Consider the following 1153433-nt stretch of genomic DNA (forward strand, 5'->3'; position numbering starts at 1 on the left):
TTCTAAAATTTGGTATTCACTTCTTCCGGGTTCCCATAATTTCTACTTTAGCAACCAGTTCCTCCTTATTGGTAAGAATCAGGTCCAGAAAAGTGGTTTCCTTCATTGTTTTCTCTACTTTTTTGAAGAGTGAAGTTATTGTTAGAGCAACTCAAGAATTTATTAGATATTGTGCTTTTGTCTGGGAGCTCCAATAGATCAACCAATCAATCAATTCACTAATACTTATTAAGCATCTACCCTGTGCCATGTATTTTGCTAGGCAATAGAGAATGAAAACAAAAATAAATTAGTCCCTTCCCTCAAGGAACTTTATATTCTAGTGGGGAGACAACACACACACACACACACACACACACACACACACAAGTACATTTAAAATAGATATACTCAATGAGGGGGGAGGGAGAGAATTTGGAACTCAAAGTCTTAAAAAAGAAATGTTTAAATTTTAAAACATATAATTGGAAAAAATAAACTATATACAGGATAAATAGAAGGAAACTTTGGTGGGGGCAGCAGAGGAGAAGAGGACTAACAGCCTACTACCACTGAGGAGAAAGTCGTGTTTGAATAGTTATATAAGAAACACGGGATTATAAAAGGCAGAGATAAGGAGAAACACATTCTTGGTAGGGGGGGATTTCCATAAGGCATGGAGGTGAGAGATGTTGTGTGTGAGCTGTAGCAAGAAATTCAATTTGGTTGTAGCATAATGTGTGAGAAGGGGAGTAAAATGTAATGAGGTTGGGAAGGTAGGCTGGGGCCAGGTTGTGGGGGCTGTAAAAATAAAACAGAGAAGTTTGTATATAGTCCTAAATGTAATAGGGGCTGGGAGACTCCTTCCCTCCATCCCAATTCTTGCCTTCATAGTACAAGACTTCAGTATAGGTACTGATGCTTCTTCAAAAACCCCCAACTTTCCATCTACTCAGTTTCCACCATCTCCATTCCACCTCAGCTACATACAGAGATGATTATATAGTGATCTAGTCATCATTCACAAGTGTTTCACTTTCATGTTTATAAACTCTGATGTAATCTTTTATCATTTCAGTTTTTCCAGTGCCTTATGACCGCTTATTACTCCCGCTTTCCATCCTATTAGCTCATTCTCTCTGCCTCTCAGTTCTTTTCCTTTCACTGGTTACACTCTTCTCCCTCCCCTTTATTATTATTATTATTATTATTATTTTTTTTTTTAGTGAGGCAATTGGGGTTAAGTGACTTGCCCAGGGTCACACAGCTAGTAAGTGTTAAGTGTCTGAGGCTGGATTTGAATTCAGGTACTCCTGACTCCAGGGCCAGTGCTCTATCCACTGTGCCACCTAGCTGCCCCTCCCCTTTATTATTGACCTCTTGGTGAATCAATTCAACCCCATGCTATACTCTCAATCATTTGCTTTCTTGTCCTATCTCTGATCATGCCTTGCCAAACCCGGATCCTTTATTATTGCAACCATCTGCCTTACTCCTCTTCACATGCTACTGAATGGAGGAAATCATGAAATCATGCTGATTAGGTGCGCTACAGTTTATGTTATCTAATCTTAACTGAACCTTCCTGCTGCAAGGCAATCCTTACTCCTCCTTAATCAATTCACTATCTCACTCTCCACAGAGGCTGTTTTAAAACTTTTCATCTCTCCTTAAGCCTCCTATGACATATCTCCCCCTACTAACCCTGCTGAGAACCTCACTTCAGACTTCACTAAAAAAATATAATGAGGCCATTTGCAAGTTGTTGTTGTTCAGTCGTGTCCAACTCTTTATGACTCCATTTGGGATTTTCTCAGCAAAGACACTGGAGTGATTTGCCATTTCCTTCTCCAGCTCATTTTACAGATGAGGAAATTGATGCAGTTAAGTGACTTGCCCAGGGTCATGCAGCTAGTAAGTATCTGAGGCTGAATTTGAACTTGTCTTCTTGACTCCAAGCCTGGCACTCTAGCCACTGCACCACCAAACTCCTCATTTGCACAAGCTCCCTCTTTTTTTTTTCTTCCTCTACTCATCCCTCAGATCTCTTCCCCTTTTATTGCTTTCTTCACCTCTTCTCTTATGAAGAGGTGGCCCTTCTTGCTAAAGCCAGCATCTATACATGCATCCTTGATCCCATCGCCTCCTTTCTTCTCTAGTACATTGATACATATCATTACTGGATCTATATATTTGGATCTAATATTTCTCCTGAGCTCCAGTCCCTTATCACCCATAGATATCTCAAATTAGATGTCCCATAGGCTCAATCTCAACCTCAATCTGTCCAAAACAGAACTAATTTTCTAACCCAAACCCTTCCCTCTTCCAAACTTCCATATTACTATTGTAGGCACGACCATCCATTCTTCCAGTTAAACAGGCTGACATCTTGGTGCCATCTTGATTCCTCACCTCCCATATCCAATTCATCACGAAGTCTTGTTTGTATCTTCACACCTCTCATTTTTGTTCCCTTCTCTGTACTCATACATAGCTACCACCCTAATTCAAGTTTTCATCCTGTTACCTGGGCTATTGCAATAGCTTTCTTATATATATATGTATATATACACATATTTATAACACACATAAAATACATACATATGCATGTATGTATATACATGTATATGTATGTATATATATCCACTTATGTGTATGTGTATGTATATAATATTTTATTTTCCCCCAATTACATGTTAAAAATTTTTTTAACTTAGCCTTTTTATTTTTTAAGTTTTGAGTTCCAAATTCTATTTTTTCCTCACTCCCCTCCCCTCTTCCTGAGGCAGTAAGCAATTAAATATAGGTTATACATGTGCAATCATGTGAAACATTTCTATATTAGTCATTTTATACAAGAAGACTTGAATAAAAAAATAAAAGACAAAGTGAAAAATAGCATGTTTCAGTCTATATTCAGATGTGATATCAGTTCTTTCTCTGGAGACAAATAGTATGCTCCATCATTAATCCTTTGGGATTCTCTTGGATCATTGTATTGCTGAGAATTGCTAAGTCATTCACAGTTCTTCATTGTACAATATTGCTGTTACTTGTTACTGTGTACAACATTCTCCTGGTTCTACTCACTTCATTTAGCATCAGTTCATGTAAGTCTTTTCAGGTTTTACTGAAATCATCCTGCTTGTCATTTCTTATAGCACAATAATATTCTATTACAATCATATTCCACAGTTTGTTTAGCCATTTCCCAATTGATGGGTATTCCTTCGGTTTCCAATTCTTAGGCACCACAAAAAGAGCTATTATAAATATTTTTGTGCAAATAGGTCCTTTCCCTTTTTTTTGGATGTCTTCAGGATATAGGCCCACAAGTGGTATTTCTGTATTAAAGGGTGTGCAAAGTTTGATAGCCCTTTAGGTGTAGTTCCAAATGACTCTCCAGAATGGTTGGATCAGTTCACAATTCCATCAACAATGCATGAGTGTCCCATTTCCCCCATATCCTCTCCAAAATTTATCATTTTCCTTTTTTTGCCATATTAGCCAATCTAATATGTGTAAAATAGTACCTCAAAAAGTTTTAATTTGCATTTCTCTAATCCATAGTGATTTAGAGCATTTTTTTCATATAATTACAGAAAGTTTTGATTTGTAATTGCTTACTAACTGGATTTCCTGACTTGTGTCTTCTTTCCACACTCCAATCAATCCTCCATTTTCCTTTTCAAGTGATTTTCCAAAAGCACAGGTCTAACCATCTTATTTTGCTACTCAATAAACTCCAGTGGTTCCCTGTCACATCCAATATCTAACACAAAGTCCTTTATTTGGCACTTAAACCTCTCCATAGCTCAGCCTCCTCTTACCTTTCCAGTCTTTTCACATATTTATGCTCTCCTCCATATTATCTATGGCTCAGCTTCATTGGCCTGCTTGCCATTCCTATAACATGACATTCCATCATTTATCTCAGTGCTTTTGTACTGATTGTCCCCCTAGCTTGAGATGCTCTCCTTCCCCACCTCTGCCTCTTAGTTTCTTTGACTTCCTTCAAAGCTCACCTTAAACATCACTTTCTCTGAGAAGTCTCCCCAGGGTTGGATTTTCAAAACCTATCTGGATTATTGATTTACATTTTAGTCCAAGCCTTGGTCAAATCAAGCCAAGTCAGCAGGCATTTGTTAAGGGTCTAGGAACTAGGCTATGCAGTGGAGATACAAAAAAGGGAGCAAAAACCACCCCCTAATCTCAAGGAACTCACAGTTTAATGGGAGAGATCATATGAAAAAAGCTATGTACAGGGCAGCTAGGTGGCACAGTAGATAAAGCACTGGCCCTGGATTCAAGAGGACCTGAGTTCAAATATGGCCTCAGACACTTGACACTTACTAGGTGTGTGACCCTGGGCAAGTCACTTAACTCTCACTGCCCCAGGGGAAAAAGAAAGGGGACAGCTAGGTGGCACAGTAGATAAAGCACTGGCCCTGGATTCAGGAGGGCCCAAGTTCAAATCTGGCCTCAGATACTTGATACCTACTAACTGTGTGACCCTGGGCAAGTCACTTAACCTTTGTTGCCCTGCAAAAACAAACAAACAAACAAAAGATATGTACAAACAAGTTGCATACAAGATAAATGAGAGAGAATCAAAAGAGGAAATACCTTTAAAATTATAGAGATCTGAGAAAGGTTTATTTCAGAAGGGATTTTGGTTGTTATTTAAAGAAATACAGGGGGTAGAGGTGTAGGAGGCATGGGGACAGTCAGTTAAAATGCTCAGAGATGGGGGTGGCTAGGTGGCGCAGTAGATAAAGCACCGGCCCTGGATTCAGGAGTACCTGAGTTCAAATCCGGCCTCAGACACTTGATACTTACTAGCTGTGTGACCCTGGGCAAGTCACTTAACTCCCATTGCCCTGCAAAAAAAAAAAAATGCTCAGAGATGGAGTGGTGTGTATGAGGAAAAACAAAGAGACCAGTATCACTGAAATGAAGAGTATGTTGGTAGGAATAAAGAAGACTAGAAAGGTCGGATGGGGCCTGATTATTTAGGACTTTAGAGGCCAAACAGGTAATTTTATATTTGATTTTGGAAGCAATAGGGAGACAATGAAATTGATCGAGTGGGGGTGGAGTGACATGGTCAGACTTGTGTTCTAAGAAAATCAATTTGACAGCTTAGTAGCAGATGAACTGGAGTGGGGAGAGACTTGTGGTAGGCAGGTCAACCAACAGGCTATTGTCATAGCCCAAGTACGAGGTGAGGAAGGGCTGTGCCATCATGGTGGCAGTGTCAGAAAAGAAGGGAACATATATGAGAGATGTTATAAAGGTAGAAATCATAGGTTGTGACAACTTATTGGATTTGGGGGTGAGAGAGAGAGAGTAAGAAATTGAGGATAGTACTGAGGTTGTGAGCCTGGGTGACTGGGAGGATGGTGGTGCCCTCCATAGTACTATGGAAGTTAGGGAAAAAGTGGGAGATAAATGGGAGCAGAGTTCAAGTTTGTACATGTTGAGTTTAAAATGTCTATGGGACATCCAGTTTTAGAGGTTCAATAGGGAGTTGAAGATGCAAGATTGGAAGTTGGGAAAGAGGTTTGCAATGGATAAATATACCTGAGAATCATCTGCACAGAAATGATAGTTGAGTCCATGGGAGCTAATGAGATCATCAAGTGAAATGGTATAGAGGAAGAATAGAATATGGCCCAGGACAGAGCCCTGGGGGAGACTCACCATTAGTGAGAATGACCAGAATAAAGATCCAGGTTAGATATGTTATATTGTTGTTGTTCGGTCATTTCAGTTGTGAGCGTGATTCTTCATGACCCCCCCCCCATTTTGGGGTTTTCTTGGTAAAGGTACTGGAGTGGTTTGTCATTTCCTTCTCCAGTTCATTTTACAGATATGGAAACTGAGGGAAATAAGGTTAAGTAAGTAGTCTGAGTAAGTGTCTGAGACCAGATTTGAACTCAGGAAAATCAATCTTCTTGACTCCAGGCCTGGCCCCTCTATCCACTGTGCCACCTAGCTGCTCTGCAAATATGTTAGAACCTGGTTAGAAAGTAGTTAGAACCAGGAGGTTCATGAAAACCTTGAGAGAAAGAGTATCCAGAAGTGGGTGATCAACAGTGTCAAAGGTAGTCTGTATTCTCATCTTTAAAATAGATATTTTAATCCTTGTATTACCTACCCCACATGGCAATTGGGAGTAAACACTATGAAAATTTTTAATCACCACAAAAATTTTATCATTATTGTTATTTTCTCCTCACACCAGTTCACATCCAATGGGGGGAGGCAATGGAGGGGTAATAAGCACTTCCTAACACAAAGGGGGAAGGGGATAATGAAATGATGGTACAAAGATTTGCAAGTAGAATTTGTTGTTATTTTTTAAAAAGGAGATAATTTCATTTACAAACCACAGTACTAACAAGCTACCCTCAATGTCCCCTCTTGTCCCATATCTGAATTATTTTTTCAGAAGCATCCACAGACCTCTGTGCAATCAGATTCTCTTTAGAAGTAGGTGATCTTGGTTCTTTACCTACTCGGTCTGATTGTGCTATGTAAGCAGAGAATTTGGGATATGAAAACTTTACAGAGAGATTTAGTATATTTCCACTGAGGATACTGGATGTTAATAATGAAATAAACTGTCCTCTCATTTTTCTTCGTCTTTCTGTGGAAAAATATATCTCACAGACTGTCTCTGGGTTCATGCCACTAGACTGGGAGTTCCAGGAGGCCAGGAATGGTGTCTTACCTTAATTCAATTCAATATGCATTTACTGGGATGGGGCAGTGGCAGAAGTAGATAGGAATCTGGTTTCTGTTAGGAATCCCTGAGTTTGTGTCCCACCACTGACATATACAGGCTCTTGGATTTTGCACAAGGTACTTAACTTGTTAGTGCCCTACCAGTTCTCCAAGACAATAAATTTCAGGGCAGCCACTGATTTGCATTGAAAGATAGAGTTTCCTCCCTCCATGTCTCCTTTACCAGGGAAATTCCAAGCAAGGTTTAAAAAAACAACCACAAAACAATACATTTATGAATCATATACCATATACTGCACTACGAAAGAAAAAAACAAGCATTAATTAAGCACCTACTGTAGTCACTATGCTAAGTGCCTTACAGATCTTAAATTATTTAATCCTCTCAACAACTCTGGGAGGTAGGTACTATTATTATCCCAGTTTTATAGTTGAGGACAAAGGCAGAGGTTGTGACTTGCCTAGAGTTACACAGTATCTGAGGCTGAATTTGAACTCAGATCTTCCTAACTCTGGGTTCAGGGCCCTGTCCAACTACACCACCTAGCTGCCTCTGATAGGCTAGCATTACAAATACAAAACCAGAACAGTTCCTGTCCGCAAGGAGTTTACATTCTCTAAACTTTATATCTCTTCTATTGCAGGGCTTCTTAGACTTTTTCCATTAATGACCCCTTTTTGCCCCAGAAATTTTTACATGACTCTGGGTATATAGGTATATAAATAGGTATATATAACCTTTTACTATTGCCAAGTTTTTCATGGCTCCCACATTTAGTTACATGACACTATATGGGGTTGTGACACAATTTAAGAAGCTAGGCTCTAGTAGCAAGGATGAGACTATATGCACAGGAGATGCTCAATTAATGTTTATAGAATGACTGGTCTAATGCAGGACTTGGAATTTGCTGGATTTTATGTCATTTCTTTGAGAAGAGAACCTGCTCCTTTTTTAAGTTTTTGTTACCTTACTGAACATCACAGGGCATTGTAGATAGTAGGTGCTTAATAAATGTTTATTGACTTGAATTACTAGATAGTGTCATGTCCTTTCCCCCCACCACATAACTGTGGTCCTCTGAAATTACCCATTCTCATGGAGTTGGATTGGGATCAGTGATTCTAAAGGAGATTCCTTCCTGACCCAGTGAAGCTCCAAGGCTCAAGTGCAAGGAATGACAGGGTCATTCCACCTTTCAAAATTAGATATGCTCTGGTGTCCTCAGTATCATAAGTAGTATCTTCCATCCAGGCAGGACATGCTTTACCTTTTCTATTTTCCAAAGTGAAGTTCACTGTCCCACCAATGTTAAAGAGATAACTTAGGGAGAGTTAGGACTCAAAGAGCAGCATCTAGGTGATGCAGTAGATAGAGTGGCTAGAGTACCAGGCCTGGAGTCAAGAAGATTCATCTTCCTGAGTTCAAATTTGACCTCATATACTTCCTAGCTGCATGACCCTGGGCAAGTCACTTGACCCTGTTTGCTTCAGTTTCCTCATCTGTCAAATGAGCTAGAGAGGAAAACAATAAACCGCTCCTGTATCTTTGCCAAGAAAACCCCAAAAGGGATCATGAAGAGTCAGACATGATTGAAAAACAACTAAACTAAACAGGACTTAAAGAAAAGGGAGAAAGTGGAAGATCTAGTATGGTTGCATCATCACTGGAAGACCAGATGGAATTGAAACATTATTGAGTATAAAAGCTGGAAGTGGGGGGGGGGGGCAGCTAGGTGGCACATTGGATAAAGCACCAGCCCTGGATTCAGGAGGACCTGAGTTCAAATCCGGCCTCAGGCACTTGACACTTAACTAGCTGTGTGACCCTGGGCAAGTCACTTAACCCTCATTGCCCCACCAAAAAAAAAACAAAAAACAAAAAACAAAACCAAAGCTGGAAGTGGCCTAACAGATCATCCAACTCCTTCATTTTTCCAGAGGGGGAAAGTGAGGCTCAGAAATGAGAAGGGACCCACAAGGTCACAAAACTGGGGCCTGAAAGCAGGTCTTCTGCTTGGGCTTCCATTGCTCTGTCCTCTCCGCACATCACTGAGATCTGTTGCCTTCCCCACCCACATGCTATTATCTTGGAGACAGGCTCTTCTGACAGCTTGTCAAGGAAATGGCTTGTGGAATTATTTCAACCAGCAGAGAGAGCTCTGCAAGGTCATCTGTTCCATCCTACTGTGTCAGGGAGTGGTCCCACTATCCCTGAGCCTTCTCTAGAAACTCAGCAGCAGCCAGCGCACATTGTACACCTGTCATGAGATAATGCGTGATTCCTGCCAAGGTTTGCACTTGGGTTCCATTAACAGGGCGGAAGAGATCGTCCAGTGGAGTGCATTGATTTTTAACCCTTTATCAACTGGCCATCTACCTTTGGCAGAGAAATCTGCTTCCAGGCAAATCATCCCCAGGTCTCTTTTCATTAGTCTGTAGGGCAGGGTTTTGTTTTTTTTTTCCTTTTGGTTTGGAGGCAGGGAAGAAAGATGAAGGTGAATAGCATTAGACCCAAAGGAAAAAGTCTTCAGGACTCTTAAGCAAGTGAGAGTTAGCCCACTACCTCTATCCCCAAAGATTTTATTGGCAGAGATGATATAACGCTGCATAGAGACCCAAATCACATTAATGTCAAATGTTTCCTTCCCTACAGCTGCAGCCAGAGCAGAGCCCAGGAGTGAGTGGATGGGAGGCCAGCAGATCCCTTTGCTGGGAGCAGCAAAATAGCATTCATATCCGTTGTTGCTATGCAAAGAGAGTGAGAGCCAGCCAGCCAGCCAGACAGACAGACAGATGGAGAGACAGACAGAAGAGATAGAAACAAAGAAGAGATATAGAGACAGAGACAGAAAAATTACTTCTTGAACAAGTGGAATTTGTTTTATTTCTGCATCTCAGGATTATATTTTTAAATGTAAACACATTCACACACACTTAAATATAAACACTCACATTCACACATATATGCACATGCACATACACACACATACACATACACACCTCTTACCAAATCACACGAAGATTTGGAATGCACTTAAGTCTGGCCAATGCCAGAGTAAAGGAGTTGTGTTCAATTAAATTGTATAAATGCTGATGGATCTACAAATCATTCTACCCTTTAGAATCACAGACTATTTCAAAGTGCAAGAGAGACCGATGTTATCTAGTCCATTTGGTTTGTGTGAGCACAAGTTTGTCTGATCCAGAAGATTCCTGGGAGGGTAGGCAATTCCCTGGTAAATGAGCAGTGAGAACCCTGATGTAGTGTAGTCATGGGGTTAGAGTTGTGAAAAAGCCTGGGCTCATCTTCCACAGACTTTGTGTCAGTAAATCCAAAAATATTTGTTAAACACTTATTCTGTGCCAGGCACTGTGCTAACCGAAGGGATACCGAGAAAGGCAAACGATAGTCCCTGCCCTCAAGGAGCTTACAATCTAATAGGGGAGACAACATGCAAACAATTACAGATAAGCAAACTATATACAAGACAAATTTGAAATACGCTATAGCTAGAGGGTGCTAGAATTAAGAGGGATCAGGAGAGGCTTTCTGGAGAAGGTGGGGTTTCAGCTGGGACTCTAAGGAGGTCAGAAAAGCTAGGAGGGAGAACGTTCCATATGGGAGGGACAGTCAGGGGAAACACTCAGAGTAAGGAGATGGGGTGTCTTGCTTGAGGACATTGGTGTCCTTGGAGAGGTGGGAAGGTGATGGTGGTGCTGTAAGGTGTAAGAAGTCGGGGAGGACAGGTCATAAAGTTCTTTGAAAACCAACTCTAAACACAAGAGACTATCAGAGTAATGGAGTAGGGGGCTCTGTACCCTGATACTTCTGGGGAAATCTGTTTAAAGAGCCAGGATGCTGCAAAGTGAGGGTTGGAGTAGCTGGGAAGAGAGAAGTTTCAACCTGTAACTAAGAGCAAGGGAAGGATTTGGGATCTTGCTTTCCTAGGGAATGAGATCTAAAAATATCTCTGTTTTTGTGTGACAAAAGAATAAGGGATGGTGGGAAGAGTCTGGCCACAAGAGAAGCTACTGTGCCTAGAAGAGAAACAGAAATTTCCCTAAAGAGACTGAGCAGTGTTTTGAGCTGTAGCAAACCAAGATGAGTAAGATACCTTCAGCCAACCTCTCCAGGAAGTGTTTTGTAGACTGAGATTCTCTCACACCTAACGAAAATTGTAGAATGTGTATTTTGAAGTAGTTGAGACAAAAGGCAGTAAACCTAGTCTCAATTTTTTGGAGATGAACTTCTCTGTGCCTCAGTTTCCTCATCTGTAAAACAAAAAGGTTAAACTTAATGGTATCTAAAGTCCCTAGGTAGCGCAGTGGATTAGAATGTCAGGTCTAGAGTCGAGAAGACTCATCTTCCTGAGTTCAAACCCGGCCCCAGACACTTACTAGCTGTGTGACCCTGGGCAAGTCACTTTACCTTGTTGGCCTCAATTTCCTCATCTGTAAAATAAGCTGGAGAAGGAAATGGCAAACCCCTCCACTATCTCTGCCAAGAAAACCCCAAATAGAGTTACAGAGAATGGGACACAGCTGAAAATGACTGCACAACCACAAATAAGAGTAAGAAAAGAATGCTAATAAAACTACAGGGACCAGAAAAGGCTGACTATAAGAGGTAGTAATTGAGCTGAAACTTGAAAGAAACTAGGGATTCCAAGAGGCAGAGGTGAGGAGAGAGCAAATTCCAGGCACAGGGAGCATCCAGTGCACAGGGATAGAATAGAGGTGGTTGATTTTTGGAATGGTACATGCAGTCATATATGTTTACTTGTGTGGATCCACAAGTGTCTATGTATATATTTGTATACATGGCATCATATCAACCAACATCTAGGTTTTTCTCAGGTCACAAAATCCTAGGTTCCCTTTGTTTTAGCATATCCCACCTGAGGGTCATAGCTGTAGGGTGAGATGATATACAAGTCTCCACTCCTCCTTAGTTTGGTCCCATTAAATTAGAAAGAGAGACTCATTCTGTCTAAGCCTCTTAGCCAATGAGATCTCATTTGCCTGCACAACTTCCTTGTGAGTAGCTTGATAACAAGTGTTATTGTCCCATCTTACAAATGAAAGGCAATGAGCCCAATTCTTTCTGGGGATCTTTCCCTGGAGCTGGGCTTTCTGACTCTCTGCAACCTCTCTGAAATATCAAGAATGTTATCATAGAATGCAAATTAAAACAATGTGGTGGTACCACTTCACACCTATGAGATTGGCTAACATAAGAGAAAAGGAAAATTACAAATACAGGAGGGGATGTGGAAAAATAGGGAGGCTAATGCACTATTGATGGAGTTGTGAACTGGTCCAACCTTTCTGAAGAACAATTTGGAACTATGCCCAAAGCACAATAAAACTGTGTATATCCTTACACTACTAGGTCTATATCTCAAAGAGATAAAAGTGGAAAGGGTCTATATTTACAGAGATATTTATAGCAGTTCTTTTTGTGGTGGCAAAGAATTGGAAATTGAGGGGATGCCTATCAACTGGGGAATGGCTGAACAAGTTGTGGTATATGATTATGATGGAATACTATTGTGCTATAAGAAATGACAAGCAGCTGCAAAAACAAAACAAAACAAAAAATAAAATAAAAAGGGGCAGCTAGGTGGTGCAGTAGATAAAGCACTGGCCCTGGATTCAGGAGGACCTGAGTTCAAATTTGACCTCAGACACTTGACATGTACTAGCTGTGTGACCCTGGGCAAGTCACTTAACCCTCACTGCCCTGCAAAAAAACAAACAAAAAAAACCCACCAACAACAAAAAAAACAAACAAAAGAAATGACAAGCAGGATGATTTCAGAAAAACCTAGAAAGGCTTACATGAACTGATATATAGTGAAGTGAACAGAACCAGAAGAACATTGTACACAGTAACAGTAATATTGTAATGATGATCATTTGTGAAAGACTTGGTATTCTGATCAATAAAATAATGCAATTCCCTCCCTTGCCACCAAAAAAAGGAATGTTCTCAAAGAATCTTCAGGTTGAAAAAGACCTTAGGGATAATCCAATTCCACCTATTTTTGAATGCACAGATTCTTCCATAACCTCCTGGGCATATGGTCATCCAGCCTCTGCTTAGACATTTTCAATGATTATTTCTCCATTTGGATAGATGTTTTTTCAGCTTTGGCTTTTGCTTATTGGTGTACCTGACTTGGCCTGTGACCAAGAAAGAGTGTGGGTAGGAGATACACTTTTTGAAAAAGTCAGTAGTCAAGAAACATTTATTAAATATCTAATCTGTGCTAAACACTAAAATAATAATAATTTAAAAATTGTATTTGCTTAGCTCTTTGTAATTTTCAAAGGATTTTCACATTTGTGAAACCATTAGATGGATACCATCATTTCTTGGGGTGGTGTGGGATGGGGTGTGACTCAGACTACCACCTGGCTATCAGGTTGTTTGGCCCTTAAGGGAAGGAGGGTAGTATTAGAGGATTGTAGACTTAGGACTAGAAGTAATTTAATCCACCTCCATTTTTACAGATGAGGAAACTGAGGCCCAGAGAAGTTAAGTAATTTGCCAAAGGTATGAATAGCAATAGGAATATTTTTCATTCCAAGATTTAACAGATGACTAAATGGGAGAGATAAATGAGACATCATAATAGAAACTAAAATTTTTATATGTTTACTTTTTTTGTTTTTCCAATAAGGCAATTGGAGTTAAGTGACTTGTCCAGGGTCACACAGCTAGTAAGTGTTAAGTGTCTGAGGCGGGATTTGAACTCAGGTACTCCTGAATCCAGGGCTGGTGCTTTATCCACTGCGCCACCTAGCTGCCCCTATATGTTTACTTTTAACTCCCTTGATTTGGAGTTCTCGGGAAATCCTAAGAGATGACAGGAAGGAATGTTATGTTACAGGAAGCACTGTGTAGTGGGTAGAATTCTAGACTTGGGGTCAGGAAGACCTGAGTTTGAATCCTGCCTCTGGTACTTATTAGCAGTATGATCCTGGGTAAGTCACTCGAATTCTCTGAACCTCATCTATAAAATGGGGCTGATGATACCTCTAGTCTCTGCCTGATTTGGACTGCTGTAAGGCTCCAATGAGATGATGAAGACTTGGCAAACTTAAAGATTTTATAAAAATGGGGTGGGAGGTATGCTGGTAAATGTTTAACAACTGAGTCTCTAGGGAGAAAAAGTATGCACAATATATTTTTAATTTTAGTCTGTAATATTAACATTTTCTCTGCCACTTTCATAGGTCCAGACAGTCAACAAAACAATAAATCAAGCCGTGATTTGTATCTTTTGATGCTTTCTGAGGTGTAAATGCTCATGCTGTCTGTGAGACTTCCCTTGTGGGGACCAGGACAGGCACTCTGGTTAAAATGAAAATGTTGACCTCCAGACAAGGAGAATTGGCGGTTGCAGCAAAGCCCAATTATTTTAATTTGTTGGTTGCATTCTTGCCCAATCTTTGAGTGATGAAATAGGCCCGGGGACCCAAGGCACGTCCAAGCCAAAGGCATTCTAACATTCTGTTATGAATAACTTCTGACCCAACAGAGCAAGAGCTTGTCTTCTTTAGACTGTAAGGCTGATTGCAGAAATATTTTATTATAATGTGTGGAGATTTCTACATACAAATTATATAGAGGCAAGAAATTTATGGATGTAATTTTTTTTTTTGCACTGAATTTCCCTTGACTTTAAGAGGCAGTGTGGTATAGTGAAAAGAACCTTGGATTTGAAGTTAGTTGACTTGGGCTCAATCTGACTCTGCTACTGTGAGACTTTGGGCAAGTCATTTCATCTTTCTAGTTCTGTTTCTTCCTCTGTAAAGGGATGAGATATACTAAATGAACACATTTAATCCTCCTCTCAGATCTAGAGCCCATGCTCTCTATGCATTTATTGTTGCCTTTCTGACCAACCCCTTCCACCCTTGCTTCTCCTCCAATTCAGCCTCACTCCCCTTCTATCTCAGCTCTTTTAGTCAAGCAAGCTTCCTTTATGTGTGGTTTCCCCAGGTTTTACAATAAAGCTTTTGAGCAGCCTCCTGACATTGTAAATAGCAATGTTCCCCATGGCTCCAATTCACAAAAAAAGTTCCCTGAGGCCATTTCTCACTTTCCTGGGCATACAGCCTCCCCAGTCATTTCCCCTGAGCACTGCATTACTCTGGAACTAAATCTGCAACTTTCTGACCAGAATCCAATCATTTTGCTTTCCAGAATCAGAATATTTTGAGCTATAAGGAACCCTAAAGATCATCTAGTCCAACTTTTCCATTTTGTCAATGAGGCACAGAGAGGAAAGTATTTGGTCAAAGTCACCTAGATAGGTGACTGACCTCCCAGTTGGGTGTGTGTGTGTATACACATACATATGTATTGTATATGTGTGTATGTATGTGTACACATACATATATATTATGTATATGTGTGTATGTGTGTATCTATCTAAAACATGTATATATACATCTATGTGTGTGTGTGTGTGTGTGTGTGTGTGTGTGTGTGTGTGTGTGTGTATTTCTGCCTCTGTCCTTCTTGTCTCATAGCTCTAGGGTTTGTCAGATAGGCTACCTGGCATAATATACTCTCCCTCTTTTTTGCCTTTTTTTTTTTTTTTTGGTGGGACAATGAGGGCTAAGTGATGTAATGATTGGAATGACGCCACCTACTGGAGACTTGCTGTGGAGAGCTCCACCATGAGGAAAATGCCTCAGAGGCATTGTGGCTTTTCCTTGGCGTCAGGAAATGACGCTTGCTCATGGGTGCTGTCTATCAAGTCTACCAGCCAATCAACTGGAGGAGCCTCCTATGGTCTGGGAGGAGACAGGAAGGAGGAAAGGGAGCCTGCGCAGAGAGCGCGGGCCTTTTTGGCTTCCGGACTTGATGGTGGTGGCAGCAGAGGACTTCACAGGAGATTTGAGGAAAGATAGGAATGCCAGACTGTTAGAATTCTGTTCTCAATCTTTTTCTTTCTATTTTCCAATAAACCCTTAAAAACCTAAACTCGTTTTATCAGTGATTTTTAGTCAGTTTCCCCCAAACTGGGGGAACACATTAGAATCCACATTTAGAATCTTAAATTACACAGTTTGGCGAGGAATTATTGTATATATCACTAATATATTCTCAGTTATGCAGCATAGCACGCATTTTTACCATCATACTGTCTTTGGTGAAATTAATGAGATTTTGGAAGTATGGAAACTTATCATTTCAGAGACTAATTTGCTGTGAACTCTGATGCAGGCCCTGTAGAGAATATATGTGCAACAAAAGGAGAGACAGGTATATGTAAGTCCATGGTTTGCTTATGATGGTGACTATGTAGAGCACAATTACTAGGCACAGTCCAGTATTCATCCTCTCTCCCTCCTAATTTAACCTAATTTAACTGAACTTAATTATCTTTTTATCTCACTCAGTTGAACTCACCTGTGGCCTAGCACAATCACTGGCTGTCTCGGAACCATGAGATATGGTATGATAACCTTTCCATAACATTTTCAGGTGTCATGAACACATACTAAATTTGGCTTTGATCCAGACACATGGTGGTAAAAAGTGTTACACATTGCATAACTACCTCAACCCTCTATTACAAGTCTAACCATATAAAGGAAGGAATGTAATGGAATTTATTAATTTGATCATTGACAATGCTATGCTAAGGTTTAGTAAAAATACAGCAATTCAAACAGTTAAAGAAGAGAATCCAGCTTTCCAGACCAGAGTCCAGTTTCCTCCTGATGACATCTTACCACTTCAAGAAGACAAGAGAACTCAAAGACTTTATATGAACTGTTTTGCTTTGTTAGTTTTTACTATCTCCTTTCTGTTATAATATACATCATCTGTAACATGTACCCTCTGCAGAGGCCCTCCCTTTGCAAGACTAATGTCAAAGCGTCGGTTCATGAGGACAAAAAAAAAAAAAAAAAAAAATCGCCCCTCTGGACAAAACTTTTCTCTCTTCCTTTTCTATATTATTGTTCACATATTATTAGTTAGCAATAGTTATTATATTCTTTTTACTGTTCCGTCAAGGAAACATTTTGTTTCTTGAGGAACAACAGGGGGGACTGTAATGATTGGAATGACGCCACCTACTGGAGACTTGCTGTGGAGAGCTCCACCATGAGGAAAATGCCTCAGAGGCATTGTGGCTTTTCCTTGGCGTCAGGAAATGACGCTTGCTCATGGGTGCTGTCTATCAAGTCTACCAGCCAATCAACTGGAGGAGCCTCCTATGGTCTGGGAGGAGACAGGAAGGAGGAAAGGGAGCCTGCGCAGAGAGCGCGGGCCTTTTTGGCTTCCGGACTTGATGGTGGTGGCGGCAGAGGACTTCACAGGAGATTTGAGGAAAGATAGGAATGCCAGACTGTTAGAATTCTGTTCTCAATCTTTTTCTTTCTATTTTCCAATAAACCCTTAAAAACCTAAACTCGTTTTATCAGTGATTTTTAGTCAGTTTCCCCCAAACTGGGGGAACACATTAGAATCCACATTTAGAATCTTAAATTACACAGTTACTTGCGCAGAGTCACACAGCTAGTAAGTGTCAAGTGCCTGAGGCCAGATTTGAACTCAGGTCCTCCTGACTCCAGGGCCAGTGCTTTATCCATCTTGTTTTGTTTAGAATTTAATTTTATTTGTAAATGTTTATTCCTCCCTTTATTTTTTATATATCACCTTCATTAACTCTCATCACCTTCACATATCTCTCCCTGGCCTCCCCAGAGTCATCCTTTGTCTTTTTTTCTAATTTTTTTACCTTGTAAAATCAGCTACAATCACTCTCTCTCTCATCTCAGTTGCTTTCTTTTCAGGGTTGAGGGTGAGGACATTTGCAGAAAACATTTCTTCCGCCATCTTGCTGACCATGTGACCTTTGCACCAATCCTCTCGATACAAACCTTACTTCTGTACTTCAAGGAACTATGACTTCTTGGGTTTGGATTGTCCATACATTGATATAGATTGTAAGCCTTCCAAAGAATCAGAAGATCTTCAGGAGTTGTTATGGCCAGAGAATCCATCACCCTGGGGACATTCTGACAATGAGCCTTTCTAACACAGTCCAGTGTTGAGCTCATCCTAGAAGACTTTTGAGCTTGGTGTAGGACCTGCCAGAGCTTAATGGCCCCTTTGGGAAGCCAAGGGTCCCCTCACTGCATGATGGAATGCTGGAGAAGGACTTTAGCAGCATTTTAAAAAACTACCTCACCTTTATGTTCCCATTACTATTGCATTTCTTAGACAAAGCTCTGCTCAGAGGTACCTGTCTTAGTTCCAGAGGAGGGGGGGAGGCAGGGGCAATTCTCTAAACCCTGTTTTCTGGCCAGGAAAAGATGTTTTGCCATACTGAGTTTCTGTCAACAACATAAAGGGTTATATTTTAGAGGGAAAGTGGTTCTCCAGCTGTGCAGGGTGGACACTCTCATTCCTTTGTCCATTTTTCAACAAGGCTGGGGTGTATTTTTCCCCCCTGGGAGAAGATACAGATGGTCCATGGAGCTGACGCTGCTCACTTTTCCAGCTTCCTAGATGTGGGGGGAAGTGGGGAGGGAATCTCAAATCCCATCAATCAATCAATGGTCACTAGCAGGCACTTGAGCAGCCAATGTCACTATTCCTTGGTAGAAGTCTTTTCCCATTAGGGCTAGCCTTACAGATTATGTAGGTGGCTTCCTGTTGGTAAGATCTTCTCCAAAATTGGCACTCAAATCTTTGATTACTTAAGCTCCCTCATAAATGTGGCAGAGTAACTGGGAATTTGCCACTAATATGGGGGATAGGCTTGCTCTCCATAGTGATCTTCTAACCCCATTGATCCCTGAACCTTTCGTCCTTTGCTAATCTGCCCAGTCCCTACAACCTTGAATATTCCCAGGCCAATCTCCCAGAGGTCTATCATGGTGGTCCCTCTCTCCCAGGGCCTATACTCACTGCTACAAGCTCCTACCTGCTTACTCCCCCGCTCCCCCCCAAAGATTGGAAGGTTGGTATGCCTTAAGGGTGGGAAGCTGGACCAGCCACTCCTTTTTGTTTTGTTTTGTTTTTGTGGGGCAATGGGGGTTAAGTGACTTGCCCAGGGTCACACAGCTAGTAAGAGTCAAAGTGTCTAAGGCTGGATTTGAACTCAGGTCCTCCTGAATCCAGGGCCAGTGCTTTATCCACTGTGCCACCTAGCTGCCCCCTCATTTTTTTTAGAATAACAGTTCTCCGCTGGGTTGGGACTGTTTTTTTGTGTTGTGCCAGGTACTATGCTAAATGAATCACCAGTGGAAAGAGGGCTGGCTCTGGAGTCAGAGGATCAGGGTTCAAAACCTGTTTCTGATATTTACTAACTGTGTGATCTTGGGCAATTAATATCCCTTAACCTCAGTTTCCTCAGCTGTAAGATGAGGCCATGGAACTAGATGGGCCTTGTGGTACAGGGAAAAGAGTACTAGTTTTGGTGTCTGAGGAACTGGGTTTAAATCCCATCTCTTGTTTCTTTCTATGAGACTTTGGGCAGGTTACTTTTTGGGGGGGATCCTCAATTTCCTCATGGGGGGCAGTTAGGTGGCACTGTGGATAGAGCGCTGGGCCTGGAGTCAAGAAGACTCATCTTCCTGAGTTCAAATCTGGCCTCAGACACTTAGTAGCTATGTGACCCTGGGCAAGATGCTTAACCCTTTTTGCCTCAGTTTTCTCATCTGTAAAATGAGCTGGAAAGGGGAATAGCAAACCACTCCAGTATCTTTGCCAAGAAAACCCCAAAATAGGGTCACAAAGAGTTGAAGACAACTGAAAGTAACTGAAGAACAATAAGTCTTCATCAGTAAAATGAAAGGCTCTACAAGATGAACTCTAAGGCCCCTTCCAGGTCTCCATCAATGATCCTATGAAATCTTGGGGGGGGGGGCGGAGGTCTAGTAAGGTACAGACATATTGTTTTATCCCTTAAACTAGCTCAGTACCTCGCAACTCCCCAGTTAGTCATTTCATGGGTTGTCACCCTGCATTTCACTCTCAGCCTGTTTCCTTTAGCTAGTCCCCTATCCATGGAATCACATTTCAGAGGGAAAATGCTTTCTGCAGCTCCCCTAATCCCTAACATATAAATCTCAGGACTGTAGATCCAGGGCCGAAAGGGACGTCAGGGGCATTAAATCCAGTCTCTCATCTTACAGTCAAGAAAACTGAGTCCCAGAGAAAAGTGACTTGTCCAAGGTCACTTCCCGTACCTAGTTGAGGGTCAGGAGTGGGATATGCCACCATTCCACCCTGATCATTTTGTCTCTCTCGTTCCCAGGCATGGAGCTCCCCTGAGATTCTTCTTCCCTTATCCTGCTCTTGGAACTTTCAAGTTTTTCCTAATGGCTATTTCCTGTAGCCACTCATGTTGTTCCCTAATCCGATTTCTCTAAAACACATCTTCTATCTCTTCATATCTTCACCTTAATGGCTCCTGGTTGTTCTAAAAAGCTTCTCTATTTCCTTTTCTTCGTCTGCTAAATGATCTGCGAGGGCACTGCTAGATCTCAAGGTGGAAGGCTAGGATCCCTTCCAACCCCTTCTACCCAATCTGGAGAGATGATTTGTGCCTTCATTGGGCCACCTGCCTCTCCCAGGCCACACTCAGTCTAGCCCAGCTCACTCCAAATATTTGTATTATAAAGCCAAATTCAAATTACAATTACTCGTGTCCCACATACTGGAGAAGTCTCTTAAATCCACAAATATTTTAGTGAGGATGTTTTTGTTTTCAAACACAGAAAAAACAATATTACATCACCCTCTTCTGACATCTACGTTTTTAAGATGGCTCCTCAGGGAATAAAAAAGTCAGAGAGAAACTTGAGTTGATATTTTTCCCTTGTAGAGCTTAAGTCCTTAAAAACACTCTTTACTACCAACTAAAGATGAGATAGGTGGGCAACCAGGTGAAACAGTGAATAGAGTGCCCAGCCTGGAGTCAGACTGCAAAAAAAGACTCATCTTCCTGCTTCAAATCTGGCCTCTGACGTTTAACTAGCTGTGTGACCCTGGGCAAGTCACCTAACCCTATTTGCCTCAGTTTCCTTGCTTGTAAAAGGAGTCAAAGAAAGAAATGGCAAGCCATTCCAAGATCTTTGCCCAGAAAACCCCAAATGGCCTCATGGAGAGTTGGACATGATTGAAAGGACTGAACTAAAACAGCAAAGAGGGGATAATAGAGAGAGTGCTGGATTTGGCATCAGAGGAAACAAGTCAAACCCTGGCTCTGGTGTTATTACCTATATGACCTTGGGCAAATCATTCCACCTTTATGAGCCTTACTTTCCTCACAAGTAAAATAGGAGTGGTGGATTAGCTGATCTCTAAGGTGTACCTTAGCTCTAAATCCTATTAACGGTGTTTAAGGGGTAGATGGAGGTTTCTGAAAGAGAATTATAGAATCTCCAAGTTGGAACTGACAAGAATCATGTAAAGAATTAATTGTTATTTGAGGTTTTTATGCCTCGGCGTGCACTGGCCTGGGGCTCTGCAAACCACACGGTGCTCCACCCACTGGTTGTAGCAGTTGCCAGGGCTCTGGCACCTCACGTCATCACCACTAGCTGACGCCTACATGGGCCTGGCAAAATTATAATGATTGGAAGCCTAGTGAGGGCAGTCATGTGACTGTCAGAGCGGCCATCCCATTGGCTGGGGCTGTGTCGGGGTTTCTAGGTTTGAGGGAGGAGAACTGGGCATTCTAGGTGAAAGCTGGAAAGCAACAGGCGTTCTGCTGCATATTTTCAGCTGATTCCTGGGTGGTGGTATTTTTTCAGGTATTATAATTTCCCTTTCCCCATTTTATTTCCTTTCCCTTGATTCTACTGATCCTGTTTGTGTTTTTTTTTTAAGTTCGTTCTTGTTAAAATAAACCTTGTTCTGTTTTGAGGGAGGCTGCCGGTTTCCTTCCTTGCCCCAATATTGAGGCGAGCCGCTTAGCTAGCACTCCCCAATTAAAAATTGGTCCCCACAATCATCAATGCCAAAGTGAGAATGGGCAGGGACCACAGAAGTCATTGGACTGGACTTGTACCTGAGCTGTCCTCTCCGCAGCACACCTGACAAGAGGTCATCTAAATTTTGCTTGAAGGACTGTGGTGAGGGGGGACCCATCCTTACATCAAATCTAAATATCCTTCTTTGGAACTGCCATCCACTCCTGTTACCAGACAGACAAGCCTACTCCTTCTTCCAAAGGTAGGCCTTCAAAAACGTGGAGATCATTATTTATTCATTTCTTCAACAAGCATATATTAAGTGCCTATTATATGCTTGACTTTGGGCATCCAAAGATAAAAATAAAAACAGTCTCTACCTTCAAGGAGCATACTTTCTACTGGAAGAAAACAACATGTTCACAGATATATCACGTGTTGCCTAAGTTTTTTTTTTTTTCAAGTTGAACCAATTCTTGTATGATATTAACTCAAGGTCCTTCACTGTTTTTCCTCTTATTACTCTTCATATTATTAAGATCCTTTCTAAAATGTCACATAGAGAATCAAACACAATATCCCAGATGACAACTGATCAGATCTAATATAAATCACAACTGTCACTTCCCTAGCCCTAGGACACTAGGCCTTTCTTAAGATAGCTTAAGATTGCATTCATTCTTTGGCTTTCATACCACACTATTGTCTCATACTTAATAGAATAATAGTGGAATATTGGTCCACTAATATTCCCAGATTTTTTTCAAGCAAATGTTATCATATAAACACTATTATTTTTATTACTATTATTTATTGCCACACATCCCCTATCTTATATTTGTGAAGTTGCTTCTTTGGATCACAAGTTCAACAAGAGGTCATCCAGACCAACAATTACCTGATCCGGATTCTTGACAAGTGGTGACATATAGTCTCTACTTAAAGTATCCAATGATAGAGAATTCACGACATATAATAGGTGCTTAATAAAATACCTGCTGACTGACTGATTGACCTCCTGAGGAAGCCTAGTCTACTGTCGGACAACTCTAACTCTTAAGAAGTTCTCCCTTATATTGAAACAGAATCAGTATAATTTTAACTTCCTCCCTTTGGACCTAGAGTTGCCCTCAAGGGCCAAGAAGATCAAAGTGAATCCCTCTTCCACATGATAACTGTGATAGTTCCATATCCATCATATTTCTGCCTCACCATCTGCCTCCACTCTCCCACGTTTTGCTTTTTTTTTTTGGTGGGGCAATGGGGGTTAAGTGACTTGCCCAGGGTCACACAGCTAGTGTCAAGTGTCTGAGGCTGGATTTGAACTCAGGTCCTCCTGAATCCAGGGCCAGTGCTTTATCCACTGTGCCACCTAGCTGCCCCCCATATTTTTGATATTAACTATCTCCAGTACCTTCACACAGTCTTCATGTGATATGGCATCCACTCCCCTCACCATTGTAGTCATACTTCTCTGTATGGATTATAGGATTGACAGCCAAAAGGCCCAAATCCTCATTTTACAGATGAGTTTACTGAGCCACAAGGATATTAAATTATTTGCCTGAGGTGGTATAGGGAGGAGGTACCAGAGTCAGGATTTGAACCCAAGTCTCTGACTCTAAATCTAGTGTGCTTGCTGGCCAGCTTGTCTAGAGGTAGTCTCCTCGCCATCATATCCATTTGTCAGGACTCCCTACAAAAGAGACTCTGGATTGGTAATGGTGAGATTGATCTACTGACTGACCCAAGTGGTCCAAGGATAGAAAGTGTCTCTAAATACAATGTTGTGAATAAGGTAAATTTAAAGGTGTTGGGATTAAATAGATATAATTTCCATCAAAATACACTTGCCTTTGTAAAGAAGTAATTGTTATTTGAGGTTTTTATGCCTGTGGGTGCACTAGCCTGGGGCTCTGCAAACCTCACTGTGCTCCACCCGCTGGCACCTCAGGTCATCACCACTCCCTAAGTGGGCCTGGCAAAATTATAATGATTGGAAGCCTAGTGAGGACAGTCATGTGACTGTCAGAGTGGCCAGATGATTGGTTGGGGGCTGTGTGGGGTTTTGGGGAGAAGTCACCATTCTAGCTGGAAGCTGGAAGGTGACAGGAGCTCTGCTGTGTATTCTCAGCTGATTCCTGGACAGTGGTATTTCTTTAGGTTGTATAATTTCCCTTTCCCCATTTTATTTCCTTTCCCTTGATCCTACTGATCCTGTTTGTGTTTTTTTTTTAAAGTTCATTCTTGTTAAAATAAATCCTGTTCTGTTTTGAGGGAGGCTCTCCTTCCTTGCCCCAATATTGCAGCAAGCTGCTTAGCTAACACTCCCCACCTTTCAAATGTTAAATGAGAGAATGTTTGTAAGGCACTTAACACAGTGTCCTCCCCTCCCTGCCACCCCACCTGCACATACCAGGCCCTTAATAAATATTGTTTCCTTCTTTCCTTCTTTAAATCGTGAATTAAAAAGTAGTTTGGTGATTTCATCTTGACTATGAATGGCCTTAAGCATCTTCAGATTCCCTAAAGGATTAATCTGTAGAACAAGAATTGCCAGCTTTTCACTGGCTTGTGAAAGGCAAAGCTATTAAGCACCTATGTATGCACCTCAGTTTCCTCTTCTGAGAAATGGTGAAACTTTTCTGCAATCAGATAATGATGTCTCAGTCACATCTCAGGAATGAAATTTAATGGATAACATCTGTTCAGTGCTTTGTAGGAAAGTGTTTTATGGAACATGATAGGGAAATATTTCTTCCTGAACAAGTGAAAAGGCAGAATTTCAATCTTGGTGTGGCTTCCATAGCATTTTTATCTTTTGCCAAAAAACTACCAACCAATCACTTTTCAAAAATCAAAAGGGGAGACAGAGTGAGGTGTCTCACATAACAAGACTTCTTTTTGTCTAGGGCTTGGGTCATCATTAGCCCAGGTACCTTGGGACCCCATTCTTTCTCTTCCTTCTGAGGAGATCAGGAGCTGTGCTAAGCAAGAGGTATTGAGCCCAAATGAATCTCAGTTTCTGTCTGTCTGTCTCTCTCTCTGTGTCTCTGTCTCCCTCTCTTTCTGTCTGTGTGTGTGTGTGTTGTGTGTCTCTCTGTCTCTGTCTATCTGTCTCTCTGTCTCTGTCTCTCTCTGTCTCTGTGTGTGTATATGTGTCTCTGTATCCCTCTCTGTCTGTCTCTCTGTGTGAGTGTCTCTGTCTCTCTCTGTCTTTCTTGGTCTCTGTTTCTCTTTCTCTCTCTCCTCTCTCTCTGTCTCTCTCCTTTCCTCCCTTCTTCTCCCTCCCACTCCCTCTTTCCCTCTCTCATCTTGATATCTATCTTTCTCTGTGTCTCTGTGTGTGCACATGCACACATGTTTCTTATCTTGCTTGATCTAGGAATCAGACTCTATTCAGCTACTAAGTCATGGAAAATATATCTCTGCAACATCAAATTTGTCTTTCTCTATTCCTAATGTTATCCCCTAAGTCCAGGTCCTCATTACCTCTTGGTACAAGTGCAATAGTTTCTTGGATTATTGCAACAGACTCTTTTTTGTTTGGTTTGGTTTGGGGTTTTTTGTTTGTTTTTGGCAGGACAATGAGGGTTAAGTGACTTGCCCAGGGTCACACAGCTAGTAAGTGTCAAGTGTCTGAGGCCGGATTTGAACTCAGGTCCTCTTGAATCAAGGGCCTGTGCTTTATCCACTGTACCATCTAGTTTCCCCCTCAACAGACTCTTAATCATTTCCTTGCCTCTAGTCTCTATCCACTCCCCATCCCCAGCCATCCATCATAGCATTGCTAGACTTCCTCAGCATGCATATCTCTGATCTTGTCATTCCTCTGCTCAAAAACCATCCATGACTGCCCTTTGCCTAACAAATAAAGCTCAAACTCCTTAGCCTAGTATTTCAGATCTTCTGCGACTCGATCCTTCCCTGGCTTTCGAGCACAATAGTTATTATATAGTATTGTACAGGGTGTCCCAAAAGTCTGAGTGCAGTTTCAAGCTATTGAAGCTTAAATTTCAGGGTTTAAGCTACCGAAGCTTAAAACTGCACACATGGGGCACCTAGGTGGCGCAGTGGATAAAGCACCAACCCTGAATTCAGGAGTACCTGAGTTCAAATCTGGCCTTGGACACTTGACACTTACTAGCTGTGTGACCCTGGGCAAGTCACTTAACCCCTCATTGCCTTGCCAAAAAAAGAAAAGAAAAGAAAAAAAACTGCACACAGACTTTTGGGACAGCTTGTCTATTTGTATATGTGTAAAGCTTACAGGTTCCGTGAAGGCAGGAACCATGCCTTAATTATTTTTGCATGTCCCCAAACACTAAATCCAGAGCTTGGGATATAGTAGGCATAAGCAGTTGCTGAATAAATGAGTGAATGAATAACTGTAATAGGTAATAGAAATTACCCCATTAGGATTTAAAAGCTCACATGTTACGCAATGAAAGAAGCTCCCACAACAATGCTATGAAATAGGTAGCCCTGGTTTTATTATATTCATTTTCCAGAGAATGCAATTGAGACATGTAGAGGATCTGATGGAGTTTAAGTCTTGCTTGTGGCCACCCAGTTAGGAACTATCAAAGTGAGGATTGGAACTCAAGTTTCCTGAATCCAAGTCCAAGATTCTTTCTTGCCAATATGCTCTGCTTCCTCCTCAGTAGTAAATGCTTCGCTCTCTGCGTTTGGGACTCTTTTAGAACTTTTTTTTTCTTATTCCAGAATCCTACTCTGTTGTGCCGTGTTAGGACAAGTCCTAGACATTATGGAGTCAACCCATATGGAACCCATCTTCACAACATCTCCTTCTCTCCTTTACCTGGTTCAGTCCTTATTTCCTCACCCTTGGACCCCTAGACATGTTGGCTGACCTGCCTGCCACTAGTCTCTCCTCCAGTTCATTCTCTATTAAGCAGCCAAAGTGATTTTCCTAAAGTAGTGATCCAACTATGCCCTACTCCTACTCAAAAAACACCAGTGTCACCCTGGATCATCTCCAGGATCAACTATAAAATTCTTTGGTGTTCAAAGCCCTTCATAATTTAGTTTAAACCTCCACCCCCCCACACACCCCCCCCCGCCCATATACCTTTCCAATTGTCTTACACCTTACAATACCCCCCTACACACAGACACACAATCATCCATCCAATCACACTGGCCTCTTTATTGTTCCCCTCTCAACTCTCTGCATCTTCCCTAGCTGTCCCTTAGACCCAGAATGCTCTTCCTCCTCATCTCTGCCTCGTGGCTTCCTCAGATTTCCTCAAGTTCCAGCTAAACCCCACCTTCTGCCAGAAGTCTTTTCTAATCCCTCTTAATTTTAATGCCTTCCCTCTGTTGATATTTCCCATCTGTCCTGTCCATAGCTTGTTTTTACATAGCTGTTTACATGTTAGATTTGAACTTCTCAAAAACGGGGACTGCGTTTTGCCTTTCTTTGTATCCCTGGTCTTTAGCACAGTGTTGGTACATAGTAGGCGCTTAATAAGTGCTTCTTGACTGACTGACACAGTTCAGCATCATTAGGCTCCATAGCTCTATGAGGATCCCTAGTGGGCAGAACCATCCGGTTGCTTGCTTCCAAACACAGGACTGAGGGATCATTTCCTAAAGAGGCCAAGCTGTGTCCATTGAGGGCCTGGGATGCACCGCATCATCTTACCTCACAGGAAATAGGTTGTTGATTTTTTCAAAGCAGTGGAATTTTTAAAAATAGTTATAAGACGTTGCTTCCTCATGGCTCACTTCCTCCTTTAAGTTAAGTCAGCAGAGTTGAAACCATAGCATGACCATCATCCTGATTGTCCCTGGTGAACAATGAGTCCTCACTTATTTTTTCTTCTAGGAGGAAAACAGTCTTCCTCAGAAATATGTTTTGGGGCTAGTATGACATTTTGGGAGCCTTTACTCCCCTGTTTATTTTTCCAGCTGAAATGCCTACACAACCAGGGCAGGGCATTCATTTAGTTCTTCATGTAAAAGCTTTTGGTAATTTAAAAGGAATGGGAAAGGGGCAATGAAGATTTGGGGTGGGGGGATATTTTAAGGATGCTGACTAGAAGAGAGCTATGGAAAGAAGAGACTTTTTTTTTTTTTAGTGAGGCAATTGGGGTTAAGTGACTTGCCCAGGGTCACACAGCTAGTAAGTGTTAAGTGTCTAAGGCCGGATTTGAACTCAGGTACTCCTGACTCCAGGGCTGGTGCTCTATCCACTGTGCCACCTAGCTGCCCCGGAAGAGACATTTTTTGAGCCAGAGGGAGGATTGTAGAGGTGAGAGAGGGTCTTGAGTTCATGAAGGAATGACATAAGGAACCAAGAGGGAAAGGTTAGCCATAAATCTATTGGAAGAGTATAAAGAATCAGAGAAAAGTAGAAAATGACAAAGCCTTTCAGACAGTCAGTCAGTCAATCAAAAAGCATTTATTAAGCATTTACAGGCCAGGCAGTGAGTGCTTTATAAACATGAATAGTTGAAGGAGAGTCCTACAATTGTGAGATTGTCACTATCAGACAAGAGATAAAGTTCCCACAGTGTTAGACGCTAATATTGCTGTTGTTGTTTGTCCTTTATTCTCAAAGTGGACCACGACAGATGTCATGACTTGCAGTGAATTGGATTTAAGCGAGGCAGGGCTGTGCAAAGTTGCCAGTCTCACTTTCTCCTCTGCAGCCAGTGGCAAGATATATTATCTCTGGGTCTAGTGGTAAGATTTATTATCAGGATGACTGGAGATGGCCCTGGATGTTTTAAGGCAATTGAGGTTAAGTGACTTGCCCAGGGTTACACAGCTAGTAAGTGTCTCAGGTGAGATTTTAACTCAGGTCTTCCCAACTTCGGGGTCAGTGCTTTATCTACTGTGCCACCTAGTTTCCCTCTTAGACTTTAATAAGTGAGATATTAAGAAATTATATTCAATGAAGGAAGATATAAAAGACAATTTCAGAGAAAAGTTAAATTTGAATACTATATCCCATCCTCTATACAACTTCCAAGTTGATGCATTTTTGGGACATGACAGAATTACTTGAGAGAGGGACATCAAAGATATCCCCTATACACATGTCCCTCAAAGATAGTTGCATGGGTTGTTTCTGCCATTCCCTGCCTTCAAGCTCCTTGATCATAAAATCAGAATCATAGCTCTAGAGCTGTTAGGAATCTCAGAGGTCATCCAGTCCTACCTCTCACTTTACAGCTGAGGAAACTGAGGCATAGGGAGATTTAAGAGACTTCCCCAAGGTCACAAAAGAGGTGAGCTTCCCCAAATGACCCTCAATTCTCAATTTTGTATATATGTTTATATACATACATGCTGTCTTATCTTCCCTTATAGAATGAGTTCCTAAAAGGCAGGAGTTGCTTAATTTTTGTGTCTATCTCTCCAGAGCCTAGTCCAGTGTCCTATAGCAGGCATAACCGTCTGTTAGGCGAGCATTTATTAAGAACTTACTGTGTACAATAAGTCATGTATACAAAGAAATGAAGAAGAGCTTACATCCTAATGGACAGAAGAGGGAAGGGTACTTGGATGGAGAAGACTATTATAGTGGCCGCTATAACAAGAAAGGGAAAAACAGCAGTTTAGGATACTGACTGGTTGTTGAAATCAAGTTGAGGACAAAGAGAGATGGAAAGGACTGACTTGAGATGGTGGAGACCAGCTGGCTTACATTCAGAGGTCCAGAAACTGCTTGATCCTCCCAACCTTGGTGCCAGTTGCTTCAAAGTTATTTGCCATGTCTTCCTCATATTGGATGGTGAACTTGGAGTAAAGTCTTCTCCCATACACTGTTCACTTGGGAAAGAGATCCTAATCTCTGGAGTCTAGGTATCTTTCAGCTATTTCTTTGATAATTATATTAGTTCTGATTAAATGTTCTTCCCTTCATTGAAGAGGCAGGAGTAGGGCAGAGGTGGGGGGGGCGGTCTATGGGAGTGGAACATTGCATATATTATCAGACTCAGCTGATAGGTTAGTTAGTTTTGCTGAACTCATTTTCTCTTTCTTTTTTATTCTCTGTTATAAGAGATGATTTGCTAGTAGAGGATGAGGAGGGATTCATTTGGAAATTTAAAAACAAAAATATATCAATAAATAATTTAAAATAAGGTCCCAGAAGAACTTGGACAGGGCTGGAGTCAAATAAAGTATGCTTATCCAAACACCCCACGTCAAACCTAGCAATCAATGTAAATTCAGAGTTGAGTGGCACTGGAGTCACATAAGAATTTGTTGAGAGAAGCCTTATGTGTTACACATGTCATGGCTGAAGACCTAAGCCTGTTCTGTGTCTACATCAGGAAAGAATAATGAACCCATTCATTAATTGTATTTCTGCTTATGCTTCTATTCCCAAAGTTAATTGTTTAAGTAAGAGGTTCTGTCTGGCAGATAGCCATTAGTAAATGGAAGTGTGTTTTAATTTCCACAAGTATATTTAAATTTCCAAAGTCTTATATTTCATAACAGGAAAGTAGGCTCATCCTTACACAAACACCTCCAATCAAGGTACAAGGCCTTACTTGGGCAAATAATGATATATTAGTATAAAACTGTAAGCAGAACTCAGATTTATGAATTTCCACACCCTAGACATTAGCCTTTGTTTTGCTTTTAGCCAAGAACCTGTATACCATATGTAGCATACAATAGGGACTATGAATGTGAGAATTTAGCTAGTCCTCATGGGACAAGAAAATAGGAGTGCTAGTCTCCATATTTGTTTCCCAATGCAGATAGAGTTCCATGATTCTGGTACTAAGGAGTCTTCCTCATCAAATTATGCAAGAGGTGAGAAGAAGAGGAGAAGAAAGGGAGAGCTGATTTTTTTTTAATGTGGCTTTTCTTTCTTTTTTGGGGTGTGTGTGTGTGAGAGAGAGAGAGAGAGAGAGGCAATTGGGGTTAAGTGACTTGCCCAGGGTCACACAGCTAGTAAGTGTTAAGTGTCTGAGGCTGGATTTGAACTCAGGTCCTCCTGACTCCAGGGCCAGTGTTCTATCCACTGCACCACCTAGCTGCCCCAATGTGGCTTTTATTTCAAAAATTTAGTACCATAGAAATCACTGAAGGGTGGGCAGCCTTTCTAATAATATTATCTCCCAAGGTAAAAAAGTTTGCCTGTCTTTGAGATACTTTGCTGCTGCTCAGATCTGTTAATGTGACTTCATCTAGGAACAAGAAAAAAAAAACACCAAAAGTTTTAGCTTTTTAGAGGTCATGGGATCATGGATGAAGAGCTAGAAGGGACCTTTAAGGTCTAATTGCTTCATTTTACAAATGAGGAATCGGAAGGGCCACCCAAGGAGTAAGGGACAGAGATGGTATCTGTACCCAGGTCCTTTTACTGTAGTACTAGAGCTCCTTCTGCTACCCTTCCACTGATTTTTATTGTTGGCATTGCTATTGTTGTTGTTTATCCTTAGTCAAGATGATGAACAAATCTTATGATGTTGTTGTTGTTGTTGTTGAGTAGTTTCTCAGTCACGTCTGACTCTTTGTGACCCCATCTGGGGTTTTCTTGGCAGAGATACTTGGAGTGCTTTACCATTTCTTTCTCCAGCTCATTTTACAGATGAGGAAATTGAGGCCAACAAGGTAAAGTGACTTGCCCAGGGTCACACAGCTGTTAAGAGTCTGAAGCCAGATTTGAACTCACAAAGTTGAGTCTTCCTGACTTCAGGCCCAGCACTCTATCCACCTAGCTGCACAAAATGCTATAATGAGTCTCACATTTATCATTGGATCGAGAAAGGACCTCCAAAGGCATCTAGTCCAACCCCTTCATTTTATATATCAGGAAACCAAGGTGTAGAGAGCTAAAGTGACTTGTCTAAGGTCACACATGAGGCAGAACTCCCACTCTACATCTAAGGCTCTCTCAACTACATCAAATTGCCTTTTCTTGTGACTGCCTCTAAAATCCCAGTTTTCCTTTCGGTAACTCATATTTCTTACCGAGAACTTTCTGTAACTCATATTTCTTGCTGCCACTAACTGAATTTTTTTCCTGGCCAATCTGATCTCCCATCTGACCTTTCAACACCACTTAGCTTCCTCTATCAAACTGTTTTGTGGGCTTGCTTTTGCCATTCCCTGAATAGAGGAGGAAGCCTGTATTCCTGGTGACTTAATTTTACATCCCTATTTGTAAATGTTTTAAATGGAAAAAATATTTCCCTTGAATCAAAGTATTTTGTGTGCTTGCTCTGTTTATACTTGCTAACCTTCAGAAAAACATAAAAAGGCTCTTTTTTCTGTGCACGTTCTTCAGCTCTGAGTAGCAGACTTTTACTCTTGGTTTTGAGTTGGGGCACTTGTTAAAAAACCAGCCGCGGGCTGCAAATGATCTCTGGGGTTTCTCCCAATGAAAAGGCCAAACCCAGCTACTAGGCAGCAATTTTTCCCCCTACTTTTCTGCTTTTGTGCTGTTCATCTATGAGCCAAGGCTTGTGATTAGGAATAAATTTGTTTTGGGAGGCTTGCAATTTTATATGGGAATGTTATTGGGAAGAAGTCTAAACTCCGAGTTCTGGGTTATCCTTTTCCCCAAAGTACCTGAGGAATGTTTGCCTATTGACAAGGTTTTAGCAGAGTCCAGTGTCTAATTGGCATCCTCATTTAGTCATTTGTCTGCTTCCTTTCCTCTTGTAAAGTGATAGCCCCTACCTCTTCAGGGGACTGATAGAGATCCCCTGGGGAACGACTAAGGGGAGGGAGAGACAAAAATCCCAAGTGGATATTCACTTGAAAGTCTCTCTCTCTCTCTCTCTCTCTCTCTCTCTCTCTCTCTCTCTCTCTCTCTCTCTCTCTCTCTCTCTCTCTCTCTCTCTCTCCTTCTCTCTCTCTCTCTCTCTCTCTCTCTCTCTCTCTCTCTCTCTCTCTCTCTCTCTCTCTCTCTCCCCCTGTCTCCCTCTCTGTCTCTGTCTCCCTCTCTGTCTCTGTCTCTCTCACACACACATGCATTTTTTATTCCCTTTTACCCAGTTTCTTCTTTCCTCATTTTTTCCTATTTTTTTCATTCTTCATTTCTTTTTCTGTTTTCCCTTCATATTTTCCTTTCTCTTAGAAAAAGTGGTTCCTTTACTTTATGTTTGGTCTTCTATCTTTTTTCATTTGTTTCATTTTCTTTTTCTCTGGTCATTCTGTTTTCTTTCTTTTCTCCCTATCTTTGCCTCCCTCCACTCTCCCTCTTTCCTTCCTCTGTTCCTCCCTTCCTTCTTCCCTTCTTCCCTTTCTTCCTTCTTTCCCTCCTTCCCTTATTCCCTCTCTTCCTTCCTTCTCTTCTCTCCTTTCGTTTTTCCCTTCCTCCATCTCTTCTTTCATTTCTTCTTTCCTTCAATCACTCCTTCCCTTTCCTCTTTCTTTTCCTCCATACCTATCTCCTTTCTTCCTTTCTTTTTCTCCCATCCTTCTTTCTCTTCCCTTTTCCCTCTTTCCTTTGCTTCTTTTTTTCTTAGAATTTTATCTGGTTAAGCCCCTGCACAATACAGGAAATTGCACAGCATGTGTTAAGGTTAGCTTAACCATTTTTTTCTCTGAGGAGGAAAATAATTAAAAAATTACAGGCAGCACATTTTCTTTCTTCCTGGCACCCTCATTTTCTCAGATGCATGTGATTTGATTCCTTGGAACCCTAGGATAACTACATTTCTGGCTCCATTGAAAATGCAGATGTACCACTTGGAGTATAACCTTTGACCTGGAGACTGCTGTCTGGTTTCAATTAACAAGTCGTTTTTACTCTCCAGGTGGACCACTGATCATTCCAGAGCTAACTTTAGAGCAGAGCTCACTTGAATGCAGGAAGAGTCAGGGCGAATATCTCCGGCCCTGAAGTTTTGGGAGGCCTGCAGAGCTGTCTCCTCATTTCTCTTGGCTTCCTCTTCCAGATGGAGATTTGGCACAATCCTCAATAGCAGTGGGGGAGAGTCCTCCCTCCACCTTCTGGATTCAGCAACAAATTCAATGAAGCAAACTCAATTTATTGAAGTGCCAACAATGTGTAAGGTCCTGGAGACATAAAGGTAGATCCAACATGGATCCTGCTACCCTTAAGATAACTATCCTGAACCTTAGTTTCCTCAGCTGTAAAATGGAAATAATATTGTACTTCCCTCCTGGGGTTATTGTAAGGTTCAAAAGAGGTCATTCATGTATATAGATCTTTTTTTTTTTTTTGAGTGAGGCAATTGGGGTTAAGTGACTTGCCCAGGGTCACACAGCTAGTAACTGTTGTGTCTAAGGCCAGATTTGAACTCAGGTACTCCTGACTCCAGGGCCAGTGCTCTATCCACTGCGCCACCTAGCTGCCCCCATGTATATAGATCTTGAAGCATAAAATCTAACAGGGAGAAAAAGGCATGCAGACAAATCAGATTTTAGGGAGCACAAGTACAAAAGAGGGCTTCAGAGAAAGTACGTTGAAAAATCTGAGGGGGAAAACATCATTTTCACTTATGGTCTCAGGGAAGGCTCCTTGGAAAAGAGGACACCTGAGTCGGGCCTAAAAGGTCAGCAGCTGGATATGGGGAAAGGGGAAATCCCATTTCTCAGTTACCATTCATGGGGAATGCTGTGGTCAATGTCACAAAGACAGGAAAAGGCAAGACAAGACTAGGGGTTGGATAATATGGAAATATGTTTTACATGACTTCACATGTATAATCGTTATCAAATTGCTTGCCTTCTCAAGGAGGGGGGTGGGGCAAGAGGGAAAAAGAGAATTTGAAACTCAAAATGTTAAAAGATGATTGTTTAAAATTTACATGTAATTGGGGAATAGTTAGTGAAATAAAAATAATTTTTTTTAAAAAAAAAAGAACAGGGAGGCAGCTAGATGGCGCAGTGGCTAAAGCACGGGCCCTGGATTCGGGAGTACCTGAGTTCAAATCCGACCTCAGACACTTGACACTTACTAGCTGTGTGACCCTGGGCAAGTCACTTAACCCCCATTGCCTAAAAAAAAAAAAAAAAAAAAAGAACAGGGATTGGAGAATAGTCAGTCCAGTATGGCTGGATTCATTCTAGACCACATGAAGGAAAAGTAATTCTGGGGAAGACAACTTTATTATATATTTAAAAGGAATAGCAAGTTGTACATAATAGAGTTGCAGTTATAGTTTTTTTTTTAATTATCCTATGTCATGAAAATGCTTGTCTTATTCTAAAATTAAAAATTAAAAAATTAATTAAAAAATTTGGAATAGCAGTTTGGAGCCGAATTACAAGGGACTTTCAATGTTAGAATCAAGAACTTGGCCTTTATTTGGTGGCAATAGGGAGTCACTAAAGGCTCTTGAGTTGAGAATGACATAATCAGAAGGGTGTGGTAGGAAGGTTACTCTGGTAATGGTGATGAAGGATGATTTGTATTTTGCTCTCTTCCAGTCCCAGTAACTGATGCCCACTATTTTCCCTGGGCTTGTTATCTCCAATAAGCCAGGAAAGCCTCCATGAATGACCTGCTTCCAGGGTTCCCTCCCTTACCCCTGCTAAGATTTAAGGCCTTACTCAGGAGGGAAGGGGACAGCTGCCTTGCCCACCACATTTGCTCATTGTGTTCCTCCTGGTTATAATTTTCAAGCTGACATGGAGGAGGGAGAGGAATGGAATGCTTCTTTCCTTGACCGTTAAAGATGTGAGTCCTTGTATCACTCGGAACTACTCTAAACAAATGCTTTAAAATGGTCTTCATCGGAGATGATCCTGAAGAAACCAAAGAAAACACAGCCAGCTGCCAAACCCAGATTTCTGCTCGTGGTTTCGGAAGCATGGAAGATCAATTTTTGTTTAGCAAAATTGATTTCAAAGGTTTGGGGTTTAGGGTCTCTCTCTTTTTTTTTTTTTTTCACCATCGATGTTGGATTTTGGCTAATGAATGGAGGCTACATTTCCGCATAAATCTCGTAAAGTGCTTCTCCAGACCCACGGGTCGGGCTCTAAAAACCCAAGCAGCTAGAGTTTGAAAAGAAATGCAGCGTCCTGGCACTGGGGAGAGGCAGAGCTCATCCGACTGGAGGTGAAGCAGTTAGCCTATGGGCAATGGGCCATAGGGTACATTAGCACCAGAGAGCATTGCTGGTCATGATCGCCATAGCAACAGAGGACTGTGCCAGGAGATCTGGAGGAGGTATTAAAAAAAAAAAAAAAGGAAGGAAATTGCTGGTACTTTCAAAAAAAAAAATCAAATGCAGGTTCCTTGGGAATCAGTCATGTTTCTCTCTGACCTCCAGTGGAGTCAAGGTGACTGACCACAAGGATCATATCTTCAAGGGTCCCCCTACTTTTGCCCAGGGATGCTTTTCTGAGAAGCAATCCTCTCATGCCCAGATCACAGCTGCTAACCTTCCTGGTGGCCAGCCCAGGAATGAGGAACTCCACATCACTGGCAGCAGCCAGGGCCCATTGATAGCTGTGATGGTGGGGCTCTATCTTCCAGCTCATCCCACATCTGTTGGGCTCACCCCAATGGAACACGATGACCTGGAAACTTACACACTGCTCTGTTTCAGAATAAACTGTATAGAAAATAAACATGTGGGATAAATAAAGCCCAGGGCAGGAAGCAATGGTTTAAAAACGTTACCAGAAAAACCACGGGTGAGGTCAGAGTCAGAAAACCTACCACTCTCAGAGGCCATTAGTTCTGACATCACCCAAATTGCTCAACTCAGACCTCCAAGTGGAGCAGTTGCTTTTGGATTTGGTCCAGCTCTGTACCAGGCAGAAGAGCTGTGACCTACTTTCTTCTTCTTCTTCTTCTTTTTTTAAAGAAACTTTTGCTTCTTGCTGTGTGGCCATCAGTAGGTCTGGGAACTCTCTATAGTATTTTGTCGTTGTTGTTGCCTTTCTATACCAAATTGCCCAGACTCAAGAAAGACAACCTGATGTGGGGGTAAGACAGACTCCCAAATGGTCTGGGAGATGATGGGGCCAGAGTCAGAAAAAGAGAGCTAATCCTTTGGGTCATCTCCCTCATTCTGCCCTAGCTATTGGGACACCCCCCTTTCTGCTGCTTTCTCAGAATTCAATTGCAGTATTATTCTGAGTACAGGCTACTGCTTCTGCTTATGAAAGGAGAGGTCTTTGGAGTGTTGAGTCAACTTTCCAAAATGTCACCAGAAAATAGAAATACTGATAATCCCTGACTAAGATTATTTTCTCTTGGCCGACCCATTTGGACTGATTGGAATCTGGGAGGAATCTTTCTTTGTTTCCTTCAAAGCTTGTTCCTGGGGGACCTTGGGCTAGGTTTGTTCACCCAGTGGGAATTGTATAATGAGATCATCATTTGCTTATTTTCAGTTTGGAGGTTACATAAAGTTCCTTGAGGACAGTGCTTTTAAATGTTTCAACCAAGATTCAAAGAGATGGAATCTAGAACTAGACTGGACCCAGAGAAAACACCTAGCATTCAAAGGTCAGCATACACCAGTGCCAAGGGGTACAGGAAAGAGAACAAAGAGAGTGGTGGAGAGAGAAGGAAAACAAAGAGTAGGGGAGGATGAAGGGAAGGAAGAAAGAGGACTAGAAAGAAAAAAATGGATAGCACTTAGAATGGAGAGCAACGGTATCAAGGACCAAGCAGGATTCAGGGTTCTAGGTTGCCTTAATCTAACCAATTTTTCTCCCTAGAAGCAGGGCTACCCTAAACACAATGGTGAGTCCTCTCTTCTTAACAATTCACAGGGAGGTAAATTCTGTCAATAATATAATATTTGAAATTAAATTTGATTTGTTAAAATGAAAACTCTACCTTCTCTTCTTCCCACCTCTCCCCTCAATTTCCTCTTCCCCAATTGAAAATGAAAAAAAAAAAACTGCTGAAAAACGTGTGAAGGAAAGAAAAACAAGAAAAGTTTTCAAGAAAAACAAATTCCCTCATTTGCCATGTCCAAAAAAAATTATATGTATCAATTTGCCTTTTGAGTGGATAACCTCTCTGTCAGGCAATGGGTAGCCTGTTTTATCATGAATCCTCTGGAAGTGTGATTAGTCATTGCATTGATCAGAGTTCTTAAGTCAGTCGTTAAAAGTGGATTGTCTTTACAATATTGATCTTATTGAAAAATTTTTCCCCTGGTTCTCTTCACTTCACTCTGTATCAGTTCATAAAAATCTTTGCAGTTTCCTCTGAAACAAATCATCCCCTTGGTCATTTCTTAGAGCACAACAGTATTCTGTCACGTTCACATAGCACAATGTGTCTAGTCTTTCCCTGATTGATGGGCATGCCCTCAGTTTCTAGTTCTTTGTTGCCACTTCAAAAAGAGATGCTATAAACTATTTTTGAGGTTTGTTAATTTTATGGATCTGGGGGACGTCCCGTTCATGCCATTGTGACTTCATTAGACATCTTCCTTACCATTACTTTTTTTGTAGAAATATCTGATAGAGTTGCTCTTACTCTCCATGAGTATTTCAGCTAATGGAGTTATAGATAACTTTGTTTTGCCCTTTCTTGATTTTCTGGGATCTTTCTTCATTTGCTGGATGATCTGGTACTTTTCTCCCATTAGCTCCACCTAATAGAATGTAAGATCCATGAGGGTAGGAACTAGTTTCCCTTTGTGCTTGTATTCTTGCACAGTGCCTTCTGCATACCTTGAGAGTAGCCAGTTCTTATTGAATTTTTATATCCAATCTGTTTCATTATAGCTGTTTTTGTAAGCATAGATTTATTTGGTTTAAAATAAACACCATCAGATCTCTTTTCTCACACAAAAGTACCAGGTAGGAAGAAAGATTCCATACAATTAAATATAATTTGCATTTATTAAGCACTTACTGTGTTCAAGGCACTATCCACATGGCAACACTGAACATTTCTTTCCTGTACTAGTGAAAAATAATCATTGGGGGCAGCTAGATAGCACAGTGGATAGAGCACTGGCCCTGGATTCAGGAAGACCTGAGTTCAAATTTGGCCTCAGACACTTGACATTTACAAGCCGTGTGACCCTGGGCAAGTCACTTAACCCTCATTACCCTGCAAAAAAAATAAAAGCAAATAAAATTTAAATTTAAAAAAAAAGAAAAGAAAAATATTTGTCCTTCTAATTCCCAGAGTCAATCCCCTCAGGACAAGGAAGCAGCATCATGTAAAGGGAAGAATACTGGAAGGGGAGAGCTGAGGATTCATATCCTAACTTTGTCCTTTCCAGCCTTGGTGACCTGTCACAAGCCACTGTACTTCACAGTTTCCATATCTGTAAAATGAGGGGTTGGACGAGGTAATCTCTTTAGAAAGATTCTCCCAGAACCACAGGCCCAGAGCTGAAAGAGACCCCAGATGTCATCTCATCCAACTCCCTTATTTTACAGAGGAGGAAACTGAGGCATGGGGCAATGAAACAATTTGCCCAACGTCCTCTGACTCAGAAGCCAGTATGTTCTTTCACTTTACTCCAATACCCCTGACATTTCATTCTGAAGGATACCTCAAAGGGACTGATGGCTTAGGCTCTTATTCTTTCTTTCCATGTCACCAGGCCTTTCCTCTCGCATAAGAGATCTTGCTTATACTTGGAACATCTTTGTGGTTGACTTGGAAGAGGAAAGGTCAGAATATCTTCCAGTTCCTGAAGAGAGAGTTGCAATATTCATTTCTTCTGCAGCCAGGCTATTTGGCCATCTGCTGTACAGTCACCAGGGTCTCCATAAAATGCAGGGATGTAGGACAGTTGCTTGGCTCCAATGTCCCCCGAGAATGAACTAGAAATGGAGCCTTGTCCATCCTGTCCATCCTCTGTGTCTTCGGGCTGAAATGGAGCCAGGGACAGACAGGAAATTGGATTTTTCCTTCCCCATATTTTAGCTCCCTCGGGGAGACAGATCATAAAATGTTATTTATTTATTTTTTAAATCTATCTTTTGGGGCCCCCTCAATCCCTTCTACAAAAAGAAAAGAAAAAGAGGGGAAAGAATGCAAAGCTGTTGTGTCACTTGAAGTCACTTTGAACCTTATTAAGGAATTAATTAAGCATCAGATCAGTTGTTTGGATTTGTTTTATTTTGATTTTTGGTGTTCAGATCTGTGATTTCTTAAGTGAGGGAAATTCTTAGTGTGGAAATTCCCTCTACTTTTACAGCTCCCTCTGTTCATGCAGATCAGCAATTCTTTTGCAACTTATAGGATCATAGATTTAGACCTGGAAGGGACTTCAGAGGCCATCTAGGTCCAGTCCCTTATACAGGTGAGGAAACCGAGCCCTAGGCCAGTGAAGTGACTTGACCATATTCCTACAAGTAGCAAGTGGTAGGATTTGAACCCAAGTCTTCCAAAACTAAGTACAGAGCTTTTTTCCATGGGGACCACACTGCTTCCCTAAGATTGAGAAATCTTAAAGAGTTGCCTGAGAGCACTGTGAGACTAGATCATTTGGTCACTGTCACACAGTTAGGGCAGCAGCAAGATGGTACAGTGGATAAACCCCAGGCCTAGAGTCATCTTCCTGAGTTCAAATCCAACCTCAGATGCTTCCTAGCTGTGTGACCCTGGGCAAGTCACTTAACCCTGTTTGCCTCAGTTTCCTCATCCATAAAATGATTTTTTAAACAAAGCTATTCTAGCATCTTTGCCAAGAAAAACCCAAATGGGGTCACAAAGAGTTGGACAAGACTGAAAAATGACTGAGGACAGTTAAGGTCCAGACTGGAACATGGACAAGAAAGCCTTTCTGACCCACTATACACTTTGCACCAATGCCTCTCTAAGCCTTGATATAATTGTTCAATGTACCACAGGGAAGCCTCAGCAAATACTGGCTCTCCACTTGTGCTCTTAGATGGGCATGCATATTTAATGCTCTTATCTCCTCCCTACCCAATTTCACTCACATGGTACAAATTTACCACCGTTCACCTTGGCTGAAGACCTGGGAGAGCCCACATGACTCAGCAAACAGTTTTTGTTTAGTTCACCTATGCCTACCTCCTTCTGAATGGTGTTTTCCACGGCTTCTGTCAGCAGCCTCTTCCCAGGGGAGGGGATGGGTGGGCCTGTGGTCTCGGCACTGTCTTGAGCTCCCTAGACTCCCTGGCACCACAGGAATGATGCAGCCTTTCATGTTTCTGAGGCAGGAAGATTGAGTTTCTTATGCTTGTAGTGTGTTTGTGTGTGTAGGGGAGTATAGGGCGGGGGAGGGGGTGGTGGTGGCCCATGGATAAGATGCTGCTAACAAAGAATTGCCCGCTCATCGAGGACCGTTAAGGAGCCCTGGGAAGGAGCACAGGTGCTCCCTTCCTGGGACAGGATGTAGGAATGGATGAAGCCTCCGGGGACTCACCCCCACAGTATTTGCTTTGGGGCTCGTGTAAGAGAGATGCTGGTTCTCATTAGGGCCGGTTCCTTCCTATTGGAAGCTACCTCCGCCGAATTTGCTTGACGGCTTTCAACAGCTAGTGTGCTTTACAGACTGAGGCAAACCACTGGCAGCCTCCTAGTCTTCACCCTCCTGCATTTGCAGCCTGATGTCAGGTCCAAGAATGGAAACAAAGGGGAATCTTGCCGGATGAATGTGTACCAGGAGTAAGTGCCCCTGAATAGCATTTCTAGCAACCAAATGTTTTTGCTTCCGGCACTTTTCCTGTGATGGTGCTTGGAAAATTCCACCCTCCCCATTTTTGGGGGGTGGGGTAGGGTGGGGAGGACACGGGTCTTTTAATAGATTTCATGGTCAAACAAAACAAACCCAAAAAACCCCAAAACTTCCACTTGTTTTCTTGGTCCTAAGTATTATTTTTTGAGTCTTAGATAATTATGGCAGGGGGTGCACTGTGAGTCATTTGTGCACGAGTATGCGTCTCTTTTGGGAAGCCACTTGGTAGGAAAACCCAGGAGAAGGGAAAAAAATTTTAACAGGTGCATTCCTCTTTTCTTTCCCTTCCCCACCTCTGTCTCTCTCTGACTGTCTGTCTGTCTCTCCCACACACCCCCCACTTACTCTTGAGAAATGATTTGCTCCCTGTTTATATGGTGTTGACAACATTGAGTGCACATCCTCAGTCATATATAAAACAGAGCTGCACATTGCTCACCTCTTTTGGACTTTGTACATTGCTTGGACACCTGTTTGTGCAACTTAGTGAGCCTCTGGTGTCCAGAAGCATTTAGATGTATGGCTTTTTTCACACACGCGCGCACACACACACACACACACACACACACACACACAATGTAAATACTCAGTGGTGAGCTCAAGGCATGTTTACTTATATAGCCTTTGGACTTTATGGTTGATGTAAAAGTGGTTACAGTACATGTAACATCTATATGTGTATGACATAAAGGAGTATTCACACAGTGCAAGGATGGAAGTGGAGCACATCAGTGAAGCTTGCAAATGTGGATTGACCATCCATCAATGCAATGAACAATCATTTAGTAAGCCCCTACTATAGGCCAGGAACTAGGAATACAGACACAGAAATTAAACTGTTCCTGCCCTCAAGAAGCTTACATTCTGTTGGGAGAGATTTATATATGCATACATATGTATATACAAATTAAATACTAGGTGATTTCAGAGGGAAGGCCCTACCTAGCAGCTGGGGAGGTGTAATGGACTTAAGGAGTCAGGAAAAGACTTCATGTAGGGGATGGGGCAGATATATGTGTATCATGCACAATGAATAAGCTAAACATATGTAAAATGTAATAGAATTATTTCATACCTTTTTTTTTTTTTTGGTGAGGCAATTGGGGTTAAGTGACTTGCCCAGGGTCACACAGCTAGTAAGTGTCAAGTGTCTGAGGCCAGATTTGAACTCAGGTCCTCCTGAATCCAGGGCTGGTGCTCTATTCATGGCGCCACCTAGGTGCCCCTCATACCTTTTTATTAAACAAATTTGGATGGAGGAAACATGGCCTAGTGAAAACAGTTCTGTATTTAAAGTCAGAGAACATGTGTTTAAATCCTAACTCTGACCCTTAGTTCTCATCTTGGACAGATTACTTAAAGTTTCTATGTTTCATCATTTGATAAAACGGGAGGGCTTAGACTAGGTGACCTCTAAGGTCCTTCTTGCTCCAGATGTATGATGTTGTATCCCATGGGTTAAACCATATCCCTGAAACATAAAAATGACATTTTTAAAAAGTCTAATGCAATATGGAACAGAGGAACTAATGACATGGGTATTAGGTTCACCAATATTTTCTCAGAATTCCTCATTATATCACTCTGGATAAAGGAGAGGCCAAGAGACAGAGGAACCTACTGTATTCTAATGTGTCTAATAATAATAATTAGCATTTATATAGTATTTTCAAGTTTGCAAATCACTTTATCAATGTTGTCTCATTTGATACAAAAATCCCATTTTACAGATGAGGAAACCGAGTCTTAATTAAGTGACTTGCCTAGGGGCATACGGTTGGCAAATATCTAAGGTAGTATCAAAATTCAGGTCTTGCTGATTTCAACTCTAGCACTCTATCCACTGTTCCACCCAGCCAAGAATGCTGCCTCAGGCAAAGTATTAGTGTTGTTGTTGGGTAATTTTTCAGTCATGTCTGACTTTTTGTGACCCCTTTTGGGGATTTTCTTGGAAAAGATACTGTGAGTGGTTTGCCATTTCCTTCTTCAGCTCATTTTACAGATGACAAACTACAGTAAACAGGGTGAAGTGACTTACCCAGGGTCACACAGTTAGGAAGTGTCTGAGGCTGGATTTGAACTCATGAAGATGAATATTCCTGATTTCAAACCCAGTGCTCTATCCACTACCCCACGTTGCTGCCCCAAAATATTAGTAATATAGGCCAAATACAGCTACAATAAATACCACAACAATGAAAATCTCCATATAATAAGATGATTCTTAAGACCTAAGCAATGGTCTATCCTCAAACAGTACTCAATACGGCAAAAATAACAGTCTCTTGAAAGAAGGGAAAATGAGACTTGACAGGTCATCTCGATTTATAACACCCCAAAAAGGAACTACGAAATGAGATGGAACGTTATTGCATCAATGATCAGGGTTCAGAACAAACCCATTTCAACTTATTTTAGACAAAGAGTTTCCTGGATAGAATTTAATCCATTTCACAGAATCACAGAATTTTAAAGCTAGGAGGGACTGTAGTCACTATCTATAGTGACTATATGGGGGCAGCTAGGTGGCTCAGTGGATAAAGCACTGGCCTTGGATTCAGGAGGACCTGAGTTCAAATTCTGCCTCAGACACTTGACACTAGCTGTGTGACCTTGGTCAAGTCACTTGACCCTCATTTCCCCACAAAAAAATTTTTTTTAAGTATAGTGACTTTATTAGATAGATAGATAGATATGGGTATGGGTATGGGTATAGGTATAGGTATAGGTATAGGTATAGGTATAGGTATTGTTATAGGTATAGGTATAGGTATATTCCATGCCTGAAAAGGAATCCCTACTATGACATACCTGACAAATGGTATCCAGATTCTGCTTGAAGAGCAGCAATGAAGGAGAACTCATTGCCTCCACTCTTTTGTTGTTCAGTCATTTCAAGTCATGTCAGACTCTTCGTGACTCCCATTTGGGGTTTTCTTGGCAAAGATACTGGAGTGATTTGCCATTTCCTTCTCCAGCTCATTTTACTGATGAGGAAATTGAGACAAACAGGGTCACACAGCTCCTAAGTGTCTGAGGGTAGATTTGAAATCAGGAAGATGTCTAACCTCTCTGCCACCCAACTGCCCCATTCTACTCTTAGCTCTAATTGTTAGAAAAGCTTCCTTGACCTCAAACTTAAACTTGGCACTTTGAAACTTTTACCCATTGCTATAAATTCTGCCCTCTCAGAGCAAACAGAACTAGTCTAATCCCTCTTTTGTATAAGAGACTTTTAGTGGCAGCTAGGTGGCACAGTGAGTGGATAAAGCACCAGCCCTGGATTCAGGAGGACCTGAGTTCGAATCCGGCCTCAGACACTTGACACTATCTGTGTGACCCTGGGCAAGTCACTTAACCCTCATTGCCCTGCAAAAAAAAGAGACCTTTAAATATTTAAACACAGATACCATGCTCTCTGCCCTCCTTCCCCCCCACCCCCACCCCCCATATTCCCACCCAAACATTCCCAATTCCTTCAACTGATTCCTATTTGACATGGATTCAAGGCCCTTTGCCATCCTGGTAACCCTCTTCTGGATGCTCTATAGCTCATCTAGGTTTTGTTTAAATGGTGGTCAAATGTCTGTAGGTGTGGTCTGACCAGGGAAGAATATAGAGGGACAATTACCTTCTTATTCCAGGAAACTATGCTTCTCTCTCTCTCTCTCTCTCTCTCTCTCTCTCTCTTTTTGTGGGACAATGAGGGTTAAGTGACTTGCCCAGGGTCACACAGCTAGTAAGTGTCAAGTGTCTGAGGCTGGATTTGAACTCAGGTCCTCCTGAATCCAGGGCAGGTGCTCTATCCACTGCGCCACCTAGTTGCCTCGCTATGCTTCTCTTTTAACACAGATCATTATTAGTTGTTTTTTTTTTTTAATACTACAGCACACTTCTGATTCTTATTAAGTTTTCAGTACACTGAAATTTTCAAATAGCTTTTAGATAAATTGTTATCTACTCATGGTTCCTCCATCTTGGATTAGGAAGTTGACTTTTTGAACCAAACGTAAGACTTTCCATTTTTTTCCTATTGAATTTCATCTTCTTAGACTCAACTCAATACTGACTAACAGAAAAGGGCAGAGGGGCTTATTTCCCTTTTGTTTTCTTCACAAGGAATGACTTTTTCAATGGAAATGACAAAAACAAAAATGGCTAAGGAGAATTGAAACCCTGTCAAAGTATTTTTGGATCCATACTCTGCCATCTAATATGTCAGCTATTGTTTCCGGCTTTGTGTCATTTGCACATTTGGTGAGCATGCCATCTATGCTTTACTCAGCTCATTTAAACTCATGTTAAACAGCAATGGGCCAGTAGTTTTTGTTATATGTGATGGCTCTCTTAAGGAGTTTGGGGAGGGATGCTGGGAGAAATTTAATCATTGCAAAAACAAAAGATAGCAATAATTTTAAAAAAAGAAACTGTGCCATGCAATTTCCTGGGACACTCCATTTGAAATTTTCTGCCAACTTGACACTGAACCATTAATGACTACTTTTTGAAACCAGCTTTTCAATCAGTTACAAATCCAAATTGTATTATAGTTCAGTCCCTATCTCAACATTTTTTCCACAAGAATAACATGAGATACTTTATCAAAAACTTTGTTAGACTATAAATAAATTGATCTGCAGGTTTAGGACCCTTTTTTGCAGGCAATGAAGGTTAAGTGACTTGCCCAAGGTCACACAGCTAGCAAGTCTCAAGTGTCTGAGGTCAGATTTGAACTCAGGTCCTCCTGAATCCAGGGCTGGTGCTTTATCCACTGTGCCACCTAGCTGCCCCCAGGACCCTTTCAAAAAGAAGATAAAAGGGGGAGAAAGTTCAGAATAATATATATATGTATATGTATATGTATATATATGTATATATATATATATGTGTGTGTGTGTATATGTGTGTGTGTATATATTTGTATGTATATATATATATATGTGTGTGTGTGTGTGAAAGAAGGTTTGTTTGGTATGTACTATTCTTGATAAAGCCATGCAGCCTGTTTGTAATGAACATTTCCTTTTCTAGTTATTTACTAACCCTCTCTTTAAAGTTCTAGACCAGATTTTTTTTTCCTGGAATCAAAGTCAAGCTCAGCATCCTATAATTTGTTGATTCCATCTTCTTTCCCTTTTTTGAAAATTGGGACAACATTTGCCATTCCACAGCCGTTAGGTTTCTCTCTCACGGTCTTTCAACGATTGCTGATGATGATTCAGCAATCCTATCCATTAGTTCTTTCAGAATCTCAGGATGTAGCTCAGGATGTAGGCCAGGTGACTTGAATTCATCAAGGCAGTTAGGAACTAGCTTATTGTCTTCTGATGTATCTTGGCTTTCGATTCTCCTTAGCCATTTTTGCTTTTGTCATTTCCATTGCAAAAGTCATTCCTTGTGAAGAAAACAAAAGGGAAATATGCCCCTCTCCTTTTCTCTGTAGTCAGTCCCTTTCACTTTGCATCTACTGCTCTGCCTGGTTTTAACGCCACAAAACAAAATACCCCTCCCAGGATGAGCTCATCAATTCTAAACTCACCAGCATGCTGCTAACTCAGGCCTTTATTGACAACACCTCCCTCAACCTTCTCCCCCTCTGAGACCTGGAAGATGGAGTACAAAATTCCTCTCAATGCCTCCCTTAATAAAGGGCAGAGACTGGACTCTTAGCTCACTCCACTGCTACTCTGTCTAGTTTCAGCTTCATGGAACAAGATACTCTTGTGCCTGAGTACCTCTTGGTGTCTCCCATTTCTCCTCTTCTGCTTTCCTACCTTCTTTTGTGTGTTGTCTCTCCCTTTAGATGGTAAACTCCTTGAAGGCAGGGACTGTCTTTCTTTTTATTAACTGTATCCCCGGTGCTTGCCGGAGTAACTGGCACATAGTAGGTGCTTAATAAATGTTTATTGGACTGGTCAGTTACCTTATCTCATTCATTCCTTTCTTTAAATCTTTTCCCCCACAATATCGCTTTTTTGGGGGGAGAAGCAATGAGGGTTAAATGACTTGCTCAGGGTCACACAGCTAGTTAAGCTTCAAGTGTCTGAGGCTGGATTTGAACTCAGGTCCTCCTGAATCCAGGGCACATGCTTTATCCACTGCACCACCTAGCTGCCCCTCTGATATAGTTTTTTGGGGTTTTTTATTTGTTTGTTTGTTTTTGGTGAGGCAATTGGGGTTAAGTGACTTGCCCAGGGCCACACAGCTAATAAGTGTTAAGTGTTTGAGGCTGGATTTGAACTCGGGTCCTCCTTAATCCAGGAGGGCTGGTGCTCTATCCACCTAGCTGCCCCTGATAAAGCTTTTTTTTTTCTTCTTCTTCTTTTTTTTTTCCCAGTGAGGCAATTGGGGTTAAGTGACTTGCCCAGGGTCACACAGCTAGTAAGTGTTAAGTGTCTGAGGCCGGATTTGAACTCAGGTACTCCTGACTCCAGGGCCCGTGCTCTATCCACTGTGCCATCTAGCTGCCCCCCGATAAAGCTTTTTAAAAGCTTTTGTATGACCTTAACTTTACTTGCCAATCTCAAGTCATTGACAGACATAATGCTGCTGAGGCTAATTTTCCAAGACAATGCCACGCTCTTGTCTTTCTCCTCAATTACGAGACCTTCCTTCTGCCTTTCTATGTATTGTTTTAAAAGTCTAAGTTGGTTGCTGAGTTCCTTGTATACCCACACTAGTGTCTTCAGAAAGTTCCCCTTTTTCCCACCTCCCTATGGTTGTTTCACTTTGCCTCTTTTGAATTTTATCCTCGAATTTCCCATCCTTCCTGGGCTGCCTTTTGCTGTGGAATTTTAGTTGGAAGGACCCTGTCTCACCTTCCTCTGAATACTTTTGAAATCTGTTTCCCAGCATTTGTGACTTGGCCCTTTGAACAACAGCCAAGTTACCGAGTACTAAGATCTGAAAGGGACGTCAAAGATCATCTAGTCTAATGCTTTTTATTTTACAGCTGAGGAAACTGAGGATCAGATAAGTTAAGTGGCTTGTGGGAAGTCACCCTTCTAGAAGGTGGAAGAACTGGGATTGGAGCCCAGGTCTTTTGAGTTCAGCTGATTCCTCCCATCTTCCTGGCAATGCTCATCCACAGTCCTGAAGCCAGGGTGATAAGGGAATTTCCTAAATAGGATAAGGTTGACCATGCATGGAAATCAACAATTTGTTGCCTCCCTCTTTTTTACCATGAGATTTTTTTTTTCAGTTTTCATTCATTTTGGACTTAGTATTTCTGTGTTTCATCAGGAGCTGCAGAGACTCTGATATGTGCTGGGAATCGGATCTTAATGGAAAAATTGCATCTGAACTTAGTTCCCAGGAGTCCCTCCTTATTTAGAACTCTGCCACTGAGTCTCAAGTAGAGAAACATAAATGGCCTTTGGAAACCTTTGGTCAAGCTAGTTCTCCTTTTCGCCCCTTCAGTCTTATTTCCATTCATTCTTTCCATTTTTCCAGACAGTGTCAGCCACCACTATGGAGAAACAAGTATTTTAAACAAAGCAGACAAAAGAAACAAGCCCCAACTCTCTGCCTCAGATCCTAAATTTAAGAAAATAAATGAGGCCTGTGAAATTCTGGGCTTGTTTGACCTGGGAGCTAAAGTGAGACCAGTGAAGAGTCTGTATGACCTGACTCAGGATGGGGAGAAAAGACAACATGGAAAACATGCCTGACTTGGTGAACACAGGCAATTAATGACAGCCCAAGGGAAGCCCACTGCCATTAAGGCCAAACAAGCCTCCTGTGAGGTACTGTTTAGATAAAGCTGGTAGGAGACAAGGGAAGGAGGAGCAGGCCCAATCCTGAAGGAAATAACAATTGAAGCCAGGAGGAGGAAGGGAGTGGGAGGAAGGCCTGACCCAGGACAGCAATTTCCTCATGTATTTTTGCCACCTCTGAGGATCAGGTCCCCAAATTCATCATCAAAACCCTAATTTCCTCTCAGACAGAAATGGCTTTCCCCAAGACTTTGCAGTAGAGAAAAGATGAGTACAGGAATTGGGGCATCCACTTCTTCGTCAGCAATCAGGGCTGAGTGATGAGCTTTAGTCATTATTTATTTAATAGGAGAATAATTCAAAATTCTGCCTAATCTTTGTTTAGTAACCAGAAGATTGCATTGGAAGGAAAGTGAAGTACCTGGCACTTTTTGATCTATAGATGTCAAAGCCTTTTCCAAGCATGATTAAGTCATTTCTTTCCTCCCTCACAACCAACAATGAAATGAGAATGCTTAAGGTTATCTCCTGAACTGCATATGTGACCCTGTAGCACCTCAGCCGGACTGGATATTCCCTGAAGGCAACAAAAATGTCTCCTATGTAAATATGCAAATATATATACAGATATATAGTAGAGAAACCATTTACATGTTTTATAAATACATGTGATACAGATACACTTATAAGTATACATATACAGGTATACACAAATGAATTCTATGTGACTGCATATGAATATGTATATATACATACAAATATGCAATATACATACATATATGCATACACATATAGAAGCATGTCTATATGTGTGTAAATGAGTGTATACATATGTATGTGGGAAAGAATACATATATTTCTATAGTGAATAACATTGTTCTGGGCATGCACTGAATATTCAGTATGGTGGTTTTTTTTGACTGAGACTCCTATGAAACCCATTAATCCAAGGCAAAATACAGACTGAAAATAGATAAAACTTTTCAGTCTTCACCGAGACCTTCAATTCTCAAGAAGACTCTAGATAAAGCAAACTGTGTTTGATTCCCTCGTGAAATTAGGGGAATATAGAATTAGGAATGTTAATGCTATTAGGTTATTATCCTAGAGAATAGTCCTCATGTCTTACCATACCTTCTTTGTCATTATTTGCCAAGGACAGAACACTTGCATGTGCTGGACAGATCATTAGTCTAACCCATTGTGGTTTTTCTGTGTTCAGTTGTATGAATGACTCAAGGGAGGCTACTCTGTCGATCAGATTTAGAGACAGGAATAAAATTCAGTCCTATGCTCTGAGTTGTGTTAGCCTAGCCTTTGTCTAACCATAGAGTATCGGAATTGGAATGGATCTTCAGGATTATCAAATCTGACTCCCTCATTTTACCATGATGGAAAATGAAGTCCCAAGAAGGGAAGTGATTTGCTGATAAGTGGCAGAACCAGAACTAAATGCTAGACCTTTGGGATCCCAGTCTAGTGTACTTCCCACAGTGCTACCGAAATTACTTTTCATTTACCTACTATATATCTTATATATTTACATATGTGTAAATATCCTCCCCCTCAAAAATATATCTATAGATCTATATCTAAATAAGCTCTAGCTGGCTATTGGTTTTAAAAGATGGCAGGACACAAAGGGTTAACTGAATCACTACAGAAGAAAGAGTAATTTGGAGGGAGCTAATGCTGGGAACAAGTCTTTGAGAGAGCTGTGCCACAGGAGCCAGAATGAAAAGGGGGGTGAGAATGCCTTTTGGTGAAGGAGCCAAATGGTCAAGTTCTGAAACCTCGAATCCAGGTAGGGGGCTTAGACATTTATTTTGGTTAATAAGCAAGAAGAAAGATAAGCCAAATGCTCCCAACCCAAAGAGGTTTCAGCTTTTGAATAGTAAAACTGATCCACTTGGGTGATCTGATATTTAGCCCCAGCCACTGACCCCTATTCTCGGTGGGCAGGAAAGAGGCTAACTGGTATCCCTTGGTTTTCCCACCTTTCTGTCTCTCCCTTCTCCTCCCCCAGCTATCAGGTCTTTTGGCCTAAGCTCGAATATAACACATTCTTTCCAGCATGGACCTTGAAGCTTTACACCGGGCACCCTTTTATTTTCAAGACTAATAGAGAGAACCTTGTAGAACTTACAGAGAGCCAAATGGTTCTCACTACAGGGAAGAGGCGGTGGTATAATGGAAAGAGAATTGGTTTGGAGTCAGAGGATCTATGTTCAAATCCCAGATCTGCCCCCTTTCTGTCTGTATAGAGAAGGTTGGACCAGGTAGGTTATTTCTGAGCTTCCATCCAGCTCTAAATTCATGATCAAAGGACGCACAGGATTGTAGAGGGAGGTAGACAGTGGCATCCTTGTGAGGAAGGTTTTGCCAGGCTGAGTGAAGAGGAAGCAGGGACACAGAAAGTCTTCATTTTGTTCACTCCCAAGCACTAGTGGCTCTTTTTATTAGCAAGGGGGAACCTGGCCCTCACCCCAACTTTCAGAGCAGGGAGTGAAAATGGGAGTTCAATATGCAAAGTCCCACAGTTGGGAAATGAGCTGTAAGACCTCAACACCTGAAAAATATTGACTGTTTCTTTTTTTAAGCTAATATTCCAAATTTCTTATGAAAGTCAACTTTAGACATCCAGGACACAGGAAGCAAGGAAGAGATTGACTGCCAACAGCCTCTGAGGGCTCAAGACTTTTTTTTTTTAATAACAACCAGATGGATCCACAGAAATTGTTAGCATCTCAAAAAAAAAATCAGCTGCAGGAGAAATGAGATTCAAGTGGTTTAGGAAGGGCAGCCTGGAGGAGAAGTATATACTTGAGAATCCCAAGGGGTCTGAGACAAAGTCTGAAATATAAAACTTGGTGGTGATGGGGGGATTGCTGCCTAAGAAAAGCCTGAAAGAGAGATGGTGCCCTAGACAGAGGGCTTCTACTGGTAACCCTTCAAATGGTGAAGGCCTTTGAACCAAACTACAAACCTCAGTGGCTCGGTGGGGAGATGGATTTCTCTAACACTTCTCCCATTCCTTTCCCCTGGAAGAGGAAGCGCCTTGTCCCTGGAATGTAGCTGTTAGCATGCAAATCACTGATTGGAAGTCAAAAATAGGGGAGAGGAAAGGAGGACCCATAAGCTTGCCTTAACTCTATTCTTCTTCTCTCAGCTAGCTGCCTTATTGTTCCCACACAGCCTGTCCTTTCACTCCCAGAGATTCAGCCTCTCACCTGTGGTACTTCAAAGCTCATTAAGAGTCAGCCATCTGACAGTTACCCCTACGTAATAGGGTTCAGCTGCATTGTTCGCCTGTGACAACAAGGGATTAGAGGTCTAGGGAACGACTTGGGGGGTGGAGAGAATGGAGATAGTTTTCTTTTGGCGTAATCCTGTAGTTCTAAATCAGGAAACCTACAGGAGGAGGATATGAACAGCCAGAGGATTCATATCCTGGAACTGCCAGCATGTCATGCCTGGGGGCATTGGGTGAAAAATATATTTGTGTATCATTGCACATAACCTGCCTAATCTGGGAAGCAAAATTTACTGCAACAAACAACATTACCAGAGAAAGACCAGGAGTACCGGGAGCCAGGACTGGTTATGCAGCATTAGGCAGGTAAACCCATTACAAGGAGTCATCTCTTTCCTTTGGGATTATGCTGACATTTAAGCTCTGGTTTCCTGGTATTTCACTATAAGATTCTTCAGTGGAATGCAGTGCCTCAATGACAGACTGCTCCTTCCTTCCTCCCCCAAATGAAGGCTGCCTGGGCTATTGCAATACCAAATGAACATATAGTCCCGCCAAGTTAATAGTGAGTTAAAATGACATTGTGGGTTCCCACCACTAGGGATGTTAGAGACGAAATGCCTAGGGAATAAGAAAAATTCCCCTTGTGAATTCCAGTCCTTGCTATTTTTATTTTCAGGGCACTGGATTTTCATTCAGCTTTGTGTGCAGAGAATTCAGTGTGGGATTTCCACTAACAGTTCTAAAATGAGCATGTGGCTTCTTAGCACAGCCCTAAGGATCTAGGGAGGTAGTGAGAAGGAGAGGGGAAAGCAATCTGGGCTGTGAGTCAGGTTTGAGTCTCAGTTAGAGCACCTCTTCTCCATGTAACTTTAGATCAGTCATTTTTACCTCTCTAAACCCTCGGTTTCCCCATCTGGAAAATGAAGATTCCCACGATGTCTATTCTGCAATTTTTACATTTCATTTTATTTTTGAGTCTGGACCTAGGATGTCATCTCCATAGATAACTCCCAGTGTAAACATTTCTTTCAGCAATGCAGATGATAATTGGTCTGCAATTTGAGTCTTCCAGAACTGCCTGTGGGTCCTGAGAGAGTAAGTATCTTGCTTGTGGCTCCAGGACTCATATTTTTAGAATTTTCATAGAATCATAGACTGAGATCCAGAAGGGCCTCAGAGGGCTCCTGGTTCAACACCCTCATTTTAGAGAGGAGGAATGCGTCGGGGCCAGGACTTAAAGCTAGGTTTTCCTGACTCCTAGGCCAGCCCTCTACCCATTTGGCCACACTGCTACTTAGCACTATAAAAAATGTAAGTCCTTATTACCTACCCTTATTTAAAGTAAAATCTTATTTTTAGGAAATATATAAATCAGGCCACGGGGCAAGTACTGGTATAATGGTAATAGCTAGCATTTAATAGAGTTTTTGTAAGTTTGCTTATCCATCATATGTATATTTATGCATGCATAAAATATATATAAATATGCTTTATATATTTTATCTCATTTGATCCTCATAGTAACCCTGTGAGTTACTATGAGTTCACATATGTAAAATGCTTTGAAAAACTGAAAGCACTATATGAATGCTAACTCTTATCATCATTTTACAGATAAGGAAACTGAGGCTGGGAGGTTAAGTGATTTGCCCAGGAACATACATGTAGGAAATGTCTGAGGTCTATGTTTAAAGGTTTGGAGATTAGTTTCTATTTTGTCTAAAAAGTTTTCATGGAGGAGGTGAGATTTGGCTTTAAGAGAAGAGACAAATTTTGGTAAAATGGAGCAGGAAGAAAGATTGTTAGGGATAGGCAGGAGGGAGATATTATAGCAGGGGTCACTGGGCAACTATTGCTTTGAGGGAGGAAGGCAGGCAGAGGTGACATTTAGATTGCTGACCTGCTTTGGGCACCAGTCGCAGATGAAGGATGGTCCAAAAGAGGAAATTCACCATGAGCACGCCATCCTGAGTTTGTGGGCGTTTGCTTCTGAACATCAGCAGTGTAACCAGCCCAGGAAAACATTTGGTCCAGGCCCATTCAAGGGAGTCCCTCAACGATGGAGGCCAAGTGTGAGGTCACTTGGAGAGCTCTGCTGTCAGGCCCAGAGTCCCAGTGATCTCTGCCCAGATGCAAAGCAGTAAGACTGTGCCCTCATTTCAGCATTTTATGCTCAAGAAAAGTATCTCTCAATGAGTTAACAGGGAAATCTTCTTTCCTAGCAGAGTCTTTGAAATGCCCATGCTCTGAGCAACATAGAATTTGGTTATTTGGTCTATCTCGTTTGTCCATGTTTTTCATGAATGTTTTTATCTATATGCTTCCATACTGTTTTATTGAGGAAAGAGCCATAATTATGGCTATTTGTTTTTAACAAGAATTGGGATCCAGAAATGCTGGTTAACTTTGAGATTTGAATAGGGAGGGGAGTTTACTGTTAGCACTTTGGCTTTTCAGTTAGAAGACTTTTTTATAGGCATATGCACACAGTCTATATGTCTCCACCAAGGCCTATTTCCTAACAGCTCAAGGTATTTCCTAACAGCTCATATTAAAACAGCTAAATCTTGCAAGCACCTTACATTCATCTTCTCTCATTGGAACCTCATAGCAACCCTGAGAGGTAGGTGTGACCACCATCCCCATCTTACAGATGGAATAACTGAGGCTCAGGGAAATTTAGTGACTTGTCCAGGTCTCACACCTAGTAAGAGTCAGAGATGGGAGTCAAACCCAAATCTTCCTGACTGTGGGTTCAGTGTTCTATCCAATAGTCTACACTACCTCATCTTAATTAAGATGATCAAAGTCATTCAATAGAGTGGAAGCTCAGGCATAACATTCCAATTTGGGAAGAGAGTTCAGGCCCAGAAAAGGACCACCTGTCCTTGCTAGCTAAGGCTGTAGATGTTCATCATCAGGTTGACCACAGATGATGATTATTTTTCAGTCATGGCGGCTCAATTTTCTGCCAAGCCATAAAGGGAGTTGCAGTATGCATTAATGGAGAGAGTACTCACACTGAAGAAATCCTTGGCTCCTTTCAAGGCTTACCCACAAAACACCATTGGGCAGCTAAGTGGCACAGTGGACAGAGCATTGGCCCTTAAGTTGGGAGGACCTGAGTTCAAATCTCACCTCAGACACTTAATAGCTGTGTGACCCTGGGCAAGTCACTTAACCCCCATTGCCTTAAATATCCAGGGCCATCTCCAGTCATCCTGATATATATCTTGCCACTGGTCCCAGATGGCTCTGGAAGAGAGAGTGAGGTTGGTAACCTTGCATAGCCCTCCCTCACTTAAATCCAATTCACTGCAAGTCATAATATTAGCTCCCAATGTTATGGGAGGACCACCACCACCACCACCACCACCAACAACAACAATGATAACAGACCTTTACACATTCTCCTGTTATTAATAAACAGACCTTTCCATATTTGTCCATTATTAATACACTCCAAATTTCTTTGTATTTATTTTCTGCATATTGACTTAACTGTAGACACATTCTTCTCTCATCCATGTCCCAGGAGACTATAAATTCCTTGAGGGCAAGCATTGCCTCATTTTTGCCTTTGTATTCCTGGTGCCTAGCACTGTCCCTGGCACCTAGTAGGTGCTTAATCATAGGTCCTTCAAGTGCTGAAGTATGTGGGTGTATATATGTATTTATTTTAGTTTGTCATGCAAAACACATTCATAATGACATGCATATGTTTTCACATCCTCAGACCTATCATCCCAAGAATATGAGAACTTGACTGTGAAGGACAGGAGCAGCAGGGGTAGGCAGCTGGCTGGACAGAGATGCTCAAAGGACCCCCCAGATTTTGTTTACTTCATGTATAAATTGTATATAGATTGGCAGCAGGCACAAATGCCTGAAGCTCATGTTGGCTATCTTCCCATAAATAGGGGTTAGTCCTTCTTATGACTCAGAACCTCTAAGGCCAAAGTTCTTGGACCATCTTTGCTTTTTTTCTTCTGTGATCTTGTGTGTGTGTGTGTGTGTGTGCCTCTCTCTCTCTCTCTCTCTCTCACACACACACACACACACACACACACGCACACGCACACGCAATTGGGGTTAAGTAACTTGCCCAGGGTCACACAGCTAGTGTCAAGTGTCTGAGGTTGGATTTGAACTCAGGTCCCCCTGACTCCAGGGCCGGTGCTCTATCCACTGCACCACCTAGCTGCCCCTCTTCTGTGAGCTTCTATCTACCATACATCTGTGGCCAAACTCTTTTTTTCCTTGAACCTTTAGATCCAAAGTCCTGTACGCCCTTTCTATAATATAATATCCTATTCATCTCTACTGACGGAATATTATCTCCTTGCAGGAAATCCTCTCTGATTTATTTCACAGGTGGCTTCAGCTATATTTAATTGATATTCACTGAGGAGCCAAAGGCTCTGGTTATAAGGAAGATGATAGTCTTAGTTCCTGCCTCTCAAAGAGCTGATAGATCTCTCTGGGCCTCAATTTCCTCTTCTGTAAAATAATGGGATCAAGACAGATGACCTTGGGGCCCCTTTTTAGCTCTAAATCTATGATCCAATGATGCTATCCATTATACTGGGAGTATTGAAACTGGCAGGAGAAACTGGCAGGACGAAAGATAATGAAATGTCTGGCTCTCCTTTAGCTGCAAATGATTTAGCAGGAATAGGGTTCTTAGTGATCCTTTTCATCTCCCAAAGCACTTTGTTAGGCATGAAAGCTTGGCAAAACCCTTGACTTTTTTGTCCGTGCCAGAGGCAGCATGGCAGAGTAGAAAGAGCTGAATGGGAGTTGGAGGATCTGGGTTCAAATCCTGTCTCTGTCACTACTTGTGTGACCTGGGCAAGGCCCTTCCCCTCTGTCTGCCTCACTGTCTTTAAAATGAGAGGGTGGTACTACATGAATTGTAGGGTCCCTCACAGCTTTACTTCATCCTATAATTTGCTACAACGAAAGTATCTTTAAAAAAAAAAAAAGAGGAAAAAAAAGGTTAGGCCAAACTAACTTACATGCTGCTGTATTGTGAATCAGTAGTATTCTTTAGGGTGCCATTCTTGGCTGATATCAAGAATCACACCCTCCTTGCCCCCCCCCCCCCCACAAAAAAAATCACAGACCCAGTCTCTCCTGCCAACAGTGATTCATAAAAGCCTTTAGTCCCCGTAAACCAATTAAGTATAAAATACTAGGGAAGCCATTCTCTGTATTAGGTGATATGAGGCACTTTGCTTTCTACCTGAACACCAGACAACTAAAGGATTGGACGACTAATGAAATTTGCGTCCACCTGGCCCATCAGCCACTGGGGCCAGGCCTCAGCACGTTCTGCTGCCTTCAATTTTTCCATTTCTCTAATTTGAATTCTAGATATGGACTTTAGAATTGGAGTCATGTCCAACTGCCTGAAAAAAAAAAAAAAGATTTACCAGGAGGTAAACTCCCAAGTGCAAAACCCCACCAAATTAGTTCAGCAAAGCTTCTCGGTGCTGGTGAAAGAACTTGCCACTCTCTGGCTGATTTATAAATTCAGGTTTCCATCTGGGCCAGGATTTGAGAACAGATTTATTTCTCATTCACTTAGTTCTTTTTCATTTGGGAGTTGCTGCCCAGAGATGGCATGGCCTCTGATTTTTAAAACGACAAATTGGAAGCAGATACACAAAACAAGCGGCTACTTGTCTATATGATTATGCTATAATAAAAAACTTGGACTTTGTGTTCTTAATAGTGCATCTTTGAAAGATAGGTGCTATGGTATATCCCTGGGAAACACCCAAGAATTTTTCCATTTTCTAAGATGGGGAAAATAGAAACCCAGAGAAATAAGTGTTTTGCTAAGGGTCACACTGGGAGTCAGTGCTAAAACTCAGAAGAGAAGTCCCACAAGTTTTTACAGAGTTGAAAGGAGGAACTTTGGCTACTACTACAATGGTGCTAGAGGTGTGTTTAGAAACTGGTTGGTTTTTTTTCAGTCATGTTGGACTCTTTGTGACCCCATTTGGGGTTTTCTTGGCAAAGGTACTTGGAGTGGTTTGCCATTTCCTTCTCCTTTTCATTTTACAGATGAGGAAACTGAGGCAAACAAGGTTGAATGAGTTGCCTAGAGTCACACAGCTAGTATCTGATGTCAGATTTGAACTCAGATCTTCCTGACTCCAGGCTCTGCACTCTATCCACTGCACCACTTAGCTGTCCTTTAGAAACCAGGAGATTGTTCATGTGAGGGCTGAAAACGGTTCTTTCTCCAAATCCTTTTCTCTTTCCCATCCCTCCCTTTCATTCAGATATAGATATAGATATCAATGATATAGATATATACATATGTGTATATGCATACATATATACACACATATATGTATGCACACATACACATACATATATATTATATGTGTATGTATTTCATTGATTCACTTCTTGACTTTTTTTTACACTGCTAGTATTTCCCATTGACTCCTAAACCCTCCAGCAAAGAAAACCCTCCCTTGTCACAAAGTACAGTTAAGCAAAACAACTCAACACACTGACCTTGTCTGACAGTATATAATTTGTTCTGTACCTGTAGTGCACCACTTTTCTGCCAAGATAGGAGATATGCCTCACCATCAGACCTAGGAGGTCACAACTAGTTGCTGTGTCTGTGAGGATCCTGCTTTCTTTTACATTATTATGATCATTGTGTTGTCATCTTGATTCTGCTTACTTCATTCTTCATCAGTTCATACAAGTCTTCCCAAGTTTCTCCGAATTCTTCCTATTCATCTTTTTTTTTAAATCCACAGTAATGTTCCATTATATTTATTTGCCACCCATCCTTTTCCCGGGGCTACTCAGGACAATTTTGTGGCTGCCTAAACCAATCTCTATTTCAGTTCCCACACATGCTCTCAGAGTGCTCTATGTGAGTATTGGGAACCAGACAAATCTCCACTTGGGATCTAGCTCTGTCTGATTATATTTCCATGTTGCCTGAATCATTTTGTGACTGCTTAACTTTACCTGGCAGGCCGACTCTGTACAAGAGGGCCGTGGGTGAAGAGTGTTTCTTTCTGAGCTGGCATAAGGAGGATGAATGGGTTTTTGAAAAGGAAGCCGCCTCTTTATACTTGTCTCAGTCTCACTTCAAGTGTCAAGCCCGGCTGCGTACGCTGCTACCTCCTCTGAACTGCTGCTGTCTTGGAAGTAGGTAGCTCCCTCTTCTGGGCTAAGTCCAAAGGCCTTCTGCTTAGCCAGAAGGTAAACTGGGACAATACCAACAACAATCGCATCTTTCTCAGCTCTTCTGCCCTATCACTGCCCCCTCCTGGCTTACTGTTGGAATGCCACCCTGGAGCTGTCCCAGGCACGGATGGGGAGATGGGAGTCAAGCCTTGGGAAGTGTTTGCAAGCTTAGCACTGTATTTATTTGAGTACTCCCTGAGTGCAAACTGTGGGCTCTGGACATAGGGATACACAAAGAGGAGCAAAAGATTCTGCCCCTGAGGTGAGAGAGGGCAGTTATCTGTCAGTTGCTCCCTGGTTGCTAACAGAAACACAGAAAGCCATGAAACACACTGAAAACAACCACTGAGCAGACCCACAGAGGCCTGTTCTAAGTACTGGGTATTTATTAGAAGCTGAGCTGATGTATAAGGTCTGGAGGGTTGCAGTGTAAGGTAATGATGGGGAGAGGCATTCATGTTAACTATACACAGGAGAATAGATTTAGAATCATAAAGGATTTATGAAGCCATTTAGTTCAGCCCCCTAATTTTGCAGATCATGAAACTGATGCCAGGTGACTTGCATAAGGTCACACAGATAGCAGGTGACAAGGATTCAAACAATAGTCCTCTGACTAATGTGGGCAGCTAGGTGGTACAGTGGATAGAGCAGTGTTCAGGAAGTTCAGGATTCTTAGAGTTCAAATCTGGCCTCAGACATGTACTGGCTGTGTGACCTTGGGAAAGTCACTTAACCCTGTTTGCCTCAGTTCCTTTTCTGTAAAATGAGCTAGAGAAGGAAATGGCAAACTACTCCAGTACCTTGGCTAAGAAAACCCCAAAATGGGGTCATCAAGAGTCAGACACAACTAAAACACCTTAACAACTGGAAGTACTATTTCCCCTCTGACTCTAAACTTTGCACATTTTCCCATGAACCTTGCTGCTTTTCACTGAAAAAAAAATATTGATCAAATTTCAGGTCATAGGATTATGGTTTTATTTTTTAAGTCAGGATTATGGTTTTAAAGCCAGAGAGGCCTTTAAGGGTCATACAGTCCAAATTCCTTAGTTTACAAAGGAAGAAATTGAGACCCAGAGAGGTTAAGTGATTTGTCCAAGGTCACACAGGTAATGAGTAGCAGAGTCAAAATCCTAACTCAGGTCTGATAAGTACAAATCTAGCAGTCTTTCCACTATACCATGCAGCCTCCACTGGGACAGCAGTGGGGGAGAAGGACATTACCCCATAGCATGACTGCTGTTGATGACTCTGCAAGGAGAATAAGCATATCAAGGAACTGAAATCCATAGGATCTTTGCAGGCTAATCTAAAGTTCACCAAATACTGTTTAGCACAGACAGCACTTGAAATATTCTTGTTATTTTAAGGGCACACTATCTTCTTTATGTGGTTGTTTTATATTAATTTTTGTTGTTCAGTCATTTCAGTAATGCCCAACTCTTTGTGATTCCAGTTAGGGTTTTCTGGGCAAAGGTACTGGAGTGGTTTGCCATTTCCTTCTCCAGCTCATTTTATAGATGAGGAAACTGAGGCAAACAAAGTTAAGTGATTTGGTCAGGGTCACACAGCTAGCAAGCGTCTGATGCCAGATTTAAACTTGCAAAAATAAGTCTTCCTGAGTGACTTCATGACCAGCACTCTATCCACTGTGCCACCTAGTTGCCCCAGCCACCTAACTACCCATATTACTTTGCTTTTTAATAAAGGTTATAGGAAAAAAGCAGATTTGTGATTTTGATGGTTACTTCTCTCTTTCCTTCCTCTTTGTTTTTCTACCTTCCTTCCTTCTAAACAGATAAAAATTCTGAGCTGTGTACATTAATACTAGTATTATAGTACAAATATTGCTTAATTTAACTTATTAATCCAGCCCTTGGAACAGTCATATATATATATATATTAGTCCACATATATGAGCATAGATTTTAGAACTGTATGGATGCTCAGAGATCATCTAGTCTAATCTGATTTTGCTGAAGAGGTAACTGAGTTTACCCAAGGAAATTAAGGATTCATCCCAAGGTTACAAAAGTAACAGAGCCAAGATTCAAATCTAAATACTCATAGTCCAAATTCACTACTCTTTCCACTATACCATGTTGGCTCTGATATTGATTTCCTGTGCTATTCATTCCACATAATAAAATAGGCACCATGTCTTTAAAAAATTTTTTTTGTTCTTACATCACATTAAGCAGCAACATCTGTGCCATGTAGGTTAGGCTAGCTTTCCCCTAAAAAGGCAATGAACATTTTTTCAAGATTTAATTGGTCCAAGGGGCCAAGGCAAGAGCTCTTGACATGGCTTCTCAATGGGCTAAGGCAGGGTTTCTTAAGCATTTCCCACTCGCAACCCCTTTTTGCCTGAGAAATTTTTCACAACTTTGGTGTTGCCAAATTTTTCACAACCCCCACATTCAGTTACATGACCCCATATGGGGTCACAACCCACAGTTTAAGAAGCTTTGACCTAAGGCACAAAATCCCAACATAGAAGGAATCAAGCTTCCTCAAGCATGATTGGCATCCCATTGCTGTAAGAATCCACATCCTCTTCCAATTTGGTTTGTTACCATGGCAAATGTGTAGGTGAAGGAAGCTGTATCCAACCACACTAACACTATCATTATAAAATATCCTTTCCATGCTATTGATTAGAAAACTTTTTAAAGATACAAATTCTCCAAAGGTTGATACTGAACCCTGTCACCTGGCCTGAGTCAGGCCTGGCCCACATTCCTCTCTATTTCCCAGGAACTTCTTGGTGACATATTGGGGATCTCTATGAGATATTTTATTGGTTGACCAGCCTTGATCATAGACATTGCTCCAACATAAGCAAATTGCTCCTGAGCAGCCTCACTATCCATTAAATATCATTCCTCATGTCTTTTTAAAAATTTTACATTTTTAATGTTCAGTTCCAAGTTCTCTCCCTCCCTCTACCCCCCCCCCACATTGAGAAGGCAAGAAGTAATATACCCATTACACATATGAAGTCATGCAAAACATTTTCACATTAACCATGTTGTGGGTGGAAAAAAGCAAGAAAAATAAAGGGAAAAATGCTTCAATCTATACTCAGGGTCCATCAATTCTCTCTCTGGAAGTGGATAATATTTTTTATCATGAGTCCTATGGAATTGATATTGATTATTATATTGAACAGAGTAGCTAAAGATTTCATAGTTGAATATCATTACAATATTTCTGCTCACTTCACTCTGTATCAGTTCATATGTCTTCCCAAGTTTTTCTGAAACCACCCCTTTGTCATTTCTTACAACACAGTAGTATTCTATCACAATCATATACAACAGCTTAGTCAGCTGTTCCTCAATTGATGGGCATCCTGTCAGTTTCCAATTCTTTTCCACCACAAAAAGAGCTACTATAAATAATTTTCTACATATGGGTTCTTTTTCTTTTTAATTGATCTTTTTTGGGATACAGACCCTAGTAATGGCATTGCTGGGTTAAAGGATATGCACAGTTTTGTAGCCATTTGGGTATAGTTCCAAATTATTTTTTAGAATGGTTGGACAAGTTCCCAACTCCATTAGTGTCCTTAATTAGTGCATTAGTGTACCTATTTTTTCCACATTCCCTCCAGCCTTTGTCATTTTCCTTTTTTATCACATTAACCAAAAGGATGGGTATGAGGTTGTATCTCAGAGTTGTTTTAATTTTTATTTCTTTAATTAATAGTGATTTAGGTGAGTGATTTAGTCATTTTTATATGACTATTGATAGCTTTGATTTCTTCTTCTGAAAATTGCTTGTTTCAATCCTTTGACCATTTATCAACTGGGTAATAGCTCTTACTTTTTATAAATTTGGCTCAGTTCCCTATATATTTGAAAAATATCTGAAAAACTTGGTATAAATGTTTTTCCCCAGTTTTATGCTTTCCTTCTAATTTTGTCTGTAATGGGTTTTGTTTGTACAAAAACATTTCAATTCAATGTAATCAAAACCACCCATTTTACCTCTTGTGAGCCTCTATATCTCTTACTTGTTTATGAACTCTTCCCTTATACATACATACGATAGATAATTTTTCCATGTTCTTATGAAAACCATAATTTGCTTGTGATTTCATCCTTTAAGTCTAAATCATATATCCATTTTGAGCTTAACTTGGTATATGGTGTGAGATGTTCTATGCCTAGTTTCTATCAGTCTGCTTTCCCATTTTCTCAGAAGTTTTTTTTATTTTTTTATTTTTTTTAGTGAGGCAACTGGGGTTAAGTGACTTGCCCAGGGTCACACAGCTAGTAAGTGTTATGTGTCTGAGGCCGGATTTGAACTCAGGTACTCCTGACTCCAGAGCCGGTGCTCTATCCACTGCGCCACCTAGCTGCCCCTTTCTCAGAAGTTTTGGTCAAATAATGAGTTCTTGCCCCAATAGTTGAGATCTTTGGGTTTATCAAAAACTAGGTTATCTGGTCATTTATTTCTGTATTGTGTTCCTCATGTCTTTTTAAGGAACTGTGTGGTGTTGGGTGAGTTGCTTCTCTTCCTGGGCCTCAGCCTTCTTGTCTATAAGGTGAAAAAGATATACTAGCCTCTCAGGGGTATTCCAGTTCTTGAATTCTGTGATCTGTGAAATTTCTTTTTATCATTCTACATGTAATCTGGGCATGCCTCAAGTTATTCAAAGCAATGATGTTATTAACTGCTGTATTAGACTCAGAAGGGCTAAAGATGAATTCTTGCTTCACAGAATCAAGCTAAGAAGATTCAAGTCTTTTTGACATCTCAGAGGTAATTTACCAATGCTGGAATAGGGCTTGAGATCAAGGTTAGTCAACATCAACAAATTATCTCATGAAGATTTCCAGGATGTCACTTAGCATTTCCCAAGTATAGCAAGCTATTACAGTCTTCTTAGTCTACCTTGAAATGCACAGGAGGTACAGATTACTACAGAGTGATTCCTTCATGAGGAAATTCTCTTCCAATGCAGGTTATTACCTTCTCTGCAACTTTTTGTCTTAGAGGGTTACCCAGAGCATTGAGAAGTTAAATGTCTTGCCCAAGGTGACACATCCAATATGTGTCAATGGTGGGACTTGAACCCAGGGCTTGCTGGCTTCAGGATCAGCTCTCTAGCCACTAGAGTCATGCAGCCTCTCTGTTATCTGTAAAGCAAGATTAATAATACCTGTAACTCTTACCGCCAAAAGGTTATCAAGGATCAAGTAAGATAATGTATATATGGTGCTTTGTTTTTATTATTATTTAACACCTAGGTGGCACCGTGGATAGAGTGTTGAGCCTGGAGTGAGGAAGACCTGAGTTCAAATCTGGCCTTTGACACTTAACTAGCTGTGTGACCCTGGTTAAGTCATTTAACCCTGTTTGCCCTAGTTTCCTCATTTGTAAAAATGAGCTATAGAAGGAAATGACAAACCACTTCAGTATATTTGCCAAGAAAACCCCAACTGGGGTGACGGAGAGTTTGTCACAACTGAAATGACTGAACAACAACTATACAACACTTTGTTTTTATTACTATATAACTATTTACAAAAAAACCCCCACAGGGATTAATGTATGTATAACTCCCAGATTGTATGTATAGATATGGTTATCATAGTTATCAAATTTCAACAAAAATTCCAATTCAGCAAACATTTATTAAATGCCCTCTGTATGCAAGACTTTCAAGAAACCCTCCTCATCCATGGAAGTGACTCTCAGTTCTGGAAGACCATGGCAGCACAGTACACATTCTGGTAGCTTCTACCCAAAGTCAGTCAGTCAGCTTGCATTTATTAAGCACCTACTGTATGTCAGACACTGTGGTGCAATATGGTGGAATGGAAAGACCACTGGATTTGGTGTTGAAGAACAGTGTTCATTCAAATCCTTGTTTTTTCACTTACTACTTGTGTGGCTTTGGGGAATTCAGCTCAATAAACCTCTCTATTACAATATACATAGTACTGTAAGAGGCTTTGGGGATATGGATTATTGTTTGTCCTTCATTCCTGAAGAGAACCATGACATTGGGGTGATAGCATGATTTGCACTGAATTGGATTTAAGTGAGAGAGGGCTGTCCAAGGTCACCAACCTCACTCTTTCCTTCAGAGCCATCTGGGTCCAATTGCAAGATATATATCAGGATGACCGGTGATGACCCCGGGTGTTTTAAGGCAATCAGGGTTAAGTGACTTTCCCAGGGTCACACAGCTGGTAAGTATCTAAGATGAAATTTGAACTCAGGTCCTCCTGACTCCAGGGCCAGTGCTCTATCATCCATGCCACATAGCTGCCCCAGTGATATGGATAACTTAACCCCTCTTTGCTTCCATTTCTTGATTTGTAAAATGAAGAGCCTGAATCACTCACTAACATCCCATTCAACTCCAAATCTATAGATTTAAGCTCCTGGAGGACAGACTCTTTCATTTAGAATCTTTGTGATCCCAGTCTTTCAGGAAATGCTCATGCTAAGTGATTAATAAATGCTTGTTCATGGATTGCTTGGTCAATAATCCTCATTTTTGGTTTAAAATAAAGTCAATTTATATGGATAGGATGTGTATCTTATTTGCTTTTAGTGAGAAACCAGGGCCTGTGTTTGACCTCTCCTGGGATTTTTGCAATCAGGAAAGCTTAGAAAGGCTTACCAAGGTTTTCTTGATTTTTCCTGTATGGAAGAATAAACTTCTCAGCCTCAGATTAAACAAAAATCTCAGGGTAGGGAGTGGGGGAACTGCAGAAGTGCATCCAACATTAAATGGCGTTTCTTGTGGTTGGTTCCCTGCAACTCTAAGCAAACTGAGGGGGGAGGGATAAAGAAATATAAGCAGGAGGTCTGCCATTCCCAGGGTCCTTTTCACAGATTGACACACTCTTGTCAGATTGCTTTATGAGGGCAGCATCCTGCTTCTTTCCATATGGGACCATTCCCAAGGAAGCCATCTCTCCTTCCCCTTGCAGTTAATCGCTCCCTTCCTGTCCTCACCCCACACCCTCAGGCACAGGAGACTTCCCAAGTCACTACTGAATTGGTTTCAAGTGCTAGCACGGAGGGTGGCCTCCCAAGACTGAACTGACTGATTTAGTCAAGGAAGCTTCCAATATGTTTGATCTCTTTTCCCAGGAGGCTTCACCATGCCCACCCCCTCTTCCTCTTCCCTCCTGATTTCTCCTGTGAGATTAGGAAGGGGATAGGGACAAACCTTCCTAGAGAAGAACATCTTCCTTCCCTATGCTTTGGGATGGGTGCAGACCCTTAGGAATAGAGGCAGACAGGGTGGGGTCATAGTTGTTTTTTTTAAAAAAAACAAACATCATTATAGTTACTTTTTCTTCCAACACATCACATAAACCTCTAGTGTAGTCCCAATCCAATACTGGAAAATAGTTCTGTAAAACAATGTTAAAAAGTGATGACTTCTGATAGTCCAGGTGACTTTAGTACTTTCCCATTTATTGAAAGAAAGGCTGGCATATTCAACAGTTCAATTCAGCAAACATTTATTAAACACCTCTATAGGCCAAATATCGTACTACGCTCTGGGGACAAAGAAAATAGTAAGCGATGATGGTGATGGTGATGATATTTTTTTAAACTCTTGTCTCCGCCCTCTGGTAGCTTACACATGTTGTATAAGTTAATTACCTTGCTCCCATCATTGCAGCAGAGGAATAAAAGGGGGGGGGGCAAGGAACCATGGTTGTGGAATATTATATATACTATCAGAAGCCGCGAATATTTTAGTTGATTCTGCTGAATTTTTTCTTATCATTTTAATCTTTGTTACAAGGGAAGGATAAAAGATAAAGGAAAGGAAAGGAATTCATTCAGAAATAAATGTGATGCAAAGACAAAATATGTGAATTGAAAGTAAATTAAATCAAGTTGTAAGCATTAAAAGAAAAATATCATTGTTATTGGGAAAAATAAGTTAGTACCAATGTTATCCAACATTTTTTATTTGAATGTCGTTGCCTTTGAAAATTGTCTTAATTTACAAAGTTTCTGCCTTCTTCCCTCTTTATCACCTCATACAGTTCTTCCCACATTTCCTTGAATTCTTCATATTTGTCATTCCTTACATATAGCATAATTCATTCAGCCATTTCCCATTCATTAGATGCTCAGTTTGTTTCCAATGTTTTGCTGCTATAAATAACACTGCCATGAATATTTTCATTCAGATGGATCTTTTATTTTTGGCATTCACCTCCTGTAGATCCAAACTTGATTGCTGGGTAAAAGGTTAGGACTAATTTTGTACCTTCAGAAGTCCAAAATTATCTTCCAGAATGGCTAGACCAATTCACAGTGGGGCAATGTGTGACTCAGAGGCCTCCAGCAACTTCCCAGTGCTTCCAAAATGAAGTACATACTCCTCAGCAGGGTATTGAACCTTCAACCTACCTTTCCAGTCTTATCACTCATTCAGACTCAGTGTTGCAGCCAAACCAGAATACTGCTTTTTTCCTGCTTGTCCCAGTTTCCCAGCCTCCATGTTTTTGTTCACGCCGTAAATCCCATTTTTGGAAGTTTCCCCCACATCTTTACCTTTTGAAATTCTTCCCTTCCTTCAGGTCTAGCTCAGGTACCATCTCCTCTATGAAGCTTTCCTTGTCCCTCCTCGAATCTCTCATAACTGTTAGTTTGGACCTCTCCCAAGAATTTTTTGGGTTTTCTCTGCAAAAAGTCATGTCTGACTTTCCATGACCCTATTTTTGGGTTTCCTTGGAGTTGTTTGCCATTCCTTTCTCCAGTTCATTTTACAGATGAGGAAACTGAGGCAAACAGGGTGAAGTGACTTGCCCAGGGTCACACAACTAATAAGTGTCTGAGGCCAGATTTGAACTCATGAAGATGAGTCTTCCTGATTCCAAGGCCAGTGCTCTATCCATTGTACTACCTTGCTGCCCCTTCCCCCCCCCCCCCCCGAATTTACCATGTTACTTGTATAACAGAAGACTAGCTAGCTCAATGAGGACTTTATCCTGGAAGCATAGGCCCTGGGTAAGCTTACTCCCAAAGTGCCTGATGACAGAGCAGGGGTAGGGATTTTATGACTATTTCTGTTCTGTTAATCATGTAGGGAAGAAAAGCTCTTTTGATTAGGTATTGAACCAGAAGTAGGTGTGCATTCTAGGGCATTAAGCAGCAGAAGTAAATATCTTTCTTTGTTGCCTGTGGAATGGAGATTTGGGCACATGCCCAGATCATCTATGATGGAAGCACTCACTTTGTAGGATAGGTGCATGCATGGACATTCTGCGTTAGCTGGCTATATGGGTAGGGGCAGCCCCATTCCATTGGCTCCATAGCTGGAATTGTCTATGTCTTTATATCTATCTACCTGACAGTCTTTCTCTTTCCCAAGTGGTCCACTCTCTCGTTCTGGTGGTGTCCAGGAGTGAAGGATTTGTTTGTTCACAGCAAGAGCACCATGCAGAAAGCTATGGTGGGAAAGGCCACCTTCCCCTTCCCTTTAGGCTCTGTAGCCCTGAGAAATGGACTTGGATTTTTTGGTCTTTTTTTTTCCTTTTAAGTTCTAGGTACAGGGAGTAGAGTTCTGGAGCGATCATGTCATGAGTTTAAGAGCTCACTCAGGAAGTAGAGTTCTGGACCAGGAACTTCAACCATGGAGACCTTGGAGTCCAGGATTCTAGGCCAGATGATACCACCAGTCCAGCAGGGTGCTGAGAAGCTAGGGTCCAGGGAATCTTGGTAGCAGGTGCTTTGGATTTGGAACTTAGTGGCACTAACACTAAATAAGAACTGAGCTAGGCCATGAACTTAATCCATCTCCTCTCCCTAGGGAAAGTGATGTACAGGAACTAAGGGATTGGAGAGATTTGTATGTTTGCTTTTCTTTTACTTTTAAAGTAAACATTTCTCTGTAAAAGGTAATCTTACTGTTAAGTAGATAAGTGGAACTGAGGTGCTTGGACCCCTAAAATTGGGATAACATTATTGGTGGAGAAGGGGCAGCTAAGTAGCTCAGTGGAAGAGCACCTGCCCTGGATTCAGGAGGACGTGAGTTCAAATCTGGCCTCAGATTCTTGACACTTAACTAGCTGTGTGACCCTGGGCAAGTCACTTAACCCCTATTGCCTCACCAAAAAAAAAAATAAATAAATAAACAAACAAACAAATAAATGAATAAATAAATAAATAAATGAGTAAATGATTGAATAAATGAATAAATAAATAAATAAACATTATTGGTGGAGGTTTGAGACAATGGTAGAGACAAGAGACCTTCCAACCCCTAAGAATACTGGCTAACCCTAGGGGAAGGATGAAATCTGACACATTTAGTAGTCCTCAGGTGGGGGGGGGGGAGAGGGGCAGGAAGCAGGGTGGAGAATGAGAGAGACACAGAGAAAGATACAGAGAGAGACATGGAAACAGAGACAGAGATAGAGACAAAGAGGGACGGAGAGGGAGAGGGAGAGGGAGAGGGAGAGGGAGAGGGAGAGGGAGAGGGAGAGGGAGAGGGAGAGGGAGAGGGAGAGGGAGAGGGAGAGGGAGAGGGAGAGGGAGAGGGAGAGGGAGAGGGAGAGGGAGAGGGAGAGGGAGAGGGAGAGGGAGAGGGAGAGGGAGAGGGAGAGGGAGAGGGAGAGGGAGAGGGAGAGGGAGAGGGAGAGGGAGAGGGAGAGGAGAGGAGAGGAGAGGAGAGGAGAGGAGAGGAGAGGAGAGGAGAGGAGAGGAGAGGAGAACCAGCTAGCTCCTAACATTTTTAGTTATCTTCTTCCCACCTCAGGAATTTCTGAGTAACAATTCAGCGTGGGTGCTCTTTTCAAAAATAACAAATGATTCTCTTCATGATTGTTTTTCAAAGTATAGTGCAAAGTAAAATGATGAACATATCAAGTCTGGAATATCTTAGAAAATGCTGAAATTCCTCCCCCAGAGGGAAGTACAGTTGGATTTCTAGGAAGGGAGGAATCTCTGCACCAAGTGAACCATAAGGCAGGTGCTTTGAGCAAATCTCCAGGCTCCTGTCATCGCATTTTTGGGGGTCCATTTTAGAAATTTATTAGCCTGGCAAGCTCTCAGGGCCTGGAAAGACCAGGAAAAGAAGCTTCTTTCATTATATCCATTGTTTACAAGGATAATCTGCTGAGCTACTGACATTTGGGCCAGGGAAGTTGTTCAGAAATGCTGTCACAAGCCTATGGGTTAGATATGTGCTTAACACCTGCGAGTGGATATACAGTATGGACACTGTGTTTGTGCCTCTTGTAGGAAGAAATATTGATTCTGGAAAGTCCTTATCATATCATGTGCCCTCCTTTGTCTTTCTGGAACACATGCCTACCTTCCCAGGATATGTTTAGGGAAGAAGCATCACTAAACTTGGATAATGTGTGTTGGTAGAGACTGAAGTAGGGAAAGACAGAGAACCTGGAACTGTTAGGGGTCAGAAATGTACCTACCATGGGATGAATGGGGTTTTGCCACGGTCCTCCAAAATCCAGTCCGAGGAGTCTGTATCCTCCCTGGAGAAGTGTCTGCTTTTCTTTTGTCAACTTCTGTCCCTGTACCTCACTTCAAGATCCAGCAGTGCACAATCCAGCTGTCCCCAGACCAGCTTCCTCTGTTATCCCTGACTTATGTCATCCCTTCCCTCTCAACCCTTATGTGGATCCTTTAGGAAACAGACCATCCCTTCTCCTACTGTGACCACACCTTTAATTAGATTGTCCTCTATGCGCGCACCCGCACCCCTCTCCACCGACACACTCTCCTCTGTGCACAAGCATACTCTGAACTGATTTTTACTCAGGTGAAAAGAATTCCTAGCTACAGTACGGCTGGGGACTGGTATCTAGCTATCAGAAAGAGTGATCTATTTTTAGAATTGTGGAGGAGTCTCAATTCTTTATCTCTCTTCCATTTCTATTTAGTAAAAGAGTTCTCTCCCACCATCCCTGACCCTTCACAGTCTCCCTTCCCCCCAGCCCCTGAGGCAATTTCTCTTGCCAGGCCTCCCCTTTTGATCTTGGATAGAAAACAGGATTTGTCTCCAAATAAAGAAGAAAAGAGAAAGTCCAATTAAACAAATCCATACTGTTGGTACAGTAGTAGCCACTGGTGACTTGGATTTTTACCATTCATGGGCATGTTCAAACTGTCTCTGAAGGACATATAAGCCCATTGATTGCAGATTTACATTCTTTTCTAACAAATGGTTGAGCTTCTGAAAGTTTATTTAATATAAAGGGCAATTTTAAAATTAGGTGGGGGTGGGGAGGACCCTATAACTCTAGAGCTTCTGTAAGACTTCATGCCCCTCCATATGGAACAAAATAAATGGAAAGGGAATGGAGGTGGGGGAAAGGTTATTTTTGTTTTCTTCCACCATAAGTTGGCTCTTTGATGCTTTTGATGTTGTGGGGCAAAATTTCTATATAGAAAAAAAATTATCACTTTTTTTTTTTTGGTGAGGCAGTGGGGGTTAAGTGACTTGCCCAGGGTCACACAGCTAGTAAATGTTAAGTGTCTGAGACTGGATTTGAACTCAGGTCCTCCTGAATCCAGGGCCAGTGCTCTATCCACTATGCCACCTAGCTGCCCCTAAAATATTACTTTTTAACCTTTAGCAGGCATTCATATGGCTAGGTTATAGAATAACAGAACCTGCAGTTACCAGACTTTAGAAGAGGCCTTCAGGGCCTTCTGATCCAACCCCTTCATTTTATAGATGAGGAAACTGAGGCTCAAAGAGAGAAGTCATTGAAACCCAAGTCTTTTGACTCCAAGACTTGTGCCCCTTTCTATATTCTGTGCTGGCTCTCTGTCTTATTTGATTTTTAGGGGAAAACAAAATACTTCAACCTATTGTAGCTGTGCAACCCTGAGGCAGTTAACATCTCCGAGCTCCAGTGTACACATCTCTAAAATGGGAATGATAATAGCACTGATAATAGCAGCAGGGGACAGTGAAAAAAAGGGGTGGGTTCTGAAGTCATAGGATAGGACCTGGGCCTAAATACCCTCTTGGACACTACCTGTGTGGCCTGGGGTTTATCACTTAACCTCTATGAGGCTTCTGTTTCCTCAGTTGGCAAATGAGGGAATTGAATGGTTGCTAAAGTCCCTTCTAGAGCCACCACTATGATCCTATGAGCATATAAATGGGCATGATCACTGTCGGTTTCTGTTTGTATCTCTCTGTCTCTGTCTCTGTCTCTGTCTCTATGTGGCTTTGTGTCTCTGTCTCGGCCTCTGTCTTCCTCTCCCTCTCTCTCACACACACACACACACACACACACACACACACACACACACACACACACAGAAACAAAGCTTAGAGAAAACACTTCCCAGTTAAAGGAGAAAGAATGAAGTAAAATGCAAAGTGAACTGATAAAAATGGAAATAGCAATCAACAAGAATTGATTTATCACTTCTTATATCTACTAGGCAGTGTATCAGGTGCTGAGGTTACAAAGACAGAAATAAAATAATCTCTGCCATGAAGAAAGTTACATTTGATCAGAGGAAACAATATGGATACATGTGAGTATGTATAGAATAGGGATGGAATAACAAGGTCATTTTAGAGAGAGTTGTGAGCAGCTAGAGAGATCAGAAAGGGTCTTGGGTAGGTGATGATGGAGCCAAAGTTTGAAGGAAGGTAGGGATTCTAAGAGGATGAAGTAAAATTACATATATGAGGTCAGTTTATAGCTAACATTTATATAGCACTTTAATGATCACTAAGTATATATATGTATATATATATATATATATGTGTGTGTGTTTGTATATATGTATATATGCATACACACATCTACATACCTACCAGCTAGGTGGCACAGTGGATAGAATGTCAGGCCTGGAATCAGAAAGAACTGAATTCAAAGTTGGCCTGTATGACCCTGGGCAAGTCACTTAATCCTGTTTGTCTCAGTTTCCTCATCTGTAAAAAGAGCTGAAGAAGGAAATGACAAACCACTCCAGTATCTTTGCCAAGGAAACCCTAATGTGTGGTTACAGTCAGACACTACTGAAACCATTGACCAACAACATATGTGTATATGAGATAGAGAAGGGAGGAAGGAAGGAAAAAAAGAAAGAAAAAAGAAAAAAGAGAAAGAGAGAGAAAGAAAGAGAGAAGGAAGGAAGGAAATAAAGATTCAGTGTGAGTTTTACTAATGAATTTGGATTTCATGAAATTGAGGGGGGTCCAAAACTCTTCTATTGACCAAGGTCAATAGATTATAACAAATTATAACAAATAATACCAAACAATTTTAAGACCATGGAATCATAGATCTAGAAATAGAAGAGACCTCAGAAGCCACTTAATCCAGAGGTATCAAAAATGAAGCTACACTCCTGAGTGGGGTAGGAATCAGATTAAAATATAATTGGGGGGGGGCAGCTAGGCAGAGCAGTGGATAGAGCACTGGCCCTGGAGTCAGGAAGACCTGAGTTCAAATCCAGCCTCAGACACTTGACATTTATTAGCTGTGTAACCTTGGGCAAGTCACTTAACCCCAATTGCCTCACCAAAAAAAAATTTAATTGGGAAATATTTAACAAAATAAATAAACAAACAATAAAACAGATAATGTTACATTTTAAAATTAAGTCAAGTATGTGGCCACAAGATCCTAATGTATGGATTTGTTGTTCATTGTTCAGTCTTTTTCAGTCATGTCTAACTCTTCGTGACCCCATTTGGGATTTTCTTGACAAAGCTACTGAGGTGATTTGCCATTTCCTTCTCCAGCTCTTTTTACAGATTAGGAATCTGAGGCAAACAGGGTTAGTGACTTGCCCAGGGTCATACAGCTAGTAAGTATCTGAGGCCAGATTTGAACTCAGGAAGATGAGTCTTCCTGACTCCTGGCCCAGCACTCGATCTACTGTATCCTAATGTATTGATTATATATCATACTAATGTATTGATTTGTGGTCCCCATTTCTATTTGAATTTAACACCACTGGCCTCATTCTGTTGTTGTCTTTCAGTTGTTCAGTCATGTCCAACTCTTCATGATCCCATGGAGTTTTTTTGGTCAAAGATTGCTAGAGTAGTTTACCATTTCTTGCTCCAGTGGATTAAGGCAAACAGAAGTTAAGTGATCCATTTTACAGATGAAGAAACTAAGGCCAAGGGAGGCTAAGTGAGTTGTCAATGGTTGTTCAAGTAGTAAATATCAGAGCTGGACTTTGAACTCAGGTTCTGCAATGTCAGAGCTGGTGCTCCTCCCACTATACCATGACATGATGGGTCCTGAGTTGGGGAGCAATCCAGAATGATCCAGAAGATATAGAATGTACTCCAGAGTTCATGGGAAAATTCTCTGAATCAAAATGTGCTCTTTAGGAAAAGATGGGAACCTGAATAAAGATTGTTGAAATGGATGAGAGGCAGGAGGGTGCTGGAAAATATTTAACAACTGCATCTCAAAAAAAAAAAAAAAGTAGAGGCAGCTAGGTGGGGTAGTGGATAAAGCACCGGCCCTGGATTCAGGAGGACCTGAGTTCAAATTTGACCTCAAACACTTGACACTTACTAGCTGTGTGACCCTGGGTAAGTCACTTAACCCTCATTGCATAGCAAAAAATTAATTAATTGATTTTTTTTAATTTAAAAAATACTTAAAGTATGCATGACACACTTTTGAGTTTAATTTGCACAATTTGCATTTTCTCCATCACTGTCTTAAGTCTAGACAATCGATAAAACATTAAATCAAGCCCTGACTTGTAACATTTGCCAATTTTTGATGTGTAAATGCTCACACTGAAAATTTAACAGCTGTCTGACAGGCCCAAGCTTTCTTTAGTATTCACTTCTAATGGGAAGAGGATTTTAAGATGTTGTGAAAAGCAAGTTATCAGAAGGACAGGAAAACTGGTACCTGGAGATAATGTGGAGTTAAAGAGATAACGATCATTGTATGAGTGAAGGGCAAATGGTGTCAAAACTGAAAAAAATTGCTGTAAAATTTAGTTGCATGTGGTTAAAGGGAACCCATGATTACCAAAAAAAAAATAGTCTTTGGCTGAGAATATTTATTCCAATATAGGCCAAAACCACTCATAACAAATTGCACAGGACTGTCCAATTGATTGGGTTGTGCTGGAATTATGCGGTATTAAATATTGCTGGGATAATAAATGGCCACTGGTGGAACCTCAATGTTTTTGCTCTAATGACATTTTTTGTAACAGGATTTAAATGGTACAACCCCCAAGACACTGCCAACTAGTGCATGTTAAAACTCTTCTGTTTGTGAGCTGGTTTGCTGCTGTCATATTAGTTCTTTTTCAAAATAATTATGAGTCAGTTAATCCACGTTTTAGAGAATCCGAGAGATTAAGTGACTTGCATGAAATCATACAGCAAATTAGTAACAGGACCAGTACCAATCCCTCCAAACTTTCTATAAAATCTATGAATGAGTGCTTAGAGACAAATAGATTCAGCAGTAAATATCCAGCCAACATTTAAAAAACTTTTTATTGATATTTCTGTTTTCCTCTAATCTCCATTTCCAAACACATCCTTCTTCTCTCCCTTTTCCCAGGGAGTTATCCCCTGTAATAAAAAAGAAGAAAGAAGGGGTGGAGTGGGGGGAAGTGCAATAAAATTGATCAACACATTCTCTTTTCTATGGTGCTTAATGATCATCTAGTTACAGTTTCATATTATAGATGAGAAAATTGAAACCCAGAAAAGTCGGATGATTTGCCAAAGGTCACACAAATAGTGGTTACCAAAATCCCAAAGTCCAATGGTATGGGACTCTCTTTTTATTGGTGGAAATCAATGTCCCAAGCCTGAGTGAGTAGCAGGTAGAGATGGCCAAATCAGGAGAGTGGAGAACTCTTTGAGTTAAAGTCTCTTCCAACTCTGTGGTCACTTTGGGCACTTCTGGCTTCCAGATTTGAGAGAAAATATGGAAGACACCAGTCCCACTTCAGGTTGCTGAAGGAAAGGACTCTGGGAATAAGCCAAGATGAGAAGAGAAGACAGTCTCCACGTTGCCATCCACAGCTTGCTATACTAGAGACTTGGAGGGTCTCATTCCCCTTAAATGGGATCTCACACTCTCACTCTTGATTGAGCTCAGTTACCTCATTCTCAATGGGAGAACTTCACTTTGTATTGCCTGATATATTCTCACATGTATACTTTCTCTGATTTCTTCTTTTGCTACTGATTTGGATAAATGTGTTTCTTAGCTAATTGCTACACGTGTTTTCACTGTAGAACTGGTATTTTGTAGGAAAGGGATCAAGCCTTGGATATAAATCTTAGGATCCTGCTTCCCTTCCCAGTGATAAAATAGTAATCAGAAGTTAGATCGAACCTGAAAATCACATCCCCTAATACTATTTAAGGGATCAGATAGATAAAATTCCACCTTGGTACCCCCACTCATTGAGGAGAGCTTCCCGATTCCTGTTTCCCCTCCTAGCAGGAAATAGTCTTTCTTGGGAAAAGGGGGGGGGGGTTGGGGGGTGGAGAAGAGGCTAGAGATGTCTATTCTCCCTTGAAGTCACACAACATCCCCCAATCTGCATTTGGGAGGGGCACATTTCACTATTGCATGGCAGTGTAAATGGAGGAGCCAGTACAAATTCAGCACCCATTTCATTCAGTCAATAAAAGGGGTTGTCTTGTAGCCTGATGATAAGGATAGGGATAGGGATTCTACCTGTGATTGTACTGGTATAAGAAATTTCCTTTACTAATTCACCATCAGTACACTTATCTACAGATTATAATCTTAGAGAGTCCTGAACAGAGGTGCCAGACACTCAGTCCACTGGCCAACATTCTATAGCCACTTTGGTCCTAGTATCTCAGCTTCCCAGGATCATATGAATTTTGCTCATTGCCCAGCTCTTCTGGAAACTTGAATGAGTTGTTTACTTCTCCCTTCTTCTGTTTTCACATCTGCTTAGTTTGGTCAAATATTTTTTTCTCCTATCTATAATAGTGAAAAAATATTTCCTTTCTTGGGCAGCTAGGTGGCACAGTGGATGGAGTGATAGACCTGGAGTCAGGAAGACCTGAGTTCAAATCTTAATTCAGAGACTTCCTAACTGTGTGGCCCAAGGCAAGCCACTTAACCACTGTCTCCCTCAGTTTCCTTAACTATAAAATGGAGCTAATATTAGCACCTACCTTGCAGATGATTCTCAAATCTACCCCTTTCTCTGTACTGACCTCTAATTCCGCATCTCCAACTGTGTTGCAGAAATCTTGAACTAGATATCCAGTAGATATCTTTTTTTTTTTTTTTAGTGAGGCAATTGGGATTAAGTGACTTGCCCAGGGTCACACAGCTAGTAAGTGTTAAGTGTCTGAGGCCGGATTTGAACTCAGGTACTCCTGACTCCAGGGCCCGTGCTCTATCCACTGTGCCATCTAGCTGCCCCCTCCAGTAGATATCTTAAACTCAATATGCCCCAAAGAGAATTCATTATCTTTTCCCCTATACCCTCTCCCCCTCCCACCTTCTGTATTATAGTGGAGGACAACACCATCCTTCTAATCCCTCAGGCTTGCAACAGAGAGGTCCCAGATTCCTCTCTACCTTTCACCCCAAGCTGTTACCAAGGCCTGCCAATTTCGCTTTTGCAACATCTCTACAATACATCCCCTTCTCTCCTCTGATACGGTCATTACTCTAGAGCAGGCCCTCATCACCTCACGCACGGATAATTGCAATATCCTGCCAGTGGATTTGCTTGCTTTAAGTCTCTCCCCACTCCAATCCACTTTCCATTCAGCCACTACAGTTATTTTCCTAAAATGCAAGTATACTCAATAAACTCCAGTGGCTTCCTATTGAAAGTGATATGGTATTCAAAGCCCTTCATAACCTACTCCGTTTCTATCTTAGCAATCTTCTTACTCCTTACTCCCAATCTAGTGACATTGGCCTCCTGCCTATTCTACAAACAAGACACTCCATCTCTTATCCCTGGGCATTTTCTCTGGCTTGGAATGCTCTGTCTTCTCAACTTGGACTACTGGCTTTCCTGGCTTCCTTTAAGTCCCAACTAAAATCCTAGCTCCTCCAGGAAGTCTTCCCTGCTTCCCCCTTAATTCCAGTGCCTTCCCTCCATTAACTATCTTTCCTGTATATAGCTAGCTTTGCATATATTTGTTTACATGTTGTAAGCTCCTTGAAGGCAGGGACTGTCTTTTGCCTTTTTTCCCCCTATCCTCAGCACTTAACACCCTGCCTGACATATAGTAGCCGCTTAATAAATGCTTGTTGAATTTAATTGCATCAAACACTGTTCTCCTGCTTTGTTGTTGTTGTTGTTCAGTTGTTTCAGTTATGTCAACTCTTCATGACCCCATTTGGGGTTTAGCGGCAAAGATATTTCCTTCTCTAATTCATTTTACAGATGAGGAAACTGAGGTGAACAGGGTTAAGTGACTCACCCAGTGTCAAACAGCTAAGTAAGGGTCTGAGGCCAGATTTGAACTTAAGAAGATGAGTCTTCCTGGGGCAGCTAGGTGGCTCAGTGGATAGAGCACCGGCCCTGGAGTCAGGAGTATCTGAGTTCAAATCCGGCCTCAGACACTTAACACTTACTAGCTGTGTGACCCTGGGCAAGTCACTTAACCCCAATTGAGAAGAAGAGGAAGAGGAAGAAGAGGAAGAAGAAGGAGGAGGAGGAGGAGGAGGAGGAGGAGGAGGAAGAAGAGTCTTCCTGACTTTAGGCCTGGCACTCAATCCACTGCACCACCTAGCAGCCATCACTAAGTAAAGCTTGTTAACTGTTGAATAAATTGAGAGTTTCATTTTGTTCCACTATCCAACCTAACCACCAGGGGACTGACTGGTCTATGTCAGGCCCACCCCAGAGTACCATACAATTCTTCCATCAATTAAAGAAGCTTTAGTAATTCCCTATTGACTCTTGGACAAAGTACAAACTCCCTCTTGCCATTTAAAGCCCTTCACACTCACAAACTAGCTTTACTTTTGCTAACATAGGACATTCTACCTTCCAGCTCAAAGGCAGAGGCTATTGCATAGGCTATCCCTCCTAGACATTGGGATGCTTCCCATTCTCACTTCTACCTCATAGAATTCCCTGTTTTCTTCAAAGCTAAACTTGTGTCCCCTTCTGTATGAGGTCTTTTTTTATTTCCCCCAGCGAGATTCGCCTCCTTGCTCTTTCTCATACTAGATATTCCATCTCCCAATTCTCTGGTATTTCTCCAATGTAAAGAATTAATTGTTATTTGAGGTTTTTATGCCTCGGCGCGCACTGGCCTGGGGCTCCGCAAACCACACGGTGCTCCACCCACTGTTTGTAGCTGCTGCCAGGGTTCTGGCACCTCGCGTCATCACCACTCGCCACTGCCTACATGGGCCTGGCAAAATTATAATGATTGGAAGCCTAGTGAGGGCAGTCATGTGACTATCAGAGTGGCCATCCCATTGGCTGGGACTGTGTGGGGTGTTTCTAGGTTTGGGGGAGGAGAATTGGGCATTCTAGGTGGAAGCTGGAAAGCAACAGGCGTAGCTGATTCCTGGGCGGTGGTATTTTTTCAGGTATTATAATTTCCCTTTCCCCATTTTATTTCCTTTCCCTTGATCCTACTGATCCTGTTTGTGTTGGTTTTTTTTTTTAAGTTCGTTCTTGTTAAAAATAAATCTTGTTCTGTTTTGAGGGAGGCTGCCGGTTTCCTTCCTTGCCCCAATATTGAGGCGAGCCGCTTAGCTAGCACTCCCCAATTAAAAATTGGTCCCCACACCTGGTTGTCCTCCATGCTTGGAATTCTCTTCCTTCTCATTTCCATCTCCTGCCCTCCTTCACTTCCTTTTAGTTGGGACTTAAAGTCTACAAGAAGCTTTTCTCCAGTTCCCCTTAACACGGGGACCTTCCTTCTGTTGATCATTTCCAGATTGTCCTGATTATATATAATTGCATATTATCTCCCCCACTAGACTGTGAGAGTAAGGATTATTTTTTTTGCCTTTCTTTATATCCCCAACACTTAATATAGTGCCTAGCATATAGTAGGCAATTAATAAATGCTTGTTAACTGATTGCTAGTGCTTTTCCTCAAAAAGTTACTATATATTTACTTTATGTATTTTAATATACTTTCATAAAGGAGGCATTAAGGAATTTTTCTACAATCCCACAACAAGATCTGAAGAATGTGTATTAAGGTGTTAAAGAGTTTTCTTAGCGTCTTTTTCAAAGTATGAACAACTCATTAAATTAGATGGAAAAAACTTGATTGCCTTAGTCCCACTCCTGGATGCTTTGCATAGATAAACCTTTGGGGGGGGGGGGCGGCGCGTGAGAAGGGAGGGAAGAGGTCAGACAGAGACAGAGACAGAGACAGACAGGCAGACAGAGGAAACAATCCATCCAACAGTTCCAGAGTTCATCAATTGATGAAGAGTCCATTTTTCCAAGTCTAGCCTTGATTATAGCCCTTAGGTTTTCAATGGAGTTTAAACCAGGTAAGTTCCTATGCCATTGAAGTATATGTATCTTCATCTCTTAGATAAAGTTCTTAACTTTTAATTATGATTGTCTTTCCTCCCCCCTCAAAGTGCCCCCAAATCCAAAATTTCATCTTCTTTCTCTCCTCTCACAAAATTCTCACCCTCAAAAGGATATTGGATTATTTGAGTAAAGAAATTCACTCTCAAGTATGAATGATCAACAACCCAACCCTCTGGGGAGTCCTTATACTTTAAAAGAAGAGCAGATTAATCTAAGCGAATCTCTAATTGGTAGAAATCTGTGGGAGATAATTAATTTTCCACATAATTCTCTGATGTAGCAGTAGAAGCACTAAACATAGTTAGGGGAGACGGGTTTGAAACCTGATTCTAACAATGGGAAAGTTCCTCAACCTCTCTGGGCTTCAGATTGTTCACATACCAGATGGGGTGAATAATACCTGTAGCACCTATCTTACAGGATTGTTGGGAGGATAGAACTTTGTAAATATTAAAATGCTATAGAAACATAAGGAGCTGTTATTACTTGACGTGATTCTGACCCAATTGGAGACCAATTGAAGAACAAATATGAACTAGGAGATTATTACTCAGGCAGATTGGACTACCAGATATTCCCTGAACTCATCATGCTGTTTTCTACCTTCAAGCATTTGTACAAATCTTCCTCCTGCCTTGAGTGAACTCCCTCTTCATCTACTTTCCTTACAACCCTCAGCTGCCTAGTCTACTTTGAAAATGAAGGATGAACAACAACTTCAAAGCTTACCTGATCTCCCTGGCTGTCAGTGTTCTTTCCCTTGCCAAATGACTCCATATTTACATATCTGTATAACTGTTGCCCCACCCATCCATTATAGTGTAAACTTCATGAGGGCAAGAATTCTTTCATTTTTGTCCTTTATCTCTAGCCTAGCCCAATAACTGTAGCAGTGCCATATATTTTTATTAGATAAAATTCCCATATTCCTCCTCTCTGCATCTGCCCTTTCAGTAATGACCTTTCCCACGTCTGAACTTATATAGCACCTCTTTTACATACATACTTATATGTCACCTTGTATTCTAGTTATTTAAGTATGTGTCTTATGAGCCAACTAGATTATGTACTTCATGTGGGGAAATATTGTGTCTTATTTAATCTTTAATTCCCCTAGTAGAAAGAAGCATGTTTTACTGTGGGTTCTTCACATAATAAATATTCAATAAAGATTTGTCACAGTGAAGTAATGATTGTCCTATAGTCATAAAATATACCTTAAAGAGTGAGAGGCCTCTGTAGTCTTTTTTTTTTTACAGGGTAGTGAGGATTAAGTGTCTTACCCAGGGTCACAGAGCTAGTAAGTGTCAAGTGTCTGAGGCCGGATTTGAACTCAGGTCCTCCTGAATCCAGGGCCAGTATTTTATCCACTGTGCCATCTAGCTGCTCCCCTCTCCCCCCTGTAGTCATTTGAAGAGAAACCAGGTAAAACCATTGAGAGGTCAGGTTTCTGAGTCCCTTGCCCTTTCTAGGTGTCCCAGCAAAGGGTTCCTAGAAGTGTAGAATGTTAGAGCTAGATGGAACCTTGGAAGCCCTCCAGGCTTGTTGCATAATCCCTTCCTTCATTCACCTTCCAACTGGACAGAATAGCCTACTTGCCATTCCTTTCTTCCTTCCTTCCTTCCTTTCTTTCTTTCTTTCTTTCTTTCTTTCTTTCTTTCTTCCTTCCTTCCTTCCTTCCTTCCTTCCTTCCTTCCTTCCTTCCTTCCTTCCTTCCTTCCTTCCTTCCTTCCTTCCTTCCTTCCTTCCTTCCTTTCTTTCTTTCTTTCTTTCTTTCTTTCTTTCTTTCTTTCTTTCTTTCTTTCTTTCTTTCTTTCTTCTTTCTATTTTTTTTTGATGAGGCAATTGGGGTTAAGTGACTTCCCCAGGGTCACACAGCTAGTAAGTGTAAAGTGTCTGAGACTGGATTTGAATTCAGGTCCTCCTGACTCCAGGGCTGGTGCTCTATCCACTGCGCCACCTAGCTGCCCCCACTACTGGCCATTTCTTATAAGCAATGTTCCTTTTCCCTTCCTTGTGCTTTTGCCTAGGATTTTGCCTCTACCTCTCTTCACCTCCAGCCTTCAAAATCCCTAGTTTCCTTTAATGCTCAGATCAAGCACTGCCTCCTCAGAGGGAAGGAGGGAAAGAAGGGGAAGGGGTCAGAGAAAGAGGGAAGGAGGAAGAGGATAAGGGAGAAAGAGAGACTTAGGAGAGGAAAAGGGACAAGAACAGGGAAAAGGAGACAGAGACTGAGCCTGAGACAGAGTTGGAGATAGAGACAGAGAATTGAAGTTTCTTCTTATAGACCATAGAGATGGGAAGCTCCTCAGACAAGAATCAATCTCCTTGAGTGTCCACCTGGAAGTGGATTCCAGGTATGAAAATTCCTTGCCAGTGCAAAGGCTTGAAAATGAGAGAAGTGAGTGTTGTGTGTGAAGAGGAGAAAGAAGTCCAGTTTGGCTAGATAATGGAATGGGGAAAGGAAATATTATACAATGAAGCTAAAAGATGGGCTGAGGCCAGGTTGCAAACTAAAGTCAACAAGTACCTACTATGTGCCAGGCACTGTGAATACAGAGAAAGTTAAAAAATAGTCCCTGCCCTCCAGGACCTCATAATCTAATTGGGGGGCGGGGAGACATTAGGCAAAAATTATGTACAATCAAGATACAAACAGGATAGGGGGCAGCTAGGTGGTGCAGTGGATAAAACACCAACCCTGGATTCAGGAGGACCTGAGTTCAAAGCCAGCCTCAGACACTAGCTGTGTGACCCTGGGCAAGTCACTTAACCCCCATTGCCTCACCAAAAAAAAACCCAAAAAACAAACAAACAAAAAAGATATATACAGGATACTTTGGAGATAATCAACATAAGGAAGGTACTAGCATTAAGGGGGATTGGGAAAGACTTCTTGTAGATGATGGATCTTAGCTGAAACTTGAAGAAAGTCAGGGAAGCCAGGAGATCAAAATGAGGAGGGAGAGAACTCCAGGCAAGGAAAATAGTAGAGAAAAATGCTTGCAGTTAGGAGATAAGATATTATGTGTGAAGAACAGCACATAAGATAGTGCCACTCGATCACGGAGTATGTAGGGTGAGTAAGGTATAGGAAGATTGCAAAGACAAGAGGGGGCTGGGTTATAAAGAGCTTTGAATGCCAAACATAGGATTTTATATTTGATCTTGGAGATGATAAGGTGACACCGGAGTTGATTGAATAAGGGGTTGGGGAGCGAAATGATCACACTTACACTTTAGGAAGATCTATTTGATAACTGAGTCAGGGATGGACTGGAGTGGAGAGAGACTTGAGGCAGGGAGACCAACCAGCAGGCTCTTGCAATACTCCATGCATGAAGCAATGAAAACCTGTATTAAGGTGGCAATGTCAGAGAAGATAAGGAGGAATATACAAGAAATGTTATGAACTTAAACAGGACTTGGCAACTGATTGGATATGGGGCGTGTGAAAAAGTCAGAAATCAATGAAAGTGACTAGGAGAAAGATAGCACCTTTGAGAGTAATGAGCAAGTAAGGAAGAAGGGAGGATTGGTGGGGGTGAGGAATAATGAGTTCAATCTTGGACTTGTTGAGTTTAACATATCTATGGGGCAGTTAGAGATCTCCAATAGGAAGCTGGATGTGTAAGAAAAAAAAAAAGCTTGGGGCTACATAAAGAGATCTGAGAATCATCAGCATAGAGATGATTTTTGAGTCCTTGGGAGCAGATGAGATCATACTCTATCCCTATTACACCATAACTGGTCTTCCCAAGATAAATGGAAGTATTTGCTATTAAAACAAAATATTATGCTAGAATACTATATTACTTGAATCAGAGCAGAAAAGGACATATTAGCAAAATGGGTCTTGGTTGCACTTTCTGCTACTGGGGCTTCTTCTGCTGGCTTCCCATGTTTTGTAAGCAAATCCAAAAGAGGAGGTAGTATAATGGAAAGAAGCTGGCTTAAGAGCCAGAAAACCTGGGTTCAAATCTCCACCTTGCCACTTGTTACACTGGACAAGTCATTTTACTTTCTTGGTCTTCAGTTTCCTCATTTGCAAAATGAGGGGGCTGGACTACTTGACCTTCGAGTTCCTTTTCAGCGCTATTACCCAAGTTTATGAAGTTAACAGAGAAAAAGATTTAAGGGAGATTTGAAGTTAAGAAACAATGGTACATATTTTTTTCATTGTGAGCATTTATTTGGATCACAGTAGTAGCAGTAGAAGCAGTAATAGCAACAGCAATAGTGATGGTGGTGGAGGTGGTAGCAGTTGTAGTAGTAGTAGAAGTAACTTATGTTTATAAAGTAATAACAACTCTATGATGTAGTGGGAGTATTTTTATCCTCATTTTGCAGATACAGGAAATATGTCTGTCAGGATCTAGATTCAGAACCTCAAGGACAGTGCTGCCACCTGGACTGTCAACACTAGATTGATTCCTGTTGTCCTTGGTACCAGCACAACCTGGATTGACTTGACCTATGGATCTGACACAACATATCAAAGTGATGAGGAGGTGAAAAAAAAGAGTAAGAGGCCAGCCTGGTCCCATCCAAGTGTCTCCCTTGCCCGGCCCCTGGGCTTGAGGAGGCAGGAATCCCCTTCATCTCTCAAGGTGATGGAAGCATCTGTGTGAGTAATCATTCCTTGCCTGTAGGTCAGAGCAAGCAGAGGTAGCCCAGCATGGGGAGCCAGCATGTGCTGAAGCCCACAGTACTGCAGCTGTCTGAGTCAGGTGGAGAAGCCTCATGCCCAGCTGGTGCTTCCCCCCTGCTTTGGTGCCTGTAATCATCTCCTACGTGACTGGTCACCTGCTTCCTAAGCAAGTGTCCTAGGTGACTGTCAGCACCTCCTCCACTTATCCTTCCTTCTGGATGTCAAGAGGCAGGAAGTTTATATTAAGCAGGTGAAATTCCTCATTTCTTCCTCTGCAGTGCAGAAATTCAGAAGGGAGTGAGAAGGGAGTAAGGCTTGGGCGGAGAACAGTGGTATGGGTTGAGATTTGCTGCAGTTTCTGCTACTGCGGCTACTATGGCCAATTATGCCTTTGATTTTACTACTCAAATTAAATTGTCTATTTTACTATTAACTTGAAGTCTGAGTCAATTCTAATAGCCTGGAACTACTGGAAGGGGTAGTCAGTGTGGGCAAGAAAAGATAATGATTTAATAATGATAATAATAGTAATAACAATTATAATAATGCAGCTAGCATAGTGCTTCAAGGTTCACAAAGCATTTTACAAATATTATTCCTTTTTATCTTCTTTAAACTGTTTTTAATAGGGAACCTGGTGGGGGTTTTTTGTGTTTTGTAATAAACATTTTTATTTATAGTTTTGAGTTCCAATTTTTATCCCTCCTTTCCTCCCTCCCTTCCCCTCTTCCCTGAGGCTGTAGGCAATCAGATATGGGCTCTACATGTATGATTATGTAAAACATTACCATATTAGTAATTTTGTACAAGAAAACTTGAATAAAATTAAAAAATGAAAGAAAGTGAAAAATAGCATGCTTCAGTCTGTGTTCCATCAATATCAGTTCTTTCTTTGGAGGTGAATAGTATGTTTCATGTCCTTTGGGATTGTCTTGGATCATTGTATTGTTGAAAATAGTTGTCATTCACAGTTCTTCATCAAACAGTGTTGCTGTCCCTATGCACAATGCTCTCTTGGTTCTTCTCACTTCACTGTACATCAGTTCATACAAGTCTTTCCAGGCCTTTCTGAAATCAGCCTGCTTGTCATTTCTTATAGCACAATAATATTCCATTACAATTATATACCACAGCTTGTGTAGCCATTCCCCATTCAATAGGCATTCCTTTGATTTCTAATTCTTAGCCACCACAAAAAGAGCTGCTATAAATATTTTTGTACAAATATTTCTTTTTCTCTTTTTAGGAATGTCTTTGGTATATAAACCTAGCAGTGGTATTGCTGGTTCAAAGGATATAAAAATTGGGGGCATCTAGGTGGCACAGTGGACAAAACACCAGCCCTGGATTCAGGAGGACCTGAGTTCAAATCCGGTCTCAGACACTTGACACTTACTAGCTGTGAGACCCTGGGCAAGTCACTTAACCCTCATTGCCCCACAAAACAAAAACAAAAACAAGCAAAAAAACAACAACAACAACAAAAAACAAACAAAGGGATGCATAGTTCTATAGCCTTTTTGGCATAGTTCCAAATTGCTCTCCAGAATGGTCGGATCTTTTTACAAACCCACCAATGGATTATCGTCCTAGCTTTCCCACATCCTCTCCAATATCCAATATTTTCCATTTTTGTTATATTTGCCACTCTGACAAGTATGAGGTGATATCTCAGAGTTGTTTTAATTTGCATTTCTCTGATCAATAGTAATATAGAGCATTTTTTCATGATTATAGATAGCTTTGATTTCTTTGTCTGAAAACTGTTCATATCCTTTGACCCTTTATCAATTGGGGAATGACTTGTATTTTTATACATTTGACTCAGTTCTCCATATAACTGAGAAATGAGGCCTTTATCAGAGATATTTGTTTCAAAAATTCTTTTCCAGTTTTCTGCTTCCCTTGTAATCTTGGTTACATTAATTTTGTTTGTGCAAAACCTTTTAAATTTTATAAAATCAAAATTATCTATTTCACATTTTGTTTTACTCTCTATATATTTTTTGGTCCTAAATTCTTCCTCTGCCCATAAATCTGACAGTATCATTCCATTTTAAAGGACAATAAGGAGGTACAGTGGATAGAGTACTGGACCTAAAGTCTTTCTGAATTCAAATCTGTCCTCAGACACTTTCTAGCTAGATAACCCTAGGCAAGCCACTTCACCCTGTTTTCCTCAGTTTCCTTATCTGTAAAATGAGCTGGAGAAGTATATGGCAAATCACTTCAATATCTTTTCCAAAAAAATGGGGTCATGAAGAGTCAGACATTCTAAAATATCTGAATAACCACAATCTTATTTAATCCCTACAGCAGCTCTAGGAAATAGGTGCCATTATAAACTCTTTTTTACAGATGAAGAAACTGAGGCAGACAATAGTTAAATGACTTTCTCAGGGTCACACAGCCAATAAATATCTGAGGATAAATTTGCTAACTAAACCTAGGAATAATAAGGGAGGGGGGCAGAATTCTGGATGACATATAGTCTACATGCAGAGCACAGCCTTTCATCCACCTCATGTTCTCACCATAAGCAGAATATACCTGTTATTCAGATAAGGGATAAAATAAACTGTGGCTCCATTAGAATATGAACTTCTTAATGGCAGGGAATATTTTTCCTTTTTTTATCTCTAGCACTTAGCAAAGTGTCTTGGCACTTAAAAAGTGCTTAATAAATGCTTATTGAATAAAGTAACTTGTACAAAGTCATACCTCTAGGCTTTCTTACTCCAAATCTCATACTTTCCCCACTGTACATCTTAATAGTTTTATATATGTGTGTGTGTGTGTGTAGTTGTGTGCATTTGTATGTGTAGTACTTCATACTTTTTCTATCAGTCAGTAAGCATTTATTAAGCACTTATTAAGTGCCAGTTAGCCGATCAATAAACATTTATTAAGTGACTATGTTCCAGACACTATGCTAAACTAGAGATATTAAAAAATGGCAAAAGACAGTCCCTACTCTCAAATTCACAATCACTGTGAGCACTGTGCTGGGTTCTGAGGAAATAAAGTCAAAAGGGAAACAATTCCTGCCTTCAAGGAGATTACATTTTACCAAGAGAAATAATATGTATATACGAGGTAGGGAAATACAAAGTAGAATAAAAGAGATTTAGGGTTGGGAGGAGGACGCTAGGACTTGAGGAAATCAAGAAAAGCTTCATGTAAATGTGGCTATTGAGATGAGTCTTAAGTCTTGAAGGAGGCTTCAGATTCTAAGAGGAGAGAGTTTATCCCAGACATGGGAGGCAAAGGCACAGGGTTGGGAAATAAAGTGGCATGTGGGGGAATAATAGGAAATGGCCAAATTGCCTAGATTGTAGAGAGTAGTATGGGGAATGATGTGTAATAAGGCTGGAAATGTAGGTTCTGTTTCCATTTCTCAATACTCCATTTTAAAAAGAGATGGGGGGCAGCTAGGTGGCACAGTGGAAAAAGCACGGGCCCCGGATTCAGGAGTTACTGAGTTCAAATCTGGCCTCAGACACTTGACACTTACTAGCTATGTGACCCTGGACAATTCACTTAACCCCCATACCCCCACAAAAAAAAAGAAAGAAAGAAAAGAAAAGAAAAAAGAAGAGATAGGGAAACTCAAACATTCTGTTTTCTAAGGGCCCTACTAGTTTTAATGTTATGTGGGTCTATAAATCTTGGGTCATCCAAAACATTAACTTGTTAAGGCTGCAAAACTGAGGAAAATGTGGTCTCAGAACAGAGCACAGATGATTCAATTTTGATGCATAAGTACAATCAAGTAGCAAAATCTGTATTAAAGATATGTCTAGAATGCTTCAGAGGCTAAATGTGTCCTAAGTTGTGTCTGTACACTTGTATGCAAGACCTCTCTCCTCCAGTGCCCCTTTCTTTCAGTAGCATTTCCATAAGGCACATTAATACATAGTGCAAGGGTTATTGGAGGGAAGGGCTTGGGTCATAGTTTACTGCTAACTACCTATGTGACTTTGGGCAGGTCACTTACTTCTGTGATGTATGGAACCCAGATAGAGGTAGAGTGAATTGGCAAGGTCACACAGTCAGTTTCAAAGCCAGGACTAATAACCTAACCTTTTATCTCCATATACACAAATACATATAGAGAGACAAGCATATAAATATATACATATGTATATCTTACCACATGTAATCATATATGTTCATGCACATGAGTAGAAATAAATGTATATTTGTGATACATGAAGAAACAAAAAAAAGAGATAGGGAGGGCTAGAATTTTGACATGCTAGTTCACATTAAGTTGAAAGGGACCATGAATTAATAAGTAAATTAAATAATATAAGCAAAACAGCATGATTTTATAATTTTCCTTTAAAAATGAAAAAAAACCAGCTTATTAAACTGCTGGTGAAAAGTCAGGAGGGGATCTTTTACAAATGCTTTTGGAAACTCTTTCAATTGTTTCTGGACAATAGCCATTTTTGCAAATGAAATAGGTTTAAATAAGACAAATTCTTCACAATATGCTTATAGAATTGGCTAGTTCAACCACATGAGCATCTCTGTCTAGGTAGTAAAAAAAGAACAGTGTGGAAACCCAAGTGCCCATTGCTTCTTTAGTCTTTCAGAAGAGCAGAAAGTACTTTGTAAAGGTTAAAGTGCTATGTAAATATGGGCTATTAGAAGAGACCTCACCAGCCATCTCATCCATCACTTTCCTGGCTGAGCATCCCTTTTCCAGCATACTTGACAATCTAACCTCTGTTAGAGGCCTGTTGAGTTCAGGGACTGGTCTAATTTTTGTCATTGTTTCCCTAGCACCTAGCAAAGTGACTGGCATGTGGTATTAATAAATGCTTGTTGAACTGAATTGAATAGTATAACCAAAAAGAGCCCTAAGATGAAGCAAAGCATTGAGTAATTATAATGACCAATCTTGGCCCCAGGTAAGAGAAGAGGAGGTACCACTCCCCTCTTTTCAGTAGAAAGGTGGGGGACTCCAAGTATGGAATTTCATATTTACTGTTAGATGTAAAACACTGTCCAGTTGTCACTTTTTCTTTGTTACAAGGCAAGGTCCACTTGAGATGTATGGGGATATATCTAGAAAAACATCAATAAAACCTTTTTTTTTAAAAATGAAGGCACTTCCAGTTCCTGTCCAAATTATAGAGCTTCTAACATGCAGTAAAATCGATTCTTCCCTTTTTTCCCCTTCCAAATCTCCAGCTGAACAGCATGATTCTTCTTTCTGATTTGTTTTCAGCTGAGCATTCAGGCTCATTTCCCTACTGCCATATACTTTCTGTGTGTTTTAGCAGGAAGCATGTGGAATGAAATCTCAGACATCCAGGCACAGTGCTATAAACTTAAACTCAGGGCCTCCCAAGAAAAACTTTCAGTAAAGGAACTCTTGTTACCATTTATTTGTCCTCTCCCTTGAACTCCCCAGTCTTGTTCATACAAAAGGACATCTCCACTCATATAGACTGTTGTTAGAGCAAACTTAGCTCATTTAGAAACCAAACTCATCCTTTACTCTAAAATTCCTCTCAGCTTTCCTATTTTTGTCATTGGTATCAGTTGCCAAGGGTCAAAATCCTGGAGTCATTTTTTTTTTAAATTATTTCTCTTTCTTCATCCTTCCCTTTGTATAATTATTTGTCCAAACCAGTCAATTCAAAATAGCTTCCGTTACAAAGATTTGGTATAATATGGTGAAATGATCACTAGATGTGGAGTCATAGGAGTTAGGTATGAAAGCTCTACTATTTCCTAGTGGTGTGAACTTACCTCTCTATGTCTCAATTTCCTTCTGTGTCCAACTGGAAATAGATGATCTTTAAAGTCCTTTGTAGGTAGCCCTTCATTTAAGATTCTACAAAACCTGCACTCTTATTATATTGTATGCATGTGTTTGGTTTTTTTGATTGCTCATGTTCTTCTATTCTACTCTATGTTATAGCAATATGAATCTCTCTTTTCCTCTATTGGAACATAAGTACCTTGAGGGGAGAGATGACGCCTAAGATTATATATATTTAATAAATGTTGAATAAATGAGTGAATGAATATTTTGATATTCTAGTTGTATTCCAGTTAATTTATTCAAGAAAATATTGACTTGGTTTCATTTTGAATTGATTTAACAGAGCTCATCTTTCCTTTCCTTTCCTCTCCCCTTCCCAAATCAGTTTTCATTTTCTTTTTCTTCTTTCCAATTTAAGTTTAGATTAGAGTTCAGAAAACTCAGCTCAGCTTTTGGTTCACTGTTTGGGTTATGCCTCTGGTACTAACTTATAACTATCATTGTCATCATTGTCACCATCTCCTCCTCCTTCTTCTGTGTTTTATTTATTTACTTAAAATACATTTTATTGATAAATTTTTATATTATTGTTACTTTGCAATAAAATCTACCTCTTCATAGGACTCTTGTACAAAGAAGTATATAGATATAGATATAGATATATATTTGGTGAGGCAATTGGGGTTAAGTGACTTTCCCAGGGTCACACAGCTATTTAAGTGTCAAGTGTCTGAGGCCAGATTTGAACTCGGGTCCTCCTGACTCCAGGGCCGGTGCTCTATCCACTGCGCCACCTAGCTGCCCAGAAGTATATATTTTTAAAAAGAACATATTGTCTCTGTCTGAAAATATATGCCTCATTCCATACCTGTAACTCATGGCCTCTACCATGGGAAAGGGCGTATGCTTTTCTATCAGTTCTCTAAAGTCAGTATTTGCAACTGCATTAATTTCAGTTCCCTTATCTTTCAGTGTTGTTTCCTTTTATAATATTATGGTCATTATGTAAATTTTTCTACTGGTTCTGATTTATATTAGTTCATACAGGTTTTTTCAAATTTCTCTTAATTCTTCATATTTGTCATCTCTCATGAGACAATAATGTCATATGATACTCATAGCACAATTTATTAAGCCATTGCCCTATTTATAGACTCCCATGTTGCTTTCAGTTATTTGCTACCACAGAGATGCTGCTAAAAAATATTTTATATATAAGGGACTTTTCCATCTGTCTTTGACCCACTAGTGTCATCACCAGGTCAAAGGATTTAGTTATTTTTCTATTATGGTTCCAAATGATTTTACAGAATAGTTGAACCAAGTTATAACTCTACCCTTTGTATATTAGGGTGCCTCCATTTTTGTCTTTTGTCTTTTTTTTCCCAATCTGCTGGAACAAGACACAAAACCCAAGTTCTAATTGCCTTTTCTATGAAGAAATCTGAAACCTTCTTCTCTTCCATTATAAATACTTAGAGAACATGGACTGCCTATTACTTTTATGTTTTTCCTATCTATTTTCCTACTAAGGATAAAGACCTCTACATAGAATCAAGCCTAAAAGAACCTTCATATCTATTTGCCCCACTGCTCTACCCTGTTCAAAATCTGGAACAAGTCCTGTGGTTTCATTGAGGAATCATTTTTCAGGCAAAGTGTTACTGTTTTTCTCTTCTTGGGTATAAAGGATACATCTGAGGTGGTAATTCCCAAGTCTTATGCTCTGAGCAGAAGGCCAACCCAGAGGTTAATGAGGTGTTAGGAGACAGCAAATCTAACTCCAGTGTTGTACTTTCCAACTTTTTAATTGGGAATTCGAATGTGTCACTTGCTTATAAAACACACACACACACACACACACACACAAATGTATATGTATATTTCCTCTTGCTGAGTGATACTCCAGGCCAGGGAGGAATAGCAAACAAGTAACTGGTGAGATAGAGCAGGTCTGTCATTCCCTGTTGGTTTCACCCATGTGTGTCCCAGCTCACATCTACAGGTTTGTGACTGCCATAAATAACATCTCAGGGCTTTCCAGGGGCCAGGGCTGCCAGCACAGCATGTATTACCAAGGAAACCTGAGATGACTGGGATCTTTCTCCTACCATTTTTTCCCCTCCTGGAGCCTGTTGGTTCAGCTCCAAGGTTTCCCACAAATTTTCAGTGTGTTTATTAGATGGAGCACAGTTTTTGGCCTTTGTGAAGCTGGCTACCGCCAGGTGCTCCTGGTGTTTAAGCCCAAAGTGTTTTAGTGGCTATCCATCATTATTAAGCAATCTGAGTGCACCGTGCTGTGAGAGCTTCATTTCTGAGTGGATACAGTTCAAAGGTTGGAAGCTGGTGTCCCTGGGATGGAACCCAATAGTTACTCTTCACCACAACTCTTCAAGGAGTGTCCTTGTTGCTGTGGTGTGATGGGTGGGTGCCATAGTATTTTGAAGGTTTAATGTTAAGAAGTATGATCTCATTGATGCTTGAACAAGCATCTATTTTACTTCTTTTTTTAAAATTTTTTTTTAAAGTGAGGCAATTGGGGTTAAATGACTTGCCCAGCGTCACACAGCTAGTAAGTGTCAAGTGTCTGAGGCCAGATTTGAACTCAGGTCCTTCTGAATCCAGGGCCGGTGCTCTATCTACTGCGCCACCTAGCTGCCCGAACAAGGATCTATTTTAATTCCATGGACCTTGGTTGAACTAAATGATGGGGTTGGGCTAGACAGTCTCTAGGGTCCCCGTGTCTATGATCCTCCACATATATTTGTACTTCTCTGCCCCAAGTGAGTAGAGTATTAGCAAGGAAAGGAATCTGAGCTAGACAACCCAACAGGAGGATGATGTGAGCATGGCTGAGAAGCAGAACAATGTATGGCTTCTGGGAAGAGTCCAAGATGGCACCTTTTGATGCAGGTCTACAAAACAAGTTTCTGAAGATATGGTCTCTGGACCACCAGAAGAAACAAAGTAAACCTAGGAAAGATGACAGCTGGAGAGGGGAAGCCATTGTCGGAGATTACATGAGTGGTAGCAGTAGATAGTGCCATTATTTCCTCTGTCTATCCCCACTTTATTATTTATGAACTGAGCAGGGGTCAATGCTCCCTCTGAGAGTTCCTGAAATTTTTATTAATCAAAGGATACATCTTACTGAAAATGTGGAGTCTGCTTTTGATTTAGGCTATATTTAGGAAGGAAAGGTCACAAATTATAAAGGGTTTTGCCTTAATTTTCCTTTGTATTTAATAGTCCCAAAGGGGTTAACATTTTTTTTTCCTATTTTTTCCCACTAATCTCTATAATTTCCCATAGAGGAAAGGAGTGATTGCAATTCATTATAGGGTAAGAGAAGTCCATAGATTTGATCAGAACCTGTTGATCAGTCAAGCTATTCCCTATGTGTCAGGGAGGTAATTTCTAGGACAAATTAACTTTAAACATTTCTTATTCTGTAGGTTTTGTTTGTTTTTGGTGAGGCAATTGGGGTTAAGTGACTTGCCCAGGGTCCCACAGCTAGTAAGTGTTAAGTGTCTGAGGCCGGATTTGAACTCAGGTCCTCCTGACTCCAGGGCCGGTGCTCTATCCACTACGCCACCTAGCTGCCCCCATTTCTTGTAATCTTATTTTTACTGATACTTTTTGTTTTTGCATCACATTCATTTCTGAATTTATCCCTACCTAGGAAGCCACCACTTGAAGCAAATACTTTTTAAAAAAAAGAAAAGAAAAAAAACCAGGTTGGCAAACTAACCAATTCATTGATTATATGTGAGTTTATGCAATATTCATCTGTAGTCCTCTACCTCTTAAGAGAAAGGAGGATGGGCACACTAAATGTTACAGAACATAGCTGTGACAGTCTGTGCCTAGGAATTCCATTCACAGGAATGTAGGATCATAGATTTAGGAGCTAGAGGGACTTTAGAGATCATCAAGTACACTCTTCCCCACTCCTCACCCCATTTTACAGATGAGGAAACTATGTCCCAGGGAAGTTGTGACTTGTCTCATATCACCTAGCCTAGTAAGTGTCTGATTCAGGATTTGAACCCAGGTCCTTCTAACTCCAAGCCCCCTATTCACTTTGCCATTCTGTCTCACATTCAACAAGTGTTTAAAAGCACCCTTTGCTACAGTCAATCCAATCCAAACCAAGACAACACAAACAATCATTTCCACTTAGGTCCTGATTAGCACGAATAAGGAATCTTTTGAAGTGGTCACATTATTGGAATTTGAGCTGCATACTTCCGTTGGGTTGGAACTAATGATCATATTGTACATAATTATAACTTCAAACTTGGTGGATTCAAATCTATAAGGCCACTCCATGGGATTAATTTTTCGCACTAATAAAAATCTAGCTGTATTGTTATATTGTCATGTGTTTGGGTGGGAGGGAAGAGAGTTGGAAAGAGCACAAACAGCCCGTTCCTCAAAAATGTTTGCATTTCATCAGGGATATGTGCATAAATGTATGTATGTATGTGTGTATATATATATACATAAACATACACATATACACACATGTCTATATATACAGATGAATGGTTATAAATATATACATACATATGATCATAAGTACATATATGTTCCCTAAAGGGATTAGGAAAAAGTTGTCAGTAGGAGTTAGAATATTAACTGAGCTTTGAAGGATGTTAATGAGGAGGTGAGGTGAGAAGGAAGAATATTCCAGGCATGGCAGACAGCCTGAACAAAAGCACTGAGGTAGGAAATGGAGTGCCAAGTTTTACCAACAGCAAATAGACCAGTATGACTATGATATAGAGGGCATGAAAGGAGTGATAATAAAATAAGGTTGGGAAGGTAGTTATGGTTTAGGTATTATCAAGTTAGGTATATTTTATATTTAATGACCAGGTTGGGCTTGAGTCTAAAGTCCATACAATGCTTGTATTATGTTATATGTTATGTTAATATTAATGTACTCTCAATCTATCTTGTTTGATTTGTTAGACACACCAAAACTTTTGGGGCTCAGTGAATATTTCATCATTCCCCCTTTTGTTACTTTGATGGATCTGTGATCCTTTGAAGCAACTTCTCTTTCTGACAAAGCAGATCACAATCTAGACGTACTTTCTCATCTCATGTGATTCTTGGATATGTCCTCCTGTAAATACTCTGTGGGCATTCATGTGATGTCTTCCTCTGAATCTCTTGACATTTCTTGGAAGACAGTGAAACACATTATACCCCCATTACTTTGTAATAAGTGGGACTGGGGAGGATGTGTTGGGGAAGCAAGGGCAATCTCAAATAATTGTAGAAAATTCTGCTTTGTAGTTTTTGTTTTTTGTGGGGTTTTTTTGTTGTTGTTGTTTTTTTTTCGGTAAGGCAATTGGGGTTAAGTGACTTGCCCAGGGTCACACAGCTAGTAAGTGTTAAGTGTCTGAGGCCAGATTTGAATTCAGGTACTCCTGACTCCAGGGCCGGTGCTTTATCCACTGCGCCACCTAGCTGCCCCTGCTTTGTAGTTTTAAAGAAAATACCATTGAAATTGAGAGGCAGTGTGGTGCAGTTGGAGGGGGGGGGCAGCCAGGTGGCACAGTACATAGAGTGCCAGGCCTGGAGTCAGGAAGAGTCATTTTCTTGAGTTCAAATCTGGCCTCAGACATTTACTACCTGTGTGACCCTGGGCAAGTCACTTAACTCTGTTTGCCTCAGTTTCCTCATCTGTAAAATGAACTACAGAAGGAATGGGCAAACCACTCTGGTATCTTGGACAAGAAAACCTGAAATGGGGTCATAGAGATTGGGACATGACTGAAAAGACTGACCAACAATAAGATGCAGTGGCAAGACCTGCATTTACATCCTGTCTCTGGCATATACTAGCTATGTGACCATAGACAATTATAGATATTGCTATAAATTGTAGACCATAGCTCATGCAAATGAATTGCTGATCTGCATGAGTGAAGGAAGTTTCCACATTGGAGTTTATGATACCTTTGAAATCACAAATCTAGACCCAAAAAAACCCCTTTGAAATTAACAGTGAAGCGGCAGCTAGGTGGCATAGTGGATAGAGCACTGGCCCTGGATTCAGGAGGACCTGAGTTCAAATCCTACCTTAGACACTTGTTACTTACTAGCTGTGTGACCTTGGGTAAGTCACTTAACCCCAATTGCCTCACACACAAAAAAAAGAAATTAACAGTGAAGACACCTGATTTTAATATAATGCGTACATATATCTCATATGTAATTAAAAATAGTATTTGTATGCAAAATGGAGGTACTAAAGGACTTATAGTTTCTATTCATAGATATCCCCAGAAATGTTGTTTACATTATTCATTTATTCAGCAAATGTTACTTCAAAAGGTAAACTTCAGCCCAACTCCTCAATACTTGGCTTTCCATTTAGTAGAGTCCAAAACAAGAAAGGTTTCACATATAAGGAGAATTTGTGACTGCCTGTGTGGTTTGGTCTAAGATTGATGGAACAACATTTTGCCTCTAAAATATCTCTCCGATTTGTCTACCATACAGCTGAAAATTGTTCAAATAACTCCTTGGGGACCATAGTTTCCAGAAATATAAGGGTTAAAATGCATATATTATATCTTAAAGTACTACTCTATTAAGCCATTAGTTTTTCTTCTCACAGAGTACTCAGTTGAGTTTAGATGAGCTAAGGGAATTGGCTGTGTGTATTGGATTGTTGTTGTTTATCCTTTGTTCTCTAAGAGAACCCATGACTTCAGGAAGGTGATGTCTTTTTGGGGGGGTGGGGCAATGAGGGTTAAGTGACTTGCCCAGGGTCACACAGCTAGTAAGTGTCAAGTGTCTGAGGCCGGATTTGAACTCAGGTCCTCCTGAATCCAGGGCCAGTGGAGTTTTTTTGTTTGGTTGATTGTTTTTTTGGTGCCACCTAGCTGCCTTCTAGGAAGGTGATGTATTGACCTGCAAATGAATTCGATTTAAGTGAGGCAGGGCAGTGCAAAATCACCAGCTTCACTCTCTCTTCCAGAGTCTTCTGGGGTCATTGGCAAGATATAGATCAGGATGACTGGAGATGGCTTCAGATGCAGTAAGAGACCTTGACTTTTTTAAGCTAAGGTCTTTCCCAGGTCTCAGTTTGTCTGAGGCAACATCCATTTAGTGATTAAGGCTGGGTAAGAAGTGAGGCAAAAAATGGCCTTTTTTACCTACTCACAATAATAATAATAAATCTGGGAGCAGAAGACCCTCAGTGGGGCAGCTACTACTACTCACAGATTGTTGTTTATCCTTCATTTTTGAAGAGGACCAATGACATCAGGAAGGTGACATTTTGAATTGAAAGTGATTTGGGGGGCAGCTAGATGGCGCAGTGGATGGAGCATCAGCCCTGGAGTCAGGAAGACCTGAGTTCAAATTCAGCCTCAGACACTTAACACTTACTAACTGTGTGACCCTGGGCAAGTCACTTAACCCCCATTGCCTCACCAAAAAAAAAAAAAAAAAAGGTGATTTGGATTTTAAGTGAGTCAGGGTTGTGCAAAGTCACCAGCCTTACTCTCTCCTCCATGTATTGGATATTAACAGAAGGGAGTATTGACAAGAGAAAACATTGGAGTAGTGATATTGTGATTTTGTCCTTTGTTTTCAAAGAGGACCAATGACTGACATCACAGGGTGATTACTTGTACATGAATTGGATTAAAGTGAGGCAGAGCTGTACAAAGTTATTGAAGTCCAGTGGCAGGACGCAAGTCAGAATGACTGGTGATGACCCAGGATGCAGTGGATGCCCTTGGCATCTTCTACGTCTAACCAAGCTCTAATTGCTCTGCAGTGCCTCTTTCAACTGCCTTCACGGCCTTTAGAACAAATTGTTCTCTGCTTGTTTTGCCTGAGTAGACACTCCCCCCTAACTCACTGACAGGCTTGAGATCTGTCAGTTATACTCAACCTGGTCTAACCTATCTGCCAAGATGGTTTTACTGGAGTGTGGCTGCTGTGCATGCTACAGCTTCTTGGAGCTACAGGTGAGAGGTGGATGAACAGTCCTGAAGAGGGCTCAGCAAGCCCTCACACCAAAAGTGCTAGTTCTCCCTGAAGACCCCATACACCTTTATGGCCAATTATAATGAATACATAGGTATCCTGATTTCACTAATGCGTTCAGCTTCTTAAGAAGCAATACCTTGGGGCAGGTAGGTCGCTCAGTGGTTAGAGCACCAGCCCTGGATTCAGGAGGACCTGAGTTCAAATCCGGCCTTAGACACTTAACACTTACTAGCTGTGTGACCCTGGGCAAGTCACTTAACCCCAATTGCCTCACTTAAAAAAAAAAAAAAGAAGCAATACCTCAACTGTTCAATTAAAAAATCATGACATCTACCCTTAGCATTTTGCACAGTGCTGGCACATAGTAGATGCTTAATAAATGTTTACTGCATTGCATCACATTGAATTATTTCCCACATAATATGTTTTTCTTGGCTTTAATGGGGGCTTCCACCCCAAAGCAGCCAATACTCTCATGTTGTAGTCGTCCTGACTTTTATCTTGTCACTGGACTTCAATGGCTCAGGAAGAGAGAGTGAGGCTGATGACTTTGTGCAACTCTGCTTCACTTAAATCCAATCCATGCACAAGTAATCACCCCATGATGTCATTGGTCCTCTTTGAAAACAAAGGACAGTTAACAACAACATTCCTACTCCAATATTTTCTCTTGCCAATACCCAATACATGGAGGAGAGAGTGAGGCTGGTGACTTTGCCCAGCCCTGCACAATAATTGGTCACTATCTTACAAGGTCATCTCAGTTTTGTGTAACTGCTTCTTTTTCTTTTCTTTTCTTTTTTTTTTTTTAGGCAATGAGGGTTAAGTGACTTGCCCAGGGTCACACAGCTAGTAAGTGTCAAGTGTCTGAGGCCAGATTTGAACTCAGGTACTCCTGAATCCAGGGCTGGTGCTTTATCCACTGTGCCACCTAACTGCCCCCTTGTGTAGCTGCTTCTTTCAATTTTCTTTGCTGTAATGTTTGATGGTGCAGTGGATGGAGTATTGTGCCTGGAGTCTGGAAGACTTGAGTTCAAATATGACTTCAGATTCACACTAGCTGTATAACCCTGGACAAGTCGCTTAACCTTGTTTGCCTCCATTTCCTCCTCTGTAAAATGGGACCAAAAATAGCACCTCCTTCCCAGCATTGTTATGAGGATCAAAAGAGAAAATAATTGTAAAGAGTACTTAGCACAGTACCTAGCACATTGTAGGCATTACATAAATGCCCTTTTCCCCACTTGTCCAAGGTCAGACAGATGATAAATAGCAGAGCTGGGATTAAAATTTGGCTTCCAAATCCACTGTTCTCTTTACTACTCCACAAGCCAATTGTTCTTATTAGACTGCCAGGCTGGTAGATCTGAGGAATGCTGGGAGCATTGTAAGCCTGAAAATTTCAGCAAAGGCATTTGACCAATCCTTCCTGACATCCTGAGAACAAGGTGAAAAGTGAGTTAAATGATAGTCCAGTAAGGTGGATTGAGAACCAGGTTGAATGAATAGACCCCCCCAAAAGAAGTGATTTATGCATCCACAGCAAGCTGGAAAGATCTTTCTTGACATGCTCTGGGGACTTGTCCTTGGTCCTATGCTGTTTAATCTTTTTGTTAATGACTTGACACAAGGAAAGAGTCATACCAAATGGTACAAGGAAGGAGTCATATGCTAACAATGTGGAAACAGGATCCAAAAATATGTCATCAGCCTAGCAGGATGGGGTGAATCTGAGGTGAAATTTAATCAGTGTGAATCCTTCCATTTGGGTTCAAAAAATTCAGCCGCATATGTACAGACAGGTTGGGGGGAAGCATAAATGAATAGTAGTTCAGTACAGACAGTGAGGGGGTGACCTGGAATTAGAAAGATTTGAGATCAATGTGAGTTCAACTTTACTAGCTGTATGACCCTAGGCAAGTCACTTAAACTTTGTCTGCCTCAATTTCCTCAACTGTAAAAAGAGGATAATGTAAGGACCTACCTCCCAGGGTTGTTGTGAGGATCAAATGAGATAATTGTTTAAAGTGCTTTATGGGGGCAGCTATGTAGCACAGTGAATAAAGCACTGGCCCAGGGTTCAGGAGGACCTGAGTTCAAATTTGACACTAGCTGTGTGACCCTGGGCAAGTCACTTAACCCTCATTGCCCCGCAAAAACAAACAAAGATTAATCCTAGGCTAATCTAAAAACTAATCTAAGGCTACACTAAGAGATTACTAGGGATACAAGCTAGTTTGATAAGCTCTTTTGCTTAGAGGGGTAGGGGGCATATGTAGATAAAGACAGTTAATTGTTGTTATTATTGCTTAGTCATTTTCAATTTTGTCTGACTCTTTGTGACCTTTTTGGGGGTTTTCTTGGCCAAGATACTGGGGTGGTTTGCCATTTCCTTCTGTAGCTCATTTTACAGATGAGGAAACTGAGGCAAATAGGGTTAAGTGATTTGCCCAGGGTCACACAGGTAGTAAGTGTCTAAGGTCAGATTTTTAACTCAAGAAGATGAGTCTTCCTGACTCCAGGGTCTGGCCCTCTGTCTACTGTGCCACCTGGCTGCTCCTACTTCTGACACCTACTGGCTATTTAACCCAGAACAGGTCCCTTAACCTTTCTATGCCCCCAGAAACTACTAAGACTTTAAATTGAAGAACAGTTGCTGAGATGTACCAGAAAAGAGAGTTTCTTCATCAGTGCAATCATAGGTATGCTTTTCTTCCCCTTCAAATGGTGTGAAAAAAGTAGGGAATTCTCTTATAGAATATGGGGGACTAGAAGTAGTCTATTCCCTTCTTGAGTTTTTTCCCCCTTTATGGGCACTATTTGGAGAGAAAGTCTTATGCAGCACATTTCTCAAGGGCAATGTGGATGGGGGAGTTTCCTTTCTTAGGTATGTGTAAACATGTTCTCATCATCCATTTATATACCACTACTATTAACATGGTAAGCAACTGACCCTTCCCACCAATACTGCCCCCAAACCCAGAAACTGACATTAATCCTGAAGGTTTTATACCTTGCTTCCTTGTTTTTTCTGTTTTGTGAAAGACTTTTAAAAAATAATAATAAACAAATCCATGCATTTGTCTTGGGATTTGTTTTGCTATCAAAACTTAGAAGAAAACACCTGAATCAGAATTTCTGGACCTATAGCCATCAATAGCTTAATTATAACATATTTCCAACATTAATGAGACATAAAGACACAGTAGCTGTTCTACTTTTCTCTCCCCCTCACTTGACTGCTTTGGCAGTGTTGGGCTTTGGGGACTGGGGACTTTGTTGGGAATGAAAAGCATTTTCCTTTGCTCCACCTGCTGGACGAAATGGATAAAAGCCACTGGGAATAGTCCAAATATTAGCAAGTACAACCTTGGTCCCTAAAACTTCATGTCTGGAATGCATTTCTCAGAGCCTATGAGTTGAGCACGGGCCAGAAACGTGCACTTCAGTATTTATAATTTGTGTTCTTTGGCAGAATGTCTAGAGAAGTGTTATAATTCAGCTCTGTGTGTGAGTGTGTTTGTATGTGTGTAAGAAAGGGAGGGAAGGAGGGAAGAAGAAAGAAAAGATCTATGACCATATAAACTGATTCTCATATGATAGAGCCTCCAGATTTCTCCCCATTATCCTCTGAATATACCAGAGTTTACCAGTGCCCCTTCTTAAAAGGAATACCGAGAGTTAAATATTTTACTCTAGATGTGGTCTGAACAGTGGGACTATCACTTCCTTTGAGCAAGACATTATATTTGTGTTAATGTAATCATACATTATTAGCATCTTTTTAATAGCAATATCACACTGTTGTATCCATTACAATCAAAATGTTGGATTTTTAAAAAATTCACATTTGAGAACTGTAAAGTCATTTCATCTCACTTGTTTTTCCACTAAAAAGCAGCATGGTGTGGTTGATGGAAAGCTAGATTTGGGGTGAGGAAGATCTACCCGTCAAATCCTGCCTCCTTTGATTATGACCATGAGCAAGTCATTTAATCTCTCAGTGCCCTTGGGCAACTCTTGAGAAGTTAAATTACTGATTGTTTGTCCATCTGTATCAGAAGGAATTTTCACACCATGAGTTCTCCATAGTGATGCAGAACAACAACAACAAAATTCTCCTTTCAGGGCATATTACAAAGTTTCGGGTTGTTTTGGATTTTTTGTTTGCTTGTTTTTGTTTTTTGTATTTCAAAAGGTCCCTGATTTCAACAGTGCATCACCTGCAGTTTCCACCCATAGTGATGGTGGTTAGGCTGAATGACCTTGAACGTCCCTTCCAGCTCTGAATCTAGGACCAATACACTAACAAACATTTATTAAACACCTACTACATGCCAAGCACTGTGCTAGGCTCTGGATCCTACAATCTTATGAATTGATAAAGTGATTTTCTTCCAAGAAACTCAAAGCATCAAGAAAATATAGGGAGGGGTGATTAGGTAAAACAGTCTCAGTAGACTGTGATCTATTGTAAAGGCTTGGGCTATTATCCCTGCTTTGGAACGCCAGAAGGTACTGAGCCAAAACTCTCCTCTAATATTGATGGTATCTGGATATGTTACAATTCTAAATAAGAATAAAGCCAGGGGAAAGCTAGGTGGTATAGTGGATAAAGCAACGGCCCTGGATTCAGGAGGACCTGAGTTCAAATCCAGTCTCAGACATTTGAAACTCACTAGCAGTGTGACTCTGGGCAAGTCACTTAATCCTCACTGCCCCGAAAAAAGAAAAAAAAGAATAAAGCCAGCTCAGTTCCTCACCACTATTAAGAATAACATAACCTATCTTTATGACATAAAAGGTTTCCACTTATAGCAGAAGAGAAAATTTTCTTATCTTCCCTCTTGATATCACTGGGGTTACCATTTCCTCTTGTACTGTGGCAGAAATAGCCCCACCACTACAATTTCCCAGGACTAGTAATGTAATAGGGCCTTCTCATGCAGATGTTCCGCTGTGTGAATGCTTCAGGTTTTTCTGTTCATTTCCACTGGGAGTCCCTAAACTAAACACATTTAACTTTTCCAGGCTGTAACCATTCTTAGTCCTCTGTAACCCAGGCAAGGTTACATAAAACATATTTTGTGAACTAGTCTATTCTTGCATCTCAGGGAACAGAATCACAGTTTTGTTTCTAACTGTTTGGTTTATTGATGAAATCCAAACTACATGTGGTACATACAAACGAGAAGATTACAGTCACCCCAAATCTTATCTGTGTGTCCTGGTCTCTGAGAGGCAAAGCAGTACCTGTTCTAGTTCCAAGAAACTGGCTCTGCTCAGAATTGCAGGCTCGATCTGACTGGCCCCAGAAGTTAGGGTTAATACAGTTTTATAACAAAAAGGAATGGGAACCTTTAAAAAAAAAATACGGGTCTGGAATAAGCCGATGTTAGGTACTTTTTGACTACCCAGTCCTTCAGTGCCAAGTTCTGAATTTAATGAATTTCTCAGTCCTTCTAGCTATTTCTATCTAGATCTCTACCATCCTCCTCCCTCAGTGGGATTAGCTTGGGCCAATTGCCCTAGTCAGAAGCTATTCTATAAAATATTTTAGAGAATGAAGGATCTGAGTTGATGCATGCATATAGCAAAATCTACCCTCTATGGGTTTCTGAGCCAGTCATTAAAAATGAATGTCAAAGACAGGGAAAATATAAAATAGGGAGGGCTGCAGTGAAATATATATCTGTTAAGCCATGCACAACATGCCTGTCTCTGTCTTTATCACCAAACACTGTGGCAGAGTAAAGTAAACCCTTAAATTTAACATAGGTCCAAATAGGGTGTGCCCAACCCTTAATTAAGGTTGATATAAAAGACATCAAGGACATATTGAGGTTTCAAATGTTTATATAACAAGACAGACACCAAGTTTCAGCAGCTGAACATGTAAATTTAGCCTCTATGACAGATAGAGAGGAAGTAATTGGGGGAACAACTCCTCTCCACATTACAAACATTCTCGGCCCATTAGGAGACCAAAAAATAGGCCCAACAATGGAGTCATTTTATCAAGCAACCCAACTTTGTGGTTTTAGGCTATGATGTGATTTTTCTCTTTTAATTTTCTAACTGTGGCAGAAAACCAACAGGGTAGGATGTCCCAGTCGGTATTTCAGCCACAACGTGGCTACAAAGATACAAAGAGAGCCTAGAGTCAGTCTGCATATTTCTCGTGTAACCTGAGAAGATGTTGCCTGAATTATGAGAGGACAGGTGATGGCCTTGAAGGTCAAAGCCCCCTGAATAGATTCAGAAGAAGTGTGCTATGACCAGTGGCAGGAAGGAGTTTCCTCCACGTTATGTCAGAGACTAAGGCTTTTTCTGTGGGTGCTGGGCTGGGAACATGGGGGAGGGAAGGGAGGGAACTGCACTTTACATGGACTACTCAGTTAATGACTGTTGATCCAAATGATTAGAAGCAGGGTGATGCTGGAACTAGAATACTGGGATTGGAGTTTTGAGGACAGATTCAAATCCTGCCTCTCATTTATCTATTAATGGTATGATCTGGGCAAGTCATGGAATCTCTCTGAGCCTCAGGCATCTTCCTGGGCCACAGGGTGGGAGGGTGGAGTTCCCCAAGCAGGTGAAGTCACAGATCTGTAATCCTTGGAGATTTTCAAGTGAGAGACAGGAATGCCTGTTTGACCAGGCATTCCTAAACTGTTGATATTGCTTTTGGGAAATAAATCCGGATCACTATTGAGAAGGTTAAAAAAATTCTTATATATATATATATATATATATATATATATATATTCATACACACACACACATATAATGTTGGGGCAGCAAGGTGGAGCAGTGGATAGAGCACTAGGCCTAGAGTCAGAAAGACCTGAGTTCAAATCCAGCCTCAAACACTTACTATCTGATATGGGGCAAGTCACTTAAACTTGTTTGCCTCAGTTTCCTCATCTGTAAAATGAGCTGGAGAAGGAAATGACAAACCACTCCAATATCTCTGTCAAGAAAACCCCACGGGGGCAGCTAGGTGCCACAGTAGATAGAGCACCGGCCCTGGAGTCAGGAGTACCTGAGTTCAAATCCAGCCTCAGACACTTAACACTGACTAGATGTGTGACCCTGGGCATGTCACTTAACCCCAATTGCCTCACTTAAAAAAAAAAAAAAGAAAACCCCAAACTGGGTCATAAAATGTTGGACATGACTGAAAATGACTCAATAGCAACAACATCTATGTGTTGTTTGGTGATTATTTTCAAAAATGTTTGGCAAAGAGGATCATGGGGATAAGGTAAGGCTTATAAGATTACAAATTTAGAGCTGAAAAGGATTTCAAATACCATCCATTCTATTCTTCCTTTTACAGAAGGTAGAAACTACCAGGGAAGGGCCCAGGGAAGTTAAGTGACTTACCCTATGTCACACAGCTAATAATGCAGAATTTGAACCTGGCTCTTCCTGACTTCTAGTCCAGAATTCTATCCACCATACCATACTGCAGGAGGGAGTGGTTATAGGCAAGATAATGCCATCCAGAGTTATGACTAGCAATTTTATGCCTCGAGGCAATTAACATAGATGTACCCTCTAATAAACTTTGTAATTTATGATGTAAAAATAATATAAGAAATAATTAAGACAAATTCCATTGAAAGAGGTTACTAGTGGCTTATATAGGTGAGAGCATCTAGTAACTTCCTATTTTAACTAAGCTTGTTTTTACAAGGCTTCTACATGAACTTCTACAAATTCATAAGTTAAACTTTCATGTTCTTTAAGTGTTTCTGCCTTTGGACAAAACGCCTTTCATTCTTCCCTAGTCGTAGCTCTGATGGCACTGAGTTTCCTATCTGGAGCTCATCTATAAGGAGAATTTCGAGGATTATGGGAAAGAAATAAAGAGACCAGAAATTTTAAAATAAGCCTTCAGGCTTCCTGAGTACAGAATTCTGCTGAGTCCAAGACTGCTCTCAGTTGTGGTGACTTAAGGAATTTACATTATTACATTCATTTTACATTATTAGTAGCAGATCAGGGCGGCAGAATTCATTGGTTTGTGCTGCTACTGACTTTAGAACAGATGGTTCCTAGGAAAGTGGATGTCCCATCATCTTGTTTGTTCAGAAATAAATTGTGGCTTTGAAAACACTGCAATGCTGTGATGATACAGGATTGATCAGGCAAAGGAAGGTGGGGAGAGGACAGAGCCATTTCTGGTGGGGAAAGCCAATACTCTTGGCGGCTTGGAAAGCCCAAAGGAAAATGGGTTGTGATGTCTCATACATAGACAGCATGAATACATTCTACCTAACATTTGTCAGTAGTGCCTTTTTGACCTGTGTGGTGATGGTGGTGGTGGTGGTATTGCTGAGCCATTCAGTTGTGTCCAACTCTATATGATCCATGGACTTTTGTCCGTAGGATTTTCTTGGCAGAGATACTGGAGTGGTTTGCCATTTCCTTCTTCTTTGATCTGTGTACTTGGGTTCTACCACAACTTTGCCAGGCACTGATATACTGTTCCATGAAGATCTGGAAAGACTTGGGTACAAATTTGTTTACAGAGAGTTTTGCTTGCTTTGGCAACTTGGAAAGTTTGATAAGCAAAACATGAAACTCCTCTCCCCTGCTCCCCATATATATCATAATAGTCTTTCTACACATCTTTACCTATTAGAATTCCTAGCTTCCTTCAAAGCACAAGTTAGGTGCCACTTCCTGAGGTCTTTCCTGAGTTCCTCAATGATGAGTACTCTCCATCTTGAAATGACCTTTTAATGAATTAATAAATGACCTTTTCATTTATTTGTTTCCATTAGAGTATAGAACTAGAGCTGGGAGGCAGCTCAGAAGCCATCCAGTCCAACCCCCTTATTTTGTAAATGAAGAAATTGAGCCCTAGGGAGGTTAAGTGACTTATCTAAAGTCTCCAGACAATGAACTTGAGACTCAGAATTTGACCCCAAAGTCCTCAGGCTCTAGTGTTGTTCCCCCTCTCCCAAATCCCCCAAGAATGGAAACTCCTTGAGGGCAAGGAACATTTCATTTTTTGTCTTTATACCATCCCACACCCAGCATAGTACCTTGAATATGGTAGCTGTTTAATAATACATATTTGTTCAATTGAATTGTCTTGAAAGACAAAGACAAACTCGTACTGCCCTTTACTGAAACATGCTAGTTTAAAGGAAATCCTTTTGGTATTTTCAAGGCATATATCAGTTAGTTCCTTAGGAAACCAAGCTGGTCAGTCATAAAGACGCTAACCTATTTTGATAGGATTGATAATAGAAAGAAAGAGTGAAACCTGGCTTATAGGACTCCTTTCTTTGTGTGGAAAGAGGAAAGGGTCCCTGGGATATACTTCTTAGATCATTGTTCTTGTTGTTGTTGTTGAGTTGTTTCAGTTGTGTATGATTCTTTGGGGTCCCATTTGGGATTCTCTTAGCAGAAATACTTGGAGTGGTTTGCCATTTCCTTTTTTTTTTTTTTTTTTTTGCCATTTCCTTTTTCACCTCATTTAACAGATGAGAAACCTGAGACAAACAGGCTTAAGGGACTTGCCCACGATCATATAGGTAGTAAGTAAGTTGGATTTGAACTTAGGTCTTCCTGACTCTTGGCCCAATGCTCTATTCACTGTGTCACTTAGCTGCGCTATTTCACAGATCCCCAAAGCCACAAAGAGGGATTCTCAATTTTCAATATATGCATAAAAGTGAAAGAAAATGTGCCCCCCCCCAAAAAGAAAAGAAAATGCCCCAGAAGGCATTTTTATGTCAGTGATGCTGAGGGAGATCCCTTAGCGGAAAGCTAACTAGACATTACATATGGACACATCAAAAGTATTCTGAGAGAGGCAATTCCGTTATTGAACTTTTATTTATTTCTTTCATAAGATGCTGAGCCACACAAAATGGAGAACCACACAAGACCATGGCTAGGTTTCACTTGCAGCCCCTTAACTGGGTACCAGTTATGCTGCTAATAGAGCCCAGGTCCTGACTTCCATACCTTATTAGAACTGGTTAGTTTCCTATCATTCAAAGGAAAGTCTCTGCTTAAGCTTAGGCCTGCACCCCTAGCCCTGGTCAACTGTCTAGCACATGCTCACTGTTGGTCCCAAAGGAGCCACATCTGTCACCACTGCTGTGGGGGGTGGGGGAGGGTGCAGGGGGAAATAACAACACAAAATAATTGAAAACCTAAGTGCTTCTGACAAGGAAGTAGGACAGCAGTGTTAGACAATACATCGCTGGATGGGTTTACAAACAGGGGACACATTACAAAAAGGCCAGAGAGAAGGATACGCTTAAGGGAAATAAAACATAATGGGAGGGAATCCATCCTTAATAACAAACCAGAGAAAATTCCAAATGGAGCTGGGAAGGAAGAAGGCTAGCACAAGACCACTAGGTTTTGGCAAATTTTCTTTTTGGAATTTGAAAGCCATCTTCCTGGATTGCTGACACATTTGCACAGTTGATGTGGATGCTATGGTATACTTTGACACCCCCTTTGAAGATCTAGGGGGGCATTATATTAGGGGTTAACATGAGGCTTTTTCACTGATGGAAGTTGCTCGATCTTTAGAGAACGGGACATCTGGTACTCAATTTCATTTCTTCAGCCAACCGAGTAAAATGAATGAATCAGGCCACTGATTTTTACATAACAGAAAGGAATGGATCTGCAATATGTTTCTTATATAACAAGCATCATGCCCTGGGAGAACTTGTAATGGCAAAATTTGGTGTTAGTGCATGATGAGTCATTCCAGTCACAAACCAGCCAGGTCACATGACTTGGCAAACGGGTCCCAAATTGTTGTCACCCCATTTCCCCATAGGTTTCTGTTAGTCATGAAAGTAAACTGAATCAGTTTATGGAAAAAACTCTGCTTCTGGGCAGTGGCATCTCAGGTATTGGCAGGATGGTGCCATAGAAACAGAGACCCTGGATTCAAACCCCAGTTTTGATACTTCCTAACAATGTGACCCTTGACCCCTCTAATGTCACCTCTAGTTTTTAGTCTACAATCCTATGATTCTGCAGCTTCTTCTAGGTGTAGCCTTGGTGGCGCAGCAGTTACTGGATTAATGTCAGCATCACAATGGTTCTGTGACAACAAGGGTCCACCTATCCTATCAGTTAGCAACAGCGTTCATTGTTTCTTGGACTAAACTCAACAATAAATCATTACAGACTATTAGAAATCCCTTGAATTTCCTCTTTGTATAACTTTTATTCTGGCCGAGATATAATGGCAGAGGGATATTGTTCAGGATTGCACTGTCCCTAGCTCCTTCATGGGGTTTGTTAATAGCAACAAATGGGATAATTGATGTGAAAGGATAAGGGGAGATCACAGAAGGAAAAGGAGTGTAGAGTAGCATTATTAATTACAGTCTTAGCCCCTTGATTTGAATTATTCAGCAGCACTGTGACTTGAAACACCTTTTCTGGGAGCTGTAACTTTTCCTTCCAATCTCAATGTGACAGTTCTGTTGCTAAGGTGTTTTCTCACTTCACATTGGCTCAGCTCTCTCATAAAAACCTGTGATGGAAGCGTCAATCAGACTTTGTTCAAGGTCCATGAGACCTTGTTCAAAGTTATGGTGTTGTCTCCTCTGTCTTAGACAAGACATCTTTTCTTTTTTTTCTGATAGAGAATTCATAGCAGCACAAGAGGAAACCAAAGACAAAGAAGACAAAGAGATATCTTCTTTTGTGAGTAAATGTAATATGGGTTATAAAGAATTGACTGTCATATGATACGGCCATCATCCTTAATGAGTTGAATGTTAATGAGGTTTAACTGCAGGTGGTCTCTAGATAGTTTAAGTATATGATGAAAACATATGCTCTCAATAAATAATATGGAATAGTAAAGCTATTAACAAGATACCAGTATTATAAGTCAGAGATGAGCTATATTTCTACTAGCTTGCTAGCCATATGGTTTGGGTTTACTTCAAGTGAGAAGCATATTAATAATCATTGAAATCTTACTTTTCTTTTGGTAAGATAGTAGCTAGAGTTGTACCATTTGTGAAATGTGCCTTTGTAAGACCTCAAGATACTGTCCAAAAGGCATCTTTCTCACTATTAGTGGAGCACTTACAGTCAGTATTTTTTTTCTAGAGCAGAAACTAGGAATTTTTGTGCCTGGCAGAACTGTAATGAGCATGGGGTGACTAGGGTACCGTCATCTTGGAAGGGAGGCATTCTTCTTATTTGCGACAGACATCCACCAGACCTTTACTCATGGGTGTAATTCCCATCCCTGTTCCATCACTGCCTTGACCAATCCTACCCTAGTGGTCTTATCACTCTAGGCCATGCTCTCCCCCACTGTTGAACCAATATAATTCTAACTAGGCTGCATCGGGCCTAGGGACAATCAGGAAAAATTATATTGGTAGTGTACACTGCTTCCTACCTAAACACACACATATTTTACTTTCCAGGGTAATGGAATTTCTAGTTATATATTTGAAACTGTGCCAAATTTGCTGAGTTGGTGGTGGGTGAGGAAGGGGTGACAGCAAGAGTCTGCCCTGATCAGTGTAGAGATTCTAGAGCGCTTCTATGGCAGGGTATGGAAGTCTGGAAGGGGGAGCAGAGGAGGGTCAGAGTGGTGAATCGTGGAGGAGAAAATGGAAATGGGTTGCCATGGCAATGAGATCCTGAAAGGCACCATACTAGGGACAGACTGTCCACTGGATTGCTCCATGAAAGAAGAATGACCCATCCCTGGAGGTCAGTACCCTATGTCCCATGCTAGAATTGTTTTGTTATTTGACTTTTTAAAATATAGTTATAAGTATGATACAAGCAGTTCCTTGGAGTGTCTGGGGGTCCCCCTGAAAGGTGCATGACCAGGGCATTTTAAGGATGACTGGTTGAAAGTGAGAGGGTCTGTTTGCAAAGTTCCACTGGAATTTTAGAACTTGAGAATTATTCTGTAACTTCTTAGGTCTCTTCCATTCATTCATGGTCTCTTAGGGCTCCCAACATTTCTACATACTGAGGTCTACAAACTGTATGTAGTAGAAAGAACATTGAATTTGGAGTCAGGATCCTAGAGTCAAAACTTGCCTTTACTCCTTATTAGCTATGTAACCTTTGAAAATTAACTTAACTGATCTAGGCCTCAGTTTCCTCAGGAAGTTGTACTGAATGACCTCTAAAGTCTTCTCCAGCTCTATAATCTTGTGACCTCTGCTTATAAAGGGTGAAAGCCTCCACTATTTATATAGTTACTTTCTCCTTCCTTCTCTTTTTTCAACTCTTCCTACTTGAAGGCCACTGGACAATATAGTTTCCCTTTGTGACAACTGCCACTGAATTGATCAACTCTTGTTTTTCCTGCTCTTTCAAGTCATCCTCATCTTGTACCCAACCTAGAACCCTTTACTGGTACCTGCTGTTCTACCAACATTCTTCTCAAAACCTTAGAAGGTTAAAGAAGCATAAGGATTTCTCTCAGTTAATCCTCCTCCTCCTTCTCCTCTTCCTTTGTTCTTTCTACCTTGAGATTCTCTTCCACAGGGTCTCATCTGGCCTTTCCCATTTGCAGCCCTTGGTTCTGCATCCCTGATCCTTCTTTCTGTGGGTGGCCCTCCCCCTCCAACCTTATAATAAGTTACTCTGCTAATATTTGTGGGGTGTTAAAAGGAAGAGGGCTTTGAGCCAGGTGTTTGGGGAAAAGAGCAGATGGGGTTTGCTCCCTCAGAGAGGAATTGCATGAAGTTACTAATGACTCATTTGGCATGTCCCTTTACACACTTCATTTGGCCCCATGCATGCACCTTTGCATTGGAGAGGCCTGTCCTGCTGCTGAGATCCACATAACAACGGAAAATCAAAACACAGCCTGGGACAGCCTGGCCTGTTGGCCCTAGCAGCATTTTGGTCCATTTGTGCCGAGCTTTACTAGTGCAAACAGCTTTGCGTAAGAGGGACTAGGAATTTAAAAGCACATAGCTTGCAAATAGAGGTGGCTGTTGATCTCAGGATCAGGCTACCCAAGAGGCAAAGGGACGTTTAGGGATCCAGAGGAGAGGGAAGGAGGTGTTTGAGACTCCTGGGATTGCTCTGGAGTGGCCAACACCTCATTCAGATTTCCTTACTCAGAGGACACAGGGAGGGGAAGAAACAGTATGGCTTTCTGGCCATAGTGAGTCCTGGGACCTCGTTTGCAACTTCCATTCTTCTTGAGGCCCACAAACCAATTTTTCTCCGCATGCTTCTTCGATATGTAGGTGTTATAATGATTCTCCTCCAGTCTCTCCAGGAACAAGCATTCTTCACTGGGTGTCTGCTATTAAAAAAAACAAAACAAACAGAGAAATTAAACCCATTAGAAATGACTCTTTTTCCATCCCTAGGACAATTCAGACAAAACGTTTAGGGGAGGAGGAGAGTCTAGTCTATGCCATGTGTGGTATTCACTAAGTGCAAATTCAAAATCTTCTTTGGAAAGAAAATGGCCAAATGCTAACATTTCATCCTGTTGAATTTCACTGAGCAAGATCAGATACGTGTAGAACTTCAGGATTATTATTGTGAATATAAATTACCATTCTATATAAGACTGTAGACTTAGAAAAGGCAGGAAATCTGGCTGCATTTGATTCTAGCCCTTTAGCCCATACTCAGGAAGTTAATTTCTAAAAATAAACCCTTGACATAAAATCTATATCTCTAACCCTGACCTCTCTCCTGAGCTCAGAATTTCATTTCTAATGGTATGAGGAGTGTCACGACCTCTAAGGCCCTTCCCAATTCGGAGATTTGGGAATTCTACCTCCAGCTTGATATCCTACTAATTCTTTAAACTCAGCATGTCTGAAACCAAACCTTTTCTCTTTTCTACAAAATCTTCTCCCCCTCTTGACTTAAGTGATTTTTAATCCCAATCTAATACATTTCTAATTCCCTTCCCCATAACAGAACACAAAGGAAAACAGCCCAAACTGACTAACAAAAAACTAATATCCTGTACCCACAGTCACATACCTCTCTACAAGAAGACTTAAAATTGGTCACTGCAATTAATCTAAATTCAGCTGCCTTTTAAGATTGCTGTCATTTATATAACATGTTACTGTGTATATTTTTTTTACCTGGTTCTGTTTACTTGACTCTGCATTAGTTCATAGAAATTTTTCCTTTTATATCTCTGCATTCTTAATATTTGTCATTTCTTATAGCACACTAATATTCCATTACATTCATTAACCATGATTAGTTCAGCTATTCCTCAATTAATAAGCACCTATTTTCTCTCCACTTTTTTTTTTGCTACCACAAGAAAATGCTGCTATGAATATGTTCACATATGTGGGGTGTTTCTTGCTGTTTTGTTGTTTTTTACTTTGGGGGTGTATATATCCAATTATGGGATCTCTGGGTCAGAATATATGAATAATTTAATGACTTTTCTTGAAAAATTCCAGATTTTTTCCTCCTGATTTTTGAATTGTTATCAATTGTACCAATGTCAAACACACAGCCCGCAGGCACATGTGCCCTACAACACTCCTGAGTGCTGCCTGAACAAGATTAAAACATAGTTGCTATCTGATTTTAATGTGTTACTACATGAATAAAGAGAAATGTATAAATATGTGGTTTTCTAAGTCAATATGGAGTCCACAGGAATCCTTATATGCAATTTAGTGACCCCATTTCTATTTGAGTTTGATACCACTGCTACAGTCTTCTCTTCTCAGGTCACACACATGATATAATTAAGACTTGTCAAATCTTGTCAATATCGCTCCTTACCCATCCACATCCACCAGAATACAAACCATTATTGCCATCTCCATGGACAATTACAGTAGCATTCTTTTTTTTTTTTTAGTGAGGCAGTTGGGGTTAAGTGACTTGTCCAGGGTCACACAGCTAGTAAGTGTTAAGTGTCTGAGACCAGACTTGAACTCAGGTACTCCTGAATCCAGGGCCGGTGCTCTATCCACTGTGCCACCTAGCTGCCCCTACAGTAGCATTCTAACAAGTCTCCCTACTCCAGATGCTTCCTCCTTCCTCCATCCTTCAAACATTGGCCCAATTAATCTTCCTTATCATTAATTTGATCATAACAGGACTGTCTTCAGAACTCTGAAATGGGTCTCTGTGTCCTCCTAAGCAAGGCATCGTGGGACAGTGGGAAAAGTGTTGGATTTACAGACAGAGGACCTGAATTCTAATTGTAGTCCTTTCACTCCCTGTCTGTATAACCTCGGACCAATCATTTGTCCTGTCTGGACGTTAGTTTCTTTATTTATAAAATGGGGGAATTGGAATGGATGACCCCTAAGGTCCCTGCAGTGCAAAATCTATGATCCTAAGGAAAGTTCAAAAGTCACATTTTAGGAAAGACATTGATAAGCCAGAGTATCCTGAAGAGATCAAGCAGAATGTCAAATGACCTTGAGATTCTGTCATAGAAAGATTGACAAGTCCCTTAACCATGTTTGCCTTAGTTCTTCATCTGTAAAATGAGCTGGAGAAGGAAATAGCAACCCACTCCAGTATCTTTGCCAAGAAAACCTCAAAAGAGGTCACAAAGAGTTGGTTATTACTGAAAAGTCCAACCTTGTCAAAAGGATTAAAAAGTAGGGATGTTTAGACTGCTGTAGAGAAGATTTGGGGGACAGAAGGAGCAAGCTAGCTGCCTTTAGGTGTCTAGAAGCCTGCCATGGGGAAGTGACATTAGATTTGATCAACTTAGTCCCAAAGGGCAGAATTGGAAGTAATGAAAAGTTACAAAGATGCAAATTTAGGCTTGATTTAAGGAGAAACTTCCTAACAAAGATACAAAGTGGAATTGGCTGCCTTCAGAGGGATAGGGTTCCCCATCATGAGAACACAGGCTGGATGACCACTTGTCAAGTATGTTATGGAGGGAATTCTTGTGCAGGTTTGGGTTGAACTAGATGGCCCCTCCTCATTTTCACCTACTAGCTTTTCTGACTTTCTTTAAGTCCCAACTAAAATCCCATCTTCTTTGGGAGGCCTTTCCCAACTCTTACAGTACCTTCCTTTTCTTACTTATTTCCTACTTACCCTATATTATATTTTAATGTATATTATATGTTTGTACATATTTATTTGCTTCTCTCCCCCATTAGAATATGAGCTCCTTGCAGGCAAGGACTATCTTTTGGCTCTTTTTGTATCCCTAGTGCATAGTACAGTGTCTAGCATATAGTAGGTACTTAATAAATTTTTAGTGACTGACTAGGTGGTCAGTTAGCAATCACTACAGTGATTAAGCACCTACAGTGGGCCAGGCACTCTACTAAATGCACAGAGAATGGGAAAATCCATTAGATTGTGACCTCCTTGAGGGCAGGAACTGTCTTTTGCCTTTCTTTGTATCCCTAGTGTTTAGTACAGTGGCTGGCACACAGTAGGCACTTAATAAATATTTAATGACTAACTAAGAAAGGCAAGAGACACCCCTTGCTCTGAAGGATCTCACACTCTAATGAGGGATACAACATTCAGACTATGTATAAATGAGGCATAGAGGGGATACACCGAAAGCTAACCAATATATACAAGGATATACAAGAGAGAGAAGGCACTAGAATTAAGAGGTATTGGGGAAAGTTAGGTTTTATCTGAGACTTGAAGGAAATCAGGGAATCCAGAAAGTGAAAATGAGGAGGGAGAGAATTCCAAGGATGAGGGATAGCTAAAGGAAATGTCTAGAGTCTGGAGAGAGCGAGAGCAAGAAAGAGAGAGAGAGAGAGGGAAAAAAAAGTGCATGTTGGGTAGAGGAAAGGCAGTAAACTCTCAGAACTCAGGACATAATCACTCCAAAAAACCTCCAAATAATGTCCTAAGACAATTCCTGGAGCAACAGAACCCACAAAAGAATGTGCTGAGATAATTTTCCAGCCAAAGACAGCTTAGAAGGTCAGCAGGAGGGGGCTGCTGTGCTGAGACAGGAGTAGAGTCCAACCCCACAGTCGTACTGACACAGATCTAGTCCCAGCCAGACTGAGCCAGGTAAAGAGACCCCTGGAGCCTCTGAATCAGCTGCAGCACCAGCGTCATCTGGAACTAAGCTCACAGTCTGATAAGAGGGCTGAGCAGTTGGCAGGGGGCAGATTACAGGGGTCTCTGCTGGTGCTGAGGTGAATCTTGGGTTTTTCACCCCTGCTGCAAACCAGGAAGTAGACTTGAGTAGCAGTGGCCCAGGGCAGGGGGGGGGTAGGGGATCAGGCTCATAGGAGCTAACAACTACAACACACAAAGTTTTGCTGCCTGGTTAATTAGCAAGTTGGCCTGGGATTATCTACAGACCAGGGGACAGGCCAGGCAAGTGAAGAACCTGCCCCTCCTTAAATCATACCGCTTGGGACAGTGAAGCCTGGAAACAGTGCCCCACTTTAAGGAGCTAAAAGTCAAGTAAAAGACAGGTAAGATGAGCAGACAGAGAAAGGTGAAGACCATAGAAAGTTTTTTTAATGACAAGGAAGACTGAGGTGCACCCTCAGAAGAGGATAGCAACATTAGGGCTCCTATATCCAAAGCTTCCAAGAAAAATATGAATTGTTCTCAGGCCATTGAGGCTGTCAAAAAAGGACTTGAGAGAGAGAGAGAGAGAGAATCTTTTTTGAAGATAAGAGCAAGAAATAGTGTCACTGGATTGAAGAGCACATGGGGGCAAGTAAAGTGGAAGAAATTCAGGGGGGAGGTTGAGTTATAAATGGCTTTGAACACCAAATAGGAGGTTTTATATTTGATCCTAGAGGTGATATGGTACCACTAGAGCTGATTGAATAAGGAGGTGACAGGGTCAGACCTGTGCTTTAGAAAGGTCAGTTTGATAGCTGAAGACAAACTGAACTAGAGGTGAGAGAGACTTGAGACAGGTAAACCAACTGGAATATTTCATATGGTCTAGGCATGAAGCAATGGGGACTTAGACCAGGATGGTGGAAGTGATAGAGGAGAGAAAGGGTCACAGATGAGAGATCTGACAAAGGAAAAATCAACAGCCCTTTGCAACAGATCAGATATGGGGGGTAAAAGAAAGTGAGGAATTGAAGATGATACTTAAGTTGTGAGCCTGGGTGAGAATGATGGCACACTGGACCATAATAAGAAAGTTCAAAAGAGGGGAATGTTTGGGGAAGGGGGAGGAAGATATTGAGTTTAGTCTGGGACATGTTGAATTTAAGATGTCTATGATATATCCAGTTCAAGATGTCCAATAGGTAGTTGGAGATGCAAGTGCGGAGGTGAGAGAGTAGTCTGTTATCCCATGCGTTCACCATATGACTAACCCAACATTTCTTTCAATTGTACATTTCTTTGTTAAAACCTTATTAACATTTTCTGTTACTTCTTAAGTCTAGACAGTCAGCATGACAAGAAATCTAGTGCTAATTTGTAGTGTTTGTCAATTTCCATGGTGAAAATGTTCACACTGAAAATTGGCTCTTACAAGCTAGTTTCAGCTCATTCTAGTATAGTCTTGCCTAAAACAAAGTAGAATGTACAGGTGCAACAGCAGAAGTACCGATTGCTATGGGAGATTAGAGAAATGATAGATGATTTGCAGCTGAGGAGGCTAAGAAAAGGATCTCTAGAGGAGATAGAACTTAAGCTGGGCCTTCACTGAAAATAAGAAGATAAAAAGATCTAAAAAATGTTGTAGAATACTTTCTCTTTGTTGATATGTAACATGCATAGGCATTCTGTGTATCAAAGAACTACTACATCACCCACTGAATATTTTGGATGCACACTGAATGACAACAGGGATGATCCCAGGTTAGATACTAGAGGAAACTATCAAGGAATAACTCAAGATGACCTCCTTGTGTGAGAAGGAAGAAGATGTTATATTTAGGCAATTATCTGAAGGTTTTGCTGAGATGTAAATGAACCATTCTGAGCCCTTTGTACAAGTTATTTACACCATAATCCTACATTACCATCTAGAGAGATAGAGAAGGGCAGGAGATAGGAGAATCTGATGAATACCAGTCCTGAAATAGAGAAAGAAAAGAGTTGCAGGGGTGTGATTCTGGGTTGGAGATGAGTCAGTTCAGGGGGCTAAGAAATATCAGATCTAGTTCATATATATAGATATATTATAGATAATATAGATCATATTCCAATGAAGGACTGGGTTAAGTCACTATACCTACTTTAACACTTCCTGTGTCACTGATGATAGATATCACAACCCTTCCATGCCTTAGAAGATATGTTAAATGAGTAGCTATAGCCAAATAAAATCCATCCCTTGTGGCCAACCCCATGGTGAAGAGTCTCTCTGCATTCATCTGGCTTATCCTTCAGACAACAGGTATGACTTGCCACATGGCCATCCTGGATTGGTAAAATCTGCTGGAGGTTGTGCTTTCAAGAACACAGTGTTGTCTCCACACTATCATGAGGCAGCAAAGGATGACTTTAGTGATGTTGGCCCATTGTTTTTCTGTATGTGGATTTCATATAACTTTGTCATTTCCCCATGGTTTGCCATTTTTGTCCTGTGCTTGTACAGTTTCTAGCTGCAAAGTATTTGAAAGTCTCAAGAGTAGAGGTTCTTAAGACTTTTTATGTCATGGTCCCCTTTGTCAGTCTGGTGAAGCTGTAGTAGTAGTAGTAGTAGTAGTAGTAGTAGTAGTAGTAGTAGTAGTAGTGGTGGTGGTGGTGGTGGTGGTGGTGGTGGTGGTGGTGGTGGCAGCATTGGCAGCAGCAGCATTGGTAGCAGCAGTGGTAGTAATGGTAGTAGTGGTAGTAGTCATTTATATAGAGTTTTATGGTTTTCAAAGTGATTTACTCTTTCAACCACCCTGGGAGTTAGGTGAAATTATTATCTCCATTTTACAGATGCAGAAACTAAGGTAAAGAGAAGTTAAAAGACCTGCTAAGGGTCACATAGTTATGAAGTATAGGGATGTAACCTTGGATCTTCCTGACTCTAGCTCCAGGACTTTACCCTACTACACCACCTAGTAGCCAGGATAAGGAAAGGCTCCCTATAGGACATTTCACAGGAGCAGAACTTTCAATGAAATAAGGGAGGTTAGGCATAACTACAATCCATATTTGGGGGGACAGAGTGTCCTAGGGATTTGCCCTTTCCCCTTTACTGCTAAATATTTTTATCAATGAGTCGGAAGATATGTTTATCAAATTTATAGTTGATACTAAATTGGGAGGAATAATTAAAATATTGGATGATAGAATCAGGATCCAAAAAGATCCTAGCTAGAGACATAGTGGAAAATAATGGGATGAATCTATTTTGAACTATATAAAAGGAATGAGTTTAAGTCTTATGCTTGTGTTCAAAGAAATTAAATCTGAAAACATAGCATAACACCAGTGTATGTTCTGTACAATGTACAGTGTAATTTGGCTGTGTTAGAATGGGATCTAGTCATAAAATGGGCTATAAACACCCCAGGATGTAACACTTGGGACATCATACTTTCTGGCTACATGTGTTCAACACCCCTACTTCCCTGTGGGTTCTGCTTAATCCTCTAACCTGTTCTTAGACTAGCAAGTCTAAGTTCTTAAGAGCTAGACCATGACCACATGTTTACATTCAAAATTTCACATGGTTCTAGAGTAATCATACCGAGGGGAAATATACTTCTCCTACTCGACACTTGAGCTCCCATCCAATGTGGTTTTTGTCTCCACAGTCACTCACAAGGCAATGCATCCATACAACGCGTGATATTTATACAATGAGCCAAGCACAATAATGTCACCTTTACATCTCAAACAGCTATTTTCTTAACAATAAGGCAAAAGAAATAGCATTATAGATGCTAATATATTAAATCAAAGGTATAAATTTGTATATGTACATATGTGTATACATATACATATATGTATATATATACATGTATATAAACACACACATAAAATGGAGCTAGGTGGCACAGTGAATGGAGTGCCAGGCCTGGAGTCAGGAAGACTCATCTTCCTGGCTTAAAATCTGGTCTCAGATACTTACTGGCTGGACAAGTAATTTAACCCTGTTTGCCTCAGTTTCTTCATCTGTAAAATGAGCTGGAGAAGGAAATGGCAAACCCCTCCAGTAGCTCTGCCAAGAAAACTCCAAATGGGGTCATGGAGAGTTGGACACAACTAAAGAAGGACTGAACAACTGTAACAATTGGAATGACGCCACCTGCTGGAGACTTACTGTAGAAAAGCTCCGCCATGAAATGAAGGTCTCTGAGGGCAAGACCATGAGTCTTTTCTTTGGTGTCAGGAAGTGACATTTGCTTGTGGGAGGAAGAAGTGGGGAGCCTGGCACTCTGACTCGCTCTTTTTCTCAGAGACTCTGGCGGACAGCAGAGCTAGGAATGCTCTCTCCCTTTAATAGATAGATGAATGTAGGCCTTTCTTTCTCTCTTTACCAAATTCTTATTCTCCTTAATAAATGCTTAAAAGTCTAACTCTTGCTAAAGTTTATAATTTATTGGTGACCACTCATTAGATATTTTAGACAGGTTAGCTAGAATTTTAGCCCTTAACAGATGGTGACCACGAAGGGGAGTTTTAATGCTCTTATATCCAATTTTAAATCTCACACAACAATAATAATAAATTATACAAATAAGCCCAGATCAAACTCTTTCCAGTGTACTCAGTAGCTATGGTAAAGAGTGGATGGATACACATTTATAGAAACCTGACAGGAAAATACATGAGGAAGGAAAATTCATGTGTTTGGGGTAACTCACAACTCTAGTTTTCATGCTTCAGTGTTATTGGTCCATTAGGGAATATCTATGTCACAGCTGATCCTCACCACTCCTCAGCTGGAAAAATCCTCTTTTCTCTATTAGGACATAGTCTTTACAAGCTCATTCAATTAGCCATTACCCTTAAAGGGGCATTTAGAATGTGTTAGCTCTTAATATAAATAGTTTTCTTTAAGCAAGACAACTACCAGATTCATCAAACTATATCTCTGCTCTTTCCAAGCCAGCCCAGGCTTGTATTCATTCAACCAGATGCAGCGCTGTCCAATCAAAATGGTCTTTACAGCAAGACAATTTATCTTTGTTCTAAGCCACCTCACCAGGATAACAAGGGTTAAGTTCCCTCTACTTCTCCTCTAGCTAGAGGGGGCAGCAGAGAGCAACAAGCCCCATGAAAGCTTTATTTTGCTCCAACTCTAGGTGATAAGGAAGGTCACCAGCGGTCACTGGAACTTTTAGCCAATGAAATCAGTGCTCTCTGACCAATTGGGAATAATTCAGCTAAAACCTCTCAGCTGCCTCCTTCCAGGTGACATAGTTCCAACTGAATAGCTTTTCAGAACCAAACCCGGCCCCTTCTCTCACTCTACAACTAAGGTTCCTCTTGCCTTGTTGCTGAGGATGTCTTACTCTTCATTTTCTGTGCTCAGTGACATAGATGGAAATATTAGTGATTCAACTTTCACAAGTCACAACTCACACAATTTCTCTTATCAAATTAATAATCTTTAAAAATCATACTCCAGGCTCCAAATATTTATGATTTCTTGTTTTCTTAGTTTTATCCCTTTTAGTCACAAAAATTTGGAGAGAAAATATGTATGCAGAAATTAGGGAAATACCTATCATGCCTTAGTTCCAAAGTCTCTAACAAGGTAGTCGGGTTTTTTTGGTGCCCTTAAAACTGTTTCTTTACCCCCCAAAAAAATTTCTCTAGGTTTTAATAAACAAGAAATCTTTCTCTTCCTCTTTATAAATGCTCAAGGTATTGTAATGGATGGTGGATTGCTCAAGTTGAAGTCAGGAAGATATGCGTACAAATCCTGCCTCAGGTACATTCTAGCTTTGGGATCCTAGACAAATCACTTAAACTCTCTGTGCCTCAATTTTCCTACTCTGGAGGATTGGGGAAATAATTTTTAAAAAAATAGTGCTTTACAGGGGGCAGCTAGATGGCACAGTGGATAGAGCACCAGCCCTGGAGTCAGGAGTACCTGAGTTCAAATCCGGCCTCAGACACTTGACACGTACTAGCTGTGTGACCCTGGGCAAATCACTTATCCCCAATTGCCTCACTAAAAAAAAAAAATAGTGCTTTACAAACCATAAAAATACCATATAAATATTGGTTATTATTATGGAGTAGCTAGGTGGTATAGTAGATAGAATTGGATTTGGAGTCAAGAAGACCTGGATTTGAATCTTGCCTCAGGCACTTCGTAGCTGTGTTACCCTGGGCAAGTCATTTAACACTCTCAGTCTCAGTTTCCTCAACTGCAAAATGGGGATAATAATAGCACCTACCTCCCAGGGATGTTGTGAGGATTAAATGAGACAACATATACAAAGTGCTTTGCAAACATTAAAGAATTATGTAAATGCTAGCTATTAAACTATTCCCACCCAAGTGAGGCATCACTCCTCATTGTTAACAAAGAGATCCTCAACTCCATGCCACAGATAAATTTCCTTCCAAAATTGCCCAAAATCCCATCTGAAAGTTCTTCATACTCATATTTTAAAATAATACTCACAGTAGGTATCAAATGTCCATTCATAAGAGCAGCAATATCTTAACATCCTTTGATAATTAAAATAAATCTCTTCCTTTACACAAAATCACTTTTTCTGCCCTCTTCATCATTAACTACTCCTCATGAAAAGGCTCTAAAAGAGACAGAATGCTTCACAGCAACATGGAAAAGAATGGCTAGACATTGTGTGGAGAAAAATTGGAGGGGGGGGAGGTTAGATGAGTACAAGCTCAGTATGAGTCAGCAGTGTTACTTGGCATCCAAAAAAGCTAATGAGAGACAATGTGTCCTGAATGATCATCCCACAGTATGCTGCCCTAGTTAGACCACATCTGGAATATTATGTTCAATTTGCAAAGGTCAGTGACAAAATGGAGTGTGCCCAGAGGAGGGAAACCAAGATAGTGAGATTAGAGACGCCAACATCAGAGAATCAGTTAAAGCAGCCAGAACTGTTTAGCCAAAAGAGAAGATTTAGAGGAGATCAGATGCTGTCACTGCCTCAGGAACAGAACTAGGAACAATTGGTGGAAGTTGCTGGAGGGACAAATTTAATCTCATTGTAAAGAAAATCTTCCTGGCTATTAGGGCAGTCCAAAAGTGAAATGGGTTGCCTCAAGAGGTAGTGGGTTCCCCTTAATTGGAGATGTACAAACATAGAATGGATGTTCACTTGTCAGGGTTATTGTAAAGGGATTCAACTAGAGGACCCCAACATTCATTACCAATCTGAGATTCAGTGGTTCCAGTAACCCTGGCTCTAATATTTGCTAGCTAAGAGTCCATAGAAAAGTCATTGTTATTTCCCAGATGTAAGATTTTTTTCCCCCAAGTCTCCACAATTATTTAAGGATGGTTTGTTGAATGAGGGTTTCTAAATCTCTGATTATATAATAATATGATGATGGTGGTGGTGGTGGTGGTGGTGGTGGTGGTGGTGCTAATAAAGGAGTGTATCCTTGGGTGGACTACATGTTCCCATGATACTTGGGACCAAGAAAGAGCTTCATTTATTGGCTGAAAATTCTCAGAACTACACTTCCCAGAGGACTGTGTGAGCCATAGCACTGCAATATCACCTGGAATGTATTGAGTAGAATTTGTCCTAGTAAAGAAGGAGTTTAATAGAGAGGCTATGAGAACTTTCTGGCAGGACAGTAGGTAACCATAGGCTCCAGGTACAAGCAGGTCCAGTCTCTTTTCAAGACACAGGAAGAAATAACAACCACATCTGTATCCTCCCGGGGTGATAGCAAGGGAAAGGTTGGTGGGGAAAACAGAGACTTGGCCTAAATGTCCAGAACTTTAAATTCCCAAAAGGTCAATCCCCCAACTGCTATACTATGATTGAAAGGGAAGTTACTAAACAGAAACTGCCATAGAAACTAATCCCTAACACCCTGCCTTGAATGATATGTCATCACTCTCCTACTGTGTTGGGAAGACAGAGATTAATTTGGGAACATTTATGACCTGATTTAATTCCTTACTATTTACCTTGCATTTGGTCTTAATTAAAGGTCTTTTGCTCTGGTGTCATGAATTATTTGTCATGTTCTGGCAAAGAATAATTGATAAAAGTAATCGATAAAGACTTGGGTGGTGATTTAATAAATGCTGACCACACACACATCGAACCTTTGAAGAAACAAGGGGCCCAAGAGTTCTATGGGGAGATGAGAGTAAGAGGCCGCCTACTCCATGATAACTCAGATTTCTCTTTGAAGTTTATAAAGCATTTCCCCCCACAGCCACCCTGTGAATTAGGTCATTTATCTTATGAGGTGTGGATCTTTGGAGGCATTTCCCATAGAGGAGCCAGGCACAGTGGTACCTTGTTGAGACAATACAGGGAATTCCTGTGACTGGTTCCTAGTGACTGTTGGCTGCCACCTAATGACTGGCAACGGGGAAGAGGGTGAACTCTTATTGGAGGAGCCTCCTTTCGTGGTTCATATAAAATGCATTGGTGTAGCCTGGTCTCATTCTTTGGAACTTCTTTTTACCTTGCACCTTCTTTCAAAGTACAGCAAAGGTTGTCTAGGGGAACTTCTATCTTTGCTACCTCCATCAAGAGCAGTTGATGGCCACTTGCAGCAGAAGCAAATGAAAAGTGGTTTACATGCCTGAACATAGTCTGTGAGGAGAGATGCAAAGAGTGAGCTTTCCTAATATCATTCATGGAAGCAACTGGGGCACAGAGAGATTTCCTACAGAAACATGGCTGGAGCAGATATGCCCAAGCTTTGGGAATTACCTTGTTGGATCAAGCTCTTGAGTTTAAGAGTTTGAGACCCAGACCTTTAGAGAGAGAGATGTCCTGATGTCATGTACTCCTTGGAGAAAGAAGGAAAGAAGGACATAAGCATTTATTTAGCACCTACTACGTGCCAGGCACTGTGTCAAGCACTTTACAAACAGTACCTCATTTGTTACAACAACCCTGGAAGGTAGGTACTATTATCATCCCCATATTATAGTTGAGGAAACTAAAGTAGATAAATATTAAATAACTTGGCCATGGTCACACAGTTAGTGTCTGAAGCCATATTTGAACTCAGGTCTTCTTGACTCTGGGCACCACCAGTGTGCAAAAGCATAGTCCAAATAATACCTGTCCAGTGTCCAACTAGAAGAACAAAGCTAATGAGTTACTCAAACAATACTGTTCCAACAGAAAGGGGTTTACTTATTTGGTAGTTACACACACACACACACACACACACCCCTACCTTTCTCTTTCTCTCTCTCTCTCTCTCTCTCTCTCTCTCTCTCTCTCTCTCTCTCTCTCTATATATATATATATATATATATATATATATATATATATATATATATATACACACACACACACATATATATATACATACATACATATGTATGTGTGACCATATGCCTATACCTATACAATTTATTTATCTTAGGTAGGAAATAGAAATCACAGGAACTGTGAGACTAGAAGGGATTGAATATGACTCTAAGGGAGAGAAGATTTTGCCATGTTGTTGGAGGGTACTGCCTTGGAAGCAACCCAAACCCAAATTCAGTTCCCTTCTGGGACCTGAAGTGGGAAAAGAGCTGAAGGGTTACTTGAGGGCTTTTTGTATTTATGTCTCTTTATTTGGGGATTTCTATGAGTTGTTTTCAGGAGTTCACTAGCAAGTTTTTAAAAAATGGCTCTTCAGAAAAAAAAATGTACTCACAGCACACTTTTTTTTTTTGGTGAGACAATTGGGGTTAAGTGACTTGCCCAGGGTCACACAACTAGTAAGTGTTAAGTGTCTGAGGTCAGTTTTGAACTCAGGTCCTCCTGAATCCAGGGCCAATGCTTTATCCACTGTGCCACCTAGCTGCCCCTGAGATTCTTCTTATAGTTGTTGTGAAGTTACTCTCTTCATCTAGGTCTACCTCTTGGGCTTCTCTTAACCCATAATATATCTTCATTGCGTTTGGTGTTTTCTTTTGTCCACTCATATTGTCAGGCCAGTCCCCTCTGGCACTCCTGAATGGATTAAGTATAGGCCTTGTTTTTTCCTGCTCCTTTTGTAGGGTGTATGACCTGAATGGAGTAGCTGATACTTGCCCTCTGCCTCAATCTCTGGTTTCTGTTTTAGTCTCTTAGTGGTCCATTATAGGTGCTGATCTAGCTTTTCCTCTGTCTTTGTCTCCCTGCACTGTCCTCTAATTGGGAGTTGGTTTAATTCTCTCTTGTGACCCTGAAAGATCCTGCTGAAATATTGTAGGTCATACAGGTCTCCGGCCTCCTGAGCAGCAACCTTTGTGCTAGTGCTCAGGTACTGAGTTAATCCTGTCTCCTGCTATAGCTCCCAGTGTTCCAAAGCGTGCTCAGCCCAGTCTTGTCTCCCTGAGCAGTGAGCTAGGGAGGCTGCTTCTGTCCAGTGCTTCTATTTTGGCAGATCAGGACTGGAATATGGCTTCAGGTGCCCAATTATTAGAGCTCCCGCTGTCTTGTGACCTCCCTGTTCCGTGCACCAGCTGGCTTCAAGTCTGTTTGTGAGAGCTTGTGCTGCTGTTGCTGGCATAGCTCCTCTCCCCTCCTATACTGGCTTGAAGCTTCTTACCTGAGTGTCTTCTGGCTCCTCTGTCATGATCCCTCTCCCTGTTTGGGCTAGATTCTGATGGCTTTCTTGGTGTGACCCCCTCAACCCACTTCCACCGGCTTCTGGTTTTCCTTTTTTTGGAGTATTACAGTGGATAAAGGAACTTAATTATGTTTCTTTCTTTTTTTTCCAGAGCAACAGGGGTTAAGTGACTTACCCAGGGTCACACACCTAGTAAGTGTCAAGTGTCTGACGCTGAATTTGAACTCAGGTCTTCCTGAATCCAGGGCTGATGCTTTATCCACTGCCACTTAGCTGCCCCATATTTCCTTTTTTAAACTTTCATTTTCATTGGTCTTTCTAGGGCACTTTTCATATATTTGGGGGGAGTTCTGGGCCTCTCTTTCTTTTTCACTTTGCTATCTTAGCTGAAAGACTTCCCTCTACCCCCAATTTAAGCATTCTAAAATCTTAGCTTTTTAACTCTTGTTCTTCTCCTCCAGCCTGAACTCTTAGATGAATTGTGGTCTAAAATTCCTTTTCATTCCTACTATATCCCTGGGGCAATCTCTTCCCTCTCTGTTCTGTTACCCCATGCAAACCATGTCCCCAGTTTCCATCTTTAGGCATTCTTAGCATCTACTATGAAATGGTCTAGAGCTGCAACTCCTCTGCTCTGAATAAAGACCTTAATTTTGTTATAGATTGTTTTTTTGTTTGTTTTTTTGTTTTTTGTGGGGCAATTGGGGTTAAGTGACTTGCCCAGGGTCACACAGCTAGTAAGTGTTAAGTGTCTGTGGCCGGATTTGAACTCAGGTCCTCCTGAATCCAGGGCTGGTGCTCTATCCACTGCGCCACCTAGCTGCCCCATTATAGATTGTTTTATTAATTTTCAGGATGACAAATGATGGTATAATTAAGTAGATTAGGAATTTGTTGAGTCAATCAATAGGCATATACTAAGTACTTACTATGTGCCAAGAACTATGCTATAAGCACTGGGGATAAAAAGACAAAAGTAAAATAGTCTCTTCCCTCAAGGAATTTATAGTCTGTATAAAACAGTATTTACATAAATATATACAAAAATGAATAACAAGGTAGTTTAGTGATGGAGGGTATTAGCAGTTGGGGAGAATTAGGAAAGGCTTCATGTAGAAATTGGTCTGAGATGAATATTAAAGAAAACAAGGAATTTCCAGAGGCAGAGGAGAGGAGGGAGAATATTCAAGGCCTGGGGAGGCAGCCAATACAAAGTCATTGAGGTAGGAAATGGAATATTGTATGAAAAGATCAGCAAGTGAATCAATATGACCCAACCATAGATATGTGAAAGGGAGTAATGTATAAGAAGTCTGGAAAGGTAGGATAGGAACAGTTGTAAAGAGAGCTTTAAATGGCATGAAAGGGGATTTATATTTTTATCTCTGAGAGAATAAGAAGAGATTAGATAGACAGATAGAGAGATGGATGGATGATAGATAGATAAACAATAGAGACAGAGACAGATAGATAGATAGATGCGTTTATTAAGTGCTTACTATGTGCTAGGCCTGGTGCTCAATACTTGGAATACAAATACCAGCAAAAAGATAGTCCATACCCTCAAGGAACTTGCCTTCTAGTTGGGGAAGACAACACATAAAAGGGAGCTGAAAAGTGGAGGAGGGAGGGGAGCAGGTATAAAAGTCTGGAGAGTCAGGAGTGGATCCTGGACAGAAATGAGCATGGACAATCTCAGTATTTCCTCAAACAGAAGTTCCAGACAGGAACTCACTAATCAAACAAAGAATTATAGGGGTGGAAGCATCTCTGGGGTGAGAAGGCAGTTGGGATAGAGGAAGAAAATGGAGAATCAGGAAATTATCTGGGGGAAAAGTAAGCATGAGAAAGAAACCATTAAAGTTCATTGGTCAAGGATAGAGGTGACATGGTCATATCTGTGCCTAAGGAATATGAATTTAATAGCTAGATTAAAGATAAATACAAATACAAGAAAACCAATTAGACGATTACTGTAAATGTCTAGGCAAGAGGTGGTTAGGACCTGGCTTGTATGCTTATAATGGGGGGTGGGGGGAATAGATGTGAGTGATATTGAAAAGGTTGAAATTAATAAGACTTATCAATTGATTGAATAGGAGAGTAAGAATTAAAAGTTAAGAATATCCAGAATTGTGAATGGGGGTCACTGGAAGAACAATGTTGCCCTTGACAGAAATAGGAAGTAGGAAGGAAGAGTAAGTTTAGGGAGAAAGATAATGAGTCTAATTTCTTTTTTTTTTTTTTTTAGTGAGGCAATTGGGGTTAAGTGACTTGCCCGGGGTCACACAGCTAGTAAGTGTTAAGTGTCTGAGGTCGGATTTGAACTCAGGTACTCCTGACTCCAGGGCCAGTGCTCTATCCACTGAGCCACCTAGCTGCCCCCCGAGTCTAATTTTTAATATGCTGAGCTTGATAAGCCTATGCCACATCCAAGTAAAAAGGAATACTTAACACACTGTGCTCCCTGGCTGCTTAATGCAAGCTTAGTCTTTTTAAAGATAGAAATGGTGTCCAAAGCTAGGGAGGTCATAGTCCAGATGTATTCTGTTCCAGTTAGACACTACCTGGAATATCATGTTCAGTTTTAACAATCAAATTTTTCAGAAGGCTATTGATAAACCAGAAAAATATCCAAAAGAAGGCATTCAAGATGGTGAAAGGCTTTGATATTATTCTTATGAAGACTGGTTGAAAGAATTAGGAATGTTTAACCTAAAGAGATTTGGGTACAGGGCAGACAACTGTCCTTTAGTATGCTTCCATAATTAGACTTGTTTTGCTTGGCCTCAAGGGGTAGAATTAGAAACAATGGGCACAATTTTCTTAACATGAGAGCTATCCAAAAGTGGAATGTATTCTCGCAAGAGCTATTCTCCCTCATTGAAGATTTTCTTTTCTTTTCTTCTTTTTTCGGGGCAATGAGGGTTAAGTGACTTGCCCAGAGTCACACAGCTAGGAAGTGTCAAGTGTCTGAGGCCAGATTTGAACTCAGGTCCTCCTGAATCCAGGGCAGGTGCTTTATCCACTGCGCCACCTAACTGCCCCAGAGATTTTCAATCTGAGATTGGATGGTTTAAAGTATGCTGAAGAGTGGCTTCTTACTTAGGTATGGGTTGGACTAGGTAGCCTCGGAGTTCCCTTCCATCTCTGACATTGTATTATTTTGCTTTTCTGTGAACTATAGGAGAGGAAAGGGGAGAGAAGCAAGGGTAGATACAGAGGGAAATGTAGGTGATATTAAAATTAAAATGTAATTAAAAAACAAAATATGGGGGCAGCTAGGTGGCGCAGTGGATAGAGCACCAGCCCTGGAATCAGGAGTACCTGAGTTCAAGTCCGGCCTCAGACACTTAACACTTACTAGCTGTGTGACCCTGGGCAAGTCACTTAACCCCAAATGCCTCACTAAAAAAAAAAAATATGTCAATAAAACATTTAAAAGAGAGGACCATATCTAGAATAAGAAGGGAAGTTATTGAATGGTAGGGGCAGGAGGGGAGGGTTTATACATCAAATATCTCCAATAAGGCTGTGATAGCCAAGATATAAAAGTAATTAATACAGATATAGAACAAGAGGAGTCATTCCCCAATGAAAACATAGCCAAAGGATATGGAAAAAAAAACTTCTCTAAAGAACCATAAACTATTAATAGCCATCTGAAAGATGGCTGCCATAATAAGAGAAATGCACATTAAAAACAATTCTAGGGATGGCTAGGTAGGTGGTGCAGTGGATAAAGCACCAGCCCTGGATTCAGGAGGACCTGAGTTCAAATTCGGCCTCAGACACTTGACACTTACTAGCTGTGTGACCCTGGGCAAGTCACTTAACCCTTATTGCCCTGCAAAAAAAGAAAAAGAAAAAGAAAAAGAAAAAAAAACCCAATTCTAGGGGCAGCTAGGTGTCTCAGTGGATAGAGTACCAGCCCTGGATTCAGGAGGACCTGAGTTAAAATCCGGCCACAGACACTTAACACTTACTAGCTGTGTGACCCTGGGCAAGTCACTTAAACCCCAATTGCCTCACACACACACACACACACACACACACACACACACACACACACACAGAATATATAAAAACAATTCTAAGGTTGCATCCAGAAAATTGACAAAAATTACAAGAGATGGAGACAGTGTTGGGGTGGGGTGAAGTGCTGTGGAAAGACAGCCACACTAATACACTCTTGGTAGAATTCTTATTTTAGAAAGCAATTTGGAATTGTGCCTAAGAAGTGACTACATCTATACCCTTTGATCCAGAGATCCTACTTCTGTGAAAATACACCCAAGGAGGTCAAAATCAGGAAGAAAGGTCTCACATAGACCAAAATAGTCATAATAGCTTTTTTTTTTTTGGCATAGCAGCAAAGAACTGGAAACAAGGTGGCTGCCTATTGGTTGGAGAATGGTTAAACAACTTGCAGTACTTGAAAGTAATGAACTATGTGCCATATGAAACAATGAATATAAAATATTCACATTTCAAAATATGGAATAATAATGATAGATAACATTTTTATAGCACTTACTATGTGCCAGGCATTGTGCTAAGCATTTTACAATTATCTCATTTGATACTCACAACCCTGGGAGGTAGGTGCTTTTATTATCCCCATTTTACAAATGAGGAAACTGAGGCAAATAAAGGTTAAGTGACTTGCCCAGGGTCATAGAGCCAGTAAGAGTCTGAGGCTCAGGGGCAGCTAGGTGGCGCAGTGGATAGAGCACTGGCCCTGGAGTCAGGAGGACCTGAGTTCCAATCCAGCCTCAGACACTTGACCCCCAAGACCCCCCCCCCAAAAAGAGTCTGAGGCTGGATTGGAACTCAGGTTTTCCTGACTCCAGGCCAGGTGTTCTATCTACTAGACAACCTGATAGAGAATGCAGTAAGCAAAACCAGGAAAACTATTGTTACACAATAACTGCAACAATGTAAATGGAAAGAATAACACCTCCCCCAAACTGAACAGTATTATTATAATGATTATGAAACTTGGTCCTGGAGAAGGGCTGAGAAAAAGCCCCTCTCTCTTTTCTTCATAGGGGAAGTGAGGACTATGGGTGTAGAATATTATATATGTTGTCAGACTTGATTGATATGTCAGTTGGTTTTAGATGATGAGCCCTGGACTAGGAGTTAGGAAGACCTATCTTCAAATTCTGCCTCAGATACATATTAGCAACATGACTATGGGCAAGACAACCTTTTTCCAACTCAGTTTTCTCATCTGTAAAATGGGAATAATAATAACAATGCCTACCTCAAAGGTCATCGTATTAAATGAGATAGTATATATGAAGTGCTTAGTAAATCTTAAAGCACTACATAAATGTTAGCTATTATTATTATTATTATTAAAATAAATGTTCACCCCACTGCCCACTTTTCCTTTTTGGTGGGTTTTTTGTTTGTTTGTTTTTTGGTATAGGGTATGACTTGCTTTGTTAGGGGAAAGAGAGATATATTCAGAAATAAAGATGATGTAAAAATAGGATGTATCAATAACAATTTCTAAAAACAAAGAATAAGGGCAGTGTTAAAAGTTCAATGTGTGGCCTACAGGCTGATAGTAAAATAGTTATCTATCTTGGATCTTGAAATTTACACATGCAGAAAAGTTTAAAAGGCACATTGCATAGGGAAATAGCAACCCTACAGACAGGACAAAATCCTCCAAAAGTGCCTGTAGAGTTAGTTGGATCATGCCCCACAATAGGGTGACTGGTTAACCCCAACAAAAGCTTCCATCAATGTTTCCTCTTCCAGATGTGCATGATAATATAGTTCGGTGTTTTGAGACAGTTCTGCAAGCTCTTTACTTTTTTTAAACCTAAAATAAAGCAGGGTGGGGGGTGGGTGGGAATCCAATTGGAAAAATAACAAACAGAGACTAATTGTTGCTTCTGTGTTACATTACTCAATACTACAAGCTCTCTGGAAACCTCAAAACTTCCCTGTGTCTGGTACCGCGTAAACCTCATACTTACTGAGCCGTATAAAAGTCCATCGGTGTCCATAGCCAAATACTGGCCAGACTCAGTGCTCTTTATATACACCTCACCCACGCTTTCCGCGCTTAGTTGCAGTTGAACTGAAATAAAAATAAAACAAGAAAAGTAAATAAACACCTAGCTGTTACAGATATGGCCAAGCAGCAGAGACGGTGAGCCACGGAAAATTAGACTCATTCATATCCCAAAACCCTTGAGGATGAGACCCAAAATAATAAAAACATCGAAATACTACCTCTTTTTCTTCCCCCTCCAAAGAAAGCTGTCTTAGGGAATTAACAAATGATTCTACACTGATCCAGAAATCTATGTATGCTGTTTAGCAAGAAGATACTGAGCTTCACAGTGTTACTTTCCCGTGGTCTCCTCTCCTTTCCTCCTTCCCCACCCCCAAACCTTGTATAATGAAAAGGTTGGGAGAAATGGCCTTTCAATGCTGGCATTCTGATTTCTATGCTCTAAGGTCCCTGCCAGCTCTGACATTCTGTGTTCTAAAGGTCCCTTTCAGTGCTGACATTGTTGTGTTCTATGTTCTAAGGAGCATGCCTTCCAGCTCTGACATTCCATGTTCTAAGGTCCCTTCCAATACTGACATTTTGTGTTCTATGTTCTAAAAGACGTCCCTTCTAGCTCTGATATGCTGTGGTCTAAGGTCCCTTCCAGCTCTAATATTCTATATTCTAAGGTCCCTTCCAGTGCTGACATTCTGTGTTCTATGTTCCAAATTTTCTTCCAGAGCTGACATTCCATGTTCTATGTTCCAAATTCTCTTCCAGAGCTGACATTCTGTGTTCTGTGTTCTAAGATCCTCTCCAGCCTAGAAACAACATGAAAGGAACCACATTAACCCTTATTGGACCCCATGACCCAGATACACATAGGATTTAGAGCCCAGCAAAAGAATTGTGGCCCAGACAGGTTCTGCTCTGATCAGAAAGTATTTTATCTTTCCATAGCTAGTGTCCTCTAGGTGTGGGATGGGACATGGGGGTGGAAGGAGAGACTTTGATTCAACCATTTTTTGAAAAATCCGAAGTTATTTTTTCTCTAAACAGAAGGGGGCCCCTGCAAAACAGTATGGGTCTCTGTATGTGGGACACAGGGAAACTACCCATCATGTGGTTTGGCTAAACCATAGTGTGTACAGCTACCTGGCTCTCATACAGGCGGGAGGGAAATGTCTGAGTGGGAACATGAAGCAGTTACTTGGGAGTTCTTCTCGGCTTAAAAATGATGCTTCAGTTTGTGTCAATAGATTACCCCAAGGACAGGTATTGGGCGCTAGGTGGCTTTGTGTGCCACAGGTACTGCTGCATCCTTCTTGACTCACAGTAAGCATTCAATACATGTCTGCTGAATGAATATGCCCAAGAACCCACGGGAAGGAGGTTCTTGGGAGTTTTGCATGCAAAGACCTACATTGAAATCAAACCCTAGGCTTTCCAACCTCCTGTTTTACTGATTTTTCCTTAATAAAACATGGAGTAAGCACAATTGCCTGCAGTGTGCTTGATTAAAATAAGACCTGTAATGATTGGAATGACGCCACCTACTGGAGACTTGCTGTGGGAAAGCTCCACCATGAGGAAAATGCCTCAGAGGCATTGTGGCTTTTCCTTGGCATCAGGAAATGACGTTTGCTCATGGGTGCTGTCTATCAAGGCTACCAGCCAATCAACTTGAGGAGCCTCCTATGGTCTGGGAGGAGACAGGAAGGAGGAAAGGGAGCCTGCGCAGAGAGCGCTGGGCCTTTTGGGTTCCTGACTTGATGGTGGTGGCGGCAGAGGACTTCACAGGAAATTTGAGGAAAGGTAGGAATGCCAGGCTGTTAGAATTCTGTTCTCAATCTTTTTCTTTCTATTTTCCAATAAACCCTTAAAAACCTAAACTCGCTTTATCAGTGATTTTTAGTCAGTTTCCCCCAAACTGGGGGAACAGATTAGAATCCACATTTAGAATCTTAAATTACACAGACCTTAACTTTTTTTTAAATAGACCTCTTGTTTTGGGTGTTGCTCTATCTCATTGCCTAGGTGACAAGACAACGTGGCAGAGGCTATGTGACAGTGACAGATCTATAATCTGAAGTTTCCCTTATCCTTTGTCAAGGATGTGCTAGAGCCAGCTCATATTGGGAGCTGATTGTTAAATGTTCAATGTAAACATATACACCTTGGAATTTGGCTAATGCTAGAAATGAGAGCTTGATTTATTTTGTTGTTTGTCTAGACTTAACAAAGTAGTGGAGAAAATATTAATAGGGCAGATTTAACTTTAAAATGTGATTAAGGAGCAGCTAGGTGGCGCAGTGGATAGAGCACCAGCCCTGGATTCAAGAGGACCAGAGTTCAAATCCAACCTCAGACACTTGACACTTACTAGCTGTGTGACCCTGGGCAAGTCACTTAACCCCCATTGCCTCACCAAAAAAAAATGTGGGTTAAGATTAAACTTAAAACTCTTTTTTTCAAAAGTTGCATATGTGTGTGTTTTCCAGAGAACTAGCTGTTAAACATTTACCAGCACTAAGAAAGATTTTTAAAAGGTAAAGGAGGCAGCTAGGTGGCACAGAGGATAGCCTGCCAGGCTTGGTCTCCAGTATCTTTGCCAAGAAAACCCCAAATGGGGTCATGAAGAGTTGGCTACAACTGAAAAAATGGCAGCCCAACAACAAGGATGATTTTTTTAAAAGGAAAATATTTGAAACTCCCTTATCCCCTAGGAAGGCTTGTAGTTAGGCCCCTTACCAGGACTTAGGTCTCTTACTTGAGTTTTTCTTTGGTCACTGGAAGTTAAAAAGTTCATTGAAGGGGCAGCTGGGTGGCGCAGTGGATAGAGCACCGGCCCTGGAGTCAGGAGTACCTGAGTTCAAATCCGGCCTCAGGCACTTAACACTTACTAGCTGTGTGACCCTGGGCAAGTCACTTAACCCCAATTGCCTCACTAAAAAAAAAAAAAAAGTTCATTGAAAGGAATCATGAGTCCATTTTCTCCTTAGGGTATTATCCTAGATTTGGAGCTAGAAGGGGCATTGGTGGTACAATCCCATCATTTTACAGATGAGGAAAGTAAGGCCCCAGAGAGATTGTGATTTGCCCAAAGTCACACAGGTAGCAAATGGCCGATCTGGGATGTGAACTTCTTTGGGCCCTGATCCAACATCTTTCCACAGCACCTCTGCTTCATCAACCTGGTATGTTCTATTAGGGCAGGGAGAACAAAATACCTCCTTGACGTTGTTAGACAAACATGTCATAAGATGAAATTAGTCTTAAGCAGGGCATATCCTTTGAGTTGTATGGCCTGTAGTGGGGAGGAATAGATATGTTGCCTGGCCACTTTGTGACCAAGAGAAAACATTGACCATATGGCCAGTGCAGGGAAAAGGTGTAGTCTGCACCCATGGTGTAGAGTAGAGAGCCAAGGAAGTATGGGATAGTGACTAGAGCAAAGGATTTGGAATCTGAAGACCTATCTCTCCCACTTAGTAGCTATGTAATTGTGGCTTGATCATTTCGTCCCTTTGGGCCTCAGTTTCCTTATATGTAAAATGAGAGAGATGCAATCTCTTGCCCACTAAGTTGGTAAAAATAGCAAATAATAAATGTGTCACAAAAATAAGTGAAATTTAATGGCTGAGTGACTTTATGTGAGCCATTTAATTTCCACAAGCCTGTTTCCTCATCTGTAAAGTGGAGACAATAATACCTACAACATCTGTCTCACAGAGTTGCTGTGAGGGTCAAATGAAATAATATATGTATTTTAGAAACTTTGAAGTGCTACATTTATGCCAATTATTATTATTGTTGTTGTATAAATAGCTTACCTAGGCAGCAAAGTGGCACAGTGGATATAGCACAAAGTCTGGAATTAAAAAGACCCTACTCCCTGAGTTCCAATCTAGTCTCACAATGGTTATGTGACCCTGGGCAAGTCACTTAACCATCATTACCCCACAAAACAAACAAACAAAGATCAACGGGAATTCAAAAGGGGAACAGATCCTCGCAGAAAGATTTCATAGAGCACCCAGAGTTTACTATTGACATGGGCTTAGGATAAGTCAGAAGCAGTCCTCTTTCCCCCATGACACTATCTTATGACAAACCACTGGTCACACAGGTCTGAGCCACTTTAGAGGAAGAGCTGTCCCCACTATCCTGGGGGCCATGACTTATTTCCCTGTTGTCCCAGGGCAGACAGAAGTTGACTCAGTCATTTCCAGTATCTTTTGGGACAATGTGAACATCTCAGGGAGAAGGAAAAGAGAGATTTGGGGTCTGCTAAGCACATGATTCAGCGCCCAGACGTGAGCTCTTCCACCAGGGTTATTCCACTGGCCAATGTTCCCTTAAGGAGTTCCCTCTGTAAATATTGTTTCTTCAGGATATCCAAGTTTAATAGCTCATTTTCACTGGGTTCCTTTCTGGCAAAAGTTTCCAAACATATATCCTTCAGCAGGCCTGGCTGGCAGCAGCGAGTGACACCCAGTCTGCGCTGTTCATGTTAGCTAACCATGTTTCCTTCCTTTTAGCATGACTGGATCCAGGTTTCCAAGCTTACATCCTTCTGAGCCTCTGGTAAGGAAGAGTGGTCAGGAATGAAAAGGGAGTGTGATGTGGAAAGGGGCCAGAGGACCTAGGGAGGGGGGGAAAGTTTTTCCAATTCCTTGACTTAAAAAGCTATAATTTGGGAGACGCCATAGTATACTGGAGTACTGGCTTTGTGGTCAGGGGACCTGGGTTCAAATCCCAGGTCTGCCACTTACTCCCTGTGTGGGCTGGGGCTAGTTACTACAATGGCCTTAGGTTTCTCTTCTGTAAAGTGAGGAATTGGGCTCAGGGACTTGTTAGGAGCCTGCCTTGCTCAGAATCTATTACACTAATGAACATGACCAAGAGGGAAGGTAAAGGGAGTTTCATTCTGAGCTGCTACTAAGTCTGTAACCTCTTGTTGTTTTAAAAATCAGTCTTTACACCCAAACTTTCACTCAGCTAGGTATTGTAGGGGCACAGGGAAGGAGAAGATCAGTAGATGCATTCCACCTTGTTTCATTCCCTCTCTGTACTTCTGACTGGAAAAATTGGAAGCCTGGGGATCACAATTTGGGGGGTAGGGAGGATAAGTTACTCTTTCCTTAGGTAAATGGAACATAGATCTTTTAGGCCTTATGGATGAGGTGGGTCAGGAGAGGCAGCGAATGTAACCAGGGGTTCAGAGCCCACTTGCATAAGCTTTAAAATACTCCAGTCTCAGAAGTCAGTGATTTTTGCCAAGCAAGACAACAAACTCGCTTGAGCCCTAGAGTGCTCACTCTGCCCCTCTCTGAAGTGGGAGTCGCTGGTCTCCTAGTCTACTGGAGGTCTGGTAACACTTCCCAAAAGCTTCCTTCATACAACTTTTGGTAACCCTGTAAAATTAAGTGGAGGAGAATGGATGATGTCTGTCACCACCTACTAGACAGGAAGTCCTGCCTGAATTCAACTTGATTCAATTCAGTTCAATTTTACAAACATTTATTAAGTACCTATTAGTGCCATATTCTATGCTGGGCCCCAGGAATACAAAGATTAAAACCAGCTCCTGCCCTCAAGGAACTGACATTCAACTGGGGGAAATATTTATATTCAAATTAATAAATACATATATATGTACATATATACATGCATATATCTATAAATGAATACTAGATAATTGTTGGTGGAATGAAGAAATTAGAGAAGAACTGTCACACTAACAACTGGGGAAATCAGAAAAGACCTCTTGTAGGATATGTGGTGAACCTTCTTAAACTGTAGTTTGAAACCCCATATGGGGTCACATAACTGAACTTGTGGGTTGTGAAAAATTTGACTACAGCAAAAGGTTATATATACCTATTTTATATACCTAACTACCTGGGGTCCCATAAAAAATTCTTGGGTGAAAAAGGGTCACAAGTGGAAAAAGTTTAAGAAGCCCAGGGATATGGCACTTGGATTCAAGAAGGCAGAGTTGAGGAGCAGCTAGGTGGCGCAGTGGATAGAGCACCAGCCCTGGAGTCAGGAGAACCGGAGTTCAAATCTGGCCTCAGACACTTAACACCTACTAGCTGTGTGACCCTGGGCAAGTCACTTAACCCCAATTGCCTCACCAAAAAAAAAAAAAAGAAGAAGAAGAAGAAGGCAGAGTTGAGGAAGGACAGCCTTCCAGGTGTGTAGCACTCATTCTGGGCTAACTCTACCAATTACAACTCCCACAAGCAGATTGGATCCCTATAGATTAGTTAAACTACTTTTTCCTTCAACATTCTAGGGATAACTATTAGGGATGGTTTCAAGTATGATTGATCATGAGCCTCTACCAAGTGTATTCCTCATTAACAATTAATCAGCCAAACTTAATTAGCTTTTTTTTTTTTGGTGGGGCAACGAGGGTTAAGTGACTTGCCTAGCCGGATTTGAACTCAGGTCTTTCTGAATACTGGGCCGGTGCTTTATCCACTGCACCACCTAGCTGCCCCCTAGCTTTTAAAAGCAATACAAAATATCTTCTCTAAACCAGAGGCACACTCTCCTACAAGTACATACAGAATCCAGGGGAAAGTGGGCTCAAGCTTAGAAATACCCCTTTGCCATGTGTGCTTTCTAAGCTTGAGCCCACTTTCCCCTGGATTCTGTATGTACTTGTAGGTGGATGGAAGTCACTTGATTCCTTTGTGGATCCCTTATAAAGTTTCCTGAAGTTTGAGTAGCTCTTTGATGAACTCTCTTCCTGATCCTGAACAATTTACCATGTTTCTTGTTTGCTCTGATTGCCAATGCAGGCCCTACACCAGCTGCTGCTGTTCTGGGGACACTGCTATAGGATGACAATAGGAAATCCAAATCTTCTGACCTTTTAAAATTCACACAGTCATCCTTTGGTGGGGGAAAAAAGGGAGACCGAGATTTCCTTCTCACCCCGCCCCCAAACAGTCCTCTCTTAGGGACTTGGCTGGAGTTGCTTCACCATGAAACTGACCTAATTTTGGAATGCCAGGTTCCCAAATGACTTTGTGTTTTAACCAAGCCCCATAGGGTATGACTGATTTTTCTTTACCCAGCTATAAGACGCTCCCTTTATGGCTTCATCTGTTTCCACTCAATTAGTATCTAGTTCATTCTTTTGATGGATTGATTTTATAACTCAAAGAGGTGTTCTGATAAAAATATCAAAGCATAGAGAATTGATAATTATGTTCATTGGAGTTGAGTCCACTGGGGGTATCCCTTTTACACAGGCCACAAAGACATGGAGGTAAGAGATGGAATGTCCCATAAGGGGAACCCCAAGTAAGCTAGTTGGCTAGAATGCAGAGTGTGTGATGAGGAGTAACATATAGCCAGCCTGGAAAGGTAGACTGGAGCCAGACTGTGAAGGGTTTAAAAGGCAGACGGAGGAGAAAACTTGCCTTTATAGCTGCTATGAATTGGCTCCTTTTTCATCATTAAATCACAGAGAGATTTAAACTGAGCTATTGCCCAGACTCATGTAGATCATATCTCTAGGTTGAACTGGAAATAAATACGGAAGGAGGGCAGATGTGACTATATCCCCATCTGGAATCATAGTGTCAGCTTGAGAGTAAGCTCAAATATTTTTAAATACTTAGAAAAAGCAGACATTTAAAGATCTATCTATGGATGGATGTACATGTATGGGTGTAGATGTACATGTATTTTCTTTTTCTCCCATGTCTGGAATAATCTCTCCCCTCCATGCTGACTACTGACCTCCCTGGCTTCCTTTAAGTCCCAACTAAAATCCCACCTTCCACAGAAAGACTTCCCTAACACCTCTTAATTCCAGTGTTTCCCTCTCTTATTTCCTATTTATCTTATATATAGCTTGCTTTGGATGTATTTGTCTGCATGCTGTCTCTCCCATTAGATTTTAAGTACTTCAAGGGACCCTCTTCTGCCTCTTTTTATATCCCCAGCATTTAGCACAGTGTCTTGTGAATAGTAAGCACTTAATAAATCTGTTTAATTTAATTAAATGTGTTTTATATTTATTGTATATACATATATACATACATATGTGTGTTTATATGTGTTCTATGTATATGTGTGTGTGTATGTGTGTTAGGGTAGATGACTTCAAAATCTTCTCCCAACTCTATATTTTTGAGCTCCAAAAGGGCATATGATCCTATTAGAGGCAGTTAGATGGCATAATGGATAGAGCACTGGGCTCAGAGTTAAGTAGACATGAATTCAAATCCTACTTCAGACACTTACTACCTGTGTGACCCTAGGCACATCATTTTGTCTGCCTCAGTTTCTCAACTGTAAAATGGGGATAATAATAGTTTCTACCTCACAGGATCATTGTGTGGATCAGATGAGATCATATTTGTAAAGCACCTAGCACAATGTCTGACGCATAGTAGGTGCTTAATAAATGCTTGTTCTGTTCCATTACTTTTCATTCCCTTTCCTCGTAGGATCCTATGACTTTAGCCATAGAGACTCGGTTGAATTTTGCCTTAGTTTCTAAGGGGAAAAGCATTAAAGAGCTGAGCCTCCTGAACTGGCCCCTGGCCCTGAAGAACCAAGTTAAGGAACCTCTGAGGTATGACATCCTGTTTCAGAGCACCAAGCCATCATAGCATCTTCCTGTTCGGCCCCAGGAATATTTTTTAATAAGGTTACAACTGGTGCACAGAGCAGGAAAAAAAAAAATGTGGTGAGAGGTCTCCTGCTTCCGCAGAGCCTTTAATGCCTCGGAGTTTGCTTTTCCACCTTCATTCCCTGAACAGGGGCCGAACAAAATTACGTGCCCAGTTTATTCTGGGTCGGAGACTTCCCGTCCCTTGCCATGTTTACCCGGAGTGAAGTCATCTTCATTGAGTCCACTGTGAGGTTGTTTTGTGTCAATGGCATTTATAATTAAAATGTGGACACAAATTGGGCTTCATGAAGGAAAAGAAAAAGGAGGAGAGGGGCAGAAAGTTTGGGAAAAAACTTTCAGTGGTTTTATTTTTTATATATACATGAAAAAGACTGTTCTTAGACGATAGAAAGCTGTCTGTCTCCTCCTTCAGGAGCTGGACAAGGCTGCTCGGAAAAGTTTGGTGTATTCCAGCAGATGTATAACTGAAAAGTGTTTGGCTAAAAAGGTCTCCCTCCTCTATACAATCAATTACCTGGCATAATACTTCCTTTGGCAGAGCACATGGCTGAAGTTAGAACCTGTCAGGCCTTTGCTCTCTGAAAGGAGTTCTGGCCTGCCTGGGATCCTGCCTGAGATCCTGCTTTCCTTTCCATCACGAGGCGTCCTCCTCATCTTTGTTTGTCATCTGAAAAATCAATTCACTTCTCTTTCATCTCTGATTGATAAGGGCAAAAATGTTTCTTTTCTACAAGGGATCTCAGAGCTTTAAACCACAGAATACTGAAACAAACCCAAGAAAGCAGCAAGATGGAATAGTAAAGATAGAACTGGCCTTGGAATCAGGAAAACCCGAACTGATGCCCTGCTTCTAAACCCTACAAGCTGTGTGACCGTGACCCAGGGCAAGTCACCTAATCTCTTGATGTCTCAGACACTTCTAAAATTACAGATTACAGATAAATTATCTATCTGCATGGATAGAGGGTATTTCCACACTAGAAGGTCCCAACAAAACACAGGAAGATTAATGGGAGCATTCCGCATTTCATAAAAGGATTCAACAGAAGATTCTGACAAAAGACTCACAGAACAAACAGGAACTCACTAGATGCAGAAGGGAGCCTTTCTTATTGTGTTTGAACCCATCTCATAGGAGAATAAATTTAGAGTAAGAAGGAAGCTCACAGGTTGGTGGGTCCAATTCCCTCATTTTACAGAAGAGGAAAATGAAGCCCAGAAAGGGGAAGGGATTTGCCTAGAGTCACACAGCAGAGCCAAGATTGAGTCTAAATCCTGACTCCGAATCCAGCACTCTCTCCACTGTACCATATTGCTACCTGTTAAATGGTCCAGACATCCAGAGAGGTATCTAGTTCATTTAAAATATGATTCCTTTTTTCCTAATTTATCTATTATTTGTTTGTTTTTAATTTATGAAGTAAAACAAGCATGATTATCTTTTAAAATATTTGATCGATGTGTAACTTTTCAGGAACAGATCTATTGTACACAAGGAAACATAGCAGGAATAGTCAGTAAAAGTATCTATACTGTTTTCCACGAAACTTAGACACAGTATAGGAAACACTGTGGAAAGAACAGTGCTTTTTGAGTCAGAAGACCTTGGTTAAAATGGCCCCTGAGACTCAGTTTCCTCATATTTAAAATGAGGAGGTTGCACCGGGATAAACTCTAAAGTCCCTTCCAGCTCTAAATGTATGATAATGAGATCTGTTGAAATAGGATAATACTTCAGCCCTTTCTTCTACATCTGTGGGTTTCAATTAATTTTGTGAGTCTTTAGTTATCATCGTTGACTGAGGAATTCCTCTTGAGGAATAAACCATTGTTTCCCTTAGCGGGTCAGGGAAGTCCAGAGAAACAGAATGGAACACAGAGAACCTCTTTGCCTTTCCCCAGAGTCATAACCGAGGTAGGGGTAACTGAGATTTTTGCCCCAGCCTTCCAATATCTATGGTTTCTTCTTGGAAATCCTCTGGTCCATGTGGCACAATCATTGCTGCTTCTTCATTAAGGTCTAGGCCACCAGCCCTTACATCTCCAGAGTCCTATCACTATGGTGCCTCTCCTCTAAGGCCCATCTGTCCTCATTGCATAGTCTCATTATTGTGACCAGAACCAATTCAATTGATTGGAGTTGGGGGGAATGGAATGATGCTGAGGACTACCTGCTCCCATAAGATAAGTGAATATATCTTACCTATTTGAGAGGGTAGTACCTAAGCTTCCCATTACCCATAGTCCTATTAATAGTAAGTTTTCTAGTGTTTGACTGAGGAATTAAATTGTCACTTGTTTAATTAATATTGTGACATCTTCTGCTGGAAAGTGGGCCCGACTAGTGTCTAGTTTGTAAACTAGAATGAGTGCATTAGAGATTAGTTAGAAGTCATTTTAGAAGTTTCAGAAGCCACAGAAACCTGAAGGGAATGAGATATAGAGGCAGCTAAGTGATGCAGTAGATAGAGTTCTGGGCTTAAAGTCAGAAGGACCTGAGTTCAAATCCTGCTTCAGACACGTACAAGCAGTATGACCTTGGGCAAGTCATCCTCTGTTTGTTTGTTTTGGTTTCCTTATCTGGGTTGTTGTGAAGGCCAAATGAGATATTTGTAAAGCACTTAGCACAGTGTCTACTATATAGTAGATACTATATAAATAATAAGAGAGATGTTTTCTTTCTAGTAAGGGGAAGAACAATTTACCCTATGACTCCAACCATCGTTCTCTCTAACTTCCTTGTCTAAACCACTCCTCACAATAACTAGGGGTGCCCACCTATTAAGGAATGACTAAACAAATGTCCTCTGTGACTGGAATGTACTCCTTTCCTACCTGTACCTCTTGGAACCCCTACTTCTTTTCAAGGCACTGCCCAAGTACCATTTCCTTGAAAAGTCTTTTCCTAATTCCCCTAGTTGCCAACACCACTTCCTTAGAAATCACTTTGCATTCTTAAAATATTTATGCAATCCTTCACAAAGTCCTCTGCCACTGCTTCATCATGGTATGGAGATAATTCTCAAAGGCTATGTCAGTTAAGTGGCAGGGTCTATCATGCTGCCAAAACTTCAAATATAACCCCATTAATTGACAACCTGTTTTCTCTTATTCATTTTTATTTATTTTATTTTTAATTCATAGAATTAAAAAAGCATTTCCATAACATAGTATAATAAAAAGATGATTGCACATGAAACTGCAAATCTATTATGTACAACTTACTATTCCTTTTAAATATGTAATAATGTTATTATGTAAATTTTTTCTTTTATTTCTTCCCTCCCCCATAATCTGTTTTCCAAAGGCCTACCTAGTGAATTATAGAAAGGTACATAGCTAGTAAGTTGGCCACCTGGTGGTGATTTTTTTTTTTTTGGCCTTGTTGATTTTTTAAACAAAGAAAAACTTAAAATGGTCTTCCATATTGTGTGGGTTTATTCCACTTCTACTCTAATACCAGCAGTGGGGAAAAGGAAGTTTAAACCAAAACCAAATTTTAATTTGACTGTTGGTACTCTAAATGTAAAGTCATTGTTCAGTAACCAGCAAGTGAACATATTTCTGGAGGAACAGATTCATATCAATCTTGACATTCTTGCTATAAAGGAAACCAGAAGAAAGAAGAGTGTTGTAACTAAAGGATTATTCACAGGTGCTCCTTGTAAAGGCAAAGAAAGGAACTGTTGAAATTAGTTCTATCATATGCACAGAAGCAAGAAGAAACATTATTTATTGTAATATCTGGGTCATCATGTTCTAATGATAGTATTTACAAAAAGGCTTCCATGAAAATAATTGTAGCTTACATAACAACATGGGTTATTAAGGATGAAGAAATTCTGTGAAGAATTTGATATGACCCTTCAATCAATGTCTTCTCTGATTCCTGGTGACTTAAATGAAAAGGTGGGAAAAGGTGTGAGGGTGGGGAGAAATATACAAGAAAGCATTGTTCAAGAAGAGTGAAAAGGTTTAGAGACTTGTAGATTATATAGAAGTCTCGTGCCTTTGTATCGTGAATAATTCTTCAAAAATGAGATTCATAGGTATATGGATATGGTGACATATCAGTATAAAGCACAAAATAGAAAGGTTTAATAAATGGGAAAAGTCCTGTTATTCATGTGGGAGTTATCCATGAGTCATCTGACTATGAACAGTCAGGCTACCAACTTTTCAGAGCTAAGATTGGAATTTAAAAAAAAACATTAATGAGAAAAAGATAGAATATATAATTGAAATGACTCAACTCTGAATTATTTTAACAAGTCATTGAAAATCCAAAATGGACAATGGATGAGAGAAATGACAATGACACCAACTATAGTAATTTCATCTGAAAAGTTTAACCAATATAAATTAATTGCCACAACAAGGAGACCAAAAGAGCCCAGAAATCACCTTATTCAACAAACATCTGCCTTCCTTGACAAATGGAGAGAGGCAGCTGCCAAAGGCAACACTAGGTTAGAAAATAAGCTCATTTATAAAATTATACAAAGAAAGATAATGGATGACTATGAGCAGTATTGTGTCATAAAAGAGAGAGAAGCAGTTAAAACTCTTTTAAAGAGGGGCAGCTAGGTGGCGCAGTGGATAGAGCACCGGCCCTGGAGTCAGGAGTACCTGAGTTCAAATTCGGCCTCAGACACTTAACACTTACTAGCTTGTGTGACCCTGGGCAAGTCACTTAACCCCAATTGCCTCACTTAAAAAACAAACAAACCAAAAACTCTTTTAAGGAAAGTTTGTCAAGATACCCACAGGAGCAAAATCACACTAAAGATATTCAAGGATGAAAATAAGAGGACTGCAAAAAGAAGAAAGATGAAAATGATTTGCAAAAGAAACATTTTAATAAACTTTTATCTATCAAAGATGGTGGAACCACCACCCTAACATCACAATTCCAGATATGCTAATAAAGGAGGTAGAAATGACACTAAGAACAAAGACAGGAAAAGAAACAGAGGCAGTCAGTACTGGAGACAATATGATTGTGAAGGCATCGAGGGACTGACATACAAGTTATACACTGGGGGATAGGAAGATATCAAAGACATTAAGAAAATATCTGGGGGCAGCTAGATGGTACAGTGGATAGAGCACCGGCCCTGGATTCAGGAGGACCTGAGTTCAAATTTGGCCTCAGACACTTAACAATTACTGGCTGTGTGACCCTGGGCAAGTCACTTAACCCCAATTGCCTCACACACACACACACACACAAAGAAGAAGAAGAAAATATCTGGAACTTCATTAATACTAAAAAGGGTGGCCAATGTAACATCAGTAACTACTGACCTATATGTCTGCCCTTCCACCCTATACTAAATCTTTATGAGTCATTTATACATGAATTAAAGGAATACTCAATGAGGATATTGCTATGGAGGAAGAAGGTTTTTGCAAGCAATATTCAACAGTAGACTGTGTCTTTACTATTTCACAATTAATGGAAAGATGTAAAAATAGAAGATCTCATTATGCTTATTATTTTTTACTATGAAAAACATTTGATTTGGCAGAACAAAACACAGATTTATTGTTTTGTTTTGTTTACAACAAGTTGTCTTTCATTTCTTAATCAAGATTATTCAAGATACTTTGGATGATATAACAACAGAAAAAAAAAGGAAAGTGAGTGGTGGGTGTGGTGGCTGCAAAATACAAACAAGGAGGAACTCTAAAGAGCAGGAGCAAAGGATGTCATGAAGAAAGTGTATGATAAGAATAAAAGATCTGTTGAACACATAGAAAGAGTGACGGTTGACAGGTAGACAGCCAGAGTAGTCCACTGGTACCACTACGATGTCAGGAGTGGGAAAGGAAGGCTTCTTGTGTATTGGGGAATTCCTTGTTGCCAACTTTTGGGAAGACAAGAGTCAGCAAGAGTTGTGGTTTGCATTATTAGAAGGAACTCCTGAATTGATGAGATCACAGATTAATTTGAGTATTGAATGCTTGAGCATTTATTTTGTATATATAATGCCATTTACTTATTGGTGGAGATATTTATCCCCCCGTAGAATGTAAGATCTTTGAGGTTAAGGACTCCCTCATTTTTATACTTTTATCTCCAACTCCTAGCATAGCACCTGGCACACTATTGGTGCTTAATAAATGCTCGTTGATCAATTCAATGATGGATTGATTCTCAAACCATTTGAAATAGACTGAACAATTGATGGTATTACTCCCCCCCCAAAAAAGGCAATCGAGAGGATATTAATAATTACTGACCCATATCCCTGCCTCCTTTATAAAATCCTTATGAGAACAATTTAGGTACCCATCAAAGGCCCACATTACTTTGAGAAATATATGAGAAGAAAACAAGCAAGGTTTAATGGGTAATTTTCTACAGCAGGCCACTTAATCATGGAATGCAATATCCCCAAATAAATAAAATTGAAGGTGATTCAAAAGGGTAATAGAAAAACATATGGTGGGTGTAATCAGGGTTGCAACATATGCTCCTCGAGCCCAAGAAGCATGGTACAGTGGAAAAAGTCCTGGCTTTATGAGGACCTGCAACATTCCCATCTTTGATATCTGCTACTTGTGTTACCTTGGAAAAGGCACTCATCCCCTTGGGGCCTTAACTGAAACATATGAAAAATGAGAGATCTCTGAAGGTCCTTCTAGCTCTATACCTATAACCCTTTGATGAGTGGCATAGAAGATATCCAGGAAATATCTGCTGAGTGCATTAGTCTTGTGGTCAGAGCAACGGATAATAGATATCCAACTGAAATGTCAAAAGGCCTAGAGGAATGTTGTCTATGATGGCTTTATGGAAGATGATGGAAGGATGAGCAGGTATGGATGGGTTATCATCTACACCATTATAGAGAATATCAACATCAATTAATCCATCAACCAAGTATTCATTAAGGATCGACTAGGTGCCACACACTCTGCTAAGTACTGGGGTTATAAAGATAAAAAAGGAAACAATCCCTCCTCACAAAGAGCCAAAGTGCTAATGGAGGAGACAAACATATATGTGTTAATAAAAGTAACATAAATATGAAGTAAATACAAATATTTACAAAGTAGGAAAACACAAAGCAGTTTAGGAGGTAAGGCACTCGCATTTGCGGGGAGAATCAGGAAAGGCTTCATGCAGAAAAATGGTGCTTGAAATGTGTGAAATCTTTTTTATTTTCTTTTTAACCCTGCTAACTTCTTATAAAGTACCTTCAGACCCAAGGGATTTATGAATCAAGGCACCATTACCAATAAAGTATCAGGCCGCTAATCAAGGTCAAACGAATGGCCAAGAAATGTTAGCCTCTGCTATTCTTGTGGGACTGTGCTCAACACAACCATTCATAGATTTTTAGAGCTGGCTGTGAACGTAGAAGTCAATGAGTCCAATAATTTACAGATGAGGAAACTGAGGCTTAGAAAGGATAAGCAATTTTCCCTTGGTCACAGAATTAGTAAGTTTTGGGTGGGATTGGAACCCAGGTCTTCCTGCTTCCAAGCCCAACACACTATCCACTCTGATGGTTAACAATGGTGGGTTGGTTAACAATGACTGTACAATTCCCTAAAAATAATTAATCCCTCTCTCAACTAGGAGTTAGGGGCAGCTGGGTGGCACAGAGGATAGAGCTCCAGGTCTGGAGTCAGGAAGACTCATCTCCCTGGGTTCAAATCTGGCCTCAAACACTTACTAGCTGTGTGACCTTGGGCAAGTCACTTCACCCTGTTTGCCTTAGTTTCCTCATCTGTAAAATGAGCTGGAGAAGGAACTAGAGAACTACTCCAGTATCTCTGTCAAGAAAACTCCAAATGGGAATGACAAAAATTTGTACACAACTGAAATTTCTGAATAACAACAAAAACTATGAGTTCACATTTGGGAGGGGTTATACTAATTTGCTCTTGTGCCACTGGGGCCAACAATACACTTTCCTTGGGGGAGGTGGGGGGAGACAGGAAGCAGCTGAACCTCAGAGTGGGAGGTGTTGAAATATATGTGACCATGGGTTCTTACCTACCTGACCCACTTCATGCTCATTTCTGTTCTCATACCTCATCCTAGACCCATGTTGAGTGAAAAAAAAGTTTGGCCTCTGCTATCATTAGCAAAATAACTTGATGGACAAGCAGTGAATGGTAAGGTGTCATGAGAGAATTTATGCCCAAGTGTTGTCAGAGGGGTAGCAGAGCCATTTACTGAATTTAGCTCAGATCATAGAATTAAGGACCACAGATATATAACCAGAAGGGACATTGGAGATAACTTAGTCCAGTCCTTTGAAAGATGAGGAAACTGAAACCCAAAGAAGATAAGGCATTTTCCCAGAATCCCATGCACAGGCAAGTTCATGTTAGGAAATGTTTAACAAACAGCTTGGGGAGGTGGGAGCATTTCTGCACACACACACACACACACACACACACACACACACACACACACACACACACAAGTTTAATGGTATGATTAGCCCTTAAATCTAGACAATCATCAAAACAATAAATCAAGCCCTGATTTTTCAGTAAATACCAATTTCTCCATTTCTAAGGTGTAAGTGCTCACAATGAACATTTAACATTAGGCTGACTCCAGCCTACCCCAAGAACAGGGATTTAAGCACAGATGCTTTGCTTCCAGAATCCAGTGCTCTTTCCACTGTATCCTACTGGTAAATGGCAATTTAGAACTGGAAGTGGCCTTGGAAAACATCTAGTCTGATTCTCTCCTTTGACAACATCCCCAGACTAGACATAGATTGAGGGATGACAGAATAGCCCCAGAACTGAACCAGTATCCATCAAATGATAAAGGCCCTAAAGGAAGGCCTCCAATGCACAGGCCTTCAGCATGCCTAGAGATAGTCCCTAGTATTAGGAAATACCACAAATATTATCTTGGATCGAATTATGGAAAGCTGAGGTTTGCAGTTTTCCAAACTAGTCCTGATATCTTAATTCAAACATGGATAACCTCGAACAAAAATCAAAGATCCGAGGCCTTAACATGCTGCCATGGATGGAGATCTTCAGAAATATTTATTATGATAAAAAGGAATGTAACCTGTGTAGAAATTTGATTCATTCCAGACTGCTTCAAGTTCCCCAGTTCAAAGTCTCCATATATGTGTGTGTGTCTGTGTGTATGTATGTATATATGTGTGTGTATTTATGTATATATCAGCGCCCAAAAACACGTGATCAAAACAGTTTCTTTCTCCCCACCAGGGTTTTTTTTTCCTTTTAAAAAAATCTTTGTGGGGCAGCTAGGTGTAACAGCGGATAAAGCACCGGCCCTGGATTCAGGAAGACCCGAGTTCAATTCTGGCCTCAGACACTTGACAATTACTAGCTGTATGACCCTGGGCAAGTCACTTAACCCTCACTGCACCACCAAAAAAAGAAAGGAAGAAGAAGAAGAATACAGGGGGGCAGCTAGATGGCGCAGTGGTTAAAGCACCGGCCCTGAATTCAGGAGTACCTGAGTTCAAATCCGGCCTCAGACACTTGACACTTACTAGCTGTGTGACCCTGGGCAAGTCACTTAACCCCCATTGCCTGCAAAAAAACAAAAAAAAAACAAAACAAAAAAAAAAGAAGAATACAGGTACCACAAAGGTGTGGCATTTCTGAAGCATATTACTTCTTATTAATGTGGTTACTATGAACCTTTCGGTCCATATTCCTTGCATGATTCACCCCAGTTTTGAGGCTAGATTGAATTCTATAGATTGAGAGTTTGAAGGGACCTTAGAAACCATTTAGTCCAACTTCTTTATTTATAGAAAAAAGTCTTTATTCACCTTCTATCTAGCTATATTTTCCACCCACTTCTGTTTTCCCCTATTTCTTCCTTCACCTTGGTGATCCTGTCTCTTAAGATAATAGCCTCACTAAGAAGGGACAAACTCTGATTCCAGCTTTTATAAGTACTTTTTGTTATTTAGTCTTTTCAGTCATGTCTGACTCTTTGTGACCCCATTTGGGGTTTTCTTGCCAAAGGTACTGGAATGGTTTGCCATTTCCTTCTCCCATTCATTTTAGAGATAAGGAAACTGAGGCAAACAGGGTGAAATGACTTGGCCAGGGTCATGTAGTTAGGAAGTATCTGAGGCCAGATTTGAACTCAGCCAGGCCCAGCACTCTATCCATTGTGCTACCTAGCTGCCCCTTTTATTACTATGTATTATTTCAATATAGCAAGTATCTGTGATTTCAGCAATATAGGAAGTTATATATGCACTAAGGAAGATTACCACTCTGCCTATATATTAGCATGTAAGTCTTGCTAGGAAAGTTGTCTAAGACTCAAACAAGTTAAGGAACATGCCCATGATCAAACAGAAAGTATAGAGGCAAATTTGAGGTATCAGATTGGAGGGGGGTGGTATTTGAACCTGAGTCTTCCTGACCCAAACTTCAAAGCTCTGTTCCCTATACCATGCTGCTGCTAAAAATAACCAAGTCATAGAGACCATTAGTTAATTTATTACAGTTGAAATGAATATCTGATGTCAACCATACAAGTCAATAAAAGGAATGTATATATACACACATGCACACATACGTATATGAGTATGTATACTGATAAATGATAGATAATAGATGGATAGATACAGATAGAGATAATAGAGATAGATAGATGATAGATAGATAGATAGATAGATAGATAGATAGATAGATAGATAGATAGATAGATAGATAGATAGATAGAGGCAGCTAGATGACTCAGTAGATAGAGTGGTGGGGCTAGAGTCAGGATGATCTGAGTTCAAATCCAGCCTCAGACACTTACTAGCTGTGTGACCCTAGGCAAGTCACTTAACCTCTGTTTGAGAAGAAAATGTCAAACTACTCCAGTATCCTAGCCAAGAAAACCCCATAGATAGTATTGATGTGATATGGTCCACAGTATCACAAAGAGTTGGACATGACTGAACAACTAAACCACAACAAAAAAAATAGATAGATAGATAGATAGATAGATAGATAGATAGATAGATAGATAGATAGATAGATAGATAGATAGGAGGAAATGAGTCCCTTTCCCAAAGCCATACATTCATTTATCAATACTGTCTAAGAGATAGAACTCGGGGGCAAGTTCCTAGCAGAGCTATTACAGGGAATTGGCGGGAATTGTTACTGTTCTCCAGTTACTACAGGTCTGGAGAAGTACTTTAACGCTCTTGGTGACCACAGCCACATCTGCATGATGCGTAGAAGTAAAGCTGTGTAATTTATTATGTGTAAGGCTAGGGTTATAAACTGGGATTTCACAAATCAAACCCAGTGTAAGCATAGCCTGGACAACCATACTTCCTTGAAATGAAGCCTATGTATGCATGCAGGAGTTACCTTCCCTGTCCCATCTGGCTTCTCATGTTACAGTCGTAGAATGTGGGCTGGAATCTAAGGTTGGATCTTTCGTTAGTTACAGAACCTTGGGACAAGGCATTGAGCTAGGGAGACATTTCACTCTGGCCTGGATTCTCCACCTTCTCAACCAGAAAAGAATGTCAAGTTTTACATTATTTCCAGAAAAGTCTTTCCAGATTTCTCTGTCTTCCTTATATTTATTGGCTAATGACATTACAATCTATTACATTAAAATGCCACAGTCCATATAACCATTTCCCCATTATTGGACATTTTGGGTATTATTTTAGGTTGCTTCCAGTATTTTAAAAAATAACTACATAAAGAATAATATCTTCACTAACCAGAATCACATGAGGAAATGTGAATGAGAATAATAGGACAAAAAATCCTGAGAGAAACTTAGTAAGATGGACTAAAAAAAAATCTTATGATACTTTGTTTTGAAAAAATTTAATTTAAATGAAAATTGTTATTTAGTAAGTTTGCATGTTCAGTGTTAGGTTCCCATTAAAATATTTAATAAGAGCTTGGTACAGGTGGAAAGTGCACTGGATTTGGAGTTAGAAGATTTGGATTCAAATCCCAACACTGCTACATATGAGTTGTGTGACCTTGGGCAAGTCACAACTTCTCTGGGCTTTTGTTTCCTCATATACAAATAAAGAGGTTGGACTAACTGGTCTCTAAGGTCCCTTCAAACTCTCACTCTATCATCCAATCATCTTAATCCTATAAGGAAAAGGAAGAAAGGGAAAGGAAAAGAATGGAAAGGACAGAAAAGGAAAGTCAAATCCTTCTTTCAGCCTTATTGGTGGAAAGTTAGGGGAAAATAAGAGGGCAAGGAAGAGAACCATAAGAGTACATTATAGAAGTGCTTACTGTGTTGGTCATTTCTGTCCCTTGTCCCATCCACTTTGCCATCAGGAAGGATCCTCAAAAAGTGGCCCCCATTGCTACAGTAGAGAAGCTTGGGCTTCTTGTAATTCCCCAGTGGCAGGTTAAATCTTTCGGTCAGGGCTGTGAAGGTTGTGATCTCCCCTTCGGCCATGCCTCAGCTGTTTGGCTTTTACAGGCCCCTTCAAGACTGAAAGAAATCCAACAGGCTCATAGTTAGCACAGCAGCAAAGAAGGTGACACTTGTACTTTTAAAGGGCATCAGAGGGACTCAGGGGGTGCAGCCTTCCTGGAAAGGTCTCTACAGGAGATTGCCAAGGTGATGCCCATGGTTATCAGAGATACCAGGTGGCAAGTGGTGACTGAGGACGGGGCTCTTTAAGGATAGACAGTCCTCAACGTGGGAGGGATTTTCAGTGCATCTCACAGATCCCAATTGGACACAGGTTTGGCACAAGAGGCATCCTTTTTTAAGCTTCAAATTTAATCATTTGGCCAAAGAAAAAAAAATGTTAAGGTTCCCTCCTTCTGATCCACACACATCCTCAAATTAAACACCAAAATGGCACTAAAATAACACCAGGGGGGCTGGTTGAAAGCCACAGAAGCCAGTGAGGCCGGGGCTGAGGCTTTCTCCCTCCACCCTCACACTGTTTTGACTAGGAATTGTAACAGCATCAGGGAACAGATAGCACAGATGGCCTTTGAGGCTTTGAGTCTGCAAGCAGAGATACAGGAAGTCATTTTGGCTTTGGGGGCAGTCTGGTCTACCCTCAGTGACTGGGGAGGGAAACCACAACAGTGAGCCCTTTTATAACCTCTTAAATGACTGGAAAGAAGAAAGGGTTAAGACAGGAAGGACACACATCCCAGTTTCAGGTCTTCGGGGTCAGGAAGAATTCAGCACCAAAGAGTATTAGGTCAGGATTTTAAAAAAAACAAAACAAAACAGATCAATGTTCTGTAAAAGGGACTGAGCACTGATAGAATGAATTCTCCCAAGAAATAGGAAACATTCCATATTTATTTTTGTATTCTCCACCCTTAGCACAGTTCCAGGCACAAGATATGTGTGTTAAGTAAATGCTTGTTGATTGATCGAGCTATTTCATTATGAAGAACACCTCTAATTTAGTGCCTACCTTAAAAAAAAATCAAAACAAACCCCTATCGATGTTTCTACAGCACTGTCACCAAGATTGTGGATTCATTCTACCATACAGACAGGACTAGTGAAGCAAAATAAAGGTTAAGCGTCTTACTCAATATCACAGAGGCCTTTAGCAATGCTAGCTATCAGGATTGCTCTCCTTATTCACTGTCCTTTCTCTGATCTTTTTCTTTCTTTCTCTTCTTTATTTCTTTCACAGAATCACAGAACTGCAGATTTGGAATGGACTGCCATAAACATCTAGTCCCATCCATAAACCAAAAAAGTTTTTATTGTCGTTGTTGTTTGTCCTTTGTTTTTGAAGAGGACCAATGACATCAGGGGCTGATGTCTTGACTCCTGAATGGATTGGATTTGAGTGAGGCAAAGTTATACAAAGTCATCAGACTCTCTCTTCCAGAGTCATCAAAGTCCAGTTGCAAGAAAAAAATCTAGATGACTGGCCATGACCCAGGATACAGTGGATGCTCATGGCATCTTTGATGTCTGACCAAGCTCTAAGATAGCTTTGTGCCTGCTTCAACCCCCTTCATTGCCCTTGGAACAAGTTGTTCTCATCTACCCATTCTGCCCAGGGAAAATCTTCACATGCTTGGGGTAGACATCCCCCTATCTCACCAATGGGTTTGATGTCCATCAGTTACCCTCAACCTGGTTTAACCCATCTGCCAAGATGGTTTTACCAGGATGTGGCCACAGTGCATGCTACAGCTTCTTGGAGTCACTGGTGAGAGCTGGGTGAGAGGTGGACACCAAAGGTAGATGAGTAGCCCTGAAAAGAGCTCATCAAGCCCTCACACCAGAGGTGCTAGTTCTCCTTGATCACCCAATATACCCCAAACCAAAAAAGTATCCTCATTGCAACACACCTGACAAGTAGTCATCTAGCTTGGGATTGAAGCCCTTCACAGAAGGGGAATTCACACCCTTCTGAGGTTGCCTATTCCACTTTGAGATAGCTGCAATTGCTAAGGCTTTCCTTTCTATCAAGCTAAAATTTGCCTCTTTGTAGCCTTCACTCATTGCTTCTAGTTCTGCCCTCAGAACAAGTCTAATGTTTCTCTCACATGATTGCCTTGCCAGCAGTTGAACAAAATCATCACATTCCTCCCCTGAGTCTTCGATTCCCTAGGCTAAACTTCTTCAGTTGCTTCAGCTGATCCTCATATCACATGGACTCCCTGGCTTCCTTCAAGTCACAACCAAAATTTCATCTTCTATGGGCAGCCTTTCCTGATCCCTCTTAATGCTAGTGCCTTTCCTATATTGATTAACTCCCATTTATCCCGGGTTTATCTTTTTCACTGCTCATCCACCTTTGGTGTCCACCTTTACCCAACTTTCACTTGTGACTCCAAGAAGCTATAGTATAGCATAAACAGAGGTCACACCCCTTTAAAACCATCTCAGCACAAGGGCTAAACCAGCCTGAGGGTGACAGATGACAAATCTGTCTTTGACTTAGGGGAGTATCTAACTCAAGGATGCAAAGACTTCCCCCAGCAGAATGAAAAGATGAGAACAATTAGTTTGAACAACCATGAAGGCAGCTGAAGCAGGCATTGTGGAGTGCTTAGAGCTTGGTCAAACATCAAAGGTGCTACAGTCATCCACTGCATCCTGGGCCGTTGCCAGTTGTCTCGACTTTTGTCTTACCACTGGACTTAGATGACTCTGGAAAAGAGAATGAGTCTATTGACTTTGTGTGACTCTGCCTCACTTAAATCCAATTCACCCATGAGTCAAATCACCCTGTGATGTCATTGGTCTGCTTCCAAGTGAATAACCAATAACAGTTGTTTTCACAATGTCTCCCCCATTAGACCATGAGTTCCTTGAGGGCAGGGACTGTCTTTTGCCTTTCTTGGTATCCCCAGCGCTTAGCCCAGTGCCTGGCACATTGTTGTTCCTGTTTAGTTGTTTTTCAGTTGTGTCCAACTCTCCCAGACCCCATATGGAGTTTTCTTGTCAGAGATACTGGAGGTTTTTTTGCCATTTCCTTCTCCAGCTCATTTTACAGATGAGGAAACTGAGGCAAACTGGGTTAAGTGACTTGCTCAGGGTCATATAACTAGTAAGTGTCTGAGGCCAGATTTGAACTCAGAAAGGTGAGTCTTCCTGAAACCAGGCTTGACACTCTATCTGCTGTACCACCTGGCACATAGTGGCATTTAGTGCTTACTGGCTTTTTGACTGACTCAATGCCCTTCTCACTATTCTGATCATCCTCCAGATTTTCTTCAGTTTATCAATAGCTTTCCTATTGTGGTGCTCCAAATCAAACAGCGCTACCTGCCTTCCCTCCCACCAGTGGTCAGAATAAAGCTAATAGGTTTGATTTAGTTCTAAACATAGCAACAGGCTATAACAGGTTCCCAGGCCCTACCATGATGATTGAACGCTTTACAGGCCTCAGGTACAAAGAATCTTTTCCAGGGTGAAGAGAGTAGCATTTTTGGAGTCCTTCATAGCTATTATTCAGACACCACTGTGTTTACAGAAGGCATTTCCCTTCAGAGCTATAATTTGATTCCTGTCATCAACCAAAGTTTACTGAAAATGAAGATTCAGGAAGAAAGTAGCAAAGAGTCTGGTAGACCCTGGGGGTGTGGGGGTGCAGGGGCAGACATTGTATGTTAGTTAAATTAAAGAGTATCCCTAAAGTCTTAGTGCATTTGTAGGCTACTAGAACTTAGAAGTGCAGTAAGACTTTGGGGACACTCTGTATATAAAACTAATTCCTTTTTTAATGTTATAAGGAAGCCCCAAGGATTAAAGAGCAGTTATTTCTTAGGTTTCTGCCTTATGGTTTACCTATATTTTAATCAGTAGGCCAAAGTTCTATCCCATGATTCAATTCAACAAGCAATTAATAAGCATTTACTATGTGTTGGGTACTGTACAATATGCCGAGGATACAAAGACAAAAAAAATGAAACAGTCCCTGCCCTCAAGGAGTTTACACTCTACTAGGGCTGGAGGGTGGTAACAACATGTACAGAAATACATAAAAACAAATTCAATACAAAGTAGATTCAAGATCATTAGAGTACTAACAACAGAATGGACCAGAAAGATGTCATATAAGAGGTGAACCTTGAGCTCATTTTAGGGGATATGTTTAAAGAGCATACCAAAAAATCAAGAACCACCTAAATTTATTAAATCCTTATGCAGCTCGGTGCCTCAGTGGATACAGTGCTGGGTCTGGAGTGAGGAAGACCCCTCTTCCTGAGTTCAAATCTGACTTCAGACACTTGCTAGCTGTGTGACATTGGGCAAGTCACTTAACCCTGTTTGCCTCAGTTTCCTCATCTGTAAAATGAGCTAGAGAAGGAAATGGCAAAACACCCCAGGATCTTTGCCAAGAAAACCCCAAATGGATTCACAAAGAATCAGAAGCAACTGAAATTGACTAAACAACAATATAAAGCAGAAGGCCTACTATCTCCATTAGGAGAGCCATAAAATCAGTTCAAATTCTTCTAGTAACAGGTTAACAGGTGATGCCTTCACATCTCTGTCATCCTGTATCTGACTTTGGTTCATTTCTTAAAAGAAACCAAACAACCTCCTATTAATCTGTCACTTGTTACTGTTACCTTTGCCTTTTTGTGGGCATCCAAGCTTGAAAGGAAGTCCATGTATAATGTATAATGATATGAAACATTTACTATCTGCAATAAGCCTAGTAGTTAAATAGTTGCAGCAAGAAGTAGCACTTAATGGACTGGTTAAATTTTTTACAAGCCAGTGGATTTCTTTTTTAACTTATTGGCCACACCAAAATGAGACCAGCTAAAGTCTTCTTAGCATACATAGTTCTACAAAAGCCTACACCTTTTGACATTCATTATAATTCAACAAACATTATTAACTGCCAAATTCATACACAGTGCTGTGTCATTTGGACTCTGGAAGGTCACCTACTTATATACACATGTATATGAGCACACATCTGCCCAAGAACATATTTAGTAAGAATCTAACATTGAACTGGAAGCAAACATAATTGAAATTCTTGCAAATTATGGGAATTGGGAATTCTGGCTCCACCATACATTTACATACATACATACATACACATATATATATGTATGTATGTGTGTATATATGTATGTATATGTGTATGTATGTATATATACATGTATATACATATACACACATACACATATGAGTTTTCTCCCACATTAGAATGCAAGTCCCTTGAACTCAAGGCCTCTTTCATTTGCACCTTTGTCATCTCAGTGTTTAGCACAGTTCCTGGACCATAATAGTTGCTTAATAAAGGCTATGTGACCCTGGACAAGTCACTTAACACTGTTTGTCTCAGTGTCCTCATCTGTAAACTGAGCAGGAGAAGGAAATGGCAAACCACTCCAATATTTCTGCCAAGAAAACCCCAAATAGGGTCATGGAGAGTCGGACATGAATGAAATACTAAATGACTAAACTACAACAACAAAAAGGCTAGTTGTCAATTCACAGAATTTTAGACCTAAAAGGAACCTCAGAGATCATCTCTTCCAAGCCCCTCACTTCACAGATGAAAAACTCAGGTCCACAAGGTTGGCCCAAGATCATATAGTTAGTAAAGGGAGAGGTGGGGGGAAAGAGAGCAGAGCCACTCTTGACCTTTGTGCATATTACTTTCCTCACCTATAAAAATGATAATAATACCTGCCTTAACTACTGGATAGGGCTATTGTTAAGACCACATAATGAGATGATATGGGTTAAAACACTGAGAAAAGTGCCACGTAAACATAAAATGACATCATCTGTCATGGTAGAGTCCACTCTGTAGAAATTTAAGGGTGCTTAAATAATTAGTTTCAAAAGAAATAAATCTGATTTTAAGAGAGTACTTTTCAGCTTCATCATGTTTGACCATAATGAACTAATTCTCTCTTAATAAAAATAAGTGGGGACAGCTAGGTGGCACAGTGGATAAAAAGCACTGGCCTTAGATTCAGGAGGACCTGAGTTCAAATCCAACCTCAGACACTTGACACTTAACTAGCTGTGTGACCCTGGGCAAGTCACTTAACCCTCATTGCCCTGCCAAAAAAAAAAAATGAGTGTAACTCTTGTTTTTACAAATGTGGAACCAGAAGCCAAGAGGCTAGAGGGCAAACCCATGGTGACATAAGAGAATCTACTTTCATCTCTTTCTACTTCATACTCATTAGTAGTTGGGTCAAAATCAAATGATATTTGCTCAGCATATTCCATGTGCTAGCATGCTTTGTCCAGTTTGGAAGCCAGGATGGAAGAATATGAGTTTCTAAGGAGCAGAATGTAGAAAATGTGATGCATTTTGTAGAGTGACAGTTGAAATTTGCCCAACCGGTATATCTAGGCTGGGGAAAGAAGGATCTTGCAAAGTGTCAGCCTGTGTCACATCAAGAGCCATCACAAGGTGTATGAGGTGATACTATAAAAAGAGAGGAAATAAATTCTCTTCTCAGAATCCTGCTTTGGAAACTGCTCTTTAGAGAACATTTAATAGGATGATATGAGTACAATACTGGTCTTGGCAGTGGACAAGTGTCAGCAGTTCAAATGAATCTTTAATGAGTATAAAAAATGGGCTAGGACACCCTTCAACAACTTTGTTGTAGGGGATCCTGAAACCATGCTACCAGACTTTTAATAGATGGACACAGATTAGAAAAAAAATTTAATAAGGACTTATTAAGTTCAAGGCTCAAGGTTGGGACTGAAGCATACAAAGATCAATCTGACAAAGACCCTGTGTGGTATTAGGTCAGGAGACAAATGATTCATATCCCATCTCTAAAACTTACTAGCCATGTGACCACAAGTCGGCCATTTTGGCCAGAACATAAAGTGTGCAAAGACAAGTAATATGCAATAAACCTAGAAAATTAGACCTAAATATATTCCAAAGAAGTCAAAGATGGGGAAAAGCTCATATGAATAAAAATATTTCTAGCACTACTTTTTGTTCCAGATGAAAAAATTGAGGCAGGAAGAGGTCAAGTGGCTTGCTGGGGGTCAACCAGCTAATAAATGTCTGAGGTCAAAGTTGAACTCAGGTCTTCCTTACTCCAGGTTTAGAAGTTTAACCTCTGGGCCACCTAGTTACCTCTAATTTATATAATGACCACAACAATGTAAAGGAAAACAACTTAAAATATTTCCTAACTCCAATTCAGAAGACTGATGATGAAGCATTATTCTTCTTTGTTTCTTGGCAGACTGGTTATGGACTATTGGTGCATAAAGAGATATAAATTTTCAGATGTGGCCAATGTGTTGATGTGTTTTATTTGACTACACTTATTTGTTACAAGGGAAAGCTTTTTATTGGGGGACAGGGGAGAGTTAGGAGGGAGTAATGGAGAAATAAAAAGAATATCAACAAAACATTCAAAAAATATATAAAAGAAAGTGGGGGAAAAGTTCAGAGGGGACATAAACAGTAATTTATTACTACTTTGCTAAATTTAATACACACTTATAAAAAGAAAAATGTATATAATAGAAGTTCATCATTTCACATAAAATTCTTTCTTTGTTCTTCATCTAAGGCTGGGGTTTATTAAATAAATCAATCCAGCTACCCCATTCCTTACTTAAAGTAAGTGATAAGATGCCCTGACACCTTAATGAGATGAGAACAAGGCTCAGTAAACCCATTGATTAAATATTTTAAATTAAGTGTGAAATGTCCTTTGATGAGCTGGAATGACCTTGACAAGCAGATCGTTTGACCGAGGAACCTTAATCATGTCCTAAGGGTTATGTATAAAACAGAAGACTAGTTCAGAACTCATTCATCCAAGTTTAAAAAGCAAACAGAAATCAGAGAAGTTATGCAGATTAGAATACACCAAATAATATGTTACACTGAACAAGCTTTACAGCTGAAAACAAGATCTCAGCTTAAATCAAGAGAGAGGGCCCTTTTTGGGAAGTATCCAGGGAGGCAAACTGGGAAGTGGGAACATGTTGAATAGCTGACTTCCCCTACACGTCTGCAGCTTCCAAAGTCTCCTTCTTCTCCCTGGAGTGACTTCTAGTCACATATCTCTTCCCAAGAGTACCTGGAACCAACTCTGTAAGTTCCTTACCCAGGTACACAACATAGAGTTCAGCATTTTCTTTCTGATATTCAGGAGTCACATCCTCCCTTCATAAGGATTATACAACTGTCCTTCCCCCATCTCTCTTGGGGAGGAGGCAAGTTCCAGTTGTATATTGTAATGTTTGGGTTTGTTGGTAATTGTTAAGCTCATAATTTTTTTTAATTTAAAGGAAGGTACACTAGAATCAAGTTGTGAAGGTCATTATATGCCTGAAGAATTGGTATCTGATCCTGGAGCCACGACAGCTTTTTGGAGCAGAAATGCAAGATAGAGCAGTGAATATCTCTTTGTCAGCTGTAAGATTGATAAATTGGAGAGGAGATAAACTTGAGGAAAAGTAACCAGTTAAGAGGCTATTGCAATAATCTAGATGAGAGGTGATGAGCACTTGAAATAGGATGGTGGCCATGTAAGTGGAGAGAAGGGGGATGCGGAGATGTTAAAAAGATAGAATCTGCAAGATTTGGCAGCTGACAGATATGGGGAAAGGGGGTGCTTAGGGAAAGTGAAAAGACAAGAATGATATAATGTTATTTTATGATGTGATATGATGATATTAAGAATAATACTATGACATAATAACATAACATCACATATGTGTGATATACATTAAAGTTTAATATATATAACAATCTTATATATGTACATATATATAGCCAAGGAGGTAAACCTTGTTTACTAGAAGAATGGTGGTACCTTTAGCAGAAATAGCAAAGTAAGGGGGCAACTAGGTAGCACAGTGGATAGAGCACAGACCCTAGAGTCAGGAGGACCTGAGTTCAAATCTAGCCTCAGATACTTGATACCAGCTGTGTGACCCTGCCTCACAAAAAAAAAAAGAAAAGAAATAGGGAAGTAAGGAAGAGGTTTTGGGGATAGATAATGAGCTCTGTTTGATATGTCTGTGGGGTATCCAGTAAAATGATCCAATGAGCAATTGATGATTTGGGACTGGAGGTGAGGAGAGAGAGGACTGCTTTTCAGGCATGTTATAGAGTGGTATGGAGACGGGTTGGATTAAACAGTTTCTGAGGTCCCTTTCAACTCTGGGATTGGATCATATGGCCTTTGAGATCCCTTCCAAGCCTGTTATTCTAAGGTTCTATGATTCTGTGGATTGAGTTTTGTAGGGCTGCTTGATTTTGGCTAAGGCTAAAAAACCCAAAGGAATTCCAGATTTTGTTACCTCTGCCAGGAAGTGTCAGGCTGGCAAAGAATCACTCACACCCTCCAGTGAAGGGAAGTTTGCCTGAATAGACAGAGACAGTGTGTTCCTCTCTCTGGTCTTACTCCACCCTCATCTCCTTGCATCAGGCTTGAAGGTAGGGATGTGGCTCTAGTTATCTGGCATGAGCTGGGGCCATGCCACCAAAAGCTATACAGTTCTGCTCTGTGGGCTGAAATGTTATCTGCTAAAAGATTCATGTTCTCTCTACAGCTTTTCTCAAATTGTACAACTGACTCATGTTGGAATGAGTTGGGAAACAGTTGGCTGTTACTGATAAGCAAATCAAAATTGTTCAACAGTTATTAACCACCTTTTGTTTGCATGGTAAGAGAGAAAGAGTGGATCAAAAGCTGAACCTGGAGCCAGGAAGACTTGGGTTCAAAATCTTCTCGGACACTTACTAGCTATGTGACTCTGGGCATGTCACTTAACCCCCCATAAGCCTCAGATTACTCTCATATACAATAGATGTGTTGTAGTCTTCCTCAGTGATATATATCAACAACACCCTTGACATATAGACATGTCTGAAAATCAGTGCTGGAGACACAAAGACCAAGAAGAGGAAATGGTCCCTGCCCTCAAGATGATTACAGTCTAGTAGAGTAACATATGGAATATAAAATGTTCTCAGTGATGATGAATTGTTTGGAGAATGTATAATGATGCTCTTCTACCATCTGCTCAGAAGCTCTATAAGCTATTAAAGATAGGATACTTGAGATAATAACTCACGTATTTATATTTTCCATTGAGGCTTGCAAAGGCATTTTCCTCATAATAATCCTATGAGGTAAGTAGTATACATCATTCCCATTTTGTTGTTGTTGTTGTTGTTTAGTTTTATTTGATTCTTTGTGACCATATTTGGGGGTTCCTTGGTAATAAGACTAGAGTGGTTTGCCATTTCCTTCTCCAGCTCATTTTACAGATGAGGAAACTGAGGCAAACAGGGCTAAGTGACTTGCACAGTGTCACGAAACTAGTAAATGTTTGAGGTCAGATTTGAACACAGGAAGATGAATCTATCACTCTATCCACTGCCACCTAGCCACCCTATTCCCATTTTACAGATGAGGAAGACCAAGACTCAGCGCAATAAAATTGCCATGGTTAAAACCACCAATAAACCTCTGAGGCAGAATTTGAACCAAAGTCCTCTGGAGTCCTGGGTCCAGAGAAAGGACTCTTTTAGCTGTATCATTATTGCATCCTGTTGGCTTTTCAGAAAACCTAAAAAAATAGGTACCCTGGGATCTTTCTATTCTCATTCCTAGGCCACAATGATAGATCTTTCTCTCGTCATAGGTAGTCATTTTTCCTGAATGTGCACTGTGTGCAGAAAAGAAGGTAAGGGGAGGAAAATCCCTTGTCCACCTTTATTGGACTGGTGAAGCTAGGCTATAGATGTCAAGGATACAAAGGCTATAAGAGCACTAAACAGCTCACAGACAGATGAGGTTGATGAAATGGTGCCATCCATGCTGCCAACCAGCTCAAGCTGTGCTGATGAAGTCTACTGAAGAATGCATAGACTCTGTGCAAGCACTTTAACTTCTCAGAACTCTTAATGAAGAATTAGACACATATAAGCTTCCGTGTTACTTTTTCATAGGATCCCATCTCTAGAGCTGGGAAGAGACCTCAGAAACCATTTACTCTGTTGCCCTTGCATTTTACAGATGAGAAAACTGAAGCCAGGGAGGTTATATAACTTGCTCAATCTCACACATAGGTAATAAGTGTAAGAGGCATGATTTGAACCCAGATCTTCTGGTTCCAGAGCCAAAATGCTTTCCACTATACTATCCTGCCCTTTTCCTTCTTGCTTTTCTTATGGTTGGTCAGTTCTCTTTACATCGGGCACTTCCACTCCTGGCATGCTCTCTAGCCAGAGGGCATCATTCTGTTGGATGTCAAGAGTACTTAGCAAGGCCTTAGAGAAAAACAGTTTCCCCTCTGAGAGGGAAAACATAGAGATGCCTGACTTGGCATGTTTCAAGGGCCCCAGTTTCTGTCTGAACTTTAAATCCAGTCCAGAGCTTCCCACAGGCTCCCAGCCATCGTGAAAATCAGCACACATCACAAATGTAAATATCCTTTCTGCAGACCAATGTATTAAATCACTGGGGCTTTAAGCTGAATATGGCGTTATTATGCAGTGTCTCTGGCAGCCCCTTCTTCCCCCCCCCCCTTCCCTCTTACCTTCCTTTACTGATGTTCCTCCAAAAGAATCTTTTGAATCTGTTATGAAAGTTACAATCTCCAGAACCAACCCAGGGAGCACATTCCTTTATCTATTTCAACAGACCTTCCAGAACATAGGAGGGGGTGGTGGTTTTTTTCCTGCTCTCCCCCTGACTTAGACATTTTTTACTTTTCCAAGACCAGCCTTTGCGTGTCAGTTCTTTGAGAATGCCTGGGGTTTGTCCCAACACTGTATGTCTCGACCGGCGGTCTGCTTTGGAACCTTCCATAAAACAAGACTTGATTCACACAGTATGAAAAATGGGGAAAGGGGGAAAGAGGAAGAGAATGACCCTCTAGCAGAAGTCACCCATTGGCCCTCCCTGCTCTTTTTATTCTCTCCACTAGCCTGACAAATTTTGCAGCCAAGTCAGACACTTTCCAGGAGAGACTTGTTTTCTTTGATATGGGGCCTTGAAGACTCAGGAACTGAATTATCTCTTCCAGAGATAACTCCTCTGGGGAGGATTGAATGGTACATTGCCTAAAAAGTCTTTCCTGGGAATTTGATCCCAGCTCTGATATCTTCCCGTAGGTGACCCAACCCAGCATGAATCTAGATTAGAACCATTTTATCATGGTCCCTCTTGACTTGTGACATACTAGAGCAATGAGCCTCTATTTAAGAGAGAATCTGAGTTAAGATCAAGATATGTTGATGGGACTGAGTGAGGGCTCCCCCTTCAATCCAGTGCCCTAGGATACTAGGGTTCTAGGCTTAGCATGGCCACTAGCTAACCTTGAGACCAGGAACAAGGGACTCTCTTTCTCAAGGTCTTAGTTTCTTTTTCTGCAAATGAAGAAGTTGAACCAGATGACTTTTTTTCCCACCAGTTCCAACACATAGAATTTTGCAAAGTAAGTTAGAACAAATAAGCATTTATCAAGTGGTTATTAATTGTACAGTACTGTACTAGTGGTTTTGCAGTCCTATTTCTCACTTCTTGCTGTTAATCTACCCATTGCTAAACTACTGAACTCATGGAATGGCTAGGTGGTGCAGTGGATAAAGCATCAGCCCTGGATTCAGGAGTACCTGAGTTCAAATCTGGATTCAGACATTTGACACTTACTAGCTATGTGACCCTGGGCAAGTCACTTAACCCTCATTGCAAGAGAGAGAGAGAGAGAGAGAGAGAGAGAGAGAGAGAGAGAGAGAGAGAGAGAGAGAGAGAGATTCCCACTTCTCTATGGGCCCTGGTCTCCACATCTGTAAATTCAGGGTATTGGACTGGAAGATCTCTGAGTTCTTTAAGTTCTTTACAAATCTTCAATGTTCATCTTCCCAGTAGAATGTAAAGAATGTAACTGACCTCCTTGGGATCAGGACTGGTTTTTGTTTGGTCTTTGTATTCCCAGCACCGAACATGGGGCTTTGCACATAGGAGGCACCTAATACGGACTCTTTGAATTGAACTGAGTGGAAAATCTTAAACTCTTACAGAAATGTGAGCTGTTGTTGTGTTTGCTGTTACTCTATGACTAGCAGAGAAAGGTCAAGTGCCTTGTCTGAGACCACACAGCCAGACTTCGACAGAGCCAACAGAAAGCTGTTAGCTTTCTAAGACAAGGCATTTATGTACCCTGAACATGATTTAAAAACTGTGTCCTCCCCTGCCAACCCCACCCCCACCCCATGTGTTAGTGTCCCAACACAGCGTCTTTGAAACTTCTCTATAAGACCGGCAACTTGACATCACAAACCATTGACCTGCACATAGTAGGGAGTGGAATTCTCTGTAATGGGAAATATACACATTTATAAAAAATAACCCCCATCAGACCATCAAGAGTCACAACTCATACATTTGTGAAGCTCACAAATCCCAGAGCTGAAAATGTCCCTCCTGGCACCTCCTGTAACTTGCACCCTTGGCAGTTGCCCACCTTGCCTGCCCCTAGTGTCATCTCTGGCTCTAAGTTGCCATGTTGCCTCTCATCAACATCGTCTCTTCCAAGGGCCCTGTGTTCATTCCAAGCTTGGAAATAAAGGACAAAACTCACATTTCTGCCAGACAGATTGTATCCAGGCTCCTCTGGAGGAGTAGCTAGCAGTCCCGGAGTGTGGTTTTGTATTTAAAGCGGCTGGATACCCAGAAAGAATCTAAAGTCCATCAAGCTATTTCACATGTCAGAGCCTATTCCAGGTCTTGAAATTGGGCCATGGAGGCCAGAGGCTTCTACTCAGAGAGCTACATTCCTGCTAAGGCAATGGCATCCTGTGCTAGGCAGGAAACAAATGGGAGATTGGGGAGCTTAGGGTTGTGGCTTTGTCAAGATGGCCCAGGAGGTGGAAGAGCCAAATGGCACAGAGAAAGCCGGCCTCTATAATTACCTGCCCAGAGACCCAAGCCTTTCTGGGGGATCGTTTTTGCAGAGCCTCGGTAAAGGAAGTGTAGAAATTGCTTCTTTATTTCACATCATTTCTTTTTAAGGACTTTGGCTATTTTTAGAGGCCCATCAGCTTGCCAGCTGCCTTTGACTCTGCGAGAAAAGTTGAATGAAGACGACTTTTCCATCTGCATTGTTTGCTTTTTTCCTGGTTCCACTGCCATGCTCATACTTCTGGGGCCATATAGTTGGTATTCCACACACAGGTCTGCTCACAGCTCTCCCTCTAGACAGTTGGCAAGGACATGCTGGGCTTTACGGGAATGAAAGGGAGAGAGCAAGGGAACGCCAACCAAAGACAACATGAAATGACTGATTGTTTTATTTTATTTTATTTTTCTGGGTGAAGGCCTAATTTTTTAATGATGAAATAACTTGGAGGGGAGGTAAAAATCTGTGGCCAAGAAACTGAGCTGAGAGATCTGTCCATCCCTTGGTGTCTGGGTCCCCCATGGAGAAAACAGATTCTGTTCCTAAGAGGAAACAGATTTGAAATCCTGTAGCAGTAGCTGATCCAAGAGTACAGTTCTAAGAAGGACAGAACAAGCTTCATGTCCCAACCACCCCACTTCAGACCAGCTCCCTTTGCTTCTGGCAGGTGGCTAAGTGCTACTGCCACCACTTCAGACTTTTTCCTCTGGGCTGACTTTTTCTCAGAGGGTTTGCTTTTTTTTTTTTTTTTAACTGAGCTTTCACTATCATTTCCATCACTCTTTTACAATTTAATGAGTTTGTTCAGGGTGGTGGAAAACACATCAGGTTTGAAGCCAGGGGACCTGAGTTCAGATCCCAGCTCTGCCACGATTATTTAGGTGACCTTGGAAAAATCACTTAAGAACTCTGCGGGGGCGGGGGGGGGGGCAGCTAGGTGGTGCAGTGGATTCAGGAGGACCTGAGCTCAAATCCGGCCTCAGACACTTGATACTTACTAGCTGTGTGACCCTGGACAAGTCACTTAAACCTCATTGCCCCACAAAAAAAGAACTCTGGGGCTCAGTTTCCCCCTCTGTAAAATGAGGGGGTCAAACTAGATGGCCTTTAAGATTCCTTCAATCAAGAGAACATCATACAAAGAGACAGCAACATTGTTTGATGAAGAACTGTGAATGACTTGACTATTCTCAGCAATACAATGATCTGAGACAATCCCAAAGGAATAATGATGAAGCATACTATCCACCTCCAAAGAAAGAACTGATGTTTTTGGAACAGACTAAAGCATGCTATTTTTCGCTTTCTTTCATTTTTTTCTTTTAATCAAGTTTCCTTGTACAAAAGGACAAATATGGTAATGTTTTACATAATCATACATGTATACCTCATATATGATTGCCACCTCAGGGAGAAGGGAAGAAAAGAGGGATTAAAGTTGGAACCCCAAACTATAAATAAAAAATGTTTATTATTTAAATTAATTAATTAATTAAGATTTGGGGAGCAAAAAAAGAGAGATCATTAATAAAGTCATAAAAGTTAAAACAAAGATTCCTTCAAGTTCAATATCCAGGAGCCTGTGAACCGAACCCATTTCTTTCTCATAGAACAAAGACTCTTGATATAGAGAAGCCATATTAAAAATGGACTCTCTAGAATGCTAAATTCTGTAGTTCTATTAAGCCACAGAAGAAAAAGAGAAAATTCAGTGTGGTTTCTCTTTCTGCTATCATGTTGTCTTCTTGGTCATGATTCAGTGGAACCTACAGAGAACTGACTCAAAGGTCACCCTTCCAGGTTCAAGTGCTTCTTTTGTCATGAAAGGGGATGTTTAGGTAGATGGTAAGAGCATCCTGATTCAATGTTCATATAGGGTCCTGCTGGGTTGAGACGCTGAAAAGGAAGTTGCCTCCTTGATGTTTTGTTGCTATCTATTCCAGGCCCCTTCTGGCTCACATAATTGAGAGATTTCTATACAACTGAGGAACTTAATGACTAAAAATCCATATTTATGAAAAGTTTAAGCTGCGTGTGTTTGCATTTGTAGGGAATTACCATGGTAGGTAATTGCTTTTCAGAAAGATTCACCATAGATTTCTTTATTAAGTTGTGAGCATCGCCATGGACTTGAAACATGCTTTGATTTATAAAATTCTCCACATGAAGACATTATGGTATAGTGAAAAGATGACTGTATTTGGAGTCAGAGGACCTGGATTCAAAAAATATCTCTGTCACTACTCCTTGTACAACCTTGGGCAAGTTGCTTTAGTACTGTGGCCCTCATTTTCCTCACCTATAAAATTATGGAATGTGCCAGGAGGCATGGGATATTAGATAGGGTGGATCTTTAATGTCTTTCGGCTCTGAATTTTATTTCTTGTTCAATTGTATCAGACTCTTCATGACCTCATTTGGGATTTTCTTGGCAGACATACTAGAGTAGTTTGCTATTTCCTTCATTTGACAGATAAGGAAACTGAGACAAACAGAGTTAAGTGACTCACCTAGGGTCACACAGCTAGTAAGTGTCTGATGCCAGATCTGAACTCAGGAAAATAAGTCTTCACTACAGACCTAGCACTCTATTCACTGTGCAACCTAGCTAGCTTCCCTCTGAATTTTATGTTCCTAACCCTTTTCTCAGGAATATGTCTTTAAGTCAGGCAGCTGTGGGTAGTGACATAGTGCATAGAACACTGGCCTTTGAGTTAGGAAGACATGGGTTTAAGACCTGCCTATACTCATAGATAACTGAAATATAGATAATCCAAAATATCATGTTAGCCAATAATGCAAGACTCATTTCCACTTCTAGCTTTTCCACAAGAAGTGAAAAGGACCACTTGGGAGTTTCTCCTCTCTGCCCATAAGTAGAAGAGATAAAGGGATAAAGCCAGAAGGCCTTCATAAACCCTATACTGGATAAGTCAAATCTTATGGCTTCAGTAACAGATTATCAGGTTTATGCCTTATCTGAATTTTTTTTTTTTTTTAGTGAGGCAGTTGGGGTTAAGTGACTTGCCCAAGGTCACACAGCTAGTAAGTATTAAGTGTCTGAGGCCAGATTTGAACTCAGGTACTCCTGACTCCAGGGCCGGTGCTCTATCCACTGTGCCACCTAGCTGCCCCCTCTTATCTGAATTTTAAAAACAAAATAGATGATCCAATCCAAGTCCTATCAGCTGTCCAAGGTTATACTTCAAAGTTTATTGTTGCCATGTCACCAATCTGTGGATGAAAGACCTAGTCTCCTAATTATGCCCAGATAAAGCTGCCTTCACCCCCCCTCCAAAAAAAAGACCTGCCTCTGACACATACTAGCTATAGAACACATAAGCTCTCAGTACCCTATACATCTAATCCTCTAAGTCACAGAGCATGATTCTGTCATATCAGTCTATATTGGTAGGGGGAGTTTTCTCAATGGGAGTTCTCTATACCAGTGAAATAACAATCCTGGTTGAAAATATGAATAATAAAGCCAAGTAGACCTATATGTAGTGTTTTGAGTCTGGTTTTGTTGGGAAACTTGTGCTTCCATTGAATTTAAAGAGCTGAAAACCCCATCTTCTGAAAATGACATCGTTTTAGAGGTAGGTGGTAGTGCAGTGGATAGAGCAGTCTGGAGTCAGGAAGACCTGAGTTCAAATCTGACCTCAGACACTTACAATGGAGAAGGAAATGGCAAACCACTCCAGTATCTTTGCCAAGAAAAGCCCATGGACAGTAATAAAATCATAAAATATATGGCACCAGAAGATGAGCTGCTCAGGTCAAAAGGTACCCAATACAATACTGGGGAAGAACAGAAGACAACTACAAGTAGCTCCAAATACTAATAAAGCTAATGGGCCAAAGCCTAGAAGAAACTAATGGAAGAAATGTCAGACTTTATATTCTTGGGCTCAAAGATCATTGCAGATGCTGCCCGTGGCCATGAAATTAAAAGACACTTGCTCCTTGGAAGGAAAGCTATGGCTAATCTGAATGGCCTACTAAAAAGCAGAGACATCACTTTGCTGACAAATGTCCATAGAGTCAAAGCTATAGTTTTTTCAGTACCAATGTATGACTGTGAGAGCTGGACTATAAGGAAATCTGAGTGCTGCAGAATCAATGCTTTCAAATTGTGGTGCTTGAAAAGACTTTTGAGAGTCTCGTGGACAGCAAGGAGATCAAATCAGTCAATACTTAAATAAATTAATTCAAACTCTTCACTGGAAGGTCAAATGTTGAAGTTTAAATACTTTGGCCACATAATGATAAGACAGTACTCATTGGAAAAGACCTTGATGTTGGGAAAGATTGAAGGCAGAAGGAAAAAGCAATAGCTGAGAATGAGATGGTTAGATAGTATCATGAAAACAATAGGACAGACTTTGGGCAATAGTGGAGGATAGAAGGGCCTGCTGGGTGGTGCAATGAATAGTGCACTGGGCCTGGAATCAGGAAGACTCATCTTCGTGAGTCAAATCTACACTCAGGCACTAGCTAGGTGACCCAAGCCAAGTCACTTAACTCTGTTTGCCTCAGTTTCTTCACCTGTAAAATGAACTGGAGACGGGAATGTATCTTTGCCAAGTATCTTTGCTAAGAAAGCCCAAAATGGGGTCACAAAAAGTTAGACTTGACTGAACAACAACAACAATTGATGGACCTGCTGTGTTATAGTCCATGGGATCACAAAGAGTCGGAAACAACTAAAAAATGACTAAATGACAAAAAATTGACCCTCTTCAAGGATAAAGTCAATTCATTCTGATTTTTAGATTTGAAGTATGGAATAAGTTAATTGAGCAAATCTCTTCACTTTTCTTAATCTCTGTTTCCCTGTCTGTAAAATACAGGTGATAAGGCTTGTTACAAGATGGATGAATGGCAATTGTCTTCAACTCCCTGAATTTGAGGGGAAAGACCTGAGGCAGGGCAACCAATTAAGAGACTATTGCAATAATCTAGAAGAGAGGAGATGAGGAGCCTGAACTAAAGTGGTGTTGGGTTTGAGTAGAGAGGAGGGATCAGATACAAGAAATGTTGTGAAGGTAGAAATAGAAAGATTTGGCAACTAATTGGCTATGTGGGGTGAGGAAGAATGAGGAATGCAAGATAAGGCCATGGTTTATAATCTCGATGGTGGAATATAGGCAAAGAATGAGGCATACCTTTGCAGATGTGACCGATGTACTTATTTGTTTAATTAACAGTACTTTGTTAAAAGGACAGGTTCAAGTGCAATGTGTATGAGAAGAAATAGCAATGTACATTTTTAAAGCATCATAAAACAGGAAGGAAGGAAGAAAGGAGAGAAGGAAGGAAGGAAAGAAGAAAGGAGGGAGGGAAGAAGGGAAGGAAGGAAGGAAGGAAGGAAGGAAGGAAGGAAGGAAGGAAGGAAGGAAGGAAGGAAGGAAGGAAGGAAGGAAGGAAGGAAGGAAGGAAGGAAGGAAGGAAGGAAGGAAGGAAGGAAGGAAGGAAGGAAGGAAGGAAGGAAGGAAGGGATGCCTAGAGTTCTTTTGCATCCCTAAAATCTATATTCAGCTGAAATAAATTCTATCTGTTCTGGAAGACATGCCACATTTGTCCAGATTTCCTTTACAGAATAAAGTATAGTACCCGTTGTCCTCCCCTAATACCCCAAAGAAAATCCATTTAGGAAGAGAGAGGGATAATTATTGATTCTACTTTATCAAGTTTCAGTTCACTATTGCCAGCTTCCTCCTAAGAGCCTCCTATAGAATTCCTGGTAACCACAGGAAATAAACACACTGACCACTTTAAGTGCTCTTATAAAACTAAGTTTGAATTGACCTCCTTCCTGTGGAAGGGCCTCCTGCCCCTCAGACAATTTTTGCAAGTGAATCTCATGCATTCTTTAGGGCCCTTCTTCTCTTCTCTTGTTCACCAATAGGCTTCAATAGGGCATACTCAGAGCCGTGTCACTTGGAAATGTTTTCCCTCTCCTCCCCTCCCCACCTTCTATACCAGTTTATCTCCTTCTCTAATGTGCAGGTTTAGAGTGCAGAGACAGGAGATAGAATGAGACATTAACTTTTTCTTTGAGCTCGTGGATCAATCTATGAACAGACATTTATTAAGTACCAATGATATACCTACCAGGCACTGGGCTCCTAACCAAGCATCTCTTTATCCACCTCCTCAGTGACTGAAAGTTTATATATATATATATATATATATATATATATATATACACACACATACATAAACATATATACACACATACATAAACATATACACACACACATATATATATACATATATATCTACCTATAATCTGCTTAAATCGATGTAATGATTGGAATGACGCCACCTACTGGAGACTTGCTGTGGGAAAGCTCCACCATGAGGAAAATGCCTCAGAGGCATTGTGGCTTTTCCTTGGCATCAGGAAATGACGTTTGCTCATGGGTGCTGTCTATCAAGGCTACCAGCCAATCAACTTGAGGAGCCTCCTATGGTCTGGGAAGAGACAGGAAGGAGAAAAGGGAGCCTGCTTGGAGAGCTCTGGGGCTTTTTGGGTTTCTGACTTGATGGTGGTGGCGGCAGAGGACTTCACAGGAAATTTGAGGAAAGATAGGAATACCAGGCTGTTGGAATTCTGTTCTCAATCTTTTTCTTTCTATTTTCCAATAAACCCTTAAAAACCTAAACTCATTTTATCAGTGATTTTAGTCAGTTTCCCCCCAAACTGGGGGAACAGATTAGAATCCACATTTAGAATCTTAAATTACACATCGATATTTATTTATCTGGAAGAGTTCACCAGGCTCTTGCTCTGAATTAATGTTTTACCTATAGCAATTATCCATCTCATACTGATTAATGCTTCTAATAAACAGTGTTTTATGGGTCTATGTACCAAAAAGGCTGTGACCACATCTTATATTTATATATCTCTTCAAGTGTGCCTAGTATATTGCTTGGCACATAGTTGATTAAGTTGAAATGCAAAGGTGGAGACGGATTAGCCTCTTCAAAGTGGATTTGGTTAGTCTTTTTATAAAAGACTTTTGAATGGGCTATCAGTGGGTCAAATTCATATTTCTAGGACAATATGAGAAGGGTTAGCTGGGTTGCAATCTGCACCAAAGAAGGGAATTCCTACATTGATCAATTCAAAGATCCATTAAAGTGTCATCAAATAATATTTCCATGCTGTTTTTCTGGATTAAAAGGATAAAAACAAATAATAACAACCAAAGACTACTGAGGCCTAAAGAAACCACTTGAGTCCTGGAAAGCCCCCCAAGAATGCCCTAAATTTCTAGATTATTAGGTGGCACATCCTATTGATGTAGTCCAACTTTCACCATAGGCCAATGTTTAGAGTTGAGTCCAAGGCTGATATTATTGTATCAATTCGATGGAATAGGAGAAGGCATCTGTCTCTCTTCCTAGAAATGTTCAACTTAGTGGGGTGGGGAGAAGGGAAATTAAATTACTTAAACAAATTTGAAATGGCTACTTTTTTTTATCCTAGTGGCTCCCTCCCATCCTCCATTCCTCTTCTCATTTCCTTTTCGATTTAGAGGTCTACTCTTCAAGGTGGAGTGGTGTTTAATAAGAAGCCTTCAGAGCTGCTACTTATGTATGGATCATAAAAAGCTCTCCTTAATTGGTTTTATAGCCACCTCATAAAATGGGGCCCTGCTCCCCTCACCTGAACCTGCTCAGCAGACATAGCAGTATTTGTGGAATTTAACTGGTAGTTATTTAACTGTATGCTGGGGAGTTCCAGATAGCTGAGTGTAGACTTGAAAAATATGAATATTTAATATCAGAGTAGACCTGTGACTCATTGAGGTCGATAGAAGATAATGTCCAGAAAAAGGAAGTGATACCCTTCTTGTTCTCTGTCCAAGTCACCTCATTTGAAGAAGGACATTGACAGGCTGGAGTGTGTTCAAAGAAGGCTAATTGAGATACTGAGGAAACATGTTAACTTGACCAAGATTTGTTGACAGCACTGAGGATAACAGACTGGAGAAAAGAAAAATAGGATTTGCCTTCAAATATTTTCAAGGTTATGCTGTGGGAAAGGAGTTAGATTTGTTCTCTTTGACCTCAGACTGCAGAATTAGAATCAATGGGTGGGAGCAGTAAGGAGGCAGACTTGGCTTATCATTAGGAAAAACTTCCCAATGATTAGAGTTGTCTAAAAGTAGAATAGTTTCCTTGGGAGGTAGCAAATTTCCCATCACTTGAAGAGGATGGGGGTGGACCGAGTTGGGGCTAGATGGTCATTATGGGGAAAAATCCTACTATTTAGACTGTTACTTCAGATGCCCCTTAAAAACTTTAAGATCCCATGATTCTCTCTTTCTATAAGCCCAATGTTTATAGTACTTGGATGGCCCTTCAACTAAGGGTATGTATTTGGAGATAACAAGATAATAAACAGGTAAAATAAAAAGGAAACATCCGATGAAGGAAGACCCAGAGCCTGTAAGTTGCCTCTGAACCTTTTCTCACTGTCTGAGATGCCCTTGGGTCTTATCTTGGCAGACCATGCCCATTTCCTCATTCAAATGCCTGAATAGCATTCACTTCTTCTATGAAGTCTTCCATCTCCAAAGAGAGATGATTTAAGATACAGTCATTTATTTAAGTCATTTCCACAACAGACTTGGAAGCTGCTGAATGGCAGGGATCATGTCTTATATTTCTTTTCTGCCACCCATTGTGCCTAGTACAGTGCTGAGCATATAATCAAGCTCAAAAGATACCTATGGAACTGAAATCAACTCTGGATTATCTGAATTAATAGAATGAGACAGTTCAAAATACAGGAAACAAATCCCTCTCTAGGTATTTCTAGCCTTATGTTGGAAGGTATTGAGAATTGAAATATTTGGGGCAGCTAGGTGGTGCAGTGGATAGAGCACCGGCCCTGGAGTCAGGAGTACCTGAGTTCAAGTCCGGCCTTAGACACTTAACACTTACTAGCTGTGTGACCCTGGGCAAGTCACTTAACCCCAATTGCCTCACTAAAAAAAAAAGAAAAGAAAAGAAAAAAAAAAGAGAATTGAAATATTTCTAAAGAGATAATGCCTGGGAGAAGCTAGGTGGTGATAAAGCACTGGCCCTGGATTCAGGAGGACCTGAGTTCAAATTTGGATTCAGACATTTGACAATTATTAGCTGTGTGACCCTGGGCAAGTCACTTAACCCTTATTGCCCCACCCAAAAAACCCAAAAAACAAAGAGATAATGCCTACAAAATCTTTTGCAGATCTTAAAGGAATACATAAATGCATAAACTAGCTAACCTAGAAACTATAAATTCATTGAGGCAGAGACAGTTCTGGTTTTTTGTCTTTGTACACCTAGTGCCCAGCAAATAGTAAGTGCTTAATAAATGCTTGTTTAAAAAAATTTTAGGGGTAGCTAGGTGGCGCAGTAGATGAGCACTGGCCCTGGATTCAGGAGTACCTGAGTTCAAATCTGGCCTCAGACACTTAACACTTACTAGCTGTGTGACCCTGGACAAGTCACTTAACCCCAACTGCCTCACCAAAAAAAAAAAAAGAAAAAGAAAAGAATTTTTTAAATGAAATGTCAGGGCAGCTAGATGGTGCAGGGGCAGCTAGGTGGTGCAGTGGATAGAGCACCAGCCCTGGATTCAGGAGAACCCGAGTTCAAATCCGGCCTCAGATACTTAACAATTACTAGCTGTCTGACCCTGGGCAAGTCACTTAACCCCAATTGCCTCACAAAAAAACAAACAAACAAAAAAATGAAATGTCACCATAAAGTTCTTCTTTGCCTAGGAGCTGGCCAAAAGGGTCTGTGTTTATAAATATATTATTATGCTGTGGAAATTTATTTTGATTTGGGGACCCTGCCTTTGGGCTGAGATTAAAAAGCCTTAGGCCCTCAGGGGCTTTTTCTGTCTAAGAGGAGCTAGCTAAGCTGTGTGGAGGAAAACCCCAGGAAACGGTGCTGCCCGTGGGCACAGCGGGTAAGCACATGAAAACCCTCAGAGATACTGGGGTTTGCTTCACCCACCCCCCAGCTCGTCCCTGGGAGCATGGGCTCAGCTGGCCCTGGGGGCCACAAGCCCCGGATTTCACCTAAGAGAGGGAGTTAATAAAAAGGGACACTAAAGACACTGAGGGGGGCGGACAATATATAGAGGGGAGAAGACAGTGAAGGAGGAGGCCGGAAGATTAAGAAGACAGTAAGAGAGGAGACAGACAGAGGAAGCAGCGGTATGAAGAAAGGGGCTTTTCAGGGGTTCATCACTACAGTAATGAGAGAGCAGTAAAAGTGAAGCAGGGAACTGTAACGATTGGAATGACGACACCTGCTGGAGACTTACCGTAGAAGAGTTCCACCCATGAAGCGAAGGTCTTTGAGGGCAAGACCAGGAGTCGCGGGCTAGTGGGAGGAGGAAGGAAGAGACTGGCGCTCGGTCTCGCGCTCTTTCCTCTGGACTCTGGTGGAGAGTGGAGCTAGAAATGTGCTCTCCCTTTAATAGATAGGAATCTAGGCCTTTCTCTCTCTTTACCAAATTCTTATTCTCCTTAATAAATGCTTAAAAGTCTAACTAACTCTTGCTAAAGCTTATAATTTATTGGCAACCACTCATTAGATATTTTAGACAGTTTAGCTAGAATTTTAGCCCTTACAGGAGCCAGAGTGAAGGAGAAAAGGAGTGAGAGTTGGAGAAAGCTGGAGCATACCTTAAGGCCAGAGGCAGCATGGCCATTATTATATTAAAAGCAGACAGGTTGTATAATTTGCATTTCTTAACCTTTATCATTTACACTGATTTTTATAAATAAATTCTGCTTTGATTATTTAATTAAGAGGCTTCTCAATCTTTTGCTTATCAATTTGGGATCAGGGTGGAGAAATTTTTAAAAGGCCCATACTAAATTAATAGCAGTCAGATAGCCAGCCAGTCAAAAGTCCCCAAATTAGTCCTCCAGTTAGTTTAGGCCTTGCAGTCACTTGAGTCCCCCCAAATTAGGCCCAGCAGCTATCTAGTTAAAATATTCTGACAATGCCTCAATGCTGCTATTCATAAAAATTGCAGATTTTGAACCGGAAAGGACTTTTAGAGGCCCCATAATTTTGCAAATGAGGATCTGAGGCTCAGAGAGATTAACAAAGATCATACCAATAGTATTAAAATCCGGATTTGAACCCAGGTCCTCTGACTCCAAATACTGCAACTTGTTCCATTACATGGGGTTTTCAGTATCTGGGCATAGATCTGATTTTCTTAGGCTTAGCTACAGTCTACAACACCAGTTAGGAAGATAAAAGAATTAATAGAGAATGTTAGAGCTGACAGTGTATAGAATACTGAGTCTGGAGTCAGGAAGACTTGTCTTCCTGAGTTCAAATCCAGCCTCAGACACTTCCTAGCTGTGTTATCCTAGGCGAGTCACTTAACCCTATTTGCCTCAGTTTCCTCATCTGTCAAATGAGCCAGAGAAGGAAAAGGAAAACCAGTCCAGTATCTTTGCCAAGAAAACCCCAAATGGGATCATGAAGGGTTGGACACTCCTGAACTGACTGACTTGCTGGAGCTGGAAGAGACCTTAGACATCATGAACTTGAGCCCTGTCAGTTTACAGGTGTGGAAACAAAAGTCTTGACACAGCTGCCTAGTGGCAAAGCGAGGACTACATACATATCTGCTGACTCCTTTACCACCAGTACCATTGACTCATTTCATAGTTCCAGGAAGCTTCCAAGTCTCCTATTTCTTTATCTTCTAGCACATAGACTATGGAGCTGGTGAAAAGGGCTCAGAGAGAAAGCAGAGTCTGAGGTCCCTTCTGTCCCAATCCCCCAGAAAGAGTTACAAATCTACTTGATTTGTTTTCTTTAAAGGCAGTAGCCCCAGGGATACTGCCCAGTTTGATATATTTATTTTTTTTTCTCTATTTCTTTCCATTACTCATGTTTCCTTTACTGAATTATTGTTTGTCCCTGTTGGGGGGTGGTGAGGAGGAAAACAAACCATCTAGTGAGCAGGGATAAGTGGAATCTCTGCTTCTTTCTCACTGTGTTTGCTACACCCTAGGGTTGAAATAGAAGGGCTCAGTGTCTGGGCTGCTGGAAATTGGAGGAAGACAATCATCAAACACAGCCAAGCCCTGAGCCTTTATTAGCTGGCAACCTTTCCCCAGGAGATCTCTGCTTGTCACAGTGACACCTGGTGGAGAATCCAAGTTTCACTGACCTCATTAAGAAATGAGTAGCTGAGGATCAAAGAGAAGGGCATGGGGTCTCACTATAACTTACTGCCCCACTGTGCCCTATTCAGACTGTTGTGGTTGTTGTTTGTCCTTTGTTCTCAAAGAGGAGGGTGACATGGGTTGATGTCATGACTTGCAGTAAATTGGATTTAAGTGAAGGAGGGCTGACTATTCAGATAAAAACATAGAACTAAGAGCAGAAAAGGCCTCGTTCAGGAATATAAAGGAACTCACAATACCACTATAGGTGTTTTTTCCCAAGGCAATCAGGCAAAAAGGAAAAGAACATATATGTTCTAAAATATTTCTAGCCGCTCTCTCTGTGCTGGCAAAGAACTGGAAATTGTGGGGATGCCCATGGATTGGGGAATGGCTGAACACATTGTGGTATATGATTGTGATAGAATACCACTAAATTATGAGCTGGTTGATTTTAGGGAAAAAATGGAAAAACTTGCATGAACTAATGAAAAGTGAAGTGAGTAGAAGCAAGAGAACATTGTATACAATAACAGCAATATTGTCTGAAAAATAATTGTGAACAACCAAGTTATTCTGAGTACTATAAATACTCAAAACAGATATAAAGGATCTATGAAGGAAGATGATATCCACCTCCAGAGAAAAAAAACCTGATAACTAGAAATACACATAATATGGTTTTACACATATTTATAGCACAGATCTATAAATCTGGGTCAAATGGTGGCCTCCTCTAGTACAGGGGAGGGAGGGAGGGAGATAGTTTGGAAACCAAACCATCTTTACGCTGCTGTTCCTGACCGTACAAGGGTCTCTGTACTCAACATCTGTAAAAAATATATCTGAATTTCCTATGGAGAATCAATGAATCAAAAATTCCCCAAGATGTGCCATCTCCTGGGGGAAATTGTAATTCATAAGTATCCTTGGCCTGTGAATCCATATGGCCTCTCGTTAGAGATAGAGGCATAGCCAGGTGGAGAGAGGGGAAAAGAGATGGAAAAAAAGAGTGGGGGGGAAAGTGGGAAAGGAGACATAGGCTGTGATACATGAGGAAGAACTGATGCATTTAGTACAGCTTCCCAGCCAAATTCTCTTGGCTACCCTGGATTAACTGCTTTCTCTTTATGAGAGAGAGAAACACAGCAAGGACACGACCCTGGAAAATGGGCTAAACTGGAGATTAAATGTAATCAATGGCTTGGAATCATAACTCTAGGCTTATACAGGCTAAGTTGGGTATTGGAGTCTTCTTAATAATAATTCAATAGTCATTTGCACTCTCTCCCATGGTTTCCCCTGGGAACGTCAGAAATTGGTTTTATTTTTCCCTAAAAGGGTCTTCAGCACTGTATTAAGGCTAACAAAACACTGAATATAGGATAGGCTTTATCACATAAGAAATCATACCCACCCCCAGAAACAAGACTTCTCTAGTGGTTTCCACCTCTCCCTTTGCAGTCATTCCAATGTATACTGCCACTTGAGGTTAAGGCCCTATAATCATTTGGAGAAAGAACTAAAAGTTGGTAGGGAATCAAGCAGCCCTCCTTTCTGATGGATCCCACCTTGCCTTGGGACCTAAACAGTTTACATGACTCACAGTACCATCAAGTCAGGCTTGTTCTTCCACACCAGCCTTTATACTGTGCTACTCTTTCTTCCCTTTTTGGGACAGGGAGATATTATGACCCAAGGACCTTACTCTTAAGTGTAAGTGTTTCTGCCTCTTTTCCTACTTTCTCTCATTAAGATTCCAGCTCTTATTCCATATGTCCACCTGGCTGTGGTTCTTTTTTCTCTCAGGAAGCCACATGGATACACTGGCCAGGGAAGCTAATGTATTACAATTGTTCGCAGAAGAGACTGCATTCTACACACAGGGGCAGCTAGGTGGCGCAGTGGATAAAGCACTGGCCCTGGATTCAGGAGGACCTGAGTTCAAATCCAGACTCAGACACTTGACACTTATTAGCTGTGTGACCCTGGGCGAGTCACTTAACCCTCATTGCCCTGGAAGAAGAAGAAGAAGAAGAAGAAGAAGAAGAAGAAGAAGAAGAAGAAGAAGAAGAAGAAGAAGAAGAAGAAGAAGAAGAAGAAGAAGAAGAAGAAGAAGAAGAAGAAGAAGAAGGAGGAGGAGGAGGAGGAGGAGGAGGAGGAGGAGGAGGAGGAGGAGGAGGAGGAGGAGGAGATGATGATGATACTGCATCTTAAGGAACTTAGGATTCCTTGATTCTCCATAGAAAGCTTAGAAATGATACACAGAAGCATCTTCACTGGTGACAAATAATGGGGGTCAAAATTGTCAGATGAAATATAGAATGGGACAACAAGAACTATGACTTCTATACTTGGTTTTGTCCTGGACTCACTGGGCTTGATTCCTTATAATTGAAAATGAACCCAATGCCTCTTTGAAGTTGGAACCTAACATTTCTACGTCCAACCCTACTTCAAATCAATGATTTCTGAGATGCTTTGGCTGGGAATGGAGATAAAGCTGCTAGAGTTCATTCCTTCTAACCTCTGATAAGTTTTTCTGGCTCCTGGATCTCTCCTCATATTCTTGAATTAATGCCAATAGTTAGGTGGTAGAGGAATTTTTAAATACCTCACATTTTTTGTATAGTGCATCACAGTTTTCAAAATACTTTTGCAAAACTTTTACAAATTCCATTTGGTCTTTTACAACAACCTTGTTAGGAAAACAAGACATTATCGTCATCATTTTAGAGCTGGAAAACCAAAATTCAGAGAAGTTGTCATACGCCCGAGGTCACATAGCTAGTTAATGGCATAGTCTGAATTAGAATTCAGGTTTCCCAGTCTTCCTTTTCTATAGTCTTTTTTTCCTCATAATTCTTACTATAACATGCTTCTCCTCAGCAATGCTCTGTATAGTACCAAGGCCCTGAACAACTAGAACAATCTGACAAAAAAGAAGGGAAAATATTATAAAATTCCATTATGGGGGGCAGCTAGGTGGCGCAGTGGATAAAGCACTGGTCCTGGATTCATGAGGACCTGAGTTCAAATCTGGCCTCAGACACTTGACATGTACTAGCTGTGTGACCTTGGGCAAGTCACTTAACCCCAATTGCCTCACCAAAAAAAAAAAAATTCCATTATGAAGCAGGTGCTAGATGGCAAAAGAAACACTATAGCTAATGTTATAGTAATATGAACACCACTGATGAAGTTGATGAAGGTCTTTTTACTCAGAGGGGGCAAGGGACATGTAGATAGAGGCAGAGTGATCAGTGAGTATCCAAGATTGTGGACCTTGATTCCAAAGGAATCCTCCTGTCCCTGGTGTTTACTTAGATTTATCTGACTGCTCAAGAGTAGCACATTTGTAAGCATCCTCAGTTCCCTTTGTCTAGTTCGGTGGAAAACCACAAAGCCCCTAACTTCTTCAGGCCATCCAGTGGTCAGACTGTGTCTTGGTAGGGTTGGTTTCCTGGGAGCAATTACTTTTGCAGCTTCATTTTGCTGAAGCAGACAGACAAGGACAGAGGGGTGACAGCAAAGTGAAATGCACATTGCATGAGTATTTCCACATGGTTTGTACATTAGTTTTTAGGTCAACTGAGTATGAAATTTGGTTTCTGTCCCCTGAAATCTAGGACCTGACTAGCATATTCATTTTACAGGGGAGATGCATTCTTTATAAATATAAATCAAGTTGAGTCCTAAAGGTTCCTGCTAGTTAAAGAAATCTTATTGTGAGAACCTTTGCAAGATGAATAATTAACTTTGGCAAACCTGGATTTTCAGGTCTGCAGTTTGCTAAAAGGGATAAACCTACACATCATTCTCATTTTGGGAACATGATTTTATCAAACCTATGATACAACAGGGTGCTTTAGAGTAAAATTTTACAATCTCCAATCTTCTGCCCCTGGCTTATTCCTTGTGTTTATTTCTTCTGATCCCCATTTCCTACCACTCATGAGGATAGCATTTTTTCTTATTACTCTACAGCTGTATCATGCCTGTTCCCAATCAAGCTCGAAAGATGAAATTGTGTAATATTTTAAGCATCTGAAATACCACTCAGTATTCACTTCCTTCATGTAAAAATTAAAGAAGACCCTATAGATCTTAGATGGAGCTCAAAAATCAGAACAGAGCTACACAGAGTAGAAAGAGGAATGTAGAGCTTTCATAGCTCTCTGGCTATACCCAGCAGAAAGAATAGCTTGAATGATCTCTGATAGACTTGATCTGTACTGACATCTATTCGACTTCAGGAAAACAGCTGTGAAGAGGGTGAGTGGAGGGCGGGGGGCAGGGATAGAGGCCCCAGAAAGAAAAGGGTTACAAGAAGACAAGGGAGGAAACTGAAGGGAAGAGCCAGGTGTTTTAATTCCCTCTTTGCTGTAACTTATTAACTAAACTCAAGTTCATTTTCTTTGTCCCCTTGGACTGGGGTAAAGTTCTGAACATGGCCAGAGGGGATATTTTTGTGGGGCCTTTTTGGGGTCAGAAAACACACATTCAAGGAACTTTGGCTACATCAGCAAATCCAGCTGTATTATGTGAGGCCTTTGACTGCTGCTGGCTCCCAACACAAAACAGATGTCTGGGGCCTTGACTATGAAGGGAACACCCTGGTATCCCGCACTGGTGGGGTTTTGTCTTGCTTCTTTGGAAGACAGGGAGATGGATTCACCTAATGTCATGAAGAGTCCACAATGGAAGAAACAAAAGACCTCACGCTCTGCATCTAAGTAACCTTTTCAGAAGCTTTGTTACATCTAAAAATTAGTTTTAAAAAGCCAACCTGCATTAGTGATTGGGAGCTCTAAAGAGCTATGTATAATGAACTGCTGAGTATTCCTGGACCTCTAGATCTATGAAGGAATTAATAAAAAAATAATAACCGTGTTCATTCTAGAACCACAGGGCTCTCAGTCTATGAGACTTGCACCATGAATCTGATCTCCAGCATCCCTGACCAGTGGCCATGCACCCTTTAATTAAATTTGGGAGGCCATATGGTACAATTGATTTGTTTTTGTTTTTTGTTTTTTTTCTGGGCAATTAGGGTTAAGTGACTTGCCCAAGGTCACACAGCTAGTAAGTGTCAAGTGTCTGAGGCTGAATTTGAACTCAGGTCCTCCTGAATCCAGGGCCGGTGCTTTATCCACTGCGCCACCTAGCTCCCCCCCATATGGTACAATTGAATGAGAACTAGGCCACTTATAACTTGTATGACCTCAGACAAATCACTCGACTTTTCTGAACCTCAGTTTCCTTATTTATAAAACTATGGGTTTTTTAAATTCTTGAGGTAGCATTTGGGACAGGGGAATTATGTTAGTACATAAAATAAAGTGCTTTTTGGCAAATATTTTTCTTCGATTAAGCATGTCTAGGAATAATGATTAGGGCAGCTGGGTGGTGGTATAGAGTTCTGGAGTCAAGAAGACTCCTCTTCCTGAGCTCAAATCTGACCTCAGACACTCCCTAGCTGTGTGACCCTGGGCAAGTCACTTAACCTGGTTTGCCTCTGTTTCCTCATGTGAAAAAAAAGATCTGGAGAAGGAAATGGCAAACCACTCCAGTAACTCTGGCAAGAAAACCCCAAATGGGGTCTCGAAGAGTCAGACATGACTGAAACAACTGAACAACAACAAGGAATAATGATTGATAATAACAATAAGCTATTAACCTTAAATAAGGCCATTTCAAAAATATTAATAAATGGCTCTTGTAAAATGAGATCCCAAATCACTTTTTAAAAAGAAAAAAATTTAACTTGTTTTAAATTCTGAGTAATAAAGTGGCAATTAAACTATCTCCATCTTCTCTGTTTAATTTTGTAAAATTGTACTTTAAGCTATTTTGTGAAATATAATAGGATTTCTATTTAAAAAATTGATTTCACAAATGTTCATTTGCATATCATATATGTTAATTTTATACTACTCAGATTTGGAACTATGTACATATTTGTATACTCTTCCTAATTTTTCACCTAGTAAAAATTTTATCATTAACAAAATGAAATAAAATGAGGTAGTAAAGTAACTGACCTTTAAGGTCCCTTCTAGTTCTCAATTTATGTTCCCATAAATGCCTCTGGTAACAGGGAGCTCACTATCTCCTAAGGCAGCATTAGGTATTTGGGACAATTGTCATTGTTAGGAAAGTTTTCCTTATATTAAGCCAAAATCTGCTTTCCTATGACAACAATAATAACATTAATAATAATAATCACAATGTACATTTATGTAGCACTTTAAAGTCAGCCAATCACTTCACCAAGTAGTGAAACTTCCACCCACTGATCCTATTTCTTTCCTCCAGAGCCAAGCAGAACCAGATGAAGCATTCTGAGGCCCAGTTTTACATGGCTTCAAGGTCTACAGAGCCCTTTGCTCACAACTCTAGGAGGTAAGTAGTACAAGCTCTTATTTTCCAGATGAAGAGACAAAAATTCAGAGAAAGGAAGTGACTTGCCCAAAGCCACATGGCTGGTAAGTGATAGAGCTGGAATGTGGATCAGGTCTACTGGCTCTAAGCCCAGTACTCTTCCCTTCTCACCAGGCTGGGCTGTCTTGAACCAGAGAATGGGGACAAAGTACAGACCAGAATTATGGTCGGAGCTCAGCCCAGAAATAATTTTGTCATTTTATGTGCTTGTTCTATTGTTGGTTATAATGGAACCTGTGGACTCCAGAAAATCTACTATGTGATTTTCCTTTTCCTCTTTTTTCCTTAAACAAATAAATATGGATCTAGAAAGAAGAATGGAAAGAAAAATAGTTTTCCCTTACAACCTCCCTTCTCCCTTTCTACTATGCATTGCATTCTTGGGCATGCTGGTCTATGAGTACTTAAAAATACCTGCTGACTTCGTTTAACTTGTGTTTTAATGGTTATAAAAGATACAACTATACCCATCTCTCTTCAACAAAATAGGACTCTCAAGCATCTTCTAGAGATAACACATAGTTTCAGAACTGGAAGGAAATCTGATAAAAGGTGATTTGGTTCAGTGGCATCAAACTCAACTAGAAATGGGAGCCCTTCATCCATATTTAACAATCCCTGAAGTTTGCACATTGACTTAATTTTAAATTTTAACATTAGCTGTGTTTTATTGGATTTTTGTTTATTTTGTTAAACATTTCCCAATTACATTTTAATCTTGTTCAGGCCACATTCTCGAGTGTTGTAGGCCACGTGCAATGGTTGAAACCTCTGATCTAAGTTTTTTTGTGTGTTTAATTTTTGTTTTGTTTTTTTGTTGTGGGTTTTTTTTGGGGGGGGAACAATGAGGGTTAAGTGACTTGCCCAGGGTCACACAGCTAGTAAGTGTCAAGTGTCTGAGTTCAGATTTGAACTCAGGCTCTCCTGAATCCAGGGCTCATGTTTTATCTACTTTGCCACCTAGCTGCCCCTCTCTGATCTAGTCTTAACCCTCATTTTGCAGATGAGGAATTGAAACCCAGAGAGGTTATGATTTATCTAAAGTCACATAGATGCTATCCAGTCACCCATTTTTTGTGAATGAAATCACTTTCTTGAACTCAAGTCTCATTTAACTGCCTACTGGATATCTTTTACTGCATATGCAATTCAATATGTTCAAAATGGAACTCATTATATTTTCCTTCCCCAAAAAAACTTGTCTTCTTCAGATTTCTCAATTTCTATTGAAAGCACCATCTTTGATTTAGCTGCTCTGATCAAGATAATGATCAATTCCAAAGGACCTATGATGAAAAATGTTATCCACCAACAAAGAGATAACTGGTGAACTGAGTACAGATTGTTTGTTTTGGTTTTGGGTTGTTGTTTTTTCAGGGCAATGAGGGTTAAATGACCTGCCCAGGGTCACACAGCTAGCAAATGTCAAGTGTCTGAGGCAAGATTTGAACTCAGGTCCTCCTGAATCCAGGGCTGGTGCTTTATCCACTGCACCACCTAGCTGCCCCCAAACTGAGTACAGATCGAAGCATACTTTTTTTCACTTCTTTTATTTTTCTTGCCTTTTTTTTTATCTTTTGGTTGTTTTTTGTTTTGTTTTGTTTTGTTTGCAACATGGATAACATAGAAATTGAACCAAAAAAGCACCACCTTCCTCCCATTCACCCAAGTTTGCAACCTTGCAGTTTCTCCCTTAAGCCCCTTATCCAAATGGCTGCCAAGTCTCATTGATAACATTTCACAACATTATTCACATCTAATCCCTTTTCTTCTGGATAACAGTCTCTATCCTAGTTCAGATCTTCATCTTCTCCTACCTTGATTATTTCCATGGCCTTTTCATAAGTCACCTGCCTCTACTTCTCTCTAATTCTTTCTCTTCATAGCAGATATTCCAAAAACACAGATTCAATTATGTCACCCTCCTTTTAAAAAACTTTAATGGTTCTCTATGGCCTCTAGTATAAAATACAAAATCCTCAATCCAGCATTGAGCCACATTCTGACTCCCACATGCCTTTCCAGTGTTATTTCATATTCCAACCCTATGTGCACTTTCCATTCCAAGCAAACTTGCCCATCATGACCTTCTTTCTTTGGCCTCCATTCCTATGCACACATGGTATGCCATGTCTGAAATAAATTTCCTGCTCACTTGGGATCATAGACTCCTTCATTCAAAGCACGTCATAGGAGCTATCTCCCACACAGAGCCTTTCCTGATCTGGCCAGTTGTTAGTGCATTCATCCTCTTGAAATTACTTTACAGAGGGCAGCTAGGTGGTACAGGGGATAGGCACCAGCCCTGGATTCATGCCTGAGTTCAAATCCAGCCTCAGACACTTGACACTTACTAGCTGTATAAACCTGGGCAAGTCATTTAACCCTCATTGCCCTGCAAAAAAAATACTTTATATTGATTTGTAGAGACTGCAAATTTTGGTATATGTACTGCATCTTCCCCCAACCTCCCCAGAGAATGTTAGCTCACACAAATTCAACTTTTTTCTTTATATACCCATTACTTTGTGCATGTTGTTGTTATTATTATTTAGTTGTTTCAGTGATGTCCAATTCTTCATGATCCCATTTGCAGTTTTCTCGGCAAAGATACATAGTTTGCCCATTACTTCTCCAGATCATTTTACAAATGAGAAAACTGAAGTAAACAGGGTTAAGTGATTTGCCCAGGGTCACACAGCTAGGAAGTATCTGAGGCCAAATCTGAATTCAGGAAAAAGAGTCTTCCTGACTCCAGGCTTAGTATTCTATCCACTGTGCCACCTAGCTGCCCCTTTGCCCATAGAAGGTGCTTTGAAAGTATTTGTTAAATTGAATGAATTTTGGGGAACAGGAAGCTCCAGATGCTTGGAGGATCAAAATGACATGCTATGCTATCCTCCATAACCACCTTTTTACAGATGGACTTCTGAAGCTGCCAATGCAGACCAGGTCTGTTAGATCGCGGCTGAACTGCCCTATCTTCAGGACATAGCCACCAGTAAAGGGTAAATCGAACAGCAGACTATGCTGTGTCTTTTACTTCCTTTTTCTCTGTCCCTCGCTTTCTCCTTGTTTAATAAATTCAATCTTGTTTCCATGGCTTGTTCTCAGTGTGTTTCTCCTAGTCACCATCTCTCATTCCTGTGAAGATTGACTCTACTAGCATCCTATTCTGATACTCCTGAAATGTAAATATACCACTTTCACAGAGTCTATCAAAACAGCAAGCTCTAGGGGTTCCTACAAAGCTGGGACGGCCATGCCTTGTGTGTCTATCATCCAAGGACCACCCTAGTTGAGGAAGGAAAGGTTCATGGTCAAGAGGTTGTGCATTTTCTTTGGCCATAGCACTCCACGAAAACCATGAACTGAGGCATAGAAAGGTCATGACCTGTGTCCTTGGAAGGACTACCACACAAACAGGTGATACCCCATAAAACAGTAGTAGCAAAGACTTGGGTTTTCTAAGGGTTAAGTTTTACTCAACAAGACAACCTCCCGAAGCCTTCAGTGCCCTCCCCCAAGGTTGGCTTATCTCATTGAGCAAGTCTATGCTCCCTCAGATTGGAATCTTTTTTATTCTGCTACAGAGTTGTTTAGGTTACTTTCTGATTAGAAAGCTGAGCACATCTGAGATGGAACAGATACTCTGAAATTCCACATAGACTCAAATACTTGCTGAATAACACTCACAACTCAGATCATGTGGTAAAATGTTGTCCCTGAGTCTTATTACAGTGAAGTCCATGATCCTTCAGGTTTCAGCAAGATTTTTTTTAAAGTATGTATTGTCTTAAGCGGGGGAGGGTGTGTGTGTGTGTATGTGTGTGTGTGTGTGTGTGTGTGTGTGTGTGTGTGTGTGTGTGTGTGTGAAAACTTGACTCCTTTGGGGGCTAGATGAGTAATCACTGAGGCATCCCGTGGCTTTAAATCTTGACATGTAATACACTCATCTCTTTACCCTCCCATTTCAAAATGGAAAGTGACATTAGTCATGATGAAGAGTAGACAATATTCAAACATAGGTGGGGACCTACCACAATAGAATGGATCCTCTTCAGTAATGAATGAAATCTTATTCTAGGGCACTCCCAGAACTGACAGAATGTCTCAGCTTGCCAAGGGTTTGGGATACTTCATTGAGTAAGTTCATCATGTACTTCTTGTAGAAGCAATACAGTCAGCACATGACCAGCAAAGTGTAGTGAAATGCTTCTTGGCCAAAGAGGCTGAACTATGTGGTATGGGATTGTATCTGTCTTCTTTGCACTTTCTTCCCAGTATCCTGTCCATTGCCCACCTTTTATATCAGATTCAGTCATATTAGCACCAAATATTCAGCAGTTGACCTCCATCATCTTCCTTACCATCCTTGACATGCTGGTGAATGACCCTCTTTTTGACCTCTCCCATTCTGTTTCCTCATACCTGGGTTCCACTTCCTCCTGAAGCATCCCATTCTATTTTTATCTGTTTGTGGGATCATAGTATTCAAATAGACCTGGAAGAGACCTTAGAAGTTCATCCAATCCAACCTCCCTCAATACATTGGAAGTTCAAATCTTATTCTTGGTTTGAATTGTATATCTTACCACTTGGCATCTATGTGACCTTCAACAAGTCACTTAAGCCCTTTGGGCTCCCTTGTAAAATGAGGAGTGGTAGACTGGTGTCTTCAAACTCTAGAAAACAGATTAAAGTAGAATGGGAAAGCAAAGGAGGTAATGAGTTCCCCATTACTGAAGGTCTTCATGCAGAAGCTAGATGACCATTTTGGGGGCTTGTCAGAACAGGTATATCTGCTCTCAGGGATAAGCCCTCAGAGAAGGGTTAGGCTAGATAGCTTCTGAGGTTTGCTTCCAAATTTGAGATTCTATTGCTGAGTTAAAGCTAAGGAAGTGATCAGAAATAAAAACAAGTTTCCAATTTGGAAAACAGAATGAATGTTCCCACTGAAATTCCCATTTGTTTTAGAAAGTCAAACTTGTGGACATCTGAATTGGCAGAAAGGAAACATTCGGATTTAAGAATGGTGGCAGTAATCAAATTATTAAATTATTCTTTGCTTTACAAAATGTTTCATTGCAGAGTTTCTTTAAATAGATCACTTAATGCATTTAAATTTTGGGTTAATTTGCAAAATCAAAAGCACACATAATTTTAAGGAGAACAAAGCATATATAGGTTACTATTTGGAAACAATGATTCAATCCAGTGTCTTCCTAGAATCCAAATATACTATGTCTACAACATTTCCATGACCTATCACTCTAGGAACCCAATCACAAAAGAAAATAAGGGCTAGTGACATGACTTGTTCTTAGTGAACCCATGCTGGTTCCTGTTCATTGCAGCTATCCTTTGTAAATACTCACAAACCATCTATTTAGTCTTCTGCTCCAGAATTTTGACAAGTTCAACTTTACTTTCTGGAAACCAATCATTTCTATTTTTTAAAATTATAACATTTTCCCATCTCTTGTCTTCTGGATATGTTCCTTTCCCCATGATTCCTAAAAGAACACTATCAATAACTCAGTAAATTACATCTGCCATCTTCAAATTCCATTAATTCTTCTTTTTTTTTTTTTTGGTTGTTTTTGTTTGTTTGTTTTTGTGGGCCAATGAGGGTTAAGTGACTTGCCCAGGGTCACACAGTAAGTGTCAAGTGTCTGAGGCCAGATTTGAACTCAGGTCCTCCTGAATACAGGTCTGAGGCTTTATCCACTGTGCCACCTACCTGCCCCCCAAATTCCATTAATTCTATGGAATATAATTTTTCTGTGAATCTCTCAACAGTTTGTTGCAAAAGTCTTAGTTTTTCTCTGTGTCTCTCTCTCTATAAATATATAGCTATAAATAGATATACATACATATATAGAGTATTTCAAAACACCTAGTAGCATAAAACTGCACTGAGCCGTGATTTGCCCTGGGTCACACACTTAACATGTGTCAAACTATCTTGAACCCAAGTTTTCACCACTCCAAAGCTAGTTTTCTATCCACTATACTTAGCCTGAGAATACAACTGAATGGGGACAGGATGGCTGGCCAGCTATTTGAAGGGCCATCATGTGGGAGAGGAAATAGCCTCATCTTATGTTGCTACAGAAAGCAAAACCGAGGTCAGTGGGTAGAAGTTACAGGGAAGCAAAGTTCAACTCCTTATAAGGAAGAACTTTCTAACAATTGGAGTTTTAAACAATGGAAGGGATTAGCTCATGAAATAGTGAGATTGCTATTTCTAGAAGTGGTCAAGGAGGAACTAGATGGTCATTTATCAAGGATATGGAAATGTCCTGGTTCTTGGTAATACAACACAAGTTTTATGATAGGGTTTTATTGTTTATTCTATCACAGATCTAAACATAATATATGTGTAATATGTCACATATGTTCCATTGTGAATATGTAAGATATATTACATATATTTTATTATGTATACACACATACACCTACAATACACATATACACATACACATATATTTTTGTTGTTGTTTGTCCTTGAACTTAAATTATGGAGGGTTGTGTAAAGTCATCAACCTCACTCTCTCCTCCAGAGCCATCTGGGTCCAGTAGAAAGATATATATCAGGACAACTTGAGATGGCCTCGAATATTTAAGGCAAGTGAGGTTAAATGACTTGCCCAGGGTCACACAGCTAGTAAATATTGGAGGTGAGATATACATATATATGTTATGTGTAAAGGTAAGCTCAATATAAGGGTTTCTCCCTCTTTCAGACATTTAGAATTTCACTGCTAGAAAGGGGCACACTCACATAATTTAGTATCTATCTGATGCTATGCACTGATTAATGTAGAATGGAATTCCATATATATAGACACATATATGTGTATGTATATACATGTGCATATGTGTATATATGTGCATATTTGGTTCAGACCTCTGATTTTTTTGGTGTATGAAAGTCCCAGTGAGGCAATCCCCTGCACTAATGTCACTGTCCTGTTATTTATTCCTTTAACCATTATTTTATGGTATTTATCTAAACTTTGCACCTCCCCCAGAACATACCACAGTTTTCTTTACACTAATGTGCTGAGTGAATGTCTATTCAATTAAATTCAATGGAGGACAGCTAGGTAGTGCAGTAGATAAAGCACCAGCCCTGGATTCATGAGGACCTGAGTTCAAATCTGGCCTCAGACACTTGAAACTTACTAGCTTGTGACCCTGGGCAAGTCACTTAACATTCATTGCCCTGCCCCCCCAAAAAAATTTTTTTGAATTCAATGACATGATTTCTAGGCATTCCTTGTAAACCTCCCCCCACGTTCTTCTCCTTTGTAGATACATTTTATTTTGGCAATGTCCCCTTTAAAGGGTGGCACCTGTAATTAAACAAAATATTCTAGATGTCTGACCAGCATAAAGTAGAGTATGTATTATCATCATCACCACCACCACCATCATCTAAGTCACCTGAAACTGCACTGAAGTACTTGGGGCATCCCTTTTTAATTCCTTATTTTGGTTACCTGACTGGTTTATTTCCTTTTTTAGTTATATGCAGGATGTCCCAAGGGTCTTAGTGCAGTTTTAGACTTTAATGGCTGAAAAATTGTACTAAGACTTTTGGGACACCCTATATTTCCTTAATGATGACTGGCTATTATGGTACTTGTTTAATTTTAGAGAAGTTGTGCTTAGGGAATAACTTTTATGACAGCCATGTGTACAGAAGTCATTATTTGCAACGCACTGTATATTCTAGGTCTAGAACTCTGTCTATTGTACCACCTTAGCTGCCCCTAAGCTCTCCTTTAAGTGTGTGGCCTGGACAAGTCACTTCATCTCTGTGGCCCTCAATGTCCTTAGCTCTAAAAGGAAGGGACTGGATTAGATGATTTCTACAGTCTTTCCCAGATATCACATTCTAGGTTTTGACATCCGTTTACAACAGAATGCCCAGCTATATATTCCATGAAAACCTGAATGTCATTGACTCAGAGAGTTGAAAAAGACCTTGCAGAGTCACTAGTCAGAATTATCAGGGAGATTGAATAGTTCGTTGGAGGGGGGGAAAACAGTTTCAGAGTCATAAGATCTGAGTTTGAATCCCAAACTCTGCAACTTACTACCTGTGTGACCTTGGGTAAGTCACATAACCCATCTAAGCTTCTGCCTTCTCCTCTGTAAAATGAACTCCAATTCTAAGACCAAGAGAGTAATGTGAGATCTACCTATCCTCCATTTCCCCTACCTCTCCCCTTCTCCCCTCATCCATCTGCCTTTTCCCCTTCTCTACTCTTCATGTGGCATGCCAGCACAAGCAGCAACTGGACCACAAAAAAACAATACCAACGAACACAGGTTTGTTTTGTGTCTCAATCGAGGTGTGGTTGCCTTGGCAGCACGCTGCAGCTTGACACCTCATCCCACTCATGTCAATACACACACACACTCATACAAGTAGAGAGTTCTGCGGTCTCCAACCTGTGCACACTTGTGCACGCCCCGTCCCCTTCACTTCCTTCTGCCCTACGTTTCCAGACGGAGTCAGAAATGGGCTCACATCAAATGGGATTTTTTTTCCAACATAATTTTCCTTTTATAGATAGCTTTCTCCTGGGAGGTACCATCTGTCTTCCTCTGTCTCATTCTCCGTTTATTTGGGGACATATAGTTATTTTTTTAGTCCTTTGGTCAGCAACCCAGCCAATGGGTCAGAACATCTCCATAAATCCAGGAGCTAACACTCACAGTGCATCTTTATCTGTAGGCAGCCAATTAGGTCCATTGGTTTAAGTAGATTTTATTGTACAGAACTCATTATCTTTCCCTCTAAACCCTCCCCATTTCACTACCTCCCACCTTCCCTTTTAATGGAGAGGGCAACACCATCCTCCTACTCCCTCAGGCTTGCAACTTAGGAGTCGTCCTGGTTTCCTCATTATCCCTCACCCCCCCAAATCCAAGCTATTATCTATCTCCTGCATTAAAATGTAAGCTCCATGTGAATAGGGATTATTTCCCTTTTTTGGTATTTTTATTGCCAGTGCTGCATAAAATGCCTGAAACATGTTGTTATTCAGTCATTCACTGGTGCCCTAATTCCCCTTGATCCCATGGACCATAGCACACCAGACCCTTCTGTCCTCCACTATCTCCTGAAGTCTGTCTAAGCTCATGTTTATTGTTTCTATGGCACTATCTATCCATCTCAACCTCTGCCATCCCCTTTTGCTTTTGCCTTCAGTTTTTCCCAACAAAATAGGTCTTTTCCAAGGAGTCCTGTCCTCCCATTATGTGGTCAAAGGATTTAAGCTTCAGTATTTGCCCTTCCAATAAATAGTCTGTACTAATTTCTTAAAGTAGTGACTGACTTGGTATCCTTGCTATCCAAGTGACTCTCAAAAGTCTTTACAGCATTGGACCTCTCTTTCATCACCACCTGGCACATAGTAAGTGCTTAACAAATGCTTGTTGATTGATTGGTTGCTTGACTGATTGACTGTGATTGAGAAGCTCACAGTTTAACTGATATTTACATAGTGGCTGAAAAAGGGTTTATAGATTATTAGCTATGGAAAATCTGAGCCAGGGAGCAGCTGAAAGGAGGGAGATCTTTGAGAGGAGAAATTCTAGATGTCTGTCTGTCAGTGTAAACAGAGGCAGACTCTGAGAAAAAGAAGCGTGCTTGGCAAAATATTCCTTGGGCCATATAAGCACTTCAAGACAGACTTCCAAATATCTTGGCTGCCTTCTCAAGAAAACAGAGTGAAAGTCCACTGCAAAGGTTCATCCAGCAAACAAACTAGGGATAGAGATGTCATTATCTTTCCTAAACAGATGAAGCTAGTGACAGTGAGTTCTTTCTGTATTGATGTATGAGGCATTAAATCCCCAATGAAATGGGTGGATGAGAACGATTTGTTCCAACAGCCATGAAGGCGGCTGAAGCATGTACTGTGAAGCACTTCGAGCATGGTCAGATATTGAAGACACCAAGGTCACCCATTGCATCCTGGGCTATTGCCGGTTGTCCTGACTTTTGTCTTGCCACTGGACTTTGATGACTCCAGAAAAGAGAGGGAGGCTGATGACTTTGTACAACTCTGCCTCACTTCAATTCAATTCACACAGGGGACGGCTAGGTGGTGCAGTGGATAAAGCACTGGCCCTGGATTCAGGAGTATCTGAGTTCAAATCCAGCCTCAGACACTTGACACTTACTAGCTGTGTGACCCTGGGCAAGTCACTTAACCCCCATTGCCCCACCAAAAAAAAAAAAAAAGCTAATTCAATTCACACAGAAGTCATCACCCTATGACATCATTGGTTCTCTTTGAAAACAAAAGACAAACAACAACAATGTGGCATAAAAGGCCAACGTTGCTAATATAGTCCTTTCAAGCCCAATTGTTCTTTGATTTTTGCCACAGGTGTTATTAGTACAGTATTCACTGGTTTTTTTGTTTTTTGTTTTTTGGGGTTAGGCAATTGGGGTCAAGTGACTTGCCCAGGGTCACACAGCTAATAAGTGTCAAGTGTTTGAGGTCAGATTTGAACTCAGGTCCTCCTGAATCCAAGGCTGGTGCTTTATCCACTGCGCCACCTAGCTGCCCCTCACTATTTTTTAAAATGATTTTCATTGATGCCTTTTAAAAAAAAATTACAATCATTTCTCAATGCCCCATCCTAGAACTTTTCCACAGTCAAGTAAATCAGTTCAACACATTAGCCATGTCTGAAAACATGCTTCTTTCTTTTTGCTGATAGATAGCGGGCATACTTCACAATCAAATCCTCTGGAGTTAAAATTAGTCATTGTACTCATCAGAATTCTGAAATCTTTCAATATTGTTTTTCCTTTAAAATATTGTGGCTACTGTGTAAATTGTTATCTTGGTTATACTTACTTCACTCTGCATCAGTTCATACAAGTTTTCCCAAAATTTTCTGAATTTCTCATTTCTTATAGTGGGCTAATGTGCCATAATATACTATTGTTAAAGAACTAGGTTATATTAACCTATCTCATCATTACTAGTTGAATTCCTATGCCACAATTTGTTCAGCTTTTCCTCAGTTAATGGGCTTCTTTCCAGGTCCTTCTTATTTAAAAAAAAAAAAGTGCAGCTGCACTTACAAATATTTCTGTTTATATGGCACCTATCCCTCCATCTTTTACCTCCTTTAAGTATATGGGTGGTATTGCTAGGTAAAATAAAATGCTTACTTTAGTGAATTTTTTAGCATAATTTCAAATTTTTTCACAGAATGTTTGGGTTACCACTGTTTTCAGCTCTGTCCCTTGAACTAACATTCGGTCCAAAACCTCTGCTCACAAAACTGTTGCATACCTGCTTTATGTCCTAAGGGACAATCAATCAACCCTTTCTTGTTATCTAGCAATCTACTGCTATACCTCACAGTTTGAAACTGCATTTTAGCATCTCTCCTTAAAGGGCCCTATCACACAAACCTTGCAACAGCTGTAAATAAATCCAATTTAAACATTTATTAAGCCTCTGCCAAGAACAGCACACTGCAGTGAGCCACCAAAGTGAAAGAAAGCACCTCCTCTCATGTCTCAGTTTATAGTCTAGCAGGTAAATAAGACACAAACATGCTTAATTCTGCTATACAATATTACATAATGAGTGCATGAGAGAGGGGAATGTTGATGGCCATTATGACCAGGAAGATCAGGAAAGGTTTCATGAGGGTGGTGGCATTTAGATTGGGCTATAAACATATGACAGGAATTCAACAAATGTTAACAGTCATGATGAAACAGTTTGACCCAATTCATTCATGTTTATCTAATTTGCATTTAATTTGGGTTGCCTATAGCTAGGTGTCATAGTAAATAGGACACTAGGCTTGGAGTCAGGATGACTTGTATTCAAATTTTCCCTTATTTTCTTTGTGACCCTAGACAAGTCTTTTAACCTTCCTCAGACTCAGGTTCCTTATATGTTAAATGGGGATGATAATAATAGAATCAGCCTCTCTAGGTTGTTTTGAGGATTGGATGAAATAAGATGTCTATAAAGCACTCTGCAAACAAAGCTCTAATTGTTAGTTGGTGAGGGGGGAGGAGGAAAAGGAGAAAGAGGAGGAGAAGGAGAAGAAGAAGGAAGAAGAAGGAAGAAGAAGGAAGAAGAAGAGGAGGAGGAGGAGGAAGAAGAGGAGGAGGAGGAAGAAGAGGAGGAGGAGGAGGAGGAGGAGGAGGAGGAGGAGGAGAGAAGGAGAAGAGAAGGAGAAACGGGGCAGCTAAGTGACGCAGTGGATAAAAGCACCGGCCCTGGATTCAGAGGACCTGAGTTCAAATCCAGCCTCAGACTCTTGACACTAACTAGCTGTGTGGCCCTGGGTAAGTCACCTAACCCTCATTGCCCTGCAAAATAAAAAAGAGAGAGAGAAGGAGAAAGAGGAGGAGGAGGGAAAGGTGATGAGCTTCAGTGGCCCCACTCATGCCTCCTTTTAGTAAAGATATTTCAGTTGACTTTGCATCATCTTCAATGTTGGTATACCATTCATTGTCAGAACAGCCCATCTTGGGGCTAAGATTCACAGCTCAGTGTGTAGGAGAAGGAGGAAATAAACACCAGGTGAGTCTCTGAAAAGCTCACACAGGCCCAGCAGTGGTGGTCTGGGTTTTGTCTCTGGCGCCCTCTGTCATTTTTGTGTGAGGCCCTAGCTGCTGCTATTCCTTGAGATGGAAATCACATGTTATGTTTTCCCAGGTGTGCTGTGTGTTCAATGAGCTTCCTTGGAGTCAGGATACAAAGTCATCCAGGATCTGTGTGGTGATGTGACCTGCAGATTCAACCTGAGCATAACAGCTGAGCTCAATCCCCTTTCAGTTGGGAAGACTGACTAGCAACAGGTCCTTTTGTGACAGTATTCCAAAGAAAACATATTATGTAAAATAAATGTACAGCCTAAATCACTTCATCTTTGATATTATCTATTTTGCCACATTGAGCCCTGGGAGAGGCCTCCTTAAGCATTCTCCAGAACCCTCAAATCTAACTTGGCCTACAACATATACACTCTAGCCTCCTCACTAGGTTCTTTCTTCATCCACTATCTCCCCATCCCTCTCTTAGTCCCATTATACAGGCAACCATCTGAAGGCATGTGAATCCCTGTGTCAGTTACTGTTTATTGTTCGATGATCACATGATTTCATCCTCTCTCTACCCCTGCCCCCCAAGGAAGGCGGCTGCTATAAATCACCGTGGGTTAGATACAGGGGCATGGGGTCGTGAGGAGTGGGAAGGTGACTATTATATGTGTCTTAAATTCCCCTGTGTATCCTATAGAAAGCGTCTGAAGTCAAATTGGAATTTCCTCTTCCAAAGAATATAGAGCATTTTCTGGGCATAGAAGGACTATTTTAAGGTCATCATTATCTTTCTTTTTTAAAGACACAATTGCTTACAATTATATGCCAGCTCAGGAGTGACCTTGACACTACCAAAATATTATCCTATTATACTCACACGTCGAGGAGGAGTAAGAAACAGGGGGCCTGTTTGTCTCGGGTTCATAGGAAGTTAAACGTCAAATTCTACATTAGGATTCAATTCCTGCATCCTTTGGTCTCATTTTCTTTCTTTATCTGATATTGGGCAAGGTTTCATACAAGCTTTTGTGTGTGCTACTGTCTGCAGAACCTCCGGTCTATAAATGCAACAGGCCAAGCAGAGGGAAGCACCTTTCCTTTTAAAGGGCCAGCCCTTCTGCTGAGCTGATCCAGCCACAGTGCAGCTTTAACGACCTGGACAAGACAGAAATCCAAGTGAGTGAGGTTTCTCCCCCTAGACTAGAAGGAAAAAGAGTGAGGGGGTGAGGAAGAGGTCTGGTGCTCTCTGAGTAGCATTTGTGAGAAGAGGATGGTACCAGTAACCACACGAGCTAATGGACCTCTCCTAAGCTTGGCTCACACGGCTTCCAAGGAAAACAGGCAGTTATTTGAAGAAGTTGTTTTCTTTCATACCTCAGTCTCCTCCTCCTCCTCCTCCTCCTCCTCCTTCTCTCCATTATTATTATGGATTATGAAGATGTCCTTCAGAGAACTGAATGCTCCCTTTTTAAAAGGGGGCTAAGCCAGAAACATTGCTATGTTCTAAGAACTTGATCTGACTCAAATCCTTATTAGTGGCATGTGAAACATTAACATGTTGTATACCAAAGCATTGCTATTACACAGTAAAGGCAGCTAGATAGAATAGTGGAAAAAAAATGCTGAATTTGAAGGACCAGACCTGAGTTCAAATCCAGTCCCAGGTAAAATTCAGTGGACAAAGCCCTGGGGATGGAGTCAGGAAGACCTGAGTTTAAATCTAGCCTTTGATATTTCCTAATTATTTGACCCTGGGCAAGTCATTTAACCTCTGTTTACCTCAGTTTCTTCATCTGTAAAATAGAGATAAGAATAGCATTGGGGGTAGTGAGGTGGCGCAGTGGATAAAGCACTGGTCCAGGATTCAGGAGAACCTGAGTTCAAATCTGGCCTCAGACACTTGACACTTAACTAGGTGTGTGACCCTGGGCAAGTCACTTAACCCTCATTGCCCCACAAAAACAAACAAATAAAGAATAGCATCAATCTCCCAAGGTTATTGTGAGAAACAACTAAGAGAATTTAAGGAGAGCATTTTGCAAACTCTGAATGTAAACATTAGCTATCATTGTCGACAATCTATCAACCATGGAATTTCAGAGCCCATCTAATTCAAGAATTTAGACAGGAAGAATATACTTGACCTTGGGTCATCCAGTCTCTTGCTTGCCTATATTCAATGAGGGGGAGTCTCTTACCACCCAAGTTCGCCTGTTCCATTTTTTGGACAATTCTAATTGTTAGGAAACTTGTCGGCATAACAAAACCTAAATCTGCCTCTGGGACTTCTCCCCCTCCAGCCTTTGGTCTGGGCTGTACAAAGATGAATCTCCTTTCCATTTAACAACCCTTCATAGCATCAGAGAGCTGGGAGGGGAGCCAAGAGGCCATGTGGTCCTGCCCTCTTATTTCACAAAGAAATTTGAGTCCTAGAGAGGTTAAGCAACTTGCCCAAGGTGACTGTGTAGTAAGGGACTGAAAGAGGATTCTAGCCCTGGTCTTCTGATTCCAAAGCAAGTACCCATCCCATGCTGCCTCTAATAATCCATTAGGAGGCTCTTAGTGGCTTCTCTCTGTTGCTTATCTTCAACTTTCCAAATTATCCTCATTATTTCTTATTTATATGTAGTTTTTGTGTTATCTCCCCCATTAGACTGCAAGCTGCTTGTGAGCAGGGAGTATTTTTGCCTCTTTTTTTTTTGTCTCCCTAGCACTTAGCACAATGCTTGACACATAGTAGGCACTTGGTAAGTGCATCTTGACTTGGCTTGACTTGCTTTGAACTTCTTTGGGCATTTAAAGATGAAAAAATCTGGTAGCACAATTGGAGTAGCTAGGTGGTTCAGTGGATAGATCAATGGGCCTGAAGTCAGGATGATCTGAGTTCAAATCAGCCTCAGACACGTACTAGCTGTGTGGCCCTGGGCAAGTCACTTATCCCCATTGGCCTCAGTTTCCTCATCTGTTAAATGAGCTGGAGAAGGAAATGGCAAACCATTCCAGTATCTTTGCCAAGAAAACCCCATCATGAAGAGCTGGGCACTATTGAAATGACTGAACAACAACAACAAACACAATTGAACTAGTTCAGTTCCTGGCCTGTGCTAGGTACATAATTAAATGAGCTAGAGTATCTCTCTAGGTGTGAGAATACAATAGAAAGCCTTTTCTGTATTCACAGTGATGTAAATTATGCCCCATTTTGGGTCACATTCCACAAGGTTTGTGGGTCCAGGGATGGCCTCAGTGTGTGGCACAAGCCTTGGTCTCCTTATATGAACTAACGTAATGCAGAAGGGGTCAGTGGTGTTCTTTGGCCTTTATTTGCTTTCATATCCTCCTCTTCCCATTTCATCACATTCCCAACTACCAGAATTGCTCCTGAAAACAAACATTGCTAAAGCCTAAAGCCCGTTAGGTTAAGTCAGATGCAACAAGATGATCACTGAGGAAAAGCTATTGGGAAACCAGTAGCTGAGGGCAAATTCTTAAAGAGGAGACAGAGCTCCCTGTGTGTCTTAGGAACGAAACCCAAATATTGGAAAAAAATTGAGGTTTTAGTGGCTCAGACAGACGAAACTCAAATAAGATGATGTACGGATGTTAGAAGAGGAGAGCCAGCCCAGCTTCCAAACATTGAAAATCTGGGATTTACTGCAGTAAAGTGGGCCAGAGAGGCTGGTGCATTTGAACCCAAATCCAGAAGAGGGCGCTCTGAGTTAAGTTTGCTTCAAAACCCCACATCTCCAACAGCGTGGGCTGTTTTTATTAAAATCTACCCTGGCTTGCATTTCTTCACATAGTTTTTAAAGTTCTCTATAGGGGGAGAAGAAAGGCCATTTTGTTTTCATTTGGTGTTCCCTAAGTGCCAAAGAATATGCTTTCTGGAAATGGGATTAAGCTAATCTGTGACTGATTAAATAAAAAGCCATGGTAGTCTTCACTTATTGTTAAAAGAAAAAAAAGATCACTAGCCTGCTTCCCTCTCTGAAACATAAAGGGATTTTTTACACCAGTATAGTGTGAATATGCTTATTTATCAATTTCCTAAGGAAGTAGAAAGAGTGCTACATTTGGAGTTAGAGGGTCAACTTTACCACTTGATCTCCATGCCACTGTAAGCCCTCTTGTCATCAGTTTCCTCATTTGCAAAATGATGGGTTTGGGTTACATGACCTCTGAGATCCCTTGCAGCTGTAAATCCATGATCCTATGAATCCCATTTCTCATTAGCCTATATTAACTTTAAGGCTTAGAGGCTATTTAAAATGGAAAATAAGAAAACCCCATGATTTAGGTGGGTTATTTATTCTAAGTAGAACATGGATCACATTATAATTGTCCATTCATTTAAGAATAACATGGATAAAACAAGCCCTTCTCTTCACACCTTAATTTCTTTTACATTCAAAAAATAAGTATCTCTTGTTTTTATAGCACCTCTACTTCTCAACTACATCTTGATTTGATTTTAAGAAAGGAAGGGAAGGAAGAAGGGAGGGAAGGAAGGAAAGGAGGAAAGGAGGAATGGAAAAAAGGAAGAAAAGAAGAAAGGGAAAGAAGAAAGGAGACAAATATTTATGAAGAACCCACCAAGTTCCTGGCACTGTATAAAGAACTTTATTAATATCACATTTGATCCTCTCAACAACCCTGGAAAATAGGTGATATAAACTCCATTTTACAGTTGAGGAAACTGAGGCAAAGTAACTGAAAGGTATAGAAGATAGAACACTAGACTTGGATAAAGGAAGACCTGGGTTCAAATCCTCTTTCAGATATTTACTGGCTCTGTGAACCCCGGGCAAGTCAGTTTCTCCAAACCTTAGTTTCCTTATCTGTAAAATGGCAATATTAATAGCACCCTATTTCATAGCCCTCCTGTAAGTATTAAATACAATAATGTATGTAAAGTACTTTGCAAACTTCAAAGTATTATATAAATGTTAGCTAATATCATGAGATGGGGCTTTCCAAACCTTGTGTAATTGTTTTACTTGGTGACACTGTCATGGCAGGAGGCAATGCCTTTTTGTGCTGAACACTGCAGATACAAAGAAAGGCTAATAAGGATCTCTGTCCTCAAGGAACTGACATTCTAAAAAGGGAAATAAAATGCAAAGTATGTACAAACAAGCTATATATATAATAAATAGGAAATAATCAAGAGGGAAGATACCAGAATTGAGGAGTGGGAAAGGTTTCCTGTAGAAAATAGGAATTTATCTGGGACTTAAAGGAAGCCAGAGAAATTAGACTAGTAGTAGATAGAGCACTGGCCCTGGAATCAGAAGGGCCTGAGTTCAAATCCAACTTCAGACATTTACTAGCTGTGTGATCCTAGGCAAGTCATTTGACCCCAATTGCCTTAAACAACGTCAGGGCCATCTCCAGTTGTCTTGGTATATATAATATATATATATATATATATATATATGAGTGATGTCAGTGACCTTGCACAGCCCTCCCTCACTTCAATCCCATTCAGTGCAAGTCAGGACATCACCAGATACTGTGGCCTTCTTCGATAACAAAGGACAAACATCAACAACATCAGAATCAGAACTTGAACCCAGGTCTTTCTGACTCCGAGGGCTGCTTTCTAGCCATTCTGTCAGACTACTTCTCAGGGTCTGTAACATGAGCTGTTAATGTTTTAAAAGGACACGATATCTCTTGATTCTAAATGAGTTCAAAGAGCAAACCAGAAATGAGGATTTTTAACTAGAAGGCAGACTACTAGAGATGACCACTTTTATGAAACATAGAAGACAGACATTTTCTAACATTTAAAAACTACTTATATTAGTAAGGATTTTAGAGGCTATTTCTCTCCCTCCAGACAGGCTCTTATGCTGAGAGCAGCTGGTTCTACCCCTCCCATTTCCTTTGGGCAACTTGATACAAAGCAGCCCCTGGAAAATTTCAAACCCAACCCAGCTACTCAGGAAGAAGACAAGGGATAGCATTGTTGCTGTTGTTGTTGTTCCTTCATTCTTGAAGAGGACCGTGACATCGGGAGGTGATGTCATAACTTACATGAATCAGATTTAAGTGAGGGATGGCTGTGCAAAGTCACCAGTCTCACTTCCTCTTCCGGAGCCATCTGGGTCCAGTGGCATGATATACATCAGAATGATTGGAGATGGCCCCAGATGTTTGAGGCAATTGGGGTTAAGTGACTTAGCCAGGGTCACACAACTAGTAAGTGTCTGAGACTGGATTTGAACTCAGGTCCTCCTGATTCCAGGGCCAATGTTCTATCTACTGAGGCACCTAGGGAAAACAAAGCAAGAGTTAAAGACCAGAGGTGCCCTCATAAACCCCAAGATTCTTCCACTGGAAAGAGTGCTCATGTCAGTGAGAAATGAGAGGTGGTAACCTAAGAGGTCATACAGTTGGTCAACAAGCATTTATTGAGCACTTATTATGTGCCAGGAACTATGCTAAGTACTGAGAATGTAAAGAAAGGGTAATACTCCATTCTATCATTAAGCCCCTTGAGGGCAGGGACTGTTTTGCCTCTCTGTATTCCCAGAACTTTGCATGGTGCCTAGCACATAATAAAACAGTTATCCCTTCCACATTTGGGGAGGAGGGAAGAAGAAGGGATTGGGGGGAAAGGGATTGGGAGCAGACACAAACATACTCCACCAAATTTTTGGCCCTCCCTTCATACCAGAAAAGTCTGAATTTTTAATTTTTCTTTTATGGAGTGTTTATGGTACCTCATTGTAAAATCTAGATTAAGTATTTGGTTATAGGCTCTGTGTTGTCTCATGACCTTGGAATGTTGTCTTCAGCTCCCACAAAACTCCCCCAAAATTCCCATTTGGTTTTGTATGCCGACCAGAGATATATTGAAACATCAAAACCACAAAACTGCAATGGGGAAAGTCAAGATTTGGAAGGGATAGCACTACTTAACAGATATTGATTGATTGAATGCATTATACTAAAGAACTATGTACATGCAAGATACATACAGAGTAGTAGATGGAAGATCATCTCAAAGGGAGGCCACTAGCAGTGAGGGGATCTGGGAAAGGCCTCCTGTAGAAGGTGGTATTGGAGGTGAGTCTTAAAGGAAGATAGGGAAGCCATTAAGAGGAGGTGAAGAGGACATAAGGGATAACCAATGAAAAGGCATGAAGTTAGGAGACACAGTGAAGATGGGTAAGATTCTTGGGGGACATCCACAGTTAATGGGCATGAAAAGATAAAGATCCAACAGGGTAGGCTCTGAAGGGATAATTAAGTAGAAATAGATAAGTAGAAAGAGAACTAGAGGAGGGCAGTGTCATAAAAACCTAGAGAGAAGAGAGTATACAGGAGAAGAGGGTGCATAACAGTGTCAAAGGTCTAGAAAGATTAAGAAAAGGTCAGTGGATTTGGCAATGAAAAGATCTTGAGTTTGGAAGGAGCAGTTTCAGCAGAATGATGAGATCAGAAGCCAATTTACAATCACATAGGAAGAGGGGAAGTGGAGCTATTAAAACAGAGTCAGTAGAGATATAGGACAATATCTAGCAGGGATGGTAGAATTAAGTGAGGGGTTTGGCGGTTTGTTTGGTGTGTATGTGTTTAAGGATTGGGGACATATGGGAAGCTACATGGTACAGCAGATAGAGAGTTTGCTGAACCTAGAGTCAGGAAGCCCTGAGTTCAAATCTAGCCTCAGATACTTACTAGCTATGTGACTTTGGGCAAGTCACTTAATCTCTCTTTGTCTCAGTTTCTTCGGGTATAAAATGGGTAATAATAGCATCTACCTCCCAGGGTTGTTGTGAGAATCAAATGATATAAAGCCCTTAGCACCATACACATAGAAGGGACTGTATAAATGGGTTTATTGTTATTATTGTTATTATTATTATCAACAGCAGTAGCAGCATCATTATGTTTGTAAGCAGCTTAATAGGAGCAGGTAGGTAGGGAGAGAATTTAAGATTAGAGAGTGAGTATGATAGAGGAGGAATTTACTGGAAAAGACCAAAATGGGGTGTGATTAAGAATGCATTGTAGAAGCATTTGTCTTGGCCAAGAGAAGGGCCACCTCTTCATGAAAGACCTGAGTGAAGGAGAATATAATGGGGGAAAGCATCCAAGTGATGAGATGAGTAGGAGGGAACAAGAGGAAGTTCTTGTCCAGTGGACTCATGCTTTTCATCGAAGTGTAAGACTACGTTCTTAACTGAATGGGTGGAAGGGCATTGTGGGAGCCATAAGGAGGAGTGAAAAAGTCTGTAGTGAGTGGAATAGTAAAATGGTTAGTAAGATGCAAAAGGATTGCCTTGCCACAATGAGACCAGTTGAGATTATGTAACATAAATTTGTAGTGAATCCAGTTGGCACAATTTCATAAAATTTCCAGCTCCATTCAATAGCACGAGAACAGGAATGAAGTTAGAGAATGGTGAAAGTAATCCATGGCTGGAGTTTGGCAATGCATGATGGGCAAAAGGACAAGGGAGCAAGGGACTCATGTGTAAAGTAGTATAGAGTTGAACTGATTCATAAGATGTCAAGTTAGGGAGAGGAGGAGAGCACAACTAATACAAAGGTGATGGCCCGGGAAAGAATCTGATGGTAGAGGGATTGTAGGTCATACTGAGAATAAAGGACAAACTAGAGAGAAAGATGGAATAATAAAAGATTATAATCAGATAAAAGAATTTCAGAAGTCATGAACACAGAGGGGAAACACATGTGGGTGATAGCAAAATCAAGGGTATGGTCATCTCAGTATGTAACTGAGATGGTGTGAAGGAGGTCATGGAAATCAAATAAATTGAGGAACAAAATTTTAATTTTATTTGATTTGAGGGAGTATTGATATGTATGCTACCTAATATGAGGGCAAGAGTTGGGACAGAAAGAGAAAACTGTGAGCCAGGGAGCATTCTGAGAGCACCCTGAGGGAACCTTTGACATAAAAAAGATAGGAGCTGTATTACATATAATTCCCCCAAAATTTTTTCAAGTAAATAGAAGCATGCTGGTCCTGAGATTTTTTTTTTAACTGTATAGCTGAGCAAGGCAGAGGATCAAGAGTTGTTGCTTTATAGAGGCCATCCGCTAGAGAGCTGGTACCCTGGGGAAGGTGATGAGCACCATCTGCTGGAGAAAGATAGAACTTCTGAAGTCAGAAAAGAGCTTAGTTACAGGCAGCAGAATGGAGAACTGAGAGTAAGAGGGGGCAGTTCCTGACAGCACCTGGTGAAAATATAAGGAAAAAGCAAATGCAACACAAAGAGACTCTAGAGGAAAGCACCTACTTAGCAAACCAAATTCCATTCTACCCCCTTCTCTTTCTGGAGCCCATTCAAAGCAGTACTGTAAGTTACAGATGCTATACAGATCTCTCTCTGGGCACAGAGGGGTGAGATATGGGTCCAGCAGGAAGCAGGCACTAAGGAGTGCTCCCCCCCACCATCCTCACTCACTCAGATGCCATCCAGCAGACCAGCAGGAGCAGGAATGGTGGGAAGTCCTCTCTCCTCCCAACATTCATGCTATTTCTGCTCCTTTCCTCTTTTCTCCTTGTGGCTTGATGATGACCCTCCCTCCAGTATTTTTATTCATTCATTCATTCGTTTGTTTGTTCTCCGTGGATATAGATGCGAGTCCTTTGTGTCTCTATTAATATTAAAACAAAATAATTTTTTATTTTGAGTCTTATGATCCAGTTTTAAGAGAAACTAGTGACCACTCTTGATGGGGTAGAGCAGGATTCATCTGGATGAGGCAAAGAACCAGAGAGGTGAGAGACTTCCAAAGTGTTCCCATGCTGTTCATGTGAGCATCATAGAGTCACAGATCAAAACAACCCCTTTATGTTACAGATGAAGATACTAAGGTTCAGAGAGATTAAGTGATTGTCCAAGATTACATAGGAGGAAACTTCTGAACAAAAATTATATTTTGTGTTTTATAAAGAGATTCCCCCCCCCGCCCCCCGCTTCAGTGGCACAGCGGAGAGGACAGAATGAAATGAAAGAGGTCAGGTCAGAGAACAAAGAAGCTTAGCATCATAGACAGAATCATAAAGAATCTTCGAAACCATCTAGTCCCCTCCATTTTAAAGAAGAGGACACTGAGACCTACAATGGTTAAGTAACTTACTCAGGTAATAACTGGGAAAGTTCCCAGGTCATCCAAAATTAATGATCTTTCCACTACAGAGCAGAGAAGCAAAGACAATAATGGAGGGTTAGGTATGGGGATCCTAAAAGTCAAATGAATTAATATTTTTGAATGATTTTACGAGACCAAAGGCATTTCCAAGCTACTAAAGTTTTATTTCTTATCAAAATGGTAAGTATAACAACAAAGAGGAAAAATATAAGTGAAATAGTTGCCTCTGTGTGCGGTATTACCAAATTCTCCACTGCAAAGAAAGAAAAGAATTTGCAAATCAATTTCAAGAAAGTGACTCAGTGGCTAGGAAAGAAGGAACAAGGGTGTTTCAGAGACATAGGTAAACTTCATTAGAAAGAAACTGTCCCTTTTTCGGTCTGGAAAACTGTGGGAAGGAAATTCAGGAGGCCAAGACAGGGAACATGGAGTTAAAAAGAGTCAGGATTAATAGGAAAAACCAAGAGGACTCGACTGGAGATAGGAAACCAAAGGAAAGGAGTCAAGTCAAATGTTGAAAAAAAAATGCTTTTCAGCTGGGGGGGAGAGTCCCACACACATCCACAAACCCTTTCTTTTACTCTTAGCCCACCATGTTGGTTGATCATTTGGAGATTTTAGAAGATCTACAACAATAGGGAATGGTGAATCCAAGCCAACAAGTGATGAAGACATGAATAAGTTTCTCGGACAAGGCAAGGTCAGTTTTGGGAGGATAAATGCAGAGGTGGGGGGGACCAAATAGACCAAAAAGATGTGGGAATAATAAAGTTCAAGGTCAAGGATGATGCTAGAGTTTCTGGCCTGGGAGTGAAGCTCAAATTGGACTTTGGGAAGAGGAATAGACATGTCAGAGAGACATTGGACAAAGAAGACTTGTTAAATAGAAGGGAAACAAAAACTGAGGCCGAGTGACTCAGGCATGACCCAAGTTGTTAATATCTTTCCAAAGGTTCACCTGGTACTACAGCCAGAAAAATATGTCCCCATAGAGTGGGTGAATCTGAAGCACAGAGTGAGTCCATGGTAGGAATGAGCAGTTTGTCCCTTTGGAGGAATGGGGAAGAAAAAAAGAAAGAAAGAAAGAACAACAACAACAACAACAAAAAAATCTTATCTGCAAGTATCTCCATTGTTGTTGCAATGGAAACAAGAAAGAATTAATGGCAGAGTCTACCCTTTTTTCATAATTCTTCTCTTGGTGATTAGATCTTGGCTCCTACAGGTACCTAATGGTTTCCATATTCTCTCTTTCTATTCTGAATGGGCCCCTTTCCTTGTTAACCATGAGATTCTGATATGAGAAAGTGGGAAAGAAACTCTGAATTCATGTCAAGGGTCAACAGCCAGATTCTGGTCTTGTGCCATCAAGAGGGAGGATATCTAAACTAAAATACACCCTGAGGATCTCCTAATCGCCTTTCTCAGCCCCCATGTACAGTCCTCAGCTCCAAACTACCCAGCAAGCTCTGCCACCTTTTTTCCAGAGCCGTGGTTTCTATATCAACCACCCATCTTCTTAGCCCATCCCTTCAGATGAAACTTTGGAAGCCGATTTTATTGAAAAAAGCTTTGACTCTATCTATCCCTGGAAGGAGGCCTCTCCAACCCCTAGTGGAAGTTTTTGCCAACAAATACTGAAGTCCCCCTCAGGCTTTTCTCTCTCTTCCCTCCCTAATCATTTCATCTTCCTGGATCTTTCTGCTGTCTCTACCCTTCTTCCATTTGCTCTCTGTATTAGGCTCAGCAAGAAATGTCTGAGCTCTCTGAGAAAAGTGTCATAAATTAGCATTACAGGCTGTTTCTGGTAAGTCATGTTAGTAAATTAGTTAAGTGCAACAAGTTAATGGAAATCTGGGGGTCCAGGAATACAGCCTGGGTATTGCAGCCAGTTGAGGGAGAGGCCCTGAGGAACAAGGGTCCTGGACTTCAGCTAAGCAGAAGCTGGCACTGACACTGGCTCTGGCCATGAATTTGTTGGGACTAATCTTTAGTAGGAGTTGAGTTAAATTGTAAGCCTAATCCCATGTCACTCCACCACTTCCACAATCCACAGTGAGGTAAAGAAGATTATGTGATTATACTTCTCAGGGTTAGGGGATATGTTTGTACTTTGTTCTTGGTGTGTATATATATATATATATATATATATATATATATATATTTTATTTTATTTCTTTTTTTCTTTTTATTTTTTTTGGTGAGGCAATTGGGGTTAAGTGACTTGCCCAGGGTCACACAGCTAGTAAATTTGAACTCAGGTCCTCCTGACTCCACGGCCAGTGCTCTATCCACTGCACCACCTAGCTTCCCCTTCTTGGTATATTTTTAAAGTAATTATTCATTTGTAAAAAGCTATCCAATGTTAAGTGGCAAAATAGAAGTGGGGTGCTAGCCATCAGGACCATAAAATGAGGAGAACACAATTGGTGGGGACTTGAGAAAATGCAAAGAAAATGGACACCCTACAGCCCCCTGATTTCTGAGAACCCTGAAGGAATAATATGTAACAGCTTGGCCCTCAGAGAATGGGACCAGAGCGGCCATGTTACACGTGGACCTCACAGATGTGGGAAGTTCAAGATCAGGGACTCTCCAACTCCGGCTTAGTCACACACCATGATCTCTTCAGTTATTTCAAAGGGTTTCACAACATTCTCCCTTCACTCCCAAAATGAACTTTTAAGTTTTGGTTTATTTTCTCTTGAAATATAAGGATGTTGCCATGTAGCACTATGAGGGTGCTCTGTGACACCATATGAGAGTGAGGGGGATTCTCGTACAATGTAGAAACTCCAGCATGACCAGGGGAGGCCTGCTCCCTGGCAGTGGAGGCCCTCTACAATCTGACACTCCCTGACTTTTCCATTCTTTTCTCCTATTACACCTTCCACACACTCTGTGCAGCAGCCAAACTGGAATCGATTCTGCCCTGAATATGACTTGTCCTTTCCTACACCTTCCTCTAAAAAAGGCCTCCAGCCTCCACTTTGCCCCCATTGAGTTCCGAACCATCCTTTAAAACCCAATTCGAATGCCACCTCCTTTAGGATACCTTTTCTGTCTCACCCCCTCAATCCTCATACCCCCACTCCCACTCCTCCCTGCCCTAGTTTCCTTCAGTGGGTAATAGTAACCTTCTCCATCAGACCTTTGTTTTGTTAAAGCTCTCACACACTTATTTTGCAATGTTGGGCAGCTATCTGCATGGGTATCCTATCTCCTCCCTTCCCCTCCCCTTCATCTTGATGACATGCTAGTTGGGATAAACACTGTGACTTAGTTTTCTGACAAAGTTCTCTGTACACTGTGATTACTTACTAAATGTTTGGTGAATTGCAGGAAAAGTTTGGTTGAAGTAGCCCTTAAGTGGTAACCTGGACTAAACCTAAGAGGAGGCAGTGTGTGAAATGGTTAAGACAATAGGCTTTGGAGGCAGGGGACTCGGGTGCCTATCCAATTTCTAAAGACTGTGTCACCTTGGACAAGTTTCTTAACCTCTCTTTGCCTCAGTTTCCTCAATTCAAAAATGAGTCTACTGGACTAGATGGCCTCTGAGGTTCCTTCTGATTCTATACCAAGGATCCTAAAATAACATGGAACCCAGGGGCAGCTAGGTGGCACAGTGGATAAAGCACTGTCCCTGGATCTAGGAGGACCTGAGTTCATATCTGACCTCAGACATTTGATACCACTTACTAGCTGTGTGACCCTTGGCAAGTCGCTTAACCCTCATTGTCTTGCAAGAAGAAAGAAAGAAAGAAAGAAAGAAAGAAAGAAAGAAAGAAAGAAAGAAAGAAAGAAAGAAAGAAAGAAAGAAAGAAAGAAAGACATAGAACCCTAGCAGAGGAAGCAATGGGGTGGGTTGGAAAAATGTACTGGCTTTGGAGTTAGAGGACCTCTGTTCAAATGTACCTCTGCCATTTATGACCTGTGTGACCTTGGGCAAGTCAATTCACCTCTCTAGGCTTCAGCTCCTACTCTGCAAAATGAGCAAGTCAGAATAGATGCTCTCTAAGGCTCCTTCCAGGTCCAAATGCATGATTCTATGATCCCATGATTTGGTTCTGAATCCTGCCTCAGCCCCTTATGACCTATGTGACTGACCTTGGGCAAGTTATTTAACTTCTCCAGACCTCAGAGTTTCCTCATCTATAAAGAGCAGTGGTTAAAGGAGATAACTTCTAAGGTCACTTCTAATTCCATGATGCATGATCCAACCATTCCTGGATTGGTATCTAATAAAGTTGGAATCCCAGTATTAGGCTCTTAAGCCAATGGTCATTTTGAGACTATGCTAGAGATGGTTTTGATGTCAGAGAATAAATGTCTTCCAAAGGTCAAGCTACCTGATGCTGATCTGATTTGGAGACTGAGACCCTATCTTCCAACTTTCCTTTGCCAGCCTTTGGCTTGATTGTGTGATCCCCAGGGCCTCACCTATGGAGAAAAAGCTAAAGAAGTGTCCCTGGGGACTATGTACTCATTCATCATGAAAAGTTCCCCATGTAACTAACTATTCCTCTCTTCCAGCCACAGACCTGCTGCCATTCCTTGGCCCTCCTCCCACTTCTTCCCTTCCCACCTTTGCTCTTCCTCCCCTGGCCCTGATCCTTGTTGACATGGTACTTTGCAGAGGGCACCATGCAGACTTGGAAAGTGTACGCCTGTATTTACAAAGGCACATCTGTCTGGAGCCAAGGAGGGCAGGGCCCAAAGGGAGGTGGGGGGGAAGGGTTGGGAGAGGGACCAGCCTCAGCACCACTCCCCTAATTCAAGGAAATGGACAGGCCCAGTTTGAAAATAGGAGGAAAGAAAAGAGTGCCCCTCCTCATTAAATCTTTTGTCTTCAAGCTCTGGCACAAAAGCAACCATTATTGTATGAATGCAAGTATACTGTACTTAGGCATTTGGGTTCTCCATCTGGAATAGAAGAAGGTATATGGTAGAGGGGGAAAAAATTCATTTAGAGGCAACAAGATGCTATTCAATCCTTTGCCCCAAGATCAATCAAATGATACATGTTTTAAAGCCATGTTGCTTAATTAAATAAATAGAAGAAATGGAATCCAAGAATCAAGAGATTTTAGAATTGGAAGGCATATTAGAGATCACAGCATCATAGATGTAGAACCAGAAGGGACCTTAAAGACCACCTAGTCCAATCCCTTCATTTTGCAGAGGAGACAATGGAGGTCCCCAGTGGTCAAATGACTAGAAAGTGATAAAGCAAGCATAATGAACCCAGGTCCTTGGGCTCCAAACCCAGTACTCTCTTCTAGACTATTATATTTCTAATTACTCTTTCAACAAATGAGTAAACTGAGGCCCTTAGAGGTGAAATTAGTTACTTACAAATGTCATGTGGAATGGTAGATAGAGTCAGGAAGGCCCAGCTCAAATCCTTAATTCTGACATCTAGTAATTGAATGACCATGGGCAAGTCACTTAGTTTTAATAATTCAACACCAAATAAAAATTTGTCACCTGGGGCAGCTAGATGGCGCAGTGGATAGAGCACCGGCCCTGGATTCAGGAGTACCTGAGTTCAAATCCGGCCTCAGACACTTAACACTTACTAGCTGTGTGACCCTGGGCAAGTCACTTAACCCCAATTGCCTCACTAAAAAAAAAAAAATTTGTCACCTGTAAAATGAAGATTCAATTCAAATATGAATCCTTAAGACTCCAGACAGACGAGTTTGTAGGCATTGTATTAGAAGCCTAGGATACAAAAACATGACAGTCCCTGCCTTCAAGGAGCTTACTGTATTGAGTTAATAATACTTGAAGTGTCTATTGCAAAAGGCTGTTGTGAAATTCAAATGAAATAATGTATGTAAAATTCTATCTCAGTATCATTTGTTGATCTCTCTGACCCCTCAGACACTTCCTCTGAATAATCAGTTCCTCTGAGCCTAAGAAAGGGCCCAGGCCAGACTCATCACTCCATCATATCTCTGTAAACTCGGCTCCTGACTCGCCAGACTTCTTTCTCCAATCCTTGACCTCACTTTTCAACTTCCTTTTAATCGCTGTCTTCGCCGCCCCCCTCTCCCCTCATAGAGTATAAGCTCTTTAAGGGTAGGAGCTATCTTTCTTTATATTCCTAGTTTTTAACACACTGCCTGGCACAATTTTTGTTGTTCAGTCATTCTTCAGTCATGTCTAACTATTCGTGACCCCATTTGGGGTTTTCTTGGCAAAGATACTAGAGTGGTTTGCCATTTCCTTCTCCAGTGGATCCATTTTGTCAGGCAATCAGAAGTTAAGTAACTCACCCAGGGTCACAGAGTTAGGAAATGTCTAAGACTGGACTTGAACTCACATCTTCCTGACTCCAGTCCCAGAGCTCTATCCACTGAGCAACCAGCTGTCTGGCACATAGTAAGTGCTTAATAAATGCTTATTGACTTGACTCAATAGAGCCAGGATTCTAACACAAATCCAGGCATTATACTCTAAAAGGTACACATCATTAAATGGCCATCAAGGGACATAGTTCTAGTTCCCAATCTGCCCCTGACATACTGGGTGAATTTTTGGTAAATTCTTCAGCTTTTCTATGCCTCATTCCCCATGTGCCAGATTTGGAATTAGGAAGACCTGATTTCAAATCCTGTCTCAGATATTTACTAGATTTTCAAACCTAGGCAAGTCACTTAAGTCTGGGGGACTCAGTTTCCTTATCTATAAAATGGGTATAATCATAGCACCTACCTCACAGGGTTGTTGTGAGTATCAAATGAGATAACACAAGTACAACGCTTTGCAAACTTTTAAAGTATTATATACCTGCTAGACATCGTTATTATTATTTTCTGTTAAATGGAAGTAACAAAGGTAATGGTGGTAAAGTATTTGGTGTTCCTGAGCAGCAGTTTTAAACTAGACTAGGGTCAGTAGATGAAGAGGGGGATGTCCTTTCCAATGCTTTTTTTCTTTTTTTCTTTTTTAGTTATTGGGAGTATACAGAGTTATTAGATTCTTGTTTTGGGCCTAGTAATAAATAACTGGCCTGAAGGTTGTGATATCTCACAACCAAGTTTGTAATCTCCAACCCTCCTTGGGGACATCTTGATCTTGGGGGTGAGATATTACACACACCATGATCATTTGAACATTTCCCATAATTAAGCAATACTGGGGAAAACTTGGCCTAGTCTTCAGAAGCCCTTAATAACATTGAAACTTTCTGACTTTGGTTTTTCAATTCTCTCTAGGATTATAAGGGCAGCTACATCTCAAAAGCCAGGAAAGGTTGCTGGGTTTGGAGGCAGAGGAGCTATGTTTGAATGTTGCTTTGACTACTTACTGCTTGTAGGCCCTTAGGTAAGAAACTTATGGGCCTTAGCTTCCTTATTTGCAAAATGAGGAAGTTAGACCAGATGATATCTTAGGTCCATCCCAGCTCAAAAACCATGTTCCTAACTAAGTAAGAAGGAAGATAGCCCAATGCTCAACTGAGAATCCCAAGGGTATCAGCCCTTTGAATCAGCTGATTCCAATCTGCCCAACAACTTTCAGCAATACTATAGTGGAACGTGCAAGGGCAGCTGGGTGGGGCGGTGGAGGGAATGCCCAGCCTGGAATCAGGAAAACTCATCTTCCTAAATTCAAATCCAGCCTCAGACACTTACTAGCTGTGTGATCTTGGGCAAGTCATTTAACCCTGTTTGTCTCAGTTTACTCATCTATAAAATGAGCTGGTGAAGGAAATGGCAAACCACTCCAGTGTCTCTGCCAAGAAAACCCCAAATGGGGTCACAGAGAGTGACATAACTGAAAAACTACTTAGCAAAATAGCGGAAAGTGCAATGGATTTGCAGAAGAAATGGGTTAAAATTCTGGTTCTGGATGCCTGTGACCTCAGTCAAGTCATTCATTCTCCTTAGGTCACAATTCCCATTTGAGGGAGTTGGATTTATTGATTTCTAAGGTCTCTTTCCAGGCGTGTGCTGTTAAATGTTTAACAACTGGCTCTCAAAAAAAAAAAAAAAAAGATAGTAGATTTTTTAGTTTGATCTGCATTATTAAAATTTTCTCCATCACTTCCAGTTTAGACAATCAGCAAAATAATAAATCATGCCCTGATAGGCATTTGGTTATTTCCAAGATATAAAATTCTCACATTAAAAGAAAAAACTAACAATCAGCTCTCAGTAACCAGTTTCATCTGTCTCCAGCATATTCCTGTCTCTTCTAACCCTAAAAGATTATGATCTAGGTTAGGGGAAACATCTTGATTTATTCACTATTAGTTTGACTTTTAAAAAAAAAGAAAGAAAAAGAAAAGAAAAACATCATATGTTTACAGAACATCAAAGTCAGGTTACTTAAAGCTGTCATGAGGACATTATTGTTATTCAGTCATTTTTGACTCTGTGACCCCATCTGGGGTTTTCTTACCAAAGATACTAAAGTGGTTTGCCATTTCCTTCACCAGAGGATCTATTTTGTCAGGCAGTCAAAAGTTAAATGACTTGCCCAGGATCATATAGCTAATAAGTGTCTGAAGCTGCATTTGAACTCAAATCTTCCTGATTCTAGGCCCAAGCTCTATCCACTGAGCCACCTAACTGCCCTTGTCATCAAGGCATAGACAGTTTGTATTCCAGTGCATGGAATTTGGGCCAATGTTGGTTTGGTATACAGTCTGATTTTTTTTAATGTTGACAACTAAAATACATTGCTATAAACTCAAAGTAAACAAATGGGAGTTTCAATGGCATTTAAAAGATCACACAATCACAGATCTTGAGATGTAAGAAAGGTTAGAAAGCCAGTTCGTCTAACCCTTTCATTTTACAGATTCAAGAACTAAGACCCAGAGGAGTTGAGACTTGTCCAAGGTCACACAAATCATTAGTCACAGAAGGAAGATTTGAATCCAGGTCCTCTAACTTCAAATCCAATTCTCTTTTGTGTAATTTAAGATTCTAAATGTGGGTTCTAATCTGTTCCTCCAGTTTTGGGGGGAACTGACTAAAATCACTGATAAAACGAGTTTAGGTTTTTAAGGGTTTATTGAAAGATAGAAAGAGAAAGATTGAGAACAGAATTCCAACAGCCTGGCATTCCTATCTTTCTTCAAATTTTCTGTGAAGTCCTCTGCCACCACCACCACCATCAAGTCAGGAACCAAAAAGAGACAGAGCTCTCTGCACAGGCCCTCTTTCTTCCTTCCTGTCCCCTCCCAGAAAATAGGAGGCTCCTCAAGTTGATTGGCTGGTAGCCTTGATAGACAGCACCCATGAGCAAATGTCACTTCCTGATGCCAAGGAAAAGCCACATGGCCTTGCCCTCTGAGACATTCTCCTCATGGTGGAGCTTTCCTATAGTAAGTCTCCAGTAGGTGGCATCATTCCAATCATTACACTTTCCACTGCACCATACTGCCTTATGGGTTCTACATGAGCCTGTGAGCTGGAAGAAAATAAAGTCACATGCAGATATGATTAGACTATCAGCCACTAAATCAGCAGTTTTTTTAATCTGAGGGTCAAAGATTCTTGTCTCTATTTGGGCCAAAGCATTCTGTTTTGTTACCTATAACATACTTCATAAGGTTACTATGAGGATATCTGTGACCTTAAAGTGTCATAGAAATGCATTATTAATACTTCCCAGAGTTCCCTTAGGTAGGGTTCCTTGCCCAGGCAAATTTCTCAGGAATGATTTTACTGTCTGTATAAACCCAATGGAGGGGGCAGCTAGGTGTCACAGTGGATAAAGCACCAGCCCTGGATTCAGGAGGACTTGAGTTCAAATCCAGCCTCAGACACTTGACACTTACTAGCTGTGTGACCCTGGGCAAGTCACTTAACCCTCATTGCCCTGCAAAAAATAATAAATAAAATAAACTCAATGGAGAACACTTTAAGAAGAGATGACTTGGACAGGACAGGAGCAGGGTCCTTCTCCAAAGGACTGACCTTTAAATAGAATGATTCCTCTAATATAAAGGGAGATTGTATCGCTTCTAATCAAATCCCTGCAACCCGGAACAAGGCCCACTTTCCCCATAAATCCCTTTCTGATAACTCCAGCCAAAATTATTTTTTCCTTTCCCAGTCCTCATTACTTCTAATTGGTCTCCTTGCCTCAAGCCTCTCCCCCTCACTAATCTGTCTTTGCCACAGCTGCCAAAAATCTATTCCCGAAGGTGACCGTCTACCCCCTGCTCAATTACCACTAGTGACTCCCTATGGCCTCTAGAATATCATCCATACTTCTCTTTTATTTTTAAAGCCAGGAGTGTGTTGTTAAATATTTAATAACCAGTTGGGGGGTGGGGAATGATTGCACAACACACTTTTAAATTTGATTGATGCTTTCTCTGTCACTTTCTTAAGTCTGATGTTTGGTCATTTTTCAGTCATGTCTGACTCTTCGTGATCCCATATGGGGTTTTCTTGGCAAAGATCCTGGAGTGGTTTGCCATTTCCTTCTCTAGCTCATTTTACAGCTGAGGAAACTGAGGCAAACACAGATAAGTTACTTTCTCAGGGTCACACAGCTAGTGAGTGTCTGAGGACAGAATTGAACTTAGGAAGATGAGTCTTCCTGACTCCAGGCCCAGCACTCTATCCACTGTATATTGCATATTATATATTATACACACATTATATATACACTGAGCACAGTGCCTGGCACAAAGTAGTCATTATGTAATTACTAATTTATGATGCATAAAAGACCACCTGCCTTGGAGTCAGGAAGATCTGCATTTGAGTTCTGCCTCCAACACAAACTAGCTGTGTGAGCATGGACGGGTTACTTACCCCATCTAAGGCTCTAAGTTATGAATGAGCTGCTGATCTTCATGGCTGGGAAAAATTTCCAGTGTGTTTACCACTCTGATTTACTCACATGTTTGGATAAAATGAAATGTGGAGTTGGAAATGTGGAAACTTTCACGGTATGTCCTGAACTCAGCACATATTCAATCATCTGACATCATCTCTTTAGGATGGAGAAATGATTCTTTGTGGGCAGGGATAGATTTTGGGGAAAAACACCAGATTTGTATTCACAGGACCTGGATTTGAGTTATTTAAGCTCTCCAATCCTTAGTTTGCTATTTTTTTGGTTTTTTGTTGGGTTTTTTTTGGCGGGGCAATGGGGGTTAAGTGGCTTGCCCAGGGTCACACAGCTAGTAAGTGTCAAGTGTCTGAGGCTGGATTTGAACTCAGGTCCTCCTGAATCCAGGGCCAGCGCTTTAACCACTACGCCATCTAGCTGCCCCTGCTATTTTTTTTTTAAATGAGAGAGTCCAAGTGATCTCTAAGGTTACATCCATATTATATTATATGTAATATAGCATTTCATATATGATACACACACATACATATGCACACATCTATAATATTGTATAATGACTAAATTGAGTTAAATTGTTATACATAATTGTTATACATAATGATAATAATAATAATAGTTAACATTTATATAGATGTGCTAAGGCACTGTGCTAAGTGCTTTACAATCATTATCTCATTTGATCGTCATAACCACCCTGAGAGGTAGGTGCTATCATTATCCCCATTTTACAGATGAGGAAATTGAGGAAAACAGAGGTTAAGTAACTTGCACAAGGGGCAGCTAGGTGGTGCAAGTGGATAAAGCACCGGCCCTGGATTCAGGAGGACCTGAGTTCAAATCTAGCCTCAGACACTTGACACTTACTAGCTGTGTGACCCTGGGTAAATCACTTAACCCTCATTGCCCTGCAAAAAAAGAAAAAAAGAAGAGAAATAAGTAACTTGCACAGCTAGTGAGTATCTGAGGTCAGATTTTAACTCCAATGTTGCTGACTCCAGGCCCATCGCTTGATCAACTGTGCAAAAAGATTCTCCATCGTCAAACCAAGATTTACATTCATTCAACTGCAACTTACTGAGGCAGGAACACGAAATTCGATACATTTTGGGTTTTTAACAAGGACTAAGACAAAAAGGATTCTCTGTCTAGCATTCAGCTAAACAGAAATCCCAATTCCTGAAATAGCTCCATTATTTGAGATGTTGCTGTTCAGTCGTGACCAACTCTTCATGATCCCATTTGGTGTTTTCTTGGCAAAGATATTGGAGTCCTCATTTGACAGATGAGGAAACTGAGGCAAACAATATGAAGTGACTTGCCCAGGGCCATACAGCTAGTAAGTATCTGAGGCCAGATATGAGCCAAAGAAGATAAGTCTTCTTGACTTTAGGCCTGATGCTCTATTCACTGTACCACCTAGTTGCCCATTTGGAATATTACTGTACATTTAATTTGTTGCTTTATTTTATATTGTTGGATGTTATTTTGTCATTTTCTTATGTGTATATCTCATCTTCCCAATTAGGTTGTAAACACTTTAAAGGCAGTAACCATGTCCTATATAGTAATGGCTCATTTCTCTGATGCTTAGACTTTCAGCAATTCAACCAATCTCAATAGAGCTGAATTGTAGTCTAGAACAGGAGTTCTTAAATTTCAGGAGGTCCAAGAACTTGGAACTTCTAATATTTTGATACCTCTATATCGGTATAATGGGTTTCCTTTATAATCTTATGTATTTTATGCTTTTTTCAAAAACAGTATTCTGAGAGGAAGTCCATAGGTTTCTCCATACTGCCAAAATGGCCCCCCAAAATGTTAAGAGCCCCTGATCTAGAAGGAGGGAGAAAGGACCCTGAGCAGTGGGGAGACTGTTGCCTGTAGAGCTGAGGTCAGAAGTAAGTATGCTCTAAATCTGTTGAACCCTAGCCAACATTATCTGGAAAATATGAAATATCCAGCAAATGGGAAGTATCTGAAACCACATCTCATCCATTCTCTATCTGTTTTCTGAAGAATAGATGATGAGAAGATGCCAGATTTACTTGGTTAAGAACCCAAGAATTAGTTCCCCATTTTTTGTGATTCTACGGTTGTAGATCCTGGAAGGAATTTAGAGGTCATTTAATCCAATCCCGTCCTTTACAGATAGAGAGCCTGAGACCCTGAGAGTTTAAGTGACTTCCACAAGATCATACAAGCAATTAGTGAAAGAGCCAGGATCCTGGCATAAGATTTCCTTCTTCTGACTCTGAAGCTCATTGAGCTTTCCGTTCTGACAAGCCAATCAGCAGAATTGTATTCCTGACGTGGGTGGTGATTGCTCTCAGAAATGAGTGATTAAAGCCCACCGAGTCCCAATCCAGAAAAGGCTTCGAGCTTTGCCTTAGACAGCTCAGTTAAAAAAAAAAAAAAGCTAGTTTCTCGTAAGATTAGTGATTTTTCTTCCCCTGCCTTTTATGACCAGTTATCCTGGAAGTCCCACAAGAGCAAATCTGGCCCAGTCATTTTTGCTCCCAAGCTAATGTCAGAAAGAGTAGAGAAAGCCAAAAAGCAGTACTGTTGTTTTAAAGAAAACTGGGCTTCTTGTTGTTGTTGTTACAAACCAGAACAAAAGAGGTAAATATCCAGCAAAAGCTTAACTCAGTTGTCTCAAGATATCATGGTCCTAGTAGATTAGAAAGAAGCCTGGGCAACAGGGTGGGGGAAACTGCAATATATTCCAGTGGGCATTTATTAAACACCTACAATATACACAACACTGTGCTAGATGCTAGAAGAGCAAGTTACCAAATGTAGGAGACTGCAAACTCTGTAAGGACAGAGATTATTTTTGTTTTTGTCTTCCTATCCCTAGCACCTGAGGCATGTCTTTTCGACTGAAGCACCAAAGTTTAATTTGGCCCCAGAGTCAGGAAGACCTGGGTTCAGACTCTGCCTCTGACAAATGTTGGCTGTGTAATCCCAGGCAAGCAATTCTTTACCATAAATTGTAGAACAGGTCCTGATTGTCAGTTGAATGAATGAATACATTTTTCTTAAGTATTTACTACTAATAACGCACTTTGCTAAGTCGGTGTACAAAAAGAAAAATCCTGAGAGTCCAGCTCTCCAAGAGCTCACTCTTTCATTGCGGGAGACAACACATCAAAGTAAGTTCAGCTTTAGGGCAGTTAGAAAGTCCTGGGGATGCTGAGGGCTCCGCCGAAGGACAAATGGCAAGGCCCAGGGTCCTTGGGAAAAAGAGTTCCTTACCAGGAGGAGCTCCCTACACTGTTGAAAGTACAGGACTGGTCAAAAACAAAAACCCAAACCACTGGAACTACAACTGGTTCTGCAACTTCTAGACTTAGGAAAAACAGTTCTGCAACTTCTAGACTTAAGGAATTGAGATGGTTAATGACCTATCCAAGTTCACACAGCTAGTATGTGTCAAAGGTGGAACTTGAACTCAGGTCTTACTGGATCCAAGGCCCACTTTCTATTATACCACATTGCTTCTCACGTGTCACATAGTAAGAACTTATTGCTGAATAAATGAAAATGCAATCACCATCCTCAGGAAGTTTAACAGCTAATAATAATTGCCACCATTTCTATAGTATATCATTATACTAGAGTATAATAGTTACTGTAGGATGCCATTTGCACAGTGTTTAACATATGTGTTCTCATTTAATTCTCACAACAACCCTTGGGAGGTAGGTGCTATCATATTCCTTGTTTTACAGATAAGGAGGCTAAGGCTCAGAAAGATTAATTGACTTGCCCAGGGTCATACAGTTAGTAAGTACCTGAAGTATGATCTGAATTCAGGTCTTCCTGACTACAAGCCCTGCATTCCACCTAGCTTCCTGTTACAAGTCTTGTAAAAGAATTTACAGTCTAGCAGGCCTAAGTTTTCACTTTTATATTAACCAAATGAACTTAGACTTTGGTTTTCCCTTATACCCCATTGCTATTGTCATATCTACTACTCCTTAGAGATGTTAGTGGTAATACACTGTAGAGCACTTTGAAAGGGAGATGCTAATTGGATCCTAAGGGATCATTACTAGTGTTGTTGGCTTATGCCTGGTTGTAGAAATCCAGGTGGTGAGGCTGTATAAAGGACTAAATGGGCTAGCCTGGGAGTCTTATTCTTCCTGAATAAGCCATTCCTCAGAAGGAAAGCAGATTTGCCTAGAAGCTCAACCTCATTTGGGCCTATCTGTTGGCAAATGACTGTGGAGAGAATGACCCGCTTGGGTCTAGTGCTACTGATGCAAGTTTAAAAATAGAATCCTTGGGTGGAGACAGAAGCCTTTACAGTGGGCAAGAAAGAGAGAGAGAGAGGGAGAGATAATGAGAAACATGAGCCACTCAACCCCCAGTCCAGCAGGATGTGGGGCTGGCCAGGAAGGGAAGAAGATACTCACTCCTGGAATAGAATGACCCAGGGTGCCACAATGATCTGATTAGTCTAGGGCTGCTAATTAGGCAAAGAACTTCCTTCTCTTGGCCAACAAAGTACTCAACCTATACTGTGTTCCCTCCTATAGCAAGAAGTACTTAACAAAAAACAAAATAGATGCATGTATAGATATACATATACATATACATATATACATAAATTATATCTAATATAAACATACAAATATATGTACATACATATATACATACACAAATACAAAATATATACATGTACATATACAAGATGTATATACATATAAAAAATATTTATATATAAATTCTATATGTTTGTGATTTCTAAAATTGGAGCACAACAAAAGCAATGGTTTAGAATCAAGAGATTTTGAGCCCTGTTTTTATCATTGCTAACTGTGCAACCCGGGGAGCATGCCTCAGTCTTCTCATCTGTAGAATGGGAATAATAACTAGTCCACTGGCCACCCTATAGCATTGTTAGGAGGAAAGCATTTTCTAAACCTAAAAGTCCTATATAAGTGCGAAACATTATTATTATTATAAAGCAGAATTCTGAGCAGATGAGCCTCTGAAACAGAGGTGGGAGCAGAAGGCATCACAGAAGGAGCCTTGATAGGTTAAGACCTCTTTGGCTCACCTTCTCCTGACTCCCCTCAGGGCCTTACACAATGTGAGAGCTAAACCTTCCACCCAGGGTGGGGTCAGGCTAGGATTTCCCAAGGTGTGGAGCCCTCCTCCCTCCACTTCGGCAACTTGGCTGGTTTCTGCTCAGCTGCTAGGAAGGGTTGGGTGGGTCAGTGGGTCAGTAGAAACAACTTGAATATTGCCTTGGAAACCTCACCCCCCACTTTCCTTTCTTGGAGTCTTTCCCACCCTTAAATCGGCTGTACTGTATTCAGCCTTGACTGGATGAGGGGAACAGGGTAGGAGGCAGGAAGAGGTGTAGTTACTCATTGCTGGGGAAGAACAATTCTTCAGACTTGTTAAAAGAACTAAACTCCCCCAATTGAAGTCGGTTAAAAAACAGGACATATTTTGAGCTCAGTCCATACTGACAAATATTGTTTATTCTTAGTTTTCAAAGACCAATGACATCATGGGGTGATGTCTTGATTGAAGCTTGAATGTGACTTAAGTGAGGCAGAGTTGCACAGTCATCAGCCCCACTCTCTCCTCCAGAGTCATTGAAATCCAGTGGCAGGACAAAAGTCAAGAAAACTGGCGATGGCCCAAGACACAGTGGATGATCGTGGTTTCTTTGATGTTTGATCAGGCTCTATGCACTCCACAGCATCTGCTTCAGCCACTTTCACAGCCACTGGAACAAATCGTTCCCATCTGTCCATGTCTTCATATGCTTGGGATAGACACACCCCTAAGTCACTGATGGGTTTGAGGCCCATCAGTTACCCTCAACCCAGTTTGGCCTATCTGTCTAGATGGTTTACTGGGCACATGCTACAGCTTCTTGGAGCCACACTTGAGAGTCGAGTGCCAGGTAGACACCAAAGGTGGATGAGCAGCCCCAAAAAGGGCTCAGTGAGCCCTCACCCCAGAGGTGCTGGTCCTCTTTGAACTACACCCAGCAGATTCCATGACTGACTGATAACACTCACTCCTCAAAAATGGCTACTTGGACAATTTTCAAAGTGTATGTATCTCTGAGCTGCTTCCAAATCATAGGATCCTGTGATCTCTTTCTCATTATCTGACAGAAAGAAGTCTTCCCTCCTCATGTTTTCTTTGACCACTTTGTCTGATCTTTCTCACGCTCCACCGCACCCCTACGCCCCTGAACTTGTCTTATAAATACATCTGTGTACACAGACTATCACTCCAATAGAATTTAAGCTACTTGAATGGGGGGATTTTTTCAATTTTGTCCATGAATACCCAGTTTCTTATATATGTTAAACTTCTTTTGTTTGATACAGCAATGGGATTAGATCAAGGAAGGGAATTCCAGGAGAGGGAACTCTCCAGGTCCATGTAAATCTGCAACTATTTTGAAGGGTTCAATGACAAGGCCATGGTCTCTCATTATGCATCAGAAACAAGACTTGAACCCAGGTCTTTCTGAAGCTGACTCTTGAATCACTTTGTTCAACAATTTTTGTTTTTGTTTTTGGTGGGGAGGCAATCGGGCTTAAGTGATTTGCCCAGGGTCATACAGCTAGTAAGTATCTGAAGTCAGATTTGAACTCAGGTCCTCCTGACTCTAGGGCCAGTACTCTATTCACTGTTTCCCATGATGTTTATCATCTTGTAGGTAGTAGGTACTTGAAAAATGTATGCTGGATTGAAATTCACTGTTTTAAACTAAGTAAACATTTCATTATTTGCTATGAATTCAAATCCCACCTCTGATGCTTACTATTTGTATCTGTTGAGCCTGTACACTTAATTTCTTCATCTTTTAAATAAAATGGGGGTAGGAGGAATAGACGGCCTCTCCATTATGTTCTAGCTCTAAGTTGATGACCCTGTGATCCCTTCCTAAGGACTTCTAGAAATGCAAGCCAGGCTATAACAATCCGAAGACCACAGTTTCCTGTAGATCACTGCTAAGAAGTCATGAAAGGCTAACAAGTGTGCAAAGATCTCTACAGGGACCTCTGGAATAGGCAGTACAATCATCAAGATCAAAATAAAGGCCAGAAAATCACCGGTCACTCCAGACTCCACCTATGTTCTCTCCCAGGAACTGGTGGTTCTAGGTCTCTAACTTTTCCTTTTCTTTTTTTTTTTTTTTTTTGAGTGAGGCAATTGGGGTTAAGTGACTTGCCCAGGGTCACACAGCTAGTAAGTGTTAAGTGTCTGAGGCCGGATTTGAACTCAGGTACTCCTGACTCCAAGGCCGGTGCTCTATCCACTGTGCCATCTAGCTGCCCCTAACTTTTTCTTTTCTAAAAAAAAAAAATGGTCTACTCAAATATAATAAATAGTAATACGAACAGCCAACATTTATATAGTGCTTTTAAGCATGCAAAGCATTGTACATGTTATCTCATTTGGTCCTCACAATAAATTTTGGAGGTAGATGGTATTATTATCCCCATTTTACAAATGAAGAAACTAAGGATCACAGAGGTTGACTTGCCCAGTGTCTGAAATGAGTCTTCCTGAGTCCAGTGTTCTATCAACTGTGCCACCTAACAGGTCATTTGTCTGATATCTATCAGAATCTAAAGGAACAAGCCACCTTGAGAATCCATTTTAAATGGAATAATGCTCCAGATGCTCCAGAAATCCCTCTCACCATAAAGGTGTCTTGGCAGAGAACTGCCAGAGCACTGGTGTCTATCTGACCAGCTCAGTGGTACTTTTGTCCTGTTGTGCTGTATTTATTTATTCTATTTGGATGCTTTATTTCTACATTAAATGCTTTATTTCTACATCAGAATGTAAACTCTATGAAACCTGGGAAGATTTGTGTGGACAGATGCAAAGTGAAGTGAACAGAACCAGGAAAACAATTCATACAATGACTATTGAAAAGAAAAACAATGAAAAAATTTACAAACTCTGACCAATGCAATGACCAATCACAGCTCCAGAAGACTGATACTCAAGCATGGTTCTTAACACTTGCTAGGGAGATGGTGGTCTATAGGTAAAGAATGAGACCAACATTTTTGAACCCTTTGTTTTGTTCATTTATGCTTGTTACAAGGAAGGACTTTCATCATTGGGGGTGGGAGAATTGTGGAGGTAAGTTGGGGTTAGCGGCATTAATGCTTTAAAAAATAGGGCACAGCCCTAAGTGAAATTTTTTTTTTTTGGTGAGGCAATTGGGGTTAAGTGACTTGCCCAGGGTCACACAGCTAGTAAGTGTTAAGTGTCTGAGGCCGGATTTGAACTCAGGTCCTCCTGACTCCAGGGCTGGTGCTCTATCCACCACACCACCTAGCTGCCCCTGAAATATTTTTAAAATACACAGAGGAGAGCAGAAAGAAGTTCAGAAGTGGACAGGGAAAAGAAGCACATTGGGGGTACTATTTGTTAAGTTTAATAATTAATAAATAGGCTATACAACATGTGTAACCTATATCACATGAGGGAGGGGAGGGGGGAATGGAGGGATAGCATTCGGAACTCAAAACTTTTAAAAGAAAAAAAAAGAATGTTAAGAATTGTTTTTACATGTAATTGTAGAAAAAATAAAATACTATCTTTAAAAAATTTTAAAAAGCAAGTTGTACATAATAGAAATTCATGGTTTCATATTCAATGCTACTTTTTGTTTTAAAAAATTAAATTGGGACAGCTTGGTGATGTAGTGGATAGAGCAACAGCCCTAGAGTCAGGAGGACTGGAGTTCAAATCTGGCCCTTAGACACTTGAGAGTTAATTAGCTGTGTGATCCTGGGCAAGTTACTTAAGCCTGATTGCCTCACCAAAAAAAAAAAAAAAAAAAAAAGAGGAAGGGGAGAGGAAGGAAAGGGGAGGGGAAGGGAGGAAAAATAAACATTATGGGTTAATATAAAAATAATCTTAGCTCCTTAATAACAGGGACTATTTTCATTGTTGTTCTTTGTGTCTCCTTACCACCTAGCACAATGCCTTGCCAATCAGAGGCACTTGATAAATGTTCATTGAATTAAATTAAAGAAATATTTCTGGCTGATCTGCATGAAAATAGAGTGGTGACAAAAACTTATATTTCGATAGTGTTTTAAATTTTATAACACATTTTCCTTCCTTACAATAATCCTGTGAGTTGGGGAAGATTAGCATTATACTTTTCATTATGTAGCTTTGGAAACTAAGGCTAGGAAGGAAAAATCCTTTCTGCTCCTATTGGCACACAGATAGTAAAAACCAGTACCAGGGTATATACTCGGGTCCAAAGGCTCTTTTCGATAAAATGCTCTTCGAGGATTTGCAACCACTCCATAATCACTTTTTAAAATGTTGACCAGTCAAGTTTTAGGGAGGAAATTTGTCTGAAAATTAAATTCCCTTAATGCTTCTTCATGGCTTACAGTTGACCCTGGCTTCTCAAAACCTTTATGCTAGTGGAAAGCATTAAGCCACTGATTAATCAATGCACATTTATTAATCCCATTAGTATAATTGCCATCTGACTCATGGGAAAGTTGAGGAGCTGACTAAGAGTAGAACAAGCTGTGGTAGGTCCTAGCAAGCTAAAATTGTATTGACTATTATTACAATGACAAACTATATGCATTGGTCATCCAAGGACCAATCTGGCTAAATTTAGAGTCTGGCTAGCCTGGAAAGTGATAAACGTCTTAGTCACAGCAATGCTCAAGAGCAATCAATCAATAAGCATTTTTAAGTACCTCCCAAATGCCCAGAACAGTGCTAGACACTGCAAGTACAAAGACAAATGCTAAACCGTCTCTACCCCCAAAGTGTTGATGTTTGAATGGGGATGACAATATACACATATTCACAACCCATTGAAGCTAGGTACAAAGTAGCCTTAGGGGGAAAGGCACTGGCACCTAAGGGGAACAGGAAAGGCCTCATGTGGAAGGTGGGGCTGGAGCTGAATCTTGAAGCAAATTCAGGATTCCAATGGGTGAAGGTGATGAGGGAGAACATTCCAAGCATGGGTAACCACTGATTCAAAGTCATGGAAACAGCAGATGGAACGACACGGTAAGAAATAATAAGACCAATGTATCTGTACTATGAGTTGGTGGAGAGAAATCATGTTTAAGAAGTCTGATAAGATGGGACCAGTGTGGAGAGTTTTTAATAACAAACTGAGAAGTTTCTACATGGTCCTAAAGTTAATAGGGAGCCACTAGAGTTTACTGAGTGGTATTAGGGGGAGGGGATTGATATGATCAGATCTGCTCTTTAAGAAAAAAACAGGGGCAGCTAGGTGGCACAGTGGATAGAGCACCAGCCCTGGAGTCAGGAGGACCTGAGTTCAAATCCGGTCTCAGACACTTAACACTTACTAGCTGTGTGACCCTGGGCAAGTCACTTAACCCCAATTACCTCACTAAAAACAACAACAACAACAAAAAAAAAACCACTGGTGGCTACATTGAAGATAGATTGGTGTGGGGAAGAAACTTGAGGCAGGGATATCAATTAAGAGAATATTACGCCCCCCCCCCAAAAAAAAGGTAAGAGAATATTACAGGCCAGCTAGGTAGCACAGTAGATTCAGGAGGACCTGAGTTGAAATCTGGCTTCAGACACTTGACACTTACTAGCTGTGTGACCCTGGGCAAGTCACTTAATCCTCATTGCCCTGAAAAAAAAAAAAGAGTATTACAATAACCTAGGTGCGGGGTGACAAGGGCCTGAACTAGATGGCTGGCTGAGTAGAAAGAAGGGGCATATTCCAGAGATGTTGCAGTGAAATAACAAGATTTGACATTTAACAAGGTATAAAGGGGTTGCATCACATGTCTGTAGACTAAGTAGCTAGGGTGACAAAATCACAGATCCTTAAAGTATTGACAGTAAATGTCACTAAAGACCAATTAAATCCAAGTTTCTCAACACAGGTTTCTAGAGTTTTGGTTTGATGTAGATCCAACCTTGGATTTAGTTTTAACTTGACCCCATGACTGCTAAAGCCTCTCTTCTTTCTTCTCCCCTCCCCTCCCCTCCCCTCCTCTTCTCTTCTCTTCTCTTCTCTCTCTCTCTCTCTCTCTCTCTCTCTCTCTCTCTCTCTCTCTCTCTCTCTCTCTCTCTCTCTCTCTCTCTCTCTCTCTCCCCTGTATGCTACTTGGTTGTTTCAGTTGTGTCTGCCTTCATGACCCCATTTGGGGATTTCTTGGCAAAGATACTGGAGTGGTTTGCTATTTCCTTCTCCAGCTCATTTTATAGATGAAGAAAATGAAGCAAAGTTAAGTGACTTGCCCAGGGTCACATAGGTAGTAAGTGTCTGAGTCTGAATTTGAACTCATGAAGATGAGTCTTCCTGATTCCAAGCCAGTGCTCTATCTGCTGCACCACCTAGCTGCCCTCTCTCCTGTATCCCTGAGATTATCACTATTAATATTATCAGTTCTGGCCCAGATTCTACCTCTAAATAACTCACAAACATAATGAGGGAGGATGAGAAGAGTCTTGTTTTCTGGAAGCTTTTTATTCTCTCAAGGGTATTGATCCAGCACTCTGTAGCCATTGATTAATCAATGCTAACAGCTTCTATAATTCCCATACGACTGATAGGGAAGTTGAGGAGCTGACTCGTCTGCCTCCCTGGACTACAAGGGCAAATACACTCAGTCAATACTCTGGCCTACATTCCTGACATCCATTGTTCATCCTATGGTGTTCATACAGCCAAAAGGAGCTATTTATTCCTTTGTAATTGTGAATTCAAATGGTTTTTATTTTAAGTTCTGACAATGAAGAGATGATAAACTGGTATTTCCAGAGAAGTAGGAGTAGCAATGAATGAATAAAAAGGCATTTATTGAGTGCTTACTATGTGCCAAGCACCGTGCTTGCTAATAGCTGAGGCTATGAACACAGAAGCAAAGAAAATCTCTAATAACATTCTAATAGGAGGAAACAACAGACATAGGGGAGTGGTAGCCAGGATGACACATTGCTCCAGAAACTCTGAGTATGAGGTCATTTGAGAGTAGGCCTGACAGTCCAACTGAAAAATTGGTCTGACTTTGTAATGAATGTTTAAAAGCAAGCAACACCGGGCTGGCTTTGCCCAGATGAATCAAGTGAGTCACTTGTTGGTATTTGTGAGACATTTCCCAAAAACAGGGCTGGCACTACTTTCAGTATGACCTGTGCCCTTGCAAAGCATGGTAGGCTCAGAGAAAGACAGCAAAAACCATTCCCACATCCATCCTTCAGGCAAAATTCCTCTTCATCTCCCCTCCCTTTCCTTTTGGTTTTCCTTGGTCCACTTTCTTCCCCTTTCTTACATTCCCTTTTCCACATTCCACCAAGTCCAGTACTTCTTTTTTTTTTTTTTTTTTTTTTAGTGAGGCAATTGGGGTTAAGTGACTTGCCCAGGGTCACACAGCTAGTAAGTGTCAAGTGTCTGAGGCCGGATTTGAACTCAGGTACTCCTGAATCCAGGGCCGGTGCTTTAACCACTGCGCCATCTAGCTGCCCCAAGTCCAGTACTTCTTACTTCCCCTTGGCTGCCTGTGGTATCCTACCTGAGCCTGGACAGCACCCCTATTTCCTATGATCCTGGACTTCCTTCCTCTTCCCATCAAAACTAAGGTCTGAGTATTATTCCCCTGGGCCTTGTTCCCTCTGCTAGGAAAAGGATTTTAATGGTTTAATCATGTGGGTTTGGGGTGTTCTAAAGAGAAGCAAGCTGCTTTTTGGAGCAGCTCGCTCCTCTTCCTTTTGGCAGGATAGGAACAAGCTTGAGGTGCATATACAGGAATGGAGACAGAGATCTTAGGAAATCACAGTCCCCCAAACATGTGAGAGTCAGCCTGAGGGCAAGCAGCCACACTTGCTGGGTGGCAAGAAAGGGCAGGAACTACTTTTCTTTTTTTTTTTAGGTTTGATAGATAGATAGATAGATAGATAGATAGATAGATAGATAGATAGATGATGGATGGATGATAGATAAGATAGATACATAAATACATACATACACATACACACAATCATGTTATACATATTGTATAACATGTTGTAAAAGAAGAATCAGAACAAAAGGGAAAAACCACAAGAAAGAAAAAATAATAACAAAAAATAAAGCAAGAATAGTATACTTTGATCCTCACTCAGACTCCACCATTCTTTTTCTGGATGTAGAAAGCATTTTCTATCAAAAATCTTTTGGGGGCAGCTAGGTGGCACAGTGGATAGAGCACCGGCCCTGGAGTCAGGAGGACCTGAGTTCAAATCCGGCCTCAGACACTTAACACTTACTAGCTGTGTGACCCTGGGCAAGTCACTTCACCCCAATTGCCTCACCAAAAAAAAAAAAAGTCTTTTGGAATTGTCATGGATTATTGTATTGCTGAGAAGAGCTATGTCTTTTACTTTTGGTCTTCACACAATGTTGCTGTTACTTTGTACAATGTTCTTCTGGTTCTGCTCACTTCATTCAGCATCAGTTCATGTAAGTCTTTCCAGGTTTTTCTGAAATCTGCCTGCTTGTCATTTCTTATAGAACAATAGTATTCCATTACATTCATATGCCACAACTTTTCTGGCCACTCGCCAATTGATGGGCATCTTCTCAATTTCCAATTTTTTGCTACCACAAAAAGAGCTGCTATAAATATTTTTGTACATGTGGGTCCTTTTCCCTTTTTTATGATCTCTTTGGGATACAGACCTAATAGTGGTATTACTGGGTCAAAGGGTATGCACAGTTTTAAAGCCCTTTGGGCATAAGGAACTATTTTTCTAAAAGTCACAATACAGCCTGTGGTTTCATCAATGGAGAGAACTCCCAGTTTAGAAAAGCTCTCCACAGATACAGACTTACAATTCATCTTACTGTCTTACAGAATAGCCTGAGGCACTGGAAGGTTAAGTGACTTTTGTCCATAACTAGTATGTGTCAGAGCCCAGACTTGAAGACATGTTCCTGGCTACAAAGTTGGCCCTTTATTCCCTGTGCCAGCCTGGAAATGCTTGGACATGACCCTAATAATTACTTCTCTCCTGGATTTGTAGAACCATAAATCCATGAGTGTTATTCAACATTCAGTCAAGAGAATAATCTACACAGAGACAGCAATATTGTTTGATAAAGAACTGTGAATGACTTGAGTATTATCAGCAATGCAAAGATCCAAGACAACCCCAAAGAAATATTGATGAAACATATTATCCACCTCCAGGAAAAGAACTGATATTGATGGAACAGATTGGGGCATGCTATTTTTCACATTCTTTCATTAAGTGACAAATATGGTGATGTTTTCCATGATCAAATATGTATAACCCATATCATATTATTTACTGCCTCGGGGAGGGGCGGGGAGGGCAAGGGAGGGATAGAGATTAGAATAGGAAAATATAAATAAAAATGTTTAATCTGGGAAGGTGGGGGAGCATTGTGCTGGGAAGGGTACAGGAAATATATATGTATATATACACACACACGCAAATATATATATATGTATATATATATATATCTTGTGCATTTATGAGTTATTTAGTTATTATTTATATAGTAATTATGTTTAAACAAATTTGTCATATAACTTATTTATATAAATTGTTATGCAATTGTTATTTATAAAAGTTATTTAAGGAATTAAAATACTAAGTTATATGTATTACAATATATCTAGGTATATCTAAATGTAATCATGTAGAAAATTTACATCACATATGTGTCAGTGTATATTATACCAATGTTTGATATGTATATAAAATATAATTACATATCCCAAATAAAATTTAAAAAATTAAAAAAAAACATTCAACACAGGAAGAATGTGACAAGTGCTGTGCTGCCCTGGCTTCATCAACCCACTAGAAAAATAGTTTTGTACCTATATAAATTAACTAATACATATTTATTAACTATCTACTCTGTGCCAGACACTGTGCTAGGTTCCGGGGATACAAGTACAAAGAATGAAACAATTCCTACTCACAAGGAGTTTACATTCTAACAATAAGTACATATAAAAATATATACCACATATACACAGCATAAATATAAAGGGAATATTTTGTTGTTGTTGAGTTGTGTCATTTGTGTCTGACTCTAGATGATATCATTTGGGTTTGGGGTTTTTTGGCCAAAGATACCAGAGTAGTTTTTCATTTCTTTCTCCAGCTCATTTTACAGAACAAGAACTGAAGTAAACAGGGTTAAGTGACTTGCCCAGGGTCACAGAGCTAGTAAGTGTCTGAGGTCCGATTTGAACTCAGATCTTCCTGATTCCAAGCCCAGCACGCTATCTACTGTACCACCTAGCTGCACTTACCAATAAGTATAAAGAAACAAGATAGTTTGTGGAGGAGTGCACTAATATCCAGGGGCTGGGATGGAGGTAGAAAAGCCCTTATGTAGAAGATGGCACTTGAGCTGTATCTTAAACAAAGAGAGGGACTATATAAATCAGAAGTAAATAGAAATGCATTCCAGATATGTGGGATGGCCACTGTGAAGTCAAAAGGGAGGCTAAGTGTCACATGTAAGGAACAGAGAGAGGGTCTATTTGGCTGTATTACAGAACACAAGAGGAGAATAATGTCTAATGAGGCTAAGAGATAAATTGGGTAGGGCTTTAAAAGCTAAACTGAGGAGTTCATATTTTATTCTAAAGGCAATAGGAAGCCACAGGAGTGGGTTGAATAGGGGAGTCACATGGTCTGATCTCTACTTAAGGAAAATTACTTTCTCAGCAGTGCGTAGGATGGATTGGAATGGGGAGAGACTTGACTGAGGCAGGGAGAGCATTAGGAAGCTATTGCAAAAACGTAGGAGAGAGGTGATGAGGGCTAGAACTAAAGCAGTAGCTGTGTGAAAGAAGACAAGGGGTCCAATGTGAGAGATGCTGTAAAGTGTTGAGGAATGTTAGAAATGACAAGAAGATTTGGCGATTGAATGGCTAGATGAAGCGAGAGAAAATGAAGAGTGCAGGATAATTTCTAGGTTTTGTACCTGGAAAATTGGGAGGATGGTGGTACCTTCAACAGAAATAGAGAAGTTTGGAAGAGGTGAGAATTTAGGGGGAAAGATATTAGTTTAGTTTTAAATATATTAAGCTTAAGATGTTTCTGGAATACCCAGTTTGAAATCTCTAAAAGATAATTAGTAGGGCAGAAATGAAGCTTGGGGAAGAAACCAAGTGAATATATAAGTTAGGGAATCGCATGCATAGAGATGATAGTTAAAGCCATGGGACAAGAGAGAAAGAGTGTAGAAAAGGAAGAGAAGAGGGCTTAAGACAGGGGGAAAAGCATTTGAAAAACATGATCAGTAACTTTCCTAAGACTACCCTTTCTTACTATGCTATCTCTCAAGTGCTGAAGATACAAAGACAAAATTGAAATAACATTTCTGCCTTTAAGGGGTATATGTTTTAATGAAGTTACACAATGTGTACATCAATGAGAATAATGGAAAGCCATTTGGGCAAGGAGAGAGAATTTGCAACTGGAAAGATTAAGGAAGGCTTCATGAAGGAGGCTATGGATGAGCTGAGACTTCATGGAAGAAAAGAATTCTGAGCAGCAAAGATAAGGAAGGAATGCATTCCAGGAATGGGGGAATGACTTGTAGAAAGGCACACAGAGGGTGGGGGCAGATTGCAAAGCTCAAGAAACTGCTAGTTGCTCAGTTTGGCTGAAATGGATTCTTTTTTTGGTATGGGAAATAATAGCCCACACCCCTGTTCATATGCTTTATAAAAGCACATTTTCACAAATTCATATTTGGTTTACTTAAATCAGGGTGTACATTTATATAGATACACTGTAAAAAGTTTTACAAATGGCATGATACCACTGGGTTTTTTTGTTTTTTGTGTGGGGCAATGGGGTTTAAGTGACTTGCCCAGGGTCACACAGCTAGTAAGTGTCAAGTGTCTGAGTCCGGATTTGAACTCAGGTCTTCCTGAATCCAGGGCTGGTGCTTTATCCACTGCGCCACCTAGCTGCCCCTTGTTTTTTGTATTTTTTTTTAGTTTTCTTTTGGAGAATATTTCTCTTAGCATAGAAGAAAAAGTACCAGATTTGGAGTCAGAGGTGCTGGCCTTAATCTCAGCTCTGTGGGTAAAGTAAAGCTGCCTTCTTCCCCACTTTTATTTGACACAGTATTAGAAATACTAACTATAGCAATAAGACTAGAAAGAAATTAGTATGTATATATACATGTATACACATGTGTGTATATGTGCATGTATGTATATGTAAAAGCAGAGAAGAAACTAACATCCTTACTTTGGGAATATGGTTAGTTTACTTGGAAAAACCCAGAAAATAAGCTAAGAAACTAATCAAGATAATTAATAGTTTCAGTTAAGTAGGTAGCAGGATACAAAAGAAACACATGAACATCATCAGTATTTCTATACACTGCTAACTAAAACTGGTCATAAATTATAGTTCATCCTTGCATATGCCAAGAGGAATTTTGAGATTGCTTGATGTGGAATTATAGGTTTCCATCTCAACCACTCTGGTCCTGAAGACTTCCCACACAAAGAAGGAATGAGATGGGAATGTTTTCTAGTTCTGACAGGTCAGTTTATAACTCAATTGAATCAGCAGCAGAGTAGTTGGTTGGGCAGACATGTACATTCCCACATCTCAATTCAAGAAGTATTTATTAAGTACCTCCTATGGACAAGCCATAAATAAAATGACAAAGAAAGAAGAAACCCCAGGGACAGATGGATTTATAAGTGATCTACATATCTTTTTTTTTTTTTAGTGAGGCAATTGGGGTTAAGTGACTTGCCCAGGGTCACACAGCTAGTAAGTGTTAAGCGTCTGAGGCCGGATTTGAACTCAGGTACTCCTGACTCCAGGGCCGGTGCTCTATTCACTGTGCCACCTAGCTGTCCCATGATCTACATATCTTAAGGAGAAATTAATACCTGTGCTACAAAAATTATTCTCAAAAATAGACAATGCCCTCTATCAAACTTCTTTTATAAGACAAAATGGTCCTGATACCCAAACAAGGTAGTGACAGATCAGAGAAAGAAAACTGAAGACCAATTTCAATACTGAATGCTGATGTAAAAATTGCAAATATAATCCTTTTTCCTCAGCTGTAAAATGAGGGGGTTGAACTCAATGACTTCTAAGGTTCCTTCCAGCTGTAAATCTATGAGCCTTTGATCCTTGCTAGGAGACTACAGCCACACAGTCAGAAAATAATTTACTATGACCAAACTGGATTTAAACCAAGATGTAAGAATGATTCAACTTAAGGAAAAAATTAACATAATCACATAAACTACAAAAAGCCCCTATTATTTCAATAGTTATGTGCCTTACAAATACAATCTTATTTGAATTGCTGAGTAAATTATGGTATGTGATTGTAACAGAATATTATTGTGCCATGACAGACATGAAAAATTCAGAGATACATAGGAAGATTTGCATAAACTAATGCAGAGCAAAATAAATAGAACCAGGGGCAATAAAATATAGATAATGACTATAATAACTCAAATGAGAACAGTGCTAAAATGCATCTGAACTTAGATTAATGGCAATGACCAATATTGGTTGCAGAGGCCAGATGATGAAACATACTTACCTATGCTCAGTATGAAATAGGAGGGGCTAGGGAGGGAAAAGGGACTATGGGTACAAAATGTTGCATATTCTGACAGATACAGATGCTGTTTTCAGTTGGTTTTGCTTAAATATTTCTCTTTCTGACAAACAGCTCTACAGTGTTTGGAGGGAAGGGGAAAGGGAAATATGACATTTTAAAACTGACATCAATAAAACTTTTAAAAGAAAGTTTCAACCCTTCTACTTCCTTCTTGTGTGACCTTAGACAAGTCATTCAATAACTAGCTGGTGTTTATACAACCCTTTTTAAGGTCTTCAAAGCACTTTATACATATGATCTCACTTGTTTCTCACAACAACCCTGTGAAGTAGCTGCTATTATTATACATACATATATATATATGTGTATGTATATATATATATATATATATTTATACATAAAGAAACTGAGGGGGGCAGCTAGGTGGTGCAGTGGATAAAGCACCAGCCCTGGATTCATGAGGACCTGAGTTCAAATCCGGCCTCAGACACTTGATACTTACTAGCTGTGTGACCCTGGGCAAGTCATTTAACCCTAATTGCCCCACCAAAAAAAAAAAAGAAAGGAAAAAAGAGAGAGAGAGAGAGAGGAGAGGAGAGGAAAGGAAACGAAAGGAAAAGAAACTGAAGGTAAGAGATGTTAAGTTACTTCCCCAGAATCACACAGCTGGTAACCATCTGAGGCAGGATTTGAATTCAGGTCTTCCTGATTCCCATGTCTAGCTCTTTATCCACTGCACCATCTATTGCTGTTGAGTTGTTTCAGTCTTGTCTGACTCTTCATGATTCCATTTGGGGTTTTCTTGGGCAAAGATACTGGAATAGTTTGCCATTTCCTTCTCCAGCTCATTTAACAGATAAGAAAACAGAGGCAAACAGGGTTAAATAACCTCTAAAGAATCACCTGGAGGGGGGGGCGCAGCTAGGTGGCGCAGTAGATAGAGTACCAGCCCTGGAGTCAGGAGGACCTGCGTTCAAATCCGACCTCAGACACTTAACACTTACTAGCTGTGTGACCCTGGGCAAGTCACTTAACCCCAACTGCCTCACCAAAAAGAAAAAAAAAGAATCACCTGGGCAGCTAGGTGGTGCAATAGATAGGGTGCCAGGCCTGGAGTCAGGAACACTCATCTTCCTGAGTTCAAATCCAATTCCAATCTCAGACACTTACTAGCTATGTGACTCTGGGCAAGTCACCTAATCTTGTTTGCCTCAGTTTCCTTATCTATCAGATGAGCTGGAGAAGAAAATAGCAATCTGCTCCAAGATCTTTGCCAAGAAGACCCCCAAATGGAATGACAAAGAGTCAAATATGACTGAAACAACTCAACAACAAAAGGTATCACGCAGCTTTAAATCCTATACTCCTCTTCCACCTGGAAAATATAGTACTTAATTTGTGGCTTGGTTTGTATATAGCCCTAGGTATAACAAACAAGGGCAGGGGGGAAATGTTTCCTTGCAATCTACCCATTCCAATAGGAACCCTAATTCAACAGTGTACATGCATTACCTACAGAGACGACTCTTTAAGCTGAAATTCTTAGCAAGTCACATAAAGACAGCATAGGAGAAGAGGCCTGTGTCTGAGGCCCAGAGTATCCAAGGAAATCCACTCTGTTTTCTAAGAGATAAACATCATACCTAATAGCGGGCTAGTTCCTCTTAAATACTGCATTCCAAAGTGAGGCTGACTTTCAGAATCTTTGCTCACTACTAGGTTGGCTCATACCCAGATAGAGATGCTGACTCATCCTTCACAGAGATATCACTTTGTCAAGCTACTGCAGGTATTATAGCATCAATAATAAACACATGCATTTAATGAATCGCTGTCACAAATGAAAGGGAAAATGCTGATCTCCTTGCTGGGCAATACAGAAAGAACTGAAATAGCCTGAAAGAGAAATTGAATCCTATATGTGACTTTTTACAGATAGAGAAAAAAAGAGACTTTAGGCCTAATGACAATAATAATAATTCATATTTTTATAGGATGGCACACATTTGTGCCCTTTCGTGTTTTCAGAATGCTCTTATCATAACTTCTCCAAGTTGTTGCTGCAACCTCTTAGTATTGCCTCTTTTATAGATGAGGAAACTGAGGCTCTCTGGCTTTTCCACAGTCAAACAGCTAGTTTCTCAGGCAGGATTTGAACCCCAATCTATGTTTAGCATGCTATCCATTACGGTCAATCAATAAACAATAAGTATTAATTATGGACCTACTATGTGCCATGTACTGTGCCGGGTACTAAATGGGAATACAAGTACAAAAAAATATTTTTTAAATCCCCACTCTCCATGAGTGTATATGACTTAATAAAAGCAGTGGCCCTCAGCAAGTTGTTGGTTAGTTAACTAAGGCTGTATTTTTGATTAGACAATGGAATTTCCCTTTTCACTTGAGGGCCAGATTTCTCAAGTACCTCTCTCTCCAGGAGGCTTGTGCAACCGGGCAGTATTCCAAGGGCACAGGCACTGATGGCATGTAAGCCTGAGAATGTACCTCCTCCACCAAAGCTGGGAAAAGTCTGGGTTGCCATGGGGTGTGGTCTCCATGAGTGACTTCAGCTAGTCCTACCCTCTAAAAACGAGTCCTTCCCAAAGGTGCCAGACTAATGAGAGGTAGCCCAGGTTACCTCTGGGTAACTGTATTATAACAATGTGTCATTCATTTAATCATCTGTGTTAAATGCTGGAAGCTTAGGTGTGTGTACTCGGGGAATTTTATTTTTAATTTTTTTGAGGCAGACATTCATTGCTACAAAATCATTTAAACAATAAGGATGTTATTTTTATTCACCAAACTAAAAAAAAAACAATCCTAAAACTTAACTAAAGTTAATTTTTTAATAGACAACTAAACATTACTTGAGGGCAGCTAGGTGGCCCAGTGGATAGAGTGCTGGGCCTGAAGTCAGGAAGATTCATCTTCCCTAGTTCAAATCTGGTCTCAGATACTTACTAGCTGTGTGACTCTGGGCAAGTCACTTCACCCTGCGTGTCCCAGTTTTGTCATCTGTAAAATGAGCTGGAGAAGGAAATAGCAAATGACTCCAGTGTCTTTGTCAAGAAAACCCTAAATGGGGTCACAAAGAGTCTGACACAACTGAAATGACGATACAAATTTATGGTACTTTGTTTTCATTACTGCCTGAAGGTTCATGACCCTGTTCAAATACCAGTCATGTTTCCTTCCCTATTTCCTATAAGAGATAGTATAAACCTGGCATTTAGGCCCTACATAATGTGGCTCCAGTCTCCATTTCCAGTCATGTTCCACACTCTCCTTTACAAACTCTATATTTCAGCTAGACCAGACTACTAGCTATTCCTCAAATTCATTCTTCCGACTCCTATCTCCATATTTGCTCACATGCTCCCATACCTGAAGCACACTCCCTTTTTAATTCTACCTGTTGAAAGCTATCTCCAACAGTAAGCCTCCCCTGTGTTCCCAAATGAAAGATCTCTCCCTCAAATTTTCTTTTGTACTACATCTGGATTTCTCCTGTTCTGCTACCATATTCCAACTTATATGATATTCATTTGCATACATGGCATATACCCCCCTCTCATTAAATTGTCATCTTAAAGACTATGGTGTAACCCCAACACCTTGAAGAAAATCTGAATGATAGAAAGTGCTTTAAAAATGATGTTGAATTAAACTGAATTGGATTAGGTATGTAATCTGCATTGATGGAAGAGCTAAGTGACCTAGATGGGAAGTCTGTTGAATAGGCATTTATTAAGTGCCTACTGTGTACAACACACTGCCAGGCTTTAGAGGAGGTTCAAAATTGAAATAAAACATAGTGTGGGGCAGCTATGTGGCACAGCAGATAAAGCACCAGCCCTGGATTCAGGGGGGCCTGGGTTCAAATCTGACCTGACACTTAACACTTACTAGCTTTGTGACCCTGGGCAAGTCACTTAACCCTCATTGCCCCACAAAAAAATAAAAAAGAAATAAAACATAGTGTTGACCCTCATGGAGATTACAGTCTAATAGAGGAAGTGGAAAGGAAAGAGAGAGAAACAGATAAATTAGAGAGTACAGGAGCAGCTAGGTGGCGCAGTGGATAGAGCACCGGCCCTGGAGTCAAGAGGACCTGAGTTCATATCCAGCCTCAAACACTTAACACTTACTAGCTGTGTGGCCCTGGGCAAGTCACTTAACCCCAATTGCCTCACCCAAAAAGAAAAGAAAAGAAAATGAATTAGAGAGTACAAGCAACATGGCCTATGAGGTCTGAGAAGGAACGTCATTCATTGCTGAAGAAAGGCATTAGTGAATGCTCCTTGAAGAAGATAGTATTTGCTTCAGTTTTGCAGAATGGATAGGAATTGTCATTTGTAGTGAGGAAGGTAACCATTCCACAGATGGGGAGCTGCAGGGGCAAAGGTACAAAGCTAAGAAATAGGGCAGGGTCTATTAGAAAGAGAAAAAAAAAATCTTCAACTTTGGCTGAACTAGCATTGGGCTCTAACTAGTTTAATTGGCTACATATATAAAGCCACTTTATATGAGAAATGGCCTGGTAAAGAAAGTGAATGTCTAGCCTTAGAATCAAGAAGAACTGGAGTCAAGCTGTATGACCCTGGGAAAGTCACTTAACCCCTCAATGCCCCAACTCGCTCCCTAACTATAAGTTACAGATGAGTTGTTGATCTGTATCAGTGAAATTCCCCACAAAAAAAAAAAAAAAAGAAATTTGCAGGTCCAGACCAAATGAGGATGAGGATGAGGATGATGAAGATGAAGTTGATGAGAAAAAACACTAGTATTAATTACATTCCTTTGAGTAGTGGGATGAAGCATCATGTGAATTCTACAGAGAAAACTTAACCTTTTTCATTATTAAAGATGATATGTAAGTAACATATCCTAACTTCCTATGCTAGCTAACCTTTAATCAATTGACAAATTCCCGACTATGATTATTTCCTATTCCCAGAGGTCCTCATTACATGGTGGGACCTTGTTTATCAGCTAACAACATCAGCCAGACTGGTACACATTATGCCAAGCCCTGAGGTGGTTTCCAGGAACCTTAAGTCACTCCTGATCCTCATTCTAGCATAGTACAGAAAGCTCAGCTTACCTTACAGCCTATTTGGGAAATTGTCCCATTGCCTCAGGGAAGTTAAAACCTGCCTCATCTTCATTCTTGGCAAAAAATAAACCCCAAAACCAACCCAATAGGCAAATTAGTTTTATCCAGCCCTGAAACCCCAAAGAATGTCTATTGTCATAGTTCCTAAGGTGACTCCTAAGTACATTCACCCCCCCATCCCTTCCCCAAATTAATTTATTTTCTTGTCCCACTGGTCAATTTTCCAGACTGACCATGAGCTCCCAGATGAAACATTTATTGGGAAAAGAAGCAAAGTATACTATATGTATCAAATATTCATAGAATCACTTTTTGTAACAGCAAAAAAAATGGTAGAAACAAAGTGAGTATCTGTTAATTGGGGAAGGGATAAATAAATAAATTGCAGATTGTGAATGCAGTGGGATGTTATGACAATATGAGGAAGTCAAAGAAACACAGGAAGACCTGTGTGAACTGATACAGAGTAAAGTAAGAACTAGGAGAAAAATATGTATGATGGTAACAATGCTATAAATAAAAACAAAAGTGAAAGGCAACTGAATTCAAAATAAATGCAATAACCAATATTAAATCCCGAGATCAGATGACTATGGATACCAAATCTGGCAGATATGAACATAGTTGTATTGGCAAATTTTGCTGGACCATTTTTTTTTTTGTTACAAAGGAAGGTTTAGTGGGAAGTATGGCATGGGGAAAAATTTATAGGGAAAAAATTATGATGTAAAAAACAGACTAATAAAAAATTTTAAGAACTTTTCAGAAAAAGAAAGATGAAACAGAGAAAAGTATGAAAAATATGGTTAACCCATTATTTTGTCTAATGGAAACTCAGTTAAAGGTACCCAGTAAAAATGCCTATGGAGTTGCCAAGATGCCACCCATCTGAACTTTGAGCAGGCATGCCAGTACCCACGCACCACATTTCGGACCTCCACTGCATAAGCAACATTGATAAATCCAAGGTATCCACAATGAGGAATGACTTTGGGGGATGGCCGAGTCTCAAAGCTGACCAAAAGAGTGAGACACGGTAAGATAGTGCTGGCCAAATTCACCAATGACCACTACCTTCTCCTACTGATGAAGAATGACAAAGAAAGTCTAAATGGGGAAATAGAGCAAACCAGAAGATTCCTGCACCACCAATTAATCATCAGTGACTCAGAGCTGGGGATGGAGTGTTGGTGACAATGCAATGACAATATCATATTGCTGTTCCTATAGTCCCTAAAAGAAAGGAACTTCCCCACTTCTTCCCAGAAAACATTGAATAACAGTTTTTTTTTTCTTACTCCTGGACGAAGCTGTGTCTTGCTTTCTACCCAGCTGTCCATAAGTTTCTAAACATTCGCTGCCCTAAACACTGACAGCCAGTGGTGTCTGCTTACAACTGTAATAGCAATGACTTTCCTCTTCATTCATTCCCCTTCCTTCTTTCTCCGCCCCCCCCCCTCCACCCCGCACCTCCCAGATAGCACTCACAAACACAGGCACACAGAAACCAAGCTCAAGATGGAGGTAGAACTTTTTTCTCCCTGCTGCCCAAGACAGCCGGAATCTTACCTGCGAGAGCAGGAACTAGGGCTGTCTCTCCGTTGCCCCAGTCAGTGGAAAAGGCAGGTTCACTCAGTCGCTGTTTTCCCTTTTGCCTCAGGATCTTCAATTTCCCTGTCCCTGGGGTTGGGTGCTGCTGCTGCTGCTGCTGCTACTGCTGCTCTGCTTCTATTACCGCTGCTTCAGGCGTCTGCCTCCTTAGAAGCCCTTTGCTGGCTTCAGAAACCTCTGAGTTATTGCAGCTCCTTGTGGGGAAAGGTGGCGAGCTATGGCATGCACATCAAGTTGCTGGAATTCCTCCAGCCAGTGCCACAGAGCGAACTACTGGTCCCAGAACTCTGTGTGGGAAAGAGAGGCAGGGTGAGGATTCGACTGAGCTCCCTAGGTCTCTAGTTCTCTCTGGCTCTTGTTTATCACTGGGCAAGCAATTCCCCCCAGAAAACCCTTCCCCCATGTGCACGCGCAAACACACACACGCACACACACACACACACACACACACACACACCACACGCACACATACCCCACTACACTTGAGACAAAACAGAGATGTGAAGTAATTAGACTTTCATCTGACAAACAGCAAGAACAGGGAAGGGGAGCAACGGGCCAAGTGGACGGAGGGATAGGCAGTCACCAGACACCAGTGGTGCCGGCTCCCACAAGCGTTTTTGTTGTTGTTGTTTAAAAAAAAAAAAAAACGTGGTTTGTCTTAGGGCAGATGGCCCAGCTGAATGGACCACTGGCCTCAGCTAAGCAGCCTCCTGTTTATTTTGAGGCTTTGGTCACCAAGGAAACAGCAGGTCATAGCTTAGAAAAGCTGCTCTGAAATCGGCAAATCACAGGATGAAAGAGAGCTAGCTGTTTTCTTTTCTCTTTCAGATCTATTTTCTGGCCAGTGTGCACGTGTGTGTAGGTGTCCATCTGTCTGCCTGCTTTTGTTGCTAAATCTCAAGGGAATGGGGGTAATATTAAGCAAATAGCAACCCTTCCCAAATCAGGGACAGAAAGACGTGGGGTCAGGTCTGAGAGCACATTTCAATCATCCCTTACCTGAATTGACAAGTGAATTAGCACAGAAAACCTCAGTTTGTCCAATGGCAAGCCACTGGGGAGGAGGGGGGTGGGGGGGAGTGGGAGCCTCTCTCTGAAGAATGCCTACAAAGCAGTATGGGCCTTGCTAGAGTCCACCCGAATAGAATAGCATGTGTGGGAGGCTGCCGGTACCAGAATAAGCCACTGACAGGAAGGTGAGAGAAGAGACCATGATGAATGACACTGGTTGAAAAGGTAGCCTTGGAAAGGCTAAATGGAAATGTGGTTAGCAGTTTTCTGTAATTAAGGGAGGTTCTCTCCTCCTCAGGGAAATCTAAGGCCTGCTGTGTGTATCTTCTGTTTGTATTGGCCTGTTAGCTGTTCCCTGCATACAGCACACCATCTCCCATTTCTCTGCCTTTGCGTAAGTGATTCCCCCATGTCTGGAACATACTCTTTCCTCTCCTTTGACTTGAAGAATCCCTAGCTTTCTTCAAAGTGAAGCTTGGATACCAACTTTTCCTATAGGAGGCCTTTCAAGGATCCACCCCTTCCCTCTAATGGATAGCACTCTCTTCCCCCTTTGCATAAGACAGCATTTCTTTACTGGGAAACATGTTATATCCCCCAGGAGAATAAAAGTTCTTTAAGGGCAGGGACTGTTTCGAATGTTAGTCTTTCTTTATATCTCTACTGACAGGCACAGTGACTTTGTGCACAGTAGGGGCTTAATAAATGCCTTTTGTATCTAATTATAGGAGTGAATGTGTCTGCCTGGCCAGCTACCCTGTTTCTGATTCATCCGAGTTATAGACTGACCTGTCAGAACTAGAAAGCATTCTCATCTCATCCCTTCCTCATGTGGGCAGCTGTTGGGACGAGAGTGGCTTTAGGGAGAAACTTATTATCCTGTATGAAGAATCTCAGAATTCCTCATGGCATATTCAAGGAGAAACCACCTTTTGAAATTGAAGAAAGAAAGCTCAGAATCTCTTTTATTAGCTCTGAAAAAATCATCAAAAATCCTGATATTAATAGCATCAGCCTCACCCCAAAAGGCATTCCAACATAACAGAGGCAGGTGTTATCAAATGGAACTCTTCATTCAGTTGCCACTTCTCCACATCACAAGATCATCTGGAAAATGAGTGGGTTGAGCTGGATGATAATGGATGCTCATAATCATTACCCTGGGCAACGCTTGCCCGTCTGATTCATCTCAGAGAGACTGCATTGTTTTGGTTCAGTTTTCTTGTGCTCTGATTTTCAGTATTCCATGTGAGGTAGGAACTCTAATAATATTTAATAAGATAATAAAATATTTGAGTTCAAAGATGTCTTAGAAATGATCCTATGGGAAAACTCCTTTTTTACCACCAAGGAATGCTGAGGCCCAAACAAGTGAAGAAACTTGCCCAGGGTCACATGTGTATCATGTAATATAGAGTCAGAATAGAAACTCCCGTTTTCTCATTTTCCAGCTTTTGGTTTTTAACCATGATACCACTGCCTGACCATCCTGGGTAAGAGTTTTGTTGTTGTTCAGTTGTTTCAGTCATGTCTAACTCTTCATGCCCCCATTTGGGGTTCTCTTTGCAAAGATACTGAAGTGGTTTATCAGTTCCTTCTCCAGCTCATTTGACAGATGAGAAAGCTGAGACAAACAGGGTTCAGTGACTTGTCCAGGGTCACATAGCTAGTAAGTATCTGAGGCTAGATTTCAATACAGGAAGATGAGTTTTCCTGACACCAGGCCCAGAACTCTATCTGCTACACCACAGAGACAAAATGCTACTATGGATTCATTAAGGCTTTGCAATAAATATTAAGGGAGTAAGGGAAGGGGAAAGGAACAAGCAATTATTAAGTGCCTACTATGTACCAGGCACTGTGCCAAGTGCTTGACAAATATTATCTCACTTGATCTTCACAACAACCCTGGAAGGTAGGTGCTATTATTATTCCCATTTTATAGTTGAGGAAACTGAGGCAAACAGAGATTAAATTACTTTCCCAGGGTCACACAGCTAGGAAGTGTCTGAGACCAGATCTGAACTCAGGAAGATGAGTCTTCCTGATTCCTGGCCCAGCACTCTATCCACTGTGCTACCTAGCTCCCCAGTTATAGAGTTTACTACATAGCTTTTATTATTTTTTATGTTTAATGTGCCACAAAGGCAGCATGGCATGAAAGGTAGAAATTTAGTCTTGGAACCAGGAAGACCTTTGTTCAGGTCCTGCCTTTGATCCCTACTGGCTGTCACTTCTCAGGACTTTAGGCAGCTAATATTCTATAAGTTGTAGAGAAGGTGCTGACCTGCTTTGGTACAGGGAGTTCACCCATCTTGGAGTTCCCTATACCAGTGAAATCACATGGATATGTGGTGATACTAGCTGGAATCCAATACAGAAATGGAGACATTGGTCAAGCCAATATGAATGGGACAGAATTCTTGTTTGTATGATCGGTATTCAGAAGTGTCACTCTATGAACTGTCCTCAAACTGCAGTGAGTGCCCAGCTGGTGAGATCATAGATTCACAGCCAGAAGGGACCTTGGAAGTCCAACCGGCTCATTTTACAAATGAGAAAAGTGAAGCCAAAGAAGTAAGTGATTTACCCAAGGTCACCAAGGTCATCAAAGATACAGCTGGTGACCAAACTCAGATCTGGTGACTCTTTTTGTGATATACTATGTGGCTCATTGAGATATTAAGTATAAGATGATTAGTGAGTCATCCAGTTGAAAAATGGTTTCACTCTGATATTCCTTAATCTCCAGTTTCATTTCATTCAGGTCCATGTATTTTTTTTTAATGGTGGATGTTGAAAGAAGTATCCTTATGAGTGACAGCATGGATCCATTGAATAACCAAAATGAGAATGAAAATGATCCTCTGAAATCTCACTGTAACAGTATTCGCTATAGAGAGGAATTTGGTTCATTCTAAGTTCATCTGTGACAAGCAGATGGGACTTCAGGAAATATCCAAAGTGGCCTCTTTCATAAAGTCAGCATGTATCCCTAAGAGAGTGTTACAGTGAAACATCAGTGGACTAATGCTCGCAATAACTGTTAAGCATCTGGTCCAAAAAATACCAAAGATGCTATTTGGAACACAGAAACTTCAGAATCCCTCAGGGTGCATCCAGACCTTGAGGACATTTGCAGTGATGAAGAGTTGAGTTTTCCCCCAATTATCCTTAAGGAAATCAGAGGAGGAAAGAAAAGGACACGTTTGGGGGGAAAGCAAAAGGCCTCCATTTCTTCCCTCATTCTGGGAAAATGCTTGGCTGAGGAGCACCCACAGTCCCTCTTACAAAAAAATGACCCTGGAGATAATCCACCAGAACCTCGAGAAAGGTGGAAGGAAAGTTCTGTTCTGTAGTCAGTGCATCTGAAAACCAGTTCTAGAAACATCTCTTTCTCTCTGAACCATCATGAAAAAGCTAAGCACTGGGTTGAGCTGAGCTTAAAGGGGAAATCTTTTTCATTTCCCTTTAATCCACAATTCCTCCCATTACTCCATTGTTCTCCCTTTCTTCAGTCCTCTCTTTTTGCTCTGGGCATTCTAGGTTTAACCTGGCTTCTGGTCCTGGACTCCTGAGATTGACTTTTTTGCATTTGCCTTAAATTACTCTTTTCTGTCAACATGTAAATAACTAACTGGGAATGCAAATCAGACACCCCGTATTTTCTTAATAAAATAATTTGGGCTTATTCTGGCACAACACATTTACATGCACATTAAACAGACCTTTAATTTCATCTTCAAACTCCCACGAGCCACACAGGCAAATAAATCCCAGACAGACAAATTAGTCAAAATGAAAAACCAGGTGCTTGGTCCCTTCTCAAAGAATCCACCTTGCATAGGTTATTTATACACAGATTTGTATAATTCGGTAACAGAAGAGAAAGTGATGATATTCTAAAAACCAGCCACATGACTAAGAGTGGATAGCCCCTGAGGATAATGTATACCACCCTCAAACAATGTGACATCTGTGAAAATTATATTATCATCAATCTGTTTACCTACTGTAAGACAAATTGTTATTGGCTAAGAATGCTATGGCTTCTGGGTAACATGAAAACTTGGACAAATACTCAACTCTTCAGGGTCAAAGGACCTTAGGTATAAAACTGGAATGTCCTGTACAGGTCAGCTGTTCAAGAAGATGCTACTGACATGCATTATTATCCATAGCACCAGAAATAGACATGAGCATTTCAGAGATGATGAGCTTATTGGTGGTAGATAGGAATACCTCAGCAAAGATGTTTTGATGGGAATGAACAAATACTGCTTTAAAAAATACTTAACTTTTACATCTCATGATTTTGGTTTTGTCTTCTTTATTCCAAATGAGTGGGAGTTGCAGAGAGACAGGGTTAGATTTGATTTGAGGAAAAGTATCCTGATAATCAGAGTCATACAAAAGCAGAATGGCCTCCTGGGGCGGGGGGGGGGGGGGGGCAGGGATTGCCCACTCACTGGAGGTCTTCAAGCCGAAGCTGAATGACCGCTTGTTGGACATGTTGTCGAAGAGATTTTTGTTCAGGTAGGGGTTAGACTGGATGGTCTCTGAGCTTCCTTCCAACTCTGAGATCCTATAATTCTGTAAACCTTTAAGACCAGAATCTGGTCACTTTCCCAACCACTCTATAAGGGACAGTTGCCAGCTTTGGTATTACCTCAGGCAAGAGGAGTGAAGACACTGTGGACACCTCTATGGTAACAGCCAGCAAACACAGAACCCCATCACTAATCATGTGTGTGGCCAGTGGCGCCTAAGACCCACCGCCAAGCAATGTCCGAGAAAAGACCACCTTAGTTATTAACAAATAAATAGACAGATTTCCATCGGTAGGGGATCCTTCCCTGGAAGATGCACTCTGGATACATTTTACTGCTTCTATGTGGGACAGTGGTTGTACCCAACTTCAGATTGCTATACTGCTGCCACTTGGATGAGTGACCCAGAACGAGTGACCACCTTGTGGAGGCCATTGGGAATGCAGTTCTCAGATGAGACTAAGGAAAATCATCTCAGGAATTTCAAAGTTTTCTTTGCCTTTAAGACCTATCATTTGGGCTGTTTGTTTTGTATAATCAGAAAGCAGGAAACATCTGTGGTAAGCTCTGGGTAAGTCAATAATGAATGGAAAGGGGAATGAAGCTTCATAGAAACCTAGAAATGTAAGGACCTTTAACAAGTCATCCAGTCTGACCTCCCAAAACCATTCAGGACAAAAGTCGGCCAATAAATGAAAAAGCATTTGTTGACTGTCTACCCTAATGTTGGGTGAGGATGCTGGGAAGAACAGACAGCATGAAGCCTGGCTTCAGATCCCATGCTTATGATCTCCCTGAAGAGAGAGTTCTATGAAACGATGAGAAAACAGCTAAATGCCCAGTTATATAGTCTTATTGTTAGGGCAGCAGAAGTTCAGAAAAGACAGAGGACAGTGTGGGCTGGAGCAGATTTAGGCTTAATGGAGGAGGTGGGATTAAATTTAGGTCCTATGGGTAGGACACAGAGGGGACTGAGGGACTGGAAAAGGCACTTTACATGGAAATGTAAAATACATGGAAATGGGGGGGGTGGCAAGAAGAATTTTAAAAGTATGATCAGGGAGGCAGAAATGAGAATGATGGGTGGAAGAGACTGAATAGATCTGCCTTACTTTGATTTTATCAATGTAGGGAACTCTCTCCACAGAAGTAAATGTGTCTGTAACTTTTAGTCTTAGAGAGTAATCTGGGGGGCAGCTAGGTGGCACAGTGGAAAAAGCACCGGCCCTGGGTTCAGGAGGACCTGAGTTGAAATCCAGCCTCAGACACTTGACACTAACTAGCTGTGTGACCCTGGGCAAGTCACTTAACCCTCATTGTCCTGCCCCCAAAAAAAAAAAAAAGAAAAGAGAGAGTAATCTGGAGCATGCAAAGCTTAAGTGATTTGCCCCCATGGTTACTCTACTAGCCTGTGTCAGTAGTTGGACTTGAAGCTAGGTCCTCCTGGCTAGAAAGCCAGACCTCTCTCTACTGTGCTATATTGCTTCCATTGTTCTGTGATGCCTCATTGCTTGTTTTTCCTAATTTCAAGATTTTCATGGATGAAAATTCCATATTTTCTTGCAATAGCCTGTTCTAGCCTCCAGGGATCATCCTCATGGGCCACCCTTATTTAGAAGGTAAACTGATTGTGCCTCTCCCTCATACGGCATGAAATGGGGAAGGGGGGAGGAAAAGGTGCTCTGGGGCAATTCTAGATGATGAAGTAAAGTTAGACACAGAGCTACAAGTACCCTGTGCCCACTGGGATTTGACAACTAATAGTCAATGTGGAGATCACTTGTCCAAAGCTTAAATGGAAGTCCTGTTCAAAAGGAACCAAATGAGGGGCCATCTAACAAAATAACCCCCTGAATAGAATCCCAGCTAGTGAAGGGTTTAATGGACTCCCAGAGTGAACCCTTCCATTTTCTACATCAGAGCTAGAACCTTTTTACCTCCACATGAGAAAAAGAGCAACACATTACAGTGAAAAGATGTTGAACATAGGATCAAGAGCTAGCTGGGTTCAAATCCTATCTTTTTCACTTATTAGCTGTGTGACCTTGAGTAACCTATTTAACCTCTTTAAATGGGACAAAGAGCTATATAGTACTTTAACTCAAAGATTTGTTGGGAAGTTCAAATGAGATCAAAGATATAGAGCTGGGAAAGACTCTAGAGGCCTTGTAGTCCAGCCCTGTCATTTTATAGATAAGGAACCTGAGATTCAGAGGGGTTAATTGATGTGCCTAAGGTCTCACAGATAGTAAGCATCAAAGGTGAGATTTGAACCTAGTCCTTTAATTCCAGAGACAATACTCTTTTCACTGAACCCAGAATATGGGCAATGCTTTTTTTTTTCTTTTTTTGGCAGGGCAATGAGGGTTAAGTGACTTGTCCAGGGTCACACAGCTAGTAAGTATCAAGTGTCTGATGTCAGATTTGAACTCAGGTCCTCCTGAATCCAGGGCCAGTGCTTCATCCACTGTGCCACCTAGCTGCCCCATGTGCAAATCTTTTTAAAGCTTTGAGTGGCATGTAAATGTCAGCTATTAGTATTTTTTTTTTTGCGGGGCAATGGGGGTTAAGTGACTTGCCCAGGGTCACACAGCTAGTTAAGTGTCAAGTGTCTGAGGCCGGATTTGAACTCAGGTACTCCTGAATCCAGGGCCGGTGCTTTATCCACTGCGCCACCTAGCCGCCCCTATTAGTATTTTTTAAAATACAGAATTGAAACAATGACAACAATAAAGGGATCCACATAGAAGCCTGGGCTAGTCCACATATTAATAGGCACAAGCACATATGAAAACATGGATATGCAGAAATGTGTTTCTCTGCCCTGTCTGCAAACCCCTCCCACAACTCACTGAGCAATTCTCCCCAATGGCTGGGCTTTCTCTCAGCCAAAGGAAGACATCTTTAGAGCTGATAAAAAGAAATAGAGTTTACAGGTCATGCAGGTGGGAGGTGGGGGAGGGGCCGTTCTCTAGATCCATTCACTCTCTTTTGTCCAGACGCTAAGGAGACAAATGGCAGCATTTTATTTATTCCTCATTTCCTGCAGGGCTTTTTAAGAGCAGGCACTATCTCCCCTGTAATGGGATTGAGTTTAATGATTTCCTCGGAAATGGCTTCTCCTGTATAAGCAAAGGTAATTCAATTGACAGGAAGGACCTCCCCCTTCAGGAATCAGAGCTCTTAGATACAAGCCCTTCTGAGAGCAGATGAGTCTCAGGATGCGAGAATCAGGAGGCCAAGGGCTTTCACGTCAGTCCCATCCCATCTGTCCAGGATTATGGACAATTTGAATAGAATGGGAGAATAGGGCTGGCTGGGAGCAAGAAAGGAAGGGGACTGGGTGAGTTTTGGAAACCTTTATAGTCCTCTCAGCTGGGAAAGGAACATGAGGCTGGGCTTCAGGAATCCTAGCTCCTCAGGGGGGTCATACACTCACCTCCTTCCTCCGTCTCTGACGTACTTTCGGGGTCCGCTTCTGGATCAGGCACTGAGCAATTAAGAGCAGGGCCTCCAAGCTGCAGGAGGAAGGGAGTCACCACTCATAATCAGGACGAGGGAGTTCCTTTAAACAAAGAGAGACGGCTACCCTCAGCCTCCTGAGGTCAGGGACTGAGTGGTCCACTTGCCCTCTCACACAGGTTCCCTCTCTAGCTGTAAATAGGGCTCATGAGGAAAAATACTCAGAGCTCCCTAGAGGAATGCTGAGTGCAATACCACACCCCGTTCCAATATCTGATGGCGCTCTTGGGTGGGGGGCCAGTCAGGCAGACGATGGGAGCTGAGCTAATTGTGAGTTAGGCCCTGAGAAAGTGTGCATGACGTCAGGGAGCCCACTGAGGACACTAAAGGACAAGCACTTGGGTATTTGTTTTTCCCCTTCATGTGATCTTATTTTTGGAGTAGACAGAAGAGCTATTTGGGGGCTGGAAATCAGCCAGATGAAAGGACAAGCATCTCATGAGGGCTGCCTCCCTTCTTCTCACTGCATTATTTTTTCAGGTTCCCTGCCTGGAAAGTCTCCTCTCTAGTCCTCTCTGCTGCCTAGTTAGCATGGAGGTAATCCCAGTTAAGGCTCTGGTAGGCTGTAGCGGGCTAAGAAAGACTTCAGGACGCATTTGCATGTGTGCTGTTTAAAGACTGGCCAGACATTGCTACATAGAGGGAAAGACAGAGACAGAGACAGAGAGACAGACTGAGACAGAAACTGAGAGACAGAAAGGGAGGAAAGGAGGGTGGAAAGAAGGGAAGAAGAAAGGAAGGAAGGAAGGAAGGAAGGAAGGAAGGAAGGAAGGAAGGAAGGAAGGAAGGAAGGAAGGAAGGAAGGAAGGAAGGAAGGAAGGAAGGCAGGCCATTTATTAAGCACTTACTATGTGATATGCCAGGTGCAATACTCAGCTAGGGATATAAAGCCAAGCAAATAACACAGTCCCTACCCTCAAGTAGTTTACATTCTAACAGGCGGAAGACAACACATAAAAGGGAGCAAAGGTGATGGAGAGGAAGGGTACCCAAGTTGGGGCCTAGTGGTTAGTAAGTCCAAAGAGTGAGTCAAAATAGAGTGAAACAAGCAGTGGCTGCAGTCCCTCAAGAAATTGTGGGATCCAGAAAGAAGCATCGATAGGTCAACTTTGAGGATGAACAAATCCTCAGTAACCCTTAAAATCAAGTCACAATCTGTGTCAGCAGAGCCAGGACCCTTACTGATGAAACTACATACAGTAACCTTAGTATATTGGTGACCTTCCTGGGTAGGAGGCAGAATTATAGAATTTTGGAGTTGGCTGGGACCTTGGTAGTTGTCTAGCCCAACTCATACTCCTCAAAATAATCCACACTACAATAAACCCACCAAGTGGGCATCCAATTTCTAACTGCCATCCACCAGTGAGGAAGAAATCTATTACCTCCAAGGCAGTCCAGTCTACTCTGGGATAGACCTAATTGTTGGGAAACTCTAATCGTTAGTGTGTGGTCCTAAACCTAGAAAAGAGTCTTCTTTCAGTGTGGTGCTTTTAAGGCATCCTTCTAAAGAAGAAATTTTTAACTCACCATTATTTTGTACCAGTGTTTTTTTCCCTTACTAGACCATACCACCAACTGAATGCAGCCTAGTAGTAAAATGAATGAAATCAGAAGGCCCTCCCACTCACTCAGCATGTAAACAAGTAGACAGGAACCATGGACCCTGCTGAAAATTTTATATAAAATTCCATTATGATCCCCTTTACCTCATCTGTAGAAGCACACCAAGTACTGACACGTCAAGTGTTGAGCTAAGACAAGACTTAGACTACTGGCAAATTGTTCTAACCTAAAGGCAACTCGGTGGCACAGTAGATGGAGCTCTGGGCCTAGAGTCAGAAAAACCGGAGTTCAAATCCAGCTTCAGACACTTACTAGCTGTGTGACCCTGGGCAAGTCACTTAACATCTCTCTGCCTGTTTTCTTGATTGTAAAAATGGGGATAATGTTTACATGTTACATAAACACATACCTTCCCAGATCAAATGAGACAATATTTGTCAAGTGTTTGCCCAGCAGTCTGGCCTTTTTTCTACTTCCAACCACTAAGCTTGTCTGGCAGAATTCATAGTTAATAAGAAGAACAGCTAACATTTATATAGCACTTACTAGGTGCCAGATACTATGCTAAGCACTTTACAATAATTATCATTGAGGACTTAAGAAACAAAACCAGTTGACTTTTCACCTATTCTTCCTTTCTAAATATGAACTGGAAGTATTTAAAACCTCACTGTTGAGAAGTTGAATGTGGTATAATTATGATGACCCATCTGGGTTCCCTCCTTGTGCTTTAGATTTGGAGGATTGTGGGTGTGTAAAGTTGTGTACATCATTGAACATGGAGCTGTGTAGATCTGTTTTTCTTTGTCAAAAAGGGAGGCTCCTGGGGGAAGGCAGGGGAGCAGAAGACGAGGATATCTGGAAATGTGATATGGAAAAAACAAAAAGCATCAATAATTTTGTTCAACTCATGGTTGAATCAGGCTGGTGATTTTATTGCCATGTCTCTACCCCTAAATTAAATTCTTAACTCTCTGGGCTAAAAAAGAAGAGGAAGAAATTACAACACTTTTCTATCCTCCCCATCTTAGGCAGTGAGTCTATATTCAAGATGAATTATCAATGAGATCCATTAGCCTTGGCATTTATTTCCTAAAAGGAAGTCGCTCTGCAAATTTATACACAGGAGGGGTTGGTCTGAGCCAAGATCAGCTCTCTGCATAAGCCATAGCTTGCTTGCTCACTCTCTCTCTCTCTCTCTCTCTCTCTCTCTCTCTCTCTCCAGAAAAAGCCAAGAAGAATGATTTCAACAGCTTGTCAAACACTGGCCCCTGCAGTCAGCCAGGCTGCATTACCCCAAGACAATCTAGTCCCTGAAAAAAGGATGCTGAGCAACACTTCAAGGGCATCTGTAAGGTACCATGAAGGCCCTGAAAAAATTGTATTTAGCATATAGCAAGCAGAATAATAATGAGTGAAATCTTGTCAAGAGGAAATTGTTTTTGGAATAGGCTTTTTGCCCTTGGGCTTCTTTGATATTTCAATGAATTTGTTATCTTATGCATGTAGGCCCTCAAAAAAAAAAAAACAAACCTCTATCTCACAGGAACATATATTTAGAGGTCCAAGAGACCTTAGAGTCTGCCAAATCCAATTCTTTTATTTTATAAATGGGGAAACCGAGGCAAACAAATATTAAGTAAATTGCCCACGGTCACAAATCTAAGACCAGATTTGACTCAGCTTGACTCCAAGCTCATGACTCTATTTCCTACGCTGCCTAGGACCCAATTGGTCCAGACTGAAACCCACTAATAACTCATTCTATGACACCTCCATTCTTGTCCTCCAGTAAATGCTCCACCAATCAGCATACAAGGGAACCTTCCTCTAGACCTCTTGGCATTATATAGCTACCAGGAAAGGATGGGGGCTGTCCACAAGTTAGCTTGTTAGATGACCAGATCAGGGAGAAGGTTAAAAGTCATTAAAAGCACTACACTATTTCCCAAAGGTGATTAAAAGTGGTTTGTGTTGGCACTATACAAGCAAGCATAGGGGGGCAGCTAGGTGGTACACTGGATAAAGCACCAGCCCTGGATTCAGGAGTACCTGAGTTCAAGTCCGGACTCAGACACTTGAAACTTACTAGCTGTGTGACCTTAGGCAAGTCACTTAATCCTCATTGCCCAGCAAAAAAAAGGAAAACAAGAAAACACGGTATAATTTGAGGACCACTAAGTCCCACCTGCTCAGAAATATCTCCTTCATATCATATCTAGTTATTCTACTTGGCCTAACATTCTCACCATTAGAGTCACTAATGATTTAGTTAACAATAGTAATAGCAATGTCTCCAGAAGGCCATTAAAATATGCATATGCTGCCGGAGATATTTTCCCACTCTCTTTTCTTTTACTTTGATTTATGGGATAAAACAAGCATCTCTATAACATAGTATAATAAAAAAGATGGCTGCACATGAAACTGAAACTATTACGTACAACTTCTGGTATATATATAATACATAATAAAGTTATTGTGTAAATGTCTTCTTTTTTCTTCCCTTTCCTGTTCATCCTAGAGATGGCCACTATTAGACACACACACACACACACACACACACACACTTATATGTAGAAATATAGATACACACACATATATATATGGAAAATTATTCTGTACATACTTCTATTTCTCAGTTCTTTCTCTGGATGCAGATAGCATCTTTGTTCATATGTCCTTTGTAGTTGATTTGGATATTAGTAATAGTCAAAATAACTTATTTACTCAAAGACATTCTTAAAACAATGTTCTCTTGGTTCTGCTCATTTCAACCTTCATTATTTCATGCAAGTCTTTCCATGTTTTTCTAAGATCATCAAGCTCATCTTTTTTCTTTCTTTCTTTCCTTTTTTTTGTGGGGCAATGAGGGTTAAGTGACTTGCCCAGGGTCACACAGCTAGTAAGTGTCAAGTGTCTGAGGGTGGATTTGAACTTGGGTCCTCCTGAATGCATGGCTCATCATTTCTTACAGCACAGTAGTATTCGATCATAATCATATACCACAACATGTTTAAGAGTCAGAAAATACCTTAGAAAATTCAAATGGAAAAGGAAGCCACTAAGCTATACATAAGAATCCCTACAGGTTACATATTGGCTTAGGAAACCACATGTTAACATGGTTTATTGTGCTTTTATTTATTTTGTCAAACATTTCCAATTACTTTTTTTTTTTTGGTGAGGCAATTGGGGTTAAGTGATTTGCCCAGGGTCACACAGCTAGTAAGTGTTAAGTGTCTGAGGCTGGATTTGAACTCAGATCCTCCTGAATCCAGGGCTGGTGCTCTATCCACTGTGCCACCTAGCTGCCCCTCTAATTACATTTTAATCTGGTTCCTACAACACTAGGAAATTATAGAAACTGAGACCTGGAGAGATTAGTCTTAGTAGGAATAATAACAATTATTGATAGGTAGCATAGTTTGGTGGATAGAGAGAATCATGAGACTCTGGGTTCAAGATCTGCTCCGCATGCCCACTGGCTATCTGACCATGGGCAAGTCACTTGAAATTTCAATACCTCCAGGAAGTTTTCTAAAATTATAATTATGTGAGTCAGAAGCAGTGTCCACAATAGGGAGCTCACTATGCCATTATTAGTTATAATAATAATGAATAGTAATATGCCATTTCAAGGCTTATAAATAACTTTCAAAACAATCCTTTGAGGTAGCAAGCACAAGTATTATGTGGGGGGGAGAAAAAAAACATTTATTAAGCACCTATGATTAGCACAAGTATTATTATCCTTATTTTATAGATAAAGAAACTGAGATCCTTAAAGGTTAACTGACTTGCCCAAGGTATATATATATGTGTGTGTGTGTGTGTGTGTGTGTACACACGTACACACATGTATACATACACATATACATGTGTTATGTGTATATGTGCATGTATATGTTTTGTGTGTGTACATATACATATACACATACATACCTGCATACATATATAGGTATGATGTGTGTAAAGAATTGTTATTTGAGGTTTTGGTGACCCCATCTTTTGGCTAGAATTTTTTAAAATCCTTGGTGCACACATTGGTCTGGGACTCCGCAAACCTCATGGTGCTCCACCCACTGGTTATAGCTATCGCCATGGCACTGGCACCTCATGTCATCACCACTCGCCGATGTCTACATGGGCCTGGCAAAATTATAATGATTGGAAGCCCAGTAAGGGCAGTCTTGTGACTGTCAGAGCAACCAGCCAATTGGCTGGGGGCTGTGTGTGGTCAGCCTGGGGTTTGCTGGGAAGAAGGGAGGTTTTTTGTCATTCTAGCTTGAAGCTGGAAGGTGACAGGATGCTGCTGTGTGTTCTTAGCTGATTCCTGGGTGGTGTTGTTGTTCAGGTTGTATAATTTCCCTTTCCCCATTTTATTTCATTTCCCTTAATCCTACTGATCTTGTTTGTGTTTTCTTAAGTTCATTCTTGCTAAATAAATCCTTCTCTGTTTCTAGGGAGGCTGTCTGTCTCCTTCCTTGCCCCAATATTGTGGCAAGCCACCTAGCTAACACTCCCCAATTAAAAATTGGTCCCTACGTGTGTCAGAGTCAGGATTCTAACTCAGGCCTTCAGACTCCAAATCCAGTGCCTTTGTCACTATGTTGTGTTCACTGAAGAATCTAATTGGCACTTCGAAAATTAGAGGTAGCTAGGTAGCACGCTAGGCCTGAAGTCAGAAAGAACTGAGTTCAAATTTGGTCTTATATACTTACTAGCTTATGACCCTGGGTAAGTTCCTTAATTTCAGTTTCCTCATCTATAAAATGAGAATAATAGTACCTACTCCACAAGATTGTTGTTAGGTTGAAATGAGTGTAAAGCCCTTAGCACAGTACCTGGCACATAGTAGGTGCTATATAAATGTTAGTTGTTGTTATTATCATTATTGTTATTATTATTATATGTACTGAGAGCTATCTATCCCTGAGGGTTCAAATACAGGACAAATAAGTTTCAAGGAGTAGAGATGGAAAATTTACAGTAGAATTATCAATCCCAGGGTGCAGGGCTAGAGGCAGCATGAGAATGCAAGGCAAGGGGACAAGGTTTGAAATACTAGAATGTCCAGAGTGGATGCCTAGAGTAGAGACTGGGACATTGGCAGAGGGGGAGACACTTAGAGAAAGGAATATGGAAGAGAAACCTGGCCTATCTTGCACCTGTATTTGGGACATGCCCTAAATGTGGAGAGGGGAGCTCGCTGCAGGACTATAGCCTAGAGTTTAGGAGCACAGCCTTCCTAAGGCAGAATCCTGGCTTTGGCCTTACCCCAAACAGAGCCAGATATCCAAATGCACATGACTCTGTGTCATGGGGTGCTATGGTGGCTCCCTCAATTTTCTGTTGAAAGTGCAAGTCCAGGGGCAGCTAGGTGGCGCAGTGGATAGAGCACTGGCCCTGGAGTCAGGAGTACCTGAGTTCGAATCCAGCCTTGGACACTTAACACTTACTAGTTGTGTGACCCTGGGCAAGTCACTTAACCCTAATTGCCTCACAAAAAAAAAAAAGTGCAAGTCAGGACTAAGATTCCAGAGGACTCCCGATGAAGCATTCCACCCACCTCCTGCCAGAGAGGTGATGGACTCAGAGTACAGATGGAGACGTGTAATTTTTGGACATGGCCAATGCAGGAATTATTTTTTCCCAACTATACATATCTGTTACAATGGCTTTGTTTTTCTTTCTTTTTTTAATGGCAGGGGGTGGGAAGAAGAGGGCAGGAGGAGACAGAAGGCTAATGGGGGAAAAATGTAATTAAAATAAAAACAAAAGGACAGGCCATAAGATTATAGATTTAAAGCTAGAAGAGGCCTTAGAGGGCAAGTCAAACCCACTCCTTTTACAGATGAAGAAACTGAGGCCCAGAGAAGTGAATTCATTCACCCAAGGACAAGGACCCAGGTAGTAAGTGACTTAGCCAAGATTCAAACCCAAGTCTTCTGACTTTAATTCCTACCTTCTTGTATTGAGCCATGAGCACAAAGTTACCTCAAGGTATATGGGGCAAATGGAATGGGTAGGCAGAGAGTGGAATACAGCTTTCCCAGCTTCACCTAATAAAATGTGGCTGACTAGGAGGTACTTAACCCAAGTAACAGCATCTTAGGTGGTACAGTAGACAGAGCATTGGGCCTGAAGTCCGGAAGATTTACCTTCCTGAGTTCAAATCCACCCTCAGACAATTGCTAGCTGTTCAACCTAGGCAAGTCGCTGCAGCCCTGTTGGCCTCAGTTTCCTCATCTGTAAAATGAGCTAGAGAAAGAAATGGCAAATATCTTTGCCAAGAAAACCCCAAATGGGGTCACGAATAGTTAGACATGACTGAAGAATAACAAATCCAAGTAGCCTGTTTTAGTTTGGGACTTCAGTTGGAACAGAGAGAAAGTTAATTTTATACCTCCCTTGCATTCCAACCCCCTCCCTCCAAAGTGGGGCAGAAATTTTTTTTCTCTCTCTCTCTGTATGACTCTCTTTTTCTGTCTGTCTGTCTGTCTCTGTGTGTGTCTATCTCTTCTTCCATCTCTGTCCCTGTCTCTTTCTCTGTCTATCTCTCTGTCTCAGTCTCTCTGTTTCCTAAGAAGTTAAATTATTATTTTCCTTGCTCTAACTGACCTTGCCCGATCCAGTACCCTAGGGATGGAGTAACAGCTCACTGCAGAGAAAGAAAGACGAGGTGAGCATTTGTTCTCAAGGCCAGTGACCATGATCACTCTCTTCCTTTCGCCATGGTGACACACCATGTCATAAGTGTAGATGGCATTGGTCTGGGGAGAAAAGAGTCAGTGGGGGTGGGAGTTGAGGGGGGAGCTTTTGAAGTCTTCTTCCTCTCCACCATTCAAAGCAAACCTAGAACTTCTGACTCTCAGGTCTTTGTAAGAACAGCACCACTTAGAGGAAGTTTGGAGCAAGGGCTAGTTCTTAGAAATGCTGTGGAGTGAGCAAGGTTTGGGTTTGTGGCCTTTCCCTTTAAGGACCCAATAAATACTCTGCCCAGAGCATTCATCTGACTTCATTTGGCCACCAGAGTCCTCACTGTGGCATCCCACCCACAGCTAAACCCATTCTTGGAAGGCTTACTTCCCTTCTCCACATTGAAATGAACCTATTCTTGCTTTCTACAAGGCTAGCTCATTTTATTTCAGATAGAATTTTTATTAGAGATATAGTAACAGTTGATACCGCCCCCCCCAAAAAAAAAAGCAGGGTAGGGGGAGGGATATAAAACTGAACTCCAACTAAAACATATTTCAGGGAGTGCAGTAGAGTGATTAACTTGGAGTTAGGAAGAACTGAGTTCAAATTCTACCCCCCCAAATTTACTAACTGTGACCCTGGGCAAGATTTTTCACCTCTCACAGCCTCTTTCATCTGTTAAATGGGGATGCTATTATTAAATAGCACCTTCCTCACAAAGTTTCCCTCTATTAATTATTCACTATTTATCCTGCATATAACTTGTTTGTACATATCGTTTGCATGTTGTATATATATTGTTACATATCTTGTTTGCCTGCCCATTTGATTGTGAGAGCCTTGAGAGCAGGAACTGTCTTTCACTTTTTTTTCTTTGCTTTTTTTTTATCTGCAACCTAAACACAGTGCCTGGCACATAGTAGGCACTAATAAATGTTTATCGATTGACTCAGGGTTGTTTTGAGGATCCAATGAGAACATACCTAAAATACTTTGCAAACTTTAAAAGACTATATAAGTGCTAGTTGTTATTTTTTGAAATCATTACATAGAACTAATAATAATAGAACTAATAAAATAATTCTAGTAATCCATTTATTTCCTTTTTTTCTATCCATGAACTAGCAAAGTTCTGTTAGCATTATTCAGTTTTGTTTTGTGGAAATATAGTCAGTGTGTATATGGTTATTCTAATTTGGCTAATCTTATTTTGAATCATTTTGGATCAGTCCTTTGTATTCTCAATATTTATCATTTTACATGTCACTACCTTATTTTGTTACATGAGATGCAGCTGTGGTGTACTGGAAAGAACACTGAGCTAGAAACCAAGAGCTCTGAGTCTATAATCCCAGCTGGGGTATTCTGTGACATGTAGATGTATGGTAGTTAAACGGCATATCACTGTGCCAATAAGAAGAATAACTCCCAAATGGAAAAACTCAAATGAAGGAATGCAGAATCAGAACATTATGTGTATTGTATTTTTTTAAAGCAACAAAATCTCTTTTGAAATACTGAGAGATGGAAATAGCCAGAATATTTTTGTCATTATTTTGTTGCAGTTAATTATAAACATTTCAAGCAAGTTGTACATAATTTGCAGTTTATCATTTTAAATGTAACTATTTTGATTTCATTTGTTTATGTGAATGATTTTGTTGATGGTTACTGAATTAAAATTGTTTTAATATTAGAAACAAATTCAATAAAGGGAGTCTAGGAAAAATGTTAACATCAAAATCATAAAATGAGGGGGTGAACTAGATCAAAGATTCTTAAACTGTGGGTCTCAACCCCATATGGAGTTGGGGAAATGAATGTGGAAGTCATGAAAAATTTGGCAACAGTAAAAGGTTATATATACCTATTTTATATATCTATATACCCAGGGTCATGTAAAAATTTCTTGGATGAAAAGGGGTTGCGAGTAGAAAAAGTTTAAGAAGCCCTGAACTGGATGACCTCTAAAATTCCTTTAAAGAGCTTTAAAACTCTATGATTCAGGGGCAGCTAGGTGGCGCAGAGCACTGCCCTGGATTCAGGAGGACCTGAGTTCAAATCTGGCCTCAGACACTTAACACTTACTAGCTGTGTGACCCTGGGCAAGTCACTTAACCCTGATTGCCTCACTAAAAAAACAAAAAACAAAAAACTCTATGATTCAGGGGTAGCTACATGGTGCAATGGATAAAGCACCGGCCCTGGATTCAGGAGGACCTGAGTTCAAATCTAGCCTCAGACACTTGACACTTAGTAGCTGTTTGACCCTGAGCAAGTCACTTAACCCTCATTTCCCTACAAAAAAAGAAAGAAAGGAAGGAAGGAAAGAAGGAAAAGAAAGAAAGAAAGAAAGAAAGAAAGAAAGAAAGAAAGAAAGAAAGAAAGAAAGAAAGAAAGAAAGAAAGAAAGAAGGAAGGAAGGAAGGAAGGAAGGAAGGAAGGAAGGAAGGAAGGAAGGAAGGAAGGAAGGAAGGAAGGAAAGAAAGAAAGAAAGAAAGAAAGAAAGAAAGAAAGAAAGAAAGAAAGAAAGAAAGAAAGAAAGAAAGAAAGAAAGAAAGAAAGAAAGAAAGAGAAGAAAAACACTAAAAAAAAAACCCTCCATGATTCAAGCTTGATTAAGGAGAGAAGGGGAGAAGGAGCAGACATGTGATTGCACAGTGAAACTCTATGTGTTATAGACAGCACCTGAACCCAGCTCTTCCTGGCTTTGAGGATAGCTCTCTATCCACTATGAGCAGCTACCTCTCCAACACTGATAGACCACGATTTATTCCCCAGTCACTAGACATGTCAATCATTTACTGCTTTTAGCTGTTACAAGTAAGGCTGCCATAAATGTATTTATCAAGACAAGACTTTTTTTTTCCTTTTTGAGTTCCTAATTAGGACATAATCCCAGCACCAGAATCCCTGGTTCAAAGGGTTTGGTAGGTTTTGCAACTCTCATTGTGTGGTGCCTGATAGACATATTGGTGCCAAGTTATTAATGGGTGCTGCTAATGGGTTAAAATGCCATTCCTCTTAAGTACTATATTTTAATTCTAGCCTGACTCTCCTAGAAGTAATGCTTTTACCCACAGGCGTGACTAGTAGGAATTTCAGATGCTATTCCAAGCCCCTGGGGAAGTTATTTTTAGTCAGGCAGTCTTTCTATATCCAAAGGATCATGGCACATTAGGGACTGCTGCCTCCAGACCTCTTCAGAGGTGCTTCACGGGACCTTAAAGGCCATTGAGCCCACTCCCCATCTCCCTATCTCCCCCTCCCCTGCTTATTTTATAGATGAGGAAACTGGGGCACAGAGAACTTAAGTGACTTACCTAGGGTCCCATAGCTAGTAAGTATCTGAGATGAGATTTGAACCCAGGTCTTCCAGACTCCAGGTCTATTACTCTATGCATCACATTATGCTGCTTTAGTACAACTCCTTACTCTTTGGGTTGCAGAACCTGGGAAAGATTCTTCTTTATGGTTTGTAAAGGCAGAATCTAAAAACTATGAGGCAAGGCAGCATAGCAATATTTTCCAATGGGGTGCTATTCAGAGCATAAACTCGTGTAGAAGAGCAAACTGGAGAAGGATTAACCTCAAACAAGTAGAACAATCTTTAGGGCAAGTTAGACAAACTGGGAAAGAAATGCCTTGTTTGTATGAGGTCAGACGCATTTGGATGCCTCATCCCCCAAACTCTCACTTAGCCTTAGACCAGGCTGTCTTGTTTTGTCATTCTGAATCCAGAAAACTCCTGTTTTGCATAAGATTGTGCTTACCTGTTTTTTCCTTTGGCCATATTAAACTTTCCCTGATTCCCTCTGCTGGTAGTTTTCCCAGACTTCATGTAGGGCTGTTTTGCACCTGTTGCCGCAGTTAGGAAGGCAGGTTAGTCCGTCCATGGGCAGGAAGGTGGTAGATGTTACCAGTACCCCTAAAGAGTAACAAGCCTCTCTCTCATTCCAATGCTGCCTGTGGTGAGCATATAAAACAAGAAGAGCCTGAACCTCCAAGATGGTGTTTAGACTGGCCCTTTATCCAGTGACCTATCATAGTTAAGAAACAGTGAGACCTCACTGTGGTCGAGCACTGTGGTTCTGGATAGTCTGCTAACCTGGCTGGCTTTCTCCATGTATCTGGGTTTGTGTTCCACTGTGTCGGGTATGCCTGGTGCAGTACCAGGCTATACTATGGATGACTTGAGGTTTTAGGCAAAGAATATGCCGAAGAACTGGGCAATGATGACTCTGTGTTCCAAAGTTTGACGGTTGGGTTCTTGCCTACACCTTTGACCCCATTCAAGGTTAGAATTTTGGGTGCTACAGCAGAGCAGGCTCAACTTCTCAAAACAGTGACTCTGATCCACAAGCTTGTGTCATTGGTAGTCTTTTGCAGGAAACTGGCACAAAGTCTTATCTACCTTTTCTAAGTATAGGTGTGTATAAAGTATATACACATAGATTGAGGTATCATTTTTTCATTTTATTTTTCTTTCTTTTTTTGCAATGTGGCTAATATGGAAATACTTTTCTGCATGATTTAACAATGTATAATTACCATTATATTTCTTACTTTCTCAGTGACTGGGGGAGAAGCAGGAAGGAGAGAATTTAGAATTCAAAATTTTTAAAAAGAATGCTAAAAATAAATAAATGAATTTCTTTAAAAAAAAAATAAGAGGGGGGCAGCTAGGTGGTGCAGTGGATAAAGCACCAGTCCTGGATTCGGGAGTACCTGAGTTCAAATCCGGCCTCAGACACTTGACACTTACTAGCTATGTGACCCTGGGCAAGTCACTTAATCGCCATTGCCCTGCAAAAAATAAAATAATAATAATAAAATTTTTAAAAATAAGATATTCATATGTAAAGGCCTAGGTTAAGCCTCTCACAGGAAGGGCCAATAATAATGCTGGTGTCACACATTTAATAGTGACTGGTAATGTGACTCTCAGATGTAAGCCAACTAAATTGCTTTCTATTTCTTTTGCAAGATGGGATGACCATGGTGAGGTCAGAGTTACAACAAACGCTACAAAATAACCACAATAGGTTATTCAGAATGGAGTAATCGGCACCAACAATGATCATAAATACACAATGATAACAACCTTGTGTGACGCCAGAAGTAGGTGCTGTATGGTGACAAATGAAAGAATAGAATGGGGCATTTCCTTCCCTTAATGTGATGTGTACAGCTAACATTGTACACTGATGATTAATCTTCACGTAGGATGGGTTAACCCTGGGGTACAAGTGCAAATATAAAATGTTGAGGACAGGAGCCACTGTAAGACAGTTCAAATTGTAGATGTGATAGTAATCAGAGTGTCCTATTGTGACGAGTAAAATTAAATGTGTTGTTGCCTTATTTCTGTCCCAAGTTGGGGGAAAAATAGCTGGGGTTTTTAATATATTTGTTACTTATAAATTAGAAGCTTTAGCACCAATTTGGGGGCATTAAGCATTTATTAAAGCATACCAAGTATTAGTAAAAAGAGAACACCTGTGTCAGGAAGTTAAGAAAAGTCCTATCTAGCCTGGAGCTCCAGCCTGCTTCTTCCTCCAAGTTCTCCACCATGAGCCTGTCCAAGTATAAAACTCCCTGTGGAAGCTTCCTTTGCATCCCGAGCCTTTGGGTGTTCCAAAACCCATTATTTTCTCACACTATCCAATAGGGTATTCCATTTGATATATTTGATAAAATGGTGGAGCTCAATGAAAAAAAAATACATGACTATTCCAAGAACATATTGAGAAAAGAAGCCAATACTGGTGGATCAGATAGAAGTGCAAGAAAAAGTGCTGAGGCTCCTAAATGAGATCCATGATCACTTGAAAGAGTTTGACCTTACCATCCACACAGGAAAAATTAGTGAAGATGATAGATGCAGATGCTATTTGTCCAGACTACGATATCTAATTGTATGGGCAACCTATGGAACTATGACATCAATATTTGTATTTTGAATAGACACTGCAAATGAAGAATGAGAAGGAGTAGTGCAGGTTGCATGATCTTGGGCAAATTCTAGGTTTCTTTGAATGACTCCAAGCTTCTCCCTGAAACAAAGGTTCATCTTGTAAAGATCAATATTCCTTGGCACTTACTAGCTGTGTGACCATGGGCAAGTCACTCAACCCCCATTGCCCCACAAAAAAAAAAAATCAATATTCTTCCAGTTATAGATCTCTGAATAAGAGAATACTAGTCCCTGACACAATTAAGTTGAGAATCCCAAAGGGCAACAAAAAAGTACATGACATGATGAACACATATCAAATAAGGAATAATACAGAAGAAGAGAAGTAGCAACCTTAGGCAAGTCTCTTCACCTCACTGGACCTCTCAATTTCCTCACCTGTAAAATAAGGGATTAGATGAGCTGAACTCTAGGGTCCCTTCCAGCTCTAGATTCATGATCCTATCCCTTTGACCTCAGATGAGTGATTATGTGAGAAATCAATATCCATAGTAGAGAGGGGCAAAAGAGGAAAACCCATTCACAAGACGTGTATCCAAATGAGATTTATTAAAGGATAATTTTTACAACCAATTGGAAAGAGGGGAAGCTAGGTGGCAGAATGGATAGACCGGTGGTTTTGGAATCAAGAAGACTCATCTTCATGAGTTCAAATCTGGTCTCAAACACTTATTAGCTATGTGACCCTGGGCAAGTCACTTACCCCTGTTTGCCTGTTTCCTCATCTATAAAATGAACTATAGAAGGAAATGGCAGATAACTCTAGTATCTCTGCCAAGAAAACCTCAAAATGGGGTCACAAGGAGTTGGACATGACTGAACAACTGGAAAGAAGAGGAATGCTTCAGTATTCTAAGGCTGCAATTAAAGTAGGGAGATGGAGGGATTGCTCTCAAGAGCAGGGTGTTAGGTGATAACAATTCTTGTTCAGGGTGGTAGTGGGATAGCTCCCAAGAAAGGCAGTGATATGACTGCTCCAAAAACACCTACCCAATTTCCTGCCTTTTTTACAGGAAAAGTCCCACCTGTAATATATGTGTTCCCATGCTTTTCAAGGTCTCCACCAGGATGATTAATAGAAAAGAAATGTGTTAGCTATTACCTCTGCTTCCAGATGTTTTAAGTGCAGTAATTGGTTGAAGAGGCAGCAGAGAGAGAAATTAAGTGGGGAGAAAAATCTAATTCATCTCACAGCTGACTTGGAGCCTGTTCTCATCAAGATAGGAGTCTTGCCTGAACTTCTGAGAAACTCTCCCCTGAATAGGTGTTCATGAGCTCATGCAAAAGGAGAAAGGTGTCAAAGTTGTGTGAAGTCATTATTTATGATTTCACTCTTATTGCTATTAATCTAGACTCCAAATTCTAAAAAAATGCCATAGATACAGGAATCAGGTTACCATTCACACAGAGAATTTTTTTCAGTACTTCATCTATTGGGCTGGCTTGTATCCATGAGATGGATCAATAGGCATTTGCCCCAGGCTAGAATAGTCCCTAATAAATGGTATAAAGGGAAGGAAAAGATGGCATATGCATTTATTAATCCCATACTATATGTCAGGTGCTATGCTAAGCACTTTTACAAATATTACCTCATTTGAATCTCATCTGGTAGGTGGGTGCTATTATTATACCCATTTTATAGCTAAATAAACTGAGGTAGAGAGGTTAAGTGACTTGCCCAGGATCACACAACTAGTAAGTGTCTGAGACCATATTTGTACTCAGGTCTTCCTGACTCCAGGCCCAACACTCTATCCACCTATTTATCTCTAAAAGATGTCAAGTATTATTAACCACCTACTTGTGTACCAGGCACTGTGCTAAACTCCACACATTCAGAAAAAAAAGGCAAAAACAGTCCCTGTTTTCAAAGAGCTTACAATGCAATAGGGAGCTACAACATGCAAATAACTAGGCACAAATAAGCTAGGATAAAGTGGAGACAAACTCAGAGGGCAAGCACTGAGGACTGGGGAAAGGATTCTTGCAGAAGGTGAGATTTTAGCTGGGATTGGAAAAAGCCAAGGAAGCCAGGCTTAAAGTAATAATGAGGAAGATGTCATTGAAGAAACATGTGACTGGGGGAAAAAAGAGTCAATCCTGGAGGGCAGCTAGGTGGCGCAGTGGATAAAGCACCAGTCCTGGATTCAGGAGGACCTAAGTTCAAATCTGACCTCAGACACTTGACACATAGTAGCTGTGTGACCCTGGGCAAGTGACTTAACCCTCATTGCCCTGCCAAAAAAAAAAAAAAAGAGTCAATCATGCATTGAATGCAAGACAACAGTCTTCATGCTCCACTATTATCCACTCAATGTAAAGAAAACTTGAATAAGGCTCCTAACACTTTAGGTGGACATTTTGGGTCAAATTACTAGAGGACATAGACTAGATTGAAACAGGAAGGGCAGACATTTGGTGTCAAACTCAAATAGAAATGGGGACCACTAAACTATACATAAGGATCCTAACAGATTGTGCATTGACTTAGAAAACCAGACATGTTTACATATTTCTTTATTATTATTATTATTAATACATCAACACATTAAAATCATATGGTATCTACATTTTAATCTGGTTCAGGTAATTCTCAGGAATGTTCTAGGCTGCAGGTTCATGTGTTAACACCTGTGCTATAGAGAATACCTAGTTTAATGAAATCCTAGATTCATTAAACTGGAGTATAAGGAAAATCAGTGTAAAAAGAGTTAAGTGGTGTACCACACCCCCAGTCCTTAAGCTAAACCATCCTTTAAAAATGGGGATTCCTTTTATTCTTATCATTGATGCATAAAATAACAAGCCTAGAAATCTGTTACAAAGTAGGAAGAAAGTTTAATCTCAACTGTGGATGGCTGTAAGATGCTAATTAACAACAGAACTTGTATTTTTATAACAAAAAGATCAGACTTATAGGGGACATTTAAAAATAAGCCCAAATCTTTCCCTTTGATTCCCTCCACAAGATGCTACAATGTAGGTGCCTTCCAGAGTTTCAGTGGGTAAGAAAGCCTTTCTTTCTACAAGATAGATAAATTTTACAATCCATTAGTAAACCCATGGAAATTTTTCTTTTGTTAGTGTTCCCTGACCTTTGTTCCTCAGTTTGAAAATTGGGCTTAATGATAACCATGCCTTAGGTTACATAGATTGCCATTCCTTCCAAGAATTCAAAGTCCTTTTATAGGCTGTATTTTTTTTTCTTACCTACTGTGAAGCAGGGAGATAGAATTCTTATTATTCCCATTATGTAGACAGATTGAGGGAGAGGGAGAGTGTGAGGAAAATGATTCCTACAATAATTTTCTGGAACTCAGCAGTGGTGATGTGTCAAAGGCTCATTTATTGTCATTCTCACAAGAATGGGCCACCCCATGTGCAGCTGGTGGGTGACCCAAAATGGAGGCTCACAGGCTCCCTTTTATCCCCCAATCCCTAATGCGAATGGACCCTCCCCTTTTTCATCATTGGTCTGATTACTCAAGGATTACAATCTATGGGCAAAAACTAGCTAATCAGAATGCAGTATTTCTTAGCCAATGGGAGAGTTGATACAGGGACAATTCTTCAGTTCCTCCCTTATATGGACACAGCTCAGGAGCAGACCTAGTCTGGAACAGTTCAGGGTTTCCCTGAACCATGTGATTTTGTTGGGGGGGGGCGGGGCGGGGAGAAGACCTTTTTCCTCAAACAGGTCTGGAAGAGTATAATTTGAATGATGACTATTATATTCTTATTGAGAGGAGACCAATCCCCATTTCCTTACAGAGAGATAGAGAAAAGGAGAAGGGGAGAGGGAGAGGGGGAGGGAGAGGGAGAGGGAAAGGGTGAGGGAGAGGGAGAGAGATGAAGTGATTTGCCCACAATCACACAGTGGAGTTTTCTATTTTTCCTATTAATCATTACTTTAGTAATTTATAGATATATATATATGAGTTTATCTCCACTTTATCCTAGCTTATTTGTGCCTAGTTACTTGCATGTTGTAGCTCCCTATTGCATTGTAAGCTCTTTGAAAACAGGGACTGTTTTTGCCTTTTTTTTGAATGTGTGGAGTTTAGCACAGTGCCTGGTACACAAGTAGGTGGTCAATAATACTTGACATCTTTTAGAGAAAAATAGTTGGATAGAGTACAAATATGGTCTCAGACACTTACTAGTTGTGTGATCCTGGGCAAGTCACTTAACCTTTCTTCCTCAGTTTATTTAGCTATAAAATGGGTATAATAATAGCACCCACCTACCAAATGAGGTTCAAATGAGGTAATATTTGTAAAAGTGCTTAGCATATCACCTGACATATAGTATGGGATTAATAAATATAGATTTATATATCCTAACTTTAGTAATATTGGATAAACTCTTCTTTAAATTCATATTAAAGTATTCTATCACTCTGGGGCATAAACACCTTTTTGTGCTTCATATGTCTAATATGGGATACATTATCTTTCTTCAAAACTCAGTCCTCTTCTTACACTTCCTTTTTTCTCTCAAGGGCATGAATCGATCAATAAGGATTTATCAAATACATCCTATGTTCCAGGAACTGTGCCAAGCATTGAGGATACCAAGACAAAAATGAAATGACCTTTATCCTCAAGATCTTCTAGTCTATCAGAGGATATAGTAAATAAGTACAGTGTATATAGCATATCCATAAAATAAAAACAAGGGAGAAGGCTAGGATTAACAAAAAAATAGAAAAAGAAAAGAGGGTCATTGAGTCATCTTTTCTAAAAATGAAAAGAAAAGAAGAGAGGGAAGCACAGACAAACAGATGCTTTGAAAGCTACAGGCCAATTTTATTATATACTCAAAAGCTATCTGAATATCATAAAGACCTACAGTTTCATGTATAATCCTCTTTTCCTATTCTACTATCTATATGCAAATGCCCATTCTACCTAGTGTTTGCTATTCTGAATAAAAATTAAAATGAATTATTTTACAAAAAAAATAGTGTAAAATTAGAGGGAATAGAACATGCAAACAACTTTGCAGAAACTATATACATGCATGTAGATATGCATAGATGTGCATACATATATATGCATATACATATATAGATATATGTATGTATACATACACACACACACACACATATAGAATTGGAGATAATCTCAGAGGAAAGGTATCACCATTAAGGGGAACTAGGAAAGGCTTCTTGCAAAAGATAGCAATTTAGGTGAGACCTGAAGGTGGCTAAAAAAGCCTAGCTTAAAATTATGATGATAACGATGTTATCAAAGAAATATATAACTGGGGGAGGGGGTGGGTAATGAGCCTGGCATGTATCAAGAGCAAGAGACATTCAACGGACACTATGTAAGGAGAAAATGAAGAAAGTTGCAACATGGCTAATATGGAAATATGTTTTGTATGACTGTACATGGATAATCTATACCAAATTGCTTGCCTTCTCAGGGAGGTAGCAGGGGATGGAGGGAAGGAGAGAATTTGGAACTCAATTTTTTCAAAAAAAATGAATGTTAACGGGCAGAGGAAAGGCAATGAGCTCTTGAACTCATGACACAATTGCTCCAAAAAACATTGAAATGCCATAGGACAATGCCTGGAGCAGCAAAACCCACAGAAAAATGTGCTGAAATCATCTAACCAAGAACAGCTTGGAAGGATGGAAAGAGGGAGCTGCTGTGCTGAGACAGGAGTGGAGCCCAACCCCACAGTCACCCTGACACAGATCCAGTCCCAGAAAGGCCTCACCAGAGAAGGAGACCCCTAGAGCCTCTGAATCAGCTGAAGTGCCAATGTTGTCTGGAACTAAGCTCACAGGCTGGTGAGAGGGCTGAGCCCTGGGCAGGGGGGAGACTACAGGAGTCTATGCTGGTGCTGAGGCAGAACTTGGGTTTTCTACCCCTCCTGGGAACCAGGAGGTAGGCTTGAGTAACAGTGGCCCAGATGGGGGAGGGGCACAGGCTTGTCAGAACTGACGACCACAACACATAAAGCTGGTTGATTAGCAAGTTGGTCTGGGGTCATCTATGGACCAGGGAACAGGCCAGGCAAGTGAAGAACCTGATCTTCCTTAAACCATACTACCCAGGACCTCTGAAGCTTGGGACAGTACAGCCCGGAAACAGTGCCCCACTTTAAGGAACTAAAAGTCAAGTAAAAGAAAGGCAAGATAAGCAGAAAGAGAAAGGTGAGGACCATAGAAAGTTTCTTTAGTGACAAGGAAGATCAAGTTGCACCCTCAGAGGAAGATATCAAGTCAGGGTCCCTATATCTAAAGCTTCCAAGAAAAATATGAATTGGTCTCAGGTCATAGAGGCCCTCAAAAAGGACTTTGAAGATAAAATTAGAGAGGTAGAAGAAAAAATGGAAAGAGAAATGAGGGTAAAGCAGGAAAGACATGAGAAAAAAGTCAACAGCTTGAAAAACCAAATTGGCAAATGGAAAAGGAGGTACAAAAGCTCTCTGACAAAAATCATTGCCTAAGAATTAGGATTGAACAAATGGAAGCTAGTGACTTTATGAGAAACCAAAACACAATAAAGCAAATCCAAATGAATAAAAAAGAAATAGAGGGCAATGTGAAATATCTTCTGGGAAAAACTGCTGACCTGGAAAATAGGTCCAGGAGAGATAATTTGAAAATTATTGGTCTACTTGAAAACCATGATCAAGGAAAGAGCTTAGACATCATCTTCCAAGAAATTGTCAGGGGAAATTTCCCTGATATTCTAAAAGCAGAAGGTAAAATAGAAATTGAAAGAATCCACCAATCACCTCCAGAAAGAGATCCCAAAAGGAAAACTCCTAGGAATATTATAGCCAAATTCCAGAACTCTCAGGTCAAGGAGAAAATATTGCAAGCTGCCAAAAAGAAATAATTCAAGTACTGTGGAGCCCCAATCAGGATAGCACAAGATCTAGCAGCTTCTACATTAAGGGACTGGAGGGCATGGAATATGATATTCTAGAGGGCAAAGGAACTGGGATTACAACCAAGAATCACCTACCCAGCAAAACTGAACGTAATCTTTCAGAGAAAAAAATGAAACTTCAATGAAAAAGAGGACTTTCAGGTATTTGTGATGAAAAGACATGAACTGAATGGCAAATTTGACTTTCAAATACAAGACCCTAGAGAACCATAAAAAATTGGAGTTGGGGGACATATCTGGGGTTGTGCAGTGAATGACTGTCTTGTGTCTGAGGCCAGGTTTTGGCTGGGATCCCACTGGGTCCAGGGTTGATGCTTTGTCCACTGGGTCACCTAGCTGCCCCATGATGACAGCTTTAGGGTTAAATTGAGGGGTGAGGGGAATGCACTGGGGGAGGAGGAAGGGCAGAGGTAGCATGGGGTAAAATCCTACATGAAAGAAACAGGAAAGGTCTTATGGAGTGGGGGAAAAGAGGGGGGAGGAGCAGGGCAGTAAATGAATTTTACACTCATCAGAAAAGCCTCAAAGACCTTGAACTCATCAGAATTGGCTCAAGGAGGGAATAACATACATACTCAATGGGGTGGAGTAATCTCTCTAACCCTGCAGGAAAATAGGAGGGGAAGGGGATAAAGAGATAAGGGGGGGGGGAGGCAGCCAGGTGGCACAGTGGATAAAGCACTGGCCCTGGATTCAGGAGTACGAGTTCAAATCCGGCCTCAAACACTTGACACTTACTAGCTGTGTGACCCTGGGCAAGTCACTTAACCCTCATTGTCCTGCAAAAAAAAGGGGGGGGGCAAAAGAAGGAAGGGTTGATTGAGGAAGGGGACAGACAGAAGAGGGATAGGATGAAAGAAGATGGATAATAGAATAAATATCATGGGGAAGGTAATAGGATGGAAGGGAAACAGTTAACAATAGTAACCATGAAAAAGAGAAAAAGGGGAAAAATTGTACAGAAAATACTTATAACAACTCTTTGTGGTGGCTAAGAATTGAGAATCAAGGGAATGTCCCTTGATTGAGGAATGACTGAAGAAGCTGTGGTATGATTGTAGTGGAATGGTATTGTGCTATAGGAATTGACAAACCGGATGATCCCAGAAAAACCTGGAAAGACTCATGAACTGATATATAGTGAAGTGAGCAGAACTGGGAGGACATTGTGCATAGTGATAGTACTATTGTTCAATGAGCAATTGTGAATGATTTAACTACTCTCAGCAATAAATGATCCAAGACAATCCCAAGGGACTGATGATGAAGCATACTATTCACCCCCATAGAAAGAACTGATAAAAGGAGTATTTGTGGATTGTACATATATAACCTGTTGCTGTCTTGTGGAGGGGGTAGGAAAGGGAGGGAGGGAGAAAAATTTTGGAACTCTAAATCTTATGAAAATGAATGTCGGGGCATCTAGGTGGCGCAGTGGATGAAGCACTGGACCTGGAGTCAGGAGGACCTGAGTTCAAATCCGGCCTCAGACACTTAACACTTACTAGCTGTGTGACCCTGGGCAAGTCACTTAACCCCATTTGCCTCACTTTAAAAAAAAGAAAGAAAGAAAGAAAGAAAGAAAATGAATGTCCTTACATGTAATTGGAAAAAAGAAAATTTAAAAAGAAAAAAAAATGAATGTTAAGGGGGAAACTAGGTGGCGCAGTGGATAGAGCACCAGCCCTGGATTCAGGAGGACCTGAGTTCAAATCCAGCCTCAGACACTTGACACTTACTAGCTGTGTGACCCTGGGAAAGTCACTTAACCCTCATTGCCCCTGCCCCCCCCCAAAAAAAGCTGTCTATGTAACATAAGGGGCAACTAGGTAGCACAGTAGATAGAGCACTGGCCCTGGATTCAGGAGGATCTGAGTTCAAATCTGGCCTCAGACACTTGACACTTACTAGCTGTGTGACCCTGGGCAAGTCACTTAACCCTCATTGCCCCCACCCCCCAAAAAATCAACAACAACAACAACAACAAAAATGAATGTTAAAATGTTTTATATATAATTAGGAAAAAAATATAAAAATTTTTGAGATTTAGCTACTCTGATCAATACAATGATCCAAGGAATTCAAGGAATTTATGAAGAAAAATGCTGTATACCTCCAGAGAGAGACTTTATTTTTCTTGCTTTTCTGCAATATGGCTATTATGAAAATATGTCTTGCATGATTTCACATATATAATTGATATAATATTGCTTTCATTCTCAGTGTGTGTGGGAGGAATGGGAGGATGGAAGAAAATTTGGAACTAAAAAAATTTTTTTTTAATTCTACAATAAATAAATAATGAATTTTTAAAGAAGTTCAAATTCCACTATAAATCTCCTGATCCCTCCAGCTGCTAGTTCCAACCTCTGTAACTACCTTTTGTTTGACTACTTTTTATTTATACTGTGTTTATTCTCCTTATATTTGTTCACAATATATTTCTATATTGATAGAAACTCCTTATGAAGAGGGATTATTTTATTCTTTGTATTTGTATCCCCAGAACAGCTATTGTTGTGGAAGTAAAGTCCCACAAGGCCCCCTAGAATATACAGTTCGAATTCATGGCCTCCTTGAAACACAAGTGGGAGTACAAGTTAGGAAGTAGCTAAACTCTGTATTTGCTTTGTACTTATTTTTATCTGCATACCTGTTGTTTCCCCCCCAGTGGAAAGAGGGTAAGCTCCTTGAAAGTAAATACTGTTGAGGGAGCTAGGTGGCACAGTAGATAAAGCACCGGCCCTGGATTTGGGAGGACTTGAGTTCAAATCCAGTCTCAGACACTTGACACTAGCTGTGTGACCTTGGGGAAGTCACTTAACCCTCATTGCCCTACAAAAAAAATAAATAAAAAGAAAGTAAATACTGTTTCTATTTTTCTTTTTTTATCCCTAGTGCATGTTACAGTAACTGACACATAGTAGGAACTTAATAAATAAAGCAATTCTGTATTGAGGCAGCTAGGTAATACAGGGGATGAGTTCAAATCTGGCCCCAGACATTTACCTGCATAATGCTGGGTGAGTCACTTGACTTCTGTCTCAGTTTCTTCAATTGTAAAATGAGATATACCTACCTCCTAAGGTTTCTGTGAGGATCAAATGATACAATATTTGTGAAGCACTTAGCACAGTGCCTAACACATTGTAGGCACTTAATAAATGCTTGCTTCTTTCCTTAGCAAACATTTGTTGAATTGGCACCCTACTAAATTTAATTATTTTTAAGAATACAGTGAACCATTAAATTGATATCTGAGCTATCACCTTATTTTCATTCTATGAAATCCCAAAGCTCTTTTAACTTATGAGATTGCCATAGGCTAGTTTTCTGGTAAATGTGAGTCAAGTATTTCTCCTCACTTCACGTGCCTGGATATAGGTTTCTCAGAGTCAATGTTTTTGGTAAATTGTACAGACTATCTCAGGGCCCTTCAGGTATACCATCCATATGGTCTACATCCCTGATCTGGAGAAAAATGCACCTCATTCCAAAGTCTCCTTAAGTATATTTTCCAAATGGACCTAACAGGATCCATCCACAGAGTTTATTCAGGAGATAAATGACCATGCTGTAATTCAGGAAACTTTCTGCTTAAGCCACAAGGGGACACCCTACACTTATCAACACCACAGCCTATTCTAGAGCTCAGAAAAGCTGAGAGAAAAGTTGAGCACTGAAGTGATTTCAAATTCTTTTCTCTTAGGTGTCTGTTGTTGAGTTTGAGTCTCCACTCTATGCTATTGGTTAAATGCTCCAAACTACAGTAAACTCCATTATGTGATGTCCTCACAACTCTGCAGCATGGGCAAAATCCAAGGCCCCCTTACTCCAGAAGGACACCTAAGTGAGAAGCATCCTGGCCCTAATGAGTTACCGTACTCAACGAATCAATCAGCAAACAGTAACAGAGAACCTTGTACCCAGTGTTATGCCAAGCATGTGAGGCATGTGAACAAAGTCCCTGACACCCAAAAAATTTACACTCATGTCGAGCAAGCTGACACATATGAACAATTTAAGCCCATTAAGAGCTAGTCTATATAGCATTAATTGTATGTGTGCAAACAGTGCAGAGAAGGGGGGAATGCAGAGCTTGCTAGAATGTTTTTTAGAGAACTCCATGGAAGAAGAGGGCCTCGTTCTGGGCCTTGAAAGAAGAGCACTGTTTAGACAAGTGGAGAGGGCAGGCAGTAAGTACACTATAATGGAAAGAGAATTGGAGTTGGGATTAAAGGAGCTGAATTTGAATCCTGTCACTTATTACTTGAATGTCCTTGTCATTTAACTTCTCTAGGTCTCAGTTTCCTCATCTGTAATAAAGCTATTTCTAAAGTCTCTTCCTACTGCAATTCCTATCATTCTATAAATAGAGAATCCATTCCAGGAAGAGTGTGAAAATGAATATAATATTAGGGTCTTCATCTCTATAAAAACATTTGTTCTATTTGATTCAGCAGTTGTTTAATGAGCCCTATAGTTTGTGCTAAGGATGCAAAGATAAAAGCAAAACAAAGTCTGTCTTTGTGGAGCTCACTGGGGAATATGTTATTTGTCCTTCATCCTTGACATAAGGGTGGGGGCAGCTAGGTGGCACAGTGGATAAAGCACCAGCCCTGGATTCAGGAGGACCTGAGTTCAAATCCAGACTCAGACCCTTGACACTTACTAGCTGTGTGACCCTGGGCAAGTCACTTAACCCCGATTACCTCACCAAAAAAAAAAAAAAAGACATCAGGATGATGCCATGACTTGGACTGAATTGGATTTAAGTGAGGCAGGGCTGTGCAAAGTCATCTGTCTCACTCTTTCCTCCAGAATATATAGCAAGATATACATCAGGATGACTGGAGATGGCCCCGGATGTTTAAGGCAATTGAAATTAAATGACTTGCCCAGAGTCACACAGCTAGTAAGTGTCTAAAATGAGACTCAAACTCAGGTCCTCTTGACTCCAGGGCCAGTGCTCTATCCACTGCACCACCTAGCTGCCTCACTGAGGAGTATAACTTATACACAGAGGGGTAAGTAAATTCTTTCACTTAAGGAAAAAGAAAATATCAACAACTGGGGTGATGGGGCTTATGGAGGGAAGGAACACTTCAGGGAGGAGTTAGCACCTGAGTGGAGACTTTGAGAGGCAAGGTTGAGTAAGAAGCCCATTCCAGGCATGGAGAATATAGCCGTAAGACATGGAGACAGGAGACGAGAGGCAGTGTGCAATATTGTATAGAGTGCTGGACCTGGACTAAGGAAGACCTAACTTCAAACCCTACCTCAGATACATTTTTAGCTAAATGACCCTGGGCCTCAGTTTCATCATGTGTGAAATGAAAAGGTCATAGAGGCAATTTGTGGCACAGTGGATAGATCACTGGGCCTAGAGTCAGAAAGATCTCAGTTCAAATCCATCCTGAAATACATATAAGCTGTGTGACCCTGAGCAAGTCTCTTGATTTCTTTTTGCCTTAGTTTGCCTTAGTTTCCTCAATTGTAAAAAGGCTATAATAATAGCAAATAGCACCTACCTCCCAAGGTTATTGTTAGGATCAAATGAGGTCATATTTGTAAAGAGTACACAGTGGGGGCAGCTAGGTGGCGCAGTGGATAGAGCACTGGCCCTGGAGTCAGGAGTACCTGAGTTCAAATCCGGCCTCAGACACTTAACACTTACTAGCTGTGTGACCCTGGGCAAGTCACTTAACCCCAATTGCCTCACTAAAAAAAAAAAAATTTAAAAAAAAAAAGAGTACACAGTGCCTGACACATAGTAGGTGTTTATTTTCTTCCCCCTCCCCTCCTTTTCCTTTCCCTTCCCCCTTGTACTCAATTATCTCTAAGCTCCCATCCACTTCTAAATCTATAATTCTATAATCATACATATAAACAATTTAAGCCTATTAAGTGCTGGTTTGTATGGTATTGATTATATGTGTGAAAAGAGTACAGAGAAGAGAGGAATACAGAGCTCACTTGGGTAGTTTTAGAGAGCTCAATGGAAGAGGTGGGACTGAGTAAAACAGTCAGGATTCGAACCCACATCTTCAGACTCTGAATCCACTGTTCTTTGAAGAAAGACCCAGTCCCTCTACCCTCTACTTCTGCTACTAAGCTTGCCTTCCTCTCACTCCTCTGAATTCCTGTAATTCTTATTCATTATACAAGGGGGGGGGGTCCCCACCTGCAGGCTGTGGAGGGTATAAAAAATAAGTGAATACACCTTCTATAGACTGAATAAGAAATAGATTTCAACCATTTATTATGCATTACTATTCTTCAAATGTATACAGATGCATTGTGATTAATAAATAATGATTATAATGGCTGATTTGAGCGGGAGACAGATCCTGAGGTAGATGGGAAACTAACACTGTTTTTCATGATCCCCAAATGTCTCTGGGAAACAAAAGCCTGTCTTCTCAATGTCTTCATCCTTTCTACTGCTGCTGTTGCAAGGCCGAGTCACAGAATATCAAAGTTGAAGATCACCCAAAAGGCCCTAGAGAGGCAAGTGGGTAACTGGTGGTGTGAATAAGTTGCAAATTGCATTGAAGATTGCTGTTGTTGTTTGTCCTTCATTTTCTGAAGAGGACCATGACAGATGTCATAACTTGCAGTGAATTTGGATTTAAGTAAGTCAGGACTGTGCAAGGTCACCAACTTCACTCTCTCCTCTAGAGCCATCTGGGTCCAGTAGCAAGATATACATCAGGATGACTGGAGATGGCTCTGAATGTTTAAGGCAATTGAGGTTAAGTGACTTGCTCAAGGTCACACAGCCAGGAAGTGTCTGAGGTAAGAGTTAAACTCAGGTCTTCCCCATTTCAGGATCAGTGATCTATCTACTGCACCACCTCGCTGTCCCTGAATTGCAAACGAAGACTTATGCCAAAGATGACATTAAAACATAAGCTCTTTGGGGACAGAGAGTGCTTCATCTTTATCTTTACATACCCAGGGCCAGGTACAGTAGGAGCGAAATTATAATAAATATTTCTTGTTTAATCCATTCATTGATTAGAGAGCCATATAGCCAGAAATAAAGCATGAGATAATCACACAATCAGGGCAGTGACTGATTAACTCATAGACAGTCCTCATCATCTGCCTGTGTCCACACAATGTCATGAGATCTAGCACATATTGGGTGATAACCTGCCAAGGGCAGATACATAGAATGTCCTGGCTAAGGGTCACCCAGAATATTGGCTTTATATAACATTTTAGAAATGCCAATATGTAGCCATTTTTTTTGTTTGTTTGGTTGGGTTTTTTTAGTGAGGCAATTAGGGTTAAGTGACTTGCCCAGGGTCACACAGCTAGTAAGTGTGTGTTAAGTGTCTGAGGCCAGATTTGAACTCAGGTACTCCTGACTCCAGGGCCGGTGCTCTATCCACTGCGCCACCTAGCCGCCCCTGGCCATTTTTTATATGTTGTCACAGGTTTAGAGCTAGAAGGGATCTTAGAAGACATCTAGCTCAACCTCCTCATTTCACAGACAAGGAAATTGAGATCCAGAGAGGTTAAGTGATTGACCCAGAGTCACACAAGTAGTAAGTGTTCGAGCCAGGATCTGAACCCAGTTCTTCTAAAATCTGATCTATCAGTCTCTCCACTCTGGGAGCACCCCCATAGTACCAGTGAACTAACAAAGAAGATATTAATATAGTGCTTTAAGGTTTGCAAAGCTCTTTAAATCGATTATTGCATTTGATGAGAGGCAGCCTGGCTTAGGAGATAGATAACTGGTTTTGGAGTCACCACCCTGTAGGTTCAAGTCCTGAGACTGTATCACTTTAGGCAAGTCACCTAACCTCAAAATACCCCAGGAACATGTTAAGATTATTTGTTACAGGGGTAGTTAGGTGGCACAGTAGCTAAAGCACCAACCCTGGATTCAGGAGGACCTAAGTTCAAATCCAGCCTCAGACACTTGAAACTTACTAGCTGTGTGACCCTGGGCAAGTCACTTAACCCTCATTGCCCCCCCACACACAAAAAAGATAATGTTACAGATGAATTGTCCATCTGCATCTATGAAGGGTGGTTTCCATACCAATGAGTCTCCTACCTACTCTGATGAAATTACAGATCTTAACAACGTGTATGCATACCCACATACACATCTTATTAGAACTTCATTTTAAAATGTTACTGAATTCATAGTAGCTTTCCATCATTATTTTGGGGTACAAATGGAACAAATATAATATGGAAATTATTGAAATTATTTGATGTTAAAAAAAAAAGTCCTCCTGTTTGGAGAGCTTGGAAACCACAGGTCTACATCACTCATCTGGCACTTGACATATGAGCATATGTCACATTGTTATTCAGCTATTTAGATATCTATCCTGTGATGCTAGTGTGGGCAGCATTTATGCAGGCATTTTTCATCTGCCTGTGCACATAGCAAACAAAATGTATTTTGATATAAATATTAACCTTTGGGGCAGCTAGGTGGCGCAGTGGATAAAGCGCCGACCCTAGATTCAGGAGGACCTGAGTTCAAATCCAGCCTCAGACACTTGACACTTACTAGCTGTGTGACCTTGGGCAAGTCACTTAACCCTCATTGCCCCACCAAAAAAAAAAAAAAAAAAGAAAAGAAAAAAAGAAAAAAAATATATTAGCCTTTGCTGGGCTTGTTCAAGTGAGCATGAGGTTAGGGAGATCAGGCTGGATCATGGACACATTTGTCACAGTGAAGAAACAACAATAGGTTTATTTCTAAACTGTGTTTCTAGTGAAGTTTCTGTTACTGAAACTAGTTCATTTTAAATGTTTCACCCTGATTCAGAGTTGCTGACTTTGATCAATCAACATTTAATCATCTGCTAAATTCCAAAGACCAAAATGAAACAGTCCCTATTCTCTAAGAGCAAGCTAAATTTGTTCTGTATGTTATATTATATCATACTGTATTATATCATATATCATATATCATATATCATGTCACGTCACAGTATAGTACGGTATGGTATGGTATATCATATATCATGTTAAAGGCTAAAATTCTAGCTAGTCTGTCTAAAAGCTCTAATGAGTGGTCGCCAATAAATTATAAGCTTTAGCAAGAGTTAGGCTTTTTAGCATTTATTAAGGAGAATAAGAATTTGGTAAAGAGAGAAGAAAAGGCCTAGATTCCTATCTATTAAAGGGAGAGCGCATTTCTAGCTCCCTTCTCTACCAGCGTCCCCAGGAAAAGAGAGAGAGGTAGAGCGCCCGGCTCCCCCTTCCTCCTCCCACCAGCAAACATCACTTCCTGACACCAAAGAAAAGACGCATGGTCCTGCCCTCAAAGACCTTCCTTCATGGCGGAGCTTTCCTATAGTAAGTCTCCAGTAGGTGGCGTCATTCCAATCATTCCAATCACATTATGTTAATGCAAAATATATAACAAAAAATACAAGGTAAGTTCAGGGCGGGGGGTCCCTGGTAGCTGAGACAATAGTGAAAGATTTCATGCAGAAGATGAAACTTGAACTAGATTTAAAGGAAACAAAGGATTTTAAGAGATGAAGGTGAGGAAGGAGTAGAGTGCATTACAGGCATGGGAGACAGCATATGCAAAGGTATATAGATACAAGGGAGATATGTGAGAAATAGCCAGAAGGCCCATCTGGCTGGATGGCACAGTACAGGAAGAGAAATCATGCATTTTTATATATCAGGTACACTGGGGACAGGGCTTTAAAAGCCAACTGGAAATCTACATTCAATTCCAAAGACAATGGTTAACCACTGAAGTTTACTGAGTAAAAGAGTAACACGGTTAAACCTGTGCTTTAGGAAAATCACATGAAAGTGTATTTGTAGAGCTCCCTGGTGTAACAGAACTCTTGTAAAACCCAAACATACTTTCTTAAACAAAATAATTAACTTGGCTAATGGAAGCACATTTCCAGAGTAGAAGGTTCCTGGGTTTTGAAGGCTTTGCCAGCTGACTGTAAATTCTGGCAAGTCCTAGGAGGCAGCATGATTTAATCCAAAGTGTTTAGAGGACAAGGGTTCAAATCCTAGTTCTGACACTTACGACCCATGGGAGATTGGGTACGTCACTTAACCTTTCTAGGTCTCCGTTACCTCACATCTAAAATAAAGGAGTAAGACTAGATGATCCCCAAGGCCCCTCTAATCAACTCTAATCCTACCAAGCCAGAAAGGTTTTGAGTAGGTCTGGATCCTGTGGAACAAAAACAGACCATGTTTATTATCTGAGAACTGGCTTAATTAAGTTTGAAGATGTTCATCCCCAGGAGTTCAGCCAATATGTAATAGATTTCCTTGGCCGTGTATAGCCTCATATGAGCTTATGGTATCTATTAAAGTATCCAGAGGCATCATGATTCTTTATGTCAAGGGACCACATCGGTGAAATCCTAATTCTTTGGTAATTTTGAAGAAATAGTAACCAAAGAGAAACTTAATTTATAATCTGTTCTTTCGTCTTCCCTCATTACACACAATAACCTGAATAAAATTTTTGGCTTTGACAGAGACATAAAAATTAATCAGTGAAATTCCTCTTTGGGGAACAGTGGAAAGAGCTTTAGAATTTGGAGTCAAGGGACCTAGACTGGAATGCTGGCTCTGTTAATAACTACGTAACCTTGGACAAGCCACTCAGCCTCTTGGGGTCTCAGTTTCCTCATCTGTAAAATCAAGGGGTTAAACGCGATGGCTCCTGATGTCTCTTCCAGATCTCAGTCCTATGACTACAATTTGCTGCTGCCCACAGAATCTAGTGGAATCGGGGATCATTTAGTGCTTTGTTTTGGAAAGACCCTCACTCTCCCCACGACCGCCACCTTCCCCAGCCCCATTCTTCCTATCTAAGGCTGGCATTGAAGAGGGGAGGGTTCTGAGAAAAACGAGTTTCCCTTGTAGAAATTCTGGAAACTCTCTCCAAGTCAGCATCAGCAACCTGTGAACTGGCACCAAGGGCCAGTGCTCTGTCTGCTAAACAATATGCAAGCCAATAATGATCTAAGTCATGGGGGCTACTACTCCACTTTTTATTTATACCCAACAAAACTGTTACATGACAACCTCTTGGTTGGTTATTCATTCCGAACAAGCGACTTTGTCTTTGGTGATTACTCTCAGCCATATGATCAGAAGGAAAGGCTCTTTAAAATGATACAGTAATGGTGCAGCTAGGTGGTGCAGTGGATAGAGCAACGGCCCTGGAGTCAGGAGTACATGAGTTCAAGTCCAGCCTCAGACACTTGACACTAGCTGTGTGACCCTGGGCAAGTCTCTTAACCCCAAATGCCTCACTAAAAAAAAAAAAAAACCACAAAAAAAATGATACAGTAATGCTTTACACTGGACAAAATGAGAGAAAAATGCTTTGCATTCCGTAGCCACTTGGGTCCTAGCTTCCCAGGATCACATGAATTTTGCTCATTGCCCAGCTCCTCTGGAAACTTGAGTGAGTTGTTTATTTCTCCCTTCTTTGGTTTTCATATCTGCTTAGTTTGCTCAAATATTTTTTCTCCTATCTATAATAGTGAGAAAGTGTTTCCTTTCTTGGGCAGCTTGATGGCACAGTGGATGGAGTGGAAGTCAGGAAGACCAGAGTTCAAATCTGACCTCAGACACTTACTAGCCATGTGACCCTGGGCAAGTCATTTGACCTCTCTGCCTCAGTTTCATCATCTGTAAATGGGGATAATAATAGCACCTACCTCCCAAGTTTTTTGTGAAGATCAAATGAGATAATAATTGTAAAGTGCTTAATACAGTATCTAGGACATAGTAAGTACCATATACATTTTAGCTATAATAATAATTATTATTATTATTAATAACTAGCATTTCTATAGCACCTCTGATTGTTACTAACTAGGTAACACTGGACTAGTCCTTAAACTGTCTGAGGCTCAATTTTCTGATCTGTAAAGTATGGGTAATAATAGCAACTACCTCACAGGGTTATTGTTAAGATCAGTTCAGATGAAGTGTTTTGTAAACCTTAAAGTACTATGCAGGGGACCCTAGGTGGCACAGTGGATAGAGCACTGGCCCTGGAGTCAGGAGGACCAAACCCAGCCTCAGACACTTACTAGCTGGGTGACCCTGGACAAGTCACTTAATCCTGATTGCAATATTGAGGTAAAACACCAGGAATCACCTCCCTGAATATGACCCACTTCAAGGTAATTTTCTTATCCTCTTGTAATCCTTATGTCAGAGGCACTCCCAGGGACATTTTAAGAGGTTTATCACTTCTCTGGCTCATTTCTTCCATTCAAATGATTTAGGAACTTAATTCTCTGAGACTACTCAGTGTGATATCACTAGTTTTTCTTGAAAACAGATGGTTCATGGGGGCAGCTAGGTAGTGCAGTGGATAAAGCACCAGCCCTGGATTCAGGAGGACCTGACTTCAAATCCGGCTTCAGACACTTGACACTTACTAGCTATGTGACCCTGGGCAAGTCACTTAACCCTCATTGTCCCACCAAAAAGAAAACATATGGTTCACAAAGCTCAAAGAAGGAACAAGTCTCTTTATAAGTTAGAAAAAAACAGATATGGCTTACAAATGAATTCATTTCCTGCCTTGTGGCAAACCCCCTCCAGGATAGCTTCAGTTACTTAACAGTCACCTGGATAGTGTCTTAGCAGGTGTTGTCTCCAGTGTGGCTTCTCAATACCTGTCTCCATACCTGATCTCACATTCTTGTGAGAACTTCTCATTAGCATTCCCTTGCATGGTGGCTCTTTATCCATTTCTCAAAGCAGTACTGTTGTACAATCTTCAATTTTCCAGCAGATGGCGACGCTCTACTGCATGCTCAGTGGTGGTGTTCTAATCATAGCTTTTAAGAGATGTTCTCTTTCTGAGGGCCTTACTTTGGAGTTCTATTTTACAATATAGTTCTGCTAACATCTTGATGTGGGCTAGAATTTGGGGTCAAATTGATTGTGAGTCATCCCAAAAGAATTACAAGACTCAGTGACTCAGTTTCCCAAGTTTTATTGCAATACTGTGATGACCACAGGGAGAGAGCCAGAATATTGGAAAGGTATCTCTCTAATAGTGAAAGAAAAGACAGTTATATTTATAGTATGGATAAATTGATTATCAGTCTCATCATAATAATCTCCACCTTGGGGAGGTACAGGGGAGGGCCTATTTCATGGCTAGTTTCAAAATATAATCATTTCATGGATGTTGATATTAGCTCTAAAAGGGAGTGAGATCCCAGTTAATGGATAACTTATGTTAGGTTCTCATACCCAAAGTGGTCAACATCCATAATGGACCAGAACGGGTCAGGTCAAAATAACAATAAAGGAAAAAAGACAACCTATAGAAATTCTAATGAAAAATGATTATATTTTGAAACTAGCCATAGGAATCAGAAAGAGACATACGCAGAAAAGGCCAAATTTGTCCCCAGATTCACCTTATGATGTGTAAACCCTAAAAACACACCTCCACTGAAAAAGGTACCCGTGTCGGGGGTTGGCTTAGAACCCCAGGAACTCCAAATTAGGATAAGTCCTCCCCTGAAACTCCCCTAGGTGGATAATATTATAATGAGAAGGACAGGCCCTCCCCATACCTCCCCAAGGTGGAGATTATTATAATGAGACTGATAATCAATTTATCCATACTATAAACATAACTGTCTTTTCTTTCACTATTAGAGAGATACCTTTCCAATATTCTGGTTCTCTCCCTGTGGTCACCCACAGTATTGCAATAAAACTTGGGAAACTGAGTCACTGAGTCTTGTAATTCTTTTGGGATGACTCGTGATCAATTGGACCCCAAATTCCAGCCCACATCAATCTGGCCTTATGGAATTAAGGTCAGCAGCGGTCAGGAATTCACAAAAAAATCAGAAGGCATTTATTAAGTGCTTCTTCTGTGCTAATAGCAGTATATGAAAAAAACAAAAACAAAAACACTTCCTGCCTTCAAGGAGCTTACATTTTAATGGGAGAGACAATATAAAGAAATCAGTATATAAAATATAAATGCAGAGCAAATGGAAGGTGGAATTAGAGGGCTGGCACTAGAGGCTGGGAGGTCCAGGAAAGACTTCCTACAGAAGGTGGCACTTGAAGTGAGTCTTCAAGGAAGCCATGCATAGTCAGAATGAGAGGGTGAGCATTCCAGGCATGAGGAACAGTTAGTGTAAAGGCACAGGAGGCATAAGATTGCATGTAGCATACAAGCAAACAGAAAATAGGCCAGCATGGCTGGAATACAGATGGTATGGAGATGAATAGAGTATTAAAAAATTGAAAAAGTTGGGAGAGACTATGTTGTGAAGGGATTTAAATGATAAAGGACTTTATATTTGATCCTGGAGGTATTGGGAGGTAACTGAGTATAGGAGCAAACTGGTCAGATCCATGCTTTAAGAAAATCTCTTTGGCAGCTATGTGGGGAAAGATTGAAGCATAATGATCAACCAGAAGATTATTGCAATGGTCTGGATAAGAGATGATGTGATACTAAACTAGTTGGGCTGGCTGTATGAGTGGAGAGGAGACATATACAAGAGACAATAGAGAGAAAGAAATTGCAAGACTTGGCAAGTGGATAGATGGAGCCAGTGAAAGAGAGGAGTCAGGATGATGACAAAGGTATGAATCTGGATGACTGGGAGGATGCTCGTGCCATCAACACGGGAAAAGTTTGGAGAAAATGCCAATGAGTTCTGTTTTGGACATAGTGAATTAGAGATACCTATGGGATATGAAGTTGGAAATGTTCACAGGTGGTTAATTGGTGATATAGGACTGGAGCTCACAAAAGAGAATAGGGCTAGACCAATAGATCTGGGAATTATATGCATAATTGATAATTGAACATGAGAGGCAATGAGATCACCAAGTGATAAGAGTATGGTGAGGAGAAGGCTTAGGGCAGAGACTTGGGGGGACAGCCACAGTTAGTGGGCATGATCTGAATGAAAATCTAGCAAAAGATACTGAGAAGGAAAAGTGAGACAGGTAAGAGGAGGAACAAGAGAGAGCAAAATCACAAAAACCCAGAGTATTCAGGAGGGGGAAAAAAAAGATCAATAGTGTCATATGCTAGGGGAAGCTAGGTGGCAAATTGGCTCTGGAGTCAGGAGGACCTGAATTCAAATTTGACCTCATATACTCACTAGCTGTGTGACCCTGGGCAAGTTATTTAACCCTGTTTGTCTCAAAAAAAAACCCACAACAGTTTGATCTTTTAATATCTTTCATGAAGTCTTTTTCCTGTTTACCTTTTTATGCTTCTCCAGGGTCTTATATTCAAAAGTCAAATTTTCTATTCAATTCAGGTCTTTTCACAGAAAATGCCTGAAAGTCTTCTATCTCATTGAAATTCCATTTTTTCCTCTGAAAGATGATGCTTAGTTTTTGCTGGGTACGTGATTTTTGGCTGTAGTCCCAGTTCCTTTGCTCTCTGGAATATCATATTCCATGCCCTCCGGTACTTTAATGTAGAATCTGCTAGATCTTGCTTTATCCTTATTGGAGCTCCACAGTATTTAAATTCCTTTTTTCTAGCTGCTTGCAATATTTTCTCCTTGACCTGGGAGTTCTGGAATTTGGTTATAATATTCCTGGAGGTTTTCCTTTGGGGATCTCTTTCAGGAGGTGATTGGTGGATTCTTTCCATTTCTATTTTAGCTTCTGCTTCTAGAATATCAGGGCAATTTTCCCTCACAATCTCTTGGAGGATGGTGTCTAAGCTCTTGTTTTGGTCATGGTTTTCAGGTAATCCAATGATTTTCAAGTTATCTCTCCCAGATTTATTTTCCAGGTCAGCTGTTTTTCCAAGGAGATATTTCACATTGCCCTCTATTTTTTCATTCAATTGGATTTGCTTTACGGTGTCTTGGTTTCTCATAAAGTCACTAACTTCCATTTGTTCAATCCTAATTCTTAGGCAACTATTTTCATCAGACAGTTTTTTAATCTCCTTTTCCATTTGGCTTTTCAAGCTGTTGACTTTTTTCTCATGACTCTCCTGCATCACTCTCATTTCTCTTCCTATTCTTTCCTCTCTTTCTCTACATCTTCCTTCTATCCCTCTTACTTTCTCTTCAAAGTCCCTTTTGAAAGCTTCCATGGCCTGAGACCAGTTCATATTTTTCTTGGAAGCTTTGGATGTTGGAGCTTTGACCCTATTATTATCTTCTTCTGAGGTTGTATTGTGGTCTACCTTTCCCCCAAAGAAGTTTTTGATGGTCTTCTACTTTCTCTGCCTACTCATCCTGGCTTACTATTTCTTGGCTTTTAACTCCTTCTATCTCAGTAAGGAATTCACAGAGTACACAGGTCTGAATTGAATATGAAGGGATGATATCAGTAAAGCATTTGTATTTTGTTCTTTGTGGGGCAGACAGGGTAGGGTGTCTTATGTCTGGGGCCAGATTTGGGCTTGGGGTCTCCTGGGTCCAGGGCTGGTGCATTGTCCACTGTGCCACCTAACTAACCCATGATGACATCTTTAAAATAAGGTTGAGGTGTAGGAGGAATAGACTAGGTGAGGGGGAAGAGGAGAGATGACCTGGGGAGAGGTAGTTCACATGAAGGAAACAAGAAAAAAGCTTATGGAGGAGAGGGAAAGAGGGGGAAGGAACTGGGGAGTGAGTGAACTTTAATATCATCAAAATTGGCTCAAAGAAGGATTAACATACATACTCAAGTAGGTATAGTAATATATTTTTGCCCTGAGAGAGGGGAGGGAGATAAGGGGAAGGGGAAGAGGAGAAAGAGGGAAGGGCAGATTGGGAGAGAGAGCAGTAAAAAGCAAAACACTTTTGAGGAAGGTGAAGATGTTCTGCATTACTGAACAAATATGACATATTGAATTGCTTGATTTCATAGGGAGGGTTGAGGAGGAAAGGAGGAAGAAAATTTAGAACACAGAATTAGCTCAAAGACCTTAATCTCATGAGTGGGCTCATGGATGAAATAACATTCACACCCAGTTGGGAGGAGTAATCTATTTAACCCTACAGGAAAGTAGGAGGAGAAGAGGATAAGGAAGGAAGGGCTGAAAAAAAGGGAGTGCAGAGCAGGGGAGGGGACAGTCAGAAGTAAAACACTTCTGAGGAGGAATAGGTTAAAAGAAGATAGAAAATAGAGTAAATATCATGGGAAGGGAATAGGATGGAGGGAAATAGTTATGATGTTTGATTATAATGGCAAAATGTATGATACCTACCTTGCTAGCTATTATGAAGAAAATTCTCTGTCAAGTTTAAGGTACTATATACAGGTTATGATGAACAAGAAACCATCAGAAAAACCTGGAAAGACCTACATGAACTGAAGCAGAGTAAAATGTACTGTATACAAAATAACAGCAATAGTGTAAGATAATCTGCTGGGAAGCATGTTTATTTTCAGCAAGGCAATGATCTAATATAACCCTGAAGGACTTAGGAAAATGGCAACCCATCTACAGAGAAAGAACTGATAGTATCTGAAAACAGATGGAAACGCATTTTTTTCCATTTTTTTTTGTTCCTCTTTGACAATTCCTCAATCTGAAGTTTTGGGGAGTTTTTGGCTGTTTTCTCTCACAACCTATCTAATGTGGGAATGTTTTCCATGACTACTCATGTATAACTTATTTTGAAATGCTTGAGTTCTAGTAGGTGGGGGTTGGTAATGGAGGAGGAAGAGAAGTTGGAACACAAAGTTTTTAAAAATCGATGTTAAATTTTGTTTTTACATATATTTTGGAAAACAAAATTCTATTCAATAGAAAACAACAACAACAAAACAAAACAAAAAACACCCTGTATCATATGCTACAGATAGGTCAAGAAGGATGAGAATGAAGAAGAGGTCATTAGATTTGGTAATTAGAAGATCTTTACTACCCTTTACAATTTTCTTTTTTCATATTAAGTTGGGTCTAAGTGACTGCCCAGTCTGATATCCTTTCTCCTTAGTAATGAATGTAAAAGCTAAGTGGCTTCTATTAAACTAGACATAATATCGAGTCTGGGAGCATATACTCTCCCCTTCTTGGCTTCTCCAGATCAGTTTGTCCAAAGTATCTCTATTGTTTTTGATGTAGGAAACAAAAAGGGTTTAATAGAAAAACCTAAGACCCAAGCTCTAATTCAGATATGAGCTCTAAGAGGGATTCAGACCCCAGTTAATGGATAACTTACAAGTCAGGATCTAAGTTCTCTTACCCACAGTAATCAGTACCCATAATGGGAACAGAGGGAGCTAGGCCATGAAGGCCTAAGACTATAACAATGATATATTGACAAGCAATAGAAACTCAAACTAGGAATAAATGATAAATGAAGATGTCATGGGAACCAGAAAGAGACATGCTCAGAAAAGGCCAAATTTGTCCCCAGATTTACCTTATGACGTGTAAACCCCCAAAACACACCTCCATGGAAAACGGTACCCACCTCAGGGGTTGGCTTAGGACCTCAGGAACTCCAAATAAGGACAGGTCCTCCCCTGTACCTCCCTAAGGAGGAGATTATTATAATGAGACTGATAATCAATTTATCCATACTATAAATATAACTGTCTTTTCTTTCCCTATGTGAGAGATACCTTTCCACTTTTATGGTTCTCTCCCTGTGGTCACTCATAGTATTGCAATAAAACTTGGGAAACTGAGTCACTGAGTCTTGTAATTCTTTTGGGATGACTCACGATCAATTTAACCCTAATTCCATCCCACATCATTTTCACTGGTAAGGGACATTTTTCTAGTGCTAATGACCCAAAGGCAACTGCCAGGAGAAACCATGTAAGTGGACAGGATCCTGAACCTGGAGTTAGGAAGATCTGAATTCAAAGTCCACTTCAGATTCTTGCTAGCTGTGTGACCTTAGGTAAGTCACTTAAACTCAGTTTCCTCATCTGCAAAATGGGGATAATAGCACTTATCTCCCAGGATTGTTGTGAAGATTAAATGAGAAAATATTTGTAAAGCCCTTGGCAAAACAGGGAACCTCAGGGAACACTGCCACTAGCTATTTCCATAAAGGACATCTCATCTCTTACTTTTGCTTAAATAGTCTCTCCCCCATTCCCCGCCCTTGTAATATAGCTTGGGAGCCACTCCTACATGAGGTTTTTCCTGATACTCTTAGTCATTGACATGCTTTCCTTCCTAAACATTTATTTACAAATTGTTTCCTCCCAGTAAGCATCTTGAGGGCAAGGACTGTTCTTGGTATCCCCATAACCTAGTATATTACCTAACACACATTAGGCACTTAATAAATGTTTTCTGAATTAAAATGAATCCTATTCTACCTTGCTTAAAGTCCTACCAATTCCAGAGAAGTTTAATAAGAATTGTAGTGAGACAGCCTGTTTGAGTGATGAGGGGAAGAGTTCTCAGCAAATTATTGCTTTAATGCTTGCTTAATATAATTTTCTATCAGGAGAAGTAGACAGGCATCTAGGGGCATCCAGTACTTCAAAGTACATTACTAAGCCCTTCAACTCTTCGTTGATTTTGTCACTATTCAAAGCTATATTGCCATTTCTATGCTATCCAATAAACCCCACTCATTCTTGAAACTGATTAAACCTCCGACATGTGACAAGGACAGCTCCTACAGAATAATTAGCAAGTCCTGAAACTAAGGAGAAAATAGGGGAGAAAAATTGGAAAGTGAGTATACCTGGTCTCTTAGCTGGAACCATAAGGACTTTGCAAACATAGGATCATAGATTTAGAACTGGAAAGAAAATCAGAGGCCAGTTAGTCTAACCCTCTCTTCATACAGATGATGAAACTGGGGTCCAAGAAAGTTAAGTGACTTGCTCAGGCATACAAAGGTAGGAAGTAGAAGATATGGAACATAAGTCTTTTAACATGAGTCTTCTAACTCCAGAGTTCACAGTCCTTCCCCTGTGCCAGTGATTTTTTTAGTCAGTCTCAGAAAAAAATGGGAACGATCATTCTTCTACACAGGAGTCTTGTCCAATCTCTTAGACTAATAACTCCTGTATCCTTTACCAGTTACCTTGCTAGTATGATTGAAAAGTGAATACTTCGTGGTCACCATCTGAATTGTTGCTGTCTGTAAATTCTAGCTAGTCTGTCTAAAAAATCTAATGAGTGGTCGCCAATAAATTAGAAGCTTTAGCAAAAGTTTAGACTTTTAAGCATTTATTAAGGAGCATAAGAATTTGGTGAAGAGAAAGAGGCCTAGATGCCTACATCTATCTCAGGGAGCCAGCATTTCTAGTTCCCCTCCCCACAAGGTCCTCATGAAAAAGAGAGAATGAGCCTTGCCCCTTCTTCGTCCCACAAACCTCCTGTGAAACCAGGAACATCCCATCCACATGTGCACACACAGCTCCAAGCTAATTGGCTGATAGCTTTGATCGACAGTACCCATGAGCAAACGTCACTTCCTGATGCCAAGGAACTGACTTTCCAAGCCACATGGCTTGCCCTCAGACGCCTTCTCCTCATGGTGGAGCTTTCCTACAGTAACTCTCCTGCAGGTGGCATCACTCCAATTGTCACAAAAGTCTCCCCAAAGATGTCTTCCTTCCTTTCCTCCTCCTTGCCTCTAAAATACTTGCCCAAGATGCTTGATCTTTCAGAATTAGGGAAACTCCTTTATGAATACTTGGATCTTCTTTTAAAATGCAAATCTCTCAAAAAAATTTACTTAATGTGGACCTTGGACTAGAATCTAATTTCAACTTGTCATCAAATTGTTTCCAAACTGTCACAAGGCTTCAACATTCGAGTGCAAGCCAATTTCCAACAGATGGTCAGATGCAAACATATATCGTTTTTGGATTTTGTATCCTGAACTAGAGTAGCTCCATCCTTCCCCTTTGTTATCCTGTAATCATGCCTCATCAACTGCATAATCACATGATCAAGATATCATTTTTGTATTGGAACACTAATTCATTGTTGGTGGAGCTGCGAGCTGATCCAACCATTCTGGAGAGCAATTTGGAATTATGCCCAAAGGGCAATAAAGCTGTGCATACCCTTTGACCCAGCAATTCCACTTTTAGGTCTTTTTCCCAAAGAAATCATGGAAAGGGGAAAGGGACCCACATGTACAAAAATATTTATAGCTGCTCTTTACGTGGTAGCAAGGAATTGGAAGTTGAGGGGCTGCCCATCAATTGGGGAATGGCTGGACAAGTTGTGGTATATGAATACAATGGAATACTATTGTGCTGTAAGAAATGATGAGCAGGAGGAGTTCAGAGAAACCTGGAGGGTCTTATGTGAGCTGATGATGAGTGAGATGAGCAGAACCAGAAGAACATTGTACACAGTATCATCAACATTGAGTGTTGACCTACTGTGATGGACTATATTCTTCTCACCAAAGCAATGGCACAGAAGAGTTCCAGGGAACTCGTGATAGAAGAGGATCTCCAAATCCAAGAAAAAAAAAAAAAAAGAACTGTGGAGTATAGATGCTGATTGAACCATACTGTTTCTTTTGTTTTGAGTGCCTGTTGGTTTTTTTTTCTATGTTGAGGTTTTGCATTACTGCTCTGATTTTTTCTCTTATAACAGGATTAATGCAGAAGTAGGATTAATGTTATTATGTGTATATATATGTGTGTATAGATATAGATATATATGTATATGTATATAGATATATAGATATAACCTATATCAGATTGCCTGCTGTCTGGGGGAGGGGGGAGGGAGGGGAGGGAGGGAGAAAAATCTGAAATTGTAAAGCTTGTATAAACAAAAGTTGAGAACTATCTTTACATGTAACGGAAAAAATAAAATACCTTATATGTAAAAAAAAAAAAGATATCATTTTTGTGTTTCTGAAGTACAAATATCAGGCAGTTTGAAAAACATGATCATCTGTGCATGTGCATTACAAGGCATCTTTGAATCCATCACCAGCCATTCAAAAACATTCTGAAAAAACAAACTTTATATTACCTCTCATTACAATATTAAGACTTTTCTAATTTAAACGTACGTCCCACTTTTGTTACTACTGTCTGGTGGATTTTCAAATGAACTGTTTGGCAACCTATAGAGTTTCTGTGAAAGTGTAGTCAGTGTGCCAGTGGTAAAAGAGAAGACAGTCACTTCTAGAAAGATTCCTTCTTTACAAAGGTTAGTTTATATATGTGTTGTTTAAAACGAAGTAGTATATGCAATTGGACTTTAAATCCTTTTATCATTTAACACAGTGCTTATTATTAACAGGTAGAGGAATAAATGTTTTCTATTAAAGTAGCTTCTCATTTGTATCAATTGTTTAGGTAACTAAAAATTTAAGATGATTTTTCATCTCTCAGAAAGAGAGCTTATAAAAATTCTACTGTTTCCACCACATTTTTGTACAAGCAAGCATTTTCACTTTATTCTTGTTTTATGTCAAAATACAGAAAACATAGTACAACAACAAATCTAAGATTTTTGTTTGATATTCAGCCAAATATTGCAAATCTTTGCTCAAATAAAAAATTCAAACATTGAAATTAAATTTATGCATGATTATTATATAATTTAACATCTTCCAAATTGTAACTTATTCCATTAAAATGTTATTAGTGGGGGCAGCTAGGTGGCACAGTGGATAAAGCACTGGCCTTGGATCCAGGAGGACCTGAGTTCAAATCCAGCCTCAGACACTTGACACTTAACTAGCTGTGTGACCCTGGGCAAGTCACTTAACCCTCATTGCCCTGGAAAAAAAAAGTTATTACTATTTCACAAAATTTATGAAATAAGAAATTGAATATTAAGTCTTGCAGATAATAGTAAGCATATGAGGTCTTGCTGGATTACTTCTTTTAAGTCTAATAGAATGTCCCATATAAAATATTCATAATTAGTTTGTAATATGAGTTTTATAATTTTATATTTAGAGTTTTCAGAATTATATGAAGAATAAACTTAATACTTCATAATTCTATAATGTAAATTTTAATTTGTAGCTTAGCAAGGCAAAGATTATCATTGTAATTATTATAAACATTTAATAAATCTATACGAATATTATAAGTAGTACATTAAATTATCCTAGAGATTCACAACACATTTTTGTCATTGTTGAAAGGGAACAAAAAATACCATTGGGAACCTGTGGACTAGAGGATCTCTAAAGTGCCTTCCCCCTCTAGTGTTTTGAAATTCTAGAGATCATAAACACTTGGTTATTAATTCATTTTTAGACCCTTTGCTCAGTGACAAGAGGGACCAGGGGTAGTTTACAAACACTGAGCGCCTGAACAGGGACAGAAATGAGGCTTGGAGGATAGAATGAGAAAAAGTACAAAACAAGTAAGGTCTAACCTTACCTGTGACATATTCAGTCAAAAGCAAACCTTTTCTAGTATTTACTAGTATTTTCTGATGTGCAACTGGGCTTTTCCAAAGATCTTTTCTAGCTGGTTGGCACTGAAAGAGAAAAAATTTCCTTGGAAGGAAGTTTCTTTGCATTTGTATGTTGCTTTTCATTTATATCTGTGAATTCGTTGCTGCATAGAATTCTCTAGGTAAGGAAACTCCTTCTACCAAAGCAGATCAGAGTAACAGTTGCTTTATAATTTATATAGCTGCTACCAAGTGACTTAGGGCCTTGCCCAGGGTCACACAACCAGTATGTGTCAGTAGGAACTTGAACTCAGGTCTTTCTGACTCCAAGAATACTATCTCTCATATATTGCTGTGTAGTTTATCATTTATAGGCTAGTTGCTTAAAATTTGTGATCATAGAGTGAGTTCCTGCATTGAGGAAATCACTGGTAGTCAATACTAGAAGAACTGAATAAGACATTACAAATTGTTTTCACCTCTCTATTTGATCATCACAACAATCTTGAGAGGTAGAGTAGGGTGGAATGCTAACACCTCCAGCCTACAGAAAAAGAAACTGAGGTCCAAAGAAGGATCGGCTTGACAAAAACCAAACAACTAACAAGGAATCCAGTTGGGACTATTACTCAGTGACTCCTTTATACTATACTTAATATGTGATCAGGCTAGGAAAGAGTTCATAGTAAGACAGTGCCCCTGTGCCTAAGGAACCTCTAGCAGAGGTAAGGGGAGGAGAAGAAGAGGGAAGGAAATGAGTCTCTGCATAATCACTTTTGTCCAGTAACCTTTTTTTTTTTTTTTTACAAATAAACCAACTTTAGGGGGCAGCTAGGTGGCACAGTGGATAGAGCACCGGCCCAGGAGTCAGGAGTACCTGAGTTCAAATCCAGCCTCAGACACTTAACACTTATTAGCTGTATGACCCTGGGCAAGTCACTTAACCCCAATTGCCTCACTAAAAAAAAATGACAAATAAACCAACTTTAATAGATTATTTTGTATTTATAGTGAACCGTACTCCAAGGAGCTCAAATGTTTTACAGACATTATATCTAATTAATACCCACAACAACCCTGTGAGGTAGGTAAACAAGGGTAGGTATTGCTCCCATTTTACAGATAGGGAGAGTGAAGCACAGAAAGGTTAAGTGACTTGCCCAAGGTCACACAATTAATACACTGAAGAGCAGGATGATTCAGAATCTGTTTCCCAGCTCCCAGTTCAATATTCTATTCGAATTGCCTCATGAAGTCTTTCACAAAAAGCGTCATTAAATAATGTATCAAGAGTAGGGGGGCAGCTAGGTGGCACAGTGGATAGAGCACCGGCCCTGGAGTCAGGAGTACCTGACTTCAAATCCGGCCTCAGACACTTAACACTAGCTGTGTGACCCTGGGCAAGTCACTTAACCCCAATTGCCTCACAAAAAAAAAAAAAAAGAATAGTACATTATGAAAGTGAGGTCTTTGTTCTGCAGCCATCAAGGACATAAAAAACAAATCGATGGCCAGAGGCAATGAGGCCCTGTCCAATAACCTTTTAAGAGTGAAACTTATCCCTGTTTGGAAAAACCAGGGCAAAGGGATACCTATGTATCCTCACTTTAATGACAACATCAATAGTCCAGAGCATCTAGTGTGTTCCTTTTGTTCTTGTCTCTCCCTTGTACAAGAAATCAGACCTTGCATATTTACGGGGAAAAGAATGGATATTAAAACGCCAGTATGGCAGTAGTGGAAAGGAGGAGATACTTTGACCTTGCTCTAGAGTCTGTCCAAATAGAAGAGTATGAGCCTGGCACCTCCTGGCCTCTTAATTCAGCATCTGAAGATGTTTCCTCATGTGTAAATGAGGGACTAGAAAGGGTCCTTTTCAGCTTTAAATCTGTGATTCTTGTGAGGGTAAAGGATGCTCCCTTGACTTGTGTTTCCAGACGTCATTAGGAATACTTGAAATCGAACGACCTTTTATTTAGGAGTAAGAATGTGTGACCTTGGACAAGCCAGTTAACCGCTGGGACCTCATGAGCCTGGGTAACCACTACTTCTGATACATAACTGGCTGTGTGGCTCTGAGTAATCTGCTTTACTTCTTTGCTCCTCTTTCTGAGACTAGAGAGAAGGTGCCAACCTGTAGAGCATTTCCTTATCCAGGAATTCTATATGACAGTGAAATCACAGGGTATATGAACTAAAGTAGAGTGAAGAATGCAGAAAACAATATAAACAAAGACTATGTAAACAACACAGAGACATCAGAATTTTTATTAATGTAATGACCTACCTTGATTCCAGATAACTATTCTAGATTAAACTGATTCTAGTTTGGTGGCACTGTGGCTGGAGCACTGAATCTAGACTCAGGAAGACCTGAACACCAATCCAGCCCCAGGCACTTACTGTGTGACTTTGAGTGCCTCTGTTTGCCTCAGTTTCCTCAACTGTGTAAAATGAGAATAATAATTGCACCTAACCTCTCAGGATTATCGTGAGGATCGCATGAAATAATATTTACAAGGTGCTTAGCATGGTATCTGGCACATAGTAGTCCATTATAAATGCTAACTATTATTAGATAACTGAAAACAAAACACATTTCACTTTTCTCATTAGAGAGATTGTGGATTGTGGTGTAGAATGCTTCATGTGCTGTCAGATATGGTCAGTTGCCAATTTTTTTGTTTTGTTTTGGTTTTGAGTTTTTTTTAGTGAGGCAATTGGGGTTGTGACTTGCCCAGGGTCACACAGTTAGCAAGTATTAAGCGTCTGAGGCTGGATTTGAACTCAGGTCCTCCTGACTCCAGGTACTCTCTCTACTGTGCCACCCTGCCAATTTGTTTTGATTAATTGATTTTCTTTGTTAGAAAGGACAAGTCTATGGAGGAAGGGGACATTACTGGGAATTGACAGTGATGTTTTATTTTAAAAACGTCAGTTAAAAAGAGAAAAGAAAAGAGGAATACCTCAAGCAAGACCCCTGGAGAGAAAAGGGGCGATCACATGGCCCCAGAACTGGAGAAGCAACAAGGAACTGAGACAGGGCATGGACCTACAGACCTAGACCTTGCCCTCACTGCTACTGTGAGGCATACATACCATGCAGGCCCAACGGGAGGGGGATTACTTCTCTTGCAACCCCAAATGTGTTTACCTTCGTGGGGGGGTGGGCCTTCAGCTACAGGGTGGTACTGTAAATCTGACAGACACTATAGGACCCTGAGAAGAGAAACACTTGAATGCTTTCACAGGGCTGAGGACCCTTCTACTTTTTTCTGTCTTGAGTCATGAGCCAAATTTTAATGTCCCTAGGACAGATTCTGGTTGGGGACATAAACTAAAGAGTGATGACATGGAAGCACACCTCTGGATTGAACTCATTCCCTATATACCCAGAGGTTGGGGTTCTGAGCCATGGATTACATGCCAACAGAACTGCAGGTTAAGACATGGCCTGAAATAAATGGGATGTTGCTGCCACCTAACATTTATATATATATATAAATAAATATATATATATATTTATATATATATATGTGTGTGTGTGTGTGTGTGTGTGTGTATACATACTCACATATAAATTTATATTTACTTTTCTATTTATATATAAACATCCATATATAGCATAAATATATTTTATATTTACATGTAAATATATAATATAAATATAAAATAAATAATGCATGTATAAATTAGTAACTGAATGTCCAGCACTGCACTAAACACAGTGGGTAGCTGGGTAATATTCAAGGAGTCTGCCCGCTTAGAAACATTCTGCTGGAACAGTTGCCATGATATTCTTATTCCTGGTGGTTTTCTGACTTTTAATGACTTGTCCTTGTTAATTATATTTAATCAGTATGTAGATACAGCAATTATAATTAGATTCTCCCAGAAAATTTGACTTCAGCTTAGGATGTTGAAAATTCACTAAATGGCATCTGTTTTTGATGTCTCGAACAATAAGACATCCTCTCAAGAGGGTACTTTTGGGGCAGCTCAGCAATATTTATCTGGCAGCATGCTTCCTCCTTCCTTCCTGTTCCTAGCTGCTGTTTGGCTCTGGCCACAGAGGCCATGCAGTTTAGGGGATGGGGGAATGTCTGCAAAAGGTTTGTCATCCCAGGGCAGTGATTTATTTGTGTGATCACCTCAGGCACCTAATGAAACTTCTCCAGTGAATCTATGATTTCCCTCTCCCTGCTTTTGACATTTATGTCCTCCTTTCTGTCCTCTCTATTCTCCATTGTGAATCAAAATCTCATTCTTTTTTCAAGGACCATATTGTCTCACTTCCTCCACTGAGTCCTACCTAATCATTTCAACCCACATTTATCTTTCCACAAAAAATCAGAGCTGAAAGGAACCTTAGAATCTAGGGGTTCTTAACCAGGGGCCCAGCAACTCTGGACTGTTGATAGATTTCAAGGGGTCCCTGAACTTGGATGGGAAAAAAGCACAACTTTACTCCAAAATAATTGGTTTCCTTTGTAATCCTGTGTATCTTATTTTATGCATTTATAGTCATTATTCTGAGAAAGATTTCAGGGTTCCCAAACTGCCAAAGGGGGAATGATACAAAAGATGTATCTAGTCCATATCTAGTCCAACCCCCTCTTCTTCTTCTTTTTTTTTTTTTGCAGGGCAATGAGGGTTAAGTGACTTGCCACTTAACTGTGAGGGAAAAATATCCTCTTCTCAATAATTCTCAGGAACTCAGCATCGATGTGACAGAGGCTCTTTTATTTCCTTCTTGTGAGAAAGAGGCACTCTAGTGTGCAGCTAGTGGATGCAAAGAAAGGGGGCTCACAGGCCCCGTTTTATACCCTAATCCCTAATGCCAATGGACCCTCCCCTTTTTCATCATTGGTCCAATTACTCAAGGGTTACAATCTACCCACAAAAACTAGCTAATCAGAACGCAGTATTCCCACCCCTCTTCCTTGTATGGGCATAACTCAGGAGTGGACCTTATTCTTACTTATATGGACACAACTCCAGAGCAGACCTTATTGAGACCAGGGCTCCTTGAACCATTTGATTTTGTAAGCGAGAGGGGGAGGAGGAGAACAGGTCAGGAGTCTGAGGCCAGATTTCAACTCAGGTCTGAATCCAGGGCCAGTGCTTTATCCATTGCATCACCTCGCTGCCCCTTCCCCATATATTCTCTAACATCAAGTGACATGGCCCTCCTTCTGTTAACTAGCACAAAACATTCCATCTCTCAAATCAGATCATTTTTGCTGACTATCTTGCCGTGCTTGGAATATTCTCCCTCATCTTTACCTCCTGGCTTTTCTGGCTTCCTTCAAGTTAAAATCTCACCTACTAGAAGAAACCTTTCCTGATTCCTGCTTAATGCTAGGGCCTTATTATCTTCTACATCTTATTCATACATAGTTGTTTATGTATTCTCTCTCTCATTAGACTATAAGCTCCTTGAGATGAGAGATTGCCTTTTGCCTTTCTTTGTATCCTGAGTGCTTAGTGCTTAGCATAGCGTGTTGCATATATTAGGAACCCAAAAAATGCTGGTTGACTGATGAACATTTTGAAAATGCAGTAACTGGGGCCGCTAGGTGGCACAGTGGATAGAGCACCGGCCCTGGAGTCAGGAGTACCTGAGTTCAAATCCGGCCTCAGACACTTAACACTTACTAGCTGTGTGACCCTGGGCAAGTCACTTAACCCCAATTGCCTCACTAAAAAAATTTAAAAAAAGAAAAAAGAAAATGCAGTGACTGAGCAGCCCTTTCCATTCCTTTGGTGGGGTACCTAGCACATGAGGTGATCCTGACTAATCTGACCTTAGCATTTGAAAAGATTTCTAATGAAACTGCTTTATGCCTTGAGGACCTCCAAGAGTCCCTAGATTCTTTGACCAATGTAGTAATGGACAATAGGATAGCCTTAGACTATTTACTTGCTGCCTAAGGTGGGGTACACAAGATTCAGAAATCTTTGATGCATATATATCATGGCAGACACTGACAGCCAATTGTTCTCCAGCTCTCCATCCTGGACTTCATGGCTGTTTTCATACCTATAATTTTGATCATTGCTTGCATCTTGTTGTGTGGACCTTTTATTGGTAATACACACTCCTTTAGTTGCTTCTAGGATTAAAGCTTTCACTGAAGCCACAGCAATGCCCCTGTGACCCTTGGACTATACCCACAAAACTTTTCACTCCTTCTCATCTTAAAGACAAGGGCATCTCTACACCCCATTTTTCAACCTTGAAGAAGCTACAGTAGAAGATGGACCTTTGCCCCTTTCTGCCTAGAAATAATGCTATGGGAATAAATACAGTGGGACACCTAGAAACCTAAAGATCCCAACTCCTAAGAACAAGGGAAAAACAGCTCTCTTTCCCACCTCAGGTATGAGGTGTGGCAGGACATGACCCCCCAGTATGCTGATAAACAATACCAAGGTCTTCAAGATGATATACAAGAGGAGCAGCTGGATGGCGCAGTGTATAGAGCACCGGCCCTGGAATCAGGAGTACCTGAGTTCAAATCCAGCCTCAGATACTTAACACTTACTGGTTGTGTGACCCTGGGCAAGTCACTTAACTCCAATTGCCTCACCAAAAAAAAAAAAAAAAAAGAAAGAAAAAAAGATGCTATACAAGATATGGCTGGGTGCTGCATATCTTACTGATGCCCCATTATTCCAAAATTCCCTCCCTGCATTTCCCTCCCAGTTCTTTATAATGCCCTTCCCTCCCCTTTGTCTTGTAAAGATACAAAAGACCAGTCTTCTCTTTTATTTATTTATTTATTTATTTATTTATTTATTTATTTATTTATTTATTTATTTATTTATTTATTTATTTATTTATTTATTTATTTATTTATTTATTTATTTATTTTGATGAGGCAGTTGGGGTGTCTGAGGCTGGCTTTGAACTCAGGTTCTCCTGACTCCAGGGCCAGTGCTCTATCCACTGTGCCACCTAGCTGCCCTAAGACCAGTCTTCTCTTACTCCAGCTGGACAGTCACCAAGGTGATCTGTTCCCCAGCCATATATCCCTCTCCTAATAAATCTCTTTTTATTTAAAATAAAAAAGAAAGAAAGAAAAAGAAAATGGCAGTGACAGAAATTAATCAAATGTATGTATATTTCCTACATCTAAATTCCCCCTCTCCCATTTGTTAATACCCTTTTCCTTTTACTCCAAATTACTTTGTATGTATTAACTTATCTGTGTCTTCTTTATATGTCTCCCATTAGAATATAAATTCTTTGAGGGGAAAGTCTATTTTTTTCTTTATAAACACAGAGCCTCATACCTAATGCAGAGTAAGAGCTTAATAAATGCTTGCTGAATTGAATTGAAGTTTTGTTGATTAATGATTTTTGAGTGAGTACACAAATGCCAAGGCAGATGTTTTCTCCAGTTAGCACTTTTCTACTGAAGTAACAAATGGAAAACCTTGAGGACAAAAAAAACCTGTTGTCCTAACAATACAAAAGGTTTCCAATAGTAACTGCCAGTCCAGACACACCCAAGCAAACATTTGTTTCTGAAACAAAGGTTTTATTTGGAAAATGTTTGCCAATGGAGTTGCAGCTTATATACTTTAAGAGCTATGAGCTCATTTGAAGGAAAAATGTCCTGTAAATGCAAAGGATTAGGTGTTTATAAAATACTTAGGCCTCTAGAGGTGAATGGGACTCCACAGATGTAAGGTATTACTGGGTCCATAAAGGCTTCTAGAGTTAGTAAGTCTCAGAATCCTAGAGATTTCACTACTTCCTTTCACCTGACTCTGTCCTCCAAGTACAAAACTTTGTCACTGACTTTTTTTGTTGTTTTTGCGAGGCAATTAGGGTTAAGTGACTTGCCCAGGGTCACACAGCTAGTGTCAAGTGTCTGAGGCCGGATTTGAACTCAGGTCCTTCTGAATCCAGGGCCGGTGATCTATCCACTGCGCCACCTAGCTGTCCCTGTCATTGACTCTTGTCAACATCTAACTGTATTGGATTGCTTGGCAAAGAATTAAAAAGAAATTATTGGATTACAGGGCTGATTCTATACCTTTCTTCTAAATGCTGTTTGCTTTCTCTTTTGTCTCTTCAGCCAAATTGCCACCTTATTTTTAAAGTTCTGATAGTGACAGCTTTGTGGTTTCTATTGTTTCATGACAAAAATCTAGGGAACTAGTTCCTCTTATTGTATGTGATTATTGAGCTACTCTCTATCTGGTTAGTTTTAGCTTGCCTTTTATTCTTCTTTTAAAATGTATTGATCTCTTTTGTTTTTTTCATCATCTCAATTTCCAAATACATCCCTCCAACCACCCCAGCCGAGTGAATCATCCTTTGTATTAAAGAATAAAAAAGATGACAAAAGAGAATGCAACAAAACCAACCAATACCTCTACTATGTCTGACAGCATATATAATATGGAACACCCATAGTCTTCCACCCATGCAAATGTCCTTTCCTTAGTGTATCAGGGGGTGATCAGGGGAAATAAGATCAATTTGTTGAGTACCTCCTTTTATTTGATGAGATTATAGGGCAATGGATTTTTGTTCCATGGAGCTAGATATGAACCCCAGTGCCTCCCTGGAATGAAACAGCAAGCTGACTGATGGCCTCCCAGTGACTATGGCCATGTAGAAGATGAGAAGCAAGATGAATGCAAATCTGGTTGGATAATCCTTCTTCCTCCCTGGAGTCAATTTGGAAATAGCTCCACCCACTTTTAGACCCTTCTATTTTTCCCTATGCTTTCCTCCCTTGGACTTCTGGGGGAGAAGAAAAGGGGTTCTCTCCTATACCCTTGTTACCCTCCACTTGCAATGATGACTTGCAGTAGAAACACATGAAAGTAGGTACATGTCTAATTTCTTTTGGATGTCCTGCATTCTGGATTGATAGGAATCTAAAAACTGATCAGGGATTCTCCTGATCACCCCTGTTTTACTTAATGCTACCTTAATTGTTTCTGTTTTTAGTGTAGACCAGTAATATCAAACTCAAATAGAAATGGATCCCTGCCACCTCATATTGACTTTTGTTCTTTGTTGTTGATGTTCAGTTATTTTCAGTCTTGTCCAACTCTTCAAGTCCCTATTTGGGTTTTGATTTTTTTTTTTGGCAGATACTGGAATGGTTTGCCATTTCCTTCTCTAGCTCATTTTATAGATGAGGAAACTGAGTCAAACAGTTAATCAACTTGTCCATGGTCACACGGCTAGTAACTATCAGAGATCAGATTTGAACTCAGGAAGATCAGTCTTTCTGACTCTAGCCCACGCACCACTATGCCTATCATAGTGACTTCAAAAACCACAAATTAATATTATCTATGTTGTATCTTATTTTTATTCATTAAAAAAAATTCCCAATTACATTATAATCTGGTTTACCTGTACTGGGGACTGCTGGCCCAAATTTGATCCCTCTGTTGTAAGACTATCTATAAGCTTTCATTTCTAAAGTATAGCAGAGAGATCACTGTCAAAGGATAAGATGCTGTCTGTTAAGCAAGCAAAGCCCTGCATCAGCTCTTCCTCTGGAAAATAATATCAAATATCCTCTTTACTTCCTGGTTTGGCTCATCTTAAATATCTTCCATTTTGAACAGTTTGTATTTTTTCCATTGGAAGAATGAGAAGATAGTCCTTCTTTCTGCCAAAACACTAATTAGCTTTATTTCTAGACTGTAGGGGGAAAAAATCTTAATTGCTGTTTGCTGGCCCTTGTTTCCTGGCTACCACCTATCTCCTCTGTTTTTCTCCATCTTTAATTCTGTCCCAGTCTCTATCTTTGTCTTTCTTTTCCCTAGCTTTCATTTTATCTTCCTGTGTCTATTGTGCTCTAATAACTCTGCTTCTCTGTCTCTGACAAAGCCTATATCACTTTCCCCTTTCACAGTTAGCTGGTTAGTCACATGGAATTGTCAAAGAGGGAAATATTCCCCTCCCTCTCTCCTGCCTTTTTTCCCCCCTTTTCTCTGTTTTTCTTCTTCTGTTCTTTTTGTTTTGTTTTACTTTGGTTAACTTCCCAGGCTTCTCTCAACAACACAGGAAGAAACAAAACAGGTGTTGGGGGCCTGGTTCTGATCAGGAACACAAGTGAAGGCCTTGTCAGTGCCAGAATTAGAGGTGATGTAATCAGTTTATTGCCAACACAATGAAGAAAAAGCAGAGCTCCAGGTCTTTATGTCTTGGGTGTATGGACACCACAGTCCAGGAGGCAGAGTCGGTCTCATCTCTAACTCCAAAGAGAATCACTGACCATGTGTTCAGTGATATAGGTTGCTTGCGGTTCTTTTAAAGTAATAGATGATGTTCAATTTCTTTACTTGGAGGTGAAAATCTGATTGCAAGCCCCCTGATTCCTTCAGGCAGTGGCAGGTCCTCCTAGTAGCCATTTCCTTTGAGACCATCCTGCAACACTAAGCAGGTTCTTAGCCTCCTTCCTGACTGGCTCCTTAAGGAGCAGAGAATGAATTACATAGGGAAATAACTACTTAAGATGGATGATGGATTCCCCAGATGTGTTTTACTCCTCAACCCCAGATCTCCCACTCTCTTCTTGCTGCATATATGTTATCTCACTAGTTAAGAAGAGAGAATTGTCATCTTTCAGTGTTTCACAGCATACTGGCTTGGTGGAAGTGTCCTCAAAATGGCATCAGATGCTCTGGGTTCAGATACTGCTTTTGCTGCTCACCATCTGTGTGACTCTGGGGAAGTAATTTCCCCTCTCATTTTCCTGATCTGGAAAATGAGGGGATTAGAGAGATAGCATGGGATAGTGGATGGAGCCTTGAAATCAAGAAGACTTGGGTTAGGGTCTACTCTGATACACACCAGCTGTGTGACTAAGAGCAAGTCACCTGACCTCTCATTGCCCCCAGGAAACTCTTTAAGACTAAGTTACAGGGCCAGCTAGATAGTGCAGTGGATTAAAGCACCGGCCCTGGATTCAGAAGGACCTGAGTTCAAATGTGGCCTCAGACACTTGACACTTACTATCTGTGTGACCCTGGACAAGTCATTTAACCCCCATTGCCCCACCAAAAAAAAAAAATTAAAAAAAAAAAGACTAAGACTAAGTTACAAATAAGCCTTATACTGGTGGAGGGAATTTCTATACTGGGACTATACACAATGAAATCCCAGGTTCTGGATTCCTCCTTCCCCAGGAAAAAAAAAAGAGGGGATTGCTCTATATATTCTCTCTTCTGCTTCTAAATCCTGTCATTGGATTTGGCAGTTCTCACCACAGAAACATAGAATTCAGAGATGGGCATACCCGTGGAGGTCATTTGCTCTAAAAGTTAGAGAGGTTAAATGTTAAATATAACAAATAGTAAGGAACAAGCATTTATTAAATGTCTGCTTTTTGTTAGGCATTATGCTAAGTGCTAGTGATAGAAAGATAAAACTGAAAGTCCCTGCTCTTGAAAGAGCTTTCTGAGAGAAAACATATACATAAGTAAGTATAAATGATGCATAAATATATAAAACCATATAAATATATATAAACCATAATTATATATAAATAAAAAAATATACAGTAAGGTGGTATAGTTGATAGAGTGCTGGACTTGGAGTCAGGAAGACCTGCATTCAAATCCTCTCTCACAGACTAGCTATGTAAACCTAGGCAAGTTGCTTAACCTCTTTGTGCCTCAGTGTCTTCATTTGTAAAATGGGAATCATTATAGCACCTACCTCTTTTTTTTGCATTTTATTTTTAAACTTTCTATCCTAATAGTATTTTTCCAGTTATATATGAAGATAGTTTTTAACATTTGTTTTTATAAGATTTTGAGTTCCAAATTTTTCTCCCTCCCTTCCTTCCCTTCTCCCTCCCCAAGATAGAAAGCAATCTGATATAGGTTATATATGTACAATCACATTAAACATATTTCTGCATTAGTCATGTTGTGAAAGAAAAATCAGAACAAAAGGGAAAACCCTCATGAAAGAAAAACAAACAAAGCAGAAACAGTATGTTTCAATCTGCATTCAAATTCCACAGTTCTTTTGTCTGGATGTGGAGAACATTTTCTGTCATGAGTCCTTTGGAATTGTCTTGGATCACTGTATTGCAGAAAAGAGCTAATTCTATCACAGTTGATCATCACAGAATGTTAGCACCTATCTCTTAGAGTTGTGATGAGATGACATTTGTTAGGTGCTTTGCAAACCTTAAAGGGCTACATTATAATGATAGCATTATAATTAAAAGCATATGCAACAGCATGTGAACAATAAGATGGTAAACTAGACATTTTTTCCAATCTCCATGACTTCTCAAGCCCCTCGAAAACAGAAATTATGCACCAAAGATAAAGTTCTTTCCATGATCTAGGAGTTCAGTTTTGAATCCGTTGAGTTAGAGTTGTCTACAAGATATTCAATTTGAGTTAGCCAGTAAGCCATTAGATGTAGGACTGCAGCTCAAGAGGGAAGCTAGGGCTGGCTATATAGCTTTGAAGGTTTTCTACAAGGACATGATACTTAAAACCTAAGGGAGTTGATGAACTCATCACCAAGGGAGAAAGTATAAAAAACAGAAGAATGCCTAGGACAGAATCTTCAGGTATACTTATTGTTAGGGAGCATGATTTAGAACATCAACTAGTAAAGGAGACTGAGAAGGATCCATCAGTTAGGAGGAGACAGATTAGTACCCAAAAAGCCAGAGAGAATCCAGGAAGAGAAGATGGTTAACAATGTCAAATGTTTCAGGGAGGTCAAGAAAATGAGAATCAGGGCAGCTAGGTGGCACAGTGGATAAAGCACAGGCCTTGGAGTCAAGAGGACCTGAATTCAAATCCGGCCTCAGATACTTGACACTTACTAGCTGTGTGACCCTGGGCAAGTCACTTAACCCTCATTGCCCTACAAAAAAAAAAAGAAGAAGAAGAAGGATGAGAATCAAGAAGAGGACCTCAGATTTGGCAATGAAAAGATGATTAGTAACTTTGGAGAAAGCCTTTTCAGTTTAGTGATGAATTCAGAAGTTAGATGCAAAAAGCTGAGAAGAGAGTGAGAGGACTAGAAGTAGAAGAAATGAATATAGATGGTTTTCTCAAGGAGTTTGGCTGATAAAGCGAGAAGAGAAACAAAATAATAGCTTACAGCTATTATCCCTATTATATATTGTATTAGTAGGGTCCAGCGCAGACTTTTTTTTTCAGGATGGAGGAAACTTAAATGAATTTGTAGACAATAGGGGAGAGATTAAAGATTAGAGGGATGGAATGATTGTTAGGGCAATCTTCTGGGGAAAATGGCAGGGAAGGCTGACAGGCACACATAGAAAGGGCTTGTCTTGAGGAGAAGGGTTTTTGAAATGTAGAGAAGGGGGAAATGGAGCTCACATTGAATGCTCCTTATATTCTCAGTAAAGTGTGAAACAGTCTTCAATTGAGTGGGTAGAGGATTATAGGGGAGGCTTGAGGAAAGAACAGTCACTTATGGCCTTATCATCTTAAAGGAAATTCCTTCATGCAATGTCCCAATGATCTATCCTTGTCCTACCCAAGTCATTTTGGTCAGTGGCTTGGATGAAGGCATAGAAGGTGTATATTTATAAAATGTTCAGATAGGGAGCCGGAAAGAATAGTCAATATGTCGAATGACAGAATCCAAATCCTAAGAGACCTTGACAATAGAAAAAAAGGACCATGTCTAATTAAATTAAATGTAATAAGGATAAATGCAAGTGGACATGGGTTGGAAAAAAATCAGCTTCACAAGTACAGATGGAGAAGGCATGGCTAAGTCCATGTGGAAAGGATCTGGGGGTTTTAGTGGACCACCAGTTGAATATGAGCCCATAGGGTGACATTAGAACTAAACAATCTAATGCTATCCTAGACTTTATTGCAAGACACAGTGTCTAGAACATGAGGGGACAATTCTACTCTATTCTACCTGAGCTAAATCACATCTAGCATTCTCTGCTCTGTTCTATATATCACACTCTTAGAAGAACATTAATGAGACAGCAAGGGCAGATGAGGGAGGCCAGGATAGTAAGAAGGTCATGTAATTGAAAGATCAGTTGATAGAATTGGAGAGTAAGGAAAATCAGAGCAAAAATTGTTTCTTCTTTGTCCTGGTGTCCCCAGCACCTAGGACAGTGCCTGGCATTTCATAAATACTCAAAAAAATGTTCACTGAACAGAATTGGCGTAACATCATAGCTATCTTCAAGGATATAATTGGCTTTCATGTGGAAGACTTTTTTTTCACCTGTCTCCAAAAATAGCCTCTGAGATCTCTTCCAACTCTGAACTATAGTCAAAGAAGTTCAGAGGTCATGAGCTTCAATGGAAAAAGCAATAGTTTTGGGGTCAGATGACCAAGGACCAAATCCCAGTTCTGGCCCACCACCTGTATAACTTTGGGCAAGTCACTTAGTTTCTCTGGGCCACAATTTCCTCACTTCTAAAATGAGGAGATTGGATTAGATGATTTTTAAGGTCCCTTTCAGCCCTAAATCTATGACCCTATAATCAAAGAGTCCCAGGTTGTAGAGGAGTTTGTTAACAATAGAATAGGGATTCTAGAAGGTTTAGTGCAGGAGGATATGAGGCAGATTGAGTAGAGTAGGCCTGGGGAGATAAAGGTATGAGAATATGGGGAAAACAGAAGGATGGGTATTTCATAACGCATGATAACAGGTATTAAGGAAATTGGAGGTCTTCAGGTAGGCTAGCAGCAAGCCAAGTAGCTACAAAAGCTACTTGTAGAATAGGTAGAATTTATCCCATAAGTAGAATTTAGTTATAAAAATCTTTCTTCAAGAGAATTCAAAAACAATTTCATTCACATAGTAATTACACTGTGCATATGTGGAAACTAAGGTGGAAACACATCCAAGATCAGTGACAAGCTGGGAATAGGACCCCAGCTATAGAGAATTGCTCTTTCCTTTAGACCACAATGCCTTTCATTATCTGAAGAGGAAGTACTTTTGAAGTTCATGGTCATGGTGAACTGGTTTTCTCAGACCCTAGAGTGTCTATTCGATGTAAAAATCTGGAAAATAGATACCTCAACTTACACCTCAACTCAAGGGACTTATCTTGGCTAGCCAGAAACAACTCCTTAATTGTTCCAATATCCAATTTCTCAAACTTTGGTGTTGAAAGATTGTTAGAGAACATTGTGCACAGTGACAGCAATGTTGTTTGATGAAGAACTGTGAATGACAACTATTCTCAGCAATACGATGATCCAAGACAATCCCAAAGGGCTAAAGATGAAGCATACCACCCACCTCCAAAGAAAGAATTGATATTGATTGAACACAGACTGAAGCATGCTACTTCTCACTTTCTTTCATTTTTTTCTTTTATTCAAGTTTTCTTATGAAAAATGACTAATACAGTAATGTTTTATATAATTGCACATGTATAACCTATATCTAATTGCTTCCCACTTCAGGGAGGAGAGAGGGGAAGGAGGAAGGAAGGATAAAATTTGGAACTCAAAACTTCAAATAAAAATGGTTTTTATCTGGGGGAGAAAAAGAAAGATTGTTAGTTGATTTTTTTTTTAGACTTGGGGTGTGTGTGTGTGTGTGTGTGTGTGTGTGTGTGTGTAATTTGTTATTGCTCAGTTGTTCCAGTTGTGTCTTACTCTTCATGGGGTTTTCTTGGGCAAGATACTAGAGTGGTTTGCCATTTCCCTCTCCAGCTCATTTTACAGATGAGGAATTGAGAAAAACAAGGTTAAGTGACTTGCCTAGGGTCTATATGAGTGTCTTAGGCCAGGGTTTAATTCAGGAAGATGAATTTTCCTCACTCCAGGCCCAGCACTTTATCCATTGTACCACCTGGCTGCCTGTGTGTGTGTGTGTGTGTGTGCACGTGTGTATATATGTATACTTGTGTATAAGTGATGTAGGAGGCAAAAAGGGGGATAATAGAAAAACCTAAGACCCAAGCTCTAATTCAGATATTAGCTGTAAAAGAGAGTCAGATCCCAGTTAATGGATAACTTATGTTAGGTTCTCATACCCATAGTGATCAACATCCATAATGGACCAGAACAGGTCAGGTCAAAATAACAATAAAGGAAAAAGACAACCTATAGAAATTCTAATGAAAAATGATTCTATTTTGAAACTAGCTATGGGAATCAGAAAGAGATATGCACAGAAAAGGCCAAATTTGTCCCCAGGTTCACCTTATGACGTGTAAACCCCCAAAACACACCTCCACTGAAAAAGGTACCCACTTTGGGGTTTGGTTTAGGACCCCAGGAGCTCCAAATTAAGATAAGCCCTCCCCTGTAACACCCCTAGGTGGAGAATAGTATAATAAGTAGGACAGGCCCTCCCCTGTACCTCCCCAAGGTAGAGATTATTATAATGAGACTGATAGTCAATTTATCCATACTATAAATATAACTGTCTTTCCTTTCCTTATTTGAGAGATACCTTTCCAATATTCTGGTTCTCTCCCTGTGGTCACCCACAGTATTGCAATAAAACTTGGGAAACTGAGTCACTGAGTCTTGTAATTCTTTTGGGACGACTCATGATCAATTTGACCCCAAATTCCAGCCCACATAATAAGTATATATGTATGTATATGTGTGTATCTGTGTCTCTTTGTGGCTCTCTGTGTGTGTATATGGACTAGACCAGTGATTTAACTGGTGTGAAGAACTTTTGGCTATAGAAATTCCTTATATCAATGAAAGTTAATCCTCTGCACCTTATAGAGAATTGCCTAGAGCAGGGCTTCTTAAATTTTTTCTACTTGCTACCCAGTTTCACCCAATAAATTTTTACACAACCCAAGGTATATAGGTATATCAAATAGGTCTACATAACCTTTTACTGTTGCCAAATTTTTTACAACCCCCACATTCCATTACACAACTCCATATGGGGTTGAGACCTACAGTTTAAGAAGCTAGAGACTAAAGTACTGTGTGGGGTCACAGGGCTAGTATGTGAGGGGAGTGGGATATGAATTGAATTAAACCCAGATTTTTCTGGTTCCGAGGCCAGTTGTCTACATACCATGCTGCCACTGCTATATATACCTACACAAATGGCTGTGATAGTGTGGCATAATACATAGAGTCCACTAGACATGTGTCCTAACACTTGCTATAAATACACATAGAATTTCTTTACTCAAAGATTCAAGCTCTTCACTGATCACCTATCCACATTTCAATTAAGGAAAAACAAAATCAGCCTAGGTCAAATTTTGGCTTGTACTATGGGGGATAGCAAACTGTTAACAGCACAATAAACCTTGTTCAACAAAGATTGAGGTGTTCACAAACTGGGAGCAGCAAGACAATTCAATTCTTTGACTTGAGGAAGATGATAGAGGGTTCTTGCTTCCTAAGAACACCCCCACCCCCTCCAATTAACTCCAGACCCAATGGGAAAAGCTTCCTGGACTTTTTTCTATATAGTTTCACTTTGTTAACCATCCCACCTGGAGTATCTTTCATGAGCCCACTGGGGTAAGAGCCCTTTGAAGATTGTCAGTGGAACACCATAATGAGACTCAGGGAACCCGTGCCTCTATAAAATACTTGCTAGCAGTCCATAAAGGCTAAAAGTGACAAGCATACATTTATTCTATGTTTATCATGGGCATGATTTTTCTGTATACCAGGAAGTCCCTTGGTAGGATTTTAACTATGTTGGAGAGGGAATTATTCTTTGAGGCGTTGGCCCCTGTATATCCAGACCTATATATCACATATAATGCCTGAAGGATTTCATCTGTATAGTTCTTTTGGTTATTTTTATGCTGAAATTTTCAGCTCAGGAAACTTCTTGCTCTAATTCCTTTAAATAAATCTTTAAACCAGTTACATGGTAGGTAGTTGTACTGCTTTTTAAACTTTTGACAAGAATATTGGGGGGGAAATCCTGCTCATCTTAATTGGGGAACACTGTATGGAAAAGCCCTCTACTGATAAAGATCTGTAAACTACCAGTAATTTAGAGACTAAGAATGTTGCCTGCAGTAAAATGAATTATTCCAGGTCACATGGTTAGTCTGTGCCAGAGGCAGGATTTGAACCCAGCTCTTCTACCTCATTGACTTTCATTGTCTTAATTGTCAAATTAGAATTTTAATCCAGGGGAAAAGGGAGCTGGCCCAAGATAACCAATCTGATAGAGATTTTGTCTGGTGCCTTTGAAATCATCACAACTCAAGACTCTAGGGTCTTTAATGAAGAACGTGGTTCATTTAGGGTTTTGAATTTCCTAAAGGAGATTTCTTACCCTTAGGCTTCTTTGATAAAGTTTCATGATCTGTTTACTAAATAACTGAAGTTTGGATTTGGAGTTAAAAACTGAGGATTTGCTGTGTACAGAAATGGAGGTGGGTACATCAGGAAATGCTGATTTTCCTTGGTGAATAAACACACCTCATCTGGAGGGGAGGGGGTCAGGGGTGAAGTGGCTCACGGGTTAAAAACTAACATACGTAGGACTATAAATGCCTATGTTTTTCCCTGTAGTTACCCAGCTTTATTCCCGTTCTCATCTCCAGACTCATTCAATATCTCCTTTATTACTCTTTTCCCCAAAGCTCAGGGTCCTGGGTAGTGAGAGATATGGAGAGATTGAGATAAGAATATTTTCTGGAGAAAAATGAACAATTTCCCCAAACCCCAGGGACCAAATTTCCTCTCTGAAGAATATTAGTGCGTCACAACCATGCTAACATGTTCCATCTCTAACCTTGGCTTCCACTCCTTAATTAGCGCTGCCAAATAAAACAGCAGTTTCACAGACTGATCCATCTGACCACCAGTTACTGTGACCTTGGGTGCTTAACTTCTCTGGAACTCAGTTTCTCCATTTCTCTATCTCCATCTCCATAAAATTAAAGAATTAGTTTTATTTTTAATCGTATTGATCTTTTGCTTGTACGACATCTACATTTTTCCCTATATCTTTCCCCTTCCATATAACAAAGAATAGCTTTTAAAGAAAAAAAGAAAACGAGGAAGAGAAAAGCAATTATTTCTAATAAGAGCTAGGACTTATGGGGTAGTTTAAAGTTTGCAAAACACTTTACATGTGTTGATGTAGGAGGCGAAAAAAGGGTTAATAGAAAAACCCAAGACCCAAGCTCTAATTCAGATATTAGGTCTAAAAGGGTGTCAGACCCCAGTTTATGGATAACTTACAAGTCAAAATGCTAGGTTCTTGTACCCACAGTGATCAACATCCATAACGGACCAGAGCAGGTCAGGTCAAAATAACAATAAAGGAAAAAGACAACCTATAGAAATCCTAATGAAAAATGGAGATGTTTTGAAACTAGCCATGGGAATCAGAAAGAGACATGCGCAGAAAAGGCCAAAATTGTCCCCAGATTCACCTTATGACTCGTAAAACCCCAAAACACACCTCTGCTAAAAAAGGTACCCGCCTGGGGGTTGGCTTAGGACCCCCCAGGAACTCCAAATTAGGATAAGCCCTCCCTTGTAACACCCCTAGGTGGAGAATATTATAATGAGACTGATAATCAATTTATCTATACTATAAATATAACTGTCTTTTCTTTCACTATTCCAGAGATACTTTTCCAATATTCTGGTTCTCTCCCTGTGGTTATCACAGTATTGCAATAAAACTTGGTAAACTGAGTCACTGAGTCTTGTAATTCTTTTGGGATGACTCACTATTAATTTGACCCTAAATTCCATCCCACATCAGTGTTATTTCATTTGATCCTCACAATTACCCTGTGAGGTAGGTGCTATTATTATCCCCATTTTACAGATAAGGAAACTGAAGGCAGAAGAGACTACTTAGTCACTTGATTTGCCTATTTGTCTTATAGTTAGTAACATATAGTAATAGTTATATTTGTCTTATAGTTAGTAAGGGTCTAAGGTAATATTTGAACTTGAGTATTCCTGACACCAAGTCCAGCACGCTACCCATTGCACCACCTCACTTTGTAGCAAAACCAATACAAACATTGAAAAATCTGAATAAGCAAAACTAATGAACACATCCCAAAATCCTAATTAAAAAAAAAAATAACAATCAAAAATCTGAAATCATAGACAATGTTTTCTACCCGTCCATCTCCTGCCTTTGCAAATGAGTGGGAAGATGTGTTTTCTGATTTTTCTTCTTTGGTCCTATGTTTGTTTTTTTTCTGAGCTTGAAACATTCACTTTCTATTGTTTTATGCTTCTTCTGTTGTAAGCCATTGTGAATATTTTTTTCTTGGCTTTGGTTATTGCATTCTGTATCAGGTCCTAAAAATCTTCCCATGCTTCTCTGTATTCATCATAGTCATCATTTCCTTCTTTCTTTTTTAGTGAGGCATTTGGGGTTAAGTGACTTGCCCAGGGTCACATAGCTAGTAGGTGTTAAGTGTCTGAGGCCAAATTTGAACTCAGGTCCTCCTGACTCCAGGGCCAGTGCTCTATCCACTGCGCCACCTAGCTGCCCCATAGTCATCATTTCTAATAGCACAGTAACATTCTGTTACATTCATGTATCCACTTTGTTCAGTCATTTCCCCCAACTGATGGGCTTGGTGGACAATGCTGGACCTGGAGTCAAGAAGCTGTTTAGTCATGTCAGACTCTTCATGACCCCATTTTGAATTTTCTTGGCCAAAATACTGGAGTGCTTTGCCATTTCCTTTTCCAGCTCATTTTTACAGATGAAGAATTGAGGCAAACTGGGATAAGTGACTTGCCCAGTATCACAGAACTAGTAAGTAAATGTCCAGGGGCAGATTTGAATTCAGGAAGATGAATCTTCCTGATTCCAAGTCCAGCACTCTATCCACTATGACACCTAGCTGCCCATAATATCACACACACATAAGTAATATGTGTATATGCATATATAAATGTTAATTGTCTACATATCTTAGATAGCAAACAAAGGTTTGGATTTCTGAGTTCCTCCAGCTCTAAATAACATGATGACTTGGTTCCTTAAATGATCAACTTGGTAGAATGAAGAAACAATATCACTCAGCTTCTCTAGCAGAGGAAAAGGTTTAGTATTAGCTTTATAATCGATCATTTTCTGAGAACAAAACTTAGCTCAAAATGTTATTCAGGATATTATACAACCCTGCAGCATCCTTGGCTCTGAAGAGATTACAATTAAAAGTATAATGCTCTCTTCCCTTAGACAGTGTCATGATCTTGTTCAAGATTTATACATGTCCCTGAAGTCTAGAGAGCAATATAGAAGCAAATAGCCTATGAGAGGCACAGAAGAAGCAGTGTGGTTATAGTGGAATGAGCCTAGGATTTGGAATCAAAGGAATTGAATTCAAATTCAGGCTCTGCTACTTACTGGTTGGGTAATCCTTGGCAAATCACTTAAACTCTATAGGCCTTAGTTTCCTCATTTGGAAAATGAAAGTAAAATGGGGTTGGGACATATGGAGGAATTAAGAACTATTGAAAGTTAAATTGGCCAACTAGCTATCAGAACCGACACACCTAAGAAGTAAGGAGAGATTAAATTCTATAGCAGGAAAGTCAGGCGTGGCTACTACCTGAGCTAGGAGACAGATTATTTCAGAGGTCAAGACTATCATTCCAAAAGAAATCTCCCTCCCCCCTCCCCGTGCCCCCCTACTTTCTCCTCCCCTCCCCCAGGAATATTTCCCCACCCCCAAAGGGAACTTTCTATAGTCAGGCGGTCACCCCATCCATCCTCCCACCATCCATCCTCTATAAAAGCTTTTCCCTTTCTTTTGTTGAAAGATCAAGATGTCTCTATGATATCTTTTCCCTTTGAGGGAAGGTCCCTTTCTCTAAGCGCCCAAATATAAGACTATTCTAATTAGAGTGTGTGCAAGAGGTGTAATTCTTTAAAGAGGAATACCTAAGGATCCCCACAGTACTTAATTCCCCAAAAGTATTGAACTAGATGACCTCTAAACTTTCTAAATCTAAAGCCTTTCTGGACTTCAATTTCATCTACAAAATGAATGAATGATAAAAGTAAATAAGATATATGCAATAATAAAGCACATTTATTTAGCATTTACAACAATGCCAGATACTCTGCAAAGCACTGGGGGATACAAAAGCTGGAAAGGTAGTCCACCCCTCAGGGAGTTTACTTTCTTTTTTTTTTTTTTTTGGTGGGGCAATGAGGGTTAAGTGACTTACCCAGGGTCACACAGCTAGTAAGTGTCAAGTTTTTGAGACCAGATTTGAACTCATATCCTCCTGAATCCAGGGTGCTTTATCCACTGTGCCACCTAGCTACCCCCAGGGAGTTTACTTTCTAATGAGGGAAGACATAAGAAGAGCTAAAAAGCAAAGTAGATCCATCCAACTCCAAGGTTTGGAAATAACTGGGAAATGATGTGGGGGCTCTCTCCAGAGTTGCCTGGGACACTGAAAAGTGAAGAGACTTAGGTACCTAGCCAGTATCTGTTAGAGGCAGAATTTTAACCCAGGTCTTCCTGACTCCAAAGCCGGGCCTTTATCTACTACATCAATTCCCTCTCTTATGTACTTTGCCTCCAACTGTTAGGAATGGGAGAAAAGCTCCCCCAAACCTCCTGGAACAGGAGGCCTTCCTAAGCATCAGGATGCTTAGCTCTACACCATATTAGTAATTTTATCAAAAGGGATTATAAATGAGAGGTTGATCTGGAGAGCCTCTGATGAATTTGATGACTCTTCCCTTCCCCTCCTTCCTCCCTCCTCCTCATCATATTGATGAGATTATGGGCATGGACCTTTGTTGTAAGGAAAACCTCCCACAGAGCTAAATAGACTCACCCTAATTCCTTGTTATGAAACATGCTCTCCTTTCTAGGAGCACATAAGGAACTCCTTTGATAGGCCCGCATAAATTGAGGCTGCCTCCAAGATCACTGGTTTTACTGAGACCCAAGAAGATGGACTTTTGTTGGAGGAATTATTTGTCCTGTGGTCTACCAGAGTGAAACAGCTCTATACCTTTTAGGACGCAAGGACGGGAAAGCTGTAACAAGGGGCTAAGGGAGAGAGTTATCCTGCCTCTCTCATCAGCAAAAAATTGACAGCTTGGAGCAGAAGCAAATGGCTCCAATAATGTGTGGGTTATGCTTGTCTGGGCAATTTTGAAAATGGAGTTCCTAGACCTATTACTCCTGAATGCCTTTTTCCCCCTTTCTTTCTATTTCTTTTTCTGAGATTCATTATTTCAAGAAAAGTCTCAGACGTTCTTCTCTTCACTACTGATTCTGACCTTCATCTTCTTGACAGCCACCTTGTTCCCTCCCAACCCAGTATCTTTTTTTTTTTTAATAATCAACATTTTTATTTAAAGTTTTGAGTTTCAAATTCTGTCTCTCCTTCCCTCCTTCCCCTCCTCCCTCCCTGAGGTGGTAAGCAATCAGATAGAGGTTATACATGTGCATTATGTAAAACATTACTGTATTAGTCATTTTGTATAAGAAAACTTGGATAAAAGATAAAAAATGAACAAAAGTGAAAGATAACATGCCTGGGGCAGCTAGGTGGCACAGTGGATAGAGCACCGGCCCTGGATTCAGGAGGACCTGAGTTAAAATCTGGCTTCAGACACTTACTAGCTGTGTGACCCTGGGCAAGTCACTTAACCCCAATAAAAAAAAGATAGTGTGGAAGATAACATGCCGGAGTCTGTGTTCAATCAATATCGGTTCTTTCTTTGGAAGTGGATAACAACCCAGCATCTTTTCCTAATTCCTTCACACACTCCCTCTACCCCCCCCCCCACCCCACATACCTAGGCTATAAAACCAGGAAGCCTGATCTTATCAGATCAACTCCCCCTTTGTTCCTGGATGGGTTATATTAATCTTCCCTACAAGCCCACTCGACACCACAGTAACTCTCCTGCCAGCCATTCCTTTTTGTGTGTTTTCTCCTCCATCTGAATATAAACTCCTTAAGGTGAAGGATGGTCTTTGTTTTTTATATCTGTATACCTACTGCGTACCTCATTGGTTAGCCCAGTTCCTGGCACATAGTAGGAACTTAATAAATGATTGTTAACTTGTTTGGCAAATAATAAGTGCTTAAAAAATGTGGGGGGGGGGGCAGTTAGGTGGCGCAGGGGATAGAGCACCAGCCCTGGAGTCAGGAGTACCTGAGTTCAAATCTGACCTCAGACACTTAACACTTACTAGCTGTGTGACCCTGGGCAAGTCACTTAACCCCAATTGCCTCACTAAAAAAAGAAAAAAAAAAGTGTGTGTGTGTGTGTGTGTGTGTGTGTGTGTGTGTTTACTCATTCATTTGTTCAGTCACAGTTTGGAGTCTTTATGATTTTGAGAAAGACATTTCCAACCTTGGGGCCTCTTGTGTTTGAAAGTTCCTGGCCACCCATTGATGGAAGATGTCTTTAATATGTCTCTCAGAGAAGAAAAGGACTTTCAGAACAGGATTAGGCTACTGGAGGAACAAGGCCATGCCACAACAGGCTAGGAATCTGTGCTTTGTTAACCCTCTGTGATATTGCTGTATGTTCTTCCAATAGTGTAGGTCTGAATTGAATAGGGCAATTTATTCAGTGTGAAGTGTCTTTACCTTCCAGGGTAGTCTAATGAACATAACAGGCTCTTTAGTTATCTTACATTTCTGTATGTTTTTGTGGATCTCCCTACAGCCTTTGCATCAGACACATTTTGTGGTAGAGAAAATAAAAAGCTGTCTTGTACCTAATGCCCATAATATACATTGAGAACGATTGTGGGAGTGGGCTCCCTTATCCACATTTGGGCATGATCTAAACACAAGCTATACCTAAGCTTTTTTTAGATATTTCTCTGGAGTCTTCTTCTTGTTGTTGTTTGTCCTTCATTTTTGAAGAGGATTATAATATCAAGGTGATGTCATGACTTGCAGTGAATTGTCTTTAAATGAGGGAGGGCTATGCAAGGTCATCAACCTCACTCTCTCCTCAAGTCATCTGGGTCCGTAGGCAAGATATACATGAGGAATTCAACAAGCATTTATTAAACACCTGTGAGCTAGCCCAGGTAAACTGAAACTGAAACAAAAGGGTCCCTCCCTCCCCTCAAGTAGCTTACATTTTGTTTTTACATTAGTTTGAGAAAGAAAGAGACAGAGAGAGACAGAGAGAGAGGAAGACAGAGGAAGAGAGAAACAGAGATAGAGAGACAGAGAGTTAGAGAGATACAGAGACAAAGAGAGAAACAGGAATAGGGAAAGAGAAAGTCAGAGAAAGAGATAAAGAGAAAGAGACAGAGATAGTGAGAAAGAGAGAAACAAAGAGATGGACAAACTGACACAGAAAGACAGGAAGTGAGAGACAGAGACAGGGATAAAGAGGAAGAAACAGAGACAGAGAGAGAGAGATTTGCAATACAAATACAAGCCAAGGAGATAGTCCCTGCCTTCAAGGAGTTTACATTCTAATGGGGAAGGTAACACATAATGAGGTGTTAAAAAAAGAAATGAGGGTGCCCCTTTAGGGATTTGGCAAGGAGACTGCAGGAAGTGGCATGGAGGCCTGGTTCCCAGCAAAATAAGACAAAAGTTTCACCTGTCAGAAAAGGGAGGGGATATATACCCCCTTAAAAGGTTTTCCTTAAAATAACTCTGTGGGGGCAGCTAGGTGGCACAGTGGATAAAGCACCACCCCTGGATTCAGGAGGACCTGAGTTCAAATCCAGCCTCAGACACTTGACACTTACTAGCTGTGTGACCCTGGGCAAGTCACTTAACCCTCATTGCCCTGCAAAAACCAAAACAAAACAAAAAAACTCTGTGGGCTGTTAGTACAAGTACCATTATCCCCATAACGTAGAAGATGAAACTGAAGCTCAGAGAGGCTGATTTGAATGAGGCGTCTTTGTTAGCAAATCTCTCTTTCCTCATTTCATTAAATGGGTTTAATCTCATTTCCCTCCAAGGATCATTTATTGAATTGATGAAATCCCATATGGGAAGTGCTCCGAGGAAGCAAAGTGAATTATAAAATCAGGGTATGATGAGCAAGCATATCAAATAAGGTCTTAGATCTGGAAAGGACCTTAGTAATCATCTAACCCCAATCCTCCCTCTCTCTCTCTCTCTCTCTCTCTCTCTCTCTTAACAGGGGGAAACTGAGGCCTAAGAGACAAAGGATGCCCACAGTCATCTTCTTTTTTCTGTTTTGAACTGTTGGACTTTTGAGCAGGAGAGCGTGCCAGAGGCACAAACGGTCACTGAGATGCAACATGGAAGAATGTGGCAGACCCAGGCTCAGAATCTCTCAAGGGCACATTCTGAGCAATAATGCCCACTTTGATAACGTCATAATGAATGATGTTCTTTTGGCATTTGTAGTTAAATAGCTGTGGAGGCAGGGTCAAGGACCTAATTTACAGTAACATATTTGTGCAAATAATGTGGACAGCTTGGCGATTGTTCATGAGAACAGGGGATCATTCACCGGAATAGAGTTTATGTTCCGCTGAAGTACCTTGAAGGGAAACGGGTTTGGGGGAATGTTCTCTGTACAAAGAGGCTCAGAGCCATGCATCACTGGAAAAGGAAGTATGAAAAGGACCAGAGTCTGGGGTCATTTTAAATTAGTTCACTTCTACCTGATACCAGTCTTCAGTATTAACATTTGGAATGTTACACGTAATTCTTTTTTAATCATCCTAAAAATTATCAGTATCTTTGGTATTTATATCACTTTCATCTCTAGATATATTTCTTCCCCTTCTACAACCTACAGAGTCAATCCCTATAACAGAGAATTGAAACACACACACACACACACACACACACACACACACACACACTAATTGATGGAGCAAAACTAATCAACACATAAACTGAATCTTGACAGTATATACAATGTTTCACATCCATAGCCCCCCACCTTTTCAACAAAGAAAAGGAGGTGGATTTTCTGATCTTTTTTTGAGACCAAGCTTTCTTATTATAATTACAGAACATTCAGTTTTTGTCTTTTGTTATTGGCCTTTTTGATCTTTTAAATAATAAGTATTTATAATGCCTCCCAGGAGTTGAATAGATCATTGAGGCAATGGAGAGGATAGGAGATGTATTTATATGCTCATTTATATATGCATACAATTCATTTCCTCCCTTCCTCATTTCTTTGTTGATGTTTTCCCCATTCAACTTCCAGGAGGCATTAGAAACACTTATAGAAATAAAGTGGACCTCATGAATAGACATAAAGTGCTAAGGATTACATGCAAAACTGTTTTTTCAAGGGTTGAAAAAAGCAGAAAATTGCTTTGATTCTCAAATCTCACCCCACCTTCCCACAAGAAACCTATAAGCACCTGCAAAGACTACATCCTTCTTATTTCTGTTATATCACATGTACCACATAATACAGTGTGATATGGGGCAGCTAGGTGGCACAGTGGATAGAGCACTGGCCTGGGATTCAGGAGTACCTGAGTTCAAATCCGACCTCAGACACTTAACACTTACTAGCTGCGTGCCCCTGGGCAAGTCACTTAACCCCAATTGCCTCACTAAAAATAAATAAATAAATAAATAAATAAATAAATAAATAAATAAATAAATAAATAAATAAATAAATAAATAAATAAATAAATAAATAAATAAATAAATAAATAAATAAATAAATAAATAAATAAATAAATAAATAAAACCGTGTGATATGTGCAACAGGCACTCAGCAAATGAATTTAGAGGCACCCAGAAGCACTGTCTTGAGAACATGAAGATTTAAAAGGACAGAATGACCTTGGTTGAATTGTTAACTTTTCTCTCTAGGCCTCAGTTTCCTCATGTGTAAAAATAAGGAGATGTACTAAAAGGCCTTTAAAGTCTCTTCCAGCTCTGGTCTATGATCCTGTTAATTCAGCTATTTTTATCCTTTGCTCAGTAAAACCAGCTTAGTAAAAGGGAGGAGAGAGAGGGATAATAGGTGGCCAGCCCACGAGCTTCACTAGGAACCTCTAGGAGTTAGGAGAAATCTGGGCAAGTCCCCAGCATATTAGGTGGAAATCCTGGAACAAACTGATGGGGCAACATGGATGAGCAGGCATGGAATGGGTGTAATTTGCATTGTTGGGGGGAATGAATATCCACACTGATGAGATCATAGATCATAGTGAATACTTAAGCTAACTGGAAACCAGTTCTTCCCTACATTGACAGGAGTTGGCAACCTTTGAAGGGAGAAGAGCCATTTTTACAATATTCTTAGAATGTAATTTTAAATGCGTATTTTATGTGCATATGTATTTATTTCTGACTGACGTCAGAGAGGTATTAGACTAACTTTATCCAGTTAATAAGGTATAGATAGAGAGATAGGGAGATGCAGATAGGGATATATAAACATATACATATATACATATACATATATACATATACATATATATCTTGTTAACTGTCTAGATAAGATTGGTCTAATACTTCTCTGGCATATACACACACATGTGTGTGTGTAGCATATAGTATGTACATGTGTGTTATGGACTCATGTATGTGTGTGCATGCATGCATACATGCACATATATGTATGTGTATACACACATACAGACCCTCCCTTGGAGTCAAGAAGACTTGGGTTCAAATCCAGCCTCTGAAACATGCTGGCTCTGTGACCCTGGCAAGTCAACTTCTTAATGCTCCCAAACAACTCTCTAAAACTATAGCTTGCAGAATAGTTGTTTCCTCTTCCCCCTGCCAGCACCCCAGATTCCACCCAAGGGTACTTGAAGGGCCCCAACTAGAACTGGCTACCTTAACCTCCTGGCAACCCCTTCCTCCCTTCCTGCCAGAGGGAACCCTAATCCTCTCTCCAATCTGACCCTTATGACTACTCCCCCCATCCCAATGGTAGTGGGCTACCCGTGGGACAGATACCACAGTATTTAAAGCATCTAGATTCCTCCCCTATAGCTGAACTCACTTATGTGTGGGTTCTTACAGTGAGAACTCCTTGCAGAGACTGTCTTCTTTTTCATTTGTATTCACAGTTCTTAGCACAGAGCTTAGCACATAGTCACTTCTTAAATATTTTTCATTCATCCATTCAACTGTTGTTAATCTGCATTAGTAGAGAGAATTTTTTTAAACCAGGAATTCTTCCCTATACTAATATACTAATAATACCAAACACATGTTTGGACACATATGCATATATATATATATATATGTTTGCACACACATGTATGTATATATTTTCAGTCACATCCAACTCTTTTCATGACCCTGCAGACCATAGCATATCAAAGTTGTCTGGGGTGCCTACTTGGCAAAAATACTGAAAAGGTTTGCCATTTCCTTCTCCAGGGGATAAAGGCAAACAGAAGTTAAGTGACTTGCCCAGGGTCATACATCTAGTGTCTGAGGCTGGATTTAAACTCAGATCTTTCTGACTGTCTCTCTGTGTATACAATATTTGTATTTCTATATATGCATAAATAATTTTTATATGATATAGAATATATCCTTTATATATAATATATTAATATACACATATACATATATGTGTGTAAAAGACATTTATATTCATCTATGTTGTCTAAATGATAGGCAGAGCTCACAGATGGCTTGGATAGATATCATCTAAGGCCTGGCTCAACACTGAGGAGAGCCAAAGGTCAAACCTGCATGATGGTTGGGAAGTATTCTTTTCTCCAGTCTCCAAGTCAGGTACCAGGCTATTTATCACCCATAAATATCTCTGGTTCAGAGGTTGGAGTCTGTTCAGGTGGAAAACTACTTCCCTGGACTCCCTTTAGGAGTAGAGTAGCCCTTAACTTTTATTGGCTGCCTCAAATTCTTCCTACCAAAAGCTGGTCACACAAAAGAACATCATTAATAGTAAAGAGCATATGAACCCAAACTAAAGAGCAAACCAAAATTGGAAAAGTTATACAGATTAGAATATAGTAAAGATACGCAAGAATTAATGAGTTTCACATGAGAGTGAAATGAAATCTTGGCTCAGACATGAAAAAGAAGAACACTCTCGCCCAAAACAAGTCCATTCTAATAGTCTCTAGTATTTCAAGCAAGTTCAAAGACAAGATGGGACTGCTTTCCATGCACATTTGATATTTCCAGGTCTTTCTACTTGACTTTCTCTGTCCATGTATCTTTACCCCAGAGTCTCTGGAATCAACTCGATAAATCCTTTACACAGATATGATATATGCACAGAATTCTTTCCATCAATCAAGAGTCAGGTCTCCCTCCATATGTAGTATTCAGCAAAATGCCAAAGATTCAAATATTTTGTTAGAAGCCAGCTTACATACATGTACAGACACAGACACAGATACAGATACAGACACAGACACAGATACAGATACAGATACAGATACAGATACAGATACAGATACAGATGTAGATGTAGATGTAGATGTAGATGTAGATGTAGATATACAGTTGTCATTTCCACTTGATACCAAGGAAACATTATACTAAAGACATCAGTTCTGATTTCTAGCTTGTTAATGATTTAATTTCATCTTTCTTCCACTAATACCCTATTCCAGTACTTCATCCTGGTATGGAGGTGACCTTGTGTTTTTAAAAGCTCTATTAGTTGAGCACAAACAATAAAGGCTTGGCAGTGGCTCCTTGAGGGCATGGATTATGCTATTTTTGTCTTCCTATCTTCAGCACCTGGTCCAGTGTCTGGCACAAAATAAGAGCTTAGTAAATGCTTATTGAATTTAACTTGATGAATTTAATCTAATTTTAATTTAATGTGATCTATGTCAGTGAAGGGAACATCCACACAGATTCAATCATGAAGAATTTAATTTATTTAAAATTTATAAAATCCAGTAGAAAGACCTCCCCCCCCAAATTATTTATTTCTTGAAAAGACCCTTGTTAGAGTATACATGTTAAACCTAGGAATTGTAAAAAGTCTTCCCTCCCCAGCTTTTGTGTGTGTATGTGTGGGGGCAATGACGGGTAAGTGACTTGCCTAGGGTCACAAAGCTTGTAAATGTCAAGTGTCTGAGGTTGGATTTGAACTCAGGTCCTCCTGAATCCAGGGCCAGTGCTTTATCCACTGCATCACCTAGCTGCCCCCTCCCCAGCTTCTTTAATCTTTTTTCCACTAGTATATTAGGTCAATGAGTTTGTGGGATTTGCTAATTGTCACCTTGAAATTAAAAAGAGCCTGACCATGAGGAATTAATAAAAATTGACACTGAGGTGGTAAAAATAATAGTAATTGATATTTATATAAGCAGTTGGTTTTTTTTTTTGTTTTTTTTTTTTTTTTTTGCGGGGCAATGGGGGTTAAGTGACTTGCCCAGGGTCACACAGCTAGTAAGTGTTAAGTGTCTGAGGCCGGATTTGAACTCAGGTACTCCTGAATCCAGGGCCGGTGCTTTAACCACTGCTCCATCTAGCTGCCCCTATATAAGCAGTTTTAAAACCTATTACATACATTCTCTTTGAAGCATCACAACATTATGAGGGAGGCTCTTCTCGTATTACAGGTGAGGTGCTCACCCAGCTAGTGGGCATCAGAGAAAGGATTTGAACCCATGTTTTCCTGGTTCCAAATCCATCACTCCAAATTACTTTTTGTTTCTACCCAACCAGGCACCTTTTCAGCAGTGATCAGGCTACAAAAATTTCTCACCATGTTAGTTGCCACCTTCCCATAAAACACTATGCTATGGTAAGATACTAGGAATCCATTCCTTCTTCACTTTCATATCTTAGAATTCCTGGGAAATCTTTCTCCCATCTACTAGTATTATCTCTTCCTAAAAACCTTGGGATATTTTTGCATTTATTTTCTTTATATTTATTCTCTAAATGCTTGTGTAGAGATGAAGGCCATTGAATGAAATGATTAATTACTCCAAACCCCTTAAAATAAGTAATAATGTGTTTAGCCCTGATAGTTTAACCAGGTGAGAACATGTCTCAATCAATCAAAGACTTTAGAGTAAGGATGAAAAGTCTTTGAAAGCTATTGGATGAACTGGAGTGAGACTGACAGGGCTCTATTCTAATTGGTTCAGAGACCTAGTCATGTTCTGTGGAGCTTGTATATAACGAGGAGGTAATAGAGGATTCTTTTTTTTGTTTGTTTGTTGTTTTGGTGAGGCAATTGGGGTTAAGTGACTTGCCCAAGGTCACACAGCTAGTAAGTGTTAAGTGTCTGAGGCCGGATTTGAACTCAGGTACTCCTGACTCCAGGGCTGGTGCTCTATCCACTGGGCCACCTAGCTGCCCCCGGTAATAGAGGATTCTTAAAGTGTTCATTTGTTAGGAGGTAGAGAAGAGAGAGTGCCCAAGAGAAGTAATCACTTGAGAAGAGGAGAATATTGCAGGCTTGTCCTAGGTCTCCTCCCTTTCCTTAACCAAAGAGGGACAGCAGTGAACTTTGGAGGAGTAGAGAATATCAACTTTTCATCAACATCCTAATAGCATCTCTGAGACAGCACTGACTGATGGCAGCGTCTACATTAGGAGCCAATGATAGACAGGATGTAATGAAGAATTGCAGATCCAAAACTCTATAAAGAGCCCAGTCAAAGATACACCATACATCATGGGAACATTTTTTATGTTTGTTTAATATTTTATTATTTTTATTTTTCAAGTAACAAATATTTAAAGTTAATCTTGGGGGAGCTAGGTGGTACAGTGGATAAAGCACTGGCCCTGGATTCAAGAGGACCTGAGTTCAAATGCGGCCTCAGACACTTGACACTTACTAGCTGTGTGACCCTGGGCAAGTCACTTAACCCTCATTGCCCTGAAAAAAAAATAATCTTTCCTTCCTACTACCCTCCCCTTTATTGAGAAAATTAAAAAATAAATAGACTGCTTGATTCATAGATGTATAACTTGGCAAAACAAATTCCCACAATAGCCATGTCTGAAAATGTATGTCATTTTCTGAATTTTAAGGTCATTACCTCTATCAGGAAGTGATGAACTTATAGTTTATCAAATTAATCAGACTTCTTAAAGTTTTCAAAATTATTTTTCTCAATAATTGTTATCATTGTCTAAATTGTTCTACTTCTGCTCGCTTCTATCTGCATCATTTCATAAAGGTCATTCTAGTTTCCTCTGAAATTGTCCATTTGATCATTTCTTATAATATTCTATAATATTTCATTTTATTCATATACTTCTGTTTGTTTAACCATTCCCCAACACAAGGGCAAATCTTTAGTTCACAATTTTTTGGCTACTGTGACAAAAACTGCTATAATTATTTTTGTACATTTGTATATTTTTCCTCTTTCTTTGATTTCTTTGGTTTATAGGACTAATAGTAGAATAGCTAAGTCAGAAGGAATGCATTTTAATAACATATTGGGAATGGTTCCAAATTGCTTTCCGGAATGGCAGGACCATTTCATAGCTCCATCCCAGCTTTGCCAGTCTGATAGCTGAGGTGAAGCCTTGAGGTTGCTTTAATTTGCATTTTTCTAATTTTAATGATTTAGAGTATTTTTATATGATTATTGATAGCTTGAATTTCTTCATTTGAAAACTGATTTTTCTATGGGGAATGGATCTTAGTCGTAAATTTGAATCAATTTCTTGTATATCTTGGAAATGAGGCTTTTATTAGAGAAATTTATTGCAAAGATTTTTTTCCTAGTTACCAGTTTCAACTTTTAAATTAGTACTATGTTAGATTTGTTCTGCAAAAACATTTTAAATTTTATAAAATCAAAATTGTTTTTATCTTGTGTTATCCTATCACTTCTTTAGTTATGAATTCTTTCCCTAAGATCTGAAATAATTTATTTTTTGTTCCTATAATTTGTTTATGATTTTTAATATTTTATCTAGATCATGTATTCATTTGAAACTTGATATATACTGTATATTGGTGTATAGTATGAGGTATTTCATTTTTTCTAGGCTGCTGTATAGTTTTTTCAGCAATTTTTGTTACTGAGTTCTTATCCCAGTAATCGAGATCTTTGGGTTTATCAAACACTGTGCTACTTTGTTTGCTTCTGATTGTCATGTACCTAATCTGTTCCACTGATCAGCATCTATTTTTTTGACCATTACCAAATAATTTTTATGATTATTTCTTTGTAATACAGTTTGAGATCTGGTACTCATAGATGCCCTTACTTATAACTTTTTTCATTATTACCCTTAAGATTTTTTTACCTTTTGTTCTTCCATATCAATTTCAATATTACTTTTTCTAGGTTTGTAAAGTATTATTTTAGGAATGTGATTAGTTCATCACTAAATAAGTAGATTAATTTCAATAGTATTATCATTTCCTTCATATTGGCTCAACCTATGCATGAGTAATTAATGTTTCTCCAATCGTCTGGGTGCATATTGCTTCAAAGAGTGTTTTATAGTTAGATTAATATAGTCCTTGGGTGAATCTTGGTAGATATACTCATAAGTATTCTTCTATAGTTACTTTAAATAGAATTTATTTTTCTAATTCTTCTTTCTGGGTTTTTCTTGGTTATATACAGAGAAATGCTGATGATTTGTATGCATTTATCTTACATTTTCCAACTCTGCTAAATTTATTATTTCAAATAACTTTTAGTTGACTGTATGGTTCTTTAAGAACGTGATCATATCTGCAAAAGTGATAGTTTTGTTTCATCTTTACTTATGCTTATTATTTTAATTTCTATTTGCCTTATTGTTATAGCTAGTACTTACAGAATTTTGCTACAAAAACAGTGGTGATAATGGGCATTTTATCTCTATATGTGATCTTATGGGAAGGTCTCTAATTTTGCTCCATTGCATATGATGTTTGCTCTTGGATTCAGATAAATACTTGCTATATTAAGGAAAAATCCATTGATTCCCATGATTTCTGGAGGGTTGAGTTTTTCTTAAAACAGAAATGAATGTTTCATTTTGTCAAAAGTCTTTTCAGCATCTATTGACATAATTACATGTTTTTATTATTTGTATTCTTAACATGGCTTATTCTGTTTATAATCTTCCTTATATTGAACTAAATACATTCCTCATATAAATACATGTTTCATGTTGTCAAAAGCCTTTCCAGCATCTATTGAAATAATTATGTGTTTTTATTATTTGTATTATTAACATGGCTTATTATATATAAATATATATCATCTTCCTTATATTGAAATAACTGCATTTCTCACATAAATACAATCTGGTCATAGTGTATAATCTTTCTAATATGTTGTTATGGACTACTCTCTAGTATTTTATGTAAAATTTTTTGCACCAGTGTTTATTAGGGAATACTGATTTGTAGTTTTCTTTTTCTGTTTTGCTTCTAGCTGGTTTAGGTATCAGGAAAACATTTGTATTGTAGAATGAGATTCAAAAATTTTAAATATTTTTTTAAGTCTCCTCTATTTCTTCTGAGTTTTTCAGTTGTGTTAGCATATAATTAAGTGAAAGTTTCCAATAATTTTATTTGTTTCCTCTTTAATTATAGTAAGTTCTTTTTAAATTTTTGATACAAATAATTTAATTTTTCTTCCTCTTTTTAAAAGTTAAGTTAGCTAAATATTTACCTACTTTATTTTTTTTAAACCAGAGTCTAGTTTTATTGATCAATTCAATGGTATTTTTGCTTTTTATGTTATTAATCTCTGCTCTAATTTTTGTAATTTCTGTTTTATTATTTCTTTAGGAATTTTTTATTTGCTGTCATTCTTGTTTTTGAAAAATGAATGCCCAATTCATTTATTGATTATATTTATTTATTCTTGTAGAAAATGTGTAGAGGTAGAATTTTTCTCTTTGCAATTGCTTTTTATATATCCCATAAGTTTTTATACATTTTATAAATCATATGCCCTATATAATGTAACTTATATCTTATATATTTTATTTTATCTCATGATTGTCTTTACAAAATTTCCTATTTTTTTCTATAATTTGTTCTTTGACCCACTAGTTCTTTAGAATTATGCTATTTAATTTCCAATTATTTTTCACTAGCTTAGCACAGTGCCTGGCATATAGGAGATGCTTAATAAATGCTTGTTTAATTATTTGGGGGGGAATTTATTGAATATATTTTGTATTATATTATAATCAGCAAATTATGTGTTTAGTATTTCTGGTTTTCTACATTTTTAGTGAGGTCTTTATGTCCCAACACATGGTCAATTTTTGTAAATGTGCCTTTTACAGCTGAGAAATATGTAAATTCCTTTCTATTTTGCATTCAATAATTGTCAGAGATCTATCATCTCCAATTTTTCTAAAATTCTGTTCTATTTCCTAACTTCATTCTTCACTATTTTTTTTATTAGATTTGTCTAGGTCTGAAAGGAGTACATTAATGTGAAAAACAAAACATCTCAATGACTCCAGGGAAAGGAGTTCCATGAGCTGTGAGTTATCCCTTTTCCACATGTGCCCTCCAAGCTCATGTTCACTTTCCCCTACACTTTATGTACTTGTATGTATCACAGACTTCAGGGGAGAATGTTTTATATCAATTATACTGATAAAATATAATGTACCTTTCTAAGAGGAAGGAAGGGAATAAACATTTATATAGTACCTACTATGTGCCAGGCACTGAATTAAGCACTTTTCAAATATTATCTCATTTGATCCTCACAATAACCCTGCAAGCACCCTTGGGTGCTTTTATTATCCCTATTCAATAACTGTGGAAACTGTGGCAAACAGAGGTCAAGTTACTTGCCCAGGGTCAGATAAATGTCTGAGGCTGGATTTGAACTCAAGTCTTCCTGACTCTATGTCCAATACTCTATCTGCTATGCCACCTATAAGGTATAAAAGCTGCTTCTAATAACTCACAAAGTCTTATTCACTAATTAATATAAATTGATAATCATGAGGTGAAGCATACTGATAAGGGCTCATAAACTATAGCATTAGAAAAATAATTTCCGGGGCAGCTAGGTGGCGCAGTGGATAGAGCACCGGCCCTGGAGTCAGGAGTACCTGACTTCAAATCCAGCTTCAGACACTTAACACTTACTAGCTGTGTGACCCTGGGCAAGTCACTTAACCCCAATTGCCTCAATCAAAAACAAACAAACAAAAATTTTAAAAATAAATAGAAAAATAATTTCCAATCCCACAGACCTATCCCTAGAGCCCTGAAGGGACCTAGTAGCCCCCTCTCTGGACCCTATTCATCAATGTGAGTGAGAGCTGGGAGGAATGCTATACTATATATGTACTTGTCTACCCAGCTGAAATGTCAGCTTTTGGGGAACAGCTATTTTTCTATTCTTTGTATTTGTAGCCCTAGATCATAATGAATGCTGATTGATTGACTGATATGGTACAAGAAGGAGCACAGATAAGAAAAGAAGTATGAAAGCATCAGAAAGTGGGCATTGTTGAAAGGAGGCAGTGATTTCAAAAAGGAGACACAAGCAGGTCACTGCAGGGGAAGCTCTAATTCTTTGAGGGCAAAGATCATTTAGTTTTTGTCTCTTTATCCCCAGCCCTTAGCACAATACCTTGTAGGTGCTTAATAAGTGCTTATAAAATGAATGGGAGGTGGTAAGGTTGAAGCTCTACTAGTTTTATTATACCCACAGTCAAATGAGGGTTAATGACTCAACACACCATTGTGGGCTCATTCATTTATCTTGGCTAACTGAGCTGCAGGTAGATCTTTAGCACCCTAAGTTGCTACTTCCTGTGCCCAGATGAGCTGATCTCATGGAAACTTGCTTGGGAACTGTGAGATTTAAAATTGGATATTAGATCATAAATCTCCCCTACTTAACCCTTCCCTTAATTCATCTCCCAGACTAGTAAATGGAAGAAGCTTCTGGTTTTCTAGATAGAGCCTTTATTGTATATAAGGTGTTGTTGATTAGAAGGATAGGAAAACAGAAATACAGTACAAATCGTCTTAAATCTAGGCTGTCTATATTCCTTATAAAAACTCACCAAACCGATTTAGGCCACCTTTGGAGTGAGTCAGACCGTCTGTGCCGCGCCGCCCGGAGTCCCGCCAAGCCGGCAAAAAAGGCTACTCCCCTTCTCTCCACCCCGGAAGTCAAAAAACCCCGGCAGGCAGTCTGACATGCGCAGCAGGCGGACTGTACCCGGCAGGCAGTCTGACATGCGCAGCAGGCGGACTGTACCCGGCAGGCAGTCTGACATGCGCAGCAGGCGGACTGTTCATCTCCTCCCCAAAAGGGTGGTCCTTGAAAAACTGGCGTCTTTCAGTTATCCTAACCGACTGTTAAAAACTTTCATATTTTACCACATTTCCCCCCTTTGCTTCCTCAAGAAATGGAATGTTTCCTTGATGGAACAGTAAAAAGAATATAATAACTTCTGCTGACTAATAATATGCGAACAACAATACAGAAAAGGAAGAGAGGAAAGTTTTGTCCAGAGGGGCGATTTTTTTTTTCTTTCCTCATGAACCAACGCTTTGACATTAGTCTTGCAAAGGGAGAGCCTCTGCAGAGAGTACATGTTACAGATAGTATATAACAGAAAGGAGATAGTAAAAGCTAATAAAGCAAAACAGTTCATATAAAGTCTCTGAGTTCTCTTGTCTTCTTGAAGTGGTAAGATGTCATCAGGAGGAAACTGGATTCTGGTCTGGAAAACTGGATTCTGGACTCTGGTCTGGAAAGCTGGATTATCTTCTTTAACTGTTTGAATTGCTGTATTTTTAAAACCTTAGCATAGCATTGTCAATGATCAAATTAATAAATTCCATTACATTCCCTCCTTTATATGGTTAGACTTGTAATAGAGGGTTGAGGTAGTTATGCAATGTGTAACACTTTTTACCACCATGTGTCTGGATCAAAGCCAAATTTAGTATGTGTTCATGACACCTGAAAATGTTATGGAAAGGTTATCATACCATATCTCATGGTTCTGAGACAGCCAGTGATTGTGCTAGGCCACAGGTGAATTCAACTGAGTGAGATAAAAAGATAAATAAGTTCAGTTAAATTAGGTTAAATTAGGAGGGAGAGAGGATGAATACTGGACTGTGCCTAGTAATTGTGCTCTACATAGTCACCATCATAAGCAAACCATGGACTTACGTATACCTGTCTCTCCTTTTGTTGCACATATATTCTCTCCAGGGCCTGCGTCAGAGTTCACAGCAAGTTAGTCTCTGAAATGATAAGTTTCCATATTTCTGAAATCTCATTAATTTCACCAAAGACAATATGATGGTAAAAATGTGTGCTATGCTGCATAACTGAGAATATATTAGTGATATATACAATAATTCCAAACCATACCCAGAGTATAATGACATATAAATAATAAACGAATGTAAATAGCTGATTATATTAGACATTGTTACATAATCTTCTTTTAGACATTATTACATAATCTTCTTTTAGCAAGTAGACCACATCATCTTATACATGAATTCTCTGGTATAACAGTAGCAGATACTTAAAGTGGTGATTAATTCATCAAAAAGAAATAAGACTTCAATTAGCAAGATTCAATATTCAATGTTTTCAGTGAGGTATCAAGCAATTTCTGGTACTTTTTAGTTAAACAGAACAACATACAAGAGAAAGGAGAAAAATAAATAAATAAAACAAAACTCATTAGAACTCATGGTTCTCTCAAAAAGAAAGAGTAAATAAAAAAAAAGAAGAATTCTGGTAGCTTCTGAGGCCCGATAGCCTCACCCACAGCATATACTTAAAATGTCTTTGAATAATCACTTAGTTTACAAAATTTAGTTTTAAAGAAAAGCAAAAGAAACAAAAGTAAAAAAAAAAACCAAAGCAAAACCAAAAATAAAAAATAAAAAGCAAAAGATTCGCTAAGCACCCTTTTGTGCTCTTAAAGAACTTAAAGGTGCAGTCAATTCCAGGTCTTTTCAGTGCCTTTCAAAAGTCAAAACAAAAACAAAAAAACCCAAAAATTAATAAAATAAAAAAAAAAAAATAGTTGAGGTAGGCCAGAAAACTAGGCCATGTACTTCAGTGCTTTTGCCTGTAGAAGGAAATGCTTGTTAAATTATAAGGTATTTAAGCTGCTAGAGTTTGGGGTATGCCACATTGTTTTAACTGGTTCCCCAATTCTCTGCATGCCAAAGTGGCAGGGGTTTCTGAATTGTCATTGATCTTTCTAATGCTGTCATAATGTTCTTTATGGTAGAAAATGTGGAGTTCTGTAGCATCAGTTTTGTCTGTGCCACTGATTTTCAATAAAGGCTGATTTAATTGATGAACCACAACATTCAGCTGATGCTGCTTAGCAAATGCTACAATTGTATCATTTCCTCCCCACTTTCCAAATTTCTTTAATTCATCAACATATTCTTCAAAAGGGGAGTCATTTACTATAAAAGACTCAAACTCTTGTCTATGGTTAATCATATAAGAAGCAGCTTCTTGTCTGTGTCTGAGATGATTTCTACAGTGACCTTCTAGCTGGTCTGCTAAAGCCCTAAAAAGGCAATTTCCGTCTCCTGATACTTTACGAAGACTGAGTCCCAAAGCATTTAACTGATCAGTGGGATTCTTAAATGGGAACTTCCTGTTTCCTCTGAACTTTCTTTGCTCTTTAACAGTTGCTATCGTTAGGGTTTTTACCTCTTTAGCGTCTACCTCAGGTCTATCTGAAATCTCTTCACCTATGAATGGTGCAGGCTTTATATGAGAGCAATGAATCCATGAGTCTTTTTCACCAATTTTAATGGCGGTAGGAGTTGTCAATAATACCTGAAAAGGTCCTTCCCAGGCAGGTTGAGTTCCACTGGTTCTCTGAAAATTCTTTACATATATTTTATCTCCTGGGTTGAAGTTATGCAATGAAAAGTCTAATGGTCCTGCCTGGACCACAGCTCCTGCCTCATGGAGTTCACGTAGCCTGGTCTGTAATTCCTGTATATAGGAAGCAACAGAAGTATCACCTCCCACCAGTGATGTATAAACTGGGGAAAAAGTTTTAGCTTGGATAGGAGGGTGACCAAAAAGCATTTCATAAGGAGATATATGAAGTTCTCCTCTTGGTCTACTTCGTAGATAGAATAATGCCAATGGTAGAACATCAGGCCATTTCAAATGGGTTTCAGTACATAATTTGCCAATCATACTCTTAAGCTCTTTATTCATACGTTCGACTTGGCCTGAACTTTGTGGATGGTAGGGCGTGTGGAATTTTGGAGTCACTCCCAAGAAAGAGTAGATTTGGGATAAAATCGAATCAGTGAAATGTGTGCCTTTGTCAGAATCGATGCGGGCTGGTGGGCCAAAACGAGGTACTATCTCTTTAAGAAGAATTTTGGCAACAAAGGCAGCTGTGGCTCGGGGGCTGGGAAAGGCCTCCACCCACCGAGTGAGCTGATCAACTATAACAAGGCAAAATTTATAATGTCCTGCTTTTGGCATAGTAATATAATCAATTTGTAAGTGCTCAAAAGGTGTATATGCTAGAGGACGCCCTCCATAAGCTTTGGCCTTAAAAGCATACTGATTATAAGACTGACATGTGGAGCAGCCCGAGCAGATTCGAGATGCTGTATTAGTCACACCTGGTGCTATCCAGGTTCTCTTAATAGAGTCTACAATGCCTTGTGTACCAAAATGGCCTTTTCTGTGAACAGAGAGGCATACCTGGTGGTAGAATTTCCGGGGAAGAAATGGCTTACCTTCCGGAGACACCCAGATGCCATTGATCTGTTTCGCCTTAAATTTCTTTTTCCACTTTTCTACTTCAGAATCGTCATAGGTTAGGTTGGAAGGAATATCCTCAGAAGGTGAAAGGTTAAATACATGTTCAGGAGCTTCTAATGCAGCAAGCTTGGCTGCAGAATCGGCTCGTGCATTTCCCTTTGAAACAGGATCACTATTCCCTGTGTGGGCAGGGCAATGTACAACGGCTAGGGAAGAAGGCAGCTTTAGGGCATCTAAGAGGTCCTTGATAAGGTCCCCATTGGCAATAGCCTTGCCCGAGGATGTTAGAAAGCCTCGTTGACGCCAAATCATACCAATAAAGTGGCATATGCCAAAGCCATATTTCGAGTCAGTAAAAATGGTGGCACTCTTATCTTTAGCTATATTACAGGCCTGTGTAAGAGCCACAAGTTCAGCAGCCTGTGCACTAAAATGGGAAGGCAGAGAAGCTGCCCAGAGGGTGTCATAATCAGAAACTACAGCAGCTCCAGTAAAACGGGTTCCCTCTCTCATAAATGAGGAACCATCTGTATAGAGGACAAGATCAGGATTTTCTAAAGGTGTATCAAAAAGATCATCACGGGGTTTTTCAGCCATATCAACTAAAGAAGCACAGTCATGCAACGGTTCCCCCGAGAATGGTAAGTTAGGGAGTAGTGTTGCTGGATTAAGAACTGTGCAGCGTTTTAAAGTGATATTCTCATTACCTAACAGGGTTATTTCATACTTAGCCAGCCTTTGATCTGAAAAGGCTTGTGTCCTGTGACGTAGTAAGAGAGCCTCCACTTCGTGAGGGCATTGCACAGTTAGAGGGTTACCTAGGACCAAATCAGAGGCTTTTTCTACCAAAAGCGCTGTGGCCGCCACTGCTCTAAGGCAAGGTGGCGCTCCAGCCGCTACAGGGTCCAGCTGAATTGAATAGTAGGCTATAGGACGTTGGTTAGGCCCCAGTGACTGAGTCAGGACTCCAGAAGCCACCCCCCTTTGTTCATGCACAAAGAGAGTGAAAGGCTTACTATAATCTGGCAGTCCTAGGGCAGGTGCTGATAACAAGGCCCGTTTTAATTCTTTTATGGCTGAGAGATGCTGGGGATCCAACTGTAAACTGTCTGGAACAGAACTTTTTGTAAGAGCTATGAGGGGTTTAGTAATTTCACCAAAAGAGGGTATCCATTGTCTACAGTACCCAGCTGCTCCCAGAATGGCTCTCAACTGCCTCTTAGTAGTGGGGGCAGAGAGTTGTTGAATGGCCTGGACTCTCTTAGAAGAGACAGAGCGAGTTCCAGCAGCCAAAATAAATCCTAAATATTCTACCTGGGGCAAACACCATTGTACCTTTGTCTTGGAAACCTTGTGTCCTCTCTTGTGCAGCTCCAGCAGTAAGTGACGGCTATCTTCCTGACAAATTTCAGCATTAGGAGAGGCCAAAAGTAAGTCATCTACATATTGTACTAGTGTGGAGCCCTTAAAGGTAATAGAGGCCAGATCCTGCTGTAAAATTTGGGAAAATAATGTGGGACTGTCTACAAATCCCTGTGGGAGTCTAGTCCAGGTCCACTGTCTATTTTTCCAGGTAAAAGCAAATAAATATTGGAAGTCCTCATGTACTGGTATGGAGAAAAAGGCAGAGCAAAGGTCTACCACTGTGAAACATGTAGATTCATAGGGAATTGAGGAAATTATCATAGCCGGATTTGCGACTATAGAATGTCTAGGAATAACATAATTATTAATCGCTCTAAGATCTTGCACAAAGCGATAAACAGGTTTACCATCTGGCCCAGGCTTGGGTTTTTTAACTGGCAAAATGGGAGTATTGCATGGAGAGTGATGACATGGAATAATAATACCCTGGCTTTTCAAAGCCTCAATTATAGGGGTGATCCCTTCTATTGCTTCCCTAGACAATGGATACTGTGGAATGGAGGGGGGTGGTCCCCCCTTAACTTTAAAGGTAACAGGCATGGCAGACTTAAGGAGCCCCACCTCATTAGGGGATGAGGCCCATAAAGACTCAGGAATGTCAGAGGGGATTTTGGATACCTCCCCTGCTGTTCCTTGAGCTTCTGTAAGTAAAATTGGTAATAAATGAACAGTATCCTCTGGCAATTGTAAGGAGACAGCCCCATCTGGAGCACAAGATATGGTTGCTCTAAGCTTGCAAAGGAGATCACGACCTAATAAATTTACAGGGGCATCAGGCATGAGTAAAAATGAATGTTCCACTGTTAAGGGCCCCATAGATACCATGCGAGGATTCAATTTTGCCACTCTCTGGCTCTTTCCTGAGACTCCCACTACATTCAAAAATCCTACAGGTCTACACCCAGCATCTGGTTTGCTTACTAATACTGATTTAGAGGCTCCTGTGTCTAGCAGACAATCATAATAAGTCTCCCCCACTTTTAAGGTGACATGTGGTTCATTACTCTGGGGAGGTGAATGGACTGGCACAAGTGCATTCAAAAAATCTGGATCTGGGAATATATGGCTTTCATTATCTATGTTCCATTCCTCCCCAAGACACCATCATTCCTGTGTCCTCTTCTGAGGGGGGTCTTGGTTACCATTATTCTGGTACTGCCTTTCTGTATTCCTCCAAAAAGATCTATTTCTATTTTGATTTCGCCTGTAATTAGAATTAGAATTTCTTCTCCAAGTCCTACATTCTCTCAATTCATGCCCCTCCTTACGACAGTAACAACACACCTTAGTGTCCTTGTTCCGGTGTCCACATGGCTGACTAGGAATCGCTGGTGCCAGAATGCTCTGTTTAGGGTGATCTGGATCTTCCTCACGTGAGTCAAAGACATAATTTGCAAGTTCCTTAATTCTATCTACTGAGAGATTTCTCCAGTCTGGACATTGTTTCAGAAAGTATCTGCGTATTTCTGGCAGTGAATTATAAACAAATGTGTTGAGAATGATACAGGAATCTCTTAAATCTACTGGATCCAATCTGGTGTACTGTCTAGCGGCCTCACAAAGTCTATCATAAATCTGTTTGGTCTTTCATTAGCCTCCTGAGGTAGGCTTAAAAATTTCTGCCAGTTTTCCGGTTTTCTAGAGCAAGATTCCATTCCCTTCAGAAGTGTTTCTCTAGCATCTTTTAATCTTTGGAAATCCCTATCATCATTATAATTCCACTCTGGATCCTTTAGAGGCCATTCCACATCGGCCTTACCTTTCGCAACAAGGGCATTTCCTGCTGAGATAATATCTGTAATCTCAGTTGGGGACAGTAAAGTTTCCAAAAGGCAAGTAACATCAGCCCAACTGGGTTGATATGCATTAAATATAGTCCTTAACTGTGAAATTACAGTGTTTGGATTTTTCTCAAAACTAGGGATGATTGATTTCCATGCGCTCAAGTCACTTGGTCTAAAGGGGCTATATTTTCTGACTTGAATTGGCACTCCCTTCTTACTATGTTCTATAGCTTCCTGCAGAGGGAGTAGTTTCTGCTGATCTGATTCTGAACTTGGATCATCTCTAGTAGAAACAGCCATTTTGAGGTCTCTCTCCATATGTGAGAGTTTCCCCCACATCATAACAATGATAATAACAAAAACAATGATAATAACAAAAACAAAAAAAAAACAACAAAAAAAAATAAAATCCTTAGTCGTATGAACTATGGATGTGGTATTAAAAGGTATTTCAATTGCAGGCATAAAATTTCTACTTATATTAAACGTATTTTCCCAAAGATTCTCACGTATACTATTATACAAAAAACTTTTTGCTGCCTGAATGAGGAAAAAACCAATAATGTTATGAAGGACCATTGAATAAACTATTCCTCTAAGTCGGGATGTTATGCTGTCCCAATACATTCCGATGAGAAAAATCAAAGGGATGGTAGAATATTCGAGCATCTTGCCCTTTAAACTGGGCTGGCTTTTCTGTTTAAAGCAAGACTTTTAGAGGCTTAAAGTCTTTAAGGGAGATTAGACAAAGGGAAAGTCCGCGGGGGGGGGGGGGGGGGGGGGGGGTATTTGGAAAATCCACCGAATTAGCCGGCTTATGGCCAAACTAGGGAGGGTGGGAGGGTCCTTAAGGTCCCTTCGGGGTCGCCAAACTGTGAGATTTAAAATTGGATATTAGATCATAAATCTCCCCTACTTAACCCTTCCCTTAATTCATCTCCCAGACTAGTAAATGGAAGAAGCTTCTGGTTTTCTAGATAGAGCCTTTATTGTATATAAGGTGTTGTTGATTAGAAGGATAGGAAAACAGAAATACAGTACAAATCGTCTTAAATCTAGGCTGTCTATATTCCTTATAAAAACTCACCAAACCGATTTAGGCCACCTTTGGAGTGAGTCAGACCGTCTGTGCCGCGCCGCCCGGAGTCCCGCCAAGCCGGCAAAAAAGGCTACTCCCCTTCTCTCCACCCCGGAAGTCAAAAAACCCCGGCAGGCAGTCTGACATGCGCAGCAGGCGGACTGTACCCGGCAGGCAGTCTGACATGCGCAGCAGGCGGACTGTACCCGGCAGGCAGTCTGACATGCGCAGCAGGCGGACTGTACCCGGCAGGCAGTCTGACATGCGCAGCAGGCGGACTGTTCATCTCCTCCCCAAAAGGGTGGTCCTTGAAAAACTGGCGTCTTTCAGTTATCCTAACCGACTGTTAAAAACTTTCATATTTTACCACAGAATTTTGGATCTTGACATTTAATTCCACACACAAAAAGAAAAAAGTGGAGGCCACAGTTTTGTATCCTCAATACTTAGAATAGCATCTGGCATACTGTAGTCACTTAATAAATGCTTATTGATTAAATGATTGATTGATCCAGGGCTGGAGATCACATAGAATATGAGTGGGTACCCCTTCTTACTAATCCTGATTGAAGCCAGGACATAACTGACATCGATGCTGTGTCAACATCAGTTAGTTTGCAATTATTAAACCTTTCAAGAGTCCCAAAGGCCTGGGTGCCTTAGCAGTTCTCTCCATCCTGAAGGAGTGGCTCAGCTTTCAGAGACACACAGACATGGGAGTCATGCCCCAGCCTAAAGGCTCCAAAGGGCATCAGGCTCTACGAACCTGATAAGGGAAGTGACTGTGTCATGGCTCGAGTACAGAACATGAAGTATTTGTGATGTCTCCATTTGGCATTGCAAGAGCCATTGAGCCAATCCCAAACCCAGACAATAGCAAGAATCAAACGCCTAGTTCTCTCCATCTCAGGAGTGGCTAGGTAAGGCAGCTCTGTAATTCGAGCAAGTAACAATGAGCCAAGAGACCTCGGTTTTCTGCCTTCCTTCCATAACGTTGAATCACCTTGGGGTTGTACAAAACACACTGCCTACTCTTAACTTTGCTTTTCCAATCCCTTTCATGCCTCAATTCCTGGATTAACCAGCAATCAGATTCTTTTTTTTTTTTAATCTAGGCTTATAATTTCATCAGTGCAGGGAACTCTTGGGATAAAGACAGGGCTACATGTAGTTTTTAACTTGTAGAGATAGAGAATTGTCTTGAGGCATGGAAAAGGGATATATGACTTGCCAAGTCAGGGGCTTTGACCCAAGTCTTCCTACTAAAAGGTTCTCCTTTTGCCAAACTGCCTCAAAACTCAAATATTTGTGATAATACATTTCCTGCAAAAGTTAGGAGACTGTCTCAGGCCAACAACTTAAAAAAATGTTTTTAAGTACTTGATTTAGAAATTTCATTCATTCAGTAAAATGAACAAGCACTTATTAAGCACCTACATGTGCTATCTATGCCAGGCACAGCCCTGTCTACAAGGCTGGTGGCTAGTTTTAAGATAACAGATTCTCTCTTTGTCCATCATTTAACAATATAAGTTTTTTCATCCACCAGCCAAAAGGCAGGCAAAAATGATCTGGAATTTTGCTTTTAAATAAGAGACACCCAGAGTAATAGCTCAATTGGAGGCAATCTCCCTAAAAGGTAGGTGACCTTGAAACATTGGAGTCATTGTGCTGGATTACAACTGTACATTACCAGCCTGTAATTGAGGTTCTTCCTTAAGGAGGCCAATCAGCAGTAGAACAAATTTTCAAGGCCATTAAAATACCTTTTGTTTCTCTTTTTCCTTTGCCTAGACATAGCTCTTGGAGTCTTCCCACCTCCTGGCTTGTTCATATCTTCTAGAACCACCTTTATTCTCACTAGCCCCTGGTGCCTCCTCTGACAACTGATCTCAAGGAAGATGGTTTCTAGAACACCACAAGAAGACTGATTTCACTAAAATTCCAGGCTCCTAAAAAGGCTCTTTCTTCTCCCCTTTGTTTTCCCTCCTCCCTCCACCTTTATTTTTTAATAATGCACAATCCCCCAGAGCAAGTGTGGTACATTTTTGAGTGGAAAATTGAAACCATCCCTGGGATAGGTTCAGACAATGGTCATAGAACGGGGTGTTCATAAACAGAACACATTAGACCACCCCGAAGGCCTTCTTCCCTTCCCCTGCTCATTCCTTCATTCACAGGCCATGAAAGGGTATGCACAGCTGTAGGGGTAATATCTCATATTAGCTCACTGATGAGATGCTAGAGATGAGCAAGATCTTAGAGGAAAATACCTAAAGCATCCTGGCAAAGGTCTCTCTGGAGACTGAATGGCCAGGACCCTGTGTGTTGGTGGGAGAAGAGGGGGGAGGAGGAAGGCAAAGGTCTATTCTCCTGATTCCCCAAATTAAATTTAAGGGCTTCATGTGAGAAAGAAAGTTAATGGGAACTGCTAAGGGATGTCAAGATGTTTTCTTCTTGATTAGATTTTTCTTTTCAAATGGAGACTATTTTCCAGGGGAATCTTCCCCTGCTACCTAAACAACATCGAGCCAGACTCTTGAATGATCTACTACTCATATAATTTCTTATTCATAGGACATGGTTTGGTACTTGATTATATTTAGCATAGGACTGCAATAGGATTATAGTCTTGGAACTGGGAAGGTTCACAGACAACACAGAATGTCAAAGTGGGAAGAGACTTCTGGAACCTTTTAATTCGCCTAATCCCCCTATGCCCCTATAACCCCTGGTTCTGATGGGTGAGCTTGTGCCTTATCTTCTCTGGAACCAGACCTCTCAACCATTTCTAAATCATGCCATGTGTCCCTTACCCCCACCCCCTTTTAGATCCTCTTTATGTGTTGTCTTCCCCTATAAAAATATGCCAGTTTATTATTGCTTACTGTGACTGTCTTCAAGTCTCAGCTTGAATCTTACATTCTGCAAAAATCTTTCCTATGTATTCCTTAATCTTAGTGTCTTCCCTTCAAAACTATCCCTAATTTGTCCTGTCTGTGTCTTATCTGTACAAAGTTTGCACATCGTTGTCTCCTCCATTTAGATGGTGAACTCCTTGAGAGAATGGACTGGTTTTTGCCTTTACCATGCTTAGCACGGTATCTGGCTTGTGTTGTTGTTCAGTGGTTTTGGTTTCTGCTGATTCTGACTCGTCATGACCCCATGTGGGGTTTTCTTGGTAGAGATACTGGAGCAGTTCGCCATTTCCTTCTTCAGCTCATTTTACAGATGAGGAAACTGAAGTAAACAGGATTAACTGACTTGCCCAGGGTCACACAGCTAGTGTTAGAGGCTGATTTGAACTCAGGTCTCCCTGACTCCAGGCCCAGCACTTAGCCACCTAGCTTCCTTCCTGGCATGGGAGGTACTTAGGTTGTAAGAGGTACTTAATAAATGTTAGTTGGCCAACTAAGTACTGGGGATATAAAAAAGGGCAAAAATAAAGACAACACCCCCCCCCCCAATCCACAGTAACATAAATAACTTGGTAGATACAATATTAGGCAGTTAGGTAGCTCAATGGATAAAACACTAAGCTTGGGGATAAGACGAATTTAAATGTGACCTCAGACTGGCTGTGTGAACTGAGGCAAGTTTGCTTCAGTTTCTTCATCTATAAAATGGAAATAATAATAGCACCTACCTCCCACTGTCGTTGTAAGGATTAAATGAGATTGTAAAGCATTTAGCACAGTGCTTGGTACATAGTAAGCACTATATAAATGTTTATCATTATCATCATTATCATTATGCAGTTAGGTAGTACAGTAGATGTAGTCACTTAACCCTATTTACCTTGGTTTCTTCATCTGTAAAATGAGCTGGAGAAGAAAATGGCAAACCACTCCAGTATTTTTGCCAAGAAAACCCCAAATAGGGTCATGAAGAGTTGAACATGACTGAAAATTACTGAACCACAATTATTAGTATTAGCAGCTGGGTGGTATAGTAAATAGGGCTAGGTCTGGAGTCAGGAAGGCTCATCTTCCTGAGTTCAAATCTGGCCTCAGACATTTCCTAGCTGTGTGACCCTAGGCAAGTTACTTAACCCTGTTGGCCTCAGTTTTCTCATCTGTAAAATGAACTGGAGAGGGGCAGCTAGATGGCGCAGTGGATAGAACACCGGCCCTGGAGTCAGGAGTACCTGAGTTCAAATCCAGCCTCAGACACTTAACACTTACTAGCTCTGTGACCCTGGGCAAGTCACTTAACCCCAATTGCCTCACTAAAAAAAAAAAAAAATTTAAAAAATTTAAAAAAATTAAAATGAGCTGGAGAAGCAAATGGCAAACCACTCCAGTATCTTTGCCAAGAAAACCCCAAATGGGGTCATGGAGAATCAGACATGAATAAAAATGACTCAATAACAACAATAACAACTATTGTTATTGTTACCACTACCACCTCCCAGTGTTGTAAGGATCAAATGAGATAATAATTACAAAGTACTTAGCACAGTACCTGGCATATAGTAGGCAGTTTATACATGTTTGCTATTATTATTGTTATTATTTATATTATTATTATATACAGAATAGATAGAAGATTATTTGAAAGGGGAAAGCATATAAGTTATATAAGTTTATATGTGTATGTAGATGTATATATAAGCTTATATAAAATATATATGTTGTCTTATATGTATATATAAGCTTATATATATATATGTATATATACAAGCTATAAGTTCTTTGGAGGCTAATACTGTTTGGCTTGTGTTTATTTGTATTCCCAATCCTCACAATGCCCAACACATAGTAAGCATTTAAATGCTTTATCATTCATTCGTTTATTCATTTGAGCTACAGGAGAATTGCTGAGCTGCCTTGGTAGATGTAATTTCCTTACTGGAAGGTGACTATACCAATGGAATCACAGGTCAATCAAATAACTGGCCTACAGGACTATTATATGCCAGGCTAGACAAAAGACAAAAATGAAATGCCTGCTCTTAAGGGAGCTCACATTCTATCAAGGAAAACAAAATGTGCAAATATATACAGAATAAATATCAGGTCATTTCAGGGATGGGGTGGGGAGAAGACCAGTGGGAGGCATTCCCTAGAGTCTGGGGGAGGAGGATGGAGCTGGCCTCTTAGAGGAGGCAATATCTGAGCTGAGTTTTAAAGAAAAATAGGGATTCTGAGGGGTGCAGGGGAGGAAGCAGTACATTCCAAGAATTCAAACTGGGCAAAGGCACAGATATGAGAGATGGATTGATAGATGTGAAGGACAAGAAAGACCTTTTTTCTCTGCTGTACAGTGCACGATGGAGAATGATATGTAATAAGCCTGGAAAGTTAGACTGGAGCCATGTGATAAGAGGCTTGAAATGCCAAAGTAATTTGTAATTGATTTTATATCTACTGAAGATCTGAAGGGAAACAATGGGGAAAAAAACCCAGCTCACTTTAAAGAATATCAGAGTTGGATTTGGAACTCAAAATCTTATAAAAACAAATCCTTACATGTAAATGGGAAAAATAAATACTATTAAGGAAAAAAATAAGACTATTTTAAAAAAAAAAGAATATCAGAATTGTAAAGGGTCTCCGATCATCTAGCCTCTAGCTTCTTAAACAGTGGGTAGTGACCACATATGGGGTGGCATAATGGAATGTAGGAGTTGTGAAAAAATTTGGCAATAGTAAAAGGTTATGAAGACCTATTTTATATACCTATATACTCCAGGGTTGCATAAAAATTTCTCTGGTGAAAAGAGCTCATGAGTGGAAAAAGTTTAAGAAGCCCTGATCTAGCCCAATCAAGAATTGGTCTTTGCAACTTCCTCAACAAGATACTATGAGTGAGGCCTTCACTTGAAGAGCAGGAACCTCAGCCTCCTCAAGTAGGTCATTCTGCTTGTGGATAACTCTAATTCAAAATAAGTTTTTCTTAACATTGGAGTTTCCAGTAATTCCTATGAAGCTTCTGGACTTTGTCCACTCTAAGGAATAAGAAGGCTTAGGGTTTTTCCAATATTTGGTTCCTATTAATACACAACTCTGAAGGGGAAAGCCCAGATTATATAGACCAATGATTTCCAAAGTGGGGGACCAGGTTCCTTGGGTATCCCATGGGTGTCATGGCTTGACAAAAAGTGATGTGTCATCATCCAGCTGGAAGACAGGAAGTTGGGATGTGTCCCCGCCTCCTCACCATAGGCAATGCTGTGCTTGTCTCCACCCCAACTACTTCATCCCTTCAACACTCTTCTATCCCCATCCGTTGCTGGCTTTCCATGGTTTCACTGCATATGGGTCCCTCAGGACAATTATAACAAAACCTGACCCAGACAGCCTCGACAGATATGCAGAAAAAAAATTCTGTTAGCCTTCTGCTACCCCCACCCCAACCCCTTATTACCTTTACCCCTGCACTTTCCTTCATTTTCTGGTTATCTAAAGCACCTTACAGAAGGCTCCAAGACAGTGGCCCCCTACAAACACACACACACACACACACACACACACACACACACACACACATCACCAAAACCAGCACCAAGGGACACTTTTTCTTTTTCAGTATAGATGAGTGAACAGCACAGGATGAGTAGGCATGAAGGGGTCACAATTATTTGGCCTTTCCCTAAAACCCACCCCTCTTCCAAACTTCCCTATTTCCATTTAGAGTACCAGCATTCTCTCCCTGGTTTTCAGCCTCATTGTCCAACTCAGCTGAAACTGTTCTCTTCCAGATTATCAATACCTAAATCTAATGGTCTTTTCTCAGTCCTAATCCATCTTGACTTTTTTGTAGGCTTTGAGGCTGCTAACTACCCTCTCCTGGATATTCATAGAGAAAGCTAGGTGATCTGGTTGGGTAGGGCACTTGCCCTGGAGTCAGGAGCACTGAAGTTTAGATTCAGTCTCAAATAACTTAACTAGTCATGTGATCTTGGGCAAGTCATTCAAGCAGTATCTGCCTCAGCTTCTTCATGGGTGAAATGGGGATAATAATAATACCTACATCCCATGCTTGTTTCAAGGATAAAATGAGCAGATAGTTGTAAACCTTTGGAAACCTCAAAGTGCTATATAAATGGTTGGTTTTAGAAAAAAGCTGGGAAAACCTATATGAAGTAATACAAAGTGAATTTAGCAGAACCAAGAGAACAATCTACACAGTAACAGCAATTTTGTAAAGTTAATCAACTGTGAAAGACTAAGTAACTAATCAATGACCAAATACAATCCCAGAGGACTCATAATGAAACATACTATCCTCCTCCAGATAGGGAATTGATGAAGTCAGTCAGATTGAAGCATACTTTTTTCTTCTGAACAAGGCTAATGTAGGTATTTGTTTTGCATGATTATACATATCTGTAATAGGTTTTATTTTTCTTGCCTTCTCATTGGGTGGAGGAGGGAGTAGGGTAAGAGAAAAAAATTGGAACTGAAACAAAAAATAAAAGCTCCCATGGGTTTAATTACCTCTATGCAGATGACTCCCAGAACTATATATACAGTCATAGTATCTCTCCTGAGTCATGGTCAATTGGAAATTTCAAACTTGACATCCCCAAAATATCTCAAACTTAGCATGTCCAAAACAGGACCTTTTACCTTCTCTTCCAAATCTGTTCTTCTTTTGTACTTCCCTATTTCTGTTGAGGGAATCACCATCCAGTCACCTAGGTTCACTGACTTGGTGTTATCCCTGACTTCTCACTTTCCTTTATTCAGTATACCCAATAAAACAAGAGTCAATAAACACTTATTAAGAGCCTACTATGTGCCAAGCACTGTGCTAAGCACTGGGAATACAAATACAAATGGAAGAAAGGAAGGAAGGAAGGAAGGAAGGAAGGAAGGAAGGAAGGAAGGAAGGAAGGAAGGACGGACAGACAAAGAAAGAAAGAAAGAAAGAAAGAAAGAAAGAAAGAAAGAAAGAAAGAAAGAAAGAAAGAAAGAAAGAAAGGAAGGAAGGAAGGAAGGAAGGAAGGAAGGAAGGAAGGAAGGAAGGAAGGAAGGAAGGAAGGAAGGAAGAGGGAAAGAGAAAGAAAGAGAAAGAAAGGAGTAAGGAAGGAAAGAAAAGAAAGAGAGGGGGAAGGAAGGAGGGAAGGAAAGACAGTCTATGAGGTACCCAACACTGTGGCATGATGGAAAAGTCAGTGAGAGAAGTGCCAAGGTGTCCCAAAGTTAGGGAGCATGATATGATGATCCAGCAAAGAAGACTGAGGAACAGTCAGATGTTCTGTCATATCTGACTCTGATTTTCTTGGCAAAGAAACTAAAGTGGTTTGCCATTTCCACCTCCAGCTCATTTTACAGAGGAGGAAACTGAGGCAAACAGAGTTAAATGGCTTACCCAGGGTCACACAGCTAGTAAATGTCTGAGGCTGGATTTGAACTCAAGAAGAGGAGTCTTCAGGAGCAGCTAGGTGGCACAGTGGATAAAGCACCAGGCCTGGATTTAGGAGGACCTGAGTTCAAATCTGATTTCAGACACTTGACACTTAGTAGGTGTGTGACCTTGGGCAAGTCACTTAACCCTCATTGCACCGACAAAACAACAACAACAACAACAACAAAACACACACACACACAAAGAAGAGGAGTCTTCTTTACTTTAAGGCCAGCACTCTATCCAGTACTCCAGCACTAGCACCAAGATAGGAAAGCAATGATTCAAAGAGGGATTAATAAACTAAGTGAGAGGAGGTAATGTCTAAGCTGAAATCACTGAGTTCACGAAGTTCATGGCCTTACCCTCCAGTCAGAGGTAGTGATGAGAGAGAGTACCAAGACCGATGAGATCTTATAGGAAGATGAGGGAATCCCAATCATCATCAGCTGCCATCTTTTCTGTTCAGCCTTGAAAGCCCTCTATAACCTGCCCCCTTCCTACCTTCCCAGTCTTCATATACCTAACATCCCTCCAAGTACTCTGTGACTCAGAGACATTGGCCTCTTTGCTCTTCCTTGAACAAAACACTCCATCTCCCAACTCTTGAGCATTTCTTTCTTTTTTTTTTTTTTTAGTGAGGCAATTGGGGTTAAGTGACTTGCCCAGGGTCACAAGTGTCTGAGCCCGGATTTGAACTCAGGTACTCCTGAATCTAGGGCTGGTGTTCTATCCACTGTGCCACCTAGCTGCCCCTCCTGAGCATTTCTAATGTCTGTTCACTCTGCTTGAAACCCTCCTTCCTCCTATTCACCTTTAGCTGAGGCTTGAAGCAAGCCAGGAAAGCTACAAGTTCCACTTTCCTCAGGAAACCTTTCTCAGGCCTCATTAATCTTAGTGCTTTTCCTAGAAACTATTTGCATCTTTTCACTCCCATTCGACCTTGAACTCCCTGAGAGTAGGGATTGTTTGTTTTTTGCCCTTTTTTGTATCCCCAGTGCTTAGCACCATGCTTGCCTCAGAGTAGGCACCTAATAAATGTCAGCTGACTGAAATCTTGATGTTCTTACCTGTACAACATCTCCCCCATTATCCCCCTTTTCTCCATTCACACTGCTACCATTCTAGGGCAGACCATCATTACCTCTAAGACTGTTGCAATAGCCTCCTCATTGGTCTCTCTACCCAAAGTCTCTCCATGTTCCAATCCTACCTCCTCACAGATACCAAGTGATTTTCCTAAGGTACACCTCTCGTACTCAATAAACCCCACCAGCTCCATATTCCCTCTAGGAACAAACATCAGCTCATGTTCATCTCAGTTTTTTAAATTGATATTTTCTGCATATGATATATAGAATTATTAGTATATCAGTTGTGAGAAAGTGAAAACTGGTTTGACCAGTATGGTCCCAGATCCCTGCAAGCACCTGTGCTAAGGTTTAATTGACCCAGGGCATTAATAGACCCAGGCCCAGCTCCTAGATGTCTGCTTCCTTGTTGTTGTATGTCCTTCATTCTTGAAGAGGACCATGACTTCAGGAGGTGATGTCATGACTTGCAGGAATTTGGATTGAAGTGAGGGAGGGCTGTGCAAGGTCACCAATCTTACTCTCTCCTCCAGAGCCATCTAGGTCCAGTGGCAAGGTATACATCAGGATGACTGGAGAAGGCCCTAAATGTTTAAGGCAACTGGGGTCAAGTGACTTGCCCAGAGTCGCACAGCTAGTAAGTATCTGAAGTGAGATTTGAACTTCGGTCCTCCCAGTTTCAGGGCCAGTGCTCTATCCACTGCTCTACCTAGCTGCCTATGGCACAGTGGAAGTTATTTCCTGGGTCCCTGCCCCTCATTCATCATTCTTTATCAATCAACCCAGAAAATACCCTCTTTTCAGTAGTCTAGACCTAAATTCAGCAAACTAGAGTGCACTTAATGCATGCTTTTATATTGTCCAGGAGCAGAGAATAGTTTTTACAGTCTTAAGAAAATGTAAGAATAATTTTTTTTAAAAAGTGGTCTGTGAGTCATAGTTTGCCAACCCCCTGATCTAGATCCAAGCTTCTTAAACAATGGGTCTCAACCCCACATGGGGTTGTGTAACTGAATGTGGGGGTTGCAAAAAATTTGGCAGTAAACGTTTGATTTGCACAAAAATCTCTTGGGAGAAAGGGTGTCATGAGTGGAAAAAGTTTAAGAAGCCCTGGTCTAGACTACCTCCCTGCCTTGTCCCATGGGTGACAGAACAATCTCATATTAGTGCCATGTCACCTCTTTTTCTAAAATTCTATATAAGTTTGAACTCTGAGAGCTTTGGGGTCTTAGATCAGTGTGCATCTTGCTGTGTGTCCAAGCTGCTAGCCTATATGAATAGCTGGGGAATTTTGGGGAGGGGGGACACTTGTACTGTTCCTTGTCATGGCATCTGGCCTTTTTTGATGACTTTCTTCCTCATGAAACATTGTCACTTGGGGGGGGGCGCCAATGACTTGTCCAAGGTCACACAGCTAGTGTCAAGTGTCTGAGGCTGAATTTGAACTCAGTTCCTCCTGAATCCAGGGCCAGTGCTTTATCCACGGAGTCACTTAACTACTCCACATTGTCACTCTTGGGGAACAGCTTACTTTCCCTTTGCCCTAAAAAGTGTTGTCCAATGTGGGACACTGTCAGAATGGCTTTTTAGAGGAAAAAATGCCCTGGAAGGGGAATGTTGTAAAAAGGTTGGCTAGTGGTAGAAGGAAGAATGGAGGGGTGGGAAAGAAGTAGCAAAGGTGGAAGAGAAATAGCAAAGGTGGCAGATAAAGACTTACCTGATGGAGGGATAGGGGTGAGGAAGCTGGAATTCTGTGGCATGCATAGTGCAGACAAGTCTTTAGTCTGAGAAGTTTCCTCCCCATAGTGATGAAGAATGGGAGGAGGGAGGAGAGAGGTAGCAAATGTTTTGCTAACCAACAAGAAGCCTGCTGGGGTAGAAGGCAGGGTTACTTTAAGAACTAACTCCAGTAGTAAAAAGTCAGGAAGCAGAAAGAAGGAATCTTGAAGGGGGTCAGAGTCTACCCTCCTTGTGGCAAATGATTTGGAAAATGATCCAGGTGGATAGGCAGAAGAGATGGGGCAAACCAGAAGACTGAGATGAGGCAGTCCCAGGAAAGGGGAGCTGAATCACCTATAGAACAAATTATAGTGGGGACCCTGAATACAAGGGGGAGGAACTAACTTTGAAGTTTTGTGCTTTGCTGGGCTGAGAACTCTGACCTCCAATCCCATTTCTCTGCCTGTCTGAGGTAAATAAAGAAGACACACTTCAAATATCGGTCCTCTATCTCAATCTCACCCTTTTTGGCTTAGGCAGAGGTACTTATTCCCACTACCCCTCACCTACCAAAAGTCCACCACCATAGGCCTCAGCAACAGTGTTTTGCTGAGAAGAGCTAAGTCTATCACAGTTGATCATCACACAATGTTATTGATACTGTGTACAATGTTCACTCGGTTCTGCTCACTTCACTCATCATCAGTCTATTTAAGTCTTTCCAGGTTTTTCTGAAATCTGCCCGCTCATCATTTCTTGCAGCACAACAGTATTCATTGCAATCACATACTACAACTTGTTTAGCCATTCCCCAATTAATAGGCATTCCCTCAATTTCCAATTCTTTGCCAGCACAGAAAGAGCAGCTATAAAAAATTTTGTACCCCTTTTTATGAATTCTTTGGGATATAAACCGAATATCCTTTAAAGCCCATCTTAAATACCTCCTTATCCATGAAACCTTTACCTGATTTCCCTAAATATTTATACCACCTTCTATTCCACATCTCTCCCTGCAGAGTTCTTTTCTGCACTCTGATGTGTTTATTATAAAATTGTTCTTTGTGTCAGTGTCAGCAAGACCTAGGTGTAGGTCTTAGTTCTTGGACCACATCTTGCATCTTATATTTACTAACCGTGTGGCTGGGCAGGTCATTTCAGTGTCACGGGCAGCTCCAAATCTACTCTTATCTACTATGTCAACAGCAAACAGAGTTCCCTAAACCAATGAACTTGCCATTCTTAGCTTATTTAATTAGTTATTATTTGGGTCTTCTCTCCTTGCTAAATGGAAAGATTCATGATGGCAAAGCCTGTGTCTGAACTCTGGGTCTTCATCAGTGCCCAGAACAGTGCTTTTCATACTTCAAGCTCTTAGTAAATATTTATTGATGAATGAATGGCTCAGGGGCAACTGAAGAGCCCATGATCAAGCCTCTCTGTTTTCTCTCCACCCAGGGAGGTATGTACACCTCTCGTGTTTCAGGAAGAAACTGAAAGACAAAAAAAAATCCTCCCTTTGGAGTATAATGCAAAAGAGAACATTTTTTTTTCCTTTCTTGACACAGAAGTAACTTAGGATACTGGGACTTAGAGCTAAAATGTACCCCAGAGGTCACTCTTTATTTTACAGATGGGGAAACTGAGGCTTCAGAGAGTTGAATTACTTGCCCAAAGCTATACCAATAGGAAGCTGCAGATAGGCAAGGAAAATGAAATGGCTATTTGGGGAAGGGGTTAAGATGACTGGATGAAGCTGGACATTTTGTATATTGTTTTCTTCCTCACAGGCCCTGAAGGGGGAATAACTAAGGTATTGGGAAGTTTAGCAGCAGCAGAGAAGATGGAGGTAACTAATAGCATCAGGGCTAGATCCCCTGGGTGTAGGGTGGAGAAGAAAAAGCAGCAGCAGGTATGGCATGTGAGAAGGCCAAAGCAAGGTTTGAGTTTGAACAGAGTGTACTGGTGGCGTTGGCCTGTGGCCAGAGCTCAACAATTTGGCATTTTGGTTTCCAGGCCTAGGGGACAGAAGTGGCTTTGATCCAGTACTGGCTTTAGTTGTTAAAACAAATAGATGGGTAGGTTAAAAAGAGCCAATTGTAGGTACATATAATAAACAGGAAAAATCCAGAGGAAGCACTGAGGTCCAAAAGAACATATCCCTCTTACAAGGAAAGCTCTGGGTCAGAAGTTTGGCAGGTCATTTTGGATGTTGGGTGCTGGCATGGAGAATCTAAACCCAGTAAGTCACTTGTTCTCAGGTAGCTGAATGGCAAAATGTGGTTAGGGCACTTAATTCCCTGAAGAGAGAAAAAGAAGCAGACAAATAGAAATCAGTAAAAATCATACAGACCAGACTAGATTCCCTGTGTTAACTATTTCCTGTCTGGGTCACGAATAGAATATTGTAGTATTCCACAATTACCCAGATCCACCATCTTGTCAAATATTTCTAGAGCATCTTGTCTGTTCTCTGCTTCCATCACTTTTTATTGTTGTTCAGTTCTGGCCAACTCTTTATGACCCGATTTGGGATTTTCTTGGTGAAGATAATGGAATGGTTTTGTTATTTCCTTCTCCAGTTCATTTTACAGATGAGGAAACTGAGGCAAACAGGGTTAAGTGACTTGCCCAGGGTCACGCAGCTAGTAAGTATCTGAGGCTGGATTTTAATTCAGGTCTTCCTGACACCAAGCCTGGCACTCTATCCATCACACCATCTAGCTGCCCAGCATTTGCCAGGCAATAGTATGCACATTTGTATAGTTCCCTGTTCAAATGTAGTCTCCTTGAGCTCAGGGGCCTGTTTCTTTTTTTTTCTTTTTCTTAAACCCCAGCTGCTAGCACACTGCCTGCATATAGCAGGTGTTTAATAAATGTTCTTGATCTAAATTATGTTATAGTGAATGATTTTATATTTAACACTGGTTAACATAATGATTCTGTATTTAATATTTAATTATTTAAATAGGCCACCTCCTCCATAATCTCCTTGCTGGCCTCCTATACCAGAGACATGTGATAGAGGAACTTCTACCCTGGGGTCCTACTATCTTGTTTGGTGACCAACTTTTTCTACCTTTCCTGCTACTTCCTCTATGATGTCATCACCAACTATCTTCTGCTGTACCCTCTTCCTCTTCTTCCCCACCATCTGCAATTCTGGAACAATGAACCATTATTAAATGAACTGTTATTGTTCCTGGATGAGGTATGTCACTCTATTCCTCTATAGCTCAATTTACCATCCATCCCAATAATCCAAAGGTGCTCCTCTTTGGCCACCAGTTCCCTATGTAGGTCATTCTCCCATTAGAGGGAAGGAACTGTCTTCACTTTTGTGTTTGTATCTCCAAAACTTAGCACTGTGCTTCACTCATATTAAGCCCTTATTGCTTAATTCTTGTTTATGTATTCATTCATTCATTAAATATTTATACAATTGTTCCCGCTGCTTTAAATTAATATTTCATAGTCATGAAAATAATCATAAAAGGAATTATAAATAGAATTAATAATGATTTACACAATAAGGAACACTAATTTGTTTATTATATGCTGTACGTAAATACAGATTGAGCAGTCCCCATGTTGCAGAGTAGTTGACCTCCAGAAAATGGCTTCTCTTCTTTCAGAATCTACTTGAATTTAGATACCCTTTGTTTAGAGAAATCTAGGTAAAAAGCAATCCAGAATAAACAAAGACTTTAACTGAAATAAAAAACAGAATTAAAAAAGTTAGAAACCTCTTCAATAACTGCTCCACACATGAGTGCATTCTTGTTCTCTTCTTCTCCAGAATAGCTCGGAGGGGAATTTCCCCTTTTCATATTCTTACCTATAAAATGTGGAAAATAGCCTGGTAACTATGGCCCTGGTAGCTCGTGTCTGGTCACTTTTAGCTGTAGGCTATCACTCCACTGTAGGTACATCCATGACGCTCTGCCTAGTTCAGTTAACTTACCTCCTCAAAACTATTAGCTTGTACAAAGACAAGCTGAGGCCCTACACTGATTTGGCATTCTACCCTTGGCATCTGGCAGCCTGATTGTCTAGTCAGTCCTTAGCTCCCATTCTCTTTGGCTCAGTGAATCAGGACTTCTTGCCATCTCTGTTACATAATATGACTTCGACTTCCTACTTCTAACAGCCTCATCTCTATGACAATATCCCTTTGCCACCAGCACGTTGTCCCCAGAGAATGTGGTCTGCCCCTGCCATTGGGACCAACTCTTGGGGCCCAGGGCACCATGGGAAATGTAGTTCCTCATGGGTCAGACTTATCCCCTTGTTCTTCAGGAAGTTTTTCTTATCTGGCTCGTATTACATCTACATGTGGCTCACTAAGAAATTTCATCTTGGGACCTTGGAATATAGTAATAATAGATAGCATTTTATAGTGCTTTAGGTTTGGTAAGTGCTTTAGAAACATTACCTCAGGGCAGCTAGGTGGCTCAGTGGATAGAGCATCAGCCCTGGATTCAGGAGCATCTGAGTTCAAATCTGACCTCAGACACTTGACATTTAACTACCTGTGTGACCCCGGGCAAGTCACTTAACTCCCATTGCCCACCAAAAAAAGAAGAAAAAAAAAAGAAAAAGAAATATTATCACATTCTTACAACAACCCTGAGAGGTAGATGCTATTATTATCTTCATTTTACAAATCAAGAAACTGAGTCACACAGAGATTAAGCGATGTAGAAATTTATTTTGATTTGGGAACCCTACCTTTGGACTGAGATTGAAAAGCCTTAGGCCCTCAGGGTCTCTTCTGTGTGGGAGGGGCTAGTGCCCCTCCCCCTCTGCTTCAGCTGAGCCAGAAAGTCCCGTGGGACTGTACAAGACACCGGGTCAGACAGTTGGGGAGAAAAAGCCCCCAGTTCCCTCCGACCTGAGCGGAACTATCCGAAAGATCCCAGATAGCCTGTGCTGAGGCACATGAGGCTGGAGTGCACACACCGCCCCCCACCACCAGCTGCAGCCCTGGCTGGAGGATTAGCTTGGTCTGTGGGGGCGCAGGAAGCCCCGAGATTTGAGTGGAGAGAAGAAAAGGTATATATAGACCTGGGAGTTAGACAGAAAGGGGGGACGGCTGAGAGAGGCTGAGAAGAGGTTCGGACAAGGAGACGGGGGACGAGACAAACAGTAACGCGGGACTAGGAGCAAGGAGGAAAGGCTGGCAGACAAGATTAAGACAGGCGGACAAGATTAGAGGGGTGGCAAAAGCGGCAGAGGGCAGACTGATGGAGCAGACAGACAGAAGGTCGGTGAGAAACACAGGGGTTCAGCAGTGGCAGTAAGGAGAGGAAAGTTAGAAGCAGGGGGATTTACAAAGTGAAAGGGGCTCAGAGTTAGAATAAAGTACCTGAGTGCCTTAAGGCAAGCGGCAGCTAAGGCCCTTATTATATTAAAAAAGGTTGAGGCACAGCAGGTGGGAAAGAGACGCAGTGGAAAGAGATGCACTGCAATGCAGTCAGGTTGTACATCTTATTTCCCTGTATTCTTAATTTTAAATAGTATCTCATAAATAAACTCTGCTTTGATTATTTAGTTAAGAGCCTTCTTAATCTTTAGTTTATCAATTTGGAAGCAGTGTGGTGGAACTTTATAAATGGCCCACATTAAATGAATAGCAGTCAGATAGCCAAACAGTCAAAAGTCCCAGATTAAGTACTCCAGTCAGATTAGCCCCAAAATTAAGCTAGTCATTCAAAATATTCTTACATTTGAATGGCGACCATGAAGGGACTTACGGCCCAATTATAATTTCTCTAAACTTATCATTTTTCATATAGTTATAATTTTTCATAAATCTAGTTATATCTAATTTTCCAAATTAGATATAGCAAATAATTAATTTTTTTACAGTGACTTGCCTCAGGCCACACAATTTACTGTATCTGAGACTGGATTTGGTAAGAGGGAGACCCGACACCAAATCCAGTGCTCTAACCACCTAGCTAGTTGTTACTCCTTGGGCAATGGGAAGAAGTTGGTTCTTTATTCAATGGCACAGAGATTTAGTTTCTCTTTAGTTCTCAATGCCACAAATTAGGAAGAATAGTGAAAAGATTTCCTTCCCTTGTATCAATTTTTCTCTCTCTGCATTCTGAACTTGGGCAGAATTAAGAACATGGAGATGAAACTATATCCTTTGAAAACTTTAAAGCTCTCTGTAGAAAAGTTCTTACTCTTTTCACCTTTTTTCCTTTGGCTAAGAAGGTTCTGGCTAAAGACATTTACAAGGGGAAGTTAGGTGGCTGAGTAGATTGAGCATTGGCCCTGGAGTCAAGAGGACCTGAGTTCAAATCTGGCCTCAGACACTAAACACTTACTAGCTGCATGACCCTGAGCAAGTCACTTAACTCCAATTGCCTCACCAAAAAAATAAATAAATAAATAAAAACTAAAGACATTTACAAGCTACAACTAAATTTTGATTGGTGAGCAATTACCTAAGCTTGTGATGAGAGGAAACTATCAATCAAAGCTAACAACATTAACAAGTGCTTATCAGTTGCTTAACAGTTTGGGGACATATACCCATCATTAGTATTTGTTTACCAAATATGGGGGACACACATATATCATAAGTTGTTTACAAAATTTTGGGGACACTAATAGTTGCTAAATTATACTACTCAAGTCCTTATCTTATTCTAGAAAACCAATTAACCTAACAACTACTTAGCCATTAAACAGAAGTTTAAAAAAAAACCCTAAGTTAATATACTTATTCCCACTACAAAGAACCAGCTAAATTTGGCATAATCAGTTATCTATAGGTTCTCCCCACCTCTTACCACTCTAAAGCAAAAGCATCAATTCAGGATACATTTAAAATAACTTTATCTTTATCTACTAAACCATTATTTCTAAAAATGCAGATAACCAGTAAATAAAATTTAAAACAGCAAAAAAACTTACTATGAACCATACCACCACTGCCTATGTGAATGAAACAAAAGAGAAACAGAGTGGATTAAATTCACTCTAGTTCCACCAGTTTCTCCCAGTAGCCATAATGTAGTCATTCTCTGCTGGATTCTCTTGGTAAGATGAGCATCACTCTAGGAAAAGTTAAATGCGTCAGCTGATATAAGGCTTGCAGTCAATCTCCTAGAAAATATCCTCCATTTACTGCTACAAATACTCTACCTTTCAGTTCTGATCCTAAACCAGCTTCTTCTCTTCCCAAGCTGAGAATACAAACAACTCGCAGGATCTTTAATGACCTTAGGATCCATCTCAGGGCAGCTGGTTCAAGTTTTGCCAGAATGGCTATTATAATATTATAAGTGTGAGGGCCGTTTGAATCATCCCATTCCAACTGAAGTAATTAGTAAGATGCTATAGGGGCAGCTAGGTCTTTTAGTGAATAGAATGCTGGTCCTGAGTTCAAATAAGGCCTTAGACACTAACTGTATGATCACTTAACCCTGTTTGTATCAGTTTCCTCATCTGTAAAATGAGCTGATGTAGGAAATGTCAAACCACTTCAGTATCTTTGCCAAGAAAACCCTAAATTGGGTCATAAAGAGTCAGCCATGACTAAAATGATACAACAACAACATGCCCAGATATCCTTTTCATGTAGGAACACATTTGTTGAATCAATTGATTAATTAATGGGGAATAATCTAGTTAATAAAGTTGAAAAGGAGTATGATGTTTCCAGACATTGGATGAAATTAAATGATATGACACAAAAAATGAGTCAGAATTAGGTGAGAAGATTCAATCATGTCCTATGGGACTTAAATGAGCAAACTAATAACCAAATCAGATTCCAACATTACAGTGATGATCCAAAAGAAAACAGTTCCAGTCATGTTGCTAAGAAAGAATTGCTTGGTGAGGGGCAGGGGCATGGAGAGAGAGTAGAAGAGTCTTTCTCCTCTGTTTTTTTCTCCCCTTTGCTCAGAGGAAGTCTGTGTGAACTTCAAAAGTTTGAGAAGATTTGGATTTATTAATATCCTAGTGATATTCCTAGAACAAAAGTGATTGGCAGAGGTGCTTGCCTGAGAGCTAAGAACAGACTAGACATACCAAGAAAAGGTAGTTTTAGGATTAAAAAAAAGTTATACCATGCTTTAAGAAGATCTTCATGATGTTTATAAGAAGGGGAAGAAGGGAACTAGCCTTTATAAATCACCTAATATGTTCTAGACACTGTGTGTAGCAATACACACACACACACACACACACACACACGCACGCACATGCACACGCACACACACACATATTGTGAGGGAAAACAATCCTCTTCTCAATAATTCTCAGGAACTCAGCAATGATGTGACAAAGGCTCTTTTATTTCCTTCCAGTGAGAAGGAAGCACCCTAGTGTGCAGCTAGTGGGTGCAAACGCAAATGGACCCTCCCCTTTTTCATCATTGGTCCAATTACTCAAGGGTTACAATTTACACGCAAAAACTAGCTAATCGGAAGGCAGTATTCCCACCCCTCTTCCTTATATGGGTATAACTCAGGAGTGGACCTTATTCTTCCTTATATGGATACAACTCCAGAGTGGACCTTATTGAGACCAAGGCTCCTTGAATCATGTGATTTTGTTAGCCAGAGAGGGAGGAGGGGATCTGAGACCTTTCTCCTACAAACAGGTCAGGAGGAGTATGATTGACTGTTATATCCTCATTGAGAAAAGATAACTACCCATTTTCTCACACACACATATATATATATATATATATGTATGTATGTATATACAATGTATATATACATACACACGCATATATACACATATATGTGTGTGTATATAGTGTATGTGTATATATATACATACACATATAAATAAATAAACACATTTGATCCTCATAATGACCCAGAAAGGTAGATACTATTATTATCCCTGTTTTATAGTTAAGGAAACTGAGGCAAGTAGAGGTTAAGTGACTTGCCCACTGTCAAATAACTAGCAAGTATCCAAGGTCAGATTTGAACTCATATCTTCCTGATCCCAGGACCAGTTTCTTATTTCCTTCACCACCCAGCTACATCTAAAGAAGGGATAATAAAAAGGGCTTCCAACAATCAGGATCTGTGAATTTACCGCTTTGCCTCATTATCCCCTGGACTCTGAATATACTTGTGGAAAGATAGACATGGGGGGGGGTATTTTGTAGCAACTGTTAGTACTATACCCCTTTAGCAAGCACACCTAACTAAAAGCTAATTAACTCTGTCTATATAATTGATATGAATTGTTAATCACACAGGGAAGCACCTTGATTGGGGCTTGTGAACAATGATCCTAGAAAACCACTCTCAGATCCTGAGGATTTGTTAAAAACTGCCACTGTGAATGGAAGTCAGGCTAGTGGTCCCAGAACCTATGCTACAATAAAATAATAGATTCTGAAATGAAAGGCACCTTAAAAGTTAACTAATTGGGCAGCTAGGTGGCACAGTGGATTTAAAAAAAAAAGTTAACTAATCAAGCCCCTCATTTTACAGAAGAAGAAATTAGGGGTCAAAGAAGTTAAGTGTTTTGATTAAGGTCATACAGGTAGTTGTGGCAGAGCCAGGATTCAAACCCAGTTCCTCTGACAACAGCTATAGCACTCTTGTTGTTGTTATTTTTTGTTTTTGTGAGGGGGTTTTTGTGGGGCAATGAGGATTAAGTGACTTGCCCAGGGTCACACAACTAGTAAGTGTCAAGTGTCTGATGCTGAATTTGAACTCAGGTCCCCCTGAATCCAGGGCCCGTTCTTTATCCACTGCGCCACCTAGCTGCCCCCAGATATATAGCACTCTTTACACTATACCAGCTCCTTCCTTGCTCGATACTGAGTCAGAAGACCTGGGTTCAAATTCACCCACTGATGTTTACTATCTGTGTGACCTTGGGCAAGTCCCTAGCTCTCCCTGGGCCTCTGTTTTCTCATCTGTAAAATGCAGGTAGCTTCTGAGTTTCCTTCCCACTCTAGATCTATGATCCTGGCTTGGAACAAACTGCCATTTGAGTGTGACTCTATCCAGTCACAGAAATTATGATAGAATAAAAATGATGATAAAACAGCCTACTTGCACAGCTCCTACTCCCTCCAACTCCTCCCTTCCTCATCTACTACTCCCAATTTCAGTTCCAAAATTGTATTTCTTCTGAAGTCTTGGATGACTCATTTTGCTCTCATGCTTCACTTCCCTCATCTTTGCAACAGAAATAGGAATGCTTGTCTATCACATTGATTAGGTTGTAGGAAGAATTATTTGGTTAATTAAAATTTCTTTAAGGCAAGGATATGATGCAATTGTATTAATAGAAACATCCTAAAAACTGCATTTCATAATAGACATCTATGAGACTTCTTATTTGAGTGTCTTATAGCATTAAGAAATAGTCAATGCAGTATCTCTTACATTATCTGAAAAGGGGGGTGGTATGGCATAGGACACATTCAAATGTTGACTGACTAAAGGAGAGAAATCCAGGCAGAAATTGTTTTTGAAGTCAGTGAGTCAGGCATGACATTAGGCATATAATTCAGACTCTTGAACAAACACTAGTTCATTCCAGTATCTAAAAGGATCCTAATTAGATTCTTTACTGTGGTAGCTGATGTAAAGGATGGAAAAACTTTTCTCTATTGATTAATTCTGCACATCAATGTATGTATAGTAGAAAGTGGAAAAAGCAGTAGACTTGAAACCAGGCAATGTGGATTAAATTCTAGTTTACCAATTTACTAGCAAGACAATTGATCCAAACCACAGTCTCTCTGAGTCTGTTTCCTCATGTGTAATTGAAGAAACTGAGGCATAGACAGGATCAGTGACATGTCCTAGGTCCCCCCAGTGGCTGAGCTGAGATTTGAACCCAAGGAATGGGATTCTATAGAAGAGACTTCATAGGGCATGAAGCCCAATCTCTTCATTTTACGGATGAGGAAATTGATTCTAAATGACTTCTGACTCCAGATTTGGTATTCCTTTCCCTGCAACTTGTATCAAAGTGAAATAAAGATGGAAGATTTCCCCATAATCTACTTTTCTCCTGGGGATTTGGGGGGTGGAGTGAGAAAGGCATTAATTTACAAAATAGCAGGCAGGCATTTATATGTGTTAAGATAGATTAATGTTAACTAAAATCAGGTCAGGATATCAATGTTAGTCATAAAATAGGTGCAGAGAGACCTGTGTTTTCAGTCAAGTGGGGCCCCAATTTCTGTACTGACAAACTTTAGGTGGGGAAGGAGCAATCACTTCAAACATTAAACTGAAAGGTGTCACTTTCAGTGTCAGGGAGCCCTGGGAAAACTTCCTAGTCAGATTAAGATAAGGGGAAGATTGTTAGGTGAGCTCCAAGGAAGAGGTGATTGGAATTTTCCAAAACATACCTTTTATAGGCAGGTAAAGGATGGGGAATGAAAGAAGTCTCTAAAACAGACACTTGGGAGGTTCTGTGAAGGAGGTGAAGTGGGAACAGTAAATTTCTTGGAGCTGAAAGAGTTCCTTATTCACAAACAATTGAGCTTCCTAACCATTATCATGCATTTGATACCAAATATTTATTCTTTCTTAGGGTTGATATTAAAATGAGGTGGGGCCATCTACTCAAGCTAAGTATTGAAGTATCCTTGTTAGATATTCTTTCTATAGTATGGCTGGACTTCCTCTACCATGTCCTATCTTTTCATCCCAAAGCCTCATTCCAGCTTTGGAATTCACACACTAGAAATACCCTCATGGCTGTGGCCTGTTCCTCTGATTGAATGGCTCCTCCTAGAATCTCCATTTAAAGATGGTGCCCAGGTCAGTCATGTCTCTTTCCTCTCCAGGCTGTACTCCAGACTTCCTCTCATGTCCCTGCCCTGAATATCTTTGTTTCTACTCACACCTTAATACTCCCCCCTTTCATTAGAATGCAAGCTAGTTGAAGGCAGGGACACTATTTCTACTTCTTTTTATATTCCCAGCACTTAGCAGAGTGCCTGCCATACACACACACCTCCTTTTGTAAACTATTGCATGACTGAAGAATGCCTCATTTGGTTCCAACGTTCAACCTGAGTCAGGACCACCCCAATAGATGTATATAAGCATATTCAACATAAATAAATATAAAGTAAATAAATTCAAATATATACAAAATAGTTAACTATAAGATAGTCTGGGAAGGAGGACCCCAGCACTTAAAGGAAATCATGAAAAGGTTCATGCCAAAGACTGTACCTTAGCAGCATCTTAAAAAAAAAAAAGGATTCTGAGAGGTAGAGATAAGGAGGGAGCGCATTTCTGGCTTGTGGAACCTCCTGGGCAAAGAGCACAGAGACAGGAGATGGAGTGTTATGTGTGAGCAACAGAGAGAAGGCCAGTATGGTTGAATGGCACAGTGCTGAAGGGAAGATAATGTCCAATGATGGTGGCAAGATAGATTCGAGCTCTTAGACTTAATAGGGAGTTAGTAGAGTTGACTAAATAGGGGACACATGGTCTAGTTCTAGCTGTTTCCCAGTCCAGTGTTCTTTCTCCTAGGTTGTATATTTTCCTTTAAGAAATACTCATGGGGCAGCTAGGTGGTACAGTCGATAAAGCACCAGCCCTGGATTCAGGAGGACCTGAGTTCAAATCCGACCTCAGACACTTGACACTAGCTGTGTGACCCTGGGCAAGTCACTTAACCCTCATTGCCCCACCAAAAACAAAACAAAAAAAGAAATACTGATAAGCATCCTTATATCCACCAACTTCACCTCCTCCCTTTTCTTCTCACAAATCCCATAAAATCAGTTGTCCCTCTGCCTAAGGAATGAATAACAACTCACATTTACATATTACTTTATGGTTTACAAACTGTTTTTCCTCACAATCCTATGAAGTAGGTAGTACAAGTGTAGAAGAATAATGGCCAATGAGGATCCTTGTATATTTAGAGCATGAACACATATCTCTTCCTGGTGGGTTATACAGATTGTGTGCAACATTCCCTTCCTGTTCTCAATCCATCCTGTGCACCTTTAGGGAGGAGCCTTCTTACAGCTATGAGTGACTGACATTCTAACAAGTTTTATCACTGGCTTTAGAGCCAGAACTTACCATATGAAAACAATCTGTATGCTCTTCTGTAAACCCTTTTTGTAGTTCTCTTTTTCCCTAGAGACTTCTGAGTGAGGAAGAACTGCTATGAGTCTCTAGGTAAATAGTAGTTGCCATGTGTTCATGAGCACATGGTGCCTATTTTTGTTGGTTTTCTTCTTTCCTAATCTTAGATGAATCAATATCTGGAAATGAAATAGACCAAGTTATAGCCTTGTGGCCTTGGAAAGGTCCCCTTAGAAAACAGAACTGGAAGTAGCAGCAGTTGAGTCTAACAGAGACCCAGCCTGGTAGTAGATTCATCTAGATCTGAGACACCATGTCCTGAAAGGAGATAGCCCATCTAGCTAAGGAGACTCATTTCACTAGCCATGCCACACCCAGAAATGAACTTGACAGAGACTCTAAGAAAAAGATTCGATAACCAGGAGGTACCCCTCAGCCACACATTTCCTATATAAGTGGTTCCGTAATTCTGTGCTTTAAGTTTGAACCCCCTCTTCCTCTGGACCTTATGTGTGTGTAAAAGGGAGAGTGCTTCCTCAGTTTGGAGGTGGATACTTTGTACTAGCCCCTTTAAGCTTGAGTCTATTCTCTATAGGGATTGTGGTTAGAGGGGAGAATGGCCCTCTTGTTTGGAGGGTGTTTTTGTAACTTCTGTCTTAGCAAACATTCTTTATAAAAAGCTAATTGCTGTCAATTGTCTAATTGAAATTGGGGGTGCAAGGGGAAGAATTCATGACTAAACAAATGATAGAGACGATCCCAGAAGGTGAAACGGACAATTTTGATTACACAAAATTAGGAAATTAATTAAAATTTATGAGAATAAGAACCATTCCCCAATGGATATGAGGATACCGAACAAGTAGTTTTCAGAGGAAGAAACCCAAAGTGTTACTAGTCATATGAAAAAATGCCTAAATCATTAATAATTAGAGAGATACAAATTAAAACAACTCTGACATTCCTTATCAGACCCATTATATTGGTAAATTTGACAAAATGGGACAATGACAAATACCAGAGGGACTGTTGGAAAACTGGTACATTAATGCTTTGTAGTAGAGCTGTGAACTAGTCCAGCTATTCTGGAAAGCAATGTGGAACAATGCCCTAAAAGATATTAAACTGTGCATACCCTTTGACCAAGTGATACCACAACCAGGTACCAAAGATATCAAAGAAGGAAGAAAAGGACCCCTATGTACAAAAGCATTTATAGTAGTTATTTTTGTGGAGGCAAAGAACTGGAAGCTGGAATGGGGTGGTGCCCATCAATTGGGAAATGGCTGAACAAGTTATGGTACACAAATGTGATGGAAATATTACTGTGCTGTAAGAAATGATTAAAGGGATGGTTTTGGAAAAACCAGGGAAGATTTGTAAGATGTGATACAGAGTAAAGTAAGCAGAACCAAGAAAATGATCTATACAATAACAATATAATAAAGACAAAAAGTTTGAAAACCATAGAAACACTGATCAGTGCAATGACTAACTATGATTCCAGAGGACTCATGATGAAACATGCTGCCCACCTCCTGACAAAGAGGTGATGGAATCACATTTCTTGCCTTCTTAATAAGTGTGGGAGGAGCAAGAGGGTAGGAGAGAGTTTGGAACTCACAATTAAGAAAAAAAGAATGGGGGCAACTAGATGGTGCAGTGGTAAAGCACTGGCCCTGGATTCAGGAGAACCTGAGTTCAAATCCGGCCTCAGACACTTGACACTTACTAGCTGTGTGACCCTGGGCAAGTCACTTATCCCTCATTGTCCTGCCAAAAAAAAAAAAAGAAAGAAAGAAAAAAAGAATGTTAAAAATAAATAAATATGAATTTGGGAAAAGTTTTCTTTTTTTTTTAAAGGTGATAGACTCAGGCAACAGATTGAGATCTGCATTTTTTGGACAAGGCCAATGTAGGAATTGCTTTGCTTGACTAAATGTCTTTATAATAGGGGTTTTGTTTTCCTTTTTTTCTCAGTGTGGGGAGGGAGAGGAGGAAGAAGAGGAGATGTCATAAATAGAAAAATGTTCATTGATTAAAAAAAATAATTTTAATTTTTAAAAGTGTAAAAAAAAAAGAAATGGCAATTGGTGGGGTTGAGGGGAGAGGAAGAACATTGGATAGGGGTTCATGATCAATTCTAACCCTTAAAGGTTATTGCTAGCTGTCAATCACCCCCTGAGACCCAACCTTTCAGGATGAGTAGGAGTTAGGGAGATACCTTAGAGGCATGGGAGTTCAACTCCATCTTTTTTTTTTTAATTAAAAAAAAATTTTTTATTTTTTTAGTGAGGCAATTGGGGTTAAGTGACTTGCCCAGGGTCACACAGCTAGTAAGTGTTAAGTGTCTGAGGCCGGATTTGAACTCAGGTACTCCTGACTCCAGGGCCGGTGCTCTATCCACTGCGCCACCTAGCTGCCCCCAGGTTGCCTCTTTAAAAAAAAAATTTTTTTAATTTAAAAATTTTCTCAATTACATGTAAAGATATTTTTTGAGTTCCATAATTTTTCTTCCACCTTCCCTTCCCTCACCCCTCCCAGCAAGCAATTTGATATAGGTTATACATTACAATCATGTTAAACGGCCAAGATGACAGAGAAAAGACATTAAATGCACAAAGCTCCTGATACAATTACCCCCAGAACAATCATGTTAAGCATATTTCCACATTAATCAGAACAAAAAGAGAAAAAAGCCCCAAGGAAGAATAAACAAGAACAATAACAAAAAAGAAACAACAAAAGTGAAAATAGTATGCTTTGGTCTACATTCAGACTGCATAGTTCTTTTTCTGAATGTGGAAAGCATTTTCCACCATAAGTCTTTTAGCACTGTCTTAGATCATTGTATTGCTGAGAAGAGTTAAGACTATCACAGTTGATCGTCACAATGTTGTTGATACTGTGTACAATGTTCTCTTGGTTCTGCTCATTTCACTCAGCATCAATTCATGTAAGTCTTTCCAGGTTTTTCTGAAATCCACTTGCTTATCATTTCTTACAGCACAATAGTATTCTGTTACATTCATATACCACAACTTGTTTAGCCATTCCCCAATTGATGGTTATCCCCTCAATTTCCAGTTCTTTGCTACCACAAAAAGAGCAGCTATACATATATTTGTACATGTGGGTCCTTTTCCCTTTTTTATGATCTCTTTGGGATATAGGCCTAGTAGTGGTATTGCTGGGTCAAAGAGTAAGCACAGTTTTAAAGCCTTTTGGGCTTGGTTCCAAATTGCTCTTCAGAATGGTTGGATCAGTTCACAGCTCCACCAACACTGTATTAGTGTTACAATTTTCCCACATCTTCTCCAAAATTTATCATTTTCCTTTTTTTTTTGTCATATTAGCCAATTGGATAGGTATGAGGTGGTACCTCAGAGTAGTTTTAATTTGTATTTCTCTAATCAGTAGTGATTGAGAACATTTTTTCATATGGTTGTAGATAGTTTTAATTTCATCATCTGAAAAATGCCTGTTCATATCCTTTGACCATTTCTCAATTGGGGAAGGACTTGTATTCTTGTATCAGGCTGCCTCTTGAGGAATACTTGTATGTTTGATTTTTTAAAATAGATTTTTATGTATATTTTCTATTTCTTACATCACCATGATATCCCATGTATCTTCTCTATCTTTTCCTGAGAGCCATCACATATGACAGATAGTATTTTTTTAGAGAGGAAAAAAAAAGTCAGCACAAGTGATTGATGCATTGGAAAAGTCTGAAAACATGTGCAGTGCGTAACACCTGTGAACCACCCACCTGCATGAAGGAGTAGGTTGGAAGTGTCTTCATCCACACACATCTACATATACACAAACATATACATACATACATATAAAATTGTATATATTGTATATTTAATTGTAGAATATGAGTAAAGGAGCAACTACTGTCTCCTCAGCTAGCTTCAGCTAGAGTAAATAAGGATTTCCATTCCTCCCTGGGCCATTGTGACAGGCTGAGTTGATGTCCTATGGACTCTGATGTATTGATGATGGTCATTCCAGAAGTATGGAGGAAAACTGTCATCACATGATCTTGAGCAGATGTTTTGTTTTCTCTAACACCATTTGGAAATAATTAGGAACATTCTTAATAGAATCTATATAATTCAATTCAACACAACAAACATTTATTAAACAGTTCACTGAGCCATGTACTGGGAATATCAAGGATAAGAAAGGGTAAAACAAGACATCCTAATCCTTAAGCAGTTTAGAATCTAGTAAGGGTTTTGGTTTTTGAGGGGAGGTAGGGGGGAGATGGAAGAGAATGTCTGTATCTTGATTTTAACCATGACTGTGGAAACTCCTTACATTCAGCAAGCATTTATTAAGCCCTATGGGCCAGGTACTATGCTAGGCCTAGGAATAGAGAAACATAAACAAAATGGTCCTTAACATCAAGGAATTTGAATTCTATTTAGGAGACTAGGGAAGAGGGAAAAGTGTATTCATATAATTAAATACAAATCTTTCTGAGGGAGAGGATACTAGGTATCAGCAGGGGGAGCAGGAAAGGCCTTTTGTACTAGTTAGAATTTCAAGGGAACACTGCAGGCAAGGGGGAGGGGGTAAGAGGAGGTAGGTAGGTAGGAAAATTTGGAACTCAAAATCTTGTAAAAATGAATGCTAAACTGGCCCTGGATTCAGGAGTACCTGAGTTCAAATTCGGCCTCAGACACTTGACACTTACTAGCTGTGTGACCCTGGGCAAGTCACTTAACCCCCATAACCCTGCAAAAAAAAGAAGAAAAATGAATTCTAAAAATTGTCTTGACATGTAATTGAGAAAAAAACCCAATATACTATTTAAAAAAAAACATGGAGTAGGGGCAGCTAGGTGACACAGTGGACAGAGCACCGGCCCTGGAGTCAGGAGTACCTGAGTTCAAATCCGGCCTCAGATACTTAACACTTACTAGCTGTGTGACCCTGGGCAAGTTACTTAACCCCAATTGCCTCACTAAAAAAAAAAAGAAAAAACCATGGAGTATGACAAATATGTAAATAACTTTAAAAATAATAACATTATAAGTAAGTAGGAGAGAATTGAACAGAACTAGGAGAACAATGTATATAAGAATATCATAAAGATGAACAATGTCGAAAGTCTTAAGAACTCTGATCAATGCATTGACCAGCCACGATTTCAAAGGTTCAGTGATGAAGAATATTACTCACCTCCTGAAAGAGAGGTGATGGACTCAATATACTGAATAAGACACATACTTTTAGCCATGGCCAATGTGGGAATTTGTTTTGTTTGACTGTGTACATTTGATACAAAGCTTTCTGGTCCCTTACTCAAGGAGAAGGAGAGAAAATGTTTTTTATTAATTAAAATTTTAGATGAAAAAGTAGGAAAAGTTCATATAGAATGGTATGAGAGATATGAGATAGAAAAGATTACAGATCACAGCTAGGGGTGGGGGTGGGGTGTCAAGGAACATTTCATGGAGAAGATAACACCTGAAATGGGCCTTGAAGGATGGAAGGATTTCAATAGATTAGAGATATTCTAGGAATGGGGGACAGAATGTGCAAAAAGCATCAAAATGGAAAATGACAGAAAGAGTTTAGGGAATTATGAATACTCCAGTAGGGCTGAAAATGAAATAATATTACTGAAAATGTAGGTTGAAGCTAGATGTGAGAGCCTCAAATGTAAAGCTAAGGATCTATATTTTATTTGGTAAACAAGGGGAAGGCAATGCAGATTTTTTGAGCGTGGGAATATTTATATTATTAAACCTGTGCATAAGGAAAATTAGACTGGCAGATGTGTGGAAGATGACTTGGGGAGGGGAAGAGGCTGGGGTCGGGGAGACTAGATAGGAGATTAAAACCAGGTGAAAGATCAAGAATGTGTTAGGGTAGTTAGTCACAGTGTGAGGGGGAGTTAGGGAATGGATGTGAGAGATACTACTGCTGACATAGAATTTATGGGATTTGGATGTGGGTATTGACAGAGAAACAGTCAAAGATGACTCCTTTGGGGCAGCTAGGTGGGGGGCAGCTAGGTGGTGCAGTGGATAAAGCACCAGCCCTGGATTCAGGAGGACCTGAGTTCAAATCTGGCTTCAGATACTTACACTTACTAGCTGTGTGACCCTGGGCAAGTCACTTAACCCTCATTGCCCCGCAAAAAAACCAAACCAAAGATGACGCCAAGTTTTTGACCCTTGATGCCTAGGAGAATGGTGATATCAACAGAAATGGAAAATTAGGGGGAGGGTAGGTTTTGGAGAAGAATAATGAGGTCATTATTGGGGCATGTTCAGTTTGAGGTGATAATAGGTGTCCAGCGGGAAACAGGAATGGGATAGTGTAGTTTAGGGAAGGAGATATGTATATGTTTATATGTACACACATATATGTTGTTTTTGTTGTTGTTCAGTCATGTCTCTTTGTGACCCCATTTAGGATTTTCTTGGTAGAGATAATGTAGTGATTTGCCATTTCTTTCCCCCACTTATTTTACAGATGAGGAAACTAAGGCAAACAGGATGACTTGACCAGGGTCTTATAGCTAGTAAGTATCTGAGGTCAGGTTTGAACTGCTTGGTACTCTATCCATTCTATCACCTTGCTGCTGGTGTGTGTATACACACACACACTATATATATATATGTACACACACACACACACATGTTTCTCTGTGTTTACATTGATAGACTGATGTGTATAAACATTGATACATGTATACATACATATATGTATGTGTGTATATATGTATACATAGAGAAAATAGTGTAATTTGGAGAGGAAATATGTGTATGTATGGATGCATATATGTATATGTATGCATATATATGTACATGTGTGTATGTATATATACATGCATCTATATCTATATCTATATCTATATCTATATCTATATCTATATCTATATCTATATCTATATCTATATCTATATCTATCTCCTCTCCTAAACTATATTATCCTACTTCCAAAGATACACACATAGCCTAGCACATATATGTACAGGTCACATATGTGACAATTAAATTAATAAGAATGGACAAGATTATCATATTAGAAAGTTGAGAAAGAAAAGAAAATGCTCAAGGATGAAGGCCTAGTAGGAAGTACCTACATTTGGGGGGGGGCAAATAGAAGAGGAGTTGGGAAGGGAACAATAACAGAACAATTAGGGAGATAAGAGGGAAAATCAGGGTACAGTGTCATGACATACAAAGGAAGTAAGAGTATCAAGGAAGATTTACATCAGTTGGAGAATGGCAAAACAAATTGTGATACATAAATATAAAGGAATATTATTGCTCCATAATAAATTATGGAATTCAGAGAAATATGGGAAGACTTATATGAACTGATGAAAAGTGAAGTATGTAACTATATATATGATTTCAACAATGTAAATGGAAAGAAGAAAAAATCCTTTTAAAATGATGCAATTAGAATGAACAACATTGTCTCTGAATATGAAAAAATATGACTCCCTCTCTTCATGGTATGGAACACTGCATATACTGTAAGAATCAGCTAATGTGTTGGTTAATTTTGCAGAACTTAATTTTTTTGCTTACAGAGGATAGTTCACTGAGTGGGGGCAGGGCATGCAGGGAAATGAGCAGGTGACATAAAAATATAAGTTATTAATAAAATAAAAATGAGGTGCTAATCAATGTCATCAAATGATGCAGAAAGATCAATGGAAAGGAGAATTGAAAAAGTCTTTGGTCATATGGAGGTTGTTAGTGACTTTGGAAAGGAGTAGTCTTAGAACAGTAAAGAGGGAAATCAGATTGCAAGAGAATAGCTCCACTTAAAGATAATTTAGGAAATATTTAAAGAGATTCCTGCTTTTTGCCCATTTTTTCCATCTGGATTTGATTTAGGAAGGAAAATTTAGTGGCTCAGCCCTGCAGCTGATATTTCAACTATTTGAACCAGAGTGCTAAATACTAAATGCTTCCTACCCTTATAGATTTCAAAGTCAGTGTCTTTAATTTTTTCTTTAAAAGAAAGAGATGTGTGGCACCTGTTTCATTCCACATGGTTATAATAATCTGTATAGTGAGGCTTGGGATTTAAAGTCAATGCAAATGAAGGGGTTGCATAACCACTGACATTGGGGCATTCCAGAAGTTGTGCCAGAAAGGCAGGTATTGCTTTAGTACTTGGGGGACCTATGATTTTGTTAGTGAAGTGATATGTGCATCCTCCATCAGTTCATATAGTGACTCTTTTCTGCTATGGTAGACAGTTTCAAGAGTTACTGTGTGCCATTCCTCCTCCTCCTCCTCAATTTATCACCTAGTAGCCAACTGTTTGTGGTGATGAGCCTCACTGTGATTAACTTGGACATGTTAACCAAAAGTCATTACTCCATAAGACATGAACAGTAACTAATTTATTACAGAAGAAAGGCACATGCATGTGGGAACTCCTAAAGGATCCTGCAACAAAGGCAGAGTCTTGGGTATTTATATGTTATGATGAGAATGGTAGGTTGCAGGAGAAGAAGGAGGGGGAAGGAGGAGAAATTCCTTAGAGTAGAGTCATAAGAAAAGTGAAGCACAGCTGGGGCCCCTCCTGGGAACTGCTAGATCATGAAGGTAAGATGGTTTTGCTTCTCTGAAAAGACCCAGCTACACAAATGGTTTATCAGTCTGAGTTAGACTTAGAGTCAAGCTTGTAGTTGACTCAACTTGAAGAGCACTGAGAGGTTAATAGAGTTCAGTTGTGAAAGATTACTGTTATATTATTGGGGGGGGGGTGAAGAGGGGGTTTTCATCTCTGCAAAATAGGGCAATTCAAGGAAACAAGTTCTGGGGGGCCCTTCACAGACAATAGACATATAGTATATCACTGGACCCATGCTAAAAACCTTTTTGGGTTAATAGGTCCTACCAGGCAGCTAGGTAGCATAATGGATAGAGCACTAGACCTGGAGTCAAGAAGACCTGAGTTCAAATTTGGCCTCAGACACTTACTAGCTATGTGTCCTGGGCAAGTTGCTTGCCCACTTTCAATCTATGTCCTTTGTATGTAAATTGTTTGGGTTAATTTTTGTTTTTGTAGTTCCAGTGTCTAGTACAGTGCCTGGAACAAGGCAGATGCTTAATAAATGTTTGTTTGCTTGAGCCTGCAGATATTCCAAGTTACTAAATCCTGATGAATCAACAAGCATTTATTAAGTGTCTGCTGTGTGCAAACACTATGCTAAGGGTTTAGAGATGAAAAGCCAAAAGTGATTTAATTTCTGCCCTCAAAGAGCTTTCATTCCAAAGAATAGTACACTTGTGATTATCAAAATCTATGTAGTGATGTATTTACATTAATGTGCAATTTAAATTATTTTCACCATTATTATAATGTAGCTTTGGAATTTCAGAATTTTTTCTTTGTCTCAGATGGAGATAGCTGTCTAAAAAAATCTAAGGAAAACTGGTCTTTTAGGTATGTAAAGTATGACATTATGCTGGAAGCTAGAATACCTAAATTGAGTTTTTAATGGTATGAATTTTAGTTTTTTAAAAAAATATTTATCTGCAGAAATCTTCCTACTCAGATGCTGCTCATTTTTAGAGCAGATCTGGTTTTATCAGGAAAGTAGGTAAACTTAATTGAAACTTAGAAATGTGTTCAGACATTTGGCTGGCTATATGTGGTGTAAAATTGGCTGGGCCTTTTCCTTAAAGGAAAAAAAAACCCAAACAACTTCCCTTAAGACCAACAGTGATGATGTTTCCTTTTTACTGCTAATTAGTGAACAAGAAGCCAGTGCTGGAGTCAAAGCCAAAGAAATTAGTGACAGTAATTGCTTTGTGAATTTGGAATCTTTGTCTGGGATGCTGAATAGGGGATAGGTAAATCAGTCCCTGACCTAAATGCAGACTCTTGGAAGGAGGATGTCTTTAGCCTTACTAGCATACTCATCACCACCTGAAACAGAGGGTTTTTTAGTTGTAAGTGGCCTTCAAGATCACTTGCTTAGCCTTTAAACATTAAATACCTATGTACAGAGTCTTGATTCGGGAGGAAGTACAACATTTATATGAGACATGGTTTCAGCTAATCAGAGTCTATCCTGCTTCTCAGTTGACAGATGAGGCAGCTGAGGCTGAGGGTGAGGGTAAAGTGACTTGCCCAAGATCATCCTAGTAGGGAATGGCATGCTTACTATTTGCCACTGCAATTCTTTGATGAAGGTCTGAACGAGTTTGGTCACTTGTTTACAACAATGATTACCAGACTTTTTTTTTTTTTTAAGTGAGGCAATTGGGGTTAAGTGACTTGCCCAGGGTCACACAGCTAGTAAGTGTTAAGTGTCTGAGGCCGCATTTGAACTCAGGTACTCCTGACTCCAGGGCCAGTGCTCTATCCACTGCGCCACCTAGCTGCCCCTGATTACCAGACTTTTAATACTACATAGGGTAAAAGTTTATTTTGACATATCTTGTGAAAACTGCAGTGAATAGTCTGTGATTTTAGTATGACTGTTTTAAATTAAATGGTTGTCTTAATTTTGTGCATTAAACAACTTAGATGTGATGTTTGGTTCTATATATATATTTTTTCTGGTCACAGAATATTAAGTAGTAAAACAATGCATTACTTGAATGAGGTTAAACATCTATGATCCTTTGAGTTAGTGCTTGGGCAGCAACTGAAGTGTGGGGAAAAAAAAACATATCTGTTATCAACTGCCAATGTTTTCTAGGCTCTTAGGATTTTAAATTTAAAGGGACCTTAGAGATCACCTAATCCAAGAGTTCAATCCCATCTTCTCCAGGAAGCCCTTCCTGATTCCCATAATTCCCATGCCTTTCCTCTGTTAATGATTTCTATTTCATCCTGTATATAGATTATTTATACATAGTTGTTTGTATGTTGTCTCCCTGCTAAACTGTGAACTTCTCAAGAGTAAGGACTCTCTTTTACTCTTTTTTAAAATCTCCCAACACTTGGCACTGGCATATAGTAGGTGCTTAATGAATGTTTATTTACTGACTGACCAAAAAACCCCTACCTTTCTGGTATAATATAAAACAATAGGCTTACTGAGGTGATGCAGTGGAAAAGATCATTGGATACCCCCAAAGATCCAAGAAAGAGGAAAAGGACCCAGGAATGGAAAACAATATATTTATAGGCGCTAATTTTGTAGTGATGAAAAACTGGAAACCAAGGGAATGACCCATCAATTGGGGAATGGCTGAGCAAATGATGGTATATGACTGTAATGGAAGAAGATTGCACCTTAAGAAATTATGAAAGGGACAGTTTCAGGGAAACTTGGAAAGGCTTATATCGGGACTGAATGGGCATAAACCAGTCAAACATTTTATATAATAATAACAACACTGTGCAGATAACTTTGAAAGACAAGAACTCTGATCCATGCAATTACCAACCAAGAGAACAGAGGTTTGATGAACTATCCTGCCCACCTACTAACTAAAAGGCGATGGATTCAAGCTGCTGAATAAGTTATTTATTTTTTGGACACAGCCAGTGTAGGCATTTGTTTTGCATGAAGATGTATATTTGTAACAAGTTTTCTTTTTCTTTTTCTTTCTTTTTTTTTTTTTTTGGCAGGCAATGGGGGTTAAGTGACTTGCCCAGGGTCACACAGCTAGTAAGTGTCAAGTGTCTGAGGCCGGATCCGAACTCAGGGACTCCTGAATCCAGGGCTGGTGCTTTAACCACTGAGCCATCTAGCTGCCCCCTTCTTTTTCTTTTTCAATGGGTAGGTTAGAAAGAAAATAAATGCTTGTCATTTGAAAAAAATAGAAAAGAAAAATGACTTTAGATGAGGTGCATTCATTATTAAGAATGCATTATAATTTATCAAGTTTACTATATATTTCTTCTAAATATTTCTATAGAAGTAAGGTTTTAATGTTAATAATAATGAATTTACTATCAATAAATTATAATTTAATAATAAATTATTGGAAGTAAATGATAATTTAATAATAGTTAACATTTATATAGGGCTTACTATGGGACAGGCACTGTACTAAACACTTTACAAATACTTCATTTGACCCTCACAATATTGTCACTATTTTACAGTTGAGGAAACTGAGGCCAACAGAGGTTAATTGACCTATCTAGGGCCATATAGTTGGTAAGTATCTGAGATAAAATTTGAACTCAGTTTTTCTTGATTCCAGGCCCAGTGTTCTGTCCACTGTACCACCTAGTTGCCTACAACTAAAATGATTTGGATCATTGCTGTTTCACTTTGCATATACTAATGTATATTGTTGTTATATCAAGGTATTACATCTCCTATATGTAAGAAACGCAGCTAACAGCTCGAATAGTGCTATGCAGCTCAAGTGTTACTAGCAGCTCGAAGCTCAAAGAATCCAAGCAAGCAGCAGAGGGTGGGTGAAGACTTCTTTATTCATCTTCCTGAAGATGGGCACTCTTCTGAATGTGCCAGAGAGTGCACTTAAGTGAGGTCTGGCACCTTGATTTATAACCACCAAGGGTTCCTCAGGACCAATCACATTACAATTTCCATTTCCATACAACATTACAGAAACAACCAATCACAGCATATAGTACCAACCTCTCATATATTGTAACTGTAACAATAAATCAGATTGCACCAGTTGACCAATCAGATTGTGACACTAGGCCTTAACCTTATTCTGGGGAAGAATGTTCATTCCTTACTAGAATAGTGCTGTGTTAACATACATAAACATATGTAACTTGTCAAGAAACAAAACTTAGGTCTAGGTTTGAACATTGGAGTCAGGTGGGGCATCTCAAGGTGAACTCTCAGCTTAACTTGTCTCTCATAAAGTGCAGGCCCAGGGCCTAAGTCCCAGGAGCCCTGGCTTCTCAGAGCTTTGTGTGCTTGGTGGCCCCCTGCTGGAAAGTTTGGGCAACAAAGTTGTGGAGCTTGAAACTCAACTCACTCTCTGTCTTTAGGGCTCTTGAGAAGAGTCTAAATATGGTCTTTTCTCTCATATACTTCCTTAGTCTTTGCATAGCTTATGTCTACTGAGCCCTGAACTTGTCAAGAAACTCCCTTTGGAGTTTTCTGAACAACTTCCTGGGGGCAGCTCTGGCCTCAGACACTTACTATCTATATGACCCTGGGCAAGTCACTTAACCTTGTTTGCCTTGGTTTCCTCATCTGTAAAATGAGTTGGAGAAGGAAATGGCAAACCACTCCAGTCTCTTTGCCAAGAAAACCCCAAACAAGGTCATGGAGAGTCTGACATGACTGAACAATAATTAACACCTTAGTACTACCCTAAAAGGCCTTCAATATTTTAAAAATTGAGGAGATGTTTCTGGAGCTTTTTAATTACTTGGAGGAAAGAATAACTATAAGCATAATTAACATTAACACAAAACCTTGTAAAACAGTAATTTCTTAACCTCTCAGCCTCAGTTTCTTCATCTGTAAAATGAGAGGACTTTTAAATCCATGCTCTCATCTGCCCTCTTACTTCCAGGTAGGATTACAACGGACTGATACAGCATGAGCTAAGTTTAAAGTCCTAAGCTAAAAAAAAAAAAAAGTTCAGGAAGGGCATATCTATCCTTAATTAACTGCGAAGCAAACATATAGCAAGCAGAGAACTGAACTCCTGCTCTATTGTCCACCTCATAGGTTAGGAGAGATTTGGGAAGCGATTGCACATAATAATTTCTTTAAATCTCCAAGAAATCTGTTGGTCTGACCACCAATTGGTCAGACAGGCAGGCTAGGTAAAGAAAACTGGAGATAAATACAATTTCCTCAAGGTTAAGTAGGGTAACTTAAGACAGGAACAAGCTTGAGAGGCAAGGTCACCACCCCTTACAAATTAAACAAAAGAAACCCACCCAAAGGGCACCAAAGAAGATGAAATCAACAGAACATTTGAATTTCCTGCCTTTTTTCTAGGTTGAGTCACAGTCATTGTTAGTGTTTGTACCAAACTTCCAGATTCCCCTCCTTCCCCCACTCCACTTCTACACAGCATAAAAGCAGCACTTTTTTTTGGTGGTAACTCTTAAATAAACTTCCAGGATTAACTGTTTATATACATATGTATGTATAATTATCTACCTAATCTCCCTTAAGGTCATAGAAAAGTGAATGACCTTGGGCCTGGCAAAAAATATTCACTCTTGAACAAATGAGGGAATAGCTGCAATTCTGTACTTGTACTCCTGCTATAAAACAAATTTGCACTGGTAGAAAGACTATAGGGCAGCTAGTTGGCACAGTGGATAGAGTGCTGGCCCTCTAGTCTGGAGGACCTCAGTTCAATTCAGCTTCAGACACTATAGTTTTGTGGCCCTGGGTTGGGCAGGTCACTTAATCTGTTTGCCTCATTTTCCTTATCTGTAAAAATGGGAATAATAGCACCTCCCTCCCTGGGGTTATTGGGAGGATCAAACGAGATAATTTCTGTAAAGTCCTTAGCATAATGCCTGCCCATAGTCCCCCATATGTGAATGTTAGCCATTATTTTTAATTTCTCATGGCATAATTTTATTCCATTACATTTGTATACCATAACTCCATTGGCCATTCCTCAGTGATGGCCAACTCCTGTATCTCATTTATAGATGAGGGCACCGAGAGCCAGAGGAAGGGCAAGCTACTTTGTCCAGCTTTCACACAGCTAATAGAGGCAGAATCAGTACTGGTAATTTCTGTCCTTACTGGGTGCGTGGGTGGGAGGGTCTAGTGGTCTCAGACACCTTGATGGTCAATTCAACATAATTTACTTACACAAGTATTTATTAGGTGTCTATTATGTGCAAGGTTCTGGGAATACAAAAAGAAAATGATTATAACACTTCTTGCCCTTATATCCAGTTATATCCTTATATCCAGTTTCCTAATGGGTATTCTGGTGATTTAAAAATGTCTTGTGGTTTTTTTTTTTGGGGGGGGAGGAAGAGGAGGAAGACAACGTAACATTTCCAAACAGCCTGTATGAAGTTGAAAGAACCTTTTTACAATGTTAGGATTCTCAGTACTTTAGATTTTGGTGCCTGGTCCCATCAAGGATAAAACAACATGTAATAGACAGAGCACCGGACTTGGTGAGTCCAGGCTCTACCATTTCATCACTACGTGATTAAGGAGAATAACCTTTGGGCCTTGGTTTTCTCCTACATATCGAAGACGTTTGATCCTTACTGTATCCACGTTTTCTGATTCCATGGGGGATGTTTCCGTGACTCCCCTGGCTCTCCTGATGCAAGGCACCCAATTTGGCAATGAGAGCTTCAGGTCAAAGGCCAAGGGCACAGCCAGAGCCTTAACTTCAAGGCTTGAATACGCTGGAGGGCTCAGCAGCCTCACAGGCCATCCAGGTGCCCATCCCTGAGCTCATAACTGCTATTCTCCCTAAACAGGAGAGGAAGATAAACGGCACCCTTTGAAGGCTGAAGCAGTGAGAAAAGAGGAGCCTTCAGGCCCTAGTAATAAATCTCAAAGGCAGGCAGGCGTCTTTATCTCGAGTCTTTGCAAAGCGCGTGGGAGGTCAACTTGGGAGTCTCCTGGCAGGTTGGGGGTGGGGTGCAGCACCTTTTCGGGGGCAGGGCTGGAGCCCGAGGCTCTAGTAACCTCGTAGGGCTCTAGTAGCCCTCCTAGGGCTCCCCTGCAGCACCCGGCGTCTTTGCACGAGGAGAGAGCAAAGGCAGACCTATCTAGCTCCGTGCGTGGGCAAAAAAGGGCTCCGGCTCCGACCACGCCTCTTCTTCCTAGCTCCTTCCACTTCTCCAGGACCCCTCCTCTCTCCTTTCTCCTCCCCGGGCTCCGGCCACTCCCGGCGAGCCGGCCGCTGATTGGGTCCCACGCGCGGAAGGGCTTCCCGGCGCCGGGCAGGGAACCCCCTCCTCCGCGCCCTCCCTGCGCGCCCATGGGCCGGGCGGGCGCGAGGCCCCTGATTGGCCCTGGCAGGATGAGATCATGGCTAGCAGGTTCGGGAGGCCCAGACCGCGGCGGCAGCGGCAGCGGTAGCTGGGAGAGGGCGCTCCAGGCAGCGGCGCATTGAATGGGGAAGAGAAGGCAGCCGACCTGTGCTGGGCTGCTCCGGGGTTGCCCGTGGCTTTGCAGTGTACGCCGCTCGCCATGAGGAGTGCCCCACCGCTTGCCTGCTCTTCCTGCTCCCGGCTGCTCTTGCTCCTGGTCTTCTGAACCTACGGCCGATGCGGATCGCGCTGCACCCCAGAGGCTGCTCTTCGCTGCCCACCGGCTCCCGGGGTCCTGTTCGCCCCCACTGAAGAGCCGGAGCCCCACCTGTGGAGGAGGTGGCGCAGGGCGCACCCCCGCGGGGATCCGGCTGCGTTGGGCTTGCAAACGAAACGAGAACATTTTGCATTTTTTTAATTTTTTAGGGTAGAGGTGCTGGGAGCGAGTGCAGTGGTTCGGGGCACGGAGGAGAGGGAGGGAAATCTCTGGGCTAGTCTGTCCTTGGGGAGAGGTTTCCTCCCCCAGGCTTGGGGGAGATTATGGGACTCCCAGCCCTGGAGTTCAGTGACTGCTGCCTGGACAGCCCGCAGTTCCGAGACACGCTCAAGTCTCACGAAGCCGAGCTGGATAAGACCAACAAGTTCATTAAAGAGCTCATCAAGGATGGGAAAACCCTCATCTCGGCGCTCAAGAGTAAGTGCTGGGAGGCGTGCGTCTGTCTGGCCCCAGCCCGGCTGGGGAGGGGTGCGAGCTCCAGTGGGGCGAGGGCGGGGGGCTTCCAAGGGACGGGATCTACGACTTGGTGCTACGGAGAGATGATGCCGTCGGGGCATCTTTTTGGAGACTTTTATCGCCTCGAATGCTCCAGGTTGTTTTTTTTTTTTTTAATTCCCCCTTGCGGGCACTGATTGACAGACCACTATGCGGAAAGGTTATTGTAATGAGGCAGGAAGCAGGAAAAAAATGGAGCGAGCTGGCAACAATTAGATGAGGTAAGGGGAGGACCCGTCGGTGAAACGGAGGCTTGCATTCCGGGTTGTCGTGATGTTTACCAACAGTTCTGCTGCAGTTTAGAAACACTAGCGCGGAGCGGTAAATATTGCCCCTGTGGGTGGCTGTGTGTGGTGCACAGGTGTTAGAGGAAGATCTGCGGAGCCTGATAAAGAATGCAGAAGCCTTGGGTACAATGCAGCCCTTCAGGGGAGCTGGAAAGCGATAGCTTTGGGTACCCGTTTGGTATGCACTTGGAAAGGACGCTGATCCTCTTCTCTGCTCACCCTTAACCCTCCGGTGGCCAGCAGTTTCTGGCCAGAACTTTTCGAGGGTGGCCCCTTGGCAGGGACTGCTTTGCATCATTGCTCCAAAGCCAGGCTGGTGGCTTCCTTTGGTCCTTCAGTAAAGTAGAATCTGTTTTGTGTCCCTTTTTTTTTTTTTCAAAGAGGTGGTCTCTTCATTTTTTTCTGGCCGCTTCTTATCATAGGGTGTGAGAGTGTGTGTGTGTGTGTGATTAGTTTTGACTTTAACAGTATTTGTTGTCACGCAAGTAACAGAGAAATGGAGGCTCCAGTGTTGAGGTTCCGACTGCTGAATAGCAGAAGGTGATGCGGGTGGGAGGACTCGAATCAGACATGGTGTTCCTCATGAAAGTGTGGGTGAGAGTTTAAAAATAGTTAAGCTTGTCTCTGGCTCTCTTCCATTACCTCTCTCCCCCCATCCCTCAATACTAGTGGACCTGAGCTAGTAACACTGAAGTCCTGACTGAGGAAAAAGAGATGGGGAAAGGGGTGACGTGATAGGTGTTAATCACTTCCTCTCTACTTTTACCTTTTTAGATTTGCCACAAAATCTTTTCTTGTATAGTAAAAGTGCTATTTGGGTCTGACTTAATAACTTTTCTATGATAGTGGATAGAGAGCACCGCTGGTCGTGGAGTTAGACCTGGGTTAAAATCCAAGGAGTTGTCTTCCCTTTTGGATTGTAAGTTCCTTGAGGGTAGAGATAGTCTTTTACCTCATTTTGAACCCCTCTCCCTTAGCACAGTACCCGTAGAAGGGACATATAGCAGGTGTTTGATAAATGTTTATATATTGATTGAAACATCATTTGCTGCTAAGTGACCTTGACCTCTCTGAGCCTCAGTTTCTTTATTCACAAAATGGGGGTAAATAACTGTACCTACCTCACAGGGTTGTTATGAGAATCAAATGAGATAACTTATGTCAAGTGCTTAATAACCTGTAAACATATATAAATGTGAGCAGTTATAATGATTATTGCTGTTAAGAGATGCTGGAGGCATCTAATAGAGGATGTATTTGGAAACTTGTATAGCACATTATTGGTTAATTTAGGTTTTAGGGGTTGGTACTGTTATTAAGATCATCTTGGTTTCCTTTCCTATGAAATGAAGAGATTGAACTATAATAAGTAGGGTTCTCATTAGACTTTAGGGTTTTCCATACCACCACCCAGTTAAGCATAGATGAGCGCATCATTTCATTTTACAGATTAGAAAATTGAGATGGAGGATGGTGACTTCCCTCAGTCACATAGTTTAGGACTGTATGATCTGAATCTGCAAGGGGCCTCTAGACTGGACCCCTCATTTACATGTGAGGAAACTGAAGCCAAGAGAGGGGAGAATTTGTGTTCAAGGCCATACATGTAAGTAAGTGACAGAGATAGAATGCAAATCCAGATGTTCCGATGCTAAATCGGGGCTCTTTCTACTGTGCCCAGTACATTTTTGGGTGAATTCTCAAGTCCCTTCTGGTTTGAAAATTCAGTGATCTCTAGCTTTTGCTAAGGCAGGTGGTGTTGGAAGAGTACAAAGTAGGGCCCAGCTATTTAAAAAGGAAATACTGTTTGCTTGCACCTGTCTCTTCTAGTTTTAGAAAGGCAGTGCTATTCCAGTGGATAGTGTTGGGATGAAAATGAATTAAACATATCTATATCATCTCTATATAGAAGATCTATTCTGGCCTAGTCCTTCCAGGTGTGTTTCTGACCTTGGGAGTAGATTTGACAGGTCTTTGTTGCAGGTAGCAGATGTTGCTGGTTGGGCCTAGAGTGATTTTGGGGTCAATTAGGTATTTCAAGTTGAATTGGCCTAAGAGTATTATTGGGACCCCAGCAGTCATTTCAGGCATGTTTCTGAGGGGATTTGAAATTCCAGGCTGATGTTGGAGCTACCCTTCCTCTTCCTGGAATCTACCCTAGTTTAGCTCTGCATTTTGAAGGTTGGGTGGCGGGAGGAATGGGTGAGGATTAGAGTGAGGAGCAGTTAGCCCCACTTCCTCTTGTGTGTATATCAGATTTCCTTGGGTGGAAGTCCTGTGAGTGAGGGAGCACATCATGGACTTGGGGTCAGGTGAGACCTGGGTCCATATCTTCCTTCTGACATTTGTTGTGTAATCAGGGTTAATCACCTAACCTCTTTAAACCTCAATTTCCTTCTCTGTAAAATGAAGGGACTGGATTAGAAAAACTCTGAGGTCCCTTCTAGCTCTGTATTTATGATCCTGTGATCTCTTAAGATCCCTTTCTTAGGAAGCTAGGTGGTAGAGTGGATGGAGTGCTGAGACCTGATTTGGGCCTCAGATACTTCCTAGATGTATGACACTTAGACCTCTATTTACCTCAGTTTCCTCAACTGTAAAATGAACATGATAATAGCACTTACCTCCTAGGGTTGTTATTATTATTATTATATTATAAAATGAGATAGTTTAAAAATACTTTCTTTTCAGTGCTTTGTTGTCATTGTTAAGTTCTGTCTGACTCTTCTATGACTCCATTTTAGGTTTTCTTGGCAAATATACTAGAGGTGTGGAGGGGAGCTTGCCATGTCCTTCTCCAGCTCACTTTACAGATGAGGAAACTGAGGCAAACAGGGTAAAGTGACTTTCCAGGGTGACACAGGTAGTAGGTGTTTCAGGCCAGATTTGAACTCAGGAGGATGAGTCTTTTTGACTCTAAGCCTGGCACTCCATCTACTTTGCTACCTAGTTGCTCCCATTTTCAGTGCTGAAATTCTATAATTCTGTCTTACCTTTTTTTTTTTGGTGGTGTTTACTGGACAAATTGCTCATCTTAAGATACCCAGAAAGTAAGCACCAGTGGCATCCATGAACAAGCTTTCTTCATGAGCTACAATTAAGCTGGTACAATTAAGAAAATCTAAGTTTGGATTTAGGAGTAGAAATTAATCCCCTCTAAAGGGGGTTGACCACGTTGAATCCTGCCTGGAGCCCCTTTTGGCCTTGAATCTAGGATCCTAAGAACTCCTGGGGTGGTTCCTAGTGTGTCAAGATAATGCACACTAGAAAGGTTGTCATCTGTGATACTGATTTACTTTAGTTTTAAATGATGAGAGTGTCATTTTGTCAGTGTCTTGTGGGGTAGAGATAGCACGGGCTGCATAAGTCTCTGAGTGCTGACTAGGAGAGTCGTGAGTCTGGGACTTTGTATATCACTATAAGGAAATTGTTCAGAAGGGATTTATGAGCCGGAGTTGTCAAGTGTTTGCTGCCTTATGGGTAAAAGTTTCTAAAAATGATGTAAGTTTTAGAAAAAGTGAACACAGGAGTCTTCTTTATGGTAGTTGTTGATTGGTAATGGGTCTACTTGTGTAGGCATCGGTGGGCAATATTCTCAAAGGATGTTTGTACAATGACATGGTTGAGGAATGTTTTGTCATATAAGTCACATATAAAATAGGTCAGACATTTAAAAAACTGTCTTCCACCTCCTTCCCCCTCCCTAACCATCCCTTCTGTTTCTCTGGGAGCTTTAAATTATAATCTGATAGCTAGATTAATTCTACCCAGTGGCTGGGTCTGTGCCACCTTTTCCCAAGTACATGCTGGATTGTAGTGGCTCTGCCACTAACTGCTTCTGTGATTTTAGGTAAATCATGTTTCTTATTCATTTCCCTTTTTTTAAGGGTCACACATCTAGTAAGTGTTTGAGGCCAGATTTGAATTCAGATCTTCCTGCCTCCAGGGCTGGTATACTATGCACTGCCCCATTTAGCTGCCCTGGTAAATCACATTTGTAAGCCTCAGTTTCTTCTTTGGAATGAAAAGGTTGGACTTGATGGCTTCTTGAGTTCCTTTTATTTCTAAATCTATATTTGTATGATTTGGATTTAAATGATGGATAAGTTGATTGATTTTCTTTTTTTGTTGTAACTAATTTATATAATAATTTATTGTATTTTTCCTTCTACCGCCCCTGCCCAATTAAACAATTTTTAAAAGAAGAGAAAGAAAAACCTTCATCACAAATATGTGTAGTCCAGCAAAACAAATATCCACATTGGCCATGTCTGAAAATATGTGTTGTATTGTATTTTAAGTCCATTACTTCTCAAACAGGAGGTAGGTGGAGTGTTTTAAGATCTTCATTACTCTGGAGTATTCATTTATCATTGCATTGATCAGTTCTAAAGTCTTTCAGAGCTATTTCTTTGATAATGTTGTCATTGTATAAATTGTTCTGTTCATTTCACTTTGCATCCATTCATAGATGTCTTCCTAGTTTCCTCTGAAACTGCCCATTTTATCACTTCTTATGACACAAAAACATTCTACTACTTTCATTTATATTTGGCCATTCCCCAATAAGTGGCTACCACCCTAATTATCAGTTTTTAACTATTATGAAAAAAGCTGTTATAAATATTTTCTTTTAGGTGGCTCCTTTTCCTCTTACTCTTTGGGGTGTAGGATGAGTATAGGTTTGGTTGAGTCTGAATATGGAGAGTTTAGTGACTTTGGGGACATAGTTCCAGATTATTTTCCAGAATGGCTTTACCAATTCACAGGTACACTAGTAATGACTTGGTGTGCCAGTTTTCCTCCAGCCCACCAAAATTTTTTATTTTTATTTTTTGTTATCTTTGCCAATTTAATGGATGTGAAATAAAACCTCAATGTTGCTTTGATTTGCATTTCTTTCATTATTAGGACAATCCACTTTTCAAAAAATAAAATGGGAGCATTTGGCAAGTTCACCTAAAAGTAATCATATTTTAGGTTTTAGTGGAAGTCATTTTTATTTTCAAATTTTAGACAGTTAAATATATTCATTCAACAAGTATTATGGTATGAACAGAAAACTACTACTACTACTACTACTACTACTACTACTACTACTACTACTACTACTACCACTAGTCAGCATTTATATAACACTTTAAAGTTTACAAAATACTTTGCAATCTCTTTTGATATTATCTCATTTGGTCCTCATAACAACTCTTGGAGGTAGATGCTATTATTATCTTCATTTTACAGAAGAGGAAACTGAGTCACTGAGAAGTTAAGTGATTTGCCCAGGGTTATGCAGCTAGTAATTTCTGGGGCCAGATTTGAGCTTAGGTCTTCTTGAATTGTCTGGGCAGCTAGTTGGCTAAGTGTATAGAGTGCCTCAGGCAACTTGATAGCTGTGTGACCTTGGGGGAAGTCTCTTAACCTTGTTTGCCTCACTTTCCTCATCTGTAAAATGAGCTGGAGAAGGATATGGCAAACCACTCCGGTAACTTTGCCAAGAAAACCCCAAATGGGGTCGTGAAGAGTCTGACATAACTAAACAGCTTCTTGACTCCAGGTCTGGCTCTGCCCACTGTGCTACCTAGTTGCCTATGCTAGGTTTAAAAGTGTGGTCTCCAAGGGGCAGCTAGATGGTGCAGTGGTAAAGCACCAGTCCTGGATTCAGGAGTACCTGAGTTCAAATTCGGCCTCAGACACTTGACACTTACTGGCTGTGTGACTCTGGGCAAGTCACTTAACCCTCAATGCCCTGCAAAAAAAAAAAAAAGTGTGGACTCCAGTAAAACTCCTGTTGCTGCCCTCAGAGAACTTAAGTGGAGCAGACTGGATAAGAGCTTGCTTTTTATATTAGAATGTAAATTTGATTTGAGTAGGCATCATTTCATTTTTCAATTTTGTTACTGTAATTTTATGTACTTGAGTTCTCCTAACATGGTGCCAAGGCATTTAGTAAAAGTATACTTTAAAATATCGTTGACTGATTGACATGTGGTTACCATCATGCTGGGTGACAAGTGTACCAGGCCTAAACAAAATGAATGAGGTTTTGTTTCAGACTCTAGTTGAATCTGTACTTTTCACAGGCTTTCTTGGAGGTGTCACTGGCTTCCTGCAGGGCATTTTGGGCCATTAATTAACGTTGTTGATCTCTCCACCATCTCTTGCTTTCAACAACCACAACCATTCTCATCTCTACAGTAACAAAAACTTCAGGCAACAGAAATAGAAATTCCAAGTAGAGCTAGAGACCCTTGGAGGAGCAAACAAGTAAACCACACTCTCAAAGGATTAAGAATGTTGATTTGTGATCAGGTAGCAAGCCTTCCCTCGCCCTCCCCCCCCCCCCTTTGGTCTCTTAAAAGATGCTCAAGAATTTCCCAAGAATATGGGACTCCCAAGCCTGAAGTTTTCATGTTGAAATAGCCACTGCTGACCAGAGGGGAACATGTGAACTTTGCTGAGTTTCCCTTGACCTTGTATGGCAATAGACTTTTTTTGGGTCAGGACTGAGTGATTACTGGTGATTGTGGGGCATTCATTCTATTTAGACATGGATAATAAAGCATTGAATGGAGAGGCCAAAAGGCTGGGTTCTGTTCTAGATACTGCCGCCTGGCCACTGCTGACTAATTCCTGTGACTCTGGCTAAATCACTTAAACTCTTTGTTCTTTAATCCCTCATCTAGACAAGCTGTACCCTCCCTTACCTCCCTTGTATGTGGTATAGATTTTGTGAAGCTGAAATAGTTGTAACTTTGGTTTTAGCCACTTTCTGTGTGACTGTAAAATAGTTACTTTGACTCCCTGGGCTTCAGTATTTCCATCTTTAAAAGGAGGGTGTGAGATTTGTGGTCTCAGAGGGCTTTCTTCTGCTTTAAATTTTCTGATCCTTTAAGAGGCACCTGTTGCTTAAAAACAATTTCTTGTGTGAATTGCTGGAAACTTCTTCCTTCTGCTCCACTTTTGTATGTGTGTGTGTGTGTGTGGGATCCAGTATCTTGCTACCTCAAAAGGTGCTCCCTTTGGTTTTAATTTGCAAAACCAACATTTGCTGGGCATATTTATATAGGAAACAAAAAACTAGATTGAATCCAAATAAAGTTTTGCAACTTTAAGATAAAGAAGGCCCTTTCCCCTCCCTCTCTTCCCCCTAGCCTGGGCCCTCAATTTGCTTTGTTCCTTTTCTATAGGAGGGCATCAAACCCTAGAGAAGAAAAGAGTTTTTTTTAAACTGCTGCTACAATAAAAGACTTTACAGAGTGTTCTAGTGTTCCTATAAGATTTTCTCTTAGAAGAAAAACCAGTGGAGTTGGTATATGATGTGTAATCTGGCATCAAGAAATACAAGAAAGGACATTGGAGTCAGAAGACCTGGGCCCTAAGCTCTAATTCTGGCCTTGCTGTTTACTTACCTGTATGAACTGGAGAAAATCACTTAACTTCTCTTGCCCTCATTTTCTTCATCTTTTAAATGAAAAGGTTGGACGAAATGATCAGAGGTCCTTTAAATTCTATCATTGATTTATATGTGTTGAAATATCTGATCTCTTAATATCTATCTATGTCTATATATCTTCATATGTCTAACTGTAATTATATCTATTTCAGGAATGTAGTGCTGGCTTCTTACAATTCTACTCATTCCTTTTAAGATAAAGTAGGTTACTATGTTACAGCGGAAAGCAGAAAAAGGACTTGATTTGGACTCGGGAAGAGCTTGGATTCACATCCCTCCAGCATCATTTATTAGTGGTGTGACAATAGACAAATCATTCAGCCTCTGTGAAAAGAGGGATATTGTTGCTTCCTCACAGGGTTGTGAGGCTCAAATGAAATAATGCTAAAACACCTGTAATAGGCTGGGTCTCTCTGGTCAAAACTATGTCCCGGAACATTCCTCCAGTTATCAGGATCCAAGAGCTCCTTGTAAAATGCAGCAGTTCCTTGGGAAGATAAAGGTGTGATCTGACCATCCTCCTTCTTCCCTACCTGTGGCATTGAACCTAGACTTTAGAAATGTCTGTCAGCAATGTGGCTTTTAATATTCAGCTAGGATTTCTGATTAGACGCTTGTGAATCTTGAGCTGTTCCTTCATTTAACCCATGGTGATCGATGGTTGTGTTAAATCCACGAATAATCCAGATTCCTCATTTTAGCCTAGAAGCTTCAGTTTATTGGCAAACATCTCCTTTGCACCTCTGGTAACAGCCTTGGGCATGAGGTCTGTTTCCTGATACCTTACCATTGTACCAACTGTTACCTCAGCTGATGGGAAGTAAGATGTTCTGATGTTGAGCAAGATGGAAGCATTAGTCTGAGATTGGGTTATTAACCCCTGGCTCATTTCGGCTCAGTTTTTCCTCATTTTAATGATAAGTATGAGCCATCTTGCATTAAATTGGAAAGGGCATGTGGGTGTCTACTAGCCTTTTATTTTATTTATTTTATGTGACCAAGGGATTGGTTTGGTTGAATTGCCTACTGTACCATTTTAGAGTATAAGCTTCTTGCAAGTAGGAGTTTCATTCTTTGTATTTGTATCTCTAGGGTCTGGGATGGTCCCTGGTGCATAGGTACTTATTGATTGATTAGAATAAGCCACTTTTTTCCCCCCAAGGTCAAAGGTTCTTAGAATGGACTTTTGAGATCATTGGGTGCCAACTTCTCATTTTAGCTGTGTGAAAACAGAGGACTAGAGAGGTGATGTGATTACTGCATGACCACATAAAGAATAAAGAGGCAGAATCAAGACTGGAACCCACCTCTCCTGACTTCATTTGTTGGTGCCGAGAAAATTGTTGGAGGTCTGACACTGTTTCATAGCTAGCATCCTGTAAATATGAGGAAACCAAAGTCTGGAGAGGTTGTAATAAGACACTTCTGTTGTTGGATATGGTGAAATGTCTTTCTTGTGGCTCAACTCTTTTCTACCTCATTAACCAATGTTGTGTTGAGAGAATCTTCTGGGTCACTATGTCATTCCTCTGAGATTGATCCATCCATCTTCCTATTCTAAGCTGTACTGCAAAGAAGGTTCTATTTTGAATCAGAAATCCCGTCTTATTCCCCTGGTTCAGTCATTTAGTGCCCATGTGACATAGGGGCAAGTAATTTCCCATTTCTAGGCTTCTATTCACCCATCTGTAAGATTAGGGGATTAAATTAGGTCATGTCTAAGGCCCCTTCCATTGGATTTACAATAATCCTATGAAGTGACTTGTCCAAGATCACATAGTTCATAAACTATCAGAACTTGTATTTGAACCCAGGTCCTGTGACAAAGTATAGTTCACTTTCCCTACATTACTTCTCTTGCTCCATCTGTTCACCTGTTGTCAATGAAGTGCTCAGTGATGCAGAGAAGAATCAAGGTGTCATGATTTGGTAATGACTGAGTTTGTGTTGAAATCTCAAGCTTCCTACCTCTCGTTCAGCCTGTTCCAAAAAGCCTTTGCAGACCTAAGGCAATCTCCTGAGAGTTGCTTGGAGTGAGAGAGGATGGAAATAATCTGAAGGGGTGTGTGTGTGTGTGGGGGGGTTGTATGTTATGTGTGTGTGAGAGAGAAAGGAGAAAGAAGGGAGGAGAGCGGGAATGAGGGAGAGAGGGAGGGAGAGAAAAAAAGAAAAAAAAAGAAGGGAGGGAGAGAGGACAGAGGAAGAAATTAAAGATGGAGGCTCTTAGAAGAAAAAAAAATATGCTAGCTGGTTAGGAAAGGAGCCACAGCATTAGTATTAGAGGAAGGGGGCCAAGGGAATATTTACAAATTTAGAGTAGGAAGTGTTTACAAATTTCTGTAGAAAACAGAGCCAAGGGAGAGGAGAAATAGTGAGGAAAATAGCTTGGCAGTACTGCCATTCCTTGTCACTCTCTGTTTGCGTCTGGCTCATTTCACCTTGGTGGAGAGCACACTGCCCTGGAGAGGGTGTGAAGGAAGAAATCCTGTGGCTTTGGCTAGCTGGGCAGTTGCCTACTGTTCAGGAGGCAGGGATGCTGGGATTGTTTGTTCCAGATTGAGGAGAGTTTCTCATTTGAGAAGGTGGGAATCTAAGACTAGCTGGTCGGGGAGGAGGCAGCGGCATTGCTTTGACCGAAGTCGAGGGCTAGATGTCATGTGCTGAAAAGCAAAGCCACCATAAATCTCCTTTTCATGGCTCTCGAGGAGGTACAGTTGTTAAGCTCATCCTGTGATGACTTCAGCTCAATTGTCAGCATACTGTGCACTCCAGGCTAATATAAAACAAGGCCAACAAATAGGGCCCTTCTCCATTTCTTCCTTTTTTCCTCCTATACATACAGAAACAGGAACCTTTTGAGACATCAAAGAAATGTCTTTATATACACACATATGCTATTCTATCTATCTAGCAATCATCTATCTGTCTGTCTATCTTGTTTTATTTAACCTGCTGCTACCCCTGTGCCAAAGAAGCTGTTCATGGGACGGGAGCAGACAATTCTTGGTTTCCTGTGAGGGCATGTTGGAGGCATCAAATGAGTATCTCTGAGTTTCTCTTTGTATAACCAATTTGTTTAATAAAAAATATATGTAAATTCAGTATATAAACTGAGTAATGCTATTCAGATCACTTTTTGTTTGTTTGTTTGTTTTTGTTTTTTTGCAGGGCAATGAGGTTTAAGTGACTTGCCCAGGGTCACACAGCTAGTGTCAAGTGTCTGAGGCTGGATTTGAACTCAGGTACTCCTGAATCTAGGACCTGTGCTTTATCCACTGCTCCACCTAGCTGCCACCCAGATCACTTTTTAATGCTCCATGTTGGGCGTTCTTAACTTGGGTTCTATGAACTTGGTTAAAAAAATACATATTTATATATTTTGATAACTCTTATTTCAATATAATGGGTTTCCTTTGTAATCCTATGCATTTTATTTGATCCATGTTTCCAAGAAAGGGCTCCTCAGGTTTTTCCTGATTGCTAAAGGAGTCTGACAAAAAAAAAAATTTATTCATCCTGTTGTTGAGTCGTTTCACTGTCCAACTTTTTGTGACCTCATTTGGGGTTTTCTTGGCAAAGATACTGGAATGGTTTGTCATTTCCTTCTCCGGCTCATTTTACAGATGAGGAAACTGAGGCAAACAGGGTGAAGTGACTTGACCAGGGTCACACAGCTAGTAAGTATCTGAGGCCTGATTTGAACTCATGAAGATGAGTTTCTGATTCTAGATCCAGTGCTCTATCCACTTATCCATCTATTTGCCCCTGTTCTACAGAAAGTCACCATTAAAAAAATAAACTTCTGTATTAAGTCTTTGGGTTCAGCAAATATATTTTTCCTAAAGTGAATAAGTACCCTCTAATTTATAGATAAACTATGCTGAATTCTGGTTTTTGTTTTCAAGTTCTTCTAATACCAAGGTATGAACCTTTAAATAGAAATCACCAGGAGATAGTATTCAAAAGGACTCTCATTGTACCTGTTTGTTTCTCCCTGGTCACTCGTCTTATTTTTAGTGAAGTTATAGTTTCATTCTTATCTTCCTCTGATCTGTTTGTAAATTATTCAGAAAGGTTGGTGGATGCTAAGATAAGGCTGAATTTACTTCATGGTGATTGTGACTGGATAATGAACCATCCGCCTCTGAAAGAAAATGAGAACAAAAAAGCTCCCCAAATATTGTGCAGCTTTCTTATTCCCTAAAGCTGCTAGAAATCTTGGGGACTCACTAAGGAGAAGGGTATATTGGTTCAACATTTCTTCTTGTCTTGAAGTTTAATATGGAAGAGTATATTCAGAATCACGAGTAGTAATTTTGACATAGGGATAAATATATCCTCATATGAAGTTGTTTTTTTTTTTTGTGGGTCAGTGAGGGTTAAGTGACTTGCCCAGGGCCACACAGCTATTAAGTATCGTGTCTGAATCCGGATTTGAACTCAGGTCCTCCTGAATCTAGGGCTAATGCTTTATCTACTGTGCCACCTAGCTGCCTCATAGGAAGGTTTTTTTTTTTTTTTGGTAGGGCAATGAGGGTTAAGTGACTTGCCCAGGGTCACACAGCTAGTAAGTGTTAAGTGTCTGAGGCCGGATTTGAACTCGGGTACTCCTGACTCCAGGGCCGGTGCTCTATCCGCTTAGCCACCTAGCTGCCCCCTCATAGGAAGTTTTTAAAGACAAGTTCATTGGAGGGTTGTTGTTCAGTTGTTTTTAGTTGTGTCTGACCCCATTTGGTATTTTCTTGGTGGAGATCCTGGTAGAGTTATATGACTTGTCCAGGGTCATACAGCAAGTGTCTGAGGTAGGATTTGAACTCGGGTCTAGATGAATCTTCCTGATTCCTGGCCTGGCACTCCATCCATTGCACCATCTAGCTGCTCCCTCATTGAAGAGAGGTGGGGAGAGATCTTAGGAAATAGGGCTCTGTGAAGAGAAACATGCTGAAAACCATGAGGTCCTGTTGAGGAGGCTGGTAAAGTTGGACCTCATGGTTTCCATTGTGTCTTCTCTGAAAAGGTTAGAACTGGGGGAAGAGCTCACAGTGCAATAATCTGGTAGCTCCCTATTATATTTTCCCATCTGCATTTAGACTCTATCAGTTCTTTCTCCAAAAGTGGATAGCATTTTTTTTTGTGGGTGGGGCAATGAGGGTTAAGTGACTTGCCCAGGGTCACACAGCTAGTAAATGTCAAGTCTGAAGTCGGATTTGAACTCAGGTCCTCTTCAGTCCAGTGCCAGTGCTTTTCCCACTGCTCTACCCAGCTTGCCCCCCCTCCCCCCATATATTTTCTATTCTTGCTAAGTTCATTTGTTTCTTGATGCTGAAAAAGAGAGTGTAAGTTCAGTGTCTTCTAAATATCTGCCTTGGGATAAAATCCTAGTTGCCCTGCCCTAGTTAGAGCTATGAGTGTGTTTCTCAGGTCTAAAAACCTATGTCATGTGCTTTCTGTTCTTTTTTTCCTGAGGGAAATAGTTGCCCCTATTGGTTAAAGTTAATTATTGAGGGAAGAGGAGAGAAAAGCAATTCTAAAATTATGGAGAAATAGAATTTGGCCTAGTGTACAGAAAACTTAGAACTGTCTCAAAGTGCAGGGGTCTACTTAATACATGAGATGGAATGGCTGGTCCCTAAGGGACTCCTAGTGTTGAAATTGTTTTAATGGGGATTTTTGTTGGAGGTATGGGTTGGGTCAGAAGGCCTCATGTTCTTTGCAGCTCTAAGACTCCCTGATTCTGTGAATTAGCTGAGACATTTCCTGACATTTTTTTGTGTAAGCTTTATTTTCATCCACACTTGATTTCCTGATTTGGAGGAAGTGTATGTGCAGTGTAAAGTTTACCAGCTATAGAATGAAGAATTTTTTTTTTCAGGTGAGAGCATATAATCCTAGAGCCAAGTTTGTAGTTGGTGGATTGGGAAAAACAGTTGGTGTTCTAGGTTCTTTCTTATCCCTGCTCTGCCATTAACTCCCCATATAACTGGATAATTCACTTTATCTCCTTTGGAGCTCGGTTTTGTCAGATATCAAATGAAAAGATTCACTTTCTGAGGCCCATTCTAACACTGATCTGTGATTTAATGCTTATTTTGTGAGGTAGACAAAAGAAGTACTAGATTTTTGAGCTAAATAGTATACTTGGAAATGCAAAAGTAGGCACAGAAAACACTTTAGAAACCATTTTTTTTTTAAGTGAGGCAATTGGGGTTAAGTGACTTGCCCAGGGTCACACAGCTAGTAAGTGTCAAGTGTCTGAGGCCAGATTTGAACTCAGGTCCTCCTGAATCCAGGGCCGGTCTCTATCCACTGCGCCACCTAGCTGCCCCTGAAACCATTTGTTTTTAGTCTATATTCATATAAATTAAAATTTTCCCAAATATTTTCTTATCTATTGGCACATTTCTAAGATACTTGCAAGTATATAAGCTAATAAAACAAAGTGGCACATTGATGGACTCAGGTCAAGATCTGAGGTCAAGTCTCTCCTGAGAAACTTATTAGCCATTTTACCCTGGGCAAGTCACTTAACCTTCTGTTTGCCTCAGTTTCCTCATCTGTAAAATGAGGAAAATAAATAGCACCTCTCTCACAGGGTTGTTGGTGAAGATCAAATAAATTCTTGTATATAAAGCACTTTGTTAACTTCTAGTAACCGTAGAAATGATGGCTATAATGGTATGATGGTTATGATTCCTTTTTCAGGTGAGGAAACTAGGAAAAATTAAAACACAAATTATTGGCATTGTCAGGTCTAGGACGCACACGATACTATCCATTGGGAATCAATAGAAATATCATCTGGTTGAACTCACCTCATTTTGCAGTTGAGGACACTGAGACCCAGGGAGGTTATGACTTGCCCAAGATCCAAGATGGAGTTAGTACCAAATCTGGGTTTTGAATCCAGGACCTCTGATTACAAATCCAGCACTTTTTCTTTTGCACTAGAACGATCCAGACGATAAATACATTTAGTGACTTGCTAAGGCTATATAGCAAATGAATCGGTGAGGCCCAGAACCAGATGTTTTGATCACACTGACTGTATGTCTATGGGAAAGTCATTTCATTTCTCTAAGTCTTAACTTTCTCATCAGTATAATGGGAATAATATACCTATAGTACCAACCTTATAGAGCTATTCTGAGCACCTAGTGAGATAATTTATAGTGTGTAAAGTAGGTTGTAAACTTAAATCATAACTACCAGCCATTATTATGTCAGAGGTTCTTAATCTGGAGTGTGGGAACTTGTTTTTTATTTTATTTAAAAAAAAATTTTTTTTGTGAGAACTTGTTTTTTAAAAAGTATTTTTGAAACTGTGTTCCAACAAAATTGGTTTTCTATGTATTTCATCCATTAACAAAATAATACTCTAAGAAAAGGTCCATACACTTTTTTATAACATAATGGTTTTGTTTTCATAAGCATTGTTCACATTTTTTAGGGGTGGTGAAAGTTCAAGGGTTTTTAGTCATCAACAGATATTTATTTTGTACCTACTAAGTGCTAGGTTGGGGATACCAGTTAAAAAAAATGAAGCAATACCTTTTCTCAAAGGAACACAGATTCCAATGGGGGAGACAAGTAGCTATAAAAAATATTCAACAAAAATATAAAGTTGATTAATACAAATATAGCAAAGTAATTAAGTACTAGCTTGTTTGCTAGAACACTCCCAATTGAAAAGGAGAGGGGTGGGAATAAGGAAAAGCTTCCTGCAGAAGTCTCAGCGTGTGTGGCTTTCCTCCAAGGGGCCCTTTGACATGTCTGCATTTGGTATGAAAGGCTGGGTTACTTCTGCTATATTACTACTGGAAAACTCTTGAAAGAAAACTTTTATATTCATGGTCTGTCAGAGGGTGTTTTCCCACAAAGTATCTTTGGAACTCTTGTCAGGGTTAAAGCCATTTGGGGTCAGAGCCTATAACTACACTACACATTAAACCTCCCCTCCCCCCAAGCCTGTATTTCCGTATTTCCCCCCCCCCCCTTTTTTTATTTTCTTTTCCAGGCAGTGAGGGTTAAGTGACTTGCCCAGGGTCACACAGTTAGTAAGTGTCAAGTGTCCGAGGCTAGATTTGAACTCAGGTCCTCCTGAATCCAGGGCTGGTGCTTTATCCACTGTTCCACCTAGCTGCCCCAGCATTTCTTAATACTATTTTGGAAACTTCCTGAGGAGGTTGGGGGTACGATGGGGAGGCAGAAGACTAAGGAAGCTGCAGAAAATGACTTTGACAAGGGAGGTGTGGAGCAATGAGTGCCCCCAAGGTAAAGCCCTGGTATTGTGTTCTGGTTGTGCTTGGTGGTTGAGGGGGAAATGGGCTAGGTTCCTGTGCTGCCTTATCTCTGACCTCATCTTTGTCCCTTCTCATCACAACTCTCTGAGGTGGGGTGCTGGGGAGGACAGATGGCAGAGCACAGCAGCTGTTGATTCTCAGGGTATGGGCACAAGGATGCTAATAAGTGTGCTCGCTCGCTAGCTCTCTCTCTCTCTCTCTCTCTCTCTCACTCACTCTCCCCTTGCTTCTTAGTACAAAAGTGTCACATCCCTTTCAGATAGATTGGTTTTGCTTCTTCCTGTTGGCTCTGGTCCTCTGAAGGATGGAGACTTGTCAGCCACTTAAGTACCTTTTATATTCGAGACATTGTGCTAATTGCTGGAGATATAAAAAGAGTGAAGCAAGCCATACCAAGGAATACTTGTTAGATATCACTCAGGCATCCAAGCTGCAACTTCCTGGATGGGACCCTTGAACAATATGACCATGCCTATTTGTGATACAGGAAGATCTGTTAGGGCTGCAAATGTCAAGGCTGGGTGCTTCATTTACTTTAGTTCCTGTCTTTCAATTTTACTCTCAGTGGAGGCATCTTGATCTCTGAGAGAAGCTTGCAAACTGCCTGCTTTGTATAAACCACTTGTTAAAGGATCATGGGATCATATGTTTAGAGCCAGAAGAGACCTTAGAAGCTGTATAGTCTAGACATCTTTAATTAGACATGAGAATAAACTGAGCTTTAGTGACTTGTCCTTGTTCACACAGCAAGGAAGGGAAGCAAAGGTGCATTTTGAATCTGGGTCCTCTTGAGTTCAAGGGGCAGCTAGGTAGGGCAATGGATAAAGCGCTGGGCCTGGAGTCAGGAAGATTCATCTTACTGAGTTCAAATCCGGCCTCAGATACTTTGTAGCTGTGTGACCCTGAGCAAGTCACTTTACTTGGTTTGCTTCAGTTTCCTCATCTGTAAAATGAGCTGGAGAAGGAAATAGCAAACCACTCCAGTATCTTGGCCAAGAAAACCCCAAATGGGGTCACCAGGAGTTGGATGCAACTGAATAACAACAACAACGTGACTCCAAATCCAACATTCTTTTTTGCTGCATGCAACAGAGTGATTCTTGGATTGGGAAGAAATCCTATTTCCTCTCTCTTCTAGCTAGCATGCACATTCCCTGCAGGGATGCTCTGCTCCAGTGCATGCAAAATTGAAACGGAACAGATAGTGAATATTCTCCCTGAAGTCTTTTTGTTTTTTCATATGCCTTTTGCCTTCTCCTGACCATCCCCCTTCCTGTCTCCTCCCTCATTTCTTTGCCTCACTCCTAATCAGCATTAAGTCAGACCCTGTATGCTCTGCCGAACATTTCTTTGAAGGTAATTGAGAGGTTTACTTTCATATGTTTTACATATGAAACAGCAAAATGGTGCCTCTTTCCCACACGATACTAACCAGTCCTGAATCCTTATAGGCTTTGGAACAGTCTGAACCTGATTTTAAGTTGCCCAGACTATCTCTTATGTCCCTGTATCCCTAGCTTCTGAATTCTGGAATCTGGTTGATTCATATCACGGTTAGGTAGATGTGGGCCTGGTTGAACAATTTAGACCCAAAGAGTAGTTAACTGATGGATCAATGTCAACTTGAAGCAAGATCTCTAGAACAGTGCTTCGGAGAAATGTTCTAGGCCCTGGATTGGCTACGGTTTTAATTAAGACTTAGATCCTGTCATAGTTTGTGAAAATTGAAGATGACACAAAGCTGGAGGTGGGGTAGCGGGAGATTGCTGATGTGTGTGATGACAGGGTCTGAATTTCAAAAGGACTGTGAGACAAATCTAACAAGATGCCATTTAATATGTTTGGGTTCAAATAATCAGTTTTGCAAGGAAGGCATGGCTAGGTGACAGTTTTTGAAAAAAAAAATTGGTGGGGCTTTAGTGGACCTTAAACTTACCATGAGTCAGCTGCAAGACATGGGAATCAAAAAACACCCAAAGCTAGTTCTTTTAGCTGTTAGAGCTTTACAAAAATATAAGGGGCTGATCCGGGAGGCAGTTCCATCTCTCTCATTTGAGGCTTTCAAGGCAAGGCTGAATAACCACTTGTTGGCGGTATTGTTGAGAGTTGGTGTCATTAAGGTGTGGGTTGGACTAGATGGATACCTCAGAATGATGCTAACTGAAATTTGCATAATGCTTCAAAGCAGTTTACCTACAGTATCTTATTTTGATCTCAACAAATCTGAGAGGTATTGTTGTTTCCTGGTTTACAGATCTGAATGTCAGAGAGGGTCAAGTGACCTGTGGTCACACACTGGTAGGTAGTAAATGTCAGAGGCAGAATTTGTACCACCTAGAACCTGCTTAATTCCAAGTTCAAAACTTGATCCACTGATCTTTGCTGCCTCTCTTCTGGAGTAGTAGTAGAAGCAGATGAATACTATAAACTTAAAATGAACCTGCAGTTTGGAGAGTAGGTACTGTTAGCCCAGAGCCAAAAGACATCAGTACTCTGGTAACATTTATTTGCTGGTGTTAAATTCTTACATGATTTTCTTTCAACCCCACTTGGATTTACTTCTGTTCGGGATGAGTAGTTTAAGTTAAAGGGATTCATTCTCTCTTTTTACCCCACCTCCCCCCTTTGCTTCCCCACTTTCAAGCAGACATGTCAGTTTAATGGGTAGAATGCAGACTGACTTCTTCCTGAGTGTTGAGTCTGGGCTTCTCTTTCAGTCCTCCCCTCTGACCCTTTCTTCCTTCAAAGCTCATCTTGCTAGTTGGAGTGATTCCCAGGGTGAGAGTGGGCAGCATCAAGTCCAGGACTCAGTTGGCAGATGCATTGTTTTTTGCAGAAGAGTGTAGTAATTTTTGCATCTGTAATGTTTTCCAGTTCCACTCTTGGGATTAAGGAAGCCAAAGCCAGCTTAAAGGGAATTTACCTTGATTTTTTTATTTGAAGTAGTCTTTTTTTCCCCCAGTTCATAGTTCAACTTACATGCCCTTAGAGCTTAAGAAACATTTTAGGAGTTGCTGATGCTTATTAGGTAAGTTTCTCATTTATTAAATACTATCTTTTCCAATTACATGTAAAAACAAATTTTAACATTGATTTTTAAAAATTTTGAGTTCCAGATTTTCTCCTTCCCCTGCCCCTTCCTTGAGAAGAGAAGCAGTTTGATATAGGTTATACTTGTGCAACCATGCAAAACATTTCCCTATTAGTCATGTTGTGAAAGAAAATACAGACAAAAACCACAAAAAAATGAAGTAAAAATTAGTATGCATCAATCTGCATTCAGACTCCGTCAATTCTTGTGCTGGAAGTAGGTAGTATTTTTCATCATAAGTCTTTGAGAACTGTTTTGGATCTTTGTGTTGCTTAGACTAGCTAAGTCATTCAGTTAGTTGATCATTGTACAATATTGCTGTTATTGTGTACAGTGTTCTAGTTTTGCTCATTTCACTTTGCATTAGTTCATGTAAATCTTGCCAGGTTTTTCTGAAAGCATACTGCTCCTCATTTCTTATAGCACAATAGTATTCTTTCACAATCACAATCATATACCACCACTTAATCAGCCATTCTCCAATTGATGGACATCCCCACAATTTCCAATTCTTTGCCATTTCAAAAAGAGCTGCTATGAATATTTTTGTACATATAGGCCCTTTTCCTTTTAAAAAAATTCTCTTTGGGATACAGACCTAGTAGTGGTATTGTTGGATCCAAAGGTATACAGTTTTATAGCCCTGTGGGCATAGCTCCCAATTGGTCTCCAGAATGGTTGTATTAATTCATGGCTCCATATAGTTAAGTTTGTTAAGAGGGATAGATTGGGGCTAAAAAGGTCACATAGTCCAACCCTCTCATTTTAAAATAAGGAAACTGAGGCCAAGAGAGGTCACACAAGTAGTAAGTGACAGAAATATATCTTTTTCCTTTTCCTATTCTTTCCCCCCCAAGTGTATTTTTTCCTCCCAGTCCTTCCATCTTCCTTGGCTATTCCTTGGACCTGCATAAATAAAGCCTTTATTTAGTTCCCAGTGGTGACACTGTGGACTAAAAGAATTTCTATTTGAGGCATATGGGAACATAACATTTACCTCAGAGGCAGGGACTGAAAACTTATTTGGGCAGATACAGGATTATTTTTCTTAAGTCTGAAAGCACCATTTTTCTGGAGTTACATGACAAAAGATGTCCTAGGTTTTGGGCAACTGAGTTTGATGTAGCCCAGTAGAAGCAGGAAAGGAAGGGTGGGAAATGTGATTCTAGGCTGTGGGGTGGTTGGATCGGGGTGAGCAACAGGGCCTGGGGCCCTTCTTCCTTTTAAACTTCCTGCCTCGGGTCCCAGTTTGAAATGACTTTGCTAAACCAGGACTGGCACAAAGAACTCTGCTAAGTGGAATTTTGACATTTTGTTAGTTATGGTGTTGGTTGGCAAGTAGGCCTCCATCAGCTTGATTCATTCTACATCCAAGCAGTTCCTAATATAGGGTTAAAGTTTGAAATTAGAACTATTTGCTATTGCATATTGGAACTTTTTTTTGTAAAATGAGGCCACATCTAAAGTGATTTTAATTTTAACTCTCAAACTAGAATTTTGGGACAGTGAATGAGAACATGCTATCTGGGTTATTTGAAGAGGGTTGGAAATAATTATTTATCGTGCTCATTGGGGTGGTGTATAGGAGCTTATTTGGGTTGGCAAGTAGGAGATTATTTGGAGTAGGTTAAGGAGATGGTGTAAAAGATTTCTTTATTTCCCTTCATTTTGCTGATAGTCTTGTAAACTTGAATCAAAATGAAGTAAAATGCATTGTGGATTACTTTCCCATGTGAATGCCAATCCCTGGGGTTCATTAGCTCCCTTTGCTTCCAAATGTTGCTCCCCATTTCCTCTAATGAAGCACGTATTCCCCAGTCCTTATTTGTGCCTCTCAGATTCTTTTCTGGGCTCTTAAGAATCATCTGGGGGGCAGCTAGGTGGCGCAGTGGATAGAGCACTGGCCTTGGAGTCAGGAGGACCTGAGTTCAAATGTGATCTCAGACACTTGACACTTACTAGCTGTGTGACCTTGGGCAAGTCACTTAACCCCAATTGCCTCACTTAAAAAAAAAAAAAGAATCATCTGATGCCTTCGAAAGAGTCCTGGCTTTATGGTCAGAGGGCCTAATTTAAAATCCTACCACTGGGGCTTGCTACCTAGGTGACCTTTGCTCCACTGTAAAATGAGAGAGTTGGATAGAGTGGATAGAGCCCAGGTCCTGGAGTCAGGAAGACATGAGTTCAAATTCAGCCTTTGATACTTACTAGCTGTGTGATCCTGGACAAGTCACTTCACCCCAATTGCCTCCAAAAGTAAAATAAAACAAACAAAAATGCTTCAATTTATATTCAGAGTTCATCAGTTCTCTCTTAGAGATAGAGGACATTTTTCATCATGGGTCCTTTGAAATTATCTTGGATCATTATCTTGATCAGAGCAGCTAAGTCTTTCACAGTTGATCATCCTTACAATGTTGCTATTCCACATTTGTAGGCCCCCCACTTCTGTAAGTAAGGCAAGGGTATGCATTTTTTTTTCATGTCTTCTGGGCCATATTTAAGGATTATAATTCCACAGTGTATGATTTCGTTTTCTTTTCTCTTGTTATTTTCATTTTCATCATTGTATAATTGCTTATATTGTACAAATCTGAGTTATTAAATACAAGAGATCATTATTACTTATTTGGCCTCTTTCTTCATCTTCCATTCAGACCCTTCACAGAATCAAAGGATTGGTAGAAACATTTAGAGGTCATTCTAGGCCACTCTCCTTTTTCCAGGAAGGACAAAGATGTAAAGAATGTGTTCTGTAGTCTCTTTGAGGAATTTCGAAGAGTCTAACTTTTAGCAGTCTGAGAGTTGTTCTTGCTCATGTCTGACTTAAATCTCACTATATTTAAAAATCCATATCCTCTTATTTATTAGAAAGTGAAAGCAGGAGGCAGTTAATTTCTGTCCTTTGCATATCTTCTAAGGACTTGAAATGCTATAAGTTTCATAGTATCCCAGCATTGCTCGTCAGTTCTGACAGAAACAGCTGGGTGGTTCATTCAGTTCACTATATTTGAGTTGTATTGATGTTGTGGCATCCTAGACAGTGTCTGGCACATAGTAAGTCCTTAATAAATGCTTAGTCACTGATGAACTGGACTTAGCAACTATTCTCTGTTCCTTATTTTTTAGATTTTTATTTTTTGGATGTCATTTTAAAAAATTATCTTTATTCCATATGCCTCCTCCCCCCCCCCCCCTCCCCTTTCTAGCAACAAGCTATCCTTGGTAACAAAAAAGAGAAGGGAAGGAAGCAGTTCAGCAAAGTAACCCATCACATCAGTCATGTCTAGTGATCCATATTCATAGCTCCCCATCCCAGCAAAGAGAGGGAGATGCATGTTCTCATCTCTTTTCTGGGACAAAGCTTGGTCATTATAATTATACATGTTCCTCTCTTCCTAAAGTGTTCTTATTTATACTAACCTCATGGGAAGTCATTTGTCCCAGAAAATAGAAGAAGATTGTAAGGGAAAATGGTGTTAGTGGGTAGGTTACTTCTTTTTTAGGCGTCCTGACTTAAAGGCTAAGGGAGAGATTGGAGATACTTAGCCCCTGAAAACTATAACCAGGATAGACTGGAGATATGGAAGGGAAAGTTCCTATTTCTTTTTTCTTTCTCTTGCCCCATTTTTGTATAAATGCAGTCACATGTATAGTAGTAACACATATTTATATAGAGCTTTCATGTTTACATAAACACTTTCCTTACTATAGCCCTTTAAGTTAGGTGGTACAATGTTATTATGTTACAAGGACAACTAAGCTTAGAGAGCTTCAGGCACTCTCTGGAGGTCATTGGTCCTGGAATGCTTCTGACTCTGAAGCTGGTGATCTGGGCACAAACATGCCCCTAGAGAGTTCTCTGTGCACTTTAGAGCCAAGGAGAATATGTACCTAAATCTATATGAGGTTGATGGTGATGTTAATAATGGACAAGAGCTGGAATCATTAATGTTGCAGAGGTGCACTTGGTAAAGGAATTGGTACAATTCGAATGTGCTTGGATGGGAATTCCATGGGTAATCAATGTTAAAGGTATATTAATGATAACTGTACAGGTGCTATTATGACTTGTGAATGATTAGTGTTTTCAAATACTATTCCTAACGGGTTTCAGCTTGATTTTTAAAAATGACATTTAAATCTACAGATGCCGTAGTAAGATACTCATTAAATACTAAGAATAGATGTTGAATAATGAAGACCATCAAAGCTTCTTCCCAATATAGGACTTTCTCAGTGAAGTTTTACTACTTCAAAATTCTTTTGGGCCAAAGATATTATGTTTTCCCTCCCAGCCCCACCCCCAACACTTCTCTCTCTCTCTCTCTCTCTCTCTCTCTCTCTCTCTCTCTCTCTCTCTCTCTCTCTCTCTCTCTCTCTATATATATATATATATATATATATATATATATATATATATGTGTGTGTGTGTGTGTGTGTGTGATAAATTTACATTTTTCTGTTTTTCCTTTCAGTAAAATTCCTTTCTCTTGCTTTGATAGCAATAAATGGCTCAACTTTCTATCTTCTTTTTCATCTCTCAGCAGCTGTGTGTGTGTGTGTGTGTATGTATTAACCCATGGTTGGTTTAGTGATATGGACTTTTTGTGACATGGACTCCTTTGACAGTCTGGTGAAGCTTTTCACAATCGTTTGTTGCCTACATTCATAATGGAAGGAAATGCTAAATTTCAGTTAGAGGGTAATGAAAATATGTAATTTCTTTCCTATCCAAGTTCATGGATTCATTGAAATTTATCTGTAGAGGCTTACACCCTCAGGTTAAGAACTTCTGATCTCCCCAGCCCATTTACAATTTTAGGAAGCTGATGCCCATGGAAATTAAATGATGGGTCCAGCATGACACATGTAGTAAAAGTCAGATATTAGATTTAAACTCAGATCTTTTTACTCAAGAACCAGTGTTCTTTCCTTGCTCACAAGAATAGAAAATGTTGGCTGCAACATTTTCATATTACAGTCCTGTAACCCTGTCCAAAACTGTGGCAGACTTTAGAATGAATTCATCCCCTCTGGCAAATCTGAGAAAGGCAAATCTGAGAAAGGCAAATCTGAGACACTCATTTGGCTAATGATCCAGACTAAAAAGGAAAAAAAATACATACATGACCTCATTTGATTATAACAGTAACCCTAATGGTTCAGTGCTAGGGTGTTATTATCCCCACTTTATAGATGAGGAAACTGATGTTCAAGAGTTTATGAGGCTTGCCATGGTCTCACAGCTCATAAGTATCTGAGATAGATTTTGAATCTAGTCTTTTTTGATCCAGAATCTATATGGCATTCACTGCCTCATGTAATCCTAACTCTTATGTAAGTTCATGAATTCTGTGTTTTTGGTCACAGCATAATTTGAATGAGTAAACTTTTTTTTTGGTAGGGTAATGAGGGTTCAGTGATTTGCCCAGGGTCACACAGCTAGTAAGTGTCTGAGTAGTAAGTAGTAAGTATCTGAGGCCGGATTTGAACTCAGGTCCTCCTGAATCCAGGGCCAGTGCTCTGTCCACTGTGCTACCCAGCTGCCCCCATGAGTAAACAAGTCAGTGCCTTTGACATCTAGGAGAGTGTGGTCCTGGTCCTGTGATTCTTTAAGGCATAGCCAGAATTCTCCAGGTTGGTGACATGGTGGTGAGAACTCTGGGCCTGGCATCAGGAAGACTTGAGTTTAAATCTGACCTGAGACACTTAGTACCTTTATAACTCTGGACAAGTCATTTAACCTCTATTTACCTCAGTTTTCTCATTTGTAAAATGTTGGGCTCATAATAGCACCTACCTCTCAGGGTAGTTGTGAGATTAAAAGAGAGAGTATTTGTAAGGTACTTAGCACAGTGCCTGACACATAGTAGGCACTATATAAATGGTATTTGTCTGTGTCTGTCTCTCTGTCCATTTAAGTTATCTCTAGCATCCCCTTGACTGCTTCCTGAGACCTGGATCACAATCAGATTCACTGGAGTAAAAATCCAACCTGATATTCCTATGTAGTATAATCAGGCAAGAATCAGAATAGCAACTGAGGATTGGTCTGTTTAAATCAGTCAGTCAGTCAGTCAATACACATTTGTTAAATGCCTACTATGTGCCAGGCATTGTTCTAAGTGCTGGGGCTCTAAAAAAAAAAGACCTTGTCCTCAAGGAGCTTACAATCAAATGGGGGAAGACTACACACAAAAGGAGCTGAAAACAAAGCAGTTGGTGGGGCAAAAGGGGGGGAAAGGGGCTGGAAATGGTGGAAAAGTCAGAAGTCCCAGAGTAGTGTAGCCAGCAGAGAAATGAGACGCTGAGTTGTGCTTCCATTATAAAAAAGCAGATTAATGCATGCCCATTTGCTTTCCCAGAGATTGTTAGATTTCATGATGTTTTAAAATAAGAGCATGTGTGATTTTTCTTCCCAGTGCATATGATAACATAATCCATAAAAACTGATCCAATAAACAGGAAATAGGGACAAGCAATTGATTAATGCAGTGACTGACTTGCTATTTTCTTTCCACCTCTCTGTACCTTCTCTAGTTCACCAGACAAGAGAAAGGGAAGAAGAACTTGGGTTTCAGCATAAGGTAGCCAGATAAATAGCTAGGGTAAATACCCTCCTTTAAAGGAGCCAAAGTCCTCCATGATCTTTATGCCCTAGTGCAGAGATGGACTTTGGCTCAGCTCTTATCCTGTTCTTTTTTCCTATCTCCTTTCCTGTGCCAAGCCTATACCTTGTATCTTTTTTTTTTTTTAAGGCGGTGTACTTGGGGATGGGGTGTGGAGGAGGGGAGAGCTGCTACCAACTAATTTCTAGGAATTCAGTTTAACAAACTGCCCTCTGTGGGGAGAATTCCTTAGGTACAAAGGAGCCCAAATTTTCAGTAGGACATAGTCCCTTTCCCCATGGAATTTACAGTTCAGTGGAGAGATGTATCCAGATAACTACAGTTACTGCTTCCACTTCAGAGTGTTTAGGGGTGCAAATGCCCCTGTGATCTGGAAAATCCGTGTAAAATTTTTGTCCCTCGAGAGATGAAGTATGAATTACTATAGTATTAAAAGATAAAATATGTTTATTATACAATACTATACATATATTTTATGTATTTCTGAGCTTCTGAACTTTTTCCGCTGACCTTCACTTGTCAGCAGCATCCACAAAACTCCCCTCAAATTCTCATTTAAATTCTCTTGCTAACCTGAGGTGTTACTACTATATGTGTAGTAACACTATATGTGTTACTACTATACATGTGACTGCATTTATACAATGAAGTACCAAGTCTCCGTTTTAAACATTGAAACCATGATGGGGAAAGTCGAGCTGTGGAAGGGATAACTGTTTAATGTAAAATAATACACAATAAACGCATCAGCCAGGTGTAAGACAAAGGGCTTAGTGAGGCTTGGATGGATATGTGGAAGAAGTATCATTTGAATTGGCTTTAAAGGACAGATAGGAATCTAGCAGGTGAAAAAGAAAGAGGAGAATGGTCTAGGCATAGGGACAGTGTGAGCAAAGGCAGGGCATTTTTTTTTTTTTTTGAGGGGAGGATGGAGAGAGTAGTTCAGTTGGCTGGATTGTTCAGTGGAGAGGGGAAAGGCAGGTAGCATCAGATTGGGTAGTCACTGTAGAACCATTGGTGACTTTTGAACAAAAGAGTAACTTGATTAGATCTATGCATAGGGAAGATAATTTGGGTACCAATAGGAAGCTTCTGGTAATATATATATATATATATATATATATATATATATATATGTAAATTTTGTTTTTTTGGTGAGGCATTTGGGGTTGTGACTTGCCCAGGGTCACACAGCTAGTAAGTGTTAAGTGTCTGAGGTCGGATTTGAACTCAGGTCCTCCTGACTTCAGGGCTGGTGCTCTATCCACTGCGCCACCTAGCTGCCCCTGGTAATATATTTTTAAAAATAGTTATTTATTTTAAAAATCATCTGTAAAAGGATGGATTGGAGGGAGAATAGTGGAGTCTGTTAGGAGGCTAGTTCAGTAGTCTAGGAGGTAATAATCAGTACCTTATTAGGATGGAGGAGTGGTGCTTGTGAGTAACATTGGGGAGGTAGAATTGACATAGAAACCTAACTACATTGGAAGGTGCCTTCTGTTGACTACCATATTTACACAAAGAATCTGGACAGAATTTTAAAATATATTTTTATATATTAAAAATTTTTTTTATATGAAACTTCTCCTGAGGCTTCATTCATTGTTGTGAGGATCAAATGGGGCAGTCATTGTAAAGGGCCTAGCACTGTGCTTCCTAGTATATAAATCACTCCTAACAATAATTACTATTTTTTTCCTCCCAAATGTTTGCTTACAGGGGTGTACCCTGTGCGTTGTTGTGTCTGATCTGACTCTGTGGCTACATTTGGGGTTTTCGTGGCAAAGGTAGTAGAGTGGTTTGGCATTTCCTTCTCCAGCTCATTTTACAATTGAGGAATTGAGGCACAGAGGCTTGCTCAGGGTCACGCAGCCAGTAAGTGTCTGAGGCTGGATTTGAACTCATGGCCCCTTGTTTTATACACTGTGCCACTTAGCTGCCCTCCAGTGTATTGGAAACCTTCCTCAGTGTCCCCTGACATTGTGAGGGCACCAGCTCATGATGGTCATTTGTCATCCTCATTTCCCCCCACGTTACCAGCCCATTTTCTCTTTTTTATCATTCAGTTCCTCCCTATCCTGTTGTTCAGTTATTGTCTGTATGTAATAACCTCCCACCCACCACCCACCTACTTCTCCATTGCCCTTTCTGTGATACTCAGTTATAGTTTTCTGAAAGTAGGTATAGCCCCCATCTCACCATATATCAACACTGGTGGGATGCTAGTGTTGAAAAGTGAGGCTTTTGCTTTCTTTCATGGGGAGCTTGGACAGCCTGTAAAGAAGTTTTGCAGTTCCCAGAAAGCAAGCCAACCTTTTCTCCCCAGCTTTAGGCCCAATTTGTCCGACTCTATTCACTGCTCTAGATGTTCACATTGTTGGCTAAGAGCCTAAAAAAAAAAGAATTAAAAAAACCAAACAAACCTGTTTTCTCCATCAAAGACAGTGGAATCGCCACACTTGGATTCTAACTTCCTAGCCGTGGATGTGATTATAGAGAAGGTAGAGAAAACACTAATAGGATCAAAGAGAGGAAAAGCAGTTGTATTGAACCAAGTGTATATAGAGGTGCTCTGTGCTGGAGGAGGACATTGAGGGACTGATGTACCAAGTAAGTATATGAAGAAGAGAAACATACCTGATATGGGGAGAAAGCACGTGGGTCCTTAGGATTCCTCTGTAAAGAATTACACTCTCTCGCAAGACCTAATTAGGAATAAAAGAATAGGTTTATTGGGGTACAAGGTTTTGGAGGAACAAAACGCTTTCCTCCCCGACTAGCTCGGGGAGCGCCCTTTTATAGGGTTTAGATGGCGTTCGTAAGAGTGTCGTTTATTTCGTGAGGGGCTGGGGTAGGAGAGATCGCTCATGAGCAATCTGGTGGTGATGGGTGTTAACTCTGTCCTGATGGGTCCGAGCAGTCTGCTGGTGGGCAGTTTCAGGTGGTCTTCTCCTGGTGTAGTCTCTCCCAACAGATTATCTCATCTAGGTGCTCAGGAGGACTGGAGTGTGGGGTGGTGGTCCTGGAGCATGCTCAGTTGGATCTGGTGCCGATTATCTCTTTTGGGTGTGTATGTCTTTGATTGAGCTCTGGGAGAGTCCTACTTGATTTCAATGGAAAACTCCTGAGGTTTCAAGGAAAAAGTTCTTTGACCTCCCCAGAAAATTGTTGGGGTAACCGGGGACCACAATCCTCCCATAACATACCAAGTATAGGAAAGATTGAAAAAATTTTGGACCTTGTTAATTCAAGTCCCACATGCTTTCTTTCAGGTTGGCCTTGTGCTAAATGGAGTTCGTACAATGTGTTTGTGGTGGAGGCAGACAGAAATGAACACCTTTGTTTCAGAATTTGTAGGAGCCTGCTCTTTCACGTTGCCTTTCACTGTAAACATTGGCTGTGAACTTCGAGGCATTTGGTTTTTTCCTGATTCAGACTTACCATGAGGTGATAAAATTCTGCCATCCCTAGAGATCAGATCTGGTGGATGGAGTGGACAGTGCAGGGTATCTTTTTTCTTGGATTTTGTTATGACTTGTTGGATTCCTAGAGGTGATTTGATTTAGATGCTTTTGTAGATTCAGTGTAAAATGGAATAAGTCACAGAGTAGAATTTTGGGGTTTTAAAAATAAGTGCAGGGGCAGCTAGGTGGCGCAGTGGATAGAGCACCGGCCCTGGAGTCAGGAGGACCTGAGTTCAAATCCAGCCTCAGACACTTGACACGTACTAGCTGTGTGACCTTGGGCAAGTCACTTAACCCCAGTTGCCTCACTTAAAAAAAAATAAGTGCATTTATAAAAACTCATATTCAAGAAGTGGCTTTTTTTGGGTGCTTTCCTCCTCCCCTTGATGTATTCTGTTCTAGGTAGGCCCAACTGCTAGGCTTAGCCTAGTCCTCGTTATAGCTCTGAGAAACCCTGCCATTCTTAGGATAATTAGATTTAGAGCTTCACTTTAGAGATTATTTAGTTAAATTTCCGAATTTTATAGATAAGGAAACTGAGGCCCTGAGGTGAAGTGATTTGCTTAAGGCAACACCAGGTCATAAATAGCAGAATTGGTATTCAGACCCAATTCAGGCCCAGCCCTCAGACTCCTGATCCATTTCTTAGTTGTTTTTGTTTCTAGAGTTCAGACATTGAACTGCCATCCATCTTTCTCTAACTCATCCTGCACAGATGCCGAACTAGTGAATGCATTTCTGAATTAGGCAAAGAACACCAGGAAGAACCAGAAACTTGTTGGACTACATCCCCTTCTCATTTGTACCTAAGAACAAGTCACTGCCATGTCTAAAATAGGGTGTCCCCAATGAATTCTTCAATCTGTATTGGAAATTGGGTGATAGGGGATGGGAGGAGGTGTGGTCTCAAAGAATCACTAGACTATAGAGAGCTGGTAAATTGAACCCCACCCAAGTGAACCAATGTGAGAAAATGGGTAGTTGTCTCCTCAATGTGGATATAACTATCAATCATACCCCTCCGGACCTGCTTATAGGACAAAGGTCTCAGATCCCCTCCTCCCCCTCAGGCTAACAAAATCACATGATTCAAGGAGCCCTGTTCTCAACAAGGTCAGCTCTGGAGTTGTGTTAATATAAGGAAGAATAAGGTCCACTCCTGAGTTATGCCCATATGAGGAAGAGGGATGGGAATACTGTGTTCTGATTAGCTTGTTTTTGCACATAGATTGTAACCCTTGAGTATGACCAGTGATGAAAAAGGGGAGGGTCTAGGGTATAAAACAGGGCCTTCGAGCCCCCTTTCTTTGCACTCACTAGCTTCACACTAGGGTGCCTCCTTCTCATGAGAAGGAAATAAAGAACCTTTGCCACATCTCTGTTGAGTTCCTGAGAATTACTGAGAAGAGGATGGTTTTTTCCCTCACAACCAACTTGTCCATGATGACTCAGATATTAAGTGGCTGGATTTGAACTTGGCTCTTCTGACTTCAGAGACTATGTACTATGCTTACTAGACTCTGCTGCCTCCTGAAGCAGAACACCCTCACCTGTGTTCCAATTCATCCTCAAACACTTAATAGCTCTGTGACCCTGGGCAATTCAATGAACCACAGCCTGCCTCAGTTTCCCTAATTCTAAAATGAGAATAATAACACTTGCCTCCTAGGGCTGTGTGGATCAAATGAGATAACAGTTGTTGAAGCACAGTGCCTGGTACGTAATAATAAATGCCCTGAATGTTAGCTATTATTATCATTATCATCTTTAGTATTCTATCCAGTGAGGTTCAGAAGCATAGACCAGGAAGATGCCCTTCTTTATTCAGCATTCATTCAACACCGATATTGAGTGGATAAGGCACCACCCTGTGTGCTAGGTAGGGCCAGCCTTAAGGCATTCACCTAAATTGATCCTCTCTGGAGGACTTTAACCTTTTGGAATCCATTCACTTGGACTAACTAGTAACTTTTTAAAAATGTAAATACCTTTTCTGATTTGTATCTTAGCATAAATTAATTTAATCAGGAGGTTTCTCTTTCTGAACCCCAAATTAGAAAACAGCCTGCTGAAGGTTGTTTCTTTTGGAAAGCGTGGGATACTATCAGGAGAGAGTTAGTGTCTTTGTAGGAAACATCCTGCCTGAGTACACGGGGAACCCTGGGATTAGGGGGTCCTGAAAAAGTCGTAGAAGGGTATTGGGGAAGGAGATTTCTGCTGGGTCTTGAGATGAATGCAAAGGGGGTAAGTAGGTGGTGGCAATGAAGTACCAAGGCTCCCCCAAGCATCAGTCTCATTCCTTGGTAGTCTTTCTACCAATAAGACTGGACTTCCGACTTCTAGGAGATTGCAGTTTGTTTCTGTCTGTGCCTTTGAAAACTTAAGCAGTGTATCAAGCTGTTTTTGAGTCTGAGAGAGGGGTAGTATGGTATAGTAGAAAGAGCTCAGGACTTGGGAATCAGAAGATCTTGGGTTCGAATTTGTCTCTGATATTGTGACCTTGGATGGGGAAGTCATTTAAGCATTCTGTCTCAGTTCCTTCTTCCATAAAATGGATATGACAGTATCTGTGCTTATGTACCTCAACTGGTTGTTGTGGAGAAAGTGTTTTTTGTAAACCTTAAAACTCCATAGAAATGTGAATTGTTATTGTTATTACTACTGTATTTAATAGTATGCTCATTTAATGTAGTAACCCATGGTGAAAATTGTTTACATCCTGCTACTGAATTAGTTGTTGTTCAGTCATTTTGTTGTGTCTGACTTTTTGTGGCAAAGATACTGCAGTGGTTTGCCAGCTCATTGTACACATGAGGAACTGAGGCAAACAGAGTTAAGTGATTTGCACTGGGCCACGCAGTTAATAAGTGTCTGAGGCCAAATTTGAACTCAATTCTTCCTAATTCCAGCCCTAGTGCTCTATTCACTGAGCCACCTAGCTTCCTCCAAGACATTGTTTTTGCTATTTCCTTTTCCTGTGGATTAAAGCAAACAGAGGTTAAGTGACTTGCCCAAGGTCACACATATCTAGTGAGTGCCTGAGGCCAGGGTCAGATTTGAACTCACAACTTTGTATCCACTGGGCCACCTAGCTGCCTCACTGAATTACTAGTGGTAAGTAATAGTAGGTCATACAGGAAGAGGAAGTACCATCTTTTATTAGTTATTTCTTGCTACTGACCTAGTTCCATGAGAGAATTCAGCCTTATCTGAACCTTTCTGGGCTTAGAACCACAGCTGGTGGTTCATAAGTGTTTAAGTAAATGAGTGAGTTAAGGTTAAAGTCAATATGACTCTGCCAATAGTTGTGAATTTTGAGGAGTTACTCTTAATTTCTCTTTTGCTCTTCCTCTTTGCTCCCTGCCTGGAAGGGCCTCACTTTGGTTTCAGGAACTTGATGCCCATCTCAGTTTCATTTCTGGTTTGTTAAGGAAGTGACTCTATTCCCAGTCTGTATTTGGCAATGGCCAAAATAAACTGTGTTGGTTCTTGAGCAAAATGCAGACGGTGTGTACTTGTTTGGCTCCCAGTTTGTAATTCTATCCCAAGACACTTATCTCTGACTGAAGAGAAAGAGCCAAATCTATCTTCTCATCAAGGTCTCTCATTAAAACCAGAAAGAATTTTTTTTATTCATATTTTATCAGAGAGGGAATTCCAAAGCATGGACTTTGACTTTTTGGAGTTTACTTTTTTGAATTCAGTGGATGAGGAGAGGGGCTGTGCAGAATTACCCTCCATTGTATTGATGGCCTTCCATAGGTGCTCTCTTCTACTTTGCCTGAATTGATGAGAAAGTGCTGCTAGACACCAGTCCTCAGATTCTAATAAACAACAAACAAGGGTTTTGTGTAGTTTAGCATGCACATTTCATACCTGCTGCTACTCTACCCCTTATGTAGCCTAGTAGTAACCCACAGGTGTGAAAATTGTTGACATGCTGTTAGCTGAAGCTGCCACAAGGCTTTCATAAAGCAGAGTGGATTAGGGCATTCTCGAAAAACTAATGTTTGGATTTACCTACATTTAATGAAGCAGTTCCCTCGGGTATTTAGTGTAGCTATATGTGATTTTCTGATAGGCCGATTCCACTAAATTACATGATTCTGATTTTTTTTTTTTTGGTAATGTCAAATTGTCTCATGATCTACCAGTGTATGTTTCAAGAGAATTTCATTCTCTGGGACAGTGCTACTTCATGCTTTCCTCAGAAAAGCTATAGTTCTTACATACAACAAAGTTTTGTAGACCCCTGACTTTGATGATAATTTGGATAGCCTACCCAGTTTAATAATCATTTATTCAGTTCATTTTAACTTGATGAGTATCAATCAGTATTAGTGAACTAAACAGAATAGAATTAAGTTTGAGGTAATTATGTTAGTTAATGCTTTTGAGATAAGAATTATGATTGATTAATCTACCATATATTGATGATCATATTCATTGCATTTGATTTATCAAATAGATTTACATTGTAGTAGTTAAGTCTGTTATAAGGAATCATCAATGTACTTAATACCACCCCCTCCCCCATACACATATAAGGTTCATTTGCTGGTGCAATACCCCTTAACCCCTGTGATTCACTGCTGTCTACTCCCTGGTGACATTTGCTTCAAAACCACAACTTCCTTGGACCCTAGGATACTGTTGGTTAAACACTAGAGTTTTATGACTTGTAGAAGGTTCTGGGATAGTGTTGAAAGTTTTCTTATGCTTTTTGGAAAGCTCTTGCTGAGATGAACTGGAGTTGATGACCTGTGGAAGGTCTCATAGCCTGTGAAAGGCATTGTTTACAAAGTGGTTATGATTGATGGACATTTCTCTTAGCCAACCACGAAATTTCCCCATTTCTAGAATCGACCAATCAGTGGATAGTAACACCTCCTATTTTTAGTCCTCTCCCAAGTGTATAAAAGTAGCTATGACCCAAGGGGAGGGGGTCACTGGCCATGAGGAAGGTCTTGGACCCAATTCATTAGCAACCACTGGACTCCCTGATAAATTGATTGATCATGTTTGTAGCTCTCAGTGACTTGCTAGAGATTGGAATTTTGTGGCCCACATGACAGATGTGACTACAGAAGATGCTGCTCTGTGATTCTTCAGGATTGATATCAGTCAGTGTTCAACAAAGATCTGCTTTTGTCAGAGATATTTGCCAGTGTCATGGAAAATGTCCCGTGTAGGGTCCACACTAAAGAATTTCCTGTTGATAGTAAGTTTTTCCAAATATCCAATTTTCAGGCCAAAGTGTACTCATTGCATCGAGGTCCAGCATACTACAAATTCAGGCCAGTTCAACAAGTATTATTTATTTAAGAACTGCCTTACACTGTGCTTGGTACTAAGATGCAAAGCCAAGTTAGCGATGCGAAGGCCATTGGCTAGCTGTTTACATTGGGAAAAATTTGCCTTCTTTTGAATTGTTCTTCATTTTGAATTCTGGGGCTATGAAATTTATGTTTAGCCCTCCTTTGATACGGTAAAGCTTTTAAGTAACTGGAGGGGCAGCTAGGTGGCGCAGTGGAGAGAGCACCGGCCCTGTATTCAGGAGGACCTGAGTTCAAATCTGACCTCTGACACTTAACACACACTTACTAGCTGTGTGACCCTGGGCAAGTCACTTAACCCTCATTGCACCACCACACACACACACACACACACACACACACACACACACACACAGAGTCCTTAAGTAACTGGAGAAAACCCTGCCTCCTTTCCCTAGGTCTTCTTTTTTCTAGGCTGAATACTCTGGTTTCCTTCAGCTGATCCATATTTGGCAGAGCTCCCTCCATCATTCTGGTTGCTTTCCTCAGGATGTCTTCCAGTTTGTCAACTCCTGTTTGGTTATCTAGACCTTGGAGACAGCAGTTACTGTAGGTGTGCTTGGACAAGCACAGCAGTAACTCCTTATTTCAGATACTGGGACGGACGTTCATTCTGGGAATGGAGGGTTTTGTTTTAGGTTTTGTTTTTGAACTCTGGCAAAAAAAAAAAACCAACCAAAAAACACCCTTCTGGTCTTTTTCACATTCAATGTTGCCTAATCAGTATCTTTGCCATGCCATATATGTTTGTTTGTTTGTTTTTCAAATCAATGTCTAGGGTTTTACTTTTGTCTCTATTAAGCATTTAGTGGGAATTGTGCCATTATTCTAAATGATGTGGCACTGGGGTAAGAAAGTTGGATTTCTTTCTTTTCTTTTTGGGTGGGGCAGTGAGGGTTAAGTGACTTATCCAGGGTCACACAGCTAGTGAGTGTCAAGTGTCTGAGGCCAAATTTGAACTCATGCCCTCCTGAATTCAGGGCCGGTGCTTTATCCACCTAGCTGCCCTTAGAAGGTTGGATTTCAAGTCAGAGCATCTGCTGGGGAATCCTGGCTCTGTCACTTGCTAGCTCTGTTGTTATTCACTTGGGCAAATTACATAACCCTTCTGGGCCTTACCTGTAAAATGAAGGGGTTGTCCTGAGGTGACCTCTAATGTCCCTTCCACATCTAAATCTGTGATACTAGGCTGCAAAAAGATCCTTTTAGATGCCAGTTCTGTTAGCTGAGTTAACCATTCTTCCTCATTTCTTGCCATCTGTAAATTGGATAAATCCAGTTAAGCAGTCCCAAACTCTCTATAGCTGCAAAGGCACACCTTTTAAACACAGATGTTATCTAGTTGGTGCTATCAACTTAGAAGTTTTTTGTTTGTTTTTGTTTTTTTGGTGAGGTAGTTGGGGTTAAGTGACTTGCTCTGGGTCACACAGCTGGTAAGTGTCAAGTGCCTGAGGCCGGATTTGAACTCAGGTCCTCCTGCATCCAGGGCCAGTGCTCTATCCACTGTGCCACCTAGCTGCCCTAGAAGTTTTTTTAAATTGAAAATAACCCACCAGGCAGTAGAAGGATACATGGCAGACATAAACAGGCCGGAGCATGTTACTAACAGTCACTGTTATATGACAGAAGCGGTATAAAGACATTTACTGAGGATATTATAATGTGATCAGAAGATAATTCCTGTTTATATAGTGCTGTATGGTTTACACAGAGCTGCTCACGGCCCTGTGAAGTTATTAATTATATTATTAACACCTGCCCCTCCCCCCCAATAAATGAGCTCATCGTTAAAGTGACCTACCCTAAGTTCACATAAGTAGTAAGTGGCTGAGCCCATATTTGAGCCCAAGAGTCTCTTGACTTAAGCAAGAAGTGAGATGCCATGTTGAGCTGGTTGTGTAAGAAGGTTGGGAGAGAATGGTTGCACAGCCATCGTGCTGTATTAGTGCACTGATGGTGATTAAAAGAAGCAAGAGGAAGGACTTCACTGAAGCACCTTGGGTGGATCCTCTTTGGAGAATTCACAGGAAAACAAAGCTAAGAGCAGCACAGGAAGCCACAATGGGGTTGTGAAATCATGGATGCAATGATAGATCTGTCAGGGCATTTGTTCAGATATTTTAAACTATCTCTTCAGAGGATTTGTGGGACAAATTTTAAAAAGGGGTATCCAGTGAATTTTATATACTCCGTTTAAAGGGCAAAAATAATTTTCTTTTTACTCATATGTGGCTCTCCTCTCATTTTCTCTATAGGCCTTCTTTCCCATGTTTCTCCATTTAATCCTGTGATATCTTTTATTCTAGTTTGAGGAAGACAGCACGGACAAGGCTAGTCTAGTCACAGTGCCTGGCAAATTCCTTAATAAATAAAGGGTCTATTTATTATGTCTCTCTTTCCGTCGTTCCTCATTTCTTTTTCAGGTATCACCTTCTAAACTTTCACATTTCTGGAAGATAAATGGTTTGATTCTTATTTGGCAAAGTGGGAAACTGAGGCAAAGGATGGCTAGGAAACTTGTTTTAAGATAACCCATGAGGATAACTACTCCTAAACCTAAAACCTAAGAGGGGAGATTAATTTATTTTCATATATATGTATATATTTATGTGTGTATATATGCATACATATGTGTATATATACACACATATATGTGAATATATACATTTGTCTTGTTTAGAAGCTATCACTGTTGACCAGTGGTAAATGGATTAACATTCCGGGAAGAGTTAACATATTTATCATTATCATTAATTGGCTTAAGTGGAATTGTGGTGTAATGATGGTGTGTTAGACTTGAAGTAGGGGAGACCTAGGGTTCACTAACAGTGAGAATGAGTAGCCTCTCTGAGTCTCAGTTTATTCATTTGTAAAAAGAGAATACTAATAACTTGAAGTACCTACCTCTTAAGGTTTGTTGTGAAGTTCAAATGAGATATGTATTCTTTCCAAAAAAAAAAAAAAAAGAGAGAGAGAGAGAGAGAGAGAGAGAGGGAGAGAGGGGCAGCTAGATGGCACAGTGGATAGAGCACCGGCCCTGGACCAGAGTTCAAATATGACTGTAGACACTTAACACTTACTAGCTGTGTGACCCTGGGCAAGTCACTTAACCCCAATTGCCTCCCCCTGCCCCCCCCCCAAGATATGTACTCTTTGTATACTTAAAGGGGTTATATAAATGTTAGGTATTATTATTAAATCTATATGCATTTTCATCAGTAAACTCTGGCTTTTTGGAAGTAAAAATGACTCTCCTCCGCCCCCCCCCCCCCACTGCCTTACTTTGTGTCATAATTCTGCAAACCTGACTGGTTACATGGAGTATTTATCTCCCTATGTCTTTCTATGCTATAGATCATCTGTAATTATGTGAATTAGATACATAGAAACTTAGTATTTTGTACTCATTGCTTTTCTTTTTGCATCAAGAAATGGGTCCTTTAATAAATTTTTCTTTATGATTCCATACCATTTAAAAGTTTGGCAGAGGTTTGAATTTTGTAGCCTCTTCACAAACTACACTTAAAACAAGGTATGGGGGGCAGCTAGGTGGCACAGTGGATAGAGCACCGGCCCTGGAGTCAGGAGGACCTGAGTTCAAATCCGGCCTCAGACACTTAACACCAGCTGTGTGACCTTGGGCAAGTCATTTAACCCCAATTGCCTCACTAAAAAAAAAAAACCAAAAAAAAAAACAAGGTATGGGAATGCAAGTCTTTATTGTTGAGATCACTAATAAGTTTGAGAGCTGGATGGGATTTCAGAGATCATCTAGTCACAAGATCCATAGGATTGTGGTTTTCTGTTCCCTGATTTTGCAAACTTAAAAACCCAGAAGTGACCTGCCCAGGGTCACACAAAGTAGTAAGATTTGAACTCAGTCATTTGATTCCCAAACCAAAAGACTCTTTCTGCTATTGTTAAATTGTTTCAGTCATATCTGACTCAGTCACACCATTTAGGTTTTTCTTTGGCAAAGATACTGGGAGTGGTTTGCCATTTCCTTCTGCTCGTTTTACAGATGAGTAAACTGAATAAAACAAGGTTAAGTGTGGGGGCAGCTAGGTGGCGCAGTGGATAAAGCACCAGCCCTGTATTCAGGAGGAGCTGAGTTCAAATCTGGCCTATGACACTTGACACTAGCTGTGTGCCTCTGGGCAAGTCACTTAACCCTTATTGCCCCTCAAAAAAAATTAAAAAAAAAATATTACCTTTCCCCCAGCAACTGTGATAGAATCAACAGGACTCCTCTTGTTATACTTAACAGTCAATTTCTGAGTTGGAATGGGCCTTTGAGGCCTCTACTCTTAGAACCCGTACCTGACCGTGAATCCCTTCTGCAACATTGCCTAGTGACATCTGGCCTGTGCATGAAGACTTCAAGTGATATACAATCTACAGCCTCCTCAGGCAGGCCCATTCATTCCACTTTTTTTTTTTTTAACTCAGGCCCTCCTGAATCCAGGGCTGGTGCTCTATCCACTGCGCCACCTAGCTGCCCCTTCATTCCACTTTTGTAGAGCTCTTACTGTGTTATTGTCAGAGTTTCTTGCAGAGGGTGTGTGTGTGTGTGGGGGGGGCGGGCGGTATTCTATGGACAACCCACAGCCTTTGACTTCCAGACCTCGTTTGTATGTACTACCGTGACTTTTGGGGGGGGGGTGGTGGCAGTGGGAGCAGTAGGGAAGGAAAAAGAGCTTAGGTGGCACACTTGGCTAGGCCCATGTTGAACATTCTCAATGGGGTTTTAATTATGCCATCTGCTGGCACATTGTGCAACAGTTTAGGAAGTCGTAGATTGCTCAAGGGCAGATTTTGAAAAGCAAGGCTGCCTGAAAGGGGGAAGGTGGTGGGGTGGTGAAAGGGTGCTTCATAGCATGGAGAAGGAAGAAGGGGAGTAATTAGAGCTTTGTGTCAGCCCCCTTCCCTCCAGAACACCACTTTCATTGAATCTTTGGCTGAATTCAGGGCTGTAGTCAAGTACATTTGCTTACTGGGTCTATACTTGTACATCTCTTCCCCAGCCTCTCAGTCCTTTTCTTGGCCATGCCTTGGTTCCCTAGTATTTTATATAACAGACTACTTAGCTATGAGAGGAGTGGATTGATAGAGAAGGGTGGAGCTAGGAGCAGAATCTAGTTTGCTTGATTTGATGCTCACAGCTTTAATTTCCTAGACTGTGCTGCCGGTCTTGGGTGTGTGTGTGTGTGTGTGTGTGTGTGTGAGTGCATTGCTACGGCAACACAGTTTAGCAGATTCCTGGCAATCTGAGTAGCTCGATTCAGCACAGCAATTTAGTATATGATGCTTCAATGGCTCTCAGAACTCATTGATCATGGGATTCTCTTCCATCAATGCAGATTGCAACCCATCTACACCTTTTCACTCACCTTGGTCCCTGTTTTCCCATAGGACTCCCATAGGGGAGCTATCTAATATGTGAGAAGCCTTCCTTTAGGATATTTTGCATTTTAAGGGTACCCATGGAGCGCTTGGGCTAGCCATCTACCCACCTCCTTTTCCAATTAGGCATTTCTGTAGATCATATTCCTAAAATAAAAAACAAAATTAAATGTTAAGAAATGACAAGCAGGATGATTTCAGAAATGCCTGGAAAGACTTATATGAACAGATGTATAGTGAAGTGAGCAGAACCAGGAGAATGTTGTGCAGTGACAATAGTATTGCTTGATGAAGATATGTGAATGACTTAGCTATTCTCAGCAAGACAATCCAAGACAAGATCCAAGACAATCCCAAAGGACTAATGATGAAGCATACTATCTACCTCCAAAGAAAAAACTGATATTGATGGAACAGACTAAAGCATGCTATTTTTCACTTTCACTTTTTTCTTTTATTCAAGTTTTATTCAAGTTTTCTTATACAAAATGACTAATATGGTAATGTTTTACATAATTGCACATGTATAACCTATATCTGATTGTTTACCACCTCAGGGAGGGGAGAAAGGAGGGAGGGAAGGAAGGATAGAATTTGAAATTCAAAACTTTAAATAAAAATTTTTATTATTATTAAAAAAAACAATTAGGCATTTCTTCAATGTTTTCTATATCACTAAAAAAAAGAGAATCCCCCAACTCTCATTAGGACTCCACTCAAATGTTACTTATTTTTTTTGTTTTGTTTTGTTTTGGTTTTGTGTTTGTTTTTTGGGGGCAATGAGGGTTAAATGACTTGCCCAAGGTCACACAGCTAGTAAGTGTCAAGTGTCTGAGGTCAAATTTGAATTCAGGTCCTTTTGAATCCAGGGCTGGTGCTTTATCTGCTGCTCCACTTAGCTGCTCCCTCAAATGTTACTTCTTATATGAAGCTCTGACTGAATCTTTTTAGTTGTTAGTGCCCCCAAATGACTTTGTTTTATATTGACTTATCTGTGTCTGTGTTGTTTTCCTCTTAGTCAGACACCTGCATTCCCTCCTTCCCCCATTTTGTTATCCAGTGCCATTGGATGGAATGGTCATGTAGGCAGGGGAGGACTGCCCCCAGAGGCCAATGGAAGTGGAAATATGTCAGTGTTGGTAGTTTTTGCCCATTACTACTTGTGTAACTTCATGGGTCAGAGCTGTTTTTATCTTGGCTTTCTATCCCCTGTACTTAACATAAGGCCTAGTACACATAGTAGGTGCTTAATAAATCCTTTTTGGTTGAATGAACATTTGTTAACTGTGAAATGGAGTTGGACCAGATTTATTTATGACCCTTAATATGAGCCTTTCCCAACTCCATTTCTATCCCAAAATCCCATTCCCTTATTCCAATTAAACAAATCTCCCTGGGAAATCTGGTCAGGTCACAGCCAGGCCCAGTGAGGTGTCAGATGAATACCACTGGCAGGCAGTAGCTGCACTGCATGGCTCATGGTACATGAAGCTTCCTAAGTCTGTTCTAATTTTCTTTTCATTTCTAGAGGAAGTGCCTCTATTTCAGTTGATTCTTTTCTCTTCTGAGCTATTCTGCTTCCCTCCATCCATTTGTAAATTCTGTAGGGAGTAAATCCATCTGTCCCTCTCAAAGCTAATGGTTATTCTTTGAGCCGGTGAATCAGGCAGCACAATCTATTTGCAGAGCAGTGGAGACCTTTGAATAGCAAGTGCTCCGTGAGTGATGGTTGTAATTGGCTGCTGTAGATTCTGGACCACTTGACTCAATAGTCTGACACAACAGGAGGCATGGTCCTGGGATGAGAGGAGTTGATTCATCACCACAAATCCTATTTTAAAGTGACAACCTGTTATCCTCCCACCGCTACCTGTGAATGCCAGCTCTGAGAGAGGAGAGCATGCTTCTTGTTCTCGGGGCTGTCTAGCTAGAAAGCATTGATTACAGAATAAATAGCTGAGAACCCGACTAAGTGATCTAAGGATGATTTGTTCTGAAGTCGAGAAAAAGAGAGGGTAGGGGGAGGGCTACTGAAAAGTCACACGGTTTATTTACTTTATCACTTTCATGAATCATTTGACCTCTTCTATTTTCTTTTGCTCCTAGTAAAATAAAAGCCACTATCTTAATGACTTTCATCCGTAGACTGTTTATTAGTTTAGTTTTAAAAAATCACAGCAACCTCTTGTTCTCTCTCATGTGTACATATACACATATGCACACACATGTAGGTGTGTATGTGGCCTGAACATTAGGGTAGGTGGAAATGGGAGGGGAGGTGCAAGGCAAAGAGTCTGAATTGTTGCCAGGCTTGTGCTTTATCTCAGCCCATGGCAATGTCCATCCAGGCCTCTGTCTCCTATGGCTTTGGCATGCTCTCTGAGGGCATAGTTAGGACAGGGGAGGGGCACTGGGTAGAAGGGAGCATGTTTTCAAGAGCTGATAGGGCTCCTTGAGTTAGGAGTTACCCTTTTCAAGCTGTGTTGGATGATGGTTGTCCCTATCTTTCAAGTAGAATACTCATTTTTTGAAAAGCTTCTTTGAGGCTAAAAAGACATTTCCCCTCTGTCGCGGGCCCTGTAATTTGGGTAGAAGGAGTGTGAACTGAGCTGTGCACACGGCTGTGCTCTACTCCCTGTCTTCTCCACATTATTTTGGTATTCCCAGTGGCATGTGCTGAGCCAAGGGGGAGAGCCAAGAGCTCGATCTGGAAGTTGGATGCTCCTTTCGTAAAGGGAGTTAAAAACTGAAAAGCAAGAATCCTTCCCCATTCCCGAGCGTGAGGCGATTGGCTGGGCAGCGCTGTAGCATTTTCTTTCCTTTTTAGAACGGTTACCAAGGAGATGAATTGCCTTCCAAATCTAAATGTGATTAGAAATTTGACAGCGGTCCCCCTTGTGTTTGAAGAGCATCCTCATTCCAGACTGCTTTCTTTGCCTGGGGAGAGGAGTAAAAAGGCCTTACTTACAACTGAGCTATTTTCATTGTAGGTGGCACAGCCTGCAAGCTTCAACTGAACCTTCCTTTCATTGAGGGGATAGGGAGTGGGCCTTGATTCCTTTGGTACAGGGAGTTCTCGGACCAGGAAACTTTGTATCACATTTCTCTGCATTTTTAGTTGTCTAGAGGCCCTGAGACTTGCCCAGAGTCAGACAATCACAATTTTAGAGATTGAGGCCTGTCCTCTATCCCCCAAACCATCCTCTTCTTCCTTTCATAAACCATTAAAAAAAAAAATCAGTGTAGACCCCTGCATTCCCTCCTTCCCCCATTTTGTTATCCAATGCCATTGGATGGATCGGTCATGTAGGCAGGGGAGGACTGCCCCCCAGAGGCCAATGGAAGTGGAAATATGTCAGCGTTGGTAGTTTTCGCCCATTACTACCTGTGTGACCTTGGGCGAAAGTTACATTCTCAGGGTCTCTGTGTTCTCATCTTGAAATAGTTGTTGTTCCTTCCGCCTCTGAAACTAAGACCTGCATCCCCTTAGATGACTGACTATGAGATGAAGAGGCGGCTGGAGTTTATAGAATCATAGGATCACAGATTATTTATTTATTTGTTTGTTTGTTTATTTAGGTGAGGCAGTTGGGGTTAAGTAACTTGCCCAGGGTCATACAGCTAGTAAGTTGTCAAGAGGGTCATAGATTTTGAAGCTGTTGAAACCCTATCCTTTCATTTTACAGGTGAGGATACAGAGGTTGAAAGATTTAGTGACTTGTCCAGGGTCATGGGGCTTAAGGGGGTGAGGCAGAATTTGAACTTTCTCACTGGGGCACAGAGAGGCAGAGCAGGTCAGTGGTAGCTCCCCAGGTGAATGTGTGTGTATATATATATATATGTGTGTGTGTGTGTGTGTGTGTGTGTGTTTGTGAATGTGTGTATGTATATGTGTATTTGTGTATGTATGTGTATGTGTATGTCTATATCTATGTGTATGTAAACAAATCCAGAAGAAGCCCAGTGTTCATGAATATTCATGAGAAGTGTCTCTAGCCCTAAAGGTCACCTGGGGGATGGAGGTGAAAGGTGATAGACAGCTATAGTGGTAATGATGTCTCCCATTTATCACATGCTTTCCTAAGTATCTACTATGTTCGAGGCATTGAGGTAGGTGTTACTTGGAGAAAATAGGAGATAACCTAGAGAAAAATGGGAAAGATCCTTGCCCTCCAGACACTTGCTACAACTAGATTAAGAGAGTAAATAGGGCCAAATTTGTATCCTTGGAGTAGCCTCCAGATCAAGGATAAAAGAGTGATTGAGAAAATGGACCAAGTTTAGACAGGATCATGCCTGTCAGTTATTAAGACTTCTCTCTGGCAGGCTTTCTACTAGGTGCTGGGCATAGAAAGCCAAATGAAAACAATCCTTGTTCTCAAAGAGTTTGTATTTTGCTGGGAAAGAAACTGTTATCTAGGGGGATAATAATATAATATCTAATATAATAATAACCTACTTTCCAGGGTTGTTGTAAGGATCAAATGAGATATTTGTGATGTGTTTTAGCACAGTGCCTGGCACATAGTAGGCTATTAATAAATACTTGTTTCTATTTTTCCTATGGTGACAAAAACCAACACTCTTTCCATCATCTGCAGTTGACTTTTTAAAAAAAGTACAACCTATATTGTATCTGCAAGTTAATTGCTGGAGAGATCTATTATCAAAGTATTTTTTAACCTTTTTTTTTGGCGGGGCAATGAGGGTTAAGTGACTTGTCCAGGTTCACACGGCTAGCAAGTGTCTGAGGCCAGATTTTAACTCAGGGCCTCCTGAATCCAGTCCTGATGCGTTATCTACTGTACCACCTAGCTGCCCTCTCAAAGTCATTTTTAAACATAAACTTTTTTTTGTGGAGGTAGTAGAATATGAATACTCAATTTGACGATTTACCCTCATCCTTTCCCTTGATTAGAGATCGCCTGCCTATGTTTGCCAGAAATGGTTTAGTTGGGATATATATGTGTGATTTATCGAATCTGTCCCAGAAGACCCTGTCCTCAGCTGTTACCAGTAGAAACCTTTCAAACATAGGACTGTCATAGACTCAACATTGGTTACATGGCAACAAAACTCTGTGTGTGTGTGTGTGTGTGTGTGTGTGTGTGTTTATAAAAATAAGCCAAAATCAAATCTTTCTAGGGAGTGTGTAGTGCACACTCTTCATTATGGACTGACTGAGTTCCTGGTGAGGAAATCAGGAAGGGAGGGCTGAGATTCCCTTGCAGCTATTAACAGTTCCAGTTTTTAGAAGACCATTTTTAACAGACAGTTGGGATGAAGGCCAATGACATGGAGGCTCCAAATCTGCTCTAGTACTGCTCAATTTCATGATTGCAGTAACCCCAAACTGGGAAGGGGAAGAGCTGGTGTTCACTTAATAGCAATTTTCTGTTAATGGGTTGGAAATGTCCTGTGGTCTCCAAACTGTAGTAAACCACTCCACTTAACACTTGGGCAATAATCACCAATAAGGAGATCTCCCAATAATAAAGTTTGGCTAGAGGAATAAGTGGCATTGTCAAAGTAATAACCCTGCCATGGGCTATTAGGAAATGCCTGAACCCTCAGTATTATTGTTTGTAGAAGCCCGTTGAACCAATCCAAGAAGTATGTTCGAGATTTGGTGTGTGGGGCTGCCTAGTGGCTCCAAAAGCATATTGGCTTTTCAGAATATATAATTCAGTTATTGGTAAGGAAATGGACCTGTGGCATTCCCTAAGTGCTTCAGGGGGGCCAGAAATGAATACAGGAAAGTTGTAGATTATCTTGTCTCTGGCCTTCATTCATTTAACCAGTATTTTCTGGGTAAGTGGATGAATGAAAAAAGACAATCATCTGCTGATGTGGTTGGCTCAGGGATGACTGATGGGTAGATGTAGCCTATGTCTTTCAGAGGTTTGCTCATGGTTTCACAAGAAAACAGTGGAAGCCCCCAGTGCATCAGCTGGATCCATTTGTTTTTCTGGGCTCCATAGGATTGAACTGGAACCAATGGGTGAAAATTATAGCCAAGGGGAGACTCTGTGTAAGGAGGGATTGGACCTGTCATTGCACTGACAGTGAGGAAACTCCCTCTACTGATGCAGGTAGGCCCTTTCTCTGCAGTTAATAGTTGCCTAGAGTAGAGGTGTCAAGGTCAGATAGAAACTGGGACCACTAAACTACCACATATCCATTGTCTATCTTCCAGAGCATTTTTATTTATTTTGTTAACTATTTCCTAATTACATTTTAACCTAGTTCAGGCTGTCCAGAATGTCTGACACTTCTGGCCTAAGAGAGGATTGTTGAGTGATTTGCCCAGAGCCACGTAGGCAATAAAGTATTAGAAGCAGGACCTGAATCCTGTTTTTCTTGCTGGCTTCAAGGTCAGTTCTTTGTCTACTCCACCACCTTGCCTGTCATAGAAGGAGCACATTTCTTTAATAATTAGAGCTACTCACAAGTAGAAGAGGCTGCCTGCTTTGGAAGGTGGTAGAATCATCCTCTCTAAAGCCAATAGATGTGATAGAAGTGTTTTTTGTTCAGGTTTTGTTTAGGTATAGGGGGAATTCATCTCTCACCTGTATTCAGTAATAGCTTCTTTTTTTTTTTTTTTGAATTTTTTTTTTTTTTGGTGAGGCAATTGGGGTTAAGTGACTTGCCCAAGGTCTGGGCCGGATTTGAACTCAGGTACTCCTGAATCCAGGGCAGGTGCTCTATCCACTGTGCCATCTAACTGCCCCCAGTAATAGCTTCTTAATTCAGTGGTGTCCCAAGAGGGCCTGTGGCCTCCTGGGGGACTGGTGGCATGATCTTCCAGTTGGAGAATGGGAATAGGTCATTATATTCCTCAGAAAACAAATCATGGGATCTGTCTCTTATACAGCCACAGTTTCTCATTATAGCCTCACACTTCCCTCTTCCATCCCCTTCTATTCTGCATTGGCCTTCTTTAGGTTAGTGATAAGTAGCCCTGACCCAGGTACCCACAGTAGCAGCTTCCCAGGTTCCATAGGGAAAACACCTCCAGCACCTTAGGGTTTCAGTAGGTGCCCCCTCATAATGGGCTCTAGTCTTTAATAGTAAGGGCCTTTTCACCCTTTCCACCCCCTTCTACCCTATTTTGGGTGGAACCAATTCCATGTCTTGCAGAATTCATTATATTATCTCCTCTCCCATATGTCCCTTCCTCTTCTGAACTTCCCTATTCATAGTTAACATCAACAATAATAGCTAACATTTTTCTTTTCTTTTCTTTTCTTTTTTTTTAGTGAGGCAATTGGGGTTAAGTGACTTGCCCAGGGTCACACAGCTAGTAAGTGTCAAGTGTCTGAGGTTAGATTTGAACTCAGGTATTCCTGAATCCAGGGCTGGTGCTTTATCCACTGCGCCACCTAGCTGCTCCCTTTTTCTTTCTTTCTTTCTTTTTTTTTTTTTAGTGAAGCTAACATTTTTCAATAGCATTTTACTATGTGCCAGGCACTGGACTAATAAGTGTTTTAGGGTTGAGGATACCACAATCCAGTTTGCCCCAGTTCCATAAGCCTCAAAGTCATCCTCCACATCTCACTATTACCCTACAAATCTAAGCAGTTGCCACATTTACTGTTTTTTTTTTGTCTCTACAACATATTACTCACATTCTTCCCCTTCCTCCAAGCACGACTACCACCATTGCTCCTCTCTTCCTTTGACCCCCCACCCCCCCAATTTGAGTCTCTTCTCTGAATCAATGGATCTTCCACACAACTATTAATTACAGTGATTTACTGAAGCACGGGTGTCTGACCATGCCTCTGTCCTGGCTTTCTATTGCCCCTAGGATCAAAATCAACTGCTGCTTGGCATTTAAAGCTCTTTACCACTTGGCCCCTGGTCCACTTCTCCAGACTGCTTGTATATTATATATTATTATATATCCTTTTGTGTATTAAGTACTGCCACTCACTCCTTTGCTGTACCTCACACTCAAACAAAAACAAACTAAAATATCTATTAATAGAATAATTCAGACCATATAAAGAAATATATTTATATTCAAAACTTTCTAATGAGTTGAAATTAGAGGCAAGTGAATTTGGCTTTTTTTCTTTTTCATTTCACAAGGTGAATATCAATTATTAATACTGTGGGAAATATTGACTCCTGTTGAAAAAGCAATCCTGGTCACTGACATATTATTTGATTCTTGTTTTGTGTATCTTTAAATAAAAACAAACAAAAAAAGGCATTCCCCTTCTTGGCTAGCTTCCTTAATCAAATTAAGTGAATCATTACTAACAATGACTATTTATAAGGCTTCCCTATTCCCAGGACATACTCAGGGATTTCCCCAAAACAATGAAGCCAATTTAGTCACATTCTTTTCAAGAGCAAAAAGGGTTTTTGTACTGTTTTTCATCTTTATTTCCATTTTTGTGTTTGTTTGATAATGTAATGATATACATGTATATAATTTGTAAATTTACCTATGGGGGGTGCACACTCAAGATTTTTTAACTGCTAGGTGTGTGATCAGTAAAGTTTGGAAACTACTATCCTAATTGGTTTCTAAGTCTGCCTTTCTTTCTTTCTCTCTTTCTCCAGCTGCTAAAATGATATTCCTAAAGTGCAGATGTGGCCACATTATTCCCCTGCTTGGAAAGCTCTGGTGATTCCCTATTGCCTCTAAATTAATCTGGCTCCAGCCTCCCTTTCCATTGCTATTCTGAACTGTATGGTTCAGCCAAACTGGTCTCCTTGCTCTTTGTCACGCATGACATTTCCTCTCCTGTCTCCAAGCATGGAATGCTCTTCTCTGCCTCTGAAAGTCCCTGGCTTCTTCCACAAATGCAGCCAAAGTGCCTCCACGAGCCTTTCCTTATCCACTTTCTCCCCCCCCCCCCCCCCCCCCCGCCCCCCCCCCCTGTTTTTTTACAGCTTGAAGTATTATTGGTTAGAGGGAGCTTTCTTTGGATCAGTAAAAGTCATAGTTTGAGTTTGTTTTTTCTGTGTTGGGGAAATGCACCTTGAGAACAGGGACTTTGTAGACCCTGGTCCTAGTATTTGGGCCTGGCACATTTTGTTGTTCAGTTGTGTCCGACTCTTTGTGACCCCATTTGGGGTTTTCTTGTTTAAAGATACTGAGTGGTTTGCCATTTTCTTCTCTGGCTTATTTAGTTATTTATTTTTTATTTTATTTTTCCCCCCTCTGGCTTATTTATAGATGAAAAAAACCTAGGCAAACAGGGGGAAGTGACTTTCCCAGGGTCACACAGCTACTAAGTGTCTGAGGCCTGATTGGATTTGGAATCCAGGTCTTTCTGACTGTAGCCCCCTTAGCTCTATCCAATGGGACACCTAGAACAGTGGGTAAGGACATCATAGGAACTTAGATTGAGAGCTAAAAAGGATTCTGGCTCTGTTGTCAAACCTCATTTTCCAGTTGAGGAACCTTTGAGACCCAAGTCACAAAGGCAGTATAATAAATCCTTGCTGATTTATTGGTTGATAAACCTATGAGGGCAGCTTCAGATCTTTCACCCTATGATACCTTGGGCAATGTCCTGTGCCTTAGGCATTGCGAGGGAGACCCTGAGGGATAAGGCCTGGTTCTTTGCCCTTAGGGATGATAGGATTTACAGTTTGGAAGGGAACTTAGAGATCATCCAGAACCTTTTTGTGTCCTGGGCCTCTTGCAGGCTGAAGCTTTCTACATTTGTAATTGATACTGAATTTCATTTAGGGGTCAGTGAAAATAGAACTGCCGTTCATTCTTTTCCCATCCAAACTTAGGGGGGTTTTAAAATCAGTGGGCTCAAGACCCCACCTTAGGAATCCCTGATCTAGATTAGTCCCCTCATTTTGTAGAGGAGGACACCAAGGCCCAGGAAAGGGAAAGAACTGTTGAACTAATTTTCTAAAGTACAAATCTAACTCTGACTGGAAAAATTCCCTTGGTTGCTTGTTATCTCCAGATTTAAAAAAATAAAAGCCCTTCCCAGCCTGGCCCTTACCCACACCACCTTTCCAAACCTTATTGTACAATACTACTTCTGGGCACACAAACGGCTGTAGCTGGACTGACTGATATTTCTCATGTGGAAGGACAGTGTTGGTTTTTTGTTTGTTTGTTTGTTTTTGCGTTGGTTCTTTCTAATGTTTGGAACATGTAGTTCTTTGTCACCTCTATCTTTCAGAATTTCTGGTTTCCCTTAAGACCCAGCTCACTTACCTATCTTTTTCCTGGTCACTGCCCTAATCACCCTGTAGGTATGTAGGTACTTATAAAGTCATCTTTTGCTCAGTCCTTTTTCAACCTTGTCTGGCTCTTTGTGACGTTTTTTTGGAATTTTCTTGGCTCCAGCTCATTTTACAGACGTGGAAACTGAGGCAAACAGTATTTGCTCAGATTCACACAGCTAGTAAATTCCTGAGGCCAGAACTTGACAGTCTATCCACTTTGCCACCTAGCTGTCCTATACGTACCTGTTATTTGTAAAGTACTTCAAACTGCCTATCACTTTATAGATGCTTTCCTCCCTCCCACCCCCCTCCTCAATTCACTATATTGTCCTTGGGGTTAGGAAAAATTTTAACTTCATTTCCTAGTGCATAGTACCATGCCTGACACTTTGAAGGTGTTCAATAAATGTTGATTGATTGTACTGGGGGTGGGGAGCTATCACTATTTCTGCCTGCCAGGATAAAGGTATGGAGGTGGGAAATGATGTGTTCTTAGCGGGGAGCACCTTTTGGTTAGAACATAACGTGCGTGGAAAGGAGTAATGTGAGATACAGCTGGAAAGGTGGGCTGGAGACAAATTGCAAAGGTCTTTAAATATAAGACTAGAGAGCTTTTATATGTATATATATGTGTATATATACACGTACATACACACACACACATATATAATTATTCCATAGGCAGCAGGGAGCCACTGAAAATTTTTGGACACTGAAGTGATATGGTCTGCCCTGTGCCTTAGCAATAACGTTATGACAAGTGTGTGAAAGATGAATTGATGAGGAGAGGGACTAGAAGTGGGGTGAATCATATAGGAGGGTATTCCAATAGTCCAGATGAGGTTAGATTTAGACTGGAACTAGGTAAGGTCTATGAATGGAGAGAAGGATATGAAGGAGTTAGGTATTGTGGAAGGATCAATTAGAATTGGCAATTTGATGAATTTCGACGTCAAAGATAGGCGATGGGGTAATTCATTACTTAGGAGACTGGTGGTGCCTTCTGCAAAAATAAGAAAGTTGAGAGAAGGGGCAAGGTTTAAAGGAAAAGATGATGAATTTAATTCTGGACATTTTTGAGTTTGAGGTGCTGCTGGGACATCCAAATAACAGAAGCCCTGAAATATAAAGGCATCCTCAGCAGATTCAAACTGTCTGAAAATAGCACAGTTTATGTAAATACATGTGAATCATATGAAAATACCATTGTTGCTCACTTAGCTATTTTGTCATAATGTGGATTTGGCCCATTAGAAGGCCGCCTCTTTCCCCTCCCCCCTTGTGGAAGGAAGCAAGAACCTCCACTGAGATTTATTGTTTATGTCTTTGAGGATTGTTTTTAAAAAATTGGTTCTGTCCCAGGGGAAGCCAATTGTTTTTTCTCTCTTCCCCAGAATCACCCCCCCCCCCCCCCCCCCGCCCCAGGCTGTGTTGTACAGTGGTTGGAATTTTTGTGAATATAACTACACTGCCCTGAAGATCAACTCAACTCAAGCCTTTCCCATAGGCTAAGGGGGAAAACATTCTCTTATTTTTAGCAGTTTCTTCCTTGTGGAAGGTGGCGGTTGGGGGAGGAACTGTGGAGGAAACCAAATTGAGAACAGTGTCCTTGCTCATTGGAATTAGCCCGTATATTTTCTTGATGCAGTGACTGTTGGCAAATGCTTGTGGGCATAACCTCATAGTCAGCCTTGCAGTTCATGAGCTGCTACATCTTGGCTCGTTCAGAAGTTGCCTTTGGTTTCTGCTTGAGCCAAAATTCTCAAGGAGGGTAGAGTGGGGGAGGAGGGCAAATGTATTTAATGCCTGAAGGCAAAGTGGTGCAGTCCAAATGTATTGTGGTTGTCTTGTTTGCACAAGATTTGAGTTAGTGGATGGTGTAGGCTGAGCCCAACAAGGCCACCTTGATGTAGCCAACTTACTACATTCTGCCTGTACTTTCTGTCTAGGGGACTAACTTGATTTTAGTAATTTCTTTTAATTAATTAATTAATTTTTAACATGCTACCTGTCCCTTTTTACTCCTTTTAGAAACATGAACTGGATCAGGTTGAGAGCCTGACCTAACTTTAGCCATACTGTGGTGCTGCTGTGGATGAGAAAGATGTCCCTCATGCTGAGGCTGGCTCTTTCATAGGGTTGATCTCTCCCCACAATCTCACTAAAGTTTTCCCACACCTCGTTTTTACCTTTGGGATATTTTGGTGGTCAGAGTAGGCCTCAGAGAGTTCTATTAGGACCTCTTTTATAGACAAGTCCCAGAAGGGGGAGAATCCTGTCGTATTTAAGGAGACTTGCTGGATGATACAAAAGTCTTAGTTTTGTTAACTGCACAAAGACTTGAGAAAAACCTTGAATTGAGAATTGCTTCTTTGTCAAATCCTGAATCCACTTCAGCCACTGCTTGAGTGCATGTTCTATCAGCTATAGTCACATGTACCTTACTTGGTCTAAACTTTGCTTGTTTATAAATAAGTAATAGACTCAAAATTTGTTGGCTTCTTCCAAAAAGTATTGTGAGAAATGGCCTCTGACGAAAGTCAAGACAAAGATCCCAATCTGGTGTGAAGCAGGAAGGCCATTTTATTACGATCTTGCAAGAAAGGGCACACACTTTCAAAGAAATTGTGCACCTTAAACTTGGCACAGCAAGTTTTTCTCCTATGTCCCAAGCAGATATCCCTCCCCCATTTCTCCATTGGCTGGATACTCTGAGTGCATACTCTTTGAGACACTCCTACTTCATACAACCTCCTTGATATGTTCTCCCTCCCATGTCATATGATGAGTATCTCATTATAATGTTAAATTTCCACCTAGGGGTGTGTTGGATAATATGTATGAAGGTCATGAATGCTCATCAAGCAATTGAAGTAAGGGTTTAGGGTCAGTTAGGGGACACTGAAAGACTGATCTGAGTCAGTTTAGGAAGTCTTGTTGGTTCTTTCCTTTTGGGGGCAATTCTTGACTGTGTGGAATTCACTGGGTCAGCATTCTTATCTTCCTGTTCTTTTTGTGACACTGAGGAGGACACAACATACTTGTTTCAGCATTTAAATGCCTCACTCTAAGGCAACCTGATGAGATACGATAGATGGTCCTTGAGATAGTTCTTAAGATAGTTGCAGAAAGGTTGATTGACTTGTCCAACATGACCTAGATCTTGGACTACGCACTGGTTGCCCTACTTGCTAACCAGGTGCTCTTTCCAGGAATTCAGTCTGTGCAGTAGGGCAGTGATGCAATTCAGCAAGCATTTTTTGAAGTGCCTACTATTGGCCTAGACACTGGATTACAAAAGCAAAGACAAAACAGATTCTACTCCCACTGAATTTACATTCTACTGATTGAAAATATATCCTAATGAGGACAGAGAATAAATAATCTTGTATTATGTGGTTTAGAGTTTACAGTATGGTAGAATTAAGACTAAGGTTGATAAAAGGAGTTGTGCTGGATTGGTGGCAGGAGAGTGATTGACAGCCCAGGTGTTAAGCTGGTGGCTACAAAATGTTGGGGCTTCAGGGGACTTACCAAGTGTCCTGAAGTTACTTCTAGCCTTTTTTTTTTTTTTTAAAGTTTTGTGGTTATTAGTGAAACACTTGGGTTGAATGCTTTGGACCAGAATACAAAAAAGGAGAAGGTAACTAGGTTGTGAACTTCACTTGTGGAAGGAGTCCCCACGTAGATGAGGTCACTGATCCACTGAAGTTGTGTTTGTCCTGTGTGAGTAATTTATTCACAGCTACTGACTGAAGAACCCTATAGCCCTCTCTCATGTGAACTTAGCCATCTTGGAAATGTGTACCATGGACTTAGGAGAGTAGGGCTCTCTTCTTGCTCAGGGCTTCTTCTCGCTTCTCCTGTGAGAACTGAAAACTGAAAATGCATATTTTGTTGATGAAGCTACTTTCTAAAGCTTGTACCCGTGTACCTTTCTGCTAGTGTGTGACTCAGCCTGTCAGATTAGCCTCTCTTTGAGATAAGCGAGAATATATGTCCTGGTATCTTGCCTCGTAAGTCTTGTCTTTCAACAGACATTTAAAGCTTGCTTCTGACAGGAATTAAGTATAATTGAGTGAAATGCCAATTAACAGAATCTTGCAAGACATGCATTTATTTGAGAGATATCTTTTAAAAGCTTCTTATTGGTGTGCTGTATGAGCAGGAACATGAGATAAGATAGTATGGAGAATATCAAACTTTTCAGAAAGAAGGGAATGATACTGTCAAGGAACTGCCACTTGTAAAGTTGGCCTCCCTTCTTCCTCCTCTTACAGACTAGATCACTGTTCCTGACTTTTTGAGTCTGAGGAACTTTTTTTTGACAGCTAGAAATTTTGTGGACCCCTACCTGAAAAAAATTGTATCACTAGTATAGGTTTTTTTTTTTTTTTTGGCAGGGCAATGACTTGCCCAGGGTCACACAGCTAGTAAGTGTCAAGTGTCTGAGGCTGGACTTGAACTCAGGTACTCCTGAATCCAGGGCCAGTGCTCTATTCACTGCACCACCTAGCTGCCCCCACTAGTATATGTTAATCAAAAGTATTAATAATGACAAAAGGCTATTATGAATTTAGTGGTGCTTTAATTGAATTTATGTTGTATTAGTCATAATATCAACTATTAGAAAAAATAGGATCATAGAAATAGAGCTGGAAGGGACCTTAGGAATCATCTTGTAGTCACTAGAGTGTCTGTTAAATATTAAGCAATGTTCTAGGCACTGGGGTTACAAAGGTAAGATTGATGGGTATAGGTGTACATATATAGGTAGGTATAGATGTATATATAAGACAGCTAGGTGGTGCAGTATGTGGTGTCAAGTCTGGAGTTGGGAAGACAACTTCCTGAGTTCAAATCTGGCCTCAGAGAATTATTAGCTGTGTGACTCTGGGCAAATCACTTAACCCTTCTTGCCTCAGTTTTCTCATCTGTCAAATGAGCTACAGAAGGAAATGGCAAATCGCTCCATCATCTTTGCTAAGAAGACACTAAATAGGGTCATGAAGAGTCAGACACAAATGAAAAATGACTGAACAACAACCACCATGAAGCATCCATATACATATGGGGGTATATGGGCGAGGGCAGTGCACCTAGCTGAGGTAGTCAAGAAAAGAAGTGGTGTTAGGACTGAGTTTTGAAGGAAACTAGGGATTCTTAGAGGTAGAGTTAAGGAGAGAGTGCATTCCAGGAGTGGGTTATTAAGTGTAATGTATGTCATGCAGTCTGTAGAATGTATATTTACTGAATCACTTCATGAGATAAATCATTCCTTGCCCCTTTCTCTGAGTTAGGAACCACTATTTTAGACTTTAAAGAACTTAAAAGACTAATTCATATGGGAAGTCTGAGGATATGCCAGACAGAAAAGTTGAAGGGGTGTTTAGCTTGATGTTCTAATCTGGAGAACATGTAGTTATGGGACTGGCTTGGAATTGGACCATCCTTTAAAAGGGGGAGTAGATAGATACAAGGTAATATTTGCCTAGATGAATTCTCATTGTCAGCTTTCCGAAGGGCGGGGGTGGGGGGGGGGGTGGAGGTGTTGTGCGGTGCGCGAGGGGAGTGATCACAGTGAAGAGATCACAGGAGAGGTTCCTGGTTTTAGTGGAGAGGAGAACATTGTCTATTTATTATTTGGAGAAGATCCCAGAAATTGCATTACAATCTCTTTGACATTTGCCCAGCAGAGTTACTCCATGCTCCAAAGTAATCCTTAAGATAACTGGTGTGAGATTTGAAGGACTATTGAAAGAGAACCTTGAATTATATAATTAGACCTAGGCAAAGGGCAATGACTTCAGCCAGCTGGTCATGTAGCTTTTATCACTTTTTCATGAGCACACCTTGAGTGTATGCTGGTGTGCTGTATAGTTTTTGGCTAGTAATTTGCTGGGAATATTGGGGAAATTTAAGTATTCTAAATCAACTCAATATGCCTTCTGAGTAAAAAAGCAAAACTATTCTGGAGATGGGTGAAAATGATAGAGTATGGGGTATGTCCCATAGGATACCATGAAGCATTTCCAGGGGTGCCAATACCAGTGATCTAACAGTAAGTAGTGTTTTAGACAAAGGAGACAATTTAATGATCATAGAATTGAATTGTTGAAAGTGACCCGCATTTTTTTCAGTCTTTGCCAATGGGATTCTGGATTGAAGTTCTAAAGTATATTTTTAAAATCTTGGTAGCAAAATAATGGAGGAGAAACCTTGACGGCCAATAGTGAGAGAAATAAGGATGATCAAGGCAGAGGCTTGGGTAAGAACCCTGCTGCTGTTGGTAATAGCTTTATAGTATCATCTGGCTGATTTAGGCTACTCTGGGCATATTTCAGAGGAAGGGGTCAGGGTCATTCTTTAGGTAGGTGGCCACTTCCACCGCAGTTGAGTAGGGATTATTGAAGGAAGGGTGTGGAAAGGGTAGGAGTGAAAGTTTTCAGCCAAGTCTCTGAACTCTGTCAAGAATTGGAAAAACTGGAGAGATTTCCAGTAATCTGAAACCCCTTGCTCCTTCCGGCTTTATTTACCATGAAGTTGGCCTATGAGTAGGGTTTAGGTTTGTTGACTTTGGCTGAGTTGTGCACCTAGATGAATCATCCTTTTCTAATTCTTATACTGTTAGGATATTAATTATTTCAGTGGGAAGGTGGGGGAGGGAAGAGTCAATGTTTTGTGGGAGGTAAAAATCCTGAGACAGGAAGCTGTTTCCTAACAGAGGTACTGTAGTCTCTTACAATCTATTTACTCAGATTGTTGGTATTTATATGTACAAAAAAAATGTTTTCTTATTATTCCAGTAAGGCTGGTGTTTTCCTTCTCCCTCTTTACTTGCACATGTCATGCATTCAGCTCCAACCCAAAATTAAAAGCTGACACCCAGACAGCTCCACTCTTTGTAGGTGAAGATGAGGCTCCTAGCCCCACCATTGTCACGGAATAGATTTTCAGTTGTTTTTGTTGGGTTTTTTTTTTTTTTTTGGTGGGTGAAGGAATCAGCACAGTTCAATATTTACTCTTCCAACAACCTTAAAGTTGCCCGTAAAAGGCAACCATCAAAATGGCCTTGGGACTAATGGGTATAGACCATAGAGTTGTAGTAGCAGAAGAATCACACTGAGAGGGAAACCAGCTTGTCTTTTTCTGCTCCTTGCCATCCATGGTTACTAAGGAAGCCTTAGTCCTTTATGGAAATGATCCACATTACTTGTCCTACCTAAAAAAGGAAACACTTCCCCCAATGTGAAGGAAATGTTTTCTGATGCTTGCAAAGCACCAGAGGCAGCCTGATATCATAGATGGAGAGCCAGCCCTGGAGGAAGAAGTCATTCCAGTGACACATAACTGGCTGCGTGAATCTGGCCAGTTCACTTAACCTCTCTGGTCTAAGACTGTAAATTTCAGCATGTTCCAGCCTGCATTTATAGAGGGAGACTTCCTTGTACCAATGAAATCACAAATGTGGTTCCCCCCAAAATAGCATTATTATGTTACATTATTTAGTATCTGGTTCATGAAGAGTATGTGCCAATGATGTCAGGATCATGAATCAAATCACCATCTAGATCTGTTTATCTTGCTTTGACCCTCAGGCCTGAACCTTATAAATCTGTATCTTTAACTCAACAAACTTTTTTTTTTTTTTTGGTGAGGCAGTTGTCATTAAGTGACTTGCCCAGGGTCACACAGCTAGTAAGTGTTGAATGCCTGAGGCTGGATTTGAACTCAGGTCCTCCTGAATCCAGGACCGGTGCTGTATCCATTGTGCTACCTAGCTGCCCCATAACAAACAGTTTTTTAAAACTTATCATGTAGCAGGGGTAGTGCTAGACTCTATTTCAGGGGCCCTAAGGACCTTACATTCTGGGGATGGGGAATGGAGACTTACACATATAAGTATTAAAGTATTGTCGTTTAGTAATTTTTTTTTAATGGCGTCTGACTCTTCCTGCCCCCATTTGGAGTTTTCTTGGTAAAGATACTGGGGTGGTTTGCCCTTTCCTCCTCCAGCTCATTTTATAGATGAGGAAACTGAGGCAAACAAGGTTAAGTGACTTGCCCAGGGTCACACAGCTAGTAACTGTCAAGTTTCTGAGGCCAGATTTGGACTCAGGTCTTCTTGATCTCAGGCCTGGTGCTCTATCCACTGTGCAACAGTATATACTAGGTGATTTTTGGGAGAGGAGGCACTAAAGTTTGTGTTGGGTTATCAGGAAAAGCTTCATGTAGGAAAGGGAACAAGGTGGTATGTCCTGAGCTTGAGGGTACAGTTGAGGAGGGAATATAATCTAGGCATGGCAGATAGTCTCTACAAAGATAAAAGATGGAATGTGGAAATGTGCAGGTCAGTGAGGGTTAAGTGACTTGCCCAGGGTTACACAGCTAGTAAGTGTCAAGTGTCTGAGGCCGGATTTCAGCTCAGGTCCTACTGAATCCAGGGCCGGTACACTTTATCTACTGTGCCACCTAGCTGCCCCCTATAGTAAGTCTTGAAAGGTAGATTGGATCCAGGTTGTGAAGGGCTTTAAGTGACAAACTGAGGAGGCTATATTTGATCCTAGAGACAATAGGGAATCAATGGAGTATGGACATGACACGATCAGATCGGTGCATTTGGCATATTACTTTGGCAGCTGTATGGAGAATAGATTGGAGAAGGGAGAGACTGGAGAGGAGGTTGGCAGTAATCTAGCTAAGAATTGATGAGGGAGGGCCTGATAGGATAATGGTTGTGTGATTGTAGAGAAGGAATTAGATGAAAAAGGTGTTGTGAGGGTAGATCTGTCTAGACTTGCCACCTCTTACTATGTTTGGGGTGAGGGAGAGTGAGGATTGTGAGGATGTGAATATGGAAAGATGGCAGTGCCCTCAGCAGAAATTGGAAAGGGAGTATTCTCTTGGGAAAGATTTGATTTTTGGACGTCTAGTTGGGAAGCCTGGAAGGCAGTTTCTTATAGACAAAGTGCCCTTTAACTCACATTGGGTATTTGCCATGGTCTCTCAAAGAATCACAGAACTTTTGAGTGGCCATCCCGTGCAACTTTGAGGTATTACTTAAAAGAAATCCCCAATATGGTGTACATGACAAGTGATCATCCAGTCACTGTTTGAAGGCCTCTAGTGAAGGGGACACTTCCTGGGATAGCCCATTCCATTTTAGATAGCTCTAATTGTAAAGTATAGTTTCTTTCTTTTTAAAGAAACTTCCACCTACTGTTACGGGCTCAATCTTTGGAGCCAAATGGAACAAGCCTTTTTTTTGGGGGGGGGGGGCAGGGCAATGAGTGTTAAATAACTTGCCCAGGGTCACACAGCTAGTAACTGTCAAGTGTCTGAGGTCAGATTTGAACTCAGGTCCTCCCGAATCCAGGGCCAGTGTTTTATCCACTGTGCCACCTAGCTGCCCCTAGAAACAAGTCTTAATTTCTTTCTCATGTAATAATAGAGCTTCACCCACTGGAGGACAGCCAACTTGTCTCCTCTTAGGTTTCACCTTTCCAGAATTAAAAACTTCCAATGCTGTCACCTGAATAACATGAGTTCAAGGCCCTTCTTTCATCATCCTGGGTACCTTCCTTTGGATTTTCTTCAGCTTATCAATATTTTCCCTAAACTGTGGCATCCAGAACTGAACCTAATACTTCAGATGTGGTTTGACAGGAGAGTACAGTAGTGGAACTATTATCACCTTAATCCTAGAAGCTATGGCTCTTTTATTAGCCCAAGATTAATCACATAAACTTTGGATTAATGCCTCTCATTGCTAATTCATTAAATGTGTCTTCCACTAAAAAACTTCACGATCATTTTTAGATATGCCAATTTATACCTCCTCCCCCATCTTGTACTGATGAAGTTGAATTTTTGAACCCTTGTAAGACTTAGCTGGCACATTTATGCCTATTGGATTTCATTTTGTTCCATTTAGCCCAGTGCTCCAGCTTGCTAAGATAATTTCCGAGTCTGTCATCCATTGTGTGTCATCTACGCCTTTATCTATCCAAGTCATTGATAAAAATGTTCATTGGCACAGGGTTCACCTAAATTTCCCTGCAATAAAATGGCATGTGTCCCAGCAATTTGAGGGCACTTAAAGTTAGGGTTGATAACAGCTGTTGATAAAAGCAAAGTCTATCCTGCTTAGAGATTGTCTTCTAAGGGAGGCCAAGTATTAGACCTTTAGGAGGTAATTGCAGGTTATAGGTGGAAACTTGATTTTGAGCTCTGTATTCTCAGTAGGCAGAATGGGTAATGTGGAAGTTTTGGTTATTTCCTCCCCATTTTCTTTCTTCTTCTCCACCATCTTCATGTTTGACTCACTTTTTGTATCTGTTTCATAGTGGTTAATGATGATAATAACTGACATTATACTTATGATTACAATTAGGATAGTGCTCTGTATTTTCATAAGACTTGCCTCCGAGTAATTCCCTGTATATCTAGATATTTATTATAAGCCCAAGAATACATCATGCTGAACTTGGAGGCAGAGGTCCTGTGTTTGAATCCTGACTGCTGCCTCCGAGCAGGTTCCTTTTTAAATTTCTCTTGGCCCAGTTTTCTCATCTGTAAAAATCACAGAGTTGGGCTAGATGTTGTCTAAGGTCCTTTCTAGGTTTAAATCTAGATGAACTTCCATTTTATGATTTCGTAGGTGATAAATAGCTCCTGTCTTGAGGGGAGGGAGTATATATCGGAATGTATTGAACACTATTGTTGGATATGAGTCCATTGTGTGGAACAACTCAATCACAGGATTACAGAAAGATGTCTAGAGCAACTCTCATCTTTAAAAGATGGGGAAACTGAGGCCCTTGAAAGGGAAAGCAGTTTGTCCAAGATAAGACCTGTTGTAAGTGTCCAAGGTGGGATTTGAGTCCAGGTTGTATGATTTGAAAGATAGCTCTCTTTGTCCTCCCTCCATTCTGTGTGTTTGCGTTTTTGTGTAAAACCAAAATTACAGTCAGTGGTGTCCCTATATGGTGTCATGGTATGAAAACATTTCGGAACATAGTTTGTCCAGAAGACACTTTGGTCCTGCTCCCAGAGGTGTAGATGTTGAAATTTTGAGCCAAGCTTCCATAGGATTGAGAATTCATTGTAGAAGAGCAAATTAAGCTCTGTTCATATTGTTTATTAAACACTTATTGAATGCCCAAGACACTTTTATGGTCCTGGCTAATAAATCTACCTCTGAACTTTGATAATACTATGTTTGAATTCAAGGATAGTCATTCTTCGGATAACTGGAACTCTTACACAATTATTTTCTTACACTTAGCTTTTTATGAGAAGGTGGCACATGACAAAATAAGCTGAAATCAGTTATTTCGTTTCCCTTCCTCAACCAGAACAGAAATGCACTGGCCCACAACCAAAATTATTAACCAAGTTTAAGAATACTGTCCATAAGGTGTCTTAAATAATTATCAAAGGATTCATTTATGTTTACTATACTCTAGTACTAAAGCACAAAAGTTGATTAAACTATTTAAAATGAAGGTTGAAAGAAGTTTGAACCAAAACATTCATTTAAATACAATATCCCTTTAAAAAAATTATTCAGTGTTATCTAGTAGTGATTGGAATGCTGGACTCAGAATCAAGAAAAGCCCTGGTTCAAATCCTGCCTCTGACACTTAAAAGCTATGTGATCGTGGGCAAGGTTCTTATTAACCTCTGTGTGTCTCAGAGATCTAGGTTCCCCTGCTCACCATAAGAGAGGAAATCGGAGATCCTTTGGTATTTTGCTGTCTCCTGTTCTTTAATTATTTTGGGTAGTTGCAGTTCAGCTATTTATAGTTGGAAGGTTGTTAGTTCTCCCTATCACTTTGGATCAATTTAACCTCAGCTTCAAGTTTTTGTTAAAATATACAAATACAACCAGTAGGAATTTCTTCTTGCTAATCAGTTACCAGTTGTTTACTGAACCCCTGATTTATACTGTATTGGGCATGGGCTATGATAGGATTATTGATTTAGAGCTGGAAAGCACTGGGACATTAGACTTCATCTGGTCCAACTCCCTCATTTTTCATATGAGGAAACTGAGGTCCAGACAAGACAGATTATGTGACTTTTCCAAGGTAACTTAGCTGGTAAGTGGTGATTCTGAAATTTTGATCCTAGGACCTCTCTTCTTCTAGAATTCCCTACTGACTATGAGGTTGTGTGATCCTTATTAAGAAGACTTAGCCCAGACATCATGAAAAGAGGAATCATATTTAGGTTTATAGATGGTAGCATCATGTAAATGATATCACCTCTAGGTAATGAAGTATTAGTCGATGTATTTTTGAATTGATTCTGATTTGAGTAGTAGGTCCTCTACAAGAAGTTAGGTGGCTGTTTTCTTCTATGAGTAAATGGTTCAAACATCGTTGTTGTTCACTCGTGTCTGATTCTCTGTAACCCCATTTGGGGTTTTCTTAGCAAAGAGACTGGAATGGTTTGCCGTTTCCTTCTCCAGTTCATTTCCAGATGAGGAAACCGAGGCAAACAAGGTTAAGTGACTTGCCCAAGGTCACACAGCCAGTAAGTATCTGAGGTTAGATTTGAACTCAGGTCCTCCTGACTCCAGGGCTGGCACCACCTAGCTGCCCCAGAAGTTAGGTTAAAAGTAGTGATCTCAAACTATCTCCCGACTGGTGGTTTTCACTGGTTGTCCCCCCATGCCTGGAATGCTCTCCTTACCTCCTTATCCCCACCCCTTAGGTTCCTTGGCTTCCTTCAAGTCTTAGAAAGAAACTTCTTAGTCCTTAATCTTAGTGCCTTCCTTCTGCGATTATCACCAGTTTTTCTTATATAACATCCTTGTACACGTTTGTATATTCTCTTCCTATTACATTGCTCCTTGACAGTAGGGACTGCTTTTTTTTTTTTAATTATTAAAAAATTTTTTTGCTTTGTTTTCCCCTGACTTTCTTTTACTCCTCAGCACTTAGCCCAGTGCTTGGCATATGCTTGGCAACTTGAGTCAGTTGACAAGAAGATATTTCCTTTCCTTCTTCAGAAAAATGAGGTAGTGCTAAGTGAATGGTTTCCCCCCCAAAACCCACAGGATGGGGGCAGGGAGGTGTGTGCCCTTATGTGAGTGAGTGAGTGAGTGAGAGAGAGAGTGTGTGTGTATATGTGTGTTGGGGGGGGTGACTGGAGAATCTTCTTTTCAGTTCTTGTGACCTCAAGGATAAAACACTTTGTTCCGGGATGGACTCCTATGTCTGTCTGCCTGTGAATGCAGGTCTCAGTAACAAATTGAATCCAAGTGCATTGGTGTCAAGTGATGAAAGCCAGGCACCCTCCTTTTCCTGGCTTGTCTTAGTGTCCAAGGCCTAACAGTGAGTGGATTTGACCATTTTGTGTTAGGAAAGAATTGCCCTGTGGACTAGCTCTGTATCTGTTGGCTGAATTGTGAATGGAACATTGTGCCAACTCATAAAAGTTTTACAGCAGTAATTGCTTTTGGCAGCTTGTGTATCAATGATGGATTGTTTAAAGCTAGACCTTCCTAGCCACTGCTCTGGGCAGGATAGTCTTTTGGGAAGGAACCTTTCCTTCCTTGTTCAGCCTTTGCCCATAGACATTCTGTTTGTACCCCTGGAAAAGGACATGGGCCTTCGGTTTATGGATGGGGAGCAGGGCTGAAAGGGCCAGTAGCAGAGGTCTTTATGGTGTGTTTTTTATAGCAAATCGATTTTGTTTCATTCTCTTTTAACTTACTCAAGTTTCTGGGTTCATGAACCTTTTGTGTAAAGAACTCTAGACTACTTCCTGTTGGACTTTTTATTTGTGGGATCCTATGGGCACTTTTATTTATCTTTAATAAATTTATTTTAATGTCCTGGAGGCGTTAACCTTTTTATCTCTGGCAGAACAAAGTGTGGTTTATGAATGTAATGAATATTAGTGTGCTATTGTACTGTAAGAAATGAGGAAGGAGATGATTTCAGAGGGATGTGGAAAGTAAGAATTGACAAGTGAACAGAACCAGGAGAACAATTTATACTATAGCATGAACATTTTAAAAATGAACACTTTTGAAGATATGATAGCCATGCCTGCAACCCCTGCTCCTTAGAATGCCCAGCTTTCTTCAAAGCCCAACTTACATACCACTTTAAACCTTTTCTGATCTCCCCACAGCTGCTAGTGCCACCCCCCCCCCCCAATTACCTTATTTTAATTTTGCTTTTGTCCAGATTATATGTTGATTCCCTTGATAGAATTTAAGCTGCTTGCAGGGACTGTTTCATTTTTACCTGTTTCTCTTTTAGTGCTTAGCATGCTTAGTGGATAGAGGACCAGTCTTGAAGCTAGGAAAACATGCGTTGATTGAAATCTTCTCCAACACAGACTGGCTTTTTGACCCTGGGCAAGTCACTTGTTCCTCTCAATGCTTTAGGCAACTTTCCAAGACTAAGAGAAGAGAAGCCGATGTAGGAGGTGAAAAAAGAGTTAATAGAAAAACCTAAGACCCAAGCTCTAATTCAGATATTAGTTCCAAAAGGGAGTCAGACCCCAGTTATTGGATATCTTATACTAGGTTCTTGTACCCACAGAAATCAATACCCATAACGGGAACAGAGGGAGCTAGACCGCAGAGACCTGACAAGACTATAGAAATTCTAAAGAAAAATGATTATATTTTGAAACTAGCTATGGGAATCAGAAAGAGACACGTGCAGAAAAGGCCAAATTTGTCCCCATATTTACCTTATGACGTGTAAACCCCCAAAACACACCTCCACTGAAAAACGTACCTTCCTCAGGGGTTGGCTTAGGACCCCAGAAACTCCAAATTAGGATGAGCCCTCCCCTGAAACACTCCTAGGTGGAGAATATTATAATGAAGACAGGCCCTCCCCTGTACCTCCCCAAGGTGGAGATTATTATAATGAGACTGATAATCAATTTATCCATTCTATAAATATAACTCTTTCCTTTCCTTATTTGAGAGATACCTTTCCAATATTCTGGTTCTCTCCCTGTGATCACCCACAGTATTTCAATAAAACTTGGGAAACTGAGTCACTGAGTCTTGTAATTCTTTTAGGACGACTTATGATCAATTTGACCCCAAATTCCAACCCACATCAAAGCTGTTAACCTACCTCGGTAGAAGGAATTTTCTCATCTGAGTGTTTCTGCTACTAATGAAATTCTTGGAACATAGTGATTTCTTCACTTATACTTGTTGAATAGTCTTTTAGCGGTGTTGCTTGTGATTGTAGCCAGTGTGGATTTTCTCCTGATTTTGCTTACTTTGCATCAGTCCACGGAAGATTCTGCATCTTTCTGAATTCCTGGTATTTATTGTTCCTTACAAATACAATTGTATTTCCTTATGTTCTTGTACAGTAATTTGTTCAGTCATCCCCTCCCTACCCCTTCATTGTTGGACACTCACTTTGTTTTTTTGTTTCATTATGTTTTGGTTTTTGCTATCACAAAAAGTGCTGCAATGAATATTATATACACACATGCATACATACATGTGTGCCTATAGACACGTATATACATATATTCATGCATGTATGTGCACACATTCATACAAAATTAACACTTATTAAATGCGGTGATGGCTCAAAGGGGACAAATAATTAAATCAGTCAACAAGCATATATTAAGAAACCAGTATTTTCAAGAAATGTGGACACACACACACACACACACACACACACACACATATCCCTTCTCCTTTCACCCCCCTATGAGGTGCCCATTGGTAGGATTTCTCAGGCAAAACTTGGTCTCATAAGTCCAGGTTGCAAACAAGAATGACTGAACTAGTTCACAGTGCATAACTTGGACTTCTCCAAAATTGCTTTCCCTCTTTTTTTTAGCTTTGTCAGTATGATGAGAAAGCACATCTTAGTTGTAATTTTTATTCATCTTGTTAGTGATTTGGAACTTTTTTCCCCACATTTGGTGGTGGTTTGTCATCCTCTTTTGAACACTGTTTCTTACCACTGTTAGGTTATTTTAAATGTTTGCCACCAACCTTGGTGCCTGGAAGCTCTGTGTCCTGGACGTCCTGGACTTTTTGCCCTTGGACTCCCAACTTGAGAGGGAATGAGGCTTGCTTGCCTACTTCCTTGGTAAAGCAGTATCTCTTACTCTCTTCCCTGAGTGCTGGCGGTGTATGACTATTTAATGACTAATGTAGCCAGGTGTGAAAATGGTGAATGGATGGAACAGATACCAAGTTTCTTCCCTGGCAGGTGCCTTATTTCTGCTTTCCCTGAAAGACTGGATTGTGCTGTTCTGGAGGGAGAGGGCTGCTTGTTCAACCAGTGCAAAGGATTCTAGACTTCTAGGGTTTAGAATTGGGTGGGACCATAGAGATCACTTTAGTCTAAGTCCCTGGGTTCAGGTAGATTATAAGAGCTCAGACTGCAGAAGCAGCAGTTGATTTAAGCCCCAAAGTGGGTGTCCTGGCAGGAGGTGGAGGCAGGTGATTTGCCAGATTATGATCCACGTGCTGCAGCTGGGGGCAGTCCTTCCTGAGTTTTTGAAGGATTATAAAAGGACGCTGCTTATGCAGTCCCAGAGCAGATGAAGTCAGAACGAAGGCTGCTAACCCTGTAACTAAACTACCAAAGGAATGCTCGTTTTTATCAGGGAGTTGTCACTTTAAAGGAAAAGTTCTGGTGTCCCTTAGGTGACATTAGGACTTCTGAGGGATCCTAACAATGCTGACAGCCTTAGCTAAAGTTCTGTGGCCGGTGGTGTATCTTGAATAGTAATAAGTGTATCATAGGTTTAGGGGTGGAGGGGACCTCAGAAGGCGTCAAGTCCAAGTCTCTCATTTTAATTAGTGACTTCTTCCAAGATCACACTGCCAATCATGGGTTCAACCATATATCAGATCTGTCTACCTCCCTATCCCAGGGAGGAAGGTGTCAGTTAACTCTACAGACAAATAACTCTAAAAGCAATATTTTAGACACCTGAATGCCATCCTTTCCCCAAATATTTTGGTCATAGGACATTTGGGGGGCTTCATATACAGAGGTAAAATTCCCAAATATGGGTGGGATAAGTGGGAAGGTAAGAGTTGTGAAAATTTGTGAGCCAAATAGAGGAAACTGAGTGGGGTTTTTTTGCATACTGAAATATCTTCTAGCATATAATTTCCCTTTTTTAAAAAAATAATTTTTTACTTTATTGAATATTTCCTAATTATGTTTAAAATTGTTTAACTAATTAAAAAAACAATTAATCCCAAATTTTCTCCCTCCCCTCCCCATTGAGAGGGCAAACAACATACATACACATACACAGTATATGCTAGCACATACTATCACATTTAGCATTTTACAGGGTAGATTATTTCCCACATCAACATTTTCTTGCTGCTAACACTGGGGTTCTGGGGGACATCCTTTGGGAAATCCCTTGGAACATCTGGGTGTTAGAATGATCCACCTCCACCTTGGATTTGAGTTACTTAGTTCTGTCACTTGTTAGATCTGTGACCTTGGACAAATTTCTTTGGACTTCTTATTCTTAAGGTAAGGATAATCATACTTGCACTCCTTACCTTTGTAGGATTATAGTGAATGAAGAGCTTTGTAAGCCTTAAAATGCTGTGTACATATGTAGTGGTGGTGATACTGATTCCCATTCTCTATTTATAATCCTAATTAGGGTTGTTTAGGGCATAACAATGATAATGACTTTATAGAATCCTTCCTTCCTTCCTTCCTTCCTTCCTTCCTTCCTTCCTTCCTTCCTTCCTTCCTTCCTTCCTTCCTTCCTTCCTTCCTTCCTTCCTTCCTTCCTTCCTTCCTTCCTTCCCTCCCTCCATTCTTGTCTTTATTAGGATCATAGACTAGATCTAGAACTAGAAGGAACCTCATAGCTATTCCAATCCAGGTCTCTCATTTTAAAAGTTGATCAAACTGAGGCCCCAGTGAGGTTAAGTGATTTTTCCAGGGTCACAGAAGTAGTAAGTGGCAGCACTGGGATATGAACCCAGGCCCTCTGACTCCACACTCAGTGCTTCAGTGACTGTCTGTTGTACTACTGTTGTCCACGTTGTATAGATGTGGAAACGGAGACCACCATGTCATAGAAGAGTGGGATAAACTAACCACCAAAGAAATGTTGTTGGCCTTCTTAGCCAAACCCTGCTCCAGGGAACGAGGTGGCTGTTGCATCCGGAATGAGGATCATGATCACCATATAACTCAATATCAATATCAATAACTGGAAAGTTCAGCATCATACTGGAGCCACAGCAGTGGGGAGGGATAGTTTTGCCTTATGCTCTGTTCTTGGAGAATATGGAGTGAAGAGGAATATGTTGTGTAGTCTACCTAATACTTGCTTTTTGTATTCTGATTGACTAGAGGAACAATGTTTGGTAAAGCTTGATTTAGGGTTGTGATGAGGAGAGAGAGGTAAGACACTATAGTCTTAAAATGAAGCTTCCTGCATTGAAAAACTTCAGTTTAGAGGAGGAGGAGGAGCAGGAGGAAATTTCTGAGTCATTAAGTTACATTTATCTAAGTCCTTGGAGAGAGCTGATCTCAGAATGCCAATGAAGATCTGCTTGTGACAATGTTACTTTTCCTCTGACTCCCCCTCACAGAGTTGGCCTTCTTGGGGCACACAAAGCAGAGTTCTAGATCTAATGAATGTTACTGTGATGTGTGGCGGCAGAGGGTATTTACCTTATTCAGAAAGAACAGATTAGATAGCTGGGGTAGTCGAGAGTAGCATTGACAATCAGGGAAAGATAGATGGTTATGTTCTTGTGAGGAATCTGTAACTCATTTCTGGGGGATGGTGAAATGGAGGCCAAGACCCAGCTTCAAATTCTACCTCTGTGCTTTATCTAGGTGACCTTGGGCAAATCACTTCACCTTCCTAGGCCTCCTTAACTATTTAATAATTGAATTGGACCAGATGCTCCTCAGGACCTGTGTGTGAGGTCCCATATACACTATTCTAGATATTCTGAGGAGGGAGTTATAGCACCCCAGGAATTACCCATCAGGAGATGTAGCTAGACTCTTAGCAACTTGTTCACTAACCCCTGTCAAGTTACTTCTCTCTTCTGTGTTTTATTCAATGTTTGGAAAGGAGAACTGGGACAACGTTGGGGAGGATATAATCGGTACAAGGTTTCCTCTGTGTGTGTGTGTGTGTGTGTGTGTGTGTGTGTGTGTGTGTGTGTGTGTGTGTGTGTGTGTGTGTGTGTGTGTGTGTGTGTGAGAGAGAGAGAGAGAGAGAGAGAGAAAGAAACAAGGATCCCTTATTTCTCTGGCAATAGCCATGGAAGAGATCCTGTCATTGCCTGACAGAAGAGCCCCCTGATTAGGAGAGATACTTTAAACTCAAGGCTTTGTAAAGGTGGTCTTTGGCATCATGTTTCTAGGGGCTTTTAATTTGGCATTGAACTAAACTGCGGGTGGGGGAGGTGGGAATTGCTCTTGAGTATATACAGTTGCAACACTGGTAACATTCTGTCTAATTCAGGCAGTCACTCCTCTGTAGAGGTCAGGATGGTGACCCCTTAATGCTCAGCATCCATTGTGCCATACACATCTTTGTCTCCCTTCATGACAATACAATGCCTTCCTTGTGTAGAGTAGGCACTCAGTAAATACTTATGAATGAATAAGTAAGTTTTACCACTCCATATACCAAAGCCTAAATACTTTAAAAAGTCGTTTTTGGTAAAAATCTTAGTAAATTGTTTCATACATGTACCTTTTTTATGTGGAGGAAATGGAAAAATCTATAACCTTTTTGGGGATGGCTTGATGTCATCTTGACTGAACTGCCTAGTTACACAGTTTTGTGTCCTACTTTTTGATTTTTTAAAATTGTAATCCTTGATGTTACTCTGTTTCTTTTGCTCTCAGTGTAGCTGCTCTGTAATATTTCCCCTATCTTCTTAAACTTTGCTAATTCCTATCTGATCTAGGCTAGAAAACAATAAAAAAGAAACCTTTAAAAATTATGTGTTTAAAAAAAGAGTCCATAGGGCTGGGCCTTGGAAGCAGCCAAGAGCTCAGAGGCTCTTGGTATGACTGAGTGATGATAAATTTCAGGTGAATTGAATCTTTTTTTTTTTTTTTTTGGCAGGGCAATGGGGGTTAAGTGACTTGCCCAGGGTCACACAGCTAGTAAGTGTCAAGTGTCTGAGGCCTGATTTGAACTCAGGTCCTCCTGAATCCAGGGCCCGTGCTTTATCCACTGTGCCACCTAGCCGCCCCGAATTGAATCTTTAGATTAATGGCCTCCTGCTTAAATAAGACATAGAGGCACAAAATAGTAGGAGATGACATTTGATGTGTATCTTGTATCAAAGATATACAGGAAGTCACTGGCAGAGCTGGAATTGGGGACTCCTTAGTATTAAATCCATTCCTAAATTCTGAGGCTTAGCTGTACCCACTCCTTTCCAGCCCCGCTAATGAATGACCAGATGTTGCCAGATTCATTTCCAGAAAGACTTCTGTGTATACCACTACTGATGCTCTGGTTTCTTCTTGTAGAATAACTATGCCCCTGCAGGTCTCACAGTGCCAGTCCTTTTGTGGTTGGCAAGATTGGGAATTATTTCTCTAACTATGGAATGTGTCACACCTGTCTTTATCACTGTGCTTGCCCGAAGTTCACCGTTGAGCTGCAGCTAGCCAGGAGGCACACCTAGATAAGTATTTTCTCATATGTAACAAGATGAGTAGATTGGATGACATAACTCTCTAAAGTCATTTTCCAAGCTCTGTATTCTATGACTTAAGACCCAGTGGAAAAGTTTGTTAGATACTTGAGAATTTGGTATGCATTTTGGGTCTGAAATTTGGAGATTAGGGCACACCCTTCCCCCCCCCCCCCATCTACGACATAGTTTCAGTCTGTTAAAAATTACTAGTCTATTAAAGTCCTCTACAGTTTATCAAGCCTGTAAAGAATAAGGATACTGACTCAGAGTCTTTAAATGGAAGATAAAGCATGCTTTAGTTTTAAGCAACAAAATCTAGTACTTGAGCAAAAGAATACACACATTTAAGCATTTCAAATGAATCAACAGTGTTTCTTTCTTTTTTTTAAAACACCTTATTCTTCCTATTTATTTTTAGATGACTTGACACATCCAACAAACAAATCATTAAACTGGAGTAAATGAATTAAGAGTGTTTAGCAGAACAACAACAAACACAGCTAGCATTTATATGAGACCTACTATGTGCCGAGCAATATACTTAAGCCCTTTATAAATTTTCTTTGATCCTCACAACAACTCTGAGAGAAGTAGGTGTTATTATTACCCCCTTTTACTGCAGAGAGACTGAGGCAAACAAGTTAAGTGACTTGCCCACAGTCACTCAGCTACTAAGTGCCTGAGGTAGAATTTGTTTGTTTGGTTTTTTTAAGTGAGGCAGTTGGGGTTAAGTGACTTCCTCAGTTTCACACAGCTAGTCGGTGTTAAGTGTCTGAGGCTGGATTTGAACTCAGGTCCTCCTGACTCCAGGGCCGGTGCTCTATCCACTGCACCACCTAGCTGCCCCTGAGGTAGAATTTGAACCTAGGTGATCTCACTCCAAAACCAGTGCTCTTTCCATTATATTGCCCAGAATCCTGGTTTTGCTACTTGCTGCCACATCCAAATCACTTACCCTATTGGGACCTCAGTTTCCTCATCTGTAAAATAAGGGGGACAATAATCTCTAACATTCTTTGCAACTCTAAATCCTATAACTTTATGACTATGCCAGTGATTGCCCTGGGCTGAATCTGGAAATAGACCCAGTTGGTCACTGCCTGGGTGTATCTCAGCATGACTCATAGTACTCATTAGGAGTAGGAGCTGCAGGGCTTCTTGGGAAGTAGGTGGTATGATTTTAGGTTCCTAGAGCCTTTACTTTGAGCTGGTCACCAGTCATCTGGGCAACTAGCCAGGAGCATGAATGGAGCATACCTTTAGAATAGAGGTAACAGTAACATGGCATCATGTTAATTCAGAGCAGAGAGATATTCTACGGCATTGGTGATAAGCTGTGTCACTGATTCACCTAAAAAACAACGTATCTGACTATGCCCACCGGGCTTGCTCCCCTGCCCAGGACACTGGAATCTAACAAGCAGAATTTGAAATGCATGCTAGCATCATGCGCATCCCCACCTTAATCATCCTCCCCCTCCCTGCCCAAATCCCCAAAACAGCTTGCAAACTTTGGGTGAGACACTTAATCTCTGGGCCCTGGTCTCTTCTGTAAAATGAAAGGGTTGGATTAAGATGGCTTCAAAGGTTTGTTCTAGTGTTACATGGTGTTTGAATTAACTGGGACAAAGGAAAAGAATTAGTTTTATTGACATTCCCATTGTAACTTTTTACATCTTTGAACAGCTTTTAATATGGACAGCTTAACATGATTGGGTGTTGACACAGTCCTTCATGAAACCACACTTTTGTCACATTGCGTATTAAGTCTGTTTTTGAATAGCCCAATTTCCGAGTCCAGTCTTGATTATGTGCCTCGTTTTTCTTTGGGAAAAAAAAATTACATTTTATTTTTTAATTAATGAAAATGTGCCCTTTCTTTTTGGCCCTTGCCTTCCCCATTGAAAAAGAAAGAAAGAAAAACAAAACTGTTGTGAAAATGTAGTCAAGCAAAACATATTCTTGCATTGGCTATAGCCAAAAATAAAGTCTCAATCCATCATCTCTTTGTCAAGAGCAGGCAGCATATTTCATGTTCTTTATACCTATAGTTAGTCAAGCATTGATCGGAGTTTTTAAGTCATTTGTTTCAAGTCAAGTTTTCTTGACTGTTATTGCATAAATTGTTCTCCTGTTTCTGCTCAATTAACTGTATTAATTCGTACAAATTTCCCTCAGTTTCCAGTTCTTTGCCACTACATAAAGAACTGTTCTAAATATTTTTGGAAATATTATAGTAGTTGGTCCCCACTGCCTGAAGTTTAGGTCCAGTATGTACATTTCATCCCCTCTTCTTTGGCTCAAGTTCCTACCCATTGTCTTCCTTTATTTTTAGGGGTTCATGCACCCTGGTTCCTTTTAACTACTTAAGTCAAATTACTTTTTACAAAGGTAAAAAAAGCTTACTTCAAAGATATAGCCGGGAGGGGGTGGCTAGGTGGCGCAGTGGATAAAGCACCGGCCCTGGATTCAGGAGGATCTGAGTTCAAATCCAGCCTTAGACACTTGACCCTTACTAGCTGTGTGACCCTGGGCAAGTCACTTAACCATCATTGCCCAGCCGCCCCCCCCCCCCAAAAGTGTTGGCTTTATATAGACTGAGAGACAGTGTTTCAGGGTCATTAGTGAGCTGACCATTAGCAATTTAACCTCATAAGGTTAAGGGCTTAATCCTGCCCTCCCCAAAATGCTCTTTCCACTACTCCAGGGTGCCCCTTTCCTTTATCCATTACTTACAGAATCTCAGAGTTGGAAGCATCTTCAGAGACCACTGAGTCTAATTATTGAGACAATAATCTCTTCTATAGCATGGTCATTGTCCATCCTTGGTTTCCAGACCTTATTGGGGGGTGGGGGTGGGGTGTAACCCTTGTCACTATTTACATCAAGCCTCTCTCCTTACTGTTTGCCATTTGTACCCACCGATTCCAGTTTTACTCTCTAGGGACTAGCAGAAAAAGGGTCATCTCTCTTTCACAGGACAGCCATATTTAAAGACTGTTACGATGTCCCCTCTTCCTCACCCCTTTCAGAGTGGTCATGTTATGCTGATGATTCATTCATTGAGCTTTCATTCCACGAAAATCCCCAGATTTGAAAAAATAGATGAATTGTTCTCAGAGTCAGAAAGGATCTCAGAATCTTCATCTAGTCCAATTCCTACCTGAAGGATAACTTCCTCCCACAGTATAGTTAAGTACATTTTTTAGCCTCCGAAATGAAAACCTGTACTGTTGGAGAACTCATTGCCTCCTTTGGTAGCCTGATCCTCTTTGTAGTATTTAATTATCAGGAAGTTGTTTGTTTTTTTAAACCAAAATGTTTTTGCTTATAACTTTTCATGAGACTTAATCCTTCCCAATGAGAGTTGGAGGTCGGGAGTAGTGTGGTAAGCATTCCAGGCTTGGAGTCAGCTAATGCCAAGGCATAGACACAGGAAATGGAGTGATATGTGTAAAGCAAGCCAGTCTGCAGTCATTTATTAGGTACTGTGCTAAGTTTAGGGGATAGAAAAAAGACAAATATGTCCTTAACCTTAAGGGCCACCCTTTTTAACCGGGGAGACAATAATGGTTAGAAAAACAATGGTTTGTTCATAGGACCAGTGGAATGAGTCACTTCTGGACCATCTCAGCTGCTGAAGTGAGATGATATTTTAGGTATGTGAGACTTGGGCATTCTTTGTTTTTTTGTCCCTGCTCCGGAAACTTGTATCTACTTGCAAAAACTCGTATATCCACAAGACATACATAGAATAGAGATAGAAGGCAATCTTAGAGGGAAGGTACTGGATAGTAGGACTAGAAAGGCCTCTTACAGAAGGTGGGATTTCAGCTAAGCTTGAAGGAAGCCAGAGTCCAGGAAACAGGTGAAGAGTGGGTGAGGGCCAGGGGTTGTTGTAGCCAATGAAAAGGCAAGGAGAGACCAGTGTTGCTTGGATTATTGACTGTGGGGAGGAGTAAAGTAATAAGACTGGAAAGGTAGAAAGGGTTGTGAAGGGCTTTAGATGTCAAACAGCATTTCATATATGATCCTGGAGGTGATAAGAGAACCACTGGAGTTTATTGGGTTGGGTGCTGACAAAGCAGCTTGGAGTGGAGAGTGACTTGAGGAAGGAAGTCCAAATAAGAGGCTGTGGTAATAGTCCAAGGGCCCCTGGTGGCTTTGTGAGTGGAGAGAAGGGGACACCACCGATGGGCATTCTGAAAGTTAAAAACAAAACAAAACAAAACTCAAAAGATTGGCAACAGTGCCGGTGTGGATTTGAGGTTGTGAGCCTGGGTCACTTGGAGGATAGTGGTACCATTGACAGTAATTAAGGAAGTATGGAAGAGGCTTTGGAGGGAAAGATAATGAATTCTGTTTTGAACATGGAGAATTTGAGATGACTCTGGGGTATCCAGTTCAAGATATCCAAAGGCATTTGGTTGAGACTGGAGCTCAGAGGAAAGTTAGGACTATATTTATAGGGCAGGAAGTTGGCACAGAGCACTCACTGGCCTAGCAGTCAGGAACACTGCTGAGTTCAAATCCAGCTTCAGACACACAGACACTGCCTGTGTGACTCTGGGCAAGTCATTTAACCTCAGTTTGCCTCAGTTTCCCCAAGTATAAAATGGCTTTCACAGCAGTTCCTATTTCTTGGGGTTGTTCTGATGATCAAATGATATAATAATTGTAAAGTATTTGGCAGAGTGTCTGGCACATGGAAAGTACTGTATAAATGTTAGCTTTATCAGTATTAGTATTGCTGCTGCTGCTGCTGTTATTGAATAGTAAGTAGGCTAGTTTGTGTTAGAAATGCAGCTAACAGCTTGAATAAGTGTTGCAGGTCAAGTGTTGCAAGCAGCCCAAATAATCCAAGCAGGCAGCAGAGTGTGGTTGAAGGTTTCTTTATTTCATCTTTGTGAAGAATGGGCACTCTTCTGAATGTGCTGGGGAGTGCACCTAAGTGAAGTTCCATACAGTTATTTATACCCACCAAGGGTATAAATAACTCTCTCCCTCCCAATCACATCACAGTATTTACTATCTCCCTATTTACATACCCAGTACTTACTATTCCCCTATTCACATACACAGTAACAGTAATAAAGTAATAACCAATTGGATTGTGCCAGTCCACTAATCAGATTGCCCCGATAAGGACCAATCAGTTTGTACCAGTCAATCAATCAGATTGTATGAAATATGACAGCAGGCCATAACCTATTCTGGACAAGAGTGACTGCTTCTCCTTAGAACAATGCTGTGTTAACATACATAACTTTTTTTTGGTTTTGTTTTGTTTTGTTTTAACATACATAACTTTTCAAGAAATGAAACTTACGTTGGGGTTTGAAACTAAACCCACTCTCTGTCCCTAGGACTTTGAGAAGAGTCCAAATATGGTCTTTTCTCTCAACTGGATCATAGAACAGATGTAAGAAGACTGGAAAAAATAGGAAAGGGCTCAGGTTGTGAGGACCTTTAATGCCAGAGGGCTTTATTTTTGCTTCTGGAAGGACTAGGGAACCACTGGAGTTTTATTGAGTAGACAACACTATTCACTGAATAGTTATTGAAGCTGGAAAAACAAATGCTGGATAGACTGGAGGCAGGACAGAAACTTTATTATTTGTTATTAAAAGGATTAAGTGTTATCTCAAGCAGACTGGGAGGTAGAGAAAAATGCCCCATTTAGAGCGAAGTGTTCACACATCTTGAAAACGACTTTTTAGCTCTGTAGAAAGTCTCATGTCCATCTCAGGCTGTTAAGATAAACAATGGTTTGTTTATAAGACCAGCAGAATTCATCACTGTCATTTCTGGGCTGTCCATGCAGTTGCCATTTGGTCAGTTGACATGAGAAATAACTTATCTTAGGGCACTCACTTGGTAGTTGAGGCTGGCAAGGTGAGGCCATAGCATTCTTGGGCATGGGGGGCAGTTGGACCTTCATTAAAACCCTAGTGCTTAGGTTTTAGGTTCTTAGATCTAGAGTTAGAAGGAGTGAACCTGAGGCTTAGGAGGGATAGTTAAGTGATTTGTCTAGGGTCACAAAGAGATGAAGGGCTAGAAGCTCCATTCAGACTCAGCTGTATGTGTGCCCCTTGGGCAAGTTGCACAATTGTTTGGAGTATCTGTTTCCTCATTTGTAAAAAAATGGGTTACTAATATTCCTGGCACCTATCTTAGAGGATTTTGGGGAGGGTCAGATGACATAATGTATATAAATAGCTTTGCAAGCTGTAAAGTGCCACCTAAATCTAGTTCTTTTCCTCTCTGCAAAATAAAACACCATATAAATGGGAACACTTGTTATTTTCACTCACTTTCCAGTAGCAGTATGAACATTGGATTTTGAGTCAGGAGTTGGGTTTAAGCCCTAAATTCTTAGAAAAATCTGTGTATAAGTTTCGAACCTGTCATTTCTCCCTCATCTATAAAAACGAGAGGTTTGGATTAAATGGTCTCGAGATCTTGTAATTTCTATGAGAATTTTCCTGTTTCAAATAGAATGTAAGCTCCTTGAGGTCAGGGACCTTTTTTTTTTTTTTTAAAGTATATCCTGGGAGGCAGCTAAGTGACTCAGTGAATAAAGCACTGGCCATGGATTCAGGAGGACCTGAGTTCAAATCCGGCCTCAGACACTTGACACTTACTAGCTGTGTGACCCTGGGCAAGTCACTTAACCCTGATTTCCACCCCCCCCCCCAAAAAAAAATCCTGGTCCTTCACACAGTACCTTGCACACAGTAGGCACTTAAGTCTTTATTGACTCAGAGAAGGAACAGTATGAAATTGTGATGAAAATATGTTTCTAGGCCTAGATTATCTGTAATTGGTAAAGTTGTTAGAGACTGAAAGAAAAACAATATTCTAAATGTTTTCTTAGATTGAGAGATTTGCTAGCCAAATTTTGCTTAGTGATATTTTTGTCTCTCTGGTTTTAAGAATTTTATTGTATTCGAGTTATCTGCCAAGTTATCACATGGCAATTCTGAAAATGACAAATGGAATTTTTAATGAAGAGTTTCAGTCCTTGACTGTGTGACACCCCCCCTTCCCCCCTCATTTTGCTGTGAGCTACAGTACTGGTATTCTCCTGAGGCTCATTAATGATGTAGTCATAGTTTTGGCAAAAGAGAAAAAGTACATGTTTCAAGTCCCTTAATTTTTAAACCACGTTTTTTTCTCCATGTGTCCGGAATTATTGATTAGTTTGATAGAAATTCATGGACATGAGAGTTTGATTAATTTATTTCTCTTTACCATGCAAACACTCATCTCTCTTTTTAATTATTTTTTTCTTTTTTTTTTCCTTTTTTTTTTGGGGGGGGGGGATGATAATGAAGATTAAGTGACTTGCCCAGGGTCACATAGCTAGTAAGTGTCAAAGTGTCTAAGGCTGGATTTGAACTCAGGTCCTCCTGAATCCAGGGTAGCTGCTTTATCCACTGAGCCACCTAGCTGCTCCCTCTCTCTTTAATTATAAGAAGCAATGTGATTTAAAAAAAATTTTTTTAAAGCCATGCGGTATTAATGGATAGAGGACTGGATTTGGGATTAGAAAGACCTGGTTTCGAATTCTGCCTCTTCACACATTTGCTTTATGACCTAGGGCAAGTTGTTCAATCCCCTGCTGCTCTCAGAATCTTTATGTAAGACTGTAAATTACCGAGCTGCTGACCTTGGGAGGTTGGAGGATGAGGGGAGGAGGAGGGAGTGGAACTGAGTGCTTCCTCCACACTTAAAGCCACAGATCCATCCCCAAAATAAACAACCACAGCAAAAAATAGTGTGTGTAAGAAACATTGGAAATACAGTTTTTAGAAATACATATTAAATAATCATACCTGTATACCCCATGTCTGATTACTTACTGCCTCAGGGAGGGGAGAGGGGAGGGAGGGAAGGAGGGATAAAAATTGGAACTCAAAACTATACATAAAAATGTTTATTAAAAAATTAAGTTAAATTAAAAAAGAGAAATACATAGCTAGCAATGTCTATGAGTGTGGGGAATCATGTCTGAATTCAGGGGTCCTTGACCTGAGATCATTGAATTTCTTCTTTTAAAAAAAAGATTGTTAAACTGTATTTCATCATAATTGGTTTCTTAAACATTACTATGTATTCTATTTTATATGCTTTTTAAAACCTTGTTCTAAGAGGGGGCTCATAAACTTCACCAGAAGGGTTAAGAACTCCTGTTTAATCATGTGTCTTCCTCATTTTGCCACAGAGGGTTCTCCCAGTGTGCTGGGGATCTCCCTGGTTTTCTCCTCCCAGCTGCTGGCCAGCCCCTGGATGTTTTGTGACTTGCATCTTTGAAAAGAGAACTATGTTGATGAGCTCACAGATTTATTTCAGGATGTGAGCACCTCCTCCAGAGGATACCATTCCAGTGGTTAATTCTCATGAAATGTTCTAGAGTTTATTGGTTTTGAGTTAATTGGTTCACATTTTATAATCCTTTTATTTACTGAAAATCCTAGTAAATTTACCTCAGAGTTGCTGTTATATGTCAGTGTGTTAAGATCAAAACTAATGTAATCATGGGTAATTTTGAACCTTCTTTTCACTGGTGCCTACCCTTGGGAACTTATGTATTGGGTGGAACAGAGTGCTTTTCAGGGCTGTACTTGTCTCACTTCTTTTGAGGTACAGAGTTTTGGATAGGAAGCAACATTTGAATTCTGACTCAGGCTTTTATGTGGAATTAGTGATCTTGTAACTTTCCCTGCCTCAAGTCTTCCTCACCTTTAAAGTGGCCCTTACTTATCTTTCAAAGAGGTTGTGAGGTTAATGCTTTACCAGTGTGATACCATCTCCACTGCTGTTAAACACAAGGCACTTTGTGTCTTGCATGCCAGATTTATAGAATATGGGCTGCTCTGCCCTCCCCCTTTCATTTATTTTTTGCTATACATAGACTAGTAACAAAAGAAATAAAGAACCCATGAGGTGTTATTCATATGATTCAGTTCTTGGAATCCTCATTAAAACTGATGTATTTCACAGTATTTGCTATCAGCAGCATGAAAAATCATTGGGTTTTGGAAAAAAACCTGACAAAGAAGTTTCAAATTAACCCTGCCCGTTGCTCATGGATCAGTTATATTGAGCATCCACGTTGATGATTGATGACTCAGTGTGGCATTTGATGACAGTACAGCATTTGCTTCGTTGAGTGTCTGTGTTGCTCCTATCAGCTGTCACTTCGACTGGCAATCTTGGAGGACTTATCCATGGCTCTTCATTCTCCGTGTTCAGTCACTTGCCAAGTTCTATTTATTCTACCTCCACAACACCTCTTGTATCTATCTTCTTTTCTCTTTCCTCACACAGACAACACCTCAGTTTGGGTCCTCTTACCTTTTACCTGGATTATTACAGTAGACCTCAGGCCACAAACACTCTATAGACCTTTTTTTCCAGGAATTCTAGTGTTAACAGTAACATCCTAGGTTCAGACCAAATCTCCCTCTTCCTTCTTTTTCACCTTCTCTTCCTCCCTCATCTGTGCACATGTTGTGGTTCCCCAGGAGACTGTAAGCTTTCATAGGGCAGGGACTATTTATTTCATTTCTTAATTAAATCTCCAGTGCCTAGCACAGTTCTTGGTGCATAGTAAGCTCTCAGTAAATGCTGGTTGAATTGATACAGAAGAAATTCTTGAACTAGATGGATTCTGAGGTCTCTAATTCTAAAATTTTGATTGATTTCCCCCTGCTTGTTGTGTTTTAAAGAATTTTCCTTCACATTTCTTTCAGTGCTAGAAATGAATAGGATCTGCGACACAAGAGTAGTGAGCTTTACTGACCAGACTCCCTTCCCTAATATTGGGTGTCATAATTCTCTAAAGGAGTTAATTCCCTTTGTTGAGATTCCACATGGTTTGAGGTTTCCTTGTATCCAGTATGAATATATTTTGGCATATCTTCAAAGGCCTTTATTTTCACTGGAGGAAGAACTTTCAGGTTGTGTAGGAATGCAAATGAGGAAAAAGAAGGTGAATAGAACCTTCAGTTTTCTTTTGCAAGTAGTTCAGGGGAGACTTGTGAAAAATTTTGCAGTTAGAAAGAAAAGTATTGTATTTGGGTTAGTGGTTGGTTTTTTGTTTTTGTTTTTGGTGGGGCATTGAGGGTCAAGTGACTTGCTCAAGGTCATGCAGCTAGTAAATGTCAAGTGTCTGGGGTTGGATTTGAACTCAGGTCTTCCTGAATCCAGGGCCGGTGCTTTATCTACTGCGCCACCTAGCTGCTTCTTGAGTACTGTATTTAGAAGCAGCAGATTCTATAGTTTGAATCCTGAGTTCCATGAACTGCAATTTGTAACCTTGGGTAAAATCACTTAACAACTCTGTGGGCCTCAGCTTCCTCATCTCTAAAATTGGGGAGGCTGTGGTGACTGTACTAGATAAATTCTTTTTTTTTTTAATTTTATTTTTATTTATTTTCTTTTTTTGTGTGGGGGCAATGGGGGTTAAGTGACTTGCCCAGGGTCACACAGCTAGTAAGTGTCAAGCATCCGAGGCCAGATTTGAACTCAGGTCCTCCTGAATCCAGGGCCGGTGCTTTATCCACTGCACCACCTAGCTGCCCCTGTACTAGATAAATTCTAAAGACCCCTCCAGCTCTGAATCTATAATACTTTGACACTCTCACCTGGGCTCTGCTCACTTATCTCCCCCTCCAAGTATTCCAGGACCACTGCTCCTTCTCCAAGCTTGTAGTCAGTGTCTGGTGAAGGATTTCTTCTGCCTCCTATTTTCATTTCTTCCCTGAGCTGCAAGGATGAAGTAATGTAGATTGCAGAGTCCAGGATTAGTTTCTCTTTAAATTGCTTGGCAAGAAAGAACAAAAGGGAAGACGTCATGAGAAAATTTCCCAGTGTATCTCTAAGCTCAGTGCAGGAAGAACTATTGGAAAGTTCTGTCCTTCCCAGGAGGGAAATTAAAAAGGGAAGAAAGATCCTGGAAACATATACCCCCGCCCCCCCCCCCCCCCCCGCCCCCCATGTCCCTGATCTAACTTCAGGAGTGTCTAAGCTTTCCACTGCTTCTGCCCCACCTTGTAGCTCACTCCTCTACATGCACCAGCAGAATATACATTGGCCACTCCTGACTCTGAGAGGTTGGTTTTTCCATTGTCCAATGGAAATGAGATAACCAAGACCTAACATTGCCTTTTGCCCGTTCTTAGTTTCTTTTGCTTTCCCAACTTTAAAAAAATTTTAAACCATCCCTCCTTTTCATAGAACCCTTTGTTGTTCTGAGGACATCCCCTGGAGGGAGGTGTCCTGACTTTCTCTTTGTGGGGCATAAAGGTGATGATTATGAGAATGAAATCAAGTAGTGGACATTCTGGGTACTTTCCAGGTTCCCATCTCCATCTTTCTTGTCTCTGAACCCCTAACAGGATTGGGAAGGTGGGAGCTGTATCTTTGTATCCCTAGTGTCAAGTACAGTGCCTTTGCACATAGTAGGCCTTCCTTAATGCATAATTAGTGATTTTGGGGAGGGATCTTGCTACAGTAGGAAAAAAGCTCTGGTTTTGGAATCAGAGAGCCTGGATAGGAATTCTCATAGCATATATTTATAACCTGTGTGACCTTGCTCAGATCACTTAAATTTTGTTGAATCTTAAGTTGTTCGGTTCTTCTCCCCCTGCCCCCCTGAGGGTTAAGTGACTTGCCCAAGGTCGCACAGCTAGTAAGTGTCAAGTGTCTGATGCCAGATTTGAACTCAGGTCCTCCTGAATTTAGTGCTTTATCTGCTGTGCCACTTAGCTGCCCTGAATCTTAAGTTTTTAACCCCTTAAAATGGGGGATTGAGTTATTTGACCTCTGAAGCCCCTTCCAGCTCTATATCCAATGAGATAGGGTCACATAGATTGGCATCTCATATTTACATAGCTTTAAAAAATATTTTTATTTGGTTTTTAACTTACGAAATAAAGCAAGCATTTCCATAACATAGCAGAATTTTAAAAACGATGCTTGTACATGAAACTGCAAGTCTGTTGTGTCCAACATAATAAATTTTTCATGTGACTTTCTTCCCCTCCTCCCCCTCTCCTGACATGGCTACCATTAGACACAAATATGTGTATATCCATATAGATGTACACATCATTCTCTACATACTTGGATTTCTCAGTTCTTTTTCTGCTAATAGCAGCCATGTGAGGTAGATAGATGTCATTATCACTGTTTTACAGGTGAGAAACAGTAGAAGAATCAGCTTTGTTTGGCGTTTACTTGTTTTCACACTGCCATTCTATCCTTCCATCTCCCCCAAAAAAGGATTTTTTCTGAAGGCTCCCTGAATTGTCATGAGCAGGTAACAAGCCTTTTATTTTAGTTTCCTATGCTTAGAACCAGGAATTCAAATGAAAGACCTCAAGAAGCTTAAATCCTAATGGGAGAAAATAACCCATAAAAGGAAGGATTAAAAAGGGTGAGGGAGATGGGATGCCCATCCCCCATGAGGGGGCATGGTATTGAAGGCAGTAGGGGGCAAGCCTCATAACTTCTCTGAGCCTTAGTTTTCCTTCTCTGCATATAGAGTGCATATATATGTGGCAGTGCCTACCCAGAATACTTTTCAGTCAGTCTAATTGCTGCCTGTGCTGGGGCTGTGGAGGTGGTGGTAAGTGGGGGGAAGAGTTGGGGTAATTAATATTTCTAGATTTTTGTGACGTATCTTGCATAGTTACCTTTATAGCCTACTGGAGATGGGCCCTTTTTGTGGCTTGTTCATGGTCACTTTTTTGGGGGGGTGGGTGGGTAATGAGGGTTAAGTGACTTGCCCAGGGTCACACATCTAGTAAGTGTCAAGTGTCTGAGGCTGGATTTGAACTCAGGTCCTCCTGAATCCAGGGTCGGTGCTTTATCCACTGTGCCACCTAGCTGTCCCCTTTTATGGTCACTCTTTCCTGGCCTGACAATCCAGAACAACTTAGCACAGATCATTCCTACCTTTGTTGCATATCACAGCTCACCTCCTAAGATTCTTAGGCATTGTTTTCCATTAGACCAATACCCACTGCACCAATGGGCTGTTCACTTTTTTTTGGGGGGGGGCAGGGCAGTGAGGGTTAAGTGACTTGCTCAAGGTCACACAGCTAGTAAGTGTCAAGTATCTGAGGTCGGATTTGAACTCAGGTCCTCCTGAATCCAGGGCCCAGCTTTATTCACTGCACCACCTAGCTGCTCCCTGGCTGTTCACTCTTGATAGTTTAATTGGCTTGATCTTTCTCAGGTTTGTGAGTCGGAACTTGGCTTATCTAGCTCAGGAGTTTCTAACTCCTTTTATGTTTTAAATTTACAATACCATAGCATAGTATACAGTATAGGTAGGGAATGAATTTACATTATGTGTGGAAAAAAATCTCATAGATGGTGTGTTACTTAAAACTCTAAATGTGTGTTCTAATCTGTCCTCCCAGTTTTTTGGGGAAACTGACTAAAATCACTGATAAAGGAGTTTAGGTTTTTTAAGGATTTATTGAAAGATAGTAAAAGAAAGAGAAAGATTGAGAACAGATTTCCTATAACCTGGCAATCCTAATCTTCCCTAGCTTCCACTTCTGAAGTCCTCTGCCACCAAGCCGATCAATCATCTGTCACATTCTATTATCTTGACACAATGGCAAAAACAAAATAATGTTCAAAAAATTATTAAAACATCAGACTCTTTCACGATGTTTGGCCCACCCTGTATAAGAAGCAGCATGATTTGGAGGGTAAAGTATTGTAGTTAAGATCAGAAGATCTGTGTTTGAATCCCACCCATAATATTTATTATTCACTGTGTCTAACTAAGCTAAAGGTATTTAACCTCTTACAGCCTCAGTTTTGTTTTTATCACCTGTAAAATTGGAATTCAGTGAAGAACATGAGACTAAGGGCTGGATAAACAAAGGCAAAACAAAAAGACAGACCATCCCTGCCTTTAAGGAGCTGACAATATACTGAGAAATGATGGTATTTGTACTACCAACTTCAGAGGGTAGTTGTTAAAAAAGTGTTTTGTAGCCTTCAAAGCATTCTTTTAATATGGAATTCAGAATAATGACCCTTTGCCATTATGCCTTTATATGTAGTGTTCTGTGGGCTGTCCCACAGTTGGATGAAATAACTGCCTTTTGTATTTTATAGTTAAGTAATAGATTTGAGAAAAAAGCTTATCCTCAGTAGGCTCATAGGAAGTATTCAGAATACAACTCCAGTAGTAGATAGACAATAGAGATGCTGTGGATTGTACGTCATCCCCTAACCTGAATAACTATTGAGGTATGACCCTATAAGAACCCTAACCCTACATCAAAATCTCATTCTTTCATGGTCTCACAGACGACAAGTTCCCAAACTACCAATAAAGACCTTATGAAATACCATATAAATTTGAGCTCCTTTGCCCAGGGTGCTTTTCATTCCGGTAGCTTAGAGACTGAGTTTTAGGGCTGGCAACATCTATTTAAAATTGTTAAGTTTTATGAATCCGGGTTATCTGTAACTGTTTGGTGTTTGATGATGGTCTAGTGCTGTTACAGTATATTGGTTGACATCTCCAGGTATTCAGGTTAGTGGTCAGGTAAGATACCAGAGAATTTCAGAACCCTCACCCTAACACTTTCTTATTGAATGCCTCTAGCCCTGTTATACCCCTGGACACTATATATGAATTCTTGTTGAATATTCAGAAGGTGTATCCACAAGTAAATCTGCATGATTCAGCCATTTGTTCACTTCTTGGTCAGCATATTTATTGTCCTAATTCTTGTGAATATTGCCTATGGAATACCTTTTGATTTCACCCGTGGATCTTGTTTGTTTCAAAGGCTCCTCTTAGAGGTGAGCCACTTTGTTACGTTCATTTAACTTTTTTGAATTTCAAGTTTTTAAATGTGCTTTTCCCACAATTATTTTTCTAGTTGTTTTTTTTTTTTTTAATCTGTTTATCATATGCTCTTGGGAATGTCCTCATCTTCCTTTTGGGCATGGAAGTGTTGATCTTTCTATATCATTGCCTTAGGGTGATTGGCCATGGTTTTTTTTTTCTTCTTTCATATTGAATGGTTGCTGTTAATTAAGATACTTTACAAATCTCTTATAGTCCACTTTACAGTTCTAAAGGTATACATTAAGATTGGTTTGGTGTATTTATTTTATTGCTTCCAATATGTTTACCCATTCGGTTTTGCTTTCTGGATATCAGCAATTCTCTGAATTTCTGCAGCCATACTGTTCTCCTTGGTATCTTTATGCACAATATATCTTGCCTAAAGAAGACCAAGAAACCAAGCAATTTATAGGTATCATCTTCATCCATTGGTTCACTGTGACCTCTGGATTCTATCTTGGAACCTTTATCATCTATCTTTTATTGTCATGCATTAAGAATAATACAATTATTATATTATTTTTCAGGATGGATAGTATTTATTTGTAGGTGTGAAAGCTGTATTACAAAAAGCTGAAGTTAACAAATTTTCTCTTCCCACTCCAGTCCATTCTCAAACATAAAATTTGATTTTCCTAAAGTGCAGGTCTGACCCTTTTTATTCCCCACTATTTAGTAAACTCAATAGCTTCCTATGGCCTAAAAGATCAAATATGAAATTCTCTGTCTTTTAAAGGATTTTAGAACTTGGCCCCTTGTACCTTTTCAGCTTTCTTACAATTTAATCTTTTTCCTGGCCTCCTTGCTAAGCAACAGGAGGTTGACTATCTCCCAACTGCCTGTTCTCAAGTTTGTTCTCATCTACATCTCCTGGCTTCTATGACTGTTTCAAGTCCAACTAAAATCCCACCTTCTGCAAAAAGCCTTTCCGGATTCCCCTAATGGTAGTGATTCCCTCTATTGATTATCTCCAATTTGTGCTGTGCATACATTTGTCTTGTTTATACATAGTTGTTTTCACATTGGGCTCACCCATTAGATTTTAAGCTCTTTGAGAGAAGGGACTGTTTTTTTTTAAAGCATTTCTTTGTATCCCAGTTCTTTATACAGTGCCTGGTACATTGTAGGCACTTAATAAATGCTTGTTCATTTGATTTGACTTGAGGAAAGATCTATTATTTATTTAACATATTTTTCTTTTGAGGGGCAATGAGGGTTAAGTGACTTGCCCATGATCACATAGCTAGTAAGTGTCAAGTGTCTGGGGCCAGATTTGAACTCAGGTCCTCCAGAATCCAGGGCTGGTGCTTTATCTACTGCAACCACCTAGCTGACTCTGCTTGTTTGCTTTTTCAATCAACAGGCATTTATTATTCCTCACTGGGCTAGGTCTTGGGAATACCAAAAAATGAACCAATTCTTGCTCTCAAGTTTACTTATATTAAGTTCCCAGACAAGTAACTATATAAATATATAGAGAATAAATTTTTAAAAATACAATTAAAAACAAAGTAGATAATGCAAAATAGTTAAGGAGACAGAACCAGTCATTGAGGGGATCAGGAGAGGCTTCGTGTAGGAAGTGGTGGTTGAGCTGTATCTTGAAGGAAGAGAGGGACTTGATGAGGCAGAGAGGAGGAGGTGTAGTACTTTCCAAGGGTGGGGGAGGCTGGTGTGAAGTTGGGTGAGGAACAGAGAGAAGGCCAGTTTGGCTAGATTTGCAGAGTATGAGAGAGGAGGAGTAATATATAGTGAGGCTGGAAAGACACGTTGGGGCCATCTGGTGAACAGCTCTAAAAGCTTCTTTTGAAAAAGTTTCTATTTTATTCTAGAGGAATTAGGGAGACCCTGGAGTTTATTTAGTAGAGAATGACCTGGTTAGATCTGAGCTTAAGGGAAATAACAAGAGATTAGACTGCATTGAGGAAAGATGATGCAGAGAGATCAACTAGGAGTCTCCTAGTAGAAAAATGATGAGGACCTTAACTAGATGATAGCTATATGAGTAGAGAAAAGAGATCAGAGAAGTTGTAGAGGTGGAAAGCACAAGATCTGGTAAATGGTTGGATATGTGGAGTGAGAGAGAGTGAGGAGGTTACTAACCTGAAAGATTGGAAAAATGGTGATGCATTTGAAAGAGATAAGGAAATTTGGAAGAAGAGTGGGTTTTGGGGGAAAGATGAGTTCTGTTTTGGCCATGTTAAATTTGAGCTGTCTCTGGGACATCCAGTTTGAAATGTCAATTAAGAGGTTGTTGATAAAGGACTGAAGCTCAGGAGAGATAATGGGGATGGATATATAGAGATGTGAGTGATCGATATATAGTGATGATGCCAAAACTAATGGGAGCTGGTGAGGTCATGAGAGTGACGAGATGATGGCCTAGAAAAGAGTCCTGGAGAATGCCCAAAGTTTTAGGTTAGATATAGATTATGAGCCAACAAAAGAGATCCAGGATGAGTGGTTAGACAGGAAGGGGGAGAGTTAGGAGAGAGAGGCAAGTGCCAAGAAAACCTAGAGAGTAGATAGTATGCAAGAGAAGAGGTGGCCAGCAGTCCCTTTGTGGGTGAGAAAAGCTCATCAAATTTGGCAATGAGGAGATCATTGCTGTAATTTTTGGAGAGAGCCGTTTCAGTGCGTGATGACTGAAACCAGATTGCAAAAGGGTAGGCTGTTTTTTTCTTTTAATATGGCTGAGAATAAGGCCTGCAGCTTGAGGGTGGTAGAGTCTAGGGGAGGTTTTTAAGGGGGAGACTTGGGCAGACGAGAAGAAACCAGTAGATAGGAAGAAGTTGAAGGTTAGAGAAAGGATAATTAAAAGTGCAGTCTTCAAGGAAAAGACAGGAGGGGATGGGATCAAATACACCCGTAGGGAGCATGGCCTTGGGGTTTTGAGATGAAGAGAATGAGAGAAGATGGGGCTCATGGCAAAAAGCCACAATTTAATTTTTTTAGTAAAGTGAGAGGCAAGGTCCTCAGAGGACAGTGGAGAGAAGTATGGGAGGTTTGAGGAAAGAAGACAAGGTTTGGAATGGCTTCTGTAGGGAGCAAAATAGAGAATCAATTAAGGGGGGAAAAATAAAAGAATTGCCCTTCTGTAGTGTGGGCTCAATTGTGTTTGGATAACGTTGTTCAGGCAGCATGGTGTATGATTTTCTGTCTATGAGTAGGCGACTGTTTGTGTGAAGTCTTGACTTGGGTGTGAATTGAATTTAAGTGAGACAGAACTTCATCCCGCTGTGTCCTCAGAATCCAGTGGCAAAATAAAAGTCAAGAGGACTGGCAGCTAGGAATGAATATTGATAGGATAAGGGACCAAGTGATTTGAGAGTAGATGCTAAAATAGAGCTTGGTTATCTCTAGGGTTGAGGTTGGGAATTGGTAAGTAAAGTTAGAATAGGAGTAATGGCCAAAGGTGTAAAGGCCCTGGAGGTCATGGTGAAAGTGAAAAATAGATTAAGGAGGGCTAAGGCATTGGAAGATATGGAATGAATAGAGGAATGTCAATTTTGATTAAAGAAGTGGAACACAGTGGATAATGATGAGGTTTGGATGTTGTGGCTGAGGTGGGTGCTTGTAGGAGTAGGTCATTGTATTTTTTGGGGGGAGGGAATAGCAATATGGATTTTGAACTCCTTTTACTATGAAGACAGGTATTGGGGACGGAAGATGGTGAATTAGGTACTGAACTGTAAGTAAAAAGTAAGCAAGTGTGTATTTGGCACACAGGTGCATAATAAATGTTTATTCCCTTCCCTTTGGTTGTTACCCTTTTCTTGTATGATTGAGGTGGGGTGTAGGAGTACACTTGAGAAGGGAAGAATGAAATGGGGATTGGTACATCAGTTACCACAATTTGAGAAAATTCTTAATCTTGTGAACTTTAGAAGAGGAGAAGTTAATGAGTGATGGCAGTGGATGGAGAATCTTGTAATATTCATGGAGGGCAGTGAATATTCTGAATTATTCTCTAGTAGCTTTGTGGGTTGGAGGTAGGAAATGGAGGGGATGATGTTGAGTGAAGTGTATGGCCAAGGGTACAGTGTTGTCTCAGTGAGGGTGAGTAGATGGAAGGAATGTGAGAAAAATAGGTCTAGAATGAAGGGAAATGCATCTGCTGGGAAGTGGCCTGCAAAGCATCCTTATCTTGGAGGAATCTTGTCATTCACATTCCACAGCAGAAGGAAAAGATGTAACATTACTTGTCTGCCCAGAGCAGTAGGCAATTTACCAAGTATTGCCCTTGAGAGCAGAATCGAAAAGGCAAATTTCCAGGTAAGTTCATTAGCTCTGCTCTTGGGTGTAACCCATTCACAGATTGAGATCAAGTCATGAGGAATTTAGCTATATTGAATGGGGACTAGGTTACAAAATTCCAAGGAAATTCTCACTTCCAAATGTTCGTTTTAAAACAGACACAAGGAAATAGGGCTTCATACCACAGTGGACACAGGATATCCATTACTGTGAAGCATTATATAAGTTGAAACTCTGTTAAAGAAAGGCTTAGATAAATTCATGGAGGAATAGGTTATCAGTGACATTTATTATTTTTCTTAAAAATTAATTATTAAGGGCAGCTAGGTGGTGCAGTGGATAAAGCACTGGCCCTGGATTCAGGAGGATTTGAGCTCAAATCCGGCCTCAGACACTTGACACTTACTAGCTATGTGACCCTGGGCAAGTCACTTAACCCCAATTGCCTCACGGGAAAAAAAATTAATTATTAAACACTTACTGTGCTGTATCTTGATGTAAGAGTTTTGGAATGGGGAGAGAGTAACACAAAAATGAAGTATGCTTCCTGCTCTCAAAGCACTTAAGAGGGGAGCTGTCCTTTGGGGTAGGCTATGATAAATGCTCCATAGAGACATAAAGACGGTTCTGTGGGAGAGTTCTGAGGACCCCCTCCTCAGAAATCAATTCTGTTGGCATCTAGAGGAACTGGCTTTTGATTCAGACCTCAAGAATGAGTAGATGGAGACATTCTTGAGTGTAGGGAACAGTGTAGCAAGGCCCATATGGGGATGAGGGGGAGTGATATTCTGCATAGGAATGGAAAGGTATATTGGAGCTAGATTGGATGGCCTTGAATATCTGCTTAATTGGGGGAGATTAAGGGTGTTTGGGTTTTAGAGTCTTAACTTTTTAAAAAATTAATGTTTTTGGTTTCTTACATCACCGTGTTATCCCATGTTTACCTTCCCCATTTCCTTTCTGAGATCCATCCATATGAGAAATAGTAATTTTTATTTTTAGAGTGGGGTGGAAAAAGTCAGACAACTGATCAATATATTGAGGAAATCTGAAAACTTGGAATGTGTAACACCTGTGAACTTCCCACCTTCATGAAGGAGTAGGTTGGGGGGGTGGGTTTTTTTTTTTTAGTCTCACTTGATCTTTATAATTTTTTTCATTTGCTTTTAATGTTTGTGTGTATCGTTCTTTCATTTTCAGTCTGCATCAGTTCATATAGATCTTTTCATGCTTCTCTGTATTCATCACATGCATCTTCTTTTACAGCTCAGTAGTATTCTATTACATTCTTTTACCACAACTTGTTTAGCCATTCCCCAATAGATGGACATTTACTTTGTTTCCAAACAAAGTCATCTGGGTCATCTGTTAAGAGCGGGAAGGGACCGTAAAGGTCATCCAATTTTATACATGAAGAAACTTCCTTTAACCTTTTGATTCATGGAGGGTGTCCTTTGCTCTTCCACCAAATCCTTCTTTGGTGTTGGTGACAGAGATACTATGTCGGGTCGAATGGAACATTCTTCTGAATAGGACAGCATTCCTTATATGCTTATGAGAAACAAGTTCAGCAGCGAATTATTGTTATGAGCCAGGATATGTGGGTGGCTTTTCCATGAGATGGAGTATTTACAGCCTCCAGCTTGTCACTGTCATTTTTTTTCCTTAACTCTTGGGGTCCTAGGAGGCCATTCCCTGAAGCAGCGACAGGCAGGCTGAATCTTACCTTTTCCATCTTCCACCTCAGGGCCCAGGGGCTGGGTGGGAATCGTTCATTTCTTGGCTTAATGTAGGGCTTGGGGCTAAGCCTAAAGGCATGATGGGGAGGGGGGGGCCCGGGAGGGAGAGATGTCAGAAGCCTGAGTTCATCTTGGCTCATAATTTGTTGGATGATGGTTGCTAGGAGACAGATAACTCCATCTGTCTACATAAAGAAGGATGGGCAGTTAAAGTGGGTGGAGGGAGAAGACCTTTACTTTTAAAGACAAGAGGAGAATAGGGTTTTGGACATATTGTCAGTGCATATTGTTTAATTTCTGTATAGAGGTGCTTTTTCCTCTCCTCACTTCATTGTTGTCATTTTCAGTTGGGTCTGATTCTTTCCTCACCCCTTTTGGGGTTTTCTTGGAAAAGATACTGGACTGGTTTGCCATTTCTTTCTCCAGTTCATTTTTTACACATGAGAAAACTGAGGCAAACAGGGTAAAGTGACTTGCCTAGGGTCACAGAGCTAGTAAGTGTTCAAGGCTGGATTTGATGAGTCTTCTTGATTTCGGGGCCTGCACACTATCCACCGTGTACCACCTAGGTACCCACAGAGTATATAATAAGACTTGGTGTAAAGAACAATGAAAAACTAACAGACCCCCACTCCCAACCAGAATGGGTTGCCTCAGTAGGTAATGTGCCCCCTATCACTGAGTCTCCTTGTCGTGGGTTCTAGAAATGATTCCTATTCAGGTATAGGTTGGGCTAAATTTCCGAGCTCTCTTCCAGTTATGAAATTATCATTCTGTAATTTGTGGTGGGTCAAGTCTTCCTGACTCCAGGCCCAACACTTTAGCCATTGTGGCACCTAGCTGTTCCTCTCCTCCCTTTTCTGAACTCTTCCCAAAACACCTCCCAAAACAAACTTCTCAAACTTTCACCTTGCTTCCCCCTCCCCCCTCCCATTATAATAATAGTAACAACTGACATTTATATATAGATTTAAGGTCTGAAAAGTGCTTTACATATATTATATCATTTGGGTCTCATGACCACCCTGTCAGATATTTACCAGGGATATTATCATTCTGATTTTGAGAAGTTAAATAGTTGGCCCTGATTTCGTATACCATAAGGATCAGAGACACAATTCTATCCCAAAGCCTTCCTCCTTACTCATCTAGTTATCTGTCTGCTAGTCCACACCGTTTCTTTCCATGTACATGTTCAAGTATTCACAAATAACCCACAAATTTAAAAATGATTTAATGAGTGGATTAAGGCTTCTTGGCAATGGCTCTGATAGAGAGTACAGGTGTTAACCCCATTTTACAGGTGTAAAAACTGAGGCCCGGGCATGCTGGTTTCCCCATTGCCTTTTGTCTTTGAATGCCTTGAGCGTGTGACCACTTAATAAAATATTATGCTGTACTTCATGGGGGAAAAGGCTTGAAAATCTAAACATTTGGTTCAGATTATTTTGATTTGTGTTAATGGGCTGGTTCCAATGTCATGTTTTGTTTTAAGAAATCTAATGGAGAACACTCGTAGTGTGCTTTGTGTTATGTTTTCCAAGTGATTGTCCTTCTTCCTCCTCTGCCTTCCAACTGTTTTCATCAGCCTTCCATGTGGCCTGTCCTCAAGTGTAACCCATTCGCAGACCATGATAAAATCTTGAAGGCTCTGGATCCAGTGAACATTTATTTGAAAAATTTTAGGGATTCTCTTGTCTCTTGCTTGTGTCCTCTGATAGTTCACCGTTAGAGAGGACTTTATCAGACCTACAAATTTCTCTGGGTTCCCTGATCAACAGTTCATTTAGAGTTTTGATGAGGGTAAAAGTCCACTTTGTGCCACAAGCAAAATGTTTGTCAGAGCCAGATGTATTTGTGGATTAGGAAAATGTTTTTGGAACAGCTACAAAACTTTTAGGTATTTTTTAGAATGCTTGTGGTCCAACTCCTTCTTCATTTCACCTGAGATTATCCCAGACTTCATCGAGAGCAATTCTTAACCAGGGACCATGATCCTGGAAAAAAAAAATCGAAAATTTTATTTCGCACTCCCCCCTCCCTCTTTGTAATTCTATGAATTTTATTGTATAGATTTAAAAATATCATTCTGAGAAGGGATCCATGGGCTTCATTATACTGCCAAAGGGGGTATGTGATGCAGAAAGGGTAAGAAACCCTGATCTTGAGTGTCAGAATGGGGTCATCTGTGTCTCTCCACCCAACTCTTGAATGCATTTGTTAAATGGAGTGACTACTCAGATTAGGTCAGTAGAATTTATTTTTGCAAGTCTTTTTAGAGATGAGGCAGAGTAGAGTTTTTACTGCATTTCTGAAGGGATTAGGAGAAAATGATGCCTGGAAAAACCCCTTGGTGGAAAGTAATGGAGCTGACCAGAACAGGTAACAGTGAAGGGTCCTGGGGGTGGGTGGGTTGGATGGATGGGAGAGCTGCCTCATCATTATTTATCAGCATTAAAAACTATGAATTGTCACATGTTTTTAAGGTGAATTACTAACTCATAGAGAACATTTCATAGGTGATATTAAGTGACTCTGAAAAGTGGGTGACAGCCATGAAAATTTTCCCTTTGGAGGAGTAAAACAAATCTATGCAATTGTTGTTTTTAGCGATGAAAGGGATGTGTTGTTGTTCAATGTCTTCCACAGTGTTGTCTTCTGAGTTAAATAAAAATTTTTAAACGATTAAAAAAAGACAAAGATATGCACAATTGCCTGTGACCAACCTTTGGACCCCTGGACTGTATAATGAGTTAGCAGCAGCATGACTAATCAGAAGCCTCTCACCTCTCCTCCCTTCTCTGTCAGATCCTATCCCTCTCTGCATCTATGTTGTGGGTTATTCTTTATTACATCAGTTATGTTGATTTTTGAGTATGTTTTCTGTGTCTTCAGTCATTTCAGTCATGTCTGACTCTTCATGACCCCATGTGGGATTTTCTTGTCAAAGATACTGAAATAGTTTGCCATTTCCTTCTCCAGCTCATTGTTACAGATGTGAAAACTGAGGCAAAGAGGGTTAAGTGTCTTGCCCAGGGTCACACAGTAAGTGTCTGAGTCTGAATTTGACCTCAAGAAGATGAGTCTTCCTAACTCCAGGCCTGGCAGTCTATCCACTGTGCCAACCATGAAAGTCTTACTAGCTGTATGACCCTGGGCAAGTCACTGAACCCCCATTGACCCACAAAAAAATAAATTAAAAAATAAATAAAATTTAAAAATTAAAAAGGGTTCTTAGACTATTAGGGCTGGAAGAGACTTAAGAATAGCTGGACCTAAATTCAAATCCTGCCTTAATGACTTAATATTTATGAAAGTTCTACTTCCTCAAATCCCTTCTTGCCCTTATATGGATGAACCCCTCCCTCATTTCAGACCCTCATCATATTTTGCTTAGACCACTGATTTTACCTGTTTCCGGTTCTCTCTTCAATCCACCCTCCACACAGCTGTCAGTGATATTCCTAAGGCCAATTCTGATCATGTTACTCCCTTGCTAAAGAACCTTTCATGGTTCCCTACTGTCTCTAGCATAAAATCTATCACCAGTGACTCTTTCCAGGCCAGTTATACATTACTGGCCTTCCTGTGCTTTATATCCCTGCCAAAACAACCTACTTCCCCATAAAGTGGAATACTCTGGAATCCCCAACTCCCTTCAGAGCTTAGCTCAGAGGAGGCCTTTACAAACGTTCTTAGTTATTAATGGTGCCGACCTCTCCCTTCCCCCATTGTAAGATACTTGAGGGCAGGTAATATTGTTTTTGTATTTTTTTCTCCTGCACCAAATACAATGCTTGACTTTTAGCAGGGGTTTAGTAAATGTTTTCATGAATACATAACCCAGAGGCCCCCACAGACTCCCATTCAAAGGGAGTAGATACAAGGAATGGTGCTGTAATTCCCTATTTCTGACAGGAAGACAAATTCATTTGAGGAAATGTAGAAAATGAGGCAGGAGAAGCCATGGTATATTTTAAAAGAAGGACTCATGTGCCAGTTTTGCAGCACCCTTGCCTTTGGCAAATCATTTTCCTACATTGGAACGTAGTTTTCTGACTTATAACATGAAAGGGCTAGACCAGATGCTTATAGAGAGTGGTGAGGGAGTCTTGGAGACCACCTAGTCCAATCTCCTCATCTTACAGGTGAGAAAGTTGCATAAATATTAAGTCACTAAGGCAGGATTTGAATTTAGGTCCAGCTATTCTTAAGTCTCTTCCAGTCCTAATAGTCTAAGAGCCCTTTTTAATTTAATTGATTTTTTGCGGGGCAGTGGGGATTAAGTGACTTGCCCAGGGTCACACAGCTAGCTAGTAAATGTCAAGTTTCTGAGATCAGATTTGAACTCAGGTCCTCCTGAATCCAGGGCTGGTGCTCTATCCACTGTGCCACCTAGCTTCCCCAAGAGCCCTTTTTAGAGACCTTAGCCAAGACTTCTTCTGGGCTAGATGTATTTATGTGTAAGTAAACGGCCTCATTCATTGCTTCTTAGAATGATTTTTCTTACTCTGTGATGAGAGGAGCATGTGAGAGTGTAATGTAAACCTTCTCTTGTGATTTTCCTTTGGACTTTGGAGATCTTTTCACATTTTAGATGATGTTAGTTGCTGGCTCTCAAAAGACTGTGTGGCATCCTCCCAGGCCTTGGCTGACTGTGCCTTCTGGCTTCTTGAATATTCAGCTGGGGAAGAAGGCCCCTTATTCTGTAATGCACTTTGTAATGACATATTGAAATTGGATTATGGCCATTGGCTTGGGAGTTGAGTGGGCTTCCCAGGATGGGTGTAGAGACGAGTTCCAAAGCCAATCACAATCATGTCCTATTTTTTGTTCATAAAGATGACCCTATTTACCTGGGGGGCATGCCATTTAATTAGTGGTATGACACATCCATGACACATATTAGGTGTATGACTTGGGGTGAGGCAAGAAATTTAACCTCTTTGGTCCTGAATTTTTTCACTTATAAAATGAGAGTAAATAAAATTCTCCCTAGAGAATTCCCAAGAAGAGGAACCATAGAGTTCACAGTTCATTATTTCAGAATAGTTCCAGTGACAGGAAACTCCTGCCTTACAAGGCAGTTCACTCCACTTTCAGACCACTGTAATTGTTAGTACATTCTTATATTGGTCTGAAATTGGTCCTTGTTATTGTTGTTGTTTTCCCTTGGGGGGGGTGGGTAAACAATTGGAATGCACCATTGGTCATTTCAGTTATGTATGATGATATTCATAATGATGACCAGCCCTCCATTGGGCATTTGTAGTAAGGTTTTCTGGAAAAGGCTAGTAGTCCCAAATTGGGAGTACTAAGCAGCTTTCTAGGGTTGAGAAAGGAGAAACTAATTTGTACTCTTGGTCCCTTAGCGTCCAGCTACTACTGTATGAACAAGGGAAGGCTTTGTACAACCAGAATTCTCATTATAAAATAGACATGAGGACATCCAGCGTTTTAAGCAACATGTTCCTTAGAATTCTTTATAGTTGTCATTCCTTATGGTGAAATAACATTTGTCAGGGGAAGGATCCTGATACGTATTTGGGGATTTCAAATTTCTGATACTTATGAGGATTTTTCTCCTTGGGACTGAATTAGGAGACCTATTCCTTCACCCCATGTGATTCTGCTGCATCATTCTTGAGCTTCTCTGTTGCTACTTCCTCTTCCTCTTTATACTACGGAAGGAAGACTATAGATTTGAAAGTCATTAGGAGGGAGGGAAAGACTTTCCTGCTGTTCTTTATAAATTTATATATGTACATTATTGGGCAACCACTAGGAAGCCACTTCCTTAAGGAGCCTTAGGGAAGAACCTAGTTCCTGCTGAGCTAAGAAAAAGTCACTGCAATGAGATAACTTAGCTTTAGGTTACTTTAGGATGATCCTCAAATTCTTTGTGTACATCTTATGTAGCTTAGCTTTAGGTTATTTAGGTCATTTTAGGTTTGATGATGCTTAAGTTCTTTCTCTACATCTTATACCCATACTGCTTAGCAAATGGACATTGTCTGTTTTACCTATCGATGACTTTTCCAGCCTTATCCTGGCATTTCAAGAAGTGACTTTAAAATGACAGATTTCAAATTAGAGCAGATGTTAATTAGCAAGTAAATAAAATATGTGGGAAACCTCCAATAGAACCCCTAGAATTAGATTCATATTACTCATATTACTCATGGATTACATTCATAGAATGGAATGGGAAATCACATATTAAGCAACTGCTATGTTTGTTACAAGCACCATGCAAAGCATACAGATAAAAAAAAAAAAACCCAAGACAGTTCCTGCTTTTAAGGAGCTCATAGTCTCCTTGGGAAGATAGCACCTGTAGGAGGATTCAGCTTCAGGGCTGACTATACCGTCTGGTGGACATAGGGTACAATGGCAGCGTGTTAAGTCTCAGTGGTCTACTATTTCCCAGGAAAGGATTGTAACAGATGACTTAGAGCACATTTATATAGTGAATCCCTGACCAATGGTTAGTGTATCCACATGGCATGGTATCCCTGACTAGTGACTGTTGTGCTCAAGTTAGAATGGGGTAGGATAGTTGGTTACCTCCTGCGGGAATGGGGTGGAGTGGAAGGGGCCAGCATCCAATTGGGAAGAGGTAGCCGTTGGGCACTATGGGCTATTGTGAGGGAAGAGAAAGGCACCCTGTAACTTTTTAATGTTGCAACCTGGGAATGCATTGGGATCATTTTATGAAAATTAAAAATACCCAGCAACATTCATTCATTTACTTTGTGTCTTGTTGGGAGTCACTCTGTAACAGCCTCCCCCCTACCCCACAAAGTACCTTTAAAAAAAACCTGGAATTAAAAAAAAATACTTTTTAAAAAAAAAACATCTTCATAGTTATCTTGAGTATCCCTCCCCCTCCCAAAAGAAAAGAAAAAGAAAAAAACAAGTGATGAATACATTGAAGAACTCCGAAATGTACAATATGTAACACCTGTGGAACCCTCATCCATGGAGAAGTGAATTGGTGATGTCTTCTCTTTTCCTTTCATTCCATTCATTCTTTTTTTTTTTTTTTTTTTGGCGGGGCAGTGGGGGTTAAGTGACTTGTCCAGGGTCACACAGCTAGTGTCAAGTGTCTGAGGCCAGATTTGAACTCAGGTACTCCTGAATCCAGGGCCTGTGCTTTATCCACTGTGCCACCTAGCTGCGCCCCCCCCCCCCACTCCATTCCATTCATTCTTGATGTTTATACTTTTGTCATGATCAGTTTTGATTTTTTGTGTGTATGTGTGTGTGCTTGTTTTTTCCATACATTGTTGCAGATATTGCAGTCTATATATTTAAGATAAAACAAACAATTATGCGGTACTGCCTCAACATTTCATTCCCAGAAAGGCAAAGCAGTGAAATTAAATGTATACAATAAAAATTTCCAGAGCCTTTGAACCATCAAGGGAATTTCGTACTCATATATATATATATATATATATATATATATATATATATATATATAATCTAACACTGAGAGGTAGTGTGACATAGTACTGTATCTGGAGAATGGAAGATGACCTGACCCTTACTTGTGACTGCAGGCAAATTGCTTAATCTCTTTGACCCTCAGTTTCCTCATCTGTAAAAATGGGGATAACAAAACCTGTAATACCTATCTCACAAGGTTTTTGTTTTCTTGTTTTTTTTTTTTTACTTTGCAATTGATTTTATTTCTTTATCTTTTTTTCTGATAAAAATATTTTTTTCCAGATACATGTAAAGATAGTTCTCAACATTTGTTTATACAAGCTTTCCAATTTCAGATTTTTCTCCCTCCCTCCCCTTCCTCCTCCCTCCCCTAGACAGCAGGTAATCTGATATAGGTGTTACACACACACACACACACACACACACACACACACACACACACACACACACACACACACACAATAACATTAAACCTATTTCTGCATTAGTCTTGTTATAAGAGAAGAATCAGAGCAATGAGGAAAAACCTCAAAATAGAAAAAAAAACACCAAAAACAAAAGAAATAGTATGGTTCAATCAGCATCTATACTCCACAGTTCTTTTTTTTTCCCCTGGATTTGGAGATCCCCTTCCATCATCAGTCCCCTGGAACTCTCCTGTACCATCGCATTGGTGAGAAGAATCTAGTCCATCACAGTTGATCAACACACAATGTTGATGATACTGTGTACAATATTCTTCTGGTTCTGCTCATCTCCCTCATCATCAGTTCCTGCAAGTCCTTCCAGGTTTCTCTGAACTCCTACTGCTCATTGTTTCTTACAGCACAATAGAATTCCATTACATTTATATACCACAACTTGTTCAGCCATTCCCCAATTGATGGGCAACCCCTCAATTTCCAATTCCTTGCCAACCACAAAAAGAGCAGCTATAAATATTTTTTGTACATGTGGGTCCTTTTCCCTTTTTTATGATCTCTTTGGGAAAATTGGAACACTAATGCATTGTTGGTGGAGCTGTGAACTGATCCAACCATTCTGGAGAGCAATCTGGAATTATGCCCAAAGGGCTATAAAGCTGTGTATACTCTTTGACCCAGCAATACCACTTTTGGGTCTTTTTCCCAAAGAGATCATAGAAAAGGGAAAAGGACTCACAAGGTTTTTATGATGATCAGATGAAATATTTCTTGGCAGATTGTTTTGCACTTTTAAGTGTTTTATGAATGCCATTCATCACCACCACCACCACCACCACCACCACCACCACCACCCTCCTCCTCCTCCTCGTGGTTCTATTTCTGGCTTCTCTGTTGTGCCAGGAAGTAGTTCATATTATCCTTCCATTGAGAGTTAAAAGATGTTTTCATTTCTTTGTCAATAGGATTCTTTTGGCAAATTCTTCCACCTCAGGTCACTCTTGTCAAGCTTTTAAAAATGGGATTGCCCATCATGTGCCCTGTTGGCTGTCTTGAGTGAAGAACAGATATAGTAAAGGGGGAGGTCATGCAAGTAGAGATTAGGGAAGTGGGGGGGAGAGAAGTCGACAGGAACAAACATTTCTCAAGCACCTACTATGTGTCAGGAACTGTGATAAACTCTATGTTGTCCCATTTGATACTCATGATAACCCAGGGAAGTGGGTGCTATTATGATCTCCATTTTACAAATGAGGAAACTGAACCAAAAGAGGGTCATGGTCAGAGAGCTAGCGTCTGAGTCCAGATTAGCCTCAGATTATCTAGGTACCCCTGAGAAGTTGACTAGAGCTGATGCCAGTTAGGCCTTCAATAAACAGCACAGTTGTCCTTGAGTCCTGGAAGCAAATCCAGTTATGGAAAAAGCCTGGAAGTTAGAGCTAGAGTAGGGAGAATTTAGGTTTCTCCTAAGTCTTGACTAGTTTTCCTTTGGTTTGAAGGCAGCAGTGGAGCTGGTGGTAATGTCTGTAGGCGTTCTCTTTTCCCAAGTTGGGAAGTTGTCTCTTTTTTGCTTCTGATCTTGGCATTGCCACTAGATATGGAAAATTAGCAGCAAATGAAAGTTTGTTCGTTCGTTTGTTCCTTCCTTCCTTCCCTCCTTTCCTTTCTCCTTCCTTCCTTCCTCCCTCTCTTTTTCTCTCCATTCTTTCCTTCAACTTTTTCTTTCCTTTTTTTTGTTGGGAGGAGCCAAAGCATGACCATCTCCGTTTGCCAGCTAAATGCTCTTCTACCCACTGGCTGAGATGCCAATGGAACCTTAATCACCCCATACCCTAATTACCCATTCATTGCTAATGGTAATAGAGGGATTATTCAAAGGCAGATTAAAACAAGGGTGAAAAGTTCCCTCTGATCATCTTAATTCTAGGGCCTAAGGCTTCAGACCCAGGAAGGCTGTGCTTGAAAAACCCATATATAATTCTATGGTTGTCCAGTCTTATTGTGTCAGCCCTCCATTGCCAAGTTTTCACCAGTGTTAACTAGTTCAATTTAATACTCTTTGGCCTGAGGCCAAGTGCAAATGTACTTTACTTTATGCCATGTAAGGAATCTTGAAAGCTAATTTTTTTTTTTTTTGCAGGGCATTGAAATCTAATTTTTACACACATGATATCATAGAATCTTAGGTAGGTAGCTAGGTAGGTACGGTGTATAGAACACTGGACTTAGAGTCAGAAAGACCTGAGCTCAATCCACACTTGTGATTCTGGGCCATGGATATAGAATATTGCATATAGTTTTAGATTTTTTTCAATGTATTGATGGCTTTTACCTATTTTTTTTTTCTTTGAACCAATTTTTTGTTATATGGGATGACTCTTGAAGGGCGGGAAATTTAAGTGCTGTAAAAACAAAAGATATTTATACGGGGCAGCTAGATGGCGCAGTGGATAGAGCACCGGCCCTGGAGTCAGGAGTACCTGAGTTCAAATCCGGCCTCAGACACTTAACACTTACTAGCTGTGTGACCCTGGGCAAGTCACTTAACCCCAATTGCCTCACTAAAAAAACAAAAAACAAAAAACAACAAAAAAGATATTTATACAATTTATTTAAAGAGACAGTAAAAAATGAGAGGTGGTCTTGTTTTTTGTTGTTTTTTTTTTTTAAACAAAGAACTGGGTCGTTCCAGCTATTGTCCTTAGGCCTATTGGCTTCTTTTATTTTTTTCTCTTTCCCCTCCAAATCCTCATACACACCAAATATTTATAGTAACTTTTTGGTGGAATCAAAAGAGGTATGCCCTTGACTGACTTATGGCTAAATAAATTGTACCCTACAAATCCACAAGGAAAATCATTGGAAGACTTATGTACTGATATATACCGAAATCAGTAGAACCAGGAAAATAGTGTATATAGTGACTAAACAGGATAAATGGAAAGAGTAAAAAAAGTGAAACTAGATACTATATAATTTATTGACCAAATTTGGCTCAAGAGAAGAGTTGATAAAATATACCTTCCTCTCTAACAAAGGTAGGGGACTATGGATGTGGACTATTACACAGCTTGTCAGACACATTCTGTGGATTGGTTAGGTTTGCTGATTTGTTTTCTTTCCTTTTAAAATATTTGTTCCAGGGTATTGCTTTCTGGGTAAAGGATAAGGAGAGATAGATTCAGAAATAAGATGATGTGAAAACAAAAGACATAAATAAAAACTAAAAAAAGAAAATACTTGCTTTTTACAGTTAATAGCTATTTCCTCCAACTCCATCCAGCACTAAAAATAGCATTTTCATTCTTCTCTCTCAGCCATTTATATCACTTTTTAAAAAGGGGTGGGGAAGATACCTCTGTTGTTCTAATAAATAAATATACACAAACGCTCTTGTTTTAATCATGGTGAAATTCTGCAACCATATAACATGTTCTCATTTAGATCCATAGAATGTTGGATTTGTAAGGGACCTTAGTGGTCAGTTAGTCCAGATATGTGTTAGAGGAAAACTGAGGCTCAGAATGGTGCTTGTCCAAGGGTTGATGGCTAGGTAATGCTAGATTTGGGATTAGGGACAGGATCTTTTGACCTCTGAGTCTAGCGATGTTTCTACTACACAGCAGGTTTCATAACCCTGTGAGGTAGGTACTGTTATTAATCCCTATTTTACAGATGAAGACTGAGGCACAGAGAGATGAAGTGGCCTGTTCACTTAAGCAGGTCTTCCTTTTTCCAAGTCTAGTGTTGTATCCCTCTGTGCCACCCACCTGTTTCATGAACTGTGGTAAAAAGCAACTTTTCTATTGAGGGATGTGATGTGTACAGTAATGTTAGTGTTCAAAGGATGAAGATGGAAGCATGGGCATCAGTGTGATATAATAATGGAAAATATGGGGGTTGGAAATGACCCTGAAAGATCTCTTCCAGCTCTAAGGGTCTGTCAGTTCTTTCCCCTCTGTCCTCCATATATTTGCTTATTAAATGCTTATTGATTGATCATTTAATAACACCCATAAATTTTTGAAGTCTTTGGTCTCCCAGGTAGTGCAGTGTCAGGGGCCATTGGATTCAGAACTAGGGGACCTGGTTTTGAAACTTAGGTTTGCTCTTTGCCAAATTAGTAACTTTAGACAAATTACTTGACTTTTCTGGGCCTCAGTTTCCTCTTCTTTAAAACAAAGGACTATTAAAGCACCGGCCCTGGATTCAGGAGTACCTGAGTTCAAATCCGGCCTCAGACACTTGACACTTACTAGCTGTGTGACTCTGGGCAAGTCACTTAACCCCCATTGCCTTAAAAAAAAAACAAAAACAAAAACAAACACAAAGGACTAGACTATATGTCCTCTAAGATCCCAATTAGTTCTAAACTTAAGACTCCGTTAACAGGTCGCTAAGGTAGAAGCTGTGAGACCCTGTCTATTGGTAGAATCAGGCTCTGTCCAACTCCTCTCGAGCCCTAATGAACTATGGAAGGTTTGGTTTCTTCTCCTTTAAAAAATAGACATGTTGATGCATTTTGTCTTTCTCTCACCCTCAGTACAACTTTCTCTCCCTCCAGAGTAAACCCTCTGTTGTAGCCTAGCAAAAAACATTTAGCAAAACTTATGTGATCCAGTGACTGCCTCTGAAGGTCCACAAAATAATTTGTCTTCATCATTCCCTGCATGGGGGAGTGGGGAGGTATGTTTCAAGCACTTAGTTTCCTAGTGGAGGCCCTCTGAGCAAATTTATTTGACTTTTCCCTGAAGTTTCTTAATTACAGTGTCCATGTTCCTAGTACTGATGCTTCTGGCAGATGGCCACAGGAATTCTCATCCCTTTCTCACATGCCTAATGTTGATGCCTTCTGCCTGCTTGCTGCAGTATAATGCCTTATGGACTTGCTGAGGTTATGTGGTTATCCCCCTGTCTGTGCTGGAAAGAGGACAGCTGGGAAGAAGGCACTTGACTAGGGAGGGGAAGTTTGGGTCTCCCCCTTGACTCCCTGTCATGACAACCACAATTCCTCTCACTAATTTTCCTTCCAACTTTGCTGTGTGTATGTTTTAAATGCCATTGTTTTCAGCCCTGCAGTCCCATGTGCTCACAGGCTTTGGGTGATTGTTGCTGCCGCCTGTCTTAGGGGCTCTCCTGTTACTTCTTTTCTTTGACCTGGGTACACATCAGCTGTCAAGAGATTTGCTCTCTTGAAAGCTTGGGCTTCTCACTTCTTAAGCTTCAGATTCCTTGGTAGGTGTGGGTGTGGGGGTTCAGGCAGGTCTTCAGGGGTGATCCAGGGCCAGTGACTCAGCTTTGAAAAGAAAGTGTTTGAATCTCAAAGGATCTTCCCCCCAAATAAAACGTGTTGGGTTAGTAGAAGCTGCATACTGAGGCATACTGTTTCAGGCTGGAGAACCCTATAGTTAGCCTCATCTTAGTGCCCAGTCACCATTGTGGGGCGTGTGTGTGTGTGTGTGTGTGTGTGTGTGTGTGTGTGTAGAGGAATACCTTATTGTAAAATTTGGGTTGATATTATACAGTACTATACATATATTTTATGGGGAAAGTCTGGATAGGGAAGGGATCAAAAAAACATTTAAGTACCTACTTATCTACCAGGCATTATGCTAAGCACAGGGAATACAAAATATAGTCCTTTCCCTCAGAGAGCTTACATTCTCTGGAAAATAGCAAGTTCCCATCCCAATAAGTACTTGCAAAATTCTGAGCTTCCACGGACAACAAGGATTCTAGCAGGCAGAGGTGAGGAGAGAAGAGCATTCCAGGCACAATGGAATATTTAAGAGATATGGGGAAATAAAGTAAAACAACTCAACAAGTGTTAACAATCACTTATTATGTTGCAAGTACCATGTGAGCTGCTTGGGAGGGAAAGACGAAAATTAAAATAACTAAGGGCCTATAACAATAAATTATTATGAACAAAATATAACAAATTATTCCAAACAATAGTAAATATAAAATGACTCCTAGAAAATTCCAAACAGTTTTGGTGGTGTTGAGAGAAGCACTAACAATTGGGCATTTAGGAGAGACCGAGGGGAGGCCCTGGGATTTTTTTTATGCGTGTAAAAGTAGGAAAGCAGGAGAGGAAATAACAGGTCGTACATTTTTGCCTGGAGTGCAGAATACTTGAGGGGGACTAATAAGTCTGGAAATAGAAATTTGAACCAAATTGTGAAGGGCCTTTTATGCCATGCAGAGAAATTGTATCTGTTTTATGCAAGAGGAAGTAGGGAGCCATTGAAGCTTTTTGAGCAGGAGAGTGACTTAGACAGGCCTGTGCTAGAAATATCAATTTGGCAGCTGTGTGGAGTCCTTAATGGGAAGACAAATAGGTTTGAAAAAATGCCTAGGAACAGGGACCTACAAGCAGTGTGACTATGTATGACTTAGAGGGGAGCCGGAGGGAATCCAGTAACTGTTGCTGGCATTAAAGTACTGGGAAAATAATGTTGCTGCCAGAGGATCATATGGCAGGAGCACCAGGCAGATGTCTTCCGGATTCAGCGCAAGCTGCTTGCCTAATTTATGTGTGTTTTGAAAATGTTTAACCTGGGGGATGTCAGGTTATTGATGTTTGAATGGGGTCTGGCTGGCAGAATGACACTGGGATAGGACCTTCTCCAAGACCCCTTTGGGTTGAACTTCTGCCTTGCTGTGACTTTCTCATTACTTGCCAAGATGCCTGGTATAGACCTGAAACACCCTTTGAGAGACCCTGAGAGGAGAGATTACTGCCCTTTGAATAGAGGGAAAGATCCAAGAGAGATTTACAGGAAATCAAACCAGGCTCTTGAAATCGGAAAAATGTTTGTTGCTGTTTATTGTTCAGTCATGTTTTGACTCTTTGTGACATGGACCATAGCATGCCAGGCCCTTCTATCCTCCTCTTTCTCTCTCTCTCTCTCTCTCTCTGGGCAATGAGGGTTAAGTGATTTGCCCAGGGTCACACAGCTAGTAAGTGTCAGGTGTCTGAGGTTGGATTTGAACTCAGGTCCTCCTTAATTCAGGGCTTGTGCTTTATCCACTGTGCCATCTAGCTGTCCCTCCACTATCTCTTAAAGTCTGTCCAAGCTCATGTGCATTGTTTCCAAGACACTTCAGCCATCTCATCCTTTTCCAGCAAATACTTAATGCCTTTTCATAATTTAACCTTCGTCTTCAGGATTTGACATTCCAGCGAATAGTCGGAATTAATTTCTTTTAAGTATAGACTGATTTGATCTCTTTGTTGTCCAGGAGACTCTCAAATATTCTTGAGAAAGATTTCCAAAGCAACAGTTCTGAGGTGCTCAGCTTTCCTTGTAGCCCAGCTCTCACAGTCAGACAGACACTGCTGTTGGAGTCACCATAGCTTTGACTATACAGACCTTTGGCAAGGTGATGTCTCTGCTTTTTAGTATGCTGTCCACGTTACCTTCCAAGGAGCAAGAGTCTTTTAATTTCATGGCTGCAGTTTCTGTCTGCAGTGATCTTTGAGCCCAAGAATATAAAATCTGCCACTGCTTCCATTTCTTCGCTCTCTGTTTGTCAGGAAGTGATGGGATCCGTTTGCCAAGATCTTGGGTTTTAAACATTTTTTAAAAATTTTAAGCTTCAAGCCAGCTTCTTTTACACCCTCATCAAGAGGCTTCTCAATTCCTCTTTACTTTCTGTCATCAGAGTGGTGTCGGCTGCAGATCTGAGATTGTTGATATTTCTCCTAAAACCTTAATTCCAACTTTTGATTCATCCAGCCTGGCATTTTGCATGATGTACCTGCATATGTTAAATACATAAGGTAACAGTGCACAGCCTTGTCATAATCCTTTTCCAATTTTAAACCAGTCAGTTGTTCCATATTCAATTCTAACTGTTGCTTGTTGGTCTGCATACAAGTTGTATTCTCTTTGTAAGCTCCTCTTTCCTATAAGCTGACATAGGAGTGGGCTGTCACTGTCATTTCTTAGCGGTTTGTATTTTTTTTTTAACCATCACCAGCAGTAATACATTGCACAGTATCAGCTTGTGTTCTAATCATAGAAAATCCTCTTGAGGCAAGAAATACTGGAAGAGCTGCAATAATAATGATGATGACAACGACAATAACAACAACAATAAACAATAATAATAAACAAATGATACAACTTTCCCATGGTGAGTAGCCTGCATTTTGGCCCAGGTGAAATTTTGAGAGAACAGAACAATAGTACTGGTGAAATAAGGTATTAAGACCCCCTCCCAGTTTGCAGAACAAGGCAGGCAAGGAAGTGGGATGATGTCAGATAAGATGCCCGGTGTTGGGCAGTGTCTGGGAAAGAGGGTAAAGTATCAGGATCAATTTGCAGTTATTGCTTGTTGAACTGAGTTAGATTTTGGGTTTATGTGGAAAGTAGGTTAAGGCACTGGGATGAATATTGAGGATGGATCTCAGGGTTGCTAGCTGTTTGAGATATCCTACGATAATAAGATTATAGATACAGAAGGGACATTAGAAGATGTCTGGTCTAACTCTATGATTTTACAGATGGGGAAACTGAGGTACTAATAGACTTGTCCAAGGTCACATAGCTAGTAAGTGGCAGAGTCAAGATTTGACTCTCAGGACAGCTAGGTGGCGCAGTGGATAAAGCACCGGCACTAGATTCAGGAGGACCCGAGTTCAAATCTGGCCTCAGACACTTGACACTAGCTGTGTGACCCTGGGCAAGTCACTTAATCCCCATTGCCCCGCAAAAAAAGAAAAAAGAAAGAAAGAAAGAAAAGATTTGACTCTCAAATTTACTGGCACTTTTTGGAGCCTTTCACAATTTGAGTGTGTCTAAGGACAAACCTAAAGATTTTTGTTTTGTTTCCTGTCAACCCTGGCTGGATCCTGGTGATGAAGGAAAAAGGGAAGAGTACTGTTTGTATTGTGCCCCATAACATATGAGAAGCTAGAGCATTGGCTAGAAGCCAGCAAGAGCCCTAGTTTTTAGGGAATGGGGAGTGCCTGAGACCCAGGTCTATTGGCAGGGGGGCATTAGTCTCAAAGGTGATGAAAAGGTGGCCTCAAAAGTGAGTTGTTTGAGGGAATTTCTTTAGCCAGGATATCTCTAAGTGTGTAAAGAGACTGTTTTGGCGGGGGGTGGGGGGTGGGGGGGTGGGGGTGGGCAGGGAACATGGAGCAGGTAGGAAAGGTACTTTTGCTTCTGTGGGAAAGAGGAGAGGTTTATTATAAGTACTGAAATTTCAGACTCAAGCCTGTACTAATTGAAATAGGATACTTAGAAGATGACAACAGGGAAGTTTGTGGCTGCCAGAGCTGGGGCTGAAGCAGTTCCCCTGGTCCAGGTATGCCATCCATCCTTAATCTTTTTTTTTTTTTTTTTTGTGAGGCAATTGGGGTTAAGTGACATGCCCAGGGTCACACAGCTAGTGTCAAGGGTCTGAGGCCAAATTTGAATTCAGGTCCTCCTGAATCCAGGGCCAGTGCTCTATCCACTGCAGCACTTAGCTGCCCCCATCCATCCTTTTTTTTTTTTTTTTAAGTGAGGCAATTGGGGTTAAGTGACTTGCCCAGGGTCACACAGCTAGTAATTGTTAAATATTAAGTGTCTGAGGTCGGATTTGAGCTCATGTCCTCCTGACTCCAGGGCAGGTGCTCTATCCACTGTGTCACCTAGCTGCTCCCCATCCATCCTTAATGAAGAGAAAAGAGGGTATCAGTAGTGCCTTGAGACATAAAATGAATGACCTGAACAAACTATGGTTTAGGTTTTTTTCCCCAGGTTGTCCCTCCCTCCTCCACCACTCCCTACTGGAAATGCTTCCTTGATGTTGCTTTGCCAGGGACTTTCCAGGTCTACATATTTCTTGCTTTTTTTTTCTCTATCTCTTTCAGAGGAACAGTTCTAAAAGGCACCTCAGAGGTCATTTAGACTAAAGCCCCTCATTTTATGGAGCAGGAAACTGAGGCCCACAGATATGATTTGAATATGGTTGTAAACATGGATCCAGTTCCTGCTGTGATGTTTTTTGGTGTGTTGTTGTTTCCTACTGGGCCATGCTGCATCTCTTTTCCATGTTACTGAACACAAATCTTCTAGAAGTTGTCAGCATTTAAATCACATGTGCCTCTGGTGCATGTTGCAGCATATTTTTTATTGTATTTTTTTTCAGCCAGACCTCGTACATCTAAAAGTATTTTTCCTCTTCTTTTTGCATTTATATACACTTTATGTATATGATCTATTCTGGTGCCAGCGCTCCTCAAACCACATGGATAAAATTATGGTATCTATTTATAACACTTCCATACACCTGCCACGAAATCTACTCTCATATCATTTGCTTTTAAGGAGAGCACACTTAAAATACAAAAAATGTTTGGTCCATTAGCCATTAGAAGCTTAGAAGGATTCTATCCAAGGAGAAAAAAAATTTAATTTGTTTAGTGACTTAAAGGCAGAAATAACAGTTGGGGCTTTTGGGTGGAGTGGCATGATATGGTATTTTTGATTGGTGCCTTATTCATTCTGTACTGTAAAGTGGGAATGTACTAATTGCCAACCAATTGGCATTTATTGTGTCTGTTTTATACCAAGTGTTGGACACAAAATAAAACATGATGCAGTCCCTGCCCTCCAGGGGCTTATAGTCTCTCAAGCACAACATGTTTGTATACACATAAGTATTTACAAAATAATTATAATGTAATTTTTCCAAGGGATGGGGTTGGGGTGGAGAAGATCTATCACTATCAGCTGGCAGGGTAGCAGGCAGGAAAGGCCTCAGATAGGAGGCAATTGGGGTTAAGTGACTTGCCCAGGGTCACACAGATAGTAAGTGTTAAGTGTCTGAGGTCAGATTTGAACTCAGGTCCTCCTGACTCCAGGGCCAGTACACTATCCACTGTACCACCTAGCTGCCCCATTTGTACTGAATTTTAAAGGAAGCTTAGATATTCCAAGAGGCAGAGTTGAGTAGGGAGGCATTCCAGACATGAGGGACACTGTTGAGGCCTGGCCCCTGGCTTGCCTAAACTTTGCATCTCTCCCCATTGTTTACCATAGGGCTCTCCAAAAAGTAGGACATTTAAAAAATGTTCATTGAGTTGAATATATTAACCTCAGTTCATCCACATGCCCTCAGGTGCCCTGCTTTCCCTAGTTCAACATTTGCTGCTCCTTTCCCTGGCCCTTCTTTTTTCCTACCTTTCATGTGTTAGATTTATTAACCGTAAGCCTCAGAAAAGATTCATTGAGCTGAGTCCACATTGGCAACTCCCCTTCATGCTTGTGGTCCAAGAGTGCTTTTCTTCCCACTGAATTTGGATGAGTTGAATGTGAGCCATCATCTCCTTGGGGATTCTGGTTTCCGGGTGGGTACCTGGGCCATAAGTCTGTGTGTCACACACCCTCTGGACTCTGTAAAGAGAAAAGGCCCTACAGTGAGCAAGTGTTGCTGATCTGTATGTTTGGATTTGGAGTAAGAAGTTATGATCTAAAAAAGAAAATCTTTGGGAAAGAGCTCAGAATTTGGAATTTGGTTTTTGGATTGATTTGTTCAGTCCATTGATCAACATTTATTAAGTGCCTACTGTGTGCCAAGAACTGTTCTGTTCTATGTGCTGGAGATACAAAAGGCATAAGATAATCCCTGACCTCAGGGAGTTTATACTCTAATGGGGGAGAGAACATGCAAGCAAATATGTACAAAGTAAGCTATATACAGGATAAATGAGAACTAACATAGCGAAGGTACTGGAATTAAGAGGGATTGGGAAAGGCTTCCCTTAGAAGATGAGATTTTAGTTAGGACTTAAAGGAAGCCAAAGGGGCAGTTTGGTGGCTCAGTGGATAGAGGCATGGACCTGGAGTCAAGAAGACCCGAGTTAAAATATTAGCTTCGGGCTCTTATTCGCTGTGTGACCCTGGGCAAGTCACTTAACACTGTTTGCCTCAGTTTCCTCATCTGTAAAATGAGATGGAGAAGGAATGGCAAAGCACAGTATCTTTGCCAAAAAAACAACACCACCTACATGGAGTCAGACAGAACAACAATATTGGAAAGAGTCTTTTGGTTTTGGAGTCAAGGGACATGAGTTCAGATGTTGACTCTGTCTCTTACTACATTGTGTTACCTTGGATTAATCACTTATTTCAACCCTCAAGCTTCAGATATTTTTTTTTAAGCTTTAAAATTAGGGAATTAGAATCGGTATCCTCAAAGGTCCTGAGGGAGATCAGTTGGAGTGGAGGAGGGAGAACCTTCCCGGCATGGAGGACAGGCAAAGAATCTTGTTTGTGGAACAGCCAGGAGACCAGTGTCACTGTATCACAGAGTAAGGAGCCTGCACTAGAGTGGTTGGCCGTGTCTGAGGAGAGAACAGGACATACATGAAAGCTGCTGCAAAGGTTAAATCAACAGGCCTTGAGAACAACTGGATGGTGGGGGGAGAAGAGGAATCCAGGTTTGATCTCCTAGGTTGTGAACCTGAGGGCTGGGGGGGTGGTATCACCCTCTACAGTAAGGAATGGAAGGGGGTGGTTTAAGGGCAAAATTGATAAGTTCTGTTTTAGACATTGAGTTTAATTTGCCTACTGGATGACATCCAGTTCAAGGTGTCTGAAAGGTTGTCATAATAGTGGTACGTAAATTCGAGGGAGCTGATGAGCTCACCAATTGAAGTAGTATGGGGGAGAAGAACTGAGGGCCCAGGACAGAACCATGAGGTACACCTGTGTTTCCAGGGCATGATGTGGAGGGGATCCTGCAAAGAATACGGAGGAGTGGTCAGATAGGTAGGAGGAGAACTAGGAGAGACTGGTGTCCTGAACACTTAGAGAGAAGAGAGCAGTGTCAAGGAGAAGTATCTACAGAAAGGTCAAGGAGGATGAGGATTAAGAAAAGGCCAATGGATTTGGCATTGTCTTTCCTCCTTCCTCCCCTTCCCCCAATGCCAGTCAATCCAAACATAGGAAACGACCTGGTTACAAACTCTGGAGTCTGGCATCAGTGCAAGCTGGGTCTGGGAGAACCCTTCCTGTGACGTAGAGAAAGCCACTGCAGATTCCATTGAGTGCGCATCTTCCTTCCTTCCTTCTTTCCTTTCTCTCTTCTTTCTTTCTCTCTTTCTCTCCTTCCTTCCTTCCTTCCTTCCTTCCTTCCTTCCTTCCTTCCTTCCTTCCTTCCTTCCTTCCTTCCTTGCTTCCTTCCTTCCTTCCTTCCTTCCTTCCTCCTAAAAGTATTTTATTATTTTCCAGTTACATGTAAAAATAGTTTTCAACATTTGTTTTTGTGGGGTTTTGTTTTTGTGGGGTTTTTTGTGCGGGGCATTGGGGGTTAAGTGACTTGTCCAGGGTCACACTGCTAGTAAGTGTCAAGTGTCTGAGACCGGATTTGAACTCAGGTACTCCTGAATCCAGGGCCGGTGCTTTATCCACTTCACCACCTAGCTGCCCCCACTGCGCCACCTAGATGCCCCATAACATTTGTTTTTATAAGATTTACACTTCCAAATTTTCCTCCCTTCCCTTCCTCATTCCCAAGACAGAAAGCAATCTGATATAGGTTATATATGTACAATCACATTAAACATATTTGTGCACTAGTCATGTTGTGAAAGAAGAAAGAATCAGAACAAAAGGGAAAAACCTCAAAAAAGAAAAAAAAACCCAAAAAAGTAGAAACAGTATGGTTCAATCTACATCTTGATTTCACTGTTCTTCTTTCTGGAAGTGGAGAGCATTTTCCATCATGAATCCTTTGGAATTATCTTGGATCATTTTATTCCTAAGTCTATCACAGCTGATTATCACACAATGTTGTCATTACTGTGTACAGTGTTCTCTTGGTTCTGCTCATTTCATTTAGCATCAATTCGTGTAAGTCTTTTCAGGTTTTTCTGAAATCTGCCTGCTTATTATTTCTTATAGCACAGTAGTATTCCATTACTTTTTTTTTTTTTGGTGAGGCAATTGGGGTTAAGTGACCTGTCTAGGGTCACACAGCTAGTAAGTGTCAAGGGTCCAAGGCCAGATCTGAACTCAGGTCCTTCTGACTCCAGGGCTGGTGCTCCATCCACTGTGCCACTCAGCTGCCCCTCCATTACATTCTTTTTTGTTGTTGTTGCTGGTGAGGCAATTTGGGGTTAAGTGACTTGCCCAGGGTCACACAGCTAGTAAGTGTTAAGTGTCTGAGGCTGGATTTGAACTCAGGTCCTCCTGAATCCAGGGCCAGTGTTCTATCCACTGTGCCACCTAGCTGCCCCCCTCCATTACATTCTTATACCACAACTTGTTTAGCCATTCCCCAGTTGTGTGGGGGGGTACTTATTTCTTTTTCTTTTTTCTTTTTAGTGAGGCAGTTGGGGTTAAGTGACTTGCCCAGGGTCACACAGCTGGTAAGTGTTAAATGTCTGAGGCCGGATTTGAACTCAGGTACTCTTGATTCCAGGGCCGGTGCTCTATCCACTGTGCCACCTAGCTGCCCCTGGGGTACTTATTTCTAAATGAAAAGCTCAGATTTTTTTCCAGAGCATTTCATAGCCTGTTGGAATTTGGATGCAATCAGCCTGAGTGGGGGAAGGAATTTTAAACGTTGGATGAGGGAAGGCGGCTATTTTGAATAAGGGGGATGAATGTATGTGGAACAGGACCGAGTAGGGAAGGAATGGACTGATATATAAGACTTATATGTGGGCAATGAAGTGTATAGTCTCAGATAGTCAATGAATCCATTGTAGGTTATAGTGGAAAGAGCATTAGACCCTGGAGACCTAGGCTTGAGTGCCAGTCAGCTGCTAATTAGCAGGTCTTTTCAGCTCCCTGACCCTTAGTTAACTCAGCTCTAAAATGAAGGGGTTAGACTAGATCTAGGTTCTTAAACTGTGTGTCATCCCACATGGGGGTCAAGTAACTGAATGTGTGGGTCATGAAAAATATGGCCGGAGTAAAAGGTTATATATACCTATTTTATATACCCGGGTCGCATAAAATTTCTTGGGTGAAAAAGGATCATGAGTGAAAAAAGTTTAAGAAGCTCTGGATTAGATTACCTCTTTGGTTCCTTTCAGCTCAAAGTCTGTGAATCAGTGAATATTCCTTTCTATGGAAATCAGCCCTCCTATGGACAGGTGTAATGGCCTTCATGTTGGAAAGATCTAGGTTGAAATATTGCCACTCACACGTTGGCTGAGTAGCCTCTCAGTGTCTCTAAGGTTATAAATTGCAGAGCAGGTGCCAATCTTTGTTAACAGAGGGAGTGTCCTTGTCAGCAGTTTCCTGTGCCAGTGAAGTCATGGGTTAGATCTCCCTTGTCCTTCAACACTGTGCCGCCCCCCCCCCCCCAAAAAAAAAAAAAGAAAGAAAAAGAAAAAGAGCCAGATGTCTAATTGAAAAAGAATCAGTCCCACTAGGTGTGTCTCTTCTTAAGGGCTTTAAGAGAACTCCAGAGCAGCATTGTTCTGAATATCTGGGGATGGTTTTTTTGAGGGGGAGGGGGAGTCTAATTTAATCCTTAGGGAGACAAGTGGATTTTCTTCTCTTGATTGAGCTTGTTCTGCTGCTGAGGAGGTGGGCCACCAAGCTTCAGTGGCATTAATTTTGAGGAGTGCCTTCCTTGCTGAGCTGGGCTAAGGAAGGGATTATATTGTTTCACTTTGCCTTTTAATGATGTGGTTGGAATTGGAAGGCTGGTGAGATCAGTGGAGAGGACAAGAGGCATTTTAAAATTAGGAGCCAGAGTTCAGAGGGACTTTAAGGTTCTTTATAACATAGGTCAAGCCACTGATGTTATAGATGAGAAAAACTCCCCACAACAACCAAACAGGCCTAGAACAGGTCAAGAATAACACATAGAAAGCATCTCTGGTGATGAAAATTAGTTTGCTAGTGTGGTTGGCATAAATTGTGCTTTAAAATGATCTCTTAAAGGTGTAGCTGGATGGGGACCTGTGATTATATTTGCTTCTTCTAGCTGTTACCACCATTACTGATAATCAGAATTCCTAAGCCGAAGGGTGGTAAGTTTGCTACTCATCTTATGATTTCAACATTTATACACCTACCCTGCCGGTGGAACCAGCTATTAACTGCAACCTGAGACTTTATTGTGGTAATTTACTAGGAAAGCCTTAGGGGATGTAGGCATATTCCTTGGTTTTCCTGTGTTGAGCCCCTCTTCTGAGTAGTGTTAGAAGAGAGCCGAATGTATATTTTTGTGATCAGGAAAAACCTCAAACTCCAGAATAATTCCGTGTGTGTGTGTGTGTGTGTGTGTGTGTGTGTGTGTGTGTGTGTTGTAAAGCTTCTTAAGGTCAGAGACTGTCACCTGTATAATTCCTCTGTCCTTAATACTTGACAAACGTGCCTGCCCACTGAAACATTGGAGAGGGGAATCACTTATTAATTTAATTAAATCACCTACTATTAATTATCCTTTCTTTTGTATTGGACCTTTGGTTTCATTGAAACTCCTGGGGAAGGAAATTTCCTCTGCCTCTAAGCATGTGTTGAATTAATGAAATTAATGGGAAAAGCACAGCTTTTGGACTCTGAGTTCACATCTTTATACAGGAGGGACATGTGGTTTAAATGTTGTTTATTAGCACTCTGATAGAGTCAGTTTCCCTTTTCTTGGCATCACTTTCCACTTATTTAAAAGGAGCAGGGTTGAATTAGATACCTAGGAAAAGGCCCTTTCCAGTTCAGAAGCTTATGATTTTAAGCCCCAGAGGATGGGGTATAGGACTGGTCACATTCTGTTTTCTTCTGTGGAGTAACTATAGGGAAAAGAAATCAGTTGTAGATTTTAAAATTTAATTTAATTTTCATGGGGGTAATTTGTAAAAATTTTATAGCAAATCACAGGATCATAGATAAGAGTGCTGTAGGAAGGAATCTTAGAAGAAATCTAATCCATCTCTCCACTCCTTCTTACAGATAAGGAAACTGAGGTCCAGGAATGTTAAATGGTCATTGTCCAGGGCCCCACAGGTGCAGCAAATGACAGGTGTTCTGACTCCCAGGTCGGCCTCAGACCTCAATGTTATCTGTTGAATTTTGCTAACTTCTTCACTAGGATGCTCTGACGGGATATGGAAGGACATAGATAAAGGGTAAAGGCACAATAGCAAGAGTATTATAGCTAGAATTTAATTTCTAATTTAACAGAATTTATGGGGGTAGCTAGGTGGTGAAGTGGATAAAGCACCAGCCCTGGATTCAGGAGGACCTGAGTTCAAATGTAGCCTCAGACACTTGACACTAGCTGTGTGACCCTGGGCAAGTCACTTAACCCTCACTGTGTGCCCCCCCCCCCCAGTTTTTTAAAGAAGAACTTATAAGGCAGAAGGCAGCAGGTATAGTAGAAAGAGCATTCACTGGATTTAAAATCAGACGACCTGGATTTAAATTCACACTCACTCTGCCACTTTCAGCCTGTGTGGCCTTGGGCAAGTCTGTCTGAGCCTTTTCTCTGTTTCCTTTTCTGTAAAATGGGGGTGTGGGACTGAATGACCTCTAAGGTGCCTCTAAGTCCTATGACTTCCCACCCCTCCAGTCTTTGGTTGCAAGGTCTCTTGAGAGGAAGCCTTGTGGGAGGTATAGCAGCGAGAGGGGCTTGGCTCCATATGCAGTTGGCTTCCTCACCTCTGTGTCTTTCTCCTTTTCATCCTGTTGGAAGGAGGCTTTATTTGTAAACCTCATTCAAGAAGCTCTGTCTTCCCCTTGAAGTACTCCTTTACGTAGTATGATTACCATACATTTTCAGGTGGTGTCATGTGGCCCTCTGAGTCTTAATTAAGACAGTGCATCATTTTTTAAAGATCATTTTATTTGGGGTATTAGTTGCCATGGTTATGTGGTGTGACCTATGGAGAGCAGTATTAGTTAAGAGTCTGTGAGCTTGGTGGGTGAGGGACAGGTGTGCCTCATTTTAAGAATCGTTCAAAAATAAAATCACAATCCTATATGCTGCTGCATGAGATGAGATTCTTCATTTTGAAAAAAAAAAAACATTCACTATAAGGTTCTGTGAAGTGAAGAGGGCACAGGGATGCAGCGGACATCTTTGGGTTCAGAGCCCATCTCTACCACTTACTTGTGGGAAATCACTTTCAGGGCTTCAGTTTTTATGGTTGCATATGCCTGCAGCAACTCCCCTTTGGGGCCCAAATCAGATGAAAATGTAATTGGGAAACATTAACAAAGTCAAAAGATACAATAGGACATAGATAAGGTTAATATGTGGCTTGGTTTTTTTTGGGGGGGGGTGAGTCAGTTGATGTTAAGTGACTTGCCTAGGGTTAGGGTCACACAGCTAGTAAGTGTCAAGTGTCTGAGGTGGGATTTGAACTCAGGTCATCCAGAATCCAAGGCTGGTGCTTTATCCACTACACCACCTAGCTGCCCCAATATGTGGTTTTCTAAGTCAGTATGTGGCCTACAGAGATCCTTTTGTATAATTCAGTGGGTCTGGTATCTATGTGAGTTTGACATAGTTGGACCCTTCACCTTTTAATTCTGTGATGCTAAAACTCTATTTCCTAAAAATGTGAAATATGCCTGTAATTTTAGATGCAGAGTTAGGATCATAAATTTAGAGTTTACTATCAGGGCCTCTGTGACTAGGAATTTCCTTATCTTGGAGTTGTCCATATCAATGAAATTGTAGGCCTGGGTCCTTTCTATAGCCAGACGGTTAGTATTTGAGAAAGTGAAGAACTCACCTTCATTTTATGTGGTGATAATATTATCTCATTTTATCCTCCCCATAACCCTGAGAGGTAGGTGCTATTTATTACCATTTTACAGATGAGGAACCTGAGAAAGGTTAAATGACTTGCTCAGGGCCCAGTTGATTTGAACTCAGGTCTTCCTAACTCTAGATTCAGTACTCTATCTACTGGGTCACCTGGCTACCTAGGATAATTGGGATAACATTACTTCGTATGTGTATATTGAATTAACCTAACATGGCTTTTTGTTTGTTGTTGGGGGTTTTTTGGGGTGGGGGAGAAGCGGGGCAATGAGGGTTAAATGACTTGTCTAGGGTCATACAACTAATAAGTGCTAAGTGTCTGAGAACAGATTTGAACTCAGGTGCGCCTGAATCTAAGACCAGCACTTCCTAACATGTTTTAAGTGGAAAGAGTCCTGGATTTGGAGTCAAAAGACTTTGGGTCAGAGGATTGTGGATCTGCTACTTTTTTCTACTTGTGTGACTTGGACTAGCTGTCTTTAAGGTCCGTTCCAAGTCCAAATCCTGTGAATTATTCATATCCTATGACTCAGATCATACTATTGGGCATATGTCCCACAGGGGTCAACGCAAGAGAGAAAGGTTCTATATAATGGTCCTCAGGTCCTTTGTTTTCCTGTTAATCCCTTTGTTGGTTTCTTCCTCTCTTACCAACACACCATTTAACTTCCATGTCCATCCTTTCTGGTGTGCACACTTTGAACTATCCTTGACTTCTTATTATGTGGTACATTTTGACTTGAGCTGCCCCAGCTGCCTGGAAATACCCTTTCCTAGTTGCTCCCTCACTTCAATCTTATGTCCAAACACATTTTTCTTTTTTTGTTAATAACTAAGTTCATTAACATTCCCTTTCCTTGGAAGTTTATCTTTTGCCTACCTCTGGTTATCATAGTGTTTATTAAATCTTAAGGGTATTTCTTTAACAACAGTTTTTTCTTCCCCTTTCATTCTTCCCTGCCCGGTTTCTAAAATAACTTTTGTTTGGACTCCTTTGTTCTCTGAAACTCTCCTACTTTAAGCCCATAAGCTTTCAAAGAAAATGAAGTATTTTCAGTAATTTCTCTTATGACATACTATATGGCACTCTCATATCCCAGTTTAATCAACTTAAGTTTCACCCTTTACTTCCTAAAACAGCTACAAAGAGAAAAATTTAAGTAGTGAATAATAAGAATGATTTTCATGTGTAATATCTTACTTTCAAAAATACTTAGATGAGACCCAGACGCGAGACTGACTACAAGTTTCTGACTACAAATCAGGTTAGAATGCATGCTTTTTTAAGGTCAAACATTTTCATTTTTACGTCCGTAAATGTCCAGGGTATAACTAATTTTCTGGGGAGAATATTCACTTTCTTTATTTGATGAATACTTGCTAAGGATTTTTTTTAGGGGATGAGACCTGTGTTTTCATTAGTATAGGGAGCTTTTGGTCAGCAAACGTTTTCCAAATACATGTCTGTCTGTCCCTGTTCTGCAACTGGGGGGCCCAGATTGTTGAAGTAGCTTCCTCAGGGTCACACAGTTGGTCCATGTCAGAGGAAAACTTAGGTGAAGCTTCCTAATCTTCCCCCCCCCCTTTCTAATCTTTTTTGCGCTTTATCCAACATGCTGGACTGCTTTTTGGGGGGGGGGCGAGGCAGTTGGGGTTAAGTGACTTGCCCTGGGTTACACAGCTAGCAAGTGTCAAGTGTCTGAGGTCAAATTTGAACTCAGGTCCTCCTGAATCCAGGTCTGGTGCTTTATCCACTGTGCCACCTAGCTGCCCTTGGACTGCTTTTTAAGCTAAGGATTAAACATTTTATTGATGACTTTCTTACTTCATTTTTCATTCTTGGTTGCCTACTGCATAAATGAATGTGCAGGTTACAAAAAAATCTGGCAACTGTAAAAGGTTATCTATACCTATTTTGTATAACTGTATACCTAGGGTCATATAAAAATTTCTCAGGCAAAAAGGGGTTGTGAGTGGAAAAAAGGGTAAGAAGCCTTGGCCTACTGCAGCAGATGTGACTCTGATATTGTCTTACTTTGTCACCTTGATCATGTTAAAAATCTCATCATGCCTCACTTTTTTCATTAAGAAAGGAGGACAGGGGCAGATAGGGGGGGCAGTGGATAGAGCACTGACCTTCAGGAGAACCTGAGTTCAAATCCAGCCTCAGAAACTTAACACTTAATAGCTGTGTGACCCTGGGCAAGTCACTTAACCCCAATTGCCTCACTAAAAAAAAAAAAAAGAAAGGAGGACAGAAACCTTAAAATCTCCTAGTATTGTTTTGAGGGGTAGCTAAAAAAATGGTCACAAAGCACTTAGGAAATGTAAAAAGCGGGATGTGTTTTGTATGTTTTGCTGCTCCAGGCATTGTCCTATGGCATTATTTCAGTGTTTTTTGGAGCGAGTGTGTCATGAGTTCGAGCACTTCCTCTGCCATCTTGGCTCCGTCCCGGAAGTCAGGATGTGTTTTTTATGAAGAAAGATGCTGCTCCTGGACTACTGTCAACAGACAGACAAATGGAGAGCATTTGAAATAAGTCACGCAGCCCTTCTCATGAGCAGTGGTATGCAGGTGACTGCCCACACTTAGAGCTGTGTAACTTGGGGCTGTAAAATAGTTTTTTCCTCTGGCATTTAAAGCCCTTCACAGCCGACTTCTGGCCTGCCTTTCTAACCCTACACTCCCCTTCATGCATACTATACAGCCCAGCCAAGCTGTCCTTGGTGCTTGTCCCTCACTTACCACATTCTATCTCCCATCTCTCTGTTCCACGTGCCTAGAGTTCTCTCCTTCTGCCCCTCTGTCTCTTAGGATTCCCAGTTTCCTTCAAAGATTAACTTAAGTGCCATCTCCCACTTGAAACCTTTCCTGACAGTTCCCCACCCTCCCCCACCCCCATTCTAGTGCCCTTCCACCATTGCCTTGTATTTATTTGGTATATACTTATATGTGTACATGTAATATTCCCATGAAATATAAGATCCTCAATGGTAGTTTTTCCTGGTGTTTCTCCCCAGGGCCTGACACAAAGTAGGTGATTAATAAGTGCTTATTGGTTGATTGAATGATGTTATCTGTTCCATCAGAGGATTACATTGATAGCTTGATTAAAAACAGATATACTGGGGCAACTAGGTGGCACAGTGGATAGAGCACTGGCCCTGGATTCAGGAGGACCTGAGTTCAAATCTGGCCTCAGACACTTAATACTTACTAGCTGTGTGACCCTGGGCAAGTCACTTAACCCCAATTGGGCCCCCCCCCCAATAAAACAGATATACTTTTAAAAACTATGTGAATATGGAATGCCATTGTGAAAATTTGGAGTGCAGGAAAAGTGTGGGGTCCTAGACCCACAAGCCTGTAAATGGAAGGTAGCTGCAGCCTTTTATGGAAGAAGATAGCAGAGACTTGTTTCTTTTACCACTTTAATTTTTGGCGTTCTTGGTTAGAAATGTGAATAAGCAGGGCCTGGGGGTCTCTTTTAGGAACTCTCATTTCCTGGAGTACCTTTTAAGGCCTCAGGAGGAAAGCCTGCAAGGGGGTAAAGGGACATATGTTGGTACATGACAGATAATAGTGAAATGAGCCCCTTTTCGAGCAGGCAGTTACCAGATTTAGAAGGATTTGGGAGATGTTCTTCCAGTCTGTAAATGCGGTGGGGATTCAGTTACACATTGTGATTTCTAGATCTTTGCTTTCCTGCTCAGGGCTTGAAAAGATAAAGCAAAGTAGACTCTAGCCCCTCCCCCTTCCCTTTCCATCTTCTATTCCCACAACATTAAACAAAGGGAGCAGGATTTCTGATCCTGGGAGATCACTTGCCAGTCCCCAACACTCTAGGTAAGCTATGGCCTTCCTCTCATTTTTCTCAGATACTGAGTCCTTGACATACAATCCATTCCTTTCAAATCTTGAATGTAGTAGATTGCCACCTACTGCTCATGGAGGAGAATGATTATCACTGGAAGAAGGTAGACATGCTTGGGAAAAAATGGGCAATTTTCAGGAAATTATACCCAAAGGACCATAAATTTCAATCTAGAAGAAGCTTTATAGATTATTTAGTCCAAATCACTTATTTTATAGATGATAGTGACTTGCCCAAAGTCATACAGACAGTAGCAAAGACAGACTCCAAGTCCTCTGGTTACATATTCAGCATTCTCTCTCTCTCTCTCTCTCTCTCTCTCTCTCTCTCTCTCTCTCTCTCTCTCTCTCTCTCTCTCTCTCTCTTTCTTTTTTTGCAGGGCAGTGAGAGTTAAGTGACTTGCCCAGGGTCACACAGCTAGTGTCAAGTGGCTGAGGCTGGATTTGAGCTCAGGTTCTCCTGAATCCAGGGCTGGCACTTTATCCACTGCGCCAGCTACCTGCCCCCACATATTCAGCATTCTTTCTACCATATGCAGCTGCCTTCCATGAGAAATGTTAGGACGAAACATTTCTTTCTTCTTTCATTGACTATGTTGAACTGTGTTTCAAATGCCATGATATAGGGTCATAGATTTAGTGCTAGAAAAGACTGGAGAGGCTCTTCCTAATTTTATACACAAGGAAATTGAGGCACAGAGAAGTTCAGTCACTTGCCTATAGATTTCTGAGATGAGATTTGAACTCAGGTCTTCCAGGTGCTTTTCACACTATACCATGCTTCCCATAGGTATCCAGGTACTCTAGTATTTGCTGATAAGAGAAGAAAAATAAATAGAACTCTTTGTTTCTGATGTTATGGGCTAAATCACAGGTTGTAATCCAAGTGGGCTATTCTGCAGTGAGGCTTAATTTTGCCTTTTAAAAATAAGACTATTAAACAATTACCAGGAACTGTTTTTAAACTGCTTTGGAATTCTTCAGCCAGTTTAAAGACTGATTATTTTCAGCTCTGCGGTATCATAGATAGGCGCCCCTCTGAATTTGATTCTTCTATGGTCTTTGGAGCTGCCTCTACTTGTCAGCAATTTTGTTTTAGTTTCTTACTCTGCGATTCTCTTTCTGGATGTTGTGGCTCCGTTTGATTTCTGTATGAATGATTCCATGGGTCCCAAGGAGCTATTGCCATTTTTCTATTCATGGCAGAAAAGATCTTTCACAGAGAATAGGCTGTCACAGAGTTTAGAGCTGGATGAGACCTTGGAAGCAGTGCCAGGCACTTTGAGAAATATTATCTCATTTGAACTTTACATCAACCCTGGGAAGGAAGTGCCATTATTATCCCATGTTACAGTCGGGGAAACTGAGGCCAACAGGCTAAATGACTTACCCAGGGTCACACATCTAGTAAATTGTCTGAAGTCAGATTTGAGTCAGGTCTTCCTGATTCCAAGCCTGGTGCCACCTCACTGCCTGGAGATCCGTTTTTGACTCCTTCATATTACCGAGAAGAAACCTGAGGTTAGAGATGTGAGGTGGCTTGCCCAGGGTAATAAGTGCTAATTCAATCTAATTAAAAACCCATTTATGAAGTGGCTGCTAAATGCAAAAATGACAACAAGTAAGGACAGAGACTCTGTCCTTAAATATGTTTGCATTCTACTAGTGAGTAGGGGGAGGGAAGAGCAATAACCTGTAATTTGGTACCTAAAATACAAGGTAGTTTGAAGAGAGAACAGGAATACCTTGGTGGTGGTGGGGGGGTGGATCAGGAGGAGCTTGGCATAGGAGGTGGTTGGTACCTGAGCTGAGCTTTGAAGCAAACTAAAGATTTTCAGCGAGGGAATGCATTCCAAGCCTGGATGGAGGACCAAATTCAAAGAGCACCTCTGATCCAGTTTGACTAGAACACAGAACATATGAATTGAGGATGGGGGTGGGGTGGGAGCCAGAGGTAGGGTGGCAATGATAGATTTGAGCTTGGGGAAGTTCTTTTACCATTTTTGTGTCATGGACCCCTTTGATAGCCTTGTGAGGCATACGGACCCCATCTCCAAATGTATAAGTAAAGGCATAAGATAAAACAGATTAGAAAGGAAATGTATCCTGAAATGTAGTTATATATAATATAGTTGTCAAAATATTAAAGAATTAAAAAAAACCCAAATTCACAGCCCTCAGATTAAGATTCCCTGGGTTGGAGTCAATTTATAAAATGTCTTTATGAGGAATTTTTACTTTATCTCAGAAGCAACAGGGAGCCAGTGGAGAAATTTGAGAAAGTGAGTGACATAGTGAAAATTGTCATAGGACAATAATTGAGCAGTTTTGTGGATTGGAGAAGGGAAAGACTGGAAGTAATGAATCCAATTCGGAGATTATTACAAGTAGGCCAAGATGTAAATAGAGAGAAGGGGATGGATGCAGAGATGTGGAGGTGGTGACTGATAAGGTACATGAATGGGAAGAGAATGAATGCCTTTGTAGTTATAAGGCTAGGTGAGTGGGGGAGGAAGACGACAAATTTGAAATTTCTATAGGACATCCAAGCCAGAATGTCCATCAGGGACTTGGTGCTATGGGATTGGAATTCAGGAGAGAGATTAGTACTCTCTTTTGAGATTTGGGAGTCATTTATGTGGAGGTAATTAAATCTTTGGGGAAGGAATGAGATCCTTAAGAGAATATATAGAGAGAAGAGGGCCTAGACAGGAACCTTGAGGGAATACTGCATAATGGGACAGGAGATGGGAGATGATTCACTTGAGGAGTGGTCTGATTAGTAGGAAGAGAACCAGGAGAAAGTGGTGTCACAGAAGCAAAAGGGAGTAGGAAGTATCTAAAGAATAGGGAATAATCATTAGTATAAAAAGCTTCAGGGAGGACAGGTAAATTATGGACTAAGAAAAGGCCATAGAACTGAATGTAGATGACTCTAGGAGTATGACTATTTTTTGTGTGTTTTGTTTTGTTTTTGCAGCGCAATGAGAGTTGTGACTTACCCAGGGTCACACAGCTAGCAAGTGTCAAGTGTCTGAGGTCAGATTTGAACTCAGGTCCTCCTGAATCCAGGGCTAGTGCTTTATTCACCAATTAGCTGTCCCCTGGAGTATGACTATTAAAGGAAGAAGAGAGGCTGGTAATATGAGGAAATGACAGGGCCCATTCACAATTTTTAAAAGCATGTTTGTAGTAGGAAACAGGAAAGAAGCTAGTCAGGAGAGACTGAAGGTGGCAAAAAAGGGGAGAGAGTTGCTTGGTTGTAGCCAAGCTTCAGGAAGACTTGAGAAGTGGATTTAAGGACATAAGGAGTTAGCCTTGGTAAGGAGAAGGGTTACCTCTTCTCAAAGAAGTCAAAATGACGTCGAGCATGGGCTTTATAACCTTTTTTGTGTCACAGACACCTTGTCAATCTGCTGGTACCAGTGGGCTCCTTCTCAGAATAATAATTAGGCATTAAATAAAATACATAGGCTTACAGAGGAAAACAATTATATAAGAAATACAATTATTAAATTTACATTTTAAAAAGTTCACAAACCCCAAGTTAAAAAATCCTGGGATTGGGGCAGCTAGGTGGCGCAGTGGATAGAGCACTGGCCCTGGATTCAGGAGGACCTGAGTTCAAATGCGGCCTCAGACACTTAACACTGGCTGTGTGATTCTGGGCAAGTCACTTAACCCCAATTGCCTTACCAAAAAATAAAATAAAATAAAAATAAATAAATAAAAGTGTGTTGTATATGCATTAAAAAAAAAAATCCTGGGATTGTTCAGGTGGTTAATTAGGAGAGCTCATATCAGATGTTCCCAGTTTCCTCAGCAAAGTAGGAAGTGAAGTCCTTTTAATAGATTTAGGAGTGAGGCAGAGGTAGTTATAGAATGATAACAGATTATGAGCAGAGGGGGAATTTCAGTCTGGGACAATTATGGATGATGATAACTTCTAAAGGGTAATCATCTCTGTGGGTGGCAGAGGTGGGGTGAAGACAGAGACTGTGAGAGTTGTGGAGGTTGTTGAGCTAAGAGTCCAGAGTATTTGGAGATAACCTTGAGTGTGTTGAAATCCTCAAGTATTGAGGACAGATTTGGGGGAGGAAAAGGTAACTGTGAGTCTGATGGCCAGGTGCAACCCTTGCTTCCCTCCCTCCCTCTCCTGCTCCTACCCCCAGGAGGGAGAATGACTTGGAGACCAGGAGATGGCTGCAGCTAAGATCTGGCCTGGTGGAATTGTCCAGATGGATAGAACTTCAAAGGAGATGCTGAGTTGTTGGGGTACAGGGAGGGTTTGGAAGAATGATGGAGTGAGGAATCTGTCCAGCACTTCAGTAGACATGAGACATTTATTGCAGGAGAAGGATATCTAGGGATGCAGTGTCTTTTTATTTAAATAAACATTTTTATTTAAAGTTTTGAGTTGCGAATTCTATCCCTCCCTCCTATCTCCCTCCTTCCCTTCCCCCTTCCCTGAGGTGGTAAGCAATCAGATAAAGGTTATACATGTGTGATTATGTGAAACATTTCTGTATTAGTCATTTTTATAAGAAAACTTGCATAAAAGAAAAAATGAAAGTGAAAAATAGCACTCTTTAGTCTATTCAAACAATTATCAGTTCTTTCTCGGGCAGTGAATAGTACGCGCTTCATCGTTAGTCCTTTTGGGATTGTCTTGGATCATTGTATTGCTGAGAATCGCTATTATTTCATAGTTCTTCCTCAAACAATATTGCTATCACTGTGCAAAACAGTCTCCTGTTTCTGCTCACTTCACTCTACATCAGTTCATATATTTCTTTCCGGGCCTTTCTGAAATCATCCTGCTTATCATTTCTTAAAGCACAATAATATTCCATCACAATCATATACCACAGCTTGTTTAGCCATTCCTCAATTGATGGGCATTCCTTTGATTTCCAATTCTTAGCCACCACAAAAAGAGCTGCTATAAATATTTTTGTACGAATAGGTCTATTTCTCTTTTATGGGATATCTTTGGGACATAAGCTTAGAAGCGGTATTGCTGGATCAAAGGGTATGCCCTTTGGGCATAGTTTCAAATTGATGCACTATCTTCTTAAGGGAGCCAGGTTTTCCACAATACAAAGAAGATGGAAAGTGTATGAGAGAAAGAGGGTCTAAGGTCAAGGGGAATGTATTAAATAATAGAAGGAATTACAGGGGATACTGCAGAAGAGACAGGAGAAGCTGTATAGGGGGTTAAGAGAATAGCAGTGGTCGCTGGGAATGGGGAGTTTCATCTCAGTGGGGGGCGGGGTTTGAACATATAAAGAGAGGGAGAGGTGGGAGTTCGATCCTGGGATTGGAGTATCAGTTACTGGGGTTTCTACCCTTCGGGGTCTTCTTTTCTTTTCTCAATATAAACACCAGGAAGCTAGGGATGGTGGCAATTGAAGTATTTATTAAGTGCCTACCGTATGCCAGGCACTCTGCTGGGTGCTGGGGCTGCAAGTTCAAAGAATGAAATAATATCTATTCACAAGGAGCTTGTATCCAAGCCACTGTTGATCTGTTCCCCAAGAGCCAGGATGTGCTTACAAACACAGCCAATTCCTTTGTGTCATCCCAAGATGTCAGGGGTCTGGGAGGTGTGCTATGATGCACCCCCGGAAGGTACCTTACTTGTGGAATACACTCTGGGTACCTGATAATGGAGGGGTAAGGGATTGTTGCTGATTTGAACATGGCCTTCGGTTATCAAATCTAGAATTCATTACTTTGCACCTGCTGCCCCCTCGTTTGTAAATTCAGCCTGATATCTAGCTAGAAAGCCTCAGAAAAGGTATGAATTTCTAGCTGACCTTTTCATGGCCTTCTTTTGTAGCACTTCATATTTTATTTTTCTATCTTTGTGCATCTTGACAGGAGCTGGTATGGCTTCTCAAGATAATATCAATAACAACTGACATTTGACCTTTCAGCCTCGGTTTCCTGATCTGTAAAATGTAATAATAACACTCACGGCCCAGGATTATTGTGAAGATTAAATTAAATCATATGATGTAAAAAGAAAAACCCTTTGTAAACCTTAAAGTGCTATAGATTAAGGTTATTTTTGGTGGTTGTGGTTGATGTCATAGAGAGGCAGCATGGATAGAGAAGTAGCTTTCAAGTCAGGAACACTAGGGTTCAGGTTTTGCTTCAGAAAATGGTTGTGTAACCATTGAGAAAGTCATTTATTTCACCTTCTAGTGGTCTAGGCAGTTTTCTTTAAGTTGCTGAGAAGGTAGGGTGCTGATTTGCACTGGTGGAAGGCATTGCTCATGTGGCAGTTCCTTACAGCCTCCTTATTATTAACAGTGGCTTGCAAAGGCTTTACATTATCTCATTTGATCTTCCCCATAACCCTATGGGGGGCAAGAACAAGTATTACACTCATTTTATAGATAAGGAAACTCAACCTGAAAAGGTTAAGTGATTTCCTTGGGGTGAGTTGGTAAATTTTTGAGATAGAATTCAAACCCAGGTAACCCCAAGTCCTATCCTCTGGACCATACCACTTTCTGATGACTTTGCTAGACTGAAAAAAGATGGAAACTTCTTGAAGAACACAATTGAGAAGAATATCTTTGTTACCTAGTCTGTTTCTTTGCCTCTGTATATAATTGGCATTACATAGGCTGGCCTGAGAAGTCATATGTAATTTACAGCATTAAAGTTTACAATTATACCACGACTTTTGGGACACCCAATATTAAGGGGTCAGTTAGGAGGTTAAAGCTTTTTGGGGGTTATTGGTTTCTTAAAAACCTTTAATGAAGTGAGAATGATGGGGCCATATGGCAGTGACTGAATGCAAGGCTAAGTTTTAAGCTTTGGATGTTTCTATAGTTCTTTTGTCAGTGATTAGAAAGTATTTCTTTCACAAATGCTGGCTGGACTTGTGGTCATATCTCAGAGGGTCATTAAATCAATTCAGGAATCCCACAAATATTCAGTGAGTAGCTTTTATTTATTCAGCTCTGTGTTGTGGGCATAGGAAATACAAAAGATGATCTGTCTATCTTCCTACCTACCTAGCAGCTACATTTTAAAGACATCTTCAAATTTATTATTGTTTGACTGTTAGCCATGGAACACTGACTTCTCCAGAGAATTAAAGTGAATATTATACATAGAGCAATGGAGAAGGACTTGGTGGGTGTGAACAGTCTGCAGTGTTGATGGGATGCTTAAAACTGCATGAAGACTTTTGAGATACCTTATATAAGCAGTAGGGAACTTTGGAGAAAAACTCTATTAAAAGTTGTCATTGGGGAAATGTATGATCAAAAAGAGAAGATGGGCTAGTCATGTGGTGAGTGAGGAAGAGCAGATGGATAGCTTGGATATTTCACTGGTATATGTACAGTGTTAAGAGAAATCAAGGAAGGTGCTCAACACATTGGGTGAACCCCTTGATGTGAACTTTTAGGAGGACAAGGGAAGAGGGATGGGCTACAGTCCTCACTGATGGAGGGAACATCCTAATTGATGAGATCACAGGTTTATTTGGGTGTTTGGGTATATATTTATATCTAGTGCTATGCCATTTTGCCTGTTTGATCTAACATAAAATGTAAGATTTGGGAGGGGACCTCGTAGAGTACCAGCCTGAGCTTCAAGCTGCTATTTGGGGAGAAGTCAACCATACACTAAACAATTAGAGAACAATGCAAGTTGGTATGGAGCCAAAGCATTAGATTGTGAGGTATTAAAGGCAGTGATTATAATTCAGAGAAGGGAGCGGCCCATCCAAACCTGCTTTTACATCCTACATTGTAAGAACTGATGTTTGGGTCTTGCGACATGGACATACCTATATGGATTGCTGAATGTTTAAAAACACCTCCTTACTGTAAAGGAGAGATACAGTTTAAAAATGAGGTACAACAAACATCTATGTAGAAAAATGTGATTTAAAAGAGAGAGAAATTTGTGATGAGTTCAAGGGAGGAGGTCCCATCTTGAAGGAAGCTAAAGATTTTATGAGAGGTGAGAGAGTATACAGGAATGGGAAACAGAAAGTTGATTTCAGAATACAGCTAATGCACCAGTTTGGCTGAAACAGAGTTATGTGAAAGGGTAGAAATGTAAAACAGGTCAGGAAACATCAGTTAAAGATTGTTGAAGGCCATACATATCATGCTGAGTAGTCCCTGAAGTTTTTTGAGCAAGGAAGATTATTTTGGTACTTTTGGAGGTTGAATTGTATGGTGCAGAGAAGGTGTGATCTCTTTTTTGGGTGGGGGTGGGGGGCAGGGCAATGAGGGTTAAGTGACTTGCCCAAGGTCACACAGCTAATTAGTGTCAAGTGTCTGAGGCTAGATTTGAACTCAGGTCCTCCTGAATCCAGGGCCAGTGCTTTATCCACTGTGCCACCTAGCTGCCCCGAAGGTGTGATCTCTTTATATCTAGCAGGGGAGGGCATGAGTTTGTGGATGGGAATTAAAGAAAAATACTCTGCTAGGTTATTGGGAAAATGCTGGAAATAGTTCCAGGAGAGTGTGTGTGTGTGTGTGTGTGTGTGTGTGTGTGTGTGTGTGTGTGTGTGTGTCCTTCATGTTGGAGACTGAAATTCTCAAAGAAATGAAGATACTTTTGACTGAGGTTTTCCCAGAAAAAGCTGGGTAAAATTCAACTAGGGTTGAAACCGTTATTAATGTTTATTGGTTATTACTACTTTAGACTTTCTATTCCAACAAAAGCACACGGCTGTTGACTTCAATTAGCTCTGCTATTCCCAATTTTCGATGGGAGAATTTGAATTGCCAGGGAAAAAAAAAAAAACAACAACTCTACTCTTAAGTAGCATCGAGTGAAGAATAAAACCTAGAGATCTAGACTTGTAGTTCCTTCCAGAATCCCTTATTGGCTCCTGATGGTCTCTTCCCTAAAAGAGGTAGAGAATATTGATTTTGGGGAAACAGATGCACATCCCAGATGCTGGTAATTAACATCTTATCTCGGCCCTGGTCAGGCTCTGCCTTCCTAGCAACAGATGTTACTGCAGAGTAAATATTATTGACTCTGCTTGGCTCCCTTTCTGTGTGCTTGTCTATGAAGTTGGTTATAGGAGTGAGATGCCAGAGAACTTGGCCTGCTCCCAGCACTTTCACCAGCCTCTCCTTTCCTTTTCTCAGTGGTGGAATGTGACTCTTGGATTCCTCTCAGCGTCAGAGTGAATGATAATTGGAATGGATTTGTCCTGACTGGGTGTCTGAGGCAAATAATATATTCAGGATATCACTAATCCTCCATGGGTGTGAAAAGGAAAGTATGTTGTGTTCCCTAAACAAAGTTGCTGATGCATGGGCATGCCAGCTGAGGTCTTGGAAACAGAAGATAGTTTTGGATAGGCCTATGGCCAAACCTCCCTCCTCCCCACTGCCCCTCAATCAGAATGATCTGACAAAGGCTGTATTTGCAAAATCTCTTTAAAAGTACACTAGAAATGTACTCCTTATTATCCTGAGTGGTAGGGGGTGTGTGTTATTTTCATACCTGATTGTAGATCATACAAGGGATAGTATGATAGAGCCGATTAGGGGTACTTGGGTTCAAGTACCACCTCAGATACTGACTGTGTGACCCTGGGCAGGTAACTTAACCTCTTAGTTTCCTAGGCAACACTCCAGGGCTATAGGTCAGAGCAACGGCCAATTGGTATTATTGGTGGAGAGAGTTTCCTCTTAGGCAGTCCCCCCAAAATGATAGATTCAGTCCAAAAAACTCAAGAAAAATAAGCTACATATCACAACTAGGTAGTGAATCAGATTTCCCATTTCCTTTTTCCACCCTGCCCTCCACCCTCCTGTCTCCACCTTTTCTCTTCCCAGCCCAGCCATTCTCCCCCATACCCCTTGCATCCTCCCTTGTCCATCCCTGAATGTTGCATTGGAGGTTTAACTATACATTGGACTCTCAAAGTGGTGGGTGACTCTGGAAGTTTTTTTTTGGAGTTGTGCCATTTGGATATAAAAGGTGAACCCAGAATGCAGAAATTCTACACTCTTTGCTGTCTCTCTGGATGATTACCTCTGTTGAGTAGGGCCCAGGGGACCAGTTCATGTGCATAATGGAAAACATGGCTTGGGATGTTTTCCTGTGAATACAAACAGACCTGACTGATAAAAGAGAAGAAAATTAACTGCCAAGAGGTGCCATTTGAACCTGAATTCAAATCTGGCCTAACACTTACTAGCGGTGTAACCCTGGGCAAGTCATTAACCTTTGTTTGTCTCAGTTTCCCCATTTGTAAAATGGGGGGTGAAATAATAGCATCTACCTCCCAGGGGTGTTAGGATCAAATAAGATAGTAATTGTTAGCCTTTTTTTTAAAAAAAAAATCCTTTTTATTGCTATCATTTGTTTTTATACCATCTTCATTTTCTAAATGTATCTCTCCCCACAAGGCGGGGGGGGGGGGGGCGGAAGAAGAGGGAATAGCAACTGAGCAAAATTAAACTATATATCAAATGAGTCTGATACTATATACAGTGACACACACCTCTCAGCTCCCCACCTCTACAAAGAAAAGAGAGAGGTCTATTTTCTCATCCTTTGCTTTGGGTCACGTTTGGGTATTATAATTAGAGAGCATTCAGTTTCATTTTGAAGAAGTTCTTACAAGTTCATTGCCGTATGGTGCTTTATTTTGATTTTAAGATTGTCTTTGAAGTTTGGATCAGTGTGCTTTTTTTTAGAAGCCAAGCTTTTGGATTCTCTTGCTCTCCCTACATATAGTTGTTTTAGCCCGCTTGGGTTTTAAAATTGAACCACTTTCCTGACCCCTCAAAACCAGGAAAGTTCCTTTTTGCCATGCCTCATCCAAGGCAGCTGGCATCTCTGTCAGCCACACAGAGCCCATTGGCTATGTTATGTGATGACAGATAGGTGTGTGCTATGTGTTATTGTACAGGGAAATTGAGGTAACTTTTTGAAACATGGGGCTATCCATTTCAGACAGGCCCTGTTGAAAACCATGCATGCTACTAAGTGGGTCCCCCTGTAAAAAGGCCTCACAAAGTCACCATTGTTCACTCTCCCATATTGGGTCCCCATTGGCAGGTGCTCCTGGCCTAGTAGTTCTTCATGAGGATTCTGGATCCTTGCCCAAGCCTGGGTTTCATTTCACTTTATCATTTGGCTGGGCTGGTTGTCCAACTGGAGAGCTTTTGTTTGTATTTTTCTTTTCCCCTGTGATGGGGAAGCAGAGAATAGGTAGTTGGGGAGGCAGAGAAATGAATCTTCTTTTACTTTTCTTCTCACAGTCTTTCCTTTGTGAAGCAAAGACCAGGGAAACATTTTTCATAAGGTGAGAACTAGTACAAACAATACCATATGGGTCAACTCAAGTGCGGTTTTGGGGGAGTGGTGGTGATGAAGATTCCCGGCCTTCCCCTTTGCTTTTTTGACTTTATTCTCTTTCTTGCTTATTGGTCAGTCATGGTACAGTAGAAAAGGATGCACCATCTGGAGCCAGAATTTGAATTCTGGGTTTGAATTCTGTCTCTGGCAAATCTTTCTGGGCCCAAACATTCTCATCTATAAAATGACGTAGTTAGGTTAAACGGGCTCTGCTATGATCCCAAGATCCTTCCTCCATAATTCTAACTTCCATATACATCTGTTCTAGACTTAACTTGCCCCAAGGCCTGGCTACATTTTCTGAGTGATGCTCTCAGCCAAGCTGGGTCAGTTTTGAGAGACTTTGTTAAGCTCTCAAACCTCTGTTTTGAGTGAAATCTTTGTTTTTGGACCAGGATGATTTAAAAAAAAAACACACAAAAAACTGGTTTAACAAAAGACATGAGGGCATTAGATGTTTTTCCAGGGTTAATTTCTACATCTTTTCCTTTTTGGTGTTGGTGAACCACCTTGGCCCAGGGTCATGCTTGTCATTCCTGTGAGTTCAGGGCTGATTTGAAGATATGCCAGTGGCAGGAATCATTGGTACCACCACCACCTTCATCATCAGGAAATGATGTTGATTCCTAAAAATTTAAGAATATATATATATATATATATATATATATATATATATATATATATATATATATTTGGTGAGGCAATTGGGGTTAAGGGACTTGTCCAGGGTCACACAGCTAGTAAGTGTTAAGTGTCTGAGGCCAGATTTGAACTCAGGTCCTCCTGACTCCAGGGCTGGTGCTCTATCCACTTAGCCGCCTAGCTGCCCAAGAATATAATTTTTAATGGATACCAAGTGGGAAATACTCTCTGAGCTGTTTGCAATAAAAAGTATTTTTATAGCTGGGAGTACGTTGCCCAGGGTTACAAAGCTTCTAAGAGTCTGAGGCAGGATTTGAACTCATGAAGATCTTCCTGACCCCAGGGTTGGCACTCTATCTGGTGAGCCACCTAGATGGATGATCATGGTAGAAATATAAAAAATATTCCAGATATAAAGAAATAAATATAAAGAATAAATATATAAATATAAAGAATAAATTCCAGACAGTTATTAAGTATCTTTTATGTACAAGGAATTATCTTAAATCCCTGGAGATATAGAGAGAAAACCAAAATGGACCCTGATTTTAGGGAGCTGATGTTGTTTTGGGGGTTCCAACACGTAAACAGTTAATTAGAATGGTACTAACTCTGGACTAAGGAATTAACACCGTCCTCCCAGTGATGGATTTGTGCACACTAGGAAACTCCCGACGTCTGCGTCTAGAGGGCTGTTGCTCCTTTCTCTGGGGGAGTTAGTTATGAAGCTCTTGGCAGCTGGCGCAGCTGTATTGAAGGCAGGCCTTGCTGACAGGCATGCCTCATTTCCCTTCTCTGAAGCATTTAGACATAATGCCATTTCCCCTGGTCCCCAGAGAAAAAGACTTGAAGGCAATTGGAGTGATTTGAGGCCTGCATGGGAAGGCTGCACAGGGCACATATGGGATTGAACTTAGAAAAGTCTGTACCAAGCAAAGGCATCTGTCAGTTCAGGTTGCTCACAGTTAACTTGGAGGTTTCAGATTCCCAACAGAAGTTAAGACATTGTGAAAGATCATTTGTTTTTATTACTGCATTAAACAGAAGCTTATTTTTTAATCTTCTACCAGGAGCTTGGAGTACTTTATAAACACCATATGTGTACACGCATGCTCCTGTTGGTTGCTAGAACCTGGGACTCTTGTTGACAAGGAGGAGCCCTTTGGAGTTAAAGGTCAGATGAAGTGGTTTAAACTGATATCTGCCAGGCCCCTGAGAGAAGTCACTTTTGGAGGAAAAAAAAAGGAGTGCACTATATTTTGTTGTTTTTAATGAGGTCACTTAGGAATCTGTTTTACACTTCAGGAGGAAGAGGAAGTGTGAGGTCACCTGCCATCAGGGTTGACAGCAAGGCAGCCCCAATTACTAACTGTGGCTTTTTCTGCATCTCTTTGCACAGGCTGGGTGAGAAGAGTTAGGAGACCTGGTTTAGAATCTGGATGAAGTAACTAAGTAACTTGATGTGTAGGAACTTAGTAACTAAGGGCAGCTATGTGGTGCCCTGGATAGAGCGCTGGGCTTGGGATCAGGAAGATTTGTCTTCCTGAGTTCAGATATGGCCTCAGACACTTATTGTGTGACCTTGGGCAAGTCACTTCACCCTGTTAGCCTCAGTTCCTCATTCTGTAAAAGGAACTGGAAAACTGCTTCAGAGTCTCTGTCAAAAAAAAACAACAACCCAAAAGGGGTTTTGAAGAGTTGGAAATAACTGAACAACAAAAAAAAGTTGGACATAACTAGAAAAAAATGACTAAATTCATTTAACTCTGGATTACTGAGACTCTGTTCTTCATCTGTAAAGTGGGGGTAATATTCTTACACTAATTATATTATAGGACCGAAAATCAAATGAGGTAATGTAGTAAAGCATTTGTTAAGCTTGAAAGACAATACCAGTGCCAGATCATCAATAGCAGTATTACGAAGGAGAGCCAGGGGTATGTCCAAATTCAGCAGGCAAAGAAACTATCTTTAGGTGCCGGGGATATAGAGACAAACAAGTGGTCCCTGGTCTTAAGAGTGCTTTCATTCTGGGGATACAATATATGAACAATATAATTAGGAGGTTCAGGAAAGACTTTATAGGATGTTCCATCTGAGCCCCTATACTTTTTTTTTTAATTTGTTTGGTGAGGCAATTGGGGTTAAGTGACTTGCCCAGGGTCACACAGATAGTAAGTGTCAAGTGTCTGAGGCCAGATTTGAACTCAGGTCCTTCTGAATCCAGGGCCAGTGCTCTATCTACTGCACCACCTAGCTGGCGCGCCCCCCCCCCCCCCTTATTTATATTCTTAACATGCTACACGACAGCTATAGCTTTAAAGCTGCCAAGTACATTCAGGTATGAGGCACAGTGTGAACAAAGGCACAGAAATGGCAGACAGGGTGCCAGATTCAGCCAGATTCAGTAGGCCTATTCAGCAGGGAAATAGGATGAAATAAAGCCATAAGTAAGTCAGAGACAAACTATGAAGGGCCAAGATGAAGAGTTTGTTTTATAGAGTTCTACTGAAGATTCTCCAGTGGTTGAGAGGCATGATCAGACTTATGTCTTAGAAAGATTATTTTGGTGGCTGTGTGAAAAATGGAAGAGTTTGGAAGCAAAGAGGCCAATTGAGAGGTGATGGGGAGCATGTGTGTGTGTGTGTGTGTGTGTGTGTGTGTGTGTGTGTGTGTGTGTGTGTGTGTTAGTTTAAGGAGTGTGATGACTGTTTTAAGTGGAGAGGAGGAAGAAAGAGATACTGTGAAGGTAATTGATGGTAACTGGTTCAATATGGGGTGAGAGTCAAGAGTGACCCCAAGGTTGATAACCTGGCTTACTGAAAAGGTGGTGGTGCTTTCAACTGAAACAGGGAAGTTTAGAAAAGTGGCAGATTTATATAATGAGCTCCATTTTGGACATGTTGAGTTTGAGACACCTGATTTGCAAAAAAATATGTAGACACAACCCTCTTTGGGAAGGCCCCTTTTGTGTTAAGTGAGAACCTGTCCTTCAGTATAATAATTAGTTAAGAAACACTCCTTTCAATGCATTTTTTTCTTTATTTCTTGATAGATTTGTCTTCAGCCAAGCGGAAATTTGCTGATTCCCTAAATGAATTTAAGTTCCAATGCATAGGAGATGCAGAGACAGATGATGAAATGTGCATCGGTAAGTTGGGAAACTGGTAAACTTAAAAACAATCATAGATTGTTGGAGCTGGATGGCTCCTTTGAGGTCATCTAGTCTAGAGGCATGAGAAATATTTAATACATAAATAAAACTGCGATGCATAATGTTAGGGCAGCTAGGTGATGCCAGGCCTGGAGTCCAGAAGACAGGAGTTCAAAATTGGCCTCAGGCACTCACTCGCTGTTTGACTCTGGGCAAGTCATATAACTCTAGTTTCCTCATCTGCAAAATGACCTGGAAAAGAAAATGGCAAACCGCTCCAGTGTCTTTGCCAAGAAAACCCCAAATGGGGTCATGAAGAGTCGGACATGACTGAAATGACTGTACCAGCAATGTGTTAATTTTTGGTTTTCTAAGTCAGTATTGCAGGGATCCCTTGGACACCATTGATCTATCTACTCCAACCCCCATTTCATTTCACACATGAGAATAATAAGACTCAAGAGTTTGAGGGACTTGTCCTGAAGCCACTCAGGAAGCTGCTGGGACAGCTGAGACTTGAATCTAAGTTTCTCTGGACACATGACAGCTATACGCAGCTGAGAGGCCTCAGAATACAGCAGAGAGACGCCCTAGACGATGAGTCAGGAAACCTGACTCCTGTCTTGGGCATAGGGCATCTTTCTTTTGAACTATGAAGCCTCTCAGCTGCCTATAGCTGTCATGGGTCCAGAAGACCTTGTCGGTCGGCCCATTATTGGGCTGAGCTTTTGAGGCCTTTAGGGTCTTGGGAATGGGGAGGTGGGGTATCATATTTATAATTTTCAAGGCTAATTCTATGACTTTTCCTCAAGTCTGTGCTCATTCACAACGTCTGGAGCTTATAGAGGGTTAAAAAAATAAAGGGGTTATCTCTATATCAGGGAGGATGAGGAGAGACAAAGCAGATGGTTCCACTATTTGGCCGTTGCCAAGTTGGTTGACTCTCTCTCTCTCTCTCTCTCTCTCTCTCTCTCTCTCTCTCTCTCTCTCTCTATATATATATATATATATATATATATATATATATATATATATATATATATATATATATATATATACTTGCTCCTGCTTCTGCTTTGTCTGACAACACTGAGGGATTGTGGTATAATTCAGAGTACTTGATTTGAAGCTAGGAGGACAGGGATTCAAAACCTCTCTGATAACTTACTAGCTTTGTGACCATAGGCAAGTCAGAAAAACTTGTCTGGGCTTCACTTGCCCGACTTATAGAGTTGGAATGATGGTACTTGTAATACTTCTTCACAGGACTGTTATAAGGATTACTCATTATGATAATGTACTTTCTCAGTCTTTAAAGTGCTATATAAATATAAATTTTGTTACTATTGTTCTACCACTATTATTATTACTGTAGTGGTTGGATAAACAAGAATAGAAGAATCAGGAAATTGTACTTTCCCAGGCTACCACCGCTCCACTCCCCCCCAAAACAAAACACAACAAAATAAAATAAAAAACCCAATGCCAAAAAGTTCCCAAGACTGGACTATGGAACGTAAGTAAATTTCAAGTTGAAACCCCCAGTTTTGCACATGTACTTTTGACCCTCTGGACAGGTGTACACACTTGTCCCTTAGGGATAATCGTGGTGGGGTCTTTCTCCACATCCTGCATGTTTATCTGGGGCCTGTTATTCATGGCAGAAATCACTAGCTGTATTGGGGGTTGTGATGGAAAGTTAGTGGTGTGCAATCCCAACAGGGGTTGGGATCTCTCCTTGGTTGGTGTGGTTGCTGAAGGAAAAGACTAAGTTCCTGACATCATTTGATAACTGAGGCAGACAACAAAGGATCGAGGAGGTCATTTTCCGTACAGGAAATCTTTGAACTACAAAGTAAACTGCCTTCTCCCCAGCAAACTTCTCACTGTACTTATGTCTCTATTACCAACTGTTCCTCACCCCCCCTGAACTGATATCTCATAGTCTCCTCCTCTCTCCACCCACAGGTCCCCATACTCTTGGGTATAGTCACATCTTTTTCCTTGAGGAAATCCTTTTTCTTTGCACAAAGACAGTAAGGTTACTGCATAGGATAAAAATACATTTCTAGATTATGTTTGCTGGTCACTGATTAAGAATAGAAAAAGGAGAAAGAAGGCAGCCCAGGGAAGGGACTGGGCTTTTGCCCTCTAGTCTAGACAGAGTAGGAGGGAGGGTAGATTCCTTGGGGGAATAAATGAACAAAGAAAGTGTAGCACAGAATGTTGAAAACTCATTTCTCTCCTTGTCACCCCGTCTTCTGTCTTTTTCAGCAAGGTCTTTGCAAGAGTTTGCCACTGTTCTCAGGAATCTCGAAGATGAGCGGATACGGATGGTAGGTATGATTGGGATCTTCCCAGCAGCAAACACCCCCCTGGCCCCAGCCCTGGGGGATCTCTGAACTGTGGTCTGGTCCTTCTGCATGCTGTCTCTCTCATTTGAATGGAAGCCCTTTGAGGACATTTCATCTTTGTCTTTGTATCCTCTGTGCCTTCCACAGAGTGGGTAAGAAATGGAGATTGAGTGGATTAATGTACACTGACTGGCCCAGGAGTTAGGAAAGCAAGGCTTTACCTCCTAGCTGAGTATAATACAACACACTTGGCTTCACTGTGCCAGATCTTTAAATGATCCAATCCCCAGTCCATTTCAGTACAAGACTCATTTTTTAAGTGTGCTAGGTGCTTGGGATGCAAAACCCCAAATAAACAAAAACAAAATAAAAAGTAGTCTCTAATTTTAGATTCTCTTGGCCTGGGACGCAACATATAAACTGATAGATATATACTGTCAGGAGAAACAGAAAATCATATTGGCATCCATGAAAATGGAGCTATTGTGGATTTTAAGGAGATGAGGAGACAGTATATTCCAAGGTGGGGTCGGGGGATGAAGGAGGCTGCTGAGGCGGGAGATGAAATACTGACCTCAAGAAACAGCAAATAAGCCAGTTTGGCTGGAAATAAGAAGCTGTGAAGGGTAGTACTGGGAAATAAATTTGGAGCAGTATGCTGAAGCTAGATTGGGTGGGACTACTTTCAGTGCTAAGCTGAGGAGTTTACATTTTAGTCTAGATAAGGGATTCTTCATGTGGGATCACTTTACACATTAGATCACATAAGACAGTTGGTTTCCTTTATAATCCTATGTATTTTCTTTTATACATTTAAAAAACTTTCTTCTGAAAAGGTGCCCATAGGCTTTACCAAACAGCCACAGGGATCAGTGGTACAATACAGGTTAGGAACCCCTGTTCTAGAGGCAATAGGGAGCCAAAAAGATTCTTGAAAAGGGGAGTCACACAGTCAGACTTGTGCTTTAGGACTATTTGGACAACTGGATGAATTGATGTGGGGAGATGCTAGAAACTGATTGTCCAATTAGGAGGCAACAGTAGTAGTTTAGTTGAGAGGAGATTAGGTTTTTAATTGTGGAATACATTCGGGAGATAAGTGGAATACGGATATCATGTGTGGCAGGTGATATTTCTTTTCAGTGACCTACAGAGTGAGTCATATTCAGTGAATAAAGATGCCCATGGTGTATGTGAAGTTCTCTGAGCTCCTATAGAACAGGGATGTTATTTAATTTCGAGGATTAAATATTGCTTTCAACATTTTTACTTTTCCATTTCTGGCTGCTGATGTGCTGGTCCTTTTCTAGTTTGACAGTGTAGGGTTAGTGGGTGATGGATTCTTTATCATTATAAAGTTCATTTACCCTTTCCTCAGAATTCCTTAAATTCTAGGCTTAAAGGGTGGTTTGAAAGCTGCTTTTGGTGGTATGGTGGCCTCTTCACTCATCAGGTCCTGGGCAAATATACAAGGGTTAGAGGGGATTTGGTTACTGAGTACTTTTTTTTTTTTTAAACTGAGTACTTTCTTCCTCCTCTCTCTGCATGCTCCCAAACCAAGTGCCTTTGACCAAGCAGGTTGGCTGTCAGAAAAGTGGGTAAGGTAGGCTGAAGCCTCTCTTTCTGACAAGCTATTGCTTTTTTGCCTTAGCAGAGAGTATGGTTCATGCTGGTTTAGGGGACATCTGAGTTTTTATCCCACAATGAGTAGATTGCCTTCCAGGCAGGATAGAAACACCCAAAGACCTCCAAGAACAGTGGTAGATATAGTCCCACTTCTCTAGACCATTCACCATAGGATATTCTTGGGGGTGGGGGTGGGGCGGTTTGCAAGTTTTTGGGTTGGGCAAAGGGAGGGGGTTGTGTTAAGGGTATTGAATGCCCCAGCCTAAAAGAGGGAAATGATTCCTTTGAGGTCTGGTTCTTGGTAGAGTTCAGTGTTGGGGATGAGGGAAGCAGATCACAATACGCTACTCTCCAAATTGCCTTGACCCTGTGTTAAGGGAACAATGGCTGGCTTATTCTTTTCACTTGGCCTATGAATTCTGCTTATTAGTGTCAGTGAGTCAGGTTACCCCTGGTTACATCAATGCCTCTTGCTGCTCTGGATCACTTCCCTGCCCTCATTTCCTGTGGCAGGTTGACTGTTTATCAAGTATGTATTGATTAACTCCTATGTCCTGCTGGCTAGTGTGAGAGATGCAGAAATAGTATTGGGTATAATTCCTGTACTGAAGGAGCTTATAATTTCAATTTCAAAGATAAGACATACACCACATATAACTAGCAGTTGTTTTTGGACAAATCTCATCACTTCTGGGCCGCAGTTTTCTTCCACTATAAAATGTGGGGATTAGACTATTAGATGATAGCTATGATCCATGCCAGTTCTCATGAACTTTGTCTCAGTGGACAGTGAATAATTATCTGTAGTGAATTAAGTGAATTTAAATAACATCTCTGCTCTTAGGAGGTCAAAGCACTTCCCATATGCTATCATCTTCATTCACTTAAGAACCATATAGTGACCATATAAGTCACTGAAGGGAAACATTTCCTGCTGTTTACCGTTATATCAGCCCACTTCCATATATCTGAACATAGTTAACTAAGAAATTCAGTTGTCATAAAGAATACTTTGTAACAGAAATACTTTCTAATAGGTTAGGTAGATTTCTGACACCATCAAATGGAGAAGTTGTGTATACTGTAGGTGCTTAATAAATACCTATTGAAAGAATGACTGACTGAATTTGGAGGGATTATACATTGTGGTGGGGGATTCAGTTGACAGTCTGCTGAGATTTTGTATGGTGTATTAAAACAGCTTATTAAAAACGTAAAAAAGAATAAATATGGACTACTTCATTTGGCTTATTTGGGCAGTGTTTGTTAATAGCAGAAACTCTGGGCAGCTGAAATTTTAAAAAATGGTGCAGTCTAGGGGTCAGCTAGGTGGCTCAGTGGATAGAGCACTGGCCCTGGTTTCAGGAGAACCTGAGTTCAAATCCAGCCTCAGATACTTCACACTTACTAGCTGTGTGACCCTGGGCAAGTCACTTAACCCCAATTACCTCACCAAAAAAAAAATGTTGCAGTCTAACAAGTAGAAACTACCTATTCCTTAATTTCTCTCTTTTTAAAAATGGCATTATATTTAGCTACCCTCACATGATTACAAAAGCTCTATTTTATTTGTTGGTTCTCTATCGGGAAACATTATTTTCCAAATGCATGCAACATAGTGTTCATTCCAGTGTTCTTTAAGACACTGGTATAGTGTGTTTTCTTGAATACTCATATATTTTCTTTGATGGTCACTTTGCATCTGAGTAGCTGAACTTGGGGCTGCTATGTAACTACATTTCTGCTTTTGCTTTTTTTTTTCCCCCCAGATTGAAAATGCCAGCGAAGTGCTTATTACTCCTCTTGAGAAGTTCCGCAAGGAGCAGATTGGGGCTGCCAAGGTGAGATCTCTCAGAAATTTCTGTTGTAGCTTTGGAGAAGACCTCAGTTTGGATCCTTGTTCTGCCACTTACTCTCTGTGTAATCCTTAGACATGCCTCTGGGCCTCCTTTTCCTAATCTATAAAATGAGAAGGGGCAGAGAAGTATGGGAGAAGTTGGACTTAAGGGTTCTAGAAGCTCTAATTTTATGATCCTGTATGTCTGTAAGCCCGTGACTTGAACATTTCTCCACCTGCATTTCATAAATTTCTGAATTACTGAAGTAATAATATTTATCTGTATACCCTTGGTTGGAATGGTTTCACTATTTAATATCTTGAAACTAGGTTTCATGTCTTCAGTGGATGGGGATTGTATCTTCTCTGTTGGTATGGTGACTTTAATTATATTAACAGTAAACAGTGTAGTCTATGGAAAGAGCTCTGGACTTCGAGGTTGGAACAGTGGCCTGTAATTTGCCGTGGAATTCTAGGCCACTCAGGGTCACATTGCTAGACTTCATTTCTCCCATTAGGAAAAGAAAATAATACTGTTTGCCATGTTACCTCTTTTCACAGTGTTGTTGTGAAGAAATTACTTTGTAAACACCAAAGGGCTATATACTAACGATAATGGGAATATTAAAATCTAATATGCAATGCTTAATGATTTGCAAAGCATTTTATGTATGTTACCTTGTTCTTCATAACAACCCTTTGAAGTAGGTGATGTTAATTATTCGCATTTCACAGGTAAGAAAATTGAGTCAGAAGTGCCCAATGCTGAGACCAGATTTAGTCTTTCTGAATTGAGCACTTTATCTTATCTGCTTCCTTTTTTGGGGGGAAAGGGGCGGGGCAGGACTGTGAGGGTTAAGTGACTTGTCCAGGGTCACACAGCTAGTAAATGTCAAGTGTCTGAGGCCAGATTTGAACTCAGGTCCTCCTGAATCCAGGGCTGGCGCTTTATCCACTACGCCACCTAGCTGCCCCCCTTAGCTTCCTTTTATAGAAATGTTAGTAGTGAGTTATTCTTATTAACAATAATAACGTGTATGATTCTTCCATGGTAGTTCTCCTTTATTGGGCCATTATGGGGTGGAGATGAAGGTCAACCCTGGCTTCTCACTCTTTCAACAAGCATTTTATTACATGGGCACAATACTGTACTGGGCCCTGGGGTATGAAGACAAATATGAAAGAATTCCTGCCTTTAGTGAGCGGGCATTCCCTTGAAGGTAGGGGACAGGATATAATGTGTGCATATATAAGTAAACCCAAATACATAAATAAAGTAATGTTGAGGGAATGGGAGAGAGCAGTAGCAACTTTGGGGGTCATGATAGACCCTGTTTAGAAAGTACTACTGGAATTGAACTTTAAAGAAAGCTAAGGGTTTTGAGAGTTGGAGGTCAGAAGGGAGAGCACAAATTTTGGCAGCTCCTACCAAGCTAGCAAGGCTTTAAGGGTGTGCCTAGTGAGGAACCATGCTCCTGTGATCTCAGGGCCAGCCTAAGTGAGGAGAGGAGTAGGGACCTTGGAATTTTTTTAAGTTATGGCAACTCATTAGGACCATCTATTAGGGTCTACAAGGGCTGTGCTCTTAGCATTAGTAGAGTAAGTTCCCATACAGTGATTTCATGGTGTCTATAAGGTATTGACATTTAGAATAGTAATGATAGTAGTAATGGTCATTGAATTCATTTGGGGAGCATTATTTTACTGGAGGCCTATCCCAGATCCCTTATGATTTCCAGTGGAATGGACATTTGCAATGAGGGGCAATAAGATTCTGAATCGAGACTTCTTGTAGCAGAGATGCCACTATTATTGATGTATGATTATTAAATGATTGCGAAAGGAAATCCTGACCATTCCTTAAAGGTAAAAAAAACATATGGACTTCCCTGAAAGTGATGGCAATCCAGCTTTATTAGATAACTACTGCGTGCAAACCTCCCCCGAGCATGTATCTCCTCTCCTCTTCCCCCCCCCCCCATGGCTAAATACAGATATGACAGATACCTAGTTCTGAAAATTATATGTATATTTTGTATGTGTACCTATACACACATAAATATAATGAAGCTAAAAGATGACCGCACATGTAACTTCAAGACAAGGGAACATAAGTGTCAAGAGGTACAGCCAAACAATATGTTATAAGTAATTCTAGGAAGATTAGAAATAACTTTCAGGGGTCAGGGAAAAGGAAGAGCATGAATTGGAGGGGAGAGGCCGGAGGCAGGAAAACCATTCAGGACTATTTTATGCTAGCCTAGGCATGAGGTAATAAAGACCTGGATTAGAGGGATTGTAGTGAGACTGAAGAGGAGGGAACAGTTACAGGGGATGGAGCCTCATCATACCCTCTGGTTAATAACTAGAAAACTTGTAGTTTTTTTGGCCCTTAGCTGTGTTTTGGAGGCCAACTGAGGTGGAGATGTGTTTGCTTTAGAAATAAATTAAGGTAGAATTGTCTTGAGGGTTTCTTCCCTGCTATTGAAGCCATTTGCAGATGCCCAGACACAGCCTCGAGCTCCATCTGCAGGCATTCAGGGGTATATCACATTAGTCCAGAAAATTTTGTTGTCACTTTGATTTCCAAGTAGACTTTAGGTCAACTGACCTTTTTTGGGGGCGTGGGGGTATGTGTGGGTGAGATGAAATCACACAGGGGTATTCCTTCCAAACCACTTTAAACCCTTTTTACGTGCAAAAATGCTGTGCTTTTATAATACAGAGACAAAATGAGATATTATTCCCCCCTTCAGGGAACTTATGTTAAACCAGGTACCTACAATGTCCAAATGGATAAATATATGCAAAATAAAGGAGATCATGAATAGCTTCCCCTAGTAATTGGTCCAAGAAATGAGCCTTGAATACTCTAAGAGGCAGGGATCCAGGAAGAGTTTATTGTTGCATTTGGGGAATAGCAAACCATTTTGACTGTGACAGAGAATCTAAAAGGGGAGTAGCATGAAATAAATTTGGAAAGGTAAAGCTGAAACCAGATTGTGAAGTGTTGTAAATGCCAGATAGGGGGATTTATTTATTTATGTTCTCTGTGCTATGCTCTGATCAGCAAAAATGATCTTTTCTTGGTTCCTCACAAATGACACCCATCTTCATGCCTTTGTGCTGGACACCCCATGTACCTGGAATGGGCTCCCTCTCTATCTTCTCCTCATCGAGACCCTCTGTTCCTTTAAGATGCTGCACGAACACCTTCTGCATATAACCTTTTCTGATCCCCCAATTGATCATCTCTCCCCGACCCCCACACCTTGTATTTAATTACTTTATATATGTTTGTGTTTATTCACTTTATATCTATTCACCTTTTTTGTTTTGTTTGCGGGGCAATGAGGGTTAAGTGACTTGCCCAGGGTCACACAGCTGGTAAGTGTAAAGTGTCTGAGGCTGGATTTGAACTCAAGTACTCCTGAATCCAGGGCCGGTGCTTTATCCATTGTGCCACCTAGCTACCCCCTCCATTCACTTTTTATACACAATGCTTGCCACGTAGTAAGTGCTTAATAAATACTTGTTGATTGACATATTTTATAATGTAGGTACATGTCATCTTCATTAGAATGTAAGCCCTTTAAAAGTAGAGGTTGTTTCATTCTTTCTACTTGTGTCCCCACCACCTAGCATAGGGCCAGGTACTAATAGGTGTTTAGTAAGGCATGTTGATCAGTGAAATGCCTTTTTGTATGCAGAGTATTGTGTAGTTAGAGTTAGGAAGCTTGGATAAGACACAGCTGTGAATCTGTGAAGCTCACAGGCTTAAGTTGAGGAGAAGATACAGCAACAACTGACATGACAAGCACATTAAAAAGTAGCAAAAGGAAATGCTACCTACCTGTGCTGTGCTAATCCTTAAACAGATTGTGAGTCAGAGATCCAGGATTGAGAGACTCAATTTGAAACTTTTTTTTCTTCATTAAAGTTATATTGAGAGGGGCAGCTAGGCGGTGCAGTGGATAAAGCACCAGCCCTGGATTCAGGAGGACCTGAGTTCAAATCCAGCCTTTGACACTTGACATGTACTAGCTGTGTGACCCTGGGCAAGTCACTTAACCCCCATTGCCTCACCAAAAAAAAAAATCTAAAATTATATTGAGGATAAACTTAGAAATAAGACATAAAAATGACATCTAGTTCTTGTTGACAGCAGCCCTTGACTTAACTTGCATAAACATGGATCCAGGTGGGGCTTCTTTTTATTGAGAAACCCTGAAGAATATGCTTTTTTTCTCCTTTAAGTTCAGTTCCATTAAGTGATCATATTTTTTAAAATTTTATTTATTTTATTTTTCCAGTAAATCCATTTTCTTTCCATCTTCTCCAGCTTGGGGGGAAGGGGAGAGTTGTTGCAAATATGTTTAGAAATGCAATAAATTCACACATTGACCATATCCAAAAAATGTGCTTCATTCTATTGATGTAGGAGGTGAAACGGGTTAACAGAAAGACCTAAGACCCAAGCTCTAATTCAGATATGAGCTCTAAGAGGGATTCAGACCCCAGTTAATGGATAACTTACAAGTCAGAATGCTAGGTTTTCGTACCCACAGTGATCAGTACCCATAAGAGGAACATAAAGGGGCAGATCATATGACAATGAAAAAATTGGCAGGCTATAGAATTTTAGACTAGAAATAAGTGACAAATGAAGATATTTTGAAACTAGCCATGGGAAACAGAAAGAGACATGCGCAGAAGAGGCCAAATTTGTCCCCAAGATTCACCTTATGATGTGTAAACCCCCAAAATACACCTCCACAGAAAAAGGTACCCACCTCAGGGGTTGATTTAGGACTCCAGGAACTCCAGATAAGGATAAGCCCTCCCCGGTACCTCCCCAAGGTGGAGATTGTTATGATGAGACTGATAATCAATTTATCTATACTATAAATATAACTGTCTTTCCTTTCCTTATTGGAGAGATACCTTTCCAATATTCTGGTTCTCTCCCTGTGGTCACCCACAGTATTGCAATAAAACTTGGGAAACTGAGTCACTGATTAATTCTTTTGGGACGACTCATCATCAATTTGACCCTAATTCCATCCCACATCACTATGAATTGCCAAGAAGTGGGTGGAATAGCTTCATCTCCAGTTCTCTGGAATCCCAGTTGGTCTTTGCATTAATTAGAGTTCTTAAGTATTTCACAGTCCTTTGTTGTAAAAATGTTGTTGCTGTTTGCATAAATTGTTCTCTTCTGCCAGTGAGCAGAGAGTTATCTTGCATAGTAATTGAGTAGAGAAGTGGTCTTGGAATCTGGAACATCTGGATTCAAATCTAGCTTCTTACCCCAAACAGCTGTGTGACCCCATGTATATCACTTACTTCTCTGTAAAGAAAGTACTGATTTACATTGTTTGAGGAAGTTCCTTATTGGCAACTCCCTGCCAAGATGAAATCACTAGAATGCTAAGTCAGACCATTAAGCATTTATTAAGTACCTCATAAATGCCAGGTCTTGTGCTAAGCTCTGAGGATACTGAGGAAGGAAAAAACAGTTCCTGCTCTCAAAAAATTTACAACCTAAAAGGGAAAAGAACCAAACAAATAAAATCTTAAATCTGTGTGGCAGGTGCAGTGGATATATAGACAAAAATAATAGTCTCTGCCCCTCATGGACTTACAGTGTCTGCGATTGTTGAGGCCTGCTGAGCAGGTTGGGGGTGCAGAGATGTCTCAAGATGGATTTGGTGACTAATCCATCTGGTGGTTGGTTTTCTTGTTGGATGCATTGCTGCTTCCCCACAAACTCCCACTATCTGCATATGCTTGCCCAAAGCTCTGGTTTGAGGCTTACCACAGTTTACCAAATGAGGAAATTCAGAAGTCTTTCCTTCAGGTGTTCATTGCAGGAAGAAGATGTTTTTGGGGGTGCCATATGAAATGAAGAAATAGGCATGAGAGGATTAAAAAAATACTACTCATGTTGTATACTATACCAGTGCTTTCCACAGAGGGAGGCTTGCCAAGTTTGTGCTTGATTTACCACTGCTTCCCCCCCCCCCCACACACACACACTGTGTCTTCTTTGGTTCTATATCTTCTCCTTTTCATCTCTCCATCTCTATATATGTGTTCCTGTTCTATTCTAGAACACATTTTAATGAAGGAAGCTGTGCTATCTAAAGCATAGTCTTGAAGTGCCAGGCAATGACACTGTGAATGTATTTGGTAGCAGCCAAGTTCTGTTTTCTGAATCCTTCCTGTACAGATGCTAAATTTATCCCTTCCTCCTTCTCCTCCTCCTCTTATATTCAGTTGCCATAACAACCTGTTGCTACTTGTAAGAAACTAAGAGAGCCAAGTGTGAAGCCTGATAGGGAGGGGGCTCTGTGGAATTAGTGAGAATTATAGTAGCTAGAAGGGACGTTGAGGGTCTTCTAGTCTGACATTTTCATTTTACATTTGGGGAAACTGAGATCCAAAAGGGTTAAATGACTTTATCAAAGTCATAGAGTTAGCGACTAGCAGAACTGGGTTTAGCCCTTTGTTTAGCTAAGGCCTTTAAAATAACCTGCCCTCGTATAGAATTTACTGTCTTTGGAGAGAGAAAGATAACAAATATGAAGTTAGCTCATAATTCAGGGTGATACCTGAGGTATATACAAGATTACATGTGAGAACCAGCTAGAGGGGAAGGGCGGATTCAGGGGAGACTTCTTCGAGGAAACTTGACTTTTACCAAGTAGAGGGTGGGGAGAATGGCATTGTAGGCATAGAGAACAACTCTAGGGAAAGCATGGTTGCTGGAAAATGCAGAGCGTATTTAGGAGATCCGGTTTAGTTGGAGTACAGATAACATGGAGGTAAGCAATATGAGCTAAGGCTAGGAAAATAGGGAGGTACCACGATGAGTAAGGCTGTGAATACCTAGCCAAGAGCGCAAACTTTAAATTCTTATATAGACACTAAAACAGGGACATATCATGAGAGGTTGGTGATAATTCCTTTGGGAAAAGGTTAAAAAAACAAACTCCTGTGTCCTATAGGAATTTCAACAAACCACTAGTTGTTATATCGCTCATTTTTTTGGTAAAGAGCGAAGCCCAGCATCCTAGCATAGCTGTCCTTATAAAGATCTTGCTCTTTTTCTCTGGGCAGGAGCTGGCTAGTTAGTCTTTCCCTTATCTCTGACTCTCCTCTTGGATGTTAAATTTAGATACCCTCTGTGAGTGGCTGGAATATTGCAAAAATTTGGTGCCACGTGGTCTTTGGCCTTTTCCCATTCTTGGCCTGTTGGAATGCAGTGAAGGGAGACTTCCCAAAGGCCACAGATAGTCTAAAAAGAGTTGCTCTCATGGGCTGGCCAGCACCCGCACTGATATCATTAAGTCACTGGCAGAAAGGGACCTGATTGTCATATAAAACAGATGAGCTTCCTTGGGGAAGCTGTACTCACAAAATTTAAAAACAAAAACTGGCACTCAGAGGGTCCTTTTTCCCTGGGCTTGATGGTTTCTTCCCCCTCCCTCTGTTTCAATTCATTGCCTCCTTTTCAGAAGATTCAGCACATGCCTGTGACAAAGATGATTAAGACTTAGCTTTGCTTTTATTATTTTATTTTATTTTTTTTTGGTGAGGCAATTGGGGTTAAGTGACTTGCCTAGGGTCACACAGCTAGTAAGTGTTAAGTGTCTGAGGCCGGATTTGAACTCAGGTCCTCCTGACTCCAGGGCCAGTACTTTATTCACTGCACCACCTACCTGCCCCCTAGCTTAGCTCTTAAAAAGTCCATTGTGGGGCCACGTGGAGGCACTGTTGGAAGCAGGAAGATCTGGCATCAGGCACTCAGTAGCTCTGTGACCCTGGGCAAGTCATTTAACCTTTCTTGGCCTTGATGTCCCTATTTGCAAAATGACCCAACCTGTAAGCTATGATTCTATGATTGTAGATAAACTTCAGTCTGAGGGTTTTTAGAGCCAAAGCTGGAGAGAACTTCTAAACTCTTCAGTTTACAGATGCGGAAACTGAGGCCCTTGAAATTTAGGTGACTTGCTGAAGATCTTACAGATAGTAAGTAAGCATCAAAGTTAGGATTTGAACCTAGGACTTCCACCGTACCATGGGAATGGGGATGGAAATCATATAAACCTTTGTGGAAAAGATAGCGTTTGCTCTGAATTTGGGAGACTGGTAGCAGCTGAAATTCCAAAGGAAGACATTGAAAACACAGGAAACTGCAAAGCAAAAGGATGGAGTGGGAAAGAAAGTACAGATATTTTTAGGGAATAACTGGTTGATAGGCCCCTAGACATCTGAAAAGAACTTTATTATCTAGTGCAGTGGTTTTCAAACTTCATCTCAGGATAGTTTTATTCACCCTAATGAACTTTTGTTAATCTAACTTCTGTCTAGGGATGTGCTGGGAAATCTATAACAACCCGGCTCTCTGGGAAAGAAAAATGTACTCGTGACACCCTTAAAAATTTAATACGCATTAAGAACATTTTCTCTGTCTTTTTCTTAAGTCTAGACAATCAGCAAAACAATAAACGAAACCCTGATTTATAACATTTTCTGATTTCCAAGTTGTAAATGCTCACACTGAAATTTTAATGATCTGCTCTCATGAGCTGGTATGAACTGGCTCCAGCACATCTTTGGTTATAGCTATCAATATATATTGCATTAGGGGCGGCTAGGTGGTGCAGTGGATAAAGCACTGGCCCTGGATTCAGGAGTACTTCAGTTCAAATCCAGCCTCAGACCCTTGACACTTACTAGCTGTGTGACCCTGGGCAAGTCACTTAAACCCCATTGCGGGCCCCCCCCCCATATATATATATCATTAGAAATTAAAATTTCTTAGTATTATTGTGAAAATAGTTTTGACCTTGTGATCAAAGGAATCAGGAACTCCCCCCAGGGATCATCTCACCATATTTTGCTAACTGGGCTAAACTCCTCATCTTTTAAATGGGGTAGCTGAAGGCCAGGAATGTCACCCAGGTAAGTGTCAGAGGAAGGATTTAAACCTAGATCCTGACCTCAGAGCTCTCCTGTTCTTTCTCCTATGCTTTGCTGTACAAAGACAGAAGCAAATTAAGGGAAAGATACATAGTGGAGGAAAAGCTAATTTATGTGAGGTAGTAACATAACTCCCAAATGTGGGCCAAGTGAATTTTTAAAAAAAATTAGAAAACGTTTAACAAAATAAATAACAGTACAGTGCAACACAGTGTTAATTTGTGGTTTTTAATGTCAACATGTGGCTGCAGGAATCCATTTCTATTTGAGTTTGGCTGCACTGATCTAGCTCTTATTTTATAAATGAATGAAGTGAGGCCCAAAAAACTTAGTAAATAAACAGAGCAAGAATCACATGACCACCACCTTTGTTGAGACCTTATGGACTATTGTAACAGACTCCTAATTGTTTTCTTTCCCTCGGGTCTCCCCATCTTCCACCAGCTGACAGAATGATAATATTTTTGTTTTATTTTGGGGGTGTGTATGTGTTTGTATGTCCATCTTTTAGGTACAGATGGGGGATCTTTGTTCATTTGGTTCCACCATGTTCTATTCTTCGTGACCTTGGAATGGTTTGCCATTTCTTTCTCCAGCTTATTTGACAAATGAGGAAACTGAGGCAAACAAGATTAAGTGACTTGCCCAGGGTCACACAGTTAGTTATGTCTGAGGCTGGATTTGAATTCAGTTCTTCTTGATTCCAGGGCTTGTGCTTTGCCATTCTCCTGCTTAAAAAACTTCAGAAGCGCCCGATTAACTCAAGGATCAAATACAAACACCTGTGTTTGGGTAAAGCCCTTTGCCGCATCAGGCTGCAGACTACCTTTCCAGACTTCTTAGACATAATTTCCCCCCAGGTGCTTTGTGGTCCAGACAAACTGGCCAACTTGCTGTCCCTCAAATGCAGGATTCTGTTTTCCAAAGGCCCTGCCTTGGCACAGGCTGTGCCCGAATGCCAGGAATGCTCTCCCTCCTTACCTCAGCCTTTTTTAGAATCCCTGGTTCCCCTCCAAGGTCAGCTCTCCTGCCATTTCCTACTCAAAGGCTTCACTTAGCATTTGCTTTGGTATGTTATTTCTTCCAGCAGAATGTATGCAGTAGGTAACATTTAGGTCTTTATAATAGCCCCTGGTTCAAGCACAGGACCTGGTACTTAGTAAATCATTCTTGGCTTATTGATTATTTTATTCATACCTAAATGAATTGGCAGCTACATAGCACAGTAGACAGATTGCTAGACCTTACTTTCCTTCTCTGAACCTCAGTTTCTCAATCTGTTAAATGAAGGGATTGAATTCAGTTGTCTCCATTGACCCCTCCCAACTCAGAGAGTCTATAGCTCTAGTCCTCTCCAGTAACTGTAACTCTTAAGAGTCTTATAGATTTTCTTTGCCTTTCTGTTCCCTGCTAATAAAGACCCAATCCTTTCCCAAGATCATGAGATATGGACATGATAATAGCTAGTGTGTATGTGTAGTAGGGCAGCTAGGTGGTGCAGGGATAGAATGACAGGCCTGGAGTCAGAATACTCATCTTGGTGAGGTAAAATCTGGCCTTGGACACTTAGTACTTGTGTAACCCTGGGCAAAATCACTTAACCCTGTTTGCCTCAGTTTCCTCATATGGAAAATAAGCTGGAGAAGGAAATGGCAAACCACTCCTGTATCTTTGCCAAGAAAACCCCAGATTGGGATCATGAGGAGTTGGACACAACTGAAAAAGGACTGAGCAGGAATAAAAGGAATAGATCTGGAATTGTAAAGCATGGCAGTGATGATGGTGGTGGTGGTGGTGGTGATGATGATAGAGGGAAGAGGAATGGAATAAGCATTTATTAAGCACTTGCTATGTGCCAGGCAGTGTTAAATACTTTACAAATATTATCTCATTTGAAGAGATGAGATGAATAAAAACCCTGAGAGACAGTGTTTCTGGGTAGTTAATCAGTTTATTAATTAGGCTAGCCAGTGATCTGTGCAGACACTGAAGCTCCTTAAATCTAAAAGATTTTAGTTCCTCCTGCTCCCTCAGCAGCCTCAAGGCATCTAGGCAAGGGGAAGCCATCCCCAGCAGGACTTCTCTAGCTAGTTTTCTCTTTCATGAGCTGAGTTGCCCATAACTCTAATAGAGGGTTACCATTAGAATTCTAGACCAAGGGTAGCTAGGTGGCGTAGTGGATAAAGCACCAGTCCTGGATTCAGGAAGACCTGAGTTCAGATCTGGCTTCAGACACTTGACACTTACTAGCTGTGTGACCCTGGGCACTTGCCCAGGCACTTAACCCTTATTGCCCTGCCCCCCCCCTCCAAATAAATAAAAATGGAATTCTAGACCAGAAATTAGGTCTTTCAGTTGGGAGGGGGGCATCCTAACTATGGAGCATTTGACTTGAGGGCTAGGAGCAAATTTTATCACTCAGCCATCCTCTTCTCAGACTTACTGACCTTTTCAGGAGATGGATTTTCACAGAAACCAGAGGAAAAAGGGTAGATCACAAATTAATAATTAGTTATTAATATAACATTATAATATAATAATGTATAGTATGTATAATAATACAATAGTATAATGTCAATTTCTCTCAATCCTCACAACAAAGCTAGGAGTTAGATTCTATTATTATCCTGAGGCAAACAGCTTGTAAGTGCCTGAAGCCGGATTTGTACTCAGGCCTCCCTGCTTCTAGTCCCAGCTCTCTTGCATCACTAGATAATTATTCCACCAATTTTTAATGGAATAATATGGTAATCATGATTATTTTTAAAAAGTTCTTTGACAAGTGATCATTTTCAGAACATTAGTACTCTCTCTTTTGGGGGGGTGGGGCAATGAAGGTTAAGTGACTTGCCCAAGGTCACACAGCTACCAAGTGTCAAGTGTCTGAGGCCAAATTTGAACTCAGGTCCTCCTGAATCCAGGGTTGATGCCTTATCCACTGTTACACCTAGCTGCCTCCATTAGTACTCTCTCTCATTTAGCTCTCTCTTCATTCACCTCACCTCATGTCTGAGTACTCTGGAGAATAAGGTTTAGTTCTGGGATGATTTGGGACTTCTTTTTCCATCATGGGCATTGATTCTCAGGGGGAAAAACAGCAGTGCCCAAGATAAGAAAATGAATTGTTACTTGCCTTGCTAGTGCCAAAATTTCCCTGCCCTCACTTCCTCCTTTAGACATTTGAATAACGAATGATGTTAGACCCTAAGTGCCATTAAAAAAATGAAAGTGCTCCTCCTTTACTTCTGTTCACAGAACCTGTGATTTCTTTGCCCGGTGAGGATATTTCCTTTACCCATGCAAATGACTGCCTGTCCTACAATTTATTATCTTAGTCTCCTGAGGCAGGAAGTTTCAGTGACTCACCCTGGACTCAGGGTTATATAGCCACAATGTATGTGTCAGAGATGATTTGAACCCTGGTCTTCTTCCAGTTCCTCTCTCCCCCCTTCTCTTCTTTTCTTTTCTTTTTCCTTTCCTTTTCCTTTCCTCTCCTCTCCTTTCTTTCTTTTTGGCAGGGGGGGGGGGCAGCAATCAGGGTTAAGTGTCTTGCCCAGGATCATACAGCTATTAATGTTTGAATCCAGATTTGAACTCAGGAAGATAAGTCTTCCTGACTCCAGCTCTCTATACACTGCATTATCTCACTGCCCCTTCTGACTTTCCTTTTTAAAAAAATTTTATTTAAAATTTTTTTTTCCAATTACATATAAAGACACTTTTTTTGAATTCCAAATTTTTTTCCTGCCCTCACTTCCTTCCCCACTCCTGGAGCCAGCAAGCAATCTGATATAGGGTATATATTACAATCACGGTAAACATATTTCCACATTAGTCACATTATAAGAGAAGAATCAGAACAAAAGGAAAAAAATGCAAGAAAGAATAAGCAACAAAAGTAAAAATAGTATGCTTCAATCTGCATTCAGACTCCATAGTTCTTTTTCTGAATGTGGAGAGCATTTTCCTTCATGAGTCTTTTGGCATTGTCTTAGATCATTGTAGTGCTGAGAAGAGCTAAGTCTATCACAGTTGATCATTACACAGTGTTGCTTTTACTGTGTACAATGTTCTCTTGGTTCTGCTCATTTCGGGGTTTTTTTTTTTTTATTTGTTTGTTTTTGGCTGGGCAATGAGGGTTAAGTGACTTGCCCAGGGTCACACAGTTAGTGTCAAGTGTCTGAGGCTGGATTTGAACTCGGGTCCTTCTGAATCCAGGGCCGGTGCTCTGTCCACTGTGCCACCTAGCTGCCCCCTTGGTTCTGCTCATTTCACTCAGCATCAGTTTATGTAAGTCTTTGTAGATTTTTCTGAAATTGGCCTGTTCATCATCTCTTACAGCATAATCATTAGTATTTCATTACATTCATATACCACAGATTGTTTAACCATTCCCCAATTGAGGGGCATCCCCTCAATTTCCAATTCTTTTTTTTTTTTCCTAAAAATATTTTGCCCTGTGTGGAATAAAATTAAAGAATGAGTTAGATACAGGCCAGCAACTGAGTGATGCCAGTGGATAGAGTGCTGGTCCTAGAGTCAGAAAGACTCATCTTACTCACTATATAACCCTGGGTAGATCACTTAACCCCATTTGCCTCAGTTTCCTCATTTGCAAAATAGAGAAGTAAATGGCAAATGGCTTCAGTTTCTCTTCTAAGAAAACCCCAGATGAGGTCTGACTTAACAATAGATATAGGCCCTTGGGCTATAGTTCCTCTGTCCCCCAAAAGTTTCCCTTTTTCCACCTATCTACTTTATATGTAGAACCTTTCTTCTACCTCTGATTCTCACCATCTACCTATGTAACTGTAGCCTTAGAGTATTGTCCATTTCACAGTTTGAGCTTTAAAAAGTTGGGGACTGGGGCAGCTAGGTGGTGCAGTGGATAGAGCACCGGCCTTGGATTCAGGAGGACCTGAGTTCAAATCCAACCTCAGACACTTAACACTTACTAGCTGTGTGACCCTGGGTAAGTGACTTAACCTCAATTGCCTCACTTGGAAAAAAAAAAAGTTGGGGACTAGTTTTACCTCCTTTTATATGCTCTGGTAGACATGATTATATTATGATATTTTCATGACCAGGAATGCATTTTATAGACGTTGGGGTTTCCTGTGCTCTGTGAAAAGTCCTGGTTGGAAAGAAATGGAAGATGGAAGGAGAATTAAGTGTGTATGGTAGTCAAGGCTGCATTTATCTCTGCAATCTCTCTCCATTTTGTGATATCTCTATCTTTTCTGATAGGATGCCAAGAAGAAGTATGATAAGGAAACAGAGAAGTATTGCGGGGTCTTGGAGAAACACTTGAACTTGTCTTCCAAGAAGAAGGAAGCTCACCTTCAGGAGGTAAGGCTCTCATCTAAAGTCTTGGTTTTCAGGAGAATACATGGATATACTTTAATCTTTCATATGGGAAAGTCCTGTTAGATTTTGTGTGTGTGTGTGTGTGTGTGTGTGTGTGTGTGTGTGTGTGTATGTGTGTGTGTGTGTGGCAATTGGGGTTAAGTGACTTGCCCAGGGTCACACAGCTAGTAAGTGTCAAGTGTCTGAGGCCAGATTTGAACTCAGTTCCTCCTGAATCTAGGGCCAGTGCTCTATCCACTGAACCACCTAGCTGCCCCAAGTCCTGTTAGATTTTTAGTGACATGGCATGCCCATAAATATTACAAATGTTTTCGTACATAAAGACCTTAATAGTGGTATTGCTGGGTCAAGGAGTATGTACAGTTTATGACATAGTTCTAAATTTTTCTCCAGAATGGTTGGATCAGTTCATAACTCTATCAAAAATACATTAGTGTTCCATATCCCCTCCAACATTTGTCATATTAGCCAATCTGCTAGATGTGAGGTGATATCTTTTATTTCTCTAATCAGTAGTGCTTTAGAGCATTTTTTTCACATGGCTTTAGATAATTTGATTTCTTCACCTGAAAACTGCCTGTTCATAATGTTGATACCATTATTATTCCCGCTTTACTGATAAGAAAACTGAGCTAAATAGGGTTAAATGACTTGCCCAGGGTCACACAGCTAGTAAGTGTCTGAGGCCAAATTTGAACTTGGGAAGATGAGTCTTCCTGACTCCAGGCACAACAGTCTTTCCACTGTGCCATGCAGCTGTTCACCTTTGTCTGACACATTCTTTAATTTTATTCAGCCCAGGGCAAAAAGTGAGATCTTCCTAACTCCAGGCCTAATGCTCTATCCACTGTGCTATGTAGCTGTTTCAACATGAGACCTGGGAAGGCAGTTGTCTGATTAAGGAAGTCCTGAACTGGGGTGGTGGTGTTTGTAGAAAAGAGGAAAGGCTATGAGATATGTTGGGGAAAGAGAGCCAACAAAACTTGGCTACTGATTGAACACAACTCGGTGTTGTCTTTAGGTTGTTCCCTTTCAAGTGGAATGACAGTTTGACCTCACTGCCCAACATGGTGAATTTTTGACCTTGCTGCCTGTCCACTTGTAGCATAAATGTTTACTTAAGGTGGACTCCTTTCCTCATCTCTAAATTCTGTCCTCCATACAAGATGATAATGAATAATTACTTTTATCCTGAGAGATTTCATCAGAAACAGTAGTACTGAGGAAGATAATTTCAGGGGGCCCTCAGTTAGAAACTTCCCCTGCTACCAATTTCCCAATATCCTTGAGCAAGTCAGTTGCCTTATTTCTTAGTTCTCTTCCCTGAAATGGTAATACATAGGGTAAATCCAGAATGGTTGTGTGGGACAGGCAGCAAGGTAGAGCTGGAATTGGGGGATCTGAGTTAAAATCCCAGAACTTAATAATAATGACAATTAAAAAAATAGCTTATAGTACCTTAAGATTCTCAAAGACCTTTGTAAACATTATCTCATTTCATCCTCATAGCAACCCTGGAAGGCAGATGCTATTCTCCTCATTTTATAGAAGAGGAAATTGAGGAAGACAGGGGGTAAGTGGCTTGTTCACATGGCTAAGTGGATTTGAATCTTCCTGATTCCAGTACTCTATCCACTGTGCTGCCCAGCTGCTACACTACCTTGTGTCATCTTGAACAAGTCACTTAAACTCTTGGCCTCTCAGTTCCTCCTTTGTGAAATGAATGGGTTGTACTAGATTGCTTCTGAGGTGCATCCAGCTCTCAGTCTGTGATCCTGTGATTGACTGAGGTCTTTTTAAAAACATAAAATTATATTTATTTATTTAATTTTTAGTTTATGGAATAAAACAGACATTTCCATAACATAGTTTAATAAAAAGGATGATTGCACATGAAACTGCAAATCTTTTATGTTCAACTTCCTATTCCTTTTAAATATATAATAAAATTGTATAATGTACATGTCTTTCCTTCTTTTAGCCCTCTCTCCCTTTCTACCTTAGAGATGGCTGCCATTAGAAACGTGTGTGTGTGTGTGTGTGTGTGTGTGTGTATACATAGATATATGTAAAATCATTCTACATATAATTCTGTTTATCAGTTCTTTCTCTGGATGCAGGTACATATTTTTTGTAGTTAATTTGGGTAATTATAATAGTCAAATTGACTTATTTGCTCAAAGTTATTCTTTTGTTGTTGTTGTTGTTGTTGTAGCAATGAAGGTTAAGTGACTTGCCCAGGGGTCACACAGCTAATAAGTGTCAAGTGTCTGAGGCCGTATTTGAACTCAGGTCCTCCTGAATCCAGGGTCAGTGCTTTGTCCACTGTGCCACCTAGCTGTCCCCTCAAAGTTATTCTTAAACAATAATGCAGTTACTGTATATAGTATTCTCTTGTTTTTTTCTTATTTTGCTCTTCATTATTTTGTGCAAATCTATTCATGTTTTTAAGACCTTTTTGAGGACAAAATGAAAAAAAACAACAACAAAATAAAATACCATCCTCTAACAAGAGTAGAGTGCCTATTGTGTAAAGCAGTACTGTTGGAGATGCCAAAGCAGGTCTACTATTCCTGCATCCTTGAGATAGTCTAGTGGAGAAAAGAAGGCCATTTATGGATAAAATGAATTCATACTTCTCAGGTAACATATAGGAACTGAGTTCAAATCCTGTCTCAGGCACTTATATGTATCCTGGGTAAGTGTGACCCTGGGCAAATCACTTAATCTCTTCTAGCCTTAGTTTCTCCATCTGTAAAGTGCCTTTTTATGGGTTCTTCCATAATCCTATAATGTTAAGTTCAATCAGATTCAAACATAAGCACATTATGTGGTTGGGTTGTTTGGACAATTCCTCTTCTTGGTGGTTTCTGAGGCCATGATTGCTAATGAGCAGGAGCCATGCATGGGCCTGATGATAGATGAAGTGGCTGGACTGCGATGTGCTGCTTGAGGACCATCCTGACCATGTTCAGAGATGCTTGTTCCTGAGGTTTGGCCACCAAATGATAAACATTTTTCACTCCAGCAACTGTTCAAAAACGAACCCAGAAGTGGGATGGGATGAGTGGGGCAAGTAGGTAAAGAAGGAACAAAGTGCTTTTTGCAGGTGATATAATGGTGGATCTAGAGAATCCTTGAGAGAATTGAAACAATAGCTTCAGCACAATTAGAGCATGGAACCAATCCACACAAATCTTTAGCATTTCTGAGTGATCCATAAAATCCAGAAGTCATTGATTTTTTTTTTTTGGTGGGCAGTGGTGGGTTAAGTGACTTGCCCAGGGTCACACAGCCAGTAAGTGTCAAGTGTCTGAGGCCAGATTTGAACTCAGGTCCTCCTGAATCCAGGGCCAGTGCTTTATCCACTGCACCCCTTTATGTTTCTTTGTTTTGTTTTGTTTTGTTTTTTTGAAGTCATTGATCTTTACTGTACTGAAGCCAGTATTTGTGTAGTCAGCTGTTAGTTCTCCTTGTGTAAATACTGTTTAATTCCCAGATGCCACCCTCAATTTTGTCACTTGGCCTGTATTCAGAGATGCAGAACTGTGTCTGTGTCCTGCTTCTGATGCTGCATGACCCTGGCAAATCACCTACCTTCTTTGAGTCCTTATTAAGCAAGGATTACAATACCTGCACACCTTACTTGTTGGGGATTTTAAGAGAGACAAGTGCTTTGTAATCCTTCAGATACTGTACAAGGGTTAGTTAGCATTTTGCTAACTGCCTGCCTCCATACAGTTTCTGACACTTGAGATTTCTTCTGGATGGGTGTTCTCTCTTTGTAAGTTGGAATATGGTCTACATATTCATACATGAGATATAGTGGCCAGGACATGCATGATCCTGCAACCATCTAGCAGATGAGGAGCTTCTTGACATTTAGCTAGGGTGTTTCCAAACAAGATAATGGATATTCAAAATGGAATGTTGTAGAAAGACTACTGACTGTACTGTGGAGGACTTGGGTTTCAGTTCTGGCTTTTCCATCTGTGTGATCTCAGGCAAGTTAAGTTACTTAATTTCTTTCTTAGACAACTGGCCTTCGTCTCAGACTAAAGTAGTTAGGAGACATAGTGCATTATAACACTGGCCCTGGAGTTAGGAAGTTTGGAAGACCTGAGTTCAAATCCAGTTTAAAGACATTTACTACTTGTATGACCCTGGGCATGTCACTTAACCTCAGTTTGTGTCAGTTTCCTTATCTGTAAAATGGGGGTAATAACAATACCTCCCTTCCAGGGTTGTTGATAGGACTAAATGAGGTAATGTTCATCAAAACTACTTACACAGTGCTAGGCCCATAGCAGATGTTGGATAAATGCTTCTTTCTTCAATTTTTTCATTGTACATAAACCCATGACTGTCCTAGATTGCTTCCAGATCTCTGTCTTTGATCCTATGATCTTATGCTCAATGAATCTGTTTCATCAAGGAAACACTACTTGTTCCTTGAAGAAACAAAGGGGGGACTGTAACGATTGGAGTGATTCTACCTGCTAGAGAGTTACTGTAGGAAAGCTCCGCCATGAGGAGAAGGCGTCTGAGGGCTTTTCCTTGGCATCAGGAAGTGACGTTTTCTCGTGCATACTGTCTATCAAAACTACCTGCCAGTTAGCTTGGAGCTGTGTGTGCTTGTAGATGGGATGTTCCCAGTTTCACAGGAGGCTTGTGGGAGGAAGAAGGGGCGAGGCTGGTGCTCTTGGTCTCTTTCGTCAGGACTTTTGTGGAGAGTGGAGCAGAAATGTGGGCTTCCTGAGATAGCTGAATCTAGGCCTCTTTCTCTCTCCACGAAATTCTTATTCTCTTTAATAAATGTTTAAAAGTCTAACTCTTGCTAAAGCTTTTAATTTATTGGCAACCACTCATTAGATATTTTAGACAGACTAGCTAGAATTTTAGCCCCTTACAGATTTTTGCAGTTTGGTAGAATTGCCAGTTTGTGCTCCATTGTTTCCAGCTTCTGAGGGTCCCTTCTAGGTCGCGGGGAAGCCTCCAAGTTGGACTTGATTGAAACCAGCTTTCCTTTAGATTCTAAACTATGCACTCCATCAGTTTGGGTACTGAGAGTGCACTGTCTGTAATGCAGTGGATAGGTCACTGGCCCTGGAGTCAGGAGGACCTGGTCTTCAAACCCAGCCTCAGACCTTTGTTAGCTGTGTGACCCTGGGCAAGTTACTTCACCCCGTTTTCTTCAGTTTCCTCATCTGTAAAATGAGCTGGAGAAAGAAATAGCAAAGTACTCCAGTATCTTTGCCAAGAAAACCCCCAAAAGGGGTCAGAAAGAGTTGTACATGATTGAAAACAACTGAACAACAAATATATTAGACGACTGTAAAAGACCCAGTAAGAAGAGTCTTGCTAGAAACAGTAGGGTGAGCATTTTCAGGTTCATAGTATTTAATTCCAGGCCTAGATATACCAGCCTTTTCCTGGTCAGGACAACCAGTGAAGGATTCTTTAAAAAATTTGGTTTTTTTGGTGAGGCAATTGGGGTTAAGAGACTTGCCTAGGGTCTCATAGCTAGTAATTGTTAAGTGTCTGAGGCTGGATTAGAACTCAGGTCCTCTTGACTCCAGAGCCAGTGCTCTATCCACTGTGCCACCTAGCTGGCCCAAATTACTCTTTAGATTACTAATGGTGACGGTGATGATGAAGGTAGCTAATGTTCCCCAATTGCTACAGGGTCAAAGGATATGAACAGGCAATTTTCTGATGAAAAAATCAAAGCTATCTATTGCCATGTGAAAAAATGCTCTAAATCACTAGTGATTAGAGAAATGTAAATTAAAACAACTCAGAGGTACCACCTGACACCTATCAGATTGGCTAATATGACAAAAAAGGAAAATAATAAATGTTGGGAGAAGTTGTGGAAAAATTGGAACACTAATGCATGTTGGTGGAGCTGTGAACTGATCCAACCATTCTGGGGAGCAGTTTGAAAAAATGCCCAAAGGGCTATAAAGCTGCGCATACTCTTTGACCCAGCAATACCACTATTAGGACTTTCCCAAAGAGATCATAAAAAAGGGAAAAGGACCCACATGTACAAAAATATTTATAGCTGCTCTTTTTGTGGTGGCAAGGAATTGGAGATTGAGGGGATGACCATCACTTGGGGAATGGCTGAACAAGTTGTGGTATGTGAATGTAATGGAATACTATTATGCTATAAGAAATGATGAGCAGGCGGATTTCAGAGAAACCTGGAAGGACTTGCATGAATTGATGATGAGTGAGATGAGCAGAACCAGGAGAATATTGTACACAGTATCCAAAACATTGTGTGTTGATCAACTGCGATAGACTTGATTCTTCTCAGCAATACAATGATCCAAGATAGTTCCAAAGGACTCATGATGGAAAATGTTCTCCAAATCCAGAAAAAAAAAAAGTGTTGAATCTGAATGCAGATCGAACCATACTATTTCTATTGTTTTTGTTGTTGTTGTTTTTCTTTTTTGATGTTTTTCCTTTTTGCTCTGATTCTTCTGTCATTACATGACTAATGCAGAAATATGTTTAATGTGATTGTACATATATAACCTCTATCAGATTACTTGCTGTCTTGGGGAGGAGGGAGGGAGGGAGAAAAATTTGAAACTAGACATCTTATAGAAACAAATGTTGAAAAAAAAAGATAGCTAATGTTTATATAGTGCTTTAAGGCTAGCATCGAGGGAGGAGAAGGGAGTAAACATTTATTAAGTACCTCTCGTATTCTGGGCACTGAGCTTTACAAATATCTCATTCTACGTAAATTATCTTTGTCAAATACATGTTTACACTTGAAAAAAAATCTTCTGGCAACAAACATAAAACATTCACTTTATATGTTCAAGGGATCATGCTAGGTCCATGTTTGATTTAAAATGATTCTCTAAAAAGAGAGGTTGAGTTAACTCCATTTTGTGATAACTAGTACTTGTCTAGTCAAGCTCATCCCCTGACTGTGTGGCAGCTGCTCCTCATATTCCAAGCCTAGTGCTGCGTTGACTTAGGCCAAGTCTCTTCATTTTTCTGGGCCTCCACATTGTCCTATATAAAAGGGGGTAGAGGGTTTGGCTAGATGATCTTAGATCCCTCCCAGTTCTAAAGCAGTGATTCTGTTTTTCCTTTTGTTGGAACAAAGGGATTAGTAGAAGTGTTCTCAGACTGTGTTTTGTTGATATAACAGAGAAAAGAAATTGGATGGCGATCAGCAATTCTATAATAATAATAACTAGTATTTATTTAGTGCTTTTAAGGTTTGCAAAGTGCTGTTTCCAAATATTATCATCTCATACAAACCCTGGGAGGTAGGGGCTATTATTACCCCCATTTTACAGATGAGAAAACTCAGGGTTACCCTAGCTGTTAAGTGCTGGAGTTAGTTGGATTTGAACACAGATCTTCCTGTCTCCAGGTCCAGGGCACTATCCACTGTCCCACCAAGCTGCCTCTGCCTAGCTACATCATGGATGTGAGTAAAAAGATGTTGAGAAAGTGATGATAGGGATGATCCATCATCTGGTCCAAAGAGGACATTGATTATTCAGAGTACTAATTCTGTATTGACCAAGTAAAATAATTATTGTAAAGCAGTTAGCACAGTGCCTGGAATATTTTTGTGCTAGTCAGTCATTCAGTCAATAAACATTTATTTAGTAAGCACCTATATAAATGTTAATTATTCTTAATTGTTATTGTCTTCAGGGATAGCAAAGGGAAGAAATGTTGTTTAGTCTGCCAGGGAATCTCTGACTGAGAACAGGTAGATTTTTTGCCCCCTCAGGGCAAAGCACGATATTGACACTGATGACAGTATCCTCTAGAGGCAATTCATTCGACCCTTTTACAAAGGTGGAAGAATTCCTTCTGAGATTGTTTGGCAGAATTGTTGGTTACCACTGCCATCTAGTGGCAGCACGTGAAAGCATCACATGTATTTCAATTGAGGAAGCTTGTTAAGGATGCCCAGAGAGGCTTCATGCCTCCAGTAAGGAATTTGGACAAGATGATCTCTGAAGGACATTCTAACCCTTAAGTTCCGTTTCAAACACCTTGGTGGCATGGAGGGTAGGAGTGATAGACTTGGAAAGACCCAAGTTTAAATTCTGCCTCAGATACTTAACTAACTATATTTCCCAGGCCATATAATCTCCTTTCTCAGCCTCAGTTTCTTCATTTGTAAAATGAAGATAATAATAGCATCTATTTCACAGTGTTGGTGGAAGGATCCAATGCGCTCTGATAGACCATCCAGTTGAATTGTACCTGTGTAAAAATCCTTTCTACAAGATATCTTGCAACTAAGTGGGCTTCAAATGAGCCTTGGTTCCTTTAAGGTTACAGAAATACAGAAATCAATGTCTTCTTATAGGAAAATCTGGAAAATTGTGTTGAGAATTCCTAGTTTGAGATTTACAAAGTAATTAACAGGGTAAATACATGCAGATGTTAATTTAGGCAGTGCCTTTTATTCTAGTCAAAACATATAAGAGTAACTCGTTTTTGTGTAGGCATTATATTCCATCTATTGTCTTGTTCATAACTATTTCAAAGGTGGAGGACTGATGATGAGATAACTGATTTGGATTAAAAAAATGAGCGGTTTAAAAAAGTAGCTACTTTTTGGAAGAGCAATGTCCAGTCATTGAACAAGTTGTGGTATATGATTGTGATGGAATACTACTGTGCTATAAGAAATGATATAAGCTCAATGATTTTGGAAAAGCATGGAAAGACTTTGCATGAAATAATGAAGAGCGAAATAAGCTGAACCAAGATAACATTGTATACAGTAACAGCAATATTGTTTTAAGAATGACTTTGTGTGAATAAGTTATTTTATCTATTATAAAAAACCAAATCAACTATAAAGGAAAGGTGCTATCTGCATCCAGAGAAAGAACTGATAAATACAAGTATCTATAGAATAATATTTCTCTCTCTTTCTCTTTCTCTTTCTCTCTCTCTCTCTCTCTCTCTCTCTCTCACACACACACACACACACACACACACACACACACACACACCCTCCCTCCCTCCCTCCTGTCTAATGGTAGCCATCTCTTAGGGTAGGAGTCTGGGGGGGGGGGGAATTGACTTGATAATTTTGTTGTATATTTCAAATATACAAAGAATAGCAACTTGTGCATAGTATATTTGCTGTTTTGTGTATAATCTTTTTAAAAATTGTACTGCATTATGGAAATGCTTGTTTTATTCCGTAAATTAAAAATAAAATAAAAAGGCCTAGGATGCAGATCAAATTGAAAGGGATGAAGAAGGTTCATGGCATCCTTTGGGAATCTTGCATGCTAAAGTGGCTTTGATCTTTAGAATTATAATGGATTGTGTCTCTTTTTGCTTACAGGACACTTCCTTATGGCTCCATCCCTGCAGGAATAGGGTATTTCCCACCCTGAGGTTTAGGATTTTGCAAATGTGCAGAATGCCTTAAAAAAAAATTTCTCCCCAGTGCTATAGTCAGCAGGAATAGAGGAGGAGAGAGGGAGGGAGGGTGTACAGCAGAGGGGGTATGTGTGCCAATAACCGAGAGGGAATTGGGCTCCTACTGTGAAGAGATTAAAGACAGTGTTAGCAGATGTTGACTGAGATCGCATTGGCCCTGCTGAAGTGCTCTCAACACAGTTATTAAAACAGATAGGTTTGAGCCCTCCTATGGAGTCTGATTGTGAACTTTGTGATACAGTTCTCTTAAATATTTGTTTGCATTTAAATGGGTTTCCCTTTTATTTCTTAGTGTTTATAAACAGGTCTGTTTCAGTGGAAGAGAAAAGAGTCAGAATTTGGAGTCAGAAGCCCTGGATTTGAATCCTAGCTTTGCTTTTGTATGACCTTCTCCCTCTCTAAAATGTAGAGGTTGTGGTAGATGATGTATAAGGCTTATTCTAACTCTACACCTGTGATCTTGTGTTTTGGAGTCAGAAACTGGGTTTGAATACTGATTTTACATTTTAGGGACATTGAGGTGACACAGAAGGTAGAGTGCTGAACCTGGGGTCAGCAAGACCTGAATTCAGATGTGGCCTCTGACACTTACTAGCTGTGTGACCCAGGGCAAATGATTTGCCCTCAGTTTGCCTCAGTTTCCTCATCTGTAAAATGGGGATCATAATAGCTCCCAGGATTGTTGTGAAGATCAAGTGAGATAAGAATTGTATAGTATTCAGCTCATTGCTTCAGCACAAAGTAAGTGCTATATAAATCCTAGCTATGGTGGTGATGATGATGGATGTGTGTATCCTTGGCCAAGTAGTTTCTTATGTCTTAGTCTTACTTTCTTCATTTGTCAGTCAACAAGCATTTATTAATTGCTTACTGTATTTTGGGTGCTATACTAAGTGCTAGGAATACAAAGAAAGACAAAAACTTCAAGGAGCTCTACTGGGGGACACAGCATGCAAACACCTACATATGTGTGTTATGAATGGAGGGTGATCTTGGAGGGAAGGAGGACTAGGAAAGGCTGTCTAAAGAAGGAAGCCAGGAGCTGGGGAGGGGAGAATTCCAGGGATGGGACAGAGGTTACTGGCTATATTGTTAAGTGTGAAGAATAGTGAGGAGTCCCGTATGGAGTACATGGTTGGGGGGCGGGCAGCAGAACTAGGAAAGGGCAAGATTGCCAGGAGGTTTAAATGCTAGATGGAACATGTTTTATCCTGGAGGGAATAGTCATCATGTGTTTGTGTGTGACTTGTTTTTTAGGGAAATCATTTTAGAAGCCGCGTAGAAGATGGGCTGGAGTGAGAGGACACTTGAGGCAGGGAGACCAGCCAGCAGGCTATCATAATTGCCCAGTCATGACGGGATGAGGGTGGTGGCAATAAGAAATGTGAATGTAGCAATAGCTGACAGATTGTGGGGCGGTGTGATAAAACAAAGGGGTTAAAGCATATAATCTCTAGGGTCCCTTCTAAGTTAGATTCTTTGATTCGCTATGACCTTTCCTTTCTGTTTTTCTTAGTATTCTCTTGCCAAGCTCTTATATACAGACTCTTAAGTACATTCTTGGAAGAAGTTGTTAACATTGTTTGAAGTGAGTTGACCTCTTCAAGAGCATCACTGATAAACTCATCTTCTAATGTTTAACATGGTGGGAATTGCAACTCATACAGCTAGCCAGATCATGAAATTGGTATTTCTGCAAAAAGTTGGACTCTACTTCTGGGATCTTTCTTTTGAGAGACTGGGAAGGCTTAGTATAAATTATACAATTACGATATATTTGTACAAATTATATAAATTTTGAAAAGGTTTATTGATAGTGTTGTTTTGACATGACTTTCATTTCCCTTTTCCCCCACCCCTAGAGAGCTATCCCTTCTAACAAAGAATAAAAAGGGGAGGGGGGCCACTAACCAAACACATTGACAGAATCTCCGAATAAATGCAGTGTTCCACACCATTAGTCAAAGAAGGATGGAACATTTGTTCTCTTATCTTTTCTTTCTTTCTTCCCTTCCCTTCCCTTCCCTTCTTTGTGAGGCAATTGGGGTTAAGTGACTTGCCTAGGGTCACAGCTAGTAAGTATCAAGTGTCTGAGGCTGGATTTGAACTCAGGTCCTCCTGAATCCAGGGCTGGCACTCTATCCACTGCACTGCCTAGCTGTCCCTCTTATCTTTTCTTTTAAGGTGGACTTGATTATTATAATTATATAGTGTTCATCTTTGATTTTTGTTGTTGTTGTTGTTCTTTTCATTTACATTGTGGTAGTCATTATGTCTTGTCTTCTTGCTTATGTTTACTTGACTTTGCATCATTTCACAGAAGTCTCCTCTTTATTCTTTATACTCATTGCTTCATATGGAGCAGTAATATTCCATTACAATAATGTACCACAGTTTATTCGTTCACTTCCGACTTAGTGGGCATCGACATTGTTTCCAGTTCTTGGCTAGCACAACAAATACTGTTGTAAAAATTTTGGTGTATTGAGGATAGTTCTTTGGTCTTTGACCTCCTTGAGGTATGTGCCAAGGAGTGGAATCTCTGGGTCAGAGGGCATTTTAGTCACTTTCTTTGCCATAATTCCAGATTGCTTTCCATAATGATGATGATGATAGCTAGCATTCATACTATGCATTAAAATTTACACATTTGACCCTCACAGCCATCTCATGAGGTAGGTGTTATTATTATCCCTTTTTCTTACAGATGAGGACCCTGACCCTTTCCCAGATTCATATAGCCAGTAAGAGTCTGGGGCAGGATCTGACTTTTGTGACCAGGATTCTATCCATAGCACCCAGTTTGGTGGTTGGATCAGTTCACAACACCATGCTAGTGTACGATAAATAGCCTGTCTCTCACTGGGGATCTCCTTTGTCTGACTCATCAGAATATGTTATAGAAACTACAGTGACTTCCCTGTAGGACAACAAAAATGAACAATTATTTATTTATTTCCAACTTTAAGAACAATAGTTGCTATCAAAAAATGGTAATTTGACTGACAAAAATTATTTTTGAAATATCATTTCAATGTGCCATACATGGGAAAAGTCAGGGAATGTGGCACCAGTCTTGATCTATTTCTTGTCTATGTCTTGTCTATTTCTTGGCCAGAAGAATTCCAAATTCTTTCTAGTCAGTGGCTTCTTCCCAGTTGGCTTTCTTTACCTGTGTTTTCAGTATTTATATATATATATATATATATATATATACCTGCATGCCTGCAGTTGAACAAGTCATAGTTTTACATTTATGCAGTGCATATGTGTATATACACACACATATACACATACACACATGTATGTATGTATGTATGTATGTATGTATGTATGTATGTATGTATGTATGGGCTATGTGTAGTCCAGACAGATCTAAGTTCAAATTCCATTTCTGACAATGCTAGAAGTATGCCCAGGGGAAAAATCACTTAATCTTTCTGAGTTTCCATTTCCTTATCTTTAAAATGGGTATAATAATTCAGGTACCATTTACTCCAGGTAGTCGTAATGCTCAAATGGGAGAATAAACCACTTTGCACATTTCAAAGTCCTGTGTGTGACATAGATACATCTCAGTTTGTGGGCACACACACAAAATGTATGTGTTCATGGGTGTAAGGATATGGACATTGAATCTGAAGGATTCAATGAAAGAATTAGTATTTGAAAGAAGTAGTATGATTACTAGTCCTGAAAGAAAATTGACAATTTATCAGGTGCAGGCTTTTATTTATTTCTAAATGAATATGATAGGATATCATATAGTATAACATGATATAATATTGCACTATAATAACAATATAATATTACATAATATAATATAATTGTACCTGGGTTCATGTTCATGTTCTTCCTCTGATAAATATTGGTTGTGTGACCCTGGACAAACCTCTCAATTCTCCAGATGACTCTTAATGCCATATACATGTGTGCATATGTGCGTGTGTGTGTGTATACAGTTGGTGAATATAGCTAGAGTGAGAAATGATGATTTCCCTTTCTTGGTATATTTCTTGGCTAAGAAGGGGTAAGTTTTTTCTAATTGTGAGTATGGCACTCATATACATACACATAGTGGGACAGCTGGGTGGCTCAGTGGATAGAGTGCCAGGCTTGAAGTCAGGAAGACTTATTTTCCTGATTTCAAATCTGCTTACAAACACTTACTGGCTTTGTGACCCTGGGCAAGTTACTTAATCTTGTTTTCCTCAGTTTGGAGCAGGAAATGGCAAATCACTCCAGTAGCTTTGCCAAGAAAACCCCAAATGGGGTCACAAAGAGTCAGATGTGACTGAATAATGACTGAACAACAAGAAAAAGGTATCAAAATTTCTTTAAAACACATTCATAGAGCAGCTAGGTGGCACAGTGGATAAAGCGTCAGCCCTGGATTTAGGAGGACCTGAGTTCAAATCCAGGCTCATACACTTGACACTTGCTAGCTGTGTGACCATGGGCAAGTCATTTAACCCTTACTGCCCCGCAAAAAACCAAAACCAAAACTAAAACCACCCACATTCATAGACAACAAAAAATAATACATAGTTTGCAAAGCACTTTACAAATATTATATCCCTTTATCCTCATAATACCTTTGGGTATTTTACAGATGAGAAAACTAAGGCAAACTGTGGTTAAGTGACTTGCCCAGAGACACACAGCTAGAAAGTGTCTGAGGCTGGATTTCAATTTACTTCTTCCTTCCAGCGCTCTGATCTGTACTGGTAAGATAAGAAGTTTCCTTAGCAAGCGTTCCTGTAACTAGTAAAATCATAGGTCTAGACCCTCCCCTAACACGTACAGTTATCCCCTGCACATCATAGGGGTTAGGAACACAGTGCCCCCATGATCTGGAAGTCATGATGTGGAAGGGATAACTGTATTACTGAAGTACTCAGATGAATGTCCTACGTCCCTAAAATCTAAGACTGAGGCTGTGTGTGTGTGTGTGTGTGTGTGTGTGTGTGTGAGAGAGAGAGAGAGAGAGAGAGAGAGAGAGAGAGAGCGCGAGCAGCCCAGATACTTACCAAGTGAAGCTCGTGGGATTTCTTTGCAAGGGTGAGCAGTAGATTGTCTCTTCTCCTTTTAATATTATCTCTTTATTTGAGTGTCAGGCCTGTGATGATGCTGTATTCTTTTGTCACTGGTGAATGGGATTGGATAGTGATTTTTGATTATCCCTTGTATCCTCTCTTCTTTGTAGGCAGACAACCAGGTGGACCTGGTCCGGCAGCACTTTTATGAAGTCTCCCTGGAGTATGTCTTCAAGGTTCAGGAAGTCCAAGAAAGGAAGATGTTTGAGTTTGTGGAGCCTGTAAGTAAATGCTGAATATTTAATGGTATATGCCGAGTAGTTTGGAAATGTCTTTACTTACATTTTTTGGGGAAAAAGTTGACTAGCACAGTATTCCCAACCTATCTATGGTAACAGTAAATACAGATTCCATAGTAGATAATTAAATTAATTCAGACTGTTGGTGACCCTTGGATTGAGATTGTACAACAGACTGTGCTGGTCTTAGCCATAAGATAAATGCTATTGCTAAGGGAAGGTGCCCGACCTTGAACGTGCTTTTTCTTTTGTAAAAAACCAACATGTGCTTCCAGCTCACTCAACAAAAGACTACGCTACCACCAAAAGATAGAAGAAGTAGGAGGAAGAAAAGGGTGAGAGATAGAAGTTTCCCTTCTCTTTCCTAGAATGGCTTCTGAAAGCACTTATCTCACATGGCAATTCATGAGAATAAGAAAGTCTAGTTTACATCATCCTTCAACTGAGGAATGTGACTTCTGGCAACACATGTGTTCTGGCAGCATCTGAACTGGGTTACAATGGAATTTTGCTTTTAGTAGGGATATTATAATGGTTGTATGCTTGAACAAGCCTTGTAGTGTGGGGGGAAAACAACCTGTACAACTTTTAAGTGTTTGTGATTTCATTTGGATGTGGCTCCATGTAATGTGGCCTTATTCCTAAATTCTATTCCAATTTTGCCTTGAGGCTTGACTCACTATGGCCTAAAGCTATCATGTTTCATCACAGTACCTTCTTCTCACTACAGATTGTATGGGATTTCTGGAACAGACCATAGTCTGGCATCTTTGTTCACATGGCATCCACATTTTCTGACTTTTTTCACTATGTTGTGCCAATTTGGAATTCATATTCACAATTATTTCCTATGTTAGGTAGAACTGTGGAGCATGATGACTAATTATTTTTATAATTTGATGATCATTTGGTCACATCAATATAGATACCTGATGGTATAAATTACAACCCATCCTTCTTTTGTCAAGTACAGTTCTTACTTAGATCCTTTCCACAAGGCATCTACCCAGTGTCTAAGAAGCCGTCCTCCAGACGTTACATGGATACTGATGGAGTCCACTGGCTCACCATCTGTTATAGCCTCTCTCCACCTCCTTTTCTAGAACTACTTCTTTCTGATAATATGCTTCACATTGCTCCTTTTGCATAATTCTTCATATGTTTTGTAGCCTGTTCATATATGCTTCTCTCTATTGTCCTCTGGGTGACCTAGAGCTCTAATTCTTTGGAGACTGTAGTATCCTTTCACTTGCAGTCATATGGCATCACAGGAAGAATATTGATGTTATAAAGATGGTTCTTTGTTTCAGAGAGAAGCTTTAGCCAGCAAACACTTGGTCTCCTTGCCAAGTGCAGGGATATGGCAGCCAAAGGCAACACTGGTTTAGAATATAAACTCTTCAGTAACGTTTCATAGAGGAGGATGGTGGCGGATTAGAAGCAGTTTTGCCTCGTAAAATAGTGAGAAGTGGTGGAGAGAAAAACAAATTCACAGGAAGCTTGGTGAGAGACCTAGCTAATCCTGATCATCCAGATCCCAATCAGGGAATCCAAGGGTGAAAATGGAAAGGAAGGTGACGAACAGACAAAAAAAACAGGAAAGATCAGAAGATATTTAAGCAATTCAAGGACAAGCTCTTTTCTTCATCAATTATAAAGGAGCTAGCACATGCGGATTCCAAAATCACAACCAAGGAAGTAGAAATGGTCGTAAAAGACAACAAGGACAGGAAGAGGAGATGAGAACAATTATACATAGGGGAGGTCCATGTGAGAGATTACGTGATTTTAAGGGGATTAGGGAATTAATACTGAAAAGAGGAAAAAATATCCAAATGCTTGGGGGGAAAATGGAACTCATTTTTACTACCAAGAAAAAAGGCAACCCAGAGAATATTCATAACTACTACTGACTCATATATGTACTTTGATATTTCCTAGAAAATTGTGTGATAGTTATCTACTCACCCACTTAAAGGCATCCATGATAATGGTATAAGAAGGGGACATGCTGGTTCTTGTAAACAATATACCAATGTAGACATATAATTAACCTTTAAGTGAAAGATGCTTATTTGTTGACTATAAAGAAAACCTTATATTCATCAGATTGGCAGAGTTGACAAGAAATAAAAATGACAACCGTTGTTTGGGAAAATAGGCACCGTTAAAAGAGCTGTGAAATGGTCTGGCCATTCTAGAAAGAAATGTGAAATTATGCCCTCAAAGTCATTAAATTGTGATCCAGTGATATAAATATTAGCTCTATGCCCTCAGAGATCAAAGAAAGAGGGGAACAAAGGGCCTCTATGTCCAAAAATATTTATAGCAGCTCTTTTTGTGATGGCAAAGAAATGGAGACTAAGGAGGTGTTCATCGATGGGGTAATGAATGAGCTAATTATGCTATACAAATGAGATGGAATACTATTTGTGTTGTAAGAAATCGTGAATAGAAATGGTTTCAGAGAATCCTGGGAAGTCTAATGCAAGAACTAATGCAAGTGAAGTGAGTAGTACCAGGAAAACCGTAACCATAACAGTGTAAAGACTTATCTTTGAAAGACTTAGGGAACCTGATCAGTAGCCTGACTCATTTAATCCTTTACAACAACCCTGTGAGATAGGGACTGCTATTATTATCCCTATTTTCCAAATGAGGAAAACTGAGGCTGATAAAAGTGAAGTAACTTGTCTATTATCATGCAGCTAGTAAATATTTTTGGTTATGTTTGTGCTTAGATCTCACAGATGTAAGTATGTAAGAAAATATTCAAGCACTAGGACTTGGAGAAACAAGAGCGGTTTCAAGCAGAAGGTTGTGTTTGAGCAGAGTTTTGAAAGATGACAGGGGAGAGGAAGGAATATATTCTGAGCATGGGAGAGAGCTAGTGTGAAGAGATAGAATATTATCTATGAAGAATGGCAAAGTGACTGGACAAACTGGACTGCAGAGAATAGGAAGGGGAGTAATAAGGAACAAGGTCAGAAAGGTGGGCTGGAGCCAGATTTTGAAGGGATTTAAATGGCAAATATTTGATCCCAGAGTTCATAAGCTATTGGAGTTTGTTTTGTAGGGAGGTAAGTGACGTGATCAGACCTGTGCTTTAATAAACTCACCAGTTCGCAAGAACCTAATAAATGCTTTTTGACTGACTTTAGCAGCTTTGTGGAGGATTGTTTGGAGTGGGGAGGCACCAAATAGAAAGCTTTTGCAAAACTCCAGGTAAGAAGTGTTGATAGATATGAGAGATATCATAGAAAAGACAAGATTTGGCAACTGATTGATTGGATATGTGGGGTGAGAGTGGAAATTAAGAACACCAGGGATGTGAATGTGGGTGACTGGAGAGAATCATAGTATCCTTGGTAGAATTAAGGAAGTTCTGAAGGGAGGTAGGTTTGGGGGCAAAAGATAAGGTCTGATGTATAGATGTCAAATTTGAGAGGGTGACCGGATAGCCAGATCAAACGTCTAATTGGCAGTTGGACATGTTTTCCTAGAGCTCAGACCAGGGTTGGTAAGGGACTGATTTATATAAAAATGATTTTTAAACCCTCCTGGGATTGATGAAGTCACCAGAGTACAGACCATCCATCAGGACCTAGTCTTCAGAGACACCCACATTGGGGTCTGGATGATAAATCAGGGGAAGTTACTGAGAAGGAGACTCAGTGGATAGACTTTCCAAGTGAGAGAAACTCAGCAGCGCCATGCTGCAGAGAGATGCAGGAGAATGAAGATTGAGAAAAGGCCATCCAATATGACAATAGATAGATTATTGGTAGCTACTTTGGAGAGATGATGAGGCACTCAGACAGCAGTCCTTTATTACCTACTATGTGCCAGACAGGTGCTAAGCATTGGGGAAGTAAAGAAAGGCAAAAGATAGTCCTTTTCTAGTGACTGTGTTGATGTTCAAAGCCAGATTGCAGAGGGCTGAATCATTTCCCAAATCTTGTCATTTCTGTCTCCACAGGGTCTCTTTCATTCATCCTCTTCTCTTCACTCACATGATGATCCATCCTGCTTCACGCCTTCCTTGCCTCTTTCCAGGATAATTGTAACATTTCCAGAGCTCCTGTGGAGCACATGATTTTCTTTTCTACAGTCTATATCCCAGTCGAACTGATTTCTTACTGTTTCCCAAACACAGCATTATATCTCATTATATCTAAATATTGAGGCAATTAGGTAACACAATTGATGAAGTGCTGGACCTGGAGTCAGATGCATTCAAATGTGTCCCCAGACACTAAGTATAACTTGGAGTAAGTCACTTAACCTCTGTCTGCCTTGGTTTTCTCAAATGTAAAATGGTGGCCTACCTCCCAAGGTTGTTGTGAGGCTCAAATGAGATATTTCTACAGCACTTAGCATAGTGTCTGGCACACAGTCGGAGCTTAATAAATGCTTATTGCATCCATCAATCCATTCATCTACCCACATCTCCTGTCTTTATGACTTTGCTCAGGCTGTGTGTGATTACCATGCCTGGAGTATATACTCCTTTATGTTCTTTGCCTTGTAGATTCTCTAACTTCCTTCAAGGCTTAGTACAATTCCTTCTTTCTTTCTTTCTTTCTTTCTTTCTTTCTTTCTTTCTTTCTTTCTTTCTTTCTTTCTTTCTTTCTTTCTTTCTTTCTTTCTTTCTTTCTTTCTTTCTTTCTTTCTTTCTTTCTTTCCTTCCTTCTTCTTTCTTTCTTTCTTTCTTTCTTTCTTTCTTTCTTTCTTTCTTTCTTTCTTTCTTTCTTTCTTTCTTTCTTTCTTTCTTTCTTTCTTTCTTTCTTTCGGGCAATGAGGGTTAAGTGACTTGCCCAGGGTCACACAGCTAGTAAGTGTCAAGTGTCTGAGGTCAGATTTGAACTCAGGTCCTCCTGAATCCAGGGCCAGTGCTTTATCCACTGCGCCACCTAGCTGCCCCCAATTCCCACCTTCTTTATGAGGCCTTTACTGATTTCCTCATGCTCTATCATCTCTAATTAATTTGTATTCATTCTCATTTTCTCCCTCTCTCTCTCTCTCTCTCTCTCTCTCTCTCTCTCTCTCTCTCTCTCTCTCTCTCTCTCTCTCCCTCCCTCCCTCCCTCCATCTCTCTCCCCTTCTCTCACTGACTCTCTCTGTCTCTGTCTCTGTCTGTCTGTCTCTCTCCCTCTCGCTGTCTCCCTCTCCCCCTGCCCCCCACATCTACATTCATGTTTATTTTGTTGTTGGTCTTTTTATTTAGCACTTAGTACAATTCCAGCAATGTAATAGGTACTCAATCACTGCAGACAGCTTTCTCTAGAAGTTTGTGAAAGGGAGAAGAAATGTAGGGTGCTGGCTTAGGCATTGGAGGAGTTTAGATAGACAGAAAAAGCATGCAAATGATTTTCCAGCACAGAACGACAGGCAATTAAATGTCCATGTCATCTAAGAGCTAGAGACAGTTTTCTGTGGTCATCCTTGTCTTCCCAATAGACTGGAGGAGTCTGTTAATTAGAGTTGTTCTTTAGTGTTGCTACTGCTAACTTCTTAATTAGGACATTGGGAAAGGGTGAGAGCAGCTTTTTTTAGTCCAGGAGGCAGGGGCAAGGAAGAAAACATACTGTTTAGACTGTGTACTATAAGTGGGCTGCTTTTGGTCACCTGCCAAACGAAGAGGAATTTAAGTGTAGACACTCTCCCCTCCCAGGAGCTGTTATCACTGACCTGTGTTTCCAGCTGAATTTTCTGTGACTCTTTCTGGGCTTCTGTACTTATATAGCATCATTTAATGAATTTAGGATGAGGGAAATGATGGAGTAGATTAACAACCTTAGGGTTTATCTCTCCTTCTGTTTCTGTTCTTTTCACTTCCCTTTACTTTCAGGCATCATTAGAAATAGAGAGAGTAGAGAGGGGCTAGGCTTTAGCTTCCAGAAGACTCTCTAGGGATGTGGGCCTTGTCATATCAACAGATTGGTGCATTTTGGGGGGCTAATGGATTCAGAGTTCATATGGAACATGCCTGGGATATAACACATCTTTTGGAAATAGGACTTGATGCTTATTTTATAAAAGTAAATTGAGGTTTGTTTGTTATTCATTTTGGAGTAATCACTTGAATGATTGATGATGATAATATATAATACATTTGGTTATTTAAAATATAAATTTTTTACATAAACAAAATTCATTTTATGCTAGCACATTTGCATAAATTAATTGTGGATCATTGATGGGAATTAGTAACAAAGGGGGAGGAGAACTATGGGATGGATTGATGGATCAAGTGGCTTTTTTTGAGAATGGGTGAAACATAGTCACCTTTATGGCCATGAGCCCCAGTCTGTAGACAAGTGATTAAAGACTAGTAGGAGTGGGAATTATCTGCTGGAGAAGAAAGGAATGAAGTCACTTATGCAAGTACAGGGGTTTTCCTTGGAAAATAGAAGGACAACCTCATTATATGAGATGAAGGAGAAGATAGTGGCAGAAGGCATCTGGGATAAAAAGATTTGGAAGAGCCATTTCAGTGAGTGGCATAGTGAGTTAATTAGGGAGGTTTAAAAAGATTGTATTATAATAGTGAGGGCCTATTTGAGATTATGTTGCATAAATTTATAGTGGATCCAGTCAGCTTGCTTCCATGATTTTCTCTACCTTCATTCAGCAACTTATAAGTAGGACCAAATGTAATCGGCGATGGGAGGAATCTTTGCAGTGCAAGATTGGTGGTAAAATAACATGCCAAGTGACTCCAGTTTAAGATAGTGTATGGAGTTGGAATGATTCACCAAGGGGTCAAGATGGGTAAGGAAGGAGTGTACAACCAGTGAAGGGTTGATGGCTTGGGAAAGAATTGAGGAGTGGAGAGATTGGAGGTCATGATGAAGATGAGAAAACAACATTTGAGGTTGTAAGGCAAGGGGGAAGTGGAATGACATCAGATAAGGGAATTTCAGAGTTCATGAACATGGAAGGTAGTGAATTTGTGGGTCAAGCTTACTGGCCTCTAGTTTCTAGACATTGTCTTTTCTTTCTAAACTGAAAATAGAGATTAAGGAAGATCTCTTGGGGGATGGTATGAGGTGATTCATCTCGCTTTCTAAACTAAACAAGATGCCTAGATTTCTTGAAAGAATTTGTTTTCTGTAAGATGAGTCCCAAGTCCCTCAGCACCACCAGCAGCATATGATTCATTCATATGATGCATTTACATCAATTACCAAGCACAATTTATTAAGCACATGCCTTATCCCACGGACTATTCTAAGCACTGAGGTTTTCAGAGACCTTGAACGTTGACTTAATGGATCAAGAATGATGAGTCAGTTTCTAGGGTTGCCATTTATAGTCAGAGAATTAGGTGGATGCACAAAGGGTAAAACCCATTAAGAAAAAAGTGTGCCTGTCATTTTCTAGCTGTGTCATCCTGAGTAAGTCACTTGATTTCTCAGGGTCTCATTTTTCTCATTTGTAAAACGTCTAGGTAGGTGATTGCCCTCAAGATGACTTTCTATAATTCTGGGCTGCAAAGTAATCGAGTGTTTTAAGGAAGGGAAAGTAACTGCAATAATAGACAGTGAGACAGCTCTACTCCACTGAGAGAGATCAGGAGGTATTAGTGGGCCACAAGTGAAATGTAATTTATTGATGCAATATACTTTAAAACAATTTAAAAATCATACTCATATCTGAATGATCATGTGAGAAATATCCCTGATGTGACCTTTCCTCTTAATCTTGTTTGGGTTTTTATTATAATATGATATTCCCTTTTGGCATGCAACTCTGAAGCAAAATCTAGAGTCCTTAATGTTGAAGTTTGGAAAATCTGCCAGAACATTGTTTAGCCTGGAGAAATCAAGGCTGTTGGGAATTCAGTTTCCAGATCTGTGAAGGGATATTTTGCTCATCCCATTCACATTCATGTTTATGGTTTTTAATTCTTTATTTGCCTTATATCCTATCCTCTTTTTCCCATCTTTGCTTCTGCTCTCCTCCCCCTTACTAAAGAGAAGGTGGTGAAAGAAGGGGTGGGCTTGATCCCAGTTCTCTCTAATGAAAGGGAGGGACCAGCTTTTGCTCTGTGGCCTCACTTCTCCTCTTCCTCCTCAGTCTCTGATCGTAGGTTCTTTTTCTAGCTTGCCTTTTCATTTCTTGCTTTACGATCCAACTTCTCTTGCTAGAATGGGCTTTGCTGATTACTTATCTCTTTCTGATTTTAGCCTCCCCTCATTAATTAGAGATTAATGGAGAATGAATAACAAATATTTCTCAGAGAAAGCAGCTGGAAATACTGACACCACACTACGAGAATTCAACTCTCCTTTAGTTTTGTTCAAAGTGAGGGTTATGCAATGGCTGGGTCCTCCACCCCTTCCTCCGTGTCTACTCTTCATTTCCTACACTCTGATTATGTGAGATGGTCAGTTCTTTCCCCTTACTTCCCCAAGTAGATTCCCTTTTCCAAAGAAGAGATACTTAAAAAATTGTGTGTGCTAGAAAAACAGACTAAAAACCAGAAAACTCTTAGCTGTTTGTGCATTCCTGGAGGACAGGACAAAACTTCACTTACATTTATTTCCTTGCAGGAGGTGGGCGAGAACTTAGTTCAATATTAAGAAAAAAACATTTCTCCTGAAGGGTTATAGAACATTATAGTATGATATGAAAGAATCTTATGGGGTTGTTTGTTTTTTCTGGAGACTTTAAGAGAAGAATAGGCAGCTAGCCTTTTTTGAACTGAAGGATGGTTTGAAAGCGTTCTGGTTGTTTGAAAACATTCCCTCTCTTGACATTTAGAGATGTTTTCTTTCCTTGAAGTTAAAAGGGCTCTTTTGCACAGTAATTTGATTATCGTCTGGGTATTTAATTTAAGAAGGCAGTGATTTTCTTATTAGAATTTCCTGCTACCACTGAGACAACTCTATGGAGCTGTTCACTCTTCCTAACCCTGCTTGTTTCTCCCTTTCCCCTTACCTCCTTTACAGCTGCTGGCCTTCCTGCAGGGACTCTTCACATTCTATCATCATGGTTATGAACTCGCCAAGGATTTCAGTGACTTCAAGACCCAGCTGACCATCAGCATACAGAATGTGAGTGGGCAGAATCAGGGCCTTGGGATGGGAGGGGTGGGGCACCTTGCAAGGTGTCTTTGCCTTCTAGCAGCTGTATTTAGAGAAGGTGAGGCAGTTAAGGAGGTAGATTACAAAACGAGAAAAAAAAAAAAAGGAAAAAAGAAATGAAAAAGATAAAAAGAATGTGTCTGGTCCTGAGGGCCCTGTTTCTGCCAGTGAATCGTTTAACTAAAACCAGTCAACTTTTGACAATACAAGCTGTCTTCTTCACCTGTAGTCTCACACCTCTCAACTGAGAGACAGGAGTATGTTTCTGTTCTCTGGGATTGAGATTGATTATTGTAATTAATTGGATTTCAGCTGCCTTTCTGTGTTGATTTTATTTACATATATTATTCTCCTGGCCTACTTAATAACAGTTTGTACAGTTCATAAAAAGTTTTCCTTATTTCTCTGATTTAATCATATCTGTGATTTCTTATAGTACAATATAGTATAGAAATTTATTCACACACCACTTTTTGCCCAATCCTCCCCCCAATCAATGGGCCTCCCACTTTGTTTTTTGTATTGATGGGACTTTTCTTCATCTGACCTCCTTGGGTTATGTGCCTAGGCATGGGTTGTCTAGTTTAGAGTTTCATTATTCTTAAATAGTAGGACCAGGAGATGTTTGTCATTAAGGTTATTTGCCTTAAATAAATGAAGCTCTGATATACCCTGCCCATGTCATGGTTGTACCATGATTCTGTTTTTGTTCATGTGATCTTTCTATTCTAGTTACCCCATATCAATCAACCAACCAATCATGCATTTATTAAGTGTTTATTGTATGCCAGGCACGTTGCTAAGCAAACCAGTAAAGAGAAAAATAATTTAACTCCAAAAGGAAGAAAGCAGATACATGGAAAGCACTCTCAATTGTATAGATTGACATCGAAATTTTATTTTTGTTTTCTCCTAAGTCTTAAGGGATGTGGAAATTTCCAGAGCTTAGGACCTTTGAAGGCATGCCCCTTCCTCTTAAAAAAACCCCAACAACATAGAAGTCTTGAGAAAAGATCTTAAAGTACCCGTTTAATTTTAGATTTAAACATTCTTAATTATTATTCTGACTTACAGATTAATGGAGATAGGAGCAAAGATTTAATTTTTCTCATTTGAATAAAATTGCTTTCATTATAGACAAGAAATCGCTTTGAAGGTACCAGGTCAGAAGTGGAATCACTGATGAAAAAAATGAAGGAGAATCCTCATGAGCACAAGACCATTAGCCCATATACCATGGAGGGTTATCTGTATGTCCAGGAGAAACGTACGTGATATTGACTTTGTGGAGGGTAGTGTGTGGGGCTGGGGGTGGGTGGAGGGGAATGGGAATCTGCCCAGGAGATTTTGCTGCCAAAGGGGAATTTTGAGCGAGAGTCTCAAAAGCATGCAGGAAAAGAAGGCCTGAGACTAGGTTTACTTCTGGGTCCTTTTTGTTTATTTTGGTGCCCTCAGACAGGAATGTGATATGAAGGAAGAGCAAATATTTATCAGTTTGGTTCTTAAATAAGAAATTGTTGTTCTTGTTGTTGTTCTGTCTGAATCTTTGTGACCCCATGGATTGTACTATCCATGGAGTTTTCTTAGCAAATTTAGCAAAAAAAGGAGTGGTTTTCCATTTCCTTCCTCAATCCACTGGGTTAAGGCAAACAGAGGTGAAAAGACTTGCCCAAGGTCACACAACTAGTAAGTGTCTGAAGCCAGATATGGACTCTGATCTTCCTGACTCCAGATCCCAGCACTCTATTCACTGAACCATCTAGCTGCCTCCTATTTAAACAGATGTTAAATGATTTGTCCTTGGTCACAGAGCTAGTAAATATGTTTGAAACTGGATTTGAATGCAGGTCTTTTTGACTCTCCTTTCATATGTACCTACTCTTTAAAGCACTGAAAATAAACATAAGGTAAAAACTAGATCACCACTGCCTTTAAGAAACTTAGATTCTCCTTGGGGCAGGGGAGGATTCAACTTGTTCACTATAATGCAGGCTACTTAGCAAAGGGGAAAGGAAGAGATCAGAGGAATGGCTATAAGAGAGCACTTAACACTTGGGTGGGTTAAGGGAAGAGGTCCTGCATGGTTAATGGCACTTAAGCTGAGTCTCAAGAAAACAGGAGACTTCTAAAAGGAGGTGATACATTCCAGTCTTGGGATAGACTGTGTGAATACAGAGAGGTAGGAGATGATCCATCTAATTAGGAGAAAAGCTAATTGTTTCAGAAGGGGAATTTGGTGAAATAAAACTGGAAAGTTAGAGTTTTGTTGTATTGGCCCTTAAATGCTAGATTAAGGGGCTTGTATTTTATCTTGGAGCCAGGAGGGAATTTCTGAAGTTTCTTGATTAGGGGAACAGTGTAGTCTGATATGAACTTTAGGAAGATTATCTTGGCAACTTGAAGAATGAGTTGGAGAGGAAAGTCTAGTGACAAGAAGACGTTGCTGCTCTTAATGTTCCTGACTGTGGATGCCTTTCCCTTTTTGCAAATTACTATTCACTTATTTTTTTGGTGGTGGTGGTGTTCAGTTGTTTTCAGTCCTGACTTCTTGTGACCCTCATTTGGGATTTTCTTGGTAAAGATACTGGAGTGGTTGCTATTTCCTTCTCCAATTTTACAGATGAGGAAACTGAGGCAAACAGGGTTAAGTGACTTGCCCAGGGTCATATAGCTAGTAAGCATCTGAGACTCGATTTGACCTCAGGCCTTCCTAACTCCAAGCCTAGTGAAAATAGTTTAGAAAAATGATGATTATGTTCAGAGCAGAGCCTAGGGTAAGGGTTGTTTAAATGGAGAAAAAGAAATAGAATTGAGTGATATTCTAAAGTTAGCATTGACTGGACTTGGCAAGTGATTGGATATGTGGGTGAGAGAGGGAATAGTTAAGGATGACTGGAGAAGATGACAGTGCTCACAAAAGAGCTGAGAAAGGTTAGAAAATATGTGGGTTCCAGAGGAAAAGTGATGAATGTGGTTTTGGTTATGTTGTATTTAAAGTGCTGATGGGATGTCTATCCAGAAAGCAGTTAAATATGTGGGACTAATCTGATGTGGGAGACATCTTTGGGCAGGTGATAACAATGCACCAAGATAGTTTCAAAAGACAAGAAGGCCCAGGGAAGAGCCTTGAAACATACCCCTTTTTAGGGGTCATTAGATAGGCTGAGGGGTGATAGGAGAGAATAGTATTACAGAAGACAATAAAAAAAACAGGTAGGGGGCAGCTAGGTGGTGCAGTGGATAGAGCACTGGCCCTGGATTCAGGAGGACCTGAGTTCAAATCCAGCCTCAGACACTTAACACTTACTAGCTGTGTGACCCTGGGCAAGTCACTTAACCCCAATTGCCTCACACAAACAAACAAAAACAAAACAAAACAAAACAGGTATCCAAAAGAGGGTGATCAACCATGTTATAAAGTTGAAGAAGGCCGAAGTTTGATAAAAAGCTGCAAGACTGAGCAATTTTAGGAAGTTTATTAGGAATTTTAGGAATATTATTCCTATTTTAAATGAGGAAATTTATACAGTGACTTTTGAGGAATTCATTGGAATGATGCTGGACAACAGATTTCAAGAGATTGAGAAGTAGATGGTAGGGAATTGGAGGTAGTGAGTATTGACAGCTCCTAAATTTATCAGTAAGAGAACAGAGAAGATTATAGCTTGAGGGTCAATATTTGGTTAGTTCCTAGTAAGTTACTGACAATATATGGATTAGATGCTGAGGTGTATTCAGAGATAAATGGCATGGTTCCCATCTCAAGAAGCCTATTAACTTAGGAGGAGAGATGATCATTCATTCACTTTTATTGGAGATTTTTATTATTAGGGCTTAAGGTTTATAAAGCAATTTACAAATATTACCTCATCCTCACAACAACCCCGGGCAGTAGATGCAATTACTATGTCAATTTTACAGATGTTGAAACTAAGGCACACAAAAGTTAATTGACCTCCCCAGAGCCAGATAGCTAGTAAGTGTCTGAAGTAAAATTTGAATTCTTGTCTTCCCAACCCTTATTCTCTGACCCACCGAGCTGCCTAATAAAGTGCTTTTTTGACTACCAGTTAGCCTTGAGAGTGAAGTTAGGTGAATGTTATTATCTATGTTTTAAAGATGGGGAAATCGAGTCTCAAAAGGATGAATTGGTTTGTCCAAGGACACTTGAGGCAGAATTCAAGCCCAGGCTTCCCAACAAAGAATGCAAAAAGTGCTATGAGAGTTCAATTGGGAGACTTCATTTCCATTCTTGAGGAATCATTTTCAGTTTTCCCAGAGGAGGCAGCATTGAGCTGCTGAGAATGGGTAGGATTTCAGTGGTTGTTAAGGGGATAGGGAATGTTAGGTCTTCAAAAACTGCCTTTAGTGATCATATTCTCCAGCTCTCTCATTTACACACAGGGAAATTAAGGCCAAGGGAGGGTAAATGATTTGCCAAGTCTATACATAGAGTAAATAATAGAGCTTAGGAATTGAACCCAGTGTGTTTGTTTTTCTCTTAAACTTTGGAGAATGGCCAACAGTCCAGAATGAGTGAGGTCATAGCTCATGTTTAAGGAGGAATAGGAATTAATACTTGAGAAAGAGGCATTAGCCAAGAAAGCCAAAATACAGTGTAAGGAGCACTGGATTTCCAGTCAGAGGGTTCCACTGACTATTTATGTGGCTTTGGGAAGACAGAATAACTTCACCTGACTGGGTTTTAGTTCTGTCATCTGTAAAATGGAGGAGTTAAACCAGAAATGGTTTATGTCCCTTCCATCTCTAAGCCCATGGTATATTATGTTCTGTAGTAAGAGAGGGAATACCTACCCTGATGAGATCATAGACACACTGAAAGGAAATATCATGCAAATATTTATATAGATTGCTAGACATAAAGTGAGACCTTGGTTCAAATTCTGCTTCTCACACTTCCTAGGTTTATGGCCATGGGTAAGTCTGTGCCTCAGTTTTCTGTTCTCTGAAATGGGAAATAATACCTATAGAACCTATTTGACAGTTACTCTGAGGCTCATATCAGATACCCAATTTAAGCCATACTTAAGCTGGAGTCTTATTCCAGTGTGAGGACCAGTAAGAAAGAGAGTTTGACTGGACTATAGAGTATATATGAAGGTGAATAATGTATAATTCAGCTGGAAAGATGGATAGGGCCAAGTTGTGATAGCAGATTTAAATACCAAACATAAAAGCTTATATTTGTGTCTGGAGGCTAATAGAAAGTTACGGGACTTCAATGTGAGGGCAGTGGTGACATCACTTGCAGTTTAGGAAATTGCTTTGGTAGTTGTGTGGAGAATGGATTGGAGTAGGGAGACCAGTTAGAGGGCTGCTGTAATTATTTAAACCCAAAGTTACAAAAGCCTGAGCTCAGGTTGTGGCTCTGTGAGTAGAGAGAAGGGATTGGATATAGGAGAAATAAAAAATATGTGGCATCTGATAAAGGGAGAGGGGAGATTTCCTAGGGACTTTTCAGAATGCCCAAGTTTCCAGTGATTTCTAAAGATCAAATTACAGAGGTTAAAAAGTACCACTATGGGGACTGCTTTGGAGTATGAACAGAAGAAGGAAGGACCCTGAGCAATGTGAAGTTGTGAGACCCTCCAGGGTTCCTGCATCTTGACATAAATGAGCATATCAGGATCAGAAGGAAGAGGTAGCTGCTTCAGCTGCATGACTTGCACTTTAAATCTCCCACATAGCTCAGCATTCTTTTTGATTGTTGTTCTTATCTCTTTACAATTTCTTGAAATCCAGGTGAAGTAGAAATCTGGGGTCAGAATCCAGGGAGCATCTCTAATGTGACTACTGAAGTTAGCACTGCAGAAAGTAGCAGCACACAGGGTGTGGAGGAGGTACACTCTGAGGTATAGAGCCATAGAGGAGGAACGTCTGGAAGATGGCTGCATAGTCTTAGTCCCTACCTGATCTTTTCTTTCTCTGGGCAGCGAATGAAAACTTTGGGAAGTCATCAATGCTGGAACATGCAACCAATAGTGATTTAATTTAATAATTTTGCAGTTCACTAGCACAGCATCTGACACATCATTGGAGCTTAATAAATGTTTGTCTGATGAATGAATGAATGAATGAATTCTCCAGGGAAAATTTAGTTCTTTTAGCTCTTAAAAACCAGTTAAAGACTTGGAGGGAAGAATCTTAAATTTATCCCTAAGGAAGTAAGTCTTTTCTGTTTTTAGCTTTATGAGAGGATATGACATGAGTCATACAGTATGGGCAGGAATGGATGGACTGTGATTTCCATTGTATGAGGAAGTAGGAAGAAGAGGAGGAGGAGGAGGAGGAGTGGTGGTGGTGGCCGTGATCATGATGATGATACCAGCAGCCAGCATTTATATAATACTTTAAGTTTTGCCTAGTGCTTTACAACTATCTTGTTTCATCTTTACTTCTACCTTGTGAGGTAGGTGCTTTTATTCCCATTTTGCAGATGGGGAAACCAAGGCAGGCACCAGTGAAATTATTTGGCCCGGGTCACATTTCTAGTGAGTGTCTGAGACAGGATTTATACTAGAGTCTTTCTGACTCTAGGCCCAGCATTCTTATCTGCTGTTCCATCCGTCTGCCTAAGGGTGTACCCACACTGAATATTATCTATTCATTGGAGATGAAATAATTACCTAATTTGGTCTCATTTACATGGCAGAGAAACTTCTATAATCCCTGGGACAGAGGGTTATATGGGTGTGTGTGAACATGTATGTTTTCCTGTAAATGGTTTACAGCAGAGGGGTCACCAGTGGGTGACAGGAACCAGATTAAAATGTATTATGTGGGGGGAAATTCTTAAGAAAAGAAATAAAAATATAACACAGATATTGTTCATTTGGTTTTCAGCATTCAGTAGGTTTGTACAAGATTTACAGGAAGGTTTTCTGTTATAGGTCACTTTGGCACTTCTTGGGTGAAGCACTATTGTACATACCAGCGGGAATCCAAAAGGATCACCATGGTGCCCTTCGACCAGAAATCAGGAGGAAAAGGGGTGAGTAGTTTTTGTTTGTTGGTTTTTAAATCACATTAGCTTGCTAGAGGTGCTGGCTAGTTGGCTGCCATGGCCATGGATTTGAACTATGTAGGTTACGTAGCTTCACTCTATTCCATGACCACTTCAATCCTGTACTCTTTGCCAAAAGGATACTGGAAGGCAGAGTAACATTCCCGTGCCTGGACAAACAAGTTAAAAGCACATACCTTATGGAAGATGGGTCAGCCAGTCATCTTCTTGCATAAAGGACAGCATTATTTTTTGCTATGTCTTGGTAGAACGTGTTTTTTTGAAAGTCTCTGTGAGGTTAATCACAAAAGATTTCAGGTGAATAAACATATTGTTCTCCCTTTAATTGTTTTTCCACATTTTTTTCCCTTTCAATTCCAGAGAAGCAACTTTGTTTTTCTTCAATTAATAAGCTCTATCTCATCCCCCAGGAGGAGAAGGGGAGGAGGATTAAGTTTCTATGTTGCTATGGCTTATTCTGAATATTTTATCCATCCCCTCTCTTTCACAAAAGTGGGTGCTGTTCTTCATCTTTGGTTCATCATGTTTGGATATTGCATTGATCAGAGTTCTTGTCTTTCCAAGCTGTTAGAACAGGCACATTAATGCACCGTTGATACAACAGACTTTTTGTGGGGTTGGTTCCTTTAGATTTGATCTCATGTCATTGAAACCCATAGTTTGGGGGTGGGTTGTGAGACATAACTGATATTCAGCTTATCGCCATAGATGGAATGAACCAATGTTCAATGTAGACTATAGTAATAAAATTCTGTGGATAACTTTTTTTTTTTTGGTGGAATTTAAGCAGGTAATTCATTTAGCAGACATGAAAGTAACAGAGTTTGTCTTAAGCAATTCTACAAAAAACTTTTGTGGGCTATTTAGGAATAGAGCCAGGTACCGCAAAGGTAAGGTATGTTCTCTAATCAAGGTGTGGCAAAGAAGCAAAAGACAAAACTTGGTTTGGGGTCATGAATGTAGGAAGATTTAGGTAGGTCGAGAGAGGGGAACCAAGGGAGACTTAGGACTCTGTGATTGTAAGGAGTGGATTAGGGAATTGCCACATGGTACAGAAAGCACCTAGACCAAATGAAAGGAGCTTCGACTGGCTGCTGATGAGATGAGGAAGGATAATAGTGGTAATGGTAGGAGTTTATAAGAAGGAAGGAAGGAAGGATTAATAAAGTGCCTTCCACTGTGGGATGCACTTGCCACATATCTTCTTTGCTCTTCACAACAACCCTGAGAGGTAGCTGCTGTTAGAATCCACATTTTGCAGTTGAGAAAATGGAGGCAAAGGGGCAGCTAGGTGGCACAGTGGATAAAGCACCGGCCCTGGATTCAGGAGGACCTGCGTTCAAATCTGGCCTCAGACACCTGAAACTTACTAGTTGTGTGTGACCCTGGGCAAGTCACTTAACCCTCATTGCCCTGCCCCCCCGCCCCCCCCCCCCCAAAAAAAAAAACACCAAAAAAACGAGAGAGAGAGAGAGAGAGAGAGAGAGAGAGAGAGAGAGAGAGAGAGAGAGAAAGAGAATGGAGGCAGGTACAGATTAAGGGACTTACCCAGGGTCACTCAGCTAGTATGTATCTGAGGTTGGATATAAGGTTTCATTTGCAGATTGTGCAAAACAAGGGTATGAGAAGGAAGTTTGCCCAGCTGGAGCAATTGCAGTGTACCATGGGGCAGTTAAGCCAGTAATGGTCATTAGCTTTGTGTTCGGTTCTCTTTGATGATTTATTTTTCCTTGGGATCTTTCCTGTAGCAATGCCATCTAATATCTATCTATCTACCTACCTATCTATCTATAATTCCCCTGCAGTGAGGAAAGCCAGTACCAGTGTATATTTTACATAATGGTTCTTACGAAGAACTGTTTAACAAAAGAATATGTTGAGGAACCACTTATGACCTATTACCATTGGAATCCTTGCTTTTTTCTACATCTGTACTTACTCCAGCCTTCTGTTTATTGGTATGTACTTCCCCTACTTTATCTTCCATTTATGGCAGAAGAAGATGTCTGTCTCTTTTATTGATATTTTCTCCCATTTCTTGGTTAAGAATTTCTTAAAATGTCAATTTCTTCTGACTCTGCCAGTCTTTTTTAGTTCTCAGTAGTTGAACAGATCATCTCTATAGCACTCCCCTGATTTGGTATATTCATCCTTAGCTCCCTTCATCCACCCACATTATATGCCATTTTTAGTTCTCCTATTTTCTTCCATTTCACAGGAATGTACCAAATGAGCCTGGAAAGTGGGAACTGTTCTTGTCCATTGAACTGCAACCTGCTCAGACATTCAGCTCACTTATTAAATCTTTTCCTTTAGAACCCAGAAAACTCTTGATGGGAGGGGGAGGTAGTTTCAGAGTCACTTGAAGAATTGCTAAGGACTCATTAAAAACCTTTGGGAGGAAAGGACTGGGTTTGATCTTTAACTAATTCCATGTTTATAAATTCAGTCGGAGAATTAATATCAGCCCATAAAAAAGGAGCAAAAGAGATAAAGAGAAAAGAAGGTTTGCAGATAGGAGCTGTCTTTTGAGCTGCCTTTTTCCTGACCCTTCTCTGTTTGAGTGATGTTCCTTTCATAAGGTATCAAGAAATAGGTTTTAAAATTTTACCTTAACTTGAGTTTAGTTTATCAAGACTTTTTATGTTATATCAGCAAGTTAGGCAAAATGTGTGGTTTTTTTCTTTCCTGTTTTGACACCCAACCCTGCTCTGTCCCTGAAAGCTGTCTGTCCAATTTTTCCTTTCTTTGCTGCTATTCATGACACATAGATTCTCTGTTGATCCATTATAAAATTGATTTTCACCATTTATTCCTATGTGTATGGGCCCCTTCTGTGGTGCAGTAACCGATCCTTAACACATGGGCATTGCATGTTTCTGCATTATGTATAATGTTTTTTATTTGTGGTCAAAGTGACTTGAATGAAATGAATAAAATAAAAGCATGAGACTGGGGTTGTTTCTAGTGCTTAGCACACTGCCTGGCACATAGTAGGTCCTTAATAATAAATGTTTGATTGACTTCTTGACTTTGGTTTTTAGTTTCTGAAAATGAAAGCTTGTTCTTTTTAACATGTAAGGACACGATAAAAATTAATAAATCAATATTTATAAAATGCATTGAGATTTAGAATTTCTGGTTGCTAGAACTAACATACAATTTCATAAATTTAGAGCTAGAAGGGACCTCAGAAATCATCTTGTCCAACCTCTGCATTTTACATATGAAGAAACTGAAGCCAGATTGGTTTGGTGCCTTGCCTAAACTCATTGAGTGGAAGAGCTGAGACTCAAACCCTCAAAAGGTCTTTCAATGTGAAACCCGTCTCTCTTTTCCACTGTACTGTGGCCTTTCCAGTATCTTCTTAATTTTCTAATTAAATTTCCAGTGAAGAATTACTCCCTGCCATTTCATTAACAGTGGAAAGAGTGTTGGATATGGAGTCAAAGGACCTGGGTTCAAATCCTACCTCTGTCACTTAATACCCTTGGTCAAGTCACTTAACTTTTCTAGTATCTGTTAATTTGTTAAATGAGGGGGTTGGACTAATTAATCTTTTAGATCCCATTCTCAGTCATTACAGCCCATAATTATGGTGGTACTTTTGACATGAATTTTATTTAGACTTTCGCAGAGGATCTTTTTATCATGCATCTTACTTAGTATGTTTGCATGAATGTGTTTGCAAATAAAGATAAAAAGACTGCTCAGGTTTCTGTGTAGTGTTTATTTTAGAGAAGATGGGAGGCCAAGATCTCCATCTCATTGCATGTTCCTTTTCCTTATGTTTCTCACTAGGGAGAAGATGAATCAGTCATTCTCAAATCATGCACCCGACGGAAAACAGACTCGATCGAGAAGAGGTTTTGCTTTGATGTGGAAGCCGTAGATAGGTGAGTAGTTGTCTTCTCTTTCTGAGATTCAGGTCTAGCTTAATGTTTCCATTTGTTTCCATTTAATCAGATCTGCATTGTCTTTCTCCCTCTCCACACGTCTTTCCTCTTTCCTTTTACCTCTCTCCATTCATTCCCTTTAACCTCCTTTTGCTTCTCATTCCTTTTCTTCCTTCTTCCCTTTCCTCCATCCCCCCTTTGTCTCTTTTCCTTTCCTTTTCCTCCCTCCCTCTGTTTTCTTCTCCTTCATCCTTCCCTTTACCATTTTTGCCTCTCTCATCCCTTCTTTACCTCTCCCTTTTTTCTCCTTCTGTTTTCCTTCCCTTCCCTCTTCCCCATCCCTTTTCTTTCCTTCCCTCTCTCCCTGTCATCTTTCCTTTCTTGTTTTTCCTCTTCCCGTTTTTCCTTCTCTTCCCCATCTTTCCTTTTCCTTCCACTATTTTCTCCCCCCACCCCATCCTAATCCAATTTGGAAAAGCCTATGTACAGTTTAACAGTCTATATAAAACCATTCACTTCCCCTCATATATCAGGGCTTAACCACTAGACATTTCCCCTCCCCGCTTTGAGGTTCCATTCTCTGGTATGCATTTTACTCATCTACATGCCTGAAACAGATATTTAAAGAGAAGTGACCTGATTTTCTTGGCGTGATTAGACCAAATTTTTGTGGTTTTAGACTTGTTAAAATAAGAATGAAGACATGGGGAGAGAATTGGACAATTCTTGGGTGTGAAACAAGGTTGTCTGAATCAGTCACAAATTCTGTATGTAAAAGACATCTTACTAGTGTGCCACGTGCCTCTGATAAAGCCAAGTGAAAAGACCAAACCACTTGTGGATTCTCAGAAACTTGGTGTGTTCCTCAAACTTTAATAAGCCACACCATTCCATAGTCTTAAGCTAATCTTGACAACATTCCAATTCCTTAGGATGATTTCCTTGGCAACTGTTAATTCTTTCAAGAAATCCCATGTGTTAAGTTTATTTCAGCTGACTCTAGATTTTTCACCCTGGAGATCCTTGACTATCCAGGGGTTTCTCATAGTAATCATCCTCCTACCAGAGATTAAGTATTATTTCGCCCCATCCCTGTGTTTACTTGCCGCTCTGAAAGGCCCTGCCCCTTTGCCAGGCAACCTGTGTAGCCTGGTGGTTTCTTTACATATTTGCCCACCTTTCCCAGTTCTAGAGAGTCCTTGAAACTGAAGGAAGATTGGAGTGTGTTCCTGAGTGTGCTTGCAGATTTTGGTATGCGTTTCTTTTGCATGCTTTTTGGTGTGACACATTGCCTCTGAGGTCATGTAATTATCAGCCTGCTTTTTCTACCCAGCATGTCAAACTAACTCTTGTACTTAAGACTGTCTGGCACATTCCTTAACTGTATTACAATTAAAGATGAAGAAGAAAAGTAAATGCTTCTTTCTAATAATGCTGCGGGCGGGGGGGGGGGGCGTTGTTTGTTTGTTTGGTGGAGAGTGGGGGTGAATAGGTCCAGAAAGTCTCCCCAAAGCCCAAGAGCATTTGATTTCCTTTTGTCTAGAAGCAGGTCCTAAGTGATGGTTCTTTTTAATATTTAATTGCAGATAACTTTGTTTATTTTGAGCATGACATTCATGTTATGTTAATGATTGTTGGGTTTTGTTTTGTTTTTTAAAAGACCCTCCTCACATGGTCTTTCTTAGCTGGACCAGTGTTGATGGTTTGTTAGTTTGACCAGATGTTCGATGTAGGTCAGATCCATCAGTTCTCCTTATGATTGTCTGTACGGCTTTGCCCTCTGGCTCTTGGGTGGGGTGGAAGCCAATGCAGAGATGCTCTTCCGAGAAGAATCACTGTGTTCACTGTGTTTTCTTCTTCAAAAGTTGCCACGGCTTGTGGGGAGTTGTTTTTTAGGCAATTAAAACTCTCTGTGGCGCCTCTCATTTCCACCCTTGCCAATGCTTCCTAGCACCTTCTTCCCTTCCCGAGCACTTACAAGACCCATAAAAGCTTAGAATGTCCCAATTATAGACCAAGAGAAAATGTGTTGAATTGAATAAATATCCTGGAGTGGGTCCGGGAAATCTATTTTTTTTCTCTTAGCTCTCTTAGCAGGTCATGGCAGGGTTCTTCAATAGTAGCTCAGAATGAGACTCCCTGTGTCCCCTCCTATTATTCCAGAGGGAAGTGTGCAATTCTGTGATAGATATCTCCAAATATCCTATATCTGTCTGTTTTTCTCTCTCTTCCCTCTATCCCCTTCTGCCTGCCCTGTATATTTTTGTAGTTTCCTCACATATTAGGAAGGGGCTAGGAAGCAAAAGACATTCCATCTGCAGTTGTCACTAGCAACTCTGGGGCCTTTTATCTTGCAAGAATCTAGTTTTTTCCCCCCAAGATGCAATTCAGCAAGAGGGAGATGAAAGCAGCTTTTGTCTCCACCAGCCACTTGCCCATAACCCCTGGACTTACTCTCAGAGATTTCTGACCAAGTCTCTTTTTATCTGTAGGATTTGATAGGAAGAGTTATGCAGCTTAGGAAGCTGGAATAAAGAAAGGGCAGTAAAAGGAGAAAATAAGAAAGGATAACTGTTGTAAACAACACCTTAGAGAGCCAAGATGATCACGAGAGTACATTGATCATGTAAGGTACTAGCTGTATTATGTTACATTAAGATCTTTCACTAGTGGTTACATGCTTCACCAAATGATCGCTACACCACAGGGTGGTTGTTGGGAAAGTATTTTGTGTATCTTCACAGTGCTGTGATAGAAATGTGAATTGTTGTGGCTGAGTTCATGTGCTGACCTTGGACATCTGTTCTGGTTGACTTCAGAGTCTCTAGTTTAAATCCTGTTCTCTTTTGCCCTTGAGGATCATGGGATTTAAAGGAGGTCCTGTTGGTTCATTTTGGAAGTGAACAAACAGGTACAGACAGACAGAGAGCTTAAGGGAGTTGCCCAAGATCTCCTAGGTAGGAAGTAACAAAGCCACAGTATTCAAAACTAGTTCTTTTGACTCCAAAACTAGTACTCTTTTTGGTAACTAACATTGTCCTGTTCAATCTGATAAGTGCTGTCAAATTTGGCATTGAGGCTACAAGGCCTCAGGAGAGTGTTGGTCCATCTAGAGAAGAAAGCAAGTTACAGTCATTTACTGGATTCTTAGTGTATCTTTGTTATATTCCTCCTTTTTGTATCTTAAGTAGGGGGGTGGGGGTTAGGAAAGGGACTCAAATTTGTGTTAATTTTACTCTATCCTTGTGGAGAAGAGTGATAGAATTTCTGGGGGAAAATTCCACTGCCAGAAATAGAAAACTCTGTGTGTGTGTGTGTGTGAGATAGAGAAGGTAAACTCCTACCCACAAAGTGCTTTAGAAAGATATTTGAGTGCAAGATGGCCACTTTTGACTGTAGTCCATTCTGGAATTATCATTTTGTATTCATGCTAAGGATTACAAAATCAAGGACAAGTGCCTTTCCATTGAAATTCTCTTAGTTTTACATCATGGCATGATAGAAGGGGCACTGAGCTGGGCTTGACTTTCTCTTCTTGCATTTTGTAACCCTGGATAAGTCCCTCTATTTTTAGTTAAATTTGCATACAGATGGATCAAGTTAGTAGAGGAGAATGGCATGGTTAGGGGAAAAAATAGAGTGGGGGAAGTAATTATGCTGGTCAATGATCTGTTTTCTACTGTACTATAATGTATTATGGGCAGTTCTATTAGTCTGTATTCCTTGGACCAAAAGAAGAGAACTAGTCATTTTGTTTCCAGTGTCTAGAAACTAGCTAGAACAGGAGAGGGGATTGTAAAACAGGGAGAGAAGGTGGACTGACTTCATGGCAAGAGTGAGGGATGCCGGGTGGACAGTTAGACTTCACCACTTTGCCATTGGAGGGGGTGGAGGGGGAAAGTTGAGGAAGTTCTGTTCTTCAGGTGGATTTACTGGAGCACACTTTGTGGGGAGCACGTGAACAAGAGTAAAGAGAGGCCGGTGGGAATAGGTTGGTTGCTCTTTGCATCCTTGGAGTGGGCTCCCAAACTGATGAGATCCCAGATCTTTTTGAACATTTGCATATCTAATCAGTTGCCAAATCTTGTCCTTGCTACATACAGCATTGAACATTTGAGGTTGGGAAAATGGACACTAAGATCTTTCTGGTTTGGGGCAAGAGAAATATTGTGGGTTCTGGCTTCAGCTGTGCCTATCTTCCTTCTAACAACAAACTTTTGAGGATGCTTTTTTCACCTTTGGTCCACTGTTTGTCTTCTCCTTGTGGCTCCTATTTAGTCCCACGCCCTTCCTTTTCCCCAAACAATGCTGTAGAGTCCTAGAAGTGGAAGAAGTGGAACGTGTTTCAGGTTATACAGTATGAGTTATTGCCTAATGGAAAATTCTTCCCTGCACCATCCCTGAAATCCAGCCTCTGTTTGACAAGGAACGTGCTTCCAGGTTCCCCCTTTTAAAAAGCAACAACAAAAATCCCCAACCCTCTAGTTCCTACTCTTTTTCTCATTCCATCTCAGATTTTAATCTCCTTCCCATTGGCACCCCACTCTCACAGACACATACCTTCCAAGGACCCCATGGCTATTCTGAACAAATAATTCACATGATAATGTTCCTTTGTACCCTTCATTTTTATTTTTATTTTCAATTTTTTAAAATCACAATTTCTTTTTTTAATATGAAGTTATTCATTCAACAATGTGAATATCCTAAAATAAATATGAACCAAAAAGAGGATCGTATATAAAACCATGTCTATCTATCATGTACAGTATACATGTTTTTCATTGTTTGCAGTGCAAAGTGAGGTTCTTAATGGAGAATCATACTGCTTTTGTCACAGATAGATCTGAGGAATGGCATAGACCAGTGTTGTCAAGCTGAAAAAGAAATGAACTTCTGTGGGCAACATACTGATTTAGAAAACCAAAAATTGTTATTATGTTGTTTGTCCCAGGTAATAGACAAATAGACATTTGTTTAATTTTTCCCGTGTGGATGGTTAGGTCTGCCTCTTTTGAGTAATTATATATCTGGCTGTCTTTGCATCCCTAGAGCCTAAAATTCTTTGCGAGTGGACTGCACCTCTAATTCCATTATAATGCTAATTTTCTTTGCCACTGTAGATTGGCACCTACTTATGATCTTCTGGTGTCAGAGAGTCACCTGATGCTTTGAGAGATTAAATGACTTGCCTGTGGATCTCACAGCCAGTATATGACAGAAGTGGGATGGACCCTAGGTTTTCCTGACCCTGAGATCATCCTTCAGTCCGCTGGGTCATGCAGCCTCTCATAGTCAGCACTTGATGAATGTTTGTTAAATTGGATTCACAGTATTTTTGGCTCATCAATAAAACCTGATTTCTAGACAGGAGAATCTGGAGGGCATCAACACCCGTAGGAAATCCTTCTTTCAATTTGTATGTTATGCAGGACATCCTTCCAGAAAGTGGTGAATTCCTTTGGTAAACACACACCTGTTAGCATTTTCCTGTTTTATTCCTCACTCGATAATAAAAATTGGAGGGTGTTGAACACAGTTATCTCTGTATTTGTTTGGGCAGCATATATGACCCTCACGTATGCCTGAGAGACTCCTGGTTTAAGCAACCATTAAGGCTGTTTTGTTCTATTACCCTGTTGAGTCTAATCTTCTTTTGTAATCAGCAAGCAGACAGGACAAGGCAGGATCTTTTCAGACAGTTATTTGAATATAAGGATGTGGTCTGTCTACTCTAGAGATTGATTTGCATATCTAATCAGTTGCCAAATCTTGTCCTTGCTACATACAGCATTTCTTCCCCTTCACTCACATAGTTGCCAACCTAGTTTAGTTACCTGTCACCTGGACTATTTCATAGGACTGCCAGCCTCAAGTCTCTCCTCACTCTAATCCATTTTCCACAGTTGCCAGTGACTTTTCCAAAGCACATGTTTAGACTGACCATTATGACCCTAGACTCCCTGTTGCCCTTAGAACCAAATATAAAACTGTGTTTGGTATTTAAGACCCAGTTAACTTTCCCTGTCCGATGTCTTGTTTACTTCCCTCCGTGCACAACATAGTCCAGTCCAATTGGTTTTCATTTACTTCTTACACAACACTCATCTTCTTCCTCTCTCTTTACACTGGCTCTCCTCCATACCTAGAATGTGTTCTTTCCTCACTTCCACATCTCAGAATCCCAGTTTACTTTCAAGTCTTAGCCCGAGTCTCTCTTTCTATAAGAAGCCTTTTTCAACTCTTCAGCCTCTATGCCTGTATATGTTGACTTCCCCTAATAGACTGTGAGCTTCTTGAGGGCAGGGACTCTTTTGTACTTTTGTCCTTGTATCCCCATTGCCATACATACATAGTGTCTGTCAGTGCTTAAATTCCTGCTGAGTAAGAGATATTTATTATTGTTCTTTTGATCACTTTTTGCATATAATCACATTGGCAGTGATGAAAAAAATACATTCTCATGTATCTCCTCAGATAACTTCTAAAATGATCGTTAGTATATTCGAGGTTGAGTTACCCCAGCATGGATTTCCATAGTTTATGCTTGCTCAGATCCAGCTTTTTTCTTCCTGACTGCCACCTTAAATGCCAATTTAGATTGCTCCTATTAGGGTCCAAATGTGTTCTGTTACTGCTGATGAAAATAGATTGTTACAGAAATCCTGACATTTTAACATTTTCAGTATGCTTGATGGCTTCCTGCCAGTTTGTCAATATCCCTCTTAAAATGTGGCATCTAGAACAGAATACCATACCCCAGAGGTAGTCTTGTAGTCTGAGTAGTGCAAATATTATAGTGGAACTCTATCTCTATAGCCTGAGATAACATTTTTTTGACAAACGTGTCACTCAAAACTTTGTTATTCTTTTTTGTAACTTAAAGGGAAGTCTTCATCTTGCAAGTAATGCATTGCTAATCCATGTCTTAAATTCCTTTCATGTTTCTCCAAAAGCATCTAGCATAATTATGAACAATGGACTCTCAATAACTTCATGCCTATTAAAGATTAGACTTAGAATTGTCTGTGATTACTTCCATCAACCTAGTTTTCTAACCTTTCACCTGGACTGTTTTGTAGGCCTGGTCTCCTGTAGGTCTGCTAGCCTCAAATCTCTTCCCGCTCCAATCCATCCTCCCCACAGTGACCTAATTGGTTTTTCTTTCTTTTTTTTTTTTTCTTTTCTTTTTTTAGTGAGGCAGTTGGGGTTAAGTGACTTGCCCAGGGTCACACAGCTAGTAAGTGTTAAGTGTCCGAGGCCGGATTTGAACTCAGGTCCTCCTGACTCTAGGGCCGGTGCTCTATCCACTGCGCTACCTAGCTGCCCCCTAATTGGTTTTTCTAAAGCACTTATCTAGTCTGACCATTATTTCTCTATTCACTAAGCTTCAATGACTGTTACTTCTGGAACCAGGTAAGGCCTCTATTTGTCATTTAAGGCCCTTCTCCACACTGGAAAGACCCTTAAAGATAATTTAGTTTAGTAGGTGCTGTCCCTCACAGAGACCCCCACCCCCACAATTTTGCAGATGAAGAAACTGAGGACCAGAGAAGTAAAATACTTCACTGAGATCACATACATAAAATTTGAATCCAGGTTTCCTAACAATGCTTTGATTGGCCTTCACCCCATTATCACATGCTCCTTGGCTTACTATAAAACAGATCTAGAGTCCAGAATTCTGACAACCATGACACAGTCCTCCCCCTACCCCCAATTGCTTCAACACAAAACCTTTATATTTAAAGTAACCTTTAGTATTAACGGCATTTCAATTCCTGTCCTTCCCTTAATACATTGCCTCTACATGTATCTGCTTTTATTTTGCATAATTCACTCACTATTTAGTATCTTATGGGAATAATGAGCATAATGTTGGGAAAATATTTGCTTAAGCTAAAGAACCAGGGGTGTAGCCCTCAGCCAGCCTTGCTGAATTTGTTTATTTTTAAGAAATTTCTCACAGATGTAAGTGACACATGGGCATTTTCTCCCACGTGTTTCAGGAGGGGCCACCAAAGCCATATGGAAAATAATAGAAACCGAGCGCTCCTTTTTGATATATGGGCACAGCACAGTCTCCTGTGTGTGGTGTTTATGGGAGAGGAGAAGGAAGCAATTAGAGAGATCTGCTTTCTTTTTATTGGACTGAATGATTCTGACAGAATTCTGTGCTTGGGGAAGAGCTACAGGAGAAAGGCAGCCACCCCATTCTAAATCATTCTTATGCTTTAAACTAGGCACTAAGGGCCAGTATATAAGTGGGAAATGGAAAGGAGAGGAGAGGTGGGGGTATTGGCAGCTGTAGAATTTCCCATACTGTCTTATTCTAATGGACCTGACAACTGGAAGATTCACCACTAGTGTTACTGTCCCCTGGATTTTGGCATTTTATGAAGCTAAACACATGAATCTTTCTTGTATTCCTGAACTTTCTCCCTTCATGTTTAAGCCTTTATAGTATCCTCTTTAAGATACCTTGAAACTTGGGTGTCTTCTCCTGCTCAAACTAAACAGGGTAAAGAGCTGTGTATCTATCCTGTGTTTCTCACCTATTTCCATCTATCTTTGCCAGCACTGTGGTTAGCATTACTTTTGTCCCCACTCATACCCAAAAAAGATTTATAGCCATTTTTGAGATGTTTTCCATCTTTGACTTGCCCATAGCTATCCATGACCCTTTGTTTAAATAGCTATTGTGTACATTTGGACTACTATCTCACACTAGTTCAATGTAAAGAGTGTTGGGCCTGGAGCCAGAAAGACCCGAGTTCAAATTCAGCCTCGGACGCTTAACAGCTCTGTGTCTCTGGATAAGTCACTTAAACTACTTGTAGTCTCAATTTCCTCATCCGGAAAAATGGGGATAACACCACCACCTCCCAGGGTTGTTGTTATGATCAAATGAGATAATTATTGTAAAGATTTTAACATGATGCTTGGCACATAGTAAGCACTTAATAAATATTATTATTAGTGGCAGTATCATCATTATTCTTTCTATTTTACTTCTGTTGATATTTTGCCTATCAATAGAATATATTGTGTGTGTGTGTGTGTGTATATATATATATATATTGTATATATTTTCTAGATAAACAGAATGTTTTTTGTGTGTATATATAGATTTCATTTTGTATTTATATAGTTTCTATATAAACAATACATTTTGTGTATTATAGTTTTTAAATTTATTTTTTCTATATAAACAGAATAAATTTTTATATATATTTTGTTTTTCATATATTTTCTATATAAACAAGAGATGTCATGAGTGTCTGTGTGTGTGTGTGTGTGTGTGTGTGTGTGTGTGTGTGTGTCTGTGTATATGTAGAGATAGGGTGTGTGTGTGTGTTGGTTTTGGGAGTTTTTTGTTTTTTGGGTTGGTTTTTTTTTTTTTGCTATATTGTTGCCAAATCCTGAGCCAGGATCACCCTTTCTTGGGAGCTTGTAATAAGCTTGATTTCTGCTCTCCCCCCGCCCCCTTTTCTTTTCTTAGATTTCTGCTTTAATTCAGCATAATTCCTCACTTCAGAAATCTTCCCCACATCTGCCTTGACTGATTTACATTACTTTTTCTTTCTTGGTTGTCTTTTCTGCTATGTCTCAGAAGGCTCACTCGATGCTTTTTTCAGCTCACCTTCCCATTTCATTGCTTCTACTCTCCAATTTCAGTCTAGGAACCTTCCTTTTTGGAGCCTCTGCCCAACAGTTCAGCTTCATTTATAACTTAGGAGTCTTCTGATGTTTCTTGGGATACCTGAAGTTTGAGTTAGCTGTAAAGTTAGCATATGTCGGATGTAGCACTTGAAGTCTGGTCTTCCTAACTCCAAGGCTAAACCTCTATCCATTGTGCCAGACTATCTCTCACTTTCATTGTAAATAGTTTCATTGTGACTAGCATGCTCCACCTTCCTACTTAATTACCTGTCTTACCCTTCAATAAAACAACTTCCTGAGGCCTATCTCTTTTTATGAAGACTTTACTTACCAGAGAAGAGGAAATGATTTTTTACCGACCTGATATCTTAACTTTCATATCATATGGCTTCGCCTCTGTCTTATACCTAATGTTTTTGCTCTGGTAGCAGTATATGTCTTGATTTATTGACTGACTGGTCACGGTTCTGTGCTATATACTTCTGTTCAGAAGTGACTGATTAAATGACCTAAGGTCTAGGATTTAAACCTTTGGTCTCCTATTCCAAATCTCTGCATTCTTTCCACTGTACCACAGTGCTTTTAAAAAAAGATGTTCAAAAAATTGTTTACAATCATAAGTAACTACTTACATGTCAAAGGCAGCCAGAACTCAAGTTTATTGTAGTATGGTAAATGTCTATTAAGTACTTGCTTGGTATAAGACACTTTACCAGATATATTGGAGACCTAAAGGGGGAAAAAAGAGACAGTGCCTATCGAGAAGCTTACGTGTTAAGCTGACAGTTTTGCAGTGTCTGCATAAGCAGTATTGTGGTAGACAAAGGATTTGGGGGCTTTTTTTGCATCATGGACTCCTTTTTGGAATAATGTTGTTAAATGCAAAAAATAAAACACATAGAATTACAGAGGAATCAATTAGTTTGAAGTACAAAAAACCACCAAGTTGACAGGTCCCCAGGTTAAGGGTTCCTGAAAGACTGACCCACTGCCTAGAGAAACACAGCTTGGTATGGAGATGTCTGAGGCTTATTGGGGGCGGGGTGGAGAGAAGGAGTGAAAATTGTCCCTCATTCTTCCAGTTGTAGGAATGGCCTTATTTCATATCTGTTGACTTGCCTCATTCAGTTCTCCATTTATAAGAAATCAGGAGCAGCTTTCCGAGAGAGAGAGAATGTTCTCTATCCCAAGGCAGGCCGACTTTATCATAATCTAACAGAGCCTGAGACTTCATTATCTTAATTTTGAACATTAGCACTTAATGGATGTCATGACTTTTTCTAGTGCCGTCTGGCATTTCTTTTCCTTATATTATATTCATGACTCTTCAGGCTTCTAAGTGGGCAGGGAAGACATGCACACAAAATGTAGAAAGGATATTGTGAAAAAAATTCTTATTTATATAAACTGTTGGATATAGATGGATGTCATCAAAAACAAGTATGGGTATCCACACCTATGAAATCACAGTTCTGAATCAAAAGGAAAAAAGAAAGCCTGCCCTAAGACAGCAATAACAGAAACTAATAAAGATAAACTGGCTAAAATTTTAAAACTTTGGGGACAGCCAGATGGCACACTGGAAAGACCTGGCTTCTGAGTTCAAGTTTGGCCTCAGGCACTTACCAGCTGTGTGACCCTCGGCAAGTCACTTCACCCTGTTTGCCTCAGTTTCCTCATCTGTAAAATGAACTGGAGAAGGAAATGGCAAACCACTTCATTATCTCTGCCAAGAAAAACCCAAATGGGGTCATGAAGAATTGAACAAGACTGAAAATGAATGAATAGTAACAATAAAATTTAAAAGTCAAAGTTGGGAAAAGGCATTGTCGTAGCCAACACCCCACCTTTGTGAGCTTGCACAAGTTGCTCAGCCTCCTTTTGCTTTCCTATCAGATGAGGGTTCTATACCAGATTTGGTCCCTCCAGCTTTAAATCTCTGTCCCACTTTGGAGGCCAGCCTTGTCCTACAAGCGGTTAGGGTATTATTTATCCTCTAGGTGGCAGTTTTGTATATGTATTTGAAGCTCCTGCAGGGCCAGACTGAGAAGAAATTGTCTTTGGTGCTTTGCAATTTGAGAAACAGTGATGCATGGTTTACTGGGGAAGAAATCGACTGTGGGCACTATTGTTTACAGAAAAAAATGCTCCGAAAATGAGTCATTCTTTCTCTAGAATTTCCTTTTGTTCCCCATGATGGGTGGTTTTGCATCCACTTACCTGAGAAACCATGTGTAATCAGTCAGTGAAGCTCCTGTTTGAATATAGCATTTTATCTCGCCTTCCAGTGGTGCAAACACTGGGTCTCCCGCTGTATTCATTCCTGTCCTGAAAGTTTTGCCAGCTGAAATCTTAACCCTAACTCCCCCTCCCCAAATAAACCATTGTTGCTTTTACGTGAGAAACGTGGAGAAAATTGGTTTAGTTATCTTATTAAATAGGCAGAAGTTTGTGGATTATTGGGCAGTGAGAATTTTCCCCTTGGGTTGTGTGCCTTTATCTCTGACAACAGATGAACCATTTTTCCTGGTTCTAAACTTCCCATCCCCCGCCCTCTCTTTTTTTGTTTGGAATAATATTTGATTTTTCTTCCTGCCGGTTGGACTTGACCACTTGACTCCAAGCCATTGACATTTAGGAAAGGAAATGGCCTTTTCCTTCCTGAGAGAGGGTGTTATGGAGACCTAACTTCCCTGGACTTTAAGAGGGGAATCTCATACTTTCTGAATTGCTCCTGGACGGACTTCTTTCTAAAATGAGGCAGTGATCCAGTGTGATGGGAATGCCTAAACTTTTCTTTGGTTTTAGTAACAAGAATTTGGCAAGAAGTTTCCAAGGAAGAACTCTGGGAAGCTCTTGTTTTGTTCCTATTTGAGGGAATGAGAAAAGGGATGTGGGCACTGGGGGCATCAATAGTAGGGCTGTTTGCATGCATATTTATTTCCATTGTTCATTCCATGTTAACAAACAGTGTAGCTTTTTAATGAGTTGAACACAACTGTTAAATAGACTGGCGATAATTATTAAAATGTATACAACACTTTAAAATGTCCACAGTGCTCTCTTTGCAGCAGTCTTGTATATAGGAAAATAGGAGGTGGTATGTGTATAGGTTGGTTTACAGGGGTCTGAAACGGTTTTCAAAAAGGGGAAGAAGTAGCATCTGCAGACTCTGGGCTAGTGATCTTAATATTGATCCCTAGCATTGATTATTCAAATGGATGGTTTCTGATCACCTAGAAAGGGAAACAGTGATTGATATGATCCAGGCTGGGTTTGTCAAGAACAAATCCTATACAGCTAACCTTTTTTCTCCTTTCCATCATTATGTGACTAAATGTCAGATGATTAGTTTTTATAACTTTAAATTTTTTAAAATCTCATGCTAGATTAATGGATATGAATAGAGAAAGATGTTGAATGGGTGATATTTAGATTCAGGAATGGTTTGACACAAAGATGGTAATGGATTGTCAACCTAAAGGAGGCCTTCATTAGAGGGTTACAGGTTTCTGTCCCTGGCCATTTTTCTGCTCTACAATAATTCATAGAATCACATATTTAGAGCTGAAAAGGGCCCTGAGAAATCATCTAATCCTACTCCCTCATTTACCGCATGAAGAAATATTTTATCAATGACTTGATGAAGGCAGATAAACTTTTTTATTAAATCAAATGTATCAAGTTTATCAGACTTGCAGATGACAAATTTTATAAGAATAATTTATTTGTTGGATAGCATCAGAATCAGGGAGCTTGTGATAAGACTTATCAGATCTCATAAAATGAAATTTATTATATATATATATAGTACTGCACCTTGGTTTTAAAGAATTAGTTCCACAAACAGAGGAAAGGGATGTGTCTCTAAAAAATATTGTGGGCGTGAAAAAGGCAAAATGAGAATGAGTCAATATATTCTTCAAAGAGCAAAAAAAATATATATATATAGTAGGGGGGTTTGAAAACCATGTCATCAGAGGGTTAATTGGGGATAATGGGATGTTTAGCTTAGAGAAGAGAATGACTGGAAAAAACCCCACTACATTAAGATATGCAAAGCACTAGGGATACTAATAGACACACAAGCCAGTCCTGCCTTCCAGGAGCTCACATTCTAAGGGAAGAGAATATATATAGAGGTTTGGGTTTTTTTGTTTTTTGGGGGTTTTTTTGTGGGGCAGTGGGGGTTAAGTGACTTGCCCAGGGTCACACAGCTAGTACATGTCAAGTATCTGAATCCGGATTTGAACTCAGGTCCTCCTGAATCCAGAGCCGATGCTTTATCCACTGTGCCACCTAGCTGCCCCAGAAGTTTGATTTTATGGTCGATGGAAAGCCTCTGAAATTTTTAGGGTGCAGCAGCAAATAGGTGGTCATGTATCTTCTCCAATGTTCTGTCCATCAGTGAAGCCATACAGCTTTCTGGTGTTGTGCCATGGGCTCTGGGGGCATGAGCTTTGTTTTCTGGTTTTAATGGCTTTTGAGGAAGTAGGAACTATAGCACCTTCTGAATCTGTTGTTCATATCCCTTTTCTGCAAAGGTTGCTCCTCTCTGGGATAAAAATGATACTGGGATACTTGTGAAGGGGGTGTAGACTGTAATCAGGGTCCATGATTGGGAGTTTAGGGTGGTTGGCATTGCTGTTCCCAGTGTTCTTAGACTTACCTTTTCTTTGGTATCAGTTGATGGGTAATTGGTATTGGTGGTGGTATGGATGATAGCCCCTTTTCCACAAGAGTACCTCACTCTCAGCAGCAGCTAGGTGGCACAGTGGATAGAGCACCGGCCCTGGAGTCAGGAGGACCTGAGTTCAAATCCGGCCTCAGACACTTAACACTTACTAGCTGTGTGACCCTGGGCAAATCACTTAACCCCAGTTGCCTCACTTAAAAAAAGAGTACCTCACTCTCAGTTATGGCAGCTGGGACCTGGTTAGAAGAAGCAGCCCTGTTCTGGGTGGAAGGAGGGAGAAAGGTAGTGCTGCTATTTTAGGGGCTAAGAAGACTTAGGGGTGAGAGGAAGGGGCATGACTATTTTCAAACATTTGAAGGTTTGTTGTGTCAAAGAGGAATTACATTTTGTCCTTCCTGACTGCTGAATTAGGGTCAGTGGATTGATATTACAGGAAGGCAGATTTCAATTCAGCATCCTAAGTTGTCCCAAAGTGTAACCCGTCCATGTAGGTCATGGGTGATAGAGACTTCAGAGCTCATCTACTCCAACCCTCTCGTTTGAAACATGAAGAAACCAAAGCCCTTAAGAAGTTAAAACTACCTGGCCAAGGTCACAGAGGTGAATTTGGAACTCACCTCTTCAAGTAAAAGATAGATGAGAACATTTAAAATGAAATCTTTCATTTTATTTTATTTTTCAATAGATACATTTTCTTCCCCTTCCCATCACATTTGAAAGAAAAAAAAAGAAAACAATCCTTGTAACAAATATGCATAATTAAGCAAAACAAATTCCCACATGATTCATGTCCTCAAACGTGTGTCTTCTTCAGCACCTTGCATCCATCAAGTCTGTCAGGAGTTGGATAACATAGTACATCAGTTCTTTAGGATCATGGTTGGTCTTTGCTTTGGTCAGAGATCTTAAGTCTTAGGTAAGAACGTTTGGCGGATGTTCTACTGCCCATGAGATGCTGTGATTGTTTGTCTTCTTTGTTCTTCTTCAGCCAACTTAAGATTTCTTATTTTGTGGTCATGGTGATTTTTTTTTTTTAAGTTTTTGACATATTATGGGATCCTTCCTCTTAGCAACCTAAAGAAACATTACCGTTCTGTTATTTTGCTTTATGTGAAATAGAACGCTATTTTAAATAGAACACTTGAGAAAAATTCTGTTTGGCTGACAAGATTCACCCATTAGACATGTGGAATAGTATTATTCCTGGGGATTGCGTATTTTTAAAGTGCTTTTCTTAGAGTTCAACACTGCACACTAGTCCATGCTAGATTAGGAATCATCTATCCCCTGTCCATCCAGATCAGATTTTTTTCCAGATAATGAATACCAGTTTTGTTTTTTATTTCTTCTGAATTCTGTTGACTTTTCTCTGGAGAAAGGGAGTGAATTGGTTACCTTTTTTTTTGCTTTAAGAAGCTGGTGTCAGGACGGATTGAATGTGCATATGCATCTCATCACATAGCCATGTACTCATGGTTATTTAGGCTCATTATCTTTTGTCCCCAAACCCAGCATTGATAATACCTTCCTGTGCTATTTGGGAGGCCAAAGTAAATATGATTTATTCATTGTCTAATCTATGCTGATCTTGAATGTTAGGAAAGGATGAATGCTTGCAGGTACAGTCTATATACTATACCCATCTCATTGATTTTGTGGGTGTATACTGTATCTATATCACTGATTTTGCTTCAAACACCCTTTTAGTAATTGTCAATGACTAGTCATCCTTTAAGAAAGGGAAAGACTATTCTTGGTTCTGTTGTTCTGTCTCTCTGAATCTAAAAGATTCATCTCTGTCTTGTACCAGCTCTTTAAACATGGCCAGTGCTCATGTCTCATATTTGGTGGTTATAGGAATCTGTCTAATTCATGAGGTACCTTATCATTGGGCCACCTTAGGGGCTGGCTCTCAGGGCATTTTAAAAAAAAATCTGTATTTCCATTTGTGCATTAGAAATGCAAGATAGACTTTTTTTGTTGTTGTTGTTTTTATTATAATTGTTTACTGGTGCTTGTACATTTATTTTGATGAGCACAAACTTTCAATTTTCCAAACTTTCCTTATTTCTTTCAACTTTCCTCCAAGTCTAAGAGCTGATGACCTATTTAAACCATTAATTCATGGATTTTTACTAGCATATGAGGATGTAACTTCATATGAACAGCCCTAGTCGTTCTGTTTTGCCCTTACCAGAAAGCTACTCTTGGTATTTAGCTCACGGGAAGAAAAAATGAAAGTAGAAAGTAAAATCTTTCCTACAGAAGCTCTAATACTGGTAGTAGATTCTTTGTGTGTTTTTCAGTGGGTGGAGTTGATGTAGTTTCCTTGTCCAATAGGAAATGGGTCATTTGCCAAACCACTGAGATCACCAGTGTTGATGTTAAGAAGTTAAGATTAGAGTAAGAAAGACTCTGTCTAGTAAACTTAGTTCTGGACTAATCAAAGTTATTATTGACCACTGTCTGCTGATGCATAAATCCTGAGCTGTCAAGAATTTGAACCAGCAGAGGGAAGGGGGTGGGGTGGGGAAGGAGGGAATGAGAGAGAGAGAGAGAGAGAGAGAGAGAGAGAGAGAGAGAGAGAGAGAGAGAGAGAGAGAGAGAGCGCACGTGTAACAGGAGATAGGAAATGTGCTATGAAATAGATCTTGTTGGAATCCAAATTCCTTTTGAAGACTTCATCACTTGTGAAATGAGGTTTCACAATTTCTCTGTAAATTTAGAATAAGAGGCTTGAATGGTTCTTTAGGTCCAATTATCAGTAAACTTCTACTGATACTAGGCACATTTGTATGCTTAGGACTGGGAAGACAAAGACAAAAACATAAGCAAAACAGTTCCTGCCTTCAATATTATGTTCTTTCAGGTTAAACGACGTCTACATATGTAGACATCTAAAAATAAATATGGTGATTTGGGGGGGGGGGGCACGGGAGAGTGCTAGAAGCTGGGGGCACTGAGGAAAGGCTTTTCATGTAGGAGATGGTATTCCTGCTGAATTTTGAGTCCAACCAGGTATTCAAAGCCTCTAAGTTGAGGACGATGAGTAAATTCCCAGTAAGGGAGGGATTGTGGCCTGGTAAGTAAAAGACACAGACAAAGGAAATGGACAGGTCATGTATGAAGAAGAGTAAGAGTAAGGAGACTAGTTCATGTAATAAGGCAGAAAGGTCAAGGCTAGGTGGAAAAGCACTTTCAGTGCCAGAAAAGTTTAATAGGAAGTTGTAGGCATAATAGGAAAATCATTTTAGTGGTTGATGAATTGGAGCAAGGAGAGCAATCAGGAGGCTGTGAAAAGGTATGAATGGGACTCATGGTTCTCGATCTGATTCAGATATAGATGTGACCAAGGACTTGCTCCATGTCAGGAGTCAGGGTTCTACCTTGTTGCCCTCCCACATGGTTGCCGGAGTGAGCCCCTTGCCAGAATCTACTGGCTGTTCTCTCCCCATTCTTGTCGCTTATCAGGCATTTAATTCCACATGGAGGAAATGAGGCGCTTTGATACTTTTCAACAGGAGGAAAAAGGAAAAGGTCATAATATCAACATGTTAATTTTTCTCCAGCCCTCCTGCCGTGCTTGCCTTGCAGAGGGGCCTCTCTCCTGTCAGAATGGTCTGTGTTTGAGAATTTGTCCACAGGCTGGGCCCTTAAATCTAGATGCTAAGATCATTTGTTGGTGGTCTTATTACTTAGTGGTCAACAGGTGGAGCTTAAGGGTATGAAGGAAGAGAAGTCCTCACTGGGCATTTGGGATGAGGCTTCTCTCTGTAGGGCAGTTCATTATTTGCACCACCCCCTCCCAATTTCTAGTGGTAATTTTAAATTAAAAGGAAAAAAAAAGTTGTGACCCTATAAGAAAGGGACTAAAAACACCATATGTTTTAGGAGGAAGAATGAAAGGGGGGGTGGTGGTGTGCGTGCGTGCGTGCACTTACATTTGGTGAATACAACCAGAGTGCATAATACTGATTTGTAAATATTATCCTGTCATATTTTTGGCCAATAGAGGTATATATTCTTTCTAAATGGGGGTATGTAGACACATCTATGAATAATAATAATAACAACAAAATTTATATAGCAATTTCAGGCTTGTAAAGTGTTTTACAAACATTCTATCATTTAATCCTCACAGCATCCCTGAGAGGTAGGTGCTATTATGATTCCCATTTGACAGATGAGGAAAATGAGGCAGGCAGTGGTTAAGTGACATATCCAGAGTCATGTAGCTAGTAATTTGAATTCACTTCTTCCTGATTCCATATCCATTGCTCAGATCCATACTGATAGACACTTCCTCAAAAGGTGTTCCCTATAACCATTGAAGTCTTAGATCCAGATGTCCCCTTAGCATATGTGTCACATAGGGATCAGTGTGGAAGGGGGAGTGTGACCATGAGTGAGGGAATAGGTTTCTCCAATCTAACATGGGAGGGAGAGTTTCCTTGTGTCTTGATTTTAGGAAATCTGAAAATGAGCTAAACTGTGTGTGGTAGTGGTTTGAATCCTAATGAGACAAAAGATGCTTTCAACTGAGTTGGACCAAAATGACATCACTATGTTGGGGTTAAGGTACAGTGTGTTCGATTGTTGCTGATCAGACCAATGTGAGATTGGAAGGCTCTGCCACAGGTTGAGCACAAATAGTCCACAGGAACATTCGGAGTGGAGATGTCTCTAAATTTGAACATCTCACGTTTCTTTTGAGCTAATGCAATTCTGCTTCACTCATAGAGCACAGCACCTTCTTTGATATGGACACGCCATACTGGGAGGTTCTTTGCTAGAGTCTCCCATATCATGCGATCAGTTCCAAAATTGGGGAGACTTTGAGAGTATTGCTTCTTTTGACCTCTCAGTGAGCGTACTCCAAAGGGGAGAGTGGGAGGAACCAAATGCATCCAACCATGGTTGAGAGAGAAGAATTGGTGATTGGGGACACAAAGATGAATTTAAAAGATTGACGTTTATTTACTTTTCTTTCCGAGTGCCAGAAAACAAATCTTAATAGTAGCCTCAGCACTCTCTATGGTATTGCTGCTTTATGAAATCCTGCCGTTGGATTCTGTCAGCAACAAGACCAGATGTACTCATTCTATCCAACTTTGTCCTCTTTCCTTTTGTGGTCTCTTCCTTCACCACCCTCCACAGCTGCCAGTGACTTTCTCACAGTACAGGCTCACCCATCCCCATTCTGTAACCTTCAGTAGCTCCCTGTTATATTTAGGATCCAATATAAAAACAGCTCGTTGAAGTTCTTCAGAACTTAAGTGCCTTTCTACCTTTTGACTCTTCCATGCACGTCTTCTTGCTTTGTTGTTCTGTGCCCATGATACTTGCCTCTGCACTGGCTATTCAGGTGTCTAGAACACTCTCTATCCTCTGCTCCCCGCTTGGGAATCCTGGGTTTCCTTCAAAAATCAGGTCAAGCACCATCTTCTGCATGGAACCTTGACTGATTTCTCCAGTTGCTCAATGCTCTCTCCCTCCTAAAAATGACTTATTATTCCTTTTGCATCTATTATATATAAACACATTGGTAGTGGAATCTAAGAACCTTGGGGATAGAGACTGTATGCCCAGGCATAAATGTGCATATGTGTGCCTGCGTGCACATATATATGTTTATATTTGTATGTAGATATGTGTATCGGTGTATGTATATATTTATGTTGTATAGATAGATAAATGTCTTTAGATCTGCATACATACACAGGTGACTCAGTAGATAGAGCTTTGGACTTGGAGTCAAGAAGTCCTGAGGTCAGATTGTGATCTCAGGCTTTAGCTGTGTGACCTTGGACAAGGCACTTAAGTTCTCTCTTTCTGTTTCCTCTTCTATAAAATGGGGATAGCACCCCCCACCCCTCAACCTCCATGTTATGGAGCTGTTTTAGTATCTGACATGACAGTCCGCAGGTGGAGGATGTCTCAATACCTTAAATTGTTGTCACTTTTATTGTGCATTGTCCATCAGGGCCAGACTCTAGGAAAGTCTAGGGACATGTTAGCCTCAAGACTAAGAGGCGACTGGAGGACAGTCTGGATGACCAGGCCGACCTGCAGGAAGACTCAAGGAAATTAACAGGGTGGTGATGGAGTTAATATACTGTTTGTACAGGAACTAAAACTTTGCAAATGATGAGGGCTTTGGGCTTTGCTTTGTTCCAAGGGAATGAAGATTTTGTGGGTGTGTGTTTGTTTTTGAGTGGGAAAAGAACGATAAACTCAAAGCCTTGGACCCCAGGACCATAAGGTCGGATCTGTGGAAGCCAAGGAGGCCAGTGCTGTGTCTCCAGACATGTGACTGACAGTGACTAGGCCTGGCGCTCTCCACAAACAACCATTGGCTGATGGGAAATAGGGCTCAGTTCTCAGAATGGTAATTTCTGAGAAGCTGAGAGAGAAGGGTATTGCCAGGCACTCATGGATGGAGGAAGCTATTGGCCTCTCTTCTCTGTGGTAGCTTGTTGCGGTGCCAAGACACGTACCAGCATTTACAGGAACATCTCCCATCCCTGCTGCACTGGCTCTTCTAAAAACCTTTTTACTTATCAAAGGGCTGTGTGTTTGTGGGGTGGGGAATGGAGAGAGGTAGAGGGAGGTAACAGGTAAAGGGTGGATCCAGTACTTAATGTTGAGCTGAGTAATAATAATAACTAGCATCTATTCAGTACATTATGGTTTGCAGAGTGCTTTATGCATTTGAGTCCTGTTACAGTCCTGTAGGGGTAGGTGCTATTGCTATCCCTGAGTTAGCTGAAGAAGAGGGGGGTTAAGTTGCCTTGGGTCAGACACCTGTCTAAACCTAACCCTACTGGACTTCAAGCCATTACTCTAGCCAATATATTACATTGCAAGGAAGCCACAGAGAACTATTCAGAACAAAGTAATTCAGGTGTGTGGAGGTACATGGGGGAAACGACTTCTACTATTCAGTCTTAATTGCCAAATGTATATCTGTAAGTGTAATAGAACACTTGTGAGGCCTGTGACAGAATTTCAGACTTAGATGGTTTGAGACCCTTCAGATATTAGTTGGAAGGGATTTAGTTTAATTCAATTGCAAATGAGGAAACTGAGTCAGAATGACTAAATGCCTAGCTCCAAATCACACAACAGGCAAATGACTGGGTGTCAAACCCATTGCAGTATTAGTGCCCTTTCCACATTGTGTCATGGTGTCTGGGCCTCTCTAGGCCAGAGTATAAGCTACCTGAGGATAGGGACTGTTTTGGAGTGTGTCTCCATAATTTTCTTCATGCCTAGCATTAGCACCAGGCCTGCCAGCATGAGTGCTTAATAAATGCTTCTTGGGTCATTGATTGATTCTTCCTGTTAAGTTCTCCCAGACTGTTGGAAAGGGAGTGATTTGAAAGATTTGACTTATCTGGTACTTGAAGCTCATGGTTTCTTTGTATTGGTCTTTTCTGTTATGGTATTCTCTCTCTGTCTCTGTCACTCTCTGTCTCTCCCCACCCCCCCACCCCATCTCTCCCTCCTTGTTTACCCCCTCCCTTCCTCCCTTCCTCCCTTTTAGTTCTGAGCTGTGTACCTGTGGGAATTCAGTTAAATGGTTTTTGTTGGATGTGTGATTCCTAGGAAACCTTTATGCATAGCTTTAAAAAATAAACAGGCTTGCAAGCTCCTTTGAAGCTTTCCCAAATCATTTTAAGGGAGTGGTCTCTAAATTGTTTTCATCATGTACTTATTACAAAAAAATTTTTTTGAAGCTGCTCCTGTATTCATATATATCTATATAGATATATATAGATATATATCAATCATACATTTTTATTATATTATGTACCCAAGAAAACACACACAGAAATTCTTTAAAGGATGTGATATTTAAAAATATTTATTTTATTTATTAATGGTATAAAACACTTGTTCTCAGAAAATATTATGAATACTATGTATTAATATATGTATTAATACTATTATAATTATACTAATGTATTATGCTAATTATACTAATAGTATATTAATACTATTATAAAATGACAATGTGTCTGACATGCAAACTGAGTGAGGACCAGTGTCAAATCATGACATTAAATAAGAGTAAATTTTAAATTTTTTAGATTAAAAAAAGGGTTTTTTTTTAGATAAAAAAATTGGAAATTCATTGCCCCCAACTTTAACAGCTGCTTTTCTAATATCTGTAAGCAAACGAGGTTATTTCACTTTAAAAAAATCCTGAAGGAAGAGAGCCTAGGCATACCAGATCCCCAAACTATACTACAAAAGAGTAACCATAAAAACTATTTAAATTTCAATAAGGAAAACAGATTAGACACAACATATAGAAACAAACATAACATTTGATAAGCACAAGGACCACAATCACTCTGGGGTAAGGAGTCACTTTTCAACGAAAACTGCTGGGAAAACTGGAAAAGCAATCTGGGGAAATTAGGTTCAGACCCAGATCTTACTGGATATTGCACAACAAACTCCAGAGGGATATAGTGTGTGTAATATGTAATAGGTGATAACATAAATTGGAGAAGCAAGGATATGTAAAAGATATGTCCTTATATATTCAAATATATAATATCTGAATCCAAATATATAATATATCCAAGTATATAAGAATCACAGCCATTCCTTTGTAGATAAATGGTCAATGAATGAGCAAGCAGTTCTTAAATCCAAGCAATTAACAGCCATATATATATTTTAAATGTTTTAAAATATTATTAGAGAAGTGCAAATTAAAACAACCCTGAAGTTCCACTTCACATCAGATTGACAAAGATGACAAGAAAGTAAAATGACAGTTGTTGACGTGGTTGTGAAAAAACAGTTCCATTAATAATACACTCTTCATAGAATTAGTCTAGCTATTCTGGAAAGCAATTTGTAACTATTATCCCCTAATCATTAAATTGTGCATACCCTTTGACCCAGTGATACCACTACTAAGCCTGTACCTCAAAGATCAAAGAGAGGAAAAAGATCCATAAGTACAAAAATATTTATAGTAGCTATTTTTTTTTAATAGCAAAGAACTGGAAGCAACAGGGGTGCCCATCAGCTGGGGAAAGGCGGAACAAATTTAGCCATCTAGAATATTGCCAAAAAAACAAAAAAGAAAGAAGAAAAAAGAGGGGCTGGGCCTTTAAGGCATTTTTTTAAAAAAGGACGATTTTGAAAGTAACACATTGAATATACTCTTTTTAAAAAGTATATTGTACATAATGCACATTTGTGGTTTTATGTATAATCATGTTGTTGTGTTCCTATACTGGGGAGATAATTGTTTTAAATCATGAGCCTGGGTGTCAGGAAATCTTTTCATCTATTCTTCCTCATTTTCCCTCCATTCTTACTCACTTATCTGGTACTTGCTTACTGTGTACCAGGAACTGTCCTAAATAAGTACTTTGCAATTATTATCTCACTTGATCTTCACAACAACCCTGAAAGGTAGGCGCTGCTATTATCCCCATTTTACACATGAGGAAACTGAGGCAAGGTTAAGTAATTTGCCCAGGGTTATACAGCTAATGATGTTCTGAGACTGGATTTGAACTCTGGTCTTTCTGATTCTAGGTGCTCTATCCATTGTACCACCTAGCATGGAACGTGGAAGTACTTATCTTATAGGGTCATTATGAGAAAAGTACATTGACATGTGAATGATATATGGAAATGTGAGTTATTAATAAATTGGGGCTACTTGTTTTATAATTATCATAATTATAGAGCAAATGGTCTCATTAAGAATTAGCTGGTCAGGGGGACAGCTAGGTGGCGCAGTAGATAAAGCACTGGCCCTGGATTCAGGGGGACCTGAGTTCAAATCCAGCCTCAGACACTTGACACTTACTAGCTGTGTGACCCTGGGCAAGTCACTTATCGCTCATTGCCCTTCCTTCCCCACCTCCACCCCCACCCCCACCCCCCAAAAAAAAGAAAGGAAAAAAGAATTAGCTGGGCAAATAGAAATGACTTTGTTTTGTGAGATTGTAAAGGGATTAGGATAACTTGCTATTCCAAGTGTCTGGAATGTGTATGTGTGTGTTTTTAAGCTTTTACAAAGGAATAGTTCATTTGAAGATCCAGCAAGAACAGAAGTACATGCAAACATTTCCCCCCAACATTGCAGGGGCATGTCCACTCTATTGCCACCTCTGGGGAGAGTGGGCACAGACTTAGCACAGTTTCTACATGATGTTGTTATGTCTACTTCTGTAATTAGACTCAGAAAGCCTTTCTTGCCTTTGTTTTAGAACTTTGACTGGGGAAAAGATCATAGATTTAGAGCTGGTTGGTATCTCAGAAGTTATTTGATTCAATTCCCACAAAGTGAGCCCCAGAAATAGGACATTTCCTCTTAGAACCATCCTTGCTGACACTTTTCTCTTTTACCTATTCAGGTATGTTTATTTTAAATTTATTTTCTTTCCCCACAGGCCAGGTGTTATCACCATGCAAGCGCTGTCTGAGGAGGACCGGAGACTCTGGATGGAAGCCATGGATGGCCAGGAACCAGTAAGTGGCTCTTCAGTGAAATGGGTAGGACAAAATCATACGAGATCTTTTTGCTTCCTTGGGAATGACACAGTCTTGTAGATTAGAGTTTGGAAAAGAAATTCATATGAGACTGTTTCACACAATATTAGTATTTAGGTAGCTGCTCGTAGGTGACTAAAGAACCTGGGGATATGCCTTGGATATGCACCAAATGGTTAGAGCCATAGGCATGGTTGATTGATAATATAACAACATACTTTCCCACTCAATTATGCTTTAAAATTTTATTTAAAAAAACACCTTGAATCTGAATAACTATTAGCATAACACTATTTTTTAAGGACATCTGTAATTTAATTCAGCATTTAAAGAAGTGCAATAAAAAATACAATAAAGCACTATACTTTTCTCACTAATCACTGACTGTTATCATTTACTATTTATTCTTGTTCTTCCTCTAGAATTAAATAGAGAATATATTTCTCATTCCCCTAAACCCTTTCTTAGAGTCAAAAGTCCTTTGAATTAAAATATGCAGTTCTTGTTTTATGTGCGTTAGGGTTAGGTTCCTTTTAGGCAGCTTTCTTTATAGTCTTTGTTTTTCCCTATAGCAGAAGATCAGATTACATTTTAATTTGAGAGAGATGGTATTGTTTTCTTATTTTAATTCTTAACATTCATTTAAAAAGTTTTTGAATTCCAAATTCTCTCCCTACCTCCCTCAGCCATTGAGAAGACAAGCAATATGATATCAATTATACATGCAAAGTCATGTAAAAGCATATTTCTGTATTAGCCATATTGGAGGAAAAAAAGGGCAAGAAACATATTGCAGATCATAATTCTATATTAGCTGTGTTGCAGAATTTTTTTTAAAAGTGGAAAAAATTCTGCTTCAGCTGCATTTGTCATTTTTCTCTCTGATGATGGATAGTATTTTTTATCATAGATTTTTTTGGAATTGTTTTGGATTACTGTATTGATCAGAGTAGCTAAAGTCTTTAAAGGTAGCTAGGTGGCCTAGGCCTGGAGTAAAGAAGATCAGAGTTCAAATCCAGCCTCAGGCACTTACTAGCTGTGTGACTCTGGGCAAGTGACTTACTTGTTTTGTTTGAGCAAGGCGATGTCCTCAGAAAGAGAGCTAAGACTGGAGGTCAGAGGACCCAAGTTCAAAATCCAGCCTTAGACACTTATATCTTTGTGTCCCTGGGCACTCACTTACCCTCTGTTTGCCTTAATCCACTGGAGAAGCCACTGCTTCTCAAGGCATTCTGTTCCATGTTTAGAAAACTCTAATTTTTAGGAAATTTTCTTGACACCAACTTAAAACTTCCTAATTGCTATTCTTTGCTTTTGTTTCTGTCTTCTGGAGCCAAACGGGACAAATCGCATCCCTTCTTCCCATGGCAGACCTGCAGTCATTTGAGAACATGCATCATGTACCCACAACCAATGATTGCGTGACATGATCTTAAGGCTTTTCCATATTTCTGATGTTCTTCCATTTCGTGCTCTCCCATTTGTCCTTTCTAATGTTGTTCCCAGAACTGAACATACTCTACTCTAGATGTGATCCGATCAGGGAGAGTACAGTGGGATTATCACCTCTTTGATTTTGGATATTATGCTGTTCTTTTCTTTCTTTCCTTCTTTTTTTTAAAGAAAAATCTCAAGACCTTATATTTCTATTTTTAAATTATTAAAAATATGCCAGGAGAACTCTCTGAATTTCTTTTGTTAACATTCTATTATAATTTTTAGTACATTATCTTAGAAAACATTACAGAGACATTATTGAAGATGCAAAGAAAAGGTATTCTTAAGTGATAGTATTTTGTTACAGAATTCTTTGTCTTTGCCCATCATTTGATTAAATAAGCATGCCTGGGTATTTGGAATTCCTCTAATAAATGACTTTGTGAATGTAAGCAAAATATTATTTGCTTTCAAACCAAATATGCACTTTTATTGTAGCCTAAGATCACCCTAACTTTTGGATGCCACATCACAACTGAAGGAAACAAACAGTTTAAGTGATATGCCAGGGCCATACAGCTGTAATAAGAGGCTGTATTTCAACTCAGGGCTTCCTCACTTGAGGCCACATTCTCCATCCACTGTACTACGTTGAAGACTTCCATTCAAGTTCATGGGATGCTAAAATTGGAAGGGACTTTAGAGGTTTATGATGAGCACTCAATGTACTTGAAGATCTGAATAATGAATTTTGCATTAAAAGAGGTGAATAGGGGGCAGCTAGGTGGCGCAGTGGATAGAGCGCCGGCCCTGGATTCAGGAGTACCTGAGTTCGGATCCAGCCTCCGACACTTGACACTTGCTAGCTGTGTGACCCTGGGCAAGTCACTTAACCCCCATTGCCCCACAAAAAATAAAAAATAAAAAGAGGTGAATAAATCAGAAGACAGATTCTTTGAGTCTGGTCATTCAACCAGTTCCAAATACATACTGTTTGTTATCTAGTATGCATTTCCTCTTTCTGTCTACAAGAATAATATCTCAGAGACTTAGCCAAATACTTTCCTGACATCTAGGTGTAGTTGGTGTTCAACATTCCCCCAGTCTCCTAGGCTGGTAACCTTATCAAAAAAGCAAAAAGACTTGACCCACGCTTGATAGAGCTGTGGCTTTCTTTTTGTGACCTTACCCTCCCCCTGCCCCAGATGTTCAAAAACTGCCCTTTAGTAATACATCTTAGAATATTTTTTTAAAAAAACAGAAGAAGAAGTCGAGTTCATTGATCTATTAGATTCTACTCTATTCTTCCTTTTGAAAAACTTGGACACTTGCCTTTTTCTAGGCCTGTGGCACTTTTCCTGTTTCCTCTTGATTTGTTTTTAAAAGGTCATTGATAGTGGTCCTGTTAATCATATTTGACCATTTGGATGTAGTTTCCTTGGTTCTGATTTTTTATTATTTATTTATTTAAAAAAATTTTTTTTTTTTAAGTTAAGCTTTTTATTTAATGTTTCAAAAAATGTATTTAGTCAAACAGACCAAAGCCCATGTCATCATCACACTCCTCGGACTCTTCTTTTTTTGCTTCCTCTTTCTTCTTCTCCTCAGCTGGGGCAGCTGTGCTAGCAGGAGCAGCACCACCAGCTGCTGGGGCAGGTCCACCAACTCCTACATTGCAGATGAGACTTGCAATGTTTACATTGTTCAGGACCTTTGCAAATAATCCAGGCCAGAACGGTTCAACATTTACACCTGCTGCTTTAATGAGGGCATTAATTTTATCCTCTGTGACTGTAACCTCATCATCGTGAAGGATGAGAGCAGAGTAGATACAAGCGAGCTCAGAGATGGCCATTTCGGGAGATGGATGAGGAGAGACTTGTTTGTAGTGGTGCTAGTCTCCGGCTAAAGTGAGGGTTCACCCCAACGTGGCCTTAGCTTCCAAAGAAGAACCGAGCACCTTACAGACAACTGAAGAGAAAGCTTGTTAAGCTCTTACATATTTTATTTCATATCTGTGTGTGTGTGTGTGTGTATACATTTTTTAATATATATATTATTTTATTGGGGGGGCAGGGCAATGGGGGTTAGTGACTTGCCCAGAATCACACAGCTAGTAAGTGTCAATTGTCCTGAGGTGCGTGGATTTGAACTCAGGTACTCCTGAATCCAGGCCAGTGCTTTATCCACTGTGCCACCTAGCTGCCCTATTTATTTATATTAACTCTTTTAGCTCTTTTTTGTTCATCCTTTCCAGTCCAAAGATCACTCATATTTTCTTTCTCTCTCTCTCTCTCTCTCTCTCTCTTCTCTCTCTCTCACTATATATATATATATATATAATATATATGTACAATCATTTACTGTGTATCTGCTACAGTATGTACAAAGCTTTGTGTTAAGTGTTAGATACAAATAAAAAATTACATCTTTGCTCCCTCCAGGAACTTCTATCTGCTGGATGCCTTTTGCTTCCAAAATTTGGGAAAGCAGAATGGAATCATTTTAACTTCTCTCTACCATGGATTATTATTCTGTTTGCCTTGGGCATGGATTCCTTCTCTTCTTCCCCCCCCCACACCAAAACAACAACCAAAAACAAACCACCTTTTGGCCGGGGGTGGGGTGGGTGGGGGGGGTGGGGGGGTGGAGGGGTTGGCAGGGGGGGGGGCGAAGGCCTTAGGCTCTTGTATCCATCGACCATATGCTCTAGGTGACGAAGTAGATAGGAGTAGTGCCAGGGCCTGGATCAGGAAGAAACTGAGTTCAAATTTCAATGCTAATTAGCTGTATGATCCTGGTCAAGTCACTTCCCTCTGTTTGCCTTAGTTTCCTCATCTGTCAAATGACCCGGAGAAGGAAATGGCAAATCATCCGAGTATCCCTGCCTAGAAAACCCAAAATGGGGTCATGAAGAGTCGTTCACGACTGAAATGATTGAATAACAGTAGCAACAACAAAAAAATTATCAAATCCATGCTTTGGGAAGCTTTGATAATGGCTCTTCAACTTTCCTTTCTCTCTTCTGATTTATTTATCTCTCTGTTCACAGACTTCCCTCTGAATTTCTCTCTGTCAGGGGCTATTTCAGTGTTCTTTGAGACTTCAGAGGACATATGGAGGTGGAGGCAAACTTTCAAGTAACACAAACTGCTCAGGTGTTCATTGTTCTTGAGTTTTTTTGGCCACTTTTTAGTGCCTAGGGCTGAGCCACAGTCCAGTGTAGGGATTTTTAGTGGGCGATAATGATGGAAGTTTGTGATATATTTGCCTAAGTTCCATTTGTTGCCTTATCAGAGAAATGAAAATGACTGAGGACGAGTATTAAGATAGCTTACCCTCATAATGAAGTCTTAGACCTTTTGTTTGTACTTTTTTTGTCACTCTTGCTTATCCTCATGTCACTTTGCTATGTTATTATCATTATTGGAGGTCATAGGATGTTAGGGTCAAAGATGTAGAGTTGGAAGCAACCTTAGAGACCGGCCACCTTATTTTTCAGATGTTGAAATGGAAGTCCAAAGAGTTGGTAATGGCTTACCAATGGTCTTCACAGGTAATAAATAGCTGAGGCAGCGTTGAAAGTTACCTGATTTTAAATTTAAAATTTTTACCGTAGGGGTCTTACACACAGAGGCAGCTAATTCAGTTTAGCAGACATTTATTGAATTCAGTAGCTGGTGAAAGCTTAAAGGCTCAAAGTAGCTTGTAGCTAGTAATTGGCATCTCCAAAACAATTTCGGTCAGATTTCCTTCCCCTTTTGTTAGTAGTAATAACTACCCTAGCTGTGTGACCCTGGGCAAGTCACTTAACCCTCATTGCCCTGCCCCCCCCCAATAATAATAATACCTACTCTTTATTTAACACTTTCAAGTTTGCCACACACTTTACAGATGTCTCCTTTTATCCTCACAATAACTATGGAAAATGGAAGGGGTTATTATTAGCCCCACTTTACAGATGAGGAAACTGAAGATGATGGGTCATGTCACATTCCTAGAGGCACACAAGTAGTAAATACCAGAGATTGGATATGAACTCAGGTTTTCTTGCCTCCATGTCCAACACTCTTTGAAGTGTATTTTTGCCATATGCCTATTATATATAAAAGGAAGATGAGCATGTGTGGTGATTTCACATGGAGACTTGTTTGTGTGGGACGGGGGACTTCCCATAATAAATGGTGGACCTATTTCCCTCTATAGACTATAAGCTCCTTGAGAGCAAGAATTGTGCCTAATACATAGTAGGCACTTAATAAATGCTTGTTGATTTCTACATTGCTTGTACCTGGGTGCTCATATCTGTATTAAATAGATATCCTAGGACACAGCAAATTTGTATTTCCTGGCTCCAGTGTCTTTCTTCATTCCTGTGTGCAGTTGGTGATTTCATTTGCATAAGTAAACAGTACAGAATCCATTTTTGTCATGTCATCCCCAAGGATGACCCAGTAGGTCAGTGGAGGCTTGTTTGGAGACCCTAGACCTCAGGATGTGGTTCAAAGCCTTTAAATTGTTTTATGGTCCAATACTGAATAAATGCTTGTCAATTGATTGGTTTTGGGATATCACAGGGCTTCAAAGTGATAAATCTTTATTGGATTGAACTCAGCTTGTACTAAGGATAACACCTTTTCTCTTTTCTTCTCTTTTTAGTGTTAGCAGGAATTAGTGTCTTTGGGGTTTTTTATTTTTGTTTCTATTTTCATCTTATGAGACTTCTCCTTAAGCGTGTCTATATTTTTGTATGTCTATTTGTATGGGTTTAACCTCAATATATATATTATCGTAGTCTGGTCTATCCAGATGCTAAAAGAAATTTAATAATTTTTGCCTCTTTTCTTATAACTTTTGGTAAAAAATTTTCTTGACAGTTGCTCATGAAAATTTAATAATTGTTTTTTTGTACCCATAGGGAACAGATATGGGAAGGAGGATGATGGTAGGTGAGATTTATCCATAGGAGGATTGATAAAAGCTTCTTCCCCGGCCCCCCCCCCCCTTTTCAACAAATGGAAATACTGATAGGGGAATTATTTTTAAAACTCTTGCAACAAACCTGTGGATCATAGGTCTGAATTCAGTCAAGGAATCCTTAGGGATGGATAAATTATTGCCTAGCCCTGGCTTGCCTTGCTGCTAGCACCTGCTGTTATTCCTTCTCTTTGTCTTCCCATCTGAAGTTGTATAATAATCTCCTGCCAGTTGTAGTTGGGTAAAAGCTTGTTTCATCCATTTTCATGGAGGGCATCCTGACGGCATCCTTTGCATGCAACCCTTTGCCTTAGCACAGTGCCTGACACATAGTAGGTGCTTAATAAATCTTGATGGACCCAGAGGAAAGAACTGGTTTATACCAGATGTATATTGACTTGGAAACTGAGGTTTATGTAGTGGTTATTTCTTAGCTTAGTTTATAAAAACAGTAATAGATTTTCACATGGAAGAATCAGATTATAGTTAGTTTGCTGGAGATTTGGGGAAAGTAACTCATGGAACAAAGAGCACTCATTTTCTTTTTTTTTTTTCTTTTAAGTGAGGCAATTGGGGTTAAGTGACTTGCCCAGGGTCACACAGCTAGTAAGTGTTAAGTGTCTGAGGCCGGATTTGAACCCAGGTACTCCTGAAACCAGGGCCGGTGCTCTATCCACTGCGCCACCTAGCTGCCCCAAGAGCACTCATTTTCATCAAACGCTCTTTGGTACAGCTTTTGATTTTTGAATTGTAGGTTCTTAGAATTGGAAGGGACTTTAAAGGTTGTCTACTCCAGCCTCTCTCCTGTAATTAGAATCTTTCTGTAATATTCTTTTTTTAAAAAATTATTTATTTATTTATTTTAGTTTTCAACATTTGTTTAGATAAGATTTCCAATTTCAAATTTTTCTCCCCCCCACCCCCACCCCCACCCCCGGCCTTCTGGAAAGCAGGTAATCAGATACAGGTTTATGATCTCTTTGGGAAAAAGACCGAAAAGTGGTATTGCTGGGTCAAAGGGTATGCACAGCTTTGTAACCCTTTGGGCATAATTCCAAATTGCTCTCCAGAATGGTTGGATCAGGTGACAACTCCACCAACAAGGCATTAATGTTCCAATTTTCTCACAGCTTCTCCAACATTTATTATTTTCCTTTTTTTTCATATTAGCCAATCTGATAGGTGTCAGGTGGTACCTCAGAGTTGTTTTAATTTGCATCTCTCTAATCACTAGTGATTTAGAGCATTTTTTTCATATGGCAAAAGATAGCTTTGATTTCTTCATCAGAAAACTGCCTGTTCATATCCTTTGACCATTTCTCAATTGGGGAATGACTTGGATTCTTATAAATTTGATTTAGTTCCCTATATATTTTAGAAATGAGACCTTTATCAGAAGTACTTTCCATAAAAATTGTTTCCCAGCTTTCTGCATCCCTTCTAATTTTGGATGCATTGCTTCTGTTTGTACAAAACCTTTTAAATTTAATGTAATCAAAATCATCCATTTTTAATTTCATAATATTCTCTATATCTTGTTTGGTCATAAACTGTTCTCCTTTCCAGAGATCTGAAAGATAGACTATTCCTTCCTCTCCTAATTGACCTGTGGTATCACCTCTTTTGTCTAAATCATGTACCCATTTTGACCTTATTTTAGTATAAGGTGTAAGATGTTGGTCTATGCTTAATTTCTGCCATACTATCTTCCAGTTTTCCCAGCAGTTTTTGTCAAATACTGAATTCCTATCCCAGAAGCTGGAGTCTTTGGGTTTATCAAGCAGTACATTACTAATGTCATTTACTACTGTGTTTCCTATGCCTAGCCTATTCCATTGATCCTCCACTCTGTTTCTTAGCCAGTACCAGATAGTTTTGATGACTGCCACTTTATAGTAAAGCTCCAGATTTGGTACAGCTAACCCACCTTCCTGTGCATTTTTTTCCATCATTTCCCTTGATATTCTTGACTTTTTGTTTTTCCAGATGAATTTTGTTATTATTTTTTCTAGCTCTATAAAATAATTTTTAGGTAGTCTAATTGGTATGGCACTGAATAAGTAAATTAATTTAGGTAAAATTGTCATTTTTATTATATTAGCTTGGCCCATCCATGAGCAATTTATATCTTTCCAATTTTTTAGATCTGATTTGATTTGTGTGAAAAGTGTTTGGTAATTGTGTTCATAGAGTTTCTGGTTTTGTCTTGGCAAGTAAACTCCCAAGTATTTTATATTATCTACCTTTATGTTAAATGGAATTTCTCTTTCTATACCTTGCTGCTGGACTTTATTGGTCATGTATAGAAATGCTGATGATTTATGTGGATTTATTTTATATCCTGCTACTTTGCTAAAGTTTTTAATTGTTTCAAGTAATTTTTGAGTTGATTCTCTAGGATTCTCTAAGTAGACCATCATATCATCTGCAAAGAATGATAGTTTTGTTTCCTCCTTCCCTATTCTAATTCCTTTAATTCCTTTTTCTTCTCTGATTGCTAAAGCTAACATTTCTAGTAAAATATTAAATAATAAACGTGATAGTGGACATCCCTGCTTTACCCCTGATCTTATTGGGAAGGTCTCTAACTTATCTCCATTGCATATAATGCTTGCTGATGGTTTTAAGTAGATACTGCTTACTATTTTAAGGAAAGCTTCACCTATTCCTAAGCTCTCTAGTGTTTTTATTTGGAATGGGTGTTGTATTTTGTCAAAAGCTTTCTCTGCATCTATGGAGACAATCATATACTTTTGGTTAGTTTTCTTATTGATGTGGTTGATTATGTTAATGGTTCCTAATGTTGAACCACCCCTGCATTCCTGGTATAAATCCCACCTGGTCATAGTGTATTATCCTGGTGATCACTTGCTGTAATCTCCTTGCTAATATGTTATTTAAGATTTTTGCATCGATATTCATTAGGGAAATTGGTCTATAATTTTCTTTCTCTGTTTTTGCTCTGCCTGGTTTTGGTATCAGTACCATATTCGTGTCATAAAAGGAATTTGGTAGAACTCCACCTATTTTTCCATATAATTTGTATAATATTGGAATTAATTGCTCTTTAGAGCAATTAGATTTATCTCATTCTGAGAGGGGAAGATTCAGATCCCCCACTAGTATAGTATTACTGTCTCTTTCCTCTTGTAACTCATTTAACTTCTCCTCTGAGAATTTGGAAGCTATACCACTTGGCGCATACATGTTTATCATTGATATTGATTACTTCATTATCTATAGTACCTTTTAGCAAGATGTAGTTTCCTTCCTTATCTCTTTTAATTACATCTATTTTTGCCTTTGCTTTGTCTAAGATAAGGATTGCAACTCCTGCTTTTTTGACTTTATCTGAATCATAATATATTCTGCTCCAGCCTTTTACTTTTACTCTGTGTGTATCTCTCTGCTTCAAGTGTGTTTTCTGTAAACAGCATGTTGTAGGATTCTGGTTTTTAATCCACTCTGTAATTCACTTCTGTTTTATGGTAGAGTTCATCCCATTCACATTCACAGTTATTATTACTAATTGTCTATTCCCCTCCATTCTATTTACCCCCTTTTTACCTTTCCCCCTTCTTTCACCCTATTCCTCCTCACCAATGTTTTGCTTCTTACCCCTGCCTCCCCCAATCTGCCCTCCCTTTTTATCACCCCCTCCCTTTTCTTTACCCTTTTCTCCCTTACTTTTGCCTTTCCTTCTATCAGTTCCCCCCCTTTCCCCTTCCCCTTTTACTTCCCTAAAGGATAAGCTAAGTTTCTTTATTCAAATGAACATATTTGGTATTCCTTCTTTGAATCAAATCTAGTGAGAGTAAGGTTGAAACAATGTTCACCCCTCCTTTCCCTCTATTGTAATAGGTTTTTTGCACCTTTTCATATGATGTAATTTACCCAATTCCACCTCCCCTTTCCTCTTCTCCCCATAAACTCCCTTTTTAACCCCTTAATTTTCTTTATATTATCACATCAAAAATAGTTTATATTTATACCCTCTGTGTATAATCCTTCTGTCTGCCCAAATATATATACAGTTCTCAAGAGTTATAAGTATTATTTTCCCGTGTAGGGATGTAAACAGTTTAACCTTATTGAGTTAACTTTTTTTCCCCCCATTTACCTTTTTAAAATTCTCTTGAGTCTTGTATGTTAAGATCAAATTTTCTATTCAGATCTGGTGTTTTCAGTTGTCTTTCCAATGATGTATTTCACATTTTCTTCTATTTTTTCATTCTTTTGATTCTGCTTGACTGATTTCTGGTGTCTCATGGATTCATTATCTTCCAATTGTCCAATTTTAATCCAATTTTAATTTTTAAGGCATTGTTTTCTTCAGTGAGATTATGCACTTTTTTTCTATTTGGCCAAATGAATTTTTTAAGGAATTGTTTTCTTCAGTCAGTCTTTGTGCTTCCTTTTCCAAGCTGCTGATTCTTTTTTCATAATTTTCTTGTGTTCCTTTTATTTCTCTCAATTGATTTTTTTTTTTTTTTAGTGAGGCAATTGGGGTTAAGTGACTTGCCCAGGGTCACACAGCTAGTAAGTGTTAAGTGTTTGAAGCCAGATTTGAACTCAGGTACTCTGACTCCAGGGCCGGTGCTCTATCCACTGCGCCACCTAGCTGCCCCTCTCTCAATTGATTTTTTTTGTGTGCGTGTGTGAGGCAATTGGGGTTAAGTGACTTGCCCAGGGTCACACACCTAGTAAGTGTTAAGTGTCTGAGGTCGGATTTGAACTCAGGTACTCCTGAATCCAGGGCTGGTGCTCTATCCATTGCACCATCTAGCTGCCCCCTCTCTCAATTGATTTTTAAAATCCTTTTTGAGCTCTTCCAGGAAGGCTTTTTGTTCTTGAGACCAATTCATCTTCCCTCTTGAGGCTTCACATGTAGGCAATTTGAGAGTATTGTCCTCATCTGATTTTGTGTTTGCCTTTTCCCTGTTGATACAGAAGCTCTCAATGGTGAGAGCTCTTTTTTATTTCTTACTCATACTGCTGCTTATTATTTTTTTTTAAGTTGAGGTCTCCTCTAGGGGCACCAGGGTCCCTGTTTCAAGTTTCTTGTGCTGGGATATAGGGGCTGTGTCACTGGCTTTCTACACTGAGGCCTCTATGGCTTGTGGATTTCTCACCACTCTGAACTTCCTGAAGTCTTCTAAATTATCTCTGGTTGGAAGACTGTGTCTCTCTGTATCTTTGCAGGTTCTGTAATTTCACATTCCATCTAGAGGCTTGATTTAATGTTCTTTTTGAGGGAACAGAAGGAAAGCTCACACAATTTGCTGGCTACTCTCCACCATCTTGGTTCCTGCCCCCTCTGTAGTATTCTTGATAAGTGGTCCACCAGCCTTTGGAATTCTTTGTGTGGAATAAGGCTTCCTTGAATCATTATTCCATTGTGAGCTAATATTAATTATTGGAAAGTTTTTCCTTATGTTATGGTAAAATTTACCTCTCTATAACTTTTATCTTCTACAGCAGTATGGAATAAATCTAATCCCTGTATCACATGAGCTTGAAGCTTACTTTTTAATTTAATTTAATTTTACATATAAGGTATTTTATTTTTTTCCGTTACATGTAAAGATAGTTCTCAACTTTTGTTTATACAAGGCTTACAATTTCAGATTTTTCTCCCCTACCCTCCCTACCCTCTCCCCTAGACAGCAGGTAATCTGATATAGGTTATATCTATATATCTATATACATATAGATATAGATATCTATACACACACACACACATATATATATATATATATATATATATATATATATATATATATATACACTTAATAACATTAATCCTATTTCTGCATTAGTCCTGTTATAAGAGAAAAAATCAGAGCAATGATGAAAAACCTCAAAATAGAAAAAAAAACAGCACCCAAAACAAAAGAAATAGTATGGTTCATTCAGCATCTAGACTCCACAGTTCTTTTTTTTTTTTTTTTCTTGGATTTGGAGATCCTCTTCTATCATGAGTTCCCTGGAACTCTTCTGTACCATTGCATTGGTGAGAAGAATATAGTCCATCACAGTAGATCAACACTCAATGTTGATGATATGAAGCTTACTTTTTACTGGAAGTATATGACACATGTGCATGTAAGTTTATGTAATATAGGGTTGTTGTAGGGCATTTATAAAGTGCTCAGGATGCCAGGCACTGTGTTGAGCATTCAAGAATAAATGAAATCATCCCTTGAGGGACTTAGGCAGATAATAAGATAATAAGCACATTATCCTTGTTTGCATGTCCCGCTTTTCATCCTTTTAGACTTGTTCTTTTGAAATCCAACCCCATCATCTTTCAGTGAAGCTACGTTTATTTATTTAGATTTCTCCCATCATTGGGATCTTTTGAGACTGCGTGGTCTGTATCACATTTTTGTCCAAAGCTCACATTTCTCTTGAACTATGTTTTCTTTCTAAGTCTCTGTCCCTTGGAATCATTTCTATCTTTTCTCTCAATTTTCTGAAATCTGCTTTTGTCAAGTCTAGACTCCAGAGTCTGATCTGTGCACAGCATTCCCTTCCTTCATGATGAATCATTCCAAGTTGACGCGATCACTTTCTCCCAAAGGTCCCATTACTTCCATATCACGAACAGATTCTTTCTTGTTGGTCAGAATTGAATCCAGAGACCCAACTGTTTGCCTTTATTGATGCTTCCTCTGTCTTCTGGCTGATGAAATTGCCAGGGAAAGCAAGTCAGGAATTTAGCAGATGCTTTGCTAAAAGCACCTAAGACTTCCTGCAGAGTGTTTGGTAGTTCATTATTCCTGTTACTACTCTAATTTATCTCTATGTCAACTCTTAGGTTTTGTATTAGGAAAATATTATCCATATCCTTTATATAACCAGTTATTCCATCTTATCCTCCCCAAACTCTATCTTCTACTTCCATGCTTTACATACTGTTTCTGCTCTGGGGTTTTTAGATTCTCATGCTGTGCTTTCTTGATGTATAATATTACTTCCCTTCTCCTTTTGCTAGATTTTTTTCTTTGGAACAAAGAATGCCCTCACATTTCAGTTTGGCATCTCTCTTCCAATACACTGTGATAGTGTGGTTGTATATGCATCCTGGCATAGCAGATAGAAGACTAGACTTGGTTGTCATACTAGCTGTGTCATCATGGGGAAGTCACTGTAGGACTACAGATGAATTGCCATTCTGCATTGGTGCAGAGAGTGTACACATTTTGTATTAGTCACTCAACTGAAAAACAACCACCCTTCCCCGCCCCCCCCCAATTCACTTTCTGTTAAAATTTTCAGATACCTTGTTTGTTATCCATATTTTATGCTTTGACTGACATTAGATTCTGTGAATACTTAATTTAAGCAGCAGACACTATGCTAGGCACAGGGGGATACAAAAATAAAATACTACTTGCCCTCAAGGAATTTAACATTCTACCTGTGGATTTTCTTCAAGGTTGCAGTGGCCTTCAAAGCCTTGCAGTCTCTTTGACCCACTGGCTTTTCACCTTTCAACAACAGGGCCAGTAGATTGGGCACTATGGACTTCTTTCTTTTATACTTTTATTGTAGTGTGCGAATGAGATTGTTAGTCTTAATCGAATTAAAGAAGGGTCGAGGGAATCAGCAGCATATTTGATTGGATTTACCTAGTCCATTTGACAGTTGGTTAAAATGGCTCCAAATCCGTTATTGCTCCATAGAAGTCAAACCATTCATATATAGTAATTCAATTCCAAATCTCAGAAAGCTATGACCTTCATCAGTGATATTAGCAAGGATGGCATTTTTATGTATTTGTAGAAGGTATGGTGTTTTTCAGTTGTATCTGACTCTATTTGAGGTTTTCTTGGCAAAGATACTGGAGTGGTTTGACATTTCCTTTTCCAACTCATTTTGCAGATGAGGAAACTGAGGCAAACAGGATTAAATGACTGCCCAGGGTGACACAGTACTTGAGGCCAGATTTAGACTCGGCAATATGAGTCTTCCTGACTCTAGCCCTGGCACTCTATCCACTGTGCCACCTACCTGCCCTACTGTGTTATATTCCTAATATTAAGAGATCCATGGGGTACTTAGGTTTCCTTCATGGTGAAGAGTAGAACAATATTATGGTTTTTTAAAAGTTTTGTTTGTTTGATCTGGAGTCCCCGGGTTTGTGCCAGGAGGTATTGTGGTACTAGGAACATTATTCCTAATGATGCTTTTCAAAAAAAAAAAGTTCCTATTCAGTGGACTTGGGAACACACACTGGTACAAGTAAACATACTCCAAAACAGTGATTTCCCAACAAAGTTTAAATAAAGCCTTTCCATTTTGCTCATCCAGAAAATGATGTAAATATGAGGTCTAGTGGTTATAGCATAAGGCAGAACCGGGTTAGCGTTGGATCCGGGATAGCTGCCCAGCCAGCCACCATTGCCCTCATTTGTTGTGTGGTCTTGACCAAATGCCCAGGAAATTGATATTTATTTTTTTCCCTTTAATCAAAACAGAAGGGGGAAAAAACTGAGCAAAGATCCCTTAGGGAAGAAAAATATACTCTTGCATTTTTAACTGGTGGTCTTTCATTTAATTTTCCCTATAAATCTCAAAAGAGCATCACCTCCATGAGATTGAGGAAATCACTGACATTCTCTGTTTTTTTGTTTTTCCTAAGGTTAAAATGAAAGTCTTTTTTTTTTTTCAAATACAACTATTTTCTTGAACTTATCTAAGTAGGCATGAAATACACGTGGCATAGTTTGTGAGCCAAAATGTCACTTTTTTCTCATAATACTTAGTTGTCCGTATAATATGTTTTGGTGCTTAATCACGTGTTGTGGGGATTATCCTTCCTTAGCAATAGCTGGTTCTGTGAAAACATGACATTAGATAAAATTGTGTCAGGAGGCAGTTCATGCCACAAAAGCCATATTATATATGCGATATTTAGAGGCACAGATGCTTCCGAATTAACTTTTACTATAGTGGTCAGGTCATGTCCAATTTCATTTATAACTTGCGTGATACCACAGTAGGGATTAGTGATGTCATGGTGAATTAATGTATTAACAACATTCCAGAACAAAGGTGATCTGGGCAAGATTATGCTCCTACCATCTCTTTTTGTTGACCATTGTTATTAAGCTTAGTGGTACAGTGGATAGAGACTTGGTCCCAGAGTCAAGAAGACCTGAATTTAAATCCAACCTCAGACACTTACTAGCTTTGTTACTTTGGGCAAGTCACTTAAACCTCTGTCTGACTCATTTCCTCAGCTATAAAATGAGGATAATAATAACACCTATATTGATGAGTTGTCAGGAGGACAAAATGATATCTTTGTAAGGAACGGGGGCCTGGTGCGTATTAGGTACTTAATAAATGCTTATTCCCTTCCCTTCCATTCCCCTTCGCCTTGCTGATAATGGTTTTTAATTGATTTAAATAGCCAACATGGTTGCTAGTTTGGTGCAGTGGCTACAGGACTGACTTATATATGTCCTGGGTCTGATACAAAATAGCTGTATAATGGTCAGTCTGTTCAGTAAGTGTTTATTAAGGGCTTACTATGTTCTGGGTTCTGTGCTACATGCTGTGGATACAAAGAAAGGCAAAAAAAGGAGCTTACATTCTAACCTCTCAGTCAACAACAAAGATGTCAACAAGCATTTATTAAGCACTTATTGTTTGCTTAGTCTTGTACAAATCCCTGCTTTTAAGGAGTATATGTCCTAGTGGGAGAAAGACAATACTAAAAATAAACAAATAAATAAATAGGGGTAGGGGTGGCAGTGGAAGGATGGTGGTGAAGTTCAGAGAGTCAGAAGCAGAGCCAAGAGCAGAACGGAGGGCTGGCCTAGATGGGCCTTTCTTCACAATGGAGGTTCTGGTAGGGACGCACCAATAGGAGAAGAGGACTTCAAGGGTATAAGGGTGTTTCAGGGTGAGAAGACCAGTGCCACTGAGGGAACCTCCCAGAGGGGAATGCTTTCATTCAATTCTGAAACCATAAGTTATAGACAATTGAAAGTGCTTGGCAGAGGGGGATCAGAAGATCTGGGTTCAAATGTTGCCAGTAGTACCTACTTTAACTTCAGGCAAGTCACTTAAGCTCCCTGGGTCTGGGTTAGAGTAAAGTGTCCCTGAGGCCTTTGCCAGCTTTGTGTTTGTGATGCTGGGTGGTAGATCTGCATTTGTAGAAGGAGTTCATACACTAGGAGTTCTCCCTGTTCATGAATTAAAACATCCAGAGAGATGGAAAGAGGGGAAGAGGAAGGGAGGGGAAGAGGAGAGAGGGAGAAAGTCCTATGTATTCATTATAGTTACCAGAGGCTTCTGAGTTCTGGGTTAGAATCCTGAATTTGTAACTAGGAATAATATGACTCGTCCTGAGTTGTGGTGAGGAAAACATTTTGTAAATCCTTAAGCCATTTAAAAAAAAAAAACATTAAAAATACAAACCATTATTTCGTAAGCCATTATAGAAATGTGATTGTCTTTTCTAGCAATAACATCCTTCTATAATTGCATGCATTGTTTCCTCAATGAGGAAACTATTGCTAGGCTACTATGTGACACAGTGGATAGAGCGCTGAGCCTGAAGTCAGGAAGACCGGAGTTCAACTATAGCCCATGACATTTATTCGCTATACACTTAACTTCTGTTTGCCTCAATTTCCTCATCTGTGAAGTGGAGATAATAATAATAGCACCTACCTTCCAACATGGTTGTATGAATCAAATAAGATAATATTTGTAAAGCATCTGACATAATGCCTAGACTATAGTAGAGTGTTATATAAATGCTAGCTATTTTTATTATCATTGGTACTATTATTGTTATTGTTGTTAATTCGAGGATAGATACCATGTTTCATTCATTCATTCATTCATTTTGTTGATCCAGAGTGCCTTCTGCAGCAACTGCTTGATACTCAACTTATTTTGTATGTCAGATGGATTAGAATGAGTTTAAAAGGTTTCTTTTGCCCAGCCTGGACCACAGGTTCATAGATTCAGAACTGGAAGGGCTATCAATTCCAACTTCCTCATTCTACAGACAAGGAAAATAAGACTATTTTGACTGATTGCCCAGAATCACTTGACTACTCATCATCTGAGGCAGGAGTCAAATCAGTGTCTTCCTGATTTCCTAGGACTGTCCATGATCCTATACTGTTTCTCTTCAGGGGACCTCGAGTGTGTTTCTTCTCAGTGCATCGCAGCTGCCTTCATGATCATTAAGACTTTTTTTTTTTTTTTAATTCGAATGCTTGTAAGTGGTTGGTGAACATACAGGTGGATAAGTCTATCTTAGCTTCTGTTGGGCCACGGTTTAGAATGAATATACAAATCCAGATTCAAGGAGTGAACTAGCAAAACGTACATTTCGTTTTCATTTTTTGACTCTTCTTAGGTTTACAGGAAACACATAGTTGTGGTGAGAGCTGTGGTTTCTAGTGGTCAAGCTTCCACATCATAAAAGAAACCATGACCATTGACAGCCTTGTGGCCTGAGCGAAGAAGTCAAGGGTTGAATAGGCTCATGAGATTTCAACCAGTTTCCCACTCCCAGAGGTGGTCCTCTCATATTAGCTCTCTATTCAGAGTTTGTATTATTAGATATGTGGGACACTGTGGAGTAGCTGGCCTTGTACCTAGGAAGACCTGGTTTAGGTCTCACTTCTGAAACACTAGCTGTATAACTTTGTCCAAATCACTTAACTGCTCAGTGCCCCAGTCAACTAAGATAATAAGTGATAGGGAAGGTGCTAATCTATATTGGTTGAGGAAGTTTACTCATCTGGAAGTTCTCTAAGTCAGAGGTTCTCACAGTGTGGTTTCAAGACCCCGGGGAATTCTTGAGTCCCTTTGTGAGGTCAAAACTATTTCATGATAATACTAAGATGTTGTTTGCCTGCTAAAATACTACTCCTGTTTCCAACTACAAATCTGTGTGGGACCAGATTTTCTTCATATACTTTAACCAAAACAACATATCACAACAGATTGAATGCAGAAGCAGATGAGTTTTCTATTAAGGGAGACATTAGATTTGCAAAAATATGTAAAATGTTGTAATTCTTTTTCACCATTTTTTTTTTTTTTGGAAATTATATTTTTCATTAAAATGTTATTTTTTTGAACAAGTATTGGGTCTATTGTTATTTTAAGTGAATTAATACATATATATTTTATAAAAACCAGTTTTAGTTTCCAGTATTGAATATCAAGAGATATATCCTACATAAAAAATAGGTTTTGGGGTCCTGAGACCAAAAAGTTCAAGAACTGCTCCTCTAAATCAGTGGAATCACAGATATACACTCTCTCTCTCTCTCTCTCTCTCTCTCTCTCTCTCTCTCTCTGTCTCTCTCTCTTTTTTGGTGATGCAATTGAGGTTAAGTGACTTGCCCAGGGTCACACAGCTAGTAAGTGTCAAGTGTCTGAGGCTGGATTTGAACTCAGGTCCTTCTGAATCCAGGGCCGATACTCTATCCACTGCGCCACCTAGCTGCCCCACAGATATACTCTTTATCCCTATCCCCCTATTACTAAATATATTATATCTAACATATTGAAATATATGCTATATAATATAATTATTCTAATTCAGAAACCAGACTTGATTTTCAATGGAAGTGGTACTTTGCAGGTTCCTGGGGTAGAAAGGACACTGCATTTTGTGCTAGAGAGCATTAGTTTGACCCCTGTCTCTTTTGCTTGTGTGACCTTAGGTTTATCAAATACTGTGCAGTCAGAATTAAGAGAGAACCAGTTTAGTAGAAAAAACAATTTAGCAAGTTTCTCTCTTAAAGGTTTGACATCTAAGATTTTTAGGGAAGTGATTCAAATATATAAGAATAAGAGCAATTCCCCAATAAATAAATGAACAAAGGATATGAACAGGGAAGAAATCCATGCCATTGATAACCATATGAAAAAAATGTTCCAAATAAAAAATAATAGAAATGCAAATCAAAATGAAATTTGTTGGATTATTTCACCTCTAAGGTTCTAGAGGTAGCTAGGTGCCACTCCCTGCTCTTCTTTCTTTCTCATCACTTTCCTTCCCTTCCTCCCACACAGAAATTGTGAATTTTACTCCCTAATGATAGTCTTGAAAAACTTTAGAGACCCCATCCTGTGTTAGTGGACATGGGAACTCATGAACCATTGACTAAAACCACTCCCTGGCTGCCTTTTACATTAATGCTTGGAATAACTTCAGGTATAATATTTTTAGGTGGGGGGCAAAGGAGAAGAGGAGGACCTCTCACTCCACTGCCTCAGTGTGGTCTAGAATTGACCCTTTGACAATGGAGAACAAACTCTGATAGAAGCTAGAATAGGCTGGGAGTACTAGGTACTTCAGTCAAGAAATCACTCAGTTGGTAGGAAGTATCACCATGCTCAACAAATACTAGGTATGTGGGACTCTTTTGGAGATAGTGAACCTTTCTTTATATCTCCCTCTCCTCCTCTCTTTCCTTCTCCCTCTCCCCCTCTTCCCTTCCTCTCTCCTCTTCATTTTTAGTTATTCTAAATATTTCAATTTGTATTGAAATATTTGTGTTGGTCAAATATCTTGCTACTTAGTAAGCCCTTAATAAATGTCATTCAAATGAATGACTAGGTTAAGACCTGGAAATTAGAGGTCTTTGTACAGATGAAGACACTGAGGCACAGAAATATGAAGTTCACTCAAGTAGGAAGTAGCAACTACAAAACTTGAAAACCGGGTGTTGTAACTCCAAATCTAGCCCTCTACTTCGGGGTGGTAGGAAAGGATTTGGTTCAAAATTGCATTAATTGGAAAAAAAAAAAGAGAGTTTGAAGGTCTCCCAGGTCAGCTTCTGGAATGTGAATTACCTTTCTTACCATATCCAAAACAGTTTCCATTTTTCCTTGGAGCCAGGAAATCCTGAGGAATCTCCCTCTAGTCAGTATACTTGGTCCAGCCAGGTCATGCCAGGTTGGGAACTGTAGAAGATAGTGGTGAGCTCAGGGTCTCTCTCTGCTACCTGTCTCTGTTTACTCTCAGAGCTAACCCACAGACAAGACACCACCTCATTTCTTCCCCAGCTGAGTCACAGAAGGGCAAGTGTTGGTATGATTTTGCAGGTGTTCATGTGGGTGCCTGAGAGTAATTTTGTACTTTAGCCTCTGGGGTGTCTTCTGGATGAGAATTTACGTCATTTTGGCCTGGGATTATTTTTGGTAAAGCAGTAAGGTAGGTGAGCCCCCTGTTCCATGGTGGAATCTCTTGACCACCATGATAGATCCTCCCTTTGTTTTAAAGTCTCTTCTTTAACAGGATTTGCTGCAAGGGCTTTTTCAGTATTTAGAGGACCAGCCTAGCTAAGTATAGAAAGGCTCATCCCCAGAAGGATGAATATTTTTGACCACAACTCCAAGAAGGCTTGGAGGGGCTGCAACTTGATTCAGTGGAGAGATTACCACAACAAACAAAATTACAGATCTTTTGAAGTACCTGGTAAGAATTAGAATGAGCATCTGTGCCTGGCTTTGTTTTTCCTGGAAATTATCCCTGCAATGTTCTTTTTAGTCCTTAACCAAAGAGGGGAAAATCTTTTCTTGATCTGGTATTATTTTTCCTCATGATATTATTATTTTTCTGATTCATCTTCCATTACTGTTGCTAAAATGCCATGCGCAGATTTTCTTGCTGTTACACCCAGTCTGAAGCATTAGCCAAAGAATACCAACATGATGGTCTAAGGAAGTGTAGGAATCACTGACTGTATTTCATTTATATTTACTCCAACCTGGAGACTAAAAGTTGAGACTTATCAGGTAACTTGGAAGGAAAGGCAGTAAAGAGCTTCTTTCTCAAAATACTAAATCGAGAACGAAGAGGTAGTAGGGAAGGTGTTCTAAGATGGGAAAAAAAACAAACTGTGGCAGGAGTATAGTTTTTTTTTTAATGTGGAGGTTACATCCTAGGCAAAGGCCCCTGAAAAAGGATGCCTCTTCCAACAGTCCAGGTCCCCATTCCATTCTTGTTTACCCAGTGTACCTTGCCACCCCTCTTCCTCACCCCTATAGAATCCTACTTCAGGGTCCTGCCTCCTCTCTGATAAAGTTTTCCCTGATTAAAGTGATCTCTCAGGGACAGCTAGGTGGCACAGTGGATAGAGCACCCTCCCTGGATTCAGGAGTTCAAATCCGGCCTCAGACAACACTTACTAACTGTGTGACCCTGGGCAAGTCACTCAACCCCAATTGCCTCACCCCCCCCAAAAAAGTGATCTCTCTCCTTTTCCCTCCCTCCCTCTTTCCCTTTCTCCCTTCCCCATGTCCTTTCCCTCTTGTCAAATTTCTTATAGAATGGATTTTGTCCAGATCTGATGTTTTCTCCTATCACATTGTATCATATATATGTATATGTATACATATACATAAATAGCTTCTCACTGGATCCTCTCACATAGTAGGCACTTAATAAATGTTAAATTCAAGATAGATTTTGTATGGAAAGATTTTTTTCTTTTGGAATTTTTTTGAAAGAATGTTAATTCTTTCTAAATGTTAGAAGAAAGCTAAAAAGATGTGAGGGTATCACTTTGAGATTGTCTGTCTTAAAAGAAAAATCAATGATGAAAATCCAAAGGCCGGATACCATCTGAAAGAAAGCAGTACATTACACACACACACACACACACACACACACACACACACTCACACTTAATCTTGCTTCCAAGTGAAAGAGTTTTTGAATCATGTGACTCATTTGGCATCCAGGTTGTGTTTTAAACAAGTTCCAGGATTATGTCGACTTAAGTATTGCAAAAAGATAAGCTATGTAAAACTCCTAAATATTTAGTTAGCTGTGAGATGGGAAAGTCTGAGGGGTTCTGTAGCAGCCAGAGCTAAAAATAAAACTGTAATCATATACAGAATGTATTTAGAATAAACAATGTAAGCAGATTTTTGCCTCCACAACCTTCCCCAAACACCTTGTCTTTGGCATAGGATCCTGATCATTGGGAGAAAGAAGTACTGTTTTGAGATAAAATTAACCCCAAGATTTGCATTAATTTTTTCCCCAGCTCTGTTCATGTTTAATTCAGTGCAACAAGATTTATTAAGCCCCTATTTATGGAGACATAAACTTGAATAGTCTTTGCCCTTGAGGAAGATTAGATTTTGAGATTTTAAATGTACAAGTTAGTAAATACAAAGTAATTTGAGGGTCAAGGAGAACATTAACAAATGGGGGAGGGAGGATAGAATGGTCAGGGAAGGCCTGAAGTAGGAGGTACGATTTGAGGTAGGCCTTGAAGGGAGCTAGGGCTTCCTAGAGGCATTTAAGGCACAACCTCTGTAGTGGCAGCAAGAGATGGAATGTTGGGTTCTGGGAACTTCAAGCCCCCTTTTGTTTGGCTAGAACATAGAGCACCTGAGACAGAGTCCTGTGAAATCAGTCTGGAAAGGTTGGGTGAAGCCAGATTGGGGAGGGGGGGCAGGGAGGTGTCTTTAAGCATCGCTGGCATTTTTGAGGTCATAGCAGCCACTGAGACTCAGTGACATCTTCCAATAATACCAGTTTTCGTATTGTTGAGGGAGAGTAATTGATTGCATAAATCTAGTAGTTGGTGAAAAGCACCTGAGAACCCAGCCCAAAAGTTTCTTGAGGTTGTTACTATCTTCCAACTCTTATGTGAGCAGCATTTCAGTCATTTGATCTTCAAATTGGAAGGCTCTTTAGAAGTCCTATACCTATATCTCAATGAGGCAGAAAAATAGACCCATATTGCTTAGAAGCTCATAATTATTGGGAGAACCAGGACTTGGGCAACTGATTCCCTAGTTCAGTAGACTTTGTTATATTATGTAACTTCCTAAATATTTGTAATAATGATACAGTGAAACATCCAGACTTCTGACGTCAGTCAACAAACATTTTTTTTTAAATGCATACTACATTCCAGACACTGTATTAAGCACTGGGGATACAAAAAACAGCTAGCGTTGCCCCCAGACATATTAAAATAAAACACAAACAGGTAAATGCAAAATTTGTTTTTCATGACTTCATATGGATAAAAGATATTTTATCTCCTGCCTTCTCAGTGGGGAAGAGCAGGAAGAGAATTTGTCACTGGGGGGGAAAAAAACAAACACAAAAAACTTGAATTAAAAAAAAATTGAAAACTAATAAAAACAAACAATTCTCCCTGCATGGGAGAATACATTATAACAGACAAATTTAACAATATAGAATGTTGCTCTGTGGCTTATTTTTGTATATAAATTCGACTAATATTACTTCTTTTTTTTTTTTTTTTTTGAGGCAGTCGGGGTTAAGTGCCCATGGTCACACAGTCATTAAGTGTCTAAGGCTGGATTTGAATTCAGGTTCTCCTGACTCTAGGGCCAGGGTTCTATCCACTGTACCACCCAGGTTCCTCCCTCTACTCTTATATAACAACAAAAACCAACTAATGATTGCTATTCCTTATAGGTATAGAATGTCTCTGATCCTTTTGTATCCACGGCATCTAGTAATAGACAAAGGCCAAACAGCTGTCATAAAAGCAGTCCAGAGGGTGGTTATCCTCAGGTCAAACAGTTGTATATATGACATGAAACATTAGGGAAGGACACAATGATAGCAGTGGAAGAAATGAGACCTACCAGTATAAAAGTCTAGCAGTTATAAGCCATTTTTATTAATATAGAGTCAAACTAGCCTTTGTCCCTAAATAATCCTTTAGAGTTTCTTGGTTTTATGACACAGAACAATAACTGATGTTTATACTGATGACCCTGAATCATACAGCGGGTAATAGCAATTGTTGACATTTATATCACACTTTCAGTCAAGACCTGGATTCGAGTCTTGCCTCTGGCCCCTAATAGCTATATGACCCTGGGAGAGTCATTCAACCTCTTAATACTCTAAACAGCTCTCTAGAAGTATAAATTACAGATAAACTTCTCATCTATATTAAAGGCAGTTTTTCATGCAGGGAGTTTTCTATACCTTTAAATCTGCTCCAGAACGCAAAAAAAAAAAAAAAAAGCACATAGATCTATTTTTATATACACATATAGACAAACATATGCGTATATATGTGTGTCTGTCTAGATAGCTCTATGTAACATTTTGGGAAATTCCATTCGGTTGCATAGTCCACTATGTCTGCCAAATAGTTGTGTTTCTGATTTATAGATGAGATATTGGGATGAAAACCTCAAAATTACTTGGCAAAAGTAGGGAATGGCAGGAGATGAGAGAGGGGGAGGGGGAAGAAAACACCTTAGGGAGGCATTTCAAATTATAACTTATGTGGAACATATCTCATTCCTGTAAAAGTAAACCATTACTGAAATTATTAATACCCTTTTATATTTAGAGTATACCTCAATGTTATTTGGCCTTGATTATAACAAATAATCCTACAGTTAAAAAAAATGAGGTTCAGATTGGTCAAGCAGTATAAATACCACGCAACATAGTAGTGACACAAATGAGATTGGAAAGCTCACTTTGGGAAATTCCAGTTTGCCATTATGTCTCCCAGGTAGTTATATTCCTGACTTATTGATGTGACAGTTGGGACACAAACCATCACATGACTTATCCAAGGTCATATAATCTGTTAGATGTCTGATGGTCTCAACTGTTTTTCAAAAATGTATTCATTCTCCTTGCCCCCCCCCCCCCAAAAAAAAACAAAACAAAACAAAATAAAAATAAACGACCAAAATGTTTTCAGTTCCCATTCCCCACCCTCTCCCAAGTTTTTCTTCTAGGTGTTCCTCCTCAGATTTAGTGTTTTCATTTTCAACATCTATTATCCAAAAGTAATGACAGATTCATTTCCTGGTGGAAATTACACATCATTTTGAATTCTGGCCAGTACCCTAACCCTCCACATTCCTGCCTTTGTTATAAATATCATTTACCCTCTAAGATATTCATGTGTTTGGTGCAGAGAAATGAATTGATGAGGTGCTTCCAATATTAAAGCCCAGGGATTGTAGGAGAAGGGAACAACAACAACAACAAAAAGCCTTTTTAAAAAGCAAAGCGTCCTTTGCGGATGTACGCCGAATGGAAGACATCCTTTATTTGTCTCATTCACCTCATAGCTTTAAATGAGCTCTGTTTTAAATGGGTCACCCTGTGAGAATTGTACCCAGATTAATTTGCTTCTGCTGAAGCCTTCTAACAGAACGTTCTTGCCAAGTAAACAGGATTCAACAGTGTCGTGGAAGGGTGGGGCCCTTTTCAGAAGTTTTTCTAATTAAAAAAACTGGAAGAGTTAAGATCCTTTTAATGCCAAGGTTATAGATCAACAAAAGTGTTGAGTAGTAATGGTGATGACTGATATTAAGCATTTATATAGCTTTGTTTTTTATTGGTGATGGGCCTCGAGGCAAAGAACCAAGGTCTATGAATAGTTTTCTCTTTCTTACCCAACACACACAGGCACTGCTGTTTCCACTTCTGGTGTCCATCAGGAAAGGAACATTCAAGAAAATATTAAAACATTTGTAGGGATAGAGATAAAGGCTGGGATTGTTATTTTGTTGGTATAGGGGAGCTCTCAGGTGAGGAAATTTCCTCCACCAAAGTAGACTGGCACTCTGCAACTCTAGATTTAAAGACTTGCCTAGAGCACTGAGGGATTGAACTTGATTTGGGTCATACAGCCTGCCAGTGTATGTCAGAGGCAGGATTTGAACCCAGATCTCTTTGTCTACTATATGTGTACACTCACATACACACAAACATGTATGTGTGTGTATGTGTGTGTGTATATAAATGTATATGCATATATACACATATATAGCTAAATATATATATTAATAATACATTTTTGAAATATTTATTAAAATATATGTTTGAAATGTTTATTTAGTCTTTACTATCAGGATAAACAGAAGAGAACAGATTTTCCAGCTTGGGCAAGGGCATGGGAGCTGCTTCTAAGGATAGAAAGGGCCACAACATCCCATCGACTTTTTTTTTTTTAAGTGAGGCAATGGTGGTTAAGTGACTTGCCCAGGGTCACACAGCTAGTAAGTGTTAAGTGTCTGAAGCCAGATTTGAACTCAGATACTCCTGACTCCAGGGCCGGTGCTCTATCCACTGTGCCACCTAGCTTCCCCTCATCCCATCTACTCTTACCCACCTTGGGAGACACTTGTCTATGACCTCCTACAAGTTTATCACGGAAGATTCACCCCGAATGCTAGAGAGGATAAGATAGTTGCTGTGCCTTCTCCAGATAGGATAACAGAAAAGGACTTGAACTGGCCACTGGTTTTTCCTGTGGTGAGCCCACTTTTTGTTTCAGTTTCTAGGCAATTAGGTATCACAGTGGATAGAGTGCTGGGCCTGGGGTCAGGAAGACCTGGGTTCAAATATGGCTTCTGCCACTAGCTTTGTGACAGTAGGCAAGTCACGTAACCCTGTTTGCCCCAGTTTCCTCATCTGTAAAATGAACTAGAGAAGGAAATGGTAAAACCACTCCATTTTCTTTGCTCAGAAGACTCCAAATGGGGTCACACAGAATTGTGCTACTTAAATAGTTATTCCATTCCATCCATACCTTCCCAGATATCTTTACATTGGCTCCTCTTAGTCCCCTGTTTGTTATATGTTCCAGCCTGCTTGTACTCTCTATCTCCTTTGTCCTTTAAAATGCTCATCTTAAATTTGGATGGGGGTTGGGAGTGTAATAAAAACAAAAAAAATCTCTACCCTCTTGTCCTCAAGCTGCTTGCATTTTACTTGCAAAGAAGACAAAATGTAGTTGGGGTGGTTGATGTTGATTTTCAGTCTTCTCATTCTTCATGACCCTCTTTGGGGTTTTCTTGGCAAAGATACTGGAGTGGTTTGCCATTTCCTTCTCCAGCTCATTTTATAGATGAGGAAATGGAATCAACCAGGGTTAAGTGACTTACCTAGGGTCACACAGCTAGTAAGTGTCTGAGGCTAGATTTGAATTTAGTTCTTCCTGACTCTAGGTCTGGCATTCTATTTACTGCACCACTAAATTCAAGATAATTTAAGAAGGGGAGAGGGGAAGGAATAATTTAAAGGAAGGGTGGGAAGAATTCAGAAAAGGAGGTGTGGGGTCCTTTAGGTATTGACTTGCTTAGTTGAACACGATACTCAGAGTATTGGGAGGCACTTCTGTCATCACTTCTTTGCCCATCATTCCAAGGCAATCACTTCAGGGTGATGATCTGTGTGTGAAAGCCTTGTAGGATTAGTGAAGCCTGCCAGGATTCATTTCTGTTCACTAAGTGTTTATTATCAAACAATTTCATTGGAAAAGGGTTCAGCTGCCCTGAAAAGTGTTGGACTGAGTTTAATAGGCAGCTAGTCTTGGCTTCCTATTTCCCTTATGTTTCTCACTCTCCTCATCATATTTTAGGCATCAGTATCAGACCCATATGAGAGCTAAGAAGGTATACAAGGTGAGAGAATTTGGCTTCTGCCTAGTGTTTTTCTTAACCATGTTGAGATTAAACCATATTGATTCAAAAACACTAAATAGCCCTTTCAGAACATAATACAGTAAATGTAGTTAACTACAGGGAACTCAAGTCATGGGGAAGTAGTTTCGGGCTTAGGATCTCAGACCTAGAGCTGCAAGGGACCTGAGAAGCCCATCTGTCCTACCCCTTCATTTTTAATTTTTAATTTTAATTTTTTTTTTAGTGAGGCAATTGGGGTTAAGTGACTTGCCCAGGGTCACACAGCTAGTAAGTGTTAAGTGTCTGAGGCCGGATTTGAACTCAGGTACTCCTGAATCCAGGGCTGGTGCTCTATCCACTGCGCCACCTAGCCGCCCCGTACCCCTTCATTTTTACTACTGAGGAGAATGAGACCCAGGGAGGTTAATTGACTTGTTCCAGGTCACACAGATAGCAAGTGTCAGAGTAGGGTTTGAATCCAGGTCCTCTAACTCCAGAGCCAGTGAGTCAAAGTACAAATAATAGACACTAATAACAGTGTGAATGAGAATGATCACAACAAGATAACACACCAGAATTCTGGAGATGCAAAATAAATGGTCCTCAGGAAAAATTATATCTCTGGAAATATGCATTAACAAATTTAAAAAAGAATCATGGAACTATCAACACTATTCAATTCTTTAAAAAATGAAGTCCAAAGTAAGCACAAAAGATAAATCAATAAAATGTCAAATAAGAGTGCAGGAATGATAAAAACTAAAAGCTGAGAGAGAGGGGGAGGGAGGGAGAGGGAGGGAGGGGCAGCTTGTGAACTTTGGACAATTGGAGTCATGGAGTTTGCAATATTAATGTGGGCACACATTATAGTTGACTCTCAGTTATCCCTGTGGCTTTGCTTGTACAGATTTTTAAGTAACGTGTTTTAAGTCTAGCATGTTTATATTACCGTACATTTTTATGAGGAATTTAAGGTATTAGAGAGTTTTCTCTCTTTGGACACTTCATGCTATTTACATGGAAGATACTCTGGGAATGCAAACTGTTTTCACTATTAGCCTGTATGAATGTAATTAAAAAGAGAAAGTTGTTGTGTGTTGGGGGGTAAAAATCACAACTTACTTCCCATCTATCCAGAACCAGTCCAACATTTTCCCATCTTGACCAATTTTCTAGGTGATTCGAAAACCTAAAATTGTTTCATTTTTTTGTATCTCTTATTAATGATTTAAAGCAATCTTTGCTTTTTTGATTTGAAGCCATGTTTTTTAATGCAATTCTTTTGAGAATTATTTACCAGTATTCTTTAACCAGTTGTTCACTGGGCAAGGAGTGGGAGGAAGGTGTCTTTTTGTTTCATTTCTTTTTCTATGTTCTACATATCTCTTGATTATCAGACCCATATGAGAGATGATTGATAGAAACATTTTTTTTCCCGAGAGCTCTGTCTCTTAACCTTATTGCATTGATTTTGTTCATTCAAAAGCTTTTCAGTTTCATGTAATTGAAATGATCTATTTTATCTCCAAAAGCCAAATATAAATTACTTTTGGATTATCTACAACATTGCTTCCTCTCCCTCAGCATAGATGGTCAAGCATTTACTTTGTGTTCATGTAAACATAAGTGATAGAAACATAAATACACAATCAGTTACATCTGTGCTGATATATACAGAATGGGACTGGAGAGACTGAACGGAAGGAAGCAGGTGGGTGTAGTCTGAAAAAGGCTCCATGCTGAGTTTTACAGAGGCAAAAGGACATGATTTGGCAGGGAATAGTAGGTGGGGGCTGCTAGGCAAAGGAAATAGAGAATGCTTTCTAGTTTAGAGGTGGGCTTAAGTGAAAGTGTATCTGTGGATAACAACTTGATTTGCTCGTTGGGCATGTACAAACTGGAGAGAGGATAAAATTAATTTCTTTTTGGATCTGATGGATTCTTTCTGCCTCCCTTACACATCCCCTGGACAGGGGTTCCCCCAAGTCTTTGTCTTGGTCCTTTTCTTCTATATATTACACTCTTTCTCATGGTGATCTTGTCAGTTTCCATGATTCAACTGTATATGAAGTTGATAGCATAATTCCTGCCACATAGTAATTTCTATATATAGTGTATGTGTGTGTACACACTATACAATGCTAATGTGTAGTATATCATATATACACACATATAGTAATATATTGTCTTTAAGTCGTTTTCAGTCATATCCAACTCTTGTGACCCCATTTGGGGTTTTCTTGTCAGAGATTCTAGAGAGGTTTTATGTTTCCTTCTCCAGCTCATTTTACAAATAAGAAAACTGAGACAAAACAAAGTTAAGTGATTTGCCCAGGGTCATACAGCTAGTAAGTGTCCAAGGCCAGTTTGAACATACAGAGATGAGTCTTCTAGACTCCAAGCCCAGTATTCAATCCACTCGCACTGGCTACCTGCTCCAATATGTGTATGTATGAATAATATAATAGAACAGAACATAAGTCTTGGAATGATATAATATATATATAATATAATAAAAGCATATATTTAAATATATTTGTGTGTGTGTATGAGAGACCCAGGTCTTTTGACTCAGTGCTTTTCCAGGCACCTTTGTACTATGGCTTTTGAAATAATTTTTGAAATAATTTGTCAAAAACAAAGCACCATGAAAGAACCACCTCGGTGCACGGGGACAGAGCAATGATTTGGAGTCAGGAAGACCTAAGTTCAAATTCTGGGGGCAGCTAGGTGGCGCAGTGGTTAAAGCACCGGCCCTGAATTCAGGAGTTCCTGAGTTCAAATCCGGCCTCAGACACTTGACACTTACTAGCTGTGTGACCCTGGGCAAGTCACTTAACCCTCATTGCCCCGCAAAAAAAAAAAAAGAAAGAAAAAAAAAAAAAAGAAATTCTGGCTCAGAATATTGTCTACTGAATTATTATTACATTATTACGCATAATTTATGTTATAATATTATATATAATGGTATTGTTGATTGCATTATTATCAGACTTAAGTTAGATACATGCCTGTTCAGAAAGGAAATGAGAGACCATCTGTGTAATCTGTACATGTATACCTACAATTAGTGGTTATTTCAACAGACTAGTATAAAAAAATTGATTTTTTCTTTTTTTAATTCTTGGTGTTGTCATCACACCCTGGACATTGATGCAGGAGGTGGCTAATTCCTTTGTGTTGCTTGGAAACCTTATTATAAAGTAGGTCCCCAGGATAATTTTCTATTTGGGTTTTCCAGATGATCTAAAGTACCACCTACCTTATTAAGAAGCTGTACTTTCTATCTAGGGGTCATGGTGGCATGACTGAATGTCATTACTAATAGATAAAATTCTTTATAATAAAAAAGTCCTTGGGCTGGCCTTATTGTTGATAATGTTTTATAAATACATTTCTATATCAGGATTAAAATATAACTGATGCATATGCTCTCTCTGGTGAGTGAGAGGGGAAAAATAATGCTAGGAAATCATTAAGAGGAAAGAGAGGTGTCTAGAGCCCTCCATCCTTACCTCTTATGTGCTATAACTCTTTTTCTCCTCTTCCCCCTCCCCCCACTAGTTACCATTTTCGTGAGTGACTTAGAGACTTAAGAAGAGTTGGTATGTTGCAGGGCTTGGGGATGAGGTGTAATGGAGAGTTGGATGGTGATTGCTACTGGAGAGTAGGACAAGTGTTATGTCTGAGTTTTTCTCTCTGATCCTTGCATTCTGTTTTTAAACAGTCTACAATCATTCAAGTTATTTGGCATTTAACTGACTGTTGATGTATACAGTCACCACAGAGAGCATTCATTGCACCAGTCAGCTCTCTTATCTAGGCTATTTACCAGAATGTGGAAATCATCTCTTGTTGTACCATTCTGATTTCATTTATTTATACAAAGTAAAATTAAGACACAGGAAAGTCTCAGATAGAGGAAGAGGAGCCAAAAGATGGAAGGATGTTTCCCTCAAAGCCTCACCATTTTCCAGAACGAATATTTGTGGGAAATCATAGAATTTTGGAATTGGAAGGGAGTTTACAGGTGACCTAGTACAACCCCTTTCTTTTTATTAAGTGACTACTCTTTGTAGTACACTGTGCTAGGATATGTGTGATAGAACATTACAAAAGATACCATCTTTGACTTATGGTCCATTTGGGAATAGGATAGAAATAGGCAAACTTTTGGGGGGGGGGGTTGATCACACCTGTCACTTCATTGGTATATGGGGCTTCCCTTGAAAGGAGTTTATTCACCAGTGCAGATCTACAGATACCATCTTTGCAATTTGTAACCTTATAGATGGTTACTTTTGTTTTGTTTTGTTTTGGTTGGGCAATGAGGGTTAAGTGACTTGCCCAAGGTCACACAGCTAGTAAGTATCAAGTGTCTGAGGCCACATTTGAACTCAGGTCCTACTGACTCCAGGGCTGGTTCTCTATCCACTGCACCACCTAACTGCCCCCAGATGATTACTTTGAGGCACAGAGAAGTTAAGTAATTTGTTTGGGGTCACAGAGATCTTAAATGTCAGAGACAGGCCTTGATGACTTTGAGAACCAGTTTCTTTATCCACTATCCACTATTTCTTCTGAAAAGTTAAATACCTTTGGCCTCCATCCTTAAAATGAGATCATGGATGATGGTAAGGAAATTGAGTCTATTGATGATAGTAATTACTACTCACAGTTATAAAATATTTTGCAAATCTTGAAACCCTTTATATAGATTGGCTCCTTTATTCCTAAAGAAAAAATCCTGGCATGATTGACAGGCTTTCATGTTTTCCCATCTGCAGATCCTCTTGTAGTTTCATTCTCCCCCCTCAATATTGTCTGCAAAGTTATAGTTCCTTGTTTGGTCTTTGGGATTGTGTTCACAAAAGATATCCCAGGCAAAAGGGTACTTAGCTCTCTGTTGTTTTATCATTGTCACTCATAGCATGAACCTACTGCTGATTATTCTTATATGTTCTGCACTGGTCTTTTCTTTGGTGTTTGCTTATTTGGTTTTTGGCTGTGTGCTTAAATGGGTATGATGGGATAGTGAATAGGATGTTGGATTTGGAGTCAGGAAGATGTGTTTGACTATCCGTGACTATATCATCTCCATAATCAATAAACTCCATTGGCTCCCCATTGCTTCCAGGGATCTGTTTGGTATTTAAAACTCTTCACAACCTGGCCCCTTACTGCTTTCCTAGTTTTATTTTATTTTATTTTACTTTATTTTCAATCATAAAAGTATTTTATTATTTTTTGGTTACATGTAAAGATAGTTTTCAGCATTTGTTTTCATAAAATTTTTAGTTCCAAAATTTTCTCCCTCCCCTCCCTTCCTTCCCCCTTCCCCAAGACAGAAAGTAATCTTATATAGGTTATATATGTAAAATCACATTAAACATTTCTGAATTAGTCATGCTGTGAAAGAAGAATCAGAACAAAATGGGGAAAAAACTCAAAAAAGGAAAAAAAAAAACAAAAAAAGCAGAAACAGTATGGTTCAGTCTGCATTCAGAATCGATAGTTCTTTTTTCTGGATGTGGAGAACATTTTCCATCATGAGCCCTTTGGAATTGTCTTGGATCATTGTATTGCTGAGAAGAGCTAAGTCTGTCACAGTTGATCATCACACAGTGTTGTTACTGTGTACAGTGTTTTCCTGCTTCTCTGCATTTCATTCAGAATCAGTCCACTTCAGTCTTTACAGGTTTTTCTGTCCTTCCTTGATTTAAACCTTATTCCCTTCCACTCATTCTGTGCTCCAGCTGCATTGGCCTTCTGGCTGTTACTCATACACAATACAAAGGCCCAGAATCTAGTGATTCTGGGCCTTTCCCTTGCTGTTCTTCATGCCTAGAATGCTCTGTCCTCCCCTCTGCCTCCTGGCTTCCCAGCCTACTTCAGGATTCAGCTTCTGGTCCCACCTTCTTCTTGTCTAGTCCCTCCCATTGCTCTTTGAGATTATCTTTCATTTACACTCTATGTGTGTAGGTATACGTTACATCTATGTGTATGTATGTGTGTGTATTCATGTATTGTGTATATGTACATGTGTGTATATATATTTGTATATACATGGTCTTTGGGATTGTGTGTGTATGTGTTATGTGTGTGCAATGTACACATGTATGTGTATGTCTATATGTGCATACATGTCTGTATATACTATATACATATACACATGTATGTATGTGTGTGTTGTGTACCTTGTTATTTGTATCCTTACCTTCCCCCCATTAGACTGTGAGCATCTTGAGGGCAGAGATTGTATTTTTGCCTTTCTCTGTAACCCCAGATCTTAATGCAGTCCCTGTCAACCTAGTAAACATTTAATAAATGATAGTTGGCTGACTAACAACTGAAAGCTACTAATTTTGTGGTCATGGGAAAGCCATCCAACAGCCCCAGGTCTCTATGTCCTGATCAGCAAAAATGGAAATAATAAGAGGCTTAGATTTGTTATAAGTGTCAAATGAGATTATTTTTGGAAAGTTCTTCAGAAACTCCAAGTACCATATATGATGTCCCAAAAGTCTTAGTACAATTTTTTAAAAAAGCATTTATACCTTTACTAGCCTTCTAGAGCATCCTGTATAAGTGTCAGACATACTACTAGTAGTTCACATACTATCTCTTCTAATTTTTTATAGTATTAGGTAGGTGCCTTCTTTCCTAATACCTTCTTAAATTAAACATTTAACTCAGGATGATTTATGCTTTTCCTTTTCCTCCCTTCCCTTTGTTTTACAGTACTTAGAATGCCTCAGCTTTTTCTTGGCGCTCTTGTGGTCAAGTCATTTTTAAGTTTTAGGTGTGTTTTTGTTGCCACTTGTCATGTTCCCTTAGTGGTCTAATTGAGCTTATGTGCTCTCCCCTTTTCCCTCTGTGCCCTGTTCTTATCATCCCTGTCATCTCCCCACTTTGCTGCTTTCTCACTAAGTATCTGCTTAATTCAGTGTCTCTGACCCAAACAGCCCATTGAACTTTCCTTGAACTGCTGCGTTATCTGGCTCCCTTGTCATATCATCTGAAATGCCTGCAGCTGAAAAGAGTGTAGATGGGCTCTTATCTGCTTGACGGTGATTGGGTCTTATTCTGATGAATATAGAAACCCCACCAAAGCCAGCAATAAACAAGGGTCCACTTGTAACATCCTGCTTCCCTTTTCTCATTGGGTTTGTAACAGGCAACAACTCAAACTTCCAAAAATAACATTTGGGGGTATTTTCAAAATGCTTTTGCACAGATCACATCAGGAATTCCATATGTTTTCCAGTGTAAAAAGGAAAAAAGCATACCTGAGGTGTTAATCCTTGTAATATAATAGAGAGAAATGCTGCTTAGTTAAATGATGCTCTTTTCTCTAATCTGAATATAAGGCTGTGTTCCAGAGCTGCAAGTCCATACCAGGGACGATAATGGTGATAATAATAATGCTAGCATTTATGTATTTTTACATATTTATATTATCTAATTATGGATAATATAACATGCTTATATATAATTAATATATTTAAAGTTTGCAGGGCATTTTACAAGTATTAGCTCATATAATCTTCACCACAACCCTGTAACATGGATGCTACTATTCCCCCATTTTTTTGAGAAGGAAACTGAGACACACTGAGAGTGACTTGCCAAGGGACATGTTAGTGTCTGAAGCAGGATTTGAATTCATCTTCCTTAATCCTTGCCCAGCCCTCCATCCCTTGTGCTGACTAGTAACCTCTAATCAGGAACATCAGGAAGGGCAGTGGTACTGGCAAAGTTGCCTATTTTAGGTAATTCCTGGGTCAATAGCCACCTATTGGGATGGTTCTGAGGTGACCCTAGACCATGGTGTGCTTGGATTCGAGGCATCATTCATTTCACTGCTGTCACTCTTTTAACTTACTGCACTTGAAATTCATGAGAAATTCACAGATTTCTTTCTCATAGACTGCCAACTAGCCATACCTTCTTAATCTTGTTCCTGTAAAGTTGCTTATTTTGAATAGACTTTACAGTATAAGTCCCTCTTAAATCTCTTTGGTTCCTGACTCATTAGACATCCATCCCAGTTTTGTTTCATATACTGATCTGATAAGTATTTCATCTATGCCTTCGTCCAGATCCCAGGGTCTTGACACTGAAAACCTCATTCAGTGTTGACACCTGGATGTTTGTTAATTATTTATCCCAGTCCAAATCCACCTGAGTGCACTGTCATTTAGTCTTCTTCTCTCCATCTTGTCCATAAGAGTAACATGTGAGACTTAGCTGTGTGTGTGTGTGTGTGCGTGCGCGTGCGTGCGCATATGTGTCTCCATATGCTGAACCTGTAGCTAAGTGGTAGTGGTTATTCATTTGTATGGTCTCTCCGATATACTGCACTACCTCTAGCACATTTGTTGGTATTGTTCAGTCGTATCTGACTCTTTATGACCCCATTTGGGGTTTTCTTGGCAAAGATACTGCAGTGGTTTGCCATTTCCTTCTCCAGCTAATTTTACAGATGAGGAAACTTAGGCAAACAGGGTTAAGTGACTTGACCAGGGTCACACAGTTAGTAAAAGTCTGAGGTCAGATTTGAACTCAGAAAGATGAGTCTTCCTGACTTCATGACAGGTGCTCTATCCACTATACCATCTAACTGCCCAGAGTTAGAAGACCCAAGTTCAAATCTTGCCTCAGACATTTACTTTAGCTCTGTAATGCTGAACAGATCCTTGAACCTCTATCTGCTTCTGTTTCCTCATCTAAGATTTTTCTAAAACTTTCCAAACCTTAAAGCTATTATTGTTGTTGATAAGGGCTTATCTAAAATCTAGGTTAGCTATACCTATATCTTGACTAGCCTGGTAACCCTATCAGTAAGTGAAGTGAAGTTTGTTTGACATCACCTATTCTTGATGAAACTCAGTTGGTAGCTCAGTTTAGGTGTTTGCTCAGGATCTCTTTAAGAAAATGTTCTAGCTTTTTTGTCAGAAATTGACTAGTTCACTGGCCATCCCTTTTTTTGAAGGTCAGAACATTTTCTGTTCTCCAGTCATGTGGTACCTCTTCTATTCTTGATGATCTTTCAACTGCCTCTGACAGTGGCTTGGTAATCACATTTCCCAGCTCTTAGTACCCTAGTATGTAATTCATTAGGGCCTGGTCATTGGAATTAATCAAGGCTGCTCTCTTATCATCTCTTTACTTATCTTCAGCTTCAATTTCCCACCAGCCATTTTTAAAAAATCTTTTCCAGTCCAAAATTTATTCTTTTTTGTCAGAAAAAAAGAAGCAAGGAAGCTAGGGAAGGAAGACAGAAAGAACAGAAGGAAGGGAGGTTGACAGCCCTGCTTTCTCTCAGTTGTGTCATTTTTGTCCTATCCAATTTATGTGAATGAAGTCTCTTTCTAGGTTTATCACTTATGCATGGCTACATTATTGTTGTGCTTCATATGCTATCTATATCTATATCTTCTTTAGAAGCTCATTAAGTATCAGAATATATGTTTCCTATGCTATTGTGCTTATATTTTGCTTTTCATGCTATTGTGCTTTATATTTGTATATTCTTTAGATGTTTCGGCTGTATCAACACGTCAAACTCCTTCCATGTAAGCCTTATCTCTTTTTAAGAACGCTTCTTTTTCTACTGCAGTTCACAATCTTCCCTCCTCTAAATTCCTGAATTATTTATAGTTTGTTCCAGTTTTTTGATATGTTGTAATGCCTTGTATTATTATTTAACTGTTCATGCATAGGTTTTTGTCTTCCCAGCTAGATTATGAATCCCTTTGTGAGATTTAAAATTGGATATAAGAGCATTAAACTCCCCTTTAACCTTTCCCTTATATATCTCCCAGACCAGTAAGAGAAAGAAGCCTCTGAGCTTTAGTTAGAGATGAATTACTTAGCTTTTATTGTTTGGGAATTAATTAGCCAACAAACAAGGTGATGCTGATTAGAGAAATAGGAAAGTAGAATTACAAATAAATAGTGTTAGATCTAAGCTTAGTCTATATTCTTTATAAAACTCACCAAATCCCAAAGCCACCTCTGAGGCTGAGAACCACATCAAGCACATGCTGTTACTGAGGACCAGGCCGATCACCAGACCACGCCGTCAAACCTGGATCAGCATGTGTGTGCAGAGCGAGAGAGCCCACTTCCATTCTCTCCTCGTTTTTAAGCTCACACCCCAGAAGTGGAGTGCTTGGTCACGATCTCCCGAGCATTAGCAGACCCACAGCTGTTTGTCACGGTCTCCTCCCCGAAAGGGCGGTCCTTCAAAAACTGGCGTCCTTTAGTTATTGTTAATCAACTCTTAAATGTTAGTTAAAAGCTTTCATTTTTTAGCACACTTTGAGAGCAGGGACCATGCCATAACACTGGACTAGATGTCTCATTAGACATCGTAAACTCAACATGTCAAAATCCGAGCTCGTTATCTTTTCCTTCAAACCCTCCCTTCTTCTTAACTTCCCCATAAGCAATGAGTGTACCACCATGCCAAGGCTTACAACTTAGATGTCCTCATAGACTCCTCCTTTTCTTACCACACCCACCCTCCACATAGAATCCATTGCCACATCCTCTCCATTTTTTCTTCACAACATCTCTTATATATACTTCCTTCTCTCAGCTGCTACTGCAGCCCTTCTCGCACCTCACACCTAGAACATTCCAATAGGTTGGTAGTTGGTCAGGGTCTCTCCCCACTCCAGAATTTTCTCAACTCAGCTGTTAACCTATTCCTAAAATGCAGATCTGACCACGTTAGTCCCCCTTCTCCTGGCCCCATTCAGTAAATTCTTGTGGCTCCCTTTTTACGTCTAGAATCAAATATAAAATATTCTGTTTGGCATTCAAAGGCCATCCTGCTCTTCAAGTCATCTTATACTTTACTTTCATGTCCTCTGTGATTTAGATCCACTGGCCTCCTTCCTTTTCCTTGTATTAGATGCTCCATTTCCCTCCTCCTCATCTTAAGCCCCAACGGACATGCCACTTTCTACAAGAAGCCTTTCCTGATTTCCCTGCTTAATGCGAGTCCCTTCCCTCCATAGGTTATCTCCAATTTATTCTGTACATTGCTGTTTTCAGGTTGTCTCCTCCAATAGACTGTGAGATCCTTAAGCGAAGGCAATCTCTTCTACCTTTCTTAGTATCTTTATCACTTAGTGTAGTGTCTGACATATATAGGTATTTAATAAATGCTGAAATATTCAACAAACATTTTTTAAGGGGCTACATTATATTGAGTGCTGCGTGAGTTCTGGAGACTCAAGGACTAAGAAGGAAATCATTCCTGTCCTCAAGAAATTTACATTTTATTGCATATGAAGATGCTTATTAATTATTATGAAGAAAAATGACTTGTTAATCTATATGTCAGGCCAGTTTTCATTTCATTACATCTTGAAGAATGTCATACCTAGATATTATTTTCCCAAGTTAAAAGAGAATTATATAGATGATGCTTCTTTCCTCTCCAGTGGAAAATGGCCTGCCATGCTGACATTCACTTCTGGATCTTCTTAACCATAAAGTTACTTTTCTAAAAATGTTAAACTCATAGTTTTTATTGTTAATAGTCTCTTTAGCCCAGTATCTCTTTCATTAATGAAATCTCAGCATGGGGTTGTACACCCAGATCCCTTATTATTGGTTAGGGCTAGAGGCTAGATTCCCTGTGACAAAGATTTGATGAGGGACAGATTCTAATTTAGACTACCATGGTTTTGTTGCTTGGACTTTTTTGTAAGTGAGAAATTGCACATAATGCAATTGAAATAATATGGTGAGCTTATTTTTAGTGATACAAGATTCCTATATCCAACTCTCTATTTATTCCTTACCTGCTGTCTACAAAAATGCATGAATCTCCCCTACCTTTTTTACAGGAAAGCAAAAAGCTCTTCATTTGGTCGTTTTGTGGTGGTTGTTTTTTCCATTGATATTGTTTTATTGTTGTGTGTTATTTTGTGTATTGTTTTCTTAACTCCCTGTTTTTGATTTTAAATTGGTTCTTATAAGTCTTTGCATGCTTCTCTGTATTCATCATGCTCATCGTTTTTTACGTCACAATAACATTCCTTTATATTTATGGATCATAATTTGTCTAGCCGTCTTCAGCTGATCTACAGGCACAATTCTTTGCTGTCACAAAAAGTGCTTCTGTTTATGCTCTGCAGAGGGTTTTTTCTTTTTAAGCTTTAAAATTTATTTTAAACTTAAATACAAAATAAGAAAAACATTGCTATGTACACAGAAGAACATGAGAGGATTCAGTATAAAACAAGTTTTCATTTCAAGAAAACCTATATAATAAATCTACTATATTTTTTTCAAAGCTGTCCAGTTTTCCTCGCTTCCTTAAAGGTTTTCTTGTATGTAGAGATTAAAAAAAAAAAAAGATTAATCAGCACTGGACTCTTAAGATTAAAGGGTAAGACATTTTAGTCACTTTGGTTGCATAATTCCAAATTACTTTACTAGAATAGCAATAACTAGTTCACATCTCCACTAATAATACCTTACTGTACCTGTCCTTCCATCAGCCTTCTGTACTATGCTCATCTTTTGTCATTTTTGAGAACTTGCTGGTTGTGAGGTGATTTGTCAGGGTTATTTTGATTTTCATTTCACTTACTAGTGATTTGGTTGGAGGATTCTTTCAGTTAGTTGATAATAGTTTGCAGTTCTTTATGGAGAATTGTTCATTTTATAACCTTTGATCATTTGGGCAGTTTTTTTTGTCTATTTCTATTATTTAACCTTCATTAAATCTGATACAAAGGAAAATAATACACAGTCACTACAACAACCAAAACAAAAAAAGAACTTCAATATTGTGAAATGATAAGAGAATTTGACCCAGGTCAGAGACATGAAAACATCCTTCTCCCTGCATCTTTTTAGAGATTGGGGTCAATGGGTATAGAATATTGCAGATTTTCCTCTTGGTTTTGTTTATCTTTTTTCTCTTTTCCTTTTAAAAATTCATTGTTATAAGGGATAGCTCTCTGGGAGGGGAAGGGGAGAGATGCAGAAGGAAATCTAGGCAATGTGAAAACAAAAGAAAAATCTTTAAAAATGCACAATGGAGAGCAAAAGTGTTCAAATGGAGACAGACAAGCATAGTCGTTTTGTTACTATATATAGTGTTAACTTAACAATGAACTATATAACAAACTCAGTTTCATCTGCAGCCCTCTTTTTCTGTTCTTTGTATATTGACACACTCATGATTGTAGATGTTTATGAAGTTGATGATAAATGATAAAAAGTTTTTTAGAAAATAACCTTCACCTGACCCCCTCCTCCCCGTCCCCTGTCCCCTCGAGCTCTCATTTTCTCTCCTCCCTTTCACTGCCAAACTGCTATGAAGAGTCATCTATGCTCACTGCCTGAACTTCCTTACCACCCACTCACTTCTCATCCCCTTGCAATCTGTCTTCCCAGCCCACTCTACTGAAACTGCTCTCCAATGTTACTGATGATCTCTTAACTGTTACATCTGCTGGCCTTTTCTCTTTCCTCATCTTACTTGCCCTTGCTATCTCTCTTGACATCCCTAACCATCCTGCCCTCGTGACACTGTCTGCTTCATTGACTTCTGCAAACATTGTTCCTTTACTGCTTTTCCTCCCACCTCTCATCTGATCGTTACTTCTCAGTCTACTTTGCTAGAGAATCTGGGTGGAACATTGCAGAAAGTGCAGGGCCTGGGATCTGGAAGACCCGAGTTCAGATCCCGCCTCTCACATTTAATTCCTGTGAGACCCTGGACAAGTCACCTTCTCTCAACCTCAGTTTCTTCATCAATACCACGATAGTATTAATAGCAACTACTTTTGAGGGATGTTAAAAGGATCAAATGAAGTAACATAGGTGCAGTGCTGTAAATGCACTAGATAGCATCATCATTGTCATCTTCATCTCCTGGACTAGCCTAGTGTCTCTCACCTTTTTCTTGGGGAGCATTTCCAAAACAAAACCATCTGTTTCCCTAAACTGCCTTTTCTTCATTCCATTGTGCCACCAAATTGGCTCTCTATCTTTGCCTTAAACATGGCGCTATATATACCTCCTATTTCTGTGCTTTTGCCCTAGTTGTCCTCCATGCCCAACAAGTATTTCCTTCTCACCTCTACCTCTAGAGCTCCTCACTTACTCAGAGATGAAACTCATGTCCCACCTTCTGCCAACAATCACCCCTAATTTCCCCGCTGCTGCTAGTGCCATTGTATTTAATGATCTTACGTTTAACCTTTGTGTTTAACCTTTATATATTTTGTATTTACCTGTTTGTATACATATTGTCTCCTCCAGTAGAATGTAAACTACTAGTATGAGAGCAAGAATTAGTCTATTTTTTGTCTTTGTATCCTTGGTGTCTAGCACAGTGACTGAAACATAATAGACTTTGGGGAGGGGGCAGTAAAAGTTAAGTGACTTGCCCAGGGTCACACAGCCAGCAATTGTCAAGTGTCTGAGGCCGGATTTGAACTCAGGTCCTCCCAACTCCAGGGCCAGTGTTCCATCCACTGCGCCACCCAGCTGCCCCCTATAATAGACTTCTAATAAATATGTTTATATTGACTAATTGAATTTTAAACTTTTCCATTGAGGGAATCACTATTTGAATAGTCACTCAGATTTACCACTCTGAACAATCCCCAAAATTTCTCTCTTCATTTATCCAAACAATTGCTAAGTCTTTTCACATTTATCTTCATAGTATCTTTCACCTCTTCCTTCCACCACCCCCCCCCCACACACACCCCAGTAATTATCCTAATTCAGACCCTAACCGGTTTTTATCGTGACCTGGTTTTCCTGACCTAGTAGATTTAAAGAGTCTGAATTTGGATGGGAAAAAAACTAATCAATTCTTTATTTCAGTATTATTGATTTCTCTTTGTTTTACACATTTAAAAAGAGTCACTAAGTTTTTATCACACTATGAAGGGGTCTGTGATATAGAACAAGCTTAAGAAATCCGTATTCTGGTCTCTTTTTAATGTCTCCTAACTGGTCTCCTTGATTGCAGCCACTTTTTCATCCAGTCTGTCCTCCAGTCTGTCATTCAAAATAATCTTTCTAAAGCATACTTGTCTAATCATATCATGCTCAAAAACCTTCAGTGCTTCCCTTTTAGAATAAAGTACAGACTCATCAGCCTGGCATTTAATACTTTCTATGAATTAGTAAGCAAACCTATTAATCACCTATTTTGTGGAAGTCACTGATAACACTTGGGATAAAAATAGAACACTGCTATTTGGCTTCTCCCTGTCTTACCAGTCTTATTCTTTCCCTCCACATGCTTTTTAACATTCTTTTTTTTTTGGTGAGGCAATTGGGGTTAATTGACTTGCCCAGGGTCACACAGCCAGTAAGTGTTAAGTGTCTGAGGCCGGATTTGAACTCAGGTCCTCCTGACTCCAGGGCCGGTGCTCTGTCCACTGCACCACCTAACTGCCCCCCTCTACATGCTTTTTGAATCTTAAGTTTGATTTTATATTTTTGCTAAACTGGACTAATTACTTTCCTCTGAACTCTATATTCCATCTGCTATCGGCTATCATGCTTTTTGCACATAGACTCTACTCAGGCTGGAATGCACTTTTTTCCTCATTATCCCATCCAATGTACTTTATGTAAGGTTCTACCCTTTTCACATGGGGACATTTTGGTTTTTGAAAGGAGCACAAAAAACATTTGTGTAAGGAAAACTGACAAAATCAACTTGTGAAGAAATAGCAACTCAGGTAAAATGTTGAAGGAAGACTCAGACTGTTCTGAGAACTGTACCTCAGACAAGTATATTGAAAAGACCTGTTTGAAAGCAGAGCAATGCTTTTAAAGTTTTGAAGTTTATAACTAAAGAATATTAAGTCAAGTGGCTGTTTGGGGACTTTGGATTGTTGTTGTTCATCCTTCGTTCCTGAAGAGGACCATGACATTGGGGTGATGTCATGACTTGCACTGAATTGGATTTAAGTGAGGGAGGACTGTGCAAGTTCACTAACCTCATTCTCTCCTCCAGAGCCATCTGGGTCCAGTGGCATGATATGCATCAGTACGACTGGAGATGGCCCCAGATGTTTAAGGCAGTAGGGGTTAAGTGACTTGCCCAGGGTCACACAGCTACTGAGTGTCTGAGGTGAGATTTGCATTCAGATCCTCTCAGTGCTCTATCCACTGCATCACCTAGCTGCCCAGGGGATTATGGAAAAATTAGATTTGCTCATTAGGTTTATACTGAGAGGTGACTTTCTTTACTATTAGCTCATAAGGCGGCTGTGATGTGCAATATTTGAAGACGCTAGAGAAATTTTGAGAATAAGTGCTAGGATTAGATAGAAGCTGACTTCTTTAGGAGAGATTAAAGGCTTCCATCTGAGAAATCTGACTTTGTCTGCTTTGATGTTAGAGTACAGTTGAAATGGAAGAGAGGCAGGCGTTCTTTAACCAATGGACTGGAGAAAGGCAGAAATCAGTTAACAGAGTGTGCTTGAATTCTTCCACTGATTACAGCAAAGCCAAATTCTGCTGCTGTGTCCAGAGCTGGTTGAGCTTATTGCTTTTTGGTATGGTAGAAGATGATTGGAGAAAGCTGAATCTTGAGTGAAAAACTGTCTAGGCTTGTCTGCATTGTCCAGAAAGCCAGCTCTCTGTAGTTCTCTGCCTTAGGGAAACTGTTTGCCATTTGTAAGTGCAGTATTGATTGTCTCCCCCTATTTTCTCAGCACTCTCTCAACAGTTCCTGTGGGCTAAAGGATGTAGTCGCTGCTTTATCAGATTGAAAGCTAAAAAAGAGTGACTGCTCAACGAGAGAGCAGTAAGGACCAGAAGGGGAGCCGCTAAAGAGGGATGACTTCATGTGGTAAAGGAACCAAGAACTTTGAAGCCTGTGGTGCTGAGTTGTCAGTTTCCCTGGGTATATGAATTTTCCTACTCATGCCTTCCTGCCATTATCAGTCTTGGTGAGGGGATTGTGATCCAGGTTAATGGATAGACTATGTTGCTTTGGTTATTCCTTCTCTTAACTTCTATTGAATGTGGTATTTGATTATTTCTGCTTTTTTCTTCAGTTGAGTAAATGTTATAATAGTTTCTGGTTTTGCTTTTTATTGAGGAATTTATATTTTATTATTTCTGATTTTACCTTCTACTTTACTTCTGCCTTCTTACTTTTGCTTCTTCCTTATTCTGTAAGAGGTTTAAGAGTTAATGGTGTTATGGTCATTGATTTCATATAAATGAAAAGCATACCTGTGAGTTCTCCAGAACTACATTGGTGAATGGTAATGGAATGCTAATCTTGGACCCTGAGGGGCAGAGGAATTAGAGAATTGCATTGTACAAAGTAGGCACTTAATACAAAGGGAAATCAAGACTTCTAGGAAATTCTTTGTAGTTTGAAAGCCAGGCATATTGTTTTGCACATAGTAGGCATTGGATATTTTTTGGTTAATCTGATTTGTTATTGTTCTGTTTGTTTCATGGGTATATATCATGTCATCCCAACTATATGGTAAACACTTTGCCAGTTGGTACCTTGTCTTGTGCTTCTTGTCTGTCCCCGGAGTACTCCACCGGTTTTAATGCAGTGTGCAATCAATAAATGTTTGATGATTTTGTGAACAAAATTTGATTCCAGTCTTAGGAAATACTTTAAAGTTTTTCTACCTCATGATGAGAGGAAAGGACAATGAATCTTTCCATTTTATTCCACTGACCATTCTTTTTAATTATCTAATGACAATTTTAAGTAAAAAGTTGATAATAGCCCAAGAGTCTATGCTGAAGAACAGAATTAGATTGAGTGCTTATGTCTCTGAGAAGAGCAGGAGTGAGGGGTTACTCAGAAAAGGTTAGGGTTTCTTCCTGGATTTATTGTAGCCATGCTTTTTGCAGGCCAAGTTTTCAGAGTGTCCAGCAAACATAAACTTTTTTTTTTTTGGCATCCTTTGCAAAACTAAGTGTATTTTGATATAATTAAATGCCCCTTTAAAGCACAAACACAGCAAAAGATTTAAAAGTACATCAGAATAAAAGACTATATTGGAAAAACCCAGTGTTACCAGGGCATCCTGTTAGGAAAAGCCATTTTTAAAAGATGAACTTCACTGTGTCATGGAAATTAAGAAATAGAGACTTTACTGAAGTAGAATGGGCAAACATTTCCACAATGGGGAGCAGGAGATACCTGCTTCCTGTTAAATTCATAAATACCTAATTGTGCTGTCCATCATGTTGACCACCAAGATATCATGAAAAACATCTTTGAAAACCTTGCTGAAATCCAAGTATTCCCCAATTTCATCCACTTCAACAAGCACACTCATTATTAGGTGCTAGGGATCTGGGGACAAAAACAATCCAGTCCCTGCCCTCAAGGAGCTTACATTCTAATGGGTAGAAACAATATGTATTCAGACAAATACACGGAAAGTGATGTTTTAGGGAATAGAGGGGGAATCACTGACAATAGGAGGAAGGGAAAAAGACCACTTACAGAAGGTTACACAGGAACTGAGTACCCAAAGAGCTTTCCATGAATGGGGTCAGTTTATGCAAAGGTATGATGGAGGGAAATGGGATATTGTATATAGGCCATTCTGACTGGAATACAGAGAACATAGGGGGTCTACTGTGAAATCCATTTGGTAGGTTGGAGGTGTAAGGGCCTAAAATTCTAGCTATGATGTTTAAAATCTAATGAGTGGTCACCTTAAATTAGAAAGCTTATAGCACCAATCTTTGGGCATTAAGTATTTATTAAAGTATATTAGGGGTTAGTAAAGAGAAACACATGGATAAAGTATGAGATTTGCCTACTCTCCCTATCCTGCCTGTCTCTGCCACCAAGCCCCGTCTGGCAACAAAAAAGCCTCGTTCCTCCCAGAAGCCTCCTGTGAAACAGGAAACAGAGCCGTCCACACACACAGCTCCAAGCTAATTTGTTGTTAACTGATTGGCAGGACCCACAGGGTGGCAAACAACCCTTCCTGTTGCTGAGAAACTCCAGAAAAGGTCACTTCTGGATGCTAAGTCACATGCTTTCTTTTCAGGCCAGAGCTCACAATGTCCCTCCTAGCAGGGGGTGTCATTCCAATTGTCACAGTGGCAAAAAATGAAGGACTTTAAATTCCTATCTCCAATTGGTCAGTATAGAAGCAGTAGGGAAACTCTCTTAAATTCAACATGGCCAGATGGGTATTTAAGGAGTCTCAATTAGGCAACTGTGTAGAGTGAGACTCTTTTAGTCTGGTATCTCATTGAAAAGGGAGGTGAGGTTAATTTGACATGATTAGTCTTAATGTTACACTGTTCATTAATGAACCATGATCATTACTATGGTATTGAATCGTCTCACACTAATTATGCTTAACTTTGCAATATCTCACTACCGATACTCTCCATTGACATCTGACTATATTCTGCAAAGGAAGAAGGAGCAGTTCTAGGACTTCCTTCTGGGGAAAGAATCTTCTTCCTCTTCCCAGGTGAATTTCATAAGCAAAATGGAAGCCATGTATCTCCAGTGCTCATAACCATGAGACAGACAGTAGTCATTTTGGAGGTGTGGGGATGTGGGGGTGTGGGGCACATTTGTTAAGAAGTTTTTAAAGGAGAATCTGGCTTAGTGAAATCTCAGGGCTTTTTGCTTTTTTCCTTCCCCCATGATGTCTTAAGATTTGCATCTAGAAAGAAATGGGCAGGGGTAAATCTTCTGTCTCCTGCTCAATTGTGTGTCGTTACCCCCCCCCCCCCAATATGAGAAAATCAGCGTTAAAAGTGTAAAACAACAATGGTAGCTAACATTTATATGTCACTTTAAAGTTTTCCAAGCTCTTTAAACATATGAACTCATTTGATCCTTAAAATAGACCTGAAAAGGGTTAAGTGAATTGCTTAGGGCCATACCCAGGGCCTGGATTTAGGAAGATTCATCTTCATGAGTTCAAATCTGGCCTCAGACACTTACTAGTTTTTTGTCTTGGGCCAGTCACTTCACCCTTTAATGAGGCCAATGCATCTGGGAGATCATAGGTCCCTACTCTTTCCTAGTCATACTCTCTGGGGCTACAAAATGATCTTTCATAACACTAATGCCTGGCATTTATTTGTGCTTTTCTTCTAAGCGTCTCAAGGAAGTTTACTCAAATCTTCTCATTATCCTTACTCTAACTTTATGGCTAAGGTGAGGAGAAGTACTATCTTCATTTCACAGATGAAGTAATTAATGACTCACAAAGAGTTGATATCTTCAGGGTCACCTAATCCATCAATAGTGGAACTTGGGCTTGAATCCTGTGTAGGATTCTTTATCTTGGCCAGCCCTTCCTTTAATTTTTTTTCTTTAATTTCTCCATCTCTCTCCCTTGCCAGTCATGGGGGTGAATGAGATAATGTCTGAGAAGTACTTTGCCCTCTTTGGAAAGAGGCCCTGTCTGTTCACCTTAGAAATCTCCCTAGTTCCTCAGGACTTAATCTGGAGCATTCTGGGTTAGCCAGAAAATCTGAGTACTCTTGATATTCACCAATCTGAACAAAACCAGCAACTATATAAATGGCAACCAGCATGAAGCCTTCATTACCTGTACTACTTGGGAGGAGAATCTTTCAGAAAAGAGTATTTTTCAGTTACAATTTTTAAAAAAGGCCACCAGAAATTTTGGATGTGTTAAGTACTGATATTCAGCCTCTGACATTTTAGCTGGCAGTGTGGTACCTCAGAAAGACTGATGGGCTTAAATCTCAGTCTCTGCTTACTTCCAGTATCACCTTGGGCAAGTCACTTAACTTCCTTGGGGCTCAGTTTCCTCATCTGCCAGTTGATGGTGGGGGTGGGGCTTAAGCTTGATGACTTCTGAAGTCCCTTCAGGTTGCTCGAAATCTATAATTCTACTTCTCAGCAGTGTTCAAGTTCCAGGCATCCCTGCACATTATTTCACCAGTCCATTGCTTATTTCTCTGGTTTCATTGGAGGAAAAGTCGGCCCTTGATACGCAGTCATCATGCAGTGAGGATAGCGGGGTGTGTTCCTCTCAACTGGGTTGTTTTCAATAAGAATTTGGCAAAAGCCAAAATGTCTCATGAGAGCTGCAGATGCCCCTGATGGGGCTACATTCTCAAGGCCTGCTGCGGAAGACCCAGGGAAAAGAAGGCTGTGGCGGTTTGGGGAGTATTTTTAAATGGTGTTCCAAGATACACAGTAAAAATCAGAAACAGAAGCTCAGTTTTGGCAGATGGACTAAGTTCTTTGTATTCAGGATAGGAGGTGTCGATTCTAGAACTGGAGGAAACTGGCCTGCTTGAGCTTGGTCCCGGGATATTGTGTTGTTTAAAAATCTAAATGTGGGTTCTAATCTGTCCCCCCTAGTTTTGGGGGGAAACTGGCTAAAATCACTGATAAATTCAGCAAGAGTTTAGGCTTTTAAGGGTTTATTAAAAGATATAAGATAGTAAAGAAAGAGAAAGATTGAGAACAGATTCCTTATAGCATGGAAATCCTAGCCTTTCTAACTGCTTACGTGAAGTCCTGCCACCAAGCCAAGAGGAAGAAGCCCTCCGCCAGCATCTGCTTTCTACTTTGTGTCCTCCTCCCAGAAATGGGAGGCTCTTCAAGTTGATTGGCTGAGAGTGGTCTCCTGCCAATTCAGCAGTCCACAGCCTCTGAGAACACTCCTTCTCCGGGCTGGCCAAATTCAAATTCAAAATCTAATCACCTCTAAGTGGGCACCCAGTAGTTCCTCATTCACACCTCATTCAAACACCACTAAGTCAATCAAGTCAGACCCCTGGGCATCTACCAAATTCTATTATCTTAACACAATATAAATCCTCCTAAGAGAATTTTTCTTTACTTTCTCTGGTTAGCTCTTACTGAGCACGAATAAGGAAGGTGGTGAGAGGGCATACAGAAGTGAAGAGTTGACCATGCCTACCTACTATAAGCCGGAAGTGACTGATCAGCACTTGGGAAGAGTAGGAATGAGTTATTGGGTTGCTACCAGCATTAGCATTCATTCTCATTCACTCTCTCCTCTCTCTCCTCTCTCTCCTCTTCTCCCCATCCCCAAAACATGAATTTGGGTTAAAATGAGCAAAATGATCAAACTCGAAAGCTCTCCATCATGAAATCACCCAAAACTTTCTAAGAGTAGGCTTTGTCTTGGTTAAAGGTACTTGGGTTGATAAAACATATGAAATCCTCAATCCTTTATACCACCTCTGACTGAAATTTATTAGCAGGGTGACCTGTATATGCCATTCATCCTCCTTCAGTTTCCTCTTTGGTTGCTGAAGGGGGAATAATGATCCCTGTACTTTCTACCTCACAGGGTCATTGGGATGAAATTGTTTTGCAAAACGTAATGCATTACATGAATTTAGATTATTTAGGATCACATCAAGAATATTTATATCAGATTTACAGAGGAGGATTTATATTATATTTATAGAGCAGCAAATTTTTTCTTCCTCTGTCTAATTTGCTGCTCAGCTGCCAATCACTACAGCACCCTGAGATCCTGGAATATGCAGTCTAGGACACCATAAACTAGAAAGAAGCTCGGTGCTGGGGGAAACAGTGTTCTGGCTTCCTCCCCAGAATCTTTTCCATTCTTTCTCATTCCAGTTAGGTGTAGGTAACAAGACTTTTTTTTTTTTTAATTCCTTCATAAAGATGAGCTTGCCTGGTTGTAATGGCCTGAGTGCTGAAGTCAGAATCGAGCTATTTCTTACCCATGTGACTGTGTCCAAGGGATTTCATTTTTCTGGGCCTCAGTTTCTTTATTTGTGAAATTATAGGAGTGAACTAGTTCTAACTGATGACATCTAAGTTTGGACTGTCAGTATACTGGGTATCTCTAAAGAATGCTTTTAAAAGTGGGGGAGGGAGAGGAAGTATACCTACTCCAAAAGCCCCCCTAAATTTTACAGTGAAGGAAACTGAAACTAACCCAAGGTTACAAGGTTCATTCCTTTAAGAAACTAAGCACATTTATAGGGGTTAAACATCTTGTGGGGAAAGTCACAAACTCAGGGGGCACTGGGTAAACTTGAATAGCAAGTCTTTTCCCTTATGTATGCATAGCATCGTGTCTCCTCCCAATTTCTCTCCACCCCTTGCCCCTAAACACACACACACACACACAAGATTAGCTTCCCTAAATCTGTAAAAGCCTGGTTTATTAAAGAATGGGGTGTGAATTAATATTTGAAAAGTGCTTTGAAAGTGGAAAGTGCCTGCTGATAGCAATTTCATTACCAGAAGCTAGGCCGCCTTCCCTGTTTCTATAGGCCAGAATTCCCTCAGGCTAGCAAAGTGGTCTTTGGCTTCAGGCAGATTTGAGTGAAAGAGAAAGCTAGGTCTAATATGTCTGCTTAATGAAAAAGAAACCATTGAAATTCGCCAAGATTAAGTTACATTTCAACTTGCTTTCATCTCTGCTTAGAATAGCAAGAGAGTCTGGAGAGGAAGAGGAGAAGGAAGAATAATTCTGCTTTCTTTTTCCATAGTGGCTAGTGTAGCACCTCAGTCCCAGAATTACAGTCCACTGATAAAGCTTTTCTTCTGTCCACATAATCCACTGGAAAGGTCATTCTTTCATCCAAGTGCCTCATCTCCCTGCCACTCTATTGGCCATCCCCATTTCTGGAATGCTCTGCCCCCTAGTTATTTTTGGTTTCCTTCAAGTCTCACCTTCTGCAAGAGACTTTTCCTGGTCCTTCCAACTGCTTGCTAGTACCCTCTCCTCCAGTCTACTGTGTATATATCTTATATGTACTCTGTTATTTACCTGTTGCCTCTTTCATTAGAATGTAAGCTCCCTGGGGCAGCTAGGTGGCGCAGTGGATAAAGCACTGGCCTTGGATTCATTAGGACCTGAGTTCAAATCCAGCCTCAGACACTTGACACTTAACTAGCTGTGTGACCCTAGGCAAGTCACTTAACCCTCATTGCCCTACCAAAAAAAAAAAAAAAAAGAATGTAAGCTCCCTGAGCTTATAAAAATATCTTGGGCTCTTTGGATTTTTCTCTGTACCCCAAGCACTTTGCACAGTGCCTGATGCATAGTAAGTGCTTATTGACTGACTCATCTAAAAGGATTTCTAATTAGAGAGAGGCAGAGTTTCCCTTGATAATTGGAACTGCAAAGTGACTCTTAGAGGAATTAAATATATTAGCTCCTCAGAAGACTTTCGTTCACAGTCATTTGACCTTTGGCTAAGTTGTTGCTGAGACTGGGCATGTTTGTCAATATGAAGCCTGTAAGAGCCTGTTGCTGAATCATTCCCACGACATTCAGACATGGCGGGACGCTTGCCTTAAGTCAGCTTTCCACCTTGTGCGTGCCTCCCCTTCCTCTCTAACCCAAAGGTGGCGAGAAAACCCAGCAGGTTACATAAGTGAGCTGAGCAGGCCAGATGGCTGGCGGACAGCCCAGCTGAATTCAGCTCTGGATGCTTTTGGGAATGCCTGCACTTGTAATAAAACGTGGGCTCATTTTTAATGAGAAGAGTCATTCAGTTTAGCTTTTTGAATCTGTTGAGCAAGACTCAAACTGAGTCCTTTGAGCCCTACCAGGATGGCTGTTTGCTTTGCCCTTGGTGGAGGTCAGGGATTGGGAGGAGACTTGTGTCACTTCAGTTAAAAACTGAACTAAACAAGAAAGAAAGGGATGAGAGACAGCCATGAGCAGGACTTAAAGAGTGTCTTATGACCCAGCATTCCTGCTGGGGAAGGAGAAAAATGCTAGCATCAGCTAATTCCAACCCAGTAGCTTTCCCCAACAATGACAGATATCTGGAGGAGTAAGGCCACCTGTCAAATCTACCTCTACCTTTTTTTTTTCCCCAGAGTTTTTGAAAGAATGTGGAATAGAAGGAAGAGTCCCCTTTTCCCCATAACTCACCCAACCTCCAAGATACTGAGTTTACTTAGCCACACAGAATAGAGATTGGCTTGTCGGCCTTGCCTTTTAAAAATACTCTGGAAGAGAGAGGACTCATGGAGATTGAAGCATATCTTTTTTTTTTTTTACTTTTTTTCTTGCTTTATATTATTTTATTTTTTGCAATATGGCTAATAATGGAAATATGCTTAGCATGATTTCACATGTATAATGGATATTGTAATTGCTTGCCTTCTCAATGAGGGTGGGGGCTGGAAGGAAGGAGAGAATTTAAAAGTACTCAGGAAGAAGAGGAAAACAGAGCTGTGAAGTTAGAGGTAGAAGCGGAATATCTCTTCTGCCTCTTTCCTTCCATTTCGTGTTTTTTTTTGGGGTATATGCTTCTTAGAAACAGTTTTTTAAAAATTTTGCCTGAATTGCCCCACTATGCATTTAAATACATTTGTATGTGTGTATACACACATATATACATATAATATATATATATTTATCACATACATATATAACATTTTGTTAAATATGTCCCAATTATATGTAAAAATGTTTACCGTTCGTTAATAATTTTTTTGAGTTACAAATTCTCTCCTCCCACCCTTCCCCTACCCCTTGAGAAAGCAAGCAATATATGGATTATATAGTATAAAACATTTTCTTATTAGCCATGTTGAAGAAGAAAATATACACACCAAAAACCCCAAGAAAAATAAAGTTTTAAAAAAAAGTGTCCTTAAATCCAAGACCATCAGTTCTCTTTCTGGAGCTGGATAACGTTTTTCATCCTGAGTCCCACCATGCATTTTGCAAAGTGGAAAATGTGATGTATTTGAAGGTTAAAAGACCATAACCACTCCAGGTCTCACTTTCCCTATTTGTAGTATGAAGGGGACAGACCAGATCAGAGATATAAAAACAGAATAAAATGTAATTGGGAAATAGTTAACAAATTTTAAACGGCAATAGAATATGGATAATATTAACATGTAGTTTTCTCAGTTAATATGCAACCCACATGGATACATATGTGTATGTGTATGTGTATGTGTATGTGTATGTGTATGTGTATGTGTATATGTATATGTATATGTATATGTATATGTATATGTATATGTATATGTATATGTATATGTATATGTATATGTATATGTATGGTTTAGTGTCCCTTGTCTTCCCCACCCACCTCCACCAACCCCTTTTTTGAGTTTGATATCACTGGACTAGTTGACCTAAAAAGTTGTGATCTTATGCATTTTCTGAACCCATGAGTTGTGTCTTTGGGCAATAATGGTTGTCTAGTAGAAGAATCAAGAAGCCTGAGTTTTGAGCATAACCCCAGTGCTCACTTCTGTGAGTTGGAGCCTTATTTTAAATGAGAATTTGATTACCACAGTAACTGTAGACAGATGGCATTTTTCATTTCCTAGGTCTGAAGAGCTCTCTAAAACTTGGAGCTAGCTTGCAATAACATAAGGTTGTTGGCAGATGGGGGGGGGGGGTTGGTTCTTTTTTAGGTTAATGGTGACTGTATTTATAAAATGCATGGTCAGCAGTTTGCATGTACTCGTTTGTGCACTGTGCTCTCAACAAGAGACATTTAAAACAAACCTTAAAAATAGTAATGCTGCTTGCTGCCCCTGGGAATGAGGCACCAACCGGGGTTTTCTCCTGTGCTGTGGCTCTGCTGACAGCTGCCTGTCCTGAAAGCAGGGATTGAGTAGCCGAGTGCATTGGGCAGGACACAGAATAGTTCTAGAGAGTCAAACCTGAGACGCTTAGTAAGGGTCCTCATGCTTTTCTTTATATTAAAAAAAAAAAATCTAACAGTGCCTTATATAGTTAGGACCTTCCTTTGGCAATATTGTAAAAGTAGGCAAATATCACTAGGTTTCAGAAATATGACACTGATTTGTTCCAGGCACAGGTTTATATTTAAAGGTCCTCTCTCAATTCTACCACTCCTTGGGGAAGGTAGGCCTTCAGATTTTTCTATGAGGCTCTACACCATGTTCTAAGGCAATTGCCAACTAATCCTGCTAAGCTGTTAATGTATAAGGCAGCCCCTCCCAAGTCTATTTATATCTTAACCAAAGGCTCTTGAGGAGCATAATATCCTGGCCCAGAGCAGTTTTCTAACTTGATTAAAAAAATTTTTTTTGATAGCTGTATTTTACTAAAATTAGTTGCCTTTGTAATTGATTTAAGAACATTATTCTGAAAAGAGGCCCTTAGTCTTCACCAGAGTGATACAGGGGTCCATCCACACACACAAAGGTTAAGAACCTTTTTAAGATAAAAACCTTTTTTAAGGTTAAATTCTTCCTAGTGGGGTTTCAACAGCTGTGATAGATGGTTTCAAAATTAACCAATTAATTGATCTAGTACACATTGATTAGGTCTACTCTGTACAGAATTTTGGGAAACTACAAAGTTTAGATGAGGTGAGTCTTTTTTTTTTTTTTTGGGTGAGGCAAATGGGGTTAAGTGACTTGCCCAGGGTCACACAGCTAGTAAGTGTTAAGTGTCTGAGGCCGGATTTGAACTCAGCTACTCCTGACTCCAGGGCCAGTGCTCCATCCACTGCGCCACCTAGCTGCCCCAAGGTGAGTCTTTTGCCTCATTTTGCCCAGAACCAGGCCACTATTTCCAAAGCATGTCCCTCTTCTAGCTTTCCAGCTCCACTTTATGTCTGGCTTGCTTGCCTATAAATACTTAAGCACTTAGCAAAGTAACTGGGCAGATAGTAAGTGCTTAATAAATGCTTTATTTGTTTATCCATCTAATGGGGTTTATCATTGACTTTAGAATTTCAGAGTTGGATTGGACTTTGAATATTATTTTGAATTTGCACCATGCACAATGATTTGGTGAGCTGGCATCGAAGCCAGAAAGACCCGGGCTTTAGTCTTTCCTCTAACATGATAACTGTATGAACCTGGGCAGATCATTTAACTTTTCAGTGTTCCATGGAGCTGAGGGAAGAGGGAAAGTAACTTGTTCTCAGTTGCATGACTAATTTCGTTTTCATGGTAGGGAGCCCTGCCAGGCATTCCTTAGATCGTGTCATGCAGGTGTCTAGCTGCTCTTAAGACTGGCTCTGCTTGTATTTATATTTAGCCAAGGAGCTCAGTATGCTCTGTAAATTGTTAAAGAGAGAGGGGTGTGTGTGTGTGTGTGTGTGTGTGTGTGTGTGTGTGTGTGTGTGTGTGTGTGTGTGTGTGTGTGTGTGTGTGTGTGTGTGTGTGTGATCCCTGTATTGAACCTTTTCCCAAGGGCCTAGAGAAGTTCAGTGAATTGTTTGTGATCCCACAGAGAGCCCATACTAGAGTCCAGTATGGCGCTGCTTGCTCCTTATCCCATGCTATAGACTAGAGGTTCCTCACCTTTTTTTGTCTCATGGACCCCTTTGGCAGTCCGGTACAACCTATGAACGGCCCCCTCTTGGAATGATTTCTTTTTCTTTTTCTTTTTTTTTCCTTTTTGCAGAGCAATGACAGTTAAGTGACTTGCCCAGGGTCACACAGCTAGTAAGCGTCAAGTATTTGAGGCCTGATTTGAACTCAGGTCCTCCTGACTCCAGGGCTGGTCTTCTATCCACTGTGCCACCTAGCTGCCCCTGGAATGTTTTTTTTTTTTTTTTTTGATTAAGAATTAACGAAAATGCTAAACTTTAGTTTGAGTTTAGTGAAAACAAAGATGTAATTTCTTTTATCTGTCCAGTTTTGCATACTCTTAAGAAGGCCATTAGGGTCTCTAGACTTCAGGTTAAGAATCCTGCTTTAGACTCAGGACAAGCTGCCTCCTAGGATAGTCTTTTTTTTGGAGAGTGGGCAGGGTAGTATTTTGTATAACTTATAATTGCAGGAATGGAAACTCTTTATGGTTGGCTGCTGGTTCTGCCCCTGACTGTACAAATTGCCTGTGCCTTAGAGTCTCTTCATTTGAAGACTAGACTAAGGCAGAGGTGATAACAAGGGACGTGTTGAATTTTGCTTTACTGCCTTCATTTACAAGCAGTGGGTGCCATCCAGCATGTAGGGCAAGCTTGGACAAAGCACCATGATCATGGACCAAACTTCACCTCCAACTCCAGCCATTGTTTGAGCTACAAACGTAGGAATTTTTGCTTCTGGGGCAAATACCACAAACTGTGCCTTCATTTGAGTCTCAGAGAATAGGGCAGAGTTGGGGAGGAGCTCATCTCAGTCTGCCATCTGGCAACTTCTTATTTTAAGTAATTATTCTTACTAACTAGATGCTAAGCTTGGTTGTTTCCATGCTGCTAAGGGAGTGTGAGTGCTGTCAGCACCTTCTGAATTTAGCCTCCTGGTCCAGAGCTCTAGTCACCCCACCCCAGTTATGGTTTTGACCATTATGTCAGGGATATTCTAATCAGCTCCTTGGGATTGAGTGTTCCTTCTTCTCTGAGGCCAACAAGAACTCCATTAAAACCCACTCCTGTTTTTGGTACTCCAGTTGGCTCATGATGATCTATGGGGTAGGACAGAGTATTTTTGTGTTCACAGTAACTAAAAGGCTTCTTCATAAGTCTTACAGTGGTGAAGAACCTCTGGTATTCTCTCATACTTCCCTTCCCCCTCAAGCCGGGATTACCTGAAAGAGTTTAGAAAAACAGGATAGGAAAACAGAGCTTGAAAACCTTTTGCTGTGTAACGATTGGAATAACGCCACCTGCTGGATACTTACTGTAGAGGAGTTCTGCCCATGAAGGGAAGGTCTTTGAGGGCAAGACCAGGAGTCAGGAAGTGAAGCGGGCTAGTGGGAGGAGGAAGGAAGAGACTGGCGCTCAGTCTCGCTCTCTTTCCTGAGGACGCTGGCGGAGAAGGGAGCTAAAAATGTGCTCTCCCTTTAATAGATAGGAATCTAGGCCTTTTTCTCTCTCTTTACCAAATTCTTATTCTCCTTAATAAATGCTTAAAAGTCTAACTCTTGCTAAAGCTTATAATTTATTGGCGACCACTCATTAGATATTTTAGACAGTTCAGTGTCTGCTCTTGCATGTATTCCTCTTGTGATTGGATGGCATCTTGGCCAACTGGCATCTGATAACTCAGAATAAAGGCAATTAATGTCTTAAATGATAAGTTCCCATAATCCAAGTCTCATATGGATTTAAAAATTGAGGATAATAAATGATTGCAAAAAATGTGAATACATCTTGACTCAGAACACAATATATAATTATGCAACAATTTCAAATAATACCCCTTTTTTAACTTAGTATACAATTACTTTTTTGAAAAATCTGAACATATTTAAATACAAGTTAAAGCACAACAGAATCTCAAAGAAAACTTTTTTTTTTTGAAAAAAGAAAACTTTTACAAATGTTCCCCTCTTTTTTTTTTTTTTTTGGGGAATATGCTTATCAAAAATAATACTTCTAGAATCAATTTACACTTGCCATGGCAACCAATTTGCCAGGGAAATACTTTAAAGAGTTTGATCAAATAATCAGTTGAGGAAAAAAAAATAACAAAAACAAACAACTCAGAATATGGGAGCACAATACTCCTAGAATTAACATTGTATTATGAAATCAAAACCATGTTTCAAAATTAGATAGATGAATGAATAGAAGAAAATACACGTGGAATAATAAAAGACAATGAAATTCAAACTAGGGAAATCTAAATGAATATGAATTTAATATTAATAAGAGTACTATAAAATATAAACTTGATCACATGACTATAAAAAGCTTTTACAAATATTCTCCTTGTTTTAAAAACTAAGTATAAGACACAATCTCAAAAGCATGAAAATCTCTATGAAAATAAACCCATACCATTAATTTCAAAATGTATATATAATAGCATAGAAATCCTATGTAACCTCTGAATTGATACTATCACTCTGAATGAATTCAGAACACTTTTGATTCCGATATCTAAAATCCCCAATACTCATATCAATACCTTGCTGTTTACTTCTACATTTCTGTAAAATATATATACTTCCATGGCAAAAGAAGCGGAGTCTTGAACTATGGTGATGATTGTCATTCTTATTCAGCTTAAGTTTTTCTTCTTTAACCCCTCTATATTGTCTGTCAGTCTTTTCACCATACAAATGCTTTATAAGATTACTAATTAAAGACAAAAGCAGGTTAGCAAAATTATGAACAAAACGAGCATATCTGGAATTTAAAGGGCTTTCTAAGGTTGTCTCAGAAGCACAGCCAGGCTGGGGAAGGGCTGAGCCTGAAGCTGCAAATGTAGTTAGAGAAAGTTGAGCATGCGCATCAGTTCTCTGGACTTCCCAGGCAGGGGAAGCAATGAGCTTGGCCATGGGAGGAGTAGAGGGTGGGGTCTGGAGAGGAGGGGAGGGACCAGAGCAATTTGAATCAGACTTGATTTTGAACTCAGGCCTGGATTCCTCTTCCCCCACTTTGCCTCCAGGTGCTAGGGGATTAAAAGCTTCTAGAGGGTGGGTCATTGCCTCCAGGCATGCAAAATTAGAGCAACAATTAGTGTTAGAACTGGGAAAAGCTGCAGGAATCTCTTCAGGTTTCTCTGAAAATGCATGGTTGGGAGAGGGAGAGATATTTCCTTGTGTGAGTAAGTTGCTGGCTCTTTTAACAAAAATAAAAAGAAAAATAGAAAATCCACAAAAACAAAGCATTAACATGATCTTATCTCCCATTTGTCTGGTTAAACAGACTAAAATCAAAAATAGGGTAAGTAGGGAGTTTAAAAGGTCCATTCGAAAAAATTGAGGACGCTGGCGGAGAAGGGAGCTAAAAATGTGCTCTCCCTTTAATAGATAGGAATCTAGGCCTTTTTCTCTCTCTTTACCAAATTCTTATTCTCCTTAATAAATGCTTAAAAGTCTAACTCTTGCTAAAGCTTATAATTTATTGGCGACCACTCATTAGATATTTTAGACAGTTTAGCTAGAATTTTAACCCTTAACAGCTGCTCAGGTTTTGTTGGGTTGGGGTTAAGATTCTTCATAGATTTTGTTCCATCCTTATCCATCTTAGAGATTAGATTTTAGCCACAAATCCATGGAATCTCTTTGTTTCCCCACCTGCACCTTACCCTATCTTTAGCCATAAACATGCTCCATTCTGGACTCACAGCCAAATGACAGGAGAGCCTTAACTCTGAGATCAGAGGTTATTTCATTTTGTCTTTCTAAGCCTATTGCCCAGAACAGTGCCGTGTGCGTGTGTGTGTGTACGTACACACATATACACATAATATTTAGCTCAGACTCGTGCAATTTTATTAATTATAATAATTATTTTATTTTCTCTGATTGTCTCCCATGTGTGCCTACAACGCTCTCCCTTCTCTGTCCAGATGTCTCATCTCCCTAGCTTCCTTCAAATCTAAACTAAAATCCCAACTTCCACAGGAAACCTTCTCTAACCCCTCTTAATTCTGGGGCCTTTAGTCTGTGAAGTACCTCCTCTTTATCTTCCACATAGCTTGCTTTGTTCTCCTGGTTAGCCTCTCCCCCACCATGAGATTGTAAACTCCCTGAGGGCAGAGGCTGTCTTTTGCTTCTTTTTGTATATCACAATGACTGACACTTAGGAGGTACTTTGTTTATTTATTAGTTGATTAACCAATGGAGATCCATAATTTCTGTGAAGTTTATAGTCTTAAGAGATTTGCCTGAGACACTAAAAGTTTAAATGACTTGTTTTAGGTCATATGGCTAAATATGTTGTGCCTTCTAAGTAGAGCTTGAACCTTTGGCCTTCTTGTCTTTAAAGCAGCAACTGTATGATGAGCTGCCTGCCTGCATATCTCAATACCCGACACATAGCAGGCAATTAATAAATGTTTACTAAATTGAACTGGCAGTCAGACAAAAATCAGGTTCTTTCTTTGGCCACCCTGGATAAACTTGCCTCCTGAAAGGGGCATTATGAGGATTAATGAGGTAACAGAAGTGCTTTGAGCTTGACTTGTCGGTCAACCTCAAATTATAATAATAAAGACAATATAAATACAAGTTGCCTATAAATCTGTGGTGAGAAGGGGCGGGGAGGAAGAAGAAGCACTGTAAAGAGTAGTACAGAATGAGTGAGTCATTTTCTGGCTTCTGCTGGGCAGGGCCCCTCATTCAGCCCCACAATCTCACAGATTCTTCCTTTTGGAAACATGAATACTGTACCAAAGAATTTCTGATTTGCAGCTTTCCAGAGCGCAAAAAAAAAAAAACCCAAACCCCAAAACAAGGTTTTTCCTCCTTCTGAACTGAAATGTGTAACAGTTTCCAGAGTAAAAAAGTAAGGTGGGTGCATAAAGGCATCTTTTGTTTCAGATTTCTGGGATTTTGGGGGAGCGAGGGGAGGTTTCTCCCTTTCTCCCCCTCCCTTTGGAAATAAATTGCAGAGCTGCTACTGCATTTAAACCCGCAGATTAATGTGACATCAGCATGGAGTCAGGAAATGCTAAAACTATCTAGAAGACTCATAAGCACTGTTAACTTACCACATCCTACATGTAATTCACCGTGAAGCCTTCTTAGCTGGTATTTAATTTGGGCGGTGTGGGTGAGTGAGTGTCCCTCTAAAAGCTGTTAGGAAATTTCTCCTTTGAAATTGGGGACCTAATTTTTAAAACTGTACATGCTTGGGGGTGGGGGTTGGGGAGAGAGAGAGAAAGAGAGAGAGAGTGTGTGTGTGTGTGTGTGTGTGTGTGTGTGTGTGTGTGTGTGTGTGTGTGTGTGTGTTGGGGGGGGTAAGTATTCAATTTCTATTTTTCTTGGCCATGAATCTAATCTTGAGTTAAAAGCTAGGGAAACTACTCATAGGGGTTTTGAGGATTTCTGAATAAGAAATGCAAGGAAATTGCCTAATGTTACACAGTTTCCTTTTCTTGTTGCTTGCTTGTTACCCAAAATATACTGGTTCCTGCTAAAGCCTGAAAGAATTTGATAGGTCCTGCCCCCTTGACAATCGGCTGTGGTCTATTTAGTCAGAGTTATCCTGACTTGAGTTTGAGTTTTTCTTAGGGTCAAACAACAAAGCTTCCTGTAATCATAACTATAGCAACAGTGTTTTTACAGCCCACAAATCAAAAGGAATAAAGGGGGGGGGGGTGGAAATCCTCAGCAATCTGTATTTGTAAGCCAAGAGGTATTGCGTTCATGCCAAGATGAAAAAAAAGAAAAAAATGTCAACTAAATCATCCACTCATATTACAACCTAACTGCTTTACCTTTTCCCTTATGGATTTGAAACACCCCGGTGTGAGATTTCTGACAGAGAAGATGGAGCAGAATGAGTGTTCACAGACCCTATTCTCAAGACTAGAGGACAGGCCTTAGAGGTTATTGAGCTCAACCTTTTCATTCTACAGATGAGGAAATTACTATACCATAGTAAGTGACAGAAACATTTTCAAGTTTTGGATGTATTAGTATAGGACAACTTATGCAGTAAGGTCACTCATCCATTCTTGTGACAGGGAGAAGACTAAGGCAAAAGATGGCAACAACTCTGACTTCACGCCTTTTCCAGTTTATATTAATTAAATTTAAAGTAATTAAATAATAATAATAACAACAACCAACATTTAAGGTTTGCAAAATACTTTAATCTCACTTGATAATATCCTTGTGAGGTAGGTGCTGTTTTTCTCATTTTACAGATGAGGAAACTAAGGCTGCAAGAGCCTAAATGAATTGCCCATGTGTAGTAAAAATTTCTGAGATAGGATTCAAACTCAGGTCTTCCTGACTCTTAAGTTTCCTACTCAGGGGCAGCTAGGTGGCGCAGTGGATAAAGCGCCAGCCTTGGATTCAGAAGGACCTGAATTCAAATCTGGCCTCAGATACTTGACAATTACTAGCTGTGTGACCCTGGGCAAGTCACTTAACCCTCATTGCCCCGCCCCCCCCCCAAAAAGTTTCTCACTCTATTCATCAAATACCTGCCTACCTATTGTGTGTCTTATACAGTGCTATATATGACACGATAGAACTATAAGATTTCTGCCCTGTTGGGGGGGGGGGGGAGGGCAATGAGGGTTAAGTGACTTACCCAGGGTCACACAGCTAGTAGGTGTCAAATGTCTGAAGCTGGATTTGAACTCAGGTCCTCCTGAATCCAGGGCTGGTGTTTTATCCACTGTGCCATCTAGATTTCTGCTTTATTAAACTTAGTTTTGTTGGAGAAATGAGATTTAACCATAGATATGTAAAAACAAGAGTATGTCAGATTCATTACAACTGGCTTGTGTGGAATGGATGAGAAATTGAAATAAGGGGTCAGAAGGGAAAAATCTGTGTGAGCTATAGTAACCAAGGGATGTTGATTGAAGGGTATGTCCTCCCTTCTTGTCTCTCACTTTCACAGTCTTTATTTTCCTCCAATACTTAGTTCAGGCCTTCACACAACTAATTGATTTCTCTCCTTTTTCAGATTTTTGGGCAACATTTCATCTGCAGCCTAGTCTGTTTCCTCTTTTGCCCCCTACCTTATATTACACTCATTTGGGAATATGCTTTATCTCCTTTTCCCTCCCCCGCCCAGTAAAATACAATTTTTTTTTCCGGTGAGGCAATTGGGGTTAAGTGACTTTCCCAGGGTCACACAGCTAGTAAGTGTCAAGTATCTGAGGCCAGATTTGAACTCCGGTCCTCCTGAATACAGGGCCAGTGCTTTATCCACTGCACCACCTAGCCGCCCCCAGTAAAATATAATCTTGTGCAGGGCAACAACTATTTTTTGTATCATCATGTCCTAGTAGAGTGACTGGTGCATGGTAGATACTTAACAAATCTTTCTTGAATTGAGTAAAAATAGGACTTACCAAGATTGAAGTCAGGGAAAGAGACTATACTTTATAGAGTTTGCTCTCCTCTCTCCCTCCTTCCATGCTTCTATCCTTCCCTTTACTCTAGCTATTTCTTTGTACATCACATTCTTGCTGCTAGTCAGAAACACTAGAGATGGTAATGGCATCAGAAATTCAGGTCTGGGTGGGACCTCAGAGGACACCTAGTCCAACTCTCTCATTTTACAAATGAGGAAACTGAGACCCACCCGGCAGGGTTGTGTAAATTTTTCAAACTCAGCAGTTGCATCTTAGTTTTCATAGTATCTTTGCTTAGCTTTTCTTCACCTCCCTTTGGTGGTATGTGAGCTCCTTTGGGAGCAGGGACTGTCTTGGTTTTTTCTCTTGTACACTGGTTTTGTTTGTATTACTATCCTACTTAGGGAGATGTCATAAGCAATAATAGTGAGTCTGGCCATTAGACAAACTTCAGGTAACTCCAGATGCTAGAATTCTGATCTGTATACTATAACCAAAGGCCTTCTTTTAACCTCTCTTTGGACCTGTATGTGGCGAGAGAGGTATTAATACCTAGAGAGCAGAGCCAGAAAAAAAAGTTACTTATTTTTCCTTAATCATCAAGAACGCCCTTCCTTACACAACTTTCCTTTTTTCCCCATGAGGAACTACTGACAACATACCACATCCTTCCCCTTCTTTAAATTTCATCTCTAAAGCCACCTCCTGCAGAAAGCATTCCCTGATTTGACCTCAGCCACTCCCTAATTAACTAGAACAATCCTAGCCTAATAGAATGCCCCTCAACAGTCCATTTGGTCCATCTGTGCTTGAACAAAAATGTTTAGGGCTGGTCTCCATCTACTTCTTTTTTTTTTTTTTTTTTTTTTGGTGAGGCAATTGGGGTTAAGTGACTTGCCCAGGGTCACACAGCTAGTAAGTGTTAAGTGTCTGAGGCTGGATTTGAACTCAGGTCCTCCTGAATCCAAGGCCAGTGCTCTATCAACTGTGCCACCTAGCCGCCCCTATCTACTTCTTTTTTATGAAAGGAGAACCAAGTGACATATGCAAAGGGTTTTGACAATCTTAAAAGTACTATATAAATGGTAAAAAGATCAAAGAGGGGGCAGCTAGGTGGCACAGGGGATAAAGCACTGGCTCTGGATTCAGGAGGACTTGAGTTCAAATCTGGCCTCAGAAACTTGACACTTACTAGCTATGTGACCCTGGGCAAGTCACTTAACCCCCATTGCCCTGCCCCCTCCAAAACCCCAAAAACAAAAAATAGAAAGAAAGATCAAAGAACTTAGTAATACCACTAATGACTAATGATAATTACTGGGCATATTGGCCAACTTACCAGAAGAACAAGGTTGTTCAGTTATTTCAGTCATGTCCAATCTTTCATGACCCCAATTCAGGGTTTCTTGGCAGAGATACTGGAGTGGTTTGTCATTTCCTTCCTCAGCTCATTTTACAGATGAGGAAACTGGAGCAAACAAAGTTAAGTGACCTGCTCAGGATCACACAGCTAGTGAGTATCTGAGGCCAGATTTGAACTCAGGAAGATGAGCCTTCCTGATTCCAGGCCCAATGATCTATCTATCCACTGTGTCACCTTGCTGCCTTAGAAGAGCAAGATAGGGGCAGCTAGGTGGTACAGTGGATAACCCCACTGGTCCTGGATTCAGGAGGGCCTGAGTTCAAATCTGGCTTCAGACACTTGACACTTACTAGCTGTGTGACCCTGGGCAAGTCACTTAACCCCAATTGCCTCACCAAAAAAAAAAAAAAGAGCAAGATACCCTGAGGAGGGAGTATGAGGAGGTAGATGGTACCACTGTTAGGTAACCATTATTAATTCTCCAGGGACCCAAGAGGAGATAGCCTCCTAGGACTAGCAATGACCTCCAGACTACCAGCTCAGTTCCTTTAAGCATTTTTGAGGGGAACAACCTCTGTGAAGAATGGACCTGTGACACCCTTTGCCACCATCGGCATGAACCATTAACCAATTGCCGCCAGTGTGTAGATAAGATAAGCCAAGGAGTATCAGTTCTCTTAGTGCATCGTCGTTCCCGCCCCCCCCCCCCCCCCATCCTACTTTTAGCAATCTCTGTGGACTTGTGACTGGGGATGCTATATTTCTCACCTCCCACACAGCCTCAGCTCTCCTAGTATAAGCCTTGTTAACCTTCTAGCCTAATGTGGTTGAAAAGCCAGCAGTTAGGCAACATGCTAGGAGACCTAAATTTGGGTCCTGATTTTGGCACTTTTGACCCCAGGGACTTTAGACAGGTCCTCAGTTTGTTCATCTGTAAAGTGAGGGAGTAGGACTAGATGGTCTTTAACCCCCCTTTCCTCCCTCAAATTGTTTAAGATCCTTTGGCTCAGGGGCCGCTAGGTGGCGCAGTGGATAGAGCACCGGCCCTGGAGTCAGGAGGACCTGAGTTCAATTCTGGCCTCAGACACTTAACACTTACTAGCTGTGGGACCCTGGGCAAGTCACTTAACCCCAATTGCCTCACCAAAAAAAAAAAAAAGATCCCATGGCTCTTTAAACAAATTTGAAAGACTTAAGATCTTTGACCAACACAATAATCAACCATGATTCCAAATGGTCAGAAATGAAGAATTGCCGCCCACCCCCTGGGACAAGACAGACATTTTGGAACAGGACTAATAGAGCAACTTGTCTTGTTTAACTCTGCTTGTTGGTTATAAGAGTTTGCTTTCCCTCTTTTCCCCCTCGTTGAGGGGAAAAAAATAAGTGCTTGAAAATAAAAAAAAAACATTAAAGATTCTAGGATTATTTAAATTCCAAAGGTAGATTTGCACATAGAGATAGAAAAAAATAAGTGCTTGAAAATAAAAAAACATTAAAGATTCTAGGATTATTGAAATTCCAAAGGCAGATTTGCACATAGAGATAGTCTGTCCAGGCAAAGAGAAATTAAAGCCAATTTTAATTGAATATAGGCTATTATCCCCAATGCTAAGCACCAGTGGTCCCGCACTAAGCTCATGGAATTACTGCATTTATACTAACATTTCAGTTGTTTATCGAATCTTTTCCGTTATTTTATAACATTTTGGGGGAAAGAGACCATGTGCTGTACCGCTTTAGGACTCCATTTTATGTTTACCTTAGATCCATGACATTTCAGTTCTTTCTAGGCTCCCCCATCCTACTCTGGGTTCCCTTAGGATTTCTGTGGTTCAATTGGAGTATACCAGGATGAGAACCTCCACTGCAGTCTTCGAAACAGCTTGTTTTCTCGAACCCCTTCTACATCATCCATAGAAGGACCCTTATAACCTGTCCTGGCAAAATCATCCTAGGTTGTTTTTGAGATCTCTGAAGTTCCCTAAGGTTTGAGAGAATAGGGGCTAAGGCCTGCCAGGCAAGCAAGCATTTATGAAATGACTGCTATGTGCCAGGCACCCAGAGAAGTCTAACACTATGGGATGCCACTACTGCCCATATGTTCCTTGGTACGTGTCTTGTGTACAACTCAAATATTCAATGTCTTCGCTTTTGTTCTTACCCTACTACACCATTCTTCTCTCCCACCCCACACCCCTTCATCTATATTTAGTGACATTCTCCCATTCTTCTAGCCTCAGCTCAAATGCTGCCTCCTCCAAGAAGCCTCAGGATTTCTCTTAATCAACCAATATGGGTATCTGTGTTTATATTTCATCTTCCTCACAAGATTGTATACTCTTTGAGGACAGGGGTGATGAGATGTCTGTCTCTCCCTCAGCACCTAGCATTGAGACTTCTACATAGTGAAAATGTGTTAAAAAAATAAAATTCATGTTAATATAAGCTTTGTCTTCTAGTTACATCTCTAATTCTATTAACTATTTACATAAAGATTGATAAAAATCTTTCTATTTTTCCAGTAGCACTTTTAACACATCTTTACCAGTTCAGATCTTAAGTGGCTCTTTTCTGTGGTTGACTACCTGCTAGTTACTCAAATAAGATCTATTGCTAAGCGTATCATAAATAATCTGCTTTATATACAGATGGCTGCGTTCTAACCAGACTTAGTCATTCTGCAGTACTTATCAACTCCCACTGTGTGTAGAATAAAAATGCAGTGGAAAGACTGAAGCAAACAACTGACTTTAAGGATTCTGCAGCCCTGAAATAAACAGAATTAAAATGGGATTGACTTTTTTAAAGTTTTGTTTCCTTCAGATTTCTTCTTATCCTGGACTCTCTGCTACAATAGTGGACTTCATTTGTCCTCCAAGCTCATAATGTATAGATGCCCGACCTAGATGCTTCATGACAGTGAGATACAATCAAGCGAAAATGAATGAAATGATTGTTTTTTCTATTTGACCTAATGCCCTTAGAATCTCAGGGAATAGAGTATTAGCTTGAACATGCAAAATTTCAGCTTTAATTTTAATTGGATTTTTCCTACTCTGAAGGGGCTTCCTTCTCTTCTGCTTGTTGAATTGTTTTTATGTTCATCAAAAAAGATGTTTTCTGATTCGGAGTATTTCAAAATTTATTGTCAGGGAAAGGGAATAAAAATTTATATAGCATGAATACATGTAAGGCATTGTGGTAAGCTCTTTCCAATTATTATCTTATTTGATCCTTACAACAAAGGTAGGTGCTGCTATGATTCCCATTTTACAGTTGAGGAAATTGAGGCAAACAGGTTAAGGGACTTAACCCAGGGTCACACAGCTAGAAAGTGTTCGTAGCTGTATTTGAACTCAAGGCTTCCTGACTCCAGGCACAGGCACAGTGCCACGAAGTTACTTGGTGGTGGTACTGGTAGTTGTTGTTATTGTTGTTTTAGACCGTTGATAGGTCCCTCTACTACAGTTCACTAACACCTTCTCTGCTACTTATAGTCTTAGAGAGTCTCTTGGCACCGACTTTCCCAAGGTTACACAGCTAGTTTGTTTCAGAGAGGACCCTTTGCTACTGGTTGGTAGGTCATAGAGCCACAGGAATAGTTCTGCTCACTTAAATCCAGATCACTTGCAAGACATCCTCCTCAGGAATGAAGGATCAACAACAACACCACCAGAGCCATAGGTGTAGCAGTGCCCTTGAGACTGCCAATATTAGAACTTGAACCCAGGTCATCCTGATTACAGGGGAGGTTGTCTATACACTACATCAGTTATTATGATAACAACAATAACAATAAAGAGAAAATATTTTATTATTTAAATAGTAATAATTATTCTTCTTATTCATTTATCATTATTAACTTCCATTTGAGGACAGATTTTCATTTGTTTGTTTTGTTTTGCGGGACAATGAGAGTTAAGTGACTTGCCCTGGGTCACACAGCTAGTAAGTGTCAAGTGTCTGAGGTCAAATTTGAACACAGGTCCTCCTGAATGCAGGGCCGATGCTTTATCCACTGCACCACCTAGCTGCCCCCCCAGGACAGAATTTCAAAGTTACTAAGTGGAGCTGGGATAGATGTATAAAAAGAGGCATTAGTCAGTGGTGGTAATTGACAAACATAATCCATTGATTCACTTGCTCATTGATTCATTGAACCACTATGTAATAAGTAGCAACAGTATGCCAAACACTGTGCTCTTCTAACCATCTCATTTCCTCTTTTTGGCCAGTTGCAAATGCTACTAATAGGAAGGCTCCATGTCTCAAACCATTTGTGGTCAGAAAAGCCTTTGTGATTAGAGGTCCAGGTCCCCAATTCCCAGGCCCAAACACTCCACTTAAGTACAGGGTGTCTCTTGACTAAAGGACCATCTTCTCTCCTCTTGAGGCCAAAATTGGCATTTGGCCTAATCTCCACTCCCTACATGGTGAGGATTGAAAGAAACCATTTTTACAAAAGAGTAGCCCTCAGCACCCACCTGTTTTCCTATGCCCTATGACTTACTAACTTCTCTAGGCTAAAATAAGGTTACAAATGGGGCCCAAATCTATGATCCACTATGATCCCCATAAGCATGAGACAGCATCATTGCCTTATTTTTGCTTTTAACTTACATATGAAAAAAAAATTCCTAAAAGTTTTTCTGTGTGTTTTCTTGGTAATTTCTTTATATTGGTAATAAAGGTTACTGGTCAAACCAAATTCAGGAACTAGAATAATATGTAGACTATCTTCCTTCTCTTAGGGACATGTAAATTGGATTGGCCAGGCTATGAACAGAATTTATTGCAAAATCCAGAGTTGGTACAGAGCAAACATATGAAAAGTCTCCACTCTCTTGTTTGATTTTTCCAATTATGCGCCTATTGGAGCTTCTGGGTGAGAGCTCAGAAAATTGCAGTACACGGTGATTTGTATCAAAGACAAAACCTCCCTGCCCTTATGTTTATCTTCAGCACTAGCTCTGTATTCTGGTTATTCCTGAGGAATATGGCATGATTTCCCTCTGTTCAATGCTAGCCTGCATCGTTGTTTATAATCCTCAGCTTAGAAATTGGGTCCTGTTCCCAATCTCATTTGCTATGACTTTGGGCAAATGGTTTGTGTTAAATGACTCATTCGCTTCACTTACCCCCAATATCTCATTGCTGTTTTCATCACCATCTTCATCCAATCAATCAGTCAACAAACATTTATTGAGCACCTATATAATATAGTAATGTGCTTGCAAACACACAGTATAGCATAGTTTACCATTTTATAAATACTGGCTATCACTATGAGCATCAAAATTTAGCTTAATTCAGAACTTTTTAGCACATCCTCTTGGCTCTCAGTTTCTCTATTTAACCTCATAGGAGAAATTCAGAGAACTATTAGATTCTATTTTCCCAGAGCAAATTACTTGCTTTCCTCTCTTGAGAATAAATCAGGTCTTGTTCTGATTGGTAAAGAAAGCATTTATGACTCTTGGCCGGCAATCTTCATTTGTTGAGTCTTTGGATTTGTCACTCTTTGGGATGATGGCAACAAAGGGGAAAATGTCTGGAGGGAGAATATCCTGTTTGCAGCTCTTGGCATTCTTAGCAATCTGTTTTTCTGCTTCTCTATCATCTCAGTCTAGCCATTCACTTCCCAATCTTGGCTTGCACGCTTTGTTAGCTCCATTTCAAAACTAATTTTCTTTGGCTCATTTACCTAAACTGGACATAGATTAATGGCCTGACCATTGAAGGCCCAAGCACATGTCTCTCCAGGAGTTTTCAGCTCACTGACCAGGCTTCTTTTACATCTGGAATGCTGGTATAGTCCAAAATGGAGGTCAAGGCACAAGAAGTCTCAAAGAGAGAGAGTAGCTCACTTCCTAATTAAATCATATCCTAAACCCGGTGTTTTGGGCTTTTTTTTAAATGCCTTGGACCGCTAGATAGCAATAGCACTTTAGGAGCTCAGGAATGAAGTTTTCTTACTGATTAAAAGAAGCCCAATCTAACAGATATACTACCTGGAGAAGACAAGGGGGAAAAATTTAAGAACTGTTCTCTTTCCCAATAAGTTTTTGAAGATTTGTGAGATTTGATAACCATGGTTTCCTTTCTCATAGCCCTTAGATGGGAAATATGCCACCATCAATTTCATTCCCTGCATTGCTGATGGAAATGAGCTTTTCCCTTCCTGACTCAATAGGATGGCAATGGAAATTCCCAGAAATCTTAAGCAGTTGATCTTCCTGCAGGCCAGCCTTTCATCCAGGGAGCCTATAATAGTAATTTTGGTATAGATACAGAGTTATAGATACATGTGTTTAACTGTTTAATTTCTACGTGTATGTTATTTATAACACATACATTTGTGTATATATGTATGCACAAGCGCACAGGTTTTTGCAGAACTTGACAGTTTGCCAAGAACTTTTACAGTGTTTGTAAATTCTCTCTCCCTTCCCCCCTCCCCCTGCACCTCATTACCCTATGAGTTTTGGTTAGTCTAGCTGTTGTCCCCAATTTTTACATGAGAAAACAAGACAGAATCAAATGACAGACTTGGGACCAGAACATAGTTTTCTCTGCTGATTCTTATACTCTCTCTGTTGCACCATATTCATGGCCAACTTTCTTGGGTCCCTCGGGAAAATGATTTTGACTTGCAGAGTACAAGGAAGACGGGCAGCTTCATTCCCTTTTGCCTGTGTGAGGAAAGACCTGATGTTCCTTGGTGATTTTTGGTACAGAGACCCCTGGGCTGCCAACAAAATTCCTAGTACTATCCAAAATCACAGTAAAATATATTTGGGAAATTTTTAATAAAATAAACAGAAATACAGTACAACACAGAAAATGTTAATTTGTGGTTTTCTGTGGCTAACAGAGATACATTCTATTTGAGTTTGACACCACTGGTTTTTTGGTGAGGCAATTGGGGTTAAGTGACTTGCCCAGGGTCACACAGCCAGCAAGTATCAAGTGTCTAAGGCCAGATTTGAACTCAGGTCCTCCTGACTCCAAGGCCGGTTCTCCATCTACTGCGCCACCCAGCTGCCCCGACACCACTGTTCTAATGTCTGTAATTGATTTAATTTATTTAGTTGCTTAACTGGAAATCTGCCTTGGAGACCATGTAAATAAGGTCATATAGGGAATTACTGATAGGATCAGGACCTAAAGACATACAGAGAGTCTTACCGGTAGAGTAGGGACTCCTAACTTCTAACCTGAGAACTTTTCTCTTCCATTATACATCCTTCCATGTTTTGCACAGAATACATAACCTTCCTTTGTTATTGTAAAGCCCTGCTCCCTGTAGTATTTCAGGGATGTACTCATGAAAAATTGACATGCATGTCATCTATACCAAAATGCTGGAATTCATAAGTATGGTAGAGAATTGCCTCCAAAGTAATAGAGCTGAGGAGTGGGGGGGCAAGGTGTAAGGAGTTGATATGGTGTCTTTGTTTGCATTCATTAGAATGCAGGCTAGTTGTTTACCAAGTCAAAATAGCTAAGATTTTCCTTCTCTTTTCTAGGTCTACAACTCAAACAAAGACAGTCAGAGTGAAGGAAGTAAGTATGGCATTTTTGGAAGTTTTTTGTGGCTTGGGATTGGGGTGGTTATTGATACAGTGGTTGCTACTCCCTGTATGGACACCAGGAGGGGCAGTGAGCATGCCAAATTTTGCTCTGACGCATTTTTTAGAGTATTGAATGTAAAACCTCCTTTTCCTGCTAGCAGTATTAGAGAAGCAGTAGGAAACATACTGAAAGGCTCCACTCACCACTTAACATCTCCTAATCCATTAATACCTAGCTCCCCAGGAGACCTAGCCCATGTCTGAAGTCCACATTCACTATGTCTTCTGCATGGCCTTGCTCACAAGATCAGGAGAAGAAATAATAACCCACTTGGTTGTATAACGATTCTCCCTTTCTCAGGTTTTTTGTTGTGTGTGTGTGTGTTTTTTTAAAGCAGGGAGAAGGAAGTATGGAGATAGAGAATTATGCTAGAATAGATATGAATGTTAAAAGTTCCTTCAGACTATAGTACATAATCTCTTTCTACAAAATTTCAAAGGACACTGAAATCCATACTAAATAATAACTGATAGGGTTAGTTGTCCAGACTTCCCACCTCTGAAGCAACTGTCCCAGATCTAACAGAGATAGCACTTTAAAATTTTGTTTTCATTGCCACATAAAAATTCCTTTTAGGTAGCAAGACTTCAAAGAAATATCCTTCCTCTTTCCTCGTGAAAAACAAAACAAAACAAAACAAAACAAAACAAAACAAAAACACGTTAAGCAAACCTGAGAATCCCCTCCCTAGAAAAAACTTTACATACATCATTTCTATGAATTTGGCCTCTGTCTGGAAAGCTAGAAGAGTAATAATGCTCTTCCCTGTTGATAATTAATGGGAAAGTATTAGCTATCCTTTGTCAAAGCCCCATGTGGCATAGTGCTCCGTACCTTTCTACCCTCACAGAATGTCAGGAAGTGTAAATAACTGTGGATAATACTGATCAATAAACATGCTTCCTCAAACCTTTTCAGGAAGCAGATCAGGCATATGAACTATAATCCTAAAAGTTGGGCAAACACCTCCAGATTTGGTTACATAATCTGCTCAGAAATTTCCTTTGAGCCTTTTCTTCCTCTCAAGGTTCAGGACAATTGCTCTTAACTGCCAGTGACAACCTGATGAAGGGCTGGTGGCGATGGAGACGGAATAGAAATATTCCAGAAGAGGTGGGGGAGGGAAAGTAAAATATTTCAGTAGATGAAGTAAATCATTCATAAAGACTAGGATGCACTGCTTCTGTTAATAAATAAGGCATTGGAGAAAAATTGGAGTAGCTATGAATAGATGTCATTAACCAGAAAATCTGTGCCTATGATCTTCTGCCACCTCTCCTAAATCTGGAGAAAGTGCATTATAATAATAGCTACCAATCATATGGTGCTTTAAGATTTGCAAAGCACTTTACATGTATTATCTCAGTAGAATCCCTTTCAGGCCCATCCCCATGGGCATTGCATTTTCTAATACTGTGTGTACTTTCCTAAAGTATCTGAGCCCTGCCTCTATCTTAGTTGTGGGAATATGGGTGAATTGCTTGTTTTCCAGTTTCAGTTTTCTGCTCTATAAAATGGGAACAGTAACCCATGTCTTACCTGGCACATAGGATTATTCTGGGGAAAAGAATCTGTATACTTCAAAGTCCTATATAAATGCAAGTCATTATTATCATTACTATTTCTTATTTAGACTACCACCTCTTGCTTAGTTATAATTCCTTTGCCAGATCAAGGAGTTTTGTTTTTTTTTAATGTCCCATCCACTTCCAGTAATCACATAAATGAAAATTGTTTCTAGGAACTTAGACTTCTAACTATTAAACAGCTATTGCTTTAGGATGTTATCTACATACATTCTGGCTAAGCCAGAGAATCTTTCATCTTGTTTCTCATGGGTAGTTTCTTTCCCATTTACACCCACTCCACCTACTATAATCAGAACTCTCAGAGGTAAGATGTCTGTGACATTTACTGCTTCTTCTGAGATTCTCGTTTCCACTTCTGAAATTCCAAGAGAGGAAACAGCCAGGATCTAAGTCCACGTGTTTTATGGTAGGATCCCTGTGTTTTTGTTGTTGTTCAGTGATAGTCATGTATGACTCTTCATGACCCCACGGACCTTACTGTCCATGGGGTTTTCTTAGCAAGGAGACTGGCACAGTTTGCCCTTTCCTTCTCCAGTGGATTAAGGCAGATAGAGGTTATGACTTGCTGAAAGTCACACAGCTAGCAGGTGTTTGAGGCTGGACTTGAACTGGGTCTAGACTCTAGGCTCTATCCTCTGAGCCACCTAGCTGCCACTCTTTCAAGAAAAAGCACCTGGATGTAGGTCCCCAAATTTTAGCCTAAATTTGCTGCTCTTCATTGGGAGTTATCTCCCAAGGCATAAAGGATATTGGGGGGGTGAGGGAGAATGTGTGTGTGTGTGTGTAAGTAAAATGGTATCATGCATGAATGGAGACTCTGAGTGTTGATGCAAGTAGACCTGTCTTGCATTTGCTACTACTGTCATCCTTCCTCCAAGAAATCTGTTGCCAAGAGGACCAGTTTATCTCAGGAGGAGTATCTGGAAGGCAAAACCTTTTCTCACTGATCTGTCTTCTTCCTTTCCACTTCCTCCTAATTCTTTTTTATCTTATTCTGAGTCTTCTAATCTCAGTAAGTCAAAAAAAGTCAACAAGCATTAGGCACCTACTATGTGCCATGCTGCTAATTTGCTAGAGATAAAAAAGAAAAGTAAAAAAACAATCCCAGGGGCAGCTAGGTAGCGCAGTGGATAGAGCACTGGCCCCGGAGTCAGGAGGACTTGAGTTCAAATCCAGCCCCAGACACTTAACACTTACTGGCTGTGTGATCCTGGGCAAGTCACTTAACCCCAGTTGCCTCACCAAAAAACAAACAGAAAACAAACCAAAACAACCCAATCCTGGCAGTTGGGGAACTCACAATCTAATGGGGAAGGTTGTGAGCCCCTGGAGGTCAGGTTCAAGATTTGCCATCTTTTGTATCCTTAGGGCTCAGCATAGCACTTGCTGCATAGTAGGCACTTCTGGGAGACACACACACACACACACACACACACACACACACACACACACACACATTATAGTAAATTAGAGATAATTTCAGAGCATAGGGAGACTGGAAAGGCTTCTTACAGGAGAGAGGAGGAAAGGTATGATTTTCTGTTCCCTGAATCTGTATCTCAAAGGAAAAAAGGACTTTGCCTTTTAGTCACCTAGAAGTCTGTTAGTTGCCATTGTTTTTGGTATTTTTGCTTCTGAGAAGCACAAGGCTGGGCTTTGGTTAAGAATCCCTGCATTCACACTGCCTTATTTTATCTCATTGTAGTAGCATACCTTTAAGCTTGCCTTTCCCAGGTTTTCCAGATAGATACCTGCGTGAGAGTTAGGTTGGTTTTTCTGTTTGTTGTTTTGTTTTGTTGTTGTTGTTGTGGTGGTGGTGGTGGTAATTGGTTTGTTGGTTTGTTTTTGTTTTGAAAATAGTGGCTTCAAGGAAATAGGAAGAAGAGAAGGGACAGGCCATCAGCTTGCTGTTTTCCCATAAGACCATGTGAGGATCAGTCATAAGGCTATAAAAGTTTTCAGCGAGGATAGGATTAATTGAGAGGAAATAGGAAAGGACAGACTCTCTTAGCCTGAGGTAAAATTCCTTCCAAGTCTTGGATTTAATCAACATAAAGACATGTCACAGTCTCCTTACCTGTTTACAGAAATGAGTGTCACAAAGAGTTGCCATCCTGTAGACTATCCTGCTTTGGGTATATATATCCCGTAGTCCCAACCTCATAGCTTCACTTTCTTCAATGCAGGTATTGACTAGAATTCTCTAGCTTAAGCCTATTCCAGTCCAAGAAACATGCCTAGTTTGCCCCAGGCCTACCTCCTTACTCAGGGGCCAACTTCAACTACATGCATCAAAAAGAAATACTTTGTAATACTGCTTTTGCTTCTGTTACCTTGTTTACTCTTCTCCATTAGACCTTTTTAGGGATAAAGGTATAATTAACTTTTGCAGAACTTAGTCTACAAGCTTCTGTTCAAATACTTTTAGGGAATGTATTTCACTGTGCCATGTGAAGGGTACAGACAGGGCAGTAATATCATAGTAGATAGCTTCTCTTGAAGACAGGAAGACGTGAGTTCAAAATCATACCTCTGACTTATAGTGCAATGGCTCTGTGATCTGATTTGAGTGTCCTACTTAACTCTAAAAAAATAAATCCATAGACCTAAACAAAAAAGTGCCCACAAACAAAATGGGGTATACAACAAAAACCCTCCACCTTTGATACAGACAACAAAGCTAAAATAGGCAGGAAAAAATGGTTCTATTGATAAGACACTTTAGGCCATCTATATGCATAATGGCATGTGATGGGAATGTAAAAGTTTAATTAGCTTGAATTTAGGTCCAAGAATGATAGTCATCCTCTAGGCAGGGATGAAAATATAGCAAATCTCTTCTCACTTAGCTGCTGAAAATGTAACTTCACCCATCACTTCCATTTTTAATACCTCCTTTCTCTGTGCCACTTTTCATTTTAAATACAAATTCCAGCATAAGAATTTGTTGGGCTTTGTCACTGTATCATTAACCTTAGTAAGGGCCATGCATATTCAAAGGGACTGCTCACGGGGCAGCTAGATGGCACAGTGGATAAAAACACCAGCCCTGGATTCAGGAGGACCTGAGTTCAAATTTGGTCTCAGAAACTTGACATTCACTAGCTGTGCAACCATAAGCAAGTCAATTAACCCATATTTCCCTGCCCCCCTCCCCCCCCCCCCAAAAAAGGACTGCTCACAAAGATCCTACAGAATCTTCAAATTACTGACACATAGTAGGTGCTTATTGACTGTCTGACTAATTAATTGATTGGAAGATCTGTCCCTAAAATCCCCTTCTCCATTTGGTGAGGTCCTTCATTCTTTTTCAAGCTCCGGCTCTGACTTGACCACATGGGTATCCATGTGGGTACATTTTCCACTCCTAATCCCCTTTTGTGTGTTTTCTTCTCCCATTAAAATATAAACTTGAGATCAGGGACTAGCTTTCTTTTTGCTTGTATTTGTATTCCTAGCATTTAGCAAAGTGCCTGACGGCTAGTGAGCACTTAATAAATGCTTCTTGACTTGACTTACTTTGACAGGGCCAAAAATCTTCTCTAACATTCAGGTAATTTTAGTTGTTCAGTCTTCAGTTGAAGAACTTCAAAAAGGGTGAACCCACTACTTGTGAAGTGAAAGCAATTTGGAACAGAGATTTGTGTCTCTGCCACTTCTAAACGTTGGTCTGAGCTCCACCTTCTGATGTTAAGCCCAAGAAAGCTAATCCCTTTTCAACATGACACCTCTTCAGATACTTGGACACAGTTATCATTCATCTCTTTTCTCTTCTGGGCTAAAATTACCCCAGTTTCCCAACCTTGTCTTCATACAGTGTGCTTTCAAGTAAGTCCCTTTTCCTTCCTGCCATTCAGTAGGAGTTGCTGTTGCCAAAACTACATTCTGCTCATACTCCATACTTTAATTGTCCCATCTAAAGGTGAAGTTGGGTTTATAGAATTGCCTTAGATTTCTGTCGCTCCTTTGGCAGGATCAGTGATTCTGACTTCTCGCTACTTGAAAATATGCTATTTTCTAGCATAATATATTAATATAATATTATCATCATATAGAAAATAATATACTAGAAAATAAATTATTTTCTTCCAATACCTTGCCTAAGTCAGTCAGCCTTGTAGTACTGTTCTTCACACTTCCTTAGTGAACTCTTTTTTTGTTTGTTTTGTTTTGTTGCGGGACAATGAGGGTTAAGTGACTTGCCCAAGGTCATACAGCTGGTAAGTGTCAAGTGTCTGAGGCTGGATTTGAACTCAGGTCCTCCTGAATCCAGAGCTGGTGCTTTATCCAATGTGCCACCTAGCTTCCCCCATGAACTCTTAATTAATGGGAAAAACCATGGGTTTTAAATCCAAAGACCTGAATTCGAATCACTGTTCTCATAAACTGCTCATATGACCTTGGATAAGTCAAATAACTTTTCTTTGTCCCCAATTTCCTCATCTGTCAAGTGAAAGAGGTAAAATAGAAGGCCACCAAGTTTACATCCAATTCTAAATCTGTATCAGCTGATGGCCCCAGTCAAAAAGCTCTTGCCCTAAGCTGGGAGAAAATTCAATCTTTTTTTCCCCCCTTTCCCTGGCTGACAGTTTGAGAGTCACGTTTCTGTGTTTACTCTGATGAACAGGTTCAGAACCTTAACCTCCTGCAGCACTCCCACAAGGATTAGGTAACAAAACAAAAGCAGCTTTATGGAGTGTTTCTGCAATTCACACTCCTCCTTTCTAAGACTGTAATTTAGGACAGGCTCCTAAATTAAGAGGTAGCATCTTCTGAGGGCTATTTCCTTTATCAGGGAGAGGGTAGGCTGGTTCAGATTCTATTTCATGATAGTTTGGACACTGATATACAGCAGCACCACTGATCAAGGTGTGTCAGTTTGCTTTATAAATTTAAAAAAAAAAAAACAAAAAAAAACACAATTCTTAGATATCTTTGGAAGAAAGAGTGTGATGAAAGAAGTTTCTTAAGGCATTCAGTACCTTCCAAAGGACTAATGGGATGCTAGGCTGCCCCCAAGAAAGTGGCAAGGAAGAGAAAGAAGAAAACGGGGAAAAAAGCCCTAAATTTTATTTCTTTTCATGCAGTTCCATTCAATCCTTCATAGGAGTCTCATCACAATTAGGATGCCATTGATTTAAGAGGAAGAGGGGGAACACCGCTGGTAGCTAGGATCCCTTTGGGATCACAGCCATCTGTTTGCTGCCAGGTCCCCACTGGTTCATGGCTTATAAATAGAACATTTCCCCTTTTAAACCTGAGAAGGAGTGAAGGCATTAATAGGCGTTTTAGTCTGGCCTCCCATGCACCAAGTTTCTCTGGCTCTCAAGGCAGTCAGCTGAACATCCCTTCATCTCAAGCTTTCCATCCTTGCCTGCCAGGACTGACAGATAAAACGGCAGATGACTTACTCCTCCTCCTGCATTATTTCCACCCCCTCATGCCCCTTTCTTTCTTCGCTTATTTTTTTCCTCCTTAAGAAAGACTTCTGTGACTGCTGCTTTCCTTAAGAGAGCCCTAGACAAGGTGAGCTGGGGTAACTCAAGCTCCCATTGGTCGCTAACTTTCCCAGCCTTGTTTTCTCCGTAGGAGTCATGTGTTCAACATAACTGCCATTGGCAGCAGTGATCTTGAAATATATTTAGTTGAGAGGTAACACCCTAGCTGAAGAATAGTCAGATGGTGTGCTATCTCGCACCTCTGAAGGGGCAGAGGTGCATTCAAAAGGGCTGGATTTTCTCAAGCATTTTCTTCTCTCTCTTTGCCATTTCATGAAGCAACTGCTTCGGGATGGTATGTAGCTTTCCTAGGTTATCAGGGGAACTTTGAGTTGTCATTATTATCCACATTTTCTAGGGAAGGAAACTGAGTTTAAGAGGTGATTTAGGTCTCACTCCCTTATTTTATAGGTTATAATGGAAGAGTGACTTGCCACAGGTCACACAGTAAGTAACAGAGCAGGGATATGAACTCATGAATTTGGACTCCAAAGCCTGTTTCCTTTCTTCTTTTCCCTGCATTTTATTATTATTTTCCTGACTTCTCTTTGAGTTTTTTAACTAAAGAGTCTTTTCTTTTCCTAGCCAATCCACCATTCTGGGGTCCCTTAAGATCCAGCAACTAGAAATATGGGGCAAAACCAGTTTTTGGCTTAAGCATTCCCTACCTCTTTTCTTCAGTGGTATGGCTAGAAATACCTGGTTTTGTAGCTGATCCCACTGCGAGCTGCCTTCTGGCATGTTTTACTCCTTGAGGTTTGGTCTAGAACCCCATGTTGAGTTTGGGCCAGTGACAGGGACTGGGAGCTTGCTGCTTGCTTGGGAGCTGAAGCTTGATGGAAACGGGCTGGTAGGGCAGATTTTTTGCCAAAACCTACCACCGGGGGCAGCTAGGTAGCACAGTGGATAAAGCACCAGCCCTGGATTCAGGAGGACCTAAGTTGAAATCTGGCCTCAGACACTTGACACTTACTAGCTGTGTGACCCTAGGCAAGTCACTTAACCCTCATTGCCCAACCCCCCCACCCTCCACCCCAAAATAGGGAAGGTAGGGAGGTAGACTTTAGAGGGGAAGATAATGGATGCATTCCATTCAAAAAAAAAAGAAAAGTAAAAGAAACAGAAACCCACCAATCAATTTCAATCAGTTTTGATGCTAACTTTGTACTTGTGAGGTCACTAGCACTTTCCCTTCCCCTGGGATCTCTGAGATCAGTGCAGATTAAAATTTGGCCTCTGAGGTTTATGAGTTATCTGAGGCTTAGTTAACCCAAAGATTGTTGTATGAACCCTATTGGCCATGGCCAGGGTCTCATTTTATAAAACCTGATTCCCATGTAAACAAGTGACCACTTCCCTCAGTGCCATCTCAAGGGCAGAGAATAGTTAATATCAGAAGACCTTGGTGCATAAAGTGGATTGAAAGAACACTAACTATGTGCCATTTTCAGAGAAATAGGAACGTTCTACTTTTGGTTGAAAAATCAATGCAGGCTGTCCAGGCCGCAAGGCAGGAGGGAATTGAGGCCACTGCACTGTAACTCATTCTCGAGATATTTGCCATCCTGCGTGAGACAAATGGCCCTGATTAGGTTGGTTGGAATTACTGCAGTGTGCCCCGACACTTCTATTTCCTGGCTTCCTCTTATCTGGAAATTTAAGGTGGATTGGCTGATTGTGGAGGAGAAATGCAAGATGAAAAATATCGTGGAGAAAAGCCCTCCAGTGTGTGTACATGCTGCCCAATGCCCTTACATTTTTCAGCAGAAACTGCCTCACTAGCTCAAACCTAACAGTGATCTATGGTACCTGATGGGCAGTGAGTGCCAGTATAGGTTTTGCAGTGCTAAGTAGAATTGAAAAATCCTTTCAATTTTGACTTTGGAATATGTCAGAATGATTCCCCTTCCTCATTAGATTTGCTATCTTCATTAAGGTTAGCTTCAGTTAATATTCAAATTTAGTTGATAACTGCCCCTCCCACCCCCCAATACACCCCTGTTGGGAGTTAGGAGAGAGGGAGAACTGGATTGCCAGAGGGAAATGTAGAAGGAGCTGCCTTGAGGGAACTTAACAAATTAAATATTATCTCTTGGAAATTCATGAAGTGAATAATTTGGAGATGGGTAATTGAATCAGTCAACAAGCATTAAGGACCTACTATTTGCCAGGTACTGGGGGTATGTACTTGAGAGATCCAAAGCTGAAAAGAAAATAAGCCAGCTCTCAGAATTCTTGGAGTAAGGGGTGAGGGCAATCAACATCTAAGTAAATGAAAAGTAGTTTCTTTGGGAGAAGTACCAACAGTTGGGAAATCGGGAAAGGGTTCCTGTAGAGGGCAACACCTGATCTAGGCTTGAGTGGGAGTTTTTCAGGGAGGAAGTGATAGCAGATCAGTGGAGGGTGCATTAAAATGTAGCAAGATTTGAGGGAAGCTTGAAGACTAATTGGGCAGTGATGATGATCTGAACTAGGGTGATGGCCATGTGTGTGGAGAGGGCAAGACAGATGTGAGTAAGGAAGAATCAACAAAGCTTAGCTGCTGTTTCATTAAACTAATAGAGTGGCAGCTAGGTGGCACAGTAGATAGAGCACCAGCCCTTGAGTCAGGAGGACCTGAGTTCAAATCCAGCCACAGATACTGTGCTGTGTGACCCTGGGCAAGTCACTTAAATCTGATTGCCTCTCAAAAAATAAATAAATAAAAGAATATCTAGAGTATCAAGTGAGGTAAAATATATAAAGCCCTTTGCAAACCTAATGCTAGGTACTAGAATGTAAGCTCATTACAAGTTACGGTTGTTTCTTTCTTTTCTTTTTTTGGGGGGGGTGGGGTGGGGCAATGAGGGTAAGTGAATTGCCCAGGGTCACACAGCTAGTAAGTGTCAAGTGTCTGAGGCCAGATTTGAACTCAGGTCCTCCTGAATCCAGGGCCAGTGCTTTATCCACTGTGCCACCTAGCTGCCCCTGTAGCAGTTGTTTCATTGTTTGTAATTGTATAAACACAGTATCTGGCAAGTGGTATCTATTTACTAAAAACTCATTTGTGAATTTGGATGACGGGAGGGATAGTGATATCCACAACACAAACAGAGAAGTTAGGAAGAAGGAAAGATGATGAATTGCGTTTTGGACAGGTTATCTTTGAAATGCTCACTGCACATGCAGGTGGTAATTGCAGGCCTGGAAGCTTGGATGAAACTTGGGCCAAATATATAGATCTGGGAGTTATGTAGGGGGATAATTCAGCCCATGAGAGCTGACATATTTATCTAAAAAGGGAATGTAGACAAATAAAAGAACCCAGGGCAGAACCTTGAGGGAAGGGAGTGGGGCATGTATGATGAATCAAGCAAAGGAGACTGAGCTATGGCCAAACCAGAGGAGAACCAAATTAAACAGTATTACAAAAACTGAAAGAGGATTCAGTCAGTGAACATTAAGTGCCTACTGTGTGCCAGGGACTGTGTTTAAGGCTGAGGATATAAAGAGAAGCAGAAGACAATCCCTGACCTCGAGGATTTCACAGTCTTGTGGGAGAGACAACCTGCAAATAAATGTGGACAGAGAAGGTAATATACAAGGTGAACTCGGAATGATCAGTAGAAGTGAGGGCCTAGCTTAAATTATTTAACATAAATTTGTAGTGGACCTAGTCAGTGTGTATCTGTGATTTCCTCCATCACCAATCAGCAAAACATCAGTAGGATAGGAGGAAGTTGATGGGGGAAATTCCCCTTTGGGGTTTGACAAGCCATCAACAACCTTAGAACAAGGGGACAAGTGATTTAAAAGTGAAGGATGTAAAATTGAACTGTTTAGTTGTTTGTTCAAGAATGAGAAGGAAGGAAGGTGAAGCCAGAGCAGAGATGATTGACTGGGAGAGTGCTAAGGGATGCTGAGATTAGAGGTCACAGTGAGGACAACAGATAATTTTAGAATGAGTGAAACATGGGGAAAGATTAAATGATGGGCAATTATGGTTGGATTGTGAAATTTTGGAGCTCTTGATCAGAGTTGTGTGTGATGAAGAGATCCTTCATGTGGCTGAGTTGGAGTGATATAGATGATGAGTTGAGGAACTTGATGATCGGGGAGTCCAGGGTATTTAAATAAGTTAAGTAAGTAAGTAAATAAAGAAGGAAGGAAGCAAACAAACAAATAAATAAGCAAATAAATAAGGGGGTGTGTGTGCGGTGCGGCCTGCTGAAGTCTTAGTTTTGGGGCTGGAAGTTGCAGTGGGAAAGAAAACTGAACCGGGTACTAAACTTGCAAAAGTAGAGAGAAGGACGTGGGTAGTGGTAGTGGTAGATCACTGTCACAAAGATTGGGATTGAGTGACATATCCTGGATTGAACACATCTCAAAGGAATAGAGGTTGCCAAATGATAATGCCAAAGGGAGATTCTAAAAGTAGGCAGTGGTGAGTAGAGTATTCCTATTTCTCCTATTGTACAGATGTGTTGGGAGGCATGAAAGAAGATGTATCTACTACAGGAGAGGAAGGTTGAGGATACCCTACCATGTAATATAAGGGAACTTTGTTAATGGCACAATGAGAATTCCAAAGGATACAATGGGAAGAGATAGAGTTGGTCTGGTGCTTGGGAAGGAGAAACGCTCACGTGGATGGGATTGAGAGGAGAAGCAGTTTAGCTGACTAGGGGTTCTGCATCCCTGTTTTTTTGAGAAAACCTATTTACTTTCTAAGAGACACAATTTGGAGGCAAGAAAAATAACAGCCACGTAGGAGAATCTTACCTAAGACAGCATTGTGAACACATCAGGCTCCTGGGCTTAACCTGATTAAGGGGAAAGTGATATAAGCCCATCTGCTGCTCACTGGAAGGGTGTTAGAGGATTGAAAATCCACTTTCCAGGTGGATTCTGTATTCGATTAAATGTGGGTGTTTTTCATTCCTTTTAATGGTACTGAAATCGATTAAATGCAGAAAGCCAGACTATAAAGAGCAAATCACATTGGAAAATCGATTACATTTCTGTAGTGAGAACATGCCCCTGGTGATGACCAGGGAACGGTGCCCCCCCCCTCCCCTCGTTCCAAGCAGCTGTGAACTATTTCCTAGTCTAAACCCTTCCCTGTAAGACCAAACCTCAGAATTGAGGCAGCTGCCACCCATGCTGATGGCCCTTCAGTTTTGTTTTCTTTACTGAGGCACTCAATAGTTCCTATGGATTTGGATTATTCCATGGCTAAAAATAAATAAATAAGCCAGAGAAAAGTGAGCAAAATGATCCCAGGAAAAGCATCTCAAACAGGAAAAACCTGTTGGAGCAGGAGCCTTAGGGAAGTGGTAATCATTCCCATAACTTGCTGAGACCCATTCAAGGGGCCATAGCCTTTCCTCTGGTAAAGAATAGGTCTGCATACAGAGTCTGTTTAGAGGTCATAGCACGTACATGTGAATGGGGAGCTGTTGATCATGGCAGAGGCTGATGTTTCTCTAGTCTGACTATCTGTCAGTCCTTTGTGTAGGATTTGGTGTGCACACCCTCCATCAGAATGGGGCATATTGTGCAAATGGATGGCCAAGATCTGTCTTTCCATCCATAGACAGATTAGAATTAAAGAGTTGGAAAACTGAGACCAGAGAAGAATTATGTATGGTAATTGTTAGTTTGAAGTAGATTTCAGGCCATTGTTACAAGGTGCTTGTTTCTGTTCAAGTGGCCATCTCTTTCTCTGGGAATGAGGATACTTAAGTTAATCAGATTTTGAATTCAAAGAGACCTTTTGATCTTTTTTTTTTTTTTTTTTTTTTTTTTTTTTTTGGTGAGGCAATTGGGGTTAAGTGACTTGTCCAGGGTCACACACAGCTAGTAAGTGATAAGTGTCTGAGGTCGGATTTGAACTCAGGTACTCCTGACTCCAGGGCCAGTGCTCTATCCACTGCGCCACCTAGCTGCCCCGACCTTTTGATCTTTATTAATGACTTTAGGATAAAATATGGAATCCTCAGCCTGGCATTTTTCTGCTTTCCATGATCTGGCTCACTCTCTCTTCCAGGCAAAATGGCCTGCTACTTGTTTCCTGAATACAAAAATGTATCTCTTGTCTGAGTGCCTGTAGTAGTGGTCACCCATATCAGGAATATACTTTCTTCCTGTCCATTTGTCATACGGCCCCTTTCTTCCTTCAAAGTATAGCTCACATGCCACCTCTTCAATCAGTCAATAAGAATTTATTGCCTCCTCTATTGTACTCTCTTCTGAAATTTTGCATGATAATATATAGCTAGCATTTAAAAATTATTAAAGTTTGCAAAACACTTTACAAGTTTACTTTATCCTCAAAATAATCCTAGGAAGTGGGTGCTATTTTTAATCTCCATTTTACAGATGAGGAAATTGAGGCAATTAAATTGGGGTCATACAACTAACAAGTGTCTGAGGTCAGATTTGAACTTGGGTCTTCCTGACTCCATCACCAGTGCTTTATCCACAGTGTCACTTATCTGCCTATATACTCTGTATTTATTTACTCATGTACATGCACTCTCTTCTCCCCCTTCCTTCATTTGAGTATAGTCTTTTTGAGGGCAGGGATTATTTTGTGTTTGTCTTTGTACCCCCAGCACTTAGCACACAGGACTTTGTATGTTGTGGCTTTTATATATTTGAATTTCATTGAGTAAGGATGCAAAATCTCAGAGGTGACATGGGTCCAAGAGATAAGAATTGACAGTGCTAGGATTCAGACTCAGGTCCCCAAACTCCAAACCTAATTTGACCTCCTAATTTGAAGTTAGGAGAAGAGACAGAAAGAGAAAGACACAGACAAACACAGAGAGAGAGAGAGAGACAGACTCATTCTGCATTTAATTGATTTCAGTATATATATATATATATATATATATATATATATATATATATATATATATATATATATATATATATATTCAGTATTTAGGAATACCTTCACGTTGCAATTATACTTTTGTCCTTGGGAATCTGTCCTATCTTCCAGCCAGGATAGCCAATTTAAAAGAGATAATCGAGGCTAAACATTGTTTCTTCTCCATTCCCTCCTCTCCCCTCCCCAGCCCCTAAGCTGTAGATATCTTGCATCTATCCCTGTTAAGAGCTTGTATTTGGTGCACCGTTCCTAGGCCAAAGCAGCTTTTTGCCCTATAAAGAAAGACATTTTGGTGATTGGACAGAAGGAAGCACTCTAGTGGTCTCCAGCGTCCCAAATCAGTGATCCCTTCTGCATCTTTGTCTGCCCTGTTTGTGCATTTGGGGCCATCTGGTTGTCTCCATCAGTGGTGTGCTATTTAGTATAACAACACCTTGTGTATGTAGCAATTTTAGCTTTGCATCACACTTTTTTGGAAAGGAGTTTATATTAGTGAATAAAAAGTAATCAAGCTGACTCTTGTTGTAATGGAGACATCTTCTTGTGTGTGGACTGAACCTCTGAAGCCGCTTCTGATTCTGGGATTCTATGTTTCTAAGATAAATTTTTTGGAATGAAGGAAACATTTGAGGGTCATTATATGTGGTAGCTGTGCAAGCTTTGGCCAGTTACCTTCTCCGAGCCTTAATTTCTTCCACTGTAAAGTGAGAGGAATGAAAAGATACTTAACCCTTCCAGGTCTGAAATTATGATTCTTTTTTGCTTCCTGTTGCTTCTTTTCCACCCCTGCCCCTCCCTCCCCAGTTTGCCTTTTATGTTGTCTTCCCTCCTGATTCTTTTTAAAGAAGCGCTCCTTACTTAACACGCCTGTCCACCCAACTCAAAATATATTTATTAAGGCCCTTTTAAAAAAGCTTTTCATTGAAAGAGGTCAGGTGATAACATTCCTATTTCATAGTGGGGAGGAAACAGTTTCCCTAAAAAATATGGAGTAATCCAGGGAGGCAGAAATAGGTCCATGTTTCCAAAATCATTTGACTGTGGGTTACTTCCTGGTTCAACAAAATAACTTCTTTTGGGCACACCCATTTACATGGTGTAAGAAAATATGTTCCTTGCTTTTTTTTTTTTTAAACCCTCAGCACCTAACATCTTACCAAATGTGAATGGATAAGCATTGTTAGGCCCTTTGAAATAGTATGGTAAATTCCCTAGTATAGATTCTACCCTCTAAAAATCCCTTATCTAGAGAAGACAGAACAAACCTCAGTTTCCCTGTCATTCGCTTGTTACTCTACAGTCTAAGATTCTTTGTCAACTATTCTCCCATTCAACCCAATTTTAATGGACTTTCCAACCTTTCATTTTTGACCAAATTATTTAGTCTTTTCCTACAGAAACTTTTTGAAGTCAGGACATTGCCCTAACATATGTTTTATAGCTAATACGTTTTATACCAAACATCTCCTAAGAATGGGGTGGGGGGAAAGAGTTGATGAAAACCTCCTTCGTTTGAGAAATGCCCCTATCCCAAGAACCTTCTTCTCTTGTTGCATCAGGGATTCCTCTTCCATCTCCCTTCTCCCCAGTGCTCCACCTCTTTTTGCCTGAAACCAATACAACAAACTTAATGTGTTCATCCATGTAGGATGCTAGGGAGATTTGAAGTTTGGAAAAGAGACAGCCTCTGCCTTGAAAGGAATCTAATTGGGCAATGGAATTGGGGATGGGTAAGTTGGGAGATGTTGAATCAACAAACATTGTGTGACACTAACACAGATCACAACTCATGGATGACTTTGTAGAGTAGAGGACTCTTAAGAAGGTCTGAGGTAGGGACAGCTAGGTGGCGCAGTGGATAAAGCACCAACCCTGGATTCAGGAGGACCTGAGTTCAAATGTGACCCCAGACACCTGACTAGCTGTGTGACCCTGGGCAAGTAACTTAACTCTCATTGCACTGCGCCCTCTCTCCCCACCCCCCCCACCTGAAAAAAAAAAAGGTCTGAGGCTCTGGAAACTTGTCATGGTCAAGCAGTCAGTGTCTGAGGCATGAGTCTTCTTTTTTTTTTTTTTTTTTTAGTGAGGCAATTGGGATTAAGTGACTTGCCCAGGGTCACACAGCTAGTGTTAAGTGTCTGAAGCTAGATTTGAACTCAGGTACTCCTGACTCCAGGGCCGGTGCTCTATCCACTGCGCCCCCTAGCTGCCCCTGCATGAGTCTTTTTGACTCCAAGTCTAGCCTACTAAGTGCTATGCCATGAGGCATTGCAAAGCACCAGTACAGATAGATAGAATCACGATTATATGGGAAGAACCCTAGATGTATAATAGTAATAATAATCATAATCGCTGATATTTTTATGGCAAATATTCATACTTGCCACTATGCTAAACCATTTGAAATATTTTGTCATTTGAGCCTCAGAACAACTGTGGTAGGTAGGTGCTATTTTTATCCCTATTTTAATAACAGCAGCAATAACAACAGGTAATGTTTCTATAGTGTCTGCTACAGGCCAAGCATTGTGCACTTTACAAATATTATCGCGGTTGATCCTCACAACAACTCTGGGAAGTAGTACTGTTATTATCCCCGTTTTAAACATTTTGCAGGTAGGTACTATTATTACCCCTATTATCTGAGGTAAGCAGAGGTTAAGTGACTTGCCCAAGGTCACACAGCTGGTAAGTGTGTGACCAGATTTGAAATGAGGTCTTCCTGACATCAGCCTGCTGCTCTATCCATTGCACCATCTCGCCACAAGTGCTATATGTAGTCTTGGGTTAAAGTCTTTCCTTCTTCCTCAGCTTTGTGTTTCTCTGTAGGAGTCAAGTCAAGAAGTGTGTATTAAACACCCAACATGGACTCAGTGCTGGGGATAGAAAGAAAGGTAAAAAACCTGGCCTGAATCAAGAAAACAGTCCTCCTCTTAGTGAGCTTTCATTTCTCTGTAGACTCTGAATAGGTTTGGTCTCTGCCCTCAAAGAGCTTATCATCTGGGTCTAAGGAAAAGAAAATTAGATAAGGAAACTAGTCGTTCTAATATGCATCAGTAGTTGCACACTATACACTGGGCAAGTTAACAGTTTATTGATTAAAGAAATTTTTTTTTCTCATAGAGCAAATTTAATACATCAGGCATTGGTGATTTTGCTAGTATGGGTGCAAACTCCACCAAACCAGGGCTGGGGTGTTGTTTTGGGTTTTGTACCCCAACAACTACCATAGAACATTGTGTATTGTAGGTTTTTAGTAAATGTTTCTTGAGTTGTACTTTGTAAGAGCTACCATGGCTGGAAATGTCATGTTCTTGTAATCCCCCATGGATGATTAAAAGTTTACAAAATAAATGTCCTTCGTCTCCGAGTCTTGGTTTGAATTGGAGCTGATCTTGACAGAGGGAGAACCATGTCATGTAGAAAATAGGGGAAAGGTTATTTGTGTTCATAGATTTAGAAGTGGAAGAGAATTTAGTTACACTTAAATTACATCCTATTTTTGCTTTCTCATTTGAAAGATGAGGAAACCAAGATTAGAAGATGTTAAGTGATTTATTCAAGTTAGTGAGTGTTAGAGTCAAAGTGTAAATCTTGCTGCCCATCCTGGCCTCTCAGTTCCTTTGCTCTTTCTACTGGACTGCACTGAATATTAAATAATCAATCCATGGTGGGATAATTGGGAGTTCCTGCAGCTTCAGTGTTAAAGCTGGATGTCTCCTGGGTTGGTAGAAGACCAGAGTCCTGACACCCATGTATTAAGTGAAGGTAGTGGTTTGAGAGGTCAAGAGATTTGAACCTTGTGTATTAATGATCTGGCCACATCAAAGCCACACATCTCCTTCAGAAAGAACTTTGCCTGAACTTTTGTAGGTCATTGGGCATGGGGCCATAACCAGATTAAGTGTGAAGACTCATTAATGACAGGTGTTCCCTTTTATCCTCGGGGCTCTTCCTTTCTCATCCTCTTGCAGAAACTTTGGGCCACCTTTCTTCAGAAAGAGATGAAGTGCTGAGGCTCTAAAATGTGAAACAGGAAGGGGAAGGAGGAATGGGCAGTTTCTAAGTTGGCCGAGGTATTAAACCATTGTCTTTCATCAGAGGTACCTATCATGAACCCTGTGCAACTTCTACAGCAGCTGATCAAACTACCCAATGTGTCCCAACTTGGGAAAGATCTGGGCACTGTATTTAGGGAAGGAGATAAAGCTAGTAGGGAAAGGTAAACTGTGGGACTTGAAGTTAACTCTTCCTACAGTGCCTTCCTGCAAGTCAAATGAAGGAATAATACAAGCCTGATAGATATTTAATGAGAGATTATTTCTGGTGATTATAAGGATACAGAAATTGCAAATAAATCCCTGACCTTTCCTGAGCTTTGGCTCAGTGAAAGAGCTGAATCACCTGCTTATGGGGATTAAGTTCAGCTGTTTCCATCTGGAGGGATTGTTCAGACTTTCTCTGTTATTAGCAAAGACTATATATTGGTGGCATTCTCGACCCTTTAAGTTAAAGGGAGCCTACTTTCCTTCATCAGTTTCAGAGTCAGAAATGAAGCCTTATATAGCTGGTAAACCCCTTGGGTAGAGGCTGGTCCTACTTGTCCAGCTTTACATGTGCTCTAGCATTTATTACCTTGTTCATACTCATGTCAAATAATAATATAAAAGTTACTAATTAACTCACAGCAGTCATGTTTAGCAGGAAACCCAACAAATGACTCTGGAAGCCAAAATCTGTCCCTGGGGTGAGGGAGGTAATAATTTGTAACTGCAACAACTAGTTAATTGGTCAACAACAACAATCACAGACATCTGTATAGCACATAATAGTTTGCAGAGCACTTTACCTGTGTGATCCCATTTGATACCCATAATTACCCTGTGAGATAGGTTCCATGGGTATTGTGATTCACATTTTATGGATGGAGAAATTAATTGGCTTAATTATCACTAGTGAGGGTGTCAGAGGTGGAATTTGAATTCAGGCTTTCCTGACTCTCAATCCTCTGCATAATGGCAGAATTTGGGTTATTGTTTGTTGATTTTCTTTTGGTTTTAGTTTTTCTGTATTCTTAGGGGGAAAAAAACTTTCAAGAAATTTTGTTTGGGGGTAGGGAATGATGATTATTTATTGATAATATTTTATACCTGCTAGTCAAAACTACACTTTTTTGTTTCACTAGAAATTTTCCCAGTTTTGTTCTTTTTAAAATACTTCTTACCAGCTTAGCATTATATGGGAGAAATAGTATTTCCCACCACTCTTTTTTTTTTTTAAATTAATTAATTAATTTTTTGCGGGGCAATGGGGGTTAAGTGACTTGCCCAGGGTCACACAGCTAGTAAGTGTCAAGTGTCTGAGGCCAGATTTGAACTCAGAAACTCCTGAATCCAGGGCCGGTGCTTTATCCACTGCACCACCTAGCTGCCCCCTCCACCACTCTTGAAAGAAATGGTCAGCCGCTGTGTTGTGTTGACTTTCTAGATTCATTCTTCCTTCATGAAAGAGGTCTGGTGCTTTGTTCTTCACAGTCCATTTATTCATTCATTCATTCATTCATTCATTCATTCATTCATTCATTCATTCATTCATTCATTTATTTGCGGGGCAATCGGGGTTGAGTGACTTGCCCAGGGTCACACAGCTAGCAAGTGTCAAGTGTCTGAGGCCAGATTTGAACTCAGGTACTCCTGAATCCAGGGCCGGTGCTTTATCCACTGCGCCACCTAGCTGCCCCGACAGTCCATTTATATATCACTTGGTATTTAACCTTTTGCATCTTCAAGACCTAGTCAGGTTCCTTAAAATTTTGTAAGAAGTCTGTATAGTAGTGAAGTAGCATAGCTCCTTGCCTTCAAGACTAAATTTCCTTAGCACGGAGGGTGGGCCCATTTGAACCAAACAACTGGGCCACCCTAGCTGAAAGGTGAGTAATACATATTCTGGAGTTTCTGACCTGGAGTTTAACTACTTTGATATATACACACACACCATACACGTGTATTATATGTTTATGTATATTTATGTGTATGTATGTAAATAAAAGCAGCTTTCCCACTGCCCCCCTGTCCTTGGACTACCTGTGGAAGTTTTCTTTTTTCTAACTAAGCGTAAAAGGCTTCAGGTGGACATTATCATAGTTACGAACACTATGGAAAACTGAGTAAGTGCTAGTTATTTCCCCCTCAAACAAACCATTTCCCACAGGCTATGTTCTGACAGCTAAGGAAGGAATGAAAATTCACTCTTAGTTCTATCAAGAATTTGGCCTGTGTCTTATTACTTTGTTTAAATTAAATTTGAAAAATGGCAGTGCCACGAGTTAATTGAGTTTTATAATAGTAAGAATGCCTTAGATTTCACTTTTAGGTTCCAGTCAGAAGCCTTGAGACATCATAATTTGCCCAACATAAATATTTCATTTCTACTAAGAAAAGAACAGGCTTGAGTTAGTACCATGCAACATGCCAGAGTAGAAGGAGAGATTCCTTGTCCTGAAGGTGGCCTCCAAAGGGAAGAGGAGAAGGTTATTTTCTTTCTTTTTTTAATCTTCAAGATGAAATGTCTTTATAATGAGAATACTTTTTTTCCCCTTTGAGATGAGAATGGTTCCTGGAAATTCATAATCCTTTTTTGTTGAACTTTCAGAGTTAACAGATTTTCAAGGTCTTTATTAGATGGCTCCATGAACCTCCCAAGTGTGGCAAGACAGGGAGAAAAATTTAATTTGTGTTTAATGGAAGGTTACTCTCAATTCTGCTTGGAGTTTATACTTGAAAAAAATGAATTTGTCGCTTCTGGGATAATAACAAAATAGTGACAAATAACCTTCCTTCTCTTAGACCCTTCCTACTCTTGTCATAAGCTATTAAATTGCTGGCTTTGTTGCTGATCGCTAAGAGTGTTTCATGCAGTTCATGATGCCCAGCTCATCAATCAAGTAAGGGCCTGTAATGATCACTTTGTATGTTGTCCTGGATGGAAGGAGACTGATGGATTTCAGTGTCCATCCACACTGGGGCCCAATGGTGAATGAACTCCACATGGGTGACAGTGTCACTATTGTTGATTATTTTCTGAATGACATTGGAGGCTCTGGGAGCAAGATAACAAGAGTTAAGGATCTTTTAGTGTCAATTCTCTCACCTGGTCATTTACATCAAGGGATGCCATGGCCTCTTTTTGGTTACCTCCTCCTCAGGTTCAACCGAGGTGTTTCGTGGCTACTTCAATTTCCCTCTGGTCTTTTTTCCCTTTTCTGTCATATGAGTAGATGTCTTCCTCTCTTCTCAATCGGGTATCATGTAGTTCTTTTGTATCCCTCCAGTTAGGTCTTTTTATTGTTATCTTTTATTCCTTTCTGAACCCATCTCTTTCCTGCAAGCAAGCCATCCCTTGTAACAAAGACTAAACCAAAACAAAAACAGAGACTGTTTTTGACTTTTCTTTGTATGCCAAATTTTTTAGCACAGGTCCTGACACATAGCATGTGCTTAATAAATATTTATTGATTGATTGACTGAAAGAAAAAAAATAAGTAAAGAAAGGAGAGAAAGTGATTTAACAGACTCAGTGAACTAATGAAGTGTGTTTGACAGTTCATGTTATATTCCACACCCATAGTCCCTCCCCTCTGCAATAAAAGGGGGAAAGTGTTTTCTCAACTCTTCCCTGGGATCCAATATTGCCTTCCCTCTCTTTCTGTCCCATCTCCTTTTTCCATTTTCAATTTAAATGAATAGCATTTCGTATGTTCTTTTTCTCCTGCATCTTTCATATGTAGGTTCCCATGAGTCTGAATTCTGCCTATTCAGAATTTCGTAAAACACAATAACATTTCCCAATATTCGTGCATCCTATTATGTTTAGCCATTCTCTCTCTATTCAGTGGACATTTGCTTTGTTTCCAATTCTTTTGTACCCCCAAAAAGATGTTGCTGCGAGTATTTTGGTATGTATCCTGTATTTTTCTGTTTGATTACCATGACTTACCGAGCAGCACACCATAGATTCTTCTTTTTTTTAAAAAAGATCTTTATTAATATCCTTTAAAATATTTATACTTATATGTGTGTGTGTGTATGTTTTTTCCCAATTACACGTAAAAAGAATTAACATTTAAAAAAATTTTGAGGTCCAAATTCTTTCCCTTCCTTTATTCCATTACAGTCATATACCACAGGGACAGCTAGGTGATGCAGTGAATAAAGCACTGACCCTGGATTCAGAGTTCAAATCTGGCCTCAGACACGTGACCCTTACTAGCTGTGTGACCCTGGACAAGCCACTTAACCCTCATTGCCCTGCCTAAAAAGAAAAACCAAAAAAACCCCCAACAATCATATACCACAGTTTGTTCAGCCATTCTCCAGTTGATGGGCGCACCAACTCAATTTCCAAAAGAGCTGCTGTAAATATTTTTATACCTATAGGTCCTTCCTCTCTCTCACCCCTCCACCCTCATTGAAAAGGTAAGCAATTTGATATAGGTTATACATATGCAGTCATGTAAAACATTTCCATATTACGTTGTAAATAAATAAACCCAGACACCCCCCCCCCCAAAAAAAAAAGAAAAGAAAAAAAAACAGTAAAAAATAGTATGCTTCAATCTGCACTAAGACCCCATCAGTTCTTTCTTTGGAAATAGATAACATTTTTCATCTTCAGTCCTTTGGAATTGTCTTATTCCTTTGAATTGCTGAGAATAGCGAAGTCATTCGCAGTTGATCATCACTCTGTATTGCTGTTATTGTGTTTAATGTTCCCCTGGTTCTGCTCACTTCACTTTGCATTAGTTCATATAATTTTTTCTAGGTTTTTCTGAAAGTATCCTGCTCATCATTTCTTACAGCATAATATATTATTCCATCAAATCATAAACCATATCTTGTTCAACTAGTGTATTAGTGTCCCAGTTTTTCCAAATCTCCTCCAACATTTGTCATTTTCCTTTTCTGTCATAATGGGTGTGAGATAATATCTCAGAGTTTCTCTAATCGATAGTGAGTTAAAGCATTTTTCATATGGCTATAGCTTCATTTACTTTATCTGAAAACTGCCTGTTGATATCCTTTGACCATTTATCAATTGGGAAATGATTCATATTATTTTTTATTCATATTCTTAAAAATTTGACCATTTTCTCTTTATATTTTAGAAATGAGGCCTTTATCAGAGGAAACATAAAGTAAATTTTTTTTAACAGTTATGCTTACTGACAGTATTTCCCTCCATCCTTTTTTCCCTTTGTTTCTTCTACTCTGTCCTTTCATTACCTACCTCAATCCACTCTCTGTCTTCTCTTTGTCTCCTTCTCCTCCTACTTTCATGTAGGGTAAGATAGGTTTATATAGCCCTCTTTGCACCAATTCCAGTAAGAGCAAGATTCAAGTGTTGTCTGCCAGCCCCTCACCCCAATTTTCTTCCATTCAGTGTAAAAACTCTTTTCCATGTGAGATAATTTTTACCTCATTCTACCACTCCCTTCCCTCTTGTCCCTCCTCTCTTTCTTTTTCAACCCTTAATTTAATTTTTCTAGATATCATCCTCTCATGGTCAGCTCATACCCGGGCCCTCTTGCCTATGTATATTCTTTTTTTTCTTTTTTTAATTATAAAAGTATTTTATTATTTTCCAGTTATGTGTAGAGAGAGTTTTCAACATTTGTTTTTATAAGATTTCTAGTTTCAAAATTTTCTCCCTCCCTCCTCCCCTCCCCAAGACAGCAAGTAATCTGATATAGGTTATATATGTACAATAACATTGAACATATTTCTGCATTAGTCATGTTATAAGAGAAGAATCAGAGCAAAAAGGAAACACCTCAAAAAAGAAAAACAGCAGCACCAAAACCAAAAGAAATAGTATGGTTCAGTCTGCATCCATCTTCCACAGTTCTTCCTCTTCCCCTTCCCCCCCCCCCCCCCAGATTTGGAGAGCCTTTTCCATCATGAATCCTTTGGAACTATCTTATAGTTATAGTATGGCTGAGAAGAATCTAGTCTATTACAGTGGATATTCTAGAGTGTGTCTCTTGTTTGGTCATAAACTGTTCTCCTTTCCAAAGATCTGAAAGGTAAACTATTCCTTCTTCTCCTAATTTACCTATGTTATCACCTTTTATGTCTAAATCATGTACCCATTTTGACCTTATTTTAATATAAGGTGTAAGATGTTGGTCTGTGCCTAATTTCTGCCATACTGTCTTCCAGTTTTCCCAGCAGTTTTTGTCAAATACTGAATTCCTATCCCAGAAGCTGGAGTCTTTGGGTTTATCAAGCAGTACATTACTAGTGTCATTTACTACTGTGTCTCCTGTGCCTAGCCTATTCCATTGATCCTCCACTCTATTTCTTTTCCTTTTTTTTTTTTTTTTCTTTTCAGGGCAATGGGGGTTAAGTGACTTGCCCAGGGTCACACAGCTAGTAAGTGTCAAGTGTCTGAAGCCAGATTTGAACTCAGGTACTCCTGAATCCAGGGCCAGTGCTTCATCCACTGTGCCACCTACCCGTCCCTCCACTCTATTTCTTAGCCAGTTCCATATAGTTTTGATGACTGCTGCTTTATAGTAGAGCTTCAGATTTAATACAGCTAACCCACCTTCCTGTGCATTTTTCATCATTTCCCTTGATATTCTTGACCTTTTGTTTTTCCAGATGAATTTTGTTATTACTTTTTCTAGCTCTATAAAATAATTTTTAGGTAGTCTGATTGGTATGGCACTGAATAGGTAAATTAATTTAGGTAGAATTGTCATTTTTATTATATTAGCTTGGCCTATTGATGAGCAATTGATATTTTTCCAATTATTTAGATCTGATTTGATTTTTGTGAAAAGTGTTTTATAATTATGTTTGTAGAGTTCCTGGGTTTGTGTTGGCAAGAAGACTCCCAAGTATTTTATATTGTCTACCATTACTTTATTTATTTGTTTGTTTGTTTGTTTATTTATTTATTTTTTGGGTGAGTCAATTGGGGTTAAGTGACTTGCCTAGGGTCACACAGCTAGTAAGTATTAAGTGTCTGATGCCAGATTTGAACTCAGGTCCTCCTGACTTCAGGGCCAGTGTTCTATTCACTGTGCCACCTAGGTGCCCCCCTACCATTACTTTAAATGAAATTTCTCTTTCTATCTCTTGCTGCTGTACTTTGTTGGTCATGTATAGAAATGCTGGTGATTTATGTGGATTTATTTTATATCCTGCTACTTTGCTAAAGTTGTTAATTGTTTCAAGTAAGTTTTGAGTTGATTGTCTAGGATTCTCTTAAGTAGACCATCATATCATCTACAAAGAGTGGTAGTTTTGTTTCCTCCTTCCCTATTCTGATTCCTTTAATTCCTTTTTCTTCTCTGATTGCTAAAGCTAACTTTTCTAGCACAATATTAAATAATAGAGGTGATAATGGACATCCCTGCTTCACCCCTGATCTTATTGGGAAGGCCTCTAACTTATATCCATTATATATAATGCTTGCTGATGGTTTTGGGTAGATACTGCTTATTATTTTAAGGAAAGCTCCACCTAATCCTAAACTCTCTAGTGTTTTTATTTGGAATGGGTGCTGTATTTTGTCAAAAGCTTTCTCTGCATCTATGGAGACAATCATATGCTTTTCGTTAGTTTTCTTATTGGTGTGGCTGATTATGTTAATGGTTCCTTATGTTGAACCACCCCTGCATTCCTGGTATAAATCTCACCTGGTCATAGTGTATTATCCTGGTGATCACTTGCTGTAATCTCCTTGCTAATATCTTATTTAAGATTTTTGTATCAATATTCATTAGGGAAATTGGTCTATAATTTTCTTTCTCTGTCTTTGTTCTGCCTGGTTTTGGTATCAGCACCATATTTGTGTCATAAAAGGAATTTGATAGAACTCCACCTATTTTTCCAAATAATTTGTATAATATTGGAATTAATTGCTCTTTAAATGTTTAGTAGAATTCACCTGTAAATTCATCTGGCCCTGGAGATTTTTTTCTTAGGGAGTTCATTATTGGCTTGTTCAATTTCTTTTTCTAATATGGGCTTATTTAAGGATTTTATTTCATCTTCAGTTAACTTGGGCAGTTTGTATTTTTGTAAATATTTATCCATTTCATTTAGATTGTCAAATTTATTGGCATGCATTTGGGCAAAATAGTTCCTAGTTATTGCTTTAATTTCCACTTCATTGGTGGTAAAATCACCCCTTTCATTTTTGATACTTGTAATTTTGTTTTTTTATTTCTTTTTTAAAAATCAAATTAACCAATGGTTTATCTATTTTATTCGTTTTTTCATAAAACCAGCTCTTAGTTTTATTGATTAATTCTATAGTTTTCTTGCTTTCAATTTTATTAATTTCAACTTTATTTTTCAGGATTTCTAATTTAGTATTTAATTGGGGATTTTTAATTTGTTCTTTTTCTCGCTCTTTAAGTTATATGCCCAATTCATTGATCTCCTCTTTCTCTTTTTGATTGATATAAGCAGTTAGAGATATAAAATTTCCCCTAAGCACTGCTTTGGCTGCATCCCATAGATTTTGGTATGTTGTCTTATTATTGTCATTCTCTTGGATGAAGGTATTGATTGTTTCTATGATTTGTTGTTTGTCCCACTCATTCTTTAGAATGAAGTTATTTAGTTCCCAATTAATTTTCAGTCTACCTTTCCATGGCTCTTTATTACATGTAATTTTTATTGCATCATGATCTGAGAAGGATGCCTTTACTATTTCAGCCTATTTCTTGAATTTTAACTTTATGTTAAAGTTGGACTCCGCTTGGGCACTGCCCTTAAGTTTTAGATTTTTCATCCTGCTGTTTTCAGAGCTGTAATGTCCTTACCATCTTTTGGTATCTGTCAGTTTAGTTGCTGCTGTCTTTATGGGATATGGCCTGTTTGTGGAGCTAGTGGGCTTTACTCTCAGCCCAGTGCTGACTTTCTAAGTTGTCTTTGGCTGGAAAACTGCTTCACCCTGTGCTTTTTGTTAGTTCTACTACTCCAGAAATCATTTTGAGGCATTATTTTAATGTTGTTTGTAGGGGAATTTGTGATACCTCAGGTGAGTCCTCACCTTAACTTTGCCATCTTAGGTCCAACCCAAATATACTTTGTTTTTAACATCACCTAGATTTATCCCCTTTATCTCTTCCCCTCCTCTTTCTCATGGAACTATCCCTTATAATAAAGAATTTCATCACAAATTTTTAGTAAATAATACTGAACTATTGGAAGTGAGTAAAAGAGGCTTCTCAAGTCGAAAATATTATTGATAAGCACCTAGTTACTTCCCATCTTTTTATTTGGAAGGTAAGTATATTTTTTGAATAGTCCGTCTGTAAACTAGCATTTATTAAGCACCAACTATGTGCCAGACACTGGGTTAAGCCCTGGAAACACAAAGAAAGGCAAAAAGCAGTCCTAGCTCTCTAGGAGCCCATAGTTTAATGGGGAATTAGCAGCAATCTCAACATGATGTTGATTCTGATGGCTGCTTAAAAAAAAATTCTCCTTTCTTTTGCAGCTGCACAGTTGGACACCATTGGCTTCAGCATCATCAGGAAGTGCATCCATGCTGTGGAAACCAGAGGTAAAAGAGCTGAACAGATGGCATTGTTCTCTATGAAGGTTGCACAGCTGTTTATAACATATTATCTGCTACCTGCTGTTTCCCAATTTTAAGTGATTCATTAACTGCCAGAATACCACAATCATTGTGTGTATGTCATGGGGTCTCAGCGTCCATTTAATCCAACTCTGCCAGAACCTCCCCACCCCCAAAGGGGTCATCTAGCTTTTGCTTGAGCATTTCAGCATGAGGGAATCCATTACTTCCTAAGGCAAGCCCATTCCATTCTGGAACAGCTGTAATTATTAAGAAGATGATCTCAAGGCCATTCACCATCACTTCTGGATGCAAAGAAAATATGGCATCCATATCTGAACACAACAATACAGCCAGTATGGACTGACCATGGCAGGGGACCATCACCTTCACTCATGAGAGCAGATTCTCTACATCAATCAATTATTAAACATTTATTAAGCATGTAGTTAAACGCTGCAGATACAAAAAACAAAAAAGCAAAAGGCAGTCCCTGCCCATGGGGAGCTTAGAGTCTAAATGGGGAGACAACACACAAACAAATATATGCAAAACAAGATATATACAGGATATATAGGAAATAATTAACAGATGTCACTAGAATTGAGAGGCATTGAAAAGACACCGAAGAAGATGAAGTTTTAGTTGGGACTTATTACAAGCCTTTGAGCCACCTTTTTTTTTAAGCCATAGACCCTCTTACCTGCCTGGTTGAAGCCTAAGCATCCCTTCACAGAAAGATATTTTTACTACATAAAATAATATTCATACAGTTATCAAAGGAAATAAATTATATTGAAACATAGCTATGAAAATCCTAACAATAGAAGTTTATAGACCTCAGCTTAAGAACCCTTGATCTAGCAAGACCTAATCTACCTGATATGGTAGGATAGATATTAGAGAATGAATTCATTCAGTGTGCCTTGTCCCCTGGCCTCTCTGAGCACATTATCTTCTCCATGGGTTCTAGTAAAAATTATCATTAACTCATAAGATCTGGTCCTCTCTGCATTTTAAATAGTCCTTAATTTATATACTGGTTTTGAATTGGTGGCTGAGTGTCTAGTTACTCATGCCTTAGTATATCTTTTTGAGGGGGGGGCAGGAAATGGGGGTTAAGTGACTTGCCCAGGGTCACACAGCTAGTAAGTGTCAACTGTCTGAAGCCAGATTTAAACTCAGGTACTCCTGAATCCAGGGCCGGTGCTTTATCCACTGCACCACCTAGCTGCCCCCGGTATATCATTTTTTGTAACTCTCTCTTATACACCCCAAATGAAAGTTAGTTGATAGCAGAGTGATGCCAAGGCTCAGAGTTAGGATTTTCACTCCAGGCCTCCAACTTCAGATAAACTGTTCTTTCCTTCATAACATATTAAATTCATAGATTGAAGGGATGAGTGAACGAAAGAAAGAGGGTAGATCGATTTTGAAATTTTCAAAAAAAAATTGATTTTTATTATGTGCTAGAAGTGCTCAGAATATAAATAAAAGCCAAAGGAAAGACAGATTCTACCTTCAAGACAACACATAATAGGGAACTGGAAAACAAGGGTTGGGGAAAGGCATGTCTATGTTCACATTTTCAATAAAATCTGAGTTGGGAGAGAAATGAGCAAGGTTAGCAAACTTCCTTAAACAGTTGTTCTAGGCCAGAATCCACCAATTAAAGGAGGGAGCATTAAAGGTAGAAACATCTCCAGGATAATAAGACCATTAGGATGGATGTAGAAAAGTCTGGAGAGTCTGAAGTGGAGCCAGGAGATAAAGAGTTGGGCTATTCACTATTACCCTTATATAGTAATTCAGTATTACCCAGATCATTTGACATAATTTTAGAAATACTTGTTATGGCAATAAGAAAAGAAAAATTTAGGAAACGAACATTGGCAAAGATAAGCATAAAATGCTTCTTTTACCAAGTGACATGATGAAATTCAAAATCTTCAACCAAAACATTAAGGGAAGAAATAACTTTAGTATTCATAATCCCTGCTTTGTTAAGATAAACCTGGAAGGGGGTGCAATCTGTCTTTAATATATCACTAATAGAAACTGGGAGAAAAAATTGGAAAAAGAAATACTATTTATAATAAAGTAAACTTGCATAAAACCATTGGAGAGTTAACCTACCAAGATATCTGCATGTTAAAATATTACTAATAGAAACAAGGAGAAACATTTGCAAAAAGAAATGCTATTTATAATAATGTAAAATTGCATAAAACAGTTGGAAAATTACCCTACGAAGATATCATAAAGCCTTTGTAAAAACCACCTACTCTGAAATAGTTTTGAATTTTAGAAAATTCGATTGGAAGGGGATCGTATTTGTCTGTGGTTAAAAAAACAAACCAACAACCAAAACCCCCAAAGACACCAATCAATAATAAAATAAGCCCCAAAGACCAGGTAGTTCTTTCCTGCTATTGAATAAAGAGCAGAAAGGTGATATTACCATCTTTGTAAAAAAAATTTCTTTTTAATATATTGGCAATATATTTGTATGACAAAAGAATGGGCTTCCTTTCCACTCAGCTAAGTTCTTCATTTAATGACCAACTATATATGCTTTGGCCCTCATTTGCAAAACTGAGCATTTCATCACCGTTAAGTATTTCATATTCTGATATTATAGAATGCCATCATAAAAATCCAAAATGTAACTCTTTTTTATTGCTTAACACTCTTGTTGGCTGGCCACACCCACACCCCCACACTCACATCTATATTATACACATAGGGATATGCATATACACCCATGCATTTAGATAAATAATACCCATGTATTATTGCTATTATTACTGGCATCTTTCAGCCTGTCCAGATGCTGCCTCTGGCAGGGGAGGTTGGAGATCTCTTTCCCCCTCTGATTACCAGGCTAACACCAGGGTTATAGTGTGTAGCCCATCCATGAAATTCTAGACAGCTGTACCAAATCCCATCCATCCCTTCCCCAGCAGCAGGGCTGAGTGACAAGATGCTTTAATTAGAGCAGCTATTAGGAAGGCTGAGGAAATGAAAGAAATGCATTAGGTTGCATTAGCCTTATTTGTGCATTGATGGTCTTCTAATTAAATCCGAGTCTTTTTCTTTTCCCAGGGATCAATGAGCAGGGACTCTACAGAATTGTTGGCGTCAACTCCAGAGTCCAGAAGTTGCTGAGTGTTTTGATGGGTGAGTGCCATAGCCGCTGGCTCTGAGCAAAAGTGGCTGGTAGGGTTGTTTTGGAAAAGTATTGGGCTGATGGGGAGGAGAGGGAAGGAGGGGAAGGACCCAACCCTTCTGGATGAAATATGTATCGATTAGAAATCAGAGCCTAGAGGGATATAAGCAAAACCCCTTCCACCAAAACCCTGGTGTCAGGTTCCTGTCCCACCCTGGTTCTCCCCTGGATAGCTGGAGAGGACTTTGGCTATGAATATCTCTGGTTATTCCCAGCTGGCCTTGACATAATTTCTGTTACAGACTTTAAAAACATGCCAGAGCTTGGATTCCTTTTTCTCTCCCACATTAGAGCCTGGGGACATAGACCAGGAGTGCCACACCCTTGCTGGTAGAAGACAGCTGCCTTTGGCCTCTTGCCTTACCATGGGATCCATATCCCATATGGCCCCTCCCTACTTTGTCTTTAATAGACAATGACTCCTGCTATCTATTGAAGTGGGTCAGGTCTTTATTGATTCCACAATCTGATGCCTCAGCAGGGGAATAGATGCAATAAATTAATCAGCAAGCATTTATTAAGTGCCAGCCATGTTCCAAGAACTGCTCAGTTCTGGGTATACGGAGACAAAACGAATCCGTCCCTGTCCTCACGGAACTTTTCTTTTATCTTGGAAAACAGCAGATGCTCATATAAGTAGATATAAAATAGATCTTTTTGGAAGGAGAAGCACTAGCAACTTGGGGGTGAGATAGCCTGGAAAGACTTCATTTCTAATAGGAAGTAGAACCTGAGCTGAGTTTTGAAGGAGGCTATGGATTTTAAGAGACAGAAGTGAAGAGAGAACCTATATAAAGGCAGAGATGGGAAGTGGGATGTGGATGACAGAAGAAGGACTTTTTGTTTGTTTTTGGTTTTTTGTGAGGCAGTTGAGGTTAAATGACTTGCCTAGGGTCACACAGCTAGTAAGTGTCAAGGGTCTAAGTCCGCATTTCAACTCAGGTCCTCCTGACTCCAGGGCTGGTGCTCTACCCACTGTGCCACCTAGCTGCCCCTAGAAGAAGGGCTTTAAATGCCAAACTGTCTAGTTAATATTTGATCCTAGAAGTAACAGGGAGCCATTGATGCTTCTTGAGCAGAGCAAAGACATGCTCAGACCTAAGTTTTTAGAATATCTCTGGCAGAGGAGAGATATGTGGGGTGGGGTTTGCAATTAGGGGGCCATTGAAGCAAGTTAGGCAGAAAGTGATTAGAGCCTGTATAAGTGGAGAAAAGGGAATGATTCTAATTGCAAGAACTATTTCTTGAGTGAATAGCCTTAGCTAGTAAGAATCCTTAACATAACTCCCAAACTGAGTTTCCTTCAATGGATAATCCTTCTGACCCAATCTCCTAGCCCACAAATTCATACTCTTCTGTAGTGTAAGCAACAGAACTCATCCTACACTTCCTTCTTCCCTCCTCCTCCGCCCCTTATGGTTAGCAGATATCAAAACAAAACCTTCGTCCCACTCCACATGTTCAGTATTCAAATCAGAACCCCATGAGCTAACAGGCCAAATGTGCTTAGGCTGCAGATTTCCTGTATTTTTAGACATGAATGCAGCCAGCACCAGTCAATAACATAGATTTAAATGGCAAGCAGATCAGATTTCCGACATTGGTGACTGTGATATTCGTCACTATAAGCACTTTTGCAGTAACACTTTTATAGATGGGGTTGCTGCTTGTGGTTCCAGCTTGGTGCTCTAGGCAGAGACACCACTCACATCATAATCACTCACTTCAATGAAAAGAAATTGAGTTGGAGAGAAAAAAAGTCAGGCTTTCATGTTGGGCTCAGTCTACCTCCTGTACCCCATCCCCTCACCCAATGTACCTCTTTCTTTCTTTTTAAAGTTTTCTTGATCATTTTTGTTTTTAATATCACTTCCCTTTCCCAATGTATCCTCCCATATCATCCCAGAGAGCTATTCCTTAAAAATAAAAAATAAAAAAACTAAACCTAAAAAACCCCCAATAACCCAAACTTCTTCAGCAAAACTAACCAATATTTTGAAAAAGGCCTGACATTCTCCTCCTTTTGAAAGGAATGAGAGGAGGTGCTATCCCAGATTTCCTTTGGGACTAAGGTTAGTTATAATTTCAGAGCATTGAATTTCATTTAGTAATACTGTGCTTCAGTTTACTTTGTTGTATATATTTTTTTCATGTTTATGCATTAGTTCTTCTCCAGCCCAATAGCATTTCATGACATTCATATACCATAAATTGTTTAGCCATTTCCCAATCAATGGGAATCCTACCCTGTTTCCAATTCTTTTCTGTTATAAAAAAAGTTTAGTACCTATAGGAAATGTTAAAATATATCTATTTTTTGGTCTTCCTTTGGAATCTGCCTTACAGTGAGATCTCTGGCTCAAAGGATGTGGACGTTTTAGTCACCATCATCTGTTTACAAATTGCTCTCTAAAATATTTGCACCATTTTTTAGCTCCACCACTGGTGCATTAATGTGCTTGTCTTTCCACAGCCCCTCCAACACTGACCAATGATTCGCTTATTTTGTCATTTTTGCCAGTTTGCTGGGTGTGAGGGGAAGCCTCAGCATTGCTTTGATTTGCATTTCTCTTAATTATTAATGATTTGGAGCATTCTTTCATGTGTTTGTTAGTAGCATCCAATTCTTTTTACAAATATTTGTTTATATTCTTTGACCACTTATTTATTGAGGAATTAGTGTTTGGTCATATGGATTTCATACCATATTTGTTCATTTTAAAAGTTCAAACAAGTTTCTTCCAAGTAGAATACTATTCTATTATTAATGTCCAGTGAAATTGATGTTTAACTATTCATTTATCTCAGGCCCTCTCTTGAAATTTCAGTATTTTAGTTCAAATTGTAAGCATGGTTAACTTTGAGATTTGGGGGTGGGGGCAGGGCAGTGAGGGTTAAGTGACTTGCCCAGGGTCACACAGCTAGTAAGTGTCAAGTGTCTGAGGCAGGATTTGAACTCAGGTCCTCCTGAATCCAGGGCTGGTGCTTTATCCTCTGCTCTACCTAGCAGCCTCTGACTTTGAGCAATTTTAAAGGTAGCTATTGAAGTGGCTTCCGACTGACAGTTACCTAAGCCTTAGTTAAGACTTTTATTCAGGAGGGATGAAATTTGGCATTTTAGGCAGCCCCCCCTGACATGTCTCAGCCAAGGACAGCTTAAGTCATTGGACTAAACAGATGAACAGGTGTGAAGGAACCTGGTTTCTATCACTGATACTCTGCTTGGTGCTCAAACCAGCCGTTTGTCCACTATCTTCCTCAGGATGATTAATGTAATAACCTGCTTCTATGAATTGTTGTGAGAAATAAGCAGTAACCAGCTGGAAAGCCCCTGGTGAACCCAGTGTGTGAATGTCAAGCAGAAGAACATCCTGAGGACAGCTGTGTTGAGCTGACAGCTAAGCTCCCTCATCTGCCAGGTCTCTAGTTTTCTATAGCTCTAGGCAGCACATCCCAGATCCTAATCACAGGTGAGGATTAACCAGAACTTGGATCTTTCAGCTTGTCCTCCAGTGTCCCACGAATGGGGAAGAAGGGCTGAGACCAGAATCTTATGAGTCTTACTAACATGCTGTTTCAAGCCAATTGGCTTAATCCTTAGGTGTGACTTTCTGTCAGTGTTCTCACCTTGACCTATAAAGGGGGAACATCCAGCATGGAAGGGAGTGCTCTCTTTCTGCATTCTTATTGCTGATTCAGGATTTTGAGCTGGGAAGAAACCTCATAATCATTTTTTGTGTTTGGTGATCTGACGAAGCCCTTCTCAGAATTGTTGTTGTTGTTGTTGCCTACATTGAAAATTGAAGGAAATACTAAATTGCAACTAGAGGTTAGTGAAAATAAAGTTGTAATTTTATTTCCCATCCAAGTTCATGGGCCCCCCTGAAATCTATGTAAGTTCAGACATTCTCGGTCTAACCAACTCCCTCATTTTACAGATTGGAAGTTAAGGTCCAGAAAGGTTAATGAGAGCCCATAAGCCTAGCGCTGTATCCACCTGCTTCCCCCATTGGCTAAGTTGGGTTGACTTGCCTGAGATCACACAGGAGGCTGAATAGGAACTCAAGTCCTTTACTTTTTCCACTAGACCACACTTCCTTCTCAGTGCCATCAAGTTTTGAGCATGTAGCCCTATTTCACGAGACATAATTTAATGTGGCTCGTTCCATTCAGGAAGCACTCTATTCACATGCTGTTCTAGGACATTTCAACATTCTAACATTCATGATGTTGCCTGAGAATTTTGATTAAGAACACCCTTGGATTCACTATGTGACAGTCTCAGAAGAGTTAGCAATGTATTACTCTCATTATTATCGTGATGGGTTTTAATTAAGACAGACCCACCCGTCTCTTATCTTTACCCATAAACTTGAAGACATTGCTTGGTAGATTCTCAGAGTTCCAAAAATTGGAACTCCTTAGGAGATTCTGGTAGAATTTTTAGCAAATACAATTGTGTTCTCCTAATACACTAGTGTCAAACCAAAAAATGACCTTTGATCTGGTTTCCTAGCAGCAGAGGTCAATGGTCTTTAGAAATTGTAAAGGAGAGAGAAAGACTTAAAAATGCCTAGAAACAGAGGTCCTTTTGGGGACAGTTTTAAAACTTTGTCTGTAGATGTAGAGGAAAATGACCTAAGCCAACATTCAATTTAGAAAATGTGTTTTTTAAACCAGCCGTTATCCTGTCTTTATGTGTATGTGTCTAGACAACACATCTAACATGCAGTGTATACAACTTTGGTCCGTGTTTTCTTTTTTTTAACCATTGATTAAAGTTAATGCTATGAAGAACACATGGAAGGTATTAGAGAGAATCAGGAAATGCAGTGCTTTATAAACACTAAGTTATATTAACTCACTTTCTCTTGCTCTATTTCCTTTCAATAAAACTATGTGCACCATATAGTATAGCACCCAGGGAACCTTTGGGTCTTTGCTTTTCTCTCTGCCTTTTATTTCCCATTCTTTCCCAAGAAATAGCATCAGTGAGTCAATGTGGTCTAGTCAGAGAACTTTAGACTTAGAGTTAGGAAATTGAGTTCATGGTCCATCTCCACAGAGATATTCTTGAATCTTAGTTTCTTCATCTATAAAATGGGGATAACACACTGTCTTTTTCACAGGTTGGTTGTAGGGAAAGGACTTTGTAAGTGTTAAAAGTGCTGGGGGCAGCTAGATGGCACAGTGGATATAAAGCACTGGCTCTGGATTCAGGAGGACCTGAGTTCAAATGCGGCCTCAAACAGTTGACACTTACTAGCTGTGTGACCCTGGGCAAGTCACTTTAATCCGCATTGCCCTATTCCCCCACCCCCACCCAAAAAATGTTAAAGTGCTTTAGAAATGTTAGATGTTATTGTTATAACTGAAACCAATTTTGCATAGTAGAGGACTATAGAGGAAGTCATAAATTAGAGCTGGAAGGAACCCTTCCTGATCATCTAATCCAAACCCCTCATTGTCTAGATGAGGAAACTGGGCTTCTCTTTAATGATGGCTGTTTACTAATTAGGCATTGTTCACATAGCCACATCCAACTTTGGGAGACAGAAATAGACAAATGGAATAAATAAAATTCAGAGTATCCAGTATAGCTATCACTTTTAATCTACTTCCCTTCTAAATATTTCCCAGAACTATTACTAAGAAGGAAGTTTGGGTTTCACATTCTTTTCTCCACCTTCCTCCCTTCTTTCCTCTATCTCTTTTCTTCTCTTCTACCTTCTCCTCTCCATTTCTTTCTCTCTCCCCTTCCATTGCTATGAAGTATCCAGTGAGGTGGGTGAGGGAGGAAAAAAAAGGTGACCTATATATAAACAAATTGAAAAACCAAACCCTTTTACATTTAATTATCTATCTATATCTATATCTATATCTATATCTATATCTATATCCACATCCACATCCACATCCACATCCACATCCACATATACATATACATATACATATACATATACATATACATATACATATACATATACATATACATATACATATACATAGTGGTCTGCACCCCAGCAGAGTGTAAGCCCCTTGAAAGCAAGGAATGTAAATTCTCTTCTGTAACAGGAGAAAATTGAGTCATTAATCTTGCTCACATTTGACCTCGTGTCAGATTAAGAGGAATTAGAAAAGAACATGATTAAAGCAGATGCTTGTAGCAAATGTTTGGGGCTCTCTTGCTTGTGCCTTGCTGTGCTAGGTACTGGGGTGATCAAATAAGGCAGCGTCCCTGCCCTTTGGTATTCACAGTATTCTATGGTAAAGGAATTTTGTTGTTCAATTGTTTTTTGTTGTGGTCTCGTGACTCTGTGACCCCATCTGGGATTTTTTTCTTTGCAAAGATACTGGAGTGGCTTGCCATTTCCTCCCCCAGCTCATTTTACAAGTGAGAAAATTGAGGCAAATGAGGGTAAGCCACTTGCCCAGGGTCACACAGATAGTAAGTGTCTGAGGCCAAATCTGAACCCAGGAAAATGAAAATTTATGTTTAAAGAAGCCAATTGAGATCAGGGCGGCTACTCAATTTCGGTTAACTTATGATTATCCACACTACTAAAAGGAAGCTGAGTCACTGGTGACACAAAACAGGAAATCATCCCTTGTCCCAATGGTATGGGTCCTCAGGGAAGTATCCCTGCTTGCGAATCTACCTAGAGCAGTGGAACATTTGAATGGATGGAATATGATCTAGGTTTTTAATCTGTGGCAGTTACATTCAACAAGCATCTATTAAGTGCCTGCTGTAGACAAGGCATTTTTGTATAAAAATAGAAGTGAAGCAATCCCTATCCTCCAGTAGCTCCCTGGTCCTTACTTGTGTGAGCTCTAGAACCATATGTCTAATTAGTTACATGACTTCTCTGCTGACATGCCTCACTGACATCTTAGCACTATATACATGCCCCAGATTGATTGAGCTTATACTCTGCCCCCTAAACCTTAACTGCTTAAACCCTTTAACTGCTGTCAGGCTATCTTTGACTCTCCCCTTTACCTTACTTCTCATATTCAGTCCTATTTACTTCATGCCTTGCACACATCCCCTCCTCTTTCTTGCCACTGCTACCACTGAGGCAAACAGACTTAAGTGACTTGTCCAGGGTCACACAGCTAGTAAGTGTCTGAGGTCATATTTGAACTCAGAAGTTGAGTCTTCCTTGACTTTACGGCCAGCACTCTATCCACTGCACCACCTCTCTACCCACAGTGTATGATTAGAATTAGTGTAAAGAAAAACTAGCACTCAGACTCCTTTACTCCAAACCAAAATCGGTTGCCTCTGGAGGTAATGTGCTCCCCATCACCAGGTCTGCTTGTTACGAGTTTTCTAGAAATGATTCCTATTCAGGCACATCTCGGGCTGTATTTCTGAGTTCCCTTGAAGTTCTGAAATTCTGATTCTGTCATTTGTGGTGGGAAAAAGGAAGAGGACTCTAAATATTCATTAAGTGCCTACCATGTGCAGAGTCCTGTGTAAGATCCTGGATCTCAAGGGACTTAGGTTTTCCTGGGAGAGAAGCAAAGTACCTCCTACCCAATCCACAGATGGGGTAAACACACCCTAAACGCACAATGAAGAGCAGTCTGTGCTTCATTTTTGGTGGGTCTCCTTGCCTCCGACCTCTCCCAACTCTAGTCTCTATTCTGTTGCCAAAATGTCCTGTTCACCTTCCTGATCAAATCTAAAATACTCTACTTTTCGGTCCCCTCACACACTTGCCCCTGCCCACTTTTCCAGGCTTTGCACAACTAACCTGCTCCTTGACACCAACCTTTTTGTCTTTTCCTTTCATATAACATTTCATCTCTCACCACCTCCATGCCTTTTCCAATGGCTGTCTCCCATGCCTAGGATATTGTCCCTCCTGGCTTTCCTGCTTCAGCTCAAATCCTGCTCCCTGCAAGAAGACTTTCCCATCTGTTCCACACCCCCCACCCCACCCCCTACTGATGGTGCCTTCCTTCCCAGTATTACCTCCCATTCACCTTCTATATATTTTGCTTGCACGTAATTCTTTACATGTTGTCTCTCTTATTAGAATGTGAGCTTCTTGAGGCCAGGGACCATGTTTTTGGCTTTTCACATAATCTACTTAGTAAATGCTTGTTGATTGACTGATATGTTTGTACCTCCATGAGGATGTGGAGGTACAATGTCTGGTCTCTTCCACGTTGGCTTCCTTTTCCCTCTGTGATGAATGTTCTTACCAGCTAGTCATGAGAAAGTGATGAGGTGGGAAGAAAGGCTTTTAAAGTCTGGAGAAAGCCATAAATTCTCTCCCCTACTATTCAAGGCACAACATATTCAGCTGCTCCTAGAGGCTTCAAAATGTCAGGGGAGCCAAACACGCAAGTCTGGGGCTTCAGCAAGGAGGTGTGGAAATTGGCAGCTCTTTCTGAAAAAACTGAGGAGGCCTGGGTTTGGGGTGTATTGGAAATAGGATGAATTAAAATGAATGCACTTCAACCCTGAAGGAGCCTTGCCTCATCAGTGCTATAAAAAGCCTTTTCGCCCGACTGTTATTTGAGTCTTGACTGTGATGTTACACTATATCCCTATGGTCGCAGTCCCCTTTTAAATTGGATACTAATTGTTACTTTGCTAAATGTGGTTCAGTGAATAACCTTCGGCTCCAGAATTTGCCAACTGGTTCTGTTTATCGTTGTTTGCTCTTCTTGAGTTGAAGCTAGCTTGTTCCTCAGAGAAATGTACAGTAAGATTTGTCATGAGTCCAAGATGGGCAACTCTCCACATGGGGGGGAGGGGCAGAGTAAGTAGTTTGAAGGAAAATCACAGGCTGAACGAGGTGCTTTGGCACATAAGTAAAGATTAATTTGTAAGGAGTGTGAGATGGCAAAGGATATTCTTTGTGGATACAGTAGCGTGCTGGTTTTAGTATCTGACCAGCCATGGCATCTTCACATTTTGCAGAAAGGAAAAGAAAGGGTCCTTGTTCTATGTGGTGTTTTTCTATGGCCATAGATAGGAATCCGTCTCTGAGGCAAAAGTTGGGTCTCAGCTATGTTCTGTTCTTGGAGAACAAAGAAAGTTTTATAGCATGGGTCTCTTGCTGTTTATTTCCCCTGTTCAGGAAGAAGGAATGAATGGAAACATATACATACATATGTATTAAGTGTTTGCCATGTGCCAAGCACTGTGCTGAGCAAGCTCTGGGGATATAAGTAGAAAAAGTGAGACAGTCTCTGCTTTTAAAGGGCCCACCCTCCTGGGGGGGACAATGACACATAAAAGGGTAGATGGTAAGGCCCAGAACCACTGGGCTAAATGGTAGTGTCCGAGGATGCTGTCACTGCAGCTTTTATTATGGGTCTGCTCTGTGCTTTTGGCACTGGCAGAGGAAGCCTAAGTTAGATAATGCATAATATGATCCCTGCCCACATGGAGTATACGATCTATTGAGAATATCAGGGGTTTTTTTTTTTTTCTGTTTTTCTTCTGCACTTGTGTTATATGACTGTGTGTCATGGCACATGTCTCCAAAGAACTGGAATTGAATTTTCACCCAAAGGGCAACAAATGACTACTGTGGTGGAGGTAAGCAGGCTGCCCCATATTCCAATAAAAGGATTTATTTAGGAGAAGGAAAGAAACACACATTTATTAAATGCATGCTATGTGTCAAGCACTTTACAATTAATCTCAACTGTTATTCACAACAACTCTGGGAAGGTAGGTTCTATAATCATCCCCGTTTTATTTTGGAGGAAACTGAGGCAAACAAATTAAATGACTTGCTCAGCATCACATAGATACTGAGTATCTGATGCTGGGTTTGTACTCAGGTCTTCTTGACTCCAGGCCCAGAATTCTGTCTACTGTGCTACCCAGGTACCTAGAAAGACAAAGATTTTATCAGACATGCATGAGTAGTAAGTAGGAAAGAAGATCGTTAGGATAAATGGTTGGTGTGAAGGATGGCTGCATGGTTTTTTTTGGTATCCTAGTTGATATGTTTGAAAAAGGGCCTCAGTGTGGTACAGGCATGGACAAAAGTCCCACAGGATGGGCTGCAATGTGACTCACTGAGGGGAACACCCAGATTGATAAGACCCCTTTTGAGTATTTAAGAAATGAGATGAACATTATTTGTGTTAAGTATATGAGAGAGTTACATGAGTTACAAATAGCCATTCTTTGAGTGAGGCCAAGAGATATTTTCAACCACCAGGACTTTAGAAAAAACAACAAACACAGCCTCAGAAAGCAATATATAGAGAGATAAGGGTGAAAGTATCAAAGTTGAGGGTGCTGGTAGACAAGCTCATCTTAAAGAGGAGAGGATGGCTTTAATTTGTTTTATTTTTAATCATTTTTTCTTTTTCTTTTTCTTTTTTAGACCCCAAAACAGCTTCTGAAACAGAAGTGGATATCTGTGCAGAGTGGGAGATAAAGACTATTACTAGTGCACTGAAGACTTATTTAAGGTGAGTCTTTCAGATCTCTCTGGCTTCTGTTGCCATGCATGTAGGAAAAAATATTTCCAGCCTCTGGAATGCCTGGTTGGCTGTTTAAGATCTGGAAACAGGTCTTGCATGAATGCAATTAGTTTCTTTGGTCTGTAGCTGAAATTGCTAGTTGGATTGTAAACTTCCTGAGGGCAGGGATTGACCTGTTTTTCTCCTTACGTCTCTATAGCTTAACATAATTCCATGCATGTGGTATAGACCCTTGTTTTGTTTTGGTTTTTTCATTCATGAGTTTATTTGCTCAAGTATTCATCAAATCTTTATCAGGTGTCTAGTATCTACAGGGTGCTCTAATATGCTTAAATATGCTTTTTTTGTTTTGCCCCAAGAAGAACATTTAAACCTTTCCACCGTGTGTAGGCCCTTAATTGATACTTGTTGACTGGTACCACAGACCTTAGGAGTCAAGTCAGGATGCATTTCATAAGTACTTACTATTTGCTGGGCACTGTGCTAAGAGCTATGGATACAAAGAAAGGCAAAAAAAAGTTCCTGATCTCAAGGAATTCTAATGGGGGAAATGATATGCAAACAACTATGTGCAAACAAGGTGTATATATAAGGTAAACTGAATATAAGCTCAGAGGTAACACACTAAGATTAGAGAAGACCAGGAAAAATTTCTCACAGAGGGTGGGGCTTAATGCTGAAATCTGAAGGAAGCCAAGGGAATCCAGGAGGTGGAGACAAGGAGGTAGAGATTTCCAGGCCTGAGATCAACCAGTGAAAATGACTGCAATTGGGAGATAGCCAGCTTTTGTTTGATGCTCTCCAGTGATACTCTCCTTACCTCCTATAGCAGTCTTTTCCACTATTGGATGTCATTGTTAGGACATTTGTTCCTTATATGAGACCTAAGTTTTTACATCATTCACCCACTGATGATGCTTCCAGGTTCTGGGGCCAACCAGATTAAACCTAATCCCTCTTTCATAAGGTAACCTTCTAAGTTCAGTTCCAGCTATCATGTCCTTATCCCAAGTCTCCTAATTCCTATGCCATGGACTCACAATCCTTAATGATTCTGATTGTCCTTTTATTCATGCCTTCCAGCGTACTGATGTCCTTGAAGTACAGTGCCATGACCTAAACATGATATCTCTAGTGTTGCCTGATGAGGTCCTCCTTATTTCTGAGGGCTGTGCCTCTTAGTAACATCCAATCTATTACAGAGCACATTGTGGGAAGCTTTTTGAAGTCATATATAAGATTGAGTGTAGGCAGCAATCAAAAAAATGGCATTATAAGTAAGAAGCATCCACCAGTGAGAATATTACATAATCAAAATCAGAAAGAGTCTAATGGAGAGGCTTAAATATAGGGCAAGAAAAATGACTCAATAGTGTTCAAAACTGAGACATCTTAGCAGGCCTCTAAGGCAAAATATAATCATAATATTAATAGCTATTATTTACATAGTGCTTTAAGGTTTGCAAAATACTTTTACATGCATTATATAAAATACATTGTACAGTGCTTAGCACAGTGCTTGGGGCATAGCAGGTACTTAATGTTTATTGATTGATTGATTGATTGGTGTATTATCTAACTTGATCCGAAGAACAGTCTTTTGAATAGGTACTGTCATTACCCCCATTTTACAGAGGAGTAAACTAAGACAGAGAATTTAAGTGACTTGATCAGGTCACATAGCTAAGGAAGTATCTGGAACTAGGTTTGAACTCAGACCAACCACCCTGCACTTTGCCAGCTCCATCTTCTAGCTACCTTGCATAACATAGATTCTCTGCAGGAACATAAAAATAGATTATTAGGCTTGAAAGTGAGAAATGGGCCCAAGTCCCAGGCTTGACATTTATCAAGCTGTGTGGCCCTGGGAAAGTCACTTAATCTCTTAAGGCTCCGTGTCCTCATTTGTAAAATGGGAATGGTAATACTGGTGCTCTTTACAAGGTTGTTGTGAGGACAATTCTTTTTAAACCTTAGGCATTATGGGCATGTGAGGAGCTACTATAGTTGTTGTTGTTGTTATTATTTCTTACTCAAAAACACCTCCTTTTTAATATCCCTTGTTAACTTTTCCTTGATACCAAATTGATGGGAAGAAATCAGTCTTTATTTAAATCGAGGTAGTGAAGAAAGTTGCATTGATTTTCTTGTTTCTGTGATGTGTTTTAATGGATTTTTGTTCTGGTGGCCTTGTTAGGAAAACACTTGAGTTATGCTAGAATTCTGTGCCAGTTCTTTTCTTGTCATTAGCATACAGAAAAATTTAAATGGTTCACTTCAAGAAAAGAGAAATTTGTGAGTGGGGTAGGGGGTGGGGGAGGCAGGAAATCCTAGAGGAATATTAGGATTCTTCTGGTCAGAGAGTACTGTTGAGTTTCTGTTGCTCCCCTGGGCTGTTTTTGCTCAAGGAAAGATCATGTCATGGAGACATTGTCTCAGCTGTTGTTAGGTGAGGATTGTTTTTTTATGATAAAATTCATGTTTTTGGTCTCTTTCTGTTCCAGAATGCTCCCTGGGCCACTCATGATGTACCAGTTCCAAAGAAGTTTCATCAAAGCAGCAAGTAAGTTTGATTTTTGTCATAATTTTGAGGACGTAGAAAATAGCAGAGACTTTTCTTTGAAGTGGGAAGAAAACATAATATTAAACTTGCATTATTTCTCCCTGAGTACATTGCTCCTAATATATGCCCATGTAGATGCTAATGAGCCTATGGCACCCAGCCTCAAACTTAAGATTGCTGCTGCCGGAGAAGAGAAACAAAGCTTTGATTGCAAATTCTAGTTACTGAAGTTCTAATGACTTGGGTTTTTCCAGCTAAAGCATCACTTTACAGAATGAATCAGACATTGCACGTTATGCAGCTCGAGCCTGGGATGCTTTTCCATAAATATGACACCCGTTATATAACTTCATAGGTCTCTTTCCATCAGTTCTTCCATTCACAGCTTATGATCATTCTTTGGATGTCCCATCCAGGTCCCTAGCGTCATGTTACTGGTATAAAAAGTACATGGGGATTAGGTGCAAGCCATTCCTAGTACACTGGAATCTGGCTGCGTGGAGTGAGTGAGTGGTATGCCTGTATGGGAGCCTTGAGATTCTATATCAGATGTAAGTCTGGCCTAAATTGTCAGCAGAGTTATAACATCAGCAGCTTGTACAGAACTCTGGTTTTAAAATTCATTGATTTTCATACTTTCTGCCAGCTTTTAGAGGGACTTAGTCTCTTTCCTACACAGAGGGGTTATCATTGACTATTGTGTTTTATTTTTTTGCTTCGCTGTTTTGAGGCAGCATTAAATGGTGGATACAGGGCTGGATTTGGAATCAGGAAGAATTTGATTCAGGTAGTGGCTAGGTGACCATTGGCAAGTCATTTAACTTTTTTATTGAGCTTCAGGCAACATTCCCCAACCATATCAATCAATACGTAATTTGCTGTATCCCAGGCACTATGTTCAACAACAAAAAACAGACACTGTCCTCAAGTTGGCACTTATGTTGTGTCTGCTTGTTGTATCTTACATTAGGTTGATTTTGTTTCTTTTGATTTTTAAATATTTTTTTTGAAAAATTTTGAGTTGTGAATTCTCTTCCATCATATGTATGTATGTATGAATGTATGGGTGTATGGGTGTATATGCAGTCACCAACATCCATTAGATTGTGAGCTTCTCCTTTTACCACAGTTTGTAGCCCCACTCCTGTCACATAATAGGTCCTTAAAAAATCTTATTGATTTGATTGATGGACTTAGAAGTTCTAGGTGGGTTATGATTTGTGTGAGTGGGCTGAATTCCTCCACTGATGAAATAACAGGTGTTTTTTGTATCTTGACTTGCATCCCTGTTCTATCTGTGTTGCATTCATTGCAAGAGAATCATGAAGAAAAATCCTTGGAGATCTCATCCCCTATGAACTGTATCCTGAAAGGGAAAAGAAACAGGTAGATAGGAAGAAATGAATTAGGAGTGAAAATGGGATTGCCTTGGACCTTTCTCAGAGGAATTCCAAGTAATCGTTCTCTGACTGATTCTAACAACCCTATAAATAGCCTGATAGCTCAGGGCAGAGTGAATGACATTGCCCTGTTGAGTAGTAATAACTTGTTCTCTTGGTGCCTTAATGCTTAAAAAGTGCTTTCCATGCAACCCAGTGAGGAGGGGAGTGTGAGCAATTCAATCCTCATTTTACAAATTAAGAAACAGAGAAGTTATATGGTTTCCCCTAGAGTCACTCTGGATTGAAATTCATATCCCTCCTGACTAAGTCCGGAATTCTTTCTACCACACAACACTGTCTGTCCTCCATAGAGAAAAACACTGATAGCCCCAAGAAAACATGGCAGAACAAGGATTAAAACCAAGGTTGGAGGAGGGATTTGAATTCCTAATTCCTGTTGGCCTTGGTTATGCCAAGCTATTTGCTGCCCTTTCTTTGAAGATAATTAAACACTTCCTCCATCTTCACTAAGGTTGTGTTGAGGTGATGTTTTGATATATGACACCCTCGCAATGCTCATGCTAGTTTCTTTACCACTTATCCCAGTGCATAAAGTTCCTTGCCTCCTTAAAACGAAATAGCCACTTGAGAGAGCTAGCTATTCCTGGTTTCTCCCCTACAGCTGTGGGTCCAAATGACCACTGCTTTTGTCTCATTATTTTTCAGTGTCCTTACTTGAGTTCATATTCATCATGTTACTCCCTGTTGCATGGTGGGGCTTTCCTGGTTTACAAGAGGATCTAATTCTTAGACCTACCTAACCTAGATCTATTCTTAGGGCAGGTAGGTGGCGCCATAGTGCATAGAGCCCTAGGCCTGGAGTCAGGAAAAATCATCCTGAGTTCAAATATGACTTGAGACACTTACTAGCTGTGCAAGTCACCCTCTGTCACCCAGACTAATTCTGCTTTTGACACTAATGTTTTGTCACCCTTCCATCACAGAGTTGGAGAATCAGGAGTCTCGAGTCTCAGAAATCCATGCCCTTGTTCATCGGCTCCCTGAAAAAAACCGGCAAATGCTACAGTTACTCATGAACCATTTAGCAAAGTAAGTTTTATAACTGATTTATGTAGACTCTTATCTCTTTTTTTTTTGGAAAGTTTGTTTCTTTTCAATATCACCTTCTTCATTTCTGCCTACTTGCTTAGACACAAGAGTTACACTGAATGGCAAAAGTGTGTATGTGTGTGTAATACGTATATAAATTAACTGAAACAGGATGAGAAGGATGTGAGAATAGTCTCCATAGAAAAGCCTAAAATATTCCCACAAGGCCAAGTTATTCGGTGGAATCTCTAAGGGTGATAAGCCATTATGACTCCTCCCATAAAAATTCAAAAGGGTAGGGGGACAGATTCCTGAACCTGGAATCTGGAAACATAGATTCTAGACTTGGCTTTCACCAGCTAGCCACATGTCATTGAGTTGTTTAATCACTCTGCTTCAGTATCTTCTTCTGTCAAATGGAAATAATAATAGCTAGCCCGCCTAACCCTATAAGCCTATGAGTATCCAATGGGATCAGAGCTTTGAAGAGAATAGAACATTCTATAGACATAATGGATTCTTGTTGGACAAATGACTGGTTAGAGGTGGGCAAATGGCTTAGTGAATAGCATACTGGACTTGGAGTCAGGAGAACTTGAGTTCAAATCCTTTCCTCCAATTCTTGTTTATTCATTCATTCACTTGCTTACTTATTCATTCATTCATTCATTTTTTATTCTATTTGGGGGGGGGGCAGGGCAATGAGGGTTAAGTGACTTGCCCAGGGTCACACAGCTAGTAAGTGTCAACTGTCTGAAGCCAGATTTAAACTCAGGTCCTCCTGACACTGGTGCTTTATCCACTGCGCCACCTAGCTGCCTTATCCAATTCTTACTTGTTGTATGATCCTGGACAAGTCATCTAAGTCCTCTGTGCTTTGGTTTTCTCATTTCCAAAATGAGGGGATTTGAACTCTTCTGGCCTCCAAAGTCCTCACCAGGATTATTGTCCATGATTCTATGCACGTCAGAGAATGGCTTGGCTTTCTTTATTGGTTTCTATTTTTCATGCCTTTAATGTTATGAGACTGTATCACAGAAGACCTTGTAGAGCCCCACTCTTTTTCCCAGACTTCCTTTGGCTAGGGTGAAATGTATTGGAGGGTGTCAAGGAGCTTACAGAGACAGTGCAAGTCACATGGAGCAATCAGTGCCTCACTTATCTGGGTGCTCTTCTGACAACCTAGTGGACAAAATGGCTTTTGTGTTTGACTAGGACTCAAACTTCAGAGATTTAGTTCCTTTGTGGGGATAAGCTGATATCCGACTGAGGGAGAATGAGCTGGTGTTGAGATTTCTGTGAAATGCTTGACTTTACCTCCTGGAAAGTGTGTGTAAGTGTTGCCCTAACGATTTCCATGTGTTTGAATTTAAAAGCAGGAAAAGCACTGTGTACTCAGTGAGAAGCAATAGGGAGGGTTCAATGGCAACTGTTCTAGCCTGGATTACATGTTCAGGAATAATTAGGAAGCCTACTAGAGATATGTAAGTTAGAAGTAGGAATCTTGCTTTCTCTTCTCTCCCCCCTCCCGATCCTCCTGTTTAAAAGAAAAAAACAAAATGGAAATGACCAAAGGATCCTGAAGAACTGGGCTCAGAATAATCCCAGATGCTTTTTGATGACCGTTTTGTATCTGTTCCTTTCAGTCTCTGGGAAGGAAATTCTAGAACTGAAAAATGGGTTTAGCTTTTGGCCTCTAACCATTACACATGCATAAAGAGGAGGGTGCCCAAGGAAGGGGTGGGGGGGAGGTTTCAGGTACACAAAGAAGCCAAGTGTTTGCAAGAATCTCAAGACCGCTGTGTGACTATTAGGTATTAAGGAGATCTCTGGACCAGCTGAGAGCAGCTGGAGGAGAAGGGAAAAGAAACAGCTGGTAGAACGGTCTCTGTTCAACCGAACAATTTGGGAGAACTTGGAGAAATGGAGACTGGAGGAAGTCAATGGTCTAGCAGAGGGCACAGAGCCTGTATCAGATTTTCTTTATTATTAAATTGTCCCCAGGAATGTCAGGAATAAAAAAAAAAACCCAACCCTCAATGCAAATTTTGATGAAGGAAATTTGTCGGGTAGTCGGTTTGTTGGAACTTTTCCTCCTTTCCACCCTGTGTCTCCTAGCTTCCAAAGTCAGTTTGTCCTTGTCCATGGACCAAGGATCATGGCAGCTGTGGGATTTGAAGCTGCAGCTGTGGCCTCAATTGTTTGCCTGATACTCATTCAGGCTAGTTTTGTTACTAGTTCTTTTAAAGAGGTTTTTTAAGGCATATTATTCTACTTGCCCGACTTTTTTCCCTGTCATTATTTCTCTTCATCTTTCCATGAGTTTTTGTGTCATTCGTGTGTTCAGTTGAACATAGCATCATTAGAAATTCTGTGTAATGGAAAGGCCTCAGAAGCTTATTATCCCAACAAATTCCTTTTGTTATCCTGCCTCTGTTTGTAGGATGGTATTGTGGGGAGATCGCTGGTCTTGGAATCTGGGGAGACCTGGGTACAAATCCTGGCTTTGATACTTAACCAACTAACTATTTAATAAAAGCCTGTTAACAGGCTGACCACCAGCTCTTTAATCCTGAGCCAGACTTTTGTGAGCCTCATTTTTTGCTATCATGTTGAAGTCTCCCCTTTATTCCTCTCCCTCTTTCTCTTTCTCTCTCTCTTCCCTCCAGCTTCCCCAAAAGGTAGTAAACAGGTAAGAAAACATGAGGCTCAGACAAGTTAAATAACTTGTCCAGGTTTAAATAGTTGGTGGTCAGTCAATCCTTATTTACTAAGCACTTAGTTAAGCATCGCAGACAGCATTGTCTTCCTCACTCTCTCCCCTATAAGTTCTAGAACAGGCATAGATACTTAAAGATTGCTCTCATGTCCCAACTTATTCTCAGACTTCTTCAAGGCAAACATCCCTGTTTTCCTTTAGATCATCTTATGATATGATTTCCCATCCTCAGCGTTGTCACCTTGTGGTTGCTATCCAGCCTGTCTGTCTCCTTCCTAAAACGGGTATTCCCAAAAAGGGAACATAATCTTCCAGTTGTGGTCTCACCAGTACACAGGACATTCACATCCCAAAAAGACTGGGATTATGTTCATTAGTGTTTTTGATTACCACATTACACAGTTCATTTGGAGTTTACAGATAGCTAAACCCCCCCCCCCCCATTTTTGTTTTGTTTGGGTTTTTTAAAATATCCATTTCTTTCTAGGTATATCTTATTAATGATAACAAATCACATGTGCATATTAATTTGAGATATATGAACTCCTTATCAATATCCATACAGATTAGGTGGTGTGAGTATCTCCCTATAGAATGTTATCTCCTTGAGGGCAGGGATCTTTTCATTTCTTATCATCATAGGAAGAGTTTCATCAGTGCTTGTTGATGGATGGATGTCAGTTTTACAGATATGGAAACTAAAGTTTATGTACGTTTCGTGTCTTGCTCATTGCAGCCAGGTAGCATATATACAATGGGGCTCGAGCCCAATTCTTCTGACTCATAATTTAGTGTCCACCAAGGGTGGCTTGACAGTATAGTGGATAGAGTGTTGGGTCTAAAGTCAAGAAGACTCATCTTCCTAAAATTCAGATCTGGACTGAGACACTTACTAGCTGTGTGACCTGTTTGTCTCAGTTCCTCATCTATAAAATGAGCTGGAGATGGACATGGGAAACCACTCAAGAATTTCTGCCAAGAAAACCCCTAAAGGAGCCACAGGAAATTTGACACGACTGAACAACAACCAATACTCTTCAATCCTACAAATGTGAAATGTTGTATGCACTTTTCAATGAGGTCACAACAACCACTACACCATGTGACATGTCTGAGCTAAATGTTTTTGTCCAGTTGACTTTATGGGACTGAAATATAGGGCTTTAAATTTATCGCTTAAATTTTATCTTGTTTGATTTAGATGTCTGTGGAAATTTTTAGTACAGGAAAGACAGGTGACAGATGAAAGGCAACAGGATAAGTGAGAGGCAGAGCTAGAGTTAAAAAAATCACACCTTGTTAGTTCTCAGTGTCATTTTCAATACCATGAAAGTTAAAATCCATAAGAGATTGTATGAGATGAAAGCTGATGGCTCCGGCTGTTTTTTAATTGACTAATTTTTTTTTTTTAAGAATTCTTTTTTTGTGTCCACTTTAAAGCTTTGTTTCTTCATAAACTACAATACTCTTGCTTTCTGTTCTGGTACTGAGATCAAGATGTCTTCAGACAATGGGTCTCTGCATTTATTCCCAGTTTTCTGAAGCCAAGACTCCTCCTGCGATGTGCCCGAGTTATCATGCCTTCAAGTCACTTCTTTCCTTTCTAATGATACACTTCCTTCCTAAGTTTCAGTCTCACTGTTGGTGTTCTACTGGCAAACATGCCATATTGACTTTGCTCATTACCTAGGGTATTTGCCCTATGCTTATTAAACTTGTGGTTCAAAGGAAAAGAAATTTAGTGTTGTGTATTTTGAAAAGGAATCTTTTGAAGCACTTTCCAAAGCCCATTTCCCTTTAGCCGCTGAAGGAGTTTTTAACACATGTGTAATCCCAAGTAGAAGCATCTTGAGGAGAATAAGGCTTTAGGGGAAAAAATGAGTGTGCACTTACCCAAGTGCATGCATACAAATGCACGTGTGTGTGTGTGTGTGTGTGTGTGTGTGTGTGTAGAAACACCCTTTCCAAATACCGAAGTATGGAGTTAGGTTTGTTTAAAAATCTCAGGAGGAACATAAAAATTTTAAGCAGCTATGCACGTATCTTCACTATTGCTGGGATGAACTTTAAATCATAAAATATGAGGAACTATGGAAATATGAGGCCCAGTTACTCAAGTCCTGACCTTGGAGACAGGAAGACCTAGGTTCAGAACCTATCTGTGATACCCATTAGCTGTGTGACCCCAGGCAAGTTGCTTAATCTTTGTTTGCCTCAGTTCCCTCCTCTGAAAAATGGGGAGAATGGTTGTGGAGAGGATCAAATTAGATAATAATTGTAAAGTGGGGGGCAGCTAGGTGGCGCAGTGGATAGAGCACTGGCCCTGGATTCAGGAGGACCTGAGTTCAAATCCAGATTCAGACACTTGGTACTCACTAGCTGTGTGACCCTGGGCAAGTCACTTAACCCCAATTGTCTCACCAAAAAAAAAAAAAATTGTAAAGTGAGCACAGTGCCTGGCTCATATGCAGTGTATAAATGTTAGCTGTTTATCATTATCATCATCATCACCACCACCAATAAAATCAGTCCTTGACATATTGATATGATGTATAAGAAAGTCTTATTCTGATTCTTGTTGCTTAGTCGTTTTTCAGCTACCGCTTATTATGATCCTTAGCTGGTATTTTCAGGTTTTAGAATATGGCTTGGAACCTTGGAGAATGGGTCTTGTGCTACCTGAAGGGGAGAAGAAAGAAACACAGGCTGAAGGGTACACGGGAAAACAGACCAAGGCAGTGGGACTGATTGGGAGACTTAATGTCATAATTAACAAGGGGGGAAAATGGCTGCCATTTCCAAGCCCTTTATGTCTTATGCTAATTTATATGATCAAACTTTACCCTGACATTTTCTAGCAAGTGACTTGTTAATAAAAGAATAAATAGCAGTAAAGTGGCATGTTATAATGAATAGAGTGTTGGACTTGAAGAACTGGGTTGAAATCCCACCCGAGACATTTACTCTGTGATGATAGACATAACTTTGAGCCTCAGTCTCTTCATCTGTAAAATGGAGATTTGGAGAAACCAATGAGATAATGTTTACCAACCTTTATTGCTATGTCAATGTGAGCTATAATTAGTATGATTATTGCTCTTATTAACTTTTTTCAGTATCCTCATGTAAAACTAGAGGATCTCATTCTAGATAATTCTGGGATACAAGGGGCAGTGACAGAAGAAAATGAATGAATTTGTAAGTATTAGAGGAGAAATATTCAAGATCTTGGGCCAATCTTGAGCCTCAGTTTCCTCGTGTGTAAGATGAAGCCATTGAAGTCATTGATTCCTTCCAGGGACTTCCAGATTAAAATATTATGATCCAGGGGTGGCTAGGTGGCGCAGTGGATAAAGCACCGGCCCTGGAGTCAGGTGGACCTGAGTTCAAATCCGGCCTCAGACACTTGACACTTACTAGCTGTGTGACCCTGGGCAAGTCACTTAACCCCAATTGCCTCACTTTAAAAAAAATTTAGGATGGGGGGGGCAGCTAGGTGGTGCAGTGGATAAAGCATTGACCCTGCATATCGGGAGGACCTGAGTTCAAACCTGACCTCAGACACTTGACACTTACTAGCTGTGTGACCCTGGGCAAATCACTTAACCCTCATTGCCCCACAAAAAGAAAAAAGAAGAAAATATTGTGATCCTATAAAGAATAGGTATGTTGTCTGGAGTACTTTCATATTCTCCAGTGGTTCCTTAGTACAATAAAGTTATGTATGTTATCTGTCCTTGCACATGCTATCCATAGTGGCTCATTGTTAGTTCAAGGCAGTGTTTATGGCTCATGCTAGTTGGCCTTGGGATTTCAAACATGAGCCAGATGAAGAATCATCCTGTCAAAAATTTCCAGCCAAGGATGATGAAATACCAGTAGGGGGCGCCACTTCTCCAAAATGATATAGGGGTGGAGTTAGAAATAAAACGCAGATCTTGACTGCCAGTTTTTATAGCAAAATTACCCACCTGAGCTACCTCTGGCAAAGAGTTGGCTTTTATCAGGCCTCCTTTTTTTCTAACATGTTTGCCAATAGGTTGGTGATAAGCTGGTTATTTCCCCAGGATGACCTCCTTTTCAGCCTATTATCTCCACTTAGACAGATGCCCAAAGAGAACAGCTCCTTGGTTGAGCTGTTGTTGCCAGAGATGCAGAGCTGTGCATTATTTGCCAGAAAAGCTGGCCACTGCAAAGTTAGCAGTTCAGCAGAGGGCACAGGGATCACTTGGCCGGCCTTTGAACTCCATGTTTCCTTTGCAGGGCCTGGTGGCAGCCAAGTGAGGTCAATCCTGAAGGGACAGTCAGTTAATCTGGGTCTTGAGCACGTATAAACCAAATTAAAAGTTTAAAAAAATAGGGCCAGGGGGTACGAACCTATCTTGGTCCTTCACCTCTTTGCCAGCTCCTTGTTAGTATTTTTGTTACCCAGTCTTCTTGCTGTTTTTTGGGGAGCATCTGTTAAACATTGCAACCTTTCCACATAGGGACAGATTGTCAGCCACAGAGCACTTTTGATGAAGCATTCAGGGCAAATGCTTATTATCAAAGCCCAGTTTTAACAGAATAAAATGACTTCATTCCACCTGATCCAGAGCAGAGCATACATTGACCTTTCATTCTCCTGCAACACCCCCACCCTTCTTTTTGTCAGGGTATTTCATAGCTGTCTCTACAAATGATGATGTTTGGGGTGGGGGAAAGGTCCCATCCTTGTGGGAACCTTCAGCTTTGTCTCTGGAAGTCAGAGATTTTTGGAGCTAAGTAAATCTGGTTCATGTGAAAATGCCTGTGGTCATACAGAAAAAGTCACTGCGGGGTGTTGGCTCATGGTCGGGGCCAGACCCTGGTGAAGCAGGAAGAACCCCTGAAGTCCTTTGCAGGGAGGCCAGATGGAAAGGAAGCCACCACGGCCTGGCCAGAAGTATGGATTTATTGGATACTACAGTATTTCTCCTTCCTCTCCCCCACCTTCCTTACAGATGAAATCCAACTCCGTGACAAACTGCCTTCCAGATCAGAAGAGCCAGTTATTTCTTTGCCATCGAGAAGGACCCAGACTTTTTTTTTTTTTAAGTGGAATTTTACAAAGTGGTTTTTAAAGCAAATAGGCCTTTTAGGACAGCCACCTCTGAAAGGGAGAACTCCCCACAGGTCTTCAGGTATGAAGGGTTCTTTGAGGAAAGCCATATTTAATTTTTTCCCCATTTCCAGGTTTTTGCAGGCTCGTTTGTTCATTTAGGACAGGGGTTCTTAAACTGTTTTGTGTGACATGGACTCCTTGGGCAGTATGATGAAGCCCATCAACCACTTCTCACATTGATGTTTTCAAATATATTAAATAAAGATGTCATTGTTTTTCCCATTTTAGTTCACAGACCCACCACCACCATGCCCACCCCTGAAATTTGACCTAGAGCTCAGAACCCCTGATTTGGAGGTTTCAGATGAAGATGTTGGGCTATTTACTAGGGTGTCTGGAATTCTCTCTACTCCTTGTAAGAAGATCAACCCAGGCAAATATTGTCCTTCAGCCTCAGGAAATACTTCTTCTTTTTTTTTTTTAATATTTTTAAAAATTTAATTTAATTTTTGCCCTAATTACATGTAAAGATATTTTTTGAGTTCCAAATTTTTTTCCCACCCTCCCTTCCCTACCCTCTCCTGAGGCAAGCAAGCTTTTTGATATAGGTTATACATTACAATTGAAATACTAACTTCTTATGAGATAAACTTACTTTTTGTGAGCCCAGTGGGTGCTGCTGGAGAATATTTGAAAAATCACAGGAGAGGGAGGAAGAGGAGATACTTTCTCAAACCTGTATGTGGGAACAATTGGGGTTGGCTCTGTAGCTACTCAGATCTCCCCTATCCTTAGCCTGAATTTCAGGGACATCAGGTGCTGCTGGGATTGACATAGCATCAAAACTAGACAACTTGTGATTTATTGAGTGAGGCAGAGAGAAGATGGGGAAGCAGTGGGGGGGAAAAAAAAACCAACCTGAGCTCTTCTTTCCAGAATACAAAGACAATTAAAAACCCCATGAGGATATGAGAGAAAAATAAAATGGAATAGGGTCTTATCTTCAAAGAAAGAATCCTTCTCTGTTCCACTGTGGATCTGATTATACCATATATGTTTATTCTGCTCCAAGTAAGTTTGGCTCAATTTAGATACTACTACTTAAGCATTGACTGTGTCCAAACATAGTGAGTAAGAGACGGTGTGATGGAGTGGATAGAGGACCAGTCTTAGATTCATGAAGACCTAGGCTCAGGTCCCAGCTTCACCATACACTAACTCTGTGCCAGTCACATAACTCAGTGTCATGAACAACTCTCAGACTTAGTTACAGAATAATTTTAGCTGGGCAGTGGTAGGAGTTTGCTAAGGAGGAGATACTCATGCCAGTAGGTTCCCAGATCTGATAGAAAAGGCTCTGCTCGGGGGCAGCTAGATGGCGCAGTGGATAGAGCACCAGCCCTGGAGTCAGGAGTACCTGAGTTCAAATCCGGCCTCAGACACTTAACACTTACTAGCTGTGTGACCCTGGGCAAGTCACTTAACCCTCATTGCCCTACCAAAAAAAAAAAAACAAAACCTTCCTATGAGGCAGCTAGGTGGCACAGTGGATAAAGCATTAGCCCTAGATTCAGGAGGACCTGAGTTCAAATCCGGATTCAGACACGATACTTAATAGCTGTGTGGCCCTGGGCAAGTCACTTAACCCTCACTGACCCACAAAAAAAAAACAACTTCATATGAGGATATATTTATCCCTATGTCAAAATTACTACTCGTGATTCTGAATATACTCTTCCATATTAAACTTCAAGACAAGAAGAAATGTTGAACCAATATACCCTTCTCCTTAGTGAGTCCCCAAGATTTCTAGCAGCTTTAGGGAATAAGAAAGCTGCACAATATTTGGGGAGCTTTTGAGCTAATAAAGAACAGAGCCTGGAGTTTAACCCAGGATCTATGACTTCCTACCACTAACTATCTAGCTTCCACTTGAAGACCCACTACCTGCACTTTGGATAATTATGTTTGTTGAAAAGCTTTTCTTTATCTTAAGCCTAAATTTGCCCCTAAATTTCCACCCATTATTCATGGTTTTGTGTTCGGAAACTAGCCAATAAACAGTTTTTAAGGGCTTACTATGTGCCAGGAAGTGCTTATCAGAGTACCTGGGATATAGTAGGTATTAAATGTTGATTCCCTTTCCCTCCAAGTTCTGGGGATAGAAAAGAAGTTGAAGACAGCCCTTACTCTCAGGGAGCTCATTGTTTAATGGAGGAGTAAACATATGTAAACAAGCTATATACAGAATAAATTGGAAATAATCAACAGAATTAAGACTACTACAGGAGACAGCCTTTCAGATACTTGAAGGCAGCTCTAATGTACCCTGCCTAAGTTTTCTCTTTTACTTATTAAATTTCAAGTTTTTTAAACTGAATTTTGTATAGTATATTCTCTTAGCTTCTTTTATATCCCATGGCTTTCCATGGCCAAAGAATTTATCACCTCATGGCCATTTTACTTGGAGATTAACATTTCTGTGCTGAAGTTGGTTGGTCCTCAAAAAGTAGATGCATCTGGTACCTGTGACCATACTTTGCTTGTACAAATACCCAGCCTCAAATGCTGGAATCAGCTGAAGCTTTAGATATAGTTATAGAGAACATCCCATCCCTGCAGAATCTAAGACCACAGGATAGTTCCTCCCCGGCTTTCTCCAAACTCTTGTAGTGTCAAGAGCCTATCTACTTTTGGTTGCCATTCATGCCCCTCACAATGAATGGTAGACTAAGATAGCTCAGATAATTTGTCACAAGGTTGTATCTTGATGGACCACAATTTGGTTCAGAATAGCAATTCTTGCTGTTCTTTTCTGAAAGATGAAACCATCATGAAGATAAGTCTCTTAAATGGCCTTCTCAATATCATTCTAGTTTAGGTTACGTCACACTGCTGGATTTCTCTTCCTGGTCACATTACTTCCTTCCTCAAAGCCTTTACATGATTACCCATTGTCCACCTAATAGAGCACTAGCTCCTTAGCAGTGTCTTCCATGTTTTGGACCCCCTGACCATTTCACCCTTGTTTATGATATTCCCCTTTGCCCACTTTGTATGGTAGCCAGACTGGTCTGCCTGATCTCCAAATGTGGCCCATGCTTGCCTGCTTCTAATACATTTGCTTAGGCCATTTTCTTCCAGGAATATTCTCAATTCCAAATAATAATCCTAGCTAACATTTAAATTGTGCTTTAAGGTTCTTAGAGTCCTTTACCCTTCTTAATTATTTTGATCCACCAAACAGCCTTGTGCAATATTTGCTATTGTTGTCTTCATTTTTACAAATCAGGAAACTGCATCTGAGAGATGTAGACCCACCTGACCAGGATCATGAAGCTTTTAAATGTTTGAGCTGACATAACAACAACAACAACAAGAATCCTTTATTTAGCACATTAAGGTAGTATTTTATCTTGACCACAAGCACAGAATGTGGGATCTATTATTATCATTCCAATTTTACAGAAACTGAGGCAGAGAGAGCTTAAGTGACCTACCCAGGATCATATAGCGTAAGTGTCTGAGGCTGGGTGTGGACTTGAGTCTTCCTGACTCCAGACACAGAGTTCTCTACACTAGGACAGACTCCCATCTCCTCCTTTTAGAATCCTCTCCATCTTTCACTGCCCAGTTCAAATAGCATCTCTTTCCAGAAGCCTTCCCATATTCCTCCAGCTCAGCATGCCGTTTTCCTGCATTAAACACCTAATGTGCAAATAATATAATATGATATAATACGATATAATATGATATATATTTTTGCTTTGACTTTTCTCCTCCTGAATTACTTTTGGAGTGGAAAGAGCATTTGTCCATTTTCGGAGAGGTCTGAGCTATAGGGAAGGCAATCTAAAGGATTGTCGGTCTGTTTTCTTGGGTGCTTTTTTGTTTTGTTTTGTTTTGTTTGTTTGTTTTGAAAATAAAAAAAAAAATAGGCACTCAAAAGACACTTGTCCAGCTGTTTTGGAGGTCTGGGGTTTTTGTTTTGTTTTTGTCAGAACCACAGGGAAATCTGCTTAAAGGGACTTGGGAAAGAGGACAGATGTATTTTAAAAAATAAATAGGTAGGGGAAGGTAGGTGGGGCAGTGGATAGAGCACCAGACCTGGATTCAGAAGGACCTGAGTTCAAATTGCCCTCAGACACTTGATACTTACTAGCTGTGTGACCCTGGGCAAATCACTTAACCCCCACTGCTTCCCACCCCCCCCCAAAAAAAAAGCTAAATAAATATAAATGAAACTTTATTCTAATGAAAATTCAAGATAAGAAGAAAAATTACTTGCAATCTCACTTTGCTTGATTTGGGACAATTCACATAGCTGCAGAGTCTCAAACTTGTATAGACTATTTTTCTTTCTATTCTGCTCACACCAAGTTTGTGGGTCCTATCCTTGGGTCTCTTGTGGGACATATGCTAGTTAAAAGTTCTTTGAAAAAGTTCTTCCCTAAACTTTTTTGTGTTATTTGTCAAGGAAAGTCAAAGACATGTTTCTTATTGGTTTGATCTTTTGAAAATTTTCCCTTTTTGTTTTTTATGGTTAAACTAAGGACTGAAATATCGTGCTACCATCCATCTCAAACCACATTTTCTGAGAAAGGAAATGTTTGACTTCAAGCTGTTGATGGTAGGGGATTTTTTAGCACTCCTTTGATTTGAGTCTGTTGTTTGTTTGTTCTGGGCTGTTATACTTTTGTTCCGATTTATTTTTCCAGTGACTTTCTTTCCCCTTTCTTGTGATACTGCTTCCTCTTTTGAGATATCACTCAAGGAGTTCCCTTTCCAATTCAGGAAGGAGGGTGTGGGAGGGAATAAGCTAGCTTTCTTTTCTTTTCCTTTCTCTCTTTCTTCCTCTCTTTCTGTTACTTCTCCTTTTCTCTTTCTTTCCTTTCTCCTTTTTTCTTTTTCTTTCTTTCTCTCTCTGTTTCTTTCTTTTTATTCCTAGGTTTAATTCAACAAATATTTATTGAATACTTACTATGTGCCAGGCACTGTTCAAGCTGTAGAAATACAAAGACAAAAATGTCCTAGAGAAATGTATGTACACAAAAAGTAAGTATTATTTAAGAATATAAAGTAATTTTGAGGGCGTAGGGGCTTGGAGTGCAGTAGTTACTGGGGGGAAGAGGGGAGCAGGGATCAGGAAAAGACTAGTGATAGCACTTGAAAGGAGGTTAGAATTCCAAATAGTGATGGTGAAAAGGGAGAGCATTCTGGGCGTAAGGGACAGGCAGGAGAATAAGTGTCATGTTCAAATACACGACAAATTGGCTTGTTTGGTTGGAAGGTAGAGTGCGTGATGGCAAATGAAGTAGAATTTGTTAGAAAAGGAGTTAGGGGGCAGCTAGGTGGCACAGTGGATAGAGCACCGGCCCTGGAGTCAGGAGGACCTGAGTTCAAATCCGGCCTCAGACACTTAACACTTACTAGCTGTGTGACCCTAGGCAAGTCACTTAACCCCAATTGCCTAACAACAACAAAAAAAAAAAAGAAGAAGAAGAAAAGGAGTTAGATTATGGATTTCAGCATTTAACAGTTTACAAAGATGACAAGCTTGGGAGGTAAATGCTGTTTTTCCCATTTTACGGATGAGTAAACTGAGACCTAGAGAAGTTAAGTGACTTGTCCATGGTCACAGAGGTAATTAGTTGGAAAGCTGGGATTTAAATCTAGGGTCTCTAATTTAAAGTTAAAATTTAATTAAAGTTGAATTAAACACTGGTTTGCAACCAGCAATAGCACAGCAGAGTTTTCTCATGCATCGAATCCAGGTGTTTTTTCAACCCATTTAAGAAAGGTCTCTATTCTTTTGCCTGAGCCAGTTACCAATTGCTACACTGTCACCACTGTGGTCACAGGAGTCATTTCTTGCCACATGCAGCGTGGTAGAAATCATTATCAGCCCCACTTAGGGTCCTAAATTGACGATTTTCACAGCAGTTCTGCAAGGCCATAATGGTCTAAGTATCTAAACACAGCAGGCCCCATCCAGGGCAGCTGGCAGCCTTCTCATTGGTAATTATCCATCAGCACAGAGTTGTCTTCGAGGCGCAGAAGGAAAAGGGAGTTATGGGATGGGCCTGTAGGATAGGTAATGGAGAGAAAGGAGGGGTCTAAGAAGGATGAAAACCCAAACAAGTTATTCTTCTATTTGCAGGGATTGTCTTGAAATCATATTTATTGGCAGGAAAAACCCATGACCAAAACTTAGCACAGCGATCGCTCTAGATGGTTTTGGAATGGGGTATGTATGTCCTTGTAGCTCTGTTCAGGTTGGTCTCTCTTATTAACTTAGCAAACTTTTAATTGTTGTTCCCCAGGTCTGTAGACTTGTGACTCACCCTGTACTGGGGGACAGGATGACATGAATTGGGTAAACATTTCAAGAACTGCACTTATTGGATAAGTTCAGTAGAATACATCAAAACATGTTATATGTTCCTGCAGTGAATATTTATTGAATGTCCACTGTGTACTTGAGCTATGGGAGATACAAAAATTAAACCACCGATCTTGCCCTCAAGGAGTTCTCTACCTGATAGGGAGGTGAGATGCACACAAATCATTACAACCAGAGGCAGAGTAGGACAGCTGGCCCAGAATGGGTTTCATATCTGCTTTCAGGTCATGGCCTGCAGCGAGTCTCACACTTCCCTGTGCGTTTTCAGGACTTTCCATCATTTAAAAGACCCTGCTGGCAGTGCACCTGTTCCACTAGAAGAACTCTAATGCACATTTACTTCGGATACTATCTTTTCTCCTTCCCTTTCCCCTGGTACCCACCTCCTAACCCAGCCAGCTGCAGCTGCTTCTTGCCCCTGCAAGACTGACTTGATCCCTGTAACAGCTGTCTTTGTTGCACCCTGCCAACTCTTAATTTCCTGGAGGTATGCATTACTTCACAAAGACTAGTCTTACTCAGCATGCTCTGGAAATTTCCACTCATCATTTTGGTCATTGACACGTTTCCTTGTGTGTTTGTGCGCACCTGTCTTTCCTTCTTCCTCATCCAGTCTCTCTCCAGAGGAGAGATGGCCATCTTATCTAAAAACCTTCAATAGAAATGAGAACAGTGTCCTTCCCAGTGCACTCATCACTATAATCCCCATATGTGTTTCATTCCAAGCACTGAAATCCATCTTTAGAGTATTTCTAATACATTAAAGACCCAACAGCTTTGCCTCTTGCCCCCACTTCATGGGCTTCATGGATTATAATACAATTTAACTCAAATGTTTGATGAAGTGTTGAGGGGTATTGTTCTTTCCCCCCATTTAAAGAAAAGAATTTGAGAGCTCAGCTAGGTTGATACTTTTCCGCATTTGATCTGGGAGTGGAATCTTAGGCGCACAGAGTTGTAAGGGACACTGGACATCATTCCAATCCCCTCATTCTCACCGGAGGAGGAAGCCAAGGCTCAGAGAGGTGAATTGCCCAGAGTCACACAGATATTAAGGAACAGGGCCAGTATTTAAGCTTAGGTTTTCTGACCCCAGGTCTGTTCATTTTCCATTGGGCTGCTGCTTTAGACCTTGTCCCGGCTTACAGCAGGGGTCCTCCAGAAACACAGAGATGCAAACACCAAACATATGGCACACATTAGAATTACTGACATATTAAAGACAGACTTGCAGTGGGGGAAATGCTACTGTGCCAAGACCACAAGGGAAAATGGGTATTTGCTGAAATTCATTTTGCCATCTCAAAGGAGAAGGAACCTTCTCTCTAACAAGGAAAATTTGAAATCTTGATCCAGAAATAGGTTGAATATCTTGAACTGAGTGCCTGGAGGATCATCATCCTGTATAATCTAGGGAAGATCAATGCACTAAGCTTTATGAAGCACCTCCAAATGCCAGGAGGTGCTGGGGCAACAGACAAAATGAAAACAAGAGGAAGAGTGAGGTTGAAGACCATCAACTTTATTGTTTTATTCTTTTTGCTTCTGTTTCCTAACTGCCTAGCTCACTGCCTTGATAAATCACTTAAGGTACTGGGTTATACACCTTAAGTAGGTGCTTATTAAAGGGTTATGAAATTGAATTTGTTTTAAAATTTTTAATTTTTTTTTTTTTTTTGCTTGAGAGGCCACATGATGTGGTGGCCTGGAAGCCAAGAAGACGTGAGACCCTCAGACACATACTGACTGTGTGGGCATAGGCAAGCTCTAGAAACCTCTCTAAGATTATGAATTGCTGAGCTGCATTGGGAGGCCAGTAAAATCCCCCAAGCTTAGCAGGGTACCTGGCATATAATAGGTGCTGAATAAATGTTTATTGATTGATTGAAACAATACCTTAACTTGGTCCTTACCTTTTGTTTATACCCCCTGCTTTTCCTAATGTGTCATTCCCACTCTCCATCAAGCCCATCCCTTGTAACAAGGAATGGGGAAAAAAAAAAGAGGAAAAGATACAATTCCTCAAAACTAACCAACACATCAGGCCAGGCTGACTATATGAAATGTCTCACACCCTTTGCCTCCCACCTCTGCTAAGAAGGGGAGGAGGTGTATTTTCTCAACTCTTTAGGTCCCAGCTTTGTCTGACACCTATATAAGATTAACACTGCGTTCAGTTTTTGTTCTTCTCTCCATCTACACTGTGGCTAACATCATGTGTATTGTCTTCCCGATTCTGTCTGCTTCCCTCTGTATGAGTTCATGTGTCTTCCTGTGCTTCTCTTATTTATTTATTTGTTTGTTTTTGTTTGTTTATTTATTTATTTGCTTATTTACTTATTTATTTATCTATTTATCTATATATATTCATTATTTCTCGTTTGAATTCAATCAAACTGGTGTGGTTAAGGGAACTCGATTCTGAGTCTAGAGGCCCGGTTTGTATTCCCAGGTTTGATACTTGCTAGCTGTGTGGGATTGGGCAAGGTCTCCTCCTCTAAAATAAAGTGTGTTGATCTAAGTCTGTTTAGCTCTGAGGTTCTATGATTAATTAAGGAACACAAAACAAACAAGATACAATATATCTCTCTAGCATACTCCATTCTGCTTGGTCCTTTGATCCTGAGAACCATCCTTTCACAAAAGCCTGGGTTTCTTCCAGAGTTAGTTTTCCACTCACTTTCCAAGCAGGGAAGTGTCTAAAGGTCTTGGCTTTGAGGAACTTTAGATGTGTGTTCCATGGCAGTGGGGGTTAGTTCTCAACTAACGCAGACACAGTTAGACATGTAATGAATTCAGAGTGTCTTCTCCTTTACAGTTTTCTGCCTTTATGGTAGTTCTGGATTCCCTCTTCACAGTGGAATAAAACTTAATTTGCTTTGTATGGTGATCAGTTCTGTTGCACAGCCCCACCCTGTCTCCACTGCCCAGCTGGGACGAGGTAGCTGATGAAACAAAGGGAACCAACAGTGATAAAAACCCTCTTGCTTTATCATCTCATCATGTGACTCTTGAGATGAGTCAGGAAACCTTCTAACTCCTAATAGACACATCAGATATTATTTTGACCATGGCAGAGGTCTGATTTTGACTCACTGAAACTTAAGGCAAAATTCATGTAAATGAAAAGGATGATTCCAATCTTGTACATGTGTCTTCCCTGCAACAACACCCCACATTGATAAACAGATGTTTTGATCCCACAACAACAACAACAAATTGCTACTTTAGAGTCCACAATAGTGACATCAGAGACTTTGCAGGGAGATGCTCCAGGAATTCAGGAGATAAATGCCAAGTAGCTGTTAGGAGTACCATGTTGAGTAGATCTTCTTTAAAGTGTTTATGGAAAGACACGGACAAGAATTGCACAGGATGAGACATGGACAGGTTGTGTTCTGCTGATTGATAATTTAAGACATTCATTGGTGTCAATCTGTATATGAGGATCCCTGTGTGCTGCATATTGACTTAGAAAACAACATATCAACATTATCTCTGTTCTATTTATTGTGTTAAGTACTTCAGACACCTCTGATTCAAGTGTCCATCAAAATAATTCTTTGCCTAGCCCTTTCCTGTCTGTCTGCCTAGGCTCCTGACTTCTTTCCACATCTTTTCCTAACTTTGCCAGTCAAGTCAACAAGTCAGTAAATATTTACTAAGCACCTCTTGTGTGTCCCAGGTACTCTGTTAAGTACTGGGGATACACAGAATGGCAAAAAGACATTTCCTGTTCCCAAGGAGCACACGGTCCAGTGGAGGATAGAGCATTCAAACAAGATATCCACAAAATAAATTAGGAGCTAATGAAGAAAGGGAAGGTATTAGCGTTAAGGGGAATAAAGAAAGGTTCCTTGTAGAAAATGGGATTTTAGCTGAGACTTGAAGAAAGTCCAAGAAACCAGGAGGTGAAGATGAGGAGGGAAACAAAGTCCTGGCATAGGGGACAGGCAGTGAAAATGCCCAGAATTGGGAGGTCTGCCATCTTGGGCAAGGAACAGCAGTGAGGCCAGTGTCACTGGATCACAGAGTACATGAAAAGGAGTAAGGTGTAAGAAGATGAGAAAGGTAGGAGAGGGCCACATTATGGACTGTGAATGTTGGACAGATTTTATATTTGATCCTGTAGGTGACAGGGTACCAACCACTGATAACATTGCCCCTTTGCCCACTGTGTGTGTGTGTGCATGTGCATCCCCCTGTGTGAGAAAATTAATTTTATTTGTTGTTTTCTCTTCTACCATTCCACCTTCAAGAAATACCTTTTCAGAGTTCATCAGACCATAAACTTTTAGACCTCCACAAAAAGATGTCATGTCCAGTTTTGAAACTGAAGTTTTTTTAAAAAAAAAAACCCAAAATACTATTGCCACGATCCTTTTAAAAATTACTTTAAAAAAAATTAACATTAATGGTCATGGCTATTGAAAATAATACATCTGGGGCAGCTAGGTGGCACAGTAGATAGAGCACTGTAGTACCTAAGTTCAAATCTGACCTCAGACACTTGACACTTACTAGTTGTGTGACCCTGGGCAAGTCACTTAACTCCAATTGCCTCACTGGAAAAAAAAAAAAAAAAGAAAATAATACATCTGTATCAGGCAAACAAAACCTCTTTAAGGCCAGTAGCAAAAGTGAAGTGCTCTCAGGTGCTAAAGGCCAATTTGGGGGTGGGGGTGAGGGTGGGGTGGGGGGAAGATGTTCTGTGTGTGCTTAAGATGATCAGCAACAAAGATGATGGAGCTATAGTTACCATCTCCACTCAGTAATGGGAGTGGAGGCTCCTTTTCAGCTAGTGTCCCCAGTCAGCTGCTAAGCTAACAAAGGTGTAGCCAGTAATATCTCCGGTAGATGCAAAAATAACCTTGCTTTGCATGCAGGAACTCTTCGTAAAAATACTACATAAGGGTAACCAGAAATTCCAAGTCCATTTGGGCCTCTTTTATTGTACTGACATAGAAAAAGGAGGCTTCCTCTTGGCATATACTTCGAATATCAGACAATATAACCTCTTTGATAGGCTACATATGTGTGGGTTCCTTTACAGCTTCCTGTTCCCCACTGCTTGGCCTTTGTATTGTCAGAAAGACTGGATTCCTAACAAGAAACTGCAGCAAATTGAGTTCTTCTGGGGTTGAAATAGTTTTTTCTTCCAACATAGTATTTTTATTTATTTATTTTTTAAATTTATTTATTCATTTAGTTAGTTAGTTAGTTTTTTGGTGAGGCAATTGGTATTAAGTAACTTGCCCAAGGTCACACAGCTAGTAAGTGTTAGGTGTCTGAGGTCGGATTTGAACTCAGGTCCTCCTAACTCCAGGGCTGGTGCTCTATCCACTGCGCCACCTACCTAGCTTCCCCATCTTCCAACATAGTATAAAAAAAAGATGATTGCAGTTGAAACTGCAAATCTACTATGCAGAACAACAAAATTATCATGTAAATTTCTTCCCTCTCCCTCCCCACTAGAGATGGCTTCCAGTAGACACAAATAGGTGTGTGTGTGTGTGCATATATGTGTAAAATTATTCTATACATCTATTTATTAATTCTCTGAATGCAGACAGAATCTTTCTTCATATGCTCTTTATAGTTAATTTGGGTATTTATAATTGTCAAAATTACTTATTCACTTAATCCTTCTTAAAACGATATTGCTGTTACTATATACAGTGTTTTCTTGGTTCTGCTTATTTCACTCTTATTTTCACTCTTCATTATTTGTGCAAGTTTTTCCTTGTTTTTCTAAGATCACGGAGCTCATCATTTCTTATAGCACAACAGTATTCCAACTCAATCATGTACCACAACTTGTTCAGCCATTCCAATATAGTGTTGTTTTTTTTGGCGGGACAATTGGGGTTAAGTGACTTGCCCAGGGTCACACAGCTAGTAAGTGTTAAGTGTCTGAGGCCAGATTTGAACTCAGGTACTCCTGACTCCAGGGCCAGTGCTCTATCCAGTGCGCCACTTAGCTGTCCCCCAATATAGTTTTAAAATATTAAAATTAATAGAGCAAACTGACAAGCTGATATAAGAAGAGAGTGGGCCCTTTTATGGTTGTTATTGTGAATGTTGTGATGAGAATTAAGATGACTAGAACTTTTAAAAATATTTTCTTATATCCAAGCTCAAATTCTGCAGCAGCAGGATTGGATGTTGAAAGCAAAAAAGTAGCTCTCAGGTTGGTATTTCTTGGGTCCAAAAACAGTACCAAGTGGGGGAAAATGGGGTTCCAAATGCAACATCTGCCTTGAGAGAGCAACTCTTCTGGATTTTAACTTGGATCATTGAAAAGCATTTCCCATTGACACTGATCATTGAAAATGAGTTCTGTTACCCTCATCTCCAGATGGAGAAACGGTGACAGGTGCATTTGATTTGCTTGAGATTTGAAAGACCAGCTTCTGAATTTATCATACCAACCATGTTCCAGGCCTTGTGGGTATCCGTTGAAGTTTGAAATAGTTGGTGAGGTTTGAAACCTCCGAAAGAACCGACCTCACATCATGCATTTGATGTCATGGCACCAAGAAGAGTTGTGATGGTCTATGAGAAAAGGTCCTGGCATGTTTGTGTTGTGATCAGAATTGATTGAATGTCCTTCTGACTGGAGGGGGTGGTGGGGATGGGGATATGGTTTGAAAAGGGGGGAAGAGGGGCAGCTAGATGGCGCAGTGAATAGAGCACCGGCCCTGGAGTCAGGAGTACCTGAGTTCAAATCCGGCCTCAGACACTTAACACTTACTAGCTGTGTGACCCTAGACAAGTCACTTAATCCCAACTGCCTCACTTAAAAAAAAAAAAAAAGAAGAAAAGGGGGAAAGAAGGGAGGGAGATTTTTTCCCCCCTCTAAAACATGCCAAAAATAATTTGATAAAAATGGTTTCAAAGCACTAGCCCCGCCTGCTGACTCCTCCCATTCATCTTTCAGGCAGAAAAGCCATGTGTGCATATTACAGAGATGGAATTGATGCTGCAGAGGTAAAGCCAAGGTGGGCTTTTTAAAGGATATAGGCAATTGAAAGAGTCTGAATTAGGTAGAATAAGGAGGTGAAAATGCTTTGTCTGGACATGCTGTGAACTTAAGTATTTTCTCATGTAGGTCTGTGAGGGGGCAGAAATAGTCTTTCTTTCCACCCTTTCACTCCTCTCCACACCTGCTTGGCACACAACCACAGATGCTTTATTCCTCTCCCCCGCCCCTCTCCTCCCCCCCCCCCCCAACATTAGCTGTCCTTCTCTAAGAGTTATGGGTTAGACAGTTTGGATTTACATTGGGAGTGGAGATCACCCGTGAAGATTAGTTTGCAATTTCAGAGTTAACTGTTCTGCTAATTTGATTATCACATTTAACTGGAACCACCTGCAATGACTGTGAAGACAAAGTACACCCAGGCATGGGGTTGTGGGCCCCCCAGACCGATCCTCTTCAGCTGTCAGGCTGGATTAAGCAGACACATTTTTAAATATATGTGAGGTGTTCATGCCTTGGAGTTAGCACTCTGCCTTCTTCTTCCGCATCTGCGTGAATCCAGCTGGAGGGGAGGGAGGGTTTGGGTTTGCTTTGGGCCTCTTTTCTACATGGGCTCCAGCATCATGGCTCTTGTGGAGATAGTTGAAGCGCGTTCCCTGTGTCTTGGAATCTGTGCTGACATACATAGGTTCTCTTATTCACAGGCAAGAAAGCTCTGTCCTGAGATCGCCCCATGAAGTGGTAGGGTAGGTTAGATAGGATAGGACATGCAACCCCACAAATACTTGAGTGAGCTCACACTGTCTTCTCTCTAACTTCTTATAAAAAAGTCTGTCTGCTTCTATTCCAATTCCAGTAGACCTGGACAGGATCCCTTTCCAGTGTATCATCCTGTTGTCTAACAATCAAGTGATGGATCACTCCTGACTCAGGGAGTCAAGATCAAAGCACCAGGTGCCTCTCCACCGTGAAAACCATCATTTATTTTATGTCATTTAGCAAACATGAAGTACCTCCTGTGTGCAGGCATTGTTTTAAGTGCTGGGGATACAAATATACAAAAATAAGACAGTCCCTGACCTCAAGGAACTTAGAATATAATGGGGGAAGACCATTTTCAAAAGGAGTTGAAAGGGAGGGAAGGAAGGCACCCAAAACGGCATTATGGAAAGTCCAAAGGAGTGTACCTAGGTAGTAAATGAAGAAATGTCTGTTATGGGTGACTTCCTTAAATGAAGATTTTGAGAGGAGCCCACCCCTCCACCCTGTAGCCCTCTGATCAGAGAGGTCCCAGGGGCACAGAATGTTGATAAGGTCTATGTACCAAGGCTGTTGTGATCTTACAGGATGATGAGGTTTCTGGTGGCATGACAGAGGCGTCCAAAGGAGTGTAGCCAGGTGAGAAGTAGTGTGTCTTATCACTTTATTTTTTTTGTTTGTTTGTTTTTGTTTTTGTTTAGTGAGGCAATTGGGGTTAAGTGACTTGCCCAGGGTCACACAGCTAGTAAGTGTCAAGTGTCTGAGGCCCGATTTGAACTCAGGTACTCCTGACTCCAGGGCCGGTGCTCTATCCACTGCGCCATCTAGCTGCCCCGTGTCTTATCACTTTAATAGACTAGACTAGAAGAACTGTCAGGGCATGGGAACGTATCATGAATATCTGAGTTCAGATTTAACCTCAGACATTTACCAGATTTGTAACCCTGAACATGTCATTTAACCTCTGATTGTCTCAATTTCCTCATCGGTAAAATAGGGGTTAATAACAGCACCTTACATACCAGGATTGTTGTGAGGATCAAATGAAACAATAAAGCTCTTAGCACAGTGCCTGGCACGTAATTTCAGCTTTTAAAACTGTCCCTAATTAGTGCTCCTGTGTTGAGCGGCCGTGGAAAGTGCTAGAAATGGACTGTCTTTGAAATTCTGACATAACTAAAGTTCGTTAAAAAAGTAACCATGGGGGGAAAAAAGTAACCATGGGCTTTGGAGAATTGTTGAGAAAATGCACCTCCCTTCCTTTTTGCAGAGGTGTGGGGACTCTGGGTGTGAAATAGTTTGTGCCCTCAAAGGTGGTTGATTTGGTTGAATGTCTTTCATTTCTCTTTAATCAGTCATCATTCAGTGGGTAGCAAAGTACTCAGTAATGAATATGATGCTGTAGTCTGGGTGTAGCTAATCAATTTATCAGTGAATATTTATTAAGTAACTACCATGTACCAGGCACTGTACTGTGCATTGGGGATGAAAAAAGTCTGAAGGTACTTTCTACCCTCAAGGAGCTTACACTCTGATGGGATTATAATAAATTATAGTCCTATGATTTCTTTGATATAGGGAACTTGAAATGAGGAAATACGCTCTGTCAATAAAAATTGGCACCTTCTCTGAAGTTTCTAATCTTAGAGAGTAGCCATGGGGCACCAAGAGGTTAGGGGACTTGCCAGGGTCACACAGCAGCCGGTGTGTATCAGAACTAGAACTTGAACCCAGGTTTTCTGGATTCCAAGTCCAGCTTTTTGTCACATTGCCTCTGATATATGGTATAACAACAAAAACCATTGCATTATTCTAGTTAAAATGTTATATGTTAGTAATTTTTTAGTAATTACTAAAAATTAGTAATTTTTTTAAAAAATCAGATTAAAGAGGACATTTCCATCTTTTTTCCTTTCTTCCTTCCTTCCTTCCTTCTTCCCTCCCTCCCTCCTCTCCCCTCCCCTCCCCTTCCTTTTCCTTTCCTTCCACAGATTAATGTGATTGATTTCTCCCCTTCCATACATACAGCTGCCAAAAGCAATTTTTATTAAAGCTTTCATATATTCATTTCAAGCCTTTTTGTCTCCTCTTCTTGAATGTATGTTGTTATACACTAGCTTAACTTCTTTCCTATTAAAGATTTTTAGTTACCTACCACAAATAGCTAAGATTTGGTGTTGGTTACTGGCTCCCAGGATGGTGGTAAAGACTTGGTTCTTTTGCCTTGTCACTAGAAGCATCTTTCCCATGCTCAGAGTATCAACAGAAATTCTTTCCCAGGTGAATGACTGGAAGCATCCTCTCCATGTCAGACACTTAGGAATATACCATACCTCTTCCATCTTCATTGCCCATATACAGTGTACATGAGTGTCATAGCTCTCCTTTGGATTGATGCAGTCAAATGGCTATTGAATGGTAGAGCTGGGACTCAAAGCTAGGTGAAAATTAACTTCATTCTCCTCTTTTTTTCTTCCCCCAAATCCATCATCCATCTCTCTTTTTGGTGTTAACCTAAATATTTGTTCACTCTTCCCAGAAGTTTTGGACCTTGGGCCTTAGTATGGTAAGAAGAGCCGGGGGAGGCTATTTTAAAGAGATGGACCTTGGAGGCCCTGCCTCCGAAGTGAAAAGCATTCTTCCCGTTCCCTGATAAGATCTTAGTTCTTTCCATCTTGTGTGTTCTCTGCAACTGGGCATGCTACGTTTCTTGTGGTCTTGAACTTTATTTCTATTAACAGGTCCTTTCCAACTAGAATAATGCAAGGGTGAGAGGAAAATTGCTGTAGTAAGTAGATAGAATCCTGGATTTGGAGTCAGGGAGACCTGGCTCTACATTTGGCTTCTGATGCTTTCCATAAGCACCAGATCTATGACTGTGGGCAAATTATTTCACCTTTCTCCACCCCTGTATCATCATCTCTAAAATGGGGGGTGATGCCGCCAGCACTACCTCATAGGAATGTGGAGAGATGATGATAGTGGTAGGATAATGTATGTAAAACATTTTGAAAACATTTAAAGTCCCACACAGATGACTCTTATGGGTCCCAGACTTGTATGGTACACAATATTATAAATGTGATTTTAAAAAACTATAGAATCAGAACTTCACAGCCTGAAAATAAAGATCTTGCTATAATAACCTAACTCTAAGGACAGATTAATTCCCAAGGAGATTTGGGATCACAACCATGGTCACTATACTCTTTTTATTAAAACTTAATCCTTTGTTTTAATATTAAAAACAAGTTTCTTGGTTCTTTGCCATTTGTATATAAGAAGCTAGACTGAGCTGTCAGAGCCCAACCTTGGGTGTTGGAGCCTTATAACCCTGTGTTAATTAATTGGCAATGGCTAGAAAGAATGAATTTGGAATTAATTGAAAGAATGCCCAACCTTTTTTTCTTTGGGGCAATTAGTAATCAATTTATTAATTATGGCTAGCAGATAGTAAAATTATCTGGCACTCTTGAAAGTCAAAGCCTCCCACCCCCCTTTTTTTTTTTAGAATGTACCTCTAGAATACCAATGTCAGACGTGACAGAAGGCAGAAAGGTAGGAAGAGGCCCTCGACTTGGGTTTTTGCATGATGGAAACTTCAGGGTGGTTTCATATCTTCCCTTTTACATGTAAGAAATCAGCATCCAGCCTTCCTGGAGTCAGGTCCTCATCAGGCTGTATTTGTGCCAGTGTCAGAGATGGGGCTTGGCAGATTCAGAGTCCTCTGAAATGTGCAGTTAAGCAGTGTTTATCTACTGAGGTTAGAATGGAGAATTGAGTGGGGGCCAGAATTTAGCAGAGGATTCCCCTCACTCTCATCCCAAAAGTTGCCTGTAGGTATTTTTGACCTTGTATGGAAAGAAGGCAATTGCTGCCTTTGGGGTTTTTTTTCTTCCTAAACTAAGAGAATGCAATGAAATTCAAATGCCCTGGAAAACATCTCAGTTATTAAGCTATTTTCTTTCTTTTTTTTTTCCCCTCCTCCCCTGGTTTCCTGTAATGTTTAAATTATTTTGGCTGCACTTGTCCCAGTTATGCAAGGGAACTTTTAACCTCACAAGGCCTAATAGATTATTTGTGGCTGATTTTCTTAGAGAAACAAGACATGGCTCTTGTTTTCATAGTAGTCTTTTCCTGTTAAAAGTTGGCCATTTCAACCTCCATATGGTTTAGGAAAATGCTGCTGGTGCAAACCAAGAGAGCCCAGGAAGTTGATCCTATCTGTGCTGGAAGATTGTTTTATCTTAGAAGGATCTAGGGAGAGAGTTACCAAGCCAGATTCATCTCTTCAGAGAAGAGTGATATTTTCAGCCCCTCAGGCCTAGCTAAAATGAAACAGGCTTATTGTCATTTATCCAGGTAGTTGTAGTACAAATAAACCCATTAGGCAACTGCCTTCCTATTTGTACCTTCAAGTACATACTACTTTAGCTAAAGCACCTGAGACCCTGAAGTAATGAGGGAAATTTCCAATTACCTTCAAGCCCCATAAATCCTGGGACCAGGTCCTCTCCGTTTTAAACATTTTAATCTTAGGGCTGAAGGTCCTCATTGCTTTAGGATTTATTAGAGATTGAGCCAGTGAGCCTTACAGCAATCTAGATCTTTCCTGCTGCCCTTTGTAACTAACTCAAGCCACTGCTGAGAATACCTCCTTCTGACGGAATCCACCTCCTTCGTGATTGGCCATAGATTCTACCCTTTTGCTTGGGTTCTTCATAACTCAGCTTATTTTCAGGAAGACAGAGGAGGTATATCACCTGATTGTATCTGTCTATTGTTCTGACGTTGATGAACACCGGAAAGTAAATTAAAGTTTTAGAACCTGCTCTCTGGCTCTTAAATATTTATTGATATCTTCTATTTGCTCTGACTCTACAGTGAAGCCTATGACATTTCCCAAGCTCACTGGGTTTTGTCCCAGAGAGAGAGAGAGAGAGAGAACTGCCAGAAAAATATCTATGGTTTTCATGGAAGGCAGTGGCATGAGTGAGCTGGCCATGCACGTGGAGCTCATGCTGCATTAATACCCACTTTCCAAGAGCCCGGAATCTCATGGGTATTGGTCATGGGCATTGGCAGGGACCAGAAAGCCCCCTGGTCAGCTAAATGTAATTTCTTTATCACACTCATGGTTAAGGTGTTACAAAACTGCACTCATGTCTCCTACTGCTGGGAAGCAATAGCTCAGGCCTCATGTGTTTTCAGAATTTTCTTTCATCAGAATCAAAGGAATTTGCCCTTTAGCAACTATAAAGGGATGAGGATCTAACTGATGTTTTGTTTGTTTTAAAAGTTAATTGAGTGCCAAAAAAGAGTGCCTGATTTAGAGGACAGGAGACCAAAGTCCCTTTTAATTCCTCTGCTTATCCCTGTTCAAGTTTATCCAATGGCAACATTGAGAGGGCCCCCACCCCAGTGGTAGGTTGCTGCTGTTAGATTTCTTTTATCTTCAGGTCCAAATTCTCTTCCTCCCACCTCTCACTGTGACAAGAAGAAAAAAGGAATCCATTACAAAGAAGTATAGTCCAGCAAAACAGAGTCCCACATTAGCCATGTTGTTGTCCCTCTCCCCCCACTTCTGCACCCTGAGGCCATCTGGAGATGGGTGGCATGTTTCATTATGCATCTTTGGAATTGTGATTGGTCCTTGTGTTGATCAAAGTTCTAAACCTTTCAAAATTACTTGTATTCATATTATCGTTGTTGTACAGATCATTCTTCTGGTTCTACCTCACTTCACTTTTCATCAATGCATATCTCTCCTTTCCTCTCAGTCCTTCACTTCTCTATCAGGAGGTGGGTAGCATCTTTTATCATTAGCCTTCCTGGTTAGTCATTATGGTCATCAGAGTTCTTTTTTTTTTTTTTTTTTGGTGGGGCAATGAGGGTTAAGTGACTTGCCCAGGGTCATACAGCTAGTTAAGTGTCAAGTGTCTGAGACTGCATTTGAACTCAGGTCCTCCTGAATCCAGGGCCGGTGCTTTATCCACTGTGCCACCTAGCTGCCCCTGATAATTCTTTTAAAGTTGTTTTTCTTAACTATGTTATTGTTCTCTGAGTTCTGTTCACTTTACTCTTCACTTGTTCATATAAGTCTTCCTAGGTTTTTCTGAAACCAACCCCTTCCATGTTTTCATGCAGCACAACAGTACCCCTTCACATTCATATGCTATAACTTGTTGATAGGCCTCCCCTGTTTCCACTTCTTTGCCTGTACAAAAAGGGATGCTGTGAAAATTTTTTTACATATGGTTCTTGTATATCTTTGTATATATGGTTCTTTCTTTTTTATTATCTCTTTGCAGGATAGATCCAGTACTAGTATCACTGGGTCAAAGGGCATGCATAGTTTAATAGTTTTAGGGGCATCATTCCAAATTGCCTTACAGAATGCTTCAATTACATTTAACTTTGGTGGTGGCCAGTGCTGTTGGGAATTAAGACTGTAGTTGTCCCGATGTCATCAAGGTAGAGTGTAGACATTTGACTGTGGCATCCATTACTTCCAAGGACAGTGCTTCCTTCCCTTGAATACAGAATAGAGAGAACCCAAGTCTCTAAGTCCTTATGAAGGAAAAACACAAAGTGACATTGTAGGCTACCTTATCTTCAATAGCAGAAAAATGAGTTAGGCAAACTACACTGCAGGCTTAGCTTTATGCTCTGAAAGAGTGTATTTTGGTTGAAATATGTACTGCAGAATTGCCTTTTAACGTATACATCTCAACCACCTACTAAAAAAGAGGAGGTATGGCATGGGGGCTAAAATGGAGAATTTTTACATGATTTTGTGACATTGACAATTGCCACTGTCTTAACCATGGCAAAAATAGTTAACTGCCCCATAGTTGGTAGTAATTATATAGACATAGTTGGTAGACATAGGTGCCAAGCCTAGATCCCAGAAGACCTGAGTTCAAATCTAGTCTCAAACATTAGTTGTGTGACTCTGGGCAAGTCTCTTAACCTTTGTTGACTCAGCTTTCTCATCTGTTAAAAAAGGGGGGTGGGTGAGAGGTTTATGATAATAGCACTTACCTCACAGTTGTTGTGAGGATCAAATGAGATAATAATTGACATCATAATAATAAACATTTTGCGCAGTGCTTGACAATAATATGTAAAATTTGTAAATAAGTAAATATGCACACTGATAAGAATTTTGGAGATCACTGTTCTAAGTAACGGTCTAGTTGGAGCTTAGGACTCTGTCTTTTCTAAGAACCTCCACCATCACCCAAAGGCAGAACTCTCCACATTGCAGGCACTTAAACGTTTGTTAAATGAATGAATCAATACACCAGCATAAGAATTGGACTGATTCCCTAATAGCCTTTTGCTGCTTCTAGCTAAACTACTCTCCAGTGGTCCTGCACCAGCCCTGCTCCCAGTCTGAACCATTTCACTAAGTGCTAAGTTTAACTACTGGAACTAGTTATAGGCTTAGAACTGTCCAAGTATTTTGAAAGAGGGTTTTTAATTTTACGTATGCATGATATTTTGTAGATAGATTTGTTTTATTGTTATCCACTTCTGGTGGATTAAGAGGGTTTTAGGACTGAGTTTTTTCTAAAATGGTAATTTGGGCCATAAAGGGGGAGTAAGTACTATCATTGAAGGTTGGTCATCAAATTAGCAACTTCTGATTTATTCCTTTCCCTCAGAACTGTCTCTGGTTGGTATGCATTCCTCTTTAAACATCACTGAGAGACAGGATACCACCTGGATCATAGGATCGTGAACTATGCAGCAGCAGGGGGCCTTAGGGGTCATCTTATCTAACTGTTTCATTTTACACAAGAGGAAGTTGTGGCCCAGAAGGTGTTAGTGAATTGCTGAAGTTCACAAAGATAGTAAGTGGCAGAGCTGTGATTCAAACTATAACTTGTCACTCCAAATCTGTTGCTCTTTCCGCTTCACCATGACTTATAATGAGTCAAAATACTTGTCAAGAAAACCCATGCCGGGCATTCAGGTATTGGGGGGATGAAGTGGGGGAAGGGATGGGGCAGATTTGCTGCAAGCATAATTAAACAATTCCTTCATTTAAGTGCAAAACTAGAATGATGGAAGTGATCTTGGACATCATTAGTCCAGCCTCTCCATTTTACAGATGAGATGCTGGAGGAAAGATACATTGCAGACAGTTTGTGCAAGAGCTTGAACAATGACCTAAGGATTTAAGACTTTATTCAGTGGAGATCCTTTGAAGATTTTTGAAAAGGAAAATAATGTGCTCAAAGCTAGGCTTGAGTTTCTTGTTTTTCTTCTCTTGTGTTTGGGTAGGGAGTCAGGTTGACAGAGTGGATAAAGGGCAAGTCGCAGAGTTAGGAAGGCCTACCTTCAAGTACTGTCTCTGAGACCTACTGGCCTTGTAACATGGGCAGGTAAATGAACCTTTCAGTGCTTGAAGCAGGTCTCTTAAACTATAATTCACAGACAGGTAGGTGCCCATCTGCATTTAGTAAAGGGAATTTCTTTCTTGGAAATTCCTCACACCAATGAAGTCACACACCTGGGAAGAGGGAGAATGATGAAGAGAAGAGAGGAGAGGAGGGGGGGAAGGAGTGAGGGGGGCAGGGATGGAGGAAACAGGGCATGGGGGTTCTTCTCCCTGTCCCATCTCCCCACCTCCCAAGAAAATCCTGTATTATTATTTAATTTACGTCAGTGCGATAATTAAAACGCCAATATTTCCATCTCCAATACCACATACGTTTCACAGAAAGTAACTGGGTAGAAGGGGAGAGATGCTGGGGGGAATTGGTCATGAAACATAAAAGCTGGTTATTTTCATAATGGCTCAGAGTGTGGGGGAAAGCCAGCTTCCATGGCAACAGGAACTAGTTTCCTAGGGGGGCTGTGGTGGCTCCAGTAAAGTAGACAGGAGCCCAGAGAGTTTGCAACAATAACCAAGAGCAGCAAAAGCCTCTGGTTGGCTTTTATGATGGTGGTTATTTTTAATAATTGAAGGGGTTTTTTGAGCCCCACTGAGAGTAGCACACCATAACTGTCAGTGAAGGGCACCAGCCTGTCTGTCACCCCTAATGAGCACGTGCCTGAGCAGGCGCCTCTCCGGTAGTGAGTACCTGCAGTAAAAACTGACCTGGCTGCTCAGGCACACATGGGCCCCTTTTTCAGATTCTCTTCTAGCCTGTGGCTAGTTTTCATTCCTACCCAACATTTGAGTTCCATATGTGAAATGCCTACTGTGTGCTTGCCTGTGCTTTTATCCCATCCCGTCTGTATCTGCTTCCTGGTCCCCACATAGGCCGGGAAACTCATAGTTTTAAATCGTATGATTGGATTTGTGTTTCATCCTAACCTGAATCTCTCTTATCCTATCTTACTAAATTGATTAACTCTTTAACCTATAGTAGTTTACAAGGCCCAGTATCCTATTACTGAGCCCACAAGTAAGCAGGACCATGAAGCCTTTTGGCCCTTTTTTTTTTTTTTTTTTTTTTTTAGTGAGGCAATTGGGGTTAAGTGACTTGCCCAGGGTCACACAGCTAGTAAGTGTTAAGTGTCTGAGGCCGGATTTGAACTCAGGTACTCCTGACTCCAGGGCCGGTGCTCTATCCACTGCGCCATCTAGCTGCCCCTTTTTGGCCCTTTTTAATCTAGTATATTTTTATCCTCTCAAGATAAAATCTCAGCACTAGAACGAGAGGATCACCAATTTAGAGCTGGAAAGAAATTTAGACTTTGTCTCATCCAACACTCTCCTTGCATGGAAGAAGCTGAGGCCTAGAGGGGTTAAGTGACCTCTCCAAGGTCTTATTAAGTTTCTACTATGTCTTGCACACTAAAGGTTAGAAGCTGTAGGTGCTTACAGACTAGTGGGGCAGATGAGACAGACAGAAATCCTCTAGTGAATTAGAGCATAGGATTATGATATCATGTTGTGTTTTTCCTGCTCACAAGAATATTGATTATACTACTCCTTTAGTAATAATGTTTAATACTTCTGGCCACCTCATAAATAAGGATTTCCGTTTCTTCTATCATAATCTGGCCACTTGATTCAAATGTCTGCATTGCAAGCTTATGACATAGTGACAGTTCCCTGATATTTTTCTTCTCCTTCGGGGACTTAAAATTTCCATTTTGCATCTCTTTATAGTTTTCTTACTCACATGTTAATACAAGGGAGACGCAGGGTGGCATAGAGTTCAAATTGCACATCTCACCCTTGCTGAGTGACCCTGAGCAAGTCTCCTTGCCTCTGTGGGTTTAAGACAACTCCCTAGAATCTATGAACTAAGTCATAAAAAGATTTCCATCTACATTGATAGTGGTCATTTCTCAATTTGGTCGATATCTTCATCAGTTCTTGGTTTATTTTACACATTAATATAAGCATTGGTGCAGAGTATAATAATAATATAACCATTCTCTACCTGTACCGAACAGGCATGTTGTAACCTAAGACCAAGATCTGTTGTAATTGCTGGGCATCCTCCCCTGCTATTTTCTGCTTATTTATAGTTTCCAAAGCTCTTCAATAACATACTTCACCTTCTTTGACCTTCTCATGAGGTAGGCAGGGAAAGACCAGTATCTTTATCTCCATATTCCAGATGAGGCAACAACAAGCATTTATTGAGTGCCTAAGCTATGCAAATTGCTGTGGTAGGTGCTGGAGTCCTTTTGAGCACTGGTTCTTAAATTCTTTCCTCACTCTTAAAATGATTGAGGACTTCAAAGAGATTTTTGTTCATGGGGATGGCATCTGTTCACATTTACCATATTAGAAATTTAAAAAATATTAATTGACGAATAACTGTCCCATTACATGTTAATATATTTTATGAAAAACAGCTATTTTCAAAAAATGTGTAAGATGAATGGCATCATTTTATGTGTTTTTGTAAATCTCTTTAAAGTCTAATAAATTAGTGGAAAATAACTAGCTGGATTCTTATCGGCTTCTGCCTTCAATCTGTCATGATATGTTGAAGAAAATCCAGCCTTGCACTTGGGAAAGGGAAGAGTATTTTATTTTATTTCATTCATTCATTCATTCATTTATTTTGAGGGGCAGTGAGGGTTCATGGCTAGTATGTGTGAATTGTCTGAGGTCAAATTTGAACTCAGGTTCTACTGAGTCCAGGGCCAGTGCTTTATCCACTGCGCCACCTAGCTGCCTCCGGAAAAGTTTTTTAATAGGCAAATAAGGTCTTAGTATTATCGTGAAAGAATTTTTAACTTCACAGACTCCTTGAAAGGAGTACCCACAGGGCTCCATGGAATACACTTTGAGAATTGCTTCTTTAGAGTATTTGAAGCCAGTGAGGATGGTATCCTTATTTTCCACTAAATTCTTTGTGCACTTGTACACCTACACCTTCCTGCTAATTAGTCATTTTTGTTTTCCCTTCACCTTCATTAATTAGGTTTGAAGAGAAAGAGGTTTGAGGCATCTTTTCATCCATTGCTGTAGTATGCTACAGTGTCTTTAATTGGTACAAATTTTAGGGCATTTTATCAGAGTAGAATTCAAGTCTGGTGTTGATAGTTAGCAGTTCTTCCTCCTGAGGAACCAGAAACCCAATTGCTTCTGGCTTCACTGCAGACTTAAGTGTAGGATGTGTGGTACCTTGGACAAGGCATTTCAGTTTTCCCTACTTTGGTATCTAATCTTAAGATTCAGCATCTTCAGTGCCTACAAGGACTGTGACACTGTCATAGACTTCTCTATATGCCCTCACTTTACCTTTGTGATATTATGAGACTTCACATGGTTTGCTACCAATAAGTTTCTTTGAATAAGACATACCCAGGGGATGAAAAGCTAGGAAATTCACTTTTTCCTGGTGTAATGGAGGGTGGCTAGGTGGCATATTAGATAGAGAACCGTGCCTGAAGTCCTGAGTGACTTACACTTATCAGCCGTGTGACCCTGGGCAAGTCTTTTAGCCCTATTTGCCTCAGTTACTCATCTGTAAAAAATGACTGGAGAAAGAAATGGCAAACTACTCCAGTATCTTAGTCAAGAAAACCTCAGATGGGGTCATGAAGAGTCAGACATGACCATAACAATTAAACAACAACAATGGAGGGTGAGCTTGGTTCCCCAATAGCAAAAAAAAAACCCAAAACAAAACCAAAATGCATTAAAATCCTTCTTGTGGGGCAGCTAGGTGGCACAGTAGATAAAGCACAGGCCTTGGATTCAGGAGGACCTGAGTTCAAATCCAGCCTCAGACTCTTGACATTTACTAGCTGTGTGACCCTGAGCAAGTCACTTAACCCTTATTGACCCCCCCCCAATAGAAAAAAAATCCTTCTTGGAAGAAAAATTAACTAAGAATGCAAAGGAGGATATAACTTTCATCTTCCCCAGCCATTTCTCCTTATCTTCCTTGTGTTGTTGCCCTTATTTAATGGACATGAGTTGTTTTCTCTGGGATTCTGTGGGTTATTCCCCACACAGTATTCAGAGCCGGAGCACCTAGTAACATTAAATTCTGTTTAAAGGGATATAGGTGCTCTTTCCTTTTTGTGTTTACATTATTGCTTAGTGAGAGAGAGAGAGGGAAGTATGTAGCCCCACATCACCTATGGGTGTCAGTGTGGCTCTTTGTATTTGACAGTGTTCTCTTTGCTTCTCTGATGTGAATTCATTCATACCTTCCCCTCACCCTCCATCATGTATAAGATATGGACTCCACAGGGCAGTGCCTGGATCAAAGTCAGCAAGACAACCCTCCCTAGACAGGCAGGGATTAGAAGAGCTCTTTGATTGTCTAGGTGTCTATTGGGATTATTGGTGATGAGATAATGAAGTAATTCTTGTTTGAATACATTTTATTATTTTATAAGATATTTTCAAACATAGAATCAACATGATATAATGGATAAAGGAGCTGACCTTAGAAACCAGGAAGTCCTGGGTTCAAATTATATATCTGACATGTAATAACTGTGTTACTCTGGTAAAGTCACTTAAACTTTTTATGCTCTAAGTCAGGGCTTTTTAAACTTTTTTCCCCTGGTGACCACTGTTGGCCCAAGAAATTTTTATGCAAACCCAGATACACAGGTGGTATATAAAATAGGTATACATTACTTTTTACTGTTGCCAAATTTTTCATGACTTCCACGTTCGGGTATGCAACCCCATATGGGGTTGTGACCCAAGGTTAAGAAGCTAAACTCTAGGTAATGCACTAAGTCTAGAAGGTGCAGAGAAGGTACCAACTTGCATTGGTTGGAGGGTGTTTTGCACTAGGAATTTCTTATATCAGTGAAACCACAGGTTTTGTCCCTAAACTCTATATGAGTTTAGGGCCATTCCACAGTGGATGAGTAGTCAAAGGGTATGAACAACAAGTCCTTAAAAGACTTGCAACTATATAACAGCACTATAAAAGATTGCACCAAGTCATGAATACAGAGTGACTAAAGCTAAAACTTAACAGGACATTAAGACTTTTGGGCTATCTTGTATGGAAAGAAAAGAAAGTTAAAGCAGTTCTTTGGCCAAGGGAAATATCCATGTTGTAGGGATTATGTAAAGATAAACACTCAAATACACTGTTGATGTAGCTGTGAATTGTTCTAACTTTCATTGAAAATGGTTTTGAATTATGCTAAGAAAATGACTAAAATGTCCATACCCTTGAACCCAGTCTTATTCCTAAGTCATATTGCTTGAAGGAAGACAGTGACCAAAAAAGGGTCTCATATAGCTTCAAAATATTTATAGCAGTCAGTAAGCAAGCTCTTGCTCTATTAGCTAGGTCTGTGCAAAGTGGAGAGGATCCATCTTGTTGTTGTTGTTGTTGTTGTTGTTGTTGTTGTTGTTTAGTCTTTTCAGTCCTGTCTGGCTCTTTATGATGTTATGATGTTATTTAAGGTTTTCTTGGCAAAGATAATGGAGTAAACAAAAAACCAAACAAAAAAAGGGGGCAGCTAGGTGGCACAGTGGCTAGAGCACCAGCTGTGGATTCAGAAAGACTTGAGTTCAAATCCAGCCTCAGAGGGGCAACTAAGTGGCGCAGTGGATAGAGCACCGGCCCTGGATTCAGGAGGACCTGAGTTCAAATCCGGCCTCAGACACTTAACACATACTAGCTGTGTGACCCTGGGCAAGTCATTTAACCCCAATTGCCTCACCAAAAAAAAAAAAATCCAGCCTCAGATACTTGACACTTACTAGCTGTGTGACCCTGGGCAAGTCACTTAACCTTCATTGCCCTGCCCCCCCCCCCCAAAAAAAAACCCAAACAAACAAACAAAAACAAAGATAATGGAGTATTTGGCCATTTTCTTCTCCAGCTTGTTTTACAGATAAGGAACTGAGGCAAAAATGGTAAAGTGATTTGTCCAAGGTTATCCAACTAGTAAATGTCTGAGGCCAGATTTGAACTTAGGTTTCCTTGACTTCAGGCCTGGCACTCTATAAACTGTGCCATCTACCCTGTAGTGGATGCATAGAAGGGCACAAAATATGGTCCTGGTGTTCAAGGAGCTCACTTTTTGTTGGGGGAGACAATAACCAAAGGACTATGTGCCCATGAGATATATACAGTATATATGGGAAGTACTCTTGGAGGGAACTATAAGGAAATTAGAACAGATGCCCATAGATCGGGGAATAACTAAACAAATTGATAGCACATGAATGTAATGAAAATGTACTTTAAGAAACTATGAATACAGAGAAACCTGAGAAGACTTGCACAAATTGATGCAAAGTAGTCGGTGGAACTGGGAAAGCAATATATACAATGACATAAAGAGAATGAATAGAAATAAAACAAACTAAATACTGTGAAATTGTTATGTCTATGGTTAGCCCCAAAGATGAGATATAGGAATGTATCTCCTTTCCCTTTTTTGCATATGGGGAAGACTTTGAGTGTGGATATGCTATACAAAATGGTTGGTTAATATGTCAACTACTTTTGCTGACTTTTTTTTTGCCAACTTAAAAAAAATTCTTTGTTAATCTTTGCTATAAGGGATAGATATCTGAGAGAGGCAAGAAGAAGAAGTATATTGGGAGATGGAATGGCTCTCTGGGGAAGAGGAATGTACTGGCAAACACTGATAAAATTTTTTTCTTAAAAAGATATTACACTTCTCTGCGGAAATTTTTTTCAAAATCTTATAACCTTTAGCTCCCTTCAAGGCTCGGATCAAATGCCACCTTCTACATAAGACCTTTCCTGATTCCTCTCATTGTTAATACTTCTGCTTGCCGACCTTTTTACCCATTACTTGTACTATTTAATTCTTATTTTTTTTAGATTTAATATCTGTGTTTGTGTTGTTTCCCCCAAGTAAAACATAAGACTTTTGACAGCAGGAATTATTTTTGTTTAATTGGGTTTTTTGTTTGTTTGTTTCCTGGGTACATAGCACCTAGTAGACACTTAAAAAATGCTAGTTGATTTGAATTGAAAAACTGAGATAAGGAAAAGAGTTCCAGTGTTGTTTCTGTGTGGTTTGATAGAGGCCAGGCTTCCCTTCTCTTCAGCCTTTGCGGAGTATATTATGTACAGTGTAATCTGACTTTCAGAGTGCCCTCCACTAATTGGCAGAGACACTGTGCTGGAGCTGACCTCAGATCACTTTTACCCCACCGCCACACGCGCCCCCCCCCCCCATCCCCCCCCAGTCTTTCCAAGGCTTTGGATACATGAACATTATCTCCTGGTTTGGTCAGCCAACCCTTTCCAGCTGAATCTAGAAACTAAAAGATAATGCCACCTGATTCATATCCCTGTGGATACATTTAGAATCATAAGCAGGGAGGGAGTCGTATCATCCAAATCCCTTGTTTTACAGATGAGGAAACTAAGGCCCAGATAAAGTTTAAAAGACTTGCTTGGGGTGGGGCAGAGGAGAAAAAAACTGGCCTGAGATTATCCAGCAAGTTGCTATTAGAATCCAGCATTCTTGATTTCCTGTCTAGTGCTTTCTCTTAGAACTGGGCTTCATTTTGTCTCTGAAACGCTTCTTTGGTTTGTTGTTATTGTTCATTCATTCAATCATGTCCCTGTGGACTGTACTGTCCATGGGGTTTTCTTGGCAAAAATACTGGAGCACTTTACCTTTTCCTTCTCCAGTGGGTTAAGGGAAACAGGCTAAGTGATTTGCCCAGGGTCACACAGCTAGTTGGATTTGAACTCAGAGCTTCCTCATTCCAGGCCCAGTGCTCTATCCACTGAGCCATCTAACTGCCTCTTCTTTTGGTTTACTTGATAATAAATAAAAGTGCTATTATTATCCCATTTTATAGACCAGAAATCTGGGACAGAGAAGTTGAGTGATTTGCCCAGGGTCCTACAGCAAGTGTCTAAGGTCAGATTTGAACTCCCTCTTTGACTTTGATTCTAAGGCCTTTGACTCCCCCATTTCCATCCAAATTAGTGTGGCATCATTTTTCCTCCTTGCCTGATTAGCCCAGTATAATAGGATTATAATAATTGAGGGTGTTATGATGGAGTTTGGCAATCTAAAGTTAATGTAACTTTACTATTAGAAATATTAGCCACCTCTTTGAAAAGTACCTTGTATTTTGATCCTTTTTGTCTCATTTGTTGACAGTGTTAAATTGTTCACAGGTCTAGATCTTATCCCTACTGTATTAAATCATCGAGTGCTTCTTAATGCCAGTTTTTGTCTCCCGTTCTCCTTTAAACAAGTGCTGGTCCTTCTCACTTGAATTATCTAGCACTTCTCTCTTGATAGGGTACTTTATTTAATAAAATTCTGCCAAAGTAGCAGGATTCAGCCGATTTTGAGCCCTGGGGTTCCTGAGAAGATGGGGGTAATCAGGTTTTCCCTGACCAAGCCCATGTCAGTAAACATAATGAAGAAGTTTACATGCTGCTGTTTCTTTCTCCCCCCCCCCCCCACATATATTGTGTTACACAGATGATTTGAGCTGGGCTTTAGCTTGGCCCACAGTCTTATTGTGGTTCCAATGCAGACAATTAATAATTTAGTGTGGGAAACTGAGGCGAAGTCTGGCCAGACCTCAGTGAACCCTGAGAAGTACTCAGATGTCTAGTGCTTGTCTAGTCACGTTTCTCTCTCTTTTTTCCCTTTTATGGATGATGGTGATGATTTTTGACTTTTAAAAATAAATTGTGTGCTATTTTCCAAACAGCTGATATTGATAAAATGACTGTTCGGCCATCTGAGGGAGTATCTTGGGCTTTTCAAGCATCCTCCCAGCTCTCCAATATTTCCCAATTCATAGAACAGTCTCCTCGTGTCCTCACGTGGTGTGTTGCTAACATTTTAATCAGCTGGACATTCTTCCTGTACTCATTTTAAAAAAATAATCTTGGTTCTATCAGGCTAGGGAATCACTTCTTGGGCTTACAATTGACCAGGAAAGGAGAGATTCTTCAATTTTCTTAAAGAACTTCATTCTTCCTCAGTATCTTCCATTTCTTCATGCACTCATGAGCCAGAAAGAGTTTACATCTCACATGGTGGCAGGAGCAATGACCTGGAGTCATGACTACACCTCTGATTTCACTGACTTGGTTGTTGGGGAGATGCCACATGGCCTGAGGCCAGTCCCTTCACCTTTCATTCAACCTCTTTTGTTCCTGTTCCCTCATCTATAAAATGGGAAGAGTAATACTGACCTGCTTCAGAAAGCTGCTGTTTGTATTAACTAATTGATGTTTGTAAGATGATTTAAAGCACCGAGTGCTCTGTAAATGTTTAATGCCTACATTGTTCATGGGTGACTGGTATCTCAGTTGCTAGCAGTGGATAAGAGTGGCCCTTGCTTATTCAGAGCCTTCTCTCGAGATGTAGGGAAGAATTTTTCTTCCTCACAAAACTTCCCAATGCACATTCCAGAAATGACTGGACAGAAGTTCCTATGCAAAGCATCTTGTGCATTCTTATACTGGGCCTTACAAAAAGTACACACAATTAATTTTTATTGTATTGAGGTTTTAAAACTATTCAAATCAACCAGGATTTTTTAAAAGTCTACCAAAGTGGAATTTAAAAAAAAAAACCAATGATGATGTTAATAATAATTGTTATTATAGCTAAGGGTTGCAAAGTATTTTCCAGGTCTTATCTTATTTGATCCTCACAACAATTTTGGGTGGTTGCTACATTTCTCCCCATTTTATAGATAAGGAAACTGAAGTTACAAGAACAGTACCCTCCTATTTGGGGAGCATACAGTCTAAATGGATTAGGTCAGGGTCACCACATGTCCAAAAATCTGATTCAGTGATCTAAGTGTGAAGGAAGGGTCCAGGTAAGTCCAGAGTGCTTTGAGAAATGTGAAGAGGGAGAGTCGAGTTTCCTATGGGAGATGGGTGGCTCTTTTGGGGTTGGGGGGTAAGGGTGTCATTAAGGAGGTGGCACGTGGCTAAAAGGAAAGCAAAAACTTAAGCAGATGGAGACATAGTCCATTTCAGGTATGGAAGGATGATATGAACAAAGGCATACAGATATGAAAAGAATTGAGTGGGAGAAAGAAACAAGCATTAACTAAATACCTACTATGTTTTAGGCACTGTGCTAAGTGCTTTACAAAGATCTTATTTGATCCTCACAACAACCCAGGGAGGTGGGTGCTGTTATTAATCCCCATTTAACGATGATACGGAAGCAAGCAGAGATTAAGTGACTTTGGGCAGGGGGAGGATCAGTAGCTAGTAATTGTCTGAGGCTAGATTTGAACTCAGGTCTCCTGACTCCAGACCCAGTATTCTATTCACTGTGCCACCTAGCTACCTCTGGGAGGGAGGGTGGAGAGGAGGACTAGATTATAAAAGGCTTCAAACAGTCAGTGATGTCAAATTCAAATAGAAACAGGATCATTAAACCATTAATAAGGATCCCTGTGGCTGCATATTGACATAGTCTTGATGTAATATTAATCTATATTTAATTGTATTTTTATTTGCTAAATATTTCTAATTACATTTTCATCTGGTTCTGGTAGCACTCTCTCTAATGTAAACTGCTGACAACTCTGCCATAGGAAGCCATGCAACCCTGGCAAGTCATTTAACCTCTGTTTAGCACAGTGTTTGGTACACAGTAGGTGCTCTATAAAAGCCTATTTCTTCTCATGCTTCTTACCATCTTTCCAGTCATCTTTCACCTTACATCCTGTCTCCCCCCATAAGCCCTGTGTCTCTCAGTACCGCCTCCTGGCTGTCCATCAAACAGACACTCCCTTTCTCGATTCTGGACACTTTCTCTGGCTGTCCCGCATGCCTAGAATGTTCTCCCTTCTCTTCTCCAGGCTTCCTTCAAGTTCAAGCTAAAATCCAATCTGCAGGAAGCCTTCCCAAATCCCTCTTTGTTCAGTGCCTTCCCTCTGATAATTACCTCCTCTTTATCCTTTATAAAGTTGTTTGTATCCAGTTGTTTTCAGGTCATCTCCCCCATAGGATTGAGCACCCAGAGAGTAGGGGCTGGCTTTTGTTTTTCTTCATGTCTCCAGCACTTAGCATAGTGCCTGGTATATAGTAGGCACTTAATAAATGCTCCTTGATGACTTAGTAGAACACGGAAAAAACCCCTGAAAGAAAAGTCACAGATTCATTGAAGAGTTGAAATAACATTCATGGACTCTCTGCTCTTACACCTGGAAAGAATGTCCATTTATTCTGCTTTGGTGCTATTCAACCTCACCATGACTCAGGCCTTCACTTTTACACCCACGCACACACTCAAACACATGTACATGTATGCATGTATATCATGTACATATAAATATATATGTAAAATTTTAGTTTTGCATTTCCATACGCTCCTTGTGGGTAGGGATTCCCTCTCGTATGTTATGTGTAATATATTATATATATGTATATTATATATACATATATGTGCTTATACAGACACATACATACATACACAGCCAATAGCAAGTGATAAATGTTTTTTCATTCATTCCCAGGGTTAGGCAGAAAAAACCATTTAAATCTGTATATAAATGTAAATTATTCTAATAACCAAGACAAGAAGAGTGGTCTAAGGGGGAGGGAAATGTAAATAAAGCTTAATGTAAAGACCAACCTCTGGCTCTCTTTTGCTCACCATCTGCCACAGACCACTCACACACCACGGTGTACAGCAGTAACTCATACACAGAGGCACAGTGCCTAGAGCTTGTCGCAGTTTGAGCTGACTCTGATGCCAACAAACAGTTATCCCAAATAGTGTCACATAACAATGAAGCCAGTGCCAACAATGAGCCAGGAATCCTGCATTTGGACCCCCTCTGGGAAAGATAGCAATGTACCACAAGAATAAATATATTTTCCACCCAGTTATTATGTGCCAAAGGATAAACATGGTAGAAAGTAAAGGAGTAACTTGGGTTCAGACCTCACCTTAGACATACCCTGAATAATCCTGAGCACTTTAGTTAACCCCTCTCTGCTTCCCTGGCAGCTCTCTGAAATATAAGTTAAGAGACTGCAACCTGCATTGGTGTGGAGGCTTCCTTTACCACTGATAAAATTATAGGTCCAGACCATTTCTCACCTACACCCCCCAAAAATCTAAACAATCAAGTCTTTTTAGGGATCTTTAAAAACATCCATGAGGTGTTTCTGGGAGGGCATTTGATTAAAGAATGGCAGGGGACCCGTTGTAGGATTTTACCTGAAGGAATAGAAATCTCTTCTAAAGTTGAAAAGTTACAATAGCATAGTGGGCGGAAAATTCTGGAAGTAGAGTCAGAAAGATCTGAGTTCAGATCTCACTTTGAAGACATGTTAATTACATCATTCCAAAAAAGGTACCCTATTTTTGATTTAAATGGGGATACTGAGAATCTTTGCCTTACAAGGTTATCATGAGGCTCAAATGAGGATGTATGTAAATCATTTCACAAACTTTAAAACATAATTGTTCATATTCTCATTTTTCCCATCCTTATATTTGGTAGGGTTTATATATTCAAATGGTACAATTATATTCTTGTTCTTTTTCATTTGGTGTTTTGCAAACTGTTGCACAGGTGGAACAAAATGATTGTTTTTTGTAGCTAAATGAGAATGTTGGGATATAGGTTCATCTTGTATAGTCATTTTTTGTACAACTCCTATAGAAGGTAGGATGATAGGGATAATATGTATGTACTTTCTAATTACTCACCTAATTTTGCTTTCTTCTGCTAGGTATCTATGTTTTGCAAGCCTTAAATATCTCATATTTTGAAGGTTAATGGTAACTGGTTATTATTGTTGTTCTTGTTAGTGAATTCTATCTATTCTTGTTCATGATATAAAGATAACCCTACTTTCCTAGGAGCTGTCCTAGATAAATATGAGCCAGTGGCAAGCAGGAAAGGCTTTGAATTAGGGCCTGGGAACACTGAGTGTCATTAAGGGATCAGCCCAGGGTTAGATCAGAGAGGTTCACCTTCAGAGAATTGGCTTCCAGTTGATGACTTTTATGGTCCCAGCAATTCATGAAAAGTATCCGCTAAGACCTCATGGGGTTTATGATCTGGGCCAGCGGAGAGGAGAACCCATAAAAAATGACAGATCTTTTGGTCCTAGGGACCTATGAAGTTGTCTCTCTTCTTGGAGTCCGTTCCAGTAGAGCAAAACATTCTTATTGTTGTAAGGGGTATGAACCAAAAGGTGCTTCTATAATCAGTTTCCTTTTCTGCTCAGTTATTAGCTTCATAAGAACTGATGTTGTGTCCCCATCATATTTTCTTTACGCTATCCTCATAAAAGCCATGCTCAGAGTAGTGTGACTCATTAGTTAGCATTGGACTACTCATTTAACCTCTGTGGAACTATTAGTACATATCAAAAAAAGAAGGTATTCAGGTGTCACTGTATGCAAACATGATAAAGCCAATTGTTTTTTCAGCTTTAAGATCCTTGGATCAAAGCAATGCATAAAATGGATGCATGGGCCTAATATTGTATTTTGGGGAGAGGGGTTGTTTGTTTTTGTTTTTTGGTGGGGCAATGAGGGTTAAGTGACTTGCCCAAGGTCACGCAGCTATTAAGTGTCAAGTATCAGACTGGATTTGAACTCAGGTCCCCCTGAATTCAGGGCTGGTGCTTTATCCACTGTGCCCTAACTGCCCCTCCATGGGCCTAATATTGACAAGTGAGTCTAAGACCAAGTCGTGTCTTCTTTTGAAATACCCAAATGGCTTTATATTTTTCTTCCATTTTTTTGTTTGTTTTTGTTTGTTTATTTTCCAGGGCAGTGAGGGTTAAGTGACTTGGCCAGGGTCATACAGCTAGTAAGTGTCAAGTGTTTGAGGCTGGATTTGAACTCAGGTCCTCCTGAATCCAGGGCTGGTGCTTTATCTACTGCACCACCTAGCTGCACCCCCCTGCCCCCTTTCCTTCTTTTGATTTAACTGTTCCATCCCTATTGGATTATATTCACACTTTCATTAGGAAGCTGCTTTTTGACAACCTGGATCAAATAGAAATAGAATTCCATTATATTTAGAGGAATGTTCATAATTTTTGCAATTTTTTCAAGTATGTAGCTATTATTCATGACATGGAATGCAGAGCAAGCAGGAGCCATACCTCTAAAGGAAAGTTTCTCTCGAAAGGTTAGAATACCTTACTCACACATGCTGCCTTGACTTAGTGCTTCTGGTGGGTAGTATTTATAAATCTTGAACTAACCAGTTTCACTTTTCTTCACTACCACCACCGCCGCCAACCCCCACCCCGGGTATAGAACTACCTGTTTGCTCCTCTTCCTGGAACTGCCTTATTGGCAAACCATAAGGTGGTTTGATGTCCAGGCCTGAGCACCAGGCTTATCCAGGTTAAATGAACCTGGTTTTGAGTCTTACTTACTAGTCATGTGGCTGGGCAAGTCACAGGTTCATAAATAAAAAGATGAAAGAGATCTCTGAAACCATAGTCCCCTCCCCTCGTTTTACAGAGGACAAAACTGATGCTCAGTATAGTGAAGTGACTTTTCCAGTCATCTGTTGTGACAGGACTGGGATTAAAACCCAGGCTCCAACTCTAAATCCCAATGCTTTTTATCTCTGAACTTTGGTTTCTTTTTCTGTAAAATGAAGGCAATAATACTTATATTAAAAACCCCCATGCCCCCCATTCCTGCCCTCCGTGTGGCAGCAAATAGAAACAGGAGCTGCTGCGATTATTTTGCTCTTGTCCAGGCTTATTTTTTGCATACAGGTTCTACCCTGGACAACCCTTTCTGGAAATAACCAAAACTAGTGTCTGGTGAGATTGGCCCAGCCTGGAAAAAGGACAGTTTATTTTCAAGTGATGCTAGGAGCAGAGCCCTCAATCTCTTCCTTGTCGATTCCAGAGAAGTGATATTTACAACTGTAATGTGCTTACATTGCAAGGAGGCCTCCCCGGCATCATCCACTTACGTCTGGTCATGCCACGTGGCAAGCGGTATCCAGGCAACCTAGACATAATCTGACTTAACACAAAACATGCAGCATTGCTTTTTTTCTCTCCCCCCCCCCCCTTTATATCCTAAATATGAATTTAGAGCTGGTGAAAGGAGCCAGATTAACAGCCCTGGAAACTGAAGTCCTCTGGTTAACCACAAAATAGGTACAGGTCTAGTAGCAGTATTTCCAGCTGTTCTTTTTCTCCCTTACTCCTCTCTCTTCTCTCCTCCCATCTCTTTCTCTTTCTCTCTTCTTCTCTTCCTCCCTCCCTTTCCATCTCCTCTCTCTCCCTCCCCATCTCCTGTCTCTCTCTACTTCTTTGCCTGCAACGGAGAATAAGAAAAAAAAATAGTTAGAACCACATAGGTTCTAGCTCACTTGACTCTTATATACACAAGACTCTACACTGCATGAGGGAATGGGCACTGGGCTTAGTCAAAACACCTGGGCTCTATTGCCAGCTGTGGTACTTTCATGATAGAGGACTATGGGCACATCCCTTAAACACACTGAGCCTCACTTTTATTGTCCATAGAACTGGGATCATTATACATTAACTACTTCATGAGATTTTTACGAGGGAAATAAATTGAATAATTATTTTAAGTATTTAGATAACTATAATAGTATAAAAATATACATATTAGCCGCATATCCAAATTATAGTTTGCTTATTTATATGTACCTAGTTATAAATATTCATTTTTGGTATTGTTCCGTTGTTTTAGTTGTGTCCCACTCTTAGTGACCCCCACTTGGGGATTTTGTTGGAAGAGATAGTTTTCCATTTCCTTCTTCAGCTCATTTTACACATGAAATACTGAGGCAAACAGTTAAGTGACTTTCCCAGGATCACATAGGTGATAAGTGTCTGAGGCTGGATTTGACCTCTGGAAGATGTCTTTGTGACTCCACACCTGGGAATCCAGTCTATGCACTGTGCCACCTAGCTGTCCATAAATATTCATGGGATTTAAAAATTGAAAGTCTCTTCTCAACGCATCTACTCCATCCTCTCCTTTTGCAGTTGTGGAAACTGAGACCCAGGGAGATGAAATGATTTGCCTAAGACCTCCTAGCTAGAAAGTGGCTGAGATTCAATCTAGATCCTGTAACATCAAGTGTAAGAACTTTTTCTGCTGTACCTGGGATTATCTCCAGGAGAATATAAGCTTCTTGAGGACAAGGACCATTTGCACAGTTTGGTCTTTGTATCTCTAGTTCCTAACACAGAGCCTGGCAGATAGTGGACAATTAATAATTCCTTGTTCAACTGAATTAAATCAAAAATACAAACTATTATTAATCTGTCAGGAAATATCCTTGACCTATCCCTTCTACCTCTAATATCTATGATCCTCTGAAGCTACTACTCTACTAAGTAGTTCTGCTCACCAAAGTATGAATTAAGCACTGGATTAAGCACTGTACAAGATTCTTTTTTAAAAAGCATCTACATGTTCTACATATGTGTATATATACATGTATGCATGTATGTGTATGTGCATATATCATATGTTCGTTCTTCATTTTTGAAAAATGCAGTGACACCTTGATTTTCTCGAATTGGAAATAAGTGAAGCAGAGTTACACAGTCAGCAGCCTCGCTCCCTCTTCCAGAGTTATCCAATGGCAAGACAAATATATCATATATACATTTTAAAGGAGTTGGCAGTCTATCGAGGGAGACAGGACTGACCAACTACAGTTTTCGCTCAGATGGGAATCACCCACACTGATAGAGCACTTGAAGGTTTAAAAAAACATTGATAGAAATTCTTACTTGCTCTTCCCAGTGACCTGGGGAGGTAGGCAATGCAGCTGTTATTCACCTATATTATAAGGCAAGGAAGCTAAGAAATGAGATGAGTTGCTCAGTCATCTGTAGAGATATGGGAGAGGCTAGGATTTGAATCCAGGTCTTCCATCAAATAGAGTACTGTTTTTATTACAACTTGTATTGCTATCTGTCTACCATGTACCCAACTAAAATGATAACTCAGTTCTATAGTACACTAAAGTTAACAAAACAATTTATTCACAATAACCACGTAGTGAGAAGAGGAAGGGCACTAGATTTGAAATCAGAGGTTGCTGGATTTGAATTCTGTCTCTGTCACTCACCTATATGACCTCGTCAGAAAGTCTTTCCCTTGCTTCCACATATATAAAATGAACAGGTTGGACTAGATCTGTTCTAGATCTAAATCTATGATCCTACAAGAGCTTTAAGGAATAGGGAAAGAGGGAGAAGGAGAGAGAGATGGATGGATAGATAAGATACACAGAACATTTCATTACCTACTTGTACTGTGCTAGGAATTCGGCCAAGTTCTGTGAGAGAGCACGTGAACCGGCATTTATATAATATTTTAAGGTTGGCAAAACATATATATGTATATGTTTGTGTGTGTGTGTGTGTGTGTGTGTGTGTGTGTGTGTGTGTATATGCAGGTTGTCCCAAAAGTCTTAGTGCAGTAGTGAGCTTTAATAACTTAAAATCACACTAAGGCTTTTGCAGAGGTGGGGGTGGGCAGTTACTGTAAGTTAGTACAGAGTTCATAAATTTATACAAAGTAACTGAAGAGATAGAGAGAAACATAGATACACAGAGAGAGAGTAGACAGAGAGGGAGGGAGGGGGAGAGAAGGCAGAGAGAGAGAGAGAATGAACATGAGCGAGCACTCTCACCACAACTCTGCTAAGTTGACCGTACTGATATTATTATCATCCCTATATCATAGATGAGTGAATAGGGAAATAAAATGACTTGCCCACAATCACAACTTTAAGAAGTGTTAGAGATGAGATTTAAACCCCATGATTTCCTTTTTTTTCCTTTTTTTTTTTTTTTTTTTTGGTGAGACAATTGGGGTTAAGTGACTTGCCCAGGGTCACACAGCTAGTAAGTGTTAAGTGTCTGAGGTTGGATTTGAACTCAGGTCCTCCTGAATCCAGGGCCAGTGCTCTATCCATTGCGTCACCTAGCTGCCCCTCCCTATAATTTCCTAATTGCAAATCCAGTGTTCTTTCTACTATTCTGTAATGATTTTCAAGGACAGTAGAGCTTTGGAAAAAGAAATGTTTCCTATGGACTGTTATAAATCAGGGGGAGAAAGAAAAAAGGGGGAAAAAAGATGTATTTGATGGCTTTGTTGTCTATTTGGAGGGCAGAGCAGGTTGTACACGGTAGGTTTGCAGTTTTATGTGTAGTCACCTATTTTTTTGTTGCACTATAACATGGAAATGCCTGCTTTTTTCTGTGAATTGAAAATAAAATACATTTTTTAAAAAATGAGTCAGGGGGAAAATTTCCCAGAAGAGGCAGGATTTGATTGGCCCTGAAAGGATGAGTAGGACAGGCAGAGTAGAGTCTTGACATTCCCTGGTGAGTATAGTGAGTCCAGACTCTGGACTCTACTTAGTAGAGTAGTAACTGAGTGCAAAGACTAAATTTGAATAACAAGATGAGGCCATATTATGGACAGTCTTGAAAACCAGACTTAGGGAGTTAGGACTTCATTTGTTAAGTCATGGTGAGAGACACTATAGGGCCTTAAGCAGAAAGTCCCAGAATTATTTAAATCCTTTCCTTGTGGCCACTGAAGTTAATAGACTTTCTGCTTCATATAGGAAAGTGCAGAACAGGAAGGGTTTCATAGGCAAAGATAATATTATGGCTCTTGACCTTGACTTCAGTTCCTGGCAACGTTCTAGAACCTGTGATTAAAGGGTTGATTTGTGAGCACTTAGAAAAGGAAGTAGTGATTACTATGAGTCAGTATAGGTTTATCAAAAACAAGTAATTCAGACCTAACCTCATTTCCTTTTTTTTTTTGAGAAGGTTACTAAAGTGGGAGATAAGGTAAATTCTGTAGATAGCATATCCAGATTTCAGGAATTCTGTACAATTTAGTGAATACTATAGACCTTCTCTATGTAAGGGGTTATGCTAGTTTGGGGGGATAGAAAGACCTGTGGCAATCAGCTAGGGCAGCACTGGGGAGGAGGGTGACTAGGCAAAGCATCATGGGAGAAGGGAGCTCCTGAGTCCTTTCTTGAATGAAGACAAGGATCCAGAGATGAGGGAAGATACATTCCAGGCATAGGGGATGATGGGCTCATACAAATGCACTGAGGTGAGCAATGACATGTCAGGTTTGGAGAATGACTTGTCTGGAATGAAGGGAAGTAAATGGGAGCCAGATTGTGAAGACACTTAAATGCCAGCCTGTGGAGCTCATATTTTGTTGTTTAGTCATTTTCAATTGTGTCCATTTGGAGTCTTTCTGGCAAAGATACTGGAGTGGTTTGCCATTTCCTTCTCCAGCTCATTTCACAGATCAGTGACTTGCCCAGGGTCACACAGCTAGTGTCCGAGGCCAGATTTGAACTTAGGGAAATGAGTCTTCCAGACTCCAGAGAGAGGGCGCTCTATTCATTGCCCTATGTAGCTGCCCCTAGCTCACATATATCGTGTAGGAAATGAGGAGCCCCTGAAGGTTTGTAAGCAAAGACATTTTTCCCTGGCCAGACCACATCTGTGTTCAGTTCTAGGTGCCACGTTTCAGAAAGGACGATGACAATTTGATCAAGGTCTAGAGGTCCAGTGAGGGGACTTGAGAGCATACCATCTGAGAAACAGAAGGGAATCTGTAGAAATTTGTCCTCGAGGACACTCGGGGTGGGTGAAAGGAAGTAGGGTGAGGGGAAATAGCACAGCTGTCTTCAGATATTTGAAGGGCCCTAAAGAAAGGCTACATGGCACTTTGAAATGTTAGAGATGTTACACCTGTTTAGGGAGGGGTTGGACTAAGTGACCTCTGCAGTTCCTTCCAGCTCTTGAGATGGTGATTCCATCCTGGGAAATTGGAGACTTGCAAGGTGTAGACTTGTTTGCTTCATCTTAAAGCTCCAAGTTAGGAGCAGTGGATGGTGGTACAAAACAGTGAATTTGGGCCCCATACAGAAAAAAACAACCTCCTAACATTTAGAATTGTCCTAAAGGGAAGCAGACCCCCTTGAGAAATAGTGAGTACCCCCATCGCTGGCAATCTTCATGTGGAGGCTGGATGGCTGCTTGACTGCACTGCTATATAGAAAGGCTTCCTAGGCACTTGTGAGGTTTAAACCAGATGCCCTGAGGGCCCTTCCAGTCCAGAGATCCTGTCCTCCCATCTGTGGGCTCTCATTAGCGTTTAGAAAACTCTAAAATATTATACCACTACACCTAAAAAGTAATTCCTTTACAGCTGGGAACAGCAATTTGGAAGTTTTATCTCAGCTGCATACTGGGAGATGGAGGATTAGGGATTACCACTGTAATCGTTAAATTCCAGGCTTGCACCCCAACTACAGGCTCACCCTCTGGCCTTCTCCAAGTTGTTCACAGATCTTCTGTCTGGAGCCCAAAGTCTCTGCACGTTCAAACCAATTCAGGCTCCATTTGCTTTCCCTTAAATTCCAAGTGGGATGCCAATATGCATTCAGCATATAATGCTTTTTCTTCATTAATTATATCCAAAGTTGCTTTGGAATATACAAAATACAGACTCTGGCTGCTCTAATAGCAGCATTGGAAATGGGTCCTTTAAGGGCGGGAGAACAGTTATTGCCATTTTCAGCTTAAAGACAGCAGATGCCAGTGCATTCTTCAATGCCCACAGATAGAGACTGAATATGGTACCTCCACAGACTTTGTCACAAGTGTGTGTCTCTCTGTCTCTCTCTGTCTCTCTCCACCCTGAAAGGAAGCCTGTCTGTAATGATCCTTTTCTTATAAATGTCATAGAAGAACATATGGAAAAGATGGAATGTTAAGGAAGTGAATCAGTCACAGGTGCCCTGGCCTGGCACACACTCAGGCCCAGCAGCCTTCTGTGTGGAGCTGCTAAGTCAAGACTCAACATGCTATAGGTTTTGAATGAGGAAGCCCTGGAGCGGCCACTCAATTACCAAATCCAGAATACAGTCTTTCTCTCTTTTATAGACTTTACTAATGACTGCATCCAGAAGCCTGTTTGCACTCTCCAGTGCAAGATCTTGCCAATTCGTGGGTTTACACATCTACATAATCTGTCAAGTCATTCTGTGTAACCAAAGCTGTCACAGAGCTGAGCCCTGTGATTTTAATTTATGGGCTATATTAAAATCTCAACCCATTAATAATCTAGCCTGGAATAATTAACATAACTATATAGAGTTGTGTGGCAGTAATGATGAAGTGACAGAACAATTTATTACTTGGAGGTGCCAAATGATAATGTAACAAAGAGAATAAGGCTTTTTTCCCCTCCAAAAGTTTCCCAAGACATAGATCAATGTGGTTTGTTTTTTTTTAAGGCACCAAGCCTTAAATAAAATAAATGGATCATTAAAAGTGCAATGAATTATGCTAGTTATTCTCAAACTTATGTATGTTTGAAGTTACTATAGCTTTACTCCAAATGCCTTTGGGCATCGATGCCTAAAAATCAGAGTAATTATTACTCGTCAATTAACTTTAAGCTTTGAAGGAGAACAAAAAGCCCCAGAGTTTCCAAAAGGGTTCAGCATTTTCCAGATGCATTCTTAGAAAAGTGAATAAGATTTTCAGTGTGTATATGATAATGATAGCAACAGTGGTAATATAACAATTCCTAGTATTTCTGTAGCGCTTTAATGTTTGCAAAGTATTTTTATGTATATCTCATGGATCTTCACAACAATTCTGAGGGAGTTGCTTTGTTGTTATCCTTAAAGCAGGAAGAGTTCTTGGAGGACATCTGATCCAACTCTATCATTATACAGATGAGGAAACTGAAGTCCAGAGAGATAGAGAATAAACTGAGAATGAAAAAGGTTAAGGGACTTGCCCAGGATCACACAGCCAGTTAAGTATCTGAGGTAGGATTTGAACTTAAGTTTTCTGAGTTCAAATCTGACCTGACACTTACTAGTTGTATGACCCCTGGGCAACTCACTTAAGTTCTGTTTGCCAGGGCAGCTAGGTGGCACAGTGGATAAAGCACCGGCCCTAGATTCAGGAGCACCTGAGTTCAAATTCAGCCTCAGACACTTGACACTTAACTAGCTATATGACCTTGGGCAAGTCACTTAACCCTCATTGCCCCACCAAAAAAACCCAAACAAACAAAAAACCCTTCTGTTTGCCTCAGCTTCCTCAACTATAAAATGGGGACCCTGAAGAAGGAAATGGCAAAGCACTTCAGTATCTTTGTCAAGAAAACCCCATAAAAAGGGGGTCATGAAGAGTCAAACAAGAATAAAACAAATTAGCAACAATAAAATTTTCTGTTTAGTGCTCTGTCCTCTGGGCTGCCTCATGTAGACACCTTATATAACTAGATAGGTAGTGAGGAATTTGAAGTCCAGTGTTAGAGTAGAATATATGCTGTATTTGAAATCAGAGGATTTGAGTTCAAATCTCAGTCCTGGTACTTCATAAAATTACTGCTGTTCATAAACTGTCCTCACCCTTCAGCTAGGGTAGTCCATTAACCATTTAGTTACAGTGTTCAAATGGTGCTTAAGGGACGTTTTCCTTGAAGCCAAGAAGTGACTCCACCTTACTATCACAGAAACTTCTCCAGAAGACACAAGCGGTAGTGCCAATGCATGCATCATTGGACTGGAGAGAGCAGAGTTCCACACCATTGTTCTGAAGGAGGCAGTAGTCTCAAAAGCCGACCCAATTGGATGGATGGCTGTCTCTCTCAGGAGTGATGGAAAGGACTGGTTTTTTTTTTTAGGTAAAGGTGTCTTGGTATTTGGTGAAATTTCTAGCCAAACCAAAAGAGGAATGTATTTTCATCAGATCCTGTCACATAAAAAATGTTACTGGATGAAAGTTATTATCCCTCTTCCCCACGAAAACTTTAAATATTACTTTCGGTAAGAAAGCAGAAAAACAAATTCTGTAGCAAATAGAGTGCTGTATGCAAACCAAGAAGTTTTGGGGTTTTTTTTTTTTGTTGTTGTTGTTGTTGTTGTTGTTGTTGTTCAGTCATTTTAGTCAAGTCCGAGGCAGGGGAGGAGGGGCGGGGGGGCGGGGAAGGATGTGACAAACAAGTCTGGTGAAAAATATAAGGAAGATGATGTTTCATGTTGTAAGAGTCTCACATGCCCACAGAGGTGAGGTTGAATAAGTATAGCAGAGATTACATTGCGGAAGAACTGATAGCAGAGTATATAAAGTCATATTTAACATGTTCCGCAAAATCAAGTCAGATAGGGGCTATCATTTGAAGAATAGCCAAACTGTGGCATATACATGTAATGGAATAATAATTCTAGAGAAGTATTGAAGACATATGAAGTGATGCAGAACAGAGTAAGCAGAGGCAAGAGAACAACAAATAAAATAATGTAAATGAAATAACAAATAAAGCAGAACAACGAGCCCTTTTGGGGAACTGACCAATCTTGACCTTGGAGAAGAAATGAAGAAAAACCTCCTTTCTTTTAGGTACATATAGGGGACTTTGGAATGGTTTACCATTTCCTTCTCCAGGTCATTTTACAGATGAGGAAACAGAGGCAAACAAGGTTAAGTGACTTGCCCAGGGTCACACAGCTAGTAATGTCTGAGGCTGTATTTGAACTCAGGTCTTTCTGACTTGAGCCTCAGTATTCTTTACATTGCATCCACCTAGCTACCTTAAGATATATGGTGTATATGTGACATTATCATATCTATGTATATATCTAGGTACCCCAGATAGGGGACTGTGGATGCATAATTTTCCATAATATGCGTAACATAGTCACATATATTGGTTGGCTTGCTTAACAGTTCATTATGGCTTGCTTAACAGTTCATTATAAGCCAGGACTTCTATGGGGAATAATCTTCTCTTTCAATCTTCTCTTTTAACTGAAAAGCAAATGACTTTTTCTTTTCAAGAGTCTTTCATTTGTAATATTGCTCTTAATACTTTTTATATTAGAAAAAGATAATATAAACAGCTACCTTTACAGTATTTGAAAGGTAACATATATGGAATTGACTACCTTTCTTTTCATTCAGGGGTATTCTTATAAGGACTCTATTCCCCTAAGCTATAGTCAGGACATTGGTGGCAGGTTTCATGCTATGGACATTTCTTGGAGTGAAAAGACAAGGAAGGCCTTCAGAAAAGCTCTGCTGTTAGGCCATCTCAGGCCAGTGACCAGACACCATACTTACTCTCTCCCTTGGGGAAGGAGGAAGAGGTTTCTGGTAAATGAAAGTATTGCCTGAAGAATTTTGGAGGAGTTTGGAGGAGTGAACATTTAAATACTGATTAGAGCTGGGTAGTATAATATTTCAGTATAGGCATAGAATTTTAAAAGCCAGTATTTAATTCAGAATACCATCCTCCTTCTTCCCTCTTTCCTTCAACAAAAATGAAAGTAATGGAAGGAAACAGTCTCATATTTATATGAGGCATTTTTACTAAATGCCCAAGGAAGTAGGTTTGTGGAAGGGCCTGTCTTGTCCAGCTTTATCTTTAATTGCTAATTAGTCATAAGGATCCTCATTCTTTTTTTTCTTTTTTAAAAAAATAATAAACATTGTTATTTAAAGTTTTGAGTTGCAGATTTTATCCCTCCCCCCCTCTCTCCTCCCTCCCCAGGAGGTAAGCAATCAAATATATATGCTTGTTCTTCTAACAGAATAAGTACCTTTCAGCAATCCCTTTCACTTTCCTAACTCCCATCTCCAATGGCTTTCACCTTTACAGTGGCCTTCCTTGTTGGCTTAGTGTTTGTATTATAAGTGATTTATTATAAATTTAATATATTAAACATATGGGGGTGCTATACCTGTAATTTTTTAGTGATATAAGGTGTTCCTGATGAGGAAATTCTCTTCATCAATGCAGATGAAATTCTAATCTTCAAATTAGCTGGGTTGCCTAGAAGTTAAGTGACACTTGTCCAAAGTCAAAAAGCCAGCATGTCCAGAGTGAAACTTGACATCAAGTCTTCATGATCCTGAAGCCTTTACACCAGGCCATCCCTCTGGACATGGTGCCATTAATTAAACGCATTGGGGGGGGCGGAGGGTTGTATACTCTTCGTATTTAAGTAAATTAATTTATAGACATAAAGCAGGACTTTTCTAGTGGAAGGACTTAAGACTTTTGAGTTCCCCCCTCGAAGTCCCTACCAAAATTGTCTGTTTATTTCTTCTTATTCTCTTTTCCTCTTACATGGTCATAGCTGTTATGCTCTCTCTTCTTCACATTCTCCTTTTTGCATTCTGCATTATTCTATCAATGTCTTTACATATTTCTCTTTTCTTTCTCTTAGTTTTTAGAATTAATTTAATTATAGTATTCCATTACATTAATGCACTGCAATTTACTTAAGTGTTCCTCTATTGTCAGGCATATAGGTTGCCCCTAATTTTTAGTCCTTGTAGATAATGATGCTGTGAAAAATCTTTGAACCGATTTGCTCCCTCAACAATAGACTTATTGAGTCAAAGAGAAAGAGAGCAGAGTGATATAGTAGATTTGGTCCTCAGTTCATAAAATTGAGTTCAGATTTTGCTTCTCATAGTTACTAGTTGTGTGGACATATGGGCAGGTCACTTAATGTCTCTGATCTGTAATGTTTCCTTATCTGTATCATGAAGTAAGTCATACCTGTGGTACCCTCCTCATAGTGTTATTGGGAGACCTAAGTGAGATAATATATGTACAGTACTTTTGCAAACCTTTAAGGGATATATAAATGTCAGTTGTTGCTAATTATTCTGACTTATGCAGCATGTTGCCAGGTTGCTCACCAAAAAATATTCTCCAAGTTTGTAATTCCAAAAACAATGAATGACTGTACCTATTTTTTTCACAACCTTGCCAACCGTGAATTTCATTGCTTTTAATTACATTTGCCAATTTGGTGGCTATGAAGTTATATCAAAGTTTTGTTTTGTTTTTTGTAATTTGTACCTCTTTGAGTATTAGTGAGGATGAGCATTTTTTTTGCACACGCATGAGTGTGTGTGTGTGTGTGTGTGTGTTTGATGGTCTGTTATCTTTTGACTATCCATTATGGACAGAGAGGGGTGTTTGACTATTCATATATGCCACGCCAGTGAATAGTTATGGTTTGCAACATATGGTTTACTTTGGCCCAAGTTTGGGATCAAGATAAATGCAAGATAAAGTAGACCTACTTTTGGTCACTGAAAGTGGGCATATGGGGCAGCTAGGTAGCACAGTGGATAGAGCACCGGCCCTTGGAGTCAAGAGGACCTGAGTTCAAATCTGGCCTCCAACACTTAACACTTACTAGCTGTGTGACCCTGGGCAAGTCACTTAACCCCAATTGCCTCACCCCCCCCCCCAAAAAAATGAAGGAAAGTGGGCATATCTATCCAGAGTTTCACTATTCTGATGACCGAGAATATCTATGGCATTGACTTTGATTATGGGAGAAAGTAAAAACTCCACTCACACAAGGTAGATCTACAGTTTTACATTTTTATTACTGCTTATACAGTTCTGCGTTTCATTTAACGCATGTCATGTGCAAAATGATGGAGCTTATTACCATGAGAAAACAAATGGTTTATTTTCTAACTTGTTTTTAGGCTTTTCATTCTGCCCATTGTAAAAAACTGTGTTTTATGTTGCATTTATGTTTGCAAACTTATCCCATCTGTGGAATGTGTTAGAGGATGGAGAGGTGGTTTCCTATTGTCAAGGATATTCATCTGCATCAGAAACCGTAGATAAGAAACTTTTGAGGTTCCTTTCTCTCACAGACAAGGCAGGCTAAGGTGTCCAGGTTGAAGTCTTCTTTAGACCAATGGAAAATGGCACGGTGGAAATTTGTGTTTTTCTCCTTGGAATGATACAATAGGCCATGTGACTCACACACACACCAGGGCAATGGGTTTCTTCATGGTGACTCTTTGGTGTCCTGAGATGACCTGGGTGCTCTCTTTATGCCAAAGAAGAAGGGGGAAGGCATGGGACAAAGAAAAGAACTTTCCATTCTGAACGTTATTTCTACCATTTCTTCTCTTCTTTTCCCTCCCAGTGTTGCTAATAACCACAAGCAAAATTTGATGACTGTGGCAAACCTGGGTGTGGTGTTTGGACCCACACTGCTAAGACCGCAAGAAGAAACAGTGGCAGCCATCATGGATATCAAGTTCCAGAATATTGTGATTGAGATATTAATAGAAAACCATGAAAAGGTAATGGTTGCTTTTGATCCCTTCATTTCAGTAAAGAATTTGTCTTAAAAAGCTATTTTTGAATGAATGAATGAATGACTGGGGCTTGGAGGGAAAGGAAGCATTTGTTAAATACTTACTGTGTGACCTGCTGTGCTAAGCTAAAGGCTAGGAAAATAAAGTAGTCCTTGCTCCCTCACATCATAATGAAGGAGACATACAAATCCAATGGAAGAGTCCCATGGGCCATAAGAGTATAGCAGCAAAGCAGACAGTGATAATGCCTCTTCTTAAGATCATGTTAATATCAATGTTAAGGTCATATCAGTTTCTGTTGGTATAGAGTTGGCATTTAAGTACAGTCTCAAGGAGACAGCATCAAGAGGGGAAGGGTAGAGACTTGCTTGGTGCACAGAGCTAAAGGAGTTAAAGGATCTGGATTCAAATCCCAGTTCTGCTGCTTACTCCTTGCATGGCTTGAGCAAGTACTTTGACATCATTTGATCTTAGTTTCCTCATGAGAACAATGAAGGCCTGAGTAGGGAGGGAATTGATTCCAGACTCTGTCACGTAATGAGTTCTGTGATCTTGAACAAGTCACCTCCAAAGACTTATTTTGTCATCTATCAAATGAAAAGGCAGGACTCTAAGTTGTTGTTTTTTTAATTGGGGGGGGAGGCGGCAGGGCAATGAGGGTTAAGTGATTTGTCCAGGGTCACACAGCTAGTAAGTGTCGAGTGTCTGATGTCGGATTTGAACTCAGGTCCTCCTGAATCCAGGGCCAGTACTTTATTCACTGCACCACCTAGCTGCCCCCTAAGTTGTTGTTTTTTAACTAGTATTTATGAAAGGGCCTACTATCTGCTAGACACTGTGCTAAGAGCACGAGGAGGAAAGGAATAAGTATTTATATAACATTTTGTATGTGCCAAGCATTGTGCTTAGCACCTTACAGATATTTCATTTGGTCCTCACAGCATCCCTGGAGGTAGGTGCTATTATGATCCCCATTTTACATATTAGGAATTTGAGGCAGGGAGAGGTTAAGTGACTTGCCCAGGGTCACACAGCTAGTAAATGTCAGAGACAGGATTTGAACTCAGGTCTTTTTGACTCTTAAGTCCAGTGTTCTATCCACTGCACCTATCCAGGCATCTAGCTGCCTCTAACTTCCAGCTCTAAATTCTTCACATGCTGTGCACCCTGGTGCTATGTTGGTTGTATCCAGAGTCTTAACACTGGAAATGCACTTTTCCCGACATTAAAACCCTGCCCCAAATGGTGAAATACTGAGACTGCAGATGCCCATGAAATTTGCATGGGTGCAGAAGGCAGCAGATGTGTCCTGCAGAACTGCTGAGAGGAAAAAAAAAAAAAAACAAACCAACCATGAGCCAGTATTAACTGAGAGTTGATTGCATGGACTGAGTTATTTATGCAAAGAAAATGCATCATGCCCTTTTGCACTGTTTTCTTCCCCATTTCCCATAGGCAGCTAAGAGGTACATTGGAGTCAGGAAGACCTGAATTCCTCTCTAGCCTTGGACACTTACTAGCTATGTGACTCTGGGCAAGGTACCTAACTTCAGTCTGCCTCAGTTTCCTCATTTGTAAAAGGGGATTCATAATACCACCCACCTCATGGGGTTATCATGACGATGAAATGAGATATTTGTAAAGCACTTAGTACAGTGTCTGCTAAATAGTAAGTGCTTAATAAATGCTTGTTGACTGACCTACATATATAAAAGAAATCTCTTGTGAAGTTGGCTACTGTTAAAGTGTACACTGATCAAGATGGCTTTGCTTGATTCTGTTCCCCTTCACAAATGTTTATTTAACACCTGCTGTGCTTAATTAAGAACCCTGAACTGAGTTCTGGGATGGGACTAAGTGCTTAGTTTTGATAATATACTGTCCAGTCCTCATTCAGTCTAGTTAGGGAATGGGACCCATCAGCCAATCAATAAGCATTTCTTAAACACCTACTGTATGCCAGGCACTCAGCTAAATGTGGGGGATACAAAGAATGGCTCTTCCAGAAGCTCACATTCTGATTCAGGAGACAACCTGCAAAAAACCTTGTACATACAAGAGACATACAGGGTAATTGGAAGGGAATCTTGGAAGAGCCACGCACAAATAACTGTTCAATAGAGTAATGCTTGGTAAAGGTCCTGGGGAGGTACAAAGTGCCATATGAGGTCTGAGGTGGGAAAAGGTCGTTACTGAATGGGGCATCAGAGGCAGTGACATTTGAGTTGGTCTTTAAGGAATGGATTTGCCCAGTGGTCTGTGTTGGAAAGAATGATAATTCAGTCAAAGCGTCTATGACCTCCAAAATCTCGTCTCCCTCTAAATCTGATACAGTGACATATTTTCCCTTTCTTTTCTTGTCTGAACCTGAGAATCCAAAATTTGTGTCAATCAAAAGAATATGCAATGCTTTGGCTCTGCATTTCTGGTATCTGCCATTCAGGTCACAACTTCTTTTTTTTTTTTTTTTTTAATTTCATTAAAAATGGTTTTTGGGGGGGTGGGGCAATGAAGGTTAAGTCACTTGCCCAGGGTCACACAGCTAGTAAGTGTCAAGTGTCTGAGACCAGATTTGAACTCAGGTCCTCCTGAATGCAGGACTGGTGCCACCTAGCTGCCCCCTCAATGATGACTTTTTGGAGGAAGTGGCACCTGAGCTCAACTTTGAAGGAAGAGAAGATTTTTCAGGAGGTAGAGATGAGGAAGGAGTACAAAGGTGAAAGTCAGCATTAAACCTTAAAAGATCAAGCCCTTGGGCCTTGGAAGCCATTTCCCTTATAGTACAAGAAAAACCTCAAGGAATTAGAAATTTTCTAAACAGGACGGGACCTTCTAGGCCCAGTCAACCTGCCTATTTTATAGATGAGCAAACTGAGGCTCAGAAAGATTCAACTCAATTCAGTAACTGTTTTCAAAGTATCTGATAAGGGCAAGGCATTGAGGACATACAGACCAAAGAAACAAGAAAGTCACCTTCTCTCAAGAAGCTTACACTCCACTTCTGCTGGAGACATAGAATATGTATGCAGCTAAGTAAATTCAAGGCATTGAAAAGTCATTGCAAGAAGTAGCTCTAAAGACTAGGATAGGGGCAGCTATGTGGCACAGTGGATAAAGCACAGGCCCTGGATTCAGGAGTACCTGAGTTCAAATCCGGCCTCAGACACTTTACACTTACTAGCTGTTGTACAAAAAATTAATTATTCATAACTATAACCTGGAAAATTATATATAATTGGATTTATGGGAAATGATGATTATGAAAAATGATAAATTTAGAAAAATTATAATTGGGCCATAAGTCCCTTTGTGGTCGCCATTCAAATGTAGAAATATTTTTGAATTGACTAGGGCTAATTTTGGTGGCTGAAGCTGACTGGAGGACTAATCTGGGGACTTTTGACTATTTGGCTATCTGACTTCGTTAATTTAATATGGGCCGTTTATAAAGTTCCACCACACTGCTCCCAAACTGATAGACTAAAGATTAAGAAGCCTCTTAACCAAATAATCAAAGCAGAGTTTATTTATGAGATACTATTTAAAATTAGGAATACAGGGAAATAAAGTGTACAACCTGACTGCTTTCCTGTGGTCTCTTTCTACTGAGTCTCTTGCATCTCTCTTTCACACCTGCTGAGCTTCGAACTTCTTGAATACAATAAGGGCCTCAGGGCACGTTACACTTTCCCTGGTTTGTATTAAGGCCTGTAACCTTGTCAGACCCAGCTCTCCTTTTCTGAACCGAACTCTCCTCCGTCCTTGTCCGGGCTCCCCTCTAGTCAGCTTCTCTCCTAGTCCGTCCCCCTCCAGTCTCCTTCCTTGCTGTAGTCAGCTGTTCTTCCTCCTTAATCTTGTCTCTCTATCTAGTCCATCCTCTCTCCTTCTTTTTCTAGTCCGTCTCCCTCTAGTCTCCTTCCTCCTCTTTCTATCTAACTCCCAGGTCTATATATACCTTTTCTTCTCTCCACTCAAATCTCGGGGCTTCCTTCGCCCCCACGGACCAAGCTAATCCACCAGCCAGAGCTGCGGCTGGTGGGGGGGGGGTGCTCCAAGTGTCACGTGCCTCAGCACAGGCTATGTGGGATCTGCTCAAGTCAGAGGGAGCTGGGGGCTTTTTTTTTCCCCCCCAGCTGTCTGACCTGGCGTCTCATATAGCCCACAGGGCTTTTTCACTCAGCTGAAGCTGAGGAGGATGGGGAGAGACCCTGAGGGCCTAAGGCTTTCTAATCTCAGCCTAAAGGTAGGGTCCCCACATCAAAATAAATTTCCACACTGTGTTACCTTGGGATGGATGTCAGCACTTGTACAGGGCCCACACTTCTTTCAAATAGAGGAGTGGGTCCTTCTGATCCCAGGGTCCGGTGTTCTTTTCATTGGGCCACCCTCCCTCCCATGACAGGAAGTACTACAATTTGTTGAACGTTCCAAAAGGTTTTGCTCGCTCTCTCTCTCTCATCTTTGACTTGTGCTGGGTACATGGTGGGTTACTCATCACATTCTTTCTAATTGTTTGAGGCTTCCTTTCACTTTCTGTGTTACCCTTCCTTTCTCTTCCAGCACATACTTCAGGCTGTTTTTCAGACTTCTAAGTCTATTCTGTACTTTCCTGGTTTGGCTACCCTATGTTCAGGCCCTTCTGTAAAGGTCTAAAATCTGAATGACAGCTCTTCTCCCCCAATAACCCATGTTTTAACAAAGGAATAAATATTGATGCTGCTTTTACCTCCAGATTTTTTTAAAATAAATAACACTTCCCCCTCTCCCCAGCCCATGTTCTAACCAATCCCAAGTATTTAATTCTATAGTCTCCTCTATGAAACCCTGTTTAGCAAGGATGAAACTAAATAGTCAGGCCAAAGAACTTAAAAATGAAATGAAGATCATCCATCTCCAGGGACATCCACAGATAGCTTCCGACAGACAGTACAGAATCCCCTACTGAGACTGTCTTTTTCACAGAGAGCCCACACATATTTCCTTTCATTGATGCTTACAAATTCTATGTACACAAACCAACACTTGGCCAGGCTAACCAAGAACATTAACCACATGCCACACATGGCATGACAGCATGAGAAGCTCCATCGTTCACCTATACAGAGAGAGACTCAGGAAATGAAAATGGGCCTTGCACTGTTCTGTGGAATATCAGGATTGGGCAAGCACAGGGAACCAAAGGAAGAAACAGCTACTGGACACTCCATTATGTGCATCCTCAAAATTAAGGGTCTATTGCTATAGTTGGCCAATAATTTTGCATTTACTCCACTCACCTTTCTGTGGTGAGGAGGCACAATACAGAGAGGATTGGATGGGGTCAGGAAGACCTGAATTCAAATCCAGCCTCAGACCCGAGCTCTGTGATCCTGGACAAGTCACTTAGCCTCTTTTTGCCTCAGTTTCCTCAACTGTAAAAAAGAACAATAGCGCCTGCCTCCCAGGGTTGTTCAGGGAGGTAATATTTGTAAAATGTTTAGTACAGTCTCTGGGATATATTAGGTTTTCTTCCTTCCTGTAGGCTCTTTTGATTTTTACTATTGATACAGAGGGAGATAGGGACCCTTGTGCTTCTTTACTATATCCATGATACCAGCACTTCACATGGTACCTTGATAATGGAACTAAACAAGATGGCTAATAAAGAAATAAACAAACAAACAAATAAATAAAGATAGCATGGATTTGTATAGTGCTTTAAGCTTTACAAACACTTTTTAGTCAGTATCTCATTTGATCCTCCCTGCAACCCTATGTGATAATAATTTTGCCCCATTTTATAGAAGAGAAAACTGAGGTATAAAGAGCTAAAGTGACTTATCCAGTAGTCCGGTAAAAAGCTGATTGTTAGTTCCCTGGGGATTATAGGTGGCTCTTATGTTTGGTTCAGAATATCCTCCATGCAGGGGCAGTTAGGTGGTGCAGTGGATAAAGCACTAGCCCTGGATTCAGGAGGACCTGAGTTCAAATCTGGCCTCAGACACTTGATACTTATTAGCTGTGTGACCCTGGGTAAGTCACTTAACCCTCATTGCCCCGGCCTCTCCCCCCCCCCCCAAATATCCTCCATGGATACCATCAGGGTGTCAGAATTCCCCTATTCCTTCAAGACTGATACTCTGTGACTCCAAATTTTAGCCTGTGCTAGAGTTATTTTTCTTGCTGATTTTCTCAGAGTTAAGGGTACATCAATAAATTATCAGGTATTGCATATATATATATATATATATATATATCAGGTATTTTGTGACAGAAAAATGACATTTTTGATAATGTTCATACATGTATACACTAGGTTTTATCTCATTTACTTATCAGTAATAAATTAACCAATAATTTTTTTTTTAATTTAAAGAGAAGTGGATGAGTAAGCAGGTTTAATTTCCAAGCATTATCTTGTGATCAGTGTTCTGTCTCCCAGAATTACTTCAATGTTTGTTCAGATTACAAATAGGAATTTTAAACTGGAAACGGCCTAAAGGAAAAAGACAAATGACTTAGAAAAGGAGTTCGGCCAGTAATATATCAAGACCAAGGAATAATCAGAATGATTCTCTGGCACCCACCAAAAAATCCAGAGAGTTAGAGTAAGGCCCAGCAAGTTGAATCCACCTAGGGCACTGGACTTTGAGACAGGAAGGCCTATATTAAAATCCCACCTCAGATATTTACTAGCTATGTGACCCTGAAAGTTGCTTAACCTGTGCCTCAGTTTCCTCAACTGTAAAATGATGACTTGATGGCTTCCGAGGTCCTTTTCAGATTTTAATCTGTGCTGTTGTTTACAGGACGTTTAATTGTTTTGTTTGGTTTGTTTTGGGGTTTTTTTGAGGGACAGTGAGAGTTAAGTGACTTGCCCAAGGTCACACAGCTAGTAAGTGTCAAGCATCTGAGGCTAGATTTGAACTCAGGTCCTCCTGAATCCAGAGCCGGTACTCTATCCACTGCGCCACCTAGCTGCCCCGGATAAGATTTGTAAAGGATAGGTAGGCTTAGATGAGTTGTGACTGCAGAATTTTAAAAAGCTCTCACTTCCATCAAAATGTGGTGGTTTCATCACTTGTCTCCTCAGGACCACATGTGGACCAACATTCAAGGCATTTGGTTCAGTTTACTCCAAATAGCATTTGTTAAGTAACTACTATAGATAGCACAGTAGAAAGAACACTGGACCTGGAGTCAGGAAAACCTGAGTTAAAATCTGGTCTCAGATACTTAGTAGCTGTGTGACCCTGGTCAAGTCACTTAACCTTGTTTCCTCAGTTTCTTCATCTGTAAAGTGAACTGGAGAAGGAAATGGCAAGGTACTCTGTGTCAAGTAAAAAAGTAAACTCCAAATTGAATCATAAAGAATTGGACACAGCTGAACAGCATCATGAATATTTTAATATGAATAGGTCCTTTTCCCTTTTCTTTGATCTTTTTGGAATGTGACTGAATGACAATATATAGCAGGGATTATATCAGGAGCTACTGATACTAGGATAGTTTCTACCCTCAGTAAGCTTAAATTCTGAGCTTTTCTTAGAAAAACAAACATGTTTTGTTTTGTTTTTTTCCCATCAGAATTTTTTTTTTAAAGCCCACAAAACTCCAACCCCAAATGTTGCCTCGATCTCAGCTAAACCCAAGCCCACAGATGCAATGATTTCAAGAAATAAGGAAGCTTTTTTTAGGTCCAGCTTGTCAGGATCCGTTGAGCAGTTATGTCAGAAAAAGAAAAGAGCTCATCGCTTGTCTTCCCAGGGTTGTATACAAGTCAAGTTGCAGTCCAGGAGCGTAGTTTTTATGCCTCACTTTTAAGTTCAAGCACGTAATAGTTGGGTAGAACCCAGATGTTCTGTAACAATTTGTGGCTTGTCTGTTGGCCTCAAAATGGTTTCTTTGCCTGAAACAGGATGTGTGGAGTGTGAGGGGTAGGGTGAGTGTGAAAGAGAGTGGGGGGAAGAGGGAGGGAAAGAGAGAATGAGAGAAAGAAGAAGTGAGTGAAAGAGAGCAGAGAGGAAGGGGAAGGATAGAGAAAGAGAAACCATTTGCTTTTGCCAGGATTGCTTTTTTTTATTAGTGGCTATTGATTTTTTCACAATGTGTTGATGGTTAATCTCCCAATCTGTCAGTAGCTGGTCTTGTTTTGAAAGAACAGGGAGTGTTAATCCCTAGGCTGTAAACCTCTGAGGCTACCAACACAACAGCACCCCTAATTTGTCTCAACTTCATTAGATTTCTCAAGGTGAGAAAGATAAGATGGTTAATAAATGTTTTGTTGAATTGGATTCAACAAGCATTTATTAAGAAACTGTTATGTGCCGAGGCCTGCAGTAGGCACTGGAGACACAGGCAAAAATGAAAAAGACCTTTATCCCCAGGGAAGGGATGGGGTGTGGAGGGGAAGGAGCAATATGTCTGCAGAATGCTAAGTACAAATATTTGCAAATATAAAGTAATTTTGAGGCAAGAATGGGAGGAGAATGAGGCAGAAAATGGGCTCGTGTAGGAGGTGGCTTAGCTCAAGCTGAATCTTACAAAGACTTAGGGAGTCTAAAAGAAGAATTTAAAGAGGGAAAACATGCCAGAGATAAGGGATCATGCCTCTTTCAAAGGCGTGAGGGAGGAAGATAGAAAGCTGTGTACTAGAAACAGCCAGTTTGCTTTGAATGTAGAAAGTGGGGGCAAGTAGGTGACTTAGTAGATAGAGCACTGGCTCTGGAGTCAGGAAGACTTGAATTCAAATGTGGCCTCACATACTTAACTAGCTGTGTGACCCTGGGCAATTCACTTAATCCCAATTGCCTTTAAAAAAGTATTTTTTTTTAAAAGATGAAGAATGAAACTTACATTTTTAAACATTGCCTATAATGGAATTTGTTATGCTTAATTATGTATATTTGGGGAGGAAATAAATATTTGTTAATTAGAAGAGGGGAAAAGGAAAGAAAGGGAGGCATGAAAGGGAGTTGTTTCAAGAGGAATATGAGGATTTATATTTTGTCAAATTTGAGATACCTTTGGAATTTCCAGGTAACAATATCCAGCAGGCACTTAATGATACAGGAAAATAGCTCAGGAAAGAAATGAGAGTTAGAAATACACATTTTGGAGTGATCTGCATGGGAATGATTGAACCCCTGGTTGTTGATGAGATCACTGAGGGAGAAGACAGAATGAGAAGAGACATCAGGACAGCAGTAGGGTGCAGGATAACTAACCTAACAAATGAAACTGAGGAGCATGAGACAGTTAGAAGGATAACCAGGTGGTAGCAAGTAGGTAGAATGCTGGATCTGGAGTCAGGAAGAGCTGAGTTCAATTATCCAGCCTCAGATATGTTACATGTGTGACCCTGAGCAAGTCACTTAACCTTTCTTAGCCTCAGTTTCCTCATCTGGAAAATGAGGATAATAACAACACCTGCCTCCCAGGGTTGTTGTGAAGATCACATGAGATAGTAATTGTAAAGCACTCAGTACAGTGCCTGGAACATAGTAAGCACTATATAAATATTTGCTGTTATTAAAAGTATCATGAAACTCAGGGAAAAAGGGACCCTGGAGGTGAGGAGATGGTCAACAATGTCAACATTGCAAGGGGGGGGGGGGCAGGATGAGGACTGAGAAAAGGCCATCAATTTAGTAGTTTATGAAATTGTAATTTTGGAGAGAGAGTCTTAAGCTTCCCTTTTAATATGGCTGCGTCTTCTGCAGCATGCATTCACTCCTTCAGCCGAGCTGTTGTTTCTGCTGGTCCTCAGTTGTTATTAGGTTAATGCTCATTGCCCCTACATACTGATAGAACTACACGAGTTCTTTCCTTTCTTTCTTTCTTTCTCTTCCTTCCTTCCTTTCTTTTTCTTTTTTTTTTTTTTTTTTTTTTGTGAGGCAATGGGTGTTAAGTGACTTGCCCAGGGTCGCACAGCCAGTAAGTATCAAGTGTCTGAGGCTGGATTTGAACTGAGGTCCTCCTGACTCCAGAGCTGGTACTCTATCCACTGCGCCACCTAGCTGCCCCTACAAGTTCTTTTCATATGATGAATCTACATCTAGTGATAAAATGCAATTGACTCCAGCAGTTTTGGCAACTGATAGGTGTTTAGCAATTATATTTTCACAACCCATAGTGCTTTGACTGCTCTCCTGGTAATAACATAACATTGCAGTAGCCATCTCCTCACACTCTTCACCTCACCCCCATGTCCTGGGTGATGATGTCATCATTCCGCTAGTCACTGGCAGATTGTCTGCTCTGGAAAGCTGAGCTGGTTCCTATTTTGGAGTTTTCATGGTTTGAATTTTATAAGGACTTGTTCCCTCCAGTTGTTTCTATGGCCTTCTCTCTTTCTCTCCCCTCCCTAGCTCATTTCCTTGTTAGAATTTAATCCAAGCCAGGAGTGATTTTTTTTCTTTTTCCCTGCCTCCCCCCCTCCCTCCCTCCCTCCCTTCCTTCCTTCTGAGCCAGTAGGGATGCCCAGTCATTGGAATTTTTTTTCTTCAGAGAAAATTCCTAGTAAAGTAGCCTTCTGATCTGTTCAATGACTGTGGATCTATTCTAAACCTGTCTCTGCGCCATCTACTTCCAGGTGGACCATCAGATACATCATAATCTGTCCCAGTTGCCAAGTTCAAGATGGCCCTTAGGATCAGTGTGGGACTTTTTAATTAGTTTTCCCTTTCTCTGCAGAGTACAGAGACTTAAATCTCCCCATAATAGTTGGTCAGTTACATTTACCCTATGGACAGCCGAGACCTTCTGCAAAGACACTAATTCTACCACTAAGAACTTGCAAAACTAAAACTATCGATGCTACTGTCAGCAGGCCAACACCTACAGGGTCCTGAACTGCCAACGTTGTCTCTGTATACAGCAATGGTTATGAGCACAGCTGCCCTTCTGACTAGCAGAGGTTTGGCTGGTTGGGATGGGTGGGTGGGTAGGTAGGTATGTATTGTGATGTTTTGTCTTTTTTTTTTTTTTTAGCATATCTGATCTGGATCAATTGTTTCCAAAGCAGTACAATATCTACTTTGTCTCAGCATGGTGTTCTGAGAATGTGTGATTAGTATGTAGGCCAAAGAGATCATGTCCCCACAGTCCTTGGACCTCCTTAGCAGCAGGTCACCAATCACAAAAACAGCCAATTGCTTTATTATCTCCGAGTCCTTGCTCCTTCCATTTGTGCTTTGGTTGGCCACACATTTTATTCAGAGCTGTGGTAGTTATTGTTTTATAAAGGAATTATCTCCTATCTACCTTAATGCTTCAGAATGACCCCAGCTATCTCTCCCCTGCCCCTAAAAAAAATAGTACATCTTATAGTGAATGTCACCCAAGCACATGTTATATGGTGCCCCTGAATTCTTTGAGATTCTAAGTTACCTGTAGCAGATAGGAATTCAGCTGTATTTGTTATGGTCTGATGTGGGTTCAGGTTTGCTTATGGCATGACTAATATCCAAAATTCAGAATATGCTACAATCATATTATATCATAATTAGCCCAAGAGAAGCAGTTAATGTTGAATCTTGTTTGAAATTTATGGGAAGGAAAAAAATGAGCCAATTCTAATATTACCATAAACTTGAAAGGCTTAATTATTAGGTTGTTAAGTATTCAAATGTATTTTGTTTTAATATATTACGTTTTCTAGTGAGTGACAATTTAACTACATTGGCATTTTACAGATTGGTAACCTGAGGCTTCAGACTGTCCTATAGTGATGGAGCTGAGACTGAAGTCTTCTAAAGTCTTCTTATGTCTTCTGATATTCTTTCCACTGTTTCATGTTTCTTCTATTCAAGACATTAACAAATGAGTAATAACTCCAGTCAGTCAGCAAGCATTTATTAAGTGCCTAGTGTATGCCAGCCACTGTCCTGGCTTCTGGCATTACAAAGGCATAGAGAAACTATCCCTGTCCCCAAGGATCTTACATTCTGAAGGGGAAATCATGTACAAAGTGTATGTGTATAAAGTATAAGTAAATAATTATGTGCAAGTATATATGTATGTATATATTTATATACAAATATAAATAAGTACATATAAATAAGTATACGGTCAATCATTAACTTTCGTGGGGATAATGTTCCTAGAAAATGGTGCAAAATTTTTTTTTTAATCATGAATGTTAATAACCTTGAAACTATAAGGGTTTAGGTTTCTGTGACCACCAAAAACTGTAATCTTTTGTTAGAGAATTCTAAAAGTACACTTTTCTGCATGCAGTTCTTTATAATAAGACATTAATTCTTACAATGTACACTTTTCCTAACACAGTAACCATGAAATGACCCATAAAATGCAGTTTACAAAATATTTTTGTGCTAACATCTCAATTTTTAAAAAAATTATTATTTCAGATAATATTCACTTTTTATAACACATGAAATCTATAGTATAGCAAATAAAATTCTTAAAACATTACGATGAGGGCATTGTCCTGTATACTATTCTGCTTTAAACATTTTTACCTTCGCTGCTCTCTGAAAACCAAGGGAGAGGTTGCTGTCAGAACACACTGAGGGGCAGCTAGGTGACGCAGTGGATAAAGCACCTGTCCTGGATTCAGGAGGACCTGAGTTCAAATGCGGGCTCAGACACTTGACACTTATTAGCTGTGTGACCTTGGGCAAGTCACTTAAACCTCATTGCCCTGCAAAAAAAAACAAAAAATAAAATAAAATAAAAATAGAACACACTGAGATTGGTGAGATCTCAAAATCAGCTCTCACGCTCTGTACTTCATGGTGAGTTGATGCTTGAGGAAGCTATCACTGATGAGATCAGTAGCCTCCATGTCACTAGCTAGCTGTCGATTATGCCATGCCACACTTCAAGCTTGGAAACCGTGAGTGGGAGTAAGCTCTTGAGAGCTTGCTCATCATTGTCACCATCAACACCACCACCATCACCATTGCTGTCCTGAATACCTTCCTGAGCCAGTTCAGGTCATTCATCCAATTTTGGTTCTAGTGTTTCCATCTGGAGTATTCTTCCTTCTATCCATTTTATTAAGGGCTCTTTAAAAAAAAATTACACAGTTGTTGGTAATATGGCATGAAGCAGCACAGCACTTCCATACGTGATATGGCAGTGTCACCCACAAGGAGATGGCGTGGATCACATTAATTGAATTTTAGGTTACATTATATGCTACTGTGGTTTCATTTTAGAATTAGCATGAAATTTTGCATCATTCAAACTCATTAATCACAACTTAGCTATGTACCAAAGAAGCCCACAGGCTGTCAGTTCATCAGTTATCCCTCACTCACACAGTGTCATTCTTTGATGATACCCTTTTCTCCACTTGTCCTTAATAATTCCCCCTTTGTTATATGTCACAATGTGTTCATTCCCATATTTGGTTATAATATAATCCCACATGCAAAAGTTAATGATATATGTAGGTGACATTTGGTCTGAGTTCAAGATGATAAGAGCACTGTTTTACAGTCTAATAAAATTCCATTAATTCAGACTTGCTTAATTTGACTTTTAAAAGTAACTTGGAGGGGGCAGCTAGGTGGCGCAGTGGATAAAGCACCAGCCCTGGATTCAGGAGTACCTGAGTTCAAATCCGGCCTCAGACACTTGACACTTACTAGCTGTGTGACCCTGGGCAAGTCACTTAACCCCCATTGCCCTGCAAAAAAACCCAAAAAACAAAAACAAAACAAAACAAAACAAAGTAACTTGGAGGGGCAGCTAGGTGGTGCAGTGGATAGAACACCGGCTCTGGAGTCAGGAGTACCTGAGTTCAAATCTGGCCTCAGACACTTAACACTTACTAGCTGTGTGACCCTGGGCAAGTCACTTAACCCCAATTGCCTCACTAAAAAAAAAAAAAGAAAGAAAAGTAACTTGGGAAATAAATAATTTTTTTTTAAAGTAACTTGGATCCTGACTGGGTTAAAATAGCTATAAAAAAAAAAAAGAATCTGTGAGCAAGTTAGTCAAGGAAATAAAATTACAGTGGAAATGTTTAACGTAATTAAGAAAATAAGCTATTTCTTGGCACCGTAGAGAGTGCTGGGCCTGGAGTCAGGAAGACTCATCTTCCTGAGTTTCCAATCTGGCCTCAGATACTTATTACCTGTAAGACCCTGGGCAAGTCATTTAATCCTGTTTCCTCATCTGTAAAATAAGCTGGAGAAGGAAATGGCAAACCACTCCAGTGTCTTTGCTACAGTCTTGTCCACTTTGGACACAGCTGAAAAACAACTGAACAATAATGAGAACTGCCTATACACATACACACAGACATATACACAGACACACTGGAGTGGTTTTCCATTTCCTTCTCTATTGCCTAGCTTCTTAAACTGTGGGTTGAGATCAAATATGGAGACGCATAAGTGAATGTGGGGTTCGTGAAAAATTTGGTAACAGTAAAAGTTTATGCATACCTATTTTATATACCTATATACCCAGGGGTTGCATAAATATTTCTTAGGCAAAAAGGGGTCATGAGTTGAAAAAGTTTAAGAAGGTATGTGGGGGAACCTGTGTGTGTGTGTGCACGCGTGCGCATGCGCGCGCATGCACGCTAATTAGATGTGATCCTTTTTATTAAACAAGTTATAGTATGACCTCTTAGTTATTATATGTAATGAGAAGTAATAAAATAGAATTTCAAACTACTCAATAATTCATGATTTTCACTATTTTAAACTAGTTTTTATCCCAGTTAGCCCAAATTAGTGAAGTTTTCTTAAACTTGGAAACTTTTCAACCTCTGATTCTAATACATAAATTGAACAATTGCATTTAAACTAAATATGTTAAATATCAATAAAAGATTATCATTATTGAGTTTTCTCCAATACTATACTTTGGCCCCCTGGACAGGAAATCATTTCAAGTCAGATTTTCCTATTATCAGTCATGGTGGGAAATGTTTTAGTTTTAAATGAGTTTATTATGCCAGAGGCAGCAAAGTACAGTGGTTAGAGTGTTGAGTTTAGAGTCAGGAAGACATAGGTTCTAATAGTCAAGATCATAAATTGGTAGCTCTTTATACTAGTGGAAGAAGCTCCCACTCTGGGAGATACCTGTACTGCAGGAATCGCAGATCTTTCACAAAGACATCTGCTTTCTGCCAAAGTCCTCTTCTGCTGCCAGGAGGTGACTCCTGGATTCATACCATACCAGTCCATACCAGTGGAGTGCAAGGTTTGTCACATCCTACTAATCCAGAATGATTGAGTGATAGACTGGAAGGTATGCCATCTTTGACACCAGGGCGACCAAATTTGGAAAGGTTCATCACCAGGTTGGTATCATCATAAATTTGGGAGCCACAGCAACTCCATTTCCATGTGCAAAATTAAAGACATACTTTGTCAAGGAAGATACTAGTGAAGTCATAGTTGTTTTGGAGTATTGAAATACTGTAATGTCATGGTCCTAGGTTTTTGGGAGGGGGGGGGTTGTTTTTCTTTCTTTTTTTTCTTTTTTTTTAGTGAGGCAGTTGGGTTTAAGTGACTTGCCCAGGGTCACACAGCTAGTAAATTAAGTGTCTGAGGCTGGATTTGAACTCAGGTACTCCTGACTCCAGAGCCAGTGCTCTATCCACTGCCACCTAGATGCCCCAATGGTGCTAGTTTAAAGATGCCATCATCAACAAACATTTGTTCATTCACTCATTTGACAAAGGATTATTAAGTGGCTACTGCATCCAGGACATTATTCTCAGTGTTTGGACAATTAGGAATATAGAGCTTAGTCCCTGTCCTCATGGATCTTAAAGTCTAAATTCATATCATATGTAAGGTGCTTAACAGGCCCTTGATTTTTAAACTGACAACAATTTTGGATCTTCCCATGCATGTTTTTTGTTTACTCTTAAGCTGTTTTTCAAAATAATCTGAGATATTCGCAGACACCAATTAGCAAATAATAGGGGGTTTGTTGTTGTAACATGCTAACCCACACAGTATTTTTTTTTTTTAATGAGGCAGTTGGGGTCAAGTGACTTGCCCAGGGTCACACAGCTAGTAAGTGTTAAGTGTCTGAGGCCGGATCCGAACCCAGGTACTCCTGACTCCAGGGCCGGTGCTTTATCCACTGCGCCACCTAGCTGCCCCACCCACACAGTATTTTTGAGGATGAAGAAATGAATTGTGGGAATGTGCCGAAATAGGAGAAGGACTGGCAAGGATTTCTGGTGGAATGGGATACTTCTTGCCAGAGTGCATGTGTGCATTGGCAAACGTTCCTGATTCGTGTCTCTTGGGAGAGGAATTTATTGGAAGGAAGACACTGGTGAGCTCTGTCTTTGCAACTTTGGTGTCTGAGAGGGGAGCTGATTACCAGGTAGAAGTATAGCAGCATGTGAATTCAAAGATGAGGAAACTGTAACTGATGTATCTTTCTGGGAATTTCATATTAAAGGAGCAGCCAGTTTGCTGTGTTATACTTGGTATACTATGTTCTTTGCTTATTCAAATGTTAGATAGTTAGAAGTGGATTTTGGGGGGTGGGGGGAGGTAATGAGGGTTAAGTGACTTGCCCAAGGTCACACAGCTAGTAAGTGTTAAGTGTCTAAGGTCAGATTTGAACTCAGGTCCTGCTAAATCCTGGGCCGGTGCTTTATCCACTGCGCCACCTAGCTGCCCCTAGACTTGGATTTCTTAAAAGAAATATAAGAAACAACTGTAGCCCTGGGTATATAACAGGAGTTACATTTGCATTTTAAATTCTTTTCTCCCTACTATTCCCTACAAATCTCCCTGGAGAGCTACCAAAGGGTTTAGGCATTAACCCCACCCCGCCACCCAACTTGGGCCATTGGTCAAGTTATTCTTTTTTTTTTTTTTTTTTTTGGTGGGACATTGAGGGTTAAGTGACTTGCCCAGGGTCACACAGCTATTAAGTGTCAAGTGTCCGAGGTCGGATCTGAACTCAGGTCCTCCTGAATCCTGGGCTGGCACTCTATCCATGGTGCTACCTAGCTACCCTGGTCAAGTTATTCTTGCATGGAATAGAAGGGATCTTGAAATGTTGATAATATTAGCATAGCACTTAGCAAATGGAATTACTTTTCTTTCTAATTTGTGTATTCACTTATAAAGCATCTGGGATTCCTAGATTGCTTAAGCTCCTTAAATGTCATCAGGTGGCAGTCTTATCAAAATGTGGAACTATCAGATGAAATCATGCTCCTGTGCTCTTAATAGAATGTAGAGAAATCTCACTCGGGTCCTCTGATGTGACAGGATCCCTGAACCTGGAATTCCATCTCATGTGTCTGTCCAGGCTCTCCCTACATGTCTAGAATATCTACTCCATCTCCAGTCCTGCCTTTTGTAATCTTTAGTTTCCTTCTGGGCTTCTCTCAGGTGCCATCTTGTACTGGAATCCTTTCACTTGTTGGTTTCTCTTCTCCTCAAATTGTATTTACTTAACTGAGTAAATGGTAAACCCCTTGAGGGTAGAAGCTGTTTTCCATTTTCTGGTACCTGTATTTCATGCTTATAGTTGGGCCAGGTCCTTAATAAATGCTTATTGAATTGAATTTGTTTCTCCCTTAGCTGAATGATAATGAAATAACTCAGAAAACCTTGAAAGAGTCAGTTCTTTGGCTGAGTTCTCTTTCCCCACATCTCCAATCTGACCTTTTAATACTAATTTTTCAACCTAAGGAACAGACCATTTAAGAAAAAAGAATGGACACCTTTTAAGAAACTGTTGGTTTTTTAAAAAATCACTGCATAAAATTTAGAGGTGTTATTTAGGAAATATAATTTCCCAAACTTTCAGGCAATAACTTTTGTTTCTTGCTTGTTAGATAGACTCTTGTTCATTTTCAAAGCTAAAGGACTCTCTTGTGTCGGTTTTGTATTGTGGGGTTTTTTGTTTTGTTTTTTGTTTTTTTAAGTGAGGCAATTAGGGTTAAGTGACTTGCCCAGGGTCACACAGCTAGTAAGTGTTAAGTGTCTGAGGCCACATTTGAACTCAGGTACTCCTGACTCCAGGGCCAGTGCTCTATCAACTGCGCCACCTAGCTGCCCTGATATTATGGTTCTTTTTAAAGCAACATGTTAAAGATGTACATGTTAATTCACTGCTGTTAGAGCTGTAAATTGATTCATCTGTTCTTGAAAACAATTTAAAATGGTGCAAGAGACATGGCCAAATTGTTCCTATCCTCTGACATTTAGATTCTGCCACTGGAACTGTACTCCTATGGAGGTCACTGACAAATGAGAAAGACCCCCCCTGGGTACAAAAGCATTAACTTGGTGACAGCAAAAAGCTAGAAACAGAATATGTGCCCAGTGAGCAAATTAAGGTATATGAACACAATGCTATTTATGGTACTGCAACATAAATGAGAATCAATGGAAAGACAATAGACTTGACTACAACAAGGTAAACAAAGTAAACATTGAGATAGGCAAAGAAAGCCCTCATCAAATATAATGGTGAGTGTTGGTAACATTCTTTAAGAGTTAAAAGATACATCCCTCTTATTTATCTGGAGTATACTCTGAGAGTGGGTTTGTGGAAGAGTATATGCTGTAATAGTCAAGCAAAATGCATCAGTAAAATTGTAAATTTAGGACCCAGTTTCCCTCTGCCCCTTCCACACACCAAAAAAGCACCCTTTATTAATCATGGTATTTACTGATCCCTAATATACAGAGGGTCCCAAAAGCCTTAGTGCAGCTTTCTTCAATAGTCTTTTGGGAGGGTGGGTGAGGCAATTGGGGTTAAGCGACTTGCCCAGGGTCACACAGCTAGTAAGTGTCAAGTGTCTGAGGCTGGATTTGAACTCAGGTGCTCCTGAATCCAGGGCCGGTGCTCTATCCACTGTGCCACCTAGCTGCCCCTCTTCAATAGTTTTTGAAGTAGGCAGCCACACTAAGACTTTTGGGACAACCTGTATGGCACTTTATGCTTTTTCCACAGTGTTTTTGAATACATTTCTTCATTTGAGACTCCAAATAATCTTTTAAAGTAGGTAGAACACATTGTGGAAAAGTAAATGGAAACAAGGCAGTCAAGTGACTTGGCAAAAATTGCAGCACTTGATCTGGAATCTGCATGACTAGATTCCTATTTAATTCAGCAAAAACTTATTTAGAAGCATTGACCTCCATTCCATGTATAGGGAGATCAAAAATACAGAAACAGAGGGCAGGATAGGAACAGGGGCAGAGAAATTGTCCAGTTGGACTAGAATTTAGAAGGAATTTAGAATTTATGACATTAGGCTAGAAAGGGAGGTTGGTGCAAGACTGTGGAGTACCTTGAATGCAGTTTAAATTTTATCCATTAGTCAGGGGGTACTTACTGAAGGTATTTGAGTAGATGATCAGTACAGTCCCAGTACTGTTCTCAGGAAACCATGCTGAAGCTATTGGAATCTATCAGCCTCACGTGATTAGGAAAACCAAGGAATGAATTGTCAGGATTTTGATTCTAATTTGTCATGAAAATACCTCTTGGATATTTTTTCCCCTGGATGCATATTTCTAAAGTCAGCACGGGAAACACTAGATTGGGCTTTTTCTTAATTTCCCCTGGGAAAAGCATCTCAATTTTTGTAACTCCAGAAAGAGACATCATAACTCAAGGTGATTAGCAATAGATAACCAAGACCCAGACCTGTAACTAATATGCTATGTTGTGTCACTTTGTATAAATCATTCGGTTTCTCTGTACCATTGTTTTGTTTTCATTTACAAAAACAAAGATGAAGGAATGCCATGCTTCTCATAAGACTAAGAAATGGAAGAAATATTGTAACCAGTTTTTTCTTTTTGTTCTTTCTTTTTGGGGGGGGCGGGGCAATGAGGGTTAAGTGACTTGCCCAAGGTCACACAGCTAGTAAGTGTCAAGTGTCTGAGGCCAGATTTGAACTCAGATCCTCTTGAATCCAGGGCTGGTACTTTATTCACTGTGCCACCTAGCTGGCCCATAACCAGTTTTTTCATTGTGGAAAGCAAGGCCTTGTCTTTTGCTACAGTATAACATAGGATGTAAAATCTTTCTCACTAGCAATTATTGAAGCTTATGTATCTGAGACCATACTAATAGAAGAAGATGCTAATAGAAATGCTTCTTTATTGTGTTCCTTGAATATTGAAGGTCAGTAATTGTTTAGGAAGACAGTGCAATGTAGAGAATCCTAGATTAGGAACCAGCTGCGTTGCCACTTATTAGTTCTGTGACCTTAAGCAAATGTCCTAATTTGTACCATCTACAAAATAAAAATTATTTTATGTACCTGCCCTACATGTAAATGAGGTTGCCATATGAAAGTGTTCATAAGCTTTCAGGGACCATATAAGGATGTTACTAATGTTTCAGCTTTGGCAGCATCATTAAGAATTTCTAAAGAGAGAGTAAATAGTTGTACAGGTTAGAGAAACCCTAGGGAAATGGGTAAGTGAGTGATTCAGACATCTTTGCAGAATAAGAGTAAGGAAGGTAGGAAGGAAGGAATGAAAAAGTTTTGGGCTGGATGCTATGCTAAGTACTAGGATACAAAAGATCATCTCTACCCTCAAGGATCGTGTGTGTGTGTGTGTGTGTGTGTGTGTGTGTGTGTATTTTGGTGAGGCAATTGGGATTAAGTGACTTGCCCAGGGTCACACAGCTAATAAGTGTCAAAGGTCTGAGGCCAAATTTGAACTCAGGTCCTCCTGAATCCAGGGCTGGTACTCTATCCACTGTGCAACCTAGCTGCCCCAAGGAGCTTATATTTTGATTGAGGAGCACAAAGGCTTAATATGGGAAGTCAGGAATGTAGTGAGTGGAAACACTGGACTGTCAATTGACAAGCCCCTTCCAGAAGCAGATACTATTAATTTGATTATGCTACGCTCCAGATGAGAGGTAGAAAATGAGAGCGTGTGCACGTACACACACACACACACACACACACACACGTTTATGACCAGGAATTGGAGTGCGGAGAGGGTTTATATATTGTTTCTGAAATACCTATTGACCAATAACCTTTTTTTCCCCTTTCTATTGACTTAGCTGAAAGCCTGAGGTGTCTGCCACATTAGAATTTTCAAAAAGTTGTGTCTCTTGAGAGTGGGGTAGGGAGGTTTTGCTTGTTATTTTGTTTTGTTTGGAGTTTTGTTTTTGTTTTGAGGGGAAGTTAGTTGGGGATTTTGAGAGGTAAGAATCTACTGATGTTAGTTTGCTTCATTTTGTTGAAAAATTCCAGTCCTTTTAGGAAAATGCTAATTCCATTTTCAGGCAGCTGTGTTTGGGACTTGAGATGATTTCACAATATGGCTGGTACTAGTGGGATTTGAGAACCTGCCAACCTATATGGAACAGCTGTTCTTAGGGAAATTTTTGTAAAGCTAAAAAAAGTTTAATTTTTCTCTATCAGCTTTTGGATGTTGCTGGTTGGTGTTGGATGTGTGTATGTATATATGCTGTCTGATGAGAGAATACTATGAAATATTAGAATACATGGTATCATTTGCCATATAAGGGAACCACGTCCACCAGTGAGCAAAAATCATTGGTTTTGGTTTGCCCTTTCAACAAGTGGGCCTTTTTCTATCCCTTTTGTCAGTTTTATCTTGGGAGAGGGAGGGAGGAGGCAGAGATTCCATTGGTATGGAGAACTCCCCGATTAGTTAACTCTCTCTACCAATGGATAGCTGTACCTGTCCTACAATGTATAGTCTTTGGGGGTTTTCTTAGGACCCTGAGAATTTGCTCAGTGAGATTTGCTCAGTCTCACAGCTAATATGGGCCTTGTATATTTCAAACTTGAAGGTGGGGTCACTATCTACTCTGCCAACATCTCTTAGTATTGTTATTATTTAGAAAATGTAGGAGGGAAAAATTTCCCTCTGCTTCTAGGTAGCATCGTGTATAGAGCCCTGGGCCTGAAGTCAAGAAGACCTGAGTTCAAATCAGGCCTTAGACACTTCCTAGCTGTGTGACACTGGGCAAGTCACTTAGCCCTGTTTGCCTCAGTTCCTCATCTGTAAAATGAGTTAGAGAATGAAATGGCAAACCACTCCAATATCTTTGCTAAGAAAACCCCAAATGGGGTTATGGTGAGTTGGGCATGACTGAAGTAACTTTCAAAGCATAGCTATTTTCCATTTCTACTGATTTCAAAACAAAAGAAAACATGAAAATGTGATTAAATTATGGCCGACATTGTGGGGAGAGAGTCTGTATAATCCCATTTCCCAAAGGTCTTTAAGATCTATTCATTTGGAAGCAGGGAAAACCAACCTGATAGCCTTTTGGTGGGGGTTGGGTCCTAAATTTTTATTTATTTCATTTTTAAATTATGGAATAATACAAGCATTTCCATAGAATAGTATAAATTCTTTTTAAAAAAAGATGATTGTGGGGGCAGCTAGGTGGCACAGTGGATAGAACACCGGCCCTGGAGTCAGGAGTACCTGAGTTCAAATCCGGCCTCAGACACTTAACACTTACTAGCTGTGTGACCCTGGGCAAGTCACTTAACCCCAATTGCCTCACTAAAAAAAAAAAAAAAAAAAAAAAAGATGATTGTACATGAAATTGTGAACTGATAGCATTCTGAGATCCCTTCTCATTCCCATGCTCCCCAAGTTGTAAATCACATAGGATAAGGTATGTTTTTTTTCTCATCCATTTCACAGCATCATGACCACTTCCTTTTACAGATATTTAACACGGTGCCTGAAGCTCTCACAAACACCCAGCAGAGCTTATCTTGGAAGAAAAGCAATGACTCGAAGCCACCCTCCTGCAGCGAGAGACCATTGACACTCTTTCACACAGTACAGGCAACAGAGAAACGTAAGTCTCCGCTCTTTGTGTGATGGGCTATTCAGGGGGCTCCTCCTAGGCTGCTTTGGATGTGCCTGCGTGGGCTCTCTTTGCTTGACACTGACCTCATGCTCGCTGGAGAGTTTTGGGTGCATGTGCCTTCTGGCTTCCCTGCTGAGTCACCCTGGCAGGGCCTGTATAACCGAGAATAAACATCTGGGGGCTCGGGCTTCTCTTTATTGCTCAGACTCCTTCTGGGGCACACATCTGATTCTTCCTCTGTGCAAGGAGAATAATGGTCCTACCTGTGTAGCTCATGGCAATGTCACATCACTCCCTGAACTGTGTGGGCTGCACCCCCTTTGATCTGAGGATGTCAGAACTCTTTGCAGAGATCAAACAAGCATTGGGCCCTGCAGTATTTACCGCAAGGTAAACAGTATTATTCTTGTCTTATGAAGGAAGAAGCAGAGCAGTTCCAATGTTGCTATGTCATATATATATAGTGCCCATTTTAGTCAAACACCTCTAATCTTTTTACTAAGGTCTCATTAGACCTATATCTGGCTTCACTTCCCTTTTGAAAACAGCCCTGGCAGGTCTCAGTGTCAGGCAGAGAACAGCTATGTGGTCTGATCTCCGTAGGTATTGCCTTCCTAAATATATCTTAGAACGCCATAGTCCTCATAAACATTTGTCAGAGGAACACTTTGTGTTAGGGTGACGTTCCGTTTGGGGATTCTGCACACCTGCATCCCCCAGTGTTTCCTAAAGCAATGCACAGATCAGGATAGATTGGTCTCTGAGCCCCCCCGCCTTGGTAAGCAGCTGAGATTCTTAGCCCGGGGTCCATGATTTGCGAACTTGGAAAGGGGGGGGGGATTGGGAACCCAACCACATCTTTATTTTCACTAACCTCTGACTGCAATTTAGCATTTCCTTTCATTATGAATGTAGGTGACAAGTATCCTTCCAATGGATCCAGTCTCCCCACCAGACTGCCAAAGAGCTCCACAACACATAGGAAAAAGGTTAAGGATCCCTCTTCTGAACCTTGAAATACTTTCCTAGCACTCACTGGCATATTAATGGGAAGTTAGCTTTAGAATGGTGCTTGACGTTTTGCGTCTTAAAATTGCATGTGGTCCATGACTTAGCAAGGAAAGAAAATTCTGGGTGCGCACCAAAATGAAACTGGAGATTTAGAAAAGAATCATAGAAATTGCAGAATCAGATTTTTTACTCGGGATTATTTTTATCCCAGGAAGCAAAAGATGAAGGTTAAAAGGTGTGTGAAACCAAACCAGTCTTAGGCATATAAAGAAGATTAATGTGCTATAGTCTGCAGGTCATGGACAGAGGTTCAGTGAAACATCAACGTTCCAAGGCAATATGTTTTTCTCTTTATGTTAGGAAATGCTGTCTGGAAATAGAATCAAACTTCTCATATGCTGGGATATTTCTGGGATTTTTCTCTCCCAGAGGAGGAACATTTTGATTTGAAAAGAAAAAAATATATATTTGATTAATTTTGGAAATTTTATTCTGGGGAAACTAGAATAGAGTTCAAGCTGTCTCAGAACATGCAAGAAGAGGAATAGGAAAATCTGTTTTCTGAGTTAGACTATAGTACCATGACCTGCCCAATGCCAAACCAAGGGTTAGGGTTCCTGCCATGCCCCAACTCCTAGAGAAGCTCTTATCCAAGAGCCCAGACCTGCTAGATTAGCTGATAACTTTCTTTTGTAAAGAGCTAGCAGTCCTTTCCATAGGCCTCTCATCTTCAGAACACAACCCTTGAACCCTTTGATTTTAACCAGCCTGTTAGCCATTCTGTCTTGATATGCTGAAGTGCCCGGGTTCTGAGAATTACTAAAGGATACTTCTGGTTATCTGTGGGATTATAGATAGACTAAAAGGATAAGCAAATAAAGGCAGCCTTTAATCCAATGTGTATGCAATTCATAACAGGATTTTCCTTGATCTTTTACTAAGGTGGTGAGTCTTACTGTGTTTATTTCTTCAATATAAGTCCAAATGTTACTTTTTTTGTTCTTCCAAGCCTGGAGGCTGCCAGCTGTTCATGCTATATCACATACTTAGAAATTAATGGTATTTGCTATAAACATTGGTTTGGCCATATTTCTCTAGGTTTTTGCCTCTGATTGAAACTTATGGTCACTCTTCTGCACAATTCAGACTGATACCAAGATTTTTTTTTAACCTAACCTCATCTTACCGAGAGACAGCTTGGCACAATGGATAGAGAACTGGCCTTTGAAAGAGGAGTCCTGTCTGTGTGACCCTAGTGACTTAGTGTTCTAAGACCATAATATTACAAGGTACCCTTCCTTTCCATCAAGGAAATCACAAATCCAATCTTTATCCCAATCCTTAATCTCATTCCATGTTCATCGCATCTATATAATCTCTTGAGGCCAATTATGCTACTTGTGGTTATTGTAACACTTTTAAATTTAGCATAATAAATGGATTCCTTTCCATCAGTCTTTGCTTTCATCACTAGTTACCATGCTTAATGAGGCTGGAGTTCTTCAAGAAGCCCACTTAGTGTCCCTGGTCTTGAGAGGTCTTTGTTGTCTATAAGGCTTTCTCTTCATTTTCCTTTCCTGCCCACTTTGTACTGTTCCACTGCAGCTTTGGAATTGGGAATCCATCTTGCTTTCCACATGGTTAGTAGCCCGTCATTCCTGATCACGGACACTCATTGGTTCCACTTTTCCCTCAGTCCAGATTACACGTGTGCACAGGTGGAAGGTCCACCCTTTGCCTTCCTTCACACTCAACTGGGCACCTCCGTCCTGAAGATGCTATTGGCCCAGTAACCACAAGCATTGTAGCCCTTGTTATTTCTCTGATTGTATTCCTGAAGTTATCCTTGTTCTGTTTTCCACTGCAGTCATAGACATGTTGTTTCTGTATCCACAATGTTGTAATCACTGGGCTTTTCCCTGATAGGCTTTATGATATGCCCTATTTTTTTTTTTCTTTCCTGAAATTAAGCCTGAACTTTGAGTTGCCATTTTCAACACACAGTAAAGACCAGTATTATTGTATTATGGATTTAGAGCTAGAAATGACCTTAAAGGTCATCTGGTCCAGCCCTTCATTTTACAAATGAGGAAACTGAGGCCCAGAAAAGTTAAAAATTACTTGGGGGGCAGCTGGGTGGCGCAGTGGATAGAGCACCGGCCCTGGAGTCAGGAGTACCTGAGTTCAAATCCGACCTCAGACACTTAACACTTACTAGCTGTGTGACCCTGGGCAAGTCACTTAACCCCAATTGCCCTGCAAAAAAAAAAAATTTTTTTTACTTGGGAGAGATCACTCAGATAAGTTGTAATACCAGGATTTAAACTAAGGTCCACTAATTGCATATCCAGTGCTCATGTGTTTTTTTTATACAGATGTTCTCATCTGTGTCACAGGTTGGGAGATGGGAAACCTGTCCTTACTGTACATAGTTTAAGGTATTGGTTTACAGGGGGACACTTGTGAAATGTCTACCTGCAGAGCATTGCACTGGGTACCAGGAGGATACGGAGGAATAGATCTTACTTTTGAGACTTGAACATAGTACAGAACAAAAAGAATTTAGAGATGTTGACCTTGGCAGGGAGAAGGAAAGGAACTCCCCCCCTCCCCCCCTTCATCAGAGACTGGAATAAAAGAAGACGAAATATTATCAAGGGGTTTTGAGATGAAGGAAAGGGAAACAGAGTGCTCAGTAAAGTATGAGATGAGGAAGTATGAACTATTTTAATTATATTATCAGAGGTGTAGGATCAGATTTGGTTGTAGGCATGAAAAGTTTTCAGGATTAGGTGAGTTTCAGGCTGGTACTAAATAAAGATGGCAAGAAGGAGAAACAAGAATGTTTTCAGAATTCCAGGGTGAAAGAATAACAAATATAAAAATATAACCTCCCTGATGTTAAGGACTTGGGTCATTTTCCCCAAGTGCCTAGCCCAGAGCCTTTTACAAATATTTGGCACTTGATAAATTTTAATTTAATGAGTAAGTTGGTCAGGATACAGCAGGACATCCTTTTTTTTTTCCTTAGTGCCAAACAATCACAGTAATATTAGTGCAATAACCCCTTTCTCTCACTTATCCAAATTTCTGAAGTATCTTCTTCTCACAACTCTATGAAGAAAGTAATACAGGTCCTGCTCTCTGGCATCTCTTCCAGCTTGTAAATTCTTAATAATAATTTTTTTTCCTAAATCACATGTAAAAAACAAATTTTGACATCAATTTAAAAAAACCAAAACACTTGTGTTCCAAATTCTTCCTCCCTCCCTCGCCACCCCAAGAACTCAAGCAATTCAGTATAAGCTATACATGAGCAGTCATCCATCTGTAAATTTTATGATTCCCGCATCCCTATTTTAGAGCTAAGGGAACTGAGGCTTAGAAAAGTGATTTGCTCACATTCATGTAATTAGTCAATGTCAGAGCCTCAAATCTAGTGCTCTTTGAACCTGACTCCCAAGTCCAGGGATCTTTCCAGTCCACATCCCTGCCAAAGGTATTTTTACAGGAGTACAGGTTGTTCCCTACTTGTGCTCCATTTTCCAACCACCCAAACACACGCATGGTCTTTCTGTGGCCTTTCCCTCCCTTCCCCCTACTAATCACATACATACAAAACCTTCAAGTGACCACTTCTAACAGAGTTCAGCCATTCTTGCTTTTCGAGCCAGAGCTCCTCCTTGATTGAAGACCTGTTTCCCTCAATCTCATCCTTTGATATCTGGAGACACCCCCCCCCATCCCTACCATGTGCCAAGGAGAGTAATTGCTATAGGAGCCCTAGTCCTGCCTCTTTTGCAATATTCCCCCCTTCTCCCCGTATCCCACCCCTCAGAGGAATATCTGTACTCCTGAGAGTTGCTTCTTGACTCCCAATCTATGCTTCCAACTGCTAAAGACTTGAGGGCTCCCCTCACTCAAGGCCCACCCCACCAACATTAGTGATTTTGGGGGCTGGGAATGTAGGGTCTAGAAAGAGAAAGAGAATGTTCCTAGATCATTCTCAGTTACAACTGGGAATGGTGTTTTTCCATGGAGGGGGTAGGAATATGAATGGTGGTTAGATTCATTTGCCCTAGAATTTATATTATGAGATATTTAGATTGATAAAGAGGTAATATGAGGATGATATAACAGCTGACATCAAGTATTTGAAGAGTTGTCCCATGAATTTGATTTATTCTCCTTGGCCTTAAGGAACACTAGGTCATAGGAGCATAGATTTAGAGTTGACAGGGACCTTGGAAATCATCTAATCCAACTCCCTCATTTTGTAGATGAGAAACTTTACAGATGGAGAGAGGCTAAAGTGATTTGCCCGAGGTCAGATAGCTGACAGTGGCAGAGCCAGGATTCAAGGCCTCTCTTTTTAATGAGTATAAGTTGTATAAAGACAAATTTAAGGGAAAAATTGCTAAGTTCCTAACTATCCCAAAGTAAAGGGGATGCTTTGGGAGGTAATGATCTTCCTGTCACCGGAGGTCTTCAAGCAGAGGCCGGCAGACCACCCATTAGGAATGATATAGAGGGGATTCCTGTTCAGAGACAAGTCTCCTTTGATGACCTTGAAGATGGAGATATTGTCCATCTCTAGGAGCCTATGATGTGTGGACACTAAAAAAACTAGACTCACAAATGAGGCTTTTTGGAACAAAACCTGATTCGTTTTAGTCCAATTTAATAAATACTCCCTTTGAGCAGCTGCCATGCCAGACACTGTGCACAATCATTGTGGAAATAGAAAAGTGAATAAAGTACAGTCCTTGTCCTTAAGAAGCTTATGGTTCAGTAGGGAGATAAGACAAATACATCATAACTATTTTGTTGGTCAGTCATGTGTGACTCCTCGTGACCCCATTTGGGGTTTTCTTGGTAAAGATACTGGTTGCTATTTCCTTTTCCAGCTCATTTGACAGTTGAGGAAACTGAGGCAAATAGGGTTAAGTGACTTGTCCAGGGTCACACAGCTAATAAGCGTCTGAGGCCAGATTTGAAGAGTCTTCCTGATTCCAACCTCAGTGCTGTAGCTGCCTCTCTCAAAAACTATAATACAAAGCAAATATGTTCTATGGCTTAAAAGAATCTAAAGCAAAGTCTTATGGAAATTTAGAGATGGAGGGATCATTTCTATTTGGGTGGGATCAGGGAAGGCATCATAGGAGCCTTGATGGATGGGTTGAATTTCAACAAACAGAATTGGGAGAGGGGAGAGAGCACAAACCTCCTGAATTCAGGGTATGTTCAGGAAATGGTGATGAGTGCAGTTTGGTTGAGAATTTGTAGGGGCGTAGTGGAAGATGAGGCTGAGCAACAGATTTGTTGTATATTGTGAAGATAGATGGATGGATGGATGGAGAGAGAGAGGGAGGGAGAGATGTGTGTGTACATGTGTGTGTGTGTATCCACTTGATTATAAACTCCATAAGGGCAGGAGCTTTTGCCTCTTTTTGTATTCCCAGCAATGCCTGGCACATAGTGATCATTCCTATTGATTGATTGATTGATTTGGAGAGCCAAGGAATCTGGCTTTATATAGAGAATAGGGAGCTTGTGAAGGTTTTTGAATGTGACAATGAACAGAACTTTATTGTAGGAAGATTAAGCCAGCTGAGGTCTGGAAGATGGAGCAAAAAGAAGTAGAGTAAAGGTAGGAATTGTATCTTGTAAGCTGTGGACTGCCTGTAATGAAAAGTGAAGTTATTGATAGGAAAGCAAGAAGTTCAGTTTATAGTAGGCCTTGAATGTAGTAGGCTGGATGTCTTTTTAATTTGATAGGTAATAGTAACCAAGAAGTGCCTAAATCTCAGCTCCTACTCCAGATTTGGTATCTACTGCTGAAGCATGAGTGCATGTATGCACATGTAGACACACGCACACACACAAATACACACACACCTACAGAAGCACCATGATACAGTAGACAGAACACTGCTAGAGAACCTAGATTTGGAGTAGTTCTGCCATTTACTTGTGTCCCCATGAACCTCATTTAATTTCTTTGGTCCTCACCTATAAAATGAAGGAGAGTTGAATTACATTGTTTCTGTCGTAATTCTTATCTGTTCTGTGTTCCATTCATGCATGCACACGTGCACACACACATGCACATGCGCGCACACACACACCCCTTTAAAAATTTCGTGCTCCCAAAGTCGCTATTCTCTTTTATGATCTCAAAACAGAGGGAATAATGTTTTTAGTCTGAGCCTCTGAATGATGGGAAGCAGAAGAGATTATCATATAAGATGTAACTTTCCCTAAACTTTATACCCAGAAATCAGGGTGCTATAGGTCTCATTCTTGTCAGCTTTATCCCAAGTCACTGCATAACTTGCCTCATTCTCTAATGGAAACGTTTTTCATTGAGTTCTTTCTTTTATTAAGAAAAGCAATATAATGAGCATACTGAGGAGAGATTAAGAGTCTCTACAATATGAAAATCAGTCAAGTTACTGAAGAAAACCAGGAAAAATCTTTTGACTGATTGATTTAATTTTCTACTAAATAGATGTATTAGTTTACTTAGGCCAAACTGTATCTTCAGTCTGTTTTTGTCAGAAGATCAGAGGCAGCATGGTACGGTGTAAAGGAACCTGAATATGGAGTCAGAGGGCCCAAGTCTGAATACCTGTTCTGCTGCTTATTAGTTCTGAGGCCTTGGGCAAGTAACTTTTCCTTTCTTGGATTCAGTTTTCTCATGAATAAAATGAAGAGGTTAGGTTAGATCAGGGGCTCTTAAGCTAGAGTAGACCATGGATAGATTTTGTGGAGAGGTGCCAGTAAATTTGGATGAGAAAATCATGTCCATATTTATTTTCACTAACTGAAATTTGCCATTTCTTTCAATTAAGAATTTTGGAAAAAAAATTATTGAGAAGTAGTCCATAGGCTTCACCAGATTGCCGGTAGGAGTCCATGAGACCAATGAATGAATGAATGAATGAATGAATGAATGAATGAATGAATGAATGAGCCATGAATTAGATGATCACTAAGGCCCTCTTCTTTTAGCTTCTAACTAATTTCATAATTTTACAACCCATAGCATACACAAAATGGGCAAGCACAAATGCAGACCCACCTTAGTACTGATTGTAATGTGGGTGGGTACTGTTTGCAAGAAGCAAAAGGCCAAAAAAGATAGTTTCCCAGCTTTTTGATTCCAAGCTTCTCATGTACTTGGGTGTTTCCCAGAGATGGTAAACTTAGAGATTGTTGTGCATTCATCATTTTTTATTGCAAAATTCATTAAGCCATGCCGCTATCATCACATCTTGTTGGAATGATATATTACAGGCTTTATTGCAAAACTTTAACAAGAGAGGAAAAGCACACCTCTCCCCACCAGGGTTCTTGAGAGCCTCTGGGTGTTTGCTTCTGTTTTTCTGCTGCTTGCCTTGCTATACTAGCTCCTTGCTACCACTTTCCCTTCAGATTGGACGTTGCTCTGTGAGATGGCTAATAAAGATTATTGGTTTTTGATTTATTGGCTCAAACATTCTGGATTGAGCCTGGCTGTCACTGTGAAAATCGACCGTGAATCAGAAATATACAGTGAAATCCATCAGGCCCTTCCACCTCCTAGTGATGCTGAAAATCTTATTTCTTTCTTGTCTTTCATCACTGTTTAGGCATTCGTTCAGACATGTTTAGGCCTGTCAAGATGTTTGGATTTGACTTGGCTGTGCATGTAATATTTTTTCCCCAGCCCCATTTAAGAGAGAGATCCTCTGTAGTATTTGAAGTGGGGGGGGGGTATCACCAGAGGTATTTGGAAGACACCTGGTAAGTATGGAAAATGAGGAATCTCCTGGATTCCCATGGCAACCACCTGAACAAATACAATGTCACCAAAAATTATTCTATATTTGTCTTCATTTAGAAGCAGTGAACTGGTTGTGGATTCATGTTTTTCCATTCCTGTTTTGTGCATGAAAGACTCTAGTCTTCAAGTGGGTGGAATCACATGGTGTGAAGCAGTTTCAGAAAGGTGCACATCGTATCTTTATCCCCCCCCTTATGGACTTACTAATTCTTAGCTTACAAGGCAGATGTATTGGTTGTCCTTGTTGTAAACACTTTAATATATCATTGTAGATAGAACACTGGAGTCAGGAACAGTTGAGCTCAAATCCCACCTCATTTACCACTTATTCAAACTCTGGACAAACCTCTGTGTCCTCATCTGAAAAATGGGAATAATAATAGCACCTACCTCATGAGATTGTTGTGTGGATCAAATGAAATAATATAGGTAAAGCACTTTGCAAACCTTAAAGCACTAAATAAACCTTGAATGTTGTTATTATTAGGGATAGGGACTGGATTTGTAATTTCATTAAGTATAGGGAACTCCAGAGTGAGGAAACTCCCTTTACAAATTCAGGTCAGTACATTCACTGCAACTTACAGCGTTGGAGAGCTTCCCAGAGCTCTGAGAGGTTTTGACTTGTCCAGGGGTCACACAGCCAGTATGTGTGTCAGAGATGAGACATGAATGCAGCTCTTTCCTTGCTCCAAGTTCGTATCCACTGTGCCATGTCTATTGTTATTATTATTTTTTTTTGTTCTTATATCTAGGGTTGCTAAAAAGTGACCTTTGCAGAGCATAGTTTATAAGCATAGAATTAGAATTATTTTGATAACCTGTGGCTGTATCTTATTTCAGTCCTTTTGTTTACTCGTCATTGGGCGCCAGGAATATGTGAGGAACTCTTATCTAGCTCCCTAGAGTTGGTTCTGGAGAGTCAATAAGTGTTCTGACTAGGACACTATGCAGAATGGCTCTGACCCCTAGAAGTTTACATTATGATGAGCTAGCAGGGCACGCGTTCAGTATGTCACACTGACTGTCCTGTCGCATATACATAGACTTCCTAAAGTACTTCAGAAATCTGTGGGTTGTGGTTTTGCTTTGTTTTGTTTTGTTTTCCCCATATTCCTCCACCAATGTAGATCACTACTCATCTGTGCCTTAGTGGGCAGTTTTAGAAACTGCTAGGACCCAATAATCAACAAGCATTATAAAATTATAAATTTTATATATTATTATTAATAATATTAATAATAATCAATATGTCCTCTGTGCCAGACACTGAGCCAGCTGCTGAGGCAGCTGAGGCAGAAATGAAAAGATTCTCTACTCTCGGAGTTTACAAGAGAGGCAAAGGGTACATATATAGTAGATATAAAATAGATACAAGATGATTCAGAGGAGAAGGAACCAGCAGCTGCGATGAGGGATGGGAGGGATTGGAAAAGGCTTTATGTAGAAGGGGGTGCATGGGCTGAACCTTAACTTAAGCTGCAGAGACTGACAAACAGAAGTGGGAGGGATCTGCATTCCAGCAATGGAGGGCAGCCAGTGCTAATGCACTGAGGCCAGAGATGAAGGGTTATGTGTGAGGAACATTATGAAGACCAGTTTGGCTGGACTGTAATGGGCTTGGAAATGTAACTCCATGTAATGCCATGTCATGCAGCAGGAAAAATTCATCGCCTTTTGACTGCCCTTCTGGTGATGAGCATCACCCAACTTGGGGAAGTTCCTTCTCAGGTAACAGACATACAGCCTGTCACTGGGTCAGTAATCCAGACTTCTCCATGCTAGTCAGAACTGCTGAAACTTAAGACCATTGGTGTAGCCTTTAAGAACCCAGGGTCTCCCCCTATGTAATTGGTGATTAGTATACCCTTTGGGGGGAGTTGACTTTGACTTTGTCTTTCTTCCCTTATTTTTCTATTTCTGGATTTGTGTTTACTGCAAATGCCTTGAAGGGAGAGAGATGTTGGGAAGAGGCAGGCATCTGGGAACATACTTCCTCTTTAGTGTTCTGCTGCTTTAACACCCTTTAGCACTCTCTGTGATCTCATCAGTTTGCCCTTCAGTTAAAATGTTTTTAAAATGCCCATTAGCCCACAATTTTTTTCCCCCTCTAGTTACTAGCTTTTCACCAGCCTTTACACAGCCTGATGCTAGTGTCAGAATTAGAATGAGTCATCAGTAGTCTTAGTAAGTCTGGCATGGTACTGTGAACCCAATAGAAATGGTGGGGGGGGATTGTTGTTGTTTCTGATTGTTTGGGTTTGTTTTGTTTTTTGTTTTTGAGAGGGAGGAGGTTGGGGGATAAGAGGAGGTCAGGTTAATATTTTTTGATGGTGTCTCATCTGTTTCCGGTCCTTTGCCTGTGGGTGCATGCAGACTTGCCTTCCTGACCAAGATTTTGTTGTCTTATTTCAGTGACTTTTCTGAATAATTATTTTAGGTTTTGTTTTGTTTTGTTTTTTCCCTGCTTTTTCTTTTTGCTTTAGAATTCATCTAAGTGTGACCTAAGTTTTTGTTTGTTTGTTTTTCTGGGATGGTTTGACCTATCAAAATGCTTGATTACCATCTTGGGGAGAAGTATGGGAGGGAGAAAATTTGGACCTCAAAATTTTATAAAAAATGTTAAATATTGTTTTTATATGAAATTTGAAAAAATACTATGAAAATAATAAAATATAATTCACTTTTCTCTTTTGAACTACTCGGTAACCATGTGCTGTTACCATGTTCTCCTTAAATTCCACAGGGAATCTTATCAAGTTTTGTATCCTTTTCCTTTTTTCTTTCTTTCCTTCCTTCTTTCTTTCCCTTTCTTTTTTTTTTTTTTTTTGCAGTACTTATTCATAAATGCTTGAAACTCATTTACTAGATCTGGAGTCCATCTTTCTTCTATTTTATCTGCTTATGTTCAAGTTCTTTGAGGTTTCTTCTTACTGAGATCTTTGGCAATTTCAGTCTTTCCTCCCTCCCCCTTCCTGATTTCCCCCTCTTCACTTTCTGACTCTATCCTCTCTGATGGTAACTTCCTTGGGGGCTGGATTTCAAAGCATCTCAGCTTCTTCTCATAGAACAGTTCAGCAGCCCAGGTCTCTTCACCAGGTGACTCTTGAGTGGTCAGAGCAAGCCCTAACTGGATACTGTGCTCTTTCCCTCAGGCTTAGTGGAGTGTTGCACAACCCTCACATACATGGTGGCCTGTTCTGCTTCCTTTGTTCCTTGGTTCTCCTGCTCAGCACCAGCAGATCAGAGAGCTGCCATGCAGCACTGATGCAATGGGGTTGTGCCCCCCCCCCACACACACACACACACATGCTTTTGCTCCCAAGGGCTGTGGCTCTGCTGGCTGTCTGTCTGCAGTCTAGACTGTTCCATCTCCTGATTTCTCTTTCTTCTTCAAGTCTCAACTCAAATCCCACTTTCTGCAAGAAACCTCTCCTGGTCTTCCTTAAATTTAATGTCTTTCCTCTATTGATTATATCTGATCTATCCTGTCTATATTTTTTAGTATACAGCAGTCTTCATGTCATCTTCCTCATTAGACTTGAGAGCAGGACCTGTCTTTTCTTTGTATCCTCAGTGTTTAACACACTCCTTGGCATACAATAGCCACTTAATAAAAAAATTAATGACTAACACTGGCTTATTAATCTGCTTCCCCAATGCAAATTATATGAAATATGATTTGGTTTATATACAACTTTTTTAGAAATGTGTGATATTGATAGAAGTGCGGAGAAGAAGGCTTGGTTGGCAGCATAAGATATGCGTGAAAGAAATCAAACAGGGAAAAGGCTAGGCTATGGACCTTTGATTTCACTGGTGAGGAACTCCTGGATGAGGAAATTCTACAAGTGCAAGCCAGCTCTGACTGCAATCTGTAGTCTTAGAGTACTGCCTAGGGCAATGAGAGATTGAGAGGCTTGCTCAGAGTCACATAGCCAGTATGCCTAAGAGCTAGTACTTAGGTCTTCTTGCCTTCCAGGCTGGCTCTCTCTATCCACTTCGCCACATTGCCTCTCAGGGAAAAGAAAAGGACAGAAAAATGAGGACACAGACTTCCCCTCTCAGTGGTAGGAAAACCAGAATAAAACAGCTGTTGCTTAGAACTCCAGCAGAGCTTAAAGGTGTGTGGTTTCACATTTGCTTTGCTAGTCCCTTTATTAGGTGACACAGGGGGTTTGTCCTTTTTGTTTTTAATAATTTAAAAGGAATTCCTTAGCTTTTTTTCTTGTCCTATAAGCCAAACTGCAAACAGATAACATATATAGAATATAATACATACATATAATAAAATATAAAATAAAATAACATACCCAGAATGGAAGGAGATCCCTGTATATGAAGAAGACAAGAGCCAGCAAAGAATTCATGGCAAGAGCTCATCATTTTCCAGTCAATGAAGTAATGGCCAACTAGCTGGCAAACTCTTTCAATTAGAATCTTACTCTATGGCAAACGACATGCAAACCTCCCAGATACCAGGGAGTAAAGACATATAGCTGAAAATGACTTGGAATTTAAGAGACCTGTGAAAGAATTCACAGATCATCTCCAGAAAAAAACTAAAGCTGCAAACTCTAAGAAATATAGTGGGTAAATTTAACAATTTATTTGAAAAACAGCAAGCCACCAGGAGAAAGACCTTCAAATACAAAGAAAAGGACATTTGAAAAACACAAGACTATTCACACCCACTAGAAAAAGGAGGAAAGAATGGAATAATGCAAAGGAAGGCAGAATGAATCCCAGGGTTACCTACTCTGCAAATCTTAGCTTAACCATACATGAATAAAGTTCAGTATAATATAATTTTATTTATAGATAGATATGTATATATCTGTGTATCTATATATTTCATATGTAATTGTTATATATGAATGTTCACTAATAAAGAGCCATCTGAATCATTTTTAGAAAGAAAACCAGAACTAAAAAGATCATTTGCTTCTCAGATACTCCAAACAACAGATATGTAGGAGGAGGGAATAAATGTAGCAACCAAAGACAGTGAAAGCAGAGGAATCAGTACGAAACTCTTTTCTAAATGTACACAGAGACATGGGTGAAGGTAGAGATCTGGCATAGTAAAGAATCAGGCAGGGGGGTATTATGGACAGAACCTGGCAATACCCTGCCTACAGGTGAATCAGTGTGGTTTAGTTTAGGTTTTTTGTTTGGTTTTTTGGGGGGAGGGGGTTTTTGTCAGGGGTTTTTTTGGTGGGACTACAACAAAGGAGCTACATGAAAGAGAAGGGGGGTGGGGATAGAGAGAAATGTGTGATGTGCTAGGATCAAACCATGGACCAACAACAGGAGAAAGTAACCCCTGTGGGATTGGAGAAAGAAGCACTACAGGGGAATGGATGAAGAAGAGGAGGATTAGAAGGATTGGAAAGGCAGGGAAAAGAAGGAACCTTTGTTACAATGGTGGGAGGGAGTTCCACTGTTGAATAGCCTCCATGGGTGAAAAAAGATGATCTGTGAAGGGAGATGGGAACCTTGTACTGAGTATGGGCTAGGAGATTTGGCGTTTGGAAATTCTACTCATTCTGCCTCAGGAGAGGGAGAATCAGAACTCCTGGGGGCAACTGGTACTTTAGGGAGTGGGAGAACATGGACCCAGAGAGGAGATTTTTAAAATGTCTCGATCTATAGTTAATAAAACTGATATTCTCCCCACACCCACTCAGCCACCCTGAAGCCCAGAATGTCTCTGGCCTACTCTAACAAAATGCCAACTTCATACTCAGCTTGTCTTTTTAAGACCTTGTGCTGCTTTTTGGGAGCATTTTATTGTTCTCAGTTTGACCAGTTCATGCAAAAGGAAAACTTTACTCAGACTGATTCATAAATGATAAGTGGCACATTCATTCTCTCTGTGAACCTCTAATTATATAATTTTAGAGTTGTTTGACTTCCTACAGTAGCAACATCCTATCTTGTATAATAAATGACCCCCATTACTCCTCCCACATCTTGACTTAACATAACTTTTGTGGTTTCTGTTCTGTTATCGATTCTCCCTTTTGGGACTTAGACTCCTAAATGAGTGTTTGCTGAATATTTCTAAATTTCAGGATTTTACTTAATGTAAGGGTTGATGAACCTGTAGGGTAAAAATGTTGGGTTTTCCTGAATATAAAGTTTTTGACCTTCCTATAAGCTTCTTTAGGGCAAGGTCTGTTTCATTTTTGGATTTGTATCCATCCTTGTACCTAGTATACATTTAACGTCTGGCGAATTGAATTAGTTCATAGTCCTTTACTTCTTAAGGGTCTTTGACTGGGGCTTTGTCCCAATCCTAAGGAGAGGGATGTGGGGAAAGGCCCCTATCTCCTTTGGTAGTGATACTTTACAGTGAAATGATGGCAGAAGCAATATGGTGTTAGATTTGGAGTATGGAAAACCTATAGAAGAGGCACAATGATTACCTCCCAGTGTTATTCTGAGTCTTAAATAAGCTAACATGTCGAATACTTTACAAACTTTAAGGTACTATATAAAATCTGATTATTTATAACATTTTTTTTCAGGAATTTTTTTTTAATGGACATGACGCATATAAGTGTCTAGCATCCTTATCCTAGTCCCTTTCCCCCCTTTCACTGAAAGAGACCAGGGTTCAAAAATGTGGTCTTGAGTCCACAATAGAAGCAGATATTGACCACATTGCTTCCTTTCAAAATGACATTGTATCGTTACATATGATTTTAAGGATAGAACAGGACTCCCTGAAAGAGTAACAAAACTGTTCAGTGGGGAATGATCAGTTACCACGCTAGGCCAGACTTGGTGTATTTTCCTGATTACTAAGATCATTACCAAACAGTTAAATGAATCTGAATTTTCTAAATAAATAGTCTGTGTTTCTCTCTTTCCCACCCCCTTACCCCCATTAATGCTGCTTTTAGCATGGGTATCTAATAGCCCAGCTGCAGGCCTGAACTCCAGAGCTGCAGAGATACATCAGGCCTCTCATCCTCAGCCTCCCCTGTAGCAGGGATTACAGACCTGTGCTCACTCTCAAACAGTCCTTTTTTCGGGGAAAAAAACAAAACAAAACATTTTCTTTCAGCTTTTAGAAGATACAAAGAAGGCGGAGATGAGCATAGCCTAATGGACAGGAGACTGTCCTGGGAGTCAGTGACACCTATGGCTATATGACTATGTGGAAATTACTTAATGTCTCAGTGTCCCCGTTAATTCTCAGTGTAGGGCTGGAAGTTTCAGGGCAGTTGCTGATTTACATTGATGAAGGGAGTTTCCTCACTAGGAGTTAATTGATGAAATCATAGGTCCCTAACATACAATGAAGTCCTCCTTAAGTTGTATCGAGTTCTGTAAATTCAGGCATTTTCCCTAGTGGTCTCTTTCATAGACCAGTAGATTTCTTGGGACTCAGGCTCATTTTGTGTATGCAGACCTCTCTGTGGCAAATGGCATCCTACTTTTCCAAGCTATTATGAGTCCAAATTTAATGAAAGGTTGTAGAGAGGATATGGAAAGGAATAATTGAGGTGGGGGAACTAGTGATGTCCAGTGGTGAGATCCAGTAGAACTTTAGGCAGGAGGTCTGCAGGGGGATATTTAAGGCAGATAGCCATTCTGAGAATTGAACTCAGGTTTTAGATGTGATCTGAGCAAAGCAGATTAGAAGGGTGGGTGGGAATATAAATTGAATGCTGGTCCTGAAGTCAGGAAGACCTGAGTTCAAATCTGGTTTCCTTCACTGAACTGGCAAAGGAGTCTGTCTGTCTTTCTGTCTGTCTGTCTCTATACACACACACACACACACACACACACACACACACACACACACACACATACACACACACATGCGCGCGCCTTAGAGGATTTGCTTAGATTCAGAGAATTTGACAGCTTCTTTCTATTCCTTTTTGCCCATTCTCCCTTATCAATAACATTCAACTGAGTGTACTTGGTTTTTAGATTCCATGAAAACCAGGAGAGCCCCTCACATCTGTTGCTCACTTTTTTTGTGTATTCGAAAACGGTTTGTCTTAACCCGGTGAACTAACTGTGAGTTTGTACCATCCTTGCAGAAGAACAAAGGAACAGCCTCATCAACTCCAGTCTGGAATCTGTTGTGTCTTCAAATGCCAACAGCATTCTCAACTCCAACAGCCCTCTGCAGCCCAGTGTGAACTCAAGTGACCCCGAGCTGGATGTGATGAAACCCACCAGGCCCAGTTCACTGTAAGTGTGGTACTCACCAATTTCGCGCCCCGCCCCGCCCCCCCCCCCCAATTCCCGCCTATTACTCTGCTACCCTGTCCCTCCCAGACTCATTTGTGTCAAAACCTCTTATCTCATGAAACAATTTAAGTTTTGTCTCAGAACAGCCTGGCAGCCTTTACCATCATCGTCTTCAATTTTTAAAGCTTGCATTTGTATTCTCCACATGCGGCTTCTTGCCACCGGTGATGTTTTATTTACTAGCCTTGCACTAACAGGGGTCCTGCAGAGATGCCTCTAAGGATGGCTTCAATCAGCCCAGCTTCTGGACAAAGAAAATGATTTCTTTCTAGTGTTACGAGATTGCAATGAATGTAGCAGGTCTATGTCTGTAACTGAATGTGTCCCCTTGGCTTCATGTTGTTTCATCTTCCCTGTCTTTCCCCCATATACCACATAAGGGAATTTCAGAGCCATTGCTATATCCAGTCCCAAAGGAGGAACCTCAAGTGGTCATTTTAACCTCCACCTCCTCAGACCTCAGGATACCTGAGGTCTCACACCAGTGGCTTGGCTTTCAAAGAGGAAATACCTACTTGCTTAGGTCCTAGGGAGTTTATGTGCCCACAGAGAAGGCAGCTCTTGTTCAGATGCCCCATCGAGGTCACACAGCTCCATGCAGCTAGGGCCAGAGTACTCTCCCACACTTTATGGACCTCACCCCACATTTCTCAGCCTGCCCTTACAAACTACTCTATAAATCATGTCCTCAGGAATCCCTGCATGAAGAAGAGAAGATAAAGGCTAGAATGGCTGGACTCTCTGATGGCATACAGTTTTCTAAAGGCTAGGGAAAACTTGAATTCACTCTGCTCTCCTGACTTGGGTGAGAACACTGCAAAATGCAGGTGCAAGGCATGCTAAGTTGCTTCAGAGAATTCTGCTCACAGAAGAGAACATAGAGTATCCTGGTGAAGTGAATGATGGAGGAGAAATCTGGGTTGCCAGCCTTTTCCAAGTTTCAGCTATGTATATAAATCCATAGCGTGATGATGGGTCTGTAATACATCTTCATGACATCTGCTTCATGGGAGAAGGATCATGAATAACAGGGGAAGAGTAACTTTTAGAAATGCACTCAGAGGACTCATCGTGATACAAATGCATGTATCACTTAATCTGAATGAATTCTGATAGAAACAGTCAGAATTTTATTTTGTAGCGACTCTGGGTTTTCTCTCTAGTTTCTGTCAATGAAGCATCTTCATTCTTAGGTTGAGCAGGTTTTAACATAGTAAATCATGTGCAGATATGCTTTGACTAATGGGCAGAATGGAGTTCTTTCAGTTTCACCTCATTCACCTCTAGAGAATGAGGTTCTTCCATTTCTCCACAGCCAGAATTTTTACAAGTAACTCAAAATTCTCCGTGTGTGTGTGTGTGTGTGTGTGTGTGTGTGTGTGTATGCTCATGCATGTCCCTGTGTGTGCCTCTTGGGTATGTTCTTCACACTTGGCTCTTCTAGCCCTATGTGGTACTCAAGTGGCTCTGAGGTATTTCTTTTCTTTTTTCTTTCTTTCTTTAATCCTTTGTGCCTAGCCATTTATAGCAGTTCATTGCTCAGTTAGAGGTTAGATTCCCAATCCATTTTGCCTAATATCTCCTGATTTGGTCCAGTCAATACCAGCTAATAGGCTTTAATCTTTGCCTGTGGTCTCAGGGCACATTGTGCCCTGCAAGTGCTCTGTTGAGTACAGTGTGTACAAAGAGGCGGCGTTACTAGCTTGGTGGAGGACAGAGACAGAGGTTTTAAAACGTTTCTGAAGGTTTTTATTGTGGATGAATGGGAAGGGAAATCTGGGCTGTGTGTTACTCTGTGCGGCTTGCATTTCATAAAACACAAGGGGGGGTGGAGGGGAGTGGTTTGGCTTTCTTTGTGTTTTCCAGCTCCATTTTTCCTTTTACCACAATATTCCAACCACATAGGAGTCTCCATCGCTACACGCCAAGTGGGAAGGGATGTCCCCACCAGGCTTCTGTGGGCAAACTAGTTCTTACCTGCCTAGCACAAAATGTCAAGACCTGCTTGTGACAAGCAGGGATATGACTGGACTCCAGAGTCAGGAAACCTGGGTTCAGATCTTGTTTCTAATACTAGCTGTATGAGAGTAGCAACATCTCTGAACCTCAATTGCCCCATCTTTAAAATGAGAATGACAATACCTATGGGGGAAGGGGTCGGTGTGTCTGTGTGTCTCAGAAGAGACAAAGTATGCAATGTGTTTTGTGACCTTTAAAGTACCACATAAATTTTACCTATCACAATTGTTACCTGGTGGAAGGCATAGCTGAGAATTAGCTCTAATTGTTTACTTTGTCAGGAGCTGGGAAGGAATTGGACAAAGTTATTTCTCCCTAATCTGATGGCCTCCAAATCCAGTCCAGTGCAATCTAGCAAGCATTTATTGAGCACCTCTTTTGGGCAAGGTAGCATGTTAGGCACCAGGGTTATGAAGACAGAAGAAAAACTCTCTGTTCTCATTGGGCTTCTGTATTCCCTAAACTAACTCAAGTAAAACTCTGAGATTTGGAAAATCTGTTCAGTGTGCCAAAGGAAGATGACCCCACTTATAGTTTTGTTCCCTGTCAAGTCTCAAGACCAGAATGGAAGTGTGAGCTTTTATCTCAGTTACCCTCCCATAAGGATAATGTCACAGCTTCTTCCATTGGTGATTACGAAGCTGAGCTCCCAGTGAGAGATGCAGTGTTTCCTCATCCTCTGAGTAGCAGTAAGACCGTCGCAAGTATCTCCCCCTTTATTCATCTTCCCACTTCTCTACCTGCCATTTGCTGAGGAGAAAGTTGATTTGAAGTAGCACTTAGGGGAAATAAAGTCTAACTTCTAAGGCATAAGTAATTGTTACTATATATTATATTTGGGAGACTTGTATTCATGTATACCCATTTTCATTTGTATATTTTGGATTAAACTCTGTGTGGAAATTTTTGTATGTAGATATGACTCGCTTTTAACCACTTGGTTTCAACCTTTGTTCTAGAGACTTATGTTACTCACTCTCATTATTCCTGTTTAAATGGTCTGTTAGTAAGAACAAAATTAACCAATAGCTCACATTCATATAGCACAACACATTTTACAAAGCACGTTCTTTATGATAACTCAGTACAGTAGGCAGTTATAATTACCTCCACTTCTCAGATGAGGAAACTGAGGCTCAGAAAATGTAAGTGATTTGCCTAGGGTCTAGTAAGTCTTAGTTCTTGAATTTGAACTAAGGTCTTCTGACTCTAAGAGAAGTGCTCTCTCTTTTACCCCACACTGTCTTCACATTAGTACTTCCAAGATGTAGTCAACCCTTCAAACAAAGAGAGACCAAAAGAACTTCTCCCAAACTGCTTGACTGTTTTCTTTACAAGGGAGACAGTAAAGCCAATTGATCATGAAAAGAAGTAGAATAGGATTTTAGTGAAAACAGGATATCTACGTCTTTCTTTCCTTTTGCCTCCTTCCACCAGAGAAAGAAGGTCACTTCAGGGGCTGGGGAGACCAGTGGGCCATGAGTGGACACCCAGGGATCACAACAGAAAGATCTCATTTGCCCACCATCAGGGCTTAGGCACCTCAGGCACATGAGGAATGGCTTTTTCCACGACAGCAGGAAACCCTTCTAATACCCTGAAGGTGATCTTGTTCCTGTGGCTTGGACGTCTTAGCATGAAATCAGGTGTGAAAGGTAAAGGCAGATTTCAGTGCTGCTGGAGGCTCAGTAAGCTCCTTAGGAAGTACTGGTGGCCAAATAACAATACAGATGCCATTCTGGAGAATTTAAAGATACAATACAATCATGTATCTCAGTCATCTAGTCATTACTATACCCCTACTATGTGCCCAGAATGGGCAGTGCAATGGAAGGTCTGGCTTCAATTCTGGAGTCAAGCATTTGCCAGCAATGTGACCCCAGCTTCTCCGACACTGAATTTTTTCTTCTTTAAATGGGGATCACGATAGGGTGATATTGTTGAGAGTCTCAAAATGAGATACTTTCCATGTAAAGTGCTTTGCAAAGCTTAAAACATGGAATATCAGATATTAATACTTTATTCTTCTCCAGAATACACCAGAGATATGGGGCAACTAGGTGGTACAATAGGTAGGGTGTTGGGCCTGGAATTAGGAATTAGGAAGAACTGAGTTCAAATCCAGCCTCAGGCACTTACTAACTGTGTGACCCTGGACAAATCACTTAACTTCTGTTTGCCTCAATGGAGATAGTGACAGCACTTATCTCCCTGAGATATTGTGAGGATCAAATGGGATAATAATTGTAAAGCACTTAGCACGGGTGCCTGGCACATAGTAAACACTATAGAAATGTTGGCTATCATCATCATCATTATTAAATTACTATAGTTGTTGTTTGTCCTTCATTATCAAAGATGATGTTATGACTTGCACTGAATTGAAGTGAGGGAGGACTGTGCAAGGTCACCAACCTCACTCTCTCCTCCAGAGCCATCTGGGTCCAATGGCAAGACATGTATCAGGATGACTGGAATGGCCCCGGATGTTTAAGGCATTTGGGGTTAAGTGACTTGCCCAGGGTCACACAGCTAGGAACACTGACCCTGGAGTCAAGAGGACATGATTATAATTGTAAAATGCTTCCACAATGCCTGGCACAAAATAAGTGCTACGTGTTAGCTGCTATTATTCTTCTTATTTCTCATATGACATGGTTCTTGCTTTCAAAGAACTGACAGTATTGATGGGAAGACAAAGTATATTCACTTGAAACCAGTGAAAAGCAGAACAAGCACCCGGTATCAGTAAGTGCTAAGTAGGATGGTGCAAATTATGAGTGTTCTAGAATTCAGAGAAATGAGAGACAAATATTGACTGGAGTAATTAGGGTCCGTGCGATTGGCCACCTGTTTGACCTTAGGAAACCCAAGTGACTGGAGAAGGTGAGCTAGGGCTTGATGATGAGATTTGAATCAGAGGGTATCCCAGATAGGGATTGCAATTGGAGCAAATACATGGAAGTGGGAGTGAGTCTGACATGTGGTGGGCAGGAAATGAGAAGAGGTTTGATATGAGATAAGGCAAGTGGAGAGTTGCTTTATGATGTTCAGAATGTCCTTTTAAGGCAAACGTCTCATAAATCAGTCTCTAAAACACTAAGAAACAAACAAGAATTCATTGGTAATGACTGAGATCAAATGGATGATGACCCAAAGCTGGGTACCAAAAGCAGGAGGAAATCCTTTACTCTAATCCTAGCACCAATGCTGACAGGCTAAGACAGTTAACCGTCCTTGTCTGGGCCTATTAAACCTTTCCTCAAGTCGAGGAAAGGGGGCCAGCCCACCTCACTACCTACCTGTACTCCAGGGTGTGTCTTTGTGCTTGCTTGCTGTAAAGATGAAAATAATTGTATGCTATAGTTCATTTTTATAATAGCTCTTATTGTAGTAGCAAAGATCTAGAAAGTAAGAGGCTGTCCATCATTTGGTGACTAGATGAACAAATCATGGTATATGAATGTGTTAGAATACTATTGTACTGTAAGAAATTACCTGAAACTTGTTTGATATGATGCAGAGTCAAGGGAGAAAAACTAGGAGAACAACAGTGTTGTCTTATGTAAGCAAATAGCTTTGAAAGGCTTGAGATACTTGATTTGATGCAATGACAAACCAGGTGATCAGTAAAATATGCTGGAAAATGAGACATTTTGGGATGTGGTTGATGCAGGGATTTGTTTTGCTTTATTATGCATACTTGTTGCAAGGGTTTGGTTTTTCTTCATTTTCCCCATTCTGGAGGTTGGTGGTGGAAGGAAGGGAAATTAAAATTTTGTTAATTAAATTATAAATTAACATAATTATATTAAATATTTTTGCCATTTTTTAGAGTTGTCATTAAGTCCCCAGCTCCTCCCTTTCAGGTACTGATTAAAATTGAAAAGTTTAGAAGCCATATAGTCCAATCTCCTTATTCTTTCTCAGATACGGAAAGCGAGGCCTAGAGAGGTAAAGAATTTGCAATATATATAGACCACAAGATAAAGAAAGTTGTTTTTACCCTAAGCATATGATTTCATAGCAAGATATTGCCCTCTCTCCCCCCCACCTAAAGTGTCATGGGATTGGCTATCAGTAGACCCCTCCCCAGGTCTTAGACTCACTACCTTCTCCCTGTATGATCTTGGGACAGTTGCCTCATCTTTTAGAGTTTCACTTGCCTTATTGGGGGGGGGGGGGAGGTTTGTTCGTTTGGACTGTGGTTTTGTTTTTGTTTTGTTTTTTGTGGTACAATGAGGATTAAGTGACTTGCCCAGGATAATACAGCTAGTAAGTGTCACGTGTCTTAGGCTGGATTTGAACTCAGGTCCTCCTGAATCCAGGGCCAGTGCTCTATCCATTGCCTTGTCTTTTAAGAGCATTGCTGAATTTAGTAGGGAGCCGAAGATTTTCCTAAAGGACCATCTGAATTATGTTCTCTTTCTTTCTTCACCCTCCAAAATTACTTTATATTTGTGATGTAGCTTGTGGTTAGTTATATGTATACACCTTGTTTCCTCCCAATAAAATGTAAACTTCTTGAAGGCAAAGACTGTTTTGTCACTTTATCCCCTAGAATAGCTTTTGGTACTGGGATAGAGGCATATTAATTTATTAATACTTGTTGAGTTGAATTTTAAATGAATGAAATGGCAAGGGAGAGAATTCCCTTAGTTCTATCACCAAGTCATGGCTCTCCTTGTCTTTCCTTAATGGACCCCACCCCATATGGCTGCCCCATAAACAACAGTAATCATCCTTCTCCCCCCCCAACACATACACACACACACACACACACACACACACACACACACACACACACACAGAGGCATTTTCAAGTGATTTCTGGTGACCTAACTGGTTGGCCTGCCAAATTCCTGAAGGGCCTGCCAAAGCCAAACGTCCCCTCACATCTCAGTGGTCAGTGAGCTGTTGCAGAGCGGCCTCGGGAATTTAGTGGATAAACAAGACTTGATTCAAGTAAAAATTGTTTCTGTTTTTGGAACTCTCCTGGCTCCTTCGAAGACTTAATTCAGCTTGTCTCCGATTAAATCTCTGAAGAATGAATCGCTGAGGGAAGTCTACATCAAATTTGATGAACAGGGAGTCAGAAGTCCCCTTTGTCACTTGATACTTCCAAAGTCTTGGTCAGAAATTTTGTTTAAAAAGCCAACAACCTTTGTCACTCTACGCTTTAGCTTTGCTTTACCAGTATCTTCACATTTTCAAGATGGCGTGGGCAGGCTTTATTTTTCTCTTTGGAGACAAATCAGTGTACACTTATTAGCTAGGAGGCGTCATCTCGGGCTTCATTTCCCTCATCTGTAAAATGAGAGAATTGAACTTAACAACATCCAAAATCCCTTCTAGCTTTCACTCTATGATACCATGACATTAGTGCCAGCCTCTAGCCAGCAGTTCTTGTCTTTCTGCTTAAAGGATTCTTAAGGGGCCATCATTCATGACGTTTAGGATGCCTGGGCCCGTCATAGTAGACACTTCATAAAAACCTTATATAAAAGCAGTATCCATGTCAGTCAAACCCTTCCACAGGTACTGAATCAGAGGACAAAACAAGAGACCCTGTGCTGTTTCTCTTGCTCAGTGACAAGCCTTCCATTATTCTGTCGTTTCCTTTTTGTATTTGGAAGGGTCTTGGCTTAATTGTGTTACGAAAGAAAGTAGGAAGCAGCTAAACTGGAGAGCAGACCCTTAAAAAAGAGTTGTGTGTGCGTACACACACACACACACACACACACACACACACACACACTTTGCAGAGGAACTATGGATGTGAAATTTTATATGTACATGCCGGGCAGGACTGATGTATTGCTTAGTTGCTTCTGCTGAATTTTTTTCTCTTTTTTAATCTTTGCTATCAGAGATGGCTTTCTGGTAGGAGGGTAGAACATATTCAGATATGAAGGTGATTTTAAAACCAGATATAATAAACATGAATAATGATAATATGATATTAATAAATTGATTTAAAAAGTAAATTAAAATAAGATAAATACTTGAAAGAGCTTCTTCTCACAAGTTTGTTAATAAAAGTAAAGCCCAGGTCAGCTGTCTTGTGAAACTTATAGTAAGACTTCCAGTAAATGTGAAGAGGTAGAGAGGTTTAGTTCTTTAAAAGATGTCCAAGTGCCCACAAAGTACAAATGCATCGACTTGCTTTTGCTTTGCCTGCCCCAGGTTAAGTGAAGTCTGACAGTAGATCTGGAGAGGAAAGACCTGCTTGCTGTCTTGGGACCTCCGTATCCAAAAACTAGCTTGATACCATCACACCTTGGCTTATAAGCTTAGAACTTAGTGTTAAAAAGAACCCAAGAGGTCATCTAGGCCAAACCATTTATTTTGCAGATGAGGAAACTGAGGCTCATAGGCATTAAGACTTGCCCAAGATAGGGGGCAGCTAGGTGGCGCAGTGGATAGAGCACCGGCCCTGGAGTCAGGAGTACCTGAGTTCAAATCCGGCCTCAGACGCTTAACACTTACTAGCTGTGTGACCCTGGGCAAGTCACTTAACCCCAATTGCCAAAAAAGACTTGCCCAAGATAAAGGTCACAAATTGTGAGAGCTGGGCTTTGAACCCAGGGTCCTCCAACTCCAAATCCCACAGTTTTCCACTGCACCACACTGGTGAATAAACAGAGAAGGTCCCCAGCTCTCATCTTATCATTTATACTTAGAGTACAACATAACAATTTTGAAATTAATAAATAAGTGCCCCATTAATTTTTTGTTCTAGTTTATTCCAATGCTAAATTCCATACATAAATGTCTCAGTCTTCAGAGTTTGTGCCTCCTATAGCAACAATGGACTCATATAACATGTTTGTTTGCTCATAATGTAAATGAAGGGACATTGTTACCAGGAGAGGAAGGGGCGGAACTCTCTGTAGATGTGAAAATCTCTATTAGTTCCCCACAGCTACCCTGTGCAATCTGAGTTTAAGCCATCCCCAAAGGCAATTTTCAGTAGCTGATTACCATTGGATAAATAGAGCTTCTCCCAGTCTTCTGATTTCCTTGCCAGGAAAGTTCATATTTGTTGCTCTTCTTTTCTAGTTCACTGCAGTCTTTGTTGCTAAATAAGCAGCAGAAGGCATGAGGGGGGCAATAGAAGAGGGAACCTCCAGAGTTGCTAGAACTGGCAGTGACCTTGGGTCAGTCCACACACTCCCACTTTCTAAGCTAGCCTCTAAAGGAGGGTGCCCAACTTCCCAAGTTGCTCCTGCTTTTAAAAACAAATGGGTCTACCTTACCCCCCCAAAGAAATTTTCAATGGTCTTCTGCTTTCTCTGCCTATTCATCCTGGCTTACTATTTCTTGGCTTTTAACTCCTTCTTAAAGTGTGGCACTGCTTCCAGGACACACTGTTCAAGCTATAGTGTGGCCCAGGGGATGGGGCTTCTTCTCAGCCTGCCTGGCCTCGCATTCATTTGATTTTAAACTCTCCACTGGGGGGGGGGGGAATGCTTCTCAGCTTCACTCCTATTCCCAACTTCAGAGGGTCCCAAGTGTTTTAGTTTGGGGGGGGGGGGGAGGTTTTAATCTCACCTGGCCTGTTCTCAGGTCCTGAGATAACCTCAGGCCTACTTACTAAGCAACCAACCAGCAAAGCTTTCTGTGGTGTGGTTCTTAGCTTCCAATCAGCCTGCCTGCTCCCCTCCTCCACCTGGGCCTTCAGCCACTCAGGATTTCTTCCTGGTTTCCCACTGAGGTGGGACAGTCAAATCCTTCCCCCCAGTCCACTGGTACCCCTGCACTTACCCCCCCACCCCCCAACCCTCGGGCCAGCCGTTCCGCCCAATCGTGCTCAGTTCCAGAAGATGCCGGTGCTGCAGCCAATTCAGAGTCACTGGGGCAAATTTCTCCGGCGGGTGTCTGGTGTGTCGGCCCAATTGCGGGGTTAGGCTTTGTTCATGGCCCAGCCCGGCCCCCTGAAATCTATCTATACCTGTAGAAAACTCTCAGCCTGAAATTTTGTGTGTTTTTCTGCCCCAAGGGTTCTTTTATTGCTATTTTTGGGGTGATTATATCAGGAGCCCTGTGCATTTAGAGTCTTTCTTCTTCCATCTTCTTTGCTGGGCTTTTATAAAGAAAATTCTCTGTCAAGCTTAAGGTACTATATACAGGTTATAATGAACAGGATACTATCAGAAAAACCTGCAAAGACCTACATGAACTGAAGCAGAGTGAAATGTACTGTATACAAAATAACAGCAACAGTGGGGCATGATCTGCTGGGAAGCATGTGGTTATTTTCAGCAAGGCAATGATCCAATATAACCCTGAAGGACTTATGAAGATTGCAGCCCATCTGCAGAGAAAGAACTGATAGTATCTGAAAACAGATGGAAACACATTTAAATTTTTTTTTTCTTTTCCTCTTTGACAATTCCTTAATATGAAGTTTTGGGGTTTTTGTTTTGTTTTGTTTTGTTTTTTGCGGGGCAATGGGAGTTAAGTGACTTGCCCAGGGTCACACAGCTAGTAAGTGTCAAATGTCTGAGGCCGGATTTGAACTCGGGTACTCCTGAATCCAGGGCCGGTGCTTTATCCACTGCGCCATCTAGCTGCCCCTTGGGGTTTTTTTTTTGACTGTTTTCTCTCACAACTAGCTAATATGGGAATTTTTCCATGACTACTCATGTATAACTTATTTTGAATTGCTTGAGTTCTTGTGAGTGGGGGGTGGGAATGGAAGGGGGAAGAGAAATTGGAACACAAAGTTTTTTAAAAATTGATGTTAAAATTTTGTTTTTACATATATTTTGGAAAATAAAATTCTATTAAAATAAATAAAAATAAAACAAAAACAAATGGGGGGGCACCTAGGTGGTGCAGTGGATAGAGCACCGGACCTGGATTCAGGAGGACCTGAGTTCAAATCCAGCCTCAGACACTTGACACTTGCTAGCCGTGTGACCCTAGGCAAGTCCCTTAACCCCAATTGCCTCACCAAAAACAAATGGGGGTAGCTAGGTGGCGCAGTGGATAAAGCACCGGCCCTGGATTCAGAAGGACCTAAATTCAAATCCAGCCTCAGACACTTGGCATTTACCAGCTGTGTGACCCTGGGCAAGTCACTTAACCCCCATTGCCCCATTAAAAAAAGCAAAAGTTTTAAAAACCCCACAAATTAATGATACAACAGTAAATATATTGATTAATGGTGAGTGCTAGGAATGATGATCCTCCCAACAGAGGCCTTTGAATTGTTGAAGCAGTGACAGGCAAGCAGAAAATTAACAGTTTATTCTGTCTTCATCTGTATTTCTGGCAACACTGAGATTTAAGCGGGGTGGGGGGGGGGGCAGTTCTCACTGACTTTATCTTTTCCCTGAAATGTTCAAGATCCTGGTTTTTCAAAGCCTAAAGTGTCTCAGCACTGGAAGAACTTCCTAACATATACAACCAACTCAAGGAAATCAAGTTTTCACTTTGGAAACACAGGCATTTTTGACCACAGTCTTTGCGGTTATCACTCCTACAATCCTTTCAGTCCTGTTCATTGACACTCACTCCATGGCCTTTCATTTCTTTCCCAGACACCACCCCTATTCCAAACTATACTAGGCACTCTGGCCCCCACGGGTGTCCTAGGAGTTGCCTCAGCCCCAAGTCCACCAAGTTATTCTGAGCTGCACTTACTTTGTGTCTTTGGAGAGTGTTGTTATTGTGAGAAATGTGTGTCTCTCTGTGCTCCCCCCCTTGACTGGCTCCGAGTTAGTTTCCTCTGTTCTAGCCAAAGCCTCACTCACCAATCAGGAACTTGACAGCCTTTCACTTGGTTAAGGCTCCGAATTCCTGCCTGATGACCAATAAGATTTTTATGTGTTTGCTTTTTAGTGGTTCTTTTTTTTTTTAATGGAAAAACTGCTCTATTTGACCCACACACTTCATGAGTCAGCAGGGTTTCTTTCCCATGCCAGATGTCTGTCAGTAGAACTCAGTGGGAGAAAAGGATGGGAGATGAGGGTGTTTACAAATGAAGGCTCACTATTCAGCATAATGAAGATCTCACATGGAAAACAGGGTTCTTCCCCTTCCCCATTCCCCTTATGTGTACCATTTTTTCCCCTTTTAATCCTCATACTATAAAGAGGAACAACATGGCCTTCCTTGGACTCCAATCCCACTTCTGACAGGTCCTGGTTGTTTGCCCCTCATGACTGACAGCATGGAGAAGTCCAATCAGATAACCCCACACAGTTCTCTAGAAGTTATAGATGCATCATCAGTCTGTATCAGTGGATTTCCATGATGGATGCTGATAGGTAGGATTACAAATTTAGAGCTGGTAGAAACTTTGAAGGACATTAAATCTAACCTCTCTTATCTCCTCATTTTGTTGATGAGGAAATGGAGGCACAGAGAAATAAAGTGACTTGCCCAGGAACACAACTAGCCCTCCTGACTCCTAGTCCAGAGCCCTGTGCTCTATGTCATGCTGACTCTGATGAGACCAGAAGCCCAGAGCAAAAAACACTGCAGAGCTCTAAAGCTATTATTTTACTATTTAGCTAGCCTATACCTACATTCAAAAAATTTTGGGGGGGTGGGTCAGTGAGGGTTAAGTGACTTGCCCAGGGTCTCACAGCTAGTGTCAAGTGTCTGAGGCCAGATTTGAACTCAGGTCCTCCTGAATCTAGGGCCAATGCTTTATCTACTGCGCCACCTAGCTGCCCCTACATTTTAAATTAATGGACCACATGTAATACAGAATATGTTCAAACACCCACCAACGATCAACAAACCCACATTTCAGATGAATGAACCATATTTTGTGATGGAGGAAAAACTATCTTAATGATAATGATTAGGCTTGGGACATGAATTTTCTTGAATTTTATCTATTTTAACATGCCATGACATTCTTGGCTTTATGATAATTTCACATTCTAAAATTCCTCATCCTTTTGAGATCTCCATCCAAAATATGTATGTTTTGAGGATATTAAGTACTGAATGAGAACAAATGTGCAATCCAGATAAAGGTTGTGAAAAATTGTGCTAGAGTTAAAGTTTCTCTAATCACTTTTAAAAATCTCCTTCTAAGGAATTTACATGACCTTGGGCAAGTTACTTAACCTCCTTGGGCCTTTTCAATCATCTGTAAAATGAGACAATTAGACTTAGATGATCTCTAAGATCTTTTCCAAATGTAAGATACTATGATCTGTGAAGAAAGCAGATGCTAATTTGTGTGGGGAACAAATGTAACTCCAAACAAAATTAGGATCTCAGTGGAAGTCCGTCCTGGCATGGAGCCTATAAAAACAGGGAGCATCAAGTTGATCTGCCAGGCATGGCATTGGATGTGGAGTTCATGGAATTAAAATTTCTGAAACTCTCCTCATATTTAAAATATACTCACTTTCACTTAGAATCCCATTGCCTTCAAAGCTCAACCCAAGTGCTCCTGACTCCTCCCCAAAATGACTTTGTATGCATGTGTGTATGTATGTATGTGTATATATATAAGTATGTGTGCCCATCATCTGCCCCCCAATAGAATATAAACTCCTTAAGGATAGAAACGGTTTCATTTTTGGCTTCATTTCTTCAGTACCGGGCTTAAGGCCTGCCTAGCTCATAGCAGGCTGTTAATAAATACTTGCTGATTGATTCATTTAAGCAAGGGGCAGTCTCAATCTGCATCTTGTTTTTCCGGCTGCTGCTGTTCTTCATAAGACTGATGTCTTGACTTGTGTGTGAATTGGATTTAAGTAAAGTTGAGTTGCCTCCAGAATCATTGAAGTCCAATGCAAGACAAAAGTCAAGAGTGTTGGCAATGGCCTGAGATGCAGTGTATGACCTTAGCCTTTCTAAATTAAGGTCGTCCCATCTCAGTTTGTTTGAGGAAATGCCCATACAATGAAAAGGGCTGGGTAAGAATTGAGACAAACGATGGCCTGATTTATAATCACAAAAATGTTAGTCTGGGAGAGGAAGACCCTTAAAGTTTCTAGCCAGAACTGCTGTAAGCGCGCGCGCATGTGTGTGTGTGTGTGTGTGTGTGTGTATCTGGCATTCTTGATAATTCAGTTCAATTCTTCAAGCATTCATTAAGTTTCTGCTTAATATACCTGGCTCTGCATTAGGTGCTAGTAGTACAAACAATCATTGCTTATTGGTTAACTACAAAATTAAAAAAAAATAAAAATAAAAAAGATTTAACATTTTCCAAAGGGTATAAAACAAGATCTTAGATCTAGATCTAGAAAGAAACTCTAGAGTTCATCTAGTCTAACTCCCTCATTTTAAAGGGACTGATCCAAGGTGATACAGGTAGTGCCAAGTGTGGAATTTGAACTTGAGGTCCTCCAATGCCAGAGCTGGCAGCCTGAATTTACACACATAAAGTATATACACAGCGGGGCAACTAGGTGGCACAGTGGATAAAGCACAGTCCTTGGATTCAGGAAGACCTGAGTTCAACCAACTCCCTGAGAACAGAAAGTGTTTCATCTTTGTCTCATAGAATGCTCAAAGGTGGGCTTTCTGTTCTACTTGTTTGTATTCTCTTAGACTAGTCAGAGTTCATTTGAGTGGAGCAGAGTTAGTAAGACCAGTGTCAAAGCTTTGATACCCACGTGGTCCTCTTACCTTTGCCCCAGACCACATGTCAGACTCCAACCATCTCACCAATGAAGAGTGTATGTAGAAGATGCTTTGGTATATAAAGGATACAGGATTTCATCAGTGAGTATGTGCTTACTACTAATCTGAATAGCTCTTTCACACAGTTAAAGGTTTAAAGTGTTGTCTGTGGCTGAAAAAATGTATCGCTTTCCAGCCCACCCTCTAGTAACAAGGTCCTCTGAACTTAGTTGATATGACTGGTCCTTAAATAATGATCCATTTCTGGGTCTGAGACTTTCTACCTTATTAGAGTTTTGTCAAATTGTGCTGTCCTGGCTTAACATCAAGAGAGCTCATGGTCTCTTCTACCATATGAGGTGTTAGTAAGATATGATTTATTTTTATATATTCATATATATATATATATACATACATACATACATACATACATACATATACATGTATACATTATATCTTTTATGTATAAATATGTAAGATATTATGTGTATATAAATATATACATTAAAAGACTTCGTGGGAAGAGTCTGTGGTTAAGCTCAAACTTCTTCTTTGTACTAAAAAAAAAAATGATCTATGAATGGGTAGAACAACTCCAAAGCATCATGTAAAGAATCTGGTTTCCCATTAAGAATAGCTAGTATTTATATAACACTTTAAAGTTGGCAAAATGCTTTACAGATCTCTCATTTGACCTTCAAAACAACTCTGGGAGGTTAGGTACTAATATCATTCCCATTTTATAGGTGAGGAAACTAAGGCAGAAAAATTAAATGACTTGCTCAGGTTCACACAACTAGGAAATTATAAAGGTCAGATTTTAATTCAGGGCTTCCTGACTCCTGGCCTAGAATTCTGCCCATTTTGCCACCTGTCTGTTTATTGCTAAATATCAATAACCTTTTAGAAATGTACGGGAGGGGAGGGGGATCTTCTCATTTTGCATAGGTAGCGTGATTATAGTGGATAAAAGAGAACTCTTATTAGAGAAGATTTTTTCAGTGTTTTTCTTTCAAGCTCCCTCCTTGCTCATGTCAGCTTCAATTCCTTAAAGCCAATTAGCCATTGTCAGAAGGCTATGCTGCTAATGTATCTAGAGAAGTCCTTCTAGAGATTCAGCTAGTCTTTGGAGATCCAGGAAATCTACTGAGAAATAGACATCCTCACATGTGCTAGCTATGAGTAGCCTCCACAGCATAAATTAATTTTGGTTGGGTGGACACTACAGATGTCCCATCCAGCTGTAGATTCTCAGATGCCTATGATGTTCATTACTTATGTATTAGATTTATGAGACTGACCCTTGAGTAAAAGGGAAACACCCAAATGTGGGAATAATAGTACCTCAAGATGGATACAACAGAAGTAGCAAGCAGTGATATTTATTAAATCAATAAAGGTCCTGATTTTAAAAGGCATGCTGTGACTATACCCTGAAGGTCAGCAGGCTGGGGCATTTACTGCTAGGAATGCTGCCAGGACCCCAGCCTGTTGCTTCCTTTCTGGGTGGAGCTGATTTGAACAGTGCTAGTAAGACCAGCTTCTCAAGATTTCCCAATTGTGACCTTTGAAAGAATTCAGTTTCTGCAAGTTTTGATTCTTTAGGGATGTTTCAGGGGCCCTTTTGGATGCTCCAGATTCAATTCTTTTAACCCTTTTATTCATGATCTCTTTAAAATATGTCAATTAACAAGCATTTTTAAAAGCACCTATAAAAAATACAAATGGTCCCATGACTTCTGTGATTCTTTCAGGGGAAGCATTCCTCATTTCTCTTTTTATAGCTAATAAGATTTTTTCCAATGATTATAAAATATGCTTATGTGCTTATGTCTACACACACACACACATACACACACATTTTGCACATGTGTCCATCCTACAAGACCCCGAGATGAGAGATTTCTCAGAAGTTCTCTCTAGTACTAAGGGGCTGCATACATTTGATTGCCACTTAGACATAAGAATTGTCAGGGTTCTTGAAGTATTGGGAGACGTAGTGCAGTGGAAAGAATTGTAGACAAGATGTTAGGGAGGACTGGATTCAGGTCTTAGCTCCAGCATTCACTGTGTGATGGTGGGCAAGTTAATTCACCTCTGTCAACCTTGGTTTCTTCATCTGTAAAATAGGGATAATCTTACCTGCCCTTCCATTATAAGGTGATTGTGCTACATATTATAGCTATAAAATGAGACATGGTTTGGGTTTTTTTTTTTCCCTTCCCTGGCAATTTCTTCTCCAGGGGACATCCCTTTTCATACCTCCATATGTGTATTGAGCCAGAAATTTCCTTTGTGCACCAGGGAACACATGTCCCTTAAGCTGAAAGAATGAAAGAATTATCTCTGTATGCCCTGCTAATGCTTTCTCTCCTAGGTGAGAACTGGTGGTTCTGGTGCTTTTCAATGAGTATGTCAGAAATGCATAACCAAGTGATACAGCAGGTGTTTTTAAAACACCTTTTCCCCCCAGGGAAAAAGCCTGCTTAATACTCATGGTATCTCTTTGAGAATCCAGATTACATGTGCCAGAGAGATCTACACAGGAGAGTGGCACTCCACCCCCCAGACCCCCACACCTCCAATTCAGCTCCCTTAACTTAATGCTTTCTAATGGGCAGGAACCTGAGGGAGAAGTGATTTCTTTCAGAGGGGAAAAATAAGAGGGAAAAAAAAGAATATTCTTTTGGGGGTCTTTTGACTGAAATTGGAATGTTTAAGACATTGATGGTGTTACCACGTGAGTTCCTCACCTTTGTCTAGTCTACTCAATCCTGCTAATACCCACGTGCTCCCAAGCTTGTTTTTATAAGTGTACTAACTCTTGGAGTAACAGAGAAAGTCCATTTTGGAGCTGAGTTCTTTTTCTCTGGTATCAAGAATAGAATGTAGCAAATTAGATGCTAAATGCTTGAAATCTTTTTTTTTTTTTGAGACCACATTTCTAGTTGAAGTTGAAAAGCCCTAACATGGGAAACTAGTTTCATATTTTTATGACAGCTTTCCAAAGGTTACAATGTGCTTCTCACCAAACTACACATAAATTGCCCTCAGGAATGCTGAGTTCAGCAGGCTTGAGCTATAAATAGTTTTCTCACCTAATATTCATCTCTCACTCTTAATCCCTTGAGCCCCCTCCCCTCTAAAATGCTCCATTTACTGAAGAATATAGATCGAGAGAACCTTAATTCTTGCATTTCATGGTCATGTGTGACTTGGCTAGGGTTATTCAATAATAATTAGCAGTTGTCCTGGCAACCTCAGACCCAACACAGAAAACACCTGCGCTCATATTACCATCTTCAACCTTCTGTCCAATAAGCCCAAACAATTTAAAGACAAACCACCTGTCCAGTGTTAATGAGGGAAAAAGTACTATTAAGTAACCTTCTCATCCTTTTTTCCAGTGTTCTGTTACTAATAAGAGATAGCAAAAGGAAACCATTGGCGATTGGTTAAATTAAAATTTGTTGGATTTTGAAGGTACTTAAAGAGGGAAAGTGGAAATCTTAGGAGTATAGGGAAAGATGCTTATTTGTTCCTTAGTACAAGACATTTTAATACTTAACCACTGCCAGCAGCATAAGCAATTCATAGATTGTATGAGCTTGAAAAGACCTCAATATTAGCATCAGGGTGGAGGTAGAGGAAATTTGCCTCTTTGGGGCTTGCTAAAAGATCAGAGAGGTTGGGGAAATGGTGCCTGAGACTTAGGAACCTATGTCTTTGAAATAATGAGTGAATGGAAAAGCATTTATTAACCAGTCCACTATGCAAAGTGAACTGGGAATACAAATACACTTTCTGTCTCAAGGAGCTTACCATGTTATGGGGAAGAATGTAGGGCATGTCGTCACCAAGGGGGTCAGTTTTGGTTTGGAAAAGTGACCACTGGGATGGTGAGTGGAGTCATAGGGGAGTAGATTGAGACTCCCTTTCCAGGAGCAATGACACAGTTAATTTGATTATGGTTCCAGAACTGGAAAGTTAAAGAAGGAGGAGGGTACACACTTGGGACAAGGGGGCTGCTGAGCTAATGGGAGCGAAGGGAGGCATAGTTGGAGTCAGGCCTAGTTGTAGTTGGCAATGTGAGGCAGCCACCAATAGGGAAAGGGTGTGTGTGTCTCCAGAGCCAGAGGTTTGAGGGTGAATGTGATAGGTTCTCAAGTTAGAGAGGTCCTAGCTGAAGAGGGGTCAACTTTACAACATCTACAGCAGGTCCTGATCAAACTGGAAAGCCTCCAGTACTAAGAAACCTACATTCGAGCAGCTCTAGGTATCTTTTTCATCAAGCTCAGATCTATTAGCAACTTCCACCTTACTGCAGGTTCTAACCTTTGGGGGCTAATCCAAACAAATCTAAATCTTCTTCTCTTCCCTAGCCTTTAAAGTACAAACGAGTGGCCTTTCATACATAATTCTTAGGTTGTTGATTATAGTTTCCCTGACCACCACAGATTAGAAATGGTAACTTAAGAGTAGGGGGAGCCAGAGCTTGTGGATAGACAAAGCTAGGCTCAGCATTTGAGAATACAGCCTGACAACAAGGGAGGAAGGAAGCCAAAGAGCTAGCAAAAGGAAATAGTTTAGAAAACTAAACACACAAAAATATTAATTTCATACCAGAGGGGCAAACAGTCCTCCATAGATCGACAGCCCCAAAATTCACCACCATAGGACAGCGTAACGTCATCACTGATCTTTATAATCATGAACCTGAATCATTGAGGAAAGGTTATTATGCTGTATTCTAGTAGATATGTTAGAATTTTTTAAAAATAGGCAATTGGATTTGGAGTTAAAGGAACTGAATTCAGATTTGGCTATGCCACTTACTACTGTCTGTGTCCTTGAAGACCTCTCTCCTTCATCATCATCGGCAAAAAAGAGAGAGTTGGATGATCTCTAAAGTCCTAAATCTGTGATCCTGTCATCTCTACCTTGTGATGCATTTTAGAAAGATTCCCTTTGTCAAACTCAAATATTATGGTTTCAGTGTTATTTCAATACTCGGTGGCTTTTTTTTTTTATCTCATCTCCATGTGTATATTGCCTCCTTTGGTGTAGCTCCAACACATCCATACCTTGTTATACTGTGTACATGATAGAGTTAGGACCCAGAACTTCTGACCCCTAGCCTAGTATCCTTTCTCTTTCATAATGCTGTCCTCTTGCCTCAGTCTATATGGTTATGCATGTTGTCATTGTTGTTGTTGTTCAGTCATTTGTCAGTATCTGACCCTAAAACCTATTCACAAATCCCTGGCGTGGAATCCATGGACCACTTCATGAGAACTCCATTCTTTCCCCCTTCTTTATGCTTACCTCACTTGTGACTCAGTGGCCACATCCCACTTGCACAGAGCCAAGAGGTTATGTTAAAATTAATCCTATGAGGGGCAGCTAGGTGGCGCAGTGGATAGAGTACAGGCCCCAGAGTCAGGAGGACCTGAGTTCAAATTTGGCCTCAGACACTTAACACTAGCTGTGTGACCCTGGGCAAGTCACTTAACCCCAATTGCCTCACCAAAAAATAAATAATAATAATCCTATGACATGTATATGGTATTTGACCTTAGAAAAAGTAATGTCCTAGGAGTTAAGATTCCAGGTTTCTTTCTAGCCCGGATACTAGCAACTTGCTTTATGATTTTATGCAGATCATGTTTCTTCCTTGAATTTAAGTTTCAATGAACAGGGGTCAGGGTGTTGTGTTCAGTTATGCCTGACTCTCGGTGACTCCATTTAGTTGTTTGATGTTTTTTGTTTGTTTTTTTGGCAAAGATACTGAAATGGTTTGCCATTTCCTTCTCCAACTCATTTGACAGATGAGGAAACTGAAACTGAGGCAAACAGAGTTATATGACTTGCCCCCAGGGTCACAAAGCTACTAAGTATCTGAGGTCAGATTTAAACTCAAGAAGAGGAGTCTTGCTGACTCCAGGAAGATGAGTTTTCAGGCACTCTAACCATTGCTCCACCTAGCTGTCTGTGTTTATGCATATGTATTTACATATCTACACTTGACTGCTTTGAAAAGGATTAGCTTCATGGACAAAGGCAACTGGGCTCAAAACAAAAGCCAGGCTTCTGTATTGCCCTCCTTCTGCCACCACCTACCTCTTCTCTGGCCTTTGTCTTGGATAAGTGAATCCTTGTTATGCCTCTGGACTTTATTAGTTGGCTGTAAAAACAAATGAACAAACATAATCTTTGACCTTTTGTGATCTTTGCCTAGGACTGGCTCATTTTTTAATTGTGTCTACCTCCTCAGGCAACATGCTTTATATTTCTTTGGAGAATACAGCTAGAAATGACTTGTCTTCCAACAATGAGACAGTCAGTCTTATATTTTAATGCCATGCAGTTTCCATAGGTCACTTGTAGGAAGGAGAATGAGCATTCATTCCTGAGCCATTTGAAAATAAACCCTGGGCTTAATTTTACAATTTAGCCAAAGCTAGCCGCTTCCCCAAGTGCTCAGCTGGTTGGGTCCCCATAATGTATCTTGTGTTGTTTTTAATCTGATATGGTTTTAATTGACTTTTCCTGAGAGTTTTCAACATTTCTATTACAAAATATGGCTTCAAGGTTGATGAGATCTCGCCATCTGAGAAGTCTTGTTTCTTAGCTTGAATTTTCTTTTGGAGAGAGAGTCTGTTTTCATTGGTACATGTTCCATAGAACCCTAAAATATTCCATTTCGTTCTCAAAGCTTAGCTTTTTTTTTTAAACTGCAGAATGCATGCAAAGTAGGACCAAAGTCAGTGTGACATTCCTCCTAGTTGTATTATACCCAAGACCATCCGACACCTTCTGACACCTTCAGCCTTCAACAAGAGTTGTTTACTTTGGGCTCTAGCTATATCTTCATGCCACTTAAGCAGCAGCTAAAATGAAACTGCTCCTTAGATCAGATGGACAATAAAGATGGACCGGACTGATGTTGAGCTTATTAAGGACAGTGTATAAATAGAGATCTCATACACTTAGAGAAAATCTCAGCTTTATTTTTATTCCTTCAACATAGTTTCTATGTTTAGCATTTGGTTACTATGCTCTGGCTAACCTGTGAAAGTAAGCCCAGTGTTTATTTTCCTTTGGATCAGTGATCTTCATTGTCTTTCCTCTTGTAAATGAGCTCTCCTGGTATTAAAATACAGGACTTGACTGTCCCATTGTTGGGAAGCATTGTGCATTGTTAAGACTGCCTGCTGTGCAGAACCCAGGAGTTGCTTTCATTTCTATTAATATAGAGGTTTTTGGGGGTTTTTTTCCTGGATTCCAGCATGGTAGGCTGCATCTTCCTTTACAGCTTGCTTATTAAACTGAATTGTGTTCACTGGCTCCTTACATGTTATTAGGAACCAAGCATTAAAGCAAAATTATTTTTTCCTTAATACTTTTTCCCCTAAATAATCTGAAATTTTTTCTGTTCAAAAGAGAAGCATGTGTAAGAATTAGTGGACTTATACACAAATGTCCTGGACTTAGAATCTTAAAATGAGGTTGAGGGGGCAGCTAGGTGGCGCAGTGGATAGAGCACTGGCCCTGGAGTCAGGAGGACCTGAGTTCAAATCCGGCCTCAGACACTTAACACTTACTAGCTGTGTGACCCTGGGCAAGTCACTTAACCCCAATTGCCTCACTAAAAAAAAGAAAAGAAAAGAAAAAAAAGAATGAGGTTGACTTCTTTCTCTGATAGGTTGAAGATTAAAAAAACAAACATCAAAAAACCTTTTTACTAAGGACAATGACTGTTGTAACTTTAGTTACAACTGGTGGAGTGGTCTAATCTTAACACTGTCCTAGTTTACATCAGTATTTCTGAGGTCTCTGATTTGGCTAATTCTACTAGTATAAATCTTAAACCCTTTATGCAATTGGCCAAGGGTTCTTAACTTGGGGTCCACGAATTTGTTTTTTCTTAATATAGTGGTAGATTTCAATATAATTTGTTTTCTTTGTAATCTTACGGGTTTTATGGATTTAGAAACATTTTTCTGAGAATGTGTCCATAAGTTTCACAAAAACGCCAAAGGGGAGATCTACAACACACACAAAAAGTTAAGAATCTTGGACCTTGATGATTATTTTTTCCTGTGTCCCATGTCATCCTATTTGATGATTATATTTTTCCTGTATTTTAATACCAGGGAGAAAAAATTATTATCTAATAGACAGCCTTCTGGGGATAAGCATTTTCTAATTTAAATGTTATTGGATCATAGATTTAGAGTTGGAACGGACTTCAGGGGTCATCTAGATCAGTCTCCTCATTGACTTGCCCATAGTCACACAAGGAGTAAGTAGCAGAAACAGCATTCGAACCCAAATTCAGGATATTTAGCATTGCACCACTCCAAGTGTACTAGGAACATGGATGACTCTTTCAGTTTGTGTTATATTAGAATAGTCTTTGAGAATCCAGAGTCACATCCATGCCTTGATGAAGCAACACAGTAGAATTTTAGTAGAGGTACATCCTTCCAAACTTCAAGAGAGGAAAAAAATAAGTTGGTGGGGAATGACTGGATAATCTATTAATTCACCTCCTTAGTGTTATATTCAGTTGATTCATTGAGGAAACAAATTTGTGGGGAGAGCCCCTTGTTATCAGCCCCATTAAAGACCTTTAGACAATTTATAGCAAATATGAGTGTGTTGGGTGTTAGCCTCTATTCATCAAATTGACAACTGTTGAAAAGAGCACATCTCAGAATTTGATTAAGATTCCCTTTCCTTCCCTCTAGTGACATCCATGAACACTAGAGAACAATTCATTTTCTGCCTCTGGAGCTTTAAAAGTTCCTCAGAAGAAAATTACTGTGTCTCTTGGTAGCTCGCCAGAAGTTACAGGGGAGCACACCAAGCAGCAAGCTCTGGGCCCAAAAATGCCTCTGAAATGATGTTGTGTTGTACATGTGAGATCTGAATAGAATGCTGTACTTGATGCTTGAAATTTCCTTCTTTTTTCCCTGAATACGGAGTTCTTCTTGTGCAGTGGTTTCAGTTATGTCTGATTTAATGCTTAGGGACTCACTTGTTTTTTAGTTTAAGTCGTGTCCAATTCTTCATGACTCCATTTGGAGTTTTCTTGCCATCTCCTTCTCCAGTTCATTTTACAGATGAGGCAAACGGGGTTAAATGACTTCCCCTGGGTCACACAGCTAATGATTGTCCGAGGCCAGATTGGAACTCACATAGACAAGTCTTCCTAACTCCTTGGCCCAGCACTCTATCCACTGCTGCACCACCTAGCTGGGGCAGGGTAGACGAGATAATTTTTAAGATCTCTTCTGACTCTGACCCTCTATGATTCTGTGGTGATGGCAGTATGCTGGGGAACCCAGAATCCTGAACTCTTGCTCATTTTATAATCCTGTTCTTTCTTGCACTTCTTCCTTTCTGCTCTTCTTCACCCATATTTCAATTCCTTTCTGTTCTCCTCCTCTTTCCTTTCTCATTGTCTTCTCCTTTTATGATGCTTCCTTAATTCTTTCATATTTCATATTTCTTTTAGGACCCCACACCTTTCCCAATATCTGACCCTGCTGCCCTCTTGGCATATAGGAACCACTTACTAAGTGCTTCCTTCATTCATCTCATTGTCATGATGCTGCTTTTCTTCCATCCAGAGTATCAAACTTCTTAAACATGTTGACATTATTCAACACATAAGCAGTTTTCTGTCATATCCATGTTTTTTCCCCTTTTTTTCTGGAATTCCTCATTTCTTATTAATAAAAGGAAAAACAAAACAATACAAACTTACTCCTAAAGTCATCAATTCATCTTCTCCCCTAAATTGAAGTTTCTTCCAAATTAAAAAGACAGGCTTACAAGGACCATACTTGGTCATGGTGTGGCTATAACCATAAAGCCCACAAATTGCATTTCTGATTTTCTGTTAGCTTTGTGATTTGGGAACTAAGCTTCCTATTTATTTTCCTCTCCCTGTTTCCCTTCTGGTTTCTGTTCTAAGCCAGGTGAAGTTGTCCCCCAAGGTCTTCACTGATTTACAGCATGCTTACTGAAGGATGGCTTTAGTTTTTTTTCCTTTATCCCTCTTAGAATTCAGCTACACACCTAGCATATACATCCCTCCTCTCCCCCATCCCATGCCTTCTTCAGCTAATATTATCAGTTTGGTGTTTTCAGGCACACACAAAAATTGTTTTCTCTTTCATTTCTACCTTGCTGGCAAATTTTACAAATATGATTGGTTGGCAGTAGGGTCAGGAATGGACAAATCACAGCAGAGGAATCAGCCTGGGCCCACAGAAAGAGCACTCACGGGGGCACCTAGCTGGCACAATGTATAAAGCACCATCCCTGGATTCAGAAGGACCTGAGTTCAAATCCGACCTCAGACACTTGACACTTACTAGTTGTGTGACTTGCCCAAGTTACTTAACCCTCATTGCCCTGCCCCCCCCCCCAAAAAAAAAAAAAAGAGCACTCACCCTGGAGTTTGAGGACCTGGGTTCACAAATCTTGACACATAATACCTGTGTTTTCTTTGTGATAGACACCTAAATTCCCTAGTCCTTAGTGTTAAGGGCTAAAATTCTAGCTAGTCTGTCTAAAATATTTAATGAGTGGTTGCCAATAAATTATAAGCTTTAGCAAGAGTTAGACTTTTAAGCATTTATTAAGGAGAATAAGAATTTGGTAAAGAGAGAGAAAAAGGCCTAGATTTCTATCTATTAAAGGGAGAGCACATTTCTAGCTCCCTTCTCCACCAGAGTCCAGAGGAAAAGAGACCGAGACTGAGCGCCAGTCTCTTCCTTCCTCCTCCCACTAGTCCGCGTCACTTCCTGACTCCTGGTCTTGCCCTCAAAGACCTTCCCTTCATGGGCAGAACTCTTCTACAGTAAGTATCCAGCAGGTGGCGTTATTCCAATCGTTACATTAGTTTCCTCATCTGTAAAATGAGCCTAAATGGTCTCTAAGGTTCCTTTCAGCTCTGGTTGTAGGATCCTCTAATCAGCAGAAACAGTTTATGTCACAAGAAGTCAACCTAAAAATAGTTCACATATTCCCCCTGGATGTTAGGCTATTGCCATACTTCTCAAGCAGAGTGAAGGTAGCCTTGTTTTTGGTTTTAGTATTCAGGCATGGAACAACCAGTCAAAAGGGCATTCCATACCTGAATTCCTAACCAGGCAGCGCAAATATTGATAGGGGATTTGGGGGGATTTTAGACAAATGAGACATTAGCCTGTTGATTCCTGATAGGGAATCTGGATTTACACATGGGCCAGACAAGGAATAAACTTTTAAATCTAATACCTACCTATAGGTGAGTACTTCATAGAGATGAGTTAGTCCATTGTCATAAATAAGCTGACTTAAGAGCAAACCTTAATGCAGCTGAATTGCGTCGTGTGCTATCCAGCTACAAAGCTGAGGGGAGAGCACTGAGTTTAGATGCTTAGATTGGATTTCCTGTTCTATATAGAAGCTAAAAATCACCTCAAGATTCATATTTTTTTTTTCTTATATTTCAGTGATGGTACTTTAAAAATTCATGATCATGTCATTGTGGGTGTTATTTTGCTATTTTAATTGCCCCTTTATTAAGTATTTTAATAATTCCTACAAAAACATGCAGTTGCCTATTTTCAGACACAAATGTCATTTATGCATATAAATATACACACATATCAATATACACAGAGATACCTACAGTTCTACCTGGCATTATATAAAATTTCCAATAAATTATTTTTATGATTATATTCATTTTTGTTTACAACTCATGTATGTTCTTTTTTTTTTTTTTTTTTTTTACATTTTTTTTTAACAGGGCAATGGGGTTAAGTGACTTGCCCAGGGTCACACAGCTAGTAAGTGTCAAGTGTCTGAGGCCAGATTTGAACTCAGGAAATCCTGAATCCAGGGCCGGTGCTTTATCCACTGTGCCACCTAGCCGCCCCTTCATGTATGTTCAATACACAAAAAACTCCAATCCAGAAACCACAGGATGCCTCTTAAATTCTCATAGGATCTCTCCTAATTCTTATGTTAAATACATATTTGCTTGTTCTCTCCCCCATTAGATTGTGAATGCCATGTATAGCCTATATCTGATTGCTTACCCCCTCAGGGAAGGGGGGGTGGGGCAGGGAGGGAAGGAGGGATAGAATTCAAAACTCAAAACTTTAAATAAAAATATATTTTTTTTTAATTGTGAATGCCCCAAAGGCAAAAACTGTCTTTTGCTTCTTTTATCCCAGCTTTTAGTCCAGTGCCTAGCACTTAATAAATGTTTATTGACAAAGTGACTGCTCCCTGGACTGAGGAAGATTGCAACTCTGCTGACTATCCCAGAGAATCTTTTTTTTTCCTTTTCTTTTCTTTTCCCTTTCCCTCCTTTCTCTCACTTTTCCTTCCTTTCCCCTTCCTTTTCCCCTTCCCTTCCCTTTCCTTCCCTCTTAATCTTTCAAATATAATTTAACTCATTAACTCATCACTGATATATATTCAAGCCAATGTTCAATCTCATTCCCTTCTGGACCATCATAACCCTAATGTCTAAGACAATCCTAATTAGGATCCTTTCTTAATCAATCACACATTTATTAAGGACCTACGATGTTCTAGGCACTGTGCTAATAGAGACACAGGCAGTCTTGCAAAGTTGCTGTGACCAATCCTCAGGTGATCAGTCACTCTACTATAGTTATTTGTCCTTTGTTCTCAGAGAGGACCAATGACATCATGAGGGTGATGTCTTGACTTGTGCGTGAATTGGATTTCAGTGTAGCCGAGCAAAAAGTGTATTGGCTGGCCCTGATACCTAGAACAGCCTCCCTCCTAACCTTCACATGCTTTCCTCCTTAACTTCCTTCAAGACTCAGCTTAAATAATGCTTCCTGTAGAAAGCCTCTCCCTAGTTCCATTTGCTGTTAGTGTCTTTCCGTCTGACATTACCTCTGCTTAACCTGTGTGGTTTTTATCTACCTGTTTACTTGTTTTCCCCATTGGAATTGGAGCTGCTTGAGAGCAGATGCGGTGTGTTCCCAGTGCCCGGCACATAATGCTTGTGGACTGATGGACTCTAAACCATCCACCACTGGCCTTTGGATGACAGACATTCAGTCAATCCATCACCAGCTCTCACTTAAAGCCGTTCCATCTTGGGAAGGCCAGCTAGATCCCCATCTGTATAGCCTTCCAGAAACCAGATCACCTCTCCCAGTGGCACCAGAAGACTAGTGCAAAGACTGACTTAGAGGAAAACTGCCAAAAGTGTTTGTGTCTCCCATTAGAGCGATCCGGTTGTTAGAAATGCTAACTTTAATCTTTGTTGTTTCATCAAACGGCTAAGTGATGGTGGTATTTTTTTCTTAACAAGTTAAGATTTAGTCATCCAAGGTTATGTTTGCATCTGGCAACATTTATAAATTTTTAATGATCAAAGGGGTTGACAAATCTCTTTAAAAACCAGCTCATGGGAAATAGAAGCAGCCTGCCTAATGGAGCTTACAGATAGATCACTTTGATGCTCAGAGGCGACGACAGACAGAAATGTGCTTGACAGGGTCATGTCTTTGAGGATCTGTGTCTCTACAGTGTTTCTATTTAATCCTCCTATAGTCATTTTAGTGTTCATAAAATCACCCCACATAACTTGTTTTAAAAAGAGAGGGTGTTTGGGTGGGTTTTTTTGTTTTTTGTTTTTACCAAACTCCTGATGTTTTCTGGAAAGGGCAAAAGGGAATTGCATAGTTCCCCATAAGAAGGGATATTTGAGGCCTTCTGGTCAAAGGGAAACATCCAGTATTTGGAAAGGTAACCAAGATCCAGGAGCTTCCCCAAAGAATAGACTCTTCTTTGCACAGAATCAAATACCTGACTGAAAGGAGGTAGAGGCTGTGGGTTTGGGAGGCAGGTTTCATTTTCCTTTGTGGTTCCCATTTGGGGGCTCTAAAGAAACAGCTCTTTTCTTTTTCATCATTTTTAAAGTTCCTTCTCTTAAGTAAAAACTGAACTTGAAAAGGAAGCTAAGTCTCTTTACGACATGTGTGTCTTCTTCCCTAAAGCATAGGTAGAGGGCCTTGCATTTTTCCCTTAAGAAAGGTGAAGAAATCACAGCAAAACATCTGCTGTTCTACATAATTTGGAAAAGCGATTTCCCTGTTAAGCATGTTATTTATGAACAGAAGCTCTCTTCTTAGGCAATGGGAATTAGTGGAGAGTGGTACTCTACTTTGAAAGCATCACTTGGGAAATTAACCTCTATACGTGACAGGTGGGCCTCTCTAGGCAAGATATTGAATTCCAACTTCTGTCATGTATTTCTTCAAGATTTCTCCTATTCTCTCCTCTGGCAAGGCTTATCAGCATATCTACTTCATATTGCTCATGCTCAATTAAAAGGTTTATGGTGAAGGTCTTCCAAAGCTGACTGAAATGAACCAAACTAAAGTGAGAAATTAATTTAACTTAGCCCTAGGGTAGCTTGAAGAAAGCCTTTAAACTTTTATGTTAAAAAGCATTTGGTAAGACAGCTTATTTTAAAGCTTAAAAAAGGGAGTTCTTGGGGCAGCTAGGTGGCACAGTGGATAAAGCACTGGCCTTGGATTCAGGAGTACCTGAGTTCAAATCCAGCCTCAGACACTTGACACTTAACTAGCTGTGTGACCCTGGGCAAGTCACTTAACCCTCATTGCCCTGCAAAAATTAAAAAAAAAAAAAGGGAGTTCTTTTGGATGGTGGTTTAACGTGAGCTAACCTAGAGAGCCATAAGATAAATAGAAGTTTAGATTTGGCATCCCAGCTTGAATTACAATAAGCAATCTACATTGTAATGTTCTGTATTGAAAAGACTAAATCGTCTGGTTATCTTCCATAATACAGTTTGGGTCGCACCCACAGTCTGCAGTTGCCTTACAATCTCAAGATTAAAAAGAAAACTATTTCAGGACTTTGGAGAGGGAAGGGAAGTCAAAGACAGTATAGCAGAGTTGAAGGCCATCTAATCCAATGCACACCTGACCAAGAATTCCCTTTATAACATACCTAACCAGTGGTCATCCAGCCTGTGTCTGAAGGTTTCCAACAAGAGGGAATTCTCCTCTAGTAGGCTATTTTCACTTTTAAATAGTAATAATTGTAAGATGTTTTTCCTTATATTCAGCCTAAATTTGCCTCTCTAAAACTTCCACCCAGTTCCTTGGTCCAGTTTCTCATATGGCATGATCACAAGGCCTTTGAAAAAGGGTCATTTCATCCTGATCACTCTCTTATCAAGGTCCCTCCTAAAAGGTGATGCCTTGAACTGAATATAATATTCCAGAATTGGGCTTAGCAAAGAAAAGTATAACAGGACTATTACCTGATTAGTCCTGGACAGTATGTCTCTGTCTCTGTCTCTGTCTCTGTCTCTCTCTTTTTTTTGGCGGGGCAGTGGGGGTTAAGTGACTTGCCCAGGGTCATACAGCTAGTAAGTGTCTAGTGTCTGAGGCTGGATTTGAACTCAGGCACTCCTGAATCCAGGGCCGGTGCTTTATCCACTGCGCCACCTAGCTGCCCCCAGTATGTCTCTTTTAATGCAGCCCGAGATCAGGTTGTCATTTTTGGCTTGTGGGGTTTTGGGGGGGAGGAAGAGAAGAAAGGAGGCTGCCTCATCACACATTAGATTTATTGAGTTTATAGTCACCTAAAACCCACAGATTTCTTTCCAGATGAACTACTCTCTAACCACACCTTGCAAAAGTACTTGTGAACTTAATCAGTAAATGTACATTCTGACTGCTCCATCCACCAGCCATCCAGTCTCTCTCCCTCTCCAAGGGCCTCTTTATTCCCTGAGATACAGCAATATTGAAATTAGGCCAATTAATAACCCTATAACGGCCTCTGAGTGTTCAAGTGAAGAGAAGACTTAATTGATGTGGCAAACTTCATTGTTGTTTTATTTTGAGAAATTACAAAATTGGGGCAGCTAAGTGGTACACCGCCCCTGAAGCCCAGAGGGCCTGAGTTCAAATGCGGCCTCAGGCACTTACTAGCTGTGTGACCCTGGGCAAGTCACTTAACCCCAATTGCCTCACCAAAAAAAAAAAAAAAAGGAAATTAAGAAATTGACACCTCAAACTTCAGCAACTACTATCCTTATTAGTCAGCAGCCATCAACATCAAGGCAAACCCTCCACCAGCAAAAAAGATTACAACTCATTGAAGGTTCATTTTTAACAATGTTTTTTAATTAAGATATGTATATTTTTAAAAGATAATGCTATTGCATACTTAATAGACTACACTAACTTTTATGTGCACTGGGAAACCAAAAAATTAATGTGATTCACTTTATTGTGATATTTGCTTTATTGTGGTGGCCTGAAACCAAATCTGCAATATCTCCGAGGTATGCCGTACTCCCTGCTTTCTGTATTTGTATGTACACATCTAAGGCCATGAGTTTTATTTTTCACTCTTTTCTTGGGTTTTGTTTCTTTTAAACTTATGGATACCCTTTTTCCTATTATTTCTATATTATGGCTATTACGTATGATATCAAGTTTGGTGGATGTAACTACCTCAGCCTTTTCAGTTTAGAGCTCAGTTGTTCTGCAACAGTGGTATCAAACTCAAATGGAACTGCAGGCTGCATTCACTTAGAAAACCACAAATTAACATTATCTGCGTTATATTTACTTCTTTTGCTAAATATTTTCTGGTTGCATTTTAGTCTAGTTGACCTGTGCACACAGGAGTTTGGGGACCCTGAATTTGATTCCTTTGGTCTATAAGATTCCATGTAAAAAATACCAAACCTTCAACAACTTAAGACTGCACTGAGACTTTTGCGACAACCTGTATATGCTTACCAGCCCTGGTTAGGGACCCTCCCTCCCATACCAGAGTTCTGTCATACATATGGTGTTTTTGTTTTGGTTTTTTGTTTGTTTGTTTGGTTTTTTTGCAGGGCAATGAGAGTTAAGTGACTTGCCTAGGGTCACACAGCTAGTGTCAAGTATCTGAGGCTGGATTTGAACTCAGGTCCTCCTGAATTCAGGGCTGGTGCTTTATCTACTGTGCTACCTAGCTGCCCCCCATACATATGTTTTAAACCATAATCCAGAAATCCAAATCCCATTCTCCATCAACATCTATATAACTAGCTCTTCACTCTTTTCCTTTAGAAGCAATGACAAATGCCACCTGTTCTCTTAAGGTCTTTACGCTCCTGCCTAAACTTGGTCACTTTTAGAGAGTTTTTCTGGCAATATCATTTATTCCCACATGAATCATCAGAAGTGAATAGTGGTCATCAGGTTAACAACTGAGTTGAACAGAAAGCAGAGATGTTAGAGGCAGCCAGCTATGTCATCTGACGATACTAGAACAGAGTCCCTATACCTCATTAAAGCTTTTAGCAGAGAATTGTTGTTTCTGATGTTAACTACCTGGTTCCAATGAAATTGAAAGAACAATAGATTTAGGAGTCAGGAGATCTGGGCCATTAATTGAGTAAACTTGGGTAAATCACTTAGCCTTTCTAAATTAAAAAGCTGGAAGAATTTTGATTGAGCAAAAATTAATTCAAAATGTGAATCATCCTCATCAAAATATCTTGTACGAACTTATCTACGTACATGTTATAATTTCCCAGTAAGGTATAAGCTCCTGTGGAAACCCATCCTGGTTAAACTTGATTATATACCAGGCTTCTAGAGGATTTAACTAGCATTTTCAGCATGTATCCACGATGAAGACATTCATTGTCTGGACCTTAGAATGATCATTGAGTGATACTCAAATACTTGCTGGTTCTAAGCTGGGGACGTTGTATGGCTCATGGACACAGAAGGGAATAAACTAGTCTTTGGTTTTCTCTCAAATCAGGTGGTGTTAGCAATGGTGGGTGGTAGTAGCAGCAGCAGCAGCAGCAGCTAGCTAGCTTTTATAAAGCATTTTATATTTACAAAGCACCTTGCAGATAGTTAATTTTTACAATAACCCTGGGAGGTGGGTAAGTGCTATTGGTATTCCCATTTTACAGATGAGGAATCTGAGCAGAGAGGTTGTGTCTTGCCCAGCATCACTGAACTGCTGGATTTGAAAATCTGCTTAGGATGAACTCCAGGGGGTTCCAAGTATATACTTTTTTCTTGGTCTAGACCCGTGAATATTATTGGTGTAGGGAATTCCCTTAGAAGGAAACTCCCTCTACCAATTCATATTAGCAACTGTTCTATCATGGAGAGTATTAGAATTCCCTAGGGCACTGAGAAATGACTTGCCTAAGCTGGCATGGACCGCATATCATCCACGTCAGCCTCTTTAGCCAGTCTCGAGACCACCTAGGGTGTGTTGTTTTTAGTTCCTGTGGCTTCCCCGGTCTGTTTGGTGTGACTTAATATCCTGACTGCTACCTATGGTCTCTTGAAAGGGACGAAGTGAGTTATGGTTCAAGCTCATCACCCAGTGATTCATTCTCTCCATTTCTGGGTGGGACTTACTGGTAGCTAGTCACAGCTTTAGTTCCCTAGTGGTTCAAGGTTGCTCCCAAAAGTATCTAGAGAATTGAAGTGTGTGTGTGTGTGTGTGTGTGTGTGTGTGTGTGTGTGTGTTTAAATGACTTGAATGAAAAACCTTTCCTTTTTAAATTTTTTTGTATGTAGCAAACATTTTTATTTATAGTTTTGGGTTCCAATTTTTATCCCTCCTTCCCTCCCTCCCCTCCCTCCTCCCTGAGGCAGCAAGCAATCAGATATGAGTGAAAAACCTTCTCTTGACTCAGGTTATTTGCTATAAATGTCCTAGGGTGTTTTTTTTTTTTTTAATTTCTCATAGAACCTCTTTGGGATGTTTCCAGTTGGGGAGAAAAAAGATAGCTTCTTTGTGTTGTTGCTCCTAATTCTGATCCTCAAAGCAACCATGGATCTCCGTAGGAAGCTTTTCTTGACAAGGAGTTTTTCAGAGGATTGGGCTTTTTGGTCCTCACTCTAGAGATGATCCTAGGGGGGGAGGAGGGCGGTTATTAGGCCAGGGCTGGGAGGTAGTGCTGAGGGCTGCTTGAATATCTCTGAAAGCCCCATGCTCTGCAAACCAGTCATTTCAGTGACAAATGATGACTCTGGAATTGCTGACATGCTAAGAGTCCACTTTATAAACCAACCAGGAACCTTGCGGTACACAAGTACATTTCACATCTGGCTTGATCATTTGTCCTAGCAAGGAATTCACGTGACATTTGGGTTTTATCTACTCCTGAGAGCTGTGGGGTCAGACCTGAGTGCACTGTCCTGCCCAGACCTTCTGTATGGGGTTGCTGCTGCATCTAATCTTGTATGCTTGTATGACCACTCAGGGGGACCGATTTTTGTGGAGCCACTTCTTTACTTGGCCTCACTTAATCAAAACCAGCTCATGAGGACCTTATTGTGCCCATAAATCCTCTTGCCAGGGGGAAAAATGCTTTTTTTTTTTTCCAGAATCTGGTGTTTGGTTCTAGTAAACTCCAATTGGTATTTTATAACACAGGCTAAGAGGTGTCTTTATAGGCGGCTGAGAGCCCTAATACTCCCCAGGAGTTGGCTGGTGTCCTTCACACCAGCTTTTCATCTCTGCCCAAGAAATTAACTTTGGGGATTTGATCTTAGCTTCTTTTTTCCATTTTCCATACAGTATTAGGAGCTCTTGAATCAGTTACTCTGTCTCTGTGACAGGTGCAGGCGGATTTAATTATTGTAGCCCTTGTGTCTTATAGTAGCACTGCAGCTTTGTGTAAAATTTGTGAATGCTGAGCAAAGTGCACAGGGAAGGGTGAGGCCATTCCCTGGAGGCTCTTGAGTAAGACATCCTTAGTTCCCTTTGGTTTAATTGTCCAAGGATACAGAACTGGACTGAGGCTGCTCCAGCTCTCATCCTTTGCCTCCAGAAAGCCAACTTCATCTTGATGCTAACACCTAGGGGGTTGGCATCCTTTACATCTTCACACCTTGCCCAGCTCACTGAATGAGTTAACCATGATCGGCACCCATCCTTCTTGGTTCTCTTCCCTCCCTTGCCCTCCTACACAAACTGCAGGTAGTAGCATAGCTCAAACACAAATACAAGTGTCCGCGAGTGGAAATTCCCCACTTGGCTTTCACTGAAGTGAGCCAGTGACTGTTGTCCTGTTTAGTCCTACAATTTAGGCAGCAGTAACTGGAGGGGAGAATTCGGTGCCCAGAGCCAGCTTCTGAGCTCATAATCAGAAGAAAGGCTCATCCTTTGAATGCTAAAGGAAGGGATGATTATTCTGAGGTTAGAGAGACTGAGGCAGCAATCAGTGTGTCCCTTTGCTGACATTAGAACAAACCTCTTTGTGTGGTCTCTGTTAGCTGGGAGAAGAGGTTGTATTGAAGGTTGGGGATTGGAGGAAACTTGTTAGGGTTGTGTTTGGATTGGGATAGGGTTGCTTTGGGTTTTGTTTGTTCTGCTTTTTTTTTTTTTTTTTAGGAGGAGGGGTTACAAAGGGAGGATGAGAAGTAAATGATAAATATAGAAAGGGTACAATTTTTTTGTGGCACTGAAATGCCTGTTAACAGTTTCAAAGCTGGGACAGCTTTCATTTGAGAAGCCTGCAGTTGTGAGAATTGTTTCCTGTGTCTTTTTTTCTCCCCTTAATGTCAGCCACAGCATTCAATAGTACATCTGCCCAAGGCTGGTGTAGAATCTTGCCGTTCTCTGATTCTGAAGCAAGGGCTAAGGTGGTCAGAATTTGGAGGTGTGGCAGCCGGAGAAAAGCTTCAGAGAAAAGACTGTTGTATATGTTTGCCACTGTACTTCTGAATATCACATTATCTATTTCAACAAATAACCCTTGGATCAGAAAAGCCTATTAAATACAGAGACGACATTGATCTTTCATTGAGAATTTGCCAACTTTGAAATGCCAGCTGTCCATGCCTCCCAACTAGGAATGAAAACACTTCTATTCCACAAGCTAAAGTCATCACTAGAAACATCTGAGTCTCCAGCCTACCTTAATTTATTGCCCTTTAGCAATATCTCTTCATTTTAATAGGTGTGGATGGTAGCATTTCTCTTTTGATTTTACAAGGGCTATGGAGAGTTATTATACCTGCCAAAATTTCACCAGCAGCTCTGCTTGGAGAGAGAATGTAGGGACGGACAGGTTTGAGTGTATGTGTGCTTTGTGTCACAGTGGTAGACGGGCTAATTCAGGCACTGTTTTTCAGTTTTCATAGTTCCTGGTTGAAAGACATGGAGCCAGAAATAGGATTCAGAAAAAGCAACGTGGGGGGGGGGGCGTGGCAAGCATCCCTATCCCCAACTACTTTTTTGCATGCTTTAGCCCCTATCTGGAGAAGTCCTTTCTTAAAGCCATTTATCCACAAATTCAGCAAAGATCTCTTGGGCTTTAACTATCAGCAACAACAGTAGAGCAGGCACTGGAGCTACAAAAACAATAGCTTCCAACTTTGCACCATCTCTCACAAAAAGTAGATGCTGAACAGGGATTTGCCAAACTGAGTCAGATTAATGGGGAAGGGCATTTAAAACATGTCAAGTTATTCAAGGGGATAGATGATGATTGCAAGGGAAAGGTCTAGACATAGCACTGGAAGGAATTGGAGGGAAAACAGCTTGTGTCATCCAGGAAATCATGAGGTATAATTTCACAGAGGAGGTGTCATCTAGGCTGGACCTTTTAGAAAGAGCGTTTCAGTGGGTGACATTGTGGCAAAAGTGGTACCAAATACGGACAACAGCCTATGCCAGTGCAAGGAGGCAAAATCCCAATATCTGGGAGCCAAAACTGACCAGAGTTTAAATTCACTTTAGATCTTAATGTAGTCGAGGCAAAGTGGGGAGGGTTGGGGAGGAGGCGAATGGTATTTCTCTCCAAGTATTTGAAGGGTTGTCATATGGACAAAAGAGGAAGCAGAAGCCAGCATGGTGTTATTGATAGAACATCGGTGTTCTAGCCCAAGGTGTGACCTTGGGCAAGTCACTGAACTACTGAGCTTCATTTTTCCTCATCTCTAAAATGAGGGGATTAGACAAAATCAAGTAACAGGTTGTTTATTAAAGGCTAGTAGGTGCTAAACACCAGGCTAGGATGCAGCATCTTCACAAATAGGCAAATGTAGGGATAGGTACTGTACAAAATAAATAGCCAGTGATTGCAGGGAGTGTTCTGACAACTGAAGGAATCAGTAAAGATCTCTTGAAGGATACCACTAAGGTTCCTTCCAGGCCTAAATTTCTGATCTATAAGGAAGGATCATATTTGTTCTGTTTGACCCTAAAGAGAAGGAAGTAGAAGAACTGGGCAGAAGTTGGAGTGAGGCAGATTGTGGCTTCATTTAAGAAAAACTTCCCAAGAATTAGAATTATCCAAAAAATGGAATAGACCCTGCAGCTGAAGGTCAGCAAGCAGAGGCTAGATGACGACTCATCAGGTATATTGTAATATGGATTTTCGCCCAGGTTCAGACTGGACTAGTTGGCTATTGAGGTTCTTTCCACCTCTGAGATGCTTTGAGGGCATGAAAGTCATCCATCCCTCATTACACTTACTTCTGCTTTCCAACCATCTCAGCAGATGTTGAAACTCTATGGAGTCATCCTGCCCAAACTTGTAATGAACCCACACAATTCATGGCACTGCTGATCCATCCAATGCTTAGCGCCTCACAGGGACTGGCATGGTATAAATATGAAATGGTAGCACTTTGGAGTTCTTAGGTGACCATCAGCAGCAGTGAGATTTCTATTCCAACCATGCCTCTCCTTAGTTGTGGATGTAGGGGGATGAGTGGTCATGTCCCTCCCCACTGTTCTTCTGCTAGCCTCCCTTTCTTTCTTCTTCCCTGTGCACAGTGTCCCTGTTTTTAGCCAGATCCAGTTTCCCGGGGAGAAGCCGACAGCTTTTTCTTGATAGGGCAGAAAAGGAAAAACAGAAGCCTGAGTGCAATCAAAGACAATCTGTCTGGCCTGAACAAAGACCCAATGCTTAATTAAAGTTCATAAATTAGCCTGAGCTATATCACCAACACGTCAACATAAAATGTGGTGCTTTAGAAGTCACTTCATCCTTCAGAAGGTCTCGTTAGCCACTGTTACGAAGTTTGACCTCGAATTTTTCAGTGGGATCGCTTGCTAGTTGAGAAGGGTTAATGTGCGTGGCCCAAGTGGCAAGGCTGTGCTAAGCCGGGAAATTAGCAGGGACAGAAAAAAGAGTTCCTAATTCTTGAGGGACGGATAGAAGGCAGGGTTTTTTCCCTGGCATGACAAGGGTAGGGTTTCTGACTTCTCTGTGTGTTTGCTTCTGTTCTGACAGCCCAAGCACTCTCTTTCTCCAGTATCCTGCTATGATTTATAAACATCTTTCCAGGATTGATCCTTTAGGAATCTACTTTTCATGTAGAAGTACAAGGATTTTTTTTTTTTTTTAATCAGACAGGCAGTTTCTAGAGAAGCCAGTCAGTCGGCTGAACCTATTGAGGGACCGGGCGTCCTTGTTGTCATGGTAATAGTGGAAGTAGTAGGAGATGCAAAATGGAATAGTGGTTAAGTGCTGGCTTTGGAGGCAGGAGGACCAGAGAGAAGTCCCACCTCGCTGACACATAATGGCTGGGTGACCCCTGGCCGTTTATTTCAGCTTAGTGCCCCTACAATGCTCGGTAAGATTACATTTCAGAGGAGTTTGGCAGTGATAGAGAGGATTTACCTGCCAGAAATAGCCAATACTGGGGCCAGACCAAAAATAATTTCTATAATAAGAATTATTATTATATAATAGTATTATTCACATTGTAATAACATATAATGATATTGTAATGTGATATTATAATCATTTATTGCATAATATATTATTATTAGCTGGCATTTATGGAGCACTTTACAAAGGGCATTTATTTCATCTCATAACAAAACCATGAGGTAAGCAGGGAACGTAGAATCCCCATTTTACATAGAAGGAAACTGAGGCTTTATTATATTAGCAAAGTCACCTCTTGTTTCTCATGATCAGAGCAGAGAACAGGTGCTAACTCTTCCATGAACCCTTCGCTTTTTCCCCCCTAGTTAAAAATGTTTATTCCTTTTACAAATTTCCCTGGAGCACTTTATCTGGCTCTCTTTCATCAAGATCTGTCTGCTAGTACCTTCCCCCTCAAAATTAAATTTATTTTGTATATGCCTAAATATATGTGCACATCTTCTCCAATTAAAGGCAGCTAGGCAGCTCAGTGGATAGAGCACTGGGCCTGGAGTCAGGAAGACCTGAGTTTAAATCCTGCCTCAGACACTTACTACCTTGGTGATTCAGAGCAAGTCACTTAACCTTTTGTTTGCCTCAGTTTCCTCAACTATAAAATGGGAATACTGGCACTTACCTCACAGGGTTGTTTTGAGGATTAAATGAAATGATATTTCTAAAAGTGCTTCACAGTGGCTGGCATGTAATATGATGCTTGGTAAGTGCTTATTCCCTCCCTTTCTCCAATAGAATATAATTGTCTTGAGGGCAGGGTGTCTCAGTTTTGCTTTTGTTTCACCCAGCACCTAGCAAACTGCAGGATGTATAGTATGCCCTTAATAAATACTTCTTGATATGTTGGTGTCAACACAGCAAGAGACCTCCAGTAAAGTACCCCTATGATCTGACCTGGGCCCTGTACCATTTTAACACACTTTGATAAAGGCATAGGTGAGGTGGTCTATGTACATACAATTTGCCATTAACTCTAAGCTGGGAATTATAGCAATACCATTCAGTCAATGACCAAATAAGAGTCCAAAAGGAATGAACCTACTATAATAGGGATAAATGTAAAGTCTTAGACTTGGGTACAAAAAAATCAAATTGTTAATCATTAGATGGAGAGAGGTATGGAGGGACAATAATTTTTCTGAAAAAGATCTAGAGGTCTTAGTGAATCACTTGCTCACTGTGAGGGAGCAATGTTATACAGCCACCACAAATGGTATTGTGAGCTTTGGACCAATCTGTCAAGGATCCATTTTTGGAAAAGGACCTGTTCTTGAAAAATGGTTTTTGGGGGTATTATTCAATATGACTCATAACATATTCCCTTTGAAAATTTGGAGCCACATTGTCTCATTTTTCTGAAGGCTGTATTGTTATCAATCAACCAACAAGTAAGTTGCCTACTATGTGATAGTTACTGGGAATACAAAGACAAAAATGGAAGAAGAAAAAATGTCCCTCCATGAGATGCTATAAGGGATTAGCTATAACCAGGTTAGGAAGAAAGGTAACTTTATGGAGTTTGGCTCTTGAAGAAGACAGAGAATTCAATTTTATTATGTTGAATTAGACAGCAGCAAGACTTCCAAGATATTTCCCAAGATGTTTTCAATTGTGTGTTTACCCTTATCATTGATCTTTCCTTCAGCAGAACCTTCTAGTTGCAGTGGCCAAAAGAAGTCATGACCATGGGCATGTTTAGCTAGGCAAAATGGTGTAGTGTATAGATAGATAGATCTGAGTTCAAATTCTGCCTCAGATATTTACTGGCTGTATAACCCTTGGCAATTCATGTAACCTCTCTGTGCCCCAGTTTCCTCATCTGTAAAATGGAAATGATAGCATCTCCTCCAAGGGTTGTTGTGAGGATCAAATGAGTTAATAGATGTAAAATGTTTTGTAAACCTTAAAGCCCTAGCCATTTTTGTTTAAATAGCTCTCCAGAGCCATTTATGTCCCAGGGGTTCCAGACAACCCATGTTTTCCTTGTATTTTGAAGGGGAAGTAGGCACATGTACTTGAATCCATTCCAGCTTGGTTTAGGACCTGCCAGACTTCTCTGTGATGGCCTCAGAAAACCCAGGGTCACCTCCAGGACACTCTCTCCTGCCACTGGAGGACCTTAGTGGAGGGATTAAACATTAGTCTAGAAACATAAATATACTCAAAGCAGCAATTAATGGAACACACATACTCCAGGTAGCAAAAATTAGGATGACCCCCAAAATGGAATGTTTGGCCCCAAAATCGGACTGGAATCAAAGAAAGCACTTTGCCATTTTTAGAGTTTGAAAACTGAACCATCCTCACAAAGGAAAAAAATGCCTGCATGGTCCAGCTCTGTTGGGGGAGGTTTATGTAACTGCTTTCCTCTAACAGGGAATAAACACTGTATCTTTTTAGGGAGCACAGATTTCATTTGTAAGGTAAACGTATGTCTACCCAAGCAAAATGATGTTTTATCTCTACCAGGAAATAATTTCTTGCAGGAAAAGTATGTTTTGCTCCTACCCCTCACTACTGGGAATTCTGCTGCTGCTTGCCTAGGGTTTATTGGAGATCTGCCTCTCCTACAAAATAGGACTGTTTCCATTAAGGCCACATGATATTCTGGGAAAGGCCTCAATGAGTGGCTTTAAGAGTGCTCAGAGTAGAGGGAGAGTGATGAGCTTTGTTTTGTTTCCATCTGAAATGGTTAAATTTTCTTAAGGGTTCAAGAGAGCTTCCGGCCATCCAGGACCTGAGGGTTTCAGACAGCCTATGTTTTATTGTATTTCTTGAGAGACAAGGAGAGGCAGGAGAAAGGGGAAGAAACAGACCCAGAGGTTCAAGACCAGAGTGCCTTCTCAAAACACTGTGTGCTGAATTAGCACAGCCATTCAAATCCTTTGTAGAAAAGGGAATTACAACCTCCATAGTAATAACAGCTAAAGAGAACAGGTAGTTGTTTTTTTTTTTAATTTTAGTATATTCATGATGGGCAGAACTTTTAAGTATTTGGGGAGATTTCTCTAGAAAACTGCCTAAATTGGGGACCAGGTGGTACTTCATTGGTATAAGGAGTTCCCAATATGGAAACGACCTCCAAAGCACATAGCTGTACTATGCTACAATGCATTTTGTACTTAATTGCCTGGATTACTGAGTGGATAAGTGACTTGCTCAGAGGTCACAAAGACAATGTGTATCAGAAGTAGAATGTGACATTTAAAAAGGTCGTGAGTCATTGGTTTTGGGTAATTAATCACTTTATTAATGAGGCTAGGATTATATTAATAAAAAGATCAGCGATACTCTTGAACGCCAAAAGACCCTCATTGTAGCAGGCTCATAACTCATATGCACTTGGAAAAGTGGGTGGTCCTGAGGGCAGCAACCAACTCTAACTGGTTAACAATTAATGAGAAAATTAATATTATAATGAGATGGGTTCATTCTAATGAGGGTTTGGGGGGTACTTGACTTGGATATCAAAGTGGGAATTTGTTTCTGCCCCAGAATTGTCTGACTAAATACTATGAATGGCAATTCACTGTTTCTCTCAGGCTGGTTGGGTACATTTTCCGCAAGATTTCCTATAATGGTTGATTTCTGGAGGAGGAAATAAAAAAGGGGGGAAATGATTATTTATCAAATACAAGAGTGAAATAATCATTTCTTTCAAGAATTTGAACCCAGGTCTTTCTCACTCTGAGGCTAACTTTCTATCCATTACACCTCAAAGACTGTTGCCTCTCAAAAGTTGTTTTTGTTTTTAATTGCCTGTGGACACCCTTCCTAAGCAAAATACAAAGACAGTAGACAGAGGGCATGAACTGAGAATGACGTGGAAGAGAGGAGCCTAGCAGAGGGTACCTCATGTCAATGACTAATGTATCGGAAACATAAGAGTTAGTCCATATAGTATGGGAGTTGTATGTGTATGCTTATTAGATGCTGACCTCATTTCATTCATTTAAACATTCCCTCCTGGACTTCTACATGGTTTTCTCCTGGCACACCAACCCATGCATGGCTTTCCCTACCATAGTCTAGAATTAGCATATTCCTCTGAAAATCTCAATTGTTTTGATTGCAAGATCTTTTCAAAGCCAGGAGCCCATCTTTATAAAGTGCTTTGGGAACCTGAAAAGTGCTATCTTTAAGTATTAGTATTACTTTATAGGCAACCAGATGTGTCAGCAAATAGAGCATTGGACTTGGAGTCAGGAAAACCTGAGTTCAAATCCTGCCCTAAACACTTAACTAGCTATATGACCCTGAACAAGGTATTTAACCTCTGTCTGCCTCAGTTTTCTCATCTGCAAAATTGGAATAGCAGTAGTGCTAGTGGTAGTGCTAATGGTAGTGGTGGTGGTGGTGGTAGTAGTAGTAGTAGTAGTAGTAGTAGTAGTAGTAGTAGTAGTAGTAGTAGTAGTAGTAGTAGTAGCAGCAGTAGCAGCAGCAGCAGCACTACCACCTACCAAACAGGGTAGTTAGAAGTATCAAATGAGTCATCCTTTGTATGAAGCACCTTGCAAACCTTAAAGTACTATATAAATGCTGGTTATTTACCATCATCATTACTGATTTGGATTTTAAGTCATTAACAGAATGACAAAATACTAGAGATGGAAGAGGGCTCAAAGGTGATCTAGTCCAGTCAGTCAGTAAACATTAAGCACCAGCTATGTGCCAGGTACTCAGTTAAGGGCTAGATTCACACCCTTTTACTCCCTGCCCAGTAAGTGACAGTGCTACCTTTGTTTGAAAAGTTCTAGAGAAGAGGGACCCACAACCTCCTGAAGCAGCCCAGGTAACTTTTAGATAATCTGTCATTATTAGGACATCAACCCATACAGTCTAAATTTGCCTCTGCAACTTGTGCCAGTGTCTCTTAGATCTACCTAGAACTAAGCAGATAACATGCATCACCTCTTCTACAAAGCGGCCCTTGAAATACTTGACAGTTGTTTATCATGTCCCTCCAGGCCCTCCATGCTAAAGTAGCAGAAAATATTAATCAGGTAATAATATCAAATAATCCATTATTCTAGGTGTGTAAAATCTGAGTTCAAATCCCATCCCCTTCATTTAACTACCAATATGACCTTCGGCAAGTTGCTTAAACTAAAGGCATTAGTCTAAATGACCTCTAAGGCCCATTCTTACTCTAAATCTGTGATCCTCTGTACTATACCTAAAGCAATAAAGCAACAAGCATTTATTAAGTGCCTGCTGTATGTCAAGCACTAAGCTAGGTGCTGAGGATACAGCTTTAGAGAATGAAATAATCTCTAATTTAAAGAATCTTAAGCTCTAACAGGTTAAACAAGTACATTTATAAGTACATATAGAAGAAACATTAAGAGAATATACACAAGGTATTTAAATAAAAGGGCATGAGCATCTGGAGAAATAAAGAAAGGCTTCATGCAGAAAGTGGTGCTTGAAGGAAAAGGGAAACTCTATGATGCTAAGGTAAAGAAGGAATACATTCCAGAGATGGGTAATAGCCAGGAAAAGGGCTATAATAAAAGTAACAATAATAGCAATCATTTATATAGAGTTTTAAAGTTTGCAAAGCAGTGTACAGTTTTCTCATTTTATCCTCATAATAACCCTGGAAGGTATATTCTGTGATGATCCTTACTTTACAGATTTGAGGAAACTAATGCAAACAGAGATTAAGTGATTTGCCCAAGGTCACCCAACTCGTGCCTGAGGCTTGATTTTTAACTCAGGTCTTCTTGACTCCACATATAGCACTCTATCCAGTGTGCCACCCAACTGCCCATAATAATGAATATCATGTTTCAGGAACAGTAGGAAGATCTGTTTAGCTAGATCCCATACTGTGTAAAAGAGAGTAATATACAATGAGGCTGGAAATGTAGATCAAAAGTATATGGTGACGGGCTTTAAAAGATAAACAGAGAAGTTTTCATTTTATACTAGAGGGCATAGGGAGCCATTGAAGTTGATTAACTTGCTCAGAGGTCACATAGACAATATGTATCAGAAGTGTAATGCAACATTTAAAAAGTTTGAGGGACATCATTTCTGGGTAATTAATCATTTTATTAGTTATGCTAGAATTTTAAGGAAGATCACTTCAGCAGCTTGGTGGAGGATGGACCAGAATGATGAATGACTTGAGGGAGGGAGAGCTATTAGGAACCCATTGCAGGGATCCAGGTAAGAGACCAAGAAGGCCTAATGTAAAGTGGTGCCAATGAATAAAAAAAAAGGATTGGATGTGAGGGATGTTGTTTGAGGTAGAAATGACAAAAGTTGTTAACAAATTGGATGATATTTTTAGTAAGGGAAAATGAGGAGTCAAGAATAATGCCAAACATTATGAACCTGGAAGACTGGTTAGTCCCCTCAACAGAAATAGAGAAATATGGAAGATAACCATATTTCTATTACGTTAGCACTGTAGGAAAGGCTGAGCAAACACAAGGACAGCCATTGGGGTAGGTTGGGACAGGGGATTCAGGGATTTATGGTATCGTTATTGTTGTTGTTGTTCTTTTGCCCTGGACTGCCAGTGTACTTAAGGGAAGCAATGAATATGTTGCCAGTCTTTCTAGACAGTGCAGTTATTGAAATGAGATCTATGATCCAAAGAATCTCGAGCAGAAGCGCAGCATGACTCTTTGGAGATGGCTGAGCAGTGGGCCTATTGAAGTTGGGTTTTCTGAACATGTTTCTTTTGTTGATGTCTTTTTGATTTGCTGATGAACCCATGCATATGTTTGTTAGGCATTGTGTCAGGCTATGCCCAGACTATTTCAATACTCCAAAGCTTCCTCACCTATCATTACAAAGAGACCTGAGTTCAAATTTGACCTCAGACACTTGACACTTACTAGCTGTGTGACCCTGGGCAAGTCACTTAATCCCAATTGCCTCACCAAAAACAATAACAACAACAACCAAAAAAACCCCAAATAACTAGTCATGCAGAGGTAGGGGAGGGGATGAGGAAAAGTGCATGACATATGTTAATAATAACTTAATGAATTGCTTCCCAGAGTCAGAACTGTATTACTAATACTAATAATAATAATAGCTAACATTTATATAGTATTTGGTATGTGCCAGTTACTTTATAATTATAATCCCATTTGATCCTCACAATAACCCTGGGAGGTAGATGCTTTATGCACCATTTTGCAGGTGAAGAAACTGAAGCAGACAAAGGTTAAGTGGCTTGCCCAGGCTCACAAAGGTAGTAAATGTCTGAAGCTGGATTTGATTTCATATCTTCCTGAATTGAGGCCCAGTGATTTATCCACTGGGCCACCAAACTGCCCCAGAAGACATGAATGGTTTCTGGGGCTCCAGGGTACCATAAAGCATCCACTATGTGCCTGCCATTGTGCTAGGCACAATAAAGAAAAAGAAAAGAAAACAAAGAAAAAAAAGGAAGCCATCCCTGCCCTCAAAGAACTTATATCCTATAAGGAGAAACAACATATACAAATATATATGAAGTAAACACAAGGTAATTGCCAAGCCAAGCACAAAAGTACTGACCATCAATCTAGCTATATGTAACTCAGAAAAATAGCTAAATATTTTCTGTGCTTTTATTTAGCATGACTACATATGACAACACTTTCCAGATCACTTACTCATTCAGCAAACATTAAATGAGCCTCTACTATGTATTAGAAACTGGAGGAGATTGACAGATGTGGAAATCTATATGTGCCTTTAAAGAGCCTACAGTTTAATAGAGGAGGTCAAGCTTGTCCACAGATAACCATAGAACTAGATAGACTGTGTTACAATGAGTGCCACAAACAGGTTGCTACAGGAATTCAGAGGAGAGAGACTCTTTTAAGTTAAGGGAACCAGAGGAGGTATTGGAAATCTATTTTGAAATCAGTATAGGCCCCTGAGATGGCTAAAATCTCAGAAGCAGACACTGAAAAGTCTGCTTGACTTGTAAAGGGAAGAAGGAAAATTATAAAAAAATAATAATAATAAAACAAAAAACAAACAAAACAAAAAACAAAGAGTAAAGGCAAAGGTAGATGAGGGTTCTCTTCAAAGAGCCTTGCACATGTGTCCCCAAAATGTACAAGCCCACCAGAACATGTTACCAACTTCCCTTCTCTCCTCCCTCCCCCGCCAAAAAGAGGCAATGAATGAAACCACCATTTTTTTAGGCTTGTCTAGCATCACCACTTACCCCAGGCAAGTAGGCACATGGCTATTTTTAGAGCTGTCATGGCAACACTTCAGTGATGGCCGTTTGGAGATGAGACACCAGCTGTTCTGACTCAGCAATGGTTGTCTTCCCCAGGTAACAAGCCCTAATACGAGTTTCCAGTGGACTGTGTTTATTTTTCCTTCTTTCTTTTCTCCCTTTCCTTTGGCCTTAGAAGCTATTTAATTTTTTATTTTAGTGGCATGTAGACATTTTCTAAACCAAGTCAGATGTGCTGACCTTTTGACTTTTAAAATTATGGATTAGTAGGGCTGGGGAAAGTCCTAAAGATTATCCATTCCAACCCTCTCATTTTACAGATGAGGTAATTGAGGGGAAAAGTGTACAGTAAAAGCTAACTCTTCAACCAATTAAGAATAAGAATACTCTGGATTAGTCAGTAGCCTTAACTGGATGGATTAGGGATTCTTCTTTTTTAAGTAAGTACATTTAGAAAGGTGAAGTAAGTCAAATCAACCAATTAATAAGCATTTAGTAAATGCCTACTATGTGCCCGGCTGCAGCCATGGAGGGAATATAAGAATAAAGCAATCTCTACCCTCAAAAACTTAACATTGTAACGGGGAAGACAGCAAAGAAAGACTTCCAATATTGAATTACTATGTGGCCCTGAGTCTCATTTTGTCCATTTGCAAAATTGGGAAGGAGGGACTCAAAGGAGATGTTTATAAAGTGCTTTGCAATCATCATTCATAACTTCAGCTAGTAACAAACTAACTGCTATTACCAAGGGGAAGTTCCATGGGGATTTATAACTAACAGGCACATTGGTAATTAGTATTTGCATGTAAACTCATGCTATAGTTTCTAAAATGGTTTGTTCTTTCTCCAAGCTAGGTCAGATAGTTCCCCCAGGAAATCTTGTTTTTGCTAGGATTTTAAGAGTTTACATTTATGTAGCATTTTGAGGTTTGTAAAGTTCCTTCCTCACCTTTAAGGTAGACAGTGATAATGATTCACATTTATTTGGCATATTTATTGTGTGTGTGTGTGTGTTTGGTTTTTGGTTTTGGGGTTTTTTTTAGTGAGGGAGTTGGGGTTAAGTGACTTGCCCAGGGTCACACAGCTAGAAAGTGTTAAGTGTCTGAGGCCAGATTTGAACTCAGGTACTCCTGACTCCAGGGCCGGTGCTCTATGCACTGCACCACCTAGCTGCCCCTGGCATATTTATTTTAATGTCTGCAAAGAGCTTTCCTAAGAACAACCCTTCCAAAGAAGTAATACAGGTACCCATTTTATAGATGAAAGGTTCCTATAATCAGATGTTCTGCCCAGGTTAGGAAGCACCTGAGTTGGTAGCATGGTCTCTACACTTCAAGTCCCCTTTTTCAGTCTGACCAAGCTGCTTACATAAATACTTTCCATATAGATGGTTGCAGACAAAAATTTCTGCAAAGCACAGGGCAACTTAGTCCTGACTCTGAATATGGAGGATAAGAATTAATGAAATTTCACTGTAGTTGATTTTCTCTCACTCTTTTTATAATATGGGGCAGGAAGGCATATGGTTCAATATAAAAATTCTTTCATTGTAGGTTGTTTTCGTTCACAGATGTTAAATCTGTTTTCCAGTGGAAAGGATGACTTCCCTGGAAAATCATTTGAAAAGGTTTTTCCAATAGAGCCCATGTGCTCCACTGAACCAAGTGCAAGGGGAGGAGGAGACAGCAGTCACCCTGAAACCTATCATGAGAGTGTTCTTTGGTGGCAGAGCAGGGAGGAAGGCACATTTTCTATATGGAGTCGCCAAAGAAAGAATCATTTCAGTGGCATTTCAGATGGTAATTAGTAGTTAATTTTTTTTTAATGTCCCATATGTTTAGACTAGACTTAAACATACAGATGACAAGGGGGGAAATGAGACATTTACCCAAAGAAAAATATCTGAGAGCTTTTACCTCTATCTCAGAGGCCTTTCATGACCATCAAACACAAATTGGTCTTGTATTGTACCAGATGTTTGACTTCATATTTTTAGACACTTTTAAACAGAGTACCTTCTGTTGATCAGAGTTCTTGATATGGAAGAATATTTTTAGGCTCCTTATTCAAGGAATTCCCTTTCCCCATGGTTTCTGTTAAGCGGAAGGCTAACATCCAGGCTCTTCCCTTCTGTTTTAGTTATTCCTTTGTTTTCAGGGGTGGACAGTTTAGAATCTTAGGGAATTCTTTTTGCAACACCCCTCGCCCCCACCCGGCCTGAGTCCAAACAGGAAACAGTCCCTTCAAGGAGACAGTATGAAAAAAAGGCCAACAGATGGCCAATGACTTTGGGGCCGCTACAGAGTTAAAGGATGGTCCAGCGTATCCAGCATCCTTTAACAATAAAGGAGTCCCCTATGGTATCCTTTGCCCCAGAGGAAAGACGGAACTATTACGTTATAGGGCTGGTTCTCCGATTCTCTGCATATTTGAAAGAAACACCCTGGGATAGCTAAGGTGTTTGTTCAGTCACCCTCACTGACCACATGTGTGGGAATTCATCAAAGGAGCATACACCTCATTTTGGAGGTGTCTTGGAAGCCCTCTGGTCCAACCCCCTCATTTTAGGGGTGAAGAAGCAAGACCTGGAGAGATTAAATGACTTACCAAAGTCACACAAATGATGGTAATGTTGGTGGGAGGAAGAAGAGGACTATTGGTATTTTGGGCCCTTCCCTAAGGCATAGGCACCATCCCACCCCCCACGCCCCCAGGCTCCTGTCTCTTCTCTACTGTTCCTCCATTCTCCAGTAGTGATTGCAAACAACCCACCGCCACCAAAAAAAAATTGTAAATTATAATAATTTACAATTATATGAGGCCTTAAAGTTTACAAAGTGCTGTGTGTGTGTGCACCTTAAGCTTTAATAGTTTAAAACTGCATTGAGGCTTTTGGGATATCATGTGTATGTATATGTATGTCTATACATACATAAATACATATGTATAAATTCATATTCCCATCAAAGATCAAGTAAATGCTGGAACCAGGACTCAAATTTAGGCCTTCTTATTCCAAATCCAGTGCTCTTTCTCCACTGCCAGTCAATCCACAAGCATCTTTAAAGTATCTTTCAAATGCCAGGCAGGTGTTAATTGCTGGAGATAGAAATGTAATAGTCACTACCCTCACGTTTACATTCTGTCATGAGGAGACAACTTGTATGTATATAACAAGGTAAAAAGGATAGTTTGGGTTTGGAGAGGGAGGGCACTGGAGGGATGAGGAAGAGCTTAATGTAGAAAGATATTGCCTGAGTTGAGTCATGAAGAAAATAATGGATTCTGTGAGATGGAGAAGAGAGTACATGTACCCCAGGTATTGGGAACAGCCACTGCCAAAGCATAGAGACAGGAAATAAGAGTGTGAGCAGCAACACGATCACTTTAACTAAACTATAGTGTGTATAATGAGGCTAAAAAAGGTAGATTGGAACCACCTTCCAAAGGGCTCTAAAAGCTAAAAAGATTTGTTCCCATAGGCAATAGGGAGCCAATACCTGTGTTTTAGGAAAATTACCTGTGTTTTAGGAAAATTAAAAAGTCAAAAGGATAGCTGTGCAAAAGATACTTAGTTGACATCCATGAAAAATCCATTTTCGGTATAGTTGTCAACATCATGTTGACTCAGTCATTTATAAGTCTGAATAAAACAGGCTACATCTTGTTCCTTTATATCCAGCATAGGATAGAGCACTGGCCCTGGATTCAGGAGGACCTGAGTTCAAATCCGACCTCAGATACTTGACACTTACTAGCTGTGTGACCCTGGGCAAGTCACTTAACCCCAATTGCCTCACCAAAAAAACCCCTTTATATCCAGCATAGACCTGTGGCTTGAGAATTTTGTCTGAGAGCTAGCATAAGAATACTAATAATAAAACAATCTAAATGTTCAGCAATGGAGGAATAATTAAAGAAATTGTGATACATTAATATAATTGAGTACTATAATGCACTTAAGACACAAGTATAAAGAATACAAAGAAATCTAGAAGGACTTTTATAACATATTGCAAAATGAAAAAAAGACAAGGAAGGCAGAGTGCCTACTAACTAAAATTATGAGATAAAATAAATGAGAATAAATAGACCAAAAAAAAAAAATCCTGATAGGGACTTCAAGGGAGTGATTAAAATAGTGTTATGTTTTATGCTCTGACATTAATTTTTTAATGTTAATGGTTACTAAGCAAGTTGAGTTACTTGTATTTATGTAGAATGTTAAGGATTTTTTTTTTTTTTTTTTAGTGAGGCAATTGGGGTTAAGTGACTTGCCCAGGGTCACATAGCTAGTAAGTGTCAAGTGTCTGAGGCCGGATTTGAACTCAGGTACTCCTGACTCCAGGGCCGGTGCTCTATCCACTGTGCCATCTAGCTGCCCCAAGGATTTTTTTTTAATAAACCATTAAAAATAACCTCAGCGCATCATAGTATCATACTAGAGGTTTAGAGCAGGAAGTTTTTTGTGTGTGTGATTAAACATCTTTACAAATATCATGACAAAAAAAAGAATAACACAACACATGACTTCAATCACAGAGTGTTTTGCCCAAAATGTCTCATTTGCTCCCCATGAAAACCGTGTGACTATAGGTAGTGTGTTAGTCTCCCTGTTTTATGGATGAGGAAATTGAGACTTAGGCTGTCATTTCAAGGCCACGTAGTAAGTGGTAGAACTAAGGTTCAGACTCAGACCATCTGATTCCAGATCCATAGATCTGTACATCCTGTACCTGACAATGTAAGGGTTGTATCTTTGCTTCCCTGGTCCTTGACAACTGGCACCACCGCCATCACCACCACTGTGCCCATACCTCTCTTCCATGAAATGAACTAGTTTGTTTTTGTTTCTTACTGCAGCAACTCTGCCAGCTCTAGTCCATTTAAAATAAACACGTGATTGTACTGGGTCTGTATCCCAAAAAGATCATAAAAAACAGAATAGGGCCCACATGTACAAAAATATTTTATAGCAGTTCTCTTTGTGGTGGCAAAGAATTGGAAATTGAGGGGATGGATGCCCATCAATTGGGGAATGACAGAAAAAGTTGCAGTATATGAATGTGCTTTGATGAGCAGGCAGATTTCAGAAAAACCTGGAAAGTCTTAGATGAACTGCTACAGAGTGAAGTAAGCAGAACCAGGAGAACATTGTACACAGTAACATTGTGTGATAAGTTGTGTTAAATTTAGCTTTTCTCAGTAGTACAATGATCCAAGGCAATTCCAAAATATTCGTGATGGGAAATGTCCTCTACATCCAGAAAAAGAACTATAGAGTCCGAATGCAGATCAAAGCATACTATTCTCACTTTATTTGCTCTTTTTTCTTTCTTGTGGTTTTTCCCTTTTGTTCTGATTCTTCTTTTACAACATGAGTAATATGGAAATATGTTTAACATGATTGTACTGTATAACCTATATCAGATCGCTTGCTGTCTTGGGGGAGGAGGGGAGAAGGGAGGCAGGGAGAAAAATTAGGAACTCAAAATCTTACAAAAATGAATGTTGAAAACTATCTTTACATGTAATTGGGGAAAAATAAAATACTATTTAAAATAAAATTTAAAAATTAAAATAAACACATAATTGACTCATGAGGATTGAGGTTTCTGAGCCCAAACTCATCCTTTTCAGCAGGTAACGCCAGCTCCCCCTTCAGGTGTCCCAAGAACAGAAAGATGTGCTTGCCATACATTTCCCATTTCTGCTTATTGCAACATGATTTTGTGACAGGATTTTGAGTTGTAAAGAGCAGAAGGTGCTTCTCCCACCCACCCCCAATAAGTGGTTTAACTACTTTTTGAATCTTTTACTGCTTTGAGAATTCTTTGGCAACCTATAATTCTGTTCTACTGTACCTCATATCACTCTGATAAGTTTTTGAAGCAAAAGGCATGCTGGGTAACTCTAAGGAGAGAATGAGTCTTGCTTTTTTGATCAACTGTTAGGAAATGCACCTGACCAACCCCCTTTAAAAGGGTAGTTTTATAATATGTTTGAGATTACCTGTAAAACCTTTTGTTTTATTGCCTGTCTTTAAACTGAGCACCCAGTTTGCCTTTGTTGTTTCTGCTCCTCCTTCCTCCTTCAGTTTCCCTGGCTTTCCCATTATGAGTTTGTTTCTTAAACAGCAAACATAGGTTTTTATATATACTGTTTGCAGAGCTCTATGTTAGGTGCTAAAGAGAGATATGAAGTTTAGATCATTGGTGCCAAACAAATAGACATAGAGGCCACTAATCTGTATGTGAGGGTTCCTGTGGGCCACATATTGACTTTAAAATATGATATTATCTATACTTTATTGTACTTTGTTTTCTTAAATATTTTAATCTGCTTCAGGCTACACTTGAGAATGTTGTAGGCTCATGCTGAGCTCATGACAGACAGTACCATGGTGTCAGCCTTCTCTACTGCAGAAGATCACTGGAGGAGAATAGAACAGAGGGAAGGGATGTGCAGTGTGTAGCACTCCACTAAACCTTAGGGAAGAGCCCATCAGGTAGCTGGGGCTGGTTCTGTGTTCTCCATAGTCTCTTGGAGCAGAGACTTAGTCTGCTGAATTGTGAATTGCCCAGCATAGGAAGAAGTTGAGATGCTTTGAGATCCAGCCCTCAGGGGAACAACCATCAGAGGGGAGGGAGTCAGGAGGTGAACAGTAGGGGAAAATTGGGAGGTTGGGGAAGAGTGAAATTACCAAAAATTTTTGAAAGAGGAAAACTGAGAGACCTTGAATATAAGCAGATAAACAACAGGGAAAACATTAACAGCAGAAGGAATTATTATTGCCTGTGATCTAATAAATAAGTTCAAGCATCTATGAATAAATCCTATAAAATAAAGGGAAATGATTCAACACTTGATGAGAGAGGGCCTTATGGATTTGAGGAGAACAGAACCCCAACTCAATGTTCCTGAGTGGTTTAAAAGGGAAACCAGAATAGCCCAAGAATATCTGCACATACCAGAGAATGCAGGAGGGAATAGAATAGTATTCTGAAGAGCTCAGGATACAACTCAGAGTGACCTACCCTGCAAATCTGAGCATAAATTAAAAAAAAAAAAAGATGAGCATTCAATAATAAAGAGACATTTAAAACATTCTTAGAAAGAAAGCTAGGGCTGAAGGGATCATTTGCTTCTTGAATACCCCAGACAACAGAATTCAAAAGAGGTGAATGAATGCAGCAGCCAAACAGAGCAACAGCAGCAGAGTAACTGCAGAGAGAACAGTAAGGGATTTCTTTCTATTGAACACAAGGAGATGAAGGGAGAAGTACTGTGGAAGTGATGATGGAGAGGTGGGCTAGGGGCATTATGAACAGATTCTGGTAACACCCTGCCTACAGGTGAATCTTTTTTTCTGTGAGAATACATTTAAAAAATAGGAAGGTGTGTGAAAGGGGTAGAGAGGAATATGTGGTGTGTCTGGACCAAATCAAAGGCAAGCAATGAGGGGAGGTGACCCCTGTGGTCTCTCAGGAAGACAAAGGAAGTGGGTGAGGAAGAGGGGAGATGGATTGAAAAAGATGGGGATGGGGCAGCTAGATGGTGCAGTGGATAGAGCACCGGCCCTGGATTCAGGAGTATTTGAGTTCAAATCCGACCTCAGACACTTAACACTTCCTAGCTGTGTGACCCTGGGCAAGTCACTTAACCCCAATTAACTAAAAAAAAAAAAAAAAGAAAAGAAAAGATGGGGATAAGAGGGAGGCCTTGCTTTGGTGGTTGGGAGGGGGTTTCACTGGCTCCCATGGGTAATGAGAAATGTTCTGTCAAGGGAGTTGGGACCATTGTGCTGGGAGCAGTCTAGGGGATTTGGTGCTTGAAAAGACCACTCATTCTATCTTGGGAGGGAGGAAGTTGAACGCCTGGGAGCAACTTGGCATCTGGGGGTGGGGAGTGGGATAAGAATGTTTGCAGAAATTTTTGTGGTGTAAAAAAAAGATAATAACATTTTAGTTTTAAAAGGAAAGATAGGGTGGTATCTGGTTATAGACGACCTTGATTGCCAGACAAAAGAATTTAAACTTTATTCAGTAGACATTAGGGAGATGCTGAAAATTTTTGATCAGAGAATTGATGTGAGGAATCTTTAATAGCATAAAGGAATACTTTAAAAAAATATTTCAATTAAGATGAGCCTGCCAGAATAGGATTTTAGAAGGTCTTTGTAGATCTTTTCCATTCTTCTTTTCATATACCCTCATTCCTGCTATGTGCATCTGTGATCTGAGAAAAGTACAGCAAAAGGGAAAAGTAACGACATAGACAAGTCACCCAACTCATTCAATTAGGTGCCTGTTATGACAACCAGGTTCTCACAAGAACCCTCTCCAAATCCGCTTTCTCTTTGTCTCATACTTCTTAACACACCCACCGTTCCTAGAGCAGCAGTGATACACTCCTTCCTCCCCAGTGCCACCTCCCTCTGCCACCTTCACTAGCAACCACCTCCCCTCCATTAAAATTCATTCCATCCTGTCCAGATCCTAGTTGCCATCATCCATGAACCTCTGGGTTACTCCCCTCCATAGGTTCAGTCCCTGGGTCTTAGTTTTTTCATCTGTAAACAGAGGGTAATTTTGATGGCCTCTGAGATATTTTTCAGTTCTAAATCTCTGATCCTGTGAGCTGGAATGCGCTCCTTATGGAGATATCATAGGTCAAAAGCCTGAGAAGCCTTTATGTTTAATGCCAAACTCAACCAACAAATAATCCTTCCGTGCTTTGAGTTTAATTTTTGTTGTTTGGCCTTGAAGTGGGTGTGGCTGGCAGGACCCCAAAGTTATGCACTATTGAGCTCATTCTAGGATAATCTGAACAGGGAATGGTTTTCCCCTCTCATTCTGGAAGGAACTCAGGGTTCATCTGTCCCATTCCTATACCTCCCAGCAGGATTGTTGATATGTTATTCAACTTTAGTGCCTTCCTAAACTTTAGAGCCTTAATGCTTCTATGGTTGTGAACCTATTTTCTCTTCATTTAGCTCTTTATTTATTTTTTATTATTCTTTGTTGTTCTGAGTAAAAAAGGAAGTTTAAAACTATAGAGATATTAAGGGAAGGTATCAAAGTCAAGATGAGTAAGTATTGGTAAGCTCAGTTTTATTGTTTTAAAATTAATCTACTCATGCATTTCTGTAGTGAAAAGGGCTGCTAACCTATAGGGCATAAAGAGACCCTTCTTTTTTTTTTTTTTTTTTTTTTTTTGGTGAAGCAATTGGGGTTAAGTGACTTGCCCAGGGTCACACACCTAGTAAGTGTTAAGTGTCTGAAGCTAGATTTGAACTCAGGTACTCCTGACTCCAGGGCCGGTGCTCTATCCACTGCGCCACCTAGCTGCCCAAAGAGACACTTCTAAAGAAGTGAACAAAAACAAAAGAAGAAAATTCATAACTTTCGCAATGCATAATGATCTACCAGTAGCATCTTTTTATGCAAATATATTACTCAAAAGGGACCACAAGCCAGAGAATTTTGCTACTTCTTTCTTTCTTTCTTTCTTTCTTTCTTTCTTTCTTTCTTTCTTTCTTTCTTTCTTTCTTTCTTTCTTTCTTTCTTTCTTTCTTTTTTTTTTTTTAGTGAGGCAATTGGGTTAAGTGACTTGCCCAGGGTCACACAGCTAGTAAATGCTAAGTGTCTGAGGCCGGATTTGAACTCAGGTACTCCTGACTCCAGGGCCGGTGCTCTATACACTGCACCATCTAACTGCCCCTGAAGGTTTTTTTTTGGGGGGGGGGTTTGCTTGTTTTTTGCAAGGCAATGGGGGTTAAGTGACTTGCCCAGGGTCACACAGCTAGTAAGTGTCAAGTGTCTGTGGCCAGACTTGAACTCAGGTACTCCTGAATCCAGGGCTGGTGCTTTATCCACTGCACCACCTAGCCGCCCCCAAAGTTTGCTACTTCTAAGATCCATTTTAAAGAAAGCCTCCCAAAAAAAAGAAATCTTAATACCCCTTAGGTCCCATTTGTAACCGCTAAACAGGGGGGTAGATTAGTAGTCCTGGACTCTGGGCAGGGGCAACCATAAGGAACTTCCAATTGGTCTTGGTATGAGCTCAATTCCCTGTGCCAGCCCACAGTTCAGTTGTTGTTGCCAGGTCTTCCCTACTGTATCATTACCTAGTTGGGAGGGGGTGTTTGAGAAGACTGGGAAAATGAGTCCTTTCTCAGGATCAGGGCCAAATGCAACCATCTGGTCCCAAAGGAAGAAGCCATGGACCATGGAATATAAATGAGACGTAAGGCGAGCAATCCTATTCAGTGACCGTTTCTTGAGTACCTACTATGTGCTTCCTCCTGGGGAAACAGAGACCAAAAAAAACCCAACAATCCTCAGCATTAAAGATTTCTCACTATACTAGGGGATACTACACCTGTACAGAGATACCATGTATACAGTATGCAGCCATTTTTTCAGGGAAAAACAAATTGGAAAGACTAGGAAATGCTTACTGTGAGAAATTGCCTCTATGCTGAGCCTCGAAGAAAGCAAAGAATTCTGAGAGGCAATGGGAAAGCCCTTCCATGTATCCTTTCCACATGGGAAATGCTCTGTCACCTGCAGGAATTGAAGGCACAAAAATGAAAGTAAGCTATGGAATTGAAGGAGGATCTAACTAGTAGGCCAGTTTTGTTGAAATATAGAAGTATGAAGTAGAGTAATGTGAAATAAGTTTGGTACAGTGATAAATGATATTTAATCTCTTCCCTCCAAAGAAATTATAAGGAAACATACACTTCAGTCTAAGTAAAGAGGTAAAGATTACAGGTTTGTAATATAGTATAAATGATCAATCTTGGATGCTGGTTTGGTTGAATTTTTAAAAATATTTTAGGGTTCAAAGGGGGTTACAAGGAATAGTTCATCAAAAGGATATAAAAACAAAAGGCAATAATAAAACTTTTAAAAGAAGAAGATAGGGTAGAACTAAATTGTGGATTGAGTTTAGCTTGACTTTATAGATGTAAATACAGATTAAATACCAGGCTGAATAGTTTGAATTTTATGCTAGAAGCAATTGGGTAAGCACCTACTCTGTGTACTACAAAGAGTTTTTTAAAAGACTAATATTCTTTCATACTATTGAGGTGTTAGTTTTGCTGAACTCTTCCTCCCCACCTCCCACCCCCATTTTTTTATTCTTTATTTATTGCAAGGAATGATTCTTTGGAGAGGGGACGGAAGGGATGTATTTTGACATGAGGGTGATACGAAAAAATAAGTAATTTTTTTTTAATTTAAATTACTAATAAAGAAAACAGTGACAGTAGATACCTATTGTTGTCCATTATTTATTGCCTTGTTTATATTATGGTAATATTTTTATATGTACTATATATCTTGCTGGCATCATGGGGTGTGTGTATATACATGTATATGCACACATGTGTGTATATGTATATATTTATACATGTACTCATACATACTATATATATATGCATATATAGTGTCTTTCCAATTTACATTCTAAACTTCTTGACGTTAGAGACAAGGGCTGGTGTTCTTTTCCATCACTCAGGATGTTTGGCATTCTGGTGCTCAATAAATGTTTGTTAAGCTAGTAATTGAAAAAGGTGAGTGAGCAGCATTTGAAATCAGTCGATTCTTCCCCCAAGCATTGAATACAGAAAACTAAGTGAACAGAGAGTTGAAAAGAGAATCTTCAGTGTTGTTGGTGATTTTCATATGGATGGAAATCTTTTAGCATTGAGTTTTGGGGAATCTGTTAGAATTGCCTTATTCCCTATTATTTTTGTTTTTCCTTTTGCAAATTAGTTGACCACCTCCAAAACAGAACGGAGAAATAGGCACTTGCCTCCTATTCAGGAAGGTACCAGAGTTATGACATTATTAATTTTTTAAAAGTAGTCTTGGCAAAGGACACAAAATAGTTGACTTTCTGATGAGTGTAGTGGTCAGATCTTAGCATTTCAATTTATCCAAAAAACAATTACATTTCCATAGTTTGTTTCATTCCCCAAGGGGAGAATCTGATTCCTTTTCATCATATTCATGTTATAAATATGAACCAGTTGGGCTTAGCTGTGGCCCAGGAATAATATGCCTGGGTGCCCAAATGGTCACATCCTCCTTTAGATGGTACATTCAAAGCAGTGAAACAGTCACCTGAGCCACAAAGAACCATCCAGTATGTATTGCATTATCTGAGACTATCTTTTTTTTTTTTTTTGGTAGGGCAATGAGGGTCAAGTGACTTGCCCAGGGTTACACAGCTAGCAAGTGTCAAGTGTCCAAGGCTGGATTTGAACTCAGGTCCTCCTGAATCCAAGGCCAGTGCTTTATCCACTGCACCACCTAGCTGCCCCCTAAGACTATCTTTTTAAAAAGTATTATTAATATATCCTGGTTATCAATGGCATCACATGGATAAAAGCCCACATGAAATCCCAAACGGATGCCATAGTGTCAATCTTCTTTCACATCAAACTTTTTTTTTTTTTTAAGGTAAACTTAGCACTCAGCAACCCTGATTGGTTTAATTCCTTACACTTCCTCCCTCCTTTCATCTGGAGGTTCCCACATTGTTCAAAATTCCAAGAAAGTAAAGGAGCTATATGATGGATTTCCTCACCCCAGAACAGTTGATAGTCACCCATTTACAAGTATTATCCCATATAAGATGATGTTGCGGATTCTGCTCTCCTCCAAATCATCTTTCTGCCGCTTCACTATTCTGTGGCCCCAGTGTACTAGGCCCATTTAGTGAAAAAATGTAAACAGGAAATTGTTTTCTTGGCTAACATGGCCTTTGGCCCAGAGAAGAGCCATATCTGCTCAGAAGCAAGTCAGGGTTGGGGGACCAACCAAGTGGGGCCAAGGATTCATGGAAACAAAATGTCCTGAAATGAGGTCAGAGGATGCCATTGATGTGTCATGCCCATGAGAAGGCATGAAACCAATTTGGGGAATGGCAGTGTTGCTTTAGCAGAAGAATGCACAACTGACTTTATTAAAGGAAGCTCCTATAATCTGGTAAGCAGTTGCTCTTCAGAGCAAAGGTATGTGTTTATCTTCCAAGGAATTACAACAGGTATGACTTGGAAGGACCCTTTAATTTGATTTGCAGATTCAGCACTGACATCTTATTCCCAGATTTCAGTGTTCTTTCTTGTCTCCCCCAGCGCTCCCTCCCCTTCTTCCCACCCCATTCAGTCATGTACTAATGCTTCAAGAGCCTGTTTCTCTTTCCCCTGTGTGTTGTTGATAAGTGTTCTGGTTATGTTTTACAGCCCCCCGAATCCAAGCCCAACTTCACCCCTCTCACCGTCCTGGCCCATGTTCTCTGCGCCATCCAGCCCTATGCCCACCTCATCTACGTCCAGTGACTCATCCCCCATCAGGTCTGTTGCAGGGTTTGTTTGATTTCATGTTGCTACTGCTGTATATTTTCATTTGCTTTGTCCGGCTTTTACTTGTTATTTTGGCTCCTACACGGGTTTGGTCCCTGCAGCCCAAACCTGGACTTGCTTACCATGAGCTCCAAAGTATAAATAGGATCACAGAAGGCTTCAGGACCAATTACTGGATGCTCAACCACCTCCTGTCAGCTTAGTAAAGGGATGCCTGCATAATGTTCCTAATTTTTGAGGATGACATTTTGTAGGTTATGACCCCTTTTCCCATAGCACTACTGTCAAAAACAAAAATCCTGAGCTTCAAGGGACAATTAAACAAAGCCAGTGGGTCATTTCTCATGTAAATTCCCCTGTACTACTTGTGGTATAGTGAAATTTGAAGGCAGGGCTCTGAAATGGAATTTTCTAGGTAAGATTCTCTTATTGGTCATTTAGGCCTTCCGAGCTTTAGTATACTATCCTTAAAACATTGAACCATGCTTTCCATTTCTTTTCATGCCTCTCCCTTGTTAGGATCAAACAGTGTTTGTAAATCCTGAGGGTTATGGGTATTGACACATGGATCAATGAAGATTATACAACACTACTGCCCCTAAGGAGCTTATAATCTAATGGAGGAGACATAAATAGATTTAAGAAGGGCTTAGGGCAAATTAATGGATAATAGATGCTTGACAAGTTATTAATGAGAAACTGGCCATATCTGAGACTTGACTCTCAGTAGCTTTGTGGCATTGTGCAAGACAAAGACCCCATTTCCTTAAATGCCACTGGCAGAAGACACTAAATTGGAAGGAAAACTGGTAATGAAATACATTGGGGTCAAGGGCTAAAACCTCCCTACCAGTGCTGTTGGTTCCCTGGACGGCTTCATTTCCATTAAGCATCACGTGTCATGCTCGTCTGTAATGTGTCATGCCTCTTTCCATTGGTGAGTAGAATGAACTGTTTTCTCTCCCTGGAGATGATGACCTTGTTACAGTTCTTCCTTCGTTTTTTGACTTCCAGATTTATGTTTTTTGATCCATTTCACCTGGGCCCTTCAGAGGGAAGGCACACCACATCAGCCTAGGAAATGAATAAGGCAAAGGCTACAGGCTGTCCCAGCTGCCTTTGACTGCCTTTTGTGTGCCTGGTGTCACACTATCACTAACTGGCAGAGCTACAACTGAAGTCTTCTGACACAAGTCCAGACCTCTTGATCCTACCTCACTGCTGTTGTTGATCTTAAAGGATTTAAGCATTTTAGTCCCCAATTCCATAACTTTTGATTCCTTTTTTTCCTATTAATTGGGCCTAGGTAAGAAGCCCAAGTATAGCCTTAATGAAAACTACTTGGCATATTTTCCCACAAAAAGGAAATCATATCAAGGAATATGATTGACTAACTATATTATATATGTATTATCAGATATACATATATATTATATGGACACATAAAATGTGCATACAGCACCTTCACTGTTAGTCTATTAATCTCACTGTGAGAATATAATAAAATATCTGATACTCTTCCTCCTTACAGATGGGAAGTTGAGGCATGCAGGTCAAGTGACATACCCTGAGGCCACATAATTAATTAGAGCCAGGGCAAGAACCTAGCACTTCTCATTCTCAGCCCAGCATCATTCTGAACCAGGACCCACGTTCACTTTTTTTAAAAAATTAAATATTGAATAAATAATGAATTAATATTAATGTAATATTTGATATTTAACTATATATCAGTTCAACTTATTCCTTTTTAATCTTATGGATTTAATTTTATATGTTTAAATACATTCTGAGAAGGGGTCCATAGGCTTGACCAAACTGCCCAAGGAGCCCATGACACACAAAAAGATTGAATTCCTGTTTTAAACTGTCCCACCTCAGCTCTAGGGTTAGCTATAGATCTTAACTTTTGGGGGGGTGGGGCAGGGCAGTGAGGGTTAAGTGACTTGCCCGTCAAGTGTCTGAGGCTGGATTTGAACTCAGGTCCTCCTGAATCCAGGGCCAGTACACTTAGCTGCCCAAATCTTAACTTTTGAGACTAATTTGACTCTATAAATCTAAATCCAGGTACAGAAGGGTAGAGATTCTTTGTTGTATGTATTTTTTCTTATGTTCTACCCCCTACCCCGTTGATGGTGTGCAAACTAAGCTACCAGAGTCTCCTATTGCCCAAGTCATTTCTTAGAAATACATTTTGGGTCCTAGGAAACATCTTGATCAGTACTCTGTGGCCCTGGGGTGTAGCATTGTCTATTACCTTAACTGATTCCTTTCCATCTGTTAAGACAATGTGAAATATATCACATTTTGGAAGTCAGGCTAGTTTACTAAAAATGGCATTGAACTTGGGAGGCATAAGACCTGGGTTCAAGTGTAGACTCTACAACTTACTAGATGAGTTTTCATAGGCTAGTCGCAACCTTGCTAATCTTACATTTCCTTGTTTCTAAAATGGGAGGTCATGTGTACTTCTTAGATCTATTGGGATGAAAGTAATTTGTAAACCCTAAATTGCTATGTAAATGTGAGGTGGAAATGGTGGTTTTTAGAAATACTACCTAAGAAATTTGCCTTCCAAAGTCCTAAATAACTTGGGCATTAGAAAAATCTGGTTCCTGAATTTTGATAAAGGAGCATATCACTTCTAGGTGAAAGGTACTGATAGATGGAAGGTAATTATACCATTTAGCAGAAGTAATAACAAAATTCTGCCCATGGATATTAGCATACATGTGTCTCTCCTCACGTATCCACTGAGATTCAGCAGGCCCTTAACACTGATCTAGAATCTCAAACTTTTCAATTCCTTTTCCCCTTGACTCAGTTCTACCCGAAGATTATTATTAGAGGGTTAAAAGAATGCTGGTGGCAATATTCCTAACCCAGCAGTATAGTTGCAATGAAAGGGGAAGAACTGCGTTTTGCTCAGTAGTGTCCCCTCTGGCCAATCCTGGAACAGCACCCTTAGCAGGAGGCTATTGTGAAGCTGCCATTTTGAAACACCCGAGGATGAAACTGGATATGCTTTGAGTGTAGCTGATCCAAGTCTGTGTGGCCCTGCACTGTTGAAAATGTGTGATATCTTGGGACAATCAGCCATTCAGTGGGTCACAAATGAATAGAATCCCTCCTTGCTATTGCAGCATATAGCCAAAAGGTGGTGACATCTGCCTATTCTTTTCCTGTAGGGCCTACCAAAACACACACACACACACACACACACACACACCAAAAACCTGAAAGTTTGGATTTCTTTCCCTGGGGAGAACCTTTTTTTAAAAAGTTAGTAATTCCATGAATTTCTTTAGACTTTCCAGTATCAACATGGTCTGTCTTTTCTCAGCTCTTCTGAACATCAGAAAGATAACCACTTATAGTAGCCCAATAAAGAGATATTGAACCTGAGCAGAATTCATCTCCATCCTCTCCTATCCCCTAACAAGATTCAGATGCCACATTCAACCCTCATACAACACAAGGGTTACTTAGAGGCCTTGACAGAAAGACCAAGTCAATCTGTCACACAATCCTGACCCAGACCCAGGGGTGCCTGACAAGGGGAAAGTGTATCATCATTCTGCAAGCTTTGCAAGGGCATACAGGGGAAACTCCACTGAGTGCTTTCCTGGCCTCTTGCCATGCTCAGAGGCAAAAATTAAAAAGGAACCAGCAGAACCCAAGCTAGTTCATGTCCTTGAAGCCCCAGCAGAGCTTTGAAGGGCACTGCTACAGGAGCAATGGGGCTGGCTGTGTGTTGTGTTAGTGCCACCCCCTAACTCCTCTGTTGAGATGCCATTGGGGGGCAAAATGGGAGGGGGGAAGTAGGCATGAAGGGCCCAAGAAGCCCTGTGAGGTTTTTGAAAAATCAAGAAATCAAAGCCAAACCTTTGAACGTGACCTCAGATGACTGGATTTTACCATGTGGGTAAGAACTTAATGACTTGCTTGGGGGTAAGAAAGGGTGGGCAGAAGGTGGGGAATGGGAGTAGAGATGGCCCCCTAATCTCTAGTTAGGCTGGCCAGTTTGTAAAGAATTAAAGCATCTTCCCTGGGGAATAAGAGCCAACCTTTTCCAAAGCCATTCAGATATTCCCTTCACCTTCATATACTTATAGTATATGGGAGGAGGAAATTGTGGGGGAGGGGGGAAGAGAAAGGGGAGGAGCCTATGGGGAAGAAGCCTCTTAGGGAACATGCCAACTATTCCTTTTAGATGGGGGGGGGGAACAAGACCCTTTATTGTCTAATAGGAGCCTAATAAATATTGATTGATTGATTGATCTGACCTCTCTGGCCCCCAAGACTCCCTTCTACCCAGAACACACAAGATAACTGTTCTTTCACTGCCACACAGAGAAACCCACTAATAGACTTTTTCATCACTAACTTTCCAATTTGGATATACCTGACTTTCTACCATCCAGATTCCCAGCAATCATCCTTTTCCCACAATGTTTTTGTTTTTCACCTGTCGATAGTTGGGGTTTGGGGCGGGGGGTGTTTGTTTTTTTCTTATTACTGTTTTAAAATTTGATTAATAAGTAATTTTGAAAGTCTTGTCTGTGAAAAATGCAGTCTCTCCCTTGATATTCCCTCACTATTTCACCTTCCTCCATCTCTTTTTCCCCACTTGCTCTGTTCCTCCCCTTCCCCCAGGGCAGGGCGCCAGGTTGAGAACCTGGTATTTAAGGCATTGGCCAACCTGGGAGGATTCTCTGTGCTCTCCTCTCAACTACACACTGCGCCTTGTTGTCAGTCACATACTTTTTCCACCTTCTTGGCAGTTTCATTCTTTGCTATTTCAGCAGTTTTCACAACCGGATTGCCCAGTCTGCCCTATAAAATTTGTTCTCCCCCACCATTACCACCACCACCACTACTACTTAAAAAAAAAAAAGAAAAGGAAAGAAAAAAAAGGGACCCAATTTATTTCTCCCTGGGAATTCATATATTTTTGCATTTAGCCCTGAGCTGTCAGGCACAGCCCTGGTTTAGATCACAGGGTATAGTTAACCCTTGTCTCATAAATCTTTTGCTTTTTCTAAATGATACTCATAGAGAGAGTTCTCTTCAAGTTGATGCTTGTGAATTTTTTTAAGGGTTTTCCCTTCCTGTTTGCCCTAAGCTCCATCCCATTTTCACTCTCTCCTGCACAGTGCTGAAACACTCAAGAGGACAACAGTAAACTGTGTCCTGGCAGCATAATTGGGACAGCCATCTGCTCTGAGCATCCACCTTTTCAGTATCATTTTTTAACCATGTCAATTTGCAAGGCCCAGGAATTTGAGATAACTGGCCCCATGCCCCTCCTCCACCCCTTTCATCCAGGTCTCTTCCTTTCCCAAGGAAGAAGCTGGCTTTAGACTTTAAAAGAAGAAATATAGATACAGTTATCCCTGAAATGTCCCTCCCCTGCCTAAGTACTGTTTCTGGGACTGCCCATCATCAGCTCAAGCTGACTTCTGCCACTGAAAACCAAAGCAACTATTAACATTGGGTCCTGGATTCAGTTTATCCACCTGTAGGCACAAGGTAGTATAGATGTGTGTGAATGTCAGTGTGGAAACCCTCAAATAAATAAGTGGAAAATACATTCGAGCCCTCTGCTGATTCTGTAGTGTAGGTTTGAGTTGTCACCAGTAATAATATCTCATTCTCCATAATGAGCTCCCAGAACAGACTCTTTTAAGTGTTTTGGCAATTAATGGACCAATTTTTGTAAGGAAGATGAGATCTTTTGTACGTGTCACTTACCCAACTGACCCCAAACAATTAATTCTCCCCCTCCCAAAGGGAGTCTCTTGGAGTTGGTCATCAGTCATGAAGCATTGTTTGGGTACAATTGTAATGCCCTACAACAGAAATTCACAAAAGGCCTTAAAGGAATTGGTGTGTATCCTCAAAGTACTTGACCTTGGGAGACAGTTATTAAATACATGTCTTTAATAACAAGCACAACAAAACCATGTACATGGGGGCAATGCCCTCTGGCATCTTTTTTCTCCAGCAGATCTTAAACACCTTCTCTCCTTACCCCCACCTCCCCATGAATATTTTTTTTAAATAACACATGAGGGGGCCCACGTCAACCTGGGTGTCCTAAGTGGAGACCCAGATTTTCTGGAATTTCTTCTTTCTGACTCATGAAACATTCCCCAATTTCAACAACAGCCTCTCCCGATGATACCCTGCAGTAGAGCCTGTTGAAGCTTCCCAGACCCTGCCTTCCCACTCCCAAGACCACCTTCAGGTTCTTGTAGGGCCGGGCCCATTTGACACTCTTTACTATTTGTTTCTCAGGGTAACCTTCAGTGTGGCACAGGGCAGCCCTAGAGGAAGAATGGTACCTCAGAAAGCATTGCCTTGGAATATTTCTCATTTTTCTTCTCTGAGCTGTGCAATTTCTCCATCTCGTGTCCTGACACCTGGTAGTTTTCTCATGTCTTCCAGTGAGAAAGGGACAGAGACAAGTAGATGGCTACTAAGGAGAAAAGGGCAGAGGGGGATGTAATATCTTGGGTTTCTTGGAGGTTGGTTTTTGTTTGTTTGTTTGTCTCACTTAAGGGTTTTGCTTTGTATGTGGAGACCCACTAAATCACCTCCTGTTTTCACAGCTCACCATTCCGGAAAGCAAAAGCCTTGTATGCCTGCAAGGCTGAACATGACTCAGAGCTCTCATTCACGGCAGGCACTGTCTTCGATAATGGTAAGTGTTTCATTCCTCCACAGGAATAGATGGGAAAAAAACCCTTCACACCCTTTTAGAGGCCCCACACAAATGGTCAGAGATATATAAAGAAAGTGGCCGAGTCCCACTTATTTGTATTTTTTCATGACATAACATTTGTGGCCAGGGTGATTGGGTGTGGAGAAGTACTGAGTCAAAAAACCCATCACCAGCTAGCAGATGGGGCCATCCTTCCTCCCTCACTGTTTCTGAAAGCACGGAGTGAGAGTTTGGAAAGAGAGAGATGGAGACAAAGGAAGTGGATGACAGAGATCAGGGGAGTGGTTCAGAGCATGGGATCGGTTATTTGGGGCCTAGAGTCTCAACTCTTGCTGTAGTGACCTGGGGCTAGTCAGGTCCTCCCTGCATCTCAGGTTCAAGGTTGTGCAGTCTTGAACAAAACAGGCAGGGCAAATTCTCAGCATACCATGGCATTAAGTAGAGTCCAGGAGCAACAGGATCCAGTAGCAGTTACTCTGTTGACCCCTTCTTTATCTCCAGGAAATGTTGCATGTTCTTGGGGGGGGGGGGATAAGTATTTATGTAGTGCTTACTTTGGGCCAGGCACTGTGGGCTAAATGCTTTTTACAAATATTACTTCATTTGGTCTTTGCAACAAACCTTTGAGGAAACTTAAGGCAAACAGGTGAAGTGACTTGCCTAGGGTCACACCACTAGTAAGTATCCGAAGCCAGATTTGAACTTGGTCTTCCCAACTCCAGGTGCAGTGCTCTATCTACTATCCCTCCTGTGTTCCTTGAAGACCCAGCTAAAATCTCACCTTCCACTTGAAGTCTTTCCTGGTCCCACTTAATGCTAACACCTTAGCTCTGTCCATTATCTCCATTTCATCCTGTCTGTACATAGTCATTTGCTTGTTGTCCATCCCATTAGACTGTGACCCTCTAGAAAAAGAACTGTCTTAGGCCTTTCTCTGTATCCCCAGGGCCTAGCATGGTTGCTTAGCATAGCGTAGGTGCTTAATAAATGCATGTTAAATGAATAACAAGACCCTGTCCTGACTCTGCTTGCCACTCCATCTTGTCACCGCTAAGTCAAGCTTACCTTCAGAAAGTCAGTAAAAGTGAGGTGCTAAGAGACAACATGGAGAACTGAGTGCTGATTAGAGCCTTAGGCCAGGAGGTGGGGGGGTGGGGTGGGTGGCTTTCAGGAAAAGATAGAATCTGCTTTGATCTGAGCCCTGCCTTTCTGGGCTAGCCTTCAAACTGGCTTGGGCTGCCTAGCTTTCTGACTCGTAGCTTCCCTTTTCAGAAGATGTCCCATCCAGGCTTCCCCCCAAACCTTGTTGCTTTGGTGCTTCTTTTTGTTCTCTTTCTTTTGAAAGAACATATCATAAAGGCACAAACCCCAGGAATGCAAAGCCCATCTGAGAGCAGAACCAGTCTGGCCTTCGGCAGGGGCTTTTCTGGCCCTGCCAGACAGTCAGGTTCTCTGGGAATGTTGAAGTCTCTCCAAGTGTGGGCTGTCTGAAGCTGTTCAATTGACAAGTGTTAACCATATTAATCCACGCAGGGGCCTGGTAGCGTAAAGTGACCTTCAGGAGAAATGGACTCAAAAGTTGGATTGCACCGGGCCACCAGGCTTTCAGTGGCTATACAGGAAGGAGGACAGGGCCTCTGCATATAGATTAACAGGGAGATTTGAGAGATTGCTGAATTTACAAGTAGATCCAGAGTTTAAAGGTCCATTTACTCCAAGTCACAGCACACAAGGGCGAGGGGCCCTGCTGGGGCCAATTTTGTCTTTTTTTTTTTTTTTTAACTTCAACTAGGTCTTTTACACCAGTAAAACAAAGTGACCCTGGGGCAGCTAGGTGGTGCAGTGGATAGAGCACCAGCCCTGGAGTCAGGAGTACCTGGGTTCAAATCCGGCCTCAGACACTTAACACTTACTAGCTGTGTGACCCTGGGCAAGTCACTTAACCCCAATTGCCTCACTAAAAATAACAACAACAACAAAAACCAAACCAAAGTGACCCTAATACTCAGGACTGTATCATTTAGCCCACACAGATGAGGGAATATGTGTCTTATCATTATTTTATTTTCTGAAATGTAAACATACACCACAAGCAAGCCATTTGGGCACAAAAATCTACACCAGGGATTGATAACACTCACATACTCATGGTCAGAATGCTGTACCCTATCTCCCAGTATCCCTCAGGCCTGAGGACAGGCCTGTGTCTTTCTGCAGTGGCAGAACAATAACATCTTATGATGGAAAAGACGCAGGAGAGGGCTGTTTGAGCTAGTCACAGGTCTTATCCGGGAAGCCTACCAGCTGCCAGATTAAAAGTAGGGTTCATCAGCAAGCTTCATTCAACCATCAGAGGCAGTGAAGCTTACTAAAATTCCTCTAGGAGGCAAAGGGATAAAGTAAACAAACCTCTAAGAAGAAACTTCTCCTGTTGGCTAAGCCACAGTTGAAGAAAAGACTGATAAGATATGGATCTGCCTTTCAAACCAATCTAACTGCTTCTGTTGAATTGTATTCTCAGAAGAGTTAAGTGTCCCCCCCCTTTTTTTTAACCTGTCATAACCTTTACCCCCTCAAATCAGAGAATTTTACAACTGTAAGTTGCCTTAGAAGTCTTCTTCTTCTTCTTCTTCTTCTTCTTCTTCTTCTTCTTCTTCTTCTTCTTCTTCTTCTTCTTCTTCTTCTTCTTCTTCTTCTTCTTCTTCTTCTTCTTCTTCTTCTTCTTCTTCTTCTTCTTCTTCTTCTTCTTCTTCTTCTTCTTCTTCTTCTTCTTCTTCTTCTTCTTCTTCTTCTTCTTCTTCTTCTTCTTCTTCTTCTTCTTCTTCTTCTTCTTCTTCTTCTTCTTCGAGGCAATTGGGGTTAAGTGACTTGCCCAGGGTCACACAGCTAGTAAGTGTTAAGTGTCTGAGACCGGATTTGAACTCAGGTACTCCTGAATCCAGGGCCGGTGTTCTTTCTACTGTACCACCTAGCTGCCCCTTTAGAAGTCTTCTGATCCAGTTCTCTCATCTTCTGATGAAGAAACCTGGGCTCGGGGAAATTAAATGATTTGCCTTTGGTCACCAAGCTAATAAGTGTCAAAGCCAAATGTCAGACTCCTTCTACTACATCCAAGTCCAGTGGACTTTTCTACCACATTATCCTAGAGAGATCAGGCATCAAAAAAGGAAGGGAATGTATTCATTTGTTAGGCAGGGAGGGTCTTTTCCCTTAAACCAGGCTATAACAATTTGCTGCTAAAAATAATAAGGGCTGGTTAGGTTGGATTCTATAAGTAGATTAAAATCAGATAGAAATAATCCCTCTTTCCTTGAATCTCTCAAGCCACTCTGTTTGACCTGTCCTGTGTACTTAATCATTTTTTAACCTAATATTATACTTATTTGTGTACTTCTTTCTTTCCCCTATTTCTCTCCTCCCTGCCCCTGATGGCCCTTCCCCTACACACACACCTGATTGTAAACTCCTTGAAGGTAAGTACTGGGTCAGTTTTCATCCCAAGAAAATGTCTCTATGGCTGGTTTCAGTTTTACATGCATATGTGGTTTCCTTCCCATAACCAAACAAACAGAACGAGTTAGGTAGAAAAAGAGGGAGTGAAAATTTGAGGGGAAAGTCTCTGATTTCACAATAATTACTCCAAAAGGCTTTGGATTTCCAGGGTGCCTGGCTTTGAATCCAGTCATTGCTCTGTCAGCTTTTGAACTTTGTGCAGGGAGGGAGTAGATGGGCAATACTCAGAAACTAACTACAGTGTCAGCCTTTGCAAATCTACTCGGAAACTGTCCACTTCACCGGGTGCACCTCAGATGATAACTGGAAAGAGAAACGATCCACTTTCTTGGGAACGCTATTCATTCTTAAGCAAGACGATTAGTGATACCTGGAAAAAAATCATGTGGCATTCAATAAAATTAGGTTCTTGGGATACTTTTATCAAGACCTGAGATCAGCAGGATGCATTGACTCCCTCAGTGTGAAACAACAGCAAGAAAACAACTACACACATTTTTTCCCCCATGGCAAAAAACCAGGGGCCATTGATTGCCTGAGCACTGTGACTTCAGTGTACTATCTCAGGATGTAGAGTCAGGATCGTTCAGTCTGCCAAAGGTCCTGCTGCCATGCCAGCTGGTGCCCCCTTGCCCGTGGGCCATCCAGTAATGATGAGTCTTACATTATGGAAGGCGTTGGTATGTGGGGGGTAAAGGGGGGAGTAATATTTATTCCCTTCTACTATGTACTAAGTACTTTTAAAAATATATTTTTAGGGGGCAGCTAGATGGCTCAGTGGTAAAGCACCGGCCCTGGATTCAGGAGTACCTGAGTTCAAATCCGGCCTTGGACACTTGACACTTACTAGCTGTGTGACCCTGGGCAAGTCACTTAACCCTCATTGCCCTGCCAAATATATATATATTTTTTTTCTTTTTTTTTAAATATCCTGTCATTTGACCTCACAGAAACCCTGTGAGGTCAGTGAGATTATTAGCCCCTTTTTATAGTTGAGGAAACTCAGATTAAGTAGCTTGCATAGGGTTTCAAATATTCCACCTCTCTGAGGCCAGATTTAAAATTTAGGTCTTCCTGCCTGTAAACCCAGTGTTCTCTATTCACTGTCCAATCAGCTGTCTTGACAGGTATACAGTGGAAGGAGCACAGGCCTTGGAGTGAGAAGCGTTCAAGTCCTAGCCAGGATGCTTACTCATCATATGTCTGTGGGCAAATCACTTAGCCTTTGAGCCTCAGTTCCATCATCTGTAAAATGATACTTTTTGTTGTTCAATTGATCAGTCATTTCTGATCCCATTTGGGGTTTTCTTGGCAAAGATACTGAAGTGGTTTGCCATTCTCCAGAGGATTAAGGCAAAGAGGGTTAAGTGACTTGCCCAGGATCACACAGCTAGTAAGCATCTGAAGCTGGATTTGAATTCTAGGCCCAGCACTCTATCCACTGAGCCACCTAGCTGCCTCCAAAAGTGATGCTCAAAGGGTAGTTTGGAAGAAAAGTCACTCTGTGAAACTGGAAAATGCCTCTTCAGTGCTTGATTGGCAAGAGCATTGACATTGATGGGATCGTGGCTCCCTTTGGGTCTTCCTACTTTAAGGCCCATGAATTTCAACTTGGACAGACTTCAAGAGATAGTGGAACATAGAAGGGCTTAGTTTGTTGTGGTATGTGGGCTCACGAAAAATCAGATATGACTGAATAACAGCAACAACACTTTAAGGCCCAACTCAGGGATTCTCTCTCCCAGTCCTCCTCAGTCAGAAATGATCTCTCTTTCTTTGAATCATTCATAGATTTAGAGTTGGAAAGGACCTTGAAGGTCATCAGGCATAAAGCCCTCATTTTAATTTGGCCCAGAGAGGTTAAGTGATTTTCCTGAGATCACACAGGTAGTCAGAGTCAGATGGAGGACCCAAGCCAAGTCCTCTGACTCCAGATCCATTGTTCTTTCCACAATAGCACACTTCCTAGAGAAAAGTGTTCTCTTATTTAACTTGTTCTGTTGGAGTGGGAGAGGCCAGGAAGAAAATCTGCACAGCACCTTCTTCCATCTAGTAAGCACGCCATAGCTGTTCGTTGAGTTGGACCTATACATCGATGCGTGGTGTTTGTTTGGAAGTGTGGCAGGAGCTGTCGTCAGGGTGTCACTGTCAGCCTTCTGCATGCCATTGTACATTGTACATTTGCTGTGCTGGAGAGCTGCCCAAGGTTATGCCTCATGTGCATAAATAGAATCCTCCCTCCCTTAGACTTCGTTTCAATTCGTTAAGTGTTTATTGGGTATCTCTGAGGTGCAGAACTAAAAACAATGGATGCTCTTGTTTGTACACTCTGTGCTTCATCCAAACTGTTCCCATATCTCACCCTGCCTTCTCCCTCTTTGTGTTTTCTTGCTCACTGCCCTCCATCTACCCCTCTTCCAGACCCTGTAGTCTCAACCGCCTGATTTTAATCCTTCTCCCATTTCAGGGTTGCTTTGTGAAAATGTAAAATGCCCATCACGCTTGGATGACTTCGGTTCATAGATTTAGAGCTTTTTCCATCTTCGTGGTTGGCAGGAACCTCAACATTGATGGGATCATGGCTTTCTTTGGATCTTCCTACTTTAAGGCCCAACCCAGGGATCATCTCCTCTGGCATATGAATGAATGAATGAATGAATGAATGAATGAATGAATGAATGAATGAATGAATGAATATAGGATCTTCCCTGATCCTTCTCAGTTAGAAATGATCTCTTTCTTTGAAAAGGTCTCAGGCCACCTGTCCTATGCATATAATCATTTTTTTTCTAACCTGATATTATAGTTATTTGTGTACATCTCATCTTCCCTTCCCCATTTCCCTACTAAATATAAACCCTGTGAGGTGAGAACAGTGTCACTTTTCATTTTTGTGGTCCAGGGTTCAAATGTTGATTACTACCTGTGGGGCACTGGGAAATTCCCTTAAACTTTTCTGATGTTTCCTTATCTATAAAATGAGGGGAATTAGGTAAGGCAGCTAGTTGGTCCAGTGGGCCTAGAGTCATGAAGGCTTGTGCTCAGATATGGTCTCATATACTCAACTACTTGTATGACTCTGGGCAAGTCATTCTGCCTCAGTTTCCTCAACTGTAAAATGGGGATGATGCTAATAATAGCTCCTCTGTTGCAGGTTTTGGTGGCACATAGTAGATACTTAGTAAAATTTTGTCTCTTTCCTTATTTTTTTATTTTTCAAACTTAATGTTAAAAATAATGTTATTTTGGGGCAGCTAAGTGGCACAGTGGATAAAGCACTGGCCCTGGATTCAGGAGGACCTGAGTTCAAATCCGGCCTCAGACACTTGACACGTACTAGCCATATGACCCTGGGCAAATCACTTAACCCTCACTGCCTGGCCAAAAAACAAAATTAAATTAGATAATGATTTTTTAATTAGGATTTTTTTTCCTTCCAAAAACCATGTTTTAGTTTTATCAATTCAGTGGTGTTTTTTTCACTTACATTTATTAATTTTCAGAATTACTATTTTTGTTTTTATTGGGTATTTAGAGCTGTGGCTTTTAGGGGTTTGTTAATTTGCATGCTCGATTCATTGATCTGTTCTAAGTTTGAATTCTTCAAGTGCCCTTATTAAGAGACATCTTTTATTGTGTTGTGGTTGATAAGGATGTATTTAATATTTCTGCTTTTTGCATTTGTGTATAAGGTTTTTTGTCTTAGATCATGGTCAGTTTTTGCAAGCATGCCATGAACAACTGAGAAATATGTATTCTCTTTTGAATTGCCCTCATGGAAAAAAAAAATAGAATTTAAAAGAGGGGAAAAGCTAAGCAGGACTAACCAAACATCAACTAAGTCTAACACTACATACAGTGTTCCACGCTCATAGTCCCCAACCTGTACAAAGAAGGGAAGGAAGCACTTTTTCCCCCCATCCCTTCTTTGGGAATAGTTTCATTTATAATTATACAACATGAAAGGGGTAGGGACAGAAGACACGACATTGTATTTCTAGTTATATAGTTGTCATTGTGTCCTCAGCAATCATTTATTAACCACCTACTATTTGCAAGGTACTGTTCTAAGGTTTGGGGGTTCAGTGGCAAAAACCAAAAAGTTGTTGTGCACCAGGGGGTTAAAATTTCTCTTCTCTCTAGAAGTTTCTCCTTTCTTTTTCTTAACACCCTTGCAATTGAAGGCCCTCTTCCTCCTTCCATTGAAAAATTCAGAATTAATCTTTATATCCTAGTATTAGAATCTCCCTGACCCTATCTTGTTGGCTTCAACTTCTCGGTAGACAAGGAAGATCCATTTTTATTTGTGACATCACAGTCAATCTCTATGGAAACCATTGTGAGAATGAAAAGCTATTAACTCCGGCAGCATCTTCTACTGGAAACCTTTCCTAGCTCCCTCCCCAACTAGAACCTAAGACTACCTCCCATCTAATCTGTACTGATCTTGTATGTACTGAGTTTATCTTCAGTTTCTTTTGTATCCTAATCACTTAGCACAGTATGCCAAACATAAGTGCATAATAAATTATTTTGCTTGACTGACTGTATTAAAACTAGGATAACAATTTATATAGATTAACCATCTGCACTCATAGAACTGAGGAGTTTGGTTGGGGCAGGTAGGTGGCTCAGTGAATAGAGCACTGGGCCTAGAGTCAGGAAGACCTGAATTCAAATCCAACTTCAAACATTTCATAGCTGTGTAACCCTGGGCAAATCACTTAATCTCTGCTTGCCTTAATTTACTCACCTGCAAAATGGGAATCACAGTAGCACCTAACTCCCAAGGTTGCTGTCAGAATTAAATGAGATAATACTTGTAAAGTGCTTAGCACAATGCCTGTCCCACGATAAGTGCTTAATAAATGCTTGTTCCCCTTCCCCCCAGATAAGGCAATACCCAAGAACAGCCTAAGAGCAATGCTCATAAATAACTAAGTGCTAAAATGAATGAAAAAGATACAACTGAAAATGACATTCTCAGAACTATAAAGGAACTTTGGAGGTCATCTTGTCCAATTCCCTTATTTTACAGATGAGGAAATGAGACCCAGTGAAAAGAAGCAACTTGCCCAAGGTCACACAGCTAGTAAGTGACAAAACCAGGACTGAGTGCCAGATCTCCTGGCTCCCAGGCCAACGTACTTACCCCTCTGCTGCCACTGCTGCTCTAAGTGTTGTAAGAGTTCAGAAAAGGAAGAGGGGAAGACGGATTGGAATTGCAAGGGACAGTTCCACGAAGTAGGCAGGACTTGAAGGATAATAACATGAATAACTAACATTCATACAGTGCTTACTCTGTGCCAGACACTCTGCTAAGCACTTTTACGATTATTTCCTTTGATTGTCAGGAAACTAAGGCAGACAGAAGTTAAGTGACTTGCCCAGAGTCACACAGCTAATGTGTCTGAGGCTGGATTTGAATTCCAATTTAGATAAAGGATGGGGAAAGAGCGGGAGTAGCAAGATGTAGGAATATTAGTGTAACACCACTCCTACCCCCCCCCCCCCGGCCCCCTTTGCAGGATGTTACCATCCAAGATGGCACCCGTTGAAGAATCATCATAGTTCATCTAGTACTGGTGCCAGTGAATCAGCTTTGAACCAGGCATTTGCATGGCTCTTGCTAGTCATTTCAGCTCCCTTATGATTATTATTAATTGCCTCTCAGCTCTGCCTTCCTGCTACTTCCCAAGCTCTTCTATTACTATAGTTTCTCTAGGCTGCCACTACATTAGCAGTAAGGTCTTTGAATAGCTCCTCAATATGGAGGTTGGCTTGAAATAAGTGGGTTCAGGCAGCATCGTGTGATTTAAAAAAAAAAAAAAAGTCCTGAATTGAACCCTGGATTGAATCTTGGTTTTGAAAATTAACTTCCTCTGTAGGACTTTAGATAATTAGTTGTTCTCATTTAAAATGAGGGGAGCAGATTCTGGGTCACATGCTAGGTAAAGAAGGCTGTCCTGTAGCTGAGTTCTCTCTCCTCTTTAGGTAATGTAGAGCTTCTGAGCTCTGCTTAGAGCCATGTGCTCTCTTAGAAATATGGCGCTGGCCGGGGGGGGGGGGGAGGGGGTTGGTTTGGGTTATATGCCATGCGGTCAACTCTTTACTAGCATTTAATATGATTTAATAAATGTTTACTACCTAAAAAATAAAATGAGAGGAGTGAACTAGATGATTTCCAACTCTACAGTCCTAAGACCTTGGGTCTGAACAAAAAATCTTGTTGGGGATTTTTTCATTTGAGAGCTTAGGGTTTCCTGAATTTGGGGTTGGACCTAGGACCTTCCCAGATTTTGATGGTTAAAAGTCATGTAAAAGATGAAAACTGCCTTATACTACCAGTTGGGCTAGGTACTTGAGTTATCAGGAAGAATCTGGCATCTAGATTTGTGTTTCTTTCTAAGTTGTAATGGTATTGACCTCGGAGGAAGTTTTTTCAGTTGCCAGATGCTGTATTGTAGTAGAGAGAGGTATGGATTGGATTTGTGTATCTTCTTCATTGAAGCTTCGGATAACAAGAGATTATTTAATTAGGTTCAAGCCTTCCTGGTAAATTCCCTTAAACTATTAAATGTAAGTGCTACTAAGTGCATGGGCCCTGTGTTGGGGAGTGGTGAAAGCACCAAAAAAGTTTGGGTTTTTTTATTTTAGAGGTTTAGTGTTTTCTTTATTGTTTAATGTTTTCTTAAAGTTATTTTTTTTCCTACTTCCTCTTTCTAGATACTGACAAAGGTCCAAAGCCCAGCAGCTACTTTGGAGCCTTTCCCAGAGTTCAGTATCTGAGCATTGTGCAAGGGAATTGATGGCAAAGTCGCCAGAGGAAGGAGATAGAGGCGAAAGCTTTGACCCTCTCTCTTCCAGAGAGGAATTTAGGTCTGGAAAGGGCCTGGGGAATTTTGATCTTATAAATCTGGGTGCAGCTCCACCTCTTTTTTCTGTCCACATTTTTTTTTTCTTGTCTTCTTTCTGTGTTTCTACATTCTGTCCTCTCACCAAGCCCAAGCCAGGTTTATATGGTAGCTCTAGGGTGGAAGTAGTTTTCTAAAACAAGTACAGGAAGTCACTTAATTAGCCTGGGGAGGGGAGTAGGGGAAACTTAATTCTCTCAAAACAATCTCAGAAAATTAGAGTTTCCCTGATAGACAAGAAATGAATGCCCTTGCTCCCTCCCCAGAGTGAGGCTTATACAATCAGTGCTGAAACATCAATATCCCCTTCACAGTCCTTCCTTCCTTCTTTCCTTCCTCCAGCTTTTGGCTACTCTGCAAATTCAACAAGGCTTATATAAGCCTTTCATCACCACAATGGTTTCCAAGGAGACTGATTGTGATGTCACAAATGAGACTGTATCTTCTCTGCCTGTTGAAAAGTCAAAGCCAACTCAATAAGATCAGGGAAGGTTGTGACCCTGAGATAGAAAGACTAATTCTGAACTTTGCTTTGGAAGAAGGAAGAGGAGGGGCTTTCAGTTTGTGAGGCTGCCAGGAAAAGGAAGGAAAGGAGGAACTTCCAGAGAGCAGATGAAACTTCAAGGACAGCAGGGACTCTTATTTTTGCATTTGCGTTCTCAATCCCCTAGCATAGTGACTTGGGTGCTTAATAAATGCTTGTTGAGGATACAGTGACAACAATGTAAATGGCAACAACAGAAACTAACTCATGTGTGTGATTATAATGACCAAGTTTGGCCCCAAAGAAGAGATGAAAAAATGTACTTTCTTTCCCTTCTTTGCAGGGGAGGGGGTAGTGATGGGTAGAACATTATATGTACTATCAGACTCATTAAATGAGTTGCTTAGTTCCATTAAACTTTTTTTTTCTTTTGGCTGTCTGGGTAGGAAAGGGGTTAACACAGACATATAATGTTTAAAAGTAGTTCAATAAAAATTAATTGAATTAAATGAAGTTCAAAAAGGAAGAGGAAGTATACCAAGGTAGAGCACCAGAAGGGAAATTGACATTAGAGGTAAGAATTAAGAGAAAAATGAAATACACAGCTAGGAAGGAAACCATGTAACTGTATCCAGACTAGTTGTTAGGGTTCATTTCTATAAGTGATTCAGTACTTACCCCAAAGAAAGAATTGATCCCCATTTCATTCGGTAAATCTTAGAATGACAAGTGTCTCAAAAGTCTTAGTGCGGGGTTTAAGCTACTTATGATTAATAAAGTTTGTTAAAGCTAGAAGAGACGAAACCTACACCAAGACTTTTGGAACACCTTTCATAAATATCATCCTTCCAAACTTCTCCTAACTTCTTTGGAAATATTGGTGGTGCTATGTACAAGAAAAACACTCCGGTTCAGAAACTGAGAATCATCTTTCACTGGCCCTGAGCCCTCACATCAATTTGCCAGTCCCTACAGGGTCTTCCCCCATAGTACTGCTTGCATTTGTTTCTTCTCCACTTACCCCACCACCATCCTACTTCAGGCCCCTTTCCTTTTGTCTACAATAATCTAACCAATTGTTCAGTCATCTTCATCATCTCATTTGGGATTTTCTTGGCAGAGATACTGAAGTACTTTGCCATTTCCTTTGCCAGTTCATTTTACAGTTGAGGAGACTGGAGCAAACAGGGTTAAATGACTTGCCCAAGGTCACACAGCTAATCAAATGTCTGAGGCCAGAGTTGAACTTGGGAAGATGAGTCTTCCTAAGTCCAGGCCTGACACTCTATCCACTGTGCCATCTAGCTGCCCTAATCTAACAAAGAATCTCCTAATTAATCTTCCTGTCCCCATATTCTTCTGTGGCAGGTCCACTTAAAAAAATATTTTGTTAAAATCATTTTATAGTGAACTTAACCAACAGAAACATTCTGATATACAAAAGAAGAAAATCAAATTCCTCTCTTGGGTACTTTGTCTTTTGCTTCTGATTATTAACAGTTTTCCTTTGGATTGCAAGTTCCTTGAGGTCAGAATGTTTAGTTTTTCATTTCAGTGTCCCCAGTGCCAAATCCAATGCCTTGCACATGAAAACTGCTTAATGAAAGTCTGAATTGGATTGTGATACCTGTCATTATATTATAAGCTCATTACAGACAATGTCTTGTTTCTCTGTATAGCTGTCTCTGCACCTAGTACAGTGTATTTGGGCACAGTGAGTCCTTGACAAATGTTTATTGGGGGAATTGAACTATTAATGTTATCTCTTTTTCTTTTTCCTTTCCCTTCTTTCCACAGTTCATCCATCTCAGGAGCCTGGCTGGTTAGAGGGAACTCTTAATGGGAAGACAGGATTAATCCCCGAGAACTATGTTGAGTTTCTCTAACTTTGGACACCCGAACAATACTGCTGAATGTTACATGGTATCCATGACAACTGCTGATCAGGGTGCAATAGATCATTTCTCTCAGCCTCGGAGAAATGCAGGGCGATGGACTCTTTTTCCTCTCTGTCAAAATGAATGTTTCTGTGAATCCTAGTGTCCCTGTCTCTATCATCATCTCAGCTGATGGCGCAGCAGTGCTTCAAGTGGTGGAATCAGATGAGCCCAGGAGAACAGCTGGGTTCTGATATGTTAGTGGAAGACTTGCATCATGGCCATTTTCTCATGAATGCTTCAAGCAGAAAAGATTCATTTCCATTCTGGAGGAATCCGAGTACAGAACTCTAAGATGGAGGCAATAAGTTGTCCCAGAGATTCAGGAGGGGTGAGGGGAAGGAGACTGACTGACCAGGAGAGGGGTCTCTCCCTCTCTCTGAAGGTGGGGTGGGCTTCTGCTTTTGTTTACAGTAAGCTCTTTCTTCATTCCATGAGACCCACTCTGCTTCCCAGGCAAGCTGCTCTGTCTGATCTTGGGGTGGGAAGGGGTTAAGGCATTGTTTACATAATTTCAAACCACTCACCATTTCTGTAGCAGCTGTTTGCCCATCCTCAGCAGAACTCAGTCCAATCTTCTCACAGGAGGGAGCACACACCCCCTCCAGCAAAGGCCTATCTCTTCAACTGAGGGCTATGATCACCTGGTAACCACGGCAACTTGGCCTGCTGCAAAACAAACAAAAAAAACCACCCACAATCTCTAAAACACTTTTTTTTTTTTTTTGCCTTTAGCTCTTTTCCTTCAGCCCCTGGGCATTGGTATCTTTTCCTAATGATTTTAAAGGACTACTTCATAGTGGAACAAGGAACTAGAATGGTCTCCTTGGGGCTAGCATGACAGCAGCTGGCAGCTCACCCCTTTCTGGATGAGCAATACCAGTGTATATTTGGAGCAAACCCTTATAGAACATTTTTGAGATTAGATTGCAGCTAAGGCAAAACACTTGTGGTGGATTCGACTGGCAGTTCCTCTCTGGACAACAAGATGCTTCTCCTGGAAGATGAATTATTCCCTTTGTCTTTCTGCTTGCCCCATATCCTGCCCATCCAACCCCTTGTGTGCTTTAATCAGAACTTGCACCCTTTCTCCCTCTCCTCAGACTCTTGCTTATCAAATTTGCCTGACCAAGTCTTGAGCTTCCATTTTGGAGGGAATGGGCCTAGTCCAGTTCCCTATTCTTTCTCAAGGATATCCTATTCTTACCAGTGTGGCCAATGATGCTACATCTGCTCACTGCCATTAGTATAAAGTAAATTGTTTTTTTCAGTCCACATGAGTTCCTCTAGCAAACTGTGATTCTAAAGGACATCACTCCTCCCCCTACCCACCCCCCCCCTCAAAAAAAAGAGTGAAAGAAATGGTTTCTTGAGAATGATATTCTCTTTGCAAGGAAGGGTTGAGTGCTTGGGAGAATCCTTGTGGGCAAAGATTGTCTTGTGAGTGAGTTAAGGTAGGAAGGAAGGAGCCAGAGTGGGACTGTTTTCTGGTTCAGATTGAAGTGTTATGGGTAAAAAGCTTTACAACTTCCTTTGAACAATATCTCATTGGCTGAGACACCCAGAAAAGAAAAATGCTAAGTTTCCTGACCACCCTTTTGGAACAAGCACATTTGTACTGAGGAGAATTGCCTTGAGTCCTACGACTCTTGTGGAATTAACTTCAAAGAAAGAAATGAAACTTGAGTTGGTGAATTTGTGTATTTTACTTTTTTATTGAAGAAATTAACTTGTAAATAGAGAAATTTGAATACTCTATGGTAAAGTTTTATATTTGATATTTTAAGCTGAGCTATAGTGAGTGAGCTACTTGACCCTTGTAAAGCTTGAGTGGCAGAGAAGGGAAGAAGAGGAGACCTTAGCCAGTATAGCCCTGACAAAATCTGAGTTAGCCCCAGCTGCTCATTTAGTTGATGGAAATTGATTTTGCTCACTTTCATCGATCCAGAAATATTAACTAGTTCTTGCCCAAGCCTTGGTGTTGGAGTAAGAGGAAAGGAAGGAGGAGCTTAAGTAAATAAAAACTCCCACTGAGTGATTGATCAGCTTCTAGAGCAATGAGGTAGGAGAGGCAGGAGCATGTTTCAATGGCCAGTAGGCATAGGGAAAGAGATGGGGATTTTTTTATTGGTATTCTTGTGGGGGTAGCGCCTGACACTTACCACATATGGAGGAGATGTGACAGCTTCTGGGATCTTTATCCCTTTCCTTTCCCCTACATCTTCTAAGATTCACTAGTTCTAAAATCCTCATTGGCTTGGAAGGGTCTAGCCTTATTGATGGTTTCAGGCCAGGTGTTTCCTTTTTGTCCCCAGTTAACGTGACTTTCCCCCTTGTCATTATGTCACAGCACAAGAACCCAGTCAAGGACTACTAAGAACACTGCTGTAGAATAAACAGAACTAGAATTCTGCATAGGCAGAAAGAAAGGGCTTGAAGAGGGTGTTGGCATTAACCCAAAGAGATGGTCCATATGCATAAGTCAGTGTATTCCTTGGGGGATGAGGAGGAGGGAGGGATTTCCCAAAGAAGGGACAGTTATTTTTCAAGAGTAAACAATTTCCAGTTGTGTGTGTGTGTGTGTGTGTGTGTGTGTGTGTGAATGAATAGAAAGAACCAAACCAAGGATTTAGGCTGTTTAAATAGCAATGGACCCAGTCAGACCTAAGTGTATGTAAGCTGTGTGCACTGATCAAGAGAAATGATGGGCCCTGACTAGAGAAAGTTTCCCCCTTTGCCCTCCTGTGGTCCAAAGCATTTTCCCTTGGAAGCTTACCCTTCAGTCCACAGCAGGGAGCCTTGCTTTGGAGCCAAAGGGAAATAGAGCTGCTGTCCTTGGGATTTTTCAGGCTTACGCCCTTCCCTTGCTAGGCTACTCTAGGCCAGTGACAGATGGTTCTATGTTTTCTGCTTTTCTAGGCAGCCTCTTCATGCCTATTAGCTCCAGACCAGGTTTTTAAAAACCCAAAATACTCTGGATAGGAGCCAGGTAGAAGAAAGACATTTTCCTTCTACCCTTGGTCTTTAATATTTCCATTACTGATCCACACCCCCAATTCTCAGTCTCTCAGCTTGACTAGAAATGTGGTGGCAGAGGATGGGATGATAACTGGTGAATGTTTACCTGAATTCACCCTGGAACCTGACACTTTTTGTAAAGCCAGAAGGACCCTTTATTTTGGTCAAAGTGAAGACCTTCTAGATGGCTACCCAGACCTGAAGAACATGGCCAGCTAGCATACCTCCCAGCATCCATACCATCCCAGGTCAACTGTTCTATCAGCTATTTTTTTTTCCAAATCTCCAGAGATAGCAGTTATAAAGCCCGGCCTCCTTGTTTACCTCTTCAGTGAAAGTGTTCTTCCTTATCTCTTACCAAATTCTCATTTCAGTGTTGGTCCACATTTTGCTTGGTGCTCCACAGACACTGAAAACAAATGACACATTTGTGGCTATATGACCTTGCCAAAGATCATTCTGGGCATTTACCTAGAACTACTTGTGACAGTGCCCAGGGAAGAAAGAACTCTAACCCCTCTCTAAATCATAACAGTCCTGATTTGTAGAGCTTCAGGTCACCCAGAAGTTCATTACCTTTGGGGGCCTCTACTTTCAAAAAAGTTTTGATCACTGAATACTATGAAACATCCATTAGACAGTTGTATATAAGCTACACTGGGAAGGCCAGTTCCTCCTAAAGCCATACAATTTAACACAGGCCTAAAATGTGTCTGAAAAACAACTATGTTGTGGCCAGAAAAGTAGCCAGTATTAAAATTTGCTGCTTGATTAAAAAAAAAATTGTTACCAATATGTTCCACTTTAGGGAGTTAACCGTTATCTCTGGATAACTTTCCTATAATCAGTTACTTTGACAGTTCTGCCCCAAACTCACCAGCAGTCAGCAGCTGTTGGGGCAATTCATACCCTGTGCTGGTGTTTAAAAATTCCTCATATGCTGAGATGTGTTTGGCAGCCACACTGATCCCCTGTTAAGGCCCAACTATTCCCTGCTTTTAGAATAAAAATAACAGTAGCAGTGAAATGAACCTTATAGACTACCTGTGATAAGACCCCAAAGGATTATAATTAGCTTCTTTTATACCTACAATTCTGGTTTCGAGAGCTTCCAAATATGGGGTGAACAGGCACTTACAAAATGCAAATGCCCCAAGACCAAGCAGTAGAATGAGGAGATACCTAACACCCCTCTTTGAGAGTCCCTCTCCATGGCTGTGTACATCACAATGCTTTTACCAAATGGGGAATGTGATGTGATAACAGCTTTGGAAGTTGAGCTGGGCCCCAGAACAGTGTTGAATGCCCAGGAGACAACAGTTCAAAACCCCTGTGTGTAATGACTTTAGTATCATTCCCATAGTCAAAAATCTCCACAATGTTCCCATTTGAGAACCGGAGTATTAGAATAAAAATAGAGAAATTAGCAGGATATCACAGCATATACACTACTCAGACCATGGTCCGGAAGTGTTAGGTGATGGTACCTACTGTTTCCACCTTGTTATACAAAGACTAAAGGCACCTTTCTCGGTCATTTAAATGCCCATCCTCACAGGCTCATCACATCCAGGGTTAGTTCTATACCTGTGAAATGGAAAGATCTGAAAATTCAATATGTATATGTATGAGTATGTGTTTGTGTATATATATATATATATATATATATGTGCAAAACATGTATTTACATATATAGCTATATAGACAGACACCCATAAGCAGACCTACAGAAGCCTGCAGTCACTGAGCCATTGTAGATTTAAAGATTCAGGGGTTAGGAAATAGGTTAGAGAGGCAAGTTGACTCTAAAAAATGATCCAAGATGTAAATTAAGTGCCATTTTAAAACTTTGTTCATATTTATAAGATGTTTACCATCTACAGCCATGTTCTTTATTAACTTAATCAAAATTACATTGAAAAATCATACATTGATTGTGGTAACTGGCTCTCAGCTGCTGTGTTCAGAAGCATTCTCAAAGATGTTGATGTTTCAGCAAAGATTATGCATGTTTAATTTGTTATTTAGGCTCCTTTCAAGTGTGCTATAAAGTGCTGTGATATAATAAATATTAATAAAGTACTTAAAAATGGCACCTTAATGTTAAAAAAATTACACTATATAAATAATGCACTATCTTAAATTTCAACTCAGTATTTGGTATCGACTGGTGCGTAGAATCCAATACAGTAATTACAAAGTAATTTGTGGTTAGAGTGCAACTCACCCCACACACAGACCCAAGATTTTGTTTCGTTTTGCCATGTGTGAGCTTTTTTAAAAATGTGCTATTGCTTTATTTGATTGCAACTATGGAGACCAAGCAACTTCTGTCCATGTGGCCTTTGAGACTTTGCTTATGTTTGGTCAGTTTGTGTGACAATCCCTGTGAAAGGTGTGGAAGTTTGATTTCAAATTAAATGACTTTTCCATCTGGTGTCATGTCTGTTTCTTGGGACTTGGATCATATATATATCCCAATCAATATAGAAAAGGACACTATGTTTATCCTAAACTTTTTGAGCCATTTCAATTAGTTTTCACACTGGACAATCTGACTTTGAAGTTAGACATCTAGACTTGAAAGGGACCTTGGAAGTCACTGGGTCCAGTCTCATCATTTTACTACTAATACCACTACTAATAATAACAAGAAGAATAATGATGGCATTTGAATGGTGCTTTTACGTTTGTGAGGCAATATAATGTTCATTATATCACTTGATTCCCACAAGGGACCCAGAGGGGTTAAATGACTCCCATGGTCATATAGCATGTAATAGCCTTAAGAATCTTGATCTTTTAACTCCAAATCCATTCTCCTCTTTACTATACAATATTGCATCTAGTTGAATCCACCAGTAGAAATCCCCTCTGCATCCTCTGACAAGCACTTAAAGACCTCCACTGAGAAAGAACTTAACATCTTCCAAGGCAGCCCATTCTACTTTTGGACATGTCTAATTGTTTCTCTGTCCCCATACCCCTTCCTTTTACTTCTTCCATGTGATCAAATGGAACATCTCTAATTCCTCATTCCACAAGGCAGCCCTTCCAATACTTGGAAACAGTTCTCATGCCCCACTCTCTAATACCCCAAACTCTCTTCAATGCTGAAATACCCTCAGTTCCTTCAAACTTTCTTTATATGCCATGAAAGCTAGTTCCTGTGTGATAAAAGAAATGATTTGGGTTACCCTCTGCTCCTAAAGAACCATCGATACTAAAGATGACCTTTCTCCCTGTTATTTGGCATTCTAGAAATGCCCACAATAGCAATAAAACAGGAGAAAGGCATAGACAGTGACTAAAAGGAGGAATGTATCCCCATGTGCAAGCCATGAGATAGAATCTGAGATGATTAAGAGCTTCAGGAACATGATTCACTATAAATTAATGAAAATTTTGAGCATTTCCCTTTGTAGCAACAACAAAATCCAAGAAGAAATAATATGAATTCTAAATATTAAAATGTATATCAATCTACCAAGAAATATTCAAAGCCTATAAAAATACAATTATATCCATTAAAGACAAAAACATCAAAGAATTGGTAGGACATTCATTGCTCATGGTTGAATTTCATAAAAATGGGATTACTCAAATCAATTTATAGATTTGGTGTTACACCAATAAAACTGTCAAGAAGGTAATTTGTAGAGCTAGACAAAATGGTGGCAAAATTCATTTGGAACAGTATGAAATCTAGAATTTCAAGGGAAACAAGGCATGGGGAGTAGTAAAAATGAAGGAGGAATAACATTTCCAGACTTCAATTAATTATAAACTAGTAATCAGTGAAACTGATATCAGCATATGATTTTTTGGTTTTGTTGGGTTGTTTGTTTGGTTTTTTTTTGGCAGTGCCATGATGGGTAAGTGATTTCCCCAAGGTCACACAGCTAGTAAGTGTCAAGTGTCTGAGGCCTCATTTGAACTCAGGTCCTCTTGAATCCAGGGCCAGTGCTTTCTTCACCGTGCCACCTAGCTGCCTAATGCTTATGTGTTAAAAAATAGAAAAGTTGGTCATAAGACATCAGAATTTGAGAATTGGAAGAGGTCTTAATGGTCATCTAATTCAACTTGACCTGGAAGGAATTTCCATCATAACATACAAGTTGATCATCCAGGTGCCACTTGAAAACCTTCAAGAAAGGGGAAGTCCACCACCTCAGGACAGTTCATTCTGCTTTTGAATAACTCAATTTTTTGGAAGGTTTTCCTGGCATTGGAGAGAATGGATTTAGTTGTTCTTCCACATGATAGTATTCAAGTATTTGACAGGCTATTAGGTCTCTTCAGAGTCTTCATGTTCAAATAGTCCTATTTCCTTCAACCAACTAGAGAAGCAAGAATCAGAATCTAAACTAACTAAGGTTTGTTCAACCCAAGCACATAAATTACTTCGGAGAAGAATGCCCTACTCAAGAACTATTGAGAAAACTGGAAAGCAATTTGGCAGAAACTGGGTTTAGACCATCATCTTATGACATAAGTCACAATAAGTTCAAAATTGAACATGTGACCTGAACACTAAGGATCATACTATGAAAACCATAAGAGAACAATGTCATGGATTCACTCATAGCCTAGGTTAGGAGGACACATGAAGAAAGCCAAGTGGACAAATAGACCCTTACTTTCTCTTCATTCAGGGTCTGATCAAGTTCTGATAGCTTAAAATTCCTAAAATACTATGTTTTTTAGTCCTAACATATTAGTATTAGTAGGAAACACTGGATTTCTACAAGAAGACATGCTCTGAGGACTTCCCTGGCAATCCTGTAGAGAGTGAAGGTCAGATGCTGACCAGCAGCTGGATGAGGGTGGGGGAAAGGGGTCTTCTGCCAAATTAAATGAGTTTTCTGATATGTGTCCATTGTAAATTTCTAATAAGCATGATATGTCAGGGTCCTTTGAATGCTCATCTTCCTCTACTGGCTTCTCAGGGATTGTTGCCAATGCTCAAGGTTGTAGCTAGGGTCCAAATGAAGGGGGAAAAAAGATCACAGAAGAGGAAAGGGGTTCATTTTGATTCCGTGAAATCGGAAACCTACAGAAAATCACTCCATGTAGGATAGGAAGGGAAACTCAATTGAGGGGGGGAAATCCTTGTCATTTATAGAGAATTAACACAAAAATATAAGACCAAAAGCTATTCCCCAGTGGATATATGGCCAAAAGATATAAACAACTTCTTAAACGATTAATTGTAAATTATTAATCATGTAAAAGATTAGGAAAAGCTATTAATAAGACAAATGCAAATGAAAACTTGGGTTTCCTTCAACACCTAGAAAATTGGTTGAGATGACAACGGATGGGAGTCACTTTTGGAGGGGATGTGAAAGACAGGCACAGTAATACATTGTGGGTAGATGTATTAATCCAACCATTCTGTAAAGCAATTTATAATTATCCTAAGAAAGTTACTAAAATGTCCGTGCCCTCTAACCCAGAGATCCCACTTCAAGACTATCCAAAGGAGATCAAAAGCAGAATGGTCTCATATACAATAAAATATTCATAGCCCACTTTTCATGGGCTCATTGAACTAGAAACCAAGTAGATGCCCATCAATTCAGAAAGGGCTGAAGGAAATGTAGCACATGAATGTTATAAAATATTACTGTGCACATGTGAGAAGATATGAAGTTAATTTTTAATGGAGATAATATCCACATCGTAAAATAATAATAATGGATGTTTCTTTACAGTTTCAAAGTGCTTTATAAACTAAGACATAATAGAGCTCAAGTACAAGATTCTAAAGGACCTACTCATCATTTAGAATGCTATTTCTGGGAAGAAATGTTTCTGGCATTCGAATAAGGTAGGACAAAAGTAGACAGGCTTGGGGGGCAGCTGGGTGGCACCAGCCCTGGTTTCAGGAGGACCTGAGTTCAAATCCAGCCTCAGACACTTGACACTTACTAGCTGTGTGACCCTGGGCAAGTCACTTAATCCTCATTGCCCCCCACAAACACACACACACAAAAAGTAGACAGGCTTGTGAGATGATCACCGTAAGTGTCCAAGCAAAGCTTAGATGGCTGCTTGTGAATATTGTAGAAGAGATCCCCATATCAAATGGAAGCATAAACTGTGTAACTTCTAAGGTCAGAAGCCTAATTTTGATGAAAATACCTGAAAATGGGTTCCTTGTGTGCCAAAATGATTTCCAGGAGGCCTAGTTCCATAGGAAATGTAAAGCTTTGTTAATGCCAATTCTGCAAATCGATCAGGACATAGCATGATTAGAAAATTTCCCCTTGAGTAAAAGCCCTTTACTCAGCTATTTGAAGTTATTGGTACTTCTATTCACAATTCATTCTCAGATGCCCACACACCTCTCCAAGACAGTGCTAGGGACTCTAGCCACAATTTCACACTATGGCAACAATCCCTGAGAGGCCAGTAGGGATGAACATTTAGGGGACTCTGATATGTCCTGTTTATTAGAAATTTACATTGGACACATTTCAGAAAACTCAGAGTTTGGAAGAGGACCCCTTCCCCCACCCTCGTTCAGCTGCTGGTCAATGTCTGACCTTTGCTTTCTACACGATTGCCAGGGAAGTCCCCAGAGTGTGTCTTTTGTAGGAATTCAGAGTTTTCTACTAATGCTCTAATATGCTTGAACTCAAAAACATAGCATTTTGTGGCATTTTAAGCTACCAGAGCTTGATCAGACTCTGAATGAAGAAAGAGAAGGTAATGGTCTGTCAAAAATTTGGGCAAGAAGCCCATAGAAGGACTGATGGAAAAGAAGATTTGTGTTATGAAAATGTCCTTATGATTGAAGAAAAGTCATAGAAATTTTAGGCTCAGTGGTGCCTTAGAAGTGATTCAACATAACCCAGTTATCTTACAGATGGGGAACTACAGAATTGAAATAACTCACCCAAGGTTACACAGCTAGCAAAAAGCAAAGTAGGGGGGCAGCTGGGTGGCACAGTGGATAGAGCACCAGCCCTGAATTCAGGAGGGCCTGAGTTCAAATCCGGCCTCAGACATTTGACACTTACTAGCCGTGTGACCCTGGGCAAGTCACTTAACCCCAATTGCCTCACCAAAAAAAAAAAAAAAAGCAAAGTAGGAATTTGAACTCAAATCTGACTCAAAATCCAGGACTTTGCATCCTATTTCTTATGCACCACCCAGTCTCTGAAAGGAGTCATAGGGGGGTTTTAGGCCCACAAAAAAATCTTCAATGTAGTAAGAAGTACTAAAGAGATTTTAGTCATTTCTGGATATGGGAAACACTCATGGCCTGGCATCCCAAAGTTCCAGTCAGAATCCCCAAAGCTCCAGCACATGGCACCAATAGTGACAGGTGTCCTGTAACATAGCTTTGTCATCTATCTCTTATTTTGCTCATCACAGTGAGAGCTTCCTAGCAGGAATACGCAAAAACGACTGGGTCACCAATGAATGACTTCTTAGCTTTGCTTTGTTTATTGCTAGCCAGTATTTACAGTCTTAATTTAGGTTTCTCCTACCAAAAAACACATTTTTTGTCAATTTCTTCCTTTTTTAATGTCTATGCTCTTCCTGACAAAATCACTTTGAGGACCAGGTATGGAAGAATATTAGGTACAATGTGACAGGAACAAACTTCTCCAATCCAAACAGCTATGGAATGAACATATGAAATCTAGGTAGGAAAATCCAGTGTGGGGGTATGGGATATTTTTCCCCTTTTGATCCCCAAGCATCAGCAAAGTTATTACTTTAGATGAGGGAGAGAGAGGGAGAGAGCGGGGGTGGAGAGGGGAGGAGAGAGGAGAAGAGGTGGGGAGAGAGGGAGACAGGGAGACAGGGAGACCTTGAAGGATAGAAAGGAGTTTTATAGGCCTGGGCCTTATATGAACAACTCGGTAGATCAAAATCTGGGAGCTATCCACAAAAAGGCCCTTGTTGATTTCCTTTGTCAGAATTCCAAAGCATCAGTATGCCATTTTGACAGGGCACCCTGGTGGTAAGTTGCAATAAACAGAGACAGTCAATCATGCCTAATTATAATGTTAAAATGGGGCCCCCATGTAGCTGGGGTACACACACACAAAAAGCCTCCCAGAGCACAAAGATATTCGCACACCCAGGGGCCGCACCCAGACCTGCTAAACTGTCCCAGAATGTGAGACAGATAAACTGAAGTGTCAGGGAGTTCAGACTTTAGTCCTGGTTTTGGGTGGGGCAACATAGTTGGAGGCCTGGACAAGGGACTAGAAATATCTAATCAGAGGCACCACTGCAGTCCTTTTCCTTTGAGGGGCTATTAACTTTTCCCCTATCTTTTGTTTTGTCAGAAAAGAGCCCCCAGATTTTATAGTAAGTCACTTTTAATCCCAATTAATAATATTGTTCACATATGAGTGAGGCCTATGCTGCTGCTCCCCCCAATAGAGTGATTCCCCATATTTTTTTTAGCAAGTAAGTATTTTGTAGTATTCAACATGGGTGTCCAAATAGCCCTGAGAGTTTGGGCTATTTTCTCATTTCCCCTTGACAGAACTGGGGGCTCAGAGCAAGTGCATCATTTAGCTAGTTAGCATCATTAGGTTTACAATTGAAAGGGAACTTAAAGGTAGTCTAGCCTAAACCCTCTCCCTTTTCCCTGCTTTTATGACTGAGATAATTAGGTTGAGAGGAATGAAGATTTATCCAAGGTCATACCAGTATTAAGTGGAAGAATTAGGATTTGAACCCAGGGTCTCTGACTTCAATGCCAACAATCATTCTAAAAAGCTCTGATTGATGGCCCAGCAAAGAAGGAAAAAGCAAACATGCATTCTCACCTTCATCCTGTAGCCCTGTGATAGCTTCAAACCACAAAGCCTTGAACAGGTCATTCCAAGGATCAGAGAACAAAGCTGTAGTCCAGGACAATGTCCTTGCCATTGGTGAAGCTGCCAGAGAGACAGTATGATATGATGGAATGATAATAATAACAATAATAGCTTAATAATTACATAACTTTAAATTGCTTCCAAGTGCTTTACATGTTATCTTATTTAATCTTCACAACATCTCTATATGATAGGACTAATGATTATCCCCATTTTGTAGATGAGGAAACTGAGGTAGAGAGAAGTTGTGACTTGTTTGCCCAGAGGTTCCTCAATTCACATCCAACAGTGTCTGCTGTGCCCCCTGGCAAGGCCCAGAAGTCATGAAAGGCCTGAGCTTGGGCCCTGGATCCTACATTGAACTGAAGGTTGACAAGTTAGTTTGCTTTGAGGAGTGTCCTCTTTTAAATAGAGGATCCAGATCTGGAAGGGATGTCTCATCTGATCCCCTTGCTTTACAGATGACAAAACAGTGACTTGCTCAAAGTGACTCCGGTAGGAGTAAATGCCAGAGCAAAAGTTGGTGACTATAAATCCAATGTGATGCCACCTGCCTTGTCTGCTTTATAGGGTTGTTATGGGGATCCAATAAAACCATAGACCACAGATTTTCATTCAATCAATAACCATTTAAATGCCTACTATGTGCCAGGCACTGTGCTGAACAATGGAGTTTGAAGAGACTTTTGAGGTTGAGTCCAGGGTCTTTCATTTTACATTTGAGGAAACTAAGGCACCAGAGGATAAGTGACTAGCCCAAAGCCACACTAGGTCTTCTAAGTGGCAGAGTCCGGATTTAAACCCAGGTAGTCTACAAATCTGGCAATTCCCGCCCCCCCCCCCCACTATCCCATGCAAGTAGGTAGAGTAGTGGAGCGTTGGGCCTGGAGTCAGGAAGACTCATCTTCCTGAGTTCAAATTTGGCCTCAGATACTTACTAGCTATGTGACCCTGAACAAGTCACTTTACCCTGTTTGCCTCAGTTTCCTCATCTGTAAAATGAGCTAGAGAAGGAAATGGCAAGTCACTCCAGTATCTTTGCCAAAAAAAAAATCCAAATGAGTCAAACACAAATGAAATGACTTAATAATGAATGTGAAACGAATGTAAGGATATATTACCGTCACGATGAAACAATAAATACAATAAAGAAGCATAGAAATATGTATATGAACAGACGCAAAGTGAAATAAACCAAACAAAGAAAAATTCACAAAGACTATACAATGGGAATGGAAAGAACAGCAAACAAAACATTGCAACAGAATGTTGTGAAATGATAATGACCAAGCTTGGCCCTGAAGAAGAGGAGCTATGAGAAGGCACCTCCCTCTCTCTTCTTTGCAGAGTTGGGAGAGTGCTGGAAAGTCTGAGTATAAAACATGGATATAATGTCAGACTTTTTGATATGCTGCTTACTTTTTTTTTTTTTAACTGTTTCTCCTTCTCTTTCTACTTGGCTCTCTGGGAAAGAAGTTGAGAGAAACAGGTGATATAAAACCAAAAAATATCAATACGGTTTTTAAAAAAGTAATGGATGTGGAAGTTCTTTGAAAACTACAAAGTATTCTAAGAAGGCCAGAGGATTATTAAGAGTATTGCTGGGACGGCTTGGTGGCGCAGTGGATAAAGCACCAGCCCTGGATTCAGGAGTACCTCAGTTCAGATCCAGCCTCAAACACTTGACACTTACTAGCTGTGTGACCCTGGGCAAGTCACTTAACCCCCATTGCTCCCGGGGGGAAAAAAAAGAGTATTGCTGCCGGGATTAGAATGTCAACATGCGTAGAACACCCATGCTCACATTAAAGCACTTCACTCACTCCTTACAAACATAATGACCCCAGAGTCAAGGGGACAGTCCTTGGAAACTGCGCAGATATAGTCAGCTAGCAGTATTTGCCTTCCAAACTGCTCTGAAAAAAAGGAAAGGGAATATAACCCAGTGGCTGGTATAGGCAGAACAACAAAGAAATCCTCCAGCCCAGCTACTGATCTTCCAAATGATCATGGCTTGAATGGACTTCCATTTCCTACCAGTACTGAGAGCTTAAACTCCCCCCAAAAGCCTGAGAAAGATTATTTGCAACTGGGGGCAGGGGTAGGAGGAGTGAGGAAGAGAGCCAGAAAACAAAGGAATTTCCTCCAGCAAACAAACACAAAGATAGATAATTCAATCTGAGTGCTGGCATATCAGCACTCGGACAATTAGCTTGGGGAACAGTCCAACATGCCACCTGGGAACAATGCCTGTCAGATTCAGCCTTGGAATGGCCAGGCCTGTCCCAGCTGTGATACCTCCACCCCTCCAGACATCTGTGTGGCTAAAGCCACACTGAAAATCCCAATTCATGAAATATTTGGGGGTTAATTTGATGTTGACACAGTGCCCTTGGCTGTAGTTGGAGGGACTAGAGGTTTCATTCCAAGGGGGGAGGAGGACTGCAACAGAATCCCCATTTAGGGTTGTTTCTGTCAGGAGCTCCATGGAGATATTGGCACTCTGGTATAAAATAACTCTTCCCAAGCCCAGGCAGTACTATGGGTTGTGAATGGACAGCTGGCTTTTGTTTGTTTGCACTGGTTTTAACTAGAGTAGAGATGAGGGGTTTGATGCCCCTCCCCCTTCAAAGAGACTTCTCAGGCCTGCCAAGAACTATGTACGTATACTGTATATAGGAATACTTTGTTGGTGATTCATTCCTTCTGCTAGTCATATTCAGCTACAAAACGGAGAAAGGGCGTATCCTGTGAGATACTGAATCAGCCACAGGGAGAGCTGTAGGCCAATTCCCCAAAGGATAAGTAGGAACTAAAATTAACTATTCCCAAGTCTGGCTGCCTCCCCTATCCCAACCATATAATTACTGTTTGGTTTGTGATAACTTCAGCTAAAGGCCAAACAATGATGTTTGTGTAACCCCCTCAGTCATTTAGCAAAAAACTGGAAAGGGAATCACATCAGCAAGGCTCCTGACACCATTCTGTCGCCAAAGTTGAGATCAGTAGATTCCTTTATACTTCCCCATTTCAACTAGTTAGATGCTCTTCAGGGTAGAATTTTTCAGGGTTTCTGTTTCTGCAATTATAAGGTAGAAAATGAATTGCCCCCCTTTTACCCTTAGATGTATATTGATGAGTGATATAGGTATACCTCAAAGTAAGCAAATCTGATATTGAAAATTTCAAATTTACTTGGGACAAATTTGGAGGTAATTACTCACTTTATAAGTTCTTTTTCTCTTCGAGCTTCCATTGTTCATTTCAAGTTATTTGAAACAATAATCTACATAAAATTTCCTTAAAATTCTAATTGCAAATATTGATGTGGTACAATCACCATGATCAAAAGAGTCGGACTGCTAGAACAAATCTTGTAGAACCTTGGTGGGGTCATTGCAGTTCCAGGTCACAGTTTCAGTTCTGCTGGCCTTAGGAACTGGATTTGATCAGTCTACCTAGATGCATTGGGATTGAACAAACACTGAACTTCTTACTCTTTAGTTTCTCTTTCTTCCCCATAAACTCTCTCCTGACTGACCTTGTGTTTTTTCTGGTCATTAATAGATAACGTAGGGGGCAGCTAGGCGGCACAGTGGATAAAGCACTGGCCTTGGATTCAGGAGGACCTGAGTTCAAATCCAGCCTCAGACACTTGACACTTACTAGCTGTGTGACCCTGGGCAAGTCACTTAACCCTCATTGTCCCGCAAAAAATAAAAAATAAAATAAAATAGATAACGTCACAAATTAGTTTTTCTTACATTTGTTTCATTCAAATGGAGAGTTTGGGCAGATTTTAGAATTTAGAGCTAGAAAAGACCTTGAAGATTTTCTAGTCCCATAACTATGGCCCAGAGAGAACTGATTTACCCAGGGAGTAATTGAGCCAGAATTAGAACCCAGATCTTTTGGCTTCAAACCCAGAGCCCTTTCTTAGTTGCATCAGCAACACATTTATAAACTCCCCTTGGGTGAATATTATCTTTAGGTGACAAATTGCATCTTTTTAATATTGGGTCTTGATTTTTATGAGGGAGGGAAGGAGGGAAAATTACAAATGTTGAAGATACTATGGAAGATTAAGTGCATTAATGTACTGTTGTAGAGCTATGAATTGATCCAGCTGTTCTGGAAAGTTCATTGGAATTTATGCTTTTAAAAAAGCTATTAAGGAGTAGCTAGGTGGTGCAGTGGATAAAGCACTAGCCCTGGATTCAGGAGGACCTGAGTTCAAATGTGGCCTCAGACACTTGACACTTACTAGCTGTGTGACCCTGGGCAAGTCACTTAACCCTCCCTGCCCCACAAAAAAAAAACAAAAAACAAAAACAAAACAAAAAGCTATTAAACTGTGTATAATCATTGACCCAATGATACTGCTATTAGGTTTATGCTCCCAAAGAGATCAAAGAAAGAAAAAAAAGGCCCATATGTACAAAAATATTTGTAGCAATTCTTTTCATGGTGGCAAAGAATTAGAAATTAAGAGGGTCTCTCTCAGTTGGAGAATAGCTAAACAAGACATGATATATGAATGTGATAGAATTCTATTGTGATGTAAGAGAGGAAGTGAATGGTTTCAGAGAAATTTGGAAATACCTGTATGAAAATGATGTGAGCAGAACCAGAAGAGCAATATTGTAAAGACAAACAACTTTGGAAGATTTAAGAACTGATCAACACAAAGATCAACCTCTGTTCCAAAGGACTCATAATAAGACATCTTCCTGAGTTCAAATCAAGCTGTGTGACCCTGGGCAGGTCACTTGACTCCTCACTTTCTTCATCCACAAAATGGGTGAGAGAAGGAAATGGCAAACCACTCAATTATCTTTGCCAAGAAAACCCCAAATGGGGTCACAGAGAGTTGGACATGACTGAAATGACACAACTACAACAATAAATCACTTTACAAACCACTTTTGACTTGACAATAATGACTCTTTTCCTAAGGGATGCACCCCAGAAAATACATCTGATTGGGGTCTCTGCTACTCCTTAAAATACAGTGTGTCCTCCTAGAGGACTGTATAGACCATTTCCCAAGTTAGCTGCAGTTATTCCCTCAACCTTGAGAATAGCTAGTAGCCCAAAGAACATAGAGACTGATAGACCATTTTAGTCTTTTCACTACAGCAGAAATCAGGAACAAAGTGGCAAAAGCCAGGCTTTTGTTTTCCCACAGACTTTCTTGTGATAGATTCCTAAGGTAAGAACTAGTTGCTGCTCATCTTCAGATGACTAAGAAGCCGGCACAACAGCATTCTGGTCTAATATTCCCCTAGTCGGCATCTGCTCTTACCTTCCTCCAGGAAGACAGTGTCTGTCTGTGGGGGAAGGGGTCTAACTATATGGGTTCTGCAGACTGCACAAATTCCCAAGATGCCAGGGCCTGAGGCAGTTAACTTGTCTCATTCCTACTCAGCCTTCTCCAACCAACTCTGGCCTTTGTTGTTCTCTGCTTTTGAGGTCACCCCTCACCTCATTTTTGCCCACTTTTTGTTTTTTTACTCGATCAATGATTCCATTGGTTTAAGACTACAACTCCCTCAGGCAGGTACCTGCTCTGCAGCCAAGAATCAAGGAGAGTCCTAGGGCTCAAGAGGATGCATGACATGACATGCAGAGCATCTTGGACAGTATGTGAAAAAGACATGACCTAAACCTAGGTGGTCCTGGCTCTAATCTATCTCACCTAGACTGCTCTGCCTCTTATCATATCCTGTTTTGTATTTTTACCTGTCTACTTTTCCACAAGCTCCACCTACCCAACTAGATAACTTCTTCTGGGAGGTTGAGGGACAAGTATTTAGTATTTAGCAAAAAGGAAGTCATTAGTGGTTTCAGAAGCAAAAAATTCTCATGACAATAGGCGTTTTAAAAATACCTTGTTATTGGGGCAGCGAGGTGGCATAGTAGATAAAGCACTGGCTCTGGATTCAGGAGGACCTGAGTTCAAATGTGGCCTCAGACACTTGACACTTACTAGCTGTGTGACCCTGGGCAATTCACTTAACCCTCATTGCCCTGAAAAAAATTTTTTTTTAAATACCTTGTTAATAAAAAAACAAACAAAAGAGAATAAGGTTGGTAGGACTATGAATTGGCCCAGACATTTTGGAATTATTTAAGCAAAGTCACTAAATTGTTCATATCCTCTGCCACTATTAAGTGCCTATCCCAAGGCAGTCAAAGACAGACCCAATATCTATACCAAAACATTTAATAACCTTGTTCATAGTGTCTGTTGATTGAGGAGTGGCATAACTATGGCATATGAAATACAACATTTTTCCAAAAACAATCTATGGAAATAAGTTCATAGAAACATGGGAATACTTATAACATAGAGTGAAGAAGTTAGAGCAAGGAGAAGGGTATACATATTGGCTACAATAATGTAAATTTTTTAAAAAATCAAAGGAAGTTGAACCATTGAGTCATAATACTAACCAATCTTTATGCAGGAGAACAAATGATGGAACATGCCTTTCACTTCTTGGCAGTGAGGTGGGGAACTGTGGGTGTGGAATATAAATATGCTTCCAGATGTGGCAATTGTGTCCATTGGTTTTTCCTTAGTTTTAAGAGATGGTTTGATGTGAATGTTGGAGAGTAGTGTGTCAGGAAATGACCACCACGTAAAAACAAATGCATCAAAAAACCCCAAACCCCAAGAAAATCTTAATTTAAACGAATATAAGACATATAAAATATGGCCCTTGGCCTTGAGGAGCTTACTATCTATTTGGGGAGGTAAGACATGCATACAACACAAAGTAACGTCAGATAAACGCCATCTGACAGTGCCAGGCACATTTTCTCATAAGTCCTATGATTTGCTCAATGTAGGGAACCCCCTGTTAGGAAACTCCATTTACCACATCAGATCAGCAGCTGTTCTGAAACTTATAGTCATAAAGTTGCCAGCAAAACTGGGAGACTGTCACATATCTTTGCACATAGCAAGTGTTAATTAAATATTGAATTGAATGAGTGATACAGAAAATAAAGTACTGAAAGTAGGAAAAGATGACTTTTAGGTTTAGCAATCAGAGAAGATGGGATTTGATCTAGACCTGAAGGACTGATAAGATTTGCATAGGCTAGAAAGGTATTTGAGCTATGGAGGGTGAAAAATTGAAAGAAAGAAAGAAAAAAAGGCACAGCAATAGGAAAATTCAGGGTGTGTTACAGGGCTGGTCAAACAAAACAAAAATCCTAGGCTGCCAAAGCAGTGTTTGTGTAGGAAATTAGAGGGAAATAAGTCTGCAAAGGCAGGTAGGGGCTAGGTCATTTAGGTCCTTTAGTGCTTAAATTTGGTGATTGAGCAATAGAGAGCCGTTGATGGTTTGGGAAGCAAGAAATTCCCATGTGACTCAAGAGACATTTTAAGAATATTAATTTGGAGCTAAGATGGAAAAATGAGGCAGGGCCTCATCTGAATTCTCCCAAATTTCCCTCCAAACAACTTTAGAATAATGCCTCAAAACCAACTTTGGAGTGGTGAAATAGTTTTCTAGCTTAGAATGGCTTGGAGGGTCTGCAAGAAAGGTCTGTCTCACCAGAATAGGAAGGGAATGTGATCTGGAGCAGGCAGTGCCCAAGCAAGCCAGCAGCAGGTGGCTCTCTGAGGCAAGTTAGTAGTGAGACTCTAGCCCCTCATACAAGCAGCTTGGGATAATGCCCTCTCCAATTCGGGAACAGAGCCCAACTAAACAATAAAGTGAAAAATCATGAAATTGCCTGGGAAGATGAGCAAAACAAAAACAAAAACACACATAAAAAAGAACTTGACCAGAGAAAATTACTATGGTGACAGGGAGGATCAAGGCACAAACTTAGAAAAAGAACAACAATGTTAAAATGGCTACATGCAAAGTGTCAAAGAAAAATGTGAATTGGTGTCAGGCCCAAAAAGAACTCCTGGAAGAGCTCAAAAAAGGATTTTAAAAATAAAATAAGAGAAATAGAAGAAAATTGGAAGAAGAAATGAGAATTTTAAAAAGAGTCAATAACTTGGAAAAAGGAAGCACAAAAGAAGAAAAAGGAAATACAAAAGTTCAGTGAAGAAAACAAATCCTTAAAAAGAACTGGCCAAATGGAAAAAGATACAAAAGTTCACTGAAGAAAAATAATTAATTAAAAATTAGAATTAGGCAAATGAAAGCTAACAACTCCATATGATATCAAGAAATGATAAAACAAAATCAAAAGAATGTTTAAAATAGTAGAGAAAAAAAAAAACAAAACAAAAGGGGCAGCTAGGTGGCACAGTGGATAGAGCACCAGCCCTGGAGTCAGGAGTACCTGAGTTCAAATCTGGCCTCAGACACTTAACACGTACTAGCTGTGTGACCCTGGGCAAGTCACTTAACCCCAATTGCCTCACTAAAAAAAAAAAAAAAGTAGAAAATGTGAAATTTCTGATTGGAAAAACAACTTGCCTGGAAAATAGATCAAGGAGAGATAATTTGATAATTATTGAAAGATTTTTATAAAGTATAACACTCCTTTCTATTAAAAATACTTGAAGGTGTAAGTGGAAATTGATTTTTTCTTAAATTGATAGGAAGCATTTATCTAAAATCATGTAAACAATTAATTGTTATTTGAGGTTTTTATGCCTTGGCAAGCACTGGCCTGGGGCTCCGCAAACTGCATGGTACTCTACCCACTGGTTGTAGCCATTGCCAGGGCTCTGGCACCTCATGTCATCACCACTCGCTGACGCCTACATGGGCCTGGCAAAATTATAATGATTGGAAGCCTAGTGAGGGCAGTCATGTGACTGTCTGAGTGGCCATCCCATTGGCTGGGGCTGTGTGGGGTGTTTCTAGGTTTGGGTGAGGAGAATTGGGCATTCAAGGTGGTAGCTGGAAGGCGACAGGCATTCTACTGCGTATTTTCAGCTGATTCCTGGGTGGTGGTATTTTTTCAGGTATTAAAATTTCCCTTTCCCCATTTTTATTTCCTTTCCCTTGATCCTACTGATCCTATTTGTATTTTTTTTTAAGTTCGCTCTTCTTAAAATAAATCTTGTTCTGTTTTGAGGGAGGCTGTTGGTTTCCTTCCTTGCCCCAATATTGTGGTGAGCCGCTTAGCTAGCACTCCCCAATTAAAAATTGGTCCCCACAGTTTTTGGCGAGCCAGCCAGAAGTTGATTAACTTAGTGAATTTCTTTACAACCATCAGCAAGCATTATTTGTAATGAGGATAATCTAGACACCTTGCCAGTAAAATCAGGCATGAAATTAGCCAACATTGTATTGTAAATCCTAGCAATAACAATAAAGGAAGAAAAAGAAATAGAAGGAATCAGAATGGAGAATGGAGTAATAAAACTTTTTTTTGCAGACAATACGATGATATACTTGGAAAATCCCAAAGATTCAACTAAAAAGTTACCTGAAACAATTAGTAATGTTAGCAAATAGCAGGATATAAGGTAAATCCACACAAACCATCAGCATTCCTATGTGTCACAAACAAAACACTGCAAGAAGAGATAATGAGATACCTCATTTAAAATAACTCTAGATAGCATAAAATACCTGGGAGTACACATGCCAAAGCAAATTGAGGAACTATATAAACACATTTTTTTAAAATCTTTTTATACAAATAAAACCAGATTTAAATAACTAGAAAATAATTGTTCGTGGATAGAGAGGGCCAATATAATAAAAATGACAATTTTACATAAACTAATTTAGATATTCAGTGCCATTCCAATTAAATTAACAAAAGTTATTTTGCTGAATTTGAAAAATAAATTCATTTGGAAGAGTAAGAAGTCAAGAATATTAAAGAAAATAATGGGAAAAAAGAAAGGTGAGAAGTTTAGCAGTAGTAATAGTAGTACCAGATCTTAAACTATATTATAAAGCAGTAATTATCAAAGCTATCTGGTACTGGATAAGAAATAGAAAGGTAGATCAATGGAACAGAGTATAAATACAATTTATAGCAACAAATAAAAATAATAACCTTGTATTTGATAAATGTTAAGACAAGATTTTGGAGTAAGAATTAATTATTTGGTAAAAAAAAATTATTGGGAAAGCAGTATAGCAGAAATTGGGCATAGACCAATTAATCTTACACCATTTACTAAGATGAGGTCATAATGGATACATGACCTAGATACAAAGAGAGATACTACAAGAAAATTTGAAGTATGTGGAACATATTACTTATTAGATTTATAGATAGGTGAATGATTTGTGAATAAACAAGAAATAAAACGTAGAGTGAGATGCAAAATAGATCATTTCAATTACATTAAATTAAAAAGATTTTATATAAATAAAACAAATATAGCCAAGATCAGAAGGAAAACAGAAAATTGGGGGGGGTGATTTATAGACAGTTTCTCAGATATATAAAGAACTTTGTAAAATCTATAAAAATAGAAGTCATTTCCTCGTTGATAGATGGTCAAAGGATATGAACAGGCAGTTTTTAGATAAAGAAATCTAAACAGTTTATAGTCATGTAAAAACATTTTTGATTAGAGAAATGCAAATTAAAACAAGCTTGGGATATCATTATATACCAATCAGGTAGGCTAAAATTATAGAAGGGGGAAGTGACAGATTTTGGAGGGGATGTGGCAAATTTGGGACACATTCATTTCAGGAGAAATTGTGAACTGATCCAGCCATTTTGGAGAGCAACCCAGTATTGTGCACAAAGAGTTATTAAACTCCCTATACCCCTTGATTCAGCAATACCACTACCACGTCTATTGACAAAGATGATTAGGGAAAAAGGAAAAGAATCTATACATTCTAAAATATTTATAGCAGCTATCTTTTTGGTGACAAAGAACTGGAAATTGCAGATGCCCATCATTTGGGGAATGGCTGAACAAATTGAGGTATATGATTGTAATGGAACGCTACTATGCTATAAGAAATGACAAGCTCCATGATCTTAGAAAAATATAGGGGCGGCTAGGTGGCACAGTGGATAAAGCACTGGCCCTGGATTCAGGAGTACCTGAGTTCAAATCCGGCCTCAGACACTTGATACTTACTAGCTGTGTGACCCTGGGCAAGTCACTTAACCCCCATTGCCCCGCAAAAAAAAAAAAAAAAGAAAAAGAAAAAGAAAAATATGGAGAGACTTGCACAAAATAATGAAGAGTGAAATGAGCAGAACCAAGAGAACATTGTATACAGTGATATCAATACCGTTTTAAGAACAACTTTGAACAAATAAGTCATTTTGACTATTATAAATATCCAAATTAACTACAAAGGAATATAAAGGAAACACTCTGATCCAGAAAAAAATCTGATAAATATAAGTAGGTATAGAATGTTGTTATACACACACACACACACACACACACACACACACACACACACACACACCTATTTGTGTCTAATGGTAGCTATCTCTATGGCAGGGTGGGGAAGGAAAGAAAAATGGGGGGAAAAAAGAAATTTACATAACTTTTTTTTTGTGAGGCAATGAGGGTTAAGTGACTTGTGCAGGGTCACACAGCTAGTAAGTGTCAAGTGTCTGAGGCCAGATTTGAACTCAGGTCCTCCTGAATCCAGGGCTAGTACTTTATTCACTGTGCCACCTAGCTTCCCTGAGGACAACCCTTTTTATACTACCAAAGAGCTAGAATCTACCAATCTATTGGGGAAATCACTAAACAAATTATGTTACATGGATGTAATAAAATATTATTGTGGGGGGCGCAGTGGATAGAGCACTGGCCCTGGAGTCAGGAGTACCTGAGTTCAAATCCAGCCTTAGACACTTGACACTTACTAGCTGTGTGATCCTGGGCAAGTCACTTAACCCTCATTGCCCCACCAAAAAAAAAATATTATTGTGCCTTAATAAATTACAAAATGGATGGTCTCAGAGTGAACTGAGAAGAATCAGAATTTATACAATAATAGTGATATGAAAAAAAAAAACAACTTTAAAAATACTTGAGAACTGTGGCAGCTAGGTGGTACAATGGATAGAGCACTGGCCCTGGAGTCAGGAGGACCTGAGTTCAAATCCAGCCTCAGACACTTGACACTTACTAGCTGTGTGACCCTGGGCAAGTCACTTAACCCCCATTGCCCCGCAAAAAAAAAAAAGAAAAAGAAAAAGAAAAAGAAAAATATGGAGAGACTTGCACAAAATAATGAAGAGTGAAATGAGCAGAACCAAGAGAACATTGTATACAGTGATATCAATACCGTTTTAAGAACAACTTTGAACAAATAAGTCATTTTGACTATTATAAATATCCAAATTAACTACAAAGGAATATAAAGGAAACACTCTGATCCAGAAAAAAATCTGATAAATATAAGTAGGTATAGAATGTTGTTATACACACACACACACACACACACACACACACACACACACACCTATTTGTGTCTAATGGTAGCTATCTCTATGGCAGGGTGGGGAAGGAAAGAAAAATGGGGGGAAAAAAGAAATTTACATAACTTTTTTTTTGTGAGGCAATGAGGGTTAAGTGACTTGTGCAGGGTCACACAGCTAGTAAGTGTCAAGTGTCTGAGGCCAGATTTGAACTCAGGTCCTCCTGAATCCAGGGCTAGTACTTTATTCACTGTGCCACCTAGCTTCCCTGAGGACAACCCTTTTTATACTACCAAAGAGCTAGAATCTACCAATCTATTGGGGAAATCACTAAACAAATTATGTTACATGGATGTAATAAAATATTATTGTGGGGGGCGCAGTGGATAGAGCACTGGCCCTGGAGTCAGGAGTACCTGAGTTCAAATCCAGCCTTAGACACTTGACACTTACTAGCTGTGTGATCCTGGGCAAGTCACTTAACCCCCATTGCCCCACCAAAAAAAAAATATTATTGTGCCTTAATAAATTACAAAATGGATGGTCTCAGAGTGAACTGAGAAGAATCAGAATTTATACAATAATAGTGATATGAAAAAAAAAACTTTAAAAATACTTGAGAACTGTGGCAGCTAGGTGGTACAATGGATAGAGCACTGGCCCTGGAGTCAGGAGGACCTGAGTTCAAATCTGGCCTCAGACACTCTTACTAGCTGTGTGACCCTGGGCAAGTCACGTAACCCCAATTGCCTCACCAAAAAAACCCAAACCAAAACAAAACTTGAGAACCGGGGCAGCTAGGTGGCACAGTGGATAGAGCACTGGCCCTGGATTCAGGAGGACCTGAGTTCAAATCCAGCCTCAGACACTTGACACTTACTAGCTGTGTGACCCTGGGCAAGTCACTTAACCCCAATTGCCTCACTAAAAAAATAAAAAATAAAACCTACTTTAGAACCCTGATCAATGAAATTTAAGAACAAAAGCAAAAACAAAAACATGATTCCAGAGGAACAAAGATGAGATAAGCCACCTAGCTCCTGAGATCCAGGTGATAGATTCAATATGCCGAATGAGATACATTTTTAGACATGACTAATATGGAAATTGACTTTGCTTGGATGTATATGATTGTTATGAAGGTTTTATTTTTATTCTTTTCTGTTTATTTTGAGGTAATGGGAGGTAGAGGGATAGAAAATAAATACTTATTTAGAAATAATTAAAATACATTTTAAAAATGAAAATAAATAGAAAAGGGAAAGGCATTTTGCTAGAGAGGGTCTAAGGCACAAATAACTCAATTATATATGAACAGGCCAGCTAGACTGGTATTGTCAACCTCAGATAGAAATGAATTCCTGTAGGAACATATTGATTTACAAAGTCTCAAATTATCATTATCTGTGCTGTATTGTATTTTTCTTTATTTTGTTAAACATTTCCCAATTACATTTTATTCTTGTTCAGGCTGTACCTGGCAGGGGGCAGCTTGCAGGGGGTGGGGTGTGGGTTTTAGCTAGTTTGACACCTCTGAGCTAGATAATGAACTTGCGTCCAGAGCACAGACTGAATTCTTATTTCTGTCTCTTGCCGAGTCTATAAGATTTCCAAAGGAATGTGGGAGATGGAAAGGACTGAATTGAAATAGATTACTCTAAGGCAAGATTGAGTGACTAAGGAGAGTTTTTCAACCAGGATATTGAGCAGGAGAGGCTAGTTCCTCTCCCCTCTTTTGGCTAGAGGAGATAAACAAATTAACTATGAGTCAAAGGAGGAAAGCTTCTACCAAACCTAATTTAAATGGAAAAGAGGTACAAAAATTCACCGAAAAAAAGAACTCCTTAAAAAGTAGAATCAACCAAATGGAAAAGGAGGTACAAAAGCTCACTGAAGAAAATAATTCCTTAAAAATTAGAATTGGGTAAGTGGAAATTAATGACTCCATGAGACATCAAGAAACGATAAAACAAAGTCAAAAAAATGAAAAAAATAGAAGAAAGTATTAAATATCATGTTGGAAAAACAATTGACCAGGAAAGTCAGGATCAGAGGGCTTAGAATACGGTATTCCAAAGGGCAAAGAAGCTAGGATTATATACAATAATCACCTACCCTGCAAAACTGAGGAGAATCCTTCAGGGGGGAAAATGGATATTCAATGAACTAGAGGATTTTCAAGCATTCCTGATGAAAAGACAAGAACTGAATAGAAATTGACTGTTAAATACAAGACTCAAGAGAAGCATAAAAGGTAACAAAGGAGAAATCATAAGGAATTCCATAAGGTTAAACTGTTTACATTGCACCATGAGAAGATAATACCTGTAATTCCTAAGAACTTTATAATTATTAGGGAAAATAGAAGGAATATACATAGACAAAGGTCATGAGTGTAACTTGAACGTTATGGGATGATATCTAAAACAATAAAATTAAGTGGGGAGAAAGGAATGCACTGGAAGAAGGGGAAAGGGAGAGAGAGATAGAACTAAGTAAATTATCTAACACAAAAGAGGCATGAAAGAACTTTTACAGTAGAGAAGGTGGGGAATTGACTCAAAGAAGGAATAATATACACCATCAGTTGGGTATAGAAATCTATCTTACCCTACAGGAAAGTAGGAGGGGAAGAGGATAAGAGAGGACAGATTGGGAAAGGTGGTATTCAAAAGCAAAGTACTTTTGAGGATGGACAGGGTAAAAGAAGAAAGACTAGGATAAAGAGGGGGAAAATAGGATGGAAGGAAATATACAGTTAGTAATCATAAATGTGGGAAAAAAAAACACCTTGTAGTCAAGTTTCTTAAATACAGCTTATTTCCCAAATATATAGAGACCCAAGACAAAACATATAAAAATAAAACAGTCCAATGATATGAACAGGCAGTTTTCAAAGTAACCAAAGCTATTTGTAGACATAGGAAAAAATGCTCTAAGTTATTACTGATTAGAGAAATGCAAATTAAACAACTCGGAGGTACCACCTCACACCTATCAAATTGATCTATATGACAGAAATGACAAATGACAAATGCTGGAGGGGATATGGGGAAATTGTGATACTAGCACACTGCTAGTAGAATTGTGAACTGATTCAACCATTCTAGAGCACTATTTGGAACTATGCCCAAAAGGCTATAAAATTATGCATGCTCTTTGACCCCGCAATACCACTACTAAGTCTTTATCCCAAATTGATTTTTAAAAAAACACAAAAAGGAAAACGACCTATGTGTAAAAAAATATTTATAGCAACTTTTTGGTGGTGGCAAAGAATTGGGAATTGAGGGGAAGTCTATCAGTCTGGGTATGGCTGAATAAGTTGTGGTATATGATTGTGAGGGAATACTACTGAACTATAAAAAATGACAAGCAGGATGATTTCAGAAAAACCTGGATTTACAAGAACTGACGCAAAGTGAAGTGAGCAGAACCAGGAGAATATTGTACGCATCAAGAGCAATATTGTTTGATGATCAACTGTGAATAGCTTAGCTATTCTCGGTAATACAATGATCCAAGACAATCCCAAAGGACTTTTGATGAAAAATGCTATCTGTCTCTAGAGAAATAATTGATGAAGTCTAAATCATACTTTATTTTTAACTTTATTTTTCTTGGCTTTTTTGTCTGTTTTCTTTCACAACATGACTAAAATGGAAATGTTTTGCATGATTACACATGTATAACCTATATCAAATTGCTTGCCTTCTCAATGAGGGGAAAGAAAAGGGAGGAAGGGAGAGAATTTGGAACTCAATTTTTTAAAAATGAATGTTAAAAATTCTTTTTACATGTAATTGGGAAAAATAGTAAATAAACAACAAAAAATAAGCCTCTTGATGAAGTTGAAAGAAGAAAGTGTAAAAGCTGGCTTGATGCTTAATACAAAAAAACCCAACAAAGATCTTGGAACTGATCCCCTCACTTCCTAGCAAATAGAGGGAGAAGAAATGGAAATGGTGTTAGATTTTATATTCTTAGGTTCAAAAATCACTGCAGAAGGCAGCTGTAGGCATTAAATTAAAAAAACACTTGCTCCTTAGAAGGAGAGCTATGGCAAATCTGGACAGCATACTAAAAAGCAGAGATATCACCTTGCTGAAAAAATTCCTTATAGTCAAAGCTATGGTTTTCCCTGTAGCACTGTATGGATATGACAGTTGGACTATAAGGAAAGCTGAATGGCACAGAATCAATGCTTCAAATTATGGTGCCAGAAAAGACTTTTGAGAGTCTCTTGGGGGGCAGCTAGGTGGCGCAGGGGATAGATCACTGGCCCTGGAGTCAGGAGGACCTGAGTTCAAATCCGGCCTCAGACACCTAACACTTACTAGCTATGTGACCCTGGGCAAGTCACTTAACCCCAATTGCCTCACTAAAAAAAAAAAAAAAAAAAAAAAGAAAGAAAGAAAGAGAGTCTCTTGGACTCCCCAGGAGATCAAACAAGTTCATACTTAAAGAAATTCATCCAGACTATTCAATGGAAGGACAAAAACTGAAAATGAAGCTTAAATACTTTGGCCACATAATGAAAAAGTAGGACTCATTGGGAAAGACATATTGGGAAAGATTGACGGCAAAAGGAGAAGGGGATGGCAAAGGATGAGATGGATAGTGTCATAGAAGCAACAAACAGGAATTTGGACAGACTTTGGGAAATAGTGTAGGATAGAAGGGCCTGGTGTACTATGGTCCACAGAGTCCTAAAGAGTCAGACATGAGTTAATGACTGAACAACAACAAGATAAAGACTGCAGATACCCACAGAAAAGTGAGTTCAAGGAGTCTAACAGACCAACTCATTGCACAGAGACATTGCTCTATGAGAAGAGAACAGCAGCTAAAAAACCTCTCCAGTCCAGCCTGGCAGCAATGGCCCAGCACCATAGTGGTCTGCCTGGAACTCATTGGTAGTGGCAAAACAGCCAACCTGGCCCAGTCCAGCAGCAGTCAAGCCTGGCGAGGAGCCAGCACAGCTGCCAAGTGAAAAGTTTGATCCATTTCAAATGGATTGGCCTATGTAGTCAAGACACCATGCCCTATAAGGAGCAAGTCTCACTGAGCAGCAGAATAACTTAGCCTTCACTAACACCTCACCCCACATCTATGGTTCTAGAGTTTTGAGTTACCTTGGTCACATGTCTTCTCTAAACATATGAACTACTACAATTGTCCTTTAAGTTCTCCACTCTTCCCTGCACAGACTCAATATGAATCTGTAGAAGAATACACCATTGGTGCTGGGGGAAATGCTTCACATATATTATTCTTGCTATGTAATTTAAATAAACATCCATGTTAAAGAACTGAGTTTGCTGGCTGATTGCTATGGGGAAGAACACCAATGGGGGCTCCTGACCTAGTGTTAGAAGAATAACCACCAACAGGGTTACTTCTAGAAATACAGCCACCCCTCAGTCCAATACCCCCACTTTACATATGAGGAAATTGAGGTTCCAAGAAGGAATGACATCCAAAGTCACAAAGATAGTAAAACAGCAGAGCTTATAATTTTTAACCCAGGGCTTTTTTTTTTTTTATGGGGCAATGAGGGTTAAGTGACTCACCCAGGGTCACACAGCTAGTGTCAAGTGTCTGAGGCTGGATTTGAACTCAGTTCCTCCTAAATCCACAGCCAGTGCTTTATCCAACCCAAGGTTTCTAACTTCAAATACCACATTCTTTCTACTATATAGCATTATCAAATCATAAAGGTATATTGGGAACATTCTGGGCAACATTAAAACTTTGGGTGGTTTCCCCCCAAGTTAAATGCTAATGTTGATTTACTAAAAGTCATTTCAGGACCACAGAGGGGTTGCAGGAAGGTGAGTTTGAGGGTTTCAAACCCATACTCCTGCTTGAAGATCTTGGCTTTTCTGCTTGGTGCTCATAGCCTGTTGTCCGAGTCCCCAGCAGATTCGTACGGAGATCTCCAGCTAGCTCTCACTAAGGTTTGCCCAATGGGAAGATTTGGTTTCCTGCAGGCTTGGAAACCTGGGTTCATCAAGATGCCCCCTCTGTTGGTATTAATATTCAGGAGCACCAGGCAGTGTGCATCAGTCTAGAGTGTGTGGCCCAAGAGCAAAATGAGTAAATGAAATCAAAACCAGGCACCTTAGGTGTCAATTTTTCCCACATTTGGTCATGTTTTCACCGGCTATTTCTATCCAGGGTTAGACTGACCCCGTCACTCACTAACAGTTCTCACTCTAATTTTTTCCACACAGAGATTCTGTCCAAGTTTCAGAGAATTTCAACACTGAACGAGATCCAAGGTCCCAGAGCTGGCCCAGCAAAGCCATCACTCTGGCTTCTGGGCTTCTGATGTGTAAAGTCCAGGAAGGGCTTTGAGATTTATTACAATAGCATTTGGGTTGAGTATATTCTGAGCAGGTAGAACCATGGGCAAGAGGCTGCAGCCACAATGGTCTTCCCCAAGAAACCATAAATACCTCCTCCTTTCATTTTTTTTCTCCATCTTCATGACGTCTTTAGAACTCAGACCCTGTGCTTCGGGCAAGGTTGTTAATATGCCTGCTGAGAAGGAAAAGTACTCCTTGGAATACCCTTGACTGACAAGCGAGTGTAAGCCAAGTGACCATTTTGTCAACACGTTTAAGAGCCACCTATCTTCTTCCTGAAATATGGTATCACTTCTTTATAACATGACTTGTCATTAACCACATTGAGATAGACTATGGGCCAAATCATTCTTTTAATGTGACAATAATAATACACATTTACATAAACTTTATCTCATTTGCTTTTCATAACAGTCCTGTGGGGTAAATGCTATTAAAATGTCCATTTTTATGAATGGGGAAACTGAGGCTCAAAGGCAATATACGACTTGCCCACAGTCTGTGAATAAGCGGGAAAGTCAGGGATCCAAATCCAGGCCTCCTGCTTCCAAGTCTAGCATTCTTTCTTTCTTTTTTTTTTTTTTTAGTGAAGCAATTGGGGTTAAGTGGCTTGCCCAGGGTCACACAGCTAGTAAGTGTTAGGTGTCTGAGGCCGGATTTGAACTCAGGTTCTCCTGACTCCAGGGCCGGTGCTCTATCCACTGCGCCACCTAGCTGCCCCTAGCATTCTTTCTACTATAGTACAACTTCTGATACAATTCACTGCACACATTAAAATCCCATCTGAACACAATTATCTCCTTAAAACAGATGACTGTCCTATTCCCCACACAACAGAAAAGTTCCCATGCTGTCATCAATTTAGCAACCTAGTCTAAGATTGGTCAAACTTTGATGGGTTAGTTCCTTTATGCCCCCAGTAAAATGACTGGACCTCTTAAGATTATTTATGTCTGGTGTTTCATTTTCCCATAACATAGTAGGAGCAGAAAAGAGCACCCGTCAGACACCAGCTTGAAGAAGTTGTTTGCTGTTTGGAGGGGGAAGGGAAGGAGCAGAACATAGTGGCTAAAATGCTAGACTGGGAGTCATCCTAGACCCAGGGCCAAATCCCTTCTCTGAGTTTGCTAACTGGGTGACCTTGGAATTAATCTCACTAAGCCTCTGTTTCCTCATGTGCAAAATATAGATAAGAATAAGTATAGTACATACCTCACCGGGATATTTAGAGGATGCATAGAGTACATTGAGAACTTTAAAGGGCCTTATAAATGTTACAGTTGCCTTCAGAGGGTCACTTGGAAATACACTCCTTTCTTTAGTGCTAACCTTTACCATTAGGACACCAGGCAGAATTAGTTGATCACATGACTAGTTGCTATCTTGGGCCCTGGGCGAAGGTGGGGTCTTTTGGATCTGAAGGCCCAATTGTTCAGTTCTTAGAGTCTCTCCGCAGCAATACTGTTCAGTGGCAATGGCAACAGACAAATGGATGTGTGGTGGGACTCCCCAGTGACCACCAAAGAGCTAACTCCTAAGAACAGAGCCAATGGCAAAATAACTCCACATGGGGCAGGTCAAAGACTAAAGAATGCACAGGATGTCACTGTGAAGTTGCCCATGTGGCTAGTGTGGATACTGCCACTGTTTCTTTTCTTTCTTTTTTTTTTTTTGTGAGGCAATTGGGGTTAAGTGACTTGCCCAGGGTCACACAGCTAGTAAGTGTTAAGTGTCTGAGTCCAGATTTGAACTCAGGTCCTCCTGACTCCAGGGCCGGTGCAGTATCCACTGCACCACCTAGCTGCCTGCCCCCACTGTTTCTTTTCAATTAATCCTAATCCTTAATCCCAGTTTACTGGTCCCCTTTATGGACCAAGAGAAATTTAGCTTCAGTTAGCTGTCAGCGTTGGGGAGACAATCTCATTCCTAGGAGATATCGGATGCCAGCTGAAAGAGTGCTGAAGGCACTTTCCCCAAAGATAGCCAAGGAGGCTACACTCAGAGGGCTTTTCTAAAGGTGGCCCCCATCCAATAATTTGGTAACCCTACTTCATTCACAACTTTTCCCCCCCGGGTTCATGCCACATTGAAATTCATTTTTTAAAAACGCTTTACTCACGCCTTTTGTTTTTACATCAGATTTATTTCCAGATCTTCTCTCTCCATGCCCTCTTATCCCTCTCCCATTAACCAATAAGCCTTCCTTTGTAGGAAAAAAAATGTAGAATCAATTGATAGTGACCTTGTTTGCACATATGGCATCTCACATTTTTTTTTCAGCTTTAAAAGATTATTATCCTTTTTGTTTAGATCCATAGCTACTCCCCCACTTCCCAGGGGACCCCTCCTACCAATAAAGGGTTCTTACAATCCAGAAGAGGTTCTTTTTTTTTCTTTTTTTTTGGCGAGGCAACTGGGGTTAAGTGATTTGCCCAGAGTCACACAGCTAGTAAGTGTTAAGTGTCTGAGGCCGGATCTGAACTCAGGTCCTCCTGAATCCAGGGCCAGTGTTTTATCCACTGCACCACCTAGCTGCCCCCAGAAGGGGTTCTACAGAGGCTGTGACAGGTATATGTGTGGAAGGTAAGGGTTCTCTCCCTTCCCAATTATTCCTCACCACTTCCCCCTAAAAAAACCCAACAATCCCAAATATAGGTACAAACACAACCTGTTGCTATGGGGGGGCCACTGTGGCTTAAAATTAATGCCCAGCATCAATCAAAAATTGTGTACAGTGCTTTTATGCCTGGGGGGGGGAATATATGGAACTCCAATTAGAATAGGGAGCATAGTCTTGCTCTTATTTCCCCCAGTAAATCTTTTCTCTACTTCCACTCTCCCTCCCTAGCAGAATTGACTATCATAATCTTCATCCTTCATCCCTTTGAGCTGAAGCCTGGCAAAGTCCTCAAACACAATGTCATCATCTGGGCCATAGTTGCTCTCAAATTCGATGAGGTTAGTGTCCACTGGATCATTTTTCTCAGGGGCAGCAGATTGAGGTTTGGAGTGGGTGGAATGGTCATGAGGCTTGGGGTGGATTAGGACAGAGGGGAGCTCCACTGAAACATCCCCTCCCCAAGACACAACCAGCTTCACTTTGACCCTATAGGATACAAGGACGCCTAGTGCCTCCTTGTTTGCACCTTCCTTCACTATAGTACTGGAGGCCAGATTGGTATCTTCATGTCTGAGCAACCCATCCAAGGCAAGTCCTTGTTTCTCCCTATTTTCACTGAGCAGTGGGGTTATATCACACACCTTACAGAAAGTGGAACTGGGAGACACCTGGTCATCTTGTTCTATTAGAGCCATTGGAAATTTATATGGGGCTGTGCTGAAGAGGCAGATATCAGCATACTGTCTCACAGAAACTGATCTTCTTGATGGTCTTGGTAGAGTTGTTGGTGACATGGACATTAATACTAAGTGGCTCTCCATGGTAATATAACCCTTTGTCCAGTGAGACCTCAAGGTACAGGAATGGGTCAGACACGAGGAAGCGTCCAGCGGTTTCAGCGATGGGCCAGGGACCTGGTGTCTCTGGGGCACACCAAACCTTCCTGATCACCAGCCTCACAGAATTCCTCTTGTGGATTTTCTCTTCCAATGTTTTGGCACAGAAGGCTTGAATCTCAAAATCTACCCTGCAGGCCTTCCTGGTGTCCTCGGGTCCAAGTTGCAGTGTGACAGAACAGGGCAGATTCTGTGGAACTGCATAGGAGAAGGGATGAGCATGCTGGCCTGGCTTCCTCAGCAGTCATTCCTGAAGGTGAGTGGTGGGTTGGGGTGGATCAGGAATGGGAGGAAAAGTTTGGTATGTTGTGGCAAACAGGTCTTTTCAGAATGACAGGCCCCAAATGTCCATATCCTCACCACCATATTGGAAGGCACAAGTCAATGTCATATATACTTTTCTGTCCTTCAGATAGTCAGGGTCTACTAACACCACTCCATCCATAGGATCCACTTGTTCCAGGTGATCCACAAAGTCCCTCTTGCCCAAGTACTCCATCTGCTTACAGTTAGGGATTGACTTCTTGAAGACGCTGGTCCCTGCTTTCTCTCCATGGTGCATGCGGCAGTCCACCTGGCTAGTAGCTTTGGCACCTCACATCTTTAAGAAAAATAAGGGGGCAGCTAGGTGGCACAATGGATAAAGCACCACCCTGGATTCAGGAGGATCTGAGTTCAAATCCAGTCTCAGACACTTGACACTTACTAGCTGTGTGACCTTGGGCAAGTCACTTAACCGTCATTGCCTCACCAAAAAAAAAAAAAAAAAAAGACAAAGAAGAAAAAAAAAAGAAAAATAAGAATGTAAGGAAATTCATCCTCCTCACGTTTCCCAACTCTCTCAGTTCATCTGTACTTAGTTCAAACTCTACCTCCAAATCTAGGACAATCTTTCTTCATGACAAAGCCCAGAAGGCAGCAGCCACCAGCTCTCCAGGTGATCTTCAGCCACTCGTAGAAAAGAGTCTTTTTAAACGAAGTGTCACTCTCCTCCAATAAATCTATTCTCTAGTGATAGTCCTCATTGTACTCCTCCTATGGCCTGCAACATCTCATCTGCCCTGACCTTTCCAGGGATTGCTTCTGATTTTCCTTAGTTTAACATGCACAGAACACCTAAAGCTACAGAGAACAGGACAAGAATTTTTTATTCAATTTAGTTCAGTAAGAAAACACACCAGTCACTGTGCTGAGTATATGACAACAAAAATGAAAAGGTCCGTGACTTCGAGGGGCTCATTTTGGGGGGATACAACAGGTCCACAGGTAAATAAAACACATAGAAAACCATTTGAAAAAAGGAAAGCACCAATGATTGATGAAGGGGAAACTGGAAGGGCTTAATTTAGGAGAACCTCAACTAAGACTTGAAGAGAAAAAGAGATTGAATATTCCAGGCATAAGAGACTGAGGACTTAGGGAAAAGCATAGAGTCAGGACATTGAGTGTCATGTACAATGAAATGCAAGTAATCCAGTTTATTTAGAACATATTAGGCAAACGGAAGTCCTGTGAAATCAGTCTAAAAGAGGGTCTTAACCTGGGGTCCTTGAACTTTTGTTTTTAATATTTCAATGACTGAATATCAATATGATTAGGGTTTCTTTGTAATCCTATTGTATTTTATTTTATACATTCAAGAACATCATTCTGAGAAAGGGTCAATAGACTTCACCAGCTTACCAAAGGGGTCCATGACAAAAGAACCCCTAATCTAGAAATATGTGTTGAAACCAAATTGTGAAGGGCTTTCAATGCCAAATACTGGGCATTGTTTTTATCCTAAAGGCAATGGGAAGCTGGGCATTCTTGAGCCAGGGAAGTACCATGCTTAGGCTTTGCTTTAAGAATATCAGTTTGGCACATGTGTGAAGATTGGATTATAAAGGGGAGATACTTGGGGCAGCTAGGTGACGCAGTGGATAGAGCACCGGCCCTGGATTCAGGAGGACCCGAGTTCAAATCCGGCCTCAGACACTTAAACACTTACTAGCTGTGTGACCCTGGGCAAGTCACTTAACCCCAATTGCCCCACAAAAAAAATAAAAAGAAAAAAAAGAAAGGGGAGATACTGGAAGCAGAAGGACCAATAAGAAGATTATAATCCAAATGAGAAGGGATGAAGGTCTAAACTATGGTAGTGGATATATAAGTAGAGAGAAGGGGATGAATTTAAAGGGGTGGTGGGGAATGACTCTGAGATATCACGAATATCGGTGAGTGGAAGGGTGTTGATGCACTTGGCAGACAGAAACAGAAATTTAGAAGATTGTGTTTAGAGGCAAAGCTAACGAGGTCTGTTTTAGAGCATGTTCTATAAGCTCTTATAGTAGTCATGTGGGCATTCCGTGCGACAAGGTCTTAGTAAAAGTATTACTCCTTGAAGAAATCAAAGCTATCTATTGCCATATGAAAATATGCTTTAAATCACTATTGATTAGAGAAATGCAAATTAAAACAACTCTGAAGTACCACCTCACATCTATCAGATTGGCTAATATGACAAGAAAGGAAAATGATAAATATTGAAGAAAATGTGAGAAAATTGGAACACTAATGCATTGTTGGTGGAGTCATGAACTGATCTAACCATTCTGGAGAGCAATTTGGAACTTTGTCCAAGCCCAAGGGGCAATAAAACTGTGCATATTCTTTGACCCAGCAATACCACTATTACGTCTATATCCCAAAGAGATCATTAAAAGGGGAAAAGGACCCACATGTACAAAAATATTTATAACTCCTCTTTTTGTGGTGGCCAAGAATTGGAAATTGAGGGGATGCCCATCAATTGGGGAATGGCTAAACAAGTTATGGTATATGAATGTAATAGAATATTATCGACAACATTGTGTGATGATCAACTGTGATAGACTTGACTCTTCTCAGCAATACAATGATCCAAGATAATTCCAAAGGACTCATGATGGAAAATGCTCTCCACATCCAGAAAAAAGAACTGTGGAATCTGGATGCAGATCGAACCACACTGTTTCTGCTTTGTGTGTGTGTGTTTTTCTTTTTTGAGGTTTTTTCCCTTTTGTTCTGACTAATGCAGAAATATGTTTAATACAGTTGTACATATATAACCTATATCAGATTGCTTGCTGTCTTGGGGACAGCGGAAGGAAGGGAGTAAAGGAGAAAAATTTGGAACTAGAAATCTTATAGAAACAAATGTTGAAAATCTCTCTACAATGTAACTGGAAATAATAAAATGCTTTTATGATTTAAAAAGTTGGACACCACTGAAAAATGACTGAACAGCAACAATCATTTGTTCAAGTTATCTTTAAATAAAAATCCATAGCCTTTTTTATTTAAAAAAAAAAGTATCACTCCTGGAGATTAACTCTCAATTCCTGACTTAATTTGCTGTCTTTGGGTTAAAACAAATGCATTATTTCCATGATTTCACTAAGATTTCATACCCATTAACATTCTCTACCTATGTCTCTGATGAGCCCAAGAATTCTTACAACCCATATGAGAAGGAGGTGGAGAGGCCCTTCCCTTCATCAGCTTTGTAAAAATTATAGCATCACCTAAGCTGGTCTTCATTCTCATAAGGCATCAAGCTTCTTCATACAAATAAAACACACAGAAATAAAGGCTGTCAACAGGTATCATTGACTTCAGGTTCTTGAAACATCAGCTTTGGAAGGCTCCTCTGAGATCATTTCACAATTTGGCTTTGGTCTGCCCTTCCAGGTTTATTGCATATTACTGTTCTTTGTGTGCTCTCTGTTCTAGATATAAAGGACTGCTTACTGTTCCTTGTACATGAAATTCCATCTTTCATCTCTGTGCCTTTGCCTTGGCTGTCCCCCCTCCCCTCCCCACACCCTTCATGCCTGGAATGTGATTCCTCCTCACCCTCACCTCTTAAAGTCTCTCTTCTCCTTCAAATATTGACTCAGAAGACACCTCCTATATGAAGCCTTTTCTGATTTCTGCAGTTCTTGGGTCCTTCCCTGTCTACCTGGGATATTACTTTGTATTTATTTCCAGTCACCACCCACATCCATAAAAAGATTGTAAATTCTTTGAGAACAGGGACTTTCTTTGGTTTTGTCTTTATAATCCCAACATCTATCACAGTGCCTGGCACAGGGTAAGTGCTTCATAAATGCTTGTTAACTGATTGATCCCTGTATACCTGATGTAGTCAGTTAATAGTCAATTAGCATTTATGAAGCACCTACGATGTGCCAGACACTGTGATAAGTACTGTCACATACAAAAAGGATGCAAAAGACAATCCCTGCTGTAAAGAATTAATTGTTATTTGAGGTTTTTATGCCTCGGCGAGCACTGGCCTGGGGTTCCGCAAACCGCACGGTGCTCCACCCACTGGTTGTAGCTGATGCCAGGGCTCTGGCACCTCACGTCATCACCACTTGCCGATGCCTACATGGGCTTGGCAAAATTATAATGATTGGAAGCCTAGTGAGGGCAGTCATGTGACTGTCAGAGCGGCCATTCCATTGGCTGCGACTGTGTGGGGGTGTTTCTAGGTTTGAGGGAGGAGAATTGGGCATTCTAGGTGGAAGCAACAGGCGTTCTGCTGCGTATTTTCAGCTGATTCCTGGGCGGTGGTATTTTTCAGGTATTATAATTTCCCTTTCCCCATTTTTATTTCCTTTCCCTTGATCCTACTTATCCTGTTTGTGTGGTTTTTTTTAAAGTTTGTTCTTTTTTTTTTTTTTAAGTGAGGCAATTGGGGTTAAGTGACTTGCCCAGGGTCACACAGCTAGTAAGTGTTAAATGTCTGAGGCCGGATTTGAACTCAGGTCCTCCTGACTCCAGGGTGGTGCTCTATCCACTGCGCCACCTAGCTGCCCCCAAGTTCGTTCTTGTTAAAATAAATCTTGTTCTGTTTTGAGGGAGGCTGGTGGTTTCCTTCCTTGACCCAATATTGTGGTGAGCCGCTTAGCTAGCACTCCCCAATTAAAAATTGGTTCCCACACTGCCCCAATCTGATGGGGGAAAAGATAACAAGCAAACAGACAAATATTCTTTGTATCCCTGGTGCTTAGCTCAGTGCCACTTAATAATTAATTTCTTGTTACTTTGATTTAACAATATGATCCTGGGGAAATCACTTCTCCATGCTCTTGGCAACCCTCCAAGACTAAGTCTTAGAGAAGGTGCTTCCTCATCCTTTGTATAGAGTTCGCTATACAAAGGACGATCTCAAGTCGAGGCCCTATAACTATCATCATTATCATCACTAATGATGTCTTTGTCTGTCTCAAGGAGAAAAACAATATGAAGCTCCTTTTGTGTAATGGCAGCTGTCCTGGGACATCTGGAGCATTTAGGTTACAATGAGCATGTCATGGATATAGAATTACTACCACACTGAGGGACCTGCTTTCAGTCAGTGCTGTCTGCTAGGGGAGCTGACGAACATGGGGCAAGGCAGGGACTTGTGTGCTCCTGGGAAGCCACTGGGGGGAAGCCACCCTCTGAATCTGGTAAGATTATTCTGCTTTGCATCAGTCAGATTGCCTCACTACAGAATGATTACAAGAGCAGAGCGCATGGAGACCTCCAAGTCCCACCATCCAAACCTATAGAAGCCATTTCTGTTCATTGAAGGTGACATTCTGTGTGCTAGCTGGATAAGGGAAGGGGCCAGTGTACTCCCTAGAGAAGAGGAGGGGATAGGGCAATGACCCTCTATTTAGGATGGACTTGGGATGGAGGTGGGTATGCTGTAGCCACAAAGAAGGATAATACATAGTAGGATCCTTCCTACTCCACAGGCCACCTTTCTCCCTCCCAAAGCCCTATTGCCTTAGGATAAGTCCAGGACCTTGTTTGTGTCTTGGGGTAGGAAGAAGGTGGGACAATGTGGTCTCCATAGTGGAGGTAAAGAGACATCTTGATATTTTCCCCTTTTTCTGCTAAAAGTCCTTAAGCTCTTTCAAAATTGCCATTTTCTTTGATGGAACTAAATTTGATCCTTCCCCTCACCTCCCTTCTTCCAGTCTTCATTCTTTCTTTCTTTCTTTCTTTTTTTTTTTTAGTGAGGCAATTGGGGTTAAGTGACTTGCCCAGGGTCACACAGCTAGTAAGTGTTAAGTGTCTGAGGCCGCATTTGAACTCAGGTCCTCCTGACTCCAGGGCCGGTGCTTTATCCACTGCGCCACCTAGCTGCCCCCATCCTTTCTTAATTGTAGAATGCAACCCAGCCCCACATACAAGGATGAGATGGGTGGGAAAGAAACATGGATTTTTCCTGGCAGGATAGGCAAGTTTAAGGAGCAAGGTGGGCATAGTTTGAGAAAGCAGAGAAATCTGATCATCACTAGTCCGAAGTGATTCAAATCCAGGCAGACACATTCTTTTTTTTTTTTTTTTTTTAGTGAGGCAGTTGGGGTTAAGTGACTTGCCCAGGGTCACACAGCTAGTAAGTGTTAAGTGTCTGAGGCCGCATTTGAACTCAGGTCCTCCTGACTCCAGGGCCGGTGCTCTATCCACTGCTACCTAGCTGCCCCTAGGCAGACACATTCTTGACAACTTACCCAAGAATTAGGGGAGGGGAGGAACAAACTCTCACTTGCAAAGAATGTAAGGCAGCCTGATACAAACAAATAAAACTCACCTTGAGAACCAGATGCCCCTCTCCTTGAAAAAGCATGATGGGAATGCACATCTTTCCAGGAAGGCTTGCTCACTGTCTAGTTTCTCTGGGCCCTTTTGGGAAAAAGGCAGGAGGAGAGATCGAGGGAAAAGCTTGCTGAAGAATGTGGTCTGCTTCCCCTTGGTTGGGGGAAAGGCCTCTGCTCCAGCGCCGGGCTGAATCCCTTTGGCCTCTTATCTTTCCCAACTTGGTCACCAGTGTGACTCAGTGTAGGATAATAGGTCTCAGTTTGATAGTCCTTTTTAATCATGACTTTGACTTTTCCGTCACATTTGGGGATCCTGGGGGGCCTTTCTTTCACCCATCTGCAGTTGTCTTTTATGTAACTTGGGTTAATGTCTGACTCGAGGCTTTCTCCTTCCTCACCAGCTGTTTGCCATAATCCTTGGGGGGCATTAACAAGGTGTCTGCTAAATTTCCTAATTAGAAGGGGCTGCAGGGCAAAGCTCTCTGGGGGACTAACAAGGGTGGGGGAAATGTCCAAACCCTCCCAGTTTGAGTGCATCAATATGTAATATTGTATTAAGTAATAATACATAGTAAATACATAGTCTCAGGGTTAAAAAAAAATCAGTGATTCAGATTTGGATGGGGGTAGTTGGCAGGAAGGAGGAGAAAGAGGAAGAGGAGGAGGGGAGGGGGAACGGGATGGGGGAGAAGGGGGAAGGGGAACGGGATGGGGGAGAAGGGAGAGGGGGAAGGAGGGGGAAGGAGGGGGAAGAAGGGAGAGGGGGAAGGGGAGGGGGAGGGGGAGGGGGAGAGGGGGAGGGGGGGGGGAGTTCAAGGATTTCATTGGGATGTATATTACTGGTCCTCACTCAGCAATTGTCACAGAGTAGTATAAAGTCTGTGCCCTGGAAGCCCGTAGCAGGTGAGACTCTGGGGCTTCTTTTATTTTTAGTTTTTCTGTATGACTTTTTTTTTTTAAATGCAGCGTTTGCACAATTCTTAACAGCCTGGGGTTAGAGTCCTCTCACTAATGAGTGCAGGAAACACACAAGTAGGACTAAGGAAGGGCTCAAAACCTACTGTGTGACTTTGGGCAAGTCCCTGCACCTCTGCGAGTCTCTTTTCCTTTCGAAAATGGAAAATCTGTTTCCAAGCTCATAATGGGGTTGGCCTTCTCGACCCAGTACACAGAGGGGACAAAGAGGAACTCTCCTAGACTGAGTTGCCTGGGTTCAAATCCCACCTCTGACACAGGGTGTGTGGGAGTGGGGGAGGCAAGAAAGAAGCAAAGTGCCTCATGGTGGCTTCAAATAGACATGGATTTTTTAAGAAGTCAGGTTGTAAAGATCAGAAGGGACTTTAGAGGTCATAACTCCAGCCCCTTCCTTTTATACAGGAAGAAACAGGGACCAGGGAATGGAAGTGTCTTTCAAGGGGCTGAGATTCTGACAGGGTCTCTCTCCCGATTCTTTCAGCTGCACCAATCGCAGGTCACACTGGTGATAGGCACAAGAGAAAATCTGTGAAAAGGCACCTGAAGGGGAATAAAGTACTAATTGGGTGTTTGGGAAAGTTAAATGGGAAATTTGAGGTCTTGTTACCTGAAACAGGGTGGGTTTTTTCTTCAACATCTAAGCAGTGAAGTAAATTGAAGGCCCAGGGGTTTAAAACCTTGGGAGTTTAAAAGCTCTTGGGAACATGTTGTTATCGCCAGAGCAAGTCAAGGGAATGGGCTCCATTTTCGAACAACATCTCCCCTTGGGCCCCTCTTCCCCAGAAGTGATTGCCAATCCACAAATGCTCACTGAATAGACTTCAGCTGAATTACTACCCAATTAGCCCCTGCTTTGAAGAAAGGGAGAAGAAGGAAGGTTTAATGTGGGGTAGCGATTAAGGCAGGGCTGATGGGTTTGTATTTCAGCTCTGTGATTTATCACCTGCATGACTGTGGGCATGTCACTTAATTTTTCTGGGCCTCAGTTTCCATTTTTGTAAAATAAGGGGCTTTCATTTACATGATCTTGAAAGTCCCTTTAAGACTTAAATGTGGGGCAGCTAGGTGATGCAGTGGATAGAGCACTGGTCCTGGATTCAGGAGGACCTGAGTTCAAATTCGGCCTCAAACACTTGACACTTACTAGCTGTGTGACCCTGGGCAAGTCACTTAAACCCAGTTGCCTTACCAAAAAAAACCAAAACTTAAATGCTATGATTATGTGTGTTTTTCTGTTGGAGAGAGAACCATTGGTTTGCAACCAATAGAGGACAGGTGTGAGCTGAAGAGAACTGTCCCTTTTCTTGAGATATGAAATACAATTTCAGTTCAATATTTTCTCAAACATCTAATGGTTGGCAAAGAAGGTTAGATTTGTAACTTTGGCTAGGGGATCCAGAATCCAGACTTTGATACTATCCCTCAAAATACTTACTTAAAGAGCCCTGAAACATGAGAGTATTAGTAATACTCATTAACTTTGCCTCTTCTCCAAGTACCAGGCTGAATTTGTTATGTCAACCGATAAGCATTTATAAAGCACTTACTATATGACAGGCACTGTCGATTGGTTGGTTCTTGTCCTTCATTCTTGAAGAAAACCAAAATTACATCATTATGTTGGAGTCAAGGTACAGGGTGTCTGATCAGCCCAATTTGAGCTGGGAAGACTGCCACAGGTTGAGCAAAAATAGTTCACTGGCACTGTACTTAAAGGCTGGGTATACAAAGAAAGATAAAAGCCAATCCCTGTTTTTAAGTATCTCATTCTACTGGGAAAGACAATATGCAACCCCCCCCCCAAAAAAAAACCCAATGTACAAACAAGCTATGTTGGAATTGGAAATAATCTTCAGAGAGAAGGCACTAGAATGAAGGGGGACCAGAAAAGGCTTCTCATAGAAGATGGGATTTCAGTTGGGATTTGAAAGAAGCCAAGTGGTGAAGAGGAGTTCACAACCTAAGGCGGGGACAATATGTAACCATGTACAAACAAGCTATATACAGGATAAATTGGGCGTGGTCTCAGGGGGAAGGTACTAGAATTAAGAGGTAACAGAAAAGGCTTCTTGTAATGCACAGAAGACATAATCCTAGCCCAGCAACTTGTTATCAGTGTGATCCAAGTAAAACCATTTCCTTTCTCTGAGTCTCTGTTTCCTTGTTTTTTATTGTTTTTGGTTTTGTTTTGTGTGAGGCAATTGGGGTTAAGTTACTTGCCCAGGGTCACACAGCTAGTAAGTGTCAAGTGTCTGATGCCGGATTTGAACTCAGATCCTCCTGAATCCAGGGCCAGTGCTGTATCCATTGCACCACCTAGCTGCCCCTCCTTGTTTTGTTTTTTTTTTTAAATGAGGGAGATGGATTGGACAACTTCTAAAGTTCTTTCTGGCTCCAGATCCCAAGGTAGCAATACTTGGTATGTGACAATGTTAAGGCTATAATACAATATGACTGCATTAGACACATAATGTTACTCTGTTTGGCTCATGGAAGTTGTAAAATGTATGCCTATACCTAAAGGCTGTGCAATAAGCATTTATTAAATGCTTACTATGTGCCAAGCACTGTGCTAGGTGCTGGGGATACAAGGCAAAAAATGAAACAGACCCTCCCCCCCAAGGAGCTTATATTCTATCAAAGGAGATGGAATGGGCATATATGAACATATGGAGAATGTATACAAAATAAATTCAGGGTCATTTTGAGGAATAAGGCATTAGTAGTAGGGGAAGGGTGGGAATCATGAAATTATTCATGTATAACCACTGGTGCTTCAGCTGAGTCTAAAAGAAAGTGTAGTCTCAGATACTTGACACTTACTAGCTGTGTGACCCTGGGCAAGTCACTTAACCTCAATTCCCCCCCCCCCCCCCGCAAAAAAAAAAAGAAAGTGTAGCAAATACATTCTGGCTTATTCTCCCAGATCCAGGCCAGTTACATCTGCTTTCATCAGAGTTCTAGGGATAACTGGAGAGATCTGGGGTGCTTCTGCCTAAGTCTCCACCATCTGTGTTTTCCCCCAATGTTGGGTGCTAGTCACTGGTTCTTCAATTCCCCTTCTAAAATCTGATTGACAGTGACTGATTATCACTCACCATCAATTAGGTTTTTTTTAATGAGATAGTTATTTCAAAGATACAACTAGGATAAAAGTACAAATATTTCCCCTCAACTTATTGGGGTTCTTTCTCTGTCTCTCTGTCTTTCTCTGTCTCTGTCTCTGACTCTCCTTTATCCTACCCTAATCTCCTGGGAGAGGAGGTTCACTCTTAGCTCATTTCTTACATAGCCTTCTTTCCACCACATTCACATCCAGATGTGGCGTGACTGCCAGATTATTTCTCATCTCAGCTACCACTGGGTGGAGGTCTGAAGGTCACTCCCAAATATCACTCCTTACTTCTTCTCTTTTTATTTTTTAATTTCTTTTTACTCCTTCCTTCTTGAGGCATAGATGCTGAGCTGGCTCTAAATGCTGGCATGTTAAGATGCCATTCTCTTTTCATTGATGAAAGAACAAACACCGAGGCAGGCAAAGAACCCAAGTTTGTATTTACAGAGCCATATGGCAACCTCAGGGTGAGGGGGGACAGCACCAAAAAACATAGCCAAAGAGAAATGGCCAAAGGTGACTCAAGCTTTTTTGAGGGTGCCCTAATTTCTGCCATACGGTCAATTGAAAAAGGCATGTTAACCAGGAAGTTAGCAATCAAGAAGCCAGTACAGAATGTCTATGCATGACCAAGTTTCTCTAAGGAAAGTCACTTCTATTACTCCTCTTCTTTCTCCTGCTCCTGTTCCTACGACTAGCTAAGATTCACATGGTGCTTACTATGTGCCAGACATTTAACAGACACTATCTCATTTGATCCTCACAATACCCATGGGAGGTAGGTGCCATTATTACCATTCCTGTTTTACCGATGAGAAAATTGAGGCAAACAGAGATTAAGCGATTTCCCCATGGTCATATGGCTAGTAAGTGTTTAAGGCCAAATTTGAACTCGTCTTCCTGGCTCCAGGCTCAGCTCTATCCACTGTACCACCTAGCTGCACATCTCCACAGCTCTCTCAGAAGTAGGCTCCCCAGCCTCTCTGTGTGGGGAATTTGCACCAGTGGAGCACACTGATAGACTCTATGCATGTGCCAGTCCCTGTTACAAAAGTCAGGGATTCCAAGAGGCAGAAGTGATGAGGGAGTGTATTCCAGGCATGGAAGGATCATCAGTGTAAAGGTGCAGAGATGTGAGATAGGACATTAGGTATGAGAAATGGAAAGAAGGCCAGTTTGGCTGGAATGTAGAACACAGGATAAGAAGGAAGAAGATTGGCAAGATGAGGATTGAGAAAAGACTAGAAGATTTGGCATTTAAGAGAACATTGGTAACTTTGGAGAGAGGAGTTTCATTTGAGTGATGAGGTCAGAGACCAAAGGGTCACAAGAATGATGGCACAAAACAAGAGTAAGTCTCAAGTTTCTTGAAACAGCCCAGAGAACTATCCAAGTCCCTTTTCTCTGCTTATTTGGGCTACAAGCAAAATATTGCTTTCTAATGAATTCAAATTCCCAATTAACGTGATGCAGTCTGTACAGCAGTTGCTTAGAGTGGTGGGATTCTAATGCATCTTTATCATGGGCCTCTTTGAAATTGTTCAATCCTTTCTCTCTGCACCTCTTCTTGACACCTCCTTCCCCACCAATCACCTATGCCCTTAGCTTTGCAGAAGTTGGGTGAGGAGGCTAAGAAGAAATTTCATAGGCTTTAGACTTGGTGAGATTTTCTATTTCTCCCAACACAAGCACTAGTTGTATCTGAGAAATGGATAAAACCCAAGTGTTAACAAGTCTGTCTGGATAAAAATAGGCTATTCCATTGAGACTGGCTGGGATGGCAATCAAAATCTTTATGCATGTTTCTCCCAGTATGAGAGAATGTATTCATTTATTACTCCATTCCTGATCCATGAAATAAGACAGACTCATGGAACTTGAGGGCTATTTGATGACAAAGGGATTTACAGATCCACTAAGCTAGGTAAATTCTCTTGTTAAAGTATCTGGTATAGGTTTTATGGATTACCCAGTTCCTCCAATCTTTTTTATTTTCTTCCTGGGCTGATCTTGGAAAGATCCCCAGGACTCATTATAGATAGATACTTTGATGTTCTCCCAACATGGTAACTAGAAATTTTTCCATCTGGTGTAGTGCAAATCATGGGCTGGGGCAAATGACATGAAAGATACCCTCATGTCGTCTTTTTAAGGTAAGACACTAATCTCCAACCCTCTGACATTACTACCCAGTGGTGGAGGTGGGAGGAAGGTCATTATTAGGGTAGAAAAGAAAACTGGGGAGATGCTCACCTGGTATTCTGCTCTGGACAAAGTAGGGAGGAAGTAGGCCATCTGGTTGCTTCCTAGTTTAACTAATTTTTTCCCTACCTAACTAGGTTTCTTTAAACTCCGTTGTTTCTAATCTGATGATAGACTGAAAGTACTTTTGGTCCTTGCTACATAAAATATTCTAGGACAAAATTTAATTGCCTAGCCCTAGTTTTGGCTCTGGGGTTCCTCTCTGTGAAATAAAAGACTGGAGTAAGTGACTTGAAATCCTTTCCATCTATGCATCCTATCATCACTCACGTCATCATGCATACTCTTTAACCATGGCTGAACAGTCAGTGAGTAGACTATTGTGATTTCAGTAACTCTTCATACTCTAAATTTCAGCTGGATTTGATTTATGAGAGATACTAGATGGTAATCACTTGGCATAGTTGATTTACCAAAACAGTATAGGCGCACAGATATTTGTTTTGAAGGTTGACACACTGCCAGCAGCATCATTAACATGTCTCTTCTGCATGATATTTCTATTGATCGTGACTGGGAAGCCTCTAACCTAGACTAAATATATGTAACAAAATCTCCTCATGACAGATTCTCACTCCTTCACAGATTAACTGTGGATCAAGCCACTGTTTTGGGAACAGAACAAAGCATTTATGTTTAATTGAAGCAGCAAGTCTCTAGTAAATACCTGCTCTGTATATGACATCAAAAGGAAAAGCAATTCCTACCATCAAGGAAGTTCCATTCTTCTGCGGGACTAAACATAAGTATATACATTGTAATGGGAAAAATGGTGTATCAATTATATTACTATCTAAGGAGATTAGGAAAGGCTTCCTCCCCTCAGGAGATGTCCCTTGTATAGTGTATGGCACATAGTTGTAGCTTAATAAATACTTGTTTGAATTTAAATGAATGGATGGATGAGATGGCCCAAGAACTGAGCTAAGAGGAAACTAACAATTCTAAGAGATGGTGTCAAATGCATTCTAGGTATGAGGAGAACCGGTGCAAAGGCATGGAGATGTGGGAAGAGGTGGAATACAAAAGGAAGTAATGGTATGAAAAGCATGGAAAGGTAATGTGAAGCTAGTGTTTGAAGGGTCTTAAACATCAAGCTGAAGAGTTTATATTTTCTATTAAAGGTAATTAAGGAGCAATTGAAGTTTCTTGAGTAGGGGAGTGACATGTACAGATTGCTTTAGGAAGCTTATTTTGATATCTTTGTGGAGGGTGGATTGGAGAAACTGGAAGCAGGGGAAACAATTAAGAACTTATCAAATTAGTCTAGAGGAGTGGTGACAACTCTTTGGATTGGGCTGATGACTCCGTGTAATACAGAAAGCCTATGACATATCATTCTTTCCCTCAACAGAGATATTATAAGGTCCTCTTGCACTGAATGAGAAAATTCTGGGTGGAGAATGGGGCAGGAGAGTGCTTATCTATTTCTTCGTATCCTTAGCACTTATCAGAGTATATGGTATACAGTAGGTGCTCTGTAAATATGTGTTGAGTGACTGATTATTAGAGTGCCAATGGCTTTTTATGGTCTGCAAAAAGTAAAGGGAACTTAGAATTCAGCCACTGCTGTCCCTGAATCTGATGTGGAAGAGATTTTGGTGCTCCTCTTGTCCAAACCCAACCTGAAGAATATTCCTTTCTTTCCTTGATAAAATTCCAGGTTCTACTTGAGAGTTTTCAATAAGAGGGAAGTTATTCATTACCTTACAAATCTGGCTGTCACACTTTGGGATGGCTAATTATAAGGAGCCGAAAGCTACCAGCCTCTAACTTCTTACCTGTTGTTCCTGGTTCTGCCCTTTGGGGCCAAGCAGAATCCATCTGTTGTCTCATCTATGTGCTAATTCTTGAAATATCTGGAAAGTGTTATTGTAGTCATGAAAGGTAAATGATAAACTCATTTCTTCTCCGTTGCTCCTCCAACCTTGAGCGTATATGGATGCTGTCTATCATATCCCTTGTGGTTGATTGCCTCATCTTTCTCATATAAACCGAGTCTGTCAACTGAGCCCAGATGATTGTAGTGGCTGGGCTGACAATGCCTGAGAGTCAATGAGTATAAGCCTGGATTTTGACTCCGGAGATTCTGATTCTGATACTGGGTGTCTGACTGGATGGGTCTGAGCTTTATTTTCCTCATTTGTAAAATGTAGATAATGACACTTAGATCACTCACTTCATGTAGGTGTTGTGAGGAAAACATTTCATAAACTTCAAAGTATTCTAGAGATGTTATTATCTCAAACATTCCAGCCTCTGTTGTGGCCCCTCCAAGGTCAACAAAGTTGATTTCCATTGTACTATTTTCCTGGCTCAAAAGGTAAATTTGCCTTGGGCTAGCAGTTATGGGCTAGATTGACCCATGGCCCTGGGGGAAGGCAAAGTTTCAGTCCTCTTGGGCCTACTCAGTCTTCTCTGCCAAACAAAGATGCTGAATTATATTTCTAAGGTGCCCTTTGATTCTAAAATCTGGTGACTAAATGTACTATTGGACCTTGAATGTTAATGGTTATTAATATTATATTCACCTATACAATTTATCTCTGATTTGTCTGGTTTTAAAATAAAACCTTGAGCTGGATGCTGGAGGTACATGAAGACTTGTTGAAAATTTTCCTAAACTCAGTTGGCTTTATTGCCTTGCCTGTGTGTGTGTGTGTGTGTGTGTGTACACATACATGTGTACCCCCAGCACTTAGCACGGTGGCTGACACATGGTAGATGCTTAATAAATGCTTGTTGACTTGACTGGGGCAAGCAAGCATAGCATGCTGAAAAGAGAGTTCTTAGCAAGTGGTTTGGATAAATAGAGAGATACAGCCCTGTGCTAAGCCCTGGGGATACAAATTCTGTACCCTCAAAATAACTTACATTTTGTTCTGATATGGCAGAGGCTTCCCCTAAAAAGGAGAGGGATAGGGGCAGCTAGGTGGCGCAGTGGATAGAGCACCGGCCCTGGAGTCAGGAGTACCTGAGTTCAAATCCGACCTCAGACACTTAACACTTACTAGCTGTGTGACCCTGGGCAAGTCATTTAACCCCAATTGCCTCACTAAAAAAAAAAAGGAGAGGGATGACCTTCCAATTTTACAGTGTGATACTAAGATTGACTAGTATAATTAACAAGAGTTAATTGCATCTCTGAGATGACTTTGTTTACATTGTTGTAGGCACTGTATGTATTTTTCTTTTGGTTATTCTTTGTTCATTCTGCTTTACTTCCGATAGCCCTTCTTGTCTTTCTCAGAATTCTGCATATTCATCATTCCTTATGGTATAGCAATACTGTTTCAAAACCATAATTTATCCAGTCATTGTCCAATTGTTGGGAGCATATTTTATTTCTATCATTTTTGTTTTTACAAAGAATGCTGTTATGAACACTTTTGTACGTACAAGTTATTCCTGACAATAACTTGATTGAGGGAGAATTCTGGTAGTAGAGCCTCTAGGTCAAAATCTGTGAATAATTTAATAGTTTTTTTGTTTTGTTTTGTTTTGGTTTTGTTTTGGGTTTTTTTGCGGGGCAATGGAGGTTAAGTGACTTGCCCAGGGTCACACAGCTAGTAAGTGTCAAGTGTCTGAGGTCAAATTTGAACTCAGGTACTCCTGAATCCAAGGCCGGTGCTTTATCCACTGCGCCACCTAGCTGCCCCCCAATTTAATAGTTTTTTGAGACAATTCAGAATGATTTTCCAGAATGGCTAAATGTAATATTAACAAAAAGAAGTTTAACATTTATATGCTATTTTAAGATTTGCAAAGTACTTCCTATTATCTCATTTGGTCTTTACCACAGTATTGGTTTTTTGTTTTTTTTTAGACTATAAACTCCTCGGGGGCAGGGAAGTACTTAATAAATGATTGTTACTGATTATTTTTGTTATTCAGTCATTTCAGTCATGTCCGACTCTTTCTGATTCCAGTTGGAATTTTCTTGGCAATGATACTAGAGTGGTTTGCTGTTTCCTTCTCTAGTTCATTTTATGGATGAGGAAACTGAAATATATAGGGTTAAGTGACTTTTCTAGGGTCACAGCTAGTAAGTGTCTGAGGCTAGATTTCAACTCAGGAAGATGAGTGTTCCTGACTCCAGGCCCAGAACACTATCCATTGTCCTGCCTAGTTGCCCTACAGCCCATTTTGCAGATGAGGAAACTGAGGCTCAGAAAAGTGAAGTGAGATGTATAGGGTCACTTAGCTAATAGGTATCAAAGGAAGCACTTAACTCAAGTCTTCCTTGTTTCCAAGACCAGCAATCTTGGTGTTTGTTTTTTTTTTAACCATGCCTCTGAACTTATCCATTGCTCCTCTAAGCTATGAATTAGAATATCCATTTTCTCACAAAGTCCCTCCAATGATTTTCTCATCTTTGGCAGTTTGATGGATTTGTAGTGATGACTCAAGTTTATTTTAGTTTGATGCTTCTGATTATCACTTGTTATTCAGGACATTTTGTTCGGGTGGTTTTTGTATTTCAGCTTGTATTTTTTTTTTTTTTTTGCGGGGCAATGGGGGTTAAGTGACTTGCCCAGGGTCACACAGCTAGTAAGTGTTAAATGTCCGAGGCTGGATTTGAACTCAGGTTCTCCTGAATCCAGGGCCAGCGCTTTAACCACTGCACCATCTAGCTGCCCCTCAGCTTGTATTTTTAAAAAAACTTTAAAAATATTCTTTGGACCACTTACTTATGGGAGACTCTCACATATTTGTGTCAATTTCATATAGATTTTGGAAGTCAGACTTTTGTTCAGTTAGCAAGTTGTTTAGGCAAAGTCCCTTTGTGTACATTACTGAAGGCACTGGCTTGATAATTTTTTTATTGACTCTCTAGAGTTCCCTAAGTTCCTTTTTCTTTAAATAATCACATTATTTTCAAGTAGAGACAATGTTTTCTCCTTTTTCCACACTGATGACACCCTCAATTTTTTCTTATCTTTGTTCTAGGAATGATAATCAGAGCAATAAGATAAAAATAGTGAAGTCAATGAGCATCCTTACTTTATTCCTGATAATATTTGGAAAGTTTCTAGAATCCCTCCATTACAAATATGCTATATCCTTTCCTGGGAGCCCCATCAAGGGAACTGACAACAAATCTTTATCCCCTTAGTGGCCTCTGTTGAGGTGCTGCCCCAGGGTGTGCTGAAGCCAGCAGAAATCTGCCATTGTCAAAGTTTTCAGTGTATGTATTTACACTTTGGAAATTGGCAAATACTAGGAATCAGGGATTGACATTGTTTTGTGCATTGTTTAGACTTAGGAAAGTGTTAACAATGCAGATGAAATTTAAAGAGATAATTGTTAAACATTTACCAACATATCCCAGAACTGCCCTGTTTTTCCCAGAGGCAGGTCAAGGACTCAACCATATCTTCATCTAGGTCTTGGTAAGTGATTCAGGAACGTTTAGTAGATAGTGGAATAGGACAAGTGTTCACATTGATCCTGGCATTGGAGCAAGGTACGTGGAAGATGGTAATGACTTATTCCTACGTAACTATAGATGACCCTGATCTGTAATGAGGATCAATGTCTGTGCCAGAAATGTCATCTGCACTATAGTTCTGATATTTCTGGCACTGTTCCTACTCATCATTATTATTTCACATTAGAAAAAGCATTATGAGCTTTAAATATTTAGCATTACCCAGCACATGGAACTGTTAGATAAAATCTGGGGCTCAGTCCTTCTGAAGCATGAAAATGAAGCCCGGGATTTCTCATCTTTATTCTTCTCTACATTTGGTCCTTCTTTCAAAGGGCCATTACCCTATTTGATGCCTTTCTGCTTTCCTTTTTATTTTACCTACACTAAGATCTTTCTTTCTTTCTTTCTTTCTTTCTTTCTTTCTTTCTTTCTTTCTTTCTTTCTTTCTTTCTTTCTTTCTTTCTTTCTTTCTTTCTTCCTTCCTTCCTTCCTTCCTTCCTTCCTTCCTTCCTTCCTTCCTTCCTTCCTTCCTTCCTTCCTTCCTTCCTTCCTTCCTTCCTTCCTTCCTTCCTTCCTTCCTTCCTTCATTTCTTTCTTTCTTTCTTTCTTTCTTTCTTTCTTTCTTTCTTTCTTTCTTTCTTTCTTTCTTTCTTTCTTTCTTTCTTTCTTTCTTTCTTTCTTTCTTTCTTTCTTTGCTGCGGGGCAATGGGGGTTAAGTGACTTGCCCAGGGTCACACAGCTAGTAAGTGTCAAGTGTCTGAGGCTGGATTTGAATTCAGGTACTCCTGAATCCAGGGCTTTATCCACTGTGCCACCTAGCTGCCCCAAGATCTTTCTCTAGTTTTGTCTATACTGCGCTTCTCACCTCCCAAAGGTAAGGACTGTCCAATAGAGGCCCTAAAGACATTTTAGTGATGAAAGGTCCTCTAGAAGTTTCTGTCACTGAGGTGTGGGATATAATAGGAGTAATAGCTAACAGACTAGGCTACTCTAGTCTGTGACAATTCCATCTCTAGCTATGTATCAATCATTCCTTTCCTGTGACATTTGTTGTTTGTGATTCTGACCATAGGCTTCTTCATACATTATCTAGATTAGATGGTGGGTTAGATTCCATAAATGCAAAGGTCCCTTTCAGCTCTGAATCTATGATCCCTTGATATAATCTGTCAGTCTCTTCTAGTATTGACATTCTGAACCTGTGGAGGTAACTTTTTTTTTTTTTTTTAGTGAGGCAATTGGGGTTAAGTGACTTGCCCAGGGTCACACAGCTAGTAAGTGTTAAGTGTCTGAGGCTGGATTTGAACTCAGGTACTCCTGACTCCAGGGCCGGTGCTCTATCCACTGTGCCACCTAGCCGCCCCTGGAGGTAACTTTTTATGCTATAGAGGCTATTTGCTAGTGAAAAAGTTTCAAAATGTTGTTTTGAGTAAAGTATAAAAACTGTCTGGAGTAAAACTATATGGGAGCCACAGATTCATATAGCCACAATCAACAGAAGTACAAAGGGTTTTTTTGGTTTTGTTTTTGACACATGACTTCCAGGCATCATGACAATATTGCATGTAGCAATATCTCAGAGCTACAGACTGTTTTTAGGAAGACATGGTTTAGTCTTAGGGATTTGACTTTGAGAATGATCTCTTTGGCTCACGACTCCATCCAGGGTTCTCCCATCAGTATTTGGATCATTTTGCTTTTACCTTGAGTTTCCTCTGGGAATATCAGAATTGGCTTGACATCTAGGTCTTGGCAAAAAGTAAAAGGAACCTCAGCTTTTATGTTGATACTGAAGCTAAGAGATGATTGAATATAGGACAGGCCTAGTTTAATATAACAATCCTGGAGGACTTATATAGAATCAAAACAATGCCCCTTTCTTCTCTGATGAGTCTTCCTTAGTAATGTTAGTCCTCCAGATTAACTCTTTTTGGGGCCACAGTATCCCTGTTTAAGAGAATATACTCAAGGTCACTAGAGTCAACCCCTCTCCCCAGACCTGCACAGCACTGAAGGGCAGGGTCTGGGTTTAGGGCTCTCTTTCATTGCTTCTTGGTTCTTGTTCCTGCTTGTGCAGTGTTAAATGTCTTTAATGGAATCTAACCTGTCTTTAAGTATCACAGATTGGAGGGGCCACTCCAGTGATATGATGTACAAATGATGGGGATGCAAACCAAGTTTATGGGAGAAATCAATTATGAGTTGCTTTATGTTGCCTTTCGGCCATTCCAATTTTTTGCAGGGTGGCAAGGGGACATAGTATCATGTGACCACCTTAGGTTACTGCCTCTATGGTGATCCACATGCCACATATTAATGTCATTCCCTGACTCAGTGGAATCTGATTGTTTTAAAGCTCTTATCAGAAGTCAGAAGGTAGCACAGTTTACTGGATATGTCCTCTGTGTGTGTGTGTGTGTGTGTGTATGTTTTTGCATGTTATCATATCTCCATGTTGGTGAATGGATTTCAGGCAAACATCCATTCTTCTATACTTAATGAAAAATATATACAAGTATACCGTTCCCAGCACTGAGTGTGCAAGCATGAGGAATGTCAAGTTTTATTATGAATAGCTGTCACTCAAATATTTATCATAGAAGAGTTAAAGCAGTTCTGACAGTATTTGTTAGTACTAGAGTGGTACCGAGGAGAATGAAGGATTCTTTGGTGCTCCTTCCAACACCACCACCACCTAGTTCAAAATTGTTTTACAAATACATTGTTAAACATAGTTTTTCTGTGTTCGGTTATGATAAAATAAAATAATTCAGGAACAAATGCAACATATTGGCTTTATATGCTGACTCTACACAGAACACAGGAAGACGGCAATGCATACATTTTGAGGTTGTTTGCCACTCTTGAAAATGGACTTTTAGTTCTATCTTTACCATAACTGGCCAGCTGCTATCCATCCCTGTTTCTAGGGTGTGAACTGTGATGATGGTAATAGCTAACATAGCACTTACAACATGTGCCCAGCACTGTGCTGAGTACTTTACAATTATTATCTCATTTGATCCTCACAACCCTGGGAGGTAGGTGTTATTATTATCCCCATTTTACAGAAAAGGAAACTGAGGAAAATAGAGGGTATGTCATTTGCCCAGGGTCATATAGCTTGCAAGTATCTGAGGTTGTATTTGAATTCAGGTCTTATCCACTGTGCCACCTAGCTGCTCTCAACGGTAGGTCTTGGTGAGGCTGCTTTTTCATTTTTATTCCTGGGCGTTGAGAAATTCCAAGCTATCCATGGTTTTGGTTTTGGGGACTGGTTTGTGACCAAGGAAGTCTTTGAGTTGTTTAGTTGTTTTTCAGTTTTGTTTGAGTCTGTGATCCCATTTGGGGTTAACATGGCAAAGATGCTAGAATGGCTTGCATTTCCTTCTCCAACTCATTTTACACACGAGGAAACTGAGGCAAACAGTTAAGTGTCTTGCCCAGAGTCACACAGCTAGTAAGTGTCTGAAGCCAGATTTGAACTTAGGAAAATGGGTCTTCCTGACTCCAGGCCTGTGTTTTATTCATTGTGCTACCTAGCTACTCCAAGTCTTTGGGAATAGTTGCTAATTTGGCCACAGGACTATATCAGGATTTGCCTTCAGGCTACAGAAATGAACCATGGCATTTTTGTTTTTTTGTTTTGGGATAGGGTAAGTAAATGCTCATTTGAAATATACTAGCAATTCATGAAAAAGAAGAGCTGAAAATGCCTGAAATTGAGGTTAGCCTACAAATACCTCAGTTCCTGACAAGGAGTGGTTGTTTGACCTTGTGTATATGTTGCTTTTCCCTCTGGTTGAACCGGATGCTCTCCTAAAGGCCATTCCAACTTTAGGACTTGAGCTGCATACCTGCTTCAGTTCAATAAATCCACAAATGGTTCTGAGTTGGCCCAATCAGAGATCAAGATCAACCTCTACTATGCTAACATCATTCTAGATCATGTTACTACAACTGTATGTCTTGTAAAGTATCATGAAAATAAATTAGACTTGTCTATGGATGGGGGCCTTGGTTACTACAGCATGGGGGTATTGTCATGGGGGAGGCCCTCCTTAGTGACTACAGCATGGTACATGTTAATCTGATTTCTTCTTTATACGGAATATAATTTCTATAAAACACACAGATCAAAACTTAATTAAAAGAAAAGAAAACTGCAATTTTCCTTATACTATATATATATATATATTTTTTTTTTAGTGAGGCAATTGGGGTTAAGTGACTTGCCCAGGGTCACACAGCTAGTAAGTGTTAAGTGTCTGAGGCCGGATTTGAACTCAGGTACTCCTGAATCCAGGGCCAGTGCTCTATCCACTGCGCCACCTAGCTGCCCCTTCCTTATACTATTGACAGTGGGTATGGAAATGACCTTTCTCAAAACATGTCTAGTGTTAAGTAGCTCATTCCTGAGCTCAATGATATAGAGTACCTAAGGGCACCGATGGGTGGATGGCTACAGTAAAAATTCAACCTGTCATCCTACCCAGGGGCTTAAGGTATTCATTGTGTGCATTACATGTGTGCCCTATGCTTTGAGGGCAAAATGAAGCTATCTTTGCCTTCCCTGTCTAAAGTCCAACGTACAACTGTGAATCTTTGTTGTTGTTATTGTTCAGTCACGTCTGACTCTTCATGACCCCGTGGACCATAGCATGCCAATACTGTCCATGAGATTTTCTTGGCAAGGATACTGGAGTGGTTTGCCATTTCCTTCTCCAGTGGATTAAGGCAAACAGAGGTTAAGTGACTTGCCCAGGGTCACACAGCTAGTATCTGAGGTCACATCTGAACTCAGGTGTTCCTGATGTGATCTATCCACTGAACCATCTAGCTGCCTACCGGCTATAGTCTATTTATTTTTTTTGGGTGAGGCAATCGGGGTTAAGTGACTTGCCCAAGGGTCACACAGCTGGTAATGGCAAGTGTCTGAGTCCAGATTTGAACTCAGGTCCTCCTGATTCCAGGGTCCATGCTCTATCCACTGCGCCACCTAGCTGCCCCTTGCCTATAGTCTAAACCAAGAGTTCTAGCAATTTGGGATGACCCTAAGTGAGTTTTATTTGAATATGGCTGATAAAATACATGAAGACTTCCTTCATTTCCAGAGCCTTCTCCTCCCCATCCCAGGCTACTTGGAAGGAATGGTAGAGTTTTCTCCAAGGGTTGAGCAGATCTAGTTTTCCAGATTGCTCTAAACTATTTGCACCTGTTTCTGTCTTGAAGAACATTTGTGGGGCATAGCTGCTGTCAAACTCGGGGGTGTACTTGAGAAATAGGTGCACTAAGAAGCATCCCTGTGGACTCTGATTTTGGCGTACATGACCCAAGTTCCAGATCTTTGCATCTAGAGGGCCTGCAATAACTTGTGAAGCCAGGATCATTTCAACAGAAATCATCAGGTACATGTGATAGGCAGGGAAAATGAAATCGTTTCTTCAAAGAAAATATAATGTAGAATAGTTTTGGTTAAGGATAGGTGCTAGAAGAAGCTAGAAGCAATGTCATCTAAAGGAGATTGGAGAGGCAGCTAGGTGGCTCAGTGGATAGAGTGCTGAGCCCAGAATCAGGAAGCCCTGAGTTCAAATCTGGCCTTAGACACTTATTAGACATCTGACCCTGAGGAAAATCACTTAACCTCAGTTTTCCTTTATTCACTGGAGAAGAAATGGGAAGCTACTCCAGTATCTTTGCCAAGAAAACCCCATAATGGAATAATGAAGAGTTGGATGTGCCTGAACAACAAACAAAGCAAATAATACATATGATGTCAGTGCCTGAACTTTTAGGGAGGTCCTGATTGTTCTTTAAAGAAAGCTATTCTTAAAATAAAATACTTTATTAATTAAAAAAAAAAAGAAAGCTATTCTTGGGGGCAGCTAGGTGGCGTAGTGAATAAAGCACTGGCCCTGGATTCAGGAGGACCTGAATTCAAATGTGACCTCAGACACTTGACACTTACTAGGTGTGTGACCCTGGACAAGTCACTTAACCCTCATTGCCCTGCCCCCCCCCCCAAAGGTATTCTGTCTGACCGAATGGACATCTCTTAGGAAGCTAGGTGGCATAATGGATAGGGTGCTGAACTTGGAGTCAGGAAGACCTGAGAGAGGATTAACTTTACAATGTGAGGATTTACATCTTGGAAACAGTCAAACACTACAAATCACACCTTGATTTATTGTTTTGCTGACTGTCTAGACTTAAGAAAGTGATGGAGGAAATGTTAATAATGCAATGCAGATTAAATTTAAAAGTGTGTGGTGGGTATATATATATATATATATATATATGTCCACTACACACTTTTACATTTAATATATACATATACATATATAATTTCTATAGATACTTACATAGAAATAATATATACATATTTTTTTTCTTCTGGAGTTCTGGTTGTTAAATACTTACCAGCATACTACTGGGTAAAGTACTTTGTAAACCTTAAAGTATTATATAAATTCTGACGGTTATTATTTTATTATTGTTTTTAAATTATATTCAAACATCCTAGGTGAATGCCAAGATTACTGAACTAGGTTGAAGAGGGTCTAGTTTCTGTGGAGTTTTAGTAAGAATTGTTAAAGTCTCAAGGCAATGACAGTGATATGGTTTGATGTGGACTGAGATCTGACTTGATCTATTACTTAGATTATTTCTTGGTCTAGGACTAGTAATAAACCTGGGGCAATTTGCATGGCCCATAAAGGACATACTAATAAAGGCAGTTTAACGTTCATTTATCTATAAGCTGCCTACAAATGTTGGGGTAAAATAAAGGGCACATTTGTGCTTCTCGCCAATGGGGATATGAGCTTTAAAAAAACACAACTATTTGATGGCATGTCATGCCTAAAGCTAGGTCATCCCTGTAACTTGGCTCGGGCAATGCTTTTGTAAGTCGTGGTTTTCCTAAAATCCTTAAAGGAGGGTGCTTAAAGTCAAACCTTACTCCTGGGGTCAGGGACTTGGCCACCAAAACAATCTGAAGGAAATGAATGCTAAATGTGCAGAAAGGTATTTGGATCAGCCAATTTGTTGGCTGAAGTTTTTAACTTAAATGACACGAAACAATCCTGACATCATCTCGAATAATCTCTGTCCTCTATGGAAAGGAGCAAACTGTAAGTATAAAGATTTGAAAAGATGTGGAATAAATGGGCCTTGTGGCTTTGAGTTTCTGTATCAGTTGTTAATGCGGGATTGGTTGAGGGGTCACTGGGTAGTTAAGAATATATCCTGGAGGCCTTATCACAAAACTAACTTTCTAATCCTGGAGCTCAATAGTTAGTATGTGCTTTTGGACATTTTTTTTTTTTAAAGAATCTGTTCTTTTTCCCTTACACTTTAAATTCTGGGGTTACAGCCTTCCAAATAGAACAAAGCAGGGGAGGTGGCTGTGAAAGGGAGGACAGGAAAAGGAAACCTCATGGATGATTTCCCCCTTATTCTGAAATGGGAAACCAGATGTGTGTAGAGGTGTTTGGTCGAATCACTACCAAAAAGCATTGTGGAGTCACTTGATGGAAAAAGCAAGTTTTTATTATGATTTCTGGCCATGATTTGGCATAGCTGTAAATGACTACCATTTACTGCCAATTCTGTACAAACGTGTGGGGGTGATATTACTGGGACGGCGAATTAAAACGAAAAGTAAAAGTTAAACATTTCCACACGAGATTTTACAATCCACCGTTGCACTGAGTGGATGAAAAAGACACGTTTTACTACAGAATTATTCTTTCTTTACTACAGAATTATTCAGCATGGATAAAAAACTACAACTTTTATATATTTGTTTTAAACAGGAGTCACTGGTTTTAATTATTTTTACACATTTTAAAATTACTGTGATAAAAAATAATGAAAAAGCTTTTTAATAATGCCATACACAGTATAATATAGATCTGTCCCCATTACATAAGCTTTTGTTTAATATACAAAATAGAATATCGACACACTTGAATCTATATGTAGTTAAGCAAGGTAAAATACCTAAGGGGGCTATTTTCATACACACAGCCTTTCATCAGAAAGCAAAATCCTTCTTTGAAAGAGACTCTATTCCTTTCCTAAAAATGAGGCTCTTGTCTCAGCACATCGATAGCCACTGATGTACCAAGATCTGGAATACATGACTGGTTTTGGATGACAGTTGTGCCATTTAAAATACTGTTTAAACGCATACTCCTTGTACTTTTCTCCCTTTCCTCCCCTGTCCCTATGCTGGAAACAGCTGATGAAACACACACATGATAACTAATACCAAGACCTTTTTTTTTTTTTTTTGAACTCAACAAGATCACATCCCTTTATCAAAGCAAAGGGACCCATTGATGCTAGTGTTTTAGGTCTATGGACTATCAAGACAAGTCTTTCAGAAGGCATGTTTAAACCTGTGGATTTGGGGACACTTGAGTATTGTCTTATCTTTGTGGAGGTCAGAGGGCTCTTTTTGATCTACTTTAAAGCAAGGTCAGAAGTCATTCCCGAATCTCATTCTATTCTAATTCCTTTGTCACAAACCAATTGCTGGCTCTTCATCCCTCTTTGGACAGGGGTTTCTTTTGGGCTCTGCCCCATGGGGAGGTGATAACGTGTTGCAGAGGGGAAAAGTGGGGCACCATGGATTTCCTCCCCTACTTCTGTAGGAGAGGAGACTGGCTGATAGCTGACTTTCCTCTTCCCCTGCTAAGATGGAAGAAGAAATGATACCCAGGAGGCCATACAATTTTGTTTCCATGTTGCCCAATCATGTCAGTCTATCCCTGTGGTACCCACCCCATAAAGTCACCAAGGAAGGGTCATATTTTGGAGCTATAACAGGAAGCATTTTTCATGTTGTATCTGTATGGGACACACACGCCTTGCAATTCACACTAAAGTGAGTAACAACTAAAATAGGTGTGAATAGTTAAATACTAGTGGGAGAATGAAGGCTGCCTGCAAGTAGCACCTTGTCTGACTCTTGTCTGAGATTCACAGTTGCAGCCCATGCACATTGACCTAGTTAAAACTGCATTCCATCTGTATTTATACTCATCCCAAAAGGGTGGGTGCCATTCTTTCCCTAGTGAATGGCTTCGTGGCAAATCACATAACTGTCAGTAGGACCTTTCCACAGCACACCATCAGTATGTTATACTTCTTAAACTTGGGAGCAAAATGGTGTTGACCACATTCTTTGAGAAGAGATGTCTTTTCCTGGAACAGGTTTTGAAACCTAACCCTATTGTGAATCTTAAAACATTATTTCTGAGGCACTATAAAACTTCCCTTCCAGCTAGGTGAAAAATATCTTACAGTAACACTTGGATCCTGGCCATCAGGAAAGAAGCATTCCCTTTTATTGTGCATTTGAAAAAAAAGCAAGTGATTACTCCATTAAAAAAAAAAAAAGCAAAGGCATATCAAATACTGAAGCTTGTAGCATTCGAAAAGCAATCCAAGAAAAGTCTCACTCTCTCACTTTAATGGTAAGTGAAACCTTGCCATAGGACAGAAAAGAATTAGTGTATTGTGAGTGACCTGTGATGTTTTGCAGTATATATACATATTGCTGGTACCTGTGTGCATTATTGCCAAGCTCCTTAAGCCCTGTTTTTGCTAAGCTGTATGAGAGGCTGTATGTGAAAGTAACCCCGCTATTGGCCAGTGCCCATACATATCTAAGAGCTGCCCTCTCCATCCCCCTGCTTTCTTTCTTTCCTCTCTTTCTTCCTTCTTTCCATTTTTTCTTCAGCAGGAGGTCAAACTAACCTGTAGGGACAACAGACTCACTGTCTGAACAAGAAAGGTGATTGGAATTCTAGGTAGTGGGATGATGCTGTTCACAATTTGATGGGATGTGTGGCCTTGACAAAATGGCCACATGTAGAATTGCCTCCTCAGTCCCTCTCTTCTCATCTATGGACAACTTCCTGGGGACCTGTGTCAACTATATGAATACTCACACACAAACTATAAATTGTTTAGATTACCCATCTTCATTTTTCTGAACCCTATGAAAAATATAGAACGTGTCATGATAAAACAATCTGTCATCTAAAAATTCATTCTTATTATACACTATACAAGCTATTTTACAATCACTTGAATAAATTGCATGTAAAGCTGCAGTAGCCCTTCCCTTCCTGGATTAGTGAATACCAATATGATATATATTTATATATATATATGTATATCTGAAAGTAGAACTAAATATAAAAATATATTAGAAGTTTCATATTTTTAATATTAGATTTTTTTTCAGTTTCTATTACACAAATATTTTGGCCACTGAATAAAAATCAATTCTTGTCGTGGCTCAGTAAATAGGTTAAGTTTTGAGCTTACAGAAAGTCGGTAAGGTGCACACAGAAAGGGCTACTACAGCTTCTAAATCTTCTAAAATGATCACCCATAGTGAGGAGGAGAGATTCACAAGACCCCTGTCAAGTTTATGGCACACGAGAAAGTGGAGAGGAAGGGATGTGTAAGCCTCACAAACACAAAAGTCTGACAACACGATCAGAATCACAAAAATTCATAGCTGAGGGTCTCCTGTACCCCAGGAGATAGGAACCAATTGGTGCAAGATGGGAATGTGAAAATGGGTGTCTAGCCAGTTTTTTTGTTTGGTTTGATTTTGTGGTTCAGCAAATTGAGGCTTTTAAAAACTAGACAAGGTGGGCTTCTTGTTTGAGTAAAATTTAGGAAGGGGCAGTACTGATTTTAAGGATAGATGCAGAATGTCCAGGTAGGACAGAAAAACTTCTCTGGGCTATTCAAAACCTGTGAAGGTCAATATTCTTTTATAAAGAGGTCCCCAAACAAGATTCAATCCTTCCTTCCTTGCCGTCTTTCTGTGAACTCTAATCCCCTAAAGCCCTGATGAGGAGAGAGGCCTGAATGTCAGAGCTGGCAGGAATTAGAATCCATGTATTCAGAATCTTGCTCCTGTGTTTGCACTCTACTATAACTGTGTGATTAGGCCATTTCTAGAAGTTATTCTCTAGTTACCATAGCCTATCCATAGCTTATTGAGCAGGCCACCAGACTGGGTGACATGTACCAGTTAGTTACTGGGTGGGACTGTGTCTATTTGCTATGCGGATGTGTAGATATACCTTATAAAGCATTAGGGTGATAATTGGTAAAGAACCTTGAGGTCTGAGAAAATTTTGTTTGTGGTCTCCTGAGAGCGAAAACCTCTCAGAATAGAAGCACCAACCCATTTTCACACAGAAGAAGAATAATGGTTAGCGTTTATTTAGGAAAGCCGTGAACTGGGGTGCCCACCTGAAACAGACAGCTGTACAAACAGGCAACTCGAATACAAAAATGATGTAAGAAAAATGGGCTGGCCTAGTTCACTGGATATAAAGGTAAAGGAAATGGCTAAAACCAGACAGTTATAGCTATAAAAGGCACAACTTCCCTTTTCTGGCATACATTTGTAAACTTTTTTCAGGTTACCATGCATAAATCAAAAAGCTATCTTAACTATACAGGGGAGAGAAGGGAAGAAAAAAGAAAAAAAAAGAAAAACACGACAAAAAAAAATTCCTAGAAAACACTTATCCAACCAACTGTGGAAAATCACTAGTAGAATGTTCATGATGCAGATTCCTGGCAGCGGGATTTGGGGCGCCATCCTCTGTCCACTGGGAAGATATTTCCCAGGATGACGCGTCTGATTTCCAGGATGTACAAAATGAATTATTTCACTTCCTTTCTCCCTACCGCTCCTGTTGCTTCAAAGCAACCGTGTTCATGTCCAAGTCTTGGCCCTCTAGAAACCACATGTAGTGCATAATTGCAGAAGGAACGCCACCACGAGGACAGAAATGAACCAGTCTGTGAGTCTGTATGACGAAAGCTATAAATCTGACTTTTCTTTAAGGCAACCTTTTGTATTAAGGCAGTCACTTCTGATGAAAGAGCAGTTTTTTGATATTTCCATTTGAGTATTTTGGTATCTGATTGCTGATGATTTCAGCCAACATTTCTGGGAACTCGATGCTCATGGTCTTGTCCAAAAACGTTTCGAAGCAATAGTTCAGAAGGCTTTCAACTATCTAAAAGGAGAAGAGAACAAGTCAGGTAAAAATGATGTCCAAAGAGTAGTAGGTTGGTGCCTGCAGAACCTTCAGGAATTACCAACAGAAATCTTTCTACCTGGTTCCTTTCAGCCCTACCTTGACTCTCAAAAGTAGAAGAACTAAGCAATCAATGATACGAGATATATTCCAATTTGTCTTAAAGCATTCGGCTGAATGGACTGCCAGTGGACAAGAGAATCTATAGAATACTAGAATGGAAAATGTAGTGCTGGCTGTTTCCATTTCTGCAGGAATAATTATTGTTGACTCATTTCAAAGGACATTATTACATCCCAGCCAAATGGGACTACCTGTTGTTTCTTGAACTTAGTACACCATTTCCCACCTTTGTGCACGAGCACAAATTGGCCCCCATCAAATGTCCTTGATGAGCCACTTCCTCTCAGAATCCTTGTCTTCCTTTAACCCTCAATTCAAATGTCACCTATCCCACACAGCCTCTCCTAATCCCCCTAGTCGCTGATGCTCCCTCCCGTCTCAGACCCTGTATCTTATTTAGTAACCTTTAGAAAAACCCAAATAAACACTTATTTGTATACAGGTTGAATCCCTTCCAGAAGAATGTTAAGTTTGGAAGAGCAGGATGCTTTTGTGTTTGACATTTTGTTGCTGGTGATATGCACATAGTAGGAGTTTAGTATGTATTGAAATGAAAGGAGTAGCCTGAGTTGGGAGGTTCATCTTTTGCCTTTGCTTCATGACGTTCTTGGTGTCACTTGGTAGTATGTGCCACTTCCAATATATCGACCATTCTAAGTGGATGGGTTTCAGAAAGCAAGACATAATGCCCCTAAACAGTGCCACAACTGAAGTAGCAGAGAAAATGAGAAACTCACCTCATGCATGGAGTCCAGAAGTTTAGTCAGCTGATAAAATCGCTGCCAGTTCTGACTTGAGTTTCCTTCCCTCTTGACTATGGCTTTCCCCAGCTCTTTGATGTAAGTCATTCTAATCTCATCAAAGAGTGACTGGCTCTTCAAACCTTCCTTGGGAACTGAAAAAGCAGAAAAGGAAATGACTCTTGAGGATGGGGATTAGGGATACTGTACTATAAGTCCTTTCACATGGTGATGTGATGGTTTAGAGAGGGAAATCCTCTGGAACCCCAGACCATAAGTATGATGTTTGGAGCAAGCTGAGATTGTCCTGCACAGTGCGAACACAGGCTTTTGTTAAGCTACATCCACTTGGGAAGGTTGATGAGGCCGTGTTGGAAGCTAAATATATGAGAGAACTGTGATGTCTGATAGAAGTGAGAAGCATCCTCAAAGTAGATATTGTGAAAATGAAGTCAGAAACAATGGTCTTGAAGCCTGTGGGCGGCAGGTTTGGCTCATTTAGGATGAAACAGAAGAGGCGTATTTGGAAATAAATAGTGCTAGAATGGCCAAGGTCAATGATTTGACTCAGTAAAATAAACATAGGCTGAGATAGATGGTTGGATGCTCAGTGGCTTGGACTCCTGAGGTTTCTACCTTCTTATGAGAAAAAGAATCATCTATGTTCAGGAGGTGAGTGTGAATAAAGTTCTATCTCTATGTGGCTATGAATTCTATTACATTTCAAGCCAGTGCCAATTGTCTTATTCTGTGGGTTGGTATAATAAGTGTCAAGGTATTGCCTGAAGGAGCTGGGATGGTGGAGGAGAAGCTGCCTTGTGTTGGGAGTCAGTACACTCAAGGTTACTATCAGTCAGCCAACAGTGGGTACGTGTGGTACAACAGAAGATAAAACCCTTTTGCAATGGCTTGTTTAAATGTATATGGTCTTTTCTTGAAATCAGGATCATAAGGCTGTTTGTATCTCTAGCTAATGCCTGTAGTGTTTTCCTATACTTTTTTTTTTTAATGTATGAGGTATTTTATTTTTTCCATTACATGTAAAGATAGTTCTCAACTTTTGTTTATACATGCTTTACAATTTCAGATTTTTCTCCCTCCCTCCCCTCCCACCCCCCTCCCCTAGACAGCAGGTAATCTGATATAGGTTATATCTATATATCTCTATACATATACATATAGATATATATATATACACACACACACATATATATATATACACATAATAACATTAATCCTATTTCTGCATTAATCCTGTTACAAGAGAAAGAATCAGAACAGTGATGCAAAACCTCAAAATAGAAAAAAAAAAACCAACAGCACCCAAAACAAAAGAAATAATATGGTTCAATCAGCATCTATACTCCACAGTTCTTTCTTTTTTTTTTTTTCTTGGATTTGGAGATCCTCTTCTATCATGAGTTCCCTGGAACTCTTCTGTACCATTGCATTGGTGAGAAGAATATAGTCCATCACAGTAGGTCAACACTCAATGTTGATGATACTGTGTACAATGTTCTTCTGGTTCTGCTCATCTCACTCATCATCAGCTCACGTAAGACCCTCCAGGTTTCTCTGAACTCTTCCTGCTCATCATTTCTTACAGCACAATAGTATTCCATTGTATTCATATACCACAACTTGTCCAGCCATTCCCCAATTGATGGGCACCCCCTCAACTTCCAATTCCTTGCTACCACGTAAAGAGCAGCTATAAATATTTTTGTACATGTGGGTTCCTATACTTTTTGTTTTTTGGCAGGGCAATGGGGGTTAAGTGATTTGCCCAGGGTCACACAGCTAGTAAGTGTCAAGTGTCTGAGGCCGGATTTGAACTCAGGTCCCCCTGAATCCAGGGCCGGTGCTTATCCACTGCGCCATCTAGCCGCCCCCACTTTCCTATACTTTTGTGTCTCCTCCTCTTCTGGCCAAAAACAATCTCTTGGACCTAGCTCCTATAAGGACTAAAATGGGTAGCAAGTGATATGATATATCCTGAAGTAAAGTGAAACTGGTGGTGTCTTTGAGGATAAGGAATGCTAAAGCTCACCTTATTCTCAGCCTGTCTTATCTCAGTGAAGCAGATCTTAGGTGCTAATAGCTCACATTTTATAGAGGACTGTACTGCATGGCTTATTAAATGCTTTGGATCCTAATTCTGGCTGGGATCTTCATATTGGCTCTGTGACATAGACAACAGAAATGTTCTTCACAATATTATACTTCTTTGCGTGTCTTCTCCCTAGTGGATTTGCTCTATCAGGGCAAGGATTGTCTTGCCTCAACTTTTGTGCTTTCCTAGTCCTGGGCCATGTTCTACAAACCGGTAATGTGGGATTGTTATTTTACCTCAAATGCTTATTTTACGTGAGAGTCCCTAATCTATATCAGAGTTTGCATAGAAGGGATGTTGTAATAGATACCCTGAAAATAATCTCAACATACTACAGAGACTGACTATTAACTCTGGGTACACTGTCTTGTCTGAGGTTAACTCCTTGCAACTATCTGAAAGAAAAATCTTTCTCTAGCAGTTTGCACTTAGAACATGATAAAAAAAAATACTCAACAGGATGTCCTATTTACATATTTGTGGCTTTAAAACTAGTTTCGCCTTTTTTCTCTGGTGTGGATGAGAAAAGTCACTGCTGACATGATGCTATACATTATTAAATGGGTTTTCTGGATAGCCCTTGGTTTTAATTTAGACGAAAAGAATGTGAGGATTGGTTGCTGTGTTCTGGTAAATATTCCCACTGGGCCACACAGATGACTTGTGGAAGTTCTCATGTTAATGGGTTAGGTAGTATTCTTGTGCAGTGAAATCCCTAAAACTTCTCTGTGTTGTTCATGAGAAATGGAGGAGTAGATGACTGTCTGAAAGGAGAACCAGACTTTGGATGTCTGAGGTTATACTACCTATAACTTGTTATATGTTGGGAACAAGATGTAGGAAAGCCAGGACTTTGTCTAGCCATATATACCCTGAATGGTCTCTGCCCAGTGGGCTCTTTGGCCTCCAAGAGGGCTTAGTGTTCTGAGAGGGAAGAGGTGATTTTTATTTGTTTTGACTGCCTCAGAAGCTTGTTGCTTCACAGTATCTTGCTTAGGGTTGGCATGAAGAGCTGAGGCTTATTTATACCAATTCTGAGAATTAAGGCCAACTGAACTGACATGGAGTAGAGTACGTGTGAGTGTGTGTGTATACATATGGAGTGGAAGGAGTCTTCCCTCTTCAGTCCTCATGTTGCCCTTTGTACTTGATCTTATGTAAGATGCAGCAACAAGTTGACTTTAGGACTATAATGTTTTTCTATCTAGGCAATATGCTACAGGCTCAAGTGTTATAGACTTCTTTTCTCCTTGCAGTAGGGGCCCGGAAAGTTCAGAAACCCAGAAAATACGAGGAATCACACAGATATGTTAGATGTATATACTATTCTGTTCAATGTTTATCTGGATGACTAAAGGTCCAAGGAAACTAATTTTTATTTAGTCTCTATATAACCCTGAAAATTGTCTTCTTAGATATCCACAATACACCGGGTGAAGGATCACAAATGAAGCCCTCTCTATGTGCAGTTTCACATACAGTTGATACTCAATGCAACAACAATGAGGATGATGATGATAATACTTAGCATTTATGTAGCTTTAGTATTTACAAGTCATTTTGTAAATATCTTATGTGAGCCTCAAAACAACATTGAAATTTTTATAGATGCAGAGAATTTAAGTGACTTGCCCAGGATCACACAGTTAATAAGTGTCTAAAAATGGATTTGAATTCAGGACTTCCCAATTCCAAGTCCAGTGCCTTATCTATTTTATTTTTTTATTTTATTTTTTATTTTTTTGGTGTGAGGCAATTGGGGTTAAGTGACTTGCCCAGGGTCACACAGCTAGTAAGTGTCAAGTGTCCGAGGCCGGATTTGAACTCAGGTCCTCCTGAATCCAGGGTCTGTGCTCTATCCACTGCGTCACCTAGCTGCCCCCAGTGCCTTATCTATTGTACTACCTGGCTTCCTATAATGTCCCTTAATGGAATACAGTTATATGGAACAAATACTTGGTACCAGGTAAGTGTTTGGCCTACCTGAAGAGAGAAGTAATAAGGTTTTCATGCAGAGATATTCTTCATAGGAAACCTGAAGCCTTTGTAATTCACTGGACACAAGTAGCATATGTTTACATTGGTCATACATGCAAGGTAAATTCATCCTCTGCCTATGAAAGAAAGACAAACATGAAAAATTGCCATTAGAAACAATCAGATAAAACCTAACCAAATACAGCCATCTCACTTGACCCATTTCAAACACAGTCTGGAGAAATCATGGCTGGTGTTTCTATCTTTGGGCATAAAACTCCCCTTCCCACAAGATTTTTATAATTGTCAATTGGCTACCTTTATAAAAAGGCCCATGCCATTTCCAACCCAAATCCATAGCAAATAAACATGGTTGCTACCAGATTATGGTTTACTTCTTTCCCCCCTCCTACTTCAAAATGAGCCTCATTAGGTGCCCATTTCTCATCTGTTACTTTTTTTTTAAAGTAGGCAATTGGGGTTAAGTGACTTGCCCAGGGTCACACAGCTTGTAAGTGTTAAGTGTCTGAGGCTGGATTTGAACTCAGGTACTCCTGGCTCCAGTGCTCTATCCACTGCGCCACCTAGCTGCCCCTATCTGTTACTTTTTAATTTACACCTTGTGATATTCCTCTAGATCAAGGGTTTTTAACCTAGAAGTCTGTGAACCTGTTTTCTAAACATTTTGACAACTGTAATTCAATGATTGGCTTCTTTTGCAATCTTGTGTACTTTACGCATTAAGAAAATATTATTTTGAGGAGTCCAGAGGCTTCACAAAGCTGCCAAAGGCATCCATAACACAAAAAAGGGTAAGAACTCCTGCTCTAGAAAATGTTTCCATACACACCCACACACCCATGTGTGCATTCACATTCTTTTCTTTCTTGAACTATTTCAACCTTTTAGAATTACTATTAGAACTGGTCTCAACTGTAACTCATTTAATTAGCAGCAACTCATGACAAATACGTGACAACAGGATCAGAGGAAAAACTAGCTACTTTTAGCTTTACCTTAGAGCATTTGCGAGATTTATACTTGAGACATTGGCATAATGTGCATGTTGACTTTTGGTTTCTGTGCAAAAGTACTGAAACCACTCTTCTTACTTTTTTAATGTGATCTGTCTGCATACACTCATTGAAGAGGGATAATAGTCAAACAGAAGCCTCCTACTCTTAGGGGATATCTTAATAAATACAAGATTGGTCCCTGTGGTAGGTTTTGAAGACTTTTAAAAAACATCTCCACTTGTTGCATTTATTTAGAAAACACTGACCAATTAAGTAACAGGCACACTCTGCTGTTGAACCCATTACCTTCTGCCTTTTAAATGGAATTCCTAGCACAAGATATGCTTTGTTGAAAAAAAAGCAATCACTTCTTATTTTTCTTAGCATATATCTATAACTTGGTTCTAAGTACAATGAATCCAAGGATTCCTATTCTCCACATATAGTAGACATCTTATAACTGATGAAAATAGCTATCTCCCACACGATATCTCAACAATGATAACCCACCAGTTATGCTTAAATATTATGAAATTATAATCCTATAGTTTTTTTTTAAAGATATATAGGCATGTTCCTAAGGAACATCAAACTTCCCTACCAGTCTTCCAGTCTCTTAAATTTTTATCTCAGCATTTTCTTTGACTTGACACTTTCCTTTACCTTACATATCCAATTAGTTGCAAATCTTGTCTTTTCTACTTTTGTAATAACTCATATGTTACCCCTTGTATTTCACACCATTCTATGTCAAGAGTTGACTTTTGGGGGGGGGTTGGTTTTTTTTTTTTTTAGGGCAATGAGGGTTAAATGACTTGCCCAGGGTCACACAGCTGGTAAGCGTCAAGTGTCTGAGGCCAGATTTGAACTCAGGTTCTCCTGAATCCAGGGCCGGTGCTTTATCCACTGTGCCACCTAGCTGCCCACAAGAGTTGACTTTTGAAAAAAAAAAGTATATCATAACTACTTTTAATGTCTTAGCTGGGCTATTCAAAGTTGCCACAATTCCATCCTCCCTGCTGTCTGCCCTCTCACATTCACCTTTGTCCACTTCTGTAAGAAGTCCACTCTAAAATAAGAGGAGCTTTTTCTAAGGCCATTCTTACAGTGGTCACCTGGTATTCAGACAAAAGCTACATATATCTAAGAGTGTTGATGGTGTTGAATGTATATACAATCAAGCTGCCCAAAAGACCAATCATGATTACAAAAATATTGTACGTGAGTTCATCTATGTGTAGTCTGCTTTTTTTAAAGGAACATACAAAATTTCAACATGTTTATTGACTATAAAAAAGCATTTGATTTTGAATGGTAAAACACTATCTTACAGTCCTCAACCAACAAGTTGTCTCCCTGGTATATGCCAAAATTATACCAAAGTCTTTGAAAGTTATCACTACAGAGATAATCTGATTCAATGGCCTTATGGTTATTAATATATTTGTACACTTGAAATAATTTCTTTTTAAAAAAGTTTTACTGTTTTTTTTGTTTTTACATTATAAACGTTTACAACATACCCCCACTCTGAGAGCTCTCTTGTAACAATGTAAAACCATTAAGCAAAACTGACAATACCATGACCTTATCTGAAAGTGTATACAACATTCCAAAACTGTAGCACAACCATCTACTTAAAAATATTTGAAATTCATATTTTTCTTTCCCTCTCACCCCACACTCACTGAAAAAGAGAAAAGACAAATTTCTTGCAACTAATAACCAAAGTTAAGCAAAACAAATTCCCTCAATGTCTGTATACAAAACACACACATATATGTATATGTACGTGTTTATGTGTGTTTCTCATTCTGTACTCAAAATCCATTCTCTCTCTTTCATGAAGTGGACAGTATATGTCATCACTAGTTCTCCACATTGTATTGATCATAGCTCTTACAGCTTTCCACATTTTGTCTTTACGTTATTGTCACTATATAAATTGTTCTGGTTCTGTTCCTTACATCTTTATCAGTTTATGTCTTCAAAATTGGTGTTCTAGTATTTTAATTGCATTCCCAATTCATTGATCTACTCTGTGTGTGTGTGTGTGTGTGTATGTTTAGAGATATAAATTTACCCCTCGGTCTGCGCTGGCTCTATATCAAAAATTCTGTCATGTCGTTTCATTAGTGTTATTGTTTTTAGTGAAATTATCTATGGTTTTATTATTTGTTTTTGACCTCACAAATTCTTTAGCATTATTTAATCTCACTTGGTTTTCATCTTTTTCCAGCAACTCTTTATTTAATAAAAGTTTAATTGCATTATGGTCTGTCAAGGATGTTTATAATATTTCTGCTTTTCTGCATTTGTTTGTGAGGTTTTTATGTCTTAAAACATGATCAATTTTTGTAAAGGTGCCACGTGCACCAATAGTCACTAGAGTTTTATCATAGCAAATTTTTCTAAAATTCTATTCAGATTATTATGTCCTTTATTTTAAAATTACATTTATATAAGGCTGATAGGGATAAATGAGGTCCTCTCCTGCTATTAAGGTTTTATTGTCTATTTCTCCTCGTAATTCATTTAGTTTTTCCCTTAAGAATTCAGAAGCTATGTCATTCAGTATATGCATGTTAAGTGTTGAGATAATTTCATTTTCAATGTTAGTTTTCAGCAAACTGTACTTTCCCTCTTTATCTCTTTTAATTATCTAATTTTGCTATTGCTTTGTATGAAATCATAATTGCTACAACTGCCTTTAAAAAAGTGGCCAAGGGATAATAGATTTTGCTCCAACCCCTTATTTAACTGTGTGAATGTTTGTGTTTCAAGTGTGTTTCCTGTAAATAACAAATTATTGGGGTCTGCTTTCTAATCTAGTCTATTAACCTCTTCCATTTTATGAATAAGTACATCCTATTAATATTTATAGTCTGATAGTTAATTGTTTATTTCCCTCCATTCTATTCTTTTATACTTTTTCTTCTTGATGTTCCTGGTTCCCTATTTCTTTCTTCCTTTAAATTTTTTTTTTAATTTATGTGGGTAATGAGGGTTAAGTGACTTGTTCAGGGTCACTCAGCAAGTAAGCATCAAGTGTCTGAGGTCACATTTGAACTCAGGTGCTCCTGAATACAAGGCTTTATCCACTTTGCCACCTAGCTTCCTCCCCATTTATTTCAAACTGTTTCCTTCCTCTTTTTCTCTTCCCCTTTTAAACTTCTCTTCATCATATTCTCTCCAAGCTTAAGGCTTATTTTGCTTATGACAATTCCCTTCCTGAATCTATTCTTTTTTTTATACTCCTGTTTTCCCTCTTAGTTTTCCTATTTGTATCTCTGTTGATTTGATTGTATTTCTATACAAAACTCAGTGTATTTGTTCTGCTTGTTTTTCATTAGTTTAAATTAAAGTTCAAGTGACAACTGCTCCCCCTACTCCTTCTATGTTTATATATAATTCTACTTGTACAACCTGATTACATGCGTTAACAAGTTCCCCCATCTTTCTTCTCATTCTCCCTTAATGCATTTTTCTCTCCTTTATTTTTTTGTTTTTTTTTCTCCCCAAAACTATAGGTATTCTTTCTCAAGTGATTACTTCTATGACCCTCTGTGACATTAGGATTTTGAAAGAACACTTTCAAAACCTCTCCATCTCCATTAGAAAAACAAACAGTTCAGTCAGATTATTCACTTGCATTTACTTTTTTATCCTTCTCTTGATATTTGCATTTCAGAGTTCCTTTTCAGCTCAATTCCACCCAACCCCTTCTTCTTTATAATCAGGCATGTTTCAAAGTCCTCTTTATCATTGATGATCGTTTTTCCTCTTGTAGGATTATACTGTTTTGCTGGGTGAATTATTCTTGGATGAAGACCTTTATCTTTTGCTTTCTGAAATATCTCATACCATGTATTCAGTTACTTTATGGTGACAGCTGCTAAATGTGTGATCTTGATTGTGATTTCTCTATATCTGAATTCTTTCTATCTGGATGCTTGTAACATTTTTTCATTTGTTGGAATCTCTGAATTTTGGCAATGTCATTACTGGCAGTTTTCATTTTGTTTTTTTTTTTCAGGAGGTTATTGGTGGATTTTTTCTTCTTCAATTTTTCACATTGCCTTTTTGTTCTAATGTGTGGGAAATTTCCATTAATGATTTCTTGAGATATAACATCCAAGGTTTGTTTTTTTAAAATTATGGATTTCAGGTAATTGTATGATTTTTAAGTTCTTTCTCCTTTATTTGTTTTCACTGTCAGTTTTTTTTTTATGGATAGGCAATAGCTTACATTTACCTCTATTTTTTTATTCTTTGACTTTGAAAAATTCTCATTGTCTCCTAGAGTCATTACTTTCTACTTACTCCATTCTGATTTTGGGGGGAGTTTGTTACTAGAATGAAGTTTTGCACCACTTCTATTAAAGTTATTGATCCTTTCCCCAATTTTCATCTCCATAGCTGCCTTTTCTTTCATATTGTTTTAAAACTCTTACTTTTTTTTTTGAAGAATTCTAATTGTACCTGTGGGGACAGCTGTGTGTTTTTTTTTTCTTTGAAGTTTTTATTGCATTTTTGAGTTATTCTCCTCTTTTGGGTTTGTGTCCTAGTCATCCCTCACATCCTAAAAGTCGCTCATTCATTCATTCATTATCTGTTTACGTGTTTATTCCTTTTTTTGCTGAGGCCTCAAGGAGTTGAGTTCTAGGCCTCCCCTACTTTAGGTATTAGATCCAAGTTATTGTTATTAAGAGATTTAAAAGGACTTCTCTGAGGTCAGAGCCTCATTCATTCTCAGACACTAATTCTAGAACTCAGCTTTCCACATAACTAGATTCACAAAAATGAAACCCAGTACATTAACTATAATCATTCTTTTTTGAGAGTTCTTATGTTTGCAATTGAAAGCATTAGCTTGGAACAAACCTATGTTGCAGTATTGAGAAAAATCAAATAAAAAGCAGCTTGGTGTAATGGCATGGGTGTTGAACCAGGAGTCAGGAAGATGTAGGTTAAATTCTGTCTCAGATGTTTACTTAGTGTATGACCAAGTCAGGAACCTCTCTGGGATTCAGTTATTACAGAGAAAATTGATCTCAAACATCTTCTTAGCTCTAAAGCTATGATCTTGTGAACTAAACGGCCACCTTTAGGGACAATCTTTTTTTTTTGGTCAGGACAATGAGGGTTAAGTGACTTGCCAGGGTCCATACAGCTTGTAAGTGTCACGTTCTGAGGCCTGGATTTTAACTCAGGTCTTCCTGAATCTAGGGCCAGTGCTTATCCCACTGTGCCACCCAGCTGTCCCAGGGACAGATAATCTAGAAATGACAACTGCAGTGAACCTTCTTTCACACACTGCCTTCCCTACACACAATTACCATCCCCCCTCCCATTTTCCATTCTGATTGATGAAGCAGTTCTGGCCAGAATACTCTAGTAAGTTAGAAGCCCTTTCCTATGACTATTATTTTTTCTCCTACTACCATTCTTATCAAAATCTTATAACCATGTTATACCTTGTTATACCATGTTAGCATCTTCATATTCTGTACTTACCCTAGCATACTGCTAGAAAATTGTCCTAATTCTTATGATTTAGTTGCATCTGTGTTGGCAAAAACAAAAAACAAAAAAAACCCACCAAAAACCTCTCTCTCTGCTGCTATCTCTTTACACATTCTCACCCTTATCAAACTTGGCTCTCTTCCTCCCCTGACCCTATCTCTCCTACCTTCCCAGAACCTCTGCTGTAATTTTAACAACTCCCCTTTATCTGAGACTTCTCTTATGCACTTTCCATCTTCTGGAACTCACAAGGAATTTGGCTTTGAACCCTAGCCTAGAACTACCCACAAATTCCCTTATTTTTGTGATCCCTTTTGATCTTTATTGTGTACATATATGGATTTGTTGCTGTCACTGTACTTACTGAACGTCAGTATATGTCTTATTGTTTTAGTTCTTTTTATTCTTCCTCTAAATCATTTTATGGAATTTGTCATTTATTTCTTTGAATTCCTTAAGTTGACTGTTTATGTTACAATAATATTTCATTAAATCCATTATAACAAATTTATTCAGTCAGTCCTAGTAGACAGTCACCTAGTTTGTTTCTGGTTTTTGCTATTTCAAATAGTGATGTTAGAAATATTTTAGTACAACTAGCTATATTTTTGTCTGTTAATAACTGCTTTGATCTTGGTCCTAGTTGTAGGACCACTGAATCAAATAGTAGTGACCTTTTAAAACTCTTATTGAATAATTTCATATCATTTCCCCAAAAGGCTAGAACTCTATTAGTAGTATAAAAGCATGCTTATTATTATTATTATTTTTTTTTTACCACAGATGCACTAGGAATGAATTTTATCTTTTTTTGGGGGGGGGGCTCTTTGTTAATTTGATGGCATAGTGGAGAGAAGGCTGAGTCAGAATGGATTCAAGTCCTACCTCTCTAACATATCAGCTACTTGAAAATGAATGTTAAAAAACTTGGAAGAGTTACATGAACTGATGCAGAATGAAGTGAGTAGAACTGGGAGATACAGTGTAACAAAAATATTGCAATGATGATCAACTGTATAAGACATAGCTATTCTGATCAATATAATGATTCAAACAATTACAAAGGACTCCTGAAGAAAAATGCTATCTGCATCTAGAGAAAAGATGAACTCTGAGGGCAAATTGAAATTCAGTTTTTCCACTTTATTTTCCAACATGGCTAATATGGAAATATTGTTTTGCATGATTTTACATGATAATTGCTATCATATTGCTTGCTTTTTAATGGGAGGGAGAGAATTTGGAAATAAAAAGATTCTTAAAAAGAATGCTAAAAATAAATAATAATTTAAAAAAAATGAACAAGTTATTTAACTTCTCAGGACTTTGAGAAATTCTCTAAGATACAGAAGAATTGCTGATCTGCACTGGTGGAGGAAACTTCCACACTAGGAGTTTCTACATGAATAACAATTCAGTCTGTTCATAATGCATTTCTTTCCTTCTTCTTCTTTTTTTTTTTTTTTGCAGGGCAATGAGGGTTAAGTGACTTGCCCAGGGTCACACAGCTAGTAAGTGTCAAGTGTCTGAGGCCAGATTGAACTCAGGTCCTCCTGAATCCAAGGCTGGTGCTTTCTCCACTGTGCCACCTAACTGCCCCGATCCACAAGGAATTTCAAAGTTGTTTTAACTTGAAAATTGATTCTTAGATATTTTGATTACTTTTTCCATGTAGCTGTGGATAATTTATTTCATATCAGTAGTTCGTTCATATTCTTTGACTACTTAATGAATAAAGAATGATGCTAACTTTGTATTAACTCCTTATGAAATTTGGATGACAGACTTTCAGAGTTGTGTGGATTAAAGTATTTTTCCTAATTTTTTTCTTTCCTTCTTATTGAGATAAATTCCTTATGTCATGAAAGTTTTTATTTTATATCATCAAATACCTATTTATCTCATCTGTTACTGCTTATTAAATATTTCTTCCTCTCTTAACAAGTGTGGAAAGATGTAACAATCCCCTTGTCCGCTAGTATGTAATGATATATTAAAAATATTTAAATTGTCAATTTATTTGTAATTGTGAATAATGATGACATGTTTGTCTATGTACATTTTTTGCCAATGTGCATATATATTTTTTGTCAAATGCTAAGTTTTCTAATAAATTTTATTAAATAATGAATTTATTCTCCACTGTATTGTGATCCCAAGTTTACTGAACACTAGACTGATGTCTAAATCTGGTTCTAGTTCACTGTTGTCTAACCTATTTCCCTGATCTATTTTTTATCCAGTACAAGAAGTTTTACTAATCACTGCTTTACAGTATAATTTGAAGCAGCATGATAATTGGAAAGAGCATTGATTTGGAGTCAGAGGACTTCAGTTCAAGTCTTGGCTCTACTTCGCTTCCTGTGTGACCTTCAGGCAATTCTGTTAAATATTTCTCAGTCTCTTGGGGGGCAGCTAGTGGCGCAGTGGTAAAGCACCGGCCCTGGACTCAGGAGGACCCGAGTTCAAATCTTGGCCTCAGACACTGACACTTACTAGCTGTGTGACCCTGGGCAAGTCACTTAACCCTTGTTGCCCTGCAAAAAAACCAACAACAACAAAATATTTCTCAGTCTCAGTTTCACCATCTATGAAATTAGGGGAATTTTACCAGTGACCTCTTAGTTTCTGCTAGATAAGAAAAATTTTCCTTTATTGTATACACACCACACACCACACACACATATGTGTATGTACACACATGCACACACATATATGTATAGACACTACACCAATATATGCATGTATTTATTTGGCCCCATCCCAAAAGAAAAAAATAATATGTTTATACGTGTGCATATATATATGTGTTTATGTCTGTCTGTAAAATTTCTACAATCTGTTTTCAAGAGTTGGATAGCATGTTTCAGTATCAGTCCACTGAAATTATGGTTGGTTATTATGGTCATCAGAGTTCATAAGATTTTCAAAGTTGTTTGTCTTTAAAACGTTATCACTGTATAAATTGTTCTCTTGGTCTCCTGCTTCTATTGACTTCAGCCTATTAATATAGGCTCAGTATAATATAATATAGTTATAATATAATATTAAAATATAACATAGTTCACATATATCTTTCCAGGATTCTCTGAAAACATCTCCTTCATCATTGTGAACAGTATTCTATCACATTTAAGTTGTCAGCCATTCCCCAACTGATGGGGAACACCTCAAATTTCCATTCTTTGACAATCAGTCAATACACATTTTATTAAACACTTACAATTTGTCAGGCACTGTGCTAAACCACCTCAAAAGAGCTATAAATAATTCTGTACATCCTTAAAGTTTATTTGAGCTTTGATTTTCTATGCAGCTCTGGTTATTCATCAGGAATGCCTGGAAATTCTTCTTCATTAAAAGTCTATTCCCCCCTGTAGCATTACAATCACTTTTGCTGAGGAAGTTATCTTGGTTGGAAGCCATATCCTTGTGCTTTCCAGAATATTACATTCCAAGCTTTCATTCTTTCATAGTTGTGGCTGCTAAATCACATGTGATCCTGACTAATGCTGCCGGTACTTGAGTTGTTGCTTTCTGGCTGCTTGTAGTCCCCCCTCAACACTACCTCCCCCACCCCAACCTAAAAAATCTGGATTTTGGCTATAATGTTCCTTGGGGCTTGTTTCCAGAGATGGCTGGTGGATTCTTTCTATATCTCATTTGCCCTCTATTTCTATGGTTTTTTTGTTGTTTTTGTTTTATTATTTTTTGTGAGGCAATTGGGGTTAAGTGACTTGCCCAGGGCCACATAGCTAGTAAGTACCAAGTGTCTAAGTCTGGATTTGAACTCAGGGCCTCCTGAATCCAGGGCCAGTGCTTTATCCACTGCACCACCTAGCTGCTCCTTTGCTCTCTGTTTCTAAGACATCAGGGCAGTTTTCTTCTGTGATTACTAAAATACATTAACACACATACACTCTCTCCCCCCAGTCCTTTCAATATGTTTTCCATGTCATTTGTTTTTGCTTTGATATACCTTATATATTTTTAATTTTTTTTCTTCAGCTCTTTTGACTTGGTTTTCAATATTTCTTGATGTTTCATGGAGTTACTGGCTTTTATTTGATCCATTCTAATTTTCAGGGAGTTTTTGCTTTGGGCGAGGTTTTGTACTTTTTACACTAATCTGTTAATTCCCTTTCCAATCCTTCTTCTGTGGCTCTCTAGTCTTTCCCAATTTTTTACTCAAGCACTATTTCATTTATCAAAATTTAACCTCTTTTTTTTTTTTTGGGGGCGGGACAATGAGGGTTAAGTGACTTGCCCAGGGTCACACAGCTAGTAAGTGTTAAGTGTCTGAGGCCGGATTTGAACTCGGGTCCTCCTGAATCCATGGCCAGTGCTCTATCCACTGTGCCACCTAGATGCCCCTGGCATTTTTTAAGAGTTAAGTTTTGGGGGCAGCTAAGAAGCTAGAACGGAGATCCTGATTTGCTCCCGGAGTCAGAGGCACATGGCTGCTACTGACTTCTGAACCCACTCTTCTCAACACACAGCTATGGCCCAATGATAGCCCCTTACCCCATGCTACTCCTATGTGTAGCTCCTCCCCTCAGACTCCAGACCTAGGTAGTGGGGCAATGAAACTTCCAGCTGGCACTTGTTCTGTAGAGTGCCCAAAGTCTAGGATGGTTCTGGGGCCTCATCTTGTCCCACTGCCCAGCTTCTCTCTGAAGTGCTCCATCCTATGCACTTTTGGCCAGATGCTGTCCCAAGGCTAACTCTTCTATTTGTATCCTTGATCTCATTGTCTCCTCTTTCTTCTAGGTAAGGAGGTTCTTAATGTAGAGTCCATGAACTTGTTTTAAAAATATTTTTTGTAACTGCCTTTCATATAAATTCGATTTCCTTTGTAATCCTATGTATTTTATTTTATTCAGTAAAAAATATTCTGAAAAGAGGTTCATAGGCTTCATTGCACTTTAAGAGGAGTATTGTCACAAAGGTAAAGAAGCCCTGTAGTCTGCCCCACTGATCATTCTCTCTTATCAACCAATTATTTGGAAATATACTGGTTCTTCCCTAGCTGCCTATACATGTGTTCAGTTCTCCCCTAGCCTAAAAAAAAAGACAAAAACAAACAAAAAATCCACCCCATTCTTCTCCTGACCTGCCATTCTTTCAAGCTATCATTCAAAACCTCTCCTTTTCAATGCTAAACTAACATTTGTCCTTTCTAGCTTCTTTACTACCCATTCATTTCTCAGCCCCTGCTACAGTGGGCCTACTTGGTATCTCTTGATGGGGCACATGATTTCTAGGAGTGAAGTGTAAAACTAGATGAGCTCCAATGGTTGTCAAGGTAAAAGGTTAGTTCTTATCCATTTTCTTGTTTCAAACCCCTGAACTTCCCCTCCCCCCAACCCCAAAATAATTGTCATACAGCTGGGTGGCACAGTGTATAGAGTGTTCAGCCTGGAGTCAGGAAGACCTGAGTTCAAATCCACTCGCAGACATTTACTAGATGTATGGGCCTGGGCAAGTCATTTAGCCTATCTCAGTTTTCATGACTGAAAAAATGGGGATCAAGTAGGTACAAAATAAATGCTTGTTCCTTTCTTCCTCATTCTTTACTTGTACAAGTCTATATATTTATTCTTATGAAATCCCATTTGGGTCCTGTCATCCAACATATTACCTGTTCCTTCTAACATCACCTATGTTACCTTCTTGGCACATATGGCTGTTAATAACAATATAGGATAGAAAATGGTCAAATACAAAGGTTCTTCTCCCTTCAGGATTTTGCTGTATTCTTACTACAACAAGGGTGTTTTCTCAATTCCATATGAACACAGAAATTGAATGCTTTGCTTTGACTCCAAAGATGTCCTTCCATTGAACTTACTAGACTCACACTGACCTAGTGAATAAGCCTCCATGAGCCAAAGAGAACTCCTGGAATATACCCATATAGATAGGAATAAATGTCCCATATCTCTTCCCTATGGGTCACCTCTGACCAGTCAGAGTTAATCAAATCTTCCTAACGCTCTGGTGTTTTCCACACTTCTCTTCCAGTTGATAGCACAGACAATCACAATACTACCTCCTACTGGGAAAGTGAAGCTTGTTCAAAATGGCAGCAGGTCAATATTCCTCACGTACTACTTACTCATTCATAACCAGATCAGGAGCGAAACACAGCAGGTTCCCACTCGATTGTTTGTATGATCTCCATCCTAGTGCAAACGACATCAGGAACATCCAGGAGTACTGCAGCAGAGTCATTTGGTCATCCAGGTGTAAGTTTCTGAAACCTAGAGTAAGACCAAATTAAAGTGACCAAAATGATAACTTTGGTGTCCAGAGAGAAAACCTTTCATGATGCCTGGCTACGATCACCACTTAATTATAAGCAACAGAAATAAGAATTTCACTCCGATGGAATGAAAAGAAATTCTTTCAGATATGTACAATTGTGTGCCCTTGAACACTGCCTGGGCTAACTTGATGGAGTAAGAGAACAGAATGGAGGAGAGGACAATAAAATGGGGTGGACATCCTTAATTCCCTGCTATGTATAGATGAAGACTAGGTTCATTTTCTACAATTGGAAAGAATACAGAGAGGGGAAAAACAAAAAAGGGAACTTCTAATCTTAGATTATTTATGTAGAACTTGTAGAAGTTGGCAAAGCCCTTTGCATATGTTAACTCACTGGATTCTTACAACAACTTTGTGAGGTTTTCATTTCATCCCTATGTTACAGATAGGAAAACTGAGGCTAGAAGAGGTCAAATGGTTGCTCTGGGTCACACAGCTAATAAGTGTCCAAGGCAGGATTTGAATTCAGCTCTTTCTGACTCTAAGTCAAGTACTCTATCCACTGTGCTACCAAGTTGCCTCTTATATCCAGGTTGAAAAGAGGGGTTAAAACATGTGATTTTCCTACAAGGCCCTTAAGCCTACTGGGTGCAAATATTTTCTTTCAAAAAAGAAAATTCTACATTATCCATCTATCTCTAGATCAAGCTATCAATAGATCTTTTTATACCTACACATCTATATTTCTACAACTATGTATAAATCTACGTATGGGCAGCTAAGTGGAAAAAGTAGATAGAGTACCAGGAGGACCTGAGTTCAAATCTGACTCCAGACACTCAAAGTAACTGTGTGGGCAAATCACTTAACCCAATTTTCCTCAGTTTCCTCTTCTGTCAAATGAGCTGGAGATGGAAATGGCAAACTACTCTAGTATCTCCACCAAGAAAACCCCAAATGAGGTCACAAAAAGTCAAATACAACTAAAACTTGAAACAACTGAATCAGATCTATCTATACCTATATCTATATATCAAGCTATCAACTGACCTATCTCTATCTATAGATCTAACTATACCTATAGATGAAGCTATCTCGAGAGCTATCAATCTAGGTGATCAGTTGATCATAATCTCCTCTTACCTGGTATTGCCTTTGCCCATTTCACTGCTGCAATCACTTGTCGCCCTCCTAGCATGTTAAGTGTTGACATGATCCTCCAAGTGCTATCAGGCATCGAACTGTCATAACCTGCATATAACACCTCTGGCTCAATGACCTCCAGGAGGGACACTAATGTCGGGGTAAGCTGAGGCAATGATGCAGGAACCACCGTTTTGTTGACAGGACTTTCAGAATTCTCTCTTGTTGTTGTTGGGTTGGGTTGCTGAATTCCTTTAATTTTCTTCTTTGTCTTTCGAGCTGTGGATTAGGGGAAAAAACCATTAAGAGTAAGTTTTAGGAAATAATTATAACGACAGTCACCACCATCACCAATAGTAATAGCTTCCCTTTCTGTAGCACCTTACGGTTTATACAGCTATTTCCTCACGAAGACAATATAAACACGAACGATTCTCATTTCACAGATGAGGCTTGGCAAGACTGAATAACTTTTCCCAAAGTCATATAGCTCACTCCAAACCTGTCTCTTTCCACCCAATTGTGCACCTTCCTCCCTCCTGTACCATTTACTTAAGAGAGCTGGAAGGGGAGAGACACACTCTTAGGTCTATTTGGTGCCAGTGCTAATGTAGCACAGAGGACTCAGAAGGAACGAAAGAACGCTTTCTGTCTTCTTTCTCATGCTGGCAAGCAGTCAGTGCAGCCAGCCATATGGAACAGATGCTTTCTTGCAAAAAAAAGTGTATATATCAAGCCAAATTCATTTAATATTTAACCATTTTAGCGATTTATTTGGTAAAGTGCATTTTTATTCCTCTGCCTTTTAAATCCAAATATTTCACATCTGGCTTGTTACAGTAAACTATACCTGTATGAAAAACCATCTCTATTGCTTTTCAGGAAAATTCTGTAGGTCTCGCCTCCTTTGTGTTATTCAACACCACTGTCCCAATCAGGAGGTTCTACCTTAGAGTTGAACAGAATCACATACTCAGTAAAGGAAAGACATCTCATCCAATTACACAAATCCTCTTTCCCATGAGGAAAGAGGAATATTTACCTTCTACAGTATTATGTTTGCATAGTAAAAACACAGCTTTCCAGCACACTCATTCTATGTGTATCCTTAAAAAATGCTGTGGATTACAGAATCTCAGACTTGGAAGAGAACACAGAGGTGAAATGGACCAAGCTATACTGGGAGAGGAGTCTCTTCTATAATATCCACCACAGAGATTATCCAGTCTGTGCTTGAAAGACCTCCAGTGATGCAGAACCCACCACCTCTAGAGGGTGTTCATCCTTCTTTTGGATAGCTCTAACTACAAGGGCATTTTTCCTGACATTAAGCCTAAATTTGACTCATTGCAACTTACACTCATTGATCTTTGTCTAGCTCTTTGGGGCCAAGCAGAGCAAATCTTATCTCTTTTCCATGTGACAATCCTTCAACTTATCTGAAGACACCTCCTATTCCTTTGCCCTCACCAAGCCGTCTCTTCTTCGGGCTCAACATCTTTTTTGTTATTACTTTGGTGGATGCATGACCTCATAGGATCACAGACATAGAGGAAGAAGAAACCTCAAGAGACCATCTAATCCAACCCCTTCATTTTACAGATTAGGAAACCTGGCTCTACAAAAGTTATGGGACTTGCCCAAGGTCATTCAGGTCAGAGGTAGGATTGAACTCAGGTCTTCTGTCTTCAGAACCTTTAACTATACCTCAATTGTGTAGGTACTTTCTGCAAATGCAGATTGTGACACTTCTATATAGCTTATTCCAGGCATTTTTGTACCTGTGTTTCTGCAAATCCTCTGCTAAAGATCTACTCAACATGCCAGAGGTCTTATTTAGTACTATTACTATTATCAAGGATTTACCACAAAGAATGTAAGCAGCTATTGTGTGGGGATTTGAGGCAGTCCCACCTTTCCTGTTGCTAAGGAAAGGGAGAATCTAACAGCTCAGAAAATATTTTAAAACAGAAGACTAGAGAGAGGTAGGAGCTAACAAAAAAAAAAAATCTAATTTTCTTAGTAAACTCTATCTGACCCTTTCTATAGTAAAGATGAAGCCCCACATTTGAACACATACACTGCACAGTTTTAAATTGTCTGTGGTGACTTAGAGACCAACATTTAACAAAAAGTAGGTCAAGATCTTTCAAATGGCAATGACTGTTACCTTGAAATAGATATGGAAATGAATTTGCTCATTTCATCCATCTTTTTCCAGGGTAAGTAAAACCAAGTAAGCTGAGCTTAAATGGGGATTAGGACCAATATAGACATGGTAGCACTCTGCAGAGCTGAGCTCATTCTGTCCTTTTGGGATAACCTGGAGAAATTAACACCTTTGACAGAAATTACTGTCATCAGGTTCCTTTAGGATTGTCATCAGTTAAATGCCACAAAACCATGCTAACTCAGATAAAAAAAAAGTCTGATGACCTAGGAAAGGTTACCAAGAATTAGAAAATGGAAAAAAGTAGGAAATGTGGCTCACTAGCATACTTTTTAAACATGATGGTCTGTCAAACATGTCTGGCACCAAAAAATACCTACTCCTGCCAGATAATGGATCCATACAGATGAACAGGAAGGGGATAAACATTTATTTATGAAGCACCTACTATGTGCCAGGCACTGGGCCAAGCACTTGATAAATATTATCTTTATTACAACTCTGGGAGGTAGATGCTATCCTCGTTTTCCAGATGAAAAAATGAGGCAGATGGAAGTAAAGTGACTTGCCCAGGGTCACTCAGCTAGTAAGAGTCTGAGGCTGGATTTGAGCTCAGGTCTTCATGATTGCAGGCTTGGGGCTCTGTCCACTGTATCATCTAGCTGCTTGAAGAGGCTTTCAAAATAAAGCTACAACACCTCCCTGCCCCCATCTATTTTCAAGGAAGAAATTTTATCATTCTTTCTTCTTTTTTAGCCTGGATGTAGAATTTTATTTGAAACACCCCAAGGAGATGTGCTGTGTTCCACGAAGGAAGCATATGTGCTATCTGGGGATGATATTATTTGCTACAATGAAACCTTTCTGTAATGAGCATTGTAGAACAAATCTTAGTTTATTTAGGTGGACCTCAAGACCTGTCCAAGGTGGGTACCACAACACTACAAACTCCTTAGAGGACCTCATTTTGGCTCAGTCCTCAAAAGGCTCCAGTATCCTTCATTATTCTGAACCTATTTATACATATACATGCATAGGCATTATAGGTAGGTGTATATAGATAGGTAGGTATATATAGAAACACTAAAAAAAAAAAATCAACCATGGCTTTTTATTCACATAATTCAGAACACAAAAGTCATGTTCTCTTTTAACTTTACATCCATATACATATAAATATATATATGTGTGTGTGTATTTATTTATAGATCACTATATCTCCATGTATGTGAATACATACTCCATTATTATTAACCTCAGTTTTCAAGACAGAAAATACATTCTATTCATAAAGATAAACAAATATTGACAGTTAGTATAAGACACTACCCCTGATCCCTTCTCCCCACCTCCTCCAGCTGCCCCTATATGGCAACGTACTGCTTTCTTGTACATTATGAGTTTGTTAGGCTTTGACAGTATGGAGACCCTAGACTGAGAGAGACCCTCAACAATGCCAAGGCCCTTTCACAAAAATACATAATGGTGATTCATTACTGTTCACTTCCACTTTTTTTTTTTGGAAAAGAAAAAAAAGAGCCTCTGTAGGAGAGTAGCAATAAGAAATGCAGCAAGCTCCCATCCGCAAAACTCCTCCAAAAAGACATAGAAAATGCAGCGGACCTAATCCTGAAGGGGAAATTCAGAAAAATGTCAAAGTGAGTCCTTTGTCCAGCCCAAGTCAGTACGGGGAGACAGACAGAGAGGTCGGCTGACAGGAGACATGATCAGAACAGGAACACGCTAACAACACATGAACACTTCAATGCCTAGGAAGAGGCTGTGTACAGGAGGAAAGGAAGTCCCAGACCTATACCAGGGTACTGTGATGTGGACAAATGCCAAATGGTTGCTTTGTTGCTCATTACATTGTTCTGGGTCACAGATTCAGGCTTCAAAGGAGACCTGTGAATGAAGGTGATGTTCCTAGGTAGGGAGCCCCAGTAGTGGAGTGGCTTGGAATCCAGGGGCAGAAAAGGATCTCATTTCATGCATCTAGCTCAGCCTGAAGAGAAATAACCAGGGCAGGAATCCCAGACTAAAGGAGAAGAGCTACAATTCAATTGCTATGAACAGCAGAACTTCCTGGCTGACCAATAGGAACTGAGTTCATCAGTATTTTCTTGCTCTGATTGAATCTAGGTCAGCATCTTGCAGCACTCAGATCAGAACGGGAAGGTGGTGGTGGTGGTAGTGGTGGTAGGGCCAGAAACAGACTTGCCCTGTATCAGATAACTTTGAAAGCACTTACTTAAAGCTCACAGTCCCACAGCTTGTTCCTGAGATTCTGGAAAAACACAACACAACACAACACTCAATATCCTAAAAAAAAAAAACAAAAAGCAGCAGCAGGACCAACCTAGACCTTTCTTCCAGTGTAAGGCAGAGCCCAGCCCTAAGCTCAAGTCTGAAGTCAGGAAATAGGCTGGAAGAACAAGCAAATAAAAAAAGAACCTCATCATAACGAGCTATTCAGCTGGCAGGGACACTCAAAACAAAGCCAGAAGAAGAGAATGACTCCATCCACAAGAAATGCCTCAGAGAAAAATATGGCTTAGGTACAAGTTCAACTAGTATTCCTAGAAGAAATGAGGCAAGAGTTTTAAAAAGAGTTAAAAAGTGTTTTTATAAATGAAATGAAAGTGCTTGAATTAAAAAAAAGGAAAAGAAATGAGAGCTATGGAAGAAAGAATTGGAAAAAGAATTAAGAATTTGACACAAGAAGTACACAACCTGGACCAAGCAACAAACTTCCTGAAAATTAGAATGAACCAAATATGAAGTGACTCCATGAGACAACGATGAATGTTAAAGTCAAAAGACTGAAAAAAATTAGAAGAAACAACTGACTTGGAAAACAAATTAAGGAGAAAAACAGCAATAACTGAAAATCATTGGACTACCTGAATGTCACAACAATAACAACAAAAAGATCCCAGACGTCATATTTCAAGAAATCTTAAAAGAAAACTGCCCAGATGAAGAAATTAAAGCTATCTTATAGCCATATGAAAAAATGTTCTTAATTACTACTGATTAGAGAAATGCAAATTAAAACTGCTCTGACAAAAAAGGAAAATGATAAATGTTGGAGAAGATGTGGGAAAATTGCAACACTAATGCATTGTTGGTGGAGCTGTGAACTGATCCAACCATTCTGGAGAGCAATCTGGAATAATATCCAAAAGGCTATAAAAACTGTGCATACCCTTTGACCCAGCAATATCACTACTAGGTCTATATCCCAAAAAAGATCATTAAAAAAGGGAAAAGGACCCCCATATACAAAAATATTTATAGCTGCTCTTTTTGTGGTGGCAAAGAATTGGAAATTGAGGGGATGCCCATCAATTGAGGAATGAACAAGTTGTAGTAGATGAGTGTAATGGAATAATATTGTGCTATAAGAAATAATAAACAGATGGATTTCAGAAAAAAACTGGACTTATACGAATTGATGTTGAGTAAAATGAGCAGAACTAAGAGAACATTGTATGCAGTATCAACAACATTATGTGATGATCAACTGTAATAGACTTAACACTTCTCAGCCATGCAATGATCCAAGACAATGCCAAAAGACTCATAGTGGAAAATGCTCTCCACATTCAGAAAAAGAACTATGGAGTCTAAATGCAGATTGAAGCATAGTATTTTCACTTTTGTTGTTGCTGTTTATTCTTTCTTGTATTTTTTCCCCTTTTGTTCTGATTCTTCTCTTATAACCTGACTAATGTGGAAATATGTTTGACATAATTGTAATGTATAACCTATATCAGATTGCTTGCTGGTTTTGGGAGGGGTTGAGGGAAGAGAGGGTGGGAGAACAATTTGGAACTTAAAAGTATTTTTACATGTAATTGGAAAAAAATAAATAAAATGTTTAAAAAAAAAGAAAAGAAAAGAAAACTGTCCAGACCTCTTGGAACCAGAGGGAATTGTGGAAATAGAAAGAATCCACCAGTTACCTCCTAAAATAAACATGAAATGAAAACTCCTAGGAATATCATTGCCAAAATCCAGAGCTTCCATGTCAAAGAAAAAAATAATGCAATCAGCCAAAAGGCAAGAATTCAAATACTGAGAAGCCACAGTCAATGATCACACATGATTTAGTGGCTACCACTATAAAGGAGTGGAGAACCTGAATATGTTATTAGAGAAGGCAAAGGGCTTATAACCAAGAATAACCCACCCAGAAAAATTGAGTATGAAACTACAGGGGGAAAATGGATCTTTAATGAAATAGAGGACTTTTAGGTATTCCTGATGAAAAGATCAGAGATCTGTAGAAACTTTGGAGTTCAAAGACAGAAGTAACATAATAAGGTAAACGTGAATCAACAGTGATAACTAAGGATAAACTGTTTACATTCTAGCCCTATCATCACCAAAGGTCATGGAGTCTAATGAGACAAGGACTAGGAGTGGTTCTGTTATTTCTTGCTGATCTTAAGAGAAGAATGAAAAGAGAGGGTAAGAGTTGGGAGGGAGGAAGGGAAATAGAGGTTAGGAAAATCCTGCTATGAACCAAACTTGCCTCACTGTTGTTGTTGTTACCCTCTCATAACCACAGGTACAGCTCACTGCATTTCTTTGTCTAGCCACTGCTATATATATCAAGGGTTGGCCTCACTAAAGTGGGTCTCCTCAGTAATGGAGCAGACCCTGGCATGCTTGTCTAGTTTCCCTCCTCCAAGAGAATAAGTTTTTTTGCTTATAACATTGTTAGTTCTTTAGTTTTATTTTATTTTTCAGAGTTAACAGGTTGTTGTGATTACTTCTGTGAGCAATTTGATATTTTTTCCAGAGTTAACAGCAGTTGGTATATAACCTCTGTGGCTCTTTGGTCATTTATTTTCAGGGTTTGACATTTTCCACCAATGTATATGGTGTCTATAGGGGAGAATGAGTACTATGTTAATGGGTTAACATGTATAGGGAAAACACGTGTCCACAGCAACTCCTAATTCTGGAATTGTGAATCTTAATGCCCTTCTTTTTCAGGGATAGAGTTCTTATATGGGTGCAGCATCATTGTTGAACAGGAGGATCTGCTATGTTGAGCTGCTCTGCTCTTGGGTTGTGCCATTTTTCTTCTGTAGGGCTGGGCCATTTGCTCTTTCAGAAAGGGAAAATGATTCAGCCTGGGAACTGCAGAAGCTTCTCCAGTTCTGCTTTCTTGGTTGGGCCTTAAAGGGTTCCTACATCCTGGGTGGCAGATAGCAAGGAGTACACAGAGGTATGTCTTCTCTTTTAAGCAGCATGTAGCAGTACAGAAACACCAAGTTTCTCTCTCACCACTGTATGAGGTCCTTTAGTAGACCTACTTTTTCTGTTTCAAGGTTGGGGCTGCTCATTGAGAGACCTCCCTTTAGATTACCAGATCCTCATCTCTGCTAGCTAAGCCGTAAGCAAGCAATGCATTTGTTCCATAATCACAAAACAGTTCCGGGGTTCAGAGTTCCCTGGTTATAAATGCTAGAGTTTTCCATTGGCCATTATACAAATGAGCTGCTAGAAAACAAGGCATTGAGGAAGACCTTGCTCTGGATAAGTGCATTGTCTTTGTGGGCTGCTTTATTACCATTTTTTCATATACAAATCTCATATTTGTCTTTGTCTTTGCCTTTTTCCATCAGCAAAATCCCCAAAGCCTGAAAAGAATGTGGTTTTAAGTCTTTAACGTATGGAGACATTTTTTTTTTTATACACAACTCTTCAACTGTTCACCTTACCTTAGAGTAAGGGTTCCTAACTTGGAGACATAGAGACTGAAAAAGCTTGAGAACCTCTGCCTTAGACAGAACAACATGTTTAAGGTCACAACACCTAGAATTTTAAGACATGGTTTTGAAGTCTCATCAGCATATTTATTAGCAACGTGGTTTTGGATGAGACCTTTTAGAGTCTCTGTTCTCTCATCTATCAAGTGGGGATATTAATATGCTATTTATCTCTAAAAACTGAAACCGAAAAAAAAAAACCCCAACTGAAACTGAAATGTGCAAAAATGTCCAAAACATGTTAGCTCCTCCTATAGATGCTGGTAGGTATTTGGAAAAGTCATTGTTCTTGCAAGGAGAGTCCTCTGTAAATCTTTAAGGTATTATATAAATGTGAGCTAGAACTATAATTTCCTTTAACTTTGGACAGTGTTTCTTTCTGCAGAGCAATATCCCATACAAATGCTACTGATCTTACATTCTTCTGAAAATGATGTGTGAATACAGAAGGGGAATTAATTCAGTAGTAGCCATCAGAATTTCCTATTGTGAAATCATAATAGTGAATTAATGGCATCAGGCAGATTATTTACACACAGTTTGTTCTGGAAGCTAGTTAAGAATAAAAATGATTATCCAAATGAAAGTAGAAAGACCAAGATGAAATACTTCAGGGATGAGAAGAATGCCACCGTGATGGGAACAAAGAGATATATAGATTAAACCAATCTATGACCAAGGACTGAAGCTCTTCCTTATAAAACCTCCTAACTCCCTATTTGGACATTGTATAGACACTGTGTTAAAAATTAACCCCCTCTACCACATCATAACAGCTGCCCCCTTACACGAGTGTTACCATAGAGACTGACTAGCAAAGATTGACTGACCAGAGAGTCTAAGTTCCTTGAGGAAAGTTTGGTTGAATTCCAGTTTGAAATGTCTGTTTTATTTTTATAACTGTAGTCTAGTACAGGGCTTACCCACATAGTAGGTGCTTAATGAAGGTGACTAGGTGGCCTGGTGGATGAAGTTAATGTGCATTTGGGTAGACCTGAGTTAAAATCCTGTCTCAGAAACTTACTAGTTGCATGATCCTGGGCAAGTAAGTCATTTAACCTCTCTCAGACTCAGTTTCCTCATTTGTAAAATGGGAATAATAATAATAGCACATATCTCACAGGGTTGTTGTGAGAATCAAATGAGCTAACATATGTAAAGTACTTTGCAAATTTAAGTCATTATGCTATAATTACTGATAAACACTTGTTGAATTTGTTTAAATTTAAATTTATTTCTCACACCTTGACAGGAGACCTTGTAGATGCCAAGTACAGTTAGTGAACAATATCTATCAATATTTGTTTATAATTGTGAAAATAAAAAAGCTCTCATGTGGATCAGAAAGTCCTTTCCCCAGTTTAATTTGTTAACTGACCTACCTAGTTTTCTGGACAGTTACATTATGTGGGCAGCTATCTTTCCACTTGAATAACTTCAAAACAAAGTCAATCACAATATTTCAGTTCTGAACATCTAGGTGTTTGTTTGTTTTGGTGTTGTTGTTAAGCCCTTTAATGTCATCAGTGTCCTTTTGGAAACTCAGGATGGAGACTCCTTTCCAGGATATAGATATGTAGCTACTTTAAGTTTTATCTTCTTAAAGAGGTGCCTGGGGAACTGAGAGGTTAAATGATTTGCTTACTGTCACTTGGCTAGTTATGTCAGAGGTAGGATCTGAACTCAGGTCTCTGGCTTCAAGGCCAGCACTCTTTCCCTGGCTGCTTCTAGTTCACTGGGGTCAGAAGGAAGTATTCTGGCGTGTCTCTTTGATGCACAATCCTGTACTTTCTACTGACTCTGAATATAGGGTTGGAGTGACTAAGAGGTTGACTGATCACTTACTTGGCTCAAATACTCTGAGGTATGTCTATAAAGTAGGAAGACAGATTGGTTTGTGGAAGAACTTTTGCTTACAAGTCACACTTCATCAACCTACTTCATGTTTAACAAAGGTAAACCAAACCCCCAACAGAATACCAAATCAGTTGTATTGTCCTATTGGTATTATTTTTTTATTTCTTTTAAATATACAATTAGAACCTGCTGATGCTAAATCTTTTTCCACAGGAGAAAAATGCTTGTATACTGCCTCATTTAGGGGGGAAAAAGCATCAACCAAGTGTTTTCTATGTCAGTTGTACAATACGGAGTTATACCCTTCTGGGTATTACTGACATCGTTTTGAAAGCAGGGCTCCTTTTAATTAGATCATCACCTAAATGATATTAGAGGATAGAGGCTGTTTTCCAGGGTAATCTTTTCTTGTAGAAATGTTTTATCAAATAAGTTCCATCAAGAAATCACTTAGTTGGTAGGAAGTATCACTATGCTCAATGAATACTGGGTATATGGGATCCTTCTGAGGATAATGAACCTTTAAATCTCTTTTCCTCCCTCTCTCCTTTCTCCCCCTCTCTTATTTTCTTTTTCCCCCTCTCCTTCTCTCTCTCCTCTTTTTTTTCTCCCCCTCCCTTTCCTCTCTCTTTCCCCCTTCTCTCACTCTATCTCTTCCTCCCTCCCTTTTCTCTCTTTCTCTCCCCCTCCCTCCTTTCTTCCCCCACCTCTCTCCTTCCCTCCCTTCTCTTCTTGGTCTATTTGGGCTAAGTCTATTCACTGAAAAATGTCAAAATAGATCATATTTCTTAACTAAATAGCTTTCCAGTTCCTTCAATATATGTGCATAACTAATCCTGCATAATCATCAACAAACACTTATTAATCACCTATGTTCTAGGCACTGTGCAAACTGTTGGGGATATAAGAACAAAAATTAAGCAGTTGCTGCTCTCAAGGAGCTTACATTTTATCAGAGTTAATATGTGCACATATAAGTACATAAGAAAAAAAGAAGTCTATTTAAAAAATACAGCTCAGTTGTTTTGTGGGGTGTAGAAATAGAGGACACTAACCCTGGGGGCCTGCGGGAAAGGAGGGTGGGTTTTAAGCTAAGCTTTGAGGAAAATAAGGGCTACTAAGAGGGCAGCAGTGAGAACACAGTGTATTCCAGACATGGGGGGGTACATTTTGTTATTTTAAAATTTTCTCCTTCAGGTCAAAACATGATACATGCAATCAGATACTATCACTAACCAAAGTTTAACAAAACGGTGTGAGCAGTCATGACCCACAAAACTACAGACATTTTAGTCCCAGCCCTTCTGGGTCTACAGCTCACTACATCCTCTGATGCTCCCCAGTGCCTTCCCACAATTCTTTTTAACTTTGGTGTGATAGGTCAGTGCTGGTCAAGTTTCTCTCTCTCCTCAGATTTCAGTTCACTCTAGAACCAGCACTACTTTAATGATATGTCTACAAAATCATATCTTTGAAGAGCCTCCAATCTTAAGCAGAGATGCAACTCAAACACTTCCAAAATGAAAAAATACTGACGTTACTATACAACATGTTAAAATGTTTTGGTGGAATATTCAGCTTCATAAATCTCTTCAGTTTAAAGGTTTTCCTCTCTCATTTTTTTTTGTGGGGCAATCAGGGTTAAAGGGACTTGCCCAGGGTCACACAACTAGTAGTGTCAAGTGTCTAAAGCCAGATTTGAATTCAGGTCCTCCTGAATCCAGGGCCGGGTGCTTTATCCACTGTGACACCTAGCTGCCCTTAAAGGTATTCTAATATTAAAAATATGAGAGCAACAAAACTTATTGATCTGTGAGAGCTGGGAATAGGGACCATCTAGAACAACACTTTCATTTTACTGATGAGGAAAATGATACCTACTGAGTTTTCCAAGGCTCCACAAGAAATAGGACCAATAGGATTTGAATCCAGGTCCTCTAACACCAAAGCTAGTAATCTTTCCATTGTGCCAAGCTAGCTCCATATCAGTACTCACCTCATTTCATCAACTCAACCACCCTGACTTGTGCTCCAGCATACAAAATAAAATGGCTATAAATTCTTCCACGAGAGTACCATTTAAAAATGGAACGTCTTTGAAGGCCTATGACAAAAAAAAGGACAACCACCTGTTTGACAGAAGAGTATTTCCATTTGAAGGCTTTACAGAGGCGCAAAAGAAACAAAAAGAATCCCTTATTTTCTTCCATAATACTCTTATGGCATAATTTCCCTTTCTGTCTTCCATCCTGGCTATGGTAAATTCAGAAAGTATGTCATTGAACAAGGAGAACCTGTAGATAAAACTGTGGTTGTGTGTAGGTCTCATAAACAGGCAGAACAGGACCCATGATGAGAAAGGAGAAAAACCCCTACTTTTGCAGGCAATAGTATGGATATCATGGTCCAAGGATGACCTATAATGACTTAAACATTTTGAAGATGGCAAGACACTCTACTGATTAGCTCACATCTTACAAAGCAAATTGATGCATTTTTCTGTGATTCAGAGCAAACAATTCACTCAAATCTTAAAATTACCTTCTAGGTTCATTCCAGCTTGGAGACATTTTCGGTAACGACATGCTGGGCAGTTTTTTCTTCGAATTTTATCAATGATACAATCATTTTCTTCAGCACAAAGATACGGTGCCTGCCCTATAGAAAGAAAAGAAAGAATGTTAAAATACTGCTCATTTTGTGGATAGCTTCTATCTTTCTCTTTTTTGTTGTTGTTGTTGGATTTTTTTTTTTTTGGAGGGGGGCAGGGAGAGGGAATTCAATATATTTAAATCTAGCACAATGTTGTACTTTAATTTTGCTGGGGTGAGTTTGGAAGGGTTGGTGTTAAAGAAACAACAACTGGGGAAAAAAGGAAAAGAAAAGAAAAAGAAAAAAGTGATCTCTTCTGACTTTAATTTCCCTCATTGAAAGTCCAATATCCTTAAAAAAAATTCAGAAACTAAAATTGCTGTATGTTATTACAATAAGATCATAGAATTTAGAGGTGATAGTTATAGATTTAGAGCTAGAAGGGACCCTTGGAGGGCTTCTGGCTTAACTCCTTCATTTCAGACATGAAGAAAATGAGGCACGAGGAAATGAAGTGAATTGCTCAAAGTCCCACTTGTAAATGACTTGATTTTAAGACTTGGTTTCACCACACTGTGAAACTCTCCAATGATAAATTGAAATTTTAGTTCAATATTACTTAAACAAAACAGACACTTCTTTTATTTCTATGTTTAAATATAGTGCTAGCGAAAAAAAAAAAGATACATAAGTCTTAACACTTTGAGGCTAATGGCAATGAGTGGTGAATCAGAGATTTGTCTCATGCACCTTATAAATGTGCTCACCACTGCAAACCCTTTTGGACATTAACTGATCAATTTACCATCAAGTACCAAAATACCAAGCTCTAAGATTTTGTCTGGGCACTCCCATGGGCTGATGAAGCAATCCTAGAATTGTCAAGAAAAATGACTAGCTAAATTTCCTCCTTAGGTCTCCTAGCCCTGCATTTTGCTGTGAAGATCTTGCAATGGAATTTAAGGAGTATCCTTTTGTGTTGTTGTTGTTGTTGTTTTTTGTTTTGTTTGTGGGACAGTGAGGGTTAAGTGACTTGCATAGGGTCACACAGCTAGTGTCAAGGGTATGAAACCAGATCTGAACTCAGGTCCTCCTGAATCCAGGGACAGTGTTTTACCCACTGTGCACATTGCTGCCTCTTTTTTTTCAATGTATTTAGATTATTTTATTTATGTATTTATTTGTTTTTTGCAGGCAATGAGGGTTAAGTGACTTGAGCAGGGTCAACGAAGCTATAGTGGCAAGTAGTCTGAGACCAGATTTGAACTCGGGTCCCTCCTGAATCCCCACGGCTGATGCTTTATCCACTGGCACCACCTAGCTTGCCCCCTAAAGGAGTATCCTATTTACAATTTTCACTTTCTCTCCATTACTGCCTATACCAACCAAAGATCTAGGGCCACATGCCCAAGCTGAGCCACAGGAAACAAACAAAAAGTGGCCAAGGCAGTCAAAAGGGGAAAAAAATGTCTTGTCGATTTTTCCCTGACCCAGCTGCAGCCAGCTGGAATCCTTGGCGGAGTTGGGGGAAGTACTGGGGGCAGGAAGGAGGAAGGCCTGCCTGACCTCATTGGGAGTTACACCTCTGCCAAGAAGGTACCATTATATGTAGGAAAGGCTATGCTATGAGAACATCCAGAAGAGGATTGCAGAGGGACCCTGGACTGTAGGGCAAGCAAGTTATTAGGCCCCCCACCCTTCTTTTCCCCTGTACCATGACAACCTCCCAGAAACTGTGGAGAAGGGAGTGGTAAACAGAGGATGGAAGACCTCAGAAGGTTCTGCATCTCAGGCAGGTCTATGCTGGGGAAGAGGGCTATTAGCATGTTAGGGTGTACCTGCGATACACCATTTATACACACCTGGTGCTTCTAGCCAAAGAGAAAAGGTATGAATCGGACTCTTTTCCTTGGGGCAAAATGGAAAGAAACCTTGTTGAGATTTCTAAAGAAATGGGTTGAGTTCTGCCTGGCCTCTTCAAGTCATACACCCTCTAGGACTGATGGCAAGGCATCTTGCAACATGTTTCCAAAGGAAAAAAACCAACACCTATACAAAGGGACATGATGTTTCTCTCAATTTCCTTAGGTTGGGTTAATTATTTCTGGGAAAAGAATGTTCACAACAGAGGATAGTTGAATTTTTGTAGAAATAAATTATATTCACTTGTCCTGATATGAACTATCCAATGATATCTTTTGCAATAAGTCTGGAGATCTATGAGCCAATGGCTCTGCCACCAACAACCTGGGTGACTCTGTACAAATATGCTCCCATTTTATCATTTGTAAAATGAAACATTTGACCTCAATCTCTCAAAATATTCTTTCCAGTACCATCATTCTATGACCCCAAAGATGCGAGTTCCTCCTACAAACTTATGTGCCTACAAGCAGTATGGAGTAGAGTAGCAGAGAGTGCCCTGGACTGGGGTTCAGATCCTGTCTCAGACACTTAGTAGTTATGAAATCCTGTGCAAATCAATTCACTGCTCTGGGCCTAACATTGATGCATTGTCTATGTAAAGTTATGAACTGGTCTGGCCACTCTGGAAAACTATGTGAAACTATACTTCAAAAGTTACTAAATTGTGCATGATCCAGCAATATGACTATTAGGCTTATAACCCAAAGAAAGTGGGGGGAAAATCCATAATTAGAAAAATATTTCTAGCAGCTTTTAATAAGACAGTAGCAAAGAAATGGAAACTAAAGGAATGCCCATCAATTGTGAACAGCTGAACAAGTTATAGTGTATGAATGTAATGGAAGCCTCGTGCTGTAAAAAATGTTGAAACGTATAGTTTCGGAGTAACCTGGGAAGATGTATAAACTGATGCAGATTGAAGTGAACAGAACCAGGGGAATACAATTTATACAATAATAATAATATTGTAAAGTCAACAACTTTGAAAGACTTACTGAGAATTCTGATAACCAATCATATTCCTAAAGACTGATGATGAAGCATTCTACCATCTTCCTGAGCAGAATGAGATATGTATTTTTTGGACCTGGCTGATGTGGGGATTTTTTTTTTTTGCTTGGGTATTCTTTGTTACAAGAGTTTTTTCCCACCCCTCCCCATGGAGGTGGAAGTGGAAGGAGAGAGAAAATAGGTTTTTAATTTTTTTTTAAATTAAAATTTTAAAACCTTCTTTAGGGCTCAGTTTCTTCATCTCTAAATCAATGGCGTTGGAATCAATGGTCTCTAAGGTTCCTTCTAGCTGTAAATATGATTCTATGCCTGAAAAATCTTCCTTAATTCTAAGGGCAGACTTCCATATTGCCATCTAATCCATCAAACAATCAATCAATCAATCTCTCTCTCACTCACACACACACACAGACACACAATAATCACCATAAAGGATGACTTCAACCACTAATTTGCTTTTTGAATATGTTATGTTTGCTTCCCTAGGCAGAGGAAATAGGATGAATGAAGGCAGGAGGCATGCAAGAGCATAAAGGTTGTGAGGTGTAATAGCCATTCATGAAGATACAGAATAGCAGGAAGGAAGGGGCACACAGCCCTAGTCACAGCTCTTTTCCATATAAGAAAACAGAGACCAAGGATCTTTCTATGCTTATTCTGTATAAATAGGGAATTACTATGTGAAACCATTACCTCAATGTAGTCAGTCACATTTATAAGATAAACAGAACTGCAGATACTCTTCACAAATGATCAGTACTAATCACCATTTAGAAGTAGCAAAGTAGGGGCCAGCTAGGTGGTGCAGTGGATAGAGCACCAGCCCTGGATTCAGGAGTACCTGAGTTCAAATCCGGGCTCAGTCACTTGACATTTACTAGCTGTGTGACCCTGGGCAAGTCACTTAACCCTCATTGCCCTGCCAAAAAAAAAATGTAGAAGTAGCAAAGTACTACAGAGCTAGAACCAGGGTGGGGCAAGTGTGAGTTTGCCCCATGGTTCTACCTTGGAGAGAGCTGGAAGCACCTGTTGTTATGGGATCATAGATTTAGAGTGGGAAGGGACCTCAAAGCCCATCAAGATTGCCCCCTCCCCCTTTACAGATGACAAAACAGAAGCCTAGAGAGATTAAGTGACTTGCTCAAGGTTACCCACCTACTTTCTGAGGAGGAATCTGAACCCAGAGCTTCCTGACCCCAATTCAATGCTCTATCGACTGTTCCATGCTGTTTCAGCAGCAAGAAAAGAACAAAGCTTAAAGCTAGGAAGATTAAGTCAACATGGGAAACTACCATACAGGTGGGAAGCAATAAGCTCCTTCCAAGTTCCATCGCTACTTCCCTCAATTGAGGCCGTGGTTTGTGATATTTGTTTTGAGCACAAAAATTCCAAATTTCAGCTCTGTGGGGCTCTATGTGACTAAATGAATTAAATTGGACTGGACTTTGCTTTCCAGGAAACCCAACTTTCTCATGTCTACCTTTAAAACAGGGTGACCACCTGAAGTACCTGTAACAATTTGTATTTCTAGTCCACTGAGAATCCAAGCTAAATCTCAGGAATCTTCCCAGTAAGTCCTTTAAAGTCAATGACTCAGCTTTCATTCCCATTGCCTTCTAGACAAGAGTTTCCACCAACTTTCCTTATTTGGTTAGTTCTCTTCATTTTGGATGGTTCTTTCACTGAACAGACCTGACATTAAAGGATATGTTTTTATAGACAAGTGGCTTTTGGGAGGAGGTTTTGGAATCATTCTTCTCACCAAAAAACAAAACAAAACAAAAAACACCACTCAAACAAATAAAAACCCCAAACGAAAAATAAACCAACCCTGCTGATGATTAAAGATCATCTTACAAGATCTAGAAGGTAAAAGTGTGACAGAGCTTTGTGTCTAAACCCTCACTTACAGAAAGGAAACAAATTCCTCTGAAAAAAACCGATTTATTGGAAACATTCATCATTTGATCATTTCTCATTAATCACCTAATCTAACTGTACAAATACATACATGTGTATACACACAGAACCAAGAAGTATAACAATGATTCAAAAAGAGAAAAGAAGCTCTATCTAGAGAGACTCTTTCTCAGGTTGGGGTCGTGAACCTAACCAAAGGGGTGGTGAAATGAGAGCTAGCATTGGGAGCAGAAGACCTGGGCTGGAGACCTGACACTAACTTGCTCTTAACCTGGGCAAGTCACTGAGCCTTAGTTTCTTCATCTATAAAATGGGAATAAAAGCAATTATATTATGTACTACACCCAGCTATAAAGGAGGCACTTTGGAAACACTAAAATACAATATAAATGAGTCATTATTATTAATAATAATTGACCCATCACTAATTATGATTGATATTAACATATCTACAATATAATCAATACTATCACTATTGCTAATCAGGAATCTGAACTCAGAGCTTTCTGACCCCAGGTCCAATGTTTGACGGGATTCCATGTGACTAAACCCAGTAAAAACTGTTATTCATAGTTATGATAACGAGCAGTAGTAGTTTAATTATGAATATATTAATCACATATGTATACATGCATGCACTTGTGCATGTATTTATTGGTCTGGACCAGTGATTTCATTGGTTTGGGAAATTTCTGGCAAGGAAACTTCCTCTATCAAGACAGACATGCAACTCTTCTCTACTTTATAGTCTTACAGAGGTGCATGGAGCATTGAGTGGTTAAGTGACTTGCCTCATGACTCATAAAACCAGGATTTGTCAGAGGCAAGGTCTTTCTGACTCTGAGGTCAGCTTGCTATCCACTGCCTCTCTTAATATTAATATTAATAGATAAGTAGTGGTAGACTATTTCTATGCCTTCTTAACATAAGTTATTTTTTATTGATTCACTCTTAACTTCTCAAAAGTGGAAAATAGGGAGCTTACTTATGGAGTGGTCTGTAACCAAAGTTTAGTTGGACCTGCATGGGACAATTTTGTAATTTACAATACTTTAGAAAAGGAATCTAAGCAAAGGAAGAGAGATGACTCATATAGCTCTCAAGGATATGCAAACAGAATTGTGGCCAAACAATATAATCCTTCTCAGACTGTGAATGAATGGGCTACATTATTTTTTTTTTAAATGAGTATTACCAGAGCTTTAGATCAGCCATTAAGTCTATACTGTTTACCACTTACTTTACACAACCATTAAAATATGTAATTATTCCAAGAGTACTCATAGGCAACAATGGAATTTTAAGAATTTACCTCTCTTATTATTAGATGTGAAATAATGTGCCTTTCATTTGTGGAGATATTTCTAGTGATCCACTACAAGGGTGGCCTCTTTCTTCCTTGGGCTGCTTTTTGCACTTGGGGGATGGGTTTGTAATTGGATCTATGTTTTCCTCCCATTATCCTCCATGGGGGGCATATCTGTGAGGCTACCTCAAGGCGATTGTGACAGCAGTGAAATTATTTAAACCTCTAAGGGGATCAGTTTGGCGATCTTGACCCTAAGCCCAGTAGCAATTGCTAATGAAATGTACCACAATAATTTTATCTCCTAACTTTTTCTACCACTGATACCTTCTGCTATCTGATTATACAGTATGGATTCCCGTGATTATTTTATCCTGAAATACTGTCGTCTCCACTCAGGAACTTCCCAGTGAATAGAGTCTTATTTTTTTCCTGTTTGCTCCTTCCTAAAGAAGAAAACAGGAGAGCTTTCCTCCTTTCTCACCTCTTCCTAACTGCTCACATCAATCAAAAAAGCATTTATGAAGTATCCACTGTGTCTGCTATGCACTGTGCTAGGTGCTCTGACCTCAAGTAGTTTATACACATGAATAAGTAATGCTATATATATATATATATACACACACATACACACACACACATACATACACATATATATATACATACATATATATATACATACATACATACACACACACACACACACACACATATATATCTATATCTATATCTATATCTATATCTATATATCATGTAATTTTTTTTGGAGGGGGGAAGGAGGCCCTAGCCTATGAGAGGTATCAAGAAAGGCCTCATGCAGGCTGAACTTTGGAGGAAGTCAGGATCCTGAGAGGTGGGGTTGGGGGAAATGGTACATTCCAGACATGAGAAGGAGACTGTGGATAGGCACAGAGATGAGAGAGGAAATGTGTATGAGGAATGGCAAGTAGGCTAATCTGGCCAGAACAAAGGGGAATAATGTGCTTATAATAAGCCTGGGGAGGTGAGCTGAAGCCACACTGTAAAGGTCTTTAAATGTCACACACATAACTTCATAGTCCAGCTCCAATATATATGTCCGGTCTCTCTAGATTTTACTTTCCCTCCCTCCTTCCCATACTCTACAATTCAAACAAACCAGCCTCTGCCTTCCATCTCCATGTGTTTGTAACTGGCTGTCCCCCATGTCTGAAACATACTCCCTCCTTACTTCAAGCCTTATCATTGGGAAATCTCATCATGCTGCAAGATTGAATCAGTCTGGTAGTCATATCTCATCAGTACCTTGTCCCCTCTGACTAGAGGGCAGAGCCTCTATCAAAAGAGGGGACTCATCATTTCTTGCCAGCTACCCTGCTTTCGGACTTCATTCCCCCTGCAAAATCAGGTACCTTCCCCCCACCCCACTTTTCAGCTTCTTTTTGTGTGTTGTCAACACCCCTGCTGCCCATTAGATCGTAAACTCCTTGAGGGCAGGGACTGGGTTTTTTTTTTTTAATTTCTTGATTTTTTTTCCTTTTGTTTTTTGGGTGGGGCAATTAGGGTTAAGTGACTTGCCCAAGGTCACACAGCTAGCAAGTGTCAAGTGTCTGAGGCCTGATTTGAGACTCAGGTCCTCCTGACTCCAGGGCTGGTGCTCTATCCACTGTGCCACCTAGCTGCCCCTCCCCCCCCCCTTTTGTATTTCTATATCCCCAATGCTTAGCACAGTGACTGGCACATAAGTAGCTGCTTGATAAATATTCATTGACTGATGACATGATTATAGAATTCCTAAGTAGTGAGTGCAGTGGATAGAGTGCTGGGCCAGAGTTAAGACAATGGAAACTTTTTCGAAAAGGGATTTTTTTCCTTCTTTCAACTTGTACTTATGGAAGTACCTGGCACATAGGTTTAAATAAATACTTGGTGACGCACTAATTCGTTTCCTCCATCATCTCTTCGACTTTCTTTCCCTTCCAAGGGTGATGTCTAGGTCTACCCATATTTACAAAGAACCAACTATTAGATGCCAATTAAAAAAAAAAAAGCAAAACTACACATTCATTTGAGTTAATTTATGTACTAGTTTCTACCAAATCAGGACAGAAGAAATGAATAACCTAGAAATCACTGGCCATGAAGCTAAAGGAGATGATATGGTGCTCTGAGTGTCATAGAAAGTGATAATCTATCATTTTCAAGTTGCTATTTATGAGAATGAGAAATAAACAAACCAAAAAAACTCTTCAAAACACATACTAGACCTTCCACTGCTCTCTTGAAGAACACTTTACAACTTCCACAAGTTAGGACTCCATAATGGCATCCTGAAGCCTCATCGGAGCAAACAAGGCAGAGTTTGGGGGGTGGTCCCGCTGTCGTGGAGGGAGCTGGAAGGAGAAGGGCTTACATCTGGTCTCATTCCAGGGCTAAACAAGTGATAAAAAGAGAAAAAACATGGTTCTTGAGGATCTAACAGTACAGCAATGTTAGCCATCTCATTTCCATGATCAAACCAAAAGAAGACCATTTGGGACATTTGTTGGGGTGGAGGGTAGGGAGATCTTTATGAAAAAAGACAATACACATTGGCTACCAGCATTATTTTAACACCATGCATTGCACCACACTATCTTAAATCTCTTGGGCAAAAGCAGACTTTGGTCTTTTTCTTTCATCCCTTGTTATTGTTATTATTGTCTATCCTTTGTTCTCAAAGAGGACCATGACACTGGGGTGATGCCAAGACTTGCAGTGAATTGGATTGAAGTGAGGGAGGGCTTTGCAAGGTCACCAACCTCACTCTTTCCTCCAGAGCCATCTTGGGTCCAGTGGTAAGATATACATCAAGACGACTGGAGATGACCCTCAATGTTTAAGGGCAATTGGAGTTAAGTCACTTGCCCAGGATCACACAGCTAGTAAACGTCTGAGGTGAGATTTGAACTCAGGTCCTCCAATTTCAGGACCAGTGCTCTATCTACTGTGCCAACTAGCTGCCTTTTAGATAAATAATCATTGGTATCCTTTGTTATTATACCTTCATACATACCTTTATATATTTGCATACCTATGTGTGAATATATGTATATGTGTGTATATATATGTGTATGTATATTTCTGTATATGTTGTTCAGTCATTTGGATGTGTCCAACTCTTTATGACCCGTGGACCCTATTGTCCACACGGTTTTCTTGGCAAGAATACTGGTTTGCCATTTTCTTCTCCAGTAGATTAAGGCAAAGAGAGGTTGAGTGATTTGTCCAGGGTCACACAGCTAGTGAGTGTCTGAGGCCAGATTTGAACTCAGGTCTTCCTGACTCCAGGCCTGGCTTTCCATCTACTAAACATTTAGCTGCCTCCTGTGTGTATTTGTGTATATGCATGTGTGTGTTCTGTGAAGTACTGTGATCTATCATCTATCTACAGCAAATCCAGTATAGCATAGATCCATTTTTTTTTTTCCAATAGAGTTCGTGAATAAACCTCAGATTTTTCTTATCACCAAAAGATCTGGGCAAAAACTTGAGTTGATGGTCAGTTTACACACACGCATACACACACACACACAAACACACACAAAGATATGCACACCTACATTTCCCAGTGTTATTTTTCCCTTCTCTTCATATATATATATATATATATATATAGTATATATATGTATGTATATATATATATATATATATATATATATATATATATACATACACACACACATTTCCCTCTTCACCTCCCTCCAGAGTACAATCCCTTACAATGGAATTAAAAAAAAAGATAAAACAGTTTGGCAGAAAATATTAATATGTAGAAAAAGTCTAACATAAGATGCAGTCTTCTATGACCATAGTCCCTTGCTTCTTCAAAGAAGTAAAGTGTTTTCCTCATTTTTTTTTAAGGGACAAGTGTGGTCATTACAATTTTTGCCACATTCAGTTTTGATTGTTTCAGAATCTATCATTTTCAAGCTGCTGTTTATAACAATTAGAAAACACCCCTCCATAATGGGCAACTGGTGATTGGCCCGCTCCAAATATGTGGACGGAAATACTAGGCTGATTTAAAAATACTACAGTCACTGAATTATATGTATGAACACAAAGCAATTTATCATAGACCATTTTTTCAACAAAACATATGAAGAAACTTCCCACATTTGTTCTTAACTCTTAACCACCAAAAGGAGCTGGACAAAAACTGGTGTAATTATTTATCAGGCACAGATACTTAATCTCTTCACTCTCGCCCATTTTCTTTTATTCCTGTGTCTGTAGATACTTATTCACATACATATATGTGTATATATATATAATATATATATATATATATATCCTCAGACATATGTCTTTTCTGTACAATACACTGTTATTTCTTTCTTTCTTTTCTTTTTTTTTGTGGGGCATTGAGGGTTAAGTGACTTGCCCAGGGTCACACAGCTAGTAATGTGTCAAGTATCTAAGGCCAGATCTGAACTCAGTCCTCCTGAATCCAGGGCCAGTGCTTTAGCCACTGCGCTACCGTAGCTGCCCCCTGTACAATACACTATTTTTTTTGTACAATACACTATTAATCAATCAATAAACATTTATTTAGCACTCATTATATGCTAGTCACTGTGCTAAGTGCCTGGGATACAAAGGAAGGCAAAAGACAGTCCTTGCTCTGAGGGAGCTTATAGGCAACAGGCAAACAACCAAGAGCAAATAATAATAGCTAACATTTATATCGCTCTTGCAATGTGCCTGGCACTGTGCTAAGCACTTTATAGGTTTTATATAATTTTAGCCTCATAACAATCCCAGGAGGTAGGTGTTATTTTTACCCCCATTTTACAGATGAAGAAAACTGTGACATACAGAATTTAAGTGACAGTGTCCGAGGCTGGGATTTGAACTCAGGGCCTTTCTGACTCCAGGCCTAGTGCTCTATCCACTGGTCCACCTAGCTGCCTCAATGTACAAAAAAATTTAGAAAGTATAAATTGGAAATATTCATCCAAGAAAAAGGGCGCTAATATTCAAGGAGTTCAGGGGAGGCTTGTTAAAAAGGTTGGGATTTCGGTTGGGACTTGAAGGAAGCTGGGGAAGGCAGGAAGTAGGAGCACAGGAAGGAGAGAAGATATATGGGAAACAGCCAGTGAATGAAATCTTAATTACAAGCATACCAACACAAACACTGGTCACAACACTCTCATTCAGGTGGTACTTTTGTTTCTGTAAGTATTCAGTCCTTGGTCTGGGATGTGATTTTCTTGAGACAGGGAACTCCCAGTGTAGAAATTCCTATGGAACTCATATTCTTAGTGAGTTGACTCAGGGTATTAAATGATTAAGTGACTTGCCCATGGCCATGAAGGTAGTATGTGTCAGAGGAATGGATCTGAAGTCTTTTCTTTCTGACTCCAAGACTGATGCCTATATATGTACTATATATACCATGCTATCTTGGAGACACCTAGGTGGTACAGTGGGTAGAGTGCTGGGCCTGGAATCTGGAAGACCTGAGTTCAAATCTGACCTCAGACACTTCCTAGCTGTGAGACCCTGGACAAGTCACTTAACTCAGTTCACCTCAGTTTCTTCATCCGTAAATGAGCTAGAGAAGGAAATGGCAAACCACTCCAGTATCTTTGCCAGAAAACCCCAAATGGGGTCACACAGAGAATCAGACTTGACTGAAAAATGACTAAACAGCATAACCATGCTGCCTTGACTCAGTGCTTGCATGGCAAAGAAATAAACTTAACTTGTATAATCCTGTGAAGCTACTGCTAACAGCACTGGGGTAGGACCTTGTATATCTGGGGGTGGGGGTAGTATTTAACAGTAGGCCTGATATCACAAGAAAGGGACTTCCTCTCTCTGGGGAAATTTCCTCCTCTATAAAAAACAAATGTGAGGTTTGTATTAGATCATCTTCAAGGCCTTTTCTAGCTGCATAATAGTCCATAATCCAATGATTCAGTTTAATGAATCATAATGAGATAGTTTCCCTTCAGGCCAAGAAGAAAGTGAAAAAGGTATTAATATAAATAACAAAATAATCCAACTTACAGCTCGGTTTTTGTTCTAATACCACTCTCAGAACAAAAGGACTTTACAAAAACCATGTTCCAATTCTGTGACCATCTTCTGCCAAATTCTTCCATAGTAATGGAGTGAAAAATTGGGAAGAAGTTGGCTACGGTGAAAGTAATACACAAACTGAATATTTTCTAGGTTTGTCTTATTATATCGGCACCCAAAAAAGCAGGCCCAGAAAGCCCTCTCTCCTCAATAATGCCTTTTCTTTCCATATAAACACCTCTTTTTCAAAAGCAAAGCAGATAGGGAGTGCATACACTTGGATGAAACCAATCACCCATTCAAAATTCTGTGGACTTCCTCTAGAGAGCCTTTTCTTTATTCTTCTTTGCCCCATGTAAGTATCAACCCTATGATCAACACTAGACTAGCCCTGATGCTGGCAGAATGTGCTAGAGTGGCATGATGCATGATTGCACTGAGGGCCTTCCTGACTGGTGAATGCCTCTCCTAGAACACTATTTCAGAAAAGCCCCCACCCCAATCCCTTCTCTATGGCTACTTTCTTTACAATGTTCTCCCCGCAATCACTTCATTGTACCTCTCCTCCATAACCTACCCCAGTTATGGATCATGATTCACGGAGAGGTATGTGTCAGTCTACTCTCTGACTATACTGTCCCACTTATCATCCCTGCAACATCAGAGAACAAAGTGCCCCTTCCCAGGGCTATGGCTTTCCCATGTATAGTTTATTCCTTCCACATCTTGAGGGTTAGGGGTATGGCAACCCCACAATCTGGAAAATCCACATAAAATTGTTTGGCCAGCTATTCATAGCAGGGAAGAGGTCTGAATTTTTTCTTTTTCTTTTGTGGGGTGTTTATAGTACCTTTCATAAAATTTGGGTTAAGCATTTGGTCACTTTAAAAAATAAATTGTGTATATTTATGGCATTGTATACATTTCTGAGTTTCTAAACTTTTTCTGGGTCATCTGCTGGCCTTCATGGGTTATCTGTGGCTTCTGCAAAACTCCCCCCAAATTTCCACTTAATTTCTTAAGCTGATCAGCAATGGGGAAAATTGCAATGTGGAAGGGATACCTATGTTGTTTCTTCCACTAGAATGTAACCTCGTCAGCAGGAATGATCTTTGTTTTTCTATTTGCAATTCCATTCTTTAGCATAGTGCTTGGTGTACAGTAAGCATAGTCTCTCCAAAGGTGGCCTTTTCGGTTTGGTGAGTTTTTATAAGGAATATAGACTAAGCCTAGATTTAAGACGATTTGTACTGTATTTCTATTTTCCTATCCTTCTAATCAACAACACCTTATATACAATAAAGGCTCTATCTAGAAAACCAGAAGCTTCTTCCATTTACTAGTCTGGGAGATAAATTAAGGGAAAAGTTAAGTAGGGGAGATTTATGATCTAATATCCAATTTTAAATCTCACAATAGGAAGGCATGTGCTTTTAATCAATCAGGTGATTAATTGATTCATCCATCGATCCATCTACCTAATTAGAAGAGTTGCCTTTAAAGGTACCACTTTAAGGGGTAGTGTCCTGGATCTGGAGTTTCAGACCTAAACAGCATGCTAGAACAAACACACACTTCATAGAATCAGAAGATTTAGTTAGAGGGAGTCTTAGAGGGTCTTCTAGTTCAAATTCTTCATTTTACTTTCTCAACAGATGTGTTTCCCATTACTTCCCTTCACATGTGAGTTCTTGCAGGGCTGGGGCTGTCTTTTGCCTTTCTTTGTACCTCTAATATTTAGCACAGTGCTCGGGACATAGTAGGTGCTTAATAAATGCTTATTAACTGACTCAACTAAATCTATTTGTTTTTTCCCTGAATCTGATATAATATCTCCTGCCTCTACACCTTTGGAAAGCACTCCCTCCTCACCTCTACCTCCTAGAAACCTTAGCTTTCTTCAAGTTCAACTGAGGTGCCATATCTCATGGGAAGCCTTTCTGATCTTTTTGGTTCTTACTGCTTTGTCCTTCTTCAAGTTACCTAGTACAATACTTAACTTTATGTGAATATGGTCCCCCCCCCCCCCAAGCAAAATGTCTGGTGTGAAAGCAACTCTTTTCATGACTAAATCTTTAGTGTTTCGGACACAAGTGGACACAAATATTTGTTGAGCTGAATTAAGAAACAGGCTCAGAGATGTTAAATGATTAGTCTAAGGTAGTACGGGTTAGTGGCAGAGCTGGGATTGGTACCTAGGCCCCTCTGACCAAATCTAGCACTTCTTACTGGACACCACGATGCCTTCCTTGGCTGTTGCTGGAAGCTGGGTGCTAACTGCTCTTTTTTTTGCGACTAACTTGCTCTTTTTTTTCTTTTTTTTTTGTAAGGCAAGTGGGGTTAAGTGACTTGCCCAGGGTCACACAGCTAGTAAGTGTATAAAGTGTCTGAGGCCGCATTTGAACTCAGGTCCTCCTGAATCCAGGGCCGGTGCTCTATCTACTGCACCACCTAGCTGTCCCGACTAACTTGCTCTTTATGGCCTTGCTCTCAGTCAGTCCCTTCCATTCCTGGGATGCACAAAAAGGCACCGATGATTATTTGCACATTTGATTTATAAAAGTAAATACAGTATTACAGTATGAGCAAAGATTCCAGAGTTTAATCATGACATGTCTTGATCCAACAAATCCCTTGACTAAAACACATTTAAAATGTCTTGGGTATCTATTTAAAAGAAAGAAATCTTTGATGTGGATTATTTCAAATAATTTCTTCTACTGGGTTTAAATGACTTCTTATTATAAGCAGTCATATTAATTTGGGAGATAGTTGTGCCCACCACAGAAGCTATAGATTCCCAAGCCTAGCCACAAAGAGTTGCCACAAATTTATACACTTGAGTCTTCAATAATATTATACTGGGAGTCCATTTTAAGTTTAGACAACAAGGTGGGGGTAATTACCAAAAACTCTGGCATGAGACAAGAGGTGTGAGTTTGAGATATCATCATATACATGAACATGACACATAACCATGGTCCAAATGAGGACTAAACTTGAAGACCAAGGATGAATATATTATAATATTAAATTTCAGTGAGTTTGGGGTGTTATTCTTTTAGTTGTCAAAGAAAAAAATCTATTCTATAAAGTGGTCAAATGGGCCTTTCATTGTCCCATGAACAAGGAAGTCCAAAATACAGAAAAATAAGCACCCACAAATGAAAGGATATCCATAATTAATGCACATACTATTGACCCCTCGCCAGATGATGGTAAAACGGAAAAGCTAAAAATAAAGAACCAAATGGATGAATAAAGTAGTAGCTGTGAGTCTGGCTCCTATACTAGGCTCCTGGCTTCCCTTCAGGCAGTCACTCTAGCCAGTATCAGATAAGAACTATATTTACTGACCACATGGAAAGCTGCCAGCTGAAATACACATATCAGTGGAAAAAATCAGTTATATTATCTGTCACTTCAGTGCAAAGATTATCATTGTCTGTGATGAACAACAGGGGGCATAACACAGAGACCTGAGTATATGATACCACTGCTGAAGACACTTGGCTCCATTAGGTGAGCTGACATTACTGTGCCGTAGTTTAATACACTGGATGTGTATTAAAAAAAAAATCCCCAGTGCCTAACCCAGTTACCTTCAATGTAGCAGGTGATTACTGTTCTTTGACTTGGTTTGTTCCCCAGGCCTCAAATGCTCTCCCTTATTACATCTGCCTCTTGGAATCCTTCTTTCAAGACTCAGCTCAAACGCTGCCTCTTACTCAGACTTCTTTTGGCCCCCTCCCTGGTTAGTACCCACTCCAAACTTTGTGTATATTTTGAATTTACTCATCTGGGTACACTCCCCGCCCCCCATTCTAGAAGAAGAGAAATTCCTTAACTAGATTTTGTTTTGTCTCTGTATCTCTAACTTCTTAGCAGTGTGTCTGACAAAAGTAAAGGGATACTTGGCTAAAGTATTTCAATTTGTGGAAACCTATGAGAAGTTAATCCTGTCTCAGTAAGTACAGAGAACAACATTCTGGAATAGGGGAAATGGAGGCAGAGAACATCACCAGAGAACATCATATTGGGTTCATACTGATTCAGTGTCTTTTGAATGGAGAGCTCCTTTTTCACAAATGTCAGGAAGGACATCATTATCATCATCTCTAATAGTTATTGATTCTATGTTTGGAGCTGGACAAAATGTATTAAAGAAGCTGAGAGGTTATCTGATAAGCTAAACTAGGCTTTTTTCTCCCCCAAGAATCAAAGGTACTATTCTGGAAATCAATTTGGAACTTTACCCAAAAAGTTACTGAAAGGTACAAACCTTTGACTCAGCAATACCTCTATTAGGCCTATATATCAAAGAGAACAATGATAAAAGAAAACGACCCATATGTATTTGTACGGCATCTCTTGTGTAGCAGCCAAGACCTGGAAACTAAGGGGGCAGTCCATCAATTAGGGAAGGGATATACAAATTATGGTATGTGAATATAATGGAATACTATTACAAAATAAGGAATGATGAAAAGAACAGTTTCAGAGAAACTTGGAAAGAACTACATAAACTGATACATGGTAAGTGAGCAGAACCAAGAGAACAGTTTGAAGAATAACAAAAATATAAAGGTAAACAACTTTAAATGACTTATGAACTTTGATCAATTAAGTGATCAACCACAATTCCAGAGGACTGGTGAAGGGTCATGTTATCCATACCCTGACGGATTTGAGGTGCAGAATGAGACATATATTTTTGGACATAACCAAGGTGGTAAAGCAATTGCTTTACTTGACTATTCATATTTGTTATAAGGATTTTCTTTCTCTTTTTTTTTCCTCCACCAATTTGGGTTAGGGGTAGAAATAAAGGAAGGAGAAAAAAATGCATGTTACTTGAAAGAAACATACACAAAACAACATAAAAGAGCAGAAAGAATCATAGGTATCCATTCCCATGTTCCAAGTGATCCTTCAGAGCACTATTCCCTAATCAGGCTTTGGAGTGCACTGGTCCTATGGTATGCTATTATAGTCAAAAGGGAGGTGACTGACATGCATGAATGACCAATCTGGGACTTCCTACCTCAAATCCACCTCACCCATAGGACAGGCAGCTGAGAAGAGAACTAAACAGATTTAAAGAAGGCTAGATCTACAGAAATTTGCAAACTTAAAGGAATTGTGTAAATGCTTTTTGTTTTATTTTGTTTTTAAAGAGAAAGTAAAGTATAGTGGATAGAGTACAAAATCTCTAAGTCAGGAACATTGGTATTTGTAAAATGCTTGGTACATCAGTACAACTGCTATTGCCACCACCACCACCACCATCACAAGAAGTCTTCACTACAGTCCTTCCAAGTTCAAAGCCAAGCATTATTGGCTATTGATTAGCCTTTGGGTCAGCCTATTCAGAGGCAGCTAGGTGGCACAGTGGATAGAGAACCAGGTCTGGACTCAGGAGGACTCTTCTTCCTGAGTTCAAATCTGGCCTCAAACACTAGCTATGTGACTCTGGAAAAGTCAACTTAACCCTGGTTGCCTCAGCTTCCTCATTTGTAAAATGAGCTAGAGAAGGAAATGGCAAACCAATCCAATATCTCTGCCAAGAAAACTCCAGATGGGATCACAAAGAGTCAGGCATGACTGAAACAACTCAACAACAACAACAACAACAACAACAATGGCCTATTCAACTATTTCTGAAACCACCAAACAGAACTAATTTCCAGTCCACATTTTTCCATATTTCCTACAAGAAAAACAGGAGATATTCTGTCAAATGGTCGGTGCTAAAGTCTGAATAAACCATGTCACCATCATTCACATAGATCTGGCAATTCAATAACCTGATATACCAGTCCGATAAACCTGTCAAAAAACCGAAATGAGGTTGGTCTGGCACAACCTCTTGATGAAACCACGCTCTCTCTTTGCAACCACTTCTTTTTTTTTTTTGAGCACAGTCACTAACCAAGCTTTTCATGACATCTAGCATCTTTGTCAAGAATGAAAATCAAACCTACTCATCTATAGTTTGCAGCCTCTTCTTTCTTCCCTTTGTGGAATATTGGGATGTTTATTTTTCCCAGGATGGCCTGAGGAACCTCTCTCCTCCACAATCTTTCAAAGATCTTTAACACTGGTTTATCACATCCCCCTCTTCTTTAAGTACCTTGGGAGGTGGTTTACTTGCATGTGGTAAATCAGCTATTTGCCCTCATTCTTTTCCTATTTAACTCTTAGTCACTTTTATTCTATCCTTTATAGTCCAAGGATCATTCTCCTTGGCAGAGACTATAAGTAAAATAAGAGTTGAGCAACTTTGATTTGTCATCCATCATCATTGTCCCACTGACCCTGAGCAGTGGGCCTGTTCTTTAATCTAATCTTTCCTCAAAATATGTTGGTCAACAAGTTCCCTGTGCATTCACACTAGTTTCTTTAGACCAGGGTTTTTTTTTTTTTTTTTTTTTTTAGTGAGGCAATTGGGGTTAAGTGACCTGCCCAGGGTCACACAGCTAGTAAGTATTAAGTGTCTGAGGCCAGACCCGAACTCAGGTCCTCCTGACTCCAGGGCCGGTGCTCTATCCACTGCGCCACCTAGCTGCCCCGAGACCAGGGGTTTTTAAAACTTTTTTTTTTTTTGGGCGGGGAGCAGGCGGGCGTATCATAGACCCTTTCTCAAAATAATGTTTTTAAATACATAAATCAAAACACAAGATTACCCAAAAAATCAATTATATTGAAACAGTTAAAAATGTTTTAAAGATCACAGACCCCAGATTAAAAACACAATTTATAAACAGTTCTACTTTTTCTTTATTGGGACTGGTAAGAGTTTTCTATCAGAGCAGCTAGGTGGCGCAGTAGATGAAGCACTGGCCCTGGATTCTGGAGGACTTGAGTTCAAATGTGACCGTAGACACTTGACACTTACTAGCTGTGTGACCCTGGGCAAGTCACTTAACCCTCACTGCCCCGCAAAACAAAACAAAACAAAAAAGAGTTTTCTATCAATAAGCCCACCTTAATATTCATTCTCAATAATTGTTAACCAATCAGAGTTGATTGCCACCCTCAGAAACAACCACTCTTCCGATGTTATATAAGCATTCAAGAGTGCAATTGACCCCTTTTATTATCTGCTAGTATGATTAATAAAATGATTAACTGCCCAGAAAAAAAAGATTTTCTATCTTTCCTGAGCTTACTTTTAATGAATTTTAGGCAACTGGATCCTACATATTCTTTTTATGAACCCTCTGAAATCTTTCCCAGAATCTAGGGCATATACAGACTATGCTCATCCATCTTCTCTCCTCCTATTTAAAATTCTAAGATAGAGAAGACATTTCCCTGGAAAGTTCCCAGAATTGAGTCATCATATTTCAGAGTTGGAAGAAAACTTGGTAATCATCTCATTAGCCAAGCTATATTCCTGCCCAAATTCTCTACTGTAGCATACCTGACAAGGGGTCATCTAAAATCTGCTTTTAGCTCCTCCAATGAGAGAACCTCTTTACCTCCTGAAACACCTTTTCCCCATACAGAACTGTTAGTAGATATTTCCTGAAATCAAGACCAAATTTGCCTCTTTATAACTTCTCCCCTGCTTCTAGTTCTGCCCCATGGGGCCAAACAGAACAACTCTAAACACTTCTGCATGCCAGTCCTTCAAATAATCGAAATCAGCTATCAGGTTCCTCCTTCAAATCTTCTCTTCTCCAGGCTATACACTAGTTACTTCAGCTGATTCTCATCTGGCCCAATCTCAAGGTTGGCTGTTCACCATTGTGGTTGCCCTCCTCTGGACAGCCTCCAGTTTATCAGTACTTTTCCTCAACTATGGCACCCAGAAGTAGGCACAATTTCTCAATGTGGTCTGACCAGGGCAGAAGACAGAAGGACTAGCACTTCCCCTTTCCTGGAAGCTATGCCTCTTTTAATGTTGCCCCAAATTACATTCATTATTTATTATTATTACTATTATCATTATTTGACTGCCTTTTCACACAAGTGACTCACACTGAGTCTGTAGTCCACTAAAGCCACGAACATCTAGTCCAACAACAAATTCCTTCTTGTTGGTAAGAATCAGGTCCAGAATCCTATCATTGCTTCCTTCACCTCTTGAAGGATGAAATTACCACCAAATGAAGCCAAGAAATTACGATTTGCTCTAATTTTGTAAGAGGGCTCTAGCAGAGATCAAAATAATTGAAATCTACCCCCACCACTATATCATGTCTCCCTGCTAGTTTTGTAACCATAACTCCTTACCCATTTCTCCTTTCTAAGGGGTCTGTACCATACAAGGTCAATTCTTCTATTCACATCTGTTGATTTTCACCAGAATGTTCTTCACCAGGCCTTCCTTCTCTAGTTCTTAGATTTCCTCTCATGATTAATATCTTCCTAATATACAGTGCTTGGGATAGCTAGGTGGTACAATGCAGAGAGTGCCGGTCCTGGAGTCAGGAAGACTCATCTTCCTGAGTTCAAATCTGGCCTCAGACACATACTAGCTGACCCTGGACAAGTCACTTAACCCTGTTTGCCTCAGTTTCCCCATCTGTAAAATGATCTGGAGAAGGAAACGGCAAACCACTCCAGGATCTTTGCCAAGAAAACTCCAAATAGGGGCCATGAAGAGTCAGACATGACTGAACAACAACAACAACAAGAACAACGGTATGATTGTGATTCTTAAATTTGGCCTCTCACTGAATCTTTATCTTGGATTATCAGCAGTGATGAAAACAACATCTATCTTCTTAAGACATTCAGTTTTCTTGATCAAGACTTCCTAATCCTGAGCCATGATTTATAGATTCCTTCTGGCAGTATCATTTAAGCCCACATGAATCACCATATGTGGGTAGTATTCACCAGGTCTGATTTAAGTCTTTCGTAGGTTCTTTGTCATATCCTGGATACATGCCCTGGGAAGACAGCAAAGCTCTTCTATTGTTATAATGTGGTTGACAAATAGATGCTTCACTACCTTTTAGCATAGTGTCACTAAACTCCACAACTCATTTCTTCTTCCTCTAACCTTTAGTGGATGATCTCTCACTTAATAGCACCTGGGAAGCCACATCATCTTTCCTAGGAGGACATCTAACTTCTCCTCTATGAGAAGAGTCTACTATCTATTACTTAGCTGAAGTGTTCACCTCTGTCATATTCATTTATTCTCTAACCTCTCGACAAAGGTAAGATTCCCTTTTGTACTTCTAAATCTGTTTTTTTGTTTGTTTCTACATTGAGGCCCTTTTAAAAAAGGGAACAGTTTGTCTTCCTGATAACCTGAAGAATGGAAAAAATCATTCTTCTCTTCTAGGAAGGAGCCCATGGCCTTCTTCATAATTTCAAACCCATTTAACTTGCTTTCACAATTCCTCCTTCTATGAATTCAGAACAGAAGAGTCAAATAACAAATAGAAAGAGTCAAATAACAAACAGAAAGAGAGCAACAAATGCATTATAAGCATGATACATGCCAAGTCTTTAGAAAATGAGGAGTCAACATTAAACAAGTTTCAAATAAAACTAGTACAACAATCAAATTAAAATAATTATTGACAAAATTTCTATACTATTTACTACTGGATCATCAAGTCTTATCTAAAAAAGGCATAAAAACTTGAACATCATAACTGGACAGGAAAAAAGCATTCCACCAATGAAATTCACTATTAAACAGAGATCCCCCCCCCAAAAAAAAGTTTTTGGGATTGGCACACAAGAATACTGTCAGGACTTAGAGATAGAAGGGATCATAAAAATCAACCAGTCTAACGTGTTCAACATGAGCAGTGTAAATGCTCAACTGCATATGTTTTCTTGACTTCAATTTATCTCTTCATTCACTAAAGGCTTAGTGACCATTGTTTGAAAACTATCAAAGGAATACTTTCAAAGAGAAATTGAAAAAGGATTATGTTACAGTAGTAATTCCATAAGCTGTTTTTTTATCAAGATGCTTTTCTTTTATCTTAACCTTCTCTCTAGACCAAGTTTTCCAAGGGTATTTTTGATGATCTGAAACTCAAGAGACACTCAGGACTGCTCAAGCCCACAAGTTGTTTTATACTCACTTTCCTAAGAAAAGCAGCACTATAATTCACTTATCACATTGTATTTCCAGAGTGGGGCTGGGGAGAGCTAAGAAAGGTGTGTTCTAAAACTACTCTTTCTGGTTAACGGGACAACCATTTTTTTTTTTTTTTGGCAGGCAATGCGGGGTTAAGTGATTTGCCCAGGGTCACACAGCTAGTAAGGTCAAGTGTCTGAGGCCAAATTTGAACTCAGGTCCTCCTGAATCAGAGCTGGTACTTTATCCACTGTGCTACCTAGCTGCCCCTGGCACAGCCACTCTTGTCTTGAACAAGTCCCTCTCTTGGCTTCAGTCCAGTTCCTTCATTTATGTGTTGATCAATTTTGCTGGACTTTTTTCCTCTTTATTATAATGGATGGATGATTGGGCAAAAGGGGAGATAATTTGGAAATAAATGTGATATCAAAACAAGACAGCAATAAAAATGAAATTTAGAATATTTAAAGTTTCTATAATTATTATTATTTCAATCTTCTAAGAAAAAAAATGCCTCTTTCCCTAGAAGGTCAGAGACAGCACAATATCCTTTGACCACTCAAGTCAGAAGATGATTCCATATCTCTAAGCCTTTGCTTGTCTTCCAAGGCCGGTACACCCACCTTATCTCTGCTTCTTTAAATCCCTAGATTCCTACAAAGCTCAGTTCATATTATCTCCTGACATAATTCCCTGGTCCCTTCAGCTGCTATTACCTCTTCCTTCCAAAATGACCCTGTATTTGTATATGTATGTATTTATATGTGTTTGTGTGTGTGTGTGTGTGTGTGTATATATATATATATTACCATTTTAAACTTGTACATGTTGTCTCAAACAACAAAATCTGCTCCTTGGGTGGCAAATTATTATAAATTATTAGTCATTAGTTTGGTCTTTGTAACTCTAGCGCCTGACATATAGTAGGAGTTTAATGAATGCTTGCTGATTGATATATGGAGGGACAGATAACATTACAGCAATCTATTATGTGGTGTTTAGCTATGTATAGCTGTTCTCTTGGTAAACAGATACAAATCTATTCTTTATGCAAAGCTGTTTAATGTCTCTCTCTATACCCCATTAGTATAATTTTGCTTCAATTATATTAGTTCCATGCCCAATTGCTTTGAGTTAACACAATCTACTGCTACTACTTCTCAATTACCCACATGGCTCAGGCTTCATTAAACTAAAAAAGCTCTGTCCTAAAAATTCCATGGGATTTGTGGTTCGATAAAAATCTAGCTCCAAGTTATCTCAAAAGAAGACTACCACATTGTCAGATGTTCACAAGAAACACATAGATAAAAAAATGGGGAGAAGGTAGAATAAGATATCTCTGTATATTTAAAAGATATATTCATTAAGGAAAAAATCCAGGAATCAGATGGAAGATTGAAGTCTGGTAGTGATAAAGTCTAGAAGGAAATGGGGAGACACACTGTTCCTCTACATCATAGTGCGTAGCACTAGGTACTAAATAAATGCACATTGTGGTAGACAGATTGAATTAACCCAGAGTCCATCCCTTTGGCATGACTTTATTAGTATTTGGAAAAATCACCCAGCAAGTTCTGCATCCAGGGCCTATCTTAAAAATTATGATAAATGTAATAATTATGGGAAAGAGGTTGCATTGCAAGTGAATGTACATGGAATAGACATGAGCATAAGGGAAGGTCCAAAAGCAGCAAGAGAAAGGATAAGTGGAGGCTTATGTTAAAACCTGGTAACGTGTAGAAAGGAGCCCTGACTTTGTTTTCACTTAGCATTCCATACCTTAAACTGTAATATACACTGGAGAGGTGTGGTCAGGTAAGACAACGACAACTGACTTCTATTTAGTGCTTTTAGCACTCTCTCTATACGTTATCTCTTTGATTGTCTCAATAGTCACGTAAGGGAGATATTTCAGGGATAGAAACTGGAGATGAAATGCTGAGTTTGACGACTACCACGTAGACTGAAACAAACTGTGTGAAGAATAGTAATATGAAACGAGTCTGGAATAGTTGCTGGGAGTCACAATAGTTGTGTGGAGGGTGTTCAATGTTTTATTTTACTCTAGAAGTGAAGGGGAGGGGCAGCTAGGTGGCACAGTGGATAGAGCACTGGCCCTGGATTCAGGAGTACCTGAGTTCAAATCCGGCCTCAGACACTTAACACTTACTAGCTGTGTGACCCTGGGCAAGTCACTTAACCACAATTGCCTCACTAAAAAAATAAAAATAAAAATAAAAAAAAGAAGTGAAGGGGAGCCTTTGACAATTTTTCAAATAAGTAACATCATTAGACCTGTGCCTTAGGAAAATTACTAAGGCAGCACTGGAGGGTGGAAAAACTGGAAGGTCAGAGAACGATTAGGAAGCTATTGCAATAGTCTAGGTGAAAGGTGATGAAGACCTGAACTACCGTGACAGCTGTGTAAGTGGAGAGAAGGGGATGATGGTGAGAATGGAGACCTAAGGCATTGTTTTCTCAGACGGCTAGGTGACACAGGGCAGAATATATATTGACTCCACACATGGTAGTAAGTTCTAAAGGGAGAAGGCCTTCAAATCCAGGCCTCGAGAGGAGTCAAGGCTAAAGATCCTCCTCAAGTTCAATTATGGCAAAACGGGAAAGAGCTGCCGGAGCAGGGTCCCTAGGATCAACAGTAGCTGCAGCTGTAGCAATTCCTATGCAATTATTGCCACACTGTTCCTGTGATGAGACCAGTAAGATGGAAGTCCTAACATTTTCTATAACCTTTGTGCTCTCTTCAAACTTCTCCAAAACAAAAAATTATATGCCAAAGATAAAGCAATTTCAGATGTCTCTGTAGTCTACAATGTCAACAATCCAAATGAAGATAAAAACTCCAGGAACTAAAACCTAACTTGTGCTCCCTGCCCACCTGTCACACACCTGGCAGCAAAGCTGACCCAAAAGATTGCAGCAAAATGCCATCTCCCACCCTGAGCACCTTCCCTCCCCAAATGCCTGAAGAGCCAAGCTCCAAAGTCCATAGGCTATAATAGCCAGTGTAGGACAGTGTTCTGTGTGACCGCAGAGATCTGCAGGAAAGTGGCTATACAGAAAGAATGGGACAGGACATACGTGTGGGCTTGTAATAAAGCTCAACTCTACACTCTAACCTCTGCCTCCTCTCAGGGCCAGAGATCCAAACTCCAAAGGGCAGATATTTGCCCAGAGTATTACAGCAGCTGAATGACAGCACTTTGCATGGCTGGGCCAGAGAACTTAGGAGAAGGATGGAATAGGACATTGTGTGTGTGTGGTGGTGGTGGTGGTGGGGTGAAGGGGGTACTGTGTGGCATTCTACTAAGCCTGAGAGAATGAACCCAGCATATAGCTGAGGCCAGTTCTGTTTCCCCCTCCTCCAAATATCTTGGGGAAGAGACCTAGGCTGCTAAACCATGAATTATCCACCATGTGAGGAAGCTGAAATGTTTTGCAATTCAGCACCCAGGAAAACCACAATCAGAGGGGAAAGAGTCAGAAAGTGAGCAAAGGGGGAAGATAAGGGAAACACTGCTCCCCCCCCAAAAAAAATTACCAAAGACCTCAGGAGGCATCCATGAATACATCCTTCAAAACAAAGGAAAATGACATAACTGATGAGGCAGAAGACCTTGTGAATATTAAAGAGAACACAGAACCACAATACATTGTTCCTGAGTGGTTTAAAAGAGAAATGAAAATGGTCAGAGGAGAATGTATACCTGTATAGCAAAAATAATAAGCAGAATAGAAAAACTTGAATCTATGGTGAGAAGTCTCACTAAAGGAAAAAAAAGTGAGCACAACTGATTGGAAATGCAAATTCACAGAAATGAAGGACGATCTGGAAGAAGAAAAGCAAAAAGGAGTAACATTAAAAAATATGCTTTCGGGGGCAGCTAGGCGGCACAGTGGAAAAAGCACCGGCCCTGGATTCAGGAGTACCTGAGTTCAAATCTGGCCTCAGACACTTGACACTTAGTAGCTGTGTGACCCTGGGCAAGTCACTTAACCCCCATAGCCCCACAAAAAAAAAATGCTTTCTATTCAAACCAAACATTGATCTTGAAGATAACATGTAAATCTCTCAGAAGACAGAATAGCATAATGCAAGAAATAATACCCCCCCCCCCCCCCCCCCCGCCACCAAAAGGCCCAGAACTTCTGAACACAGGAAACGAAGCACCAATGGAAACAAAAATCATAGATCATCTCCTCTTTAGGAGGATCTGCAAACTCCAAGAAACACAGTGGTTACATTTAACAATTCATTTCAGAAACAACATGTTTTGCAAGTGACCAGAAAAAAACACCTTCCAATAAATAAAAAGGAAAGGAAATTCAAATAACACAAGACTATTCTTCACCCACCAGAAAATGCAAGAGGGAATGGAATGTGTTCCAAAGATCAATGGAACTTAAGATACAGCCCAAGGTGACCTATCCTGCAAATCTAAGCTTAACCATAAATGAAAAAAGCTGGACATTCAGAAAATAAAGAAATGGTAGAAATACTCTTAGAAAGAAAACCAGACCTGAAGAGATTATTGGCTTCTTAAACATCCCAGACAACAGAAATACAGGTGCGGTGAACAAATGCAGGAGCCAAGGATAGCAACAGCAGCAGAGTGACAGTAGAAAGACAGTAAGACTTCTTCCTAAATAAATGTCCAGAGACAGAGGTGATGGTAAAAATCAGGAGATAGGGATGGTGGAGAAGTAGGTCTAAGGCATTATGAACTTAACCCTGGGATACTCTGCCTATAGATGAATCTTTTTTTCAACTTTCACTTATTTATTTATTTATTTATTTTTGCAGGGCAATGAGGGTTAAGTGACTTGTCCAGGGTCACACAGCTAGTAAGTGTCAAGTGTCTGAGGTCAGATTTGAACTCAGGTCCTCCTGAATCTAGGACCAATGCTTTATCCACTGCGCCACCTAGCAGCCCCCTGAATTGTTTCTTTTTCTTTTCTTTTCTTTTTTTTTTGGTGAGACTAAATTACAAAATGAAAAGGTTCAATGGAAGGGAGGGAAGGAAGGAATAGTATGGAAGGGAGTGTGTGATGGTCAAGTCAAGAGCTAGCAATGGGGGAAAAGTGACTCCTTTTAGGAAGAGAAGAGACTTCAGGAGAGTGTTCAAGGAGATCAGGAGAAGGGATAAAAGGGGGGATGGGGAAGATCTTTGGTGAAGAGAGATATTCTGTGAAAGAAGATGAGACTTTTTACACGGTATCATCTGGGGATTTGGTGCACTCATTCTGCTTGGGGGTATGGTGATGGTGGTGGAGGGAGTCTGAGATCCTGACGACAACTGGTACTAGGGGTAGGGGTCAGGCATGGACTCAGGGAGGAGATTTTGAGGCAAATGGGGGAAGGTCACAGGGAGAAGGTGATGAGCTGCATAATTAGGGTCATGGGGATGGGATGCTGTCAATTTGTGAAAAACTTTCTATTTCTGCAATAGTCTCCTAATTAATCTCTCTGCCTCAAGTCTCTCCCCACTCCCACCTATCCTCTGCACAGCTGCTAAAGTGATTTTTTTTGGTGGGGCAATGAGGGTTAAGTGACTTGCCCAGGGTCACACAGCTAGGACGTGTCAAGTGTCTGAGGCTGGATTTAAACTCAGGTCCTCCTGAACTAGGGCCAGTGTTTTATACACTGTGGTAACTAGCTGCCCTAAAGTGATTTTTAAAAAGCATCAGTCTAACCATGTCATTTTTGTTGTTGTTCAATTGCTTCAGTCATGCATGACTCTTCATGACCCCATTTGGGGTTTTCTTGGCAAGGATACTGAAGTGGTTTGCCATTTTCTTCTCCAGCTCATCTGACAGATAAAGAACTGAGGCAAATTGGGTTAATTGACTTGCCCAGGGTCACACAGCTAGTAAATTCTGAGACCCAATTTGAACTCATATCCTTTTGACTCCAGGGCTGGCGTTCTATCCACTGAGCCACCTAGCTACCCTGTTTGACTCTAGATCATGGATTCAGCTCTAGAAGAGGGCTTAAAGGTCATCTAGAAGGAAACTGTGGCAGATAAGTGAAATTACCTAAAGACACACTAAAGGTATTTAGTGGCAGTAGTATGACTTAAACCACACTCTTTCCACTGAGTGAAGAGGCACTAGAAGAATGTTTGCGGATGGTCCCCAACTACTGTGTGAAAATACTGTAGTCATTTCATTTGAAATCAATCAAGCAGTAGAATGTGATTACTATAATAGGCTTCCCACATACAGCAAGGATGTACCATGCCCTCACTTTTCAAACACCTTCTTTTTTTGAGGTTTGATAACTAACTGACATCTGGGTCTACTTATTTGCCAAATGCAACACTAACCTTATCTATGTGTTCTTCTATTTCCTTGTCCATAAGAGTCATCATTGGACAATGTATTTTTTAAAGTAGAATTTCGTGACTATTTCTGTTCATGTTCTACAGGTGAAACTTTCTGGCCATTTAGGGCTTGTGGGGACAGGTTTGCTACATGACCACAATCACCTCCAGGTTCTATGTCAATCTCTACTGCTTGGCTGCTTTTCCAAGACATGTGTAAATTGCTTTATGTCTTACTATATACAGTCTTTCAGTCATTAGTATAAAACAATTTATGACTATTATAAAGACTTTCATGAAATCAGACACCCTCCTCAAGTGTAAGGAAAAGCCTTGTGACATTTGTAAACACCATATACTCTCCACTTCCATCCATACGATCAGTAAGGGAAGATCACTTCTGTTTATGGGGATGATTCTATGATTCCTTTTGTAAAATAAACAGATAAATGTAAGTTTTCTGGTTCAGCAGCTAGATAATATCCTTAGGAAGTTAAAAAATAAGCCTGGGCAGATATCTGGTGCTGAATCCTTGGCTTGATGTGGGCATATATATTTTTGCAATTTTTTGCAAAATCATCAAATTTTAAAGTTAGCTTTGAGGTCATGTAATCTAAGCTGCCACAGGCAGAGATCTCTCCTATAGTGTTCTCTGCAGCTGGTCATCTAGCCCTCCCTGAATATTTTGAGGGTCAGGGAACCTACTATTAAATGAGACACCACACTGTAGTTCTGGATAGTTCAGTGACAACATTATTCCTTATAAGGGGCTGAATTCAGTCTCCCTAACATCTATTCCTTAGTTCTCTTATGCCCAAAGGGTTTGATAATGCCAAGGTTTCTTTCCTTTTCTCTCAACACATGTCTACCAGCCTATGCCGAATGTGTCTCAAATAGTACTCTGAACTCCTAAGGAAATTTTAGGCAATCCAGCCTATTTGGAATTAAATGACAACGCACACCATGTGACCAATACAGTCAAACTAGATAAAGCTTTTCATATATGGATAACAGAGCACTATTTTTTATTTTTTAAAAATCCCCCTTGTCCCCAATTATCTCCTTCCAATCTTCCCTTACCCCACTAGGAAGTGTGAGGTACAATAACAGGTTGATGTTATAATGGACTCTTCTCAGTTAGAGAAAAGCATGCCCATATAAGGAACAATAAGGTAATATTATCTAGTGAATTATGTTAACTCAAGAATGTGAGAAAAGTAAGTTTTTCAGGGTTAGAGGGAGAACTGGTAAAAACCAGCTTGAGCTGACTCTCGCCAATGCTCTAGTAAAAGTAGGTAAAAGTTCAACCCTAGTCACTATTGTGCTTGCTTAATAGACTTATTAATATTAACTTCTCCCATGCCTAAAATCTCCACCCCACTTTCAATCATGGGTTACATGAAGGTGTATGTGGATGGGACGGGTAACATATCAAGGAGAATTTAGTTAGAACTCTTCCAGGAAGATTGTAAACCTGGCAACTGATCTACATGACTTGAGGGAGGGACTTACTGTGGTAGGGCTTAGGATAAATACTGGCTGAACACTCTTAGCACTTGCACTCACTGATTATTTTTACTGTGGGTGCCCATTCTCATGAGAATGTAATAAAAAGCTTCTGTCATACTAAAGTTGCCTCTGAAAAAACTTATTTTGAGAAGGTGGTCTGTACCTGCTTCTCACAGAAGGAATAAAGGAAAAAAAAGGAGGAACGAAAGGAAGGACAGAAGGAAGGAAAGGAGAGCCCTTGGATCATACAAACATAGTCAAGTAAAACAAATATCCACATTGGTCATGTCTAAAAATACACACATATGTGTGTGTTTATGTTAATTGCCTATCATGAGTGTATACACACACAGATAGCTATATAGGTAGATAGCTAGCCAGTACCAAACACTATTCTAAACACTGGTTTCAAGTAGAATTACTTTCAAATGAGCCATTCCATTTACATACTCTTATTTGATATATCTACTGATTGGAAAAATATTAATCATATAAGGCTACTAATGTTAGGCATTTAATGTTTCATATTTACATTATATTGTAAACTCCTTGAGGGCAAGAGTTATCTTTTGCCTCTTTTTGTATACCCTGTGCTCAGTACTTGGCACATAGTAGGAACTTAATAAGTGTTTACTGATCGATTCTTGTTAAAATGACAAAAAGGGGCTTGGTAATAAATATTACATTACTGTACTTCTTTTCTATCAAATACCTAATTAAAAGTAACATTTTTAAAAGATTCTTCTTGTACTTCTATGGTAGTTTAATTTTTAAGGTAGTACAAAAGTAAAATGTGCTAAGCTAGAAGAAATCTTAAAAATCATCAATTCTACGTCTTGCTTTACAGAGAGGGAAACTGATAGGGACAGGTACAATATGTGATTTAATTATCCAAGCCAAGATACTTTGAAAATGACAGTGTTATTTAATTCAACTCCCATAAACCTGTGAAGGTACTCCATGGAAAGCTAGCCTCTTTTGGTTAAGAAAAAAATATTCAATCAAAATATATTTAAAATATATTTTAACATGATAAAATCTATGTATTATTGTTTAAAGCCAAACACTAACCATCTTCACAGAAATTAAGTTAGAGCCCTTTACAAAGTTTCTTCTGCATAGCAAAAGTAGAACTCGAACTCAGTTCTGTATTACTTTTTTATATGTGCTTCTTTGTCATTTATTCAAATGCAGCATACAAATACATTAAAAAAACTTAAAAAAAAACCTCATCTATGACTCTATTGGTAAAGAGAACTCTGGATAGGTAAACTTGGTTTACCAAATGTAGTTCTTTACCTGCTCTGCAACTGAAGAGGTGGAACAACATTATCTGGGATGCTGAGACTCTAGTGTTTATAACTTAGGTTTGCCTTTACATAAGATATCTAAGTTGACTAAGTTGCACTTTTCCCAAAGTTATCTTGCAACAGACTTGTGAGGTAGGTACAATTGTTATTTCCATTTTACAGATGAGGAAACTAAGGCAGATAGAGTGTAAGTGACTTGCCCTGGTCACCCAGTCAACACGTGTCTGAGACTGAATTTGAACTCAGGTCTTCCTGACTCTAGGTCTAGAGCTCTGGACCAAAGGTGTCAAAAGGAAGTAGTGGTGTCATTGAAGGAACATTGGATGTGGAGTCAAAGGAATGTTGCAGTTTCATTAGTTGACTTGTCTGTTCCAGCTCTGACACTCTGAGAATCCACCTTTTCCAGAGTTGACAAACATTACAGCCAATTATACAATTATTGTAATTTATCTACCTTATTCAATGTAGAAGGATAATGTGGTAGAATAGACAGAAAGATGGCCTGGGAGCCAGGACACTATGTGCTTTAAGTCTTGCCTTTGACATGTACTGGCTCTGTGACCCTTACTCTCAATACACAGCAGCCTAAAATAGAGATTTCTTTATTTCACCTAAATTTGAATTTGTCCTTGGGTGTTATTCCAATGGTAAATTATCATTAAATTATTGTTATTCCATGTAAATTGCCAGAGAATATTGTGTTTGGTTTGTTTGCGAAAATTAACTTGGTGGAATTGTTTGTTTCTAGTCCTATATATATACACACATATATATACATATATATATACATATATATATGTATGTATATATAGGACTAGAAACACTACCCTATTGTTCATTTCAGAATCTATGTCATTAAAACTAGCTTATATTCCTTTAAAATAGTGTGTTTCCATTTTAGAAGTTACATGGAAAAGACAAACACTGAAAACAAGTGAGTGATGTGATGTATTAAAAAATAATCTCTAGAATGTAATGGTTTCAAGGGCACAGACTGGGCTTTCTAGGAATGGATAAATGATAATCACTGTTAGAACTGGAATCTCAGAATTCTGAAGCTTTGAAACCTGTGATGAGAATGATTCTATTTTGTGTTTAGTCTCTCCTTTCCAGGAAAACTTTGTAGCAGGGATTCCAAAATCAAATGCCCACACTAACTCAGTCTTTCCCAGAGATGGCATCTTCACTTAAATAACTTCAAAAGTAGCCAAGAAGAGATTTTTTAATATTGGAAACAACAACAAACCTCTCTTCTTTGCAAAACTGTCAACACTAGCCTTTAGATTTTAAAAGTCTTTCTTGCATAAGGAGGGCAGCGGGAGGGAACACAAAACCTGCTGAGCAGACAGATTTGAACCTATCGGTGTCAGGTCTAAAGTCTAAAAGATACTGGATTTATGAAATTAAAATCTTTGTTTTGTAAGTACAGCAAGGTCAACTCTTAGATTTGTTGCATACTGCCACCTGTAGCAGCCCCTAAAGAAACCCATGCCATTCACAACAGATAACAGCATTTTAAGGGAACATATTTTTAACGTGCTAAAATCTACATATTATTGTTTAAAGCCAAACACTAACCATCTTCCACTTGCCAAAACATGAATCATAAAGATATTTTAAGGGTAGGTCCCTAATTTTATACCATAAATATCTGATAACCATAGTCACAGTTTCATTACAAGTAAATGATTTTTCAGGCTTATCTTTAAAACTGAAAGCTGGCCAGCGTCCACAACAGTATCAAAACAAAACAAAACAAAACAAAACAACACGCTAGCATCTACCCTGTGGATTACCTATTTACTGCAGTGGCCCCAAATCCAAGCGCCTCCACTGCATCTGATTTCCTTCAGAGATAATATGGGGGGGGTGCAGCTAGGTGGCACAGTGGATAGAGCACCGGCCCTGGATTCAGGAGGACCTGAGTTCAAATATGGCCTCTGACTAGCTGTGTGACTCTGGGCAAGTCACTTAACCCCAACTGCCTCAGAGAGAGAGAGAGAGAGAGAGAGAGAAAGAAAATGAGAACATGGGAACATCACATTTAGATTTTCTGATTTAATCCTTATATAATACTGTCAGATGGGAAGCCAAGTCCTAGTCTCTGACCTAGGCACATGAGTACATATACTCAATGCTGAACCAAAGTATTTCGAGACAAGTCTCCAAGACTGAAACTGTAAGTCTTTCTGCCCAGTTCAAAAGACCAGTGGCTGCATGACATGGCAGAGGGGAAGGAGCCTTTCATTTTTTTCCTCTGACCCACAGAAGAAGCCCCAGGCCTGAACAGAATGAGAATACTAATTTAGAACGCTGTGCAAAGCACGGAACACAAAGGACTCATGCTTCTCTCCAGCTGCAGTAAGTCAGGGTGACTAGTTAATCCTGTTCTGGTGCCAGGCATTCTTTTCTGAATGGGAAGGAGTTTTCTTCACTCCCTGCTAATCATCAACAACCAAGTATCATGGGCAACGGAATGTTGTGCCATTGCATCCCCAATTACACTTGTTATGCTCATTACTGCCCAGACTGGTGAGCACAGAAATGGGGAATGAAGTGATGGAAAGTAACCTTGCACCCTAAGTTTAGGAAAATGGTGTTGTTAGCTACAGAAATGGAAAATATTTACTCCTCATTCCCCTAAAATGTTTTCCCCCCATTTTATTTATTTTCCCTCTTTCAAGAGTGGGTCTCCTCCTCCTGTCTGGGCAGGAGTTATAGGCACCCCTCACAGGCTGACCCATGTAGGAATTTTTATTTGCCTCAATTCACACCTCTTTGGGCATCCTGGTGGTCCCCCATTCCTAGGGCTCACCATATTAATGACAGATGGAGTAAGGACACCGGATCAGCTTAGGCCCCAACAGCTGAGAAGTCATTAGATCAAGAAATCCTCTAGCCTCAGTCTCCCTGGTAGGAGACCAGCTGGAATCATAGGTGTGTGCTCTCATGCCTAGTCTTTAAAAGGTATTTGTACCCCTAATGCCTAGCACAGTGTCTTATACATCCTAGGTGCTTAAAGTATCTTAAATTTAATTGAAAACTACCTATTCTTTGCAATGCACCTGTGTCTAATCTATGACATATCTATCACAACAACCACTCTGACTTATGTCTACTACAATAACCTGCATTGGCAATGCCATTTACAGATCTTCTTAGGAGGAGAAATAAAGACAAACATTCTCAGAAGGAAAATAGAGCCTTCTTTGTCACAAACTTGGTGGCTGCCATCTCTGGTTTTAAATGTCCTCACTCTCAGATGTTTTGAAACTAAGAACAAACCGAGAACATGTTCTTGTGTGGTTTTGATGATTATACAGAGAGATATGTGTATGTAGATAGATGGTATACACACATATGTGTATGTATATATGCATGTACACACATATATGGTATAGTATAATGTATACACATGTATATATGTATATGTGTGTATACACACATTTACATATACCCTCTCCTCCAACAAAAAGGATCGTTATCTAGTATGTTATTTTCTCTTTTATTCTCCTTTGTCTTATCTTTTGACCATTTCATATTTTGTAGTGAACATGAGCAAAAAGTGAAAATAAAAGCAGCATATTATTATTATTATTCTTTAAAGATGTGCTAATAAGTTAGGATAGGAAAGAGATCAAATTAAAGGCTAGAATGTTTTTTTGCTTGGATTATACATCTTTGTGATACAGAGTAGCATGGGTAATTAAGTATCCAACGTTTGTATTACTTTAAAGAGACAACATTTGTAAATTATGCAAGAAGTCAGTTTTGACCAGGGCTCTGAAAGGAAGAAAGCATTATGGTCTCTTAATGGACAGAGAAGGATGCACAGGTGCAAAAAGCTGGATATTTCCCAAGGATCTGTCCTAGCCTCTCTTCTCTTTTATATCTACACTCTCTTGGTAACCTCACCAGCCCCCATGAATTTTAACTATAATTTCTATGTAGATGACTCACAGATATCTTTATCAGAGATATCAAACATATGCCACCCAAAACATTCCTTTAATGCGGCCCGAACCTGATTAAAATGCAGTTCCTATCTCATTTTAATGTGATGATAGAGTAATAAAAAGAAATAAAGAAATCTATAAATATATGTGTTTTTCTATGTCGATATGCAGCCTGAAGGGATCCTTATGTATGATTTAGTGTCCCCATTTCTATTTGAGTTTGACACCACTGGTCTGTATCTGTCTATAATACCTCCACCTCTCCCACATACATGTCCAAATGTAAGTATATACAAACATGTACATGTATATAAATTTGTGTCTGTATGTATATGTGTATATATGTATGTATGCATATATGTATGTGTGTCTATAGGGGAGGGGCCGAGAAAACATGTTTCCTAAGTTTCAGTCTCCTTTCCTAAGTTTCAGTCTCACACTTGAAATGCCTATTGGATATTTAATGCTGTATGAGAAACATCTCAAACTCAACATGACCAAAACTAAACTTGCTGCCTTTTGTTCAGACCCTCCCTTTTTCAAACATTCCTATTTTGGTCAAAGGCACAACCATCCCTCAGTCTCCCTGGTTTGTAACTTTGGCATTATCCTTTACTCCTCACTCTCTTTGATCCTATATATCCCACTGGATGCCAAATCTTGCCATCTCTATCTTCATGTCTTTTGCAACTGACCCCCTTCTCTCTATTCACACAAATACACCTTAGTTCATGCCATTATTATCCCTTGACTAGTCATTGGTCTACCTGTCTCACCACTCTAGTGCATACAACATATTTATGCCAAAGTAATTTTCCTCAGGCATGTGACTCCCTTACTCAATCAATTCCAATGGCTTCCTACTATAATGATAACCACCACACATTGTTCAACTCAAAGCACAAGTCTCAAGAAGTACAAATTAGAAGACAGGAAAGTACTAGAAGCTAAAAGATATCCCTTGACATGCTTCATCTCAAGTTGACCCACAATAAAGAATTACACATTATATGACTTTGAAATGTCTCCATATCCCTTTTCTGGATTCTTGGTATAACTCATTTCAGGGCCTGCATTCTACAAACACATTAAGCAGCCTCTCCACCCCGCCCCCCCCAGCCCCGGATTTTTTTCTTATGCCAGAACATTTTGTTGAAGTCTAAAGAGGCTGTACCTTAGATTATATTCTACTTTTTAGCAAATATAGTCCTAGCCAGATTATGGCAGCTAGGTGGCACAGTGGATAGCAGTGTGCTTGGAATCAGGAAGACTCATCTTCATGAGTTCAAATCCAGGATCAGACACTTCCTAACAGTGACCCTGGACAAGTCCCTTAATCCTGTTTGCCTTTGTTCCTCATCTGTAAAATGAACTGGAGAAAGCAGTGACAACCATTTCAATATCTCTGCCAAGAAAACCCCAAATGGGGTCACAGAGAATCAGACACAACTGAAATGACTTGACAACAGCCAGATCATAACAATTCCTCACATTTCTGTAGCATTTAAAGGTTTATTTACAGCACTTTCTTCACAAAACCCTTTGATGAAGGAAGGTGTTACAAGTAATATCTCAATTCTGCAGATGAGATACTGAGGTTCAGAGAAGAAGTGAAATTTCATGGCTAGGAAGTAGCTGAGCCTAGGCCCTGAATGCAGGTGTTTTGACCATTAAACCATATTGTCTCTTGCTACTAGTTTGGTCTTCACTACTTCAACCAAAAATTCTGTACTGAGTTCTAAAAATTTCAATGATAGCAGCATGCACTACTAACCATACAAATTATGGAGCAAAGCCAAACAGTTCTAAATTTAGTGTACGTATCTCATTCCCCTCTGGGAAACAGAAACATTCTCTTTCTTTTAGCCTATATCTATTTGCATCCCTTCTAGAGAATGTAATTGTGAAGGTTAAATAACCAACCATAAAATTCTTTTTTTCCTTTAATGGTTTAAAGATGGTTTAACATAAGTCAGAAAATCCATTTTAACAGGATAAATTCAATATCCGCATTTTAAGTATAAGAACAAGATTATAACTTTGACTTGCCAAAAATGATTATTAATAATTTTCTTTTCTTGAGGAAAAAACCCCATATTTCTCCTTTAGTCTTTTTATTTAGGGTAATATACCTTATTTTTCCAACAGAGGTAATTCCTTTACTTCTCTAGTATTATAAAAAAATGAGAGAAAAAAAAGTCTAGCAGATTTCTCCCCATGTTTTCAAAAGCATGATTCAGTTTCAAAGAATGCATAAACATAGGCCATAAACATTTGACCTTTAGCAGAAAACTATGTCATGTCATAGAAATGTAAGACTTATATTAACCTCAAACTAATCTAACTGAAGAGACTATGAAGAGACCAGATACTAAAAATCCCTTTGAATACACGTACAAACAAGATATATACAGCATAATTGGAAATAATCTCAGAAAGGCACTAAACAAACAAATAAGCATTTATTAAGCATTGAATATATGCCTCATCTATAAAATGAGCTGGAGAAGGAAATAGCAAAGCACTCTAGTATCTCTGCCAAGAAAACTCCAAATGGGGTCAGGAGGAGTCAGAACTGAACAACAACAACAACAACAACAATATGCCAGGTACTGGGCTAAGAGCTTTACAAATATCATGTTTGATCCTTATAATGACCCTGGAAGGTAGGTGTTATTATCTCCATTTTATAGCTGAGGCAGACAGAGGTTAAATGACTTGCTCAGGGTCACACGACTAGTAAATATCTGAGGTTAGATTTGGACTCAGGTCTTCCTTAATCTAGGCCCAGTCCTCTATCCACTGTGCCACCTAGCTGATGCCATTAGCATTATGGGAGATCGGGAAAGGCTTTCTGAAGAAAGTGGAATTTAAGTAGGTACTTGAAGCTGGGGAAGTAGGGAGGAGGAGATGAAAAGAATTCCAGGCTTGGGGAACAGCCAGTGAAACTGCTTGGAGTTAGGAAATGGAGTATCTTGTGCAAGAGACAGCAAGGAGGCCAGTGTCACCAGATTGTAGAGTAGGGGGGAGGGGGTGGTAAGTAAAGTATAAGAAGGCTGGGGGCTGGGTTATGAAGGGTTTTAAAGCTAAATAGTTAGGTGGCACAGTGAATAGAGTGCTAGATCAGAAGACTCATCTTCATGAGTTCAAATCTGGTCTTCGACACTTATCAAGCTATATAACCCTGGGCAAGTCACTTAATCCTGTTTGCCTCAGCTTTCTCATCTGTCAAATGAACTGGAGAAGGAGATGGCAAACCACTCCAGTATCTTTGCCAAGAAAACTCCAAAGGGGTTCACAAAGAGTTGGACATGATTGAAACAAATGAAGAGAGAATTTGATATTTGATACGAGAGGTGACTGGGCAGTGTGGGGGAAGTGAGTTTATTGAACAGTAAGGATGACATGGTGAAATGAGGTTAAGTCACTTGTCCAGGGTTACATGGCAAATAAATGACGAGGCAGGATTTGAATTTAGGTTTTTCTGATTCCAAATCTTAAGATTCCACACCCACTACTAGAAGCTGCTTCCCTCAGGAATTTTGTGTTCCTCACCAGACCTGGAATCTCTTCCCCAGAGAAGCTCAAATAAGCCTGTGATATCTGCAGTGGAATTCCCTGGCTAAGCAGGAGATCTTCCAAATTAAAGGATAATATAGCCTAACTATGGATCCAGAGGTTCTCCCGAACTAGGTGTGGTTACAAGTGGCACAGGTGTTGAGTGAAAGGGGATGCCAAATCATACTGCATTTGTGTTTGTGGCTGAACCCTCCCGTGAAAAGCTGATGAAGAGGTAGAATGGCAGTTCAGTCAATACGGTTCTAAGCTCACAGGGATAGACATTCCTGGAAAAGTTGCTGTTCAGTCAAAATGATGTAAGTTGAGTCCCTGGCCAAAGGCCTGCTGCCCAACTTTGTACAGAAATAATCATCAACATGTTCTACCTAGTCAGTGATACATTACAGACCTCCATACTGCGCAGTATGCTAACCACCCACATAAAAATTTCATTCAACTTTCTTTACAGAATGCACAGGAGAAGAGTTTTGGGAAGAGGAACCAGAAGGGGCGTAAGGAACCATCCTGAGGATCAAATGAGAGTGAGGCTATTATTACCTGTGACTAGGACAGAAAGATGTACTTAAGGTTGGAAGGAGACCACCTGAATGATTAGCTTGGGCAACACAGTCATACATACTGGATCATGTCAGGAAGTCTAGTGCTGGTAAATGTTAAGTTGCTGTCAGTTAAGGATGGTCTGTAAGTCATCATGGCATTAGCTTGGAGAAGTTGTAACCATCCCCTGTACATTAATTCTTTACTTATACAGTAAGATATTTTTTGTCTCTACTTCATGAAATCACCGAGGATGACTAACCACCACAGAGTGTCTATAAAATAGGAAATGCTATATAAATATCTTCCACACTGGAAATCTGGGGTCAAACAGTGAAACCTCATCTGCAGCATGTAAAAATTTTTCCTAAGTGTGCAGGCATTCAAAACTGTTTGTATTTTTCCCTCCTCCCCACTGCCCCCACCTCAAAGTCCAATTGAACCACAACTTCAAACTCTATAAAATTAGTCTATCGGCAACATGGAAATAGGAGTCTTCTATTAAAAAATCAAGAGGAAGTTTCCCTCTGTCAAAGAACTACATTTGTTAATATCAAATTACAGTTTAGGAGTTTACTTTGTTTAAATTTAGGAGGTTTTCATTAGAAAATCACTTTTAAAAGATGTTTATTGATACGTTTTTATATTGCCTACATTTACCAATCTATCCCTGCCTTCCAGAGAATTTATTACAATTTTTTCAAAATTGGAACAGTTCAGCAAAATTAACCAACACATTGATCCCATGATCCTTCTTTGCAAGTGGGTAGGTGGCTCTAAAAAGCACTTGTCTTAAAAGTAAAGGTACAGGCCAACTTGGGGCAAAGCATTTGTGTGGCTGTGTGTTAATGTACATTACAGGCTAAGTTTTCATCCTAACACAGGAAATTAGACTTATCACAAACCAAATACTTACATGTCATGGAAAATGCTATTTTTCCTGACATTTAAAGTATCTGCATGTATTAAAAATCAATTCAAAAAGTTTTCTAAATTGTATATAGCAGAAGCTTGAAGTTTCTTAAACATGTCTTTTTCCTTTGTATAGGAAATGTTTATGTGTTGATGATTAAGTGCACAATTAAAGGAGGATTTAATTTTTATTTTTTTTTATGTTTTTGGTTGAGGCAATTGGGGTTTAAGTGACTTGCCCAGGGTCACACAGCTAGTTAAGTGTTAAATGTCTGAGGCCGGATTTGAAACTCAGGTACTCCTGAATCCAGGGCCAGTGCTTTATCTACTGCGCCATCTAGCTGCCCCCTGGAGGATTTAATTTAAAACCAATGTTCCTTGTATTTGTTCCTTCAAAATTGGTCTTCTCAGTCACACCTATAGATAGATTGTAATCACCACCAGCAATATCATTTGGGGGGGGGGGCGTGCAAAGCAATGAGGGTTAAGTGACTTGTCCAGGGTCACACAGCTAATAAGTAAGTGTCAAGCATCTGAGGCCAGATTTGAACTCAGGTCCTCCTGAATCCAGGGCCTGTGCTTTATCTATTGCCCCACCTAGCTGCCCCAGCAATAACATTTTCAAAGAGAGAGGATGGACTTGGACAAAGTGGCTTTAGTGTCAAATAGGCTTTAATGTCAAACAGACTAAGTAGGAATGGAGGAAAGTTACTGAGGAGCTTCTAAGAAAGGACATCCCTGAGAGAATAGTAGCTCTCTGAGCTCCAGAGGGAAGAGATCCTAGCAGAGGCTTTAATGTGATTGTTCAGAGGGTATGGATGCTTAGGGCATGTAGCCTTCCTCTGTAGAAGTGCCACTGAGAGGTAACCTGGGGCAGTGGTATGCACATTTGATTTGGAATCTGAAGATCTGGGTTAATTGCCTCTATTATTTACTAGCTGCAGAACCTCAGGCAAGCTCCTCAAACCTCTCTGGGCCTCATTTCCTCAAGTTTAAGATGAGAGGGTTGGACTATATGACCTGGGGGTTCTCTCTGAGCCCCCAAACTATAATCCTATGACAATAGTTTAACATTCTGGAAGAGATGAAATAACAGTTCAATATGAAATTAGCTAGATTTTGAATGTCTCCATTTTTAGGCAAATTTTTTTAAGGGCCTACTGATAAATGACTGAAATGAGAGGTATGTACTTGGACATAAATAGTAATAATATTCAAGTCCCTGGTGAAACATAGGATCACAAGTTTAGGCATATTAGCTTTGCTGTTGTTCAGTTGTGCAGTTGTGTTTGAGTCTTCGTGACCCCATGGGGTTTTCTTGGCAAAGATACTGCAATGGTTTGCCATCTCCTCCAGTTCATTTTCATGGGTGAGGAAACTGAGGCAAACAGGGCTAAGTGACTTACTCAGGGTCACACAGCTAATGAGTGTCTGTGGTCACATTTAAATTCAGGTCTTCCTGACTCCAGGCCCAGTGCTCTATGTACTGTGCCACTTAGCTCCGCATCCTTTTTTTTTTTTTTAAATTAATTTATTTATTTTGTGGGGCAATGAGGGTTAAGTGACTTGCCCAGGGTCACATAGCTAGTAAGTGTCAAGTGTCTGAGGCTGGATTTGAACTCAGGTCCTGCTGAATCCAGGCCCGGTGCTTTATCCACTGCAACACCTAGCTGCCCCCTCTGCATCCTTTTAAAAAATCACTAGAGTTTTCTACAACCTGTAAGATTATAATAAAATTTAATACAAATGTTTTACAGCATAAATCCCTATATTTTATTTCTTTGATTAGAGTTCTTGTGAAAAGTCCTAGTCAAAAGAAACTATTATTTCTTTAAGAATAGGGGTCTTTATTTGTAGGTATTATGTTTTCATATGCAAATGCCCTCCAAAATTTTCACCTTAAAATCAAACTGAAATTTTACCACCGTGGGCTTATCTTAATGAAGCCATGTGGCAAACCCAGCAGAGAGAGGGATGGCAGGAAGGAATGTTACGTGTGTCATAAACTCTAGATCCTGGCTCATCTCCATCTGATGCTAGTCCAAGATGACATTATGGTTGAGTCACAGACTGTTGTTCCATTGACGCCATGACACAAATGACAGATTGTTTCCTTCCGAGGCTTCAGCAGGAATCCAGCATGCCAAAAGTCACAACAAAATGAGTAAGAAAAAGGTGCTGCACATGAGGAATTGATCTCCCTCAATTTCCTTTTTATATTTGACCGCTGGTACAGTTGTCAAAACCAGCACACCCAAAGGATTAGAGACCATTTTGTCCAACACCATTATTCTACAGAGAACCAAGGGCACACTGTGAAGAAGCTAGAACGAGACCTCTGGAGTCCTAATAATTCAGTTCTCCTTCTGCTACACTGCATAGTCACTATCTATTTTGAGTACTGTCTTGTTGTTGTTCAATTGTGTCAGACTCATTGTGACCCATTTGGAGTTTTCTTGGCAAAGATAATGGAGTGGTTTGCCATTTCCTTCTCTTGCCCATTTCATGGATGAAGAAAGTGAGGGGTCAAGTGACCTGCCCAGGGTCATACAGCTTGATTTAAACTCAGGAAGATGAGTCTTTTTGACTCCAGGCCTAGAATGCTATCCACTCTACCACTTAGCCGCCCCCTATTCTGAATATACATTTAATAGAATGTCACTTGATTTGTTTTGCTCCATGCTCAACAACTACTTTTCATCTCAATTTTATTGCTATCTTTTGTTTTTATGTCATCTTCATTTCCAAAGACAGTTTTCCTATGCCCAGTGAGCCATACCTTGTAACTGAGATTAAAAGAATAGAAAGAAAGCATTTCAGTAAAACTAATAACCACCACATCAACCACATTTGACAGTGTATGTAATATTCCATACCCATAGTCTCTAACTCTTTTTAGGGGCTGTTTGGTCATTAAAATGATAAAGCTTCCTCTCTTCTTCCTTCCTTCCTCCTTTCCTTTCTTCCTTCCTTCCCTACAATCACTTTTTGTTGTGTTTTTGTGGGGCAATGAGGGTTAAGTGACTTGCCTAGGGTCACACAGCTAATAAGTATCAAGTGTTTGGGGCCAGATTTGAACTCAGGTCCTCCTGAATCCAGGGCTGGTGCTTTATCCACTGCGCCACCTAACTGCACCCCCTACAATCACTTTTCAAAGAAACATGTTAAACACTTTTAAGATGCTAGCAACTAAACAAACTTCCTTTCCAGGTCAAAGGAAGAACAAAAAGGACAGCAAGGAAATAAGTTGGCTTATTTAGAGGAGATGGAAATGCCACAAAGTGTTTAACATAAAACCAAAACTTTCAGCAAAAAATCCCTGATATGTAAGAAACAGAAAAGAAATAGAGACAATGCTTTTTAATCATATACATCTAAAGGTTATATCCAAGAACAATAGTGAAAAATGTCATAAATCAAGGGAACAACCAACCAGGGAAATATTCAGTGGTCCCTCAAAGAAGTCAGTTTTGAGACTCAGGTCCTGCACTCATGGAATGGAGAATCATTTAAGTTTAGGGAAAATACCAAGAAAATATATGAAGGAGATGGGAAAAGGATTCCAAGAGATCCTGTTAACACAGACTGAAGTTCAAAGGGTGAAAATTCAAAAGGGAATGTACAATAACAGCAGCTCACATTTATATACTGCTTTATAGTTGAGCATGTGGCTTTCCACAGTCCTGTGGGGTCAAGGAGTGCAAGCATTATTAGTCCCAATTTACAGATAACCTTGTGAAGTAAATAAGAGAAGTGGTATTTTCCTAATTTCAAATACTTGCCTCAAGTTACAGAGGAAGATAGTAAAAGAGTTATTATTAGAACCAGCACTCATGACTCTCAGGTCTCACAGCAAGAAATAATAGTAATAGTAATAATAATAACTTTTATAAAGTGCTTACTACATGCCAAACACTGTTTTAAGCACTCTGCAACTATTTTCTCATTAAATCCTTATAACATCCCTGGGAGGTAGGTACTATTATTATGACCTCCATTTTACAGATAAGGAAACTGAGACAAAGAGAGGTTAAATAAGTTTCCTAAGGTTACAGAGCTAGTAAGTACCTAAGGTTGGATTTGAACTCAGGTCTCCCTGGTTCCACTTCTGGCATCCTGTTTACTGTGCCACCTAGCTGCCTTTAACCATTCAGTGGAATGGTTCTTTATTTTCTTAAGGTAGGAACTTCTGCTACTGGATATTGTAGCCCATTAAATTCTTATTTTGTGCTATTTTTGTCCATGTTTTCATAAATCACTAACAAAATATCCATTCAATGCTCTGGAAGTCTCTTTTTATGGCAAGGGTTCTTATCCTGGGTTCCTTGAATTATTCTAAAAAATGTTTTGATGGCTTTATTTCAATATAATTAGTTTCTTTTTTAATCCTATGTATTTTTTAATGCATTAAAATCATTATTTTGAGAAGGGGTCAGTAGACTTCACTAGACCGCCAAAAGGGGGTCCATAACACAAAAATGTTTAAGAACCCCAGGCTTTTAAATTTAAAAGAAAATATTATACAGAAAAAATATTATGCGGGTCACCACAGCACTCAGTTGTCTATCTGTCACCTTGCTGTGTCTGAATGATCAGATCATCTTCCCTCCTTTTTCTGAAGAGTTATCTCTTTAGAGATTTATTTTATGCCGCAGGCAACTTACATATGTCTAAAGCATCTCTCCATTGCTGTTTGAGTCACCTGCAATTTGGATTCTTCTGAGAGCATGGTGTTCTATGATTCAAAGCTATATATCATAATAACTTATGAAGTATTGTGGGGTTTGATACACCCAGCAGAATGTTATCCATAAGTGATACTATATGGGAGATCCAGGACTCCATGCTGGATACCTTCTATAGAATCATGTATCTGAGAATGAGAGGAGCCTTTGAAATCATCTGGTCCAACCTACTCACTTGACAGTTGGAGACACTGAGGCCCAAGGAGTTTAAATGCCTTATCTATTTTCTCACAGGTGGTGAAATCATGATTTGAGTTTTGGTCCTAACTCCACTTCCAACTCTCACTGCCTCCCTTCTGTAAAGTTCAGGGTCGTGGCATTCTAGGTCTAGAGTCAGAAGGGGCTTAAGATGCTGCCTGGACCAACTCCTCATTTTACAGATAAGGAAACTAAGGCCCATGCCTTAAACTTAACTTAAAATGAATTAAACACCGTATAACAATCTAACAGCAATACCGTTTTAAAAATGATTTTGAGCAAATAAGCAATTTTAATTATTATAAATACCCAAATTAACTACAAAGGACATATGAAGACACTATCTGCATCCAGAAAAAGAACTGGAATATAGAAGTATATATAGAATGATTTTACATATATATGCATATTTGTGTCTATTGGCAACTATCTCTAAGGTGGGGACGAAGAAAAAAAAGAAAAAAAGTACATGATAACTATCATATATTAAAATGAAATAGCAAGTTGTACACAATAGGTTTGCAGTTTCACGTGCAATCTTTTTTTTATTATTATACTCTGTTGTGGAAATGCTTATTTTATCCCACAAATAAAAATAAAAAAAAAAAACCCATACAAACAAAACTCCAAAAAACTCTCTTCCTCTGTACTGACTTTAGCATTAAAGTCAGAGTATCCAGATTAGTTATATTATACTAATTTGGTTAACCCTTAAAAAAAAAGTCATGTACCTCTTAAGGAGTATGAAGCTTATGGGACTGTATGTCTTTATATGCATGAAATAAAATAAAATATGCAGGATTACAAAGGATGAAATAGGTTTTTTGTGTGTTTTTTTTTAGTGAGGCAATTGGGGTTAAGTGACTTGCCCAAGGTCACACAGCTAGTAAGTGTTAAGTGTCCAAGGCCGGATTTGAACGCAGGTACTCCTGACTCCAGGGCAGATACTTTATCCACTGCGCCACCTACCTGCCCTGGATGAAATAGTTATTAAGCAATTAAAGAAACCAAGTTCATGGGCTCTTGGTTTAGAGGATCTTGTTAAGTTCTTTATAATTTCTCAATTTTTGGGGGGGCAGCTAGGTGGCGCAGTGGATAGAGTACCAGCCCTGGATTCAAGAGGACCTGAATTCAAATCCGGCCTCAGACCCTTGACACTTACTAGCTGTGTGACCCTGGGCAAGTCACAACCCCAATTGCCTCACAAAAAAAAAAAAATAATAATAATAATAATTTCTCTATTTTTTTCATCTTATACAAGAGATATTAGTACTTAAGTGGCAACTATCTTCGTGGTTATCTTTTCGTTAGTGTTTACCACCAGCAGTTCAAAGTAAGGTGACGAAGTTTTCCATTAAATAAAGTTTCCTGTTGCCTCGGGGGTATAGAATGAAATAATTTCCACCAACTCCTTTAGTTGTCCATCTAAGAAGAATCTGTAAACCATCTTCCCATTGAACTATTTCTTTCCATTTTCTTGCTTCATTTAAAGAAGAATATCAATATTGATGTTGTTTAGTTTCTCCAGTAATATACTTTTTTGTCATTGGACAACTATAGCAAGATGCAACAAATAAATATTTAAGATACTTAAATAGTTACTAGCTCACACTGTGAGAAGTGAGTTAAGAAAAAAATTTTACCCCTTTAAATTAGGGTATGGACAACAGGCTGGTAAAATTATTCGGCTAAAATTTTGCAGTAAATGACAAATCTGTATTCATTAAATTGTATTAATATTTTAAGGTGCCATAGTGGTTAGGGTTCCAGACTTAGAATCAGGAAGACCTGAGTTCAAATCCTGCCTCAGACACTTGTGACCTGGTCATTTAACCTCTCTCAGACTCAGTTTCCTTATTGCAAAATGGGGAGAATAACAGTACTTACCTCATATCCATTTGTTGTGAGAATAAAATGAGATAATTTAGGTAAAAGGTTTTTCATTTTAAAATTTTTTTATTTATTAAAAAATTTTTTTTGTAAAAGGTTTTTCAAATCTTAAAATGCCATAAAAATGTCAGCTATTATTATCACATATAGGGGTAGAGAGGGAAGAAGCATTACATCATGTGCCAGACACTGGGCTAAGCGCTTTACAAATATTCTCGCATTTGATTCTTAAAACAACCTAGTGAGATAGGTGTTATTATTATCATACCTGCTTTATAGTTGAGGAAACTGAGTCAGACAGAAGTTAAGGGACTTGTCGAGAGTCCCACAACTAGTAAAGCACCTGAGGCTAGATCTGGAATCAGCTCTTCCTGACTTCAGGCCAAAGATTCTATCCACTGTGAGCCTAGTTGGATAAGGACTGAACCCTTCATTTTATGTTTTTTGTTTTTTTTTTTTTGCAGGGCAATGAGGGTTAAGTGACTTGCCCAGGGTCACACAGCTAGTAAGTGTCAAGTGTCCGAGGCCGGATTTGAACTCAGGTACTCCTGAATCCAGGGCCGGTGCTTTACCACTGTGCCATCTAGCTGCCCCCCCCCTTCGTTTTATCTGAATGGGGAATGAATGAATGGGGATGAAGTAACTCCCTCCATCAATGCAGGTCAATATCTTCTAGGCACCTTACAATCTTAACAAGAGTAGCCCAGAGCACTGAGAAGTTTAAGTGACTTGCCCCAGAACACACAGTAGCATGTGTCAGAAGTGGGACTTAACCCAAGTCTTGCTGGCTCTCTCCACTATATTCATGCTGACTCTCATATTATTAGACATGCAAAAGCTTGTAGGTCACTTTCCTGTTATACAGTACCAAACACTGCAACATTATACTGTACTATTTCCAGTTTGGGGCTTGATGTTTTATAAGCACTAGAGAGACTATGGAGAGAGAACAGAGACAAGGTGACAGACTTACATACTCTTCCAGAACTACAATTCTAAAGGAGGAGGACACAGAAAAGTTAACTGAAATAAGTTATTTTGCTTTTCTATAGTTTATATTTAGTATCAGTCAAAGCTTTACCAAAAGAACCCCAAACCCTTCTATTTCAAAGTGTCATATGAGTACACCACTGAATAAGGATGCAATGTCCTTATGAAAGGACAGAAGATTATGAGGCATGTGTCACTCCCTTGTTAGAACATTAGGCTAACTGACTTGTGAATACACGAGGTCGATGAAATCAGTTACTAAAAACCAGGGACAATTAACAGGTGATCTCTTCTAAACCCACTTGGAAAGATGTCTGCCCAGTGATTATGCTTGGCAGGAAGTACATTAACAAACCTATTATAGAATAGAAATGATAGAATCTGACTCTGGGTTGTAGCAGCCTAGGAAGTCCAGCCTAAAACTGCTGGTTGCCCTTACCTGTTTTTGTACAAAGTTGTATGCACAAATTTGTAGTCGAGTGGGCACTGGAAGCAGCCAGTGAATAGAAAGAGATGTCAAACGCCATAGTAAGATTTAGTCAAGGAAAGAGCAGAGAAATAATTATACTGGCCTATGAAAAAAAACCCAAACAAACAGCCATAACAAATGACCAAAAGAAGGAGGCGAACCGGCAGAAAGCAGTACTGATCATATACAGCAGGGAAAATTTTTCTCTTTCCAAATAAATCCATTATTCGAATCATTCCTACCAGACATGCCTTTTTTTATTTAATGATCCTTAAAAAAATATATTCCTGATGTAAAGAGCAGCACTATCAGAAACTTTAAAAAAAGTTATCTATGATCCACTCACGGTTATAAATAGGTCAAAGACAGAACAGGAAGTCATTCAACAAAAATTCGCTAAATGCTTACTAGTTATCCAGGGCTGATAAAAGGAGACACAATCCCTACCCTCAAGTTGTTTCCAGGATGGGAAAATGCAGTAAGAGGAAGCTCTTACCTTTTCAAAGAAGCTTATGTTCTTAAGCATTCTTAACTCATGGTTATTGGCCCACCTAGGGATTGATGCAATGACCACTACAAAGTGGCTGGTAATAAAAACATTCTTTTTGATAAGATCTTGATTGTATTATCATCAGAGTCCTTCATAGTTTACATGACACTCATGGCTTTCTCTCATTAGATCCTCAAAAACAAGCCTTTTAAACAGAAGATGATCTGGGGTTCGAGTGCACAGGTTAATCTTTTAATTACTTAATGCCCCAGTCAACTGGGGAGTTAAATCTCTAAAAGTCTAGTCTTCTCTAAGACTAGAAATCTGAGAAGAATTGCAGATATGAACTGGCAGAGGGACTTTCCACACTGAGAATTCCCTACATCAATGAAATCAAAGGTCTGGGTTGCCTCCTCTTCTAACCGCACGCCCCCCCCAAATCTACCCAAAACATTTTTTTGGGGAGTATTGAAAATATTTTACGCAGCAAAAAATTTCAAGCAATTTTTGATACTGCCGTTCAGGTGTTTCAACAGATAGTGTTCTTAATAGAAACTGATCCTTAATGTGAATTTAATTGCACACTATCATTTCACTGATTCATTCAAATATGGAGCATGCATCCACTCTTGTGTTGGGCACTACGGAGGATACCAATGACCTGAGTGCCTGTTCTTAAGAATAATCTTTTTTGGCCTTTGTTAGTAATTTCTAAGTAGAACACAATAGAATATTCTAATATTAATTTGTTCATTGCACTCATTTTTTCAACAAAATGTTCACTGAGTAGAAGCCAGGTACCTAGTACTGGGCTAGACACTCACTTTGGGGAGGGGTCCAAAGAAACAGGTAACATGGCCTCTGCCCCTCCAGGAGCTTAGTGTACTTGGTGGACAGCACCGATTTGAAAAGTTGAATTAAGAGTGATTTTTCTAAACCTTTGGTACACTAGAATGTCATAAACTTTGGTTAGATATAATGAATCTTATTTTATTAAGTGTGCATGGAAATTTTAAAAATATTTATTTTAGTTAGTTTTTCTGTCTCCCTTTCTTTTTCCTTTTTTTGGTCACTCATTGGATTAAAAAATTAAAGCATATAACACAAAATTTTTCACAAGATTAAAAAAACTTTTCTAATTTATACTATACATGTTGATGCTTGGCAAAAATATATCATTTCTGTTAAAAAACCACATGAATAAATCTTTCCTTAATAAGATAAATACTACATATCTAAAACCGAGGACCAACATCACATACTATAGAGAAACATTACAGACCTTTCAAATAAGAACAGGGATAAAACAAGGATGACCATTTTGGGAAAAATCAATAACAAAATTCATGTGGATTAAAAAATGTCAATCTCAAGGGAATTAATGAAAAATATGGTTTAAAAAGAGGGCATAGTAGTATTAGATTTCAAATTATACTGCAAAACAGTAGTCAAAAGTTTTTGGTACCAGTTAAAAAACAGAAAAGTTAACCATTGTTACAGATTAGGTACACAACAGAAGCAAATGAACACCAACTACTGGAGTAAGGTCTCATTATTTGAGGGATGTCAGAAATTAGTTTAGGACTTAGATCTAATAAAATATACCAAGATAAGATCCGAAGAAATGTGTGACTTAGATATCATGAACAAATGAGAGCAGAAAATGAAATACCTTTAGAAACAATGTACTGAGGAAGGATTCATGACTAAACAAGGTATAAAGAACACAGAAAATAAAATGAATAATTCTGATGACATCATACTGAAAGAGTTTTGCACAAACAGAACCAATGCAGTTAAAAGTAGGAGGGGAGAGAAGAAGGAAAAGGAGGATAATTTTGCATCAAATTTCTCTGATAAAGATCTAATATCTAAGATTTATAAAGAACCGATTCAAATATATAAGAACAGTCATTTTCCCAATAGATAGATGGTCAAAGAATGTAAACAGGAAGTTCTAAAAAGATGTACAAGCTATCAAGAGCCATCTAAAAATGCTCCAAATCACTAATAACTGGAGAAATGTACATTAAAACCACTTTGAGGTTCCTACTCAGACTCATCAGATTGTCAAATTTAACAAAAAAGGAAGATGACAGTAGTTGGAGGGAGTATAAGAAACTCCCATACTAATACACTATTGGTGATGCTGTGAATCAATTGTGAATTATGGACCAATTCAGTCCATCCACTCTAGAAAGTATTTAGGAAGTATATCTGTCAAAGCCACGAATTACTACTGTGTGTGTGTGTGTGTGTGTGTGTGTGTGTAAGTAATACATAATAAGCCATACACACATACACACACATTACTGTTATTGCAGGAGTCAGAAAGACCTATTTCCAAATCAGGTCTCAGACACTTACTAGACATGTAGCCTTTGAGCAAGTCACTTACCCTCTGTTTGCCTCAGTTTCTTCATTTGTAAAAATTGGGATAATAATTGCCCTATCTGCCAGAGTTCTAGTGAGGATCAAATAAAATAATATTTGTAAGGTGCTTTGCAAATCTTGAAGTACTATTTAAATGCGGGCTATTATTATTATAAACCAAAGAGATTACATAAAAGAGGGGAAAGACCTATGTGAGCAAAAATATCTATAGCATTTCTTTCTGTTGCAGCAAAGAATTGGAAACTAAGGGGCATGTTCTTCAACTGGAGAACAGCTAAACAAATTATGGTATATTAATATAACATGCATAATTTATTATACTGTAATAAATTAGGGAAGGGGCAGTTTCAGGTAAACCTGAGAAGACTTTTATGAGGCTATGCAAGTGAACAGAACTGGGAGAACTGTTTATACAAAACACCGCATAGAAAAACAAATTTGAAAGACATAAGAAATTTGATGAATGTTAATGATGAACCACGATTTCAGAGGACTGATGATGAAGGTTGCTACCCATCTCCTGATAGAAAGATGACTGTCTCATGAATAAGACACATATTTGTAGACACAGCCAGCCTTTGGGTTTGTTTTCCTTGACTATGTGTATTTTTTTTTTTTAACAAGGGTTTAGTTTTTTTTTTTTTCCAGGAACAAGTAGTTCATGGCCATGACATACAAACAGTCCACAGGGGCAACAAACCAGCCAAATGTGGTCACAGAACCCCATGATGCTGGAGGCCATCCTATCTTCCCTAAAACATCAATCAATTGATCACTTGTTATGTGTCAGGCCCAGAGCTAAGTGCTGAGAATACTATGACAAAAAACAATAGCTGCTACCTTCAAGAAGCTTATACTCATAGAGGTTGGGGTGGGAACAACATATACTTCCCCAAAATGAGAGCTATGCCAAAGTGGAATGGGACATAGGGGGCTTCTGTTTCCCAGAAGTGTCCAAGCAAAGGGTAAATGACCCTTTGTTGGTTAAGTAGGAAAGAGGTCCTCATTCAGGTATGGAGTTGGACTAAATCTTGAACAGATCCAAGATAGCAGAAAATTAAGGGAGAAAGGAAGGAAGATGTGTCTCCTCATCCTTAGACACTTGACACTTACTAGCTGTGTGACTCTGGGCAAGTCACTTAACCCTGATTGCCTCAAAATCCGGGGCCATCTCTAGTCATCCTGATGTTTATCTTGTCACTGGACCCAGGTGCCTCTGGAGGAAAGAATGATGCTGGTGACTCTGCACAGCCCTCCCTCACTTAAATCCAATTCACTGCAAGTCATGACATCACTTCCCGATGTCATGGTCCCCCTTCAAGAATGATGGACAAACGGGGCAGCTAGGTGGTACAGTGGATAGAGCACTGGCCCTGGAGTCAGGAGTACCTGAGTTCAAATCCGGCCTCAGACACTTAACACTTACTAGCTGTGTGACCCTGGACAAGTCACTTAACCCCAATTGCCTCACTTAAAAAAAAAAGAAAGAAGGACAAACAATAACAACTTTGTCCAGAATAGGCATACCACTTCGCATAAATTTACATATATTTGTAAAACTGTGTATATTCATATGTCTTTACACATATGTGTGCAAACATATGCAAGGGGGGGAGAGAGAGAAAGAGAGAGAGAGAGAAAGAGAGAGAGAGAGAATGAGAGAGAGAGAGAGAGAGAGAGAGAGAGAGAGAGCTATTACTGTGACATTTCTGAGTTATAAACTGAGGCTGGGCTATTTGTTCACAATAGCACCTTCCATTGGGTGGGGGCCCTGAACCCACTGGAAGAAAGTAAGGGTAGACAAGGAACCCCGTGCCTTCTCTCTGGTAGGGACCTCCTCCCCTCATGGTTGGGTCATAATGAAACCCCAGCCAAGTCTGACAACTGGGCTCCAAAAGACCTCCCTAAATAGCAGTCTGCTTCCCTACTCCTCCCTTCTCCACCTCCTCCCAAGACAAATCTTACTTCAATGCGTTGTGACTGGGGGGTGACTAAAATATTGCTGACACTGAATGCACTGAAGTTAATTAGTTTGAATATAAATAGTTATTGAGCAAGTTTAGCTTTACTGATATTTAATGTTTTTAATAAAACATGAAAAAAAAAACGAAAGAGTTATTCACTGAGATTTATCCTCAATTGGAATTCTAATCCCACAGTCCCTTAGTACTGATTCCCTAGAGTCCCAATTTCACCCCTAACCACTTCTCCTGCCCCGATGAAAGCGCCATCTTGAGTTTTGGAGTTACCATCAATAGCATGGAACTAGAGGATTTCCCACTCCCACTTCAGAGAGAGTGTTTCTGGTTTTCAATACTAGAACTGGATTCATTTTCTCACAGAAATGTCACAGCAGCTCTGTCTTTATCTGTCTTCCCTCATATAAGTATTTTTGTATATATGTAAGTACACCTATATATATATATATATATATATATATATATACACACACACACACACATTTCTATATTTACAAATATATGTAAATTTATGTGAAGCACTATGATATTCTGAACAAAGAAGTTCCTCTCAGAGGAAGGAAGAATTGGGTTGAAGTCCTTTCTCTGATATATAATGGTTTTGTGACCTTGGGAAAGTTACTTTAAGTAACTTTAGCATTCAGCCTCAGTTTCCTCCTTTGTAACAAAGTTTCTTAATTTGTGGGTTGTGAACCCATTTGGAGTCATGTAGCAATGTGGGGGTCATGAAAAATTTGGCAACAGTAAAAGGTTATGTATACCTATTTGATATACCTAGATATCCGGGGTCTTGTAAAAATTTCTTGGGCAAAAAGGAGTCGCCAGTGGAAAAAATTTAAGAAGCCCTGCTCTATAAAAACAGGAGGAGGAGGAGGAGGAGGAGGAGGAGGAGGATGGTGATGATGCCTAACTCATAGGGTTGTTGTGAGGATAAATGTAAACCATTTTTGCAAATCTTAAAGTGCTATACAAATGTAAGCTGTTATTTTATTAACTTCTGGGGGTTTGTACTTTGTGTGGCCTCACACTCAAATGGAAACATCTCTGCCTGCAGCATAATGACTTAGAAAACCACAAATCAACATTATCTGTGCTTTAGTGTATTTTTATTTATTTTGTTAAACATTTCCCAATTCCATTTTAATCTGGTTCAGCTGCACTAGGGAGTTTCCCTGGTTGTTTGTGGGGGCAGCGATTTTGACACCTCTGCTTAGCATCTCTGCTCTAGGCAACTCATTAATACTACAAGGTTTTGCAAAGTTGGTACAAAACTGAAAGAGTGGAGGAAGTCCCCTCATCTGGAAGTTCCCTATACACACAAACACACATGTGCATGTGTGTGCATACAGGTCCAATTATTTTGATTTCTGTTTCAAGGATTATGTTTTGCTTTTCTGATCAATCCCATAACTTCAAAAGAAATTTTCATTCAGTTCTGATTACAATGAAAAGTATTTCCTCAAGAGCAAAGGTGGGATACACCAGGCAATTCAAAAAGAGACACTTCCAATTATTATGTTTCTAATGCTTGAAAATGTTGTTCTCCATGACATGGAGGTATTTATTTTGTGATAAAGCAAGTTACACATTCTACAGCAGGGGCTGTTAACCTTTGGCTCCATGGTTTGTTTTTTTCTCCAAAAAATATTTTGCTGAACTTCAATAGAACTGGTTTCCTTTTTAATCCTGTCTGTTTTATTTTATTCATTTAAAACCATGATTGTGAGAAAGGGTGCACAGGCTTCACCAGACTGCCCAATGTTCTATAGTGAAGGTTCAAGGTGCTTGGTGGACAGTGATGCAGCTGAGGTTCACAATTTTAAAACTGTGCCTCAGATACACAAATGCTTTGCCCTGGCTCTAGTCAGGACCCTATTTCCCCCTTCTTGTCTGACTAACTGTTTTCATGATTTAAAAAAAAATAACATCTTATAATTAAGCCAAACAGTAAGCGCAGACACAGAATACACAAAACTTGCTTTGGATTTCAGAAAAGTAATGGGTCAACGTTTCCAATTATATGACATGACTTTAAAGAAATGATTATTTGATCCCAAACAACATTTACTGAGTACTCCTGGGTACACAGAATTCCATGAAATTCCATGTTTCTTTGTTTTTAAAGCAGGATTAGAGGCAGACCTTATTCTATAAATACTAATATGGTGTAAATTTCTTCTCCTTTTAGAAAACCAGCCACCTGCTTAACTCAGAGAGAATATAAACATGGAAGAAGAATGTTTCTTATTGAGTCACAACATTTTTTCCATAAATGCTCAGCACTTCCCCCAACTCTGGCTTATCTATGCATAGGAAAATAGGCCAACAAGCAGTTATTTGTCTTACTCTGCATGCTAATCTACTGAAATTTTACACACATTCCAAATGTGATTAAGTGAGTAATGTGTGTTAAAAACTGGAAAAGAAAGCTATGTCTCATACATGGCCACACTTCAGCCTCTTGAGCCTTTGGGTTCATGTAGCTCCAAGGAGAAGATGAGGTGAATCTCTGTCACCAGTGGCAGCCCAGACAAAGTGAGCTGAGCTTTTACTTTTACATACATTTGAAAAGTGTGCATATGTCAAACAAAACAAAACAAAACAAAACTGAGTACAGAAGACATGTACAAAATATATCTTGGAAAGAAATACTTGAAAAAAGTGCAGTTTTTGGTAACCATATGCCCAGCAACAATACCAGCTGATACCCGAAGAGCTATTTAAGCTCCTAATTTTAGGCAGAGATAATGAAGTTAGTTGCCTAGGCTTGCTATAATGTAGCTTTCTCTTATTTTTGGATCTGTTGGTGGTGGTATGAGAAGTGGAGACAGAACCAAGTAATTCCACAAAATATCCACCACTTTCCCTCCACCCAGAGAGGAGCCAGTCTAATGCTGCATCTTCAAAGCCCAATAAGATCCAAATACCCCAAAGACGACGATCAAAATTTATACTTGTATATTCTCCTTTTATTAGCCAATGAGGTGGTGCCATAAAATGTCAAGATTTCTGGTATCGAGGTTTGGCAAGTCCTGGCTGATAGGAATTTAGGGTATAAAACCTGAGTCAGAAAATTACATCCTGGAGGCCATACAAAAACAGGAGCCATGTTGAATTTGGTGCTTTTGCCAACCCCTGGCATAAGAGACTGGCACCTTTGTAAAATACAAAAGTTGGGCCCTGGATTTGGTATTTCTTCCACTTTCAGCAATAAACGATGTCTGATAGAAGGTTTTATCAAATCAAGCAACATAAACTTTGCACGTGTTGAGTCATGAAACATGTGGCTTAGTGGAAAAATAAAACTGATGTTTTAACATTTCATGATAAATTTAGTAAATATTTGTATAGGGCCAAGAAAAAATACTTATTCCTTTGAACTACAAAATCCAAGATGCCGGTCAGTTCTCAAACCTTTATTATGATTTTAAAAAACCTATTCTTTCCTATTATCTACTGAGGCATGAATCCACCTGACAGTGGTTTTCAGCTCAGGTAAGTGGAATGATAGGAGAAAGAAGAAAGGCAGAAGGACTTGCCTTTCAAAGACTCATTTGTACTTTCACCCCTATCCTGTGGAGGCTTAACAGTTCTCTGATTTCCAGTTGCTTAAAGGAAGAAGCTGGTTAGAACATGCTGCATTGCCCTGGTGAGTGGAGTGGCTTATGAGTCCCCTAACACATGGTTGTTAGGAAATAATTGTTACAGGCCAAAAGCCTTTTAAAAAAAAAAATCAGTCAGATGATAATTTAAATCTAAGCACTTTAAAAAGCCCTCTAACACAGATTAAGAAAGATTTTTTGCCTTGCAGTTTTAAGCACTGCCAAATCTCTGCTTACATTTTACCTTGGTTTTCAATACTCTTCTTCAGGGTTCTGTACTTAGAGAAGATGTTTTATTTTGGTTTTGTGCCTCAAAGTGCTGACTAAATGTGCTTAACAAAATGATCCCGCCCTTCTGAAATGTAGTCTTCCAATACAGGTGGTACAGTAATGATGCATCAAAAGTGCCCAGTCATGAGCATAAATTGTTACTTTTATAAATCCTGTCATCAAATAATATTTATAAGGGCCCTCTAACTTTCAAAGCCTTAATGCCATCCATAAATACATGGTAAAGTTTTATGGGTGATAATTTTTAATTGTAATTTATAGTACTTTTAAACACACTAGAGAGTTCTCCTAACTTTTACAAGGCCACACAATGAAGTCTGTTAAAAAATTATCAGTTAGGAGTTAGGAGGACCCGAATTCAAATCCGACCTCAGACACTTGACACTAGCTGTGTGACTTTGGGCAAGTCACTTAACCCCAATTGCCTCACCAAAAAAGAAAAAAAAAGATCATAATTACAACTGGAAAACATGGCTGCCAGACGTTAATATTGGGAATCTACTTGAAGAGATTTGACTCAAACTATAGTCCATAGTCCTGTAGTTGAGAACCAATGAATATTAGAGAAAGCCAGAAGCCCTGAGGGGCGGGGTGGGCTGCTCAGGTGGGCTGTGCAGAGGGAAAGCCAACCTTATTTTTTGGTTCTCATTTTACTTGTTCTTCTACTGTTTACTCATAAGTCTGTGTTTCATTTCATACTGTCACTAGTTAAATATCAGTTTACTGCTTTAGTTCTTAGAGCTATGATATACAACATAGACTTTGGAGTCCTTAGAAAGGAGAAACTATATTATATGTATATTACTAAGTTTTCTAGAAATTTGAAGAAAAGCCTAATGATCACAAGATATTAAAAAAAATCAGGGGTTTTCAACTTTTTAGTGTGTCATGGACTCTCTTAATAGCCTGGTAAAAAGCCTGTGGACTTCTCAGAATCATATTTTCAAATGAATAAAATAAAATATATTGGATTATAAAGGGAAAAAAAGCATTTATTTATTTGTAATTTATGAAATAAAACAAGTATTTTCATAACACAGTATAATTTTTAAAAAGATGATTGCACATGAAACTGCCAATCTATAATGTACAATTTGCCATAATAAAATTATCATGTAAATTTCTTTTTTCCCTCCACTCCCCCAAATAAGCATTTATCAAGTACCTACTATGTGCCAGGCACTGTACTAAGCATATTACAAATATTATTTCATTTTATCTTAACAATAATAATAATGAACATTTACACAGCACTTACTATGTGCCAGGCACTGTGCAAATTAATTTGCTTTACAATTATTATCTCATTTGATCTTCGGAATGACCCTGGGAGACAGGTGTCATTATTATCCCCATCTTACAGATGAGAAAACTGAGGTAGGTAGGGGTTAAAGTGACTTCCCCAGGGTTATATAGCTACTAAATATCTGAGACTGCAGATGAACTCAGGTGTTCCCTGATTCCACGCTCATTACTTTATCCACTACATCACCTAGCTACCTCTGTAAGATACCAATTATACTGAAATATACTTATTAAAAACCATATTTTAAAATACAGATCCCCCCAGGCTAACCCCTCTTGTAGATGATTTGTTTGATCTGTTTGGATTGTTCAATTCAATCTAAAAGGAGACTTACATTTTTACCTAGATTTAAAAACATTGTATTACATTAATGACAACCTTCCTATCTTTTTTTGTCACACCAACTAGGTACTATTATTTTGGCAATGATAATCATGACTCACATTTATATAGAAGAATGAGGTTTAAAAAGTGAATTCCTCAAAACAACACTGTGAGGTGCTTCAAGTAATGTGTACATTGATGATCTCAATTTTAAAGATAAAGAAACTATTGTGTTTGAAGAGTTGGAACTAGAGCCCAGGTCCTAGCCCAGAGCATCCTCCACTCTTCCAGTGATTACTGACTTGTTTGTTTGTTTGTGAGGTAGTTAGGGTTAAGTGACTTGCCCAGGGTCACACAGCTAGTGCATGTCAAGTGTCTGAGGTCATATTTGAACTCAGGTCCTCCTGAGTCCAAGGTCAGTGCTTTATCCACTGCGCCACCTAGATGCCCCGATTACTGACTTGTAAGCCAAGGCATCTTTTTAAACAAATAATTAATTTTTTTTCATAAAAATATTTTATTATTTTCCAGTTACATGTAGAAATAGTTTTAATTTGTTTTTATAAGATATTTAGTTTAAAATTTTTCTCCCTCCCCTCCCACTCCCCTCCCCAAGACAGAAATCTGATATGTTATATATGTACAATCACATTAAACATATTTCTGCATTAGTCATGCTATGAAAGAAGAATCAGAGCAAAAAGGAAAAACCTCATAAAAGAAAGAAAAAAAATAGAAATAGTATGGTTCAATCTGTATCTAGATTCCATAGTTCTTTTTTCTGAATTTGGAGAGCATGTTTCATCATGAGCCCTTTGGAACTATCTTGGACCACTGTATTGCTGAGAGGAGTCAAATCTATCACAGTTGATCAACACACAATGTTGTTGATACTGTGTATAATGTCCTCCTGGTTCTGCTCATCTCACTCAGCATCAGTTCATGTAAGACCTTCCAGGTTTCTCTGAAATCCACCTGCTCATCGTTTCTTACAACACAATAGTATTCCATTACATTCATATACCACAACTTGTTTAGCCATTCCCCAATTAATGGGCATCTCCTCAACTTCCAATTCCTTACCACCACAAAAAGAGCAGCTATAAAAATTTTTGTACATGTGGGTCCTTTTCCCTTTTTTAGGATCTCTTTGGGAAAAAGACCTAATAGTGGTACCGCTGGGTCAAAAGGTATGAACAGTCCCATAGCCCTTTGGGCATAGTTCCAAATTGCTCTCCAGAATGGTTGGATCAGTTCACAGCTCTACCAACAATGCATTAGTGTTCCAATTTTTCCACAGCTTCTCCAACATTTGTTATTTTCCTTTTTTGTCATATTAGCCAATCTGATAGGTGTCAGGTGGTACCTCAGAGTTGTTTTAATTTGCATCTCTCTAATCAATAGTGATTTAGAGCATTTTTTCATATGGGAATAGATATGAACTGCCTGTTCATATCCTTTGACCATTTCTCAATTGGGGAATGACTTGGATTCTTATAAATTTGATTTAGTTCCCTATATATTTTAGAAATGAGGCCTTTATCAGAAGTACTGGCTATAAAAATTGTTTCCCAGCTTTCTGCTTCCCTTCTAATTTTGGATGCACTGCATCTGTTTGTACAAAACCTTTTAAATTTAATCAAAATCATCCATTTTGCATTTCATAATATTCTCTGTCTCTTGTTTGGTCATAAACTGTTCTCTTTTCCATAAATCTGAGAGGTAAAACCATTCCTTCCTCTCCTAATTTACCTATGGCATCACCTTTTCTGTCTAAATCATGTACCCATTTTTACCTTATTTTAGTATAAGGTGTAAGATGTTGGTCTATGCCTAATTTCTGCCAAACTATCTTCCAGTTTTCCCAGCAGTTTTTGTCAAATAGCCAAGGCATCTTTTGAGTCACTGCAATGAGATCTGGCATCCATAGTACCCCAAGCATTGTGATTTGAACCTTTTCTTTGGTAGCTCCAATAAAATATGCAGCATGAATAATGGGTTTTTCAAATGTATGTTGTTAATAAAATACAAATTCATTTCAAAGTATTATTGAATTCAGTAGTATAAAAAAAAATTACCATTAAAGCTGTTCTCAGTTGACTGACACTAATAATACAACTTCTATCCTGTGTGTGTGTGTGGGGGGGGAGGTGTTAAATTTTTTTTGTATTTAAAAAAAAGGTCCTCCTACTTGAAAAGATTGAGCCTTACTATACTATTTGGAGAGGCAGCTAGGTGGCACAGAGCCCTGGCCTTGGAATCAGGAAGGCTCAACTTCTTAAGTTCAAATCTGGCCTCAAACAGGTATATAGAATCACTTAACCCTGTTTGCCTCAATGTCCTCATCTGTAAAATGAACTGGAGAAGGAAACAGCAAACCACTCCAGTATTTTTGCCAAGAAAACTCCAAAATGAGGGTAAAGAGTCGGATGTGACAAAAAGGATATATCCTGTTTGGGAGAAGGTTCCAGGCTTAGGAAATTGCAGAAGTGATCCTAATAAGGAAACTCCCTCTCCCAATATAGGTCAGCAACTATTCAGCCATTTGTAGTTTTAGAGAATTGCCTGGGGCAGTGAGAGGCTAAATAACTAGTCCAGGTTCACATGCATATGTCAAAAGTAGGTCTTGAACCCAGGTCTTCTGAGTCCCAACCAAGGTTTCTACTTCCCACACCATTCTGTGTGTAGTCTGTAGCTAGAATACACCAGTCTTCCTTCTAAGTATCAGTCCACTCCTCTCAAGAACCATAAAAATAAACAAATTTTAAATGTACTCCATTCAGAAAAGGCAAGTGTTATCCCAGTATCCACCTCCTACTTTTTCAGGTTACTGAGAAACCTTGCTTCGCTACCTCATTTCAATTACTTAAATACTGGCAGTCTTGGGAACTGTCAGTTCTAGACCTATGTCTTCTTGTGTTCTATACATACAAAAGATCTTGTGTCACTAAATACCTCAGGAAAGCAAGAGAACATATTACTAAAGAATACATAAAAATAACATTAACAGGGTAGCAGCTCAAAGAATGAAAAGGATAATTAAAATTAAATTTCTTTAAAAAGACCTTCTGTATTATACATACTTACTAACACTGAATTCATCAAAACAGCAAGCACAGATATACATACTATTAGAAAAGAGGTTGACCAGATAATGCTTTCTTTTATTCGAAGAAAATCTATTAAATCTAAAAAACTGATAAAGTATAAAAGCAAGAGCAACAAGTTGTTTTTAATTGTTAAATTAGAAAGTTGTAGAATGTAAATAATTCATTTTAATAACAAATGTTAGTAATTAATCTAGTTGATCAGGATTTCTGATCTTATCTTTTTTAGGGAAACTGTCCATTGATGGAAGTTGGTAACTGGTTTTTACCTAAGAGTCTTAGATTAGAGTGGATTAGGGCATCTCAATCTGGGTCACACAGTTATGTGTCAGAAGCAGGACCTGAACCTTGGTCTTCCTGCCACCTCTTGTGGCAGGCTGCCTTGTGGATGGATTTCTTGTCAATTCTTTTCTTTTTTTTTTTTTGGGGGGGGGGGAACACACAATGAAGGTTAAGTGACTTGCCCAGGGTCACACAGCTAGTAAGTGTAAAGTATATGAGGCTGGATTTGAACTCAGGTACTCCTGAATCCAGGGCTTTATCCACTGCACCACCTAGCTGCTCCACTTGTCAATTATTTTCAAAGGTGTTTTCAAAAGAGACCTCCACTAGCACCCTACTCTGAAGCATCATCATGGTGTGGAGGCTCGTTGGGGAGGCGGGGGAGAGGGGGAGGATACACTCTGGCAGGTCCTCCCTCCCTCCCAAGGTCAAAAGGCTTCAAGTTCTGGCCAATGATGGGCTGTGGCACCATTACAATCTGAAGATCAGCCTAGCAATGTTTGCAGAGGGTTATCACCAGCCTGGCTGCAGAGATAAATTGTTCTGTCACACCAACACTTGAAGACCATAGGCCATAAGTTATGGAGGGGCTGTGATCATTGCCACAAGTCTCCAAGGCTTACAGATGATTCAAGTAAGCTACAACAATCGTTTTTCTTCATGTCTCATGACCTTTAATATGAAATTTTCTGCAGGTCAAATTTGACAAGCTTCCCTTCTAAGAAAATTTTTGAATACTGGTTCAGTGATCTACTACCATTTTTACACAAAAACCTTTAAACAACTACCAGAAACTAGGATGCTAAATCTGTCACACAGCATAAACTAAGAACTGACCTTTTCTACCTAGGTAGTATGACTCCAAAGGGAGGCTTTCATGTAGAGCAGGGGTTCTTAGCCTGGTTTCTGTGAACTTGTTCTTTTAATATTTTGTTAATAATATTTCAACACCAGTGGATAAATCACTGGCCCTGGATTCAGGAGTACCTGAGTTCAAATCTGGCCTCGGACACTTGACACTTACTAGCTATGTGACCCTGGGCAAGTCACTTAATCCCCATTGCCCCGCAAAAAAAAAAAAAAAAATTAAAAATTAAAAAAAAATAATATTTCAACACAATTGGTTTCCATTATAATTTTATACATTTTATTTTTTTTGCATTTAAAAATGATTCTGGGGCAGCTAGGTGGAACAGTGGATAAAGCACTGGCCCTGGATTCAGGAAGACCTGAGTTCAAATCCGGCCTCAGACACTTGACACTTACTAGCTGTGTGACCCTGGGCAAGTCACTTAACCCCCATTGCCCTGCAAAAAAAAAAAAAATGATTCTGGAAAGGGTTCCTAGGCTTCAACAGGCTGCCAAGAGATCGATGGATTGATTGATTGATCTCTCTCTCTTTCTCACACACACATAGTTAAGAACTTCTGATTTATACTACTGATTAGAGAAATGAACATTTAAAACTACTCTGAGGTACCACCTCACACCTATAAGATTGGCTAATATGACAAAAAAGGAAAATAATAAATGTTGGAGAAGCTGTGGAAAAATTGGAACACTAATGCATTGTTAGTGGAGTTGTGAACAGATCTGTTAAGGGCTAAAATCCTAGCTAAACTGTCTAAAATATCTAATGAGTGGTGGCCAATAAATTATAAGCTTTAGCAAGAGTTAGACTTTTAAGCATTTATTAAGGAGAATAAGAATTTGGTAAAGAGAGAGAGAAAGGCCTAGATTCCTATCTATTAAAGGGAGAGCACATTTCTAGCTCCACTCTCCACCAGAGTCCAGAGGAAAGAGAGAGTCAGATAGAGCGCTAGTCTCTTCCTTCTTCCTCCCACTACCCAATGTCACTTCCTGACGCCAAAGAAAAGACTCCTGGTCTTGTCCTCAAAGACCTTCACTTCATGGGTGGAACTCTTCTACCATAAGTCTCCAGCAGGTGGCGTCATTCCAATCGTTACAGTTCCAATCATTCTGAAGAGCAATTTGCAACTATGCCCAAAGGGCTATGGGACTGTTCATACCCTTTGACCCAGTAATACCACTACTAGATCTATATCCCAAAGAGATCATAAAAAGGGAAAAGGACTCACATGGACAAAAATATTTATAGCGGTTCTCTTTTTGGTAGCAAAGAATTGGAAATTGAGGGGATGCCCATCAATTGGAGAATGGCTGAACAAGTTGTGGCATCTGAATGTAATGGAATACTTTTATGCTATGAGAAATGACAAGCAGGGTGATTTCAGAAAAATCTGGAAAGAGTTAAGTGAACTGATGCTGGGTGAAGTGAACAGAACCAGGAGAACACTGTACACAGTAAGAGCAACATTGTGTGATGATCAACTGTGACAGACTTTGCTTTTCTCAGCAATACAAGGAGGAAATAAGACATTTCCAAAGGACTCATGATGGCAAATGCTCTTTACATCTGGAAAAAGAACTGTGGAATCTGAATGCAGATTGAACTATACTATTTTTACTTTTTCTTTGTTTTTTTCTTCCTTGAGGTTTCCCCCTTTTTTCTGATTCTTCTTTTACAACATGACTAATGTGGAAATAATGTGATAGCCTATATATCACCTATATAAGACTACTTGCTGTCTTGGGGAGGGGAGAGTCAAGGGAGGGAGGGAGGAAAATTTGGAACTCAAAATCTTATAAAAGTGAATGTTGAAAATCATCTTTACATGTAACTGGAAAAAAATTAAATGTAAAAAAATGTAAAATAAGAACTTCTAATTTAAAGCCAAAAATAAGAATCAGTAATTTCTTCAAATATTCCAGAAAACTATTATTTCTTATACCATTAACATTATATCTAATTTTTTTCAGTTCAATACTTTATAGAACCCTACTGCCAACATTTCTACACAAAAGAACTAGTAGATGGGTTTGAGATCTGGCTCTTCTACTAGTTAGTTAGCTGAGTGACTTGGGCAAACTACTTTCACTCTCTGACACCCCCCCCCCCCAGCCATTCCAATTTCTTCATCTGTCATAAGGGGACAATAATATTTGCCTTACCTACCTACAGAGTTCTTCTGAGAATAAAAAAAGTTTATATATATATATATATATATATATGCATATATACACATATATTACATTTATATTCTGTACTATGTAAAAAACCCACTATATAAATACTTTTATAAGTAAAATGGCAGGTAATGTCATAGTGTAAATTAATTGAAGACATACATTGCATAAACTTAGGTAAAATTCATAATTCATTGGTCCATTCAAAACAAAGTATTAGACATAGCAGGGAGAATAAATTAAACCCTCTTGCAGCCCACAACCTCCCACTAGCCAATCTAGCTTTTTTCTAAAGATTTGGTTTGGTCCTTAACATTTGAAAACAAGCACAAGAAAAATCTTTATATCTCACATAGTTAATTTTCTTTTCTCAGAGGAGTTTCGAAATTAATATTTAAAAATAATGTTAAAGTTGTACTTCTTCCCCCTCCCCCCTTCCCGTTGCCAAACATAATTCAATCAAAAGCAGCTGAAAGCAATATGGCTTAAGAATTATCTTTTTAAACCTTCTAATTTTAATGTTTTACATATAGAGTTCTAATCAAATAGTATGCATGCCCCTCTAAAGAGTCCTAAAAAGCTTAGAATCCAGCGGAGGTATAATCATTTGGATTTAAGGTGCTTTTTTTCACGTCAGAGACTGGGGGTAGAAAAGGAGTGCACAAGTTAAAAAGCATTTCCTAACCCTAAGTGCAAGTCACAAGCTTACTGCTGCTATATGCCAGCTGGCAAGGGGCCCATTTACAGTAAGTTGTTTACTCTCAGCGCTGTGCACCAATCAGAGAGCACTATGGGAAAAGCATGCATGCAGCCAGATAGAGTGCGAGCCTGTTATAAAATAATGATAATAACAAAAATGATAATAATAATAAACATAGGAGGGGTGATTTGTAAATCTTACTCAATTAACTCCAAAGTACTAATTCTTAATAGCCCAAGGTCACTCACTATTGATCAATATTTATCTAAAATAATCCAACCCAAGCAACCACCACAACCTACATAAGGGCTCCCCAAACAAAAACACATATACACAACTTAAAATGATAACCTGACAACAGTGAGAGGAGGGGTTTTCCAGATCTATTCTTCCCTTTTATGTAGACAGATTTCAAAATATAAAATTTAAAATGTAACTTTTCCTGAAACCACAATTTCCACCTTGAAAGAGATTTTAATTTTTTAAAATTAAAATCCAATTGCATGCAAGACTTTAAATCTGTAATAGCATTATTAAAACAAAATAGGAGTGGAAAGGGCAGTGAAGATAAGGGGTTGAGAATAGAATATAAGGGATACTGTACTAAATTTGAAATTGTCAGTGACGGGGTGAAAAGAGCAGTCAGTAATTCAGACAGACAAACTGTGGTCAATCCAAGACTACTGAGGTTATTATAGCCACGATGATATTGGGGCCTAGCTCCTAATGCCACAAACCCTTTACCTTCCTCAAGATGTTTCTTCTGCTACTAACAATAGACACATGTATAATGCTTTAAAGTTTGCAAAGCAATTTTACTTAACATGATCTCATTTGATCCTTACGATTTTGTGAGGCAAGTGCTACAGGTGTTATAATTTACCTTTTACAAGTGAGGAAACTGAGCCTCATAGAGGTTAAGTGACTTGTCCACTGTGGTCCCACAGCTAGTAAGGGTTGGGAGACATGATTTGAATCCAGGTCCTAGCCCAATTTTCTTTTCACTACACCACTCTGTCTGCCAACTAATTAAGTTTCAGAATTCGGGCAGAACCAGATGACAAGTCTTATCTCATGAACTGATGCCCCACTACAACCCTTCCCACAATTATACTGTGAGACAGTGAAGAAAAGTCCTTCTTCATATATAGTATTGTACTCAGCAAATGGGTTTATCCAATAAGGTGTTTCTCTCTTTTTTTCCCTTCATCCCCTAAAGTCGCAATATCCCCTGCTCACCAATAATATGGAAATCAAAGGGACCCAACAGCTTCCACAGAAAAAGAGATGAAACCTACAATGGCACTAGACTTGTTTCTACCCAGTGCCTAGGAACCACCAGAAACACTGTTACAGCCTTTTCCCTCATTTATACTCCCAGTGAGTCAATTTCTCAGTTGTTTCCTGAGATTTACTTCATATTGCAACATTACAGCATTACCCTAAGGAAACCATTTCACATGAGCTATTTTCCAGCATATGGATCAACAACTCCATGCAAAGTTCCAGGAGGTGGGGAGTGGGGGAAGGGGAAGATGGATGCTACTTTCCTGTACATATTCCTCTCCCTTCAATGGGTTGGAAGATCAAATTTGTTTTTCTTTCTTTCCCTTTCTTTCCTTTTCTTTCTTTCTTTCTCTCTTTTTCTTCCTTCCTTCCTTCCTTCCTTTCTCTCTCTTTCTTTCTTTCTTTCTCTCTTCCTTCCCTCTCTCTCTTCCTTCCTTTCCTTCCACTATGCCTTATAATGTATGAACTCATGTCTGCTTGTACTCTTTCTTTTGCAACTCCTACGTTTTTAGTTGTTCTCATAATTTCCACTTATTCAATAAATACCTCCTTGTTTCTGTCCTTATATTTGTTCTGTATATAACTATATATGTTGTTATCTCTCCTGTTAGAATGAAGGCTCCTTGAGAGCTTTTTGTCTCTCCCCTTAGTACAGCTCTTGGAACATAGTAGGTGCTTACTAGAAACTTAGTGACTTTGATTGAAACCTCGGCATATGAAAATCCTTCTCAAATATAGTTATAGTTACAAATATAGTATGTTTGCATATACTCTAAATTATTCTTCTTTCCATAGACTTCAGTGGCTCCCAATCCTATCCAGGATCATACATAAAATTCTCTGTTTAGCATTTAAAACCCTTCTCCCTTCCTGCTTATACCTTACTTAACCCCACACACTCTGAATGCAGTGACACAGGCCCCCTGCAGTGTCCTGCACAACACATTCCATATGTCCACTCTAAGTATCTCATGCCTGGATTATTCCTCCCTCCTCACCTCAACTTCCTGGCTTCCTTGGCTTCTTTCAAGACTCAGCTAAAAGCTCATATTCTACAAGAAAACTTTACCAATCCCTTTTAAATCAAGTACCTTCCCTTCTTTGATTCCCTTTGATTTATTCTGTTGGTATCTTGTTTGCACACAGATATTTGCATGTTTTTTTCCCACAGTGGACCATGAGCTTCTTGAAAGCAATGACTGTCCTTTGACTTTCTTTGTGTCACCAATACTAAACATACACGGAGTTGGCGCTTTATAATGTCTGTTGATCTTCAAAATAAAAAAAAAGAACCCAACTTCTTAGGTGAGGTAATTACTGATACAGATGACAATCTATGTCTTGGTTTTCCTTCCTCCTCTACTTCCCCCCAGTCATCATGCAGTGTTTAACTCTATTGAGTAGGCTCTTAGGACTGACCTGGCCCTCTGACTCAGTGGGACCATACTTGAAGCCATCCCTATTTGGCAGGATGTGCCACAATTTATTGGGAGTGGCTTTAAGAGGACAAGATGACCTCCATACCTCAAATGAGGTCATGAGTAAGGCCTTGACCTTGGTAGGGACCTAACAGCTTTTTTTCCCCAGGGAAGTTTGGTTTTAACAAATTGGTAGTGGTGGAGTTTTTTTTTTTCTAATGAGTTCTAAGTACTTAAAAACATAAACCCTCATGCTCGGAGCCTCCAGATGAGACAGATAATAATTCATATCTCCACAAATAGAAAAAAATAGGAATGCTGGTTGAAGTTTGCCAGTCATGGTGCATACATTGTTTATAAGACCTGATCAGGACACCTGTTTTCAATTGGACTTCAAGAATTATGTAAACAAACTTCTTAAAAAACCCATCTTTGTTCTATTAGTTAATGGCTGGAAAGGTGCCAGATTCATTACACCGGAAATGCTAAACCCTAGAAACAGGATTCTAGAATTTTGCTGAAATAGCAACACTTCTTCCATTTTATTCTAATCATCCCAGCTCCAAATCTAGAGGACTAAATACCAACTTGAAATTAAATTTGTCTGAAAGATCAAATCTTATGTTTTAAATATGAGATGGGAGATTGGCCTCTACCCCCACATGTCCCAACACAATCAAACTTAAGAGTTTGTAGAACTCAATTATCAAGAATCATTAGTTTCAAAAATAAAAGAAATATATGACAGTCAACAATTAGATTCCCAAATACAGGGTATTTCAAAAGTCTGAGTGCAGTTTTTAAAAGTATTTTTTAAGCTTACTAGCTTGAAATCGCATTAAGACTCTTGGAATGCGATGTATTATATTTTAATAAACTAGAGTACTATAATTAAATATTATAAGTGCAAAAATTCTCAGGGCCTTTGTGGACTTATTTTGAGACTACTTCTTTTTCCCTTCAATTTTTACGAATGCAACAGTCTTGAATACCTTATTCCCTGTTGTATGTTCGTTCTCTCTCTCTCTCTCTCCCTTTCCCTGTGTTTCATGACTTCTGACACAACAGGCTGGGTTCAATCATAGGGGCCTCTGTCTAATGATAATCTCGATGGCTCACCCAGGGTAGACCATAGGATTATAGATTTAGAATTAGAAGGCAGATTGGAGTTTATTTTGTCAAACCACCCGGTTTTACAGATGAGGACATGGAGGCCAGAGAGAATGAACTTGTACCCAAGTTCACAGAGGTTGTAAGAAGCATTGGAACCTATTATCTAGCCTCTTCAAATACTTGGTATGGGATGGAACTCTTTTGGTCCACCATCTTCGGTTTCCCTAGGACACTGGTATTTAGCGGTATGCTATCATATAGCTGAAACTCCTGACAGCTGATTTAAACATACACCATTGCTTGTTGGCACCTGGGTGGCACAGTCGATAGGGCATGGGTCTTGGAATCAGGAAGACTCATATTCATGAGTTCAAATAGGGCCTGAGCCAATTCCTAGCTGTGTGATCCTAGGCAAGTCACCTAACCCTGTTTGCCTTGGTTTTTTTCATCTGTAAAATGAGCTGGAAAAGAAAATGACAATTCCAGTATCTTTTCCAAAACGCCTAAATGGGGTCAAGTACTGAAATGATTGAACGATGACAAATTGCTTGTTACTTTTCATTCTCTTCTCAGTTAAGCATCCCTCAATTAGTCCTTTAATCCAGTGACTCCCTGGCTCTGTGAAACTCTAATGGGACAAATGTTCATTAAGTACTTACTATTTACAAGGCTGCAAGTTATGTGTTAGGCATACAAAAGCAGATAGGATACTGATCTTGCATCAAATATTCATTTTTTTTCTAAAAAAAAAATTTCTCAACCATACTGAAGATATAGCCCATTTCCAAATTTCAGAAATGGGTTTATACATGTATATACATTTTTGTTGTTTTGTTGTAGGATTGTTTTTCATCACGTCTGACTCTTAGTGACCCTATTTGGGGATTTCTTTGGCAAAGATACTGGAGAGGTTTACCATTTCCTTCTCCAGCTCATTTTACAGATGAGAAACTGAGGCAAACAGGGTTAAGTGACTAGCCCGAGGTCACACAGCTAGTAAATGCCAGATTTGAATTCCAGAAGATGAGTCTTCCCGATTTTAAACCCAGTGCCTAGCTGCCCATGCATATACATATATTTTTGCAGTAATAAGCATATCTGCATTATGTGCTTCTAGATAGGTGGTATTAGTGGTTTTAGTTTGCATAAATGAGCAGTTAAAAGTTTAAAAGCCACAGTTGGCATGAAGTAAAACTATTAAATTGAGAATGAAAAGCCTTATTTTCCATATAGAGAAAAAAAGAATCAATACATAAAGTGGTTTTTATAGAAAATTTTTGGCAAGGATTAAGGAACATAATATCAAATATTAGTTTCAGCTTCTATAAAACTATTTATAAAACATAAGAAAATATTTCCAGTGGCTTAAATGCTATTTCATTTTGAAGGCTAAGCTTTAAATGTTTGTTCTTGTTTTCTCTCTCTCACTCTCTGTAGATAGATAGATAGATAGCTAGATCTATATATCTTTCCTCCTCCTCCTTTCCCTCCCTCCCCCCTTCCTACTTTGTGATCATCTAACTTTTTTGTAATATTTGCTATTCAAGTTCATTAAATACTGATGCTAAATTTGAATTAGATGCATATGCTACTGGGTTGATTAGATCAAGAGATTTTTATCTTTATTTGTTGATTGCTTAAATCCAGTATAAAAATGTAAACTGCCACGGACAGTTAAATGTATGAATAATCAAGGAATACAGGTGTAGCTATCAGCCATAACATATAGCTAACCGCTATTAGCCAAAAAGATCGATTATTTTGTTTAAGAAAGAATTTAAAAAGGTTAAAGGAGAAGGAGAGAGGGTTAGAATGGCTCTATAGTTTCTGGATTTTCACTGAGGGGCTATGAAAAAATGACTGATAATAAGCCCAGTAAAGATATCATATAAATAAACATTTATTAAATGCCTACTATATGCAAGTTTTACATGTTACATGGAAGTGGAGGAGAGAGATAGATGCAAGCCAGGACTCACTTTAAGCTATACAAAATGAGATCTCTCTCGTAATATAAAAATCTGGATATTTCAAATGTTCCCTTCTAAAGCAGAATTCAAGAGTCTTTTTCAATGTAGCATTCAAACTGATGCAGCACAAGCAGAAAGTCCAGAGGGTTGATAATATCAATAGGACTGACAATCTGAAGTGCCATAAACACTGCAAATAATCAGATGACTCCAAGAAATCTTTGGTAAAGTTAACTAAACTGCTGACATTCTTCCTCCAGTTGAGGGTCAGAAAGAAAACAAGCTATCCATATGTATGTCATCCTGCCCCCCCAAATAACTGTTAAATAGTGGTACTTTGCTATCTATATTTCAAGAAATGAATTATGTTTTGGACTAGCCTCATTTGATTCTACTCAATTAAGGCTAAAATGCATTCCTTTACATGTTAATTTTTTTCTAATTATAAAACAAAATTTTAAGTAAAAAGATGGATAAATACAAAAAGGGGAGAAAATTACCAATTTATCCTGGCAGCTTTTAAGAATAAAATATTTATATATACTCATACCTGGTAATGAAATACCCTGCAAACAAGTCCAAAATAGTGGCAAGAAACTTTGAAGAGTCATCAAATTGTTCATAGATGATATCATGGTCCTTGAGACACTACAACTTAAAAAGCATTTATGCTTAAGAAATTCTACTAATAAAAAAGACTGAAAGTAAATTAAGAACCATTCTTCCCTAAATTTAGGCAACAGATTTTGTTTGTTAAATTCTACTCATTTTAATTTAAACAAATATCAACAATGATGAATATTAACAAACTTTGTTAGTTGTAATACAGACCATAAGAAGCTATTATCTGAGTTTATATCACAAACTAAAAATTCCATATTCTATATATGAAGCACTATAAAAAGGTAAATTCAAATATCAACTTATAGAACATGAATCAATTAATTTTCTTTCCAAATTAGTAAAGTGTTTTGTTTATTAGTAACTATTCATACCTAGATTGTTTTAATAGGCAGAAGTACACTTTATAACCTCAAGTCCATGAAGTTTTAAAAAGGTTTTCAATAACTGTATTTCAATATAATTGGGTTTTTTATAATCCTAAGTATTTTACTTTGTGCATTTATCAACATTCTTTCACCAGACTGACAAGGAAGGTCAAGAATCCCTGTCAGATGATAAACTGTCTCACTGTTACTTCCAGATAAATGAAAAATAATTTAAATTCTTGATCTTTGTAATCATTACTTGATTTTTAAAAACACAGATGGAGAAATATCATTATTTAAAACTAATTTGGGGGTAGGATGACATATATGTATTTTTGTTTGTTTGGTTTTTGCAGGGCAATGAGGGTTAAGTGACTTGCCCAGGGTCACACAGCTAGCAAGTGTCAAGTGTCTGAGGCCGGATTTGAACTCAGGTCCCCCTGAATCCAGGACTGGTGCTTTATCCACTGTGTCACCTACTTGCCCCCAACATATATGTATTTTTAAAAAATATATCTGCTCACTAGAGTACTGCAATGCTTTCCAAGACAACCCAGCACCTAACATTTCAACATTCTTTTTATAACATTTCACAAATCCATCTTCCTGAATTCAAATCTGGCCTCAGGCACTTACTAGCTATATGACCCTCTGCAAGTCACTTAACCCTGTTTGCTTCAGTTTCCTCATCTGTAAAATGAGCTGGAGAAGAAAATGGCAAACCACTCCAGTATCTCTGCCAAGAAATCCCCAAATGGGATCATGAAGAGCTGGACATGAGTGAAAAACAAAAGTCCTAACTCTTCATGACTTTGAATTAACTATTGCTGTCTTTTCAGGTCTTCCTTTAAGCAGTGGCCTAGCTTAGATACCTTCACTCTTTAATGGGATGCCCTGGCTGCCTAGAAGGAAAAATTCTGGAAACTGTAGATGCATGATAGGCCTATAAGTGCAAAGCTTAATCTCAAACTATCAAAAACAGAAGTAAAGGGGCAACTGTTAATAAAGTCAAGAAAATATTGGCTAGGAGCCCAGTCCTTCTCTTTCCCAAAAACAGCTAAAGAGGCACTTAATAATCTACAGAAAAGCAAAACACACAAAGACAACCAAAAAAGGGAGAAAGGAGGGGAATTTGGGGCAATATGCTGAGTGAGAAATCCCCCACCTCCTTCATCAACTCTAAATAGCATGCAAGGCCCATGTAGAATACTAGAATAATAATAAACAGAAACAGAAAGAATGTACCACAGGAAGGGCATTGCAAATAATACAAAAGTAAAGGTGAAAAAGAAGGAAAAATGAACACACAATCTAGAAAAAGGCAACACAATGAATATCAACTACAAAATGCTAATCAATAGCTCTGTGATCTCAGCCCTTCCAGATTTCCCACAATGATACTGATTGCAACCTGTCCACGTCTAGCAATTTTACATAATTCTCATCCACATCCTTCCCAAAATTTTGTCAAAGGGGAGCCACTCAATACGATAGAGGACTTTTTGTTTCCTCCCAACATTAACAAGACACCAATGTAATACCCAGACCATCTACTTGTCATCCCTCATTTTCACCATCTGACCAACTCATATTCTCTTAATATATTAAAATTATTTTATGACATTCCTTACTTCTGTTCTACTTGAGAGTGCCTTGTTGGTTTGAATTTTCAACCTTCTCACATTCATTATGTGCCTTTCCATTGCCCTTTCTGTGATGTTCATCTTTAATTCTTTGGAGGCAGTGGTATTCTAGGTCTCATTGTCATAAAGCAACACCAGTAAAATGTTTGCATTAAAAAGATAGGCCTTTGCTTTTATGGAAACTTGGGTTCAGTAAAAGTGCTTTGCAATTTTCCAAAAGCAATTCAAGCTTTCATCTGATCCCTGCTCACTGTCCACCACTGTTCACTGTATGGTCTGTTCCAGATAAATAAACATAGAAAGCTCTATAGGGCATTTATTTAGATGCATATACAAAAATAAGAAGACAAACAGTAGACTATTTAGAACGTATGATTGAGACTCCAAAACCAGCCCTGTTCTGAAGAATATAATGAAAGGCTTAGACTTCAAAAACATAGAAAACAAGAAAATTGTCTAAAATAGAATCAAAAGACAGTAGGGGGAAAACATGAGTTTTATGAAATTCTTAAAGATGGAATGGAAAGATATAACTTATAGAACATAAAGCTTCTAGATAAACATGATGAGATATGCTTCAAAACCACATTATCAGAAATAATGCAAGTAAGAGTATTGGAAAGAGAGTCAAATTAAAATCAATAGATTCTACAGGACACCAGCAAAAAAACCCCACAAACAAAGTTTAATCCACTAAGAAACATAATTATTAAACTTAAAACTTCAAGGTCAAACAACAAATTTGGCAGACAGCCATTAGTAAGCCTTTCATTTACCAAGGAGAATCTGTCTGAATAACCTGATTACTCCAAATTTAGAAGAAATTAAAGGAAGGATTGAAATAATAGATTCCAAATGGTAAAAAGCAGTTTATATCCTCCAAATAATAAATCATGCACAACTGAACCTAAAATGTAATGCAAAAAAAATCATGGGGCCAAAGAGATAAGTGGACTAAAAACATCAAGGGGAGGGAGGAAGAATTGAATAAATTATTCCCTCAATAGTAATTCAATATTTTGGAGATGTGTATTTAGGGAAGAAAAATTCCTGAAAGGAGTAATGGATGTGGGTGTGTGTGTGAGAGGATTTAGAGATGAATTCCCACCTGGTACATGTGAAAAAGAAGAGGGTTGTGGACTGGGGGGGGGGGGGCGCAGTTGCACAAGGGTAACACTGGGAAGGAGCAGTAGGGAGCAAGATCTGGGGTTGGAAAATGGGTATTGAATACCACTCCTGAAGAAGGAATGCTCTGCAGTGTCAGAGAACTAACTCAGAAGTAGGGGTGGGCAGGAGTCTGACAGGGGCCTTGAAAACCAGTTTCATTTGAGAGGACTGGGCACTTTAAGTGACCTTCCAGAGGAGAGGGTATATTTCCTGGGTCCTTCTCTAACTCTAGAAATGGAGGTATATGGGCCACCAGGGATATCCATCACTGAAGGTGGGCTGGAGGAGGGAAAGGAGACACGAAATTGGGTGTGCTGGTTTTATGATGGGCAGGTGGTGATTGAAATAGTATCTATTAGGAATAGATTCCTTGATATGATATTACGAGGGCAGCTAGGTGGCGCAGTGGATAGAGAACCGGCCCTGGAGTCAGGAGTACCTGAGTTCAAATCTGACCTCAGACACTTAACACTTACTAGCTGTGTGACCCTGGGCAAGTCACTTAACCCCAATTGCCTCACTAAAAAAAAAAAAAAAAAAAAAAAAAAAGATAGAGATATGATATTACGAAGGCTTCACACTCTACAATACTGCCTCTTTCATGAACTAGTGTTTCTGAGATTAAGCTTCTGCAGAAGATCCTTCAAAATATCAACAACGAAAGAGATGGAGAAAGGAAGGATAGGTGAAATTCATAATCTCACAAATACGTGGATTAGACGAGAAAGAACAAGGTCTTTGCCTTGCAGAAGGCTCACTCGGCATGACAGTTCTAAAGAGAATAAACAAATAATGTGGACAGTAGAAAATGAATGAATTATTACATTCCTAAGTATCCTAGAAGGGGAAAGGAGTAAGGAAATAAGTGAAGTAAATAAATACTTCTTGTAAAAGGGTACAACAAATGAATGCTACTAAAACTAAGAAAGTAGACAGGAGTAGGGAGGGGAAGGATCCTGAAATGTGCTCTTATCTGTAAAAGGGAAGAGTAAAAAAGTGAAAAAGAGAAATATAAACAATAAAAGTAAATTCAAAGAATTTGGCATGGGGGTGGTGGTGCCTAAGAGTGTGGAATCAAATTAGTGTAAGCAAAACAAATTACAGACTAAGTTATGACTTAAAAAGTGTGTGTATGTGTGTGTGTGGGGGGAAGTAAATGTAAGTGGATTAAATTTCCTAATAAAAGAGGATAGAATGGATAAGAAAATAAGCCTAAATAATTTCCTCCATGCAAGAAATAGTCGCACTGAGTGAAAATGGAATATTTTACACTACAGGGGATTTTTAAAAATCACAACTTCTCATAAGTCAACAATAAAAATGCATAATGCCTAGAGAAAAATAGAAAAAAAATTACACCAAAATTTTTCTGATGCAGTTAAATCAGTCTTCGGTATTATTTGCCTTAGTATCGGGGATATTAGGCATACCAAAAACATATGAGGAAAAAAATTAAAGACATAAACACTGGATTCATGAGTGATATAGTAGTTTACTTAGAAAACCTTAGTAAACAAATCATGATCAATAGCTTCAATAAAGTAGAAGGGTACCAAAAAAGCCACAAAAATCATTGTTTCTATATTGTACTAAAAATAGGACCTTGGTCAGGTCATTTCACATCTGTGTGGCTCAATTTCCACATCTTTACAAGAAAGGGCTGGCCCAGACTACTATTAAGATCTTTTTCAGCTTAAATTGCTTATTCTATGAAGCAGCAATTACAAAGGTAAAAAAGAGAGACAGACACAAAGAGACAGAGAGAGAATACATAAATCATATGTATATTAACATATATGATAGTGGTGAGTATAGATAGTATAGAAAACCATCCCCAAAGTTCTCAACTAAATAAATTAGCCATGTGCAAACATGTCCTTTATGCTGCAGGGGACTGCTTAGACTTGAGCTAAAAATCTTATGAAAGTCAATTTCAAACTACTTAGAACATAAAACTACTGAACAAACCGTAGCAGAGGTTTTAAGGAAAAATTTTTTTTCTTTCATGGATCATTCCTATGAGCTAAGTGATTAACTAGAAACATTTTTTTTTAATGAAGCAGTTGGCATTCTTCTTCCTTCTTCCACTTCATTGGAAAAAAAAAAGTTGCTTTACACATTTAGTGAACATTATGAATTCTTAGTTCTCTACTACATTGGGAGGAGACAAAGGAAAATGGTTATGAAAAAACAGAGTAGCAAATCCCTTTCATTACCAGAATAAAAAGCCAAATATTTTCATTATAAGGCAACATGTTTGGATTTTTAAAAGCTGCTCTGTGTCTCAATTTTCATGCCTATTCCACTTGACAAGGATAACTCCCTTGATTCTGAGCTGAATCTAAGGTAGATCTTATGATCATGAATCAAGACCCAAACCTGTTTCAAATCTGTACCACAGTCTGGTATTCAAACATAATATTTGATATTCTATCTTGCACTCGACTTGTTTCACCACCATCCCACATCTCTATACTAGATAGCTCTGTCCCCTTTACCCTTCCCACTACACCTACCACTTTATAACCTAATGCCACCCAGAATCAACAGTAGGGGTGCCCTTCCCCCTTGCCTCCCCCATTCCTCCCCCCACCCTCTGTTGTTGGGCCACCTAGACACCATGGGAGGAAAATGATATTGCTGTTCATACCACTTGATGAGACAGGAATCACTAACTACAAGCCTTCCAGTAAGATGGAAAAGTACCAGGACTTACCATCTGTCTTACCATTGTGCTCTCCATACCCCTGGACACTGTCAGTGACCTGCTGTTATATCCTAAGGACTTCTGGTCCCTTCCATCTGAATTTTTTTATATATGTTATCACTTGCAACTAGAGACTGAGTTCCTTCAGAACACAAACCATTTTATTTCTTTTTCTATTTGTTTCCCCAGTTCTTAACACATTCATTAATTTAGTCTTTCAATTGGTTGTTGCTTGGGCATCTCAAATGCAACATTTCCCAAATTAAAAAAAAAATTATTTCCCCCTTAAACCTACCCCAATATTGATAGTACCAACACCCTACCTTTCAGTTGCCCAGTTCATAGTCTTAGAGTCATCCTCGACTGTCTCCTTTCCATCACCCTTCACATTGCTAAGTCTTGTAGATTCTTTCTCCAGAATATGACCTGCATAAAGACTTTTCTTGACTCATGCAACTACCACCCTAGTTTAGGCTTTTATCACCTCTACTTCCATAGCCTCTTAAGATCTCCTTTGCTCCTTACCTCAAGCCTCTCTCCTTTCTAAGTCATTCTCTACACAGACATTGAAGTGATACTGATAAAAGACAGGTACGACCATGTCACTCCCCTCCTCAAGAAGTTCCAGCAACTCCCTCCCTTCTAACTCTAGGACAAGCATTTCACACTCTGGCTCTATTTTACCTTTCCGTGTTTATGGCATGTTACCCCTCATCTACAGGAAATCTGATTTGCTTGCTGATGACTGAACTGGACATTCCATCTTCCATCTCGTGACTTTTTACAAGCTGTCTTACATGAATAGAATAGACTTTCTTCTCTTTTTTTTTATTTAAATTTTTTTAAAAATTAAGTGAGGCAATTGGGGTTAAGTGACTTGTCCAGGGTCACACAGCTAGTAAGTATCAAGTGTCTGAGGCCGGATTTGAACTCAGGTACTCCTGACTCCAGGGCCGGTGCTCTATTCAGACTTCCTTCTCTTAGTGACCTCAAAGAATCAAAGAATAAAATGGTTCCTGTTCTCAAGATTACCATCTGCTATAGGAAGACTATCCTGATGCTTCTACTGTGCCCCAGCCCCATAAATTACTCTGTATAAAATTTGGATATTTTGTATTTGATTTTTTTATGTTGGCATTTTTTTCTCCCCAAGAGAATGCAAGTTGAAAGAATGCAGAGATTGTTTTGCATCTCCAGTACCCATAAGTACAGTGTATAGAACGCTGGCTCTGGAGCCAGGAACACCTGAGTTCAAATACTACTTCAGACATTTACTAGCTGTGTGACCTTGGGCAAGTCACTTAACTGCTATTTGCCTCAGTTTCCTCAACTATTAAAGGCACCTACCTTGTACGGTTCTTTTGAGGATCAAATTATATATTTGTAAAGCTCTTAGCCCAGGTGAACAATGGGCATTATATAAGAACTTATTCCCTTCCTTTTTTCAAGATCTAATGCAGTGCCTGGCAAATCAGAAATATGTAATAAATACTTATTGGATGAATGCATGAAAGCATGAAAAGCTTTCTTTTCTAGTAAGTTTGTAAACTCAAGGACAGGGACAGATGTCATGAATCTAATAGAAGCTAAATTGAATCAGAGACTCATAAAATATCTGAGGTAGAAGGGAACCTGAGGTCCCAGCTTCCTCTCAGGGGAACTACTACCATTTCTGTACCTTATCTTCCAGTCCTCTTCCAGTCAGAGATGACCTAAGGCATAACTACCACAAACCTCCACCTGCCCCAGCTCTTCCATTCCAAGGAACCTCTTGTGGGGCCCATTACCCTTCACCTTATTCTGCGCCCCCCCCTTCCCCAGGATGATGGGCAGACCCAAATGCAGTAAAAACCTGTTGTCTGTGTTGCTGCCCCAACTACCACTCAGCCTTTTTGCCCCAGGTGAAAATATCCTTAGTTACAACTTTGGTTACAGGTTGGACAAGATGGCTTCTGATGTCTCATCCAATTCAGTAATTCTGTTTCTTTCTACTCTATGCCATAAGACCCCCCTTAAAATTTTTTTTATATCTTTTTTTTGGGGGGGGGGTGACACAGTTGGGGTTAAGTGACTTGCCCAGGGTCACACAGCTAGTAAGTGTCAAGTGTCTAAGACCGGATTTGAACTCAGGTCCTCCTGAATCCAGGGCCGGTACTCTATATACTGCGCCACCTAGCTGGCCCCAAGACCCCCTTTTTGAACACCTCCAGTGTCAGTGGGCCGACTATGTTCCCTTGTTGGAATTTAAGCTGCTCATGAAATAATATAAAACGAATGTGGCAAAAGTCTAAAGAAAAAGCTTGGCCCAAAAGAAGAAGGAAGAAGGGGGAGAAAACGTGTGCATGTGATCCTGCATATCAAATCAAATTGATTTTCAATGTAATCATCAGTTTTGTTGTTTTTCTTTTCTTCCTTTTTTTAAAAGAAATTCTTTGTTGTACGTGATGGTTCTCTGAGAGAGGGAAAAGGTAACTAGGTTATCTGAAAACAAAAGATATCAAGAAAAAATTATGTTTTTTTCAAAAAAAGAATATAAGCTTTTTACAAGCAAGGGTTGTTTCATCCTTTGTATTAATCAGAGCCTGGTGCAGTGCCTGGCATAGAACAGGTGTTTAATAAATACTTGTTGATTAATTAACTATTTCATATGGCAACCCATTTCATTTCTGGACAGTTCCATTATCAGTTTCTCTCTGTCAATGAGTTGAGATCCATGTGCCTGAAATTTACTCCTATTAGTTCCCACTTCTGCCTTATGAAGAAGCTACCCAGGCAAAGTCTAAACTTTCTTCTTCAGTACAACTCTTCAAAGTGCTGAAGGCAGCTACCATGACTTCCTTAAAGTCCTTTATTCCTTCAGACCTTCTGACCTTAAACACTAGCTGTGTGACCCTGGGTGAGTCACTTAACCCTCTCTGCCCCAATTTCCTTATCTGTAAAATGAACGGGAGAAGAAAATGGCAAACCACTACAATATTTCTGCCAAGAAAATCTTAAATGGGGTCACAAAGAGTCAGAAATGACTGAAATGACTGAATAACAGCAATAACAACAAGAATTGACCACAGTCCCAAAGGTGTGACAGTGGCAGTGCCATCACATGCACCTTGGAGAGTATAACTTTTTTTGGGGGGGGTGTCAATGAGGGTTAAGTGACTTGCCCAGGGTCCCACAGCTAGTAAGTGTCAAGTGTCTGAATCTGGATTTGAACTCAGGTCCTCCTAAATCTAAGGCCAATGCTTTATCCACTGCACCACCTAGCTGCCCCCAAGAGTATTAAGCTCCATTAAGAGTTCTTAATAGAGCTTAAGATAGCATGTTTTATTGGCAGCAGCGTTATGCTACTAAGAACACAAAGACATTGTTCCCTGATGCTGGCTGGAGCTGAACAATGACTTAGGGCCTCATGATGATCTAGGTAAAGTCCATCCACACACATATATATTAGCCATGGTGATAATAATTCTATGTTTAATGTTCTGGTGGTAACACTTTATCAAGAACTTGTGAGGCTTGACGACTTACCAGATCTGAAACTGATAGGCAGTATGACACAGTGGACAGGGAACTAGCCTTCAGTATCAGGAAAGTCTGGGTCTAAGTCCTGCTTCCAGTATATATGAGCAATGTGATCATGAGTTACTTAATCCTCTCATTGTCTCAGGCTAATCTGTAAGACTATACATTACAGACAAGTTGCTGGGCTACCATTCTGCACTGAGTTGACTATCTCAAGCCTTCCCTATACAGAAGCAGCTGGGTAGCACAGAGGAAAGAACACTGACCTTGGAGGCAGAAGGATCTGAGTTCAAATCCAGACTTATTAGCTGTGTGACCCTGGACAAGTCATTTAACCTGTCTGTCTCAGTAGCCTCAACAGTAAAATGGAGATAATAGCACCTACCCTGAAGGACTGTTGTAAGGATCAAATGAGATAGTAGTATCTGTAAAGAGCTTAGCACAGTGTCTTGCACATAGCAGATGCTTAATAAATGTTTGTTCCTTTTCCCTTCTCTTCCCCAAAAGTGATGCTTTGAAAGATGTGTGATTACACATCGTTACACAATTACAGATTGTTTAGACACTCCAATCACAGATAGAACTTTCCATATCCTTTTTCACCATATATAAATTCTGTCTACATTTTCTCACAAATCCTCTAGAGAGGATTTCTTAATTTGCTATCTGTGTGACCCTGGGGATTAGGTTAACCTCTAAAGAACTTAGTTGGACCCCTTCAAGGGTCCCTTCTAGCTCTAAATCTCTGCTCTTGTATTTAAAATTGAAGATTTCATTATCATTTATCATTTCTCCAAGAATATTCTTCCAAACATAATTTGTCTTCTTCCTTCATAATTAAAAAAAAAAGTAGGGGCAGCTAGGTAGTGCAATGGATAGAGCACTGGCCCTGGATTCAGGAGGACCTGAGTTCAAATCCAGCCTCAAACACTTAACACTTACTAGCTGTGTGACCCTGGGCAAGTCACTTAACCCCAACTGCCTCACCAAAAAAAAAAAAAAAGGAAAAAACCTATTAATTCATATAATTTAGTTTAGCAACAAACTATTGATAAGAAGCTAAGTGCTGGGGGTATAAAGATCACCAGACTAGAAGGCAAGTCACCTGAATTGTCATCCTGGCTTTTACTCTGATTTTCTGTGTAAACTAGAGCAAGTCCCTTGATGGTTACACATCTTATTTCCTTATCTATAAAACACAGTCTTTCCACTAGATCATCTCTAAAGGTCCCCTCCTAACTCTAAAGTTCAGTGATAAAACTCCTGGGTACTTTTTTTTCCTCCTCCCAGGAAAGTACTTAATCATACCTTGTTTTTTGTATTTCCAGTGCTCAGCAGTCTCTTTGTAGGCATTCCATCTATGTTTGTGGAAGACAATATTTACTTTTATGTTAAAGAGGTTAGTATATATTAAAATGATTTAATACCCATTTCTTATCTCTCTTTGGAGAAATGATGATATTCACCTGAGCCAGAAAGCTAGAATATGATGCTGATGTGCAAGAGACTTAATGAAGTGAAAAGGAAGGCAAGGAAACACATATGAACAAAACCAAGTTTCAGGTTGAGGGACCTAAGGAGTTGTACTGTCCACCCAGATACTCCTACAGGACAGTTTTAGAGTAGAGGTCCTTAACCTTTTGGGTGTCACGGATCCTTTGGGAAGTCTGGTGAAGCTACTGGACCCCTTTTTCAGATATTTTAAATAAATAAAATAAAATACACAAGATTACAAAGGAAACCAATGATATTAAAATATAATTATCAAAATACATGCTTTTAAAGTCTACATACCCCAGAGATTAAGAACCCATACTTTAGGGGAATAAGGGTGTCACTTTCTTCCTTTGGATGTTGCCGTCTCAATGACTGGTTTAGAATTAGGAAAGAATTGGGAGTTCCCTACACTTATTCATTCTGTGAAGCAGGGAGGAAGAGGCCAACATGAAAACCTCATAATTGGACTATTTCCTTCAGAAGTTAAAGGTTCTGGTTACTTAGCCCAATTGATTAGAGCATACTGATAGTGTTCTTAAATTCCTAAAGGACTCTTACATGGAAGAGGAATTAGACTTACTTAGATGGCAGAATTAAAAAACAATAAATGAGAACTGCAAAGGTAGATTTAGACTGACCATATAAGTACTAGAGCCATCTCAAAGTTCGGAAGGTGCTTTATAAGGAAGAATGCTCCCAAGTGATGACTTCTCAAGGATCTTAAGGAGGGGATTTTGGAGTACAGGCTGGATTGGCTGGGCCATGAGACGCCTTCCAAAAAGAGTACTCTGAAATCAAGGCCACAGTCATAGATCTGATTGTCATTTCCTCCTTTCTTGTTGGTCATCTAGTTTTGTTTTCTGGATTGGCTTCTGGACTATTCAGTCATAGAGCAAATGCTATTCCTGGGGGAAAGGGTAACCAGCATACAGGTAGATCAGCAGGAATTCTTTTCCAATGCTGAAGAACTCTAGACGTGTCCCACATGGTGGGCCAGTGGCAACATCTTTGTCTACAAAGGGAACCACATTAGTTTAACATCATCAATCTAGAGCCAGAAGAATCTTCGGAAGTCACAGGATTCAACCCTGTCACGTTACAGATGAGGAAACAGAAGCCCTGGAAGATTATCTGTCCAAGGTCACAGAGGTAATACCGAAGCCTGGATTCAAACCCAGGTCCTCTGAGATCCAAGTCAGTGTTCTTTCTGCTGTACCACATCTACTGTTGTGCCATGATTTAATTTTTATGTTTTATATGCAGGCAGACTGAGAGTGATAGCTCAAGTCTATAACCCCTGGTACTGGGGGACACTGAGGCCGGCTGATCTGAGATATTGTGAGCTAAGCTGATTGAGTGTCTAGGGGAAGGAGAAACCTTAAATAGCTCAGGAAATGGGAAGCTAGCCCACAACAACTAACCTCTTGTTTGCTCCTTTATTAAGAATGGGAGCTCCCTGAGAGCAGGGAATATCTCACTTTTCTATTTGTGTTCCAACATTTAGTGTTCTTTTTGGGGGGGTGAGTAATTTTTTTTTTGCATCATACAAAAAATTGGGAGGAATGAAGTGAAGCCAGCTTTATAGAATTTTTTAATCCTTCAGGGGTGTTTGGGGCATGCTGGTTTTAGAACACATAGAGGACAGGTTGAAGTCCCATAATTTAAAACATAAATCTCCTGACAGGGATCCAGCCATTTCAACTGGACTCATAACATTTTATTAAAGCACTATTTTCTCTAAGTAATGTCCCCAAGCTAAGCAATTTTAAGGTTACAATAAGCTTTTAAATGCATCATTCATTCATCCATTCCTTTTGAATACATGCCCAGATTTTGGTATCATTATCAACAATAAACTCCAAGTACCTAGTATGTATAGGTGGTCCTACTACATATGGGCCATCTCTTCTAAACTATATTAGGTCTACACAATGCCAGTTTCATTCAACCAAACAAGGAAGTTGGCATCCCTAAAAACGTTTAGTTTTTAGGACCATTTCACAACCAATACATTTTACAAATAATGACCTTAACCTTTTGAGCAAATGACTGTTCATTGATTTCATTAATAAAGTAATGTGTTATTATTATTAATAGTAGTAATAATGATAATATATAATGTTACATAATATATAATTAAGTAAAAATATATGATGAAGAGTATAGTGAAAATCTGAAGTATGCAGTACACTTGTACTTGTAACTGAATATAAAGAAATACATTTTCAAGATACTAGTTCAAATGTAACTATCTTTTGGCTCCATGACCAATTCCTGCTGTTCATCTTCCCTATGTGTCTCACTTACCACCTTCTAACACACTGAACATTTGGCTACCAAGCTAATTTTCCTTTTACCATGTTATTCTTATTTAAATGTTATAGTCTTATTTGAATATTCTAAATACTTAGTAAATTGTCCATTCCTCATATCAACTCTGTGAATGAACATTTTATAAATAAGTAAGCAGAAAGATGAAACAACCCTAGCCAGAATGACAAACTAGAAACAGCGTTCACTTGAGAGACCTGGATTTTCAAACCCCTGGTCTGTTTGGTTTGTGACATTCTACACAATTTCATAGTATTATGCATTATAAAAACTCTATGGTTTTTGTAAGCTGGAGAAAAATGAGAAATCTTTGTAATAAGAAACCAAAGTAGGGAAAAGGCCAATAGCAAGATTAGATGGATCTCCTTAAACAGCCTAGAAAAATGACCTGTCAGAAAGTGCTCCATAGCTATATTTGAACACCGTCTCTTTAAAGTCCTTCACATAGTGACAGGCTTATTTCAGCCAAGAAGGCCTTGCCATCACATCTGTTCCTGAACTCAGTTCATTAATTTTATATGGCAACAAATTCTTGTAACAGCTAGTGGAATATACATGGTATGGAAATAACTAAAAGAAAGATCATAGAATCATTAGGGAGAACATGATGCAGTGAAAATGGTGCCAAATTTCAAGTCAGCAGATCTGGGTTCAAATACTTACTGTCATTTACTCCCTTTATGACCTTGGGCAAGTCACTCAACCCCTCTGAGCTTCTGGTTCCTCAACTGTAAAATGACACAACTGGATTAAGGTGATCTCTAAGGTCTCCTCCAGTCTTAAATAACTGATCCTTATGATTATAGGACCTTGGATTTATAGTTGAAAGGGGAGTTTATTTCTGTGCATTATTGAAAACAATTTAAAAACAAGAAGCAGAAATTAAGTATTTTAATTTACAGTTACATAATCTACTTTGAAAAAGGCTTTGTACAGGCTGTCTTTCAGGCCTAGAAATCTTTCCTTCCTCCTCTCCTTAGAAACCCCAGTTCTCTCAAAGGATCAGAGTTCAAGTGCCACCTTTTACTAGAGGCCTTTTCTGAGTCACTACTCCCCCCACATACCATTACTCCTCCCCATCATACTAAATTACTAAATTACTGTATATTTATTTTGTTACTTGTTTATATACCATCACAACTCCCCTCTCCCTACCATGCCTCTGTATCCTTTAGAATATAAGCTCTATGGGGCAAAGGACCATTGCATTTTTAGTTTTATATGCCCAGCACCCAATGTAGTATTTGGAACATATTTAATAAATGACTGTGAAATTAAATTTAAAGTCTTTAAGAGACTATCAATACCTAGGTCATCTCACCATGATACTATAACTTGACAGCCAAATACCTCAGCACAGCATGCGCAAACACACACACACACACACACACACACACACACACACACACATATAAACAGAATTGTGCATTAAAACAAAAATATAAAGGCTTTGTAAAGAACATTTTGTTCCTCTGAACAAAATAATAGGGAAGCTAGGTGGTACAGTGGATATAGTGCTGGGTCTAGAGTAAGGAAGACTTGAGTTCAAATCTGGCACTAACTATATGACCCTGGGCAAGTCATTTAACCCTATTTGTCTCAGTTTTCTCATCTGTAAAATGAGCTGGAGAAGGAAATGACAAATAACTCCAATATCTTTGCCAAGAAAGCCCCAAATGGCAAGTTGGTAGAGGAAAAGCAGTAAGCTGGGGGGGGGGGCGGGGGGTGGGCTCCCAACACGATCACACCAAAATCCTCCAAATAATGCCATAAAAAAAAACCCCTAATGGAGTTGCAAAGAGTTTGACATGACCAAATAACAAAAAAACAAATTAATGTTGAAGATATTATGCTAATTACCTTAACTGTTCTCTGAACAAACATCTGGGCATCTCATGTGATGCCTTGAAAATTTCCTCAAAACTTGTTCTATTTCTCTTCTTTTAAATTAAGTAGGGCATTTCAACATATTATCATAAACCTCCAATGTCATTTAATTTCCAGGTACAGTTCACTGGAAATTAGGTCTATAGGAGGAGTAACAATTTTTTTTAATAGGCCAAGAGAGGGAAAAAAGATTATTCTATTAATTGGGCACTTGGAATAATGCTAGAACAAGGAAAGTTCAGAATATACTTGGGTCTTTCCTTTGACATGTAGCTGAAACCTCCAACATGTAAAAATCTATATATGTTATTTCCTCCTATTAGAATTTAAGTTCTCTCACAGCTGGGACTGTCTTCCTTTTCTGTTGATATCTCTAGTGCTTAGCACATAATAAACACTTAATATTTTATTATTCATTCACTCATAATAGTAGATGGCCTTAAACATGTACCCATCTGGTAAAGTCAGTACAATATCAAATAAAGGAGATTCATTAAGTGAGGATGGCACAACGCAGCCACAGGGCATTCCCATCACTTCTTCCGGATGGCCAATTACTAGTGATTTTATTTTAGAGTTAAAAAGGATCTTTCTTATATTACCTTAATAAAAATGTAAATACTTAATTAAAAAAAAATTAAATTCATAGAGTGGACATTTAGTTAAAAAAAAAAAAGACCAAGAGTTGGTTTACCAGACACTTTAAATACTAAGCATTCACTTTTAAGTGGTTTGTTACATCTAAAATTTCTTTTCTTTCACCTTTTCATGTACTTTCTTTACAAACCAACTTCCCTAGTTAGATTTAATAAATGGCCCCATCATCACTGAAACTGAAATAGTAGACGTCCCAAATGTGATTAGCTATTTTAGACAAATGTCACATGCATACCCATACACATTCAGGCAAGAAGAGCAAGGCAAAAATCCTCAATCAATTTATCTGTGGTCAGGAGGAATTGTATTATTTGATCCATGAATTCTGTGCTTTCCTGAGGTTTATTGCCTGGGCCTGTCGGTTTCTATGGTATTATGGACTAGCCTGGCCAGATGATAACCGCTGAGGTTAAGAACAATTATTTACTTGAATGCCTGACTGTCTCCAAATCCAGGCTGAAACCAGCTGCTTTTAATTATGGCACATATACTAGAAAGATTTAATTCATTATGGACTGCAAGAAATAATTCGTCCTACTCATACAGACAACAGAATTCTTTGGCTTTAACAAAATTCTTTTGCTCCCAAAGGGTTAATAATCTTCCAGAAAAGTCACAGGATGAAACACAACTAATGAACTTGAGTGATATTCTCAAGTCCCAAATGTTGCCCATGGCATGCAAAATTTGTCTGATTGGGAGACCCTATTCTAGAATACTTTTACCATATAGGCTTTAGCGGGTTAAGGTGGTAACAGCAAAATGGGAGGGCTCAGCAAAGGAACTGGTCAGAGGAAAAAAGGACTCATGTCAACAAAACATAGACCACATGTGCATTTCAGTTCCTCTTCAACTCTTCAAGCATCATGCCAAAATATAAACCCAATAAAATTAGAGGCTAGATTCTCCATCAATCAACTAAAAGCACCCACTCTTCAGTACTCTAGGGTGGAAGCGGGAAGACAAGGCCATTCTATGTTTTTTCCGATCTGACCTCCACACAGCTGCCCAATTAATATTCAGAAAACAGAGACAAAGCTGCCCATGTCATGCCTCTGCTCAAAATTCCTCAATGGCTTCCTTTTGCCTCTAGGATAAAATACAAAATCACCTCAGCTTGGCATTTAAAACCTTCCACAATATGGCTCCCGTCTACCTTTCTTGTCCTTTTTCATTTTGCTCCCTTTCCTGTACTCTCCATTTTAGGAAAACTGGCTTGCTATCTGTTCCCCATACACACCTCTGCCTAAATGGCTCCCCCATGCAGTGACACACTCCCCCCCCCAAAAAAATCAAATCAATAAAACTGTAAATGAGCAAATTCAAATCACACACGAAAGAATTGAAAAAGAATTTATTGGAACCTACTATGCAGTTATATGTTTAGTCAAATCAAGGGAAAGTACTACATGGAGGAATATCTTCAAAAAATAAAAAACATCCAAGCTAATGGAAGGCCAAATAGACACCTTAAATGATTCAAACTCAGAAAATAAAGTAGAACTAGTTGTAAAGGAATTACCAAAAATAAATTAAAAAAAAAACACAAATAACCCTCTTGGCTCTAAGAGATTATTATCAGGAGAATTCTCTCAAAATTTAAAGGTACAATTAATACTACACAATTTAGTCTCAAAAATAAAGAAAGCACTCTACCAGAATCCCCCTGTGACAAATACAGTACTAATACCCAAGCCAGGGAAACATGAAGCAAAGGAGGAAAACCATAGACTAATATCACAAAACTAAAGACAAGTATCAGAGATCTTGAGAAAATACTCCTTCTTCACCCAACCTCAAAGAATCCCTAACTTCCTTTAAAGCAGGGCTTCTTAAACTTTTTCCACTCATGACCCATTTTTGACCAAGGAATTTTTACGTGACCCCGGGTTTATAGGTATATAAAGTAAATATAAATAACCTTTTACTGTTGCCAAATTTTTTGCAACTCCCATATTCAGTCACACTATCCCATATGGGGTTGCGACTCACAGTTTAAGAAGCTAGGCTTTAAAGCCTAACTCATGTTGCTACCTAAATAATGTCTTTCTGGATTGATCCTCTCAAGTTATTAAGATTTTCTGTCTTGCCGCTCACTTGCTCACAAAGAGAAATCACAAATGATGACATTTTATAGGATGAGTATTGGGAGATAATATTTAAAAAGTGGGTTGGGGCCAAATTGTGGGGGGCCTTGAAAGCATGAGGCAAAAGAGTTTGCTGTTGTTTAGTTGTTTTTCAGTTATGTTTGACTCTTCATGAGGCATTTTGGGGTTTTCTGGGCAAAGATGCTGGAGTGGTTTGCCATTTCCTTCTCTAGCTTATTTTACAGATTTGGGAACTGAGACAAACAGTGTTAAGTGACTTGGCTAGGGTCACACAGCCAGTAAGTATCTGAGCTTAGATTTGAACTCAATTCTTCCTGACTCCAGGCACAGAACTCTATCCACAGCACTATTTATTTAATCCCTAGGGAGCAGGAAGTTGTTAGATTTTTGGAGCAAGACAGTGACACAATCAGAACTGTACTAAGGAATGTCATTCTGATGCAACGTGTAGGATGTCTTGGGGGTGGAGGTGGAGAAAGAGACTGGAGGCAGTTAGGAGTTATTATAATAGCCCAGACAAAAGAGAATGCCATTCTGAACTAAGGTGTTGGCAGTCTGAATGGAAAGAAGATGAATGTGAGAGACATCAAGTAGAGAGAACACCTCTCAGTATCTTTTTCCTGACTAGGATTTGGGGTCCCCAACATGTACAACAACAGTATGTTGCTTAAGGGAGCCATTCTTATCCTTGAAATCTAATTGGCAAAGGCTTTTATTACTCTCAACTTTAGGTGGTCTTCTTAAAATCCATTGTCAGTCCATTGGGCCTTTTATTATTCATTGTATCAATTAATCAATAATCTTTCTCATCTCTTTCCTCCCTGCGTTTCACTAATTTCTTGGAACCTTTTAGAAATCTTTAACACTTTTAAAGACTGGCATCAGAAATAATCAGTCAAACTTGAACCTAAGCCAATTATCTCTCATCTATTACTTTTTTACTGAATATAGTTCATTGGGTCTCCTTTTTTGGTCTCCTGATTCTACAACTGTTTGTTCTATTTCTTCTGTGACTATCCTCTTTGGATCCCTTCCAGGGCTCTAAAGTCCTTGATCCTTTTCCTACCCCGACCCTCCAATTTTACAATAATTTATTTTTAAATGTCTTCACTTGATTTTCTTGCTTCAGCTACCACCTACCTTCCTTTCCTCCAAATGTCTTTTGGTGTTTCCTTTTGAATCTCTCTGCCAAATAAGCTGATCTTTCTGAAAATTGAGCTCATAGCTTTTATTTTCGAAGACATGAACTCTTCTTAAGATGCTATTTCTATCACCTCTCTTGCAACCCCAAACAGGGTTTGAAATCTGGTCTAAATGAAAAGTAAATTTTACTGTGATTTAGGTCTTTTTTGTTAGTTTAGAGGTGGCATGATAAAGATTTAAAATGAATAGAGGAGTGAAGATAGCACATGCCACCCTAAAATACACACCATTTAAATGTACAACATTTCAAGATTCCCAATTTAAACAAACTTTCTGAAGTTTGTTTGTCTTTTTAGTATTGATCATTTAGCCAAAGAATTTTTAGTCTTTTGTCTTTGATTTCAGTCAGGATAAGTTAGACTCACTTAGAATAGCCAATTTTTTTTAAGGGAGCCATTTCAATATTCAATGATAAAAACCATAGGATTATGAAATGTTTGAACTGCCATGTAGTCCAACTATTTTATGTTATAGGTAAGGAAACTGAGGCTCAGAGACCAAGGACCTTGACCAACATCACACACAGTACACTAAGGCTCAGTTTCTTCATCTGTTAAGTGGGTTGACAATATTACTTGTACTACCTACCTTACAGAACTGTTATGTGTTATTATATGATATTAACCAAAAGGTAAGAAGGAGACTTCTAAAATTTTCACTTGGGGTGGGATGGAGGAGGGCCGGTTCAGAATTTAAACTTAGTAATCTGTATAGTTAAGTAGAAAAATCCCACAGATAGGTAGGAAAGAGAGAATTTGAACTCAAGCTTTTAGATTCCCTATCCAGTGTTCTTTGTAAGTCTAGGCATCATGGTAATATGCCTAAGAAAGACTTCCTTGTTCATAAATAAGCATATATAAGCACACAGTCAATGAACCATAAATTCCACCAGATTGAAATTTCACTGTTCAGATAAATAAACATGAGTATACAGCTAATATACATTTATAAAAAAATTTTTTTCTTTCATGAGAAAGAAAAATTTAAGGAGAAAACTTCTATTATGAGAAAGTATCTTAATGTAAAAAAATTGTGCATTAAAATAATTCTATACTATCTTGGGTTAAGATTGATTCAGGAAAAAAAAAATACATCATTACTTTACCTACATCCACATTTCAAATTTTAGTACAATAATAACAATTCTCCCACCAGCAAAACTCTTCATTATCCATTCTTGCCAAATAGTTTCTTCAGAGAAACTGGTAATATTCTAAAAACCACTAAAAAAAAAAAAGCATTCATTCCAAAGTCTCAAGATAACCTTAAGACTAATGTCAACAACAAAAAGAACACATTTTGTCAACATACGTTTTAGATAGAGCTACTAGTCACTTTCCTAAAACTGATTTCCTTACAAGCAGTATAAAGTGTCTACTTTGGTCTACATTGGTGATATTTCTTTATCTGCTGACACCATCTCCTTTGCTTTTTTCCCCTTCTAACATTTACAAAGGAAACAAGATTGATTCACACCTCCTTTAGCTCCTCCCTGTCCCCTACTTCAGCTGGTGCATCACTTTTCCCCTTTTATATCTCCTACGTGAAAGGTACAAATCCCATTTAGTAATGAGGCAGTGTGGCATTATTGATGAATGCCAGGCTTGGAGTCAGGAAAACATAGGTTCAAAATCCAATCTAGATATCTACTAACTATGTGTTATCCTAGGCAAATTACCCTCTCTGAGCCCCAGTGTTTTCATCTATAAAATGGGGATAACAAAGGTACATATCTCCTAGGGTTGCTGTAAAGCTTAAATGACATAATGTATGGAAAATACTTTATAAACCTCAAGTCTCTATATAAATGTGTGCTCTTATTCTTACTATTATCAAGAGATTCTCTAAAATATTAAAGGAAATGGTATCACATCAGATTTTGCTTCCTCTTAATGCTTTTAGAACTCAACAAGAACCATGATTTCTCTTTGCTTTAAACCTATGAGGCTTAGAAGGATAAATTACACACAATAGATTAACAATATCATTTTCAAAGATAGTGATCAATTCATTCCTAATTTATCAGTGACTATGTATTCTGTTCATTTCTTTCAGATCAGTGAAGCGAACTTATACTCAATCTCTCCTTTTTTCCTTTTTCCATTAAAAAATCAAGGGATAGTAGGATTTTGAACAAGAAGGGACCTCTTAGATATCACCTAGTATCTCATTTTTTTACAGATGAGGAAGCTAAGGAATAGAGAAGGAAAATAGGTTTTTGGTATTTTTTTTTGGTGAGGTAATTGGGGTTAAGTGACTTGCCTAGGGTCACACAGCTAGTAAGTGTTAAGGGTCTGAGGCCGGATTTGAACTCAGGTCCTCCCGAATCCAGGGCCGGTGCTTTATCCACTGTACCACCTAGCTGCCCCTAGAGAAGGAAAATAAACCCAAATCCTCCCTCCTAAACTCCAGTTCTACGTTACCAAATGTATAATGACATTTCCAACCAGATGTCCTGTAGGCATATCAAGCTCAACAAATCCAAAGTAGAACTCCCCTTCCTCTCTTTACAACTTATCTACCTTTTAGCTGCCTAGGTTTTCAATGAGTTTTCCTCAACTCTTCCTTTTCCCTCAACCCACATATCCATTCGAGATGCCAACTCTTTTCAATTCTACCTTCAAAGTTCGTCTATGTGTCTACTTCTCTCTAACCATGTGACTACCACACTAGTTCAGAACTTTGTCACCTCTTACCCACCGGGACGATCACAGGGCAATAGCCTTCCTATTAGTCTACCTGCCAGAAGTTTCTACCTTTTCCAATTCATCCTCCACATAGCTACCAAAGTCATACTCCTAGAACTCCTAGCTTGATAAGCTCTAGTTGCTCTCTAGAGCAAACACAGTTACTACATTAGATTTGGCATTTAAAACCCTTTATGATATAGTTCCAGCCTACTTTTCCAGCCATATATGTTATTCCCTTTCATGAACTCTTCATTTCAGTCAAACTGGCCTTTCTTCCTGTAGCTTATACATGACATTCCACTGCCTGTCTTCATGAACCTTTGCACAGTCTGTCCCCTATGCCTGGAATGCACACCCTCCTCACTCCCACTCTTAGTGTCTTTCCTTCAAAGTTTAATTCAAGCAGCTTGCCCTACCCTACACAAGGTTTTTTCCTGAATTCCCCCAGCCTCCAGTGCTTTCTCCTTCAATTTGCCTTGCAGTTATTTTGTATATATTTTGTACATATTTATATGTGTATATGTTGTCTCACCCTTAAACATATAAGCTCTTTTAAGGAATTTTTGTCTTTCTATTTTGAGGGCCCAGCACAGTGCCTGACTATGGTAGGTATTTTTAAAAGACTTTCTTGTTCAAGGGGCAGCTAAGTAGTGTAATGGATAGAGTACTGGGCCTGGAATCAGGAAGACTCATCTTCCTGAGTTCAAGTCTGGCCTCAGACACTTCTTAGCTGTGTGACCCTAGGCAAGTCACTTAACCTTGTTTGTCTCAGTTCCTCATTTGTAAAACGAGCTAGAGAAGGAAATGCCAAAACAGTTCAATATTTTTGTTAAGAAAACCCCAAAATGGATCAAGAAGAGTAGGGCATGCCTGAACAACAACAGACTGTCGATTAAGGGATCTGCTTCTTGTTTTCTGTTTTTGAAATAGTCCTGCCTCCTACTCATCAATCCATTTTCTACGGAAGACTTTACAAAACTTCTTCCTACAAAAGACCTTGAAATGTTTTGTGTTTTACTATAAAATTTAAGGTTCTGTAGACTCATTGACTGAGAGGTGGAAGGGTCCTTAGGGATCATTTAGTCTAATCCCTGACCCAGTGAAAGAATCCCTTCTGTGAAAAAGGATTCTTAGCAACAGCCCTGTTGTACATGTGTTTTCTAGTCCCACAAGAGAGAGTACATTATTACTACTATTCACATTTTTGAAATGTAGGCTCTTAAGCATTAAGAATTAAAAGATTTGACCATAATTACACAGTAAGTAGCTATACAAGATCCAAACTCTCTCGGACAAATTCTACACTCTTCCCTTTGCTTTTCCCCCTATTGTTTCTTCACCTCTTCCCTAGTCTTCATTTGCCAGCAGTTCACAAAGCACTTAGGAAGCCTCTTATGAGGCATTTCTAGCTGAGGAGGTAGCTAGCCGTCCCTCTGTAATGCTAAATTTAAAAGTGCATTACAAAAAAAAAAAAAAAAGTGCATTACAGTCTCTTGCTTTCCAACTAGCATACTTTTTAAGAACCAAGGGTCACCTCCAGCCAAGTTCTACTACAAGGCTTCACTGGGGGTGTGGAGGTGACCCTGGCTTCTCAAAGGAATATGCCAGCAGAGTACAAGCTCCTACAGGTCTTAACAAGTAAAAAAAAAGACTTCAAGTATGGTCCTGCAGTGGACTCTATGTCTTATCATCTTATTAGCGGCCTAGTTAAGTTTGTAGACACTCACGACCATGTTGGCCACGTGGTCATGAACATGTTCAGCCATGGTGACATTCTATGTTGAAAACCATCCACCAAGCTATCAAGCATTTAGTAAACACCTGCCAGGTGCCAGGTACTACCACAGAGGCATCATCATCAGTGGAGACAAGCATGAACACTGGTAAAACCATAGGTCCCTGGAAGTATTTAATCTCCTCCTTTTCTTTTTGTTAGATTCTACAAATACTGCTTTACTTCCTCTTTTTCTCAATCACAAAATTTCCATTCTCAGGAATAATGAATATCATTAAATTATTCTTGATATTAAGTCGTGATATTCCTGAGATAGAAAGATTTTCAAAAAGTTGGCGGGGGGGAAATGGGAGGCAGAAAATATGTTGTTTGAAAAGGTATTTCTGGGTAAGGAGGGGGAAAGGAGGAAGCAAAACAAAGATCTAAGTCGATAATTTGAAAGAACTAAAATTTCAGAATCCTTTCCCCTCTCCTAATTAAAAATCAAAACAAAAACTGAAATTTGTTCAAATGACACAGCTGTAATGATCATCATGTGATAACCATAAGGTCATAAGTCACTACTCCGACATGAAATAAATTACTTGCTAAATTGAATGCCATTTCACAATAACTTTCAAAACCTGTCCACCAAATAAAACTTTCATAATAGCCATTGTCAAATATTACTGTTGAGTATTATGAAATCAACTGGAATAAAGGCTAGCTTTTTAATAAAAGGAGCTGCTACACTTGTGAAAATGAAAATTCAAGGTGAGAAAATATATTAAGCACATAAAACTAATCAGATGATTAGATTTTCCATTTGCCTCTATGTAAAATTTTAGACCACTGGAGTGCACATGGAACAAGTATAAAATAAGATCTGCTTTCACTATTAAGCAACCACAAGCTGTAATGTAGATACCACTAATCTCTTACACACTAAATTTTTTTTAAAAACAGAATTAAGGCTATTTAAAAGCACTGAAAAGGTGAAAATTGGCCCTATTTTTCAAAAGTAGTACACTCAACAATCCACATTAAGTCATTAATATTCAAACTGACACAATGGTAAAAATTAAAGGATGACACACTTTCATACAAAATAATTGAATGTAAGGACCTACAGCCATATAAATAGGTTAGTTAAATTAGTGTCTGGTTCTTTTAGAAACCATAACTTGTCCTACATAGATACCATTACATTAGATTTTACTTTCCTTACTAACTAGAAAACAATAAAACAGTTACACAAAGAAACAAGTTTAAGGAGTTGAACATATCTCATTTTAATTATGTTTTTTTTAAAAATCCCATTGTATTTTTTTTAAACAATGCTTCAATAATTATGGAATAAAAACAATCTTAGCAGAAACATTCTAAAAGAATTTAAATATAGCAATCCCATACTTTAAGAAAACATCCAATTACAGATTTCAGAACCAGTATTAGTTTTGATCTCTACTTAGCATGGTCAAACCAAAATCCTCTCATCCACCTCTTTTCCCACTCCCCTTCCACCTACTGTACATCAATTCCCACATGTAAAAAGTCTCTTCCTGTTTCAAGTTTCTCTTCATTGGTTACAGATACTGCTGATTCAGGAACTGTTTTTACTTTGCTAAATTTATCTTAATTTTGGCAATCTGCCACCATTCTACACTGTCCCTTCTGCCCTCCCCCATGTTAACCTGAAAATCTTCAGGGAAATCCTATTAATAAAACATCCCCAAAATTACAGTAGCAGTATATTAAATTTTGCTTAAGAAAAGCGTATGTTGCTTGTTTGCTCTTTAAATAGACAAAAAGTATTTGGGACTGGGATTTCTTACCTTTACTACTCTAAGACTAAAATGGAAAAAAACTGCTCCCCTTCCCCACAAAATATTTTAATATATATTAGGAAAAAATATATTCTAAGGCCCACCAAATTACCTTAGCCCTGAAATGAACAGAAACCAAATTCAAAGAAAAAGCATAATGAATGTTAAATATTTCTCTTTTTAAGTGGCATTTTAGCACAGGAGTATTTTAATTATCTATAAAACATGTAATGCAGAAATAGAAACCAAGGTAGAAAAGAATAAGAGAAGTTGGACCTGTCAGTACTTAAATAAGTTGATATTATTATGCATGGTTTCCTAAAACTCCTTATAAAAGGAAATATTAGAATTGCTATTTTCATATATGAACTGAAAGAAAATATTTCTTGAAAATCTTTGTGGTGTTTTTCAACTAGAACCCATACACCTATACCCATTAATTTGGTTTATTATTATTATTATTAATTCTCACCTCACATAAACATACTATCAGGATTCATTTATTCAATCAGTTTTAAGGTTATCTGAAGAGGAGCAAGTGATATTCAGCACTATAATAAATACACTTACCTACTTAACACATACCAATAATGTGTATCTCAAAGTTATATATGTGTTTATGTATGTGTATATATATATCTATACCATGGCAGTATATTAGACTTTGCTTAAGAAAAGTATGTTTTGCTTGTTTACTCTTTAAGAAGATAACATGGAATAAAATTTGCTTTCCTTCCCCTCAAAATATTTTAATTTGTATTGAAAAAAGTGTATTCTAAGAGATGACATGCCAAATTACTTCAGCACCAAAATGAAGAGACCAAATTTGAAGAGTTATATGTAAACATGTCACATATCTAAGTTTTATAAATATACATATACATGCATGTCAAAGTTATCTCCTATTAATACTAGTCATTATCACCTAATTATTAAAAAGAAGAAAATTATCCATATACTTTTCAAAACTGCTCCTTGGGTTTATTTCAAATCTCATGTAGATGTTGTATTTACTGTTATAACTGGGCTATTTCTGTCACCTAGAGGCTAGGGGTGGGGGGTAGATCCAGGCTTATATAACGAATCAATTAATGTCAATGCTCATGTATTGATGTTTAAGCTTTTCACACTAAAGTGAAATATCCAAATTCGAGACTCTCTTTGACCAAAATCCCAAAGACCCTTGTTGTCATTTTAACCAACATATTAGTATATAAAATAAACTTCAGTATAAATCACTCATAAAATTTCTATTGGCATGTCTCACCTTTCTGAGGCAGATAAACCACAAAATAACTGAACTATATAGTTTGGTTATAGGATCATAGGTTCAGTCACTGATTTAGAGTTGGAAAAGAGCCTTAGAGGTCAAGCCCAGCCTCCTCATTTTACAGATGAGGAAAATGAAGACCAGACCAGGTTAAGTGATTTGCCCAGGGTCTCAAAGCTATAATATAAACAAACCCTAAATTTAACACAAATAAACAAAATAAATACACAAAACCTAAATTGTGCCAGCTAGGTGGCACAATGGATAGAGTGCAAGGCTCAGAGTCAGGAAGAAAAACTCTTCTTGACTTCAAATCTGGCCTCGGACACTAGTTGTGTGACAGCACAATAACAACAATAAATTTGAATTATGTTATCAATTACAAATATGTAACTGAATAATCCAAAAATATTATCTCAATGAAATCTATTAATTACTATAAGCAAATCTTAACATTGCCATCCTAAAGGTACCCAACCCTAATGTATTTAGCTTATCTCAGTAATGAGGCTTTGTCAGGGAAGTTTTGCTATGAAAAAAATATTTTCCCCAACTCCTATAAAATATATGGATCCTTGTTATTTTCAAATGAAGGAATAGTAGACTACAAAGGAACCATGAAAATATACTTATCTATTAAACTATGTACATACACTGTAATTCTCTCAATATCTTCTTAGTAACTATAACATAAAAAGAACCAAAACCAAACAAAGCAACCTTTTGACACATACAATCTTACTACATGACTGAATTCCACAGAATAAATTAATCCCAAAAGGCACAGAAGCAACCAATACCAAGAGAAGAGATTGTAAAGGTGGGGAAGGAAGGAAGGAAGGAAGGAAGGAAGGAAGGAAGGAAGGAAGGAAGGAAGGAAGGAAGGAAGGAAGGAAGGAAAGAATAAAAATAAATTTTAATTTTACTCATTATCCACTAGTAAAGTTTCCCTTAAGAATGACATTAAATAGTGATTTTAAAAAGAATCCTTCCTATTTTCAGTAACAAATTTTCCCTTATAAAAACTCAAATTGAATTTTCTGACATCGATGCAGCACTATGTTAATAGGCAAGATAGAGATAGATTTTCATCCCTTAAGCTTTTTATTCGTATGACACCTCAAGTTCATCAATATTCTCTGTCTTTCCTCTCATAATGGTAAGAATCCAGTACAGTCAACAGAAGCCCTACCAAGCCAACAGACTTGACTTCTTCACTGTCATGAGAATCCTAAAGTGCACATTGAACTGGATTTCAAAGTTGAGCTTTCCTTTACATGTTTCCTTCTATTAATCCAGTCCTTTTAAAAGTAATCTTTTACAGTTAGATTCTTAAGAATACTGCAAAACAAAAACAAATGAAAAAAGTCAATCTGAAACAATCTAGTTCTCTTTCACCCCTTTACAACATAATTTCAACATCAAAGGCAAAAACATTCTGAAAAGCTAGTCATAAGCAATGTCTTTTTATCAAAGGAATGATTATTATATATGTGGACTTTCCAAATTTTAAAATAGATTAATTTGGAACCTTCTGACTCATTTTTCTTAGGTTGACCTAGGCAGAATGAATCCAAGGACTTTTATTGTTTGCCTATCAATAAGTCTAACTCTAAGGCTTAATAAAGTAAGATGTTTCACACTTTTAGGTTACAGCAGGAATGCAAAGTATTGACTTTTGATTACTCGATGCTTTAGACACAAATTTAAGTAATTTCTAGACGTGTAGTATGTAGCTAAAATTTTTATTACTCACAAAAAGCAATGTTAAAAGGCACTTAAATTGAATAAGTGGGCTTTTTTTTCTTTAAGTCTTCACATTTGCAATAAAAATATCAGGGATAAATATTATCAGATGTAAAGAGAGATAATTAATATTCACAACATTTAGCTGTCATCTCAAAATTAACTTAAAACTAAATTGCTCTCTAAGGGTCCATGGTGAAGACTAATGTTTAGCTAGAACCCAATAACATAAAGACACAGTAGAAAAGCAACCATTTTGAGTCATGTCAATGTTGCTCATTTGAAAACAATAGATTGATTCAATCTGAATCAAAGAAACATTGAAAGTGAAAAGAAACATTGTTTCAATTTATTTGAGTGAATTTCTCTTCTGGGTAATTTTAGTTCCCTAATTCCAACTAAGTTAATGCCATAATGTATAAAATTTCCATAGGAAAGTTACCAAAGAAAGTTGCCCAACCCATCATCAGTTCAATTTGAAACATTGAAGAGCACTAAACAAAAACAATGCCATCAAGAAGATTCGTAGAAAGTTGAGAGCTAACACCGTCCTTAGAGAGGGGGTATCTAGTCCAACTCCCTGCTTTTACATAGTAGGAAACTGACCGAAGGAATGGCCCAGGTCAGAGAAGGAACAAGACAGTAATATTCCCTTTTCTCAGCTTTCAGGGTTGTGATGACAATCTAATAAAAATGTATATTGTTAGAGAGTTACAAAGTGTTATGAATTTGGGACGAGTTATTACTCTCAGTCATTTAAGGGTATGTTCACTTAAAACTTTTTTTGTATTCATTTGCTGTGTTCACATTGAATGCAAAAGGATGTATCTTGTTTAATGTATTTAATATTTGGGCAAAGAAAATGAATGCAAAATGATAGGACTTATCATTATGAGCACAAAATGCTCTGATAATCCTTAAGTGTTTCATAAACCAGCATTTTCCATGGCATGGTTACACATTTTATAAAGCAATCTAATAGAATGTTACAGCTGCTCAACCTGCTAATTAATGGAGGAGCTATTCAAAGAGTCAAACATATACAATCACAGATTTTACTGCCCCAAAGTTCTATATGTAAGTTCTAGTATGATAAAGTCTCTAAATTCAAAACACAAATGTTTACTCCCTAATACAAACTCACAATGTCCATTATCAAACACATTTTATGAGCCTCAATTCACAAAGATAATGATTACAAATTTTTTCCTTCCAAATAAGAAATAAATATTACAAAACATAATTGGAAATTTTTAACTAACACGCAAAAATGTCTGGTTTTCTTTACTTAACTAAACAATGACCAAATCTTTTAGAAGTCTACAAAATCCTTTATCTAGCTTTCTTAACTAACAAAAATGTTCAAACCATATAAATGTGAAAACATCTACCCAGTGCAAAATGTGGTTGAAACAAACAAAAAAAGTGGGCCAGATGTAAAATAACAAGAAGTAAACAAGAAAACTAAACAACATTAATATTTAAGGGGAAATATGATACAGTATCATATACAAAGAAAACTGAATCAACATTATTCTTAACATCTTCTCCTAACTATCAAAAGACACACAATCTTTCTCCACCAAACCTAAATATGTTAGAAACCAGTCTTTTGTTTCTTTGTTTTAGGTGAAAGACCTGACTACTTTCAGGAACATTTCCTATCAAAATATGCACCTGGAAAACAGGGTTGAATATTAAATCCCAAGATCAAGAAAGCTTTTAATGACCTGACAACAGAGAGAGTAAACCAACCAAGTGCCATCCTGACATTAGCTCCACAAAATCTGTGTTCAAGTGTGCATTTGAGAATTTTCAGCAACACTGAAAAGTCCCCAAAGGGCCCGATAAGCAGAGGTTTCATATTTAATTTACATTCTGAATCCTGTGGGCAGGAACCATGTCTTATTCACTCTTCTGTACAGTGCCTACCATACTACTGAAATGCAACAAATGCCAAAAACAAAAACAAGTTCTACAACAAGCACTCTGGATGCCCAACAGGACTCACTGTTGATCATTCTAATTTTTAAATCTCCAGTCCTTTCACGATGTTAGCATAAAACAACATGTTATTTATCAATATATAAGTAGAGAAGCTTGATAGTTTCATAAGCATGTTATATAAAAGTATGTAAACATTGTTATGGAATTACATATCCTGCAATGGTCAGCATGCACTATAAGACACTGACTTTGGCAAAAGTGATGATACTCTGCCCTTATGTCACACCTAAGGGAACATGCAAGTTGTTGGAGGACAATGAACATGTGATAAAAAAAATACAGCCAATGGTCTTAGAACTACCCTTTTAAAGAAAATATTTGTATGATTCTTACCTTGAATATCCATTAGAAAAAACAGATCGATTAGTGAAATTGAGAGTTCCCAAGGAAGCCAAGTTGTCATCTCCAGATCCCTGGCACCTATTCCAATTTTCTGAACCAACAGGAATGGGTGGAATGACATTAAAGACAGGCTTGTGATCCTGCTGCTGAGAAAGGGATGAAGTATTCAAGTCGTAGTGGTACATCTGTCCCCCAGAGGTACTCACACCATGAACAGAAATGGCAGACATCTTGTTACCAATTATATTTCCCCCAGGAAAACTTCCTTGACAGTAAACTGGGCCCAGTTTCTCCTGTTTAATTACTCCAGGAGTACAAAGTTCAATAAAATCTTCTTTTTCGGTTTTCACTTGAGGCAATGGCATATTAGAACTGGGTAAAATCAGACCCCCCTGCTCAGTAATTTTAGGCTTAGTGTCCGGCAAAATAAGAGGCTTGCAGTCTTCATCTGCATTTCCTTCTAAGAGAAATGGCTCATCTGTTGCTAAAGGAGAAAGCAAACAGTTTTCATCTAACAAGGGGTCTAGTCTCCAAGGGCTCTCATTTGCCTCTTTACTTGGGGACCCAGAGGACAGTTCCAAATCCTGTAAAATATCAAAGGTACTTTGGTCTTCAGTATACAATTTCGAATTGCCATCATTAGTGCCAGTGGGGCCCTTTTTAAAAGCTGGCTTTTCTAAAGCTTTATCGAAATTAGATGTTGTTGGAAATTCATTGTCTGGAGCAGAAGATGCTGAAGTCTTGGGGCTTTTGGACACCCTGGATGACTTACTGAGGCTTGCGATGCTCTCTTCAAGAAGCCTAAAATCTGTTTCACCAGAAGAAACACCGATTTGGCCCTGCTGAGGAAATACCAGATCATTTCCCATCACTTTTGAATCTGTATCACCCATATAAAGTCCCATTGATAGTGAGACTGCCTTGGACAGATCTGGCTGCTGCGCACTGCTTGCTGATCCTTTAGAATAGTCACCCAAAAGAGGTTGCTGCTTAGAGTCTGAATGAGAAGCAGTAGCCAGTGAGGGTGAAGATGCAGGAATCTTCACAGGAGCTCCACCCCTTATCGTTTTATAAAAGTCCATTACATTTCCTCTGCTGCGACCATGTATACTTTTGGTGTTTTCTTCTCCAAGGGAGGGACTTAATGGTTCTTTTGTGTCCATCGATTAATACCAGCTAGAAAAAAAAAACACCATATACACCATAACTAAATAAGCCACAAATACATTCACATCAGCATTTCAGTGATAGGATTAGGTCCATAATATGACAGAAGCTCAACATGTATGGGTTCTACTAATCTTACTTCCCATCACCAGAAGGGTAGTTTCTCTCTTTCAAGAGTTATAATAGTCCTACCTCTTCGTCATCAAACGTAGCATTCTATACAATGCAGATCACCTGCAAAGCTAACAGCAAAATAACGATAGGATGTTTTGCCATTCATGTAAAAATATAATGAATAGTGATGCCTGTGATTAATAAAGTTAAAAATGATTATTTTAGAAGTTTATTAGAGTATAAGTCAATGTGTTATGAAAGGTGGGGAAATAACTAAAACCTACCAGTTTTTATTCAAGAATGCAACAGCAAATACTATACAAGAATTCTGCTAGTTCTTCCTAAATTTCCCCACTCTACTTAGCCATTCATCTACGCCTATTACCTATCATACCACTTACAAGTGGACGGACCCTCTACTCCATTTGAATAAACCAACACTGTCAGTCTGCTAATCTCCTAGACAAGGGAAAATGTTCCCATCTTAAACTCCCTCAATTCTGGCTGGCTGGTAAACTAAACTACTTCAGGACTCAGTCTTGGATATTCACAATGAAAAACAAGCCTGGCTTAACATAAACTAACGAAAGTTTAAATTTCAAGGGGACAGACTAGAAAATGCTACTGTTTCTAACAAAAATGTGGATTTATTTGAAATGTAAATATAACTTATCATTGATTCATATTGATAGTATAGGATAAAGTGGATGTATGCCACAATATGTACCTATATATACAGTTGTATGTAACCATCTGTATATCCTATTCTTAGCTCACTGCATTTTTTCCCCATTGAAACAAAATTTAGATTACTGAAAAAAGAAAGTCATGAAAGAAAAACATAACATCCAGACAATCGGATTGGATCTGAAGAGTCATGAAAAAAAATACAATAAATTCTCACTGGATTCTAAACCTTCACCCATCTCATTAAAAAAAAATCTCATTTGATTGTCTAAGATCTTATTAGAAAACCATCCCTTCAGTAGAGGACAAAACTGAAAATACACTTAATAATCAAAACGATCTGTAAGGCCTGAAAAGGTTGACATTAATATTTAGGACGATCTAGTAAAATCCACTCCAAAAGGAGAAAACTTTTCTGTAGGAAGGAGTTAAAAAATCATAAACTTGGTTGCTGGCTACACAGTAGGGCCGCTGCCTTGTAGGGATAGGAGAGGGGCTGAAGGTGGGTGGAGTAGGGTGCTGCAATGACAAATCTTTAGTGCATATGGTTTACCCTCCTAGTCCCTCTGCTACGTTTACTTGATAATGATCTCTAAACACATACAAGGTATCAAATGAAGTCTAATGAATTTCCACGGGCTTTCCTGACAGCTGCCTTCAAACCCGAAACCAAAACAATACCCAGTGCGTCGCAAGAGGGGGGGGGGGGACGACAAAACGGCCCCTCGAGCAACATTCTTCCTAAATTAAAGTTGCAAATAAACCGGCCGTTACGAACAATGCCCAAATGTCTAAAGTGGCACAACAATCCTACAATTAGCACGTTTACAACCAAAATACAAACATCAAAACCACAGTCCGTCAAAAACCTCCGGCTACACAAGAATAAGGAAGGGTCGGTTTTCAAGACCATCCCATCGATGTTAACCACGGAAAGAAAAATGAAAAAAAAGGGAAGGGGGAAGCATTCATTACTTAATTGGAAGGAAGAAACCCCCACAAAAGCACGAAGTGTCTAGAAATGTGTCGAGACCTGTTGAGCTCTTTCTCCGACACGCCCACTTCTGCAAGATAACACCAGCCCCTTAGAGAAGTCTACAACTTCCAGGCTGTCAGCCCCTTTCGTCCCCGGGAAAAAAAAAAATCCACCCATGCAGAGAGCTCTGAAGGGAGACACGTCGTAGCCTCGACGGAAATTCTAATCAATCCTAGGCAACAGCGAACATTTTCGGGAGAGAGAAGAGTTAAGGCACTATTTCGTTTTTTCCGCGTTTAGAATAAAAATAGATATCCACCCTCAAGGAAGAAAAATAAGGGGTGGCAGAGAGAGGGGGGAAAAAAGTATTGCGGCTTTCCTAGTAGGGTATTAACTCAACCTGGAGGCTTGGGGCCCCCGACTTCCCCGCCAGGGAGCTTGGAGCCCACGCAGAGGGGCATTATTTCAGCCTCCTGGTCCGAAAGTACAAGCTCAGCTTCCTCCCCGTCCACCCTACGCACCCGGGCATAGCAGGGGGGTGGCGAGGGGGAGGGAGGAAGCACTGTCACCCTTTTTCTGTCCTTTCGTCACTGTCAAATCTCCCTACTCAACCCCTCCCCGCTCCCTCCCCCCCCCCACCCCGTTAATAAAAGTTTGCAAGATTCAAAGCCGCCCCCTAGGACTCCGTGCCTTGCCAAGAAAGACTCTCAGGGTTTGGGGGGGGGAGGGGGGCAGAGGTAGCAAGCACCCGTAATCCCCCTCCCCTTTCCTCCATCTGCCTCTTACCTCATCTAGGGGTCCAGTTCTCCCGCCACCTTCCACAGCTCTCACCACGGTCGAAATAAACAACTTAGCGTGTGAAAGGAGGAGGAAAAAATGTTTTTCTAAAAAAAGGAAGTAAACAGCCGCCCCCTTTTCCATGGGGGGAAAAGGGGGAGAACCCCTATTTTAAAAGTCTTGCCTCTTTCCCGTACCGCCAAGAACAGTCCTCGGCCCCTCTTCGGGTCTTCTGGACTGTTGTTTATTGGTACGTTTCTTCTCCCCGGAACCTTTCCACCCCTCTTCTTCTTACACCCACTTTCAGCCGTCCCCGACAGGCGGGCGGTGACTCGGGCTCTAGTCACAGACAGAGCTAGCAAAATGGAGGAGGAGGAGGAGGAGGACTAAGAGGAGGAGGAGGAGGAGGAGGAGAAGGGGGAGGGAGGACACGGGAAAGAGCTGCCAGGTTGTGGAGAGAGAGGGAGAGCTAGACCGAGCGGGGGGCAGGGGGGTGGGGGGAGGAGGAGGAGGCGGCGCCACATCCACATCCACACACGCACATGCACACACGCACACACACACACTCACATATTTCGCCGCTCCCAGCGTGTACGAAGCCTGAGGGGCAGCAGCAGGCGGAGAACGATGCAACCTGTTGGTGATTGTGAGCAATTGCAATCGCACGCTCAGCTCCCCAAGCCCCTCGAACGCAGTCCAGCCCGCCAGCCGCCGCCTCCTCCTTTTCCTCCAGCCCCGGCAGCAACTTACTCCCACCACCTCCCTGGCACACTGCGCCCCCACCCCTCCTACTCCGGCCCCCACAGACAGGCTTACCTCCCTGCAGCACCGACCGCAGCAGCTAAGCAATGATTACTGCATTTCAATCCCAGTCCCTGCGCGCACATTGTGCCCTCCCCACCCCCTCACCCCTCTGCCCTTCATCCCCAAAGGAAAATAAAAAATAAAAATAAACGCGGCGGCGACAGACCTGGTCTTTCTGGGGAGGGAGAGGAAGCAGAGAAGCTTAGTTTGTGTAGTTTCTTTTTCTTCCTTCCTTCCCGCCCCCACCCCACTCCATTTCTCCAGGCTGAGCTGACTTAGAAGATCAATTCTGATGACGGGGATGACGAAGAATACCCGGTGGGTGATGCATGTGACATTGGACCGGCGAGGCCCGCTGTCCACTCCGAGGGAACTGGCGGGGGGCGGAGGGTGGGGGAGAGTGCCGGAGAGTGCCTAATGCACAAAGTCCAGAGGCCTGGGACACGGGGCCGGGCAGGGGGCCGGCTGTCTCCAAGGGACAACTAGGCGGGGGTGGTCCGGCCACGGCCAGCACGAGATACTTTAAGTGTCTCACTTAGGAAAGGACGCCTAGAAAGGAACACAGTCCTGGATCGATATAGAGGAGGGGGCTGGCGGCAACAAGCAACCCAAGCCACACATTTAGGGCTGGGGAAGGAGGAGGCAGGGAAGGGGGCGCGGTGCGGTGCACAAGTCTATCTCTCAGACTTGACCGACAGACACGCCCTCGGGCGTTTTAAGGGGGGGGGGATAGAATACGTACATTTGGCCCCGAGGGAGTTGCATGCATGAAGGTTCCCCCCACCCACGCATCGTCTGTGCAGCGAAGTCTGCAGCCGCCGCTCCCCCACCACCTTTCTCTTGCGCTATGAGAAGTTGCAAAGCAAAACCCACCCTTCCCTCTCTCTGGTCCCCCACCCGAGTCGAGTCGGAGCCGCTGCGGCGGCGGCCGCAGCAGCAAGAGAGGAGGCGTCGCCTGCCAAGTTCAACCTCCACCCCTCCCATTGCTCTCACTTAAAGGAAGTTACAAGCCAAATAAAAAAAAAGCAACAAAAAACAAAAAACCCACCCTCCAGCATGCTGCACTTTTGGAGTGGAAAGAGGGGGAGTGGGGGAGTTGCATGTGAAACAGTGACTTGCACCGAGAATGGCAGGGCCCCTCCACCTTTTACACACGTAACCCACTTCGAACCCTCCCTTTCAATCCCAGCCCCAGCCCAAACTGCAAGCCGGGGCCCCTCCCCTCAATTATGTTGTGACATTTGCTAGACCTTGCGCTTCGCACACTACTGACCCTTCCCCTTCGTCTCTCCTCACGCGTCCCTCCTCCCCTCACCGGCCCCCGACATAGTCTTTTCAAGTTTTTGCAAAAACTCCTTGTAATAGTTCCCGTTAGACACCCCCCCCCTTCCTCCTCCCCACTCGAAAGGTTTAAGTGAATCATGTTTTTAACTCTTGTGGGACTGCGTTTAGAAGGGAAGACAGCCCAAAGACCCCCACGCATCCCAAGACGCTCCCCAGTGGGGCGGGATCCTGCTCCCCCTCCCAGGGAGTCCGCTCCCGCCACGTCCAGTGGAGAGCGATAGAAGAATCTAGCCTTCTACACCGGGTGCCAGTTATCGTAATTATGGTTATGATTTGCCTGTGTGTGCACGTGAGGTGATATGCCCGCCCCTGGGGTGACAGCGGCGCGGGAAAAGTATGTTTGGAGAGGCCCCCGCTGGAACACTCCGGCTCCCAGGACTCTGGCAACCACAGCAGTGAAGCTGTCACTTCAGGCCTAGTCTTCGCCCCGGGCATCCCCTCCCCCTCCCTATATCCTTACTAGGGATTGGAGAGTTTGCCGGAAGCTTCCGGCCGCCATCTTGGTAAAGTAAATTTACGCTCACCGAGCCCTGGCGTCCATATTTGTCCAAGGAGTAGTCTCAAGCGCCAGCAAACCCTTTCGGTAAGAAGTTTAGATTAAACGTGTCAACCAAAACCTTTGTCACTAATGAAACCGGTTGGGACTTGAACAGACGGTCTCGGCAGAGAAGACTTCCGAGGGATGACCCTTTCCTCCCCTTAACGTTGCTCCTAGGTACCCATATTGGTAAAGTAGACACTGTTTGCCATCTTAGTAAAGGTTGAGGGCAAAGGCGCATGCGTAGACCAAGTCATGGCCAGAAACTGACCCAGAATTATGCTTGAACCTTTTAAGTAGAGCCATGGTATCAAACTCAAATAGAAACGGGGGTCACTAAACCATACATAATGATCCCTTTGGCCTCATATTGACTTAGAAAAGCAGCCATTGACGTTATATTCTATTGGATTTGTATTTATTTTATTAAATATTTCCCAATTACGGTTTAATATGTGTTTGATAACACTCAAGAGTAAATGTAGCCTGATGACCATATTTGACACCTCTAATGAAGATCCCTACCTTGTGGGATGGGGAAAAAACCCCAAGTGATTGGGATAAAGGACTACCCATTTGGTAAAACTAAAGCAGAAAGGAGATAGCCTTGCCTATCTTTCCACCATATTATAACCTTTCAGGGGCAGCCAGGTAGCAAAATGACTACTGAGATAGGTATCAGAAAGACTCACCTTCCTGAATTCAAATCTGGCCTCAGATACCAGCTGTGTGACCCTGGGCAAGTCACTTAACTCTGTTGGCCTCAGTTCCTCATCTGCAAAAATGAGCTGGAGAAGAAAATGGCAAACCACTTCCAGTATCTTTGCCAAGAATACCCCAAATGCGGTCAGGAAGAGTCGGACAGAATTTTTTAAAAAGAGACTCAACAACATCCAGTAACCTCTTTCCAAAGGTGCTCTGAAAAACTTAGCCAGTTTTTCATTCACTAATTCTTAGACACTCAAAGTCATGTCATTTGGACCCTGAAAAAACCCTGAAAGTCAGCATGCCATATAGAATAATGGATCTGAAGTCTGGAATACCTGGGTTTAACTCCTGGCACTGACTAGCTGGGTAGCTATGTGACTCAGGTTCGTCATCTGTAAAATGAAGATAATAATACCTGTATTATTTACCTATCTCAAAGAGTTATTATAAAGTTCTAATGAGATAATGTGTGTAAAGCTTTTAACAAACCATAATGAGCATTACATTATAATGAACATTAACATTGATTTCAGAGATTTAGAGGTCATCTAGTTCAAGTCCCTAATGGGGAAACTAAATCCCAGAGAGCTGAAATAATCACAGTTTACATAGTGAATAATCATAAAACTAGACTATTATCTCTTCACTGGACCCATCAACTATTTTCCTACTTTAGTTCATAGAATGCTCTCCTCCCATATCTGCCTTTTGGAATCCTTTCCTTCAGAAGTCCTGATCAAATGCTCTGTTATTGTCCCTACTTGGAAGTAAATACTTTCCTTTGTTTCTCCATAAATAGTCTTTTTTAGTACCTGGTATCAAGAGACTTACAGCTTGAAGAGTTATTTTTACAGATGGGAAAACTGAGGTTCAAAAAGGCTAAATGACTAGCCTAAGGTCAACATGACCTAAGCTTCTCACAGGTAGGGGAAAGTTCCAGTGTAATCAATATTTGTATGAGCTAATCAAAACCACAATGATATTTTGTTGAATATCATTGGAAAGAACAGTTACAGAGTTTGTTATTTTTTTTAAATAATAAACATTTTTATTTATAGTTTTGAGTTCCAAATGTTATCTCTCTTTTTCTCCCTGGCCTCCCTTCTCTCTGAGGCAGTAAGCAATAAAATGTGGGTTGTACATATGCAATTATGTAAAATATTGCCACATTAGTAATTTTGTATAAGACAACTTGAATAAAAGAAAAAATGAAAGAAAGTTAAAAATAGCGTGCTTCAGGGGGTGGCTAAGTGGCTAGGTGGCGCAGTGGATAAAGCACTGGCCCTGGATTCAGGAGTACCTGAGTTCAAATTCGGCCTCAGACACTTGACACTTACTAGCTGTGTGACCCTGGGCAAGTCACTTAACCCCCACTGCCCCACCAAAAAAAAAAAATAGCATGCTTCAGTCTGTGTTCAATCAATATCAGTTCTTTCTTTGGAGGTGGATAGTATGCTTCACCTTGAGACCTTTGGGATTGTCTTGGATCATTGTACTGCTGAGAATAGTTAAGTAATTCACAGTTCTTCATCAAACAATATTGCTGTTGCTGTGCACAATGTTCTCTTGGTTCTGCTCACTCCACTATCCATCAGTTCATATGAGTCTTTCCAGGCCTTTCTGAAATCATCCTACTTTTCATAGCACAATCATCTTCCCTCACAATCATCTACCACAGCTTGTTCAGCCATTCTCCAATTGATGGCATTCCTTTGATTTCCAATTCCTAGCTACTACAAAAAGAGCTGCTATAAATATTTTTGTACAAATAGGTCTTTTTCTCTTTTTTGGGATGTCTTTAGAATATAAACCTAGTAGTGGTATTGCTGGATCAAAGGGTATACAAAGTTTTATAGCCCTTTAGGCACAGTTCCAAATTGTTCTCCAGAATGGTTGGATCTTTTCACAACTCCACCAACAGTGGATTAGTTTGCCAGTTTTCTCATATCCCCTCCAACATCCAATATTTAAATTTTTTGTTATATTTGCCACAGAGTTCATTATGATATCATATTTAAAATATGCTTTTAAAATATTTCCCATTGCTCTGAAACACTTCCTTTGCTAACCAATTAAATGAACAACCTCATTGTCTCAAATGTTCTTGCTTTTTCAACATTGGAATGACTGGGTTTTTTCCCCCTCTTTTGGCTCTACCTTAAATATCCCTACTCAATCTTCCCATCCCCTTATAATTTTGATTTTTTTTTGTATGAAATTGTATGCAAGTTTCTTTTGGTCACTACCTAGAGAGGGAGTGGGATACAGTGATAAGTATTGAAAGGAAGGAAGGAAAGAAGGAAGGAAGGGAGGGAGGGAGGGAGGGAGGAAGGAAGGAAGGAAGGAAGGAAGGAAGGAAGGAAGGAAGGAAGGAAGGAAGGAAGGAAGGAAGGAAGGAAGGGAGGGAGGGAGGGAGGGAGGGAGGGAGGGAGGAAAGGAGGGTGGGAGGGAAGAAGGAAGGAAGGAGAGAGAGACAGAGCGAGAGAGAGTCCTTTTAAGTGAGAGTCAGAAGACATGGCTTTTAGGTTTTTTACTAGCAGTGTGACCTTAGGAAAGTTATTTAATCTCTCTAGGTCTTAATTTTCTCTTCTATAAATGACAGGATTAGAAGAGACAGTTTTTAAGGTCCCTTCAAGCTCTCAATTTTATATGTTTACACACATGTGATGTGTGTATGTATCTATATATTGAAGATGCTATCTTACCTACAAAACCACTCTATTCTACTAGCAACAAGTAATATTTCTTACATTTCTAAAAATGAGCCTAGTAGAATTGTTAGCACATTAAGTAAATAAATTACTACTTCAGAATAACTTACTTGCTTTGTGAAAGAGTTATGGTCTTCAACTCTCTAAGGTAAAAACATCCAGGAAAACCCAGCCAAGCTCTGAATATACAAGTTGAATCTGTTGCAACATTTGCATTTTGTACTAATCATATCTATCATAAAAATTTGACGTGGGTAGGGTGAATTAATAATCATAACAAATACCATTTTGTTCTTTCTGTAAATGGAATATTTTCCTACCCAAACTGGCTATGAGAAATTGTTAACAGTCTCTTTGGCATTCTATAATGGTTTTGGTAATGTAATCATAGGCACGCTGTAATATGATGAAAAATATTTCATGCTCATAAGCATAAAACCATCTATATGTCTTATTGAAGGCAGAGGCAATGGGTAGCACAGTGGATAGAGTGCAGGACCTGGAGTTGGGAAGACCACCTGAGTTCAATCTGGCTTCAGCAACTTGCTAGTTGTGTGATTCTGGGCAAGTCATTTAATATCTGCCTCAGTTTTCTCGACTGTAAAATGGGGTAATAATAGCACTTATCTTGCAGGGGTGGTTCAGTGCCTGGCACATAGTAAGTGCTATATAAATACTTGTTCCTCTTCCTTCTCTTTGAAATAGTGTGTATTTTTTAAAGTAGAGCGATTTATTCTATATGTAAACTGAATATAAAGCAATATAAAAATTGACTTAACAATTGAACAAATATTTTAATACAGAGGGACCTAGTCTTCAAACAGTTTAACATATTAAAATAGACATATTGAAAAGACTGAAATTGATCATAAGCATTTTGTTTTTTATTTGTTCCTCATATTTATTTCATATTCCTTTCTGATTTTGATCCATTTAGTACTTTGGTGACAAGAACTTTGGGCTGGCCTGGCACATGCTGCTTTCTGATTCTCATGGTGGGTTGTTGCTTCAGCTAGACTGGCTTGCCTGACCTGTGGGTAGCAGTTGGTTGGCCATTGGTGGGGATGGCTGGCCCTTTCTCCATAGGAGCCACTTCCCCAGATGATGGCTGTGAGGGCTTGGATAGAAGCAGGACAGTAGAATGGTAGGCTGTCACTCCTAGGACTCCTGGTGGTAGTTGGTCAACAATTGCTACTTGGGGTGATTGAGAAAGATAGCCTTTAGCAGCTGGGTTAGAAGCAGCACTGGTGGTTTGAGGCACACTGCTATTCTTAAGGTTCTTAAGTTAGGGACATAGGCGTGCCTCATCAGGGTCTGAGGAGATACTGTGGTCAGTATGGGGGTAGTAGTTTGACTTGCCTGGCACATGCTGCCTTCTTCCTCTCTAGCCTCCTCCTCCTCCTCTTCCTTCTCCATCATCATCATTATCACCACCACCACCACCATGATCATCAAGTATTTATCAGGAACTTAATTACCATTGCCACATCTCTCGAAAGTTTACAAGAGACTTTCACATACATTTTCTCCTCTGAACCAACATATATTACTAAGCATTGTAAAATATGAGTTATAGTGGAGACAGCATGGACTTTGAATCAGAAAGGCCTGGGTTCAAATCCTACCTCAGATATTTTTAGCTATGTCACCATGACTACATCTCTTAATCTTTGTTAATCTAATCTAATTCAATAAATGTTTATTAAGCACATGTTATGTGCTAGAGATAAAAGTAATAAAAAGAACAGCCCTGTCCTTAAGGAGCTTATGATTAAAAACACACAAAAGGAAGCAGGAAAGTGGGGGGATGGGACACTCTGGGGTACCTACCACAGGGGCATCTTGTTCCATGTAGTTCACACCTGGCAGAGCAGCAGATGCAAATCAGAATGAACTGAGAGTTCAGTTTCTGCTCTCTATAAAGGAGGACACTAGGAGGAGTTTGTCGCTCTGTACTCCAGCCCTCCAATCAGAGGGGAGAAAAGGCTGAGGGAAGTGATGTCAGTCAAGGCTTGAATTGGCAGTGTGGTGAAGAGTTCAGAAGTGATGAGCTTATCCTGGGAGGGGCATCTTGTTTCCCTGGAGTTGAACACAGCTAACCTCAATCTTTTCATGTGTAAAATGGGGATAATAAATTGTACCCACCTTGAAGGGTTGTTGAGAGGATCAGATAGGACTCAATTCAATATATATTTATCCAATACTTATTCTGTGGGACTCACTAAGCCAAGCACAGGAAAGAGATGAAAGTAAAAGAGACCTTCTCTTCAAGGAACTTACATTCAGAACTTTGGTTCTGGAGCCAGAGGACCTATATTCAAATCCCATCTCTGATATTTGTTGCCTAGGTAACTCTAGACAAATCACTTCACCTCCTTGCTTAGGGTCTTTTTCTTTTCTAATTTGTCCTCTGCACAGTTGCCAAATGGACATTCTTTTATTTTTTAATTTTTTTAAACAACCAAATTACATGTTAAAATATGTTTTAGCATTTTTTTTTAAAGTTTTGAGTTCCAAATTCTATCACTCCTTTCTTCCCTCCCTTTCTCCCTTTCCACTCACTTCCCTGGGGCAGTAAGCAATCTGATATAGGTTACACATTGGCAATCATGTAAAACATTTCCATATTAGTCATTTTGTACAAGAAGACAAAAAGAAAAGCAAGCAACAAAGAAAAAAGAAACAAAGAAAGTGAAAAATAGTACGCTTCGGTCTGTATTCAGATAATGTTAGTTCTTTCTCTGGAGGTGGATAGCATTTTTCATCATGAATCCTTTGGGATTGTCTTGCATCATTGCATAGCTAAAAATAGCTGTTTTTCACAGTTGCTTATTGTACCTTATTACTGTTACTGTATACAATGTTTTCCTGTTTCTGCTCACTTCACTTTGCATCAGTTTGTGTCTTTCCAGGTTTTTCTGAAATCAGTCTGGCATTATTTAAATGATTATAAAGGCATATTTTCATAGACTGAGAAGGACACAGAAGGCTTGGATTGGCCTCACCACTAGAACACAAAAGGAAATCTTAACAGACCTCTTAGAGAGAGTGCAGGTTAGCACACAGGAGGAGGTAAGGGAAGTGAGCTAGTCTGAGCTGAAGGAACTTCAACTTCATACTTAAGCACAAAGGCTTAAATTAAGGGCAGCTAGGTGGCACAGTGGACAGAACACTGACCCAGGAGTCAAGAGGACCTCAGTTCAGGACCTCACACACTTACTAGCTGTGTGACCCTGAGCAAGTCACTTAACTCCAATTGCCTTAAACATCTGGGGCCATCTCCAGTCATCCTGATATCTATCCAGTCCACTGGACCCAGATGGCTCTGGAGGAGAGAGTGAGGTTGGTGACCTCGCACAGCCCTCCTTCATTTAAATTTAATTCTGTGCAAGTCATGATATCACCTTGATGACATGGTTCTCTTCCAGAATGAAGGACAAACAACAACAAAGACAAAGACTAATTCCATTAAGCGAAGGGAGTGAGGGACACAAATATTAAGCACATATTATAAATAGTACAGAGGTCCTCAAAGTTTTAATACAGATTTAATAGCTTATAAGGACACTAAGGTTTTGGGGACACCTTATATAAAGTTATGACTAGAACTCATATATTCATAATTATTTTAATTTATCTCCAAATCACTTCTCTGAGCCTCAATTTCTTTATCTATAAAATGAGGGAGTTGCATTCAATGGCCTCTTAAGTTTCCTTCAGGTTCTAAATCAGTGATCCTTAAATCTTCTGGAAGCTTCTCATCCTCTCCCACCTACCCCAAGCAATCAATCATTTCTTCACCCACATAGTGCCTTGAGGTCAATCTCAATTTTGCATGGCTCAGGGCAATTTATTTATTGGCCAAATAATGCTTTCTGTTCTCAGTTGTCTTTTCCCCAAGTCTACTCTACAACTTCAACAGAATGGCCTATTCATGTTTCATTAGATTGTAAACTCCCTGGCACATCAGAGGCACCTAATAAATGATTTTTGATTGATTATTCGATCTTATCACAGCCTAGGGTACTTTAGACTAGGCTGCTTTAAATGCAGCCCAGGTCTCTGGCTGTCATGGATTGTCATAAATGATTCCCAAAAAGAAAACCCCCTGCCTCCCAATGTTCAGATAGCAGAAAACCTGCAAAAATAACAAAATCATCCCTAATGTTTGATGTTTTCAGTGTTCCTTTTGGGAGAATTAATTGTGTTTTTTTTTTCCCTCTCTATATTTTCCAGCTTTTGTTTCCATTTAAATATGTTTTCATTTTATACTAGAAATACAGTCAATAACAGTAACAATTATTTTTCTTGTCTCTAGGTCTAAAAATTTTCTATGTTTAAGGGAATAACTTTGTAACTTCTTTGAGTCATGGAAACAACCCTGACCCCCTGACCACTAACTATCACTTGAAAACTGGGTACTCTTGTCAATCCTACTGTTGCTTTTGTTATTTAAGGCTCTTCACAACCTGCCTCCTTCTGATCTTTCCAGTCTTCTTAGACTGTGTTCCACTCCACACACTATACCATCCAATTCCACTGGCTTCCCCACAGTTCATCATAGTGGTGCTCTATGTCCTGATGGCACTGCCTACTTTCCCCTTCCCCCATGATGCCTGGAATGTGCTCTCTCCTCATCTTGGCCTCTTAGCTTCCCAAGCTTCTTTCACAACTTAGCTTAAATCTCACCATTTTCATGAGGCCTTTTCTAGTCTTCCTACCTTTTCTAGTCTCCTTAAAGCCTAGACTATTTGTTTTTAATATCCTCAGGATTTAGCATAGTGCCTAGCTCATGGTAAGTGCCTAATGTTTGTTGATTGACTGGCTTTGGGGTTTTCTCTTTTTCACTTTTCATTTTGGGTAAGAGAAAGAGGATGTGGATTCTAGTTGTTAAATTTTCAAGCATATCTATCAAACATTACTAAGTACCTACTATGTATATATGTATATGGTTTGCTTTGGTGGAGAAGTACAAAGTACAAAGATCTAATAGAATGTCTGCCCCAAAGAATTGACTACATAGAAACAGTAATTCCTCTTAGTTGAGCTTTTGTAGGTGATTTCATGATATTTTTGTTGTCGTTCAGTCATATCTGACTCTGTGACCCCCATGGACTTTGTCCATGGAGTTTTCTTGGCAAAGGTGCTGAAACAGTTTGTCATTTCCTTCTCCAGTGTGTGCACCCCTTTTATAAATGAGGAACTGAGGCAAATAGCGGTTAAATGACTTGCCCAGGAACACACAGCTAATAAGTATCTGAGGCTGGATTGGAACTCAAATCGTTCTGACTCCAGGTCTGGTGCTCTATCCACTATACTACTTAGCTGATCCTAGTGATATTTACATTTTTGCAATTGTCAGTCTTAAGCCAGTTTTATTTATTTTTTTAACAAGAAGACTTAGACCCTTTTGATAGTGATACATACATAAATGATGAGAAATTACATGTCACTGTGTGCCTCCAGCAGCTCTGTTGCTCCTTCTATGTTGTCAAGCTGATATTCTCTTTTGAATTTTGTCCTCCTGGCTCTACCATTAGCATCAGGCAGGCAATAAGCCAGAACCAGCAACAGAAGCAGTAAGCATTCAATGAATACTTTTTGATTAATTGCTTTTAGCCTCTTGGGTCTGATGAGTTTTCCATCACTATCATTATCATCAGCAAATATTTATTGAGTTCCTACTTTGAGCCTGGTACTGGACTAGGTGCCCTGTACATTTCACATCAATTTTACGAAGCACTTTTGCATTTATTTTAAATTCCACTTAATATACCTGCAGGGTTTGATTATAGGTATAATAGGTAGCCATCTATGCCAGTTTGTTTTCAGAGAAGCTAGGAAGCCCCTTACTCTTCCCCTTCTCTTTCTTACTCCCCTCCCCCATTATATTTTTCTCATGAAACTGATGATTCCTGAAATTTTGCAATTTAATATTAGTTTCTTTAGCCTAAGATTTTGAGATCTGTTTTGGAGGGGAGAAGGGAACTTGAGGGGAGTGGGCACTTGAGAAAGGAGACAGAAGGGGAGAAGGCATAACTGGTAGGGCCAGGAAAAGATGAAAAGGGAAACTCAAAGTGCCAAAGAATACTTTTGACTAATGCCTAGAGTCAGCTCAAATTCTGAATGCATAATCAACTAAATTTAATGCAACAAGCCTATTATGTTCCAGGTACCATGGTAGGCCCTGAGGAGATAATTTCACAAAGGAAAAAAAATCCCAGACATAAAGGAGCTTATGTCTTACTAATATATATAGAGAGATATGTACATTTATTTACTTGCAGTCAGTCAATAAACATTTATTAAGCACCTACTATGTATAAGGCACTGTGCTAAGCCCTAAGGATACAAAGAAAAGCAAGAGACATCCTCTGCTCTTAAGGAGCTCACAATTGAATGAGGGTGACAACCGGCAAATAACTATGCACAAATGAACTATGTATAGGATAAATTGGAAAAAGAGAGAAGGCACTAGAATTAATGGGATTGAGAAAGACTTCCTGTAGAAGGTGGGATTTTAGCTAGGGAAGCCAGGAGGCAGACATGAGGAAAGAGTACTTTCCTGGTATGGGGAAAGCCAGTAAAAATGCCTGGAGGCTAGAAATGAAGTGTCTTGTGTGAGAAGCAACAAGGAGGCCACTGGCCCTGGATCAAAGATTACATAGCATTAAGAAAGATGTAAGAAGCCTGGAAAGGTGGGAGAGGTTGGTTATAAAGGGCTTTGAATGCCAAAGAGAAGATTTTATATTATAATTGATCCCAGACATGGTAGGGAGCCACTGGAATTTATTGAGTAGGAGAACTGTGCCTTGGGAAGGAAGATCACTTGGACAGCTTGGGCAGCTGGCAGTGGAAGATGGACTGAAGTAGGGAAGAGAGACCCACCAGCAGACTATTGAAATGGTCTGCCATTTGATCTTTCCCTACTTCAGCCCATCCTACAGGGTGGTGACAGTGTCAGAGGAGAGAAGGGAGTATATGGGAGAGAAACTATGAAGGTAAATCAACAAGCCTTGGCAGTAGATTGAATATTGGGGGTGAGAGGGAGTGAGGAGTTGAGGATAACACCAAGGGCCTTAGTGACTGGAATCATGGTGGTGCCCTCGACAGTAATAAAGTTAGAAAAGGGGAGGGGTGGAAGGAAAATTACAAGCTCAGTTTTGTATATGTTAAACTTAAGTAATTTTGGGGAGGAGGGGAGAGTACTAACAACTGGGAATATTAAGAAGGGCCTAATGTAGGAGGTGGAGGTTGAAGTGAAGCTCGAATGGAGCCAGGGATTCCAAAATATGATGCTGAAGAGAGAGAATGTTCCAGGTATGGGGGAAGGGGGGGGGAAGGAGGACACAAACAATGCAAAGACTTTGGGATGGAAACTGGTATATTATATACTGGAAACAGCAAGGAGACTGGTTTAGTTAGGCCATAAATATGATGAGGAGTAGTGGAAAATCTCTTTAGAAAGATAGATTAGAACCAGATGGCGAAGGGCTTTATAAGTTCAACAGAAGAATTTGTATTTTGGTCTAGAAGCAATAGGGAGCAATAGGGAAGTTTTTTGAGCAAAGGAGTGATGTGATGAGAGAGGAACAACATTCCTTACATAGTAATACTTTCTTACAATAGCTGACCATTAAGAAGAAGGCATTCTAATAGATTGATTAAGAGGATATGCTTCTTCTTCACATCCTCATTTTCTGGTCTTCTGTCTTCTGCCTTTCCTTTACATGTTCTGACAAAATGAGCTTGAAGAAGGAGTAATGGCAGGTACACTGTCAACTATTCTGTGTATCTGCCATTGCAGACATCCTATCTGTTCCAGATTTGTATGTCAAATTTGTATGTTAATTCTATCACCTAGCACATTGGCGGGCACCTGGTAAATGCTTGTTGATTGATTGGAAAGTCTCATTATCAGAGGTTTGTCCACTAGAGGATGTTACTCTTGTTATTGTTCATAGCAGCTCATGTACATTATCTACAAAAGACTACAGGCATTAGGTCTGTGTTGGTAGAGGGGGTATCTATGCCTACAAAATCACATACCCTTGAAGAAGACTTGTTTGTAAACCACTGAATGGGACTCATCTTACTCATTCAATAAATACTAATTAATTATGATTGCACTGAAGGATCTGGGAACTACCTTCAGTTATTTGTAGGATAACTATAAAGGCCCCTCAACTTGTTCCTTCAGTATCTATCACACTGCTTTGTAAATAGTAATGAACGTAGAGAAAGATGTCATGTAAATACAAAATACAATATAATCAGTGCATAAGAAAGATACACAATGGAATGGGTATTCTGACTGGAGGGAAAGATCACAATGATCTCTTTGGGCTTCAGGTCCCTCATCTATAGATTTAGGGGTTTAAATTAGGTAAAGAAGTTGTTGTTGTTGTTCAGTCTTGACTCATGGTGACTCCATTTGGGATTTTCTTGGTAAAGATACTGGAGTGGTTTGCCATTTCCTTCTCCATATTATTTTATAGATGAGGAAATTGAGTCAAATAGGATTAAGTGACTTGTCCAGGGTCACACAGCTAGGAAGTGTCTGAGGCCAGATTTTAATTGGGTCCTCGACTCCAGGTCTGCTACTCTATTCAGTGTGCCACCTAACTGCCCAGCCTTAGAAGATAAGGGGTAATATGAAAGGGAGTATGAACAAAGAGGGGGGAGACACTCAGGAAGGGAGGTAGGGATATGCTGATGACAAACTTTACTGACTACTTTTCTACCTGGGATTTCCCAGATTTTTTTTTTTTTGGAAGCTAGACCATTGTTGTGTCCCCTTGCAGATCCCAAGCTTTTAATACCACTACTGTTCACAACATCAGATTCTAGACACTATAGCTTCTAAAAGCATGGCATTGTGGCAGCTAGGTGGCACAGTGGGTAAAGCACCAGCCCTGGATTCATGAAGACCTGAGTTCAAAACTGGCTTCAGCCACTTGACACTTACGAGCTGTGTGACCCTGGGCAAATCACTTAACCCACATTGCCCCACCAAAAAAAAAAAGTATGGCATCTTCCTGGACAAGGACATGCCCAACCTCCTACTAGATCAAACTTTTTTCTTTTTACTCTAAACACAAAGATGTGAAGCTGAGGAAAAGGGGAAAGGGGGAGAACAAGTACTTATTAAGTACCTACTATGTACCAGTCACTGTGCTAAGTGCTTTACAAATGATATTTCATTTGATCCTCACAACAACCTTGGAAAGTAGATGTGATTATTATCATCATTTTACAATTCAGGAAAATGAGACAGAGGTTATATGACTTGCCCAGGGTCACACTACTAAGTGTCTGAGGCTGGATTTGAACTCGTCTTCCTCACTCCAGGCCCAGCATCCTATCCACTTTGTCACTTGGCTGCTTCTAGCATTCTAGGTATAGAATACCTGTGAAAGTCAGCCTTCTCTTGTGATAGATTGGTAAACAAAATACTTCTGCCTCCAGATTCCTGATTTCTAAAAAAATATTTTAATAGAAAAAAAATCTGGCTTTTATGGTGGAAAGCCAAACTCCAGTTTCTATTTAGTGCTTGTACAATCTTATCTTTTTATTGGTTTGTTTGTAAACTTGCAGTGACTGTAAACCTGTAGCATAGTTAAATATTTTCGAATGTCTAGTAAATAGACTAAAATGAGTGTAGTAGACTGTTTATTCACAACTAAGAGGTTAAGAAAAAGCCACCAATAACCACAAAAGCACATCTACTTAGTTGATAGTGAAAATAGTTTTTCATATAAATTTTGCTAATGTGGAATATAAATACCAATTATATAATAATGTTTAATTTTGAGGAACCTCAATAAGTACCAGTCATTATTTTCCCTTGTCCCATTGCACTTCCTCCTTCTCCTTTGTCGCTTCCTTTTCCTTGATGTTTCTCTGAAATGCTGATTTTTTTTTTCTATGTTCTTTGCTAGGTGAACTTCCCTCCCCAGTATTTTTCCAATTTATAGCCCTGAACTCTCTATTTGAGATCATAAAGCTCTTTCACAAATAGAATCCCATTTATTCTCGTTCTTGAAGAAGTAGAACATGATCTTGCAGCTAGAGAAATTTAGACATAGAGAGATTGAAAATTTCATTTCTATTCCACAATCACATTGAGCACCTACTGCTGTTTATAAGGTACCATGATGAGGACTGGAGGGGGGGAATACAAAAACATGGCATAGTCCTGGTCCAAATGAAATTTACAATCTCTTTTTTACCCAGTGTCACACACAAAGCATGAGTCAACTTCCCAGACTAGATCACCAGCCATAGGCAATGACTTGAAAGAGTGAGAATATTTACCATTCATGTACGTATGTATATATGTATGTGTGTATGTATATATGTATTCATTTATTTGCTTATTTATTCATCAGGTTTTTTACTTGTTTGTTTATTTCCTAGCCACATGGCATTTCTAGTTGCTTATAAGTTGTTTGCTATAATGAAAAACAACAACAGTGAAATGGAAATCAGAAGACTTGGGTTCTGCTACTAGGTACCCATCCAGTTTATCACCTTGGACAAGACACTTGATTTCTCTGATCTTCAATTTCTTCTTCTGTAAAACTAGGGATTAAGGGATTAAACCATGTGGCACTTTAGATGATATATTCTCTTTCTCTCTCTCTCTTCTCTCTTCTCTCCTTCTCAAATTCCATGATCTTGTGGCCAATCAAGGTAACCTGAGTAGTTCCAAACACTGGGCATGAAGATGAGAGGGTTCCTTAAAAATGGTATTTGACTCGATAGTAATAGTCAGGATTGAGAATGAATGTAGATGCAGCTTTAGTTATGAATTTTGCAGTTGCAAGATTTCTTTCTCTCATACACCAAGCTCAATCCTCAATCGCTTTATCTCTCTGTCTCATTTTCCTTTGTAATTCTCATATTTCATTTTTATGCATTTAAAAACATTATTCTGAGAAAGGGAACCATACAAGGCCTCACTAGAATGCCAGATGTCATTGACACAAAAATATTTAGAATTCCTGGACTAGAATGATTCAGGGATATGCTTACTTTTTTTCATTAACAAAATTGCAGACTTTCTCATTAATTATTTAATTAGCTTAAGCCCCCACCTCAGTTTATCAAATGTTAGTTAAAATAGTTCTGACAAGGAATAAGTTAGTTCTCAACTTTTCTGTTTTTTCTACATATTCCTTATACTCCTTACCAACATTCTCATAGATCATAGCCATAATAAGAGTAATTACTATTTTGCAAATTGAATATAAATTATTTAATGAACTGGAGAAATTTTAAAAATAGAATTGATTTTTATTTTTCTATATTTAATATGAAAATAACTTAATAAATTAAAATTTGTTAGCAAATACAATTAATTATAAAAAATATATAAGTATTTATAAGATTTTGTTGGTGAGGAAGTTCACAGCCAGTGTCTTTAAACTCTCAGTATAATAGTAGATGAGTCCACTTCAAGAAACATAATTTCAACATTGTTTCACTCTAGATACTGATTAGAGTCCCTTAAAGATCTTAATATTTCTCCTTAAGATAAGGGTTGGGGGCAGCTAGATGGCGCAGTGTATAGAGCTCCGGTCTTGGAGTCAAGAGGACCCGAGTTTAAATCCGGCCTCAGACACTTCACACTTACTGGCTGTGTGACTCTGGGCAAGTCACTTAACCCCAACTGCCTCACAAAAAAAAGATAAGGGTTAAATCCAGTCCCACAGGAAATAAACGATATTAATCATTTTTCCCCTTTTATTCAGTTATCACAGGAAACAGTCTTTGCAAAATACATTGTATTTAATAGCTCCTCAGAAATTCTTCTGTATTTCTTCTTTTAATGTTTCTTTATATGACCATAGTTACAATAGTTCTGACAAGGAAGAAGTTTTTCCTTGCCTTCTTCCTCTTTCTTTTTCCATAGATTCCTCAAAGATCACCAAGAAAATGAATCCCTTTCCATTAACTGTAGAAGGAGAAGGACATCAGCCCTGCTACCTATTAGTGATTAGCCCCTGGGAATAATAACTATATACGTTGTTTAAGGTTTGCAAAACACTTTCCTGACAGCAACCTTATGAGGTAGATAATGCAAGTATAATAGGGGTCTAGCATATGTGCAGAACCTATCAGCTTGCTTAGCTCTATGTGAAGAACAACCTAGAATGTACCTTCTGGGAAAACAATGATAATGTATAAGGGAAGTATGTTGGAGACTCTATGAGGCATTTGTGGATATTTGGTGACTGTTTCTAGTTGGCCATCCATGTGGTTGGAAGGGGCCTTTTTTATTTGGACCTTCATCTGGGAGATGTCTTGATGACTCTCAGTGTCTGGTGAGAGACTATGCTGCAAGAGGAAAGACCTCAGGACCATCTTGCCTTCTAAAGGTATATGGCCTCTGAGAAATAGGTCTTGGTCTTTGGACTTTTTCATTCATTTTTTTTTTTTCAATTCTGAGGGCAGGGAGTATAGCCTTTTACTTGGTCAGAAAAAGAGAGCCATAAGAATCTTGGAGTTAGACTCAAGGTTGGGTGTTGCCCAGAGTGAATGCCCCAAGTGACAAGGAGTGAGTGACCTTTAGGACTCCAGACAGGGGAAGATCTCATTTGGCAATCACGCTGCAACCAGACATGAACTTAGTGGGTCTCATGCTACATTGGCAATAATTTAAGTTCTGAGCCTATTGCCCAGTAGGTATTGGCGGGGAAATATTTGTACATTTGTTTTTGCTATTATATCTTTGAAGGAGATATCCCTTTGTAAAAATTACTTGATATAAATTGGTTAAATGTAATTGAAGTGCTAGTCACTGGGCCCCTAACAAATTGGGGGACAAGCCAATGAGGGTTTGAGCCAACAACAATAGAGAAAAATAGTACAGTAATATATGTCCCTAGTTACACCAATTTTTGAAGGTCTTAGGTGGCTTGAACCTAGTCTCCTAAGCCTAATACATGACACCATATCCATGACACCACATTACATTTTTTTAAAGTGAGGCACTTGGGGTTAAGTGACTTGCCCAGGGTCACACAGTTAGTAAGTGTTAAGTGTCTGGATTTGAACTCAGGTCCTCCTGACTCCAGGGCTAGTGCTCTATCCACTGTGCCACCTAGCTGCCCCCACCACATTACATTTAACCTCTTTGAAACAATTTCTTCATTAGTAAAATGGGGATAATAACACTCAGTAATATAAAAGATCATGTGGTATAATAATAATATCTCACAGGGTTGTTGTGAGATTCAAAGACTTAAAGCCTTCTATCAATGTGAGATGTTATTTCAGTTTAAATGATAATATTTATTAATTTTTCTAATTACCATTCTCTTTGATTTCAATAATTTTATTGTAATTTCCTTACTTAATGATAGACTGTGCTCAAGATTTATTCCATGCAGATTTAAGGAGAAAAATATGTCCTAGATTCAGGCCACTTGTTTCATCTAGATCCCAGTGCCCAACACAGTGTCTGGAATATAGTAGACACTTAATAAATGTTTATTGATTGACTGTACACTCAGGTTTATAAGATATTATATGGTAAATGAACATGATTTCATTACACGAGTGACCTTGAAGAGATCACCGAAGTATTCAATGGAAGTAACCCATTCACTGATTATTTTTAATAATTCAAGTGAAACTCAGTTAAGCAGAGGTTCTAACCCTACTTCCAGGTCTTAAAATCCATGATTAGGAATGCCTTACAATGTCTTCATAAGATGAGAAAAATGTACTTCCTTCCCTTCTTTGCAGAGGTGTAGGAGTGGTGTGTTTAATTATTGGATCAGAACATTATATATACTGCCAAACTCAGTCAGTGCTGGTTAGGGTTTTTTTTTTGTTTTTGGTGAGGCAATTGGGGTTAAGTGACTTGCCCAAGGTCACACAGCTAGTAAGTGTTAAATGTCTGAGGCTGGATTTGAACTCAGGTCCTCCTGAATCCAGGGTTGGTGCTCTATCCACTGCGCCACCTAGCTGCCCCCAGTGCTGGTTAGTTTTGCTGAACTTCTGCTTCCCCCCCCATCCCCTCTTTCTTTATTATTCTTTGTTCCAAGGGTTGGCTTACTGGATAAGGACAAGGGGAAAGATAGATTAGGGATTTCCCAGCCATCTCCACTTGGTGCTGTTTCTATTCTAGCCATCATCTCCTTCCCCTCCTTCCCTTTTCCACCAGAACCTTGGACTCTGAACTTGGGATGCTGGGCTCTGGTGGGTGAACTTTGCTTCATATTGCTAAGAACAAGGCCTTTGCATCACTTCCTAGCCATCTTCACACAGTATGTTATCTCCCCACCCCCTTTCCTGCTTCTCTCTGTGTGTTGTCTTCTGGGTGTCAGGGACTGTCTGATATACTTGTAGTTGTCTCCTCAGCACTAAATACAGGACCTGGAATGTAGTAAGTGATTCATAAATGCTCTATCTACCTGAAAGTGATTTAAAACAAAAGGTATTCATACAAATTTAAAAAGTAACTATAACAAATACTCTTTTAGGGTCCCTAGCGTTATCTTTCAAATTATTATTACTGGAAAAATGACAAATGATATTTCAGAGTTTTCATTATATGTAATTGTAATTTTCTGATTGGTGATGTCATGCCCTACATTTCTGATGACCCAAAGAACAATGGAAAAGACACATGATATGAATAAATAAGTTTCTGTTTATCACCAAAAATGACTTGTTTTCAGGATGTTAAAGGGTCTAATCTTAAGAAAATGTCTCAGGGGCAGCTAGGTGGTGCTGTGGATAAAGCACTGGCCCTGGATTCACGAAGACCTGAGTTCAAATCCGGCCTCAGACACTTACACTTACTAGCTGTGTGACCCTGGGCCAGTCACTTAACTCCTGTTGCCTTGCAAAAAAAAAGTCTCTAGGTCATCACAGAGGTTGGAGGTACTATGGCTCTCCTTCCATTACCCAGGGGTCCCTCTGCTCTGGACCCAGGCATATGGTTGGACTCAGTTCACTGCTAAGGGGATCCTGCCTTTTAAAAAAATGTTAAAGGAAGATTAAGTATAAAGGATTTGATTGGTAAGAGTCCTTGGATTAATCATTAATCTTGAAAATCCCTGTTGGTCTCAAAATATAGCACCTGAGATGATATATTAGTACAGTAGCTAATATTCATATTAGGAGGTTACAACAAAGTAGAGGTGGTTTTTGAGGTGAACCTTGAAAAGTGGAAGTTAGATAGAGGGAGAAAAGGAATTCCTGGTGGGATTAGGGATCCTTTGTTCACATGGATTGGTTTAATGAAGTCCCCCACATTGGGGATGATTTTACTAATAGTTTATATCTAATGCCTCACCTCATAGAAGTGGTGAGAAGGAAAAAACAGATACTCATTATACAATAAGAATAGTCATGGGACAGGTAATTTATTCTAATACACAAAAAGACGGCTAAATACAGCACACTCACAAGTGCGCACTGTCAACAACAAACTTAAAACAGGATTCAGTGACTTACCCTGTAGCCCATGTTACCATCTGCTGGGAAACTCTTACTCAAACTACCAGAACATAAAGCAGTTTGCAGGGCTGTTACTGTAATTAGGTCAATTCTCCAACAATCATTTATTAAGTTCCTACTGTGTGCCAGGCATAGTACCAAGCTCTGGACAGAGCATATGCAAAAAGAAAGTATTATCCTTCAGGGAACTTACATTCCAGGGGGAAAGATAAGACATAAAAAGGAAAGGGGAGGGATTATGGAAGTACGAAGTTCAGAGAATCAGAAACAGAATTGGGAGAGAAATAAAGGATGGCTGACTTGGTCTTCTCCCCAAAACAGAGGCCCTGGGAAGAATTTACTATCCAGAGGAAGGGGCCACAGGGATAGAGGCATATTTCAGAGCGAGAAGGCAGCTGAGGTATGTTGGTAAAGGTTGGAGAGCCAGAAGTAGATCTGGGAGAAGAAATTAGGCATTTTATATTTGACTTTGGCTCATCTGTCCATACACCTCCCAGTAAATGTCTGTTGGTAAAATGGCTGTAGTTGGACCTATCGTCTTCTTGATAGCTGTTCTATCTGATGTGGAAGCTTTCCTTACAGCCCTCCCAATCCCATTGCTGCTGCAATAAACTTCTGCTCTCATTGGAATATCCCTCTTGAGCTCACAAAGTCACCTCTAGTCCTGGATACATCCATATCAGGACAGGAACTCATTTGTTGAAGATGAGGAAAGAACAAACTACAAAAGAGGCAAACAAAACTCAGGGTCAGGCTGGCCTAGGCAGGCCAAGTACTTTTGCTGTCATGTGCTCATGGCAGTATGGTATTCAGAATAGGGAATAGGCTATCTGCCTTTTTCCTAACTGGAGAGAATATGGCATAATGGAAAGGAAGGAGATGGTGAGGAATCAGGCTACTTCCTTTTCTACATCCACAGAATGCTCCTTAGTTTCCATAGCTAATAAGGAGATGCTTCCTCATTTCACAGTGCAAACCCCACAGAGGTAAGTCATACATATTTGGAAGCAGGTCCCCCCAACCTTCTCCATGGTCACCAGGAATAGTAACTGTAAGCATGCTGCACAGTGGGTAAAAGTGGAATGACTTTTGCTACATGTATATTACTACAAAAGGAGGAGAGTTGGTTGTGAAATGAGCTTGAGAATTTATTAAACTGGTATCCAAAAAAATACTAAAATACGTGGAGAAAGACTTCTAAGGAATTGTGTAACCCCTGTATAGAAAAACATGATAAAGAATTACACAAGAATTGCATCTATGCATTGTGAACTTAGACCTACAGAGGGAGTGGCCACACTGACATCACAGAGTTCACCCCAATATTAACATGCCATGACATTATCATGTTGTTTCTGCTTTTTTTAAAATAAAAAATATGACTTTTTAAATAAGACTCATAGAAAAGGGAGCTGATTGTCCTCATTTGAAAAAAAAGATTATTAAGTTTTCTCAGTGATACTGAAATTGTGCCAGACTCCCATGCTCCAAATTGGTCACAATAGAAATAATCATCCATGAATGGGTGCACCATTAAGTGGGGCCAGCGATTGACATAGTCATAGAATTAAGACACCTGGAGGTGTCCTGATACTTCTGTGGGTCTATACAGTAGTAGGAGGAGAGCAGTAGCATAGAGAACCAGGAGTCAAAGAGGGTCCCTATTCCTTCCTCAGAGTCTTCTTGAAGCAGTTGCTACAATTTGCAAATACTTGATCCTTGTCTGTTTCTTAGACTACTTTTTGTTATAAAGTATCAGCTTTTGGACCTGGTATTTTCTTAATTTTTTTGTCATTGAAAAAAATCTATGCTCTTTCAATTTTTTTGCTGAAATGGTGGTAAACTTTGGTTGGCTCAGCTAGCACAGAGATGAGTATATACAGTGTCATAAAAATATACTATATCATGCTGAAATTTACTCTTGGATAGAGAAATTAAAGTTTATTTAGATAGCCACTTAAGGCAAAAACAAAGTGAAAGGAAGACTAAATGTAAGGGATTTGGTTGGTAAGAGTCTTTGGATTAATTTTTAATCTTGAAACTCACTGTTGGTTTCAAAATATAGCACTTGTGATGATATATTAGTGTGTAATCTTCATATTAGGAAGGGTGGTATTTGAGGTGAACTTTGAAAAGTATATAGGTAGATAGAGGGAGAAAGGGAATTCTAGGTGGAAAAAACCAGGAAAAAAAGCACAAAAGTAGGAAATTGTGGGGTGTGTTTGGAGAATAGTAAATTCCATCTTAAGTCGAATACAGGTGAAAGTAAAGGAAGATAAGGCTATCTCAGTTAGAATCCTCTGGTTGCATTTCTGTTAGTAAAGAGAAGTTCAGAATCAAGGTAGTTATTTGCTTAATTCAAACAAAAATCATTCCATAGGAAATACTTTTCTTTAGCCAGAATACTCCAGATAATTGATTCGGTCCCATGTTTATATGTTCCAGCAACTATATGACCTCTAGGTGATCCAGGGCAAGTCCTAATTACTCTGTAACTCAATTTACCCATCTGTAGACTAGGAATAATAATAGGTTCCATTCTTCCTTCCAGGCAAATTGTGAGTTTTAATGAGATGGTGTCTGAAAACACTCCTGAGACCTTTTGGGGAAAGTGCTACAAAGATAAAAGGTCTTTTAAAATATAAACAATAATTAAAATACTTTTATATGTTGATAGGATCCAACCTATAAATGGCTCTACAGACATTTTAATGTATGCCTTTCCCTGCTTTCTAAGCAATATTTTACATGGGAGTGCAAAAAATGAGGAAAGAGTATGTGGATCTGACCCAGAGTCCTTCTTCTAAAAACTGATGGTAACAATTTCTGTAGACTAATGATTATTGACCATTTGTGATACATGTAGAATGTGTGAAGGGGCACCAGCTGTGAAGCATTAATGTAGTGGAAAGAACATCAGACTTGGAGTCATTAGACCTAGTCACAAATTTCAGCTCTGCTAATTGTTAGGTGATTTGTTCATTAGGTGACATTAATTTTCAGTGACATTGGACCAGTCATTTAACCTCTGTGTGCCTCAGTTTCTTCAGGTATGAAATTAAGGAGTTGGATCTCCAATGTCTCTAGCATTATGTAATCTAAGAAACATGTAAGTGGTTTCTTTGTCAGGTTTTAAGACATGATCCTTGATCTTATAGTATTTTGGACTTCATAGAATAGAAGTGGAGAACTTAGTGAAAAGAGGAATCTCAGATAAGATTTTTTTTTCTGATTTAGAACTTTCATGTGTCATTTATTTTAAAAAGTATTTCATCAACTATGAATCTCTTAGTAGTGTTGTACATTCTGGTTTGGTTTAGTCAAGAAGTTTTTAGAGTGGCATCTGAAGCAATTACTAATATTATTCTTCTGCTACTTTCCTCTTTTCTTCTCTTCCCTTTTTTCTCTTTCCATTTCCCGCCCCCCCCCCAATTCCACATATGACCTTGATCTACCACTAGAGCCACTGGGTTCAAGAAACTAATTTCAGAGGGTAAAGAACTCATCATTCTCTATTACTCATTCTCTGCCATTTAGTAGTAAATTGTTGTTGTTTTTGTTATTTTTCCTTCATTCTTGAAGATGACCATGACAGATGTCATGACTTGCACTGAATTGGATTTAAGTGAGGGAAGGGTGTGCAGGGTCACCAACCTCATTCTCTCCTCCAGACCCATCTGGGTCCAGTGGCAAGATGTATATCAGGATAACTGGAGATGGCCCCAGATGTTTGAGGCAATTGAGATTAAGTGACTTGCCCAGGGTCAGCTGGTAAGTATCTGAGGTGAGATTTGAACTCAGGTCCTCCCAACTTCAGGGCTAGTACTCTTATCCACTCTTCCACCTAGCTGCCCCTTAGTAGCAAATGCCCTCTCTCTAAATAAATGGTTATATAATGTTACCACTGTTCCAATAAGCAATTCAGAAGAAGAGGTAGAGGATTAGCAATCCATCATAAAAGCAAGACAGAGGCTGAGGCTACATGGATAGTGACCTGGACTAGTCCCTGGCCTTTATCTAGCTCTTGCAGTATGACTGATGTCAACTCTGGGGAAGCCTGCCCTCTTAATTAGGAAAGTATATTTCCCATTCTCACCTTTATTGTCTCCCTACCTCCACTTTGACATCCTGCAGATATTCACTAATTAGGATAATAGTGCTAGATTGAAAGTCTAAAGAGTTCCTCAGAAAGGAAGAAGTAAAAGAGTTACTCATTGTATAAACTGATAGGTAAAGAAAGCAGTGATGAACATAAGGGAATCATAGTGGGCGTTATAGAATGATTAGAATAGAATTAATTAATTACTAGTTTAACTTCTATTAAAATAGCCATCTGGGAGGCTAATATTCCAGTCTTTTGGGGGCAACATCTAACAGTTTTTGCAAGGCTGCTAATTAGCCATTTCACATTTCACCTCAACATTGGGCATTCCCTGGTAAAACCACCAAGATCGAGCTTTTTGGTGACCTTTCTCTAATTCTGCCTCTTCCCTTGTGCCAACCCATTGCTGCCCTCTCCCTCTTGGAAGGGGAAGATTCCAGGTGTCGTTGCTGCAGTCTATCCAAACATGTGGATGCTTATGAGGTGGATCCTAAGAGAAGAAAGTAGGAGAATACCTCTCATTTTTATAACAAATATTTCAGATGTACATAACTGTTTGTATATTGTACCCCCTATTAGAATGTGAACTCCCTAAATCAGGAACCATATTTTTGCCTTTATTTTTGTCTCCATCATTTAGCATATGCCTGGCATAGCACAATCATTTAATAAATGCTTATTGTTTTGTTTTGTTGTTGATGATAATGACAATGATGATGATAGGCAAAGGCAACTAGAGACCCTGGTACGAGTCTGACTTGTTGAATATGATCCACATAAGGAGCAGTATCCTCTACCACCATTACGCTATGTTTGATAAAGGTCGTCTCTCTCTATCCTGCCCTGAAATCACATCTAGTCACCAGGAGAGCTATATCAAAGAAGGCTACCTACTGGAGACTGCCCATTTAAAAAAAATCAGGTATGGCATTTCATGTGACCAGATCTTCTGGCTTAGCAACCAATCAAGGAAACACCAGCCATGAGTCATACATGGCCAGAAATCTGGTCCCTCAGATTTCCCACACAGTCCATTGGAAACATGCCAAGAATATTTGTGCAAGCTTTGTATGAGGGGTAGGGAAGGGCCCCATTTTAACAAGATGGTGAAGTAGTTGTTTCCAGAATGACTTTCCTACATTAAAAACTTCAAGATAAAAAGAAAAGTATCAACTGAATAATAATCAAAGAATCAGTAAGAGAAGCCAAAATGCTTTCACACAAGGAAAAATCTTCTGAAATAACAGTAGAGCTGATCTATCCAAAGATCCGACTCACCTTAGCTACCCCTAATCCTCCTTCACTAGGTGCAGTCGATACAAACACTACCTGTTCCTTTGATGACAGTAACTCAGTCTTAATGTCCCACACTCCACAAGAGGCAGACTATATGGCTAGTGCCTCTGCATGAGTTAGAAAGGGGCTGTGACTGTGTTTGTGTGTGTGTGTGAGAGAGATGACCTAAAATACAGAACAGGAGGGGAAGGGCTTCTGTGTCCAAATGAAGGGGCCCTAGAAACACATAAACTGATCAATTATTTCCTGGTTGACTTTACATAGGTCAGAGACCTCTCCATTCTGTACCCAATACAATTCAACTAAGACTGCATGTCTAGGCAGGAGAGAGCTTTCATCAAACTGGTGGAAGGGGAAAGGGAGAAATAGGAGGGAAGCTTGATACAAATGACTGGAAACTGAAGAAAAATTCCAAGAGAGGAAGGCTGTATATGAGCCTAGATCCATAGCAGATAAACCAACAGTGAGACCCTTAAAAGATAGAAGGAAAAGGAGCAGGATTTTTTTTAAGCTAACAACATAATAACCAAGAATTACATCTCAAAGAAAAGTAAACAAAAAAAAAATCCCCATAAAAAAGAGAGTAAGGATTCTTCTGAATACTCAGACTTCATGGAATAATGGCAAGAAATAACAGAAAGGCTAAAAAGAGAAACAGAACTTTTAAAAGATAACATTGGAAAGGAAACTAAGTCGGAAATCAGATCCCTTGAAGAAGATATAGTGAAGATAAACAGTACAAAGTGGAGAATCTCTCTGAAGTAGTAGCTTTAAAAAATAAAATAACATTAAATTTAAAAATACACAGGTGACAGTATATGGGAGAAGAGAGGCAAAAAGAAAACAAATTTGAAAAGAATGCAGGAAATATGTACAAACAAAAATGAATACTTTGAAGATAGGTTGCACAGAGAATATGAGGTTCACTGGTGTTCAAAAGGGGAGAAAAATCATGATAAATTAAGACTGAATATCACAAAACAAAGACTAACACAAAAAGCCAGAAAGTTTTGAAAATAGATGGTAAATTGAGAGAATCAACATATTATGGAAAAAGACCACAAACATGAAACTTCATGGCATGTAGTAATTTAATATAAAAAATTTCAATGCTGAGCAACACATTTTGTAAGCAGTCAGGAGAAAAAGTTTCAGCTATGAAGGAAAGTCATGCTGAATTGTCCAAGATTACTCCATATTTATGAAAAATCAGAGAAGGAATTTTACTGTGATGTTCTAAAAAAGCAAAGGAAATGTGTGTTTTCCTTAAAATAACATATCCTCCAAAACTGAGCTTAATCAAACAGAAGGGCATTTCAGTCATTCCAGTAAAAGAAACCAGAGGTGATTAGAGCTTCTGACATACCAAACTAGAGAAACACAAGGAAGGCAAATAAATGCACTTGTCAAGAAAAGAGTAGTAAATTTTTTTTTTGCTGTTTCTAGAGCAAGACATGATTATTTTCAAAAAATAGAAATCTGATTGAGGGTTAAAACAAAGAAGGAAGAGGTATCATTCAGGGACAAAAATATATCAGGGAACTAAAAATTTAAGGCAAAACCAGAGTCAGGAGAAAAAAAGTTTAACTAGAATATTCCATGGGTTAGAATCTACATTCTCCTGTAAGTGAATCTATATTTCTTTTTTGTGGCAGGTGGATAGCAGAGTGGAAAGTCACATGAGTGGGGACAGGGGAGGCAAGAGACCAAGGAGAGTTGAAATGAATTTCCAACTAGGCTGAATATGAGCAGAGAAGGGATAGTAACATTTTTGTTGTTGTCGCTCATTCGTTTCAGTTGTATTCCATTCTTCTTGACCTTATTTGGGGTTTTATTGGCAAAGATAATGGTTTACCATTTCCTTTTCAAGCTCATTTTACAGACGAGGAAATTGAGGCAAAGAGGGTTAAGTGACTTGCCTAGGGTAACATAGCTAGGAAGTGTTTAAGACTGGATTTGATGAGTCTTCCTGACTCCAGGCCCAGCAGCACTCTATCCACTGGGCCACATAGATGCCGTCATATTTTTAGTTCCTCAATAAACAATAAGATAGAGCTGTGAGAGAATAAGGTTAGAGAGTTGGAAGTGAGAGACTGGGATTGTGAGGGAGGAATTGGAGGCTGGATTTACTCTAGAAAAAGAAATAAAAAGGATGTGATTGTAGCACTTTCTCATGATAAGGTCCTTTACATAGTTTTCATTTGTGGGAATGGACACTTTAAGAGACTACCTTCTCTGAGCAAGGCTAATGCGTGGTGGGACTGAATTTTCCCTAGGAAGGGGGGTAGTAGAGGGATATACAAATGTGGTGGTAGAATATACTGGCCTTAGGAGAGTAAGTGGTCATGGAAAGGGCAGGGGCTAAGAATGGGTGCCATGACTTAAGAAACTAAAGAGTGACTGCCACAACATTCCACAGCACCCAGGAATTTGCCACTAAATGTTTAACAACTGGCTCTCCAGAAATAGAATTTGTAGTCACCAAACACTTTTAAGCTTGGTCTGCTTTATTATCTTTCTCCATCACTGTCTTAAGACTAGACAATCAAAATAATTATTCAAACCCTGATTTGTAGTGTTTGCCAATTTCTGAGATGTAAATGTTCATTCATGCTGAACATTTAACAATTGACTTTCTCTTGAGATGGTTTGATCCGGCTCCAGTACATCATGCCTGAAATTCTACTTCCTTCATGTATTGATGCCTTTAGGAATGAGAGACAGTAGAAGACCACAACCAAAACCAAGTACAAAATGAACAAAGAAAAAAAGGGAAATAAGAGGAAGGGAGGATGTTGTGAGTTCTACAAATACAGTAACAGTAATGGGGAATACAGGATAGATCTTAATTCCAGAATGCTAACCTTTCATGAAAGGCATAGAAAGGACAGATAAGGAACGTGTAAGTATATAGCCAATGAATGGGAGATTATAATTTAGGATAACATCTCCGTGTATATATGTGCACATATAATATACATATAATACATATGTTATGCATATGTATGTATGTAAATGAGGAAGAAGGCAAAATAAATGAATATATATTAGAAAAGGACACCATAAAAGAATATTACTTAAGCTAAGAGGTTGGATGGAGAAGGTGTATATGTATTTTATCTGAAGAATGAAAATGAGATGTTGAAACAAAACTTACTGGGTTTAAGAAAATTCCAAATAACCAAGAAGTAAAATCATTTTAAGAGACAAAACAATAATAAACAGGGAAGCTACAATATGCTTTAAAGTAGCATAGACAATGAAATGGCATCATTATTACATATACTAAACAGAATGATATCTAAATTCATAAAGGAGAAACAGAATTTCAAGAAGACAGTGACATAATAATTGTAGGTGACTTTGATGATTACTTTAGAGGTAGAGAAATTAGAAAGATAAATAGAAAGGAACAATATTTAATAGAACCACGGACTGCAAGAAAAAATAGACATGAAAGATTTATGGAGTCTTCTGAATGGAAACATTAATGAGTATTCATGTTCTTAGTATCACATAGTAGATTAAAAAAGATAAATCATGTGCCAAAAGCAAAGAGAAAATATGAATACCATTATATAACAAAATAGTGATTAATATAGGGTACATAAGTGAAATAGATGGATATAAGTGAAGATTAATGAATGATTTCCTGAATAATGAGATCAAAGAATAGATCATAGAAACAATGAACAACTTTGTAAAAGAAAATAACAATGAAACCACATTAGCAATCCTCAGAGGAAAATGTATACCTGTGGAAGCACAGTAACACAATGATAAAAAAAGGAACAATGAAATGAAAATGCTATTAGAAAAACCAGAAAGTTAATATAGTAGCAAACCAAAAATCATCTCAAAAGAAGCATTCTTAACAATTAGATAAGAAATAGACAAATTTAAAGACAAAAGCCATGGAAATAAGAAGTGTTTTAATAATCATGATAACAAAACAAACTTTTAGCTAACCTAATCAATGCAAAAAAGAGGAAAATAAAATCATCAGAATGCAAAATAAAGTGAACTCATAATGAACAAAGAAGAAATAAAAATAATTATCAGAAACTAGTATACCTAATTATTTGCTCCAAGAAAACTAATCGAGATGATTCACAGTTTTTATCTATCTGGCAATGACTATAATGTAAAAATAAGAGGTATTTAAAAACAACAACATGAAAGCATAGACCAATACATAGCTTAAATATCCAAGCAGAGTTTATTGAAAGGTATAATGTAGCCATCTCTATCCTGGATTGGTGGAGAAGTGTATTTTAGCAAGACTGCCTTCAATCCTCCTGGGGCCTGTGGTGAGATTTCTTGTCCTCATATTAATGGTGAGTTCCTACCTTGGAGGGCATTTGAGGTTGGGTTGTTATTGCTTATTTAGAGAAAAAAAAACTTTATGACATGGTTATCAGCAAAATTTCACTTTTGATCTGGCTTTGAAGGTTCGAAGAATGCTGACTGGACAGGGTACTAGTGGCTAAGCTCATGCACCATCATTCTGAACTCATGATTGATCTGTTGAGGGACTTGTCTTACTACACAGTCAGCATCCTTAATAGCCTTAGACACAGGTGGCTTGTTTCCTAGATTGGAGGCCTCACTTGGTAGTTTTTCAATTATTGAGGGACTAACTTGAAAAGCTACTGTTATCTTATTGGGGAGGGTGTGCTAGTGTCAGAAGAAGTGGGGAGGAAGTGTACTATGTACAATAGATATTCTTGAAAAAGTTACAAAGGGAAAAAGATCTTTTGAACTTTTACTAGGCAAGCAAATGGTTATGAGCCTTCATGATATATGTGAAATGAAATGATTAATTCTTAAAATCCAAACAAAAAATCTCCAATACACATTACTAAATACAAGTATCTTATTTCCTGAGGCAGGGGAACCCTCCGCAAATGGTTCTAGCATTGGTGATTTCAATTTATGAGTAAAAAAAATCAATCCATCTCCATTACTTTGTCTCACTTATTGCAGAGACATTGAAACATGAGCAATTACATAAAGCAGTGGCCAGTCATAAGGCCACTCAGTACACATCCACACACAAACACATGTTGGTGTGTGTGAGTGTGTATTGTTTAGCCAAATTGTTATCCCTCAGGCATAAAGAGGTTGCTGATTTTGGGATCAATGATTTTGGATGCTAATTCAGTTGTCCTAAGGAAAAGGGCCTCATTGTTTGCTGCTGCTCTTTTTTTTTTTTTAAACAAGGATCTTGACAATGATTTTGCAAAAAGGAAAAATATTTATATCAAGCTCCTCCCCCCCTTCTCTCCTCTACTTGGTAGAGGCCTGTGTGAGACAGAGACAGACAGAAAGAGAGAGACAGAGACACACACAGAGACAGAGAGAGACAGAGACGGAGAGTCAGAGAGATAGAGGAGAAAAAGAGATAGGGAGGGAGAAAATGAGAGAGGAGGAGGAAGAGGAGGAAGAAGACAGAAACTGAGGAAGCATGGAGAAGCCTGAGGAGGAACAAGGGAGGGGAAAATGTAGTTGAGTGGATGCTCTTTCTTGGTATAAGCTCCCATTACCAGTTTCTGAGTAGGTAATGACATTTTTCACTAGTTTAGGGACCTTTTATCACTGATTACATAGCTCTGGCACCAAAAGTTCTAGGAGTAGAATATTTTCATCTTAAAAAATAATTTTAACTATGCCTTTCTTATCTGGCCAAATAGGATTCACTCTTTTTTGTACAATTTCTAGTAAATCTGAAAAGAGATGAAACATCAATGTGCTTTTTTGTTTTCTTACATGCACAATTGTTTAAATTGGGTTGCTGTCTTGATCACTATTGTCATGTGAATATAATCAGATTGTAAATGGGTTTGATTTTAAACATGTTTTTACTCAATTGAACAAATGAAAGATATATTATGTGACCATAATGATATATATTCTAGTAACTACCCCAACTATCCCTGAATAAGACATTTGATCTACAGAGTTGCTGAAGTATTTGAAACAAGAGCAGACATCTCTAGCTTTCTTGGCTCCCATTTTAAGGTTGCTACCTATTCTTTTCTGTGCTGACTAATTACAGTAGAACCTTTTAGTTAGATTTATTTTACTCCAAGTCTGAAAGCCTCATTTGACCCATAGTCTGGAATGATGTAATTGATGCACAGAAAATATCTGCAGAAATTACACCTGGAAACAACTGCCACTTTATAATATTTGCTGGAATAGAATCTAATAGTAAGGATTGGGCAGTTTGTTACCACCGAGTCAATTGTCATATCATCTCATATTTTTAATTGCTCTGAAAAATCTCATGTGAATTGGAAAAAAATGAAGGGGCAATATTTTACTTAGAAACTAAAAAAGAAGATGCATTTAATTTAGCTATAAGCATCCACTGTGTACTACAGAAGCGCCATGTGACTATTATTCATGATCAGTTAAGGTTTTGGTTTTCTTGGAGTTTGTGAGATGTTTAAAAATTTTCTTAGAATAAAGATATTTAATCTTCCTTATTTCCTTCTTTTTCTTCTTCTTCTTTTGGTTATACTTTGCATGCATTGCTGTTGCAAAGGACAATTAATCAAGTCCAGAAGCATGTATTAAACACTGTGCCTGTTGTCAGTTCTTCATTCTTGAAGAGGATCATGACAGGTGTCACGACTTGCAGTGAATTGGATTGAAGTGAGGAAGGGCTGTGCAAAGTTACCAACCTCACTCTCTCTCCTCCAGAACTATCTGGGTCCAGTGGCAAGATATATATCAGGACAACTGGAGATGGCCCCAGATATTTAAGGCAGTTGGGGTTAAATAACTTGCCCAGGGTCACACAGATATAAGTGTCTGAGGTAAGATTTGAACTCAGGTCCTCCCAACTTCAGGACCAGTGCTCTGTCCACTGTGCCACCTAGCTGCCCTCATGTTACTATAGCACTCAGGGATACAAACAAACCTGAAATAGTCCCTGTTCTCAAGGAGCTAACATTCTATTTGTTTTAAACAAATGGACAGATACACTTATAGGTTTGCTAAAGTTCACAGACAAATGCATTACAATAGAAGAAAAGAATGTGAATTATAATGTCAAATTCTATTAATCACTGACCAAGGGGAGCCTTATAAACCTACAACTTTTGCATTATTCTTTCCGGAGTAATGATGAATTTGCACAGATCCCTCTGCTTTTTTTTTTTCTATCATGATTATTTGCTTATAAAGAGTCAGATTGGTGTCATGGGATGAGTACTTGACTAGGAGTTAGGAAAGACCTGAGTTCAAATTCCATTTCTGACAGTGACTTTGTGACCAGGGGCAAATAACATAACCTCTACTCACTTGCCAAAACTCTCTGGGTCTCAGTTTCTTCATCTTTAAATAGCGATGATAATAATACTTGCAACACCAGCTGCACAACACTGTTGTAGGGATCAAAGGAGATACTATGTAATATGCGTTTTGCAAACATTAAAGTACCATACAAGCTATTATGTTAATTTGCCAAATGAAGAGAACAGAGAGGAAAAAAGCTATGGGAACTCAGAGGAGAGAGAAATCACTTCAGGCTTCAATCAATGGTCAGGAAAGCCTTCATGAAAGTGGGGAAAATTATCTCAAGGCCTACTTCCTCCCCTGATAATTCCAGCCAGTGCAGATCTCTCCTCTACCTGACTTTCAATATAATATGAGTCAATCAACTCATATTATTGGGTAGGCACATTTAAGGACATTTTTCTAGTATCTGTGAGGGATGAAAGGGGATCATCATATGGCTTCTCTTTTCAACAAGCTCATAATCTGGTGAGTGAGAACATATGAAAATGCACAACACAGCAGTATGTGATAAGGGTTGAACGAAGGGCAATCAGTCCAATACCACTTCTGAGGAAGTAGATGGTCATTGTGCGTTATGATGGTTAGAAAAATCTCCCCAGGGGAAAAAGGATTTGAGAAGGACCTTGAATGAGTAAAATTCAGCTATGCACAAGTAGTTGGTGCAGTGAATAGAGTGCTGAGAGGATCCAGAGTCAGGAAAACTCATCTTCCTAAATTCAAATCTGGCCTCAGACACTTTCCAGCTGAATGACCCAGGGCAAGTCACTTAACTCCATTTGCCTCAATTTCCTTATCTGTAAAATGAGCTGGAGAAGGAAATGGAAAACCACTCTAGTATCTTTGCCAAGAAAACCCCAAACAGGCTTGTGAAGAGTTGGACGCTACTGAAATGATTGAACAAAATGGCAGAGCCAGGATTTGTACTTAGGCTCTCTTACTCCCAATATAATTCTCTTTATACTATACCAGGAGTTGACAAACTTTTTCTTTTGTGTGAGGCAATTGGGGTTAAATGACTTGCCCATGGTCATACAGTTAGTAAGTGTCAAGTGTCTGAGGCCAGATTTGAACTCAGGTCCTCCTGATTCCAGGGCTCTATCCACTATACCACCTAGCTGCCCCTGCAAACTTTTTCTATAAAGGGCCAGATGGCAAATATTTTAGATTTTGTGGGCCAAGGTAGAATCAAGACTAGTATGTAGGTATTTGTTTTACATGAAAGAAAACACATTTACATAAATGTTTATTGAAGTGTAAAATATAATAACAATTGAATATATTTCTTCATAACATAGATCTAATGAGAAGAATGGAATTATTATTTTTGTGGGAAACATTTTGCTTAACTGGGGTTCAAGGTTACTATTTTCTATTATCACAAACAATTGCAAATATTCATCTGTGAATTCTGATCTATAATGAGATTTAATATATTTAATCTTTTAAAATGTTTTTTTTGGGGGGGCAGCTAGGTGGCGCAGTGGATAAAGCACTGGCCCTGGAGTCAGGAGGACCTAAGTTCAAATCCAACCTCAGACACTTGACACTTACTAGCTGTGTGACCTTGGGCAAGTCACTTAACCCTCATTGCCCTGCAAAAAACCAAAAACCAAAAAATTGTTTTTTCACATAGATTGGTACTGCCAAATACCAATATCAATCCCTGAACATAAGACTTTGCTTGAGCATATTCATCCCTTTGAAGGTTTTTATAGAGTCTATTAGATTCTTCTCTCGATATCTGCCACTAAGCATGTCATTACATTGCAAATTAATTACACTCAAAAGTAAGTAGAAGCTTCTCAAATGGATGTTAAAATATGGAAATTCTTTTGCACTTGAATTGAGGTCTGAAGAAAGCTACTGGAACTTTAGTTTGAGCTCAGAAAAATCTATCATCTGCAAAATCATGTGGAAATGGAGATCTTGCTTCTTGTTTTAACTTTTGATAGTACAGGAAGTATATAAAACAACTTGACATTACTTGTGATTCAAACAACCTTAGTTATCATAGAATTAACTTCACCACAGTATACATTTCGCAAATAAACGCTGCTTTGTCTTGTAATTTTAGGTTGAATTCATTAAGAAATATTATCAAGTCTTTAGCAAAAGCTAATTTCTAAAACCACTCAGTGTTCCATAATAGTGATTGAGGACAGGTCTTCAGATTCAGAAAAAGATCAGTCACCGACCTGAGCTCAAAAAATGGTAATAAAAAAGAGCTTGTTTACTCTATTGTTCTTGTTTCGACATGTTGAATATGCACTGGTGATTAAAAAAAACAACAGCAAAATGTTATGTGATGGTGATATACATAAAGCTGTCAAGTTATATTTGTTGATGCAATTTATAGCATGTTGAACAACAGTTCAAAGAAACGAGAGTGTCACATATAATCTCTTTTACAACTACTTAATTCAACCAATGATTGGATATGGCTGTCTTTTAAGAAAACTTTATTTATGAACACTGAAATTTGAATTAAGTATAATTTTCATTTTTCATGAAGTATTTTCTTCTTTTTATTTTTTTCAACCATTTAAAAATATAAAAACCATTCATGGGCCATACAAAAAATAGGTGGTTGATCAGATTTGGCCCATGGGCCAGAGTTTGCCAACCTCTGTACTACTCTCTACTTCAACATTCTAGCTAAACTGTTGACAAGCTGTTATTTCCTACCTCTTTGTCTTGGTAGAGTTTGTCACTTTGTCAAGTATGGTGGGCACAAAAGCCATTAAGATCTCTGTGATGTAAGCAAGGCTAGTATTTTCCTAAAAGACAGTGAAACTATCCTTGAGACTTAATTGGTCTAAGGAACTAAGGTTCAAGCCATTGAAGTAGTTTCCTGGTTGTCTAAGTACAAAAGCTTAGCACACAAGAAGTTAGGGGCTCCTCAGTCTTGACACATGCTGCTAATCAGTTGTACCACTAAGTGTACCTATGCTGGTCCACCTGAATTAATGCTGTATCCTTACTGAATATCCTTCTCACGCTATTGTTAAGTAAATATAATTTTGTCAAATGTTTTATGGTTTACTGGTGTCTCAATTCATTCTAGTCACAAGCTTGAACAGCTAGACTGGTCTGAATTAGGCCTGGCCCAGAACACCTGGGATGTGCTCTCTCAATTTTTTTTTTGGCTGGGCAATGAGGGTTAAGTGACTTGCCCAGGGTCACATAGCTAGTCAGTGTCAAGTGTCTGAGACTAGATTTGAACCCAGGTCCTCCTGAATCCAAGGCTGGTGCTTTATCCACTGGGCCACCTAACTGCCCCCACTCTCTCAATTTAAATAAGGTCAAAAAGCATTTATTAAACATTTATCATGCACCAGGTGTTTTGCTAAGCACTCAGAATACAAATATGAACAGAAAGACTGGTCTTGCCTTTGGGGACCTTACATTCCAATGGGGGTGGGGGAAGAAAACATATAAGAGGAAGCTGAAAAGTAGAGAGGAAAGGGGTAGGGAAAGATACCTAGGTGGAGGCATGGAGGAGAAAATTCAAAGTCAGAAGTAGAGCCTGGAGAGTAATGAAAATATGGCTGGTTTATTTGTTTTCCTCTCATCTTTGCCTTTTAATATCCTCAGCTTCCCTCTGCTCAGGGTCCACCTCCTGTGAGAAGCTTTATTACTAATTACTCTCTCTTTAATTTATTACTACTGCTCTCTCTTCCTAAAATTATTGTATGTGTATTGTAGAAGGGATGTGTTGCAGACAGCTCCAACAAGCTCTTCTGAGATGATTGTTAAATTGTTGTTGTGAGCGTTTTACACATTAGAAATCAGCAAATACTACAAATCAAGGCTTGACATTGTTTTGTTGCTTGTCTAGACTTAAGAAAATGATAGAGATGATGTTAAGAATGCAAATTAAACTTAAAAAAGCATGTCATGCCTACATTTTTTTTTGAAAAGCTGGTTGTTAAACATTTGCTAGCAAAGCCTTGATTACAGGTATGCCTTAGAGATTTTGTGGATTTGGTTTTAGAGAACCTCAATAAAACAAATATTGCAATGCAGAGAGACACATGAATTTTTTTGTTTCCCTGGATACAAAAGCATATAAAAGTTATGTTTACATTATACTGTAGTCCATTAAACATAAAATAGTATTATGTTAAAAATGCTCACCCCTTAATTAAAAAAAATACTTTATTGCTAAAAATTACTTGTTATCATCTGAGCCTTCAGGGAGTTGTAATCTTTTTGATGGAGGGTCTTCCCTGGATGTTGATGACTACTGACTGATCAGGGTGGTGGTTGCTGAAGGTTGGGGTGGCCATGGCAATTTCTTAAAATAAAACAAAAATGAAGTTTGTCACATTGATTGATTCTTCCTTGCATGAAAGGTTTCTCTGTAGCAAGCAATGCTGTTTAATAACATTTTACCCACAGTAGAACTTTAAAAATTGGAGTCAATCCTTTCAAACCTTGTCACTGCTTTATCAACTAGGTTTATGCAATATTCTTCAACATTGTTGTGTCTCAGGAAATAGGGAGGCCAGAGAAGAGGGAGAGAGACAAGTTGGTGGAGAAGTCAGATCACATACATTTATTGATTAAGTTCCCTCTCTTTATATGGGTGTGGTTCATGGCACCCCAAAACAATTATAATAGTAACACCACTGATCACAGACCACCATAACAGAGATCACAATAATGAAAAAGTTTAAATTTTGGGAGAATTACCAAAATGTGACACAGAGATACCATATGAGCACATTTTGTTGGAAAAAAATGGTGCCAATAAACTTGCACACAGAGTTACCACAAAATTTTAATTTGTAAAAAACACAATGTCTGCAAAGAACAATAACATGAGGTATGCCTGTATACCTTCACTAAAATATAAGGTCCTTTAGTGAAAATACTGCTTTGTTATTGTCTTTATATTCTTAGCACCAAGGCAGTGCTTTGGACAAAGTAGTCAATTCATAAACTGCCTTTTTAGCTATTTCTCCCAGGACAATAAGAAAGGAACCTAACAGCCTCTTTTCCACAAATGAATCAGGTTTTATTAATGGGAATGAAATAAACAGCAAAGGTGAAATTAATAAAATCAAAGACAAGGGAATAGGGAAAAAGAAATATGGATAATCCTCCTAACTCTAACCTAAGTCTATAGAATCCCCAAACTCACTTCCAGTTCAGCTTAATTCAAAAGAGCAGGGCTCATATGTTAACTCACCATAGGCCTGCAGGACTCGTCTGCTGCTGCTGCTGCTGCTTGCACACACCAGAAAGAAAGGCACTCCAGAAGAGAGCAAACTCCCCTCAGGGAGCATTTAATCTTCCTCCCCCAAAAGGGGAGGTCCTTCAAAACTGCCTGTGGAGAGTGGTTTCTCCTTCTGACGTCAGCAGCATACATCACTTCAGGGCAGGCCAGGTGTGGCTCATCCAATCAGTCAGCCAAATTCCAATCATCTTACCACACTTTCCCCTTTGTTTCTTTGAGGAACACAAGGTGTTTCCTTGATGAAACAGTAAAAAATAACAGAATATAATAACCTATGCTAACAAACAATATGTTAATAACAGTATAGAAAAGGGAGAAAGGGGAAATTTTGTCCAGAGGGGCGGTCCCTCATGAACCTGCGCTTTGACACTGTCTGCAGAGGGAGGACCTCTGCAGAGAATACATATTACAAATGGTGTATATAATAACAGAAGGAAAAAACCCAACAAAACAAAACTGTTCATTTAAAGTCTTTGAGATCTTTTCTTCTTGGAGTGGTGAGATGTCATCAGGAAAACCGGACTCTGGTCTGGACTCTGGCTATCTCTGGACTCTTTTATTTCTTTAGCTGTTGAACTGCTGGATTTTCACTAATCCTTAGCATAGCATTGTCAATGACCAAAATAAACAGTGAGAGTTCTTCAAAATATAACTCATACTCAAACTTTATCTATCTATCTATCTATCTATCTATCTGTCTGTCTGTCTGTCTGTCTATATCATATTACATTCCCCTCCTTTAAATAATACAGAGTTGAGGCAGTTATGCAATCTATAACACTTCTTACCACCATGTGTCTGGATCGAGGCCAAATTTAGTAATGTGTCCATGATGACACCTGAAAATGTTATGGAAAGGTTACCATACCACAAGAGAAGATGGGAAATAGAGATGAAATAAGACACAGGCCCTCAAAGTACTTTATAGTCTAACAAAAGTAGTATATGGTCAAGATATAAATAACAATAGCACAAATTAGAATATGATAAGTAAATAGGAAAAGTTCATGGTAGTGAGAGATAAAAAGTGGAGGTCAAAATTGGGAATAAGGACTGATACCCAAACATAAATGATAATAATAGCCCATGCATATATAGAAGATTGTAATTATAGAATGTTAACAAAGACAAAATAAGACCTCTATGATAGTGGATTTATCCACTTGGAGCATTTTATGGATTTATAATAGATTCATTTTCTAAAAAGTGGAAGAAGAAGTAGATAGAGCACCAGTCCTGGAGTTAGGAAGACCTAAGTTCAAATGTGACCTAAGACACTTTACACTTGATACTTACTAGCTGTGTGACCCTGGGCAAGTCACTTAATCCCAATTACCTCACAACACACACACACACACACACAAAGTAGAAGAAGAAATGGAGTTTGCTTCCCTGGAAAATTTCTGTCTTACAAGGAGAAATCTTGTTTATAGAAGTTATTGGAATGTGGAGAAATCTGAGAGGAACTCTAGTTTTGGAAAGAGATTTCAAAGATGTCAGAGAAAGGATGGCTAGGATTTCAGAGACTAATATTGATCAGAAGTCAGCCTAGATGTGATGGGGAGCTCTCTCTAAAGAAATTATGATGACAATACAAAGAGAAATGTTCAAAGGAGGAGAAATAGGGGGAGCTTTGTGAAGGGAGTGATGTGGATGCATAAGGAGCTCTTTGAGAATAATAGTAATGAATAGGATTTCTATGGTGCTTTAACATTTTCAAAGATCTTTGCATATGCAAGATTATTTGATTTTTACAAAACTCCTTTGAGATAGGTTCTATTATTATCTTTATTCTGGGACTTAGGACCCTGAGGCTGAGGGACACCATATCATACTCAGACTTAAGATTTGAACTCATGTCTTTCCAACTGTTAACTCTAGCATTCTATCCACCAAAGCAACCAGTTGCCTAAATAAAGAGTGGGACTTCTGGCTGCCTGGGGATGAGATAATGACAATAGTTGGTAAAGAGAAGGCAGAACTTCTCAAACCCTATTTTGCCCTTTCCCTCTCTTATTAAAAATGATCTTCACATCAAGAAGAATAAAATATAATTGTTTAACTCCAAGTTGAAATCCTATATAAGTGAGTGTTGTCATTTTTTTTTTAGTCACGACTGACTCTTTGTGACCTCATTTGAGTTTTTCTTGGCAAAGATACAGGAATGGTTTGCTATTTCCTTCTCCAGCTCATTTTACAAATGAGAAAATGGAGGGAAACAGGGTTAAATGACTTGCCTAGGGCCACAAAATTAGTAAGTGTCTGAAGCCAGATTTGAACTTACTCCAGTCTTCTTGACTCCAAGCGTAGGCTCTCTATCCATTGTGTCACCTAGTTGCCTTTAAGTAAAGTGGAACTTTTTTTTTTTTGATGTTGTTTTTGTTCAGTAATTTCAGTGATGTCAGACTCTTCACGACCCTATTTGGGTTATTGTTGTTGTTTTGCAAAGATTCCAAAATGGTTTGCCATTTCCTTCTTAGCTCATTTTACAGATGAAGAAACTGAAGCAAACAAGGTTAAGGGACTTAGGCAAGCAGGGTTAAAGGTCACACAGCTAGGAAGTATTTGAGGTTGTATTTGAACTGGTAAAGATGAATCTTCCTCACTGCAAAGCTCAATGCTCTAAACACTATGCCACCTATCTGCTCTCAAAATGAGTAGGTTATAAGAACTTCTTGCTGCCTTCAATGAGGTAAATTCTTCAGACCTACACAGATTATATCTGTAAGTATAAAATAACTTATGGATATGATCATAAAATAGTCATTTTTAAAAACAGCATGGAGAATTAGAGAGGTGCTACAGATTTGGGTCTAGCAAATGATCTGATTTTTTTCCCCTTAAAACAAAAGAGGGTAGGGGGCAGCTAGATGGTACAGTGGTTAAAGTGCTGGCCCTGGATTCAGGAGTACCTGAGTTCAAATCCAGCCTCAGACACTTGACACTTACTAGCTGTGTAACCCTGGGCAAGTTACTTAACCCCCATTGCCCCGCCAAAAAACCCCAAAAACCCCAAAACCAAAAAAACCAAAAGAGGGTAGAACCTGTGAATTTTAGGCTAATTAACTTGATATTAGTTACTAACATATTCTAAAATGTTATTAATGGGATAGTTTATGTGCATTTTCAAAGAGAAGCAGTGATCACATGGACAAGCTGGATAGATATGGGTGATGCAATAATGCAATCAGATTCAGAATAGGCAAAATGAAATTAAATGATCCTACTAATATAGTAGCTGTTAATGTGTTAATGCCAACTCAATCAGAGGAGTTTTGTTTATGGCACTGTGCCCTTTGACATAACTATTAACGATTTGGATGAAGGCATAGCTAGTATGACAGAATATTGGGAAAGATAGCTAAGATATTGCAAACCAGAGTCAGCATGCAAAAAAGATCTCAACTGTCTGGAAGAATGGGCCAAAGAAGATGACATTTATGGAAGACGAGTGTAAAGCTTTTCAAATGGATTCAGGAAGACAACTTTACAAGTACAGGAAGGGGAAGCCTTAGCCTGTCAGAAATATTAGTGAAAATATCTCGGGATTGTGAGAATGGATAAACAAATTTTGGTAATATAATGGAAAATTCCTGTATTATGAGAAAATATAAGTATGAAGAAAATGTTGAATCAAAGGAAGAATTCTATGAACTGATGCTGTGTGAAGTAAACAGAACCAGGGAGAAAATATACCGGTTGACTGTAACAATGTAAAAATGGAAAGAACAAAAAAAGAAAGAAAGAAAGAAAGAAACAATGCTGAGAAATTATAATGACCAGGAAAATTCTGTACTCAGCATTTTAGTTACCAGTCTGCCAGGAACATTAAAAAAAGTAATTTACATTATCCTAAAGCATCTGCTTAGGGAGAAAGGTGTTGAAGAAAAGAAAACACACTTACTTCTCTGGAGGGGTGGTAGATAATGAATGTGGACTACTGTATCTACTGTTAGATTTGATCGGTTTGTTGAACTTTTTGTTGTCTTTTTTTTTTTTGGTGAGGCAATTGGGGTTAAATGACTTGCTTAGGGTCACACAACTAGTAAGTGTTAAGTATCTGAGGCCAGATTTGAACTCAGGTCCTCCTGACTCCAGGGCCGGTGCTCTATCCACTGCAGCACCTAGCTGGCCCTTACCCAAGCTTTTTCAGTTACAGCTATAGCATTCCAATACATTACACAAAATTCCACAATGAGATAAGATAATCATTACAGTGCCCAGGGTAAAGTTCAGTTGACATTTCTCTTTACCAAACAGAACAAGAGTCACTTAACTTTTAGTACACCTTTGGAGAATCTTTTTCCTAAAACTATTCAATACATCTCCCTTCAAGGATTCTCCCTTCTAGCTGGTCAAAGTTGAACCAGGAGATAACTTTTAGCTCTGACACAAAGGAGGTTAGTCATATTCTTGATCTTGGCATCACTCAAAAGTATTTCACTTCCTTGTTTAAGAACTATATATTTCTTGTATTTGATTAAAACTTTCAATTATTCCACCTTTTTATGGATCTTGAGCCTCTAATCCTATTTCTCATTCCTGCTATGACATCTATTTCTTCAGCTTCTGTGTTTTTTCACAGGCTTTGCACTAACTACACACTCCTTTCAATATGTTACCTCCTTAATGAACCAATTCAGCTCTAGCCTATACTCTTCTTTCTAGTCCTATGCCTCCTTGTCCTCTCACAGATCACACTTTGCTAATCCCCAACCCTGGTTTACTTCTACTGTGAGACTTTGGAAGTTCTTCAGTAACTCACCAGCACAGAATTCTAAGGAACAAAACTAAACTATTCCAGACCCATAAATGGAACAGAGCAAGATCTCTATTGTAAAAGAGAAAATCAGGGCAAAGGATTTTAGACTGAATTATAGATTATTTTCCCAATCAGTCTAGCTAAATGGCTTTAAAAAAAAGCCAATTTTCCTAAAATTCTAGAAGCACAGGGCTTTGGAAGATCCTTTAGCTTTTTTCCATGACATTAGGTAGAACTAAAGTATATGCAAATTCTATGGGATTAAAAAGAAAGGAATCTTTGAAGAAGGTCATTGGGGCGGGGGACAGTCCCTCAGAATGATTCCATTCCATATTAAGAGCCCAGGAATTTCAAATACCTAGCCTAAATTCCACCTGCTGCAATGAAAGTTTAACTCTTTACCTTTTTTGCTTTCTTTTAACTTTTGCAACTGGACCTAAAATAACAGTGGAAGAAAATTGCAACTGCTGGGGTTTTTTTTGAGGTGGGGAGGAGGCAGAGTTGTCTGTTGTTGAATCAAAGTTACACAGTGTAGTTAGAGAGCTGGTCTTAGAGTTAGGAAGATCTGAGTTCAAATTCTTCCTCTGATACATCCTGCTTGTGTGACCCTGGGCAAGCCCTTTAACCTCTCAATGCCCCAAGTAACTGTCTCAGACAAAATTGCAGAGAAGGTGCAGATCTACTTTAGAAGAGGAAGTTCTTCACCAGAAGCTGTTTTTTTTTTTTTTAAAGTAATATAGTTACAGAGTGGAAAAACTTACCAACAGTAGCAAGGAATTGTAACACTTTATCTTTAGCTATTTCCTTTGTAGTACATTGTTATATTAGAGTCAAAAACATTTTTTCCTCTTTTAATATGAAAAACTCCTTATTTTTTGGCTCCTTCCCAACTGTATAAAAACTTGCCGAGGATTCTCTTCTCCTTTACTTCAAACTAAACGTTTTCTATGTTATTGAGAAGTCTATCCTAGAACTCTTCTCCACCCCTTTCATGGTCAAATTCCTAGAAAAAGTCATTAACAAGATGCTCCAACTACTTCACCACTCATTCACTTTTCAAGTTATGTGATTTAACTTACAGTCCTACTACCCAAATGGGACTGTTTTCTTTAAGATGATTAATCTTTTAACTGCTAAATATTATGATGTTTTCTGAGTCCCTATCCTGTTTGACCTCTCTGCAGCTTTTGGTGCTTGTTGAGCAACACTTTGTGGATATACTGTCCTCCCTTGGTTTCTGTTACCATTCTTTCCTTGTTCTCCTACTTATCTGGCCATTTTATCTTCAACCCACTCAGTTTGGGTGCCCCTATAACCCCCTCTGCCAAGGGTCTGGCCCAAGCTCTCTCTCTCTCTCTCTCTCTCTCTCTCTCTCTCTCTCTCTCTCTCTCTCTGTGGGGAAATGGGGGTTAAGTGACTTGCCCAGGCTCACACAGCTAGTAAGTATCAAGTGTCTGAGGCTGGATTTGATCTCAGGTCCTCTTGAATCAAGGGCTGGTGCTTTATCCATTGTGTCACCTAGTTGCCCCCCCCCCCCCCCCCCCCCCCGCCCCAGGTTCTCTTTCTTACACTCTCAGTGATTTTGTCAGCTTTCTTGGATTCAACTCTCTATGCAAATTATTCATAAATACACACATGTGTATGTATACATAAATGTGTGCATAGATTACTTTGAAATATATACATACATACATACGTGTGTGTACGCACACATATATAGCAGACTCATGTCTCTTTAGAACTCCAGTCCTACACCTCCAAATGATTTCTTAACTTTTTCTGGATATTCAAACTGGCATCTGGAACCCACCATTTCCAAAAGAGAATTGCTAGTCTTTCTTCCCAAACTCACCCATCCTCCAAATGGCTCTCTTTCTGTTAGCGTACTCCCTCCTTAAAGTCAGAAGATTGTTTGTAGTCTTAGAACTGGAAGGGCCATCTGAGGCTTTCTAATCCAGCTCGATTATTTTCTAGAGGAGTAAATAGGTTCAGGGAAATTAAGTGACATGTTCCAAGTCACACCCAGTAGAAAGTATCAGAAGTGGGCTTTGACTGTAGGTTCTCTGGCTCCCTCAACCTTTCCCTCTCCCTTTCTCTTTTTATACAATCAGATGTCAAGTCTTACCTCCACCAACACGCTATGTTTCTCTCTCCCCTTTTGTCCTCTCACATAGACACTACATTGGTTTGAGCCCTAATGACCTCTTTTCTGGACTTTTAGGATATTCTCCTGATTGGCTTCCCTGCTTCCAGTTTTGTCCCTTCCAAAACAACTTTCCTAATATCTGACCATTTTGTTCTCATTCTGAAAAAATTTCAGCAGTTCCTTATCGTCTTTAGGACATTAAATTCTTACTTAACATTTAAAGTTCTCCACATTTTGGTTCTTATTTACCTTTACATTAAAAAAAACCACAACAATATGCTTTTATTGACATTTCTTTTTACATCATAGTTATTCCCAGGATTTCTCCCCCTCCCAGAAAGCCATTCAATTTAACAAACACTTATTTTAAAAATTAAAAATAAAAAAGACAAGGAAAAAACAGCACAACTGATCAATATCTTGAAAAAGGTAAAAAATCATGTGTAATGTGTAATGCTTGTGGCTCTCCCACCTCTAAAGAGATTGGGGATATCTTCTGATGCTTGATCTTTATAATTTTATTACATTCACTTTTGATTTTTTCATGTGTGGTTGTTCTTGTCACTTACTTTGTTTTAGTCATTTGTATATATTTTCTTGGCTCTGCTTCTTTCTCTTTGTATCCATTCATATAGAGCTTTCCATGCTTCTCTGTATTTATCAAAATATAATTTCTAATATTCCATTATCTCATGTATCACAATTCATTTAGCCATTCCTCTGTTGGTGGGCATTTACTTTGTTTCCAGTTCTTTGCTATCACAAACAGTGCTGCTATAAATAGTTTGGTGTATATGGGATATTTCTTCTTATCAATGGCTTCCTTGGGGTATAAACTAATCCAATTTATGAACTACAAGTGTTCTTGGATAAATTGCTTCAACTTCATGTTTACTTTTCCTTCTTTAGAATGAAGAGATTAGGTGAATTAGGATCATAGATCTAGAACTGGAAGAGATTCCAAAGGTCATCTTGTCCAACTGTCTCATTTTGTACATGAGGAAATTGAAGTCCAGTGGGGCTATCATAAGTGAGATTTGAACCTAGGCTCTTTAATTTTAGAACCAGTGCTCTTTCCATTGTGTGATTTCTAAGCTCCTTCCTTGGGAAGTACCATTGCACATTTATAATAATAGCTAGCATTTATATAGTGCTTTTAGATTTGAAAAGTATTTTATAAACATTATCTCATTTTACCTTTACAACAACCCTAGGAAGTAGGTGTTATTATCTTTCTTTTAATTGAGGCAGATAGAGGTTATGTGATTTGCTTAGGGTCACACAGCTAGTAAGTATCTGAGATAGCATTTGAACTCCGGTCTTCCTGACTATGAGGCAGCTAGGTGACTCAGTAAATAGAGCATTGGGCCTGGAGTCAGGAAGACATTAGTTCAAATCCATCATCAGACACTTTTAAATTGTGAGAACAGTAAAAGTGAAGCAGGGGAGCCAGAGTGAAGGAGAAAAAGAGTGAAAGTTGGAGAAAGCTGGAGCATACCCTAAGGCAAGAGGTGGCAATGGCCCTTATTATATTAAAAGCAGACAGGTTGTAAAATTTGCATTTCTTAACCTTTATCATTTACATTGATTTTTATAAATAAATTCTGCTTTGATTATTTAATTAAGAGGCTTCTTAATCATTTGCTTATCAATTTGGGAGTAGTGTGGAGAAATTTTTAAATGGCCCATATTAAATTAATAGCAGTCAGATAGCCAGACAGTCAGAAGTCAACAGATTAGACCCCCCAGTGAGATTAGGCCTTGCAGTTAGTTTAGTCCCCCCAAATTAGGCCTAGTCAGTTAAAAATAATTTTTGCATTTGAATGGTAACCATGGCAGGACTTACAGCCCAATTATAATTTTTCTGAACTTATAATTTTTCATATAGCCCAAACGTAAAATTTTTCAGATTAAGTTGTTAATTATTTTTTTTACATGTGATAATCCATAGGGTCATGAAGAGTTGGACATGACTGAATGACTGAACAACAACAATAAACTTCCTGACTACTAGTCCAACATTCTATCTGTTGTATGCCTAGCTGCCTATATGTAGAGTGTTAGACTCACAGTCCTAGATGAGTCCAGCCTCTGACACTCATTAACTGTCACAATAAGCAAATTCCTCAACTTTTCTGAGCCTCAGTTTCCTCATCTGTAAAGTGTTCCTAGTAATATAATAATATTTACCTCACAGGGTAGTTGTGAGGCTCATATGAGAGAACATATGCAAAGCAATTAACACACTTTAAAAATGTTTATCGGTTATTATTATCTCTCTCTCTTTTTTTTTTTTAGTGAGGCAATTGGGGTTAAGTGACTTGCCCAAGGTCACACAGCTAGTAAGTGTTAAGTGTCTGAGGTCGGATTTGAACTCAGGTCCTCCTGACTCCAGGGCCGGTGCTCTATCCACTGCGCCACCTAGCTGCCCTGGTTATTATTATCTCAGTCTTAAGAGTCTATGATTCTTTGAACTTGTTGAAATAGGATTTAACCTCAATTTAGATTTTATGCTATTAGTTTTAGTCAAGAAACATTACTGCAATCATTTGCATTACTCTTCCTAACTTTTTTTTCCTAACAATTATTTCTGTTGAAAGTCATTGCAGTTTTACAGAAAAAAAAAGTAGCAATACTTTGATGAAATGGTATTAGCATCTATTGTAATCAGTCAAGCATAGCACACTGATGTGAATTGTGATTTTGCGGTTTTAAGGTCTAGGCTGGACAATAGCCAAATACCTACAGCTATTATTTAAATCAGCCTAGGGAATCATAGATAAGGCTTTTGCAAATTGCCTCCAAATTGCACAAGGTGCTAATACTTTTTCACTCTTTGGGCAAAGTAGATTTCTCTGAAGTTTGGGCTTAATAACCACATTATTCTTCACTATTCTGTTTTCCACATTATTGTAAGAATCCTTATTTATGAAGGCTGGTTTCAAAAACGTTTCCTCCGAAACAGTTTTGTGAAATACTTTTTCTATTGTTCTTCTAACACTAGTTATTGGTCCAAACATTTTGGGTACATTTTTGAGGACAGCTTATTAATAAGAAAGAATGGTTGTATATTTTTCCTTATTGCTCTATCAGCCTGGGTGACTTATTGGTGTCCTCCCAGTGAAATTCTCCGAAAATTAAAAAAAAAAGCAGTTATAATCCCCCTTTATTCAAATATCTGTTTTTACAACAGCATGAAAACAGCTGGCCCCGGGGAGTGTGGACTAAGTGACCTTTGAGGTCCCTATCAGTTCTGTCTTTCTATTATTCTAAAAGCTTAGGTTTAAAACTAGAGAGGAAAATGTAAGAACCGAAACAAAGACTACAAGCCATCAAAAAAACAAAATCACAGATGAGGACATTCTCACACAATATCAAATATAGATTTTAAAAATTAGAACCACAAAATCTTAGAATTTTAGAGCTAGAAGTGATGACATAATTCAATCCCCTCACTTTACAGATGAGGAAACTGAGGCTTGCAACAGGAAAATGACTTGCCCAAGGTCACATAAGTAGTGTTAAGCAGATTCAGTACTAGAACCCAATTTACCTGTCTCCCAGTCCAGAGTTCTTTCTACAGCATCACAGTCTGAACTAAAGACATCTAGACACCATGCAGTATCAGAGTAATTTAAAATGACATCATGTTCTAGTTAATGACTCAGCTAAAAAAAATTCTTTCCAAATTCAAATGGGGTAGAAAGAGAAAACTGAAATCAGAAAAGAGTGTTATAATAGCTTGAGCAGTGGAGGATGAAGTCATGAAGCATGTCTACATTTTATTTTGAGACAATATAGGTCAACATCTAATAATATTCCCAAGATGATGAGAGGTAACCTTGACAACCTGACTGATGTG

General features: G+C 40.0%; 4 protein-coding genes and 1 pseudogene across 10 annotated transcripts; 1 reads left to right on the top strand and 4 right to left on the bottom strand.

Moving 5' to 3' along the window:
• Positions 1–109307: 109307 nt before the first annotated feature.
• On the bottom strand, positions 109308–256060 carry FGF1 (fibroblast growth factor 1). 4 transcript variants are annotated; one of them, XM_043987340.1, is made up of 5 exons: positions 255691–256060; positions 246646–246974; positions 155002–155206; positions 134068–134171; positions 109308–113768 (listed from the first exon to the last, which is right to left on the bottom strand). In XM_043987340.1, exons 3-5 carry the CDS (start codon positions 155168–155170, stop codon positions 113574–113576), a joined length of 468 nt encoding a protein of 155 aa, XP_043843275.1. In that variant the 5' UTR covers positions 155171–155206; positions 246646–246974; positions 255691–256060; the 3' UTR covers positions 109308–113573. The 4 variants fall into 4 exon arrangements, with proteins under 4 accessions (XP_043843275.1, XP_043843276.1, XP_043843274.1 ...); XM_043987341.1 differs by lacking the exon at positions 255691–256060 and adding an exon at positions 247160–247316; XM_043987339.1 differs by lacking the exon at positions 255691–256060 and having other exon boundaries at positions 246646–247107.
• Positions 256061–386627: 130567 nt separating this feature from the next.
• ARHGAP26 (Rho GTPase activating protein 26) lies at positions 386628–905623 on the top strand. 4 transcript variants are annotated; one of them, XM_043983690.1, is made up of 24 exons: positions 386628–386971; positions 524347–524442; positions 526720–526781; positions 530195–530266; positions 544498–544599; positions 559283–559393; positions 568369–568473; positions 569641–569770; positions 575415–575515; positions 579350–579444; positions 604234–604312; positions 676773–676809; positions 704361–704426; positions 707547–707621; positions 718038–718125; positions 720642–720700; positions 723087–723192; positions 780567–780726; positions 803385–803520; positions 820435–820588; positions 880481–880591; positions 887215–887306; positions 895879–895932; positions 900036–905623. In XM_043983690.1, exons 1-24 carry the CDS (start codon positions 386818–386820, stop codon positions 900122–900124), a joined length of 2334 nt encoding a protein of 777 aa, XP_043839625.1. In that variant the 5' UTR covers positions 386628–386817; the 3' UTR covers positions 900125–905623. The 4 variants fall into 4 exon arrangements, with proteins under 4 accessions (XP_043839625.1, XP_043839622.1, XP_043839623.1 ...); XM_043983687.1 differs by lacking the exon at positions 895879–895932; XM_043983689.1 differs by lacking the exons at positions 386628–386971; positions 895879–895932 and adding an exon at positions 387218–387270.
• Positions 607247–607625, bottom strand: LOC122740871 (60S acidic ribosomal protein P1-like). Its single transcript, XM_043983691.1, has one exon. It carries the CDS (start codon positions 607623–607625, stop codon positions 607296–607298), a length of 330 nt encoding a protein of 109 aa, XP_043839626.1. The 3' UTR covers positions 607247–607295.
• Positions 905624–933611: 27988 nt separating the features above from the next.
• LOC122738788 lies at positions 933612–934845 on the bottom strand (annotated as a pseudogene).
• Positions 934846–960218: 25373 nt separating this feature from the next.
• Positions 960219–1103584, bottom strand: NR3C1 (nuclear receptor subfamily 3 group C member 1). Its single transcript, XM_043981535.1, is given in 11 exon segments — positions 960219–964757; positions 965639–965796; positions 969738–969868; positions 982392–982536; positions 983687–983965; positions 996041–996157; positions 1003454–1003456; positions 1004501–1004622; positions 1004624–1004665; positions 1099404–1100588; positions 1103143–1103584. Coding segments are annotated over 10 exon segments (2322 nt in total). The 5' UTR covers positions 1100576–1100588; positions 1103143–1103584; the 3' UTR covers positions 960219–964604.
• Between the last annotated feature and the right edge of the window lie 49849 nt (positions 1103585–1153433).

This window comes from Dromiciops gliroides, chromosome 2 (assembly GCF_019393635.1).
Source record: "Dromiciops gliroides isolate mDroGli1 chromosome 2, mDroGli1.pri, whole genome shotgun sequence".
In the NCBI taxonomy this organism is placed as follows: domain Eukaryota; kingdom Metazoa; phylum Chordata; class Mammalia; order Microbiotheria; family Microbiotheriidae; genus Dromiciops; species Dromiciops gliroides.

Bases quoted from the DNA above. Each gene is read 5' to 3' on its own strand.
- LOC122740871 (XM_043983691.1), bottom strand. From the start codon at position 607,625: ATGGCCATCTCTGAGCTCGCTTGTATCTACTCTGCTCTCATCCTTCAC.
- ARHGAP26 (XM_043983690.1), top strand. From the start codon at position 386,818: ATGGGACTCCCAGCCCTGGAGTTCAGTGACTGCTGCCTGGACAGCCCG. The intron at 526,782-530,194 runs GTAGGTATGATT...TTTTCCCCCCAG, and splicing joins AAGATGAGCGGATACGGATG to ATTGAAAATGCCAGCGAAGT. The intron at 718,126-720,641 runs GTGAGTCTTTCA...TTTCTGTTCCAG, and splicing joins GCACTGAAGACTTATTTAAG to AATGCTCCCTGGGCCACTCA.
- FGF1 (XM_043987340.1), bottom strand. From the start codon at position 155,170: ATGGCCGAAGGGGAGATCACAACCTTCACAGCCCTGACCGAAAGATTT. The intron at 134,172-155,001 runs GTAAGCACTTCT...TTTTTATTTCAG, and splicing joins GGACAGAAATGACCAACACA to TTCAACTGCAACTAAGCGCG. The intron at 113,769-134,067 runs GTAAGTATGAGG...TTTTTTTAATAG, and splicing joins ATGGACTTTTATACGGCTCA to CAGACACCCAGTGAAGAATG.